This window comes from Pinus tabuliformis, chromosome 6 (assembly GCF_031772625.1).
Source record: "Pinus tabuliformis cultivar Carrire ecotype Pingquan chromosome 6, CPIR1, whole genome shotgun sequence".
Lineage (NCBI taxonomy): Eukaryota > Viridiplantae > Streptophyta > Pinopsida > Pinales > Pinaceae > Pinus > Pinus tabuliformis.
This window is the reverse complement of record NC_142292.1, coordinates 1,430,811,682-1,431,965,114: the sequence shown is the minus strand read 5'-3', so window position 1 is coordinate 1,431,965,114 and position 1,153,433 is coordinate 1,430,811,682. Positions and strand designations below refer to the sequence as shown.

The window sequence follows — 1,153,433 nt, the reverse complement described above, 5'->3', positions numbered from 1 at the left end:
TTTACAATTCAATAATTTTTCATTTCATAATCATATTTATATACACTACTTTAGTGAAGTGAATTCACATGTGCACACAACTGTTATTAAGGAAACCAACCTATATCCAATGAACTTATGAGTTAGTTAATTCATCGTGTGTTGATCTTTAATCAGTGCATCAATACTTTATTAAATAATAACTATGTTTAGTAATAACAAAATAAGCCATCACACATAAGAAACACACATGAACACCAATATTTAAGGTCGAAACCCAATGTGGGAGAAAAACCACTTGTTGTTGTCATCTTTGTCTTCTTTTTAATATAAAGAAAATTCGTTTACAATCTTGTACTGGTGTAGAATCATACCAGTACGTAGGCACCCACCTCCAGAAGTCTACAACCCTCTCTCATTCTCTATCTTCTATTGGAAGGGAGCTACAAATCCTAGCTCTTGTACTAGCTGATCTGTTTACTAGTACGTAGGCACTGGCGTATAGAAGGCTCCAACCTTCTCTCTTCCTACCTGGACCACGTTTCATAAATTTTCAGACTGGATACTCCTGACACACAACAACACAATATTAAGGCCACGTTTCATCAAATTTTCACACTGGACCCATCAGTAACATTGAAGCCCAAAGTCAATAATAACTCCATCAACAAATAATAAATCAAGCTAAATAGTCAGATCACTGTCACCAAAGCACTGTGTTAAACCTAGAAACCTGCATCATCACCCAAAACCAACTGCATCCTGAAAAATCATATGTCAGACTATATATGCTACTTGAGAGAAGCAAACCTGTGTGTATATGCTACTTCCTTTAACCAAACCTATGTATACCTCCAAAATTACCGAATCATAAACACATCTGAATCAAAACGGTACCAATCAGTAACATTCTGAAGACCTACTATGAAATTACAGAGATCTAAATAGATAGCAACAAAGATCACCCTTCTCACTTAATCAATCAATCAATCAGACTTAATATCCTTATACATTTAGTTCCACTTTCAAATCTAAGAAGACATCATTGACAAACAACAGTAAAAAAGCATCACTAATCAGATATATTAGTCGTTTCTGAACAACAGGATTTTCTTCTTCATATGCTACATGGAAGAGTTTAACCAGTGTGTATACACACATTCACCAAGGAAAACCAATGTATAGATCTACCAATACTAACTTAGAACTTGATAGCTATTCTAGACTTCAGTCATACCTAGATCATAGGATCTATAGGATAAAGCCTGTGTCAGTATTCAAATCTAGCCTAGCAATTATCAGATCATACAATGATAAGTCATTTCAGGTCTCATGATCCTGATCCAACTGTTGAGCCTCGAACCTGCACCTTCCTATACACCCTCTCAGCCTTCTTTTTCCACTCATTTCATCCACCACGTTGATTAAATCATTGTATTTTAGTTTAAAAATGAGCTTTTGACATGGTTTTCTAACTACGCTGATGTTTGTTGTTTGGTTTAGAATTTTGTTCAGACAGCTGCGGAAGCTTCTCAGTTTCCGCAACCAACACAGGTTTCCGCAGTTGACCCAGGTTTCTGCAACCAGCACAGGATTCCGCAGCCGTTTTGTCAAACACCATGCTACAGGTGTCCTCTCAAGAAATGAGCCACATGGGCAAGTTACAGGAGTCAAGGACATGGAACGTGTCCCTCCAGATCATCCAGCACAGCCATAAAAGCCTGCGGTCAAACAAGGGGCAAAGGATAGTCAACGGAAGTGTTCAGCGGTGGCACGGCTCTGCGTAGCTCTGTTTTTGAGCACATGAAGCTACGTGGCACAATCCTTAGCCACGAAGACATCCTGATAGCATGAATCCAACAGCCATACCTCTCAGATTTAATAAACATGATGACAGTTACCTAGATCTGGGCTGAAGAGGATTTACGTGTCTCTGGCAGCGTGGTTAATAGCGTAGATTTAGTTAATCTGTTTAGCTTTCTTTCCTTATAAATAACGCGTCCATGAACGCTGTAAAAGTTAATCTCTTGTGTTAATCTTTTTGGTATTGTAATCCGACACTGTTGTATTTCCCCACTGCACTTTTACGTTGCTGTTTAATATATGAGAAGACTGGTTTAAACTTAAGCTTGTAGCTGTTCGTTGAATCGGTTGAAGTGGCAGAGGGCCCCTGCTTACTGAAGCCTTGTACAGTTGTCTTTTAACTCTTGCATTACTTTTTCCTGTTCATGTATATTAGCTGTACAGTTGTCATTTAAATGATGCGTTTTATTTCATCATGTATATTAGCTGTACATAACAAAGCTTTTTGATTTTTGTTGATTTACATTTTCATTGCTACTCTTTTATGGTTACAACTGATCAGTGTTTTTGCAGGATTTCTTAGGCAGCCCGGGGCAATTTTTCACCTTTTCTTTTTATCATTATTGGCATACGAGATCATCTTGTCTTTCTCGTTGACTCTTGTTTTCTGAAGTTTGATTTCCGGTACTGTCATTTCCTTAAGTTGTACATTTATTTTCTGCTCTTAGATATCATGCTATTCATCTGTTAATGGTTCCTTTCTATAATTGAATAACTTTATTAGGAACCAGAATATCACTCATTATAGCTTGATTTAGTTTGCTTTAGATCTCACATTGCTTGACTTGTTCATGACTGTTTCTCACAGGGTAAATTAAGCTGAAAGGAAAAAGGTCAAGAAAGTTAAAGTAGTGTGATTAGTCTCTTTTATGCAGTTTAACTTCTTTTAGATTTCACATTGCTTAACATTTCATGATATCTTTTCACAAGGAAGCTTGAGTTGAAGAGTTGAAATAGTGTGGATTAGTTGTTCTTACTTTTAATTGAATTTAATGTAGATTTCACTTTCATTTTCATTCAGCAACAAAGATACTGGGCCGATGTCATAGTTCATTGTTTGATGTCTTTATTTCTTTTGAAGAATTGATTTCATTGCAGTTATTTAAAAGCTTTCTTTCTTTTAAGTTTTGAAAAACCACTTAGAGATCACCATAATCATCCATATTTCACTTGCTTTATCACATTTTCATCGTCTCACATTAGGGAAAGATAAATCCAAAAACAAAGTTTAAAAAAAAAACTAAAAACGACAAAAGACTAAGGAAATGGTTATCTAGTACATATAGTACACTTCACTTTGTCAGTTTACGAACCCCGGGTTGACATTATAAATAGCAATTTAGATCACACTAAATTGACCAAACACCAACATTCTACAAAAGGTGCACAAGATATTTTAGATCATATCATAACCATAGCCCTTACAACATAAGATATACTTCAGAGGGAAGTATTCATGAAAAACACTTTCACTTGCAGACTTGGCCCTTTGACCTTCTCCTCCTTATATCTTCTTTGGCCTTTCTCAATACCTCAAACCAAAAAAATGCTTAGAACCTATGGTATTCTTGGATGGGATCAAATAACCATTACTCCACTCAATATTGTGGGCTAATACCATGGTATTCTTTAATCTTATATTTCCTTGATTTTCCAACCCATACGCACTTTTCCTCTTGTGAAAGTGTGTAAATACATATACGCTCCTTTTGTACAATGAACCCCCTTGTATATGCTACTTTGACAAGGTGAACATGTGGATATAGCTTAAATTGACTTAAAACATCCTTTTTCTTCAACTTCATGAATCTCATCTGTAGTCCTTTCTTCCAAGTTCTTGATCTTTTGTACCATTTCCCTCTTACCTCTGAATTAACCTGTTACAATGTGAGTTTCCCTTTATCAAATCTGAATTGACCTGTGAGTGAGTTTCCATCCAGGACAACACATGTATGATAATGCCAACACAAGGATGGCCTAATATTCCCTCATTGGAACAAAACCCTCCCGAGTTCAATTTGATCCAAGAACTATAATAGTCGAGTTATCCTACACCTTTTTGGTGTGGACCCTCCTCTCCAGAGGAAGGTTTTTGAATATACGAGATCAATGAATAATTTGATAAACCACAATGAATATATAATTTCTACTATTTAACTAATTAAGAGACCCTTATAACTAACTATACTAAAAAAAATTACATGAACTGTAAAAGGTATTAGGAGATGCAATAAGTGAACCAAATAGAAAGATACCTCCTAAAATAAAAGATGCATGAGGTGATGAAATCCTCAATTCCCTTGGATCAATGAAGGATTGAGAAGTAGTCACCCAAGCTCCCTATATTAGCCTTGACTGACACAAGTGACATCGATGGAGCTAATTATCACCTCCTAGGAGAGCTAATATGGAGATTGACATCTAACACAAGCCATGGGGACTTTGTACCCATAATCACTGAAGTAAGAGCCCTAAAATATAAGACACTAGGGTTACCACCACACAACCAAATGACTAATGGGACACAAGCGATCAAGACCATATGCATAGGTAAGGTAAATAAGAGAGAAACCTCTTAAGTGATTACTTGAAGTGGGTCATATACCTCTTAAAAGGATCCTTGAATGCACCCAATCCACCAAACACCACTATAAAGGGAGTGGGGATCTCACTTCTCAATTTCTAGATGTGACCACATGCTTTACACTCATGTGAGAAGATATTTCTTCTAAGTGTTTGATGTGACAATGTATTTATGGTATTTAGTGGAAGTAGTTTCAATTTTTATCATTTTAAGAGTACCCTCTCCAAGCCTATTTGAAGGCTCTATACTCTTAATTATTTTTGGTGCGATGTAACAAAAAAGTTTAGTTAACTTTATTATACTTTATTTTATGGCTTTGTCTTACTCAGGGATATAGAGTGCAACTAATGTGGTGACTAGGAGACTCAAAACCAGTCCAGTATGCAAGATATATGATGGATGGACTTTTCATTTCAATGAAAAATAGATAGAGAAAGGGTAGGGAGTTATTTTCCTTTTACAAGTGGCAAATAGAACCTCATAACCTCTTTCAATAATCACTCTATATACAAAAAAATTCTCACAAGAAACTAATTCACAAATTAACTCAAAAAATAATACAATTACTCTCATATGCAAATGCAAAAGCATCAAAGTAAAGAACTCAAAATAATTAGAATATGGCTTTGAAATAATGGTATATGAACTATGGCCTATCAAATGAGACAAAGAATAAGCTCGCACATAACCAAAAAAAATGATATGTAATTTAGTGCAGCTAGTGAACAAACTAATCCTACAATGTTCTACAAGGGAAAAAATACTCAAACTCTAACATAGCAAGAGATAATGCACCACAAGATTTGGTTTTATTTCCAATTATTCATATAAAAAAGAACAAAAATTTGAGCCAGATCTTGTGGGGAAGCCCCCAATATCTATAATATTGAAATGGATTTTGGGGGAGAGGCCTCCAAGATCTGAAAAAATAAAATGCCAAAATAAAAAAGAAGAGAATTTCCAATAAATAAAACCATAAAGAAATTTTATATTAAAACAAAGAATAACTGTAAAAGCTACATTGTGCGAACCAACTATCCTTTTACAAAATGTTACTTGTTACTTACAGTATTTTTCAGTTACAATACCACGGGTCAATTCCATAAGTGAATGAATACCATGGTTGGCTGTCATAATACCATGGGAAAATACCATGGGTGAATGAATACCATGGATGGATGTAACTTACAATACCATCGGTGGATGCCACTTACAATACCATGGGTAAATTCCAAGGATGGATGAAAAACATGGGTGGATGAATACCATGGGTTGATGCCATTTTCTATTCAGATCAATCCTCCCTCCTTAAGAAGCAATGGTCCCCATTGCACGAAGGTCCCTCCTACGGAGCCTTTGTTGAATATGAAGAGCCGCTGAAGAGAAGGGTTTTATGTGGTTAACCCATAACCATGATGAACGAAGATACGAGGATATAGATACCCTGTAATGCTTGTGACCAACTGTGATACTGATAGTGTGTGGCCTAGAAAATGGACTTCAATGAAGTGTGTGTTTGTGGATGACCCATAACCATGATGAACAAAGATCTAAGGATAGAGATACCCTGTAATGCTTGTGACCAACTGTGATACTGACAATGTATGGCCTAGTAAATGGACTTCGATGAAGTGTGGGTTTGTGGATGACCCATAACCATGACAAACGAAGATCCAAGGATAGATATACCCTGTAATTCTTGTGACCAAATGTGTTACTAACAGTGTGCGTCCTAGCAAATGGACTTCGATAACAAGGATTTTGTGTAGTTGATCCATAACCATGATGTTGGCTATTGATGAAGTAGCAGGTGCCTACATAGACTGGGGTGGCAGGACATGTCTCTAAAGAACCCACGTCGAATGCTGCTATGCTGAAATTGATGAATGTGAAGCAAGTGCCTACTAAAGTGAGGTGGGAGGGCACGTCGCCAAAGGGAACCCGCTCTGAATGCTGCTCCAGAATTAAAATGGACATAACTCGGTCAATATAACTCAGAATATTTATTATAACCTACTTTTGGAAATAGAAGGACCATTTTTCATCTTCCCATGTGTTGGAAATCCTTATTTGGACACTCTAGAATCTCAGTTTCGCGTTGCAACATTTCCGCCGTCACACAAGTTCTAAAAAATAGCTGATTTTAAATCAACGATATGTCCCACATCTGAATTGTGATTCAACCCATTTTTTTTTGAAATTGAGAAATTTTTTGAGAGGAGCTCATATCTATAATCACTTTTCTAAATTTGTGCACCAAAATTGAAAAAAAAAAGGATAGGAGAGCCTCCGTCCACGAATTGTCATCAGAAACATTTCTGCAACATAACTGATTTTAAATCAACAATATCTCCCTCATTCAAAATCTGATTTGGCCGATGTTATTTTTTGAATTTGGGTATTTTTTCACAAAAAAACTAGATATGTTATTGGTTTTTGTACATTTTGCACCAAAAATTTCATATCGGATTCGCAAACTTCTGCCCAAAAATATTCTTGCAAAAAAATGAAAAAAGAAAAAATTCTTCCTACTTGGCCCAAGGAAATGCTCTGTGGAGGGCATAGCACATGCCTGAAGTTTGCTGAATAATCCTACAAAATTTGAAAATGAAATATACATTGAACCCCCATCTCCATGGAATCATATCTTGCTCTAATACTACAGATCCAGATCTTGGGGGAGACCCCCAAGATCTAAAAGATTGAAATGGATTTTGGAGGAGAGGCCTCCAAGATATGAAAAATTAAAATCTCAAAATAAAAAATAGGAGAATTCCCAATAAACAAAGCCATAAATATTTTTTTTATTAAAACCAAGAATAACTGTAAAAGCTACATTGTGGCAGACCAACTATCCTTTTACAAAATGTGACTTGTTACTTATAGTATTTTTCAGTTACAATATGACGGGTCAATTCCATGGGTGAATGAATACATTGGTGGATGTCACAATACCATGGGAAAATACCATGGGTGAATGAATACCATGGGTAGATGTCACTTACAATACCATGGGTGGATGCCACTTACAATACCATGGGTAAATTTCATGGGTGGATGAATACCATGGGTTGATGCCATTTTCTATTTGGATCAAATTTATTCCCACATGTATCAGATAAAGTTCATAATGTTAAACAAACAAATGGAATATTAGCCACCAAACAAGGAAATTAATTTATGGAAAAACCATACACAAACTAAAGAAAAGTGCAAGATCAAATTAAATATGTTAAGGGAAAATATATCTACATTAGATCTCAGTCATATACAACCCACCACATGTATATAATTATATATCTAAGTATCATACAACAAAATTTAAGTTACAACTAAGCAAAAAGTCCAATTTTAGCAAAAAATGAAAACAAAAAGAGAGAAGAAATTTTCAGAGACATGAAGCTACTAAATATATCTTGGATATATATCATATTATGCATCTTAATAAAGCTAAGAAAATTTCTCATCCAATGGTTTTGATATCATGTGAAATATACGTATCAAAAAATATTACAAAAAACAAATATGCACAACTAATTAGAAAATTAGTTGATTCCCAATAACCCATATATCCATGATCAGAAAACATTATATATATATATATATATATATATATATATATATATATATATATGAAATGGGCTAAAATTTCAAGGAGAAAATATATCTATAGTTATTTCATCCATACAAATTTACATAATTTGATCAAAAAACTACAAATTGTTTTTCCCTTTTTTGTGTTTAAATAAGTTTTAAAATAAGCTTAGATCTAAAATATCAATAGTAGATCTAGTTGAAAATCAATATAGAAGATATTAATCAATAAAGGATCACTTAAATAAAAATAGTAACAAGTAATACTCAAAGGAGAAGTAGAAACACTATGGATTTCTCCCTAATGGACCACACAGGTACACTAAGGATGTGTTACCATGGGTTTGGAATTGGTAGTTACCATGGTCTTTTCTAAGAGTATATAATTTTGTAAACATTAAAAAATATAAAATGATAGAAAATCCAACTTTTCAATTTGGGAATAATGAAGCTCAAGACCAACAAGGACTTTTCTTAGATAGAAAATGACATGTTCCTTGTACATCTCATCCTCTTAGACAAGAACCATATTAATGGTTGATTTAGAGACCACGAGGTAGAGAAAAAAGTACCAAATGTTTTCATAGAGACATGTAATAATTTAGGTATTTTTGCATTAGAAGGAATTAACTTCTTTAGAGGTTTTAATTCCTTTCGAGGGGCTAACTCAATTGGGGCAAGTATCCTCACTAGCACTATTCTATCTATGAGCCTCCCGACTTAAAGTGGTACCTTTTCAAGAGAATATCATATTTCTAATATTATATATATTCCAATTACCATTCATGCTTTTGGTAGTTACTTTTTCCCTTGAGCAATTCCCCTAGGGGCATGAATACTCTCACTAATATGATTACTCCAGGGATCCAATAATCTAGGTCTAATAATCTCTATGGTAATTGTCCTTCTTTTGGAAACTATGCTACGGGGGAACCACAAGGTCCATCCAAGATTCCATATCTACCTTCAAACCCTTTCAACCAACACTACCTCCCTTTTCTAGAATCACTTGGTTTACCATATTTGGATAAAATCATTAATTAATCCATATGCCATGACTCTTAGTGGCCATCAATGCCGATAAAAATACATTCTAATATACCAAAATTTGAAGGAAGTATGGAAAGAAAACAAATTTCCGCATCACCACATACCATTTATGGTGTTCATTAAACATTTTGGTGGATGCTATTGTCAACTTGCACTTCTTCCAATGAACTGTAACTTGAGATGTTGTTAAATGGTGCATTAAACTTGGTAATGCATCCTACTAGGATTATTCTTGCTTTGAGTGAACATTCCTGAACCACTTCCAGTTTCCTTTGCAAAAATTTATCAATGATCTCCTATCTATTTTTCAATAGGACACCTCTACCCAGATCTCCAACCATACTCATGAGTAGAAGCAATGTTGGAAGTTGATTAGGAAAAAGAATCATAATTAATTTCTCAAAGATGGGTTCACTGGATCTTTGCTACCTCATATTGAAATATATATCTATGGCCAAGGTGGCTAAAATGGAGAAAATAATCTTATGTTCCCAACATTTTTACTATATTTATTCATCATCATGTATCTTATGATATCATCCCTAACACTCCTTGTCCACCAACCAATTCAAAATGGTCCAAAGTAAGAACTTAATTTTATTGGATTATTAGTTCCATCTCTATTAATGCTATGAGTTGGTTCGTTACTTAGGTAGGGAAATTTATTGTTACAACTCAAGCGCCTACAACTGCACCTGATTCTTAACAATCTACATCTCCTTATAAAAACACTAAGATTCATATGGTGCACTCCATTAAAAAAATATATATATCTCAACAACCTAGTGGTAAAAATAAGAAAGAAAAGTAGAAGAATAGTTCTAAAAATGATTAAGAGGCATAGAGAACCCAACTCAACACTGGTGAGGAAACAAATTAATGATGATGTAAATTAAAGTTTCCCTGCAATATTTTTCAAGGTGACCACCTAACTCATGAGTGTCTATAGATGAATGAGATTCATTGACTTCTCACACAACTGACTACCAAGTAACAACTTGTTATCTTGACACATCCATTCCCTACCCAACTACATCAAACAATAGTTGCAACACCTCCCCCTCCTCCACCAAGGGACATGGGAGGAAAAATTTTCAAGGGGGCTCATCACATATCCTTATGTACAATGAAAAAGTGAACGTTCAAAAATATACGAGAGATAGTAACTATGAGAATCCTAGGAGTAGTTTTTCATTAAGGGACACAATCATCCCCACTTCATCCAATGGACCTATGTTATGCAACCAACTCACAAAATAGTAAAAAGGATAAATCAATGCCTTGAGAGATAGCCTCTTCGAGGGGGAAACCTGCTTTACATCACATAAATGAAAAATTCTTGGATGACACAAATGAGAAGGCCTCCGTTGCATATATAGGAGTATAAGGGGTCACAATATGATCAGTGCCCACATAACAATAATAATGTAAGGGCGTAACAATAACAATAGTGGGATTCTATGAGGCACAACAATAACAATATGGGGGATACATTAACAATAACACTAAGCATACTACACTATTATTATAGGGACCTAACATGCCCCTATCCTTCAAAAAAAGTGTTTACCTCAACACTAGAGTAGTTAAGGATGCTTCTGTAAAAAATTCTCATCCTCCCATGCAGAATCTTCAGTAGGTAAGTTCTTCCATTTAATGGGATACTCTAAAAATGATAAATTTTGTAGTTTTCATGTTCTTGTTTCCATGACCTCTTGAGGATCCAATATGATTTTTCATTATTCATCAAGTTCTGGAATGATCGTTTGAACTGGAGGCTTGTCATCGATAACCATCTTAAGGTATGAAACATGGAAAATTGGGTGTACTCAAGAAGATGTAGGGAACTCCAATTTGTATGGCATAATACCAATATTTTGTAACAACTTTTAAGGACCATAGTACTTGGGTAATAATTTATTATCCTTCTTAGATTACTTAAGGGCCATTTGATTGTATGGTTGTAGCTATAAAAATACCCAGTTGCCTATGTCAAAAAAAAATCACTATGATGTTGATATGCTTGTTGTTTCATTCGATTCTATGCTAGAGCTATGTTATCCTTTAAGAATTGGAGAACTTCTTGTTGATGCTTGATATGACCTTCCACTGCTTGAACCTTATAATTTTCTCTTAAACATGATGTGATAGACAGTGGGTTATATCCATAAAGTGCCATAAGTGGGGTAATTTTTTTTATAGTATGGAAGGAAGTGTTATACCACCATTTAGCCAGAGGTAACCACTTGACACATTGTGTTTTATTAACAAAGAAATGAAGATATCCTTCCAAACATTTATTTACTATCTTATTTTTCTCGTGGATTGAGAATGATAAGATGAGCTATGAAGTAATTGAGTACCAAGACAAGAAAATAATTCCATCCAAAAATTTCTCATGAAAAGGAGATCTCTATCACTTACAATAATCTTTTGGTTTCTATGTAGCTTTTGAATTGTTTCCATAAATGAAATAGCAACTGTACTGGATTTAAAATGATGATATAGTGCACAAAAGTATGCATACTTGGTAAGTATATCAACTACCACCATGATGACTCTCTTTCCTTCAAATTTGGGTAAACATGTAATAAAATCCATTAAGACCTCTTCCCAATGCTAAATTGGAATGGATAAAGGTTGTAACAAACCTAGGATCTTAATTGTCTCAATTTTATTCTGTTGGCAAACAAAATATTCAGCTACAAAACTCTGAATATCATATTTAAGGCCCTCCCAAAAAAATTCCTTCTTGATCCTATGATAAGTTCTTAAAAATCTTGAGTGACCTCCTAATGGGGAGGTGTGAAATTCAAAAAGAATCGTTTGTTCAAGTTGGGAATTATTACAAATATATAAGTGATCTTTGTACCATAATGAATCATTTGTGCAACTAAATCTTTCAAATGTATTGGGGTTTTGCTGAAACTTTTGAATGAGTGTCCACACCTTCTTCCATTCATCCCATAATTTGGTTATCCAATCAAGTTGGATAATATAAATGGCACAACGTAATGCTTCAACATACTCATCCTTTCTTGAGAGTTTATCTGCAACAACATTTTTCTTCCATTTTTTGTAGATGATTTCAAAGTCATAACCCAACATCTTTGTGACCCATTTTTGCTACTCTTATGAAGCTAATATTTTTTCCAAAAAGGATTTAAGACTATGATTATCTATTTTACCATGAAATGTCTTCACATTACGTAAGGTCACCATTGCTTTAGTGCATGTAATATTGCCAGCATTTCCTTCTCATAAATAGGTTTGTGTAAATGTTTTCCTTTGATTGGACAACTTCCAAAAGCAACGGGTATTCCTTATTGCATTAAAACAACAAGAATTCCATTTCCTAAGGCATGACATTCCACAATAAATGTTTTTGTGAATTTTGGTGTAGCTAAGACCGGTGCTTGGCATATTTCCTATTTAAAATGTTCAAAGTCAGTTTCTTAGGGAATCCAAAAAATTGTGTCTTTCTTTAGTGATGTTGTTAGAGGTGTTTCTATTCTCCCATAATTCTTAACAAACTTGTGATAATATCATGTCAACCCAAGAAATCTTTGGAGATTCTTCATGGTTGCGTGGATTTTCCATTTCTTAATGGCTTTAATTTTCTTTGGGTTTACCTTAACACCCTCATGAGATACAATATAACCAAAATATTCCACCTCTTGTACTCCAAAAAGCATTTGGAGGTTTTTTCATATAATTGTTTCTCCTCCATTAGTTTGAGCACTCTGTCAACATGTTGAACATGATCTTTCCAAGACTTTTTTTAGATTATTATATCATCAAAAAATACTAACACAAGTTTTCTAAGGAAGGGTTTGAAAATGGAATTCATCAAACCTTGAAATGTGGAAGCTGCATTAGTAAGAGCTAAAGGCATGATAGAAAAATTATAATGACCCTCATGAGTTCTGAATGTTGTTTCCAGAATGTCTCTAGTCTTCATTCTAATTTGATGATATCTTCAACAAAGATCTAGCTTACTGAAGTAAATTGCTCCATGTAATTCATCCAAAAATTTGTCAATGATAAGAATGGGAATGTTATCTTCAATAGTGAGCTTATTGAGCTCCCTATAATCTAGACACATAAACCATGATCCATCATTCTTGCGTACCAATACTACTGGAGTAGAGAAAGAAATTTGACTATGTTTAATTATACAAACCACTAACATTTCTACAACCATTCATTCAATTTCATGTTTTTGGGCATAGCGATATCTGTAATACTTGATGTTTGGATGAACACTTCCTAGAATCAAATGAATAGCATGATCATGATCATGAATAAGTGGGAGGAATTTGGGAGTCTCAAATACATTCGAATGATTGTCCAAGACTTTTTGGTGATATGGAGAAATAGATGGTTTCGATGTTTGAATCTCTAGTGAGCATAATTGTTCAATTACACCCCATTTTCCTCTCTTTAGAATCTTTGTCATGCCATTAGAGCTTATAATCTTTCTTGGTTTCCCTGTCATACGCCTTAATTCACCTTCTTTTCCTTCCCAAAATAAATTCAAGAAATGTTCTTAAAAATTAAAAGCTATCATCCCTAAAGATTTTAACCATCGGACTCCTAGTACAACATCAACACCATCCATTGGAATGGAAAGCATTGAACTATTCAATAGATATCCCCCCATGGTTAGCTTGATATTGTGGCACTTTCTAGAGCAATTTATAGTTCCTCCATTTCCAATAATCACTTGATGCTCTACTGTGTATATAGGAAGAAATTCAATTCCTTGGCTATATTACAATGAATATGTTGGCATTGATGTGTGTTTCAGTATTGGAGGTGTGTTGTGTGTTGGCATTGATTTCAATATGGTTGCTTGGGTTACAGATAAGTTGGTTATGCATGAGTATGTGCGGCTGCAAGTAGCTTGTGTACAGATGATATGTAGATGGTCCTTGGAATGCCTGCTAGCTTGGACTATCATGGATATGTGATGATTTTCTTGATCATGTTGCTACATATAGGTGTTGGTGATTTCTATAGAATTTAGAGTTGAGGAGCCTTGTTGATTAGGTCTCTCATGTTGATGATTTTATATATTGGGCTTGGAGAGGATCTGCAAGTGTCAGTGAATGCTTGAGATGGTTGTAAAAGTGTTGGAGGATGTCTAACATGTTATGTAGCTGCATATTGATGACAAAATTGTTGTGGAGTAGTTTGATGGCCCAAGCACTAGTATGGTTGTTGGTTGGCATCTAAGTCAACCTAGTATGACTTATGATGATGATATTTATGTGACCTTGACTTGGTGATGTGTTGTGGAGGTGTGACTGGCTTTTAGAGGTCCTACAAAGGCTTGTTAAGCTCTGGAAGAAGTTTGGATAGGTTCTGAGCTGAGGAAAGATGACTTTGACCATCCTCTACCCTAGTAGCATGGATGATGGGTCGAGCTACTGAAAATATCTAGTCACTAGTAGAAAGGTTTGTGGGAGTGATTGAGGAGCTCCAGTTGAAATTATCCTATGTTTTTTGTGTGACCGATCTTTTTCATAAGATTTTTTCTATATTCCTCATGCAACTCAACTAATTTGGTATTGTGGCAAAGCTTATGATCAAAACATTTTGAAAGATGGTCGGAAAAGGTAATAGAGCCTATATAAGCTGATTAAATTTGAAGATATCAAAAGTATGGTGGAGTAACTGGTTTGATTTGGTCAAAAATCCTATCTCAACCAAATCCAAAGCATGTGAAAGGAATTGTTGAGTGCTCCATAATATGTAGCATTTACTGAGTTAATCAATAGAGAAAAATGATAAATAGAGGAAGCCTTTGAGTCTATTTGGTTGGTTGTCTTTGGAGTGTGTGAGGATGCCTTTATGAGGATATTGTGAGTGAGTAGAGATTGCAACAAATTCTCATATTGTTTTGCAGTGTTTTCTCAGAGCATTGTGGGAAGAAATTAGATATAGAGTTGAGAAGAAGATTTAGAATTTATGTGTTGTTTATGGTATAAAATTGGAAAATTATGGTGTTTTTGAGAATAGTGTTTTGGTGAGAGAAGAAGTGAATAATTTCCCTCCTCGGAGTCATACTTTTTATTCAAATTTTATGTGTAGAACGATGGAGTTGGTGGGTTGCTCATGTTGAGCGAATTGAGAACCTAGTTTGAAAACATATGAAACGTGGTTCACATGGACGAAGTGAAGGCATGGAGGCTTCAGATTAGATAGTGATTCAATGGATTCAGTAGAAGGAGAAGTCTTCTCCATCCAATAGGAGTTGAATAGTCCAATGGTAGTTGGGCAAGGATCATTGGTTGTCAGAGCTTCCAACGGATATATATTTTGTAGATTCGTGAGAGAAATATATATCCTATCTAAAAAGGCCATCATATTATGAAGGAAGTTGAGTGTTATGGATTATGGGTGTAAGCTAATCTATGTAAAAAAAATTGCTAGAATAATAAAAGAATTGAGTAGCGTAGCAACAGCAGGGTGGTTTTCTCCCAAAAGCATTTCCACCCGAAATACTTGTGTTCTTATGTGTTCATGATTTTTTTGATGTTTCTCATGCTTATTATGCTTTGAGTTTATTGCTACTTCCATTATTTGATAAGTTAATATTGTGGATGCGTATGGATATTTGATAATGTGATTGAAAGTTTTAAAATTGCTATAAATTCCATCACTATTGATTCACTGCCCCCTCCTAGTAGTGTTCTTGTTTCCAACAATTGGTATCAGAGCCAGTGCTCTTCAGTGAAGCTTGACTGCTTCAAGAGAAGATCATGGATCATGACCAAAATCAAGAAGAGGGTGTCTCAAAAGGCAAAGAATTTTAAGAAGGAAGAAAATCAATCCATTGCAAAATAAGATGGAAATTATCAACTCTCAACCAAAACATATGTGACACAAGGTAATATGTTGAAAGAATTATTTAATTATAATTTTGAAGATTCTATTGAGTTTAATAGTGATAACGAGAAGGATATTTCTCTCCTTAAGGATGAATATGAATAAAAAATGGTTGTAATAAAATAATTCGTTTCTAAAGTAGATAAACTAACCACTACATGTAAAGGTCAGAAAAGACTTTTACAGATTTCCAATGAGAAGGAAAATGGGCTAAGAGAATAAATTAATGGATTGAAAATTAGGATAGAGGAGGAAAATAAGATAGAAGATTATATGAAGAAGAAGAAATATAGACAAAATGAGGAGGAATGTGAGGGAATATAAGCATAATTGGTTTCAATAAGAAGTGATTTGAGAAGAAAACCACTCAGTTTAAAAGCAACCAAATTTCCTCATCTTGCAAATCATATTGCAACATTCATAAAGTAGAAAATAATTTTGTTGCAGCTAGAAGTATAACTGATGCTTGAAGTAGGAAAAGAATCAAGATGGCGAGTCATCAATAGAACAAGCAACCAAAGAAGGAAATCAAGGAAGAAAAATAAAATGTGATGCCAAGAAAAGCACCTAGAATATTATTTTCACCTTTGGGTGATGTGAGATGCTACAACTGTCAGAAACAAGGACGTATTGTGGCAAATGGTAGATCCATGTAGAAAAAGAAGAAGTGGTGTACAAGGTCCTATCAAGCAAAAAATCAAGAAAGGCAACCAACTTATTGGAGGCCAACCAAAATCAGGTATAATGGTTATTTATATGGTTATTGCTACTCATGCAATGATTTTTTCCATAAGGCTATTGAATGTAGGTTTCATGCAATGAGGATTAAAAGTAGGATCAAGAGATTCAAATCTCTTCCTCCATTTCTTGGTCATATCAGATGCTACATATGTGAGAATATTGGTCATATGGACAAGGATTAAAAGACTCCAAGACACTTAAGGCGACCCAATCAAACAACAAAGAATACGCATAGTAGGCCAAACAAGATGCGAATTGGACATCCGCATGTAAGAAATAAGCCACTCAAAATTTGGAGGAAGAAGGACAACAAGGAATGACAAGAAGAAACCAAGGCTTGCATGGCCTCAGGGGGAGCTATGGTGCATTTTGTTTCGCATGTATAATCATTGATGGTGTTGAATCGATGGATAGTAAAGTATATGTGAATATACCGACTTGTTGAGAAGTTGTTTTATCTTATTATTATGATTTCATGATGATGGATTTTATTTTTGCTAGTAATGATTGTATTTTCTAAGGTTGTTGTGATCAAATTATAATGGAATATTTGTGATGTGAGCTTGAGCACAAGTATCTGAAGGAGGGAATTTTGATCAAATGTGATGGTACATGTTCAGTGGGAGAACTTAATAGATTTCCAATATTTCAATTGTTTTGATGACATCATGTTTCCATGGAGGAGCTTGGTTATGCATTCCATACTATGTGCTTATTTTACATAAGATTGTTGCAGAAACATACATTTTGGTTGTGCACGGATAATGTGCTACATAGATTAGTTGACATGTAGTTGGTTTGTGCATGTGATGGTTCCATGGAGATTAGTATGATGGTGGTGTATGGTAATATTTGCTTGCGTTATTCCCTTGTTAGATATTTGTAGCTTATATGCAGAAAATATTGAACTTGATCATGATGGATATTTTACATGTTACTGTTGTTGCTTCACTTGGTGGTTGTTTGCTGCTCACTTATCATGTTATCTGTTAGGTAACTTACCCATTCTGCTGATTATTATTCATGATGGTGCTATTGTTGGAGATCTTACATATTGTGATGGATAGACACATTTGATATTAGAGATATGTTCACTAGTTTCAGATGTGCTATTGAGTGTTGTATCTTGTTGATATATATATATATATATATATATATATATATATATATATATATATATATATATATATATATATATATATATATAGATATATATATATATATATATATATATATATATATATATATATATATATATATTGCTTGTACTACTTCATCATTATATGTTTGTTCTAGTTTAGTTTATTTTGCATAGATTCAAACTCTATATGATGGTTATTGTTGTAGAGAGCTAATATATTGTGTTGATTGGTGTACTATGTTGCTGGTTTATGATGTTGTTGATGTGGTGTTGATTTCTCTTACAAAAATATTGATTCATGGTTGATGATTTGGAGAGGATGGTACATGTCTCTTATGCAATTTCTATTTATATTATCTTGCGGCTATGAAGAGGACATGTTGTGGATCATATGAGCTATGTACTTGTATTGATGAGAATATTATTATAGCCATATATGAGATAGTCTCATTCTTGTATCTGTCATGCATAGAGTTGTGAGCCATGAATGGCATGAGTTGTATAAGTAGTCATGAGAGTTGGTTCCACCATATATTCATGTATTAGTCATATGCACTCTCATAATTATCATAGTGGGGCATCTAGAGTCATGTATGCATTGAGAGAGAGTCACATGAGTCATGTTTCAACCATATATATGGGCTTAGGTTTTCATTGTAAAATCATGTATTATCATTTTGGAAGCCATGTAACAGGATTATGAAGCCTTGTACTCTATTGCATATCAATGGGTCATATTCATTGTTCCATGTGGAGTAGCCTCTTGCATATGTCAAGGAGGCATTGGCAGGGATATATATAAATTTACATCCAACCATGGAGATGTTTTCATTTAGTGGAGTATGGTTGGTCATGCTATGGTGACCTTGTTCCTCAGAGGATGATATAGTTGTTCATAGGAGTGAGAGATGTTAGTTCCATATAGTCATTTTTGCTGCTTAACTATGAGTTTTTTGTTGCTAGATAGTTAATTATGGAGAGGATGTATTTGTTTTTGTTTCTTCAGAGTTGGTTGGATATATGTTTATGTTGCTATAGAGTTGATTATATTTGTTGATGCTAGTTGGTCATATTATGTTGTTGCTACTATGTATTGGTGATTTGATTTGTTGCTACTATTATGGCATGGATTATATTGCTATTTCTTCAAGAGCGAGGGGCATATAGCCGTTTTTCTTGACGTATTTATCCCTTTTCCATTGATGTTGGGGGGAGAATGTAGGGATGAATATCAGTTTTTAGATGATAATTTTAGATGGTTGTTTCAGATAGGGTTTCCATCAATTACAAAGTGGGAGACTTTTGGCATTAATGTGTGTTGTAGTATTGCAGGCATGTTGTGTGTTGGAATTGATATCAACTCGGTTTCTTGAGTTGAAGATAAGGTGGTTATGCATGTGTATGTGTGGTTGCAGGTGGCCTATATATGGATGATATGTAGATGGTCCTTAGCATGCCTACTAGCTTGGACAAGCTTGGAGATGTGATGATCTTCTTGATCATGCTGCTACATACAGGTGTTGGTGGCTAGTATAGGAGTAAGAGTTGATGAGCCTTATTGATTAGTTCTCCATGTATTAGTTAGGTCTCTCATGTTGATGATGTTATACATTGGGATTAGAGAGGATCTGCAAGTGTTAGTGAATGCTTGATATGGTTTTATAGGTGTTGGAGGATATATGAAATGTTATGTAGATTCATATTGATGACAAAGTTGTTGTTGAGCAGTTTAATGGCCCAGGTGCTAGTATGGTTGTTAGTTGGCATCCAAGTCAACCTAGTTTGACTTATGAGGATGAGAGTGATGTTGCAGTGACTTGGTGATATGTTACAAAGGTGTCAATGACTTCTAGAGGTCCTATAGAGGCTTATCAAGCTTTGGAAGAAGTTGGGGTAGGTTCTGTGCTGAGGAAAGATGACTTTAACCATCCTCTACCCTAGTCGCTTGGATGATTGGTCATGATAGCGACTGAAATTGTTCTGCCACTATTAGATAGGATTATGGGAGGGACTAAGGATATCCACTCAAATTTAGCATGTGTTGTGTGTGTGACCGATTTCTTTCATGAGATTTTCTCTGTATTCCTTGTGAAACTCAACTAATTTTGGCATTGTGTTGAAACTTATGATCAAATTTTTTTAGCATATGGTTGGAAACGGTAATAGACCCTCTAGAAGCTGATTAAAGTTGAAGATATAAAAATGCTAGTGGATTAAGTGTTTTGATTTGGTTAAGAGGCCTATTGCAACCAAATCTGAAGCATGTGAAAATAATTGTTGAGTGCTCCATAATTTGTAGAATTCACTGAGTTAATGAACCAAAAAAAATGATAAATATAGGAAGGATTTGAGTCTATTTGGTTGTATATATTGGGATTGTGTGAGTATACCATTGTGAATATATTGTGAGTGAGTAGAGATTGTAGCAACTTCTCACATTGTTTTTCAGTGTTTTATCAGAGTATTGTGGGAAGAAATCAGAGATAAAGTTGAGAAGAAGATTTAGAATTTATGTGTTGTTTGTAGAAAAAAATTGATAGCTTATGTGTGTTTGAGGGAAGTGTTTTGGTGAGAGAATAAGTGAATAATTTACCTCCTCCATGTCATATTGTTTATTCAAATTCTATGTGCAGAGCGATGGAGCTGTTGAGTTGCTCATGCTGAGTGAATTGAGAACCTAGTTTGAAAATATGTGAAATGTGGTTCCCATGGAGGAAGTGAAGGCATGGAGGCTTCAGAGTAGACAATGATTCAGAGGATTTGGTAAAAGGAACATATTTCTCCATCGAATAAGAGTTGGATAGTCCAATAGTATTTGGGTGAGGATTGTTGGTCGTGGGAGCTTCTAGCAGATAGATTTCTGTAGATTTGTGAGAGAAACATATTTCCTGTATGAAAATGCTAGCATACTGTGAAAGAGGCAAAATATTCTGGCTTATTATTTTAATATAATCCATCTATAATTTTTTCAGTAGAATAAAAAAATAATTGAGCAGCCAAACAACAATAGGGTGGATTTCTCTCGAAAGGGTTTCCACCAGAAATACTTGTTCTCTTATGTGTGCATGATTATGTTGATGTTTCTCATGCTTATTATGCTTTGAGTTTATTGTTGCTTCCAAGTTTTAATAATTTAATATTGTGGATGTGTATGTCTATTTTATGCCATGGTTAAAATTTTTAAAAATGATATAAATTCCATCACTACTAATTCACTTGCCCCCCATTAGCAGTGATCTAGTTTTCAACTATTGGTATCAGAGCTGGTGTTCTTCATTGAAGCTTGAATTCTTAGAGAGAAGATCATAGATCATGGCCAAAAGAAAGAAGAGGATGTCTCAAAATACAAAGAGTTTGAAGAATGAAGAAAATCAATCCATTGCAAAAGAAGCTACAAATTGTGAAATCTCAACCAAAACTTATGTGACATGTAGTAATATGTTGAAAGAATTCTTTAATTATAATTCTCATGATTCTATTGAGTTTAATAGTGATGATGAGAAGGATATTTCTCTTGTTAAGGATGACTATGAATAAAAATGATTGTATTAAAATAATTAGTTGTTGAAGTAGATAAACTAAGTAGTGCATGTAGAAATTAGAAAAGACTATGGAAAATTTCCGATGAGAAGGAAAATGGGTTATGAGAAGAAATTAATGGATTGAAAATTCAGATAGACGATGAAAAGAAGATAGAAGATGATATGAAGAAGAAATATAGAGAAATATATGAGGAATGTGAGAGATTAAAAGTGAAAATGGTTTCACTAAGAAGTGATTCGGAGAATCAATCAACACTATTACCCTTTTCTTCTTGATATATCCTTCGATTTTAAGAGTTTGAGGAGTGGTAGTTTCTGCCAATGCATTATAAGATATGGTCAATTTTATTTCTTCTTTCATTGGGGTTGGTTCCTGGTGTATATCTTCCTCTTTTGATGTTTCTTGTTCCTTTTCTTCCTCCACTTCACAATCTATGTAAAATAATTTCTTCTTAGCACAAATATGACCTTTAGTGTATTTTCTATCACAACTGTAGCAAAGTTCTTTTGCTCCTTTTTCTTCCAATTTTTGTGGTTTCAACCTTGTAGGTTATGGAATGCTAGGAGCATAAAAGCTTCTATATTTATAGTTGTCAATGGTAGACTTCCTTGTCCCCATAATGTTTCTTTGAGCTTTTCCTGCCACCTTGAATTCCTTCTCCAATGAATCAGGTTACAAAAGGTGAACCTCATGTTGGATTTTATCCTTTAAAGTCCCTATGAAGACATCAACCCTATGCTCCTCTAGAATATCAATTACCCTAATATTGAATTTTTGGAAGTCCTCAATGTGCTCCTTCAATAAACCCGTTGTTTGAGATTGATCAATTGGCTAAAGAAGACATTTCTCTTTGTATCCTCATAATGTACTACCATTCCATCTGTAAAATTAACCAAGAGACAAGTGGTTTACAATAAAAAATCCATGATATCGTACAAACTGATTAGGTTCTAAATATAAATATGCAATGCATACCTTTTGTGTTTGTTGGACATCATGGAGATCAACATATTGCTCCATCTGTAGTATCTATGTTACCGGATCCTTGCCTTCAAACTTACCCACATTGATCTTTGGAATATGGTGGATCTTAATCCTAACATTGGAGTCTCTAAAATCATAATTCATATTCATTTTGTCCTCATCATTATTTTCATGGATTACCTTGTCACCACTGGGAAGCTTTTCATGTAGCAAATTTGACAAACCTTCCATATCCCCCTTTAAACCATCCATGTATCCTTTTATTTTTTTCTCCAAACCATCCATCTTAACATTCATCTCTCCCAATGCATTTTTGGTTTCTTTTTGTTTCACTTGGTCCTATAACTTTTATGTATCATGTTTCATTTCTTCCTCTTCTTCATGCGCCATATTAGAGCTTTCTGGTTTCGTACAGGGTGTGTCCATTTCTCTGTTTCGAGGCTTATTGGAATGAAATAATTATATCTATGCTTCTATATTCCCTTTGAATCACTTTAAGCATATTCTTCAAACAAAATGTATGCAAATTAAAAAAAATATATACACCTTTTTCCTTGTTTTTTAGAGCTATATATTGAAATTATTGTATCACTTTCATTTATACTCTCCAAGATCTGAAATTTGATCTTGTGATATCCCTCTAATTATTCTTTCCAATGCCACAACTCAGACCAAAATTCAATTCCTCAATAAAAATTTATGCCCAATCTCCCATGATGGCCTGATTATGGACTTGTTTAGTGGAGTTAACTTGTACAAAGTGCCACATGTCACTGTTTCGTCCTTCATACCTGAAAATGATACAACAAAAGTTATAGTCTGTACAATTTTGGTCACTTCTTACAAAATTCAATTCTAATTCACAGAAAGAAAGTTATGGCAATTTTTCCTAGGTAACTTGTTTGAGATTGAATTTTGTAGCCTGCAAAAATTCTAACTTCTTCAGACCATATCTTAAAAACTATAGAGAAAAAAGATCTGAAATTCATACAAGAAGTTCATAGATATTTGTTCTTTATGTGGTATGAATTTTAGCTTCTGAATCCTCGTAGAAAAAAAAATATAGTGAAAATACCAATATGACATGTTTGAAGCAACAAAACCCTAAGATCCAAAGCACTGATACTAAATGTTATGCAACCAACTCACAAAATAGAAGAAAAGATAGATCAATGACTTGAGAAATAGCCTCTTCGAGGGGGAAACCTCCTTTACATCACATAAATGAACAATTCTTGGGTGATACAAATGACAATACCTCCTTTCTATATATAGGAATCTAAGGGGTCACAATTTAATTAGAGCTTACATAACAATAATAATGTAAACGCACAACAATAACAATAGTGGTCTTATATGGGGCACAACAATAACAATATGGGGGGATCCATTAACAATAACAATAAGCAGAATACACTATTATTATAGGGACCTAACAACCATCACACTAGATAATCCTTTAGAGATAATGATTATCCCACCTAGTTGCATTCGATTTAAGTAGACCCATAACACTAATGCTAAGGTTGCTCAACACTATAGTATTTTTGAGGATTTACCCTAAGTCCCTTAACTATACCTTGTTTGGAGGATTTGTAGAGTTATCCTACATAATTCAAAGTTTTATCGAGTGTTTTTGGAAGGGGTTGATCACTTAGAGTAATTTTTTATTATGTTTGACATTGATGCAAGTCAATATAGGATATCTCATTAGGTTTATTTATATATCTCTATTTAAATCTATAGAAAAATTATTTTCCACACTCCCATGGATGAAGAATACACCACTTGTATCATGGCCTCATCATGCCCAAAATATATTGGTTCTCTAACACTTGTTTAGTCAAAGAACACCATCCAAGAATTTGATGGCCATACCTTACCCCATGGATTTCTTCTAGAATTTTTTATTGGTTGAGGGGGAAAAACCATTGTCTTTGATGTAGAAGTTCTTGATGCCCCACTTGAGTATACTCTCCTCCATATATATAGTTAATTTTGTGCTATGAATTTTGTTGTGTCCACTGTATTTTGAAATATTTTCTTTCTTCAAAAAAGGAAATATCATTACCATTATTTAACTTGAGCTAATCAAATTTTATGGGCACCACAATTCCATTTGTTTGGTATAACCCTATGGGATATGAGAATATTAGTGTGGGTCTATTTCGTAACTTGTCCTCGACGTGAATTTTTTTGATACCATCACCCAATATTTAATCTACTATTGTTTCTCCCATGCATATAATCTCTTGCATCACTAGTGGATCCCATCAGTCACATGATGCTTGGGTGATTCCATCTCCTTTGGATGTAGATTTTTGTGGTGAGAGGTTGCCACTATGTGTAGATAACAATGTGTATGAAAGAAACAAGTTTCCGTTTTATCATTCTGAGTCAAGTGAAACCTATGGTGAAGAGCTAAAACACTATCCTTTACCCATGTGGGCTATTGGTCATCCACATTCCCATGAGTTCATTTATGTTTATGTTCCTACTTCTGAAGTTGTTATGGAGGTTATGTCTATTACTGATAATCCATGGGAGGAACTTCACCACAATTCATTGTTTCTTCCATGGATATAATTGTTGGATGAGTCACCCAAAATATTGTTTTCCTTTGGCTCTTTTAAGTGGTCAAAGTCCCTCATCATGTTACAGGTGTTTTCCTAGAGGGGAATTTGGTGAACATTTGAAAATGTATACCCATCAAGTTACATTTATAAGACACTAAGTGTCATGTAAAACGTTATGACTAGTGTGGATTACACTCCTAAATAAATTAAATTTACAACACCATTTTCAAATAATCCCATGATCAGTTTGATTGGCATTACAAATAAATTCTTGGAACTGACACTTCGAATATTGAATAAGAGATAAATACATATGAAAAATCCAAGCTAGTTTTGTAAAGGCTCACTCTAGTCAACACTCCTAAAGTAATTGCTATTAAAGGAGATGTTTGAAAAATTTTATATGCTCATTTTAGCTATTTGGGACCCTTGATGGAGTGGGTTTCTCATCCTATTATATTAACTAAGAAATAAGGGTTGATTAGTGCTTGTGTTGGTTATAGAAATATTAATTTGGATTGTCTAAAGGATAATTGTCCAATCCCTTTGATTGATTAGATTATTGATGCTTATACTGGGAACGCAATGTTATCCTTTATGGAATGTTTTTTTGGCTATAATAAAATATTAATCAACACAATGCTTCCTTTATATACACATGGGGAACACCTGCTTAAGGAATGTTTGTACTAGGACATAAAAATGTTGTTGCCACATTCTAATGGGCCATGTCCTACACTTTTGATGACATCAATCACATAGTTGGGGACTATTTCGATGAACTTATAGCTTGATCCTACCAATATGAGGACCATTTTACCCATCATAGGGAGATTTTTCTACACTATTTTTTTAGAAGATTCATTTGAACTTGTATAAGTGTCTTTTGCATGGTGTCTAGGAGGTTAATATGCTTCATCATTTTGAAATACCTGATTAGAGTTGATCCTTTGAAGGTGGAGGAGTTCAGTAATTTTCCTCATATTATTCACTAAATAAAATGTTTACAAGTGAAGGATAACTTCTTCTACAAATTCATCTCCAATCATTGTTGAGATAACAAAAGGGTTTTATGTAACACTTGAGGAAATGCATACCTCTCATATGGGATGACCGAGACTAGATATTTTTTGATGCTCAATATCAAGCCTTGTTTTCTATCCCATTACTGATCCCACCTAATTATAATTGGGACTTTTTCCTTGAACTTATGTCCTGTAAATCAACCATTGGTATGATTCTCATCCAAGAGGATGATATGTTCAATGAACATGTCATATACTCTATGATCCAAGTTGTTTTCAATCTTGAGCTTCACTATCTCACATTGAAAATTTGGCTTTAGAAGTTGTTTATATTTTCCAATGTTTACTAAATTATATATTCTTTTGAAACAACATAGTAATTTCCAATTCCAACCTCGTAAAACACATCACTAGTCATCCTACCATTTGTGGAAGGCACTCAAAATGGATCATCATCCTTCAAGAGTTCAATTCAAAGTTTCCTATTTCCAAATGCAGGAATTCATGGTGTTCACAAAGTTAATTTCCAACCGTCCTTGACTTGATGTAGGATCTAGGGCTAACTATTAATTTCCTAATGAGTTGTTATGCCTCATTGGCTCATCTAATCCATGTTATTGGGATGTCTTGTTATATATCCAAACTCGATGCTTTAGGTATCAATTATTTTGTGTTGATCATTGACATATATGCCATCATTATAAGATATATCTTATTATCAATGATACAATTTATTTCCATGGAGTTGAATTTATATTCTGTCAACGGCTTACTCATGAGGAGACTGAACATGTCTTCAATGATTGCCATGCTGGAGCATGTGGCAGTCATATTTCTAGGTTATCCATTACTAGGAAAAGTATTTCAACGTTGGAGCATAAGGCATTTAGTTTTCTATGTTCGCAACTCTCAATGTGGTTTAGAAGTGCCACCCCTATCAAATAGTTACAAAAAAAAATGATGCCCACCTTGAATTTATGTAACATAATCTAATCTTGGCCAATGAACATCGCTACATCATTGTGGTTGTGAAATATTTTACTAACTAGGCTAAATCCATGCCTATCTTCTCTAATGATGATGTCGTCATGACATCTTTCATGTTCAAGCACATCATTGCTAAGTTTAGGGTATCCAAAATGATTGCAATTGATCATGGTTCTCATTTTTACAACAAGATGATGATGGAATTAGCAACCAATTTTTGTTTTCATCATGAACAATTAACCCCTTACTATCCACATGCCAATGGGGAAGTAAAGGGGCCATCAATATTTTCTTGAAACTCGTGGTTCAATTAATGTAGGTAATCACAAGTAAAAACATAATCTTATGATATTTTCCCCATTATGGGCTTATTAACATTGGTTAAAACTACTACATGCTTCACTCTATATATGGCTTATGGCGGGGAAGTTATGTTGCCCATTGAATGTGAAATACCTATTTGGAACTCATTATGTTACTATTTTGTGCCACTTTTGCTGAGGAAGAACATCTTTTGTATTTTTCCAACCATTATGAGCAACATAATTATGATTTAATAACTAATGAGACTCATAATAAATGTGTTAATTCCAAATATTACAAATCAATTCACCCTTGTGTCTTTCTAGAAGGTGACCTAGTTCAAATCTATTTTTAGGATCGTGTGACAAGTTAGGTTTAGTTAAATTATTGTCTCTCTAGGATGGACCTTATGTTATCAAGCATGCTTTTAAATGAGGGTCCTACAAGTTAGTGGATTATGATCATAACCCTTTATCTAATCCTTGAAATGGGCTCTACCTAAAAAGATTCTATGTGTAACTCACATCAATACATGGATTTTATACATAGTGTATAGATTTTTGGCTGTGGTGTGTTTTTTCTTCGATTTTTTAGTGTGCCTTTTTTTTGGTTGTTTTCTTATGCCTGGTCTTTGATTAGTAGATGTCAAGTTTGTCATTGATATACATAGGATATATTGACGGTTTGAGTTGTAGTACTCATAACATTTCTTCTGCCTATTTGGTTATATTTTCACCCACTTATGAGTTAAGTGTGTTATGGGGGAATTTATGTTGTACTTATAAGAAATAATGTATCTGAATATAATGTTATTATTGTGCTCTTAATTGAGGCTATTTCACTTGGTATCCATCACCTAGTTATCAAGCTTGACTCCCAGCTTGTGGACTCTTACCTAAATCACATCTATATTATGAGGTATCTTGTGTTACCTGGTTATTTTTTGTTATGCAAACAAATCAGTAAATAGAAAAAAAATATAGATCAATGACTTGAAAATAAGCCTCTTTGAAGGGAAAACCTCCTTTTACATCATGTAGATGAAAAAATATTGGATTGTACAAATGACAATACCTCCTTGGTATATAAAGGATTCTAAAGGATCAAAATATAATTAGGGCCTACATAAAAATAATAATGTAAGGGCTCAACAATAACAATGGTGGGATTCTATGGAGCACAACAATAATAATATGGGGTTTATATGGGGCATAAAAATAAAAATATGGGGGCTACATGGGGCATAAAAATAAAAATATGGGGGATACACTAGTATTATAGGGACCTACCACCCCCCTCTCCTTCAAAAAAGTGTTGTCCTCAATGCTTGAGTAGTTATGGATGCTTTTATATAAAATTCTCATTCTCCCATGTGGAATCTTCAACAATTAGGTTATTTTTTCTGTGACTGCTTCATGATCCAATATGATTTTTCCTTCCTCATCAAAATATAGGAAAAATGTTTGTACATGGATCTTGTCACCTATAACCTTCTTTAAGCATGAAACATGGAAAACTTGGTGTACTCGAGAATATGTAGGAAACTCCAATTTGTATGCCATAATGCCAATCTTTTTGTAGGAATTTACAGGGTAAGCTCCTCAAATAGAACACCAAAGGTCACCGCTCACAAACAGATGATAGATCAATACACTAGTATTCTAGACGTGGTTAAAACCCTCAAATAGGGAAATTATCCATAGCTTGATCCAACACGACCACTTCATGCAATTTATAATATAGAAAAATAAAATTTACATAAGCTTCTGTCATGAACAGTGACCTTACAAATGATCCTCCATGATCTTTAAATAGATATCATGGACCAATCGGGTGTTAATCCACGAATCAAGTGTCAATAATATCAAGAAGAGAATGAACCATCGGATCAAGTGTCATTAATACAGAGGAGAGAATGAACCATCAGATCACTACATATCATGGCCGCCAAATCACTACATAAAGTACATAGTAAAGAAACACTCTTTACCTAACTCTACACTAAAGCAAGTTATACTTAACTATTTCCTCTGTGTCTGAATATCATAACATCCCCCCTTAAAAACAAATTGGGATAGGATTTAATGATGTACAAATATGACACAATAGGAGAAGGAAGGAGGCATTAGAGCCTATTCCCCCTTAGTGACAACTTCTAGAACTCCAACCATAAATCAAAGTTTAGTAAACTTCATGTCTATGAGAGCCTTTGTAAAGATGTCTACAACTTGATCATTAGTTGAACAATATTTCACTTTAAGAACATGGTCATGAATGAGATTTCTGATGAAGTGCATGTCTAGTTGAATGTGTTTGCTGCGCTAATGTTGGACTGGATCTTTTCATAGTTGAATGGAACTTTGATTATAACACCAAAGTGTAGTCGGATGATGCTGTTGAAAGCCAAACTCTAACAGGATCTAACGAAGCCATAGGGCTTCTTTACTAGCATGTACGACGCCACGATACTTTTCTTCTACTGAAGAAAGAGACATGGCACTTTATTTCTTGCAAGCCCATGTAATAGGTCCAGAACCAAGAGTGAAGACATAACCTGCAGTAGACATCTGATCATCAGGCTCACTAGCTGAATCGAAATCAGTAAAACCAACCAATAGAGGAGTTGCTTCTGCACTATAATGAATCCCAAACTGAATTGTACCTCGAACATATTGAATTATTATTTTAGCTGCTTTCCAATGAATTTCATGTGGGTTTTGCATTAATCGAGAAATAAGGCTAACAACAAAGGAAAGGTTAGGACAAGTATGGGTCAGATACAAAAGTTTTCCTACAAGCTAACGATATAAGGTAGCATCAACTTTAAGGGAAGTACAAGTGATTGAAAGTTTGGCTCCAGACTAAAAGGGAGAAGGGTTTGGCTTACAGTCTTCCATGTGAAAGTGGCGTAGAAGATCACATGCATACTTGGACTAGGAAAGGGAAATACCTTCCATTGATTGCATGACCTGAAGACCAAGAAAATAATGCAAGTGTCCTAAGTCTGTCATTTCAAACCTATTTTTAAGGTTGGACTTCACATGGTTTATAAGGTTGGGATCACTACGAGTAAGGATAAGATCATTAACATAAAGAACAAGAATGATAAGAGACTTACCCAATTTCTTGGTGTAGACAGTATTGTTAGAATGACACCTAAAAAATCTAGTATCTAAAAGAAAGCTATCCATTTTGGCATACCAAGCCCAAGGGGCTTGCTTGAGACAATAAATGGATTTCTTAAGTCGACATACAAGGCTGGAGTTTGTTTTGATAAAGCCAAGAGGTTGTTCCATATAGATTTCTTCATGCAAGTCCCCATGCAACAAGGTAGATTTAACATCCATCTGATGGACTTCCCATTTGAAAGAGGTAGCAAGGGAAAGAACATGGTAGATAGAATTCATTTTTGAAACAAGGGAGACGGTTTCAATATAGTCAACACCTTCAACTTTTGAAAAACCCTTATCAACAAGACAAGATTTATGTTTATCAACTTTTCCATCTGGTCCAAACTTGGTTTTGTAAACCCATTTGCATCTAACAAGTTTTTGTCCCTTTGGAAGAGGAATACGATCCCATGTATCATTTTCCAATAATGATAGATATTATTCATTCATAGTTGTGCCCCAATTTGGATGGCTTGAAGTTTCTGCAAAGGTGTCGGGATCGTAATTCGCTGAAGCTTGAGCCAGTAAAGAAGAGGCTCTATCAAACTAAGAACATGTACGTCACTAATCTGTAGGATCACCTGCAAGAGTGATGCAGCGGAACCATTGTGGAAGTTGAGGAGCTAAAGGAGGATCCTAAGAAGGTGGGGGAGGACTATTATCCTCGTTGTCATCATCTAAAGAAGAAATAGTTTTAGAAGTAGAAGGGATAGAGAGAGGTGGCACATCCGCAGAACTAGGCTCGTAGGCCGATATATTTTCAGTAAACTTTACATCTCTTCTAATGATAACATTTTTGGAATTAAATGGAATAAGTCTATATCCTTTGACATCTTTAGAATATCCAACAAAAATACATTTTTCACTCTTAGGTTCTAAAGCTTTATGTTTCTCATTTGGAATATGGGCCCATGCTTCACTTCCAAAAATATGAAAGTGACTTACGTCTTTCTTAATTGAGCTCCATGCTTCTTCTGGAGTGATATTCATTAAAACCTTAGTAGGAGAGTGATTTACTATGTAATTTGCATAGTTAATTGCTTCTGCCCAAAAATTAAGATGAAGTCCTTAAGATTGAAGCATACAATTAGCCATTTCCTTTAAGATGTGATTATTCCTTTCAGCCACACCATTTTGTTGTGGAGTATATGGTACAGTATGTTTCATTTGAATTCCATGCTTAGTGCAAAAGTTGATGAATTTGTTGTTAACATATTCGTCGCCATTATCAGATCTTAGCTTAAGAATTTGATGTCTAGATTGTTTCTAAACAAAGGCCTTAAAGTCTAAGAAAATGTTAAATACATAACTCTTGAGTTTTAAGAAGTATACCCAAGTGCATCTGGAGAAATCATCAAGGAAAGTTAAGAAATACTTGTAGCCAAAGAATGAAACAACTAGAAGTGGACCACATAAATCACTATGCACAAGCTGTAAAGGGGCTGAGGTGTACCAAGAGGCACGTTTTTCAAAACTATCCTGATGATGTTTTCTGAGTACACATCCGGAACATACACCATCTCTGCAAGATACCATAGGAAGACCTATCACCATATTTTCTTTACATATATTTTGAAGGGAGCGATAGTTTAACTGACCAAATCGCTCATGCCAAAGATTGCTCACTTCATCATTATGAGAAATAAATACTGATGGAAGAGTTGATGACCCAATGTTGTTAAACTTATATAACCTTGTAGAATCATCAGCAATGCCAGTAGCTAAAATCTGTTTAGGATCTCTTAGGTCCTTAATTACAACATCATCAGGTGAAAATTGAACGGTTTTACCTTCACCTAAATGAGCTATCTAATATACAGATAGAAGGTTGCAGGATAATATTGGAACACATAATACATCATTAAATTGACCATTGTCTAGATCAACAGTTCCAATCCCTGCAACACTAAGAGATCTATCATCACTAACATATATATTTTTGGTGTTACAATGATTTAATAAGAAAACATGGCTTTGTTTTTGGCCATGTGATAAGAAGCTCCAGAATCAATGAGTCACTCATGAGAATGAGAAGAAGAAGATACATTTAGTGCATAACCAGACTGAGATAATTGAAAACCACATGCAGAAAGTGTTATTCCTGAAGATGAAGTTGAAGTTGAAGAATGCTCCAAATGGATGTTATGCTTATTCATTGTTGTTTCCAAGGCTTCCATCTTCTTAAAGCATTTGGATTCTAAGTGGCCATCTCAATTACAAAAGTTGCAATGTCTATCAGTCTTCTTCCCTTTGTTTTTATTGGCATTATCCTTTTTTTGAATTGATTTTTCTTTTTGAGACTGAAATTGCTTAGGACCCTTGTTAGGTATAGGGCCATTCCTTTTAGGAAGCTTCTTCTTACGATTCTTTTGAATTTTGTTGTTGCTGGGCGGCTAAAGCTTTCTTAGAAAAGTTTCCAAGATTAATAAGACCAAGATGTAAGAGTTTTTATTGTTCTCTTATTAAAGAATCATAAAAGGCATCAAAACAAGGGGACTTGTACTCTTGTCCTTGAGAAATAAAGGCTTCTCTAGTAGAATGGAAGGTGGAAACAAACATAGAGTAGGCTAGGTCCAACTTAGTAAGAATGGAATAGATAAGGCTACCATCTTTTTTCTTAACCTTAACACCTTAGAAGAGAAGTATAAGGGTCTTGAACTTGGATAGAAAATCTTCAATGGAAGAAAAATTATTGGGGTCCAATGTAAGCAACTCATTTTCAAGTTGATGGGCTCTAATTTCATTTTTAATTCCAAAAACTTTACTAAGTTCTTTCATAGCTTCATCAGGGGTATCAAGTTCTACGATATGGAATCTAAGGTTTGGAGAAATAGACATCCATATCAACCCACATGCTTGATATTGCCTATTTTTCCATTTGTCTACTTTATCTTCATCTTTACGTTTAGTTTCTTGGGCTAAGGCTATTCTGTAAAGACCTTTACTTCTAAGTAAATCTACAATGTAGGACTGCCATTGGACGTAGTTGTTGCTATCAAGAATAACTTGGAATGGAATTTCAATTTTAAAAGAAACTGAAGCTATATATGCTGAAACTAAGTGTTCCAATGGAAATTACGCTGATTAAAAAAAGATGGCTCTGAAAACGGCTTTCGGATGAAGAAGTTATGGCTTTTTGAAGAAAAGTTGTTGAAGATGTCAATGAAGTGCGTGAATGTGTGGAAGTGAATGATAATGTTATATTAAAAAAAATAGCCCCACTTTCCAAAATAATCTAATTAGCTCACTTTAAAAAAAGATTTTATGTGACCCACTTTTATAAATTAGTGAAATTCACTTTTACAATGGTACTTTATGAGCTACTCACTAGATTGTAACTTAAATAAACGATGAAGAGACTTTAGAATTATAAGTGACTCACTTTTTATAATGGATGAGAACACTTCTACATCAAGTATCTTTAAAACATAAGTTACATGTGCTTTTTGAAAAAGTAGCTCAACAAAAAGAAAGACTTGAACCCAAGACCTCTATTCTCATAAAGTAGCTTTGGACCAAGTGAGCTAGTTTGAAAGGTTTTAGAAAAGAGGAAGGGGTTTTCTTTTTTTTTTTTTAGTCATTGAAGTTTTGGGGTGTGTGCTTACTTGAAAAAACTCTTTTTGCCTACAAAACAAAAAACCACACAACCCAACATGGACATGCAAAAAAAGAAAAATCTTATGTCTTGAAGTTAGCTTTCGTCGGAAACTAAATATTTTTCTCAATGTTTCTGATATTCTGAGATCACACTAAGGCGTGACGGAAAAGAGCATACGCATGAGAAAAAATCTTCCTTTCTATTTCTGATTTTCCTAGATCTCACAGAGTCGCGGGGCAAAGAGCATATGTGGGGCAAAGAGCATATGTAGAAATGAAAGGTATAGATCTGGTAATAAAAAACAGAGAGCTAAATAAACCGAAATAAACAGAGAGATGAATAACTAAAACTACAAATAAAGACTGTATACCTCCAAATCTTAAAAATAAAATGACAGTCAGAGCTAATAGGAAATGACAATCGAATGCAGTTGTACCGACTTCGGATTAAGATCACCAACATATGTGGCCCTCAAGTAGCTCTGATACCATGTAGGAATTTATAGGGTAAGTTCCTCAGATGGAACAACAAAGGACACTGCTCACAAATACATCATAGATCAATACACCAGTATTCTTGACATGGTTAAAACCCTCAAACAGGGAAACAATCCACGGCTTGAGCCAACACGGCCACTTTAGTCAATTTATTAATATAAGAAAGAAAATTTACATAAAATTCTCTCATGAACAGTCACCTTACAAATGACCCTACATGCTCTTTAAATAGAAATCATGGACCAATTGGGTGTTAAGCCACGGATCAAGTGTTAGTAATACCAAGTAGAGAATGAATCGTCGGATCACTACATATCATGACCGCTAGATTGTAAGTTACAAAAGTACATAGTAAAGAAACACACATTACCTAACTCTACACTAGACCAAGTTATAATGATTTTGATGTTTGAACATCTAGCAAGAAAAATTGTGCAATTACGCCTCATTGTTCTTTCTTCAAAAGAATTTTGATGTCATTAGAGCTTCTTATCTTCCCTAGTTTCCCTCTTATACCTTTCAATCCAATTTCATTTCCATCCTAGAAAAAAATCAAGAAAATTTCTTGAAAATTAAAAGAAATTGTCCCCAATGATTGTAAGACTCCTAATATAACATCAACACCACCCATTGGAATAGAAAGCATTGTACTATTCAATACATATTCCTCCATGGTTAGCTTGACATTATGGAACTTCCTTGATAAATTTATAGTTCCTCCATTTTCAACCATCACTTGACACTCTGGTACTCAATATAGAAAGAAACTCAATTTGTTGGTTATCTTACAATGAATAAAATTATGTGTACTGCTACAATCAATCAACACTATTACCCTTTTCTTCTTGATATAACCTTCTACCTTGAGAGTTTGAGGAGTGGTAATTTGTTATGAACTAAAAAAGGTCATAACAAATTAAATAAAATATTAAAATATTAAAGTATTATTTAATAAATAAATTAATTATTACAATCAGTTAATTAACAAATAATTAGTTAAAATGAAGAGACATTAGTCCCAAGGGACATATGGTCATATTCATTTATTCTCTCTCTAGGGTTGGTTCATGCTATATATCGTCTTCTTTTGATGCTTCTTGTTCTTTTTCTTCCTCCCCTGCACAATCTATGTAAGACAATTGTAACAAATAAATTTTTCTCTTTCTTTCCTCTAGTATTGTGGTGGAAACCTTGTAGGTTGTGGGAGGCTAGGAGCAACAACACTTCCATCATTATAGTTGTGAGTGGTAGACTTCCTTTTTCCATAAATTTTCCTTCATCTTTTCTTGCCACCCTAAATGCATTCTACAATGACTGAGGTTCCCAAAGGCTAAACTCATGTTGGATGTTAGATTTTAAAGTTTCCTTGATATTCAATATTTGGAAGTCGTCAATGTGCTCTGCCATTGAACACTTTTGTTTGACATTTATCAATTGGCTAAAGAAGATATTTCTCTTTGTATCCTCATAATGTGCTACCAATTCATCCATAAAAATTTCCCAAGTGACAATTGATTTACGAGAAAAAGGCCATTGATACCACACAAACTAATTGGGGTGTAAATATAAATATGCTATACATACCTTTTGTGTGTGTGGCACGTCATGTAGATCAAATAATTTCTCCATTTGTAGAATCCATGTTATCAGATCCTTTCCATCAAACTTCCTCATATCTATGTTTGGAATGTGGTGGTTATTAAACCGAACAATTGAGTCTCTAAAATCATAATTCACATTCCTTTTTTCCTCATCATGATTTTCATGGAGCAACTTGTCACCACTAGGAAGCATTTCTTCTAGCAACCTTCTCAACCCTTCCTACAAACATTTCAAGTCTCTTTTCATTTATGTTTTTAAACCTTCCTTCAAACCTTCCATGTATGCTTTTAAACGATTCTTCAAACTATTCATCTTAGATTCCAGTTCATTTTTGGTTACTCTTTGTAAGAGAAAAATTTGTTGCAATTAGTCTTGTAATTTTGATATATCATGTTTCATTTATTCCTCTTATTCATGTGTCATAGTAGAGATTTTTGGCTTTTTACTAGGTGTATCCATTTTTTTGTTTAGAGGCATTTTGGAACCAAACAATCATATCTATGCTCCAATATGCCATCTAAATTTCTTCAAAATGATTTTTCAAACAAAATTTATGCAATTTTTGAAAAAGATATACAACTTTCTCTTCCTTTTAGTAGCTATAGCTTGAAAATATTGTATCTCTGTAATTGTTGGCTTAGTGGGTCCTGACCCGGGTTCAAAGTTAATTGCGCCAAATAAAACCCTACACTACTGGCCTTTTTGGCATCAACCCACGTAGCGCAGGCTGAAGTATCACCCGAAGTGGTATGGGGGGATGCTGGAACCAAGTTTCCATATCTAGGGATCAGTGTGATGTCTTTGCTTGCCCTAGATCTACCTTCACAAAGATCTATAAGCCCCTAGGGCTCAGTAATGCAATTTCCTTTAAACGACCTCTAGACCTTCGTGAACATATATGGTAGGTCTTGCTGGACCCTTAACAAATGAATCAACCACTTACGTGCACCATAAAATAACCCTAGATCTGAGTTCATGCAGATCTGGTTAAGTACTCAATAAACATAACATAATGTATTATAATCTTCGCGGAAGTACTTAGAAAGCATTGCATACAATTAATAAGACTTATCCAATAAATTCACACATTAATAAATCAATATTTTAGAAAGACATTATTCCATCACAACATATATCGCAAACATAAATAACATGAGTAGATAGATAAACACATGAATTTCTTCAACAGTCTTCTTTATTGATCTTCAATTTAAGGCTACAAACATGAACTGCCCTGTGCACTCAGTGGCAGGGGTCCACACACTTAGCTGCAGACTCTACTCTAGACCTCCATGCACTCAGTTGCATAACCGTTTTCCTTCCATCTACCCACTACTTACTTACCCTTTTTTCCTATCTCAGACATAAACATCTATCTCTACCTTAGACTCTCTAAGAAACACCTATTTATGGCTTTTTACATACAATCCCATAGTCTGCAGACCATGGGTGGATCTCAAAATGGACTCAACTCTCCATAGACAAGGGGCTAAAACCCCTTTTGACTCCTAACTATCTATGTGCTCCACATCCACAAATTGCAGAGACTTTACATATTTTTACCAAACTTTCCATCAAAACTTGGGTTTTTAACCCCAAAACTGACCCAGGGGACCCCATCCCAAGAGGCCCCACAACACAAAGGTTGTGACTTGCCCTTGAGTCACTTGGCTGGCACGGTGATCTTGTTGTGAAGAAACCACATCTCCACCTACACAACTGCAACCTCAACAGTGCTCTGCGTAGATTCCTGCTTGACCTCATCTACGAGCTGCTCTAGTTGGTTAGGATAGTTAGCTCTCACCTGGGAGACCTGGGTTCAAGTCCCGGCAACGATACCATTTGTTGGCTTAGTGGGTCCTGACCCAAGTTCTGAGTTAATTGCACCAAACAAAGCCCTACACTACTAGCCCTTTCAACATGAACTCATGTAGCGTAGGCTGAAGTCTCACTTGAAGCAGTATGGGGGGATGCTGGAACCAAGTTTCTGCATCCAAAGATTAGTGTGATGTCTTTATTTTCCCTAGATCTACCTTCGCAAAGATCTATAGGCCCAAAGGCTCAGTAATGCAACTTCCTTTAAATTACCTCTAGACCTTCACGAAGGTCTACGATAGGTCTTGGCAGATCCTTAACACATGAATCAGGGACTTACGTGCGCCATAAAATAACCCTAGATTTGAGTTCACGCAAATCTACTTAATTACTCAATAAACATAATGTAATATATTATAATCTTTGTGGAAGTACTTAATAGGCATTGCGTACAGTTAATAAGACTTATCCAATAGAGTCGTGCATCAACAAATCAATATTTCAGAAAGACATTATTCCATGATAGCATATATCGCAAACATAAATAACAGAAGTAAACAGAAAAACACATGAATTTCTTCAACAATCTTCTTTATTGATCTTCAATATGTGTTTACAGACTTGAATTTCCCTGCACACTCAACTGCAGGGGTCCACGCACTCAGTTGTAGACTCTACTCTAGGCCTCCACACACTTAGTTGTGGGGCCTTTTTCCTACTATTTACTAGCTACTTGCCCTTTTTTCCTACCTCAAACATAAACATCGATCTCTACCTTAGACTCTCTAAGACACACCTATTTATAGATTTTTACATACAATCCCATGGTCCATGGATCTCAAAACTGAATCGACTTTCCATAGATAAGGGGCTAAAATACCTTTTGACTCCTAACTGTCTACACACTTTGCATCCACAAATTGCAGAGAATTTACATTTTTTTACCAAAATTTAAATTAAAACTTGGGTTTTAACCCCAAAAATTACCCAGGGGACCCCATCCCAATAGTAATTTCATCCTCTTAAGGTCTGAAATTTCATCTTATGGTATCACTATGTTTCTTCTTTCTAAAACCACCAATTAGACATAGATTTAATTCTTCAAGATAAATTTAGATCAAATCTCCCAAGATGACCTTCCTATGGACTGGTTCAATAGATCGAACTTGTATGGAATGCCATGTGACAATGTTTCAGCCTTCAGCCCTGAAAATGACACCCAAGAATCTAAATTCTGTGTGATTTCAAAAAAAAAAAAATATGAAATTAAATTTATATGCCTAAAATAAATGTTATGATGATTTTCATCAAGATGCCTGTTTAAGACAAAATTCTAGAGCATACAAAAAACCTAACTTGAATCATATCCCTTATAATATAGTGAACAAAGATGTGAAATTTTTACATGATGTTCACTAAGAGTTTGGCTCCACATGGTCATAACTTTTGGTTCTAAAGCCTCACAAAAAATGTGTTATAGCAAAATTTCCAGCATGACATATTTGAAAATAGAAAAACCATATGATCCAAAGCTCTGATACCCAATGATATGTAACCAAATCACTAAATAGAAGAAAAGATAGATCAAAAACTTGAAAATAAGCCTCTTAAATTGGGAAACATGCTTTTACATCATTTAAATGAATAGTTCTTAGATGATACAAATGAAAATACCTCCTTGGTTTATATAAGAGTCTAAAGGGTCACAATATAATCAAGGCCTACATAACAATAATAATGTAAAGGCATAATAATAACAATAGTGGGATTCTATGCGGCACAGCCATAACAATATGGGGGCTACATGGGGCGCAATAATAATAATATGGGGACTACATGTGGCACAACAATAGAAATATTGGTACTATACTAGTATTATAGGGACCTAACATTTTTTAAGGGTATGTCTTTTGGAATGTCGTTTTGATACCATTGAATATATGCACATTTCATGAGACTCTAATTAATTAGCTAATTATGTTATAGAATAAAATTTTTACTTAAGTATTTTCACATGCATATACATGTACATAACCCTGAGAATCAAAACAAATCATCACATCAACATTATAAGTGAAACACTAATGCAAAATCCATATTCTTGTATGTGTGTGTAATCAAAGTAAAAGTGTATTACATCACATAATTTGGGTATGAAAGTCCAAAATGGGGGAAACTGGGTCCTTGGTTTCTTAATCCCTTCATATGCATAGATGATAATCTTAGGTGGGATATATAAAGAAGTTAACCATCTTTGTGTGGGTAGTAATACACCACAATACAAGTTATGTGTGATAGAAGGCTTCAATGACAAGAGGATAATAACCCCACTATATGTATTCGCATAAGTGGAGGGACATTATCAATTTATAAAGCATCTACTCCTACTTTATACACCTCCATGTTTCCATTGAACTCTAATAAATCGTTGTGTTCCTTCCCCTCCTCCTCAAAGCCTTCTCATTATACTCCCATAGGTTATACTCCTCTACAATGGTGAGGGGACCAAACTTGGGGATAGGTTGGTGCCACATATATGTTCACAAAACCATAATGTGTTAGTAACTACTTACCCACAAAAACAATGAAAATAATTCATATATGTTTAAAAATTCAAAGACGTTATTAAATTCAAAAAATAAAAAATATGTGTTCCTTTTTTTACTTGATCCATGTTTTATTTGTTTCATTATGTGATTTAACTATGAGTGTAGTCTTTATGAAAGGTTTATATGGGACAAAGTGGAATTTTTGTTGTGGCATCCGCTACTTCCTAGGTGCATATTCTTGGAATCATTTTATAGGGGTAGGTATTTTGCTATTATCTTTGATGCATTATTTATTGTCAGTGACATCTTCATTGCACCTTGGGTTTGATCTTGTCAGTTTGTGATAGTAACCCTTTCTTATTTCAATAGTGTAAATTTTTCAATGGAACCCTCCTTCATGTATTGTCTACTTTAGAATCTGCCATCCATTTTTCTTTGAATACTACATATTTTCATATGCCCAAAACCCCTCCTTTAGGCCCACCATGACTTTAAATTTGATCTCCATTTCCTCTCTTATGTCGTATTCTGGACATACACCAGGATGATTCCAAAATAAAAATAAACTTGTGATTTTTGATATGCATTTCATTTACTGATTATTTATGATGATCAACCTTAGATTCACTCTTTATTATTGTAGTGACATTTCCTTTGTCCCTGTTACTAGCTTTCTCCTAGTGTCCTTACCCTTCTTAAACAACCTAAAATTACAAATGGATTTCCCTTCCTAGCCTGTGTTTTTTATCTTTCTTATGGTGGTTGCATTAGATCGAAACAAGTTTCCACCTTGTATACCTCTTGTTTCTTTAGGAATCTCATTAAAGCCTCACAAGAAGGACACCTTGTATCAAGAATTTTGCTATATCCTTATCCATATTATTAAACAATGAAGAAGGAATTATCAAGTTACATGCATTCACTTTTTTTGTTTTTAGACTATGGAGGGGATTGCAAAAAGAGGTATCGAAAAGTATGGAGTGGAAAATTTTGGTAACCTATTATTCAAATTTGCATCATGATTCATGTAATCCTTCAAAATGACACCTATTTTAGTTCATACCTTATTGATGGGTTTTAAACTACCTAGGAGTCATAACATACATATCTCTTTTACTCCTCCATCTGATTATTATTCTAGTGGTAATTGACCATGATTTAATGCCTCCTACACTATTAAATAATATCACATGGTACTCATTAGTTTACTCTTTTAAGTAACTTCTCTATCATGATGCTATATGTTTAAGGGAATTCTAAACCTTAGTCAACCATCCAGAATCCTTGTTAATCTTTTATATAGACCATCCTTATGTCAATTGTACTTGGTGACTTCATCCATTCACACATATATTGGTCTTTTCCATGTCAATTGATGGTGAACATTAAGGTTGCCATTCAATGTATCTTATCCTATCGATATCATCTCATTATGTAAGAGATAGATCTAAGAGCCAATGGTACCATAGAACTTGCAAAACCTGTTGGAAGGCTTCTTGCAATCAAGAGTTGGATTATCTCATTGACTTATTATCAGGAAAGTCCACAATTTATTGCCATCAACTCATTTATTAATACTCAAAAAATTTGTAATGGAGTCAACAGTTCTATTATCCTGAAATCTATGTAAGACAAAGAGACTATTGTCCCACACATCTAGCCTCAGAATTTTCCATATAGTGTATAGAATGAGCATTCAATATTCCCCATACCTAATGAAATATTTTCATTTCATTCAATGGAAATATAAAACATCATGGCATACCCTATTAACTTCATATAACAATGTAGGTTGTAGATCCACTCTAGTACCTAGAAATCCCACTCCAAATCAAAGATCCCATTCCAACTCCTTGATCCTAACTCTTAAAAAGATATACAAACAAACAAGGGAAATGTACTTTCCTCCAATAATGGAAATTTAGGCTTCCCAATCATCTAATCAAAACACATACATTATTATGTCATAAATATACATAATATAGAGTGGGGAACCAAATTGAGATACTATATAAAGTATTCATATAATAGAAGAATTATACCTCTTACTATAGAGTTCTCTCCTTTGTCCCTTGCCCTTTTTCATCCTTTGACGTACTCACAAATTGGGCACATTCATGAAGCATGAGAATACTCTTTGGTGATATTTCCCAACATTATAGGGTATTCTAATTAGTTTCTCCTCCTCTTCCACCCATGAGGCGGTCTAGTTATATCATATTTTCCTAGATCTACGTAGACATATTTAGACACGTAAGTGCAAGAGAATTTAGGAATGATGGCCTATGAATTGGGTGGATGAAATTCATGGATAGAAATGATGGCATGTGAACCAATCCAACACAATTCGTGCACAAGTTTCATTCTCAGTTATGAGATTTTTCGAACTCACTATGAGCTTGTCTTGTCAATTATGAATTTTTTGCAAATATGAAATAATTATTATTTCATAATTATGAAATTGTAACAAAATAATTATAATAAATTACTTAATTATCTAATTCCATCCCTATAACATCTATTAACTTCCTTGTAATACCCATATGAGAAAAAACTAGGGTGAAAGGGGATGCATCTCAATAAACAATTGATATAAGTCGAACTAGGGCTTTTATGACTAAAGTGGAGTGGTAAATAAGGTTATAATAGCCTTAATATTCTAAAGGAAGGTTCTAAAATATTTAATAATAATGGATATTTTTCTCAATAACAATAAATAAATATGTGTGATAGTAAAATGTGACATCTCTATGGTCAAACAAACTTAAACCAAAAAGCACAACCCTAGGAAATCTATCAAATAAAAATAAGAAAACCAATAACTATAAGGTCCTTTTGAGATTATACTAGGATGATCAAGGACTAGGTCCAACAAAACAAGGAAAAAAATAATTATGCTAATATCTTTATACTATCCTTGATTAACACTAGAGATCCCATAAGTAACATGGAGATCACCCAAAAAACATTGATATGGTGACGTGACATATATATTATGTATCATAGGCACTTACCACCCATCGCCACATAGTTATATTATACTAAATCATGGATATAATGGTGGCACCTCAAAATGAATTGACCGAGGGGATATTTTTGGGTTAGGAACATATGTGTGGGAAGGGAAACTAAGTTGAAAGCCCTTATAAGTGATTAATTAAAGGAAATTGTCCCATCAATAGATCCCCATACACATACTAATCTATTGAAGAACACAATCAAATGGAAATGGGATATTCCTCCAAATTTTCCTAGTGTCACCTCATATTTGAATCCTTTATTAGAGTAGCTTCTTAACAGGGGATCTATGTCATAGTGGATGTTAGTCACTATATGGTGACCTCTAGTTTCAATTTTTATGTCCTTGGAGATTTTAATTTCCAATCCTAATCAAAATCCCTACAACTTAGTTATTGTTGGCTTGATATAAAATAAATGTTCATATTTATTTTATTGTTGATTGATTTTAATGGTCATTATTACACAAGGGTGTTAGGATATTCCGACACATAGGAAATAGTTAAGTATAACTTGGTCTAGTGTAGAGTTAGGTAAAATGTGTTTCTTTACTATGTACTTTTGTAACTTACAATTCAACAGTCACGATATGTAGTGATCTGATGGTTCATTTTCTCCTCAGTATTACCGACACTTGATCCATGGCTTAACACTCGATTGGTCCATGATCTCTATTTAAAGAGCATGGAGGGTCATTTGTAGGGTAACTATTCATGAGAGAAGCTTATGTAAATTTTCATTCTTTTATTAATAAATTGCCTGAAGTGGCTACGTTGGCTCAGGTCGTGGACTGTTTCCCTCTTAGAGGGTTTTAACCATGTCAACAATACTGGTGTATTGATCTGTGATCTATTTGTAAGCGATGTCCTTTGGTGTTCTATCTGAGGAACTTACCTTGTAAATTCCTACATGGTATCAGAGCCAAGTTGAGGGCTGCATCCATTGGTGATCCAAATCTGAAGCCGGTAGAACTGCATCTGACTACCTCTTCCTAGATCTACCATTTCTGACTGCTTTCGAGCTGAGAGGACTACTCTATTGTGTTAGTAGCATTTGTTCCAGTGAGGAAGCATGTTCGTTTCACACAAAAGGGTTTCTGGTATCCCTAGCTACGTCATTTTTAAGACGTGGAAGTATACAGTCTTTATTTGTAGTTTTTAGTTATTTTGTCTCTATTTATTTCGGTTTATTTAGCTCTTTGTTTTTTATTACTGGATCTATGCCTTTAATTTTTTTGTATGCTCTTTGCTCGGTGATTCTGTGCGATCTGGGCAAACCAGAAATAGAAAGGAAGGATTGTTGTCATGTGTATTCTCTTTTCCACCGCGCCTTAGTGTGATCTCAGAAAATCAAAAACATTGAGGAAAATATATAGTTTCCAGCTAAAGCTAACTTCAAGCCATAAGATTTTTTTTTGCATGTCTATGTTGGGTTTTGTGCTTTTTGTTTTGTAGGAAAAAAAGAGCTTTTTCAAGTAAGCACACACCCCAAAGCTTTAGTGACAAAAAAAAAAAAAAAACTTGTTCCTCTTTTCCAAAAAAAGTAAAAATAAAAAAAACCCTCTTCCACTTTTCCAAAAATTACTAACCTTTTAATCTAGTTCACTTGGTCCAAAGCTACTTTATTATATTAAGTCTGGAAAGTGGGTGGATTTTTTTAAAATATAACATTATCATTCATTTCCGCACATTCTTGCACTTCGCCGACATCTTCAACAACTTTTCTTCAAAAAGCCATAACTTCTTCATCTAGAAGCCGTTTCCAGAGCTATTTTTTTAATCAGCCTATTTTTTCAAGGTCTTTCCATTGGAACACTTATTTTCAGCATATACAACTTCAATTTCTATTAAAATGGAAAGTCCATGCCAAGTTATTCTTGACAGCACCAACTACTTCCAATGGTGGCCCTACATTGTGGATTTACTTAGAAGTAAAGGTCTTTACAGAATAGCCTTAGGTTAAGAAAGCAAACCGAAAGATGAAGATAAGGTAGCCAAATGGGAAAATAGGCAAGATCAAGCACGTGGGTTGATAGGGATAACTATTTCTCCAGGCCTTAGATTCCATATCGCAAAACTTGATACTCCTGATGAAGCAATGAAATAGATCACTAAAGTTTTTGGAATTAAAAATGAACTTAGAACCCATCAACTTCAAAATGAGCTGCTTACATTGGACCCCAATAATTTTTCTTCCGTTGAAGATTTTCTGTCCAAGTTCAAGACCCTTAGGCTTCTCTTGGAAGGTGTTAACTTTAAGAAAGAAGATGGTAACCTTATCTATTCCATTCTTACTAAGTTGGGACCAGCCTACTCTGTGTTTGTTTCCACCTTCCATTCTACAAGAGAAGCCTTCATTTCTCAAGGACAAGCCTACAAGTCCCCTTCCTTTGATTCCTTTTGTGATTCTTTAATAAAAGAACAAGAAAAACTATTACACCTTGATCTTCTTAATCTTGGAAACTCTTCTAAGAAAGCCTTAGCCGCCCAACAGCAACCAAATTCAAAGAATCCTAAGAAGTGTATCCTCAAAGGAATGGTGCTAAACCAAACAAGGGTCCTAAGAAATTTCAACCTCAAAATGACAAATCATTTCAAGAAAATGATAAGGCAAATAAAAGCAAAGGGAAGAAGACTGATCGGAATTTCCAATTTTGTAATCGAGATGGCCACTTAGAATCCAAATGATTTAAGAAGATGGAAGCCTTGGAAGAAGCAATGAAGAAGCATAACATCCATTTGGAGCACTCTTCGACTTCAACTTCATCTTCAGGAATAGCACTTTCTGCCTGTGGTTTTCAAACATCTTGGTCTGGATATGCACTAAATGTATCTTCTTCTTCTTATTCTCATGAGTGGCTCATTGATTCTGGAGCTTCTTATAACATGGCCAAAAACAAAGCCATGTTTTCTTCTTTAAATGATTGTAACACCAAAAATATATATGCTGGTGATGATAGGTCTCTTAGTGTTGTAGGGACTAGAGTTGTTCATATAGACAATGGTAAATTTAATGATGTATTATGTGTTCCAACCTTATCCTACAATATTCTATCTGTATATCAGATAACTCATTCGAGTGAAGGTAAAATCATTGAATTTTCACCTCACTATGTTGTAATTTAGGACCTAAGAGATCCTAGACAGATTTTAGCTATTGGCATTGTTGATGATTCTACAAGGTTGTATAAGTTTAACAACTTTGGGTCGTGAAATATTCCCTCAGTATTTGTTACTCATAATGATGGAGTGAGCAAACTTTGGCATGAGCGATTTGGTCACTTAAACTATCGCCCTCTTCAGAATCTATGTAAAGAAAATATGGTGACAGGTCTTCCAATGGTATCTTGCAGAGATAGTGTTTGTTCTAGATGTGTACTCGGAAAACATCATCAGGATAGTTTTGAAAAACGTGCCTCTTGGCACTCCTCAGCCCCTTTACAGCTTGTGCATAGTGATTTACGTGGTCCACTTCCAGTTGTTTCATTCTCTGGCTACAAGTATTTCTTAACTTTCATTGATGATTTCTCCAGATGCACTTGGGTATACTTCTTAAAACTCAGGAGCGAAGTATTTAACATGTTCTTGGCCTTTAATGCCTTTGTTGAAAAACAATCTGGACATCAAATTCTTAAGCTAAGATCTGATAATGGAGAAGAATATGTTAACAACAAATTCATCAACTTTTGCACTGAGAATGGAATTCAAATGCAACATACTATTCCATATACTCCACAACAAAATGGTGTAGCTGAATGGAAGAATCGTACCTTAAAAAAAATGGCTAAGTGTATGCTTCAATCTAAAGGACTTAGTCTTAATTTTGGGCAGAAGCAATTAACTGTGAAAATTACATAATAAATCACACTCCTACTAAGGTTTTAAAGAATATTACTCTAGAAGAAGCATGGAGCTCAATTAAACCAAATGTAAGTCACTTTCATGTTTTTGGAAGTGAAGCATGAGCCCATATTCCAGATGAGAAACATAAAGATTTAGAGCCTAAAAGTGAAAATTATAATTTTGTTGGATATTCTGAAGATGTCAAAGGATATAGACTTATTCCACTTAAGTCCAAAAACGTTATCATTAGAAGAGATGTAAAGTCTGCTGAAAATATATCGGCCTACGAGCCTAGTTCGGTGGATGTGCCACCTCTCTCTATCTATTCTACTTTTGAAAATATTTCTTCTTCAAATGATGAAAGCGAGGATGACAATCCTCCCCCACCTTCTCAGGATCCTCCTTCAGCTCCTCAACTTCCAAAATGGGTCTGTGCTACTCGATATGCAGCAGGTGCTCTTACCAGTGATCCTACAGATCAGTGATGTATACGTTCTCAGTTCGATAGAGCCTCTTCTTTACTGGCTCAAGCTTCAACAAATTATGATCCTGACACCTTTGCAGAAGCTTCAGGCCATCCAGATTGGGATGGAGCTATGAATGAAGAATATAATTCATTATTGGCAAACAATACATGGGATCTTGTTCCTCTACCAAAGGGACGAAAACTTGTTAGATGCAAATGGGTTTACAGAACCAAGTATGGACCAAATGGAAAAGTTGATAAACATAAAGCTCCTCTTGTTGCTAAGGGTTTTTCACAAGTTGAAGGCATTGAGTATACTGAAACCTTCTCCCCTATTTCCAAAATGAACTCTATCCGTCTTGTCCTTTTCCTTGCTACCTTTTTCAAATGGGAAGTCCATCAGATGGATGTTAAATCTACCTTTTTGCATGGGGACTTGCATGAAAAAATCTATATGGAAAAACCTACTGGATCTATACAAACAAACTCTGGCCTTGTATGTCAGCTTAAGAAATCCCTTTATGGTCTCAAGCAAGATCCTAGGGTTTGGTATGCCAAAATGGATAGCTTTCTTTTAGAAACTGGATTTTCTAGGTGTCATTCTGACAATACTATCTACACCAAGAAAGTGGGCAAGTCTCTTATCATTCTTGTTCTTTGTGTTGATGATATTATCCTTACTGGTAGTGATCACAACCTTATAAACCATGTGAATTCCAACCTTAAAAATAAGTTTGAAATGACAGACTTAGGACACTTGCATTATTTTCTTGGTCTTCAAGTCTTGCAATCCAAGGAAACTATTTCCCTTTCCCAGTCCAAGTATTCCTGTGATCTTCTGTGCCATTTTCACATGGAAGACTGTAAGCCTTTCCCTTCTCCCTTTCAATCTGGAGCCAAACTTTCAGTCACTTGTAATTCCCCTGAAGTTGATGCTACCTTACACCATCAACTTGTAGGAAAAGTTTTGTATTTGATCTATACTCGTCCTGACCTTTCCTTTTTTGTTGGCCCTATTGCTCAGTTTATGCAAAACCCACATGAAAGTCATTGGAAAATAGCTAAAAGAATACTTCTTTATGTTTGAGGTACAGTTCAGTTTGGGATTCATTACAATGCAGAAGCATCTCCTCTATTGGTTGGTTTCACTGATTCTGATTGGGTCGGTGACCCTGATGATTGGAAGTCTACTGCAAGTTATGTGTTCACTCTTGGTTAAGGACCTATTACATGGGCTTGCAAGAAACAAAGTGCCATTTCCCTTTCTTCAGTAGAAGTAGAGTATCGTGGTGCTATAGAAGCTAGTGAGGAAGCCTTGTGGCTTCGTCAGATCCTATCAAAATTTGGCTTTCAGCAGCAGCATCTAACTACACTTTGGTGTGATAATCAAAGTGCCCTTCAACTATGCAAAGATCCAGTCCAACATCAGCACAAAAAACACATTGAACTACACATGCACTTCATCAGAAAGCTCATTCACGACCATGCTCTTGAACTGCAATATTGTTCAACAGATGATCAAGTTGCAGACATCTTTATAAAGGCTCTCACAGAAGCGAAGTTTACTAAACTTCGATTTATGGTTGGAGTTCAGGAAGTCATCACTAAGGGGGGATAGGCTCTAGTGCCTCCTTCCTTCTCCTATTGTGTCATATTTGTAAATCCTTTAATCCTATCCCAAGTTGTTCTTAAGGGGGGATGTTAGGATATTCTGACACATAGGAAATAGTTAAGTATAACTTGGTCTAGTGTAGAGTTAGGTAAAGTGTGATTCTTTACTATGTACTTTTGTAACTTACAATCTGACGGTCACGATATGTAGTGATCCGATGGTTCACTCTCTCCTTGGTATTACCGATACTTGATCCATGGCTTAACACTTGATTGGTCCATGATCTCTATTTAAAGAGCATGGAGGGTCATTTGTAGGGTAACTGTTCATGAGAGAAGATTATGTAAATTTTCATTCTTTTAATAATAAACTACCTGAAGTGGTCGCGTTGGCTGAGGCCGTCGACTGTTTCCCTCTTAGAGGGCTTTAACCACGTCAAGAATACTGGTGTATTGATCTGTGATCTATTTGTGAGTGGTGTCCTTTGCTGTTCTTTCTGAGGAACTTACCCTTTAAATTCCTACAAAGGGTAAATAATGAAACCTAGATGATGTTAGATGAATTTTAACTAGTCCAATATATGCAATGTAAATGATAGGTGCAATCTTTCAATTTAATGGAAACTATATGAAGGGTAAGAGATACCTATTTATTATTCAAAAGCACTTTATAGAGCTCACACATTCTCAATATGTTGGCATTATGACTACTGTGTTGGCCTTGACATCATCCTATATGTCAATCTAGATGGTGATCACTCTATGACACTTCATCATCTTTTCCTTTCCACATTATGTCATCACGATCTTGCCACACTATGACATTGTTGGTAATTGTATAGAATTGATGTTCCGATCTAAATCATGGAAGAAGGTTGACTCTTAATGATTGCATATGAGTAGAAAAATGTTGCATAGTGTTAGGAGTAGTTGTAGGAGGATGGACAATGTTTGTAGAGGGTTGAAAGTGAAGAAAACTAAGGTAACAAAGGTGACTAATTAAGGAAGGCTTGTTGATGTATACAAAGGATTCTAAGGTTTCAAAAATGCTTATGAAGGCTTTAACAGGTCCTATAGGTGCTGAAGAAGTCATGAAAAAAGTTGTAGGCAATTCTGATGGAGGATTGACTAGATTTAGGGCTTGAGAGCTAGGAAGCATAGGCTTACAATGGGTAGAGAGCATTATACTCTAGGGTAGCAGTAGTCTCTGTTTCAACCAGAGCACTATAACACTTTTCCCAAAAGGCTAGGGAGTGTTACTACCTATAAGTATAAAAAAATAAATCAACCTAGGGTGAAACCATGGAATTTCCCAAATTATTCTTGTATGGAAGGCTGAGTAACATCTATTTGATCACATCAAATATTACCATCAACAAATCCCATGGATCTTCCTATGGTATCAGAAAGACAAAGTGGCTATAAAATTGAAATGAAGTAGATAACAAATGTGTGCATTTGAGAAGTTATCTTGTGATTGTTTTTGGAACAAGTGTGCACCAGGGTACAAGGAGGAGGCTCAAATCTAGTCTAGCATTGACAAATTTGAGGGAAAATGGATATTTTGTATGATTTATCTATTGTGGGAAAGAGAGCTATATGACATGGATCAAATGGGAATATGTCTATAGATCGATCTCTTTCACTATAGGGACACACATAGGTGCACTGTAATATTCTTTTAGAATATCTATTTTTAATGTTTGCAGATAAGAGTTTGCTGAGATATTAAACTTGTTGTAGGTTATTGTTGGCTTATGGGGGCTTGACCTAGGTTTAGAGTTATTTAGCCAAACAAATCCCTACACTACTAGCCCTTTCGGCATCAACCTGCAAAGTGCGGACTGAAGTCTCACTCAAAGCAGTATGGGGTGATGTTGTTTCTGCACCTTTAAGATGGATGTGATGTCAGTTTAGTCCAACTAAACCTACCTTCACGCAGGTCACTTCGTGAACTATTCTACCCTTCAGTACCTTCATGATTTTTTATAATCGACTTTTGCACAACCCTAACTAGGGGCTAAAGTCCTTTTGTGCTGCTAAGGCAGCGAACTGTGATATCTCCTAAACTACGCCAAGTATCTTACTTATCTTATTAACATGTCTTGATTATATTCATGTAAACAAATATTCTATTTTTCGTTCACTTAGGCAATACAATTATACACATTTTCACATGATATAAGCATTAAAAGTGAAATTCATACCCAATATAACAAATCCATAAAACAGGAAATACAGACGTAGAATTGATAGAAACATCTCTTTATTAATACTTCCACTATTTATAGACTCAACTCGCCTTGCGCACTCAGCTGCAGGGGTTCACGCACTCAGCTACGGATTACTAGGCCTTTGTGCACTTAGCTACAAAGCCTCTTCCTATGCTACGACCCAAAACTAGACTTTACACTTTAGAACTATCTCGCATACATCATTCTTCCCTAGACATTCTATGATTATCTTTAACTACTTGGAGCTTCACTCTATTTATACATTCCCATGGTCCACAGACCATGGGTAGATATTCTACACCTGACATTATATTATCAAAATAAGGGTGGACAACCCTATGACTCTTTAACAAACTACGCGCTCCGCGCCCACAAAATGCGGAGTCTTTACATTGGAATTATAAAATTAACCAATATTTGGGCTCTAAGCCCCAAAACTAAACTTGGGGGATCCCATGCCCAACATGCCCCCAACACAAACATAATGACTTGCCCTCAACTCACTCTGTAGGTGCGGAGATCTTTGTGTGAAGACCTCGCAACTCTGACTGGATTGTTGCAAGCTCGGTAGCGCATTGAGCAACTACCTGCTGAACTTCCTCTATGCGTTGTTCGGTGACCACTGTCATCGAACTGCTACCCTGAATCCTTTCCTATGTTTCTTGTAGCTACGTGAGCTTTGCTTGAATGGAGGCTGTAATGGTATAAGCCTCATCGATCCACGACTATAGGTGCACTTTCAAAACTACCTCTTTATGCCGAGCAACATCCACCTACTCCTTGAGAACCTCTGCCTACTGCATCCTTGTGAGCCTCTACGTAAGGTCAACCATCCACATGGTCCCTTTTACCTCATCATATCTCTGCTACAGCTCGTGTGCCTCTCTCTCTAGGTGCTCCATGTTCAAGTTCTCCTGCAGGGTGTTGAGGTCCTCAAATGACTACTTGAACAACTTTGTGCAGTCTATCACTACACTGTTAACCGCTGCCATTGTTGTTGTGATCGTGGTGGTGCATTGTTCCCTAACCTCTGATGGAGTTGAAGGCTGTACCTTCAACTACAGTTTTGCTATCTAAAGATACAACTCCAGCTGAACCTTAGCCATTTCTACTTTAGTGTTATGTACCCCTACCGCTAACTTTTGGATGTGTGCCTCCAGCAGTTCCTCTTCTTGGATGGCAAACTTTGGGACCATTTGGAGGGCTTCCTCCACCACCTACACTATCTGTTTGTTCTGCGCCACTGACTCATTGCACTACAAGCTCAATTGCTTAATGTTGATGCACTACTCGCTCATTACATGTAGCGTGTGACTCTCCTTGGAACGTGGTTCTGCAGTGACTCCATGATGCAAAATATAGAGCATCTCCCAAAGGAGCATAGTAATACTTAACTCGATTCGTTTCAATCTTTTGACCATAGGCCTGCCAGCCTCATTTTTCTGTAACGAGTGCTCCATCTGGTAGCACTATTGTGTTGGTCATCATAGTGTGTAGCATTTCCTCAGCTGCGGAAGTGCCGACTGCGAGGCTGGTTGACATTGTGCTAGCCTGTGGAGTACGCACCTACAACTCCTATATCTACATCCGGATAGCCCCCAATACCATTTAATGTTTCTCCTCAAACTGTTGGAGAACCTCTACGGTGACATCCTGCACCATTTCACCGATATCATGTAGATCCCCCTCAGTGAGGGTGATTGGGTCGAACGAAGTTTTTGAGGCCTTTGCCCTCTTTCGCGGCCCTACCTCCTCCCTTGGGCATGGACATTTTATTTGGGTGGACATTGTCTGCAGGTCCATGCCACCTTGTTCTATCTTTATTTATGGCTTGAGTGAAGGTGACTTCTATCCTTCATGCTCTTCTTCTATTGTCTTTTGTTGTTCCTCAGCCAAATTCACAACGTCGCTCACCACTTGGGCCTTACCTGCTACTTCTTCCTTTCTGCATTTTTCCACCAGTTGTGCCATCTATAGTTTCATTTCTTCCTTATTTTGCTACGCGGTGGACTTCTCTGCTTCTACCACGGAGCCAGCTGGAGCATGCCACTCTAGTAGCCAAGACTCAAGGACAATGAAAATTACTTCGTTGGTCACTAAGTAAGGTAGCTCATGCCACATCTTTGAACCCCGCGAAGCTCTGCAGACTGTTGTAGACTGTTGGTAATAACCACAACTTGTGATTAATCCCCATTCTGATGTTCATCTCCATGAGCACCCAAAAGATCTTGCTCTCCCTCATCCTTTGTGCATCCTTAACTGCCCACAACGAAGCGTACTTCGCTACCTCTAGAAGGTCCTACATGATCAACACGAATTGGCTATCTTCAAGCAACTCCCATGCCACCAGTACTATTGAAAACAAGAGCAATCCTTAATGGAATGTTTTACCCTACTCCTATGCCTCATGGTAGTTCTTAAGGAACTGACCACATAGATAGTTTGCCCAGTTCAACTGGACCCCTTCTGTGAATTGCGCTACTAATGCAACCACCGGTGCAGGTATCTCATCCGTGCGGCACTTCCGCATCAACTTCACTGCCAATATCTGCATCGCGACCTTGACTCTAGGGTTGTTGATGGTGGAGATGGCATACCGTCGCTTCTTCTTCTCCAACCTGAATTTCTTTTTCGTGGCCTCCACAATGGCCAAATCATCACTCTTTCCTTATGAAATGTTCGTTGAGTCCTCCCCTACACAAGGGAGTCATGTAATCTTGTGAATTAGATGGTATATTATGGGGATGGGCTCCTCTAGCCATAAGCACCCATTATGCACCAAGCAAAGCAGCCGCCTGATGACGAAAATGGCCACTGGGGCACTGGTGATGTGACACCCAAAGCAGGTTTAGCAACCCTACTTTCTCAACACCTTTGAGCCATTTGTGCGGCTCCAACTCTATCATTCCAGCTGTGCATCTATCTTTTGGTGCATTAGCTACATGGTCGTTAAATGCGAGAAATTCTTGTGGTCTGCGAGGTCCCAATCTTCAAATTTTAATACGGGAACCCGTCCCAAGTGCGCTCCTTAAAAAATAATGTCATCGGGGAGCAGTGGAGTTTGTAGAGAGCTCTTGCTCTCATCTATATCTTTGGGTACCTTGGCTTTACCCTTTTAGGGAGGAACATATGTAGGCAACCTAGTGAGAGGGTCCGCACCTTGGGTTTCGACTTCCATCTCTACATCCTCCTCCTCCACCAAGATCTCTTCAAACTCTTCTGCCTCATCAGCCTCCAAGTTAATGGCCTTCCCCTTTTCCTCCATTGCGAGCTTAGCCCTTAGTGGATTTTTAGGCAAGACATAGACCAGTATCATGGCCTGATTATCCTTCTTAGGTCTCAATGTGTGTGGTGATTTAGGAATCATAGCGACTATCTCGGCTCTCTCTAGGGCATCCACTTTTGTAATTGCCTGCGTGGCTTCCTCGACGGTCATTGCTCCAATATCCATGACTTCTCCAGGTGCTGCCATAGTGCAATTCTACAATTCTCTAAGCATCTCTGCTAATTGCTCAAGTAATGAATTCGTCTTCAAAATATTGAACAAGTCTCGGTTCATGAATATCTGTGTGCGCAATAACTCAATTCTCAAATTTGCAAGTGTTGTTTACTGGACAACCCTTTATAATTTATAATGCCTTTTGAATTTGAATTCAACCATTCCCCCCACATTCGGTACATTAATGCTAGATTGGAGGCAGATTTTCAAGAATCTAGCCCATAAAGTTTGCCTTAAATGCCTGCCACTCACTCCATTTGGCCTCAGACTAATCATCACGTCATAAGTAATGACTATAATGGTCACTTTCTTGCAGACCTAAGAATCGGTGCAGCTGTCTTAGTGCTATCACGGACCCTATGAAACTTCGTTTCTATGTGTAGTCTTGACATCACGCAGTTCCTGTGCAGAGTAGTTTATAGTCCCGTTGTTGAGATTGCAACAAGATGATGGAGCTTAGTGAAAAGAGTCGCCTTCACTAAGTGGGCCCGCAGGAAAATTATGGCGCAAGTTCTATTTGTGATCACAGTTTGGATGATCACAGTGTGGGTGACCACAATGTGAGTGATCACAGTGTGAGTGATCACAATGTGGGTGACCAAAGTGTGGGTGACCATAGTGTGGGTGATCAAAGTCTATTTTTAGACTGGCTGTCAAAAATAGAAAAGTCAAATATTATTGTCTCATAATAATATTTGGACTGTAAACTTGATCTTATTCTCTTGGAGCACTTCAGTTTGAGCTACAGATGTGGCCCATGCAGCTGTCAGAAGGAAGTACGCTTTTCTTATGAGTCAGTTGAGTTGTTGCATGCATGACTTTAGTTAGAACTCAATCAGTTGAGTTTGGTGGAGTTGATTGTGGAGTTGATGGAGTTGTGTTCAGTTTGACTTGGTTAAACTAGTTGTAGTTAGTATAACTGCAAATAGACTAATGATGAGTTGTTAAATTAATTATTAACTCATAATACAACTATAGAATACATCAGTTAACTCAGTTGCATGTCAGTGCATGTTTAATTCAGCAGGGACAGGTGTTAGAGAATCAGATTGCTATCAGTTGTGACTATAGTTGTGCATCAAATCTTGCACAATCAAGGGATTGAGTATGCCAATGAGTTTGCTCATGTATTTGCCCAGTTTGTAGCTTCTACTCACGTCTTACACATTGTGAGTGATTCTTTGGAGGTGAAATACGAGTTTGGTAGACCATTCTCATTCATTCTCGAGCAGGTATTGAGCAGTGGAGGTAGGCAAGCAGTGGAATAGATTTGGAGATCAGATCTTAGCTGTATTGTGTGTAACAGATGGAGCTAGTATTAGATTTCTTGTGATAAGCATTGTACTTTGTAATGTTACATGGTCTCAATCATTAATATACAGATAGTGTGGGGTTTTTAGCGAGATGCTTTCCCCAGGTTACATATTGTGTTAATGTGTGAATGCTCTTGATGTTTTATTGTTATAGATGATCAATGTAGAGAAGCTTATGTATTGCGTATGTATTCCACAATGGTACATGATCAGGATAATCTCTGTTGAATATGTGTTAAATTATTCAAAATTTCTACATGGTATCAGAGCTGTTGATCATCAGATCTACTATTCAAGAAGTGTTTACATTCTATTTCTTCAGACAGAGTCTGTAATCGGGCCAGGTAGCCTCTGGATTCATCCTTCCTTTGGAAGGTGAGATATCCAGTGAATGCCCATACAGTCAATCTCTGTATGAGAAATATTGTGTTCTCACGAATTCTAGATTGGAAGCGGTTGAGTTTTTTGAGCTGGTGGAAATCGAATTTGTAGCAGTGTTGTTGAAATGTCTTTCAACGGATTGCAAATGTTATTCCAAAGCAAGAGCGACCTGGCGCTCAAGGATAAACTTAGAAACAATAAAGGTGAGAATGGATCTTCATCAAAGGCATCTGATGAAGAGAATTGTGCTTTGGCTGCCAAAGCAAAGAAAGGGAAGAGCAAGAAATCTTCTCAGTCTGGTGCGAAAGGCAAGAAGCAGGATATGTCCAAGGTGAAGTGTTTTCACTGTCACCAGCACGGACACTATGCCACTAATTGTCCGCAGAAGAAGAAGAACAAGCAGGCTGTTGGATCTTCAGCAGGAGAGGCTCTAGCCTCACAGTTTGAGCTTGATTTTTCATTGATCGCATGCTTGGTTTCAAGTGTGATGGGATCAGTGTGGTTCTTGGATAGTGGTGCGTCTTTTCACATGACGGGAGATAGAGATTTGTTCTCTGATCTGGAGGACAAAGATCTTGGAGTGCACATCGAGATGGGCGATGATGGTAGATATAGTGCGACCGGTATCGGTACCATTTCCTTTGAGAGGGAGTCTGGTAAACCCTTCGTATTGAAGGAAGTCATGCATGTTCTAGGATTGACGAAGAATCTCATCTCAGTGGTGATGTTAGAAGACAAGGGGTATGATGTTGTTTTCAGCGAGGGAAAGGCTTTCCTGGGCAGCAAGACAACTGGTGAGACTCGGAAGATAGGGGTTCGAGTGAGGAACCTATATCAGTTACATGTAGATGGATGTGCAGCAATGGCAGGCAAGGCAGAAGAATTGGTGAGCCGGGATGATGGCGAGTTGTGGCACAGGAGATTGGGTCACCTTCACCATGGAGCCTTGAAGATACTGCAGCAGATCACTACAGGGCTTCCTAAAGGCACACTTGCACAGTCAAATCAGTGCAAGGGGTGTACCTTGGGGAAGTTTGTGAAAACCACCTTTCATGAGAAGGATAGTCGCGCCACGACGATCCTTGAGAGAATTCACACAGACGTGTGTGGACCTTTCTCAGTTGCTTCGACAGAAAAACACAGGTATTATGTGATTTTTGTTGATGATTTCTCTCGTAAGTGTTGGATCTTCTTCATGCAGAAGAAGAGCGAGACATATTCAAAGTTCTGTGAATTCAAAGCACTGGTTGAGAAGGAGTCGGGGAAGAAGGTGAAGGCTCTTAGGAGCGATAATGGTGGTGAATACATCTCGGATGAGTTCAAGGATTTCTGCAAGGCAGAAGGGATTCGTAGAGAGCTCATAGCTCCTCATAACCCACAGCAGAACGGGGTAGCTGAGCGGAAGAACAGAACGATTGTGGGTGCTGCATGGGCAATGTTGCATGATTAGGGCCTACCCCTTCACTTGTGGGTGGAAGCATGCAATACAGCAGTTTATGTGCAGAACCGTTGTCCTCATAGGATACTTGGCATGAGTACACCTGAGGAGACTTATTCTGGTAAGAAGCTTGATCTTTCTCATTTGAGGATTTTTGGTGCTAATGTTTACGTGCATGTGACGAAGGATGCCAGGAAGAAGTTGGAGCCGACCGCAGAGGTTGGGATATTTGTGGGGTACACTGATACGCCCCACAACTATCGTATGTATTTGCCAGATAGTGGTAAAACTGTTGTGCGACGGGATATAAAATTTCAGGAGGAGAAAGCCATGAAGTGTTCGCTTGAGAGGGAGCTACACTTGCATGGAGATGAGGAGCTATTAGTTCCTAAGGATGAGCTTCAGGACGTGGATCAGCCACAGGACGAGGTTCATGGAGTGGAAGAGACCACTCATGTAGGGCCAACCATCAGAGGGCGAAAGCGCTTGACAGAAGCTGAGCGACTGGCTCAAGATGCAGAGGAAGTTGTAGGACCACCTACAGCCCAATGCAGGCAGAGACAGTCACCAGATCGGTACACTGGATACATGGCACTGATCAGCAAGTGTGTTGTGACTAAGCCATCCTCTTTCGAGGAAGCTGTGGAGGATCCCGCATGGGTAGACACCATGGTGGAAGAGTATGATTCTATTGTCAGAAACAGTGCATGGGAGATTGTTCCTAGACCGGAAGGGAAACCAGTGGTGGGTTCGAGATGGATCTACAAGGTCAAGCAGGCAGCTGACGGGAGTGTGGAGAAGTACAAGGCAAGATTTGTTGCCCGAGGCTTTTCACAGATAGAGGGGATGTTAAGGTATGGTATGTTCTATGCTTATAACAGTTTACTTCTTTTTCTTATTATATTCCACCGATTAGCAATCACATGTACATAAAGTAAAGTGCAGATAGAACATTAAACGATCGACAGAAAACAAGCCAAGACAAGAGACACAAGATGTGGCGGCTAGCCAGGGACAAACCCCACAATGTGTGGGGAAACCCTTTGATCAAATCTTCTTTTATCTTTAATAATTCAGCAGAGAGAAATAGTACAATAAATCTGATTCATATCAGCAGTAGCAAACCCTAGATCAGTAGCATCAACATTAGCGGCTTCATTATCAAACTAGGGCAGACCATATCTCACAAACCGACAGTCGGATTGACTTCATTCCAACACCAAAAGTTTCAGCTTCCAGAGGAGGTTCAGATGAACCTACAGCGCAGTTCAGATGAGGAGATCTTCTAGGCCACGCAAGTCAATCTTTGCTTCTGCAGTTGCAGCTTCAGTTTCAGCAGTTTCCGGCTTCAAACTAGGGCAGTCGATATCTTGCAAACCGTTCGTCGGATTGACTTCATTCCACCACCAAAAGTTGCGGCTTTCAGAGGAGGTTCAGATTAACCTACAGCATAGTTCAGATGAGGAGATCTTCTAGGCCACGCAAGTCAATATTTTCTTCTGCAGTTGCAGCTTCAGTTTCAGCAGTTTCCGGCTTCAAACTAGGGCAGTCGATATCTTGCAAACCGTTCATCGGATTGACTTCATTCCACCACCAAAAGTTGCGGCTTTTAGAGGAGGTTCAGATGAACCTACAGTGTAGTTCAGATGAGGATTTCTTCTAGGCCACGCAAGTCAATCTTTGCTTCTGCAGTTGCAGCTTCAGTTTCAGCAGTTTCCGGCTTCAAACTAGGCAGTCGATATCTTGCAAACCGTTCGTCGGATTGACTTCATTCCACCACCAAAAGTTGCGGCTTTCAGAGGAGGTTCAGGTGAACCTACAGCACAGTTCCAAAGAGGATATCTTCTAGGCCACACAAGTCAATCTTTACTTCTACAGTTGTAGCTTCAAATTCAACAGCTTCCGGCTTCACATGTGTGAGAGAGAGAGACCCATTTCAGCGCAGTAGAGAAGAGACTCATATCTGCGCAGTAGAGAGAGAGAGATGTGATGAGATGAGTGAGTCTAAATGAGGAAAAGTCCTCTTATATTTATACGCAACGTTGGTGGGTGAATAGATGCGACTGTTGGGCTTCTGAGCCTACATGAGTTGTAGGTCGGCTTGATAATAATTCCATAATCAAAATAAATTCATATCTCCATGAATACTTATCGGAATCGGATGATCTTTATATCAATCCTACACCTCTTGATGAGAGGAATCTAATAAAAATATTATCAGCCATGAATAAGATGACCCACATGAAGTTTTGCCCTGGTTTCCAATTTTAACACTCCCTCTCAACCATGGAGAACTTCATCTGTAATCTGTCTATCGTTCGTTACTATTCATCCATCAAATGCACTGCCTTGTACAGCCTAACCCTTGCCCTGCTCTACTCTATTTTGCCTATTCTGCTTTGTCTTGTTCTGCCCTACACTGATCTGTACTGTTTTGTTCTGTTCTGCTCTGCTCTTGCATTGTTCTATTCTACTCTTTTTTTGTCGGAATTATGAAGAAGAAGAAATGATCGAGGATGTATCATACTGACTCAAAGTCGGTCTCGGAGTATGTACCACTGGTCCCAGACCAGTCTCAACCAACCCAAAGTCAGCGTCATAGTGAGTACAACTCCAATGTTCCCAGACCAATATCATCCTCCATTGACTCAAAGTCAGTCTCAGAGTATGTACCACTGATCCCAGACCAGTCTCAACTGACCCAAAGTCAGCATCATAGTATGGTACAACTCCTACCACTGGTCCCAGACCAGTATCATTGATCCCAGATCAATGGAGGTCATCCTAGCGTAGGGAGTACGGTAGTTACAACGATGCATCCATCGGTACTACTATGGTACCTAACTTCATTTCCCTGCTCATTGATCAGATGAGATGATGAGTCCCAGACTACATGGGTAGGATGCCCCGACAGGAGAACTAATCAATCCTATCCTCACAGGAGAACACGTCAATCCTGCTACAATTTCCATGGAGAACACATCAATCCAGGCCTCACAGGAGAACACATCAATCCTGCTACAATTGCCATGGAGAACACATCAATCCAGGCTGCCATGGAGAACACATCAATCCAGGCCTCACAGGAGAACTAATCATCCTGCTACATAGGAGAGTGAATCATCCTGTTCCGTAAGAGAGCGAATCATCTTGTCCCACAAGAGAGCGAATCATCTTGTTCCAGTGTGCACCACCAGGGGAGGGTGAGTCACCCTGTGGTCATATGTTGCTCCAGTAGGAACCACAAGCCATCAGAGCTCCCAGAGCTCAATGTATGCAACATGCAGGACCCTTGTACAAGGGTTTCTTGCCGACTCCAAGTCGTTTGGGAAAATCACAGATTAGATCTTTCTCGGGGCTTTGACAAGGTGTATCAACCTGTACATCATCTTAATGTGATGGAGCTTCCTTGCTCATCGACTTACCATATCCTAGATGACGTCTATCTGCTAGAGCAATTGACGAATACGAGATTCCTCAATAATCGAATCCCACCTCTGGTTGTTACAGAGAATCACAGTGGTATCCAATGTAAATCCAAATAGCTCACTGAAGAGCTTTCGCAACCAGACTGCCTCACACGAGGTTATGCTAGCAACAATATATCCTGCTTTGGCAGTGCTCAAAGCCACTGACTTCTGCTTCCTGCTCATCCAAGATATCGAAGCTGTACCCAAGGTGAAATGGCACCCGGAAGTGCTCTTACGGTCCACCACACTACCTGCCCAATCAACATCAGTATATCCAAGTAGTCTCACATCTCCGGCAGTGTATCTTAATCCATGAGAGATTGTGTCCTGAAGACATCTCAGAAGATTCCTGGTATCAATTCAGTGAGGCTCAACCAAATATGAGCTCACAATGCTAACTGCAAAACATATGTTCAGACGGAGGTTCACCAAGAACATCAATGCGAATGAGTTTTTGAAACTCAGAGGCATTTCCCAAGTCTAGTCTGACATCACTACCATATAACTTCTAAAAGTTAAGATCCTCAAGGTAGTCACAGGCTTGCAGTCCATCATACCGAATCTTTCCAATATCTTTACCACATATTTTCCTTGAGATAGGAAAATTTCCCTTGGTTTCTGCCATACTTCAAGTCCTTGGTCCTTTATTTCAAACTCAGAAGCCAGCTCCCTCTTACATTTGTGAATGAGAGGGTCTACACCTGTTAGAAAGAGGTCATCCACATACAACACCAGTATGAGAGGCTTGTCATCTTCAACCTTAAAGTAAAGGTTAGGAACGACTTCACTCCTAGTGAATCCCAACTTCATCAAGTAGCTATCGATCCTCTCATACCATGCTCGGGGTGCTTGCTTCAGCCCATAAAGAGCCTTCTTCAACCTGCATACATGAGATTTTCAATCATAAATCTCAAATCCTTCGGGTTGCTCCACGTAGACCTCTTCTTTGATCAAACCATGCAAGAATGCAGTCTTGACATCCATCTGATGTAGGTTCCATCCTTGTGAAGTGGCAAGGGCTATGATCGAACGGATGGTCGTATATCTGGAAACAGGTGCAAATATCACATCATAGTCTATACCTTCCTTCTGGGAGAAACCATGAGCAACAAAACGAGCCTTATACTTTTCCATACTTCCATTTGCTGCATGCTTTATCTTGTAAAGCCATTTTGAAGTAACAATTGTCTTGTCTAGGGTCTGGGAACTACTTCCCAGACATCATTCTCCATAATAGACTCATATTCTATGGTCATAGCATCCTTCCATAGTTAATGCTTGATGACATCTGAGAATGATGAAGGTTCATTTTGTATGATCATGCTCATGATGGTCAGGTATCCCTGATACCTATTAAGTTCCTTACTTTGATGGAAGGTTCCTCAGGGTGCAGCATGTCCTTCAGCATCATCAAGTATCCCCTAAGCCATGAAGGCCTCTTCCTAGAAGAGGAAGGCTCATGTGGATGAGGATAAATCGGATCCATGGGTTCTTCTACATCAGGCATTGATTCATCATCCTTTTCTTTCGGTTCCCTGGTGACGGCTTCTTGAGAGCTCCTCAAAGTCGGAAGATTGATCACCTTGCTGAGAGCCATATCTTCGTCAAAGGTGACATCATGACTAATTATGACTTCCCTTTGACCGGCTACATAGATTCTATAGCCTTTAGTATTTTCACCATAGCCCACGAAAATTCCCTTCTTTCCAGATGCTCCCAATTTATTTCTTTTTCTCTTTCGGTACATGAAAGTATACAGGGCTTCCAAAAATTTTAAAATGAGAAACATCAGGTTTCTTACCGGTGAATTTTACTTCAGGAGTCTTGGAACCCAATGCTTGATGAGGGCATCGATTTTGTACATATATGGCAGTGTTTGCAGCTTCAGCCCATAGAAACTTTAGAAGTCTTTGATCATGTAGCATGGCCTGGACAGCTTCCATCATCGTGTGGTTCTTCCTTCCCACCACACCATTCTGCTCAGGAGTATGTGGTGTAGAAGTCTCCCTCTTAATGCCAACCTCAGGTATGCCTGAGTGAACCAATTGTAATATATCGGAGGTCTTGCTTTGGCTTGAGGGGAATGGTCCCCTTTTGAGCTTTCCTTCGGCACATCCCGGACATACACCTTCTTTCTCTACCTGGAATTCAGGCATCCTTGTTACCATCTATCTTACATCGGGTAGAGCTTTGTAATGAAGGTGGGAAAACCTCCGATGCCAAAGTTCAGACTGAAGCGTTGTGTCACAAGACATGACACCTAGCGAACTTCCACCGACTTGATATAAAGAATCAACTCGAAACCCAAGAGTGAAAGCATCTTTAACATTTTTTCCAAAAGCAACAGGAGGACCTTTAGGCAAGGGCATTTCCTGCTCTTCTACCCTTGTTTGTTCTTGAATGCATCTAGCCATTAATTCCTCGAAACTAGGAATTACATTATTGTTCAAAAGAGTAGTCCTGAACACATACCATTCAGATGGTAATCCTCCGAGAGTTGTGAGTGCCATTTCTCTGTCAGTAATGGTTTCCCCAATAGATAGGAGATCGTTCTTGATCTCGGTGATTCTTAAGAAGTATGCTTGCATACTTTCATCTTTACCCTTCTTGATTTCCCTCAACTTATTTCTAAGAAACAAAACTTGATTTGCATCATTAACTTTAAATAAACTCACCAGTCTGTCATAGATTTCCTTGGCGGTGTCTAGATCAGAGATGTAGGCCACCAAGCGCTTGTCGATAGAGTCCCGGATGATCTTCTTTGTTTTGACTTCTCCATTTTTCCATTTGTTCCAGGCAGCAGCAGATGCATTTGATGAAGGCTCAACAATATTGCTTCTTACATGGTCCAGCACTCCTTGATCTTCAAGGGTTAGATCGATAGACATCTTCCATCCATGATAGTCAGCTTTCTCACGGAGCTTGTCTTCGGTAGGAAAGAGTGTTGAGGACCCCATAGTTCTTTTAGGATGGCCTTGCCAATCTTCTCTTCAATGATTTCTCTTGCTCTTGCTTGGGCTTTGTCTTCACCTTACCTCTGATACCATGTTAAGGTATGGTATGTTCTATGCTTATAACAATTTACTTCTTTTTCTTATTATATTCCACCAATTAGCAATCACATGTACATATAGTAAAGTGCAGATAGAACATTAAACGATCGACAGAAAATAAGCCAAGACAAGAGACACAAGATGTGGCGGCTAGCCAGGGACAAACCCCACAATGTGTGGGGAAACCCTTTGATCAAATCTTCTTTTATCTTCAATAATTCAACAGAGAGAAATAGTACAATAAATCTGATTCATATCAGCAGTAGCAAACCCTAGATCAGTAGCATCAGCATTAGCGGCTTCATTATCAAACTAGGGCAGACCATATCTCACAAACCGACAGTCGGATTGACTTCATTCCAACACCAGAAGTTTTGGCTTCCAGAGGAGGTTCAGATGAGGAGATCTTCTAGGCCACGCAAGTCAATCTTTGCTTCTGCAGTTGCAGCTTCAGTTTCAGCAGATTCCGGCTTCAAACTAGGGCAGTCGATATCTTGCAAACCGTTCGTCGGATTGACTTCATTCCACCACCAAAAGTTGTGGCTTTCAGAGGAGGTTCAGATGAACCTACAGCGCAGTTCAGATGAGGATATCTTCTAGGCCACACAAGTCAATCTTTGCTTCTGCAGTTGCAGCTTCAGTTTCAGCAGTTTCCGGCTTCAAACTAGGGCAGTCGATATCTTGCAAACCGTTCGTCGGATTGACTTCATTCCACCACCAAAAGTTGCTGCTTTCAGAGGAGGTTCAGATGAACCTACAGTGCAGTTCAGATGAGGAGATCTTCTAGGACACACAAGTCAATCTTTTCTTCTGCAGTTGCAGCTTCAGTTTCAGCAGTTTCCGGCTTCAAACTAGGGCAATCAATATCTTGCAAACCGTTCGTCGGATTGAATTCATTCCACCACCAAAAGTTGCAACTTTCAGAGGAGGTTCAGATGAAACTACAGCACAGTTCCAAAGAGGAGATCTTCTAGGCCACGCAAGTCAATCTTTACTTCTGCAGTTGCAGCTTCAAATTCAACAGCTTCTGGCTTCACATGTGTGAGAGAGAGAGACCCATTTCAGCACAGTAGAGAAGAGACTCATATCTGCGCAGTAGAGAGAGAGAGATGTGATGAGATGAGTGAGTCTAAATGAGGAAAAGTCCTCTTATATTTATACACAACGTTGGTGGGTGAATAGATGTGACTGTTGGGCTTCTGAGCCTACATGAGTTGTAGGTCGGCTTGATAATAATTCCATAATCAAAATAAATTCATATCTCCATGAATACTTATTGGAATCGGATGATATTTATATCAATCCTACACCTCTCAACGAGAGGAATCTAATAAAAATATTATCAGCCATGAATAAGATGACCCACATGAAGTTTTTCCCTGGTTTCCAATTTTAACAGGGGATCGATTATAAGGAGACCTTTGCACCTGTCGCAAGGTATTCTTCCATACAGACGATTCTTGCTCTCTCAGCGCAGATGGGATGGCACATACATCAGATGGATGTGAAGACTGCATTCCTCAATGGAGTCATTGACGAGGAGGTGTACATTGAGCAGCCCGAAGGCTTTGAGGTCTTCAGCAGCGAGTCGCATGTGTGCAGGCTCAAGAGAGCGCTGTATGGGTTGAAGCAAGCACCACGTGCTTGGTACAGATGGATAGACAACTATTTCATAGGACTTGGATTCTCCAAGAGTGAGGTGGATCCTAACCTATACCAGATTGTGGTGGAGGGTAAGTTGCTTATCATTGTACTGTATGTTGATGATTTGATTCTAATGGGTGATGAGCTGTTGATACTGTCATGCAAGAAGGATCTTGCTACAGAGTTTGAGATGAAGGACTTGGGCCTCCTTCACTATTTCCTAGGATTGGAAATATGGTAGTGCAGTGGTGGACTGTTTGTTTCTCAGGGCAAGTATGCTCGGGAGATACTCGAGAAGTTCAACATGCATGGCTGCAAGCCTGTTGATACTCCTCTTCCTGGAGGTTGGAGGAAGGAGGATGCCACTTCGGGAGAAGACGTGGATGCCACTATTTATCGACAGTTGGTGGGGTCACTGATGTATTTGGTCAATACACGACCTGATATATGCTATGCAGTTAACCAGCTTTCACAGGCTATGGTTAAGCCTACCAAGCTCTTCTGGAAGGCGGGCAAGCATGTATTGCGCTACTTGAGAGGCACATCAGGATATGGTTTGTGGTATAGACAGGAGGATGAGGTGAAGCTATGTGGCTTCACGGATGCAGATTGGGCAAGGAGCCCAACAGAAAGAAAGAGCACATCAGGAGGGGTCTTCAGTATTGGATTGACAGTAGTTTCTTGGTACAACAAGAAGCAGAGATCCGTGGCACTCAGTTCAGCGGAGGCCGAGTATATGGCAGCAAGTTTGGCTGCATGCGAGGCTATATGGATGAGGAAGATCCTGGTTGATTTGTTCGGTTCTCATTTGGATCCTACTATGATTTAATGTGATAACCAGAGTTGCATTAAACTCTTGGCTAATCCTGTATTTCATGATAGATCTAAGCATATTGACATTAGGTACCATCACATCAGAGATTGTGTGCAGCAGAGGATCATGTTGCTTTCATAAATTCCAACGGAGGATCAGGATGCTGATATTCTGACGAAGCCTCTCACTAGGAGCAAATTCGAGTACCACCGAGGCAGGATAGGGGTTGCTGATAATCCATATCTTGTCAAGAGGGAGTGTTGATATTGCAACAAGATGATGGAGCTTAGTGAAAAGAGTCGCCTTCACTAAGTGGGCCCACAGGCAAATTATGGCGCAAGTTCTATTTTTGATCACAGTGTGGATGATCACAGTGTGGGTGACGACAGTGTGAGTGATCAAAGAGAGAGTGATCACAATGTGGGTGACCAAAGTGTGGGTGACCACAGTGTGGGTGATCAAAGTCTATTTTTAGACTGGCTGTCAAAAATAGAAAAGTCAAATATTATTGTCTCATAATAATATTTGGACTATAAACTTGATCTTATTCTCTTGGAGCACTTCAGTTTGAGCTACAGATGTGGCCCATGCAGCTGTCAGAATGAAGTACACTTTTCTTATGAGTCAGTTGACTTGTTGCATGCATGACTTTAGTTAGAACTCAATCAGTTGAGTTTGGTGGATTTGATTGTGGAGTTGATGGAGTTGTGTTCAGTTTGACTTGGTTAAACTAGTTGTAGTTAGTCTAACTGCAAATAGACTAATGATGAGTTGTTAAATTAATTATTAACTCATAATACAACTATAGAATACATCAGTTAACTCAGTTGCATGTCAATGCATGTTTAGTTCAGCAGGGACAGGTGTTATAGAATCAGATTGCTATCAGTTGTGACTATAGTTGTGCATCAGATCTTGCACAATCAAGGGATTGAGTATGCCAATGAGTTTGCTCATGTATTTTCCCAGTTTGTAGCTTCTGCTCACGTCTTACACATTGTGAGTGATTCTTTGGAGGTGAAATACGAGTTTGGTAGACCATTCTCATTCATTCTTGAGCAGGTATTGAGCAGTGGAGGCAGGAAAGCAATGGAATAGATTTGGAGATCAGATCTTAGCTGTATTGTGTGTAACAGGTGGAGCTGGTACTGGATTGCTTGTGATAAGCATTTTACTTTGTAATATTACATGGTCTCAATCATTAATATACAGATAGTGTCGAGTTTTTAGCGAGATGCTTTCCCCGGGTTACATACTGTGTTAATGTGTGAATGCTCTTGATGTTTTATTGTTATTGATGCTGCTATATTGATGATCAACGTAGAGGAGCTTATGTATTGTGTATGTATTCTACAATAGTACATGATCAGGATAATCTCTGTTGAATATGTGTTAAATTATTCAAAATTGCTACACCCGTGCCTCCTTTCAGCTACCTAGAGCAGTAAGACTATGCTTCGGTCGGCTAGTCAGGTGGCCAGGCCACTTGTGTATGGGTTCAAATGATAGTCATTCACTTTTCCTAGGAAGGGATCTCCATTTAACTTGACCAACTGTACCGCACCACCATCTGTAATCTCCTTAATAACATACGGCCCTATCTAATTCATTTTGAATTTCTTTGGGAATTTATCAAACTTATTATCATACAAAAACACCAAATCATTCACCTTAAAGGTGTGCAGCTTAATATGTTGATCATGCCAAGCCTTTTCACGCTACTTTTTGACCTGCTGGTGAAATCCAGCCAAAAATCATTCTTCTTTGAGCTCATCTAGCTGCATGAGCCTATCCTTAAGGGCTCCGCGATCCGTCATACCTATGAGCGCTACTATGCGCAAACTAGGCATAATGTATTCCATAGGAATTACGAATTCCACTCCATAGACAAGCCTAAAAGGTGTCTATCTTGTTAGTTTCTTACATGTCATTCAATAAGCCCATAACACTCCAGGCATGCGTAGATCCCAATCACCTCACAATGCATTGCATACCTTGGTCAGCGTGTTGCATACCTTGTTGAAAGCTTCTGTGCGTAGAATCTTTTGTGTGGTTTCTCTTCCTGTATAATGTCTTCCCAAAATTAAGAGCCATCTGCAAGGTCGCCCCCCCAACACATGCTTATTAACCATGTATTTTACCATGGAGTATGTGTGCATCTTTGTAGATTGGGGCTTCTCCCCTTAGGCCTATGTCCACTTGGCGAGATGTGTGTGTGGGTCATCCTATTCATCATACTTGTCTGCCAATTTCATCTTAGGCTTCCCAAAGCATGCTCTCATCATTCTCCTACATTCGCACCAATCATCAAATCTTCCTTTGTGCGTACCCCACCATCTCGCGGGAGTAGCACGCAGTACGTAGTCCAAGGCCTAGAAGCATTTTTTTCCCATTACCTCTCTTTCAAATGCATCCAAGAAGGTATCTACCTCATTTAGACCATCATAAGTAGGCAGATCTCTTACTGCTATCAACACACAGCACAACGACCTTATCATCATATTGCAATTTAGCGTATTCTGCCAACATTCTACTTCTTCATTGGAATCTGAAGTGCAGGAACTTTCACACTCCCATGTAATCCATCCATCCACAGTTGGATTCACCCAGTATTGGTCTTGTGTCGTTATCTTATAGATGCAATCCAAATCATCATCACTCTCATAGTCGTAGATCAGCTCCGTATAGCGCGATCCTTCAACGAGGTCCACGGGTACTATTACGTGCAGTGACTTCTTTTCAAAGATGATTTTCTCCTTCTTCAAATTAATTACCCCGTTCATGTTAGTGGCCTAGTCAATCTCTAGGAGCGCAGGGTAGGGATTGTTGTCATCAACAATCTCTATTACTTCAAAATCTTCCACCATGCTCGCTCCCTCAATATCTACAGTTATGCCCTGCAATCGCCCCATAGGTATTATTTTCTATTGATTCGCCATTCTCACATGAATCAGAGACCATTGGGCATAGGTCTTCCCATTCGCTCCCATTTCTACTTCGGTAGAACATTCACATCTAATCCTAAATCCAGAATGACTTGATCCACCTCATATTCTCCGATCTGTGCGGTAAGTCTCATTTCTCGTCCCATTCTTGTTTTATGTTTTCCAATCTTCCGGACTATGTGCGGTTCTCCTGGCACGGTCCCAACGCATCTGTTGATGAGTTCTTGTAACCCCTTCATAGCCTTACTTTCACGTAGTAACTTCATACATGTTTCAAGGAAAGTTGTCAGAATGGATGTGTCCATTTCTAGCTCCAGTTTATCTTTGCTTCTTGAAGTGGAGGCATCAGTGAAGCTCTTCTTAGCTTCCATGAAGGTTTCCCAAGCACTCTCCAAATCAAACTCTACTTCCTTCACTGGAGCTTTATGAACCCAAGTACTATCTTCTGGTTGTTTGCCTTTGTCATCTCCCATCACAATTCCACATTGGAGAACAATGTTTACATTCGAGTCTTCCTCAGGTCGCTCAGACCTCATCATCTATAGGTTCTGAGTCGGCGGGGGCAGTAGTGCTCCTTTGTCGTGTATCCTAGCTATCAATGTAGGACAATCTTCTATCTCATGATCGAATAATGTGAAATACTTGCACGAAGGGCACATTGGATTGGTGCAATCATGAGCATAGTGTCCTAGCCCTCCGCAATTATAGAAAATCAACTATATTCGACCTCTACAAGGTCCTCCTCTACGTCGACCTCGTTCGCACCCCTGAAATCTTGTTCACGCCATTCCTGCATTTTGTTTAAGGGACCGCATTTTGGCCTGAACCTTGTAGGTGGGGGTTCTATCCATCATCAGCTCATATCTTCTGCAGGTACACTTGTCATGTCCCATCGACCTGCAAAAGTTGCAAAACAACTGTTGCAAATTTTGCGTATACTTCTATAACAAGTGACAATTGTCTATGGCATGTTTTCCAGTTATTTGATAAATCATGCACCACAAAGTAGGTGCCACACTAGGTCCTTCTTGAGCTTCTGGTCTTAATGGAATCAATCCTCCTCCTTCGAGGTAATTTGTAAAAAACAGGCAGTGGTTTTTTTCATGACCCTGACTCTTTCATTTCATGCACCACACTTCTTTGTGCACTTCTAGTCGAATTGCCTTATCTTGTTTCAAACTCTACATTTCAAGGCATAGATTCTTCAGCTGTGCATGGATCTAATGAACTCCTAGGTTAGGATCCTACATCGGGGTCTCATGTAACCTCATAGCAATCTCTAAGGCCTCTTCTTGAGTCATTATCTTCTGCTGTGATAGCGCACTCCATAAATGTGGTAGTAGAAAAGATACAAACCACTTGCGATGTTGTCCATCTATCAGATTCATATTTGCTTCATGAATTACACATTTTAGCCTCTGATCTAGTTCCCAAGGAGTCTTTCCTGGTAGCATCATGATCTATTTGAATCCAATGATCGACTGAACTTCAGAATTAGGCCTACTAATCTCTCTTCAATGTTGTTTGGATATCCGCGACTCTCACATTTGGGTTATCGTTGGAGTACTTAATATACCAAGTCAACACGTGATCCTATGGGGTGCTAACCAGCGTTGCCTTCTTTATATGGTCATCTATAACACCTTGCGCTTCCCATACAGCCCTTACAATGAACTAGAATTGGTCTGGATCTTCATTTCCCAAACCTTTTAACAAAAGAAACTTCACTGTGCTTGCCATACTGAATTGCGGTGGTGGTGGAGGTGGTACAGGTGAAAATGGAGGTGATGGAGGTGAAACCGGTGGTGGTGTGGGTGGAGGTGGTATTTGTGGAATTCTTTGTCTTATCAAATGAGTAGAACTTTGCAGAGAGACCTTCGCGAGCTCTTCTTCATCTCCTCGCGGAGGTGAAATCAAGGGGCTATTTTCTAGACCATTATTTCCTTCCTTCCTATAAACCTTTCCACTTCCTGTAGCTCCAAACAACAAGGTAACTACATGACCCACTTTTCACATGACAACATTTTAATCCAAGTATTCAAAGATTTCATGTACTTACCTCATGGTCCTTTCAGAAAGCATCAATTTGTCTCGTTATCGCTGACTGAGGTGTCAACCACGAACTCAGTAACAAATCTTCTTATAATACAATCAAGCCAATGATCTACTGCGTGTGTGATCTTATCCTCTGATGCTTCCAATCTCCACACTAGCTCTAGGGTCGACACAATAGGACCGTTAAGTTTCCACCTTCCTTGGATATCTGCTAGCTTCGCAATCCACTCGTATAGATCAGTAGGGAAAGACGTGAAAAATATTTCGTGGGTTTCTGTATATAGGTAGCTATCTAGCCACTCTTCTTTTGATAGTCGCAAGTTTCTATTCTCCTGCACCGCGAGCTCGTGAATTCTTCTATCCAACGAGCCTTCAATTTCTTTCTTAGTTGGATTCCAATGATACGACATCACACATCTCCCATGCAGATTCCAGTCCTGGCAATGGAACCATTTGTTGGCTTATGGGGGCCTGACCCAAGTTTAGAGTTATTTAGCCAAAGAAATCCCTACAGTATTGTCCCTTTCAGCATTAGCCCGCGAAGTGTGCACTGATGTCTCACCCGAAGCAGTATGGGGGATGTTGTAACCAAGTTTATGCACCCTTGAGATGGATGTGACATCGGTTTTTTCCAACTAAACCTACCTTTGTGCAGGTCACTTCACACACTTTTCTATCCTTCAGTACCTTCACAATTTGTTATAATCGACTTTTGTGCAGCCCTAACCAGGGGCTGAAGTCCTTTCACGCTGCTAAGGAAACAAATTGTGATATCTCCTAAACTATGCCAAGTATCTTACTTATCTTATTAATAGGTCTTGATTATCTTCATGTAAACAGATATTCTATCTTGCGTTCACTTAGCCAATATAATTATACACATTCGTGCATCATATAAGCATTAAAAGTGAAATTCATACCCAATATAAGAGATGTAAAAAACAAGAAATAAAGACATATAATTGATAGAAACTTCTCTTTATTAATACTTCCACTATTTATAGACTCGACGCGCCCTGCACACTCAACTGCAGGGATCTGCACACTCAACTGTGGGCTACTAGGCCTCTGTGCACTCAGCTACAGAGCTTCTTCCTACGCTATGACCTAAAACTAGACTTTACATTTCAGAGCTATCTCACATACATCATTCTTCCTTAGACATTCTGTGATTAGATTTAACTACTTAGAGCTTCGCTCTATTTATACAATCCCATGGTCCACAAACCATGGTTAGATCTTCTACAACTGACATTATATTATCAAAATAAGGATGGGATACCCTATGACTCTTTAACAAACTACACGCTTCGCGCCCACAAAATGCAGAGTCTTTACATTGGAATTACAAATTGACCAAAATCTGGGCTCTAAGCCCCAAAACTGCACTTGGTGGATACCATGGCCAAGATTTATTAACCTACTTCCACCCTTGTTTACTTGATAAAATATTTCATTTTTGCTGCATTAGAAATAAATTATATTAACTTGTTGCAGATACTTGTGTGTTGTTGAGCAAGGATTAGTGTGTTCTTTTGACAATGTATGCCGAGATGATTATGTTGTTGTGAGAGTGTATGCAGAGACTTATGTGATATAGTTTTGTATGATATATGTTGTATGCAGGAGTTGAATGACATTGAATTGTTGTAGAAGTTGACATGCAAGGATAATTGTTACATATAGTATTGTTTGATTTGGAAACTCCTCTTTGTCTTTGAAGATAGATTTTTTGCATGGAAAAAGTTGTATGAAGTGTGAAAATATTAATGATTTTGACAGAGTTTTTGCATAACAAAGGTTGTATATAGGATAGAGGACAAAGGCTTAGGAATCTAATGTGAATAATGTTGATGTTTGCCTTTTATTGAATCTAATGATATTAATTGTTCTCTGAGATTGTGTTCATGGTGTCCTATTACAGAGGTTGAGAGTTGTTAGTATTATGCTTGTAAATGCCTTTAATGATGCTACTTTGAGCTTTAAGGCTAGTGATGTTATGAATCTATGTTGTTGTTTATAGTTTAGATATCAAATTGAAGGCTTCATGTGGCCAATGTGATTAGTTAATGATTTTGTGATGTGGTGGTTGCTTATTAAGGCTAGTATACTAGTTGTATGATGTTGATATTCATTTTATTAGAGGATTTTTATGCTATGAATTTGTTGTTTCTTGTGTTATGCATATGAACTCTTGATAATGTTGTTTCATATTGTCATGTATTGAGATTGGTAACAATCTCATGAGGGATCTCGTTGTTTCTTATATTCAGAGAGAATTCTGGCATTGATGAGAGTTGTTGATTAACAAGGAATTAACATGAGATTATTTGTCATGGTTTTAAGAAAAACATTTGGCTTTGTATTTGATAGTGTTGATAAACAAGTGTTTGGCTTGGAATTTGATAGCATTGATGAGAAAAGAACTTGGCTTAGTATTTGATAGTGTTGATAAGTAAGAATTTAGCTTGGTTTCTTACAAAATTGATGAACTTTGGTTTGATGGTATATTGATCATATTTGTTTGATAAAGGATTTATTGCAGAAAGGTTATTAGTATATTGTTGAGTATAATGGTATATGTGTGTCTAGTTTGAAAATTGGATGAAATGTTTCCTGCATGTTTTGAGTTATGTTTGAGTTAGGTGGGTCTAGTGTGAAAGATTGTAAAACGTGGTCCATAGAGGTAATGAGGGTTGGAGCCTTCAATAAGGGAGTGGTAGCTTCTTTTTAGTGGTGGTCAATAAATTTGATGAGGGAGTAGTATCTTCCTTCCAGTTCGAGTTGGAGAAATAATAGAGGGTTGTAGCCTCCAACAAGTAGGATCATGTGCAATAGTATGAGTTTACACCAATGCAATATGTAAGAATATTTTCTTAAAAATAATAAGAAGAAAGAGACAAAAAAATAATGGTTATTTTCCCATTTAGGTTTCCATCTAAAAATATAGTGTCCCTATGTGTTGATGTGTTGATGATGTTTACGTGTTCTTATGTTTAATGTTGCTCATGATTTACTAAATATGTCTAGATCTACTACATAATGTGCTACTAAATAAATCATGGTTCAAATAACTTTGAAAAACAAAGCATAAACTAGGTAAAATTTTATATAACATGAAATATTGATTCACCCCCTCCCCTCTCAATATGTATAAAAATTGGGATCGGAGCATAATATCTTCAAGAAGTAGCTTGATCACTAGAAGGAATATCCAACAAGATGAGTATCTAGGGTGGAGTTTTCTCAATCAAGCCACATTTGTTCAATGGAACAAACTTCATATTTTGGAAGATCAGAATGAGGCATATTTGCAATCTCTTGGAGTTGATGTTTGGGTAGAAGTTGAAAGAGGATATCAATACCATATATCCATTCCTTCAGATGAGGCAGGAAGGAAATTAGACGAGAGTAATTCCAAAGCATCCAATGCCATACTAGGAGGACTTGCAAAATCCAAATTCATAAAGGTAATGTAAAAGGGACGTGGGACAAATCGGTCAATAGCTATGAAGGTGACACAAAGGTAAAAGGTGTTAAGTTATAGTCATATAGAATGCAGTATAAGTCGCTCAAAATGCATGAAGATGAAATTATTGAAATTTTTTCATTAGAGTAGAAGAAATAGTAAACTATATGAATGGAATTGGTGATAATATTGAGGATTCTACGAATATTGAGAATATATGGACATCACTAAGTCATAAGTTCAATGCCAAGGTTTTAGCTATTGAGTAAATGTAGGATTTGAGTCATTTATCTCTATAAAGACTCTAAGGGATTTTCACAGCCTACAAAATGAGCACAAAAGGGGATACATAAGAATTTAGAGAAGTTTCCTTCGAAGCTACATGAAAATTCAAATAAAAGAAATAATCTAAAGGAACTAGCTACATTTCAAATGAAGAAGAGGAAAAAATTGTCAGGAAACCACAGACGAGAATTGGTAAATTCAAATGTATGCTTCCATTTAAATGTTCTTCTTATGGAAGGATTGGACATTATGCGGCTAAATGTCCATACAAAGAAAATTTTGAGAGGAAAGAAAAAGAAAATAATCTTTCTATGAAAAATGTGAAAAATAATTTTTCTACATAGAAAATATTTTATTCTAATGAAGACAATTAAGATATGTCATATGATTGAGTAGATGAAGATTCAAACTCTAACACTAGTCACAAAATTCTTATGGTTCTTGAAGATTAGTTTTTTAGTGAATTAGATAGTTGTGAAGCATATGATGTAATGAATGTATTGAAATAAATTGATAGATTCAAAAATATATATATAAGAAAAAAAAGATCTGGAAATTAACGAAACTAATGGTGTTGAAGAATTAAACTTGCTAAAGACTCACCTAGAAGAAGCTAAGAGAAGATAGGAAGTCTTAATGAAACAACTTAAAGAGAAAGAGAGGCATTGTGAAGTTAGAATAAGAAATTGTGGGCCTAAGGATAGATTCTAAGAAAATAGATTGGAACCTCAAATGGGTAAGGGAATATGAATCATTAGAGAATATTATTAATGTCCAATTATATCCTTTAATTAAGACATTACTTTGATCCAATTATGTTGATAATCACAAGGTTTTATATCCAATAGGCGTAAATCCACAGGCTTATGTCAAGGCTCTTCAAAAGAAAGATGAATCAAGTCACTCATAAGTTAGAAATAAACTAAAATTGGATACAGGACTAGTCCTCAAGTATAAAAGTTGGTATAATGTACAATATTTTACTTGTAACTTGTTTGTACATAAGGCCATTGATTGAAGATCTAATAGATGGCATAGATGCAAACAAGATTCTTATTACAAGAGATGTTATGAGTGTTGTAATTTTGGACACATGGTTAAATATTGTTGGAAGTCCATAACTGTTAATACATTCAACCAAAAGAAGAAATTAAATGATAGTTGGAGGAAGAGGGAGTAGGAGCCAGAGAGATAGGGGAAGACACTACCCATTGTAGTCTATTATACCTAGTGCATATTCCTAGAAGGACCATAAAAGTGAATGTGAGGTGCATAGCCTCATGGGAAGTAGATGATAGAAGCAAAGGAACTTGATGACTATCAAGTCCATAGGATTAGATGATGCATGTCATCAAAGGAAAGTGATGCATGAAAATAAGGTTTACATGTTTTCTAGTTCAACTTTAATAAGGACAAGATTATTCTTTTGATGTAGATGATTTATGCTCCTAGTAAAGATATTGTGATCAAGATTGGTGATGAAGTATTGGCACAAGTTCATGGAGAAACATATCATATGATTTTTATAGTTCATTGTTGGAATTATGTTTCCTTCTAGTAGAAAAAGAGAAAAGGGCACTTCTTGGAGAAACTTTCTATATTTGACACTTGTTTATTGTAGGAATTATCAGAATTTTGATGATTCCTATATGTTTTTTGGGATTGTATGATAGCATGTTGACCTACAATGAGATCATGAGATGTTGATGGTGCCTCATTCCATAATGTTTTTGCTATTTTATAGACAAGTTTTATTACATAGATTCTTTGATTTTTTGTTTACTATTGGTTGGAACTTTCATTGATGAGGAGGATATATACGTTATTGTCATGATATTTGTGTTGATGTTACAAAATTTTCTCGGTTGATGTTGGTTGGTATTCAAAATGTTGTTGATCAATCTTATTTTCTTGTTATACTTAATGGATTGTGAGGATTTTAGATGCTCCAAAAGGTCTTCATTCAGATTACATCTATATGTTGATGATAGCTCCACATATGTTGTTGTTGAAATTCTTGTTTATTGTTGAGGTGTTGAGAGTAGACATGAGATATCATGTATTGCACTTTTATTGTGGATGGATTCCATGTAATTGTTATCACTCAATTTATTGATCATGAAAAAGGAGAGCACATGTGTGCATTTGAATAGACATGTATCATCATTGTCCCATCATTTGGTGCATTGGTCATGAAGAGGCCCATGATTTCTAGCATGTAATGTAAACATTGTCAAATTTAGCCATGTATGGGAAATTGGATGTCAAAGTCATGTCTTGTCATGTATATCATTGATATAGACCTGTTTCTTTCGGTGATTAAGGTAAACTTGGGCTCATAGAGTCATTCATTGGTGATATCCATGCCTATAGGAGAGGTATATATAAGTCATATGTGCCTATGTACAACCATGTGTTTGCTTCATAAATCCTTGTAATTGAATTAAATACCACTAGAAGGTTAATTGAAGAAGATAAAGTGTTGGTAGCTCCAATATATGAATAAGGGGAGCATGGTCATATTTTAAAAATGATATAATTGCAGGAGACATATCTTCACCTTAGTATTGTTGAGCAATTCAGTGGGAGTACTTCTCTTGACTTGGTATTTCCCTTTTCCATTAATGTCAAAGGGGGAGAGAAGGACTTAATTTTTTATAAAAGGTTTATGTCAACTTTGAAGGGGGAGATTGTTGCAATTATGACTAGTGTGTTGGACTTGATGTCAACCTTGATGTCAATCTAGATTGTGATCACACTATGACGCTTTTTCATCTTGTCCTTGACACATTATGTCATCATGATCTTGTCACACTATGAAACTATTGGTAATGGTGTATAACTGATGTTCCTATCTAAGTCATGGCAGGAGGTTGAATCTTAATGATTGGAGAGGAATTGTAGGAGTCTTTATGATTCCATATGAGTCACAAAAGGTTGCATAGTTTCTGGAGAAATTGTAGGAGGATGGGAAAGATTTTCAGATGCTTCAAAGTGAAGGAAATTGAGGTAACATATGTGATTGATTAATGAAGGTTTAATGATGTGTACAGAGGTTGTTGAGGTGTCACAAAGACTTTTCAAAGATTTAACATGTCCCATAGGTGCCGAAGGAGTCATGATAAAATTTGGAGGTAGTTTTAATTGAGGATTGATGGATTTAGGGTTTGAAAGCAAGGTAACATAGGTTTATTATGCACAAGGAGCATTATACACTAGGGTAACAAAAATATTGAGTTCAATAGGAGTGTTATAACACTTTTCCTAAAAGGTTAGGGATCATTACAACCTCTAAATATAGAAAACTAAAAAATATAGGGGAAAACCATGGAATTTCCCAAGTATTCTTTAATGCAAGGTAGAGTAATGTCTATTTAATCCTATCAAAGATTACCATAAAAATCCCACTTTTCCTGTGGTATTACCAGGAAAAGGTAGCTATAAAATGGAAATGAAGTAGATCAATAGTGTGTGCATTTGAGAAGTTATCATGTGATTTGTCCCAGAACAGGAATGCACCAGGGCCCAAGTAGGATGCTCAAATATAGTCTAGCATTGACATATATGAGGGAAAATGGATCTGCTTGTCTAATTTATCTATTGCAAGGAAGAGACCTATATGATTCAGATCAAATGGGAGTATTTCTATATATTAATTTCCTTCACTATAGCTGAGTGCATCCGACAGATAAAGAAATCTCTTGAGACCTTGGCGGCTCCTATTTTATTGATCAAAAGGGTTGATTATGAATCCTATATCGATGGACAAACTCGATTCGTTTCCCAAGATGCTTGGTTCTCAAAATCTATCGATTGTCAGAATTTTACGGGGAAAGAAACAGTCGTTTTTGGTGATGCAACTCATGCTGCTTCAATCACTAAGATACTTGCTAGAGAGATGGGAATTCATTTGAGTTGTACAGGTACTTATTGTAAACATGATGCAAAATGGTTCCAAGAGCAAATTAAAGATTTTTGTGATGAGATAATCATCACAGATGATCATGATGAAGTAGGAGATATTATCTCTCGCGTGGAACCCTCTGCAATATTTGGTACTCAAATGGAACGTCATATTGGTAAATGTCTTGAAATTCCCTGTGGAGTTATTTCTGCCCCAGCTCATATCCAAAATTTTTCCTTGGGATATCGACCCTTCCTGGGTTACGAAGGTACTAATCAAATAGCTTATCTAGTTTATAACTCATTCGCTCTGGGTATGGAGGATCATCTTCTAGATATTTTTTGTGGTCATGATACGAAGGAAATAATGACTAAATCCTTATCCACAGATATTAGTCCAATTTGGGATCCTGAAAGTCGGCAAGAATTGGGTAAAATCCCCCGTTTTGTAAGGGACGAAGTAAAAATAAATATAGAAAAATTTGCAAGACGAAAGGGAATTTTGAACGTTACTGTCGAGGTAATGCACGCAGCTAAAGAAGCATTATGTTAAGTACCTAATAAATATAAATTAATTGATTACATTGAGTGTATTCTATACAAAAACAGTGGATCTAATTCGATACCTATTCCTATCATATCATTTGAGTTAATGACTATTCATAATCACGTCTAGAATCATGATTCGAGATCACTGATCTCGATCATGATTCGAGATCAGGGAGGAATCTTCAAAACATCGTCTGAAACGATGCGGTAGTTTACATAATGGGTTTCGTGGATATGGATTATGACATCATTTCATATTCAGATCAAATGCCCTTGGCTCAACATTATTCTTACTTTCTTATATACTCTCCAAGTAAATCTCGTTTCCACGTGATTCCATACAAAGATGACGAATATTTGAATCATTCTATTGTTACAAATAAGCCTTGGATTTTCTATCGATGCGTCTAACATCTCATCCCAATATAGCACCAATCCAACAATTAATTTATCTCTTATTCTGGATTGACAATAGTGTATTGTGTCGATATAATTCGTCCATTCACAATAGAAATAGATATCTTAGGTTCATCGTTTATCACTGATTCTATCCAATCATGATAATTCTATTGATGGATCATTTATTCTTAACCTCGATTACTTTATTCTAGAATGGTGGATCAAAACTCTACATATTCCGATATGAACTGACGAGTGAATTATTTGGTCATTCACGTAGGTTTTTTATCCCTACCATTCGTCAATTAGATTGGTAGGATTTACCGGTTCATATTGAGTAACCTCGCATTCCACTTCGATCGTATATATCCTCAATATCTATTGGCAATATGGGTTACTAACTCAATGGTAGAGTACTCGGCTTTTAAGTGTGACTAAGATCTTTTACACATTTGAATGAAGTAAAAAACTCGTCGATACCATCGGTAAAGTTCAGAAGACTATGACTGACCCTCAAAGTATAATTAACGGAAAAAAAAGCATGTCGTTCCAACATATGATCTTTATGATACCTGATATTATTTCTCGGATACCTGATTGTATTCGATCAAGACCGGATCTGATTTAAGGAATCAAATGGGTGGGAAATGTCTATTATATACCTATATGGATGTATAATATGCTCATCCTTTTGGATCAAATGTGATAATTGTGAATAGGATTGAATCAATTCGCAGTTAAGTCGAATGAGTCAATGGAGAAAGTTATATGACTTGAATCCTAAGTAGACCCAAAGAAACGAGCTTCTGTTCCTCGTTCCAATTAAGCGAGCGAGGAATTCCCTTTACTGATCTGAAGTTAAGAGTAGTTTAGTACCCAATATCGGGAGGTTTTCCCTGAGTAGATCAAGGATTTATACACTCACAATGAGTCCTAAATACTCGAGTACAGATGTGTAAGATAAATAGTGTACTGACCAGGTTTATTAATTCCATGAGTCAGGAGAGCGATTGGTTGCCAGGATAAAAGATTTTTGTTCTTCCTCATGACGAATGAGATCCTTGGGTAGTAAATCTATAGAAGATAGAATATTGATATCTGGATATATCACTCTTTTCCTATCTTGTTCGGACTAGATCGCACCATGTATTTTCTCAAAAATGAAGAGGTTATTCTCATGAACGAGGGCCATAGCTGAGGGTTGAAAATGGATGAGTTCCATAGATGCAGAAAGGAAGATAGCTTTTGGCAACAATGCTTTTTATATCCACTCTTTTTTCAGGAAGATCTTTACGCAATTTCTCATGATCATTACTTGGATTTATCAAGTTCCTCCAGACCGATGGAACATTTAAGTTCCAATGATCAATTAAGTTTCCTAACTGTAAAAAGTTTGATTGGTCAAATACATCAACAAAATCATTCAATTTTTTTATTCGTGAATTGCGATCCAAATCCATTAGCTGATCGCAAGAAGAGTTTCTATTCCGAATCGGTACTAGAAGCACTTACATTGGTCATGGAAGTTCCGTTCTCTATATGGTCAAAATATTCTGTGGAAGGGATGAATGAATGTAAGAGTTTCTAGTCGATCCATTCAATATTTCCCTTCCTAGAGGATAAATTCTCGCATTCAAATTCTATATTAGATGCACGAATACCCTATTCTATTCATCCAGAAATTTTGGTTCGAACCTTTCGTCGTTGGATCCGAGATTCTCCCTCCTTGCACCCATTACGATCTGTTCTCTCTGACTATAGAAATAGTCCATAGAATTTACAAAGATCAATTATTGTCGTCCCAAGAGTAAATATGAGATTCTTCTCGTTCCTGTTGAATTATTATGTCTGTGAATGCGAATCCATTTCATTTTCCCGTCTTAAACGATCCTCTCATTCACGATCATTGTCTCATGGATCTTTCCCTTAGCGAACTCATTTTCGTCGAAAGATAAAACATATTATCATTTTTTCTCATCAAAATTCACTGAAAAGTATCTGGTCATTGAAGGATCCTAAAATTCACTATGTTAGATATGGCGAAAGACCTATTATAGCTATAAAGGGTGCTCATCTCCTAGTTAAAAAATGTAGATATTATCTTCTAATTTTTTGGCAATTTTATTTCCATCTTTGGTCCGAACCGTATAGGGTCTGTTCTCATCAATTATCCAAGAATTGTTCTTCTTCTCCAGGTTATTTTTTGAGGGTTCGGATGAACCCTATTTTGGTCAGAACCAAAATGCTAGATGAGTTATTCATCACCGATCTTATTACCAATGAAATGGATCCAATAGTTCCGATTGTACCAATAATTGGATTATTCGCTATAGAAAAATTCTGTGACATATCAGGGCAGCCAATTAGTAAATTTTCTTGGACCAGTCTAACAAATGAAGATATCCTCGATCGATTCGATCAAATTTGGAGAAATCTTTTTCATTACTACAGTGGATCCTTTGATCGAGATGGTTTATATCGTATAAAGTATATACTTTCATTATCATGTGCTAAAACTTTAGCCTGTAAACATAAAAGTACGATACATGTAGTTCGGAAGGAATTAGGTGAAGAACTCTTTAAAAAATCATTTTCAAAAGAAAAAGAATTTGATTCTCTGCCTTTTTCATCAAAAGCGGTGGCCCGTTTGCAGAGAGAACATATTTGGTATTCAGATATTCCCCAGATAAATCCCCTAGATAATTCTTGCCAAAAGATACAGGATCTGAAAATAGAAAACTTATTTGACCAATGAAATGCTCTTTGAGTAATTGCCTCGTTTCAGAATCATTTTTATTTTTCTATCTGAGAACTAAAATGATTAGGAAATAGATACATTACATGGGGAAATCCGTGTGCAATGAGAATTGCAAGCACGGTTTGGGGAGATATTTCTCACTCTTACTGATACTGAAGGAGCAGATCATCCACTCCATACGATGAGCTCTGGGTTCGAGTCCCGGGCAACCCGGATCAAATTTCTGATAGGTACCTCTGTGCACTTATTCTGGTTCTGGATCTAATCAAGTTTTTTTAATATTTTTTTCTATTCACAGGGAATGAACTATCACACTATGGGTTCTCAAGAAAGGTGATAAATAATTGATATTCCACTCATATAAATTTATTAATAATTTGGTTCCAGAATTGCGTTGCGCTTCGTTATAGTGAAAAAAAAAATACTTATTCGATCCTATTTGTTCTCATTCCAATTGATCTTCCATTTCTGGAACCAAGAATAAATAATTTGATGGAGTATCTAACCACAGATAGATCTATATAGTGTGAAATATATCTAAAAAAGATAAAGTCTATCTAAAATACCTCTATATTCTATCCATATAGTATAGATTCAGTATTTAAATTCCATACCAGATATTGGTTGACATTGATACATGGATCATATTATACTGTAAAATAACAAGCCTTCTGCTTTGGAGCCTCTGATGATTTTATAAACGAAGTTCTGACCATGACCGCAATTATAGAAAGACGCGAAAGCGCAAATTTATGGAGTCGCTTCTGCGACTGGATCACTAGCACTGAAAACCGTCTTTACATTGGATGGTTTGGCGTCTTGATGATCCCTACCCTATTGACCGCAACATCTATATTCATTATTGCTTTCATCACAGCTCCTCCAATAGATATTGATGGTATTGTGAACCTGTTTCTGGTTCTCTTCTTTATGGAAACAATATTATCTCTGGTGCCATTATTCCTACCTCTGCAGCTATCGGTTTGCACTTCTATCCCATCTAGGAAGCAGCTTCCATTGATGAATGGCTATACAATGAGGGTCCTTACGAGCTAATCATTCTACACTTCCTACTTGATGTGACTTGCTATATGGGTCGTGAGTGGGAGCTTAGCTTCCATCTACGTATGCGTCCTTGGATTGTTGTTGCATACTCAGCTCTTGTTGCAGTTGCTACTTCCGTTTTCTTGATCTATCCTATTGGTCAAGGAAGCTTCTCTGATGGTATGCCTCTAGGAATCTCTGGTACTTTCAATTTCATGATTGTATTCCAGGCTGAGCACAATATCTTTATGCATCCATTCCACATGTTGGGTGTAGCTGGCGTATTCGACGGCTCTCTATTCAGTGCTATGCATGGTTCTTTGGTAACTTCCAGTTTGATCAGGGAAACTACTGAGAATCAATCTGCAAATGCAGGTTACAAATTTAGTCAGGAGGAAGAAACCTAAAATATTGTGGCTGCTCACGGTTATTTCGGCCGATTGATCTTCCAATATGCTAGTTTCAACAACTCCCGTTCTTTACATTTCTTCTTAGCTGCTTGGCCCGTAGCAGGTATCTGGTTTACCGCTCTAGGCATAAGCACTATGGATTTCAACCTAAATGGATTCAATTTCAACCAATCTGTAGTTGACAGTCAAGGCCGTGTAATTAACACTTGGGCTGATATCATTAATCGTGCTAACCTAGGTATGGAAGTTATGCACGAACGTAATGCTCACAACTTTCCTCTGGATCTAGCCACTGTTGAATCTATTTCAATAGGTGGATAATACTCTGATGGATTGTTATCGTGTATTTCTTAATTGAAGCATACCAAGCCTTTCATTCATTTTATTGAAAGGCTTGGTATGCTTCAATTGTTTGGTGTTATTCTTCATACTTCTTCCCATTCCATCAATAATGGATATGTGCATCTCCCCTGCATCCAACAGGAATTGAACCTGCGAGTTCGCCAATTATGAGTTGGGCGCTTTAACCATTCAGCCATGGATGTTGGATAAAGATCATCAACATATTCATTCTATAATATGAGTATAGACTCAGATCTAAAATTGGGTAGTTCAGGATTGGGACCCATTTACATTCTTTCTTTCTCTCATACTTGATTCATGTCAAATATTCTCAATAGACATTCAAATAACATTTCATTGAATTAATTTGATAATAAGGCATACAACTTGTTTGAGAGTTGAGATTTAGTCATCGATCTTGCTTTGATCCCCTATCAGATTTCACCGACCCACATAAGAACAAACATTAGCTCATTTTTTATTCTTGGAAGAAATGACTGTAGATAGATAAATTGGGTTTTTCCAGGGCGGACGTAGCCAAGTGGACCAAGGCAGTGGATTTTGAATCCACCACGCGCAGGTGCAATTCCCGTCGTTCGCCCATAAAAGAAGATAAAAAAATTGGACTGGATCCGATTCGTTGTCATTTTCCTTCCTATTTAAGTGAAATAAATTATATCCATGGGACATAGTGGTATCGGTTGGTTGACACGAGATTTACAATTATATGAAATCAATATATGCTATAAATATTTTATTTATTGGGATAAAACAAAAGGGAGAGGTGGGGGGGTTTCAAATAAATGAAAAAAATAAGAAGACCCTGCATAATCAAATTGGAAGAGATACAAAGTTATCAATTTCTATGCAATCCATGGACCAAATCCAATTTGATTAGATTGTTGATTCAAATCCTTTCACGTCGGGAGCGCCTTATAAAGCTTTTTGAACCTAGAATTCTCAATACGTTGCTTTTACGCGATCGACGAAAAATCAATCCATATTTTTGGTCAAAGGTATAGTAGTACTTACATTATCGATCCTCATATATCGCTTCAATCATCAAAGTAGTATGATTGATAGAAAAAAAAATTATTTGATTAAACTCTTTCCTATCCATAACTTTATGGAACTTGGAAATGAAACACCAGAAGAATATTTAAAGCCTTTCACTCAAAATTGGTTGAGATTTCTGCATCTTTTACTATCTTTCCAATTGAAAAGATATTACAATCAGGATTTTGATCCCATTAGTTTAAATTCAGGATATGGAAAGAACACGAACAAGAAGGATGAGATTATCTCGAAGAATCAAGGACCGAGCAAAACGCATTCGGAAAATGATGAGAAAGATATCAATTTGAAGATCGATTCAACTCTTAATTCAACCGAAAATGAGTATTGGAAACCTAAAAAATATCTTTGTGAAGATCCATTCACAAGGAATAAAACAGAGATTGAGCAATGAAGAAAAAGATCAATTCTTTGGGATCTTTCTTTTATTGAAAGAGAACAAACAAAAATAGAATCGGATTTGTCCTCAAAGTGTTTATCAAAAGATTATCCAATCTCTTGGGCGAAAGAATTATTTACAGAAGATCAAAGATATACAGAAGAGAATTCCTTTCCTTTGGAGAGGAAAAGATTCATTGAAAATTTTACAAAATCAATTCGTTATTCTTTTTTTTACATATTGCCAATAGATGAACCATGTATGGGTGGTCCTAGTGCTACTAAAAAGCCCATTGAAGATTTCAACTTATCCAAAAGGTTATTTAAAATAAAATAAAAAATGTTTTTTCCCAAGATTTAAGAGATTCAAAATCCTATTCATTAATGAATAGGATAGTTGATCTATGGAAGATCAAAACATATTCTGAAATTGAAAATCCTTCCTTGAATTGTGCTATGTGGAGTTTTACTCTGCCTTGGAATATATTTTCTGCATTCTGTGATCAAAGCAAAGGAAAATACATATTGCACAAAAATTGTCTGGAAATGACAGATCAATTCACTCTATCAATAACTAAGCCTAGTCAGGTTCTTGATAAAATTTCATTTTTTATTTATTATAAAATGAATCCATTATATGAACTCAACAATAATGGATCATTGAGATCGGATCGGATCTTCAATCACAGAGAAAAATGGAAGAATCAATCTTTATGGGTCCTACTCAATATTATTGATAAAGCGGATGATTATTTAGATCAAATAATCGACAAACAATTGAGCCAAATCGATTCCAAAAATTGCTTGGAGATAGGAACTCCCTTTAACAATTATAGAACTGAAGCTTTGGATTGGTATGAATCAATTAAGTATAACATTGACAGCATGTATTCGAAAAATTTATTAAATAGATTCTATTTTATAAATAGGCTTAGTAGCAATTTAAAGGATCAAATTAGAACAAATTTTATAGAAAATGAAAATTTAAATAATGTAATGAAAGATACAATTGACTGGCATTCATCAAGTTGGAAAAAAATTAAGAGAGAATGGTTCAACCATTCTATTATTCGAATTGATAAACATATCAATCAGAATTTGAATGTGTACAAATGTTCTAATCAGACCGAATACTTTATGAAATATTTGAAACAGGTTTTTTCTAAAAAAAACTATTTTCAAATAGTGCTCGATCCAATTGAATTATGTACTAATATTAATCAAGATTCAATTGGTTGGTATGTGTTTTTCTCCCTTTCTGAAAGTACTGTAAAGATCTTAAACTCGAAGTTCGATATCATTTTGAACATAAATTCTAAGTTCGATATTTTAATTTCGTTTTTTGATTTTGCATTTCATGGGCTCCAAAGTCTGAATTATAGACTATTAAATCAGTTGTTAGATCCAATTGGTACTCTAATCGTTCGTTTAAAAAAATTTAAAACCTTTCTTTTGTATCACCATAATCTTTCACAAAGATCGAAATTATTGATTGATGAAGGAACAATTGCACCATTTGTTACGAATAAGATACCAATTAATCCATTGATAATTGAATTTTTCGATAATGAAAATAATCTCATGGAATCATTCGATAACACTTATTTTTCGACAATATCCAATGATCGAGACAATTGGTTGAATCCTGTGAAACTATCTGATCAGAGCTCATTGATAGCTTCTTTTCACGGAGCAAATACGCTCCAATTTTTTGATTATTTGCATCATACTCGGCCAAATGATAGGAATAGATTACCTTTTGATATGAAAAGATTTTATATAAAAAGGAATAATTTTACATATGGACAATTATTCAATCTTTTGATCATCCACAACAATCTATCTTCCTTGCCCATTGGTGAAATAGGACCCATTCACTCAGAAAAAGAGACTATTTCATTCATCAAATCACAATTATCTAACATATTATTACCTAAATATTTAAAACGAAAAAGAAGTGGTGACCAAACGTTTGTATTAATCTATGATTTGTATAGATCCTTCAATTTACTAACTCGATTGAATCCATTCGTTCGTGAAAAGAGATATCTTTCTTCGATCGAAGAGATTTCTACAATGCCTTTAACAAAAGAACAAATAGTCAATTTTGAAAAAACTTTTTGCCAACCTTTTTTTAAAAGATCTGATTCAGAAGAAAACAACTTTGATCAGTGCTTTAAAAGGGGTTTCAGTTCAAACGTGGGTCTTATTCAAACTCGATCTTATCAAGATGATTTACTATCCAAAATGTTTTCCAATAAGAACGAGGAAATTTTTCCTCGTATTCAAGATTGTTTTGTAACCGAATGTTTAAAAAATAAAATAGTAAACGAAGACATAGGTGGAAGGAGTACCATTTCTAATTCATCTAAAGAGGAACAGAATATTTATAGGATCTCTCAAATAGATAGTATTTTTTCAAAATGGGATTTGTTCAAAACATATATGCCCTAGTTTTTTACCTTTGCATGGTGTAAATATATTGAAAATATGCTTTTAGATACTCTTTTGGAGATATTACTACATGGCAGTAATCCATTTGTATCTATTTTGCAAAATATTAAGCATAATATTTTGCTTAAACGGAATATATTGTGGGAACTTTCTCATCCATTATGGGAACCTATAAAATGTAAATTGAGAACGAATCTTATTAATAAGTTTTTTTTTCCAAGTAATAATTTCAAGGATTTTTTCCCTTCCTACAAGGATTTTTTAATAAAGGAAACTAGTGATCGAGAGAAGTCATCAGTTCCATTCATATGGGCACATATGAGATTACTAAATGCTCGGGGGTATATATATGGGATTCTTATCCCTTTTGTCGTTCTTGGGTATTCTATTCTTCAATATTTTAAAGTTATTTCTTTCACCTTTATCAATATAAAGAGATACTTTGAACTCATCAAGTAAATAAATCATCCATCATATGTGATAGAGTTGCAAAAAATGATTAATCCTCCCGTGCCTAATAGTTTTCTCTATTATACAATAGACAGATCCAGTTCTCTTCCACAAATTATTAATAGTTTTTTTTGTATGAAGAGGAAGACGAAGACGAAGAATAGAAATATAAAATTGCTTGTAACTATAATTAGAGAGTTGAACGGATTGTGCTCTAGTATGGATATCTCTAAAAAAGAGATAAACTTACTAGTTCAGTTTCTAATGACGGAAAAAACCCTGTTTAAATTTGAATCAATTTTGACTTACAATCATAATTTATTCAAGAATGAATTTGGAGATCAAATCATTAGACAGCCAGGGCTTATTCACTTACAATATTTGGCCTACACTTATCAAAAAGGTCTAATTAATTATGGGTTCAATCCATTTTGTTTACCAGAAAGATGGGTATTCCTTGCTTTTTGTCAGAATATTACCTCTTCACAAATATTGTGTCAAACCAACCCCACATTTCATGGAAAAACTTCTCACTCCACTCAGGATCATTACTTTCCAAAGGGATTTTACTGATAGGTCCTATGGGAACTGGCCGATCCTATTTGGTCAAAAGTCTAGCAGCAGACTCATATGTTCCTTTAATAAGAATATCTCTGAAGAAGCTCTGGTATGGTGAGTATTTAGATTACCCTATTGAACGTATTCCTACTAAGTTTGATCCTTTTGTGAAAGACAAAATGGAAGATTTCCATATTACCTTAGAATTGGCGAAAAGCATGTCTCCTTGCATAATATGGATTCCAAACATTCATGAACTGAATTTAAATGACACAGCTAACTGTTTAATTGGTTTTGGCTTCACTGACTTGTTCCTTAGTGTATTAATGAACAATCTCTTTAGATTTATAGATGGTGAGAAACATTCTATGAGAAATATTCTTGTTATTGCTTCGACCAAATCATTTAGATAGATCGATCAATATTCGAATGCTTGTTATCCCACAGTGACAAAGAGAATTTCCTATTCTTTTATGTAGCAAAGGATTATACTTGGGAAAATTTCCCAATGAATTTGGATCTATAACCATAGATTATGATGCACGAGATCTAGCAGCACTAGCCGATGAAGCCTTAATATTTAGTATTACCCGAAATAAATCAGTTATAGACACTAATAAAATTCGATCCGCTATTTATAGGCAAATTTTTCAATTACAATCTATGGATAATCAGGTTGGATCCAGTCAAAATGACGAAAGAATTATCTACAAAGTAGGAAAGGATTTTATATAAAATACGCTTAGAAGAAATTCTCCCATGAATCCTCTATCTACCAAAAAGGAATTATGGAAGAAAAGGTTTTGTTATTTGTCCGAATGGTATTTAGAACCTTCGATTGCCGAAACAACTATGAAGGAATTAACCATACTTCCCCATATTTTGGGTTGCTTGGCCAGATCAGTGGCTCGAGATTCTTGGTCTATATCAGAACGAAATAGAGAGAATTGGATTCCTTTCGATAAATTAGCTGAGCATGATCTTGATATAGCTTCTAGTCTTTTAGAAAGTATTCTGGTGGACTTTCCATTTTCTAGGTTAGGAATATGTCGGGGTAAGTCCGATAAGGATCAGATCACATTTGCTCCTCTACTCAAAATAATAGATCATCTAGATATGATACGAATGATGAAAGAATATGAATTGAAGTTTACTCCCGGCGCAAAACAAAGGGATATGGATGAAGAATTAATAAAGAATCTAGTTTGGACTCCTAGGATCTGGCGTCTTAGTTTTCTTCGCAGTAATAGATTCGATCATATAAAAACACCCAATTCATTGGGATCTTTGTATCAGTTCGGATCGTTAAGAAAATGGCAGATGGACAGATCTCTATTTCCTATACAATATCTAAGGCAATATAAATACTCTAAGAAACCATTGTTCTTTATAGGAAGACGATTTCTTTGGGATTCCTTCCTATTTCAAGAGCAGCGCCCTGTTATAGACATTTTTGTGCCTTGCATCACTGAGCATGAAATGTCAATAATCAAGGGATCCAAAGTCCCTAAATATGTTGTTCCTACCCCTAGAGGAACAAGGCCAGCAAACCACAGTAGTTCACAAAAGTTCTCCACCTGAAAACACTCAAAAACAGGCCAATTCTAGATCATGTCAACTGCTCCACTGAGCATCTGCGCTGAATGTCAACTTCTCCACTGTCTACCTGCGTTGAATGTCAACTGCAACAAAGGCTACCTGTGCTGAGCGTAACTGGACAAGTGGCAGGCTCATTTCTCAAGGTGTCAATGCCTAGGAAGCTTCCAAAATGACACTTGGATCAGGGAATTCGACTGGTGATGAGTAAGAGGTTCCAAATCTCCAAGTGGAAGCAAGAACCTCCAAGTGGACTCAAGAACTGAAGAGGGAGAGGACACTAGTCAGTTTCATACCAGCCTCAAGCTGACTCATCCTCTCTCCAAAACTCCTATATATAGATCTCTCTCCATGAGGTCAGGGAGGCTGGAATATTGTAATGGCAAAGAATTGCTGTTGGATTGTGGTTAGATCATTGGGTGCTTATGCTTTGAAAGGGGCTGAAGAAGGAATTCCATTCTGCTGGGAAGGAGATGTTGGGTTGGAACCTTATGGGTTGTATCTCTTCCTGAACCTTGTTTATTAGTCAATAAAGCTTCTTGGTTCTTTCCTATATGCTGGTGTTTATTGTATGATTTGCATTAGTGTATTGGATTTACTTCTAATCCTGAATCATTTATGAATATGTATATTTGCCTTTGTATTGTGTCCTTCTCTTGCTGCATGTAGCTGTTCTCTTGTCACAGGTAGTTGTTCTCTTGTGATCTCGTGGGAGCAAAAGCAAAGAGGCAAGTAGCTGTGGACACACAAAGAGGAGAGGATCTAGATCGAGGGACAACCGAAAGATAACGGTAAGTCTACCAATCTCCTCTCTTTCATATTTCATAAAGGAAGAAACCGAAGTAGCTGTGTTCGTTTGTTGCTAAGGTACTGTCACACCTTAGGTGGATAGGATCGTCCTGCATAGGCATTTTTCCCCACAACAAAATTGGCGACTCCGCTGGGGAAGAACTTTGTTTTAGTCATTTTGTTTGTTTGCATCATTGTTTACCTCATAGACTTAACAGCAACAATCGAACTGCTTTGCAAAGTAGAATGTTGCTGCTTTGATCCTTCACTGGGTTTTTGTCTATGATCTCAACAATGGACTCACAAATGACTTGATGATCCTTTGTGATAGTCTTTAGTACCCTCTCAAAGCATCCCTCTGTTTATACCTTGCCTGTGTTTCTGATTTGGCCTGAAATAGTTGATTTTTGAGCATTTTATGACCCGGAAACCAAGAGAAACGAGAGTTTCTCCTTTCAACGCAGACACTGTGAAGGCAGTCTGCATTTCAACGCAGGTCCCGTGAAGGCTACCTGCGTTGAATGTCAAACTGACAGTGTTCTACCTGCACTGAACCAGTGTGGCCTTGTGCAGCTGGGGTTCCTTGCTGTCTTTTGCCTTGTTTAGATCTCTGTTTTTGCTGCCTTTAACCAGCATAGGTACCACATCTGAAACCCCTTTTCTTTGCTTGAATTCCGCCTCATTTTTGTACAAAAAGACTATAAGTGTTTTTATGTGTTTGTGGCATCATTTACAGTTTTCCTTTACATGAGCGAAATAGTCATCCTGTAGCCTTGATTCAGATCTGATTGATTGATTGATTGTGATCTTAGGAGAGAGTTCATTGGCTGTTTACAGTTTGATTATCATTTGCTTTTGCTTATTGGTTTGAATTTGTCACTTTTAAGTGTCGAAACAATTATTTCTTTCGAAAAATCGCAAAGTGATTGTAATCTCTTCTACCCTTGTTGATTTTGGAAAAAGTAAACTTGTTTATTCTCAGTCATTTAAAAGCAAATTCAAAGTTGTACAAAAAGCTTTCTTTATAGGCATTTATACTAAGAAAGTGAAAACAAACACCTGCATTCTGCATTTGCATTTTGATAAGTTTGCATGTTTGATTTAGGAAGAGTGCATTAGAGTGTGCTGATTGCTCTTTGAGAAAAGATAGTCGCTCTCTTTTCCCTTAGTAGCTAGGATTTTCAAAGTTGAAAGATTATAAAGCTTGCTTATCATCTTAGACTGCATTTAGGAATTGTACCATACATCTCGTGGTGATCCTGAAAGACAAACTTCTAAAAAGATCAACTTAAAATAAACTGAATGAACCTAACAACGCTTTGCAACATAACGCACAACATAGAGGTCTAGGCTAGAGACGTGTTCCGGTGTCGTTAAGCCTAGTGACTGTCGATCTCGTGGAAGGTGGGTGATTCCTCCTGAGGGACGATAGCGCTAGAACGGACTTGTGCTCCCACGTACCGTCGCGTATATATTGGGAGACCCGTATAGGCATATATCCTTTATCCTTAGGAAGCCATGTCGGCCGCCCTACTGATCGAAATGCAGTGAACACAGCATTCACGAAGATCGACCACCCGTACCGTAAAAAGTATTATGTGGTTTTGCGAAAAGTTTGGCACACCCTCTGCCTAGATCTCCAAAGCAGTTTCTTTTGGCCTTTTTCAGACTCTATAACAGAAAAAGTCCATCCGAGCATTTGTCACTTCGGGCTCGTTAAAACATCGAAGGAGACTAGAGTCATCTTTAGCTTTTTCTCGACTCTTTAAAACTGAAAAAGCAAGTTGTGTCGAAAGCGTCATTAACAATTTATTTTAAACGGGACAATCACCCTTTATTCCTGCGTTGATCTTCGAAGTTAGTCTACCTTCATCACAAAGTTCTTGTAGAATCGCTAAGAAATCTTTTGGATAGACTAAATATGTCTGAACAACCGTCGACATCCAGAACTGTGTCATCCGACACAGCAGCGGCAGAGCCTCCTGCTGCTACTCCAACGATGTTCGCTGGTATACCATCTGTCCCGACAAATTGTCAACAACAAGCTGGAGTCCAATCAGAGACTGTTTCGACTACATGGTTAGTTCCTATTTCTTCATCCGGATTATCATCTGGTATTTCTTATGTTGAAACTCAACAACTTGATCCAATGTGTCTTCAAAGGCCAATCTACCCTTTAAGCACTGGATTGCCACCATATGGAGGGCAGTATGCCTTTTCATTGTTCCCCCCCGGAGAACAACCATATGGGAGTTTACAACAAAGTTCAGGTCAAACTGGAATTACATCCAGCGGATGGGTACCAATACTACCTCAGCAACCAAGGGTTACATATTCAATGCAACCAGTCCACCCTGTGTCGAATGTTGCCACTATACCTAGTATGTTGATTGCGTCGCAAGTACAAGCGCTACCTGTTGTATGTCAACCCCAAGTTTCTCAGGTTGCCATACAACAGCCTCTTGTCTTGGCAACTCAATCACAACCTCCGGTTAGTGCCTCCTTATCTGGAGCGACTCAGGCTCAAACAAGTACTATGACTCCTCATCTTAGTCAATCATCCAGTATTGGACAACAGCAAATGGTCCAACAACCGGAGCTGGTTCAAACTCAACAACCGCAATTCCAGCAATCATATCAAGGACCCGAGCAATAAGTCTTTGTAAGTAATGGGCAACCGTATAATAACGGTTATGCCCATCAAACTTGTCAAAGTTGCCAGCATCAAATACATTATGCTGGTACGCAAAGACCCACTGCTCAAGCGATTCCATCTTATCCTGGGTATGCTCCGCCTAACCTGAATCAACAGTTGCCCTTTGTAGCAACTCTAGAATTACCAAATCTAAACCGGCTGACGAATGATCCAATTGCTTATGCCCCTTGGTGGCCAGCGATTCCGCATAAACTCCCATCGGACATTCCTAAATTCAATGGAAATCCAGGTGAAGACCCATCGAATCACGTCATGACTTTTCATCTGTGGTGTTCGTCGAACACCCTGAACGATGATTCGATAAGGCTTCGCCTTTTTCAGAGGACATTGACGAGACCAGCGGCTAAATGGTATATTGAATTACCTAGAGCCTCTTTCGACAACTTCAGTTCCCTAGCCACGACTTTCTTAACCCATTTTCAATTACCGATAAGGTATGAAACTGGAACGGAAATCTTAACCAACTTCAAGCAGACGACGGCCACACATATATCCGATCATATACATGAGTGGCGTCGTCGTCGCAGGATGGTAAAGACTTACGTTCTAGATCAGTTGTTAGCTGAATGGTTTATAAAGTCGTTACTTCCTGCCATAACGGAAGATGTGGCAAAAGGGGGAGTCGTAACGGAGGAGCAAGTTATTGCTCGTGCACAATATCTAGACTTAGTATATACTCAGTCCGGCACGCTCTATGATAAAATACCTGACGCCCCTAGACCGGAATTTTCAATTCCTCCTCCTCCTAAATCAAATAGTGACTCTCATGCCGGCGATGGCGTGATTGGCGCAACAGACATGAAATTGACAAAGGCTATATCTAAAAAGGCCCGTATGATTTCCGGTCAAAATGAAAATGAGGAACTTCTTGCCTCGGAAGTAAATGCCGTGTCGGACGACAAGGGCAAACGACTGAAGCAACCAGGGGGCAAGAAGAAAAAGAAAGGGAGAAAAAGGAAACCCCCTACGGGGTGTCATATATGCGATGAGGATCATTAGACGGCAGATTGTCCATACAAAGCTGAGCTTAAAAGATTCTTTAAGAGTTATAAAACCTAAGCTGTGTTGACTGATCCGTTTCTAAGCCCGAGAACCGAACTGGTTGCTAATCAAAATGCTTCCCGATCCCAAGTGCTTATGTTGTCTGTATCAAAGCAGCAAAATGATGCTTTGACGAGGAATAAGGATTACAGGAATCCAAAGCTGTCGAAAAACAAGGCTAATGAACAACCTAGTAGTTCGACAACAACTTTGACCGAAGTTGCGCCACCCATCGTCCCTGAGCCAATGATAAAGTCGCAAAAGGGAGCAGTACACAAATCGACATTTAATCCTTGTGAGAAAATAGCACAGATAGAGGACCTGGCCCAATCGCCGTCCGTTATGTCGACACTTGAGGTACCGCAAAATTGCTTCTCCCGAGAGCAAGCTTTATTATCAGCAATAGGTGGAATTGACCCAATGGATTCCAATCTTGTGGCCTTTGATCATAAAGGATATGACCCTCAGTTACCAGCTCAACTAGCTTTCCTTATTCAAGTGAAAGCCCTCAACAAAACTGTTCATCGAACAATTATTGATGAGGGGGCATCTACATGCATTATGTCGATGAGTTGCTGGAAAACTTTAGGATCTCCAACCTTGTCGAGGTCTGCGACGACGTTAAAAGCATTCGACGGAAGGACATATACCCCATATGGTATACTAAATAACTTGAAAGTTGAACTAGAGGGAAAAATGGTAGAAATAGATGTTGAAGTCATCGATGGGAATCTTGATTACAACATCCTACTAGGAAGACCATGGATATATGCCATGGCAGCTGTTGTGTCGACCTATTTTAGGAAGATTGCATTTCCCTTCCAAGGAGGAATTACAATCGTTGACCAACAAACTTTTCTCCCCAACAGTTCGCAAGTTACGGGAAGCATTCCAATGATCCATGGAAGGAGTCATTCGCTCCAAAATATCGGAGTAGGTCTCCTAAAAGACCCTGCCTTAATGGGTACTTTTGCCCTACCGCCTCCGAGTAATCTGGCGGAAGTGGCCACAGTGGAATATGAAACCTTCTACATCTAATGGATTTGGACACCGAGGACGGTTCTTATCTTGTGTCAACCTCATTAAAAAATGAAACAAATCCCCTTTCTCAAAGGTAAACCTTCATTCCAACCACCGAGTTGAATGCAATGAAGCTTGGGGGGCATGCACCTCGATTTGCGTTATTATGCTGGGGGCATGCAAACTTATCATCGAGCAGTTTTATCGCAGAATTTATGCTCGTTAAAAAATAGAAAAGTGAGATCCGAGCAGTTTTAGCACATAGTTCATGCTCGTTAAAAAATAAACATAAGATTGAGCAGTGTTTTGGCACATTCAAGCTCGTTAAAAAATGAACCCATCCCGGTAAATAACCATTAAGAATGTAACCTAATCAACCATAAAAGCCTTGGTCGTGTTTGTGTACTGTCACCTCCACTTTTCATTTGGCCGATCGTTTACCTCCATATGATTGTTTACCCATTTTGAGGAACAGCTGCGAAGAGTGATTTCACCTAGCCATCCTTGTGACACTGCCGTGATTGGAAAATTCCAACCTGTACCTGGAATCAGCTGCTAACCCTGTTCATCACTCGTTCCTCGAAAGACGAGTCTTATTTAAGCTCTTTTCTATTGACTCGTAAAATATGAAAAGATTGCCGAGTTTTGGCCTCCCAGCTCGTTAAACGACCGGAAGAGCTATCCCTCCTCTAGATTTTAATCTTTTTGGACCTGAGGGATTATTGCACAAAAAGATCGAGCGCTTGTTTTGTTCGGCTCGTTAAAACTATCGAAAACTCATCCCTTCTGTATTGTTTTATACTTTTTCGGACTTAAGGGATTAGATGACGAAAAAGGAATTTTGGAGTTAACTTTATGTACCTTTTTAGACTCTCTAAAAATGAAAAGGACCGAGTTTTCCTTGTCGTTAGACTCGTTAAAATCACTAAATAGCGACAAACTTGTCTTTAGACGAGAACGAGTTTCACTATCGCTAGGCTCGTTAAAATCTAGCGATGGGCTTGCCCGAAGGGCAGGTTATAGAAAAAGCATATGTTATCCTCCTCAAGCTTGACAAAAATAAAGAGGTACTGGTCAGCAATGACTGGGGAAAAATTGGGAAAAAATCAAGAAAGCTTTGATGGTAGCAGGTTGCTCTTGAACATGACACTTTTCCTCCGTACCACAATCGTGTTGGGTTGTTTCATTCACCGGTCACATCACCATGGTCTCGCCATACCATCCATACTTGGGGTAATGCTACCAATCCATCGCATCAGTGTCGCCATATGTTCAAGAGAAGTCGTTCAGAAAGAGTCAACCAGGTCCCATCCACTGCCATACATTATCCTTCATCCATTTCATGACCGCCACCCTGAATCATATGTCACAGATCGTTTTCACCTCCATTAAAATCATTAGCTCCGTTCCATGTCACTGATGTGGGATTCATTAAGGCCCTCCTTTGACGGATCGCTTCTTGTCGACATCAGCTCATTATCCAAGAAGTTGATCTAGGAACAACCCCTTCAGTACTTTGAAGCTTGCATGCCTCAATGGCAAGTTTCTCACTTCCGGCGACAGGTATACATCAATGACCTTCGACCAGAAGATTTTGCGTGGTGTTCGACGCCGAGTCTTTTATTCACACCACGTGAATTGTACTGCAGTACCTTGAGGGTCATTATCATTATCGGTGATTCCTCTCACGCTTGTTAACGGTTTACATCATTGACCGGTAATCAAGCGATGTCTTTCCATGTTCGACTTCAGCGCAATTCTCACATGGATCGACTTGTACTTAGAGTGAAGATCGAACGAGTTTGAAGACCCCGGATCTAGTTTCATCCATCCGGGCTGCGATATGTATTTAGGAAAAATAAAGACATTTGACATGTACATCATTGCAGCAGATGATCATCCTACTCAAAGGATGATAGTTCCGCCAGAATTATCAGTCTACCATCAGACGATCATCTGTTCTATGTACCAAAATGTATTTATAAAGTTGAGCATGGGAATGCCCGCCTCAGCTAGATCATGAAAGCAGTATGAATCATTATGTATTGTATTGTATCTTATTACAGGTCTTCTCCTAGCAAATGGATGAACTTCGGACTCCCCTGGATAAAGCATTTCACCCGATAAACGGCCTCATACTTTAGGGGGCAACTGTTATAGACATTTTTGTGCCTTGCGTCACTGAGCATGAAATGTCAATAATCAAGGGATCCAAAGTCCCTAAATATGTTGTTCCTACCCCTAGAGGAACAAGGCCAGCAAACCACAGCAGTTCACAAAAGTTCTCCACCTGAAAACACTCAAAAACAGGCCAATTCTGGATCATGTCAACTGCTCCACTGAGCATCTGCGCTGAATGTCAACTGCTCCACTGTCTACCTACGTTGAATGTCAACTGCAACAAAGGCTACCTACGCTGAGCGTAACTGGACAAGTGGCAGGCTCATTTCTCAAGGTGTCAATGCCCAGGAAGCTTCCAAAATGATACTTGGATCAGGGAATTCGACTGGTGATGAGTAAGAGGTTCCAAATCTCCAAGTGGAAGCAAGAACCTCCAAGTGGACTCAAGAACTGAAGAGGGAGAGGACACTAGTCAGTTTCATACCAGCCTCAAGCTGACTCATCCTCTCTCCAAAACTCCTATATATAGATCTCTCTCCATGAGGTCAGGGAGGCTGGAATATTGTAATGGCAAAGAATTGTTGTTGGATTGTGGTTAGATCATTGGGTGCTTATGCTTTGAAAGAGGCTGAAGAAGGAATTCCATTCTGCTGGGAAGGAGATGCTGGGTTGGAACCTTATGGGTTGTATCTCTTCCTGAACCTTGTTTATCAGTCAATAAAGCTTCTTGGTTCTTTTCTATATGCTGGTGTTTATTGTATGATTTGCATTAGTGTATTTGATTTACTTCTAATCCTGAATCATTTATGAATATGTATATTTTCCTTTGTATTGTGTCCTTCTCTTGCTGCATGTAGTTGTTCTCTTGTCACAGGTAGCTGTTCTCTTGTGATCTCGTGGGAGCAAAAGCAAAGAGGCAAGTAGCTGTGGACACACAAAGAGGAGAGGATCTAGATCGAGGGACAACCAAAAGCTAACGGTAAGTCTACCAATCTCCCCTCTTTCATATTTCATAAAGGAAGAAACCGAAGTAGTTGTGTTCATTTGTTGCTAAGGTACTGTCACACCTTAGGTGGATAGGATCGTCCTGCATAGGCATTTTTCCCCACAACACGCCCTGTGTTTTCACGCCGAGAATTTTTCGCAAATGAAGAACTGCTGAAAAGGTTTTATATTACTTATGGTGCAAGAAGATTAATAGCACAAACTAATTTTTTCCCTAAAAAAAGTATCCAAAGTTTTTTCGTAGATATGATTCAAAATCCACAATCAATTCGGTTTTGGTCATGAATTTGTGGAAACCATTGTCTCTTACATAGACATATCTAGCATTTCAAACACATTCAAGTGATTGGCATCCAATTGGAACGTATGTAGCCATATTTTCCTATATATTCATATAACCATTGGTTGACCGAAAATTCAAGAGAAAGAGTTGACCGCTTCCAATCGTTAATTCATTGTCAAAGATGGCTCGGAACCAATAGGTTATTATCTAATGAATCTTTTCATTATAATACTCTATTCGAGAGTTATCAATATTTATCAAATTTGTTCCTATCTAACATAATGTTATTGGATCAAATTACAAAGACATTGCTGGAGAAGAAATGGCTTTTTCCCAATGAAATTGAACACTCAATTCATGCAACAGGATTAAGATTTGATATCAGTTGGGAGAATCTGGAATGAAGTAAAAGAAAATTGACTGGACAGTAGGGTCGTGGCAATCAATGAGTGGTTCTACATATGCTCCAATTTAAGATCCTATAAAGACTTGATAGATCTTTAATTTGAGGTTCCTCACTCCGAGATCTCGACCATGTAAGAGTAAGCATAGTCTAATAATATCTCATTAAGCTAACTAGACTATGCTTACTCCTTATTTCCTCGATTTCGGTTCTAGCATTAGTTTTTTCCACACTATTTGAAGAGAGGAAAGGATAGAGTCACAGGATCCGACATGGATATAGTTGGTGAGGTTTGGTCGTAACTCTCGTATATTGCAAGATCTTGATAGAGGTGGTATCTGGTCAATCTATGTATCGATCTTCTCAATCTATGTCCTTAATGAAATGTACCTCATAATACGAGGGTGTATTAGGAATGGACTCCTCATTAGGTAGAGAAGATTTGATCCTGCCTGTGATCCACTATCTTATTCCAACAACGTTAACTTGTAGGTAATCGATCGTCGGAATACCTCGTATCAACAGAGAATCTATCTCAATCTATTGAGATACTCTACGAGATTTGCCATAATATTGCTCATTCAATAAGCATGAGCAATATTATGCCTTGAAGAGGACTCGAACCTCCACGCTCTTAAGCACGAGATTTTGAGTCTCGCATGTCTACCATTTCACCATCAAGGCATCCCAAAAGGAAATTCTATTCCATTCATATATATATGAAAAATATCCTGATTTATGAATGAACATATGTTAGAGATAGCGTATTCGAGTATTGATATACGATTGGTCATATAGGTTCATTATAAAAAAAAAAAAATTATCTGGAGGAGATTTCCTATAAATAAACAACACGACTGAATGAACATACTTTCTTTTTCAATTCAATAGAAACCTAAAGAATTGAATATGGTACAAAATAAAAAATATTTTCAAAAACTTTAACTTTTTTCTGTAAAAGTGATATCTTGGTCCGAGAGGAGGTAGGGGTAACAGTCCTTTTCTTTCTCTTTTCCACATGTCCATAGAAACATTTATAAAAAAAGAAAGATAGATATCTATTCAATCTATTTTATTAGAGAGGTAATAATTTATAAAATTAATCGCACTTCTTCCCTTCATAAGGGGTCCATTGATGAAAAGAGACTAGAAAAAGTAAAGTTTGGACCCAATTCCTACACTTATAGATATAAGCACAATCAAAATTCCTGGAGAGTTATACATTTGTGTATCTATGAGATCATTTAGTATTTCTTGAAGCTAAATCTTTCCCCTGGATAGACCATATAGCCAAAAATACCATAAACTAGAATGGAAGAAAAGCAAATGAAACTCTGTCAAACGATCTCAAGGTATAATTGAAAATTAAGTTTTCACTTTGTACATGTCAGATCATGAATTAGTAATTTATTTCAATCTTTGAAAGAGTAGAAAAAGTTTCTAACTTCCAAGTTTAGGAGATTTACATAATCTCATGAATAGGATCGAATATTCCTCCATAATCTATCTCCTTTTTCCTTAAGGAAGCCTTCCCAAGAGGACTTAGATCTATCTATGATTTATGCTTTTTTCTTTTTATTTTTTCTCTTTTGTTCCGATAAACATATTGTTCGATCTGAACGGGAATCAATTTCTAATTTATTAGAATATATAAATCCACTATATAGATAGGTAGATCTCGATCCTGTTTATGACTTAACAAAAATGTGAACAAGCTCTATTGGCTTCTGCCATTCTATGAGTCTCTTCCTTTTTGCATATGGCATTGCCATTCCCTCTAGAAGCATCCATTAATTCATGACTCAATTTGAAATTCATATTTCGACCCGGACATTTTTGAGATGCCCCTAATAACCAACGAATAGCAAGTACTTTTCCTTGGGTTGATCTTATCTCAGTAGGAACTCGATAAGTCGATCCACCCACATGTCTTGCTTTTGCTGTTACATTGGGAGTTACTCTACGTATTGCTTGGCGTAGAACAGATAGTGGATTTTTATCCGTCTTTTGTTGAATCTTTTTGATGGATCGATAAAGAATTCGATAAGCCAATGATTTTTTTCCGTTTTTAAGAATATGGTTAACCACCATGTTAACTAATCGATTATGATAAATAGGATTGGATTTTACAGTTTTTTTTTTTTTTTTTTTTTTTTTTTTTCTGCAGTACTTCGCCGTGACATGAGTGTGAAAAAGGTTCAAGAATCTATTTCATAAAGGCTGAAAATCATTTATTTTTTCTTTTTTACTCCATATTGTAGGGTGGATCTCTAAAGGTATGAAAGATCTCCCTCCAAACCATACATACGACTTTTGTCGAATACAACTTTCCACATTATTATATCTGCATAGATGAGATATATTCTTTATGCATATAATTCTATTTACTCACTCTCAATTGAGTATCTGTTCCCTTTCTTTCTTTTGCTATGATTGGAAATCCTGTATTTTACATATCTATACGATGAAGTCCTTAGGTTTACAAAATAGTGTATAAAAAAGTGTTTCAAATCATTGCTATTTCACTTGAACTTGTTCTAAAAAGGTCAAGGTATTTTTGAATTTTCTGTTGAAACAATCAGGGAAAACTTCGAAAATGATTTCGATATTAAACCTTGGACATATAATAGTTCCAATGAAAAATAAGATCATGCTTTTTTTCACGGTAGCCTGCTCTAGTCCCCTTACAAAATGTTCATTATTAGGTTAGTTATATACTTAACATGTTCCTAGCAATTCACATGGCATCATCATGAAATGATACAAGTATTAGATAAGTAAGAATATACAACACACTAGAACGCCCTTGTTGACGATCTTTTACTTCGGTAGCATATAGGGTTCCTCGAACAATGTGATATCTCACACCGGATAAATCTTTAACCCTTCCTCCTCTTACTAATAATATAGAATGTTCTTGTAAATTATGGTCAATACCAGGTATATAAGCAGTGATTTCAAATCCATAGGTTAATCGTACTCTGGAAACTTTACGTAAGGTAGAGTTTGGTTTTTTGAGGGCGATAGTGGAAAAGTTGACAGATAAGTTTTCTTCACTGTCACTCTACAAAACCGTACATGAGATTTGCACCTCATACAACTTCTCGTTCAATTTTTTTTTGTTCCGAAGTAAGATAAATTGGATTATTCTCGTTGTTCGAGAATATTAATATTCCCTTCCTTTATACATTATGTCTCAAAGAGTAACTGGAACCAATTAAGTCAAACACATTTTCGTATTCTAACCAAACACTAATGAATCCTATTTGTCCTTTTGAGTCAAAAAGATTATGCAAAGTCTTCGGGATTCCCTCTTCCTTCTCTATTCCCATCCTATAAGTACAGTGCCTGAAGAAATACTCTTTTTGTATGAATCGACATTATTACATGCTAATTCCTTCTTGATATCTCGATATATCATTCCTCCAAATCACAAATTGGATTTGAAATTGACAGGTTAATGTGAGCTTATCCATGTGGTTATACACTGTTCGAATTTGAACAGGAATCAATTTAATGAAAGATCTTGGCTTTCGTGCTTTTGTTGGGGTTGTCCAAGATCATTTCGATGACCTATATTGAGGGAGATATATATCCATATCTATTTCAGATATGATCTGATCGACTGCGTAAGTCCACACGAATAACAACCGATACCAGGGAGAGTATACGGAAAAGAAAGTTATTTTTTATCTGATATGATGAACTGATGAATGGCATCAGTCCTATATCTTGTTTCTGTGGACCGGTGGAAAAGTGAGGGCTCAGTGGGAAGAGGATAGCATTTCGTAATTGATTGGGAAATGAACTCTTAGTTTATAACAACCAATGAGGAAGGACCACTAGAATGGTTAAAGCTGAACTGTTTGAAGTCTAAGCACAGCTAACTGGGTATTCTTTCCACTGCTGTGTCAAGATGAGATGGATTCAAAGGCATAGTTGGAGATTGATCCGATATATTACATTCATATCAATGGAATAATTTGATCTATTTACTGAAAAATAGTCCCAATCTCCCATCCAATTTTAGTTCCAATGCTGAACTGACGACCTAAACAGAAGGGAATTTATTCAATAGAACAAAAACGAGGAGGCACAAATTAATTGATTGATTGAACGATTCAATTTTCATGAGGGAAGAAGAGGAGAGAAAAGGGGAAACAAAAACAGCATAAAACTTTCTTGATAATTGCAAATCCCTTTTGCTGGAAGAGCCCTTCGGAGATCTCGGTCTTTTATAAATTGATTCCAATCTTCCGTAAACGGAATGGAAATGGCAAGCTTAGTGTGAAGGGAACGTATACATTCCTAGGGAATAAAAAAGAACTGAGCAGGAGAGCCAAATGAATCAAAATATTCATGTTCGGTTTGGGAAGAGATTATGAATTCGTGAAATTTGTGAATAGATAATCTACTTTCATTAAGTAATCTATTAGATAACCGTAAACAGAAAATATTGGAGACTATTCGGAATTCGGAAGAACTATGTAAAGGATCTATCGATCAGCTCGAGAAAGCTCGGGCTTGCTTAAGGAAAGTGGAAATGATAGTGGACGAAATCCAGGTAAATGGAAACTCCCAAATAGAACGAGAGAAAGAGGATCTCCTCAATACTACTTCTAAGAATTTGGAACAATTAGAGGATCCCAAGAATGAGACGATTTACTTTGAACAGCAAAGAGCATTTGGCCAGATCTGACAACAAGTTTCTCACCAAGCTTTACGAAGAGCTATAGGAACTTTGAATAGTCGTTTGAATACTAAGTTACATTTACGTACGATCAATCACAATATTGAGCTGCTTAGAACTATGATGAACACAAATGATTAGTTGTTATAGGTCCTATTTCTCAATAGATAATTAAAAAGGTCAAGGACCTATTTCTGAACAGATAATGAATAAGTGCTAATGGGAAGTATTAGACTCGACGAAATTAGTAGTATTATACAGAAACAGATCGAACAATATAACAACGAAATAAGAGTTGGTAATCTTGGCACCGTACTTCAAGTAGGAGATGGCATTGCTCGTATTCATGGTCTTGATCAAGTAATGGCAGGGGAATTAGTGGAATTTGGAGATGGTACAGTAGGCATTGCCGTAAATTTGCGATCGGATAATGTTGGAGCTATATTAATGGGTGATGGATTGATGATACAAGAAGGTAGTTCCATGAGAGCAATAGGAAAAATTTCTCAGGTACCAGTAAGTGATGTGTATTTGGGTCGTGGTGTAAATGCTCTAGCCCAACCCATTTATGGTAAGGGTAAAATTTCAGCTTCTAAATTTCGACTGATTGAATCTCCCGCTCCAGGTATTATATCAAGACGTTCCGTATATGAACCCCTTCAAACGGTGCTTATTGCTATTGATTCTATGATTCCTATAGGACGTGGTCAGCAAGAATTAATTATTGGGGACAGACAGACCGGAAAGACAATAGTAGCTACAAATACTATTCTTAATCAAAAGAGTCAAAATGTAATCTGTGTCTATGTAGCAATTGGTCAAAGAGCTTCTTCCATGGCTTAGGTAGTTAATACATTCCAAGAACGTGGCGCAATGGCATATACCATTGTGGTAGCGGAAACTGCGGATTCTCCCGCTACATTACAATATCTCGCCCCTTATACAGGAGCAACTTTGGCTGAATACTTCATGTATAAAAAACAACACACATCAATCATTTATGATGATCTCTCCAAACAGGCACAAGCTTATTGACAAATGTCTCTTCTATTAAGAAGACCACCTGGCCGAGAAGCTTATCTGGGAGATGTTTTCTATTTTCATTCACGTCTCTTAGAAAGAGCAGCTAAATTAAGTTCCCAGTTAGGTGAGGGGAGTGTTACTGCTCTACCAATAGTTGAGATTCAAGCTGGAGATGTTTCAGCTTATATTCCCACTAATGCAATTTCCATTACCGATGGACAAATATTTTCATCGGCCGATCTATTCAATGCCGGGATCTGACCTGCTATTAATGTGGGTATTTCCATCTCTAGAGTAGGATCTGAGGCTTAGATAAAAGCTATGAAAAAGGTAGCTGGAAAGTTGAAATTAGAGTTAGCTCAATTTGCAGAGTTGGAAGCTTTTGCACAATTTGCTTTCGATCTTGACAAAGCTACTCAATATCAATTGGCGAGGGGTCAATGATTACGTGAGTTGCTCAAACAATCTCAATCGGCTCCTTTGACTGTAGAAGAACAAATAGCTACTATTTATATCGGAACAAACGGATACCTGGATATATTCAAAATAGCACAGGTGAGAAAATTTCTCCTTGGGTTACGCTTTTATTTGATAAAAAATAAACCTCAGTTTGGAGAAATTATACGTTCTACTGGTACATTTACAGAAGAAGCGAAAGCCCTTCTGGAAGAGGCTCTTAAGGAACATATTGAACTTTTTTTACTTCAAGAAAAAAAATGAATATTTGATCATTTGGTGGAATTATTCAGAACAGTAAAAAGAACTAAAGAATTTGTTCCATTTCAATCCAATACATTGCACAACAATTTATAACAATTGAAGAGTATTACGTCTAATAGGATTTGAACCTATACCGAAGGTTTAGAAGACCTCTGTCCTATCCATTAGACGATCTTTTTTTCTCTTCCCTTTTTTTATTTGAATTCCCCTTGGCATACATTGTCTCGATCTACCTTTTTATTCACACTGAGGTTATAGGATAGGAAAAGAATGGAATCTATTTCACATTATTGATTTCGAGTGAATTGTGAAATTATGTTATATACTTAATCACTTTATATCTACCTATTCTATATCTATCTAGATAGATATAGAATAGGTAGATATTTGTTAGCAGGTAGCGGGAATCGAACCCGCATCGTTAACTTGGAAGGCTAGGGGTTATAGTCGACATTGATTATTTGATGTCTCTAATTCAAAACCAAACATGAGAATTTCATGTCATTCGGCTCCTTCATGGGAGATAGAGAGCAGTATGAGGGAAGAAGCGGAGTATTTATATCAAATCTTTTTGAAAGGAATTTTCAATTCCTTTCTTTCTCCTCTTCTTTTTTTCTAATAAAACCCTAATTTATTATCGTACCCATGGCATCTACATCAATTTATTCTCTTTTTTTAGTGAAGGGCCCAAAATCGCAGAATACTTACTCACTTTCTAGATGATCCTGATAGAAAGATAAATTTGAAAAGTTTAAAATAATCACAAATCTTTCTAGTTGCTTTGTTCCCTATTTCTACTGATTCTGATCCCTAGGAGAACAAACTCCACAGAGCTCAAATGAAATGTCGATAACCCAAGTAAACCAAAGTCATAGTTCTATAGCTATTCGGCTTCAACCTGGGGTCCTTCCATCCATAAGTTGAAGGTTTAGTGACGATGAAAAAATATCTCCTGAGATGGCTCATTGTAATAATGAAAACGAGGTAATGATTGATATAAACTTTCAATAGAGGTTGATTGATAACTCCTCACCTTCCTATTGGTTGGACAAAAGATCGATCCATATGTTACAATCGTATCGTGGCGGGTATAGTTTAGTGGTAAAAGTGTGATTCGTTACATTATCAACTCGAATAGTTGAAGGATCTTTTACATGGATCTTTGATCCATCTAAAGCTCTATTTCCAGATAGGTTCAAAACCTTCCCTATGAATACCCAGGAATAGCATACCTTCTCATAATCTGGGCCTAAAATGATGAAAGATAAACACATTTTTGGTTCCAAGATAGCGACACGGAATGTTTGAAAGGTTAGATAAATTACAGATCTATGGGGAAGATAATTTTTCATCGTGACTAAACCTTCAAGTTATGGATGGAAGGGCCCCAGGTTGAAGCCGAATAGCTATAGAACTATGACTTTGGTTTACTTGGGTTATCGTCATTTTGTTCAATCTCGGTGGAATTTGTTCTCCTAGGGATCAGAATCAGTAGAAATAGGGAACGAAGTAACTAGAAAGATTTGTGATTATTTTAAACTTTTCAAATTTATCTTTCTATCAGGATCATCTAGAAAGTGAGTAAGTATTCTGCGATTTTGGACCCTTCACTAAAAAAAGAGAATAAACTAACGTAGATGCCATGGGTACGATAATAAATTAGGGTTTTATTAGAAAAAGAAAAAGATGAGAAATTTTGGGCAAGGATCTGAGCTCTGGGCCTATAAAGGTGGCTCAAATACTGGAGACATAGGCACAAAACTAGGCAGAAAAGTCCCTGAACGCATTCATAGTCATGTTTTGGGACCGTCTAAAGCATCCTAGATGCATGCATGCCTATATCAAGGGAGCGTCCGAGAATTTAATGGTCTAACAATTCAGTTGGTCTCAGGGGTTGGTTACCTAAATGGTTGGGATGGCTCTTGGGAGTTCTGTTGCTAATGTGGAAGCTCTATATGGTGCATTCCCCTAAGTTCCACTTCCTTAAGGTGACTTAGGAGGTTGAATCATATCATAGTAACTTCCCTTCACATGTTTACCCCTGTTGGCTGGTTACTTGGATAGATGTGGGAGGACGGTGTTACATAGGAGAGGAAACACTATCCATTAAAACTATGAGATGTGACAAGAAGGGAAGTGGACAAATGCATGCAGAAGAGAGGGGTTCCATTCAAGAGAGAAGGAAAGTTTAGGAACTGTAACTATGACATGCATAGTGCTTGAGGGGTAGGATCTATGTTAGCACAATTTTCTTCTGCAATGGCTCACTGTCCACTAGATATGTGACTTTCATGCAAGAAGGATCATTGGAAGAAAACCTATTTTGGTACTTTATCCATTGGGAGGATAGAGACAGATGATGTGCCTCTTAGTGTGTAAACTTATCAATTATTATGAACTGAAATTTGAATTGGTGAAAGTGCGTCAAATTTAATTCCTCTACAACTCATGGATTAGAATCTACAAAGTATATATATGTTGGGTAAGGCATAAGTTCTGGGGGTGTTTAAACAAATTATTATACGTCCTTATCACCACATGGGTATGCCTTCAAGGATTCTGGGTATGCATTTTAAGAAAGAGTGCTTACCTTGCTAGATACACTCTAAATAATGCACCTAGGTGGTGTCCTAAGGGTGTTGGGTAGCATAGATAGTTTAATTTGCAAAGATCAAGCTCCATTACTTAATCAACAATTTGCTAAAATATTAACAACTGTAATCTATTGTTCCTTTGAGATAAGCTGATGGAACAATTAATTGATCTAAAATAACAACCAATTACAACACATTAAACTGTAAACCCGAGGTTTCATATTTCTATTTCAAGGTTGTTTGAAAAGTCTATGCAACAAGAAGTGCTACTAGATAACTAAATCTATGACCAACGAGCAGCATTAAAGGAAACGACTCTTTAACTAGAAACACAGATTAAGGGACTTAACTTGCAAGAAATTATATTCCAAAGAAGCATAGGATTGAAGTATTCAAAAGGAATTTAAATTATAACATGCAAAATGAGGTTCACCTTTGGGAACCTGATTCATTGGAAAAGGCATAATGGTTGACAAGAAAAATTCAAAGAAAAAATATGGCAACAAGGAAGCCTACCACTCATAACTATAAAGATGGAAGTGTTGTTACTCCTACCCTTTCACCACCTACAAGGTTGACACCACAACAATTGGAAGAAAAAGGAGAAAATGGGCTTTGTCACAATTGTGATAGAAAATACACTAAAGGTCATAAGTGTGTTGAGAAGAAATTAATTTACATAGATGGGGAAGAGGATCAAGAAAAGGAACAAGAAACGTCAAAAGAAGAGGATATATACTAGGAACAATTCCCAGAGAAACAAGAAATGAATCTGACCATACCTTGTAATGCATTGACAAGAATTAACACTTCTCAAACTCTCAAGATATAAGGGCGCATCAAGAATAAAAAGGTAACAATGTTGATTGATTTGGGTAATACCCATAATTTTATTCATTGTAAGATAGCAAATTAATTAAATTGCTTCCTATATCCAGCACCAGAGTGTCAAGTAATGGTTGAAAATAGTGGAACCATAGATTAATATAGAAAGTGCCATAATATCAAGCTATCCATGGAAGAATATGTCTTGAATAGTCCAATTCTTTCCATTCCAATGGGTGGTGCAGATGTTGTACTAGAAGTCCAATGGCTACAATGTTTGGGTACGATAGCTTTAATTTTCAAGAAACTTTCTTGAAATTTTTTTTGGAAGGAAAGGAAGCTAAATTAAGGGGTATCACAGGGAAACCAGGAAAGATAATCAGCTCTAATCGCATGACAAAGCTTCTAAAGAAAGAGCAATGGGGTGTAATTTCACAATTATGTTCACTAGAGGTTCCCACATCAAAATCATATATTTCTCTAGATCTCCATAATGATTTGGACAATAATTCTAAGGTATTTAAGCCTCCCAAAGGCCTCCCACCTATTCATGATCATGATCATGTTATTCATTTGATCCCAGGAACTATTCGCCCAAACATTAAGCCTTACAGATATCCATATGCCCAAAAGAGTGAAATTGAACTTATGGTTATAGAAATGCTAGAGGTTGGTATAATTCAACCTAGTCAAAGTTCTTTCTATGCTCCAGTGGTATTGGTACACAAGAAGGATGGATCATGGTGCATGTGTTTGGATTATAGGGAGCTCAATAAGCTTATTATTAAAGATAAATTTCCCATTCTCGTCATTGATGAATTATTGGATGAATTATATGGAGCAATTTACTTTACCCGGTTGGATCTTCGTTTAGGATATCATCAAATCAGAATGAAAACTGAAGACATTCCAAAAACAACATTTAGAACTCATGAGGTTCATTATGAATTTTTGGTCATGCCTTTTCGCCTTACCAACACACCTTCTACATTTCAAGGTTTGATGAATTCCATTTTCAAACCCTTCCTTAGAAAATTAGTGTCAGTTAATCTACATCCAGTCTTGGAAGGATCATTTTCAAAATGTTGATAGGGTGCTCAAACTATTGGAGGAGGAAAAATTATATGCAAAAAGCTCCAAATGTTTCTTTGGAGTATAAGAGGTGGAATATTTGGGTACTCAGTTTTCTCATAGCTCATCTTATCATCCTCAATTTGATGGGAAAACTGAGATAGTGAACAAATGTTTGGAAGGATATCTTCATTGCTTTGTACTTGATAAAAAGACACAATGGATCAAGTGGTTGCCTCTGGCTGAATGGTGGTATAACACTTCCTTCCATACTGCAGCAAAAATGACCCCATTTATGGCACTTTATGGATATCATCCACCATCCATCACATCATCTTTAAAAGGAAATTCTATGGTTCAAGGAGTGGAATATCACATCAAGCATCAACAACAAGTTCTCAAACTCTTAAAGGATAACCTCACTTCGGCGCAGAATAGAATCAAACAACAAGCAGATCAACATTGCAGCGAAAGAAGTTTTGATGTAGGTGACTAGGTATTTCTACAATTACAACCATACAAACAAATGTCCCTCAAGCAAGCTAAGAAGGATAATAAATTATCACCAGATTATTATGGTTCATACAAGGTGTTACCAAATATTGGTACTATGGCATATAAATTGGAGCTTTCTGCATCTTCCCGCGTGCACCCAGTTTTCCATGTTTCATGCTTAAAGAAATTTATAGGTAAGAAGATCATAGTTAAAACAATATTGCCATAAGTTGACAATGAAGGAAAAATCATATTGGCACCAGAAGCAGTCACAAAAACAAGAAATTATAAGCTACAAAATTGATCAATTTTAGAGTATATCATCATGTGGAAGAACTTTCTTGTTGAAGATTCCACATCGGAGGATGAGAATTTTATACAAAAGCATCCAAAACTACTCAAATGTTAAGGACAACACTTTTTGAAGCAGAGGGGCATGTTAGGTCCCTATACTACTAGTGTAACCCCTTACTGTTATCAGTGAAACCCCCTTATTATATTATTGTGCCCCCACAATATTATTTTTATGTAGGCTCTGATTGTATTAGGACCCCTTAGACTCCTATATATAGAGAGGAGGTCTTCTCATTTGTATCATCCAAGAATTGTTCATTTGTGTAATGTAAATGAGGTTGCCCCCTCGAAGAGGCTGATTTTGAAGTCATTGATCTATATTTTCTATATTTCTATGAGTTGGTTTCATAACAGCTCTGGGCCACATATTAGGCAAAAAATTGAGTTGGTTTATGGTACACTGAGTGACCTCCGATCTTGTTTATTCAATAAGGAGAAATTCATGACTAGTAACAATAGAGTTCAAGAAAATAGTAATGTTGTGTAGGGTATGGAAGTTCAGTGAGCATGCAGTAGTGTTTTCTCAAAATTTCAATAAACATACCATACAATGACACCTTCTCCCCCCCCCCAAATAAGATTTGAGGCTCGTCCATGACCATCAGTCAAGTTGCTAAGGTGGAAAAAAATTTCATAATTAACTGATAAGGCCATATTAATTAATTTCAAAAGGAAAACTGTCAAAAATAATGATGATAAATGATAAACATATGGAATTATGACAAATTCTATCACCTCAACAACTTCACTGACAGCCATGGACAAGCCTCAAATATTATTGGGGGGTGAGAAGGTGTCGTTGCATGGTATGTTTATTGAATTTTTGAGAAAACACTACTGCATGCTCACTAAACTTCCATACCCATACACAACATTACTATTTTCTTAAACTCTATTATTTCTAGTCATGAATTTCTCCTTATTGAATAAACGAGATTAGAGGTCACTAAGTGTGCCACAAACCAACTCAATTTTTGGCCTAAGAGGTGGCCCATAGTTGTTATGAAACCAACTCACAAAAGGATAGAAAAGATAGATTAGCGACTTAAAAATCAATATCTTCAAGGGGGAACCTCCTTTACATTACACAAATGAACAATTCTTGGATGATACAAATGATAAGACCCCCTTTCTATATATAGGAGTCTAAGGGGTCTTAATACAATTAGGGCCTACATAACAATAATATTGTAGGGGCAAAACAATAATAATAGTGTGCTTCTATGAGGAATAAGAATAACAACATAGGGACTATATGGGCACAATAATACAATAAGGGGGTTGCACTAATAACAATAAGGGGTTACACTAGTAGTATAGGGACCTAACATGCCCCTCTTTTTAAAAAAATGTTCCCCTCAATGCTTGAGTAGTTTTGGATGCTTCTGTATAAAATTCTCATCCTCCCATGTTGAATATTTAGTGGGTAAGTTCTTCCACATGATGAGATACTCTAAAATTGATCAATCTTGTAGCTTTTGATTTATTGGTTTTGTGATTGCTTCCAGTTCTAGTATGATTTTTCCTTCCTCGTCAAGTTCTGGCAATATTGTTTGAACTATTATCTTCTCACCTATAACTTTATTTAAGCATGAAACATGAAAAACTGGGGCCACTTGGGAAGATTCAGGAAGCTCCAACTTGTATTCATAGTACCAATATTGTAACACCTTTTATGTACCATAATACTTTGGTGATAATTCATTATCCTTGCTAGCTTGCTTGAGGGAAATTTGTTTGTATGGTTGTAGTCGCAGAATACCCAATCACCTACATCAAAACTTCTATCGCTGTGATGTTGATATTCCTGTTGCTTGATTCTATTACGCACCCAAGTGAGGTTATCCTTTAAGAGTTTGAGAACTTGTTGTTGATTCTTGATGAGATCTTTCACTCCTTGAACCTTAGAATTTCCTTTTAAAGATGATGTGATGGATGGTGGATGATATCCATAAAGTGCCATAAATGGGGTCATGTTTGTTGCAGTATGGAAGGAAGTGTTATACCACCATTTAGCCAGAGGCAACCACTTGATCCATTGTGTCTGTTTATCAGATACAAAGCAATGAAGATATCCTTTCAAACATTTGTTCACTATCTCAGTTTTCCCATCAGATTGAGGATGATAAGATGAGCTATGAGCTAACTGAGTACCCAAATATTCCACCTCTTGTACTCCAAAGAAACATTTGGAGATTTTTTCATATAGTTGTTTCTCTTCCAATAGTTTGAGCACCCTGTCAACTTGTTGAACATGATCCTTCCAAGACTCGTTGTAGATTAGTATAACATAAAAAAATACAAACACAAATTTTCTAAGGAATGGTTTGAAAATGGAATTCATCAAGCCTTGAAATGTAGAAGGTGCATTGGTAAGGCCAAAAGGCATGACCAAAAAATCATAATGACCCTCATGAGTTCTAAATGTTGTTTTTTGGATATCTTTAGTCTTCATTTTGATTTGATGATATCCTCATGGAGATCCAACTCGGTAAAGTAAATTGCTCCATGTAATTCATCCAATAATTCATCAATGACACGAATGGGAAATTTATCTTTAACAGAAATCTTGTTGAGCTCCCTATAATCCGAACACATGCGACATGATCCATCCTTCTTGTGTACCAATACCACTAGAGAAAAGAAAGAACTTTGACTAGGTTGAATTATACCAACCTCTAGAATTTTTGCAACCATACCTTCAATTTCACTCTTTTGGGCATATGGATATCTATAAGGCCTAATGTTTGAGGGAAAAACTCCTAAAATCAAATGAATAGCTTGATCATGATCACGAATATGTAGGAGGAATTTGGGAGTTTCAAATACCTTGGAATGATTGTCCAAATCATTTTGGAGATCTACAAAAATATATGATTTTGATGTGGGAACATCTAGTGAACATAATTGTACAATTACACCCTGTTGTTCTTTCTTTAGAAGCTTTGTCATGCTATTAGATATGATTATCTTTCACGGTTTCCCTGCGATACCCCTTAATTCAACTTCCTCTCCTTCCCAAAAAAAATTCAAGAAAAGTTCTTGAAAATTAAAAGCTATCCTACCCAAAGATAGAAGCCATTGGACTCCTAGTACAACATCTACACCACCCATTGGAATGGAAAGCATTGGACTATTCAAGGCATATTCTCCCATGGATAGCTTGATATTATGGCACTTTCAAGATTAATTTATGGTTCCACCATTTTCAACCATTACTTGACACTCTGGTGCTACATATAGGGAGCAATTCAATTCCTTGGCTATCTTACAATGAATAAAATTATGGGTATGACCTGAATCAATCAAAACTATTACCTTTTTCTTCTTGATATGCCCTTCTATCTTGAAAGTTTTAGGAGTGGTAATTATTTTCAACGCATTAGAAGATATGGTCAGATTCATTTCTTCTTTATCTAAGAATTGTTCCTCCTGTATATCCTCTTCTTTTGACATTTCTTGTTCATTTTCTTGCTCCTCTTCCCCATCTATGTAAATTAATTTCTTCTCAAAACACTTATGAGTGGTAGGATTCCTTATTGCCATAATTTTGCTTTCAATTTTTCTAGCCAACCTGTATGCCTTCTTTAATGAATCAAGTTCGCAAAGGAGAATATCATGTTGGATGTTATCATTTAAATTCTTTTTGAATACTTTAATATTATTCTTCTTTGGAAGAGCATTTACCCTTATATTCAATTTTTGGAAGTCCCGAATGTGCTCTGCCATTGAACCGTTTTGTTTGAGATTTATCAATTGGATAAATTAGGCATTGCTCTTTGTATCCTCATAATTTTCTATCATTTCCTTCATGAAAATTGATCAGGTAACAAGTCTTTTATGAGAACAAATCCCTCTATACCATTCAAACTGATTTGGTTCTAGACATAAAGATGCAATATGTACTTTTTGTGGTAGTTGCACATCATGTAGATCAAAATATTGCTCCATATGTAATATCCAAGTTATCGGATCCTTGCCGTCAAATTTCCTCATATCTATATTTGGAATATGATGGGTCTTTAATCCAATGATAGAGTCTATGAATTCATGATTAACATTTCTTTTGTTCTCATCATGAGTTTCCTCTATTACCTTTTCGGAATTAGGAAGCCTTTCTTGTAGTGATTTTGTCCCACCTTCCTTCAAACCTTCCATGTCGTTATTCAAATATTCCATGTTGACATTTATTTTTTCTTCTATACCTTTTATCTTATTGATCATATCTTCGATCACATTCTTCAAATCATCCCTCCAATTTTGCTTACTAGCTGTTTCTATTTTCTTGGTTCGAATCATTCTTTTCCTTGTGTTTATGATCTCAAACTTGCATCTATTGTATCTCTGAAATTTCGGATCTCCAAGTTATGAAATTGTGACCTATAGTATCCCTCTATGTTCTCTTTCCAATTCCACCAGTCTGACCAAAATTGGATTCTCCACGAAAGTGTTATACCCAATCTCCCATGATGACCTGATTACATAATTTTTCAGTAGAGGAAACATTACGAAGTTCCATGTGTCACTCGTTTGTCCTTGGGTGCTAAAAATAATACAACGGAAAGTGAAATCTATCATTTTTCTATAACTTCTTACAAAATTTCAATCTAATTCTCAGAGAGAAATTTATGACGATTTTCCCAAGGTCACCTGTTTGGGATCCGACAAAAAACCCTAAATTTCTTGGACCATATCTCCAAAAATTAAGGGAAAGAAGATCAGAAATTCAGGCTTGAGCTTAATCAAGATATCAGCTCAAATGGGTTTTAATTTTAGAGTCTAAACCTTTTTAGAACAAATATTATAGTGGAAATTTCATGATGACCTATTTGAGATGGAATTCTGGAGCTTGCAAACACCCTAAATTTCTCAGATCATATCTCCAAGAATGTAGTGAGACAAGATCTAAAATTCCTACACAAGGTTGACAACAATTTTGGCTCAAATGATTTTTTGTTTTAGCTTCCAAAACTTTGTAGAGAAAATGTTATAAAGAAATTCCACGATGACTTGTTTGGAACAAAAGAACCCTAGAATCTAAAGCTCCGATACTAAATGTTATGAAACTAGCTCATAGAAAGATAGAAAATATAGATCAATGACTTCAAAATCAACCTCTTCAAGGGGGAAACCTCCTTTACATTACACAAATGAATAATTCTTGGATGATACAAATGAGAAGACCTCCTTTCTATAAATAGGAGTCTTAGGGGTCCCAATATAATCAGCACCTACATAACAATAATATTGTAGGGGCACAAGAATAACAATGGTGGGCTTATATGGGGCATAATAATAACAACATGGGGACTATATGGGCACAATAATACAATAAGGAGGTTTCACTAATAACAATAAGGGGTTACACTAGTAGTATAGGGACCTAACAACAACATTCTAAACTAGGTAGTATGGTTGGACTACTTTGAGCGTACGCAAGCATTCGATAAGGAGATTGCATTCGAATTTCTGCAGATTCTACATGAAGGAGTTGCAATGGTAAGGAACATCTAAACCCAGGTGAATGAGGAAGTGATAGAAGAAGTAAAAGGTCTTTTCTTAGAAGGAAAAAATGGTATAAAGTGCACATTCACTTCAAAATGCATCTCTTATGTTTGCAAACACTGGAGAAGAATTGGTTAGAAAAGGGAAATGCTATAATCCCAGTTCACTTCCAAACCTTTGGAGAGAATTAGTAGGTATCACTCAATGCTATATCACCTGTGATGGAATGTATGATGTGGTGCAAGGTCTTCATCTCAAGCTAATGCCATCCCTGAGACAAAAGGTAGCTCTAAACCTCCCCTATTTCTTAGATTCACTATTACATGAAACTAGTTGTAGGCTCCAAAATTATAAATATCAAGCCTCAATTGTTAGCCACCATGTGCTTATTAAATTGTTAGTGGTAAGGAGTTTGAGTCAAATTCAATAGAATTGTGGTGAATTCTTAGGAGACCCTAAGTGTCAATAAGAAAATCTGAAGCAACTGTGGGAACATATACAAAATCATCACTCGATGATGAACAGGAAGGAAGAAACACAAATATTAATCAATATGGAACCCTAGCGATAGGAGACACTTCATAGGGACTCATCCATCTCGATAATACAACCCCTCACAAACTTAGTTGATGACAAAAACATATAGCATATTTCTTAGCATATTGTCCTGATAAAAGAAGAAGGTGAGCCAAATTGGTTGAAATGCACTAGGGGCAGAGTTCCTTGAAACCCATCTAGCAATCAGAAACTGAAAATTCATTTCAGGAATTAATTGGTGAGAAAGAAACACAATAAGGAACCCTCTATGAGAATCTAGCTCAGACTTTATCGATTCTTGAATAAACAGATGCAATCCTAGAGGAACAAGAAATGGAAAGGACTCAGGTATTATAAGGGTTGGATAATTTAGTGGAAACATTAATGGAAGAGTATGAAACTCATTTCGATAGTCCTCCCAATTCAACTCATAATACCTTTCCTAATTCTCTGATTGTGTCTTGTTCCATTCAATCCATGTCCACTATTATCCTAAAATCCTCAAATGACTCTAAACATGTTGTTACTTGGGAACAGTCTAGAGACTCTAACTCTACTGAATTGGAGCCTTATTCTCTAGAAAATATAGTCCCATAGTCTCCTTATGGAAACCCAATTGACAAGAAATGAGAATTTTATGTTTTCCCTTGGATGGGATATACATTGACCCTTTCTTAACAAATCATCAGAACCTATGGTTGGTGGAATTTTGATGGAAATTGATAGTTCACATACTAATTATTTGATAGGTGGCTCTGTCCCAGGGGCTATTATTTAGGGAGTGACAACTTCTGCTCCTTCCCTTCTTCCTTCAACATTATTGGTTAGAAATATTTCTCGAAAAACTAGAGGTGTTAAAACCATGAAAGTTAAGGTTTAAAAAAAACTCCTTGATGAAGTCCTTGTACTAAGGTGACAAAATGACTAGCTACATAGAGAAATGCAACGGATGAAAATATGGCTATAGATTAATAGATGATTCTCTAAATTTCATGGAAAGGAAGCTATAGAACAACTAAGGATTGTTGATAGGAAGGAAGAAGTCCAGGATGCAGAAACTCAAACTAAAGTTGTGCTCACAGAAGTAGGTATCCAAACTAATTTTTCCCTTGCTTCTATTGAGGAGAAAACTTAGACCAATTTTGTACCAGTTCTTATTAAAGAAGAAATCCATATAAATCCTCTTCCCACTTTTGTAAAAGATGAAAATAAAACAAATTCTCCACCTGTTCCTATTGAGGAGAGGAACAAAAATGTATCATGTACCTCGTTATACTCTAGTGATTGTGGATGCTACAATCAAGGTATTAAACAAAACTATAGAATAAGACAAGGAGACCATAACGAGATAGCGAAGGGAAGTGGTACCCTAGGCAAAAAACCATAATCTAGTTCAATGGTTTCAAGCATTAGCTACAACAAAATATGATACATATGCAAAGTTAAGGGTGGATGAAAGGAAAATTTAGGCTTTAAAAGAGCACATTCATAAAATCAAAGAGCAGCGAGATAAAATTTGTTCCATTTATGATGATGCCTTATCATGCAAGTCTCTAACTAGAAACTCTGTCTTGTTCTTACTTGAATAATACTTGTTGCTTAAATCTAAGTCCATGCAATATGGTAAGCCACATGAGTTTAACAATGTCTTGGATTTCATCAATGATTTCCATAAGAAAGTTGAGCACACCAGATACCTTCTAAGTGAGCTTTATATGCATAACATTTTCCTCGAAGAACAAGTGAATTTTCTCATGCTTGGAGAATATTGAAGGTTTTTCTATTGGTAGCAAATTTCCCCCCATATGGTCAATCATGGCTTGCTGAGAGGATATCAAAGTATTCATCTTCCTTTACACACCTCCTCAAAATATAGTTAAGTCCCAATCCCAAAAGGTTGCCCCCAATCCAAGTGTAAGGGGTTCTCTTCGTGACTTTTTCTATTTTCATTGGAGGATAGATTGGGATGGAATTATTCATGAACAAACAAGTTTCCTATGTCAACAAATCAAGGTGATAATAGTGATGTGGCAAATAGTTTCACATCTGAGACGTAATTGTTTATCATCTCTTCATTCTCTGTAGGCAAGGTTATTCTAGACAAGAAATTTGCAACCACATTCTCCTTCCCTGACTTATCAACAATCGTTAAATCAAACTATTGTAATAACAACAGCCATATAATAATCTTGGAATTCAAATCATGTTTTTTCATTAAATAGTTAATGTTTGCATGATCAATGTGCACAAAAAAAGGGTTGCATGCAATTTAATTTCTAAAATTATTCAACGAATGTACAACAAACAATATCTCTTTTTCAGTGACAGTATAGTTGTGTTTACCGTTACACAATTCTTACTGATTGTTATAGACATTTTTGGGCACTGCAACCCCAATCATAAATGTCCATAAACCAAGGGCTCCTAAGTCCCTAAAAGTGTTTTTCCAACCCCTAAAAGGACAAGGTCAACTGATTACAACATCTCCCAGAAGTTCTCCATGAAAAACTACTCAGAACTGGTCAAAACTGGACCATCTCACCTGCTCCATGGTCAAAGTGCACTGCATCCCACCCAAATGCACACGGGAAGTGTGATGCATACTGAAAAGCCCTTCTATGGGGTGCGATGGGCAAGAGTGGACAAATGGTAGGGTCAATTTGCGAGGTGGAAGATCATGGAATCTTCCAGAAACTTCTCCTGTGACACTTGCCTCTCTGTATTCGCCCAGGGATGAGTAAGAGATCATCAATCTCCAATTGGAATCAAGAACTATCAGAGAGAGGACACTAATCAAATCTCAAAAGCTGACTCACCCCCATTGCAAACATCTATATATGGATCCCTCATCCCAAAGATCTAGAGGCTGGAATTTTGTATCTTCTAAGGAAGTGTTGTTGGTTTCTTGGTGTAGCATCATAGTGTTGGGTGATCTAAGCTTTTCATGAGGTGAAGAAGAGCTTTCTTGCTGAGAGGATGACGCTGGGTCAGAACAATTGGTTGTAATCCTCTTTGCTATTCTTGATTATTAATAAAGCTATTCAAGTTTTCCTCCACATTCTTGTATGATTGATGATATATGAATTTGTGTGGTCAATATACATCTGGTTCTATATTGTTTATGATAGTAGATCTCTGTTCTTGGATAGTGTTATGCTGCTTTGATTCTACAGGTGCTCTTTGAAGCTGGGTAGACGAGGAAGCGAGTGGCAAAGGTCTATCAAAAGGGAGAGGAATCAAGCAAGGAACCAAGCGCAAGACAGAGGTTGGTCTCCTTTATTCCCCTCTTATCTACTTCTCATAAAGGAAAATGAAAGTGGTTTTAGTTTGTTTGTTTCTAAGGTATCTACCAGCCTTAGTGGGACTAGCAGCTCTGCATAGACACTATATTTCCCGATAACAAAATGGCGACTCCACCGGGGAATGAATAGATTTTCTGTTTGTCTATATTTGTTTGCTTTATAAACTTATAGATGGAGCCTGAAGTCAAGCTAGCTAGCCTTCGAACTGCATTTGTTATGCAAGTGCAAAGTAGATCAATGTTGCTTCAGTCTATCTCGGGGTTTTGTTTATGAACTGACCATCGATTTACAAGCTCTCTAATTGCCCTTGTGGTGGCTCTAGTAACCTCCTTAGATCTACCCTTGTGATTTAATTACTGATTATCACTTGCTCGGCCTAAATCCCTGAACTGTGCTGTAAACTATGGTCAAGAACTGGATCAAAAGTCTCGCACTGTACCATCGCACCCTCTCTTCAAGGATATCAGTATGCATTGCACTTCCCGTGTGTTGTAGGTGGGATGCATACTGGAATCTCTGTGTAACAGGTGCGCTGATCAGAAAAGGCTAATTTTGCATCCATACTTTGGTTTTTCTTCACTCTTTTCAGCTCTATTCAGGAGTTTTGTTGTCTGTAGTTAGTATACCTCTATTAGAAAACCCCTTCCTTGCCATTATTCCACCTCCATTGTGCAAATAACTGTAAATGTTTTTATGTATTGTGAGCCATTTTCAGTTCTCTTTTACAAAGAAGTAACTTAATTGAACTTTTGTTTCTTGATTTGGAAGTGTCGCAAGTGTCGTTTTTAGTCATAGAAGAGAATATGATTGTTCTTGATAGTCGATTACACTGTTACTCTTGTATTTGATTTGAATTAGTAGTTTTTCAAGTGTTGAAAGTAGGTTTTCAATTCCAAATCGCAAAGTGTTGTCGTTGTCTTCATTTTGTCTTGAAAAGAAACTTGTTAGCAATGTCGCTTTGAAAAATAATTCAGATTTGCGCTTAGCTTTCTTTTTATCATTCACACATTAAGAAGGCTGAAAACAAATACATGCATGTGCATTTTCATTTAGACTGTTTGTTGGTTTGATTTAGGATAGTGCATATAGTGTGTGCTCTCTGCTCTATGTTGAAAGAATATCGTCTCTCTTTCCTTAGTAGCTAGGATTTTCATTGCAAAAAGAAGATTAAACGATTGCTTATCATCTTAGATTTCATTTTAGGAATTGTATATCTACATCACGCGGTGAACCTGAAAGGAAAATTTATTAAGCAAGATCAACTGTAAAATAAATTTAATGAATCTAAAAACACTTTGGAACCTAACGCACAACATTTAGAAGTCTACGCTAGAGACGTATTATGGCGTCGTAAAGCCTGGTAACTGTTGTTTTCATTGCTAGTTGGGTGATTCCTCCACTTTGAGACGATAAGTGCCAGTACGGACTTGTGCTCCCACGTACCGTCGAGTATATATTGGGAGACCACAATGGGCTTTATCCTTTATCCATAGGAAGCCGTGTCTGCCGCCCTATCGATCGCAATGCACTGAACACAACATTCGGGAAGATTGACTCCCATACCATAAAAAGTATTCTGCAATTTTGAGATTGGTTTGGTAATCCCTCTGTCTAGATTTCCAGAGTAGTCTCTTTCGTTCCTTTTCAGACTCCTTAAAGGAAAAGGTCTATCTGAGCACTTGTCACTTCAAGCTCATTAAAAATTGAAGGCGACTAGAGTCATCTTTTGTTTTTTCTCGACTCTTAAAAATTGAAAAAGCAAGTTGTGTCAAAGCGTCTAAAATTTATTTTAATCGGAATAAACATCACCTTTCCTACGTTGGTCTTAGGTTGAGAAAAATGGAGTCCACCAACCAAGGATTTCCCCTTGGAGGAAATCCTAGTCCTTTCTCCTCATGGGGAGATGTTGGTGCACCCCATATGGCCACATTGTCACTTCCAAGATTGATAATCGGCTTGCCCGTATGGCTCTCCTCGACCTCTATCGTTCAGAACACCGTGATTCTTAAACAATCAAGTCAGCAACTAAACGATACCAAAGTTACCCCCAAACCTTCTACTTCGTCCAGTTCTGCCTCTCCTCCTTCCTCTTCTCTTGATAAAGCTGGTAAAGCCAAAAATCAAGTAACTGAGAAGAAGAAGGAGCCAAAGGCGAAAAGGGGCGACCATGCATCATCTAGCGAAAATCCACACACTGCACCATCCAGGCCTAAATCGCCATGTGTCATTTGCAAATGAGACCACTATCATCGAGATTGTCCTTGCATCCCTCGGATCTTAAGGGACTGGTCTCCTCGTTTGCACAATCCGGTGTCATCAACCTCTGATGATCATGTTGAAAATACACCGTCAACTAGTGAAAGTGAAGCCCCTAGACAAAAAGGAAAATGTAAATTTCCTTGTAAAGTGTGTGAAGGCGATCACGCCGTCCACCATTGTCCCTTCTTAGATGACGCTAAAAGAGTTTTGGACAACCATCCGGTTTCACCGTTATGACTTCCTCCTAGATATAAGAAACTCTTGCCGAGTCTGTCGCTAGTTGAAAATCCGGGTGACACGTCATTGTGGTTGGCCAAAGTGTCTATCATTGAAGATAAACCATCTGAATCCACACCAGATGAAAGTCAAAAGGTCAAGGTGGTAGTTGACCTGGTCTTGCCTTCAGAAGTTCCATCTTCAGATGATACAGTCACCGGAGAGAACAAGAATGACGCCGTTCAAATTCTCTTTGTAAGCACAGACTCCGACACACATGGGGGAAATCTACCCATTCCTTTGCCGCAGGAAGGAAGTTCATCAGAGTCGTATCTGGTCGTCTATTCGGTCCCACCTCCAAGCAACCTAGTTGTTTCCTTCGATAGGAATCTGCTAGGCAGACCCCGTTTACTGGCTAGTGTACCATTTCGAATCATTGCTCAGATATATAGAATGGTCATGGCCGATACCATCATAGATGAAGGGGCTTCTGTGAGTATCCTTTCCTCAACTGCTTGGAAAGCGCTTAGTTCGCCACCGCTTTTGCCTGAAATGAGAAATCTGATAGGCTTTGACAAAGGAACCAGTCAACCGTTAGGGATCCTTCCCAATGTGCCGATAACATTGAGAAGGAAAGTCGTTCACATGAACGTAATGGTAGTCCAAGGACCCCTGGATTATAGTCTACTCCTTGGACGTGACTATATTTATTGCATGGGAGCCATTGTCTCCTCACTCTTTAGAGTAATGTGTTTTCCACATGAAGGAAGAGTGGTCAAGCTCGTAGACCAGCTTTCATTCCTTGGTTCACACATAGCAAATGGTCAAATACCATCCTTGAATGTTCTCTTCACACAAGGAATGTCTCATCAATCCCCAGTCCATCCACCTGATGAGCGTGAGTGATTCGGAGGACATGACTAAAACCTAGGGGGCATGCACCCTGGTCTGTTTCGACAGAAAAACCTTGGGTATAGGATAGGTTTCTGTGAAGGATATATGACTAGTTTATGAAATTAGACTGGAATAAGATTCCTTCGTCAAAGTTATGTGAGTGGAGCCAGTTGCGCCACTCACCTTTTTTTATTTAGGTAGACATCGCCGAGGAAGTGTTTTGCCTGAAGTATGGATAGAACAATCTTTGGTAACCTGGAAATTTTTCGCTATACCTAGGGGCATGCAAACCTTTTGGTGTGCAAGTGAAGAGCAACCATTTATTTTTTTAAATTTGTAGGTCCTCTAACCCTTTAAACTCGTAGGATTGGTCGTTTCCTAACTTGCATAAAGAAAGGATGTGGGGCAAAGCTTTGAAAAATGCCATTTTTTAAATGAGACATCCTTATTTTACAACTGGATCAAGCAGTTTTAATGCGGAATTCAAGCTCGTTAAAAAATAAACATAAGCAATGAGAAAATGTTTCCCCAGAGTTTAAGCTCACTAAAAAATGATCCAATTTCCGGTAAATAACCATCGTGAATGTATTATCATCAGCCTTTGAAGCCTAGGTCGTGTTCTCATCATCACCTCCACTCTGTATTGGCCGATAATTCACCTCCATTTGATTGTTTACCCTTTTTGAGGAACAGCTGCAAAGAGTGATCCTGTTAGCCATCCTTGTGACACTGCTGTGATTGGAAAATTCCAAACCTTACCTGGAATTAGCTGCTACCCGAATTTATCACTCGTTCCTCAAAAAACGAGTCTCCTTTAAGCTCTTTTCAATTGACGTGCAAAATATGAAAAGATTGCCGAGCAATTGGCCTCTCCAGCTCGTTAAAGTAACCGGAAGTGCTATCCCTCCTTTAGAGTTTAATATTTTTGGACTTGAGGGATTATTACACAAAAATATCAAGCGCTTGTTTTGTTTGGCTCGTTAAGAGTGCCGAAAATTCATCCCTTTTTGTATTGTTTTATACTTTTTCGGACTCAAGGGATTATATGATGAAAAAGGATTATTGGAGTTTTCTTTATGCCCCTTTTCAGACTCTCTTAAATTGAAAAGGACCGAGTTATCTTTGTCGTTAAACTCGTTAAAACTGAATAGCGACAAACTTGTCCATACAGACAAGAACGAGTTTGCTTATCACTAGGCTCGTTAAAACATAGCGATGGGTTTGCCTGAAGGGAAAATTATAGAACAAGCATATGTTATCCTCCTCAAGCTTGACAAAAATAAAGAGGTACTGGTCAGCAATGACTGGGGAAAAATTGGGAAGAAAACTTGAAGAAACTTTATTGGTAGCAAGTCGCTCTTGAACATGACACTTTCACTCTGCATCCGAGTCGGGTTGGGTTGTTCCGTTCACAGGTCATATCACCATGGTTCCATCACGCTATCCATATTTGGGGTTAATGCTACCAATCCATCATGTCAGTGTCGCCAGTATGTTCAAGAGAAGTCGCTCAGAGAATTCACCTGTGTCTCATCCACTGCAATACATTTATGCTCCATTCTTTCATGACCGCCACCCTGAACCTTATATCACAAGATCATTTTCACGTCCATTAAAATCATTTGCTTCATTCTATGTCATTGATGTGGGATTCACTAAGGCCCTCCTATGATGGATTGCTTCTTGTCGACATCAGCTCATTATCCAAGAAGTCGATCTAGGAACAACCCTTTCAGTACTTTGAAGCTTGCATGCCTCAATGGCAAGTTTCTCACTTCTGGCGACAAGTTTACATCAATGGCCTTCGATCGAAAGATTTTGCGTGATGTTCGATGCCAAGTCCCTTATTCACACCACATGAATTGTATTGTAGTACCTTAAGGGTCATCATCATTATCGGTGATTCCTCTCGCACCTGTTAACAGCTTACATCATTGGCTGGTAATCAGGCGATGTCTTTCCATGTTCGACTCCAGAACATCTCACACATGGATCAACTTGTACTTTGAGTGAAGATCAAATGAGATTGAAGACCCCAGATCTAGTTTCATCCATCCGGGCTGCGATATATATTCAGGAAAATAAAGACATCAAATGTACATCATTACTGCACAGATAATCATCCAATCCAAGGGATGATGGCTCTACCAGAATCATTAGTCTGCACCCAAACGATTGTCTGTCTTATGTACATAAAAATGAATTTATAAAGTTGATCATGGGAAAGCTCGCCTCAGCTCGATCATGAAAATATTATGAAGATAATATATTGTATTGTATCTTATTACAGGTCACCTTCCAACTTGAAAGAACTTCGGATCCTCATGATAAAGCATTTCACCCGACATCAAAAGATTAACGACCTCATGCTTTAGGGGGAAACTGTTATAAAAATTTTTGGGCACTGCAACCCCAATCATAAATGTCCATAAACCAAGGGCTGTTAAGTCCCTAAAAGTGTTGTTCCAACCCCTAAAAGAACAAGGTCAGCGAATTACATCATCTCCCAAAAGTTCTCCATGAAAAACTACTCAGAACTGGTCAAAATTGGACCATCTCACCTATTCCATGGTCAAAGTGCGCTGCATCCCACCTAAATGCACACGGGAGGTGCGATGCATACTGAAAAGCCCTTCTATGGGGTGAAATGGGCGAGAGTGGACAAATGGAAAGGTCAATCTGCAAGGTGGAGAATCATGGAATCTTCCAGAAACTTCTCCTGTGACACTTGCCTCTCTGCATTCACCTAGGGATGAGTAAGAGATCATCAATCTCCAAGTGGAATAAAGAACTATCAGAAAGAGGACACTGATCAAATCTCAAAAGCTGACTCACCCCCTTGCAAACATCTATATATGGATCCCTCATCCCAAAGATCCAGGAGGCTGGAATTTTGTATCTTGTAAGGAAGTGCTACTGGTTTCTTGGTGTAACATCATAGTGTTGGGTGATCTAAGCTTTTCATGAGGTGAAGAAGGGCTTTCTTGCTGAGAGGATGACGCTGGGTCAGAACAATTGGTTATAATCCTCTTGCTATTCTTGATTATTAATAAAGCTATTCAAGTTTTCCTCCACATTCTTGTATGATTGATGATATATGAATTTGTGTGGTCAATATACATCTGGTCCTATATTGTTTATGATAGTAGATCTCTGTTCTTGGATAGTGTTATGCTGCTTTGATTCTACAGGTACTCTTTGAAGCTAGGTAAACAAGGAAGCAAGTGACAAAGGTCTATCAGAAGGGAGAGAAATCAAGCAAGGAACCAAGCGCAAGACAGAGGTTGGTCTCCTTCTTTCCCCTCTTATTTACTTCTCATGAAGGAAAACGAAAGTGGTTTTAGTTTATTTGTTTCTAAGGTAGCTACCAGCCTTAGTGGGACTAGCAGCTCTCCATAGACACTAGATTTCCCGATAACACATGGATCGACTTTTACTTTGAGTGAAGATCGAATGACATTGAAGACCCCGGATCTAGTTTCATCCATCCGGGCTGCGATATACTCAGGAAAATAAAGACATCAAATGTACATCATTGCTGCATAGATAATCATCCAGCCCAAGGGATGATGGCTCTACTAGAATCATCAGTCTGCACAAAGACGATTGTCTGTCTTATGTAGATGAAAATGAATTTATAAAGCTGAGCATGGGAATGCCCGCCTCAGCTAGATCATGAAAATATTATGAAGATAATGTATTGTATTGTATCTTATTACAGGTCACCTTCCATCTTGAAAAAACTTCGGATCCTCATGATAAAGCATTTCACCCGACATCAAAAGATTAACGACCTCATGATTTAGAGGGCAACTGTTATAGACATTTTTGGGCACTGCAACCCTAATCATAAATGTCCATAAACCAAGGGCTCCTAAGTCCCTAAAAGTGTTGTTCCAACCCCTAAAAGAACAAGGTCAACTGATTACAGCATCTCGCAGAAGTTCTCCATGAAAAACTACTCAGAACTGGTCAAAACTGGACCATCTCACCTGATCCATGGTCAAAGTGCGCTGCATCCCACCTAAATGCACACGGAAGTGAGATGCATACTGAAAATCCTTTCTATGGGGTACGATGGGCGAGAGTGGACAAATGGTAGGGTCAATTTGCGAGGTGGAAGATCATGGAATCTTCCAGAAACTTCTCCTGTGACACTTGCCTCTCTGCATTCGCCCAGGGATGAGTAAGAGATCATCAATCTCCAAGTGGAATCAAGAACTATCAGAGAGAGGACACTAATCAAATCTCAAAAGCTGACTCACCCCCCTTGCAAACATCTATATATGGATCCCTCATCCCAGAGATCCAGAGGCTGGAGTTTTGTATCTTGTAAGGAAGCGCTGCTGGTTTCTTGGTGTAACATCATAGTGTTGGGTGATCTAAGATTTTCATGAGGTGAAGAAGGGCTTTCTTGCTGAGAGGATGACGCTGGGTTAGAACAATTAGTTGTAATCCTCTTTGCTATTCTTGATTATTAATAAAGCTATTCAAGTTTTCCTCCACATTCTTGTATGATTGATGATATATGCATTTGTGTGGTCAATATACATCTGGTCCTATATTGTTTATGATAGTAGATCTCTGTTCTTGGATAGTGTTATGCTACTTTCATTCTACAGGTGCTCTTTGAAGCTGGGTAGACGAGGAAGCGAGTGGCAAAGGTCTATCAGAAGGGAGAGGAATCAAGCAAGGAACCAAGCGCAAGACAGAGGTTGGTCTCCTTTATTCCCCTCTTATCTACTTCTCATAAAGGAAAACGAAAGTGGTTTTAGTTTGTTTGTTTTTAAGGTAGCTACCAGCCTTAGTGGGACTAGCAGCTCTACATAGACACTAGATTTCCCGATAACACTGATGACATAGATAACATAAGGAAACTTACCTTCCATCTATCCTAAGGCTTCCTCTAAAACTCTTTTGGATGCATATCTGTGAATATGAAAAGGCAAGACCCAATTTGCGCCCCTGAGAATCGTGCAATTATCAATTTCTCCTTGACCTCCTCAAATGCTTCTTGACATTGGTCTGTCCAACAAAAAATCTGAATCTTTTGTTAGCAAACCAAACAAAGGTGAGGCCATTTTACTAAAATCCTTGATAAATCTTCTACAATATCCATCTAGTCCTAGGAAACTCTTAAAATCCCTTTGTTTTTTAGCAATAGGGACTCTTATGATAATGGAAATCTTGTATCGGTCAACATGAATCCCATCCTTGGAGAGGAAGTGGCCTAGAACAATTGTCACATTTATAAAAAATTCACATTTTTCTGGAATTAAAAAGAGATTCATTTTTATGCATCTTTCCAAAACTTTACACAATTTAGAGAGGTCTTCTTTGAATGATATCCATGAGTAAAGTCATCCATATAAATTTTAACCAAGTCATGAAGAAGGTCCATAAAAATACTCAATATTTCCCTCTCGAAGGTAGTAGGGGCTTTACACAAGACAAAATGAAGGACCGTATAGGAAACATTCCCCCATGGACATGTGAAGTTGGCCTTATCCTAGTCTTTAGTACTGATTTGGATCCTATTATACCCAATCAAACCATAAAAAATAAATAAATATATAAATCCCTGCAAGACCATCCAAAACTTGATCAATAAAAGCCAAGAGAAAATTTATCTTTGTTGGTATCCTTATTAAGCTCCCTGCAATAAAAACAAACTCTCCATTTCCCATTTCTTTTGGGCACAACAATAAGAGGGGATACTCATTCACTATCTAGAATAGGGTAAATGAATCTTGCATCTTGTAATTCTTCTTTTACTATGTATTTAAGGGTAGGTCTCATCCTTCTTCGGGATGGAAAACATGTTTGTGGCTACCTTTGGTGTATATGTGAAGTGTATATACTAAGGGATGGACCCCTTTCGTTTCTTTATAATCCCAAGAGAAGGCATCAAGGTGCTACATTAAGACAGTGAGCAATTGTTACTCTTGTCTAGCTAAAAGAAAAGGACTAATTTTCATGGTTCTAGATGGGCTGATTTATACAATTTTGACAAGTCTTGATCATAACCATAAGTGAATAACTCTTCCCATGGATTATCTTTAGGATTCCATAATTGGTCTTCTACTAGTACATCAATTTGCATGGTAGCGGGATGTTTACTTTGTAGAGAATTGTCAATAAGATTATCTTCATCTAGTTGCCCGCTTCCAACACTTGCTTCTAGTGTAGAAAATGGGTAGGGTCATGATTGTAGAATTCTTCCTCTTCTTCCTCCTCTACCCACATAAGAAAAACTTTCTTAATAAGGGGTTGATTAGGGGGGTGTAATACAAGTTGTTTGTGAGTTGCCCATTCTTAATTGTCATGTTCCTAGCTCTATAATTAATAAAATCATCAACAGTAGCTAACCAAGGTCTCCCTAATATGAGAGGATAACTATTGAACTTGGTCACGCATTGGAGTATAAGGAAATTAGTGGGCTACTCCCAGGAATTGATGGAAACCATAACATCCTCAATGACACCCTCAAGTGCTACTATGGATTTATCTTCAAGTTGTAGCATTCTTGTGGTTTTCCTTACAGCTCCCTAGAGGTTGAATTTAACCATGGTTTCCCTCATCATGAAATTGATTACAAGCCCTAGATTAATGAGTTTCTTGGGGACTAAAATGTTATTAATATGTGCATCCACTACTAGGCTACCAGGATCCAAATAATTTGAGGAGATGTTCTTCCCAAGCATTAGATTATCCAATTGCCCAACAAGATTGATAGTGGTGGTACCTCTCTTCTTCCTTCCTGGCCTCTTGAAACAATCTTCCCTAATTATTCTATTATCTATGGGAACATCTTTGATGGCTTGTAGGAGAGGTATTTTAACACATATATTTTTCAGTTCTCTTACAAGTTTAGCCTCTTCTAGGTTGTGTGATTTGGTATGAACCAAACTTTTAGGATAAGGAGGAGGATTGGCTTTAGGACTAATTTCTTCCTTCACTTCTTCAAGATTTTATATTGGAGAAGGTAGGTGAGAATTAGTAAGTACCTTCCTGGACCAAAGGTTGATCTCTTGGATTTATACAACATATGTAGGATAGGAAGTTTCTCCATTGTAGACTTGTTGGTTTTGCTTGTTATTTGGGCTCAGATTAGGTTGAGTAGACATTTGGGATTGTTTAGGTGGATTTATTTGGGATATTTGGAGTTGAGGGGGAGGTATTAAGGAAGGTGGTTAGGCTTCCTACAACTTCCATCCTTGTGAGGGATTACCTCATTGAAGAGGTTGGGGATGGTATAATTATAAAGGTGGAATAATTGGCAGATGAGGGGGATAGGACCATGGTGAAGAGACAGATCATCATGAGTTGTTTGGAGGGTAACACGACTTTAAAGGTAAATTATGTTTTGAATTAAAAGAAGGAGGCTAGTGTATACCTTGCATACTTTGATGATATGGCCTAGGGCCTTGGAGCATGCTTTGATTGACAAAGTAAAATTTCTCCATGCCTACCTCTTCTCCTTGATACACTACCTTCAAACCTGGAAGAGATGGAATTCTTTTATTTGCATGATTTTCTACACATACATAGCATATTTCTATTACATTCAATAGACACTAATTTCTAGGGTGTATTTTGGTGCATCTAGGGAAAAATATGGCTAATTCCCTTTCTACCTCTTCTTGTTTCTTCTTGATCTGCATTATATCCACCTGTAAGTAAAAAACATGTAAATTTTGACTTTTAAAATTCTCTAGCACGCTTCAATTTGCATTTTTGATGGTCGAGGTAGAAGGTGAAGAGCTTACCAAACCTTGGTTATATCTACCTCTTTCCTTGGTGCCCTATAGTTGCTTTTGAATATTGTCTTGATGTCCTCATAATTGAGCTAGTAAATGTCTCCATTAGAAAACATGTTGAGGGTCTCCATAAACTCTTCTTTGACCCCTCAAAGTAATACAATCTTCATGGAATCTAGATCAAGGGTGCAATTAGCCCTCCTATAACTTAGCTATAATATTTCTTCAAATTCCTCTACGGACTCATTTGGCCCTTGAGTCATCCTAAAGGTTTCATCTTTTGTGTCTGTTGCTTTGGAATAATCCTTGCATTTTGTATTTAATTATTGTTGCATTGATCCCATATAGTGATACTTTCTCCTTGCAAACTCATGAATTAGTGCAGGGTTGCATCATTGAGGGTGGAAGGAAACAATTTAAGTTTATTCTCATCAGAGGTGTTTTCATATATCCTACATAAAATAGAAAATTCAGACATGAAGGTATTAGGATTTTCAGAGGCCAAGCCATGAAAATGTGGAAGGGAAGTAGGGATAATATTATTCATTCTTTCATCTCCATTTGGATCCATCATACGAAAGAATTTAGGTTTCTTGTTTTGCATCCATTCCTTCACTAGGTGATGGAGGTTCTTCTTCCCTTATAGTCTCCTCAAAGAACTTTAGTTTCTCGCCCAAAAGGTTCTTCAAATCCTCTTTGGTTAGATGAGGAGATCCATAGTAACTAAAAAGTGAAGTTTCACTGCTTGCGGAACTGGGGTTTTTATGCATAAAATTCCCTGAGATATCCCTACTATTATGATGCATGATTTTTATTTTTATTTTTTTTATCAATAGAAATATTGATGCAATTTTTTTTGTTGCTTTTCCAGAAAATGTAATGGAAAATAAAACAAATTTACAAGAACAAGTAGTACCTACTTTGAGACCTCCCCGAAAACAATACTAAAAAGTGATGAGTACAAGTATTATAACAAGAATGTTACAACTCCTAGCACTACCACCTTTAATTTATCAATTTGGAGTTTGTACAAAATTAAGAGGTGACAATGGTGTATTCACAGTAAGCAAGATTTCTATCTAGGTTGTTCTGAAGCAATGGATTAAACTGAAATGTAAAGAGACCATTTTATGAAATTCCAAGGAAGGTAACTATTGAAATCAAATTTGCAAGGAAAAAGACAATTGAAACTTTACTTGTACTACTGCATCAACGAAACATGAATATATCTACAGGAAAAGAGATGTTGGAAAGGAAAACCCTAATATTGTTTTGCATAAATCAAATGATATGAATGTAAATTTGAACTAGGTGCAGGAAAGTAAATGGAAGAAAGAAAGGCTATGATATTTCATTCAATGTAAATTCTACTCTACTTGCAAAATTTATAAAATGCTCAGAGATAATAAATGTAAACTATTTATGTGCTACTTAACTCCTAACCAAAACAGTAAATCCTAATTTCAAATTTAAAACTACAATGTTGGAAGGATGATGTGCAAAGCATCTTTAGTCTCTTCAAGTTTGATTCTAAGGCTAAAGGGACATTGTAAAGTGATGCAAAGAGAAAAATAGGCTTACGAGGAAATTATGGATGATTTCTAATCAGTTTTGTGAACTGTTACAGGATGTTATAGGATTGTTACATGACACTACATGATGACCTCTATTGCTAGAGGATTACATCTGAGAGTGATCTATGGGATCTAGAAGTGTCTTGAAGGTGGGAGAATGTAGTAGGATGTTGAGGAAGTGTGTAAAGGACCTTGAAAAACTTAGATGTACTTAGTAGCCCATCTTGCAAGGGGAAAATAAAACTAATCGGTCTGTAATGTAATTTTTTGTGTGCAGACAATTTGGAGGAATGAAAGGAAATGCGGAAAAGGGTGTTAAAGGAGATGGCGTGGATAATGGAAAATGATGTTATTATACCTTCTAAACTAATAGATGTTACTTTCACATGACATCATTATTCAAGTAGAAAAGACATCATGATTAAAGGACTGTTAAAATAATAATTGCATAAAATCAAAATTCATTGGAAAGTTTTGAGTTGAATTTAAACTACAATCTAGCTAATGCATGAAAGAAACATTATATTCTTGTTTTATTTTCCTTGCATAGTCAATATCCAAGCTCCTAAGGAGAGCTTACTTTAAAAACTACAAAAACAAAGGTTTTTTCATAAACAAACTTCTAGAAAGAAGCAAAACTAAGATAAGTGCATAAAAATAACTTCATAATAAAAATATAAAAGAGAGGGGATTGAGTTCTTGGCTTGGGCCGTAACCCAAGGGAACTTAGCTCCCTTAAAAAAAAATCATACTGGAGGAAACAATATTCTTTTCATTGATCTTAAAAATTGTTGAAATACATAACATAATAATGGAAATATCAAGTAACAAGCTCTAGCTCTAACAATCACTATCTTTCTCCAAACATTTGAATCCTACTAAGCTCCTAGGATCCTTTATTTATACAAAAATAAGTACGGGGAAACCTAATTTAACGGAGGTTTAAATTCCTTTAAAACTCCTACAAAAGTGGATCTGGTCTCTTGATATTATCACATTCATTGTGGGGTAGTAACTACCCATATGCCAGTCGAGTAGTTGATGAGCTAATTTGAGGAATAAACCTCCTAAACCTTCTCTCGGTGGTCTCCAACATGCTCCTGTACAATAAGTTTTACTTGTCCTACATATTCAATGCATTAAGCTACAATATATGACAAATATTTGTTAACCTTCGTAATCAACACATTATAGATCAAAAAGATGTCATTAAATGCAAAGAGAGAGGTAAAAAGTTGTTGAAGGATGGTTAGATGGGCCTTGAATTTTACCTATTTGGGAGGCCTCTCAGTGTGATAGGCCCATACTATAGCAATAAATCTCTCATCCTAGTCATCCCTATTAGCAAAGAATAGTTTATTAAGTCACTTCTCCAAAATATTATTAAGTGCCTCAATGGTCCCAATCGCTTGCAGATGATATGGGATACCTTTATTGTGTTGAATCATGAATTCCCACAATAATGTAGCAGTTGTTTCATTGATGAAATATGACCCTTGATAACTTGTGAGAGTCCTTGGACAACCAAACCTTGTAATAATATTCTCAAATATAAACTTGGTAACAGTACTAGCAATGAAATATTTAATGAGAGTTAACTCAACCAAATGTGTTAAATAATAAGTTGTGGTAATAATGTATCGAGCATGTGAGATCATGCAAGAAGATTTATTGGACCAACAAAATAAACAATCCACTTTCCAAAGGCTTCAAGATATTTTACTAGATGCACTGGGAGTTTGTCACGAGGGGAAGGTCATCCAATCCTTTGACATAGATCAAAACTTCTAGTGTATTCTTTGGCATATTTAAAAATAGTTGGCCACCATTACCTAGATTGGAGAACTTTCCTTGCAATTTCTTTCCTTCTGACATGGCCTTCCACAACATCACAATGACATTCCCATAAAACAACATCTCTCTCATGATCAAGAATACATATTCACAAGATATGATCAAGTCCCATCTTGTATAATTGGCCTGCAATTAACTAGTAATATGTATCGTGAACCACCAAATGCTTCTTTTGGGTAGTTTTATAGTCATTTGAGCATTTACCAGTTGCTAAAATTAGGGAAATATATTCAAGATAATCTGACATAACCTCAATCCTAAATAAATCAGCATCATTAAATTAATCATCAAATGACCCTCCCGCTTCTCCATACTCAAAATGAGAAAGGTAATATGGTCCCACATTAGCATGACCTTGCTTAACGACAAGTTCAAACGAGAACTACCAGAACATGAGTGGCCATCTATAGATTCTTTGCTCAAGAAAATGTTTGTTAGCAAGGTACTTCAATGTAGAGTGATCAATGAAGAACTTGAAAGGACCTCCAAGTACGTAATGCCTAAAATTTTGAAGTGAAAATACCATGGTAAGAGCTTCCCCATTTAATGGTAAAGGTGGTTTTGATTTTAACCTCCAAGGTAATGCAGACTTGATGATACCTAGAAAACCCATCTGTAAAAGAATAAGCTTCTTAACCCACAACATTATCCAATACTTTACCATTGAAAGGAGTTGGAAATGGATAACGGACATATGCATTATTAAGACTTTGGTAGTCTACACAAACTTTTATGTCATTTGAATCTTTCTTTTCCTAAATGAAAATAGGACCGATCAACTCAGCTTCATCAACTAGAAATATGAGATTCATAGCCAACATTTTACCTGTCTCCCTCTTAACCTTTTCTTTCACTTGTGGATTCAAACAGTAAGGTCAATATTTGACTAGACTTGGATCATGTTTCAAAACAATTTTCATCTCTCCCAAATTTTCTTTTAACCCTTTACATTCTGGGACTAACACGGGAAAAGTATCTTCATATTCCTACAACAATTTAAAAATTTCCTTTGTAGTTTTCTCATCCCAGTAGTGACCAATAGAGGCTCTTGGGATATTCTTCAATTTTCATATTGTGCTTTCACAATTTTAAGGGTTTCGAATTTAAAGAATCTTTCACATAATTGTCTTTAAAACTTCTTTCACCTTTAGATTCCTTGAATGTTAGATGCCTTAACTCCTACAAATTATCTTCTTCTGGTTCCTTATTAATTTGTCTACAAGCAACAACTTCATGGAATCGAGATTCACATAGATGTTTGCAATCTTCATAGATGTTAAAGTCAGAAATAGTTTTTCCAATAGGGAATAACACTCTTAATTTATTTCAAAGCCTCGGATATCATTGCATCCTCATTTGAAAAGGATAAATCACCACAAAACTAATCTATCAATGACTCCCAATTAGTTTCCTGCATTTTCATTTTTTCCTTTAAATATTAGGCTTAATATGGAAATTCCCCTAATCTGTGAATGAACTGATGCACCGACAGTTCAATAGAAAAATACAAACTACACTAGAAGTCTAAACATGCTTCCTAGTGCTACTACAATCCTAGGATACCAAAATAACATCTAAATTATTTTCAATAATAACAAACCAACACATCATAGAATACATAACTGAGTCCCAATTTTGAAATTGTTTATGATGAGGTCCCCACCATCTCGCAGGGGTTTCTTTCACAAAAACATACATCAAAGGAATATTTTTCATTTCTTCAATATTTGAATCAACTTCTTTAATAAAATTCACAAGAAATCCAATATTTTTGAAAGTGGGTTGATCCCTTACCTCCATACCGATCGAGTGGGAACAATGAATAGTTGCACAATGTCTAGAGTGCAGTTCATGATCGCCTTGTTTGCCAATCATCTAGCACAACATCTAAACCAACTTTTGTTTGTTGAATGCTCCTCTAGCTAAGAGGATAATATGCTAAATGATTTATATAGTCCCACTTTTTTACAATAATTTGATACAACTGATCCAAAATGTTTGGCTCTTCTACATTGTCAATGGGCTCTGTAAACCTTGGACCTTGATAAGGATCCAACCAATGGTTGGATGACTCTGACTCCATATACTTCGAAGGTCATGGTCTATTGCTTATGATAGATATAAATATAATTTTCAAATGCCCAATCTATCCCCAATAAACCTAGATAAGGATCTTTTCCACCTATGATATCAATGACTTCAAACTCTACATATGTCATCACTCCTACAATATCAACTTCAACATCTTCCAAATGACCAACAAGAATAATGTAGTAATGATTAGAAAACATAGTTAAATAGGAGAAAATACAAACTTAGGTTTTCCTAATGCCTCCCAATATTTCATCGATAATATATTTACATATTATCCCAAACCCACCATAGTGTCTTTGATATGGTACCCGAAAATTTAGGCATCAATGCAAAACTCCCTTCCCATTCTCCTCTTGTTGCAATGAAGACGTCTTGAATGGAATTTAGTTATGTTAACAAAAATAGGCCTTTCTAAAAATTCTTCATCTTTGACAACTATTTTAATATTTTTTCATAACTCGGCCGATAATTTCTCATCACTCATAATCTATAGGAACAACTTAAGCTACTCCCCGACAGGATGAGATGTCTCTTATGGAGAATGAGGACTCTTTGGTTGTCCCTTTTCTTTTTGTTCTTCTCATGGGTTGTAATAGGAAACCAACTTCTAAAATATTTCCACAATATCCTTGTAGTACTTCTACTTCGTGGGTTCATAAGACTTCTTTCAAGGTGCAAGCCTTATTATGACATGATTCTTAGGTACCTCGTTTTCTATAGTTCACTTTCCTCCTATGGTAATAATAATAATATTTGGATGAATAATTGGTTCATGTTATCTAGGTTTTATGTTGATTATATTAGCACCTTGTTTCCTACTACACTCTTCCCAGTGATCGATCAGCTCGTAACAATATTTAGTAGAATGAGTCCTTATCCAATAGTGGGAACACTAGGGCCTCCTTGGTAATTGATAGTCCTGAGAAACATGGCCCTCCTAATCACAATTGTAGCAGCTAATCAAACCTCTTCCTGTAAATCTTCCCCTATTATGCCACCTCCTTGTCCTCCTCAAGGAGATTCATTAACCCGAAATGCAGTCCTATCAAGGCGATCATCTAGAGCATCCAAAAATATACACTAGTATGTATGGTGAGTCAGGGACCCATAGAACTCACAAAACAGATTATTTAAAACATCAGAATACTTATGAAAAATAGGAAAAAGATGAGGTGGATGTCCATAAGTGCAACAAATGTCACAATATTCATTAGTGGATGTATCTTGATGATTGGGAAATTCATGATATTAGGTATACCCTTAGTAAGGAACACTTGTGGATACTTTCATAAATCCTGCAATAGGTTTGGTGGTGGCGGAGGTGGTCCCATAGGAATCATAGATGAGCCTGCATTCTATAAGCTTGGGAACTTCTTAGCGTGATTCCCTTCAACATGACAACTAATGTACCAAACATGTGGATGCAGAGGTCGTGAAATATACATATCCTTCAATCTCTTTTTCATATCTACAATTCAATGTTGTAAACCAATGATAGTAGGATCACTAGAAGTAGCACCCACCCCATAATGATGAGGGTATCCCACCATTTCCTCCATATTCATAGCTTGTTCCAGTGCATCCTGTAATGTACCAACATTTTGTTTCCTCAAAGGATTTCTAGTTAATGACAATAGATCCTTAATAAACCAATCTATTTGATGATGAGGATCAATTGGATAAGTCACTTTTCAAATTTTCATCTTTAAACTATTGCATGCACTCCCATGTATTCTATTCCTCCCACTATTCAAAATCCCATAACTTTTCTAAGCCTTATTGGTATATGTGAGGAATTTTATTTTTTTTAATAAATTCATGTTTAACTACATCAAGAGTTAGATTCATACGAAAATTAGACCACTTGATAAACCATCAGATTGCTCTATCTCACATAGTTGTTTGAAATTCAATAATCTTAGTGGAATCTAAGGTTTGTCTATCCCTTTAGATGGATTTAGATAGGTACAAATGTTTGTCCACATCTTTGTCTCCTCAACCCAAGAACCAAGGATACCAATTGAACAAACCTACTAGGTTCCCATCCCTAATAGTATGACTAGATGTAACCAATAAAAAACCTTGAAGACCATCTTGTGAAGAAATTATAGAATTTTTCTAAACACTACTACTAGAACTAATAGATCCACCAAAGCTACCAATAGTGTAACCACTATGAACTTTCTTAAATTTAAAAGTTTTAACTAATTTTGAAATAAAATTAACAAGACAACTACTTTGAGGAATTAGCCACATTACTACTTTGAGGACTACTACCTATGGGGAATGAATAATATTCAAATAATAATCATCTCGTCATGAAGTGAATCTCTTCATCTACACCAGTATTCTGATGAATCATTGTAACTAGCTTTCTAAGTGTTTCAGGTGTTTGGATTCCTTCTTATTCCTGGTGGGCTCCACTTCCTCTATACTAATCCCCCATCACATATCCTTTGGCTCCTCCTACTCTTCTATAGTGAGATCCTTCTCCTACTTCACCATCCCACAACTTTGGGTTAGTCATTCCTCCTATTCATGACTTCAGACTACTCGACAGTTCACCTATCTACTGCAACTCTCTTCTCCTTCTCGTAACCTTTCATAACTTCTTTTCCTACTGCTCATCAGCTATCCATGCCCTTCTAAGTTCCCTAAAATCATGTACCTTCCACAAATATTCTACATCCATTGCAATTTCCCATAATATTTCTTAATTGAGCAACATCTCTCTGATAACCCTATCCCTAGTACCTAGGGTTTTAAGCTTCCATGTTAGCCTCTTGGAAAAATATTAAATTTTCTTTGACGATAAGAATATTGATCCAAAGGGGAATTTATTTTAACAATATTCCCCACAACTCATACTTGAACATTGCTTCAGCTTTATAGAAATATTGATGATTCTTCACAGAAAATTCAATAATCTAGCCTTCCAATGTCGCTTGAACCCAAAAGGCAACAACTTTAGTTAGTTTATTATGTAGCTAGTGCAACACAACCAAATCAGTTGTGGTCCAATTTCTGAATATTCAACCATGGTATCCAATTCCTACTTTATACTACAATATACTCAACCAATTATGTAGTTCTTAAGGAAATTTACACCAAAAAACATCATACTGATCACATAGAGATTCTACAAATAGGATTTCCTATGTAACCCAAACTAAGTTCTTCTATCTCAACCAAGCTTACTATAGAATAAATGAATCATGCTTCACATACAACCACTCCTTAATGCTATGCTTGAGAATACTCAATACCATGATCTAGATCTCCTTACAATTCATAGGGTCCCAACAATGGAACCATTTTTTGGCAAAAAGTTTTGTTATGTAGACATGGGGTTCAACCATTGGCTTCCAGCAAAATACTTCATCATAGTCTAGCACAATGTCAACATTTTCATTCCTCTTTGAAGAAGAAAATTCTCACCTGAGGCATGTCGAGACTCATTAAATGTTGGAAGGGAGTTTAGACAATGTCAAGATTCATATTATTTTCATGAAATATTCATAAGTTGGTTATGAACATAGAAAGCCAAGTAACCTTATACACCATATACAAATAGATATTAGACTACTTATTCAAGCATCATTAAAAAATTTAATAGGAGATACATAAGATAAAATGATTCATTTACAAAACACATAGATATAGCCTGACAACATTCTCATTATATTAGATCAAGAGTTGAATTATTACAATACATATCTATAGAACTATGCAAGATCTTCCCAAGTTTATGCTAGATGAGACAATACAAATCAGGATTACATTGACAGTACAGGAGCTAAGACTCAAATCTCATTCTGACATCATTTCGGCATAGCTCTCGCATTCCTCTCTCTTCAACATTATCTATGTGGCTTTTATATATTTTCTTCACTATTTTGATCCCGCTTGCTTGATCTGGTCCAACTTGATCCCTTTGAGAAAATCCAACTATTTTCGTCCACTTCTGCTTTGATTCCTTCAAATTAGCACCTATATCATTCTTTTGTAGGCTTGACAAGTCCCAAGGTAGCCACATTATTTTTGCGCTTGTTGCTTTGTTCCTTTTTGTTTCTAGATTCTGATCTAGTTTTCCACTTACCTTTCCTACTTCCATTGATTATTTCTACAACTCATTTATGGCCAAAACTTGATCAAAACTATCTAAACAGGAAGGACCGAACATAATTTATTGCATAGTTTTACTACCAACTATGCTTAGATAATAAAAGGTATCATTTTCCTATTGAAAAGGGGAGTACCTTTCATATGGGATGACCATTCACCAAGCCCAACAATATTTTGATGTTGAGTCAAGCCTTGTTGTCTACCTCATTACTTAGCCATCCTGATTTTAATTGGGACATCTTGTTATAACTTAGGGTTTCTGAATCCACCATTGGTATGGCTCTTGTCCTAGAAGATGAGATGGTAAATGAACATGTCATTTATTACCTTCTCAAAGACCTTATTGATCCCAAGATTCGTTAATCTCACATAGAGAAGTTGGCTTTGGAAGGAGTTATTGTTGTCCAACATTTATGGCATTATATACTCTTACAAAGGACCACCATACTTGCAGAATCCAACCCCAAGAAATAATTTCTTAGTCGTCAAATCATTGGGGGAAACTACTCCAAGTGGATTTTCATCCTTTAAGAGTTTGATTTGGATTTCCAAGTTGCGAAAACTAAGAGATGCTTGGGATTCACTGGGTTAATTTCTAAATTACCTTGGGTTGATGAAGAAGTTGCAGTTCAGGACTTGTTACTAGATGAATCCTTATTCGTCATTATCTATTTTCATCCATGGTATGAAAATGTCCTTCTTTATCTCCAAACTCAATATTTTTTATCTAAACTATCTCGCGATGAACATTGACATATATGCCATCAATATGGGAAATATGTCATTGTCACCTAGGGAGTTGATGTGGCATTATGTTGATATATCAATCATGCACAAGATGAATGATTCTTAAATGATTTTCACATCGGAGCATGTGGCAGTAATTTCCTTAGGTACATCACTGCTCAAAAAATATTTCGCACTAGTTATCTTTGGCCTTCAATATTCAAGGATTGTATTACTATAGTCTAAAACTTCTATCCTTGTCAAATATTTTCTAAACGAATGCATGGTCACCCTACTCAACTACACCATATATTTATTATTGAAACCTTTGTTAAATGGGGTATTTAATTTATGAAATGTAACCCAACCTCAGCCAAAGGACAACAATACAATATTGTAATAATGGAATACTTTACTAAATGGGTTGAGGCTATGCATACCTTCTTGAATGATGGCACCACTAAAACATTATTCATATTCAACCATATTATTTCTAGGATTGGAGTACCCAAAAAATTATCATTGAGCACAATGCACATTTTTTAAATCATATGATGATAGAATTAGCAGCCAAATTAGGTTTTCATCAAGAACACTCAACCCCCCATTATCCCTAAGCTAATGAAAAAATAAAGGTCGCCAATCATGTCTCAAAAGAAAATCTATGTAGGATGATAGGGAACCATAATTCAAGTTGGAATCTCATGCTTTCTTCTGTGTTATGGGCCTATCAAATATTAGTTCAACCTCTTATGGGTTTCATTCCTTTCTTGTTGCTTTACGAAGTGGAGATCAAGAGGTGGAGCATCACCCTAGTTGGTTGCATCAAATAACTGTTGTATTTGCATTTTACAAGTGCACCCTCTCACCATCTTTATGCATGTCATGTTATGGTTTGTATGAGATATAGATTGGTTTGTCATCTTGTTATACGCTTATAATACACATATTGAACATGTCTATCTATTTGTACCTAGGTAAGGATCATGGAGCAATAAATCCTTCTAGTTGGGTAATTCTAACTATAACACCAAGGTGAAATATCTATGTAAATGTGTGAGTTTTCCATTTCCTATTTTTTTATTATTAAAATAATATTTACAACAATCAACTATATAAGGTTAATACTTATATTGATGTTTACTCCCCTTTTGATCCCTACTAATTGCAATAAATATTTCTTTCTCTATCTCATGGCCTCTAAATATAGCATTAGTATGTTTCTTGTCCAAGAGGATGACACCATATTCGCAATTATAATGAGAGGGGGGTGGGTATTAAATAAGTATTATACAAAATTTACTTATATAAAACAATCAATATACATAGTGCATCAACATCATCAATAGAACATGAAACATAGGATATACATCGAATCCCTTCAGAGAGAAAACCATATAAATTATTTTAATTGATAGTTCTTTGTAGGTACCAACCTATAGGATATGCTACTCCCATCTACTTCTTTGTAGGAACCCACCTATAGAAGACGTCAATCCCCTTTGCAAGAACCAACTTATAAGAGACACCAATATTCCCTAATTCTTAGTAACTTATTGCACATGAGACACTAATCCACTCTGATCTTTGATTATTAATATTTTCTTATATATTCCACATTTCTCTTCTTAATTTTTTTACTAACCTCTTCTCTCCCATTAATCAATCCTTTCTTTGATCCAGGAATTTCCTTCAAGTACCAAATTATCTAACTACATACTTATGTTATCTATCATTTTGAAAAATTCATACTGTTGACATGTCAGACCCACCAACATGTTAGGTGATCTCCTAAGTAAGAAGTCCAAACTAGAATTTAGATCATTTGGAGTGCAAGTCCTAGCAGTGAGTAGTAAATCTATGCCTTGACTGTGATAGCATGCAGAGGTAAGCATGATATCTTTTTCAAAAGAATTTGTGTGACCTTCCAATGAGTCAGGAGAGATGCACAGGGAGGTTCTAACACACGAAGGGGAAAATGAAGTGTGCCCCTTAGAAGCCTGTAATAGTATGCAACCTGAAAGGAACACACGAGTTGAATGACATCACCAGATAGAAAGCATAATAGTTGACAATCCAAAGTGATGAGTTAAATCAACAACACGCTTCAATGAGATTCATACAATCACATACAAGATAGTTCATACATCAATGCATAAGTTAAAACTACATACATTGATAAAGTAACTAGAATATTCGAACTACAATAACAACATATGCATGAAACGTGTTGGCTCTATTTTGTTATATAAAAGTGAAAGGTCTATCCATACATAGAACCATGACAACCACTAGCCCCAATAGTGGAAAGTTACATTCAACATCACCTGCTATTCCAAAGAGACATACTCACTCTACATTGTGGAGAAGCCAAGGCTCATCACAATACTCTCCAAGCCCTCTCTAAGTAATGTCTGGAAAAAGCTTAGCTCCCAAAAGCTTGGTATATGAGTTATGAGGTTATATTTATAATAAAGGATGGGGTGACCCTTGACATTCCCCTTTGTTACTCTTGGACTATCCTCATGACTCTTCAACTCCATTACATCACTCTTTACATTACATATGATTTTTTGCATTCCACTATGACACTTCGAATTTCACTTTACAACATGTTTACAAAAATACATTTTCCACATGTACCCATGTGGGACAAAAATTTTCTTAAGTCCACCAGATAAGACAACACTAAAACTCAAATGGCTGTGGAAAGACTAGTTCATCAACCTCTTCTCCGTGATCCTCAGTGATGAACTCATACCATGCTTGGTAGTGCGCAATGGTGTCGATGTACTCTTTGATGATGTCTTTCTGGAAACAAACTCTTAACCCCATTGCTTCCGGGTATACTGATTTGTAACCTTTGTCGAACTTGTTGTGTAACTATTAGGTCCCTATAATACTAGTGATTCCCCCATTACCATTGTCATTGTAGCCCTTATTGTTATTGTTGTGCCCCTATTGTCCCCATATTGTTATTATTGTGCCCCATAGAAGCCCAATATTGTTATTGTTGTGCCGTTAAATTATTATTGTTATGTCGGCTTTGACTATATTGTGACCCCCTAGACTCTCATATATAAAAAGGAGGTTTTTTTCATTTGTATCACCTAAGAATTGTTCATTTGTGTAATGTAAAGGAGGTTTCCCCCTTGAAGAGGCTGATTTTGAAGGCGTTGATCTATATTTTCTTCTAATTTGTGAGTCGGTTGCATAACAATAACATGCACATCTTAGTCCTGAGCAAGGCTAGACTAGTGATGTACATACGCATATATCTACGTTGACCTGCAAATTTGCGTTGGTGGTTGTGAGCGTCAACTAGTCAAAGTACACATCGAGCTCCAGTTTGACATGGTTCAGATTCTCTTTCGCCACGGTGAGTGTACCGATCGATGCGGTGCCATACTTTCTCACCATGACATCCAAGCTCTTGTACAATTGTGCATACGAAGCCTCAATATTGGTTATGAGTAGGGGGGGTTCCTAATAGTTCTGGATCAGACCTTGGATGCGTGCTTTGTCCAACTCTACATGCGGCTTCATCATCTTGTCCAAGTGAAGTGTGGCTTCCTTGTACCTCATATTCATGTATGTACATGATCAACTGCAGCATGTATATATATGAGTGTTCAAGCTCTCTTGGTGCAGCGCTATTGATGACCATGTAGATGGACAACTTTCTTATGCATGGTGTGGACCCTGTCATATAACCCCCATGTGACTGTCTCAAGATTTGATACTTTAGAAAGAATGGATTTCTTCAACCTATATCAGTGCGTTTTGCATTGTTTATGCACCTTGCACTTCCTCCTGTTCTTGTTCCTGTTCCTGTTCATGCCCATTCTGCACTTCCTTCTCTCTTCTGTGCAGCTCTTGTTCTTCTTTAACCTTCTACTAGATTTCCTATAACATCCTTTATGCATCTTCCAGTATTTGCTTCTCTCTCTTTCTTTGCGCTATCCTCTTGTGGTGATATCACCTCTTTGCATCTATCTCCAAAGCTACTTTCTCCACAAGTGAGTCCTCCTTAAACTTGTAGATTTGCTCTGTCTCTATGCTTTCAGCAATCTTCCTCCTACCTTTGTCTTGCATAGGTTTTTTGCATACTATTGTTGTTGTCATTGCTCCCTATGGTGCTAATTCATTGAGTGCTACTAGCCACTCTACTGCCATGATGACCGGTTTATTGAGCCTAGAGGAATTATAACAATATCTCCATGGATCTTGCTCTAGCCAATGACACGCCACATGGATCCAATAATAGTACACTCGCACAGTGGTCCCTCCAAAATCCATGTGGGTTGTATGAATTGAAACTCTTGATGCTGAAATTAAACTTCTTGAAGTCCTTGACCTCAACATCCACTTCTTTCAAACTCCCTATACTGTACAACCCAATTTGCACAGGAAGCGTAGGCCATGTGCCTTCTTCTTCCTATGCAATCTAGCTAATAACCCTATCAATATGTGGTACGCAACCTCCTGCATGACCAAATTATCTGTGGAAAACCTCAAAAACACATGTAGAGCTTTCTCTATGTTATACGTCCTGATGAAGGTGCCCTCATGTGAGGTGTACCAATCTGCAATGTTCAACAATGCTTCCATTACTACTTTGAACATTCAGGGCAGATCTTGCTCAAAGAACTTTTTGTACAGAGGGGTGAAGAAATGGTCAAATATTCTAGCCATTATACCATGGTAGTTGTAGTTTGATAGCAACTTGCAATATACATTCACAACACTCTTTGAAGGTGTCCATGCCCAACCCATGCCAGGAAACTATTGATGGGCACATATTGCATCGAGCAGGTAGGCAGACATGAAGAATATTTCTTTTTTATTGTTGGGTGGATGTTGGGAATTTGATACATGCACTTTTAGCTAGAGAGCCAACATGTCGGACCAGTTGAACAGTTTTCCTTCACTAGCCAATTGATCCAACATAACAACCCAACTCTACAGGAAGGTATCTATACTCCATTGGCCATACAAGTGACATGCGAAGATGACCAAGAACTAGTATGCCTTCTTGAGCGTCTTCATCCTATAAATCTAGTTGGGTGTCATCCTGAACTTTGCTGACTACATTACCCAATGCTTCAAGATGTCTCTTGTTTTCGTGTTGTTGTTGGGAATGTAGAATGGTGCATCCTTCCTACTCAGGAGCAGTGGAGAATGATACATATTTTGATAATATTCCATCCAGAAGGAAGTAAGATTTGGTCCACTGACACTTCTCAGTATCATTGTCTCAGGATTAGTGTGTGAGACAACCCAGTGGGTCACATCTACACGTGGGAACATGGGATACCTTCATGCAACCTTATACAATCTTGACTTATGGATGTTCACATAGACTTGTTGGTCCTCCAGATTCTTCTCAAATCTACTTGAGAAAATAATGTTGATGTCTTCCCATGTGATCTTGATGTCTTTCTTGATGAACATGTGTGTGTCTGTGTACACGAGCAAACTCATAGACCCCTATTCAACCACATCCCTAGTATTTCTTTCAAATGTGCCTTTTGATCCAGCTCTTTTGGAGGCCATGATACCTATACTATTAAGAAGCTTCTCAAAAACTCGTGGCTCCTGGAGACGGAGAAGACACTCATGATGAGACATTGTCAACTAAAAACATCAAGCAACTCAAGAAACACTCAAGCAACAAACAAGTGATTGCTGGGAAATAGTGCGGAACATTCACTCTAGGAGTCCAGGAGACTGTCAACTGGACGTGTGTATTATGCAGTCTCAGATACCAATGAGGCTAACTGTTGATGGTAATAATGCAATGTTCAGTCTAGTGAGGCTGATTACTAACTAAAACTGTGTAATGCGCAAAACATCTAAGCTAGGTTGCTAGCTAGAATTGCGCATTGCATAGTTCCAGTGGGCAAGACTGGGTATTGCCTCCAAGGATTAGACAAATCATAGTTAGGAGTTAGTGTGGGCAGCCTCTACGCAATTCCTAGAGGAAAGGCAGAGCATTTTCATCCAGGAATTCATAGAGCATGATGGGAGATATAAGATCAGCGCCAAGACAACCTAGATCTGCCCAACACAACCTAAAAATGAGAAGAAATAATTGTTTGTGAAAATCTAGTGTAGATATGGATGAAAGGATAGGCATGCAATTCAAGCAAGTGCAGAAATCAATCAGATGACAAAACCAAGAAGTTCATGAAGCAAGTCACCGCAATGGTGACTGCGACTGCAGAAACAATGTTATGCATGCGACTCTATGGAAAGGTAATGCAAAACTTGAAACAACACTTCTACAAGCTAAAACACATTGAAGCGCCATTGATCATTTAATAAAACCAAGGAAATGGCATGCATACAAGCTAAAAACTAAAAAGCGAGAGAAAAACGACAAAAGGCATGAAAAGCAAAATGTAGCTGCAAAAGTTGTGCCGACAATGTTGAAGGTTCCTAGATGCCTCAGGAATTCCATAGCTCCAAGATCGAATGTGAAGAATGAGATTTTTGGCATTTTTTATGTAGATTTGGTGAAATTAGGGTTTATGATGTGCATGCCACAAATCTAGGAAAAAACAACACTTGGTGGGGAGTTTCTAAAAAAAATCCTACTGCTAAAAATAGATCTCTAAAATCTAGGGATGATTTTCACTTTTTTCTTTTTTCTTTTTCTGGAAAAGTTGCCCGACATGCAAAGAAGGATTGTGAAATTCTGGACAGAATCAGGCAACCTATCGGCACATGCGATGGAAAATCAATGAGGGAAACCTTTTGTGTTACTTCTGGGTTGATTGACCCTGGCTGACTAGCTAGCTCTGCGTAATTTTCCAGAGCAGTGATGTTGGGTTGCTCTACACATTTCTAGGGAGCAGTTTAGCTAGCCAGTTCTACACAATTTTAGAGAATAGTGTAGCTGGCATGGGCTACTCTACACATTTCTGGAGAGCATTGTAGTTGGGCCAGTTCTATGCATTTACGGATGGTAGTGCAGATGGCCTGGCTTGCTCTACGCATTTCTAGAGAGAAGTGTCAGTTGGTCTGCTTTGCATAAGTTCTAGAGAAAGGTTGGTTAGTCTGCTCTACATATTTTAAGTGTAGGGAAGCTGCTGGGCTCCTTTGTACAATTCCAGAGGGGAAGACAGACTATCATCTAGGTTTGCACAGTTGTGCCTGACAATTGGTTGACCGAGTATGAACCAAGTGCTAGGTGTGCTTATGGTTGACCAATAAGACAAGTGAGTGGACACAAGATGTTAAATGACAGATGAAAATGAATACACATAAGTACCTGATCAGTGTAGGATAACTACTATGATTTTGAGGAGGGAGGCTCCAAAATGAGATAGAGGCAAAATTTTGGAGGGTTTTTGTAGCCGCTACAAAATTAGTGACACACTAGTAGAACTCTAGCTCTCTGTATGGACCTTGTTCATGAAAAGTGAGTCTAACTCCTTTGGAAGTATTGTTTGATTCTTCGATCATCATGGTTTCAACACTAATCTTGAGTTACAGATATAATCCCTACTCTCCACTTGATCGATCAACACACATTCCGAGCCAAGTCAAACCAGTTGTTTCGATTGGGGATGAGTGGTATATTGGTGCACAAGTAATAAATATGTCGAAGTCTTAGCTTAATCTCTAGTGTTGCTCCACTACCATCAGACCTGGATAGTACCCTAGTGGAGTCACACAGGGACACAAGCATTACTTCATTGTAGTGAGCCTAGAAAGTAGCCTAGCGGAGTTACTTGCATCACCTCTCTACACAGGAATCCTTTCTCTTTTTTCACCTTATTTATTTTTCATTTTTCATTTTTGTTTCCAAAGAACTATGCATAGGCACTTATTTATTTCAAAGGCAGGAGAGGGATCCTGACTTATTGAGAACATAAGAGATTGTCCCTTCAAAGAATTATTTGATGTATACCTCTGACAATAGTTGTTAATGTTTTCCCCCTCACCTTACTCTAATTGACTGAGCTGATAAGGATTAACCGAAAAGGACTGATTAGAGTAGGTGTTACAAGTTAAAGTGAAAGCATTCTATTTTCACTAAGACTCACTCTGAACATAAGGTATTTTCCATCAAGGTATCATCGACTAAAGACAACAAGCTCTTTCGTAAAGAGAGAGGACAACATATAACCAAGTGTTGATAGCTGTACAAGTCCTCTTGTATCTCACCTTCCTTGTCTTGAGAGTCACACATGGTTTCATACCAAACTAAACCAATGGGTGAAAAGCAAGAAAAGGATAGAAAAAAATGAAAGGAAAGAAAGAAAGAAAATTAAGAAAACAAGAAACGCAAACAAAGTGAACAAAGTGAGCATGCAAAAAAAGAAAAAAAAGAAAGAAAGCACTCCTAAACTAAATAGTACATGGGCCTCTTCACGTGAAGTGATATTTCCAATGTAGCCATCAGTGCATTGGTTGACCCATGTTGGTGAAGGTGTGGTTTATAAGAAAGATAAATGTGTAAACTAGAAATAAGAAAAATATATTAGTGAAGACCAAAAGCTCCAAGTTAAAAATATCAATAGAAAAGAAAAGAATAAAAGTGCAAGAAAAGCATTTTGCGAACGTATCATGGTTATGCATCACATTGTGAGTAGATGACAAACATGCACACTCATTTGATCATGAAAAATGAGAAAACATTAGAAAGAAAGAAAACCTACGTTTAGCAAGAGTACTCGATGTGTATGATTCCTCCAATGCTTGAGCAATGGGATAATGTGATTTAGGTGTAGGATGCAAATTTTGTGAACTAGATTGATCTTCAATGTAAACAGGAGAGTGATGAGGTGCCTTTGGTGTTTCAATAGATTTATGATTTGAAGTGGAATCACCCTCAAGATAACGAGGGTCTGACATAACCATCAACTAACGCTAAAGTTCCCTGACAGCTTCTGGGGTTTCCACTTCATCAATAAGTAGATCATCGAAGATGGGTGGCTTAGAAAGATCGACAGTAAATGAATCAACATCATGATTGAATGAAGGAGAAAAGAGATAACGAAAACCAAGACCATAAAATTTTATATGTTCATCCACATGCTCATGATCTGATGAATCTTATGGAGGGGTTGATGAGAAGTAAGAAATTTTGGCCTCTGCATTTCCCGAAACAATAGATGAAATATTGAGTGGATTTGAAAGCACACATGTGTCCTCTCTACTATGCAATGACATACTAGCATCTAGTGTATCTTGTGAATGGTCAGAGGTAGATGCATCTGGGAACATGGAAAATTTTAGGGGCTAATATTCACAGGTTGGCTAATTTTCCATGATTTTTCCAAAAATACGATTCACCAATTTCCATTTTTACTAAAAATGATTCACCCAAATTTTACAATATAAAATTAATTTACCTCGTCAATTGCCAAAATTAATAGAGAATATAAATAAAATCATTTTAAATTTGAATAATTTTACAAATATATCAGTAAACATTTTATAGTTCTCATATTAGGGACTAGTGATATTCGCCAATGTTATTAAGATTCAAGATAATTTTCCATCCTTAGAATTTTCCTTGTCCGGGAATGAATTTTAGCATGAAAAATTAATGATGGAAGAATCACCAAATATGTTAGGGAAAAATGGATTAGGTGTGGATAGAAGGGAGTTATCCTTCACTATGGGTTCTTCTTTAGATTCCCACACATACTCATTATAAAAGATAGCACAGGTTGGTTGCGCAACACCAACTTCGTCGACAACTTGATCCTCGTGAATAACATGTGTGGTGTCCGAAATGGGAGAACACAACACACACAATCCAGACAATCTACAGAACGTGGGGAAATAGGTTGAGGAAACATGTCCACATGACAACACACAGTCTTTCCAGCCAAATATGTGCAGAGATCATGAGTTGGTGGGATGGGAGGATGTGACAATTCAACAAATAGATGTAAATCTTCTCTTGCCTCACACTACGGGGCTAGAGTTGTTTGATGAGATGAGGGCGAACAATCACTTGTGAGAGCAACCATGTCCCCCTTGGATTTAGCAGCTCTAACACTGAGGTATGCTATGGTCGGTGTGAATGATTCTAACACTTATGGATTTTTAGATATGCGAAGAAGGTATTGAAATATTTCATTGAGAAATTTCCAATCAATTGCATCTTCTGGGAATTGAAATGAGATATTATGAAAGTGATCACAGAATTGTGCCAAGGATTCATCGGGGAATTTCCATAATTTGATAGTTTTTTTGTTAAGTGCTTGACGGTCAAACTTATGGAAAGCATCAGCTAATTCTACAACAAAGAGACCAAATGAGTGAATATATTTTCCAAGTACTGTGACAAGCCAATGCAATGGGTGCCCATGAAACGTGAATGCAAACAATGTGCAGATCATGTAACCCTCATAGGTATCAAGACTCTCACATAGATTGGCAAAGGCAAGGCTATGCCTTTGCCAAGTTGTTCCACCTTCACCTTCATATGTGTTATGTGACAAGAGATCCTAGAACTCCTCCGAGATTTCAAAGCCATTTCCATAAGACATACATCTTGGAGGACGAAGTATAACATAAGACATGATAGATGTGTGAATATTCAAAATAAAATTTGAGGACTCATCTTGACATGTGGCCCTCCATCGAGCACCAAAAATTTTGATGGTGTTGGACCTGCCAACATGTCAGGGGATCTCCCTAGTAGGAATTCCAAACTAGACCTCAGACTGTTTCAAGTAGGATTCCCAACTGTGGGTGGTAAATTTATGCCTTGACTGTAATAGTATAGAGAGGTAAGCATGATATCTTTGTCAGAAGAAATGTTGGCTTGAGGGGGCCTGACCCAGGTTCAACGTTAATTAGCTAAGCAAATCCCTACACTACTAGCCCTTTCAGCATTAACCTACAGAGTGCTAACTGAAGTCTCACCCGACGCATTATGGGGGGATGTTGGAACCAAGTTTCTGCACCCTGAGATGGTTGTGATGTCATTTGATTTCTTCTATCCCTACCTTTGTGTAGGTGGCTTCGCTCTAGGGCTTGCAAGATGAACCCTCTTTTCCGGTCCTCAATACCTTCGCGAAAGTATATGATCGACCTTTGTGCAACCCTAACCTATGACGCAAGTACTTTCGCATTGCTTTGGCAGCGGGCCGTGCAAATTCCCCAATTATCCTAAGTGATTTGCTTATCTCATCGACTACTTAATGTTAACACTGGATAAGTAGATATTCGTAATTACATTCAATTATTCAATGTAATTGCATTCATTCACACATCTTATAAGCATAATAAGGGAAATTCATACATAAGACATCCAAGCACATTAACAGAACAAAGACACAAAAATTGCAGAATAAATCCTTTTATTGATATCTTTCAAGTGGTTACAGACTTTGTTCACCCTGTGCACACAGCTGTAGGGGTACAAGCACTTAGATGTGGACTTCTACCCTAGGCCTCTGCACACTCAACTGCAGAGCCTCTATCTACACTACAACCCACGACTTAGACTTCTTCTTTAAAGCTTTCACTCTATTACATGATCTACCATTCTATTGATCGATTGATGCCTAAACTACTTAGATCTTAGCTCTTTTTATACAATCCCATGGTCCATGGACCATGGGTAGGTCTCTTACAACCGACTTTACTTTACAAAACTAAGGGCGGACTACCCTTTTTGACACATAACACCTTCACGCTCCGCGACCACAAAATGCAGAGTCTTTACAATTATATTACAAAAATTGACTTAACATGGGCTTTTAGCCCCAAAACTGCCCTTGGGGGATCCCACTCCCAACAGGCCCCCAACAAAAACATTGTGACTCTCCCTCAAGTCACTCAGTAGGTGCGGAGATCTTTGCCTGAAGCCCGTCTAGCTTGAACCTGATGACCACAACTTCGATCGTGAACTGAGCTACTTCCTGCTTCGCATCTTCAATTGTTTTCTTGGTTACTACCCCTGTCCTATCAGCCTGAAGCTATTGTTGTGTTGCTTGTAGAGTCACAATATTTCCTTCAATGTTTCTTGTGATTGCATAAGCTTCCTCCAGCTAGGGCTTTAGTTGCGCCTTCATCAATGCTTCCTTGTCCAGTGCTGCGTCCACCTATTCCTTCAGTTGCTTGGCTTCCTACAACTTAGCTAACCTCTGTGTCAGCGCAATGGTTTGTGTTGTGCTCTTAACTTCGTCATAGCACTATTGGAGTTCGCGCAGTTCTGTCTCTAGCCTTTGGATGTTTGGGTCCTCCTGCAAGCTGTTCAGGATCTCAAACGATTGTTTGAACAACTGTGTGTATTCTACTACTGCACTCTCCACTGCCGCAACTGCTTCTATGATAGTGACTGCCCACTGTTCCTTTGCCTCTGGCCGCATTGAAAGTTGGGCCCTCAACTAGAGTTGTGTAATCTCCAGGTTCAGCTCCAACTGAACCCGTGCCATCTATGTTCAAGTGTCGCGCACCCCTGTGGCCAATTTGCAAATGCAGACCTTGATTGGCTCTCCTTTCAAAATGACCAACTCTAGGACCATTCTGCATGCCTCCTCCATGACTTGTATGATCTTATTGCTCTGGTTTGTCGCCTCGGCCTAAGAAATGATGGAAACATTTCTCTATAAGGCCATCTGTTTTTTGTTTATCCTTTGTTCATTGATCACCTGGAGGGCACAGTGCTCGCGGGCCCACAGCTCTAAAATTACTCCATCCTGCAAGAGGTGGAGTGCTTCGTGCAGAAGCGCTGCCAGGTTTAGGCCAAATCCCTTCAAGGCATTGACAGTGGGCCTGTTAGCCTCATTTTCCATGGTCAGTGCTCCATCTAGTAGCACTATCACACTGGAAGAATTTGTGTGCAGCATATTGGCAGCCTCTGATGTGCCAATTGCCAAGCTGGTGGACAGCGTACAAGCTTGAGACGCACGGATCTGAAACTCCTGCAGCCCAGTCTGGATGGCCCCTAAGATGATCTGTTGCTACTTTTCAAATTGTTGTAGGGCCTCTGTGGTGACATCTCTGACTGTGTCACCAATGTCATATAAGTCGCCCTCCATCAATGTGATAGGGTCCAGTGAGGTCTTGGTTGCCTTGGATTTCTTTCTGGACCCTCCCTTCTCCAGCTCTCTCGGGTGCTTAATGTAGGTAAATGTCTCCCGAGGGCCCACGCCGTGCTGCTCGGTGTCCTCCTCTTCGGTGTCAAGTGAAGGTGACTGTGCGCCTTTGTTAGAGCCTCACTCTATGCCACCTATTTGTTTTCCTACCTCCTTTCCTGCCTGTTGCACCTGGGCCTTCTCAGCGGCATCCATTTTCCTCTTTTCGACCAGCTATGCCATCTTCAACTTGGCATCTTCCATCTTCTTCTATGTGATGGACTTGCTTCCACCCATCACCAAGCCTGTGGTAGTGCGCCACTACACCGGCCATTTATCAAGCAACGCATCAATGACATCATCTCTAGCTAGGTACGGCAAATCGTACCACTTCTGCGCCCTGATTGATATCCTATGGAAATCAACTTTAAACTCATCATAGCTCTGCAAGTTAGCATATACTATGGGCAGCAATCATGGATTTTGATTGATATCCATCCTCATATTCATTTCCATCAAGATCCAGAAGATCTTGCTATCCTGAACTTGTTCCATGTCCTTGGTCACCCACAACGAAGCGTACTTCACTACTTTAGGAAGGTCTGGTGTGATTGAGGTGAATTGGATCTCCCTTAGTAGCTTCCACGCTACCAGCATGATTGATAGTAAGAGCCATGCGTAGTGGAAGGTCTTTCTTTTCTCTTGCACTTCACGACAGTTCGTCAGGAACTCTCCGCGAAGGTAGTCCCACCAGTTAAACTGGACACCTTCTGTGCATTGCTATGTGAGCACGACAACAGGTGCCAACATCTCATCAGCGTGACACTTCCGCATCACCTTCCCTGCAAGGATCTTCATTGCCACCTTCACAGCGGGGTTGCAGATGCTGGAGACAGCGTACCTGCATGACTTCGTCACCAGTTTGAACTTTTCTTTCATTGATTCTTTGAGTGCCTAATCGCCACCCTTGCCGCCAAAGATCATAACTGGATTTTCGCCTGTATATGGTAGGTGCGTTATTCTATGAATCAAGATATCAGTGATGGATATTAACTCCTCTAGCCATAGGCACCCATCATGCACCAAGCACAACAACTACTTGATGACTAAAACTACCATGGGGGTGTGGTTATAGTGTGGCACCCAGAGCAGGTTGAGTATTCTTGCCTTCTATACTCCTTTGAGCCACTTCTGTGGCTCCAATGTAGTGATTCTCGTATTCGTGTCTATGATGCGATGCATTAGATGTTCAGTCGCTAGGTGCGGGAACTTCTTGTGGTCCACCAAGTACTAGTCTTCAAGCTTCAATATCAGTACCCATGCCAAACACAAACTATCAAAAGCAATTTCATCTGGTAGCAGAGGAATTCGCAGGGGAGTCTTACTTTCATCAATGTCCTTTGGGATCTTGGACTTAGGCCTGTGCGGAGGGACATACTCTAGCAACCGTGTAATAGGGTCTGCACCCTAGGCTTCAACCTCCTCTATTTCCACTCCCACATCCTCATCGTCCATGGTAATGTCTTCGATATCCTCCTCCTTTGCTTCTAGGTTTATTGCTTTGCCTTTCTCCTAGGTAGTGGGCTTTGGTGGGTTTTGTCTTAGCGGCACGCGCACTAGTATGGTAGGCTACTTGCCCTTATTGTCTTTCACAGTCTCCTTGGTTGGGGTTGGCTTCAGTCTCGGCATTCTCGTGGATTTAGGGACCTCTGCCAATACTTTGGTCACTTCTAGAGAAGCTACTTTGGCCTCTCTCTCCATTTCCTGTGCTGACTCCTCTACTACTTGTTGTGTATTGATAACTTCTGGGGGCGCTGACATGATCTTCTACAAGAATTCCTATGTGTCCATCGGAAAACTCACAAATACCCCAAAAACTATCACAAGCTCATGTTTCTCATGATTCATAGGCGCTTGAGAGTTCAGCTATCAAATACTCAAAATGCTAAGTGTTTTTCACTGGACAGGCACTTGTAATTTATACGGCAATTTGAAATCAAATCCCACTGTTCCCCCCAAAATTGGTTCATTAATACCGGACTGGCAGCATATTTTCAAGGATCTAAGCCATAAATTTCATCTTAAATATCAGCCGCCCACTCCATTTGGCCTCACTTCTACCATCTTTTCATGAACAATGAATTTAACAGTGACTTTCTGATCGACCTGTGCAATTTCTCATTGGGTAGTGTAGCTCCCTCCACACTGCCGCGGACTGAGTGACACGTCCTTGCTTCGCACCATCTTCCAATCGCTCAAATCCCCAAACCAAGCAGTGTAGTTTATAGTCCCGTGCCTCCTTTCATCTGCATAGAGCGCCAAGACTGTGCTACTTTCATTTAGTCACATGGCTGGACCACTGGTGTATGGCTTCAAGAAACTTCCATTCACCTTTCCTGGGAAGGGTTCTCCATTTAATTTGACCAGTTGTACCACTCCTCCATTCTTAATCTCCTTAATAACATAAGGCCCTAACCAATGCATCCTGAATTTCCCTAGAAATTTAGCAAACTTACTATCACATAACAAAACTAGGTCATTTACCTTAAATGTGTGTAGATTGATGTGTCAATCATGCCATGTCTTTTCGTGCTGCTTTTAGACTTGTTGGTGAAATCCAGCCCAAAATATTTCTTCTTAGAGCTCATCCAGCTGCACAAGCCTCTCCTCTAGGGCTCCGTGATCTGTCCTACCTATGAGCGCTACTATGCGTAGACTGGGCACGATGTATTTCGTAGGCATTACTGCTTCCACACCATACACAAGCCTAAAAGGGGTTTTTCTAGTCAACTTCTTGCATGTTGTTCAATAAGCCCACAATACTATAGGTATGCATAGGTCCTAATCACTTTGCTGAGCATTGCAAACGTTGGTCAGTGCATTTTTGAGCACTTTGTTGAACGCCTCCACTGTCCCATTAGCTTGTGGGTGATAAGGTGTGCTCTTATGGTGATATACCTAAAATTCCTCCGCCAGTGCACTGATCGTCTCATTCAGGAAGTGCGTACTGTGATCACTCATCAAGATCTTTGGACATCCAAATCGCGTCAGTACATGCCCAAATAGGAACTTCGTGGTAGTCGTGCCCATGCAATCCTTTACCGGCTGCGCTTCTCCCCAACGAGTCAAATACTCCATCGCAGTGATAATGTAGCTTGCTCCTATCTTTCCTTGTGGTTTGAATGGGTCCTACAAAATCTATAGCCCACTTCTTGAAGGGTTGCAATGTCATTTGTAGATTCAAAGGAATTTCATCCCTCTGTGATGGCCTGCCTATTCTTTGACATATATCACATGCCTTGCAATATGCTTTTGAATCTTGATGAATGGTTAGCCACCACAACCCTGTGCATAGAATCTTCTGCGCAGTTTCTCTCCCTGCATAATGTCCTCTCACAGTGCCCCCATGAGGATGTTGCTTCTTTTGAACTTAGGTACATACCATCACAATATCTCGTCAGTCCCCATCTTATATAGATTCCCAGCAATGACAAAGAAATCAGCCACGTGCACCACTAATTGCTTCTTTTTCTAGAGAGTGTATCCTTCTAGTGCAGTTCCTATTGTTAGGAAGTGTATTATATCCTCAAAATGACCATCTACGACATGCACTACAAATAGCTGCACATCATGCAATCCTTCTTCCAAGTTAGTAGGTTCCTCCCCTATTTCGATGTGCGATAGATGGTCTAGTCCCACATTCAATCGTCTAGCCTTCACAACAACTTCAAAATCGTACTCCTTGAACAATAAGAGCCATCTACAGATTCTCCCCCAAACACAGGCTTATTGACCAGGTAATTTAGTGTGGTGTGATCCATATACATCTTAAAATGGCCTCCTAGCAAGTAGTGTGTATACTTCTGGAGTGCATACACCATAGCTAGCCCCTTGTGCTTAGTGGCAGAATAGTTATTCTCTGCTTTGGATAATCTTCGGCTTGTGAACATGATAGGATGGTCCAATCCTTCTCCACTAGCCTATGTTAGTACTGCTCCTACTGCTATACATGACGCATCAACATGCATGTAAAACTCTTTTTTCCAGTCCTAAAAGACTAGAATTAGTGAAATAACCATATTTTATTTCAATATATCCAAGCACTTCATACAGACATCATTCAAGCAGAATGTAACACCCTTATTCAACAATTTCTCCATAGGCATGGTGATCTGGGTGTTAGAGTCGGTCTCTTCAGCCCTCCGTCAAAGATCAAAATCTCTTTTGTTGCGTTTCCTTTTAGGGGTCTCATTCATGTTCAGTCATTTGCATTCCATTAGGAGCATCGATCTTCTGATGCAAGGGTCTTGTCACTCATCTCCCTCATGTCGTGTACCTGTTGGTCTGTGTCTGCTCATCAAAATCAATTTTAAAGTCATGTACAGTCTTGTTTGGTCTCGTGGTCAGCAAAGAGTCATTTTAGTTATTAGGTCTAGGGTTTTGCAAGTTTAGTCTTCAAAATGGTTAATAATGCCAGCAGGCACATGAGGGAGGTTCGAAATAAGTTTTCATTGCAAAATTTCATCGTAATAATGCTCAATCATGACTTTTCTTCAAAACTCTGTTTTGAAGAAAAATCGTCAATTTCATCCTTGTAATAAATATCATGTAATTTTTCAAAAAAAAATTAGTTGTAAAGTTTTCAGGTACATCCTTGGTTGCCTGTGCTAAATTCCATGCCAGCTATCCCTGCAAAAGATAGACAAGATTCATCATGAGTTCAAAAAATCACAAGGAAACAAAAACAGAATTCTTTTGTAAAAGTGCCAAAGTTTTCAAACAGTGGGTTTTCTTCAAATCAAAAATCAAAGTTCATGCCATAAGAGATATGTTTGTGTTTCAATAATCCAATTACATGCCAAAGACTTCAGTGAAACAAAGAAAAATCATGGAGGAAGCAAAAGTCAGTGTGAAAAGCTGAAATTGTGGTGAAGCCAGCCTGCGCGGTGCATTGGGAGGTGGTCACGTCGCATAGGAAAGTCGCAGCGCATAGAGCCAATTACTACAGTGTAAAATTGAACGTGCATGGCACATATAGCCTACACGGCGCACTGAGTTGTGCACGCGGTGCACAGGGCCGACAAGCAAAAATTTCATCACTGCTTCCAAAAATTTCAAACCAACTCAGTTTGCCTCGCACCAAGTAAGTTTGTAAGGCTGTGAATTGCTATTAGCTTGTGTTTGGTGTTGTTTGGAGGGAAGAATATGAAAGTTTAAAAGTTGAAAACATAAACCCTCTCATTTTGATAAAAACTACCTCTTAGGGTCTGAATTTGAGTGTTAAAATTTGACGTTGGTGCCAAGTATTTCAAATATTATTCCTTTCCTATGGTTCCTTTCCCCTTCACTGTCATATTATCATTTGTCAATCCCTTATTCCCTAACATCCCAAATCACTTATTCCTAAGTTCTATTATCCCTATCCCTAAACACTACCATTTCTTATCATTATCCCTTTCCCCATATCATTTGCAAAATCCCTAAATCCCCAATTCCCAACAGTCAAGTGATTGTTATTGCACACCTTAATTTCACTTGACAAACTCCACTTTTCCCACTGTTCCATATTCCTCACAGTCCCTCATTTGACTTTGACACATTTGGAAAAATAAAATAAAGCACCAAACTCTTCATTTTCACCTCAGGCGACATAGATGAAGAAGGCATCGAGAAGGCGTGAAAAGGCATGATTTTGGCTGAAGCTTCTTTGGCTGAGCATAGTACTTGATGAGACACTTTCAGCTCAAATTTCAAGGAATTTGGAAAAAGTTTTGTCATTTTTGAATTTTTTGGTCACAAAACAGATTTTCCTGCCCGACGCGTAGCGCCACTTGGCGCGCGCTTGTAATTGGGAGATCCTCTGGAGGAAAACTTTTCATTTCTGGATTTTTTATGGAAATTTATGCATGCTCATGAATTACCTAAGGATTTCATCAAGTTTTTGGTTGCCTAAAGGGTCAAAAACACACAAAAAAACGACCTTTCTGCCACCTTTTGCACCCACAGGAAGCAGTGTTGGGAGATTGGATTTTTGGAGGGGCAAATGGGCACCAAATCTAGAAATTCCACTTGGGTTGGAAAGTAGACAGGCAGAGCTTTCCAACGAGCTATCATGAGCTCGATTTGGACTTCTGGAAGGCCCTCAAAATCAGCCTCAAAGTTATGCTACGCATACAGATTTCAGGCGCGGCGCATAGGGAAATTTGCCCTATTTTTCACTCAGGAGCTCAGAATTTCGGCCAGTTTTGACTAGTTTTACTTTCTAATGTTACTCTTGATCTAAATTGATGTAATTTCATGACCATGATGTAATTTTGGCACATTTTTACTTGTCTTAGTAGATTCATTCACCAAAAGGTGAAATGTGAGTGAATGAATCAGTTTCCTTTTATATAGAGGCAAGTTGTTTCATTGCCTATTTTTCAGTTCCTTGTTTAGATATGGTTGAAACAGCTCCTAGAATGATGAGCTCGACCCCTAGAGGCATGGGAAGGAGTTAGGCTTGTCTATATCATGTAATTTCTCAGTCATTTTCAGGGTTGGACACTTGGGATTGCTTGGCACTTCATTGTACATTCATTTTCAGCATTTTTGGCAAAGGAAAGACTAGGGTTTTGCAGCACTTGTTGGGATCCTTGTGGCTCTGTGTTTTGATGGTGTTTTTCTTCATGTAATTTTAATTTCATTGATGTTTTATGTATGCCATTTCCCTTCCCTTTGCTTCTGAAATTAAACAAATGAGGGACAAAGGTAGAATTCATTAGCTTGTTGTGCTCTGCCTTTCAGTTTTGTTTAATTTTCAATATTTTCTTCAGTTTGAAGAGGATTATTGATACCCTCTTGCCCTCTTTAGCCTCTCACCAGTCTAAAGCCTCCATATTTACAAATCAAAGGATCAAAACAATTGCCTTTCTTGCCCCAATCAGAACTCTGCAAAACTGGCCTTCATCCCCGGACCCAAAATTGCCTTTCCCTTGATTCCAACAAAATCCCCAAAAAATCAAATCAAATCCTTGCATTTCATACCTAGCCTAAAATCAGAAGATATTTCAAGTCATCTCAAGCCCCATAGATCATAATTTGCTGAGATTGACCCGGAGAGAGCCCTCTCCTGTCCTCGTAGGGCTAGCTACAAGGATGAGCATGGTTTGATGTTGGCCCTAGATCCTACCTTTTCAGCCTGAGGTAAATCTAGGCTCTAACACTGGGCATAACCCTTGATAAACTTTCTTTAATATCCCCCATGTCCCAGAGTAGTGTGCAATTGTTTCACACTCCTCATGCTTCCAAGTTCAGTATCACCACGATCTTCGCAGGGTCTACCATCAGTCTTTGTCTTCAAACCACATGCCCCACTAGGTTCCTAAATGGAACACAAAACATACACTTCTTAAGATTGAGCGCGATCTAGTATCTTTGATAGGTATCCAGCATCAAGCGCAAGCTTGCTACATGGCACTTAACCATCCCAAATACAGTGTAGTCATCAAAATATACCTCAAGGAACTTATGAATAAACTCCTTGAATGCCACAACGACCACACATGAAAAGATGGAAGGTGCATTCTTTAATCCAAACGGGATTACAATGTATTAAAAACAACCCCACTCAGTTGTGAAGGTTTTATTGCTACTATCATCTTGTGCAATTTTGATTTGGTGGTACCTAGAGAACCCATCAATGAAGGAATATAATTCCTGGCCACCTACATTGTCTAGCACTTCATCAGTGAACGGATTTAGGAAACGATCATGCACACAAGCATTATTCAGTTTTCTGATACCCACGCATATCTTTATCTCATCCTTCTGCTTCTCTTGCATCACCATTAGGCTTACCCAATTAGATTATTCCACAGGCTCAATGATGCATGTCGTGAGCATCTTATCTAGCTCTAAGCAGACCTCCTCCTTATATTTCAGATTGAGATGGTAAGGTCTTTTCTTAATTGGCTTCATGTTGGGCTTTAATGTGATCTTGATCATTCCTAGGTCCTTGATTATTCCTTTCGGATCGTAAACTTGGTAGGGAATAAGTCCTGGTATTCGTGGAGTAGTTCAGCGACCTTATCCACCGTTGCATCATCCCAGTAGTCTCCAATCTTCATGAATTTGGGTTCTTCCTCGATACAAATTTTTACTTGTTTCATTTTCAACGACGTGGTTATATCAGGGTTCTCAATCTGGAGTCCTTGAACCTTGTGGTGACCTTCTGTTTCCAGAATGTTAATCTTCCGCGGATCCTTGTCCTCTTCTTTAGTAGTTACATTATAACATTCCAGCACGTGACTCAACTTAGTAGCCCATTTAGGTTGAATTAGGTCTAAAGGATCCTGTGGTATCCTAAAGATTGCTACTTTTGCTTCTTGTAGCTCTTCATCAATACTATCAAACCCATCCTCAAAATTGAATGTCATCATGAATCCTTCACACAGGATATCCCATTTACCTATCCCATGGCAGAGCTCTATTTCTATATACCAATTCTTTGGGATAACATCTAGGGTATGATAGAACAAGTGCACCCACTTAGGTTGGGGCTTTTCTCTGAGATCGTGTTCTCATCATCCTCCTACATTTGCACCAATTATCAAAGCTTCCCTTGTCCCTAGCGCGCAGTGCCCAGTCCAAGGCCTCCAAGTGCTGCTTTTCTGGTACCTCCCTTTCAAATGCATCCAAAATGATATCTACCTCATTCAAACCATCATTCTAGGTAGATTTCTTACCTCTAACAACACACAGTGCATTGACCAGGTCATCATGTTTCAATTCAACGTAGTTACTTCATGTAACCAATTCTGCCAACATTCTATTTCTTCATCCGAGTCCAAAGTACGGGAACTCTTGTGATCCCATGTAATCCATCCATCCACATCGGGATTCACCCAATCTTAGTCTCGCGCTATTATCTTATAGATACAGTCTAGGTCGTCATCACTCTCATAATCACGGACAGGTTCAGTATAGCGCGATCCTTAAGCAGGATCGAGGGGTACTATTACGCACAGTGATTTCTTCTCAAAGATCATCTTTCACTTCTTCAGATTGATTAACCCATTCATATCAATAGCCTAGTCAATTCCCAGGAACACAGGATAGGGATTGTTGTCATCCACTATCTCTATTACTTTAAAATCAGTGAGTGCACTCGCTCCCTCAATATCCATGATCACCCCCTCCAGCCACCCCATGGGGATGATCTTCTGTTGATTCGCCATCCTTAAATGAATCAGAGACCATTGCAGCGTAGGTCTCCCCATTCACTCCAAATTCTTATTTGGTAGGACATTCACATCTGACCCCAAGTCCAAAATGACCTAATCCATTTCATACTCTCCTATTTGTGCAGTCAGTCTCATCTCCCATCCCGTCCTTGTTTTATGCTTGCCAATATTTCATACTACATGTGGCTCACTTGGCGCAGTTCCAGCACATCATTGGTGAGTTCTTGTAACCCTTTCACAGCATTACTGTCACACAGTAACTTCATATAGGTTTCCAGGAAAGTTGTGAGCATAGAGGGTTCCATCTCCTACTCAGGCTTATCCTTTCTTGCTGAGGTGGAGACCTCAACGAAGCTCTTCTTAGCTTCCATGAAGGTTTCACGTGCGCACTCCAAATCAAACTCAGCCTCCTTTTCCATGTCTTTGCAAACCCATGTACTATCTTCTGGTTGTTTTCCCTTGTCATCTCATGTCGCGATTCCACTTCTAAGCACTATATTTACATTTGGATCTTCCTCGCATAGCTCATACCTCATCATTTGCAGGTTCTGAGTCGGCAGAGGTTGTAGCACCCCTTTGTCATGTATCCTAGCTATCAACATAGGATAGTCTTCTATTTTGTGATCAAATAGTGTGCAATACTTGCAAGATGGACGTGTCATATTAGTGCAATTGCAGGCATAGTGCCCTGGTCCTCCGCATTTGTAGCAAATTAACTATCCTTGACCTCTACTAGGTCCTCCTCCACCTCGGCCTCTTCCACACCACTGAAATCTTTTCTACACCATTCCTGCGCTCTAGTCAAGGGGCCACATTTTGGCCTGAACCCTATAGGCAGGAGTTCTATCCATCATCAATTCATAGCTCCTGTAAGTATGCTCATCGTGCCCTACCAACCTACAAAAATTGCAAATAGTGCACCATAATGGAGGCCCCGCACTAGGTCCTACTTGAGCTTCTGGCCTTAAAGGCATCGGTCCTCCTCCTACAATATAGTTTGCAAACATTGGGCAATGGTCCTTTTCATGACCTTGACTCTTGCATTTCAAGCACCATACCTCCTTGCATAGCTCTAGTCAAACTGTCTTGTCCTGCTTAAGACTTTGCATCTCAAGTTATAGATTCTTCAGCTATGCATGGATTTGCTATAATCCTAGATTAGGATGTTGCATCATAGTTTCATGTAGTCTCATGGAAGTCTCCAAGGCCTCTGCCTGAGTTGTTATCTTATGCTGTGATAGCGCACTCCTTAAGTGTGGTAGTAGTGAAGCCACAAACCACTCGTGATGCTGTCCATCTATCAAATTCATGTTGGCTTCGCAGATTGTAAATTTTAGCCTTTGACATGTTCCCAAGGTGTCTCACATGGTTGCATCATGATCTCTTTGAATCCCACAATTGACTAAACCTCAGATTTAGACCTACTAAATTCCCTATTTAGTGTTGCCTGGATGTCTGCTACTCTAGCATTCGGGTTATCATTAGAGTACTTAATATACCAGGTTAGCACATGATCTTGTAGAGCACTAACTAGTGTCGCATTCTTTATATGATCATATGCAACACCTTGAGCTTCCCATACAACCCTCACAATGAACTAGAATTGGTTTGCATCCTCATTTCCCAAGCCTTTGAACAAAGGCAACTTCATTGTATTTGCCATACTGAACCGCAATGGAGGTGGAGGTGTAATGGGTGAAGTTGGAGGTGAGGGTAGTGAAGTCAGAGGTGGTGTGGGCAGAGGTGGTATTTGTGGTAATCCTTGTCTTATTAACTAAATATAACTTCACGAAGAAACCTTCACTACCCCTTCTTCGTCACCTCACGGAGGTGAAATCAAGGGACTATACTCCAGACAATTTTTTCCTTTGTTCCTGTAAGTTTTTCCTCTTCACGTAGTCCCAAACATCAAGGTAGCTACATAACCCATTTTTCGCACAATAGCATTTTAATCCAAGTATTCAAATATTGTACATACTTACCTTGTGGTCCTTTGAAAAAACGTCGCTCCAACTCACTGTAGCTGGCTGAGGTGTCGACTGTGAGTTCAGTCACAAATCCTCCTATGACGTGATCGAGCCAATGATCGATAGCATGGGTGATCTTATCTTATGATGCTTCCAACCTTCGTACTAGCTCCAGGGTCCACACAATAGGACCGTCAAGTTTCCACCTTCCTTAGCTATATGCTAGCTTCATGATCCACTCATATAGCTCACTAGGGGAGGAGCATAAAAAGATCTTGTGGTTCTCTGTATATAGGTATCTGTTGAAACACTATTCCTTTGTCAGTCACAGGTTTCTGTTCTCTTATGCTGCGAATTCGTGGATCTTTCTATCCAACTAGTCTCCAATCTCCTTCTTAGTTGGATTCTAGTGATACTACATCACAAATCTCTTATGCAGATTCTGGTCCCGACAACGGAACCATTTTTTGGCTTGAGGGGGCCTGACCTAGGTTCAGTGTTAATTATCCAAACAAATCCCTACACTACTGGCCCTTTCGGCATCAGCTCGCAGAGCATGGACCGAAGTCTCACCCGAAGTAGTATGGGGGGATGCTAGAATCAAGTTTCCACACCCTAAGATGGTTGTGATATCATTTGATTTCTTCTATCCCTACCTTCACACAGGTGGCTTCGCTTTAGGGCTTGCAAGACAAACCCTTTATTCTGGTCCTCAATACCTTCACAAAAGTATATGATTGACCTTCGCGCAGCCCTAACATGTGGCTCGGGTAGTTTCGTGCTGCTTTGGTAGTGGGCTGTGCAGATTCCCCAATTATCCTAAGTGATTTTGTTATCTCATCGAATACTTAAAGTTAACACCGCGTAAGCATATATTCGTAATTGCATTCAATTATTCAATGTAATTGCATTCATTCACACATCTTATAAGCATAATAAGGGAAATTCATACATAAGACATCCAAGCACATTAACAAAACAAAGACACAGAAATTGTAGAATAACTCCTTTTATTAATATCTTCCAAGTGTTTACAGACTCCGTTCACCCTGTGCACACAGCTGCAGGGGTCCGCGCACTCAATTGTGGACTTCTACCCTCTACCTTTGTGCACTCAACTGCAGAGCCACTATCTACACTACAACCCATGACTTAGACTTCTTCTTCAGAGATATCACTCTATTACATGATCTGCCATTCTATTGATCAATTGATGCCTAAAGTACTTAGATCTTAGCTATTTTTATACAATCCCATGGTCCGTGGACCATGGGTAGGTATCTTACAGGTGAATTTACTTTACAAAACTAAGGGTAGACTACCCTTTTTGACACATAACACCTTCGTACTCCATGACCACAAAATTCAGAGTCTTTACAATTATATTACAAAAATTGACTTAACATGGGCTTTTAGCCCCAAAACTGCCCTTGGGGGATCCCGCTCCCAACAAGCAAGTGTGTGATCTTGTAGTGAGTCAAGAGATATGCATGGGGAGGTTCTAACACACATAGGGGAAAAAGAAGTGTGCCCCTTAGAAGCCTATAAGAGTACACAACCTGAAAGGAACACACATGTTGAATGACATGACAAGTTAGAAAGTAGAATAGTCGAAAAACTAAAGTGATGAGTTAAATCAACAACACACTTCAATGAGATTCATAAAATCACATACCAAATAGTCTATACATCAATGTGTAAGTTAAAACTACATACATTACTAAAGTAACTAGAATAGTCGAACTACAATGAAAACATATACATGAAACATGTTGGCTCTGTTATATTATGTAAAAGTGAAAGTTCCATCTATACATACAACCATGACAACCACCAGCCCCAATAGCAGAATGTTACAATCAACACTGCCTGGTCCTCCAAAGTGATGCACTCGCTCTGCACTGTGGAGAAGCCAAGGCTCATCACAATACTCTTCAAGCCCTCTCTAAGCAATTCCTAGGAAAATCTTGGCTCCCAAAGGCCTGGTATATGAGTTATGATATTCTATTTATAACAAAGGGTGGGGTGACCCTTGACATTCCGCTTTGTGACCCTTGGAATACCCTCATGACACTTCAACTTCATTACATCAATATTTACATTACATATGACTATTTTCATTCCACTATGACACTTGGAATTTCACTTTACAACATGTTTACAAAAATACAATTTCCACATAAACCCATGTGGGACAAAAAAATTTCTTGAGTCCACAAGATAATACAACACTAAGAATCGAATGGTTGTAGAAGGACTAGCTCATCAACTTCCTCTTCATGATTCTCGATGATAAATTGATGCCATGCTTGGTAGTGTGCAATGGTGTCTGTGTACTCTTTTCTAGTGTATTTCTAGAAATGAACTCTTTCCTCCATTGCTTCCAGGTATACTGATTTGGAACCTATTTCCAACTCATCCTCTAACATGCATAGCTTAGTCCCGAGGAAGGTCGGACTGGCGATGTACATACACATGTTATTTGTGCTGACTTCTAAATCTGCATTGGTGGTTGTGAGCATCAATTGAGCAAAGTATGTGTCAAACTCTAATCTGACTTGGTTCTTGTCTTTCCTCGGTGAGCATACTAATCGATGAGGTGCCATACTTTCTCACCATGACATCCAAACTCCTCTATAGCCTTGCATACGAAGCCTCAACACTAGGGATGAGTGGAGGGAGTTCCTCATAGTTCCACATCATACTCAAGATGTGTGCTTTGTCAAAATCTACCCGCGGCTTCATTATCTTGTACAAGTGAATCAGGACTCCCTTATACCCCATTATCCATGTCTGTACATGATCAATTGTGGCATGTATATGGGTGAGTGTTAGCACTATCTCGATGCAGCGTTGTTGCTGACCATGTAGATGCAAAAATGGCTTGTGCATAGTGGCAAACCTATCATACAGTCTCTGTATGACTATTTCAAAAGTTGACACCTCAAAAAGTATGGATTTATTCATCTCTACTCTGGAAGATCTTGTTGATAATTCCTCTTTCTGCCTCGTTGCTTGCAACTCCTTAGCCATGCATTCATTTTTTGCTATCAAGAACTTAACACTCGAGCTCGTGGCTTCAGCATAAGCCTATGTAGTATCAGCCAAGGCAAATGGATCTCTTCATAGATCTGACACAATCACCCATTCTTCAAAGTGGGTAGGTGATGCATTCTCATCTGGGGTGTGTACTCTACATGCTTGTACAACTCTATGTTATGACTCATTAAAGGCTATGTTGTACACCTCTATTCCTAAGTGTTCCTTAAGGAGAATGGTATCCCCTTGTTCACTCGGGACTTTAACTACTGTTGGAGCCGGTGAAGCTTGTGGAGTAACATCGGTTGCTTTTGGCATGAGGTCAGTATCCTGGTCATGTTCCAGCTGCTACATCTCCATGTCGATCTATTCTCCTATCGGTTCATCCAGCAGAGAAAGTTCTTTTTCCTGTGGCTACTTGCCCTATTCCTCATCTGGTGCTGGTTCAAAGTCATCAACGTGTATCAGCGTGCCTTGCACTTCTTCCTATTCCTATTCCTGTTCCTGCTCATGCCCATGTTGCACTTCCTTCTCTCTTCTGTGCAGCTCTTGTTCTTCTTTGAGGCTGGACTTCTTACAACATCCTGTCTACATCTTTGAGTCTTAGCTTCTCTCTCTTTCTTTGTGTTATACTCTTATCGCGTTGTCACTTCTTTGCATCTATCTCCAAAGCTAGTTTCTCAACAAGTAGGTCCTCGTTAATCTTATAGCTTTGATCCATCTATGTGCTTTCGATAATCTTCCTCTTGCCTTTGTATTTCACAGGTTTTCTGCTTGTTGCTGCTATTGTTGCTTCTCCCTGTGGTGCCACTTCCTTGAGTGCTGCAAGCCACTCTACTACCATGATGACCAGTTCATTGAGCCTAAAGGAGTTATAACAATATCTCCATGGATCTTCTGGTCAATGACACACCCCGTGGATCCAAGAATAGTACACTTGCACATAGTAGTCCCGAAAAAATCCATGTGGTTCATACAGATTAAAATTGTTGGTGTCAAACTTAAACTTCTTGAAGTCCTCGACCTCGGAAACTGCTTATTTCAAACTCCTGATTGCGTACAACCTAATTCGCACAATAAGAGTAGGCCATGGTTCCTTCTTATTCCCATGCAATCCATCTGATAACCCTGTCGAGATGTGGTATGCAACCTCCTACATGACCAATCTGTCCATGGAAATCCTAAGAAACACATGCAAATCTTTCTTCATGTTGTACCTCCTCATGAAAGTGCCCTCAGGTGAGGTGTCCCAATCTACAATGTTCAACAACACCTTCATTACTGCCTAGGACATGCAAGGCAGATCTTGTTCAAAGATAATTGTGTATAGAGGGGTGATGAAATGATCAGATATTCTAGCCATTACTCCACAGTAGCTGCAGTCTGAGAGAAACTTGCAATATACATTCACAACACTTGCTGATGGTGTCCATGCCAAACCCATGCTAGGAAACTAATGATGGGCACAAATTGAATCGAGAAGGCTGGCAGACATGAATAATCTTTCTTGTTGATCCTTGGGCAGTCTCTGGGCATTGGATACATACACTTTCAATTGGACAGCCAACATGTCAGATGAGTTGAAACAATTTCCTTCACTAGCTAGATTATCCAACATAGCAACCCAACTCTACGGGGAGGTCTCTGTACTCCTTTGGCCATACATGTGGCATGTAAATATGACTAAGAATTGGTATGCCTTCTTGATGTAGGTTTTAACATTGTACAAAAATTACCTACATACGAATTCTAAAAATAAAAAAATAAACAATGCGAGAGCATAACACATAAAACACATATACACAAAAATTTTCCCCTAGATCCCAAAATTGGGACTACCAACTTGATTTTTCATTATGTTCCTTTCAATGTTGCAATACATATTTATACATGCCAAAGCATCCAATACCATGGATGGAAAACGATTGCATCCAAAACCATGGACCAGAAACCATCGCATCCAAAACCATAGGTAGGTCCGCCCAACCTAATATAGGGTCCAAAACAAAAGTGGTTACCTACACCCCTCAAATCCCCTATGACCCCCCCGCTACGCAATCGGTGAAATGAAGGGGGGGGGGGCGCTCTGTGCCCCCCTCTAACCCCCGGTTAACTATGTGGCAAATTGTGGAAAGAATAAACACAACCCAACATTCTCCCACTTGTTGTTTTCTTTCCACAGGGGCCCATAAAAGAGCTTAGTCATTTATCTAGCCCTGCAACACCTATTATTTATCTACACCAAGAGAAATTCTCAGAGCTCACATATTTTGTCAATGCATCTGCAGTATTCTTCAAAGTGTCCACCTTAACCAGCAACACCTTTTTCTCTTCTATCAAATCCCTCACAAAGTGATACTGAACATAAATTTTCTTTCTCTTTGAATGATATACAGAGTTATTTTCCAAGAAAATTTCACTTTGGCTGTCACAGTCTATCCTTATAGCTCCCTCTACTAACCCCATACTTGAACACAATCTCTACAACCAAACTGCTTCCTTGCTGGCATGAGTGGCTACCATGTATTCTACCTTTGTAGTTGATAGTGCCACTACAAATTGTTTCTTACTCATCCAACTAACTACACCTCTAAATAGGTTAAACACATACCCACTTATAGATCTTCTCTGATCCAGATCGACAGCCTAGTCTACATCAACAAAGCCACGAATATCCAACACTTTTTCCAATCCTGGTCTTCCTTGGTAGCACAAATCATAATCACTAGTGCCACGCAAATACCTGAAAATCCACTTCACTGCTGTCTAGTCCTCCTTCCCTGGTTTTGACATAAATCTACTTAATACTCCCATTGCATATGCAATTTCTATTCTAGTATAGACCATTGCATACATCAAGCTACCGACTGCACTTACATATGGAACACAGGACATGTCCTCTTCCTCTTCTTGTGTCTTAGGACACTGTTCAGCAAATAACCTCACACCTACAAGGAATAGGAACCTTCACTCGTTTACAATCTTTCATATTAAACCTCTGCAGTATTGTCTCGACATACTTCCTCTGGTTTAACCAGAGCTTCCTCTTTTCCCGATCTCTTTTAGTTTCCATGCCCAAAATATAATTTGCAGCACCAATATCTTTCATGTAAAATTTGCAGAACAATTGGGTCTTCAAATCCTGGATAATTTCTTTTTCATTTCCAACCAGCAACATATCATCCACATACAATACTATATAAATAACACAGTGATCTTCTTTGCTTCTGGTGAAGCAAAGTCCCCGTATAAATGTATCAAATTTCTGATACCACATCCTTGGTGATTGTTTTAACCCATATAGAGACTTCTTTAACTTGCATACCAGTTCTTTCTTACCCTTCACTGCAAAGCCTACAAGTTGCTTCATGTAGATTTACTCTTCCAAATCCTCGTGAAGAAACGTTGTCTTCACATCCATCTGTTCTACCTCAAAATCAAAAGTAGTAGCAATAGATAAAAGTAATCTAATAGAAGTTACCTTGGAAACAGGAGAAAAAATATCACCAAAATTAATTCCCAGCACCTGGGAATAACCTTTTTCTACCAACCGAGCTTTGTATTTCTCCACCATTCCTTCTGCATTTGTCTTCTTCTTGAACACCCATTTGCTTCCAATGGGTTTCCTTCTAGCCAGCAACTCCACCAGATCCCAAGCCTCATTTTTGTGCAAAGATACCATTTCATCAACCATAGCCTCTTTCCATAGTTTTCCATAGTTCTGGGATCATCGTCAGTAATAGATAAAGAAAATTTGAACAGAAAGCAGATGGACTATACCTTTCGGGCTGCCTTCTTTCTGGAACTGATCTTCTCACACCCAGAGTTTGTGGCTCTTCATCTTATGATTTCTCCTCTATTATAGAGTCTGATTCTTCCTCCTTAAGCGCAAACTCTATCTTCTCAGGTTCCTTTGGTTGGACTTCATGTTTAATAACATCTTTTACCTCTTTGAGCACCACATCTCCATTGTGAACAACCTTCCTTGTTACTGGGTTCCAAAGCTTATAACCCTTTAGACCATCCTTATACCCAATAAAGATGCACTTTTCAGATTTACTATCCAACTTGGTTCATTTCTCCTTTGGAACATGTACCTATGCATCACATTCAAATACCCTCAGATGTGAAAGAGATGGTTTCTTACCAGTCCATACCTCTTGTGGAGTCTTATCCTCCAATGCTGATGAAGGTGATCTGTTGACCAGGCAACATGCTGTCTCCATCGCCTCTGTCCAGAATTCCTATCCTAACCCGGCACCACTGAGCATGCTTCTTTCCCTTTCCATCAACGTCTTGTTCATTCTTTCTACAACTCCATTTTGCTCCGGTGTGTATGGAGTAGTCTTTTGCCATGCTATACCACACTTCTTACATAATTCTTCAAATTCCTTATTGAAAAACTCTCCATCGTTATTTGTCCTCAACACCTTTATCTTCTTGTTTGTCTAGTTTTCCACCAGAGCCTTAAATTCATTAAACCTATCAAAGACTTCAGATTTCTTCTTAAGGAAATATATCCATGTATTCCTTGAGAAGTCATCTATAAATGATACATAGTACATAGACTTACCCAATGATGGAACCTTCACAGGTCAAAACACATCACTATGCACAAGTTCTAATATATTTTTCGCCCTCTTACCACCAGAGGGGAAACTCATCCGATTTTGCTTCCCATATACACAATTTTCACAGAAATCAAAATCTAGAGAGCTATTACTCATACCTTCTACCATACCTTTACCATGAAGTATTCGAAGGCCCTTCTCTACAATATGTCCAAGCCTTTGATGCCATAGCATGGTCTTCTCTCCAAAGACCACTATATTTTCTGCTCCACTTTCAGGAAACGTAGTGCTGTTGCACCCATCAACAATAGTGCTATGTTGCAACTTGTAAAGAGTTCCACTCCAAACTCCCCGCATCAATACCAGTGCTCCCCAAACCATCTTGCATGTGTCCTTCTCGAACACTACTTTTACACCTGCATCATCTAGCTTGCTTACAGAAATCAGATTTTTAGCTAATGCAAGAATATGAAGAACACTTGGAAGTGTTCTAACCCTTCCACCTTGCAACTTCAACATTACTTTTCCACAACCAATGATTCTAGCCTTCCTATCATCTCCTAAGAAGACATCACCACCATTGTATTTCTCATACTCGCAGAACCACTCTTTATGGGGAGTGAAGTGAAAGGATGCACTTGAGTCAATCAACCATGCCTCATGATCTACATGTGTACTTGAGAAAGACAAGTACACATCCCCACCTTCATCTAAGGTGGTTTTCATCTCTGCAGAAGGACCATCATCAGATCCCTTTACTTTATCAGGAGCTTTAGATTTACAGTCCCTTTTGTAGTGCCCTTCCTTTCCGCATTTCCATCACACCACATTTATAGGTTTTCCTGGAGATTTAGATCTCCCTCTAGATTTAGATCTCCCACTCGATGACTTATTTTTGTTTATGTTATGGGACCGTCGTCGTACATGCAACGATTCATCAAACTGCAAGGTAGTTGTATTGCTACCTATTGCAATAACCAGACTATCCCATGAATATGGTAGAGAACACAATAAACTAATGCACTTATCTTCATCTGAAATTTTAATATCAACAGATAATAACTGACTTACCACAGTATTAAATGTGTTTAGATGCTTTGTCACCAAGTATCCATCTTTCATCCTCAAGTTATACATCTTTTTCCATAGAAACAATTTATTCACAAGAGACTTAGATTGGTACAAAGTCCCTAACTTGTCCCATAAAGCCTTCGTCATAGCTTCCCCTGCTACATTCAACAATACTGAATCTGAGACACATAATCGTATTGTGCTCTTTGCCTTCCGATCTAGCTTCTTTCATTCTTCATCGGACACTCCCGTTGGTTTATTACCTAGATCTACCATGATCCACTGATCTTTATCCACCAATAGATCCTCCATCTTGAGTTTCCACAACTCAAAACTCAGACCATTAAATTTCTTGATCTCTATCTTTCCACTGCTTGCCATCTTCTTTCACCACCAGAATTGATCTCGCAGATCTCCCACTAAACAAGGTCTACCACAGGCTCAAGTGAAACCCCTCAACAACAAAGGTGTCCCCTTGAAGAAAAAACAACACCGATACCAAATGTAGGTTTTAACCCCATACAGAAATTAACTGCATACGAATTCTAAAACACAGAAAATAAACAATGTGGTAGCATAACACATAAAACACATATACATAGGGATTTTCCCTTGGATCCCAAAACCGAGACTACCAGCTTGATTTTTCATTATGTTCCTTTCAATGTTACAATACATATTTATACATGTCGAAGCATCCAATACCATCAACCGAAAACCATCATGTCCAAAACCATGGACCAAAAACCATCACATCCAAAACCATGTGTGAAAATCATGCACAAAACCATAGGTAGGTCCACCCAACCTAATATAGGGTCCAAAAACAAAATTTTCTAGGGCGCTGCCCCAAACCCCATAGAAGGGGGTTACTTGCACCCCTCAAACCCAATGTGACCCCATCGCTATGCAATCGGCATAGCATAGGGTGGGGCTCCACCCCCTCCCCCCCTCTAACCCCGTGGTTAACTGCGTTGGCTAGTCATGGAAAGAATATAACACAACCCAAAACCTGAGTGACTTCATCCTTTATATCTAGTTAGGTTCCAACCTGAACTTTGATGGCTCCCTTACCCAATGCTTCAAGATGTCTCTTGTGTTCGTGCTGTTGTTGGGAGTGTAGAATGGTGCATCCATCCTACTCACTCGCAATGGAAAATGATACATTTGATGATAATCTTATGTCCAGAAGGAAGAAATATTTGCTCCACTAGCACTGCTCAATATCATTGTATCAAGATCAGTGTGTGAGACAACCCATTAGATCACATTTGTGCATGGGAACACGGGATACCTAAATGCAACATTATACAATCCTGACTTATGGATATTCACATGGACTTGTCGGTCCTCTAGATTCTCCTCAAATATGCCTAAGAAAATAGTGTTGATGTCTTGCCATGTGATCTTGATGTCTTCGTCGATAAACAAGTGTGTGTTTGTGTACATGGGAAAACTCATAGACCCCTGTTCAACCACATCCTTACTACTACTTTCAACTATATCCTTTGATCCATCTCTCTTGGAGGCCACGATACCTATACTTCTGAGAAGCTTCTCAAAAAACCTGTGGTACCTAGAGATAGAGAAGACACTCACCACGAGACAATGTCAGTGAAAAACATCAAGTAGCTCGAGAAACACTCGGGCAAAAAATTGGTGACTGCTGGGCAAGATTGTGTAACATTAACTCCAAGAGGTTGGGAGACTATCAGCTGGAACTGTGCATTATGTAGTCTTAGCTACCAGTGAGGCTAACTGCTAGCTGGAACTACGTAATGTGCAATCCAGTGAGGCTGATTGCTAAGTGAAACTATGCAATGCGTAGAATAGATAGGTTGGGTTGCTAGTTAGAATTGCACTTTGCATAGTTCCAATGGCCAGGACTGAGCACTGCCTCTAAGGATTGCACAGAGCACAATCGGGAATCAGTGTGGGCACCCTTTACACAATTCCTTAAGGCAAGGCAGAGCCTTATGTGCTAGGAATGTGCGGAGCATACTGGGAGGCATAAGATCAGGTCCAAGATAGCGCGGATCTACCCAAAGGGAACCTAAAAATGTGAAAGACTAAGCATGTCTGCAAATCTGGTGTAGATCTAAGTGAAAGGACATGCATGCAATTCAAGAAAGTGTAGAAATCAATTATATGGCAAAACTGAAAAGCTCATGAAGTGGGTCGTTGGAACAATGACTATGGGTACAGAAACAATGTTATGCATGTGACACTAAGGAAAAGTAATGAAAAACTTGAAACAACACTTCTATAAGCTAAAACACATTGAAATGCCAGTGGTCATTTAATAAAACCAAGCAAACAACAGTCATACAAGCCGAAAACTAAAAAGTGACAGAAAAGATGCAAAACAAATGAAAGCAAAACTTACCCAAAAGAGTTATGCCAACTATGCTGAAGGTTCTTAAAGTCCTTGGGAATTCCATAGCTCCAAGGTCAAATGTGAACAATGAGATCTAAGGCATCATTTAATTAGATTTGGAAAAATTAGGGTTTATGACGCACATGCCACAAATCTAGGAAAACGCGACACTTCATAGGGAGTTTTTAAAAAAGGTTTCGGATGTAACTCCTGATGCTAAAAATATATCCCTAAAATCTAGGGATGCTTTTCAGTGTTTTCCTTTTTTCTTTTTCAGGAAAATCTACCAGACATGTAAAGAAGGATTACACAATTCTAGAGTTAATCAAGCAACCTACCAGCACATGTGACAGACAACCAATGAGGGAAAACTTTTTCATTGTTTCTGGGTTGAGTGGCCCTAGCTGGCTGGATAGCTCTAAAAAAATTTCAATTGCAGTAATGCTTGGCTACTCTGTACATTTCCAGAGAGAAGTGGAACTTCCCAGTTCTACACAATTCTAGAGACTAGTCTAGCTGGCCTAGGCTACTCTACACATTTTTGGAGAGTAGTGTAGTTAGGCCAATTTTTCACATTTCTAGATAGAAGAGTAGTTGGCCTAGCCTGCTCTACACATTTCTTGAGAGAAATGTCAACTAGCATGCTCTACACAACATCTAGAGCAGTTTTAGTTGGCCTACTCTATGCAATATCTGAGTGCAGGGCAGCCGTTGGGTAGCTCTGCACAATTCTTGAGGAGAAGATAGATTTTCCTCTAGGTTTGCACAATTTTTCCAACAGTTGATTGACCGGGTATGAACAAAGTGTTGGTTGTGCTTGTGGTTGACCAGCAAGACAAGTGAGTGAACACAAGCTGTTAAATGACATATGAAAAAAATGCACACAAGTACCTAATCAGTGTGGGATAGCTGCGATGATTTCAAGGAGGGAGGCTCCAAAATGAGGCGAAGGTTAAATTTTGGAGGGATATTGTAGCCGCTAAAACACATACATCGATAACTTATTAGGTTCAATTACTTCACCCTATAAAACTGAGCTTAACCAAAAGTGATGTCTTATAATTTTGGCACATCCTTTAATCCAAGTTTCATATGTACACTTTCCCAACATGACACATCTTTAATTTTGGTGCATATATTTCTGACAAGGTTCCTTTATAAGCTTTAATATATAGATACTCTCATTAATCCTACCTTTTCAATACTTAGTGCTTATGAACCCTCGCTTCTCATCACATTCTCATATACCACATCCATGTGCTTTCATATCAGGATATCAAATAAGTCCATGAAAATTTTAACACTAATATCATTGTAGAAAATTACCTTTTTGAGGGCCTTTAGCTTTAAGTGCTACAACTTAACCAACCTACAATCAAGGGCTATAACTGAGATTTTTAGGAATCTATAACCTTATGCGCCAGGTGATATAACTGCACACCTATTATTGGTCTCATTATACATAAATGGTTAGAAATGTGATCTATATATAGGTTGCAAATCGTCCAACAAGTAATTTTTAAGGATTTATGATCAAACCTTAGGAAGGTCACAAATTCATATACTTATTTATAAATATACAAAAAATAATAATAAACAAAAATATAAATACAGGTTCATATAATATGTGATGAACTACAAATAAACTAGAAAAAATAAACTATTAATATGTCACTTGTGAGAATCTCAGAATAAAAAATGGTTTTGAGGACCTCCTCATTGGGAAGGTTTGTATGAAATCCTATTTGTAGCAAATGATTCCCTCTCTCCAATTGGTAAGTGATCTAAAAAAGGGAAAATAAGAAAAAAATATCTTCTAGTGGAGAAGAATTGAATGTTTTAGAATCATAATTTTGATGATGAAAATGGCTCATGATGAGATGAGAAAATATATCTATCCATAATAATAATAAAATATGGTCAAGTATAATAAAATATTATTTTAACTGAATCAATATCTAACTAATTTGGTATTTTATTATTATTTCTGAGAGGAAAAGGTCAAAAGAAATTCTTAATGACATTAATATATAAGTTAAACATATGTACATTTAAAATAATATGTATCAACATGCTTAACTATGCACATTCATAATTACTTTACTTTTTTATAATACCATGGCTTGTTAATACCATGTGTCCAAAAAAGCCATACTCATTTGATATGACACTTGTTCATATGACTTTTTTTTAATTAATCAATTTAATTAAAAAGACAAAAAAGACATAAATATTTTGGAGATAATCTCAACCTTTTATTTGTGAATATTAATAAGCATATTCTATAATATTCCTTGGAGAATAATTCCCTACCATCCACCTAATAATTATTCATAATTAAATTAAAATTGTCACGGAAACCCTTTTACAAAATAGACATGCCTATTGGCATAATTTCACTAAGAGGAACATTCTATAATGCAGTGTGAGGGTGATGTGTGATTCCATCCATTATCAATGAGGAGAGATGACACATGTTCCTTTTAAAATAAAAATAAATTATTGTATGAATAAAAGAGAAACAATGCTAGATATAATTAAAAACAAAAATTAATATACATGTTTGGTATGAAGAAAATGCTAAATTTTCAGATTGTTCTATGTTGATATAATTACTGCAACCCAATTCAATTCTCCATTAAGCAATGCATCTAATAATTAACAACATTTTCATTCATAAGCAGTAACTAAATATAGAACAATATATGAAATGACAAAGGAGACAATAGCACAACCATAAGAGACACTAGATTGGTCCAAGACCAAGGAAAATCTGCACAAGGGGGCAAACTATTTCAAATCTTCTTCTTATTAGATTGTCATAAAATGTTTCAGTAGAAAATACAATGAGCCAAATACATAATATTTCAATAGATATTTACCCAATACAAATGAGAGACAGAATTGTAGAGTTATTGTATAGCAGAAAGAAAGCTTTTAGCCTTCAGATATTTGTGGTCAACTATAATCAACAATCAAACCCTAGCTCAGAACCCTAGTTGCACTCATCATGAAATTCTATGGGTGACTATGACCTCCCAGTCAATCTCTAAGGCACTATGATCGAGTGAATTTGACTGTGATAGTGCGACTGTGAAGAAGAACATATTCAAACCCTTTATCACTACCTGCAAGATGTTATGTCAGTGACTATGATGCCCTAGTCACTCCTTGAGCCACTACGTGCATGCGGTTGTGGTCAGATCAACCCAAATCTGCCTTAAAGCCTTGGTCGCTCAATTCAAGTTGTCTTGTGAGTGCCTGGGATGCCTTTGTCACTCCCTTAGCTACTGTGTGTGAGTGACTATTGTTGGATCTACCCAGATATGATCTCAGATCTCAGTTAAACCCTTCAAGAAGATGTGCAAGAGACTTAGCTTTCCTAGTCACACTGTAAAACACGAGTGAGTGACTGCAGTCGAAACTTTCCACAGTCGTGCATGTGAATGGAAAACAGAAACCCTAGACACGTGTGAGCCTTAGACCATAAACTTCATACCCTGAGCAAACTTCTATTGATGAACATGTGCAAGCCAAAAAAACAGATAAGTAGAGAAGAAGATGCTTGATGATGATGTTCAAATGAGTTTGAGGTCTCTTCTATTTATAGGCTTCCATGAGATTCCATTTTATGGTGAGGCCAACCTGTCCAATTGTACATGTGTATAGGGCTGACCTAATCTAATATACATGACCGGGTTCATAAATTCAAAAGCTAACTTCTGCTTATCCAAATGACTTAATATTTAGGTCAATTTTGGTCCTCTCGAAAAGAGGAATTCAATGTAATCATAATATATGTCATTTGGGTTGGCTAAGGTGGAATTTTACCCTAGCTGCATAAATTAACACTCCCTCTCAACTAGGAAGAATTCCTCCTGCCATTATCTATCTGTTGATCATTACGTCATCATGTCATGATGTCGTCATGTCGTGGCCATATCTATTCAACTCTATCTATTGAAACATTCTTGAATGTAAAGGAAGAATAATCATGGAGCATTATCTTCCACCCAAACTAATTAATAGGATATCTAAACATACAAGGTAGCACATCTTCAACCCTGAAATCACATCCGGGAGCTCATTCTCAACCCAAAACCATAAAGGGGAGAAAATCTCAACCTAGTCCTTTTTGCTACAAATCTTCTCATCAATGACCCTCAAAATTCATGAGGTAGAATACCTACATCATAATCAATTTACATTGAAGACCCCATGTACACTCTCAACCCATTGGCCAAACAAGCATGGATATTCCCAACAATCTTGAGTTGTGGGTATGATGCTAACTAGGGTATACTTTTCATAGACCAGATAGGAGAGAAATATATATGACCCTATGAAGATAGGGTAGAATCATCTCCAACCCTAAGTGTAATATATAGGGTGATACCCTATTATCCATAGATCCCTCAACCCTAGGAGCCCTCTATCTCAATTCCTCACTACAAGAGCTCAAACAGGGTGGGAAGAGTTGGCTCAGTGTCCTCGATCAGCACTGCCCCTTATCTGGAGGGGTCACATTAATTAGTCTAATTTGTTCTCTGAAGACCAAGAACTTTCTTTTAAGTAAAAACTTGGTGAGAATATCTACCATCTACTCATCTCTTCATATATGATAGAGTCAAATGTCTCCTCTTTGCACCATATCTCAAATATAATGATATCAAATCTCTATGTTCTTAGACTTGTCATGAAACACTGGATTCTCTGCTAGACGGATCCCGCTCTTGTTGTCACAATATATCACTATAGTGTCTAGAAACTACTCAAATTTCTCTCCAAAGAGATTCCTTACCTAAATATCTTTGCAGCTAGCCATGCTAGCAGCAACATACTCTTCCTCGGTGATACCCAAATGCTACGAAATTATGTTTTTGTCTCATCCAACATATCACAATGGATCCAAGGCTAAAAAAACATCCAAACGTACTTTTCCTATCAATCACATTTCTTGCCCTATCTGTGTAAGTGTATCCATGAAGTCAAAAATCTCGAGTGGAATATCTCAGACCAAGTGTGATTGACCGATGTGAATATCTCAAAATGTATTTGGTAGTGATCCAATGAGGGGCTCAACCATAAATTGACTCAATGTATTCACTACATAGCATATGTATGGATGAGTGTTTACTGAGAACATGAGAGCTTGAATAAATTGTTTATACTCATATGGATTCACCAAATCAGGTCTTGCAACCTCTCCACATGACTTCTTGAATTTTTCCCCATCAGAGTAGCCATGGATTTGCATTTTGTCATTTGAAACATTTCGAGTAGTTTTACAACATATTTTCCTTGTGAAAGGAAAATTTCACTGGGCCTTTGCCACACCTGATGCCCTAGAAATTAGTGCATGATTCTAAGGCCCTTCATCTGAAATTCAGAGGCTAGCTTCCTCTTACACTTGATCATCAAAGGCTCACTACCCATCAAAATTAGATCTTCAACATATAAAACCAAAATCAATGGCATACCTTGGTATACCTTGAAGTAGAGGTTGGGATGGAAATTACCTCTTGTGAATCCAAACCTCATCAAATAACTATCAATGTGAGCATACCAAGCTCAAGGATCTTGCTTCAAACCATTCAATGCCTTCTTTAACCTGAAAGCATGGGTTCTTTGATACTCCACTTCAAATCATTATGGTTTCTAAACATACACTTCTTCCTATAATATGCCATGAAGGAATGTGGTCTTTACATCCATTTGACGAAAATTCCATACTTTACATGTGGCAAGAGCTACTATGAAATGGATGGTTGTATATCGAGCCATGGGTGCAAATATATGATCATAGTCTTCTCCCTCTTTTTGTGAGAATCCTTCAGCAACAAACCTTGCCTTGTATTTCTCAATGCTACCATCAAATCCATGTTTGATCTTGAATAGCCACTTTGAAGTCAGCACATGTTTTCCCTTCGGTCTCAACACAACATCCCATACATTATTTTTCATCATCGATTCATATTTCTCAGCCATAGCATCCTTCCAAAATTCTTCTTTTATGAATTCTTCGAATGTGGAAGGTTCATCGTGAATCATGGTGCTCATGGATGCCATATATCACTGGTACCTACATAGTTGCTTCCTTTCTCTAAATTATCTTCAAATGGGAATATGTCTTGTAACATCCTATAGAGTGTCATGGAGCAAAAGTGGTCTATTCCTAGAAGGGTAATCAATTGGAGGAGGATCTAAGGGATCCATAGGCTCCATGGGATCATCAACAATATCAGACTTAGACTTGGCAATGAAAGGACCATCTATAATATCATTTTCATCATTCTCCTTCTTGGGAGGAGGAGGTAGAGGAAGGTCTCTTACTTTTCCAAGAGTTGCATCTTAATCGAATGTTACATCCCTACTAATTTCAACTTTCCTTCTACAAGTAATATGTATTCTATATTATTTATAATTTTCACAATAACAAACAAGCATACCTTTATTTCCAGTAGCATCCAACTTGTTCCTTTTGTCCTTTGGCACATGAAAATATATGGGGCATCCAAATATATGAAGGTGGCTAATGTTGGGCTTGACATCTGTGAAATCTTCTTCTGGGGTATTATTTTCCAAGGATTCATGAGGCACCCTATTTTGAATATATACAGAATCATGTGAAGCTTCGGTCCAAATGAACTTTGGGAGCTTTTGATCATGGAGCATTGCACGATTAGCTTCTACTATAGACCTGTTCTTCCTTTCATATAGACCATTCTGTTCGTGAGTATATGGCCGTCTTTATTCCTTATTTCTTTGAAAAGTCAATGAACTAATTTGACATGTATTTTACACCATTATTGGACCTCAATATTTTGATCTTCTTCCCTGTTATACTTTCCACCAATTCTGTGAACTCTTCGAATGTTTCCAAGATTTTTTCATTATGCTTCAAATAGTATATCCATTTCTTTCTTTAAAAGTCATCAATGAAAGAAAAGTAGTAGATATATCCACTAATAGAATGAATAGGCATCAGACCACATATATCGAAATAAATGAGATGAAGGATGTCATATGTCACATTCTCACTAGAGGGGAATGGTCCCTGTTAACGGGAAAAGTGTCTATTCAGAACGACCCTATCCCACTAAGGTGTGACAGTAACATTAGAAACAAACAGAGAAAACTACTTTTGTATTCTTCTTTATGAACTATAAACAAAGAGGAATAGGATGAACCAACCTGTGTCTTGCGCTAGTCCTTTGATCCAATCTCTCTCCTCTTTGACAGCTTCCAGCTACCTGCTCCCTTACTTGCCCAGCTTCACCAAGTACCTGCAAGATCACAGAAGAAGGAAACTATACAAAGACATGGGTTTATATTCATAAAAAGCTTAGGATCAGATTTAAGCTAAACATACAAATGTAACAAACATCAATGATACACAAGCATGTAGGAGAAACTCAAATAGTTTTATTGATATAACAAGAATATCTAGGAGGAGTTACAACTGATGATTCCTGATCCAGCATCAACCTCCCAGCAAAGAAGCCCCTCTTCACCTCCAACAAAGCATAAATCACCCAATACTCTGATATCTATCTCAAAACCAACAGCAATTCTCTACAATGTACAAAATTCCAGCCTCTGGATCTCTGGGATGAGGGATCCATATATAGATGTATGCAAGGAAGATGAGTCAGCTTATGATTTGACTAGTGTCTTCTCTCTATTATTTCTTGCTTCCACTTGGAGACTGAGAGCCTCTTACTCATCCTTGGTCGAATTCAGTGAGGCAAGTGTCATTGGGGAAGATTCTGGAAGCTTCCATTGTCTCTCCACCTCGCGGAATGACACTGCCATTTGTCATTTCCCACTCAACGCACCCTGGTAGTGCATTTAGGTGCATTGCAACGCACCTAGCTAGTGTATTGGGTGCTATGCAACGCAGCTAGCCAGTGGAGCAGCTGAAATGATCCTGATTTGACTGATTCTGAGCAGTTTCTGGTGGAGAACTTCTAGGAGAAGCTGTAATTTGTTGACCTTGTTCCTCTAGGGGTTGGAACAACACTTTTAGGGACTTAGGATCCCTTGGTTTATGGACATTTCATGCTTAGAGCTGTAAGGCACAAAAATGTCTATAACAGTTGCCCCCTAAAGTATGAGGCCGTTTATCGGGTGAAATGATTTATTAGGAGGATCCGAAGTTCTTTCAATGTTGGGAGGAGACCTGTAATAAGATACAATACAATACATTATCTTCATACTATTTTTCATGATCTAACTGAGGCGGGCATTCCCATGCTCAGCTTTATAAATTCATTTTCATGTACATAGGACAGACAATCGTCTGAGTGTAGACTGATGATTCTGATAGAGCCATCATCCTGTTGGTAGGATGATTATCTGTGCTGCAATGCTGTACATTTCAATGTCTTTATTTTCCTGAATATATATCGCAGCCCGGATGGATGAAACTAGATCTGGGGTCTTCAATCTCGTCCGATCTTCACTCAAAGTACAAGTCGATCCATGTGAGAAATGTTCTGAAGTCGAACATGGAAAGACATCGCTTGATTACCAGTCAATGATGTAAACTGTTAATAAGCGCGAGAGGAATCGCCGATAATGATAATGACTCTCAAGGTACTGCAGTACAATTCACGTGGTGTGAATAAAGGATTTGGTGTCGAACACCACGCAAAATCTTTCGGTCGAAGGTCATTGATGTATACCTGTCACCGGAAGTGAGAAACTTGCCATTGAGGCATGCAAGCTTCAAAGTACTGAATGGGGTGTTCCTAGATCAACTTCTTGGATAATGAGCTGATGTCGACAAGAAGCGATCCGTCAAAGGAGGGCCTTAATGAATCCCACATCAATGACACGGAACGGAGCAAATGATTTTGATGGAGGTGAAAACAATCTGATGATATACGGTTCAGGATGGCGATCATGAAAGAATGAATGTATGGTAGTGGATGGGACACAGGTTACTTCTCTGGATGACTTCTCTTGAACATGTCGGCGACACTTATGTGATGGATTGGTAGCATTTACCCCAAATGTGGATGGTATGGCGAGACCATGGTGATGTGACCGGTGAATGAAACAACCCAACCCGACTCGGGCACGGAGTGGAAGTGTCATGTTCAAGAGCGACTTGCTACCAATAAAGATTCTTTGAGTTTTCTTCCCAATTTTTCCCCAGTCATTGCTGACCAGTACCTCTTTATTTTTGTCAAGATTGAAGAGGATAACATATGCTTGTTCTATAATTTGCCCTTCGGGCAAACCCATCGCTATGTTTTAACGAGCCTAGCGACAGTGAAACTCGTTCTCGTTTAAAGACAAGTTTGTCGCTATTAATCTTTTTAACGAGTCTAACGACAAAGATAACTCGGTCCTTTTCATTTTTAGAGAGTCTGAAAAGGTACGTAAAGGTAACTCCAAAATTCCTTTTTCGTCATCTAATCCCTTAAGTCCGAAAAAGTATAAAACAATACAGAAGGGATGAATTTTCGATTAGCTTTAACGAGCCGAACAAGACAAGCGCTCGATCGTTTTGTGCAATAATCCCTCAGGTCCAAAAAGATTAAAATCTAGAAGAGGGATAGCACTTCCTGTCGCTTTAATGAGATGGAAGGCCAAAACTCGGCAATCTTTTCATATTTTACGAGTCAGTTGAAAAGAGTTTAAAGAAGACTCGTCTTTTGAGGAATGAGTGATAAAATGGGTAGTAGCTGATTCCAGGTAAGGGTTGGAATTTTCCAATCACGGCAGTGTCACAAGGATGGATAGTGAAATCACTCTTCGCAGCTGTTCCTCAAAATGGGTAAACAATCAAATGGAGGTGAATGATCGGCCAACGGAAAAGTGGAGGTGATGGTGCAAACACGACCAAGGCTTTAATGGCTAAAGTACTACATTCACGGTGGTTATTTACCAGGGAATAGTTCATTTTTTAATGAGCTTAAACGCGGTTGGAAACATTTGCTCATGTCTTATGTTTATTTTTTAACGAGCTTGAACTATGTGCTAAAACTGCTCGATTAGATGGTCTTGTTTTGATTTTTTTACCATAACTAGCTTTGTCCTTCCAAAGATCATACTGTATTTTCAATTGCTTCATCAAACCAATTAGAAATGAACATTATTTGCTTGAAAACGAGATTAGAACACTAATATTTTACTTTGAACTATGTAAAAGTAAATAAAAAGTGTATTTTACCTCTCATTTTACCATTTCATTTGAACTTGGTTTGTTGGAGCTTTGGAGGTGCTTTTCCCCCTTGATTTTCATCAGCTGATTTCGAGAGATCCTGTGGACGATTCTCGGTGCCGTCCAGACCAGGTAGGAGCTAAACCTGAGCTCTTTCATTTCATGGTTTCCATTTTGCTTTTTGAGCCTGATTCCCTGCTTTTCTGAGCCCCTGGAGTTTGAGAGACTCGTTCTGCCATCAACGCACCCCCAGTGTATCGAAACCTGCATTGAATGCTGGCTTGTATGAAGGTAGTTTGACATTCAACGCACCTAGAACACTGCTACAGGTGCGTTGGGCGCAGAAAGGGAATTTGCTGCACAATTTTTGATGGAATTCTTGCCTGTTTCTCACCAAAATTTGGATCTAACTCCTCTCTTGTTTGTTTTTTCAGAGATTTGGAGCAAAATGACCCTTACATGGCGAGAACGTGAGCATGAAGAAGAGGACATGATTGCCCTACATGATCCAGTTACAGTGAACGCGCTGCGGAATTGTGGCTTGCTGAAGTTCTTCCGTATTTCTAGCATGAGATAGCAGATTAACTTTCTGCAGTATTTTCTCGATGCTTGGGATCCTACTAATCAGGTTTTCCAAATTAGGGGCAAATCTATCCCCTTGACTGCAGTAGACATCTATGTCTTGACTGGCTTGTCGAGGCGGGGTGCCCCCATCTCTTTGTCAGGTTCGGCCCGAGGAGGCGATTCTGTGAGAGATTATGTCCGCCGGTATTGCAGAGAAGGATCTCAGCCGAGTAAAGATGGCAAGATCATCATCCGTGATGTCACTGATATGTCCCTTAGGACTATCCTGTTTAATTTTGGTAGGATGGCCGGTAGTGCGTCTCTTCATGTAGCCAACAGATCCTATATGCAGCATGCCTTGGAATGCCTCCAACCGAAGGTGTTCAACTGGTGTGACGCAGTACTTCTTATGATGAAAGAACAGTTGGCCAAGATAAAGAACGGGAGGTTGAAGAACTTTGGGTTCGGTTCTATTTTGACCGCCTTTGCCTTGGAGAAGATACCACTGATGCAGTCGCAATACATTGCACTCGATTTACCTTCTCCTACTAAACCACGTATGCAGAGATGGGTTGACCATATGTCTAGGCATGCTGGCCAGTCTCAGATTTCATTCTCTGATACCTTCTTCAGGTGGTTTGATCATCAGGAGATGGTTTATTCCGAGTATCCATATGCTAGTATGGACTTCCGGGGTGATCCAGATTTAGTACTGCCGGATGGCTAGCAGTGGGGTGCTATTGGTAAAATCTTTGACCATATTGTCGTTTATCGTTTTTTGCTTGTAATGTTCTTGTGCTTTATTCTATCAAGACTTTAATCAAACTCATGTGTACATGCAGATGTTGGTCCTGTTCGTCCAGTAGTTCGCCTGAGAGTACCAGCTGTTGCCCCAGCAGGAGAGGCCGTCGGAAGAGCTGTTCTTCGTGACCTTGATGTGGCAAAGCTTTGCAGGAGCAGGTTGAGGGCCTCACTCTCGGTATTCCGGATGTGAGGACCGATGAGCTACCTTTTCGGTTACAGTGCCATATTACTGGTGTGCCCAGACGATGGACTCGTCTCTTACGCATGATCGCACAGGCTATGACTTGCTATCACGAGCATCATTAGACTAGGGTGCCCCCTAGCATTTTGAGTTTTTGGGTTGCGTGACCGATTTTGTCTTGGTTACAGAACATTATGTGTGAACCATAAACAGCTATATATATTTTTTATTTTCGGAGTTTTATTTTGGTTGAGTTACATGATCCATATGTAAAACATTGATGATGTGTTTCTTTTTATAAATGTTGCAAATGTCTATCTAACACACAGTTTGCTAATGATTCGGTTAATGTGTTTAAGTTTCTGGAAATATGTTGATATTGAATAAGATCAAATTGTCTTTCCAAAATCTTAACCCTTAGGAACATACGATAAATAGCTGGGTTTCGGACGGAATATATACTATTGAGTTGTAGTATTACGAGTTGTGAGTCTAGCCTGACAATTAGTCGGCGTATACCATGAGTGATTGCATCAGAGAGAAGTTCTATCAATGCACTATACTCAGCGATGTTATTCGTTGATCGACCAATACATACACCTCTGAAACTTACTAACTCGCCGCTTGGATCAAAAATGGCCTAGGCTGCGGAGGACAGGTTCCGCGAACTACGACTCGCTCCGTCGGCATATCCAACAGATGGCTCCAATAGGTTTGACATCTGTAATAAGTGTAAAAATTGGATTACTCGACCAAAACAAACACTTTAGCGAAAACAAAAATATAACAAAAGCATATTGGTTACTATTTATGCATAGTAACGCTTGAGGTACAACCCATTACGAGGTTGCGCCAGTGGAATTCCGTCATAATCCATTAACTCGTAGGCTCCTTACGCTAACACTCATTTAACAATATAGGGGCCCATCCATAAAGACTTAAATTTACCTGCTCCCAATTTATCGGATTCTTGGTCGTAAAGCAAGACCAAGTCACCTTCCGAGAAGACACGGGGTTTGACATTTTTGTCGAACTGCGCCTTGACTCGTTTCTTATGGGCTTCGTTAGCCAAAGTGGTGTCACGATGGGTTTCATCCAATTGGATTAATTCCAAGAAACGAGCCTCTTCTTCTGAAGTTCCGGGGAGGAGATCAATCGCGAGTTTAAGAGACGAGATTTCACACTGGATTGGTAAGACTGCTTCTAGGACATACACTAGTTGGAAGGGTGTGAACCCGGTTGCATTCCTTACTGACGTTCGGTAAGCCCACAAGGCTGAGTACAGGATTAGGTGCCATCTTCTTTTGTGAACTCTGATCATCCTTTGCAACATGTGCTTCAGGACCTTGTTGATCACTTCAACTTGTCCGTTGGCTTGCGGATAATACGGAGTAGAGTTGTCGTGAGACAACCCTAGTTTGGCAGCTAATTCAACCATCATGTGATTGCGAAAATGCGATCCATGATCTGTGACTATAGCTTGTGGTACGCTGAATCTGGCAACTACATGATTAAAAAAGAAGAGGGCAGCTGTTTCACCAGTATTATCTAATGTAGGCATCGCCTCAGCCCATTTGGTAAAATAGTCAACTGCGACTATGATATACCCATGCCCCCCGGTCGAGGTGGGGTTACATGTCATGAAATCGATGCCCCATTTGGCGAACGGCCCAACAGCAACTATTGGCTGTAGAGGTGCGGGTGGTCTTCTGGTTTTGCTATCAAAAATTTGACAAGCATGGCAACTTCTGACTGCGGTTATGCAATCTTTGAACATTGTTGGCTAGAAGTATCCTGCTCGTAAGATTTTTTGTGCTGTAGCATATCCAGATTGATGCCCCCCACACGCGCCTGAATGACACTCATTCAGGGCTTTTTCGGCCTCCTCATGGGTGAGACATCTTCTCACAACTGTATCGATACCACGACGGTAAAGTGTATCACCGACGATCATGTAGTCTTTTGCTTGGTATCGAATACGTTTTTGTTCAAAGTGGGAGGTGTTTGGCCTAAATTTTTAGGTTTGGAGATAAATGATTATATCCCCATACCACTCGTTGCTTGTAGATATCAGAAACAAACTTTCATCCACGATTGATTCTTCGGATGTTTCATCGTTGGATGATGATGGGAGATCGCATAATAATTCTGTGAAAACTAGAGCTTTCTTTGATTTGGATTTTACAAATTCCAGATCAAACTCTTGAAGGATTGCTATCCATTTTGAATATTTGCCCCCCAGCAACTGTCGCGACAATATATAAGTCATGGGGTTGCAATCTGACAGAATGGTAGTTTTCCGAAAGAGGACATAGTGTCGAAATCTCTGTATCGCTCGAACAGCTGCAAGTGCTAGCTTTTCAACGTAAGAACATTTGCTTTCTGTATCATTTAAGTTTTTACTTAAATAATATATAGGATGCTCAATTCCATCGACTTCTTGAACTAAAACCATCGCAATGGTTGTATCTGCTACAGCCAGATACAGGTTAAAATCTCTTTGATAATCAGGGGCGTACATTAATGATGCTTTCATTAGGGAATCTTTCAAAGCATCAAAGGAAGCTTGCGCAACCTGATCCCAGACAAAGGGTACCTCCTTTTTCAAAAGACGTGTATAACCTTTAGCAAGTTCAGCGTAATTTGGAATGAACCTCCTCAGAAAGTTTGCTTTCCCTTGGAGTTTCTGAATCTGAAGCAAATTTGAAGGTGGAGGCAAATTTATGATTGCCTGGACCTTGCACGGGTCGAGACGAATCCTATCCTTGGAGACTATAAAGCCAAGTAAACGACCAAAACTGACGCAAAATACACATTTGTACGGATTGAGTCGTATCTTGTAGTGTCGGCAACGTAGAAATATCGCTCTTAAATGCTGCGAATGATCAGTCCGCTTTCGCGAATGAGCTTGAAGGTCGTCAAGGTACGGTTGAACGATGTTTTTGATGTCATGGAAGGCATAATTCATCGCCCTCTAAAACGTCACCCCTGCGTTCTTTAAACCAAAGGGTAATTTTCGATATGCGAATGTGCCCCACGAACAAATGAATGCAGTCTTTGACTGGTCCTGTGGGCAGATATTTATTTGATTATACTCGGAGAATCCATCCATGAACGAAAAGATTTCACATCCGGCGCATTCATCAATTATCTGGTCAATGAAGGGTGTAGGGTAGTTGTCTTTTGGACAAGCTTGATTTACATCCCTATAATCAACGCACACTCTAATTGTCCCTTGTTTTTTCATAACAGGGACAATATTCGATACCCAATCGGTTAGCGGAACCGGGTAGATGAAACCAGCATGGAGAAGTTTTTCAACTTCTACCTTAATGGCAGTGGCTTTCTTGGGGTGCACCTACCTTAGCCGTTGTCGTACTGGTTTGACATCTGGATACATCTTAATTTCGTGTTTAACGATACTCGAGTCGATGCCTGGCATTTCACTGTATGACCAAGCAAAGACATCTCTGAATTCGCGAAAAAGAGCGTTATATATTTCCAGTTCTGAAGGAGAACAACATTTGCCGACATAAATATTCTCTACAACATCTGTTTTGGTCGAGATATTTATGGCTATAGTCTCTTCAATGTTGGACAAGTTTCGCTCGGAATCCACCGTATTTACAGTATTTGATAGAAAGTCAAAGACTGAAGGATGATAAAGGTCATTTTGAGTATCTCCTTCACAATCTGGAAGAAGGGAACGATGGTGGGAATCATTGCATTGTGCTCCTTCAATTACCATAGATTGGATAATTCCTTCGTCAGTGACATGCACTCGTGACCAAGGATCTAAAGGAGTACCATATTCTTTAGACCTATCTACCCAAACGCTTGATGAGCATTGATTTGGGTTTGCCTCCCATGCTAGAAACATTGATTGCTATAATATTTCCGTTGGGCTTGGGGGCAAAACCACTGCATGATCCATGTCGATATCGTTTTCTGATATCTTTGTAGAAGATATCATGTTGCAGGTTCCTATCGACGCTACTTCCGCCAGATCGATTGGAGGTGGAAGAGCGAAAGTTCCCATTAGTATAGGATCTTTTAGTAGGCCTACTCTGATATTCTGAAGCGAATGGGGGCTTCCATGGATCATGGGAATGCTTCCTGTAACTTGAGAACCATTGGGGAGGAAATTTTTTTGATCGACGATTGTAATCCCTCCTTGGAAGGGAAATGCAATCTTTCTAAAATAGGTCGACACAACAGCTGCCATGGCATATATCCATGGTCGTCCCAGTAGGATGTTGTAATCAAGATTCCCATCGATGACTTCAACATCTATTTATACTGTTTTCCCTCCTAGTTCAACTTTCAAGTTATTTAGGATACTGTATGAGGTATATGTCCTTCCGTCGAATGCTTTTAATGTCGTCGCAGACCGCGACAAGGTTGGAGATCCTAAAGTTTTCTAGCAACTCATCGACATAATACATGTAGATGCTCCCTCATCAATAATTGTTCGATGAACAGTTTTGTTGAGGGCTTTCACTTGTACAAGGAAAGCTAGTTGAGCCGGTAACTGTGGATCGTATCCTTTGTGGTCGAAGGATACTAGATTGGAATCCTTTGGATCAATCCCACCAATGGTCGATAATAAATCCTGCCTTTGGGATGGGCAATTTTGTAGTACTTCAAGAGTCGACATAGCGGATGGCGATTGGGCCAAATCTTCCACTATGTTATAATGCTGCGCCGCTCTAGCGCGAGGATTAAATGTTGACTTGTGTACTACTCCCTTCGGCGGTTTTATCGTCAATTCAGGAATGGTGGGTGGTACAACTTCTGTCGAAGTTTTTGTCGAACTACTTGGTTGATCTTTATCCTTGTTGTTCGACAGCTGCGGATTCCCATAATCTTTGTTCCTTGTCGAAATCAAAGCATCATTCTGCTGTTTTGAAATCGACAACATTAGCACTTGAGATGGGGAAGCATTTCCACTTTCAACCAGATTCGTTCCTGGGTTTGGAAACGGATTAGTTAACACTGCTGAGGTTTTCGAACTTTTAAAGAATTTCTTAAGCTCAGCTTTGTATGGACAATTCGTTGTCTGATGATCCTCATCGCATATCATGCATGGAAATTTTAGTTTCCTATTTCCAGGAGGGTTTGAAGAAGAATTTTCAGGTGATGATTCATCCTGTTTCTTCTTCTTCCCTTTGCCTTTCTTCTTGCTTCCTTGTTGTTTGGCTTCTTTGCCCTTATCTGTCGATACGGCATTTACTTCCGAAGCAAGAAGTTTGTCTTTTGCATTTTGACCTGAAGTCTTACGGGCCTTCTTGGATGTAGCCTTTGTCGATTTCGTGTCTGTCGTGCCAATCACGCCATCGTCGGCATGAGATTCATTGTTCGATTTAGGAGGAGGAGGAATTGAGAATTCCGGTCTAGGGGCGTCAGGTATTTTGTCGTAGAGCGTGCCGGACTGAGTGTAAATCAAGTCTAGATATTGTGCACGAGCGATCACTTGCTCTTCCGTTACAACTCCCCCCTTTGCCACATCTTCCGTGATGGAAGGCAGTAATGACTTGATAAACCATTCAGCTAATAGTTGATCGGGAACGTACGTTTTTACCATCCTACGACGACGTCGCCACTCATGTATATGATCATATATGTGAGTGGCTGTTGTCTGTTTGAAGTTGGTAAGCAGCTCTATTCCCATTTCATACCTTATTGGTAATTGAAAATGGGTTAAAAAGGTTGTGGCTAAGGTACTGAAGTTGTCGAATGAAGCTCTAGGCAATTCAATATACCATTTTGCCGCTGGACCCGTTAACGTCCTCTGAAAGAGGCGAAGTCTTATCGAATCATCATTTAGGGTGTTTGATGAACACCATAGATGAAAGGTCATCACGTGATTCGATGGATCTTCACCCGAATTTCCATTAAATTTAGGAATATCTGATGGAAGTTTATGTGGAATCGCTGGCCACCAAGGGGCGTAAGCAATTGGATCATTTGTTAACCGATTTAAATCAGGTAACTATAAGGTTGCCACAAAGGGTAACTGCTGATTCAAGTTAGGTGAGGCATACCCAGGATAAGATGGGATTGCCTGAGCAGTTGGTCTTTGCATACCAGCATAATGCATTTGATGTTGGTATGACTGGTAAGGTTGGTGGACATGACCATTTTAAAATGGTTGATTTTGACCGTTTTGAATGTACGGCTGTCCACTGTTCGCAAAGATTTGCTGCTCAGAACCTTGGTATACTTGTTGGAATTGTGGTTGTTGGTATTACACCAGCCATGGTTGTGAAGCCATGTGCTGTTGCGCTATACTAACCGTTGGACCAAGGTGGGGGATGATTGTACCCGGCTGGACCTGTGTTGCCCCACTAGTCGGTGATTGTGGTTGAGTTGCAGGGTCAAGGGGCTGTTGCATTACAACCTGAGAGACCTGAGGTTGGCATGCAACAGGCAGCGCTTGAACTTGCGACACCGTCACAATAGCTGGCGTAGTCGGGATGTTCGACATAGGTACACATTGTTGCATCGAATACACAACTCTTGGTTGTTGAGGTAGTATAGGTACCCAACCACTTGAGGTAATTCCAGTATAACCTGAATATTGTTGTGAACTCCCGTATGGATATCCTTCCGGAGGGGATAATGAAAGGGCATATTGCCCCCCATACGATGGTAATCCAGAACTCAAGGGAATTATTTGCCCTTGGGGATCGGACTGCCCAAATTGACTTCCAAATGGATCAATTTGTTGAGACTCAACATAAGAGTTTCCGGATATTATTCTGGATGAACAACCAGGAATGGACCAGACTGTTGAAATAGCCCCTGGGTGGGCTCCTTCTAGCGGTTGTGAGCTAGTCGGGACAGATGGTATGCCGGCGAACATTATCGGAGTGACAGCAGGGAGTTTTGTCGTCACTGTGTCAGATGACACAGTCCTAGATGTTGACGGTTGTTCAGACATTTGTAGTCTATCCAAAAGATTACCTAGCGATTCTACAGGAACTTCCACTGGTAGTAGACTAACTTCTGATGAAGAAGGATATAGAGTGATCCTGACTCCAAAGTGTGTTGGAGTACTTGTTTGAGGATCTTCTACAATTTCTTCAATTGCAATTAGACCAGGTGGAAGGGGAAGACCGTCAGGTCTGTAAAATATTTCTGGTGCCAAAGAAGGTATGGAATCGACAGCGACAGATGTTTGAAGAGTAAGACTCTCTGAACCGGTTGTAGATGGAACTGGTTCGGTAACACAAGTGTTTACTCTTAGACTAGGATCAGTATCACTGTCCCTCTGTGGCTGTTGAACTTCTTCTGTAGAGGCAGGGATTCCAGAAATGTTTGGAGTTACCAGAGTCTCTGATGTCGTTGGAACACTTGTTCTAACTTTAATAGGAGATTTGGAACCGGTTAAACGAGTTTGCTTTGTTCGTACTGGTTTCAATTCCGGAGACAAAGACGGTTGACTCGTAAGCCTCCGCGAATGACGGGGTTTCAATTGACTTTCTTCCACGATTATGGATTACTCGATCAACTAAAATAAAAGGGGAAGTATGTTTCCGAATTAAATGAATTTTAGACGCTTTTGACACAACTTGTTTTTTCAGTTTTTAAGAGTCAAGAAAAAACAAAAGATGACTCTAGTCTCCTTCGATTTTTAATGAGCTTGAAGTGACAAGTGCTCAGATGGACCTTTTCCGTTAAGGAGTCTAAAAAGGAACGAAAGAGACTGCTCTGGAGATCTAGGTAGAGGGAGTACCAAACCAATCGCAAAACTGCAGAATACTTTTTACGGTACGGCAGTCAATCTTCCCGAATGCTGTGTTCGGTGCATTGCGATCAGTAGGGCGGCCGACACGGCTTCCTATGGCTAAAAGGTTTTAAGCCTATAGGGGTCTCCCAATATATACTCGACGGTACGTGGGAGCACAATTCTGTACTGGCACTTATCATCTCAAAGTGGAGGAATCACCCAACCATCAGTGAGGACAATAGTTACCAGGCTTTACGACGCTGGAATACGTCTCTAGCCTAGACCTCTAAATGTTGTGCGTTAAGTTCCAAAGCATTGTTAGATTCATTGAATTTATTTTAAGTTGATCTTTCTTATGAACTTTTCCTTTTGGGTTCACCACGAGATGTAGATGTAATTCCTAAAATGCAATCTAAAGATGATAAGCAAACTTTTATCTCTTTTCAGCAATGAAAATCCTAGCTACAAGGAGAAAAGAAAGACACAATCTTTTCGCAAAGAGCAAAGAGCACACTGTAAATGCACTTTCCTAAATCAAGCCAAACAGACTGTCAATATGCAAATGCACATGTGCATGTATTTGTTTTTCACTTTCTTAATATTGATGCCTAAAAAGAAAGTTGATGTACAAATCTGAATTTGCTTTCAAGTGACAAACACAAACAAGCTTCTTTTCGAAATCAAAAGGTAGAGATGATTACGACACTTTATGATTTTGAAATAAATACTCGTTTTGACACTAGAAAGTCACAAATTCAAACCAAAGGAAAAAGTAAAAGCATAATCGACTGTCAACAGCAAATAAACTTTCTCCTAAGATCAAAGTCGACACTTGCGATAGATCTAAATCAAAGGACGACAGTATGACTATTCTACTTTTGCAATGGAAAACTGTAAATGACGTAACAAACACACAAAAACATCTACAGTATTTTATACAAAGGAGGCGGAATTACGGCAAGGAAAAGGGGTTTTTAAACAGACACATACACTTATCACAGGCTGCAAAAATCAGAGATAAAACTGAAAAAATGAAGCAAAGAACCTCAGCTGTATAAGGCTAGGCTGATCAGCGCACCTGTTACACAGAGAAACTGCATTTCAGCGCAGGTAGCCCTCTTGAGAAGTGCGTTGAAATGCAGAACCTCTTCACAGAGCCTGCGCTGGGGCAGAAACGAGAATTCTATCCGGGTTCTGGGTCACGGTTTGCAGTTTAATCTATGGTTTTTGGCCGAGTAAAAGCAATCAGTAATGCACAATAAGAGGGTAGATTTAAAGAAGGTCTAAGAGCTATCACAAAGGGCAATCAGATCATTTGTTAATCAGCTGTTCAAATCATAAATAGATCCAGTGAATGGATTGAAGTAGCAGATGTCTACTTTGCATTTATTAATGGCAAATGCAGTTCAATTGCCACTTCTAAGTTTATGAAACAAACAACAAGAGAAACACAAACAAACTAATTAGACAATCGTCCCCAGCAGAGTCGCCATTTTGTTAATGGGAAAAGTGTCTATTCAGAACGACCCTATCCCACTAAGGTGTGACAGTAATCTTAGAAACAAACAGAGAAAACTACTTTTGTATTCTTCTTTATGAACTATAAACAAAGAGGAATAGGATGAACCAACCTGTGTCTTACGCTAGTCCTTTGATCCAATCTCTCTCCTCTTTGACAGCTTCTAGCTGCCTGCTCCCTTACTTTCCCAGCTTCACCAAGTACCTGCAAGATCACAGAAGAAGGAAACTATACAAAGACATGGGTTTATATTCATAAAAGGCTTAGGATCAGATTTAAGCTAAACATACAAATGTAACAAACATCAATGATACACAAGCATGTAGGAGAAACTCAAATAGTTTTATTGATATAACAAGAAGATCCAGGAGTTACAACCAATGATTCCTGATCCAGCATCAACCTCCCAGCAAAGAAGCCCCTCTTCACCTCCAACAAAGCATAAATCACCCAATACTCTGATATCTATCTCAAAACCAACAACAATTCTCTGTAATGTACAAAATTCCAGCCTCTGGATCTCTGGGATGAGGGATCCATATATAGATGTATGCAAGGAAGATGAGTCAGCTTATGATTTGACTAGTGTCTTCTCTCTGTCAGTTCTTGCTTCCACTTGGAGACTGAGAGCCTCTTACTCATCCTTGGTCGAATTCAGTGAGGCAAGTGTCATTGTGGAAGATTCTGGAAGCTTCCATTGTCTCTCCACCTCGTGGAATGACACTGCCATTTGTCATTTCCCGCTCAATGCACCCTGGTAGTGCATTTAGGTGCGTTGCAATGCACCTAGCTAGTGTATTTGGGTGCTATGCAACGCAGCTAGCCAGTGGAGCAGCTGAAATGATCCTGATTTGACTGATTCTGAGCAGTTTCTGGTGGAGAACTTCTGGGAGAAGCTATAATTTGTTGACCTTGTTCCTTTAGGGGTCGGGACAACACTTTTAGGGACTTAGGATCCCTTGGTTTATGGACATTTCATGCTTAGAGCTGTAAGGCACAAAAATGTCTATAACAGTCCCCTATTCATCTTCCCTCTAACGCATCCTAGACATACTCCATCATGTTGATCTTGAACATCGGGAATGCAAAAAACCAATTTCTTCAACTTTGGAAGGGAATAATAACATAGATGATCCAACCTACGGTGCCATAATTCACTTAGATGTTTAGTATTAAGAACTAGTGCTAGTAGTGGTCTTCCATTGACTCTACAAATTCCTTCAAATATTGACCCCAAAGTGAATTCTTCTCTCATGGGAGACCCTATAGACCAAGTCAGAAATTTTCCCTTGATGAAGGAAACCTTCATTCCTTTATCTTCCAAAAAATATATCGATACAAAATTCTTCTTTAATCTTGTCACATACGTAACATCATGTAGCGAAACCGATTCCCCAGAATTCAAATGAAATTTGACAGATCCAAAACCTTTTATGGGATGATTGGAGTTGTATCCAAGAATAATTTTCAACTTAGTCTCCCTCTCTACTAGATTATAGAGGACATCCTTATATCAAGATAAATGATGAGTGGCCCCACTATCAACCAACCAACTATCCCACAAATCTTGAGGAGATGAACTAGTAAGAGTAGAAATAAGAATATATTCATATTGATTTGCAACACTACTTTCATACCTGGGAAATCTTGACTTCTTTTGAGCAGGAAGATCTTCTTCATGATCACTTGATGTATCTCTTCTTCTTCTTTCATATTTTCTATTGTGGTTATTTCTTCAATCATCTTTCCTTCTTTGATTATTGTATTTGTTGTTGTTTCTTCTTGCATTGTAATGTGGTCATCTTCTCTTCTCATGAAAATATCGATCATAATGACTCTTCTTGTGAAAATTATAGCATTCAATATGAGATGATGATCTATCATTCCTTCCTTTTGTATTTTGAGAAGGAGGCTTCCTTGATGAACCTCCTTTTACTTTTTTACTTTTTTTCATGAGTGATATATGTAGTGGACTCTCCCTCTTCATGCTTTTGAAATATTCCTCTTGCTATCATCCTTGATTCTTATTGAGTAAGATTTCCAACAATTTCATCAAATGAAGGAAAGAAATTGTTGTCGCTTCTCATAGTAATCAAGGTTTCCCAAATGGGAGGGTGACCTCTACGGGTCACAATCACTAATTTCCTATCAAGCACATTTTCCCCAACTCTTTTCAATTGATCTCTAAGACGAGATATCCTCATGATATAGGATTATACAACTTCTCCTTTGTTCATCTTGGTGTCTTTTAGTTTATCCTTCAAAGTGATGATATCATTCAGATTGTTGATTTCATACATGTCATCTATCTTATCATACATGTCTTTAGAATTTGTTAAATTCCCAACATATGCAAGTAAATGATCTTGTAAGCCATCAACTATAATTTTGTTTTCTTTGGAATCACCTTTCCTGTACTTACTGTTTAGGGAGGCGGAAGCATCCTCTAGAGGTTCAAGCATTCTTACTTGAATGTACTCCAACGCATCATTGTTGTTAGGTATGATCTCTAACCTAACTTTCCATGCAGCAAAGTTTGATGTGTTACCCAAATTATCATGGTCCTTGAAGGTAGAGGAAGACATCTTGACTTTTACTAGATAATCTCCTTGAACTTTCCAAGGAAGATGGCTTCAATGAAGGTCTCCTTCTTGGTTTTTCCTTCACCTTAGCTCTGATACCATGTTAAATTTTCATATTGTTCTATGTTGTGTTGGAATGGGGTCCTCTGGGTCAGTTTTGGGGTTAAAATAACCCAAGTTTTGATGTATTTTTTGTAAGTAATGTAAATTGTCCACGATTTGTGCATGTGGAGCACATAAATGACTAGGAGTCAAAGGGGTTTTAGACCTATGGTTATATAAATTTTGAGCCAGCTTTGAGACCCACCCGTGGTCCACGGACCATGGGATTGTATGTAAAAGGCTATAAATAAGTGTGTCTTAGAGAGTCTATGGCATGAAGAAGATAGTGATGGATGTAATCGGTCAATAGAATAGAAGCGTTAGTGCAAGGAAGTGGGTCAGATAGGAGAGAAAGGACTTGCATCTGAGTGTGCATAGGCTAAGGTAGAAGTCTGCAGTTGAGTGCGCACACCCCTGCAGCTGAGTGTCTAGGGTAGTTTTTTGTCTGTAAACCTAAACTGAAGATCATTAAAGAAGATTATTGAAGAATTCTTGTGTATATCTATTTATTTTTGTTTACTTCTGTTTATAATATATGATGTGGATGAATAATGAGTTTATGAAATATTGATCTAATGGTATGTGATTCTATTGGATAACTGTTAGATAATGTACGCAAGCATGTTTATGTATTTTATTGAAGACTTTGATGAATTACCTAATGTTTATTAATAACACAAGCTTATATACGTGAGCCCTAATCTAGAATTGTTCTCTGGTGCACGTAAGTGGATAAATCAACTGATAAAGGTCTACAAAAGCCGATCGTAGACCTTCGCGAAGGTCTAAAGGCTATTTGAACAGAGTTACAGTGTTGAGCGCTAGGGGCTCATAGATCTGCATCAAGGAAGATGTAGGGTGATAAAAGACATCACACTAATCTCTGGATGTGGAAACTTGGTTCCAGCATCCCCCCATACTTCTTCGAGTCAGACTGCAGCCAGCGCTACACAGGTTTTTGCCAAAAGGGCCAGTAGTGTAGGGTTTTGTTGGTTGGCACAACTAACTTTGAACCTGGGTTAGGACCCCCTAAGACAAAAAATGGTTTTTTTGCTAGGATAAGGATCTACTTGAAGGAGGTGTGATGTCGGATCACTGGAACCTGACGAAGAAATAAATTGAAAAGTGGTTGGACAGAAAAATCATGAATTCGCAGTGCAGGAAAACAAAAATCCATGCTTGTCAAAGGATAAGTGGTTGAACAGGTACTTGTACATGGAGATACATGAGATTTTCTTCTACACTTTTCCCATCGAACTGTACAAGTGGTTAGCTAAATTGACAGCCAGCAAAGGAAGGTGGAAGCTTGATAATCCTGTAGTGTGGACTCCTGAACTAGTGTGACGATTAGAAGCCTATGAAAACTAGATCACGTGGGTTGTTGATCACTAGCTCAATCAAATTATAGGAGGATTTGTTATAGAGTTTGCGGTTGATACCTCGATGAGCTACAATGAAGTGGAGTGAAAATTTTTCAAAGGACCGTGAGGTAAGTATCTAAGATATTTTAATACCTAGATTAAAATTTTGTTGTGTGAAAAATGGGTGTCATAGACATTTTTGGGCCCTGCAACCCCAATCATATATGTCCATAAACCAAGGGCTTCTAAGTCCTTAAAAGTGTTGTTTCATGCCCTAAAGGAACAAGGTCAGCTGATTGCATCATCTCCCAGAAGTTCTCCACAGAAAACTGCTCAAAACTGGTCAAAACTGGACCATACAGGTTACTTAGTGCTAAGGGTGCGATTCATCTCACCTACCCAATGTAAAAGGTGTGATGCATACTAGAAATCCCTTCTGTAGGGTGCGATCGGCGAGAATGAACAAATGGCAAAGACAGTTTGCGAGGTGGATGATTATGGAATCTTCCAGAAACTTCTCTTGTGACACTTGCCTCTCTGAATTCGCCCAGGGATGAGTAAGAGATCATCAATCTCTAAGTGGAATCAAGAACTATCAGAGAGAAGACACTAATCAAAATCCTAGAAGCTGACTCACCTCCCTGCAATCATCTATATATGGATCCCTCATCCCAGAGATGCAGAGGCTGGAATTTTGTATCTTGTGAGGAAGTGTTGTTGGTTTCCTGGTGGAATATCATAGTGTTGCGTGATCTAAGCTTATGAGGTGAAGAAGGGCTTTCATGCTGGGAGGATGATGCTGGGTTAGATCAATGGGTTGTAATCCTCTTTTCTAATCTTTATATCAATAAAGCTATTCAAGTTTTCCTCCACATTCTTGTATGTCTAAAAATATATGCATTTGTGTGGTCAATATATATCTGGTCCTATATTGTTTATGATTGTAGATCTCTGCACTTTGAAGGTATTATGCTGCTTTGACTTTACAGGTACTCTTTGAAGCAGAGTGATCAAGGGAGAAGCAGCAAAGACCCGTCGGTGAGGAGAAGGAACAAGCAAAGAACCAAGCGCAAGATCGAGGTTGGTATTCTTTGATCCTCTCCTATCTACTTCTCATAAAGGAAAATGAAAGTAAATTTGATCTGTTTGTTTCTAAGATAGCTACCCGTCTTAGTGGGACTAGCAGCTCTGCATAGACACTAGATTTCCCGATAACAAAATGGTGACTCTGCTGGGGAGCGAATAGCTTTTTTGCTTGTTTATACTTGTTTGCTTTATAAACTTACAGACAGAGCCTTAAGTTAAGACATCTAGCCTTCGAACTGCATTTGCTATGCAAGTGCAAAGTAGATCAATGTTGCTTCCATCTATCTCTGGGTTTTTTTTATGAAATGAACAATCGATTTGCAAACATCCTAATTTCCCTAGTGGTGGATCTAGTAACCTCATTAGATCAACCCCTGTGATTTCTATTTACTGACTACATTAGCTCGGCCTAAATCCCTAAACTAAGCTGTAAACTGTGACCAAGAACCAAGTTGAAGTCTCGTCCTTGGACCATTGCACTTTCTCGTCTTGGGAATTTGGATGCATCGTACCTCTCGTGTGTAGTAGGTGTGCTGCATCGCACTTTCCCTGTGTTGCAGGTGCACCAATCAGATAAGACCTCTTCTGCTTCCATATTTTGGTTTCTTTGTTCACTCTCTTCAGCTTTATTCAGGAGTTTTGCTATCTGTGATCAGTATACCACTATGGAAGCTCCCTTCCTTTGCATGATTCCGCCTCCATAGTACAAATAATTGCGAATGTTTTTATGTATTGTGTGCCATTTACAGTTCTCTTTTACAAAAAGTAGCGTAATCAAACTGTCGTCTTTTGATTTGGAAGTGTCGCAAGTGTTGTTTTCAGTCAAGGAAAAGAATTCTATTGTTCTTGATGGTCAATTATACAGTTAATCTTGTATTTGATTTGAATTAGTATTTTTTCAAGTGTCAAAAGCAGTTTTCAATTCAAAGTCGCAAAGTGTCATCATTATCTTCCTTTCATTTTTGAAGAGAAATTTGTTAGTACTGTCGCTTTGAAAAGATAATTCAGATTTGTACTTAGCATTCTTCTTGTCATTCACACATTAAGAAGGCTGAAAACAAATACATGCATGTGCATTTTCATTTAGACTGCTTGTTGGTTTGATTTAGGACAGTGCGTCTAGTGTGTGCTCTTTGCTCTATGTTGAAAGAATATCATCTCTCTTTCTTTAGTAGCTAGTATTTTCATTGCAAAAAGAAGATTAAAGAATTGTTTATCATCTTAGATTGTATTTTAGGAATTTTATATCTACATCACGTGGTGAACCTGAAATGAAAATTTCTTAAGAAAGATCAAATGTAAAATAAATTCAATGAACATAAAAATGCTTTGGAACCTAACGCACAACATTTAGAAGTCTAGGCTAAAGACGTATTCCGGCATCGTAAAGCCTGGTAACTATTGCTTTCATTGTTGGTTGGGTGATTCCTCCTCTTTGAGATGACAAGTGCCAGTATGGACTTGTGCTCCCACGTACCGTCGAGTATATATTGGGAGACCACAATAGGCTATATCCTTTATCCATAGGAAGCTATCTCTGCTGCCCTATCGATCGCAATGCACTGAACACAGCATTCGGGAAGATTGACTGTCGTACCGTAAAAAGTATTCTGTAGTTTTGCGATTGGTTTGGTAATCCCTCTATCTAGATTTCTAGAGTAGTCTCTTTCATTCCTTTTTAGACTCCTTAAAGGAAAAGGTCCATCTGAGCACTTGTCACTTCAGGGTCATTAAAATTGAAGGCGACTAGAGTCATCTTTTGTTTTTTCTCAACCCTTAAAAATTGAAAAAACAAGTTGTGTCAAAGCGTCTAAAATTTATTTTAATTGGAATAATGTCACTATTCCCTTGTTGGTCTTAGGTTGAGGAAAATGGAGTCCACCAACCAAGGATTTTCCCTTGGGGGAAATCCTGGTCCTTTCTCCTCTTGGGGAGATGTTGGTGCACCTCATATGGCCACATTGTCACTTCCAGGATTAATGATTGGCTTGCCAATATGGCTCTTCTCGACCTTCGTCATTCAGAACACCGTGATTCCTCAACAATCAAGTCAGCAACTAGATGATACTAAAGTTACCCCCCAACCTTCTACTTCGTCCAATTCTCCCTCTCCTCCTTCCTCTTCACTTGATGAAGCTGGTAAAGCCAAAAATCAAGTAACTAAGAAGGAGAAGAAGGAAAAGAAGAAGAAGGAGCCAAAGGCAAAAAGGGGTAACCGTGCATCATCTAGCGAAAATCCACACACTGCATCATCCAAGCCTAAATCTCCATGTGTCATTTGCAAAGGAGACCATTATCATCGAGATTGTCCTTGTATCCCTCGGATCTTAACGGCCTGGTCTCCTCGTTTGAACAATCCAGTGTCATCAACCTCTGAAAATCATGTTGAAAGTACACCATCAACTAGCGAAAGTGAAGCATTTGGACAGAAAAGGAAATGTAAGTTTCCTTGTAAACTGTGTGAAGGCGACCACGTCATCCACCATTGTCCCTTCCTAGATGAAGCAAAAATAGTCTTGGATAACCGTCCTGCTTCACCACTGCGGCTTCCTCCTGGATACAAGAAGCTCTTGCCGAGTCCATCGCTAGTTGAAAATCCGACCGACACAACTTTGTGGTCAATCGAAGCATATATCATTGAAGATAAACCCATTGAATCCATACTATACGAAAGTCAAAAGGTTGAGGCGGCAGTCAACCCGGTCTTGTCTTCGGAAGGTCCATCTTCAGATGATACTGTTAGCCTCCTGCTGCAGCAGGTTAATCATCTTTCATGATCGACAGTTTTACATGCCAAATATGTCGTACTATCCATGCTGAAATGCTCCATATTTGCTACAGATGGCCAAAGAAGTGTCCATAAGAGCATGCTAGTCTAAGTGCCACTGCTGTGTTCCAATTTTGATAAGCAATCCATTTTTCGGTTTAAGGCAGTTTTTCAGTTGGAGGTACTCAGGCTGGATTTCACTAACCTCCCCCTTCTTCTCATCACCCCAAAGTCACTTACTAACATCCCCCAAGAGGCCAAGATCTGCTTGAGCCTCTCAGTTTCATCATTTCCATAACATTTGCCTTGGTGAGAATCTCCTTCACTCAAGGACTGCTCACTCATCATCTGTGAGCCTTCTTTTCCCCAAAATGGCCTAAGGTCTTACACCTCAGCGCCCTCTTTTCATCTCCATATTAACTATTAACTTTACTATATAACTCCCTAACAAATCTCCCCTTTCCCCTATTTAAAATCATGTATATAAATCCCCTTATATAAATATTCCCCCCTGGCATTATAGCCATAATTCTACCAAGTCAGGGAAATCTCAGTCCATCTGGGACTGTTTTTAGCCCATCCGCGTCATTGAGGAACTAGTTTGACACCTGGTCAGCTAGTAACCTCTCCCTTAACCCTAAAAACCCCCAAAAAAACCCATGTTTTCACCTTTCCCCTTGTAAAATTTCACCCTAACGCTGTAAAAAACCCACATCCCGCCCCTAAACCAAAGTTTTATGCATAAATATTAACCCGCGCCTGTAAAAACCCACATAAACCCGTTTCCCTAAGTTTTTAACCCATCCGCCGCGCGTATCAAATCCGGAATATTCCTGCGAATATTCCCACCCGTTAACCCGCCGTCCCTTCGCATCCGCCGCCAACCGTTGGATCGCCCGCCCCACAGATCAACGGCTGGCGGGCATCCCCATCCCCGAGCCGCCCGGCCTTTAACGTCCGGGAGTTCGGCGGTTTTGCCGCCATACTCCCGCCACGCATCAGGCGCTGGGCTGTGGCGGAGCCCCTCCCTCCAAAACCGCCGTCCCCGAAAAACAGTGCGCCACATACTGCTTACCGCCCTGCCCAGTGACGTCATACCTCACGTCACCCCCTGCACAGTCACATGCCCACGTCACTCCCCTACCCAGTCACCCGATGAGTCACCTGCCTGCGTGGCCTCCTGCCACGTCACTGCCACGTGTCCCCGCCACCATACCTGCCACATCATCGTCCGTACGTGATGATGTCATGCTGACATCATCCCGCCACGTCGTCCTACTGACGTCACCCGCCGTACAATGCTGACGTCATCAGCAGTTTTTTTGGGTGCAGAGGCGCAAAAGTTACACTTCGGAGCCCCGGAATCCAATTCTGAGGCAGTTTTTGCGCAAATCGCTCATCACAGGATTTTTTAGGTCGAAATGGAGAATCTTCAGGGAATCTTTAAGGAATCTTCTCACCATGCGGCCCCAAGAAGCCCGAAAAGGCACAGAAATGATCCGTTTTCGTCACAGAGCATACCAAAAGGATCAGAAGACAATTCCAGATGATACAGAGGCCGAATAGCGGCCATTTACTGGCGATTAGACCCACAGCACATCAGATCAGCAGCCCAGATTTTGTCAGAGAGTATCAGTGGAAGAAAAGACGTCAGAGAGTATCAGTCAAGATTTTTTAGGGGCTCGAGGCACCTGAACATTGATGAAACCCCCAGAAAGTCAAATAAATAAGCATCAGCCTGTCCTTGCCTTCAAATCACCATTAAGGCATTAAAAGCACCAGGACAGCAAGGAAGCAGAAACCATACTCATTTATTGCAGAAAACACTGCAGCAAGCCACCAAGGACAGCATCATTTATTCAGTTTTGATACATCGGCCCTGAGCACGGCCCGAGATATTTTTTGCATTTATTTCTGGATAGGATTAGGTGAAGTAGTCATTTTTTATGACCTAATTAGGTCAAGTTGTAGTAAGGGAACTCTGCAGAGAGTTTTTTCCCTATATATACCACCCTCTGTATAGTTTTAAGGGTTGGTTAATTGAGAATTTTCACTAGAGACTCGCTGTGTATACCTGAACTTTTCTGTAATCAAAGATTTCTTAAAGCTTGGAGAGCAAACTGTCTATTGTTGATGAATGTTTTGAAGAGTTGAAGATGGAATTCCTACGCTGCAGCCTGAAGGAATAAGTGCCTCTTATCTCTGTTTATGTGTTTGCCATTATCTAAATAGCAGAAAAAAGGAATAGCCTAGAATTAGTTTAAATACTCTCTATGCTCAATTTCTGCTGTTTCTTGATGTTTTCCTCTAAAAAGAATTGGTTATGAACATTGAATTCCTTCCGGCTCATGTTTACCCCAATTCGCCTGTGTTGGCCAATTACCTAGGGATTCTTAACTGCCCCTAGGTAGCGCCCTGTTATTTTCTCTGCTAATCTGTTGGAGAGATTCTTAACTGCCTCTCTTTCTTTAGCATTCATTCATCCCTTAAACCTGAAAATTGCTTCAACCTCAGTTATCTTGCTCCATGTTCCCTCACAGTTATTAAGAAAATGCACCAGCAGTTCCCCTCCTCGACTCCACGCCCAATGGCTTGAAAGATTCAAACTATATTCTGCCTCTCTACCTAAAAGTGTCAGTTTTCCCACCAAAACTCAATCAAAACCCCTGTGCATCATATCTAGCCTAAAATCATCCCTTTCAACAAAGCTAAATCATAAAGAGAGAGCCCTCTTTGACTACAGGTAGGCTAGGACCTGCAGTCCAAAGTTGGTTTGTGGTTACCTCGGCCGTATCCCTTTTGGAGTCAAAAGGGACAACCTGAGTGATAACAGATACAATCACTAAAGAGAATGAGAATGACACCATTCAAATTCTTTTCGTAAACACAGACTCCGATGAACATGGGGGAAATCTACCCATTCCTTTACCGCAGGAGGGAAGTTCACCAGATTCATATTTGGCCATCTATTCGGTCCCACCTCCAAGCAACCAAGTGGTTTCCTTCGATTGGAATCTACTAGGCAGACCCCGTCTACCATCTAATGTACCATTCCAAATCATTGTACAAGCTTACAGAATGGTCATGGTCGGTACTATCATAGATGAAGGGGCTTCTGTGAGTATCCTTTCCTCGATTGCTTGGAAAGCGCTTGGTTCGCCATCGCTTATGCCTGAGATGAGAAATCTGACAGGCTTCGACAAAGGAACCAGTCGACCGTTAGGGATCCTTCCAAATGTGCCTATAACTTTGAGAAGGAAAATCATGTATATGAACGTAATGGTAGTCCAAGGGCCTTTAGATTACAATCTACTCCATGGGCGTGACTATATTTATTGCATGGGAACCATTGTCTCCTCACTCTTTTGAGTAATGTGTTTTCTTCATGAAGGCATAGTGGTCCAGCTCGTAGACCAGCTTTCGTTCCCTGGCTCACACGTGGCAAATAGTCAAATACCATTCCTAAATGGTCTTTTCATGCAAGGAATGTCTCATCAATCTCCAGTCCGTCCACCTGAAGAACGCGAGTAATTCAGGGGTCAGGACTAAAACCCACGGGGCATTTACCCTGGTCTGCTTCAGCATGAAAACTCTGGGTATAGGGTAGGTTTTTGTGAAGGATATATGACTAGTCTTACACCCGTCTGTATAGGAAAATGGGATTAGACCGAATAAGATACCTCCATTAGGAGGTATGCCTTTCCTGATAGAACAAATGTTTTGTTTGCAAATTGAGGGGTAACCTGTAAAAGGTAGGCCTTTCCTGACAAAGCAAATGTTTTGTTTGCAAATTGAGGGGTAACCTCAAAACTCTACTTCACTATACTTGGGGGCATGCAAACCTTTTTGCGTGCAAGTGAAGAGTGACCATTTATTTTCTTAGTTTGTAGGTTCTCATCCCTTTAAACTCATAGGATTGGTCGTTCTTGGCTTACATAAAGAAAGGATATGGAGCAAAGCTTCGAAAGGTGCAAGCTCCATAAAAATGGAATCTATCGATGAGATGTCCTTATTATACGACTGGCATGAGCAGTTTTTATGTGAAGTTCAAGCTCGTTAAAAATTAAACCTAAGCAATGAGAAAATGTTTCCCCAGAGTTTAAGCTCATTAAAAAATGAACCAATTTCCGGTAAATAACCATTGTGAATGCATTATCATCAGCTCCTGAGCCTTGGTCATGTTCTCATCATCACCTCCACTCTGTTTTAGCTGATCATTTGCCTCCATTTGATTGTTTACCCCTTTTGAGGAACAACTGTGAAGAGTGATTCTGTTAGCCATCCTTGTGACACTGCCATGATTGGAAAATTCCAAACCTTACCTGGAATCAGTTGCTACCTAAAATTATCACTCATTCCTCAAAAAACGAGTCTCCTTTAAGCTCTTTTCATCTGACTCGTAAAATATGAAAAGATTGCCGAGCAGTTGGCCTCTACAGCTCGTTAAAGCTACTGGGAGTGCTATCCCTCCTCTAGATTTTAATCTTTTTGGACCTAAGGGATTATTACACAAAAAGATCGAGTGCTTGTCTTGTTCAGCTCGTTAAAATTACCGAAAATTCATCCCTTTCGTATTATTTTATACTTTTCCGGACTTAATGGATTATATGACAAAAAAGGATTATTGGAGTTTCCTTTATGTCCCTTTTCAGACTCTCTAAAATTGAAAAGGACTGAGTTATCTTTGTCATTAAACTCATTAAAACCAATAGCGACAAACTTGTCCATATAGACAAGAACGAGTTTCACTGTTGCTAGTCTCATTAAAACATAGCGATGGGTTTTCCCAAAGGGAAAATTATAGAAAAAGCATATGTTATCCTCCTCAAGCTTGATAAAAATAAAGAGGTACTGGTCAGCAATGACTGGGGAAAAATTGGGAAGAAAACTTGAAGAAACTTTATTGGTAGCAAAGTCGCTCTTGAACATGACACTTTCACTCCATGTCTGAGTCTGGTGTTATTCCGTTCACCGGTCATATTACCATTGGTCCACCGTACCATCCATCTTTGGGGTTAATGCTACCAATCCATTTCAAGTGTCGCCTATATGTTCAAGAGAAGTCGATCAGAGAATTCACCAACCCATCTTATGTCTCATCCGCTTTAATACCTTTACGCTTCATTCTTTCATGACCACCACCCTGAACCCTGTATCATCAGATTGTTTTCAGCTCCAAAAGTCATTTGATTCATTCCATGTCATAGATGTGGGATTCATTAAGGCCCTCCTACGATGGGTCACTTCTTGTCGACATCAGCTCATTATCCAAGAATTCGACCTAGGAACAACCCTTTCAGTACTTTGAAGCTTGCATGCCTCAATGACAAGTTTCTCACTTTCAGCGACATGCTTACATCAATGGCCTTTGACCGAGAGATTTTGCGTGGTGTTCGACGCCAAGTCCAATTTTCACACCACGCAAATTGTACTGTCATACCTTGAGGGTCATCATCATTATCAGTGATTCCTCTCGTGCCTGTTAACAGCTTACATCATTGGCTGGTAATTAAGCGATGTCTTTCCATGTTCAACTCCAAAACATTTTTCACATGGATTGACTTGTACTTCGAGCGAAGATTGGATGATTTTGAAGACCCCGGATCTAGTTTCATCCATCCAGGCTGCAATATATTTAGGAAAATAAAGACATCAAATGTACATCATTGCTGCACAGGTGATTATTCAAATCAAAGGATGATGGCTCTATCAGAATCATCAGTCTGCCACACAGACGGTTGTCTGTCCTGTGTACATGAAAATGAATTTATAAAGCTAAGCATGGGAATGCCTACCTCAGCTAGATTATGAAAATGATATGAAGATAATGTATTGTATTTTATCTTATTACAGGTCGCCTTCTAGTTCAAAAAACCTTGGATCCTCATGATAAAGCATTTCACCCGACATCAAAAGATTAACGACCTCATGCTTTAGGGAGCAACTTTTATAGACATTTTTGGGCCCTACAACCCCAATCATATATGTCCATAAACCAAGGGCTTCTGAGTCCCTAAAAGTTTTGTTTCATGCCCTAAAGTAACAAGGTCAGCTGATTACATCATCTCCCAGAAGTTCTCCACAGAAAACTGCTCAGAACTGGTCAAAACTGGACCATACAGGTTGCTCAGTACTAAGGGTGCGATGCATCTCACCTGCCCAGGGTAAAGGCGTGATGCATACTGGAAAGCCCTTTCGTAGGGTGCGATGGGCGAGAATGGACAAATGGCAGAGACAGTTTGCGAGGTGGATGATCATGGAATCTTCCAGAAACTTCTCCTATGACACTTACCTCACTGAATTTGCCTAGGGATGAGTAAGAGATCATCAATCTCCAAGTGGAATCAAGAACTATCAGAGAGAAGACACTAATCAAAATTCCAGAGGCTGACTCACCTCCCTGCAAAAATCTATATATGGATCCCTCATCCCAGAGATGCAGAGGTTGGAATTTTGTATCTTGTAAGGAAGTGCTGTTGGTTTCCTGGTGGAATATCATAGTGTTGGGTGATCTAAGCTTTTTATGAGATGAAGAAGGGATTTCATGCTGGGAGGATGACACTAGGTCAGATCAATGGGTTGTAATCCTCTTTTCTAATCTTTACATCAATAAAGATATTGAATTTTTCCTCCACATTCTTGTGTGTTTGACAATATATGCATTCGTGTGGTCAATATATATCTGGTCCTATATTGTTTATGATTGTAGATCTCTGCACTTTGAAGGTATTATGCTTCTTTGACTTTACAGGTACTCTTTGAAGCGGAGTGGTCAAGGGAGAAGCAGCAAAGACCCATCGATGAGGAGAAGGAAGAAGCAAAGAACCAAGTGCAAGATTGAGGTTGGTATTCTTTGATCCTCTCCTGTCTACTTCTCATAAAGGAAAATGAAAGTAACTATAATCTGTTTGTTTCTAAGATAGCTACCCATCTTAGTGGGACTAGCAGCTCTGCATAGACACTAGATTTCTCGATAACAATGGGAGACCATCACCTTGATGTTTGGATCTACATGAAGTGGCCAATTCTTTAGAGATCGAGAAAGAGAAGGACCAGAGTATAGTCCTCTGATTGGACCTCATGTAAGTGATGAATAAGGGGCAGAATGAACTCTGCCACAAAGCGTTATTTAGCTAATCACTCAGGGGTTCCCTAGAATAATTCATCCATCCACTCCACCTCTGGCTCCAACCCTACCACATACACCTTCACCCACAGCTCCACCTCCACCTCCACCTCCACCACCAACATCCACCATGGCGAATATAATGAAGCTGCCAATCTTCGAAGGCATTGGGAGTATAGATATAGAGCGGTTCTAGTTTGTTGTAGATGTTGTTTGGACCATGCAATAGATTACTGATGATATTATAAAGAAATTGTTATCACTCAGGTTGTCCTTCTGGTCAGCTCAAAAGGATACAGCCGAGGTAACCACAGACCAATCTTTGGACTGCAGGTTCTAGCCCACCTGCAATTAGAGAGGGCTCTCTCTTTCTGATTTAGCTTTGTTGATAAGGTTTTTAGGCTAGTTATTGAGTTCAAGTTTTGATTTTGGCGGGAAGGGTGATGCTTTTAAGTAAAGAGGCAGAGATAGCATGAAAGTTTTAGAACCATTGGGCGTGGAGTCAAGGAGTAGGACTGCTGGTGCGTTTTCTTAGTCACAAGAGGGAATTATGGAGCAAGACAGCTGCATATGAAACAATCATTCAAGGTAAAAGAGATGGATTAAAGGCTAAGGAATGAGGGGCAATTAAGAATCTCTCATTCAGGTTAGAAAAAGGAAAATAAATGAGCCCTATCTAGGAGCAGCTAAGAATTCCTAGATAACAGTCATTCATATGTGAAATAGATCAAACATGAGCCATAAAAGAATTCATATTTATGCCTAAATCGAGAGGAAAACATTAAGAAGCCACAGAAACTGAGCATAGAGTGTAGCTAAGAAAATTCTAAACCAATCCTTCGTTCTGCAACTTGAGCGTATATGGAATTGAAATAACAGAGGTGAGGAAAACTTATTGATTCATACTGCAGCACAAGAATTCCACATTCAATTCTTCAAACCATTAGACACAGAGCAGAGAGCCATTCCTCCAAAGCTCTTTAGCAATCTTTGATTAAGTAAAACATCTCAGATACACTGCGAGTCTCTAATGAAGATTATCAACCAACCCACCTTTTTTACAATGCAGAGGGTCGTATAAATAGGGAAAATTATCCAAAATTAATATATTGCAGCCGACCTAAATAGGTCTAAAAGAAAATGATTACTTTAACCTAATCTTATCCAGAAATAAATGCATGAAAATATCTTTGAGCTACGCTGAGGGCAGTTGTATCAAACTGAGTTAATGTCTGTCCTGGGTGGCTTGGTGCAGTCTTTCTATAATAACTGTGATTTTTCTTTTATCTCCACCTCTAACTTGATTCTACTACTGTTCGGTGCCATTAATGTGCACTAATCCCAACCAGATAAGTTTTTAAATGGCCTTAACTGCTCTGCTGACTTTGATGGAGGTTTTTTAATTTTCACCTACTTTGATGTTGTTGAACTGATACTCTTTACCGCTTCATCTTTCCTCTGATACACTTTGGCCCTGAACCTGGCCTCTTTAATCTCTTCTGAGTGCTTTAGACTGTCCTATCGACCTTTTATGGCTGCTTCTCGGCCCTCTGTTGCTTTAAAAATTGTGTTTTCCCCTTTCTGTATGCCTCGCGAAGAAATTCTAGTCATTTTGCGCCTTTTAGGCCTGCTGGAGGCTGAGCGGTGAGGGGCTTTCCATTTCAGCCTATTTCCCATAGCCATGCACGATTAGCACTAGGCGGTAATTGCGCATGAAAAACTACCTCAGATTCTGATTTCGGGCTTCCTAGGCTGCGATTTGTGCCTTTCGCACTTTTTGACGGTGACATCAGCATGACATCAGTGGTGGGTCCCAGTACAGCAGTGACGTGGCAGGGTGATGTCAGTGGGGTGACGTCAGCAGTACGACCGGGTGATGTGGCGGTACGGTGGAGGAGGTGACGTGGTAGTACGATGGCAGCTATGTGGCAAGGACACAGTGGCAGGGGGCCGACGTGGGATGGTGACGTGGCAGGGTGACATCACGCTGAAGCAGGAGGGGGGAGAGCAGTATGCGGTTTCGGGCGCACCACCTTTCCGCGTAGGTGGTTTCAATAGAGGGGGCTCCGCCACAGCCGGGAGGGCAACGCGTGGCAGGAGTACGGCAGGAAAACCGCCGATCTCCCAGGCGTTAACCCTCAGTGGCTTCGGAGATGAGAAGACCCGCCCACCGTAGATCTGTGGCGCGGGCGATCGGACGACTGGTGGAACAGATGAGGCGGTGGAGGGATAATGGACAGGGCCCGCGTGAATATTCGAATTTGTATAATGCCGCGGGGGGGGGGGGGTTAGACTTTGGTTTAGTGGGTTTTTCAGGGTTTGAGCGCCGGGATCAAAATTTAATCAAATATATATATATATATATATATAGATATATATTTAAACTAAGCCTGAACCTGTGAGCGCGAGGGGTTAAAAGGGATGAAACATTATGGGTAAAGGGGTGAGAAAAAGGTTATTTAACTTAACCAGATGTCAAGCTAATCCCAGGGTTAGGACGCGGTAGGCTAATGCTGAGTCCCAGATGAACTTGGCATTTCCCAAACTGATATTTATAGGGCTAAAATGCCAGGGGATGGGAATATGTACATAGGGAGATTTATTAACATATTTTTAGTAGGGGAAGGGGGAACAGATAGGGAGCTACATAGTAAGAATTAGTAGTTAATATGAAAGTGTGAAGAAAGCGCTAAGTATGTGAATCTTTAGGCTATTAGGGGGGATAGAACTTGTAGAAGAGATATCAGCACTCCTAAGTAAAGCAGATCTCTACTTAGGCAAATGTTTTATGAAACATGATGAAACTAAGAGGCTCAAGCAGATCTTGACCTCTTTAGGGAAGTTAGTGAGTGATTTAGGGAATTAGAAGAAGGGGGAGTTAGACATGCCTCGCTTGACCTGCTCCAAATGAAAAACTGCCTTACAATTGTGATCTGTAGTAAAATATCACTTTGAAACACAAAATTGATCATAAATCAACATTCTGCAACCTCAAAACTACCTACCCAGCCTACTTACCTAACATTTTTTCTTCTTTTGGTTTGGGTGCACTTAGACTTGCAGACCCTACTTTACAATTTTTCTTTTGACTGCCCTCCTATCTAAATCTGCACTTATTTCTGCCAAGGGCCCAGATTAAGCAGTTGGGCTCCTTTGATTCTCTACCTATCTACAAATCTGCCAAGATTAAGCTATTTGGACAGATATTCATTCTCTATTTCTAAAGCAAGAAATTGAAACCTAGGGAAGCCAAGATTAAGCTGTTTGGACTTCCCTTAACAGAACATTCTTCAAAACATGGTTAAGTCATCAAAATTGGAATACAGCAGTGGCATCTAGACTGGCACACTTTCATGGCCTCTTCTTTGACCTCTTTCTGGAAATATGGAGCATTGCAGCATGCAAAGTATGACATATTTGGCATGTAAAAATGTCAATCATGAAAGATGAACACCTGTTGCAATAGGAGGCTAACAGAAATAATAGTTGGTTACTACTTGGTAGGATCGCACGCTCACTTGGTATATCAAGTTTTGTTCTGATCGGCCTCTTGCATCGCTAGCAAATACTAAGGTTGATTTAAACAAATAATTTAGTAAGCCTAAGTCTGACTCACAATTAGTAGTTGGATTTAAGGAAATCACGATGGGGGTTGATGAGACGCCATGGGAATTGGATCAAACGTTGAAATGTGTGATTCGAGAAGCGAACATGTAGCTCACAGATGGTCAACGTCACGAATGGTTTATAGCTTCGCTTTTTCCCCACTTGAGGATTGCTCTGCCACAGCAGAAGATAGGAACTCAAGCAGAAACCCTAGAAATCATGGTGAGGTTGCATGCAATTCCCATTCAGGATGCAACCTTATGGGTACAATAGATTCACTCCCATTTACAGAGCCTTTGTGTAGAATTGCAAAGCTTGAAGAAAGACAAGGAGACTAAACTAGAGGTGTGCACGGAAGTATGGTGTCTGAAGTGTAAGAGCGAGGGGCATGATAAAGACCACTTTACCATATTCATGAATTATATTACAGGAGGGGGAGAAATTCTCCTAAAGCCGGAAGCTCCAGCAGGGTCGAGCATGGGGGCTGCACTACGGTGCACTATTTGTCAGGTTGTCGGAAAACATGCAACATACAATTGTCATTTGCTTCAAAATTTCGTTCAGACACCCCAATAGTTGTTTTGTGACTTCTGTAAATCTGTCGACCATGATGAGTGCCACTGTTGCAGCTACAAGCTGATGATGGAACAAACAACTACATACATTATGCAAATAGAAACTTAGCCCCCAGAGTAGAGCATTGGAGGAGCGTGTGGAGGTTATTAGGGAAGAGGATGAGGATGCGGAGGAGGAGGACCTGGTAGAGGTCATGGATAGGTTATCTGCTACAACTGCGGGACACCAAGGCACTATGCACGGGAGTGTTAGAATCAGACAAGCCCATCGTGTCAATACTGCAGCTAGTTTTACCACACTATAAAAGAATGCCCAGTGCTGATAGCTAAGACGCAAGAAATGAAGGCACAACCTCAACAACCAACGTAGAACCTACAGATGATGAGATTTGATCCCCGCAAAGAGGATCAGAGCATGAATATAGTGCTGAGGAGTAGAATAATGACTGGTGATGATAAGGGTAAACATCTTGAAGAAGACAGATGGGTCTGCAAGGCCCCAAAAAAGGAAGTTGGTTTTGATCTGGAGTGCGCTAAGGAAACTTTTATGGAATCCAAGAAGAGCTTCACTAAGGCCTCCACCTCAAGAAGCCAGAAAAAAGTGTAGGAAACTAGCGCACCTAAAGAGGTGGATCCCTCTGTCCTTACCACTTTCTTGGAAACCTACATGAAACTGATGCATGGTAGAAAAGCTGTGAAGGGCCTGTAGGAGTTAATAAACAAATGTGCCAGCAAGGAGAATACTCTTGATGGACACTGCGCAGTTAGGAAAATTGGCAAACATAAGGCACAAATAGGGCATGAGATGAGGTTCACTGCATAGATAGGAGGCTATGGAATGGATCAGGTCATTTCGGATCTGAGATCTGATGTGAACATGTTGTCAAAGAAAATATGCAAAAGGATGGGGAGACCTATGCTACAGTGGTCTCCGATTTAGCTCAAAATGGAGAACCAGCAAAATATCATCCTTATGGGATGACTATATGGATTAACTGTTGATATCGATGGTGCGAGCATGATGGCTGACTTTGAAGTGATATAGATCATTGATGACAGTAATCCATACCATGTGCTCCTGGGAATTGACTGGACCATTGACATGAATGGGGTCATCAACTTGAAGAAGAGGACAATGTCTTTTGAAAGGAAATCACTTCAGGTTGTAGTGTTGTTCGACCCTGCAGAAGGGGTGCACTACACTAAACTAGTCTATGATTACGAAGAAAGTGAGGATGAGCTAGATAAGATCTACAAAATAATAGTGTGAGACCAAGATTGGATCAATCTAATGACAGTTGGTAGAATCTCATGGGATCGTTAAAGTTCCAGCACCTTTGATTCATATGAAGAGTTGGAGCATTGGTAGAATCGATTGCATGAAGTATCCACCTTGCGATGCAATATGATTACTAAATCACTACGCTGCATTTCATCGAAGGTAAGGGAATTACCTTATTATGATGGTTTAAATGATGTGGATAAGTTTTTGGATGCATTTGAACATGAATTCCCTAAGCATCACCGCTTCCAAGCGTTAGATTTGGCACTGTACGCTACACCTGCACGATGGTAGGGTACACACAAGAATAGCTTTGATGGGTGGTAGGAATATAAAAGGATGATGAGGTTGCAGTTTGGTCATCCAAACACTTGATTGACTGATAAATATGATGGGAGGGATGATCTGCGCAATTACCTAGTGAAGTGGACTAAAGCTTATGGAACGGAGTCGTAGCCAGACTAGGTACACTTATTTTTCCATACTTTGGATACAATCCCCATGAACAGGTATTTGGAAACAGAGCTCTGCCATGGCACCAAAGAGTGGGATATATTGATGGAAGGGTTCTTATTAACCTTCCATTTTTAAGATGTCTTGGCAAGCATCGATGAAGCCCTACATGAGATTAAGGCAGTTATCTTCAAAATGTCACAAGAAACTTTGGAGTGGGTCCAACCAGATTGGAGCACGCAACTGTGCCATGCGCTAGAATGTTATAATGTGACAGCTGAAGGGGACGATGAAGATCCGAGGAAATTATTATCCCATAAGCATAATGGTATCGCAAAGTCGAAGGTTAGAAAATAGAAAACCCAGACATCACTACGACTTTGAAAACAAAGCAAGTAAACATTGGTACTGAAGAAAAACCAAAGTTTGCAAATATTGGGGATTACTGGGATGATGCCACTGTGGATAAAGTTGTTGAGCTACTCTGTGAGTACTAGGATATTTTTCCTACCAATTTTTCAGACCTGGAGGGCATAATAGGCAACTTGTGCTTCAAGATTATGCTGAAGCTGGACGTGAAGCCTATTAAGAAGAGGTCGTATCGTCTTAATCCCAAATACAAGGAAAAGGTTTGTTATGAGTTGGATAAGATGTTGGAGGTGGGCATCATAGAAACTATGGAGGAATCTCATTGGGTGAGCCCAATGGTTGTTCTGGAGAAGAAACAAAAGGGTGAAATAAGGATTTGCATAGACCTGAGGAAGCTTAATGATGTCTGTGTCCATGATCCATTTCCAACGTGGTTTACCGATGAAGTATTAGATAGTGTTGGAGGGTAGGAGGCGTACTCATTCACTGACGGGTTTTTAGGTTATCATCAGATCAAGATCACGCCAAAGGATAGGAGCAAACCAACCTTCGCAATAGAATGGGGTTGTTTCCAATATATTGTGTTGTTGTTTGGACTAAAGAATGTGCATGCAATATTCTCTTGTGTAGTTATAGTGACACTTAAGGAGTTCATCCATAATTTCTTGGAAGTATACTTTGATGATTAGATGGTGTTCTATTTAGTGAAGCGCCATCTAGCAAGTCTGGGCCTCATGTTGGATACATGTTGCAGATATCATATTGTGTTGAATTTGAAGAAATGCCTATTTTGTGTTCCCTTTGGAATTTTGCTCGGTCATGTGGTGTTCAAGCAAGGGATGATGGTGGACCCTGCAAAAATCACAGTGATAGTGATATGGAGGCCCCGAGGAGTATTAACTAGTTGCGTGCGATGCTAGGACATACAGAATATTACAGAAAGTTTATCAAATCATATGCTCAGATTACTGCGCCCATGGAGAAATTGTTGAAGGATGCAACATTCTGTTGGGATGAGAATTTCAGCACAACTTGGATGTATTGAAAGAAAATATGGTCACTGCACCGATCTTGATATTCCCTAATTGGAAAAAGGAATTTCATGTACATGTGGATGCCTCTTGCATTGTCTTAGGTGTATTTTTAATTCTGGTCGATGAAGGAGAAATGGACCACCCTATCACCTTCACGTGTAGGAAATTATCGAAGGCTAAGAAGAATTATTCAATGACTGAGCACAAAGGATTGGCCATGGTGTACGAACTACATAAATTCAAGTGCTATTTGTTAGGAGGGAATTTCAAGATGTACATAGATCATTCTACCTTGAAATACCTAGTCAATAAGCCTATGTTGGGGGGGGAGATCTGTAGATGGTTGATGTTATTCCAGGAGTATGAATTTGAAGTAATTGTGAAGCCAGGAAGGTTAAACACAGGACCTGACCATCTGTCATGTATTGAAATAGGCAAGGATCCTACCAATTTGGAGTAAGGGTTTCCAGATGCGCGGCTCTTCACGGTGCACATAGAGGACAATCATTTTGCAGATATTATTCACTTTTTGACTACGGGGATGGGACCAAAAGGGTATATATGTCAGCAAAAGAAGGAACTCGTAGTGTGTGAGGAGGAATTTTTGGTCATTACGGGACATTTGCATAAGATGGGTGCTGATGAAATATTGCGAAGATATGTGCCATATTTTGAGAGAAATAGCATTCTCACTAAAGCTCATGGAGGGGTTGCGGTAGAGCATTATGCAGGAAAGGAAACTGCGTAAAATATTTTGTGTGCAGGTCTATGGTGGCCAACATTGCACAAGGATTCCAAGGCGTATTGTAAAGTATGCGACGCATGTCGGAGAATGGGCTGACCATCGTGGAGGGATGAGTTGCCACTACAGCCTCAAGTGTCATTGAAACCATCTGAAAAATGGGAAATTGATTTTGTTGGGACAATTCATCCCCCAAGAAAAAAACGGATGCGTGTTATATCATCATTGGGATGGAATATCAAAACAGATGGGCAAAGGCATAGCTGGTTAAGGATTGTATAGGGGCTACAGCAGTGAAGTTTTTGTTTGAGTATGTCTTAACTAGATTTGGCTGCCCGAAAGTGTTGATTAGTGACAAAGGTACGCACTTTCTGAATGAAACAATCAGCGCGTTAATAGGGGAATTTCAGGTCTATCACTAGAAGAGTACACCATATCATCCACAAGCCAATGGAACTATTGAGGCCATCAACAAGATTTTAGAGAACGCGCTGACGAAGATCTGCAATGCACAACAAAATGATTGGGATGTGTGCATACCTATAGTACTATGGGCATATAGGACTACTTGCAAGAAGCTAACAAGACAAACATTGTTCAGATTGGTCTATCGGGTAGAAGCTATGAGGCCTATCGAATATATTGTTCCTAGTCTATGCATAGTAACTCTCACATGTATGGAAAATCATGAAGCCCTAGAGGAACGACTAGCGCAGCTAATGGAGCTTGAAGAGGACTGATTCTTGGTTGGATTCCATCATCAATTATAGAAGGAATGTGAAAAAACGTGGCATGATTGACACATCAATCTTCACATGTTCAAGGTAAATGATATGGTCTTATTGTGTGATAGTAAGTTCAATAAGTTTTTGGGTAAATTTTAGATGCATTGGCTGGGACCATATATTGTCAAAGAAATTACAGATGGAGGTGCAGTTCAGCTTGTGAAGCTAAATGGAGAACCTTTTCCAGGGAGAGTTAATGGGAGCTGATTGAAGCTATATACAGGGGATCTTGTGTAATGACTATATAGGGGCAGGGCAATCTTAGTGCTCTAGGAAGTTGCAAGGGAGTGTGGGACTATAAACTACACTGCCAGGGTTGAAGGACTATGCAACAGGTGGCCACGTGGAAGATGATGAAGATGCAATCCTGAGAGCTGCGCGCAGAAAGTTGTGCCATGGAGAAATATGCCGTGCAGTGTAGCAAAAAAGTGATTGTTGAAGTCACTATTCATGACTTGACAAGCTAGAGACGGTTGAGGGGAGCAGGCTGGTGGCATTTAAGGTAAAACTCTTTGAAGATCTACCCCCAAAACAACATTAATTGTCAAAATTTGGGGGGAACGGTCATATTTGAATTCAAAACCCCCTATAAATTCTGCATGCCAACCCAACAGAGAACACTTTGTGCCCTTAGAGTTGTTGTCGCAATTTATTGTCTGTCGCTCATGAGCTGAGTGTTTTGGGAGGAGTTATTCGCACACATAGATGTTTCTCTGGAAGCCCCTCAGCTGTTTATGGAGAGGATGACTGCCACCAACCGTGCCGAAACCAACCGTGCCGAAGCTTTGAGTTCGGAAGCCATTGTATCTGATGCCCTAGGACCTACAGTATCCAGTGTTGAAACCATGCTTGTGATGCCCATGACACCAAGGTCACCAAGGCCAAAATAGTCCATGACAAAAGATAAACAACCCACTGTGATAAAAAAGTAACCTGCAGCAAAGGAGAAACAAAAAAAGCTGATACGGGTGTGCACTTCCCCAAGGAATCATACCACGACACCCATCCAGAAGAAAGATAAGCAACCAATGAAGGATAAGTAGAAGGTTGTAGACCTGGGGCCAGAAGAAGGCTAGGGAACATAGGACATTTATGTTGAAGGCTTAGAACCTAGAACGAAGCTCCCTTGCTTTATCCCTCCAAGAAAGGGAAAAGTGAAGATCACTAAAGACTCAGACTCAGATAAATTCATCGCCTCCATGCCCCTGCTACCTAAGTAAATGCCTTTCGAAGGTCCGCAGCTCACTCAAGTCCCATTATTGAAGTTGGAGGATGGGGACCTTACGGATCATGCTAAGTTCCCACACTTAGCGATGGACAAGTACATGAAGAGAGTTTACTATGAAGAAATAGGTATGACAACGCTAGAAATGGAGGAATGGGTCTGCAGTGTGCAGCAATTAGGATTTCTCAACTTGATATGGGGGGCACATTACCAACACACCCCCGTTAACATAATCTGCATACACCAACTACTCACTTTGGTTCATGATGGGTGTTTATGGCTAGGAGGGCCTATACCCATCACAAATATGATCATTCATAGGATTACACACTTATCACATGAAGGTCTGAACCCAGCCAATGAGTTTGGTGGAAAGACAAGGAAGAAGGATCTTGCTAAGTGAATGAAGAAAGATTATGAACTTGTAAAGAAATCATGCTGGTACTCAATTTTGTCTATCTCAGACCCCACAGTTTAGTTGGTCGCATAGATATTGGTAGGAAAAGTGATGAGAAAGTGTCATGCAGATGATGTTCTAGTGCCCCTAGTGTCCCTAGTTACTCAGTGCATGAAGGGTGTCCTGTTCAACTGGTCCAGGTACCTATGCTAGGAGGCCTAGGATGAAACCAAGTTGTTTCATTATGCTTGGTGATTGATGTTGATTATATTGGTTGCATGGGAATTGCCGAAGGATAACCAATTTCCTCCACTGGAAGAAGGATTACCGAAGGTAGCACAGTTTGCCTCCTTATGGGCTACTAAGGGACCGGGCGGATCACAGAGACAAAAATATTTTGGGTCTTGATGGAAGTGAGTCTCACATGGCCATTAACTAGCATCCAAGGTTGTCCCCAACCTTGTACACGCAGTTGTCCACCTACGCAACATTCAAGGTTGGCTTTCACAGAGTATTTCTCCAGGTGCGGAATGATCCAGCATGAACGTGGCATGATTTCCCATACTTTGTGACAGAGACCCATTTGCAGGAGGTAGTGGAACACCCCTTCATATCTAGTTGTTGGGCCAAGAACAGGTGTGGAGAGTGTGGTCGCGAAGAAAAGGAAGGAGGAAGCTAAGAATGCTATGCAGAACATGGCTATGTAGAAAAAGAAGAATGTTGTAAAGAAGGCTCGAGTTGAGAGGGAACACCCTGCCAAGGAGAAGGTAGAGTAGGAGCAGTGCAAGACCCAGAAAGGTGACAAGTCACCTTCATTGGAAATAGAAACAGAAACAGGACAAGGTGGTGGAGGCAAGAAAGGGTAGCACACCCCCTTCGTTCTGAAAAGATGTGAGTTGGAACAACAAGGTGGATCGCAGAAGAAGCATAAAGCTTAGAAAACACAAGTTGATCCCATGGTCCTCACAAAAAGTGATCTGGATGAGATCAATGATAAAGTCAAGAATGCCACAATAGAAGTACTACAATATTTGGAACAGTGGTACATACAAACATTGGGAGGAGTCCAGAAGGATCTTCGAGAGTTGTAGCACCAAGAAACCAAGATCCAAGCAGATGTCAGGAAAGTGAGCAGCGTAGCAGGCAGTTCTGCATGAGGTGAAAGTATAGGCTCAGAGATGGTTCCATGGACGCAGTATGTGCGAGTCTTCTCATTGCCTATAGGTTTAGTTCATGCCGACACGAAGGAACAGCGCGCCCTCCTTGATAAAGTCCCAAATATGGGCCTGAACCTTGTTGCGATATAATTGGAGTCATTACATGCATTATTACAGGGAGTCTTGGAAGAGATTCACATGAGGGAACAACGAGATCTCAGTGTTGCCAGTGAGATCAAAGTTAATAATCAGCAGTTTTTCACTGGAAAGGCATAGGTTTTGTAGGAGAAGGAAGTGCTCCAAGCGCACAGTTCACGACTGAAGTCAGCAGTTGCGGAGGCATCCAGAATAGTGCCTGAGCTTCATATTCCTAAAGATGCACAACCAGAAGCAAATTTCAAGAAGTTAGCCGTTGATGTGTGTGAAGAAAAGGCAGAGGTTGGCCGAGTTTAATTCAAACTCAATAGGAAAATAACTGAGCTACAATTGAAGTTGTAGCCTACGACTCTACCATAGGTCCAGGGACAGCACGGAGCTGCAACTCCTAGCGTAGGTAGAGGTAGCAAAGAAGAAGGAGGCCTTGCTAAAGACTAGGCTGTAGTCATGGTTGGAAGAAGCTTATCAGATCACGATGACCATCTAGGATAAGCTGAAGGGCTTGCAGCAAATGCAATGGATGACGAGGTTGGCCGCAGAAGGACCAGCTACAGAAAAGTTAGTGGAGGAAGTCAAGCAAGAAGCCATGCAGAGCACTACCGAGGTTGCAGTAGTTCAAGTGGAGCTGGGGGATCTTCGCAGCACTAACTGAGTGACTCAAGGGCAAGTCATGATCATTGTGTTGGGGGCTTATTGGGATGGGGTCCCCTAGGTCAGTTTTGGGGTTAAAATAACCCAAGTTTTGATGTATTTTTGTATGTAATGTAATGTAACCATGATCTCTGGATGTGGAGCGCATATATGGCTAGGAGTCAAAGGGGTTTTATCCCCTTGGTTATGTAAAGTTTGAGTCAGCTTTGAGACCCAACCATGGTCCTTGGACCATGGGATTATATGTAAAAGGCTATAAATAAGTGTGTCTTCGAGAGTTTTAGGCATGAAGAAGATAGTGATGGATGTAATGGGTTAATGGAAGAGAAGCGTTAGCACAAGGAAGTGGGTCAGATAGGACAGAAAGTCTCTACAGCTGAGTGCGCAGGGGCCAAGGTAGAAGTCCACAGCTGATTGCGTGGACCTTGCAGCGGAGTGCGCAGGGTAGTTTCGTGTCTTTAAACTTAAACTTAAGATCAATAAAGAAGATTATTGAAGAATTCCTTTGTATATATGTTTATTGTTGTTTACTAATGTTTACAATATATGTCATGGATGAATAATGTGTTTATGAAATATTGATCTAATGGTACGTAATCCTATTGTCTAAATGTTAGATAATGTACGCAAGCATGTTTATGTATTTTCACGAAGACTTTGATGAATTATCTATTTTTTATTAATAACACAAGCTTATATATGTGAGCCCTAATCTAGAATTGTTCTTTGATGCGCATAAGTGGATAGATCAACCGATAAAGGTCCACAAAAGCCAATTGTATACCTTCACAAAGGTGTAAAGGCTATTTGAACAGAGTTACAGTACTGTTGATGGTACTAGACTCACCAACATGTTAGGAGATCTCCCTGGTAAGAAGTCCCAATTAGACCTCAGACCATTTGGTGTAGGAGTCCCAGTAGTGGGTGGTATAGTAATTCTTTGATAGCAGTTTCATGTAGAGGAAAGTAAGATGTCCCTGTTTGTAGCAAGGGTCTGACATATGCATCCATTCAAGGAAGCTGCATGAGTGGTTCTAACACATGGAGGGTGAGGTGAGTGTGCCCCTTGGAAACCTGTGACAACACAAAGTTAGAAGGGAACACACGAGCAAAGATGCATGACAACATGGAAGGCAAGTAAGATAGCAATCCAAAGTGATGGTTAAGCCAACATCACATTTCAGAAAGATTCATACATACATATACAGAAAATATTTACACATACATGCGTAAGCAAACAAATACATATATCATTTAGAGTAAACAAAATAATTGAAATACAATACAACATATGCATGAAATATGTTTCCTCTGTTATATTAAAAACTATAACTTCAAGTCATACAATGCATCCATGTCCAACCACTAGTTCTGACAATGGAATGTTACAATCATTGCCGCCTGCTCCTCCAAAGAGATATACTAGCTCTGTGTAGTGGAGAAGCCAAGGCTCATTACAATATTGTCTAAGATTTCTCTAAGATACTCCTATCAGAAGCTTAGCTAAGAAAAAGCCCATACAATGAGTTATGAGGGAGTATATATAGCAAAAGGTGGGGTGGCCTTTAGCATTCCCCTTTGTGACAATTCATCTACCCTCATGACTCTTCATCTACTCTATGACTGTTACATCCAACCCTCTTATTTGATTCTAGTTTAAGGAAGTTTTCATTAGGTTGTTATGTTTGTGGCTAGACCGACTCTAGGGCTAGAGGGATCACCTTTGTCTGTAGAGGAGATTTACCTACGCTAGATTATCGACACTTGAACTTACACTTGACAAGACGTTACATTACAATGCACATGTACCCATGTGACACAGAATGGCTTGAGCAATCCATGTAAGACATCACTCTGACTCAGACAACTATTAGAAGACTAGCTCTTCGACATCCTCACGTGGTCAACAGTAGCGAACTGATGCCAAGCTCGGCAGTCTGCGATGGTGTCCATGTACTCTAAGGTGAAATCTTTCTGGAAACAAACTCTTGCCTCCATAGTATCTAGGTACACTGCTCGGGCTCCACTGTCCAACTCATCTAATAGCATGCGCATCATTGTATTGAGTGCGGTTGGACCAGCAACATACTTGTGCATGGTGTCTGCACTGATTGACAAGTCTGGGCTAGTGGCTATGTGCATCAACTTGTCAAAGTATGAGTCAAGCTCTAGTTGGACTTATGCCTTTGTCTTTTCCGAGGTGAGTGTCCCAATAGATGGGATCACATGTGTGCACACAACAACATCCATACTCTTGAATACATGTGCATGGGAAGCCTGTAGACTAGTGATGAGCTGCGGGTGACATTCATAGTTTCAGATCTAACTCTGGATGTGTACCTTTAGATCAACCACTCTGGGCTTCATCATCTTAGGCAAGTGAAGCAAGGCTCCCTTGTATCTCATCATTAATGTTTGCATGTAATCAACATCATCATGCATGTTTGATAGGATACGTGCTCTTCTGGCACATTACTGCTACCAATTATTGAGATGGAGGACTTCCTTATGCACGGTACGAAACTTGGAATACAACGCTTGCATGAATGTGTCAAGGGACAATACTTCATGCACTGTTTCCTTCTTCAATTTTTCTCAGGCGGATGTTGTAACCAATTCTTGTCCTTGCTTGGCCATCTGTAGCTCCTTATCCATTCGCTCATTCTTAGCTATCAGGAAGTGAACACTCGAGCTAGTGGCTTCGGCATCTACTCTAGTAGGATTGGCCAATGTTGCTGGATGTTTGTGCACATTAGAAATGATCACTCGTTCCTCAAACAACACACGAGATGTATGATCATCCGAAGTCAATACTCTGCAATATTGCACAACTCTATTTTAAGACTCGCCGAATGATATGTTGTGCATCTCGTCTTCTAGATTGTCTCCAAGGATTTCAATGTCTCCTTGGTTATTTGGGACTTTCTCCTCTTCTAGATGTGGTGAAGCTGGTGGGTTGACCTCTTCGTGGTGAGGCATGATGTTGATGTCTTTCTCTAACTCCTATTGCTCCATATCCATATTCATCTATTCAAATGCTTGCTATATCTCCTAAGCGATGTCTTTCTCTGGTGATGGTTCACCCTATCTGCCTGATGCCAACTGTTCTGGTGAGTCTACGACCTATAAGGGTTCAGTTTCATTAGTATGTACAAGTTACACCCACTGATGTACTTGTTTCTACTACACTTCCTTCTCTTGTCTCTACAACTCTTGTTCCTTCCAGAGGTGCTCCTTCAGCTCATGCAACTCCTTCTCTATTTCCTCCATTCTTCATTTCTCTCTTTGCCTTTGCGCGTTTCTCTTGTTGCATTGTTGTCTCTTTTCCTCTATTGCCAAAGCTAATTTCTGCACAAGTGGGTCTGCTCAAAATTTACAACTTTGCTCTTCCTCCATGCTGTCGACAATCTTCCTCTTTCCCTTGTCATGCACTACTATTTTTTTTCTTCTGCTGTTGTTGCTTTTGGTGCTCTCTGGGATACTGCTTCATGCTACTTCGCTACCCATTCCACAATGAGTAGTTCATCGGGTCTGGAGAAGCTGTAACAATATCTCCATGGGTCTTCCTCCGCCCAATTACATGCCTTATGGATCGATTTAAACTGTACGATCATGCAATGGTCCTTCATAAGATAATGAGGGTCATACAAATTGTAACTTTGAATGTCCAATGGATATTTCTTCATCTCTTGTTCTTCAACATCTGCATGCTTCAAACTCTGTATCTCCTATAACCCGATGCGCAATGGAAGAGTGGGCCAAGGTGCCTTCTTCTTTCGGTGTAGCCTAGATGATAACGCTGCCGATATGTGATATGCTACTTCCTACATGACGAGTTTGTCAAGGGAAAACTTCGGTAGAATATGCAGAGGCTTCTTCAAACTATACATCTGTATGAAGGTGTCGGATGGTGAGGCATATGATCAGCTATGTCGATCAATGCCTTCATTGTTGCCTTCAACATGCAGGGTGGATCCTATTTGAATATCATCTTGTAAATTGGGGTGACAAAATTATCGGAAAGTTGTGTGATAGCTCCTCTGAAGATGCATTTGGACAACATATTATAATAAGTGTTCACAGAGGTGTCTGTCGATTGGAACCCTTGACGAGCACAGATTGCATCCAAGATGTAAGCGAACATGTAGATTTCCACTTGCATACCTTTGGGTGGCTATTGAGCCCTTATTACCTATTCCTTCAACTAGTGAGCCAACATGTCAAACCAATTGCATGCTTTTCCTTCTCTGACCAGTTGATCCAATGCGATCACCCAACTCTGTGGGAAGGTTTCCATTCTTTCTTGGCCATACAGTCGGCATGCAAATATGACCAAGTATTGATACGCCTTTTGCACTATCTTCATCTTGTAGACCTGGTTGGGTGTCATCCTGAATTTAGCCAAAACCTTCACCCAGTTCTTTGAGATATCTCAGGAATTGATATTGCTGTTGGGTAAGCTAAAGGGTGTCTCCATGGTGATCATGGGCTGACATTTGATATGTCTTATCATAATCATGTGCCCTAAAGGTAGCAATCTCTGTTCCACTAACACTGCTCAATGTCATCGTCTCATGATTAGTGTGCAAGAAAATCCAATGTATCATGTCCATGCATGGGAGCACAGGATACCTGCATGCAATCCGATACAAGCTGGACTTGTGGATGTTCACATAGAATTGGTGGTCTTCAAGGTCTTCCCCAAATGTGCCTGTGAATGAATCATTGACCTCTTACCATTTCAGCTTGAAGTCCTTGTCTACAATAATCTCGGTGTCTTCATAGATCAAAAAACCTATAGACACTCGCTCAACTGTTGCTCCAATTGCACTTCCATCAATGTCCTTTGATCCTTCTCTCTTGGAGGACATTGATCCTGAACTGCTAAGAGGCGGATGAATACCTGCTAGATTGGAAGACATAGTTACATGCATGGCAAGAAATATGTCAGCAAAAACCAAAGCAAACATGAGGAATGACATGCAACATACCTGGGGATTGATTGGCAAGGATTGATAAATTTTTTGTGGGAGACTGGGAGACTACGTACCAAAAATACAAAAAATGTAGTTTGGGCTATCAGGAAGCTAGCTGGTTATTGGAATTACGCAATGTGAAATCCAAGCGGGCCTACTAGCTATTGGAACTATGTAATGGGCAATTTCAGCTGCCAATGGTTGCAGTCCCAGTGATTGCATTACACAATTTTTTGGGCCAACAGTCATTGTCCCTCAGAATTGCACAATGCAAGACTGAAGGACACTCACTGGGTAGAAATTCATATTTCCTGAGAAGAAGACACAGCCATCCCTCTCAGGATTGCGCAATGTTGTCTTGGTGAGGTAGCATCTAGGCCAAGGCTACCCAAACCCGCCAATAGGAAATTGAAAGAAAATGTGAATGTGAATGCATGGTGATATTGTGTGTAAGTAGGTGTGAATGATCATGCATGAAAACAATGAATGAAACATTCAAAAATTGGAACAACATGTATGTGGGTGAACCGAGTTTCCAAATCGACGATCGTTCATGTAAAATAGTTTCATGCATGTGACAATGGTGAGATGCTAACGAAAATTGAAACGGTGCTAGTACAAGATGGTATGCATGTAAACGTCAGCAAGCATTCACAAAAGGAAAATAGACAACACTCACACAAGTGAAAACAAAAAAAGTGACAGAAATGCTACAAAAGAGAAGTTAAACCGACTTACCTGGAAATAGCTGAGTTGGATGTGTCGAAAACTCCTGGACATGTTGTGCAATGTCAAAGCTCCAAGATCGATGTGAATAAGTGAGCTCTAAAGTGTCGAATAAATAAGTTTGAGGCTCATGACGCGCATTTCGCAAATCTAGGAATAGTGACACTTGGAAGAAAGATTCTAAACAATCTTTGCATGTAACCTCCAACTGCTAAAAGTAGCTCCCTAAAATATAAGGATACTTTTTGCATGTTTCTTTTTTCTATTCAGGGAAAAATCTACCCATGCATGCAAGTCAAGTTTTCTCAGTCCTAGGTGGAACCGGTCAACATGCAACAACTTGCTCAGCTAAGGGGAAAATTTGCGCATTTTTGGGAGGGAGGTGGGTTGACTGCCTAGAAAGATTAGGGAATTTTTGGGCTGAGCAGCTGACTGTTGCCCAAAATTGCTCAATTCCTAGGCTAAGTAGTCCTGCTGGGAGGAATTATTCAATTTTTCCATTGAAGGGTGACAGGAAGATTTGCACAATTTTGGAGCCCAACAAGCTGCCAGAAAAAATTACATAATCTCTGGAGGGAAGGCCGGTTCCCTCCAGAACTGTGCAATTTTTGGAGGGAAGGTCGGTTCCCCTCCAAAATTGTGCAATTTCTTAAGGGAGTTGTTCAGCCTGTAGTTCGACCAAGTATAAAGAAACAGCCTGTGGGTAGGGTATAACAAGCCATGATGCATAGACTGGAAATCTGCTAGAAAATCAATGAAGCTTGTGTACTTGCAAAGGCAAGACATGTTGTTGAGGAAGGTTGGTAGGGAGGCTCTAAAACGAAGCTACAGAAACATTTTGGAGGGTGATTGTAGCTGCTAAAACACTTGGTGACACACTGGTAGAACTCCAGTTCTCTGAATGAACCTTGTTTTTGAAAAGCAAGTCTAACACCTCCGAAAGTATTGTTCAGTTCTCAATTCATCTTGGTTTCCACACTTGCTTGATTGTGAGATGTAGCATCTTCCAAGATCTTGGTAGATTGACACACATTCCAAGCCAATTCAAAATAGTTGTTTCGATTGGGGTTGACGGGTATATGGGTACAAAAGCAGTATAGTCATTATAGTATTAGTTTCATCTCTGGTGTTGCTCTACTTGCAGCAGGCCTCAATAGTACCCTAATGGAATCACGCAAGAACACAAGCATCGCTTCGTTGGCAGTGAGCCTAGTCAGTACACCTGCGGAGTTACCTGCATCACCTCTCTATGCAGGAAGCCTTTCTCTTCTTTCGCCTTATTCATTTTTCATTTTTGAAAATTTTCTTTTTCGAATTTTTCATTTTTCATTTTCATAACTGTGCATAGCACTTATTCATTTCAGAGGCGGAAGAGGGATCTCGACTTATTGAGAGAAGAAGAGGTTTTCCCTTCAGAGAAGTAGTTTATTATATACCTCTGACATGTTTGTTAAGGTTTTCCTCCTCACCTTACTCTACTTGACTAATCTACCAAGGGTTAACCTAAAAACAACTTACTATAGTAGGTGACACTAGTTAGTGCACAAGCATTGTGTTTTCACCAATGTTCACTTCGAATAGTATGTATTTTCCATCGACCTATCATGGACCAAAAGTAACAAGTTCTTCACATAGAGGCAAGATGATAGATAACCAAGTAGTGATAATTGGACAAGGGATCTTGTACTTTACCTAGCTTCTTTCAAAATTCATGCACAGTTTCATACAAAACTAACCTACAAACCAAAACAAGAAAACAAACAACAGAGCAAAGCAGAAGAAGAAGTAAATGTGAAAGAAAAGTGAGCAAGCAAACAAGCAAGAAAACAAACAAAAATGGAAATAAAATAAGAAAACAAGCATGCAAGAAAACAAACTGAAAGAAAACACTACTCCTACTCCTAGGCTAATGGTGCATGGGCCTGATCACGTGAAGTGATATTTCCAATTCAGTCACTGTCACATTGGTTGACCCATGTTGGTGAAGGCTTGGTCCACGAGAAACCTAGTTGTGCGAACCAGTAAACAAGAAAGATATAACAATGAAGACAAACACACTTCATGTTTAAAAGTGTCCACGATACATAAGTGAGTGCAAGTACATGACATGTGGTCCGTGTACTTGTCACAGTGTTATGTGACACTGTGTGCATCTTTGAAGCATATGCATACTCTTCACTGTGACATGTAAGCAAACAAAAGAAACAAAGACAACTTGTGTTGTGCACATGTGCTTGCAATGTAAGATTCCTCCAATGTATGAGCAATGGGATCATGTAGTTTGAGTGGAGGAAGCATGATATGTGTGTGAGACTGATCTTCAGTGCATACAAATGAGTGATGAGGAACCTCAGGTGATTGAAAAATTTCCTGATCAGAAGTGAAACCAACCTCAGGATAGCGAGGGCCTGACATAACCATCATCTTAGGCTAAAGTGCCTCGACAACCTAGGGTGTTTCAACTTTGTCGTCAAATAGATCATCATAAACAGGTGGCTTCGAAAAATCAACTGCAATAGAATCATGATCGTGATCGAATATGGGAGTAAATAGATCATGATAGTCACGATCACAAAAATCAATGATTTCATTGGCATCCTCATGATCTGATAAATCAAACGAGGGGTAGATTAGAAGTGGACAAATTCATCCTTTGTTTTTCCGAAAAAGGCAAATGAAAAGTCAAGTGGATTTTCAACGAATAATTTATCCTCTCCGCTATCGAATGATGGATTGACATCCGATGCATCATGCAAGTGATCAACAATGGGTGCATCTGTAGATGAAGATACACATGTGAAATCATGGATGGCAGTTTCACCAAAGATGTCAGGAAAGAACAGAGGAGGCTCGGATAGAAGGGAGGCATCCTTTGTCGAGTGTTGATGTTGAAGCTCCCAGTCATACTCTTCATGAATGACAACGCATGTTGGTTGTGAAACACCAACTCTGTTGATGGCTTGATCCTCATTCACAACAAGTGTAGAGTCCAGAATGGAAGAGCATAAGACAATATCATCCAGAGGATCATCTGAGTATGAAGATAGAGGTTGTTGTACAAATTCCATATGACAACTTGATGGACTGACAACCAAATATGCGTGAAAATTAAGCAAAGTGATGTTGGGAGGTTGTGACAGGTAAACAAATGTGTCTGCTTATTCTCCTGCATCACTCTGTAGTGGTGGATCTATTTCATGAGGGGATGGGGGAATATCACTTGTGACAGTGATCGTATCCATCTATAATTTCACAACTCCATCACTGAAGTATACTGAGTGAGGCTTGGTCTCATACTTCTTCTTGGAATGGACTAATTTGTTAAGACAATACTCGAATCTATCCCAAAGATAAGGAAATTTCATCTAGACTTTCGGAGCTTGAAACTACAAATCACGGAAGTACTTCTAAAAATCCATATGCGATTCATGCAGAGCCTTTCGTTGTTATAACAATTTTTGATCAAGATGTTCTAGATCTAAATGATAGAAGGTATCTTCAATGAGATCACAAATTTCCTCAAATGATTTCACGCTGTCATCTAGTAGGCTGCACACCCACCGATGTGGGGATTCACAAAGTGTGTATGCAAGTAGTAGACTGGCCTGTTTGTCAGAAGATCCATCTTCCTCATCAAGCATGGCAAGGAATTCATGTAAGAACACAGGTCAGGCCACTTCGCCTTCACCATCATAAGTGTATGTAGACAAGAGATCAAAAGACTCCCTCGAGATGTCGATAGGTTCAACATGTGAAAAACATCGTGGACAGTTGAGAGTGCAAGACTCCATGATAGATGTGCAAAGGTTCAAAACAGGATGAGAGGACACATCTTGTTATCCGGCCCTCCTTCTAACACCAAAAATATTGATGGTGTTGGACTCGCCAACATGTCAGGGGATATCCCCGGTAAGAAGTCCCAATTAGACCTCAGACCATTTGGTGTAGGAGTCCCAGCAGTGGGTCATACGGTAATTCCTTGACCATAGTTTTGCACAGAGGCAAGTAATATGTCCTTATTGGTAGCAAGGGTGTGACATATGCAGTCAGTCAAGGAAGGTGCATGAGCAGTTCTAACACATGGAGGGTGAGGTGAGTACGCCCCTTGGAAACCTCTGACAAAACAAAGTTAAGAAGGGAACACACTAGCAAAGATGCATCACAACATGAAAGGAAAGTAAGCTAGCAATCAAAAGTGATGATTAAACCAACAACATATTTCAAAAAGATTCATACATACATATACAAAAAATAGCTACACATGCATTCGTAAGCAAACAGATACATATATCATTTAGAGTAAACAAGATAGCTGAAATACAATACGACAAATGCATGAAGTGTTCTGGCTGTGTTATATTAGGAAGTGTAAGTTCCAGTCATACAATACATTCATGTTGAACCACTAGTTCCTATGGGGGAATGTTATAGTCACTGTCACCTACTCCTCCAAAGAGATATACTAGCTCTCCACAGTGGAGAAGCCAAGGCTCGTTACAATACTATCCAAGCTTTCTCTAAGATACTCCTAAAGGAAGCTTGGCTGACCAAAAGCCCATACAATGAGTTATGAGGGACTATATCTAACAAAGGGTGGCATGGCTCTTGACATTCCCCTTTGTGATAGTTCCTCTACCATCATGACTCTTCATCTACTCTATCACTATTACATCCAACTATTGACACTTGAACCTACACTTGACAAGATGATACATTACAATGCACATGTACCCATGCGAGACAAAATGGCTTGAGTAAGCCATGTAAGACATCACTATGACTTGGACAAATGTTGGAAGACCATCTCTTCGACATCCTCATAATGGTTGACAATAATGAACTCATGCCAATCTTAGTAGTCTGCAATGGTGTCCCTGTACTCTAAGGTGACATCTTTTTGGAAATGAACTCTTACCTCCATAGCATCAGGGTACAATGCTCAGGTTCCTCTTTCCAACTCATTTGATACCATGCACATCATTTTCTTGAGTGCGGCTGGACCAGCAACATACTTGTGCATGGTGTCTACACTGATTGACAAGTTTGGGCTGGTGACTATGCGCATCAACTCATCATAGTACGAGTCAAGCTCTAGTCAGAACTATGCCTTTGTCTTCGCCTTGGTGAGCATCCCAATAGATGAGATCACTTTTGAAGACATAAAAACATCCATACTCTTGAATACACGTGCATGGGAAGCCTCTAGACTAGTGATGAGATGGGGGAGATCTTCATAGTTCTAGATTTGACTCTGGATGTGTGCCTTCAGCTCGACCACTCTAGGCTTCATCATCTTAGGAAAGTGAAGGAGGACTCCCTTGCACCTCATCATCCATGTTTGCATGTAATCAACCGCATCATGCACGTTCGACAGGATATGTGCTCTTTTAGCACATCATTGTTACCAACCATTGAGATTGATGACTCCATTATGCATGGTACCAAACTTGGAATACAATGCCTGCATGATTGTGTTAAGTGACAATACTTCATCCAGTATTACCTTCTTCAATTCTTCTCAGGCGAAGATGTAATGAATTCTCCCCCTTGCTTGGTCGTCTGTAGCTCCTTAGCCATTCGCTCATTCTCAGCTATCAAGAAGTGAACACTCGAGCTGGTGACTTTGGCATATGATCTCATAGCATTGGCCAATTATGCTAGATGTTTGTGCACATCGGACATGATCACTCATTTCTCAAACTGCGTAGGAGATTTATGATCATATGGAATCGACACTCTGTGAGATTTCACAACTCTATGTTGAGACTCATCGAATGAGATGTTATGTATCTCCTCCTCTAGATTGTCTCTGAGGATTTCAGTGTCTCCTTGGTCGCTTGGGACTTGCCCCTCTTCTGGATGTGGTGAATCTGTTGCGTCGACCTCTTGGTTGTGAGGCATGAGGTCGATGTCTTTCTCTGACTCTTGTTGCTCCATATCTATATCCATTTGTTCAATTGTTTGCTCTATCTCTAGAGTTAATTCTAGCTCCTATGATGGTTCACCTTATCTACCTGATGACAGCTATTCTGATGAGTCTATTACCTATATGGGTATAGTTTCATCTGTCTGTGCAAGTTATGCCCCTTGTTGTACTTGTTCCTGCCTCGCTTCCTTCTCATGTCTGTGCAACTCCTTTTCCTTCCGGAGTTGCACTTCAACTCATGCAACTCCTTCTCTGTTTCCTCCATTATCCATTTCTATTTCTGCCTTTACATGTTTCTTTTCTTGAGCTATTGTCTCTTTGCCTCTACTGCCAAAGCTTCTTTCTACACAGGTGGGTTTTCTAGGAACTTGCATCTTTGCTCGTCCTCCATGTTGTCGACAATCTTCCTCCTACCCTTGTTGTGCACTGATATGTTTACCTCTGCTTCTGCTGCTTCTAGTGCTCTCCAGGATGATGCTTCACACTACTTCGCTACCCATTCCATAGTGAGGTTACCTGGTTCATTGGGTTTGGAGAAGCTGTAACAATATCTCCATGGGTCTTCCTCAGCCCAATGACATGTCCCATGGATCAAGTTAAACTATACTCTCCTGCAGTGGTATTTCACAAGAAAATGTGGGTCATACAGATTGTAACTTCAGGTGTCGAATGGATATTTCTTCATCTCCTTTGCTTTGACATCCGCATGCTTGAAAATTCGTATCTCGTATAACCCGATGCACAATGGAAGAGTAGGCCAAGGTGCCTTCTTCTTTCGGTACAACCTAGCTGATAACCCTACCAAGATGTGATATGCTACTTCCTAAATGACGAGTTTTTCCAAGGAAAACTTCGGTAGAGCATGAGGAGGCCTCTTCGTGCTATACATCCATATGAAGGTGCTAGATAGTGAGGCATAAAAATCATTTATGTCAATCAGTGTCTCCATTGCTACCTTCGACATGTAGGGTGGACCCTGTTTGAATATCATCTTGTAAAACGGGGTGACAAAATGATCAGACAATTGTGTGATAACTCCTCTAAATCTGAGTTCCCACCACATCTTACAATAAGTGTTCACAGAGGTCTTTGTCGATGTCCATGCCTACTTCAATCCGGGGAGCTCCTAACGTCACAAATTGCATTCAAGATGTAAGCAAACATGTAGATTTCTGCTTGCATACCTTTGGGTGGTTGTTGAGCCCTTGCTACCTGTTCCTTCAACTGGTGAGCCAACATGTCGGACCAGTTGCATGCTTTGACTTCTCTTTCCAGTTGGTCCAATGCAATCACCCAACTTTGTGGGAAGGTTTCCATGATTTCTTGGCCATATAGTTGACATGAAAATATGACCAAGTATTGATATGCCTTCCATGATATCTTTGTCTTGTAGACCTGGTTGGGTGTCATCCTGAATTTAGCCAGCTCCTTCACCTAGTTCTTAAAGATATCTCTGGAGTTAGCATTAATGCTAGGTAAGTTGAAGGGTGTCTCCATGGTGATCATAGGTCTTGACATCTAATACATCTCATCATAATCCTATGCCCTGAAGGTAGCAATCTTCATCCCGCTGAAACTACTCAATGTCATCATCTCTGGATCAGTGTGTGGGAGAATAAAATGTATCATGTTCACAGATGGGAGCACAGGATACCTACATGCAATCCAGTACAAGCTTTCTTTGAGGTCTTCCCCAAATGTGCCTGTGAATGCATCATTTACCTCTTGTCATTTCAGCTTGATGTACTTGTCTATAATCATCTTGGTGTCTTCATAGATCGGCAAACTTGTAGACACTCGCTCAACTGCTGCTTGAGTTGCACTTCCGTCAGTGTCCTTTGATCCTACTCTCTTGGAGGCCATTGATCCTAAATTGCTAAGAGGCAGATTAACACTTGCTAGATCTAGAGACATAGCGACATGCATGGCAAGAAATCTGTCAGCAAAAACCAAAGAAAATTTGAGGAATGACATGCAACATACTTGGGTATTGATTGGCATGGATTGCACAATTTTTACTGGGAAGCTGGGAGACTGGTTTCCAGAACTGCACAAAAGGTAGTTTGGGCTATCTGGAAGGCTGGATGGCTACTGGAATTGTGCAATGCACAATCCAGGTTGGCCTATTGGCTACTCGAACTACACAATGCATAATTTCAGTTGGAAATGGTTGCAGGCCTAGTGATTGCATTACACAATTTTTTGGGCCAATCGTCATTGTCCTGCATAATTGTGCAATGTAAGACTGGACGATAGTCACTGGGAAGAAATGTGCATTCCCAGAGAGGATGACATAACCTTCCCTCTCAGGATTGCACAATGTTGTCTTGGTGAGGCAAAGTCTAGGCCAAGGTTACCCAGACCCACTGGCAGGCAACTGAAAGCAAATGTGAATGTGAATACATGGTGATACTGAGTGTAAGTAGGTGTGAATGATCGTGCATGAAAATAGTGAATGAAAGATTTAGAAAATGAAACCACATGCATGTGGGTGAAGCAAGTCGTCAAATCGACGACCGTTCATTTAAAACAGTTTCATGCATGCGACAACAGTGAGATGCTAATGAAAACTAAAATGGTGCTAGTACAAGCTAGTATGCATGTAAATGAAAACAAGCGTTCAAAGAAATCAATAGAATAGCACTCACACAAGAGAATACACAAAAAGAAACAGAAATGATGCAAAAGACAAGTTAAGCCGACTTACCCGGAAATAGCTCAGTTGGATGTGTCGAAGACTCCTGGATGTGTTATGGGATGTTAGATATCCAATATTGATGTGAATAAGTGAGCTCTAAAGCATCGAATAAATAAGTTTGAGGCTCATGACGTGCATGCCACAAATCTAGGTAAAAGTGACACTTGGAGGAAAGATTCTAAATGATCTTTGCATGTAACCTCCAACTGCTAAAAATAACTCCCTAAAATCTAGGGATTCTTTTTTCATGTTGCTTTTTACTATTCCAAGAAAAAGTAGCCCATGCATGGAAGTCAAGTTTTCTCGGTCCCGGGTGGAACCAACCAACTCAATGGCACATGCAACAACCTTCTCAGTCGAGGGGAAAATTTGCACATTTCTAGGAGGGATGTGGGCTGACTGCCCAAAAGGATTGCGCAATTTCTAGGTTGAGCAGTTGACTACTGCCTAGAATTGTCAAATTCTTGTGCTAAGTAGTCTTGCTGGGACGAATTGTACAAATTTTCCATTGAAGGGTGACAGGGATATTTGCACAATTCTAGAGCCCAACAAGCTACCATATAGAATTGCACAACTTCTGGAGGGGAGGCTGGTTCCCCTCCAGAATTGTGTAATTTGTTGAGGGAGCTATGCAGCCTGCAGCTGGACCAAGTCTGGAGAAATGCCCTGTGAGGGGGTTGTAGCAAGGCATGATGCATAGTCATGATGTACAGGCTGGAAATTTTCTATAAAATCACTGAAGCTTGTGTACTTGACAAGGAAAGACATGTTGCTGAGGAAGGTTGATAGGTAGGCTCCAAAATGAAGATAAGGCAAAATTTTGGAGGGTGGTTGTAGCTGATACAACAAGTACTGAGTCCTAGGGGCTTATGGATCTATGCGAAGGCATATCTAGGGCACTAAAAGACATCACACTAATCTCTTGATGTGGAAACTTGGTTCCAACATCCCACCATACTGCTTCCGGTTAGACTGCAACCTGCGCTACGAGGGTTGTTTCCGAAAGTGCCATAAGTGTAGGTTTTTGTTGGTTGGCACAACTAACTCTGAACCTGGGTCAGGACCCCCTAAGCTAACATATTGATAGAATTACTTCAGCCCAATTCAATTCTCCATTAAGATATGCATCCAATCATTAACAATGTTTTCAATAACAAGAAATAATTGAAGATAGAACAATATATGCAATGAAAAAGGATACAATAGCACAACCATAAGAGACACCAGATTGGTCAAAGACCAGGGAAAACCCTTTCAAATCTTTTTCTTATTAGATTGTCGTAAAATGTTTCAGCAGAGAGTACAATAAGCCCAATACATAATCTTTCAACAAAGATTTACCTCATACAAATCAAAGACAAACTTCTAGAATTACTGTAATAAAAGAGAAATCTTTCAACCTTCAGATATCTCTGGTCAACCATAGTCAACAGTCAAACCCTATCTCAGAACCCTGGTCACACTCATCAGGAAATTATATAGGTGATTGTGACCTCCTAGTTGTTATCTAAGGCACTGTGAGCGAGCCACTTTGACTGTGATCATGTGACTATGGAGAAAAATAAAGCCAAGCCCTCAGTCACTCCTTGTATGATGTTATTAAGAGATTATGATGTCCTAGTTGCTCCCTAAACCATTTCATGTGTGCGACTGTGGTTGGATCACGATAGATCTTCCTTAGAGCCTCGACCGCTCCCTTCAAGTTCTCCTGCAAGCGACTATAATGCCATAGTTTCTCCCTTAGCTACTATGTGCGAGTGAATATGGTTGGATCTACCTAGATCTGATCTCAGACACCAGTTGCACACTTCAGGAAGATATGCAAGCAACTGAGACATCCCAGTTACACTCTAAAACATGACGAGTGAGTGACTGCAGTCAAATATGTTCAAATCCATGTGTGTGACTAGAAAATAGAAACCCTAGACACATGTGAGCCTCAGACCAAAAGATTCAGACCCTAAGCAATCTTCTTTCGACGAACCTATTCAAGTCAAACAAACAGATGAGTAGACAAGAAGATGAATGATGATCATGTTTAAATGAACTTGAGATACATTCTATTTATAGGCTTCCATGAGATTCCATTTGATGATGAGGCTGGCTTTTCCAATTGTACATGTGTATAGGGCCTACCTAATCAAATATACATGAGTGGGTTCATAAATTCAGAAACCAACTTCCGCTTGTCTAAATGAGGTGATCTTTAGGTCAATTTTGGTCCTCTTGAAAAGAGGAATTCAATGCAATCATAATCTCTGTCACCTGGGCTATCTAAGGTGTAATTTCACCCTAGTTGCATAAATTAACAGTAAATATGCTAAAAATATTTCACTCTCACTCTTAAGTTGTAGATTTCTCTCACTTTCACCTATAAAATATTTTGATATCCATGTGGAGTAACAAAGTCTTATATTAACTTTGGAGAGAAATAAAGTATAAAAAATAAAATAAAAAACCCTTGTATTTTAACTTTTTTATTATGAGCAAGGCCCATAATTCTTATACTTTTTAAAAATGTTTCAGTACAACACTTAATAAATTATTTGAATATATATAATGGCTAATTTATTTCAATATAAAATCCATATATATATATATATATATAGAGAGAGAGAGATATATATATATGTATATATATATATATATATATATATATATATATATATATATATATATATATATATATATGCCAAAAACAAATTGAAAGTAAAATATGCAGTTACCTTCTAATAATAATAATAAGAGGGAGCTTCTAATTCATTAAATTCTTAATATAAAATTAATATGCAACATTTGAAAAATATCACTAATGATAAAAAAAATCAATGTAGAGTATAAACAAACTATTTCAATTTCCATGTCAAATAAATGTATTTCAATGTCAACTATATAGCTAATAAAATAATTATGTATATATTATATAAAACAATTGAAAAAAGGGTTGTTATGGTTAAAAAAATTCAAGTAGTCTCACCATTCTACATTTTGGTCCCTCTTCGAGTATATTTTTCTATCAATTTTGTATAAGGTCTTGCAAATATTTGTTGGAATTGCATGTTTTATATATCTATATATCTATATATATATATATATATATATATATATATATATATATATATATATATATATATATATATATATATATATATAGATATATCCATTTTAATAATGGATCTATCAATTGCATGGGGGACAAAATCTCTCACGTTGCAAACCTTATTTCGAGTTTTTCACTCTAAAATAGGTTTTCACCTTAGAAGATTTGTTTATACAAATACTTTCTAGATGGGTGGTTAATATGGAGCTATATTGATAGTGTATTACAACAATACAATATCTGCATATATACGTCATTAGATAATAACTAGCACATCCATATAAATTAAATTGCCGGTAAACATCGATAGGCATAAATCCATGATAAGCATGACTGGTAAATATCGATAGGCATAAATCCATGATAAGTTGTTATATGTCAAGTTAAATTATTATTATTATTAAGGAATTTAGACTTCTGTGATCCATAATATTGTTAGATAATCTTCGGCATAATCACATAACCAATCTTTTGTCGACGCGTTTCGAACCAACCAGTGTGGTTCATCGTCAGGACAAGTTGTCCTGACGATGAACCACACTGGTTGGTTCGAAACACGTCGACAAAAGATTGGTTATGTGATTATGCCGAAGATTATCTAACAATATTATTATTATTGTTAAAAGAATTAATATATAAGTTAACATATATACATTTTTAAAAATGTGTAAGAACATTTTAAACAATGCACATGCACCATCACATTACCATGGAGATTCCTAATCTGTAAGTAGGATTTGTTGCAATACCATGGGGAAATGTGATGGTTTGTCAATAATAGATGTAAACCAGTAATCGTTTTATATGACACTTGTTCATATGACAATTTTTTAATAAATAAATTTAATTAGAAGGAAAAAATAGGCATAACTATTTTGGAGATAAATGTGAATATTTTATTTATGAATACCACTCAGAATATTCCATAATATTCTTAAATCCCTACCACCCACCTAATATTTATTGATAATTAAAGTATAATTATAGAAGCTCTATTTTAAAATAAAAACACTTATCAAAATACTAAAATATATATATTTATAATTTTAAAATATATTTTATAATGAACAATTAATAATGGGAGTGATGTTATTATAATATTACCTTCACATGAAAGTGAGGATTATACTCTTTTTTCTTTTCATTATATCATGAAGTATTGAACTCCTATTGAATACACCTTTTTTTTTCTTTTTCTTTTTTTATAAATTTTTAGCTTTATGTAATAAATATTTTATAATTATTGTTAATTAAATTAGTATAAAATGTGAATATAATATCTTGAGTGATAGCTAAAGAGTTTAATCCCCTAGAGACATGTTAGTTCATTTGGAAAAAAAATGAACAAGTTGAAAATCAAGACATGATAACTACTAATGTCTATTATAATTGAAATGGTCTATCATGCCTTAAGGTAAGATATTCTTTTAAACTTTTTAGTTTTTTTATTTCTATGTTGGAAAACGATTAAGCTAAGTGTTCCAAAATAACCATAGCTTTGTCCTCTCAAAAGGTCAACAAGGATGGTAGTGTGATATATATTTCAAAATTTAGACTTAATGTGAATATGAAATTTAGATCTAATGTGAATTTACGTTGGACAATCTAAGAGAAAGTGACTTCCATTTTCAACCCTCTTAGTGTTGAAAAAGTGGTAGACTCTTTCATCCCATGGTGTTTTGGGAATTGGCCAGCATCCAATTTTTCTATGAACATCATGCGAATTTGTCCTTATCTTACAAATGTTTATTTTCTTCGTTATACTAGTCAACACATAAAGACATTTTTTATTTTCAATATTTTCTTCAACGATCTCCTTAAAATATATTAGTTTCTTTTTTCCCTCTAATTCCTTATCACCCCACGATTTATTCTCAAATTTTCATGTAATAATATTATTAATATTATCCTTATTCTATAAATATATTTCCTCCTTTACCCCCTAATCATTTGGCCAAGATTGAGCATCCTTATGTTATCCTACCTTGAGACAAAGTTGGTGGTTTTATTTCAAGTTAGAAGAAAATTTAAGAAACCTCTTATCTTGCATATTTCTTAACATATTCTTACATATAAGATACCTATTTATAGTCATGCTTCAGTGTCGCAAAGGCTTGCTTCAATCTTATGAGGATATGATTAGGGGTATTTTTTATAATCTTGAGATTGTAGGTTATAAACTTCTTTTGGATTTATTCTTCCTCCAGGACTCTCTAGAGGTATTGCAACCCCAAAATTCACATATGCATAAAACAAAAAGAGTGATAATAGTCTTAAAAAATATACTTTTTTTTCCCATATCCAAAGATATGTTGAATTACAATTGTTTTCAAGAACATTATAAGTTTTTCATCCTCTATTCATATTTTTCTCAATGTTATAATTCTAGTTGAGCTTGTCGTGCATATCAATTCCAAGATTTTTGTATGAAGGAACTTCATCCAAGTTGTTGTTTTCGTACACACACACACACACACACATAGATATATATATCAATGTCTGTATGTGTGTGTTTATAAATAAAATATTAATTAAGATATAATAGTTAATCCAAAGTTATGTATTATCTTGTTATATTTATGCTCGTTACAAAGTAGTGTTGTAATAATTGAGATGGTCTATCATACCTTATGAAGGTAAGAAATTGTTTGAAATTTCTTAGAATTTTATATATATATTAGAAAATCATTAAGATAAGTGTTCCAAGATAACCATATATTTGTTGACTTAAAAGGTCAATAAGGTTGGTAGTGTGACCATTTTTTTTAAATTTATATCTAATGTGAATATACACTAGACAATATAAGAGAAAGTGACTTCCATCTTCAACCCTCTTAGTGCTGCAAAGTTGATATACTCTTTCATCCCATGATGTTTTTCGATGAACCTCATGAGAATTTTTCCTTATCTTAGCAATGATTGTTTTCTTTTTTATACTAGACAAAACATAAACATATTTTTTATTTTCAATATTTGCATTGATCATTTCCTTAAAATATTTTAGGTTTTTTCCCTGCAATTATTTATCACCCCACAATTTCTTCTCAGTTTTCCATGTAATAATATTTTTGATATTAATCTTATTTTATAAAATCATTTCCTTCTTTACCCCCCAATAATCTAGCCAAGATTCGGCATCCTTAAGCCATCCTCTCTTGAACTAAAGGTGGCAGTTTTGGTTAAGTTATAAGAAAATTTATGAAACCCCTTGTCTTCCATGTTGCTTAAGTTTCTCATATACATAAGATACCTAGTCATAACCATGCTTTAAATGGGGAAAAGACTTGCTTCAATCTTATGAGAATGTGATTAGGGGTATTTTCTTTTATATTAAGATTGTAGGTTATAAACTACTATTGGATCTATTCTATGTTCCTCCAGGGCTCTCTAAAGGTGCTACAACCCCTAAACCTCACATCCGTATAAAACAAAAAAAGTGATGGAAGTCCCAAAGCGGAAATGTTTTTATCCCATATCAAATGATACGATGGTTTACAACTGTTTTCAAGCACATAATGAGCTTTTCATCCTCTATTAATTCTTTTTCTCAATGTTATAATTCTAGTTGTGTGTGTGATTCATATAAATTCCAAGATATTTGTATGAATGAACATCCTCCAAGTTTTTATATGTGTGTGTGTGTGTGCATGTTTATCAATAATATATTAATTAAGATATAAAATAATTAGTCCAAAATTATGTATTTTCTTGTTATGTTTATGATCATTATGAAGGAGTGTTGTAATAATAAAACCAATATTCTTTGTTTTACATTGATTTTAAAGAAAATTTTAACATTATGTCAAAGATCAACCTTTGTAAAAGGTTAGAAGAACTAGAATGTCATTCCATGTTCATAGCTATTGTAGTAAGGCCTTATGAGAGCGTTATTGTGAAATTCACGAACACTAAGGACTAGTAAGAAGAAAATACTATAACACAGGATTAAAGAAAGGTTGTCCCCTATCCCTTACCTTGTATGGAATATATATTGATAAGTTAGAATATTATTTGGAATATGTTGGTTCTATTGGTCTAACTATTGTTGGTATAGTCATCATCCTTCTTCTTTATGCTGAAAACATTATTTTTATGGAAAGGAATCCATATAATCTTAATAGGAATATAAGAATCCTCAAGGTTACTCTAGTTGCTCTAGTATTAGTACACCATGAACATTGAAAAAAATGTTTATTATAATCAAATCCATAAAGATCACATATGACACTTATGTGTATGAAAACAATAACTTAGAAGAAGTGTTATCATGCAAGTATCATGGATTCTATATTCCTCACATGATCAATTGGAAATATAGTGTTGAGAAAAGGATAAATCAAGGATGGAGGATTATTATAAATTTGAAAATAAGCGTAAAGCATTTTATCTTTAGAAATGTGATAAGAAGAAACTATTCCTTGATACTCTTGCCACTCTATTTATTTTATATATATGTGAAGTTTAGGGAGATAGTACCTCTAGAGAATATTGGAGAAAGATAGAGTAGATCTAAAAGAAAATTGTATCTTATGATCTAAAAGTTAAAACAAATACATCATATCCTATCCTCCTCGTGGAAGGGAGCATTTTCCCACTGAGTGACTGGCTGTGATTAGGAATATTATGTACAAGAATAATATAAGAAACATGGATAACAAAAGGTTCTCCAAAATTGAATTTCAAACTCTAGCCAATGCCATTAGTAGCTCAAGGGAGGATGGAATCAATATGCCAAGTCTTGGCTAAATATTTAGGGAATACATGAAGATGTCATTTTATAGAATAATAATAATTTTTTATTTTTTATTTACTTCAGTAAATGGTTAAATCCATTATCAAAATTTGAGAAAGGTTACATAAAGCAGATTCTATTATGTCTTCTCTACTTCCAAGATTTTTAATAGCTTAAGTTGTGATCAGTTTCCTAGGCAATGATTGATTAAAAATATAAAATGTAGCTTAAAACCCCACCCATAGGGAAAGTATGTTGAACAAAGTTTACCAAGTGGATACACTAACATTCCCATTTTGTTTAAAAACAAAAGCTTGACATAGAAAAAAACAAAATTGCTAGAAGTTACAATACAAGTGGACCACAAAATATCAATAATATTAAAAATATTATTTCTTCTAAATTTAACAAGAGTCTATGGTACAAAAATGCAGTAGAAGATAAGAGGAAGCTATGACAATAAAAGGAAGCGATCAACCCTAATTTCAAAGGTCAAAAGTATTTCTCTAAATACTAACTATCACAAAGAAGAAAATCAACATTGCTAAAATTTGAACCAACGCTACATAACAAAAAAGGGTGTTGGGAAATTTCCAAAACACCATGGATCATGAGAATATATGATCTTTGTGATATGGAGAACATTGAAGATACAATGAACTTTCTCCTAGAGTGCCTTGCATAAACTCAAATATGATTATAATTTCAAGATATCTATCACAATATAAACCTTTATAACCCATAAATCATCAAAGCTATGATAATCTTGAAATATTTCTCTTAATGAATTTTTAGCAAAAAATCTAAGTAATCTCTTAGCTATCTTAAATTATAATAAACCAATTCTACTCTCAATGAATATTAATCATAATTACTATCATAAAATTCACATTTTGTATATTTCAAATAATGTGATACATATAAGTTATGATAATTGTTCAATTATTTAGTTTGAGAGAGATGATGGTGATTCTAAAGAGCACTAGAGTTGTTGGTGTCTACAGAGATATGCCAAGTATCACAGTTGAATGTAGGATAACCTATGACAATGATGACAAGCTTTGGTGTGGGTTGGATGGCTTGAGAGGAGGAATTTCAACTTTATGTGTGATGATCTATAGAGAGTATAGGACATTTGTGATTGGATAACTTTTGGCAACTAAGGTAAGATGTGGTGTAGGATGGAGTGATCAAGTGAGAGTTTTTTGGCTGAGAATGTGGCAATCTACATGTACCATAGGATATATGGGATCTGGGTCTACACAATGCGGATTTCGTGGTCACATAGTTTTGGGAGGCCATAAAATATCTAAAATGAAGTAGATCTAGCAACTCTTTTAAGCCTTGCTCGATTAGGATTAGTTTTTATGAAGGTAGAAAGGTGGGTACCTAAGGGAGACATTCACTTGCAGGGATATATGTCATGCTACCCTTGTCCAAATTCCATTGAAAGTTATAGATCAACCTCATCATGCACAGTAGGGGGTTCTAATAGTACAAAAAAGGAAAACCTTGATTGGCTAGAACATGATGTCACAATTAAGGGCCTCCATCTAGATTCTTTCCAACCTAATTTCGGATTCGTTCAATCTATGATAGATTAGGACATGACACAGTTTGATATGGAAAAATTTCAGATATTTATAAAAAACTTCAACAGGAAGACTTCTCTTTGATGGATTCAGGATTTGGATCTAATGGAAAATTTGAAGAAGATCACTCCGAACAATATGGGTATGCCAATAATGCTCCAAGTTTTTCTATATGAAGGAAAAGTCCTCCAGGACTCCCTCTAGGTGAAATATTATGACATGGAAAAGGATTCTACCATAATATTAAATCTGAGGATGCAGGGGGGTTTTGAAACCTTCAAAAACCCTACTAGAAATCCTAGAAACTCTAATAGATCTATAGCATTCAAGGATGCACTTAAAGGGAATACTATTGCTTCAGTTGTAAACCCCAAAATCTATGAGGACCTTATGTTGATGAGCAAATGGATAAGATACTAGCAATGGATGTAAAAACCAAAAAGATAAAATCATACTTTGATGATCTACAAACTAAGGCATTAATTTCTTGGTTTAATGATTTCTAGCCAAGACAAAAAGTATTACATCATGGGTGTTCTCTTCTTGGACAACAAATTGTGATCTTTACTTATCCTCTAAAGGCTTCTTCACAGAAAAATTTGATACAAAATAAGATATGGAAAATGTTCTAAGTGAATGGCCATGGTTTTGGGGTAGAGCCAGGCATTTTGTTACTAGATGGTTCCTAAAGTTTGATGCAACAAGCACGGCGGTAATAATAATTTTATTTTGGGTGAGGCTGACAAATCCCCTCTTCCTTTTTGGCACCGTCAAATCTTGGAGTATAATGACAATACTTTGGGAAAATACAAAAACTGGACCTGAAGAATACAACAAAGGGTATCTTTACATTTTCCAGGATATGTGTAGAGATCGACCCGAGAAAAGATATTCCTTATCGTGTTCTTATTAAACATGAAATTTTTTTGTAAACATAGGTGTTATATTACGAGAATATGACATTCATATGTTGATTTTTTTTCAAACAAGAAATTTGCATAGTACATCCCCACAAGCAAAAAAGGTCCCAAGAAAAAAAATAGGCAAACCCCAAGCCAAGGGGATGGGAATTTCCTAACATTTCAGAAGATGAAAAAGAAGAGCCCGAGGAAGATACACTAAATATAGAAGTACAGACATAACCTGGTGGTCATTCAAATGGCAGAGTGGGGGATCAATCAAGAACAATGGATCTTATCAAGAAGGGTATTGAATCAACAAAGATCATAGTACAAGAGCAACAAAAAGTGTAATCACCCAATGAAAAGGAACTAGGGGGAATAAAGAGATCTCATGCATCTAAGAGCTCGGACTCATAAAAAGAACTTCCCCCAAAGGCAGATGGAAATCAACTAGCAATAGTCGTAGCCATTCTCAATCAAGGAGTCTGGCAAAAGGTGTGGAAAAAGAAAGACAAAATCGGGAAGCTAAGTGATATTTATCACACTTAGCCTCGAAAAAATTATGTAATATTGTATACTTTCTTTCTTCCTACTATGCACTAGTCATGAGGATGACATGATCGAATGTTTTTGAAGCATTTGCAAAATGTAATTTTGTTCCCTATTTTTAGGTTGAATAAAATTGCAATTTTTTCCTTGGAAAAAAAGATAGTTGTTCTACTATTAGTTTTTACAATAAAACATAAATAATAAGTTATATAATGAATGTATATGAATCACACAATAAACATACATGCTATCAATTTTAATGGAAGACAATAACAACCTATTATAACTATACCTTCAACAATGTAATTATTGAAGTCTTATGTGATTGAATAATAGTTTATGTTTCATTGCAATTAATGTGGCGATATAGTTTGAGTGAGCTTAATGTTTATTTAATAAGTGAGAGTATGTATTACTTCCTAAAAGATCATAAATTCAAATCTAAAATAAGATAGAATATGTCGACCCATAAATTTTAATAATAAAATAATTATACAAAAACAATTCCCTTATCTCATAAACAAAACATTAATGGTTGATTGCTCTATATCACAACTTTAATTTAATACGTGAAATATTTAAAATATTGAAAGTGTACATTTTGGATTATTAGAGACCTAAATTATCCGAAAATTTAATAGCAAAATATATAACAAAATTAATACTTGAATTTATAGTTTGAACCTATTTTCAAAATATTCTATTAAATACTGCATCTCTTATCATATATCATATAAATAGTAATAGTAATAAGGTTATCATATAAATATAAATAGAATGTTTAATCCTATTAAAATTTAAGAGCAGTTTGAATGGTATTGATGATTGTTATAATTTAATTGGACTAATTTTAATTTTATTGTATATATGTGTACGTTTGTGTAAGAAAGATAATTCAACCAATATATTGGTGTATTTGAACATTTAATGTGTGATGGGGCGATGAATACCGTGATGGTAGTTATGGTCCACATAAACCAGTTTTCATAGATTGGAATGTTAAGAAAAGTCTGTAATTTTTATTTATTTATTTATTTTTATTTTTTTTGGGTTTTTTGGATTTTTTTTTTTAATAAGGAAATTAGATATAAGTTTATTTTATTTTTGAGAGATTAGATTAATTAAGAAGCTATGAAGATGATTAATATTATGATTATTTTTTAAATTAGATGAAGAGTTAAGAGGCTATGAGGATGACTAATATTATGACTATTTTTTAAGTCAGATTAAATCTTAATATAGGTATATCCATAGTATTTTAAGAAAAAGTTTTTTATTTTTCATTTCCTTACTATTGATTAAAGAAAAAAATTATTTCATTCATTAGCATGTTAAGATTATTTCAATGCCCAACTTCAATGGACGTATGATTCTGTAAATAGTGTATTTATTGGTATATCTGAATTTTAAATATGTGTGAGAGAAAGAGACACTATAATAATAGTTATTATAATCTATCTGGACTAACTTTGATATATGAGAGGTTCAAGGAAATCTTATATCTAACTACTTGATTTTCCTTAATCATTTTGTTTTTAATTAAAAAAATGGGTTGGATAAAATTTTATTTAAATTTAAATAATTTTGATAAGTAACCAAGTTATGAAAATCATTTTTATTACAAATTATTAAAAAAATGAGACTCATTTAATGTGGGTATGCCCACTACATTTTAAGAGATAATGATTTTCATCCTCCACTTTCTTAGTACTATTTTAAGGACAAATTATTTCATTCTATAGAATCTTAGTTGTATTTAAATGCTCAGTATAGTTACAAAGATCATCCTTTAAATAGTTTATCTATTAGTGTATCTAAACTTTAAATATCTATGTATGTATGTGCATATGTGTGTATGGGTGAGATGATAATGGGGGCGCTTATGATAAAATTATATCAAAGGTGATACAAGGGAAAAAAAAAACAAACTTATAAAGTACTAATTGATTTTCCTTATGATTTTATTATTAAAAATAAGGGCAATGTTTATCTAAATATGAATAGTTTTGGTGAGTTAACAAGTTATGAAGATAATTAATATTAAAATTTTTTATTTTTATTTTGTGAATCAAATCTTATCATTTATGTCAAATTTTTACATCGATTCCTATAGCATGTTGAAAGCACTTACCAGATTTATTGGCGAGGAGGTAATTACCAAAAAATTACAAACTACCATAGGACCCTGACTTACCATAAAGGAAAAGTCACATATAACCAGAAGACTTGTAGAATCATAATATAACCCAAAACCATTATGACTCCAAAGAAATTAGTGGAGTGGGATTCTCTAGTCCAAAACCAAGTGACGGTATAGGCTTGAACTCACGATGTACAGGTTTCTCCATGTGGACCATTATGCCTGCAAAGCGGTCTAATTTTTCGTAAATGTGCCATTGCCCCCTTTGCAAGCTAGTCAACCTATCTTGCATATGACATTTGTTTCTTTGTAGGCCATTCATGAAAGAGATTAATGCATTCCTATCATCATGTTGGTCTCTACTAAGCTATTTCAAAAGCATAGTGAGATGATCTAGCTGGCTACCAAACTTTTCCTCATTAAGAGCATACTCATTAGTGAATGAAGCATTAGCTCAGACAACCTCTCCCTAGCTCGATCCTCCATGATGTGCCTACCATATTTCCCTTCCTCACAGACGCCTCGCCTTACTCTGCCATGTTGGCATAACATTGTAAATTGCGCTGCATTGTAATACACCTTGGGAATGATGAGACTATGGGCGAGTTGAAGGGAATGAACTCTCTAGAGCATCCAACTCACAAAACCACACCTAAAGAGAAACAAAGACTGAATGAAACTAACCCAATAGGAGATGGCTAGTTGAGAGTGCTCAACCTAACAAAGGTAGAATACATAACCCTTTGGATTGCAACCTGAGTGAAGAAGGAAACCTAGAAATAAGATGGCCTATTGCTTCCTACTCAGGTAAAAATCCTAGAGATGCCACCGCAATGAAGACAAACCAAATACCAAGATAAAAACTGAAAGCAAAAAACCATCCAGATTCACTAATGAATAACCCTAAGCTCTAATTAAACTAATAGAAATCAATTCCACTCAAATTCACAGAAAAACTATTAATGGTTGATTCTGAGAGTTGTGGGGGAGGCCTAGAGAGAAAGGAGTTTGTCTCCTTTCTCTCAAATCACACCTGAAGACTAGAAAAAAAATATCTCAACTTCTGGGAAAACACTAAAAAATACAACTCTTACAAAAGAAGGGCTAGGAAACCCAAGTACTTTATCTGAATACATAAACAACAGTGGAATGAAACCAAGTTAGGTGAGGGCTCCACAATACCTTGTTTGCAGCCTTAGACCTAAGAGAAGATACCAGATGACCGATATTCCCATAGAAGGACACCAATAGCTCTAAATAACCGACATTTTGTTACAATTGTAAGTGTAGAGGAACCCTTATGCCAGGATCCTAAATGGTCTACCACTAACAAGACTTCATATTTCTTCTTTGTCTCCAGGTATTTAGAAATGGCTCGCGAACACCCACACACCAACTATTGAGGCACATCTCATCCCTTTATTCACCCCCCATTCTATAAAATATTGTCGAAGACGAAAATAACAAAATTTGACATCAGTTGCATGGACACAGAGCTGATAACCCTATTGTTGTGCGAGACTCAGGCTTGCACTCCACCCGACCATCTCTATCAATAAGTTTTGAGACTTGAGCATTTCTAAATTAAGTTTATTTATGTCGCGCATGAAACTGAATGACGTAGGTGTGCCACACCACCTCACCTTCATAACCAAAGGAATCAGAGGGGGGTAGGAGGGCACCCTCCCTAAGAACTTCATCCCAATGTTCATTCATTCCCATAAGGGAATCATTAATATTACAATTACTTTAAAAATGAGATTAAAATTTAATATGAGCATATCCATAACATTGTAGGAAAAAATGATTTTCATCCTCCACTTTCTAAATAATATTTAAAAAACAAATTATCTTATTCAACATATGAAAATTTGTTCATACTTAAACAATAATATGAATTTAATTAAATAAATCTAATTTACTTATATATATATTTTAAATAATGTAATAAAATTTCACAAGTAAAACAATTCTTATTTTATTTATAAAAAATATCATACATCAATTTAGTTTTTAGATTATCCATAACCTTAAAAATATATATATATATATATATATATATATATATATATATATATATATATATATTTATATTTATATTGTTTTATGTTATAATTATGTTGAGCGATAGAGATGATTGGTGCTTTAATTTTTTTTTAAAGTAAACGCAAATGAAATATTTTGGAAGTTTATTTTACGTAGTTTTAAAAATTAATATTTTTTGTTTTAATCTTTTTAAATATATACAAATGAAATAATTTGCAAATTTGTTTTATACAATTTTAAAAATTAATGTTATGAATTTTATATTAAATAAATTTTATATTTTAATTTCATTTTCTTAGTTTAACTTTAGATTTTATAATTTATATTATTCTTTATAATATCATAAGATTAAATTATTACATGGCTATATTTTAAAATTATTTATATTTTTATAATATTTAATATTTTTCCAATTATATAATATTTATATGATAAATAAAAATGGAAATTAATATTTTTAAATAATTTTTTTAAATAAAAATAAAAAATGATCTGAAACCATATTTAAAAATAAAATTTTTATTAAATATTATTATATAAAAATCCACTTTTAATTTATTATATTAATTTTTATTTTACATACTTATATTTAACTATAATGAGTTAAAAAAATTAAAAATATCAACTTATTATATATTAAAAAATTTAAAATAAAAATATATAATTATATTCCAACACGACTTATTACATTGAACCAAACTAATTTGTGTCTCAATCATTTAAAAATGAATATAATACATTTGGAAATTATTTTATTTATACCAAAATTATTAAATGTTAAACCTCGATTATATATATTTAATTTAATATATCACATATGCTATACGAATATAATTAACATTGAATGTAATCATGAAGCGATATAATTGATATTCAAAGCGATGATGTAATATAATTAATATTCGAAGTAAGGAGAAATGATGTCTAGTTTCATTTTTTCCATCTGAAATAAGAACTAAATTTTATTCTAATGAGAATTATTTTAGTGGTGGAAAGAAAAATATTTTATATTGTATAACTACTCTCAAACTTATATCGAACCCGAATTATTTTATTATTTTTTATTCATCCATCTATATTGAAGGTATATGTTGTTTAAATATTAATATAAATATTTAAGAATTTTTTTTATTAATTGCATTGAATATATATTAATATTTTTATTAATAATAGTGATTGATGATTAGCTTTGATTAAACAATAATTGGTTGGTTTGACATTAGGAAGGGTGATAGATTGTTTTATATTTTTTTAAATTTTATTTTGTATTCGGAAATTATTAGGAGAAGTGTTCGATCTTCCTAATAGATTTAATGACTTAGAAGATTAGAAGGTTGGGATTTTTATGAAGTTTTTCAAATTGTGATATAGGTATAGGTGGAACATTTTTTATATTCTTGTATATAGATGGTAAATTTTTTCAATCTATCTTGTTTAGGAAGTACGGTTTTTATTATAATGTTATTAGAGTTGGTATTTATTTTAACAACATTAATTTATAATTTTAGGTTAGCTAAAATGTAGAGATATATTTCATTTTTAGATTAGACATTCTTATATCGTAATATTTTAATTAATTTTTGTTTGTCGTCTAATTTTTTTATTACGCTATGGATTTTACATAAATTTAGGTGTAATAATATTTTTAATATTATTGGTAATTTGTAAAATGATATTATTTTGATTTAGTTAAGACTCTGCATTGAGATATTAATTGTTTGGGTTAGAGTTTGAAGCCATTTTGGGGACTAGCTGGTCATCTACATTGTTATTGTTCTTTTACATTAAGTACCTAACCATGACCATACTCTCAATAGAGGAAAGGCTCACTTTTATCAGGATGATAAGGTAAAGTGTATTTCCTTCAATTCTAAGTTTATAAGTTATAAATTTTTTTAATATTTACTTTATCTCTCTCCAAGATTCTCTAAAGAAATTGTGTCCCCAAATTTTGTATATATATATAAGATAATAAAAGTGATAACAATATCAAAGAGGAGTTTTTCTCATTCCATAACAAAGGTCCACTAAATTGTACATTTGTTTGGAAGACCATCATAAGAATTCCAATGTCCATTCATCAATTTTTCAATGCAGTAGTCCTAGTTCAACTTTTGATGAATATCAATTTCGAGATATTTATGTGAAGGAAATTATTCCAAGCTATTCTTGTCATCTCAAAAGTATCATAGGTAATTTTCTAGATTTAATTATCATAAAGTTTGTGTTTTCAATGTATGTGAGGGATGGGGATAAACCCTCCAATTTTTGAAGTTTCAACTTGCTAGTCTTCAATGTATTTAGCTTTCCCTTTCATGACTCATATAACCTCAATATTTATATAAGATTCATAAATATTTTTGAGGTAGAAATTCAACTCATTCAGAGGAATCATACTATTGTCTTTAGTTTTACAATATAGAATTTGTCTTCCAAATATTTTAGGATAGGGCTTATGTAAATACAAAGCTTCTCTTGCTTTTTATTTATGTAGTCCCTTTTTACAATTTAATTAATGGATTGCATCTATTTAAGTTATCAAATTTTAAGAATCCATTAGAAGCATTATCAATATATTTTGTAGTAGTTTTATATTTTTCCTTATATCAATGGTTGGTTGTTCTATTTTTCTTTCTACATGTCATTTTGATAGAGAATTTGTTTATACAACTACAACGTATTATCATAAAATTAAAATAAAAGTTGATAGAGGTTTTTATTTTGTACTTATAAACTAAAAGATTTAATTCACTACTTAAATGCTTTATGAAAATATAAACCTTAGTTTTTCAAATGGAAGGTGCCTAAAGTTATCATGAATTATGAACATTACAAAGATTAGAATTTACTATTTGATTTATAATGGAATATCAAATATCACATAATTTACAATTTTAATATTTATAAATATAAATTATTTAATTAAACTTTAGATATTTAATTTCTTAATTTTTTATATTGAAAATATATTATTATAAACATTTTTATTTAAATTACTTTTAATAAAAAATTAAAATAATAAATCTAATATAATATAATATAATATAATATAATAAATAAATAAATATGACTTTTTTAAAATCTATTTTTAGAAGAAATATTCATTTTTATATAACGAACCATGTCTTAAATTTTTCCTGCGAAAATTTCTTTTTATGTGTAAATTAGGGCGTAAATTCTTTTATCTTAGAATCCCTAAAGTCTTTATCTTTTTTAGTTTAACCAAAAATATAATGTTCATAAATATATATATAAATCAAAGTAATATTAACCAATAAAAATATTAATAAATATATATTATTTATTTATAAATATAATTTAAATTTTATATATTTAAAATATATTCATGAAACTAATTACTAATAAATGTAAATAAATAGTTTTTGAGATGATTAATATATTGAAAGAAGGAAAAATGCTTAAGAGGAAGTTGGTTAGGGTCCAGGAAGTTACGTAATATCCAAAAATGAATATGGGTGGTTTAAATATATAAAATTATAATTACGTGTAGTGTTAAATAATTATTAAATTTAAATAAAATTAATATAGTTAAATAAATTAAAGAGTTTGATAAATATGGATAAATATTAATTTATAATAAGTATTAAAATATTTATTTTATGAAATATTTTATGGTTTTTAAATAAAAAAATTACAAGACAAATTAAATTATAACATTATTATAAATGATTGGTATTATTATTATAATAAAATAATTAACTTGTGTATATATACAAGATTTTTAATCATGGATATTTATTTCTATTTTACTATGGAGACTTTTAATATATAAATAGTTTTTGTTGAAATATTATGGTTCATGCATATCACATGCTCAAAAACTTATAACTCACTCTATATGAGATTTGTTTATATTTGTTTATATGACATTTTCTTCAATTAATCAATTTAATATAAAAATAAAAAATAAAAAATAAAATTTATAACTATTTGATTTAGATATAGTATTACAAATATTCTAAAATATTCCATGGAGATTGAATCTCTACTATCCACCTAATAATTATGTGGATAGTAATGTCTATTTTGGAATAGTTCTTTCACAATTTGAATTGAATCATCAATAATTAATAGGTGGATGGTAGGGATTTAACTTCATATAATACTTTAGAATATTCTTAGTAGTATAGACAAACCAAAGGTAGAGATTTGTCTCCAAATTATTTATGCTTTTTTTCTCTTTTAATTAAATTACTTAATTACAAAATTTGTCCATTGAAATTTTTTTATATAAAGTGATTTATGATTTTTTGAGCATGTGGTATTGTAACAAATCCTATTTATACGTTAAGAATTTTCATCATCTCTAAGGTTAAGAATTTGGTTCCATGTTTTTTAAAACGTATATATATGTTTGAATTATATATATAATAGTAATAATAATAATTATTATTATTATTTAAGATAAAGTTATAGTTTACTCATGTTTTGTGATTTTTTGAGTTTTAGCAATGTGATTGTATGAAGAGGCGCTTTCTACATCCCAATAAGAGTGAGATGTGTAACAGATGTCCATTATAAAATAACACTAATAAATGTTTTAAATAAATAAATAAAAATAATATAGATTATAACAAAAAATAAAAATGAATATATGTGTTTAGAGAATTTTGATTAAAATCATTATAACTCAATATGAAAGAGTTGTGACAAAAATATTTCACTCTTGAATTGGTACAAAGGAGATGTGGTAAAAATACTTTTCTCTATCATCAATAAAGTTTTTAAGTAAAATAACTTAATTTTATGTCTAACTTCTTTAAAATATTTCAATATTGAACTTATATAAACTATTTAAATATCCATGTTATTTAAATAATTTCAATATCAACTTTATATATAGAAAGTTAAAAGAAATCGAATAGTAAAATAAATTGAAAAAACAATTACTTTGTAACAAGAGCAATAAAATGAGCATAAGCAATTCATTCCATCCTTAAGATCAAATTAATATGTCACATTTAATGATAGTAATAATAAAATTCAATTAACATTATAAATACAATATTTTAGCATGCAAAGTGAAATAATATTGAAATATACTTAAAAATATATTAATAACAAAAAAAATATGAAACAAATTTATAAAAAAAATATTTCTACTACCATACTAAGTAAAATGTTTCAATCTCAACTAGGTATATATTATACATTGTTTAAAAAAATGAAAAAATAAAATTATTATAGTTAAAATTTTGTGTAGTTTTACAATTCTACATTTTGATCTCTTCTAGTGTATTTTTCAGTTAAATTTTCCTAAAATCCAACAAAAATTTATTAGATATGTAAATTTAAGCTATATAATCTACACAATTCAATTGCTCAATGGAATAGGAATCACAAGTTCAAAAGTATTTTCAAGTTTTGCACTTCAAATAAGTTTGAACCTTAAAAAATGTGATCTCATTGTGATTTTTGTGGACGATTACTAAATTGCTTTATATATAAAGGGTTTTGGTTAAATATTATAATAAGTTAAATATTTTGATATTTACTATAAATTAATGTCTATACATTTTTATTATAAATTAATATTTTTAGATATTTATCAACTATTTAATTAAATTAAATTATATTATATTACAAAATGGATAATTAAATTATATTATAAATTATATTACAATTGTGAAAGTTTTATTTGAAAATAGAGATGAATATTGAAACAAGATGAATATTGAAACAATTATGTATCACTATATGAAAACAATGAGAATACTGTAATAATGTAGAAGGAAAGTTACTCCTAAAGGCGGTTGGAAACAATGGATTCAAAAAGCTCTTTAACCCTTTAATAAATGTATTTTGGAAAAGTTTATTTTGTTCCGTCAGTACGACGGCGGTTTAATTTATACAAATCTCTTGAATAATAAAGATTTGTCCACGCCGTTAAAATCGCATTTAAACAAGCTTTGAGGATAGAGATATTGCAGGAAAGGGACGTGACCTTGATTAATGTGGAGTATTCCCTTCCACACTTTTATGAAACTGGGAGAACGGGATGTACCTTGTGTTATCAGAGTAATGCTTATTATTAGGAGTAATGTAAGCCTAATCAAATGGCATATTTTTTTTAATTTTATTTTTTCAATCCATTTTTGTGGGACAGTGGGAATTGAAAGACGGTCAGGTTGTCCATGGTTATTGTTCAGCTTGCAGACGTGGCGCGCATAAACCACAGAAACCACAACTCAATAAAACCAGACAAGGAAGCCATGGAGGTTAAGTAGAGGATTGCTTCAATCCCTCCCTCACTGTGGGCCTGAGAGGAGATTATGGTGGGTTGGGGCTGAAAACGTGGGTCTGATTTAGGGTCACGAGAAAGATATTGGAAGCAGGAGCAGGTGCAAGTGTCGATCCTCAGAGCCCTCGGAGAGGAGGAGCCAGATTTCGATAAGACGAGGTTAGTAAATGGTTTTGTCATAGGGTTGTGGATAACATATTATATTCTTCTTTTTCTTTATATCTGCTTCTTCATGTGGTCTGGTTTTGCCACTTGTTTTATTGCAAGAATCCTGGATGCTGTTTGATTTGTGTCCTCAATCTGTGGTTCGGACCTTGATTTCGACGCTTCTGGGACGCGTACGAATCGCGAAGATGAAACCCTAGTCTGATTGAATTTTCGGATTTTATTACTATTTTGTTGATTTTTATTTGTTCTTAATGAACAGTTCTGTGAAATGCAGGTGGGAACAGCCTGCTAAAGGGAAACAGTTCGCTGCTGTTGCTTCTGCCTTACTTTTCTAGGGGCTCTGCTTTCAAGATGTCTCTCCATTCACTCATTCTTTCATTAATTAGGTAAATGGAAATTTTCCTCCTTTTCCTTACCTTTTCTGTAAAAGCGGGGATTGCATTTGTGTATTGAAATCTTTTGCACAGGGTTAGGATCCCGTCTGCAGGAAGTCGATCACTCCGATCGCTCTGACTATTATCATACGCATCAAGAAACGAAACCTTTAAAAATATAAAAGCTAGTGATAAGCTTTAAAGAATCGCCATAGTCATGAATCTAATCAAGCAAACCCTCTATATGCATTTTGACAGAAAATAATATGGTAATCAGCTTTACATAAGATAAAAGATATGATGCGGTATGGAATCTATAAAATACATGACCATTGACTGAGAAAGAAGCATAAAATCTTAGAGCTTTAAACTGCCAATCTGTTTACTGAATCAAGAAACAATAAACTTATAACAAACTGTAAAAAGCAAAAATTTGTAAGCGAAAGCCGCTGTTGCAGGATCTGTATATTTAATGACCGGTATTTTGTTCTGCTAACTTTCCCTTTACTTCATCAGAGAATGCGACCCGACGACTGTTATTTCATGACTTTTCTCCTGGCAGGAACAGCGGGCGCCTGCTCTCGGTTGATGATGACATGTACGAAGAGTAATAATAGAGTAGTGGTCGCAGTTTGTTCTTCCAGCCTGCAGGTATTTGATTATGGCCAGCGGGTTCCCTTTTCCTTCTGTTCCATGGTACAGAACAGATGCGGCCAAATTTGCTGGAAACGTAGGTCTAGGTCCCTTGCCCTTAGCTGCGACACCTAATTGTAGCCACAAATGCAATTGTAAAGCGGGATTCGAGCCCTTAATGGACAGATCAAAATGTGTAGAGTCAGACGACTCTAGCGGCGCTGAGGTACAAAGATGCTGCACTGAGGTACGAAGATGCTGCGATCGATCATCTTCGTCTGCCACAGGGTACCCCTGGGCAGGGGACCTCGCCAAATGTTCCAATACCAGTGATACTGGTACCCTGCCAGCGTCCGTCTTGAAGGCTAGCAACAGCACTGGCCCTTGCATTCGCTGTGAGGAACAGAGGCCTGGCTTGGATGCTAACATCGCTATCACATCCAGGCAAAACCCGCCGAACTCAGCCGTTCATCGCCTAAGCGGTGGAAGAACTGGCCCCAAATTAGGCGGTGAGTCCAAAACAAGAAACCCTACACGAAACCTAAGTCTGGAGTTCGAACCCTGCAGCGTCGGCGATGCTTATTATCCTAAGATGCTAAGTAAAAGTTTCCAAGATTTGGAGGCCGGATACCTTAGCGCCAAGAATAGGGAGCTGGAAGTGCATATATACAGCAAAGCTCTGGCAGCATTTTCAGATTGCATTAATGAGAGTCACCTGCAAGAAGGCTACGGCAGTGGTCTTGGAAAGGATGATAATAACAAAATACAAAAGGATGGCAAAGTCTCGAAGCGCAAGGCCGGGGAGATGGAGACAAAAGCAGTGGCCGTTGAAGCACAATCAAGAAATGTGCTTCAGGGATCTAGAATAGTACGAATTTCTCGGCTGGCTGGATGTAAAGATCGTCACAGCAAAGTCCTCACATCAAAAGGAATTCGTGACAGAAGGATCAGGCTGTCTGTCCCCACTGCAATTCAGTTCTATGACCTGCAAGACAGGCTAGGGTTTGAGCAGCCTAGTAAGGCGGTGGACTGGTTAATTGACATTTCCAAATCAGCTATAGATGAGCTCCCCGTACTAGACGCAGAAATGGCAGCTTCTGCTTCTGCTGGTAAGGTGATTAACTTAATTCCCTCCAATACTTCTCGTGTCGAGCACTGCGTTGCATCGCCAAGAGAGAGTGCAACTGCGGCTGCTGCATCCGCCTTGAGATTTGGCCCGGGCTCCCTGGAACGCGAATGGACGAGTTCTCGTAAGGCTATGAAGGATTCGGACATGGGACGGAGCCGCAGCAGCACATCAGATGGGAGCATAAAAGAATCAGCGGAACATTATACATCAAAATCTTTAATGTCGAAGCCGTGTTCTAGAATAGACGCAAGATTTAAAGAAACGGAACGAGCCAAGAAAAAATCGGTCTTCGCCAAAATCTCTGGTAAATCTCCATCGGCCATACGTCAATTAAACTCGAGGCTTCATCCCGCCTTTTTTCCTCCGGTTCCAGTGGAGTCACAGTGCATAAAAGATGATAAAGAAGGTGAGATCCATGCTCAGGCCATATCCGGGACAGGGAATGCTCGGCCACTCTGGGATTCTAATGTGTCATCTTACACAGGCATCTTGTTTACCAGCCAGGATTCTCATCCGCCTCAAAACATGGGCACTTTAGGTTCTCCAGCAATCCAAAATTGCTTCCCGCCTGAAACCATTCAGGCCCTTAATCTTCAAATCGATGAAGACACCGTTCTTGCATTCTCCGACCCAAAGAAAAGTGGACACTGGGAAGACAACTCAGCGCAAAGTCAGGATAATCTATCCTATTCCAATATCAACATGAATATTATGAAAATCCTTGATCAACAGCAGCAGCAAGAATCAGACACGCACATATATAAGAATTTCGCATCAACGATTCTTCCCACGTTATCTAACGATATAAATTTTTCGACGTCAAGCCTCTCAAGTCCAGGACCACTACAGTCAAATTCCTCAGCTTCTATAACAAATATGCCCTATCTCCCAGACTCTGAAGATTGCCTATGGTAACGCCTTTCGAAAATCAGGGCACTTCGTTCCTTTTCAGGGCAGGATAACATAAAGCATGAAGACAATCGTGCAGGTATGATATCTCACCAAATATTGCTGTTGCGTTTGTTAATAATATTTCGATATGCCTGTGCTTTTCTTGTTGTTGCCCAGTACTAACCCTAATACTTGTTTCATGCATTGTTGTTGAAGGGAGGAGTACAGTAACGGCGATTCTTACTAGCGGAATATCGTTCTATTACTCTCTAATAATTTTGTAAGGATTTATTACTTTCCCCTACTTCGCATTATGTTTCCCTGTAATTTGATATCCCTATGTTATAGGCAACTATACATCTTAGGTTTTCATCGATGCTCCAAACAAGGTAAAATCCAAACTTACCTTGTTGAACGTGAATGTGTGACTGAGTCCGGAAACCTAATATACGTCACTGATTTTGTACTTCAATATTCACACGTTTCTCAGATTTAAGAGTCAATTTTTGTCGAACAGTTATCAAACGGTGAAGTTTAAAGCTTTACCGGAGTTCACAGTATTATATAAAGAATTCTAAAACTATTACATTATTTTACAGCTGTATATTTCTTATTGTAAAGATTGGTAATTTGTAATATATTATTTTTATAATACTTTAAAATACATAGAAGTAGTATTACTATGTGTTAGTAATTATTGGACATTTTCGTATGAAATTTGTAAGATAGGTTTTTTTTTTACTTATTTTCCGTTCACATTCTTTTAAAAAATTCTTTTTAATGGTTTATAGTTTTTAATGATCTTAAGCATAGATAATTTTAGAAGTTCATATTTTTTTTTTTTTTTTAATTTGCTGGTTTAGACTAAATTGCTAAATACATGTTTTTGTAGGTATAGTTATATTTCATAGATGTAGTCTTCTATTTTAATAATTATTAGCTTCTTTTAATGCTGATAAAAGATAATTTGTTTATTTTTTTCTTGATTTTTTGATTTCTAATTCGTGCCAATATGTGATTCTATTTAGGAATTGGGTGGTAGACAATCTGTTTTTTTAATGAAAAGCTAACATGTGTTGTTATGATTGAAGATGCTCATAATATCCTCACCATCTCTCTTGAATGTGAATAAAAGGTATGGATTTAATGAATGGTTATTATTATATAGGATTTATCTTTTTCATTTAAGAGTAAACATTAACATTTAGTATTCTAGAAGGTGGTTACTATGAGATCATGAGGATATGTCCCGTTTGCTTCAAGGGAATAGTGAGCAGTCTTGCAATATCATACAAAAAGATGAAATATTCTCTACCTCATTATAATTGTGTATTAACAATCAACTGCAACTTAGGTGATTGTACTAGTATCTAGTCATAGTACCAACCCTTGACACTAAGCTGCAACTTAGGTTATTGCACTAGTATCTAGTGATTGTACCAACATTTATGCTAGCTCGCAACCTTTACCAATAATAGTAATCTCTTTATGCCTAATGTTTTCTTTTTTACTAAAATTATCGTTTATCCATCTTAATCTCAAGTCAAGGGATAATAAAGGAATGAAAGCTCAAATATTTGGTGCTTAATGGACGGATTACTATGGATAGATGGTTTTTTACATTTTCATTGTCGTACAATGCATACACATGTTCACACATATTAAATTAGGTAACCAACAAAAGGGAATGTAAGGACATAGAAGGCTACCAACTAGAAATTCTAAGAATTTGAGAGCTTAACCTCATTTCTTACATTCACAAGATCTTATAATTAGTAATTAAGTTGTGGATTTCAAATAGTAACTAAAGTCATATTGCTCATTTCCTTAAAAGATGGAATAAAAAAGTAGCTTCAATTACTACTTCTTTTTAGCTAAATTGTATGGAATTATATTCAAATATTATAAAAAAAACAATTGGAATAAATTAAAAGCCAAAATAGATTTACTATTTATAGTTCACCTTTGGATCACCTTATTACACTTAGAATTCTCACAAATGAGCCTTACAGTAATAGAATGAATCAATTATGCTGCTTTATTGACTTAAAAATGCAATTGATGTAGAACAAAAAGCTAACCCTCTTGGAATATATTAGAATAGCTAAAGGCATCACTAATATATTAGAATGGCTAAAGGTAGCTTTCTTGTTGAGATCTACTACAATAAGACTATATGAGAATGTTTACAGATTATGAAAAGAAAATAATTTTAATATATGAGTTAAGTAAGGTTGTGTATTGTTCCCTATCTCTTTTGATATCTATATCCAAAAGTTAGAGGGTTATTTTGAGGGAAGATTTATGGACATGTATTTAGTTAACATAGTCATAATCCTTCTTGTCTATGTTTACAATGTTGTTTTTATGGCAAAAAGACTCTATCATCTCAATAAGAAAGTAAAAATTTTAAGTGGTTTTGTTTTTGTATGGGTATGATTGTTAACATTGACAAGAAAATGTTAAGGAAATCAAATCCAAAAAGAACAATTACTCTAATTATATATATAAAAACAATATCTTCCAGTGAATGGCTTGAACATATAAATGTATCAAAACTGATCTTCATTAGAAGCTTAGCTAGAGCTATAGTATTGAAAAAAAGATAAATGGAGGGTGAAAACATACATTGCCTTAAAAACAATTCTATATAAGTCTTTGGATTTAGGATAAGAAAAGCACTCCCTTTTGGTATTCTAGTCACTAGTATTTATGTACCAAGAAAATATTATAAAAATGGAAGATAATAATGTGAGTCGTATCTAGGAAGAGGTCACTCTACAATTTAACAATAATAATAGAAACTAATATATTACAAGGTGATGTTCTAACTTGGGTAAAGAAGAAGATCAACATAGCTCAATTAAGTACAAACTCTCACAACCTCCATAATGAAACAAGGCTTTGGATAGTTCCCAAAATCTAGAAGATCAAAATTATCTCTATGTTTTAATTAGAGAGAAGAGACAAACTCTTGAGAGTTTCATAATGAGAAAAGGTGACGAATAAGTTGAAAGAATTTGTCATCTTCATGACATTAAAAAGGTTAAAGCTAAATAACACTTCTCTCACAAGATTTTAATTACCCATCTAAAATTTTAATTTCAAAATATTATTATAATATTATCCTTATTAAACTTATACTTGTCAAAATTATATTAATCAAAATTATTTTTCCTAAAATTATAAAACATATATAATTATAAATCAACATTTACCTTAATAAACCTTAGTTACACTCACAGTGATTTTCATTCTAAGCTATTTAAAAGAATCATTCTAAATTATTTTAATTTAATTTTTTAGTTATAATTATTTTTATTTGTTTTACTATATATAGTTGATTAAAATTATAAAATATAATACTATAGAGGGTGAGCATGAATGATATAGAGGATGAATTATATAGTTAGATTAATTTTCTTATAGTTTGATTAGTTTTATTTGAATAATTTAATAAGTAAACAATAATAACTATTCTGACAACTAAATTAAAATAGATTTTTTGCGAAAAACATGAAACTAGACTGTAAATATAAATAGTTACTTTTTAAAAGTAGATACCCTGTACTTTTATTTATCTAACCGACGGTTGCCTTCTTTATCTAACCGACAGCTGCCTGATGTCCGTGCAGTCGTATATATTATGTCAAAACGAAATCATTTCTGTAGTTTTCCTATCTAATTTCTTCACCCTGAGCAACAAATGTGGATACTGAGAATTCTTTAAGATAACTGGAGTCATCTTCGGCAGAACGTCGTTGTAATATATCCAATTTCCAAATCTACCATCTGCGTATTCCTCTACTTTTGTTCGACGTTTATTGTAAAAGCCTCTCCGTTTTTGGAAATTCGCTTCCCATTAAATCCGACGAATGCTTCTTTCGACCCGAACTAAGTAGGCATCGCAGGCAATCTGACCCACTGAATTTCATGGCGTGAATGGGGGATTTATTATTTGCTATCTGCGACCGTCTCCTCCTTAAATAAGTGGGAAATTATGAGAAGCACGAAAATCAGTTAAAATAAAAGTCTCCCTTTTGAACATCTTAGAAGCCAGGAGATGCTGCATCATACACTTTAAATGTTTTACCTTCATGCCAATACAGATATCGGGTAGTAATGCAGAACAACTCAGGTGCCATCCAGTACTCTCTTTTTTCATCTCATGTGAAGTTTACAATTAATCGCGCAGACACTTTTTATTGCTATCCGTAATTATAAAAGTATGCAGATGATGATTTTTAGTCATTCCTGTTAAGGAATATGTAGCAAAATTCTGTGCAAGGCTTGATGCTGACAATTAGAGATCGGAAAACGTCAGCGTTATCTGGAAATTCCCTGGATTATTAGAATTCTATAACCACCCGAGAAATGTTAATTGACATCTCAACCTTCTAGGAATTCAAATTGCCCTATTCTCACTTTTTGGTTTTAGTTTTTAATATTCTTCGATTAGGTTTTAGTTTTTAATATTCTTCGATTAATGAGATACTGCTTAGAATCATAAGTTTAGGTTGTATAACTTGCACAATCTGAATATTCCAAAGTTTTATGAACTTGTATAACCTGCGTAATCTGAATATTCCAAAGTTTTATGACTAGAAAAACATGTTTTAGCTGTCCATATTTTAAACAACTCAGATCACAGCTGGGCACAACCGTATTTTCAAATTCCAACGCATCTTCAAATCCCAACTCAAAAAAGCTAAACCACAAATAATCATCTAATGTGTCTCAGTCGAAACATTTTATATGGTGGAATATTCAAGCTGATATTTGACACAATCAGTACCTAGAAGAGCGTTTGAATTCATCATGTTTTGTTATTGCTTGGTAAGATCAAACGACAGCAGACGCAACATTGTGAATCCATTCTCTTCTTGTTACAGAATACATTTTATATTTTATTTCGATATTCAACGAAAGGTACTCTTTCATTCTCAAACTTATTATAACCGATTTAAATGTTGGTTTTCCAAATTTTAGTTTCATTCCACCTCAAATCGCTGCTGAGATTGCCTAAATGAGAGATAAACCTAAAACCTAAGCTGTACACAGGAGATAACTACAGGACCAAATTACCAAAAGCCTTCCAGTAACTGCTGGCTCTCGGAATAGAGTGGAATTAAATATTTACAGTCATGGGACAGCCGTATGAATTTATGCAGATCCTGAAGCGGATTTATGGACATTTCTTCGGGTGCAGTTGATGACCATCAATATTTTCATGCGATGAAGGAACCTAATTTCAATCAAGCACGGGATGCCATGAAAAGGTAAGGCTACTTATCCTTGAATCTCATTTTAATATTAAAATTGTCCATTGCATTCTTTTTCTTCTTTTACATTTTGTTAGCATGTCTGCTTGCTGTGTGAACTGAGTAGTCTGATGACACCTATCATCTGAAAGATCAATATCTTTTACCAGGTAATCTCTAAGAAAACAGCTAAAAGAAAATAGTTAGTTAAGGAAAAAGAAAACCAATAGCTCAATAATCAATTTCGCTGTACCTCACGCATAGCAACCTTGCCATCTCACAAGCGAAATCGGAAGTTTAGTTAATGGGCTAATGTAGTTTCAATTACAGTAGTGGCTGATGGAATCCGAATGGAAAATAACTAATATATATGGAGTTATTTGTCTATTAATAAGCTGGGCAGTATATGCAACTTAAAATAACCCATACATCGGGTTATTTGTATAATAATAAGTTGGGTAGTATATGTCACTTGTGGGCAGTATATGTGACTTGTCAGATTTAACCAAGTATATTATCTGACCTGTGGCATATACTACCACGCTCATTAATGAACAAATAAATCCATATATAATGTTGGCCCTAATTGTGTTTAAAATTGGAATTCCTTACTTTCATTTGACTAACATTTTAAATTATATCTCATGGAGAATTAAGTTATTTTGCATGCATTAATTATTAGACTGTAAAAATTTATCACATGGAAACTACTTTTAATTTTAGTGTGTGACTTTTTCTATAAGATAATTAGGTTATTTGGCTTCTATTAAGTTATTTTGCTTTTATTAATTAGACACTTTTTAAAATAATAATGTAGATAATTATGTATTTTTTGTAATTTTAATTTAATTATTATTAAGTGGATGGTCAGAATTTAAATTCCATAGAATATTTTAAAATATTATTAATAGTATACACAAATCTAATATTGAGACTTATCTAGAGAGTAGTTATGTCTTTTTTGCTCTTTTAATTTAAATTGATTAATTAAAAAGAAATAATAATAAAAACAAGTGCCATTTGAAATGAGTTGTGACTATATTTGGCTTTTTATTTCAACTTAAGGTGAATGAGGTTTGTTGGCCTTTTTATTTCAACTTAAGGTGAATGAGGTCTCTTGGCTTTTTTATTTTATTTTTTTAATTGATGGCCTAGATTGATTCTCAAGGGAATATGTTCAGCATATTCTTAGTCTTAATGTTTATCAACCATGCGTTATAGAGTTTTCTAAGTTGCATTGACTTTTAATAAATTAAAAAATTATATTTGTACCATGTGGCTCCGTGCCCTCTAATTTCATAGGGATTTGAGATTACTCTAGTTCCAATATATTCATATTCTAATTAGATGGTGAAATTAATATATAAGAAAATTTTATTTAGCAAAATGGTCCATTTTACAATAAGATGTGTAATTCCTTTTCTTTCTCAAGTTAAATTAGATTTGTCTCCGTCCCCAACAATTTCCTAGGGATTTGAGATTATTCTAATTCTAGTAAGTTCATATTTTAGAGGAAATTAATATATAATCAAATTTTATTTAGTAAAATGGTCCTAGAAGATGTGTAATTCTTTTTACATAAGTTAAAGTTGACCCATATCTTTTTTTACATAGTTAATCAAGTAAATATGTGCATATCTTTAATATTGCAATAATATTAACTACATTAATATTTTTAATGTAATTATACTAGTATTTTATCTTAATATTTTGAATATAATTGTATTAATATTTTATGTCATCTTGAATCTACCTGAGATTTCGATTTTGTTTCATCCGTTTATATTTTACTTGCAATTGGCTGGGACGAAGAAGTATGTTATCCATATCCACTAATCCGTTCAAGTGGCTTCTATCGACAATCCGCCGATTTTGTGTGGTCTAACCTGCTCAGGTGGATTCTATTAAGAATCCATCGATTTCGTGTGGTCGACCTTGCGCTTCAGCTTCATTCGGCCGATTTTGTCTGGTTTAACCCCGCTTCAGTCGCTTCTATTGAGAATCCATCGATTTTTCGGCCGATTTTGTCTGGTTTAACGCCGCTTAAGTCGCTTCTATTGAGAATCCATCGATTTCGTGTGGTCGACCTTGCACTTCAGGTTCATTCCGAGAATTCCAAACCCTTACATTTCAAGAGTTTGTGTCTCATACGGAGAATTCGAATTATTTAGGGTTTACTTATTATAGACCTTAATAGTATAATACTGAGAGATGATCTAAGCATGAAGTAAGTATGGTATGATAGCTAATAAATTCGTGGATGAAAATATAGCAGATCGTCGTCAACTTCTGTATATTTTAGATCAAAGATAGTGTTTCGAATGAGCCGTCTCTATGTTACTGTAGGTCAAACAGCAGGCTGTGAATGAGCAGTCCGTGTCATGTCCTTATGTTGTGAATGTATGATTGCAAAGTTTGTGTATTAAATTTTACACTAGGAAAGTTAATAGTCAGTTGTTAATTTTGATCATTGCTCGCTACCTACTTCTGGTTGAATATAAAAATCTACCATCCACATAAACGAATAAGCCCAAATGTTTATTAGCATCTCCATATTTTATACATGGAATACCAGGTTGTGCATGAGCCATCTCCATCACGTTCATTCGTTATTATGTTTATCATCATAACAGATGGAGCTATGCTTGAGCTTTTACCTTTGGATTTCTTTTTAGATAAGCAAGTTGTGAATGGCCCATCTCTGTCGTGGCCACTTATTATTATAATTTTCACAATGAAATGGTGCATTATTTAGATTTACTTATTTTAGAACTTACTGTTAAGAGATATATCTAAGTCTGAGGTAACTAAGACATGATCGGCAATAAATTCGTGGGTGACTAACCTAGTTCTAGTAGAATATCTAATTCAATCTAGTTCTTATAGAATATTGTCATCAACTTCTGTATATTGTAGATCAAAGATAATGTTGTGAATGAGCCCTGGCTATATTTTAGGTCAAACAACATGTTTTGATTATGTTGTGAATAAGCTCTCTCTCTGTTTTAGGTGAAATGACAAGTTGTGAATCAGCCATTTCTTTATGAACGAAGGGTATTTTATGTCAAATTATTGATTCTACATATCTACCTTATTCATGTAGAAATCTACAATCCACACAAACTAATAAGCTCAGGCATGAATTAGCCATATCTATATTTATATCCAAACATGAGGTGGTGAATGAGCCATCTGTCCCATGCACTCAATCTTTTTAATCATAATAGATGGTGTTTCGCCGGACTTTTACCTTGGATTTCTTTCCAGGTCAGCAAGTTGTGAATGGCCTATCTCCGTCATGGCCACTTGGGTTATAAATTTCACAATGGAATGGTGCTTTTGGCTGAAAATTTACCATGGATCTCCCTTCAAGATAGATGATTCTTTACTTGATCCTTCACCTTGAATCTCACCATCTATCTCTTGCCAATTGTTCAAATTGTTAAAGCATCTTAAAATATCAAACAAATGCAGTGTCCTAACACTTCCGTTCTAATTAAATGTCTTCAGTCGAAGATTCTCTGTGCAGAACACCGCTCTCCATATTCAGGACCATGGGATTGTAAAATGAGCGATAACATGAGTTCTGATGATATTTCATCTCACCGTAGGAAGAGAAAAGCAAAGGGATTAATATGTTATCGAATAGAACAAACATAGATAGAAAGCTTCAGGAAATTTACGAGGGACAGTTTTGGAGATTATCAATTTTCTGCAAACGTGAATATACGTTAGAAAAGTCATATGTTTGTAAACTTGAATTAGTTTTAATATATTAATAACACATTTTTCATTTAAGTGAATATTAATATGGAAATGATCTGATCTGCATGGATATTGTTATTCCTACATTTCTTTATAACCTAGATTTGTTAGAGTCAGGCCATTAACCTGGGGTTGGTTATGTCATGCCCCTACACCTGTGGTAGTCTTCCAACCGCTTGTAGCAAGGTGCGGCACTACCGAATGCTTTCTTTTCACCAATACTAACATTCATGGACTACGCCTACTTTCACTTTAACATTACTTAGCTTGTGTTTCGCAACCAAGTAAACATACAATTATCCTTTATACTAATGAAGCCCATACTCATTCATTATCCATAGCAATTATAACAAGAACAACAACAATTGCAACAGTAAAAAGGGGAGGGGCAACTCCCCGTAATGTGAGTCTGCCCTGCAATATATTAAGAGTATCAATTTACATGTACAAGTATGTCTTGGCCAAACCAAGTCTCATACTTAGTCAAATTTACAATGAGAGGCAACCCTGTATTTACAATCTTGTGCACCTCTTGCACGAAGGGCAGTGCTCACCTGAGCCACCTAACACCCTTGCCAAGTCCTACACAAAATTTGCACCTTCACCAAATCCCGGGCACACCTTGCCCACACCTTTACTGGCTTAAGACAATACCAAGTCTGCGCCTTCAAGTATTGCGCATGAGCTATGCGCACTCCTACTCAAAACTGCGCACTTACCTTTTTCCCCTTAAGCTTATGTGAAGATGTGTTGAGAGAATTCGATGCCAAAATGAAATCAATGCATGTTTACTTATATGCATTATAGTGTGGGGCCATTATGGGTGGTGGCACTCCAGCTGACCCCCAAAACCATGACATACACACCCCCAACGCTCTTCATATACGTCGGCCTTTCCCATCGCAAGCCATTCCCAAGCGTTGGTATAAACCTTCGTTCACCATTTCATAGTTACCACCTTTTGTCGCATTTCTGTTTTCCCTTTTGTCGCATTCCCGTGTCGCCTCGCCCGCCCGTCGTGCAGACCTCGACCCCTTCGTGCAGACCTTGCCCACCCGTCATGTCGACCTCGCCCGTCCGTTGTGTAGACCTCGCCCACTTCGTGCGCCCGCGGGCCCGCTCATGCGCCTACCCGCGCGCCCGTCGTTCACCCGCGCGCCCGTCGTGCACGGTGACTCGCCCAGCGCTCCAAACGCGTTCACGCCCAAGGACCTTACATCCTCCTCCACCTGAAATCATTGTCGTCCTCGACAACATACCATCCCAGTAGCCATCCACCAAGATCATCACTATCCATGATGTCAACTCCTCCACACAAGGCAAACATCCCTGCAACATATGTAAAACTCCATCTCCATCATGTCTCATCTTAGTGACCAACTAACACCAAGATAACCATACCAAGGTATACACCTCAACGGTATGTCCTCCATCAGATATCATCTCGATCCATGATCATCGACCTCTCTGCCACAATCTCCACTGCAACATCTTGTGTCGACCTCATCATGTGTCCCCATGTGAACCTCTGTCATGATACTCCAACACAATGTCAACATATCTCTGTACACTACGCGTCCCCATGCTTGAACTAGTTGGGTAGCTAATCCAACTGTCACGCTCAAACCATGAGAGTGAACATCCTCATGCCATCATTGGTTGTTCCTCAAAACATCCTTCCACATTCTTGACTCATCAAGAATCTATCTCCACAATCCATGCTCAGGTCCATGGAAACTCCATCCATCTCATCTGCAACATGTCCTGATGCTTGATGCCAAGCCATCCCTGCACCATCAGTCATACCTGCCCAAACATGTTTAAGGACTCACTGCCATGAGCAGGTAACAATGAGCCCCATCTTCTCATCCATCTAAGAAGATGTAGAGGGAGTAGAGCCTGAAGGCTCTCCCTCACTAATCAACTTGATCCACCTATCAGGATCCTCAATCTCCATCCTTTGTAGATAAGCAACCCGGTCTTCCCTCTGGACATCCGGCCTCACATATACCTCCTCATCATCATCATCATCCTCAACCAACTCTAGCCTTCTTGACAAATCCAAGATGCTATCTGAAAGTGATTTGATGACCAATGACTGCTCGGTAAGCTTTGTCTCAACAGTAGACAACCGCTTACTCATGTCTCTCATTCTCTTCTCATCCTCCATTTGCATCACTCCCAATTTACAATCAGGCCTTGTCACACCAATGGTTGGAACACCAATGGGTACATCTTCCCTTCCATCATAAATGTAGAGCTTCTTCAAATGTGGAACAATGATAGCATCAAATTGTTTCATGAATTCCATCCCCAATACAGCTTCATAGTCATCAATTCACACTATAGTGAAGTCAACCTTCCCTGTCCATTCACCAAGTGTAGTGTCCACCTTCTCAGCTATACTAAGAATCTCAATAGGAGGAGAATTCACTGTCTTCATTTGTGCCTTTACCGGTACAAATTTCAGCCCAATTCTTCTCGCAGTATCCTCACCCATGAAGTTGTGAGAAGCCCCACTATCCACCATAGTGAGCACATCAGCACCTCCAACCTTCATTCGAACATACTCCAACTTGTTCCTCTCAGGATCCCTCCTAGAGACCACCTCCGTAGTAGCAGAAGCACCAAGTATCTGCATCATCCCCACAGAAGTATCTTCATTCTTCGCATCAGACTGTGCAATAGCAGCCACCTTTGGTTTAGAAGGACAATTCTTCACCATGTGTGGTCCTGCACATATCCAACACTTCAAGGCTTTCTTCGTCTTCGAACCATCATCCGATTTCGAAGCATCATCCTTCTTCTTTTCTTTCGGTTTATCGGACTTCTTCTTCTCATCAGAAGTCTCATCATAATGCTCCACCAACCTGTCAACAGCAGCAAAAGCTTCCTCAAGTGTCCTAATCTTCTGCCTCTTCACTTCATTGCGTGCCCAAGGCTTCAACCCAATAATGAAGTTGAACACCTTGTCCCTCTCCGCCATGTCAGGAAGTTCCAGAACTGCACTTGCAAACTCTCGCTGGTATGCTTGTAGGCTCCCGGTCTGCTTTATGTACTTAATCTTTGTCCTTGCTTCCCATGTTTCATCCTGAGGACTGAAATGGGTCTGCAAAGCCTTCTTCATGTCATCCCACGAAGTGATGTCAGCAGCACTGCCATTGGCAATCTGGTCCATCCTCCTTCGCCACCACATCTTAGCATCCTTGTTTAAGAACTGAGCAGCTACTTTGACCTTTGTCTCCTCATCAGATAGACCCAACCGTTCCAAGTATTGCTCCATGTCCCATAGAAAGTTGCCAAGAGTCTTTGCATTCCTTGTGCCATCATAAGATTCTGGTTCTTTGACCTTCACATGAGGCACTCCTCCACCTGAGTTATGCCTCACGGCCTTCTTCAACACCGCTATCTCATCCCTGGCTTCATCAAGAAATTTGTTGGCTTAGTCAAGAGATTTCTTCAAGATCACGATCTCTGCAAGACCCTGATCCCTTGCTTCTTCAACCTCCTTGACCCTTATTTCAAGTTGTGTACACATAAGATTAGTGTACTCATGCTGTGTCTAGAGTTCATCAAAATCTTCCTTTATCTTTGAGTTGGCCTCTTGCTCCTTAGTGAGCAAGTCCATCTTCTTTTCCCAGGAATTTTCCATAACCTCCATCCTCAACAGCATCTTCTCCATAAGTGCTATAGTAGCATCTTGTCCATGACTAGACCCAGCCTGAGATTCAGCTGCCATCTCCAACAACTTCTTCTTCTGCAATCTAGTTTCGACCATCCAACAGCTTCACCGAGTCACCTGCAACCTGAACCAACCCTTGTTCCACTTGTGTGAAACGACTTCCTTCACCTGCAAGTACCCTTTCCACTGTCATGAGAAACCCTGCTCACCGGCTTCAAACCGAAGCTCTGATAAGCTCTTCACCGAGCTCTGATACCGCCTGTCACGCCCCTACACCTGTGGTAGTCTTCCAACCGCTTGTAGCAAGGTGCGGCACCACTGAATGCTTTCTTTTCGCCAATACTAACATTCATGGACTACGCCTAGTTTCACTTTAACATTACTTAGCTTGTGTTTCACAACCAAGTAAACATACAATTATCCTTTATACTAATGAAGCCCATAGTCATTCATTATCCATAGCAATTATAACAAGAACAACAACAATTGCAACAGTATAAAGGGGAGGGGCAACTCCCCGTAATGTGAGTCTGCCCAACAATATATTAAGAGTATCAATTTACATGTACAAGTATGTCTTGGCCAAACCAAGTCTCATACTTAGTCAAATTTACAATGAGAGGCAACCCTGTCTTTTTACAATCTTGTGCACCTCTTGCACGAAGGGCAGTGCTCACCTGAGCCACCTAACACCCTTGCCAAGTCCTACACAAAATTTGCACCTTCACCAAACCCCGGGCACACCTTGCCCACACCTTTACTGGCTTAAGACAATACCAAGTCTGCGCCTTCAAGTATTGCGCATGAGCTATGCGCACTCCTACTCAAAACTGCGCACTTGCCTTTTTCCCCTTAAGCTTATGTGAAGATGTGTTGAGAGAATTCGATGCCAAAATGAAATCAACGCATGTTTACTTATATGCGTTTTAGTGTGGGGCCATTATGGGTGGTGGCACTCCAGCCGACCCCCAAAACCATGGCATACACACCCCCAATGCTCTTCATATACGTCGGCCTTGCCCATCGCAAGCCATTCCCAAGCGTTGGTATAAACCTTCGTTCACCATTTCATAGTTACCACCTTTCGTCGCATTTCTGTTTTCCCTTTCATCGCATTCCCGTGTCGCCTCGCCCGCCCGTCGTGTAGACCTCGCTTGCCCGTCGTGTCGGCCTCGCCCACACGTCGTGCAGACCTCGCCCACTTCGTGCACCCGCGCGCCCGCTTACGCACCTGCATGCCCATCATTCACCCGCGCGCCCGTCATGCACAGTGACTCGCCCGGCGCTTCAAACGCGTTCACGACCAAGGACCTTACAGGTTAGGTGGAGAGAAAGTCGTCACAGATTGAGTTGCGTAAACTAATACATATAGCTCCCGCCGGCGCCCTTCTTTCGTTAATAAATTTGAATTAGTTTTAGTATATGTCAATAACATTCTGCTTTAAGTGAATATTATTAGCAATTGCTCCAAAAGGTATCATGGAATGTCACTAGGTTTGTTTAAATGAAATGTATATGTAAACATGATTTATATTTTCTGTATTCAAGCTTTTCTCATCCATAATGAATTAAGTAAAGTCTTTCCATAGAAATCACATAAGAGAAATTTTTGGCTCACCGGTTTCGAGCCAACAAGTGTTATATTGTTAAGGCATTCCTATGTTAAATAGTAAATTTAGTTTCTACCAATCCAAATTAATAAGTATTTTTTACATTGCCAAGCTTCTCTAAACTCGTCTTCTACCTAAGATGTGGAAGAGGTTTGTGGATGACAGTTGTGTGATCTCGTCCCATGGTAAAGAAAAGTTGGAACTTGTTTTCCTCCATCTTAACAACCAATCTAGTTCTATAAAGTTCACCATGGAATTTGAATGTAATGGTATTCTGCCCTTCCTTGACGTCCTCCTCTCAAGGAATGATGATGGCTCTCTCTCTCATCAAGTATTTCGAAAGAAAACTCATACCAATATCTTCATGCTAATTCTCATCATTTCCAAGCTCAAAAGCTTGGTGTTCTCAACACCTTAGCGACTAGAGCTTTAAGAGTTTCTGATGAGAACCATCTCAATTAAAAGAAAGCACATCTCCTAAGTGTTTTCTTTAATGATGGGTATAGTAGACACCAATGTACTAAGGCTTACCTAAGAGTTGAAAAAGGTCCTAGTGTTAAGAAAGATACCAAGGATTGTTTTTCTAGTGTTCATCTTCCTTTTATCCAAGGGACCACTTACAAGATTGCGAGGAAACTAAGGAAGCATACGGTGGCTTCATCCTTTAGGCCTTTAAATACCATCCGGAGCTCTTTTAGATATGTAAAAGACCTAGCAGACCCCAAAAATATGAAGGGTGTTTACGTTATCCCATGATCTTGTGGGAGTCCCTACATTGGTGAGACTAGTCGTTCGATTAATCAAAGGTTTCGTGAGAATGCAACTGACATCAAACATGGCAAAACCCGCTTCTTTGCTTTGGTGGAGCATGCAGATAAATCTACGCATCGCATGTGCATTGAGGAGGCCCAAGTCATTGCTAGGGTTAGTCATTTCCATTATTGTAAATTGATAGAAGCTCTAGAAATTGAAAAAAGACCCAACAATTTGAATAGAGATGATGGTTTGAATATTAGTAGAAGTTGGGTCCATGTCGTGTCCTCCTAGTTTTTTAGGGTTTTTTTGGGATTTAATTTTTTTATCTATGTAGGTATTGCGTCCTTTTTATAGTATTTGTTGTTGATTTATTTTTCATTAGAGTTTATTTTTTTGATCCATTGGGTGTTTTTATATATTTTATCATCCTATTCATTCTGAACTCCTTTTAGTAATTTTTTTTTGTTTAATGGGCGAGAGCCCCATATTTTATAGTTGATCCCATTTTATTTATTGATTTTTTTTTTTTGGATATATATATATATATATATATATATATATATATATATATATATATATATGTTTTACTTGTGTATATTTTTGTTTTATTTGATTTATTTTTCCATTAATTATTTTTAATTTAGTTTATTTTATTTCCTTTAATTATTTATAAAATGATATCTTGAATAGTTTTTATAATTTTTGACTCAACTTCTTTAACTTTTTTTTTTTTAATTAATTTAAATATTATTTTTTAAAAACTAGCCGTTTAATATAGCCTTTACATATTTATATTTTTAATAAATTAATAAACTAATATCATTATTTAAATATTATTTTTCAAAAACTAGTCGTTTGATATAGTCGTTACGTCTTAATATTTTTTATAAGTTAATGAAATAATATCATTATTTAAATATGTTTTTTAAAAACTAGCCATTTAATATAGTCGTTAATGAATAATGTTTGTTTTAATATATTAATAAATTAATATCATAATTTAAATAATATTTTTCAAATATAGTTACTTGAAATTATGTCTCGAGAGCCATGGTCTGCCTCTTCATCTGCCCTTGATGATGAAGCACACTTGTTGTTAAGCCTTTAAAATTTCTCTTATATGATTTCTATTGAAAGACTTTGCTTAAATCATTATGGTTCACAAAAGCTTGAATACAAGAAAAATATTGTTACTAAGCCTTTAAAATCACAGAAAAATACAAATGGAAAAAGTGAAACACATGAATATTTCGAATTCAAACAAGAAACAACTAAACTTAATCCTACCATTGTGATTACCAGCGTAATCCTCCTATGAAATACACAAATATTTCCGAGTAAGAAAAAATAATATTATGTTATTGGTTATTCTATAAAAAAAATTATGTTTCTACAAAAAAGAAATTACAATTCGAAAGTCATATATCACTCATTTTCACTCTAAACTCATAAAAATATGTTTTCTATGATGTTAAATTATTTTTCTAAGTTACTTTAAATGAAAAAGATGTTTTCTCATATTAAAATTAATCACCTTAATATTCATATTAAAATAAATATAAATATATCTTAATAAACAAGAGATATCAATATATATTGACTATATTGACAAGATATTTTCGTTTCAGATATTTCACAGGTCGACGAGGATGATTCAGAAGTCAGATTTAGATAAGGAAACGTCCATATATCCCCAGAATCATCAAAGATTTGGTAAGAAATGGATGTTTTTTAATATTAAAGATAATCATCTTAATATTCATATTAAAATAAATATAAATATATCTTAATAAACAAGATATATCACTATATATGGACTACATTGACAACATATTTTCATTTCAGATATTTCACGAGCGGACAAGGATGATTCACAAGTCAGATTTAGATAAGGAAACATCCATATATCGCCATAATCATCAAAGTTTTGGTAAAAAAATGTTGTGAAGTCTTTCATGTTTTCTAGGAAGAACTACTACAACAAGGGTACTTTTAAGACATTTTTTTAAGACAAAAGATATCTTTTGTCTTAAAAGGTCACTTTTTATTTAGTTATTTTACATTAAAATTTAATATCAATTGAATTGTCTTAAATATAAAATTTAAGACAAAAACAGTTTGAGATAAAAACATTTTAAGACAACTTTATATTTAAGACAAAATAGTTTAAGAAAAAAATAGTTTAAAACAAAACTTTATATTTAAGACAAAAACATACAAAAATATTTTAAGACAACTTTAAATTTAAGACAAAATCTATTTGAGACAAAAATATTTTAAGACAAAATAGTTTAAAACAAAAATATTTGAAGACAAAACTTTCTATTTAAGACAAACACAATTTGAGACAAAAATATTTTAAGGCAAAACTTTATATTTAAGACAAAAATAATTCAAGACAAAATTATTTTAATACAAAATTTTATATTTAAGACAACGACCACTTAAAACGAAACTCATTTAAGACAATTAACAAGTAAGACAAAAACATATCAATATAAAAAAATATTATCTAACAACTGCAAAATTGACTCTCACAGTGCACCCTAATGTATCATGTTTATATCGAGGTTGTTTTTTTCACTGACCATTAATATTATCTTATATAAAGACAACGATTTGTTGGGATCTTCGTTTTGTGGGGGTAGTCGACTCTGAAGAATGTGAAAACATTTCCTTGCAAGATTTCCTGGACATCAATTCCACTTCTGTCCCTTTGATCTTTGTTGATACGATTAGAGACAATTTGTTTGTTGTTGCATTCGGTCGGTGAGTCACTTTGGTGGTTACTATTGCTGAGCAGTTGATAAACTAACTAAACTGTGGACTCCTTCTCCTGGTTATGTGATTAAGCCTCGAGTTTAAATTTCTCTTAGTATGCAGCCCGTTGGACTTTGGATCTATCTCAAGGTAATCAACTACAAGAAAGATTGCAATGTGGTTGGCTTACAATTGAGTGGAGAGTTGAAGTCCTTCCTTCATTTTTCAGTCATCATTAAACACACAGATCGATAAGTGTACATTACCTATGTGTATTTTCTTATGGAGTGTGAGGAATCTCATTACATTGTGAATGGTGCAATATCTTGCATGTTTGTAAATGTAAATGAATGTCTGCATTTTCACCCTCACTATCTCTTTGTGATTAGAATGGTGTCATGTATGCACATGAATTTTAAAGTGTGCCTAGGATATGCTATTCATTATTATGTGCATGGTGAATGCGTAATTATGTGTTCATATTCAATCAGTTGATTTCCAAATCTATGGGTATACTTAGTTTAACCAATCCCTATACTAGTTATTTTGTCAAAACTGAGAATTTAGGTATCAAGAATTGGGCCATGAGTCTCCTTCAGACTATAGGAGGGTGGGCACACAACAGTTGTATTTCTATTTTATGAACCTAGCCTAGGTTTATTTTTAGTCCATATACACTATTTTTTTAAGGTCAATAGGAAGTGGGAGAACATGACATTGTTGACATCTTAGCAGGTCCAACACCTAGTGGACACTGGTGAAACCACACCCTAGTGGAACCATGTTGTGTGTATAGACACTAACCATAATCCATCGACCCCAGTGATCAAATCTGAGATAAGGGCAGGATGTATACACTTGGCCAAATGTTGTTTTATTTTTGGTGAGAATCAGAAAGGCCAAGAGAGTGGTCTGGGCAGAACTGGGAGTGTTGGGAACATTTTCCATCACTGAGATATTTTTACCCTACAATGCCTTGAGAGTAAGTTAATATAAATTTTCTACTACTGATGTTTTTGAATTGAAAACAATAGATTACAAATTTCCTCGACTATTTTGCAAAATGGAAATCACAATTTAGAAACACATGAAATGACATGAAACCATAAAAAACACAAAAACACGATTATTTATAAGAAAACCCAATAGGGAAAAACCCTTCCACTGCTTTTCATTAATCATATGAGAATGAGAAACTATTACAATGTCTTGTTTCAATCCTAAAGCACACCATTCACTGTAAACCTATTCTCCTATTGACTGTCCTGCTCTGGCAAACATTTAGTCAATTCAAAGCCCCATCTTTATCCTATTTCCTTGCACAATTCCTGAGGAAATTAACTCCTAAATAATAGGGGAATTCACTATTCCCTTGTGAAAATCCCAAGTAATTGATCATCTTCCTCAATGCCCAACATGTACACTCAACTAGTATACAATTAATAATTACAATGTGCCTTTTCCTCCACTTTAGTTTGGCAATTCAAATTCCATGCATGTCTAGGTTATTTTTACCTGATTGACTAGTTTAACCGAGAGATCATTGAGTTAACAAAAATTCTACTACTCAACTGACTCAACTAGTTGCTTCATCTTAGTTAAATGAGTCAAACTAAACGTAACTGAACTAGATTGCTAAATTTTAGAAACACTACATGCACAACTCTACTTTGAGCCTATAACTAGAATTTACTGAGTAAACATGTAGACAAGGCCATGTCACACAAGTTAACTTCCATCCAAGTCATCTTGTTGATTTGGAAAATCGAATTACTAAATTTGACTAAGGAACAAGTCAAATTTAGCCTTTCTTGCTACATTTTCTAACACTACCTCTTAGCAAGAAAGGGATTTGGAACCACCCATATCCTGCAACTATGGAATTTGAATTTGCTTCTTGACAATGCCTTTTTCCATATATCTGCATCCTGGTTCTCAGTTGGAATGTACTGTAACATCATAATTCTGCTTTGCACACAATTCCACAAGTGATTGGACCTATCATGAAATACTAAATTCTAAAAGAGTTTGATACAACTCTTATTATCACAATAAACCATTGTCAAATCCATTTGATGACTGAAAATATCCACAACTATTTTCCTCATCCACGTGGCCTTACATGCTTCTTGACTTGTAGCCATTTATTCATCCTTTGTTGAGTTGAGTGCCACATACCTCTGTTTCCTACTACACTAAGAAATAGTTGTAGAACCGACACTAAAGATAGCACCCAAAGTACTTTTCTTGTCTGATGGAATTTGTGCCCAATCTGCATCAGTGAAGCCTTGGAGCTTCACTCCCTTTTTCCTCCTCTACCATACCCCATTCTTATTTGTGCCTTTGAGGTACCTGAACACATGATTTGTCACCTTCCAATAAAGCTTGGTGGGATTAACCATGGCTTGACTCAACTAATTAGCTGCATAACATTTGTCAGGCCTTGTGTTCACTAGATACATGAAGGATCCCATAAGCTATTTGTATATGGTAGCATCTATTGCCTCTCCTAACGAAGCACTCTCCTTCCTCAAGTTTGTATCTATAGGTGTGTCCATAGGCTTGTGTTTCTCCATGTAAAATCTCTAAAGTATTCAGAGGCGTACTTTTTTTGACTCACAAACATCTCACCATCACCCTGCCATACTTCAAGCCAAAGGAAGTAATGTATTAATCCCATGTCCTTCATCTCTGAATCACTACTCATCTCCTCTAAGTATCAAGTCATCAACATACAATACCAAGACAAGAAACTTGACATATACCACAATGTGATAGAGGTTGGCATCTGCTTCATTTTTGGTGAATACCAATAAATTGATATATGTATAAATTTGAGTGTACCATTCTTAGGGTGCTTGTTTGACACCATAAAGGGCTCTTTTGAGTCTACTCATGCCTCCCAGTCATATGTCTCAAATCCCTCTTGCTTCTCTGTGTAAATTTCTTCCTCAACAACACCATCGAGAAAGGTGGTATTCACATCCATCTAGTGGATCTTCCACCCCATATGTGTAGCTAATGCTACAATGATTATGATTGAGGAATATCTTTCCACTGGTGCAAATGTTTCCTCATAGTCCACTCCCTCTACCTGAGAGAAGCCTTTGACCACAAATCTAGCCTTCTATTTATCGATGCTCCCATCATCTGCATGCTTCAATTTGTAGATCCATCTAGAACCAACTACTAACTTGTTCATTGGCCTTGGCACCACCTCCCATACAATTTCTTCATGATGGAGTCATACTCCTCCACCATGGCATCAACCCACACTGGTTGACAACTTGCTTCCTCAAATGAAGAAGGCTCTAACTCAATGAGCTCTGTAATGAGAGCGATATACCCAATGTACCTATATGGTGACCTCCCCAAACTATAATTCTAAAATAAAATCCTCATCTGCTATCTTCAATCCATTCAAACCAAACTACCTTTTTTTGGAAATGAAACACCTTCAAAACTTCACTTTGAATGACTACAGAAACCAATGCTACGGAAATGAAGCCTTTGACAGAATTATCTAGATTTGTTGCTATCAAATCCCGGGCTTCTGCATTTAAAATGGAAATCTAGTCTATTCTTGAATTAACCATCTTCAAACAACTCAAAGCAATGTAAAAGATCAAATCACACTAGAAATATAAATCACACAATTCAATGCTTGAAATCAACCTTTATTCTACAATACCAAAAATGAAAATCAATCTTAATATATTATGCGAGAATGGATATATCCTAAGATAGTTTAATCACTCAAATCAATGCTCTTAAAGAAATTCTTTACAATAAATCATACTGTGAAAACTGAATTGTAATGCCTAAAAGCAATCAAAAAATTCAATAGTGAAAATAGGAAAGACAATACCTATTGTGACTAACTCAAATTCGTTTGAAAACAAAATCTAAGCTCATACCATAATCAATCTCTCTATTATACCCAAGGCAATCCAGACTCACACTCATACCATTTATCATAAAATTCATTATAGAGATAGACACATCGAAATAAACATATAGAGGTCGTGTTATGTAACTTCAAAACGCAATTGATTTACCTATCATAGATGTTCTGATCCCAAATATAAATGAATGCACTTTTAAATGAAAGAACAGATCATGGCTCTGTATCGAAATACAAACTCAACGTTTTATGAGGAACAAAGCATAACTCTGTGTTGAAGATTTATGCATAGTCTATATGACACATAACGGTCTATGCACTTAGAATTCTTGATCGAGGTATCTATCAATGAATGCAAGGTTGTAACGAATACGTTCAATCCAAAATCAATGGAATTTCTCAAACGTCTGTACAAGAAACCTTAGCAAACTCACACCAGAACTGGATAGAAAATGAATGTAAATAATTATCACACAATGATACACCTATGAACTAATAGTGAAGCTTGTTCCTAGATGACGGCGGGCCCTGCCACACTTGGGTAAGCTTTAAACAACTTGCAGGAAAGAAAGATTTAAAAAATTGAAATCAAAAACTCATAATAAACCATAACACAGAATGATTTGGGCTCAAAGCGTAGCCATGGTATTAACCAGAACAGAGTCTTCAATTACGAAGAATAATGTCTAAACAATAACTTGATAACTCAATAGTTTGCAACCACAACCTTCTTAAATCTAATTCATTACATTATTGGCCTTTATAGGTAATGATTCACATTTAAAATGACAATAAACCCATACATCGAAAACTTAGAGAATTCACTAAATCAGACTTGAGGTCTAATTGCTTGAATGATTTCTCTCTCCTTGGAACAATGGATTCCAACAAATTCCAACATTAGCATGGACCTGTTTCGATGAGGATGTAGAAAATCTTCGTTGTGGAAAGCATCGAGCTCAGGCTCGGTCAAAATCTTTAGCTGTGGTATTCGAGAATATAGAAGTATGAAGTCATAGAAAGAGTCTATTAGGCCTCCATGATGTTGAGTACAGATCATAGACTGAGCTATTGATTACAGAAATAACCAAACAAGACTGTCGATAAGCATTCCCTCCATCTTTAGCTGACCTATCCATACTTCTGCAAATCTTCACACTTAACCCATAATGATTAGTCAGCTCATTAGGAATATAACTCAAACTTACTCAAACTTAACCAAAAATAGAAAAATGACACTAATGTAATGCATTTACCTCATGTCAAGGTCTTAGCAGGGTTTAGGACAGTGATGGTGATGGAAAGATTGGTGAAGGAGTACTTCCTTTGACAAAAGTGGGAAAAAATGGAGGTGATAAGTGGTAAAATTGGGGACAAAATGAGGCACCAACATCCCCCCATGCTGATTTGGATGCATGTCCTCATGCATCTACTACAGTCCGCCAAAAAAAAGAGTTTGCAAAATAAAAAGGAACCCTAGTCAAAGACTATTAGTCTTGACCAAAACTTATTTTCCATGCTTAACTGGAGTGGAACACTTCTTAAACTGTAGAGCCAGTCCTCGTGCACTTAACTTCTTAGTGGGGCTGAACCTTAAGGCCTTCCAACACAATAACTGTCTATTTTTCCTTTTCAGATCATCATTATGGGCATATAATCGATTATTAGAGTCCCTAACTTGATTATTGACTTCTCTTACATAATGGAACAAGACCTTGTATTTGTTGGCTTGTTCTCGGAGCTTAACAATTTTCTTCCATAGCTTGACCAATCAGGTCTTAAGGTTCTCCTCCTCATCAAGAGTTGGAGTCTTTGCAGGTGTTGTGGATTTTTGAGATACACTACCGCCAGGTGCTTTATTGATGCTTTTCCTTGGTGAAGAAACATGCTGGCTTGCTTAAGTAACACTTCGACTTAACGAAGGCTAAACAAGGGATAGTGTTTCTAGGTCATGTGCAATATCCATGGGGATTTCTGCTCCAGATGTGGGCATAGGTACTTTTTCGAAGGACAACTCTAACTTCTTACCATTAGAATCAAGGGATGATGGAATATCAACATCTTCAAAACTTGCAACCTTAGATATGGAATGTTTAGTTCTAGTCATACCACGAGTTCTACGATGGCCTTGAACAGAGGTCTCCGCTATAGGAATCAAGGTCTTATGGGCATGAAAGATAATTATCTTGCACTTTTGTTTTGGCTTGGCGCTTTCATGAGCTTTGGGAGCCTTTGACTGGGGTTCCACACGTTTTTCTTCCACCATAGGGCTCGACTTAGGTCGGTCTATCTCGACCCTATTCTTTTTGCCTTTTTGCTTCTTACCTACTTGGTTCTTCAAAGAAATAACATATTCCTCATGTTTCAAAGAAGGGCTCGCTTCCTAAGGGGCTTCACAGGTAGGGGCGGTAGAATTAGTAGGAGAGGTAGGGGTTACTTGGGAGTTAGGAACTGGAGTTGCATTCTTCTATCTCAAGGATTGACCCATCAATCGTTGTCACCCTTTGACCTAACTCTCTTCCCCAAGAAATTTCTCCACCAAGAAATCCTCCCACGATTTATTACGCCTTCGAAGTTCAGCAACTACTATAATATTGATGAGACTGTGATGATACAATGTCATTTTGAGCCTTCTACTTTCATACTGTACACCTCTGGCCATCTTGTGTAAGCTCAACCTCAGGAAATGCGGAATGTTTATCTGGCTATCTTTAGTGAAATAGGTCAACAAACAAATATGGTAAAGAAAGGAAATCACATACCTCCCTTCATAGGTAAGGAAGCGTTGCAACATCGTGATTAGAGGGTGCCAGTTCTCTTCTATACAGATTTGAAATATAACTTTTTCCCAGCTGAGTGATTGGTATGCTGGCTTCAAGAACATGGTGTAATTTGGAATATTTAGCTGCCCACCTTTGAAGAATGGTTCACCCTCTGAGGGCAACCCTATATCTCTGCTAAGTGATTTTTCAATGACTTTGAAACTTAAATCCCTAATATTGATGTGTTCCCCATCGAAATTTTGGGCAAATGATAGAGCAAATTTATCATTATAGCCCCAGAAGTTTTCTAAAAACGTCATCGATCCTCGCTCCTCCACAACTCCTTCACACTGTTGATATTCGGGACTGCGTGTAAACTGGACAAATGTAGGCTCATGACAGTTGGCCGCTATGTTGACTGGCACCATGATTCAGTTACAAATCCACCCTTGCAAGATTAAAACGAAATTTTCTTCTTTGTTAATCAATAATTCTGTAGTCTCGGCTTATGCCGCTCTCAAAACCTCAAAATTCGGCTGAATTACAACATGGAGTTGATCATTACAATTAAGGGAAGCATGGGACTTGAGGTGGAATGATAGCAATGACCCCTATGTAAATAATGTGGAGTGATGGTGTTGAGTTCGAATGAGAGTTTGAATGAGCCATCATGATTGATTAGAGATATTATGAGATGGTATTGTGGAGAGGATGAAGGAGTATATAATTATACAAGGTGGAAAGGAATATAGGAATGGAATATGGGATTAAAGGATTATAGAGTTATAGGAATATGGGATGACGGTAGGGAAGGAAGAAATCCTTATACAAATGAAACAAAACACCAAACATGCTCTAAAAAAAATGATGTTTCTAAAATACATCCATAATAGCAGACTGTAATTTTTACACAGTATGCAGAATTTGGAAATTTCTTTACTCAATGCCATGTAAGGTGTTGATTATTGCCTTTTAGAAGATAAGTAAAACCTATTTATCACCCCAGGGATTTTAACCAGGCCTGGGATGATGACTGCCTGAGGCATCTCTTATTTAGAGAGCTTGAAATGATAAGAAAGAAAGCTCTACGGGGGTTTATTTTCCATATGTATTCTGTTGAGCCGGGAAAATAATAATTATATTCCTAGTAGATCCCTAACTACTGCTACACTATTATTTTAATGAGCCTAAAGCAGCCACTTCTCGAGGTTTTCATATTTAGAGAGTCTAAACCACCCAAAGAAAACTCCAAGGAGCTTCCTTTTCGTAAATATTTCCTTAAGGTCGGAAAAGAATAAATATGTACTTAAGGAATCCCTAGGCTACCACTGTCCCATGTCATTTTATGAGACTGGATCAGTTACTTCTCGAGAGTTTCAATTTTTGAGAGTTTGAAAACGTCCAAAGAAGACTCTGAAAGGGCTCCTTTTCCATACTAATCTTTCAAGTCTGGTTAAAGGAATAAACCTACCCAAGATAGATTTCTCCTTTATTCTACATGGGATGTGGGGAGAAACACCTAAAGATATAAAAAATGGCAACCCACTGATTATTATATATATATATATATAAGAAATCAACCAGATAAACCAACAAGAGGCTGGTCATTTTCGTGGACCAGCTCCATCTCTGGAACCCTTCTTACCTTTTGCAAAAATTGTTATCGGTAGAGCAGTTGGTGATAAATCTTGAGTCAGTGGCCATTTACTACAAAGGAGGTCTAACTTCCATTAATAGTTTTAATGCGAACTAAGCCATTGTCGAAAACCTCATCCACCTCATAGGAACCTAACCACCTAGTGGAGAATTTTCCTTTAAACTATTTGAAATTACTGTCATAAAGCAAGGCCCAATCTCCCAGATGAAAAATATTCTTCTTAATAAACTTATCATGCCAACGAGTTCTATGATCTTGCACCAACATAGTTTGATGGAATTCATTTTCTCTAATTATGTCTAGCTCATTCAGCTGCATTAACCTTTGTTTTCGAGCTTCATTGAGATTCATCTCGATTTGGGTGGTAGTCTGAAATGTTTTCACTTGGAACTCAATAGGCAGCAGCACCTGTTTACCATAAACTAACTCATATGGGGTGTGCCCTGTCACGTTCCTCCAAGGGATGTGATAAGCCCATAATGCCTCCAACAAATTTTCAGCCCAATCTCTATGATGCAACTGAATGGACTTAGTTAAGATGGATTCTAACACTTTGTCTATGGACTCCACCTCCCCACTGGCTTTGGGGTGGTAAGGAGTAGATTTCTGATGTCTGATTCGGTATTGTTTAGTGAGAACCTTGACCAATTTCGATGTGAACTGTGTGCTCTGGTCGGTAATAATCTCCCACGGTACTCCAAAGCTAGTGAACATGTCCTAAAAAAGAATTCCACTACCACTTTCTTTGTTGCAGCATACAAATCCCTAGCTTTCATCCATTTCGTAACATAGTCAGTGAAAACTAAAATATACCTTTTCTTATTTGACATGAGGGAGATAGGTCCCACGAAATCTAATGCCCATTTCCCAAAAGGCTCTATTGATATTTGTGTTTGAAGGGGCATCTCATCTAAAGGAACTAGCTTCCCCATCCTCTGACAAGCGTCACAACTGGATACCAAATTTTTGGCATCTTTGAAAAGCGAGGACCAATAATACTCGGTACGATGGACTTTGTATGTGATCCTTTTGTCTGCAAAGTTCCCCCCACAAGGCTCACAGTGGTAGGCCTTCAACACATCAAATATGTCATTTTCTCGCATACATCTCCTCATGATCAAGTTGTGACCAGTTTAGAACAAGTCTCCATCGATCTAGGAGTAGTTGGCACTTCATTGTATGATGTTATGTTTCGCCCTGGTAGACAGATTCTGAGGCAACTTCCCCGACACCAGGTAGTTGGCAACATCTGCAAATCGGGGAATAATGGTAGATATAGCAAATAATTATTCATCTAGAAAATCGTCTGGTATTGGATTTGGTACATTTCCCTACATGACATTCATTCGAGACAAGAAGTCAGCTACCAATCTATCTCACCCACGCCTATCAATCACATTTATATTAAATTCTTACAAAATAAGTGACCATCTAGTGATCCTACCATTAGTGATAGGCTTGTTCATAAAAAATCTAATGGAAGAATTAACGGTATGGACGAAAGTCTCATAACCAATTATGTAATGTCTAAATTTTCTAATGGCATGAACAACTTGTAACAATTCCTTTTCAGTAACTGTATAATTTATTTCAGGAGGGGAAAGATTCTTTCTAAAAAAATAAATAGTGTAAGGGGAGTGGTCTACCCTTTGTCCTAAAACTTCTCCAAGTGTTGTATCTAAGGAATTTGTGCAAATGTGTAATGGCAAGGACCAATTTGGTCCCCTCAATGCTAGAGCGGTGGACAACTTGTCTTTTAATACCTGAAAATCATGTTGACAATCATCATTCCAAACAAAGTCAGTGTCCTTAGTTAATAATTTAAATAAAGGTGCTGCAATTCTTATAAAATTTTCAGTAAATCGATGATAGTAACCTGCATGTCCCAAGAAACTTCTTACCTCCTTTTGTGAACTAGGAATTGAAATATGCAAGATTACCTCAATCCTAGTTGGATCAACTTTGATTCCTTCAAATGAAACATGATGGCCTAAGACTATCCCCTTAGTTTGCATCATTTGACATTTACTACTACTAAGGCTAGGTTGGTTTCTTGACATCGAATCAATACTTTTTCTAGATTTTCCAAAGCTTGGGAAAAATCATCTCCATATACTATGAAGTTGTCCATGCAGGCTTCTATAAAGTCATTGATCAAGTCAGAAAACATGGCTAAGACAGCTCGTTGAAAGGTACTTGGGGTGTTGCAAAGGCCAAAAGGGAGAACTCGATAGGCATAGGTAGCCCAAGGGAAAGTGGAAGTGGTATTCTCTTGGTCTTCCTTAGCTATTTGAATTTGGTCATACCCGTTGTACCCATCTAGAAAAGATAAATACTTCTTACCAGAGAGTGCATCAAGTACCTGATCGATAAACGGTAGCGGAAAGTAATCTCTTAGGGTAGCTTTGTTTAACTCCGTGTAATCAACACATATGCACCATTTACTATTCTTATCTGGAACCACCACTAAAGGTGACACTCATTTGCTGTCTAAAATAGGATAGATAAAATCTACAACCAATAATTTTTGTAACTCATCTTTTACAATTTCTTTCAAGGTTGGGTTCATATGTCTCTGTGGTTGTTGGATTGGTCTCATCTCTTCATTGGTGTAGATGTGGTGGATACATGTATCTGGGTGTATGCCCTTCATGTCAAAATAGTCCCAAGCAAAAGCTCCAGATTGTTCTTGCACCATGCTCAACAATTGTTGCTTTTGTTCTTCATTTAGTTCATTGCCAATGTACAAATATTTTCCTTCGCTAGTTTCAACTGGTTCAGTAGTGAGATCATTGTTGTCCTCTAGTGTTGTGAATGAGGAAAATATACCTAGATGACAAGCTTCTTGAAACTCATTACTCAAAACATGTTGAAATAGGATAATCAATATAAGAAGGATTAGATAAAAATTGTTGCAAAATATGATCTTCTGATTGTTCCTGGAGTCCTCTAGATTTTTCTAATGTTAATAAAGGAAACATACAATCCTCATCTCTGTAACTACTCCCTAGCCATAAAAGTACTTTAGAAGCAGTTTGAGCAGGGGGGAAATTGGCAAGGTTTGATTATATAATCCATTGGAAATGACCATTTCTCCACTTCAGCACCCTATCACAACATCTGCAGTGGCCAACTAAGGATGTCCTAGGACTATAGGGTTTCCTAGTTTTTTAGGAGAAATGACAATGAAATCGATGGGATATTTCCAAGAAGAAATGGTGACTACTATGTCTTCTAGAGTTCCCATGGGTTTAATAATGGATTTATCTGCCAATTCTAAAATAATAGGTGTAAGTTTTATCCCTTGCAATTGTAAAGATGTCACGGTTTTGAAAGTCATGGCATTAATCGCTACTCCTAAGTCTACAAGGGTGTTTGGTAGAAGTACTCCATTGATTTCAATGGTCACTATGGGATTTCCTAGGTCACTATATTTTAATGGTAAATCTAAGATTATCCTGGACATTTCACTTATGACTTTTACATTTTGGTTATTGTTTCCTTTCATTCCCAGTTTCTTAATACAAAGGTCTTTAATGATTTTAGTGTAGATAAGAATGTCTCTAATGGCTTGTAATAGTAGAATTTTAATACAAAAATTCCTTAATTTTGATTCTAAATCATATTCGACTGGGATTTCTTCCTTCTTAACAACTAATATTTCGGGGTAAGGAGGTTCATTTGGTTCTTCTTTTTGTTTTTGTTTTTATTATTCACTGTGATTTTCGGTTTGTTCTTGAGGGGCCTCTTCCTGAATAATGACAACTGATTTTTCCTTATTGATTATTTTCCTAGATCATAATTGAATCTCATTTATTGGGACAACAAGCATCATATAGGTAGGAAAAGGTTGTACTTCTATATTTTGCATAGGATGATGTTGTTTATGATGGGGGATTAGTTATGGGTTGTGCAAGCAACAAGGTAGGATGAGTCGGGTTTAATGATGGTGGTGCCTGCGAGGATGATGGGTTAGATGGTGCAGGTAAAAGTTGGTGGAGAGGAGGAAGAGGTAGTGAGGGTTGTTAATAATGAATTGGGTTGTACCCCTACTAATAAGTTTGAATGTTCGCATTGTAGGATGTACTAGGCATGTTTCTATATGGAGGGCAGGATTGGTTTTGGGGCTAGAAAATGTTTCCATAAGGATATCCCCTCCAATACTGATTCCAAGGAGTGTTTTGTGATTTATGATTAAACTAAGGAGGATAAGATGGCTGGAAACTCCAAGGTTGGTTCTGACCATAGGCTTGGAAACTAGGATCTTGAAACATGTTTCGATTTAGGCTTCTCTAAGAGGGTTTCCTACTTGTTTGTGAGGAGTCATTTGTTTCGGCATTACTCTTATAGATAGCCTGTAAACTAGGAAGAGATGGAAACTTCTCGGTTTCATGTTCTAAAGTACAAATCCCACAAACCTCAATAACATTAATGGGACACTCCCTCCCATCATGCTTGCTTCTACATTTAGGACAAAAGATTGCCATGGCAGCTCTCTCATCTTCTTGTTTCTTTTTTAGTTTTATTGTGTCAAGATGGTTACCAATAGTTTTTAGGATATCTATTTTGAAGTTTTCCACAATAAGTTTCCTAATTTCACCCTAGCGACAGCATTGGGTACAAATTTCTGATTTCTTGACACATAATCTTGGGAATTGTCATAGAGCTTTTTGCCTATATCCTGACTTTGTGAGTAAGTGCGACATAGTTCAACCACTTCAACAAAATGATTTTTATAAATATCCCAACCAATTAGAAGATTTAAGGTTTTAATACATTCATCCCTAAACCCCTATAAAAAGATAGTTCTAATGGTCTTCTCATCTAGATGTGCCCCATGAAATTTATGGAAATTATAAAAGAATCATTCAAGATATTCTTCTAGGTTCTCATCTTATAATTGTTGCATCCTAAGAATATCGTTCACATCCCTAATTTTGCAAAAGTGTTGGTATTTCTTGAGAAATACATATTTCATATCATCCTAGAAGTAAATAGTATGTTCTCCTAGGCTCATAAACCATCTGAGGGCTACATCTTTCAAGGTGGATGGGAATAGCTTGAGCTTAGGTGCATCCTCATAATAACTATAACTCCTACATAAAATGTCAAATTCAAATAATAAGCCATCTGGATCTTCGGAGGACTTACCGTAGAAGAGAGGAAGAGATTTCATCAGTATGTTTTTCATAGTGATATTCCTGGTTACATCTAGAATAGGAAACACAAAAGTGGTTTTCTCTTCTTCTTCTTCTTCTTCCGGTCCTCCCCTCTGTCCTTCATGGTTTCCTACAAATATGTTGTGATGTGGACCTTCTCCTTCCCCCTAACGTTCCTTGTTGTTCCGTCCTAATACGTTACGATGTTTCACTTCTCCTTCTCCCAGACGTTCCTCATTGTTTTTGTTTTCTCCTCCCTAGTTGGCCATGTCCACTACAGATTCTTGAAGAGGCATGTTGATGATTACCTAGTCAACAAGAGGTACTGAAGGATGGTCCTTGATATTAGTTGATTCTAGATCTAGGACTGGTTCTTCTAATACAATTCCTTCTGTACTTCCAAAAATAATATGTTCAACTATTTCCTCATCTTGATTCAGGATCTCCTTCTCCAAAGCCACTTTGTTGTCAACACCTTCTTCTTCTTGCTTTATTCCCACATACCGATTAGTAGGATTAGTGATTGGTGTATTTTCTTGACTAAAAGTTGTAGGAAATTTTGAACTAGCAATAAATATTCCTTGACTATCCCTAGGCTTACTTCTACTTCTATGCATAAAGAAAAGGAAATAAAAGTTCAAAGATAAGAAAAGACGATCAGACTTTGGAGCAACCCCACAATAGTGGATGCATGGCTCTTCACTCATGTCTTACCGTACTCTCTCCACCCTCTGACTACCTGCAATAACTTTGAGACTCTGTAATAATAATCCTACCTGAACCAAAATACAACTCCCCAGCAATGACACCAAAATGTTAGGAGTTTTAATTAGTGATTAAATCTTTTAATATTAATTGTCAGCCAGGACTCATAAGCATGAGTTTTACTGCATTTTTGGTTCAAGATTAAATTTAGAGTATGTAATTTTCCTTTGATCGTTAAGTACAAAATGATGGAAAAGAAAAAATACTAATTAAGCACCCATTACATTCTTAGTAAACATAAGCATTCTGAAAGAAATCTACTTAACTCAATCCACTCTACTCTTTATTATAATCCTCTAAAATCGAAAGATGATATTACTGAAATTGAAGGCTAAATAAAATTCACTCCAACTACAAATCTTAATGATCTGAAATGATCATATGTTAAAATTGAAGTAGAATTGATTATGACATTAACGAATAGAATGTTAACTGAAAGTGCTGAAAACATGAGAACTGGTTGAGAAGAAGACTTCACTACAGATGATAAAATGTAAGAAAGATGCCAAACAAAAGTGAAAACAACAAATACACAGTGATACCAGACAACAAGATTGATTATGGAGTTCGTCCCTGATGGCCTATGTCTTCGGGTCTGCTTTCAAGATGGACGACCACCTTATTAGGATTGAAACCGAGGAGGTCGATTACATAGAGAATTGACCAAACTAAATGTGCATGCAAGCACTTCTAGTCACTTTCATAAGAAAGCTCTCTGAACAATATTTCTAATGCCTATCACGGTTCCCAATTCTGAATCTGGATGCTCTTGTTACATGGAAAACAAAACAACCTCTATCCCTCCAGAACCTGCACATGAAACTCAAAACCACTCTCTTCCTCTTCGATGAGAAAAAAATGCCTCCTTATAGCCTTGAAAATACATTCAAACTTATTTTGACTAATATTGACATGAATTGGCTGAATTTTGGGTTCATGAGTCTCAGTCAAGTTATGTTTTGCCACCTAGGAACACTATACATGGTCTTTGGATTAATGCATAAAAAAAAACTCTACAAAAATCCATATTCAGACTTTGCGTTATCACAAAACTGTTGGCGATCAAGATAATGCATGGAATAGGTAACGGTTAGCATGTGAGCACTGGGGTCTAACCATTGTCAGACACCTGGTGGCTATCCCCTAACAGCGCGGTAACAAACCTTGATCACATGGCGCATTCTCCGCTAACAGTTTCGTTCCGATGCACGGTTTCATTGGTGTGTTCTAGGGTGATCTCCTCCAAGTTAACTATAACCTTGCCTATTCACATGGTGACCACCAACCCAGTTAACATTTTCTAATGGCCTATAGTGACTCTACCTAGTTTCCATTACATTGTTCACATGGCTACTACCGCCGTGGTCTTCTCCCGTGTGGTTTTGCTACGGTTAAGACTGTGGGTGGTTTATTACAATGTTTTGTAATGTTTTATATATATGTCGAGGGTTGATAACTTAGGAGTAGGGTTTTGTTAATGTATTGAAATGTAGGTTTAATACATAGGTTTAGGAATGAGGTTAGGGTTTAGGTTTGTAGACTTAGGTCTTTTGTTTTTGATACAATGTTTGAATACAAGTTTTCCCTAACTTGAAACATCATGTTACCCAAAACCCTTTTACACAAATTGTCACTATGTGACATCAAACCCAATGACCACATCACTGACCCACACATCACTAATGACGACAGAACGATGCTGACGATGAACTGAACATGTGCAACTGATCTGACGAGATCCTCCTAGATCAATGCTCTCCACTTGAAATCTTTTGGACCGCAAAAGTTTGACTTAAACAAATAGTCGACGAGGGTAGAGCTCCCTCACTTTCCACCTTGTCCTGATCATGTACCGATAGATTCGATCAATCACCTGCAAGTGATGACCTTGATGATGCTGACCATGACACATTTTGAATCGGTGACATGTTCCCTCCAACTGCAGTATGTACAACTTGCAACAATGGTCAAATAACCTATTATGAACATGGAAATTGACTTCTTTCCATGAAATACCATGATTTAGTGATTCATAATCATCTTTGAAAACAGTCTCTACATGATATTGTTCAATACTATTAACATGTATTAAAAATCTATTTTGTGGAATGACAGAGACAATCAAAGACATTTTTGACATCAAACTAACTACTTGACTTGATATACTTTCCTGATTCCTGATTACTAAGTGAACTTGCTGCAATAAACCCATCAAACTGTAATATGAAAACTGTTGCAACTTAGTTTGATTTTGAAAGTATTGAATTAGTTGTTGATTTGTTTGAATCACTATTTCTTCATTCATTAAATGATGTTTCCATTGATTAGCACTTTCCCCTGATGCATAAGTTTCCCTTAGATACTTTGACACTGCTTTAGAAAAGGCTTTGATATGAAAACAAATAGGCTTCCTCTCCACTTGAAAAGAGGCTTCCAAACTATTTGAAACATGAAATGGTGACACAATACAAGAGAAATTTAACACTGACTTTCCCCAATACTGACCTGCATCCCTGTAACTATTAGTTTCCAAACTTGGACTAGATAGATTCATTCTAACATTATGAAGAGGAGCTTTAGGCATCAACTATAATTCATGTTGTATTCCTTGCTTATGAGTAAGATGTTTGGTTTCCTTAAATAGAACTGGAAAAGTTCCTACCTCTTTGATCAAACTATCTTTAAGCTGAGACTCATAACTTGAACAAACATCATGTTGATTCTTATGTTGTTCCTTTACACACATGATTACAAATCTTTTATTTGAACTTATTAATCGCTTCATCTAATTAGAAACAACTAAATTCAAGTGATTTTTGTTTTGATGTGCCCTGACAATAAATTCAACCCCATCTTTCTTAAGGTAATATTTATGCTCTCTTTTATAAAATACCGCATCACGATCATAAAGATAAGGACTTCGTAAGACAACTCCACATATGTCTACTGGAACCACATCAAATTCCACTTCATCAATGTAATTAGCTGTAATGGTAAATCTTAATCGACACTGTTTTGTGACTTTTATTTGAGTTGATTTATTTAGCCATCCTAATGGGTAAGGTCTTCGATGATTCCATGTCTACAAACCAAAATTATTAACTAAATATTCAGATACTAAACTGGCCTGTGATCCACTGTCAAACATTGTATCTATCTTTATGTGCTTAGAAGTTATCATTATGTTAAATAATTCAACTCTTTTATCCTCATTTGAAGGATTTATGTTTGATGAAGATGTAATATTATTCGAACTTGAACCAGTGTCAGAAGTTTTACATGTCAAAACCATGGCAGTTTACCTCCTTTCATCACTTGAATCTAAACCTGGATCTTGCTGGACTGCTGCAATTGCCTTCTTTTCATCCTTCTCCTTAAGGAACTTTTTGGGCTTAAGTTCTGGATGAAGTTTCCAACACTTAGATTCATCATGACTGATTCTATGGCAATGAGAACAGGTAGGTCTTTGCTTCTGAGCTATCGCTAATTTCTTTCTCTCTAAACTGTTCTTCCCCTTACTGTCATTGGAATCTTTGATTTCCAACTCTTTGGATGATTGCAGTGAAAACTTGAATGGTCTGCCACCTGATTCAATATGTATGGCTTGAACACACACTTCATCAAAATCATCAGGATTAAACATCAATAATGTATGCTGCAAATATGAATGTAAACTGCCGATGTATTTTAATAAAGTTTCACGTGTATCCAATGAAATACCAAGCGCCAATGCTTTCTTTCTGAACTCCTGAGTAAACTCCTGAACACTCTGCCCTTTACCTTGCCTCAAATGCTACTAATCAATAACAACTTGCTGCATGTATCCTAAAGGATAGAATTGTCTCGTAAGAGCTTTTAAAAACTTAGACCATGAAGAGATGACTTTACCATTTCAGTTTACGTCTATTTTAGTTTTACTTTCCCACCAGATTAAAGCTATTCCCCCCATTCTAAGTGTAGCTAACTGAATTTTCATTTTATCGTCGGAAATGTTCTAAATATGCCAATACACTTCTAACTACTTAATCCAATCATCTAGCCTTTTAGGATTCATTTCGCCATCATAAATAGGTAACTCAAATTTTACATCAAGTTTCAAAAGAGAGGTTTTCTTAGGTTTCTTTTATGTTTCAGATTCTGCACTGGAAGAAGAAGAAGAAGATGATGATGATGGAGATGATGGATATGAAGGTGGTTTATCAGTATTTCCTTTACCTTTATCCTTCTTCGATGTCTTTGAAGAAGAAGTTGCATCTCTTGCCTTCTTGTCTATGTAGAGTTCTCCCAACATCTGATGCATAGTCAAGAATGCTTGTTGAAACTGTTCAACACTCATCTTAGTTTCTAGATTTTCACCTGCATCAAATCCTGTCATGGTCGACTTATGAACGACTCATCACTTTCGAATCTTTGGATCAATCTGCTCAATGATTCCTTCTCCACCTTGCGACTTTGACCTAGTTAACATTTGTTGGAAATAATACTGAGAGGGGGGGTGAATCAGTATTATCTAGCAATTTAATAAATCTTCCTTATTTGATCTTTGAATTATTTTTGCATGTCAGTACCATAAAATAATGAGCATGAACAAAGAAAACAGATAGTCACACCAAAGAACACAAGATGTAAGGTGGAAACCCAATGTGGGTGAAAACCACCTGCTGCAATATGTCTCTATCTTCTTTCAAATTAGAAACTCCTTTTACAATGATTTTGTACTGGTGCAGTCCTTTACCAGTACGCAGGCTGCAACCTGCAGATAGATACAACTCTTTCTCTCGTTTTCCAGTCTTCTCCTGGAAGGGAGCTACAACCCCCTACTTCTTTTCATAAAGCATCAAATGATCATCAAGTACATAACAGTTACAGTCCACTACAGTTATCAGATCAGTAATAACAGAACTAACCCAGAACACCTTATCAACAGAGAAATTCAATCAACAGAACATCTTAAGGCAGAGACGCAGTTTTCCCTTCTGTGGCCTGCGTCGCGACGCAATTAACCTTCTGCTTGCCCGTGTACAACGGCAGGTATCCTTCTGCTGTACGGCGTGCCCACGCACTATTCCTTCAACTGCACTACGTCCTTTTGCTGCAGGGACGCACCCAAAACACTATCGCGCCACGTCCTGTTGCTGCAAAGACGCAACCAGCGACACTATCACGCCGCGTCTTTTTACTCAGAGACGCACCTGATCCTTATTATGCTCTGCGTCTCCACGCAGCGCGCCTGTTACTGTACTGCGTCCCGGGCGCACCTGAATCTTACTCTGCCCTGCGTCCCCACGCAGGTCTCTTCCTACTGAACTGCGTCCCGGCGCACTGGCCTTTCACTGTACCTGCGTCCCTTCGGGTATGAATGATTTCAAGACTTTAAGTGTAACCCAAACAGTCAGATCTACAGATCTGATCATGCGCCAAAGAGATCTCAGTCTTTCAGAAGATTCGCCTTCTTAGATCTAGACCAGATCTAGCCTCATAAGATATTCAACCAAAGACATGCCCAAACCAAATGATCTCCTTTGCTTTAAATAGGCAAGCTCCTCCTCAAATCATGGAACAATACCACGAGCCGACACCATAATAACATAATACCGTCGGCTAGATACCAAGAGTAAAACACAAGAAACCCCCACGTGAGCTTTTCTCTGTCTTGAAATGTGTGCACTGGGTGGACGCACCTCCTGAATGGCTGGCCTGCGTCTTCGGACGCGGTCCCTGCAAGGTGTACCTGCGGGTACGCACCTTCTGAACTGATTTCCTGCGTCCTTCTTATTTTTCAATAAATTGAGAGCCTTGTCATGGGAGTTGCCATCAAGTACAACATCTGTAACATATAGCCATACCAGAGAACATAATGCCAACAATCTCCCCCTTTGGACTTGATGGCAACCTTACAATATTCAGCTTCATTCTCCCCCTTTGACATCAAGGGAAAAGGGGTATGCGTCCCCTAAGATCATGCTCCCCCTGAAAAAGAACCAGATCTGTAACAAAGAACCATAATCCACCATGAAAGAGATAGAGACATATTGCAGCTATTTCCAAGATCTCCTTCTGACCATCCTCCATAATGCCAACAATGCATTATATGCTCCCCCTGAACCTGTACCATCAATCAGAAAAGATTCAACAATAAGATGATGCATCAACAACCCCCAGCTTTTGCCTGAGGTATTCAAAAGTGTCCCTGGGCAATGGTTTGGTGAGAATATCAGCAACTTGTTCCTTAGAAGGAACATACTCCAACTTGACCTTCTGTTCAAGCATTTGTTCCCGGAGAAAATGATACTTGATTGGTATGTGCTTGGTTTTTGAATGCATAACTGGATTCTTTGAGATGCTGATTGCACTTGTGTTATCACATAAGATGGGTATAGGTGGTGTACAAGTGATTTGAAAATCTTGCAAAGTCTGCATCATCCAAAGGAGTTGGGTGCAACAAGATGCAGCAGCAACATATTCCGCTTCAGCTGTAGACAAGGCAATTGAACTCTGTTTCTTGCTGAACCAAGATACCAGTCTAGAACCCATAAAGAACGCACCACCACTTGTGCTTTTCCTGTCATCCACACTTCCGGCCCAATCTGCATCTGTATAAGCATGAAGAGTAAGATCTGTATCTCTAGGATACCATAAGCCATAATTTTGAGTCCCTTGAAGATATTTGAAAATTCTCTTCACTGCCTGAAGATGAGTCTCCTTCGGATTTGCCTGAAATCTTCCAACTATTCCAACTGCATGCATGATGTCCGGTCGGGTACCTGTCGAATATAGTAAACTTCCAATCATAGATCTGTAGGTTGGTTGATGTACTGCTGCAGATTCATCATTTTCACTGAGACTACATCCTGTGACCATGGGTGTACATACTGGTTTTGCATCTTCCATGCCATATTTCTTCAAAATCTGTTTGAGATACTTGGTTTGAGATAAAAAGATTCCTACTTCTTTTTGTTGGATTTGCAAACCAAGGAAATATGTCAGTTCTCCTAGCAAGGACATTTCAAATTCTTTCTGCATGACCGAGGCAAAGCTTTGAGTCATAGCCTCTTCATTACTGCCAAAAATAATGTCATCTACATACACAACAAGTATTAGCAATTTGTCATTTTCAGCTTTTATATAAAGATTGCTATCTGCTGAACCTTTTGAAAAACGTTGTTGATGAAGATATTTGTCCAAACGGTAGTACCAAGCCCTTGGAGCTTGTTTGAGACCATAGAGAGCCTTTTTCAATCTGCATACAAGATTTGGATCATTTCCAAGAATGAACCCATCTGGCTGTTCAATGTACACTTCTTCTTCCAAGTCTCCATTCAGAAAGGCTGATTTCACGTCCATTTGAAATACTTTGAAGTTTTGAAAACTTGAGAGAGCAGGGAACATTCGGATGGCCTCAAGTCTTGCAACAGGAGCAAAGGTTTCTTCAAAGTCTATTCCTTCTTGCTGCGCATACCCTTTACAAACAAGTCTGGCTTTGTTTCTAATTACTTCTCCATTTTCATTCTATTTATTTTTGAAGACCCATTTTGTTCTGATAACATTCTTATCCTTTGGTCTAGGAACCAGCTCCCAAGTGTTGTTCTTTTCGATTTGCTCAAGTTCTTCATCCATTGCTTTCACCCAACATTCATCTTTGCATGCTTCTTTCACATTTTGTGGTTCAGTAGAGGAGAGTAATGCCAAATAGCTTGAGGCTTCTGCAACTGTTCTTCTTGTTTGTACACCTGCTTCTTTCTGCCCCACAATCTGAGATTCTGGATGATTCTTCTGAACATATCTGGATGGAGTCTTTTCTTCTATTCTTGTTTGCTCCTCTGGCTCTTCTTGAGGTTCTTCTTGAGGTTCTTCTTCTTCATCATTCTGTCTTTGAGGGTAGCCTTCATCTTCTTCGATGTCTTGATGATGGACTTGCCTAGGAATGTATCCCTTCTCATCAACCACTACATCAATGCTGTCAACAATTCTGCCAAGTCTTTTATTGTAGCACTTGTATGCTTTGCTATATGGAGAGTAACCAAGAAGAATGCCTTCATCTGCCCTAGGTTCAAGTTTGCCAAGCTGCTCATCAGTATTCTTGATATAGCATTTGCTCCCAAAGATTTTGAAGTGCTTTACCGAAGGAGTCCTGCCACTCCAAAGCTCATGAGGAGTTTGAGTGTTGTTCACTCGGACATTTGTTTTGTTGAGAATAACAACCGCAGCATGTGCAGCTTCACCCCAGAAAGTTGCGGGAGTTCCTGATTCATCAAGCATAGCACGAGCCATTTGTTGGATTGTTTTGTTCATTCTTTCAACAACTCCATTTTGCTGAGGAGTTCTAGCTGTAGAGAATTCTCTTCTTATCCCATGTTCATCACAGAAATCGAAAAATTCATTTGAAGTAAATTCCCCACCTCTGAAGGATTTGAATTTTTCGAATGCTTCATCTTTGTGCTTCATAAGTCCTAACCAGACAAACCTGGAGAAATCGTCAATAAATAATATCAAGTATTCCTCTCCTCTAGGTGTTCTTTTCCTGAATGGACCACATGTATCTGTATGTACTAGCTCAAGAGGCATGCTAGCTGATCCTTCTTTCTCTGGAAAGTTAGTTCTGGTTTGTTTTCCAAACTGACATGATTTGCATATGGTGTTGTCAGGAATTTTGATATCTGGAAGATCGCGAACTGCCTGATATTTGCATGCTTTCCTTATTTGTGAGAAGCTTAGATGTCCCAACCTTCGATGCCATAACCAGTGCTCTTCATCCTTGCTCAGATAGCATTGTTGTTGTCCTTCTTCAAATATGTACAGATTATTTGGAGTTCTTTTGCCTTTGAGCACTGTTTTACCTGTATCAAGATCACGAACAAGACATCCATTCGATCTGAATATAACCTCGGTTCTTTGATCACACATCTGGCTGACACTTAGAAGATTATGCTTCAATCCATCAACATACAAAACATTTCCAGCCTTGACCTTTTCTTTTAACTGAGCAATGCCTTTTCCTTTTATAGTTGCAGGAGTATCATTTCCAAAAGAGACTTTCTTTCCCTTTTCTAGAGTAGAATAAGATTCAAGTTTTTCTTTATCACCTGTCATATGCTTCGAACGTCCACTGTTAATGTACCATAGATTTTCCTGTCCTTCTGCATAAAATGCTATCCCACATCCTTCTGTTTGAGGTTCCTTTATTCTCCATGTTTTGGTGCTTGGGGCTTGTTCCTTTTTCTGCTGGAACCTGCTCCTGCATTCAGAGTCTTCATGACCAAAGTTATTGCAAATAGAACATTCAACTTCATTTTCAAGAACCGAAAAGTTGTTATAGGTCCTTTTTGTAATCCCTGTCATACTTCTTTGTTTTTGAGCTTCCCTAGTCATGATTGTTTTATATGCAACACATTGAGCTGCTTTGTGACCAAAGTTATGGCAAGAAAAGCATTGTCCATTGAAGAAACTTCTGCGGTTATCAAATCTACTGGCCAAATGATTGTAACTTCTATTGTCATCCATTCTTGAACCAAATTGAGAAGATTTTACCTGTGGCTGGTTGTAGCTTTTGTTCTCCCTTAAGATGGATTGCCCCTGATAGTTTCTATTTGTAATTCGTCCTTGCTTTACCTGATGATCTTCATTTTGCTTTTGCTCATTTCTTCTTGCTGCATCAAGATAACTTTTTGAGGTGGATGCTTGAGAAGTTTCTCCATTATAGCCCAGACCTATCTTGTTTAGAGGAGATCGCTGCACATTGATAATCTCATCCAAAGTTTCAGATCCTTTGACAAACTTGAGATTAATAGCTTTTGTTTTCTCAATCTCTTTTCTAAGACCAACAATTTCACCTTCTAATTTTTCAAGATGTTTTTCCTTTTCATCAATTTGAAATTGTAGAGTATCAATGATCATGTTCTTTTCTTCTATACATCTCTTGAGTCTAGTAATTTCATCATAAAGCTTATCCACATCTACAACATCCATATAATCATCATCTTCAAATGCCATTAACAACTTATATTCATTACCTTGTTCATCTTCATCACTGTTTGATAGATCATCACTATCTTCATGGGTGTAGTAGCTTTTCTTATTTGCACTTTGTTTCTTGTTCCATCTAGCAGGTTCCTTTCCTTTATCCTTATAAGGACATTTTGCAGCATAATGACCTACTCTTCCACAAGCAAAGCATTTAAAAGGTAACTTACCTCTGAACCTTCCAGAACCTCTTTGAAGATTTCTGACAAAATTTGATTCTTCTTCCTCTTCTTCTGGGACGTGGCTTGCTCCATAATAATCTTCTTTACCTGATGCCTTGAAAGCAGCTTCTCTTCTGTCCGATGGACCTCCCTTTCTCATTTCATAAGCAGTTAGAATTCCATGTAGCTGAGACATAGTGAGAATTCGTAGATTTTCCTTTTCTTCTATAGCAGATACTTTAGATTCAAACTTGGGGGACAATGATCTTAGAACCTTTTCAACCACTATAGCCTCTCTTATTTCTTCACCCAAAATTTTCATACAATTAACGATCTCATCTACTCGAAGAAAATAGTTAGCCACACTTTCATCATTATACATCTTCAGAGTCTCATACTGAATCCTGAGAGTTTGAAGTTTAGCACGCTTTACATGTTCATCTCCTTCATAGCTTGTGATAATTTTGTCCCATATCTCTTTTGCGGATTTGTAGTGCATTACCTTCATGAATTCCGTTTGGGATATACATCCTAACAGAGTACTGACTGCTTTTGCATTTGTTTCATACTTCTTTTTCTCTGCTGGATCTGTAGGAGTAGCTGAAGGAAAAGCGTAGCCTGTTTCTACAATGTCCCAAACTTCTGTACCAAGATATTGAAGATATGCAGTAACTCTTACCTTCCAATAATTGAGGTTTGTCCCATCAAAAACCGGTGGCCTGATTGATGCTTCTCTCTCGTAGTTGCTCATGATGAACGATCTACCTTCAAGCGATCAAGCTTCTCTGAAGGACCTGCTCCGATACCAATTGTTGGAAATAATACTGAGAGGGGGGGTGAATCAGTATTATCTAGCAATTTAATAAATCTTCCTTATTTGATCTTTGAATTATTTTTGCATGTCAGTACCATAAAATAATGAGCATGAACAAAGAAAACAGATAGTCACACCAAAGAACACAAGATGTAAGGTGGAAACCCAATGTGGGTGAAAACCACCTGCTGCAATATGTCTCTATCTTCTTTCAAATTAGAAACTCCTTTTACAATGATTTTGTACTGGTGCAGTCCTTTACCAGTACGCAGGCTGCAACCTGCAGATAGCTACAACTCTTTCTCTCGTTTTCCAGTCTTCTCCTGGAAGGGAGCTACAACCCCCTACTTCTTTTCATAAAGCATCAAATGATCATCAAGTACATAACAGTTACAGTCCACTACAGTTATCAGATCAATAATAACATAACTAACCCAGAACACCTTATCAACAGAGAAATTCAATCAACAGAACATCTTAAGACAGAGACGCAGTTTTCCCTTCTGTGGCCTGCGTCGGGACGCAATTAACCTTCTGCTTGCCCGCGTACAACTGCAGGTATCCTTCTGCTGTACTGCGTGCCCACGCACTGTTCCTTCAACTGCACTGCGTCCTTTTGCTGCAGGGACGCACCCAAAACACTATCGCGCCGCGTCCTGTTGCTGCAAAGACGCAACCAGAGACACTATCGCGCCGCGTCTTTTTGGTCAGAGACGCACCTGATCCTTATTATGCTCTGTGTCTCCACACAGCGCGCCTGTTACTGTACTGCATCCCGGGCGCACCTGAATCTTACTCTGCCCTGCGTCCCCACGCAGGTCTCTTCCTACTGCACTGCGTCTCGGCGCACTGGCCTTTCACTGTACCTGCGTCCCTTCGGGTATGAATGATTTCAAGACTTTAAGTGTAACCCAAACAGTCAGATCTACAGATCTGATCATGCGCCAAAGAGATCTCAGTATTTCAGAAGATTCGCCTTCTTAGATCTAGACCAGATCTAGCCTCATAAGATATTCAACCAAAGACATGCCCAAACCAAATGATCTCCTTTGCTTTAAATAGGCAAGCTCCTCCTCAAATCATGGAACAATACCACGAGCCGACACCATAATAACACAATACCGTCGGCTAGATACCAAGAGTAAAACACAAGAAACCCCCACGTGAGCTTTTCTCGGTCTTGAAATGTGTGCACTGGGTGGACGCACCTCCTGAATGGCTGGCCTGCGTCTTCGGACGCGGTCCCTGCAAGGTGTACCTGTGGGTACGCACCTTCTGAACTGATTTCCTGCGTCCTTCTTATTTTTCAATAAATTGAGAGCCTTGTCATGGGAGTTGCCATCAAGTACAACATCTGTAACATATAGCCATACTAGAGAACATAATGCCAACAACATTAAATGGAAAATTCTACAAATGCAACCTACTATGATACCAAATTATATGATCTGAAATGATCATATGTTAAAACTGAAGTAGAATTGATTATGCCATTAATGAATAGAATGTTAACTAAAAATGATGAAAACGTGAGAACTGCTTGAGAAGAAGACTTTATGACAGATGATAAAACATAAGAAAGATGCAAAACAGAAGTGAAAACAATAAACACACAGTGATACCAGACAACAAGATTGATTACGAATTTCATCCCTTATGGACTACGTCTCTGGGTCCACTTTCAAGATGGGAGACCGCTTTATCAGGATTGAAATCGAGGAGGTCGATTACACATAGAATTGACCAAACTTAGTGCACACACAGGCACTTCTAGTCCTGTCATAAAAAATATCTCTGAACTAGCTTTCCAACACTTGTCACGGTTCCCAATTCCAACTCCGGATGCTCCTGTTACACTGAAAACAAAACAACCTCTATCCCTCCAGAACCTGCATATGAAACTCAAAACCGCTCTCTTCCTCTTCAGTGAGAAAAAACTGCCTCCTTATAGCCCTGCAAGTACATTCGAACTTCTTTGGACTAATCTTGGCATGAATTGGGTGAAGTTTGGGTTCATGAGTCTTGGTCAAGTTATGTTTTGCCCCCTAGGAACACTATACATGGTCTTTGGATTAATGTTTAAAACAAAACTCTAACAAAAACCCATATTCAGACTTTGGGTTATCATAAAACTATTGCTGGTTAGGATAATGTGTGGAGTAGGTAATAGTTAGCATATTACTAGTGGGGTTTAAACATTGTCATACACCTGGTGGCTATCCCCTAACGTCGCGGTAACAAACCTTGATCACATGGTGCATTCTCTGCTGACAGTTTCATTTCGATGCGCGGTTTCATTGGCGTAGTCTACAGTGATCTTTGCCCAATTAACTATAACCTTGCCTGTTCACATGGTGACCACCCACCCGGTTAACATTTGATGATGGCCTACGGTGACTCTGCTTGGTTTCCATTATGTTGTTCACATGGCTACTACCCCTGCGGTCTTCTCCCATATGGTTTCACTACGGTTAAGACTGGGGGTGGTTTATTACAATGTTTTGTAATGTTTTATATATATGACGAGGGTTGATAACTTAGGAGTAGGGTTTTGCTAATGTATTGAAATGTAGGTTTAAGACACAGGTTTAGGAATTATGTTAGGGTTTTAGGTTTATAGTCTTAGGTCTTTTGTTTTTGATACAATGTTTGAATACAAGTTCTCCCTAATTTGAAACATCATGTTAGCCAAAACCATTTTACACAAATTGTCACTACGTGACATCAAACACAATGGCCATGTCGCTGACCCACACATCATTGATGACAATAGAATGAGGCTGATGATGAACTGAACTTGTACAATTGATCTGATGACATCCTCCTGGATCACTTAAGTGAGGATTTAAACTTCTAGCTATTAAATAAAACAAGCACCTATTTACTTGTAACGAAATATGATAAGGAGACTAAACTATAATTCTAAAATCAAATCTTGATATGCTATCTTCAATCCATTCAAACCAAACTGCCTTTATTTGGAAATAAAACACCTTCCAATCATCACTTTTAATGACTACAGAAACTAACGCTACGGAAATGAATCCTTTCATAAAATTATCTAGGTTTTTTGCTATCAAATCTTGGGCTACTGCATTTAAAATGGAAATCTAGTCTATTCTAGTATTAACCATCTTCAAACAACTCAAATAAATGTAAAATATCAAATCACACTAGAAATATAAATCACACAGTTCGATGCTTGAAGTCAACCTTTATTCTACAGTACTTGCAATGAAAATCAATCTTAATCTATTATGTGCGAATGCATTTAAATTATCCTATGATAATTTAATCACTCAAATCAATGCTCTTAAATAAATCCTTTATAATAAATCACATCGTGAAAACTGAATCGTAATGCCTAAAAGGAATAAAAAACTCAATGGTGAAAATAGGAAACACAATTCCTATTGTGACTAACTCAAATTCGTTTGAAAACACAATCCAAACTCATACCATAAATCAATCTCTCCATTATACACAAGGAAATCCACACTCACTCTCATATCATTTATCTTAAACTTCATTAAAGAGACAAACACATCGAAATAAACATACAAAGGTCATTTTATGTAACTTCAAAACGCAATTGATTTACCTATCATAGATGTTCCGATCAAAAATATAAATGAATGTGTTTTTAAATGAAAGAATAGAGCATGGATCTGCATCAAAATACAAACTCAGCGTTTTATGAGTAACAAAGCATAACTCCATGTTGAAGATTTACGCACACTCTATATGACACATAACAGTCTATGCACTCATAATTCTTGATCGAGGTATCCATCAATGAATGAAAGGTTGTAACGATTAGCATCAATCCAAAATCAATGGAATTTCTCACACATTTCTACAAGAAACATTAGTGAACTCACACTAGAACTAGATAGAAAATGAATGTAATGAATTATCATACAATGATACACCTACGAACTAACAGTGAAGCTTGTTCCCAAATGATGGTGGGCCCTGTCATATCTGGGTAAGCTTTAAACGAATTGCAGGAAAGGAATATTTAAAACATTCAAATAAAAAACTCACAATAAACCATAATTCAAAATTATTTGGCCTCAAAGCATAGCCATGGTATTAACTGGAACAAAGACTTCAATTACAAATAATAATGTTTGAACAATAACTTGATAACTCAATAGTTTGCAATAAAAACCTTCTTAAATCTAATTCATTACAGTACTGGCCTTTATAGGCAATGAATCACATTCAGAACGATAAGAAACCCATATATGGAAAACTCAGTGAATTTACTAAATCAGACTTGAGATTTGATTGCTTGAATGATTTCGCTCTCCTTGGCACAACGGATTCCAACAAATTCCAACATTAGCATGGACCTATTTCGATCAGGATGTAGAAAATATTCATTGTGGAAAACATGAGGCTTGGGCTCGGTCAAAATTTTTAGCTTCGATGTTCGAGCCTCTAGAAGTATGAAGTCGTAGAAAGAGTCTACTAGGCGTCCATGATGTTGAGTACAGATCATAGACTAAGCTCTTGAGTACATAAATGAAAAAACAAAACTGTTGACAAGAATTCCCTCCATCTTTAGCTGACCTGTCCATACTGTGGCAAATATTCACACTTAACCCATAATGATTAGATAGCTCATTAGGAATATAACTCAAACTTACTCAAACTTAACCAAAAATAGCAAAATAACACTAATGTAATGCATTTACCTCATGTCAGGGTCTTAGCAGGCTTTGGGACAGTGATAGTGATGGAATGGTAGGTGAAGGAGTACTTACTTTGACAAAAGTGGGCAAAAATGGAGGTGATAAGTGGTAAAATTAGGGTAAAAAAGAAGGCACCAACACCAATCTGTTAGCTTCTCTGGCTCTCTTCTTCCCCTCTATGAAATATTCTAGTTGAGTGGGTGCCTCTTCTCGTCCTCTCGTCTACTCCTCTAGACATGGCTTCTCCAAAACCTCCTAAATATCTGCATGAGGCTCCTCCTTAGGATCTATAAGCTCCTCCTATGATGGGATACTGAACTCTCACTCTAGAGAGCCTCTCATAGCCTTCTCCTCATCAAATTTGACATCTCTCCTCATTACTATCACCCTGGGTGATGACAAATACACCCTATAGTTATGTTGTATCTCTATGTATCCTACAAAGACTTCCATCTCAGTTGCATGCTCAATTTTATTCCTGATATCCTTGGAGACATGAAAACACACAATAGCTCCAAAAATTCTAAAATGAGATACAAGTGGCTTCCTCCCATAGAAAGCTTTAGGTGTGATCGTGCCAATTATTCTATGAGGACTTTTGTTCTACAAATAGACTGCGTTGTTGCATGCTTATTCCCATAGGTGTAAGGTCATCCCTTGATCATGAAACATTGCCCTTTCTACTACCACTATTCTTCTATTCTTCCTTTCAACTACCCCATTTCGTTCTAGGTTATGGCATGTTATCAGTTTTCTTTTATCACCATCTTTGGGACAGAATTACTTAAAGGTGGTAGATACATATTTTCCTCCATTATCAGTTCTAAATGCTTTCAATTTTTGACCTACATCATTTTAAACCAATGCTTTGAATTCAACAAATTTATAGAAAAATTCATCCTTCTTCTGCATGAAGAAGATCCAACATTTTCTTGAAAGGTCATAAACAAAAATAACATAATTCCTGTGTTTTGTTGAAGAGGTTGTAGAAAATGGTCCACATACATTAGAGTGGACTCACTCCAAGATTACTCCAACTATGTTATCTCAGCCTTGGAAGGTGGATTTGACATATTTCCCCAATGTGCATCCCTTGCAGACATCATGTTGGTCAAGGGTGCATTTTGGGAGACCGGTGGTAATTTGTTGCATGATTTTTAAGGTCCCATGGTGTAACTGCCCCAAGTGTCTGTGCCAGAGTTCTCCAACATCCCAACTTTGCACTTCTACTACCTTGCTACTTAGTGTAGTGCAAGCTTCCACCTCAAGTTTTTATAGGTTCTTCACACAAACTCCATTTTTTTTCACTTGCCCGGTAGCTACATGTCTCAAAAGGATTTCCCCTTACTAAAAACAACATCATAGCCATGATCCTCCAATACAACTATAAAGATCAAGTTCTTCTTCATCCAAGTACATACATGACATCTTTCAAATGAATATGGGAGCTTGACTCCCTCTTAAATGTTACAGTACCAATTCCTTCGGTATTGTACCACACATCATCCCCAATTTTTATGTGCATCTGGAGATCCTTCTCCTCTAGGTTACTAAATAATTCTTTACATGATGTCATATAGAACCAAGCACCTGAATATATATACCATACACTCCCCATTATAGTGCTTTCCATACATGCAATCAGGGTGAAGTCTAATTCGAATTTTGAAGCAATTTCTTCACCTCCTGCTCTTCTTGAAGGCTTCTTGTTATGCTTCTTGTGCGAACACTTTGTTTCATAGTGCCCAAATTCATGGCAACGAAAACATTTTATCTTGCTCAATTCCTTATTCTTGCCATTGTTCTGGATAGTCTATGGCTTGCTTTGGACCTTCGTTCCCTTTCCCTTATTTCCCTTTCTAACCAAGGCAAAATTCCCTTCCTCCTCAGATTTGGATGTTACTCCATCTCTAGTGTTCTATTGAATTTCTTTGTGCACTAAATTAGATCGAAGTCTCTCCAAATTTGGTAATTTGTCCAATCCATTTACAGAGTCCTAATAGTTGTGCCAGGATTTTAGAATGTCTAGGAGGGCTAAGATCATTAGCTTTGGAGAGGGAATATTTTCTCCATCTCCTCCAAGCTCATCTCGACACTGAGTGAACCTGGAGAGTAATGTGGAATGATTTCTCCTTTCTGCAATCAGATATTTCTGAGCTTGCCCCTCGATGCCAATCTTATTGCAGTGTTAATATTCAAAGTAACTTTTCCTTCCCCTAATATTATTTTTTAACTTGAGGAGGTGGAGGATTTTGACGATGGCATATTATGTTCTTCTAAGCAATGTGAGTAGGCCTTTTACTTAGATGTTCTAGGTAAAACAATTTGTTCATATGTTGTTAGATATGATCCAAGAGGAAGGTCTATAAAGTATATATAATTGTGGTTGGATAAATATATTATTTTGCAACCATATTTTACAGCAGAATATTTGGAGGAATCAACTTTATGTGTCATTTTTACTACTTCTACCACCTTGAAAATTTCCAGAGAAAATCTTTAGGATCCATCTTGAGGCCTTAAATGACCGCATTTTTTGGTCTCAACCTTATTATGGACCTCGATTCGATAATTCACATACATGTTGATAGCAGAAAAATTCCCAACAATAGTTTGTGACTCTCTATGGTATCAGGTGCCAACTCGACCTCACAAAATTTGGTATGAGAGTGTTAGTGTCAGTATTTGCATCCTACCATCAATGATCAGAAATCCTCTTTTCATATCATTTTAGGGGTCCCACTCAGGTTTTTTTTAATCATTCCACTAACTCATGCAAAAAATTAGTCACTTATGGTAGTCCTAGTCCAAAAACATCAATCTTCCCTAAATGTGATTACTTGCTGGCATAGTTTCATATCTTGTTGACTGTACATCATCCATAAAGTTAATTTTATCATGCCATTTGTATCAGTCATGAGGTCATCATGTCATCTTGAAATTCAGTCCTTCAAGGTGTTATTAGGTCTTTTAGGGCTTTTCAATGTTTCACTAAGTCATTAGGGTTTCGAAGGTTCCAATAAAACTCCAGTCCATTGCATACGATTACCAAGTAAAGGGTGGTCAAATAACATCTCTTCACCATGTAAAGATGATTTGTAAAGATAAATTCTTATTTCGTTATGTAATTTTGAGTTCAAATATGTTTTTTTATATTTTTGATTGTGAATTTTATGTTATTAAATTTGTAATAAGTTCATGACTCCCAAGCTACCAAGTTAGAGTTCCACATGCCAAGCATAAAAATTTCAAAGTCAAATGATAGCTAGACTAGAGGAGCTTTCCAATGAGCTATCATGAGCTCAATTTGGAGTTGAGGAAGGCCTCCAAAATTTGCTCGCAAGAGCGCACCGCATTTTTGCACCCCCATTCAGCACTTTTGGACCAGTCTTGGGAGAATTTATTTTTTAGGGGCTATCCTTGGTCATTTTTAGTGCTTCGTAGGTTCATTGTGTAGCCAAGAGAGAGTCCTTTCCAACAATCTATCATAATATCAATTTAGACTTCAGAAAGGCACTCAAAATTTGATTTTAATTCGGTGCTACGCTTAGGAGGGAGGCACCGCACTTAGGAGGGAGCCACTGCGCTTAGAGCAGTGGTCACTACCTTTTTTAACACAAGCACTGCGCTTTTGCCCAGTGCTCTACGATTCTTTATAGTGAGCCCTAGAGCACAAAAAAAACTCAAAATTCTCTCAAAACTTCAACAAAGTCTTGTTTCCTCTTGTACCAAGTAAGTCACACAAATTTTTCATCTCTTTGCACTCCTAAACAAGATTTCTTTTAGTGTTTTGGTTCCTAAGAAAAATTGGCACTTGGGAAAGTGATAAAACCCTAAATCCATCCCTATCCCAAACTTCTTGCCCATAGACACTACACCACCTTCCTACATCACTATAAAACCCATCCCTACCCCTACACTATCATTTCCTAGTCCCTAAACCCTTTTCCTATAAAACCCTAAGACCTAGGTTTCCAAAATTCCTAGGAAACCTCTACCATAAACCTGTAATTTAATTATCATTCCCAAATACCTTAACTTTTTCACCTCCTATCACCTCCCATAGCTCCATAATTCCTCCCTTCATCTCCTCAAATTGTTATAGCCCTATCCCTATTCCCTATACCTATTTCCACTTCCCATTCCCACCTACCTTATCCCTAGGGTTTCTTAACCAAACACTATGGAGGAAGACAAAGACTATGTGGAAGAGGAGGATACACAAGAAGAGGAGGATAGACAAGTAGAAAAGGACAAAGAACAAAGGAGGCCACACAAAAGAGGCAAAAATAGGTTGAACTTGCCAATGAGATCATTTTGAATGAGCAATTTGCCATCACGATCAATGAGGACTGGGAATATTCGTTTGAAAGGGTAAATCAACATCTTGAGAACCTCTTGAAGAATTCAGAGAGCTACAATGACTTACAAAGAAAGATGGCCAAATATTACTTCAAGAAAAATCAAATTGCAAGGTTCAAGCTCTAAAAGGTTAAAACAAGACTTGAAATCCCAGCCAAGAAAAAGAAGGAAGACAAGATTGAAATCCTTTTTGAGGCATCGCTCATTTCCTAACATACCTTATCAACCTTCCACAGATAAAATTTTGAAGAATTTTGAGCAATTTTGGAAATTTTAGAGTTTTTTGCATTCTTGACAATTTTTGCACCTATCACACTGCCAAAAGTGCAACACCCTAGGCGTTGCACTTTTCCTAGAGGCTTCCAAATGAAAATTTGCCACCACCATTAGATTCAGAAGGCCAAATATAGTCAGAAAAACCACTTTGCTAAGTGGTTTTTGGACAACTAGGTAGTCAAAGGGTAAAAAAACACCCAAAAAATCATGTTTATGCCCTGTTTTGGAGGCTGGTGCTATGCTTTTGACCAGTCTTGGGAGAATCAACTTTTGGAGGGTCAAAACTTGACCATTGTGGAAAAAAAATGTCGATCTGGAAGCTAGATAGGACGAGATTCCAATTGAGCTATCCTGGGCTAAATTTTGACACCGGGAACCCCCTCAAAAGTGGAGCTAAAGTTGGTGTTGTGCTTAGGACAGTGATGCTGTGCTTTTGACACAAATTTCCCGAGTTTCATCATTTTGTAATTTTTCTCAGTTTTGACAGTTTCAATGTAACTAATTGATGTAAATGTAATAACGTTGTTTTAAAGTTACCAAGGCTAAATACATTAGGTGAAAACTCTTTTTGTGAGGTAATGAATCAATTTCCAAAAAATGAGGGATGAGTCAGTTTGACGTCCCTACATTCTAGGTTTTAGTTCAGATTTTGGTGGAACAAATCCTTAGCTCATGGATTCAACCCCTGAGTATGGGAGAAGTTGTTTGATGGCTATATCTATCATTTCTTGACTCATTTCACAGGTTGGATGTTGTTGTATTGATCAGAGACACTAGTGTAATCAATATTTGGTAGAAATTTAATGAATGAGTTGCAACTATTTTGATGGAATACCTGTGGTATGGAATTTTGACATAGTTTCTTCTTATGTTGCATATGTTTGAATTTTTTGTACTCTCATGTTTCATTTCACTTCTATGATATGTTGATTTTCAAGTTGATGAGCAAAATACATCTTACATGCTCTGTTTTAGGGAAATCTTCATAATTTGTCCATTTTCTTCAGTTTAGAAAGAATACATGTTTGTCTTGCTCTTTCTAGCACCTCACCAGTCTAATCCATCTCACTCAAGAACCTTAAAGTGTTTGAGTTTCTACCTACCTTGCTCCATCAGATGTCTGCAATCATACCCTTATTTTCCCTGACCTAATCCTCATCCAGCAACCCAATTTCAAACAATCAAAACTTTTTTCACATCATAACTGGCCTAAAACCCTAATTCATATAGCCCTTTTGGCTGTGAATTTGTGGAGAGAGCCCTCTCCAGCTTGGTAGGGCTAGATACAAAGTCAAAAGGTTGGTGTGTGGTTACCTCAGCTGGACTCTTCCTCAGCCTTAAAGATCCGGAGGAGTGGTAACAGAGAGGACCATTCAAATTTTGGCTCATCTCCCATGCTTAGTTGTGTGTAAGTGCTATGATATGTGTGTGATCCTTACAATGATGGGTGCACCTATGGGGCTAGTAGCTATATTGCATGCAAGAATGAAATAATTCTAACCTATTTAAAAGGGGAAATTGATGAGAGAAATTGAGGTGATGAGTAGAAAATTACATATATCCACATTTAATGATTGTTTATTATAAACCTAGAAGGAAACCAAAACAGGACATAATATAGTCATTGACAAAACCAATAAGTACCCAATGTAGAAGGCAACCAAATTGAAACCAAGTACAAGGGATAATACTTCCCAAGGATCAAATGTGTAATTCTTCTTCTTCAACAAGTCCTTATTAAGTACCTTTTGAATATGAAATCCATTACAGGCATGTTGGCTTAAGTGGTCCTAACCATAGAAAATTTTAGGGGCTAATATTCGTAGGTGGGCTAATTTTACATGGCTTTCCCAAAAACGGTATTTGCCAATTTCACTTTTTTCTAAAAATGATTCGCCCAATTTTTACAATATAATATTATTTTAACTTAAAAATTGCCAAAATTATATAAAGAATATATATAAAAGTTGTAGAAATTTGAGTATTTTTACAAATATACCAAGAAACATTTTATAATTTGCATATTAAAGACTAGTGAAATTTGCCAAGTTTTCTAAACTTTAAGATAAATTTCCATTCTTAAAATTTCCCCTGGTCCTAACCAAGGTTTAGAGTTAGTTGTGCCAACCAAAAAAACCCTACACTACTCGACCTTTCAACAACAACCCACGTAGTGCAGGTTGCAATCTCACTCGAAGCAGTATGGGGGGTTGAAAGAACCATGTTTTTTCATCGAGAGACTAGTGTGATGTCTTTTAGCACCTCAGACCTGCCTTCACAACAGATCGACAAACTCTTAGGGCATGTTGTTGCAACTCTATTAAAACAGCCTTCAGACCTTTGCGAAGGTCTAAGATTAATGCTTGTGGACCTCTAATAGTCAATTTTCCTACTTACGCGCATCAGAGAGAGGTCCTAAAGTAGTGTTCATGCAAATTTACTTAAGTCATTAGTAAAAATAAGAGAAATTACTATAGTCTTCACGAGAGTAGTTAAACATGCATTGCATACATTATTAAGACTTATTCAAGAGAATCACGTAGCATTCAATCAATATCTCATAAAACAATCATTTATCAACAACATATAACATTAACAAAGATAAACAAAAATACTCAAGAATTCTTCGAAAAACTGTCTTTATTGATCTTCAATTCAAGATTACAAACTCAACTGCCCTGCGCACATAGCTGCAGGGGTCCGCACACTCAACTACGGACTCTTCCCAGGCCTCTGTGCACTTAGCTACAGAGCCTTTCTTCTCCTATCTAAGCACAGGAAGCAGAGCCTTCTTGCCCTAGCTCCTGTCCTAGACTCTTTAATCAACCCAATTCTCTATCTTTTCCCTCTAGTTCTCCTCTACTACTGCCTTAGAATTTCTAAGACACACCTATTTATAGACTTTTCATACAATGCCATGGTCTGCGGACCATGGGTGAATCTCAAAACTGACTCAAAACTTATCTAAAACAAGGGGCTAAGCCCCTTTGACTCCTATCCACTTACGTGCTCCGCATCCACAAATCATGGAGACTTTACATTATTTATGAAATTGTACCAAAATTTGGGTTATCTTAACCCCAAACTAACCTAGGCGAACCCATCCCAACTGGCCCCCAATGCAAAATCGTGACTCGCCCTTGATTCAATCTACTGGCACCGTGATCTTACTGTGAAGATCCCCGAGCTTCGCCTAGATTACTGCAACTTCAACAACGCTTTGTGCTACTACTTGTTCAACCTCCTTGATCAATTTCTTAGTGGCTGGTCCTTCTACTACTAGCCTTATCATTTGATGTGTCTATTGTAGTCCTTTAATCTTATCATGAATAGAAGTCGTGACCTAAGAAGCCTCCTCCAAACAAGGCTGCAACCTGGCCTTTAGAAAGGCCTCCTTCTTCTACACTTCCTCTACCTGTACCAGTAGCTTTTTTCCTTCCGGTAACTTGGCAACAGGCTCTGCTAGTGCTAGGGTGCATGCAGTCGTCCTGACCTCATCATATTGGCCCTGCAACTCCCTTACTTCTGTGTTCATTGTCTCCTGGTTCGGATCCTCCTACAAATTCGTTACTAGAACCATAGTCTACTCGAACAATGCCACACAGTTAGTGACTATGGAATCTAAGGTAGTCATGCCTTCCTTTATTATGATTTTGCACTACTCCCAGACCTTAGGCGGAGTCGTGGGCTACAAATTTAACTACAGCTCTACAATCTTCATGTTGAACTCAAAAGTGACTCGTCCAACTTTTTCTCTAACCTCACACACACTAATGGCTAACTTTCTGACTTTGGCTTTTGGCTGTGCATCCTCCGGGATGTGAAGTTCAGGCACTGTCTTGCATGCCTCCGCTACTACTAACTCCATACATGAACTATGTGCCTGAAGGGCCTCCTTTTCCTTCAGAGCCTGTGTCTTTTCATAGAACATTTTTTCATTGTTGACTTTGTACTCACTTATGAGGTTGAGGGTGCTCTTCTCCTTGGTTCTCAATTCATCTGCCATCTCCTTATGCAGCGAGTGGAGGGTTTCATTGGAGAGTGCTGCTATATTCAGTCCTTTGTCCTTTATTTTGCTAAGTATAATATGATCATCGACGGACTCTACCCAAATGGACTTGTTGGGCAATGGTATAGTTCTGAGATCCAGGGTCCTTACTAGCTCTGCTGTTTGGCTTGTCCCAGGTGTCGAGCTCACTTGCTCCATGCTCGCTTGTCCAATGCCCACCTGTATTCTTCTTGTTTGGATCTGTAGCTCATGCAGATCCTTTTGGATGCTCCCCAGCGACTACATGTATTGCTGCTCAAACTGTTATAACACATCTATCATTGTATTGTTGATTTTATCGTCGATCTCATCAAGATTGCTTTCTGTCAACACCATGGGATCAACCTGTGTTTTATCAAATTTCTTCTTTTTTTGTGTTCCACCCTTCTTCTCCTTGCCATATCTTTTCAAAATAAATTGGGTGCTTTTCCCTCATCACCTCCGCTACCTTGTCCTAAAATCTCTTCTTCCTTTGCCTCCGACGAAGGTGACTTATGACCTTTCTGGGACTCGCGTTGTTATTTTTTCACTTGGTTCTCAATAGTGTGGTCTTGCTCAATGCGAGCCTTTTTTGCAGCTTCCTTCTTTTATTGTTCTGTGAGGGTACACACAACTTGCTTAGCTACCTCCTTTCTTTTCTGCACAGCAGAAATTCCCGCGCCTGTGCTTGTTCCAACATCTACTTCTCACGGGGCACGCCATTCTGTAGGCCAAGATGCTACAACCTGTTGCATGTTCATTTTTGACACCAAATAGGGAAACTAGTGCCACTTCTACTCGAGATCCTTCCGTGCTTGGATATAGACTTTGTGGAAGTCAGCCTTGAATGTCGCGTAGGTTGAAAATTATGTGAACAAGTTTGGGGACAACCTCGAACATTGATTGATTTCCATACGAAGATCCATTTCCACAAGAATCCAAAATATCTTTGTGTCTTCAATCTGCACGACATCCTTTGTGGACCATAAGGAAGCGAATTGTGCTGCTTCTTACAATCATCCCTCAAGCGTAGGAAATTGGCTATCCTCTGGAAATTTCCATGCAACAAGCACAATCGACAGCAACAACCAAGCGTAGTGGAATGACTTCGTTTGTTCCTAGGCTTCTCGGTAGTTCGCTAGGAAATCCTAACAAAGGTACCTTGCCCAATTAAATTGTATGCCTTTCACGCACTGCGTAGTAAGGGAAACCGCTGGTGCCAAAACTTCGTCCGTGCGACATTTTATCATAAACTTCCCTGCTAAAATCTAGGCAATGAATTGAACTACTTGGTCTGTTATGGAAAGAATGGAATACCCTCACGACTTCTTGAGGAGGACATAATCCTTCTTCATCTTATTTTTAGGATATTTCTTCCTAATCTTCCCTACAAACTTCTTAGCCGGGTTCACGCCTTTGTAAGGTAGCCACGTGATTTTGTGAATTAGCATGTTCGTGATGGGGATAGGTTGTCCTAACCATAAACATCTATCGTGCACCAGTGTGAGGAGCTAGGGCACACATATCGTATTACTGGTGGTGCGGTGATAATGTGGCACCCACAACAGATTGAGCAACCATAATTGCTTGACATCACGGGCCCATTCCTCTGTCTCCAATGTTGTAACACCTGTTTCTTCATAGTAGACCTTACACATATATATTTCCGTCGCCAAATGTTGAAACTTAACGTGGTCTGTGAGGTCCCAATCCTCCATTTTTAACAACGGGATCCTTGCGAGACAAGGGTCTTCAAAAGGGACCTGCTCAGGTAGGAGGGGCATGGATATTGTAAAATTCTTGGTATTCAAGTCCTTTGTGACCTTTTATTTTCCCTTCCGTGGAGGGATATACATAGGTAGTCATGTCATGGGTTCCACTCCTTCAGCATCAATATCCTTTGTTCCCTAGAATTCTTCCACCTCTAGGTCCACTACTCGCTCTCATTGTTCACCTTTCTGCCGCTTTCCTTGCCTGTCGGTATGCTTCCTTGAGGATGCGCACACCAACACCAACTTCTTTTGCTTTTCCTTCACAGATTTCTTTGACTTGGCTGGTTAGGTTGCTCTGGCATGGGTACGCTTTAGCCTAGGTGACCTCAGCGCCATAGGCACAGTAGCTAGAGCTTCCATAGTTACAACTTCTGGGGCATCCGTGTTAGAGACAATATCACAAGTACTAACAATTGCAGCAAGATTTGGTGCAGATATTTGCTTAAGAATAAGCTTCTGATTTATCTCAGGCAATTTGGCAAACATGAGGATCGCAACTAAATCTTCTGATGCTTGGCTCGTAGGCAACAAATAGCGAAATTCATTAACAACTCTTAGAGTGCAAAGTGTTCTCTGGTGGACCGGAACACGTAATTTATAGGGGGTTTCAAATTCAAATCTGATCGTTCCCCCCAATTTCTAATAATAAAAGTTGTTTTGGTAGCAGATCTTCAAAGGCTTTTGCCTTAAATGCCACCACCCCACTCCACTTAATCTTCTTCTGGCCATCAATTCATGAACAGTAACTCCAACGGTCAATTTCCTGCTGCACTGTACAGTACCTTCCCCCACGGCGCAACTTCCTGAGCGTGGCTTCCTGGGTTGCATCTCTGTCATTCTCCATGTAGCTTGCTCACTACGTTATCCTCCATGTTGAACAATGTAGTTTATAGTACCATGCCCCTTGCAACTGCTTGGAGCACTAACAATATCCTGCTGCTATATAGTCATTGTCTAGGATCCCCTGTATACAACATCAACCTACTTACATTCACCCTTCTGGGGAAGGGTTCCCCATTCATCTTCGTGAGCTGAACTATGCCTCCATCTATAATTTCTTTGACAATATATGGCCCTAACCAATGCATCTGGAATTTACCTAGAAATCTAGTGAATTTACTATCATATAACAGGACAAGATCGTTTACCTTGAACGTGCGAAGCTTGATGTGGCAATCATGCCATGTTTTTTCGTGTTCCTTCTGCACTTGTTGATGGAATAGTACCAAAAATCAGTCTTCTTCGAGCTCCATCAGCTGCATGAGCCATTCTTCCAAGGCCTCCCGATCTACCATATCTGCAAGAGCTACTATGCGAAACTAGGGAAAATGTATTCCATTGGCATTATGTCTTTGACCCCATATACTAATATGAATGGTGTTTTCCCTATCATCTTCTTACAAGTAGTCCTGTAAGCCCATAGTACTGCAGGTATGCGCACATCCCAGTCATTCCATTGCACATTACAGATATTTGTCAGTGCATTTTCCAAAATCTTGTTAAAGGCTTCAACAATTTTGTTTGCCTACAGGTGGTATGGCATACTCTTCTGATGGTAGACCTGGAATTCTTTACTCAATGCGTTGATCATTTCATTCAGAAAGTGCGTACCCCTGTCACTCATCAATACTTTCGGGTAGCCAAATCTGGTTAAGAAATACTCAAACAATAATTTTACTATCGTTGCCCCTGTATAATATTTAACTGGTTGTGCCTCCACCCATTGGTGAGATATTTTGTTGTGGTGAAAATATAGTGCGCACCTGTTTTCTTTCCAAGGGGCTGAATTGGCCCAAAAAAATAAATCACCCACTTCTCAAAGGACTGCAAAGATATTTGAGGATGTAGTGGTAACTCATCTCTTCGCTGTGGTCTGCAAGTTCTTTGACATGCATCGCATGCCTTACAATATGCCTTGGAATCCTTATGTGATGTTGGCCACCATAGTCCTGCATGAAAAATATTCTGTGCAGTTTCCTTGCCTTCTTAATGGCCTCCTGCAGCTCCCCCATGAGCTTCAGTGAGAATGTTATCCCGCTCAAAGTCTGACACATATCTTTGCAATATTTCATCTACATGCATCTTATATAAATGTCTCGCAATGATTGAAAATCGACCACATTGATTACTAATTACTTCTTCTATTGGCTTGTATATCCTTTTGGTGCCATCCCCATGGTCAAGAAGTGAATAATGTTTGTAAAATGATCATCTGATACAAAGACCACAAAGAGTTGTGCATCTTGCAAGCCTTCCTCCAGATTATTAGGCTCCTCTCCTTTCTCGATCTACAATAGATGGCATGACCCGCATTTAACCTCCATGGCTTGACAATGACTTCAAATTCATACTCCTGAAATAATAGCAACCATCTGCAGATATTCCCCCCAACACAGGCTTGTTGACCAAGTATTTCATGGAAGAATGATCTATGTACACCTTGAAATTCCCTCCTAACAGATAATTCCTAAATGTTTGCAGTGCGTACACCATGGCCAATCCTTCACAATTAGTCGTTGAATAATTTTTCTTGACCTTCGATAACTTCCTACTTGCAAAGGCTACAAGATGGTCCATTTCTCCTTCACCGGCTTGCGTTAGTACTGCACCCAACCCAATGCAAGAGGCATCCAAATGTACATGAAACTCCTTTCTCCAATCAGGGAATATAAAGATTGGCGCGGTGACAATCTTTTCTTTCAACACATCTAAGTTGCACTGGCATTTGATGAGCCCCATAAATGGGTAATTATATGGGCTCATTTGGCCTCCTAACTTAGCTTAATCCACCATTCTCATTAGTTTATTGCATGTTTTTTATTATATTTATGCTAATAGAGTGAGTTGGGTTAGTCATTATGCCATGAAGTCTAATGTGTGCTTTACGCAAATTTTTGGTCAATTTTGAGACAAAGTCAAAGGTTTAATGAGCATTTGGCAGCCATTATTTGAGGAAGACAAGGGAGAGGATTTATAGGAGGGTGTCCCCCTCATTGATGACTCCCTACTTTCAATCCTCCTTAAGAAAGCTCGGATCATAAGCAACCACATCAATGCATCAAAGAGGCAGCCGAGTAAGTGAATGTTAACTGCTGTTTATCTCATGTCCTGGGAGCCAAGCCTCCTTGATTTTAGGAGAGCTGTTGGGAGCTCCAGTTTTATTAATAGAGAGGCCTAGGGCCTCAGTAGGTTGTTGGATGTTAGTCAAGTTTTCGCACTGTTGTTGAAGCTTTTGCTCAACTCATTTCGAGCTTACTTTTGTGGAAAATTTTATGTAATGTGACTATTATTTTGATAATGAAGATGAAATATTTTTTGAGCCAGCACTGAGTTCTTCCATAGGGTTTAAGCTCTTGGGTTAGGGCCCAAACTAAGCTTCCTAGCACCTCTTGTTTCGTATGTATATGTCTTATTGCAGTTCATGAATTAGTTGCTGTTAGATAGATTTCTTCCTTAGTAGAATAGGTTGCTTTTTGGCGATTTGCATAGTTGTTTCCATTTCAGTTTGCTGAAGTAAGTTAAATAGTGGTAAGAGAAAAATACAAAATGGCCATCAAAAGAGCCTTGACCTCCTTTCCTCCCTTTGGGACCATGAGTTGAGGTCAAGACCCTCTTGCTGCCACCAAAAACATAGTTTTTCCTTCTCCATGCAATTTCTAGTGTTATAGTTTGATTTAGAGGTTAATTCTTCGCTTCATATCCATTTTGCCATACTCATTTCTATTTCTACAATAAATCTCCATTCATGCTTTCCTTTCCATGTAGCATTGTTCAGCATTTTATTTCCTAGATTAGAATTTAGGTTAATATGAGGTACAGTTCTATTTTTTTTGGTATAGCTAGTTTCTTTTCTCGCTCAGTTTCAGTGTTTGATTTGTAGCTCTTTTGCAGTACATCTCTACTCATAATAAGTCAATAAATCAGCCATCACCATCTCTTTTTCTACATGCTCCACAAGTCGTTCACAACCCCTCATAAATCTACCCTAATTTGCTGCGTCTTTCTCATAAACGTCCCTCTTGTCCCTTGAACAAATCCAACCATCATTCCCTTTGCTAATCCTTCTTGATGAACCTTGGACACCTTAACACATCCCTCTAGTCTCCAGCTACCCTTTCCCACCATTTTTCCACCTTTAAAACCTCTAAAACAACCCTCGGCATCCTCCTGTAGATCCTCCTGTAGATCCCCTGCAGCCTCCTGTAGAAATACCTGTAGGTGACTTTTTGAAGTTCGATTGTAGGGAAAGCCTCCAGAAGGTTACCAGAGGCCTCCTACGACCATCCACACCTTCCTACAGCTCTGAAAACTCCAAAGTCACCCTCCATCGCCACCTAATCGCTGCCACATCCACAAACAAATAAATTATATGCATAAAAATTTCACATAAAATACATAAAAACCCAAAAAGATGTTTTTTTCTCATTTCCTTCTAGAAATAGCTTGAATAGATGTTGTTTACTTTCTAAGTACGTAATGGGATTAATTTTATGGTTTTTCATCTCTCTTTCTGCAAAAGTAGGGTTAGTTGGTTAATTAATATTTTCTAGGGTTACTTTACATTTCAGACTTCTTTTCCTTTCTGCAAATAGAGTAGCCTCTGTAGAGTGATCTTTCCTCTCTTTCATCACACATAAAGATTCTTTTGGAAATCATAGAAGTTGGCTTGAGCTTCTAGTGATCTTTTTCCAGCTAACCAAGTGACAGTCTGCAGTAAAAACTAGTACTTGTGCATATAGCACCATCGCTTCCAAGTTTGTTACGAACTACCAGGTTGATAAAGGTAAAGTAGGAAGCCCCAGGAGTTGTAGCATTATTGCTGCAATACTGGTGCTCACCACTTTTTGGCACCATTGCCGGGGAAGCGTTAGAGTATTTTGTGATTACTACTTTTCTTCTATTTCCTACTGGAGCATTATGCTAAGTAGTTCATTTCAACAAAAGTAGAGTAGTTGTTTCTTTCAATTTATGCATTTCCTTGCTTTCATTTCAATTATGCAATTTCCATTTCAGCAAAAGTAGATTAACCCTTTCAATTCTGCAATTTCCATTTCAACAAAAGTAGATTAGTCCTTTCAATTATGCAATTTTCATTCCAGATTAGTCATTTCCTTGCTTTCATTTCAATTTTGAAATTTCCTTTTAGCAAGTTCATTTTAGTAGTTTCAATTTGTTTGTTCAATCAATTTCAGTTTTGCAGGTACAAGCAGGAAGAAACAAAAATCACCCAAAAAGAGATTTCCTTTCATGCCTCCTAGGAACAGAGATAATTCAGAGAAATTCCTACCCAGCACCCCCAACGCATCACAAATCCACCCTTCTCTCTTCTTCGGTGGTAGTGATCTAAAAGAACCTTTAGGGGAAAAACCAGAGATATTTGAAGAACCTATAGGAGAAGAAGAGGAAGAAAACATCCCTCTTGAGACAATGGTTGATAACAGAAATGCTAGGGGGGAAGGAGAAAGAGTAGAGGGTACCTTTCCCATCTGAGAGACCAATGGGGACACTAAAATGAATAACATAAGCCCTTCAGCCCTACCTCACTTCCATGGATTGACTACAGAAGATCTTGACACCTTCCTGTTTGAGTTTGTTGTTATCTGTCGAACCTATGACTATGCAGAAGATGAGTAGAAGTTAAAATTGTTTCCTTCTACTGTCAAGGATGTAGCATTGCACTAGTTCATGGGGTTACTTGGCAACATCATCACAACTTGGGCTCAGATGAAGGAAGCCTTTAATAACAAATATCGAGACTATTGTAGGTCAAAAGATACCAAGGACGAAATCTTCTGAATGACCATGGGAAGTGATGAATCCTTGGAAGATTATGACGAAAGGTTCCAACTCAGTTATAAGAGGGCCAAGTGCACACTTGACCCCGAATCTCTGAAGTTGGTCTTGCTCAGGGGAATTCCAGAAGACCTTCTAGACACCCTCCATTTACTGGCTGGGGGAGTCATCTACCAACTACCTTATGAAGACATAAAGACTATTTTTAGAAACCACTCTAGGGCAGCCAGAAAGAGAGGTAGGGGGAGTCAACCATAGCTAGTACCTCCTCATCTAGTTCATCCCTTAAAGGTGAACTTGGGAACATGTTGGAAGACTTCAAGAGTGAGATGTTGCAGACTCTTGCCATGCAAATTGATACCTTGCATGTCAAAAGGAAACAAGAGGAGGCAGAGAGGGCTTTGGCCATTTTTTGTCCTAGGTGCACTAGAAGGCATCTTAGGAATGAATGACCATTGAAATCTATAGAGGTTTGTTCATTCTGTGAAGAAGATCATTCTACAGATAAGTGCCCTTCCTTACCCTGACTTAAAGTTGTATACCAAGGGGCCGAAGGAGCTATTGAACCACTCTATTTCATGAACCAAAGGAGACCGCATGGGGCTAGACCATACCAGCAGGGAATGCAAGGGACATCTCAGGCATACTACAACCCCAATCAAGCCACTTCCATACCTTCTTAGGGTCCCCCTGCTCATCCTTCCTGGTCCACACCTCCTCCTTCGTCATATCCATCTCAATATCATGCCCAACTAGCTACTCATTCATTCCATTGCTATACTCAGCCACAACCTCAGTGGAATGCATCTCATCAGGTGTGGAGGCCCCAATACAACTCTCCTCCCACTCCTTTGCCTCCACCACCTGCTCAACTGTAACCATTGACTCTTGCTCCACCAAGGCAACTGCAAATGCCTGCTCAACCGAACCCGAAGCCGAACAACAAACATGCTCAATAAGTATATAGTGGGGAACCATCATGCCCAACCTATGCTATGGAGATTCAGGAGATTAACCTACAATCTGGGAAGGTTCTCCCAGATAGGTAGCCTCCCCCTTAGGAGGTTGAGGAAGATAAAGAGGAAAGTGAACCAAAAGCAATTCCACCCTTTCCTGAGGGACTATCTAGGACAACACAACCAATCCCAGAAGAAACTAAACTTCTGGGAGAATTGAAATAGTTATGTGTAAAGATACCACTTCTCCAAGCCATAAAGGATGTGCTCATATACAATAAGATGATCAAAGAGAAGTGCTTTAGTTATCCAGGCAGGTGCAAGAAATATGCCCCAACAATCAATGTCATGGGACAACTGTTCGACCTGATGTTGGGGCAGGTAATCTGTCCGAAATATTTAGACCCTGGAAGCCTAGTAGTTGATTTCCACATCAATGGCACCATGATCCCACATACATTGATTGATATCAGAGCTACCATTAATGTGGTGACCAAGGACACCATGCTCAAGCTCAAACTCCAGGGCTCCATAAGAAAGACCACGACAATACTGTAGCTAGCATACTACTCCACCATGGCCCTTGAGGGGATTGTGGAGGATGTGATTGTCTCCATTGATTCTTGGGAGTACCCTGCTGATTTCTTGGTTCTCCAGTTGAAAGCAAAGCTCACTGGGTATCCTCTCATCCTGGGAAGACCCTAGCTGGCTACTGAAGATGCCTACATCAGATGTCGAGTTGGGAACATGACAATCAAGAATGGGCATATGTCCAAACAACTAATCCTATACCCTCCTACCCAACCCCTACTAGAACATGATCTACCTCTCTAGTTAGAGGAGGAGGATGAGGATGAGGTCTATTCTGCACCACTGTGTGTAGTAGAAATTGTCATGGGGGGGAAACCGCAAAATGGTGATGATATCATTGGAAATTTGATTCAAAAGCCACCCCCAGTATGTTGCCATTAGAAGATCTAGTGTAAGAAACCCAAGACAACCCCCTAGATGATCTCTGTGTGGCCGATCTGACCTCTCTCCGTGTTAAGAATATAGAGTTCAGCCCATATGAATCTTGAAAATCAACTGATCCCTATCCACCTCCTAGGAGAGGGAACTGTGTAGCTTATTGAAAAAACATTTAGATGCCTTCGCCTGGAGTTATATGGAGATGAAGGGAGTGCACCCTTCAGTTTGTACTCATCACATATACATTAAGGAAGATTGCAAACCAGTCAAGCAACCTCAAAGGAGGATGAATCCATCCCTCAAGGACATTGTCAAGGAAGAATTGCAAAAGTTACTAGATGCAGGATTCATCTACCCCATCTCCTATAGTGAATGGGTCTCTCATTTGGTGCTAGTGCCAAAGAAAAATGGTAAGTGGAGAATCTGTGTCGATTATCGGGCACTGAACAAGGCCACCAAAAAGGACCATTTTCCTTTGCCTTTCATAGATCAACTATTAGATGGTCTGGCGGGGAAATTTTTTTTCTCCTTCCTAGATGGGTTCAGCGGATACAATCAGATCCAAATCAACCCGAAAGACCAAAATAAGACCACTTTCACTTGTCCTTAGGGTACCTTTTCATATCAGGTCCTTCCTTTTGTTTTGTGCAATTCTCTCGCCACTTTCCAGACAGCAGTATTGAGTATATTTTCCAAACTGGTTCATGATGCAATGGAAATATATATGGATGATTTTACTCCGAATGGTTCTAACTTCCAGGAAGCTTTATATAACCCAGGAAAGGTTTTGGACAAGTGTATTGAAATGAAGTTGTTCCTCAGTCTGGAAAAATGTGAATTCTTGATGACTAAAGGGACTGTGCTAGGTCATGTAATATCTCAACAAGGATTGCAGGTGGACCCCAACAAAATTGCCATCATCCAAAGGGTCCCACCTCCTAAAAAAGTAAGAGATGTCTGAAGTTTCCTAGGCCTAGAGGGATATTACAGAAGATTCATTAAAGATTTTAGTAAGTTAGCATCTCTGTTGTTTGGTCTTTTGGGAAAAGATGTCGAGTTCATACAAACTGAAAACTGTCAAGAAGCCCTAGATACTTTGAAAAGAAAATTTGTGAGTGCCCCAATTTTGAGAGTCACAGACTGGGCCCTATCTTTCCACATTCACACAGATGCCTCGAACAAAGCAATAGGAGCAGCCCTAGGGATAGTTGATGAAAATTTACCTTATGCCGTATACTTTATAAGTAAAAATTTGTCAAAGGCAGAGTTAAACTACATGGTAACTGAGAAGGAACTCCTAGCTGTAGTACATTCCTTAAATAAATTCAGACATTACATCACAGGCTATCAAACCTTTGTACACACTGATCATGTTGCAATTAAGTATTTAATGAACAAACCAGATGTAAATGCTCACATTATTAGATGGTTTCTTTTATTGCAGTAGTTTGATTTAACCATTGTTGATAAGCCTGGTAAGGAAAATGTTGTTGCTAACTTTTTGTCTAGAGTAAATCTACTTGTAGGTGAGGAAGGAATGGTGGATGATCAAATGCCAGATGAACACCTATTTTCTATCTCAGTACTCTCTCCATGGTTTGCTGATATAGAAAATTACTTGGTTTCAGCATAGTTCCCACCACACCTATCCTCGAAAGAGAAGAGCAAGATCGTGAGGAAAAGCACCCCTTTCACCTGGATTGGGGGAAATCTCTTCAAACTTGGCCCAGATTAGATCTTGAGAAGATGTGTTAGGGAGGAGGAAGTTTTTGACATTCTCCTGACCTGTCATGACGGGCCTTGTGGAGGCCATTTTGTAGCAAAGAGGACTACCTTCAAAATTCTGCAAGCAGGTTACTATTGGCCCACTCTTCATCAAGATGTGAAGAGATATATCAGCCAATGTGATTGGTGCCAAAGGATGGGGAAACCTACTCTAAAGGATGAGATGCCCATGCAACCTCAAGTGACTTTTGAGCCATTTGAGAAGTGGGGCATGGAATTTGTGGGTCCTATCAACCCTCCTTCAAAACAGAAACAATACATCATTGTGTGCACTGCTTATCTGACAAAATGGGCAGAGAAAAAGGCAATCAAGGTAGCAACAGAAGAAAAAGTAGCTGAATTTTTAAGTGAGAACATCTTATATAAGTTTTGGTATCCAAGAGAATTGATTACAGATCAAGGCAGTCAGTTCACTTCCAATTTGATTGAAGACCTACTCACACATCATAAAATCAAGAACAGGACTTCCACCCCTTACCATCCACAAGCCAATGGGTAGGTGGAAGTCACTAATAGAGCTATGGAAGGAATTCTGACCAAGGTAGTGAGCAACAACAAAAAAGATTGGGCAAATAGATTGGTTGAGGCCACTTGGGCCTACAACACCACATGGAAGATCACCACTGGGTTCACACCCTATGAGCTGGTCTATGGGAAGAAGGCTTTGCTTTCAATAGAATTTGAATACAATACACTAAGGATGGTAGCTCAGTTGGACCTAGACCTTAGCCATGCACAAAGGGAAAGGTTACTCAAGCTTAATGGATTGGATGAACAAAGATTGCATGCCCTTCTCCACATAGAGGTAGTCCAGCTTCAAAGGAAGATATTACATGACAAAAATATCAAGCAATTCCAAGAAGGAGATTGGGCACAGCTCTATGACTCAAGGTATAAATATTTCAAAGGCAAGCTGAGGACAAGATGGTTGGGACCCTACACTATAGAAAAACACAATGACAATGGTTCAGTTCTGAACAGAATCATTGATGGGGAAGCCATCCCCATGCTTGTCAATGAACATAGGTTGAAAATTTACAAGAAGCCCCTCTCCAAGCGAGAGTTCATTGAAGATTCGAATAAGACAGTGCTAGTAGTGGAGCAAGTCTCAGCCTCCACTCCACCCACTCACTGAGAAAAAATAAAAATAATAAGGACTTAAGTGAAAACTCTATGAGGCACTTGAGTCCCATCATTGGGTTGAAAACCTCTTTTGAGGTGGCCCAATGATGAAAAAAACAAAAATAAGAGAGAAAGAATAAGATCCTTGGGTGAAAACCTCCCTTGGAGGTGCCCAGGGTAGGCAAGTAGGGTGAAAACCTCCTGGAGGCGCCATAGTTGTCTTTTAAAAAAAAATTCAGAAATAGAGAAAAAAAGGAAGAGAAAATTGACTTTTAAAATGCATTACAGGTTACATGTGAACCACAGGAAGCAAGAAGAAATTCCAAAAAGCCTATTACTCATCCTCTATCCTCTTCTCCATCATTTCTGACCCTTTCTTCCACCTCTCTATGTTTTTTCCTTAAGACTGTGTATCCTACAGGAGGCCCTCTGTATTCTACAGGAGGCTTCTGTAGAAATCACAAAGAGTCCGAAATAGCTTTTAAAAACAATTTGAGGAGCTGGGGATTTTCATAAAGAGCATGTAGGCCATCCTACAGCTATCCACCATCCTAACCATCCATCCCACACCTTCACCACCTCATTTGCATTGATTTCTTTCCTTCCTGCAACAAAAACACAGAAACCAGTTTTAAGAAATGAAATAAAAATAACAACAACTCCACAACTCACCTGCAGCTTACCAAATACCTCTCCATTGCCACAAGTATCTTTAGTAGCATCCTCACAGCTCCTAGCACAAGAATCAGCTAAAAATTTTAGAGGGAGAAGCAGCTATAGAAGCTCTTGTAGGATTTCTTGTAGCAGCTGATCCCCTTAAAATCAAGCTCCATCAGCAAAATAGGTGCAGCCATAGGAATGCAGAGGATGTCCAAAGAAAGATTCAACTAAAGGGCACTAGTACAAAACAAAAAAGACACATATCAAGAAGCAAAGAGCATATAGCGGAAGGGATACAGGCATGCAACACTTAAATCCGAGCATGCAGCAACAACAGAACCACGTAGCGCTGCAGCAAGAACATTCGACCTACAGGTAAGTGTCTAACCCTCTCCTCTATTTCATCTGTATAATTCAAAAATTGCATGAACAAATGAGATGGTTAGGGTTAAACCAAAAAGGTGGCCAGTTAACTGGCCACCCTCATCCAGTTCGACTGCGCTCATCCTGAGATCCCACACACATGTGCCTAGTCAACTCATAGAAAATCCAAAAAGACAGGTAGTGGTAGGTGTATAAACTCCGATGCAAATGATGGGAAGTGATTGCGAGTAGAATTCATGAGGAGTCATGATGACATAGCAGGGGGGACCAATGGTCTGAATAATGGCAACGTAACCTTTTCACCACCTCACATCATCGCTGGAAATATCTCAAGTAAACATAAGTACTCCTCCTCAAACTTATTGACCACCTTTGTTTTCATTTTATCATCATCTCCTCAGCTACAACAAGCTCCATAACGCCTCCATGGCCTCGAGACCATTTTTCTCTATTGTTTTCAGCCCTCCTCCTCTTATCGGCATTCTACAGAAGCATTATTAGATTCTACAGGAGCAGTAATAGGTTCTACAGGAGAACCCACGGCCATTTCTACAGGAGCGGCAGTAAGTAGTTTTATAAAAGAGAACATGGGGTTTTCGCTCAAATTCAAACCTAAAGAGGTAGGCTCTGCACAAACCCACCTTGGATATTCATATGTATAAGGAATAATGCAATTTTAAGGATGAATTAAACTTGAAAAGAAGAGGAATTGCATTAAAAAATTATACTTGTTTCTTAAGAAAAAACACAGTTTTTTGTTTGTTTCCTGTTTCTGCAAAAATTGTTGCCTCCTTCTCCACTTGTGGTGTTCCAAAAGATTATAAACATAATGAGAGGGGGATTCATGAGGAAGGAACCCACAAATTCAGTCAAGCTCCATGAACATCTCGAGGCAATAGCCATTTTCCAGAGCCAATTGGATGCCATTTTTCAAAAAATTTAGAGGGTATGATGAAGAAGTGACTCAGGAGTTTGCCCTTTCCTTGGTACCCCACTCAAAGACCCACGCCACTAATACTTTCAAAGGTCTCAACATGGAAATCACCCCAGAATTTATCTGTAGGCTTACCAGTCTTCCACTTGGACTACCCTGGAGCAAAGATGAAAAGCCATTGGGTGAAGTTGCCAAGAAAACCTTCTTCCAACCAAATGAGCATCCTGTAGAGGACAAAAATGGCATTAGAAGAACAAGCATACCTTACCCTTGGGATGAGGTCAGTTACCAAATTATCAAGTACATTTCTTGTGAAGGGAGGTATAGCATAGTTTATGGTTACCATTTCAGACTTCTGCATGAGCTAAGATATGGCATGGATATTCCCACACCCCAAAAACTCAGCATTCCCTATTTTCTCCTACAGTCCCTTATAGACTCCAGCATTAAATTGAAGGCAGGAGGTCCAGATCAATTGGCTCACCATGGACTAATTAAACTGCTGGTGGAAGAAGCCCTCCACACCTTCACAATCCCCATAGCCTAGGAGATCTTCAGAAATATGACAGGAGAAGATGATATAAAAGCCCTCACATATGACCTCAATCCTTCTGAAAGTGAGGGGGAAGAACAAAAAAGGGAAGATGAGGAGGAAACCAAAACAGAGAAGGAAGAACCTAAAACAGGGAAGGAAGAGACTAAAATAGAGGAGGAAAAGACCAAAGCAGAGAAGAAGGAACCTAGGACATAAGAGAAAAAGACTAAAACAAAAGAGAAAAAGACTAAAATAGAAAAGAAAAAGACTAAACCAAAGAAGAAAAATACTAAAGCAGAGAAGGCAGAAACTAAACAAGAAGAGAAGGAAACTAAAATAGAGCTAGAGGAAACAAAGCTAGTAGAGACAAAAAAGACAAGAGAAGAAAAAGGGGCAAAGAAGACAAAAGTGTCTTCTGAGACACTAGAAAGGGAAGCAACAACTGTTCTTGCTGCCCTCAGCACCCTAGTTAAACCCAAACAAAAGAGGAAAAGGCAACCATCAATGTATTTCAGGGCTCAAAAAAGCACAAGAATAAAAATAGGGAAGCCACAACCATCCTTAAAAGAGCCTATCATAATTGAAGATTCCCCTACTATCAAAAGGGAAGAATCTCCATCCAAAAACCTCATTACTTATCAAAGAGGAAGTCCTAGATCTTCCAATTGGAAGGAAAGAATAAAACTACAAGACTCAAAAACAGTCCTACAAGAGGTACAAACTGCTCTACAAGAGACCCTAACAAAGCTACAGGAGACTGCAAAACTTGAGAATAGGGCAGAAGAGCAGACCAAGGGGAAGCATGAAACAACAAAGATTCAAGAACCTGACCCGCAGCCTAGTTTGGGTTGTTATTACAATCTCCTTGAGGGGGGAAATCATCCCAGAGAAGTTTGCAGTCCCACTTTTTTTTGAGCTGGAGAAAGAAAGAGTAAGGAGCCATAGATGGATGCAAATTGCCAAGTCTAAAGGGGTGGAAGACATTGGCCACATGGAGAGCAAGCTTAGAGAAATGGGTCAGGAGTTGAGCACTGTAAGACATACAGAAGCAATCAGAAGATCTCACTTGGAAGCAGAAAATGAAATGTTAAGAAAACAGCTGCAAGAAAAGGACACATAATTGGCATGCATGGCCAGTTGGTCTATGGAGGCACTACAGTGTAGGCAACTAGCAAAATCATATGGAGTATACCTTAAAGACCAGTGGCTATAGTTTCAGATCAAGACCTTGGCATAGAGAGGCACCATGCCTTTTCATAATTATAAACAGTTTACAGACCTATGTGACCAAAATTCAGCAGAAGACAAGGCAAAGATAACAGAGTTTTATTTCCATAACTTGGCCCTCACTGATATGAACCTATGGGACCCCAATGCTAGTTTAGGGGACTTATAGTTGATGGCCATGGCATCATGGATGAATCATGAGGAGAAAAGGGCAACAGAAATAAAAAAGTTGATGGCAAAAGAGAAAAATTAACCCTTAATGATCCGAGCTGAGCCAGCAGACCTCATGGCTCTCATCAGCGTCCACCAGCTACTTGCAAATAATCCTCAAAGTGCCCCCAAGTATATCAATGAGCAAGCCCAAGCCATTGCACATTTTGAAGACATGGAAAGATTACTTGGGGAAGTCTGTATTCATGCTTGTATGAGGAGGTGGAACACCCTCCCACACAGACTGCAAATCAAGGAGTATCACTCCCCAACAAGGATGAAAGAAGCATTAAGGAGAGTGCCATTGTACAAGCGCTCTATGCAGAGTTTGAAGGCCAATTGGATTGGCCTCAAATTGAGTCCTCCACTGCTGCTAGGCCTATTGGAAGGTGTAAAAGAGGAAGAAGAGCAACATTAGTGGGAAGAGGTGGATAGAAAGGTAGGATTCCATGATAAAGAAGAGGATCTCACATCAGAAGCATGGGATGTCAAGGAGACCATCAGGGCCATCAAAGATGAGGAGATAGACTAATTGCTCAGAGGATGAGCAACACATTTAGTAGGGGGGTGATGATGAGCCCCATAAATGGGTAATTATATGGGATCATTTGGCCTCCTAACTTAGCTTAATCCACCATTCTCATTAGTTTATTGCATGTTTTTGACTATATTTATGCTAATAGAGTGAGTTGGGTTAGTCATTATGCCATGAAGTCTAATGTGTGCTTTATGCAGATTTTTGGTCAATTTTGAGACAAAATCAAAGGTTTATTGAGCATTTGGCAGCCAATATTCAAGGAAGACAAGGGAGAGGATTTATAGCGGGGTGTCCCCCTCATTGATGACTCCCTACTTCGAATCCTCCTTCAGAAAGCTCAGAGCACAAGCAACCACATCAATGCATCAAAGAGGCAGTCGAGCAAGTGAATGTTAACTACTGTCTATCTCAAGTCGTGGGAGCCAAGCCTCCCTGATTTTAGGAGAGCTATTGGGAGCTTGAGTTGTATAAATAGAGACACCTAGGGCCTCAGTAGGTTGTTGGATGTTAGTCAAATTTTTTCACTTTTGTTGTAGCTTTTTCTCAGCTCATTTCAAGCTTACTTTTGTGGACAATTTTATGTAATGTGACTATTATTTTGATAATGTAGATGAAATATTTTCTAAGCTAGCACTGAGTTCTTCCAGAGGGCTGAAGTTCTTAGGTTAGGGCCCAACCCAAGCAGCCCAACGCCTCTTGCTTTGTATTTATATGTCTTGTTGCAGTTCATGAATTAGTTGTTGTTAGATAGATTTCTTCCTTAGTAGAATAGGTTGATTTTTGGTGATTTGCATAGCTGTTTCCATTTCAGTTTGATGAAGTAGGTTAAATAGTGGTAAGAGAAAAATACAAAATGGCCATCAACAGAGCCTTGGCCTCCTTTCCTCCCTTTGGGACTATAAGCTGAGGTTGAGACCCTCTTGCTGCCACCAAAAACACAATTTTTCCTTCTCCATGGAATTTCTAGTGTTATAGTTTGATTTAGAGGTTAATGCTTTGCTTTAGATCCATTTTTCCATACTCATTTCTGTTTCTACAATAAATCTCCATTCATGCTTTCCTTTCCATGTAGCATTGTTCAGAATTTTATTTTCCTAGATTAGAATTTAGGTTAATATGAGGTACAGTTCTATTTTTTTGGTACAACTAGTTTCTTTTCTTGCTCAGATTCAATGTTTGATTTGCAGCTCTTTTGCAGTACATCTCTGCTCATAATAATTCAATAAATCAGCCATCACCATCTTTTTCGCTACATGCTCCATAGGTCATTCACAGCCCCTCATAAATCTGCCCTAATTTGTTGTGCTTTTCTCATAAACTTCCCTCTCGTCCTTTGAACAAAGCCCAACCATCATTCCCTTTCCTAATCCTTCTTGATGAACCTTGGACACCTTAGCACATCCCTCTAGTCTTCAGCTACCCTTTCCCACCATTTTTTCACCTTTAAAACCTCTAAAACAGCCCTCGGCATCCTCTTGTAGATCCTCCTATAGATTCTCTGCAACCTCCTGTAGAAATTCCTGTAGGTGACTTTTTGAGGTCTGATTGTAGGGAAAGCCTCCAAAAGATTACCAGAGGCCTACTAGAACCATCCACACCTTCCTACACCTCTGCAAACTCCAAATTTGCTCTCCATCGGCACCTATTCGCTGCCACATCCACAAAAAAATAAATTATATGCATGAGAATTTCACATAAAATACATAAAAACCCAAAAAGATGTTTTTTTTTCTCATTTCCTTCTAGAAATGTCTTGAATAGATGTTGTTTACTTTCTAAGTAGGTAATGGCATTCATTTTATGGTTTTTCATCTCTCTTTCTGCAAAAGTAGGGTTAGTTGGTTAATTAGGGTTTGCTAGGGTTACTTTACATTTCAATCTTCTTTTCCTTTCTGCAAATAGAGTAGCCTCTGTAGAGTGAGATTTCCTTTCTTTCATCACACATAAAGCTTCTTCTGGAAATCATAGAAGTTGGCTTGAGCTCCTAGTGATCTTGCGCCAGCTGACCAAGTGACAGCCTACAGTAAGAACTAGTACTTGTGCATACAGCACCGTCACTTCCAAGTTTGTTACGAACAACCGGGTTGATAAAAGTAAAGTAGGAAGCCCCAGGAGTTGCAGCATTATTGCTACAATACTATTGCTCACCAACATTCTTCATCCCAACCGAATGTTGTGTCCTTCTTTAATAGTTTCTCCATAGGCACAATAATTTGAGCATAAGATTTGATATATTTTCTATAGTATGTTGTATGTCCCAACGTTGCACGAAGTTGCTTGATGTTCCTAGGGGCCTCCAAATTCACAATTACCACAATCTTTGTAGGGTCCACCATCAATCATTTCTTGCACACAACATGACCCAACAAGATCCCCGAAGGAAAACAAAATATGCGTTTTTTCAAATTCAGCGCAATCTGGTATCTGCGACATGTACCCAACATTAGGCATAGACTTACTACATGGTGCTTCACTAATCCAAACACCATCCTGTCATCAAAGTATACTTCCAAAAACTTATGAATGAACTCTTTAAATGCTGCTATGACTACGCAGGAAAATATCACAAGTGCATTTGTTTACTGAAAACAACCCCACTTCATCATGAAGGTCATTTTTCTCTCATCCTCAGGCGTGATCTTGATCTAATCATACCCAGAAAAACTGTCAGTAAAGGAATAAGCCTCCTTCGTTCCAACATTGTCTAACACTTCATCTGTAAATGGTGTTGGAAATGGGTCATGAACATGCATCATTAAGCATCCGGAGATCTATGAAAATATTTATTTCACCTTTTTGTTTCTTCTCCCGAGCCACCATTGGGCTCACCAAATTAGATTCTTCAATAGGTTATATGATGCCTACTTCCAGCATCTGATCCGACTCCTAGCAAACCTTTTCCTTGTATTGAGGATTAAGGTGATATGACCTCTGTTTAATAGGCTTTGCGTTCAGCTTTAGAGTGATCTTCATAATGCCCAAACCACCAACTATGCTCTTCAAATCTGAAAACTTAGTGGGGAAGAGATCCTAAAATTCATGGAGTAACTCAACAACTTTATCCACTGTAGCATCGTCCCAATAATCTCCAATTTTCACGAACATCGGTTCTTCATCAGTGCCAATGTTTACTTGCTTGGTCTTCAAAGGTGCGGAGATGTCTAGGTTTTCTATTTGTGGGCCTTTGACTTCATGATGCCCTTCTGCCTCTGGAACATTAATTTTTCTTGGATCTTCATCTTCCTCTTCAGCAGTTACATTATACCATTCCAACGCATGATGTAGTTGGGTACTCCAATCTAGTTAGATCCATTCCATAGGTTCCTTAGACATTTTGAAGATAACCACCTTAATCTCTTGTAGTGCATAATCAATGCTTTCGAAGCCATCTTCAAAGATGAAGGTTAATAAGAACGCTTCCTTCAATAAATCTCATTCCACAGTGCCATGGAAGAGCTCTGTTTACATATACCAGTTCATGGGAATTGTATCCAAAGTATGGAAAAATATGTGTACCCACTCTGCCTATGGTTCTGCTCCCCATGCTTTAGTCCATTTTTCTAGGTGATCACATGGATCATCCCTTCCATTATATTTCTCAATCTTTCTAGTGTTAGCATGCCAAAATCATAACCTCATCATCCTTAGGTAATCTCAACATCCAGCAAAACTATCCTTATGTGTACCCCACCATCGTACAGGTGTAGCACATAGTGCCAACTCTAATGCTTGGAAGTGGTGATCCTTAGGGATCTCAGTCTCAAATTCATCCAAAAACATATATACATCAGTTAAACCATTATAATAGGGTAATTTCCTTACCTCTGATGAAACGCAATGCAATGACTTCGTCATCATATTACATCGCAATGTAGACACTTCGTGCAAGAGATTCTGCCAATTCTCTAACTCCTCATTGGAATCAGAGGTGTAGGAGCTCTCCCGGTCCCAAGAAATCCATTCATCTACCATTGTATTGACCTTTATCTTGTAAATTTGATCCATTTCATCAACAATTTTGTCATAATCAGAGACTGGTTCAGTATAGCACGCCCCTTCTGCAGGATCCAGTGGCACTATAACTCACAGTGACTTTTGTTCAAATGACATCGTCCTTTTCCTTAAATTAATGACCCTGTTATCACTAAACAAATTTCAAAGGAAAAGGGTAAGGTAAGAAAGATTTGGTTTTGGTTATTGTTATGCTCCTTTCATTCATAAGAAGCACTTGGCAAACTCAGGGTCAGCATTCACAAAGTATAAGTGTCTAGCAAAGACAAAACAAGGAAAGGAAAGACTCTTATGAACTCCAAAGTTTCATGTTATGAAAAACAACAGCCAACTTCCAAGGGGATTACCAAGCAATGGAAAACTCATCTATGAAACGTAAAAGAGGTTTTCATTCTTAAGATACTAAAGTACAAAAACCTCTTCCACTTTCTTCAAATCCATTATTATTTGAGAGAAATGAATGATCAAACTTGCGCTACGAAACTGCTGTAGGTGCAAGTTTTCCACAGGCATATTTCTCTGTTTGAAAAGGTAGTCAACTTCTAGGAGGTCTCTAAATCAACTGAAAGCCTATTTTGGGAAATGGAAAGAGGTTTTTATTCCTAACAGACTGAACTAGAAAAACCTCCTTCAGTTTCCTCAAATCCATTACGATCTGAGAGAAATTAATGACCAAAGTTGCGCTGCGAAACTGCTGTAGGTGCAGTTTTTCATCTTCTGTTTGACACAGGTTTTTCAAAGACACATTTTGGGAGGTAGGGAAGGTTTTTCAAAAAAAAAAGAGAGGTTTTTTTTCAGCATGGACTGGTTCACAAAAGCCTCCTTCAGTTTTTCCAAATAAATTTTGTACGAGAAGTTACGAGCTCTGTCCCAAGACCTATGTTTCAGCCAGAACAGAGCAAGGGACAGCCTCCTAGTTTCTAGGAACAACAAAAGGATGAGTCATCAAGGGCCAGATGGAAGGATATGAGCACCATCAAATTCGACTTCATGGAGTGTTAGGTGTCAAAGAATGCTTTAAATGTTTAGATAAGGTTGTTGTAATCATAATAAGGAGTTACACTCCTAGTTGGATTAGGTCTCTAGGACTACTAGTTAGTTGTCAAATGCATTTAAAGTTTTGTTTTATGGTTAGAATAGGTGTCAAGGATGGCAAATTCGAATTCCCCTCATGCTGGAGGAAGGAATCTACATGAAATCTATATATGGGAGAAGAACTAATGTATTAGGGGTTGGAAATTTCAAGAGAAACAGTGCATATTATGTTATTGCAGAACACTGTATGTTTTATGTTAATGCAGAACTTTGGCTTTACTACTCAGGATTCAGAGAGGGTTTTATGTGTTTTATTTCCTCATGGATTTCTTCATTTGCTCACTTGCAGTGGTATGAACACATGTTACTTAGAATTCATTGATAATGCTCTAACTTCCTTCATGTGTTCATAAACTGTGTTTCCTATATGATGTCTCTGTTTTGCTAGTAGATTAAAACTCTTTATGCCCTGACTTCCATGTAAGCTGATCAGTTGTTGTACTAAAACATGCTCTGACTCCATAGCCCAATAGATGCTTGTTGATTGGAATTTCAACCATTTATACATTTTCATTTGATTTCAATCCATAGAGTTAGCCATCTTATTCATTATCCAAATCTCTAATCTTGTGAGAGAGCCCTCTCAGGTTGGGGAGGCTAAGCCTCAGCCTAAAGTAGGTTTGAAATAGTTACTTGAAGTCTTCCTGGTCTGCAGCCTTCCAGGGCCTGATTTTGAGATAACATTTTGGTGCGTCTGCCGGGAGCCTGAAGTCTATTCATTCCCGAAATTAAGAGGTTGAACTTCTGAAGGTAGCAGGAGCTCAGACATCATTTTGAGGCTGCAAAACTACCTTGGCGACTCCACACATCGAATAAGAAATTGGAAGGTGACTCCACTGCTAGAAGATCAGTAGCTTGATGAAGTTTCAAGATGAATTCCACTGCAAGAATGAATGCCAGGTATGCTCCTATGAATCGGTCTCATATCCCTGGTTTTCCAAATCCTATGCCAAAGGTTGATTGGTTAGAGGATCTTCCGATATTCAAAGATGAAAGGAAAGACAATGCTGCTCTTCATTTGATTAGGTTTCATATGCATGTACGCAATCTTAAGGTTCATTTCCCTGAAGATTGTCTCATGAGGATGTTTATGACCACTTTAGAGGGAAAAGCATGGTCTTGGTATAAAAGTTTGGAAAATAGTTCATTATATTCTCTTGCTGATTTCCATGATGTGTTCTATGACATGTATAAAGAGTGTCATCCCTCTTTATTTCTGGTCAAAGATTGTTGTAAACATTCTACGAGTTTTATTCAATATTTGGAGGATTGTTATGATGATGATGAATTTATGGATGAAGAAATTTTAGAGGCTCTTCATAACAATGCATTTCAACACCAAGAAGAAAGTATAACATCTCATGAAACGCAGCATGAAGATCAGCAGGGGTTTATTTGTGAAAACCATGTTTCATCTTTTGATATGAATGAAAAGATGCAGCAGATTTGTCAGTCTTTTGATCACAATGAGTATGAAATTGATTTCAAACACCAAGAAGAAGTACTGGAAGATAGCTTTTATAGCCCTCAGGCAGAGGAAAAGGCTGTTCAATTTTGTAATTCCTTGCAGCAGCTTACATCAAAGAATGATCATAATAGTGAGGAAAATTACATTGTTTGTAGGCAGCATTCAGAAAAGCAGTTCGATAGCATATCAAAAGAATCTTGTGTGGTTGAGAATCAGCTGTCTAAAGATGTAGAATGTTATGATGATCATCAACATAACCATGTATTCTTTGACCCTATAAGTGAATATATGGACAAGCTTTGCACTCCGGTCTTTCATTTTCATTTGCATTATGAAGATCAAGTATATATTGAGTTGATGTGGTCATCCCACTACCATGGTTATTTTGAGGTCGGATGCAGTCAAGAGCCTCCAATATCAGATAAGACAATTGATTGGCTTTATTGGAAATATCATGTTGCTTGAGCTACAAGTGGAGCTTGCAGCTGATAGGGTAGGTAGGTAGGAAAATGCAAATAAGCTCAAGGTTGACTGAGCATTTTTCTCAGTAGATATAGATTTCTTTCTCCTACAGTGGTCATCAAGATTAAGCCCGAGGTGAAGGCTCAAGAAGCTTAAAGGGAACACTTGTCAAGCAAATTTTAGTTTGTCATAAAAGGATAAAGCACTGGACCTGCGAGTTCTTAGTGTACTACAGGAGCACACTATCCCAAGTGGAGCCACTGTTATCACTAAACAAATTTCAAAGGAAAAGGGTAAGGTAAGAAAGATTTGGTTTTGGTTATTGTCATGCTCCTTTCATGCATAAGAAGCACTTGGCAAACTCAGGGTCAGCATTCACGAAGTATAAGTGTCTAGCAAAGACAAAACAAGGAAAGGAAAGACTCTTATGAACTCCAAAGTTTCATGTTATGAAAAACAGCAGCCAACTTCCAAGGGGATTACCAAGCAATGGAAAACTCATCTATGAAAAGTAAAAGAGGTTTTCATTCTTAAGATACTAAAGTACAAAAACCTCTTCCACTTTCTTCAAATCCATTATTATTTGAGAGAAATGAATGATCAAACTTGCGCTACGAAACTGCTGTAGGTGCAAGTTTTCCACAGGCATATTTCTCTGTTTGAAAAGGTAGTCAACTTCCAGGAGGTCTCTAAAGAAACTGAAATCCTATTTTGGGAAATGTAAAGAGGTTTTTATTTATAACAGACTAAAATAGAAAAACCTCCTTCAGTTTCCTCAAATCCATTACGATCTGAGAGAAATTAATGACCAAAGTTGCGCTACGAAACTGCTGTAGGTGCAGTTTTTCATCTTCTGTTTGACACAGGTTTTTCAAAGACACATTCTGGGAGGTAGGGAAGGTTTTTCAAAAAACCAAGAGACTTTTTTGTTCAGGATGGATTGGTTCAAAAAATCCTCCTTCATTTTTTCCAAATACATTTTGTACGAGAAGTTATGAGCTCTGTCCCAAGACCTATTTTTCAGCCAGAACAGAGCAAGGGACAGCCTCCTAGTTTCTAGGAACAGCAAAAGGATGAGTCATCAAGGGCCAGATGGAAGGATATGAGCACCATAAAATTCGACTTCATGGAGTGTTAGGTGTCAAATAATGCTTTAAATTTTTAGATAAGGTTGTTGTAATCATAATAAGGAGTTACACTCCTAGTTGGATTAGGTCTCTAGGACTACTAGTTAGTTGTCAAATGCATTTAAAGTTTTGTTTTATGGTTAGAATAGGTGTCAAGGATGGAAAATTCGAATTCCCCTCATGCTGGAGGAAGGAATCTACATGAACTCTATATATGGGAGAAGAACTAATGTATTAGGGGTTGGAAATTTCAAGAGAAACAGTGCATATTATGTTATTGCAGAACACTGTATGTTTTATGTTAATGCAGAACTTTGGCTTTACTACTCAGGATTCAGAGAGGGTTTTATGTGTTTTATTTCCTCATGGATTTCTTCATTTTCTCACTTGCAGTGGTATGAACACATGTTACTTAGAATTCATTGATAATGCTCTAACTTCCTTCATGTGTTCATAAACTGTGTTTCCTATATGATGTCTCTGTTTTGCTAGTAGATTAAAACTCTTTATGCCCTGACTTCCATGTAAGCTGATCAGTTGTTGTACTAAAACATGCTCTGACTCCATAGCCCAATAGATGCTTGTTGATTGGAATTTCAACCATTTATACATTTTCATTTGATTTCAATCCATAGAGTTAGCCATCTTATTCATTATCCAAATCTCTAATCTTGTGAGAGAGCCCTCTCAGGTTGGGGAGGCTAAGCCTCAGCCTAAAGTAGGTTTGAAATAGTTACTTGAAGTCTTCCTGGTCTGCAGCCTTCCAGGGCTTGATTTTGAGATAACATACCCCATTCATGTTAATATCCGAGTCAATTCCTAAGAGCACAGGGTAGGGGTTACTATTGTCAACAATTTCTATAACCTCAAAGTTGGCCATCACGCTCACACCTTGTATATCAACTGTTACTCCATATAACCATCCCATGGGGATGATTTTTCATTGGCTCGCCATCATAAGCTAAATCGGAGACCACTACAGCGCAGGTATTCCCATCCTTCCCCATGTTTGTTTCAGTAATACATTCACATCGGACCACAGATCCAAAATGACCTAGTCCATCTCATAATCACCTATCTCGGCAGTGAGTCTCATCTCGTACCCTGTTTGTGCCTAATGTTTGGCAATTTTTCCGACCACCTAGTATCCATCAGGGACTTTCTCTTTGCTGGCACATTTATTTATTAATTACTTGGGACCTTCCACAACTTTGCTATTTCTCAACAATTTTATGCAGGTCTCCAAAGACGTAGTGAGTACAGAGGGATCAAACTCTGCAGGCACGCTGATTTCTTTCATCCTGTCTTGGCTCCCTAAGTTGGAGGCCTCAGCGAAGCTCTTCTTAGCTTCCATAAACATTTCCTTAGCGTGATCCACATCAAAGCCAACTTCTTTCTCTAGTGCTTTGTAGACCCATCCTTCTTCTTCATGTTGTTTACCCTTATCAGTGTCATTTGTCATTCCACTTCTTAGAAAAATGCTAATGCTTTGATCTTCTTCACCAAGATCAACCCTCATCATCTGTAGATTTTGTGTAGGTTGTTAAGGATGTGTTTTCTTCTTTTGCGTTTTAGCTATTAGCACCTGGCATTCTTCTATAGTATGGTCAAAATATTTGCAGTATTAACATGACGGGTGTGTAGGATTCTGGTGCTCTCACGTGTAGTGCCCTGGTTGTCCGTAGTTATAGCAGATAATTTGATCGCGACCACTACTAGGTCCTCCTCCTCCTCGGGCCCATCCATGATCCTGATAACCTCTACGCACTCCTCCTTCACCTTGATATGGAGGCTGAGTTTCTGCTTGTATCCGGTATGTAGGTGTCCTCTCCATCATCAGCTCATAGCTTTGACAATGGTGCTCATCATGGCCCATAGATTTGTAGAAGTTAAAAAACAACTGTTCAGGTGTCTGGACGAAATTTTGAAGTAAATGGGAATTATCCATCGCATGTTGTCCAAAAAATTGACAAATAGAACACCATAGTGCTGCCCCCACGCTCAGCCCTACTATAAATAGAGAAATTCTCAAGTGGGGCAAGAGCAATGCTATAAACATTCACGATGTTCGTTGTCTGTGATCTAGATGTTAGCTTCTCTGATCTGACACTTCAACCTTTGATCAAATTCCCAGGCCATCTCATCAACCCTCATCATGATTTCTTCAAATCCAATTACCGACTGTGAGTCAGACTTAGGCTTACTAAAATATTTGTTTGAAGTCACCTTAGCCTCTGCTAGCATTGCAAGAGGATTTTCAGAAAAATACTTAATGTACCAGGTTAGTGCGTGATCTTGAGAAGTAGTAACCAACTGTGCCTTCTTTAGATTGTCATCAGTAATTTATTGCATTGTCCATAAAACTTTTGCAATAAACCATAAATGCTCTGCATATTCACTTCCTATACCTTTGAAGATCGAAATCTTCATTGTGTTTGCCATGTTGAATGGTGGTGGTGGAGGTGAAGGTGTGGGTGAAGGTGTTTAAGGTGGAGGTGGGGGTGGAGGTGGAGTGGAAGGATTATTTTCTCGAGGAATCCCCTGAGTAATTATCTAAACAAAACTTCACAGCGTAGTATGCCCCACCCCTTCATCGTCACTTGGAGTAGGTGCAATCAATGGACTATACTCTAGTCCCGATCCTTCATGATTTCTAAAGAACCATCCACTTCACGTAGCTTCGAACATCAAGGTAATGGCATCACCCATTTTTCACATAAAAAGATTTTAATCCTTGCATTCAATGATCTTAAATACTTACTTCGTAGTCCTTTGAAAAATATTTGCTCTGCTTCGCTATAGCTGACTGAGGTATCAACTGCAAATTCTGCAACAAATCCTCCTAGAATCTGATCGAGCCAATGATCCACTGCATGCATGATCTTGTTTTCAAAATTTTCTAATATTGGCACTAATTCTGTAGTCCACACTATAGGACAATCGAGCTTCCACCTTTCTTGACTATTTATCAATTTCGCTAATCACTCATACAGTTCAATGGGGAAAGTGCGGAAGAAGATCTCATGTATCTCCATATACAGATACTCGTTCAACCACTCTTCCTTTGACAAGCACAAATTCCTATTTTCTTATGCCACGAACTCATGAATATTTTGATCCAACCACTTTTCAATGTCTTTCTTGGTCGGATTCCAATGATGCGACATCACACATCTCTTTCAAGCAGATCCCAGTCCTAGGAATGGAACCATTTGTTGGCTTAGGGGGTCCTGACCCAGCTTCAGAGTTAGCTGTGCCAACCAACAAAACCCTACACTACTGGCCCTTTCGGAAAGAATCCATGTACCATAGGCTGCAGTCTCACCTGAAGCAATATGCGTGGATGCAAGAACTAAGTTTTTACATCCATAGATTAGTGTGATGTCTTTCAACACCCTAGATCTACCTTTGGGAAGATTGATAAACTCTTAGGGTACGTTGCTGCAACTCTGTTAAAAAAGCCTTCAGACCTTCGCAGAGGTCTACGATTAGTCATTGCGGACCTCTAACAGTCAATTTTCCTACTTACGTGCATCAGAGAGAAATCCTAAATTAGTGTTCATGCAGATTTACTTAAGTCATTAGTAAGCAAGAGAAATTACTAGAGTCTTCGCGAGAGTAGTTAAACATGCATTGCATACATTATTAAGACTTATTCAAGAGAATCATGTAGCATTCAATCAATATCTCATAAAACAATCATTTATCAGCATCATATAACATTAACAAATATAAGCAGAAATACTCTGGAATTCTTTGTAAAACTATCTTTATTGATCTTCAATTCAAGATTACAGACTCAACTACCCTATGCACACAGTTGCAGGGGTCCGCGCACTCAGATGCGGACTTGTCCTAGGCCTCCACACACTCAGCTGTTGAGCCTTTCTTTTCCTATCTAAGTGTAGGGAGTAGAGTTTTCCTGCCCTAGCTCATGTCCTAGACTCTTTAATCAACCCAATTCTCTATCTTTTTCCTCTAGTTCCCCTCTACTACTACCTTAGAATTTCTAAGACACACCTAACTATAGAATTTTCATATAATTCCATGGTCCGCGGACCATCGGTGAATCTCAAAACTGACTCAAAACTTATCCAAAACAAGGGGCTAAGCCCCTTTGACTCCTATTCACCTAGGTGCTCCGTATTCACAAATCACAGAGGCTTTATATTATTTACAAAATTGTACCAAAATTTGGGTATCTTAACCCAAACTAACCCAGGGGACCCCATCCCAACAAGGCGATTGTCAAATTCATTAGCTAGTAATTGAGGAGAATGTTAAGAGTATCTAGCCTATCCATTGGTTCTCATAGTTTATTCTTTACCTCTTTAAACGTGACAATTTCCTACTCAAGTATAAAGGATAGCTCATATGTCTTTTGTTTATTATTCTGTTGTTATGACTACTCTACCTATTCTCTCATTTGGACATTTTCAGTAACAAGTTGATGAACTAGTTGTTGCATTGAGTCTAATTGGTCCTCACTTTTTCTTAGGCAAGCTAGTTGTAGTTTATCCATAGTTAAACTTATGGAATTAGTCTAGACAACTTCCTTTTCTTTATTTTTTCATTGCATGATAATCTCGTTCCTCATTCTCTTCCACCTCATAGAAGTTTCTCTAGAGACAACATGAAAAGTTGAAATACCTAAATATCCAATCCATCTTTTGGATCATATGCTAGTTGAGTCGGTTTAAGTTATTGTGTTGAGGTAAAATGTCTCTTCATTTTCATTGATTTATAATTGTGCATTTTCTTATGTGTTATTATAATATCTTTTTAAAATATACATATTTCAAATTTTTTTCAATTTATAAGTTTATAAACATAACAAATACATATCATCAAACAATAAAAAAACACAGGAAGTACACTTTTTACTCAATTTACATAGGATACAATGTATTGCCTTTGGGTAACAAATATCATATTGGGAGGAATATCCTTTCGATGTAGCACTTTATATGGGGAAGAAACAATCTCCTTTGAAGCATATTGGTCATTGCATTAATTCAAATGCATAATTTTTCAATATACTTAAAACAAAATATGATCTCTCAAAAATGTTTCTTATATCCATCAGACAGATTAACTTCAAATAGCAAATGAAGTCATAAATAAAGGAAAATGGGTAGTAATTAGAAATGGAAAGGTATTATTAGGGATAGATACCATAATGATACTAATGATTTGGAATTTAGGACATTATCAACCCATTTTTAGAACTGTGATGGATTTACGTGGCATAAAATTTGTTTGCCAAGTTTTCTCTTTATGGAGCAAACATTTTATGTTTTGTGAAAACATGTACATATTATGACCTAGTGATATAGACTTATATGTCATTGGGAAAGGTAGATATAACCTTGAATGTCAACCTTTTTAAAAGATAAGAGGACATGTTTCCTCTTGTTGATATAAAAACCAAAACCTAAAAATTGGGCTACGTAGGCCAATGACAGATTAAGAATTACAAACAAATATTATGAAGGAATATGATAAAAAGAGTTTGGTAAGGGAAATTTTTATTTGTTAGATATATTCCAACATTATTATTTGAGGGGAGAGTCTTCAAATGGATTTCGTGAGGATAATATTTGCAAATATGATGACACACTTACATGTTTATCTAGTTTATCTGTAATTTTATTTCTAGTGCTTCTGATGTGGGTCGGGATGATCATTGAAATGGAAGGAGAAATGATAATCATATGAGTAGGATTTCATGTATCAAAATACAAGTCATTCTTCTAGTTTTGGTGCATTCTAGGGTTCATTTGATTATGTTTATAACAAGTTGAGAATCATCTACCCCATAAGTTTGTTCTAGCCTCGAGCCTAGGAAATCAGTTGATCCAGGTGGATATTCGTGGCCACCCACCAATTCCACTTGGACCCCCACCATTGTTTCTTTCAGTTTTTTAGTTTTCTTAATTGTAGTACAGTTTACTATTTTTAGCAGTTTTTTGGGTCTTGAACTTCCAGAGCCGTTTTCAGGCCTTACACGACGTTTTTTGGGAAAACTAGGAGTAGCATGGGTCCATGGACTAATGTTGTTCCTGAAGTTGTATTCCTCAGATAGATCTTTCTACTGAGGTATTGTGCAAGTCAAATGGAGATCATATGCGAAAATTATGACCCCGGGTAGTTGATGTACCAATTTAAACGAAACAAGGCCCATAGTTTGCTGCTTCATCTCTTAGGGTTAGGTTTTTGAATGTTTAGGGTTTTCCATTGTTTCTCAACAATAAATAAGCCTTTGAGCCTCATTGTAACATAGTTCAGAGGCATGTAGTTGCCACATCTCTTCTCAGAGATAAGCTACCATTGCCCTAGCTAGCTTATTTCCATTTTTTTTTGTAAGCATATTTCAGTATTTTACAATAATGAAATGAAGTATTATTTCTACTGCATCTCTGTATGTAAGGTTATATATGTAATTTTTTGCGTTACTATTTAAATCTGGATCAGTGGTATCAGAGTAGTCTACTCTTTCTTTGTATTTCTTTGCATGTCCCCAACGAGGTCGGGATATAAGGATTTAGGGCTTGAATTGGTTGAATCTTTGCAGGACTATCCTCGCAAATCCTAACGGCCTCCCATGGCAGATGAAAAGAAAGATGAGGGGGTAGGAGATCTTATCAAAATCTTGCTCGAAGAGGCCCTCTAGTGACAAAGGAACGTGATGATGGACAACTTTACCCAGATCCTTCAACAACTACCCAAGGGTGACACATCTACTTCCAATAGCTACTCTGGAAGCGCCACACCCTTTAAGGTACAAGTTAACTTTAACATTCCCATATTTGAGGGTTAGATAGATGCAGACGTCGTAGATAAATGGTTAAATCTGCTAGAAGGGTATTTTTCTGTTCATGATTTTTCCGGCCGGGAAAAGATTACTTTCGCTCTTCTCAAAGCCACCCCCCACGTCAAGGACTGGTGGGAAACCTACTGCAAGTAGAAGGATGAAAGTACGGCCTCACTGTTTTCAGCCACACCCACTTGGAATTCATTCTGGACTGCCATCAAGGAGTAGTACTACCCTATCAGAAGCTATGAGGATCAATACGTAAAGTGGACCATGCTGCGGCAGGGAAGGGACCAAGACGTGCTGGAGTTTACCAATATTTTCCATACCTTTCACACAAAGTTGGGTATCAAGGATTCGAAGCAGCATTTGGTACTCAAATATTACGGTTTCCTACATAGGTACATCTAGGATGAAATATAATTCCTGAACATCTCCTCGCTTGGCACGACATATCGATATGCTATCAAGATCAAGCAAAAGTTTAAAGAAAAGAAGCAAGACTTTGGATCTGCAAATCTGAAGCATGGGAAAGGTGTCCCCAAACCGCAGAACAAAGGACAAAGCCAAGGCAGGGCAACCCAAGACAACTTGCCAACAATGCAAGCAAAGAACAATGGCATGAAGCCAAAAAAGGACACGAGAAAGTGGTGTGAGTTCCATAAGAGCTCCACTGACAACACAAGCGAGTGTCGGGCCAAGCAGTCATTGGTGGCTAAGGTAAAGGTTTCAAAATCAGATGGATGTTCCGACTCTTTGTCAGAAGCCGACAAGGGGAGTGACAAAGGGAAGCAGATTATTGATGTGGAGCCCAACACCACCGTTGCCACCATGAAGGTCCAGAAGAAGGAACCTGAAGATCTAGAGTAGGAGGAGTGCCTCTTCCACTCCTATACCTGGGTAAAGGGCTCCCTGCTATAGTTCATTATCGACAGTGGGAGCCAAAAGAACCTCATTTCGGTAGAGGCCATGAAGCGGCTGGGCTTACCAACCAAAACACATCCACAATTGTACACCATCGAGTGGCTTCACCAAGGAAGGGATCTTCACGTGAGCCAGTAGTGTCGCCTTCCATACAACATCAAGCCCTTCACATATGAGGTATTGTGTGACATTTCTCCCCTTGATGTTTGTGATGTATTATTAGGCCAACCATACTTATGGAAGCGACATGGTGTGTATGAATCAAGGCCTCGTGTTTTTATTGTTACTTTGGGAAATAAGTTGTAAAGGATACCAGAGGTAGCACTGCCTACCGCCATCTCTTTGGTTACTGCAAAACAATACAGTAAGCTCATTTCCAAAATAAGGAAATTTGTTTTCCTGATGATACGCCCTCAAGGAAAGAAGAAGATGGTGGCCACGACCTCCAAACATGGCCCCTCTGAATGAAAACTATAGATGGACAAGGTCATGGAGGAGTATGAGGACATATTCACTTCCCCCACAGGGGTTCCTCTGCACTGTCAAGTCAAGCACTCCATTGATCTTACTCCAGGTGCACCGCTTCCCAGTAGACCAATATATTGGTGCTACGTTCTGGAGAACAATGAAATCAAGAGGTAGATTCAGGAGCTGCTGGAGAAAGGTCACATCCATCTAAATTCATCGCCCTGTGGGAGCCTGATCGTGTTGGTACAGAAGAAAAATGGGACCTGGAGACTTTGTATTGACTATCGGGCGCTGAAAAAGATCACTATCCGTAATAGGTACTTGATCCCATGGTTTGATGACCTCCTAGACCAATTTAAGGGGGAAAAATATTTTAGCAAGATCGATTTGAAGTTAGGATATCACGAGGTACCAATCGAACCCTCTGTCATGTGGATGATTGCCTTCAAAGCCAAGGAGGACTTTTTTATATGGTTGGTTATGTCTTTCAGGTTGACGAATGCTCCTGCAACCTTCATGAGGCTAATGGATGACATCTTGCAGCCATTCACCAACTCATTTACAGTGGTATACTTGGATGACATCCTGATCTTCTGCTAGAGTTGGGAAGAGCACCTCCACCACATTCGACAAGTTCTCCAAACACTACGGCAACACAAGTTATGTGCGAATTTGGAGAAATGCATTTTTGGCATGAACCAAGTTCAGTATCTGGGATACATTATTGATGACATGGGGGTGCATGTGGATCCAACTAAGATCCAAGTCATTCAGGATTAGCCATTTCCAACTACTCTGACAGAGCTCCACAACTTTCTGGGTCTTGCCAACTTCTACCGTAGGTTCGTGTTGGCATTTTATCATATCACTTGGCCCTTGAGTCAAGTGACCAAGGGAGGAGTGCAAGCAAAATTATTTTGGTCTGAATCTCAATAGAAGGCATTCACAGAGTTGAAACATCACCTCTGCTCAGCACCAGCGCTCACATTACCAGACTTGTAAAAACCATTTGAGATCAAGACAAATGCCTCTAACTATGCTACTAGGGCAGTCCTTGCTCGACATGGGCATCCAGTGGCATATCACAGTGAGACACTTTCAAACACAGCCTAGAAGTATCCCACTTATGAAAAAAAGATGTATTCCATTGTGCAGTTCTGCCAACAATGGAAGCATTACATTTTGGGGAAGGAAATGGTCATCCACACAGACCACCGGCCCTTGCAGTTCATACAAACCCAAGGGAAATTGTAGAATGATCACCATACGAAGTGGTCCAGATACCTACAATAGTTCCATTTGAATATCAAATATAAGAATGGCAACACCAATAATGTTCCAGATTGCCTCAGTCAACCACCGATCATGGCATTAACCACCATTCTCAACTCTTGTGGGCACGAGACTTCTGATTGGCCACTTCTCTACAAAAACGACCCAAAATTCAGCCACACATACGAGACACTCATGGAGGGTTAGCATGTTCCAGATTTTCGCCTCCAAGATGTCCTGTTATGCCACCTGGGTCACCTTTGTGTTCCTTCAAGTGAGCATGCCAAGATGATTTGGGAAGCAAACTACAGTTAGGTTGTTGGGCATTTCGGGGTAGAGAAAACGGTGGCAGTATTGCAGAAGTATTTTTATTGTTTGAATCTTTGACAAGATGTCGGGAAGTACATCATATCATGCACTGCCTGCGCCATTGCCAAACCGACCATCAAGAAGCAAGGCCTCTATACCCCACTGCCTACCCCTAGTCGACCTTGGGAATCCATCTTCATGGATTACATGTCAGGCCTTTCTTCTACTAAGCATGGAAACGACTGTGTTTTTATGGTCGTCGACAGGTTCTCGAAGATGGCCATTATGACGACCTCTAAGAAGAATATCACAACAAAAGTCACTACTAAGCTCTTCTTTGAATGAGAGTGGGTACACTTTGGGATCCCATAGTCTATCATCTCAGATCGGGACAACAGGCTCCTTAGTACATTTTGGTCCAGTCTCTGGTCGATGCTGGACACCAAACTCACTAAGTCCACAACCTTCCGTCCCCAAACTGATGGCGAGACAGAGGTTGTCAACAAGATAATCATACACATTCTACGCATGTACAACTCAAAGCATCCATGCACATGGGATGAGATCCTCCCCTATGTTCAGCACAGCTATAACCGGGCTCTCGACAACTCAACTGGCCACAACCCTTTTCAGGTAGGCTTGGGATTCCAGCCACTATGTCCCATTGATGTGGCCATGCAATTTGTAGCTACTCAGGCAGATTCACCTCATGTCCAGTCCGAAACAGATAAAGAAAAATAACTTCATTGAGAAAATCCAACATATTCACCAGCAGGTTCACGATATTCTAGAGAAATCAATTGCCAAGTACAAGCAGTGGCTTGATCAACATTGGGTGCCACATAAGTTTCAAGTGGGTGACAAAGTCTTGTTGCATTTGTAAAAGGAACGCCTTACCGGAGCCTATCGGAAACTCAGACCACTCTGATATGATCCTTACGCCATTAGCAAGGATATGGGAGACAATGCATTTGAGCGTTAGCATTCTCCCATTCCTTGGCATGCACCTAGTGTTCAATGTCGACCGCCTTCGGCCATACTTTCCACCATTACTAAACACATCTGACATTGTAGAACATCTGACACCCACAGAGTTAAATCCAGATTGCATGGAACAAGCTGCAACTAATCAGATCATGGAAAAACAGATCAAGCACACTCACCAATAGAAGACCCAACCATATCAAGTTGTCAAAGCAGGCCAATTCCTTCACCAAGGACCAAGTTCAACAGAAGTTTCCTCATTTCATAGAGGAACTAAACACAATGGGGAACATTGCTTCCTAAGAAGGGAGGAATGATCCAAGTGGATATTGGTGGCCACCTGCCAATTTCACTTGGACCCCCACCATTGTTTCTTTCAGTTTTTTAGTTTCCTTAATTGTAGCACAATGTACTCTTTTTAGCAGTTTTTCAGGTCCTCAACTTTCGGAGTTGTTTTGAGGCCCTAAACGACGTTTTTTGGGAAACCTGGGTGCAACATGTGCCCATGGACCAATGTTTTCTTCCCAAAGTTGTATTCCTCGAATAGATCTTTCTAATGAGGTATTGTCCACGTCAAATGGAGATCATATGCCAACATTACGGCCCCGGGAAGTTGATGTACCAATTTACCCGAAACGGGGCCCATAGTTTGGCGCTTCATCTCCTAGGGTTAGGTTTTTGGATGTTTAGGGTTTTCCATTGTTTCTCAATAATAAATAGGCCTTCTAGCCTCATTCTAACATAGTTCATAGCCATGTAGCCACCACATCTCTTCTTAGAGATAAGCTACCATTGCCCTAGCTAGTTTATTTCCATTTCTGTTTTCAAGCATATTTCAGTATTTTAGATTAATGAAATGAAGTATTATTTCTATTGCATCTCTATATGTATGGTTATATCTATAACTTGTTGCATTCCTATTTACATTTGGATCATTAGTAGTACATCTTGCAAGGATTTCAATTTTACTACATTATTACAATTATATCCCACAAAACATATATAAATGTAGATATGGGAACAAATTATCCATGAAGATATGCTCATATCCCACCTTGCCTGGGTTACCTTTTCAAGCGCCATAAAAAAATGAGCTTTAGAAAATTAAGGGGAGGAGGGATCTAAGAGGAGGGAATGGAAATTGTTGCAGAGAAGAGAAGGGGGAAATATTAATTCCTATAATAGATAATTATCTATGACATAGCCAGACCTCCTCACATAGGGCATTCTAGTCTTTGTGTATTGAGGTTGACATGACAATTGATTCATTTACATTGTTTTGAACTATGATCCAATGAAAGTTGTGAAGGAGGGAGAGATTCTTGAATATGTGATAATTCCTCTCTTTCCAAATATCCATAAGAGGAAAATTAGAAGGGTATTGCAAATGAGGCTCAAGTTAGGATAGTTAAAAGGATGAACCCTCCAATTGTTAACAATGCAAGGGAGACTAGATAGATCACGATTTTATCTCTTCATGCTAGCTTGTAGATTTCTCAATAGATGATTGCAATAGGGAGAAATATTGCATAAGTGCTCCACATTTCAGCTTCATGAAGGCAAAACGAATAGCAAGAGATGTCCCTATGATTTCATTTCTGAATGTTATTCCAAGTTAAGGTTTTCCATTTAACTAGGGGCCATAGGAAGATGGAAATTTTCAGCCATATATTTCTTTGATAGATGCTACTCAAAATGGAATATTTTAGAAATTCTTTGAATCAAAGTTCCAAGATATAGGCCTCACAGATGGAAGGGAATCCACCTCACTGGTAACCCCATTCTAGTTATCTACTAAGTTGGATATCAAGATTATTATTTACTATATCTTCCACCAAAAGTTTGACCAAGCCTCTTGAACCGTGACTTTATTCCATCCTTCACAACCATGCATGCAAATGAAAAAACTACAACTCAAACTTTCGTCATTAGATGTTAAACAAAATGTTTTCATTGAATTGTTCCAACAGTTCTAAGGTCAACGTTAAGAAAATTTATAATTGTAAACGCAGTTGCACCTCTGTCATCTGTACTTTGTGTAATAAAAAAAATAGCTCCCTTCTTTACACCCATCATTGTAAATTCCATTCCATTCTTCCTAAATGTAGTCACATTGAATTAAGTAGTCCATGTGAATCCTTTGTTTGGGCTCAAATTATATCAACATAGAGTGAATAAGATGGTTGTATTATTTGAAGAGGCCTTCATTACATTGGAAAAACAATAATCAAAACCATAGCACCAAAAACGTCACAAGTATGGTCTCATAGAACATGACCTTATACCTTTAGAGACAATGAAATGTAGTTATAACATGTCAAAAACTTGATCAATTCAATTCTAGTACTTGTAAATCAATTCCAATACTTGTAATTTTTGAGATAACACTTGCTATAACATAGTTTCAGATAACACTTGTTAAATAATAAGTTTGGTTCAATGCAAAAAGTATGCAAAGAAAGAAGATTGAAATTAGTGAGGTCCATGATGTTGTTTTTCTTCCCACGACCTTTGTTAGGGCATGGATCTACCTTAGGCTGAAGGAAGGCAGGTCTAGGGTAACATCAAACCATGCTTAACCTGGTAGCTAGCCCTACCAGGTTGGGAGAGGGCTCTCTCCTTGTCAATCTCAATTAGGATATTGGCAATTAGGGCTTGAGATGACTGAATTTAATGTATATTTTAGGCTAGGTATAGTAGCTCAGGGTTTCTGGTTTGATTTTTAGGTTTTGGTTGCTAGATCAATTGGAGAAGGCAGATTGGGTCCGGGAAATCAACTCAGGGATACAGTCATGTTCTGTGGGGTGAGGTAGAAAAGGGTTTATGTACTAGAAATGGATTAAGATGGTAGATTAAGACAGCTGAGGAGTTGAGGAGGGCATAAAGAAACTATGAATCCTCTTCAAACAATTGAAAACATTGAAAACCAAATGCATTCCCAAGACAAAGAACAGTAGTGTATGTTGTCCATTCACCTTGATTCATTTAGTTTTAGAAGAGAAAGATGGATTTGGATACAAATAAAAAATAATAAAAACTCATTACAAAGAAGAAACAATACATAAACTCACTTTCACAAGAATCCCACAAAAATAGCTGTGAAACCTGGTTTTATTCCTTGCCAAATTGCTGATACAAATGTTCAATGAGTGCCACCACTTCTACCAAAGTCCAACCTTTACAAATGACTAAGAAATTACATGATATAGGAAAGGAAAACACTGATGCTAGCTATCAAGGTCGAATCCATGAGAAAAGGGGTGGTTTCAACCATATCTAAACTAGGAACACAAAAGTAGGCAGTGGAACAACTTGCATCTAAAACTTAGGGAACCAATTCATTACAGCTCAAAACCACTTGGAACTTGATGTATCTACCCTATTAGGTGATTTTCATCTATAATTACATCAAATAAATCATTTACCATGCATACATTTACCTAAACAAGAAGAAAAGTCAATCACTGAAGAAACTGGGCGAAATTTTAAGTTTTAGGCAAAATTGACAAAATCTGCTTGATGCGTGGTGCCCTGAGCCTAATGCATAGCGCCACTTCAAGGCTGCTTTTGGAGGCCTTTCGCTCACCCAAATCAGGCCCAAGATGGCTTGTTGGAAATATCTACCTATCAAGTTTCTGGAACACTTTTAATTTTCTGATTTGGAGTTGATTTAACACTCAAAAATTTGATTCTCCCAAAACTAGTTCCCGTGGGTCCAAAAAGTGGCAGAGAGGGCTTTTTTTGGGTGTTTTTTTCCATTTTGGTGGCCCAAATCTTCTCCAAAATTGATGAAACTTTTTAGGTTTGCTTATTTTTTGATGCTGAATCCAAATCTATAAGAAATTTTTCAAGAGGATGCACCCATTCAATGCGAAGCGCTGGTGGCGCTGCGCATCAGCTGGAATTTCCTGTGTTTCTATTTTCAAAAATGCAAAATGACAAAAAATTTCCAAATTTTCCTCAAATTTGGTAAGAGGCAACCTCATTAAGTGCTTTGTTGAGCTAATGAAGCTTCAGCCAATATTTTGATTTTATCATGCTCTTTCTTGTTCCTAAAAACTCTTCTTAGCTTAGATATTAGCCTCTTTACCCTTGTTTTGAAAATCTTGTTCCGAGTTAAGTAATGATAGGCCATATGGCATAGCATTCTCTTCACTTTGTTGGCTTTCACAAGCAACTTCTAAAGGTGAATGTTCACCCTTTCCAACCATGTCTTTCGGTCATTCTCAATTTCTTTCTCAAGGGTGGTCATCTTGATCTTTGTTTTCTTTGCCTCTTGCCTATCTTCCCTAATCATCTGCAGCTCCATAATAGCTTGCTTATCTGTTAATTGTTTTTTTTCCTACTCAAGATAGTTAATGATCCATTTATCCCTCTCAAGGTTAAGTGATAAGGCTTGTATTTCATCCTCCTTCTCCTTGATAATCATGTCCTTGATTCTTAAGCCTTGAGAGCCCAAGTCAGTGACATCTTCCTCAAACAAAGTAAACTCTCTATCTTGCCCTTCAATAGGGCTCTCCTCATGCATCTTTTGCTTCCTTTTGTCTCTGCCCTTTGACTACCAGCCAACCCACATAGCTGGAGAAGAAGGCAAAGGCCCTTCCACCCCTGGTGAAGATAGAATTTTCCTGTGGTCTGGTGAAGAAAACGAGACCCCTTCCACCCCTAGTGGAGATAGTACTCACCTGGTAGCTGCAAAAATCTTCCTTGTGCCTCTCTTATAGGTGACAAACACATGAACCTCCTCTATTTTATTTTCAGGCTCCTTTTGTTGCCCGGAAGGTTCACCTTCCTCTTGGGGATCTGAAAATATTTGAGGCCCCTTGAAGCACTCATGGGAAATGAAAGTTTCCCATGGCATTCCCAAATGAGGGAGCTGATGCAAAACAATAATTTTGATGATAAAAAAATGATAAATTCTATTGAATTGCTTTGGATATGGTTTTCGCTTTGCAATCACTGTCATCCTCTCTATGTTTTTGCATATAAATTAAGGGATGCTCATCATTCTAACCCTGGTGAAGTGCATGAGCAATCTAATGTGGTAGGCATAAATTCTGGAGAACCTACCCTCACATGTAAAGTATTTAATGATAAGTTTCATGAGTGGAACATATCGGTCCTCCAGGAATTTAAAAGGAAACACCCTACTGAGTTTGCCATGGTACTTGGCCTTGATATAAGGCTCATAATGCTACTTACTAATATTTTTCCTTTTGTTCCACTTTTCCCCTACATCTGGAATTCTTGTGGCCTCTACAATGATAGTTGGTGAAAGAGTGAAGTTTACCCCAACAAGATGTACCATATTTTTATCCATGTTTATCACAAACTGCCTTGCTAACTCATGGTGAAATTTGACCCTCTCAACCATTTCACAAAACTCAAAATAGGACTGATATCTGAAACATGTGGTGGCTAGTGGGAAAGCAAGGAGTTCACTCATGTTGATAGGTTCCTCCCTGAAGATTTTTCCACGTTTGTGAGGCTTCCTGGACTGCACATTTCTCTCTATGGAGCTATCACTAGGAGTGTCTTCTTCAAAATCATACTCACTGTCCCTCTCCATGTTTGTCTCTCTTAGCATGGTTTTATGAATGGTGGATAATCAGGTTAGGGGAAGATGAGTATGAAGATATTTATAAAAGGGAAATAGTGATGGGGGTAACTGGGGTTTATATGGAAGCTAGCGTTTGATGGAGGGAATTTAGGGTTTGATAAAGGGATTAATTTTAATAGGGAAAAGGGGAAAGGGAATATGAGTGAAGTGAGATAGGATTAAAAGGGTAGGTTTAGGGCAAATGAAAATGGGAATATTGAGACAAGGAAGAAGATTTTGCAAGGGTGACAAATAAGATAGGAAAACACACCAGGGTTTTGAGTCTTAGGAGATAAAAATATAATCGAAGCATAAAAAACCCTACCTAGGTTGCAAAGTGAGTGTAGTTACTTGTTAAGAAGGAAAATGAAGCATTTGGGAGGATTTGAGATGAATTTGTCTGGTTTTGAAGCCTCATTGGCCAATGCATAGCGCACTAAGCCCAATGCGCAACGCCTGCTTGATGTGCAGCGCTAGTGTATTTTTACACAGGAAAAACCTGCCTGATGCGAAGTGCCCCTCTGATGCGCAGCACCAACCCTCTGATGCACAACGCCAAGTAGGTTTGCACCAGATTTGCAATCTTCTGCCTTTTTTTGCTCACTCTTCCCTCAAAATGGGCTTTTGGCTCTCCACTTGGCTTTTTTCACAATATCATGACTTCCTATCGTGATTTTTCTTTTATACACCTTACATTTTAATTTTTGTTTATTTCCAATCCACTTTTCTAAAGTCTTAGTCACTTTTATAAATACTCTGCTTTTCAATTTGAAATTTGACCTTTTTTTGAGCAACTTGATGAACTGATGTAGGATACTTTTTCTTTTACAGTAGCATGAGTTGGCAAGGAGACCTGGAACAACTTCTGAGTGCATATTACGTATAGAAATAATTGAATTTACATGAAAATCATTAAAATAGAAAAATACTCTGTTTTTACCTCAAAACATAGTTTTGAGGTGAAAAAGATTTATTGAGCATACCAAAAGTAAAATTATGACTTTATGAACCTTCATGTGCCTGCTGACCTCTTTATTTGAGCATGATTGATAAACCCTAAGACCTAATACAACTAAACCCTAGGACTAATTGTTATACGTGTAATGAAACAGGATGACTGTGAATGACTAAAAAAATGTGTAAACAGGTCAGTAGGTGGATGTGATGAGGGACACTGACATGAAACCACTACCATCAGTTGATCCATGACCTAATGGAATGTAGCTGATCGAATGAGACACCTAATATGCATGCAAAAGAGCAATTTGATCACTGATGGAAGTGTGAAGACACTAACACTAACATTGGCTCCAATGGGGATGGTAGCTCCTGGGAGGTTCCAAGAACCACAGATCTTTGGAAAAGCAGACAAGTGCTTTCATCCATTGGGCAATATGGAGTCAATAACTTCAGAACCCCAAAAGAACACCTTGACTCAAGACTCATAGCTAAACCGACTCAATTGAGACTAACTCAAACAGCTGACACTAAATACTCAAAAACTGAAGTGAGACATTCAAATTTATAGCCTTCACTTCGGGCCCTAAGCTAAATGAATGGTGACAGTGCAAACTTTGCAATGAAAGGAACAAAAAGGTATGTATAATGACAAAATGTGATAGTAGAAAACTCCTTAGAGATAGTACCGTTTCAGAAGCCGACCATTTAATGGTCCTCTTGGACAATCTTCCATGTTCATTTCTTTGAGTAGAAAAGCATTTTGCCCTCTATATGCAGCAATTCTGTATGGCCCCTTCCATAGGTTCTCGAACTTTTCATGCTTTCCTTTATCCTCGTTTCTAGCATCCCACCATAACACTATGTCTTCAATCTAAAATTTGTCCGCCTTTGCCTTCAAATCATAAGTCTTTTTAATTCTCTCCTAAAACATAAAGGTATTTTGAAAAGCTTCCTCTCTCGTCTGTTGTAAATGGATCATTTGAATTATTCTCCACTGAAAATGATCTTCCTTGCTGCCAACTTCCTGTAAAAGTTTTACAACCAGGACTGCAAGAGATGTTGGGAATACCGTGTCAATACCGTATACAATCTCGAACGGAGACATTCCTATTGACTTCATTTGGCTCACCTTGTCCGCCCATAATGCATTAACCAATTTTTTATGCCAGCCTTTCTTATTGGTTTCCAACAACTTTTGAATGATGTTGACCAATGACTTGTTTGAGGATTCGGCCAATCTGTTACCTTGTGGATAATATGCAGTAGAATATCCTAAGGTAATTTTGTATTTCTTGCAAAATTAAATCACGTTTTTGGACGTGAAATGAAAGTGGCTATGTTACCTGTAATAAGTTTGTTAAGATAGCCAAAACGTGACAAAATATTTGTTTCAAGAAACTGAATTATTACCGAGTCCGTGGCTTGTCGAGTGGGGATTGCCTCAATCCACTTTGTGAAATAATTTGTCGCTGTCAAAATCCACTTGTGCTGAGCTGAGGATGTGGGATGAATCTCTCTGATGAAATCAAGGCCCCATTGCTAAAACGGTGCACTAACTTCGACTGGCTTGAGAGGGAGAGGCTGCAACTTTCTTCTTCCCTGAAAAATCTAGCATTCATGACATCTTGTGACAATTTTGTAAACATCGGCAAACAAGGTAGGCCAGTAGTAACCTTCTCTCAAAATTTTGTTAGCCGTCGTCTTCCAAAATAAGTGACCTCCATAGTCTCCCTTATGAAAATCACTCATGACCTGCTGGGCTTCATCTTCAGTTAAGAAATTCAACAAAATGCCTCGAGGATCCTTCCAATAAAGTGCATTGTTCAGAATGAAAAATCTAGCAGCCTTAAGTTTTAGAGTTCTACCTTTATTTTTAGCCATCCCTGGTGGTGGAGAAAGATGTTGAAGCACGTACACAGTATCTAAATACCAAGGAGATTGGTGAAAAATCTCAAATACTTGAATCAACGAATTATCTTCTTCTTCTTCAAACATGGCTACAATAAGATTCATATCTAATGCATGTAGATTGGACTCCACCATTAACTTTGCTAGACCCTGCCCCTTGATTAGCTTTGTAGGCTTTATCTCCAAGTCATATTCTAGCAATGTTGTGATCCATTTTCCCTGCCTTCCTTCCAGATCTGTTTGTACAAAAACATCTTTAACTGCTACGTTAGGGATGTAAGCAAGGATATGAGAGTGCAGAATATATACTCAGAAGTCTTTCAAAGCTTTAACTAAGGCAAGAGCTTGCTTCTCAATGATGTTGTATTTCAAGGCTGGATCCCTAATTGTCCAACTAAAAAAAGCAATTGGTTTTTTGAGCTCATCTCTTTTCTGCATTAGTACTGCTGTCATAGTATGTTCAGAAGTGAATGAAAATAATATGAAATCCTGTGAATAATCTGGACTGATCAAAATCGGGGTTGAATATAGAGCCAACTTTACCAGGTTAAAAGACTTCATAGTGTCCTCAGTCCACTTGACCACACTATCCTTCTTCAACATATTAGTAATTTCCCTCAAGTGTTCAGCTAGATTAGGCACAAACCGACGTAAGAAATTCATCTTACCGTTAAACACTAGGATCTCTTTCTTATTATGAGGAAAATCTATCTTTTGTATAGCTTCCACCCTTGTAGGATTGATGTGGATTCTTTCCTTTAATATTATGTGACCGAGTAGCTTCCCTTCATCCATAGCAAAAAGGCTCTTTTTGGGATTGAGTGATATTCCATATTTTCTGTAACGCTAAAAAAAAATTTAGATGGTAAAGATGCTCTTCATCTGAATTTGAAAAGACAGTCAAATCATCAAGATATACTACTAAAAACACATCTTTTTCATTTGCGAAGGCAATGTCCATGGCACACTGAAATGTTGCTCCAACATTCTTTAAACCAAATAGCATCTTGACATAGTGGAATGTTCCCCAAGGAGTGATGAATGTTGTCTTGTCCTTGTCATCTTCATGCACAAAAATTTGATTGTAGCCTGAATATCCATTGAGCAGCGCCATACAAGATGCTCCAACTACTCTCTGGAGAATGTGGTCCATTTTCAGCAGCAGGTAGTTATCCTTTAATGACACTTTATTCAATTTCTGAAATCTATGCACAATCTGATCTCAACTGTCTTCTTCCTCACAGGAACCAGATTGGAGATCCAATCTAAAAATATGATGGGAATGATTATACCAACCTTGTACAATCGATTTACCTCTCTTTCTATTGACGGCAACAACTCTAGATTTATCGTTCTCAGCTTTTTGTGGAACGACTTCTAATTTGGCTTAATAGGAAGTATATGCTAGATTATATTTTTTTCATACTCCTTTAAGTCTATATAGTCCGAAGCAAATACATTAGAAAATGAAGATAGTAAACTAATGTATTTAGCTTTTACCTGAGGAGATAATGCCTTTGACAACTTCACCATCTTTGGATTCTCGGTTGTTCCAACATTTACATCTTCAACACCCTTCTCGATCTGCACTAAGCTTGGCTTTCGAGCTACATCATCTTGATCAAATAGTTCCTCTAAAGGTATAAGACCTTTAGGAATAACATTATCTTTCAACAGTAAGAATTCCATATGATTTACCTCTATTTCTAGTTCACCATCACCTCGCTCACCATTTATAGAGGTGTCTTTATACTTGCCTTCATTTTGCAGAAAATCATCAATTTCTTTGTCATCCTGAAACACCTGCCAATATCTCAGATTATTAGGAACAGCTGGGTGATGCTTCACATGAATTTCAAACTTATTGTTTGAATTCATTGGATCTTCAAATTGCTTGCAGCTATAGCAAGAGAATCTGCAATGACATTTTGTGTACGAGGGACACATGTCAAGGTATAATATGGAAACATCCTTAAAATATCTAAGACTACATTACGATAAGCCCTCATTCACGGATGTTTGGGTTGGTATTTACCCTTGACTTGTTTGATTACTAACTCTGAATCTCCATAAACATAAATTCTCTTTGCATTCAACTTCTTGAGTATCGTCAACCCTACAATCAGTGCCTCATACTCAGCTTCGTTGTTAGAAAAATCAAAAGCCAATTTATATGAACAAATTCTTACATTGCTTGGGACTTTATTTGGTAGGAAAACAGGGCTACGTACCGAAATCCCAATACATGTACCATCCTTACCTACTGCTCTGTCAAAATCCATACTCCATAAACCGGCTTCTTCATCAAAGTGTTGGAATTTTGTCTGCTCTTCTATCTTTGGCTGTTGTCCATCAATTTTCTACTATTGTCAGAACGTAGACTACTCAGCGGTACTTGCAAGCTTTTGTCTCTCTTGATCAAGTACTGCCCTGAAATTTTCTGTTATCTCTGGAACATCTTCCACTTCAACTAACTGGCTATTTACATCATTAAAACCACTATCTGAATAAAGAACAAAAGATTCTAAATCTGTATGTACAGTGTTAATTAGATGATTCAAAGGTTTCTCTCTGCTTGTGATCATATACTTCATATTCTTCTCCCTATATAATTTTCTCAGCTGACCAAACATGGGAATAGTGGCATAGGAGAAGTCTAATTGCAATGTCCCTTTTAGTTTTGCACCCCACGACCTAGATAAAAGCATGCCAAATCTAGGGGGAATGTCCACCACAACTACATCCATGAGAACATTCTTTGTTGGAATCTGATCTAAAGTCACAACCAAATCCTTGATGAGACCAATACATCTGACTCTACCGAAATAAAAAAAAATAAAGATCATGATATTTACGAGTGATGTCGAGACCCAATTTTTCCATTATTTCCTTTGGCATCAAATTGTGGGTTGCTCCTAAATCAAAGATGACATTATGCAAGACATAATCATGCAATCTAAGGCTGATGTAAAACGGGGGTACTTCACTATCCTCAGGTTGGCCTTCTAGTGCAGGACCAAAAATAAGCTCGAGTTGGTCATCCTCCACATTAACCATATCAGACAAGGGATCTACATTCAAAATCTTTGACACTTGACTCTTATAACTGCTATTCTTCATTAATTCTGTCAGAGGTATCGACACTTTTAACTTAGCAATCTCATTCTCTAAGCTAAAGGCTGTAATTTTATCTACCTCTTTGACCGGAGAATCCTTCTTTTCAGGATTTTCCTTTACTGTACTTGGTTGATTTTTCTTTTCATTTACAGATTGTACTTTGCTGGAAGTAGGATCTACTGGCTCCTTTCCTTTTTTTTGAACATTTGAAGAATCATTCTTAGGTTGTGCTGCTTCCTTTCGCTTTTGGACCGGATTGATTGGTACATCCCTGCTCCTGAGTGAATATTATCTTTTCTGCACTGTCAGTGTGTTCATATATCCCCTCTGATATTCATCTGATTCTTCTTCCAGGACTGTTTAAATGGCTAGTATAAAATCCTCATCTTTCTGTACATTCGGGATCTTTGAATATTCCTCATCCTCTGTGATATAGATAGGCAAACCATTTGCTATAAAAAAGTGATTTTCCTCTCCTATTGGATATTCATCATCCTCTGACTCTGGGCCATGCACATAATTTTGCTGTAGAGGTGTTTTGATTTGCTGTTGTGCTGATTGATCTTGTGCTCCTGAACTGTGGTTGCTGCTGACTGCAGAAATTTCGATTTCTGATTGGTGCCTCGGGTTTATTTGCAATTGTCAATCTGTCAAACATTTTCTCAATTTTACAAAGAAAATGATCAACCTTTACATCTGAGGAAGAAGCCTCTTCCTTCATGGTCACTTTCTTTTCGGTCTTCATCCTAGCTCTTTTAGTTAGTAGATTTGCTTCCACACTCATGACATTTTTCTTCATATCCTCCAATGTAGTAGGATCTCATTCTCTCGATTGTTATGCCATGCCGGGATCAAAACCATCGGGAAATTTTATCAAAAACAACCCCATCGGTGGCTTGATATCAGCTGGAATAGCATTATAGACAGTATTGAATCTCACATAATAATCCTAAACACTTTCACCACCATTCCTCTTTATATTTTCGTACTCGGAAAGAATTTGGAGTGGATTTTTCTTTATCTCCCATCGATCTAGAAATTGTCTGTGTAGAACCAGTAAAGTATTAATAGTCCCGTGGGTAGCGCTCTGAACCACTTCTGAACCTCGCCTCCAAAACTTTTCACAAATAATCGCATGGTCACATTTTCTTCATCTATCTCATGAACATCGAAAAAGTCATTCATCATGTTTACATGCTGCTGCGCTGTGATACCTTGAGTAGCATCAAACAATGATATCTTACTTTAGTAATCAGCAGGCATAACATCCAAGTTCTGTGGAAAAACGAGAGGTGCATATATAGCAGCAATTACTCGAGGTGGATTGGAAACTGGCCTTGGGGAAACAAGAGGATTTATAACAACACGGGTAGTCGATGTGATGGGTGTTTGAGGGGTTGAAGGAGGAGTAGAGGTGACAGATCTCTGATTAGATATGCTAGGTTGAACAGGAAGGGTAGGGACAAAATAAGGTTGAGAATGAACCTCAGAACTAGATGCGAAAGCAGATGAACCAAGAGTAGTAGATGCTGATTCTAGAAGCTCAGGGATATTGGTAGCTACAATGGATGATTGAAGAGAATTTAAGATATAATCATCAATTGATCTATTCGCCCTTTCGTTTTCAAGGTCTTCAATAAATTGTGGATTTAAAACAGTATCATCAATTGTAGTTTTAGATTTGGTTTCAAATAAAGAAAGATCAAAATGTTCATCAAAAGGGAGATCTTCAAGATATTGAAACTTGATTGGGCATGAATGAGATCTAAAAACCGGTCTAAGACTCAATGAACTTTCTTTCCTGAGTATTCTTGGAATGAGATTAGGATTTTCAAACACAGGAGGAGGATCAAGATCAGGATTGGCCCTCGTGTATCTTCTTGAAGCCAGTGTGTTTGATTTTTCCCTAAAATTCAAATGGACATTACAATTTTTTCAGCCTGATGAATTCTAAACCTATCATCCAAAAGTCTAGAATTTTGTTTTAAAAGTACTACGGTAATATATTTCAGTTCTTCCCTAGTATGGTCGCCACTATGTTAGGGCCTGGATCTACCTCAGGCTGAAGGAAGGCAGGTCTAGGGTAACATCAAACCACGCTTAACTTGGTAGCTAGCCCTACCAGGTCAGGAGAGGGCTCTCTCCTTGTCAATCTCAATTAGGATATTGGAAATTAGGGCTTGAGATGACTGAATTTAATGTAGATTTTAGGCTAGGTATAGTAGCTCAAGGTTTCTGGTTTGATTTGTAGGTTTTGGTTGCTGGATCAATTGGAGAAGGTATATTGGGTCCAAGAAATCAACTCAGGGATACAGTGATGTTCTGTGGGGCATGGTAGACAAGGGTTTATGTACTAGAAATGGATTAAGATGGTAGATTAAGATGGTTGAGGAGTTGAGGAGGGCATAAAGAAACTATGAATCCTCTTCAAATAGTTGAAAACATTGAAAACCAAATGCATTCCCAAGACAAAGCACAGTAGTGTATTTTTTCCATTCACCTTGATTCATTTAGTTTTAGAAGAGAAAGATGGATTTGGATACAAATAAAACATAAGAAAAACTCATTACAAAGAAGAAACAATACATAAACTCACTGTCACAAGAATCCTACAAAAATAGTTGTGAACCCTCGTTTTATTCCTTGCCAAACTACTGATACAAATGTTCAATGAGTGCCACCACTTCTACCAAAGTCCAACCTTTACAAATGACTAAGAAATTACATAATATAGGCAAGGAAACCACTCATGCTAGTTATCAGGGTCTAATCCATTAGAAAATGGGTGGTTTCAACCATATCTAAACTAGGAACACAAAAGTAGGCAGTGGAACAATTTGCCTCTAAAACATATGGAACCAATTCATTACAACTCAAAACCACTTGGAACTTGATGTATCTACCCTATGAGGTGATTTTCATCTATACTTACATCAAATACATCATTTACCATACATACATTTACCTAAACAAGAATAAAAGTCAACCACTAAAGAAACTGGGTGAAATTTTGAGTTTTAGGCAAAATTGACAAAATCTGCATGATGCACAATGCCCTGAGCATGATGCATAACACCGCTTAAAGGCTTCCTTTGAAATCCTTCCACTCACCCAAATCAGGCCCAAGTTGGCTTTTTGGAAAGCTCTACCTGTCTAGTTTCTGGAACACTTTGAATTCTCTGATTTGGAGTTGATTTGACCCTCCAAAAGTTGATTCTCCCAAGACTACTTCTTTTGGGTCCAAAAAGTGGCAGAGAGGGCATTTTTTGGGTGTTTTTTTTCCCTTTTGGTGGCCCAGATATTTTCCAAAATTGATGAAACTTTCTAGGTTTACTTATTTTTTTATGTTGAATCCAAATATATAAGCCATTTGTTAAGAGGATGCATCAATTCAATGTGCAGCACTAGTGGCGCTCTGCATCAGCTGGAATTTCCTATGTTTCTATTTTCAAAAATGAAAAATGACAAAAAATTTCAAAAATTTCCTCAAATTTGGTAAGAGGCAACCTCATTAAGTGCTTTTCTAAGCTAATGAAGCTTCAGCCAAGATTTTGAGTTTATCATGCTCTTTCTTGTTCCTCAAAACTCTTCTTAGCTTGGCTTTTAGCCTCTTTACCCTTGTTTTGCAAATCTTGTTCCGAGTTAAGTAATGATAGGCCATATGGCACAGCATTCTCTTCTCTTTGTTGGCTTTCTCAAGCAACTTCTCAAGGTGAATGTTCACCCTTTCCAACCATGTCTCTTGGTCATTCTCAATTTCTTGCTCAAGGGAGGTCATCTCGATCTTTGTTTTCTTTGCCTCTTGCCTATCTTCCCTAATCATCTGCAGCTCCATAATAGCTTTCTTATCTGTCAATTGTTTGTTTTCCTGCTCAAGATAGTTAATGATCCATTTGGCCCTCTCAAGGTTAAGTGATAAGGCTTGTATTTCAGCCTCCTTCTCTTTGATAATCATGTCCTTGATTCTTGAGCCTTGAGAGCCCAAGTCAGTGACATCCTCCTCAATCAAAGTAAACTCTCTATCTTGCCCTTCAGTAGGGCTCTCCTCATGCATCTTTTGCTTCCCTTTGTCTCTGCTCTTTGACTGCTGGCCAACCTGTATAGCTGGAGAAGAAGGCAAAGCCCCTTCCACCCTCGATGAAGATAGCATTTCCCTATGGTCTACAAAGGAAAACGAGACCCCTTCCACCCCTGGTGGAGATAGTATTCACCTGGCAGTAACAAAAAGCTTCCTTGTGCCTCTCTTATAGGTGACAAACATAGGAACCTCCTCTATTTTATTTCCAGGCTCCTTTGTTGCCCAGAAGGTTTACCTTCCTCTTGGGGATCTAAAAATATTTGAGGCCCCTTGAAGCACTCATGGGCAATGAAAGTTTCCCATGGCATTCCAAACTGAGTGAGTTGATGCAAAACAATAATTTTGATGACAGAAAAATGATAAATGCTATTGAGTTGCTGTGGATATGGTTTTCTCTTTGCAATCACTATCATCCTCTCTATGTTTTTTACATATAAAATAAGTTATGCTCATCATTCTGACCCTGGTGAAGTGCATGATCAATCTGATGTGGTAGGCATAAAGTCTGGAGAACCTACCCTCACATGTAAAGTATTTAATGATAAGTTTCATGAGTGGAACATACCGGTCCTCCAGGAATTTAAAAGGAAACACCCTACTGAGTTTTCCATGGTACTTGGCCTTGATATAAGGCTCATAATGCTGCTTACTAATATTTTTTCTTTTGTTCCACTTTTCCCCTACATCTAGAATTCTTGTGGCCTCTTCAATGATAGTTGGTGAAAGAGTGAAGTTTACCCCACCAAGATGTACCATATTGTTATACATGTTTATCACAAACTGCCTTGCTAACTCATGGTGAAATTTGACCCTCTCAACCATTTCACAAAACTCAAAACAGGAATGATATCTAAAAAATGTGGTGGCTAGTGGGCAAGCAAGGAGTTCACTCATGTTGATAGGTTCCTCCTTGATGATTTTTCCACCTTTATGAGGCTTTCTGGACTGCACATTTCTCTCTCTGGAGCTATCATTAGGAGTGTCTTCTTCGAAATCATACTCACTATCCCTCTCCATGTTTGTCTCTCTTAGCATGGTTTGATGAATGGTGGATAATCAGGTTAGAGGAAGATGAGTATGAAGAGATTTATAAAAGGGAAATATTGATGGGGGTAAGTGGGGTTTATATGGGAGCTAGGGTTTGATGGAGGGAGTTTAGGGTTTGATAAAGGGGTTAATTTTAATAGGGAAAAGGGGAAAGGGAATATGAGTGAAGTGAGATAGGATTAAAAGGGTAGGTTTAGGGCAAGTGAAAATGGGAATATTGAGACAAGGAAGAAGATTTTGTAGTGGTGACAAATAAGATAGGAAAACACACTAGGGTTTTGAGTCTTAGGAGATAAAAATATAATTGAAGCATAAAAAACCCTACCTAGGCTCCAAAGTGAGTGTACTTACTTGTTAAGAAGGCAAATGAAGCATTTGGGAGGATTTGAGATGAATTTGTTTGGTTTTGAAGCCTCATTGGCCAATGCACAGTGCACTGAGCCCAATGTGTAGCGCCTACCTAATGCACAGCACCAGTGTATTTTTACACAGGAAAAAGTTGCCTGATGCGCAGCGCCGACCCTCTGATGCACAACGCCAGGTAGGTTTGCACCAGATTTGCAATTTTCCACCTTTTTTTTCTCACTCTTCCCTCAAAACGTGATTTTGGCTCTCCACTTGGCTTTTTTCACAATAGAATGACTTCCTATCATGATTTTGCTTTTATACACCTTACATTTTAATTTTTGTTCATTTCCAACCCACTTTTCTAAAGTCTTAGTCACTTTTATAAATACTCTATTTTTCAGTTTGGAATTTGACCTTTTTCTGAGCAACTTGATGAACTGATGTAGGATTCTTTTGCTTTTGCAGTAGCATGAGTTGGCAAGAAGACCCCGAATAGCTCCTAAGTGCTTATTACATATAGAAATAATTGAATTTACATGAAAATCATTAAAATAGAAAAATACTTTGTTTTTACCTCAAAACAGAGTTTTGAGGTGAAAAAGATTTATTGAGCATATCAGAAGTAAAATTATGAGTTTATGAACCTTCATGTGCTTGCTAACCTCTTTATTTGAGCATGATTGAAAAACCCTAAGACCTAATGGGACTAAACCCTAGGACTAATTGTTATACATATAATGAAACAGGATGACTGTGAATGACTAAAAAAAATGTGTAAATAGGTCAGCAGGTGGATGTGATGAGGGACACTGACATGAAACCACTACCATCAGTTGATCCATGACCTAGTGGAATGCAGCTGATTGAATGAGACACCTAATATGCATGTAAAAGAGGAATTTGATCACCGATGGAAGTGTGAAGACACTGACACTAACAACCTTCAAGCCCATTTGACTAAATTTCTGACCCAACCAACTAGGAAAAACCTTTCCAACATCCTAGCCCTATGGAACCTCTACAAATTCCCTAACCCTTTATGCCCAAGCCCTAATTTCCACCCATAATATTTTCAAACCGTGTGGTCAAATCATAAATTTCCTATAACCTCTCTTAGCCTCCTTAGAGAACCCTTAGTATCCAAACTCTTTCACCTTTATTACTCCCCTCTCTCCCCAAAAATTCAACAAACCCAAATATGAAAAAATGACCACAGTTCCTTCTCGCCATCCTCTCCTTCCAAGAATTATTCCCTCTCATTCCCCAAAATATTTATTCCCCATTAATGGTTCACCTAAGCATTCTTTAAGTCCCATAATTGACATTCTCTCCCCCGCACCAAATAATAAGAATTAATACATGATAAATAATTAAACAATTTTAGTTATTTAATCAAAATCAAAGAGTCATGAGAGGGCCAAAATTAATTTAATATTAAATTATTCATAAGGTTATACTTAAAAGAATAATCAAGCTTAATCAATCTTAACGCTAATCATAAGCTTAATCATTAATCAATCATTTAGCATAATAGACCATAGAATACTAGCATATCCAAGTGAGTTATGGGTATGTAGATAGCATACACATACCTTATATGTCTACTATTAATACCAACAAGAAATTATCAAGCAATCAATCTTTTAGTAGGTAGGATAATAACTAATCATAACATAAAATGGTTGGGGAGTGGGTGTTACAAATGGCTCCATTATATTTTATTATATATCTTGTATATATTGTTAATATTTGGCTATGACTTAGTAAATGAACTATTGTTCATTTCATTTTTCAAAAAATGTGTTGGCTTAAGGGGACTTGACCTAGGTTCAGAGTGTACTATGCACCAAAAAAACCCTTAAACAGATCCTGGTCCTAGCAATAGGACCATTTGTTGGCTTAAGGAGGCTTGACCCAGGTTCAAAGTGTAATGCGCACCAACAAAACCCTCAACCACTGGCCCTTTTGAGAACGACCTGCAAAAATATCATAGTCTCACCTAAATCGGTTATGGGAGGTTGCAGAACTAGGTTTCTGTAGCCAGAGGGATACTGTGCTATGGCATCCATGTGTTTACTTATGTTTTATTCTTAACTACAACTTCACATATACAAAACACTTCACGTTGATGCTTTACTTAACATATTTGTACTTATTGCATAAACTTATCAGAGAATGATATCACATGTATTCTTTCACATAATTTAATAAAAATCATGCATAACAATATGTATAAACACAAATAATGAACACATATACACAATATTTTGTCAAAACTCTATCTTCTTTATTAAGATGGATCTTTCAATACATACAACTTCTCAACCTGCGCACCCATCTACAGGTGGTCTACACACTCAACTGTAGACTCTTCCAAGGCCTTTGCGCACTCAGTTGTAGAGCCTTCCTTTTAGGCCCAAAAATATAGACTAAATAAAATATGATCAATGATTCATCTATGACTTAGCTCCCCTCTCCTCGACAAAGTATTACATCTCTTTATATAGGTTCCATTACTACAAGATCATGGTCCACATACGATGGATCCAACAAGAAAATGAACTAACACCCAATACCCGTTACAAAATAAGGGGCTTTGGCCCACCCCAAAGCCCCTAAACACTGCACAATGACTATAACTTCACAGACTCTATACTCTCTGCTCCTCAAAATGCGGAGACTTTGACCAAAACTGGACCAAGTTGGGCTACGCCCAACAAAATGTTTTCGGTTACTCCCCAATGTATTAAAAGTTCTAAGGAGGCTTGTGGTACATTTTCAATCCCCATAGATTCACCCACTTCCGTGGTCTTGAAATGGAGCACAATAGTATCTGGAAACTAAAATACCAACTAGTAACCATAAGGGAATTAATAATATTTTGTATCGAGAACTCTATGAACTATTTTTCAAGAGCACTTATCAATTGAACTAATCCTTATTGCTACCAGCTCTTAACTAAACCTTTGACACTTTATTATTAAAAAAATTGAAATAAAAAACATTCTAATTAGTGGTTGTTATATTCCAATTTATCAAATAACTTAACAATCACAATATCAATTAGTTAATAAGGGAAAATTTTATCGATGGCAAGAGGACAAATATTATTGAAGTAGCTTATTTATATGGTGTGCACGGAAATTGTTTTATACCTCAATGCAGTTTGTTTCTCCATTTAGTCCAATAGGTTCCTTTCTTAGAGAAACATATCAAACACTAAAATTTATTAATGACTTCCAAATATAAAACTCCAAAGTGGAATGATATTTGCTTATATTGGAATTGTAGTCCACTAGTTTTACCCATTAGGATTAGTAAAGACAGTTCAATAAATTTAATATATCAATTCAAATTACACAAGTGACACCATATAAAGAGAAAAGAATAAATTGAGGTTGGTTATTATTATATTTGCATTGAAATTATACATTTGTTTCTTGGTTAAGTTGGGAGAAAGAAATATACTTTCACTATGGAAAAGGGACAAATAAGAAGTTTTTTTTTTTTGCAAGGAAATTCCAAATACATTATCACATTAGTTTAGTGGTTTTCATTTATTGATACAAGTATGAAATTGAGGAATGGAAATGGCATCCAAACGAGAGACCATGAAATTAACAAACCTTGTACTTTGTGTGAGATCTCTGCCTTATACCCTAATTTTCATATGAGTTTCTCCTATGATACGGTGAAGCATGTATCCCAACCTAGACTAAATCACATTAACACCCAATTTTTCACTAGTGTAGATATTATATATTGTACCAAATGGAAGTAGTCTGTAGTCATGGCCCTCCATATCAACATTTTATTCAATAAATATCTTAGGCCTGAAGGTAAATGGGCTCTTCCATATAGTTAGGTCATTAAAAACGGCTTGCATATTTACACGTATATTAGATCCTTTATATATATTATGAGAACCGATCGTCAATATTTTATGTTTTTCTATGCAAAATAATTAGAGAAGTGGGTGGACATGCAAAGGGCCTTTTTGGTGATATATTAATGAATTATAGATGATGAAAATCAATGTCACTCATCACTTTATCTAATTTGTCTTGTGCTAAAAATATAAACATACCATACCATAGGTAAAGATATTAATAAGATCCCCTAGAGAAACTATTAATGAAGATTATCCCAAATAATAAGCACAATACCCTTTTTCAAAAGTATCTTCATCTGAACATGATCTCTCACACTATTATCTGATATTTCATATATTCTTTTATTGATGCCTACGGATCTTATGTCACTCCAAACTTAATACTTCTCCTAACAACATTTTCACTCCTTACATATAAATATAAATATTAAATATGCATTAACCTTTGCCATAATAGTAATGGATATGAAAAATGCAACTAGAAAAAATTTAATTCTTCTAAATGATAACCAATTATAACTTTAACACCCTTTATATATTTTACACGAGCAAAAACTAGTTTGTTTCAAATTCTTTTTCAAGTCACCTAAATGTATTTTCCTATAATTGTTCAATAATTTGTGCCTATTATCTTAATATTAAATATACATTAACCTTTATCATAATAATAATAATAGACATAAAAGATGCAATTAGAAAAAATCCAATTGTAACTCTAACACCCTTTATATATTTTGCACAATAAAAAATTGTTTTGTTTCCAACTATTCTTCAAGTTGTCTAAATGCATTTTTCCTATAGCTTTTCAATAATTTGTGCACTACACACAAGTTTCCCATAGCCCATCACATTTCTATTCTTGCTACTCACTCAATTGATTCCGTAGAGGGTAGCCCATAACCAAAGGGAAAAAATGGAGAGAATTTTGGAGATGTCCAGGAGCCACAGAACTGTTGTTCCTCCTCACCATGACAATGCTAGCGGGTCCGTAGGATTTACTCTCGACATCCATGGGGTGCAAAGTCTAGAACGAAGTCCTCACACAAAAATACCAAAAGCTCAGGTCCTGTGCACTCCTTCTTTATCTCGTTTCTTTCTCTCATTTTCGCTCTTCAAACATGTCAAAAACTTAAATATTTCTAAATGTATTGATCAATTTCAGGACCAAGATATCCAGCTGGCCTCCAAATCCCTTAAAAATATAGTTAGGTAACCCTAATTAACCATAGGAATGTATTTCAAATCTAGGGTTTGTAGGTTTTTGGAATAAATGTACTCTTTGAAGGATGTTGCCACTTCCACACCCAATTTGCAGGATTTAAGTATGAAGGCCTGACTAGGGTTTGTAAAATATTAGCCCTATTTATAGCGGGAAAAGCCTCAAATTTTTCTACTTGTTTTCCTTCTCAGACCTTGACTACACTTTGTAGTATTGTATGTAGCTCCTCAATACTTCCGAATTACCCTATAATGGTAGCGATTTCCACTAGAATTTGGTCATGGACCTTTGTATTTTCTTCTCAGATTCTCAACGAAAGTGTGATATTCCACATTTAGCACAGTCGTTGCCTTGTGAGTAGATAATGTAATGTTGGGACTATTAGGAATGCACTAGCAACAAACACTCCTCTTATGTTGTAGTAATATGCAAGTTGCAATGGTGTTTTGTAACGCACATAAGAAACACCATTCACTACATAATGTTGTTTTCCATCGATGATGGGGGCTTAGTTTGAGAGGATTATTGTTCGAGTAATGTTGATTTTATAGAAGTGGAAATATCCCTATGGGATTGGGACAAGCCACACTGGCTGTCAAGTTCCATCTGTACAACAATAGGTATTCAAATTTTGAGAACTTGATTATATAAGATAGGTACAAACTCCTAGATATTTTAAAATTCAACTTTGTTTAGCTGAGATTCTTTGGGACTTCCTCCTTCTTGAACCTAACCTAAACAATACAGTCTAGAACATGCTTCAGGAGACTTAAACCTAGATAGATGAGATGGCAAGCCACAATCCTGACTACTCAAACCAAAAACCCATTAACCATTATTTGAAATTTATTTTTAATAGCTATCTGCAATTTCCATGATGATATTTTATCTATAGTTTCTGGTAATCGTAAAACATTATCAATCATACATATATACATTCATCTATCTATCTATCTGTAAAATCTATAAGATTATCTCACACATACATTATTGCTAAAGACAAAGCAAGCAAGGCAATAACTAAATGTGATGGCTCTGGCCTGGTTCACAGACCAATCAATCTCGGTTGTTGGACCTCCCGAAATTGGTCTAGAAACCTACTTCTAGGAATTTTTGTAGCGTAAAATGCCAGTATTAAAAATAATAGGACTTTTGAAACAGGTATATGCCATAATGTAATAGTCCTTAGGTGGCTGATCCGTAGTGACCAGAATAGAGTAGGACTAGCCAACATGAATATCAAGAGAATTATAGACATTTTGAATGGCGTGAGATTCTTTTACCTCCACAAGCTTTAATTTGTGACCTTGAATCTTGGAGTTCAAAGATGATGACAATCCCACATTTGAAATTCAGAGGTAGTATAATTTCCCTACATATTAATAGATGGGTCATTTTAGATACATCTCAAGAGAAGAAGCAATGGATTCAAAAACCATCAGATAAAATAAAAATAAACTGGATCTTGTGAATCGTTGAAAGGCTAGAAACACCTATACTAAATCTACCAAACTTCCTTATGATAGAGATTAGCGATAAGTACCTTTTTCCACTGTAATTGCTATTTCATTTGGGAGCCCACGACCATGAATGGGAGATCATCGGGATTACCAATAGATCTGTCCACATCAAGTGTTCTTCTAAGGATCTTCCCAAAGATAGAATATGGTTAGATTGATGCATTGCAAGAGAACATTTTGGTGGACAGGTTGAAGTTGAATATACCCAATCTCTTTAATTTCAAGAGATATACATGTTTTAGGGATGGATTAATAACTTGCTAAAGCATTTTTTTTAACCATTCACCTATAAGTAGAGTTATATCACCATCAGGCAGAGGGGATGGAACAAGGACCAGGGCCCTGCTAGCTACATTTAGTCCTCCAAATCCCCCTTCAGCTTTCTACAAATACAATGATGGAAAGTAATAATAGCTACATATCTATTCCTTCACCTAGAACTTGTACATAATGTTGATGTTGATTGTGCTTCCTTGCTTTAGGCCAATTATTTTCCAGCACAAGGGAGGAAACCCTAACAAAATTTAGGTTTATGGTATTTATTTAAAATAAAAAGAATGGTGGAATTTACAAAGACCAATGCCTATCCATTTGGGTGATGGAGTTAAAATCAAAGAGAAAAGGATTTGAATATGAAAAAGAATACATAATTAAGCCATTCACTAATGTGGCATAATTAGTACAAAACAAATTTTTGAATAACGAAAGAGTAAAAGGAGAGATTTGATTGGAGCTAGTGAGGTACTAGTGATGTCATTATTGCTTCTTAACAGTTGGAAGATGAAAACTTGGCAACATGGAAACAAAAGATTAGCAAGGAACCCTCAAAGAAGATGCACCATCCTAAACATGAAATGATCACCAAGTGATAACAAACAACTATGAACAACAAAGGAATAACCAAAACATGAACTCTTAAATGAAGTAGAGAAAGTAGTACAACCTTCTTATTGGACAAACAACCAACAATACATCATTTTTTGAATTTGATTTTGCAAGAAGGTCAATAGGACCAAATATGTCTCACATAAACCCATGGAAATTGCAAAAACCATAATCATCCATGGAAAGAATAGAGTGATGGAAAAAGATTACATAACCTCTCTTCCAATCCTCCCAAATATATTCAACTAAGCTTGGAGGGAACTCCCAATATTCCATCTATGACTTTGGAAAAAGTACCTTCTCCTCTATTTAGATTTTCCAAATGAAACCCTAATTCATAAAATAATATTTATTTTTTCAAGATTCTAATCCTCGTCAAGTGGAGCACTTGTTTTTGTCTTTTGAATGAATAAAATGGGTCCATATTGCCGCTTGCCACATTCTATTTCATGAAATCCTTTTAAAGCGTGAATTTTCTATTCATCTAAGGGTTTGATTATGTCAACAAACACATGGTATCTCCCCATGCAAAAAAAATCCCAAATATGAAGAAAAGGTCTCGAACAATATGCACATTGAGAAATGTAGTGCAAGGAAGAACTGTACATGTTTCAAAAAATCATAAATACAATAAGGTAGAGAGGTATTTCTCACATTGAAGCACTGAGAGAAAGAAATGCACAAGAAGAATGAACTTCCAGGTTTTGAATAAGTTGAAAAGAAATTGTACAAAGGATCAATACAATTGTATGGATCTGTATGGTCATTTGGAGCAATATAACAGTTGTATAACTTATGCCTTTCTTTTTTGTGTAGATCGTATACCTCATTTCGAAATCATTTTGATGACCATGAAATTTTTATTTGAGTAGCTTGGAGAGGTTTCCTTTAGGTATGCAAAACTGATTTTGAAGAAGAAATTAATTATGTATCTAGAAAACTCTTTTATTCTTCAAGTACTTAAATTTTTAGTTATTGTGTGATTGATGCCATGATCTGAAAGTAATTTCTACATTATATTAATGTTAGCAATTTATTTATTTAACTAGGATCATATGGATAATAGTCACCTAGGGTTGAATTTTTGTAATGTACTTAACCCCAAATACCTCAAAAGGTGAAATATGCCTCCAAATATGTGAAAATGTGTCCTTACCCCCATAAATTTCTACTTGAGGGGGAAACACACATTCAAATACATGGAAGATCTTTCATTAGGGTTATTTCTCACCCCTTCTTACCTGCAACATCCCCTAACCACCTCCTTGAAGAAGGTGTCCAACCTCAAGACTCAAGTGGGCCTTTGACCAAACCCATGTGTAACTTAGTGCTACATGGCATGATCTCAAGTTGGGTGTTCATCTTGTAAAGCTCCCTTTTTTCTCAGATCCTTCATCCACATGGTATTAGGCCTTAGTTTTAACCTAGGAACAAGGATCTCCATCAATGACATGACAAAAGAGAATGCAATCCATGTGATCATGCCTCCAATTACATGTAAAACATGTTTGAATGGATCCTTTACATGCAAATGATTTCTTAGTAGCGCATCAATTAAGAGTTGTGGATTTAGAAAAGAGGACGAGTGATATTTTGCAATTACAGAAGGAGGAGTGTAGACTGAAAAGTCGTGCTCTCTGGGTATCATGAGGAGACATGAATACAACATTCTTTAATAATTGGAGTAGTTTTAGAAATGTTTGGCTTTCCTAATCACAAATACCTTTTTGTTGGAGTAATTGATGGGAGAAACATTTGGGCTAATGATTTGGAAAATTTTCTTATAATTTTAAAGGATCTCGAAGAGATTGTTGGTAAATGTATGTGTGCACTATGTACACTATTTTACCTTGCTAGGGTGCTCTTGGACATAAATTCCATATTCTTTCCTAATTATGTCTAAGAGCACCCCAACAAGGTAAAATAGTGTACATAGCGCACACATACATTTACCAACAATCTCTTCGAGATCCTTTAAAATTCTAAGAAAATTTTCCAAATCATTAGTTGTCTCCACATCCTTTTCTCTTCCCCATACATATGTGGATTTATTAAATGAGATAGAGCTTGATAACAAGATTAAGTCTTTGATTGCATCTTCTATATGAAAAATACTTCATGTTATGGATGTGATTTTTCCCCAGGTCACCTTATTTATTGAATTTCAAAAGAGTTTTCAAATCAAATTTTGAATTTTATTGCAAATAGAAGATGAACATGCTCTCTTCTTAGAAGATAGTTAAAGTGTTGAATTTTCTATATACGTTAATTCACAAGGTAATTTATAAATAACTGAAATGTGAAACCATCTCCAACTTCATTCACTATTAATCCATGTTTTTTACAAGCCCAAAATCTTGGGTGTCTAGCACATGTAAAATTTTTGTGGTATGAGTAGAGTGACTAGAAAGGATTCAGACAAGGACCTGGTTAATGGTTAATGTGGTTCATTGAAGTTGTTTAGAAAAATTTTCTGAAACAATCATTTGACATTTTTACTTTACATTATCCTTTCTTCAAAGCATGATCTTCAAATCTATCCTTTTGGTGGCATTAAGAGACTTCAAGTTCGTGCATATGGAATTCTTGGAAATTCAAACACTTATTCTCTTGAAATGGAACATGAATTTGATTATGGATATGAAGAATTCAACTTCAGTGAGGTTTTTTTCCACCAAATGATACATATTATTTAGTTTGTATTAGGTGTCATCTCCAATACTGCATCTTACCTTCGACTCTGGGCCCTTAGGTATTATTGTACTTCATTTACTTTGTATTTGGAGAAATGTATCATATATGGATGAAAGAAGGTTTTTCTGAACACAATACTTGATATGGGATGTTTTGTAGGTTGGCACACTCAAAGTTATCAGTCATTTTCGATGAGAAGGTCCTTCAATCTGCATGAGGGTGACTAAAATACATATTTTAGTCTTTCTTCATGTTGGAGTGCACCAACGATGTCATAGGGATAAAACTACATGCGTATTAAACTTATTAAAGAAGACAACTTGGAAATTTTTTTAACAATCAATTCTTTTTGTGGGTGATATGTTGTAGGAAAAATGCACAGGGGAGGGTTACTTTGTATCATGTCATTTAAGGGTTACTTTGTGTCATGTATTGTATTAATCCTTACTTATATATCAAATAATTATATATTCTAATAAGGGTCATTCTTTATGACAATGGTTGCTTCGTGGCAATGTCGACAATCAAAATGATTTCCCTTCATATTCGAGTATTGTTTGCGCACATATCCTAGGTAGTGGAGTATCAAATTTTCCACCAATCCATCCCTGGTGTCAAGATAGACAAGGATCCTAGCATAAGACATTTCCCCCATCTCCATTTATGGTCTATCAAATTCAAGATAAGTACCGAGGTCATCCCCATACACCGAAAGACATCTTCCATTTAATGTTGAAGGGGGAGGTTGGGGAGCCTTCATTTTATTGGCACTGCACCTAGTTGTTCTTGCTCAAAATCAAAGAGGGGATTCCACCTTTTCAAATACACAAGAGGCATTTATATGTTCCAGTAATGTGAGAGAACCCAATTCAGATGTACCTCTTTACTAAATTTAAAAGAAAACCATCCTTTGGTCATGGTGCATACAAATGGAAGTGCATCTAGAATGTGTTCCCAATTCTCTTGCACCGACCTCCTCAAACACATTGTAGAGTAGTGCCTGCCTCTAATTATTCTAACCAAAACCCTTTCAACTGTAGACATAAATTCATCTAATCTTATACCCTCCCCTAGTACTAATCCTCAGTTCCTATCTCCTACCTTGGGGCATTTTATCTTTCTTGCCTTCTTTTAGCGTGCCGCTGAGGCATCTTCAAAGGGTGTGGTTATGTCTTGAGGGTGTACCCTCAGTGGATCCTCATTGCAAGGAAGAGCCGGGTTTTGTGATTTGCCTTCATGCCCAACACCATGATCGAAACAAGAGGGCAACCCTAATGAGCCAACAATGGAATTGGGAGAGATTTGAGCCTTTCCTTGCTAAACTATTGATATGTCTTCTGCATGACCATCCATGTTCCCCATGAGAGCCCCCGAAAATGCCCCCAAAATCTGTAGTTCTTAGCAGAAGACCACTATGTTTGCCTGAAGGCTCTAAACATTAGAGCCGATGCTGACAGGTTTGAAAGTTTGTAATGGGCTGCTAGGGTTTAAGCAGGCCTCGATGAAATTTAGGGCCTCAATCGAGAAACCTGGTGAAAGAGATAGTTGTTCGGTCAAATTCGTTGATATTTCTGTCAGGATCTCAGATGGTGCCTCCTTATGCTGCAAGGAGGAGGCAGACTCATTGGTTTTGGAAAAGTTCTGGGAAAAGGGAATCCCTTCCGTGATATTTTCCAGTGATGCAATTTTTTTTGAGTTTGGTGTCGCTTCTGCCTCCATTCCAAGCTACTGAGGTGGAGGGTTTGTCCAGATGGAGATATTCTCTATCGAGTCTTCCAAGTAATCTATCAATTCCTCCTCCATAACTATATATGCTAGACACTATCGAGCCTTTCAAGGGAGTAAAAAATAAAACCTTCATAGAAAAATACCTTAACCTGTGGACACAACGCAAACCCTAACCCCCACCTAGCTGCAATGCACGACATTAACTCCTTGATCCATTAGGGAGGACCACTGACCGAGGCTTCTAGATGCAACTGCTTGAAGAGGTCCGACATCATTCCAACACTTATCTTATTCTCGTTGTGGCTATAGTCATGGTGAAGCATGCCAGAATACCTCGAAATCCGTTAGAGAAGACCGCATACTGACTGCTTTGTATGCATAAATAGGTCTATTTTCATCACGTGCAAGAAAACCCAAACCCTATCTAAAACCTTTGATTTCAACAATGGCGGTGATGCTAACCAATGAACCTGAGATATTTAAAACATTAATTTAAGACGAAATAATAATTTTGTATTAAAATTATCATTTTTGTCTTAAGTCTTTTTTTCCTTAAAATTTTATTTTATGTTAAGCCCTTTTTTCAAAGCCACCTGTGTTTGGCACTTTTCAAAGCCCTTTTTTCTTAAAATTTTATCATATCCTGGCTCTGCTTGCCTTTGGTGCACCCATGCAAGTTCGAGTCTTCTATTATGTGTGGTCTAGGGTCCTAAGAAGTTTTGGGTTCCTCTTCTCTATCCTCTGTGTGGTCTAGGGTCCTGAGGCACCGTGACAAGAGGAAGCTCTGCATCAAGCCACCCGTGAACACTTCACAATGAAAATTCCCCACATCAAGCCACCCCTAAGCACTGTGATGCAATAGACGAGATGCGTCATTGAAAGAGCACTCTGCAATGAAAATTATCCACATCGAGTCACCCTTGAGCACTCCAATGAAACATCTGAGAGGTGCGAGGCAAGAGGAAGCTCTGCTTTGAGTCACCCATGAGCACTCTACAACGTAACCATGCCTCAAGTGCTTCTACTACCTAGGTATGTTCAACACCCTCTCTGGATTGGGGGAAGTGGGTAGGAGAGAAACTTCATAGCCCTGGTGCCCATGTGGGAATCCTTTGTTTTTTAAACAAAAAAATTCAAGGTATTGATTTTTAAACTCTTTGGGCTGCATACATGTATTGAATGTGTCTTCCTTGGGAGGTGGAGCTCCAGAGTACCCCTAACAAGTAGTATGATGTAGAGAGCAGAAAGAAGCCATGGTGAAATTTGTATCAAGGATCGTGGGTTGGTTACGCCTCAGCACACTGGTTGAGATTAACAAGTGAGGCAACCGCTACTTCACCAAAAAAATGAATGTGGATGGAGCTTGTAAGTACTATTTTTTCTCTCTTTGTATTAATTCTTAGCTGTAAGCATCTTGTTTGTATGAAATTCATGTATATTGGCTTCGGAAACAAAACAATATTGTATGGAAATAATGAGGGACTAAATTTTGAAAACACACTTTGCAAAATTAATATTTGTTGGATTACTTCAATTAGGAAAACAACTTCCACAAGCTGAATATCATTTTTGAATTTGAATTTTCATGGTTTTTCCCTAGTTCTTGCATCAAAAAAGCAATTTTATCAGTGTACGTTCAACAGGCACCTAAAATAGGGTTTCATTATATTTCCTTGTGAGCAACTTAGCCTCCCAAAATGGTACCCTAATATCTGCTTATACATGGGTAAATAACACATTTTTTTATTTGGATGTCAAAGGTTAAGGCTTAAACTTGACTCTGTGTGTTCACTTACCTTGCCATAGGAGTCCCTCTACTAAAATATTTCTTCCATTCCTACTATTAAAACAAAGGTACCCTGATATCTGCCTATACATTGGAAATTACCACATTTTTTGATTTAGATGTTAAAGGTTAAGGCTTAAACTTGACTCTGCGTGCTCAACTTACCTTGGCATAGGAGTCCCTCTACTAAAATATTTCTTCCATTCCTACTACTAAAACAAAGGAAAATTATCATCACGCAGCCAGTAGTAGAGACAAAGCATGCAAATGGTCTGTTGGTGGATAATTCTTCCGAGATTCACATGGAAAATCATCGGTTAGGGTTGACACTTTTTGTTCTACAAAGAAGCATTTCAACCCTATAAATCATCATGCTAAGATTAAGTGAAAGGCCAAAACTAGTAAGGATTCCAAGAAGCCCAAGTAGTCAATCTCTCCAGGCAAAAAGCTCACAAAATTTCTAAGTTCTCTCTTTATGGCTGGTGGTACCAAGAAGGAAAAGTGTTCATCACCTCCTTCTGTAAGAGACTCCAATTCATATGATTCTTCTGCAATAAAACCCTCCTTTGTTTATTCATATTATTCTTTAGTCCAATCCAAGCCATGTTTGAGTAAAACATCCAAAGGGTACTTGAACAAAAGGAGTGGGATGGGTCAAAAGTCTGTCACATTCTGCCAGACAAGTGCAAATGTGGATTGGGACTTTCACCCATATGGGGAGAAGTGTCTCCATAGAATGGAAGGGTTTGATAAGATGGAGAATATGTAATTAAGCCATTATTCATGTGTCATAATTACTGTGAAGGAAAATTTTAGAATATGCAAGAATACATAAGAAATGAAAAAAAATGCATGACATGGGATGTGTTGTTAATAAATGGAAGTGGTATCAAGAATGAATGATCAATAATGATGTATTCACCTGATAGTCAAGTTCCCAAGGCCTTGATGGCACAATCAATCATGAGACAACAAAAAACTAGACAAAACAGTGAAATCGTGACGTCACATGATTAATTTTCATTATGCATTAATATTCCCTATGACAAAATCCTCTTATCAGTGCTTTGGGATTAAGAATCAGGTGAAAGAGAGTCTTTTTGTAGCTTATCTCTTTGTGAAGGGTTCTCGGATGATCATGTAATGTTGGATAGGGAAATACATTATCGAGATAAAGGGTAGAGGGCGGGAGGCTATGCAATCAGTTAAGTTTGGAACTCGGCCCTGATATATATGGATTTTCAATGTGCCACCAACTTTTGCAGTGGTATCATGAATATGAAACAATCTATAAGGAATAATAAGAGGAGAGATCAGAAAAATGGTAGTGCTTTCTTGAAACTTATCTGAATTCTGTCAAAATATCTACCTCAGGTTCACAATCAAGTGAAAGTTGCAATAATTTGTTTAATCACTTTCTGACACAGCTCCTAATATTACTACTAGCATGGAGAGAAGTTCTCTTGACAACCTATCCAAAATAGATGATGTGAAGTAGGATATGGAAAACCATAAAACTAGAACATGTTCATAAATAAGACCATCTCTAGATGCCATAGAATAGAATCTGAGTTTCCATGTTATGAAGAGGAAAATTTCTTAAGTCATTAACAAGGAACCCAACAATGGAGGAAAAATTCTTTATTTATGGGAGCATAGGCTATTAAAATACGGAAATCTTGTCTCTTTAGAGGATTCGTAGGAAGAGTTGTATGATGTGGAGTGATCCAATCTAGGATGCATCCACAAATGATAGCATAGTGTTTGGTTCTGCTGCAAATTCTTCTCAGAGCTCATATGTAGAGTCATGTGTTTGGAAAGAAGAATTAGAGAGCCTTGTTTGTGGAGGTGTCCCCATGGCTCTTAGAAAAGAGCCTTGACAAGATTTTGTTGGAACTCAAACACAAAGGATAGAGAAATGTTATAAGAAGTTACTTATTCTAGGAGGTGATCAAGGGTTTCAGAGAACAAAAGCTAGTGGTATTCTAAGCAGTACCACCATGAATGTTATTTTTGAAACATGTGTTTCTAAGAAATGGAAAGGCTAGATTGAGAAGGATTTGCCTTGAACCTTTCCAGGCCATGTGGCATTGGGCGAAGATGGTAAAAATGCTTTGATATGTCTGTTGATTGAATATGCAGGCCATAATCTACCAATAAGATGGTGGAAGCTCAGGTGGACCAACTTGTTATTTTCAAAGGAATAACAAATTAATATGTGACAAAAGTTGTAAGAAGAAATATATGTTTACGTTTTGGGATATATATCAAGAGGACCCAAGAAAGGTTTGTACAATTGAAGTTGACTTGAACTATATTATATTAGAGAGATAAATAGAATTCTTGATTAATGATGTGAGGTTGGAAATGGTTTTCATGGATATCATAAAGTTACATGATGGAACTCTATGGCATTTTCTAATAAGAAAAAAAGATTGAAATCTGAACCATAAATTTGGCGGTGGTATATAGTATGGTGAAGATGACTGTGAGTTTGTTTTTTCACAGTGCATGAGAACCTCAATGATTTTAATTTTAATTTTAATGTCTCAGTACTAAATGGTTTCTCATATTCTCAAAAGGAAAAATGGTTTTGTGATTTACCATAATCTATTGTGACATTGAGTTGATGAGGAAAGTTATTAATCCCAGAGCACTGATAAGAGGATTTTGTCATAGGGAATATTAATGCATCATGAAAATCAACCGTGACCTCACAATTTTGGTGTTTTGTCTAGTTTGTTGTTGTTTCATGATTCATTGTGCCATCAAGGCCTTAGGAACTTGACTATCTGGTGAATACATCATTATTTATCTTTCATTCTTGATACCACTATCATTTTGTAGCAACACATCCTATGTCATGCATTTTTTGTCATTTTTTGTCACAACAAATAGGCATGGTCCCCTATTCAAATCCAATATCTCTACATAATTTCTTCAATCAAACGACTTCCTTGGTTGTTTAAGAAGTTGCAATTTTCTCTGCCTCAATACTTGATTGGGAAACCAATCATTTCCTCTTACTTCAACTCAAAACTCCTTCAAAACAAGATAAATAGATAAGCATAGGTAGAATTTTCATTGTGTGTATCATCTTCCCAGTCAGCATCAACAAACCCATGCAACTGAAGGGTTTTACCTCCATCTTACTCATAGAAAATAATATAGTCATTAGTGCCCCATATGTACCTATAGATCCCCTTGACACTTATCAAGTGATATGTTTGAGGGAAAGAACTTTTCTGAGCTGATGGATGTGAAGCCATGTGGATTCCCTTTTCCTTTACCTCAAAAGATGTTGGTTTTAATTCTGGGATTTTTTATTTTTTTTTTACACAGTAGCTATTTTCTACAGCATGGAATGGTTCTAGAGTTCTCGAGTTGGTCATCTGAAGAGAGATCAGAAAGATGACAATTATTTCTAGAAAATTATGTGAATTCTACCCAAATATCTACCTCAGATTCACTATCAAGTGAAAATTGCAATCATTTGTTCAATCATTTTATGATACAAGTCCTAATGCTACTACTAGCATGGAGAGAAGTTCTCCTGACAAGATGTCCAAAATACATGATGTGAAGTAGGATATGAAAAACCATAAAACTAAAACATGGTCACAAATAATACCATCTCTAAACGCCATAGAATAGGATTTGAGTTTCCACATTAGGGAGATGAAAATTGCTTAATTTATTAACAAGGAACCCAATAGTGGAAGCAAATTTCTTTCTTTGTGGGAGCCCAGGCTATTAAAAGATGGCAATATTGTCTCTTTAGAGGATTCGTAAGAAGAGTTCTATGATGTGGAGAGATCCAATCTAGGATGCATCCACAAATGATAGCATAGTGGGTGATTTTGCTACAAATTCTGCTCAGGGCTCATATGTAGAGTCATGTGTTTGGAAAGAAGAATTCGAGAGCCTTGTTTGTGGAGTTGTCTCTATGGATCTTAGAAAAGAGCCTTGGAAAGATTTTGTTGGAACTCAAATAGAAAGGATAGAGAAATGTTATAAAAATTTACTTATTCTAGGAGGTGATAAATGGTTTGAGAGAACAAAAGTTGGTGGTATTCTAAGTAGTAACCCCATGACTGTTGTTTTTGAAACATGTGTTGCTAAGAAATGGAAAAGCTAGATTGAGAAGGATTTGCCTCAAACCTTTGCAGGTCATCTGATACTAGACGAAGATGGTCAAAATGCTTTGAGATGATTTTTGAGTGAATATGAAGGCCATAATATACCAATAATATGATGGAATCTCAGGTAGAACAACTTGTTATTTTCAAAGGAATAAAAGATGAAGATGTGACAAAAATTATGAGAAGAAATATATGTTAACATTTAGGGATAGATATAAAAATGACCGAAGCAAGGTTTCTACAATTGAACTTGAATTGAACTATACTATATTGGATGGAGAAATAGGATTCTCGATTAATGATGTGAGGTTGGAAATGGTTTTCATGGATATCATAAAGTTACATGATGGAACTCTATGGCATTCTCTAATAAGAGAAAAATATTGAAATCTGAACATAGATAACGACCAGAAACCAAAGAGGGCACACAAGGCATGATACCAAAACCACTTAGTGATGTTAATGACAGAGTGAAGGAGGATGCTAGAACATTGGGGACCTGCACTCTAATGGAATTGAATCCCAACATGGGAATGTGCCACTTTGGTAATGAGGCTTGAAACTATTACAAACCCCATATGTATAGTCATTATTATTAATTTTTTGAAGGAAAACCTCATGGGAAATGCAAGGGATGCTTCCACACATTTGTGGATGATATCCCTTGAAAACCTGTTGACATAAAATTGATTGTTTAACCTAGGGAGATTTGGTTTGGAGCTTCAGAAGAAAATGAGAAACTATTGGAATAACCCATTTTAGGAATTTTGAGAATTTTCAAGGGAGTGGAGGCATAGTGCTTTCTCTTTCTTTGTTTTTGTAGAATCATGTGATTGTTAATGGTTTGGACTCAGTAGGCATGTGCGTTTGAGTCATGCTCTTGATTTAGGACCTCGTGATACATTTTTTTGTTTTCTATGCCCCTATCGTTAGCTTTGAGCAAGAATAGTTGTGGAATTGGATGACCTCTTCTTTATTGACAAAGTAATGCATCTTTAGGGTGGACGTGACCATGTTTGAGTGCGAAGGAGACAAGTGTGGAGGTGGGGTTTTATATATGGACTTTATATATTGTACATATGTAAAAGTGGTATCCCTTTGTCTATATTTTCTCTTTTTTCTTTGACAAATAGTGTGGGTGTTGCCCAAGATGCTTATTGCATGATAATCCTTTGCAAGGTCACTATTGGGGACAATGATATGTTGGTTTAGGATATTATGAGATATGATTTATGTGCTTCCTTTAATTCAAAACTGCCAATCCAAAACATCCAAAACCACCAATCCCAACGAACATCCAAAATCACCAATCCCAATGTCCTCATTATTCTCTCCGGTTTGAGCTATGACACCGATATGAGTTTCTTGAGGTCGAATCCAGTGTCCGCATTGCCCTTCAAGAACAAGATAGTCCCCATTTACACTTTACACTTTTCATTCGATTGATTTTCTGGGACATTGTCGGTCTTCTCCGATTTTACTACATACACAAGATAGCTTGGGTTATTCTTAAAGAAACTCGTAAACAATGGTGAAGTAGTGGAAATAAATTGGAAGCAGAGATGTCTATGCTGATGTAAGCATGCCAGTCGCTTGGATGAAAATTGGGGTGAAAATGACTCGTAGATTTTTCCCTTTGAATGTTGTGGATTGGCCTGGTATTTGTACAGTCCCTTCAAGCCCTTGCTACCACCACAAGTATGCCCATGCCCAAAAGCTTTCGATGTGTATATTTTTTTCACTGAACTATGATTATTTTTAAAACTTTATACTAGAGATCACGAGTTCGAAACTTTTAAATCTATAATGTACTAAATCACACATTATTCAACATTCTTTATAGCGATCTGGGTTCAATCTTCGGAGTTTAGTCTGTTACGGTTATCTTTACTGTGAAAACTTTAATTGATCTGATCTTTACATTAATACAACTCATGTCATGTTATTATGGTGGAAAATATTCTGAAAAATGGAAATGAGGGCTTTCTCAAATATGTTTTTTTAATTATTTCACCTTAAATCTTTGGCAAGTATTGGATTTTTCTAAGATCTTTGGGGGTTGAAACATTAAAAGATCTCATATTTAGGAAGAGTATGGAAAACACCTAGAAAATAATCACACTTAGATGTTTCTGTTTGAGTTGGAGATACAGATTATTTGAAATTTGGGCCTACGTGGCATTAAGCTACTTTTCTTGTGAATTCTGGATGCCCAGATGGGTAGGGCCTGCATTTTCTTCAAGGTATGTAGGGACACTAATGAGCTTTGACCGTTCACTTTCTCCTTTGAGTGATTGGGATGGTGTCCACTTTACAAATTGTGTTATGCATCATACAATATGTCTCCAGTCCAAACCTTACATTAGACCTTGCATATGCCCTTGCAATTGGATTAGTAGAAGCTCAGACATCTCCTAATTATAGTGGCAACTCTAGCAACGTCAGATCAATATTAACAATTGCTTTCCAATTCACTTTTGAGAACCGTTTATGGGAGAATGCCACATTCATGGCTCGTCAATATGTCCATGGTGTTGTAGCATCCATGCAGAGGGTTACCATAGCCCTAGCCCCTTCTCGACTGGGTTCCCATATTGGGGCAAGGCTACCTCCTGGCACCCCAGAAGCACTTACCCTTGCACGTTGGGTTTGTGAGAGTTATAGGTAAAGTAAAAGCCTGACATGTAAGATGAATTTTCTTCAAGAGTTATCGATATTTTTCATTGGCAAGATATCATTTTGCCAGATTCCATTTGGGGGTAGAGCTTCTTAGACATAATTCTGAGGTCAATGAATCTTTGCTGAAAACAGTTTGGCACCACTCTGATGCCATCATGTGTTGCTCCTTGAAATGAAAAGTGTTTGAATGGTTTTTCCATTTCAAACCACTAATAAAATTTTCAGAACTATTTTTACTTTCCAGCAAATTCTTCAATCATTTTGAATCGATCCATGTCCCTCTATTTCCACTATTGAGCACCTGAACGAATGAAGAGGTTGTTTGCCTTCTATTTGTGTGATTCATTTTACATTTGTGCATATTCACTGAATATCTAATGTTCAGTGCAAAACTTTTCCAAATTAATGTACAACTGTAGAAAGATATACTACTCTTGTGATGCATTCATTTTTTTCCCAAATTACATTCTGTTGCATATTTTATTGATAGACACCATCACAATGGAACATTGTATTTTCTGGCCATTGTATCAATCAATACTTCTGGGCATTGCAAAGAATATTAGTCTTTAGAATTTAAATTTATAGTGCCTTTTATACTGTAGCATTTTTTTCTTAGCATGGTTGTGTACATTGGCTACTTCTCTTCTTGTTTCTTTAAAAGGGTGAAATTTTGTACAAGGCAGAAAAATATTGTGCCGTTGAAATCTAATGAACTAGAACCAAAATTTGGTGACACGTACCTTCAGATATGCATAGTTTGGAGAGTTTGGATTTGGTAAGTTGATTTCATAGGATTCATCATTTTTTATTATCTAATTTTGAATTATCAGAAAGTGTTCCTTAAAATTCCATATAATGAGAGATACAAGACACCCAGAAGAAAGGTTAATGGGTGTCCATACTTTAGAAAGCATGATTATGGATGATACCTTCAAGGGCTTGTAACTTCAACATGTTTGTTAACAAATTACTTCTTTGTACCATTATGAGTGCATAATAGATTTATGTATAAAAATTAGTTTCTTGGGGTTTAATCCCCTAATGTGATCATATTACATCCTAGAGAATGATGGGAGCTATCCATTGTTTCTTGAGATCTAAAAGTAGTTCCTGGTTTTTTTTCACTTTCATAGCATGCATAGGGAAACTGATTCTAGAAAAAATGCTAGAAATTGCTATAATAATAGTCTCATATGTTTCATGTAAAGGTCAAAATAAAATTGTTTTGAAGTTGTTTTCCATTTCCAACTTCCATATTGTTGAGGTTGATTTCTAGATTAAGGGTCAAAACTTGCTGTCAAATTATTTTTGTGTTTCCATCTGCCGCAATGTGGCATGTTGTTGCGGTTGATTTGGGGATTGAATGTCAACCAACTTGAAGTTCAAAGGCCAAAAGGCCTCAAGAAAATGAATCCTCTTGATGGTTGGATTTCCAAGGTAGCTCATTAATAGAGAATGTTTCTTTATGCAAAAACAATGAAGACAGAGATGGAGAGGAAATGAAGAAAAAGGGCAATAGCAAGAAAAAAATCAGGAAGAAAATCTTGCTTGAAGATTGGAGGAGGAAGTGACAATTGAGCCTGTCCATGCATGAGGAGTTGCAATTGTTGTCAGTGAGTAACAATACATGAAATATCAATGTAAATCTTATTCTTTGTAAGCATTTCCAAAGAAAAATAAATTTTCAAAGAAATTTTTGTTTTTCATTTTGGGTTCTTGTAGTAAACATCTATTGTCTGTATGTTAATAGCCTATTTGAATGAGTTTGGTTGTGTAATAACATCAATTTGATGTGAATTTTTCTATCTAAAACTACATTGGACAATACATTTTCATGCAATTACCTACAACCATATATTATCCGAACACCCACAACATTGGATTCCCTGTCCAACATTCTCTTGTTAGTTAATTTGATGCAATGTTGAATCACAATGTTACTTTCAATTCATAATATCACTAAGGTTAAGTGGATGCACAAACAACCTCATTATTTGAATCGCCATTCTACTTATTAATTTGTTAAGTGTTGGGAGTCAACTAGCCCTAAACATTTTGGTGTATGTTGGCTTATTGGGGCCTAACTAAGGTTCAGAAATGTTTAGCCAAAGAAATCCAGAAACTACCAGCTCTTTCGGCAACAGTCCGCAGAGCGTAGGCTGAGGTCTCACCCGAGGTAGTATGGGAGGGTACTGGAACCATGTTTATGCACCTTAGGGATGTCTTGATGAAGTCTAGACAGTTCACGAACTAGTCCTTCGTGCTGGGCTACTTCCACACAGCAGCCTTCTCTATGCCACTACCTTCGCGTGATGACAAGCGTAACTGTTCTTTACCCTATACAGTGCTTATTAGTATTATAGATCTTGAGTTAAATTAAATGGGCCCAATGCTTTCCTTTACCATTCAACATAAATAGACATGCGCGCAACCATAAAGCTTAAAGAAATGCATAAGCGATAACAAAAGAATAACCATACAGATCTACGAGCAAATGCATGATATTTCAGAAACCCTTATCTTTTATTAATATTTTTGTTCTAGTAATCCAATTCCTCCCTGCGCACTCAGCTGCAGGGGTCCACACACACAACAACGAACTCTACCAGGCCTCTGCGCACATAGCTGCAGAGCCTCTTCTACTACTACAACCCATGACTCCCACTTCCAGACTCAGAGCGATTATCCTTTCATAAACCCATACACTTATGATTCTTCCCCAAAAGCTACCTTCTACACTTAGAGCCTCACTCTATTTATACATTCCCATGGTCCATAGACCATGGGTAGGCCGACACATTCTAGATTAAATTACAATATTTTAGGGCAGACTACCCTTTGACTTGAATCATTACAATTAGTGCTCTGCGCACTTCATGAAGCCTTTACAATACCATTACCCAAAACTATGGGTTTTAAGCCCCAAAACCATTACGTGAGGGATCTGCTCCCCAACAGACCCCCAACACAATAATCGTGACTCGTCTTGAGTCACTCGTCAGTGTGGCGAGGTGCACTGCCAAGGCTTCGTGGTCCACCATCCCTGTGAGTGATGCACTACTATCTGTTGCTACCTCCTTGCTTACTGCAACAGTTCTTCAAGCTCCTCCTCCATTGCCCCTACTAATTTAGTTAGCTGATGATGCTCATTTTGCTCTGCGAGGTTAACAAAAGGTGACCCCTCATAGGATTTTAGCTCTAGTTGAGATGTCAAATGCATGAAATTTTTGTGCAAGAGGAGCAAGCTTGTGATCTCTGGTCTAGTATACTCAATGTCTGTTGAAGCTTGTGTTGCATTTTTGCAAGAGAGATGTTGCTATCTACAAGGTGCCAATCTTCAAGTTTCGCTGTGGGCATGTTGTAGCCCTGAAAATCGGGTTGAAAACAAGGGGGATACCCGCCCGGTCCGGACCTTGGTTGGCAGCTCCTTATCTGTTTGGTATAGCGGGTCCGACTGGGGATAATGGGACCAATTTCCCAATCTATGAGTGTGTGTGTGTAGAATTTGATGTTGCTGTTCTAACAGTTCCTATTTAAGATATTCTGATTCAGAATTTAATCTAATTCTATGCTATTGTAATCTAATAAGCAGTAACATCTAAGTCTATACTAAGCCAGGATGTAATTCTTATATTATGCGATATAAAGAGATTCCAAATAAAAACTGGTAATAAAGATCATTCAACGATTATAAGAAAGGAAATCAATAAAGATGAACCACTGCGCATAAAAAGTTAGATGAAATAGTTGTGAAAAACTTATCGCATAATCAGCTATTCATACATTAAGCATAAATAAATAGCTATCACCGTACAAAAGTTCCAAATGATAACTCAGGCATTCATGCAATAATACCATTTAAGCAGAAATGGTCAAGAGATAAAAGTACCATTTATGACTAGTCCTACTCATAAGCTTCAAGCGACAATGATTTATCTCTCTTTGCTCTAACATCCACTAAGAGTACAAAAGTGCAACATCAGTAGCAGATATCAAATGCAAACATCAACAAATCTTGATCCATTCATTCACCAAAACCTCCTCTGAGGGTGCAAAAGTCCATGTTCTGAGGACAAGTTTTTGATAAATTTCTGGACCCTTCTCTAAATGCATGAGATGGGTTTAAATACTACTTACTAAATCTAATAATAACTTATTTACAAAAATTTAGGATGCGGTTTAAATGACTGACCTTTTTCTAAGCAAAATTAAAGTGAAAATTGAATCCAGAACTAAACTGCTTTTGTATTTGGTCTTTAAAACTGCATGTATGCAGCATCGGTTTAAGGAGAGTCGGCTGGCTGACTTCTGCTTTTAACTGAGATGAGAAAACAGAATCGATGAGAGCTGGTACCATGTTTTCGGCCGAATTTATGATACACTTAATAGTCATCCACTGGCTATGCGGCTTCACCAAGTATGCCCAGTAATATTCCCAATTTAACCTGTTCATCCCTTGAATTGCTTTTGCCTTTTCTTGCGCTCTCTGTTTCCATTTTGCCTCTAGGTGTAGTTTGTTTGGAAGATATCCTGGGGTGGTTTCTGCGATCAAATTTTCCCTGTGCAAATTCTCATTTACACAATCAATAAGACTGCTTGCTGCCGTGGCTGCTGTTTCTGCCGCTTGTTCTGCCTCCCTGATTTGATTGTCCCATTTGTTAAAGAGCAGTTCCTTATGGTTCTCATTTATTCTTGGTGCACCTGCTCTTTTTCCCTCATCTTCATCCTACCAAGCCAAGCACTCAGTCACCCGTTTATCAATCAGATCATAGTCACTTCGTAAATCGACCACTTGATTAGTGATCTTATCACTAATTTCACAATAATAACTCCACTGTGATATCTTTTGGCCCAACACTTCTGGCTGCTGTAGTGATTGTTCATTCAAGGAAATGGATTCTAAAATAAACTATGTAAGCTTAGGGTCGTCTTTGTGCATCTCTTGTAAATCCTGTAACTTCTTTCCTTTCTCATCCAAACTTTTCTGATATCCTATCTGCATTTGCTGGAAGTCCTACTGCAACCTTTCAAGCTGTTTCTGTGCTTCATTATTGGTGTTGGCTTGTTGCAATTGTTGTTGCAGTACTTGTATCTGATCTTCCCGTTCTTTTAATAACTACTATACCTCAGATGCTTTATCAATAGTCGCAGAGGCGTATGCTCCTGCGATCTGAGATAGTTTGGTGAGATTTTTAGTAGGATTGCTAGTGGGATCTTTCCACAAGACGTCTAATTGTTCTGCGTCTTGAGAGAGTGTATTTTCCAATTTCCTTTTCATTCTCTTTCTTCTTACCATTGCTTTATGTTGTGGGCTATAAAATATATCCAGAGGGGGAATTTCTTCTATGTTAAGTATAAGCTCAGAATATGGGGCAACAGGAATATGCTCCGCATCTGAGACATCACTGACTATTGTTCTGACTACTTCTTGTGCTACCTGTGTATAGCTCACAGGTGTTTTTAGGGCTTGTCCTTTAAGATTGATCAGTTCGTTGAAGGTTTCCCATTATTTATCTAATTCGGTTGTGACTGGTGGTGCTTCAATGAAGAGAGGAGGAGGATCTCTTTGTGGGTAGGCAATAACCTGCTGTTGTAGAAGTTCCATTAACTGAGAAGTATCCTTAGCCAACTCTTCGCTCCTATCCTGGTCATTTTCGCATCTGTTAGAGTGTTTGGGCATTTCTTGTTCAGACTTAGAATTAGATTCGTTAGTGCTTGAACTCCCACTGAGACTAACGCTTGGAGTTGGTTCTCTTGCGGACAGTCGTATTTTCTCTAGAGGAATACTGGCTAATCTTCTTTCTCTATATATCATGAACTTTTGAAAATCTTCTGGAGACAATTGCAATTGGGCTTCGCGCAAAATCTCTTGAAGTGTGCTTTTTTGTTGGAATATATCCTCAAATAAATCCTTTTTCCCAACAAACACTTTGATCTTGACTGTAGTTGTGAAATTTTGGGCAACCTCATTCGGGTCAAATGGTCTTCCCGGGAATTTAAATAGTTGTAAACACGTCATATTCTATACTTCAGTGAGCGCGTGACCTACATCAAATAGCGAAAAGGCCCCACAATCTACAGGAAACTATGGCCATATAGCCTTCTTTTTGTCATTTAAGTCTTTAGTTAGGCCACCTTCTCCACAGGTTTAATATGCAATCTCTCGAGCTAGGAGTTTATCAGGGATATACAAAGGTATAACATGAGGGGGTGCAATACTTCCAAATACCCTAACATAAGTGAACAATTCCTCTCTGAACCATCTTGCGACCGGGAGGATGTCTACCTGTGCTTCAGGTGAGCATCTCGGGGGGTCTTTATCATACAACATTCTATACAAGGGAAACATAATTCCATGACAAATTTGGTAGAAGTATGGAGTGAACTGGGAGTCCCACAATTCCTTATGATAGACATGAATGGGTAAGGGGTCTTGAGTTTTCCACTTCCAACCCATAACAGGAAACTTAGAAACATAACATATTGAATCCATAATATATGCAGATAGGTAAAAAGGTGGATAAATCCTTTGAGATGTAGCTCTTTTGGACCGGTAACTGACAATAGCCGTGATTAGGTTATCATATAAAATTTTGGCCCAATCTACAATAGTGGCATTTGTGGCAGCATCTAGTAACGGTAACCATTCGGATGAAAATTTATTGATGTCTAGCATTCCAAATATTCTATAGAGCATGGCAGTAGCAAAGCAATATGGGGAGGTAAGGGAACCAGTACTATACATACCGTGTTTATCTTTCTTGAGTGGTTTGTCTTTACTGGACCAGTGTTTGGTGGTTTCTGATAGGTTCTGGTTCTCCTTTATGAATTTCTCTATGAATTGCGTGTTATAAGTTTCCTGTGGCTCGGGCAGATGATACATGAGCTTTAAATCCTGCGCAACGAATGAACCGATGAGCCCTTGACCATGAACCTTGAACTGTATATTTTTTGTTTCTGCACTATCAAGTATCCACTTGACCATATCTATGTATGGGAGGATTTTTGGCCTCGCTGCTATCGGATGTAGGAATGAGAAAGCTAGCTCTGTTAGGGTTGCTTCAGAAGAACTATGTGAGCCCGCAACAGCAGTAACTTCCATTACTCTGGGGTTCTCCTCTTCGAGCAGCTTATACATGCCTTCCCACATAGCTATTCCCGCATCTTTGTTACAAGCCGTGTCTGTATACAAAGGTGCCATTTCCTTTTCTTCAGAGCTCAGGGCTTTGTTTTTCTTTCCCATTTCAACCTACGTATTGCTTTGTATCGTCCTCCGTTCTTCGTTCCTGCAATTCACAAGTGAAGTAGAAATGAATGACCAGGAAGGGTGATGGGAGAGTTTTAAATGCCGCAGACATACCAAATACACCACCTTACGTGAAGTGATTCTTCGAAAAGCACGCGTTCATATTCTATTAATAACTGACAACTAACTCCTTTATTAGCATTTAAAGCACATAACCATGTGTCAGCTTATGGAAAATACTTTTCTTGAATATCATGCCCGAAAGATCTGCGATGGAGCGATTTTGCGATTTGCTTCGCAACATCGCAGATCGCACCATCGCATATCGCAACATCGCAGCATCGCAAAATTGCTCAAACACAACATCGCTATGTTGATCTGGCCTGACATCGCAATCATTGCTTTATCGCGAGATCGCGATATCGCAATATCGCAGATCGCAGGAGTTTTATGTATAACAAATTTCGTTAACCTGTTTCCTGCGATATGCGATCTTGCAATCGGCATCATCGTAAATCGGTAAATTTTGAAGTATTTCATATAAGTTTTTCTGAATGCGACGCGATATTTGTTCAATGCCACGATCTTGCAAATGCCGGGATTGCACTTGAATGGTGGCATCCTACTACCTTTTTTACGATGCGATTTTAAAGATTTTTCTCTTATCATAAACTTAGATTTTAAGTGTTCAAAGGAGTTTCCTAAGCTTATGATGGTAACTTTATTTGCGAAAAAAGAATTTAAGCACTACTTTTGCTTTTCCTAAATTTTAACTAAGGGTCCCCACACATTTAGCATTTCGAATGATACTTAAATGAGAGGGGGGGTGTTGCTGGTCACAACAATTGGCGATTCACTTGGAAGAACCAGTTATCTATGTCTTCCTATTGAATTTTCTAAACTTCCAAAACAGAAAATTTTTCAGAAAATTAAACTTTATTATGGAAAGATAAGGTACATTATGCTCTAACCTGTCAATGATATTTTGTTTCAACCATTTTCCACTTTGATTATTTGCTTCCACAGGTTAGTCCTTGTATTTACATTAGTCATTACTTGGCCTTGTAAAGATAAAACAAAGTCTCCTCTGTAAACCAGTTTTAAATATGCTCATTTGTCATAGGTAGAGCCTCTGCTGCCAGCAGGCATTTATAGCCTCGACAGGGTTACCTGTTACCCAGCAATGATCCTATATCCCACTTAAGGCGGCCTACAACTTTCAAAGAAAAATCCATATCCACACTTATTGCTTTGATTTTCTTTTTATTCTTAAAGAACAATGTCTTGGTTTGGTAGCCAAATTATGACACAGTGATTCACTTGATTTATAACTTTGCTGAACAATCTAGCTCGTGATGAGACCCCTTGTCTTTTGATTGCAACAATCTTGAGTCATTGCCCTGTTGTGGTGTACAGTATTAGCAAAGTCAGCAAGTTATAATATCTATGATAATGATAAGTCAGCTCATGATGAGACCTCTTATTCTTCAAGATAAAGTGTATCCTTGGGTTGTTCCTCTGAAATTTGTGATCTCTTTAGCAGGGAGGAAGTCATTGTTTCCTTAAGATAGCTCTAGACGACAATAATAGAGTTTTTGGAAACAACTATTCTACAGAGAATCTTTATTTTGTTGTTGATACCTTTCATTGTACTGAGATAAAACAATTTCTTCACTAAAGGTTGCTTTCATCAAACTTTTTGAAGTTGAAACTAGTATCATATCTAGGCTAGAGCCTTTAACTATATCTATCAATAATAAAGATCAGTTTTCTAGAAGATTTGCTATTTATACAAGTGAAAAGTTCAAAATCTGAAAGAGAATTGGTGTCTTTTCGTAAATGCCAAATGCAGTTACCGATAGCAGATTTTATTATGGAAAAACGTTTTTAAGAAAATGAGGGGTACTATTCCTTTGGATTATTTATATGATATGAAGAGGGCTAATTACTTATTTTATTTTTCCTGCAAACTGTTAAAAATAAACTATCCACCTAACAACCTAACTAAATTAATTTTACTCCTATTTTAACTATACACACAAAATTGACTAGGTATAATGATATTTCCAGTGTAACCATTTTCTCATTTTTATTCCTGCATGTATATACATTTCAAATATTAGTACTAGGAATAAAGTTTTCTCTGAACTGAAAATGTTAAATGTGGAATTAGAATGCGCAACTATTGTCAGAATTTTTCTTGAAATCTCCTTCTTATGAAATTTTCTTTCCAATTGAATACCTATTGGATCATAAAAATCAGGATGAGTTTCCATTATGGATTGGTAAACATTCAATAGGAAAGAGACATGCCAGATTGAGAATATGAATTTTTGGATTTAATAGCCTGTAACATATTATTAATGTTATGCGTGAAAGTTAGGCCTTTGACAATTTATAATGAAAGAAAGGTTTCCAAATATATCTCTCTGAATGAATCAATGAAGAATGGATGGAAATCTCTCAAAGGAAAATTATCAATTAACTTGAATTGTTGGCAATTTTCTAAAAATACATTCTTTTCTTGATATTGTTTTGGATAATATAGAAGCTTTTCAAAAGGCCTTGATATTGATTGGAATTGGAATTGAAATAGTTCTACATTCTTTCGAAAAACTTTAATTTTCCAAAATGGTAATACATCACTAGAATGTTTGACGGTAAGGTGCTCAATATGCCAAAGTAATATGTCAAGAGTCTGAAAATTAAAATCTAAAGCAAAATCTGGTTTTATACAAAATGAGGGCAAACGGAAAAGAATGCAATGCCTATCTATACAACTAGTGTTATAGCATAATTTGGATCGTTTTGAAATATTTTCTCTTTCACAAGGATTGGCCAGAATTATGGGATTCGAGTAATTTAGAATTCCATCTTGTGAATTAGAAAACAAATTATGATTGTGAACAGGCGTGAAGGCATGTTCATGACATGAATCATAGATTGGAATACTCTCTTTGGTAGTGAAATCATGCAGATGATTTGCTGCTTTAGAATGAGGATCGGTTGAAATGATTTTTGATTTAAAATATCTCTCATTCTCAGATATTATTTGAAGTTTTTGATGATTCTCTCGAGATAAATCAACATCTTCCATATCAAAGTAATTATCATAAATGACTTCACAGGATTCCCTAGATTCCTCTTTTTCATCCAGTATATTCAAACAAGGAGGGACAAGCCGTTCATGTTTGTTAATGGCAAAAGGGTGTTCTATAGCTGCTTCTCTATCTTGAAAATCTAATGGTGATTCATTTAGATCATCCTCTGTATTTTCTAAAATGTCGTTAATACTGGGGGGGGAAATTACCATCATTAAAAATATCAGGATAAAGAGAAAAATGTGACTCTTAAATAATGCATTTAAAAATATATTTCTGTGAGAACTCTTGTGCATTACATTCATCGTGGATTTTAGGTTTTAGATCATACAGCACACTTCCCGAGTGGACAAGGTGCGCTGCATTTCAAATTCTCTGTGTTACAGGTGCGCTGATCAGACTAGGCTCTGTGCAGTTTTGGTTTCTGTGATTCATTCTTTCCAGTTCTATTCCTGAATTTTGCTGCCTGTGATCAGTATATGTCTATTTGAAACCCCTTTTCCTTGTTGTTATTTCGCCTCCTTTGTACAAAAGAAATGTAGATGTTTTTGTGTGTTTGTTGAGTCATTTTCAGTTCTCCTTTGCAAAAGTAGCATAATCGTACTGTCGTCCTTTGATTTGAAACTGTCGCAAGTGTCGATTTCAATCGTAGGAAAGAGTTTGATTGCTGTTGATGGTTGATTATCCTATTACTATTGCTTTTGGTCTGAATTTGTAATTTTCTAGTGTCAAGAACAAGTATTCATTTCAAAATCGTAAGGTGTTGTGATCGTCTCCATTTTTTATTTCGAAAAGAAACTTGTTGATATTTGTCACTTGAAAAGAAATTCAGATTTGTGCATCAACTTTCTTTTTAGCATTCATATACTAAGAAAGTAAAAAAAAAATACATGCATGTGCATTTGCATATAGACAGTTTGATTGGCTTGATTTAGGAAAGTGCATTTAGAGTGTGCCCTTTGCTCTTTGTGAAAAGATTCTGTCTTTCTTTTCCTTAGTAGCTAGGATTTTCATTGCAGAAAGAAGATAAAAAGTTTGTTTATCATCTTAGATTGCATTTTAGGAATTACATCTACATCTCGCGGTGAACCTGAAAGGCAAACTTCATAAACAAGATCAACTTAAAATAAATTCAATGAATCTAACAACACTTTGGAACTTAACGCACAACATTTAGAGGTCTGGGCTAGAGACGTATTCCGGCGTTGTAAAGCCTGGTAACTGTTGTTCTCACTGATGGTTGGGTGATTCCTCCACTTTGAGACGATAAGTGCCAGTACGGACTTGTGCTCCCACGTACCGTCGAGTATATTTTAGGAGACCCCAATAGGATTAATCCTTTATCCATAAGAAGCTGTGTCTGCCGCCCTATCGATCACAATGCACTGAACACAGCATTCAGGAAGATTGACTTCTGTACCGTAAAAAGTATTCTGCAGTTTTGCGATTGGTTTGGTAATCCCTCTACCTAGATTTCCAGAGCAGTCCCTTTCGTTCCTTTTCAGACTCCTTAACAGAAAAGGTCCATCTGAGCACTTGTAACTTCAGGCTCATTAAAAATCGAAGGAGACTAGAGTCATATTTTGTTTTTTCTTGACTCTTAAGAATTGAAAAAACAAGTTGTGTCAAAGCATCTAAAATTTATTTTAAACGGAATATTCATTACCCTTTCCTACGTTGATCTTGTGTTGAGAAAATGGAATCCACCAACCAAGGAATTCCCCTTGGAGGAAATCCTAGTCCCTTCTCTTGGGGAGATGTTGGTGCACCCCATATGGCCACATTGTTGCTTCCAGGACTGACAATTGGTTTGCCTATATGGATCTTCTCAACCTCTGTCGTTCAAAACACCACAATTCCTAAAAAATCGAATCAACAACTAGACGAGTCCAGAGTTACCCATCAACCTTCTACTTCCTCTAATTCTTCCTCTCCTCCTTCCTCTTTGCTTGGCGGGGCTGGTAAAGCCAAAAGTCAAGTACCTGAGAAGAAGAAGAAGGAGCCAAAAGCGAATGGGGGCAAACGAGTGTCGTCTAGCGAAAATCCACACACTGCACCGACCAGGCCTAAATCACCATGTGTTATTTGCAAAGGAGACCACTATCACAGAGATTGTCCTTGCATCCCTCGGATCTTAAGGGACTGGTCTCCTCGTTTGCACAACCCGGTGTCGTCAACCTCTGATGGTCATGTTGAAAGCACACTGTCAACTAGTGAAAGTGAAGCCCCAGGACGAAAAGGAAAATATAGATTTCCTTGTAAACTGTGTGAAGGCGATCATGCCGTCCGTCGTTTTCCCTTCTTAGACGAAGCTAAAAGAGTTTTGGACGATCGTCCGGTTTCACTGTTACGACTTCCTCTTGGATATAAAAAGCTCTTGTCGAGTCCGTCACTAGTTGAAAATCCGGCTGGCTCGCTCAAGTGGTCGGCTAAAGCATCTATCATTGAAGATAAACCATCTGAACCCATACCAGATGAAAGTCAAAAGGTTGAGGCAGCAGTTGACCCGGTCTTGCCTTCAGAGGTTCCATCTTCAGATGATACATTCACTGAAGAGAACAAGGATGACACCGTCCAATTTCTTTTCATAAGCACAGACTCCAACGAACATGGAGGCAATTTACCCGTTCCTTTACCGCAGGAAGGAAGTTTGTCAGAGTCATACCCGGCCGTCTATTCGGTCCCACCTCCAAGCAACCTAGTTGTCTCCTTCAACTGGAATCAACTAGGCAGATCCCATTTACCAGCTAGTATACCATTCCAAATCATTGTTCAAATATATAGAATGGTTATGGCCGGTACCATCGTAGATGAAGGGGCTTCTATGAGTATCCTTTCCTCTACTGCTTGGAAAGCGCTTGGTTCGCCATCGCTTTTGCCTGAGATGAGAAATCTAACAGGCTTTGATAAAGGAACCAGTCGACCGTTAGGGATCCTTCCCAATGTGCCCATAACATTGATAGGGAAAACCGTTCACATGAACGTAATGGTAGTTCAAGGACCCTTGGATTACAATCTACTCCTTGGACGAGACTATATTTATTGCATGGAAGCAATTGTCTCCTCACTCTTTAGAGTAATGTGTTTTCTGCACGAAGGAAGAGTGGTCAAGCTCGTAGACCAGCTTTCATTCCCCGGTTCACACATAGCAAATAGTCATATACCATCCCTAAATGGTCTTTTCACGCAAGAAATGTCTCAATCCCCAGTCCGCCCACCCGATGAGCGCGAGTGATTCGGGGACATGACTGAAACCTAGGGGGCATGCATCCTGGTCTGCTTCGGCAGGAAAACTTCGCGTATAGGGTAGGTTTCCGCGAGAGAATATGACTAGTCTGTACTCCCATCCGTGATTGGAAGAGGGGGTTATTCTAGAACAAGATTCTCTTGTCAAAGTTATGTGAGTGGAGTAGCCTCCTTCACTCACCTTTGTCTATTTCGGTAAACATCGCCGAAGAAGTGTTTTGTTTGCGCTGTGAATAAAACAATCTTTGGGTAACCTGTAAGAGGTAGGCCTCTCTCAGTAAAACAAATGTTTTAATGGAATAAAGAAGGGGTAACCTTGAAACTCTGTTTTATACCTGGGGGCATGCAAGCCTCTTGGCGTGCATGCGAAGAGCGACTGTTTATTTTTTAAATTTGTAGGTCCTCTAACCCTTTAAACTCATAGGATTGGTCGTTTCCTAACTTGCATAAAGAAAGGATGTGGGGAAAAACTCTAAAAAATTGTCGTTTTTATATATGAGACATTCTTATCACACGACTGGATTAATCGAGCAGTGTTACCGCAAGGTTCAAGCTCGTTAAAAAATAAACCCGCATCGAGCAATTTTAGCACATAGTTCAAGCTCGTTAAAAAATAAACATAAGACATGAGCAAATGTTTCCCCCCGCGTTTAAGCTCGTTAAAAAATGAACTATTCACCGGTAAATAACCGTCGTGAATGTAGTACTTCAGCCATTAAAGCCTTGGTCGTGTTTGCACCGTCACCTCCACTTTTGCATTGGCCGATCATTCACCTCCATTTGATTGTTTACCCATTTTGAGGAACAGCTGCGAAGAGTGATCTCACTAGCCATCCTTGTAACACTACCGTGATTGGAAAATTCCAAACCTTACCTGGAATCAGTTGCTACCCATTTTATCACTCGTTCCTCAAAAGACAAGTCTCCTTTAAGCTCTTTTCAACTGACTCGTAAAATATGAAAAGATTGCCGAGCCATTGGCCTCTCCAGCTCGTTAAAGGGACCGGAAGTGCTATCTCTCCTTTAGATCTTAATCTTTTTGGACCTGAGAGATTATTACACAAAAATATCGAGTGCTTGTTTTGTTCGGCTCGTTAAAAGTATCGAAAATTCATCCCTTCTGTATTGTTTTATACTTTTTCGAACTTAAGGGATTAGAAGACGAAAAAGGAATTTTGGAGTTACCTTTACGTTCCTTTTTAGACTCTCTAAAATTGAAAAGGACCGAGTTATCTTTGTCGTTAAAATCGTTAAAAGTGTAATAGCGACAAACTTGTCTATAGACGAGAACGAGTTTCACTATCACTAGGCTCGTTAAAACATAGCGATGGGTTTGCCCGAAGGGCAAATTATAGAACAAGCATATGTTATCCTCCTCAAGCTTGAAAAAAATAAAGAGGTACTGGTCAGCAATGACTGGGGAAAATTGGGAAGAAAACTTGAAGAAACTTTGTTGGTAGCAAGTCACTCTTGAACATGACACTTCCACTCCGTGTCTGAGTCGGGTTGGGTTGTTTCATTCACCGGCCACATCACCATGATCCCATCATACCATCCACATTTGGGGTTAATGCTACCAATCCATCACATCAGTGTCGCCGATATGTTCAAGAGAAGTCATTCAGAGAATTCACCTGTGTCTCACCCACTACCATACATTTATACTCCATTCTTTCATGACCGCCACCCTGAACCTTTTATCACCAGATCGTTTTCACCTCCATTAAAATCATTTGCCCCGTTCCATGTCATTAATGTGGGATTCATTAAGGCCCTCCTGTGATGGATCACTTCTTGTCGACATCAGCTCATTATCCAAGAAGTTGATCTAGGAACACCCCATTCAGTACTTTGAAGCTTGCATGCCTCAATGGCAAGTTTCTCACTTCCGGCGACAGGTTTACATCAATGGCCTTCGACCGAAAGATTTTGCATGGTGTTCGACGCCAAGTCCTTTATTCACACCACGTGAATTGTACTACAGTACCTTGAGGGTCATTATCATTATCGGTGATTCCTCTCGTGCTTGTTAACAATTTACATCATTGGCTGGTAATCAAGCGATGTCTTTCCATGTTCGACTTCAGAACATTTCTCACATGGATCGACTTGTACTTCAAGTGAAGATCGAATCAGATTGAAGACCCTGGATCTAGTTTCATCCATCCGGTCTGCGATATATATTCAGGGAAATAAAGACATCAAATGTACATCATTGCTGCACAGATAATCATCCAATCAAAAGGATGATGGCTCTATCAGAATCATCAGTCTACATTCAGACTATTGTCCGTCCTATGTACATGAAAATGAATTTATAAAGCTGAGCATGGGAATGCCCGCCTTAGCTAGATCATGAAAATATTATGAAGATAATGTATTGTATTGTATCTTATTACAGGTCTCCTCCTAGCTTGAAAGAACTTTGGATCCTCATAATAAAGCATTTCACCTGACATCCAAAGATTAACGACCTCATGCTTTAGGGGGCAACTGTTATAGACATTTTTGGGCCCTACAACCCCAAGCGTGAAATGTCCATAAATCAAGGGCTCCTAAGTCCCTAAAAGTGTTGTTCTAACCCCTAAATGAATAAGGTCAACAGATTACAGCTTCTCCTAGAAGTTCTCCATGAAAAACTGCTCAGAATTGGTCAAAACAGGATCATTTCAGCTGCTCCACTGGCCAAGTGCATTGCATCTCACCTAAATACACTATGTGGGTGCGTTGCATTTCAAAAATCCCTTCTATGGGGTGCGATGGGCGAGAAATTACAAATGGCAATGTCATTCCGCGAGGTGGAGAGGCAATGGAAGCTTCTAGAATCTTCTCCTGTGACACTTGCCTCACTGAATTCGACCAAGGATGAGTAAGAGATCATCAATCTCCAAGTGGAAGCAAGAACTACCAGAGGGAAGACACTAATCAAACCATGAGCTGACTCATCTCCATTACAGATATCTATATATGGATCCCTCATCCAAGAGATCCAGAGGCTGGAATTTTGCATATTGTAAGGAATTGTTGTTGGTTTCTTGAGACAAACATCAGATTGTTGGGTGATCTAAGCTTTGTTTGAGGTGAAGAGGGGCTTTTTAGCTAGGAGGTTGATGCTGGGTCAGAACAACTAGTTGTAATTCCTCTTGGCTCTTTCTTGTTTATCAATAAAAGCTATTCAAGTTTTCCTCCATGCTCTTGTGTCATTGATGCTTGCTACATTTGTATGGTCAATTTACATCTGATCCTAGATTGTTTATGATTATAGATCCATGTCTTTGTATAGTGCTATGCTTTTGTGATCTTACAGGTACTTTGTGAAGCTGGGTGTGTAAGGGAGCAGGCAGCTAAAGACTATCAAAGAAGAGGGGAATCAAATCAGGAGATTAGCGCAAGACAGAGGTTGGTCTTTCTGTTCCTCTCTATCTATAATTCGTAAAGGAAAAATGAAAGTAGATTTTCTCTGTTTGTTTCTAAGGCAACTGTCACACCTTAGTGGGATAGAGTAGTTCTATATAGACACTTTTCCCTGTAACAATAGGTTTGGATGTTTGTAGGATTGTACCCATTTCCATTGTAAGCGTGAGGGATCCTAGGCATTATGGTACTAATGGGAACAATTCCCTTAGGTATACTAGCTCCCCAAGAAAAAAAGCAACCTCTAGATTAGGTCATCCCTCCAAACATACAACTAGACCAAGGTTGAGAAATAATTCCAAAAGTAAAGTTTCCCCCAGAGTGATTAGAAATAGTGAACAATCCCCTCATCATGTTCCCAAAAGTGAAAATTCCCATGCTAAATGTTGGAATCATTGGTAGGTATGAGCTAGGAGTAACTATCCCAACTCCGATGGATTGACTAGAGTTTTCCCCCACTCCAAACATGATGCTAGAGGAAGGCATAGACAAAGATATAGGTGGAAAACGTGAAGGGTCATAGACATAACTACTGGAATGCCCCAAGAAGATGTGAGAGGTATGGGAGGAGGTATGGATCTGGCCACATTGATTGGTGGTAAAGATGACATGGCAATAGAGGCTACCAAAGTAGAACGTAAAGTGGGACCTATCTACTCCATAGAAGAAAAAATCTTTCACTAGGAATATAAGGAATATGAACATAAAAAGATTCACTACCGTCAGGATTAAACTTCACTAGAACTAGTCCAAGAGGGTTAGTCAAAGGTGGGTTATAGTTTGGAAAAGGACTTTCATAAATTACCTCAAAATTAATATGATCTTCCTCCCCAGGACCAAAGTTATTCCCCCAACTTGAGTATGGTTTAAGTTTTCTATTACTGGAATTAACCTATATCTACGTAATGGTGGACCCTCCTCTTTAGGGGAAAGACATAAAAATCTACAAGAACATTGGTTGCTTTTTTCAATCATGGTGAATATATTTTTATTATCAAATTAAGAGAATTAAGACACCCTTATGCCCAAACTATGATTGGACTGAACAATACTTTGTAAAAAAGACCCTAATCATAAGCACACACAAACCAAATAGATAGAAAAGGGATCTTCCCATTGTCAAAGCCTACTTTATCAGGGTACATGATGATAATGAAGATATGGTTGGTATGGCTATAATAGGTACCTACTTAAAAATTGTTTTAGACCTAGTATAAGTGCCCTTATTAGCTATGTGGTACCCTCCATGAGGATCAAGTGATTAGATTTCTTGAAATCTTCCTCGAGTACAGAGAGGATGAACCCATCCCCATAACCAATGTAAAATATCCTAGAGAAAGGCCACTAAGACTACCAAAAACAACAACACATCCTGGAGGAGAAATCAACAATCAGGTTCACACACAAGGGAACGAAAAAAAAGTCTAAAACCCCTTGAGAGAACCCTCAAATTGATGTGTACTCCTCTGAAGTTGTCATGAAGTTCTACAATAAAAGATCCTAATAACACCATTTTTAATACGTTCAAACCCCACAAACCATGCCACCAAGACTAATGAAGTGGGTTATGTTGGGCCCTTTGTTTTTGGGTGCTAAAGAATGTAGATGAGAAGATGGAAGGCTGATGATATTTTATGGAGATAGTCATTGGGAAGTTGTAAGGGAGACAATTTGAAAGAAGGAAAGAACTCATGGAGAACTATCAGTTACGTAGGAATGGTGGAAGAAATAAGCCACAACCGAGTGGAGAAGAATAATCACAACCAAGCAACAGAAACAATCGAGCAATGAAGAAGGCAGAGCCTCCAAGAAAGAACTAGGGTAGTCCAAGCAAGGGTGAAAATATAAGGAAGGGTGCATGAAAAAGGAAAAAGGGGGAGAGTAATGAAATTTTGTTGTGGAGCTATGCAAGCCACATTGTATCTACTAATGTGTTTATGTATTGATCTTTCATGATGGATTTGTAATTTCTATATCAGGCTCTCGAGCTATATGTAACACTGTATTGCGACGCGAACTAATACAAAAGGGAGTTCATTGCTATGTTTGTGTAGTGCATGAAGGGTTGCATGGTTTCTTAAAATTTTTAATATAATCATAGATGTGTTGAATTTATTTTCTATATGTTCATGAACTATTGTGATTAGATGTCTGATTGATATAGTTCGGGCTCTTTCGCACTTTCCTTCCACCTATGTCTCTACCCTAGTTGTAGACATCCATTCCCCATCTAACCAAGGTCACAAAATGCCTCGAGTGCGACTCCTTATCCTCTCTGGATAAGGTGAAAATGTCAGCATTGTGCTAGACTACATCGAAGCATTTGTTGGCCCCTGTGCCAGAACCTGAGGTCTCAACCCTATTATTATTTTTGTGCCAACAAATGGTTCTGTTGTCAGGAATTGAAAATTCAAAAGGGGGTTTGGAATATGGTATCGAGGATTATTAAGAAGGAGATGCAAGGTTGGTGGCATGAATAGGTGGACTGATTCATCTCTCAATAAGCTCAAATCCATCAAAAAGGTGTGGGGATGTTGAGGCAAGAGATCCTATACATGGAACTAGCGATCAATATGAGATCATCTGGTGAAATTTCCAAAAGGATCTTTACAATTGTTTGTGGAGATTGCGAGTAAAAGGGATAACTAACGGAAAAAATTGATCTTTTCATGCTTGGAATCAAGCGGATCTTATCAATCTACATTGCCTTGACACACATTTGATGCCAGTTGTGGATTTATGGGCGTAGACCATGCTAGATTGATACATTATTGAGTTCGCAGTCGAGATTAATCAGTGTTTTTCTAAAGCTAAATTCATGTTCAGGATAGGAATGAGACAAAGACTATTGAAGGAAATTTCATTGTGGGTTAAGATTCCAATGGTGGAGGATAACTTGTTGGTATTCCAAAACCTAAACATGGCAGCTTAACCTCCTAGTATTGGAGGAAGGACTTAAAGGGAGGGATGCTACTGAGCGGGGAACTATGACAATGTCAAAGAAATGGACACAGATGACTTTTGAAAGGCCAAGGATCTGAGGGGGCAAAGGAGAGTGTGGATAGATGAAAAATGGCAGGAGAGGGATCTATAGGAAATTAATAGGTGGTAGAAGAGTTTACACTAAGGAGCAGTGTTCCAAGGTGTAGAAGAGGAAGAAAGAGCAGAAGTTGGTCCAATGGGAAGAGAAGAGATAATCATAATCATTATGGGTGAGGAAGGTGACAGGGACGCAGCCCCACCAACAGGAATTAAAACTTCAGAGGGAGTGAGCTACCCAGGCTCGAAGGAAGGTCTGCATGATGACATGCACTTTTCCTTAACGACACTATTTGCAGAAATTATGTGTCTGTTGGAAATAATACTGAGAGGGGGGGTGAATCAGTATTATCAAATCAATAAAACTTTTCCATTTCCATATTAAGATTCATATATGCTAATTCAGTTAATGGAACCCGCGTGTATACGCAACTGTGTCTAATGCAACTAGCGTATATCCAAAATAGTTATGATTCAATTAATCCATTAAATGTTGATGTTTAGTTAGTGCATCTGAACTTCATTATCCATATGAATAGTAAGCAAGTGCGGTAAAATAGAACAGATCATCACACACAAGAAGCACACATGAACACCATGATATAAGGTGGAAACCCAATGTGGGTGAAAACCACCTGTTGCAAGTTGTCTCTATCTTCTTTTAATAAGAAACTTCATTTTACAATATTTTTGTACTGGTGCAATCTTATACCAGTACACAGGCTTCTACCTGCAGAAGGCTACAACCTTCTCTCGTTCTCCAGACTCTCTTGGAAGGGAGCTACAACCCCCTTAGCTCTTGTACTAGCTGATCCATTTACTAGTACGTAGGTTCCAGCCTACTGAAATAATCCAACCTTTACTCGTTCTCCAGCTGCTACTAGAAGGGAGCTACCACCCCTTAGCTCTTGTACTAGCTGATGTACTAGTACATAGGTGCCGACCTACAGAAGGCTACAACCTTCTCTTTCTTCCTCCAGGTACCACATTTCATACATTTTTAGACTAGATACTCCTAAAGCACAACACAATAATCTGAAGGCCATGTTTCATCCAATTTTCATACTAGACCCATCAATATCATTAAAGCACAAAATCAATCAATACTAGCATCATCAATCTCTGAATCACTGAAACACTGAAACCCTATCAACAACATAGTCACCAGAACACAGAGTAGAAAACAGAACTCTGCAATAACAATTAGACCCAACTGCAACTTCAAATATCATACTTCATAATGTATACGCTACTACGATGAAACAAACCCTCGTACGTACGCGCTTTCACCAAAGCCAACCCGTGTACATATCTATAAATATTCAATCATGACTTGCAGCTATTTCAAACTTAAGTTATACCCAGTTCAGAACATTACATGCGTCAATATATAGATCTAGAATAAGCATAATCAACCATATAGAGATAGTTCCTTTTAAACCATTTGATCCCGATCTATCCTTAGATCTTGTTCTCCATCAACTCGTGATATTCCTCCTTAGCTCAGATCAAGCAATGCATCATAAACCCATAACCTTCATACTGGATCTCATACTTCATCATATATTCAAGTCTTTCTCAATGCCTTTGCCTAATGATCTTCTTCCCCTTTTATAGTCTTAGGCCTTACTCAATACGAAGGTCCAAAACCATTAAGAACCAATACTAGGGACCCAATACCTGGGTTCAACACTTTGGACGCAATACCAAGGACCAAAACCATAGGTCTAAATACCACGGACCCAAAAATAAGGTTTCCCACATGTACGTGCTTTTCCGTGCATGAAAGTGCGTGCATACACATACGCGACTTTTGATCAACAACCCCGCGTGTATACGTGCCTTTGTATATAGTGAACCTGCATGTATAACCTGCGTGTATACCCTACTTGGCATATAGATAACCTGCGTATATATGCGACTTGGTACATAGTGAACCTACGTATAACCTACATGTATACCATACTTGGTATATAGTGAACCTGTGTATATACTCTGAGCTTGCATATATACTCTTCTTTCTTCATTCTTTGTAGTCTGATCATCAATTCCTTGCTACTGACCTGCTGCACTATGATCTGTCATCTGTGTGATTTGCCATCAAGGACAACACTTGTCTCATAATGCCAACAATCTCCCCCTTTGGACTTGATGGCAAAGCTAACTTGTCATTACTGAGAATTGTCATCTGATTCCTTTGAGTTGTCCTACATCTCATGCATTCAGTCACATCTGATATCTCTTCTGTAGATTCATCTAGTTATAAATAAGTGAGATGTTCTTCTATGAGTGGGTTTCCATCAAGTACAACACATGCATCATAATGCCAACAATCTCCCCCTTTGGACTTGATGGCAACAACACCAAATCACTCTCCCCCTTTGACATCAAGGTCAAAGGGCAGACCAAGATATTCTCTTTCCTTGATAAACATTCTGTTGTCCATACTCCCCTTGAGTACCTGCTGAAGTCTCGAAATGAGCTCCCCCTTTGTATATGCCAAGGTGTACCAATCTGTCCATGCTCCCTCTAAGTACATGCTAAAGTCTCTGCTATGCTGAAGAGTGTTGTTCATGCTCCCCCTGACTGTAAGCAAGGTCTGCAAAAAGATGTTCTACAAGAAAAACCATGATTCATACATCATAACTCACCTTTCTATCATCAAAGACTCTATACATACATCTATCACCCAACCAAGTGGGGATACATCAAAATTTTACACATGATAAAACAAGAACATTACATCATCCATCCTAGGCATAGTGGGGAAACCAAAATAGATCGTTACATGACCTTGATAATAAAAGAAATACATGTCATAGAGACGAAATATCTACAGCAAGATTATGAGAACAACTATCAGCAGCAGCATCTGTCAATCACCATTCAGACCAGCATCCATGCTCTCCCTTTGCACCTGTTCCATCTGTGCCAAATGGTCTCTATCAGACCCATATCAGATTCTTCTCACCCTGTGTCTAGCCCACTGATTTCCTTCAAACCAACATATACGTGACTATATCCATAGAAACAGGCGTATATACGTGGATATTCCTCATAAAACTCGCGTACAACCACTTCCAGATCAGCAACCTGTAAATGTCGTGTAACAAGGTATGTCTGCATATAGATATCAACTCATCCTTTTAAACATCATCATAAAATCATTCACATTATATCATATGTGAAAAACACCATAGCCATCTCATCAACATCAAGATCCGCATGATCCAAGAATCATCACATGGGAACATTTGCATCAATCAGCATATGTAAGTATCAACCTATCATCATATAGGTAAGAACTTATCATCATCATGTCTCCAATAATGCAACTTAGAGTTAACATTCATGTATCTAGCACTATGTATCTTGAGCTCAAGATCATTTGTCAAGACTTCTTGATATCATCAACAGCAACAATCCTCATCCACATGAGCACCAAGAACTACTAACCATAATGCCAACAATGCATTATTCAAAACATAAACTCCCCCTGAACCTGTTCCATCTGTTTATTGTCAGATCTGATCATGCATATATCAGCAAGAAGTATCCCGACATCATCATCATCAAGTTAGGATCAAAAACACTTCTAAACATCTTATGAGTATCAAGACATTTCCACACATCATTAGCAGATTGTAACCATTATCAAATAGAGCAAATAATAGACTGAATCATATCAGACCCTTTTTCTGAGCCTGTCCCTTCTGCTTTTCCTCAAACTGACATATACGCGACTGTGCAGTGTCTAATTCATGTATATACGCTACTTCCCTTTATGCAACTTGCATATGAGATTTAGGACACTGAAGTTTTACACTTTCAGCGCCCCCTGAGTCCGTTATGTCTATATATGGTGTTGTGCCACATATTTTTGACTATACTTCCTTCTTCTTCCATATCTTCAAGTGTGATGATGTTTTCTCCTTTTGGTGTGGTGCCCGTACCTTGTTCCTGCATTCCTTTGCTATATGTCCAAGCTTGTTACATGCATAACATCTCATATGATTCATATTCCTTCTATAGCAAGCAACAGCTTTGTGACCAAACATATTGTAAGAAAAACAATATCCCTTAAAGTACCTGGAACGTGATGTTCTTTCTGTGTGATGATCTTGAACCATTCTACTTCTGCATCTAGTTGCAACATGTCCATAACATTCAACATTATTCATTAGAGGAGTAAAAGATATTCTTTGAAGAATTTCTTTCCTTGGTTGTTGATGGGGTTGACCTCTCATCTCCTTGTTAAGCATTTCGGATTTTGCATTAGAGTTCCTTGTCTTACTTTGTGAACTAGATTCACCTTCAACAGATTCATGAAAACCAAGACCAACTTTGATAGCGGGAGACCTTTGATTACTAAGAATATCATCCAAGATCTTAGTACTATCTTGAAATCGTAAGAGCTTATCCTTTTCTTCTAATTTATCATTTAGAATATTTACCTCAACCTGATGTTGCTCTTCCTTTTCAAGATACTGCTTCTTCATGTTTTCTTCAACTTTTCTTCCTTCTTCCAACTGATGTCTTAATTCAAGAACTTTGTTTTCTTGTTTTTCAAGAGCTTGGAGTAGTTCTTTATTCTGCTTCTTTGATTCTTCAAGATCTTCCTTTACTGAGAGGATCGTAGCTTCAAGCCTTTCATAGTAACTGGATCTTTCTCTGAGTTTCTTGATTGTTGTGCTCCTTTTATTGACTTCATTTCTTAATGATGTCACTTCATCCTGCAACTTTTGACATTGAACTACCTTGTCCTTGAATACCTTTCTTACCTTGTTTTCTTCCTCTAGTTGAGCTTTTAGTTTGGTAGTTTCTTCTTTGAAGGCACATTCCCTTTTGTTCAATAGATCTTGTTGATCTCTAATTTTTTCTGTAAGCCTTTTAATTCTACCTCTATTTGATATCTTTCTTGCTCACCCATAAGAGAATTTTCAGTTGTTTCGTTATCACTTTCATCATATTCAAATGGATAGATAACTGGATAACCAGAGGATAACAAATTCATACCTGATAGATCTTGTTCATCTTCATTCTGAAGTGATTCTGAATCTGAAGTGCTTCTTCCACATAATCCCTAATCGATGCTCCCACTGTCATAGTTCTTCTGAGATGTTTTCTTCTTCTTAGGTGCTTTCTTCTTAAGCTTCTTTCGCATTGTTCCACAGATCTCCTTCAAGCGATCAAGCTTCTACCAAAGGACCTGCTCTGATACCAATTGTTGGAAATAATACTGAGAGCGGGGGGCGGGGGGGTGAATCAGTACTATCAAATCAATAAAACTTTTCCATTTCCATATTAAGATTCATATACGCTACTTCAGTTAACGGAACCCGCGTGTATACGCAACTGTGTCTAATGCAACTAGCATATATCCAGAATACTTATGATGCAGTTAATCCATTAAATGTTGATCTTTAGTTAGTGCATCTGAACTTCATTATCCATATGAATAGTAAGAAAGTGAAGTAAAATAGAACAGATCATCACACACAAGAAGCACACATGAACACCATGATATAAGGTGGAAACCCATTGTGGGTGAAAACCACCTGCTGCAAGTTGTCTCTGTCTTCTTTTAATAAGAAACTTCATTTTACAATATTTTTGTACTGGTGCAGTCTTATACCAGTACACAGGCTTCTACCTGCAGAAGGCTACAACCTTCTCTCGTTCTCCAGAATCTCCTGGAAGGGAGCTACAACCCCTTTAGCTCTTGTACTAGCCGATCCAATTACTAGTACATAGGTTCCAGCCTACTGAAATGCTCCAAGCTTTACTCGTTCTCCAACTGCTATTGGAAGGGAGCTACCACCTCCTTAGCTCTTGTACTAGCTGATGTACTAGTAAGTAGGTGCCGACCTACAGAAGGCTACAACCTTCTCTTTCTTCCTCCAGGTACCACATTTCATACATTTTCAGACTCGATACTCCTGAAGCACAACACAATAATTTGAAGCCCATGTTTCATCCAATTTTCATACTGGACCCATCAATATCATTGAAGCACAAAATCAATCAATACTAGCATCATCAATCTCTAAATCACTAAAACACTAAAACCTTGTCAACAACATAGTCACCAGAACATAGAGTAGAAAACAGAACTCTACAATAACAATCAGACCCAACTGCAACTTCAAATATCATACTTCATAATGTATACACTACTACGATGAAACAAACCCGCGTACATATCTATAAATATTCAATCATGACTTGCAGCGATTTCAAACTTAAGTTATACCCAGTTCAGAACATTACATGCGTCAGTATACAGATCTAGAATAAGCGTAATCAACCATATAGATATAGTTCATTTCAAACCATTTTATCCCAATCTATCCTTAGATCTTGTTCTCCATCAACCGGTGAGATTCCTCCTTAGCTCAGATCAAGCAATGCATCATAAAACCATAACCTGCATACTGGATCTCATACTTCATCAGATATTCAAGCCTTTCTCAATGCCTTTGCCTAATGATCTTCTTCCCCTTTTATAGTCTTAGGCCTTACTCAATACCATGGTCCAAAACCATTGAGAACCAATACTAGGGACCCAATACCTGGGTTCAACACTTCGGACACAATACCAAGGACCAAAACCATAGGTCTAAATACCACGGACCCAAAAATAAGCTTTCCCACATGTACGCGCTTTTTTGTGCATGAAAGTGCGTGCATATGCATACGCAACTTTTGATTAGCAATCCCGCGTGTATACGCATCTTTGTATATAGTGAACCTGCATGTATACCCTACTTGGTATATAGTGAACCTGCGTATATACGCGACTTGGTACATAGTGAACTTGCGTATAACCTGCGTGTATACCCTACTTGGTATATAGTGAACCTGCGTATATACTCTGAGCCTGCATATATACTCTTCTTTCTTCATTCTTTGTAGTCTGATCATCAATTCCTCGCTACTGACCTGCTACACTATGATCTGTCATCTGTGTGATTTTCCATCAAGGACAACACTTGTCTCATAATGCCAACAGTGTCCAATGAAATTAGTGATTTTCCTTCACTTAGATTATGTAGTATCTTCCCCAACCTTCCCCTAGTACTCTATCATAATCCTAATAATTTTTTTCCTAAGTTAATCAAAATCATAAGAGTTCATAGTGTGCATGCTACCTACAAATCTATTACTGGTGACAGTGGAACTAGTAATAGCAGTACGAACCTGCAAGGATCATTGCAGCCTAGGTCATGGGGATTTATACTCCTCTCACAACTGTAGTCAACTATGGTGGGATCATTCAACAAGCATCTTGAGTTCTCTGGTAAAGGGAATGATGATGTAGAGTAGCATTAGTATCTGTGTGAAGCCATCTGGAGGGCCCACCAGACACCTGATGATGTAAATTTAATCAAATTCCAAACCACTCTCAGAGAAAGAGCATTGAGATGGTTCACAAAGTGGTGAGAACTGCATGAGGATCTAATAAAAGATAATGTTAGGTGGGAATTTATGCAGGAATTTAAGCTTCCTCAGACCAACAAGCAGGGGTTGTCTGAACTATGGGAAATCAAGCAGCGAGAAATATAAACTGCATGGGATCTAGTGCAGATTCAAGAATGTGATTGGAAAGTTGATAAACCCAATAGAATTGAATCATCAATGAGACTGGTTCATTAAAGCATTATTTCCCCTTACCCACACACTGTTAAACCAACAGAAAATTGATACACTGCAAGATGCTTTGGAGCATGCGACCTAGATTGAGGCTATGGCAGGATATCCACATGACTATCAAGGGGGAGAAACACCTCATGACCCATCCATATTGGGTCTACAACATCAAATTACGAACTTGACATAGAAGTTCAGGGATCTCCAACTGGAATGACCGACATGACTGAATGTATGGTGTACGAATTGTCTAGTAGAGGATCATGCTACTACCAAGTTCCCAAGGTTGTAGGGCCCAAACACTACACCTACACTATTAGGGCCCTCTGGTTCTACCCCCATTGCGGGGGTTGCACAGATAGGGACATAAGGATTATACGCGGGGTGCAACGAATTTCTTTCTTTTCCAAGTCAATAGAATTCAACACCAATTGAATACTATGAGATATGCATAGAATATGAGCATCTCCTTCATCTCTGTCTCATTCTACAAAAATAATCCAATGTTCCAAACAACACCTTTTATGAAATCTATGCTTTAGTAAATCACCATATTGATCAGTGTAGGACATTGGATGCCCTAGTTGATCAGTTGGACCGATCGACCTACCGAATCAATGAGATTCCTTGAGGAAGAGGGGGAGGAGGAACAAGGGGAGGCAGGGTAGGAGAAAGAGGAATGGTTCATTGTTATAATTTTGATTAGGAAGGGCATGTTTCATGAGATTTCCCACTACCCAGAAGACCATGGTGCTCTAAGTGTAGGGTTAACACGCATGCAACAGAGGACTGTCCAAATTTGATTTCTAGGTGGGAGGAATGCAACTGCCAAAGGGAGGAAAAATTAATCAATGTGAAACCAAGGTTACTAGAGATATCTCCCCTCAAACATTAACATAATCACTCGTGGAGGAAAAAGTAATGGAGCTAACATAGGAGCCACTGAGCAGCCCAAGATTATAAGACCAGATTCACCAAACCACTCATATGACCCTGAATAGAAGAAGTGATACTACAAGGAAGCCACATAAACTTTCAACAAATTAATGCTAGGCAAGGGGGCATAGGAAGAGCATTAAGGATCGCTAAAATCTAGGAGTTTAGAACCACTGCACTCCAATGATTGAGCCATAAAAGAATGGTTCAGACTATTTCTGCAAATTGTGAACGCTGATCAAATGTTGGGATAGTTGCAGGAAAGTCTGAAATCTATTGTCAAGGATGGGGAAACTAAGGGAGGAGTCATCTATTCCAACCTACCTAAAATACCCTTCAGGAGGGTGCAGAGGAAAAAGGAGAGAATGGGAAGGGAATTCCATATTGACACTTAGATTGTGGGTTTCTAAATTAAGGATACCATGTTGGAATTAGGCTTAGATGTCAACATTTTTCCAAGAAACTTCTAAGAAGGCCTAACTTGACATTTTTTCCAATTCAGTTATATATGGAAAATCAATATCGAATATTCTTGGTCAGGCGGCTAGAGGATGTAGAAGTTGATATAGTGGGGATTTATACCTATGTGGACTTTAAAGTGATAAACATTATGGGGGACAAGGACCCCTACTCGGCACTACTTGGGATAGACTAGGCTTTTGAGAACTATGCAATAATTGGTTTAAAGAAGGAACTGATGACCTTTGAATTATAAGGGGTTAGAGTGATCCAACCCCTAGACCCATACCAAGGACTAAGGTTCACAAAACCAACAGATGACAGGGAAGAACTAGCAATTTTGGATCAACTATATCGACTGATAGCAGGAAGAAGGGAGGATTATATCAACCCAACTGCAGATGGGTCTATCAACTGGTGGATCATTTAGAGTTTGGAGGTCATCTCAGAGGCTGCTTGGGATGATTGGTAGCAGGGTGGATACAAAATCAACACCAGGCATTGCATCACAATCTGTCAGATCAACTGGATTGACATTGAGGTACGTGAATTCCCTATTTTCAATGGTATGGATTCAGTTAATACTTTTATCAATAGAGTGGATTCAATTTTTCTTGAAGAAGACAAAGTTCCCCTACTGAATGTCACCTTACAAGATACACTAGAGAGATGGTGTCGAGTTCACTACAACCATATCAGGGAATGGGAGAATATCAAGATAGTGATGAAAGTCAGATTTGGACAGTCAAGGGAGTACCCTCAAGGTTTTTTGAAGTATGGTGGGGACTCTGACCCTCAGAAACACTTGAAATAATGTGAGGCCAAACGGAACAAGGAAGGAGTTTCAAAGGATTTCTGGGTGCATGGATTTATACACACCCTCGAGACCTTTACAAAATAATTTTATGTGAAGGAAGAAACAAGGAGATAGATTGGATATTGGGATTTCCTGGAAGATCAATTTATTGGAAACCTTTCCTTCTCAAACAGTGATGAAAGGCTAACCATGGCTTTGCAGGTTGTTAAGCGATTTCCAGTTACAACAGGCTAGTGAATGGAAGGATGCATAGATTAGAGCATATATATGCATTTGGATATCATGAGGTCCTAGCCTGCGGAATGGTGGACAGAGAACTAAACAAGGATGATCTGGAGGAATTATGACATCTAACATTTAATGAAACTGAGGGGGAATGAGACATCAAATCTGGGTATGTTATTAATTCTCTACATCTACTCCCCTTGAAGTTGTGGAAGAAAAACATTGGGACTGAGGAAAATCTGAAGTTACCCTCGATTGGAGACTATTGGGATGATCATACCACCAAATAAATCTTTGATCTCTTAAAAGAATGTGAATACTTGTTCCCTTCGTTTGTTTCAGAACTAAAGGGGATTAAGGGGGAGTTAGGGGAGATGAAGATCATGCTTAAGCCAGATAAAAAAATAGTGAAACATAGACCATACCGACTGAATCTGATGGTTAAGGAGAAGGTGAAGAAAGAAATAGATAAGATGTTAGCAGCAAGGCTTATATTCCTAATTGATGAAGCAGAGTGGGTTAGTCCAATTGTTATACATAATAAGAAGGATGCTACTAAAATACAGGTCTATGTGGACTACCATAGTCTGAATAATGCATATGTTCATGATCTTTTTGCCACCCCTTTCAGCGATGAAGTTTTAGACAATGTGGCAGGGAATGAAGCCTATTCTTTTATAGATGGATTCTTCGATTATCATCAAGTCAGGATTGCAGAGGAGGATAAGAAGAAAACCACATTTACCACGGAATGGGGGTCTTATGCATACCATGTTATGCTATTTGGATTCAACAATGCACCAACAATGTTTTGAAGGATAATGATTACTTCTTTTAGATATTATATACTACGAGGTGAAAGGGTGCTTGCTTTCACCCCCAGTGCACACATAGAGGCACAGAAACGGCTATCCTCTAGCTTAAGTTTATGATTTTTATTTAGTTGACCAAGTAGATGACCTTGAAATTATTAAACCATCCACCAATCGAAGAAGCAGAACCACCCATAGAAGAGGACAGGTTCCTAAAGGTCTACATGGATGTTGGGACCATTTATATTCTACTAAACAAAAACTCTAGTTTTCTTAAAATCATGTTTGACCAATGTAGACAGTTACACATCTCATTAAAATTGAAGAAGTGTATATTTTTTGTCCCCTTTGGAATGCTCTTGGGCCATATAGTATGCAAGAAAGGAGTGTGTAGATCCCACTAAGGTCGCGAAAATATTGAACATGGATCCACCAACAAGTGTTAAAGAACTTAGGTACACCTTGGGCCACATAGGGTATTACATGAGGTTGATCCACGACTATTCCTTGCTTACTGCACCAATTGAGAAGTTGTTAAAGAAGGTTGAATGGTTCATGTGGTCATAATAATGTGATGCTTCTCTTAATATACTGAAAGTGAACCAATCCCAATTTATCCATGTTGGAACAAATAATTTCATGTTCACATTAATACCTGACATGTTTCCTTGGGATATGTCCTTGATCAACACAGGGAAGGAAATCTCGATCACCCCATTTACTTCACTAGTAGAAAATTATCTATGATAGAGAAAAATTATACCAAAACCAAGCATGAGGCACTTGCGATAGTGTATTCACTTCAAAATTTTAGACATTACCTACTAGGAGGTTCATTCAAGTTCTTCACTAATCATTCTACTTTGAATTATTTAGTGAACAAACATGTGCTTGAAGGTAGTATTTGCAAATGGCTTCTATTATTCCAAGAAGTCAAATTTGAAGTAATTGTTAAGAGAGGACGATTGAATATGGGGACTAATCCAGATTTAAATAGGAACAAAACAAATTACAGAAATAAACATAAATACAGAGATGCATCGTAAATAATACTTCATTTCATTAATGTAAAACACTGAAATATGCTTACAAACAGAAATGGAAATAAACTAGCTAGGGTGATGGTAGCTTGTCTCTGAGAAGAAATGTGGCGGCTACATGCCTCTAGACTATCTTTCAATGAGGCTCAAAGGCCTATTTATTGTTTAGAAACAATGGAAAACCCTAAACATCCAAAAATCTAACCCTAGGAGATGAAGCACCAAACTATGGGCCCCGTTTTGGGTAAATTGGTACATCAACTTCCTCGGCTCATAACTTTGGCATATGATCTCTTTTTGACGTGCACAATACCTCGTTAGAAAGATCTATCTAATATCTATCTCGGTTTTCCCAAAAAACGTTGTTTAGGGCCTCAAAACGGCTCCAGAAGTTCAGGACCCAAAAAACTGCCAAAAATAGTAAATTGTGCTATAATTAAGGAAACTGAAAAACTGAAAGAGACAGTTGTGGGGGTCCAAGTGGGATAGGTGGGTGGCCACCAACATCAACCTGGATCATTCCTCCCCCCTTAGTAATCAATGGTCCCCATTGCATTGAGTTTCTCCATGAGATGAGGAAACTTCTTCTGAACTTCATCCCTGGGAGTTGTTCTGTAACCCCTAATGTGTCCAGTAATGGTGGGAAGCATGGTCGAGGGTGGTCCACATTGAACACTCAGTCCAAGTGAAGGAATGGAGGAATGTTGTGCTCCAAAGCATTGTTTCCCATAGCCTTCATAATGTTGTAAGGAACATGTCGATGTGGTCTAAGCTTCTGATGGGCTCTTGTAAGGCATTCTTTCTACAGATACAACAAGACTTTGTCGCTCACTTGAAACTTGTGTGGTACCTGATGTTGATCATGTTTCTTCTTTTACTTGGCATTTTCTAGAATGAAGTGGCAATAGATCGGCTCGTTGGGTAGAGGTGCTCTGGAAGTCAAATCAGACGAATGCTTGACCTGACAGTGCAACGTACCCCTGTGGATGAGGAGAAGATGTTCCTGTATTCTTTCATGACCATGTCCACCTGCTTCTCATACACAACATGTTGCTTCCACAAGTATGGTTGGCCTAATAATACATCATAAACATCAAGCGGTGCAACCTCACATAATACCTCATCTGTGAAGGGCTTGATGTTCTAGGGAAGGTGGCACTATTGGCGAACTCGGAGATCTCATCCTTGGTGAAGCCACTCGATGCTGTATGTTTGCAGGTGTGGTATGGTTGGGAGTGCCAGCCGCTTCATGACCTTTGCTGAAATGAGGTTCTTTTAGCTACCACTATCGATAATGAATTGCAGCAACAAACCCTTCACCCACATTTGTGAGTGGAAAAGACACATTCCCCTCCTCTTGATCTTCAGGCTCATTGTTCTGGATCTTGGTAGTGGCAATAGTGGTGTTGGGCTCTACATCAATGACCTCTTTCCCTTTTCCATTCCCCTTGTCGGGTTTTGACTCAAGGTTGGAATATGCATCTGATTCTAAAGCCTTCAACTCGGCCCCCAGTGACTGCTTGGTCTAACACTCACATGTGTTGTGAGTGGGGCTCTTATGGAACTCACACCACTTTCTTGTGTCCTTCTTTGACTTGATCGTGTTGCTCTTTTCTTGTGGCTTCGACGGGTTGTCTTGGGTTTCCCTGCCTTGGCTTTGTCCTTGGCTCTGCGATTTGGGGAAGCCTTTCCCTTACTTCGGATTCGCAGATCCAAAGTGTCTCTTCTTCTGTTTAATATTTTGCTCAATCTTGACAACATATCAGTACACCATGGTATTGGGTGCTAGATCCCCCAAGGGAATTTTTGGGGCTTAGAGACCAAATTTTGGTCAATAATTGTAAACTTTGATGTAAAGACTCCGCATTTTGTGGGCACAGAGCGCTTAGCTTGTAAAAGAGTCATAGGGTTGTTCGCCCTCAATTTTGTTAATGTAATGTCAGCTGTAGAGATCTACCCATGGTCCGTGGACCATGGGATTGTATGAATAGAGCGAGGCTCTAAGTAGTTAAGACATCACACGAAGGATGAAGAGTTGAGTTGTATTTGTGGAGTAAAGTCTAGTTTTGGGTTGTAGAGTAGGAGAAGGCTCTACAGCTAAGTGTGCAGAGGCCTAGTAGTCCACAGCTAAGTGCGCAGACCCCTGTACCTAAGTGCATAGGGCGAGTCAAGTTTGTAACAGTTGGAAGTATTAATAAGGAGAAGTTTCATATCAATTCTATGTATTTATTTCTTGTTTTATGCATTGAATATATTGGGTATAAATTTCACTTCTACTATTTATATGATGCGCGAAATAGCACAGGTTGATACCATAGCAGCACGGAAGCATTTCAGCCCCGAGTTAGTGTTGCATGAAAGATGATTATAATATATCGCAAGGTATTGAAGGTTAGAACAGTGCGTGAAGTAACCACAGACATCCCAAGGGTGCGGAAACTTGGTTCCAGCATCCCCCCATACTGATTTGGGTGAGACTTTAGTCCGCGCTCCGCGGGCTGATGTCAAAAGGGCCAGTATTTTAGGGATTTTTTTGGCTAAATAAATTTGAACCTGGGTCAAAACCCCTCAAGCCAACAAATGGTTCCATTTCCAAGACCGAAATCTGCATAGATATGTTTGATGTCGTATCACTGGAATCTAGCTAAGAAGGAAATTGAAGGCTGGTTGGATAGAGGAATTCGCGAGTTCGCAGTGCAGGAGAATAGGAACCTGCAACTGTCAAAACAAGTGTGGTTAGGCTGCTACCTATACACGGAGATCCACAAAAGCTTCTTTGCATCCTTCCCTACTGAGCTATACGAGTGGATTGCGAAGCTAGCAAATAGCCAAGGAAGATGGAAAGTTGATGTACTATTGTGTGGACCCCAAAGTTAGTGTGAAGGCTGGAAGCATCAGAGGATAAGATCAAATGTGCCATTGATCATTGGCTTGATCAGATTACAGGAGGATTCATTACTGAGTTCGCGGTTGACACCTCAATTAGCTATAGTGAGGCAGAGTGACACTTTCTCAAAGGACCACGAGGTAATTACATAAGGTATTTTAACACTTGGATTAAAATGTTATTGTGCGAAAAGAGGGTTATGCAGTTACCTTGATGTTCAGGGCTATGCGAAGTGGAAAAACTTACAGGAACAAAGGAAATAATGGACCAAAAAATAGCCCCTTGATTTCACCTCCATGAGGAGACGAGGAAGAGATCGCAAAGGTCTGTCCACGAAGTGCAATACATATGATAAGGCAAAGAATTTTGAGAATACCACCTCCACCCACACCACCACTAGCTTCATCGTCGTCACCTCCATCTTCACCCGTACCACCTCCACCACCACCGTGATTCAATATGGCAAGCACAGTGAAGTTTCCTGTGTTAAAGGGATTGGGAAATGAGGATCCAGACAAATTTTGGTTCATTGTAAGGGCCGTATGGGAAGCGCAAGGAGTTATAGATGACAATATAAAGAAAGAAATATTGGTTAGTACCCTGGAGGATCATGCGCTGACCAAGTATATTAAGCACTCTAATGATTCCAAATGTGGGAATTTAGAATATCCAAATAGCGTTAAATAAAGAATTCAGCAGGCCAAAGTCTGAAGCACAGTCGATCATTAGATTCAAAGAGATCATGATGCCACTAGGCAAGACTCCTTGGGAGCTAGATCAAAGGCTAAAATGTACGATTTGTGAAGCCAATATGAATCTGATGGATGGATAACATCGTGAGTGGTTTGTAGCTTTGCTAACACCACATTTAAGAAGTGCGCTATTGCAGCAGAAGCTAAGGAAACAGGCAGAGGCCTTAGAGATTGCGATGAGGCTACATGAGACCCCGATGGAGGATCCCAACTTAGGAGTTCAACAGATCCATGTGTTGTTGAAGAATTTATTCCTTGAGATGTAGAGTCTCAAACATGACAGGACAACTCAAACAGAAGTGCATGAAGAGGTGTGGTGCATAAAATTCAAGGGTCAGGGTCATGACAAGGACTACTTCCCTGTTTTCACAAATTACCTCGCAGGAGGAGGACCGATGCCTTTAAGGCCGGAAGCGCAAGTAGCAACTAGTGCGATGCGTCCTTTGTGGTACACGATTTCTCAAATAGCTAGAAAGCATGCCACAGACAACTGCCACTTGTTACAGAAGTATACGCAAAATTCACAATAGTTTTTCTGCAACTTTTGTAGGTTGGTGGGACATGATGACCGCACTTGTAGAAGCTATGAGTAGATGACAGATAGAACTCCCACCTACAGAGTTCAAGCTAAAACGTGACCCCTAGACCCGAATGTAGGAATAGTGTGAATAGGATTTCAGGGGTGTGGATGAGGTCAAGGTGGAGGAGGACCTGGAAGAGGTCACAGACAGTTGATATGCTACAATTGTGGAGGGCCAGGACATGATGCCCGTGATTGCACAAACCCAACTTGCTCATTGTGTTTTTATTGCACCTTGTTTGGTCATGAGACAAAAGATTGTCCTACGTTGATAGCTAGGATACGTGACAAAGGAGCGCTACGGCCTCCCCTGACTCAGAACCTATAGATGATGAGGTCTGAGCCACACGAGGAAGATCTGAATGTGAACATTGTGCTCTGAAGTGGAATCATGATGCGAGATGACAAAGGAAAATAGCCAGAAGATAGTACTTGGGTTCGTAAAGTCCCGGCGAAAGAAGTGGAGTTTGATTTCGAGCGCACTTGGGAAACCTTCATGGAAGGTAAGAAGAGCTTTGATAATGCCTCCACTTCAAGAAGAAAAGATAGAGCGGAGCCGGAGATGGACCCATCTATGCTCAGAACATTCCTAGAAACATGTATGAAGTTACTGCACGATAGTAAGGTTGTAAGAGGATTACAAGAACTCATTAACAGATGCATTGGGACCGCGCTAAGAGAACCACACATAGTCCAGAAGATTGGAAAGCATAAGACAAGAACGTGAAGAGAAATGAGACTAATTACGCAGATCAGAGAATATGAGATGGATCAAGTTATCTTGGATTTAGGATCAGATGCAAATGTTCTACCGAAGCAGACATGGGAATGAATGGGACGACCTACACTATAGTGGTCTCCAATTCAGCTGCGAATGGTGAACCGGTAGAAAATAATACCCATGGGGTGATTGTAGGGAATAATCATGGATATTGAGGGAGCGAGTGCGTTGGTAGACTTTGAAGTGATAGAGATTGTTCATGACAACAATCCATACCATGCGCTCTTAGGAATTGATTGGGCCACTAACATGAACGGGGTGATTAATATGAAGAAATGCAAGATTATTTTTGAGAAGAAGTCACTACGCGTAATTATACCCCTGGACCCTGCTGAAGGATCATGCTATATGGAGCTGGTGCACGACTATGAAAGTGATGCTGACTTGGACTGCATCTACAAGATAACAATGCGAGAGCAAGACTAGGTAAATAACACCGTGGATGGGTAGATTCCATGGTAGCGCGAGAGCCCCTGTACTTCGGATTTTGATGAGTAGATAGAGCGATAGCAGAATCGGTTACACGAAGTAATTAGGCTTAATTGTAATATGATGAAAAGTTCACTACGCTGCATATCGACAAAAGAAAGAGATCTGCCTACTTATGATGGTTTAAGTCAGGTAGATACCTTCTTGGATAAATTTGAAAGAGAAGTTGGAAAAGTAACGCTTTCAAGCCTTCGACTGGGTACTGCGCGCTACGCCCGTGAGATGGTGGGGTATGCACAAAGGAAGCTTTGACGACTGGTGCAAATGTAGAAGGATGATGCGCACACATTTTAAGAAGCCTAGGGTGTGATTGAAAAATAAGTACAATGGACAAGATGATCCGCACACGCATCTGGCCAAGTGGGCACAGGCATATCGAAAACAACCTATGTGGATGCACATGAACCTTGCGCTGAAATGTATGGTCAATAAGAATGTGTTAGGGGGACAAGTGTGCAAATGGCTCTTAATGTTGGGGAGACATTATGTATGAAGAACAGTCGCAGAGAAGGTTCTCCAAGTGGAAGCATTCAACAAGGTATGCAAGGCGCTGAACAACGTATGCAATGCGTAGTGAAGTGATTGGGACTTGCACGTGCCCACAGTATTATGGGCTTATAGGACAACATGAAAGAAACTGATGAGACAAGCACCTTTTAGGCTTGTCTATGGAGTGGAAGTTGTAATGCCTATGGAATACATCGTGCCTAGTCTATGCATAGCAGTGTTCATAGGTATGACGGACTGCAGAGCCCTGGAGGAGAGGCTCACACAGTTGGAGGAGGTTGAAGAAGAACGGGTTTTGGCTAGATTCCACCAGCAGGTACAAGAGCAGCACTAAAAGGCCTGGAACGATTAACATATTAATTTGTGCACCTTTAAGGTGAATTATTTGGTTTTGTTATATGATAGTAAGTTTGATAAATTCCCAGGGAAGCTTAGAATGCATTCGCTGGGACCGTATGTTATTAAGGAGATCACAGATGGTGGTGTGGTGCAATTGGTAAAGTTAAATGGAGACCTCTTCCCAGGAAAAGTAAATGGTAGTCATTTGAAGCCATACATAGGTGGCCCAGCCATCTAACTAGCTGACAGAAGCACAGTATTAGTGCTCCAGGCAGCTAAAAGGAGGCGTGGGACTATAAACTACTCTGCCCGGGAGCTGCGCGATGTCAGGACTACGCGCAGTAGTGAAGTGTCACAGGGTCCGCGATAGCACGAGGGTAGTTACGTTGCCACGTGGGTCGCCTGGAAAGTGACTGCTACAGTCACTATGCAGGATGTGATGCTTGGTTTGAGACTAAATGGAGTGGGCGGCAGGCATTTAAGGTGAACTTTATGGGCTAGATTCTTGAAAATCTACTGCCAATCGAGCATTAATGGACTGAATGTGGGGGGAACGGTCGAATTCAAATTCAAAAGGTGCTATAAATTACAAAGGTTTTTCCAGCAAAAAACACTTGGAAATTTGAGAACTGAGTTGTTGCGCATTGAGACATTCATGAACCCAAGCTTATTCGATCTTCTAAAGGCGAGTTCATTGCTTGAGCAATTACCTGATCCGTTAAGAGAATTGTGGAATTGCACTATGACAGCAACTGAGGAAGCCATGGATACGAGAGTAATGACCAATGACAAAGTCGCGCAGGCCGTTATGGAAGTAGAAGCCTTTGAAAGTGTCAGGATAGTCACAGAAATCCCTAAATCATCGTGCACGCCGAGACCCAAGAAAGGCAGGCAGGTTATGGTACCAGTGCGCATATCCCCTAGGAATCTGTTAAGGAATAAGCTTACCATGGAAGAAAATGGGAAGGCTATCAATTTGGAGGCTGATGAGGAGGAATAATTTGAAGAAATCCTGGTAGAGGAGGAGGATGTAGAAATGGAGGTTGAAACCCAGGGTGCGGACCCTCTTATCAGGCTGCCCGCATATGTTCCTCCATGGAAGGGAAAAGTAAAGGTACCCAAATATATAGATGAGAGAAAAAGCTATCTGCAAACTCTGCTGCTCCCTCACGACGTTATTTTTGAAGGAGAGCATTTGGGGTGACTGCCTGTACTGAAATTTGAAGACTATGATCTCGCGGACCATGAGAAGTTACCACATTTTACAACCACGTAGCTAATGCATGAGAAGAAAGATGCGCCAACTAGAATCATAGATTTAGAGTTGTGTAAATGGCTGAGAGGAGTGGAGAAGGTAGGACTATTAAACTTGCTTTGGGTGTCGCATTACCATCGCACCCCAGTGACCATTATTGTCATCAGGTAGCTGCTCTGCTTGGTGCATGATGGGTGTTTATGACTGGAGGAGCCCATCCCCATCACAGACCATTTGATTCACAAAATTACCTGACTCCCTTGAAAAGGGGATGATCCAGGGAACATCTCCGAGGGTAGGAGTGATGACTTGGACATGACAGAGGCCATGAAAAAGAAGTTTAAGCTGGAGGAAAAGAAGAGAGGGTATGCCATTTCTACCATCAACAACTCTGCGATCAAATTCGTGATGCAGATATTGGTAGGAAAGGTTATTTGGTAGTGCCGCACAGATGAGGTGCCCACGCCGGTGGTTGCACTAGCAGTGCAATGCGCAGAAGGGGTCCATTTCAACTGGGAAAAATACCTATCCGGAGAGTTCCTTGAGACCTGCCGCGAGGCACAGGAGTGGCAAAAAACTTTTCACTATCCGTGGGTTCTATTGTCCATAGTACTGGTGGCATGCGAATTGCCCGAAGACAGCTAGTTCCCAACGATTGCGCAGGACATTCCAGAGGTAGCGAAGTACACTTCGCTGTGGGCAACCAATGATGCGCAAAGGATAAGGGGTAGAAAAATCTTTTGGGTGTTCATGGAGATGAACATCATAATGGGGATTAATCCCAAGCTATGCTTATCGCCGAAGGTCTACAACAGTCTACAGAGCTTCACAGAGTTCAAGGCAGATTTCCACCACATTTATATCAGGGCGCAGAAGGACCCCGCAAAGACATGGCGCGAGATACCCTATCTGGTGACAGACGACGTCATCTTCATGGTCCTTGAGTCATTGCTACCAGAGTGGCGTGCTCCAGCCAGCTCCGTGGTGGAATCAGAGAAGTCCATCATGCAACGAAAAAAGGAAAAGGTGAAACTGTGGATGACAAAGTTGGAAAAAAAGCACAGAACTGAAGTGGCAGTAGCTAAGGCCCAGGTGGCACGCAGTGCTGCAAAGTTGGGGAAAGAGTAGCAAAAGGAAGCAGAGGAAGAGTGCAAAGGACATAAGTCACCTTTGCCTAAATTGTATATAGATATAGAGAAAGGTGGCATGAACCTACACACAACGTCCACCCAGGTGAAACTTTCGTGCCCAAGAGAGCAGGTAGGGCCGCGAAAGAAGTCAAAGGCTTCAAAGACTTCTTTCGACCCAATCACCCTCACTACAGGGGATCTACATGACATTGGCGATATGGTGAGGGATGTCACCATGGTGGCCCTCCAACAGTTCAAGGGGGAACACCAGATGGTGTTAGGGGTCCTCTGGGCACAGATACAGGAGTTACAGGTGCACACTCCAAAGGTTGGCATTGTGTCAACTAGCCTCGCAGTAGGCACATCCGTGGCCGAGGAAATGTTGTGCACCCGGATGAATAACACCATAGTGCTGCCAGATGGAGCACTCATTACAGAAAATGAGGCTGATAGGCCTATGGTCAGTGAGTTGAAGGGAATCAGGTTAAATATGGCTGCGCTCCCTTGGGAGATGCTCTATGTTTTACAGGATGGAATCACTGCAGAACTACAAGCCAGGGAGGGTCACACACTCCAGGTAATTAGTGAGCAACACATCAACATTGAAAAATTGATCCTGTAGTGTGATGAAGTAGTGGCACAGAATAGATAGATCATGCAGGTGGTGGAGGAAGCCTACCAGATGGTCCTAGAGTTGGCCATCCAAGCAGAAGAACTAGTGGAGGCACATGTCCAGAAATTAGCAGTAGGGGTGTGCGAGGCAAAGGAAGAAATGGCCAGGGTTCAGCTGCAAATGAACCTTCAGATAGATGAACTACAATTGAGGAAGTAGCCTTCAACTCCTCCGAAGGTTAAGGAACAGCATGCCATCAGGATTACAACAGCAATAACGGGGGTTAACAGTGCAGTGACAGACTGCATAAAGCTATTCGAGCAGTCGTTCGAGGTTCTCACTACCCTGTAGGAGAACCCAAACATACACCACCTAGAGATGGAGTTGCCTAAACTACAGTAGAAATATGACGAAGTGAAAGGGACTACCTAGATGGTTTCCCTTACACAGAGGATGCAGCAGGCGAAAGCACTCAAGGAACAGGGAGATGCCGCTTGACATAAGGAAGCAGTTTTGAAGGCACACTTACAGACATGGATTGATGAGGCATATATCATTATAACCTCCATTGAAGCAAAGCTCGCGTAGTTGTAAGCAACACAGGAAAAGGTTCAGGGCAGTAGTTCAGCCACAACAGTCTCTGAATAGTGCATCAAGGAAGTATAGTAGGAAGTCGCTCAGTGCACTACCAATCTTGCAGCAATCCAGGCAGAATTGGGAGGTCCTCGCGCAAAGATCTCTGCACCAACAGAGTGACTCGAGGGAAAGTCATGATGTTTATGTTGGGGGCCTGTTGGGTGCTGGAACCCCCAAGGGAAGTTTTGGGAGTTAGAGCCTAGATTTTTGTCAAAAATTGTAAACTCTGATGTAAAGACTTCGCATTTTCTGGGCATGGAGTGCGTAGCTTGTAATAGACTCATAGGGTTGTCCACCCTCAATTTTGTTAATGTAATGTCGGCTGTATAGATCTACCCATGGTCCATGAACCATGGGATTGTATAAATAGAGTGAGGCTCTAAGTAGTTAAGACATCACATGAATGACGAAGAGTTGAGTCGTATCTGTGGAGTAAAGTCTAGTTTTGGGTCATAGAATAGGAGAAGGATTTGCAGTTCAGTGCGCAGAGGCCTAGTAGTTTGCAACTCAGTGCGTGGACCTCTGTAACTGAGTGCGCAGGGTGAGTCGAGTTTGTAACAGTTGGAAGTACTAATAAAGAGAAGTTTCATATCAATTATGCGTATTTATTTCCTGTTTTATGCATTGAATATATTGGGTATAAAGTTCACTTCTATTGTTTATATGATGCGCGAATATATATGAATGTGTTGATTAAGTGAATGCGAGATAGAATATCTTCTTACGCGAAGTTAACTAACATCTGTAAGAAGATAAGTAAGATTTGTGGTGTAATTTGGGGAAATAGCGCAGGTCGCTACCATAGCAGCGCAGAAGCATCTCAGCCCCAAGTTAGGTCTGCGCAAAAGACGATTATAACAGATCACGAAGGTATTGAAGGTTAGAACAGTGTGTGAAGTAACCTGTGTGAATTTAGGCATAGTTAGACTAAATCAACACCGCAAACATCTCAAGGTTGCAGAAACTTAGTTCCAACATGCCCCCACACTGCTTCGAGTGAGACTTCAGTCTGCGCTCTACGGGTTGATGCCGAAATGGCTAGTAGTGTAGGGATTTGTTTCGCTAAATAACTCTGAACCTGGGTCAGGCACCATCAAGCCAACATGTGCCGAGTGAGGAGATGTTTATGAACTCCATCTCATCCTAGATGTATTTGTGTAGGTAGCCATGGTACTTGAGTACCAAATGCAGCTCAAAATCCTTGATACCCAACTGTGTACGAAGGGTATGGAAAATGTTTGTGAACTCTGGCACATCTTGGTCACTTCCCTGCCGCAGTGTGGTCCACTTTATGTATTTTTCCTCATAACTTTTGATAGGGTAGTACTGCTCCTTGATGGCATCCTGGAATGAATTCCAAGTGGGTGCAGCTGAAAATAGTGATCCTATACTTTCATCCTTCTGCTCGCAGTAGGTTTCCCACCAGTCCTTGACATGGGGGGTTGCTTTGAGAAGAGCGAAAAATAATATTTTCCTGACTGGAAAAATCATGAATAGAAAAATACCCTTCTAACAGATTTAACCATTTATCTACGACATCTGCGTCTATCTGACCCTCAAATATGGGGATTTTAAAATTAACTTGTACCTTGAAGGGTGTGGTGGTTTTAGAGTAGTTGTTGGAAGCCGATGCATCACCTCTAGGTAGCTACTGAAGGATCTGGGCAAAGTTTTCCATCATCACATTCCTTTGTCGCTTGAGGGCTTCTTCAAGCAAGACTTTGATAGGATCTTTGAGCAATTTTTCCATCATCATGTTCCTTTGTCGCTCGTGGGCTTCTTCGACCAGTTAAATCCCTAACTTCTTATATCCTGACCTCGTTTGGGACATGCAAAGAAAAACAGAGAAAGAGCATACCTCTCTGATACCACTGATCCGGATTTAAATAGGAATGCAAAAAATTATAGAAATAAACATAAATATGGAGATGCATCAAAAATAATACTTCATTTCATTAATGTAAAATACTGAAATATGCTTACAAACAAAAATGGAAATAAACCAGCTAGGGCGATGGTAGCTTATCTCTGAGAAGAGATGTGGTGGCTACATGCCTTTAAAATGTCTTACAATGAGGCTCAAAGGACTATTTATTGTTGAGAAACAATGGAAAACCATATACATCCAAAAACCTAACCCTAGGAGATGAAGTGCCAAACTATGGGCCCCGTTTTGGGTAAATTGGTACATCAACTTCTCGGGGTCATAACTTTGGCATATGATCTCTGTTTGATGCGTACAATACCTGGTTAGAAAGATCTATTCGATGAATACAACTTTTGAGTGAGAAACATTGAACGATGACCCATGTTGCTCTTAGTTTTCCCAAAAAATTTCGTTTAGGGCCTCAAAACAGCTCCGGAAGTTCACAACTCGAAAAACTGCCAAAAGTAGTAAATTGTGCTATAATTAAGGAAATTGAAAAAATGAAAGAGATAGATGTGGGGGTCCAAGTGGGATAGGTGGGTGGCCACCAAATCCACCTGCATCAGGGCCTGACCACCTCTAGCAGCTCGAGTCAGGTGAAAGTGGAGGATCTGTTCATGATCACCTATCAAGCGCAAATATATTTCGAAATGAAGTCGTACCAGACTAATTGGAGGATATAGTAGCCTTTCTAGCTACATGTAAATGCTTGGAGGAGTACACAACAATACAATAGAGGCATACGGTCATCTTGGCTCCATATTATTAGTTGATTGCAAGACAACTGTACAAGTTGGGCCTTAATGAAGTGTTGCGCAGATGTCTCCTCAACCATGAGAGACAGGATGTATTGTGGGAGTTTCATTCAGGAGTTATGAGAGGCCATGTTGGAGGGAAGGTGACTGTAAGGAAAGTATTACACACGGGGCTCTGGTGGCCCTCAATTTTCACGGATGCAAAGGAATATTCCAGAAGGTGTGATGTCTTCCAGAGGGTTGGAAAGCCCTTACATCGAGATGAAATACCTTTGCAACAAGTAAGAGCACTACAGATATTTGAGAGATGGGAAATTAACTTTATATGACCTATCATTCTATTTGCATGCCACTCTGACACTAGATATATCATTGCCACCACATATTCTCTTCCCAAATGGGCGAAGGCTAGACCAGTTAAGGATTGGACCGCAAACACTACCATCATATTTATTTTTGAGAACATCATCACCTACTTTGAGTGCCCCCGAAGCCTCACTAGCCATCAAGGGACCCATTTTATTAATGAAACAGTTTCCTCATTACTCTAGAACTTCATGATACAACACCATATGAGCAGCCCATATAACCCTCAAGAAAATGCTACGGAGAAGGATTTCAACAAGATATTATAAAGGGGACTGAAGAATATCTTCTCAGTCAATAGGGACGATTGGTATGAATAGGTGCTAGTGAATATGTGGGCCTATTGTACAACTATTAAACACTTACACAAGCATATGCCTTTCCATCTAGTTTATCAATGAGAGGTTGTAGTACCTATCGATTTCACTATTCCTAGCCTTTTCATTGCACAAGCCACACATATGATGGAGGAAGAGTCAATTCTGAAGAGGTTTTAGGAACTTTGGGAATTGGATGAGGCTAAGTTCATGGCTTATTTTCATAAAGTGGTAAAAAAGAAGAGGAAGAAGACATGGCACGATAGGAATATTTAGCAGAAATCATTTATAGTGGGAGGACATGTTCTGCTATATGATATCAAATTATCGAAGTTTCTAGAGAAGCTACAGATCCATTGGTAGGGACCTTTTATTGTTGTGGAAGTGAAGGAATCATGAGCTATTAAGCTTTTGCAACTTGGTGGTGTCTTACTTCCAGGATGGGTGAATGGAGCACACCTGAAACCCTTCTAGGGATCAAACAATGCCACTCCAAATTGATACATCTCTGAAAGGAGACCATAGGTAGGATTAGGTAGATTCATTTAGTCATTTGTGACGTATTAGTTGTGTCTGTTAAATTAGTTGGTTAGTTATTTCATTTGATGTTGGTCTATAAAAAATCTCCCTTCAAGCATCTTCCAGTTGTAGAGGTATTTCTACCCCAACACAATTTCTTTTGGTTGGAGGGAGTGGGACACGTGTTAGGCATCATATTCATAATAATTAGGAAATAATCTTTAGTGTCAATTTGGATTTGTGTTAAATATTTCCCATAACACCCATCATTAACTCCTAAGTGCCTCCCATCATGACGCCATAATTACCCATCAACTCCACCCTCCTATTTGAGTTTTGCATCACCTGAGTCAGGTCCGACGCAACTGTTAGCAGTGTTAACATGATTTAGGTCTCATAGGTTGTTGTAGTAATTAGTTAAGCAGTCTATTTAGAAATATTATTTCTATATTTTCTACTTAATCTACATGGAGATGATAAGTCTTTGAAAATCTGGAGCTGAGGTGGTAGACTTTCCGTGTTTGTAGTCTATTTCTAATTCCCACTATTTCAAGAACAAGTTCAAGCCCCTCTTGTTTTATGTATATAATCTTCGTTTTAGCACAATGATGAAGGTTGTGATCTTTGTCCCAAATTTCAAATTCAACAAAAGAATCACGAAGCGAGAACCTTTATACGGTAAATATGATAAGGTAGTGCTCATCAACAACGACCTCTCAGACTCCTTTCAATTTCCAGCATTGAAGCAAGAAATCTACACTAAACCAATAGTCAAGGTTGATGGAAGTCAATCCATCAAGGTTGCAGAGGATTTTAGGGGAATTCAAAGGTTGACAGTGATGAACCTGAAGAGTCTCCTTGTGTTTGGGATGATGGGAGCTTCCATGCAATCTACCAATCTTCTTATCAACCAGATGCATGGAGGATCATTCTGGCTCAACAAGGAGTACCAAATACATGCAGTTGACCTTCATAGGCTCATAGACCTATCTTCTACTAGGGCTATTGTATCTACGACATTGCAAACAACTTCCAAGAAAGTAAAGAAGACGAGGGATGATAGCTACTACAACAAGGACAATACCTGGAGAGGGGGTAAGGGTGCTCTAATAGAACCAATCTATGCGCCCAATGTTCAATTTTCTTGTTACATTATTGCAGTGAAGCTCATGTGACATTTCTCGAGGAATCAATGTTGATCAGATACTATTTCAGTGGTGAAGAACTATGTACATGGAACACAGTTGAACTAGTGTAGCTTCCTACTTCACAAGTTGTTTGAGGCCTGCTAGGATGTACATAAGAGAGCGACCTACTTCATCTATGGATACATTGTTTTTACATTAACAATGTGGAAATGGTGCCCACTAGAGGGGCAAGAATTGGCTCTAATTATGGAAGATCAACCATTGGCTCTTAGGTATACACCTTCACGAACCTTAGGGGACCCAAGCAGCAAAGAAGTCAATGAGACATCCTTTATTGGATGGTGCCATAGGATGTTGGAAGTTTTCAAGGCGATGGAAGGGGTCCCAAAGATGTTACTCGATGATTACTCACCAGAAATATGGTTCAATATTAGGCATGGTCATGTATCGATATGGCTGAAATGTGTCCATCTTGACATGTTTCAAATGAGGTCTCAAAAGTTCATACTAACTGAAGAAGCTTCCCACATAGAGGTTAATTCCTAGCTGGGGATTGTCGAAGAAGTTCAAGAGGGGAAGCATATATATATATGTTTATAGGGATGGTGCCACAACTACTACTGGGTGTATGTTTTAACCCCGTATAGAAATTATTTACATATGAATTCTAAAACACAGAAAATAAACAATGCGAGAGCATTACACATAAAACACATATACACAGAGATTTTCCCCTGGATACCAAAACTGGGACTACCAACTTGATTTTTTATTATGTTCCTTTCAATGTTACAATACATATTTCTACATGCTGAAGCATCCAATACCATGGACTGAAAACCATAGCGTCCAAAACCATGGACTGAAAACCATCGCATCCAAAACCATGTGTGAAAAACATGCACAAAACCATAGGTAGGTCTGCTTAAACTAATATAGAGTCCAAAAAACAAAATTTTCGAGGGTACTACCCCAGACCCCATAGAGGGGAGTTACGTGCACCCCTCAAACCCCCTATGACCCCCCTGCTATGCAATCAGTGCAACAAAGGGGGGGCTCCGCCCCCCCTCTAACCCCGCGGTTAATTACATGAGCTAGTCGTGGAAAGAATATAACACAGCCCAAAATTCTCCCACTTGTTGTTTTCTTTCCACAATAGGCCACAAGAGAGCTTAGTCATTTATCCAGCTTTACAACGCCCATTGTTTCTCAACACAAAGAGAACTTCTCATAGCTCATAGAATTTGTCAATGCATCTGCAATATTCTTCAAAGTGTCCACCTTTACTAGCAACACCCTTTTGTCTTCTATCATATCCCTCACAAATGATACTAAACATCAATTTTCTTTGTATTTGAATGATATGCAGGATTCTTTGCCAAGAAAATTGCACTTTGGTTGTCACAGTCTATCCTTAGAGCTCCCTGTACTAACCCCATACTTGAACACAATCTCTACAACCAAACTGCTTCCTTGCTTGCATGAGTGGTTGCCATGTATTCTGCCTCTGTAGTTGATAGTGCCACTACAGATTGTTTCTTACTCATCCAACTGACTGCACCTCCAAATAGGTTAAAAACATACCCACTTGTAGATATTCTTTGATCCAGATCTCTAGCCCAATATGCATCAACAAAGCCATGAATATGCAACACTCTGTCCAATCCTGGTCTTCCTTCGTAGTACAAACCATAATCACTAGTGCCATGCAAATGCCTGAAAACCCGCTTCACTGTTGTCCAGTGCTCCTTCCCTGGATTTGACATAAACTTGCTCAATACTCCCATTGCATGTGCAATGTCTGGTCCAGTACAGACCATTGCATACATCAAGCTACCGATTGCACTTGTATATGGAACACGAGACATGTCCTCTTCCTCTTCTTGTGTCTTGGGAAACTATTAAGCAGATAACCTCATACCTACATGAATAGGAACCTTAACAGGATTATTATCCTGCATATTAAACCTCTTCAGTATTGTCTCAACATAATTCCTCTAGTTTAACCAGAGCTTCCAATTTTCCTGGTCTCTTTTAATTTCCATTCCAAAAATATAGTTTGCAGTACCAAGATCTTTCATGTCAAATTTGGAGGACAATTGGGTCTTCAAATCACGGATAATTTCTTTGTCATTTCCAAGTAGCAACATATCATCCACATACAAGACTAGATAAATAATAGGGTCACCAATTATTTTAAAATACACACAGTGATCTGCTTTTGTTTTAGTGATGCCAATTCCCCATATAAATGTATCAAATTTCTGATACAACATCCTTGGTGACTGTTTTAATCCATACAGAGACTTCTTTAAATTGCATACAATTTCTTTCTTACCCTTCACCGCAAAACCTTCATGTTGCTTCATGTAAATCTCCTCTTCTTGATCCTCGTGAAGAAATGTTGTCTTCACATCCATCTACTCTACCTCAAAATCAAAAGCAGCAACAACAAATAAAAGTAATCTAATAGAAGCTACCTTTGCAACAGGAGAAAAAATATCACCAAAATCAATTCCTGGCGCCTGGGAATAACCTTTTGCTACCAGCCGAGCTTTTTATTTCTCCACCTTTCCTTCTACATTTGTCTTCTTCTTGAATGCCCATTTTCTTTCAATGGGTTCCCTTCCAGCCAGCAACTCCACCAGATCCCAAGTCTCATTTTTGTGCAAAGATGACATTTCATCAACCATGGCCTCTTTCGAGAGTTTGCCATCCTATGAATCTACTGCTTCGTTCACAGTTCTGGGATCATCATCAGTAACAGATAAAGCAAAATTTGAATAGAAAGCAGATGGACTATACCTTTTCGGTTGCCTTCTTTCTCGAACTGATATTGTCACACGTGGAGTTTGTGGCTCTTCATATTTTGATTCCTCCTCTGCTGTAGAGTCTGATTCTTCCTCCTTAAGCTCAAACTCTATCTTCTCAGGTTCCTTTGGTTGGAATTCATGTTTAATAACATATTTCACCTCTCTGAACACCACATCTCAGTCATACACAACCTTCCTTATTATTGGGTTCCAAAGCTTATAACCCTTTAAACCATCCTTATACCCAATAAAGATGCACTTTTCAGATTTACTATCCAACTTGGTTCTTTTCTCCTTTGGAACATGTCCATATGCATCACATCCAAATACCTTCAGTTGTGAAAGAAAGAGTTTCATACCAGTCCATACCTCTTGTGGAGCCTTATCCTACAACGCTGATGAAGGTGATATGTTGACCAGGTAACATGCTATCTCCACCACCTCTTCCCAGAATTCTTGTCCTAACCTGGCAGCGTTGAGCATGCTTCTTGCCCTTTCCATCAACATCTTGTTCATTCTTTCTACAACTCCATTTTTCTCAGGTATGTATGGAGTAGCCTTCTGCCATGCTATACCACACTTCTTACTGAATTCTTCAAATTCCTTGTTGCAAAACTCTCCACTGTTATCTGTCCTCAACACCTTTATCTTCTTCTCTGTCTGGATTTCCACTAGAGCCTTAAATTCTTTAAATGTGTCAAAGACTTCAGATTTATTCTTAAGGAAATATATCCATGTATTCCTCGAGAAGTCATTTATAAATGATACATAATACACAGACTTACCCAGTGATGGAACCTTCACAGGTCCAAACACATCACTGTGCACAAGTTCTAATATATGTTTCGCCCTTTTACCACCAGAGGGGAAACTCACCCAATTCTACTTCCCATATACATAATTTTCACATAAATCAAAATCCAGAGAGCGATTACTCATACCTTCTACCATACCTTTACCATAAAGTATTCGAAGGCCCTTCTCTCCAATATGTCCAAGCCTTTGATGCCACAACATGGTCTTCTCTCCAGAGACCACTAGATTTTCTGCTCCACTTTTAGGAGCCACAGAACTGTTTCACCCATCAACAATAGTTCCAATTCGAACCCCCCGCACCAATTCTAGTGCCCCCCGAACCATCTTGTAGGTATCCTTCTCGAACACTATTTTTACACCTGCATCATCCAGTTTGCTTACGGAAATCAGATTTTTGGCTAATGTAGGAATATGCAGAACACCTGGAAGTGTTCTAACCCTTCCACCTTGCAACTTCAACTTTATTCTTCCGCGACCAATGATTCTAGCCTTCTTATCATCCCCCAAAAAGACATCACCACCATCATATTTCTCATACTCACAGAACCACTCTCTATGGGGAGTGTTACACAGTAATTTGTCACCATCCCTGTTACTCCTCTTGTTGTACCTTGGAGGACTCATCCCGGGAGTTATAAGAAGTGACAAAGTCTAAAAACACTTGCATTATGTTCCCCTGAGTATGTACTTCATGTTCCCTGAAGACACCTTCTACAGATTATCCCTGAAAAGTGCTCTTTTTCCATTGGCGCAGGTCCACAGTATCTTACCAGCGCCAATCATGGAGATCCTCAAAAGAGGGCGTGACCATTGGCGCTCTGTCTTAGAGCAGAAGTCGCGCCAACCAAGTTTGGTCATGCTTTTTGCCTTAACGCACGTCCGACTGTTGTTTCCTTCATTACATGGAGCTTTTTGAGGATAAAAAATCAGTCTTATGTTGAGCTCTATCCTATCTCCATCTTTAATGGCTTTTGGGGATAATGTTAATCCACAATAGGTGTCCCGGTTCATCGTATCCTCCTCCCTTCTTCATTTATATAAGCTTGTCCTTATGCATTTGACAAGCTAGTGATAGTCATTAGTCATGGAGTGTTAGATGTTGAGTTCTTGAGTTCTTGGAGGAATGCTAGTGAATGCTAGGGAGGTTATGCTGCCAGAGAAGAGATGCATTGCAAGACACATATAGTTACTCGCCCATCCAGGAGAGGTTCAACGTCAGAACCATGGTTGTAACTTTTCCTGTTTATTATTAATTAATGAGCGACTGCTATTATAGTTTCAATCTCATTGTCTATTATGGTGATGTGTTGATTTATTTCCTTTCTGACTGAAATATAGTTGTGCCTTGGTAGATTTTATGTTGGTATCTATCTCTTCCTTTGCATGTGCAGGTGTTCGTTTATGATCTGCTGGAGCAAGGGAGTGGGAATATCAACTCTGCTTCAATCATAGCGTTGGATTCCAGGTTGGTCTTCTTAATTCACCCTTGATGCATAACTAGGAACTTGCGTAGCAGCGTGGTTTGATTGTGGCTAGTTCTGTTTTAGGCTAGTGGGATCGCCTCTGTCCGCAGAGGGGATTTACCTCTCCAACAATTTGGCGACTCCACTGGGGAGAAGATATTTGGAATTTGTCTTGCATGTTAATTTTCTTCTGCTTGCTTGAGTGAATGAGCTTCCTGAGTCAGTTTTGAGTTTATTCTTTATTGTTTGACCCATCTGAGCACGGTCAACCCGACCTGAGGTCGTATCATTTATTTTTCTAGCCGGCAAGCTTAATTGGCGTGGTTATTACTCTGACAGTCGCGCCAGTTGGCGCATGTTGCTCAAAAGCAACTCGCGCCAATCCTGTGGTAGCGTAAGTTGCAGGCTGACAGTCGCGCCAGCCCTGTAAATGTTTCCTGTGTGTGGGTGGAAAGCTCTTTCAGTCTCTTTTTATATCTCTTACAGCCTCTGGAAGTGTGTTGAACCTCTGCTTGACTGGTCTTAGCCTTTATCCTTCAGTTGTTTTCTTATTTCTATTGATTTTCATCTCAGCCCTAAGACATCTAGTGACTTTGCATGTCTAGCCTTCTGTGGGAAGTTTTGATCTCTTGATTATCCAGTCAACTTGTTGGTTGTGTTTTGCACCTATCCAGTGATTTGTTAAAGCTTGATCTTCTATACTCTGAGTGATTCACTTCTAACCTCTTTGGATTTCACTTGACTTCATTCGAACTTAGATTACATGGTTCAGTGAAAGTCTTTGTGTTTTTCCTTGCTTGCATAGTTCATTTTGGTGTTTCAGAATTGGTTCTATTTCATTGAGTGAACTTGGATTGTGCATATCTCTTAAAATTTGTTTAAATGCATCATGCCATCTTAAAGGAAAGGAAAACAAAAAATATTTTGCATCATATTAGTTAGCATTTGTTGTTATTTGTTGCTATTAAAAAGAAAAATAAAAATTTTCATTTCTTGTTATTAGCTGCATTAGGATCTTTGTTGTTTGTTGAGTGATCATTTCGTTTGTGAAAAGATCTCAACCCTCCTGTAGATAGAATTCATCGAATCAAAGTGATATAATTTTGGCATATAGTCTGCATTTAAGAAGTTTTTGAGATATCACATACGGTAGGACCAAAAACTGAAACATAATCGAAGATAAACTTTAAAATAAACTCAATGAACATAACAACACATTGGAACATAACGCAAATACTCTAGAGGTCTAGGTTAGAGACGTGTTCCGGCGTCTTTAAACCTGGCAGTTTATCGTTGAGTGGTTGGGTGATTCCTCCACGGTGAAACGATAGGTGCCAATACGGACTATGCTCCCACGTACCATCGCGTATATATTGGGATACCCCTATAGGAATAAAGCCTTTATCCATAGGAAGCTGTGTCAGCCTCCCTACGATTCGCAATGCAGTGAACACAGCATTCACGAATATTGACCACCCGTACCCTAAAAAGTATTCTGTGGTTTTGCGAAAAGTTTGGCACACCCTCTACCTAGAATTCGAGAGCAGTCACTTTTGATCCTTTTCGGACTCCTTAAACGAAAAGGTGCCTGTGAGCGTCTTGTCACTTCGTGCTCATTAAATATTCGAAGGAGACTAGAGTCATCTTTTATCCTTTTCTCGACTCTTTAAAAATGAAAAGGTTAAGTTCAGTGTCTTAAAATTTATTGGCCACGATAACATCTACCCAATTAGATTTTGTTTGCGTTAGCTTGAGTAGGATTATTTCTCGTTCAATGGCAGCCTTCCCGGCGCCCACCGGCCAAGGTGTTCCTCCTGATGGGAACCGTCATCCATTTCCTTCTGTTGGAAATGTCGGTGTTCAGTATATCACAACATTGTCTTTGCCTGGGTTGACCATTGGTTTACCTGTATGGTTTTTTTCAAACTCGGTGGTCTCAAGTGTGATGACTCCTGTTCCGCCACCACCTCCTCCACCCGAACAACACCATGTTGATTCTAAGGTGGACCCCTTCCCTTCTTCGCCCATTGCTGCGTCCTCATCTTCTACTTCGCCTGGTGAAACCTTAGATTTCAGTAACCAGGTGGCTAAGAAGAAGAAGAAGAAGACCAAAAAGAAGAAGTCTCCTAAGGGAAAGGTCGCATCTACCACGAAAATATCTGAAGTGGAACCACCTTCTGCTCCTCCGCGGAAGGCTAAGTCTCCTTGTCGATTATGCAAGGAGGACCATTTTCTTTCTGATTGTCCTGGTATTCCTAAGATCCTAGATATATGGTCCCGTGACCCGACTCACCCCTTGTCGTCACAAATCGACGATTCCTTGTCAGTTGGTAAGAGAAAAGGGAAGGTTTGTTTCGCTTGTCGACTTTGTGAAGGTAATCATCTCCTTCGCCTTTGTCCACTTATGGATGAAGCCTCCCGTCTTTTGGCGAGTCTGTCGGCTCCGTTACCCCAACTACCTGCTGGATATCAGCGTCTTTTTGCAACTGCAGATCATCTCTCCACTAACCAAGTGATAAAACATGATTCCTCTTTGGTCCAGCCCTCTCTTCCTGAACCTACCTATGCTCCGCCTGCTCCAGACCAGTCCCTGGTCGGAACGAGTGTTGATTTACATTCATCATCTACGCACCACTCTATCATCAAAGATGAACCACCTGAGTCCAAACCAAACGAAAGTCCACAGTTCCAGATTACAGTTGACCCGGTCTTTCAAAAGGTCCAGCTTACAAGTGACTCGGTTTTGCCTACAGAAGTTCCATCCTTAGATGATCTTACGCCTGAATCTAAACTAGACAAAAGTCAAAAGGTCCAGCTTACAAGTGACCCGGTTTTGCCTTCAGAAGTTCCAGCCTTAGATGATCTTACATCTGAATCCAAACCAGACAAAAGTCAAAAGGTCCAGCTTACAAGTGACCCGGTTTTGCCTTCAGAAGTTACCTCCTCAGATGATGTTATCACTACAAAGGATGAAGATCCCACCGTCCAAATTCTATTCATCAACATAGACTCTAATGATCAAGTGAGCATCCCTCTCATTCCTTCCCACCAGGAAGAAAGTCCATCAGAATCATATCCGGCTGTCTATCCAGTCCCACCTCCAAGCAACCTAGTTGTTTCCTTCAATTGGGATCAACTAGTCAATCCTCGGGTACCAGCCTCCATACCATTTCGAATTATAGTCCAAGTCTACCGCATGGTTATGGCCGGTACAATTATTGATGAGGGATCTCCTGTGAGTATCCTTTCTTCAACAGCTTGGGAAGCACTTGGTTCCCCACTGCTTCTGCCTGAGATGAGAAACCTTACAGGTTTCCATCGAGAAACCACTCGACCTTTAGGAATTCTTCCGAATGTACCTATCACATTAGAAGGGAAGACTATTCAAATGGGTGTCATGGTAGTCCAAGGTCCGTTAGATTACAATTTACTCCTTGGACGAGACTATATTTATCGCATACGTGCTATTGTGTCCTCACTCTTCAGAGTGATGTGTTTTCCGCATGAAGGAAGGACGATCAAAGTCGTAGACCAACTTTCATTCCCCGATTCACACTTCACATATAGTCATCTACCATTCCTAAATGGTCTTATTTCCACAGGAAATGCCCCAGCATCCACTCCGTCATTCTGATGACGGCAGCTGGCCCGGGGGGGCATGCATCCTCCTTCAAAATCGAGTCTTTCCAAGTAAACCTTCATTCCATCCACTCTGTGAATGCCATGAAGCTTGGGGGGCATGTACCTTGATTTGTATGATCATGCTGGGGGCATGCAACAAAAAAAAATTTAACAAGCAAAGTTCTCCATGATTCAAGCTTGTGTAAAAATGAACCCATACCTGATTTACATCCCGTGATTGCCTTTTATTTGCTAAATTCTGCTAGATGAGCCTTGGTTGTTTCATTCCATCGCCACCATCTCTTTGGCCGATCATATGCTTTCACTTGGTTGTTTCTCCTTTCCTGGGGAACCGCAGCGATGAGTGGTTTTATTAGCCAGCCTCTTAACCTTTACATGTTTCGAGAAAGTTCCACCATTACCGGAACCAATCGCTACCCTTTATACCACTCGTTCCTTCAGGACGAGTCGCCTTTACGCTCTTTTCTGACTCGTAAAATATGAAAAGATTGTCGAGTCGCTCCTCTTGACTCGTTAAATGTTAATAAGGGGCGGTCGTTTTAAGTTCTTTTTGTCGACCGTTAAAACATAAAAAGATTACCGGGTTTTTGTCGTTCCAAACTCGTTAATGGTTACGAAACGACGTGGTTTTGACTGCTTTTTTACTTTTTCAGGTCGAAATCACTAATTATGAAAAGTACTCCTCGATCATAATGATCGGGCGGTTCTTTTGGGTATTATTTTATACTTTTTCGGGCCCGAGAGACACAACTTTACGAAAAAGGACATCCCTGGAGTTTCCTTTTCTGCTATCTTTTCAAACTCTCTAAACATGAAAAGACGCCGAGTTCTTCCTTTGTCAGACTCGTTAAAATTTAATGACATCAGATTTTGTCACAACACAAGCATATGCTATCCCCATCAAGCTTGTTAAAAATAACTGGGGTACTCGCTAGAAATGGCGGGGGGGGGGGGGGAAAGAAAATTTTTGAACCGTAATTATTACCGTGACGGCAGTATGTCGCTCTTGAACATGGCACTTTTCTGCTTTCGTGTCCAGGGTAGGGATATCTCATCTCATATCTTTCACTTGCTTCCATGGACTTGGGTACCTTATTTGACCTCTCATCCACTCATTGCGTCGTCATTATGACCTTTGATACATTGATGTCGAATACTGCCAATTCCATTAATGTGCCGCCGATATGTTCAAGAGAATTTGACCTCTGCAAAGAAACAACCTCCCTCTGATAGTTCGCACAATCTTGATTCACAACATTATCTCTCTGTCTCGTGTCGATGATGTGGAAAACATTATGGCCCACCTTCGATCAAGGTCACTTCCTGTCGACTTCAACTCATTATCCAGGAAATTGATCTAGAGACTCCTTTTCGGTGCCTTGGAGCCTGCATGCCTTAATGGCAGGTTCTTCGTGTTCGACGTGAGGTTTTCATCATTGGCCTCTGATCAAATGATTCTACGGGCGTTCGACTTCAGATCATTAATTCACGCACCGTAGATTGTACCTATAGTACCTTGAGGACCATTGTCATTATTGGTGGTACCTCTCGCGTCTGTTAACAGTTTCCACTATTGACTGGTAATCAGATGATGTTCATGCATGTTCGACTTCAGCTCATATATTCACATGCTTGAACTTGTACTCTTGTTCGGGTCGAGATGGAGCGCAAGACCCTGGATTGTGTCTGTTGTAATCAGGCGTGATTCTTGATACTTGACTCATTCACTGGATGGCTGCGACCATACCTGAGTTAATTCATTGATCCTAACCAGATGGCTGCGTCCATACTATGGATCTAGATTATTTATGTACTCTCTTATGGATGGCTGTGACCATACCACGTACATCATGTAATTGAACTATCAGTCATGTCTCTTAACACAGATCCTCAGCGGCAGTAACTATATGTGTTCTTATGTGTTCTTGTGTGTTCTTGTAAAGCATTTCACCCCTCTCCACCTCTCGGACTTCATGCTTTAGGGGGCATCTGTTACACAGTAATTTGTCACCATCCCTGTTACTCCTCTTGTCGTACCTTGGAGGACTCATCCCGGGAGTTATAAGAAGTGACAAAGTCTAAAAACACTTGCATTATGTTCCCCTGAGTATGTACTTCATGTTCCCTGAAGACACCTTCTACAGATTATCCCTGAAAAGTGCTCTTTTTCCATTGGCGCAGGTCCACAGTATCTTACCAGCGCCAATCATGGAGATCCTCAAAAGAGGGCGCGACCATTGGCGCTCTGTCTTAGAGCAGAAGTCGCGCCAACCAAGTTTGGTCATGCTTTTTGCCTTAACGCACGTCCGACTATTGTTTCCTTCATTACATGGAGCTTTTTGAGGATAAAAAATCAGTCTTATGTCGAGCTCTATCCTATCTCCATCTTTAATGGCTTTTGGGGATAATGTTAATCCACAATAGGTGTCCCGGTTCATCGTATCCTCCTCCCTTCTTCATCTATATAAGCTTGTCCTTATGCATTTGACAAGCTAGTGATAGTCGTTAGTCATGGAGTGTTAGATGTTGAGTTCTTGAGTTCTTGGAGGAATGCTAGTGAATGCTAGGGAGGTTATGCTGCCGGAGAAGAGATGCATTGCAAGACACATATAGTTACTCGCCCAGCCAGGAGAGGTTCAACATCAGAACCATGGTTGTAACTTTTCCTGTTTATTATTAATTAATGAGCGACTGCTATTATAGTTCCAATCTCATTGTCTATTATGGTGATGTGTTGATTTATTTCCTTTCTGACTGAAATATAGTTGTGCCTTGGTAGATTTTATGTTGGTATCTGTCTCTTCCTTTGCATGTGCAGGTGTTCGTTTATGATCTGCTAGAGCAAGGGAGCGGGAATATCAACTCTGCTTCAATCATAGCGTTGGATTCCAGGTTGGTCTTCTTAATTCACCCTTGATGCATAACTAGGAACTTGCGTAGCAGCATGGTTTGATTGTGGCTAGTTCTATTTTAGGCTAGTGGGATCGCCTCTGTCCGCAGAGGGGATTTACCTCTCCAACAGGGAGTGAAGTGAAAGGATGCACCTGAGCCTCATGATCTACATGTGTACTTGAAGAAGCCATGTACACATCCCCACCTTCATCTGAGATGGTTTTCGCCTTTGTAGAAGGAGCACCATCAGATCCCTTTCCTTTATCAGGAGCTTTAGATTTACAGTCCCTTTTGTAGTGCCCTTCCTTTCGACATTTCCAGCACACCACCTTTACAGGATTTCCTAGAGATTTAGATCTTCCTCTAGATTTAGACCTCCCACTCGATGAATTATTTTTGTTTCTGTTCTGGGACCATCCTCGTACAGTCAAGGCATCACCATTCTGGCTCTCCATATTTTTCCGTCTCATTTCCTTCGTCAGCAAGGATGAGACTATTTCATCAAACTGCAAGGCAGTTGCATTGTTACCTGTTGCAATAACTAGATTATCCCACGAATCTAGTAGAGAACACAACAAACTGATGCACTTATCTTCATCTGAAATTTTAATATCAACAGATAATAACTGACTTACCATGGTATTAAATGCGTTTAGATGCTCTGTCACCAAGTCTCCATCTTTCATCCTTAGGTTATACAGCTTTTTCTGTAGGAACAGTTTATTCACCAAAGACTTAGATTGGTACAAAGTCCCTAACTTGTCCCACAAAGCATTCGTCATAGCTTCCCCTGATACATTCAGCAATACTGAATTTGAGACACACAATCGTATTGTGCTCTTTGCCTTCCGATCCAACTTTTTCCATTCTTCATTGGACACTCTGATTGGTTTAGTACCTAGATCTACTGCAATCCACTGATCTTTATCCACCAACAGATCCTCCATCTTGAGTTTCCATAACTCAAAACTCTAACCATTAAATTTCTCGATCTCTATCTTTCCACTACTTTCCATATTCTTTCATCATTAGAATCGATCTTGTAGATCTCCCATTGAACAGGGTCTACCACTGGCTAGAGCGAAACCCCTCAACAACAAAGGCGTTCCCTTGAAGCCAAAACATCTCTGATACCAAATGTAGATTTTAACCCCATACAGAAATTACCTGCATACAAATTCTAAAACACAAAAAATAAACAATGCAGGAGCATAACACATAAAACACATATACACAGAGATTTTCCCCTGGATCCCAAAATCAGGTCTACCATCTTGATTTTTCATTATGTTCCTTTCAATGTTACAATACATATTTATACATGCCAAAGCATCCAATACCATGGCTTGAAAACCATCACGTCCAAAACCATGTGCAAAAAACATGCACAAAACCATAGGTAGGTCTGCCCAACCTAATATAGGGTCCAAAAAACAAAAAAATTTAGGGCGCTACCCCAGACCACATAGCGAGGGGTTATCTGCACCACTAAAACCCCCTGTGACCCCCTCGATTAACTATGTGGGCTAGTCATGGAAGAATATAACACAACCAAACAACGGGGGTGAAATCTATAGCATCAAGGAAGGGGATTGATGAGGAACAATTGGAACTAGACATCAAGAAGTTCCAAATGAAAATGCACTCTATTTAGGAAACCATGGTGAATAATGGAGTCTCGGTAAGTTCCTTCCCTACTTTCTCTAAATTTCAAAGTTCAAGGTTGTATGAGTCTATGATTCGTGCTCCCCTTGTATCTTTTCTCTTGGTAGTAGGTCCCCATTCTCAGTCAAAACTAGTGATCCCAAAGCCCCATAATCCAAAAGTTGAAAAACCTCCAACCAACTCCAAGAAAAATAACACGACCACCTCCACCCAAATTGTTGATCTTACAGATGAATAATCTCGGTCATATACTGCATCACCCATTGTCAAATAACATCCACCCTCGACTTCCATTACATCACCTTGATTGCATAACCCATCACCTTGTACAACATCCACTTCTGCCACCATATCAGACACCTTATCCTCTGGAACATTGTTAGGATCAAAAACAGAAACGGAGGTTGACTCCATTATCTAGTCCATCTGTCACACCAGCATCCTTGTTATATTTATATCTTCTGTCGGGTCCAGTCACATTCATAGTATAGATCATTACCCCTCCTCTTACTAGTGCAATCCATATAGAATTATTTCCCTTTCATTTCCCTCCATCAATACCATCACATTCCACTTTGATCCATATAACCAATCCCTCGATAGTCGAACCCTGAGAATAGCAAACCTCACCATAGGAGCATTCTAAAATGTCTATTGCCAATGGATATCCATTATAGAGTCAATTTCCTGAACCATCAATAATGGGCCATGATGATATCCAGGGTTGGTACTCAACCCAACTATTTAATTTTATTCAACAAGTTTCACAATGGGCATATGCAGTGCAAAACGTCCTAGACATCGAGCATGCACAAAAATAACAACAGATACTCATTCTCATTGCAAAATGTGATAACTTGCTCTAAGAGAACCAACATCTCTAGAATTAGGTTGATAAAATAACTGAAAAGTTCCAACTCTTATGGCCTTTGGTCTCAGAAGTGGTGCTTAATTCCCAGGAGGATTTTTCTTCTTGTACCCTCATCAGATGTTGTGATCACATTCAAGTAGCATGTGCTGATCTAATATCGACAAATTGCGAACTCAAGCGAAAACGTGCTAACACCCAAAGGGAAATTTCATACCCCACCACCCAGTACGCAACCGAGATTGAGAAAAAAAATTATATATGCAACAGACCTCAAATATTCACTCATCAAGGTTGCAGAAAAAGCTCACACCCTTCTACAGGAAGTGCATGATTGGTCGAGCTATCTGGAAAAGAAGAACTAGCCTATCTACCCTATGTACAATTGTGTTAGTCACCTAGTTAATGAAACCCCAGGTACCAAGGAAAGAAAATTTTGGCACAGGTTAATGTGTTCGAGAACTAGATACAAAAAATAGAAGATGAATCCACAAAGACCAAGAAGATACTCTGGGACCTCTGACCATCGACACAAACTCATTTGGAAACACTGCAACATCTCAACGAAGAAACATATGTGAAATGGAACTCTCTACTGATGACATGCCTAACCCAAACTATGGCCAACATTGCAACTCAGTTCCTGGCCTGGGAAGCTACTCTAATAGGCACATGGCAGGAAGCCCTCAACAAATATACTCAATTCATACAGGCGACCATCAATCCAGTTGTTGAGTTGGGTCCTTCATTTCAAGGGACCAACCAAGGGGAAGCAATTTAGGAAGTAGCACCAGAGGGATCAGCAGAACTAGGAGAATCAACAACACCAACAACGCCAACAAAAGAATGACTTGGGTACATGTCAATGAAATGTGGTTGGGGCCTATTCATTCCTTCATATTTGGGTTCTAAATAATGTAGATGAAAAGCTAGAAGGGTGATGATATTTTGCAGAAATAGTTGTTGGGAAGTTATAAGATAGAAATTCGACAAGAAGGATGGAACTTGTGGAGAACTACCAGTTGTGAAGGAATGGCAGAAGAAAATAGCCACAGTCGAGCAGAGAAGAATAATGAAAGTTGAGAAACACAAGCAATTGAGTGAGGAATAAGGAAGAGCCTCCAAAAAAGAACTAGTAGTCCAAGCAAGGGTGGATATATAAGAAAGGGTGTGCAGAAAAGGAAAAAGGGGGAGAGTAATAAAATGCTGTTGCAGAGTTGTTTGAGCCACACTGTATCTGTTGATGTGGTTATGTATTGATCTTTTATGATGGATTTGTATTGCCGATATGGGGTTCTAGAACCAAATGTAATATTGTATTATCATATGAACTAATATAAAAGGGAGTTTGTTGGGATGTCTATGTAGTGCATGAAGGGTTGCACGATTTCTTAAATTTTTTAATATAATCATTATCTATGTTGTATTTCTATTCTGTATGCTCATAAACTATTGTGATTAGATGTCTGGTTGATACAGTTCAGGCTCTTTCACCCTTGCCTTCCTCTTATGACTCTGCCTCGGTACTAGACTTCCATTCCCCATCTAATGATGGTTGTGACATGCCTTGGGTGAGACTCCTTATCCTCTTTGGATAAGGTGAAAATGTCCACATTGTGCTAGACTAAATCAGAGCTTTGTTGGCCCCTGTGATCAAACCCTGGATCTCAAAAGTGTTACTATTTTTGCGCCAACAGGTGATGTCACCCTTCTAGTCTTAAGTGTGACCTCATGATTAAGCCTTGTGTTAGAAGGACTTCCTAGATGAGATCACTAAAAGTGGATTTTATATGCCTACCACAATATGTTAGGTTTGTTTTTATGGTCTTGGAGTAGTTAACCTCACAATACTCCTATTCCAAGACCCTAAACTACACTAATTTTGCTTTGATACTATTGAAAATAAAAGATTAGACAAATAGTTTTTATTACAGCTTTAATTTTAAGATGTTGATATTTACTCAATAGGGTAATGGTATGAAAATTAGATGGTGTGAATAGAATTATTGTTAGAAACACCCTAATGCGACTATATGACAATGCAAAGAATTGCTTTTCAAATCGATGAAAACTAGTTACAAGAGGGAAGAGAGTATTTTCCTTTATAAAGTGAAAAGGGTGAAGTTGAAAAACTTCTCAAAGATCGATTCATCTATCCCATCCCTCTTATAGATTGGGTGTCAAATATTGTTCCGATGACAAAAAACAAGGCACGATTTGTGTTTACATCAATTATCGTGATCTCAATCATGCATGTCCTAAGGATAACTACCCTACTCCCTTCATTGATCAGATCATTGACAAATGTGCCAGAAGCAAATTTTTTTCCTTTATGGACGGTTTTTCTAGTTACAACCAAATTAACATTGCATCAGCTGATCAAGAAAAGACAACTTTTTTCTTTCCATGCGGTACGTTCGCATACAAAAAGCTCACTTTCGGCCTCAAAAATGCTGGACCTACATTGCAACAGGCACTGCCCTATTGTTTCACGATATTCACAACATCATCTAGCCTTACTTGGATGACCTTCCTGCTCATTCTCATAAGCACCAAGATCACCTTGACCATCTTCGGCAGATTTTTCTTCACTGTAGACACTACAACATTTGTTTAAACCCACATAAGTGTGTTTTCTACGTAGAATCTGGACGAATCCTTAGCTTTATTGTTTCCAAGGATGGTATTCTCCTTTATCCACTTAAAGTAAAGGCCATTCTAAATTTACCCCCTCCATCTTCATTGCACCAACTACAGAGCCTGCAAGGAAAGGAAAATTTTCTCCATCCTTTTATACCCAATTATGCTGGGCTAGCTAGAGGATTTACCTGGTTGCTCAAACAAGGAATTCCCTTTATCTAGGATGAGGTTACCCAAAAATATTTTGATGATCTCAAGGTTGTCCTCGTAAGTGCTCCTTTGCTACATCCCCCGGATTATCATCGAGATTAATTCCTTTACCTAACTACAGATCCTAGCACCATTTCCATGGCCTTGGTCCAAGACAATGACAAAGGAAACAAACATGTTATCTACTGCCTTAGTTGTAATCTCCTCGACACTGAAACACCTTATTCCCATGTCGAGAAGTTGGCTTTGGCTACCGTCCAGGTTGTTCAACACTTTCGTCACTACATCCTCTTACGCACGACTACTGTGATTTCTGAGTGTAGCCCCATGACCTACATCCTAACTCGTCAGTTGCTGGGGGGAAAGTATTGTAAATGGATTGTCATCCTATAAGAATTTGATTTGGTATTTACTACTGCCAAATCTAAGAAGTCACTAGTTTTCACCGAGTTGATTTGTTCCCTTCCTTCTACGTCTCTCCCTACTGGTGCAAATGAACAACTGTTGGCATTATGATTCAAGTGTTGTCCTTAATGGCAACTCACTCAGAGGTTGGTACAGGTGCTCAGAGGTTGGTACAGGTGCTCAGAGGTTGGTACAGGTGATGGCAACTTAATCAGAGGATAGATCTTAGTACAACATGCCAAGAAAGTTCATACACGCAGGTTCATTAAGCCCAAGTCGCGTATACAAGCAGGTTCACTATATACCAAGTCGCGTATACGCAGGTTCTCTATATGTCAAGTCGCATGTACACGCAGGGTGGCTTCAGTAAAAGAGCGTGTATGTGGAAAAGTACCTTTGGTCCGTGGCGGTTAGTCCTTGGAAGTTGTGCCTATGGTTTCGGACCATGGTGTCTTGACGGGCGTGTCGATCCCTCGTTTTGAGGTTGATGGTATTGTGTTACTATGGTTTTGGACCGTGGTATTGTGAAGTACCTAAGGCTATATAAGGAGAAGATCATTAGGCAAGTGAGGGAAGCAATGTGTGTCTGACGAAGTGAGAAGATCTGGTATTGCTGCTTATCTGTTCAGGACGCTTGGCAAGGGTCGGATCTGACAGCGAAGGCATAAGTAATTATTTCTAGATCTGCACGCGGGTTGCCTTTGGAGAAAGCGCGTATACACGCGGTTTTGGTACAGTGAAGTAGCGTATGCATAATAATATTTGATATTTTAGGTCGCTGCTGATTCCGGTGGTTGTTGCAGAGTTCTGGGCTCTGGTTTGGGTTCTGTGTTCTTGATGACAGGGTTTCAGTGATTCAGTATTGGGTTGTTCAATGAATTATGATGCAAGTATAAGTTGATGATTGTATTGTTGTAATGTTTGTTTTGTACTCTTGGATCCAGTCTGAAAATTGATGAAACGTGGTCCCTGAAGGAAAGAAGGTTGTAGGGTCAGCACCTACGTACTAGTAAATGGATCGGCTAGTACAAGAGCTGAGGGGGTTGTAGCTCCCTTCCAAAAGTAGTTGGAAAACGAGAGAGGGTTGTAGCCCTCTGCAGGTTGTAGCCAGCGTACTAGTAAAGGACTGCACCAGTACATTGTAAAAGCAGTTTCTTATTAAAGAAGAAAGAGACGAATTGCAGCAGGTGGTTTTCACCCACATTGGGTTTCCACCTTATATCATGGTGTTCATGTGTGTGGCTCTTGTGTGATGTTCTGTTCTGTTATACTGCACCTGTTTACTGTTAATATGCTTAATAATGTTCTGATGCATTTACTGAAGATTAAGATAACTGAATTATAAGATCTCTGGATATACGCTAGTTGCTTTAGACACAGTAGCGTGTACACGCGAGTTCACTTAATTGAAGTAGCATATATGTTTCTGAGTATGAAATTGGAAAGGTTTTATTGATCTAATAATACTGATTCACCCCCCCCTCTCAGTATTATTTCCAACAATTGGTATCAGAGCAGGTCCTTCAGAGGAAGCTTGATCGCTTGAAGGAAAAGATCCATCAGAATGGCTGATCCAGAAAGAGAGGCACACATCAGGCCACCAGTCTTTGACGGGAACAATTTTACTCACTGGAAGATAAGAACCACTGCATATCTACAATCACTTGGAGGAGAAGTTTGGGGAATCGTAGAAGGAGGATACAAATTCCCATCAGCAACTCCTATAGATCCAGCAGAGAAAAAGCAATATGAGCTCAATGCCAAAGCTGTTACTGTCCTATTGAGTAGTTTGACTCAATCAGAATTTATGAAGATCATGCATTTCAAATCAGCTAAGGAAATATGGGACAAAATCGTTACAAGCTACGAAGGAGATGATCAGGTAAAAAGAGCAGAGCTTCAAACTCTCAGAATCCGGTATGAAACTCTTAAGATGCGTAGTAATGAAAGCATAGCTAATTATTTCCTGCGTATGGATGAGATTGTGAATTGTATGAGGGATCTGGGTGAAGAATTTGAGGAAGTTGTCTTAGTTGAAAAGGTTTTCAGATCTCTGTCTACTAAATTTGATTCTAAAGTATCTGCCATAGAAGAAAAGGAGAATGTGCAGAAAATCACCATGTCACAGCTTCACGGGATCTTAACTGCTTTTGAAATGCGACAAGAGGTACCACCAGAGGCCGCATTCGAAGTGTCAGAGGAAGAAGATGTGGTAAATTTTGTCAAGAATCTTGAACGGGGAACTGGACGGTTCAAAGGTAAGCTACCTTTCAAATGTTTTCTATGTGGTAGAGTTGGTCACTATGCTGCTAGATGTCCTCACAACAAAGGAAAGATATCTGAAGAAGATGGTAGAAGCTATTATACCCATATTAAAAGTTCATTCAATGATAGTGAAGATATTAGAAGTCTCATGGCACATAAGAAGAAGAATGCTTCATCCAATAATAGCGAAGATATTAAAAGTCTCATGGCACATGAAGAGAAGAATGCAGAAACTGAAGAAGTTTCCAAATTAAAAGAACAATTGGAGATAGAAATCAGGGTAAGGGAGCAATTGCAGGATATAGTAAAGGATCAGAGTACAACTATTCAGAGACTTGAATCAAAGATCCTCTCTCTAAAAGAAGATCTTAAAAAATCAAGAGAACAGAACAGAGAAGATCTTGAAGATCAAGAACATGAAGTGACCAAACTAAAGCGACAAGTGGAAGAAGGAAGAAAAGCTGAAGAAGACCTAAGGAATCAATATCTGAAAAAGGAAGAACAACATCAAGTTGAGGTAAATATCTTGAAAGGTAAAATAGAAGAAAAGGATAAGCTTTTACGATTTCAAGATAGTACTAAAGTCTTGGATGATATTCTTAATAGTCAAAGGTCTCCTGCTATCAAGACTGGTCTTGGTTTTCATGAATATGTTGAAGGTGAATCTAGTTCACAAGGTGAGGCAAGAAACTCTAATGAGAAATCTGAAATGCTCAACAAGGAACAACCAAGGAAAGAAATTCCTCAAGGAAGATCCTTTACTCCTAACTATGGACGTGATAGACGATTATTTCCTCCACTGAATAATGTTGAATGTTATGTATGTCATAATCTTGGACATGTTGCAGCCAGATGTAGAAGTAGAATGGTTCAAGAAAGATCATCGCATCTCAGGTATTTCAGAGGATATTGCTTTGCCTGCAATGCATATGGACACAAAGCAATTGATTGTGATAGAAGGAACATGAAAAATGTAAGGTGTTATACATGCAACAACTATGGGCATAAAGCAAGGGAATGCAGGAGCAGATTTCAAAATTCAAAACAAGAGGACCATACATCATCACAGTTCCAGGAATTGAAGAAGACAGAGACAGAAAGGTGTGGCATAATTCAGACAGCTGACATAACAGACACAAGGGAATCTGAAAGTGATGAAATTCAGTATTCCATCTTGCATACGCTGATATAATGAAGACAAGTCGCGTATATACGCGAGTTACAGGCTGCAAAGTCGCGTATATGAAGAAAGGGCAGCAGAACAGACCCAGGTTCAGTCATGGTTGGCTCAGGCTCAGGGGGAGCAGAACAGACTCAGGAAATGGTTCAGTCATGGTTGGCTCACACTCAGGGGGATCATATACTTCAAATAATTCATTGTTGGCATTATGGTTAGAAGTGGCTGATGAAACTAAATGATACATCTTGTTGTTTGATCAAAGGAATAGTATTGCAGGCTAATGCTTATGGTACAGATCTGAATGGCTGGTCTTAGAACCTGCATCTGCTCAGGGGGAGCGTGGATAGATTGGTACACTTTGGCATAAACAAAGGGGGAGCCAAATCAGAAACTTCAGCATGTACTCAGGGAGAGTATGGACAGCAGTATGGACAGCAGAAGGTATACCAAAGAAGAAAATATCTTGGTCCGCCCTTTGCCCTTGATGTCAAAGGGGGAGAGTGACTTGGTGTGGTGGTTGCCATCAAGTCCAAAGGGGGAGATTGTTGGCATTATGATTCAAGTGTTGTCCTTGATGGCAACTCACTCAGAGGTTGGTACAGGTGCTCAGAGGTTGGTACAGGTGATGGCAACTTAATCAGAGGACAGATCTTAGTACAGCATGCCAAGAAAGTTCATACACGCAGGTTCGTTAAGCCCAAGTCGCGTATACAAGCAGGTTCACTATATACCAAGTCGCGTATACGCAGGTTCTCTATATGTCAAGTCGCGTGTACACGCAGGTTGGCTTCAGTAAAAGAGTGTGTATGTGGAAAAGTACATTTGGTCCGTGGCGGTTAGTCCTTGGAAGTTGTGCCTATGGTTTCGGACCATGGCGTCTCGACGGGCGTGTCGATCCCTCGTTTTGAGGTTGATGGTATTGTGTTACTATGGTTTTGGACCGTGGTATTGTGAAGTACCTAAGGCTATATAAGGAGAAGATCATTAGGAAAGTGAGGGAAGCAATGTGTGTCTGACGAAGTGAGAAGATCTGGTATTGCTGCTTATCTGTTCGGGACGCTTGGCAAGGGTCGGATCTGACAGCGAAGGCATAAGTAATTATTTCTAGATCTGCACGCGGGTTGCCTTTGGAGAAAGCGCGTATACACGCGGTTTTGGTACAGTGAAGTAGCGTATGCATAATAAGATTTGATATTTCAGGTCGCTGTTGATTCTGGTGGTTGTTGCAGAGTTCTGGGCTCTGGTTTGGGTTCTGTGTTCTTGATGACAAGGTTTCAGTGATTTAGTATTGGGTTGTTCAATGAATTATGATGCAAGTATAAGTTGATGATTGTATTGCTGTAATGTTTGTTTTGTACTCTTGGATCCAGTCTGAAAATTGATGAAACGTGGTCCCTGAAGGAAAGAAGGTTGTAGGGTCAGCACCTACGTACTAGTAAATGGATCGGCTAGTACAAGAGCTGAGGGGGTTGTAGCTCCCTTCCAAAAGTAGTTGGAAAACGAGAGAGGGTTGTAGCCCTCTACAGGTTGTAGCCTGTGTACTGGTAAAGGACTGCACCAGTACATTGTAAAATCAGTTTCTTATTAAAGAAGAAAGAGACGAATTGCAGCAGGTGGTTTTCACCCACATTGGGTTTCCACCTTATATCATGGTGTTCATGTGTGTGGCTCTTGTGTGATGTTCTGTTCTGTTATACTGCACTTGTTTACTGTTAATATGCTTAATAATGTTCTGATGCATTTACTGAAGATTAAGATAACTGAATTATAAGATCTCTGGATATACGCTAGTTGCTTTAGACATAGTAGCGTGTACACGCGGGTTCACTTAATTGAAGTAGCGTATATGTTTCTGAGTATGAAATTGGAAAGGTTTTATTGATCTGATAATACTGATTCACCCCCCCCTCTCAGTATTATTTCCAACAACAACTTCTAGACAAGACACTTTTCCTTATCAACACCCTTGATCGATGGTACTGTGATATCATTGTGTATCTCCAGACGTCCACGTTCTGGTCTGCGTTGACTAAGGATGATCACCGATGGATTCGACATCACTCCCAACCCTACCATATTATTAGCGATACTTTATACCATGTCGGTGTCGATTCAGTTCTTCACCAATGCCTTACTCTCGAGGAGGTTGAGAGAGCTCTCAATGACTGCCACTCTGTGGCATGTGGTGGTCATATGTCTAGCTATGCTATTGCTCAAAAAATCCTTCGCGCTGGTTCTTTCTGGTTGTCCATTTTTAACGGCTGCATCGTTGATGTTCACAAGTGCCATGAATGTCAAATTTACCAACGCGAGATGCGCGCCCCACCCGCTCACCTACACCATGTGCTAGGGGCAGGCAATTTCAAACCCATGTGGCATGGCCCCTACATTGTGAAATGTGTTTTTCAAAAAGGGGCCTATTAGGTTATTAATTATGAAGGGAATCCTTAGGACAAGCCTCGAAATGGGTTTTACCTCAAGAAGTACTATGCTTATGTCATCTTGCATGGTTACTTGCGTACATTAGCGTGTCTTTCATTTTTGTGCAGTGTGGTTAGGTGTGTTAGTTTTCAAATAGCTTTCCTCTTTACTATGCTTTCCTTTCTTTGCAGATGTCTGTGACTCCCCACATTGGTTTTTCTGATGGTGCTTATCATAGTACCCGGAACCTATCATCTGCGGCATGGGCTATTTATGACCCTTGTGGTGATTTGATTGATCTTCAAGGTATCTGTTTAGGTCACACAACTAACAACATTGCTAAATACAGTGTGGTCATCGAATTGTTGTCAGAAGCCACTGCTCTTGACATTCGAGAGTTGGTTGTCAACCTAGATTCACAGCTTGTCGTCCTTCAACTCAACGGGAAATATTCCATCAAAAACCCTCAAATATTGAGAATGTATCTCTGTATTCGTCTACTGGAAAGGAATTTTTATTACATTACATATCATCATATTCCTAGATGCATGAATACATTGACAGATGCATTAGCTAATTATGTGTTGGATAAACATTTATGAAACATGTGAAAATATTAAACAAATCATTTGTACCATAGTAAGTAAGAAATATAGAATATATATATATATATGGTGATAATGATTGATACATCAAAACCCCAAAAAATAATATGTGTCTAAAATAACATCGGCGGCTCGTAGGCCTCATATATCCGTGGCACGTAGGCCTAAAAAAATGTAAATGCTGGACCTAGGAACTAATCAGCATGGTGATTGTGGTAGCATGACATGCCTCATCCAACACATGTCAACAATCGGTGGATCCGATCCGATACTCCCACCGTGTGTCTCTGGTACTGGCGAGGAATGTCTCCCACCCGAGCATACTTTGGGATACCACGAGTCAACCCCTCAAGGTTCCTTGTGATCTCCTCCTCGTTGTCACTCCCCTCCTGATAAGGAGCGACAACATCAACAGGGAAGGCAACACGCTTGGCTATTGGGGACATCCCAGTAGGACACTCTGGTCCAACGTCTACATTAACAAAGTGAAATGTTATAAACACACATATATAATAAACAATTAAAAAAATCACAAAATAAAAAAAAAATGATTTTCTACCTTCATCATCAAAATCCTCTCCATCTGGTAGTGGCATGTCCTGATCTCCACAAAAGTTGGTGCCACGGTATGGCCAGTCCTCCACGACGATTTTTTGTCGTCACAACCATGAAAAGAAGGTAGGCTTGTATGACATGTGTTGGCCCCCAGTGATCGTAGGAATCAAACAACTCTAGCGGGCCATCCACAGGTCGTGTGGCATGGGAGGATCTACCTCAGTCAACTAGTACTAGAACAACAGCACCCATTCTACAAAAAAGGTCACTAGTACGGATCCCAAGCAAAATTGCTTCAGATTCCCTGCCTTAGCTTTGGTTAGCTGGCATTTTATGTTTATCTTCATGGCCTCCACCCACTTAAAGATCGGCGGTGTTGTGTAGTTGATGGCATACAAGAATTTCGACTTGTAAGTCTCATGCACTGCCTCGGATCCCACCACTCTGTTGATAGTCAAGAGTAGCATTCTCAGTGTCAGATCCTGAATGGTGGAAATCTCAGTCTTGCCACTCTTGGATTTGAGGACTTAAGGGCAATGTTCACTGAGCAACATGGATATGCTTGCCCCAATTGGTCGTGATCCATATAGGTTGACTAGTTCCCCTCTTTGGGACAGTCTTGTGATGAAATATATGTTTGAAGTTTCTAACTCGAGCTCCTAGTCACTAATGAGAAATATCTCCCAATCTATTTCTTAGAGAGTAAGTAGGTACCGAAGCAACTCAGGCTGGGCCCACATCCCTGGCATGAGAAATAATTTGAGGAGCCCACAGGCCCTCAAAGCATCTAGGAAATTTGGATCATTCAATGCTTGGATGTCCACATGCTCGTGCTCACGTTCTTTCTAGTCTACCATTTCCAGTGATTCTTTCCTGCAAATACCATAGAAATAAGTCGATAATCATTTTTAACCCATAGATTTCAAATTATAATGGTGGTTTTGAGAGGGAATATGTTTTTCCCCTATTCACGGCACCAGCGCACCTGTTTTAAAAACAATTGCACCAATGACATGATAGGTCGTGTTAATTACCCTCGACCAGCGTGATTCCATCCCCAGAAGTTTCTCCAACCAAGGGAGAAGTTTTTTTAAAAAATACTCCCTAAAAAAATCCAAAAATAGTTAAAAATAGGAATAAATGGTATGAAAATGAAGCTTAGGGCTTTCGCTCTTACATGTAACTGGTGGCTCGACGAATGATCTCCTAGATTTCCCGCAATCTGCTCCAGAATAATTAGGGAAAAAGTGAGTAAAAAGTCTTTCACAACAAGGTAAAATAGTAAATGGTAAAAAAAAAATACTTTTCCTCCTTTTTATTCAATTTTTCATGAAATATTAGGTTTTTGTAAATGTTTTGACCTATTTTGCCTCAAGAATTGGATAAAGCACTTTACCTTTTTACCTAGCGATAGGTGATGGATGTTCGACGATGATGCTGAGTCACATTTCAGCGCTTTCTTGACTCGTAAAACTCATATGAAAATATTTCCGACTATTTTTCCCTTTTGACTCGTAAAAGAGAATAAAAGGGGGGTCCACTTTCAAGCTCTTTTCCGACCCTTTAAAAGCAAAATGATAGCCAAGCCCTGGTTGTTTCAAACTCGTTAATGGATGTGAAATGTTGTACACCCAGTATAATTTTACCCCTTTCTCGAGCTGGGCTGCACTATTTACGAAAAAGGTACTCCTTGACTGAAATGGTCAAGCGGTTCTCTCAAGTATGGTTTTCTACATTTTCGGGCTCGAGAGACACAAATTTATGAAAAGGGACCATGTGGATTTTCCTTTTCTGTGTCTTTTTCAAACTCTCTAAACATGAAAAATGTACTGAGTTACACCTTTGTTAGACTCGTTAAAATATTAAACAACATCAGATTTGTCAGCATGACGAACATGAGCTTCTCCTTCCTAGGGCTCGTTAAACTTACTAGGTCAGATTCGTCTGAAGGATAAACTTACAGTGTAAGCATATGCTATCCCCTTCAAGCTTGCAATTAAAAATAATTAGGGTACCTGGCAAAAATGGTGGGGGAAAATTTGGAAATCTAATCAGTTGTGTCAGCAACTCACACTTGAACATGTCACTTTCTGCCTCGTGTCGGGTTGGGATATCCTCCATTGTATCGTTGAACTTCCTGGGTTGGGCCATTAATTTATCCTTCCATTTTATCTCTGCCACGTCATCATGACCACCGATCCTATGGATCCACAATCTGCAAAACTTTGAATTGTGTCGCCGATATGTTCAAGAGTTTTCCTTCTGCAGTTACACTTACCTCTGATTCTATGTATCATCCAAAATCATTTTGCCTCCCTTTGTCTCATGTTGATGATGTCGGATACATTATGGCCCTCCTCTGAAATGGTCACTTCCTGTCAACTTCAACTCATTATCTGGGAAGTTGACCGAGAGTCTCCCTTCCAATACCTTACAGCTTGCATGCCCTAATGGCAAGTTCTTCGCACTCGATGACAAGTTCACATCATTAACTTTCGATCAAGTGATTTCACGGGTGTTCGACTTCAGTTCCTCTATTCACATTCCGTGGGTTGTGCTGATAGTACCTTGAGGACCATTGTCATTATTGGTGGTTTCTCTCGCACTTGTTAACAATTTACATCATTGACTGGTAATCAAGCGATTTTCTAGCATGTTCGACTTCAACACATCTATTCACATGTTAGGATTTGTACTTTGATCAGGTCATGTTGGAGCGCAAGACCCTGGGCTCAGATTACAAAAGTCTAGATTGCAAAGTGGTGTGACACGATTATGTTGATATACATGTCTCTTTTAGATGGATGGTTGTGACCATAGCATGAGTTAACAGATGTGATCCTTCTCATTATTGGATGGGTGCGACCATACCTTGGTTTCATTATGATCCTCTTTAACGGATGGCTGCACCCATGCTTAGATCCATTTACATGATCATTCTCTGGATGGTTGCATCCATACCATGATTCATATATCATTTGACATAGTTTTCAGTTATGTATATGTATTTGTACTTTCTTGCAGGTTTTCCATCGGCAGACTAAAGTTCCCCGCACTAATTCATAAAGCATTTCATCCCTCACTCTAGTTCGACCTTCATGCTTTAGGGGGCATCTATTACACAACATTTTGTCCTTTCCCCTGTACTCTGTATTCCTTGATCTTGTAGGACCTCTATAGTGAACCCTACATGCTTTCCCTTCATGAAGAAACTCCCATTGTGTTCTTCTTCATGAGCAGAACAATTCTCTTTTGCACCATTTCCCCAAAATCTTTTGTTTTTCCCAGTTTAAAAGACTTGTGCTAATGTCCCTTTTCCTCCTTGCACTAATATGTAGGGATTAACACTATCCCTAGAGCTGACTGGAGCGACTAAGCTTTGTTCTAGTCGCAGCAGTCCTCTTACGGAAAGTTTTTTAAATAAAGAGCTGAAGCTTCCAGCACTAGAAGCTTCGTAATGGAAGTCTGGTAAATGGTTTGGCTGGATGGGGTCAAGGATGTCAGTTTGGGATCCTTTCCCCTATAAGGATGCAACTACCTCAAGAGATAAGACCTTCTCCCATGAGAAGAGGATCCATCTCCCATCCATTCATGCTATATAAACCTCCCTTTTTCCCAAGCACAAGCTAGTGTTAATTTTGGTGTGCTACCGCTAATTAAGTTTGGAGTAGACAACAAGCTATTAATAGTTGTAGCTCTCTAGTTATGTGAGGGAGAAGTGTGAATTTGGTTTAGTGTGAAGCCTAAAGGGAAGAGCCTTAAAACTATCATTGTTGATGCCATCATGGAATTCTAGCAGAAATGTGTGGGAACCCGGTTTTGTCAGAGGAGAACGGCAACGTCAAAACAATGGTTGTAATCTCTTTTTGATTCAATATATATGCAACTATAGATTTATTTCCTACATGATGTATCATCTTACATGTTCATGGCTTAATATTTGTTGACTTGTTAAGTAGGTTCAATTACAATTTGTCTATTATCACAGTTGTTGTTTGTTATTGTTTACTTGTTTCAGGTGTTTGAAGAAGGAAACGAAAGATAGATGGAGTGAGCAAGCAAGGACATCATCAAACGGGATAAGCATACTAAGAGGTAGGCCCTCTTAATTGGTTCTAACCTAAGGAAATCTTCCATAGAATGTATCGGTTGTGGCTAGACCCATTATCAGGCTAGAGCAATTGTTTGTGTCTGCACTCATAATTTTTCTTCACCACACCTATACAGGTGAGCTTTCATTCATCTGCACATGTTGCACCCCCTACTGCACATGTTTCTCTTGTGCTTACCACTCTTGTTACATAGCTCTTGTTCCTTTCGAAGTTTCTCCTTCAACTCATGCAACTCCTTCTCTATTTCCCCCATTTACCATTTCTCCCTTAGCTTTTGCGTGATTTTATTATCGCGTTGTTTCCTCTTTGCTTCTATAGGGATAGCTGCTTTCTCTACAAGTGGATCTACTCGGAACATGTAGCTTTTCTCTTCCTCCATGCGAACGACAATCTTCCTCATGCCCTTGTTGCACACTGGTATGTTCACCTCTACTACTGTTGCTGCTTCTGATGGTCTCCGAGATGTTGTTTCACATTGCTTTGCTAACCACTCCACAACGAAGCCAACCTGTTCATTGGGTCTGGAGAAACTATAGCAATATCTCCATGGGTCTTGCTCTGCCTAATGAAATTCCCCCTGGATCTAGTTGAACTCTACTCTCGTGCAGTGATCTTTCACAAGACATTGTGGGTCATATGGATTGTAACTTTGGAGGTCGAATGGATACTTCTTCAATTACTCTGCTTTGACAGACACGTGCTTGAAACTTTGGACCCCATATAACCCAATGCACAATGGAAGAGTGGGCCAAGGTGCCTTCTTCTTCTGGTGTAGTCTAGCTGTCAATCTTGTCAAGATGTGATATGCTACTTCTTGCATGATGAGTATGTCCAAGTCAAACTTCGGTAGAACATGCAGAGGCTTCTCCACACTGCACATTTGTATGAAGGTGTCAGATGATGAGGCATACCAATCAACTATGTCTATCAGTGCCACCACTACTTCCTTCGACATGTAGGGTGGATCCTATTCAAATATCATCTTGTAGACCGGGGTGAAAAAATGAGCAGATAGTCATGTGATAACTCCTCTGAAGCTGCATTCAGACAACAACTTACAATAAGTGTTCACAATATTCTCTGCAATGACCATGCCCACTTCAAACCCAGGAACTCCTATCAGGCACAAACTTCATCCATGATATAGGTGTACATGTAGGTTTTTGTTTTCATAACTTCCGGTGACTTTCGAGCCCTTGTTACCTGTTCCTTCAGGTGATGAGCCAACATGTCGTTCCAGTTACAATGTTTTCCTTCTCTGGCCAATTGGTCCAGTGTGATCACCCAACTTAGTGGGAAGGTTTCCGTCCTTTCTTGGCCATATAGTCGACATGCAAATATGACCAAGTATTGATACACCTTCTGCAATATCTTCATCTTGTAGATCTTATTGGAGGTAATCCTAAATCTAGCCAGCTCCCTTACCTAGTTCTTCAGAATGTCTCTGGAGTTGGCATTATTTTTGGGCAAGCTGAAGGGAGTCTCTATGATAGTTACGAAATCTAACATATGATACATCTCATCATAATCCTTTGTCCTGAAGGTTGCAATCTTCATTCCACTGACACTGCTCAAGGTCATCCTCTCGAGATCAGTGTGTGAGATGATCTAGTGTATCATCTCCGCGCATGGGAACATGGAGTATCTACATGCAATCTAGTACAAGCTAGACTTTTGAATGTTTACGTACACCTAGTAGTCTTTGAGGTCTTCCCCAAATGTGCCTGTAAATGCATAATTTACCACTTTCCATTTCAGTTTGATGTACCTGTCTAGACTCAGCTTGGTATCTTCATAGATCGGTAGACTTGAGGACACTTGCTCAACTACTGCTCCAATTGCACTTCTGTCAATGTCCCTTGATCATGATCTCTTGGATGCCATTGATCATGTACTGCTAAGAGGCAGATGAACACCTAAAATATCTGGAGACAAACTGACACGCATGGCAAGAAATCTATTAGCGAAAAACAAAAGCAAATTGAAGGAATGACATAACATATACCTAGGGATTCATAGGCAAAGATTGCACAATTTCTTCTGGGAGGCTGACTGACTAGCTGCCAAAATTGCACAAAAGGCAGTCTGGGATGTCTAGGAGGCATGATTGGTTGTTGGAATTGCACAATGCACAATACAGGCTGACTATTGACTAATGGAATTGCACAATGTGCAATTCCAGCTGGCAATGACTATAGGATCAATGACTGCATTGCGCAATTTTCTAGGCCAGCAGTCACTGTCCCTCAGGATTACACAAAATAGGGTTGGGGAATAGCTGTTGGGTAGAAATGCACATTTCTGGAGAGGGAGGCAGAGCCTTCCCTATTAGGATTCTGCAATGTTGTCTTGGTGAGGTAGAGTCCCGGCCAAGGCTACCGAGACCTGCCAATGGTAAACTGAATGCAAATGTGAAAGTGAATGCATGGTGATAGTGAGTGTAGGTAGAAGAAAATGAGCATGTATGAGAATAGTGAATGAAATATTCAGAAAATGGAACAACATGCATGTGGGTGAAGCGAGTCGCCGAATCAGCGACCGTTCGTGCAAAAAAATTTCATGCATGCTAAAGCAGTGAGATAGCAATGAAAACTAAAATGGTGATAGTACAAGCTAGTATGCATGTAAATAACATCGACTATTCAAAGAAATCAATAAAACAAAACTCACACAAGTGAAAACACAAAAAAGTGACAAAAATGCTGAAAAAGATGAGTTGAGACCACTTACCCATGAATAGTTGAACTGAATGTGTGGAAGAGTCCTGGATGTGTTCTGGGATGTCAGACCTCCAAGATCAATGTGAAAGAATGAGCTCTGATGTGTTGAATAAATAGTTTGGGCTCATGACGCACATGCCACAAATCCAGGAAAAAGAGACACTTGAAGGAAATATTCTAAAACAATCTTTGCATGTAACCTCCAACTGCTAGAGATAGCTCCTTGGATGAAGCGATTCTTTTGCATGTTGCCTTTTTCTATTTCAGGAAAAACAAGCCATGCATGCAAGTCAAGTTTCCTTGGTCCTAGATGGAATTGGTCAACCCCACTACACATGCAAGAGGTTACTCAACTACTGGGAGAAAATACGCATTTCTAGATGGGAGTTGGGTTGATTTCCCAGGATATTTTTGCAATTTTTGGGTAGAGCAGCTGACTGTTGCCTAGGATTACGTAATTCTTGGGCTGAGCAGCCCTGCTAGGAAGAATTGCACAATTTTCTAGATGAAGCCTGACTTATAGAATTGCGCAATGCTAGAGCCCAGCTGGCTGCCAGACTGAAATCCACAATTTCTGGAGAGAAGGTTGGTTGCCCTCCAGAATTGCACAATTTCTTGAAGGAGATGCTTAGCCTACATCTAGACCGAATCTGGAGAAACAGCCTATGAGGGGAATGCATGAAGCTCTAGTATATAGGCTCCCTTTCTGCAAGAAAATCATCGGAGCTTGTATACTTGATGAAGCAAGACATGCTGCAGTGAAAGGTTGATAGGGAGGCTCCAAAACAAAGCTAAGGAAAAATTTTGGAGGGTGTTTTTAGCCGCTACAACACTTTGTGACACACTGGTAGAACTCCAGCTCTCTGAATCGATCTTGTTTTTAAAAAATGAGTCTAACACCTCAGGAAGTATTGTTCAGTTCTTAGTTAATCTTGGTTTCACATTAGCCTGATTGTAATATGTAGAATATGCCAAACGCTTAGGTGATTGACACACATTCCAATCCAAGGAAACAAAATTTTTTCGATTACAGTTGAGGGGTATATTGGCACACAAGAAATATAATCGTCAGAGTCTTAGTTTCATCTCCGGTGTTGCTCTGCTGCCAGCAGGCCTGGACAGTACCCTGACGGAGTCACGCAAGAACACAAGCATCGCTCCACTGCCAGCAAGCCTAGTCAATACCCCAGTGGAGTTACTTGCATCACCTCTCTGTGCAGGAAGCCTTTCTCTTCTTTCTCCTTATTCATTTTTCATTTTTTTTTAAATTTTCACTTTTCATTTCTTTTCATAAATGTGCATAGCACTTATTCATTTTAGAGGTGGAAGAGGGATCCCGACTTATTGAGAGCAGGAGAGGTTGTTCCCTCAGAGGTTTATTATATAGCTCTAAGGGCTTGTTAAGGTTTTCCCACTCACCTTACTCAACTTAACTGAGATGACAAGGCTTAACCCGAAAACAATTGACTAGAGTGGGTGACACTAGTTAGTGTGTAGGCGTTGTGTTTTCACTAAGATTCAATTTGAACAATACTTATTTTCCTTCGACGTATCATGGAATAAAGTTAACGAGTTCATCATACAGAGGCAAGATGATAGATAACCAAGTAATGATAGCAGTACAAGGCCTCCTGTGTTTTACCCAGCTTGTTTCAAGAGTCATACATGGTTTCATGTGAAACTAACCCACGAATAGAACAAAGGAACAAACAACAAATCAAAGCAGAAGAGGAAGTAAAAGCGAAAGAAAAGTGAGTAAGAAAAAAAGCAAGCATAAAAACAAATAAACAAAACAAATAAGAATACAAGAATGCAAGCAAACCAACTGAAAGAAAACACTACTCCTACTCCTAAGCTAACGGTGCATGGGCCTGATTATGTGAAGTGATATTTCCAATGTACCCATCAGCGCATTCGTTGACCCATGCTAGTGAAGGCTTGGTTTGCGAGCAACCTGGTTGTGCAGACCAGCAACCAAGAAATATATAACAATGAAGACAAACACACTTCATGTTTAAAAGCGTCCATGGGACATGAGTGAGTGCAAGTGCATGACCAGTAGTCTGTGGACTTATCATGGTGTTGTGTGACGTTGCATGTAGCTTTGAAGCATATGCACGCTATTGACTACGACATGCAAGAAAACGAAAGAAACAAAGACAACTTGCATCGTGCACACGTGCTTGCAATGTAATTTTCCTCCAATGCATGAGCGATAGGATCATGTATTTCGAGTGGAGGAAGCATGATCTTTGTGTGAGATTGATATTCATGCATACAGATGAGTGATGAGGAGCCTCCAGTGATTGAACAATTTATTGATCGAAGGTGAAACTAACCCCAAGAGAGCGAGGGTTTGACATAACCATCAGCTTGGTCTAAAGTGCCTCAACAGTCTTGGGTGTTTCAAATTCATCGTTAGATAGATTATCATAAACTGGTGGCTTTGAAAAATCAACTACGATAGAAACATGATCGTGATCGAATATGGGAGTAAATGGATCACAACAGCCACGATCATAAAAATCAATGATTTCATTGGCATCCTCATGATCAGATGAAAGAGGGGTAGATGAGAATCGAACAAATTCATCCTCTGCGTTTTCGGGAAAGGAAGATGAAAAATAAAGTCGATTTTCAATGAATAACTTATCCTCTCCATTGTTGGATGATGGACTGACATCTGGTGTATCCTGTGAGGGATCAACAATGGGTGCATCATTGGATGAAGATACACATGCGAAATCATGGATGGCAGGTTCACCAAAGATGTTAGGAAAGAACAGAGGAGGCTCAGACGGAAGGGAGTCATCCTTCGCCGAGTGTTGATGATCAAGCTACCAGTCATATTCTTCATGAATGACAACGCATGTTGGTTGTGCAACACCAACCTGATCAGTGGCTTGATCCTCATTCACAACAAGTGTAGAGTTCGGAATGGAAGAACACAAGACAATATCGTGTGGAGGATTAGCTGAATACAAAGATAGAGGTTGTGGAACAAAATGCATATAAAAACTCGATGGAATCACAAGCGAATGTACACGAAAGTTAAGCAAAGTGATGTTGGAAGAATATGACAGCTGAACAGATGTGTGAGCATGCTCTCCTGCATCACTCTGCAATGGTGGAGTTGTTTTATGAGGGGATGGCAGACAGTCACTTGTGATAGTGACCGTCTCTGTCTATGATTGCACAGCTCCATCACTGAAGAATACTGAGCGAGGCTTGATTTCAAACTTCTTCTCGGGGTTAGTAGATTTCTTAACATAGTACTCGAATCAGTGCCAAAGATAGAAAAATTTCATCTGGCTCTTCAGAGCTTGAAACTGCAAATCATGGAAGCGCTACCAAAAATCCATAGTCGATTCATGCGGAGCCTTCCATTGTTGTAACATTTTTTGGTCAAGATGGTCTGGATCAAAATGATAGAAAGTGTCTTTAATGAGATAATAAAAGTGGTCAAGGGAGTGCACGTTGTCATTTGATAGGCTACACAACCACCAATGTGTAGATTCGTCAAGTGTGTATGCAAGCACCAAAGTAGCTTGTTCGTCAGAACATCCATCTTCCTCATGAAGCATGGAAAGAAAGTCATGTAAGAAATCAGGCCAGGCCACTTTGCCTTAACCATCATACTTGTAAGTGGACAAGAGATCAAAGACCTCCCTCGTGATGGTGACATCTTCATGATTCGAAAAACATTGCAGAGGGAGAAGAGTGCAAGAATCCATGATAGATATGCAAAGTTTCAAAATAGGATGAGAGGACATAGCTTGTTATCTGGCCCTCCTTCTAGCACTAGAAATTTTGATGGTTCTGGACCCGCCAACATGTCAGGGGATCTCCCCATTAAGAAGTCCCAATTAGACCTCAGACCGTTTGGTGTAGGAGTCCTAGAAGTGGGTCATATGGTAATTCCTTGACCACAATTTCTCACAGAGGCCAGTAAGATAACTTTGTTAGTAGCAAGGATGTGACATATGCAGTGAGCCAAGGAAGGTGAATGAGAGGTTATAACACATGGGGGTTGAGATGAGTGCGCCCCTTGGAAACCTATGATAGCACGAAGTTAAGAAGGGAACACACGAGAAAAGATGCATCACAACATGGAAGACAAGTTAGCTAGAAATCCAAAGTGATGGTTAGACCAACAACACATTTTAGAAATATTCATACATACATACATAGAGTGTTATACATGCATGTGTAAGAAAATAGATACATATATAATTTAGAGTACACTAGATAGCATAGAATACAATACAACATATGCATGAAATGTGTTGGCTCTGTTAGAGTCGGTCTGGTCATCCCTCCGTCAGAGATCATTTCTCTTATTGCATTTCATTTTAGATATCCCATTCAACTCTTTCATGTGCATTCCGTTAGGGGCATGCCATCATCTCACGGAAGGGTAGCTTCAACAGTTTCCCTCATGGTTGTACCTGCTAGGTTGGTCAAAATTTCTCATAGTTCATCAAAGTTGATTTCAGTCATTTACAGTCATAGATCGTGCTTTGGTCAAATGAGAGTCATTTCAGTTTCTAGGTCTAGGGTTTGGTCTTAAGAATGTTGAATAATGCCTCCAGGCCATGAGGATGTCTTCAACAAGCTTTCATTTCAATATTTTCATCATTAATAATGCTCAAGGATGTTTTGAAGAAGAAATCATCAAATTTATGGTTTGTAATAAATATGTAATTTTTAAAGTTTTTTAGTTATGAGGTGCTTTAGGCACAGCCCTGGTCATCCTTTGTCGAAATTACATGCCAATCATCCCTGCAAAAATAGACAGAGTTTCATCATTCAGCCAAAAATCAAAGTGGAAGAAAAAACAGAGTTATGTGAAAGTGCCAAAGTCTACAACATTACAAAAGTGAGTTTCATGAGCCAAGATTTCAAAAGATCTTGGTCTATAAGCTATTCCTTCATGTCATAAGCTCATTAGAAAAGGAGAAACAAGATTGAGCTAATTTGGTGAGCAAGTGAGAATCTTGGGCAAAAAATCGCTGCAAGTTGTAGGCGCAGTGCACTGAGTAGGAGGCATGGCGCATTGGTGAGGCACGATGCACTGGTGAGGTGCAGCGCACTGGGTGTGACCATTCAATGCATTTTTACACAGGCGCGACACATTGGTGAGGGGTGACGCATTGGGCAAGTTGCGTGGTGCATAGAGCCAGAGGGTCCCAAAACTGTCAAAACTTCCTCAAATTGCCAAAATTGCTCAAACCTTATAATGTGAAAGTAAGCTAAGCTCTTTTCCTTGCTAGTGAAGGAGTTTTTCTTAAAGTTTATGATGGTTGTCTAAAAGAAAATCCAAACCCTAATATCTTGCAATCTCTCAAAAGCCATTGCCTAGGGTTTTGTACTTGTCATTTTGCTGCCTTCTACCACTCCTTCACTTTTCATTCCTCCATTTATTTTTTCAGCTTATCACCCATTTCCTAACTCCCATATTTAGTCATACCTATCCCCAATTCCCATTTTCCCAAATCCCTAGTCCTAATTATCCCAAACCTTAGTTAAAAATTCCCAAACCCTAATGACTGTCCGAAGAGCTTCATGTCACCATTTGGTAGAGTGTACCATCATTCAGAGGGTTGTCATCATCATGCCAAGTTCCAATGGGTCATTTTATGCCTTGTTCATGCTTCAACTGTGCCTAGGTAAGGTCATTTCCCTCTCCTAGGGTTTTGAAGGCAATTTCTCTTGGATGGTCAAATCATCAGCAAAAATTGTATACTAATGTTCATACACCTTCCTCTATCCTTAATGTACCTTATTAAACACTTCCCATCACTGAGATCCCCCAAATTCCTCATTTTCACACAAACCCTAGTTTCTTGCTACAACTTGGCAATTTTCTAGGCTAGGCTTGTGTTTTGCCCTTTTGGACCGCTTCCCCTCACTCAATTTCTGATATTCCACTTTCCCCCACTTCCTAACATCCCTCCCTACTTCCAAAAATTTTCTCAAGAATTTAGAAGCCCCTTATCCCCTTCATTTTGGTTCATTTCAACAAATCCCCTGTTCCACACATCGGGGTAGGTTTTACTCAAATGATGCTTATGAACAAGGAAAGATGAATTTGGAGAACCTGAGAGAGGCTTTTTCCCAAAATATTCCAAGGAAGAAAAACCTCCTTCACTTTTTACACAGGTGTCATGGTTTTAGAGAAAAGTCAAAAATACAGTGGCCTCGGGAGAATTGATGCACCTCTAAAGTGACCTTGGGAAAATCAAGTTTTCTCAAAGCTTGGTTGGCCAAATGACTTTCTTGATGAGTCAAAAGTTAGCTAGACACAAATAGCTTTGAAATGAGCTATCATGAGCTCAATTTGGAGTTGAGAAACACCTTCAAACGTTGACTGCAACAACACTCTGCCCTGAGGCAGCCTCATTTGGCACATTTTGACCAGTGTTGGGAGATTTGACTTTTGATAGGGTAAATAAACTCCAAATTGAAAAACTATAGTTAGGTTAGAAAGTATACTCAAATAAATTTCCAAAAATCTCTCCTTCACCCAATTTTGACACCGGGAAGGCCCTCAAAACTGGTCTGCAAAAAGGCACTACGCACAGAAATTCTTAACACAGGGTTTTCCTCCCTTTGCGTCGCGCCACGTGGCGCTCGCTTTTTCTAGGGAGCTCCAAATTGAAAAAATTTTAAATTTTTGGATTTTTCATGAAAAATAATGGTTTCTGGTGCATGGCCAAGAAATTTGGGCAAGTTTTGAATCCCCAGGAGGTCAAAAGCACTCAAAAAAATGACCTCACTGCCCCTATTTTGACACACAGGAAGCAGTCTTGGGAGATTGAAGTTTTGGAGGGGCAAATGACATCCAAAATTCATAAATTACACTTGGGTTGGAAAGTAGACAAGTAGGGATTTCCAAAAATAACACTTGGGCTCAATTTTGACTTCAGGAAGTGCCTCAAAATCAGCTCCAACGTGGCACGACACATAGAGAATCAGGCGCAGCGCATAGAGAATCAGGCGCAACGCATAGAGGATTTTTTCCCATTTTTCACTGTTCAGCTCAATAATTCGTCCAGTTTTGAACAGTTTTGCTTCTTGATGTTATTCTTGACTTTTCATGATGTAATTTGACAACCATGATGTAATATTGGCACATTTTTACTTGTTCTAGAAGATTCATTCACCAAAAGGTGAAATGTGAGTGAATCAATCAGTTTCCTCGCATATAGGGGTAAGTTGTTTGACTACCTAGTTTTCAGTTCCCTGTTTAGAATTAGTTCAAACAACTCCTAGAATGATGAGCTCGACCCATAGAGGCAAGGGAATAGGTTTGGCTTGTCTATATTATGTAATTTCTAAGTCATTTTCAGGGTTGGACACTAGGGATTGCTTTGGCATATCATTGTACATTCTATCTCTGGATTTTTGGCTAAGGAAAGACCAGGGTTTTGCAGCACTGTTTAGGATCCATGTGGCTTTATGTTTTAATGTTGTTCTTCTCTAGGTAATTGTAATTTCATTAGTGTTATGTGTATCATTTTCCTGTCTCTTCTTCTGAATTTGAACAAATGAGTGATTAAGGTAGAATCCATTAACTGCTATGCTCTATCTTTGAATTTGTTTAAATTTCCATGTTTTCACCTGTTTAAGGAGAATTCTTGAGACTCTCTTTCTCTTCTTATCTCCTCACCAGTCTGATCTATCCATTCACTCACTTTAAAGCATCAAAACGATTGCCTTCCTTGCCCCAATCAGAACTCTGCAGAAACTGTGCCTCATCCTTGAGCCCAATTTTCCTTTCCCTGTTTCCAGCACAAAACCCCCAAAAACTCAAATCAAACCCTTGTACTTCAAACCTAGCCTAAAATTAGCTTTTATTTCAGTCATCTCGAGCTCCATCTCTTGTATTTTTCCGAGATCGACCCGGAGAGAGCCCTCTCCTGTCCTTATAGGGCTAGCTACGAGGCTGAGCGTGGTTTGATGTGGACCTAGACCCTTGCCTTTCTAGCCTATGGAAAATCTAGGCTCTAACAGGCTCTTGTTAAATTATGAAGTTTAAGTTCTAGTCATACAATACATCCATGTTCAACCACTAGTTCCAACAACAGAATGTTACAGCCACAACTGCCTGGTCCTCCAAAGAGATGTACTAGCTTCGTACAGTGGAGAAGCCAAGGCTCCTTACAATACTGTCCAAGCTCTTTCCAAGATAGAATTGTTAGAAGCTTGACTGACCAAAAGCCTATATAATGAATAATGAGGAACTATTTATAGAAAAGGATGGGGTGACCCTTGATATTCCCCTTTGTGACAGTTCATCTACCCTCATGACTCTTCATCTACTCTATGACTATTACGTTTACTATCGACACTTGAAATTACACTTGACAAGATGTTACATTATAATGCACATGTACTCGTGTGAGACAAAAGTGGATTGAGCAATCCATGTTAGACATCACTATGACTCAGACAACTATTGGAAGACCAACTCTTCGACATCTTCATTGTGGTTGACAGTAGCATACTGATGCTAAGATCGGTAGTCTGCAATGGTGTCTGTGTGCTCAACGGTGACATATTTCTGAAACATGACTCTTGCCTCCATAGCATCTCGGTACACTACTCGAGATCCTCTGTCCAACTCATCTAAAAGCATGCACATCATTGTCTTCAATGAGGTCAGACCAGAAACATACGTGTGCATGATGTCTACACTGATGGGCAAGTTTAGGCTAGTGGCAATGCGCATCAACTTGTCAAAGTATGTGTCAAGCTCTAGTTGGACTTATGCCTTTATCTTCACCTGGCTGAGAGTCCCAATAGATGGGATCACTTGTGAGCGCAACACAACAACCATATCTTGAATACACGCGCATGGGAAGCCTGTATACTAGTGTTGAGCTATGAGAGCTCTTCATAGTTCTGGATCTGACTCTGGATACATGCCTTCAACTCAATTGCTATGGGCTTCATTATCTTAGGCAAGTGAAGCGGGGCTCCCTTGTATCTCATCGTCCATGTTGGCATGCAATCAATAGCAGCATGCACGTTTGCCAAGATATGTGCTCTTCTAACACATCGATGCTGCCATCTGTTGAGATGGAGTCACCTTGTGCATGGTACCCAACTTGGAATACAACACCCGCATGACTATCTCAAGGGACAACAGTTCATCTAGTATTGCCTTCTTCAGTTCTGCTCAAGCAGATGCTGTCACCAAATATCCTCCTTGCTTGGTCATATGTAGTTCCTTAGCCATTCGCTCATTCTTAGCTATTAAAAATGAACACTTGAGCTAGTGGCTTTGACAAACACTCTGGTAGCCTCGGCCAAGGATGCTGGATGTTTATGCACGTCAAACATGATCACTCGTTCCTCAACTTGCGCATGTGATGTATGATCATCCGAAGTCAACACTTTGTGAGACTGCACAACTTTGTGTTGAGACTCGTCGAATGATATGTTGTTCATCTCTCCTTCCAGCTGATCTCTAAGGATCTCAGTGCCTCCTTGTTTGCTTGAGACTTGCTCATCTTCTAGATGCATTGAAGTGGGTAAGTTGACGTCTTGCTGATGAGGCATGAGGTCGATGTCTTGTTCCAATTCTTGTTGCTCCATATCTGTATCCAACTGTTGAAGTGCTTTCTCTATCTCACGAGCGAAGTCTTGCTCCTCTGATGGTTCACCCTATCTACCTTATGCCAGTTGTTTCGATGAGTCCACTACCTATATAGGCAATGTTTCATTTATCTGCACATGTTGCGCCCCCTGCTGCACCTGTTGCTCTTGCACTTACCTCTCCTATTTGCGCAACTATTGCTCGTTTCAGAGTTGATCCTTCAACTCATGCAAATCCTTTTCTATTTCATCCATTCTTCATTTCTCCCTCTGCCTTTTCCCGATTCGCTTATTGTGTTGTTGCCTCTTCACCTCTAGAGCCATAGCTTCTTTCTCTACAAGTGGATCTACTCAAAACTTGCAGATTTTCTCTTCCTCCATGCGATCGACAATCTTCATCTTGCCCTTGTCACACACTAGTATGTTCACCTCTACCGCTACTGTTGCTTCTGGTGCTCTCCGAGATGCTGCTTCACGTTGCTTTGCTAACCACTCCATAGCAAAGTCGACCTGTTCATTGGGTCTAGAGAAATAGTAGAAATATCTCCATGGGTCCTTCACCGCCCAATGAAATGCCCCATGGATCCAGTTGAATTGTACTCTTGTGAAGTGATCTTTCACAAGACAATGTGGGTCATACGGATTGTAACTTCGAAGGTCGAATGGATACTTCTTGATCTGCTCTTCTTTGACATCCACGTGCTTGAAACTTAGGATCTCATATAACCCAATGTGTAGCAGAAGGGTGGGCTAAGGTTCCTTCTTCTTTCAGTGTAGTCTAGCTATCAATCCTGCAGAGATATGATATGCTACTTCCTGCATGACAAGTATGTCCAAGGCAAACTTTGGTAGAACATGTGGAGGCTTCTCCAGACTGTACATTTGTATGAAGGTGTCGGATAGTGACGCATACCAATCAGCTATGTCTATCAATGTCTCCATTGTTGAGTTCAACATGGAAGGTGGATCCTGTTTGAATATCATCTTGTAGACCGAGGTGAAAAAATGATGGGACAATGATGTGATAACTCCTCTAAAGCTGCATTAATATAAAAACTTACAATAAGTGTTCACAATTGTGTCTGCTAATGACCATGCCCATTTCAATCTTGAGAACTCCTGTCGGGCATAGACTGCATCGAAGATATAGGCGGACATGTAAATTACTATTTATATGCCTTTGGGCGACTGTCAAGCCCTTACTACTTGTTCCTTTAGCTGATGAGCCAACATGTTAGACCAGTTACATGGTTTTCCTTCTTTGTCGAGTTAGTCTAGTGTAATCATCCAACTCTATGGGAAGGTTTCCCTGATTTCTTGGCCATATAGTCGACATGCAAATATGACCAAGTATTGATACGCCTTTCACAGTATATTTGTCTTGTAGATCTGGTTGGGTGTCATCCTAAATCTAGCTGGCTCCTTTACCCAGTTCTTCAAAATGTCTCGGGAGTTGGCATTGTTGGTGGGTAAGTTTAAGTGAGTCTCCATGATAGTTACGGGCTCCAAAATCTAATACATCTCATCATAATCCTCTTCCCTAAAAGTTGCAATTTTCGTCCCGCTGAAAATGCTCAAGGTCATCATCTTGAGATCAGTTTGTGAGATGATCTAATGTATCATGTCCATGCATGGGAACATGGGGTATCTTCATACAATCTGGTACAAGTCAGACTTGTGAATGTTTATGTACACCTAGTGGTCTTCGAGGTCTTACCTAAATGCTCCTATAAATGCATCATTGACCTCTTGCCATTTTAGTTTGATGTCCTTGTCTAGAATCAGCTTGGTATCTTCATAGATCAGTAGTCTTGAGGACACTTGCTCAACTGTTGCTCTGGTTGCACTTCCGTCAGTGTCCTTTGATCTTGTTCTCCTTGAGGCCATTGATCCTATACTAGTAAGAGGTGGATGACCACCTAAAAGATCATGAGACAAAGCGACATTCATGGCAAGAAATCTGTCAATGAAAACCAAAGAAAATTGGAGGAATTACATAACACATACCTGGGGATTGATAGGAAAAGATTGCGCAATTTATTCTTGGAGGCTAAGTGACTGGCTGCCGGGACTGCGCAAAAGGAAGTCTGGGTTGTCTGGGAGGCAAGACTGGCTGCTGGAATTGCACAATGTGAAATCTAGGCTGACTGCTGACTGTTGGAATTGCATAATGCAAAATTCCAGCTGGCAATGACTGTAGGCTTAGTGACTACATTACCTAATTTTCTGGGCTAGTAGTCACTGTCCCTCAGGATTGTACAAAATAGGCCTCAAGAATAGTTGTTGGGTAGATATGTACATTTCTGGAGAGGAAGGAAGAGCCTTCCCTATCAATATTGCGTAATGTTGTCTTGTTGAGGTAGAGTCCAAGCCAAGGCTACCCAGACCCACGACAGGCAACTGAATGAAAATGTGAAAGTGAATGCACAGCGATTCTGAGTGTAAGTAGAAGAAAATGATTATCCATGCAAATAGTGAATTAAATATTCAGAAAATTGAACAACATGCATGTGGGTGAAGCGAGTCACTGAATCGACAACTGTTCCTCCAAAATAGTTTCATGCATGCAAGAGTAGTGAGATAGCAACGAAAACTGAAATGGTGCTAGTACAAGCTAGTATGCATGTAAACCACAACAAGCATTCAAAGAAATCAAGAAAACAACACTCACACAAGCGAAAACACTAAAAGCGATAGAAATACTGAAAAATACTAGTTGAGACCACTTACCCATGCATAGCTGAGCCGAATGTGTCGAAGAGTCATGGATGTGCTTTGTGATGTTAGATCTCCAAGATCAATGTGAAAGAATGAACTCTGGTGTGTCGAATAAATAATTTTGGGCTCATGATGTGCATGCCACAAATCTAGGAACAAACAATAGTTGGAGGAAATATTCTACAACGATATTTGCGTGTAACCTCCAGCTACTAAAAATAGATCCCTAAATCAAGGGATGATTTTTCATGTTGCCTTTTTCTATTCTGATAAAAAACAAGCCATGCATGCAAGTCAAGTTTCCTTGGTCTCGGGTGGAACTAGTCAACCCGACTACACATGCAAGAGGCTGCTTAACTGATGGGAGAAAATGTACATTTCTGGATGGGAGCTCGGCTAAATCCTAGGAGATTTGCGCAATTTATGGGAATAACAATTGACTGCTGCCCAGGATTGCGCAATTCCTGGGCTGAGCAGCCTTGCTGGGAAGAATTGTGCAATTTTTTGGATGAAGCTTGACTGGCAGAATTGCGCAATTCTGGAGCCTAGCAAGCTGCCAGACTGAATTGCACAATTTTTGGAGGGAAGGCTGGTTTCCCTCCAAAAGTGCACAGTTTCTTGATGGAGCTTCTCAACCTGTAGCTAGACCAAGTCCTGAGAAATAACTTGTGACGGGAATGCATCAAGCTCTGATAGGTAGGCTGCCATTCTGCAAGAAAATCACTGGAGCTTGTGTACTTGACAGAGCAAGACATGCTGCTATGAAAGGTTGATAGGGAGGCTCCAAAACAAAGCTAAGGAAAAATTTTGGAGGGTGGTTGTAGCTGCTACAATAAGACAATAACCAAACAATATTAAAAAGACAATAAATCTTTAAAATAATATACCCAAAAGTTGGGATAATATCCCCAAAAAATGGATAACATGTTTGGAGGTGAGCCAAATGCATTTATGGTCACAAGTGTTACGTATATATGTTATAATAGTAGAGTTGTAACTGTAATTAAAATCATCTCAACAAGAATGATATATTCAAAACATTTTATTGATGTGTTAGTCAAAATGAAAGAGATGTCAAAGAGACTATAATGAATTAAAAGGCGAAAACATTTTTAAAAAATATGTTTAAAAGAGTGGATAACATGTTGGAAAGCAAACCAAAGGTATTTGTTGAATCAAAAGTGTTCTCTATTCCCATTATAATAATAGAGTTGTAAGTGTAATTGTAATAAATCTGAATGGTATTTTCAGAACATTTAACATTTTATTATTGTGTTATTTAAAATGAAAGAGATGTATAGTTTATTTCGTGTTCAACATTTGGAGTTGATATACAAAAGAGCTTAATATATAGAATTGATATATATCAATTTGTTAAATGATGTTAAGGCTATGAGGGAATAGGAGTTCACCAACATTGGAATCCAAAGGATGCCTTGCGATGTGAATGTGGTTGCAGTGGACTTGGAACCATTCCACTCAAATTTAACATCTCAACAGGAAAAGACTCTTAGATATTTGGACGAATTTTCAACCACATGATTGGCACACAAGTGCATGTTGAAGGCGAAGTCACTAGGAGTGAGATGAGGTAAATAAGTTAGCATTGGGATCGATAGCTGAAGCCGGCCAAAGAAAATGGAGTGTAGAACAATGGATGACCATAGGGGGGAACACGAGGAGTTGTAGATTGTTCATAGTTTTCTCTGTTAATTTGTGTCGTGGACATGCCCATTTGAGGTTTGGTGTGAACATTCATTTTCCTTTTATTACTAGGGTTTGCTCAGACTTTTCATCCATTGTCTATAGTACTGGACCTGTTGTGTGTGGTTTTGCCCTAGGATCTTATACATTTCCTTCTGCTAGCATTGATTTTAGTGACTTAAGAGGGTTCAATTGTTTTTTGTCTCTTCTACTTGGTCTTCAGGTTTCTTTGTCTTAGTCCTACCTCCCCTTTGGAATGGAGCCAAAGGATATGACCCTACCTCTACACCCGACACTATCAAATGTCTCTTGAACCAATCAAGCAATGGACAATGTCTCAGATATACCACCATCGGGGTCTCCAACTGCCAGAGAACACATTTCCTGTCATAGTCGAAAAACCAAGCCCATCAAATTGTCTACTGCAAAACCACTCTGATCACTTGGCTGTGATGTTAGTATTAGTAGAACTCCTAGTTTGGTAGCACAAGTGCTGGTGGGGAGGATTTTTTATATTTCACCCTTTATTTCATAGATTAATGCATTGATTCTGGAGCACTAGAAACCTATTCTAGGTTATTGTCTAATAGTTAGCTTTCTTGCTAAATCAGTGGATCCACTTCCACTTTGTTAATGAAGAAGATATATTAACGATCCTTAACTAGGCGTGGGTGCTTGGTAGGGGCTATTTGTGGTTGTAGAGGTCTTCTGTAGGATTCAATCCTCTTGTTGACAAACCTATACCACAATATGTGTGGGTGAAGTTGGTGGGCTTTCCACTAGAGTTGTGGACAAGGCAAGTTGTACTTTGAGTGGTAGACTTCATAGGACATTTTATATACTTTGACGAGAAAACTTTGGTAGATTTCAACAAGTGAATCCTCTGGATATTGGTGGAAATTGACCAAAATCTAGCGTTACTAGAGGAAGTGAACATTTCTTTGAATTCTTCATCCTTCTCTTAGTGACTCGATTACTCGAAGGTTCCATTTAGATGCTTGGTCTGCCATGAAACCGGTCATCTCAAGGAAACGTGTCCCTCTAAGTGGGTTTTAGGGAAAAACCATCCATTAATGGTGAGGGTTTTTTTTGTAGAGAACCCCAAAATGAAGATCATTCATCCAGGGGCAAGTGTCGATGGTCAAGAATTACTCTATGAGGTAAATGAGGCTCTACCTCAAATGCCATATATTTATCCTCATGGTGGAAGCACAAAGGCTGTAATACTTTTTTGATGGACTCCCACTAGCCACCTTCTCTCAACATCTCCTTTTTGGGGTGATCGGGTTTCTCTGTTGGATGTTCCTATGGATGTTGGCTCACAAGGAAAAGACATTGCTTCTCATCAGGGAACTCCTTTGGCAGTTTAAGGTTCTAGGTCTCTTCCAAATACTACAAATTCTACTCATATCCTGCGTTTGCTACATTTGACACAAGATATTATTGACTCCATGGTTAGTAACCTCATTTAATCTCTCTCTGAAGATGATGTTCATATATTAGATGGATGTGTGGTTGCATTTTCCTCTTCGTCGTCACTATGTCTAGATGTGCCTCCTAAAAACCCAAATCCCGTTATACATGAGGGGAGGATGGCTACTTCTACCCTTTTCAACCACTTTAAAAACAATTCTCTTGCCCCTTCCCCTAATTCTATATGAAGGACCCTTTCTTGGGTGGCTCCTATCTCGGCTTCAAAATTTGGGTTTTTTTACCATAGGATTGTCTCCTCCATAGTCGTTGTCTGTATTCCTTCTCCCAAGCTAACTATGCCTTCTCCCCCTCCCACGAATATGCCAATACATAATTTTCAAGAGGAACCATCTTTATGGAGTAAATCTACTCATAAGACCCTGATTTCATATTCGTCATTACCCAATGACCTTCTCAGTAATATTCCCATCTCTCTAGAATCTTCTATGGTGCCTCGAGTGCAAAATCCCTCTATAAATTCGAAATGATCATAATTTCCTTCAGCATTAGAGGAGTGGGAGGCCCTCCTAAGATCTATGACCTCCGATGACTTATTTCTATAATTTTTCCTTCATATTTTTTCTTCAACAGACCATGGTCTTTGCATACAAGCTTGAGGAGTTTCTTCCTAATGTCCCCCAAGGATGACAGGTATGTGTTATTGATGCTTCTGGGTGTTCATGTGTTTTGGCTATTTTGTGGGATCCAGGCACGGTTAAGTTAAAACATTTCTCCTGCTAGGGAGGAATCATCTCGTTGGTTAACATTAGGGGTTTTTGTGAGTAGCTAGTCCTCGCTAATTTCTATGGACTATACCGTGATTAGGTTTTGTTTTGAGACAATTTAGCTAACATTGGATTATTAAATATTCCTAACCTCATACTTGGTGGAAATATTAATTTTACCACTTCAGTGGTAGAGATCTAGGGGGAGGCAATCATACCTAATTCCTTCTCATCTTAGATTTCTGATATCATATTGGAAGTTGGACACCTTGACCAGCATCCTAGTCCCTTAAACCCTACTTGGAGCAACGGATGGGTGTGTTTAGGGAGTGTTTTCAATCGTCTTGATAGTTTCCTCATTTCTGAACCACTGATGCCCATGATCAACAAATATAGATCTTGGATATGTCCAGGGGTCCTATATGTTTCCAGTTTGATTGGGGCATCCATTATGTTTGAACTCCTTTCAAATTTTGTCATCTCTGGTAGAAGGAGTCCCCCCTACATACATTGATCAAATTGACTTGGAATGATTTTTCTCCACATTCGTTCTCATCTACAATGGAGCAATGGCATTTTCAAACATCCTTGCTTAAATCTAAAGTCAAGAGATGGAGTAGATATCTCTTACATGATTTCCAAGTGGAACTGGATCTCATTGAGAATTTTATGAATAGATGCCAGCCTATTTTATTTTTGAGAGTTTTCCCCATTCAATTAAAACATGATCTATGCACTCTGGTGGAAAAGCAAGCAACATTTCTCAGGGAAGATGAAGAAAAATCATGGTTAAAAAGATGCGCTACTTGGATATAGGCGGGGGATGGGAATAATACATTTTTTCACAAATATGCTTCTCAGTGGTGGGCCAAAAATGCCATTTGGGATTTGGATGATTGTAATGGATTGAAAATATGTTCGATAGAGGATCATAGGAGGACTACACACTCACTTTTCTGGAGTCTTCAAATACCCAAGCACCTATTCACTTCAAGACCAACTTAACGTATTGCTTCATGTCCCTTGTATTTTTTTTCCTCAGGAATCTATCAAGATTGGTGCCTCGTCTCCTTAGATGAACTCTATTCTAGAATAAAATCATTTTCCAAATATTAGAGCCCTGACCCATATGGTTGGACGTTATAATTCTACCTAACCTTATTTGATCTGGTGGGTCAATATTTGTTAGTCGTTGTCGAAGAGGCTCGATTGAAGTGGGTTGTCTCAAGGGCTTTAAATTCTACTTTCCTTGCTTTAATTCCAAAGTGCACTAAGCCCGAGACCTTTGATGATTTTTTCCCAATCTTAGTTTGTAATTTGGCATATAATGTTATTTCTAAGATCATTCCAAATAAGATTCACCCTTTTATCTTAGCTACAATCTCCTCCAAATAGTTTGGATTTTTACTTGACAGGCTCATTCATGATGTAGTTGGTATTACTTAGGAAGCCATACACTCTATAAAATCCAAAACATATGGTCCTTAGTTCTAAAACTGGATTTGGTGAAGGCATATGATCATGTTAACTGGGGCAATCTCTACTTATTGCTTATTCATTCGAGTGTGGATTGGAGTGTGACTAATTGGACCATGGCTTACATTACCTCATCGAAATTTGCTGTTCTCATAAATGGCTCTCCTTCAGATTTATTCACAGCTTCACGTGGATTGAGGAAAGGATACCCCTTTTTTCCCTATTATTTTTACAGGTTATATAGGGTCTTAGCTATATCATTTATAATGCAAAAGAAAAAGGAGACATCGAAGGTATTAAGGTTTCAAAACACATTTATGTCTCCCATCTATTTTTCATGGATGATGTATTAATCCTTGGCGATGGAACTATGGAGGAATGAATTAATTTTTGTAATATTTTTGATACTTTCTTCCTTTCTTCTAGCAGTCAAGCAATCAACAAAAATCTTCTTTTCTATAACACAATATTCATCATGACATTTGGTTGACTATTAATACTTTTATCCCTTTCGTAGTGGCTACTCTTGAATCTAATTTTACCTATTCGAGTTACCATTTAAATCCAAATTGCTATCAGGTGCATGATTGGCAGTCGCTCTTGGATTGTATCAATAGACACATCAACCTATGTTGTAACAAGTGGATTTTTGTACTATAACAACCACGGGATGATTTTCCATTTGAATACAAGGACATTATAAAGTCAAAAATATGAACAAGGTCATGGGGCACATATTCCAATTTGAATGGAGGGGCAAACATTAAAGTGGGCATCACTTTTGGTTAATTAATAGTTATGGAAATGGACATTGGCATTAGCAAAAGGAAAAGAGCAATAAATGGCAATTAATTCAAGAAATAAAGGAAAATAGGAAAAAGGGAAGATGAAGAGACAAGAATATGCATCCAAGGAAAATTAAAGAGAAAATAAAAGGAAATGAAAGAAAAGAGGAAAGGGAAATGAAGAGACACTCGAAATCAATGATAAAAAGGCATTTGAGAAACGATTGTGAGTTTTTAATCATTTTTCAGCTTTTGATATCTTTAGTTTTTCTAAGGAAGAAATCGTACTCCAAGAGAGAGAGAGAGAGAGAGAGAGAGAGAGAGAGAGAGAGAGTAGCACAAGCAAGTAAGGATCACAAGAAAGGAAGCATTAGTTGGAGGAATTGGAGTTTCAACCAAGAGAAGAGGTTTTCAGTCAAGGAAAAACTGAGGATTTGCAGATAACAGGTTGGATGTGTGATTTCCATGCAAGGACTTGAATGCATGGTGCATGAATTTGGTTTACATGATTATTTTTTTGTTATTAACATGGGTTTTGGCTAGATTGATAATGGTTTATAACATTTCCTTTGCCAATTTTTGGATAACCATGGTTTGATGAGATTCATTCTTGGTTGAGCATTGGATTGTCAGAAGGTTTTGGATCCGGATGAGGTGGTGTCAAGAAAATCCCAAGGTTGGGGGTGGAGATGGTTTTCTCTAGGAAGCCCTTCAGGGAGGAGATAGGAAAATTCCTTTGGGTATAGTGAATAAATGACGAGGCATCCAAGCTTGTGTTGGTTTGGTGATCTATGGAACAATTTAGGTGAGATCATTGTGGCTTGAGGGTGGAGGTGGTTTAACCTCTAGAGTCCCTATTTGGTTATATTTGGTTTAACCTATGAGATCCTACATTCATGCTTGGAATATTGCACGAGGATGATTGGATGAAAGAGAGATTTGGTTTAGCCCAACATATGGTAGGGTGGTACGTGGAAGTCCTTGACTTGGCTAGATTTATCAATATTTTATTTATGTTATTTCTTATTGAGATAAATGAGCACATGTATTGGTTATTCTATTTATTTTATGACTGGTTTGTCATGGGTTCATTATGGTTAAATGCTAGTTATAAGCATAGTTAAATAATGCATTGATGTCATGGATCTTGTTCATGATTTGATAAGTTACTTAATGGTTATATGAATGTATGAGATAAAAGGTGTTTTATGTAGCTAACTTGAGAGGGAAATGGGCCTTCTTGGTGATTATTTGGTGAAAATAATGAGACAATGACCATATATGCATTCATGACCCATAGTTACTATGTCTACCATATGTTTGTCTAAATTTCTATGATGTGTTTCACATGTTTGGGTAAGATCTAAGCCCTAGCATATATTATGTAGACTTTTGATTATCTTAGACTTGATTTTGGAAAGTTATGGGCAGTTCTCATGAGTGCCTTGTAGGCTAGCCCAGAATTTTAGGCACTGAATTTGTGGTCGTAGGCACAAAACTGGGGAATTTCAACTATAACCACATGGAAGATGCCTTATGCATGTGAATGGATTTTTCTAGCTGCATGCACAACTTGGCATGTGTGTGCTTGTGTTATAAGGCCAGGTATAAAGAAAGTTCTAACTCATGGAAGGATCAACGGTGGGTGTTTTATGACATATGGCCGGTCAAGTGTCGTTAGGAGGTTGCAATAAGGTTTAAAGATAGTAGGCCCCACTTCCATAACTAGAACTTGGTTGCTGGGTCATGCATAGTAACTCTCGTCTCATGTTTACCCTAGACAGATTGTAAGAGCAGGTAAATATTGGGTGGGGTGTTGCATATAGGTGGTAGGATGACCGTGGTAAAGGTTGTCCTCGAGGCCCTTTTTGTATAGTGGTTCACTTTATCGAATGTAAAAAAATCATTATTAAGTGCAAGAGCCATATTTTATTCAAATTTTTATGGGCTAACAAGAAAATTAAGGGATTATTTAACCTATTAAGTTGGGAAGTACTCACGAGATCCAAGAGTTCTATTGGATGGGGTTTTAAGAACCTCTTCCACTTTGCGAAAGCACTTGCAATGAAAATTATCTGGAGGCTTATGAAAGGTGTGGGACTTAGGAGCATATTGTTGTTGATAAATACCTGAAAAACAAATCCTGGACAGACTGGATTTGGTCTAGAAGCACTCCACCTCAGGAGGGAGGATCAAATATTTGGCTTGGACTTATAGACTCTTGGCATTGTATCCAGAAATTGGTTGTTTGGCGTGTGGGAAGGGGTGATCTTATTCATCTAGGTAGAGAACCTTTTATTAGTGAGGAATCCTTGTACAAACTGTCCTCCAAAGCACTCCACCTCAGGAGGGAGGATCAAATATTTGGCTTGGACTTATAGACTCTTGGCATTGTATCCAGAAATTGGTTGTTTGGCGTGTGGGAAGGGGTGATCTTATTCATCTAGGTAGAGAACCTTTTATTAGTGAGGAATCCTTGTACAAACTGTCCTCCAAACTGATCATACAATTATATGTGGGGGGTATACATTATGTACAACAGATCTATTTTAAAGAGGACAATACTAATATTTAACCTAGATAGTGCACCTTTACTAACCTCATTTTCAATGGCTCTTATGCATTTGAATGGGAGGGATTCATAAAAAATCTCATGCAGTGGTATCTTGTTGACTAACATAATTAATCAGACTATCTGGAGGGGTAATCTAGCATCTGGTCAGGTTACAACTAACCTAGCTTATTAGTTGATTAGTGAACATTCTGCTCCCTCTGAGGTGAAATGGTGGAAGAGGAAGATTTGGGGTTGGAACATCTCACCTAAAATTAAAATTTTTCTCTGGCTTGCTATGGACAACAAAATCATTACATAGGAAAATTTGGTGTGATGTGGTTTCATTGGCCCAAATTATTGCATTTTATGGATGCAAGACTCTGATTCAAGAACACATCTCTGTTTCTCATGTAATTGTGCCAAAGACCTCTCGATTGAGGTGGGTTAGGTCCTCAATCTTCCTATGTCTGGTTCGATGAGATTTCTTGAGAATTTGTTGCTTGGTGGATTCATCAGTCGAGTCCTTTTAGATTTGTTCTAGCTTTCGTTGCTTGGGATATTTGTAAGATTCAAAATAAGAAAATTTTCGAGGGTACCCAATTCAATTGCACCTGGATCCTTTCACAAGTTGTTGGATTTTTCAATGACTATATGGGACCTTCATCAACTTCTAGATGTTGGTGTATCTCTTCCTTGACTCTCCCTTTATGTGAATACAGAGGATATTTTGATGCAGCTCAAGAACGAGTTACCTGATCTTGATACGTAGGGATATAGGTGGTCATTTTTGGATGTTTGCAAGTTCTGATAGTAATACTAGAACAAAAATAATTGGGGTGTGGGAACTTTTTTATATTGTTGCCTATGTAGAAGTGCCCACTCTCCAGATCTTTGGAGATTCTAAAGTTTTCATAGCTTAATTGAAGGATATTGGTAATCTACAGGTACTTCATGTTCAACGTTGGATGTCCAAGATCCGGGTCCTAACTAATCACTTCCAAGATCTGTCTTATGTGGGCATCCATAGGGAGCACTATTCTGCTGTTGATATCCTTTTGAAGAAGGGCCTAATGGAAGAGGAGGGTTACATCTATTTGGAGAAATATGTGGCAGGCACTCTATCTCGTAGTCGCAGAATCAAATTCTTGTGGACCATAGACCTATGCATTTACAATTCTAAACACTCTTTTGACAATTTTTTTATGGTTTTGAATACTAGTACTAGTTTAGTTCTTTTAGTTTTGGTCAAAGGACTTTTTGTAATCTCTTTAGTGTCAAGTGTTCTCTTACTGATGTGGATGTTACAGGTCTAGCTATTATTAGTTTAATGGTTTGTTGAGGTTACATAAGAGACACATTAATTTTCTTCTTTTATTTTAAGACACTGGATGCAATTATCCAAATTGATTTTTCTATGTACTCCTCTCTTTTTTTAATTTAAAAAATAATATTTTCCTTCTTGAAAACAAATATAAAATTGATATATATATATATATATATATAGATAAATATATTTGAAATCTTTTGAATGGTAAACATTTCATAAATTCTCTATTCTATATATATATATGAATATGAAATCTTTTGAATGGTAAGTTTTTCTTAAACTCTGTATTCTAACAAAACTTAATAAATTTCAATTAAAATAGATTTAACCTGATTTAATTACATTTCCCACCAAGTTGCTATTTTGATCTTTGGTTGACATTCATGTTTGACTTACTTGTAATAATCTGTAGTTGCAGCTGAAAACTTCACTTTCTTTCGGTGAGGGTTGCAGCTGAAAACTTCACTTTCTTTCGGTGAGGGTTCTTTCTGAAATGTGAGAAATAATTTATGGTTGAATTTTTTAAATAAGACATTAAGATAAATTTGGTTATTTTTTTCTCAATAAATTTGACAGAAAGAAAAGAGTAATTGAATCATGCTTTTTAATGGTAGAAATAGATTCAACATTACCAAAAACTTATAGAGCACCAAAATTTTTAAAACTTTAACCGCTATAACTCGAATTTCCCATAATTTCTACCAATTTTATCAAAATCTTACGACAAATTCTATTGTTTTCTGGACAAATTTGAAACTCTTTAAACTACACGTCAAGATAAAGCATTCTAGAACTTCGCTGCAATCCATCATTATATCAGTTAATACTATATCTTTTTAGTAGTTCGAAGTTATTCATGTGATAGACGGTTGTTCTAATTTTGCTTTACTTAGACCTGGTGGGAGAAAACCTTGAAATAGGCATCATAATTTTGGCATGCAAGATCAGATCATTGGGAAGCAGGCTCCTCACATGTAGAAAGCTCTTCGTTCTGCGCAAAATTCAACCAAGACTTTGTCCTTTGTGAATTATGAAGTCGCATTGGTCTTTGAAAGATAATATGACAAATGTCGTTCAAATGACCATCAGGATTCAGGAACATATGCATTGTCCATTAATGCACCCATTTAATGTTCACTGAATCATATCGTCTTATTAATAAATATTATTCGCTGTAACAATTCTTTCCGTGCCACCATTGTCACGCCCTGATTTTCCTCGACCATTAAAGCCCTCGGCCCTTTAAATTCTCGAAGCGACATCTGTCCTAATGCACGATGAACGAGCTCCTCGAACCTTTCACGCATTTACCAAATACTCAAACCACGTGTCGTGTTCATTGTTCTGCTGCAGGCGCCAAACTGAACAATCTATTGTTAGGGTTTTTATGGAAGACTCTGAAAGATTTGATCGCTTGATCGTTCTTGGATTCAGCATTAAGGTCTGTGTCTGTGCGCCTTTGGTTTTCATTTTATTTTACAGAGCCATTTTATATTGAGGCAAAGATTTTGATATCATTCTGACGAAATTTAGTGAAGTGTTTTGGAAAGTTAGCTTTTAGTCATCAAGTGTGTTAGGGTTTTTGACTACTACAATCTATTTTCGTTAGGGTTTTTGATTACTAAATTTATTTTCGTTATTAGGGTTTTTGACTACTAAATTTATTTTGGTTAGTAAAAACAAACGATTCCAACACTTTCAATTTCAGATAAAAAAATCCCTATCCATAAAAAATTGTCGCCTACTTAAAAAATTGCAGGTACGTTCAGTGACTATTTTAAAACAATGTAAGGGAAACGCAACAATTACTCACAGTGCGAGAAAAGCTGAAGGATTAATTTGGAATAATCTAAGTGCGTTCTTAAAATTTATTGCAAAAAGGCAGATCATATATTGTATTGATAATGGGCCAAAGGTTTGTCGTTTTACTGTTGTCAATAACAATATTATGATGCAATTTATCACGACGAGAGGCCACTGTTTAGTGAGGCAGAGGTCACTGTTTATTATAACAATATTATGCGGCAATTCATCACCGTGAAAGGTCACTGTTTAGTGAGGCGGAGGTCACTGTTTATAATAACAATATTATGATGCAGTTCATCAGGTTGAAAGGTCACTGTTTAGTGAGGCATAGGTCACTGTTTATTATAGGCAGAGGATACATTTCGAAATGGCGAAAAGTTTTGTCGTTTTGGTGTAGTTAATAATAAAATTATAATGCAATTCATCACGAGGAGAGGACACTGTTCAGTAATGCAGACCATGCAGAGCCGACACTTTGATGATGGCAGAGGTTTTCAGTTTTAAGGTAGTAAATAATAATAACATCATAATTTATATTTTATCATTGGTAGAGGTCTATGTTAAGAGCATGCATCTTTTTAATGAGAGGTAAAGGGGTTTAAATCCAGAGCCAGTGGAGGATGCGTAGTTCTACAAATTTTAGTAATCAAATCCTACAGATTATTATTATTATTAGGTTAGTTAAGGAAATATTTAGAGCACTAATTACATGTTTTTAGTTTTATTTAAGTTAAATTATTTGAAAGAGATAAAAGCACGTAAAGAAATAGGTAAATATGGTAATGAGATATTCTTTTTTTAAATTAGATGATGATGATGGTGGTTAACGTCTGCTGAGACCAAACAATGGTCTAGACCTAAAGAAACAAATTATTTATTTTGATTTAAGATTTTATTCCTATGCTCAAAAAGTTTGGAGAGAAGCCTCCTAGGTCACTATAATTTTGACATTGTAAAAGGCTAGGAAGATCAGTATTGTAACAAAGATTGTGAAACTCAGATCTAATGTGGTTATATGCAGGGCATTCTAAGAGGAAGTGGTTTTCATCCTCGATGTTCCTATTCTCACATATATGGCAGATTCTTTCCATCCATGGCGTTTTAGGAACTACCCAACTACCTATTTCACTATGATTAAAATTATATATATATATATATATATATTATAAAATGATTAAAGTTATATTATCAGTTAAATTTTATATAATCTGGAATAGTTTTATATTATCAATAACAAAATATTACATAACATTGAATTTTATTTGTTATTACATAACATTGAATTTTTAATATAAAGGAGCATTAAACTTTCAATCATTTTTATGATGATATTAATTTTTATTCATTATAAATAAAAAATAATGAATAAAAATAATTAAAAATTAATGATAAATATTTAACTTATTATGTAACTTTCTAGATGAGATAAGTTTAACTTATAGTAAAATTAGATAAATAAGATATATTTCTATTGAAAAGCTATGAAACTGTCTTATATACTGTGGGTGACTATTTTAAAAATGGTTCGTTGCAGGTACGTTCAGTGACTATTTTAAAACAATGTAAGGGAAACGCAACGATTACTCACAGTGCGAGAAAAGCTGAAGGATTAATTTGGAATAATCTAAGTGCATTCTTAAAATTTATTGCAAAAAGGCAGATCATATATTGTATTGATAATGGGCCAAAGGTTTGTCGTTTTACTGTTGTCAATAACAATATCATGATGCAATTTATCACGACGAGAGGCCACTGTTTAGTGAGGCAGAGGTCACTGTTTATTATAACAATATTATGCTGCAATTCATCACCGTGAAAGGTCACTGTTTATAATAACAATATTATGATGCAATTCATCGGGATGAAAGGTCACTGTTTAGTGAGGCATAGGTCACTGTTTATTATAGACAGAGGATACATTTCGGAATGCCCAAAAGTTTTGTCGTTTTGGTGTAGTTAATAATAAAATTATAATGCAATTCATCACGAGGAGAGGACACAATTCGTTCAGTAATGCAGAGCATGCAGAGCAGACACTTTGATGATGGCAGAGGTTTTCAGTTTTAAGGTAGTAAATAATAATAACAGCATAATTTATATTTTATCATTGGTAGAGGTCTATGTTAAGAGCATGTATTTTTTTAGGTAAAGGGGTTTAAATCCAGAGCCAGTGGAGGATGCGTAGTTCTACACATTTTAGTAATCAAATCTCTACACATTATTATTATTATGTTATTCAAGGAAATATTTAGAGCACTAATCACATGTTTTTAGTTTTATTTAAGTTAAATTATTTGAAAGACATAAAAACACGTAAAGAAATATGTAAATATTGTAATGAGATTTTTTTTTCTAATTATATATATATATATATATATATATATATATATATATATTTAAATGATTAAAGTTTTATATATATATAGATAGATATATTTTATAAAATGATTAAAGTTATATTATCAATTAAATTTTATATATTCTGTAATAATTTTGTAAAGTTTTTCTTAATTGTTCGTGAGTTTTAAAATATTATTTATATTTTTGAATTTTTAATTTTTTAAATGGTTAAAATTTATTCCCCACACAAGGAAAGTTTGTTAGAGTATCAGACAACTTCAAAACCAAATCAATAACAAAATATGATTGGGATCAGACAAAAACGAATTTCTTTTTATGAAATATATATATATATATCTATATATATATATATATGACATTGAATTTTTAATATAAAGGAGCATTAAATTTTCAATCAATTTCATGATGATATTAACATTTATTCATTATAAATAAAAAATAATGAATAAAAATAATTAAAAATTAATGATAAATATTTAACTTATTATGTATCTTTCTAAATGAGATAAGTTTAATTTATAGTAAAATTAGATAAATAAGATATATTTGTAAATTAATTTTATTGAGAAACCATGAAAATTCCTTTAAATAATGATCTTATATACCCATTTTCTTTCCTTTACTTTATAAGTTTAGTGTATTTTTCCAACCATAACATTCTAAGTCACTAAAAATTTAAAGTAATTTTATTGAAAAGCCATGAAAATGCCCAATGAATCTTATAAACAAAACAATTATGATTCTATACATTAGTTCCTTTACTCAAAAATGTATTCAAAAATGTATTGTATAAAAACATTATAATTTTATATATCGATTTAAAAAAAAAAATATGAACAAAACAACCAACGATTTTAGATAACCATTTTCTTTCCTTTAAACACATTTGGTGTGTTTTTCCAACCATAACATTCTAATTCAATGACAACTAGAATGTTTGGAATGATGACATTGATACTCTTTGTCACACTTGTGATATGTTACTAATGGAATGGTGAATTTAATACTATTCAAATATCTACCATAAAAAGTAATTTGGAATAAATAACATAAATATCAATAAGATGTGATGTGATATATATATATATATATATATATATATATATATATATATATATATATATACACTTTGGAAAGTAATTTGCACCCAAAAATGCAAGAATCAAATATACCATATTGTGTTAGTAGCAGTAATAGTGTTCATTATCACTGTATAGAAGCGAATTATATTTCCATAACTACAATGTTCTTTGTTTACTCTTTTCCACGTTAGTTTGAACTATTATGTACACAACCATGTTATAATCAATGTGTTTTAATATGAACATACAATAGCAATACATATAAGGATAGCTATAAGTAAACCAATACAAAATAGTCATCATGTACACTAGCCTTATTACCATTACTCTACTCACATATAGCTAATTTTCCATAGCTTTGTGCAGTTGCTACTAGATGTTGTGGCATCAATGTCGAAGCAAGCTGTTGACATAGTGCCCACCAATCTTATTATCATTACTCTATATGACTAATCTTCCAGAGTGGTGTGCTACTGCTAGCAGGTGTTGCGCCATCAATGTTGAAGCAGATGTTGACACAATGCCCATAAGTTCATGAGTTCATGTATGTCTCTAAGTTCATCTAGGTAGATGAATTGAAGCATTGCTTACAATCAACAAAGGCAACATTGACATGTTAGTTTTTTGCAGCATTTAGAACGCAAGTGAGGTGAGTTTTTCCCAAGAAGGTGGTGCTTGCCCAACAGTTCACAAGTAGTAGATGATCAGCCATGTAGTGGGTGAGGTTGCCACATTTAAATTCAGTGTACAACCACTTGTCCTACTTTCTCACTTGTTTATGGGTAAACATCTTTATAATTAACCTGTATACATGAAACAACTTTATAATATAACCAGTACACATGAACCATTTAATGTTAATGAAATTTTAATGAATTAACATTAACATTACTTTATTAGAAATAAATTTGAAATAGATACCGGCCCTTATTGTAAGATACTTGCAGCTCTTGCCTCACAAAAAATAGACCAAATTAGATGTTCAAAACTTTGCTAAAATAATGACAGAGAAAAAATTTAGTTCCAACTTAAAAAATGAAATAGCCCTGATATAATTGTTGGTTTTGTGCAATTTTAATGAGAAAAGCATAAACCGATTACTATAGTCTGAAAGATGTATATATCCACTGGTGTATATGTCCAAAGTATATATCAAGATATATCCTTTAAATGTTGCACTATTCAGCGAATGCGTGTTAGTTTTTGCATATTGCTTATGGTCTAAAATGTGTTGGCTATCATCATCCTAATATATGGTCTGCATTATTGGCTTGCTAAAGGGTGTAAAAATTTGGAGTCAATGCGGCAAGCCACCGCAAAATCAATGTTGTCTCTTTTGCAAAAGATGGCATTAGGAACGGTTACGGATAATGAAATGTACTTGCGTGGGATGTACACTTGGCGATTACCAACATGTGATGCCACAAAGGCATTTGTTCCCACTCGAGGTCAAGCATTGTGAATACTCATATCCGCTATTCATGGACACGAATGGAAATGTGGTGAAAGCATAGGATGCACTCATGCCATTTGCCTACATGCGATAGAACAAAGGCACGTGTTCACTCTCGAGGTTGAGTATTGTCAATGATCACCATCATTTCATTGTCATGGAAGGAAATGTGGCAAATGCTTTGCTCCGCTGAAATTTGATTTGTTATTTCTCATATTTGTTTTCGTGATATGTTGTGTTCCTATGTATACTTGAAAATGTATACTTGCAATATGAGTATAGTAATCAGTGTTAGATTTAATGTAGATGGCAAGTATTATATATTATTTATAGTTGAATAGCACAATGTTTATGTATACTTGAAATATGAGTACAGTACAATAATTAAGTAGTTTTTTAGATTTAATGTAGATGGCAAGTACTACATATTATTTATAGTTGAATAGCACAATTTTTATGTATACTTAAAATATGAGCATAGTAACAATATTTAAATAGTGCCTTAGATTTAATGTAGATGGCAAGTACTATATACTATTTATAGTTGAGTAACACAATGTTCATGTATACTTGAAATAGGAGTATAGTAAGGATAATTAAATACTGCGTTAGATTTAATGTAGATGGCAAGTACTATATATTATTTATAGTTGAGTAACACAATGTTCATGTATACTTGAAATATGAGTATAGTAAGGATAATTAAATACTGCGTTAGATTTAATGTAGATGGCAAGTACTATATATTATTTATGGTTGAATAGCACAATGTTCATGTATACTTGAAATATGAGTATAGTAACGATAATTAAATGGTGTGTTAGATTTAATGTAGATGGCAAGTATTATATATTATTTATAGTTGAATAGCACAATGTTCATGTATACATGAAATAGGAGTATAGTAACAATAATTAAATAGTAGCAAATAATATAATGATACAATTTGGATCACTCAATAAGCTAGTTCAATACTTTCCCAAAATTTAGGAAAGGTGGAAAATACAGTTGTAACGCTAACATATGAAACCTTCTAGTAAATTTTTTTGAAACAATTGTGTTCACAGCACTACATAAACCTTATTTACTAGTGATAACCTCTATACATAAAAATATATAGTCATATATCTACTTAAAAATATCATTACATCATAGTTTCTCAATTCACAACCATAATTGTACAACTATGATATATGAAGAATAAAATCTCAATGAGTACAACAAGGATATTTCACATTCTAAAGGAATTTCACATTATGAAGGAATATAACTATTTGAAACAAAGAACTATTTAACACCATTCACACATGACAATCCCAATTGCACCATAATGATATACATGAACAATGTGCTATTCAACTATAAATAATATATAGTACTTTCCATCTACATTAAATCTAACGCACTATTTAATTATCGTTACTATACTCATATTTCAAGTATACATGAACATTGTGCTATTCAACTACAAATAATATATAGTACTTGCCGTCTACATTAAATCTAACACACTATTTAATTATTGTTACTATACTCCTATTTCATGTATACATGAACATTGTGCTATTCAACTATAAATAATATATAATACTTGCCATGGACATTTTTACTAGAATGTCTCTAAAACTTTTTAGAGGCATTTTGAGGTCCAATGACCCTCACTTGCATAAGACCCCAACTCTATTATACACTGAGATATGTTTCCAAGGGTGGAAGAGTTGCATCAAACAAAGTTCATGTGCAAATATTATGCCTCCCACAAAGTTGATCTATTGTGATTGACCACCATGGTATGATTGGATGCTACACTGGCCACATTACTCATGCATATGGGGCTAGCCACATATGGACATCAAAGAAGACACTAAAAGGTTCAAATCGTAATTGTTGTTGAGAGTTGAGGAAGTCAAACCTTACATGTAGTTGGATATCGAGTTATATTATATACTAGGCAACTAGTAGGAGTAGGGTTTCCAATATAGGCTATTGTATTTTGTTCCATAAAGAGAAAAGAAACTTGGACTGGTAAATTATAGACCATAATAGAGGGGGTTAATTTTTTTAGCAACCTTATAGGCCACAAGTCTCTAGTAACTCCATGGAGAGTATCTTTTCCTTTGTACTTGAACATTTTCCATTACAGAGAAAAGATACCAAAGTCACCTCACCTTTTAGCTAAGTTTTCTCTCGTAAGGGTTTCTTAGGGATATCTTTGTGCCTATTATGGATGGTGTGTGTATTTCTTTTTTTTTTCTATTTTTCACAAATTTTTAGCTGATCGAATTAATTAAGTAGGAAAATTAACTAATTAAAGAATTACAAATCTAAGGAAAACTTAACAATGAAGATTTCAATGATATTATTAGATATATTATAATGAAATATTAGAGTGGAATATCCTCAGCAATTTACATATCATATTGGTATCATAAAAATTTTCTTTAAGGAATTTAGTGGGAAGTTGTAGGGGATGGAAGAATTAATTTATGTAGAAATTCACAAAACCCTACCAATGGTTGATAGGGTTGTTGACAATAACCCACATGATATGAAAAAAGAGAGATCTAAGAGGTCAAATGCACAAATCATGGAAATTAGTAGCAATATCGACCTCCATATGACAAATATAACAAAGAAGACTAGAATAGAAGAAGATGGAGGTCATAACATAGAGGTCATAATAGAGGGGCAATTGAGAGATCATGAGGACCCTTAACAGGAGTCAGGGAAGGAACCTGACAAAGAGAAATATGATAATTTTTAAGATTGTTCTATGTTGTTTCAATTACTTCAACTCAAATCATTTCTTCATTTAGCAATGCATCCAGTTATTAACAATGTTTCCAATTATAAATAGTAATTGAACATAGAACAATATATGCAATGAAAAAGGAGACAATAGAACAACGACAAGAGACACCAGATTGGTCAAACACTAGGGAAAAACCCCAATATGGGGGAAAACCCTTTCAAATCTTCTTCTTATTAGATTGCCATAAAATGTTTCAGCAATGAGTACAATGAGCGTAATACATAATCATCCAGTAAATATTTACACAATACAAATCATAGGAAGACTTTTAGAATTACCGTAAAAAAAAAGAGAAACCTTCTAGTCTTCAAAGATATGTGGTCAACTGCAATCAACTAACAAACCATAGCTCAGAAACCTAGTCACACTCATGAAGGTAATCTGTGAGTGATTATGTCTTCCTGGTCACTCCTTGAGACACTATAAGCGAGCGACTATGTCACCCCGACTATGAAAACCTATCTCAAAACCTATTCACTCGCTGAGGCACTGTATGTGAGTGGTTATGATTGCTCAGTCGCTTCTTGAAGTGTGGAAAGAGAGTGATTAGGGTCTAGATCTCCTAGAACTGTCTCTAAGCCATGGTCGCTTCCTTCAGGTTGTTATGAGAGAAACTATGGCTTCCCATTGCTCTATGAAACAATGAGAGCAAGTGAATGCAATCTAATTTGTTCTATAAAAATCGTGCAACCAAAAAATAGAAACCTTAGACACGTGCGAGTGTTAGACCTAAAATTTTGGACCTTGAAAAAATTTCCCCCATCAGACCTTTGTGAACCAAACAATCGAAGAAAAGAAGAGAATGCTTGATAATGATGTGAACATGAGCTTGACGTATCTTGTATTTATAGGCTTCCATGAGGTTCCACTTGATGTTGAGGCCAACTTGACCAATTGTTCATATATGTGAGGCTGACTTGTCCCAATGTACATGTGAGGGTTCATAAATTCAAAAACCAACTTATACTTGTCCAAATGAGGTGATATTTAGGCTAATTTTGGTCCTCTCAAAAAGAGGAATTCAATGCAATCATAATCTCCATAAAATGCGATGTATAAAGTGGAATTTTACCATAGTTTCATAAATTAATGCTTCCTCTCAACTAGGAAGAATTCCACCTACCAATATCATCCTATCATATTGTGCCCATCTCTGCTCAACTCTATCTACTGAAACATTCTTGAATCTAAAAGAAGAAGAATATGGAAGAATTATCTTCCACCGTCTATCTCATGGGGGAGTCACATATCTAAACCCCATATCGAGTAATAGGATATCCAAATACATAGGGGAGTACATCTCAACCATGGAATTACATTGAGGAGTTCATTATCAACCCGAAACCACAAAGGGGAGAATATCTCAACACAATCCTATTGTTTGCCAATTTTCCCATCAGTGATCCTCAAGAGCCATGAGGTAGAACACCTGCATCATAATCAACTTCAGTTGACCACCCCAAGTACACTCTCAACTCATTGGCCAAATGGGGAGTAGTATTCCCAACAATCTTGGCTTTTGGGTATCATGCCAATTGGGGTATACTCTGCATAGACCAAATAGGGGAGAAACACTCCAACCCTATGCGTAGATAAGGGAACAACATATCCAATCCTATGGGTAACAGATAGGGGTAATACCCTATTGTCCAGAGATCCCTCAATACCACTTGATGAAAACGAAGACTGGGTGATCTTCATTTTCAGTTTTTTTTACAGGCTCGATCCTGGGACCTGTGGGTTATGGGCCCACAAAGCCATTCTAAGACTTCTCACAGTCTCCTTAACATTATTGCGCAACACTTTCCATTGATCTAACCATGATGAGAGACATCTCTCGCCAGGCAGCTGCTTCCGGATTTCAACAAGACCGGTAACCTGTGACCGGTAATCTGTTCATCATCATCATCAGATTCTGTGCATCCTCATGTGCGCTCAACACCTGGCTGTTTCTTCCCAGAACAGCAATCAATTGATCTTTCAGGTCACTGTCACTTTCTCCGTCAGAAGAAGTTCGCTTCCTCTTGTGCAGGTCGTTCCTTTCTCAGCAACTGGAGTTGGCGCCTTCTCAGTCCTAACACCATGCCGATGGGGCTGGGGTGGCGTCGCAGCCGTGGTAGTGGGACTGTCGAGCTTCACTGCCGCCTCCTTTTCAGGGCTGCCTGCAACTTCTTCCTCGGCCGAATGCTCAAAATCAGAAAACAAGGTATCTCTGCCTTACATTCCGACTGCTCGATACTGCATTCCTTTCATCACGATGGAAACAGGATCCTGCATTGGGCACATTTGCCGGTTTTGATGAATTATAAGATTTTGGGTCAGAACCCTTTCTTAGAGCCTCGCGTTCAGTGTTTCAGTCTTTGGTGTTGGACTCCTATTGGCTTGGTCAAATAGATCATGCTTCCATTTCTCAGCACTAAAAGTACTAGACCGTAATTGATTTCTTTCAGTTCCATCAAATTCCTGCCCGGTCTGTCTCTACCTCTTAAACTGCTGTTAAACCTTTCCCTGTACTGGAAGCGATCATTATGTGGATCTCTTTCCAGCCACCGGCCTCTCTCAACATCCTCGACACACATTCACAGTCCGCCTCATCAGAAATAAAATCAAAATCTTGCTCACCGACATGCCAATTCTGTGGCATTAATATTTTCATTTTCAACTGAAAAGAAAACCAAAAAACAAACACACGAAGACACAAATTCATAGAGATGAATTTTCATTATTTTACAAACTCATTTTACAGTTTTAAGGCATTTCAGCCTTAATCCAGATTTCCCCATCAACTACATTTCGCCTTCTCTCTTACACACACAGGGTTTTCCTAATCTCGTCTTCTTTTCTTCTTGATTCACTCAGGAATCTTTAAGTTCTTTATACATACGTTCAGTCATAACTGATTTTTTTAACTAAAATTAGTTCCTATAACAGAATTCAGTTGTGGTTGGCCTGGCTGTCCACGTGATCGTCCACTTGTCTTCTTTCTCTAATTTTCTTTCATTGAGGTGTCCGGATGCTCCTGCATCACTATCTTAATTCCTCACTTTGGGAACTCAATATGGAGGAAGTGTTGCCTCAGTGTCCTTGATTAGTGCCACCCCTTATCAGGAGGGGTTACATCCATTAGTCCAAGATGTTCTCAAAAGAAAAAAAACTTTCCTTTCGGCAAAGCCTTGGTGAGAATATCTAAAATATTCTCATCTGTCGATATGTGATGGAGTCTAATGACTCCTCTCTGTGCCATGTCTCAAATGAAGTGATATTAGATCTCTATGTGCTTGGACTTGTTAGCCCCCCCACCCAATAAGTAAACTAAAAATTTAGTTTCTCGACCATAAGCCCCCCCACCCAATAAGCAAACCCAAACCGGCAACGGGGCTTGACCTTAAGCCCCCCCACCTAATAAGTAAATAATTTTCTGCAAGACGAATCTCACTCTTGTTGTCATAATATATCATTATAGTCTCTAAGGCCTACTCAAATAGCTTTCTAAAGAGATTCCTTAACCAAAGTACTTCACAACTAGCCATTCTAAAGGCAATATATTCTTCATCGGTGGTACTTAATGCTACAAAATTTTTCTTCCTTCTCATCTAGGATATCTGGCAGATTTAAGACTAAAACAACATCTAGATGTACTCTTCCTGTCAATAACATTTCTATCCCAGTCAACATTAGTGTATCCCTGAATTCGAAAATCTCTGATAGAGTATCTCAGAGCAAGTGTGATTTTCCCATGAAAATATCTCAAGATGTGTTTGACAGTGATCCAGTGTGCATGGAGAGGCTCGATCATGAATTGACTCAACATGTTCACTGCATAGCATATGTCTGGACATGTGTTCACTAGGAACATCAAATCATAAATCAACTATATATACTTGGATGGATTCACCAAATCAGGTCCGGCAACTTCTCCACATAAATTATTGAAGTTCATTTCCATCGTTGTGGCCATGGACTTGCATTCTGACATTCCATATATCTCTAACAAATTCACAACATATTTCCTTGTGAAAGGAAAATCTCATTGGGTCTTTGCCCCACCTCAAGACCTGAAAAGTAGTGCATGAGTCCAAGGTCCTTCATCTCGAATTCAGAGGCTAACTCCCTCTTGCACTCGATTATCAAAGGCTCACTACCTGTCAAGAATAGATCGTCAACATATAAATCAAAATCAATGACATACCTTGGACTACCTTGAAGTAGAGGTTGGGATCGACATTACTTCTTTTGAATCCCAGCTTCACCAAATAACTGTCTATGTGGGAATACTATGCTCCAGGGACTTTCTTTAAACCATACAATGCCTTCTTCAATATGCAAACAAGTGACTTTTGATCCTCTACTTCAAAAACCTATGGCTACTCAACATACACTTCTTCTTGTAACATGCCATGGAGGAATGTAGTCTTTATGTCCATCTGATGAAGAGTCCATCCTTAAATTGTGATAAGGAATATTATTGAACAAATGGTTGTGTATCAAGCCACAAGTGAAAATATATCATAATGATCCTCTCCCTCTTTCTATGAGAATCTTCGAGCCACAAACCTTGCCTTGTATTTCTCAATGCTACGATTAGCTCCATGCTTGATCTTGAATAACCACTTTTATATCACCACATATTTCCCCTTCAGTCTCGGCACAACATCCCATACATGATTCTTTAATATTGATTCATATTCCTCGACCATAGAATCTTCCCAAACTTGTTCTTTTATGACCTTTTTGAATTTGGAAGGTTAAGCTTGAATCATAGTTCTCATAGCTACAACATATCCCTAGTACCTGCATGGTTGTTTCCTTTCTCGAAATGATATTCGAACAAGAACTTGTCTCTCAGCATCCTGAAGAGTGTCAAGGAACCAAAGTGGTCTCCTCCTAGTAGGAGCATCACTTAGAGGAGGATCTAAGGGATCCATAGGCTCCATGGGATCATCTACAATATTAGTCTTTAAATCAGGCACAAAAGGACCATCTCAAATATACTTGTCATCATTCCCCTTTACGTGAGGAGGAGGAGAAATATATCTTTATTTTCTAAGAGAATCATCTTCATCGAATGTTACATCCTTGTTAATTTCAACCTTCCTTTGACCAGGAATATATATTCTATAAGCTTTATAATTTTCACAATAACCCACAAACATACCTTTCCTTCCAATTGCCTCCAACTTGTTCCTTTTTTCCTTCGGCACATGAAAATATAGAGGGCATCCAAAGATATGAAAATGTCTTATGTTGAGCTTGACACTTATGAACAGTTTTTCAAGGGTCTTTGTCTCCAGTGCTTGATGACGAACCTTGTTTTGAAGATATACAACAATACACATTTGTAACACCCTCCTCCCACATTTAACCAAGCAACCGGCCAGCCAAGGTTAACATTCGACGAGAGGAAACTATGATATGATTTGACCTCCTAAGTTACATTACGGAAGTGGAACCAAGAGAAACACAATATAGACATTCAACATCATTAACAAAACTCTCACAAGACAAGTCAGCCACTCAGACAACCTATCCCTAGATCCCACTATTGTTTTAGGTCTCTTGGGCCATAGTCTCTCTCATGCTATGGGCAAGGGAGCGACCAAAAACCAAAATTTACTCTCATAGGCCTAGATGCCAGTGAATGTGGCCCAAACTTAGCAGTTTTGTGCCAGTGACCCCGATATTTAAGCCACTTTTTTAGGCCCAGAGCCTAGGCCACTGGCCAGAATGGAATGAAAGCTTGAAATCAAGTAAAGTACATGGAAACAATGAAGAAAAAGAAAAAAACTTAACTAGAACTTAACCAGACCCCTATTAGCCATGACAGGCATTTCATCAAACATATCATTGACACATAACCTACAGGTGTTAACAACATAATTAAGTGTAGGGATCTCATACTTATTTGAGAATCGCTATGAACCATTGTTCCCTCATGCCATTTTCTGCAATATCATCTATTAGTTCATAGATAGATTATCCATTCATGTACAAGTAAAAACATGCCCAAATCCATACCTAGATGCTATTATAAAATATACATATAACCAACATAATAGGGACATAATTAGAAATAAAATCATAGCCATATAAACCATATATAATCCATCTAAATTCTCATAAAAATACAAGAAAATATCACCTTTCATTAATGATACAAAATCCAAACCTAGGATGGGACTTCCATGTTCCACCGGACTGTAGAATGACTGAGAAAAATCTCTCTTCAGCCATTCACTCCCATGCTATATTCCAAGCATGAATGCAGGATCTCATAGAATGCAATAATCAAAACTCATCCAGGGCTTCTAAAGTCCATCCACCTCAACCCATAAAACAATGATTCCACCTCACCATCAGACATCACAAAACTAACATCAGATTGGTCTATGTCCTAGTCTTCCAGGGCTCTAGAGTGTTTGTTCCAACCTGGATCCTAGGACTAGTGACTCAACCCATGATTGTTGTCGGGCTCCAGAGCATTTTTCCAACCAAGGCTCCAGGACTAATAACTCAACCCACAACTTTTACCGAGCTCCAGAGCATTTGTCCAGCCAAGGCTATGAGATTTGTAACTCAGCCCACCAAATGTTACAGGGAAAAGTGTCTACGCAGAACTGCTTATCCCACTAAGGTGTGATAGCTACCTTAGAAACAAACAAAGTAAAGCTACTTTTGTTTTTCCTTTATGAAGTATAGATGAGAGAAGAACAAAGAAGACCAACCTCTGTCTTGCACTAATCTCCTGGTCCGATTCCTCTCTCTCTTGATAGTCTTTCGCTACTTGTTCCCTTGCATGCCCAGCTTCACAGAGTACCTGCAAGATCACAGTAGCATAGCACTATACAAGAACATGGATCTATAATCATAAAAAATCTAGGATCAGATGTAAATTGACCATACAAATGCAACAAACATAAATGACACAAGAGTATGGAGGAAAACTTGAATAGCTTTTATTGATAAACAAGAAAGAGCCAAGGGAGTTACAACCAGTTGTTCTGACCCAGCCTCATCCCCTCAGCAAGGAAGCCCCTCTTCACCTCATACAAAGCTTAGATCACCCAACAATCTGATGTTGTCTCAAGAAACCAACAACAATTCCTTACAATATGCAAAATTCCAGCCTCTGGATCTCTAGGATGAGGGATCCATATATAGGTATCTGTAAGGGAGATGAGTCAGCTTGTGATTTGACTAGTGTCTTCCCTCTGATAGTTCTTGCTTCCACTTGGATATTGATGATCTCTTACTCATCCTTGGTCGAATTCAGAGAGGCAAGTGTCACAGGAGAAGTTTTTGGAAGTTTCCATGCCTCTCCACCTCGTGGAATGACACTGCCATTTGTCATTTCTCGCCCATCGCACCCCATAGAAGGGCTTTTTAAAATGCAATGCACCCACACAGTGTGTTTAGGTGAGATGAAACGCACTTTGCCTATGGAGCAGCTGAAATGATCCTGTTTTCACCAGTTCTAAGCAGTTTTTCATGGAGAACTTCTGGGAGAAGCTGTAATCAATTGACCTTGTTCCTTTAGGGGTTAGAACAACACCTTTTAGGGACTTAGGAGCCCTTGGTTTATGGACATTTCATGCTTGGGGTTGTAGTGCCCAAAAATGTTTATAACAGTTGCCCCCTAAAGCATGAGGTCATTAATCTTTTGATGTCGGGTGAAATGCTTTATTATGAGGATCTGAAGTTCTTTCAAGCTGGGAGGAGACCTGTAATAAGATACAATACAATACATTATCTTCATAATATTTTCATGATCTAGCTGAGGCAGGCATTCCCATGCTTAGCTTTATAAATTCATTTTCATGTACATAGGACAGACAATCGTCTGAGTGTAGGCTGATGATTCTAGTAGAGCCATCATCCCTTTGATTGGATGATTATCTGTGCAGCAATGATGTACATTTGATGTCTTTATTTCCCTGAATATATATCGCAGCCTGGATGGATGAAACTAGATCCGGGGTCTTCAATCTCGTTCGATCTTCACTCGAAGTGCAAGTCTATCCATGTGAGAGCTATTCTGGAGTCGAACATGGAAAGACATCGCCTGATTACCAGCCAATGATGTAAGCTGTTAACAGGCGCGAGAGGAATCACCGATAATGATAATGACCCTCAAGGTACTGCAGTACAATTCACGTGGTGTGAATAAAGGACTTGGCGTCGAGCACCACACAAAATCTTTCGGTTGAAGGCCATTGATGTAAACCTGTCGCCGAAAGTGAGAAACTTGCCATCGAGGCATGCAAGCTTCAAAGTACTGAATGGGGTGTTCTTAGATCGATTTCTTGGATAATGAGCTGATGTCAACAGGAAGCGATCCGTCACAGGAGGGCCTTAATGAATCCAAAATCAATGACATGGGATGGAGCAAATGATTTTAGTGGAGGTGAAAACGATCTGATGACATACGGTTCAGGGTGGCGGTCATGAAAGAATGGAGTATGAATGTATTGTAGCGGGTGAGACACAGGTGAAGTGAATGACTTCTCTTGAACATATCGGCGACACTGACATGATTGATTGGTAGCACTACCCCAAATGTGGATGGTGTGATGGGACCATGGCGATGTGACCGGTGAATGAAACAACCCAACCCGACTTGGATGTGGAGTGAAAGTGTCATGTTCAAGAGCGACTTGCTACCAACAAAGTTTCTTCAAGTTTTCTTCCCAATTTTCCCTAGTCATTGCTGACCAGTACCTCTTTATTTTTGTCAAGCTTGAGGAGGATAACATATGCTTGTTCTATAATTTTCCCTTCGGGCAAACCCATCGCTATGTTTTAATGAGCCTAGCGATAGTGAAACTCGTTCTTGTCCGCTATGGACAAATTTGTCGCTATTAAGTTTTAACGAGTTTAACGACAAAGATAACTCGGTCCTTTCCAATTTTAGAGAATCTGAAAAGGAACGTAAAGGAAACTCCAAAATTCCTTTTTCGTCATATAATCCCTTAAGTCCGAAAAAGTATAAAATAATACAGAAGGGATGAATTTTCGATACTTTTAACGAGCCGAACAAAACAAGTGCTCGATCTTTTTGTGTAATAATCCCTCAGGTCCAAAAAGATTAAAATTTAGAGGAGGGATAGCACTTCCGGTTCCTTTAACGAGCTGGAGAGGCCAATGGCTTGGCAATCTTTTCATATTTTACGAGTCAGTTGAAAAGAGCTTAGAGGAGACTCGTCTTTTGAGGAACGAGTGATAAAATGGGTAGCAGCTGATTCCAGGTAAGGTTTGGAATGTTCCAGTCACGGTAGTGTTACAAGGATGGCTAGTGAGATCACTCTTCGCAGCTATTCCTCAAAAGGGGTAAACAATCAAATGGAGGTGATGATGAGAACATGACCAAGGCTTTTAAAGGCTGAAGTACTACATTGACGATGGTTATTTACCGGGAAATAGTTCATTTTTTAATGAGCTTAAACGTGGGGGGAAACATTTGCTCATGGCATATGTTTATTTTTTAACGAGCTTGAACTATGCGCTAAAACTGCTCGATTAATCCAGCCATATAATAAGAATGTCCCATTTAAAAATGGCAATTTTTAGAGTTTTGCCCCACATCCTTTCTTTATGCAAGTTAGGAAACGACCAATCCTACGAGTTTAAAGGGTTAGAGGACCTACAAATTTAAAAAAATAAATAGTCGCTCTTCGCTTGCATGCCAAAAGGTTTACATGCCCCCAGGTATAAAATAAAGTTTCAAGGCCACCTTTTGTTCTACCGACAAAACATTTGTTTTATCAAGAAAGGTAATCCTCTTTCAAGTTACCAAAGATTGTTCTATTCACAGCGCAAACAAAACTTTTCTTCGGCGATGTATACCGAAATAGACAAAGGTGAGACAATCCACTCACATAACTTTGACGAGAGAATCTTGTTCCAGTCTAGCCCCCTCTTCCAATCATGGATGGGAGTACAGTCTAGTCACATATATCTCGTGGAAACCTACCCTATACCCAAAGTTTTCTTGCCGAAGCAGACCAGGGTGCATGCCCCCTGGGTTTTAGTCATGTCTCCCGAATCACTCGCGCTCATCAGGTGGACGGACTGGAGATTGATGAGACATTCCTTGCGTGAAAAGACCATTCAGGGATGGCATATGACTATTTTCTCTGTGTGATTTGGGAAATGAAAGCTGGTCTACAAGCTTGACCACTCTTCCTTCGTGCGGAAAACACATCACTCTAAAGAGTGATGAGACAATGGCTCCCAGCAATAAATATAGTCTCGTCCAAGGAGTAGATTATAATCTAGGGGTCCTTGAACTACCATTACGTTCATGTGAACAGTTTTCCTTCTCAGTGTTATGGGCACATTAGGAAGGATCCATAATGGTCGACTGGTTCCTTTGTCAAAGCCTGTTAGATTTCTCATCTTACGCAAAAGTGATGGCGAACCAAGCGCTTTCCAAGCAGTCGAGGAAAGGATACTCACAGAAGCCCCTTCATCTATGATGGTACCAGCCATAACCATTCTATATATTTGAGCAATAATTCGAAATGGTACACTAGCCGGTAAACGGGGTCTGCCTAGTTGATTCCAGTCGAAGGAGACAACTAGGTTGCTTGGAGGTGGGACCGAATAGACGGCCAGGTATGACTCTGACGAACTTCCCTCTTGCGGTAAAGGAATGGGTATATTGCCCCCGTGTTCATCGGAGTCTGTGCTTACGAAAAGAATTTGGACAGTGTCATCCTTATTCTCTTCTGTGATTGTATCATTTGAAGACGGAACCTCTGAAGGCAAGACCAGGTCAACTGCTGCCTCGACCTTTTGACTTTCGTCTGGTATGGGTTCATATGGTTTGTCTTCAATGATAGATGTTTCATCCAACCATCTGGGCGGGTCAGCCGATTTTTCAACTACTGACGGACTCGACAAGAGCTTTTTATATACAGGAGGAAGTCGTAACGGTGAAACCGGATGGTCGTCCAAAACTCTTTTAGCCTTGTCTAAGAAGGGACAATGGTGGATGGCATGATCACCTTCGCACAGTTTACAAGGAAATCTGTATTTCCTTTTTGTCCTGGGGCTTCACATTCACTAGTCGACGGTGTGTTTTCAACATGATCATCAGAGGTTGACGACAACGGGTTGTGCAAACGAGGAGACCAGTCCCTTAAGATCCGAGGGATGCAAGGACAATCTCTATGATAGTGGTCTCCTTTGCAAATGACACATGGTGATTTAGGCCTGGTCGGTGCAGTGTGTGGATTTTCGCTAGACGACGCTTGGTTGCCCCTTTTCGCTTTTGGCTCCTTCTTCTTCTTTTCCTTCTTCTTCTCAGGTACTTGATTTTTGGCTTTACCAACCCCATCAAGTGAAGAAGAAGGAGGAGAGGAAGAATTGGAGGAAGTAGAAGGTTGGTGGGTAACTCTGGATTCGTCTAGTTGCTGACTCGACTGTTCAGGAATTGCGGTGTTTTGAACGACAGAGGTTGAGAAGAGCCATACGAGCAAGCCGATTGTCAATCCTAGAAGCGACAATGTGGCCATATGGGGTGCACCAACATCTCCCCAAGAGGAGAAGGGACTAGGATTTCCTCCAAGGGGAATTCCTTGGTTGGTGGGTTCCATTTTCTCGACCTGAGATCAACGTAGGGAAAGGTAATGATTATTCCGTTTAAAATAAATTTTAGACGCTTTGACACAACTTGTTTTTTCAATTTTTAAGAGTCGATAAAAAACAAAAGATGACTCTAGTCGCCTTCGATTTTTAATGAGCCTGAAGTGACAAGTGCTCAGATGGACCTTTTCCGTTAAGGAGTCTGAAAAGGAATGAAAGGGACTGCTCTGGAAATCTAGGTAGAGGGATTACCAAACCAATCACAAAACTGCAGAATACTTTTTACGGTACGGCAGTCAATCTTCCTGAATGTTGTGTTCAGTGCATTGCGATCGATAGGGTGGCAGACACAGCTTCCTATGGATAAAGGATTAAGCCTATTGTGGTCTCCCAAAATATACTCGATGGTACGTGGGAGCACAAGTCCATACTGGCACTTATCGTCTCAAAGTGGAGGAATCACCCAACCATCAGTGAGAACATCAGTTACCAGGCTTTATGATACCAGAATATGTCTCTAGCCTAGACTTCTAAATGTTGTGCGTTAGGTTCCAAAGCGTTGTTAGATTCATTGAATTTATTTTATAGTTGATCTTGTTTATGAAGTTTTCCTTTCAGGTTCACTGCGAGATGTAGATGTGTAATTCCTAAAATGCAATCTAAGATGATAAACAGTCTTTTATCTTCTTTTTGCAATGAAAATCCTAGCTACTAAGGAAAGAGAGACAGTATTCTTTCACAAAGAGCAAAGAGCACACTTTAAATGCACTTTCCTAAATCAACCAATCAAACAGTCTAAATGCAAATGCACATGCATGTATTTGTTTTCGGCTTTCTTAGTATGTGAATGGAGAAAAGAAAGCTAATGCACAAATCTGAATTACTTTTCAAGCGACAATTATCAACAAGTTTCTTTTCGAAATCAAAAAGTGGGGGAAATCACAACCCTTCACGATTTGGAAATGAATACTTGCTTTCAACACTAGAAAAATTACAAATTCAGACCAAATATAATAGTAACAGGATAATCGACTATCTATAGCAATCAAACTCTTTCCTATGCCTAAAAACGACACTTGCGACGCTTTCAAATCAAAGGACGATAGTACGATTACGTTACTTTTTCAAAGGAGAACTGAAAATGACTCAATAAACACACAAAAACATTTACAGTTCTTTTGTACAAAGGAGGCAGAATAATAGCAAGGAAAAGGGGTTTCAAACAGAGATATACTGATCACAGGCATCAAAATTCATGAATAGAACTGGAAAGAATGAATTACAAAAACCAAAACTGAACAATGCCTAGTCTAATCAGCGCACCTGTAACACAGGGAATTTGAAATGCAGTGCACCTACTACACTTGGGAAGTGCCCTGAATGTTAGATTCACAGAACAGTACCTATGCTGGGCCAGAGACGAGACTTTGCTTAGGTTCTGGGTCGCAGTTTCCAGTTCAGTTCATGGGTTTTGGCCGAGCAAATGGTAATCAGTAATGTAACAATCAGGGGTAGATCTAAGGAGGATCTAAGAGCTATCACAAAGGGCAATTAGAGAGTTTGTAAATCAGTTGTTTAATTTATAAACAAATCCCGGAGATTGAGTGAAGCGGCATTTATCTACTTTGCATTTGCATAGCAAATGCAGTTCGAAAGCTACCTGGCTCGACTTCAGGCTCCGTCTGTAAGTTTATAAAATAGACAAGAAGGAAGAAAAACAAACAAACTAATTCGTCCCCAGCAGAGTCAGCATTTTGTTACAGGGAAAAGTGTCTGCACAGAACTGCTTATCCCACTAAGGTGTGATAGCTACCTTAGAAACAAACAAAGTAAAGCTACTTTCGTTTTTCCTTTATGAAGTATATATGAGAGAAGAACAAAGAAGAGCAACCTCTGTCTTGTGCTAATCTCCTGGTCCGATTCCTCTCTCTCTTGATAGTATTTCGCTACTTGTTCCCTTGCACGCCCAGCTTCACAGAGTACCTGTAAGATCACAGTAGCATAGCACTATACAAGAACATGGATCTATAATCATAAACAATCTAGGATCAGATGTAAATTGACCATACAAATGCAGCAAACATAAATGACACAAGAGTATGGAGGAAAACTTGAATAGCTTTTATTGATAAACAAGAAAGAGCCAAGGGAGTTACAACCAGTTGTTCTGACCCAGCATCATCCCCTCAGCAAGGAAGCCCCTCTTCACCTCATACAAAGCTTAGATCACCCAACAATCTGATGTTGTCTCATGAAACCAACAGCAATTCCTTACAATATGCAAAATTCCAGCCTCTGGATCTCTGGGATGAGGGATCCATATATAGATATCTGTAAGGGAGATGAGTCAGCTTGTGATTTGACTAGTGTCTTCCCTCTGATAGTTCTTGCTTCCTCTTGGAGATTGATGATCTCTTACTCATCCTTGGTCGACTTCAGAGAGGCAAGTGTCACAAGAGAAGTTTCTGGAAGTTTCCATGCCTCTCCACCTCACGGAATGACACTGCCATTTGTCATTTCTCACCCATCACACCCCATAGAAGGGATTTTTGAAATGCAACGCACCCACACAGTGTGTTTAGGTGAGATGCAACGCACTTTGCCTATGGAGCAGCTGAAATGATCCTGTTTTGACCAGTTCTGAGCAGTTTTTCATGGAGAACTTCTGGGAGAAGCTGTAATCAATTGACCTTGTTCCTTTAGGGGTTAGAACAACACCTTTTAGGGACTTAGGAGCCCTTGGTTTATGGACATTTCATGCTTGGGGTTGTAGTGCCCAAAAATGTCTATAACACCAAGGACTCCAAAGCGTTTTCCGAACCCAGACTACAGGGATAGTAACTCAACCCAAGCCATTACAGGGCTCCAGAGTGTTTGTCCAACAAAAGTTACGGGACTTGTAACTCAACACAAGTTGTTACAAGGCTCCAAAGCGTTTGTCCAACCAAGGGTTCCAGGAACTAGTAGCTCAACCCAAGCTAAGGAAACATGAGAACCAACTGAAATAATGAAATCAAAGTAAACCCACAATCACCATGGCTATCTAGGAAATGACAAGGCTAGGCAATCCATTGTCAATCCTGGAAATCCTCCATGCCAATGAAACATCACAACTAAGAAACCACATGCATGTGCCATGCACGCCAAAGCTAGTGAAGAAATCATTCATGCAACTTGGTACCTACAAGAAAATCTGATGTAAGTACTTATCTTGATGCCCTCTTGTGCTTTCCTTCTCTTCCTTTGCCTTCTTGCTCCCGGAATCCAAATACGCCACACCCCCCAAGAGTGCTCCAAGAAAACTCTAAGTATCCAAGAGTATGAGAGAGAAAGAGAGAGAATAATGAGAGAGCTCCAAAACTGAATTGAAAAAGTCCTGCCCACTGATCCTCAGAAGCCTTTTAATTAATGAGGCCTCTATTTTCTTCATTTCCTTTATTTTCCTTCAATTTCGTCACATGCAACCTCTGACCTTTCACCTTCCTTTTCTCCTAATTTTTGTTATTTTCATAAATAAATGTGCCAAAATACCTTGTTGCCTCTTTAATTCCTTAGCCATTGCCTTGTAGGTTTTAATCCCATACAAAAATTACCTCCATATGAATTCTAAAAATAGAAAATAAACAATGGTGAGAGCATAAAACATAAAACATATATAAACAAATATTTTCCCTTGGATCCCGAAATCGGGACTACGAAATTGAGTTTTCATTATGTTCCTTTTAACATTACAATACATATATATACATTCCGAAGCATCCATAAAACCCAATCCATTTACCCTAGATTAGAACATAATCGTAGTTCCCTTGACTAGATATACAAAATACCATGGACAGAAAAACATCATGCCCAAAACCATGTATGACATCCATGCACAAAAGCATAGGTAGGTTCACCCACCTAATATAAGATCAAAAAAAAATTTCCTGTGTTGCCCCAAACCCCGTGCACAAGGGTAGTCATCCCTCATGTGACCCCTTGGAAATGCCCCGCAAAATGTACAGGGGGGGCTACGGCCCCCCTGTGACCCCCCTGCGCATGGGGTGATTGTGGAAAGAATATAACACAACCCAACATGCCTTGCCAATTTCCTTAGCCATAATAAATCGAATGAACACCCATTAGGATGTTTCCCCCACCATTCAAATTGGAATACGTGTCCCATCATTAGTGGTATTTATATATTTTTACATGGAATTTTCACCAGGGATATTATAGAACCTGTTAGCACCTAAATCTACCCTAGGTTGAAGGAAGGAAAAATTTAGGGTAACCACAAACCACGCTCAGTCTGGTAGCTAGCCCTACCAGAACAGGAGAGGGCTATCTCCGAGTCACGCTCAGTGAATAGATAAACAAAATGGTCTGAGATGACTTACAGTGAAATATTGATCTTAGGCTAGTAAGTGAATATGGATACAAGACACATTTTTTTATGAATGACTAAGTTTCTGGGATGGTATGGGACCAACGGACAACAATGAACAGAGAATTTAATACAAAGGCATAGATTACTTCGTGAGGCAAGGCAGGCGAAAAGTGTAGCAATTTAGTTCGAAATAACGCAGAATGGAGAGATTGTTTAGGAGAGTGAAAAGGGCATACATTCATGAATGCTTTTCAACAGAAGAAGAACATTGAACATGAAATTTTCCCACAGGCAGAGCAATAAAATTTAATTCTACCTTATCTAACTCAGAAAATTTCACTGGAGATGGATATGGATTGAACTATGAACATTAAAAAATACATATGAAACATAAGAGACACATTTACTACACTCACAACCACATGAATCTCATGAAACAGAGCTGCTGCCTTTCATTAATTCTCTGTCAAAAATATACAGTGAAGAAACAAAGTTTCTTTCCCACAGTCTCCCAAAAATTACAAGCCAACCAACCCTTTGTAAATAGTTTGCATACAGTATATAGAATGTACCATGAAGAGATAGAACACCCAAGGGTTGTGGAGTTACTCGAATCATTACAAAATGGAGGTGGAAAGCCAACCATTAGCTATAGGTGCAACGTTACAAAGATGACAAATGGCTTGGGTGACTATTTTCCTTCCATTGCCACTTGGATAGGAGCCAATCTAGAGTGAAAATACTTTAAATGCTGCATTACATTCCAAAAAAGTGAAATGTAGATGAGCGGACCCACTTGGAGAAGTCGCGAATCGAAATTTCGCGAAACTGAGGTGAAATTGGCCTTTTTCCTATATGCGCCATGCCACTTTGGAGCCTATTCTTTAGCACTTTCAGGAGTCCAAAATCTGCCCAAGTGTGCTTGTTGGAAATCCAGTCCTGTCTAATTTCCAACCCAAGTGGAATTTCTGAATTTGGTGCTCATTTTCCCCTCCAAATCTTCATTCTCCCAAGACTGCTTCTTGTGTGTCAAAATAGGGGCAGAGAGGTCATTTTTTGGGTGTTTTTGACCTCCTGGAGACTCAAACCATGCCCAAATTTCTTGAAAAAGCACCAGTAGTTGTGATTTTGCATGATGAATCCAAAAATGCAAGCCATTTCCAATTCGGAGCTCCCAATTCTAAGCGCCGTGCCAGTGGCGTGGCGCACAGGGAGAAAAAACCTGTTTTTTGACCAAAAAATAACCATGTGACCAAAATTGCCCCAAATTTCTTGAAATTTGGGTTGGAGGTTCTATATGAAGTGCTATGCTATGCCAAAGAAGCTTCAGCCAAGATTTGAAGCCGATCTTTCTCTTTTGCCTCTTTAGCCTCTTTTGTTGCTTTGCTCAATTTTGCCTTCAAGCTCTTTATCCGGGTCTTTGCACTCATATTTCGTGCCCTGTAATGGAAAGCCATGTGTATCAGTAAGGCATGGTCCTTGTTGGCCTTGTCTAGTATCCTCTCCAAGTGCATCTTAACTTTCTCAAGATTGGCCTACCGGTCCTCATTGATCTCTTGCTCCAATGACGTGAGCTCAACTCTTCTCCTTTGTGCATCTTGGTGATGCTCATGAATGTTTTGTAGTTCCATGATCGCTCGCTGATCCTCAAGTTGTTTGTTCCTCTGCTCCAGATATTTCATGTTCCATTTTTCTCTTTCTAAATCAAGGGATAAGGCTTCAATCTCTGATTGCTGCTCCTGGATGATCTCTCTAAGCTCTGCATTTGTCGGTTCGGTATCTGTCTCATCATCATGAAGGAGAATGAATTCAGTCTCTCATTCACCTGGTGGATCACCTAAAGGCCTCTCATCATGCATGGTCCCATTACCTCTTTCCTGTTCTTGTGTCATCGATGCTGGAAGTGAGGCCCCTTCCACTCCAAGTGGAGATAACACTCTCTTTGCCGTTGCAAACAAATGTCTACTGCCTCTCTGATAGGTGATGAATACTGGCATAGTAGCGGCCTCATGGCGCTCATATAGGTGAGAAGGATCACATATCTCATGCTCTACCTCTGATAATACTTGTGGAGTGTTGAAGAAGTCACAAGAGATGAAATCCTCCCAAGCAATGCCCTGCAATCCCAACTGATGATCCACCAAAATCCGGATAAGAGAAAAGTGATAAACACTGTTAAGTTGCTGCTGAGGGGTCTTATGCTGCATGAAAGTGTTCATCCTCTCTATGTTTCTGCAAATAAAATATGGGAGGTTCATCATCCACACCCTGGTAAAGTGCATGAGCAACCTGATGTGATAGGCATATAGACGAGAGAACCTCCCCTCACAGCTGAAGTACTTCATGATCAACCTCATGAGTGGAGCATACTCATTTCTCAAATATCTAAATGGAAAGACTCTTATGAGGTTCCTGAAGCAACTGGCCATAATGTAAGGCTCATAATGCTGCCTATCCACTTTCTTCTTCTTATGCCACTATTCTCCAACATTTGGTATGCCTGTTGCCACTAAGATAGTTTCGGGTGTCAATGTGAAGGTGACCCCGACAAAGACAGACTGGCCTCCATGTAGGTGAAGCACAAAAACATGGGCCAACTCATGATGAACTCTAACATTAGCCACGCTTTGATAAAATTCAAAACATGCTAGGTGCTGGAAACATGACATAGCAAGAGGGCATGCCTGCAATTCAGTGAGGGTGTTTGGCTCATCCCTAACATGTTTTCCACTCTTGTGATGTCTCCTGGGAGCCTATTCTCTTGAAGCTGTATCACTGTGAGTTTCCACCTCATACTCTGATGAACCCTCTGATGCCATGACTGTTGTTTATGTACTATAATTAGGCTACCCTTTTGATGATGGTGAAGCTGGGTGTTGTTTTTGTGTTATCTGCCACCAAGGGGAACAATCAAACAAAGGGAGCATTAGGAGGGGAGTAATGTGATGGGAATAGGGGTTATGGGGAGAAATTTGTTTAGGGATATGTAGGGGGTTTGGGTATTTGATAGGGTAGGTTTTTTGGGGTTTTAATGAGGTAGGGTTTGGTGTTTGTATTGACCAAATAGTGGAGGGATAAGGAATATGAGTTTGGTAGTATTTTAGGGTAGTGGGAATAGGAAACAATAGAATAGGGGGACAAGGAAAAATGGTAAGGAAGGAAAATGGAACCTTGGCATCAACACCACACTTATACAACCCTAGCAACAATGACTTTTTGGTATTTTCTTGTGGTTGGTTTTATGAGTTTTTGTTGCATTCAATCATAGGCATAAAACCACCATATCATTTATGAACTTTGATAAACAAGTGATGTTATAGAGCCTACCTTGCAATTTGATGGGCTTCACAAAAGATTTGAGGAAGTTTGGCAAGGTTCTGAGCGCTTTGTCTATGTGCATCGTGTCAAAACCCAGTGCGCCATGCCCTGGGTGTGCGTCGTGCCAGTTAGAAAAATAAACTGTGGGCCGACTCTGTGTGCGCCATGCCCTCTGTGTGCTCCGCACCCCTGTGTATATGCACCGCGCCCTAAAAACCACCTCCAACCTTGCTCCAAACAAGCACGATGCACACTCACAGACTTTGCAATGTTTCCCTATGCACTTGCTTTGCACAATGACTTTGATTTTGGTGGAAACTTGTTTATAAAGACTTGGAAGTGATGGGTTAAATTTTTGCTTCTCCGAAAACCCATTTTCTAATGTTATTTTTTTGACACTTTTTCACTGACTTAAAGCAACACTAATTTTCACTTTCCCTTTGAAATTTTAGCTCAAATGATGAAATTTTTGGCACTCTTTGCAGGGATTGCATGACAGGACATTTGGCCATTGAAACCTTGACTGCATCTGAAGAAATCAATTGGCAACCTTTTGAAAATTTTATCACAAATGACACTGTTTGACTTTTCTTCAAAACAGAGTTTTGAAGAACAGTCGAAGTTTATCAATATGACGATGAAACTCTCTGAATCATTACTTTGTAACGGCCTCACTCTGGCCTGTATGGTTTTACTGGACATATTTAAAGACCAAATTGATTAATCCCTAGACCTAATGATCGAAAATGACTTTTGTCCATTAAAGGACCAGACCTTGACTGTCATGGACTTTGATGATCGTTGACAAAAGACCAAAGCCAGTAGGAGCCAGACATGAGGGGAAATGACTAGCATGAACTTTTCCGTCAGATTATGGCATGCCCCTAGCAGAATGCAGCTGAGTGAATGGAGCGGGACACCTAAAAATGAAATGCATAAAGAGTTTTGATCTCTGACGGAGGACTGACTAGACCGACTCTAACATTGGCTCCAATGGGGGATGGTAGCTCCTTGGAGGTGCCAAGAACAACAAATCTCTGGAAGAGCTAGACAGTGCCTTCGTCCATTGGGCTATGGAGTCATTTTTCGACTAACAACACAGGACTCTATTTATTGACTGAATCTTGACTCAAACTAACTAAATGCAAACTGACGTGACTGAAAAAACTTGACTCTAGCAAACTAACTCAAAATACTAAGAACTAAACTTAAAACTTAAAGCTTGGTGGTAGTACATGACCACCTACATTTCTTACAAGACTATATATCATCAAACTATATCAAACTGCGAATGTAACCAATCAAGAAGATGGCTTCTTGACTGATTCTTTCGATTAGATCTTCTGGTCAACAATTGATACTGGTAACTGGGCCTCCAAAAACATAATTGACCATGATCTCCTTCATCACTGAATACTGCAATAATGACCTTCACTGCTTACTGTAAAAGATTTTCCATTGGATCATGAAAAACATGAAGATTTACCTCTTGCTGAGGAAACAAGATGTCTTTTTCTTTTTATTATGTTCTTCCTTCATAATGTACTTAAGAAAAAGTATGTTCCTGGTCCTCAAAAAATTCTGAACAAGCAGATGAGTGGATTTCCTCTTCAAAGAAGACTTCAAAACATGAAACATATGAGGAAGAGTTTGAAAGACAATCCTGAATGTTCTGCTCTTCGGTAGCCTGAATGTATTGGAGGTCACCTTCATATGATATGACAGCCAGATTGTCTTTGCATTCATCAATCATGAGAAAAGAAACTTCAAATGATTCTTGAAACCCAAGCATAACATTTCTATAATCTACCAAATATTCATCCAAGGAATCTTTTTCACTTACTTGAACAAAATTCTCATCTTGTTGTTCATGAGCTGACTAGATTACCTCTTCACACTGTGTTCTGATGACATGAGAACTTTTGGATCCAAAACTCTGTCTTCTTCATCCCAGATGATTTCAGCAGTAGAGTTCTCTTTCATGGGACTTAGTACAAGGTTTTATTGCTCACCATAATCCAAATCTAGATCTGAAAGGGTTGACTTAACGTTATCACATTCTGAAAGTAGAACTGGACTTCCCTGCATGTTGTCTTCTTCTATGGACAGATCCGAAACAAAACTTTTTCTTTCATCACTTTCAGCCATATGGAATTCTTCAACCTGTTGATCTATAAAGTTGTTCACCGGACTGTCATCCTTTTCAAAAGAGGAAGAAGTTTCACCAACACTTTCTTGACCATGTGTGCACTGCAAATCCGCTTTAGCTTGAGCTGGAACATAACCGTGGAAGAGTTGATCTATCTCGTCTTCAGGCAAAGGAGATAAGACCTTTTGTTTCCTTTCGCTCAAACAGTGATTGTCTTCATTAATTTCAAGTGAAGGTGTATATAAATATTCCTCATACTGCTGATCCATTTCATGTAATTCCTATTGACTGTCAAGATGAAAAATTCTTTCCTCTTCCACCGTACCACAATCTTGATCATGTTGCAAATTTTCATGATCGTCTTTACGCTGCTAAAAGGGATTTTCATCCACGGCTTCCATGATCTCATCATCCATAAAATTATCATCCTCATAGTATTTTTCAGGGCTTTCAATAAAAGTATAAGCATGTTTGCAACAGTCATGAACTAGATTTAATGATGGATAAGAGTCTTTATATCTTTCAATGAACATGGCATGAAAATCCTTTAAACAGTAAATACAAGCAGGCGGCAAACTTTCATACCAAGATTGGGCTTCACCTTCTAGAGTGGTTATGAATATCTTCATTAAGCAATCTTCTGGAAAATCAACCTTCAACTTGCGAATATGCATGTGAAATCGAACTAGATGTAAATCAACGTCCTTCTTACCATCATCTTTAAACGTAGGCAAATTTGTTGACCAATCTACTTTCGGAATCTTATTTGGAAAGCCTAGAATGTGATCTCGGCTCATGGGAGTGTATCTTCTTACAACCCGATCCATCTTGAAAATCTCAAAGCTACTAACCTCTCTACAGTGAATGGAGTCACCAGGTGAATGATTTCAGCCGTCTTCTTATGTCTGATCGCTGTTCACCATCAACCATCAGATCTAAGCTTGATAGATGTACTGGGGCAAAACAATCTTCAAGCAAACCATTTTCTTCCCCAGTATGGTCGCCACTATGCTAGCACCTAAATCTGCCCTAGGCTGAAGGAAGGTAAAATTCAGGGTAACCAGAAACCACGCTCAGTCTGGTAGCTAGCCCTACCAGAACAGGAGAGGGCTCTCTCCGAGTCACACTCAGTGAATAGATAAAAAAAATGGTCTGAGATGAGTTATAGTGAAATATTGATCTTAGGCTAGTAAGCGAATATGGATACAAGAAATAATTTTTTATGAATGACTGAGTTTCTGGGATGGTATGGGACCAACGGATAGCAATGAACAGAGAATTTAATACAAAGGCACAGATTACTTCGTGAGGCAAGGCAGGCAGATAGTGTAGCAATTTAGTTCGAAATAACGCAGAATGGAGATATTGTTTAGGAGAGTGAAAAGAGCATACATTCATGAATCCTTTTCAACAAAAGAAGAACACTGAACATGAAATTTTCCCACAGGCAGAGCAATAAAATTGAATTCTACCTTATCTAACTTAGAAAATCTCATTGGAAATGGATATGAATTGAACTATGAACATTAAAAAATACATATGAAACATAATAGACACATTTACTACACTCACAACCACATGAATCTCATGAAACAGAGCCGTTGCCTTTCATTAATTCCCTGTCAAAAATATACAGTGAAGAAACAGAGTTTGTTTCCCATTGTCTCCCAGAAATTACAAGCCAGCCAACCCTTTGCAAATACTTTGCATACAATATATAGAATGTTGCATCAAGAGATAGAACACCCAAGGGTTGGGGAGTTACTCGAATCATTACAAAATGGAGGTGGAAAGCCAACCATTAGCTACAGGTGCAGCATTACAAAGATGACAAATGGATTGGGTGACTGTTGCATTCCTTTGCCACTTGGATAGAAGCCAATCTAGAGTGAAAATACTTTAAATGCCACCTTAGGTGCCGAAAAATTGAAATGTAGATGAGCGGGCCCACTTGGAGAAGTCGTGAATCGAAATTTCGCTAAACAGAGGTGAAATTGGCCTTTTTCCTATATGCGCCGCGCCATTTTCTATATGTGCCATGCCACTTTGGAGCCTGTTCTGAGGCACTTTTAGGGGTCCAAAATGTGCCCAAGTGTGCTTGTTGGAAATCCTGTCTTGTCTACTTTCCAACCCAAGTGGAATTTCTGAATTTGGTGCTCATTTGCCCCTCCAAATCTTCATTCTCCCAAGACTGCTACCTGTGTGTCAAAATAGGGGCAGAGAGGTCATTTTTTGGGTGTTTTTGACCTCCTGGAGACTCTAATCATGCCCAAATTTCTTGTCCAAGCACCAGTAGTCGTGATTTTTCATTCTGAATCCAAAAATGCAAGCCATTTCCAATTTGGAGCTCCCAATTCTAAGAAAAAACCTAAGTTTTGACCAAAAAATTACCATGTGACCAAAACTGCCCCAAATTTCTTGAAATTTGGGCTGGAGGTTCTCTATGAAGTTTTATGCTATGCCAAAGAAGCTTTAGCCAAGATTCGAAGCTGATCTTTCTCTTTTTTCTTTAGCCTCTTTTGTTGCTTTGCTCAATTTTGCCTTCAAGCTCTTTATCCGGGCCTTTGCACTCATATTTCGTGCCCTGTAATGGAAATCCATGTGTCTCAGTAAGGCATGGTCCTTTTCGGCCTTGTCCAGCAGCCTCTCCAAGTGCATTTTAACTCTCTCGAGATTGACCTCCCGGTCCTCATTGATCTCTTTCTCCAATGACATGATCTCAACTCTTCTCCTTTGTGCACCTTGGCGATGCTCACGAATGTTTTGTAGCTCCATGATCGCTCGCTGATCCTCAAGCTATTTTTTCCTCTGCTCCAGACATTTCATGTTCCATTTGGATCTTTCTAAATCAAGGGACAAGGCTTCAATCTCTAATTGTTGCTCCTGGATGATCTCTCTAAGCTCTGCATTTGTCGGTTCTGTATCTGTCTCATCATCATGAAAGAGAACGAATTCGGTCTCTCATTCACCTGATGGCTCACCTTAAGGCCCCTCATCATGCATGAGTTCCTTACCTTTGTCCTTTTCCTGTGTCGTCGATGCCAAAAGAGAGGTCCCTTCCACCCCGGGTGGAGATAACACTCGCTTTGCCGCTGCAAACAAATGTCTACTGCCTCTCTGATAGGTGATGAATACTGGCATAGAAGCGACCTCATGGTGCTCATACTGGTGAGAAGGATCACCTATCTCATGCTTTGCCTCTAATAATACCTGTGGAGTGTTGAAGAAGTCACGGGAGATGAAGTCCTCCCAAGCAATGCCTTGCAATCCCAACTGATGATCCACCAAAATCCGGATAAGAGCAAAGTGATAAACACTGTTAAGTTGCTGCTGAGGGGTCTTATGTTGCATTAAAGTGTTCATCCTCTCTATGTTTCTGCAAATAAAAAATGGGAGGTTCATCATCTGCACCCTGGTAAAGTTCATGAGCAACCTGATGTGATAGGCATATAGACGAGAGAACCTCCCCTCACAACTGAAGTACTTCATGATCAACCTCATGAGTGGAGCATACTCATTTCTCAAATATCTGAATGGAAAGACTCTTGTGAGGTGCCTCAAGCAACTAGCCTTAATGTAAGGCTCATAATGCTACCTATACACTTTCTTCTTCTTATGCCACTGTTCTCCAACATTTGGTCTACCTGTTGCCACTAAGATAGTTTCAGGTGTCAATGTGAAGGTGACCCCGGCCAAGATAGACTGACCTCCATGTAGGTGAAGCACAAAAATACAGGCCAACTCATGATGAACTCTAACATTAGCCACCCTTTGATAAAATTCAAAACATGCTAGGTGCTGGAAACATGACACAGCAAGAGGGCATGCCTGCAATTCAGTGAGGGTTTTTGGCTCATCCCTAACATGTTTGCCACTCTTGTGATGTCTCCTGGGAGCCTGTTCACCTGAAGCTGTATCACTGTGAGTTTCCACCTCATACTCTGATGAACCCTCAGATGCCATGACTGTTGTTTATGTATTATACTTAGGCTGCCCTTTTGATGATGGTGAATTTGGGTGTCGTTTTTGTGATATCTGCCACCAAGGGGAACAATGAAACAAAGGGAGCATTAGGAGGGGAGTAATGTGATGGGAATAGGGGTTATGGGGAGAAATTTGATTAGGGATATGTAGGGGGTTTGGGTATTTGATAGCGTAGGTTTTTTGGGGTTTTAATGAGGTAGGGTTTGGTGTTTGTATTGACCAAATAGTGGAGGGATAAGGAATATGAGTTTGGTAGTATTTTAGGGTAGTGGGAATAGGAAACAATAGCATAGGGGGATAAGGAAAAATGGTAAGGAAGGAAAATGGAACCTTGGCATCAACACCACACTTATACAACCCTAGCAACAATGAATTTTTGGTATTTTCTTGTGGTTGGTTTTATGAGTTTTTGTTGCATTCAATCATAGGCATAAAACCACCATATCATTTATGAACTTTGATAAACAAGTGATGTTATAGAGCCTACCTTGCAATTTGATGGGCTTCACAAAAGATTTGAGGAAGTTTGGCAAGGTTCTGAGCGCTTTGTCTGTGTGCACCGCGCGCAAAACCCAGTGCGCCGCGCCCTAGGTGTGCACCGCGCCAGTTAGAAAAATACACTGTGGGCCGGCTCTGTGTGCGTCGCGCCCTCTGTGTGCGCTGCGCCCCTGTGTATATGCATCGCGCCCTAAAAACCGCCTCCAACCTTGCTCCAAACACGCACGATGCACACTCACAGACTTTGCAATGTTTCCCTATGCACTTGCATTGCACAATGACTTTGATTTTGGTGGAAACTTGTTTATAAAGACTTGGAAGTGATGGGTTAAATTTTTGCTTCTCCAAAAACCCATTTTCTAATGTTATGTTTTGACACTTTTTCACTGACTTAAAGAAACACTGATTTTCACTTTCCCTTTGAAATTTTAGCTCAAATGATGAAATTTTTGGTACTCTTTGTAGCGATTGCTTGACAGGAAATTTGGCAATGGAAACCTTGAATGCATCTGAAGAAATCAATTGGTGACCTTTTGAAAAGTTTATCACAAATGACACTGTTTGAATTTTCTTCAAAACAGAGTTTTGAAGAACAGTCGAAGTTTATCAATATGACGATGAAACTCTCTGAATCATTACCTTAGAAGGGCCTCACTCTGGCCTACATGGCTTTACTGGACATATTTAAAGACCAAATTGATTAAGCCCTAGACCTAATGATCGAAAATGACTTTTGTCCATTAAAGGACCAGACCTTGATTGTCATGGACTTTGGTGATCATTGACAAAAGACCAAAGCCAACAGGAGCCAGACATGTGGGGAAATGACTAGCATGACCTTTTCCGTCAGATTATGGCATGCCCCTAGTGGAATGCAGCTGAGTGAATGGAGCAGGACACCTAAAAATGAAATGCATAAAGAGTTTTGATCTCTAACGGAGGACTGACCAGCCCGACTCTAATAGAACCATCCCCCTTGGGGGAACACCGTCCTTGGTGTTTAATGACACCTATAACCAACAATATTGCTGAAAAGAAAACATATTTCTTATGGAGCTTTATAACACAACGCATTGCAGTATTTACAACGAAAGACTTGATCAAAATGAAATCATCATGACAACATGACAACATACCACATAATGGAGCTTTATAAGACAACTCTTTACGGTATTTACAATAACCATATATACACATACACATTTTCCTCGACCAACAAATAACCATACTCTCTATGAAGCTTTATAAACTAGTTCAATACAATATTTACAATAATATACACATATATACATATGCACATTTTCTCAGACAGAAAATAAAAGTATATGATGCCTATATCCGCAACAAGGGAATCCAGAGGTTCACACCTACACCCTCAAAGTAATACCCAGATTCACCTCCTTCCCAAGAAGTCTAGAATCCAATGCAAAGTCAAATATGCATCCAATGTCTAGTGCCTTAATCTTAGCCACTTATCTTCTCAATGAACAATTACCGACTTATTGTTCCAGGGAATACTCCCAATGTGTATCTTATTACATGTAACAATTCTAATTATCAAAACAAATCCATCCCTAGTCTTCCCTTCTCTACTACACAGTCCCTCGGGCAATCAAGTCAACCCTTCCATTCAGTCACTCACCTTCCAAGTTTTGTTGACACCCCCATCCCAAGTACCCCATCCCTTGGAAAGCCTTCCTCGCATTGGAAGATACAAAAACCAAGGCATATACCTACCTCAAAACCATCATACCAGTCATAGAATACTCATGGAAATAAATTGACACAATTGGGTACCATTGTCCCACAATGGCCATGTTCTTGAAGCCATTTACCAATATACTACTAAGTGTTCCACTTCTTTTCATTTTTGCTACTGATTCTTGCAGTTGATTTTAACCACCCAACCAAGTATTTCTGTGCTTCCTATACGAAGCACATAAATTCCATTAGATTCAAAATAAATTGAAATAACTTCAAATCATACCTCATTGGTAGCTCATCAATAAGGTACATTTGCAATCATGTTCACTTCCTGTCACAACAAGTCAAACTAGCATATTTTACTAAATCAACTTGTATAAAATATCACATCATGTTAGCTCAAAACATAACCATCATAATCATGAGTCACATGTAACCGTTATAAATCATAGATCACATGTCATCATCATAGACTAGAATCATAAATTATATGCATAGTAAAACTAAATAAAATGTTGATACTTATCCTTTAATCGATCCTTACTTATGCCTTTTTTCTTATTTCATACGCACACTGGATCAGTTGCCAGACCCGACAAACACCAAATGCCTTCTCCTCAACTGTATGCACACACACATAGTTTACATCCCACAAATACAACCACACATGGAAAACCACACCATGCAATACATGCATCTACACCTTACATACAACATGTACACCTACTCCCAGTGTATAACACCACACGATACATACTCCTACGTCCAGTGTATGACACATCACAACACGTATACGTACAAAATGTACATCACAAGACATACATTCTGCACACAACATGCGACCCCACAAAATGCATAGACATACACCCGTTATACAACACAACTCCTACATCTATACCTGATGTACAACACAACTCATACACCTACACCCAGTGTATTACACAACACAAATACGTGTCTAGAGTGAAACACAATGAATGCGTATGTCACGATACCATGACTACACAATGCACATAAATAGTATTGCATGCCCGCAACACAACATGTATGACATGAACTCAATCCCACACGTAGATTAGTACCACATGTACCAAGCGCCACTTGCATAACATGTGAAAAACATCACATGTACAAGACACCACCTGCACAATGTGTACACAATGCCATATGTACACTGCACCATTGTATAATGTGTACACAAAACCACATGTACACACTACCACACACACGACATGTATGCGACACCACATGTACACAGAAGCACATGCAAGACATGTACACAGACCCAGCTACACACAACACCACTTGTACAACATGTAAAAAAAACCACATGCACACAACACCACTTTTACAATCATGCACACCGCACCATATGTACATAGAACCACATGTACAACATGCACGCAACACCACTTGTACATGGCACTGCATTTCCAACATGTGCATAACATCATCTGTACACAACACTGCATATCCAACATGTGCACAACACCATATGCACACAACACCACATATCCATCATGCACATAGTATGATATGTACACAATACCGCATATCCAACATGTACATCACACAATCTATACCCAACACTGAATATGCAACATTCATACAACACTATATGTACTACACCATGTACATAACATTACATAATCAGCATGTACATACACTAAATATACACCACACCACATGCACACAACATCATAGGTGCAACAAGTACAACATATACGACATATGCACAAGAATCGTACCACACATCTGAAACTACACTGACTCTTTAACAAGGAGCCTTTCTTCCAGTGTCTTATCCATGCTTGTCCCATCATGCCACAGAACACACTACTTTCACTTTGTAGATGTATCCCTTCGTATAACTTTTCCATAACATAAGCATAGGAATAATACAAGAATACAATATAAATTCATTTTCACGTGATACTGACCTGATATGTTTGTCATACCTACTCCTCCCACTTGATTCCTCATAGACCAGGAACTTCTTCATGTCATTTTCCTACGTAAGCAATCATTCCTCCATAAGAATGATTCTTAATGACCCTGTCAGACAGTGACATAGATACATGTACACATACATACATCCTAAACTAATAATTATCTCATCAGTCAATATCATACATACATACATATCTACATATAAACATTAGCATAAAATACTCATGATTCATGATCACCCTACCAGACATGACATACATACATGCCTACATGTATATATATATAAACATCAACATAATCATGATCACAACAAAATTTTTGGATATTATAAGGTCAAGGTTAAGAGAACTTCCTTTATTCATGCAACACATGTGCAATATTGAGAACAATAGTCCCAACATAGCCAAGGCATCTAGAACCTTAGATCCATTTACTTTACCTTTTCTTAATTTCCTTTCCCATGACTATTTTGTCATCATCCATTTACCACAATCGACCCAACCATTCCAACAGATTGTCATAGTCTTACTTTCTATTGCACTTACTCATACACCGAGCTTCATCCAAGTCTTACATCATCTGTTGGGTACCACACAACTCTCCCTGAGATCCATTAACTTTCCCCTTTCCCAACCAATTTCCAAGACTCCAAACATAAAATGAAAGAGCAAGAAGAGAAAAAGAGAAAACCATGAAAACCAATAACAACATGACTCCACAAACAAAGTGGCATGATCATGCACTAGACATATAAAAATCACAAATCAAGCTCAACAAGTCACAAAAGACAAAAAGCACAAGACTAGAAACAAACACCATGACTCAATCCCCATGGTTACCAAGGAAAGCTCAACCTGAGCCTTCTTCAAGATTTTGTGGCAATCTCTTTGCCATGCAATCACCTGCATCATACTACCATCAACGCATAATGGTCAGTGCATAAATAAACATAACTATACACTAATTACCTTACCTTGTTATGCCAAGCACATTGCTTGCAACTAAACACATCCACACCATCTCTCAAGGGACTCCAATCCTTTGACAAATCCACTTGTAACTAAAGACTATCTAATATACCTATCAAGTACATGTTCATGACTATAGCACATATTCACATAATGTCAGAAAAATTAAGGTTAAGAAGACTTCCTGTGCGCAAATTACTAATTAGTTTGGAATTATGGTTTCCAAACATATCCAAAGGAATTCTTAATCGATTCCCTTCTTTTACCTTTACCCTGCTACAACTAAGTCTTACTATATACTGTCACGTCACCCAACTATTATTTGTATAAACACATAAACTATTACCTTGTTAGGCTAATACCAACATGCTTCCTGCAACTGCTCACACATGCCAACCACATGTTCCAAATATCAAGACAAGCATATCTTGTCAATTCAAATCAACATTTACCAAGACTAACAAAAATTTCCTAATCCATAGTCAACTCATATTCATTAGACATAATTCTACAACTATCACCTACGACACTCAAGTACCTATCAATTGTCTCAACACATAGGTATTAGTACAATCATCTTAAAACAAGATCATTGGAACACATACTCATATTATGTAATTCATCAAACATTCGACCAACATGCAAACATACCATGTTAAATGAATCAACCAGACAACATAATAGAAACCAAACATTCGAACACCAAATAGATGATCTAATCAAACAATCAAGTACCAAATATATGACTTAAGAAAATTCATACCTTAATGTATATCAGGGGAGGCTATCGTGTATACAAAGTAAAGCTAGGTTAGCACGATACAACTTCACAACATATCAAATCAAACATAAATCATGATATCCATAGAAGTAACTAACTAACGTGTTTACATCATAACTTCATACAAAATTATCATTCACACATATGCAAAGTCAATCTAGATTAGTACGACACCCTATCAGTAATATGTTGTCTCATACCAGAATATCATAACCATAACCATCTGCAAAGGTCAAACCAAGTTAACACAATACATATAACATCAAGATCTTCAATGCAATGAACATAACCATCACACATATGACCAATCCAAATTACAACATCAATATCTCAATGAAATAACCCTAATTATCAAGTTAACTAACATGTAACAACAATCAACTAACATATAACATTCTCATAAACAACATATGACCTAATCATCAAGCTAACTATCATATAACAACAACTAGTTAAGAAAAAGCATACTTACAAACGACATATAACATGATCATCAAGTTATCTAACATAAAACAAAATAACAATGCATACAACCACAGGTTACTACCATCCTTGACTATCTGACACGTGCATATAATTACACTGATCAACTAACATCTATCATGAATGTAACCACACATCAAAATACATGTACATAAACCTAATTTATATAAACCTAATGGATATAAAGATCTTTAGCTTACATACATGCATGCCAAACATACCATACCTGTATGGCAGTATGTGCTTACCCCAAAGTCTAATGCTGCAAATTATGATGATTTGCATCTCTTGCTCTATCTCATCAATGTATGACCATATCAGCTACACAAACCATGACCTCATGCATGAAAACAACAACCACCTTACATGTATTTGATAACATGTGAATCACTAACGTGCATAACAATACATAATCAACCATATTCACACATGAAGACATACTCCACGACAACATCTGCAACATTCACATGGCGACATCACTACAATCATGATCAACACCATGAAAATGCAAAAATCACATGGAGTACATGCATAAGGAACACATATGCAACCAACATGAAAGCATGATCAACACAAAACCCAAGGAGAGTGCAACCATGCTCTTATACCACTCTGTAACACCCTCCTCCAACATCTACCCAAGAAATTGGGCAGCTGGGGTAAACATGTGATGGGAGGCCACTATGATATGATTCGATCTCCTAATTAACATTAAGAAAGTGGAAGCGATGGAAACATACCATACAGACATTCAATATCATCGAAAGAACCCTTAGAAGACAAGTGAGCCACTCAGGAAGACTGTCGCTAGGTCCCACTGTTGTTTTAGGTCCCTTGGACCATAGCCACTCTCATTCTATGGGAAAGGGAGCAACTAGAGACCCAAAGTCACTCTCACAGGCCTGCATGCCAGTGATTGTGGACTAAAATTGCTAGTTTTGTGCCAACAACCTCGGGATTTAAGCCACTTTTTCAAGCCCAGATCCTAGGTCAATGCCAAGAATGGAATGAAAGCTTGAAATCAAGTAAATTATAGGGAAAGAATGAAGCAAAAGAAAATAACTCAACCAAACCTTAACTAGACCCCTACTAGCCATGACAAGCATTTCATCAAGCATATCATCGACATGAAACCTACAGGTGTTAACAACATAATTATGTGTAGGGATCTCATACTTATTTGAGAATTGCTATGAACCATTGTTCCCTCATGTCATTTTCTACATGATCATCTATTAGGTCATAGACACGTTATCCATTCATGTACAAGTAAAAACATGTTGAAATCCATACCTAGCTATCATCATAAAATATACATATAACCAACATAATAGCAACATAATTAGCAATAAAATCACAGCCATATAAACCATATATAATTCATATTAATGCTCATAAAAATAAAAGTTGATATCACCTTTCATTAATGATACAAAATCCAAACCTAGGATGGGATTTCCATATTCCACCTGACCATAGAATCACTTAGACAAATCTCTCTTCAGCCACTCACCCCCATGCCATATTCCAAGCATGAATGTGGGATCTCATAGAACACATTAATCAAAACTCATCTAGTCCTTCTAGAGGACATCCACCTTAACCCATCAAACATTGATTCCACCTCATGGTCGAACATCAAAAAGCCAACATCAGATCAGTATCTATCCTAGCCTTTTAGGGCTCTAGAGTGTTTGTTCCAACCCGGATCCCATGACTAGTAACTCAACCCACGACAGTTGTCAGGATCGAGTGTGTTTGTCCAACCAAGGCATGAGAACTAATAAATCAACCCACAACTTTTACCAGGATTCAGAGCATTTGTCCAACCAAGTCTACAAGACTAGTAACTCAACCCACCAAGGGATCCATAGCATTTGTCCAACCTAGGCTACGAGACTAGTAACTCAACCCAAGCCGTTATAGGGCTCCAAAGTGTTTGTCCAACCAAGGCTATGGTACTAGTAACTCAACCCAAGTCGTTATATGAATCCAAATCATTTTTCCAAACAAGGCTTCCAGGGACTAATAGCTCAATCCAAGCTAAGGAAACATGAGAACTAGGAAAAAAAAAGCAATGAAAGTAAACCCACCATCACCATGGCTATCTAGGAAATGGAAAGGCTAGGAAGTCCATTTTCAATCCCATAGATCCTCCATGTCATTGATAGATCACAACCAAGAAACCACATGCATGTGCCATGCATGCCAAAAATAGTGAAGAAATCATACATGCAACTCGGTACCTGCAAGAAAATCTTATGAAACTACTGATCTCGATGCCCTCTTGCACTTTCCTTCTCTTCCTTTACCTTCTTTCTCCAAGAATCCAAATATGCCACACCCCCAAGAGTGTCCCAAGAAAACTCTATGTGTCCAAGAGTATGAGAGAGAGAGAGAGAGAAAATAATGAGAGAGCTCCAAAACTAAACTAACCAAGTCCTGACCACTGATCCTCATAAGCCTTTTTATTAATGAGGCATCTATTTTCTTCATTTTCCATTATTTTCCTTTCATTTCCTCCTCACATGCAACCTGTGACCTTTCGCCTTCCTTTTCTCCTAGTTTCCATTATTTTCATGAATAAATATGCCAAAATACCTTTTTACCTATTTAAGGCCTTAGCCATTGCCTTGCCAAGTTCTTTAGCCACGATAAAGCAAATCAACACCCATTAGGATTCCCCCCCCATCATTCAGCTTGGAATATGTGTCCCATCATTTATGGTATTTATATATTTTTACATGGAATTTTCACCAGGGTTGTTACAACATTGCTTCTCCCCAAAGGAACTTTAACAACTTTTGATCATGGATCATGGCATGAGCAGCTTCTAATATAGACCTATTTTTAATTTCTACTAATCCATTTTGTTGGGGAGTATATGGCACAATTGTTTCCTTCTTTATTCCTTCTTTCTTGCAAAATGCTATGAATTCATTTGACATGTATTCCCCACCATTGTCAGACCTGAATACTTTGATTCTCTTCCCTGTTTGATTTTTGATCAAAGCTTTGAATTCTTTGAATATTTTGAAGGCTTCATCCTTATGCTTCAAATAGTATATCCATGTATTTCTAGAGAAGTCATCAATGAAGGTGATATAGTAGAGATGGTCACCAATAAACTGCATGGACATTGGACCACATATATCAAAATGGATGAGATGGAGGATGTCAGTTGTCTTTTTCTCACTATAGAAGAATGGTCCCCTTGTCTTCTTTCCACTTGCACAACCTGGAAATACTCCATCATGATGGGATTCAACATAAGGAATAATAGAGGCCAATTTCCTTAATTTCTAAAGAGAATCATAATGTAAATGAGCTAATATTCGGTGCCATAACTCGCTTAGGTGATTAGTATTATGATTAATGCTAGAAGTTGTCTTCCATTGACTCTATAGAGTCCTTCAGATCTGGATCCAAATGTGAATGCATCTCTCATAGGTGAACTACTGGACCAAGCCAAAAAATTTCCCTTGATGAAGGAAACCTTCATCCATTTATCTTCCAAAGCGAATATAGATACCAAATTGTTCATTAATCCTGGTACATACATAACATCATGCAACAAAACTGATTCCGTAGAATTCAAATGAAATTCGACGGACCCAAAACCTTTTATGGGATAAGTAGAGTTTTCTCCAAGAATAATATTTAACTTAGTATCCCTCTCTACTAGATTAGAGAGAACTTCCTTATATCCAGAGAAATGATGAGTGGCCTCACTATCAACCAACCAGCTAAATCATGAATCCGGAGGAGAAGAACTAGTAGGTGCATAAATAAGAATATATTCAGATTGATTTACAACATCAATTTCATACTTGGGAAATCTTGACTTCTTTTGAGGATGATGATCTTCTTGATGGTTTCTTGAGGTATCTCTTCTTCTACTTTCATATCTTTTATTGCAGTTATTTCTTCGATCATCTTTTCTCCTTTTATTGTTGAACATATTGTTGTTGCTTCCAGTGTTGTAACATGGCCCTTTGTTCTTCTTGGGATAATCTCATGCATAATGACCCTTCTTGTGACAATTATAACATTCAATATGATACAATGTTCTATCATAATTTCTTTTTTCATTTTGAGGAGAAGGATTTCTTGATGGACCTCCTTTTCCTTTCTTCTTCCTTTCGACATGAGTAATATATGCAGTGGGATCTCCTTCTTCATGCTTTTGAATCCTTCATATTGATATCATCCTTGATTCTTCTCATGTAAGATTTCCAACAGTTTCATCAAATGACGAGAGGACATTATTTTTCCTTATAGTAGTAATGAAGGTTTCCCAATTAAGATGGAGACCTCTTAGAGTTACAATCACTAATTCCCTATCAGGAACAAATTCTCCAGCTCTTTCTAATTGATATCTAAGACAAGATATCCTCATTATGTAGGATTTTACTGACTCTACATTGTTCAACTTTGTGTCTTTCAGTTGATCTTTCAAGGAGATGGTTTCATTAAAATTGTTGACTTCATACATGACAACCATCTTATCATACATGTCTTTAGAAATTCTCAAGTTTGCAACATATGCAAGTAAATTATCTCGTAAAGAATCAACTATAATTTGATTTTCTTTCAACTCACCTTTCTTGTGCTTGTTTTTGGCAGTAGTGGAAGCATTCTATGGAGGCTTAGGTACTCTTCCTTGAATATAGTCCAAAACATCATTGCTATCAGCTATGATCTCCAGCCTGACTTTTGATGCAACAAAATTTGATGAGTCACCCAAATTTTCATCACTCTTGAAGAAGGAATTCATTTTTCCTTTTAATAGATCAATTCCTTCAACTTTCCAAAGATGATTGCTTCAATGCTTGCCTCCTTTTAGGCTTGTCCTTCACCTTAGCTCTGATACCATGTTAATTTTTCAGATTTTTCTACATTGTATCAATTACTTCAACCCAAATCAATTCTTAATTTAGCAATGCATCCAATTATTAACAATGTTTCCAATCATAAATAGTAATTGAATATAGAACAATATATGCAATGAAAAAGGAGACAATAAGACAACCATAGGAGACACCAGATTGGTCAAACACAAGGGAAAAACCCCACTATGGGTGAAAAAACTTTCAAAACTTCTTCTTATTATATTTTCATCAATTTTTTTAGCAGAGAGTATAATGGGCCTAATGCATAATCATATATTAAATATTTATCCAATACAAATCATACAGTAGAGAGGAACCTTCTCGCCTTTAGACATCGGTAGTCAGCTACAATCAACGACGTTCAACTATCAAACCCTAGCTCAGAACCCCAGTCTCACTGATGAAGATAATCTGCAAATGACTATGTCTTCCCAGTCGCTTCCTAAGACACTCTAAGTGAGTGATTGTGGCACCCCGATTAGGAAACCTAAGCTCAAAACCTATTCACTCCCTGAGGCACTGTATGCAAGTAGTTATGACTTCTCAGTCATTCCCTGAAGCATGGAAAGTGAGCAAATGGAGTCTATGTCTCCCATAGCTGTCTCCGAACCTTGGTCTCTTCCTTGAGGTTGTTATGCGAGCGATTGCGGCTTCCCAATCACTCTTTCCAACACTGAGAGTGAGCAAGTGCAATCAAATTTATCCCGTGACAATCATGCAACTGGAAAATAGAAACCCTAGACACATGCAAGCCGCAGAATAGAAATTTCAAACCTTACGCAAAACTTCCTATGTTAGACTCATGTGAACCAAACAATAGAAGAAGAGAAGATAATTCCTGATAATGATGTGCAATTGACCTTGAGGTATCTTGTATTTATAGGCTTCCATGAGGGTGCACTTGATGTTGAGGCCGACCTATCCAATTGTTCATATGTGTGAGGTTGACCTATCCCAATGTACTTGTGAGGGTTCATTAATTCAAAAACCAACCTTTTCTTGTCCAAGTTAGGTGATATATAGGTATATTTTGGTCCTCTCAAAAAGAGGAATTCAATGCAATCATTATCTCTATCAAATGAGATTTCAAAAGTGGAATTTGAACCTAGTTTCATAAATTAACAGAATCAGGTTTGAGTTCCAACAATCATTAATTGTCCCTGTTTAATATGGAGGCAAAGGTTGACATAAATTCATTCCATGGTGAGATTGATGCCTTAAAACTAAATTCCCAGTGGCAACAATTAGAAGTTTACTTATGAATTGACCATTATAGGATGAGTAAAAAATATCATTTACTGAAATAAAGATAGAGGGCCATTCTATGACCTATTGGGAAATCCATATGGAAACACTTAGGATGGATGATCATAAACCAATTATTATGTGAATATTTAAATACATTCATAAATTCCTAATTCTACCATATTAGTTATGCAAAACACCAATGGTTCTAACAGAACTAGTTTGAGAAGAGGTAGGGGAATATTTCATATGAGTATACCACTGAGTTTAGAAAAATGGTTGTGATACTAGTTATCTCTCCTAAGAGCCTAGATGTAATCCTCAAATACCTAGGGGTTCTACACAACCATATACAAAAGCAAGTGTTTTTTGTCAAGAAGATAATAATGGACAAGGCATGTGTACATGCATAGTACCTAGAAAGCATAGACCAAAAGCAATGGAAATCAAGTGGTTCAAAGTAGAAAGAGCATTCAGAAGCTTCCAAGGGGAGGAAGAATAACTGGAAGAATAAAAGTATAAGATGAGAATATCCACTACACATCAGTGCAAGGATACTAACAATCATTGTAATTATTGAAATATTGATGGTTAAACAGAGGAGAAGTACTGGAAAATTCATCCAAATCTAAACTCAAACAACCATAATAAGGATCAAAAGAAACATAATATTATAGGATTAGATTCAAGAAATTAGGTTGAAATAAGTTCAAATGTGGATGAGACTATTGTATTTGCATTGGTACAAAAGGTGGTGAATTTAAGTAGCCTTCATCACTAGGAGGGGAAGGGAATGACCAAAATCTTCCAAATTAAGGGTCAAATAAAGGATACCAAGATGGATGCCCTATTCAATTCAAAATAAAAGGCCAATCTAATAGACACAAATATAGTCAAAAAAATTTGATTGGAATTTCCTAGTTATCCTAGCCCATATTCATTGGGATGAGTAAATACGGATGCAAAAATCAAGGGAACAAAATAGTGCAAGATAAACTTTGCTATAAGTATTAATTATAATGGTGAAGTAGAACTAGATATACTACCACATTAACATATGTTGAGTAATGTTTGGGATTCCATACATGTATGATGGATTTCATCTTCATGCGAAGAGAAAACTAGTAGTGCCTCATGAAGGGTGCGAAATAATTCATCAACAACATGCACAAAGGTGAGTATAAGATTTCATTTGCAAGTTCCAACCAATCCAAGATGCTAATTAGTTCCAGCAGAAGGTATATTTTAGTTTTGTTAAGATAAAATTAGTCAAACAAGGAGTCAATAAAGGAAAACAAATTCCTTGAGGGGTGCATGAAAGAATAGAAAAAAACAACTAGGAGAGTTGTTTTAAGCATACAAGGGAGTGGGCCAAGAGCCTAAGAACCTACCACCCAAGAGTAAAGTGGAGCACAAAATACAATTATTTTGAATACCTCTATTTTCAGATGTTAGGCTATATAAAAATTCAATTTTGGAAGTAAATGAAGTGAAGAAGTAGTTGCAACAACTGATGGAGTAGGATGTGATTTGACCAAGTACCTCGCCTTATGGGTCACCTATCATAATTATGCTAAAGAAGGATGGGGAATAGCTAATTTGCATGGATTAAAAAGCATTAAATAAGATAATGCTCAAGAAAATGTACCCTCTACCCGTTATTCAAGATCTATTAGATTAGTGGTAACAAGCAAAATATTTCACCAAGCTAGACCACAAATCGATGTATCACTTGGATTTCCCATAATTCTAAAACACCATAGAATATGTTGACGATGGTGGAAATACGTCAAACAAGGGGGTCTCCCTAATGTGAAGTCCCAATTAGACCTCACACTATTTGGAGTAGGAGCTCCATCTAGAGTATCAACTTGACTACCATGTATCCTTATAGATTTTCCTTGCCTAGAAAGTTCAACAAAAGAGAGTAATACATAGGTATTTTCGGATAATAAAGTGAGTATGCCTTATGAAATGTTTAGCTACGAAAGGTATCAAGGCCCTTATACTAAAAGGGAAGAGAAAAGTGGGCCCTTTAAACACCAGTAATAGTACTAATCTAAAAAATGCACCTGAGCATATACATATGAATGAATCATTGATCAACAAAAGAAATAGTTCAGAAGGAAGCAATGATCACTAAAGAACATACAACACACCTTCAACAAGATAAGTACCGAAGCCACCAAAATAGTTCAATTTTCGTAGTACTGATGAAAGCAACATACATCACAAACATTCAAAGATTAGTCTTACAATATTCATGACATATGCATGAAAGCATGTTGGCTCAATGAGCTTCTAAATTAAGTAAAATTTCTAAGATACATCAAGATAGTGATCACCACTAGCCCCAATAGTGGAGCATTAAAGTGGTTGCTCGCTCCTCAAAAACAACTATCTTCCTCTCCAATTCTTGGTAGGAGGAGCCAAGGTCAAAACGTTTTTTGTATGTGTTATGAGGGTGTTTATATATAACAAATGGGGTGACCATTCACCTCCCTTGTGACTCTTGGACTACCTTCATGATTTTTTGACTTCTCTATGACCTTTCAACTTCCTACATGACTTTTCACATTGCATATATGACTCTCGGACTTCCATTTCGTTAAAATTCTATCACTGCAACATCTAATTTACTTTGCCTACTTATTATTCAATAAGTTATTTATGAAATTCCTTTAATAAACATTAAAATAAAATATGTTGCAGATATCACACCGTAATACAGAAACAAACACATGAACAAGAATCAACACATTGACATAGATTTTTTGTAATACAATCCCCGGAAAAACCCAATGTGGGAAAATCGGTGCAACAATGGATGATTTTATTATTCAACAATTTTTCTGTACAATAGGGTGCCAAACTAGCTTACACACAGAGGGAAAAAATTCTCTAGCACTTCTTCCAGTCCTAGCGTCATCTTGGCTAACCTTTGCGTATCTTCCAGATACTCTGCATCAGCCCCTGCTTGACTGCATTAGCCCTGGGCCTCTCTGCATCACTGACGCAGGCCCTCTAGTGACTGCGCAATCTCCTCCTGCTTCTGCATCTACTTGAACTACTATGTGTCTGCCTCTCCTACCACTGCGCTGGCCTCCAGTAGCTGATACCGACTCTCTGTTCCATACTTGCTTCCTCTTGCTACTCACCAGACCACTAGTTTGAATTTCTTAGCTAACCCTGCTCCAAAAATTGAACTGACTGGTCTCCCTCAGTGTATTCTCCAACTGACCCTCAAGCCTCTTCTTATACTTTTCTCATTGTCAAATCAACTTCCCAGATTAAATCTCTAATTAATGACTAAGATTAGATTTGGCTTTGTCCATGACTTTTGGACCCTTCTAACACAATTTTATATTAATTCACATTAATATTTTATTTTCCCTACGTTTGGACTTAGGGACTCCATTAAAAATATTAATTATTTTAATATCTCCCAAACTGTTTAGAATCTACCCAACCCATTTCTGGGTATTGGAGATCTCATGTGCTTTAGCCCCTCCACCAATTTTCATGGCTAGCTCACATCCGATGCTACCCCAAATCAACACTCCCTCTTAGTGAGGATTGTGCTCTAGTAATGCTCCTCACTGAGCATCACCCTGATCATCTGGCATCGGTCCCAATGTTGATGCTAAGCCTCCCCGTCCAACATCCTCTGCACTACTATATCCTGTACTACTGCCCATGGCTCTACTACTACCACTGTTGCGTCTGTACGAAAACTCCCTTTGCATCCATGTCGATACTGGTTGTTTTCTCCCAACACTGCATCTGCACTGCAACTCCCTCTGCATCCGTGTTGCTATCACACCCATTTCTGTTACTTAAATGGGTTCTTTATCATCCCCATTTTTCCCTCAAGTAATCAAACTTTTTCCTTCCAAGGGCCTTGCTGAGGATGTCCACCACCTGGTCTCCTGTAGGAGTGTAGCTCAACTGTACAACTCCTTGTTGGACACGGTCTCTGACAAAGTGACACCAAATATCAATATGCTTTGACCTATCATGAAACACTGGATTCTCAGAGAATTGATGCAACTATGATTATCGAACATGATCCTGGTCGCCTCCATATTCCTTCTGAATAGGTTCCCAAGTAGTTTTCAAAGACATATGGCCTCACATGAAGTTGTGCTCGCCACCATATATTCTACCTCAGATGAGCTCAGAACCATGGACTTTTGTTTCCCACTGCACCAGGAAGTCATTCCTGATCTAATGTTGAAACAATACCTAGAGGTAATTTTCCAATCCACTGAACATCCTTCCCAGTCTGCATCAGTAAATCCACTCAATATGATATCCTTACCCTTGGTGTACAAGAGTCCATAATCGATTGTTCCCTGTAAATACTTGAGAACGTGTTTGGCTATTGCCCAATGCAACCTCTTTGGTTTGACCATGAACTTACTAAGGGTGTTGATAGTGTAGCAAATGTCTAGCCTGGTATTGACAAGATACATCAGGGGCCCTATGAGCTACCTGTATAGGGTGGGATCAACATCCTTGTCCTATGATGCATCAATCTTTTTCCAATTGGTGATCATTGGAGTAGCCATGGATCTACAGTCCTCCATCCTAAATATTTTCAGGATTTTTGTAGTATATCTCCCTTGCCCAAGGAAGATATCTCCCTTTTGCTGCCAAACTTCCAAACCTAGGAAGAAATGGATTTTTCCCAAATCCTTCATGTCAAATTCTGTGGCTTGATTCTTCTTGCAGTCCCCAATGAGCCTGGATGATCTTGTTAGAAAGAGATCATCCACATACAACAATAAGATTAGCACCTCATTCTCTACAACCAGATAGTAGAGATTCAGATCCATGTCATTCTTGACAAATCCCATCTTCTGCAAGTAGCCATCGATTCGACCATAGCATGCTCTAGGTGCCTGCTTCAGCCCATACAAAGATTTCTTCAATCTACATACATGAGGTTTATTCTCATGTGTCTCAAAGCCATCTGGTTGTTCAATGTATAACTCTTCTTCTATCACCCCATTTAGAAAAGATGTTTTGACATCCATCTAATGAATCTCCCACCTCATCTGAGCTGCAAGAGATATCCCAGTCCTAATAGACTTATACCTGGCTACCGAGGCAAAGGTCTCTATTATGAAACCAACTCACAAAAAGATAGAAAATATAGATCAACGCCTTAGAATTCAGACTCTTCGAGGGGGTAACCTCCTCTACATTACATAAATGAATAATTCTTGGATGATTCAAATGACAAAAGCTCCTTTCTATATATAGGAGTCTAAGGAGTCACAATATAACCAAGCCGACCTAACAATAATAATATAAAGGCACACAAATAACAATAGAGGGATTCTATGGGGCACAATAATAACAATATGGGGACAATAGGGGCACAACAATATTAATAAGGGATACAACTACAATAGTAATGGGGGCATCATTAGTATTATAGGGACCTAACATACCCCTCTCCTTCAAAAAAGTGTTGTCCTCAACGCTTGAGTAGTTTTGGATGCTTCTGTATAAAATTCTCATCCTCCCATGTGGAATCTTCAGCGGATAAGTTCTTTCACTTGATGAGATACTCCGAAATGGATTGATTTTGTAGCTGTCAAGTTCTTGTTTCTATGACGGCTTCCGGTTCCAATATAATTTTTCCTTACTCGTCAAGTTCTAGCAATATTGTTTGAAGTGGGAGCTTGTCGCCTATAACCTTCTTTAAACATGAAACATGGAAAACTGGGTGCACTCGAGAAGCTGCAGGGAGCTCCAATTTTTATGCCATAGTACCAATCTTTTGCAACACCTTGTACGGACCATAATACTTTGGTGATAATTTATTATCCTTCTTAGCTTGCTTGAGGGACATTTGTTTTTATGGTTGTAGCTGTAGGAATACCCAGTCACCTACATCAAAACTTCTCATACTACGATGTTGATCTACTTGTTGTTTCATTCTATTCTGTACCAACACAAGGTTATCCTTTAAGAGTTGGAAAACTTGTTGTTGATGCTCGATGTGATGTTACACAGCTTGAACCTTAGAATTTTCTCTTAAATATGATGTGATGGATGGTGGCTGATATCCATAAAGTGGCTTAAATGGGGTCATTTTTTTTGCAGTATGGAAGGAAGTGTTATACCACCATTCAGCTAAAGGCAACCATTTGACCCATTGTGTCTATTTATCAAATACAAAAAAACGAAGATATCCTTCCAAACATTTGTTTACTATCCTAGTTTTCCCATTAGATTCAGGATGATAAGATGAGCTATGAGCTAACTAAGTACCAAGACAAGAAAATAATGTTGTCCAAAAATTTCCAGTAAAAATGGGATCTCTGTCACTTACAATAATCTTTGGGTTTCCATGTAGCTTTTGAATTGTTTCCATAAATGCAGTAGAAACTATACTGGCTTTAAATGGATGTGATAATGCACAAAAGTGTGCATACATGGTAAGTCTGTGAACTACCGCCATGATGACACTCTTTCCCTCAGACTTGGGAAAACCTATAATAAAATCCATTGAAACCTCCTCCCAACGTTGGTTTGGAATGGATAAAGGTTGTAATAGACCTGGTGTCTTAATTGTTTCAACTTTATTTTCTTGGCAAACCAGACATTCCGCCACAGACTTTTGAATATCTGATTTAAGGCCATCCCAAAAAAATTCCTTCTTAACCCTGTGGTAAGTTTTTAAAAATCCTGAGTTCCCTCCTAAGGGAGAAGCGTGCAATTCCAGAAGAATCTTTTGTTTGAGTTGGGAATTCTTACAGAGGTATAAGCGATCTTTGTACCGTAACAAATCATTTTTCCAGCAAAATGTATCAAATGTACTGGAATCTTTTTGTAACTTTCGAATAAGTGTCAACACTTATTCATCATTCTTCCATTCTCCCCTTGCTTCGTTTATCCAATCTGGTTAAATAATAGAAATGGCACAGAACAATGCTTCCACATCCTCATCCTTTCTTAAGAGTGAATCTGCCACAACATTTTGCTTCCCTATTTTGTAGATGATTTCAATGTCATAACCCAACATATTTGTGACCCAATTTTGTTGTTCTTCAGAGGATAATATTTGTTCTAAAGAGTATTTAAGGCTATTGTATAGCTATAAAAAGAGTCTCTTTCACCTCTAATTATCTCACATTAATATGTCAATCTGGGAGCATTTTGTTATTTCAAAGAGTGACTCAGTCCGAGGCTATCACTTGTCAGAGTAATGCTAGTAGTACAACGTTTAACAAAAATACAAGAGTAAACGGATGCTTGTCTATAACTAAGTTACTTCAAATGAATAAATCACACACTCTAAAACTAGGCAACTTTATCAGTCAAGGGTTCGACAGCAATAACCCATCCCTTTGGAAACCGATGGAAAGGAAATTAGAGCATGGACCATGAGTCTGGGAGCTAGGCAGTAAATGTCGAGGCTCACTACAGCCACAGATTGTCTCTCACACCAAAATAACAAATGCGAGTAAATGAAACGACAGGTAGAAAAATGGAACAGCAAATAAGAAATCGAACAACAAATCTGGAATGGAACAACAATGCTAAAATGGAACAACAATTCTGAAATGGAACAGAAATCGAACAACTAAATCTTGCGAGCAGTAATCAAGCTTTATCCTACCAACTCAAATGCACTCGTTGTAATCAAACATCAATCTTTCATTCTCCAAGCAAATCAAGCAGCACGCACTAATGGAACAACATTAATTACTAATAAGTTATGGAACAACATTTGGAAATCATACACACACACAACACACTTGAAGAGTAATCTGATTTAGCACCAATCGTCATCAACAGGAATACAACTGCATTTCAAAATGGAACAGCATTACTCCTGAATCGTAAAGAACACAACTTTCAGATAAATTCCACAACACGAATATACAGCATAAGAGCTCTGTAACAAAATAGTAACAATGTTCAGTTAAGTCTAATAATATTCAATCAACTCTGAAAGGATTAGTGATATAATGCAGAGTCAATACAACAGTTATTGTCTGTAAAAACCTTAATGAACGAATCTTAACAGAGCATATGATGTAACTTATAAAGCATATCAGATTACCAAATAATGACGATAAGCAAACCACGCAGAATTCAAATCGTAGTGATACAGAAGCAAGTGTCCTCCAGGGCCAGGCCCTTAGCCTCAAGGGTACACCGCTTTAAGTTAATCCAAACGCATAGATAAGATAATCACCAAGTTTATATTAATGCATAAAACAAAAAGTACAATGAGCCAAGTTCAACGAGACTCGATGATCAAAGTTCGATCTTTAACAGAAAGTTACATAAAAGCATCATCCCCCAAAGCTAACAGTGTCGTCCCTTTATATAAGGGTGACGACAGAGATGTCTAAGCAATAAGATAAATAAAGCAGCGACCCCTCAGGATCAAAGATCATGAGGGATTCGCCAAACTGTTAATCCTTAATCACTTCTTTTCTCCTCCACTGAGCTGGTGTCTTCTCCTCCTTTTTCGGACTTGTTTGCTTCAACCTGCTTAGCCTCGTTTGCACTCGGTCCTTCATCAAAGGGAAAACAGTTACCCTATTCTTTTCTTTTTCTTTGGAACAACAGCTCCTCGTTTTTACCCCTTCCTGCACAGGAGAATGACAACTATCAGCGATTAAGTCTTGCATACTAATCCCACATGTTTTGTTATAGTTCTTTATTGTTTTCCACGTTCATGATGCAAAAAGGTTCACAAGTTCCACTGAAAAGCCATTGAAATGATCATCAAAAACATACCTTTTTAGTACTCCACACAACCCCCCTGCTTACCCTGTTTCATGCCCTCATGAAAACGTTGTAGTTGACATGCAAAGCAGTGAGAGAATAGGTTGGAGAAGGAATCTCATGCGGAGGCCTACAGCCATGGTGAGTGACTAGGTAGTCAAAGAACTGTCCTGTTTGACCCTCAGGCATCTCATATAGGGCTTCATATCCGGGTGCAGGGTGCCAGATAATTGGACTGCGGAACCTATATCCTAACCAGGATGGCCTTGCCCTCAAAATGATTTCGCCATAGAGGTTCAAACGGTTGGAAGCTAATTGAAAATTCTCATACTTAAATGGCTCCTTGAGCTGGACGTTTGGATTAGAGATTCGGTACCGAAATTTGGATGCATCAATGGCGAGGTCTTTGATAGAAAGAAAATATTCTAAACTTTATCGAATGAGTGCCTCGTGCATGGGTCCTAACGTTTCGATGACACCCAGAGTTCTCATGAGGTTTCTATGTGCTTTCCACAACTGTACTGGGTCCCTAGGCTCAGCCCTTACCCACAAGTCTAGGCCATTTTCCTACCTCTGGAAAGTATTATAGGCTTTGAGCCATTTAATCTGATTAACCCTGAATGAGATGAATGCTTGCAATTGGATGTCTCCAACAAAAGGGCTGGGGTTCAGTTTAGTCTCCTGATCTAGCACGAGGTTATGCAAATAGAATTCACACAACAACCTCTGGACCTTCACCCCATAATGTTTACAACAGTCTATAAAGTCATTGACAGTGTTAATTTGTATCGGGGCGCCTGCTTTAACAACTTTTATTTTTAATTGTAAGTACCATTCCAGTAAAAACAGAGCATAGTTTTTGGCAGGGGCCCTACATGCTAAAACGTCATTGTATAAAGAACACAAGGTATCCATCTGCTTGATAACAGTATCTAGCCTACGAGTTACCTTTGCAACTTTCTCTTGTTCCTTTCGCCACCCTTCAAAGGCCTGGCTTTCGGATTGATTGACGTTCCTTAGTTGTTGTTGTAGTTCTTCATACTTCTCACGAGGGACCGTTTGCTCTCTAAGCCTTTCTGCTTCTTGCTGAGCCTGTTTCAATCCCTTGCGCAAGGTCACTGTCTTTGGATCTCTTCTCCATGCAGTAGTGGAGGCCAGGAGTTTTACCTGAACTTTCTTATTGCGTTGTTTCGAGTTCAGAACCCTTATCACCCCTGAAGGTGGTGCCTCCATCTAAATTTTCTTGTTGTCCATTTCTTTTTTAACATGAATATCAGCTTGCTGCTGTTCCTTTTCAAATGGAACAACAGTCTGTTCCTTAGCATCATTTGGAACAACAACTGGATCTTCAACAGGGTTTTGAACAGCAAGGCGATTTTTGGTCCTCCGCCTTTTTATCTTGCGGATTTTTACTGCAGTGATCATCTTTTTCTTCCCTGCGGTCTTCCTTACCCTCTGCCTCGCTTTCAGGATCCTGATCTGCTGGTGGAACTGGGCTATTATGCTCAATAATCTCCACTGTTCCTTTCGCAATTCCCTAATTTCCAGCGTTTTATTAGAAGGAACAGTAGGCTTTCTACTACGTTTTGGGCCGTGACTAGTCCCTGGATCTTTCTCCTAGGGTGCTTCTTCGTTCTTTTGTGCTCGTTGTTCTAGGGTAGGAACCCTAACTAGTTCCGTCACTTCTTGGGCGACTTCTTTTTCTATTCCTACTTCCTCCGGAATTTCCTCTGGTGCCTTGGGAAAAGATTGTTCCCATTCAGTGTCTCTTATCTCCTCTTCATCATGAACAGGTAGATTTCCTTCTTCTGCCTCTTCTGCATGTGGTTTTTCAGATGCATCTTCTTCCTGGGGTTTTCCGTGGAGGTCTGATGGAGTGGAAGGTTGGCCATACTCACCCATATTGGCCAAGACTGCGGCCAATTCATCTTCTCCCACTGGGTCCTGAGGTGGACTACCTACCTGTTGTCCCATTCCTCCTCCTGCTTGGATTGTCCAGTTTCTGCCTCAGAATGCTCAGCTTCTGTTTCAGGATGCTCAGCTTCTGTTTCAGAATGCTCAGCTTCTGTTTCAGGATGCTCAGCTTCTGTTTCAGGATGCTCAGCTTCTGTTTCAGAATGCTCAACTTCTCTCTCATTTTCCTCTCTGGATTGCTCGGCCTCCTCGGCCTCTCCTTTCTTTTCTCCTTCAGCTTGTTCTTCTTCTCCTTCTGGCCGTGAGGATTGCTCGTCCTCAATTACCACTGGCTGACTGGTGCTTTCCTAGAGCTTTTCCATCCTTCCTCTTATCCAGGCTAACTGGACTGATTTTCTGCGTTTCCCTGGCTGTTCAGGTGTACCGGTGTCATGCTTACGCTTTGCTGATTATTGGGGTGTTTCTGGTCGTTCAGATGTGCTCGCAACATGTTTTTGTTTTACTAATTCTCTGCGTTTTTTTGGACGTTCTGGTGTGCTTGTAGTGTGTTTACATTTTGGGGATGGTGTTGTTGCCCTCCCCTCAATTATTGAAATTAGCTCTTCCCAGCTGCTTTGCTGCTGGGTGAGGCTATGACTAACTATTAATCGAATTAACCCATGGTGGCTGACAACTGACTCTACATGCTGTGCCTTTTTTAGGCTTCATGCAATGTCATGAAGTAATGAATTCAAAAGTGCAGGCAGATTTACAGAGCATTTTTGCTTTAGAACAGCTAAGAGTTTAAGATGTTGTGGTCTTAGCACGTCTTTTCTCCCCTCGTAGGTGATGTAGTTTTGCATTGTTCTTGCTAATTCTGCCCAGGGTTCTCCTAGCATTGCTAGCAGAACTCCCTTCCCCTTAATCGTCAAGCTCTGGCCTTCGTCCTGGAAAATTTCCATGATCTTCTGTAACCTTTCCTTCTTTAGTGTCCATACAGGTCTGGTGGCTGGTAGTCCCGAGACTTCTGCGATTATATCGTCGGTGATCGCTATCTGCTTCCCCCTTACTATGGAGTGATCCTCTTGCAGGTTCTGCAGGAATTCAATCGCCGCTATTTCATTAGACTCCTGCAAGCGACTGAGATAAGTCAGCCACCCTGCCCTTTCCAGGATCTCCCGGGCAGCAGCGGAGACTGTCAACTCCTGAGGTTCCCTTTGAATTGCCTTGCCTCCCATGGTTTCACTGTGGATTCTCAATGGAACAGCAACTGCTTGTGCTGTTTGAAACACAGAGGGGGTAATAATCACAATATTTTGAAAAAAACACAGAGTATGCAACAGAAATGGCTTATGAATAGCAACTTGTGTAAAAAATAGAAATATCATGCCATTAAGCCGTGCCATTCCCTAGTACACTATCTTTCCCAAATAGTGAGCTGACACATAACCTGGGGAATAATGAGGTTAACCTCCCCCCCACAATGTGATAGGCTGTCCCAGCCATCAAAGAAAGGAGCAGCACCCGATCTGCAACCAAGTCATAAAGGAACAACGTATGAAAATATGCCATGTTTAGAAAAACAACGAATTACCGAAATCGAGGCATAAAGTTGGATCGCGTATTACGTAAGAGGCTGTTGTGATATGATGCGAGGCTGGGGGATAGGACGTCTGTCGTACTTGCCAAATCTCAAGTGGTCATTGTCACCTCCTTTGCCATGATTGGTGGTAATAAATGTTCATGCGATATATAAGTCGGGAAATAATGTATGATTAGTGCCTAGGATATAAGAAACAAAAGAGTATTAGTATCCTACCTATTGGTGTAATCAACGTGACTTCAATACCATTAACAGGGTTTTGCTGCCGACAGGTGTCCATAACCTTGGCAGAGTTGTTTATTTCACCCCTGGAACCATGATCCTTTATGTGCATATTAAGGAATGTAATGTCAAAGTGTAGGCCATTATGCTGGCTTGGTAACCAGTTAGTCATAATGCCATTCACGAGGAGGGAGCGAAGAGTGGGCAGGCCGGCTCGTGATGAGACCTCCTGTTCCAAGGTTTGTTTATTTGATATACCTTTTGGACCATATCCCTGGTGTGGTGGCCATAGTGGGAATGCCACTTCACTTCCATCCTCATGATCATGGTAGGCTGGCTCTTGATGAGACCCCCTATCCTGCATTTGACAACTTATAATTCATTTTTTTACTGTCTTTTTTCATAAAGCACTTTTCCTTATTGATACACAAAGGGTGGTTCAACACTCCTTAAGAGTAGGAATGGTGGAAGAAGCCTTATCATCTCAATAGGAAGATATAAACCCTTTGTTCTTATTCCTAAACAATAATCAAAGAGGATTAAAGAGGATGTCATGATAAAGATAACCAATCAAGGAAAAATTAGTAAGACAATGACAACAAAAGATGATGAATAAGTATGCCCTTCCTTCTATCCTCTTACTGATACAGAGCCTTATAAAGATAGCGATTTATAATTTTCTGATTTCAGTATGTTGTGATTTTGTGTTCATTGCATAAGTGCATCGCTGTCTCTAAAAGACTTTGAAAGAACAGGAGCAAGAAGCATCCTCAATTTAGATCAGCAAAAGGGATAAGCTGTTTCACAAGGAGAGAAAAAGTATGCTAGAAGTGTTCCTTTTGGGAAGAGGAACAACAGAGGAGCATAGGTCTCAAAAGTGAAAATTTCGTTCCTTTTGAAAAAAAGGGACAGTAGAACACACCAATGTCGTTCCTTTTGAAAAAGGAACAACAGAAAAATAAAAAAAAATCTATCTTTCTTGAAAAAAAAAGGATAGCAAACACTCAAAATGACGTTCCTTTTGACAAAGGAACAACAAAAGACGCAAAAGTGCCGTTCCTTTGAAAAAGGAACATCAGAAATAAAAAATATGCCGTGCCTTTGGAAAAGGGACAACAAACACACCGCAGTGCCGTTCCTTTTGAAAAAGGAACAACAAAAATCAAAATGCTGTTCCTTTTAGAAAAGGAACAGCAAAACAAACAAATGTCGTTCCTTTGAAAAAGGAACAACAAAAATCAAGAGTGTTGTTCCTTTTGAAAAGGAATAGAAAAAATCAAGAGTGCTGTTCCTTTTGAAAAGGAACAACAGAAAAATCAAGAATGTTGTTCCTTTTGAAAAGGAACAACAGAAAAATCAAGAATGTTGTTTCTTTTGAAAAGGAACAGCAGAAAAATCAAGAATGTTGTTCCTTTTGAAAAGGAACAACAGAAAAATGAAGAATGCTGTTCCTTTTGAGAAGGAACAATAGAAAAATAAAGAATGTTGTTCCTTTTGAGAAGGAACAACAGAAAAATCAAGAATGTTGTTCCTATTGAAAAGGAACAACAGAAAAATCAAGAATGTTGTTCCTTTTGAAAAGGAACAGCAGAAAAATCAAGAATGTTGTTCCTTTTGAAAAGGAACAACAGAAACACGCAAATGCCAATCGTTTAGAAACGAAACAACAAAATCGAAATCTTTGAGCAAAAAATGACAAGAACACATTTAGTTCAAGCATATGTACACGAACGACTTGAAGAAAATAACTTATGTACAAATTGTGAAAAGAAATGAATTCCTAAATGAATTACAGGTGAGGAAGACTTCTCTTCCTCTCCTAAAATCTCCATATTAGTGTCTCTGCGTAGCTGCTGGCAGAAGGATTCCCGAGTGAGTGGTTTACGATAGAGACGAACTCGGTGGCCATTTACTTTGAAGGCATATCCAGAACCGTTAATGGTGATTAAAGTGATGGTCCCATTGTCATGTATCTTCTGGATTTCGTATGGTCCCAACCAACGAGTCTGGAGTTTCCCAGGGAAGTCCTAAAACCGAGAGTCATATAACAGAGCCCAGTCTCCCTCGTGGAAGACTTTGTTTTTGATGAGCACGTCATGCCATTTAACTCACTTCTATTGAATCAGTGTTGTATTTTGTAGGGCAGAGAGCCTAATTTCGTCCAATTCATTGATCTGCTGTAGTCGATTAATCTGTGCCTTGGTTAGATCTAAGCCAACTTCCTGTGTTGTTCGTAATGTTTGGATTTCAAATTCTATATGAAAAATGGGTTGTTTTGCAAACACTAATTGATAAGGTGAGTAACCAGTGGTGCTTCTCCATGTTGTTCTATAGGCCCAGAGTGCTTCAGGTAGTCGGGCAGCCCAATCACGCCTATGTGACGCAATGATTTTCGTTAGGATTGATTCTATTACCTTATTGTTGCTTTCTACTTGTCCATTCGCCTATGGGTGATATGGAGTAGTGATTTTATGCTGGACATGATAATTATTAAGTGTTGCAGCTAATCTATTGCCAGCAAATTGTGGTCCTCCGTCTGTAATTATTTCCCTTGGAAGGCCATAACGTACAAATAGATGGAACAGGAACTGTATGAAAGAGTCCTCTGTGGCTCTTGGCAATGCTTCTGCTTCAACCCATTTGGTGACATATTCTTTTGGCACCAAGATATATGTTTTCTGATTTGATGAGGGGTTGATGGGTCCAACGAAATCAAGAGCCCATCGCTCAAATGGTTCGATGACTAACTGTGGTTTTAGAGGCATCTCGTCAGCTTGACCAGGACGTCCTGCTTGCTGGCAGCTGTCATAGGCTTGGACAAATTTCTTTGCATCTCTAAAAATCGTGGGCCAATAATATCCTGTCTGTAATACTTTATGTCCAGTTCTACACTCAGCGAAGTATCCCCCACATGGTCCGTCATGATAGGCTTTTAGGATGTCAAAGATTTCATCTTCTCGAACACATCTCCTGATATGCATGTCTGCCCCTGTGTGAAACAAATAGCCCCCAATCCAGGAGAATCGAGTACTCTTCTGAACAATCTGTTTTTGTTCATTAGGGGTTAGGTGTTTTGGTAGTTTACCTACTGCAAGGTAATTGGAAACATCAGCATACCAGGGTGTTTGAACGGCAACAACAAATAGATGTTCGTCCGGAAATTGATCTTCAATTGTTGCTGCATCAATTGGCTTTGGCATTCTTGAGAGAAAATCGGCTACAGGGTTTTCTTTGCCAGGCCGATCCTTGATTGTGATATTGAATTCCTGCAATAAGATCAACCATCTAGTTATTCTGGCATTTGTGATAGGCTTATTTGCTAAATATTTTATGGCGGAATGATCCGTATACAAGATAACAGGATAGCCTGTAATATAATGTCTAAACTTATTGACAGCATGTATTACAGCTAGGAATTCTTTTTTAGTAACAGTGTTATTTAATTCAGCAGGGGATAAATTTTTGCTAATGTAATAGATGGCATATGATTTTTTATCCTCTTCCTGCCCAAGGACTGCGCCAATGGCTGTATCTGAGGCATCAGATGATATTTGAAATGGAAAATCCCAGTTTGGTCCTCAAAGGACTGGGGCTGTGGATACGAGCTTCTTTAAATCCTTGAAAGCACGTTCACATTTTTCTATCCAAAGAAAATCAACGTTACCAGTTAGTGCATATAAAGGTGCAACAATGTGTGAATAATGTTCTATAAATCGTCTATAATAACCAGAAAATCCAAGAAATCTGCGTACCTCTGTTTGAGTAGTAGGAGTGGGAATAAGCAAAAGTATTTGGATTTTGGCCGAGTCTACCTGAATGCCGGCTACTGAAACATAGTGTCCTAGAATAAGTCCTTCAGTCATCATCATGTAACATTTTTCGTGGCTTAAGCAAAGCCTCGTAGCTATGCAGCGTTGTAGGACTTTTTCTAGGATGTTTAGTGTTGGATCAAACTCATCTCCATATGGTGTAAATTCATCCATATATACTTCAAGTCCATCGTTTATTAAATCTACAAAAATGCTAAGGATAGCCCTTTGGAATGTGGCAGGAGCATTACATAGGCCAAAAGGTAGAACTTGGTAGGCAAATGTTCCCCAAGGACAAGTAAAAGTAGTTTTGTCTTGGTCTTCAGGGGCAATCTGAATCTGATTGTATCCACTGAAGCCATCCAGAAAAGAAAAGAATTTCTTTCCTGCAAAATATCTAGCACTTGGTCTATGAATGGGAGAGGAAAGTGGTCTTTTTGTGTTGCTTTATTGAGTTCCCTGTAATCCACACAAATTCTCCATTTCCCATTCTTTTTTGGTACCACCACAAGTGGAGAGACCCATTTACTATCAGAAATAGGATAAATAAAATTGACATCTAAAAGTTTCTGAAGTTCAGCTTTTGCCACATCCTTTAGATGAGGATTAAGTCTTCTTTGCAGTTGACGGATAGGTCTAGCATATTTTTCTATATAAATGTGGTGTGTACACAATTGTCGATCAATTCCTTTCATATCAGGGTAATCCCATGCAAATGCTTCTTGATATTTTCTTAACAGATGGATGAGCTTTGTTTCTTGTTCAGGTGTGAGGTTGGCATTGATATTTAAAGTTTTTCCCGGTTCAATTTCCACAATTTTACTATTTGCGACAGAAGTAACAGGTATTGTTTGATCGTGTGTATCTTTTAGAGGATCTTCTTATAATTCATTATCAAATTCTGCTTCTATCATGTGACATTGTGTGCAGGATGCAGATTCAGTTTGACTAATGAAGTTGTTAATGGAATCATCTTCTGTTTGATCTTTAAAATCAAGTGCCTCTTGTATAGTCAATGGAGATATAATGTTATCAGTAAGGTATGATACATGATACTTGTTAGTTTTAATTATTGTGACACTTGGCTGCGCTGGATGGTATAGAACTAAATTCTTGATATTAGGTCCTTTGGTTATGGTCATATTTCCTTGCCGGCAACCAATGTAAGCATCGGCAGTGGCAAGCCAAGGTCTACCTAGGATTAGCGGGTGTCCATCAAGTCGGGTTTTTGGATTAATTATCAAGAAATCAGTTGGATATTCCCAGGAATCTACAAAGACCATGACATCATGTAGAGTACCCTCTGGTCTAACCACAGATCGGTCAGCCAATTCTAACAAAGTAGAGGTGGGTTCTACAGATGTAATGCCGAGCTTTTGACAGGTAGTGGTTGTTAAAATATTGATTGCAGCTCCTAAATCAACTAAGGAATTAGACAAGGTCTGACCATAAATTTGAACAATTACAATTGGATTTCTTGGGTCTTCATATTTAATGGGTGTTTCTTTCCCGGATAATAAATCAGATAAAGTACCGACTACTTGGACTCTTAGATTAGTTGTAATATTCCTCCTTGGTTTCTTTATGCACAATTCTTTAATAGTTTTTGCGTATATAGTAATGTCTTGAATGGCTTGGAGGAATGGGATTTTTATGTACAAATTTTGTAATTCTCCCAGAATGTCAAAGTCAGGATACTGTAAAGGTCGAGGTATGACTAATCGTTCTGGGAATGGAGGAGAGGATGTGGTTGCTTGATTATGAGTCTGCTGCTTATTTACATCCTCTTGTTGCAACTGATGTTCTCTTGATAACTGATCTTCAATATGAACTGTTTTATCTCCCTCAGTTTCAATGATACGTCCAGATCGTAACTGAAGATCGTTACACTCCCGCAGGTCGGGTCCTATTTCTGGTGATTCTATGATTTGAAGAGATTGGACTGGTCTGTTATTTGGATTGGGGTTGGGTTGGGCTAGGAGTTGCGGTCTCAGATTAGACTGGGGATTTTGTTGTAAAGCTGGCAGAGTAGGTTGAGGGAGCGGAATAGTTCCTACTGGCTGGTGCATCGGTCTTTGCCAGTTTGTCTGCCAGGGTGAACTTTGTGAAGTAGGGGGAGTCCATTGTGGAGGATATGGGCTATTTTGCCAATATGGTGGAGTGTAAGGGAAATTCGGCCAACCAGATTGGCTTGCCTGATTCAGCCACGGGTTTGAAGAAGGAAACGACGGTGGTGACTAGTTTGAAAATGGGGGTTGGGACTGACTTTGCCACATACTATATTTTTGAGCATTATATTGTGGAGGCTGAAAAGAAGAAGTTGGCTCTGGAAACATACCAGATTTTCTCGGCTTCTACTGGTGGTGCTGGTTGATGAAGTACACCGATTCTGGTTCTTCCTCTACTTCCTTATATACTGATTTTAATCCAGGAAGTGAGGGGCAACTTTCCATAAGATGATCTTTTGTACAGATGGCACATGTTTGGACTGTATCCAGTGGACACTCCTTGTGACTATGCTTTTTCCTGCATCGGGGGCAGAAGATTGCCAAATTCTGTTCTGCCTCCATCTGCTTCTGTTTGGCCTGCATAATATCAAGTTGTATAGTTAGTGTCCCTAGAATATCAGTTTTAAAATTTTCTAATAAATTTCCAATCTCCACACGTGTTACTCCTTCTGTTGATATTTTGTTGTCTCTTGCAAACCAATCATATTCTATCAGTTTTACTCTTGTGCTACCTCTCGAACTCCTAATACATAAATCAATGATGTCAGTAAAATTCTCTTGATAAATATCCCCTTTTCCCATGATGTTTAATGTTTCAATCCACTGTTCCTTCATGCCCCTTATCAATGCAGTTTTTAACACATTATCAGGTAAAGGTAGTGATGCATAAGGAGATCTTTGTAAATTGTACTGAAAACGTTCCACACATTCTTCTAATGTTTCATTCGGTTTGGCTATCATTTGGAATATTTCATCTTTCAATTCTCTAGACCTACAATAATCTTGATATTGTTTTAAGAAGGATTCTTTCATTTGATCCCAGTTGTTGATGACCCCACCACCTAGTCCCATAAACCATCTTAAAGCAGCCCCCTTTAATGTAGAGGGGAATAATTTCAATTTCTGGGGATCGGTGGTGTAATCATATGTTGAAGAGGGATAGCTTTCATGGGCGCATTTGCTGCAGAATCCACTATAGGATATTGTAATGTAGAGGTTTAAGTATTTGGCTGGTTCTGAGCCTTAGGATTGAATATATGCCAATAACCTTCTGGGATATCTAGGAGGGTATTCCTAGGTTGAGAGGGAACGGTTTTGGCAGGGATAGTTTTAATGGCACTTCCTTTATCTGGGATAAGGGGAATACCTGATTTCTGAGGAGATTGGACTCCTTCAACAATGATTTTTGTAGCGCTCCCCTTATCTGGGCTGTTTAATGGCTGATCTATTCCAATGGGAGATTTTGGTTCCTCGGTTTCCCCTGTTTCTCCTTCTCCTTCACAAAAGTTGCTGAAATTCCCTTCCTGCAATAGTTCTGGAGTATAATTTTCAATTTCTTGAAAGTCCTGCTCTTCAGTTTGACTATGTACCTCAGCAAAGGCTATAGATGGTGATCTTGTGCCCTGAAGGGAACTAGTAGGTTGTTTAGAAATGATTTTCCTGGGGCCCACTGATGGCTGAGATTCTGTTTTCTTATAGATTTCGTCTATGAAGGTTGTTCGGCCAAGGGTCACCAACCCCTTAGCTTTTTTGGGTTTGGATGGAAGTTTAATATTCTTTTCTGGTTTTTTCTGCTTAGTCATGCACTCAAAGGAACTACTAAATTCTATTCAAACAAAGCAATAACAAATCTATTAGGAAAGCGGACAGTGGAGCAGGGATTTTACATGCTCCACACGCAGGTTCTTACCTTCCGTTTTTAAGATCCAACTCTTCCCTAGCAGGTTCGTACACTACTCTGAAAAAGACAAATGGCTACACTCTTTCCCCAGCAACGACGCCAAAATGTAGAGCTATAAAAAGGGTCTCTTTCACCTCTAATTATCTCACATTAATATGTCAATCCGAGAGCATTTTGTTATTTCAAAGAGTGACTCAGTCTGAGGCTATCACTTGTCAGAGTAATGCTAGTAGTACAACGTTTAACAAAAATACAAGAGTAAACGGATGCTTGTCTATAACTAAGTTACTTCAAATGAATAAATCACACACTCTAAAACTAGGCAACTTTATCAGTCAAGGGTTCGACAACAATAGCCCATTCGTTTGGAAACTGATGGAAAAAAAATTAGAGCATGGACCATGGGTCTGGGAGCTAGGCAGTAAATGCCGAGGCTCACTATAGCCACAGATCGTCTCTCACACCAAAATAACAAATGCGAGTAAATGAAACGGCAGGTAGAAAAATGGAATAACAAATAAGAAATCGAACAACAAATCTGGAATGGAACAACAATGCTAAAATGGAACAGAAATTATGAAATGGAACAGCAATCGAACAACTAAATCTCGCGAGCAGTAATCAAGCTTTATCCTACCAACTCAAATGCACTCGTTGTAATCAAACATCAATCTTTCATTCTCCAAGCAAATCAAGCAGCACGCACTAATGGAACAGCATTAATTACTAATAAGTTATGGAACAGCGTTTGGAAATCATACACACACACAACACACTTGAAGAGTAATCTGATTTAGCACCAATCATCATCAACAAGAATACAACTGCGTTTCGAAATGGAACAGCATTACTCCTGAATCATAAAGAACACAACTTTCAGATAAATTCCACAACACGAATATACAACATAAGAGCTTTGTAACAAAATAGTAACAATGTTCAGTTAAGTCTAATAATATTCAATCAACTCTGAAAGGATTAGTGATATAATGCAGAGTCAATACAACAGTTATTGTCTGTAAAAACCTTAATGAACGAATCTTAACAGAGCATATGATGTAACTTATAAAGCATATCAGATTACCAAATAATGACGATAAGCAAACCACGCAGAAATCAAATCGTAGTGATACAGAAGCAAGTGTCCTCCGAGGCCGGGCCCTTAGCCTCAAGGGTACACCGCTTTAAGTTAATCCAGACGCAGAGATAAGATAATCACCAAGTTTATATTAATGCATAAAACAAAAAGTACAATGAGCCAAGTTCAGTGAGACTCGATGATCAAAGTTCGATCTTTAATAGAAAGTTACATAAAAGCATCATCCCCCAAAGCTAGCAGTGTTGTCCCTCTATATAAGGATGACGGCGGAGATGTCTAAGCAATAAGATAAATAAAGCAGCAATCCCTCAGGATCAAAGATCCTGAGGGATTCGCCAAACTGTTAATCCTTAATCACTTCTTTTCTCCTCCACTGAGCTGGTGTCTTCTCCTCCTTTTCTGGAACGGTTTGCTTCAACCTACTTAGCCTCGTTTGCACTCGGTCCTTCGTCAAAGGGACAACAGTTACCCTGTTCTTGTCTTTTTCTTTGGAATAGCAGCTCCTCGTTTTTACCCCTTCCTGCATAGGAGAATGACAACTATCAGCGGTTAAGTCTTGCATACTAATCCCACATGTTTTGTTATAATTCTTTATTGTTTTCCACGTTCATGATGCAAAAGGGTTCACAAGTTCCATTGAAAAGCCATTGAAATGATCATCAAAAACATACCTTTCTAGTACTCCACAACTATCATGATCTGTTTTTACCTTGAAGTGTCTTCCCATTAGGTAGGGTCGCCATTTCTTAAGTGCATGTAGTATTTCCAACATTTCCATCTCATAAATAGCTTTGTGTAAATAGTTTCCCTTGATTAGACAACTTTCGAAAGTAATGGGTCGTTGATCTTGTATTAAAACAACACCAATTCCATTTCCTGAAGCATCACATTGCACAATAATGGTTTTTGTGATGTCTAGTGTAGTTAATACTGGTGCTTGGCACATTGACTCTTTAAGATGTTTGAAGGCCTTTGTTGCTTCTAGAGTCCATGAAAATGCATCTTTCTTCAATAATGTTGTTAGAGGTGCTACTATTTTCCCATAATTCTTAACGAACTTGGGATAATACCCTATCAACCTAAGAAATCCTCGCAAATGCTTTATGGATGTGGGGATTTACCATTCCTTAATGGCTTTAATTTTGCTAGGGTCTACCTTAACTCCTTCATGAGATACGATGTGACCCAGATATTCCACCTCTTGTACTCTAAAGAAACATTTGGATATTTTTGCATATAATTATTTCTCCTCCAATAGTTGTAGCACCCTGTCAACATGTTCAACTTGATCCTTCCAAGAATTTCTATAGATTAGTATATCATCAAAAAATACTAACACAAATTTTCTAAGGAAGGTTTTGAAAATGGAATTCATCAAACCTTGAAATGTAGAAGGTGCATTGGTGAGGGCAAAAGGCATAACCAAAAATTCATAGTGACCCTCATGGGTTCTAAATGTTGTTTTTAGAATGTCTTTAGTCTTCATTCTGATTTGATGATATCCTGAACGAAGATCCAACTTGGTGAAGTAAATCGATCCAGGCAATTCATCCAATAATTCATGAATGACAGGAATGAGAAACTTATCTTTAATAGTGATCTTGTTGAGATCCCTATAATCTGGACACATGCGCCATGATCCATCGTTCTTATGAACCAATAATACTAGAGCAAAGAAAGAACTTTGGCTAGGTTGAATTATACTAGCCTCTAGCATTTCTACAACCATACATTCAATTTCACTCTTTTGGGAATAGGGATATCTGTACGGCTTGATGTTTGGAGGAACACTTCCTGGAATCAAATGAATAGCATGATCATCATCATGAATAGGAGGGAGACCTTTGGGAGTCTCAAATACCTTGGAATGATTGTCCAAGACTTTTTTGAGATCTAGAGAAATAGATGATTTCGATGTGGAAACATCTAGTGAGCATAATTGTTCAATTACACCTCGTTGTTCTTTTTTTAGAAGCTTTGTCATAACATTAGAGCTGATTATCTTTCTCGATTTCCCTGCAATGCCCCTTAATTCAATTTCCTTTCCTTCCGCATAAAATTTCATGAAAAGTTCTTGAAAGTTAAAAGCTATTGCACCCAAGGATTGTAGCCATTGAACTCCTAGTACAACATCAGCACCTCCCATTGGAATGGAAAGCATTGAGCTATTCAATACATATTCTCCCATGGATAGCTTGATATTGTGGCACCTTCTAGAGAAATTTATTGTTCCTCCACTTGAAACCATCACTTGACACTCTGGTGCTGGATATAGGAAGCAATTCAATTCTTTTGCTATCTTACAATGAATAAAATTGTGGGTACTTCCTGAATCAATCAACACTATTACCTTTTTCTTATTGATATGTCCTTCTATATTGATGGTTTGACGAGTGGTAATTCCAACCAATGCATTACAAGATATTGTCAGATTCATTTCTTCTTTATCTAGGCTTTGTTCCTAGAGTATATCCTCTTCTTTTGACCTTTCTTGTTTATTTTCTTCTTCCTCTTCACAATCTATGTAGAATAATTTCTTTTCAGCACACTTATGACCTTTAGTGTATTTGCTATCACAACTGTAACAAAGCCCTTTTTCTCTTTTTTCTTCCAATTGTTGTGGTGTCAAACTTATAAGTTGTGGAAGGCTAGGGGCAACAACACTTCCATCTTTATAGTTGTGAGTGGTAGGCTTCCTGGTTTCCATAATTTTTCTTTCCATTTTTCTTGCTAACCTGAATTCCTTCTCCAATGAATCAGGTTGCCAATGGCGAACATCATGTTGGATATTATCTTTTAAAGTCCCTATGAACACATCAGCCCTATGCTCCTCTGGAGTATTTTTTATCCTTATGTTCAATTTTTGGAACTCCTCAATGTGCTCCATCATTGAACCCTTTTTTTTTTAGACTTATCAATTGGATAAAAAAGGTGTTTCTTTTTGTATCCTCATAATGTGTTGTCATTTCTTCCATAAAACTTTCCCAAGTGATAATTTGTTTACGATACCAAAGCCATTGATACCATACAAATTTATTTGGTTCCAAATATAAAGTTGCAATACGTACCTTTTTTGTGTTTTCCACATTATTGAGATCGAAAAATTGCTCCATCTGTAGTATCCATGTTGCGGGATCCTTGCCACCAAACTTCCTCATATCAATTTTTGGAATATGGTGGGTCTTTGATCCAACATTAGAGTTTATGAAATCATGATTAACATTTCTTCTGTTCTCATCACGAGTTTCCCTTACTACCCTTTCACCATTAGTGACCATTTCTTGTAGCAACTTATTCAAATTTATCTTTAATTCTTCCATCTTATCATCCATGCCATCCATCTTAGCGTCCATGGCATTCATCTTAGCTTTCATGCCATTGATCTTAGTTTCCACACCATTCATATTAGCTTCCATGTCATTCATCTTAGCTTCCACGCCATTCATCTTAGCTTCCACGCCCTTTATCTTAGATTCCATGCCATTTATCTTAGCTTCTGTTAGCTTTTGTGAGAGTGACATTTGTTGCACTTGGTCTTGTAATTTTGATATATCGTATAGCATTTCTTCCTCTTCTTCATGAGTCATGCTAGAGCTTTCAGGTTGTTTAGTAGGTGTTTCCATTTTCTTTCTTCAGGGCATTAATTACTTATAATAATTCTTCACTATTCCCTTTGAATTCCTTCAAACTAATTTTTCAAACCAAGCTTGTGCAAGTATTAAAAAAAATACACACCTTTTTTCACTTTGTAGGCACTGGATATTGAATATGATGTATCTTTGTAATTTCAGATCTTTCAGTTCTGAAATTGCGACCTGCAGTAGCCCTCTATGTCCTCTTACCAATTCCACCAGTTTGATTGAATTTAGATTCTCCAAGGAAGAGTTATGAACAATCTCCCAAGACGACCTGATTATATACTTTTTCAAAAGAGCAAACTTGTATGAGGTGCCATGTGTCATTGTTTTGACCTTTGGGTCTAAAAAATATACACAAGAAACTATAGTTCGTCCTTTTTTTGTAACTTCTTAAGAAATTGTAACCTGATGCTCAAAACAAAAGTTATGATGATTTTCCCAAGGTCACCTGTTTGGAATGTAATTCTGGAGTATGCAAAAAGACCAACTTCCTCAGATCATATCTCCACAAATATATTGCGAAAAGCTCTGAAATTCAAACTCGAGGTTCAATGTGATTTCGTCTAATGGTTTTTTTTGTTTGCTTCTGAAACTTTGCAGAGAAAGAGTTATAGAAAAAATGCCACGATGACCTATTTGGACCAGCGAAACCCTGGAATTCAAAGCTCTGAAACCAAATGTTATGAAACCAGCTCACAAAAAGATAGAAAAGATAGATCAACACCTTAGAATTCAGCCTCTTCGAGAGGGAAACCTCCTTTACATTACATAAATGAACAATTCTTGGATGATTCAAATGACAAAACCTCCTTTCTATTTATAGGAGTCTAAGGAGTCACAATATAACCAAGCTGACCTAACAATAATAATATAAAGGCACAAAAATAACAATAGAGGGATTCTATGGGGCACAATAATAACAATATGGGGACAATAGGGGCACAACAATATTAATAAGGGATACAACTACAATAGTAATGGGGGAATCATTAGTATTATAGGGACCTAACAGTCTCCTCGTAGTCAATTCCTTCCTTTCGAGCATATCCCTTAGTCACAAACCTGACCTTTAATTTCTCAGCACTGCCATTTGTAGTGTATTTGATCTTGTAGATCCATATCGAACCTACCACTGATCTATATTGAGGCCTTGACACTACCTCCTAGACATCATTCACCATTATGGAGTTGTACTCTTCTACCTTCACATCCAACTAGACCTGATGTTGAGCTTCCTCCTGGAAACTACCGGGCTCCCCATCCTGAGCTACTAATGCCTAATATCTATCTGCCTATTTTCACTTCCTCTTATTGTTTCTTGGCACACCAATGAATTCTTCTTCATATCGCAGAATCTAATGAAGTTCCTTGCTAGTTCTTCCTCTTCCAGCATGTCCTTCTATTAGCTCGTCCTCCTCATCCTATGAATCTTCCTAACCTAAGGAAGAATTCTTTACTTCCGATGGTTGAAGACGCTTAACCAATGACTCCTCTTTTGGCTGCTCCTCGGAAGGCATCTCATGAGATTTTCTGAAAGCCCCGTCCTCCATGAAATTTACATCTCATCGAACTACTACCTTCCAACTCCCTGGAAGGTAGATTATGTATGCCTTCGTGTTATTTCTATATCCCACCAAATATCCCTTTTTCTCAATTTGGTCCAGCTTCTTCCTCTTTTCCTCGGGTATGCAGCAACAAGCTAAACTCCCAAATATCCTGAAATGACTGACTTCAGGCGTCCTCCCTGTGAAAACCTTCTCTGGAGTAATCTTTCCCAATGCCCGATGAGGAGTCCTTTTCTGAGCATAGAATGTTGTGTTGCATGCTTCTCCCCACAAGAATTTTGGCATATCCTAATCATACATCATGGCCCTAGCCGCTTCTACAATAGTCCTATTCTTCCTTTCTACTACTCTATTCTGCTCTGGATTGTAGGGAAACGTCCACTCTCTTATGATACCCTACTTAGCACAAAAATTAGTGAATTCCTTATCGACATAGTCTCCACGATTATCTAAGCACACAAATTTTATTTTCTTCCCAGTTAGATTATCCACCAGAGCCTTGAACTCTTTGAATCGACAGAAAACCTCGTCCTTGGTTTTCAAAAAATAAATCAAAGTTTTCCTTGAGTGGTCATCAATGAAGGTAAGGAAATACTCGGCACCAGACATAGGTCCGCAGATATATGAGTGTATCAATCCTAGTACACTCTTGGCCTTATTTTTACTCCTAGGAAATGTTTCCTTGGTATACTTTCCTAGAGCACATCCTCTGCATACATCATCTCGTTCCGTACTCAGATCTGGAACTACTGTTATAGTACTCCTAGTAATTCTTAGAGCTTCATGGTGCAAATGACCCATTCTTCTTTGCCATAGTTCATTGAAGTCCTTGTCTCCATGACTGCCTATCAATGCCATTGGTGATTCTAGTTGTAATCTATACAACCCGTTACTTTTGATCCTGATCTGCACTTTCTTTTTCCAGCTCAGGTGTTTGACGTATACCTTCTCCTTAATGAATTAGATGTCCTAGCCCTTGCCTTGAAATCATGACACAGAAAGTAAGTTCATCCCCAATCTTGGTACATGCAACACATTTGTAGCACAAAACCGTTCTCCCTATTTTGTCTTAAAAACTATGGTACCCTTCTCGACTGGAGTACACTTTGCCTTGTTCCCCATGGTGATATGAAATTTCACCTTTTCTTCTCGATATTTTGAGAAACATTCCATAATTCTCGTCATATGAAAAGAGGCTCCACTGTCTATATACCATACTTCAAATGATGCACAACTAGCCATACAAGCCACTTCTTCTTCCACCCTGGAAGCCAACATAGAGAAATCAAAATCACTTTCTCTTGTGCAATTTTCTGAAAATCTATGTGATTCCTCTAACATGGATGCCTTTGCATCATGGTCTTGACCCATAACTAATTTTCCCTTCCTGTCTCTGATTACTCCCTTTGATACCATGTGAAAATTCTATCACTGCAACATCTGATTTACTTTGCCTACTTATTCTTCAATAAGTTATTTATGAAATCCCTTTGATAAACATTAAAATAAACTTTGTTGCAGATATAACACTGTAATACAAAAAAAAAACACACGCACAAGAATCAACACATTGACACAGATGTTTTAGACAAGAGTCCCCAGAAAAACACAATGTGGGAAAACCGATGCAGCAAGGGACGATTTTATTATTCGCCAGTTTTTCAGTACAACAGGGTGCCAAACTAGCTTACCCACATAGAGAAAATATTCTCCAGCACTTCTCCCAGTCATAGTGCTAGCTTGGCTGACCTCTACATAGCTTCTAGACAGTCTGCATCAGCCCCTTCTTGACTGTGTCAGCTCTGGGCCTCTCTACATCACCCATGCAGGCCCTCTAGTGACTGCACAGTCTCCTGCTGCTTCTATGTCTTCTTGAAATGCTCTGCATCTACCTCTCCTACCTCTCCGTAGTCTCCAGTAGCTTGTCTTGACTCTCTTTTTATAATTTTTTCCTCCTACTACTCACCAGACCATTAGTTCAAATTTCTCAGCTAACCCTGCTCCAGAAATTGTACTGGCTGGTCTCCCTTAGTGTATTCTCCAACTGACACTCAAGCCTCTTGTTATACTTTTCTTGTTGAAAAATCAGTGGCTAAGATTAAATTTGGCTTGATCCATGACTTTTGGACCCTTCTAACATAGTTTTATATTAATTCACATTAATATTTTATTTTCCATAAGTTTAGACATAGAGACTCCATTAAAAATATTAATTATTTTAATATCTCCCAAACTATTTAGAATCTACCCAAACCATTTCTGGGTATTAGAGATCTCATGCGCTTTAGCCTCTCCACCAATTTTCGTGCTAGAGCACATCGAATACTATCCCAAATCAACACATTTTATATTAAACTTCCCTAATATTGAATTTACAGGACCCACAAAATGATGTCGCAAATGGTGCCTCATGACATGAAATGAAACTGATGATATGGATTGCATGATGATGTAGAAGTGCCAAGCCATTCTTTGTTGCTTCTTTGTTTATGTCTTCATGAGAGGTGGTGCATGTTCTTATTCTTCCTCCTTCCTCTGACTTGAAAGTAAGGAGTCTTCAAGGTGGTCTTGATTTTTTGATCTCATGTTGTACTCTAGTGTTCCTTTGTCTTCTCAACTAATGACCACATTATCTCTTTAGCTCCATATGTGCCCTATAGCATGGTCTTCTTCTCGTTTTCCTCCATCATCATCCTATCATGATAAGATAGAGTACCTACAATTGAAAACCACTCATCACAAGTCAACATCATTTTGAAAACTCCTAATCTAACACGTTTCATGAAATGACTTGTTATGGTTGGAACCAGGTGACTGATTGAGTGATTGACTCAGAGATTGCACATTTCTAGAGGCTAATGTCAAAGGATTGCACAATTGAGGGGTCCAAGAGCTCAAGGATAGGGCTTGAGGCTTGAGGTTTCCCAATGTGTAGTTCTGAAAGGAAGGACTTAAGGAATTGTGTAGTTGAGGGGGCTCAAGAGGTTAAGCTTAAGGCTTGAACCTTGAAGTTACCTAATGCACAGTTTTGAGAGGCTAGGCTAGGTGAATACGCAATTGAGGAACTCAAGAGATCAGGGTAGAGGCTTGAGGCTTGGAGTTGCCCAATGTGTAGTTCTGGAAGGAGAACAAGATGGGATATTTCATAGTTGAGGGTTACAAGGGATCAAGGTTGAGGATTCAGTTTTGAATTTTCCCAATGTGTAGATCCAAAGGGAGAATAGTCTCATGAATTGTGTAGTTGTAAAAATCAAGGTGTCAAGTTGTAAGCTTGAGGCTTGACATGACACAATGCATAGTTAAGGCTGAATGGGAGGCAAAAACTGCACTGTTTTAGAGCTCACGGGTTAAGTTTGGGTACTGTGACTAAGTGGTGCGTAGTTCCAATATGCAAGGTCAGGGCTTGAGGGTTGATACTATGCAGTGCAAAACACGTCTACATGACTAGTAGGACTCATCAACACCAAATTGTGATTTTTGCTATAACACACTGCAATATTTGTCTTACAAAAAATTTCAAAGCCTTGTTTTCACTTGTACATTATTGTCACAAAATTTGAAAATCATTCAATGTGTTTTCTTGAAGACTTTTTGTCCCTTTTGCAATATAGGCAAAATGTCATATTTTCTCATGTCATCCATCGCATCGTGTATATAATACTTTTCTGGTCATTTCAAGAGGTCACCTTTATGTAAATGATTTTTTCTGACCATGTAAATGTTTGTCGCACTCATTTCAAAAGGTTTTGTCACACTTGTCGTATAGTTGTCATAAAGGCTTCACACGGAGGGAGTGCATTTTCATGTTTCTTGGATGATCTATGTTGTTGTGTTGTAAATTATTCTAAGTGTGTGATCACAATCAAAGTTTTATCACTATTCAAATCAGCCTCACTGATCCCACACTTAGTCATTTTCTTGAAAGCTTCTCGACCAGGAAACCTATTTTCACTGAGCCTCCCTAAACTATTCACTGCACTTTCTCAGTCCTTAGTTAAGAACTTTCCCTTTTTCACTGCATAATATGTAGTTCCTGCCTCCTGGAACTGCTACATTGCATAGCTTCTGTGCTCATTCCCTAGACTTGACCCCCAAAATTGTGCAATTTTTTCTCCAAGCTTGGCCTTAGTTCTGCAATGTGTAGTATCTAGCCTCAAGCTCATACTTGAGCTCCTAAACTATGAAACTTCACAATGGCCCAACCTCTCTTGTCTCCCATAACTGCACAATGTGCTTACCTAGTACTCATCCCCTCAACTTGTCACACTAACCCTAGGATTTGCGTAGTTTGTCCCCTTAGCCTAGCCTAAACTGTGCAATACATTGTCTCAAGGCTCAAGGATCCCCTTTCCTACTTTAAATATGAAACTATGTTGTCACTGAGCATAGTTTGTCCCCTTAGCCCAGCCTCAACTGTGCACTACATAGTCTCAAGGCTCAAGGATCCCCTTGCCTGCTTTAAATATGAAACTATGTAGTCACTGATTACTTTTCTGAGCCTTCGATTCTGTTCTGAATCAGTCAATGGATCAGAATGCTCAATCTTAGACTAAGGGGTTTTTAGATTGACGTCATCTCGTAATGAGTGAATTAGAGAAACATGTACCTTATTATACCATGGAGATATGATGAGGAAGGATATGAAGGAGAACAACCTGTTGAAATACCATCTTGTAGCTAAATACACAAGCTGACCAATCAAGAGAAAGAAAAGGGACACCATTTTGCGATCTCCATTAAAGACTTTAAATCAATGAAGATCCCTTATGACCAAACCATGCATAGGTGAAAATAAGAAGAGCTATAACACACAGTGGTAGTAGTGGCTTGAAATTTCCACATCATCAAGCAAGTCTATGTCAATAGTATCATTTCATGTCATGTCATGTCATGAGTTGTCACATGCCACAACATTGTTGTTAATTATGTGAATTGTGTTTCGAAAATGTATTGTAAAGTCATGCAAGGCATATGAAAAGTCATATAAAGTTGAAAAGTCATAGGAAGTCAAATAATCATGAGGGTAGATGAAGAGTCATAAGGAAGGTGAAGCATCACTTCCTCATTGTTATATATACACCCTCATTGTAAGAGCAAAGGACTTTTCACCTTGGCTCCTTCCACAAGGCATTAGAGAGTTAATCTAGTTCTTTTGAGGAGAAAGGAGTGGCTCCAACGCTCCACTATTGGAAATAGTGGTGTTCATTGTATACATGTGTCTTGGAACTTTTACTTAATATAAGAAGCCCTATGGGCCAACATGTTCTTCATGCATGGATTATGGATATTTGTAAGATTATTCTGTGAATGTTTGTAATTCATGTTTTCTTTCATCTGTGCTAAAGTAGTTGAATTATTTCGGTTATTTTAGTACTTATAATATTGATAATGTGTTGTAACTACTATTACCATTGTCACATCATCATGTACTATTCTATTGGATATTAGATAGATCCTCCTCATTACATTGGTTGCACCGATTGTCGCGTCTCTGTGGACTATTCCGCTTGATGTTGTACGAATCCTTCTCGTTTATGTGTGTCTCTACTAGGGTGGTACTACTACTTCTCTCTTATAGGATCACTTCCCCGCCCCTCTGTAGTGAAATAACTTTGACATATATATGATTGAACAATCACCAAGCAGACTGTTATGAAACCAGCTCAAGAAAAGATAGAAAAGATAGATCAACGCCTTAGAATTCAGCCTCTTCGAGGGGGAAACCTCCTTTACATTACATAAATGAACAATTCTTTGATGATTCAAATGAAAAAACCTCTTTTCTATATATAGGAGTCTAAGGAGTCACAATATAATCCAGCCGACCTAACAATAATAATATAAAGCCACAAAATAACAATAGAGGGATTCTATGGGGCAGAGTAATAACAATATGGGGGCAATAGGGGCACAACAATATTAATAAGGGGTATAACTACAATAGTAATGGGATAATCGCTAGTATTATAGGGACCCAACATGCCCCTCTCCTTCGAAAAAGTGTTGTCCTCAACGCTTGAGTAGTTCTGGATACTTCTGCATAAAATTCTCATCCTCCCATGTGGAATCTTCAGCGGATAAGTTATTCCACTTGATAAGGTAATCTAAAATTGATCGATTTCGTAGCTGTCGAGTTCTTGTTTATGTGACTACTTTTGGTTCCAATATAATTTTTCCTTCCTCTTCAAGTTCTGGCAATATTGTTTCAACTGGGAGCTTGTCGCCTATACCTTCTTTAAACATGAAACATGGAAAACTTGGTGCAATCGAGAAGCTGCAGGAAGCTCCAATTTGTATGCCATAGTACCAATCTTTTGCAACACCTTGTACGGACCATAATACTTTGGTGATAATTTATTATCCTTCTTAGCTTGCTTGAGGGACATTTGCTTATATGGTTGTAGCCGTAGGAATACCCAATCACCTACATCAAAACTTCTTTCACTGCGATGTTGATCTGCCTGTTGTTTCATTCTATTCTGTGCCAACACAAGGTTATCCTTTAAGAGTTGGAGGACTTGTTGTTGATGTTCGATGTGATGGATGGTGGTTGATACCCATAAAGTGCCATAAATGGGGTCATTTTTGTTGCTTTATGAAGGAAGTGTTATACCACCATTCAGCCAGAGGAACCATTTGACCCATTGTGTCTGTTTATCAGATACAAAGCAACGAAGATATCCTTCCAAACATTTGTTTACTATCTCAGTTTTCCCATCAGATTGAGGATGATAAGATGAGCTATGAGCTAACTGAGTACCAAGACAAGAAAATAATTATGTCCAAAAATTTCCAGTGAAAATGGGATCTCTGTCACTTACAATAATCTTTGGGTTTCCATGTAGCTTTTGAATTGTTTCCATAAATGCAGTAGAAACTGTACTGGCTTTAAATGGATGTGATAATGCACAAAAGTGTGCATACTTGGTAAGTCTGTCAACTACCACCATGATGACACTCTTTCCCTCAGACTTGGGTAAACCTGTGATAAAATCCATTGAAACCTCCTCCCAACGTTGGCTTGGAATGGATAAAGGTTGTAATAGACCCAGTGTCTTAATTGTTTCAACTTTATTTTGTTGGCAAACCAAACATTCTGCCACAAACTTTTGAATATCTGATTTAAGGCCATCCCAAAAAAATTCCTTCTTAACCCTGTGGTAAGTTTTTAAAAATCCTGAGTGCCCTCCTAAGGGAGAAGTGTGCAATTCCATAAGAATCTTTTGTTTTAGCTGGGAATTCTTACAGAGGTATAAGCGATCTTTGTACCATAACGAATCATTTTACCAGCTAAATGTATCAGACGTACTGGAATCTTGTTGTAACTTTTGAATAAGTGCCCACACTTCTTCATCATTCTTCCATTCCTCCCTTGCTTCATTTATCCAATCTGGTTGGATAATAGAAATGGCGCACAACAATGCTTCCACATCCTCATCCTTTCTTGAGAGTGCATCTGCCACCACATTTTGCTTCCCTTTTTTGTAGATGATTTCAAAGTCATAACCCAACATCTTTGTGACCCACTTTTGTTGCTCTTCAGAGGATAATCTTTGTTCTAAAAAGTATTTAAGGCTATCATGATCCGTTTTTACCTTGAAGTGTCTTCCCATTAGGTAGGGTCGCCATTTCTTAAGTGCATGGAGTATTGCCAACATTTCCTTCTCATAAATAGCTTTGCTTAAAAACTTTCCCTTGATTGGACGACTTTCAAAAGCAATGGGTCTTTCATCTTGCATTAGAACAGCACCAATTCCATTTCCTGAAGCATCACATTCCACAATAAAGGTTTTTGTGAAGTCCGGTGTAGCTAAGACCGGTGCTTGGCACATTGCCTCTTTAAGATGTTCAAAGGCCTTTGTTGCTTCCGGAGTCCATGAAAATGCATCTTTCTTCAATAATGTTGTTAGAGGTGCTGCTATTCTCCCATAATTCTTAACAAACTTGCGATAATACCCTGTCAACCCGAGAAATCCTCGCAGATGCTTTATGGATGTGGGGATTTTCCATTCCTTAATGGCTTTAATTTTGCTAGGGTCTACCTTAACTCCTTCATGAGATACAATATGACCCAAATATTCCACCTCCTGGACTCCAAAGAAACATTTGGATCTTTTTGCATATAATTGTTTCTCCTCCAATAGTTGTAGCACCCTGTCAACATGTTCAACATGATCCTTCCAAGACTTGCTGTAGATTAGTATATCATCAAAAAATACTAACACAAATTTTCTAAGGAATGGTTTGAAAATTGAATTCATCAAACCTTGAAATGTTGAAGGTGCATTGGTAAGGCCAAAAGGCATGACCAAAAATTCATAATGACCCTCATGAGTTCTAAATGTTGTTTTTGGAATGTCTTCAATCTTCATTCTGATTTGATGATATCCTGAACGAAGATCCAACTTGGTGAAGTAAATTGATCCATGCAATTCATCCAGTAATTCATCAATGACAGGAATGGGGAACTTATCTTTAATAGTGAGCTTGTTGAGCTCCCTATAATCCAGACACATGCGCCATGATCCATCCTTCTTGTGCACCAATACTACTGGAGCAAAGAAAGAACTTTGACTCGGTTGAATTATCCTAGCCTCTAGCATTTCTGTAACCATACATTCAGTTTCACTTTGGACATAGGGATATCTGTACGGCCTGATGTTTGGAGGAACACTTCCTGGAATCAGATGAATAGCATGATCATGATCACACATAGGTGGGAGACCTTTGGGAGTCTCAAATACCTTGGAATGATTGTCCAGGACTTTTTGGAGATCTGGAGAAATAGATGATTCCAATGTGGAAACATCTAGCGAACATAATTGTGCAATTACACCTCTTTGCTCCTTTTTTAGAAGCTTTGTCATACCATTAGAGCTGATTATCTTTCCTGGTTTCCCTGCAATACCCCTTAATTCAACTTCCTTTCCTTCCGTAGAAAATTTGATGAAAAGTTCTTGAAAATTAAAAGCTATTGTACCCAAGGATTGTAGCCATTGGACTCCTAGTACAACATCAACACCTCCCATTGGAATGGAAAGCATTGGGCTAGTCAATACATATTCTCCCATGGATAGCTTGATATTATGGCACTTTCCAAAGCAATTTATTTTTCCTCCATTTGCAATCATCACTTGACACTCTGGTGCTGGATATAGGAAGCAATTCAATTCTTTTGCTACCTTACAATGAATAAAATTGTGGGTGCTTCCTGAATCAATCAACACTATTACCTTTTTCTTCTTGATTTGTCCTTCTATCTTGATGGTTTGAGGAGTGGTAATTCCTGCCAATGCATTACAAGATATGGTCGGATTTATTTGTTCTTCATCTAGGCTTTGTTCCTGGAGTATATCCTCTTCTTTTGACCTTTCTTGCTCCTTTTCTTCTTCCTCTTCACAATCTATGTAGAATAATTTCTTCTCAGCACACTTATGACCTTTAGTGTATTTGCTATCACAACTGTAACAAAGCCCTTTTGCTCTTTTTTCTTCCAATTGTTGTGGTGTCAACCTTATAGGTTGTGGAAGACTAGGGGCAACAACACTTCCGTCTTTATAGTTGTGAGTGGTATGCTTCCTGGTTGCCATAATTTTGCTTTCCATTTTTCTTGCTAACCTGAATGCCTTCTCTAATGAATCAGGTTCCCAAAGGCGAACATCATGTTGGATATTATCCTTTAAAGACCCTATGAACACATCAATCCTATGCTCCTCTGGAATATCTTTTACCCTTATGTTCAATTTTTGGAACTCCTCAATGTGCTCCATTATTGAACCCCTTTGTTTGAGACTTATCAATTGGCTAAAAAAAGTGTTGCTTTTTGTATCCTCATAATGTGCTATCAATTCTTCCATAAAAATTGCCCAAGTGATAAATTTTTTACGAGAGCAAAGCCATTGATACCATACAAATTGATTTGGTTCCAAATATAAAGTTTCCATACGTACCTTTTGTGTGTTTTGCACATTATTGAGATCGAAGAATTGCTCCATCTGTAATATCCATGTGGCGGGATCCTTGCCATCAAACTTCCTCATATCGATTTTTGGAACATGGTGAGTCTTCAATCCAACATTAGAGTCTATGGAATCATGATTAACATTTCTTTTGTTCTCATCATGAGTTTCCTTTAGTACCCTTTCACCCTTAGTGACCATTTCTTGTAGAAACTTATTCATATTTATCTTCAATTCTTCCATCTTATCATCCATGCCATCAATTTTAGCGTCCATGCCATTCACCTTAGCTTCCATGCCATCCATATTAGCTTCTAAGACTTTCTTTAAACCATTCATCTTAGCTTCTACATCTTTCCTTAAACCATCCATCTTAGATTCTGTTGCTTTTTGTGCAAGTGATACTTGTTGCACTTATTGTTGTAATTTTGATATATCATATAGAATTTCTTCTTCTTCTTCATGAGTCATGCTAGAGCTTTCAGGTTCCTTACTAGGTGTTTGCATTTTCTTTCCTCGGGGCATCAGTTACCGATAATAATGCTCTATTATGCCATTTGAATTCCTTCAAAATAAATTTTCAAACCAAGCTTAAGCAAAAATTTAAGAAAATCTACACACCTTTTTTCACTTTGTAGGAGCTCGATATTGCCTTTGATGTATCTATGTACTTTTCGATCATCTAGTTCTGAATTTTTGATCTGTAGTAGCCCTCTGTGTCCTCTTTCCAATGCCACCAGTCTAACCCAAATTGGATTCTCCAAGGAAGAGTTATGTGAAATCTCCCACAGTGACTTGATTATAGACTAGTTCAGTAGAGCAAACTTGTACAACGTGCCACGAGTCACTGTTTCAACGTTCAGATCTGCAAAATGCATACAAGAAACTACAGTCTGTCCTCTTTCTGTACTGTCTTACAAAATTTCAATCCAATCCCCAGAGAGAAAGTTATGAGGATTTTCCCAAGGTCACTTGTTTGGAATGTAATTCAGGAGTCTGAAAAAAGACCAACTTCCTCAGATCATATCTCCGCAAATATAGTGCGAAAGGCTCTGAAATTACGACCCAAGGTTCAGCACAATTTCTTCTCAAATGGGTTTTTTTTGCAACTTTTGAAACATCGCAAAACAAAATTTATAGAGAAAATTCCACGATGAACTGTTTGGAGCAGCGAAACCCTAGAATCCAAAGCTCTGATACCAAATGTTAGGAAACCAGCTCAAGAAAAGATAGAAAAGATAGATCAACACCTTATAATTCAGCCTCTTTGAGGGGGCAACCTCCTTTACATTACATAAATGAACATTTCTTTGATGATTCAAATGACAAAACCTCCTTTCTATATATAGGAGTCTAAGGAGTCACAATATAATCCAGCCGACCTAACAATAATAATATAAAGCCAAAAAAATAACAATAGAGGGATTTTATGGGGTAAAGTAATAACAATATGGGGGCAATATGGGCACAAAAATATTAATAAGGGGTATAACTACAATAGTAGTGGGGTAATCACGGGTATTATAGGGACCCAACACAGACCCCACTTTGCTTTTTGAAGGCACATTTTCATTCCTCTCTTGTTGACAGTTAGAGCCAAGGCATATATTTAAGATAACTAGAAACCGGGCCATATTCTGGATGGGGATCCTATCCCAAATGGTGTGAGGTCTAATTGGGATCACATATTGGGGAGACCCCTTGAATGTTGTTGGGTCCAACCTTGTCAATATTTCTAGTGCTAGAAGGAGGGAAGCCAGATTTTCATGGTTGATAACCTCACCAAACCCAACCTTACTTCATTTGGTCAAGGCAGTAACATTCCCAACAACTCCCTTGTGCACATTCCTGAAGTTGGGAATTCTTCTCATCTTAGAATGTGAAATCTTACGAAATCTCTTATGATCAGATCTCGATCATTGGCCCCATCACCTGCAAGTTTGCGAGATCTATTATATTGATACTTGGAGTGGAATCTCTTCAATATTTTTCGAAGAAGAACCAAACCGCCCCCACTAGGATGGTGGTCTCAATAGTTGAAGAATTGGTACTTTCCACCCTTGAAGAGTTAATAGATTATGAAGAAAATGTAGAAAAACTGGAACAACCTCCAACCTTCAATGATGGTGATGATGATAATCTAGTGCTCTCAAACGATATTTTCTGTGGACTAGATGAAGAAGAGGAAGAAAAAAACCAATATAATTCTAACGAAGAAGGGGAAGAAATCAATGAAGACATGGCAGACCAAGATTTGGACTAGATGACTTAGGGCCCACTTGCAATGCTGAGTGTGTTACACAAGATGCCAAGGCACCCGGAGAAGCTACTAACGAAGTATGACCGTGACAAAGAAATAAAGGCATAAGACCATCTATACAACTTCTACCTACATTTGTAAATGCTTGAGGTACATTATGATGATGTTGGCTGCAGACTGTTTCCATGTACCTTAGATGGTAGAGTATTTTAATTGTATCATTTCCTTCCTCCAAAGTTGATCCAGAATTAGAGGGGTTTCAAGAAATTATTTATGAAAAAAATGTTGATGATAAAACCCTCACCATGCTTTTGAAAGAGCTAGGAAATCTCAATATGGATTAGAAATAAAAGGTGAAAGATTTCAATCAGAGGTTTAACCATATTTTAAACATATTTTAGCCAAACACAAAACCTCATGAGTCGATCACAATTGATTGTTTCACATCTTCCTTACCACCAAGCATTATGTAGTTCATGGAAAGAACTACGTAACCAACCTTGGATGAAACTTTTGAAGAGGTGATCACAATGAAGAAGGACCTGCATGTAATTGGAGTCATCACAGATGATTAAGTAACAAAATACTCCAAAAACATGGGGAAAAGGTCTCAGGCCTTCGTAAGAAAGGCCAAAGAAAAGGAAGTAATTGATCTTGAGAGCTTGACCTACACTATCAGATATTTTTCTAATTAGTTGGCATAATTGAAACAAAGGTCAAGCAAAAACTCCATGAGCAACAAGACTCCCAAGCTCAACCTTCGGAAGGAATTCAAACTTCGACAGTAGTAATAATCATCTGACCAAGTCCGTGCAAATCTCAAACATTGTGCTAAATATCGAAAGTATGGGCATGGATCAATACTATTCATTCCATCAATAATATCACTCAGAGAAAACATGCCCATAGTGGAACCACAACATGAACGCTCTAGATGTGTAATTTATTGAAACAATGCTTACTAATGAGAATATTGAGCTTGCAAAAGAAAAGGAAGAAATTGTTGTAGCCAAAGAGACTTTGAGCATGGGGCATGTGGTGAACACATTCAGTGGCATACTCACAGCCAGAAAAATCAATGCTGAGAAGCAAGAACTGAGTAATGAACCAACTCCAAAGAAAATCACTCGATACAACTTAATAAGCTGAGGGCTGACTCCTTCACAAGAGTTGACAAAGCATAAATTGAAGGAAAATTTGTTGAGGAAGATTTTTCCACCCATCAACTCAACGTAGAATACTAAAAACAAGTCTAGGATTGAAGTCAGAGAGAAAAGCACTTCTGCGAGCAACAAAAACAAGTCCATCACTTCGAAAGTAGTAGACATGCCAACTACCCCAGACACTTTGGAAATCTATCCCACACTATATTACAACATTGTTCATGAAATGAGATCGCAAGCCAGTGGGACATGCTCCTACATGCACTTGGACAACCCATCTCAGCTAACGATGCTCCTTCACAAAATTGAGTTGAATCTGGTAAGTCCTCTAGTTCACTAGTGTCCACACTTAATGGTTTAACTTTCAATGTAAATACACTCTTCCCTCCATTTTTGCTGACATTTGAAATTTTCAGTTATAATGTACACAATTTTTTAGTTGATTCTGGTGAATCGGTAAACGTAATGTCTCTATCTTTCGTAAAGAAAATAAATGCAAAATGGGATAAAACCAATGCACAAATCATTGAACTAGAGAAGAGTTTTGTCCATGCATTTGGAGAACTAAAAAATGGTTTATTCATTTATCATCTGATCATTGAGTTCACCAACATATAAACATAGTAATTGTGGACATTCTAGAAGCATATGGTGTTTTATTGAGCATAGATTGGTCCAACAAGTTACAGAGGTACTTTGTGATAGACTGGTCACATTTGCGGCTCCCGTATAAGGGTAGCAACAATTAGATCCGGGTGAAGTCAAAGTGACATATAAATCACACCGTAAGTCCTTTATAGGGAAATAATGAGCCAATGGCTTTCACAAACCTTATTATTGGAAATTTTTGTTTTTGAAACTAAACTAGGGTGTTGTCTTTCTCATCCATCCCCAATCCCACTAGATACATAGTTGGAGCTCCTTCCTAGTGCAACTGGTGAAAATGATATTTGTACAATTAGTAGTATTAACAATAATAGTACTAGTGTAGTATGTAGCCCTTGTAAATATGATGTGTGGAATTTGTATTTTGATGTTTCCAAAGAATAGGAGGGCTCTCTAAATGGTTTTATTTTAATAGACCCGCGACTAAGAAAGCATACAATATCTAGCCACTTGGAATTCGAGGTCATGAAAAACACTATGAATACAAAGCACTCATCCTGGGTTTGCAAAGAGCCATCGACCTCAACGTTGTAGTGCTCAAACTAATAGATGACTCAGAAATATTGTATGATAGGTATGTGATACCATACATTATATGTCACCTCATCTCAAAAGTTACAAACAAGAGGTATGGCATTTTATTTAACATTTCCAAGCTTTTAATATCATCTTTGTTCTTAGAATGCGTAACGCAACTGTGGATGCATTGGCAAATATTGCTACTAGGTTGTGACCACTTATGGATGGATTTTCTGTAGAAATTCTATATAATCCAGCCGTTCATGATAATATCACTAATTTAAGAATTTTCAACGATGACCAACATATACTGAATTTTATGGAAAATGGCGATGTATTTAAAGATGCAGTGATCAATGAAGACGAGCACAAGAAGGCATTGCAATATGCAACTATCAAAAGAAAATGAAACATCATGCTGAAAGGCATGGTATGGTTATAGAAGTTGTATGACTTGTAGAATCACTTTTGAGGGTTAGTTAATGCAAATATCCACAGCTAAACGTTGTCACACGGGCAGATAAATTTGGGAACTAAAAAAGATCTGAAGTATGTCAAACTTGGTACTTGCTACACACCACATGAGCGACAAGATTTTATATTCTTATTCAGGCAGTACCTATATGTATTCATGTGGATGTATGATGAGCTCAAAACATATAACATGCAAATTATCCATCATGTAATTCCAATTAAAGAAAGGGCCAAGTTGTTCCATCAAAAGTTGTGGAAGGTACATCCTATGCTTGAGCCTCTCATTCAAAAGGAGTTAAGGAAGACATTGGATGCTGGAATCATTTATAAAGTGTGACATTCTACTTGTGTGTCAAACTTGGTCCCAGTAAGGATGAAGTCTAGGGAAATACGGTTGTGTGTCGATTTATGCAACCTGAACGATTCATTAAACAAAGAAAACTACACTGTCCCATCTATGGAGCAGATATTGAAATTAGTATCAGGTTCAGAAAATTTTTCTTTATTGGGTGGGTGTTTAGGATACAATCAGGTTCTAGTCTCAGAGCCTGACAAACTTAAAACAATGTTTTGTACTAAGTGGGGTACGTTTGCATTCAAGAGAATTCCATTTGGGTTGATTAATTTTGGCATGAAATTTAAATGCGCCATGGACACTTCATTTCGTGGATTGATCAGACAAAGTGTGGTGGTATACATCAATGGTGTTACGGTATTTTATAAGAAGATATCCGACCACATATACCATTTGCAGAAAAATTTCGAGTGATGTCGCAAATATAGGATATCCCTTAATCCCAAGAAGAGTATTTTTGTAGTGTCCAAGGGTAACCTGTTGGGTCACATCATTGCCAAAAGTGGGATTAAAGTAGACCCTCAGAGGTTCAAAGAAATCAGGCAGATTCCCTTCCAATGAACAAGAAACCTATGTAGTCCTTCTTGGTGAAAATCAACTTCCTCCATAAGTTCATCTCCGATTAGACTCATATTTTCAAGCCAATAAAGGAGATGGTAAAAAAAGAATTTACAGATGGGATAAAAGGGAAAAGTACGCATTTTCCTGTATCAAGCATGTTATGTAGAATTCTTATTGAATGTGTACTAAAAGAAACTACTTTAGGCTGTAGATGAAAAACAACCCTAACAATAAAAATGGTTGCTAAACATTGTAGATCTGTAGCGAATGATAGAAATAAAACATGACAAAGACCTTATCTATGCCACAATCATAGTTAAACAACAAAATGAAATAGTAAAATAAGCACAAATAACTCCAATAATCTAATGGAAACCAGATATATAAAGAATATATTTTATTAAACAACACCTGTGAAGGGAAAAAATAATGTTACCAGTCCCCCCCTGTGGGATGAGTTCTTGGCTATCCTCAAATGTCTTTAGCTTTTGTAGAGTCTCTCTCCTCTATAATGTTTAAAACCCAGTAAACAAAATGTTTGAGCTCGATGAGAACTCAAATGAAAAAGAAGATGGTGTGCGACAATGATAATAACTAGAGCCACAACAGTGAGTGCAACAATGAAAATGACCAAAAGTGAAGAATGAATGGAAAACCCTTCTATTTATAACAAAATATTAGGTTATCCTCGAATAATGAGCAATAATAAAATATTATTAACCCCATTCTAGAATTAACCACCTGGAATATTTTATTATATTTGATTAGAGGGAAAAAGCATTTAAACTTTTATTTAGAAATTAAAAATAAATAAATGATTTATTTATCATCTCAAGAAATATGGTTAAGGAATAATAAACAAATAATGATTTATTTAATTATTCCTAAGGGATTTGGTCAAACTTGACAAGGAATAATAACTAATTAGTGATTAATTAATTATTCCTAGAGAAAAATAAGATAATTAATGATTTATCTATTTATTTCTCATAATTGGGTGAAATGTGACAAGGAATATTAATTAAACAATGGTTTAATTAATTAGTCCTAGAATATAATCAAATAAATAGTGATTTATTTAATTATTCTTCTTGGGTTTAATTATAAGTGACTTAATAAATGTGGTTTATTAAGTAATTTCTCAGAGTGAAAGTAATTTTACTATGGTAAAATTGGCCCTACATTGTTTACTTTGATCCATCTAATACATTATGGCTAGATGATCATTTTTTTTTTATGATAACATATTGCCCCCCAATGTACAAGTGTTAGGATCAAAATGTATGACCAAAGTATGTTGTAAGGACACAATCATTAGACAATGAAGTGGAGTCAGAGAGCGAGAGAGACCAATGGAGCTAATGCGAAAGAGGATAGGGACAGAGGGGGCAAGACAAATGCAAGTCTCATTTTATGTTGTGGTATTGGATCTCAGTGAGGCGGGGGAGGCATACCTATACACGCCGAGATAACTTAGTACAAAAATAATGATGCACCCATAAACATGAAGCTAAGAAATGAAGTACATGCCAAATGGTACATGACACACTGGCATAAATGAGCTAGAAAATAATACAATGTGTCCCATATACATAATGCACCTGGAAAAAACATGATCCAGGATGGAATATAATGACATCTGAGGACATGAGATATAATGACCCTTCCCTCAAAAATGGGTGGGAGGGAGGGTAGAACAACCAAAGAAGCCCTGCTGAACACGAAAGGGCTCTGTAAAACTTAATGGATCATCTGAACGAGATATGCATGTTATGAATGCTACAAGTGGCAGAAATAGAACCCATCAAATCTGTGGAATTGAATCTAAGGCTGTAGTATAATAGGAAGGCATCGGGGCATGTGGTCAGCTACCTGAAGGGCCACCCCAACATGAGGTCTAAAACATCTCACACACACCCAGGAATCACTGGTATAATATGCTACATCACTGGACCTTCAAGTGTATGAATCATGAGCATGAAACAATCAAGTCAAAGGGAAACAATGATTCCCTCTGCCTGATCCAAGGCACCGAACAAGAGTGGAAGCTAGAACAGAGATACACCACCCTCTAGTCCATTCTTCTGGAACAGATGTGCTGATGTCAACAAAATAGGGCCCACCATAGGTGAGGAAATAAGGATACTCAACTAAGGCATGAGGGAAAATAATAATGTGACTGATGGAATAACACCAAGGAAAGTGGAGAAAATGACACCGAGGGACAAAGAGACAAATTCTCCTTTTAGAGCATAAAGCGCATGGTTGACCTGACAAAAACTGGTTCGACTCCAGAGGAGATGGTAGACAATATGACTGAAGGCCAAAATGGGAAACAAGGGATGAATGGTATGGAAAGATGGATGGAATACTGTGACATGAGACAATGGGATGTGAAACAGATTCCATGGATTCAAGGGTGACTCATCACAGATGCTCTGAACAAGGGTGACTCGATGACGTTGCCACATAGAATAGGCCCGGTGGGTACCATGAAGACATAAGAAAATGATGGTTACTCATTACGAAAATCGACACGTGAGATGAAAATCATTAAGGGGAGGTGGTACCAAAGGTACAAGTGTCACATATGAAGAAATTTGATTTTGAGAGGCGACGAAGTGACCCTTCATGGAAAAATGGTTTCTGGGTGAAGTGTCAAAACATCAAAAATGAAGAGAGATCCATTAGAGTGTTAGAAAATTATATATCACAAAGAAACAGAAAACATAAAATATATTACAGAAATATAAACATAGAAAACACAAAAAACAAGAGAGACACAGATATCCATGGTTCACCCAATTTGGGCTACGTCCATAGAGAAACAGCCAATCCTTCCTTTTATATTATCCACCAAACTGAAGAGATACAACCTACAACATATCATTGTAATTCCCTCTTCTCTCTCACTCAATCTCCTCCCTCTTATCCCTTAGAATATAGATCTACACAAATGCAATACAATTGCCTCATATATATTGAGGCGTTGCCTTCTAGGGCAAAAAACCCTAAATTAAACATAACTTCTACCATCAGATCTCCGCCTAATGAATGACCCAGATTGACTACAAAATTACAACATTTTACAAGGCAAATTTACATCTATTTTTAGATTCATGGGTGCTGCCCCTAATCCCCCACCAGGGGGGGCTCCCAAAGGTTGCAGCTACCCCCTTGGACCTCGCCTGCAGCGTATATTTTATGGGCGGTGTTGCTGCCACATTACAAACTGGGGTACAATGTGGTGATACCTCTAAATAAAGAAGATAATCAGTCACCTCACCCACATAGAGTACTCAACAAGAGTTTTTCAATGGTGCCAACGGTTCATCAAATGGTGCTACGGTTTGGTCACAATGGGTGACAAAATAAACTAGGGGTTTTCCTATAAAAGGGCCTTTTCCCTCTAATTTAATTCATTTCCACATTGAGATTTGGTGAATTTGGAGAGGAGAAAAATGCCCTAAATATTATGGAGATTGTAGAAGACAAACCCACCATCGGAATTGCGATCTATGACTTTCAGGCAAGTGGCCTTACTTGTCTAAAGATGGCCTTAATTCTTCTTGGAACGATGGTTCCTGGTGAAGAACTAAGGGAAGAGGAAAATGAGAATGAACTACTAGAGAAGGTCTAGAATGATCCTCACCCACTAATTCAAACATGGGGACTATGTGGTAAAGGTGGTATGACATAGAGTAGAATATTTGAAGATATGGTATCAAACATCTATGATATGCGATGTGAATATGGTTCATCGGAGAGGCCAGTAGGAAAAACTATCCAAGGAAAGAGAGGATAATTGACCATACCTAGATTCGATGTGATCTAGGCTAAGACTTATGTTAATTAATTGAGAAGATGGCCAGGGGAAAACCATCATGCCCCCAAGCATGGGATACTTCTCGCAAGCATATTTGATGGAGGGGATTGATCTAGTATGCAAAGGTAGGAATGATGCCCCCTAGTAGGAGGGGTAGTCATGGCTTCCATGATGTCCTCATCAGAGTGGAAGATCGGTGGATGGGAGGAAGATTGACTACATGATGCGACAACAGTACCTAGTACATCATCCTAGGAAAGAAGGTTCACATATGCATCATCTGAAATGGTAGATGACTAGCTAGTAGATGAAGAATCTATGGATGTTGAGACCTAGGTTTCCGCTGAAGGAGGTTTGATAGAAGCATGTGCATAAACCTCAGAAATTTTTTCCTGTGAGGAACTTAAGTATGATGATAGGTAAAGGATATGGACCGTGGAGTCTGTCATCATGATATTGTGGGGAGGGATCACAATGGTGGGGCTACAGTCCCCTTGTTCTGGTGTACTAGTGGTACTAGAATCCACAGGTAGAGGAGTAGGTGATCCATTACGAGTGGCCTCGTACTCGCAAAGTGCTTGAAGGCAATCAGGAAATTTGTCGAGACTAGGGAAACAATGGGAATAGTGACCATAATGAGTGCACAAGTCACAAGGATGATTTGTGTGCAACGTTTCGAGTTTCTTGTCTAGTCCCAGTAAGGTAACTTCGACCTCAGGGATACTTGATTTAGGGAACACTTCATGAACCAAAGTTTTGAGATGAGGAAGCTCATGATAGTTATTGGTGGCATTTGAAACAACTTCACACATAGAGCATGAAGGTGTCAGCATTGGAGCTTTGGGAGCTAGAGGTGCTTGGGTAGCCTTGTCCTTAGGTTCCTTCTTCTTGGGTTTGCCCCGCTGTCTAGATGCTTTCTTAATAGGAGTGGGTTCCTATTAAGGTGTCGGTGGAACTGGAGCATTGACAGGGGTTGTAAGGACCAATTGAACTAGGGTGAAATCATGATATGGTCTTAACTGACCAGGTGGAGTGTTCACAGGGGGATCAATGTACTACATTGGGATCCCCAAAGTCATATTAGGGAGGACTAATGAAGCCATAACATAGACAGAAAAGATTCCTGGAGGAGGAAACAATAAAGGTATATGTCTTGTAGGGTAATCTTGGCGGAACATCTCCTAGATGGTTGAGATATAGAGGAATAGTTCTAGGTGGGAACAAAGGTGATGCAGGAGCATCCAACCCAAGGAAAATCATTGTATTTTAGTAGTCATAGGGGGTCATGTGTTTTAGGGAAGTTGGTTTCCTAAGTGTTAGTTAATGTAACATTTAGGCTTTTGGGTGAGTGAGGAGTTCATGAAGAGAGAGGAGAAGAAGATGGCTACTGATAGTCATAGCAGAGGTAATGAAGGAAGCTAGTAAGACTTTATAAGTGAAAGAAGAAGTGGTCAGAACCAAGTATTTTATGGTGATTCAAATAAAAGAGGACAATTGTGTTCCTAGGGGATGTAGAAGAGTTGAAGCCGAGAAGGAGTAGAGAGAAGTGCTCAAAGCAGGTTCCAAAGATAGAGAACCAGGTGCTTGCCAAAAGACCAAGTACATAAGAAAGCTTGGTGAGGTAAGTTGCAACAAGGAATTGTTGTTGCAAAGGCTTTAATGCAACTGATAGTGGGTGTAAGCGGCGGTAACCATGCGTCAAAAGGGGAGGCACCCACAAAAGGAAGAGGTCCTGGGGTTTGGATCCGGATGGCTCAACTAAGATGGTAACTGCAGGGTGCTGAGGAGCTGGTTGGGATCAGATGTACTAGACTACTTTTGAGCAGCCCATGCCACTTGTAACATGCAAGCACTCAAAGAGCTTGGCTCATAGATAGGAGGGTGAGGACCAGGGAAAGCACCTAATAATTAGGAATCTTTTTAGACTCCAGGTGAAACACCTGTGAGAGGGGTATAAGACTGCTTTTCAAACATTGATGAGATAATGGACTTAAGTGAGGTTAAGGATGACAGCTCGTAGTATGTCAACTAATCGATGGTGAAAATCTTCCCTTCATGGGGGAAGCACATGATCTTGCATAAAACCATAGACGTGGTGGATGAAATTGCATAAGTGTAACTACGACCCAATAGAATGTATTAATCTATAAGGGCATTAATAACCTCGATGTCTACATGAACAATCTTTCCTGCAAGAGTCACTAGACAATTGTGATACATGTCAAGGGGCTGGGAGGAGTGACCATCCCGAGAATGCAAAGTGATGGTGGATGGGGACAGTTTAGATGACTTATGTTGCTTCCGAAGGTAGTGTAAATCACACAGGTGGAGGCACCTTCATCAATAATGCATCAGGAGGCGATGGCATTACGGACTCGGAATGGTATCTGGAAAGAAACGGATGGAGGTAATGGAGGATTCTCTGATGTATCAACAGGAAAGACAATCAAACAATCGTCTAAAGGATCTATTGTGCCCCAATTATTTAGTAGAGATTTATTTTGAGATGGGAATGATTGGAGCACTTCCAACGTCGACATGGCAACAAGGGATTGCACCAAGTCATCTACTATACTGTATCTATGGGTAGCTCGTTTAGAAGCCACGTTGTGATGTATTGTTCCCTTTGGGATATTAGGGATTGACTCCACTTTAGGTTGAGGGATCTGTAGTAGACCATTTGGTGTTGTAAGAGGCTCAATAGATTCTTTTTTTCTGGATACATTGGTGGACGAAGACAATGGCTCGTCATATTGAATCAACAAAGTTTGTAGGTTGATATCAGATGGATTGACCTAATCATAATTCATAATAAGGATTTGGTAGTCACGAGGACCAAAAGGATGGGGAAGGTGGGTTTCTTGACCTTGCTAAGGTTGGGTAGAAACAAATCCTTGATGAGGGAAAGGATTTGTGAGCACAACTAGTGGAGATGGCACAAAATTCTAAGGTGGTTGCTACATGGATGGTTGACCTCTAGAAGCTACTTGGTCTTCCCACATTTGGTGCATCTGGGGTAAGATGGGACACTCATGGGTATAATGGCCATGTACACCACAACATGGACAAGGCTTGTTCTTGTGAATAGCCTTGGTCTGCTTGGGTTGGTCACCCTGTTGCTGGTTATTGGTGTTGGGTTGGTTCCCCTGGGGTTCATTAGATTGACTACCTTGGTTACCCTTGTTTCCTTTCCCTTTATTCCTTTTCTTCAAATTTTGGGGATTGGTCACACTCTACTATGAAAACACTTGAACCTGAGGGGGTGGTGGCTGCTAGGGCTAAGGATGTATGGGAGGCTGTGGCCGTAACACCTAAGGGGCTAAAGTGCTCAATGGTGCATAGGTGAAGGGGAAACGGTTTGGTAGACAGGATGAGCATTAGCTAGCCCTGACATCTGCTAACATGGCTGGGTAAATGCATAAGATGTGTTTTTTCCTGAATACACGTTGTTGGTAGGAGGGGCATACGTGTTGGAGGAATTGGTGCCCCCCTCCCCCGTGGATAGCCATATCCCTGCTGAGTATATGGTGAAGGATGTGAAATAGCTCCAATGATACCGTCGACGACATGAGATGCCCTCGTTGCATTGGAACCACCAGGACGAGGGAGGTCTGGTATAATGGTATAGAGATAACCGGATCGAGCATAAATCAAGTCATATCTCATAGTAGTTTGGAGTGCCTATTCCTCTGTCTGAGGAAATTTAGACATGACATGTTTGGAAATAGGTGTTAAAAGAGTCCTAAGAAACCAATCAAGGTAGACACAGTCTTCGAAGGGTGGAGCATGACACATGCTCCTCCTTCTATGCCATTCCTAGACATGATCGAAAAGACGGGTGACAGATGACTGGCGGAATTTGGTGAAGAGATTTGTACTAGTGTCATATCAGAGAGGTAATTGAAAATATGAGAGGAACGCTTTAACAAGCATCACGAAAATGGAATGAGAGGTGGTAGGCTGGTCAACATACCACTTCGCAGCATCTCCACTGAGCATGCATTGGAACAACCGAAGATGAATGGAATCATTGGTGATGGAATTGGATGAATGCCACATATGGAAGGAGTGAATGTGATTGGTAGGGTCCTCTCTGGAATTACCCTCAAAAATGGGAATGTTGGAGGGGATCTTAGTCGGAATAGCTAGCCAACCAACATCGTGGTGTATAGGGTCATTAATCAAGTAGCTAAAATTCGAGAGGATTTATCCATCCATGAAACGTGGAATTGGAGCTGCTAGAATGGTTCTTGAGACGGTTCTGCTAGATGTGACTACCAGGGTAGAACCAGAGCCAAGACTAGGTTGTTTTCCTGCACCTGTAGTGGGTCCTCACATGATGATGGTATAAGGTGAAGGAGGCTCAGAATTGGATGAGGAATTAGATGAACCAGAAGGGGAGTCAGTATGGGGACTCGGGGGACTATGAACTCGAACCCTGCGGGGAGGAGTAATATGCTCGAGCGGAAACTGTGGATGAAGGCCTAAGAGTCTCCATGATAAACACCTTGGTGGCGTAATGGCTGGAAGACACAAGTGACATAGAAATGGTGAAGGGAGATCAACAAGATGTTTTTTGTCTCTGTGTGGGGAGATAAATTAATTAAGTTATGTCTTGGCTTGGAGGTGCAAACCAAGCGCCCTTTGCTTAAGGTGTGCTTGTGTGTGTAAGTGTATTTATTAATTAAGTGAACATTGTGTTTGAAAAAAGAAAAAGATTGTTGAAATAAACTAAAATTGAAAACATAAAATGAACAACAAATCAACTTTCTAAACACCACCCAAAATGGGTTTGCAAACACTATGCTGGTTGGTGCTAAAATCAAAGAAAAAACACAAAAAAGTCCAAGAGATCTAAATGTTAGCGTGGCCAGGATCAAATGACACTATGTTGCTAGAAAGTGGTGCAACAACAACAAAGAATTAGGGAGGAAAATCGATGCAAAATTATAGGTGTATGGGTGTGAAACCTAAGGGAAACAATGGGGCCCTAAGGCAAATGACCAAACAACGTTTATGATTTAAATTTGGATGGAAACAACCTATCTTTGAAGATCTGAGATAGAAAGTTATATATCTTGGAAATATGGTTGAAAGATCTGCAAAAACTCGGACTTCTTACTAAAAAGAACTCCTCCTATAAAGGTGGAAGCGTACTAGAAGCCCTAAGAGGCTAAATTTCACTTTGATGAGTGAAACAAAGTAGATCAAGGCCTAAGCAGGCTAAGATAGTGGTCAACCAACCCAGTAGACAACTCTCAGCAAAACCCAGAAATAGATCAGAAAAATCCCAGAAACCCTAAAATCATAGGTACTGATCTTTTTAGGGGGAGATCACACGTTTTGGGCCAGAATGTTCGCTTTAGACCTCGAGATCAAAATTTTGGGGAAGAAAACTATGATTTCTGCTCCTTGATTCTTGGCCAGCAAGTCTCGGAAAAAATTTATGTCTCTGTCGTGGTTGGTTCTTGTGACCTACGAAAATGACCAGAAAACTTACAGAAGTTAGAAATTTGACTAATCTAGGGTTAGAAAGCTAGTAAAAAACATTAAGAGACTAAAAAAGAAAAACCCTAAGATGAAAACTGAAGGCCACCCAAGTTTTTGGATTAGAATTAAAAACATAGTGGAGTCGCCAATTTGTTATGTAGAATTCTTCTTGAGTGTGTACAAAAAGAAACTACTTTAGGCTGTGGATGACAAACAACCCTAATAATAAAATGGCTGCTAAACATTGTAGATCTGTAACGAATGATAGAAACAAAACCCGCTAAAGCCCTGATCTATGCCATAGTCATAGTTAAACATCAAAATGGAATAGTAAAATAAGTGCAAATAACTCCAATAATCCAATGGAAACTGAATATATAAAGAATATATTTTAGTAAACAACACATCTGAAGGGAACAAATAATGTTACTAGTCCCCCTCTATGGGATGGGTTCTTGGCTATCCTCAAATGTCTTCAGCTTTTGTAAAGTCTCTCTCCTCCATAATGTGTAAAACCGAGCAAACAAATTGTTTGAGCTCAATGAGAAATCAAATGAAAAAGAAGATGGTGTACGACAATGATAATAATCAGAGCTGCAACAGTGAGTGCAACAATGAAAATGATCAAAAGTGAAGAATGAATGGAAAACCCTTCTATTTATAACAAAATATTAAGTTATCCTCTAATAATGAGAAATAATAAAATGTTATTAACCCCATTCTAGAATTAACCATATGGAATATTTTATTATATTTCATTAGAGGGAAAAAATATTTAAACTTTTATTTAGAAATAATAAATAAATAAATGATTTATTTATCATCTCAAGAAATATGTTTAAGGAATAATAAACAAATAATGATTTATTTAATTATTCCTAAGGGATTTGGTCAAACATGACAAGGAATAATAACTAATTAGTGATTAATTCATTATTCCTAGAGAAAAATAAGATAATTAATGATTTATCTATTTATTTCTCATAATTCGGTCAAATGTGACAATGACTATTAATTAAATAATGGTTTAATTGATTATTCCTATAAGATAATCAAATAAATAATGATTTATTTAATTATTCTTCATGGGTTTAGTTATAAATGACTTAATAAATGTGGTTTATTAAGGAATTTCTCATAGTGAAAGAAATTTTACTATGGAAAAATTGGCCCTACATGGTGTACTTCAATCCATCTTGTACATTATGGCTAGATAATCAATTTTTTGTGATAACAAAGAAAGCTATCACATAAGCACCTACTCTATAAAACTTATATTTCACCAAATATTTTTTTCTCTACACGTTTGCTTCTAACACTTCTATCATCGTTCTGCTTAAGCAAAAGGATGATCAGAACAATGAGCAATTGATATATTTTATGAGCGCTAGTCTTCAAAGACCTGAACTCAACTATCCCACCATTGATAAGTAATCTTACACTGTATATAAGGTGGTGAAGCAATTTCGGTCCTATCTTTTGAAAAATCAATGTATCATATTTATTCCCCACCTAGCAGTCAGATCATTGTTTGTTCAACAAGATCTTGGTGAGAGAAGAGCGAATTAGATGATCAAGTTATAGGAGTATGATCTAGAGTTCAAACCATTTCACATAATCAAGGGCCACAGTCTATGTCGACTAGCAATAGAAGCAGTGGATGCAAAATAATAATAAGATAATTTTGGATGGGAATAGGAAATTGAAATGTACAATGTAGAGTGAACTACTCCCACTATTATCATAGAATCTTGGTATGTACATGTGCACCAATACCTTGAGCATGGCACCATTCCATCCCATTTATTCACATGGAATAAGGGGGAACTTAGACTCAAATAATTATAGTACCAGTTGGTGCATGGGGTGCTTTTCATAAAGAACCACAATAGAGTATTTCCGAGGTGTTTGGAACCACAGGATTCAAAGAAAGTATTGCATGACCTCTGTGATGGACTAGTTGTAGGACATTACACAGGAAACACAACTGCGCATATAATCATGCGGGCCAATTTATATTGGCCCACATTGTTCAAATATGTTCATTCTTGTGCTCTCAAATGTTTGGTCTGTCAAAGGTGTGCCAGCCAAAACAAGAAGTCAGTTGTGCCATTGCAACCTATCTTAGTGGAAGAACCCTTTCAACAGTGGTGCTTGGATGTCAATGGAGAAATTTTTCTACATTCATCAAAGAAACACTGCTATGTTCTCACTGCTACAGACTAATTTACGTGGTGGACAGAAGCAATTCTGCTTAAACAGGTGAATGATCAAGAAGTCATCAATTTTCTTAAGTAGAATATCATTTCCAGGTTCAACATTCCTACTTCACTTGTTTTCGATAATGAAATAGATTTCTCATTGCTAAAATTTATGATTTTTCATTATAAAATGGAATTGTATTGAGGCATTCAACTAATTATTATCTGTAGGGGAATGGTCTTGCTGAGTCCACAAATAAGAACCTTATTCATATCATAAAAAATACCATTTTCTTTGAACAGAGGAACTGGCACTCCAATTTGTTAAATTCTTTGTGGGTTAACCAAGTCACGCCAAATCCCTCTTTGAACACTTCCCCTTACTTCCTGGTGAATGGAAAAGAAGCCATCCTTCCTCCTAACATTTACTTTCCCACTCTCCAACTTTCGCAAGAATCCCAAGGTAAGGCATGCTTATTAGTGCAGCATAGGATGGACACACTCTACAAGTTGTAGGAAGAAAGGCTAAAAGAAAAAGAAATATTTTGAATTCATTAGAACCATATCAAGAGTTGGTTCAACAAGAAGTCTGCAGGGAAGAATATCTTTAGTGTGGGTGATTTATTCTTGAAGTGGGACAAAGCCCATGTGGACAAAGGAAAACACACCAAGTTTCAATCCCTATAGATTGGACCATTCACAATCTATGAAAAGCTTGGCTAACACATGTATCATCCGCAATCACTTGACAGGAGGATTGAATCTCTCCCTGTTAATGGCCAAGACTTAAAGCATTATTTTCAATGAAGATCTAAGGTTGTTTCGTACACTACGTACATATCATTTTCTTGTTTGCTTGATCTTGTTATATTGTTTTCTGTGTGTGTCATGTAAATAAATTTTGGGTGTCAACATGTTTCCTAGCTTCATTGTGTGTGGCTGAGTTAAAACAGAGTATTGTGACAATTCAACATTTGGCTAACCTTCTATCCATCTTCCTTGTGGTGGTTATATATTTTGTTTGATGAAGTTCTGATGGAAAATACGATCCATGTGTAAGAAGTTTCTTTAAACAATGAACCTATGGCTATTCAAGAAAACCTCATGCCCACACTTTGTTTTTATGTTTTTTTGTTGTCATGCCTATCCAATTAGTAGAAAAGGAGAAGGGGAAAATCTAAATGAGAAAACAAAAATCAAAGGTCTCTATGTGCTTCTTTGAAGGAACAACCTCTTCTACTCTCAACAAGTTGGGATCCCTATTTCTCCCATAAAATGAACAAGTACAAATGCATAGTCCTATAAAATAAATAAATAAAGGTGAAAGAAGAGAAAGGCTTCCTGCGCAGAGAGGTGAAGCAAGAAACTCCACCGGGGTACTATCTAGGATTGCTACAATGGAGAATTGTTTGTGTTCTTGTGGTGACTCCTCTGGGGTACTGTCCAGGCTTGCTGGTAGTGGAACAATACTAGATATGAAAAAAAATACTCTGAAAATATTAAGCTCGTGAAATTCATTACCCTTGCTAACTCAAAGCTTTGTGATATTGCTGAATCTTATGATGTGTTCAACCAAGGAAGGTATAGAGGGGACCATGTTTATTCATGGGGTAAGTGGGGAGACCAAGTCAATCGAAATAATGAATCAATACTCGTCAAAGAACCAAGGCCCTGCACATAAGAGTTAAGCAAGTTAGAAGAACTAGAATTCTACCAGTGTGTCACCAAGTGTGGTTGTTGCTACAACAACCTCCAAAATTTTGGCTTATGCTCAATTTCAGAGCCTTCTTTGGTATTGTACATTGTTGTTGTAAACTTTGAAACCAACTCCATGTGTTTTCTTGAGTATGTTTTGTCCCCTTTGCAAGATAGGAAAAATGTTGCATTTTCACATGTTGGTGGTCGCATCATGTATATAATCTTGTTTTGGTGCTTTCAAGAGGCCAACTTTGTGTAAATGAGTTTTTCTGACCATGTAAACATCCATCACAATCATTTCAAAAGTTTTGAGCATCGTCCCACAATTTTTGCCACGGTCGTCACACAATGTATCTTAAGTGTCACACTTGTTGTAGAGTTTTCATAAAGATGTCATGTAGAGGGAAATGCATTGTCATGTGTCCTGGATGATCTATATTGTTTTGTTGTCAAGTATTCTAAGTATGTGATCACAGTTAAAGTTTTATCACTATTCATATCAGCTTCATTGATCTGGCACTTAGTCATTTTCTGTAAAGATTTCTGACCAAGAAACCTAGCTTCACCCAACCTCCCCGAAATGTGCACTACATAGTTTCAGTTCTCATCTATGACATTGCCTCTTATCACCATGTAATGTGCAGTTCCTGCATCCTAGGACTACTACAATGCATAGTTTATATGCTCAATTTTTTCTTCCAACCTAGCCTTAACTACGCACTGCGTAGTCTCTAGCCTCAAGTTCATTCTTGAGCTCCTGAATTTCAAAACTATTCAATGGTCCAACCTATCTTATGTCCCAGAACTACACAATGTGCCCACCCATTTCTTATCGCCTCAACCTATCACACTAACCCTGGGAATTGCACATTTTGTCACCTCAACCCAGCCTAAACTACATACTACAGAGTCTCTAGACTCAAGGCTCCCATTTCCTACTTGAAATACACAATTTCACAGTGACTTAGCCCTTTTCCTAGCCTTCCATCCAGTTCTGGTTCAGTTAATGGATTAGCATGCTCAATATTAGACTAGGGGGTTTTGAGAGTAATGTTGTCTCATAATGATTGAATTACAGAAACAGGTACCTTATTATGCCATGGTTAGATGATGAAGAAGGAGATGAAGGAGTGCGAAATTATGAAATACCATCTTGCAGATGAATATGCAAGTTGATCAATGAAGAGAAAGCAATTGGAAACCCATTTGTGATCACCATTCAAGACTTGAGATTAGTGAATATCCATTCTCACCAAGGCACACAAAGGTGGAAAGAAGAAGACCTACAACACATTGTGGAAATAGTGGCTTAACATTGCCACATCATCAAGCAATTTTGTGTCAGTGATGTCATGTCATGAGTTGTCACATGCCACACAATTGTTGTTAATCATGTAAATTATGTTTCAAAAATGTATTGTAAAGTGGAAGTCCAAAGGAAATTTATGGAATATGAAGAGTCATGTAAAGTTTACAAGTCATAAGAAGTCACACATTAATGAGGGTAGATGAAGAGTCATAAGGAAGGTGAAGCATCACTTCCTCATTTTTATATATGCATCCTCATTGTAAGAGCAAAGGACTTTTCACCTTGGCTCCTTCCGCAAGGCATTAGAGAGATAAGCTAGTTCTTTCAAGGAGCAAGGAGTGGCTCCAATGCCCCACTATTGGAGCTAGTGGTCTTCATTGTATACATGTGTCTCGGAACTTTTACTTAACATAAGAAGCCCTATGGGCTAGCATGTTCTTCATGAATGGGTTATGGATATTTGTAAGACTATTCTATGAATGTTTGTAATTCATGCTTGCTTTCATCTATGCTAAAGTAGTTGAACTATTTCAGTTATTTTGGTACATATCATATTAAGAATGTGATGCAAATTTTATTAGCGTTGTTGCATCCTTATGGAATATCCTGCTAGATATTAGACAGATCCTTCTCATTACATTGGTTTCACCGACCGTCACATCTATGTAGACTATTCTTCTTGATGTTGTATGGATCCTTCTCATTTATGCGTCTCTCTATTAGGGTGGTACTACTACCTCTCTCTTAGAGGCTCACTTTTCATCAGCTCTGAAGTGAAAGAACTTTGACACACATATGATTGAAAACTCACTAGGCACACCCCCCTTTCTTTTCGAAGGCACATTTTCATTCCTCTCTTTTGTTGACAGTTAGAGCCAAGGCATATCTTTAAGATAACTGACAACGGAGCCATATTCTAGATGGGGCTCCTATCCATAATAGTGTGATTTCTAATAGGGAACACATATCAGAGAGACCCCTTGAATGTTTTCAGGCCGAACACCATCAACACAATGTTACCCCTTGAAACAAGACAAAAGTTCACTTATTGCGATAAGTGACACTTCCCACATGAAACGATAACACTTTCGATTATGAAAAGAAAAGTGCGAATGACACTTGCAATATGAAAACAATAGTGAAAGAGAAACAGGCTAGGGCCAAGATTACATGACAAATAATTAAGGTGAAAGAAAGAGAAAGTGACAGTAAAAAATATTTAAGCGACACTTGCGAAAGCGAAGGTGCGAAAAAGCAACAGTTTGGAAAACTCACCGAAATGGAAGTAAAATCACAGCCAAAAGTGACAGGATGTCAATGACAGCATGCACTGATTTTCAACCTAGGTTCACCATTGCATAGGCAATGTCTTGATGGAGTGTGCTATGCCTATTTAGGCTTTTGTAAATAACGTGTTGATGAACTTGTGGTAGACTGAGCATGTGCTAGAAGGTGGCTTCGACACTTACAATCCAAGAAGGAAGGGAGCTCAAAGAATTAAAAATGAAAGAACCAAACAAGAAGTAGCTATGGAACGACTAATCGAAAGATCATAGTAGGCTATGAAATTGAAGTCTAAGCAAATTTTTGGAGGGTGATTTTCATAGTGACAGTACTTTGCGACACACTCGTAGAACTCTAACTTCTTTGCCTTGGTCAAATATTTTGTCTAGGGCCTAGTTTCTTAGGAAGTATTGATTCTCTATGCAAATTAATCTGGTCTCCATAGTTTTTAAAACTCACCAAAATAGAAGTACAATCATAGAAAAGAGAGACTCTCAATGAAATCACACACTTACTATTGGCCTAGGTTGATCATCACACCAGCACTATCTCGATGGAGTCTATTATGCGTATTTAGACTTGTGTAAAATAATGTGCTCATGAACTTATTGTAGAATAAGCATGTGTGATAAGGTGGCTTCGACACTTACAATCCAATAAGGGAGATCAAAGAATTAACAAAAAAACAACCAGATAGGAAGTGGCTATGGAACAACCAATCGAAAGATCCACAGTATGCTCCAAATTTGAAGTCTAGGAAAATTTTTAGAGGGAACTTTTCATAGCAACAACACTTGGTGACACATTTGTAGAACTCTAGCTTCTCTTCCTTGGTCAAATATTTCATGTAGGGTCTAGCTTCTTAGGAAGTATTGATTCTTTAGGAAATTACTCTCATTTCCACACTTAACGTGGTTATAGATATAGCTCCCTCCATCTCTTTCTCTGTTGAACAAATTCATAAGGACAATGATATCACAATGTTTCAAATTAGGAGAAGGGAATTTTTTTCACTAGCTTAGGATATTCAAACTATAGCTTTTCATCTCTGGTGTTGCTCCACTACTAGCTGGCCTAGACAGTACCCTGATGGAGTCACTTCAAGAACACAAGCATTGCTTCGCTACTAGCAATCCTAGACAATACGGTGGAGTTGGTTTCTTCACCTCCCTATGCATGAAGCCTTTCTCTTATTTCACCCTTTATTTATTTATTTTATGTAGTATTTTCTTCGACAGTCATTCATTTCATGGGGTGGAAGTGGGATCCCGACTTATTGAGAGCATAAGAGGTTGTTCCTTCATAGAAGCATATATAAACCCTCTGATATTGGTTTACTCTTTTAGATTTTCCCCTTGTCCTTCTCTACTTGATTAGATCAACATAGTAAACATCGAAACATAAAAACCTAATATAAAAATGAGGCTCCTAGAAAAGATATGGGTGCCCTGGTTTCACACAAAGATATCATTATTCAAGGATCATATTTTCTGTCAAAAAATCATCAACGAAAATGTATGAACCAAGATGAAGAAGGACTAAAGATTAGCCAAATTTTGGAGTGTCACAAGACCCTTTTCTATTTTTCGACATTGCCTTTCGAGATGAAGGAAACATCCTTCATGCGATGTCTTATTAAAAAAAATGAAAGAAGAGACAAGACACAACAAGAAAAAAAATACAAAGGAGAAGGAAAATGGAGGCTAACCGAAAATGAGATGCAAGACAAGAGTAAGGAAAAACAAGAGAGGCTAAAGAAAATGAGTTTAGGATGATTGCAAGAGGGGAAAGCTAAAATGAAGCTAGACCTACTCTTAACTTAACTAGCTAGAAAGTCAGTGTCAAGCGTAATGAAACTTCTAGTGAAGCCACCGTAATTGTTTCCAACCTGCAATCATAAAGAGATGACCAATTAAAACTAATATAAAGTAGTGTGTAACAAAAAAGATAAGAGCTTGAATAACTTGTACAACAAATAGAAGGTCTTTCTTGTCTATAGAAAGATGTGTCACAAACACTACTTCTATCTAGTTTACATTCTTAAGTTTTTGACAAAGACCATAGTTAAACAAACATCAAAAGCCTCTTGTGAATGTATCTTCATATGCATTGTAATTCTTAGCAATCATGAGGAAAGATTGAAACTTGTTATTTGCAATAGAACTTTTCAAGTAGGATTCTTCCAACCATTCAATGATTAGATCATAAAATTCGAAACAATCCTCTTAAGAACCCTAAATTATTTGAAAAGATGAATTTTTATTAAAATGTGTAGGTCAGGATGAAAATATTGCGAGGGAAAATGGATCTATTCATATTTAGTCAACACATTAAGAAAGTGAGGACTTGACATAACCATCAGCAAAGGTTGAAGTTCCTCAACTTCTTGGCTATTGTCTAGATATTGAGATGATCAATAGTAAAGATCAAAGGATGTAAAACAACTACCGTTGGATGTGCTGATGGGAAAATGGTAAGTTAAATGATAGTCATCAATGCCATAATCATGATCAAATGCGCTGATTTAATCATCAAATTCCCAATTTGTAATTAACAAGGATAAATTAATTTGAACTACTTTGTGAATGCTCTGAACAATACAATCAACTTCGTCACATGCCAAATGTGACAAATCATCTTCCTGTACTTGGTGAAAAAATGTACAAGCATAGTAATCCTTGAAAGAAGTGAAAAGGAATGATAGTTAATAAATACATGAGACAAATCAAGATACATTAAACAAATAAGAATCGGGTTCGCACAATAACTGATGCATTCCTTAACACTCAAGAGGATTTTAGGTGCGATGAAGAAAAATATTTGCGATATAACATTTAGAAGAAAAACTTGGAGCTCACTATTATGAAATGAATTTGATAGACATGATTCCTTCAGCCAAATATGATCATTGAAATGATCAACTTCATAGTTCCATGATTCTATGAGAGATACACATTCCAAATTGGAGTTTGATACAAGAGTTTTGTATGAAAACGAATTAATTAAAATAGAATCCTTAACCTGATCAGACATCGAACCTTGAAAGTTGCAAAATTTATACCCAAAATAACAAACATATTTCAAGAAGTAATTTACATCAACTGAAACCATGAAAAGGAAAGAATTTTGTGAGAAAATCCAAAACTGATTTAGTTCGATGACCTCACCAGAGTCACGAGAACTGGAAATAACCACCAACAGAAGATTGAACCAGATCATGCATGGAGTAAGGATAACTACTACCACTGACTTCAATAGAAACACTAATAACCATATAGCATCCATATTTGTCACTATTTTGATTGGATTTTACAACTTGAACAACCAGATTACTCAAGAAGAAAGATTCTTCTAATAAAAAATATGAATATGTATGAATCAAGGAAATTTCCTGAGCAAGCTAATTCAAAGATTTGTCTTCATGCAAAATAAGAGATGATAAGGGATGGAAAAAAAAATCAATGATTTGATTATTTTATTTTTCATCATAGATAACGTCACTACCTTGTGTCAATTGAGAAGTTAACTCATCAGGTGAAGAACTTGAATATCAAGGAGCATCCTCATTGAAAGTTGATGCATCGAAAATGGTAGAACAAAAGGGATAGTGATATGAAGAGGAAGTTTCCATAAGACCATATTCTTCGACCAAATTAGACTCTAGATCTATATATTTAAAATCAAAATCTTATGGAGGAACTGAAAGATTGGTTGATGCACTTGGGAATTCATCATCATCGGAATGATCATTTCCCAAGACTATATATCTAAACAAATTGGTTTCATTTGATATACCACCGAGAAAAACAGATTTAACATCATCTAATAATGGAAGAGCATCATCTTGATATTGAGGACTTTGAAAGAGAGAATATAGGTAAAAAGTCCCCTCACTTTCCTACTCCTCTACCTTCACAATGTGATTGCCTTCTACCTGATCACAATTTGAACCAATAATTTGAAAATCAAGAGAATGTGAAGAGCTATTTGGTGGAGAAGATTGATCAAGTAGATCATCATATGTAGAGTCATGGCATGTGGATGATAGAGGATCAAAAATTCCCTTTAAATAGGTAACACATTCCATGGTAGCATATTAAATATTGAGGTTAAGAGCGCTAATGTCATCTCGAGGAATGGAAAAAATAGTTTTCACAATATGCTTCATGAACCATTAGGGTGTTTCCTCCATTGAAAATTAATCATGAAAAGCAGAAGGATGATGAGAATATGGATTAGGATTTTTATTTTTAGATTTCCCTACTTCATCATTATCACAAGGAGGCACCAGAATTGGTACTAGAAAAGGAGGGGGACAAAGAGAAAAAGTAGTAATTTCCTCCTCTGAAATTAGAGGTGTCTCATGATTTACAAGAATTGGCGAAGTAAAAACATTAGGAGGATAATATTCACCATGCAAAGAGATATGAACCAAATGCCTAAACTTTTGTTTAAAGAAATCCTATTCCATGTCTTTTCCTAGAAATTCATAAAAAAGATGAAAGAATTGATCGGAGAAATCCTCAATTGATTCATTAGGTTTTATTCTTAGTTAATTAATTATTTTAAGAACATATTGGTAACCATAACTATAAAAGTCTTTATGAATCTCCTTCGCAAGTTGGTTGAATGAATGGATAGAAGTAGAAAGTAATGTATGACACCATATCTTAATAGAACCTTCAAATGTGAGGGTGAGAAATCTCACCATAACATCCTTGCAATGTTTCCATTAGAAAGGAAAAAAATGGACAAATTGAAACATATGTCCACAAAGATTTAATTCACCCTCACAATATAACTTAAATTTGGATAGGTTATGAATAAATATCGCAAGGATGGTAAGGTCAAGCTCTTTAGAAAGATATCCCAGAATTATGATTTGGGAAAGAGCCATTTTGGATAAGACATTCAAAGTAGATTCAACAGGCACAGCCTATCATATGGCCGTCCTTCTAGCACCATTTATTGATGGTGCTAGAAATCCGTCAACCAAGGGAGTCTCCTCGATGTGAAGTGCCACATATACATCACACCATTTAGAGTAGGAGCCCTATTCAAAGTATCGACCTGACTGCCATGTATCCATGTAGATTTTCCTTGGATACAAAGTTAAACACAAGAGAGTAATACACAAATATTTTCGAATTAAAAAGTGAGTATGGCTTATGAAATGCTCAATTGCGGAAAGTATCAAGGTCCTTCTACGTAAAGGGAAGAGAAAAGTTGGGGCCCTTTAAATACCAATAATAGTACTAATATAGAAAAGGCACATAAGAATATACATATGAATGAATTGTTGATCAACCAACAAAATACTTGACAAAGAAGTATTGATTGCTAAAGAAAATACAACATACCTTCAACAAGATAAATAAAAAAGCCACAAAAATAGTTCAATTTCCTTAGTACAAATGAAAACAACATACATAGAAAACATTCAAAAAATAGTATTACAATATTCACGACATATGCATGAAATTTTGCTAGCTCAATGAGCTTATGAATTAAGTAAAGTTCTAAGATACATCAAGATAGTGAACACCACTAGCCCCAATGGTAGAGCATTAGAGTAGTCACTCACTCCTCCAAAACAACTATCTTCCTCTCTAATGACTGGCAGTAGGAGCTAAAGTCAAAATTCCTTTTCATGTGCTCTGATGGTGTATATATAAAACAAATCAGGTGACCATTCACCTACCTTGTGACACATGGACTACCCTCATGACTCTTTGACTTCTCTATGAAATTTCGACTTCCTACATGAATTTTCACATTACATATCTGAATCTTGGACTTTCAATTTACATTACATTCCCCAAATATTGAATTTGCATGATCCAAAAAATGATGTGGAAAATGATGACTCACGCCAAGACATGACACTGATGACATGGATTGCATGATGATGTGGTAGTGTCAAGACATTATTTGTTGCTACTTTCTTTGTGCCTTCACGAGAGGTGGTACATGTTCTTATTGTTCCTCCTTCTTCTGACTTGAAAGTAAGTAGTCTTTAATGCAGTCTTGACTTTTTGATCTTCTGTTGTACTCTGGTGTTCCTTCATCTTCTTTCCTAATGATAATCTTATATCTTCAAATCCATATGTGTTTTCTAGCATGGTCTCCTTCTCCTTTTCCTCCATCATCATCCTGTCATGATAAGATAGAGTACGTACAACTGAAAACCACTCATTACAAGCCTAAATCAGACTTAAAACTCCTAATATAGCATGTTTCATGAAATCACTTTTTAGGATTGGAACAAAGTGACTAATTGAGTAATTCACTCATGGATTTTTTAGTTTCAGAGGACAAGGTCTAATACTAAGTCTCGAGACTGTGAAATGCATAGTCCAGGATAGCCATGGTTAAATGATTGCACAATTGAGATGTTCAAGAGATTAAGGCTAGTGTTTGAGGTTTGAGGTTTCCCAATGGATAGTTCATGAAGGATAGACTTAAGGAACTGCACATTGAGGGGCTCAGGAGGTCAATCTTGGGGCTTGAGGCTTGCAATTTCCCAATGCATAGTTTTGAGAGGTTACGTAGCTGAGGGACTCAAGATGTCAAGCTTGAGGCTTGAGGTTTGGAGTTTCCAAATGTAGAGTTGTAGCAGGAGATTAAGATGGGATATTACATATTTGAGGGGTTCAAGGGCTCAAGGTTGAGGCTTGAGGCTTGAAAATACCCAATGTGTTGCTCTAGAGGGAGAATATTCTCATGGATTGCAAATTTGTGCAACTTAAGGTGCTAGGTTGGAAGCTTGAGGCTTGACACTGCACAATGCACAGTTAAGGTTGATTGGGAGGTAGAAATTGTGAATTTCTAGAGCTCAAGGGTCAAGGTTGGGCACTTTGACTGCATAATACATAGTTCGAAGAGAAAAGGTCAAGGGTTGAGGGTAAATATTGTGCATTCCGCAGTTTAGGAGGGCTAAGTGATGCTAGGTTGCTTCTTCAGGATGTTTTTAGGACTTGGCTAAGTGCGAGATCAGTGAGACCAAAGTGAACAATGGTGAATCGTAATTATGATCACAACCTTAGAATATTTAATGATACAGTATTGATCACTTAGAACACATGAAAAACATACTTCCATCAATGTGACGACATTGCGATGACTTTCCCCAAGTGTGACACTAAAGATACACTTTACAATGAAAGTCATGAAACCTATGTGACAATGCATGAAACATTGGGAATGAGTGTAAGACATGCCTGCATGATTAGTATGACTCATCAACACCAAATATACCCCTTGAAACAAGAAAAAAAATCTAGCTTATTGTGATAAGCGACACTTCCCACATCAAAGGACAACACTTGCGATATGAAAAGAAAAGTGTGAATGACACCTGCAATATGAAAACAATGGTGAAAGAGACACATACTAGAGCCAAAATATTATGAAAAATAACTAAGGTGAAATAAAGCAAAAGAGACAGTAAAAAATATGTAAGCAACACTCGGGAAAGTGAAGGCACACAAAAGCGACATTTTGGAAAACTCATCGAAATAGAAGTACAATCACAACCAAAAGTGAGAGACTGTCAATGAAAGCATGCACAAACTATCGACCTAGGTTTATCATCATACGGGAATTATCTTGATGGACTGTGATATGGTTATTCAATCTTGCGTAAAAGAATGTGCTCATGAACTTGTTGTGGACTAAGCATGTGTGAGTAGGGGGCTTCAACACTTATAATCCAAGAAGGGAGATCAAAGACTTAAAAAAGTGTCAATTGACCAAGAAGTCGCTACAGAACTATTGATCATGAGATCGACAGTAGGCTGCAAAATTGAAGTGCAAGCAAAATTTTGGATAGTGTTTTTCATAGTGACAACAGAGGTCTTTAAGTAGGTGTTTCAATATTTATAGAGCCTAATTCATGTAGATGATGGTTACAATGCATTTTAACATCATCTCCTAAAGGTGAGTCTTTTATTGTTGATTAGATAGGTCCACAGTTCCAAGGTTGCAAGGAATTTTGGTGTTAGAAAGATAATTTCCAACTTACAAAGGCATATGTATTGGCCTATAATGTAGGAATACATAAGAAGGTTCATTACAGGATGTACACTTTGTTGTACTAGTAAGCCTAGTAATAGGAAATAAGGTCTATACCATCTCTTACCTTTAATAGGAAACAAGGTTTATACCATCCCTTACCTTTACCAACTCATCCTTAGGAGAACATTTCCATGGACATTGTGGGAGATTTCCTGACTACCAAGACATTAAAGAAATTTTGACATAAAAAATGTGCCTCAAAACAAAAATGTACAACCAAAATCAACTTTATAAGAATCAATAGGATTCAGGATGAGGATGTCAGCCCTGGGGGAAGATTCACAATTTTTGGAGTAAAAGGGTAGAAATATAAAATAATAATTTAAAAGAACTACCTTTTCAACTCATATTTTCAACTTATATCCCCAAAGTTTTACTCAATTTTGAGTGTAGCACTCTTTGGATGCATAATATGATTCCTCGTCCAAGTATTAACCATGTTGCATACTTTTGTTGGACCCTTCTAAACGAGAAATGAGAAAGACATGGAAAAACATTATTTCAATCACATTTTTTCATGTATTTATCATTTTTCCTGTAACAGGATCCATTGAAATTGTGCAACATGGGTAATACTTGTATGAGGAATTAAATATTGCATCCGATGAGTGCTCCCACTCAAAATTTGAGTAACATTACCGAGAGATAAATTGAAAATACAAGTTGAAAACTTTCCCAACAAAAATTGATGAGGTAATCCAAAATTATTTTATTATTTCCACTATTATTTCATACTATTCCTTAAGAGGCCCATTTTAGACCTCAAAATTTCTCTAATGAGAGACATGACAACCTATTTTATATATTCGATAGGTTTATCAATATGTGTTTTATCATTTCCCATAAAAATGGCATCAAAAGGAAAGACGTATCAAAGTTGATCTTTGAATAGATCTGGATTCACTTTGGGATACCAAGGAGCATCACTTTATATATGACACCACATTTCTTAGACAAATGGGATAACATAAGTACTCAATTGGATTTTGGTGCATTTGTTTAGGGATTATGGTTTCAAGCATTGAATGACTTGGGATGAAAATTTAGTTGATATAAAATAATCCTTTAATAGAGTAGTCCACACTTCTACTAGTAAGTCCCCATTTGAAACTTTCTTTTAGATATTTTCCACCTTCACATTTAGATGTTGTATATGGAAAATAAGGAGGAATGAGGGAGGTTCTTATAAGGGATGCACTAAGATTAGATAAATTTTTTGAGATGATTGGGTAGATCCATCTACAAGTACAAGATAAATTGAATAATTCACATGAAAAATACAAGGCCGTCATGATCATCACAAAAAAATGTCATTTGGAGTGGCAGACACAGTATGGTTACAATTGATAAAGGAAAGACTACAGGTTCCTAGTAAGAATATCAAGGCTCCGTGATATGGTTCTTTTGAACTATAGTAAAAGGTGAGAGATAATGCCTATAGACTCAATATACCCCAATACATGCACATTTACTCTTTGTTGAATGTGGAAAATATCAATCTCTATGATCCTTTGATGTTGGATCAGGAAGAGGATAAGGGCACACCTTCCATAGAGGGCTTAGCATTATATACTTAGGAAGTGACAAAGGATGCAATTTTGTAATAGAGGCAGATAGCTAAAATACAACAGAAAACATAACTTTTCATAGATTGTGTTGAAAAGGAAACTTCTAGGAAAGGCTAAATGGGAATCTAGGAAGAAGGTAGAGGAAATATTTCCTCATGTCATTCAATAAATCTTTTGGGGACAAAACATATGCCAAAAATGTGGAGCTATAGTCCATATTGGATCATCACATTAGCCACATCTATTCCAATGCTTGCAAAGTGAAAAAAATTGAGGAATTAGTTTGAAGGATCATTGTTAACAATGAGTCCCATTTTGGAGAATTAGTATTTGAAATCTTTTGAAGTTATTTTGCAAATTTTCAAAATGTTTTTGGATTCCAAAACCTGTTAGGTATTCAAAGCCCCTTGGCATTATTATACACAAAAAATGACTTCTCTTTCCTTCATATTCTTGGAATAATTAACCAATTATCATTTGGATAAATAATTTTTGTCAAGATTTTGATTGATCATCAATTGTTATTGGAGGAAAGTATTGGAATTCCTTCAATGCCACTTATTTTGTATCTTGCAAGTCCAATTACTCCCTTGACGTGAATATTTCTTCTTGATGGCATTCCATTGTCTCTTGTAGAATTTTATTATGTAACATCAAAGTTTTTCGATGTTGAGTTTCTTCTTCCCTTATTATGGTTGATTAGTGTACATGGATGTCATGATGCCACTACATCTCTATCACATGTTTATTATTCAAGGCCACAACTTGTTTCTTGAGTGCCACATCTTATGATTATTCCTTTTGTTTTATCTACTCCTCTAAGGTAGAAACCAATCCTCACTATTATTCTAGGTCATCAATTAACTCTTTGAATAAAGAAACATTTCCCGAAGTGAAATTCAACTAATTTTAAAGTCATCTTGGACACATGTTTCTTAGGATTTGGGGTTAATATGTCACAAACCATCACTTCATTCCCCATTTACATGTCAATAGGAGCTCCAATATTTAATTATTTCATATACCTATTAAAAATTATTCACTACTAACTAGAGTATAAGTAATCCTCAAAGGATACTACATGATCCTTGATGTCATTTGAGTAATCAATGTCATGGAAAATATGTATGTGTGCATTGAACGTTTTTTTATTGCTGTGATAGGGGTATTGGGTTCCCTGTTTGTGGCTCCCCCTTTTTCCATATTATTATTTTTAGCAATGTTTCCTTTTATGTTCTTCCTCCTTTTGGTGATCATATTCCTAATCATTCACTCTTAATTATTCCATGACTACTTTCTTACCCAATCCTTCCCTTTACTTTTCCTCATCTCTCAAGAACCTACCTTCCTTGTGCTCTTTTCTTCTCCTACTCTATTTTTCTTATCATCTCCTCCTTTTCTATTTTTCCCAAGTAAAACCCTTGGTTTCCTCCCTATTATTATCAATTTATAATTGATTACTAAGGAATTTGAACTTTTCGCAAGCCTTCTACTCCTACTCTAATATTGTATGTTCGACACTATACCTTGTCCCCTCATCAAATTTTTCTTTCCTTTTTTGGTTGTAAGGCCTAGAATTGTAGGTTGTTTTGACATTCTAGCATGATGTTATTCCCCAAGCATGAGAAGGAATCTAGACTATTGATTTATGATTTCACCCTTTTTGGGTGCCTATCATGTGAAACTAGGTGTCTCTATACATTCACCATCTTCCACCTATCCATCATTTGCAAGAATATAATAATTGGTTTGGCTATTATTACCTATATCCCTATGTATACCATTAATGTTCTCTCAATTTTTTATCATGGGATGTATTTCAATGGTACATGGGGTCTACTAACAGTATATATTGAGTTGTACCTTCCTAGATAAATGGCCTAGGAGATAAAGCTAAAGTGGAGGGCATGATTAGCTCAAGAAAAGATTATGCATGAAAAATACATGCATATATAGGACAAGGTACGAAGATAGAAAAGTGTTTTTTTTATGTATTTCTATAAAGGAATATCATCAGGACGACCGACTATGGGCCATGTCGAAGAGATAGGTGTTATGTCGACGGGACATTATACTAGTTAGTGATAATTAATTATATCATAACACAACTAGATAAGTGGATACCCATCCACTTGTCGTGTTGAATGGGCATGCGTTAGGTAGGAAGAGTAGGAAAAGTGAGTGGAAGAGTGGATATCATTAGCTTATTGTTATCACAGAAATATCATACACCCATTTGCACTCATCAAGAATGCTCAACACCAGAAAATGACATGTGCAAGTGTACTAGTGAGACTAAAAAGCATCATGAAAAAGGAAAAACCAAAGGTACCTAAGGTTTCATTTAAAATATTGAGCCATGCAAAGGACCATCAAATTTTTTTGCATGGATCATTGCTGATGTTTCTTCGATAGCTACGTGAATCCAAAAAAGTGACTACTTAGTAGCTTATGAACCACATCACATTAAATGAGATTCACCCTATTGGAAGTACAAGCCCCAATAACTTAATCTCAATCCATTCGACTCCTGAATTAGCCTTAAGGACCCTCCAAAGGAATCCTCTGATCTCCCTCTAGATATGATGTCATTAATGAGATATGTGGAGACAAGGATCGGAATTAGGCCTCTAAATACCAATGGAGTTGGGACCAAAACAAGAGAAACGTTTATACAAAACTATACTGCCAAAATTGCCACATCGATGAGCATTGCTTTGCATTGAGAGAGTTTACCATTGAGAGATTTATCATAACCTCTCTGAGGAGAGAGTTTTTCTTGCAAAGGATGGGGAAGAGGGATCTTCCTATAAGAGAGTCATAGAACCCCATATGTCTATATGTGCCCTTCAGTGTCTCGAAGATGATTTTTCATGTCTTTACACCAAGCAATAAAGAGTATTTTTCTTCTCGAATTCTTCTATTCATTTCTTTTATGTTTTCCATTATTTCTTACTTTATATCTCACATTCTTTCATAGAAATTGTTACACTGTGTTTTTTTATTTATTTATTTACTCACCCTTTAGACTATATAATTATTGGCTATATGAGGTAACAACAAGTCAATAATACATAGGATTGGGTCCAACCTTACACCAAAACTCTAACAACAAATTGCATTAGGGGAATTTTGAGGTCTAAAATGGCCCTCCTAAGAAGAATGTACAATAAAAATAAATTTTGTAAGAACCAATTGGATTCAATATGATTATGTCAACCATGGGGATGATTCATCATTTTTGGAGTAAAAATGTTAAAAGATTAAAATTATAAAATAATATTTAACTACTTTTTCAACTCATATTTTCAACTTATCTCCATAAAGTTTTACTCAAATTTAGAGTAGGAGTACTCTTTGGATGTAAAATTTAATTCCTCATCCAAGGAGTACCCATGTTGCATAATTTTGAGGGGCCCTGCTACTCAAAAATGAGAAATACATGTAAAAACGTTGTAATAACGTTTTTCATGCATTTCTCATTTTTCGTGTAGCAGGGTCCATCAAAAGTATGTAGCATGGGTAGTCCTTGGATGAGGAATCAAATTCTACATCCAACGAGTCTTTCCACTCGAAATTTGAGTAAACCCATAAGGAGATAATTTGAAAATATGAGTTGAAAAAATAGTTTTTTTCTCCCTCTAAAATTTGATGATGTAATCTAATCTTATTTTATTATTTCCACTATTATTTTATAATTTGCTTAGGAGGCCCATTTTAGACCTCAAAACTCCCCTAATGGATACTCCACTTCCTCTTTTCTAATTCTTTCTATTGTTTGCAATATATCTTCTCATTTTTTATTATTTTAAGTTTTCTATTGTAAAGTTGTGCATTCAGTTCAGGCCACCCTTAAGGTTATGTGTACTAGAATTTGGCCTATTTTTACCTTTCAGGGTTGTCTAGGCAGTTTTCGAAGACATAGTCATGATGACTTCCCTGTAGAATCTTCACAAATATGAAAACTATCCAATCATTGTAATTTTATTCTCTGCTCTATGTAGGGTGACAACCCCTAATGATATATCCCCGTTCCTGTAAATTTTGGCAACTTAGTCTATTTGTTTCTTTTATTAGCCAATAGAGTAGAAGAATTTAAATTCTTTTTCCATGTGGATGGAATTTATTTTTTGACTAACCAAAATTGTAGTATGGGTACTATGAGTGGCATAAGTAGAATGGTGTAGTACACTCTTCCCCTTGTTCCTAAACAAAACTAGGGGAATAAGAAACAGTTTCTGAAAACACCATTACCATCTACCTTTAGGATTGAACAAACCATCACATAGATTAATTAGGGGAAAGTAAATGTGACATCATGCGAACATATTTTCCTTTCGAGCAAGGTGCAGTTAGCATAGTTTAATTAGGTGGCAAAGTAATGGACAAGTCAATACCAACATTGCTACAATTTCACTAAAAATTTGTGATGTTGACATGAAAACCTTTTCACACTCTTTTTGATATAGTGAAATCAAAATATTATGTTTAAACTCTTTGAAATTCATTATTTTTCACACCTTAAGTAAATGAGAATTTAGGGTCGTCATCCTAAAATATTAAGCCTCTTTAAAAAAACCTAACATTAAAAAATTAATTTCCCCCATCGAGGAGCCACCAAATAATCTAATTTAGGATCTTGGGTGTAGGGATCCAAATAACCCAATTTTTTCATTTTCATTTAAAATATATAAATTTGTCTTTTAGGGAAATTTTAAATCTTCCATAATCTAGTGTCACAAATCTAGTGATGAGAGAAATTTGTTGAATGGGGAAAGGACTAGACCAAGGATTGATGAAGACATCCTTGTAACATCCCCCATCCATCCATAGGGTGATTCCAATCACAGAAATACCAATATAACAAAAAGCATACTCAAAATTTAAGCAAGACATATAACTATGTGCATAGTAAACTATAATAACCAAATTTTTTATGTAAACACCACAAAAACATGCCAAGATAATTCATAAATAAGCACATAATTTTTTTTGAACACATATCTGTTCAATTCATTAGCTGGCTACAAACCTTAGATGTTTATCCCAATCGTAGGCCACATCATTATGGTTTTCTCAGTAGTTGGCCAGTCTCGAGGTAGGGTCACGACTCCACTTCACATCAAGTTCTTGAACTAGGTATGGGCCTCATACCAAACATAACAAGGCTAGGGTATCAATATTAGAAGTCTTGAAATAACATTTCTATGTTTTTTGGGAGTACCATTGCCCTCACAGGCTTCTAGGTACCCCTCTAGACCCTCATGGAGTTAGGGTACCAATCCTGACAACATCCAACCACCAATCCTGTGACTTCAAGGCATACCACCTCTCTCACAGACCTTTTAAGTACCCTTATAGTCCTGACACATCCAAGGTACGAAGCTCGACAATCTCTAACCAGTAGTCTTGTGGCTTTAGGGAGTACAACATTCATCACCATCCTTCCAGATACCCTTGTAGTCTCAACATAGCTAAGGTACCAAGCCCAACAGTCTCCAACCAATAGTCTTGTGGCTTGCACGAGTACCACTACCCTCACAGACCTTCAATGTATCCCTTATAGGCTCTCATCCAAGAAATCTTCTCCCTCCATAATAATTGTCCAACTAAATAAGGGAACACCTTTTCATAGATTTGGTGTCCCCTTTAATTTATATTATAATATTATAATATATTTTCATATTGCGGTGGATTTTTTTGTGAATTCTTATCCCCCTATACTCTTCTTATCCCTTAGTTCAAAAAATAACATCAAGTTAGCCAAAATGTTATGTCAACTAGGCTAACTAGCCTAATAATCACAAAGGTTCACTAGCCCGATTTCCCTAGGTGCTCTAGCCTCAAATATGTTGGCCCAATAACCTAATACATCATACATCTCCAGACACGAGGAACTTAATGGAACTTGGTTCCCTAGCCTAATAATACGAGTTCTCTAACCAACTTATCAGTTCCTTAAAACATATCAGTTCCTTAGCCCACTTATCTAAACTTTGTATACATGCAAAGGCACATTATCCTTAATAGAATTTTGACTTAGCAACCTAAGCATCACATGCGCATGTAAATTTCAATTGGTGATCTAGGTTATGGGTGTTACATTCTCCTCCCACTCATTTATGAACTATCCTTAGTGCATTGTATAATCAAAACTATAAGAGCTAGTACTACATAGTGCCCTGATTTTCCCAATTGGACTTTGTAGCCTCATTGTTCATATTCCACACTTCTAGCTTTGCTTTAGAGATTCCTTAAATGTTTGTTCCATTAGTGTACCAACATTATCTATGCCCCACCTTGATGGGCATGTAATCTAACTCGATAACCATCTTAATTTTGTTAAGACATCAAATAAATCAATACTTGCAATAGTTGGTTCATGTATATTGTTTCTTCTAGAAAGAAGAAGAATCAATCATATAACAGGTAATTAACATCAAGAATAAGTCATAATATTACACTACAGTCAATGGTAAAATGAAATCTAGCATTCAAGTGCTTCATTAACACAATACTACCCCTACATATAGCATTATTGTAAACTGATTTATTATCTTGCATTAAGGTTCACTGACACCCCCTCTATCACATACCAAGGGAATTAAACCTTGATTCAAATTCAAAAGGATATTTGATGATGTGGAATTCATAGTCACAAAATCTTGAAAGATTGATTGCTCCTATTTTTTTTGTTCTTTTTGGTCATTCTTCTGACACACTTCCACCCATGTCATGAAATCCCCTAAATAAGATGTTTCACCAAGATTGAATTTCACATTTCCTTTTTTTCTTCTAGTAGAGAGGTTCCAACCATCACATCTCCTCCACCATCAATTTTAATTTCAAAATTCCATATTAATAACAATTTTATAGACATCCCCAATGCTCCCTACACCTTTATCATAGGATCGATCATTATAAACTCTTCTTCCATAAACTCAAATTCTAAGAAAGGATAATTCCAAGAGTTCCTCCATAGAATAAATTGATTCATCCATGCACCTACATATGGCTCCAAAATAAAGAAACCATTTATTTTGCATAAATTTTCACAAAGAAATTCATCGAAAGATGTGAGTAGAAAAATAAAGCAGAATTGTATCAACAAGAGTTGAAAAAACTTTTTGTTAACAATGAAACTATTTAAAACTCAATCAAATATGCTCCCAACAACACCAACATGTGATGTATATTGACAATGAATTTCTCCCATGAAAAAGGATATTTAAACTCTCCTTCTTGTTATCACTACTTATAGCAATTTTCCCCCATCACTACCAACACAACCTTCACCTATATAAGCACTTATAGTTCATCTTATCACAAATCATGATACTACTATTTAATTAAATTAATTCCATCAATATCATGCCGATATAAATCTCATTAATTTGAGATTAATAAGTTGCGAAAGATCAACCTATGGAGGCTTAAAAGGTGATTCCCAACATTTTATCAACACAACTAAGTTGTTAATACCAACCTATTTGTCAAGCAATGACTTAAGAAATTGGTGTTTTTTATGCTGTTATTGAAAATAAATGGTTCACTTGGTGTTTGAATGTGAAAAATCAACCTCCAAATTTCACATATATTGAAGCTGACTAAGTATTGCATAGTACATGTGACACAAACATTATGTATTTCTACATAATGCTAATGGATTTCTCCCACAACATTTTGTTTTACAAAGAAAGATTCCATTGAAACTTAATAACCTAGCTTAAGTGGACTTGCAATCAAATTTATTATTACTATAGCTTCCTAAAGTACCAAGACCACTCAACAATCTATTTCCTCCAAGTTCGTATTGAAGACTGCGTTGGAATTGTAAGTAGGTTCGATTTTCATAATTGTCAGTGTACTTATGTATTTTATGTAAAAACAGAAAAGAATAAAATTTATTATTATTATTTTTATTGTCAAGCATGTTCTTCATTCTTTGTTTTGGTCAAAATAAAATCTAAAAGGGAATGCTCTTCATGACCCTTATACAAGAAGATAATTCGAATTTTTGTAAGTGTCACTTGTGCCTCCAAGTTGCCAAGCCAACTTGCTCAAAGGACATGTCCCTTCACATGAACAACTATATATTGGCACCTATCATCCACCATTTGGCAATCCAATTGGGTATCTTCAATAAAAGAAATGTGGATATGTGGCATTTTGTTTTTAGGCAATTCAATCATATCCCATTTATGAGGAAGTTTACTTCTGGAACTATACTCTTGTAATATATTCCTATTAAATGCGAGATAGATGAAGGACCATATCTTTGAAATGTGAGCTATTTTGAAGCTATAATTCATGTGGTATGCAAGATAGTATTATATGCATGATGATGTGAATTTGATATAGATATTCACCTATGTCAATGTGACTTTGAAAGATGCCTAATGATACAAGTTTGAGAGGGACATACTCCTATGATGATGTGAGTTTCAAAGGTACATGGACATCTAAGGACATGCATATGACATATTGGTTGACTACCTTATGGAGAAAACATGATAGAGTTTAGAGGCTTGACTTGCAACTTGGATCATAGATTAGTTTGACTTGGATTTCTCATGTTTACGAAGAAGCTATAAGGAAATGATTTATGGGTTTTCCCCTTGTGGGTTTTGCCCTGTCATATAGCCTAACTTTTGGTGTTTCTTGTCTTTTGTACATTGTATTTATAAAATTTCTTTATGACATGATGAATGTATTAATGGATAAATGAAAAACATATAAATAAACAGTAACAAGTGATTATCATGTATATAAATTCAATCTTGCAACTAAATTTCAACATGGTCTCAAAGATAGGAAGATTGAAGGGAGATAATATAAGAAAGGAATGAGAGCCTAAGGAAAGTTAGAAGGTCTATTCAAATCTGGAAAAAGGCTTGTGAGGTATATGAGTTCATTATTGAAGTAAGGATTATCTCCTTAAATGGTTCTGGGCTAGATAATATATGTTTTCCCTCTATGTTTTAGGCTCAAATATTTGTGTTGTTGCAAAGAGGGATGAGACCCTTAGTTAGCTAGGAAAGAGGGTTGAAAGGTCTATGATATATCATATGTAAAGGCCTAATTTTCTCATGGTTCTGCACTAAAATTTAAGGGCTAGAAAATGGAGGAAATGCTGAAGCTTTTGATAACTGAGGTAACCCTAGACAAAGGACGAAGTGTGTGACATTATTATACAATGCTAGTTAATTCAAGTATAATCTTGTATTGAATTGAACTCTTTTGAAGGATTTTACTTTGTTCTGAGATAAATATCTATGGTAAAGTATGAAGTTACATAGTACAAAGAAACAAAGCTTCCTGAATCAAGTTAAACGCACCAAATTATTGCATGATCACAGTGTGAATTCTAGCATATATAATTTTTGTTTGACTATTTGATGGAGGTAGAAGTCTCAATTTTATAATACATTACATGTGGAATTATGAACCTATAAAGAAAATTCGTGACATGGATCTGAACCTATGGAAGTCATTTATGATAAATATTTGAACCTATGATTAATACCTAAAATAAAGGAACATATATTTCTGAAAGCTCTGAACCTGAGGTGACACTTGTGAATAGAACCTTTGGTTGACAGTTGTGAAAAAAAATCATATTCTTCTGAGACACATTTCATTGTTCATGCAATCAATTCTGAATTATAAAGTTGTTGGTCATTTAAATAATTCATTAGAGGATAAACTTAGTCACAGAACTCCTTGAAGGGCATTTTTATTGGCATATTGAAGGATCAAATCTATCAAGATAATTAATTCGAATAACATTTGAACTCTTTTGTAGAATCTAGATTACATTGTATTCAAGACATGTTAGTTTATGGAAGAATGACTAAGTAATAGTTCAAGGCTACATATATTGGTGGAAGATAATGAACCCTGAATCATATTCTTTTTTGGTTGAACAAGTCCCTGAAGAAATTTATTTTAGTAGCATGTGCAATCCTAGTAGAATTACAAGTATCCTGAAGAAATTGTGATTTGACATAGTATCTAATGAAGAAAGTTAAATTTTGTCAAGAGGTACGTAAATTTTTTGAGATAGGCATAGAACCACGTTAAATATATCTTTCATTTAATTTCTCCTAAGTTCATCTTAGATTGATTATCTTAGAAGACCTCGTCAAACACATTGCTAGGAATTACACTTAAATATTTATGATATCTAAAGTAGTATGAAGATATATATCCTCTCTCTTGAGGAAAAGGACATGATGATTATTGTAGACACTGCTCCTTTATGAAGGTTAGACATTCATATATGTCAATAATAATTCTAGGGGTTCTGACCAACTCAATATCATACATGTAGAACTTACAATTTCAAATTTGAAAGGTCTCGAAGACTTTGAATATTGAAGCATCTAGGGTTTTTCTAAAAACACTATGAACAAAAGCCTAGGACCAACTATTTCTGCTGAAAGAATATGCCCTAGCTGTTAAGATTGATAGAAATGACATCATGTTGATGTGCGAAAAAATATGGTTATAAGAAGTACAAGATTAAGAAGGAGTTTATTCTTTTCACAAAAGATAAGTACTCTAAATAACCTTTCCTTTATTACTATTGTTGTTTTTGTCTTCTTAAATTTCTTATTTATGTTTTTTATTTCATAGCATCCTAATAAATTTTGCGGGTCAATAATAAGAACTTCCCAGGACTTGACAATAGATGAAAGGATGGAAGAACATGATTGAAAAAAGAGAGAGAAAGTTTGAATATGGAATAAACAATTCATCCATGCACCTACATATCTCTCTAGAATAAAGGAACCACCACTTTTGCACAAAATTTCACAAAGAGATTCATCGAAAGAGGTGAGTAGAAAAATAAAGCATAATTGTATCAACTAGAGTTGAAAAAATTCTATTGCTAACAATAAAAGTACATAGAACTAAATCAAATATGGCCCCAGCAACATCTGCATGTGATGTATATTGACGATGATTTTTCCCCCATGCACAAAGATATTTAGACTCTCCTCCATGTTGTCACTACTTATAACGGATTTCCCCCCATCACTACCAACACAACCTTAACCTATATAAGAACATATAGTTCATCATATGCCAATTCATGATAGTTTCCATTTAATGGAACTAATTTCTTGAATATCATGATGATATAAATCTCATTAATTTGAGAGTAATGAGCAATCAAGGATCAACTTGTCGAAGATTAAAAGGTTATTCCCAACATTGTATCAACATAACTAAGTTGTTAACACCAACCTATTTTTCAAGCAATGACATAAGAAATTAGTGTTGTTTATGATGTTAATGAAAATAAATGGTGCACTTGGTGTTTGAATGTGAAAAAGCAACTTCCAAATTGCACATATTTTGAATATGACTAAGATATTGCATAGTACATGTGACACAAATATTATGTATTTTTACATAATGCTAATGCATTTCTCCCACAACCTTTTGTTTTATAAAGAAAGCTCTCATTGAAACATAATAACCTAGCTTAAGTGGATCCACCTCAAATAGTCCATATGAGTTTTGGGGCCCCACTTTTTTTTCAATATCTGATGGGGGTGGGGTGAAAAATTGTTTTTTCCCCCAATACAACCCATTTTAAATTGATGATGAGCATACATTTTGGGCCCCCTCTCCCCATATTTGAAACCAACAGGGGGGGTTTTGTATACCACTGGTTTCAAAGAAGTACATTTCCCTCCTTAGCCTCTATGGTCAAATGATGCATAGTCCCCTAAGTGTTCCCATGGTGACTACCCCCTACTACTACTACAAATACCTATTATAATCAAACTTCACATAAAAACAACGAAAAAGTTTGTCTACCTTCTAGTCTACATCCTTTCATGCAACATGGAAATAGTCTCATAATAAGAAAGGATTATGCGATAAAAAATTTAGCATAGACAAGGGATTAAAAAACATTACATTCCTTGAAACAAAAAAATCCTCTTTATATATCCTGTAACAATGAATTAACAAAACTACACCTCCACTGATCCCAAATCTTTGGAATTTTCTCTAGACTTCATCTAGTATCATGATTAAAGAGTTCTAAATCCCTTTGTTTCCTTGTCACGGGGATACTCCATGCCAATAAAAAATAGCTTTCTTTTGGTTTGTGGTAGATGGGTATTTAGGCTAACGTAAAACCCAATGTTATACCCAATATACGAAACTTTTATGGTCCCAATATTTATGTTTTGAGAAGATAATGAGATGAATAGAATAAAGAAGGTATTGGTGGTTTTGATATATATATATATCTATATATGAGTAGGAAAATTGGGCATGCAGTGGGGAGTCCATAAGTTGATTTCCTCACAATCAAGGTGGAACCATCCCTACCTTGTCCTTCATGTTCATCCATATTCTCATCTTAATTTGATATTCCAAAGGATTGGTAGCTCTGAGTACATAGACAAATAACAATGTTGTGTATACAATTCAGCTTTAGTGACACAAGCATTATATATATATATATATATATATATGAAATCTGACGTGTTCCTTAATCTTGTAAATTTTCTATTATGCTCTATCTCTGCCTCTCCCGTGCAGGCCCAGTATAGGAAACCTCACTTTGGTACCACCTATAATGTCCCCTAGCCCTCCATTGGATAAAACTACTCACAAAACTATTGATATAGCCAAAAACGTACCCACAATTTAAGCAAGACATATAACTATGTACATAGTAAACCATGATAACTAAAACTTGTATGACAACACAATAAGGAATGATGTGATGATTCACAAATAAACACTTAACAAGTTTTGAACACTTATTTATTCATTTTATTTACTGGCTATGGACCTCAGATGATCCTCCCAACTGTAGACCATGTTGTTGAAATGTGTTTCATTAGTTGGTGATGCTCAAGTTTTGGCCATGACTCTAGTTGGCATCAACTTCTCAAACCAGGTATGGTCCTTGTTGTTATGTGGAATGTTGCATCTACAGATAAACACAATTTCCCTAGGTGGGTAGTTACACCTAGAACAATAGATTTAAATCACTTAACCTTTTCTATAGAAGATAAATAAGACAAGGGACCTACTTGTTATCCTTCCCTTTGTCTCCTTTGTATGGCTCTCGTTGCACCTTCTCGAAATTAATCTTCTCGACAAGTACTTGTAATCATAAACAGAGGAAAAAAAACAATCAAATAAAGAGATCTATCTATGATAAGAAAATGGAATTGAAAGCATTTACAAATATAATCATCATAAATAAAGACAAGAATATGGGAAAAGGTGTAAACAACTTTATTAAGTAGAAGGAAAAATTACAACCATGAAGTCCAATCCATTGTCACTCTTCTAGCTTGGGTTCCAACCAAGATCACATCAAAAGCACAACACTATGGTAGCATAACAATACTTGCTTACAATCTCAAACCTCACACCAACAGTATCTCCTTACAAATTCTCAAAGTCCAACCCCTGATCACTTAGATGAGTGCTCAATTTATAGGAAAATGATGGTGGTTTGGTCATAAATTAGGGTATTGAATGGCCTTCCAAACTTAGAGTTAGTTTCCATGGAGGAAGGGATGAGAGGATAGGAGGTTACTTAAATCATTCCCTATCCAATTTCGAGCTCATAGGAGATGATAAGTGTGGGAATCTTCTAGATGGCTCCAGAAGATAAGAATATTCCCAGAACCCTATGATGATTTTGCTCGATATCACCCAGCATAGGTCAAAGTGGGCCTAAGTGCTCTGGAAAACACCATGACATGGGCCTACCTGCACTAACGCACACTTACCCCTAACCAAGGTTGCACTGGTCCCTCAAGGAGGCATGTCTAGAGGGCTTCAGGACAAGAAACTCTCAGGGAAGGAGGCATTCAAAGTGATGACTTATCTAGGGCATGTAACAACTGAATTAGGTTTTGATGAGCCATAAAAGTAGTAATATGAATGATGGGAGTGATGTTCCCAAATGGATCTGTAACAGCAACCCCCTAAAGCATGAAGTTGAAAATGTTAATGTCGAGTGATATGCTTTATGATGTGATGAGGAGGTTCTGAAGTGGAAGGTGACCTGTATTGATTACAACACATAATATCATGATATTTTTATTTTTTCTCATGAATTGTTGAGGGAAGGCATACTCATGCTCAACATATAAAATTCCATTACAAGTACATAGATAGTTGTCTATAGATATAGACCCATCATAGGATGACCATCAATGTAAAGCCATTGTACAGATTATTTGGTACATTTCCTGAAATCACAACCTGGATGGATGAAACTAGATCTGGGGTCTTCTATCTCATTCAATCATTCGTTCAAGTACAGGTATAACCATGCGAATATGTGATCTGAAGTCAAACATGGGAAGACACCATCTGATTACTACCCAATGATGTAAGTTGTTAAGAGACATGAGAGAAATCATCGATAATGATAATGATCCTCAAGGTACTGCAATACATTCCGCATGGTGTGAATGGATGTTTTGATGTCGAACACCATACAAAGTCTTTCGGTCGAAGGCTAATGATGTCAACCTATCGCTAGAAGCAAGAAAATTGCCATTGATGTATGCAAGTCTCAAGGTACTGGAAGGGTGTTCCTAAATCAACTTCTTGGATAATGTGATAATGTTGACAAGAAGTGACTCATCGTAGGAGGGCCTTGATGTGTCCCACATCAATGACATGAAACGAGTGTAATGATTTTGGAGATGGAATGTGACTGATGACACAAGGTTTAGGAATGATGGTCATGAAAATGAAGGTTTATGAGTATTGCAAAGGATGAATTTTAAACTGAGTAACTTCTCTTGAACATGTCGGCAACACTAAATGGATTGACAACATTGACCCAAAAAATGGATGGTATGATAGACCAAGGTATGATGACCATCAAGCAGATAACCCAACCCAAATAGTCATAGTGATGAAGTGAAAGTGTCATGTTCAAGAGCGACCTATTGCCATAAAGTGGTTTACCCCTTTTCCCAATTTCCCCAGTCATTGCTGACGAGTACCTATTTATTTTTATCAAGATTAAGGAGGATAAGATATTTTGGTTGTAGAGTTCCACCCTTCGGGTGAATCCATCACTATGTGATGTTTTAACGAGTCTAGCGAAGGTGAAACTCGGTCTTTTCATGATGGACAAGTTTGTCACTATTTGATGTTTTAATGAGTCTAATGACAATGATAACTCACTCCATTTCATGCTTAGAGAGTTTGAAAAGGGACAAAAAGAATACTCCACAAGTTCTTTTTCGTAAATTTGCCTCTCAAGTCTGAAAAAGTGTAAAACAATACAAGAGAGAACCTGTTGATCATGTTCAATAAATGTATTCCTTTTCATAAATAATCTATCTCAGTCTGGAAAAGGATTAAACTTATACTAAGTAGATGCAGTTTCCAATTCGTTAATGAGCTAAAAAAGGACAAGTGCTCAGCAATCTTTTCATGTTTCGAGAGTCTGAAAAGATCTTAAAGAGGACTCCAAGGGGGTTCCTTTTTCAATGTTTAACAAAGCTCAAAAAAGAGATAAAATTATGCTCAGTGGTCAAAGTACAATTCACAATCGTGCACACCAAATTTTGTAAGTCAGTTGTAAAACTGTTCAAAGAAACACTAAACGAATTAAACATACCTATTTCATTGGTAAAAATAGGTAAATACTAAATTTTACTCATTACATGATCATGAAATAAACATAAAAACAAGAATTTACCATGTTATTTTCACCATTTGATATTTACCATTCAGTTTGTGCTCTAACCCTATTTTTTACCTCAATCTTCAGCAGCTAATTGCGAGAGATTCTGCAGATCATTTCTTGTGTCGTCTAGACTAGGTAGGAGATCTACCCCTCCTATTTCTTTTCATGTCATTCTTTTACAGTTTCATGCAATTTTTTAGGTTTTTTAGGGCCCTTGGGGTTACAAAATTTCTCCCTGGGATCAATGCAGGCTTCCATGTCAAAAATTGCACTGGGGAGCACCCTGATAGAAGGGAAGCTACACTACAACACACTAACTCCTTGTTGTGCTGCGCTGGGTGAGTTTTACAAACTTGTTTCACTTGTTTCGCCCAAAATTTCTCCAATTTTTCGCATGAAAAGGATCCTAACTAAGCTTATGGTTCGATTTCAGGCTTTCATTAGATCAGAATGTCTATTACATAGCGAGAAAGAGAGCATGAAGAACAAGACATGGTTGCCCTAAATAATCAGGGTACAGTTGAGGCCCACAAAACTGTAGGTTGCTCAAATACTTCAGGTTGTCTAGAATGAGGCAACAATAAGAATTATTGCAATTCCTAGTTCATGCATGGGATTCGACGGATCAGACTTTTCACATAAGGGACAAAGTGGTCCCTATTATGATCAATGATGTTTATTTTCTTATAGGGTTGTTGAGATGTGGTGCCCCCATATCTCTTCGAGGTTCTTCTCATGGAGAGGAATTGGTGAGCGACTATGTTCGAAAATTTTGTTGGCCAGGTACATAGCCTAGCAAGGATGGAAAGATAATCATCAAAGATATTCATGATTTTCCTTTGAGAACAATCCTTTTCACCATCGCAAAGTTGGCAGGTAGAGTGACACTCCATCTGGTGAACAGATCATACATGTAGTACGCACTTGAGTGTCTTGAGCCAACTTTATTCAATTGGTGTGAGGGAGTACTTTTTCACTAAAAGAGATGCTGCCAAAGGTAAAGAGTGGTAAGACTAAGAATTTTAGCTATGTATCACTCTTAATTTCTTTTACCTTAGAGAGAATTGCATTGATGCAACCTCAGCATGTAACACTAGGTGTAGCTAGTCCTAGAGATCCACTAATGCAGAGGTGGGTTGAATTGATGGTTAGACATGTTGGTCAGTCATTGATTACATTTTCTACCACATTCTTCACTTGGCTCAATCGACAACACATTGTCATCAAGGAGCATCCATACACAAGGATGGACTTTCACGGAGATCCAGAGTTGAGTTTACCAGTGGGCGCTCAATGGGGTGTTATAGGTAACTTGTTTTTTGACCAAATGTTTTTTAATTTTTAAGTTTCTACATGTTTTTGTGTTTTGATCTTTCTAAGTATAAATTAAAATCATTCTCATGCATGCAGATGTTGGCACTGTTTGACCTATGAGACACCAACAGGAAGCAAGTGGACCAGCATGGAGAAATGTTGGGAGATTAGTTCTCCAGGATTTGGATTTGGCTGAGAAACTGGTAGAGTTGCAGGATCATGTAGAGGGATTAACCCTTGATATTACGGATGTCCAGATTGAGGAGTTACCTATGAGGCTACAACACCATACTATTGGTGTTCCTGGCCATTGGATGTGTCTCTTGCACATGATAGCTTAGGATGTGACCTGTTATCATGAGCATCATTAGGTCTACTTAGGATGAATTTTGCATGCATTTTGAGTTTTTAGGTCAGATGACCAAACATGTCTTGGACACAAATTTTGTAAGAAAATTTAAAACATCTATCTAGTTTACTTTCAGAGTTTTTATATATCATTATATGTAATCCTATTCAACTAATGATGTGAATTGAAAATTTACTTTTACATGTGTCACAAATGTCTGTTTAACACATAGTTCACTAATGAATCGGTTAGTGTGTTAAAGTTTCTAGAAATATGTTGATATTGAATGTACTCAAAATGTCTTTCCAAAATACGAACTCTAAGGAACATAGGAAGAATTGTTAGGTTTTAGACAGTGTAAACGTTTGTTAGTTGCAGTATGATGAGTTGTGAGTCCAGCCTGATGATGGTTCGGCGAATTCCAAGTGAAATGGCATCAGAGAGAATTTCAATCAATGTGTTATACTTAATGATATTGTTTGTAGAATGAATGATACAAATCCCTTGAAAACTCACTAACTTGCCACTTCGAGTGAAAATGGCCCATGCTGCACAAGATAATTTCTGAGTACTACAACTAGCACCATTAGCGTAACCAACAAACGGTTCCAAAGATTCTGACATCTACAACAAATGCAAAGAGGATTACTTAACCACATAAAAACTCTAAAAGACACGCCGACACACACACATACAATTAAAGCATATATAAAGTAATTCTACTACACTCAATTAAGCATAGTAACATTTTAGATACAACCCGTTTCGGGGTTGCGACAATGGAATTCCATCATAATCCACCAACTCGTAGGCACCTTTTGCCACAAAATTCTTGACAATGTAAGGACCCATCCATAGTGGTTCAAATTTTCCTGCTCCAAGTTTATCAGCTTCCTAATCATAGAGAAAGACCAGGTCTCCTTCCGAGAAAATGTGAGGCTTGACATTTCTATCATATTGCCTCTTGATTCATTTCTTATGTGCTTTGTTAGCCAATGTGGCTTCACGACGAGTTTCATCCAGATGGATGAGTTCTGAGAAACATGCTTCTTCATCAAGAGTGTTGGGTAACAGGTCAATTGTGAGTCTAAGAGATGAGATTTCACATTGTATCAACAAGATTGCCTCCAGACCATACACCAATTGAAAGGGTGTGAATCCAGATGCATTCCTAACCGAGGTTCGATATGCCCACAAACCAGAGTATAGGATTAAATTCCAATTTCGTTTATGAACCCCTATCATTCTTTGAAGCATTTGCTTCAATACTTTGTTGATGGCTTCAACCTTTCCATTAGCTTGTGGATAATAAGGAGAAGAACTATCATGCGAAAGTCCTAACTTGGTAGTTAAATCACTCATCATGTCATTGAAAAAATGCGACCCATGATCTGTAACTATAGCCTGTGGTACACCAAACTGGGCAACCACATGGTTGAAAAAGAAAAGTGCATCCATCTCGCCACTGTTGTTTAATGTTGGCATCACCTCAGCCCATTTTTTGATATAGTAAATGACGACTATAATGTACCCATACCTCCCGGTTGAGGTGGGGTTACATGTCATGGATTCAATGCCCCATTTGGTGAATGGTCCAACAACGATGACAGGATGCAATGGTGCAGGTGGTAATCTAGCTTTACGGTCATAAATATGGCATGCAAGATAGATTTTGACAACAATAATGCAATCTTTGAATTTGGAAGGATAGAAGTAACCTGCACGGAGAATTCTCTACGTGGTAGCATAACCAGATAAGTTTCCACCACAACCACCTGAATGGAAATCATTCAAAACTTTCTCGGCTTCCTCATGAGTAAGGCACCTTCATAAAATCGTATCTATACCATGATAGTAAACAGTGTTGCCAACGATCAGATAATATTTGGCTTCATATCGGATACGTCACTATTGTGAGTGAGAGGTATTAGGCTGAAAATTTTGGGCCTAGAGATAAATCAGTATATCTCCATACCATGGGTCAGATGATGAAATCAGGAACAGAGACTCATCCAGAATTAATGGTTCTAAAGTTGAATCAATGGTATTCGAGGGAAGGTTGAAAAGAAGCTCAACAAAAATAAGAGATTTCTTTGATTTGGATTTGAGAATTACAAATCAAATTCCTGTAAAATGACAATCCATTTTGAGTATTTGACCCCAGGCAATTGACATGACAAAATATATGTCATAGGGTTGCAATCCAAAATGACAGTGGTCTTTCGGAGCAGGATATAGTGGTGAAATATTTGTACAGCTTAAACAGTATCCAGAGCTAACTTTTTGACATAAGAGTACTTAACTCTCTATCATTGAGATTGCAGCTCAAATAATAGATCAAATGTTCAATCCCATCTTCCTCTTGGACTAAAACCATTCCAATGGTTGTATGTACAACAACGAGATATAGGAAGTAGTCATTTTGATAATTCAGGGAATACATTAATGAGGCTCTAATCAAGGTATCTTTAAGAGCATCAAAGGATGCTTGTGCAACCTGATCCCAATGGAAGGGTATCCCCTTTTTTAATAAACTAGTAAATCCTTTAGCCATTTCAGCATAATTGGGAATGAAACTCCTTAGAAAGTTAGCCTTCCCTTAGATTCTCTATAATTGTAGTAAATTTGTAGGTGGAGGCAAGTCAAGAATTGCCTGAACCTTAAGTAAGTCGAGTCAAACTCCTTTCTTAGACACTACAAATCCAAGCAAATGACTAGAACCAATGCAAAACACACATTTTTGTGGATTGAGTCGTATTTTGTAGTGTTGGCACTGTAAAAATATAGCTCTCAAATGTTGCGAGTGATCAATCCACTTTCGTGAATGAGCAAGTAAATCATCAAGGTATGGTTAAACAATATGTTTGGTGTCATGGAAGGCATAATTCATTTCCCTCTAAAATGTTTCCCCTGCATTCTCCAAACCAAAAGTGATTTTCCTGTAAGAGAATGTGCCCCATGGACAAATAAAAGTAGTTTTAGATTGGTCCTCTAGGTTTATATTGATCTAATTATAGCTAGAAAAACTATCCATGAATGAAAATATTTCACATATGGCACATTCATCAATAATTTGGTCGATCAAGGGAGTGGGATAATTGTCTTTTGGATATGCCTGATTAACATCCCTATAATCGACATACACTTGTATTGTACCTTGTTTCTTCATGACAGGAACAATATTTGAAACCCAATTAGTAAGAGGAATAGGGTAAATGAAAGCAACATGCAAAATTTTTTCAACTTCTATTTTAATGGCAACAACCTTCTTTGGATGAACATGATGGAGGCACTGTCACACTAGTTTGACATCAAGATACATTTTGATTTCATGTTCAACTATACTCGAGTCAATTCCTAGCATCTCCTCATATGACCATGAAAATATATCTCGAAATTCACGAAAGAGAGCATGGTAAATATCAAGTTCTAATGGAGAACAAGATTTTCCAACATGAATGTTTTCTACAATGTTAGGTTTGGTCAAAATATTGATAGAAATTGTTTCTTCGATATTTGACAAGTTTCACTTGGAATCTACTACATCTATGAAAATAGAATTCAAAATGAAATCAACAACTGAAGGGTGATTAAGTTCGTTTGAAAAATCTTTTATGTGATCTAGAAGATGGGAAGGATGATGATAATCTTCTCATGGTTCTTCTTCTGTGATCATAGATTGGATGATTCCTTCATCAGTAGAAAATATACATGAAAAAGGATCGTAGGAAGTACCGTATTCTAATGAGCGATCTACCCATACAATTGGTGAAGATGGATTTGGGTTCGTCACACAAGCCAAAAATATTGATTGCTATGCAAGCTCAATGGGGCTTAGCGGCATGATTTCATTATTACTATCAACTTCAGAACTATTGGTAATCTTCCTTAAGTCAGATGAAGTGGAAGATATCATGTTGCAAGTCTCAACTTTTTCCACTTCTGCCAAGTTTGATGGTGATGGTAGTGAAAAAGTACCCATTAGGGAAGGATCCTTGAAGAGACCTACACCAATGTTTTGAAGAGATATCAGGGGTTCGTGTACTAACGGAATGCTTCTAGTAGCCTGTGAACTAGAGGCAAAGAAGGTGAGTTGGTCGATAACTATGATTCTGCCCTTATGAGGGAATGCAATCGTATGAAAATATGTAGAAACCACAACAGCCATAGCATAAACCCACGGTCTTCCTACCAAAATGTTGTAGTCAAGGGATCCAACAACAACCTCAAATTTAACAATTACTATTTTTCCTCCTAGTTCGATTTGCATATTACTCAATATTCCACAAGGCATATATGTGCGACCGTCAAAATCTTTTAACGTTGTTGGTGAACGTGACAAAGGCAGTGAGCCAAGTGTTTTCTAACAATTCATAGACATAATACAAGTAGATTCCCCTTCATCAATAATGGTTCTATGAATAGTTTTATTCAAGGCATTTACTTGAATCATGAATGCTAATTGCACTGGTAACTGTGGCGTATAACCCACATGGTTGAAAACCATAAGATTGGAATCAGTTGGATCGATTCCACCAATTGCTGACAACAAAGCCTACTTTTGGGAGGGACAATTTTGAAGCACCTCGAGCGTCAACATAGCATAAGGTGACTGAGCCAAATATTCTACTATGTTATAATGTTGTGCAGCTCGAGCTCGAGGGTTAAATGTCAATTTATGTACAACTCCTTTAGGTGGTTTTATTGTTAACTCTGGTACAATAGGTGGTGGAATAGGATCAAACGAAGTCAAAGTCGAAGAGTTAGGTTGATCAGCCTAGTTATTTGATGATGACGATTGATTTCCATAATCTTTACTTCATGTTGACACCAAAACTTCAATTTTAGGCTTAGAGGCAAATAGTATAAGCACTTGAGAAGTGAAAACATGGTCTGTAGCAACCATATTTGTCTCTAGTTTTGGAAAAGGATCAGTCAATATCATGGATGTATTAGAAGTCTTCAGAAGCTTTGAGACTTCAAAGCAGCGAGGACAATCTCACATAAAATTCTCATCATTATAGATCAGACATGGGTAACGAGTTTCCTAGCCAAAGAAGAGGAATCAGATGATTTCTCTTGAGGGGAATTATTTTGTTTCTTCTCGTTTTTTCCCTACTTCTTGCTTCCTTGTTGCTTTTAATTCTTTCCTTTGTCAGATGACATGACATTGATTTCGGAAGCAAGAATGGTATCAAGTGCATTTATAGTTTGATTGGAAATCGCAAGTGTTTGACCAGATGGTCTACCTACCATTTGTGTGCTCGAAGACCCAATCACATCGTCAACAACATGAGAGTACTTACTCAATGGTGGAGGAGGAACAATGAAAGTTGGTTGGGGTGCATTTGGGATCTTATCATAGACCATGCCGGACTGTGTATAAATCAAGTGCAAATATTGGGCACGAATAATTACTTTCTCTTCAGTGACAACTCCACCTTTCACCACATCCTCAGTCATAGATGGCAGCAAGGATTTTATAAACCACTCAGCCAAAAGCTGATCAGGAACATAAGTTTTAACAATTTGACGACAACGATGCCACTCATGAATATGATCAGAGATATGAGTAGCAGTAGTCTGTTTAAAGTTGGTTAATAGTTTCGTTCCAGTCTCATATTGTATGGGTAAATAGAAGTGGGTTAAAAACATAGTAGCTAAGGTATTGAAGTTATCAAAAGAAGCTCATGGTAGCTCAATGTACCACTTCATAGCCGAATCAGTAAGTGTTCTCTCGAAAAGATGTAGTCTAACTAAATCATCGTTCAAGGATTTTGATGAACACCATAAATGAAAAGTCATCACATGCTGGGACGGGTCTTCTCCAAGGTTTCCATTAAATTTTGGAATATCGGAAGGTAATTTATGAGGAATCACCAGCCACCAAGGTGCATAAAGAATTGGGTCATTGGTGAGTCGTTTTAGATCTAGTAATTGAAGTGTCGCAACGGAAGGCAACTGTCCATTGAGACTAGGTTGATCATATGCAGGGTAAGATCGGATTTCCTGGGCAATAGGCCTTTCATACTAGCATAAGGCATCCACTGCTGGTAACCTTGATAAGGGTAAGTTTTTTGAAAAAATCTGATCTAAGGTTATTGTTGAGCACTAGGATACATTTTCTATTGTCCAAACCCATCATAGGCTTGCTGACCAAGACCTAGATAAACTTGTTGCTAACCAATTCCAACATAGGCTTATTGACCAAGTCTAGGTTGAGGTTGGTATTGCTGGAATTGTTGTTGTTGATATTGGGGCTGCCAAGGTTGCTAAAGCAACTGTTGTTGTTGTTGACACAATGGTTGTTGATTTAACGGTTGTTGCCCACCAATATAAGCTTGACCAGGGTGTGAATACACTAAACCAGTGTAAATCTAAGTCATTCCAGTAAAAGGTAAACTAGCCTAAGGTTGCTGGACTCCAGAAACAAGTGGTTGTTATAAAACTGCCTGAGAAGGCTAAATCTGTACACCTGAAACTTGGGGGTCTGAGGTTGAAGGGCCAGCTTGCACAAGTTGAGATACAACAATCTGAGCTTGTGAGTGTGGTAAAGCTGTAACAACAACCATTGTAGGTATGGATGAGATAGATCACATAGGTTGTGATGGATACACAAGCCTAGGTTGAACGAGCATTATTGGCTGCCACTGTGACAGTCATTCCAGGCTGACCAAAAGACGACAGCATACCGACATATGGTTGCCCCCAAGAAAATGGAGGGTAAGGATAATGTGCATATTGTTCTCCATATGGGGGTAGTCCAGTGTAAAGCAGATACATAGGATGGTAACCAGATGAACTAACTTGATATGAACTAGATGGGTCCAGCTGTTCGATATCCGTTAATGAAGAACCAGATAAAATTCTAGTAGTGGACATTGGTGAAGACCAAGGGCTAGAAGCAACACCTGAGTGGGCTCCCGATAAAGATTGGTAACTCGATGGGATGGACAGAACACCATGCAAGTGTGACTTAGCTGTCGTAGTAAACATCGAAGAGGTTGTGACAGAAGATTATGCTGTAGCCATCACAGATGGTACAGTTTGGGATGTTGAATCTGCCATAGTCAAATTTCCAAATAAATTTCCTAACGAATCAATGAGTGTTTGAAAGTAATCAATATCAAAATGGTCACTAAAATGAGGAGTATGAGGGTATAGATAAAGTACAGTTCCAAAATGCAATTGAGTTCTAGGTGATTCTACCTCAGGTTCCTCTTCTATCGAAATCAAACCAGGTGGAAGAATTTCACTGTCAAGTCCATAATATATTTTTGGTATTTGTTCATGACATACAAAGTGAGTTTTGACAGTTACGGATGTCTAAGGATGTACCAATCGATATTCTTCCAGTAAGGTAACCACTTCAAATTGTTTAACCTCAAGATCCAAATGTTTTGGTAAAAGAACAAGTTCAGGTTGGGCTTCTTGAACAAATTTTGGTTCATAAGTAACTTCTAATTGAATAGTGATAGGTTCATGATTAACTTCTTCTTGAACAGATTCAGGTTCAAAAGTAATTTCTTATTGAACAACTTCAAGTTGAGAATCAACTTGTTGTTGAACAACTTGGGTTGCCGTTTCACTAGATTTAGTTCTATTTTCCTCAGGTAATTTTGGATATTCCACTTCACTAATAGATGTACCAGAAACTATAGGAGTAATTTGGGTCATAGTACTTATTGATATAGGTGTTTCTTGTAATTCAGATGAAGAACCATAAGTTTGTGAATTACTGGATCCAGTCAAATGACACCGCTTCAACCGAATGGGTGTAGCTTCAAGTGGTAAATGCGGTTTACTCACTGCTCTCCATGAACGATGGGGTAAGGGTTGATTTTCCTCCACGAATGCTGATTGATTTTATTACAAAAAATAAATAAAGAAAAAGCGGTAAGCGAGGAAAAAAGGTTTACCAAGCAACTGTGAACTGCAGAATACCTAATGGAGGACTGAGAAGTATGGGTATGCAATCTCCCTAAATGTTGTGTTCGGTGTATCACAATGTACAAGGCAGCTAACTTAGTTTCCTAATGATTGATAACAACCTAGTGTTGTCCTCCCATATATACCTGAAAGTACGTGGAGGCCCAATCCATATTAGCGTTGTCTAATGCGAAACCACACAATGAGAGCATTCCTTTATACTTTACATACTGTAACACCGCCCTATATACCCGTAGGTACATGGACAAGCTATGATATATTCACGTACGTGGAATGAGGTATCACACTCGAAATGTCTCGCAGACAAGTTAACGACAAGTGCTATGTTTTACGATGCCGGAACACATCTCTAGCCTAGAACCTCTAAATGTTTTGTGTTAGGTGATAATGATCCATTAGGTTAATTGATGTTAATTTTAAGTTGATCTTGATTAAGAATTTTCCTTTCGTGATGTATTTGATTCAATTTTGACAATGAAAACCTTAGCTAGTAGGTATAGAGCAATCAGATTCTTGTAATCAAAGAACAAAGAACACATATAATGCAATTTCCCTAAACTATTCCTATGAGCACACACAAACTCTTTCAATGCACAATGCAAGTTTTTCTTTTTAATTCCCTTAATTTTGTGATGAACAAAAGGAAACTAATGCACATACAATCAATCAATCTTTTTTCAAGAATGAAGACTTTACAATAGTTCTGTTTCGAATGAAATGAAGACTTTTACGACACTTTCTTTTGAACAAAGATTAATCGACCATAAATTAACTTTGACAATGAATTGATAGTGATAAAGAAACCATTTAAGAAACACTAAACAATTAAGGTCAAAGTAGGGCTAGAAAAGGAAACACAAATTGATTTCAGAGAGATAACAGTCATTGGTCATTCAGCAAGCAGAAACAGAAGGCAATTTAGGAAAAATCAAGTCAAAGGAGGGATTTTTAACCTAAGGAGGATCAGCGTAGCCTTGAGTGGGAGACAATGCACTTCAGAGCACTTTCCTCAAGGCAGGGGTGCTTTGCAGCACTCTGTCTCTTGACCAGACCTACACTGGTGCTAGAGAGGCCATCCTAGGGGCTTGCAAGCACAATTTTTACCAAAGAACACTTCAAAAAGGCTGAAAGAAGATCAATGGAAGCAAGTAAAGTCTACTAGGGTGTACTAGGATGAAGGTAAACTACTCGGAATGATGATCATTCCCCAACAGAGTGACCAATTTGTTATGTGGAATTTTGCATCCATGAATAAACACAATTGCCTTAGGTGGGTAGCTACACCTAGAACAACAGATTTAAAGTGATTAACCTTTTTCTATCAAAGATAAATAAGACAAGGGACCTACTTGTTATCTTTTGGTTTCCCTTTGTATCCTTTGTATGGCTCCCGCCTCTCCTTCTTGAACTTAATCTACTTGACAACTACCTCCAATCATAAACAGAGGACAAAAACCAATCAAAGCAAGAGATCTATCTACTATAAGCAAATGGAATCGAAATAATTTACACATATAATCATCATACATAAATACAAGGATATAGGAAAAGGTGTAAACAACTTTATTAAGTATAAGGAAGCATTACAACCATGAAGTCCGATCCATTGTCACTCTTCCAGTTTGTGTTCTAACCAACATCACATCAAAAGCACAACACTCTGGCAGCGTAAAATTACTTGCTTACAATCTCAAACCTCATACCAATAATATCTCCTTACAAATTCTCAAAGTCCAGCCCCTGATCACTTAGATGAGTGCTCAATTTATAGGAAAATGATGGTGGTTTGGTCATAAATGAGGGTATTGAATGGCCTTCCAAACTTAGGGTTAGTTTCCATGGAGGAAGGGATGAGAGCATAGGAGGTTACTTCACTCATTCCGTATCCAATTTCAAGCTCATAGTAGATGATAAGTGTGGGAATCAATTTCGAGGTCATAGTAGATGATAAGTGTGGGAATCTTCTAGATGGTTCCAGAAGATAAGAATATTCCTAGAACCCTATGATGATTTCACTCTATCTCACCCAACACAGGTCAAAGTGGGCCTAAGTGCTCTAAAAATCACCCTTACATGGTCCTACCTACACTGACACGCACTTACCCCTGACCAAGGCTGCGCTGGTCCCCCAAGGAGGCATGTCTGGAGGGATTCAAGCCAATAAACTCTCAAGGAAGGAGGAATTCAAAGTGATGACTTGTCTAGGGCATGTAGCAACTGAATTAGGGTTTGATGAGCCCTAAAAGTACTAATCTGAATGATGGGAGTGATGTGCCCAAATAGATCTATAACACTTGTAACAAACATAATAGAGACTATGTACCAAATCAGGAAGTATCCAACTAGTAATTATATGGATTTAAAGAGCACCATTACGCTCATAGGTCTTCCACAATGCCACACAACTAAGGTACCAAGCCTAAAAGCCTCTAACCATTAGCCTTATGGCTTCTAGGTACCCTTATAGGATATCGTCCAAGTAATCATGTCCCTCCATTATGTCTATGCAACTAAATAATTGAACATCTTTCTATAGATCAATGTATCATTTACTTTATATTACAATATTATAATAAATGTTCATATTATGATCGCCTTTGTTGTGAATTATTGGCCCCTCAGATCATTTTTATCCCTCAATCCATAACATAATTACAAGTTAGATAAAGTGTTATGTGACGTAGGCTCACTAACCTAATCATGACACACGCTCACTGATTTTGGTGCATTAAGAAGACTATTTAAAGCAACCTTAATACCTACATTAGTTATCAAATCAGGGAAAGTTTGTTTGTTTCAAGAGTGTTCAACATTGTCTATGCAAGTGAATTCAGAGGCTAATTCATAATGAAATGATTGAGAATCATTGCAATAATTAATATCTAATTATTGAAGTTTAATCCAAAACAATGCTGAAAGAAGTCCTTAAAGAATTTTCAAATATGCTTTAATCTATTATACAGAGAACTGAATTGGAATGCAAGTAAAAGAAATCACTCTTGCAAAATATGACTAGTATAGATAATAATTCATTTAACATGAAGGAAAGCCACAACAAATGAATAGCAAGTAACTATTCTAACATCTCATGGAAAGAAATCAACTGTAAATTAAGATCTCTGGTAACACTACTTCGGAATGAACAACAATCAAATAATTAAACTAACTTGATCAATTCGGTAAAGATTAACACACAGATGTAAAACACAACAAGATATAGAATCTAGTTTGAACGGAAAAATAAAATCGTAATAATCAATACTCAAAGCAATCGGAAGAATTCTAGTTTCATGAGGTAACAGTAATAAACAATTGTAAGAATAAACAAAAATAAATATGACACAATTAAAGCAGTAAATCTCCTATCGACTGGGTCCAGAGTCTACAAAAGTCACTACTGAAAGACACTAAGAATGCGATTATAGGTAAAACATAGTATTCTTCATTAAAATTGATAACATAATTACAATGACATAGTAATGAAAGTACTCTCTGTCAAAAATGAATAATTACAATCTTGAATTTTCTAACTAGCTGTTCATTTTGCCTGGTGGCTTCATATGAGCTAGGAAAGGCAAATAGATAAAAGTGAATCCTCAGGATAAGGAGATCCTAAAGATTTCGCAATCGACAATCTAATTTCATCACATAATAGAATTGGTTCTCTTGGTCTTCCACTATCCTTTGTAATCGAGACGTTGTCCTTTTCCTTTCTTGGTCATTGTTGTTTTGTTGTTTGAACAACAATCGTTCAATTCATGTTCTTGCATATAAAGATAGCGAAAGTTAGTTTTTCATGCCCAGATTTACCCAATTCGTTAATGATCAGTTTTATCCAGCTTCTACAATTGTTTCTTCTATATTTATTCCTAAAACAAAGATAAACACATAAAGACGAATGATTAATTAAGCTAATATGAGGATAAAACATACCTTTTCCATGGCCCAACATACTCCCTTGCTTACCTTTTTGCATGTCCTCATGCAATAAGATGATTGAGATGCAGTTGTGTCAAGGAATAAGCAAGATAAACTTCTTCCTTATATAGCCTAAAACCGTTTCCCTGTTTAAGTAGTGAAAAATCCTTGTTTACACGGTAATGTGGCAAATTATAATCACTGTAATACCCGTCGGGAGGGTACCAAATAATAGGACATCTGTAGCGACACCCTATCAAGTTAGGGCCCATGATTCGAAACATATTGCTATATATGTGTAGGAAAGTAGAGGCAACTTTGAAATTTCTAGACCCAAATGGCTCCATGTTCCTAACATTTTTTGTGGAAGCTTCCCACTTTGTCTTGCTACTGAAAAAGCTTCCTCCTTAATTTCATGAAAGTATTCCTTTCCTGCCTGTATGATATCTGTATTGAGTGGTCCTAATTGAGCCATGACTCCTATTTGTTTCATGAACTATTTATGCTGGACAGAAAGATGTAGGGGTTTTGTGGGTTCTCCCGTGACCCATAAATCTATACCATATTCCCTTTTTTGAAAAGTGTTATAAGCTTTAGCCCACTTAATCTAATTGGTAGCAGAAGAGAGAAAAACTTGAAATTGAATATCCCCAATGAAGGGGCTAGGATTAATATCTAGTTCATACTCCAAGAAAATATTGTACATGTATAATTCACATAAAAGGCATTGTACCTGTTCATTTTTTTCCTTAAAACATTTGACAAAGTCTAGAGTGGTCTTGAATTCCACTGACTTACTAGCCCTAACGTCTTTAACTTTCAGTAAGAGGTATCTTTCTAACAAGAATAGTGCATAATTGGTGGTAGGTGATCGACAAGACAAAGCATCAGAGTAAAGAGAAGAAATAGTTTCAATTTGATCCTTGGCTTGCTACAACTTGGCTTGTACTCCCTTTATTTCTTCTTCTCATCTTTGAAATTGGTGAAAGTATCATCTTCTATTACAGTAAGTGCCTCGAATTTCTTCCGCAATTCCTGGTGTACCTGTAATGACACTACTTCTTCCTTATGTTGAGCCAACTCCTACTGGGTCTTGGTTAGTTCATTTTGCAATTTTATGATAACAACTTCCCTTACCAAAGGAACATAGTGAGGTGTTTCCTCTGTCTGAGTTTCATCATCCTATGTTATCATTGAATTAGTTTGAACAATAGCTTCAGCCACTTCTCAGGACATACAACAATATTCCTGGGTATTTCCTTCAAATCAATTTGAACGACAACTTCCACTGTTCCTTGGGGCATACAATAGTCTTCCTGAGTATTCTCCTCAAAATTGGTTTGGACATCAACATCTATAGTGGGAAATTCCATTTGGGTTTCCACTGAGCAAACACAAGGACCTTCAGTCGAGTCTTAATATTCTTCAAAGTTCATTTCTCCACTTGGGTCCCTTTTGAACAAAAAAAAGGACTCTTAATCTTGGTTCCAATATCCTCCAAAGTACCGTGTTCTGTGTATGTCCCTACAGTTTCCAATTCCACTTTCAGTCTCCAGACCCTAACTACTTCCTTTAACCATTCTCTCAGTTGCTTAACTATTTTCTTCTACTTCATGTACTTCTTAAGCAGCTTCCTCAATCTATCCTTATACATTTTCTTCATCGTGGGGTTTTTGATCAGAGGTGGCACAACCGTGTTCATTTCAGGTTCAGGAGGAGTTGTGATAATATTAAGATGAGGTTCCAATGGAATAATGTCTCCCAATGGATTCTCGTCTCCGAGGTCTTCTTCTACATGTGCTTCTTTCTGAGGAGACTCCAATCAAACAGTATCTCTTGAGTGATTTTAAATTTTAGGGTCTTCTTCTGAATGGGTCTCGTCCTCTCGAGACTTCATTAAGACAATATCCCTTGGTTGATTTTCATCCTCCAAGGATTATTCTGTAGGTTTTTCCTTCACTGGGGATTCCAATGGAACAATAACCTCTGAGTGGTTTCCATCCCTAAGGGTTTCCTTCACATGGGCCTCTTTCTCAAGGGGCTCATTCATAGAGGGAACTAATTCCCTTTGACCCTCCAAATTATCAGCAAATGGAAAAGTTTTAGCATGGCAAGAACTGCCAGCAGAGGTAGACTGGTTAAGGACATTCTTTTTCCCTTCTATGTTTCTAGATGGCTCCCTTTATTCATAGTATGTCCCCATTTATCTAGTACTCGAGCTACTTCTTTTTCATATTCCTACAAAAAATCATCTTTTGGACTTGGAAATGGCATGTGAGACAACCCTTCTTCTTCTATTGGAATTGGGGTGTGCTACTACAATTTTATCCTCAAAGAGCACCTGCGCTTTACTAGGTTTGAGGGAAAAGAAGGATTCCTTCTTTCTCTTGTCCTTTTCGGACCTGTTACTCTTACCCCGTGTTGTTCAGTATCTGGGCTTTCTTTTGGTGGGGTTAAAGGAGGATTTACAGGGTTATCCCAAGATAATTGTTGCTAGGCCACTCCATGAATGATGATTAATTTTATCATACCATGATGGTTGATGACCGAATGTGGGTCATTAGCCTTCTCGACCCGACTAACAACATCATGCAATAAATAATTTAAATAAAATGGCAAATTAACTGTAATTTTCTACTTTGGAATATCCAACAGTTTGAGTTGTCAAGGTTTTACTACATCTTGACGTCCATCACAAGTGATATATCTCTGAACAATGGTCGCCAATTCCTATCATGGTTTCCTTAAAGTTGTGGGGTGAATCCCTTTGCCTTTGTGTACCGATTATTCATATGGGTCTTGGAGTACTGCAACAACGTCCTGTAGAAGAACATGCTTATCTGTCCATCTTGTGCCTTCCGTTGGAAGTTCAGAGACTTCATCTATAACTACTTTAGAAATTTTTATATTCCTACCCTTCACCGTTGTGCGTCCATTCTGTAGATTTTTCATAAATAAAAGTGTTATTTCCTCATGGAATCCCTGTAATTTGGTTAGGTATTGAAGCAAGCCAGCACGCTCAAGAATTTCGCGAGCCTGTTCTGATACTCAGAGTACTGTAGGTTCACTGCGGATGGATTTTCCTCCCATGGTTTTTGTTTCTCAGTAGCTGGTTCACTTGCACTTTTGCATGCACTCTTCTCACAATTTCACAGTTTGGAACAACACTGTAAACCATATACAAAATGTTAATGTTATTAACAGAGCAGTGAGGTTGTTTTAGAATTAATATTAAAGGCAATTGTGTTGTTTGTCTCATTAGAAACTTTTGACACAGCTTAATAATTAATTCGCATGTTATCCATAATGCTTACCTTCCCTCCTCCAATCAGAAAATAATTTAATAATTATTATGCACACACATTCATAATGTAGTCCTTCCCCCCTCCAATCAAAAAGCAGTTTAATAATCATTACACATGCTATCCATAATGTAGACCATCCCCCCTCCAATCAGAAAAGGGAGTCCATGACCACAAAGCATGGTAAAAGGGGAAAGGACGTCAGGAATTCATAAATGCAGCTAGATGATAATCAAAGTGGCTTAAATACAACAAAAATAGTCAGAGTAGTACATGTCAAAAGATTTGAAATGCGAGCAAAAGGAATAAAACAGAGACTAGATCATTATGTGAAGAGATATTGCCTTAGGTGGAAAAGGTGACAAATGCACGACCGATGGTAAATGATAATGATTGTTGGTATTGATTGGTCAGACAATAATGATATAATGCATGTAAAGATATAATTTACCATGCATGTTGGTTAATTTAGTTGTAAATGTTGTTCAAATGGTACATTCACCTTTAGAAATGAGTCGATAGGAAGTAATAGGATAAGGAATATTTGGAAATGTAATATAGCACTTCAATACCAAAAGCAAATCCATTACTACCAGTAGGCATTCATAGGCTCGACAGGGTTTCTTTTAACCTAAAAAATGAGCCAAAGTCCTCATTTTAGTATTTAGATGATTTTCCTTTTCATTTCTATAAAGAGACCACTATGCTGGTATGGTAACCAGATAATCATAGTGTCATTCACCAAGATATAAAAAAGTGATCAAGTTGGCTCGTGATGAGACCTCCTATCATTCTGACAGTTTTGACTATCAAGAAGGTCATTACCCTAGTGTGGTGGTCATAATACAATGTCACTTGTTACACCCTTATGATCATGGTAGGTTGTCTCATGATGAGACCGCCTATCCTCTTTAAGAAGATGTGTGTTCCATTTTCATATTTTCATATTCTTGTTGTAAATGGGTGGATGCTTATTTACTCCTTAAGAGTCAGGGATGGCATGAGAAGTAAAAAAAATGCCAATGAAATATATGTTTTTATCCCTATATCACCATACCAAAGGGAATTATCAATTGAAAGCTTGAAATATAAACCAACATGGTATTAAGATAGTAAATACCAGTCACTATATAGATGAACCAGGTCAGTTCTAGAATAAAGATGGCCATGAAAGGTTTTACAAGTCATAATGGTATGAATATTATTGTTTTTATTTTATCTTAGGTACAAATTCCAAATCCAAATGGATGGTTTTACTAAGAACACATGGGAGAGAAAAATGACAAAAAAAGAATGACCGGCGATGGAACAACAAATAAATCACATCTTTTCATTCTACCGAACAACATTTGTTCAATTTATTGAACAATAAAACACACAGAAAGAAATCGATGTTGTTCAATTGATTGAATAGGAAAACACAGAAAAAGAAATCGGTGTTGATCAATTGATTGAACAAAAGTTGTTCAGTTGATTGAACAACGAAACACACAAAAATAAATCGATGTTGTTCAGTTGATTGAATAGAAAAACACACAAAAATAAATTGATGTTGTTCAATTGATTGAACAACAACATTTCAATCAATTGAACAACAAAATACACAAAAGGAAAAAATTGGAGATATTCAATTGATTTAACAACAATTATTAAACACTCCCCAAAGAAAACAAGAGAAATCCTTGTACTTACATAGTGATGCCTAAAATAAATTGCAACCAACTATAAAAAGAATATATACATTATTTACAGCTGAAGAAAGATAATTTTTTTATGAAATTAAAGCTATCGGGTCATCAATCCCTGCAGCTATAATTTTCATAGTGGGATCATCACAAACATGTTGGCAAAAAAGTTCTTTGGTGAGTGGTTTATGATAAAGACACATCCAATGTCCATTCACCCAGAAAGAATGCCCAGACTCATAAATGGTAGTCAAAGTGAGAGTGCCATTGTTGTGTACCTCTTGAATTTCATAAGGGCCAAGCCACCTTGTCTGTAACTTTCCCAGAAAGTCTTGGAATCTGGAATCATAGAGGAGCGCCCAGTCTCCTTTCTGAAATATCTTACTTTTAATAAGACTATTGTGCCACTTTTCCCTCTGCTGCTGAATAATTGTAGTGCATTGTAGAGCAAGTAGTTGAGCATCATCCAATTCGTTTATTTGTTGAAGTCACTTAGTTCGGGCCTCCGTCAGATCCAATCCCACTTCCTGGGTTGTTTTGAGAGTCTTTATTTGATATTCAATAGGAAAGATAGGTTCTTTTCCCAATACAAGTTGGTACAGAGAATATCCAGTATTATTTCGCCAAGTTGTGCGATAGGCCCATAAGGCCTCTAGTAGTCTAATAGCCTAGTCTGCCAATGTGTCGAAACTATCTTTGTGAGAATTTCTTTGATGACGTTATTGGTGCTTTCAACCTACCTATTCGCATGTAGGTGATACGAGAAGTGACTCTATGTGTGATGTGGTGGTTCCATAGAGTTTTTGTAATATTATGTCCTACAAATTCCCCCCCTTCATCTATTATCACTTCCCTAGGTAAACCATATCGCACAAATAACCCAAAAAGGAAATTGATTATGGCTTCTTCTGTAACTCTTGGAAAATCTACTATTTCTACCCACTTTGTTAAGTAATCTGTGGCAACCAGTCTGTAGGCCTTTTGGTTGCATGGTGAATGAAATTGGCCAACAAAATCTAATGGCCATGTTTTAAAAGGTTTTATTACCAATTGGGGTTGCAATGACATTTCGTCAAATTGGCTAGGATGACCCATCCTTTGGTACCTACAAGCCTGGACATATTTCTTATCATCTTTAAAAATAATGGGCCAATAATAGCCCATCTGTAGTACCTTATGCCCAGTTTTGTGATCTATGAAGTTTCCTCCAAAGGGCTCATCATGGAAAGCCTTTAGGATGTTGTAGATTTCATCTTCATGAATGCATCTGTGTATGCACATATCAGACCCTGTATGAAAAAGGTATCTACCAATCCAAGAAAATCGGGTGCTACGCTTGACAATTTGTTTCCTTTCCCTTGTTGTCAAGTGTCTGGGTAGCTTTCCTACTACCATATAGTTTGCTACATCTGCATACCATGGTGTTTTAACTGCTACAACAAACAAATGTTCATCTAGAAACTGGTCATCTACTGCCAACAGATCATTTATCTTTGGAACCTGAGACAAAAAGTTCGTGACTAGGTTCCTTCCTTGGAAGGTATTTAATGGTGATATCAAACTCCTGGAAAAGTAACAACCAACAAGTCACTCGGCCATTTGTAATGGGTTTGTTAGCTAAATATCTAATGGAAGAATGATTAGTATACAGAAAAACTTGATATCCAGTTATATAATGTCTAAATTTGTTTATGGCATAAATGAAAACTAAAAATTCCTTTTCTATTACTGTATAATTAAGTTCAACAACAATAATATTTTTTCTCATATAATAAATAGCATAATACTTTCTATCCTCCTCTTGGTTGACGACAATGCCTATTGTTGCATCTACTGCGTCCGTAGAAATGTGAAAGGGTAGCTCCTAGTTGGGTCCATGCAATACTGGTGCCATCAAAACTTATTTCTTCAAATATGTAAAAGTTGTGTCACATTTATCAGACCACTTAAAGTCAACATTTCCTGTTAAAGCATACAGAGATACAACAATTTGTGAAATTTGATTGATAAACCTATGATAATAACCTACATATCCAAGGAAGCTATGCACCTCCATCTGAGTACACGGTGTAGATAGTAGTAGAATTACCTATATCTTTGCTAGATCTACCTGTATCCCAGCTGGAGAAATGTAGTGTCCTAGGATTAGGCCTTTTGTCATCATCATGTGACACTTGACATTAATTAAACATAGATCGGTGGCGATGCATCCTTCCAAAACCTTCTCTAATGTCTGTAGTGCTTGATCAAAGTCGTCTAATACGGGGTAAAGTCATCCATGTAAACTTCAGGTCGTTCATTTATCATATTAGCAAAAATACTGAGTATGGCCATCTGAAACACAGCTGGGGCATTGCATAAGCCAAAATGTAACACTCTGTAAGCGAATGTACCCATGAGCAAGTAAAGGTGGTTTTGTCTTGGTCTTCAAGGGCGATTTGGATCTGATTATAGTCGATGAAGCCATCTAGAAAGGAAAAGAATTGTTTTCCTGCCAATGAATCAAGGCCTTGATCAATAAATGGAAGAGGGAAGTGATATGATATTTTTGCGTGGGTTGGTTCAATTCCAGATAATCCACACAGAAACTCCACTTCCCATTTTTCTTTGGAACAACTACTAGTGGAGATACCCACTTTCTATCTGAAATGGAGTAAATAAAATTCACATCCAACAACTTCTGTAACTCTTCTTTTACAATATCTTTGAGATGCACATTCAACCTCTGCTAAGGTTTCCAGATAGGATGAGCATCCTTTTCAATGTATATATGATACGTACATAACAATGGTTCTATGTCCTTCATGTCTGGATAGCCCCAAGAAAAAGCCCATTTATATTTTTGTAGAATTTGAATGAGCTTTTGCTATTAGTCATTGTCCATACTATCATTAATGTTTAAAATCATACCTGGTTCAATTTCAATAGGCTTGGTGATATGAACAACAGTTGTCTAGATATGTTGATCATAAGTATCTTCCAAAGGGTCCTCCAAGGCTTTATTGTCAAGAATTGATTTGAACATTTGACATTTGACATTATTCATAGTGGCTGGTTGATTAATAATGTTATTGATCACATCATCTTTAGTCTGATTCTTGAACTCAAGTGCCTCTTCTACTATAAGTGGTGAACAAATAATTTCTTCTAGGTATGTGGATGATTGTTTATGTATTTTCATAATGGGCAGACTTGGTTTGGTAGGACGGTATAGAACCAGATTTTTTACAACATCCCCCTTAGCAATGGTCTGGCTACCCTCACGACAACCTATGTTAGCATCAACTGTTGCCAACCAAGGTCAACCCAAAATTAAAGGGTTCCCATCTAATCAGCTTTTTGGGTTTATGACAAGAAAATCCACTAGGTACTCCCATGAATCAACGGAAACTGTAATGTCCTGTAAAGTTCCCGTTGGTCTTACCACAAAATGATCAACAAGTTTTAGCGAGGTGGTGGTGAGTTCTAGAGCTGTGACACCAAGTGTCTTACAAGTTTCTACGATTAAGATGTTAATGGCTAAACCCAAGTCAACTAGTGTGTTTGGAAAGCAGTGGCCATATATTTGGACTGTAACTATAGGATTCCCAAGATATTTGTATGTTATCGGTGTTTCCCTACCCAAGAGTAAATCAGATAAGGTCCCTACAACATGAATAGTGGGTGGATCTTTTACCTTCTTGTTGGGTAGTGGAAGCCCGATGCAATGGTCATGGGGCATGGAGCCCGCAATTTTGGGAAAAACGAGGGTAAAGATTCCACGAGAAGTGTCAAGCACGATGTGTAGTAAGTTAAATTCAAAGGGTATTCCACCCAAAAATAATGTAAAGAAATGTAAGTGGAGTCGGCTCGCCCATGGATCACGGTCCATGGAATGGTGTAAATAGAGTGAGGCTCTATGGGTAGAGGTAGTGAAGTTTGGTTGTATGGTCTTGGATCTGTAATGTAATGGGTTTTTTAGGAGAATAATCTGTAAGCATCTGTAAGTCCAAGTCGAGGGTTTGGGCAGTGGATAGAGGCTCTAAAACTGTGTGCGCGGACCCCTGCAGTTGAGTGTGCAGGGTGGATTTGGATGTATTGGTGAAGAAAGTAAATAAAGATAAGTTGCTTTGGTAATTTTGTGTTAACTCTGAAGTATCGTGGGTCTAGGTTTTTGTATGGTTAATATCACTAATTGATCTATGTGCATATGCTTACATTTTGAATACATGTGAATCTGCATTTAATCTAAGTGCGCGAATTGGATAAATCTAATAAATGTTTGCTTAAATACTCTTCTAAGTAATACTTCATCAAATAGATTAGATCTGTAAACAACACGCTAGTAACCAGTAAATATTATTCTGGGTTCAGATTTGCGTGAAATAGGGTAGCGCAATGTTGCGGAACGGTGTGCAAAACCTCTGGATCACATTTAGACATCCCAAGGGTGTAGAAACCTGGTTCTAGCACCCTCCCCTGCTACCTCGGGTGAAACCTCAGTTCGCGCTCTGCGGATTGTTGCTAAAAGGGCCGGTACCTATGGGATTTGTTTGGCTAAATAATTCTTCTGAACCTGGGTCAGGCCCATATAAGCCAACAAATGGTTTCGTTGCCAGGACCAGGATCTACCTAAGAGCTGTCTGATGTGGGAACACTAGAATCCTACAAACAAAGAGATTTAAGAGTGGTGGGATCTGAAACTCCATGAATTCATAGTTTAGGAAAAGAAAAATCCCCGGATATCGGAGGAAGACTGGTTGGACTGCTATATATACACAGATATTCATGAAGTCTTCTTCGCAACATTTCCAGTAGAGTTGCACGAGCAGATTGCGAGGCTAGCTGACAGGGTGGGAAGGTGCAGATTGGACCAGCCTATTGTGTGGACCCTGAAACTGGTGCACAGGCTAGAAGCCACAAAAGATAAAATCACGCGTGGAGTAGATCATTGGCTAGATCAGGTAATAGGAGGATTTATTACTAAGTTCGTGATAGATACAACTGTGAGCTATAGCGAAGCAAAAAGGCAGTTTCTTCAAGGACCTCTGGGTAGGTATATCAAATCATTGAATACTTGGATTAAGGTTTTCTTGTGTGAAAAAAAGATTATGCGTGTTTATTGATGTCTGGAGTAACACGGAGCGGAAGAGGTTACTGCAGAACGGGAGGAGTAGAGAATAGTCCTTTGGCTTCTATTTCTTGGGAATGCGAGGAGGATCTCATGAGGTTCTCACTAGGGAGTGTGGTCTGGTTGATCAAGGAGCACTTCCCACTGATACCACCTCCGTCCATGCCACCCCCCGCATCACCTTCATCGAATCTGTCCACACCAACCCCGACCCCACCCCCAACCCCACCACCACCAAAATTCGGGATGGCGAGTGCAATCAAACTACCAATATTTAAGGGTGTAGGGAATGAAGAACCAGGACGATTCTAGTTTTTGATACGGTCTGTATGGGACACCCAAGGCATAACATATGAGAACATCAAAAAGGCCACCCTAGTTAGTGCACTACAGGACCACGCATTGACATGGTACATAAAATACTCGACTAATCATCCGAATGAGGGAATAGCAAAAATCCAGGATGAATTAAATCAAGAGTTTCGCCGACCAAAATCGGAAACCCAGTCAATTATTAGGTTCAAGGAGATCATAATGTTGCCTGGTGAAACCCCGTGGGATTTGGACCAAAGGTTAAAGAGCACTATTCGCGAGGCCAACATGACCTTGACGGATGCGCAACATTGCAGTGGTTTGTGGCATCATTAACACCACATTTGAGGATGAATCTATCACAACAAAATATCTCAACCCATGTTGAGGCACTGCAGACAACAATGAGGTTGCACGAAACCCCAATACTAGATCCAAGGTTGGGAGATTAACAAATCCATGCGCAACTTCAAAACCTGAGTTTAGAAATGCAAAGCTTGAAGCAAGAAAGAGTGTCTCGACCAGAGGCACGTGCGGAGGTAGGATTTATTAAATGCAAGAGCCAGGGGCATGATAAGGACCATTGCCCTATCTTGCGAATTATCTGCCGGGGGAAGGCCCGATGCAATTAAAATTGGAGGTACAAGCAGGACCAAGTGCCGTGCCTGCGCTCTGGTGCATGATTTGTTAAGTGGGTGGAAAACACACAACAGATAACTACCACTTATTACAAAAGTATACCTAGACCTCGCAACAGTTGTATTGCAATTTTTGTCAACCAGTAGGACACGATCAGTGAACATGTTGAAGTTATGGCTGAATGATGGAAAGAACCCCAGCTTACCGAATGCAAATTGAAGTGTGAGGAGGATTTCAAGGACGCAGCTGAGGAAGAGGAATGGGACCCGAGCGGGGCCATGGACAGCTGATCTGTTATAACTGTGGAGGGCCGGGACACTATGCTCGTGACTGTACTAACCCGACCAGGACTTCGTGCCCCTATTGTGAACAGTTTGATCATGAGATGGTAGATTGTCCAATGTTAATTGCCCAAATGCGCGAAAAGGGAGTGCTACAATCTCCACCAACCCAGAATGTCCAGATGATGCAATCAGAACCTCGCGAAGAGGACCCCAGTATAAATATGGTACTGAGGAGCAGTGCAACTACAGAAGGAAATCCACGAAAAGAGCGTGTAGAAAGTGGAAAGAGGTGCGACACACTTACAAAGGAACCTGACTCTGAGCCGGAACCAGGGATGAAGATGCCGAGAGAAGCTCAGAGGAGCTTCACGGAAGCCTCTACTCCAGGTAGGAGGGATCAAACGGGGCTAGGAGTGGACCCCTCCATGATTAATACCTTTCTCGAAACATGCATGAAACTATTGCGCGATAGTAAAGCAATTCAAGGATTACAGGAGCTGATCACGAGGTGCGCCGGCTCAGGCAAGCCGCATGTAGTCCGGAAAATAGGAAGACATGCTCTGCGCACCGGATGGGAAATGAGACTGATAGTGCAAATCGGTGAGTATGAAATGGATCAAGTCATCTTGGACTTAGGCTTGGATGTGAACGTATTACCTAAAAAAACCTGGGAGCGCATCGGCAAGCCCACACTACAATGGTCCCTGATTTAGCTATGAATGGCCAACTAACAAAAGATCTTACCAATGGGACGACTACAAGGAGTGACCGTAGATATCGACAGTGTAAGTACATAGACCAATTTCAAAGTCATAGATATTTTTGGTGACAGTAATCCTTACCCTGCACTAATCGGAATTGATTGGGCAATGGACATGAAAGGGATCATTAACTTAGAAAGGCGGAAAATGACGTTTGAAAAGAAGTCACTACAAGTAGTAGTTCTGTTGGACCTAGTAGAAGGAGAACACTACACCGAACTCGTGGACGACAAAGAAAGCAACGACGAACTGGATTGCATCTATCAGATAGCAGTACAGGACCAAGATCCAGTGCATTTCGCAGATGGTGGGAGAGTCATGTGGGAGCGCGATAGCACCTGTACAGTGGATTCCAATGAGGAGACTGAGCGATGGTAGAATTGATTGTAGGAAGTTACGAAACTGAACTGCAATATGATGATTCGGTCATTGCGATGTGTAACCACCAAGGAATGACAATGGCCAGAAAAGAGCGACGCAATAGATGAAAGGCAGCTTGTCCAACTTGGCACTTTATGCATAGCACGGGAGAAATATAGTGTGTCAGAAGACCTGTTGCGCGCACTTGGAGGGGGGCCGTAGAAGCTAAAATGGAGGAGGCAGTTCTAGGTACGGACTGAAGGACATGCGCAGCAGCCAAGTTGGTATAGAATGGTCGTTCATCAATGATGAAGGGTACGGGTGCTCATCAGGCGACCATCAACCCACTCGGATCTACGTAAATTGAAGGCTCGCACGACTGGGTAGGGAAGTCTCATTATGACCAAAAAACCCAACATAGATACAGCCCACCCTCCCAGGGACAACATCCATGAAAGGATTCAACAGCTCTGGGAAGCCATCTTGCATGGTAAAATGCAACTTGGAAAGTTAGAAGCAACAGAGGCCAGACTCCGCACACAGAGTGCGAAGCTAGATGAAGCAATTGATAAGCTACAGTTAGAAGTCACCTACACGAAGGAACTAACGAAGGAAATGGACATGGCTGACTCTCCTACCCTACTACAAGCAGCAACACCGCTAGCATGGTTGCGCTTGCACCCGAGAGGACAAGGACGCACACACCGCAATCCATTAGCAGAATCAAGGGAACGCAAAGGGTGCTCACAGCCCGAGCTAGCCAAGAAACGGAAGACCCACATGAGGGATTTTCCCACCTGACTATCTGTATGCGACCCAATCCCAGTGCCCCACATAGTTGGAAGACGACGCAGGACTATAAAACAAGATGTTGTGAAGCTGCACGACATGGCCACAACATACATACAAGAACCACACTTGCATCCCTAGGGATTCGGTGCCATGAAGTAAAGATGGAAAGCGGCCATTACGGGTACTATTCATGATATCATGGCCCATTGAAGGCACAGTGGAGCGAACGGAAGGCAATTAAGACAAAAGAATAACTACCAAAATTTCATTTATGAGCTGCCGCAGGGGAGAACAACCGATTTTAAATTTGAAATCATATATAATCATAGTAAGGGTCACCCCACCACACTTTACTATCCTGCAAGAAAGCCACCTTGGGTCCAAGGCAAGTGCAAGATGAGTGACGAGCAACTCAAAGCAAGTTTCTGGTTTCAGGCATTGCCAAAACATTACCAGGAAGCAATCCTCAAAGCAAAAAACCCTACCACAAATAGTCCACAAGAAGCCACGCCGCAAGTAGCTGAGCTCCCTAAATCACCCTGGACGCCAAAGACCAGGAAGGACCCTTAGGTTCCAGAACTAGTAAGAAGGTCGCTGCGACACCTGCACTTTAGCAAGTTCACAATGGAGGAAAAGGGTAAAACTGTCACAATTGAAAGCGACAAGGAAGCCGAAGATTCTCCCACATATGTTGACAAAGTAAACCCTAAGGAGGATCCCATCCAACCAGTGCGTCAACCCAAGTATGTGTCTCCAAGCAAGGGGAAGGCAAAGGTACCTACAAACCTGGATGAAGTCGACACTATAATCGTTACCCTAGCTCTTCCAAAAGTAGACCCCGTGGAAAGCTCAGTGGTTGGCCAAATTGCGATCATGAAATTCGAAGGCTAGGACTTTGCAGATACAGTAAAATTTCCCCACCTGGCGAGTGATGCACTGATGGAGTAGAGTGTCGAAGGGATGGTGACAGTGCTACAGCCAAAGATGTGGCTGTGGAAGGTGGAAAAAGCCGAGTTGCTCTGTCTCTTGTCTATTCCTCACTTTCTCTGGCCCCCTATCACAATGTCGGTCTAAAGCAGTTGCTTTGTTTGGTTCATGAGGAAATATTATGGGTCGGCAAATCCATCAGCATCATAGCTGAAATGGTTCATCGGGTTTCACACCTTCCCTGCGACAGAAGAGACCCCCGAGAAATTGCTGATAGAAGTGGCAATGTCGCAATGATAGAGAACTTGAAAAAGAAGTATAAGCTAGTGAAGGGGCAGCGAGGGTATGTCATTGACAACATTTCAGATAACGCGGTCTGTGTCGCCACTCAGTTGCTGGCTAGGAAAGTAATGAGGAAATGCCATGGCACTGATATTCCGGCAGTAGTCATTGTACTCATTGAGGAATGTGCAGCTAGAGTCTGGTTCAGTTGGCCACAATTCCTTTGTGAAGAGTTTCTAGCCAATTGCCGGGAGGTTCAGGAGGAGGGCAAGACCTTCCATTATGCATGGCTGCTCCTATCCATTATGCTAGTTTCCACTAACTTACCCGAAGACAGCCAGTTTCCTATCTTGGACCTGGAGTGGCTGGAAGTTACTAGATATGCTTCCCTCTGGGTGACAAGGGATGTGGGATGAATTCAAAACATCCAAATATTTTGGATACTGATGGATGCGAATGTGTGCCAATGGATTAATTCACTACCCTGCCTGTCCGATGGGATATATGAAAGCATGAAGCATATTTCCGAGTTTAAAGCATACATGCATCGTATTTACATCAGGGCGTGCAAGGACCTGACACGGGCATGGACCTCACTCTACTTTATTGCCATTGATGACATTGTAGATGGGGTTGTGGATACCTGGCCACTAGCATGGCGCAGACCAGAGGTAGTAGAGTGCAATGAGGCCGCTATCCGGCGGCAAAAGGAGGAAGCTAAGCATGCTATGCAACAGAAGCGAAATGAACAACTCACCACGGAAGTTTAGGCAGCTCGAGAGGCGGCGCTAGCAGTAGTAGGAAAGACACCACCAGGAGGGACTATGTCAACAACCAAAAGCAGTCAGAAGCTGCCCACTAAGATGGTCGCGAACGAGACACCTACACCTGGCATAGATTCACCTTTGAAGCGGCCAGCGCAACAAGAACGACCGAAGCCACGAAAGAGGTAAAAGGCATCCAAAATGGCAGCGGAGTGACCACCTTAACTGAGGGGGACCTAAATGATATAGAAAACACTGTTCGGAATGCCGCTCAGGATGCAGTCAATGAGGCCATGTCAGAGCAACAGATTGTGTTGGGGGAATTCCATCATGGAAAATTTTAGGGGCTAATGTTCGCCCAGTGGGCTAATTTTCCATGATTTTTCCACAAAAAAGATTCGCCAATTTCCAATTTTATAAAAGACGATTCGCCCAAATTTTAGAATATAAAATTATTTTACCTTAAAAATCGCCAACATTATATAGAGACTATATATAAAATAATTATAAATTTGATTAATTTTACAAATATATCAATAAACATTTATAATTTGCATATTAGGGATTAGTGAGATTCGCCAATGTTTTAAACTTCAAGAAAATTTTCCATCCTTAAAATTTTCCTTGAATTCCATACATAGCTACAGGAATTTGGAACAAGGATCGTGCCAATGGGTGCCAGCGCTACTCTGGGGGTCCCTGGTATAACAGCCGATGAACCATTGTTGAAGGCCCAAATGGCTCATTCCATCACAATTCCAGCAGGAGCATTGTTCACCGCAAATGTGGAGGACTGCACTATGCTAGGATGACTTAAAGAGCTGGGACTAAATGTGGCTACTCTACTGTGAGAAAGTTTGTAGCAACTCCAGGACAATGACACAATGGATCTTTGTGCCAGGGCTAGCCATGCCGAACAAGTACTCCAGGAACAGAAAATTAATATCGAACAATTGTACCTCCAATGGGATGAAGCAGTTACGCAGAAGCAACAAGTGGGGAAGGTAGTAGCAGAAGCCTACTCGAGTACCTATGAGATAGAGATTGTGGCAGAATTTCCTATTGAGACATAAATCCAAAAATTGGCTACTGGGTTCCGACACGCAAAGGAGGAGGCCACAGGAATCCAGCTCGAACTCAGCTTGTAAGTTGTTGACTTAAAACTATAGGTTACACTGACGACGCCACTAGAGATCCTAGAGCAAAGCAGGTTCATTATCACTATGGGGTGCGCGATGCTCACATGTTCAATGGAGGAATGTACCGAGCTGCTAACTCAGTCGATTATTATGCTCACCTCCCTTCAGGAGGATCCAACACTTCGCCGATTGGAAACCGAGGCCTGGGAGCTCCAGTAAGCTTATGATCAAATTAGAGGAACTGCGTAGACTGTTGCTATTACAGAATGCTTGGTTAAGATATGGGAGGCTCAGGACCTGAAAATCCAAGCCGATGTCGCCATAGAAAAGGAAGGAGTGATTAAAGCCCATCTCTAGCCATGGTTGGATCAGGCATTTGCAGTTTCAACCACTATAGAGTGCAAGGTAGCCCACATGCACGCTGAGTATGCCACCATGGAGACAGTAGAGATAGGGACTAAGGTGTCAGCAATAGATGTGGAACGGATGCAGCAAATGATGGAAGAGTTTGTTGCTAGCACCAGCAATGCATAGAGGCTACTAACCAATCTCTGTGCAAAGTTGGTTGAACCAGCTGAGTGACTTGGGACCAGTCATGCTGATTATCTTGGGAGACTTTTGGGTAGCGGAAGCCTTGTGTAATGGTCATGGGGCACGAAGCCTAGAATTTTGCGAAAAACAAGGGTAAAGATGTTGTGAGAAGTGAAGAGCATGATGTGTAGTAAGTTAAAGTCAAAGGGTAGTCCGCCCAAAAATAATGTAAATAAATGTAAGTGGAGTCGGCTCGCCCATGGATTGCGGTGCATGGAAAGGTATAAATAGAGCGAGGCTCTATGGGTAGAGGTAGCGAAGTTTGGTTGTATGGTCTTGGATCTGTAATGTATTGGGTCTTTTAGGAGAACAATCTGTAAGCATCTGTAAGTCTAAGTCAAGGGTTTGGGTAGTGGATAGAGGCTCTACAGCTATGTGTGCAGAGGCCTGGAAGAGTTTGTAGCTGTGTACGTGGACCCCTGCAGCTGAGTGCGTAGGGCGGATCTGGATGTATTGGTGAAGAAAGTAAATAAAGATAAGTTGCTTTGGTAATTTTGTGTTAAATCTAAAGTATCGCAGATCTAGCTTTTTGTATGGTTAATATCACTGTTTGATCTATGCGCATATGCTTACATTTTGAATACATGTGAATCTACGTTTAATCTAAGTGCGCAAACTGGATAAATCTGATAAATGTTTGCTTAAAGACCCTTCTAAGTAATACTTCATCAAATAGATTAGATTTGTAAACAACACGCTAATAACTAGTAAAGATTATTCTAGGTTCGGATCTGCACAAAATAGGGTAGCGCGACATTGTGGAACGGTGTGCGAAACCTCTGGATCACATCTAGACATCCCTAGGGTGCGAAAACCTGGTTCTAGCACCCTCCCATGCCACCTCGGGTGAGACCTCATTTCACACTCCATGGACTATTGCCAAAAGGGTCGGTAGTTGCGGGATTTGTTTGGCTAAATAATTCTTTCGTACCTAGGTCAGGTCCATATAAGCCAACATTTCCCCACATGCTTTTTCACACATAGCTCTTTAATTTTTTTAGCATAAATAGGAATATATTGGATGGTCTGGAGGAGTGGAATTTTAATGCAAATGTTTTTCAGTTCCCCTACGAGATCAAATTCTAGATAAACAACTACTTTAGGTATTGTTAATCTTTAAGGGAATGGTGGAGTAGGAACTATAAGTTTTTTAGGATCTTTATGCTCAATTGTATCTTCTCCTTGTTTCATTTCTGTGTTAGTCACAGTCGATGGTGTATGTACATGTGGGGTTTCTAACTCAATTGGTGGTTGGTCTCTATCTTGCTAAGGAGTGATAATACGTCTTGACCTCAGTCTAATTTCATTTCATTCTTTTTGTTCAGTCTCATAGTCTAAGTTTTCAAAAATTTGTACACGCTAAATTGGCTCGTTATTGGGGTTTGGATTTGGTTGAGTTGGTAGTTGGGGATGAAGAAAGGGCTGATGATTTTTCTATAATGGATATGGGGCTGATAATGGAGGTCAAGGTTGAGGACCTATCCCCATAGGATTATTGTTTATCCCTAGAGGTCGTTGCCAATTCAGACACCAGTTTGGATTTTGCGAAGTAGAGGCAGGCCACTAGGATGGGTATGGATTACTTTTCCAAAAAGGATTAAAAGGATAATTCAGCAAACCATTACCCGGAAAGGACTAAGTTGGTGAGGGTGACACAGGAAAAGGTTGGGATTTCCAATTTGAGAAAGGTGATTGACCTTGCCATGTTGTTCTGGAATTCTAGTGCTAATTAAATGGTGAAGAAGGAAAGAACTGAGATGGGTCTTGTGACATACCTATGGGTCATCCTTACCACTATCGATGCTAGTTCATTAAGTATATTGGTTCAGTCTCTTCTTCTGCTTCTTAAAAAACTACTTTCAACCCTGGAAGTGATGGACACTACTCAGTGGCATGGTCCTTGGTGCAAATAGTGAATGTCTGGACCATGTCTAATTGACACTCTTGTTGAATGTGCTTCTACTAGTAGTGTGGGAAACGAATGACCAAGTTCTGTTCTGATAAGGCTTATTTATGTTCGGCCTACAAGAAGTTTAACTACCTTGTAAGGGTGCCCATGATTTCCATCTTGAATTCCTCCAGGAGGTTACCGATATGCATTCTTGTTACACCTTCATTGTGTGGTTTTCTTCCTCTAGTCATAACATCTTAGTTCCCTGACCTGGTGCGCGTGCTACCTCGCGAACACCTGATACACAAGCGAATGATTTCATCATAATCCTCTTGAGAAATGTCTCCCTTCCCCATCAAATTTAAAGTTTCTATCCATTCTTCTTTCATTCCTTTAATTAAGATGGCTTTCAAGACTTCTTTTGGTAATGTGGAGTGAGGGGATCTCTGTAAATTGTTGTGAAACCGTTCAACATATTCCTCTAGAGTTTCATTCTCCTTTGCAGATATCTTGAAGATTTCATCTTTTATTTCCTTAGTCTTAAAATAGTCCTGATATTTTGTGAGAAAATAAGTTTCCATGTCATCCCAAGAGTTAATAGTGTGCCCACCTAATACCATGAACCACCTCAAAGTTGATCCTTTTAGCGTAGAAGGGAACAACTTCAGTTTTTGAGGGTCAGTGGTATAATCATATACTCTACACAAGACATCAAACTCAAATAAGAAAGCGTCTAGATCCTCTGTGGTCATCACATGAAAGGTAGGAATGTTTTGCAAGGGAATAACTCTCATGGGGGCATTGGCTACTGGGTCGACTATGGGGTAATCTAATGTTGAGGTCTAATCTTGAGGTACTTGGTTCATCATTTGGTCGAAAATGTGCCAATATGCTTCGGGGATTTTAGGGGATGTTATCTGAGTAAGTGGAGTATTCTCAATCCGAGGTGGTTTTGCTGCACTGCCCAGATATGGGATCACAGGAGATCCTAGTTCAAACAACTGTGGCTCTGCCTTAGCAGTTCCACTTGTTTCTCCCTCTCCTTCTCTTAGACTTCATGATTTTCCCTCTTGTAAAGGATCAAAATGTAAATTTTCTCTAACCTGAAAGCTCTGTTCAGATCCTCTAATCTGGCTATGGATCTCAGTGTAGGCTGTAGATGGTTAGCTTGTTTCGTGAGGGATTACAATAGGGCTTTTCCTAGATATAGTTTTGAGGTCCTACTGATGCCTGAGATTATGCTTTTCTTACTATTTCAGCTATAAAAGTTGATCTCCCAAGGTTCAATGATCCCTTGGTGTAGAGCTATAAAAAGGGTCTCTTTCACCTCTAATTACCTCACGTTAATATGTCAATCTGGGAGCGTTTTGTTATTTCAAAGAGTGTCTCAGTCTGAGGCTATCATTTGTCAGAGTAATGCTAGTAGTACAACATTTAAAAATACAAGAGTAAATGGATGCTTGTCTATAACTGAATTACTTCAAAAGAATAAACTGCACACTCAGAAAACTAGGCAACTTATCAGTCAAGGGTTCGGCAGTGATAACCCATCCCTTTGGAAACTGATGGAAAGGAAATTAGAGAACAGGCCAAGGGTCTGGGAGCTAGACAGTAAATGTCGAGGCTCACTACAGCCATAGATCATCTCTCACACCAAACAACAAATGCGAGTAAATGGAACGGCAGATAGAAAAATGGAACAACAAATAAGAAATCGAACAACAAATCTGGAATGGAACAGCAACTCTTAAAAGGAACAACAGTTAAATAACTAAGTCTCGCGAGCGGTAATCAAACTTAATCTACTAACTCAAATTCACTCTTCGTAATCAAACAACAATCTTTCACTCTTAAGGCAGATCAAGTAGCACACACTAATAGAACAACACTAATTATTGATAAGTTATGGAACAACGCTTGGAAATCATATACACATACAACACACTTGAATAGTAATCTGATCTAGCATCAATCTTAATTAAAAGGAATACGACTGCGTTTCAAAATAGAATAGCATGACTTCTGAATCCAACAATCGTAAAGAACACAACTTTCAGACGAATTCTGTAACATGAATGTACATCACAAAAGCTCTGTAGCAAAATAGTAATGATATTCAGTTAAGATTAATAATATTCAATCAACTCTAAAAGGAACAGTAATATAATGCAGAGTCAATACAACAGTTCTGTCTGTAAAAATCTTAATGAATTAATCTTAACAGAGCATGTGATGTAAACTTGTAAAGCATATCAGATTACCAAATAACGACGATAAGAAAATCACGCAGAAATCAAATCATAGTAATACAGAAGCAAGTGTCCTCTAGGGCCGGGCCCTTAGCCTCCAAGGGTACACCGCTTTAGGTTAATCCAGACGCAGAGATAAAATAATCACCAAATTTGTATTAATGCATGAAACAAAAGTACAATGAACCAGTTCTTATCGAGACTCGATGATCAAAGTCTTGATCTTAACAGAAATTACATAAAAGAATAATCCCCTAAAGCTAACCGTGTTGTCCCTTTATATAAGGGTTATGGCAGAGATGTCTAAGTAACAAGATAGATAAATCAGCGATCCCTCAAGATCAAAGATCCTGAGGGATTCGCCAAATTGTTAATCCTTAATCATCTCTTTTCTCCTGCGCGGAGCTGGTGTCTTCTCCTCCTTTTCAGGGCCGATTTGCTTTGATCTTCTTAGCCTTGTTTGCACTCGGTCTCCTGTCAAAGGGACAACAGTTACCTTGTCCTTGTCTTTTTCTTTGGAACAGAAACTCCTCGTTTTCACCCTTTCCTACATGGGAGAATGACAATTATTAGCGGTTAAGTCTTGCATATTAATCTCATATGTTTTGTTACAATTATTTATTGTTTTCCAAGTTCATGATGCAAAAAGGTTTCCAAGTTCTACTGAAAAGCCACTGAAATGATCATCAAAAACGTACCTTTTTAGTACTCCACACACCCCCCTTCTTACCCTGTTTCATGCCCTCATGAAAATGTTGTAGTTGACATGCAAGGCAGTGATAGAATAGGCTGGAGAAGGAATCTCATGCGGAGGCCTACAACCATGATGAGTAACTAGGTAGTCAACGAACTGGCTTGTTTGACCCTCAGGCATCTCATACAGGGCTTGGTATCCGGGTGCAGGGTGCCAAATAATTGGACTGCGGAACCTATATCCTAACCAAGATGGCCTTGCTCTCAAAATGATTTCGCCATAGAGGTGCAAACGGTTGGCAGCTAATTCAAAATTCTCATACTTAAACGGTTCCCTGAGCTGGATATTTGGATTAGAGATTTGGTACCGAAATTTGGCTGCATCAATGGCAAGGTCTTTGATAGAAAGAAAATATTCTAAACCTTGTCGAATGAGTGCCTCATGCATGGGTCCTAATGTTTCAATGACACCCAGAGTCCTCATGAGGTTTCTATGTGCTTTCCACAATTGCACTGGGTTCCTAGGCTCAGCCCTTACCCACAAATCTAGGCCATTTTCCTACCTCTGGAAAGTATTATAGGCTTTGAGCCATTTAATCTGATTAACCCCGAATGAGATGAATGCTTGCAATTGGATGTCTCCAACAAAAGGGCTAGGGTTCAACTCAGTCTCCTGATCTAATACAAGGTTATGCAAATAGAATTCACACAACAATATTTGGACCTTCACCCCGTAGTGTTTACAACAGTCTATAAAGTCATTGATAGTGTTAATTTGTATGGGGGAACCTGCTTTAACAGCTTTTATTTTTAATTGTAAATACCGTTCCAGTAAAAACAAGGCATAATTTTTGGCAGGGGCCCTACATGCTAAAACGTCATTGTATAAAGAACACAAGGTATCCATCTGCTTGATAACAGTATCTAGCCTACGAGTTACCTTTGCAACTTTCTCTTGTTCCTTCCGCCAACCTTCAAAGGCCTAGCTTTCGGATTGATTGACGTTCCTAAGTTGTTGCTGTAGTTCTTCATACTTCTCGCGAGTGACCGTCTGCTCTCTAAGATTTTCTGCTTCTTGTTGAGCCTGTTTCAACCCCTTGCGCAAGGTTACTGTCTTTGGATCTCTTCTCCATGCAGCAGTGGAGGCCGAGAGTTTTACCTGAACTTTCTTATTGTGTTGCTTTGAGTTCAGAACCCTTATCACCCCTGAGGGTGGTGCCTCCGTCTGGATTTCCTTGTCATAAGTCATCATATCATCCATTTCTAGTTTAACATGAATATCAGTTTGTTGTTGTTCCTTTTCAAATGGAATAGCAGTCTGTTCTTCAGCATCATTTGGAACAGCAGCTGGATTTTCAACAGGGTTTTGAACAGCAGGGTGATTTTTGGTCCTCCGCCTTTTTGCCTTGTGGGGTTTTACTGGAGTGGTCACCGTTTTCTTCCCTACGATCTTTCTTACCCTCTGCCTTGCTTTCAGGATCTTGATCTGCTGGTGGAGCTGGGCTATTATGCTCAATAATCTCTGTTGTTCCTTTCGCAATTCTTTAATTTCCAAAGTTTCATTAGAAGGAACAACAGGCTGTCTGCTGTGGTTTGGGCCGTGACTAGTCCCTGGATCTTCCTCCTGGGGTGTTTCTTCATTGTTCTGCTCTGGCTGTTCTATGGTAGGAACCTTAACTGGTTCTGTCAATTCCTGGGCAACTTCTTTTTCTGCCCCTACTTCCTCCGGAATTTCTTCCGGTGCCTTAGGAACGGATTGTTCCTGTTCAGTATCTCTTATCTCTTCTTCATCATGAACAGGCAGATTTCCTTCTTCTGCCTCTTTTGCATGTGGTTTTTCAGATGCATTTTCCTCTTGGGGTTTGTCATGGAAGTCTGCTGGACTGGAAGGTTGGCCATACTCACCCATATTGGCCAAAACTGCGGCCAATTCATCTTCTCCCACTAGGTCCTGTGGTGGGCTACCTTCCTGTTGTCCCATTTCCTCCTCCTGCTTGGATTGTTCAACTTCTACCTCAGAATGCTCAGCTTCTGTTTCAGAATGCTCAGCTTCTTCCTCATTTTCTTCTTTGGATTACTCGACCTCCTCTTTAGATTGCTCGGCCTCCTCTTCATATTGCTCGTCCTCTTCTTTCTCTTCTCCTTCAGCTTGCTCTGCTTCTTCTTCTGGCCGTGAGGATTGCTCGTCTTCAATTTCTATTGGTTGGCTGGTGCTTTCTTGGAGCTTTTCCAGCCTTCCTCGTATCCGAGCTAACCGGACCGATTTTCTGTGTTTCTCTGGCTGTTCGGGTGTACTGGTGGCATGCTTACGCTTTGTCGATTCCTGGCGTGTTTCTGGACGTTCAGATGTACTGACGACATGTTTTTTTTTTACTAATTCTCTGCGTTTTTCTGGACGTTTTGGTGTGCTGGTAGTATGCTTACGTTTTGGGGATGGTGCTGTCACCCTTCCCTCAATTATTGCAATTAGCTCTTCCCAGCTGCTTTGCTGCTGGGTGAGGCTATGCCTAACAATTAATCGAATTAACCCGTGGTGACTGGCAACTGACTCTACATGTTGTACCTTTTTCAAGCTTCGTGCAACATCATGAAGTAATGAATTCAAAAGTGCAGGTAGATTTACAGAGCATTTTTGCTTTAAAATAGCTAAGAGTTTAAGATGTTGTGGTCTTACCACGTCTTTTCTACCCTCGCAGGTGATGTAGCTTTGCACGGTTCTTGCTAATTCTGCCCAGGGCTCTCCCAGCATTGCTAGCAGAACTCCCTTCCCTTTAATCGTCAAGCTCTGGCCTTCGTCCTGGAAGATTTCTATAATCTTCTGTAGTCTTTACTTTTTTAGCATCCATACAGGTCCGGTGGCTGGTAGTCCCGAGACTTCTGCGATTATATCATCGGTGACTGCTATCTGTCTCCCCCTTACTATGGAGTAATCCTCCTGCTGATTCTGTAGGAATTCAATCGCCACTGTTTCGTTAGACTCCTGCAAGCGGTTGAGATAAGTCAGCCACCCTGCTCTTTCCAAGATCTCCCAGGCAGCAGCGGAGACTATCAACACCTGCAGTTCCCTTCAAATCGCCCTTCCTCCCATGGTTTCACTGTGGATTCTCAATGGAACAACAACTGTTTGTGCTGTTTGAAACACAGAGAGGGTAATAGTCGCAAGATTTTGAGAAAAACGATGTAACAGAAATGGCTTATGAACAACAACTTGTGTAACAAAAATAGAAACAACATGCCGTTAAGCCGTGCCATACCCTAGTACACAACCTTTCCCAAAGAGTGAGCTGACACGTAATCCAGGGAATAATGAGGTTAACCTCCCCCCCCATAATGTGATAGGCTATCCCAGCTGTCAAATAAAGGAGCAGCACCCGATCTGCAACAGAGTCATAAAGGAATAGCGTATGAAAATATGCCATGTTTAGAAAAACAACAAATTACCGAAATCGAGGCGTAAAGTTGGATCGCGTATTACGTAAGAGGCTGCTGTGATATGATGCGAGGCTTGGGGGATATGACATTTGTCGCACTTACCAAATCTCAAGTGGTCATTGTCACTTACTTTTCCATGATTGGTGGTAATAAATTTTCATGCGATATATAAGTCGGGAAACGATATATGATTAGTTCCTAGGATATAAGAAACAAAAGAGTATTAGTATCTTACCTATTGGTGTAACCAATGTGACTTCAATGCCATTAACAGTGCTCTGCTGCCGATAGGTGTCCATAACCTTGGCAGAGTTGTTTATTTCACCCCTGGAACCATGATCCTTTATGTGTATATTAATGAGTGTAATGTCAAAGTGTAGGCCATTATGTTGGCTTGGTAACCAGTTAGCCATAATTCCATTCAAGAGGAAGGAGCAAAAAGTGGGCAAGCCGGCTTGTGATGAGACCTCCTATTCCAAGGTTTGTTTATCTAAGATACCTTTTGGACCATATCCCTGGTGTGGTGGCCATAGTGGGAATGCCACTTCACTTCCATCCTTATGATCATGGTAGGCTGGCTCTTGATGAGACCCCCTATCCTGCATTTGACAATTTATGTTTACTTTTTTCTTTTTCATAAAGTACTTTTCCTTATTTATATACAAAGGGTGGTTCAACACTCCTTAAGAGTAGGAATGGTGGAAGAAGTCTTATCATCTCAATAGGAAGATATAAACCCTTTGCTCTTATTCCTAAATAATAATAAAAGAGGATTAAAGGGATTGTCATGATAAAGATAACCAATCAAAGCAAAATTAGTAAGGCAATGACAGCAAAAGATGATGAATAAGTGTGTCCTTCCTTTTGTCCTCTTACCAATACAGAGCCTTATAAAGATAGTGATTTATGATTTGCGGATTTCGGTATGTTGTGATTTTGTGTTCATTGCATAAGTGCATAGTTGTATCTTAAAGACTTTGAAAGAACAGGAGCAAGAGTCATTCTCAATTTAGATCAGCAAAAGGAATAAGTTGTTTCACACGGAGAGAAAAGGTATGCTAGTGGTGTTCCTTTCAGAAAGAGGAACAATAAAGGAGCATAAATGTCAAAAGTGAAAATGTCGTTCCTTTGAAAAAGGAAAAACAGAACACACCAATGCCGTTCCTTTGAAAAAGGAACAACAAAAATAAAAAATAAATGCTATTCTCTTGGAAAAGGACAACAAAACGCTCAAAATGTTGTTCCTTTTGAAAAGGAACAACATCCACCAAAAATGTTGCTCCTTTGGAAAAGGAACAGCAAAAGACGCAAAAATGTCGTTCCTTTGGAAAAGGAACAACAAAAATAAAAAATATGATGTTCCCTTGGAAAAAGGACATCAAACACATAGCAGTGCCGTTCCTTTTGAAAAAGGAACAGCAAAAATCGAAATGTTGTTCCTTTAGAAAAGGAACAGCAGAACAAGCAAATGTCGTTCCTTTTGAAAGAGGAACAACAGAAAATCAAGAGTGTTGTTCCTTTTGAAAAGGAACAGCAGAGAATCAAGAATGTTGTTCCTTTTGAAAAGGAACAACAGAAAATCAAGAATGTTGTTCCTTTAGGAAAGGAACAGCAGAAACACACAAATGCCATCATTTTGAAAAGGAACGACAAAAATCGAAATGTTGTTCTTTTGAAAAAAAGGAACAGCAAAAATGACAGGAAAACATTAGTTCAAACATATGTACAAGAACGACTCAAAGAAAAGAACTTATGTACAAATTGTAAAAAGAAATGAATGGCCTAATGAATTACAGGTGAGGAAGACTTCTCTTCCTCTCCCAAAATCTCCATATCAGTATCTCGGCGTAGCTGCTGGCAGAAGGATTCCCGAGTGAGTGGTTTGTGATAGAGATGAACTCGGTGGCCATTTAATTTGAAGGCATATCCAAAACCGTCAATGGTGATTAGAGTAAGGGTTCCATTGTCATGTACCTTCTAGATTTCGTATGTTCCTAACCAATGAGTCTGGAGTTTCCCAGGGAAGTCCTGAAATCTAGAGTCGTACAACAGAGCCCAGTCTCCCTCATGGAAGACTTTGTTTTTAATGAGCGCATCATGCCATTTAGCTCACTGTTGTTGAATCAGTGCTGTATTTTGAAGTGCAGAGAGCCTAATTTCGTCCAACTCATTGATCTGCTATAGTCGATTAATCTGTGCCTCGCTTAGATCTAAGCCAACTTCCTGTGTTGTTCGTAATGTTTGGATTTCGAATTCTATGGGAAAAATGGGTTGTTTTCCAAACACTAATTGATAAGGTGAGTAACTAGTGGTGCTTCTCCATGTTTTTCTATAGGCCCAGAGTGCTTCAGGTAGTCTGGCAGCCCAATCACACCTATGTGATGCAATGGTTTTCGTTAGGATTGTTTCTATTACCTTATTGCTGCTTTCTACTTGTCCATTCGCCTGTGGGTGGTATGGAGTAGTGATTTTATGCTGGACGTGATAATTGTTTAGTGTTGCAGCTAATCTATTCCCAGCAAATTGTGGTCCTTCGTCTGTAATTATTTCCCTTGGAAGGCCATAACGTACAAATAGATGGAACAGGAACTATATGACAGAGTCCTCTGTGGCTCTTGGCAATGCTTCTGCTTCAACCCATTTGGTGACATATTCTGTTGCCACCAAGATATATGTTTTCTGATTTGATGATGGGTTGATGGGTCCAACGAAATCAAAAGCCCATCGCTCGAATGGTTCAATGACTAACTGTGGTTTCAGAGGCATCTCGTCAGATTGACCAGGACGTCCTGCTCACTGGCAGCTGTCACAGGCTTGGACAAATTTCTTTGCATCTCTGAAAATCGTGGGCCAATAATATCTTGTCTGCAGTAGTTTATGTCCAGTTCTGCGCTCAGCAATGTGTCCACCACACGGTCCATCATGACAGGCTTTTAGGATGTCAAATATTTCATCTTCTCGAATACATCTCTTGATATGCATGTCTGCCCCTGTGTGAAACAAATAGCCCCCAATCCACGAGAATCGAGCACTCTTCTGAACAATTTGTTTGCGTTCCTTAGGGGTTAAGTGTTTTCGTAATTTACCTACTGTGAGGTAATTGGCAACATCAACATACCAGGGAGTTTGAATGGCAACAAAAAATAGATGTTCGTCCGGAAATTGATCTTCAACTGCTGCTGCATCGATTGGATTTGGCATTCTTGAGAGAAAATCGGCTACAGGGTTTTCTTTTCCAGGCTGATCCTTGATTGTGATATCGAATTCCTACAATAAAATCAACCATCTAGTTATTCTGGCATTTGTGATAGGCTTATTTGCTAAATATTTTACGGCAGAATGATCTGTATACAAGATAACAGGATATCCTGTAATATAATGTCTAAACTTATTGACAGCATGTATTATAGCTAGGAATTCTTTTTCAGTAACAGTGCAATTTAATTCAGCAGGGGATAAATTTTTGCTGATGTAATAGATAGCATATGGTTTTTTGTCCTCTTCCTGCCCAAGGACTGCCCCAATGGCTGTATCTGAGGCATCATATGATATATGGAATGGTAAATCCCAGTTTGGTCCTCAAAGGACTGGGGCTGTGGATACGAGCTTCTTTAAATCCTTGAAAACATGCTCACATTTTTATGTCCAAAGAAAATCAACGTTACCAGTTAGTGCATATAAAGGTGCAGCAATGTGCGAATAATGTTCTATAAATCGTCTATAATAACCAGAAAATCCAAGAAAGTTGCGTACCTCTGTTTGAGTAGTAGGAGTGGGAATAAGCAAAAGTATTTGGATTTTGGCCGGGTCTACCTGAATGCCAGCTGCTGAAACATAGTGTCCTAGGATAAGTCCTTCAGTCATCATCATGTAACATTTTTTGTGGCTTAAGCAAAGCCTGGTAGCGATGCAGCATTGTAGGACTTTTTCTAGGGTGTCTAGTGCTGGATCAAAATCATCTCCATATGGTGTAAATTCATCCATGTATACTTCAAGTCCATCATTTATTAAATCTGCAAAAATGCTAAGGATAGCCCTTTGGAATGTGGCAGGAGCATTACATAAGCCAAACGGTAGAACTCGATAGGCAAATGTTCCCTAAGGACAAGTAAAAATAGTTCTGTCCTGGTCTTCAGGGGCAATCTGAATCTGATTGTATCCACTAAAGCCATCCAGGAAAGAAAAGAATTTCTTTCCTGCTAAAGTATCTAATACTTGGTCTATGAATGGGAGAGGAAAGTGGTCTTTTTGTGTTGCTTTATTTAGTTCCCTGTGATCCACACAGATTCTCCATTTCCCATTCTTTCTTGGTACCACCACAAGCGGAGAAACCCATTTACTATCAGAGATAGGATAGATAAAATTGACATCTAAAAGTTGTTGGCATTATGATTCAAGTGTTGTCCTTGATGGCAACTCACTCAGAGGTTGGTATAGATGCTCAGAAGTTGGTACAGGTGATGGCAACTTACTCAGAAGACAGATCCTAGTACAGCTTGCCAAGGAAGTTCATACACGCAGGTTTGTTAAGCCCAAGTTGCGTGTACACGCAGGTTGGCTTCAGAAAAAGCGCGTGTATGTGGAAAAGTACCTTTGGTCCATGGCGGTTAGTCCTTGGAAGTTGTGCCTATGGTTTCGGACCATTGTGTCTCGACGGGCGTGTCGATCCCTAGTTTTGAAGTTGATGGTATTGTGTTTCTATGGTTTTGGCTCTTGGTATTGAACAAGGCCTAAGGCTATATAAGGAGAAGATCACTAGGCAAAGAGTATGTGTGTGGGTGTCTGACGCAGTGAGAGGATCTGGTATTGCTGGTTATCTGTTCGGGACGCTTGACAAGGGTCGGATCTGACAGCAAAGGCAGAAGTAATCATTTCTAGATCTGCACGCGGGTTGCCTTTGGAGAAAGCGCGTATACACGCGGTTTTGGTACAGTGAAGTAGCGTATGCATGATAAGGGTTGATATTTCAGGTTGTTGCTGATTCTGGTGGTTGTTGCAGAGTTCTAGATTCTGGTTTGGGTTCTGTGTTCTTGATGACAGGGTTTCAGTGATTCGGTATTGGGTTGTTTAATGAATTATGATGCAAGTATAAGTTGATGATTGTATTGCGGTAATGTTTGCTTTGTACTCTTGGATCCAGTCTGAAAATTGATGAAACGTGGTCCCTGAAGGTTGTAGGGTCAGCACCTACGTACTAGTGAATGGATCAGCTAGTACAAGAGCTGAGGGGGTTGTAGCTCCCTTCCAGAAGTAGTTGGAAAACGAAAGAGAGGGTTGTAGCCCTCTGCAGGTTGTAGCCTGCATACTGGTAAAGGACTGCACCAGTATATTGTAAAAGAAGTTTCTCATTAAAGAAGAAAGAGACGAATTGCAGCAGGTGGTTTTCACCCACATTGGGTTTCCACCTTATATCATGGTGTTCATGTGTGTGGCTCTTGTGTGATGTTCTGTTCTGTTATACTGCACCTGTTCACTGTTAAATTGCTTAATAATGTTCTGATGCATTTACTGAAGATAAGATTAACTGAATCATAAGATATCTGCATATACGCTAGTTTCTTTAGACACAGTCGCGTGTACACGTGGATTCACTTAACTGAAGTCGCGTATATGTTTCTGAGTATGAAATTGAAAAGGTTTTATTGATCTGATAATACTGATTCACCCCCCCCTCTCAGTATTATTTCCAACAATTGGTATCGGAGCAGGTCCTTCAGAGGGAGCTTGATCGCTTGAAGGAAAAGATCCATCAAAATGGCTAATCCAGAAAGAGAGGCACACATCAGGCCACCAGTCTTTGACGGGAACAATTTTACTCACTGGAAGATAAGAACCACTGCATATCTACAGTCTCTTGGAGCAGAAGTTTGGGGACTCGTAGAAGGAGGATACAAATTCCCATCAGCAACTCCTACAGATCCAGCAGAGAAAAAGCAATATGAGCTCAATGCCAAAGTAGTTAATGTCCTATTGAGTACTTTGACTCAATCAGAATTTATGAAGATCATGCATCTCAAATCAGCTAAGGAAATATGGGACAAAATCGTTACAAGCTACGAAGGAGATGATCAGGTAAAAATAGCGAAGCTTCAAACTCTCAGAATCCGGTATGAAACTCTTAAGATGCGAAGTAATGAAAGCGTAGCTAATTATTTCCTGCGTATGGATGAGATTGTGAATTGTATGAGGGATCTGGGTGAAGAATTTGAGGAAGTTGTCTTAGTTCAAAAGGTTTTGAGATCTCTGTCTACTAAATTTGATTCTAAAGTATCTGCCATAGAAGAAAAGGAGAATGTGCGGAAAATTACCATGTCACAGCTTCACGGGATCTTAACTGCTTTTGAAATGCGACAAGAGGTACCACCAGAGGCCGCATTCGAAGTGTCAGAGGAAGAAGATGAGGTAAATTTTGTCAAGAATCTTGAACGGGGAACTGGACGGTTCAAAGATAAGCTACCTTTCAAATGTTTTCTATGTGGTAGAGTTGGTCACTATGCTGCTAGATGTCCTCATAACAAAGAAAGGATATATGAAGAAGATGGTAGAAGCTATTATTCCCATATTAAAAGTTCATTAAATGATAGTGAAGATATTAGAAGTCTCATGGCGCACAAGAAGAAGAATGCTTCATCCAATAATAGCGAGGATATTAAAAGTCTCATGGCACATGAAGAGATGAATGCAGAAACTGAAGAAGCTGCCAAGTTAAAAGAACTATTGGAAACAGAAACCAGGGTAAGGGAGAGATTGCAGGATATAGCAAAAGATCAGAGCACAACTATTCAGAGACTTGAATCAAAGATCCTCTCTCTAAAAGAAGATCTTGAAGATCAAGAACATGAAGTGATCAAACTAAAGCGACAAGTGGAAGAAGGGAGAAAAGTTGAAGAAGACCTAAGGAAGCAGTATCTGAAAAAGGAAGAACAACATCAGGTTGAGGTAAATATCTTGAAAGGTAAACTAGAAGAAAAGGATAAGCTCTTACGATTTCAAGATAGTTCTAAAGTCTTGGATGATATTCTTAATAGTCAAAGATCTCCTGCTATCAAGACTGGTCTTGGTTTTCATGAATATGGTGAAGGTGAATCTAGTTCACAAGGTGAGGCAAGAAACTCTAATGAGAAATCTGAAATGCTCAAGGAACAACCAAGGAAAGAAATTCCTCAAGGAAGATCCTTTACTCCTAACTATGGACGTGATAGACGATTATTTCCTCCGCTGAATAATGTTGAATGTTATGTATGTCATAATCTTGGACATGTTGCAGCCAGATGCAGAAGTAGAATGGTTCAAGAAAGATCATCGCATTCCAGGCATTTCAGAGGGTATTGCTTTGCCTGCAATGCATATGGACACAAAGCAATTGATTGTGATAGAAGGAACATGAAAAATATAAGGTGTTATACATGCAACAACTATGGGCATAAAGCAAGGGAATGCAGGAGCAGATTTCAAAATTCAAGACAAGGGGACCATACATCATCACAGTTGCAGGAATTGAAGAAGACAGAGACAGAAAGGTGTGGGATAACTCAGTCAACTGACATAACAGACACAGGGGAATCTGAAAGTGATGAAATTCAGTATTCCATCCTGCATATGCTGATATAATGAAGACAAGTCGCGTATATACGCGAGTTACAGGCTGCAAAGTCGCGTATATGGAGAAGGGGCAGCAGAACAGACCCAGGTTCAGTCATGGTTGGCTCAGGCTCAGGGGGAGCAGAACAGATTCAGGAAATGGTTCAGACATGGTTGGCTCACACTCAGGGGGAGAATATTCTTCAAATAATACATTGTTGGCATTATGGTTAGAAGTTGTTGATAAAGTCTATGAAGCTAAATGATACATCTTACTATGGTATTGCAGGCTGATGCTTATGGTACAGATCATGATGCTGTTGGTGGCTTTCATAAGTCTTGGTCTAGATATTTCGTCTCTATGTCATGTATCTCTTGTGATATCTCTTTTTATGGTGTCAAGGTCATGTAACGGCCTATGTTGGTTTTCCCACTATGCCTGGGATGAATGATGAATGTATGTTGAGTCTTTTGGTGATAGGAAGGTCTTCTATGATGTATAAGTCCTTGTTCTTCTTGAAGAACATCTTTTGCAGATCTTGCCTACAGTCAAGGGGAGCATGAACAGCATAATTCAGCAAGAGCAGGATGGATAGATTGGTACACTTTGGCATACACAAAGGGGGAGCACAGTTGGAGATTTCAGCAAGTACTCAGGGGGAGTATGGACAGCAGAAGGTATACCAAAGAAGAGAATATCTTGGTCCGCCCTTTGCCCTTGATGTCAAAGGGGGAGAGTGACTTGGTGTGGTGGTTGCCATCAAGTCCAAAGGGGGAGATTGTTGGCATTATGATTCAAGTGTTGTCCTTGATGGCAACTCACTCAGAGGTTGGTACAGATGCTCAGAAGTTGGTACAGGTGATGGCAACTTACTCAGAAGACAGATCCTAGTACAGCTTGCCAAGGAAGTTCATACACGCAGGTTTGTTAAGCCCAAGTCGCGTGTACACGCAGGTTGGCTTCAGAAAAAGCGCGTGTATGTGGAAAAGTACCTTTGGTCCATGGCGGTTAGTCCTTGGAAGTTGTGCCTATGGTTTCGGACCATTGTGTCTCGACGGGCGTGTCGATCCCTAGTTTTGAAGTTGATGGTATTGTGTTTCTATGGTTTTGGCTCTTGGTATTGAACAAGGCCTAAGGCTATATAAGGAGAAGATCACTAGGCAAAGAGTATGTGTGTGGGTGTCTGACGCAGTGAGAGGATCTGGTATTGCTGGTTATCTGTTCGGGACGCTTGACAAGGGTCGGATCTGACAGCAAAGGCAGAAGTAATCATTTCTAGATCTGCACGCGGGTTGCCTTTGGAGAAAGCGCGTATACACGCGGTTTTGGTACAGTGAAGTAGCGTATGCATGATAAGGGTTGATATTTCAGGTTGTTGCTGATTCTGGTGGTTGTTGCAGAGTTCTAGATTCTGGTTTGGGTTCTGTGTTCTTGATGACAGGGTTTCAGTGATTCGGTATTGGGTTGTTTAATGAATTATGATGCAAGTATAAGTTGATGATTGTATTGCGGTAATGTTTGCTTTGTACTCTTGGATCCAGTCTGAAAATTGATGAAACGTGGTCCCTGAAGGTTGTAGGGTCAGCACCTACGTACTAGTGAATGGATCAGCTAGTACAAGAGCTGAGGGGGTTGTAGCTCCCTTCCAGAAGTAGTTGGAAAACGAAAGAGAGGGTTGTAGCCCTCTGCAGGTTGTAGCCTGCATACTGGTAAAGGACTGCACCAGTATATTGTAAAAGAAGTTTCTCATTAAAGAAGAAAGAGACGAATTGCAGCAGGTGGTTTTCACCCACATTGGGTTTCCACCTTATATCATGGTGTTCATGTGTGTGGCTCTTGTGTGATGTTCTGTTCTGTTATACTGCACCTGTTCACTGTTAAATTGCTTAATAATGTTCTGATGCATTTACTGAAGATAAGATTAACTGAATCATAAGATATCTGCATATACGCTAGTTTCTTTAGACACAGTCGCGTGTACACGCGGATTCACTTAACTGAAGTCGCGTATATGTTTCTGAGTATGAAATTGAAAAGGTTTTATTGATCTGATAATACTGATTCACCCCCCCCTCTCAGTATTATTTCCAACAAAAGTTTCTGAAGTTCAGCTTTTACCACATCTTTTAGATGAGGCTTAAGTCTCCTTTGACGAACAGGTCTGGCATCTTTTTCTATGTAAATGTGGTGTGTACATAATTGGGGATCAATTCCTTTCATATCAAGGTAATCCCATGCGAATGCTTCTTGATATTTTCTTAACAAATGGATGAGCTTCGTTTCTTGTTCAAGTGTGAGGTTGGCATTAATATTTAAGGTTTTTCCTGGTTCAATTTCCACAATTTTACTATTTGCAACATAAGTAACAGGTATTGTTTGATCATGTGTATCTTTCAGAAGATCTTCTTCTAATTCATTATCAAATGCTTCTTCTATCATGTGACACTGTGTGTAGGATCCAGATTCAGTTTGACTAATGAAGTTATTAATGGCATCATCTTCTTTTTGATCTTTAAAATCAAGTGCCTCTTGTATAGTTAATGGAGATCTAATGTTATCAGTAAGGTATGATATAGGGTGCTTGTTAGTTTTAATTATTGTGACACTTGGCTGCGCTGGAGGATATAGAACTAAATTCTTGATATTTGGTCCTTTGGTTATGGTCATATTTCCTTGCCAACAGCCAATGTAAGCATCGGTAGTGGCAAGCCAAGGTCTACCTAGAATTAGCGGGTGTCCATCAAGTCGGGTTTTTGGATTAATTATCAGGAAATCGCTTGGATATTCCCAAGAATCTATGGAGACCATGACATCATGTAGAGTACCCTCTGGTCTAACCACAGATCAGTCAGCCAATTCTAACAAAGTAGAGGTGGGTTCTACAGATGTAATGCCGAGCTTTTGGCAAGTAGTGGTTGTTAAAATATTAATTGCAGCTCCTAGATCCACTAAGGCATTAGACAGGGTCTGACCATAAATTTGAACAGTTACAATTGGATTTCCTGGGTCTTCATATTTAATGGGTGTTTCTTTCCCTGATAGTAAATCAGATAAAGTGCCGACTACTTGGACTCTTGGATTATTTGTTATATTCCTCCTTGGTTTCTTTATGCACAATTCTTTGATGGTTTTTGTGTATATAGGAATGTCTTGAATGGCTTGGAGGAATGGAATTTTTATGTACAGATTTTGTAATTCTCCCAGAATGTTGAAGTCAGGATACTGTAAAGGTCGAGGTATGACTAATCGTTCTGGGAATGGAGGAGAGGATGTGGTTGCTTGATTATGAGTCTGCTGCTTATTCACATCCTCTTGTTGCAACAGATGTTCTCTTGGTAACCGATCTTCAATATGAATTGTTTTATCTCCCTCTGTTTCAATAATACGTCCAGATCGTAACTGAAGATCATTACACTCCCTCAAGTCGGGTCCTATTTCTGGTGATTCTATGATTTGGAGAGATTGGACCGGTCTGTTATTTGGATTGGGGTTGGGTTGGGCTGGGAGTTGTGGTCTCAGATTAGACTGGGGATTTTGTTGTAAGGCTGGCAGTGTAGGTTGAGGGAGCGGAATAGTTCCTACTCGCTGATGCATCGGTCTCTGCCAGTTTGTCTGCCAGGCTGAACTTTGTGAAGTAGGGGGAGTCCATTGTGGAGGATATGGGCTATTTTGCCAATATGGTGGAGTGTAAGGGAAATTCGGCCAACCAGATTGGCTTTCCTGATTCACCCATGGGTTTGAAGAAGGAAACGACTGTGGTGACCAGTTTGAAAATGGGGGTTGGGACTGACTTTTCCACATACTATATTGTTGAGCATTATACTGTGGAGGCTGGAAAGAAGAAGTTGGGTCTGGAAACATACCAGATTGTCTCGGCTGACACTGGTGGCGCTGGTTGATCAAGTACACTGATTCTGGTTCTTCTTCTTCTTCCTTATATACCGCTTTCAATCCAGGAAGTGAGGGGCAGCTCTCTGTAAGGTGATCTTTTGTACAGATGGCGCATGTTTGGACTGTATCCAGTGGACATTCCTTGTGACTATGCTTTTTCCTGCATCGGGGACAGAAGATCGCCAAATTCTGTTCTGCCTCCATCTGCTTCTGTTTAGCCTGCATAATATCAAGTTGTGTAGTTAGTGTCCCCAGAATATCAGTTTTAAAATTTTCCAATAAATTTCCAATTTCTACACATGTTACTCCTTCTGTTGATATTTTTTTATCTCTTACAAACCGATCATGTTCAGTTGATTTTACTCTTGTGCTGCCTCTCGAACTCCTGATACATAAATCAATGATGTCAGCAAAATTCTCTTGATAAATATCCCCTTTTCCCATGATGTTTAATGTTTCAATCCATTGTTCCTCCATGCCCCTTATCAATGCAATTTTTAACACATTATCAGGTAAAGGTAGTGATGCATAAGGAGATCTTTGCAGATTGTACTGGAAACATTCCACATACTCCTCTAATGTTTCATTCGGTTTGGCTGTCATTTGGAATATTTCGTCCTTTAATTCTCTAGACCTACAATAATCCTGATATTTTTTTAAGAAAGATTCTTTCATTTGATCCCAATTGTTTATGACCCCACCACCTAATCCCATAAACCATCTTAAAGCAACCCCTTTTAATGTAGAGGGAAATAATTTCAATTTCTGGGGATCGGTGGTGTAATCATATCCCCTGCACAACACATCAAATTCGAATAAAAATGCATCCGGATCTTCTGATGTGAGACCATGAAATGTAGGGATATGTTGAAGAGGGATTGCTTTCATGGGTGCATTTGCTGCAAAATCCACTATAGGGTATTGTGATGTAGAGGTTTGAGTGTTTGGCTGATTCTGAGCCATATGATCAAATATATGCCAGTAACCTTCTGGGATATCTAGGAGGGTATTCCTAGGTTGAGAGGGAATGGCTTTGACACGGATAGTTTTAATAGCACTTCCTTTATCTGGGATAATGAGAATACCTAATGTCTGAGGAGATTGGGTTCCTTCAACAATGATTTTTGCAGCACTCCCCTTATCTGGGCTGTTTAATGGCTGATTTGTTCCAATAGGAGATCTTGGTTCCTCGGTTTCCCCTGTTTCTCCTTCTCCTTCACAAAGGTTGCTAAAATTCTCTTCCTGCAATAGTTCTAGAGTAGAATTTTCAATTTCTTGAAAGTCCTGCTCTTCAGTTTGACTATGCACCTCAGCAAAGGCTACAGATGGTGATCCTGTGGCCTGAAGGGAACTAGTAGGCTGTTTAGAAATGATTTTCCTGGGTCCTACTGATGGCTGAGATTATGTTTTCTTATAGATTTCGTCTATGAAGGTCATTCGGCGAAGGGTCACCGACCCCTTAGCTTTTTCGGGTTTGGGTGGAGGTTTGATATTTTTTTCTGGATTTTTTCTGCTTAGTCATGCACTCAAATGAACTACTAAATTCTATTCAAACAAAGCAATAGCAAATCTGTTAGGAAAGCGGACAGTGGAGCGGATTTTACATGCTCCGTATGCAGGTTCTTACCTTTCATTTTTAAGATCCAACTCTTCCCTAGTAGGTTCGTACACTACTCTTAAAAAAAAGAAAAATGGTTACACTCTTTCCCCGGCAACGGCGCCAAAATGTAGAGCTATAAAAAGGGTATCTTTCACCTCTAATTACCTCACATTAATATGTCAATCCTGTTAGGATATTCCAACACATAGGAAATAGTTAAGTTCAACTTGGTCTAGTATAGAGTTAGGTAAAGTGTGTTTCTTTACCATTGTACATTTTGTAAATTACAATCCGATGGTCACGATATGTAGTGATCTGACGGTTCACTCTCTCCTTGGTATTACCGACACTTGATCCGTGGCTTGACACCCGATTGGTCCATGAGTTCTATTTAAAGCGCATGGAGGGTCATTGTTCGGGTAATCCGTGCATGAGAGAAGCTTATGTAAATTTTCATTCTTTGATTAATAAATTGCCTGTAGTAGCCACGTGGGCGCAGGCCGTGGACTATTTCCCTCTTTGAGGGTTTTAACCACGTCAAAAATACTAGTGTATTGATCTGTGATCTGGTTGTGAGCGGTGTCCTTTTGGTGTTCTTTCTGAGGAACTTACCCTGTAAATTCCTACATGGTATCAAAGCCATTTGAGGGCCGCGTCTGTTGGTGATCCAAATCTGAAGCCGATAGAACTGCATGCGGCTGTCGTTTCCTAGATCTACTGTTTCTGACTACTTTCGGGCCAAGAGGACTGCTCTGTTGTGTTCGGAGCATCTGTTCCAGTGAGGAACCCCTTTCGTTTCACGCGAAAAGGTTTCCGGTAGCCCTATCTGCGTCATTTTTAAGATCTGGAGGTATACAGTGTTTATCTGCAGTTTACTGTTATTTTCTCTCTGGTTATTTCGGTTTCTGTTTATTTAGCTTTTTTTATTACCGGATCTATACCTTTCATTTTTGCGTATGCTCTTTGCCCTACGACTCAGTGCGATCTGGGCAAATCAGAAACAGAAAGGAAGTTTTTTTTCTCATGCGTATGCTCTTTTCCCTGCACCTTAGTGTGATCTTGGAAAATCAGAAACATTGAGAAAAATATTTAGTTTCTGGCTAAATCAAACTTTGAGCCGTAAGGTTCATTTTTCTTTGCATATTCGTGTTGGGTTTTGTGTTTTTGTTTTGTAGGAAAAAAGAGCTTTCTCAAGGCAAGCACGCAACCCAAGCCCCCCCCCCCCCCCCCCCCTCTCTCTCTCTCTCTCAAATTTTTGGTATAGCTCAATTGGTTCAAAGCTATTTTAAGAGAGTAGAGGTCTTGGGTTCAAATCTCCATTTTGTGGGGGCATTTTTTTTCATTCCCGCACATTCGCGCACTTTGCCGGCAACTTCAACAACGTTTTTTCAAAAAGCCATAACTTCTTCATCCGGAAGCCTTTTTCAGAGCCGTTTTTTTTAAAACAGCCTAATTTTTCGAGATCTATCCATTGGAAAACTTACTTTCAACATCTTCAGCTTCAGTTTTTTTTAAAAAAATGGAAAGTCCATGCCAAGTCATTCTTGACAGCACTAACTACTTCCAATGGATAGCCTACATGGAAGATTTACTTAGAAGTAAAGGTCTCTACAGAATAGCCACAGGCCAAGAGAAGAAACCAAAAGATGAAGACAAGGCTGCAAAATGGGAAAATAGACAAGATCAAGCACGTGGTTTGATAGGGATGTCTATTTCTCCTGATCTTAGATTCCATATTGCAGAACTTGATACTCCTCATGAAGCATTGGAACAAATCACTAAAGTTTCTGGGATTAAAAATGAAATTAGAGCCCATCAACTTGAAAATGAGTTGCTTACATTGGATCCTAATAATTTTTCTTGCATTGAAGATTTCTTTTCCAAATTCAAGACCCTTAGATATCTCTTGGAAGGTGTTAAGGTTAAGAAAGAAGATAGTAACCTTATTTATTCCATCCTTACTAAGTTGGGACCAACCTACTCTGTATTTGTTTCCACCTTCCATTCTACAAGGGAAGCTTTCATTTGTCAAGGAAAAGACTACAAGGCCCCTTCCTTTGACTCTTTTTGTGATTCTTTAATAAGAGAACAAGAAAAACTCTTACACCTTGGTCTTCTTAATCTTGGAAACTCTTCCAAGAAAGCGTTAGCCGCCCAGCAGCAACCAAATTCAAAGAATCCTAAGAAGTCATATCCTAAAAAGAATGGTCCTAAACCAAACAAGGGTCCTAAGAAAACTCACCCTCAAAATGAAAGATCATTTAAGCAAAATGATAAGACCAATAAAAACAAATGGAAGAAGACTGATAGACATTGTAACTTTTGTAATCGAGATGGCCACTTAGAATCTAAATGCTTTAAGAAGATGGAAGACTTGGAAGCCGCAATGAAGAAACATAACATCCATGTGGAGCATTCTTCAACTTCAACTTCAACTTCATCTTCAGGAATGGCACTTTCTGCATGTCGTTGTCAATCATCTCAGTCTGGTTATGCATTAAATGTATCTTCTTCTTCTCATTCTCATGAGTGGCTCATTGATTCTGAAGCCTCTTATCACATGGCCAAAAACCAAGCCATGTTTTCTTCTTTAAATGATTGTAACACCAAAAATATATATGTTGGTGATGATAAATCTCTTAATGTTGTAGGGACTGGAACTGTTCATCTAGACAATGGTCAGTTCAATGATGTATTATGTGTTCCAACCTTATCCTGCAACCTTCTATCTGTATATTAGATAACTCATTCAGGTGAAGGTAAAATTGTTGAATTTTCACCTCATGATGTTGTAATCAAGGATCTGAGAGATCCTAAATAGATTCTAGCTACTGGTATTGCTGATGATTCCATAAGGTTGTATAAGTTTCACAACTTTGGGTCATCAAATCTTCCCTCAGTATTTGTTGCTCATAATGATGAAGTGAGCAAACTTTGGCATGAGCGATTTGGTCACTTAAACTATCGCTCCCTTTAGCATCTATGTAAAGAAAATATGGTGACAGGTCTTCCTATGGTATCTTGTAGAGATGGTGTTTGTTCCGGATGTGTACTCGAAAAACATCATCGGGACAGTTTTGAAAAACATGCCTCTTGGCACGCCTCAGCCCCTTTACAGCTTGTGCACAGTGATTTATGTGGTCCACTTCCTGTTGCTTCATTCTCTGGCTGCAAGTATTTCTTAACTTTCATTGATGATTTCTCCAGACGCACTTGGGTATACTTCTTAAAACTCAAGAGCAAAGTATTTAACACATTTTTGGCCTTCAAATCCTTTGTTGAAAAACAATCTGGACATCAAATTCTTAAGCTAAGAACTGATAATGGTGGAGAATATGTTAAAAACACATTCATCAACTTTTGCACCGAAAATGGAATTCAAATGCAACATATTGTTCCATACACTCCACAACAAAATGGTGTAGCTGAAAGGAAAAATCGCACCTTAAAGGAAATGGCTAATTGTATGCTGCAATCTAAAGGACTCAGTCTTAGTTTTTGTGCCGAAGCAATTAATTGTGCAAATTATATAATCAATCGCACTCCTACTAAGGTTCTAAAGAATATCACTCCAGAAGAAGCTTGGAGTTCCATTAAACTAGATGTAAGTCACTTTCGTGTTTTTGGAAGTGAAGCATGGGCCCATATTCCAGATGAAAAGCATAAAGCTTTAGAACCTAAGAGTGAGAAATGTACTTTTGTTGGATATTCTTAAGATGTAAAAGGTTATAGACTTATTCCATTTAAGTCCAAAAATGTTATCATTAGAAGAGATGTAAAATTTGATGAAAATAAATCGGCCTGCGAGCCTAGTCCGGCGGATGTGCCACCTCTTCCTATCTCTTCTACTTTTGAAAACATTTCTTCTTCAGATGATGAAAGTGAGGATGACAATCCTCCCCCACCTTCTCAGGATCCTCAACTTCCAAGATGGGTCCGTGCTCCTCGGGATGCAGCAGGTGATCTTGCCGGTGATCCTACAGATCAGCGACGTACACGTTCTCAGTTTGAAAGAGCCTCTTCTTTACTGGCTCAAGCTCCAGTAAATCATGATCCTGACACTTTTGCAGAAGCTTCAAGCCATCCACATTGGGAAGTAGCTATGAATGAAGAATATCATTCATTGCTGGCAAATGATACATGGGATCTTGTTCCTCTACCAAAGGGACGCAAACTTGTTAGATGTAAATGGGTTTACAAAACCAAGTATGGACCAGATGGGAAAGTTGATAAACATAAAGCTCGTCTTGTTGCTAAGGGTTTTTCACAGGTTGAAGGGATTGACTACACTGAAACCTTCTCCCCTGTTGCCAAAATGAACTCTATCCGCCTTGTTCGTTCCCTTGCTGCCTCTTTAAAATGGGAAGTCCATCAGATGGATGTTAAATCTGCCTTCTTGCATGGGGACTTGCATGAAGAAATCTATATGGAACAACCCATTGGCTTCATCCAAATAGACTCCAGCCTTGTATGTCGACTTAAGAAATCTCTTTATGGTCTCAAGCAAGCTCCTCGGGCTTGGTATGCCAAAATGGATAGCTTTCTTTTAGAATCTCGCTTTTCTAGGTGTTATTCTGACAATACTGTCTACACCAAGAAAGTGGGCAACTCTCTTATCATCCTTGTTCTTTATGTTGATGATCTTATTCTTACTGGTAGTGATCCCAACCTTATAAACCATGTGAATTCCAGCCTTAAAAAGAAATTTTAAATGACAGACTTAGGACACTTACACTATTTTCTCGGTCTTCAAGTCTTGCAATCCAAGGAGGGTATTTCCCTTTCCCAGTCCAAGTATGCTTGTGATATTCTTCGTCGTTTTCACATGGAAGACTGTAAGCCAGCCCCTTCTCCCTTTCAGTCTGGAGTCAAACTTTCAGTCTCTTGTACTTCTCCTGAAGTTGATGCTACCTTATACCATCAACTTGTAGGAAAACTCTTGTATTTAACCCATACTCGTCCTGACCTTTCCTTTGCTGTTGGCCTTGTTGCTCGTTTTATGCAAAACCCCCGTGAAAGTCATTGGAAAGCAGCCAAAAGAATACTTCGTTATGTTCGAGGTACAGTACAGTTTGGGATTCATTACAGTGCCAAAGCAGCTCCTCTATTAGTTGGTTTCACTGATTCTGATTGGGCTGGTGACCTTGATGATCGGAAGTCTACTGCCGGTTATGTCTTCACTCTTGGTTCAGGACCTATTACATGGGCTTGTAAGAAACAGGCTGCCATTTCTCTTTCGTCAGCAGAAGCAGAGTATCGTGGTACCGTGGAAGCTAGTAAGGAAGCCTTGTGGCTTCGTCAGATCCTATCAGAGTTTGGCTTTGAGCAGCAGCATCCAACCAAACTTTGGTGTGATAATCAAAGTGCCATTCAGCTATGCAAAGATCCAGTCCAGCATCAGCGCAGCAAACACATTTAACTACACATGCACTTCATCAGAAAGCTCATTCATGACCATGTTCTTGAAGTGCAATATTGTTCAACAGATGATCAGGTTGCAGACATCTTCACAAAGGCTCTCACAGAGGCGAAGTTCACTAAACTTCGATATATGCTTGGAGTTCAGGAAGTTGTCACTAAGGGGGGATAGGCTCTAGTGCCTCCTTCCTTCTCCTATTGTGTCATATTTGTAAATCCTTCAATCCTATCCCAAGTTATTCTTAAGGGGGGATGTTAGGATATTCCGACACATAGGAAATAGTTAAGTTCAACTTGGTCTAGTATAGAGTTAGGTATAGAGTTAGGTAAAGTGTGTTTCTTTACTGTTGTACATTTTGTAACTTACAATTCGACGGTCACGATATGTAGTGATCCGACGGTTCACTCTCTCCTCGGTATTACCGACACTTGATCCGTGGCTTGACACCCGATTGGTCCATGAGTTCTATTTAAAGCGCATGGAGGGTCATTGTTCGGGTAATCCGTGCATGAGAGAAGCTTATGTAAATTTTCATTCTTTGATTAATAAATTGCCTGTAGTAGCCACGTTGGCGCAGGCCGTGGACTGTTTCCCTCTTTGAGGGTTTTAACCACGTCAAAAATACTGGTGTATTGATCTGTGATCTGGTTGTTAGCGGTGTCCTTTTGGTGTTCTTTCTGAGGAACTTACCCTGTAAATTCCTACAAATCCGGGAGCATTTTGTTATTTCAATGAGTGTCCTAGTCTGAGGCTATCATTTGTCAGAGTAATGCTAGTAGTACAGCGTTTAAAAATACAAGAGTAAACAGATGCTTGTCTATAACTGAATTACTTCAAAAGAATAAATTGCACACTCAGAAAACTAGGCAACTTATCAGTCAAGGGTTCGACAGTGATAACCCATCCCTTTGGAAACTGATGGAAAGGAAATTAGAGAATAGGCCATGGGTCCGGGAGCTAGATAGTAAATGCCGAGGCTCACTACAGCCACAGATCGTCTCTCACACCAAACAACAAATGCGAGTAAATGGAATGGCAGATAGAAAAATGGAACAACAAATAAAAAATCGAACAGCAAATCTGGAAGGGAACAACAATTCTTAAAAGGAACAGCAGTTAAATAACTAAGTCTGGCGAGTGGTAATCAAACTTAATCTACTAACTCAAATGCACTCATCGTAATCAAACAACAATCTTTCACTCTTAAGGCAGATCAAGCAACACACACTAATAGAACAGCACTAATTACTGATAAGTTATGGAACAGCGCTTGGAAATGATATACACACACAACACGCATGAATAGTAATCTGATATAGCATCAATCTTTATTAAAAGGAATATGACTGCGTTTCAAAATAGAATAGCATGACTTATGAATCCAACAATCGTAAAGATCACAACTTTCAGACGAATTCTGTAACATGAATGTACAGCACAAAAGCTCTGTAGCAAAATAGTAATGGTATTCAGTTAAGACTAATAATATTCAATCAACTCTGAAAGGAACAGTAATAGAATGTAGATTCAATACCACAGTTCTGTCTGTAAAAATCTTAATGAATTAATCTTAACAGAGCATGTGATGTAAACCTGTAAAGCATATCAGATTACCAAATAACGACGATAAGCAAATCACGCAGAAATCAAATCGTAGTAATATAGAAGCAAGTGTCCTCTCGGGCTGGGCCCTTAGCCTCCAAGGGTAGACCACTTTAGGTTAATCCAGACGCAGAGATAAAATAATCACCAAATTTGTATTAATGCATGAAACAAAAGTACAATGACCAGTTCTTATCGGGACTCGATGATCAAAGTCTTGATCTTAATAGAAATTACATAAAAGCATAATCCCCTAAAGCTAACAGTGTTTTCCCTTTATATAAGGGTGACGGTGGAGATGTCTAAGTAACAAGATAGATAAAGCAACGATCCATCAAGATCAAAGATCCTGAGGGATTCGCCAAACTGTTAATCCTTAATCATCTCTTTTCTCCTGCACCGAGCTGGTGTCTTCTCCTACTTTTCAGGGCCGATTTGCTTTGATCTGCTTAACCTTGTTTGCACTTGGTCTCTCTTCAAAGGGATAGCAGTTACCTTGTCCTTGTCTTTTTCTTTGGAACAACAACTCCTCCTTTTCACCCTTTCCTGCACGGGAGAATGACAATTATTAGCGGTTAAGTCTTGCATATTAATCTCATATGTTTTGTTACAATTCTTTATTGTTTTCCAAGTTCATGATGCAAAAAGGTTTACAAGTTCTACTGGAAAGCCACTGAAATGATCATCAAAAACATACCTTTTTAGTACTCCACACTTGGGTTTTGCAGATTTAGGTGGGGGGTTCTGATCTTTTTCTATCTTTTTATTCCTAGTCATTCATCAAAACACCTACTCCTATTTAACCTCTATGGATTCGCTGAAAAGCGAGCTGATGATAAAGCACTTTACTTGCTGGTTATGTAGGTTCTTACCTCCTATTTTTAAAACCCAATTATTTTACAACAAAATAAAAAATAAATCACTTTAAAACACTCTCCCCGACAACGATGCCAAAATGTTGGTGCGTTAAGATGACTATTTAAAGCAACCCTAATACCTACATTAGTTATCAAACCAGTGAAAGTATGTTTATTTCAAGAGTGTTCAACATTGTCTATGCAAGTGAATTCAGAGGCTAATTCATAATGAAATGATTGAGAATCATTGCAATAATTAATATCTAATTCTCGAAGTTCAATCCAAAACAATTATGAAAGAAGTCCTTAAAGCATTTTCAAATCTACTTTAATCTATTATGCAAAGAACTAAATTGAAATACAAGTAAAAGGAATCACTCTTAGCAAATATGACTAGTATAGACAATAATTTGTTCAAGATGAAGGAAAGCTACAACAAATGAACACCAAGTAACTATTCAAACATCTCACGAAAATAAATCAACCATAAGCTTAAGATCTCTGGTAACACTACTTTAGAATGAACAACAATCAAATACTTAAACTAACCTGATCAATTCGGTAAAGATTAACACAGATGTAAAACAAAACATGATCTAGAATATAGTTAGAGTGGCAAAAGAAAATCGTAATAATCAATACTCACATCAATCGAAAGAATTCTAATTTCATGAGGTAACAGTAATAAACAATTGTAAGAATAAATAGAAATAAGTATGACACAAGTAAATCACTAAAACTCATATTGACCGGACCCAAAGTCTCCAGAAGTCACTGCCGAAAGACACTCAAAATGAAATTATAGGTAAAACACACTCTTCTTCATTAAACTTGATAATAGAGTTACAGTGTCACAGTAATGAAAGTACTCTGTGTCAAAAATGAATAATTACAATCTTGAATTTTCTAACTAGCTTTTCATTGCACCTGGTGGCTTCATATAAGCTAGGAAAGGCAAACAGATAAAAGTGAATCCTCAGGATCAGGAGATCCTGAGGATTTCACAACCAATAATCTGATTTCATCATAGAATAGAATTGATTCTCCTGGTCTTCCGCTGTCCTTCATAATCAAGACACTGTCCTTTTCCTTTCTTGGTCACTGTCGTTCTGACGTTTTAATATCAATCGTTCAATTCATGTTCTTGCATATAAATATAGCAAAAGTTAGTTTTTCATGCCCAGATTTGCCCAATTCGTTAATGATCAATTTTATCTTGCTTCTACAATTTTGTCTTCTATATTTATTCCTAAAAAGAAGATAAAAACATGAAGACGAATGACTAATTAAGCTAATATGAGGATAACACATACCTTTTCCATGGCCCAACAACTAGCATAATGTACCTGGGCTCTCTGGAATCAAATTCATAAGTATGTTGGCCCATCTTACACAGGAAAATGACCTCCTCATCAGCTTAGAGGAGAAGGGCAATATGACTGAAATATTGACCAAGTTCACAAGCCTATTTGCCAAGCTAATGCTCTCCAGGAAATAGCAAGATTCTTTACAAGACTTCCTAGCCATGCATGAGGTGCATTAGTCCCTAGGGTAACTTTGTTTGTTTCCTTAGGAGGTACGTTAGTCAACTTAAGTCAGTTTCTGGAGGTCAAAGGAGCAAGTTGACCAAATAATATCCCTATATTCACTCTTATGTTATCTCATAATGCAAGGAAACATCTAGATTCGACCTATTTGGGGGAACTCCTATTCCTAATGGAGTCTACAAACAAGGAGAGAGTGATAAAGCATGGAAATATCTTTTCTTTTGCCCAAAATAACTCATGAAATATTTGGAAAGTCTTATCCTCTCGTGCTATATATTTGAGGCTAGGGCCATTGTGAAAAGGGGGTTGAAAGTATTGAAATGATTCCTTATTGACCATCGAAGCTTGTATTAGACATTGGCTCTTTCTGAGGTTAATAAGGGAGAGAGAGAGATGAGCTGGAGGAGTAAGGGAAGGCTGATGCAACTGATGGTTGTAGTCACCCTTTCGTATCATTAATATAGACCTAGAGTTGTGTTCTCCACTCCATGGTGTTGGGATTATGATTTATTTACATGTTTATGCAATGCTAATGATTATGAGTAGTATGTATTATTTTATTGATCGTTGAACTTATATGTTGTGATGTTACGCCTCGTCTTGTTTATGTGCAAGTATTGATGTTGGAGCTAGCTGCATGGTCTTCCACTCCGCTACTTTGTATTCTCGAGAAACAGTACACCAAGATCTAAGGTAACAATCCTTCTTCTTACTTTGATTATCATTTCACTAATATAGATATCTGCATGTATCTCTGGGCCAGCTGCAGCTAATGTGATTGTCTCCCTAGGATAGCGGGAAGATCCTTAAGGGTATCACCACCACAATTACCCATGCACTAATCCCTATAGCATCCCACTATCCTAATACATCATATATTCCTAGGTACTCAAGCCTAAAAAAAATTCAACTCACAAACCTAATAATATGGGTTCTATATCATAATTACATAGGCACAAGTTGTCGTTGCAACAACATCCCTAAAAAATTTGTGTCTTAGTCAATTTTAGAGTATATGTGAACTATTGTTTCAAGATATCTCGTGTCGTATTTTTATTTTTACATGCTTTACTAAGTGTCAACCATCATTGCAACATTCCTAAGTGTTGGTTTTCCTCTTAGATCAAAGTTTCCTAAGTGTTGTCTTCTTACCTTGGAAAGTTCTTGTGTTGTCTTTCTAAAGATAGAAAAACCATTAAATTTTATTTGACTTAGTAATCAACTTTCTTCACTTCACATTCATATCAAACAAAAGCAAGAAAGCACAAATTTTTCTCCTAGATAAATCACACTTTCTAAAGTTAGTAGTCACACAAGCATTATCAAAGGAAATTTCACCCTCTTAAGCTTGAGCACACTTCTATCTCTTAGTGGAGCACAATTCCTTCTCTCAGTGGAGGACACTTCTTGTCCAGAAGGAGAGTGCACTCCTTGTTAACAATGATTTTTCCCTCCATGTACTTAACTCCAATGCACTCCTTGTCAGTAGAAAGTGTGCCCTCTTGTTTCTCATGTGTGTCCCCTTCCTTATTTGCATGTTAAGCACATTCCTAGAAAATAGGGGCCCTCTCCACTTAATGTAACTAACTCACTCATAAATTGACAAATGGAGATCATGCATTGAATTGATTTTCATGTGAATTATTTTATAAGTTTCCCAGTTCATCATTGAGTGTCACAATCACTGTTCACTCTCAGCTAAGCACATTTTCTCATGACAAGGATTTTTGCTTAAATATTAGTTTCAAGTGTGTAGATTCTTGCTAAGTGTTGCAACATGTTGATTTTTCTTGCTTTTATCATTTTTTGTGGTGCTTTTATTTTCCTTAGTGGCATTTCAATTCGTTTTCACATATACAGTGTCATTTTCATCCATACTTCCTCCTACAAGTGTCATATTGCTGTGGCAAGTGATTTTTCTTGTGACTCTTCACATTCCATGACCTTTCACCTCCCAGTCATGAATGCAACAAAACCTATAAACAATTGTAGCCCTTATCTTTCATCTTAATGTGTTCTTGACATAACACTGAATTTTACTTAACATTTTTTAGCCTACTTTTGGCCAGAGTAGACTTCTGGAAAACAGAGACCCTCTGTGATCAACAAATGCGCCCAACAGAAATGATCTTTCCCAAGAGTAGACAACATCATTTCCAAAAATATTCAGGCCTCCTTTTCCATTGTAACTGCACCTTGCACCCTCATCTAGCCATCCTTGGCACACTGCGTGCTCCCAGGTAATAGTGTGTCTCTCCTTATTCACTGTTCTTGTCCCCTGCGCCTAACCAATCTCTCTCTCTCTCCCAACAATGCATGGCGTAGTATTAAGCCTTATTTGCTCATTGTTTTCCTAACATGCACCCTCTTCTTTTCCTTGGTACAATGCACACTCGTAGTGGCTAGTCAAGCCACCTTGTCTCACTATTGATAGGCTTGTGCTTCTAGCTTACCTAGTCTTGTCCTTAATCACTATCTTTTGAAAAGTTTACATGTGATAGATAGGGGATTTCTTGAAACCAATTGTTGTTTTCCATGAGTGATTTTCTAGTTGCAGGTGTTATAGATACATAAAACTTTTCTCTCTCATCATCTACTGAGACAATTCCTCCTACCACTCAACGATCAATTTCAAAGGAAACTTCAAAAGCTAATACTGAGGAGGAAGTGGAAATTACTAAAGCAATTGTTACTATTATTTAAGATGCATAGGACTTCATTGATAAATCCTTGAAGGTCTCATGGAAGAACATCAAAGATGCTTTCATGAAAAATTAATTTCCAGAAGTCTTGGAAGAAAGGGATGTGAATATAAATATCTATAGGTTAATAATACAAAGAGTTGCATGTAGATTCCTAGTGATGCCTTATGCAACAACTATCGAATGGATCTTGTTACATATGAATAGAAAGAATTTAGTCCTTAGCAGTGAAAGTGGGAATGAGATTTCCACTTACCATCCACGCGACATGCATTCCTATTACAATGTGGTAACTCCCAAGAAATATGCGAACACACAATTTTATGAAACTTGGGAAAATTTCAATACGAAGGAATTTATCAAATCCTGGTTCCAAGAGCCTGTGAAATTTCGTCAGAGACCGTGAAATTTACCAGACCAAATATTTGATAAAGGTTTACAAATATATCATAGAAATGTACTATGGATTGCATGGACAGAAGAATGAAAAATACTTTGAGGAGAACTGGATTTACTTGCTCAACTTGGTTTTCTCAAGAGGTAACGTTTTCAACTGGGCATATATCCTCTCCCATGAACTAAAACTTCACATGTAACAAGCCAAGACAACATTACAATCCTAACAAGAGTCATAGTTCTACATGTATGCTCATCTTCTAGATGAGATCTATGCATGTTATGAGTTTACAGGGATGAAATGGACCTCAACCCTATAGGAGAAGTTACTTATATACTTTCATTGCAAATTGTTATTAAAAGCTAGTTTTCGAGGAGTACATACACAACTAGCTAAGGATTTATTCGTAGTTTTCTATATGATTATAATTTTTATAGAACCTCCTTACATGACATACCAGGTGAAGGAGGCACTTTATGAGATTGTAGACTAGTTTTCTTCACCAGAGAGCACATAGATTATATTTATTGGGTGTTAGAAAATGATTTGAAAATGGGGCACTTAGGCTTCTTTTCTAAATTACAAGCACCTCTTCCACTTCCAAAGCTTAAATATTCCCAAGTCATTACGATTAACCAATGCGGAATCAAATATGTGCTCGAAAGTAAGTTGTATGCTTATGATTGTTTTAAACTATTTATGTTTTGTAAATTGATTTTCTTAAACTGATATAAAACATATAACAGTGAAGCAATGCAGCAAATGAGCATCACACATAAGACAGCAAGTTTAATATGGAGTTCACCCAAAACACTTGGGTTACATCTCCTTGAGCTCTAGTTAACTCAGCTAGGCTCTCCGGGATTATGGTCTAAGTTCTTTTACAAGCTCCACACTCAACTCCACTAGTTTACACATAACACAATGGGTTCAAAACACCATCTTATCCCTTGGCTCTGAAGCTCTCGGCTTTCTGGCTCTAGGCTCTCTCTCTAGTGCTCGGCTCTAGCTCTGGCTCTAGCACTTGGCTGTGGCTCTAGCTCTCTGCTCTGGCTTTGGCTCTTCTGCTCTGGCTTCTTTGGCTCTAGCTTTGGCTTTCTGTAACTTTCAGCTCTTTGGCTTTTCACTTGACCTCCAAGTGATTCCAAAGACTCCCTCATCTACTCTACACATTAGCTTTTCACTCTCTCTGCTCTCTTGCTTCTGCCTTCTCTTTATTGAGTTCTCTACCTCCTTTGAGGTACTTTTCTGACTTTTCAGTTTCCTCTATCATTTCTCTATAGTTCATTATCCCTCTACGGCTCTGCAGCTTCTCAGCTCCCTATCAGTTAGACTAGCCATCTGGCTCTGCGGCTTCGTGGCTTCAAAATGAATCATTGCCTGTAAAAACACCTGCCTGCAATGTGTCGTGATGATCAAGAGTGGTTACAGAGGTTTTGGGGCCTTCTCATAGGAAAAAACCCAAAAAATTGAGAAAATCCAATTACACAGAGAATGTCTGCAAAATACACTATCGGGCATGATTTTTGGACTTGAAATCCCATTCAATTGCCCCTAAAATCCCTATTGAGTCTGCCATTAGGTGTTATATCACATCACATTAACGTATTGGGAAAGATCCCAAATACACGGGAAAGCATTGAAAACCTGACAACATCCTTTTTATCAGACTTCAAATTATATTGAAATCGCCCTAAAATCGCATCAGGTCTGCCTTGGGTCACTTTCACAAGCTCCACCATCAATCTGGGTGATCTCTGATCCAATGGCCAACATGAGATTTTGGGTGGCTTAAGGGTACAGAGGTTACCCACCCAAAAATGTGGTTTTCCTCTCTCCTCCGCCAGCCATGTGTCGTTCATTGTATGGGATTGGGCGGAGCTAGCCCACTACCATTTAGCACCTAAGGCCCACCCGAAATCCCGCTTTATCAGAACTCAAATAACATGGCACCATGTTTATAATTCCCTTTCGGGTCCTCTTTATCGCTTCAGGCAATTTCCTTTGTATTTTGGTTTTTACACCGAAACGCGCGTATACATAGCAAAGTTCCTTTTACCAAAACTCAAAACTTATCGAACCGTGCCTATAAAGTCCATCGGGTCCAGCATTATCACCCCTTTTACATTTCTATGAGGTGACGTTGCACTGCGATATATCACAATAGTCGTGTTGGCCCGAGGGTTCGTCCTTGGCCTCGTGGCATCGCCAACACCGATCTGTCGATATCAGTGAATGTGATCACATTGCCCAGGGTCCTGCCATTGAACACGAGCCTATCACCATATATCAGAGATCGGAGATCGGGGGTCTCTTCCCTTTCCACTTAAGTCCACCTCTTGGACCCTTCTCTAATGTGATTTTTCTTCATAAAGCCTTTTAGGCCATTTTTTGAATATTTTCCTCCTTTTCAAAGGACAAAGGAAAATTTTCTTTTTGCAATAAATTCTGCATCCGAAGTCCATTTTTCCCATTGAAGTTGCAGTAGATTTAGAATGAAATGATCTCTAGCATGAGGCTATTTCTAGGAACTTCCTTGGACTTTCATTTTCATTTGTGAGGAACACTTAGACTTAGAAGTCTATCCAAGATCCATTTTGGATCACGCCTTCCCAATAAAGAACTTTTGGTCTCCAAAAGATTGATATACTGATTTGAATAGTAAATGAGAGTAACAACACCCTCTGCTTTTAGCCTCCACACACTTGCCTTTGCATAGTTCCTCTGAACTAAAGTCTCTGACCACTTTCCTTCCTGGATGTGTTGGTCCTCCTAGGAAGAACTACCTTCCTCCTTGCCTTCCTACAAAACTCCTGCTGAAATGGTCACAGAAGGTAGTTTGAATTGTTCTACCTTGATCATTGATTCAAGGTGGCTCAAACAAATGTGAAGCACATCTGCTCTACAAAGCTTTCATTTGTACCTTTAAAAGCAAATGACCCTTCAAGTCAAGCATGTAGAAAAAGACCATTAGGACTCGTTTTCAAAAGATGAAACACTCGATTATTATCTCCATATTGGAGACCAAGTTAACTTCTCCCAAGTCAACATTGCATCAGATGTATGTCAAAGCAATCAACCTTGCAAGTTAATTACACATACATGTTCAAATACAAGAAAATCATCAACATCCCTGTATTCATGCATCTCATGTTCATGCATGCATTTCATCCTTCAACTTTCACTCAAGTACACTATACTTTTGAAGCTGAAATGAAATATAATGTCGCAGCAACAAAGTGAGCCTCCTACTCAACTTTTCCATTCACCTTCTTGGTAGAAACCTACAACTTGCATCTCATCAACAAAGAAATGAAAATAGATACATCAATAGACATGCAATCTTAATTGGATAAGAACTCTAACCATTTCTCACCAATCCCTTTCAACGGTACTACCTTTGTTTGCACATCAGCATCAATATCTGCGACACATCATTCATGGAATCTTCCTTTCCATTTATTCCATCCTCTCTTTCCACTTTCTTCATCTTTTGTGGAAGCATTGTTAGATTCAGAGTCCAACACTTTTCAACAAGATGTCCTTGCTTATGGAAGTAAGTGCAACACATGTGCATCCTCTCGACAAAATGATTTTCCTTTTCCAATGGACCTTTGGCTTCTTGCTTCCTTTCCTTCAAAAGTTTCCTGTATGTGGCCATTCTCTTGCAACATTTAGAAACATCATGGTTATCCAAACCACAAAAGGAACAAGCAATTCTTCTCCCATATCTATGTGGAAATTTATCATGATTTGCAAAACCAAAAGGAAGATGATTAGAACCAAATTTATACCTTTCTCTTTCACCTTTATTGCCTTGATGAGGAGGTGAAGCAAATGAAGAAGTGGCTCCCTTTGGAACACCATCAATCTCTTCAAGGCTATTAGAGTTTCCACAACTCTCTGGTTCAAGTGTGTGCTTTTGACACCTGCATCCTGCAAATGATGTTTCAAGCTATTGCATTCCTCCTTAATACAATATTCACACTCTTGAGGTGGAAGACCTGCAATGCAACTCCTTCTTGGAGCTGTTTCAATGGTCTTTATGGCAGCTTTGGAACTTTCTCCATAAGCTTGTCCATAGGCAAGACCCAAACACATAGGCTTTTCCTCAATTATTATTGGCTCAACAATACCTTGTGCATGTCTACCCAAGCCTTTTCCTTCATAGCCCATCTTGGACATTAGCTTGGAACTGATGCCTTTGGTATGTTTTTCAAAAGAACCAATATAAGCATTCTTAGAAGAATTTGAAGACAAGCTGGAATGGTTTACCACTTCTTCAAGCTGATACTTGACCAAGGCTTCTTTGGCAACAAAGAGCTGTGACTCCAACTCATGCACCCTTTTCAGGTTCATATTTGCAATATGAAGGTGCCTCTCCATTTCCTGCAATTTATCTAAAGGCATCTGCTTCTCTTCCTCCAGGAAATTCAATTTCTCTATAAGTATGCTGCTCTGATACCACCTGATATGAAAATGGGGCACTTAGGCCTCTTGTCTAACTTACAAGCACCAATCCCACTTCCAAAGCTTGAATATTCCCAAGTCTTTATAATTAACCAATACAGAATTAAATATGTCCTTGAAAGTAAGTTGTATGCTTATGATTGTTTTAAACTATTTATGTGTTGTAAAGTGATTTGCTTAAATTGATATAAAACATAAAACAGTTAAACAATGCAACAAATGAGCATCACACATAATACAACAAGTTTAATATGGAGTTCACCCAAAAATATTGGGCCACATCTCCTTGAGCTGTAATCAACTCAACTAGGCTCTCTGGGATTATGGTCTAAGTTCTTTTACAAGCTCCATGCTCAACTCCATTGGTTTACACAAAAAACAATGGTTTCAGAACACCATCTTATCCCCTGACTCTAAATTTCTCGGCTTTCTAGCTCCAGGCCCTCACTCTGGCTCTAGCTCTGATGCTCAGCTCTGGCTCTGGCTCTCGGCTATGGCTCTGGCTCTTGGCTCTAGCTTTGGCACTCAGCTCTAGCTCTGGCTCTCAGCTCTGGCTCTAGCTCTTCTACTTTGGCTTCTTTGGCTCTGGGTTTGGCTTTCTACAACTTTCAGCTCTTTGGCTTTTCACTTGACCTCCAAGTGACTCCAAAGACTCGCTCAGCTGCTCTGCACATTAGCTTCTCACTCTCTCTACTCTCTTTCTTTTTCCTTCTCTCTATTGAGTTCTCTGCCTCCTTTGAGGTACTTTCTCAACTTTTCAGCATGCTCAGTCATTTCTCTATGGTTCATTATCCCTCTGTGGCTCTGCGGTTTCTATGCTCCTTGTCAATTAGACTAGCCATCTGGCTCTGGGGCTCCGTGGCTTCAAAATGCATCATTCCCTGTAAAAATGCTTGCTTGTAACATGGAATGATGATCAAGAGCAATTACAAAGGTTTAGGGGCCTTCTCATATGCAAAGACCCAAAAATTGAGAAAATCCCATTACACAGAGAATGTCTGCAAAATACACTATTGGGCGTGATTTTTGGACTTGAGATCCCATTCAATCACCCCTAAAATCCCTATTGGGTCTACCATTAGGCATTATATCGCATCGTATTAACGTATTTGGCGAGATCCCAAATACATGGGAAAACATTCAAAAACCCGAAAAAATCCTTTTTATCAGACTTCAAATTATATCAAAATCGCCCTAAAACCACATTGGGTCCACCTTGGGTCACTTTCACAAGCTCCACCATCGATCTGGGTGATCTCCGATCCAATGGTCAACATGTAGTTTTGGGCGGCTTAAGGGTACAGAGGTTACCCGCCCGAAAAGGAGGTTTTCCTCTCTCCTCCGCCAGCCACACGTCGTTCATTGTATGGGATCCAGTGGAGCCAGCCCAATACCATTTACCGCCTAAGGCCCACCCAAAATCTCACTTTATCGGAACTCAAATAACATGGTGCCATGTTTATGATTCCCTTTCGGGTCCACTTTATCACTTCAGGTAATTTCCTTTATATTTCGATTTTTACACTAAAACACGCTTATACACAAGAAAGTTCCTTTTATCGGAACTCAAAACTTATCAAACTGCACCTATAAAGTCCATTGGATCCAGTGTTATCACCCCTTTTACATCGCTGCAAGGCAACGTTGTGATATATCAAAATCGCAAGTAGCGTTGGCCTAGGGGTCTGTCCCTGGCCTCGTCGAATTGCCAACGCCGATCTGCCGATATCGACAATCGCAATCGCATTGCCCGGGGTCCCGCCATCGAACACAGGCCTATCTCCATCCCGATATATCAGAGATTAGAGATCGTGGGTCTCTTCCCTTTCTGCTTAAGTCCGCCTCTTAGACCCTTCTTCGATGTGATTTTTATTCATAAAGCCTTTTAGGCCATTTTTTGAAGATTTTCCTCCTTTTCAAAGGATAAAGGCAAAATTTCTTTTTGCGATAACTTCTGCATCTGAAGTCCATTTTTTCCAATTCAAGTTGCAGTAGATTCAGAATGAAAATATATCTACCATGGGGCTATTTCCAGGAGCTTCTTTGGACTTTCATTTTCCTCTGTCAGGAACAGTTAGACTTAGAAGTCTATCCAAGATCCATTTTGGATTAGAAAACCCATCATCTTATGCCAAGGTATGTGACCAATAAGGTGGTCTTATAGGAGGTAGCCTATCATTTGAATAATGTCTTGTCTGCATAGCTCCATAGGAAGAAGAAGTCCCATTGGCCTTCTTTTCCTCTACAAATTGGACTTTATGAGCTTAGGGGCCTTAATGAAACTAATTTTGAAATTGGAGAACTACTACATCTTCACTTTCAAACAATGGGTTTTCACAAACATGTTTCTTGGAATGTTTGCAGGAAGCATTGTACCAAGATACAATATACCTGGTTGTATGTACCAATGACTACTCCAGAGGATGAAAAGATAAAAATTGGTGCAATGCACTGAGGAATAATCAACCATGAGATGAGATTGGTCCCTCCTAAGTTCCATAGGTACGAGATGTATATATGGAGGATGTTCGGAAAAGATAAAATACCCAAGTGTACATTATAGCATGTATAAAGGGGTTAAAATGTGATCCAATGGTAAAGAGCAATAGAAAGTTCAAATATGATCTGATGTGCAAAGGTGAAATTGAGGCAGAGCAACAAAAAAAACAAATGGAGGAGGAGAAGAGAAGGTTGGAGGTAGAAAAGCAACTTCAAGAAGAGTAAAAAAGAGTGGAGGAGAACTTACAAAATAAGAATAAGAAAAGAAGAAGCAATATGACTTGATAAAGCAAAAATCGAAGGAGGAAAGGAGAAGAGGAACAAAAAAAAGTTGTTACAAGAAGAAGAAATGAAGAAAAAATAGGATGAAGAATAGTTTGCTCGTGAAATGGAAGGAGAGTTATAGGAGGGGGATATCATTGAAACAATTGTAAATGAACCCAAAACTCACTCAAAACCTCCTCTCACTAGTGGCCATATCCCATTGAATGAAATGGGAATTGTTCCTTCACTTGACGTCAGGGTTATGGATTTATCCAGTTTCAACTTTGACTAGCTGAAGAAGAGGATTGTACAAGAAAGGTGAAGGTAATTTTCTAATGATCCTATCTATCCATTCTACATAACCACATAACAGGTGATAGCAGCTAATGCTAGGAGAAATCCTCAAGCATTCATGGTGGAAAAATGTGGTTTTTGTGGAAACAATGCAAGAAAATATAGAGTATGTTATGAGTGAAAATGCACGATTGTGGAAAGAGTTAGGTGCTACAAAACAATAGGTTGATCACCATGCCACAAAGAATAAATGTTTTATTTTACTTGTATCAACAAAATGGAGCTACAGTTAGCCATAATTGAAGAACTGAAGCCAATGGAATACACCATGAAGGTGACAAGCCTCACCCAAATTCAGAAGAAATATCAAGAGATCCTGAAGGTTCTAAAGGTTACAATCGGAGCTATAGATTTCATGTAGGATTGGGGCATCAAGTATCCTAATGTTCCTGATTAGTTGGTAAAGAAAGAAAGTTTAGCTACTGAGGTGGACAGAGCATAGTTAAGACTTCATAATCAGAACTACACCCACCTTAGTTAACATGTGACCAACACCATAGCTACTTATGTTTGATTGCATAGTGTTTTAGAGTCCCTGACACAAAAAGATAAACTACCTTATGTGGGTTCACGTGGATAAATAAGAGGTAAGGATGTAATAATGTAGGAGATAAAAGAGTTTATTGAGTAAATCAAGTAAGAAACAAATAAAAAAGTCTTAGAGATCACGAAGAAACTTATTCTATAGTATGAAATTGGGATAACTAACGTTCAAATCAAATTATCCCAACTAAGGAATAACATATATTCAAGATCAAAATCCATATTATCAGCTACATTGCAGGTGAAGATAAGATATATTGCATATTTTCGAATTAGAGTTAAAGTTATCACAACAAAATTCATATCATGACACTCCTAAATCACAAATTCACTCCATGTTCAAACTCACTTTTCCCTTTCTCCTTCATGAGGAATTTTTTGTCTTACTATAGTTTTGTCTTATATAGGCACCATTTTGATGTAATTTGTATTTTATGAATAATAAGTCCAAATGTAAAAGAAGTCCAAGAGACACATGTGGAATGTGAAGAGTCACATAGATGTCCATAGGTTGTGGAAGCCAAAGAGTCATAAGGAAGCTCAAAGTTCATTAGCATTTGATATAAATAAGCCCTCATAACCCAAGAAAAAGGCTCAGACATTTTGAGTCTTGGCCTTGGATTCTCTAGTTGCGCATAAGCAAGAATATAATTCTTTTAGAGAAGAAAGTTGCAGCTTCATGTTCCACTATTGGAGATACTGTTTCATAAATGTAACAATATACTTGGATATTTCATTAATTAATAGAAGCTCTTGGAGCCAACATTATTTCATGCATGTATCATAAACATTGTAAGACTATTTTTTAGATGTTTGCGGAATATGTTGTGTTACACATACTAAAGATAATGAACTATTTTTTTATTTAGATAGGAATCTTTTTGAATAAGTGTTGTTATGTGTTTATATGATCATTTTTATATTTTGAACTAATTTGTAGGTTAACCAATGAGTCTCCTCATTTCTTTCATGTGTCTCTCTTAGGATAGTACTAGTAAATTTCTATTAGAGACCTGTCTCTTATCCCTCTCACATGGAAGCTCCTTTTACACCTCACACTTGATGCCTCGTAAAGGTTACATGATTTCTATCACAAAGTTATGTGCATAATATCTTGTGTATGTTTTTGTAGCCAAGGAATTCCTTTAAAATAACTCACAATGGTCATTTGACCTTATATCCGAATAGGGATCCTACACCAAACGGTTTGAGGTATAATTGGGACTTCACATCGGGGAGACCCCATGTATGTTGCTAGTGTTACTATGAAAATTCTTAGCAAGTGTACAAAAAATGCTTCACTTAAGGCACTGGTGACAAGTGACCCTAACAAAAGAATGTGGGTATTTATGCTTCAGATCTGCAATGAAAATAGAAGAAAACCCTGTAGCAAACAGATCATATGCAATCCAAAACATGGAACAATGAGAAATAACAGATACAATAAACCAATAGAATAATACTTTAAATGAATAATCGTTTTATTAATAACACATAGTGAAGAACATTTACAACATGGGTCTGTAAATCTCCTTCTGTGGGATGGGTCCTTTGATGTCTTTTCCTTCAATGATCCATTTCTCTCTCTCAATATGTAGAAAACCCAAAACATGATAGAACTCAAATGGGAGATCAAATGGCATGAGATAATAATGGTGACGATGATAGTGATCTTGGTGAAGAATGAATGGAAACCCCGCTTATTTATAACAAAGTATTGATCTAGATTAGAAATTGGAAAATAATAAAATATTAATAACAAAATCAAGATCTAACCATTACGAATACTTTATTATATTTTTTGGAGAGGTAAAAGATATTCAAAATAGTCAAATATATTTATTTAGAAAATGGTTAAAATAATTAACAATTAAAAAGATTTATTAATCACTTTGGAAGGATTAAGAAAGGTGTGAATTTGAAATAATTCTTAAATACTAATTTAACAACTAGTCCAAAAGAAAATTAAGGAATAATAAATAAATAATGATTTATTTAGTTATTCCTAAGTGATTTAGTGAAATGTGTTAAGGAATAATTATGAAATAATGTTTTAATAGTTATTTCTAGAGAAAATTAAACAAATAATGATTTATTCAATTGTTCTCATGGGATTTTTTATTTTATTTTAAACAGAAATAACTTAATAAAAATGGTTTACTAAATTATTTCCTATGGTGAAAGTGATTTTACTATGGTAAAATTAATCCTACATGGTGTATTTCAATCCACCTAGTTAGAAATGGCCAAGTGATCATTTTTTAGGTGATAACAGATTCCCCCCAATGTACGAGCGTTAGGAGAAAATCATATGACCAAAATACATTGTAGGTTACACTGCCACAAGACACTAATGGGGAGTCTGAGAGAGAGAAAAAGATATATAGCCGAAGAAATTCAAGGAAGGAAAAAGGAATGGAGGGGGCGAGACCTACTAAGCTGATATAAGTCTCCTTTTATTTTGGAGTACATTATCTCAAATGAGTTGGGGGAGGCATACCCATACCCATTGAGATAACTGAATATAATTAATAATAGCATGCCCAACAATGTGCGACTAAGATACAAAGTACATGATAAGTTGGCATTAATGGGCTAGGATGTGATATAATAATATAATGAGTCCCACATATATACTGTTCCTAGAAAACAGAGGCTAGGACTGATACAATAACATCTGTTGATCTGAGTACATGAGGCATAATGCCTCTCAATCTACCATGGTGAGGGGGAATCATAACCAAAGAATCCTTGTTGCAGAGGGAAGGGATTTGCAAATCTCAATGAGACATGCATATTGTGGATGTTGTAAGTGGTGAAAGCTAAACCCATTAAATCTGTGGAATTCCATCTGAGGCTAGATCATGATCTTCTGAAATCTAGACATGTGGGGGACTAAATAAAGGGCCACCCAATAATTATGTCTAGAACATCTCACACACATTTGGGAAATATTGATACAATCTGTTGGATCATCAAGCCATAGGGTGTACGATTCTCGATCATGTGATAATGGACAAGAGTCAAGCATACAAGAAACAACCAAGCCAAAGAGAAATGATGATTTCATTTTATTTATTTGAGACATTGAACAATGATGAAAGATGGAATCAAGGTACGGTTCCCTCTAAACCACTCTCCTGGAGTAAATGTGTTGAAGTCGACAAAGAGGGTCTACCATAGGAGAGGAAAAAAGGATTATTCAACAAAGGCACAAGGGTCATAGCAATGTGACCGATGGATTGAAACTAGGGACGACGATGGAAGGATACCAGACGAGAGGTAAGTTGGCAAATTCCCCTTGTCAGATCATGATAGGCATGGTTGGCCTGGCAATGACTGACTCAATTCCAGATGGGATGGTCAATTATTCAGATGGGGGCTTTTCAAAGATCGAGCAACATATCTAGAGGAAAAATATGAGAACAATGGGATCAATGTAATTGGACTCAATGGGACTAAGAACAAACTCCATAGATGCAAGGGTGACTCAATGATGGTGCCACATGGGAGATGCCAAAAGGGGACCATAAAAACATCAGTAAAAGTGGTTATTGATTATGAAAATCAACATGTGTGTCGACTGATGTAAAGGTAAAATTATATCAGAGTACGAGTGACCCATATGAGGAAATTTGATTTTACTGGGCGATAAGGTGAGACCTCGTGGAAAAAATGGCTTCCTGATGAAGTGTCAAATTACCAAAAAAAAGAGAGACCCATTATAGAAATCGGTGAGATCTCTCTAATGGTGTTGACAATTCATCAAACCAAGCTATAGTTTGGTTGTAATGGGTGACCAAAAAAAAAACAAAAAACAAACTAGGGTTTTTCCTATAAAATGGTTTCTTGCCTACAAATCCAATTCATTTTCATAGTGAGATTTTGGATAATTTGGAGAGGAGGAGAAGACCCTAAACCTTGTGGAGATCATAGCGGAAAATTGACTGTGATAATTCAGATCTGTGATTTTGAGGTAGGTGGCTTTACTTGTCTAAAATGACCTTAATGCTTCTTGGAAAGATGGTTCTTGGTGAAGAATAAAGGTAATAAAGGAATACAAGGATGAATTACTAGAAAAGGTCTAGGATCATGCCCACCTACCAAGTTAAGCATGGGGACTAGGTGGTAAATGTGGCATCACATAAAGTAGAATGTTTGAAAATATGGCATCAATCATCTACAATATGTGATGTTCATGTGGATCATTAGAGAGATTGGTAGGATAAAGTATCCAAAGAATGGGAGGATAATTGACCATACCTATATCGTTGGGGCCTAGGATGATATTGATGTTTGTCAAGTGAGAAGGTGGCCAGAGGCCATCATGTCCCCAAGCATGGGATACTTCCCCCAATATATGTGACATGGGGGACTGATCATGTATGCAAAGGATCAGAATGATGCCCCCAACTAAAGGAGTAAGTGGAGTGTCAATATGTTCCAAGTGCTCAAATAATGGATTCAAGTAGTCAGCCCGAATGGCACAAGATCCTCTAGAGGATGATGAGTAGATATAGGGGCATAGGTGTTCCCCAATTTTGCATGTCAAGTTGTAGAATGTTATGAACATTACTGAATGTATTTAGAATGGTGGAATCTAAACACATTTTGGTGTTGTGGTTCACCATTTATTATTTATGGTTGTCTTCTTGTGGGAAGAATGTATGATGGGTACAGTACGAGAAAGGAAATGGTAGATTACCAATATCACTTGGCACTACATATATGAATTAAATGAACTGAATTTATGGGTTCACCTACATGGCGTCATCATACCAAAGAGTGGCTTCGAATATAATGAACGGATGCTCAATGCAATGACACATTGGTTGAACAATAACAATGTCTAAGGGACTAGATTGGTGATGTAAAATGGAGGAATTATTCAGTGGATCATCCCTAGATTTATCTGAAGTGACATGAGACTCTAGAATTTCTTCTAAATGGGGAAGAGTAATGGTACTAGAGTTGATACTACCAACTGCACTAGGAGGGTTGGGGAGAATTTCCTCTCTGAGACTGTAAAAAAGGGATGCCCCCTTACCCAAAAATTATGTGGTAATGTAATGGCCACAAGGTGGATGTGGTTCAAAGTCATGGGTTCGAAGTAAGGGGTTATTAAATCAATCGACCTCACCATGCTTGAAGTCTTTGGACTCTACAACATATTGATCATGGTTTTGTTACTGAAGGAAGCACGCACAATGGTGCATATCATCCCATCGATAATGAGGGTTGGTCATGGCTTCCATGATGTCTTCATAAAAATGAAATATGGTAGGACATGTGGAAGAGAGACCACATGATGAAGAGGATCTACCTAAGGTATCTTCATGAGAGACAAGGTTCACATGTGCATCGTCAACAAGGGGAGATGGAAGACTAATAGACGTAACATCCATTGATGTTGAGACAAAATTACTATTCGAAGAAGGTTCGACATAATCACAATAGGAAATGTCAAGAGAGTGCCAATAGATTGATCCCATGGATGATGACAGGTAGAGAATAGGGGCAAAACTATCCATCATCTTTACATCAGGAGGAGGAATCACAATGGTGGGTTGGGAAACCTCTTGTTCTAGCGTAACAATGGGACTAGACTCTGTAGGTAGAAGGGAAGTGGAATCACTATGAGCGACATATATCTTGGAAAGCACTTGAAGTGTATCATGAAAAAATTTGAGACGGGGACCATGATGGGAATAATAACCATAGTAATCACACAAAGCATAAGGGTGATTCATGCGTAAGGATATGTTTTTCTTAGGTGACTCAGCTAAGGTGACATGGACCTCAAGAATGTTAGAGTTAGGAAAGGTATCATACATCACATTCATGATATGAGGGAGCTCAGGAAATTTATTGATGGAATGACCAAGAACATCACAGAAAGCATATGGAGGAGTAGGATTTTGAGGCTTAGGAGGAGCTAGAGTTGTTTAGGGTACCTTGTCTTTGGTTTCCTTTTTCTAGGCTTTTGCCCCCTCACCAAATGCTTTCGTAATAGGATTGGATTCTTGTTGAGGTTGTTGTGTAACTAAAGCAAATGAAGGGGTAGCAACAAAAATTTTGTGAGAGGATCAATGTACCAGACTGGGATACCCAAGGTAATGTTAAGTAAACTAAACGTAGCCATGACAAGGGTAGAATAAACTCCAAGGGGCAGGAATAAGAAAGGTATATTACCAAAAGGTTAATGACTTGGGGGAATGGTTCAGGGCTCAAAAGGGGGCTAGAGATACCAGTAGAAGGAAATGGGATAGGAGGAATTGTACCTTAAGGCTAGGCTGACTTAGGAGCAAGAGGTTGCGAAGAATATGGCTACTGTGAAGGCGTACCAGATTGTTTGTGGGCAGCCTGTGATGCCTGAAGCATGCAAATATTGGATGAGCTAGGCTTAGAAGGGATAGGCAGTGGGTCATAATAAGCCCCAAGCAACATTGAATCTTTATAGACTCTAGGATACACATTGGTAAGGGAAGTGATATTATTATTTCTAGTCATTGATGAGATAGTGGTCTCAGGAGATATCTGACACTGAGGGTCATAGTAATTCAACTAATTGATAGTGATGATCTTTCCATTGTGGGGAAAGCACATATTGTGAAAGACATCAAATGCAACAGTGCGCATGCATAGGTGTAACTATGACCCAAAAATATGTTATAGTCTAATGGAGCATTAATGTATTCAATATCAATTAAGATAGTATTGTTGGCAATGGTGATAGGAAAATTGGAATACAAACCTAAGGGCTGTGAGGGATGACTGTCCCAAGCACGAACAATGAGAGTGGATGGGGATAGGTCAGGGGATTTGAGTTGCTTCCAAACACTAGCGACCATCACACATGCAGAGGTGCCTTATTTTAGGATAGACCACTGGAATGTGGCATTCTTTATGGAGACTGGTATTTGAAAGGTAACTAAGGAAGGAAGGGGGGATGTTCCACTTTATCAATGTCAAAGACAATCATACAATTTTCAGAAGGATCCAAAATTCCTAAAGTAGAGAGTAGAGCATTCCATAGGGATGGGCACTTCTGAAGGACTTCTAGCATTGACATGGCAGAAGGAGATTGCACCAAGCCATTTAATATGCTATAGGTATGGACAACTTCAATAGGAGAAATGTTTCAATGTAATGGACCTTTGGGGATCTTGGGGGGTACGTTGACTTTAGGTAGATGGATATGTAAGGTACCATTTGGTGATGAAAGAGCCTCAATAGATACTTTGGGTTGGGAATCAGATGTTGACTTTGGAGGGGCCTTGTCGTATTAGCGTGACCGAGTCTAGAGGTTGAATGTGTTAGAATTCATCATGAGAATATAATAATTGTTCGGGCCAAGTTATGAAGGCTAAGGCATTGCATTACCCTATGTGGGTTGGGAAACTAGATATCCCTGATGGAGAAAAGGATTGGTAAGAACAATTGATTGTGATCAAGTAGGAGGGGGAGGAGGTGGGGAAATGGGCTGAGGTCCTCTAGAAGTAATTTCTTGAGATTCCCATGCTTCATGTAGTTGAGGTAGAAAGGGAATCTCATGAGTATAATGTAAAAATACTTCACAACAGGCATAAGGTGTATTCATATGAAGAGTCTTGTTCTGCTTGGGATGTCCTCCCTATTGTTGGGTTACGAGAGTAGACTAGTCAATGTTAGGGGAATCAGGTGGTGGACCATGGTTTCTTTGGTTACATTGAGATGGTTGGTATTGGCTACCCTTCCCCTTATTCTTTTGATTTGGGTTGGGGGTATTGGTTTCACTTTGCTGAGCATACACTTGACCTTGAGGAATTGGTTGCTATTATGGCAGAGGTGGAGGAGGCATGGGAGGTTTGGGCGCTGGTGTCAGAGGGGCTGGAGTGTTAGGCGGTGCATGAGGATAGAAAACATTGGTGGTAATAATGAGATAAACAAGTGAAGTGGTGGTTGGCCCTAGATTTGACTAATGCAGATGGTGATATGTGTATGATGTGTTTGGACCTTGATAAGAGTTTCAATGGGAAGGAGCATGAGGGAGATAGGTATAAGTGGAACTAGTCCCCCCCCTTATGGTTGGCCATAACTCATATGAGTTTGAGGATATGGTGGAGCTGGAGGGTGTAAGCTAGATCTAATGATAGAATAAGTGGCATGAGATGCCCCCAGTGCATTACCAACACCAGGCCGAGGTAGATTGGTAATGGTAGTATAAACATATCCTGATTATGCATAGATCAGGTCATATTTCAAATCTATTTGGAGCACTTCTTCCTCAGACTGGGGGAAGTGGGAGGTGACATCTTTATCAATGAGGGACAAAAGTAATATGAGAAACCAATCCATATATATATGGTCTTCAAATTGAAGAGCTTTACATATGCTCCTCCTTCTATGCCATTCTTAACATGGTCAGATAGGCAGGTGGCAGAAGTTTGGTAGAAGGAGGTCAAGGGTTTGGTACCAATATCATATTGGAGGGTTAACTGGAAGTTTGACTTTATACCTTTGGCTGGAGTTGCAAAGGTGGAATGAGAGGAATGTGGGTTGTCAACATTCCACTTGGTAGTAACTCCAATAAGGGTGTGTTGGAACAAGTGAAGATGAATCGAGTCTTTAGTGATGGAATTAGACAAACACCACATATGAAATGAGAGAATATGATTTGTTGGATCTTCTCTAGGATTAACTTTGAACTTGGGGATGTTGGAAGGAATCTTGGTAGGCATAGTAGGAAAATTGGTGTCATGGAGAACATGGTCATTAATGAGCTGGATAAAATAAGGGAGGCTCAAACTAGCCATAGAGGGAAGTAATGGAGGATCAGTGACCATACCAGTAGAGGTTCTGCTTATGGGGTTACCTTCGTTACCACCTTGGTTTCCCGCACCCACGTTGGTGCTTGACATTGTGGTTGTATGGGTTTGAGAAGACATAGAGTCAAAGGAAGAAATGGAAGAATCAACAGAACTAAAGTTAGAATGAGAACTCAATGGAGGACTAGGAGGATAAACTCTAACTCAACAAGGAGGAATAAGATCCCCTAAAGGAAATTGGGGGAAAAGGCCACAAAGTCTCTATGAAAAACACCTAGGGGGTGCAATGATGTCAATACAAATATGAAGTAATAGACTAAAAGGGGATGATAGGATTAAAAAATAAACAAACAACAAGCAAACACCTAGTGCAATGGTGCCAAGTGTAAACTAACTATCTTAATATGCTACTCTAATTCAAGAAAACATGTCCTATAAAAAAAAATTACCTCTAGCCTATAAGTGATCTAATTCCTCAAAAAAGTCCTAAATATATTTTTTTCGATGACCTTCCAAAATACTTCTTATGTGATGGAATCTAATCCCCACAAGCAGAGTTATCCAGAGAAAAGTGGGCTAGAGAACCAACTACTCACAACCATTCCTATTAGGTGTTTTCCTATGATTGGTCACCACAATTACCTTTGTCCCACAAGGGTGGTCAAGTCTTGAGCTTCTTGGTGATCAACTGCCACACGGGATTCCTTGCCACATTTTGGGTAGCCTCGAGAAGAATCGCTCGCATGATGACCTAGCCTAAATCCCTCTGAATTGGGTTTCTGATGCACTCCAACTTTGGAACGTGGGATGGTGAAGGATTTTAAGCTCCCTAATACGTCAACTTCTATGTATCAATTTAAGTGATTGATGGGTATTATTGGAAGCCTATCCCACCAATACTATACCTGACCACACATATTTTTTGGACCTAGTTCCTAAGTGGTCTTAATCTATGTGTGTTGAATTATTAAGGTGTAGTGTTTCAAGTCTTGGCTTGGTGGTGTTAACCAACCTTATGTTCGCTTAGGGTGTGTATGTGAAAATGATGTGTGAAGTGTGTTATCACTGATAATTCTGTTACCAAAAAGTTTTTTGCCTAGCTTAAAGTCAGGGTGTTTTCGCAGCACATAAATCCGTTAGCAGTTTCGCAGCGCCATCTGTTTTAGTGATTTCGTAGCGAAAACACTGACCTTGCACTGGCTGCGCTGCGAAATTGGGAAATGACGGATATTTAAAGTGAATTGATGGAAACACTGCAGGAAACGAGGTTTGTCAAGCTGTTTTGTGTGGGCTTGTACTCCATTGAAGGGGAACATTCCAGTGGTAATTTTGCTTTGCGCTCATAGTTGTTGTGGCAGGTTCTCATGATCACCAACGAAGTTCCATCAAAACCCTGTTTCATACTCAAGTCTCAAAACCGTGTTTTTTTTTTTTAAATCAATGCTTGATCAGAATCGGTTATGAGAAGGCTTCTGTTCGTTGACTTATTCCAAGTTATCATTACCTTGTGTCAGTTGAAGGATTTTAATGAATGTTTGACTCAGTAAAAGGAATCTGGGCTGCAGTTTGATGGTATAGTCTATATTTTATCATCTCGTTCAGCACAAGAGGAGTTGAGTGAAAGACGTTTTTCATTTTGCAATGGGAAACTCAATATGTTGATTAATAATGTCGGTATAAATATGAAGATTTCGCATTCCTTATGTCTATCAATGTTGAATCAGCTTATCATATGTCTCAGCTGTCACATTCTCTACCAAAAGCATTAAAAAGGGGAAGCATTGTTTTCATTTCATCGGTTGTTGGTGTTGTAGATATTTTCTGGTACCATGTATGCGGCCAGCAAAAGAGTAATGAGCCAACTCACAAAAAGTCTTGCATGTGGGTGAAACCGATTATGGACAAGTGACAACATACGTGTTAACTGTATGACACATGGCCTCTACAACAGCGCGCTGGATGTTGGGATTGTGTTTGTGGAATTGCTGGATGTTATAGATCATTACGTTCATGCGCAAATGGAGGAAGACAAATTTCAACCTTTGACACAAGATATCTCAACTCTTTCTTTTGCGCATCTGATTTGCGTTGTTGGGACTGTTTTGCCGGAATTTTTCAATGGTGAACAAGGGCGTGTATAGGTCTGGATTCCCCAACATTATCAACTTCCCATTTCTGGAGATCCTTCGTCTGCGCTCAATCATCTATCTTTGCCAGGAGCCGTATCCAGCAGACAACATAGAGCATGGTTAGTGGCTTCATGCTAATGGATGATCGTCTATATGAAGAATTCACTGTTGAGGATCAAATAAATGATGATCTGCATCATACTAAAAGTCCATTTTGATTCCCATGATGCAATGACACCACCTCCATTTTCTCACGGGTTTCTCTATATTTGTTGACATTACATGAATTCCAGACAAGTCTCGGTAAGCCAGGGAAGAAGTTTGGATCCATGAAAGCCAAGCGATGGCAGTAGCGGCCAAGGCATTGGCTTACTAGAATACAGAGTATGTATTTCGATTTGGGCAGCGGGTGTCTATTTTTCGCCAGAAGATTGCTCACATTTCAATGCTGCGGCTTACGAGAGATTGAATGATCCTATCATGTAGAATTCATTTGAGCCTTATGTTAAGGACGAGGAGGAATTTTCTCCAGAATCGACAATGGAAGAGTCTTGAACTTATTCCTTCAGAGAACTTTACTTCATTATCAGTCATGCAGGCTGTAGGATCAGTCATGACAAATAAATACAGTGAAGGAAATGAATTCATTGACATGACAGAGTCGTTATGTCAGAAAAAGATCATTGGAAGCATTTGGTTTGGATCCAGATAAATGGGGAGTTAATGAACAACCCTTGTCAGGCTATCCGGTTAATTTTCAAGTTTACATTGCTTTATTGAAGCCACATGATCGTATCCTGGCACTTGATTTTTTCACATGGAGGCCATCTGTTTCATGGTTACCAGACCGATTTTAAAAAGATCTCAGCAGTTTCAATCCTCTTTGAAACAATGCCTCATAGATTGAATGAATTTACAGGTTATATTGATTATGACCAGCTGGAGAAGTGCGGTCCTATTCAGGCCTAAACTCATTGTTGCTAGTGCTTATGCACACCATTTTGACTATGCTCGGATGCGCAAGGTTTGTGACAAGCAAAAAAGCTGTGTTGTTGGCAGACATGACACACATAAGCGGACTTGTTGCACCTGGTGTAGTTCCATTTCCTTTTGAGTTTGTAGATGTAGTGACTACTACTACACACAAGTCACTCCGTGGTCCTCGTGGTGCAATGATGTTTTATGGAAAGGGCATCAAAGAAATCAACAAGCAGGGGCAAGAGGTTAAGTATGACTATGAGGAAAGGATTAACGCAGCTGTGTTCCCTGGTCTTCAAGGTGGTCCTCACAATCATACCAGAACTGGCTTAGTTGTTGCTCTTAAATAGGCAACTACCTCAGAGTATAAAGCATATCAAGGACAGATTCAGTCCAGAAGTAACGGCCTATTTCACAGGTTTGGCAATATCACAAGTTCAGCATGCAATTCAAGTTGTTGATAAAGTAAGAGGGATGGAGTGACTTCTTGATGTGTTACAAGTTTCATTGGATGCCACTGTTGGAAAAAATGTAGCCATATGCACAGTGTTAGCAGAAACCAGTGAAGAAGACTGTGTTTTCTAAAATCACACAGCAGTTTCGTAGCGCGCTACTAAACTGCTGTAGGTGATGATTTTAAAGCGCAGAGCAGCTAGTGTGATACTGTGAGCGGGAGTTGTGGAAGAGAGATATCTGTTTATCAATACCATCTACAGCACATTCAAAAACATGGTAGTATTTCATACCTGGGGTTGTTAAAAGATTTGGGAACATGTTGCTACACTTTAGGAGAATGTTGGGAGACAGAGACCGTTAAAATAGGAGCACGTCTTTTGGTAAATTAATGAGCCATCAGCGCTTTCAAGCATCCAAAGTCAGTATTCATTGTATCTGTAGCTCAGCCATCTTAACCCAAGCAGCCAAAGGACATGTGTCAAAAGCCAGAAAAGCATCATGCGACAAGGAGCAAAGATTTAGGATTTTGATTAAATGAAAACCATTTGTGATTTCAGTTTAGACATTTTGTAATTAATAAATTAGTTATGCACTAGATAGGGATAGTCAATAGCCACCTTCGAGGCTCCCCTCATGCTGGAGGAGGAAGCTCGAGGTGGTTAAGCTTGTTTGCCTATATATGGATCAATAGGAGATGTAGAAGGGGTTGGATATTTTATACAAAAACATAGTTGTTTTGGGCCATTGTAAGACTTGTGACAGTAATAGTAAAACAGTGTTGATTTCTTCTCAAGATTCTCGATGGATTATTGTGTTCAAATATAATGATGGTGTTTTATATTTTATGTTCTTTTACAGCCTTGTTGTAACACAATCACTCAGAATTCATAATCTTATGCTCTGACTTCCTGTGTGTTTGGCAAGTTGGGGTTTTGATGGATTATGTTTGACATGTAATGCAAAGAGCCTTGACTTCCATGAAATGACTATGTTTTTCTTGTTTACTTAGTATATGAGACTCCATAGCCGAATGAGAACCAGTTTGATATGTTTCCAACCAGCTTTAGCTTTCATGAATGAGTAAAGAGTTAGCCATCTGTTGTTGTGAAGGATTTTTATTAGGAGTTTGTGAGAGAGCCCTCTCTGATCAAAGAGGCTAATCTTTGATCTAAAGTTAGGTTGAAAGAGTTACATGAAATCTTGCTTGGTTGCAGCCCTCAGTAGTGATTTTGTGATAACATTTTGGTGCGTCTGCCGGGAGCTTAAGATTGAATTTCTGAAGGTAGCAGGAGTTCAAATGATTTTCAAGGCTGCAAAACTACCTTGGTGACTCCACACATCAAAGAATAAATTAGAAGGTGACTCCACTGCTAGAAGATCAGTAGCTTGATGAAGTTTCAAGATGGATTCCACTGCAAGAAAGAATGCCAGGTATGCTCCTATGAATCGGTTTCATATCCCTGGTTTTCCAAATCCTATGCCAAAGGTTGATTGGTTAGATGATCTTCCAATATTCAAAGATGAAAAGAAGGATGATGCTGCTCTCCATTTGGTTAAGTTTCACATACATGTACGCAGTCTTAAGGTTCATTTCCCTGAAGATTGTCTCATGAGGATGTTTATGGCTACTTTAGAAGGAGAAGCATGGTCTTGGTATAAAAGTTTGGAAAATGGTTCATTATCTTCTCTTGCTGATTTCCATGATGTGTTCTGTGAAATGTATAAAGAATGTTATCCTTCTTTGTTGCTGCTCAAAGATTGTTGTAGGCATTCTTTGAATCTTATTCAGTACTTGGAGGATTGTTATGGTGATGATGAATTTACAGATGAAGAAATTTTAGAGGCTCTTCATAACAATGTTTTTCAGCACCAAGGAGAAGGTATAACACTCCATGATGCGCAGCATGAAGAGCAGCAAGAGTTTACCTGTGAAAACCATGTTTTATCCTTAGATATTGATGTAGAGATGCAGCAGATTTGTCAGGTTTCAGATCATGATGGAGATGAAATTGATTGCACTCAGCAAGAAGAAATATTGGAGGAAATTTTCTATGATCCTCAGGCAGAGGAAAAGCTTGCTCAATTTTGTAATTCCTTGCAGCAGCTTATTCCAAATAATAATCATAATAGTGAGGAAAATTTCATTGTTTGTTGGAATGATTCAGAAAAGCAGCTGGATAGCTTGTCAAATAGAAAAGTGGATAGCACATCAGAGGGGTCTTGTGTGGTTGAGAATCAGTGGCCTGAAAATGAAGAGTGTTATCATGATCATTATTTTCAGTAGCTTTCTATGACAGAACACAAGGAGAGAGTGCCACTTCCTTTCTCTTTCACGTTTAAGGAGCTGAACACTGTGGTTGAAGATCAGTTTGCACAGCTGGAAAGTTTCAAGGAAAGACAAGCTGATCATATGTTCTGGGATCCTATAGCTGATTACATGGAAGAGTTTTACTCTCCAGTGTTTCAGTTTACTTATAAAGCTCAGAGACAATTTCAGTGGCAGTGGTCATCAGACTATCATATTAGCTCTGAACTCTGGTGCGGTCAAAGGACTCAAATGTCAGATAAGACAAATGAGTGGCTGCATTGGAAATTTCACATTGATTGAGCTGAAGAAGTTGAAATGGTTAGGGTAGGTAGGTAGAGGTAAATGCAAATAAGCTCAAGGTTAACTGAGCACTTTTCTTTTTCAGTAGATATAGTTTTCTTTCTCCTACAGTCATGCTTGTCAAGCAAATTTTAGTTTGTCAAAAATGGATAAGGCACTGGAGCTGCATGTTCTTAGCGCACCACAAGGGCACACTATCCCAAGTGGAGCCACTGTTATCACTGATAATTCTGTTACCAAAAAGTTTTTTGCCTAGCTTAAAGTCAGGGTGTTTTCGCAGCACATAAATCCGTTAGCAGTTTCGCAGCGCCATCTGTTTTAGTGATTTCGTAGCGAAAACACTGACCTTGCACTGGCTGCGCTGCGAAATTGGGAAATGACGGATATTTAAAGTGAATTGATGGAAACACTGCAGGAAACGAGGTTTGTCAAGCTGTTTTGTGTGGGCTTGTACTCCATTGAAGGGGAACATTCCAGTGGTAATTTTGCTTTGCGCTCATAGTTGTTGTGGTAGGTTCTCATGATCACCAACGAAGTTCCATCAAAACCCTGTTTCATACTCAAGTCTCAAAACCGTGTTTTTTTTTTTTTAAATCAATGCTTGATCAGAATCGGTTATGAGAAGGCTTCTGTTTGTTGACTTATTCCAAGTTACCATTACCTTGTGTCAGTTGAAGGATTTTAATGAATGTTTGACTCAGTAAAAGGAATCTGGGCTGCAGTTTGATGGTATAGTCTATATTTTATCATCTCGTTCAGCACAAGAGGAGTTGAGTGAAAGATGTTTTTCATTTTGCAATGGGAAACTCAATATGTTGATTAATAATGTCGGTATAAATATGAAGATTTCGCATTCCTTATGTCTATCAACGTTGAATCAGCTTATCATATGTCTCAGCTGTCACATTCTCTACCAAAAGCATTAAAAAGGGGAAGCATTGTTTTCATTTCATCGGTTGTTGGTGTTGTAGATATTTTCTGGTACCATGTATGCGGCCAGCAAAAGAGTAATGAGCCAACTCACAAAAAGTCTTGCATGTGGGTGAAACCGATTATGGACAAGTGACAACATACGTGTTAACTGTATGACACATGGCCTCTACAACAGCGCGCTAGATGTTGGGATTGTGTTTGTGGAATTGCTGGATGTTATAGATCATTACGTTCATGCACAAATGGAGGAAGACAAATTTCAACCTTTGACACAAGATATCTCAACTCTTTCTTTTGTGCATCTGATTTGCGTTGTTGGGACTGTTTTGCCGGAATTTTTCAATGGTGAACAAGGGCGTGTATAGGTCTGGATTCCCCAACATTATCAACTTCCCATTTCTGGAGATCCTTCATCTGCGCTCAATCATCTATCTTTGCCAGGAGCCGTATCCAGCAGACAACATAGAGCATGGTTAGTGGTTTCATGCTAATGGATGATCGTCTATATGAAGAATTCACTATTGAGGATCAAATAAATGATGATCTGCATCATACTAAAAGTCCATTTTGATTCCCATGATGCAATGACACCACCTCCATTTTCTCACGGGTTTCTCTATATTTGTTGACATTACATGAATTCCAGACAAGTCTCGGTAAGCCAGGGAAGAAGTTTGGATCCATGAAAGCCAAGCGATGGCAGTAGCGGCCAAGGCGTTGGCTTACTAGAATACAGAGTATGTATTTCGATTTGGGCAGCGGGTGTCTATTTTTCGCCAGAAGATTGCTCACATTTCAATGCTGCGGCTTACGAGAGATTGAATGATCCTATCATGTAGAATTCATTTGAGCCTTATGTTAAGGACGAGGAGGAATTTTCTCCAGAATCGACAATGGAAGAGTCTTGAACTTATTCCTTCAGAGAACTTGACTTCATTATCAGTCATGCAGGCTGTAGGATTAGTCATGACAAATAAATACAGTGAAGGAAATGAATTCATTGACATGACAGAGTCATTATGTCAAAAAAAGATCATTGGAAGCATTTGTTTTGGATCCAGATAAATGGGGAGTTAATGAACAACCCTTGTCAGGCTATCCGGTTAATTTTCAAGTTTACATTGCTTTATTGAAGCCACATGATCGTATCCTGGCACTTGATTTATTTTTTTTCACATGGAGGCCATCTGTTTCATGGTTACCAGACCGATTTTAAAAAGATCTCAGCAGTTTCAATCCTCTTTGAAACAATGCCTCATAGATTGAATGAATTTACAGGTTATATTGATTATGACCAGCTGGAGAAGTGCGGTCCTATTCAGGCCTAAACTCATTGTTGCTAGTGCTTATGCACACCATTTTGACTATGCTCGGATGCGCAAGGTTTGTGACAAGCAAAAATGCTGTGTTGTTGGCAGACATGACACACATAAGCGGACTTGTTGCACCTGGTGTAGTTCCATTTCCTTTTGAGTTTGCAGATGTAGTGACTACTACTACACACAAGTCACTCCGTGGTCCTCGTGGTGCAATGATGTTTTATGGAAAGGGCATCAAAGAAATCAACAAGCAGGGGCAAGAGGTTAAGTATGACTATGAGGAAAGGATTAACGCAGCTGTGTTCCCTGGTCTTCAAGGTGGTCCTCACAATCATACCAGAACTGGCTTAGCTGTTGCTCTTAAATAGGCAACTACCTCAGAGTATAAAGCATATCAAGGATAGATTCAGTCCAGAAGTAACGGCCTATTTCACAGGTTTGGCAATATCACAAGTTCAGCGTGCAATTCAAGTTGTTGATAAAGTAAGAGGGATGGAGTGACTTCTTGATGTGTTACAAGTTTCATTGGATGCCACTGTTGGAAAAAATGCAGCCATACGCACAGTGTTAGCAGAAACCAGTGAAGAAGACTGTGTTTTCTAAAATCACACAGCAGTTTCGTAGCGCGCTACTAAACTGCTGTAGGTGATGATTTTAAAGCGCAGAGCAGCTAGTGTGATACTGTGAGCGGGAGTTGTGGAAGAGAGATATCTGTTTATCAATACCATCTACAGCACATTCAAAAACATGGTAGTATTTCATACCTGGGGTTGTTAAAAGATTTGGGAACATGTTGCTACACTTTAGGAGAATGTTGGGAGACAGAGACCGTTAAAATAGGAGCACGTCTTTTGGTAAGTTAATGAGCCATCAGCGCTTTCAAGCATCCAAAGTCAGTATTCATTGTATCTGTAGCTCAGCCATCTTAACCCAAGCAGCCAAAGGACATGTGTCAATAGCCAGAAAAGCATCATGCGACAAGGAGCAAAGATTTAGGATTTTGATTAAATGAAAACCATTTGTGATTTCAGTTTAGACATTTTGTAATTAATAAATTAGTTATGCACTAGATAGGGATAGTCAATAGCCACCTTCGAGGCTCCCCTCATGCTGGAGGAGGAAGCTCGAGGTGGTTAAGCTTGTTTGCCTATATATGGATCAATAGGAGATGTAGAAGGGGTTGGATATTTTATACAAAAACAGAGTTGTTTTGGGCCATTGTAAGACTTGTGACAGTAATAGTAAAACAGTGTTGATTTCTTCTCAAGATTCTCGATGGATTATTGTGTTCAAATATAATGATGGTGTTTTATATTTTATGTTCTTTTACAGCCTTGTTGTAACAAAATCACTCAGAATTCATAATCTTATGCTCTGACTTCCTGTGTGTTTGGCAAGCTGTGGTTTTGATGGATTATGTTTGACATGTAATGCAAAGAGCCTTGACTTCCATGAAATGACTATGTTTTTCTTGTTTACTTAGTATATGAGACTCCATAGCCCAATGAGAACCAGTTTGATATGTTTCCAACCAGCTTTAGCTTTCATGAATGAGTAAAGAGTTAGCCATCTGTTGTTGTGAAGGATTTTTATTAGGAGTTTGTGAGAGAGCCCTCTCTGATCAAAGAGGCTAATCTTTGATCTAAAGTTAGGTTGAAAGAGTTACATGAAATCTTGCTTAGTTGCAGCCCTCAGTAGTGATTTTGTGATAACAAAGTGGATGAGTTAAGTGAGCATGTTTTATGATGCCATGTGCTGCTGAAAATAAAGTGTTGAAAAACTGTAAATAATGCTAAAAATGGAGAGTAAAATGAACAAAAAATGCAAGCACACAAATCCCCACCCAGGAAGGCTAACAAGAAGCTAAAAAAGATGCGGCAAACAAGCTACTCAAAGACACATAAATAGCCAAAGTATCTAATGTCTAAGGCATTATGATATAAAGGAACTAAGCTACAGTAAATGGTGTAGACAAAAAACAAAAATCAGAGGTGAAAAATGATGCAAAGTATAGGTAAGAAGCTCTGAAAACCTAGGACACTCAAGGGGATCCTAAGGGAGAAAGGCAACACCAAAATCTAGAGGGACTAAAATTATGGAGAAAAATATCTAATAGGTTTGTAAAAGAGCAGACAAAACCCTAGTAATCAGAGGCTAAAAGTGTTGTACACTAGATTCCTCAACTTAAAAAATCTCTTCCTAAATGATGGAGGTGTATTCTAAACCGTAGGGGAATTTTTCTTCCCCAATGAGAAATAACTAAAGGAATATAGGCCTAGGGGTGAGTCTAAAAAGAACAAGAACCCTTTCTAGTACACACACAACATAGTCGACAAATATGAAAATTTATGAGAAAATGTAGAATGCAAATTCTGACCTGAAAATTACATTGGAATGTGGAAAACTAGCCAAAACGTGCATTGTAGAACATAGAAAAGGGGCCAAAAAAGTTCATTTTTCTCTTGGGAATCTCAATCGGAAGATCTCTCCCTGATTGTGTCATCTCATGCTCAACTGGTCCCTATGACTTGAAGATAGAATCCAAAACATTTTCCAGAAAAAGAAGAAGAAGGGAGATCTAAAAATAGAAATTGAGAGGCTAAAAATAGCTAGAGAAAATACTAGAAACCAATGAAATGAGAGTCACCAAGGATATGAGTTACTACATCAGTGGAGTTGCCATTTTTTAGTATGAAAATTATTAGCAACTCTACCAAAAATGCTTCACTTAAATCACTGGTGACAAGTGACCCTAGCAATAAGATGAGGTTGTTTACATTTCGGATTTGCAATGAAAAAATAAGAAAACCCTACAACAAATAGATTATATGCAATCCAAAACATGGAACAACAAGAAATAACTGATGCAATAACCTAATAGAACAAGACTTTAAATGAATAATGTTTTTATTAATAACACATGGTGAAGAAGATTTACAACAAGGGTTTCTAAATCACCCTCTATGGGATGGGTCCTTTGATGTCCTTTTCTTCAGTGATCCGTTTCTCTCTCTCAATATGCAGAAAACCCAAAACATGATAGAACTGAAATGGGAGCTCAAATGGCATGAGATAATAATGGTGACGATGATAGTGATCATGGTGAAGGATGAATGAAATCCTCGCTTATTTATAACAAAGTATTAGGCTAGATTAGAAATTGGAAAATAACAAAATATTAATAACCAAATCAAGATCTAACCATTAGGAATACTTTATTATATTTTTTGGAGAGGGAAAATATATTCAAAATAGTCAAATATCTTTATTTAGAAAATGGTTAAAATAATTAACAGATAAAAGGATTTATTAATACACTTTGGAAGGATTAAGAAAGGTGTGGATTTGAAATAATTATTAAATAGTGATTTAACAAATATTCCAAAAATAAAATTAAGGAATAATAAATAAATATTGATTTATTTAATTATTCGTAAGTGATTTAGTCAAATGTATTAAGCAATAATTATCGAATAATGTTTTAATAATTATTATTAGAGAGAATTAAGAAAATAATGAATTATTCAATTGTTCTCATGGCGTTCTTTGATTTTAAACAGAAATAATTTAATAAAAATATTTTACGTAATTATTTCCTATGGTGAGAGTGATTTTACTGTGGTAAAATTAATCCTGCATGGTGTATTTGGATACACCTAGTTAGAAATGGTTGGGTGATCATTTAGGTGATAACAAGAAACATCCAACATTGTCAACATCCTGGCACTAGAAGTGGGTCTGGATGACAATTTCAGCCTATAAAGTCTATTTAAATCTCTTATCTTAATGGATAATTTCATTCGAAACCATAATCTAGAGGTGTTTGTTAAAATTTTTGTGTCTTTCAATCCCCATGGAATTTTTACATAACGTGTCACATTGAAGTTTAACGGAAAGGGTCCAACAACCATTCTTGATTTTGTGGTGGAATTTGTTCAATTATGTCTTTTTAAGCGGATTTTATTTTGAATATATTATTTCTCAGTTGTTTACCTTCACAGTGGAATGTCGTGCAAAGAAAATATGTTACCATTTACTAAATACTTCTATCCATTCCTTTAAATAACAGGTTAATGTGCTTCGACGTCTCTTTGACAAGTATGATTATCCATATTTTTGTGATAGAATTGATAAACTTAGGATGAAATAAAATGAATCTTTAAAAGAGTTCATTGATCGGTTTCTCCACATGTGTTATGAGTTTCTTGGCGAAGATGTGGATTGGGAATGTTTGGATGAGAAGTTTCAGTTCTTGGTTAAGATCTCAAGGAATTATTTTCAATCAAATCTGTCTGATGGTCATTTCCAAGAGGTATAACAACCTTCAAGGGAGGAATCTTCAACTCCTTTCATTCCTTGTTCTCCTCCTTTTTCTCTACCTTGTGTTGTTCCTCTTCAAAAAGGGCAATATGAAAATTAAATCCACGAATCTGATCCAACAACTATTGCTAATGCTTATGAACCCATTGATGAGTAATTACTTTCTCTTTCTTCTCTTTCTTAAGATGAAGATTCTACCTATCCTACCAATCATTCATCTTAGATTCTTGTTAATCAACCTCTCAATCTTAAACCCTTTGATCATATTGAACCCTTGGATAAATATTATCTTGATAACCATGTTCCTAATTAATTGTATGATGATACTTGATCAAGTTTTATGGACGAATCTTTATTTTAGAAGAGGATTTATATTTGCATAGACTTCAGTTGTAGACATATATGATCATTAAGGATTTTTTTTTTCAGAAGTATCTACCCTAAATCGCCATACCTTGTTTCAAAACATTGGTAGTGAATTATTTAATCTAACACAAGGGGATGAAGGTTTCCCAGAAAATGATATGTTTGTTATTGGTGATTTATATTAAAGCCTTGTTAATCTGTCCGACAAAAATCAACAATTGTTGGGATAAGGTCCCTCGGGTCAGAGTAAAAGTTAATATATTTTTGTATAAAGTGTAAAGTCTCCACGCAATGTGGAAGCGGAGTGTGAAGCTAGTATGAGGAAAAGGGTCTTTAGTCCCTTAGGTGGGTAGCTGATAGGAGGTTTTTGAGACCTGCCCATGGTCTGCAATCCATTGTATTGTAAGAAAAAAGATATATATAGATGAGTCATAGTGAATCTGGAGAAGTAACCTTTTGAGAAGAATCATTGTACTGGGCAAGAAGCTAAGGCAAGAAAGGTTTGTTTCCTGTACTTAGGTGAAAGGTTTATTTCTGGAGAAGTAAACTTTTGAGAAGAATAATTGTACTGGGCAAGAAGCTATGGCAAGAAAGGTTTGTTTCCTGTACTTAGGCGAAGGGGTAAGGCTCCTATAGATGAGTGCATGAAGACCTTGGTAACTCTGTAGGCTAAGTGTACGGACCCCTGCAGCTGAGTGCACAGGGAAAATAAGTCTGTAATTGAACGATTATACTCAATAAAGATGCTTTTGGGCCAATTTGGATATATCTTTGTATTATTTCTTACTTCTGCAAGTTTATGTATCTTTGCTTTGTGTTATTATTTACATGAATTAATGCTTATTTTCTGCTCAAAAATAGTATATATATAATATTTATGCATGTTAAGGATAATTAAGGACCTTCACGAATATCTGCACGTTGTTTAAGTGCATTTACAGTAATTGTCTCTTCGAAATGGTTAAAGATGCGCGAAGGTAAATCTTAGCCATAAGTACTGTAGGAACCTATCACACAAGCCTCTGGATACAGAAACCTAGTTTTGTCATCCCCAAATACTACTTCAGGTGATGCTACAACCTGCACGACACAGGTTTTTGCCAAAAGGGCTAGTAGTTAGGGTTTTGTTGGTTGGCACATATAATGCTAAACCTGGGTCAGGCCCCATCAAGCTAACAAATGGTACTATTTCCAGGAACAATATATATATGAGGAATGTGTGATGTTGAATAAGTGGTTCCATACTAAGAAAGAAGTCGAAAAGTGGATCGATAAGAAGTTGCACGCATTTTTAGCTTAGGAGAATAGAAACCCATGGTTATCCAACAAATAGTGGTTGAATAGATACCTATACACAAATGAGATTTAAGCCTTATTCTGTTTCTTCCCTTGTGAGTTTCATGAGTGGATGTCTAGACTAGTGAATAGTCTGGGTACGTGGAGGCTTGACAACCCTATTTTGTGGACTCCAGAACTTGTGAAGCGCTTGGAAGCTTTAGAAAATAACATCGCACAGGTTGTTGATCACTTGGTTGATAGTATCTTAGGAGGATTCATCACTAAACTTGTGATTGATATGACCATAAGCTATAGTGAAGCAGAGCATAGGTTCTTCAAGGGACCAAGAGGTAAGTACTTAAACTCTTTAAAGACCTAGATTAAAATGTTGTTGTGTGAAAAGTGGGTTATGCCATTACATTGATGTTTGGGACTACGTGAAGTGGAAAGGCCTTGAGAAGAAATGAAGAATCATGCTCTAAATATAATCCGTTGTTAGGTTCTCTTGATAGTGACAATGAAGGAACTATTCTGAGAACACCACAAAGAGTGCTACAGATAGTTACCCAGGCTATCCCGGTGATATCCCACCCATCAACTCCACTTCCACCTCCACCTTTGCCACATACACCTACACCTACACCTCCAGCCCGACCTCCACCTCCATATCAACCATTCAACATGGAGAACACAATGAATATGCCAATATTTAAATGGGTGGGAAGTGAGGACCTCATACAATTTTGGTTCGTCATGGATGCTATGTGGAAATCGTAGCATATTACTAACGATAATATGAAGAAAGCATAGCTAGTCACAATGCTACAAGATAGGGCACTGACTTGGTATATCAAATTTTGTATGGATCAATAGGGCACGACAATGGTAGAGACTTATCAGGCTCTGAATAATGAATTTAAAAAGCCCATGTCTTAGGCATAGTCTGTAACTGAGTTTAAGGAAATACAACAGAGGGTAAATGAGTCCTCATGGGACTTCGATCAGAGGTTAAAGCACCTGATCTGATAGGCTAATATGAATATCATGGATGATCAACACAAAGATTGCTACATTGCTTTGTTGTTGCCTCATCTGAGATGGCCATTATCGTAGTAAAAAATAGGAACACAAACAAAAGATGTGGAGATCACGATGAGGTTGGAAGCCTCACCAGTATAGAATACAAAACTTGGAGTACAACAGATTCAGTCACAATTGGCAAGCCTGCACACAGAGTTTCAGTGTTTGAAGATAGGAAACGAAGCTCAACTTGAGGTGCATGTAGAAGTTTGGTGCATCAAATGTAAAGATTAGGGACATGATAAGGATCACTATCTAGTTTATTAGAATTACCTAAGTGGAGGAGGTCCTATTCAATTGAGGCCTAAGAATATTGCAAGAATAAGCACAGGATTACCCTTATGGTGCATTATCTTCAAGATAGCTAGGAAGCACGTGACTGACCATTGCCACCTTTTGCAAAAGTTTGTATAGACTCCACAACAATTGTTTTGTACCTTCCGTAAATCAGTCAGGCATGATGAGAAACATTGTCAAAGCTACAAATTGATGATGGATCCAATGCCTACATATCGAGTGCAAGAAGAAAATCAGCCTTGGGATCAAGACACAGGGGATTCTAGGGCCATGGAAGAGGAAGAGAAGGAGGGGCTAGAAGAGGTCACAGAAAAGTTATATGCTACAACTGTGGAGAGGCTGATCATTTTTCATGTGACTGTTAGAACTTGACACATCCATCCTATCAGTATTGTAGACAGTTCAACCATGTGATTGAATATTTCCTGCTGCTAATAACCAAGATGCAGGAGAAAAAGAAACAGACTACCACACAAAGTATACAGATGATGAGGGTGGAGCCTCATGAAGAGGACCATAGCATTAATACCATGACATGAAGTGGTATTGCCATAATAGAATATAAATGAAAGTAGCCAGAGACCGAAGGTTGGGTCCATAAGGCTGCCAGAAAAGAACTTGGATTTGATCTCGACAGGGCTAAAGAAACTTTCATGGAAGCCAAGAAAAACTTTGCTGAGGCTTCTACATCGGGGAGTCAGGAAAAACTAGATGGAAACAATGAAGCATAGGACATGGATCCCTCACTATTGGCTACTTTTTCTGAAAGCCTGTGTGAAGTTGTTGTGGGATAGGAAGGTAGTGGAAGGGCTTCAGGAGCTAAATGAAAACTATGTGGGTAAAATTAGTACTCCTCTCAAACAACACCCTGCAAGGAAATTGGGTAAGCATAAGAAGTGGGCAGGGCGCGAAATGAGGCTAACTGCGTAGATTGGAGAATATGAAATGGATCAAGTCATCCTAGATTTGGGATCTGATGCAAAAGTATTGCACAAGCCAACATGGGAAGAGATTGGGAGGCTTGTGCTACAATAGTATCCTATACCGCTACGTATGGCCAATAAATGGAAGATCATTCCTATGGGATGCCTGTATGGGGTAATAATCAATATTGAGGGTGCGAGCACGTTGGCCGACTTTGAAGTCATTGAAATAGTGGATGACAGAAACCCTTACCTTTCAATATTAAGAATTGAATGGGCCTTCGACATGGATGCAGTAATTAAACTGAAGAGGTGAAGGATGACCTTTGAGAAGAAGGCACTCTGCATTATTGTAGTACTAGATGTTGTTGAAGGAGTGCGCTACACTGAACCAGTTTGCAACTATGAAGAGGAAGATGATTTGGATCAACTATACAAGATCACTGCATGTGATGAATATTGGATCAATCCCACTATAGATGGACAAAATACGTGGGATAGAGATAGCTTTCGTACCTCATATTCAGATGGAGAACTTGAGCACTAGCAAAATAGGCTGCACGAAGTTTCAATGCTACACTGCAATATGATGACAAAATCACTTCGGTTTGTCTCCACAGAGGTAAGAAATCTTCCTCATTATGATGACAGAAATGATATTAGTTTATTTTTGGATAAGTTTGAAATGGAGGTGCCAGAAGAGCATTGATTCTAGGCACTTGAGCTGGCACTATGAGCTACACCAGCCTATTGGTGGGGTACGCATAAGTATAGATTCGTTGATTAGAAAGAATACAATCTAATGATGAAGCTAAGGTTTGGGTATGCGAATACCCACATGACAGAGAAATATTCAAGCAAAGATGATACACACGAGCATTTGGCGCAATGGACTAAAGCTTGGGGGGAGGAGCCTCAACCAGAATGGGTACATATCTTTTGTCACACCCTAGATACTATTCCGATGAACTAGTACTTGGAAACGGAGCTACGCCATGGGAAAATCGAATGGGATATCCTGAGGAAATTTTCTTATTAACTTTTAGCTTTGAGGATGGGCTTAAGTATATTTATGAAGCCCTCTAGGAGATTAAGGCCACAATCTTCAGGATGGCAGAGGAGACAGTAGAATGGGTTCAGTCAGAATGGAATACACAAATGCACCACGCACTGGAATGCTACAATGTGACTGCAGAAGAAGAAGAGGATCCATGGAATATCAACATTCCAGAGACCGAAGGGTAGTGCGAGGTTGAAGGACCCAAAGTAGCGAACCCTGATATAATAGAACCTCTGAAAACCAAGAAAGTAAACATTGGAATCGATGTGCAACGTAAGTTTGCAAATATAGGTGATTATTGGGATGAAGATACAGCTGATAATGTTTTGGAACTATTGCGTGAATGCCAGGGCTTGTTTCCTACGAAGTTCTCGGACCTGAAAGTAATAGTAGGGGATCTAGGTGTAATGAAGATCACCTTAAAGCATAATGTGAAGCCTATGAAATAGAGACCTTACCATCTAAATCTCAAGTATAAGGAAAAGGTGTGCAAAGAGTTGGACAAAACACTGGAGGTCGGAATCATTGAGCCAGTGGAAGAGTCTGATTGGGTAAGCCCTATGTTTGTTTAGGAAAAGAAACAACAAGATGAAATTAGGATATGCATATATCTAAAAAAGCTCAATGATGCATGCATTCATGACCCCTTTCCAATGCCATTTACAAATGAATTTTTGGAGAATGTTGGAGGGAAGGAAGCCTATTCATTCAATGATGAGTTTTCAGGATACCATCAGATTAATATCGCACCAAAATATCGTAGCAAGTTTGCACCTTATGTTGGTTACTTGTCGCAAATACCAGATTGCCCTGAATTTGAATAAATGCATCTTTTGTGTGCCTTACGGGATCTTGCTAGGCCATGTGGTGTGTAAACAAGGATTAATGGTAGACCCTTATTGTCAATTTAGAAATGCCAAAGAAATTATTGAAGAAGTATGTGAATTTCTACTGGGATGAGGAGTTCCAGCACGGTCTGGATGTGTTAAAGGGAAAGATGGTGATTGTGCCCATTTTGTGTTTCCAGAATGGAAGAAAGAATTTCATGTTCATGTGGATGCCTCCTAGATTGTGTTAGGTGTGGTATTGACCCATCCAACCGAAGGTGAACTTGATCATCCCATAGCCTTCACGAGCAGGAATTTATCAAAGGTTGAGAAGAACTACTCAACTACAGAGCACGAAGGGTTTGCAATGGTGTACGCGGTCCACAAGTTTCGACATTACCTGTTGGGCGGACAATTCAAGATGTATACAGATCACTATGCTCTCAAGTACCTGATCAACAAGCCTGTGTTGGGGAGGAAGATCTATAGGTGGTTATTTATCTTTTAGGAATATGATTTTTAGGTGATTGTGAAGCTCGATCAATCAAATGCGAGACCAGATCATCTATCCAGAATTGACACAGGTGAGGAACCCACTAGTTTGGAAGAAGGATTGTCGGATCCAAAAATCTTTGTTTTACGTGTCGTAGATGATCATTTTGCAGACATAATTCATTTCTTAACCACTTGTATAGCCCCAGAAGGATATTCTACACAATAGAAAAAGGAATTGGTGGTCTGTGACACTGATTTTTCTGTAATAGCTTGGAACTTGTATAAAATGGGCACTGAAGAAATACTGTGCCAATATGTCCTAGAGTTTGAAAGATCTAAAATCCTCATTGAAGCACATGGAGGAGTGGCAGGAGGAAATTATGCAGGAACAACAACCGTGTAGAAGATTCTACGCACAGGATTTTGGTGGCTAGCAGTGCATAAGGATTCTAAGGCATATTGCAAGGCATGTGATGCATGTCAGTGAACAAGGAAGCCATTGAGAAGGGACAAACTGCCCTTAAACCTACTGATCTTGTTACAGGTATTTGAAAAATGGGTGATTGATTTGGTGGGTTTGATATAGCCACTAGGGAAGAAGACGAGATTGCGGTACATTATTACTGTGACTGAGTATTTAATGAGATGGGTTGAAGAACAACCAATCAAAGACTGTTGTGCTACTAAAACTACAAAGTTCTTGTTTGAGTATGTATTGACTTAGTTTGGGTGTCCCAAGATACTGATGAGCAATAGGGGTATACATTTCTTAAATGAAATAGTTTCCATGATGCTTGAAGAATTCTAGGTTTATCATCAAAAGGGTACGCCCTATCATCCTCAAGCTAACCGTATGGTAGAAGCATTCAATAAAATCCTAGAGAGCACATTGATAAAGGTCTACAATGCATAGAGGAATGATTGGGATGTACGTATACTCGCGGTCCTATGAGCATATAGGATGATGTGTAAAAAGTTAACAGGAAAAAATCCGTTCAGGTTGGTCTATGGGATAGAGGTTGTGAGTCCCATGGAGTATATTGTGCCAAGTCTGTGGATTGTAGCATTGACTGATATGGAGAATCATGAGACTATGGAGGAGAACCCCACATAGTTGATGGAACTTGAAGAAGACCATATTTTACCAGGACTTCACCAACAGGTGCAAAAGGAGTGCGAGAAGGCTTGACATGATCGACATATTAAGCTGCACACCTTTCTAGTGAATGATTTGGTCCTACTTTATGATAGAAAATTCACAAAGTTCCTTGGGAAGTTTCAAATGCATTGGCTAGGACCCTATGTAGTTGAGGAAATTATACTTGATGGCACAATTCAACTCGCAAAGCTGAATGGGGAATTATTTTCGGGTACAGTGAATGCAAGTTGCTTGAAGTTGTATAAAGAGGACTCTACCCCTGTGCAATGAATGCATGATGGCGAGATATCTTAGTACTCTAGGCAACTGCAAGGAAGTACAACACTATATGCTACACTGCCCAAGAAGTGGAAAAACGAAGTAAGGTGGCTGCATGATGGAAGCAAGAAGTGCGCCAGGAGGAGCTGTACAAGGATGGTTGAACCATGGAGGTTGGTGCCATGCAACAGAGTAAAAAAATAGCCATTGGCTGCACTCTAGATGATTGGATGGTCAAGTTTCCACTAAGATGAGCAGGTAGGCTACATTTATGGTGCACATCTTTGGCAATCTACCGCCAAAGATGCATTTATGGTAGATATTTCGAGGGAACAGTCATATTTGAATTTGAAATCACCTATAAAAAAAGCTTGTGAGATTTTGTGCCTTAAGTCTATGAACCAGTCCGATTGGGAAGATATTTTCTTACATCTAGGGTTAGCTAATGCACTTGAAGCATTCCATGAGGATTTATTGGAGAAAACGACATCCACTAATGCTATAGAAGCTGTTTGTTCTAAAGTCGCTACCCTTGAAGTTGCAACCACTGAAGTCACATAGCCAGTAGAAGAAACACCTTTTCTACCTACGGCATTGAGGTTTCCTAGGCCTAAGTCGTCTGCTATTGAGAAGAAGCAAAAGAAACCACAGTCTGGTGAGATAATCACTAAGGAAAAACCCCACTAAGGTTCGCCAAAAGGGGAAAGTGGACAAGTCAAAATAGCCGCATGAACCCCTTGATCTAGATGAAGAAGAGTTTCGTGGAGGTCTTGAGGAACTAGACATTGAAGAGGGTGAGCCTATAACTAGGCTCCCAAATTATATTCCTCCACTAAAATGAAAAGTGAAGGTACTAAAAGATATAGATACCACTAAGTTTATGATTTATACACCCTTGCTGCTAGAGAAGGTGGTATTTGAAGGTGTGTTCTTGGGGCGCATTCCTATGCTAAAGATGGAAGATTGGGATCTGGAAGATCATGAGAAATTCCCTTAGCTGGCACCAAAAAGGTATTTATAAAAAATCTATTATGAGGAGACCGGAGTGACGTGACTCGAGCCAATGAAATGGGTCGCGACGGTTGAGAAGGTGGGGTTGTTGAACATGCTGTGGGTGCCACATTTTAGTAGGATGAATATCAATACAGTTTGCATTCAGAAATTGCTTACCTTAGTACATGATGGGTGTCTCTAGGTTGGAGAACCCATCCCATTATGGATATGCTAATCCACCTTATCATAAGGTTGCCATACCAAGGGGTGGATCCTATCAAGGAGTTTGGAGGAAAGACTAAGGAAAAGCAACTCACAGACAAAATGAAGAGCGAGTTTGGCTTAGTAAGGAATTCACGCAGATATTCCATCCACTCTATGATAGAAAAGGTGGTGCAGTTTTCCACGCAGATCTTGTCTTGTAAGGTCATGAGGAAGTTTCGTGTAGATGAGGTTCCGGTGCCAGTAATTTTAATTACGACCCAATGTTCTAAGGGAGTGCACTAGAATTGGCGCAATACCATTGTATATAATGTTTTCTCAATTTTCATGAAGTGCGTGATAGGTTAAGGCATTCTGTTATGCATGACTATTGTTGTTGATTTCCCTAGTTGCTTGGAGGCTTTGAGAAGACTGCCAATTCCCTCTACAAGACGCTGACTTACCAAAAGCTACGAAGTTTGATTCATTATGGGTGACAAAGGACCCCACGAGGGTCATGGAGATGAAGATGTTTTGGGTATTGGTCAAGATGGATCTCCGCATGGTGATCAGCCATAGGCCGAGGCTGTCACCAACTATATTTGAGAAACTAGAGGCCTATGCAGATTTCAAGGCAAATTTTCACAATGTGTCTATTCATGTGAGGAAGGATTCAAAGAAAAAATGGTACAAGTTTTCATCTTTGGTGAGTGAGGTGGATGCATAAGAGATTGTGGGGAAATGGCTAGGAGAGTGGCTACAGCCATTAGATTTTTGTGTAGGTACAAGCAAGGTAGGGGAAAGTTTCTTCATGTAGGCTACAACAGTGTAAAATTAGAAGTTGCGAATCGTCCGTATGGAAGAATACCTTGCGATAGGTGCAAAGGTCTCCTCATAATCGATCCCCTCTATCTGTGAAAAGCCTCAGGCAACAAATCTTGCCTTGTACTTCTCCACACTCCTGTCAGCTGCCTGCTTAACTTTGTAGATCCATCTCGAACCCACCACTGATTTCCCTTCCGGTCTAGGAACAATCTCCCATGCACTGTTTCTGACAATAGAATCATACTCTTCCACCATGGCGTCTACCCATGCAGGATCCTCCACAACTTCCTTGAAAGATGATGGCTCAGTCACAACACATTTGCTCATAAGAGCCATGTATCGAGTGTACCGATCAGGTGACTGTCTCTGCCTACGTTGGGCTGTAGGTGGTCCTACAAATTTCTCTGCATCTTGAGCTAGTCGCTCAGCTTCTGTCAAGCGCTTTCGCCCTCTGATGGTTGGCGCTGCATGAGTGGTCTCTTCCACTCCATGAACCTCGTCCTCTGGCTGATCCACGTCCTGAAGCTCATCCTTAGGAACTAATAGCTCCTAATTTGCATGCAAGTGTAGCTCCCTCTCAAGCGAACACTTCATGGCTTTCTCCTCTTGAAATTTTATATCCCGTCACACGACAGTTTTACCACTGTTTGGCAAATACACACGATAGTTGTGGGGCGTATCAGTGTACCCCACAAATATCCCAACCTCTGCAGTCGGCTCCAACCTCTTCCTAGAATCCTTTGTCACATGCATGTAAACATTAGCACCAAAAATCCTCAAATGAGAAAGATCAGACTTCTTACTAGAATAAGCCTCCTCAGGTGTACTCATGCCAAGTATCCTATGAGGACAACGGTTCTGCACATAAACTGTTGTATTGCATGCTTCTACCCACAAGTGAAGGGGTAGGCCCTGATCATGCAACATTGCCCATGTAGCACCCATAATTGTTCCGTTCTTCTGCTCAGCTACCCTGTTCTGCTGTGGGTTATGGGAGCTATGAGCTCTCTACGAATCCCTTCTACCTTGCAGAAGTCCTTGAACTCGTTTGAGATGTATTCACCACCATTATCGCTCCTAAGAGCCTTCACCTTCTTCCCCAACTCCTTCTCGACCAGTTCTTTGAATTCACAAAACTTTGAATATGTCTTGCTCTTCTTTTGCATGAAGAAGATCTAGCACTTATGAGAGAAATCATCAACAAAAATCACATAATACCCGTGTTTTGTTGTCGAAGCCACTGAGAAAGGTCCACACACGTTTGTGTGAATTCTCTCAAGGATCATCGTGTCGCAACTATCCTTCTCGTGAAAGGTGGCTTTCACAAACTTCCCCAAAGTACACCCCTTGCATTGATCTTACTGCGCAAGTGTGCCTTTAGGAAGCCCTGTAGTGATCTGCTGCAGTATCTTCAAGGCTCCATGGTGAAGGTGACCCAATCTCCTGTGCCACAACTCGCCATCATCCCGGCTCACCAATCCTTCTGCCTTGCCTGCCATTGCTGTGCATCCATCTACATGCAACTGATAAAGGTTCCTCACTCGAACCCCTATCTTCCGGGTCTCACCAGTTGTCTTGTTGCGCAGGAAGGCCTTTCCCTCGCTGAAAGCAACATCATACCCCTTGTCTTCTAACATTTCCACTGAGATGAGATTCTTCTTCAATCCTGGAACATGCATGACTTCCTTCAATACAAAGGGTTTACCAGACTCCCTCTCATAGGAAATGGTACTGATACCAATTGCACTGTATCTACCATCATCCCCCATCTTGATGTGCACTCCAAGATCTTTGTCCTCCAGATCAGAGAACAAATCTCTATCTCCTGTCATGTGAAAAGACGCACCACTGTCCAAGAACCACACCGATCCCATCACGCTTGAAACCAAGCATGCGATCAATGAAAAATCAAGCTCAAACTGTGAGGCTAGAGCCTCTCCTACTGAAGATCCAGCAACCTACTTGTTCTTCTACTTCTGCGGACAATTAGTGGCATAGTGTTCGTGCTGGTGATAGTGAAAACACTTCACCTTGGACATATCCTGCTTCTTGCCTTTTGCACCAGATTGAGAAGCTTTCTTGCTCTTCCCTTTATTTGCTTTGGCAGCCAAAGCGCAATTCTCTCCATCAGCTCCCTTTGACAAAGATCTGTCCCTGGTACTCCGCCTGATCTCCTCTTGCATAAGATCTGACCATAGTCTTTCCCATCCTGGCAATTTCTCCTAACCATTGACAGAGTCTTGATAGGAATGCCAACTCTTCGGAAGACCAAGGAGAGACAAGCTCACCAAGTCCTCATCATCGACAGTAACCCCCACACTTCCCAACTCATCTCGACACTGAGTGAACTTCGTGAGATACTTGGGCATACTATCACCCTTCTCGCATTTGATGTTTCTGAGTTTATCTTTGAGTGCCAGCTTCCTCTAATCGCTCTTGCTTTGGAATAATTATGTTAATGATTTCCACATCAAATATGGAGTAGCCTTTCCATGGAGGCTGGACACAATGTGATCCTTCACGCCCTCCAACAGAATCCTTCGACATTTTGCGGTCTTCTTTTGCCAAGCATCAGCTTGAGTAGCATTAGTAGGCTTTGCGACATCCGTATCTATGAACTCCTTCAGCCCGTTATCATCCAATACTGCCTCCATCCTGTCCTTCCATGCAATATCATTTGAGCTGCTCTCAAGAGCATACTCCAATCGTAATCCGTTGAAAGACATTGTTGCGTTGCCACCAAGAAAACACTGCTGCAAATTCGAATTCCACCAGCAACCAACTCAACTGCCTCGGATCTAAGATTCGTGAGAACACAATATTTCTCGTATAGAGATTGACTGTATGGGCATTCACCGGATATCTCACCTTCCAAAGGAAGGATGAATCCAAAGGCTACATGGCTCGATTACAGACTCTGCCTGAAGAAATAGAATGTAAACACTTCCTGAATAGTAGATCTGATGATCAACAGCTCTGATACCATGTAGAAATTTTGAATAATTTAACACATATTCAATAGAGATTATCCTGATCATGTACTATTGCGGAATACATACACAATACATAAGCTCCTCTACGTTGATCATCGATATAGCAGCATCAATAACAATAAAACATCAATAGCATTCACACATTAACACATTATGTAACCCGGGGAAAGCATCTCGCTAAAAACCCCAACTATCTGTATATTAATGATTGAGACCATGTAACATTACAAAGTACAATGCTTATCACAAGCAATCCAGTACCAGCTCCACCTGTTACACACAATATAGCTAAGATCTGATCTCCAAATCTATTCCACTGCTTGCCTGCCTCCACTGCTCAATACCTTCTCAAGAATGAATGAGAATGGTTTACCAAACTCGTATTTTACCTCCAAAGAATCACTCACACTGTGTTAGACGTGAGAAGAGGCTATAATACTGGGAAAATACATGAGCAAACTCATTGGCATACTCAATACCTTGATTGTGCAAGATCTGATGCACAACTATAGTCACAACTGATAGCAATCCGATTCTCTAACACCTGTCCCTACTGAACTGAACATGCACTGACGTGCAACTGAGTTAATTGATGTATTCTATAGTTGTATTATGAGTTAATAATTAGTTTAACAAGTCATCATTAGTCTATTTGCAGTTAGACTAATTACAACTAGTTTAACCAAGTCAAACTGAACACAACTCCATCAACTCCACAATCAACTCCACCAAACTCAACTGATTGAGTTCTAACTGAAGTCATGCATGCAACAACTCAACTAACTGATAAGAAAAGTGTACTTCCTTCTGACAGCTGCATGGGCCACATCTGTAGGTCAAACTGAAGTGCTCCAAGAGAATAAGATCAAGTTTATAGTCCAAATATTATTATGAGACAATAAGATTTGACTTTTCTATTTTGGACAACCAGTCTAAAAATAGACTTTGATCACTCCTACTGTGATCACTCCTGCTGTTGTCACTCCTACTATGATCACTCCTACTGTGGTCACTCCTGATGTGATCATCCCTGTTGTGGTCACTCCTACTGTGATCATCCCTGCTGGGATCCAAAAATAGAACTTCCACCATAATTTGCCTGCAGGCCCACTTAGTGAAGGCGACTCTTTTCACTAAGCTCCATCATCTTGTTGCAATATCAACACATCGAGGTTTGATTGGATGGAAGATAATGGATGCATAAGGTGCGAGAGAAGTCAACGATTAGATGGAAGAAAACTGGAAGCTGATTTCTGGGGGGGGCATAATAGTTTTTGGTTTCGGGCCTTAGGGGTCAAAAACATTTTGGAGGCACCACATTGCAAAAAGTGGCAGCCATGAAAAATAATTTTCAGACCCCCCCCCCCCACACGTTAAAGAAAATGGCCATGGGGGCACTGAAATGCTTCCTCCGCCGTTGATCTGGGCGAAGTGAAGGATCTTCACTGAAAAGTATGCATTGGTTATTAGCGCCCGATGTGTCATTTTTTAATTTTCGCCAATATGACAAAAGCCTCATTTGTCACTTATTTTATAAGGTCATCAACCTTTACGACAACAATTAGATCATAATTAAAGAAATTAAGCATGATTAATCAAAACAAAATTTTCAAAGGTGCATTTGAGCTAGCAACCTTAACTTATTTTCTAAAGCAAATATTTTTCTTTGGTTGCTTATATATCATTTTCATTTTGCCTTCCTGTTTTAGAGCAACTACCCTATCATTTTATTTGATATGGACCTACAATAAAAAAGATTCCTAACATTTTTATTTCCCAATTTGTTTTTGGTCCGTATCCTAATTTATCATTTTTTGTATGGCATTTTCATTTTTTATCTAATAGCTAACTTATCAAAAAAAAGAATGTTACAACACCCCAAATAGATGTTTTGATTAACACAAAAAAAACGAAATTAAAATTTTTCAAACCATTCTGGTATAATATTTAACTTTACTTTACTGCTATGATAGAATGACATGAATAGATCTTGAGGAGGGTTGTGACAACCCCTGGTTAAATTTTCCCTTATTATAAATAGTTGTAACTACTCAAAGACTGAGAGAAGGGACACAAATTTTGGTTTTCTTAAGGAATTGGAAAAAAAATTAAATACATTAGCCATGGGATGGAAGAGGAGACTAAATGAGTTGATTATGTGTTAATGTTATTGTAGAAACAAAGATAGGCCTAGTTTTCCTTTAGCTACAACAATAAACAAGAAGAGGGAAAAATAACTAAGGGCACCGTAGTCATGCTATCGAGGATTGTGATGTGTGCATCATTGGAAAATATGGACAATTTCATCTGTTAGGAGGCATGAAAATGGGAGGATTTGATCATTTTCTCATACCATGATTCGTTAATTCTCTCAATGACTTGTGTGTGCACGGTGGAAGAGATTAAGGGAAGAAAATTATGAAAAATGTCGAGAGGACTTAGAGGTATGGTAGAAAAACAACATATGAATTGAACCCTGAGAAAGGACACTAGCCAAATAATCCTCTAAGAGAGTATTACTCAAGAGAAAATATAGAGAGTGGAGGCTTGTTTGAAACCACCAAAAGCTTGGGATTGAAGAACCTACTACATTGGGGAGAATCACCCAAGTGATTGCAAGGATGATGAAACACTAAGAGTTTCCTTGGATGCTAAAGCACTTGTTGGGCATTGAATCGCCCCATAGCATGTTTTGGGGCTCAAAACCCAGGTTTTGGTCAAATGTATTATAAGACTCCACGAATTGTGGTCGCAGAGCGTAAAATGTATATTGAGTCATAGGGTTGTTCACCCTAAGTATTGTAATGTAATGTTGTGTCATGTCGGCCTACCCATGGTCCGCGGACCATGGGATTGTATAAATAGAGCAAGGCTCTAATTTGTAAAGATAGCTGAGGAAGTGAATGAACAGAGTAGAGATAAAGTGAGAATCTAAGTGTATTTGGTCATAGTTGTAGGAAGAGACTCTGCAGCTGAGTGTGCAGAGGCCTAGTAGAGTCCGTAGCTGTGTGCATGTAGCCCTACAACGGAGTGCACAGGGCAGTGTTGAGTCTATAACCTTGAACGAAGAATAATAAAGAGAAGTTGTTTCAAATTTCTGTGCATCTGCTTTTCTATTGCATTCTATATAATTATACTATTTTATTTATCGTGTGCACTTATATGAATGCTCGATATACTGTTAATTATCATTAGAATTACATAGATAAGTTAAGCAATCGGATAATAACGGGTTAATATTGAGGAAATTGGGTAATAATACAGATCGTACCCCAAATAGGGTTGCAGGAAGGTAGCATCATAGGTTACGAGGGACTAATAGATGCGCATAGCAATGTGCACGCAGGGTCAAACTGCAGACCACCAAAAGCTCATAAGACATCCTAGGGTGCAGAAACCTGGTTCTAGCACCATCCCATACTACTTCCGGTGAGACCTCAGTATGTGCTCTGCGGACTATTGTCGAAAGGGCCAGTAGTACTGAGATTTGTTTGACTAAATCACCTCTGAACCCGGGTCAGGCCCATAGAAGCCAATAAATGGTTCCATTTCCGGGACCAGGATATGAATAAGGGATGTCTGATATTGTGCCACTGGAATCCAACAAAGAAAGAAATTGAAGGGTGGTTGGACAAGAAGACTCAGGAGTCTGTGGCATAGGAAAATAGAAATATGTGAGTATCTAATGAAAAGTGGTTGGAGCGCTACTTGTATACGTAAATCCACGAAATTCTCTTTGCATCCTTTCCCTCTGAGCTATATGAGTAGATCGCGAAGGTCGCAGACAGTCAGGGAAGGTGTAGGCTTGACAAACCAATTGTGTGGACTCCAGAATTAGTGTGTAGACTAGAAGCATCAGGAGAGAAGATCATGTGAGCTGTAGACCATTGGATCAACCAAATTATAGGAGGATTTATCATTGATTTCGTGGTAGACATGACCGTTAGCTATAGTAAAGCATAGTGAAATTTCCTCAAGGGACCACGACGTAAGTATATCAAATCTTTGAACACTTGGATTAAGATGTTATTGTGTGAAAAGAAGGTTATGTGAATAAATTAATGTTTGGGACTACGCGAAGTGGGAAGATATACAGAAGTGGAAGTAGCAAAGAATTGGAAACCAGTCCCTTAATTTCCGCCTCGCAGGAAAGCGAGGAAGAGATCGCGAAATTTTCTCCGAGAAGCACTGTCAGTGTGATAAGGCAACCAATTTTGCGCTTACCACCTCCACCTACACCAACACCCATCTCACACTCCTCACCCCCATCTCCACCCACCCCACCTCCACCACCACCATAGGTCAGTATGGTGAGTGCGATCAAACTACCAGTATCAGAGGAGTGGGGAATGAAGACTCAGACCAATTTTGGTTTGTGGTAAGAGAAGTATGGGTAGCACAATGAGTCGTGGATGACAATATCAAGAAGGCTACGCTGGTGAGCACGTTGCAAGATCGCACATTAACATGGTACATCAAGAATTCTAATGACCATCCAAATGCAGGAATCGTAGAAAGCCAGACTACGCTGAACAGGGAATTTAGCAGGCCAAAGTCATAAACACAATCAATCATCGGGTTTAAGGAGATCGTTATGCTCTGGGGCAAGACCCCCTAGGATTTGTACCAAAGACTGAAGGGTATGATCCGCGAAGCCAACATGACGTTGACAGATGGATAGCACCATGCATGGTTTGTAGCATCACTAACACCACACTTAAGGATGACGTTGTCATAGCAAAAACTTTCCACCCAGGCCGAAGCTTTGGAGATGGCGATGAGATTGCATGAGACCCCTATACAAGACCCCAGTCTCGGAGTCTAACAAATCCACTTGCAACTGCAAAATCTATGTCTGGAGATGTAGAGTTTGAAATAGGACAGGACACCTCGACCAGAGGCGAATGAGGAAGTATGGTGCATAAAATCAAAGGCCAGGGCCATGACAAGGACCACTATCCAGTGTTCGCGAATTACTTGGTAGGAGGAGGGTCGATGCCATTAAGACTTGAGGCATAGGCAGGACCAAGAGCGGCACCTGCATTATGGTGCACGATCTGTCATATAGGAGGAAAACACACTATGGATAATTGTCATCTATTGCAGAAGTATATGCAGACGTCCTAACAATTGTTTTGTAATTTCTGCAGGTTGGTAGGCCATGATGAGCGCACCTGCAGAAGCTATGAACTAATGATGGATCAGACTCCTACCTACAGGGTGCAGGTAGAAATGCGAGCCCTCAACCCAAATGTAGGAATGGTGCATATTGGATTTCAGAGGCACGGTCGAGGTCGAGGTGGCATGGGACTAGGAAGGGGTTGCAAACAACTAACTTGTTACAATTGCGAAGAGCTAGGGCACTATGCCCACGATTGTACAAACCTAATGTGGACATCATGTTTGTACTATACTGAGTTTGATCATGACGCAAAAGATTTCCCTTCGCTAATAGCGAAGATGTGTGAAAAATGGGTACTTCACCCCCCTCCGACTCAAAATTTGTAGATGATGAGGTCTGAGTCATGTGAAGAAGACCCGAATGTAAACATGATGCTCAGGAATGGTATGACCACTGGCAATGATAAAGGGAAGAAGTCAGAAGAAAGTGCATGTGTTTGCAAGGCTCCTACTAAGGAACTTGAATTTGATTTAGAATGCGTGAAGGAGACATTCATGGAAGCTAAGAATAGCTTCATGGAGGCCTCCACTTCAGGTAGTAAGGATCAACTAGAACCAGGGATGGATCCTTCAATGCTCACTACCTTTCAGAAGACATACATAAAACTACTATGCTGCAGCAAGGTAGTAAAAGGACTACAGGAACTTATCACTAGGTGCACAGGGTCAGGAGAACCGCGCGCGGTCCAGAAACTGGGGAAGCATGCATTGTGCATAGGAAGGGAAATGAGGTTGAATAAGCAAATCAACAAGTATGAAATGGATCAGGTAATCTTGGATCTTGGATCAGAAGTGAATGTACTGCCAAAACAAGCATGGGAACGCATGTGCAGACCCATGCTACAGTGGTCTCCTATTCAGTTACAAACGGCGAACCAATAGAAGATCTTGCCCATGGGATGATTGGAACAGTAGATGTTGAAGGTGTGAATGCGTAGGAAGATTTTGAAGTGATAGAGATTATCAATGACAATAATGCCTATCCTGCACTACTAGGAATAGACAGGGCCACCGATATAAACAGAGTCATAAATTTGAAGAAGCACAAAATGATCTTTGAGAAAAAGTCACTACACGTAGTAGTGCCGCTAGATCCACCTAAATGAGCACGATACATTGAACCGATGCATGACGACGATCTCGATTGTATTTACAAGATAACCACATGAGAAAAGGATTGGGTGAATCCAACTACAGATGGAAGGATTTTGTGGGAGTTCAAAATCTCTTGCACTTTGGATTCAGACGAAGAGATAGAGCGATGGCAGAATCGGTTGCACGAAGTAACAACGCTTAATTGCAACGTGATGGTTAGATCACTGCGCTGCGTGACAAAAGAAGCAAGGGATTTGCCTACATATGATGGGTTGACAGTGGTGGATGAATTCATGAACAAATTGAAAGCACAGTACTAGAACAATGGTGGCTCGATGCTTTGAAGTGGGCACTGCACACAACACCCGCACGATTTGGGAAACCGCAAATATGGCTAGTAGACAAATATGACGGACGAGATGACCCATGCACATACCTCACGAAATGGACCAAGGTCTACAGGGAAGAGTCATAGCCTGAATGGGTACATTTATTCTATCATACCTTGTATGTCATACCCATGAATTGGTATACTAAAACAGAGCTCTGCCATGGTACGAATGAATGGGATGTCTTGTGCAAGGGATTTCTGTTGACGTTCACATTTGAAGATCGTTGGTCAGATACTTTTGATGATGCACTACAAGCAATAAAAGAATCTATCCTCAAAATACCCCAGGAGCCAATGGAATTACTTCAGCCAGAATGGGCGACACGGACTACAATTAAGCTACGCACTAGAGTGTTACAATGTAAATGTTGAGTAGGATGATGAGGACCCATGAAATATTAACATCTCAAAAACGAAAGGCTGTCGCGAGATTCGCAGAGAATCACTTAAAGACCCAGACATCACCATGTCAGTAAAGACAAAGCATGTCAACATTGGAACAGAGGTGGAGCTGAAGTACGCAATGCTTGGGGACTATTGGGATGATGCCACGGTGGATAAGGTCGCTGAGTTACTCCATGAATACCAAGACTTGCTCCCGACCAAAATTATGGACTTAAAAGGGATCATTGCCGACATAGGAATGATGAAGATCACCCTGAAACCCGATGCAATGTTAGTTAAGAAGCGACCTTATCACTTGAATCCGAAGTATAAATAAAAGGTTCGCGACGAATTAGACAAAATGCACGTAGCCGAAATTATTGAACTAGTGGTAGAATCCTACCGGGTGAGTCCTATGGTAGTACAGGAGAAAAAATAGAAGGGTGAAATAAGAATATGCATGGACTTGAGAAAGCTGAATGATGCCTATGTACATGATCCATTCCCGACACCATTCACAGATGAAGTACTAGAGAATGTTGGCGGTCAGGAAGCATACTCATTCATGGATGGGTTCTCAGGGTACCATCAGATCAAGATTGCGCTGGAAGATAGGAGCAAAACGACCTTCACAACAAAATGGAGATGATTTCAATACACCGTTATGCTGTTTGGACTAAAGAACACACCAGCTATATTTTCTCCCATCGTTGTGGCTGTGTTCAAAGAATAGATCCATAAGTTCTTGGAGGTTTGTCTAGATGATTAAACTGTCTTTCGATTAGTTAAGCACCATGTAGCGAGCTTGCGCTTGATGCTGGATACTTGTCAATGACACCAAATTCCGTTGAACCTTAAAAAGTGAACATTCCTCATCCCCTTTGGAAACCTGTTGGGACATGTGGTCTGAAAACAAGGACTGATGGTGGACCCTCCAAATATTGTCATTATTTTGAATTTGGAAGCACCGCGAAGAGTTAAACAACTGCGCGCTACTTTGGGCACACTGGATACTATAGGAATTTCATCAAAAGTTATTCCCAAATAACAGCGCCGATGGAAAAGCTATTGAAAAAGGATGTTAAAAATTGCTGGAATGATGATTGCATGAAGAGTTTGGATGTCCTAAAGGGGAAACTGGCCTTCGGTCCAATCCTGGTCATCCCAAAATGGGATGTGGAATTTGATGTACATGTTGATGCATCATGTATTGTGCTGGGAGCTATTCTCACACCAGAAGGCGTAGAGGGTGTGGATCACCTGATCGCATTTGCAAGTCAGAGATTTTCCAAATCAGAAAAGAACTATTCCACCACCGAGCACGAGGGGTTGGCAATGGTGTATGTTCTCCAAAAATACCGAAACTATTTACTTAGAAGACATTTCAAGATGTATATTGACCATCCCTCTTTGAAATACCTGGTGAATAAGATTATGTTGGGGGGGTGCATATGAAAATGGCTCTTGTTGTTTCAAGAATATGATTTTGAGGTCATAGTCAAGCCGGGACACCTAAACGTAGGGCTAGATCACTTGTCACGAATTGAGGCGGGCGAGGAACCAACAAATTGGGAGGAGGGACTACCTGATGCACAACACTTTGTAGTGCATGTCGTGGACGGAAAATTCGAAGACCTAATCCATTTTCTAACAAAAAGGACTGCACCAAAGGAATACTTAGTCCAACAGAAGAAGGAATTAGTGGTGTGCGCAACGGACTTTTTTGTCATTGCGGGGCACCTCTACAAAATGGGCAACGATGAGATATTATGAAGATACGTACCTGAATTTGAACGAGGTCAGATCCTCAGAGAAGCACATGGGGTCACTGCAAGAGGACACTATGTAGGACATGTGACCGCATAGAAGATTCGTCACGTAGGGTTATGGTGGCCAACCTTGCACCAAGATTCAAAAGCGCACCTGCGATATATGTCAAAGGACTAGAAAACCATCACGAAGGGATGAGATGCCATTGAATCCACAAATGACACTGTATCCATTTGAAAAATAGCCAATCGACTTTGTGGGACCGATCAAACCTCATGGAAAGATGGGCGTGCGCTACATCATCACCCCAATGGAGTATCTGACACGATGGGCGGAAGCATAGCCGGTCAAGGATTGCACGGCCACTATGGCTGTGAAGTTTTTGTTAGAAAACGTGTTGACATGATTTGGCTATCTGAAAATCTTAATGAGTGATCACGGAACACATTTCCTAAATGAAACCATAAGTGCACTCACATAAGGGTTGCACATGTATCACCAGAAAAGTACACCATACCACCCACAAGCTAATGGGACAGCAGAGGCATTCAAAAAAAACTGGAGACTGTGTTGATCAAAGTATGTAACGTGCAGTGAAACGACTAGGACCTGTGTGTACCTGTCGTATTATGGGCGTACAGGATAACGCGTAAGAAATTGATGGGACGGACACCTTTCCGGTTAGCCTATGGCACATAAGCTATCATGCCAATGGATTACATCATACCTAGTCTATGAATAGCAGTAGTCACAGTCATGAAGGACCGTGAAGATCTAGAAGAAAGGCTCACGCAATTAGAAAACTCGAGGAAGAATGGTTTCTTGCTAGATTTCATCAACAGGTACAAAAGTAGCGTGAAAAGGCCTGACACGACTACCATATCAAGTTTTGCACCTTCAAGATAAATGACTTAGTGCTACTGTATGATAGTAAGTTCGAAAAATTTCCAGGAAAATTTAGAATGCATTGGCTAGGACCATACGTGGTTAAGGAGATCATAGACAGAGGCGCGGTCTAGCTAGTTAAACTAAATGGAGAAGCCTTCCCAGGCAAAGTAAACGGCAACCGCTTGAAGCCCTACATGGGTGGGACGGTTATTTGACTAACTGAACGAAGTATTGTCTTCGTGACCCAAGGAGCTAGACAAGGGCATGGGACTATAAAAATACAAAGCGGATGCCAATACAGATGTAAGGACACAATTTATACACAAATGATTCAGAACCAAGAATGCAGCAAGTACAACAGGTAGTAGCTCCATGCATTGGAGACATTTAGGTCATTCAGGAAGAGTTAGAGGGACTCCATGCCAAGATCATCGCGGCGACAAAATGACTTGAGGGTGAGTCACAATGTTTGTGTTGGGGGCCTGTTGGGCATTGAATCCCCCCACAGCATGTTTTGGGGCTCAAAGCCCAGGTTTTGGTCAAATGTATTATAAGACTTCGTGAATTGTGGGTGCGGAGTGCGAAATGTATATTGAGTCATAGGGTTGTTCACCCTAAGTATTGTAATGTAATGTAGTGTCATGATGGCCTACCCATGGTCCGCGGACCATGGGATTGTATAAGTAGAGCGAGGCATTATGTTGTAAAGCTAGCTGAGGAAGCGAATGAACAAAGTAGAGATAGAGTGAGAATCTAAGTGTATTGAGTCATATTAGTAGGAAGAGGCTCTGCATCTGAGTGGACAGAGGCCTGGTAGAGTCCACAGCTAAGTGCACAGACCCCTACAGCTGAGTGCACAGGGCAGTGTCGTGTCTGTAACCTTGGACAAAGAATAATAAAGAGAAGTTGATTCCAATTTCTGTGCACCTACTTTTCTATTGCATTCTATACATTTATACTGTTTTGTTTATCACACACACTTATATGAATGCTGGATATATTGTTAATTATCACTAGAATTACATAGATAAGTTAAGCAATCGGATAATAATGGGTTAATAGTGAGGAAATTCAGTAATAATATAGATTGCGCCCCGAGTAGGGTTGCGCGAAGGTAGCATCACAGGTTGCGAGGGACTAAAAGATGTGCATAGAAACGCGCACACAGGGTCAAACCATGGACCGCTAGAAGGTCATCAGACATCTCAAGGGTGTGGAAACCTGGTTCTAGCACCCTCCCATACTACTTTGGGTGAGACCTCAGTCTACGCTCTGCGAACTATTATCGAAAGGGCTAGTAGTACCAGGATTTGTTTGGCTAAATCACCTCTGAACCTGGGTCAGGCCCATACAAGCCAACGACACTAGTGTTTGTCTAATTGATGAACCACTAGGAGAGATGATTCCTTCTACCTATCAATATCTTATCAACTAAATAAAACTTCCTTTAGTTTGGTTTCTCCTCTCCTGACAGTGAACTAAGAATTGTCTGTCATATGGTATCCTATTATGGATGCTAATCCTTGTAATAAGTTTGGTAGACTAAGTGGAAATCTGTGTATCTAGTGGATGAAGGTGTTGTGACAATGTGACATCCTTTTCAACTAAATACAACGTTTTGTTTCCCTTCCAAAAGTATTCCACCTTAAGCACTAAAATATGGCTCTAGTCTGACAATTGCAAGTATGTCTTTGCTGCAACAATCTATGGTTGGGTGGAGAGTCATAGTGTTGGGGTGGGGTCCCTTGGGTCAGTTTGGGTTAGTTAACCCAAATTTTGTACACAGTTTTGTAAAATATGTAAAGTATCCATGATATGTGGATGCAAAGCACATAGATGAATAAGAGTCAAAGGGGCTTAGCCCCCATTTTGGGTAAATTTGTGAGTCAGTGTTTGAGATTCACCCATGGTCGTTGGACCATGGAATTGTATTAAAAGGTCTATAAATAGGTGAGTCTTAGGGAGTCTAAAAAAAAGAGATGAAAATACAAGGAAGTTAATATGGACTAGAATAGTAAGGGAGAAGCACATCTGTATTGTTTTGGGGTAGAAGAAAGGCTCTACAGTTGAGTGCGCAGAGGCCTAGCAAGAATTTGCAGCTGAGTGTGCGGTCCCCTACAGTTGTGTGCGCAGGGTAGTTTGAGTCTGTACTGAAGAATTTTAAGTAATAAAGATTGATTTCAAGTGGAATACTTGTATTTATCTGTTATTTGATTATCTATTATCTGTTTATTGCACTGATTACTATTTTATGTGAATTAATGCCTTATATCCATGCAAACTGGGTTAATTAAACATATTTTCACTTAATAATATGATCACATAATATTTGTAAAGGTTTAGAGTTACTTTTACTTAGATTCAGATCAGAGACATAGGTCTGCGTCACTGCAGATCTAGATCCCAAAAACTCTAGAAGACTTGTTTATGTGGATGAACTTATCTAGTCATTATCTTTTGGATCTTAATAGTACATTAAACCTATTTCACGAAGGATTGGAGGTGATTAGAGCTAGCTTTAGGGCTCAGGCTCTAACAAAGGATATATTTGTGCGAAGGAAGATCTAGGGTGCAGAAATACATCACAATCATCTTTGGATGCGGAAACCTAGTTCTTGCATCCCCCCATACTACTTCAGGTGAGACTGCAGCTTGCACTACACGGCTTGTTGCTGAAAGCACCAGTAGTGTAGAGTTTTGCTTGTTTGTACAACTAACTCTGAACCTAGGTCAGGGCCCCCTAAGCCAACACATAGTCCCACTCTTAGCTTCCATACTACTTCTAGTGGCTAGATAATATAAGCATCTATGTGACCTTATCATGCTTACGTGATCTTGTTAAACAATAATTTGTCACCGATTCTGCATTCCCTAATCCTGGATACTACCGGTCCATGTTACTGACATCTGTGCTGTGTCATGTTTCTAATTATGTGTCATTATCTTCCTTGCAATCTCTGGAAGAGTGACTCATTTCATTATCCCTGAGGAAGACCCTTTTTACCTAAGTTTTTGGGTTGTCGCAAGTCAGAAGTTATTCCCCTCATGAAGATGGTTAAGTTAACACTAGCCCTAGTGAAGTCTTCACTCTGTCCCTATGTTGCACCCACGACGAGACAGATTTGGCAATTTTTTCAACAACTCGTCGAAACTTTGAGATGAAATTGTTTCATGGGTAGTCCTAGGGCTAGTTGTTGGGTCAGTTGAGCTCACCTTTCTCCTCTGGGATAGTTGTTCCACCTTTTGTGCAACCTCCCTAAGAGATAAGCTCTTGTTAATATTGGAAACCAGGGAAAAACTTCATGTGGGTCATCTTATTCATGGCTGATAATAATTTTATTAGATTCCTCTCATCGAGAGGTGTAGGATTGATATAAATATCATCCGATTCCGATAAGTATTCATGGAGATATGAATTTATTTTGATTATGGAATTATTATCAAGCTGACCTACAACTCATGTAGGCTCAGAAGCCCAACAGTCGCATCTATTCACCCACCAACATTGTGTATAAATATAATAGGACTTTTCCTCATTTGGACTCACTCATCTCATCACATCTCTCTCTCTCTCTACTACGCAGAAATGAGTCTCTTCTCTACTGCGCTGAAATAGGTCTCTCTCTCACACATGTGAAGCCGGCAGCTGTTGAAACTGAAGCTGCAACTGTAGAAGTAAAGATTGACTTGCGTGGCCTAGAATATCTCCTCTTTGGAACTATGTTGTAGGTTCATCTGAACCTCCTCTGAAATCCGCAACTTTTGGTGGTGGAATGAAGTCAATCCGATGAACGGTTTGCAAGATATCGACTGCCCTAGTTTGAAGCCAGAAACTGCTGAAACTGAAGCTGCAACTGCAAAAGTAAATATTGACCTGCGTGGCCTAGAAGATCTCCTCTTTGGAACCGGACTGTAGGTTCATCTAAACCTCCTCTGAAAGCCACAACTTTTGGTGGTGGAATGAAGTCAATCCGACGAACGGTTTGCAAGATATCGTCTGCCCTAGTTTGATAATGAAGCCACTAATGCTGATGCTATTGATCTAGGGTTTGCTACTGCTGATATGAATCATATTTATTGTACTATTTCTCTCTACTGAATTATTGAAGATAAAAGAAGATTTGATCAAAGGGTTTCCCCACACATTGTGGGGTTTGTCCTTGGCTAGCCGCCACATTTTGTGTCTCTTGTCTTCGCTTGTTTTCTGTTGATCGTTTAATGTTCTATCTGCACTTTACTTTATGTACGTGTGATTGCTAATCTTTGGAATATAATAAGGAAAAGAAGTAAACTATTATAAGCATAGAACATACCATAACTTAACATGGTATCAGAGCTGAGGTGAAGACAAAGCTCGAGAAAGAGCAAGAGCAATCATCGAAGAGAAGATTGGCAAGGCTATCCTAAAAGAACTATGGGGTCCTCAACACTCTTTCCTACTGAAGACAAGCTCCATGAGAAAGCTCACTATCACGAATGGAAGATGTCTATCAATCTAACCCTTAAGAATCAAGGAGTGTTGGATCATGTGAGAGGCAATATTGTTGAGCCTCCATAAAATGCATCCGCTGCTGCTAGAACAAATGAAAAAAATGGAGAAGTCAAAACAATAGAAGATCATCCGGGACTATATCGACAAGCACTTGGTGGCCTACATCTCTGAACTGGACACCTCCAAGGAAATCTACGATAGACTGGTGAGTTTATTTAAAGTTAATGATGAAAATCAAGTTTTGTTTCTTAGAAATAAGCTGAGGGAAATCAAGAATGGTAAAGATGAAAGCATGCAAGCATACTTCTTAAGAATCACCGAGATCAAGAATGATCTCCTATCTATTGGGGAAACTATTACTGACAGAGAAATGGCACTCACAACTCTTGGAGGATTGCCATTTGAATGGTATGTGTTCAGGACTACTCCTTTGAACTATAATGTAATTCTTGGTTTCGAGGAATTAATGGATAGATGCATTCAAGAAGAAACAAGGGAAGAAGTGCAAGAAATGCCCATGCCTAAAGGTCCTCCTGCTGCCTCTTCTTCTCAATCAAAAGGAAAGACTAGACCTAAGGGTGGAAGAAAAGGACGATGTTACATCTACGATAAAGCAGGTCACTATGCAAGGGAGTGCCCTGATAGAAAGGACTCACACTAGGACAATGATCAAAATCCCTCTGATGGAAAATCAAAGGAATGACAAATTCAACAGCAAAGGTAAGAGGAGAGCTGGGGATCGAGGAAGAGGACAACCGTTCAAGAAGGCTAGAAAGTCCATGATGTATTAAATGCACCTGACCTCAAAAAGAACCTAGTGTCCATCTCGGCAATGGAAGATAAAGGCTACAAGGTAACCTTCAGCAATGGCAAGGTATGTATATGGAAAAATAATGTTAAAGATGCCTTTACTCTTGGGTTTAGTGTTGATTCATCATATCAGGTCAATGGAAGTCTGCTAGGTGTCATGTCTTGTGACACAACTCTTTAGTCCGAACTTTGGCATCGGAGGTTTGCCCACCTTCATTACAAAGCTCTACACGATGTAAGACAGATGGTAACAGGGATGCCCGAATTCCAAGTAGAGAAAGAAGGTGTATGTCCGGAATGTGCCAAAGGAAAGCTCAAAAGGGGACCATTCTCCTCAAGCCAAAGCAAGACCTCCGATATATTACAATTGGTTTACTTAGGCATACCTGAGGTTGGCATTAAGAGGGAGACTACTACACCACATACTCCTGAGTAGAATGGTGTGGTGGGAAGGAAGAACCACACGATGATGGAAGTTGTCTGGGCCATGCTACATGATCAAAGGCTTCCAAAGTTTCTATGGGCTGAAACTACAATCACCGCCGTATATGTACAAAATCAATGCCCTCATCAAGCATTGGGTTTCAAGACTCCTGAAGAAAAATTCACCTCAAGGTGAACAGTCTTCCAACTTTGAGGAGCTCTCAAGAAGCCGACACCAGGGAACCAAAAGAAAAGGATGATGAATCAATGCCTGATGTAGAAGAATCCATGGATCTGATTGATTCTCATCCACATGAGCCTTCCTCTTCTAGGAAGATGCCTTCATGGCTTAGGGGGATACTTGATGATGCTGAAGGACATGTTGCACCCTGAGGAACCTTCCATCAAAGCAAGAAACTTAATAGGTACCAGGGATACCTGACCATCATGAGCACAATCATACAAAATGAACCTTCATCATTCTCAGATGTCATCAAGCATTAACTATGGAAGGATGCTATGACCATAGAATATGAGTCTATTATGGAGAATGATGTCTTGGAAGTAGTTCCCTGACCCTGGACAAGACAATTGTTACTTCAAAATGACTTTACAAGATAAAGCATGCAGTAAATGGAAGTATGGAAAAGTATAAGGTTCATTTTGTTGCTCATTGTTTATCCCAGAAGGGAGGTATAGACTATGATATTTGCACCTGTTGCCAGATATACGACCATCCGCTTGATCATAGCCCTTGTGGCTTCACAAGGATGGAACCTAGATCAGATGGATGTTAAGACCGCGTTTTTACATGGTTCTATCAAAGAAGAGGTCTATGTGGAGAAACCTAAAGGATTTGAGATTTATGATTGAAAATCTCTTGTATGCAGGTTGAAGAAGGCTCTCTATGGGCTGAAGCAAGCACCCCGAGCATGGTATGAGAGGATCGATAGCTACTTGATGAAGCTGGGATTCACTAGGAGTGAAGCTGATCCTAACCTTTACTTTAAGGTTGAAGATTACAAGCCTCTCATACTGGTGTTGTATGTGGATGACCTCTTTCTAACAGGTGCAAACCCTCTCATTCACAAATGTAAGAGGGAGATGGCTTCTGAATTTGAAATGAAGGACCAAGGAATTGAAGTGTGGCAGAAGCCAAGGGAAAATTTCCTATCTCAAGGAAAATATGTGGTAAATATATTGGAAATATTCGGTATGATGGACTACAAGCCTGTGACTACCTCGAGGATCTTAACTTTTAGAAGTTATATGGTAGTGATGTCGGACAAGACTTGGGAAATGCCTCTGAGTTTCAAAAACTCATTTGCATTGATGTTCTTGGTGAACCTCCGTCTAAACATATGTTTTGCATTTAGCATTGTGAGCTCATATTTGGTTGAGCCTCACTGGATTGATGCCAGGAATCTTCTGAGATGTCTTCAGGACACAATCTCTCATGGATTAAGATACACTGCCGGAGATGTGAGACTACTTGGATATACTGATGTTGATTGGGAAGGCAGTGTGGTGGACCGTAAGAGCACTTCCGGGTACTGTTTCACCTTGGGATCTACTTCGATATCCTGGATGAGCAGGAAGCAGAAGTCGGTGGCTTTGAGCACCACCGAAGCAGGATATATTGTTGCTAGCATGACCTCGTGTGAGGCAGTCTGGTTGCAAAAGATCTTCAGTGAGATGTTTGGATTTACATTGGATACCACTGTGATTCTCTGTAACAACCAGAGGTGGGATTTGATTATTGAGGAATCCCGTATTCATCGATTGCTCCAGTAGATAGACATCATCTGGGATATGGTAAGTCGATGAGCAAGGAGGCTCCATCGCATTAAGATGATGTACAGGTCGATACACCTTGTCAAAGCCCCAAGGAAAGATCTAATCTGTGATTTTCCCAAATGACTTGGAGTCATCAAGAAACCCTTGTACAAGGGTTCTATATGTTGCATACATTGAGCTCTGGGAGCTCTAAGGGCTTGCGGTTATTACTGGAGCAACATATGACCACAGGGTGACTCGCCCTCCCCTGGTGGTGCACACTGGAACAAGATGACTCGCTCTCTTGTGGGACAAGATGATTCGCTCTCTTGTGGAACAGGTTGATTCGCTCTACTGTGTAGCAGGATGATTAGTTTTCCTGTGAGGCCTGGATTGATGTGTTCTCCACGACGATTGTAGTAGGATTGATGTGTTCTCCTGTGAGGATAGGATTGATTAGTTCTCCTGTCGAGGCATCCTACCCATGCAGTCTGGGACTCATGGGAAGTACCTCTCATTTGATCAATGAGCAGGGAAATGAAGTTAGGGACCATACTAGTACCGATGGACGCATCGTTGTATCTACTGTACTCCCTAAGCTAGGATGACCTCCATTGATCTGGGATCAATGATATTGGTCTGGGACCAGGGGTAGGAGTTGTACCATACTATGACGTTGACTTCGGGTCGGTTGAGATTGGTCTGGGACTACTGGTACATACTCCGAGACTGACTTCGTGTCAGTGTAGTAATGGTTTGGGACCAGTGAGAGTGGTACATACTATGACGCTAACTTCAGGTCAGTTGAGACTGGTCTGGGACCAGTGGTGTACTCTCTAAGACTGCGATACTAGTCTGGGACCAGTGGTAGAGGTTGTACCATACTATGACGCTGACTTCAGGTCGGTTGAGACTGGTCTGGGACCAGTGGTACATACTCCGAGACTGACTTCATGTCAGTGCAGTACTGGTCTGGGACCAGTGAGAGTGGTACATATTACAATGCTGACTTCGGGTTAGTTGAGACTGGTCTGGGACCAGTGGTACACTCTTTGAGACTATGATACTGGTCTGGGACCAGTGGTAGGAGTGGTACTTACTATGAAGCTGACTTCAGGTCGACTGAGACTGGTCTGGGACCAGTGGTACGCACTGTGAGACTGACTTTGAGTCAGTGGAGGATGACACTGGTCTAGGACTAGTGGAGTTGTACTCACTATGATGCTAACTTCGGGTTGGTTGAGACTAGTCTGGGACCAGTGGTACATACTTTGAGACTGACTTTGAGTCAGTATGATACATCCTCGATCATTTCTTCTTCTTCTTCATTCAGACAAAAGCAAAGCAGAACAGAACAATGCAAGAGCAAAGCAGAACAGAGCAAAACAGTACAGATCAGTGCAGGGCAGAACAAGACAAAGTAGAACAGGCAGAATAGAGTAGAGCAGGGCAAGGGTTAGGCTATACAGGGCAGTTCATTTGATGGATGAATAGTAACGACCGATAGATAGATTGCAGATGAAGTTCTCCATGGTTGAGAGGGAGTGTTAAAATTGGAAACCAGGGAAAAACTTCATGTGGGTCATCTTATTCATGGCTGATAATATTTTTATTAGATTCCTCTCATCGAGAGGTGTAGGATTGATATAAATATCATCCTATTCCGATAAGTATTCATGGAGATATGAATTTATTTTGATTATGGAATTATTATCAAGCCGACCTACAACTCATGTAGGCTCAGAAGCCCAACATTCGCATCTATTCACCCACCAACGTTGTGTATAAATATAAGAGGACTTTTCCTCATTTGGAATCACTCATCTCATCACATCTCTCTCTCTCTCTCTACTATGCAGAAATGAGTCTCTTCTCTACTGCGCTGAAATGGGTCTCTCTCTCACAGATGTGAAGCCAGAAGCTATTGAAACTGAAGCTGCAACTGCAGAAGTAAAGACTGACATGCATGGCCTAGAATATCTCCTCTTTGGAACTGCACTGTAGGTTCATCTGAACCTCCTCTGAAAGCTGCAACTTTAGGTGGTGGAATGAAGTCAATCCGATGAACGGTTTGCAAGATATCGACTGCCCTAGTTTGAAGCCGGAAACTGTTGAAACTGAAGCTGCAACTGCAGAAGTAAAGATTGACCTACTTGGCCTAGAATATCTACTCTTTGGAACTGCGTTGTAGGTTCATTTGAACCTCCTCTGAAAGCTGCAACTTTTGGTGGTGGAATGAAGTCAATCCGACGAACGGTTTGCAAGATATCGTCTGCCCTAGTTTGATAATGAAGCCGCTAATGCTGATGCTATTGATCTAGGGTTTGCTACTGCTGATATGAATCAGATTTATTGTACTATTTCTCTCTGCTGAATTATTGAAGATAAAAGAAGATTTGATCAAAGGGTTTCCCCACACATTGTGGGGTTTGTCCCTGGCTAGCTGCCACATCTTGTGTCTCTTGTCTTGGCTTGTTTTCTGTTGATCGTTTAATGTTCTATCTGCACTTTACTTTATGTACGTGTGATTGCTAATCTTTGGAATATAATAAGGAAAAGAAGTAAACTGTTATAAGCATAGAACATACCATAACTTAACAACTCTTCCTTCCTTCTCTTATGGGACCTCTCACTCTTATAAATATCTCCTCCATGAATAACATCAACTAGGTTAGATGTAACTAGATGATAGCTAGATGTAATTTGATAGTTTCAAGTTTCTAAGAGAGGAGTAGAGGTAGAGAGTGTTATTGGAGTGTGTAAGTAGCCTCATATGTATTTTGATTTGAGAGATATTTGAGTAGATTTGTCTTGAGATATTTCTAGCATCAACCCTTTTGGACAGAAGAGAGAGTCATATGTTCCCTTGGGAGACAGTTCACAAGTAAATGCTTACGGAGACATACGATAGGACCATTCAAGGAGGCTTACGACGTCAAGGCTTGGTTGTAAGTTTTACTTTGATTTATATTAATACAAATCAATAACTTGTTTCCTATATCGTGCGTTAAATTTTCTGTCGATAGCTTGAGGTTCCTTGACTCTTCAAGTAGATTGTTTGGTCATTTTCTATTGCATTTGTGGTGTTTCTCTACATGTTGTTTTCAGGTATGAGCGACTAGAATAGCAAGAACTAGAGCAACATGATGAGGACTTCATCAAACGTCATATTGAAGGTAGGCCTTCATAGCACCAACTTTCTAAGGAAATTTTCTTTGGTATTGTCTATGCAGTGACTAGACCCACTCTAGGGCTAGAGGGTTGCCTCTCTCCATAGAGGGAACTTACTTGTGTCAAAAAATATGTGTTCAATTACATCACAAGACAACATGTCTTTCAAAAATGGCAGAAATTAAACCTAGGAGTCTAATCTGTGTGGTGCTCTCTATAGCACACGCATGCTCGTACCACACTTCTGAGAAGTTGGTGAATCCTGCCCAACACCCCAATTGTAGGTCATTGGTACTATCAAGGGACATCCTCGAATCTCACGTAGTCATGGATTCCCTCCGTCAATCCCTCTAGGTCATGAGTGATCTCGTCCTCTACATCTGCACCAAGAGGAGGAATCTCAAACTCCCACTCAACTCTCTGAGCAATCAGAGACAAACCTGCAGGCCTTTCCAGCCCAACATCTGCCAGATTGAAACATAGTGATCAGAACATATATTGTTACACAGTAATTTGTCACTGCCTTCCTGTCAGTCATCCTGCTGTGCTAATCACTAAGTTCATGCCTTCTGAACTGGCCCAAAAACCCATTTTTCTAAAGTTTTATTCATCAGCGCGTCTGTTTGCAAAATACCCATGATGACTGGTGCTCCATAGTGTATTCCGTGCGCTGCCAGCTCGGAAGGACATCACTTTTCCGCGCTGGTCGCCAGCGCGCCTTCCCAGTGTTCTTCCGCGCTGACATGATTGTCCCAGTTATGTAGACGCGGCGACATCGCGTTAGTTGCCTCATAATCCGCGCTGATCTAGTTTGGGCGACTTTGTTCAAACAACCAGCTTTCCAGATAACTCCAGGCTTGGTTGTTAGCTTTGTGAATGTTCAACTCCCTTCTATGGCATGTCTGTTCGACTCTTTGCAACCACTTCCCTCAAGGATAAGCTCATCCTTCCACCTTTTTAGGAGGCTCTTTCTCCTATATAAACTCCCACCATTACCATGAGCAGCTAGTTAGACATAGCTTGGATTGTATAGAGCTTATAGTGCTCAGATTGCTGCTACTATAGGTATTTGGTGTGCTAGGTGTGGAAGTGATTGATTGCTTAGGGAAGGTTGTTTTGTGTTACTTGTGTGAGAGAGAGAGTTGTTTGTCTTGGGAGAATCATCCTCAAAGGTGAATGCTTGAGATACATGCTGACCGGCCCCTCTTGAGAAGGTTACCGACGTCAGAACATTTGGTTGTACTCTTCTCTATTCTGATTAATAATAGATGACTGCTATTATTGTTCCATTCTCATTTGTACTTGCAATGGTTAAATGTGAATTACATATTTTCTGACCGATGTATGGTTGCTTTTACTAGATTTCACGCTTGCGTTTGTTTCCTCTTCGTGTGTGCAGGTATCTATTCGTGGAGATCGCGAGGGATCGTGACCAGCTGAAGCGAAGGAGCGAAGGCAACATCTCTTCGTCAAACGACAGCGCGGGAATCCAAGTAGGTGCTCTTGACCTCTTGTTTAATGGTAATTAGGAACATGCATGGCAGCATTGATTGATTGTTGCTAGACCCTTGCTGGGCTAGTAGGGATCGCCTCTATCCGTAGAGGGGATTTACCTCTCCAACAATTTGGCGACTCCGCTGGGGATCAGCCTTTTGTCTCTTGTGTCCACTCTTGTGTTTGAATTTGATTGCTCTCTTTTTGAAATTGGGGATTAATTATCAGTCTTTTGCGTTTCCTGGGTTGATCTGGGAGATGCCCCTGTTTGATTGAAAGATTGGCTGTTTTGATTTGGGAGTTTTGATTTGCCTGTCACTATTTTTGAGCTCCATCGCAGATTTAATTTTAACAGTCGCGCTAACATCACGCTCACCCTTTTGCAACATCCTGTTCATCGCGTAAATACACCTAACAGTCGCGACGATCCTGGAAAATCGGATCAGCGCGGAAAAGACGTGTATAGTCGCGATGTCAGTGCCACTTGCTAGCTTTCTACCCGCGCTGACCTTGGGTTTCTAGCTTAATTCCGCGACGACTGTGCTTTTCTGAGATCAGCTCGGTTTTTGGGGCAAAAGTCGCGCTGACAGCGCGGGTGTTCTGTGTAAAAGTTGCGCTGACATGGGTTTTTAGTGTAAAACTTGCGCTGACTCCTGAAAAGTTGTTTTTATAACTTTATCTCCTGAATTCATCAATCTTTCTTATCCCCGGTTGTTTCTTGTCCCTCATTAGCTTGTTTTGATTGCTTTTGGTTAAGGGACGCTCTCTCTTTGATTTCATTCGAGTGACTCTTGTGTTTTTAGACCATGTGACCTAGCCCTTTAGAAGTTTCATCGAGAAACCGTTTGCTTGGGTTACTTGTCTATTCAAGGTTCATCCACAACCCTCTTATTGATTTGCTTGAGGCTTTTTCACTGCTTGTTGCTGGTTGATTTTTAGTGTCGATTATTGAACCACTTTTTATGTTGATTCGATTTCTTCACTACCAAGCATAGATTACGATTGTTTGGATCGATCAGTTAACATTCGCTTCCTCCTTGTTACAATCCTTGCTTGTCTTGCCGAGCTTAGATCACATAACTCGTGCAGAACTTGGTTTTCCTTTTGGTTTGGAAATCTTTGTTGGATGTTTTGGGAACTTTGTGTGCTTTCATTAAGTGATTTGCTTGGTGTTCCGGTTCCTCCAAATTATTTTAGATGCTTTGTGTCATTGAAAGAAAATCAAACTAGTAGCTTTGCTTTTGAAAATTGAAAAGGAAAAGAACATTTCGTTGATTTGCATTTTCAAAAGAAAAAGTTTCCTTTCCTCGCTTTTAGTTGCATTAGGCTGCTTGATTGATTGTGTTCGTTTTGTTTGATTGAAATCTCTTTACTCTTCCATAGCTAGAATTCATCGAACAAAATTATTCTCTTTGGCATGTAGTTTGCATCTAGGTAATTGTGAGAGAACATACGATAGGACCTGAAATCGAAACTTAATCTCAAGATCAACTATAAAATGAACCGAATGAATCTAAAAACTCATTGGAACTAAATGCAAACATCTAGAGGTCTAGGTTAGAGACGTGTTCCAGCGTCTTTAAACATAGTCACTACTGTTTCACATTACGGTTGGGTGATTCCTCCTTCTGTGACTCGATAGTGGTCTAACACGGACTGCGCTCCCACGTACCGTCGCGTATATAGGGAGACCCCACTAGGCTTTTATCCTTTATCCATAGGAAGCCGAGTCTGCCGCCTTGTGAACCGTAACGCACCGAACACAGCATTCGGGAAGATTGACTGCAGTACGAAAAGTCCTTGGCTCTCATACGATTGATGAGGTGTATAAGCAGTTTTACGGGTTTCTTGGTAAACCTTATACCTAGAGTCTCTAGAGCAGTCACTTTTGATCCTTTTCGGACTCCCTAAATGAAAAGGTGCCTGTGAGCGTCTTGTCACTTCATGCTCATTAAACATTCGAAGGAGACTGGAGTCATCTTTTCGTCCTTTTCTCGACTCTTGAAACATGAAAAGGTCAAGTTTGGTTCTTGTGTCTTAAAAGTTTATTCGGCCACGATAACATCACCTGGCTAGATCTTGTGTGCGTTAGTTTGAGTAGGTTTCGTTTTCGTTTGCTATGGCAACTTTTCCGGGATTCACTAACCCAGGTTCCCCCTCTGGTGGGAATCCAGGACAATTCCCTCCTCTTGGGAATGTTGGTGCTCCGTATATGGCGACGTTGTCCCTACCAGGGTTAACTGTCGGGTTGCCTGTGTGGTTGTTTTCAACCTCTTTGGTCCCTACCGTATCGGCTGTTAGTCAATCAGTCCCTCCACCTGAACAACGTCATTTTGATCCTAAGGTGGATCTCTCCCCTTCGACGCCTACTTCTATGTCTTCCTCTTGTACTTCGCCTAATGAAATTCTCGATGTGAGTAACCAGGTGGCTAAGAAGAAGAAGAGGAAGACCAAGAAGAAGAAGTCCCCTAAGGGAGAGCCTACACACACAGTCCCCCTCTCAAGTCTAGCTATCCACTCCAGTACACCTGAAGTCGGGTCACCTTATGCTCCTCCGCGGAAGGTCAAGTTTCCTTGTCGATTATGCAAGGAGGACCATCTGCTTCGTGATTGTCCTGACATTCCCAGGGTATTAGAAGTTTGGTCTCACGATCCGGCCCGCCCTTCATCGTCCACTAATGATCATGGCGATGCTACCTCATCAGTTGGGAATGGTAAGGAGAAAGGGAAGTTTCGAATCCCCTGTCGACTTTGTAAAGGCAAACATCCCCTTCACCTTTGTCCCCTCATGGATAAAGCCTCTGCTGTGTTGGAAAGTCTTGCTGCTCCTCCGAATCCATTTCCCGCTGGTTATCAACGTCTTTCCACAGCTGTAGATTGCACCCCTATTGACAAAGAGATCGCTTCAGATTCCCCTTTTGTCCAGGTCCCTCTTCCCGAACCTGGTTGTTCCCAGTCTGTTCCAGACCTGTTGTTGGTCGGAAAGGGTGTTGATTCGAGTTCACCTCCTCTCAAGCACTCTATTTCGGAAGAGCAAAATTCTCATGTTCTTCTCGTCTCCTCAGATTCTCCTGAGCTTGATAAAGGTTCTCCTGAAACCTCTCCGGAGAATTTAGATTCGGTTCTTTCCGAGCAGGGGGGCAACCATATGGTTCCCCCACCAAGTAGTTCGGTCATTTCCTTTGATTGGAGTCGTTTGACTACCCCTCCCCTTCCATCCCACGTGCCTTTCTGGGTCACCGCCTATGCTTGCATTAAGGCGCTACCTGGCACTGTGTTAGACAAAGGAGCATCGGTTAGTCTTATGCCCGTTACTACTTAGCGAGCTTTGGGTTCCCCATCGCTTGTACCTGTCGCACCGCATCTCACCGCGTTTGACGGAGGAACGAGTCAGCCATTAGGGATCCTTCCAAAGTTTCCTATTACTTTGGGGGGCAAGACTATCTATATAGACATCTCAGTTACCCAAGGTTCTTTAGACTTCAGTCTTCTCCTTGGTCGTGATTATGTGTATGGCATGGGAGCCCTTGTTTCTTCACTTTTCCGTGTGGTTTGTTTTCTACACGATGGAAGAATCGTGACGTTTGATCAATTATCGTTCGTTCGTCCACAAGCCCCTCCGGCGCACTCGTCCTTCCCTCCTGGCTTTCATCCACAAGTTGCATCTGCCTCGCCGCAAATCAACTATGTGGCCACCTACCCCGTGCCCGTACCCAGTGATGACACCATCGTGCATAGTGTCCTGGGGGCATTAGGACCTGATTTCCAAGATGTCGGCCTTTCCTCCGGAGCCACTTTCTTGGGGGCCTCCACTTCCCGTTCATTATGATGAAGTCTGGATGGAGCATAGTTCTTTTCCGGTGTCAAGCTCCTTAAAAAATGAAACTGGGTCTGGTCGGAGCATAGTTCGCTTTCCTGTGTCAAGCTCCTTAAAAAATGCAACTAGGTGTTCGAGCATAGTTCCTGATCTTATGTCAAGCTCGTTAAAACATGAAACAAGGGTTATGAGGATAGTTCATTTACTGTGTCAACCTCATTAAAAAATGAAACAACTCCCTTTTCAGATCGAGTCTTTGATTAAGATCTCGTAAAATACAAGTCGAGTCTTTCATCGATCTCGAGAGTGAACCTTCATTCCATCCACTTTGTTGAATGCAATGAAGCTTGGGGGGCATGTACCTCGTTTTGTGTTATTATGCTGGGGGCATGAGAACTTATAACAAGCATAGTTTTTCGTTTCAAGCTTGTGTAAACATGAAACCGAATCCAGGCAGAGTTCTCCATGGTTCAAGCTTGTGTAAAAATGAACCCATACCCGATTTACATCTTGTGATTGCCATTTTTATCTGCTGAATTCTGCTAGATGAGCCTTGGTTATTTCATTCCATTGCTACCATCTCTTTGGCCGATCATATGCTCTCACTTGGTTGTTTATCCTTTCCTGAGGAACCGCAGCGATGAGTGGTTTTATTAGCCAGCCTCTTGACCATTACATGTTTTGAACAGTTCCACCATTACCGGAACCAGTTGCTACCCTTTATACCACTCGTTCCTCTAGGATGAGTCTTCTTTAAGCTCTTTTCTGACTCGTAAAATGTGAAAAGATTGCCGAGTATTTTTCCCTTTTTGACTCGTTAAAAAGAATAAAAATGGAGGTCTGCTTTCAGCTCTTTTCTGACCGTTTAAAGATGAAAAGATTGCCGAGTCCCCCTCTCGACTTGTTAAAAAAATGAGAGGCGGTCACTTTTAAAGCTCTTTTTTCGACCGTTTAACTTAAAAAGATTGTCGGGTGTTTGTCGTTTCGAACTCGTTATTTGGCTCCAAAACGACGTACTTCTGGCCACTTTTCTACTTTTTCGGGTCGAAGTCACTACTTATGAAAAGTACTCCTCGATCGTAATGGTCGGGCGGCTCTTTCAGGCATTGTTTTATACTTTTTCGGGCTCGAGAGACACAACTGTACGAAAAAGGACCCCCTTGGAATCTCCTTTTCTGCTGCCTTTTCAGACTCTCTAAACAAGAAAAGACGCCGAGTTTTTCCTTTGTCAGGCTCGTTAAACATTTGATGACATCGGACATCGTCGAAATGACACTCTTCAAGCACATGCTATCCCCGTCAAGCTTGTCATCCAAAAATAACCGGGGTACCTGCCAGAAATGGTGGGGAAATGGAACTGTAATCATAGTCGTGTCGGCAGTATGTCGCTCTTGAACATGGCACTCCTCTGCTTCGTGTCTGGGTGGGACCATCTCATCTTGTTTTTCACTGGCCTCCGTGGGTTTGGGTTATCCTATTCAAGCTCTCATCTGCTCATTGCCATCATTACTATACCCTCTGCTCGTTTGATGTCAAATACTGCCAAACCCGCTATAGTGCCACCGATATGTTCAAGAGAAGTTGACCTCTGCAATAATACAACCTCATCTGCTATCTCACACAAATCATTTTTCCTCTGTCTCGCGTCGATGATGTGGGAAACATTATGGCCCACCTTCGATCAAGGTCACTTCCTGTCGACTTCAGCTCATTATCCGGGAAGGTGACTTAGAGACTCCCTTCAGGTGCCTTAGAGCCTGCATGCCTCAATGGCAGGTTCTTCGTGTTCGACGCGAGGTTTACATCATTGGCCTCCGATCGAATGATTCCGTGGGTGTTCGAAACCAGCTCATTGATTCACATGCCGCGGATTGTACCTATAGTACCTTGAGGGCCATTGTCATTACTGGTGGTATCTCTCGCGTCTGTTAACAGTTTTCATCATTGACTGGTAATCAGACGATGTTCATGCATGTTCGACTTCAACCCATATATTCACATGCTTGAACTTGTACTTTGTTCGGATCGGGACGGAGCGCAAGACCCTGGATCCCTGTCTGTTATGGTCCAGGTTGCGATTTTGTGGATGATCATTACATGACTCATTGATGGATGGCTGCGCCCATACCTGAGTCTTCATGGATGGCTGCGACCATACCTTATCATTACTATGGTCTCTTTAGCTGGGTGGCTGAGTCCATTCCAACAGACCTTTTCGCATGTCTTTTTGGATGGCTGCGCCCATGCCTAGACTGCATGTACTTGATTATCAGAGATTTTCGGTCCTTCCTAGTGGTGTTCCAGTTCGGCGTGTGTTGTAAAGCATTTCACCCCTCCCACTCTCTCGGTCTTCATGCTTTAGGGGGCATCTGTTACACAGTAATTTGTCACTGCCTTCCTGTCAGTCATCCTGCTGTGCTAATCACTAAGTTCATGCCTTCTGAACTGGCCCAAAAACCCATTTTTCTAAAGTTTTATTCATCAGCGCGTCTGTTTGCAAAATACCCGTGATGACTGGCGCTCCATAGTGTATTCCGTGCGCTGCCAGCTCGGAAGGACATCACTTTTCCGCGCTGGTCGCCAGCGCGCCTTTCCAGTGTTCTTCCGCGCTGACATGACTATCCCAGTTATGTAGACGCGGCGACATCACGTTAGTTGCCTCATAATCCGCGCTGATCCAGTTTGGGCGAATTTGTTCAAACAACCAGCTTTCCAGATAACTCCAGGCTTGGTTGTTAGCTTTGTGAATGTTCGACTCCCTTCTATGGCATGTCTATTCGACTCTTTGCAACCAATTCCCTCAAGGATAAGCTCATCCTTCCACCTTTTTAGGAGGCTCTTTCTCCTATATAAACTCCCACCATTACCATGAGCAGCTAGTTAGACATAGCTTGGATTGTATAGAGCTTATAGTGCTCAGATTGCTGCTACTATAGGTATTTGGTGTGCTAGGTGTGGAAGTGATTGATTGCTTAGGGAAGGTTGTTTTGTGTTACTTGTGTGAGAGAGAGAGTTGTTTGTCTTGGGAGAATCATCCTCAAAGGTGAATGCTTGAGATACATGCTGACCGGCCCCTCTTGAGAAGGTTACCGACGTCAGAACATTTGGTTGTACTCCTCTCTATTCTGATTAATAATAGATGACTGCTATTATTGTTCCATTCTCATTTGTACTTGCAATGGTTAAATGCGAATTACATCTTTTCTGACCGATGTATGGTTTCTTTTACTAGATTTCACGCTTGCGTTTGTTTCCTCTTCGTGTGTGCAGGTATCTATTCGCGGAGATCGCGAGGGATCGTGACCAGCTGAAGCGAAGGAGCGAAGGCAACATCTCTTCGTCAAACGACAGCGCGGGAATCCAAGTAGGTGCTCTTGACCTCTTGTTTAATGGTAATTAGGAACATACATGGCAGCATTGATTGATTGTTGCTAGACCCTTGCTGGGCTAGTAGGGATCGCCTCTATCCGTAGAGGGGATTTACCTCTCCAACATATATAAAAAATGATAAAAATTACAAAATCTTTAAAAAATCAAAATTTGTTACCTCTGTGGTCCCAGTGTTCCTTGGGGGGTACTAACTCTGGATCACCCCTGAAATCTAGCCAAGCGTATGCCCAGTTCTCGACAATGACAAGCTGGCAGTCTAACCATTGGAAAAACTCAGGTCTCCATGACATATGTTGACCCTTGCCTCCTCTGGGCATCAGCAGTGCCCACCGAGTCATCCGTGGCTCCCATGGAGTCGACCATGCTACAACTGCTTCCTGTCTCTGAAAGATAGGAAGGTGCTCAAGGATGAATGATACCAGGATGGACCCATACCCGAACTGTTTTACATCCCCTCACCGACACTTTGTTAATTGCCATTTCATGTTATCAGCCAATGCCTCGACCTAGTTGAAGTGGGATCCATACAATTGGTGGCCAGCCAAAGTTGTGTTTTGGTGGCCTCATGTGGGGCCTGTGAGCTAGCTACTCTAGTGATGGTCGAGAGGAGGACATGGAGAGACAGGTCTCTGATAGTAGCAATCTTGAGCTTTCCACCCTTATTTGACTTCTCTGCCTTTGGACACATTCTTCCCATCATCATGTCCATAGTTTCTCCAGTGATCCAAGTCCCGTCATGCGAGGCCTTTCGCCCCTCTGTGACAAACCTATCAAGAAATAGATGTTTGCTACCTCAATCTCCAACTCTTTCCCTCAGATATTGAACTTACCCTCATTTGGATCCCACACTCCAACCAGATATTGGAGCAAGTCTGGTTGTGCCCTCAGACTATGCACCATGAAAAATTTCAGTAGACCATAGTTCCGGAGCATGTCCAAACAATCTTGGTCTCCCATGGCTAGTTCATCATCACTAGTATGCTCTCATTCTTTCCACTCAATCACCATTTTTCTTCCTACACACACACATAAAGGATTATAAGTACTTTACTTGTATTTAACATCCAAAGATATGGCTTCAGTTTTGAGAAATGTTGAGAATCGACACTTGGCACGCATGTTTCTCAAACAGGTGCATTGAACCAAAATCACCCATTCAAAAAAATCGGGATCTTCGTGACTTTTCTATGTATAGTCACGAAGACCCCATTTTCTCCCTGTGAAGATTTTAGGTCGTCGCGGTCCTAAGCTGGAAACTCGCGACAACCACCGTGCATATTTCGGCCCTAAATCCTTCCATGGGGATGGGTAAAACCATAAAAAACGAAGTATTATCTATGTAAATATGAAGGGAAATGATTAAATCTTACCTGGACCAGACGAATTTGCTGACAGGCTGCTGATCTTTCTCCAGTCAACTGTTGAAATTTCAAATGCACAAGGGTAAAGTTTCCACTTTGAGGTAAAATGGTGAAAAGTAATTTGATTTTTACCAAATGACTCTTTTATAAGCCTTTTTGGTCAAATTAGGGTTTGTAAATTAGGTTTTTTGACTCTTTCACGTATTTTCATATGAAAGATGGATCTTACGCTTGTTTTTGTGCAGCAACATGTTTCGTAAACCTTGGTGATTTTCCTGTGAGTTATATCTTATAATTTTTCAGACTCGGTAAAAACACGAAAAAGCCCCTCTTGGAGTCATCTTTAAGCTCTTTTTTGACTCTCGAAATGTGAAAATATCACTGAGCTCTTGTCTCTTTGAACTTGTTAAAGGCTATGAGGCATCATCTACCTAGTATACATTTACCCCTTTTTTGGGTTGGGATAGATTATTTACGAAAAAGGTATACATTGATATTTCATGGTCAATAGGTTACCTTGGATATTATTTTCTACCTTTTTGGGTTTGAGGGACAAATTTACGAAAAGGGACCTTTGGATTTTTCTTTTTTGTGGCTTTTTCAAACTCTCTAAACATGAAAAAGACTCCGAGTTTTACCCATGTCGGACTCGTTAAACCCTGACAACATTGGACTTGTCATCATGATGAGATCGAGCTTCTCCTTCCTAGGGCTCATTAGAAATCACTAGGTTGGATTTTTCTGAAGGATTAACTTACATTACAAGAATATGCTATCCCCTTAAAGATTGTGTTTCAAAACTAATTGGGGTACTCGCCAGAAATGGCGGGTGAAAATTTGGAAACGTTCTGTTGATTGTATTAGTTATTACAGCATCTTGTCGCTCTTGGACATCAAAAGTCTTTTTGCTTCGTGTCGGGTTGGGATAACCTCATTCTATCATTGGCCTTCCAGGTTTTGGGTTATTCATTTTTGCCTCATTCCATCTATATATGTTGCATCTTCTTGATCTTTGATCCCTTGGTACCAAAATGCTGCCAAATTTTGGAGTCATGTCGCCGATATGTTCAAGAGCTTAATCCTTCTATAGTTTGTAGCCTTACAAACCTTCCTCAAATTATCTGTCTCATTCACAATCATCTTTTTCCTTTGTCACATGTCGATGATGTGGGAAACATTATGGCCCTCCTTCGACCGATCGCTTCTTGTCAACTTCAGCTCATTATCCAGGAAGTTAACCTAGAGACTCCTTTCTAGTACCTTGGAGCTTGCATGCCTCAATGCAAACTTCTTCACATTCAATGATAGGCTTGCATCATCAGTCTTTGATCGAGTGATTTCACAAGTGTTCAATTCCAGATCATTTTTCACACTTTGTGGATTGTACTAGCAGTACCCTGAGAACCATTGAAATTAATGGTGGTCTCTCTTGTGCTTGTTAATGGTTCACATAATTAGCCAGTAATAAAGTGATTTTCTAGTGTGCTCGACTTCAACACATCTATTCACATATTAGAAATTGTACAATGGTCAGGTTGGAATTCAAGACCCTAGGCACAGATTACACAAGTCCAGGTTGCGTGGATTGATTTATACATGAATCTTTTGATTGGATGGTTGCAACCATACTTGAGTCTTTTTTGTGGTCTTTCTGATTGGATGGCTATGTCCATACAACAAACCATTTATGTTCATCTTCTAGATGGCTTTTCCCATGCCTTATGCACATGTCTTTCCTTTCACTATGTACTCATGTATCAGAGATATCAGTTGTACTTGCGTCTGCAGGTTCTCCACGAGGACGTTCTATTTCGATTATGGATTCGTAAAGCATTTCCCCCCTCCCACTCTCTTGGCCTTCATGCTTTAGGGGGCATCTGTTACACAGTAATTTGTCACCGACTCTACATTCCCTGATCCTAGATACTGTCGGTCCATGTTACTGACATCTATGTTGTGTCATGTTACCAATTATGTGTCATTACCTTCCTTGCAATCTCACGAAGAGTGTCTCATTTCATTATCCCTGAAGTAGACCCTTTTTACCTATGTTTCTGGGCAATCATGAGTCAGAAGTTATCCCCCTCGTGAAGATAATCAAGTTAACACTAGCCCTAGTGAAGTCTTCACTCTGTCCCTATGTTGCACCCGCGACGAGCCAGATTTGGAAAGTTTTTCAACAACTCGTCGAAACTTTGAGATGAATTGTTTCATGGCCGGTCCTAGGGCTAGTTGTTGGGTCAGTTGAGCTCACCTTTCTCCTCTGGGATAGTTGTTCCACCTTTTGTGCAACCTCCCTAATAGATAGCCTCTTCCTTCCTTCTCTTATGGGACCTCTCCCTCCTATAAATATATCCTCCATGAGTAACATTAACTAGGTTAGATGTAACTGGATGATAGCTAGATTTAATTTGATAGTTTCAAGTTTCTAAGAGAGGAGTAGAGGTAGAGAGTGTTATTGGAGTGTGGAAGTAGCCTCATATGTATTTTGATTTGAGAGATGTTTGAGTAGAGTTGGCTTGAGAGCTCTCTAGCATCAACCCTTTTAGACAGAAGAGAGAGTCATATGTTCCCTTGGGAGATGGTTCATAAGTAAATGCTTATGGAGACATACCGACAGGACCCTTCAAGGAGGCTTATGACGTCAAGGCTCAATTGTAATTTTTACTTTGATTTATATTAATACAAATCAATAGCTTTTTTCTTATAGCGTGTGTTAAATTTTATGTCAATAGCTTGAGGTTCCTTGACTCTTCAAGTATATTGTTTTTTCGTTTTCTATTGCATTCGTGGTGTTTCTCCACATGTTGTTTTCAGGTATGAGTGACTAGAAGAACGAGTACTGGAGCAACACGATGAGGACTTCATCAAACTTTGGATTGAAGGTAGGCCTTCATAACACCAACTTTCTATAGAAATTTGCTTTGGTATTGTCTGTGCAATGACTAGACCCACTCTAGGGCTAGAGGGGTTGCCTCTATCCGTAGAGGGAACTTACCTATGTCACAAATCTATACATACTCTTTGCACTAGATGAATGTTTATACATTGATCATAAGGATTGTGATTTTCTATGTGGATGTGGGATGTTAACCACATTGTACCAATATGTGATGAATGATTGAGAATTCATGCATATGTTTATATAATCACATCACATTTTTACCTCAAGACAAGTTTTCTTCATGAGTAAACACATGTCATGAAATATTGTTTATATTGTTAAGTTGATGCGAGGTGCATGGTTTCTTCTTTATTTTTATTAAAGAAACCAGGGTTTTGTTTAGTCGTTACTGGGGATTAATGGTCGTACAATAACATGTTGTATGGAGGGAATGGTATATATATATATATATATATATATATATATATATATATATATATATATATATATATATATATATATATATATATATATATATATATATATATATATATATATATATATATATATATATATATATATATATATATATATATATATATATATATATATATATATATATATATATAGATATATATATGATTGTTAAATGCACTGGTTGAATACAACAATGTCATTGTTGTGGAAAAAACTAGATGCAGGGATAATAATTTGTATTAATCCAACTAAACTTGAGCATGACTTTTGTGTTGATACAATGATGGCTTAACATAACTACGAGTCTGAACATGGAGACCTATGTCACTCTCACATCACTAGTAAATATATCAATACAATTGATATACATGGTGTATAGGCCTCAATGAAATGGATGTAAGAATGCCTAAAAGCTTTTAAAATAGTCTTTGAAGTGCAAAATGAGGATACATGTAAGCTATATAAAACACACACACACACACACATAGATAATTTGGGATTAATTCCTTATATATTTGGTCATAGCTAAATGCACAATAATTCAGTTATGTTATTGGCTTCCTCGTAGAATAACACATTTTGAAGTAGCCATGTAGTGTTATTTTAGCCTGTGGGTTTGTGTCGAGTGGTAATGGCTATGTACAGGCTTGAAAATATACGTAGATGGGCTTAAATTTTATAAAGTACATATTATATATATATATATATATATATATATCTATATATATATATATATATATATATATATATATATATATATATATAGATATATATTGCAATGAAACACATCAAGGGCAGCAAGAGTTAAGGTCGGTGTCAACCTTCCGTATGTGATGAATGGAGGGGCCTTAGCCTAAGAGGGCCAAGCCTTAACTCAATGGGATCAAGTCCCATAAACAGGGGTCGAGGTCATGGTTTTGATATCATAATATAGTAATCCATAGAAATTTGGGTGGAAATGGGGACCTTAGCCCTAAGGTCAAGGTCGTAAACCCATACAACCTCACATATTAATCGAGGGCGGAGGCTAATCTTGATGGATGGTGATGATTGACGCATGAAATAAGTGCTCGAAAATAATAACACAAGCCCCCACTGACATCAAAGCGGGTGGAGCTATTCAATGTTGATGATTGGATGTGTTGTATAGTTGAGAGTCGTTACATGAGAATCCTAACAACCCGAACAGGAAAACGGATTGAGGTAAACCCCCCCCCCCCCCACCCCCCTAGCCCACCCCTTTATGACATCAACAAAACCGAGGCTAGCACAATTGTTTAATGGATATCAATTTGAATAGTGTATCTTGGAATTTGTATAAGGTGGGTAGGGGCTGCAAATGCACACATATTATATATAGTTTCACTATTGACTATTGGTCATGGTTTGAACTCATTCAATGTGGGCCATTGGATAATGTACAACATATGGCTGTATATATATGTATACATATGATTATAACTATAATTATGCATACACATGGAGGGGTAATGCAGGGTATGCCAGATCGAAGTACCCCTCGTGGCCATGTGCCTTGGTGGAGTAAATACATGCCACATGGGAACCACGTAGGTGCCACGTGGCAAAAAGTGAGAAATAATATCTTAATACTAATAAAAATTTAGTGGACCAAAATTTGTGATACATGATGAGCCTCATCATTGTGTAATTATATGGGCTTTAATTCACCTCCTAGCTTAGTCAAATAAACTCTTATCACAACTTATTACATGTTTTGATTATATTTTGTTTAATGAGATGAGTTAAAGTGAGATATTATGCCTAGTGAATTAATATGCATTGAATACAGGTTTGGAAGAGAAAATCAAGGAATTTTGGCAAGAGTAAGGTTTGAAACACCAATAGGACAAGGGAGAGACATTGTAGGAGGTAAATCCTCCTCATTTACTCCTCTCGCCATTCGAATATTCCTCCATTAATCACACCATCTCGGAGTGCAAGCAGCCAAGTCATGAAGATCAAAAGGAAGCTGAGCAACTAATAGACAAAGAGTTAGTTCATCTCCATTTTGGGATCTGAGCATCACTAGATTTAAGGAAGTTGTTGGAGACTTCAGTTGTATAAGTAGAGAGGCCTGGAGCCTCATTAGGATCTGTTGCAAAAACACTAGTTATTTTTGAGCTCCACACTTGTGGAAGACATTGATGTAATTTTCTGTTTTGACAATGAAAATGAGCTTTTTCTTGATCCAGCACCGAGTTAACTCAAAGGGAAGAATCTCTTGGGTTAGGGCCCAAGCCTAGCAGAAAAGGCTCCTCTTCTTGTATTTGTATGCTTAGCTTAATTTTGTAGATTCATGGCTAAATTGTCTCTAGAAGTATTTCATTGCAAGTACTATGGATTTCGTAAGTTGTTTATTAGTTTTCTTCCATTTGTGCTTTACTTTAGTAGCAGGTTAGAAGAGATAAAAGGAGCACCAAAAATATATCAATAGGTGTCTTGGCCTCACCTCTTCCCTCAGGGATCATGATTTGAGGAAAAAACCCTTAAGCAGCCCAAAAAAGATAGATTTCCATTTTCTCATAAGATTTAGAATTTATTGTACTTAAACCAACATTTGATCATTTTTGCAAGTGTAGGATTAAGTTACCATCTCTTCCATATTCATTATTTTTGTAGATCTCATCCATGATTTCATTTTATTTAGAAATTTTCTTCATGCATGAAGTAGACAGCTAGTTCATTAAATTCTGCTTCTCTAGCTTGTTAGAATTCTTATTGTTTACATGGCTTTGTGGCAATTATAAATGTTTGATGTAGAGTAGGTTCTTTAGAAATATAGAAGGATCTCATATCAGGCAACCACCTTCCAAATTCATCCATTTGTAATCATCCCTTGCTTTCACCAAAATCTCCACCAATCTCTTCATTTTAGATAGAAATTCCTCCAACCATGTTGAGTGAATCCAACCATCTCCTAACCTTGGTATTGAGTTCTGAGTGATCCTGGGCATTTTATCACTCCATTCCACCCATCCACCAGCTTCCCTAAGCATTCCATCACCTCTAGCAACCATCATTTTGATCTCGGCTATATCTTGTAGAAATAAAGGGAATCCTGTAGGCTTCTAGTACATCTGGTAGGTTTTCCTGTAGTGGCCTGTTTTGAGGCCGAATTGAAAGAAAACCTATAGGAATCCACCCTAGGTCACCCAAGCGTCTCCAAAACCTTCCAACCATATCTCAAACCTCCCAACCATCCACCATCATCACTAAACCACCTGTCACATCACCAAAAGATATTAGGGTTAACACTTGACTTTCTAGAAAAAGAATAAAATGAACAAAATAGATTTATTTCAATCCTTTACATGCATAGTAGTGATGTTTGATGTCTTGAATTTCCATGCTTTAGACAGTAGCATTTCATACATGTTGGCTTGGAAATTCTATAGAGCATAGTTTCTCAACAATTAGTTAGAGAAGGGTGTGTTTTTAGCATAGGATTTCAGTCATTTTCCTTATTTCCAGTAGATAAGTTGTCTCCTAGAGTAGATCTCTCTTTCTTTCATCAACAATCAAGGTTCTTTTGAATCCATAGAAGTCTGGCTTGAAAACACTAGTGGTCTCTTGCCAGCTAAACAATGATAAAAGGAAAAACCATCACTTTTACTTGTGTATACAGCACTGTCACCTCCATGTTTGTATGAACCCCGGGTTGATAAAGTAAAGCTGGTAGCTACAAGATTTGTAGCATTCTCACTGTAATAATGGTGCTCATCATGTTTTGGCACCATTTCCAAGGAGGTGTCTAAGTACTATGTGATTACTTCTTTCTTTCTTCTATTTCTTGTTTCTAATATTCTGCTCTTAGTTTCATTTCTGCAAGAGAATTTAGTTTGCTTCCTTTTCCATTCTACATTCTTTCTTTCCTTTCCATTCTGTAAGTAAGATTTCAATCAAGTAGTTAACTTTTTTCATTGAGTCAATATTTTTCATTTAGTCTGCAATTTCAATTCTGCAATCACTTTCAAAGTTTGAAAAAAACACAAAACCAAAAAAAAAACATTTATTTTCATGCCTCGTAGGAATAGGGATAAGTTAGGGAATTTTTTGTCAAATACCCCCACTGCTTCAAACATCCAACCTTCCCTCTTGTTTGGTGGCTGTGAACTAGAGGAACCATCAGGTGAGAAACCAGACATATTTGAAGAACCTATAGGGGAAGAGGAAGAAGGAGAAACCAGTCCTACCGAACCTATGGCCGAAAACAAAAATGACATGGGAAATAGAGAAAGAGTTGAGGGTTCCTTCCCCATTAGGGAAACCAATGGGGATACTAAGGTGAAAATTATAAGCCCTTCTACCCTTCCTCATTTCCATGGCCTTACCATAGAAGCCCCAGAAACTTTCTTATTTGAGTTTTTTGTCATATGCTGAACCTATGACTATACAAATGATGAGTAGAAGTTGAAACTATTTCCATCCACTCTCAAGGATGTAGCTTTGCACTGGTTCATGGGTTTACCTAGAGATAGCATTACAACTTGGGCCCAACTGTAGCAAGGCTTCAACAAAAAATATCAAGACTACTATAGGTCTAAATACAATAAAGAGGAAATTCTTAGGATGACCTTAGGCAATGACGAATCCCTAGAGGATTATGAAGAAAGATTTCAGCTTATCTACAAAAGGGCCAGGTGCACACTTGACCCTGCGTCACCGAAGTTGGTCCTACCTAGAGGAGTAACAGAAGACCCTATGGATACCCTACACTTGTTAGGAGGAGGGGATATCTACTAGTTACTCTATGAGGATTTCAAGACTATCTTTAGAAACCATTCTAGGGCAGCCAAGAAAAATGCTATGGGTAGTCAACCTATGGTCAGTCCATCCTCTTCCAATTCATCCATCAAGGGTGAAATTGGAAATATGATGGAGGATTTCAAAAGTAAGATGTTGCAAACCCTTACCTTGTAGATGGACACTATGCACATTAAGAGAAAGTAGAAGGAAGGAGAGAGAGCCTTGGCCATTTTTGTCCTAAATGCACCAGGATGCACCCTAGGAACAGATGTACATTTAATTCTATTGAAATTTGCTCGGTCTATGAAGAAAACCACTGAATAGACAAGTTCCCCTCTTTACCTGGACTCAAAGTTGTATATCAAGGAGTTGAAGGGCTCACTGAGAAGTTCTGCTACATAAACCAAAGGAGACCTCATGGCCTAGGCCATACTAGCAAGGCATGTAAGGGTCAACCCATGCATATTACAACCCCAACTAGACCACATCCATACCTTCTTGGGGACCGCCTACTCATCCTTCCTAGTCTACACCTCCTCCTTGGTCATTTGCACTTGATTATCATTCCCAGCCAGCCAGCCAGTCATTTCAACCATATGCTCCATCACAACTTTAGGGGAATGCACCACCCCAAGGGTGGAGACCCCAATACAAAAATGTTCCAGCTTTATTGCCTCCACCACCTTCCCAACCATAAATTTTACATTCTACTCCACCTAAATAACCCTAGATGCCCGCCCAACCAAATCCAAACCCAAACAATAGACAGGCACAAAAAATATACAGTGGAGAGACATCATATCCAGCTTATGCTGTGGAGATTTAGGAAATCAAGATGAGATTTGGGAGAGTACTCTCGGATATCTAACCTCTACCTCCACCCAAGAAGGTTGAGGAATAAAGAGAGGAAAGCATGCTTAAAGTAAATCCACCACCCTTTCCTGAGAGATTAACCCAACCACCCCAGCCTACCACAGAAGAGACTGAACTTCTGGGAGAATTGAAAAACCTATGTGTCAAAATTCCACTTCTCCAAGCTATTAAGGATGTACCTATTTACAATAAGTTGATTAAGGAGAAGTCCTTCAAGCATCTAGGGAAGCGAAAAGGAGATGCCCCTACCATTAATGTCATTGGAAAACTGTCTGACTTAATGTTGGGGTAAGGTAATCTATCCAAAGTATTTGGACCCTGGTAGCCCTGTAGTAGATGTGCACATCAATGGCACCATTGTCCCACACACTTTGGTCAATCTTGGGGCTACCATTAATGTGATGACGAAGGACGCCATGCTCAAGCTCAACCTCCAAGGTTCATTGAGGAAGAGAACAATAGTTTTGCAACTTGCAAACCGCTCCACAGTGACCCCTAAGGGGATTGTCGAGGATGTGATGATCTCCATTGATTTTTTGGAATACCATGTAGATTTCCTAGTTCTCTAGCCTAACGCTAAACTTACTGGTTACCCTCTCATCCTTGGGAGGCCTTGGTTAGCCACTGTTGTTGCTTACATTAGCTACAGAGCTAGAAATATGACCATCAAGAATGGGCATATGTCCAAGAAGTTAGTCATATACCCTCCTGCTCAGCCATCTCTACAACATGACTTACCTTTGTGGTTGGAAGAGGAGGAGGAAGTGTTATGGACATATTTGGGCACATCAACCCCAAACTTATATGTCGATAAACTAGGGCTCTTCGACCCCTAAAAGAGTTGTTTCATACCCTAAAAGACCAAACTCATCTGATTACATCATTCCCCAAAAGCTCCACCTGAGAAACTATCTAGAAATGGCCTAAACTAAACCATATCGACTGCTCCATTGGCAGGGTACGATGCATACTAAGTGGTACACTACCAAGGTGTGATGCATACTAATTATGCCTTCTATAGGGTGCAATGGGCGAGGATGGACAAATGTCCGAGACAGTTTGCTAGGTGGTTGCTCATGGAATCTTATAGAAACTTCTTCTATGCCACTTGCCTCTCTGAATTCACCCAGGGATGAGTAAGAGATCCAAGAAATCTCCAAGTGGAACCAATTGTAACAAGTGGAATGACACTAATCAAACCCCATGGATGACTCACACCCTTGCACACATCTATAAATGGATCCTTCATCTAAGAGATCCAAAGGCTAGAATATTGTGAATTGCAAGGAAGTGTTGATAGTTTGTAATTGAGGAAAGAGCATTGTATTGTTGGTGTGATCTTGCTATTTCATGAGGTGAAGAGGGATTGATGCTGGGAGGATGATGTTGGATCAGACAACTGGGTTGTAATTCTCCCTTCTATTTAATAAAGTTCTTCAAGTTTTCTTCCATATGATTGTGCAACTATGAATGCTATCATTTTCTCATTATATATCTAATTTTGTAATGTTTATGTTGTAATAGATAAAAATGCTTTGACGGTTCTTTGTTGCTGTACTTGTGCAAGTACTCTCCAAGCAGGTTAAGTATGGGGAGGAGTTGCAAGCTCTGTCAAGGGGGAGAGAGATCAAGCAAGGGATTAAGTGGAAGTTCTAGGTTGGTTCCATTATCTTTCTCTTATCTGTTACACATAGAAGAAACCGTTGAATTTCTTTAAAATGTTGTTTCTAGGGTAGCTACCAAACCTAGAGGGCTAGTCATTTGACAAGACACTAGTTTTCCCCGAAACAAATTGGCGACTCCACTGGGAAGTGAATAGATGTTTGTTTGTTGTTATTGTTTGTTTTATAAACTATAGACAGAGCCTGAAGTCATCTAGGTAGCCTTCGAAGTGCTCTTGCTCTGCAATTTCATAGTAAATGAATGCTGCTTTAGTCAATATCTGGTTTAGTTTATGAAATAAACATTTGACTTACAAGAACATCTAGATGCCCTTTTGGTAGCTCAGTAATCTCTCAAGACATTCCTTAATACTTTGCTCTTTATTTTCCATCAAAGCTCAGCTCAACTCATTGAAAACAGTTGCACATCTCAGCCAAAACCCACTTCAGCTGCACTTCCTGGCCCATCGCACTGTCTGTCACTATAAACCAGTGTGAATCACACCTCCCGAGTGTAGTAAGTGCGATGCATCTCTATTTCTGTGAAGCCCAGGTGTGATGACTAACTGAACCTATTTCCATTCTAGAAATTCGGTGTTTTTGACCTTTTTTTCAATTTTGTTTAGTTGTTTTATTGCTTATGAACAGTGCCTCCTTACTAAAGCCTACTTGCATCACATAGATTAGCCTCCATTAGATTAGGATGAGTAAATGTTTTTTTGTATTTGTTCATAATTTACAATCCTTTGTTGAAAATTTGTTTAAATCGATCTGTCGCTTTGGTACAAAAAGTGTCGTAATTGTCGTTTTGTGTCGAAAAGAGAAGTGTCGTGAATTCTTCCTTCCCTGGATAGTCGATTGAAATTTTCATCATGTATTTGGTCTGATTTGTTTATATATGAAGTGTCGAAATCATTTTTTATTCAAAATTGAAAAGTGTCGTTTAGTCTTCCTTTCTCTTTTGAAGAAGAAATTGTTGAAAATGTCATTTTGAAAAAAATATTTCAGATCTTTGCTACATATATTTTTCCTTTTTGGCATTTTTTTACATTAAGCAGAGTTAAAACAAATACATGCATTTGCATTTAGTATTTTTGGCTTTTGTGCGAAAAATGATTTAGGAAAATGCACTAGTGTGTGCTCTTTGCTCTTTGTTTGAAAGAATTGTAATCTTATTTCCCTAGTAGCTAGGATTTTCATTGCTCAAAATAAACAAAGATTGTTTATCATTGTAGATTGCATTTTAGGAATTTCAAATCAACATCATGCAGTGAACCATTGAAAGGAAAAATCTAAAGATCAGCTCTAAAATAAATTTCAATGAACCTAACAATGCTTTGGAACTTAATGAAACACATCTAGAGGTCTAGGCTAGAGACATGTTCCGGCGTCATTAAAACTAGTAACTATCATTTTCATTGAAGGTTGGGTGACTCCTCGTCCTTGATATGACAAGTACTAGCATGGAATTGTACTCCCCGTACTGTCACGTATATATTGGGAGACCACAATAGGCTTATATCCTTTATCCATAGGACGCTGAGTCTGTTGCCTTATTGATCGCAATGCACTGAACACAACGTTCGGGAAGATTGACTCCCATACATAAGTCCTTGGTAATTTCTCTTTAATTTATCACCAAGTTGTATATTGCAGTTTTGCGATTGGTTTGGTAATCCCTCTGTTTAGACTTTCCAGATTATTCACTTTCATTCCTTTTCGACTCTTTAAAAGAAAAGGTCCATCTGAGCACTTGTCACTTCAGGCTCATTAAAAATTGAAGGAGACTAGAGTCATCTTTAGATTTTTCTCGACTCTTAAAAACCAAAAAAACAAAGTTGTGTCAAATCGTCATTAAAATTAATTGAATTTGGAATAACATCCCTGTTCCTTAGTTGATCTTAGGTTGAGATATATGGAGACAAATCTAGAGTCCACCAATAAGGGAATCCCTTTCGAGGGGAATCCTAGTCCCTTTGCTTCTTGGGGAAATATTGGTGCTCCATATATGGCTACATTGTCCCTTCTGGGAATTACCATTGGCCTACCAGTATGGCTATTTTCAACCTCTATGGTTCAAAATGCCATGATTCCTCTGCAATCGAATCAACCTCTAGTTGATACTGAAGTTGACCCTTCGCCTTCTTCTTCGTTCATTTCTTCCTCCCCTTCTTCCTTTTCGCTTGGTGAAAGTAGTGATTCTAGTAACCAGGTGGTTGAGAAGAAGAATAAAGGGAAGGAGAAGAAGAATAAGCCAATAAAATAGGGGGGCAATAAAGCAACCATTGCTCTGAATGCATCATCTACTGAAAATCCGCACATTAAACTTCCCAAAGCCAAATTTCCATGCATAATTTGTGCGAGTGACCATTTTTCTCGAGACTATCCTTGCTTTCCTCAGATCTTGAAAGAATGGTCTCCCCGTTCAGACCATCCTGTGTCATCAACTTCTGGAGATCATGTTGGTAACACACCTTCAACTAGTGATATTAAAGTTCATGAATAGAGGAGAAAAGTTAGGTTTCCATGTAGGTTATGTGAAGGGAACCATGCCCTTCACCTTTGTCGCTTTTTGCGTGAAGCCAAAAGAGTGTTGGATAACCGTCCTGCTTCACCACAACGACTTCCATCTGGCTACAGGAAACTCTCCCCAAGTCCTTTACTAGCTGAAAACCCGATTGACTTAAATCAATTGTCAGTCGAAACCACTCTCTCTGAAAGTGAATCTTATGAGTCTATACCTGACCAAAGTCAACAGGTCGAGGTAACAGTTGACCTTCAGCTAGTCGTACCTTTCTTGAAGAGAGTGGAAATGATATCATTCAAGTTCCATTTACATCAATGGTATCACTTGAACCTTCATTCCATCCACCTGATCACCATGAGTAGTTTGGTGAATGTAACAAAGCTTAGGGGGCATGCACGCATGTCTATTCTGGATGCACTTATCTGTAAAGATAAGTTTCCCTATAGGTTATGTGATTGGTCTGACACACCATTCACCTTTGTCTATCCTAGATGAAGCCAAGGAGGTGTTTTTTCTATTCTTGACAAAACTGTCCCGCCTAACCATAGTGATTTCCATATGGCTAGAGGAGACTCTTCTTTACAACATGTTGGGAGCATGCAAACCATTTTGATTTCCATTTTCAATTTTTAGTTTTGCCATTTTTTCAATTTTTAGTTTTTTCGTCTCAATCTTATATTAAAAAATGAAACCAAATCCAAGCATAGTTACCCCATGGTTAAAGCTTGTCAAAAAATGAACCCACCTTCAACTAAATAAGCTTTGTGATTTCCATTCTATCAGCCTTTTGAGCCTTGGTTGTGTACGTCTCATCACCTCCATTCCTTTGGTCGATCATACGCTCTCACTTGGTTGTTTTACCCTTTTTGAGGAACAGTTGCAATGAGTGGTCTTATTAGCCAGCCTCTTCACAGAATTCACCATATTTTGAGAAGTTCCAAATTCACCAGGAACCAGTTGCTACCCTAGACACCACTCGTTCCTCAAAATTGAGTCTCCTTTAAACCCTGTTAAGACTTGTTAAATATGAAAAGATTGTCGAGCCCTTAGCCTTTTCAGCTCGTTAAAGTGATTGGAAATGTCATCCCTCCTGTATGATTTTATCCTCTTTCAGACCTGAGGGATTATCTTACGAAAAAGTTCAAGCGCTTGTCTTTTTCGACTCGTTAAAGTGATCAGAAAAGTCATCTCTTTCGTATTATTTTATCCTTTTTCAGACTTAAGGGATTATTTTACAAAAGAGAACTTCTGGAGCTTTATTTTAGTCCCTTTTCAAACTCTCTAAACATGAAAAGGACCGAGTTATTCTTGTTGCTAAACTCATTAAAATAATAGCGACAAACTTGTCCATTCTAGACAAGACTGAGTTTCACTGTTGCTAGACTCATTAAAACATAGCGACAGGTTTGCCCGAAGGGAAAATTATAGAACAAGCATATGTTATCCTCCTCAAGCTTGACAAAAATAAAGAGGTATTGGTCAGCAATGACTGCGGAAAAAAAAAACTTGAAGAACTTATGGTACAGGTCGCTCTTGAACATGACACTTTCACTCCATCACCATTATTGAGTCGGGTTGGGTTATTCCGTTCATTGGTCATGTCATGCAGAAAGAGTCGTTAGTGCGGACACAACGACCTCCCTAGAAGCCTAAGACTTTCTAGTGACAAACAAGACAAATAAGAGCAATCCTTCTCTAAACATGCATTTACAATATGAGAAATCAAGTGTTTAGATCCTACCTATAACCCAACGTTGTTGTAGTAGCCCAGCTTCGTTGATCCGGATGAGCTCCTCCTTCTCTTCGAAACCTGCATTCACTAACAATCAAATGATTAAATAGCACCTGAATATCACATAAAATAAAACATGTTTAACATATAGACCAAGGAGTATATGAAACAACTCATAAATAACAAATTGTTGAGAAGAATGGACTTATTTGTATTAAAAGGTAACAAAAGGAACCATTACAACCTGAGCCTTGGTGTTGTGCAAGTCCCTCCCAGGGTCCACAAGAGTTCTCCTTTACTCTGATCATCTCACCCACTTCCAAATGAAACAAGCAAAGATGGTAATCTCTCCTCACAAGCTTCTACAAGGAAGTCCTAATTCCAGCAGCATCTACCCTTAGGAATGTTCAGCTTTCAACCTCCCCTCCCTTTGGCCCAATGCCTGTATTTATAGTGCTCTAGAGGAAGTTATTCAGGTCCACCATCAATGGGATAAGCCCCTCTTTGGATGGGATAGCTCCCCTCTTGATGGGATAAGTTCCTCTTTGGTAGGGATACATGAACCATCTGGAGGCGCTTCATACACGTCAAACAAGCTTCTAGAAGACTCTAGAAATGACCACAAGTAACTTTTTTGTAGTGAAAGTTGCGCCTTTTGACCTTTACAGGAGTACGCACCCATTGCTTTACATACAAAGCGTACAAGTACGCAGGTATTGTGAACTTGCGTTGCGTACACACAGGTAAGGCTAAGAGAAACTGCGTACCAGAGATAATTGACTTTAAATGACTTTTCTCTCTTTCTTGAAGTTTGACATGAAGAGCAGAGGCATGAGACTTGCCAAGGAGGATAGTATGACAATGGATGGAGCCATACTAACTGCAAATAGTCATGGTGACATTTTTTAGTGTAACAGATTGCCCCCTAAAGTGTGAAGCCTGTAGTAGATTAGGGTTTTATATGATCTAGGAAGGGTGAAATACTTTATCATTTCAAGGAGTATCTTGCGGAGAGCCCGGTTAGAACCTGCAAATATTCAACACAAAATACATATATAAGATGATATCATCGCTGAGGTAGGCATTCCCATACTCAGATTGAAAACTTTAACTAACAATCTAACTACTGCTCTGATACAAGAATGATTTTGCAGTACATCACAATCATAGACTTTTGTAGACATAGTATGGACGCAGCCATCTGTTTATGATTAGTCTACTATATAATGAATACAAAACTCCTCGCAGCCTGAATGGTGGAAACTAGATCCAGGGTCTTCATCCCTACTTCCTGAATTGGTACGATTCTATCCATGCGAATAAATGAGTTGATGTCGAACATGGTAGAAACCACTTGATTACCAGTCAATGATGTAAACTGTTAACAAGTGTGAGAGAGACCACCAGTGATGTCAATGGTTCTCAAAGTACCCAGTACAATCCATGAAATGTGAATGAATGGGTTGATGTCGAACACGTCACGGAATCCCTTGATCGAAAGTGAATGATGTAAACTGTCGTCAAAGGCGAGAAACCTGCCATTGATGCATGCAAACTTCAAGGTACTGACGATTTCTAAGTCATCTCTCTAGATAATGTGCTGATGTCGATAGAAAGCGACCCGTTGCAAGCAAGCCCACAACACGAAATCATTGTTCAAGTTGAAGAAATGTTGCTGTAAGGACTAACTCAGGGATGGTCAAAATGGATGACAAGTATTTTGCATATGAATGGTTTATTTGCAGAGACCTCTTGAACACATAACGACACGACAGATGGCTTGGTGACGATTGACCCAAAGTTAATACCCAGAAACGGTTGAAGACTTTCAAAGTGGTTTTATCAGCTTTAAGGCAAAGGATTTCCCAACCCAGGTGAATAAAAAGTGTCGTGTTCAAGAGCGGTGAAAAGGTTCTTCTGTAACAAAGGATAACAAATAGGTTCATTCTTCTCTCTTTTCCCCCACCATTTCTGGCAAGTACCTCTTTATTTTTTACAAGCTTGAGGAGGATAACATATGCTTGATTATAAGTTCATCCTTCGGATGAGTCCAACTTAGTTTGGATTCGGACCCTAAGAAGGAGTGGTCCGTTCCTATTTGTAATCGAACAGGTCCTTTACTGTGAAATTTTAACGAGTCCAGTATAGGAGAAACTCGATGTTTTTCATTTTTAGAGAGTCTGAAAAAACTAAAGAAGACTCCATGGTGAACTTTTTCGTAAATTTGTGTCTCCCAAGCCCGAAAAAGTATAAAATAATACCTGAGAGAACCGCTTGATCTTGCGACCAAGGAGTACTTTCATGATTAATGCCTTTGACCTGAAAAGTAAAAAGCGATCAGAGGCATGTCATTTTATTTCCAGTATCGAATTTGAAAGGACAAAAATCCAGCAATCTTTTCTTGTTTTTACGGTCAGAAAAGGGCTATAAGAGGACCGTCTTTTGATTCCATTTTAACGAGTGTAAAAGAAACGCTCGGCAATCTTTTCATGTTTTAGGAGTCAGAAAAGGGCTTAAAAGATGACTCTGATGTCTTGGTTCATGAAAAATGATGATTTTACCCTAAAGTCCTTTTGTCCTGCACAAAAACAACACATTACTCATACCTGTTTAAGATGGGAAAAAATACATTGAAAAATATCCTTTCATGGTGAAAAATAAACAAACTTAGCATTCATTTATCCAAAAACCTATAAAAAGACTTTTTACCATGTCATTTTTACCATTTTACTGTTGAGGGTGAGAAAAGGGCTTTTGACAAGAAATTTCCCGTGGATTTTGCAGAGAATCCGACCGTCGGAATCGAGCGGCGTCTCTTTCAGGTATTTCACAACATCCTCCTCTTCAATTTCATCCATTTAGAATTCCATTTTAAGTTTTAGTTTGATTTTTTGGAGGGTTTTGGGTTTTAGGGTCCGCTTTTCGGGGTACGCAGGTGCCCCATGGGTGACCTGCGTACCCCGACATTTTCGTATATGGGAAAATGGTCAGAGTACGCAGCCCACCTTCAGAACAGCTGCGTACCCACGCTCTGTTTTCTGAATGCAGGGTGCATACTCCGCGCAAAGCGGATTTTCAAAACCCAAACTCAAAACCTAACCATCAAAATTTGATTTAATGAATTCTAATCAATGTTTTTTGGTGTGTAGATTGCCCACCATGCTAGATTGGCGCGAAAGAGAACACGGAGATGTCGATTTGGCCGCAATAGGTCATCAACCTTCCATTGATGCTTTAAAGGCATGCGGTCTCTACAAGTACTGGGCCATACCTGGCATGAGGGCCCAGGTACCATTCTTAGAGTGGCTGGTTGAAAGGTGGAACATTCAGGATCAATGTTTCTACATCGGAGAACACCAGCTCGAGATAGAGCCCTCCGACATATATTTTCTCACTGGCTTGCCTAACAGGGGCGAGCAACTGTCTCTATTCAGGACTAGGCCGGGTGGCCAATCCCTTGCTAGTCTCCGGCTAGAGTGGTGCAACAATCAAAACCAGGAGAAGGGGATAGAAATCAAATACATATCCTGACCTGAACTTATGGTAATTGCCTTTACGATTACCAGACTTTGCGGTGCTGCCGCTTTGCACATAGCCACTGGTTCCCAAATGCGAATGGCTATAGATTGCTTTCGAGGCACCATTTTCAACTGGTGCGATGTTGTGTTGGCCAATATGAAAGGCCAACTGACTAGGGCAAAGAACGAACAATTGAAGACCTTTGGATATGGGCCTTTAGTTGTGAGCTTTGCCCTAGAGAGAGTTCCAATGTTGATCGCCCAGCATCTTACTGTTCCATTTGGGCCTCCTCGGGAGCCTAAGTTGATGCGGTGGGTTTCGGTAATGGCCCGGCATCCTGATGAGGGAGCGGGAGTTGTCCAATTTCCTGTGGGTTACTTTCACTGGTTGGAGAGCCAGGTCTTTGCGATTCAGGATTTTCCTTATGCCGGAATGGATTTTCGCAATGTTCCAGACATGGTTCTTCCACAGGGAGAACAATGGGACGACAGAGGTACTTCATTTTTCACAAGTTTTTAAATTATCTATTTTTTTTTTTTTTTATATATCGTCTCAAAATTGACAGCAAAAAATTTCAAAATGCAGATGTAGGCCCACAGCATCTGGCCAATCTACGGGCTCTTGAGAGGAGACATCCAGCTGCACTGGCACCGGCCCCACAGGACGCGGCTGCAGAGACACTAGCTGAGTTGGAGCAAGATCTAGAGCGTCTGACGGCGGATATACCAAAGACTACTATAGATGATATTCCTATCAGACTTCAGCGCTACGTAGTCGCAGTCCCAGTACCTTTTAGGAGGTTTTTGTGTAGAGTAGCCCGTGCAGTGGTGTCGTATAGAGAGCACCACCAGTGATTGGATGGTCATTTGTAGACACATGTGACATTTTGGTTTTTTGTACTTATCATTTTTGCCAATCATAATGTGTTTTTCAACCTATGATCGAAGACGATGTATATTTTTTGACACACTCCTATCTATATATATCATTATTACCGGCTTATTTTGTTAAACATGTGTGATGAAATGTTTATAAATTTACATTTATGATCGTTACAAATGTCTATCTAGCATTCGAGACGCCATTGCATCTGCTAATGTATTTAATGACCTTGGAATATGCTGATATTCAATGTAATCAAATTCACGTTCCAAGAGACGTACCCTAAAAAACAATCTTAATAACACTGGATTTCTAATGGCATAGACTCTATTAAGCTGTAATACAACGAGTTCAGAATCTAACCTCACTATCAAACTTCGAATCTCAAATGAAATAGATTCAGATAATAATTCAATCACTGCATTGTATTCTGCAATGTTGTTTCCTGTTTGACCAAGGCTCACCCCATGCATAGAAACTAACTCGTCAGAGGGCGAATAGATAACCCAAGCTGCGGAAGAGATATTCCGTGTACTACGACAGGCACCATCAGCAAATCCAATGTACGTTTGGAGAGGTGTCAACATCTGCAATATCAAGAGTAAAACCAAGATAAGCCAAAATAACGACGAAAAACACACTCTCTAAGCTAAGCACACTGTCTAAACTAACAAACACACCAGCTAGAAAGAAGAATTAACCTAACTAACCTAACTGAATCTCCATACCCACCATTTAAGCACAATACCTCTTCAGGTAAAGTCCATTTCTGGGTTTACCCAAAGAGTCCCCGTCAAAGTCTACCAGCTCATAGGCCCCTTTTGCTAGCTTGCGCTTGACAATGTAGGGCCCATGCCACATAGGAACGAATTTTCTAGCACCTAACTTATCATTAGCTTGATCATATAAAAACACTAGGTCTCCTTCCGAAAAATTTCGAGGGGTCACATTCCGATCATACTGAGCTTTCATTCGTTTCGCGTGAGTCTCGATTGCTAAAGCAGCTTCACGTCGAGTCTCATCTAATTTAGCTAAGTATAACAGATGCTTCTCCTCTTCGGAAGTAGCTGGGAGTAATTCGATGGCCATTTGCAGTGACGGGATTTCGCATTCAATGGGCAGCACGGCTTCCAAACCATAAACTAGTTGGAAAGGAGTGAACCCTGTTGATGTTTTCACTGAGGTTCGATACGCCCACAGCGCTGAAAATAACATGTTGTGCCAATTCGACCGATGAATACCAATGATCCGTCGGATCATGATAACTAGAACTTTGTTGATAGACTCAACCAGACCATTCGCTTGGGGATAATAAGGAGTAGAACTATCATGACGTAAACCAAGCTGGCCTGTAAGTTCTGTCATCATAATGTTTCGGAAATGGCACCCATGGTCAGTGATTATCGCTTGTGGGACACCAAACCTAGCAATAATGTGATTGAATACGAAAATTTTTGTTGTCTTGCCGTCTGCCTCGAATGTAGGCATCGCCTCGGCCCACTTAGTAAAATAATCAACTGCAAGGATGATATACACATGCCCCCCGGCCGAGTGAGGGTTACAAGTAATAAAGTCGATACCCCATTTGGCGAAAGGACCAACGGCAATTATAGGGTGGAGAGGAGCAGGTGGCGCGCGCATCTTTCGATCAAACACCTGACAGTTGTGGCATTTTCGGACCGCAATAATACAGTCTTTAAACAAGGACGGCCAAAAATAGCCAGTGCGCAATATCTTTTGGGTTGTGGCATACCCAGACATATGACCACCACACGCTCCAGAGTGACAGTCATTCAAAACCCTCTCAGCTTCCTCATGAGTTAAGCAACGTCAAAAAATCAAATCCGCCCCACGACGATAAAGAGTATCTCCAATGATTTTGTATTGTTGGGACTGGAATCGAATTTTCTGACGCTCCGACTTTGAGATTTCGTGCCGAAAGGATTGGGTCTGGAGATAGACAATTATATCCCCATACCACGGATCTAAAGTGCTGATGAGAAATAGAGATTCGTCCGCAATGGGTTCCTCTACCACAGTTTCTGTGTCAGCACGCGGGAAGTCACACATCAATTCCGTGAAAACTAAAGATTTCTTAGACTTAGATTTTTCAAACTCCAAGTCGAACTCTTGCAAGATAACAATCCATTTAGAGTACTTGCCCCCTAGCAATTGTTTAGTCAAAATATAGATCATAGGGTTTCAATCCGAAATGACTATAGTTTTACGGAGAAGAATGTAATGACGAAAACGTTGGACAACTTGAACAGCTGCCAGGGCCAATTTCTCCACATGCGAATATTTTATCTTAGTGGGATTTAACGTCCGACTAAGATAATATATCACATGTTCCGTTCCGAATTTGTCTTCCTCAACTAATACCATTCCAATGGTGGAGTGGGAGGCGGCGAGATACAAAAAGTAGTCCTGGTTATAGTTGGGAGGATGCAGCAACAGTGCATGGGTTAACGCATGCTTAAGTGCATCAAAAGATTTCTGAGCTATCTCATCCCAAGAGAATTGAGCGTTTTGTTTCAACAACCGGGTGAAACCCTTTGTAACCTCGGCGTAGTTAGGAATGAACCGACGTAAAAAGTTTGCTTTCCCCTGCAAACTTTGGAGTTGGCGCAAACTCGAAGGAGGAGGCAATTTGATGATAGCTTCGACCTTCGAGGGATTGACGCGGATACCGGCTTTTGAAACGACAAATCCTAGCAATCGTCCCACTTCTATGCAGAAGACACATTTGTGTGGGTTCAACCGAATTCGATAATGCTGACACGTCATAAAAATAGCGCGTAAGTGGACAAGGTGATTAGCTCGATGTAAAGAATGAGCAGGCAAATCATCAAGATACGGTTGCACAATGTGTTTGATGTCGTGAAACGCGTAAGACATTGCCCGTTGGAAAGTGGCTCCGGCATTCTTAAGTCCAAAAGGTAATTTGCAGTAAGCAAATGTCCCCCAGGGACAAATGAAAGCCGTTTTTGGTTGATCGGCAGGTAGAATATTAATTTGGTTGTAACCGGAAAAACCGTCCATAAAGGAAAATATTTCACTGCCGGCACAATCATCAATTATTTGATCGATATAGGGCGTGGGATAGTTGTCTTTTGGACAAGCACGATTTATATCCCTATAGTCGATGCATATTCTTATTGTTCCTTGTTTCTTGTTAACCGGAACAATATTCGATACCCAATCCGTTAACGGGATCGGATAAATGAAACATGCTTTCAATAACTTTTCGACTTCTGCTTTAATCACAGCCACTTTCCTAGGGTGTATCTGACGCAGACGTTGCCGAACGGGTTTAGCGTCCGGGTAATTCTTGATCTCATGAACAACAATGGAGGGATCAATTCCTGGCATTTCCTCATAGGACCAGGCAAACACGTCGCGGAATTCTTGAAATAGGACCTTGTATGTTTGAATTTCATCATCTGTACACGAGGCACCTATATGAATGTTCTCAATAATTCCGGTTTTGACTGAAATGTCAATGGCAATAGTTTGGGAAATGTTTTCCAAATTCAACTCTGAATCAGGATGTTTCATGGGATTCTGAGCATCCTTGACATATTCAGCTGTAAAAATTGATGAAAAATCATTTTCAAAGTCATCACCCTTAGGTAAAAACAAAGATCTATGATGAAGATCTTCCCATGGTAGATCGTCTACACTTAGGATTTCGCAAAGTTTTTCGTCAGATGACACAACTTCAGGAAACGTTATCCGTTCTGAGGTTGATGTGAAAAGTGATTCCTCACGGACCACATTCATTTGGTCGATTTGGGTTGAACGCGAGTCGGTAAAAGACTGCACGGCTTCATAAGCAATTTCATATGGACTCAAAGGCATAGCATCACCGAATGAGTCCATCTCAGATTCAGATGGGACAATCCAAGGATCTTCGTAAATAATAGTGTCTGAAGTAATCATATGAATGAAAGCAAATGAAGGGTCTGCGTTGATTGGAGGGAAAGGAAAAGTTCCCAGTAAACCGGAATCTTTAACTAATCCTACACCAACATCCTTGTAAGGGATAGTCGTTTTACCGACATGCTGGATACTCTCTGAAGAGGCTGGGTCAGATGAAAAGTAAGCTAGCTGATCTATCGTCACGATCTTACCATTGTGTGGAAACTTTATAACTCTGAAGACCGATGACACGACCGTTGTCATAGCGTAAGACCAACTGCGACCCAAAAGAAGGTTGTAGTATAGAGGGGCATCAACCACCTCCACATCCAAACTAACGGTTTTTCCTTCAATCCCTATAGGCAAATCCTATAGAATGCCAAACGGATGGAACCCACGGCCATCAAAGGCCTTAAGAATTGTCGGGGATTGGTTCAGTGAAGGAGAACCAAGCGATCTCCAACACTGAATCGACATAATACACGTAGAAGCTCCTTCATCAATTACAGTCTGATGAATAGGCCTGTTTTTGACTATCACTGGAATATGGAAAGCCATCTGATGAGGGAGACGCGGTGTACTATTTTCTAGATCAAAGATTATCAGGTTCGGGTCCTGAATATCAACAGTTCCTATAGCCGACAAAAGTATTTTTCGTTGTGCTGGACATGATTGCAACACTTCCAAAGCCGACATTGCTGAGGGTGAAACAGCTAAATCCTCAACAATGTTATAATTCTGAGCCACTCTCGCATGTGGATTGAAAGCAGACTTTCGAAGTATACCCTTGGCGGGCGGTTTGATTACCAAGTCCGGGTTAGGTTTCTCGATCTGTAGTGGATCGGAACCGGGAGCTGAGGTTGATGGATTAGAATGAGAAGATTCTGCTTCTTTGCCATCAACAGGACTCTTACTACTATAATCTTGCGATCAAGTCACAATCCGTACATGAGACATCATCAATATGGGTTCTTCACTGGCATTCAAGGAAGAACCTATTATTTTACTCTCCTGCTTTGGAAATGGATCTTTCAAAACATCAGGAGTTGGGGAACCTTTAATGATTTTCACAACCTCTGCCCGATGAGGGCAATCTCTTGTGAAATGATCTTCTTCACAAATTAAACAAGGATAGCGAGGTTTGCGCTTTTCGTCGTTAGATTCCGACTTCTCTTTTTTCTCTTTTGGAGCCTTGTTTGCTTTATCCTTCTTCTTGCCTTTCTTCTTACCACCGTTTTTTGATTTAGCCGTAGATGACTCTACAGCGTGAATGTCGGCGGTAATTTCAGGAGAAGACTCTCCTGTCGGGGAGTCTGGTAAGGTTATTATTGGAGAAGAATTCTTTGAGGATTTCTTCTTACTTTTAGTATTCACCGTACCAATCATGCCATCAGCAGCATGAGACCCCGAAGGAGCAGCAGCGATTTGATTTGACTTAGGAAGATCTGGGATCTTCTAGTGCAACGTACCCAACTGAGTGTAAACTAAGTCAAGGTACTGGGTTTGAGCAATGAGTTGCTCCTCAGTAACTACTCCGGCCTTGGCTACGTCTTCAATAATCTTCGGTAATAATGATTTAACAAACCATTCAGCTAAGATTTGGTCCGGGATAAAAACTTTCACTAAACGTGTTCGACATCTCCATTCATGGATATGATCGGAAATATAAGTGGACAACGATTGTTTTAATGAAGTTAATAACTCAGTACCATTATCATATCTGACCAGCAACTGAAAATGAGTTGGGAACGAGGTAGCTAACTGGATGAAATTATAAAAAGAGGACCGTGGTAACTCAATGTACCACTTGGCCGTGAGACCAATGAGCGTACGCTGGAAAAGACGTAAGAGGATCAAATCATCCGAGATGGAATTTGAGGCACACCAGAGGTGGTAAGTCATCACATGATTTGACGGATCCTCTCCAGACTTACCTTCGAACTTGGGTATATCACTGGGAAACTTATTAGGCATTGGCGGCCAAAACGGAAGATAATTGAATGGATCGTTCGTTAGGCGCGTCAAGTCGGGTAAATCCAAAGTTGCGATAAACGGTAATTGCCGGTTAGGATCTCTAAAACTCTGGGTCACAATACCAGTTCCAGGAGGAGGATATCCAGGATAACTAGGAATAGGAATCGCGTTCAGGATATTATATCCTCTTGGAAAACCAGGATTAACCGGACCGTACTGGGGTTGTTGAGGTTGTTGATAAGTGTACCCAGGATACGGTTGATACTGCTAAACTGGTTGTTGGACAGCAGGACCGAATTGGTACTGTCCCTGGTACTGTTGATAAGTGAATTGTGGTTGACTTGTTAAAATAGTACTTAAACCAGGCTGCCCTACAGGCATCTGGACTGTGGTTTGAATCGTAGATCCAGACAACAGTAAAGATGTCTGAGGAGTGGTTGCAGAGACAGTAGAAACCGGAGCTGTCGATACTCCAGAAGTAAGTGCGGTAGATGTTGCGGTAGTTGCAGCAGTCGTTTGAGATGGAGTACTAGGTGCAATTGGCGGCTGAGTAACTACCGAAGTTACAGAAGTTTGAATATTTGACTGGACAGGTTGCGGTTGCTGGGGTGAACCAAAAACTACGGGTTGTCCAGTTTGAGGTAACAACTGTATACTTGGCTGCAACACCTGTTGACCTTGTGATGGATCCCACACTATCATTCCGGGGTATTGACCCGTAACAGGTTGAGGATACTGAGATCCGTAACCAGGTTGAGGGTAAGATTGATAATTGACAGGTACATTTCCTATATTTTGAACATAAGCTTGACCTTGAGGTGGTAGATAACCTTGAGTCGAGTACTGACCTTGGGGTTGATACCCTTGAGGCACGTACTGATACTGGGGTTGACCTTGACTCGAGTACTGACCTTGGGGTTGATACCCTTGAGGCACGTACTGATACTGGGGTTGACCTTGGGGTACATATTGAGGCTGGGGTTGACCTTGAGGAATGTATTGTATCACAGGTATATACTGTCCTTGAGGTTGCCCCCCAGACGCAATTTGTGTACCTTGAGGTTGCCCCCCAGGCGTTACTTGAGGTTGCCCCCCAGGCGGTAACTGCGCACCTTGAGGTTGAGAACTAGGAGTTGAACCTGACATCATATAAATGTCTGCTACGCCCAACAGCTTATTACCATTGTTTCTAGTTAATAACCCATGTTCAATGGGTTGAGGAGATGCCCCCGCAAAAGTACCAGAAAGTGACTGATACCCGGAAGGAACAGAAGGACCTCCGTACAAGAAAGATTTAGGAGATTGAGTGAACATGGATGACTGACCAGACATATTTACAGGAGTATAAATACCTCCAGGTGGAAAAGGAGTACGAGGTGGAGAAAAACTTATCCCTGAGTTGTCTAAATAATTAGTTAACGAAAGGTACCAAGTAGTACTTCTAGGAGGACTGTAAAAGATAGAATCACGCTCTCTTAGATCAATAGTAGGTTGATCTTCAAGGATAGATACGCCTAATTCTTCCTCTGAAGCAAGTTCTTCAATAGCTATCAAACCAGCAGGAAGATTTTCGGTGATGACTCTTTCTACCCTAGGTGAATCAGGTGCACTAGAAGTTGGAGTAACAGGTTCAGATACTTCAGGTTCTTCACCTATATCACTAGTAGAAGAAAAATTACCAGCAAGCTCGGAAACTGTAACTGCTTCAGGATTATAACCTGTTCCTAAACCTTGGTAGTCTGGATGGACTACCAACGATGATTCTCCTTCTTCAGGTCAACCTACTTTACTGCCACTAGGAGTAACAAGGACCTTTAAACCTTCGTAATGACTTGGGACGTCTTGAGGAGGTTCACCCCGAAGTCTACAGGACTTCCTCAACAATTCGTCCATGGAAACAATCTTAGGAGACTTGCCCCAAATTCGACGGGACTGTCTCGGTAATTCCGCCACAGTTAAAGACTTTTATCTACTGCACACGCAAACAAAGTAAAATCTCAAAGCAAACTGCCTAAAGTCTCTAAAGAACCAAACAAATTTGAATCACACGCCTAAAGAATCTAGGGCGTCAAACCAAGCACAAACAGTAGCCTTCCGGACCAAAAACGCTAGTTGGAGATGAAACCCAACATCGCCAGATTCAATATAGAAGTGGCGGCTGGAACAGTTACCCTGACAACCTGCTTAATGAATATACCGGCACAAGTTCCTCCACTTTAACCGTCTCGAGTGAAGTGAACCCCCCGGAAAATCCAAGTGAGTCTAGCTGACGTTTGCTCCAGGTACAGTGGGATCTTCCCTCCACCGTCACTTCGGTAGAATCCTAAAGATAAAGGTCACTAAGGTTACCAACAGCAACAAATGCACCTGGGGGAACAGTCTACACTCCGACAGCACGCAAGGGCATAGTATCAAGCTCAATCCCCTTGCCGGCTCCTTGACAATAATCCAAGGTTTACCGACAAGTGACCCCTGGCTCCTCGACAATGGTTAATCTGAGGTTTACCGTTTGTAATACGTTCCTGTCTGGCGTCGTTCCCAACGAGGGAGGATTGATCCCCTCACTAGTTCGGACACGAGCTCGTGCTTCTCCTTTAAGAGGAGCTTTCCCAGAGTACAAATGAAACAATTGGATTTATTCTATCACAAGATAAGCTGCATATTTGGTTTTGTTGTCTTGGAGAGTTTATTACTCTCCTACTCCAAGACACTAGCCTAATCTATATTGGTGTTTCAGAGCCCTAGTAAATAAAAAATTACTAAGTTGATTTTACTTTAAGCGTTAATTTTATGGCTTTTCTTTAAGACAAAAGGTAGTGGAGATGAAACTGGTGGTGTGTAGAATCGACTCGCAACCACTACAAAGATGCACCTAAGATGATTTACACTACTTTTCTTTTTCAATGAATCTCCTAGCTAAGAGAGTTGGAAAATGCAAATTTTATAGAAAACAACTTTCTTGGCAAAGACAATCAAAGAAACAATATATTTATCTTTTCAAAACATACAACTCATGACCACTAATTACTTCACGAAATTTCCTTTCTCTCCCAAAAGACTACAAATGCTACCAAAGCAAACTTTTTCCAAAAGAATTTTTGTGTTTTTTCTATATTAATAAAGCATGTAAAACTATTTATCAAATCAAATTTAACAAATCTAAGACAATCAAATCAAATTCACTCAAAAGAAAATTAAAAGGAAATTTACCTAAAAGCAAAAAATAATGAGGAAAAAGGCCTACAAGGATAATTCCCGGATGTTTTACTCAGTCAAAATGCAACTAAGGATCAGTTCATGCAGAATCATAAACTAATCAAAAAACAAAATCGAAATCTTTTTGTTCTTTTTTCTCAAGAATGAAATTCAAAGCTTTAACCAACAAACTTTTCGAGATTTGCAAAGAGAAGACACAAAGGTAGGTCTCTCACAAGGGTGAATTCTATGACAGGCCCGACTCCTAAGAGGGTTGAACAAAACCAGGGAGATCCAAAGTTTGACAACCTCTAACGCCAAAGTCACTACAGGACCAGTTAAAAATCAAACCCTAAGGAAAAATCTCTATGAATTCCACCAAAACCCTCGACACTAACGGGACAAGTTCAGATGAAGATCTCTGACAGTAAACCAATGGATCTAGGCAGTAAAACAAATTAAAAACAAAATATAAAGAGAAAAAAGAGGAAAAATGAAATTTTCTCAAATTTGACAGGGGTACGCAGGTGATCTGTTTACACAGGTGCGGGTATGCCCTGTGCGCAAAGACGCAGTGCGTACAAGTACGCACTGTGCCTAACTCAGAGGCTACGTACTGCTGGCAAAGCTAAGAAAAATAAAAATATAATTTAACTCTAAGCTAACCCACCCAAATACACAGTCAGACAGCCAAAAACCAGAAAACAAGCAATTTTTCTCAGACCAAAATATCAAATCTAAAAGAACTCAAACACATTCATGGATTCCCCAGCAGAGTCGCCATTTTGTCATGCGGAAAGAGTCATTAGTGCAGACACAACCGACCTCCCTAGAAGCCTAAGACTTTCTAGTGACAAACAAGACAAATAAGAGCAATCCTTCTCTAAACATGCATTTACAATATGATAAATCAAGTGTTTAGATCCTACCTGTAACCCAACGCTGTTGTAATAGCCCAGCTTCGTTGATCCGGATGAGCTCCTCCTTCTCTTCGAAACCTACATTCACTAACAATCAAACGATTAAATAGCACCTGAATATCACATAAAATAAAACATATTTAACATATAGACCAAGGAGTATATGAAACAACTCATAAATAACAAATTGTTGAGAAGAATGGACTTATTTGTATTAAAAGGTAACAAAAGGAACCATTACAACCTGAGCCTTGGTGTTGTGCAAGTCCCTCCCAGGGTCCACAAGAGTTCTCCTTTACTCTGATCAGCTCACCCACTTCCAAATGAAACAAGCAAAGATGGTAATCTCTCCTCACAAGCTTCTACAAGGAAGTCCTAATTCCAGCAGCATCTACCCTTAGGAATGTTCATCTTTCAACCTCCCCTCCCTTTGGCCCAATGCCTATATTTATAGTACTCTAGAGGAATTTATTCAGGTCCACCATCAATGGGATAAGCCCCTCTTTGGATGGGATAGCTCCCCTCTTGATGGGATAAGTTCCTCTTTGGTAGGGATACATGAACCATCTGGAGGCGCTTCATACACGTCAAACAAGCTTCTATAACACTCTAGAAATGACCACAAGTAACTTTTTTGGAGTGAAACTTGCGCCTTTTGACCTTTACAGGAGTACGCACCCATTGCTTTACATACAGAGCATACAAGTACGGAGGTATTGTGAACTTGGGTTGCGTACACGCATGTAAGGCTAAGAGAAACTGCGTACCAGAGATAATTGACTTTAAATGACTTTTCTCTCTTTCTTGAAGTTTGACATGAAGAGCAGAGACATGAGACTTGCCAAGGAGGATAGTATGACAGTGGATGGAGCCATACTAACTGCAAATAGTCATGGTGACATTTTTTAGTGTAACAGGTCATCTCACCATTGGTCTTTCACACCATCCATCTTTTTGGGTTAACACTACCAATCCATCTCAGTGTCACTGACATGTTCAAGAGAAGTCACTTAGTTGAGAAACCACCATCCAGTTAATGTCTCATCCACTGCAATACCTCCGACCTTCATTTTTCATGACTGCCACTCCTGAACCTTGTGTCATCAGTTAGTTTTCACCTCCAAAAATCATTTGCTTCATTTCATGTCGTAGATGTGGGATACATCAAGGCCCTCCTATAATGAGTCACTTCTTGTTGACATCAGTTCATTATCCAAGAAGTTGACTTATAAACACCCCTTTCAGTTCTTTGAAGCTTGCATACATCAATCACAAGTTTCTCACTTCTGGCGACAGGTTGACATCAATGGCCTTCGACTGTAATATTTTCCATGGTGTTCAACATCGGATCATATATTCAAACCATGTGAATTGTACTGCAGTACCTTGAGGGTCATTATCGTTATCGGTGATTACTCTCGCGTCTATTAACAGCTCACATTATTGGCTGGTAATCAGGCAATGTCTTTCCATGTTCGACCTCAGAACATCTCTTCACATGGATTGACTTGTACATCGGGCAAACATTGAACGAGTTTGAAGACCCCGGATCTAGTTTCATCCATCCAGGCTATGATATATTCAGGGATATAAAAACATCAAATGTACAAAGGCATTGCACAAATGGTCATCCAAACCAAGAATGGTGACTCTACATCTGTAGAATCACCAATCTGCATCTACAGACGACTATCTAATTTATGTACATGAAATGACTTTATAAAGTTGAGCATAGGAATGCCTACCTTAGCTAGATCATGAAATTTATACTATGATGATGTATTGTATTGTAACCTATGCAGTTCACCTTCCAGTTCGAAACCTTGGATCCTCATGATAAAGAATTTCACCCGACATCAAAATTTACGACTTCATGCTTTAGGGGCAACTGTTATAGACATATTTGGGCACATCAAACCCAAACTTATATGTTGATAAACTAGGGCTCTTAAACACCTAAAAGAGTTGTTTCAAACCATAAAGGAACATAGTCATCTGATTACATCATTCCCAAAATGTTCCACCTAAGAAACCATCCAGAAATCACCTGAACTGAACCATATTAACTGCTCCACTGGCAGGGTGCGATGCATACTGAGTGGTACACCGCCAGGGTGCAATGATACTGATTAGGCCTTCTATAGGGTGTGATGGGTAAGGATGGACAAATGTGCGAGATAGTTTGCTAGGTGTTGTTCATGGAATCTTCTAGAAACTTCTTCTATGCCACTTGCCTCTCTGAATTCTCCCTGGGATGAGTAAGATATCTAAGAAGTATCCAAGTGAAACCAATTGTAACAAGTGGAATGACACTAATCAAACCCCATGGATGACTCAAACCCTTGCACACATCTATAAATGGATCCCTCATCTATATTCCAGAGGCTGGAATATTGTGAATTGCAAGGAAGTGCTGATAGTTTGTAATTGAGGAAAGAGCATTGTATTGTTGGTGTGATCTTGCTATTTCATGAGGTGAAGAGGGATTGATGCTAGGAGGATGATGCTGGATCAGACAACTGGGTTGTAATTCTCCCTTCTATTTAATAAAGTTCTTCAAGTTTTCTTCCATATGATTGTGCAATTGTGAACGTTATCATTTGTGAATGCTATCATTTGTTCATTATATATCTGATTATGTAATTTTTATGTTGTAATAGATCATGATGCTTTGACGTTTCTTTGTTGCTATACTTATGTAGCTACTCTCCAAGCGGATTAAGTATGGGGAGGAGTTGCAAGCTCTGTCAAGGGGGAGAGAGATCAAGCAAGGGATTAAGCGAAAGTTCTAGGTTGGTTCCATTATCTTTCTCTTATCTTTTACACATAGAAGAAATAGTTGAATTGCTTTAAACTGTTCTTTCTAGCGTAGATACCAAACCTAGAGGGCTAGTGGTTGGATAAGAAACTAGTTTTCCTCGAAACAGGAAGATGAAGTTTATTCTGCCCAACTCTATACCTTAGAAACAACCATTGGAGGGGGATAACAAGATGAAGATGATTTGATCAAACACATACTCCAAATTCCAACCCCCAGTACATTGTCCTTAGAGGAAGTAGTAAAGGAAACCCAAAACAACCATCAATTGGATCTATTCTTAGCTAATTCTAACCCTATCCGTGTCAAAACCATTGAAATTGATCCCTAGAGAGCTTTGAAAATCAATCCATCTCTTTCTGTTCTCCAAGAAGAAAAGTTGTGCAACATGCTAAAGGAACACCTGGATGGCTTTTCTTGGAGTTATCAAGAAATGAAGGCAGTGCACCCCTCTTTGCGTACTCACCATATTTATATCAAAGAAGGTTGCAAGCCAATCTAGCAACCACAAAGGAGGATGAATCCAACTCTTAAAGAAATAATCAAAGAAGAACTACAAAAATTGCTAGATGCAGGATTCATTTACCCTAAATCAGATAGTGAGTGGGTCTCTCCTTTGGTTTTGGTTCCAAAGACAAATGGTAAGTGGAGGATTTGTGTCAATCATAAGGAGATAGACAAAGCCACAAAGAAGGACCATTTCCCTCTACCTTTCATCGACCAAGGTAGGGAAAAAGGTTTTCTCTTTCCTCGATGGATTCAGTGGGTACAATCAAATCCAGATTAGCTTGGAAGTTCAGGATCAAACCACCTTCACTTTTCCTTAAGGTACTTTCGCTTATAGGGTCCTTCCTTTTGGCCTATGCAATGCTCCTACCACATTTCAGAGAGAAGTGTTGAGTATCTTTTCCAAGTTAGTCCATGATGCGGTAGAAATTGTTTTGATGATTTCACATCTTATGGAGGTGATTTCGAGGAGGCTTTGTCCAAATTAGGTAAGGTTCTACACAAATGAATTGAAATGAACCTATCTCTCAATCCCGAGAAACGTGAAATCTTGATGACTACAGGGACTATGCTAGGTCATTCAATATATCAACAAGGATTGCAGGTGGACAAAAACAAAATAGCTATCATCCAAAGGGTCCCACCTCCATAAAAGCATAGAGATGTTAGAAGTTTCCTACGGCTAGCTGAATACTACCAAAGGTTTATAAAAGGCTTCAACAAGTTGGCTTCTCCTTTATTTGAGTTATTGGCCATAGACTCGGAGTTAGTATGGTCAAAAAACTATCAAGAGGCCCTAGACACCTTGAAGGACAATTTAACCACTACATTGATACTCCGAGGCCCAAATTGGGCCCTTCCTTTTCATATTCATGCTAACGCCTCACACAAATCCATAGGGGAAACCCTAGCCTAGATAGATGAGAAATTTCCTTATGTCATTTACTTTATCAGTAAGAATTTTTCAGAGGCCGAATTGAACTACACAATGACCGAAAGGGAGCTCTTGGTTTTTGTGCATCCATTAAACAAATTTAGGCATTAAATTACAGGCTATGAAACATTTGTACATAATTACCATGCTGCAATCAAATATTTAATGAATAAACCTTATTTGAATGCCCAGATTATTGGATGGTTACTTTTATTACAACAGTTTGATCTAACTATTGTTGATACCCCTGGTAAGGAAAATGTTGTTACAGACGTTTTGTCCAAATTAACTTTTCTTGCAGGTGAAGAGGGAATGGTTGATGACCAATTACCAGATGAGCACTTATTAGCCATTTCATTTCTCTCTTTATGGTTTTCTAACATAACAAACTATTTGGTATCTGCATAGTTCCCACCTAATCTGTCCTCCAAAGAGAAAATCAAGATTGTGAGGAAGAGCAGCCCCTTCACCTGGATTGGGGTAAACCTCTTCAAACTTGGCCCAGATCAAATTCTAAGTAGATGTGTCAGGGAGGAGGAAGTCTTTGACATCCTTCTGACCTATCATTATGGGCCTTGTGGGGGTCACTTTGCAGTAAATAGGACAACATTTAAAGTGTTACAAGTTGCGTATTATTGGTCCATTCTTCATCAGGATGTGAAAATATATACTAGTCAGTGTGATTGGTGCCAAAGGATGGGAAAGCCTACTACAAGAGATGAAATGCCTTTGCAACCTCAAGTGACCTTTGAGCCATTTGACAAGTGGGGCATGGAATTCATTAGACCTATTGACCCTCCTTCCAAGCAAAATCAGTATATCATTGTGTGCACTAACTATCTTACTAAGTGGGTTGAAACCAACGCAATTAAGAAAGCAACAGAGGAAAATGTGGTTGAGTTATTAAGGGAGAATGTGTTTTACAAATTTGGGTACCGTAGAGAACTAGTCACTGATCAAGGCAGCCAATTTACCTCCAACATGATAGAAGACTTGCTCAGCCAGCACAAGATCAAGCATAGGACCTCCAATCCCTATCACCCACTAGCTAATGGGCAAGTGGAGGTGACCAATAGAGCGCTGGAGGGCATACTGACCAAAGTGGTTAGCAGTAGCAGGAAAGATTGGGTAGATAGACTAGTTGAGGCCACTTGAGCCTATAATACCACTTGGAAAACCACCACTGGACTCACACCTTATGAGCTAGTATATGGGAAAAAGCCCCTACTCTCCATTGATTTTGAGTATAACAGATTGAGGATGGCAACCCAACTAGATCTAGATCTCAACAGTGCATAACAAGAGATATTTTCCATTTGAATGGTTTAGATGAATTCAGAATGCAGGCCCTCCTACACATAGAGGTAACTCAACTTCAGAGGAAGATTTGGCACGATAAGAACATCAAGGATAAGAAATTTAAAGAAGGTGATTGGGCCTTGTTATATGACTCCAGATATAAAAACTTTAAGCACAAGTTAAGGACAAGATGGTTAGGGCCTTATGTTATAGAGAGATGTCATGATAATGGTTCAATGCAGATCAAAACCATAGATGTAGAGGCCACTCCTTTACTTTTTAATAGGCACAGACTGAAAGTTTACAAGAGGCCATTGTCAAAGCAAGAGTTCATTGATGGTATGAATAAAACAGTGATGGTGGTGGAGCAAGTTTCAGCTCCTACCTCATCAAGTCAACGAGAAAACAAAATAAGGAGACTGAAGTGAAAACCTCCATGACGCACCCAAGTCCCATTATTGGACTGAAAACGTCTTGGGGTGGCCCAATGGTGTAGAAAAAAAAAAAAAGATCCCTCGGTGAAAACCTCTCTTGAGGCACCCAAAGAAAACAGCTAGAATGAAAACCTCTTATAGGAAAACTAGTTGTTTAAAAAAAAAAACAAAAAAAATAAAAAGAAAAAAAAATTATCAAAAAATTTATGTTTGTAGGTCAGCAAGAGGACGATTTGAGAATAGAGGAGAATAAAAAGGGACATATTTCACTAACATTTTTATTTTTCCACCCATCATAATTCATCACTCCACCATTTCTTTCATTTTTTTGCTCATTGATTCAGTTTACAAGGGGACTGTGTTTTCTACAGGACCCCCTGTAAACCTACAGGATCCCTTGAAAACCTACAAGATGATCCTGTAGGAATTACAGTGGCTCAGGAATCCTACAGGAAGTGACCCTAGGGTGATAAAATGACCTTCCATGTCAAAAAATAACATCCCTACATCACAACTTCATTACCATACTTCTCTCCACCTTGATCACCCCTTCATTCATCACAAAAAAATCAGTTCTCAAAAAAAAAAAAAGTCACAGTCCTCAAGAGAAAACACAGAAAAAAATGGAGCAAAGGGAAAAAGGGAACAACACCTGATTGTATTCCTCATTATTCACACTCCTAGACCTCCTCTCTATCCATGTCATCATCTTCAAAATCCCAGTAGAGGAAATGATTAAAAATTCTGAGGGAGAAGCAGCTACAGGACATCCTATAGGAAATCCTGTAGTAGCCTATCCCACAGAATAAAAATCATGAGTAGCAGCAAGCTTCCATCATGAAGAACCAAGGGTATAAGAATCTCCAGAGTAGTAGCAGCGCCATCATCTTCAACGCCAGGTACCTGCACATCAAGGGAATCAAAAAAGAGCAATAAAAAAAGGAAGGAAAAATAGCATGCAGCCAACACACAACAAGCACCTCATGTCTTCAACAAAATGCAGCAAGGTATTAGCACCACAGATAAGTATCTGGCTTCAATCTCTCATTTTTATTATGTAGTCAAAAAATGTAAAGGTTGTGAGCGAGTTGGTTTATAAGTGAAAGGTGGCAAGTTTACATGGCCATCTTCGTTTAGTCGACGAAGACAAAACAATTGGTCCCCCCACATGTGGCAGCTGTCAAGTTAGAAAAAAAGAGGATAGGGACAAAAGTAGTTAATTCTACAGATGCATGAAGTGGGAGTTGATTATGAGGAGAGGGGAATGATGATGTGGTAGTGGGGACCAACGGTCCAAAAATAGAAAACATATCTCGGATGCCAGCACACCACCTCACTCAACTCAACCATAATAGGAAATAATCATTGATCTCGATGCACTCATGCATTCATCTCCTCGAGGCTCACTCTAGAAAAGTCACTCTCATACCCAAGAAACCTACAGAAGTCAAAATTCCACCTTTCTCCTGCACAAGACTTCCTATAGGATTAAACAAGAAATCCTACAGGATCACATAGGAATCCTACAGGATACGGTTAGACAATCTATAGGATTGGCCGATAGCAGTTTCAGAAGGGGATACATAGGGGTTGGTTACAACAAACACCACGAGGTGGTAGGCTCTGTATTTACTTCCCTATTTCCAAGTGAATTGCTCAGAAAAATCTCCTAGTTTGAGTGCATTTGGCAGCTGTGTAAGGGAATTGACTCCACAATTATTTCAATCCCATTTACTTCTGCATTAAAATTTCTATCAACCATCTCTGCTCCTCGAAATTCACCAGCCAAAATGACAGGGGGGTTTAATATAAAGGAGCCCATTAACACTGTGAGAATCCACCAACACCCTCTTGTGTTAGAAATATTCATGACGCATAATTGGATGGGGTATTTTGAGAAATTAAGGGGGTATGATGATGGAGTGGCCTAAGATTTTTCTATCTCCCTCATTCCACTAACCACAGCTCATGCCACTATTTTGGTGAGAGGCCTATCCATAAATCTCATCTCTGAACTCATAAGAAGGATTACCACACTTTCCCTAGGAGTGCTTTGTAGAAAGGAAGACAAGGGAGATAGCTAGATTGCCAAGAAGAAGTTCTTTTTGTTGAGATTGCAACAAGATGATGGAGCTTAGTGAAAAGAGTCGCCTTCACTAAGTGGGCCCGCAGGCAAATTATGGCGCAAGCTCTATTTTCGGATCCCAGCAGGGATGATCACAGCAGGAGTGACCACAGCAGGAATGATCACAGCAGGAGTGACCACAACAGGAGTGATCAGAGTAGGAGTGACCACAGCAGGAGTGATCACAGCAGGAGTGATCAAAGTCTATTTTTAGACTGGCTGTATAAAATAGAAAAGTCAAATATTATTGTCTCATAATAATATTTGGACTATAAACTTGATCTTATTCTCTTGGAGCACTTCAGTTTGAGCTACAGATGTGGCCCATGCAGCTGTCAGAAGGAAGTATGCTTTTCTTATGAGTCAGTTCAGTTGTTGCATGCATGCCTTCAGTTAGAACTCAATCCATTGAGTTTGGTGGAGTTGATTGTGGAGTTGATGGAGTTATGTTCAATTTGACTTGGTTAAACTAGTTGTAATTAGTCTAACTGAAAATATACTAATGATGAGCTGTTAAACTAATTATTAACTCATAATACAACTCAGTTAACTCAGTTGCATGTCAGTTCATGTTCAGTTCAGCAGGGACAGGTGTTAGAGAATCAGATTGCTATCAATTGTGACTATAGTTGTGCATCAGATCTTGCACAATCAAGGGATTGAGTATGCCAATGAGTTTGCTCATGTATTTGCCCAGTATTATAGCCTCTCCTCACGTCTAACATAGTGCGAGTGATTCTTTGGAGGTAAAATACGAGTTTGGTAAACCATTCTCATTCATTCTTGAGCAGGTATTGAGTAGTAGAGGCAGGAAAGCAGTGGAATATATTTGGAGATCAGATCTTAGTTGTATTGTGTGTAAAAGGTGGAGCTGGTACTGGATTGCTTGTGATAAGCATTGTACTTTGTAATGTTACATGGTCTCAATCATTAATATACAGATAGTTGGGGTTTTTAGCGAGATGCTTTCCCCGGGTTACATACTGTGTTAATGTGTGAATGCTCTTGATGTTTTATTGTTATTGATGATGCTATATTGATGATCAACATAGAGGAGCTTATGTATTGTGTATGTATTCCGAAATAGTACATGATCAGGATAATCTCTGTTGAATATGTGTTAAATTATTCAAAATTTCTACATGGTATCAGAGCTGTTGATCATCAGATCTTCTATTCAAGAAGTGTTTACATTCTATTTCTTCAGGCAGAGTCTATAATCGGGCTAGGTAGCCTCTGGATTCATCCTTCCTTTGGAAGGTGAGATATCCGGTGAATACCCATATAGTCAATCTCTGTACGAGAAATATTATGTTCTCACGAATCTTAGATCCAAGGCGGTTGAGTTGGTTGCTGGTGGAATTCGAATTTGCAGCAGTGTTTTCTTGGTGGCAACGCAACAATGTCTTTCAACGAATTGTGATTGGAGTATGCTCTTGAGGGCAGCTCAAACTATATTGCATGGAAGGACAGGATGGAGGTAGTATTGGATGATAACGGGCTGAAGGAGTTCATAGATACGGATGTCCCAAAGCCTACTGATGCTACTCAAGCTGATGCTTGGAAAAAGAAGACCACAAAATGTCGAAGGATTATGTTGGAGGGCGTGAAGGATCACATTGTGTCCAGCCTCCATGGAAAGGCTACTCCATATTTGATGTGGAAAGCAAGAGCCATCAGAGGAAGCTGGCACTCAAAGATAAACTCAGAAACATCAAATGCGAGAAGGGTAACAGTATGCCCAAGTATCTCACAAAGTTCACTCAGTGTCGAGATGAGCTGGGAAGTGTGGGGGTTACTGTCGATGATGAGGACTTGTGAGCTTGGCTCTCCTTGGTCTTCTGAAGAGTTGGCATTCCTATCAGGACTTTGTCAATAGTCGGGAGAAATTTCCAGGATGGGAAAGACTATGGTCAGATCTTGTACAGGAGGAGATCAGGCGGAGTACTAGGGACGGATCTTCGTCAAAGGGAGTTGATGAAGAGAATTGGGCTTTGGCTACCAAAGCAAAGAAAGGGAAGAGCAAGAAAGCTTCTTAGTCACGTGCAAAAGGCAAGAAGCAAGATATGTCCAAGGTGAAGTGTTTTCACTGTCACCAGCACGGACACTATGCCACTAATTGTCCGCAGAAGAAGAAGAACAAGCAGGCTGCTGGATCTTCAGCAGGAGAGGCTCTAGCCTCATAGTTTGAGCTTGATTTTTCATTGATCACTTGCTTGGTTTCAAGTTTGATGGGATCAGTGTGGTTCTTGGATAGTGGTGCGTATTTTCACATGACGGGAGATAGAGATTTGTTCTCTGATCTGGAGGACAAAGATCTTGGAGTGCACATCGAGATGGGCGATGATGGTAGATACAGTGCAACTGGTATCGATACCATTTCCTTTGAGAGGGAGTCTGGTAAACCCTTCATATTGAAGGAAGTCATGCATGTTCCAGGATTGAAGAAGAATCTCATCTCAGTGGTGATGTTAGAAGATAAGGGGTATGATGTTGTTTTCAGCGAGGGAAAGGCCTTCATGCGTAGCAAGACAACTGGTGAGACCTGGAGGATAGGGGTTCGAGTGAGGAACCTTTATCAGTTGCATGTAGATGGATGCACAGCAATGGCAGGCAAGGCAGAAGGATTGGTGAGCCAGGATGATGGTGAGTTGTGGCACAGGAGATTGGGTCACCTTCACCATGGAGCCTTGAAGATACTGCAACAGATCACTACAGGGATTCCTAAAGGCACACTTGCGTAGTCAGATCAGTGCAAAGGGTGTACTTTGGGGATGTTTGTGAAAGCCACCTTTCACAAGAAGGATAGTCACGCCACGATGATCCTTGAGAGAATTCACACAGACGTGTGTGGACCTTTCTCAGTTGCTTCAACAACAAAACACAGGTATTATGTGATTTTTGTTGATGATTTCTCTCGTAAGTGTTGGATCTTCTTCATGCAGAAGAAGAGCGAGACATATTCAAAGTTCTGTGAATTCAAAGCACTGGTCGAGAAGGAGTCGGGGAAGAAGGTGAAGGCTCTTAGGAGCGATAATGGTGGTGAATACATCTCGGACGAGTTCAAGGACTTCTGCAAGGCAGAAGGGATTCGTAGAGAGCTCATAGCTCCCCATAACCCACAACAGAATGGGGTAGCTGAGTGGAAGAACAAAACAATTGTGGGTGCTGCATGGGAAATGTTGCATGATCAGGGCCTACCCCTTCACTTGTGGGCGGAAGCATGAAATACATCAGTTTATGTGTAGAACCATTGTCCTCATGGGATACTTGGCATGAGTACACCCGAGGAGGCTTATTTTGGTAAGAAGCCTGATCTTTCTCATTTGAGGATTTTTGGTGCTAACGTTTACATGCATGCTAGGAAGAAGTTGGAGCTGACCACAGAGGTTGGGATATTTGTGGGGTACACTGATACACCACACAACTATCGTGTGTATTTTCCAGACAGTGGTAAAACTGTCGTGCAACGGGATATAAAATTTTAGGAGGAGAAAGCCATGAAGTGTTCGCTTGAGAGGGAGCTACACTTGCATGCAGATGAGGAGCTATTAGTTCATATGGATGAGCTTCAGGACGTGGATCAGCCACAAGACAAGGTTCATGGAGTGGAAGAGACCACTCATGCAGCGCCAACCATCAGAGGGCGAAAGCGCTTGACAGAAGCTGAGCGACTGGCTCAAGATGCAGAGAAAGTTGTAGGACCACCTATAGCCCAACGCAGGTAGAGACAGTCACCTGATCGGTACACTGGATACATGGCTCTTATGAGCAAGTGTGTTGTGATTGAGCCATCCTCTTTCGAGGAAGCTGTGAAGGATCCCGCATGGGTAGACACCATGGTGGAAGAGTATGATTCTATTGTCAGAAACAGTGCATGGGAGATTGTTCGTAGACCGGAAGGGAAATCAGTGGCGGGTTCGAGATGGATCTACAAAGTTAAGTAGGCAGCTGACGGGAGTGTGGAGAAGTACAAGGCAAGATTTGTTGCCCGAGGCTTTTCACAGATAGAGGGGATCGATTATGAGGAGACCTTTGCACCTGTCGTAAGGTATTCTTCCATACGGACGATTCTTGCTCTCTCAGCGCAGATGGGATGGCACATTCATTAGATGGATCTGAAGACTACGTTCCTCAATAGAGTCATTGAGGAGGAGGTGTAAATTGAGCAACCTGAAGGCTTTGAGGTCTTTAGTAGCGAGTCGCATGTGTGCAGGCTCAAGAGAGCATTGTATGGGTTGAAGCAAGCACCATGTGCTTGGTACACACATATAGATAGCTATTTCACAAGACTTGGATTCTCCAAGAGCGAGGCGGATCCTAACCTATACCAAATTGTGGTGGAGGGTAAGTTGCTTATTATTTTACTATATGTTGATGATTTGATTCTAACGGGTGATGAGCTGTTGATACTATCATGCAAGAAGGATCTTGCTACAGAGTTTGAGATGAAGGATTTGGGCCTCCTTCACTATTTCCTAGGATTGGAAATATGGCAGTGCAGTGGTGGACTGTTTGTTTCTTAGGGCAAGTATGCTCGAGATATACTGGAGAAGTTCAACATGCATGGCTGCAAGCCTGTTGATACTCCTCTTCCTGGAGGTTGGAGGAAGGAGGATGCCACTTCAAGAGAAGAAGTGGATGCCACTGTTTATCGACAGTTGGTGGGGTCGCTGATGTATTTGGTCAATACACGACACGATATATGCTATGCAGTTAACCAGCTTTCACAAGCTATGGTTAAGCCTACCAAGCTCTTCTGGAAGGCGGGCAAGCATATATTGCATTATTTTAGAGGCACATCGGGATATGGTTTGTGGTACAAACAGGAGGTTGAGGTGAAGCTATGTGGCTTCACGGATGCAGATTCGGTAGGGAGCCCAACGGACAGAAAGAGCACATCAGGAGGGGTCTTTAGTATTGGATCGACAGCAGTTTCTTGGTACAGCAGGAAGTAGAGGTCCGTGGCACTCAGTTCAGTGGAGGCCGAGTATATGGCAGCAAGTTTGGTTGCATGCGAGGCTATATGGATGAGGAAGATCCTGGTTGGTTTGTTCAGTTCTCATTTGGATCCTACTGTGATTTATTGTGATAACCAGAGTTGCATTAAACTCTCGGCTAATCCTGTATTTCATGATAGATATAAGCATATTGACATCAGGTGCCATCATATCAGATATTGTGTGCAGCGGAGGATCATGTTGCTTTCATATATTCCAACGGAGGATCAAGATGCTGATATTCTAACGAAGGCTCTCAACAGGAGCAAATTCGAGTACCACTGAGGCAGGATAGTGGTTGCTGATAATCCATATCTTGTCGAGAGGGAGTGTTGAGATTGCAACAAGATGATGGAGCTTAGTGAAAAGAGTCGCCTTCACTAAGTGGGCCTGCAGGCAAATTATGGCGCAAGTTATATTTTTTGATCCCAGCAGGGATGATCACAGCAGGGATGATCACAGCAGGAGTGACCACAGCAGGAGTGATCACAGTAGGAGTGACCACAGCAGGAGTGATCACAACAGGAGTGATCAAAGTCTATTTTTAGACTGTCTGTCCAAAATAGGAAAGTCAAATATTATTGTCTCATAATAATATTTGGACTATAAACTTGATCTTATTCTCTTGGAGCACTTCAGTTTGAGCTACAGATGTGGCCCATGCAGCTGTCAGAAGGAAGTACACTTTTCTTATGATTCAGTTGAGTTGTTGCATGCATGACTTCAGTTAGAACTCAATCAGTTGAGTTTGGTGGAGTTGATTGTGGAGTTGATGGAGTTGTGTTCAGTTTGACTTGGTTAAACTAGTTGTAATTAGTCTAACTACAAATAGACTAATGATGAGTTGTTAAAATAATTATTAACTCATAATAAAACTATAGAATACATCAGTTAACTCAGTTGCATGTCAGTGCATGTTCAGTTCAGCAGGGACAGGTGTTAGAGAATCAGATTGCTATCAGTTGTGACTATAGTTGTGCATCAGATCTTGCACAATCAAGGGATTGGGTATGCCAATGAGTTTTCTCATTTATTTGCCCAGTATTATAGCCTCTGCTCACATCTAACATAGTGTGAGTGATTCTTTGGAGGTAAAATACGAGTTTGGTAAACCATTCTCATTCATTATTGAGCAGGTATTGAGCAGTGGAGGCAGGCAAGCCGTGGAATAGATTTGGAGATCAGATCTTAGCTGTATTGTGTGTAACAGGTGGAGTTGGTACTGGATTGCTTGTGATAAGCATTGTACTTTGTAATGTTACATGGTCTCAATCATTAATATACAGATAGTTGGGGTTTTTAGCGAGATGATTTCCCCGGGTTACATACTGTGTTAATGTGTGAATGCTCTTGATGTTTTATTGTTATTGATGCTGCTATATTGATGATCAATGTAGAGGAGCTTATGTATTGTGTATGTATTCTGCAATAGTACATGGTCAGGATAATCTCTGTTGAATATGTGTTAAATTATTCAAAATTTCTACACCTTTTAGAGGGAGAAAATCCCATTGAGGACAAAAATGGAGTAAGGAGAACAAGCCTACCATACCCCTGGAATGAGGTAAGCTACCACCTTATTAAATACATATCATGTGAAGGTAGGTACAGTGTGCTTTATCGGTATCACTTTAGGATTCTTGAAGAATTGAGGTTTGGAGCAGAAACACCTCCTCACCACAAGCTCAACATACCATACTTCCTTCTGCAATCACTGATAGATACAAGCATAAAGGTGTAGGAAGGAAACCACCAATAGTTAGCTTGCCATGGATTAATTAGAATCATCATTGAATATGCCCTCCAAAATCTCAAAATTCCTATCCAATGGGAAATTTTTAGAGACATGCAGACAGAGAAGGATATAAAATCCCTCACATATGACATTAGTCTGATTGTCAGTGAAAAGGACAAGGAAGAAACTGAAACAAAAGGAAAATAAGCAGATAGGGATGAAGATGAGATAAATGAGGAAGAAGAAGAAAAGAAAGAGAAGGAAGGTGATGAAGAAACATAGGAAGATGTCAAGGAGGAAACTAATAAACAAGATGATGATATAGAAGGAGAAGAAGAGGGGAAAAATGTAGAGGAAAAGAGAAATGGAAAAGAGGAGGCAAAAGACAATGAGGAGTCACCTAGGGTGTCTCCATAACCCATTGAGAGAGAGGCAACATATTCCCTCACTTCCCTTAGCACCCCTATCAAACAAAAAGGCAAAAGACAGAGGTAGACACCCTTATACTTCAGAACAAGGAAAAGCACAAGGATAAGTTAGGGAAAACCCCAAACTCCAACAAAGGTTCCCATTTTTATTGAGGACTCACCTAAATAGAAAGAGAAGATGGCTCCTCCTATAAAGACTCAATAAGAAGGATCCTCAGCGCAAACCTCCCCTAAGTCTCTTATCACCTATGTGAGAAGGCCTGTAACCAGGTCTACCTCATCCAAAGGAAAAGGCATCCTACAGGATACACATCAGGACCTTTAGGAAGCAGAGGCAGTCCTACAGGAAACTCAAAAATTGGATGAGGAAAGAAGTAAGCAGCCATAAACAAAGAGAGAGGACCTAGAGCTAGAGGAGCCTAGTCCTCAACCTAACCTTGACTCTTACTACATATTTATTGAGGGGTGCATGGTCATTCCACAAAAATTTTCCATTCCATTATTCTTTGAGCTTGAGAAAGAGAGATCTAGAACTCATAGATGGATGTAGATTGCCTAGTCCAAGGGAGTGGAGGACATTGGTCACATGTAGGAGAAGCTCAAAGAGATGGGCAGAGAGCTAAGTAGCTTGAGTGACAGAGAAGCCATCATGAAAAATGAGTTAGAGGTAGAAAATACATGGTTGAAAGGACGACTCCAAGAAAGAGAGAATCAATTGGCATCGATGGATAATCTCTTTTTGGAAGCAATCAAGTGTAGGATGCCTGCTAAGTCCTACGCACTATACCTTAAGGAACAATTGTTGCAGTTCCAAATAAAGACCCTAGCACAAAGAGGAACTATGCCATTCCAGGATTATAAACAGTTCATTGATATTTGTGATCAAATCACATTGGAATATATGGCCAAGATGTCTGAGTTTTATTTGCATAACATGGCCTTTACAGACATGAATGTATGGGACCCTAATGCAAAGCTAGGGGATTTATAGTTGATTGCTTTGGCATCATGGATGAACCATGGGGAAGCAAGGGCTGTAGAAATGAGGAAGGTATTGGCAAGAGAAGAAACAAACCCTCTTATGATCAGAGTTGAGTAGTCCAATCCAATGGCACTCATCAGTACACATAATTTAATTGCAAATGATCCTCAACTTGCACCCAAGTATCTTGTTGCTTTAGAGCAAGCAATTACACATTTTGAAGACATGTTCATATTATTAGGGGATGACAGCATGCAAGCTTGCCTAAGGAGATGGAATACATTGCCATACAGTTTGAAGATCAGAGAGTACCACTCTCCTCAAAGGATGAGAGAAGCACTGAATAGGACTCCCATGTACAAGAAATCCATCCAAAGGCTCAAAGTCAATTGGATTGGCCTGAGACTCAGTCCCCCACTACTCTTGGGGATGTTAGAAGGAAGGAAGGAAGAGGAAGAAAGAAGGCAATTGTTGGGTAGCGAAAGCCCCGCGTAACAGTCATGGGGCACGAAGACCGCAATTTTGGGAAAATATTCCGCGAGAAGCATGGAGCGCAATTTGTAATAGGTTAAAGTCAAAGGGTAGTCTGCCCAAAAATAATGTAAATAAATGTAAGATGAGTCAACCCATCCATGGATCATAGTCCATGGAAATGTATAAATAGAGCAAGGCTCTATGGGTAGAGGAAGCTAAGTTTGGTTGTATGTTTTTGGATCTGAATTGTAATGGGTTTTTGAGGGAAGCACTTTGAAAGAGTTCGTAAGTCTGAGTCGAGGGTTTGGGATAGTGGATAGAGGCTCTGCAGCTATGTGCACAGAGGCCTGGAAGAGTCCACAGCTGTGTGCGCAGACCCTTGCAGCTAAGTGCGTAAGGCGGATCTGGATGTATTCGTGATAAGTGGAAATAAAGATAAGTTTCTTTTGCAAATTCTGTGTTACAATCTGAGTTATCGTGAATTTGACTGAATGAATGGTTAACATAACTGCTTAATCTATGTGCCTATGTTCATGTTACAGATATATATGAATATAGGTTTATTCTCAGTGTGTGAACTGGTTAAATCTATTAAATGTTTGCTTAAAGACCCTTCTAAGTAGATCTGAGGTTCAATGCTTCATCAAATAGATTAGATCTTTAAATGGTGTGATCATAGAAAGTTAAAATCATTCTAGGTCAGGATCTACACGAATACAGAGTAGTGCAAGGCTGATGAGTGGCACACGATACCTCCAGACCACATATAGACATCCCAAGGGTGTGGAAACCTGGTTCTAGCACCCTCCCCTGCTACCTCGGGTGAGACCATAGTTCATGCTCCGCAGACTGTTACCGAAAGGGCCGATAGCTACAGGATTTGTTTGGCTAAATAATTCTTCTGAACCTGGGTTAGGCCCATATAAGCCAACAGTAGTCAGAGGAGGTATGAAAGAAGGCAAGATTCCATTCACAAGAAGAAGAAACCACAGCAGAAGCATGGGATGTCACGGAGGCGACTAGAGATATGAAAGACATGGATATTGATTGAGTTGCTAAGAGGATGAGCAACACTTTCAGTAGGGGGGTGATGATGAGACTCATCATTAGGTAATTATATGGGCATTAATTCATCTCCTATCTTAGTCAAATCAACTCTTCTCACAACTTATTACATGTTTTTTTTATATTTTGTTTAATGAGATGAGTTAAAGTGAGATATTCTGCCTAGTGGACTAATAGGCATTGAATGCAGGTTTGGAAGAGAAAATCAAGGAATTTTCGCAAGACTAAGGTTTGAAACTCGAATGGGACAAGGGAGAGAAATTATAAGAGGTAAATCCTCCTCATTTACTCCTCTCCCCATTCGAATATTCCTCCATTAATCACACCAGCTTGGAGTGAAAGCAGCCAAGTCATGAAGATGAAAAGGCAGTCGAGCAAGTGATAGAAAAAGAGTTAGTTCATGTCGAGATTGGGAGCTGAGCCTCCCTAGATTTAGGGAATTCATTGGAGACTTTAGTTGTATAAGTAGAGAGGCCTAGAGCCTCATTAGGATTCGAATTTTTGTTGCAAAAACACTAGTTATTTTCGAGCTCTAGACTTGTGGAAGACATTGATGTAATTTTCCATTTTGATAATGAAAATGAGCTTTCTCTTGATCCATCACTGAGTTAACTTACATGGCTGAAGCTCTTGGGTTACGACCCAACCATAGCAGCAAAGGATCCTCTTCTTGTATCTGTATGCTTAGCTTAGTTTTGTGGATTCATGGTTAAATTGTTTCTATAAGTATTTCATTGCAAATATTGTGGATTTGATAAGTTGTTTATTAGTTTTCTTCCATTTGTGCTTTAATTCAGTAGCAGGTTAGAAGAGATAAAAGGAGCACCACAAAGCTATCTATAGGTGTCTTGGCCTCGCCTTTTCCCTCAGGGATCATGATTTGAGGAAAAGACCCTTAAGCAACCCCAAAAAGATAGATTTCCATTTTCTCATAAGATTTAGAATTTATTGTACTTAAACTAGCATTTGATCATTTTTACAAGTGTAGGATTCAGTTGCCATCTCTTCCATATTCATTATTTCAGTAGATATCATCCATGATTCATTTTATTCAACAATTTTCTTCATGCATGAAGTAGAGAGCTAGTTCATTAAATTATGCTTTTCTAGCTTGTTAGAATTCTTCTTGTTTACATGACTTTGTGGAAATTATAAATGTTTGATGCAGATCAAGTGCTTTAAGAAATGTAAAGGGATCTCATATCAGGAAACCACCTTCCAACTTCATCCATTCATAATCATCCTTTTATTTCACCAAAATCTCCACCAATCTCATCATTTTACATAGAAATTCCTCCAAGCATATTGAGCAAATCCAACCATCTGCTAATCTTGGTATTGAGTTCTAAGTCATCCTGGGCATTTTCTCACTCCATTCCACCCATCCACCACCTTCCATAAGCCTTCCATCACCTCCAACAACCATCATTTTTCTCTCGGCTGTATCATGTAGAAATACAGGGAATCTTGTAGGTTTCTAGTACATCCTGCAGGTTTTCCTGAAGTGGCCTGTTTTGAGGTTGAATTGAGGGAAAACCTTTAGGAAGCCACACCAGGTCACCCAAGGGTCTCCCAAACCTTCCAACCATCTCCCAAACCTCCCAACCATCCACCATCATCGCTAAACCACCTGTCACATCACCAAAAGAGATTAGGGTTTACACTTGACTTTCTAGAAAAAGAATAAAAAGAAAAAAACAGATTTATTTCAGTCCTTTACATGCACAGTAGTGATGTTTGATGTCTTGAATTTCCATGCTTTAGATAGTAGCATTTCATACATGTTGGCTTGGCATTTCTGTAAAGCATAGTTTCTCAACAGTTAGTTAGAGAAGGGTGTGTTTTTAGCATAGGATTTCAGTCATTTTCCTTATTTGCAGTAGATAAGCTTTCTCCTAGAGTAGATCTCTCTTTCTTTCATCAACAATCAAGCTTCTTCTAAATCCATATAAGTCTGGCTTGAAAACCCCATTGGTCTCTCTCCAGCTGAACAGTGACAAAAGGCAGAACCATCACTTTTACTTGTGTATATAGCACTCTCACCTCCAAGTTTGTACGAACCCCGGGTTGATAAAGTAAATCTGGTAGCTCTAGGACTTGCAACATTTTTGCTGCAATACTGGTGCTCATTAATCCAGGACTCCAAATTGGGAAAAACAATGTATTGTTTGAAATGTCTCATTGAAACGAGTGTAATGGTGACATCCAAATTGTGTGTTTGGAAACTTGGAGAAAAGTTAAAAAAATATATTTATATTACCCATTTCTCTAACCATATCAGGGAAGATGGGTAAGTATACTAAGCACATCCCTGAGGGAAAAAGTGTGTGTTTATTGTGCTATCAATGAATCTAGTTTCAACACCTCAATTAGATGGGATTTATCTTGGGAAAGTAATAGTATGGTTCCTACAAAGTGGTTACATATTGAATTTTAGACAATTTATAAAACAAATGTTAGGTGCTAAAAGTTTGTCTATGATTGATCATTGTGTGGGATAGAAATTTGTGTTGACTGATATATGTTGTTGACTATGCATGCATACATATTTATGCTGATGATTTGATGATTGATTGATATCAATGTATTAACGTGGATTATTTTTTACAACTAGACTTACTATAGCAGCTCCACAAAAGCAAGTTTGAGGTCATGGTTTCATTATTTATTTGTGTTATGATGTATCTAATAATTATGTGTGAATGAGAGTAGATCACATGTACCAAAATATAGGGAGAAACAAGGAATGAGGACAGGAACGGTGCAATATAGCTCTAACCAATGACAACATAGATATGAAGATTTTAGCTCCCTGTCATACTAGTGTACCCCTATTATTGTTATTGTTGTGCCCAAGTAGCCCCCATATTGTTATTGTTGTGCCACATAGAAGCCCACTATTTTTATTGTTGTTACCTTACATTATTATTTTTATGTAGGCTCTAATTATATTATGACCCCTTAGACTCCTATATATACAAAGGATGTCTTGTCATTTGTATCATCCAACAATTGTTCATTTATTTAATGTAAAGGAGGTTTCCCCCCTAAAGAGGATAAATTTCAAGTCATTGATCTATCTTTCTGTGAGGTAATTGCATAACATTTGGTATCAGAGCTTTGGATTCTAGGGTTTCGCTTCTTCAAACATGACATATTGGATTTTTCTCTATAAATGTTTTTATACGAGGCTTCAGATGCTAAAAATTTTAACATGTGGATCCAAAATCTTGGTCGACTTCAAGTAAAAATTTCAGAGCTTGGTTCACTATAGTTTTAGAGTTATGAAATGAGGAAGTTTGGGTTTTTTCAAGCTCTTGACTTCAATATCAACTAGTGACCTAGGGAAAATCTTCTTAAATTTCATTTCAGGCATTAGATTTGAATTTTGTACAAATTCACTAAAATTGTATGAACTGTATTTTTGTGCGTATCAATTTTAGGGCCGAGGGTTGAAACAATCACACTTTGAATATTGTACAGCTTCGATCTAATGAACCAGTCCATACTCAGTTCATCATGGGAGATTTGGCATAACTATTTCTTGAAGAATACAATCTTGATCAAACTTGTGGAGTGGGAAAGAAGACTTAGAGAGCTTCCAAATAAATTTAAAAACATTGAGATCCGAAATCAAAGAGTTACAACCATTTCAAGATCGAGCTTCTAAAAGAAAGGAAAAAGTGTGTATTTTGTTTTTAAAATTACTTAACTTTTGTTTGAAAAATCAGTTTGTAGTGATTCCAAGGGCATACTGAAGCATAGATATCAATATTGGATTCTAAAATTCGTAAGAAAAAAAAAATCTACATCGATTAAGCCCTCAAAATTCTCTACTATGAGGAATGAAGAGGAAGAATTGCAGCATGATATATTAAAATGACGGGACCATGTGCAACAAATTTCGCTCTCACAAAGAGAAACCAAAGATAAACTAAAACATGACATGGATGGTTTAAAAGGTGACATGAATGCTTTAAAAATAGACATGGAAGGTTTGTAGGAATGTTTGACAAAGTTGTTGTAAGAAAGGCTTCTCAGTGGTGACAAGGTATTCCATGAAAATCATGATGAGGACAAAAGGAATATGAATTATGATTTTAGAGACTCTAATTTGGGGTTTAAGAACCACCAAATTCCAAAGATTGATATGCAGAAGTTTGATGGTAAGGATATGGTAACATGGATACTACATATGGAGCTATATTTTGATCTACAAGATGTTCAACCGTCACAAAACGTACGTATTGCATCCTTATATTTAGAACCAAAACAGTTTGTATGGTATAGATGGATTTGTTATCGTAAACCACTTGTCACCTCATCAATATTTATGGAGGAAATGATAGCAAATTATGAAGATACAAAGTGAAACACCTTCTTTAGCCAATTTATAAATATCAAACAAAAGGGTTCAATGGTGAAGCACATTGAAGACTTCCAAAAATTTAATATTAGGATAACCGATATGCCATAGGAGCATAGGATTGATGTATTCATAGGGACATTAAAAGATAACATCCAACATGAGGTTTAACTTTGGGTACCTGATTCATTGGAAAAGGCAATTAGGGCAGAAAGAAAAGTTGAAAGAAAAAATATGGCTGATAGTTTGCAATTGAGGAAAGAGCATTGTATTGTTGGTGTGATCTTGCTATTTCATGAGGTGAAGAGGGATTGATGCTGGGAGGATGATGTTGGATCAGACAACTGGGTTGTAAATCTCACTTCTATTTAATAAATTTCTTCAAGTTTTCTGCCATATGATTGTGCAATTTTGAATGTTATCATTTGTGAATGCTATCATTTGTTCATTATATATCTTATTCTGTAATGTTTATGTTGTAATAGATCACGATGCTTTGACGGTTCTTTGTTGTTGTACTTGTGCAGGTACTCTCCAATCGGGTTAAGTATGGGGAGGAGTTGCAAGCTCTGTCAAGGGGGAGAGAGATCAAGAAAGGAATTAAGTGGAAGTTCCAGGTTGGTTCCATTATCTTTCTCTTATCTGTTACACATAGAAGAAATCATTGAATTGCTTTAAACTATTTGTTAGGACTCAGAATTGACCTATTTTGACCTTATATTTTTGCCTTAATATTATCCTTTTCAGTCATAAGTTGTAAGCTTTGATTACATAATGACTTAATCACCCCAAGGTACGAAGTGACTTTCCGCATATCTATATGTTTAATTGTTCATTGCATATTCATGAGTATCTTTATATTTATCTTGGAAAAGTTGATTAAATTGTCAAGTAATTGTCTTAAGCCTGCAGGAATTATAATTTATAGTTGCTGCAACACCAGAAACAGCAACTACGCAGTTGTTGCAACACCAGAAGCAGCAACTACGCATTTGCTACAGTCAGCAACAACAACCATCTAAAGCAGGCTATTTTGTAACAGCTGGAAATAACAACCGGCTACTATCTAAAGAACGCTGACGTGGCACGATCTGCAGCTATCTAAAGTGGGTAGAACATAGTTACCATTGCTTAAATTAGGAACAGCATGGGGAAACGGCGAAGGAATGTGAAGATCCCAAGAAGATGGTCGAAGAACAGTTACCAGCTGTGTAACAGCCAGAACTTAAGAAAGAATATGTTGTTATACTGTTATAACAACGGTCTATAACTCTTATTTTTGATCAAATGGGTTAACTGAATGAACTGTAATAATCTATTGTAATAGATGTCTCCTCTATAAAGAGGAGACATCTACATTAGAAGGGGGTTAATGTGTAATCTGTAAGTGAGATTTTGAGAGACATCAGCAAGTCTGAACTTTATTGTACTTGAATCTTTTGGCAGATGAATAGAAGACTATTCTGAGCACTTAATCTAGCCTTTGTGTTCTGGGGAATCTTGTGAGAAGGACTGGGCCCGCCTTCCTCACAAGATTCACCCATTTACTTTTCTGTTAAAGTGTGTGAGTGTGTGATAGTTTCTTTCCGCTGGTACTCTTTTTGGATTCTGTAGCATTACCTCTGGTATTTCCACTTTGCTAGTACTCTGTTTCATTCATTGCTTGAAGTTGTGCAAGGATATTTCACCGGTGAATTAGAGTGCAGTGTGTGTTAGCAATCTGGTTACAGAGGCAGGTGTTGAACGTCCTCACCTGGAGGATAGGGTCATGATCCTCTGCCAACAGAGCATCCATCATTTTGCTTTTCAGATTTGTAATCTTAAATTAATTACTTTCATTTTATCAGTACAGTGATAACTTAACGAAAGAATTACGTATACTACAGCTTTTTAATGTTTTTAGGAGTAAGTACATACAATACGCGGTAGCCTTTGCAATAAAAAGACTTTCCCAGGTTGAAAATTAATGTGGTACTTGAATGTTTAATCACTAAACAATTCAACTAGCCAACATTTTGGCGCCGTTGCCGGGGAAGGCAACTAGAGATTTCTGAAAGCATTAATGATTTCTTTGTGAAAATAACAGGTGCATGAGAGGACGCAAGAAACCTAATTTCACAGGCGGCAAAGGAGGAAGAAAGACTTATATCGACGAAATCATCTCAAAAGATGAAACATCACAGAGGACGAGTTCCCGGAGACCTCAGATCCAATACTCCTCACAAACAGACCGACAGACGGAGGAAGTAATAGGACCTGAAAGGAAGATGGAAGTACCAGAATACACTGAGGAACCAGTAGAAGAACCTGAAGAAACAGAAGACACAGAAGATAAAGCAAGTGATTCAGGAAAAAGACCAATGGAGGATAACAGAACAGAAGGAAGAGGGGAAAATTCGCTCTCTACCCTGGAATTCCCTATTGGGGAGCTCCCGAGAGGAACAACCCCCATGAAAAATATTCCACTCTCAGCATTACCCAACTTTCATGGGTTATCCTCTGAAGACCCGGATGAATTCCTCTTTGAATTCGACATACTATGTAGAAGTTATGATTATATAAGTCCTAATCAGAAGCTAAAACTGTTTCCAACAACACTAAAAGGGAATGCGTTGAGGTGGTTTATGAGCTTAGGAGCTCAGGCAATCACCACCTGGGACCAGATGAAAGAGGGATTTCTGGCCAAGTATCAAGACTACTGCCGGACAAGAGAAAGGAAGGAAGAATTGTTCAAAATGGTTCAGAAAGAGGACGAGAATTTGGAAGATTTTGTGGAAAGATTACAGTATAATCTGCAGTGGTCTGATCATCCTAATATGAGTAAAGATATTTTGAAAACCATATTGCTGAAAGGGGTAAGAGATGACTACCTGGACATGTTGAACATGCTTGGAAAAGGGGACATTTCCAAAGAACCCTTTGATGAAATTATTAATCTCTGCATGAGATGTTCAAGGGGAGCAACAGGCAGATCAAAAAGCAGAGATAATGTGTATTCAAGAGTTCAGAAGTCAGCCAGTGGAGGAGAAACAAGAGCTGAAATAGGTAACTTATTGGAAGAATTTAAAACTGAGATGCTAAGTTCTTTTGCTTCACAAATTGATGCTCTGCAGGTTAAGAAGAAACAGGCGGAAGCAGAAGCTGCTCTAGCCATTTTCTGTTCCAAATGCAGAGAAAAACACCCACTCAGAGAATGCCCACTGGATAAGATACCTATCTGCACAATATGCGAGAAGGACCATGAAACACAGCAATGCCCCTCTCTGCCTGGAATCAAAGCAGCACTGCAGTCAACCGAAGAAGAGGCTGAAGCAGTGTACCTGATGACACAGAGGAGGCAATGGCCACAAAGACAAGGTATGAGCTCTAACACAACATTCAATCGTTGGAATAATAACTCTCGTTTTCAAACAAACTACCCACCCATGAACCAAATGCAGTACCCACCCTTTAATACAATAAATTTTCCACTTATGCAACAACCAAATCTTCCTTTTCCTGATCCTACTATATGGAATCCTTGGGCTCCCCAGCAACCGTATTTTAATCAATGGAATCCAAACTGGGCAGCCCAACAACTACCATTTCCTCAACAACAACAGTCTCTTTCCTTACCATCCAATACTCCTCCGAATAACCAGGCAATGAGACCATAGCTGCCTGTGCAACCTAACCCCAATCCAAATAATAATAAATCCCTGCAAGTTATTGACATTCAAAATCAACCTGTCTCTCCCCTGCAATGTAATGATATTCATCTTCGCTCAGGGAGAATTGTTGAACCCATTATAGATGATATTACTGACTCTGACAAAGAAGAAGTTAGAAAAGAGAAACCAGCTAACAATAATACTGAAACAGCAGAATCAGCACCTAATAATAATGATCAAACAATAGATCCGCCATTTCCTGAATGGCTGGCTCTCACCAAAACACCTGAAAAACCTACCTTTAACCTTTTAGGAGAGCTATAGAACTTGTATGTTAAAATCCCATTATTGCAAGCATTAAGGGATGTTCCTATTTATGCTAGAACTATTAGAGACATTTGTATAAAAAAGCCTGGAAGGAAGGCTAAGGATCCCCTCACAGTTCATGTGATGGGGGAATTAACTGCTTTAATGACCGAAAAAGATTATCCTGTGAAGTATGGTGACCCTGGTCACCCTACAGTAACAGTCCAGGTTGGAAAAACCTTTATCTCTAAAGTCCTAGTAGATTTAGGAGCTGCAATAAATATTATGACACTCGAAACAACACAATTGCTCCAGTTAAAAAACTTTATCAGGGAAACTCCAACTATCTTAGAGTTGGCTGACCGTTCTACGATTAAACCTGAGGGGGTCATTGAAGATCTTATAATCTCTGTAGAATCCTGGAATTACCCGGTTGACTTTGTGGTGTTACAAACTAAAACAAAGTTGGGGGGTCATCCGTTGATTCTAGGGAGACCTTGGTTGGCTACAGCAGATGCTTTCATCAGCTGTAGATCTGGATCAATGACCATCTCTAATGGACAGGAAACTAAACAGCTTACCCTCTATCCTCATGCTACACCCATGATTAATAATGACAATTCTGTATGGGTAGACTATGAGGATGAAGAGACCCAACCTATATTAACTATTGGACAAGCTTTGACTTTTAAGGACTCCACTGAAGATGAATTAATCAGCAGTTTTATTTCTGAACCCTCTTCGGTCAGCCCTGAAACATATAATCACTTCACTGCAATCTTAGAATCTGAATCCCAGCAGAACATGAAAGATGAAAACTTATTTCAGACAGCAGTACGCAGCCCTTCCAAAAGTACAACAATTGAAATTGAACCTGGCAAAACATTAAATATAAATCCCGATTTGACTGATAATGAAAAACAGAAATTAATAAAGTTACTCCAAGAAAATAAAGAGGCATTTGCATGGGACTACACAGACATGAAAGGGATCTCCCCTGAACTATGCACTCACCGTATTTATATTAAGGAGGGATCCCGGCCAGTCTGCCAACCCCAGCGAAGAATGAACCCCAACCTTAGAGAAATTGTCAAGGAGGAACTTCAAAAACTCTTGAATGCAGGATTTATATACCCCATATCTGATAGTGAGTGGGTTTCCCCACTTGTAATTGTACCCAAGAAAAATGGGAAATGGAGAGTATGTGTGGATTACAGAGCATTGAATAAAGCCACCCAAAAAGACCATTTCCCTTTACCATTTATTGATTAGGAATTGGATAATTTAGCAGGTAAGAAATTCTTTTCATTCTTGGATGGGTTTAGTGGATATAATCAGGTTAAGATTGCACCCCAGGACCAGGACAAAACCACATTTACTAGCCCATGGGGGACCTTTGCTTACAAAGTACTTCCATTTGGGCTGTGTAACGCTCCAGCAACATTTCAAAGAGCGGTAATAGGGATCTTTTCTGATATGTTAAATGATTCATTGGAAATATTTATGGATGACTTTACTCCTTATGGAGTGACCTTTGAGGATGCACTGCAAAATCTTGAAAAAGTACTTAAGCGGTGTATAGAAGCACACCTTGCTTTAAGCACTGAAAAGTGCCATATGATGATGAATCAAGGTATTGTATTGGGTCACTTTGTTTCATTTTTAGGAATTCAAGTCGATCCAGCTAAAATACAGGTAATTCAGAACCTCCCTATCCCCAAAACACAAACTGATGTAAGAAGCTTTCTAGGACATGCCGGATATTATAGAAGATTCATTAAGGATTTTTCCAAAATAGCTTCTCCTCTATTTGTGTTGTTAATGAAAAATGCTGAATTTAAGTGGACTGATGATTGTGAAAATGCATTCAATAAACTTAAACATCAGTTGTCCGCAGCTCCCATTTTGAGAGGACCTGATTGGGCATTACCCTTTCATATCTCCTCTGATGCCTCAGATACGGCAATTAGAGCTGTCCTGGGTCAGGAAGAAAAGAGTCTCCCCTATGCCATCTATTTTATCAGCAAGAACATGACACCAGCTGAGCTAAATTACACAGTTACTGAGAAGGAATTTCTAGCAGTTATTTATGCTATCAACAAATTTAGACATTATATTACTGGCTACACTACCTTTGTGCATACTGATCACTCGGCCATTAAGTATTTAATGAATAAATCAGTTACAAATGCCCGAGTCACCAGATGGTTATTACTATTGCAGGAATTTGACATCACAATTGTAGATAGGCCAGGTAAAGAAAATGTAGTTGCTGATTTCGTTTCTCGTTTAAAAACTGATGAAAATGCTCCAGTAGATGATTCTTTTCCTGATGAGTATTTATTTGCAGTATCTGCTCACTCACCTTGGTATGCAGACATTGCCAATTATCTAGTTGTAGGAAAATTACCATCACACCTATCACACAGGGAAAGAAGAAAGATCATCCAGCAAAGTGCTAGGTACAGCTGGATAAGCGGGTGTCCGTTCCACACAGGAATATATCAAGAAATCCGAAGATGCATTGGGGAAGACGAGATTTATGATATACTGAAAGCTTGTCACGATGGCCCTTGTGGAGGACATTTTGCAGACAAAAGAACAGCACACAAGGTACTTAGAATGGGTTATTATTGGCCATCACTTTTTAAAGATGCTAGAAAATATGTGAAGGCTTGTGACAGTTGTCAAAGAATGGGCCAGCCTAACCATAGGGATGAAATGCCACTTAATCCCCAGGTAACTCTTGAACCTTTTGAGAAATGGGCACTAGATTTCATAGGTCCCATTAATCCTCCATCTAATCAAAAAGTCTATATTTTAGTATGCAGAGATTACATGACTAAATGGGTAGAGGCCAAAGCACTCATTAAAGCTAATGAAGAAGCGGTACTAACATTCTTATTTGAAGAAATCTTTGTTAGATTTGGACTACCCAGAGAATTAGTCACTGATGGAGGACCTCCTTTCAATTCTCATGGCTTCAAAGATACTCTCCAAAAATATCATATCAAGCATAAAATGACCACACCATACCACCCCCAAGCAAATGGGTAGGTGGAAAGTACCAACAAGGTCATAGAAGCCATCTTAACAAAAACGATAAAGGAGAATAGAAGGGACTGGTTTCAGAGGTTGCCCGAGGCTCTATGGGCCTATAGAACCACTTGGAGGAATACAACAGGCTTTTCACCCTATGAATTAGTTTTTGGAAAGAATGCTATTTTTCCTATAGAGTTTGAGATTAAAACCTTAAGAACTGCTTTGGCTATTAACCTTGATTTAACTGATGCACAGACAGCCAGGTTGCAGCAGCTGCAGGAATTGGATGAGAAAAGACTGGATGCCATCTATCAAACAACTATGATACAGCAACAAAGGAGCAGATGGCATGACAAAACCATCAAGCAAAAGTAGTTCCAGAAAGGTAACTGGGCTTTACTTTATGATTCCCGTTTCGAGAATTTTCAAGGGAAGCTAAGAACAAGGTGGTTAGGGCCGTATGAAGTGGATGCTATTTTTCCAAATGGAACAGTCAGACTTTTAACAATTGATGGAAGCAGAACACCACTGTTAGTGAATGGCTACCGACTTCGGTTATATCAGCGGCCGGTTTCCAAAGAGGATTTTAAAGCCACTTGCATGGCAATAAAATAGTATTCTTTTCCAAGGGAACTTGCTGTCCCTCAAAGCACTTGAGTTTCTATTATTTATGTAATTTTTTATTTTTTTTTGTAGGTTAGATATTCTTTTTTTAAGAAACTAATAAATCCTGCCAAGGATTGCGATATTACATTTCAGTATTTTGCAGATTTTGGCCTGGGAAGTAGCTGAGAACAAAAGTTTCAAAGGAATTACTTTGCGGACTTGGAACTCCTGTTGCTGCAACACCGTTTCCCTGTTGCTGCAACACCATTTCCCTGTTGCTGCAACACCACTCCCGTTGCTGCAACACCATTCCCTGTTCCTGCGACGCCACTCCTGTTGCTGCAACACCACTCCTGTTGCTGCAACACCATTCTCTGTTGCTGCAACACCATTCCTATTGCTCCAGCACATTTCCCGTTTTTACAAACGTCTCACATCATTCCCTGTTAACACATCAGCAATTTTCCGTTGCTGCAACACCAATCCCGGTGCTACAACATCACTTCCCGTCATTATCATTACAAATCACCGGTATTCCCATGCTTGTAGATCCACGGTAATCATTATGATCCAGCAAAAGACAAGACAAGACTTTTTGATGCAGTAATCAAAAAGGTAAAATACGAAGGTACGCATGATTATGTATGGACATTAAATAATAGATAATGCGGAGAAGTTGATAGGACTATCAAATCATTGTACTTCCAATCATATCATTGACACGTAGGGGGGGGGGGATTACCAAAGCAACTCTCATAATGACATACCACGCCAACTACCACCACCCTTAACTCTCCCGGTAATATGTAAAAGTCACCCTATCACAGCATGTTACCATTTGCGACGTTCTACTCTGAACTAAAATTGGAAGCTCGGCTCTGAACTCTGAAAGTTATTGAAACAACAGCTATGGGAGGAACCCTCATTACACATGAGCCTGGCTTGACAGCAGTCCTTGAACTCTTTCCGGAGATTTATCAAATTTTCTTGCAAGCGGGATGGATAGAGTACTTCAGGAGACTTCCGGACTTTGACGAGCAGCAAGTCCTTGAATTCGCATGCAATTTAACAGAAGGATTCTCTGTCGTCCAGGGAATTCAAGTTCCAGTCACGGAGGAAATTATAGCCGAAGTTACTGGGCTACCAGCTAATGGCACACGGTGGTTCAGCAGAAAGCACCTGATTCTTAATGCGCAGCAGGATTTTCTCCGACCAGGCGAGCAGGTAGAGCCCAAAGGCAGAGGCGTAGCACTTCGGTCGTTACCTCAACCATGGCCGAAAGTCGCTGAATTTTTCAAGCAATATCTGACGTGCGAGGGCCGCTACCAGGTAATTTACCAGCACGATTTCGTCCTGTTAAATCATTTGAGAAATGGTCAGTTAATAAACATGCCATATTATCTATTGGGTTGTCTCCAAAATATGTCACGTTATGCTGTGAAAGCGAAGCATCCACTAGTTTCCTTAAAACACCACCGCTTAGCCCAATTGTTGATTAATAGAGCCCTCGCTCTAAATAACCCTCCACCCCCCATTAATCCCCATCAGGAGGTAGAAATTCCACAGCCGGAACATGAAATTCCTCACCAAGAAGAGGAAATTCTTCACCAAGCTGAGGACATACCTCAGTAAGATGAAGAACTTCCTCAGCAAACGGAGGATATACCTGAACAAATCCCTCTAGAAAAGCCTCAGCAAGCAGAGCACATTCCTGAACAAATCCAGCAAACACCCCCGCAAGTTGCTGAGAATGCCACAAGAACAACCCCATCTCCTAAAGGAACCAATCCTTCCATTCCCATACTTGGTATTTCTACTGATGACTCTGATGACAATATCCCCATTACCTTGCTTAAATGAAAAAGGCAGCAGGAAAAGAAAACCCCATCGAAAAGAAGGAGAAACAGGGTTTCAGCTAAGGCACCTGCTACTCCGGCTACTGTCCCCATCCTAAAGAAAGCTAGCCTAAAGAGAAAAACGTCTGAATTCCCTGCTTCTCTACCAAAGAGAAGAACTCGGTCATTGGTAGCAGCTAAATCTCCTAATTCCCCCAGTTCACCACCCATCACTATAAGGACCCGTACTCCCACCAGTCCTCAAAACTCCTCTCCCTCACCCTCGGAAGCAGAGATGCAGAGTGTTCATAGCTTCGTGACATCATACTTTAAGGCAGCTGACACACAAGAACCAGCTGCCGACACCCAAGATAATAGTGACCAAGTGGCTGCAACACAAGAAACAACCACTACCCCAGGTGACACACAAGAACCACCTGTGGGGAATACTGATCAGAATGATGAAACTCAACCTTTACCTCCATTGGAATCTACTGCTCCGCAGGACCAGCCTACCATACCTGCCCTACAGGAAGAAATTGAATTCCTGAAATCTCAGATTCAGGACTATCAGGAGGAAATAATAAGGGTTAAGGAAGCATATCAGAATGAATTCAGCCTGCATGTTTTAGCACGAGTAGCGTCTGCAACAGAGAAAAGTAAGGATAATGAATATGTGTGTACCAATTGTGGTGAAATATACACTCAGGCAGGATATAAGGTAGTGGCAGAGCCAATGAAGGAAGCATCTGATGTTGTTGATGAAACGAAAGAGCCTGCTATTACACAGACGGAAATGCCGCAATCCTCTGCTGAAATAAAGGAACCTGTTGTCACACAAGAACCAACAGGTACTCCAGAAGAAGTGCAGACAGAAGAACCTGTTGTCACACAAGAACCAACAGGCTCTTCAGAGAAGATACAGGACCAAACTGAAGGACTTACTGACAGACAAGAACCAGTAAGTTCCCAAGAAACTGCACAAGACCAAGCTGAAGGGCTTGCTGACACACAAGAACCAGCAAGTTCCCCAGAAATTATGCAGGAAGAAATAAGGAATGAGAAAGAGGAGAATACAGACTCACCCCAGCCTACCCAAATTACTATGGAAGAAGTAGTTGCACAAGAATCAGGAAATGCAGAAGAAAACATAGACTCATTGCGACCCACTGAAAGTGTCATGGAACGAGAGGAAGAAATAGAAGAAAATCAGGAAAAAGGTATAGACTCACCCCGGTCTACCCAAACTGTTATGGAGGAAAAAGAAATAGTTTCAAGAGGAAATGAAGAAAAATTGGACTCACCCAGCTCTATTCAAATTGCCAAGGAAGAAGAAAAAGAAGAAGAAAATCAGGAAAAAGAAGAAGAAGAGGAAAATCAGGAAAAAGAAGAAGAAGAGGAAAATCAGGAAAAAGAAGAAGAAGAAGGAAATGAGGAAAAAGGCATAGACTCACCCCGGCCCACCCAAATCACCATGGAACAAAATGAATCAATACAACAGGAAGAAGAGACACTAGCCAGAAATGAAGAAAAAGATGTTGGATCATCCCAGACTATTCCTACAGAGCACGTTATCCTTATGGATGCCTTTACACAGACAAAGCTTCCCTCCATTACTGATGTATGCACAGAAACATATAGCTTCGAAGCATTAAAAGGACAGTGGTGGAGGGAATATGAGCAGTCGAAAGGCAAGGCATTCCAGCAGCAAAAAGGGATCTGGTTTAGTCATGCATACAAGAACTGGGAAGCACTTGAGCAGTGCAGAGCCCAGTACAAGGAGATCAAGGAGCTAAAAGCCAGATTGACCCAGATGTTTGAATTGTTCCAAAGACTACTTGCTACAAGGAAACCCTCTTTTAATTATGCAACATTTCTGAGGGAAAGACTCACATTTTTGCAGATAAAGGCTGTCAAAGAAGGTAGACCTCATCAGGTAGTTACGTCAGAGCAGTTTATGCAAACCTTTGAAGAGGCACCTAAAAATGATCAACATTTGTTATGCGAGCTCTATCTCCATAATGAAGCCATGTTCGAAGAAAGAAATATGAATATGATACCTGTAGTCGGCGACATACAGCTGAGAGCCTTTATCTCCTTTTTAGCTAATCAACTTACATGGCAGAAAGCCTTTGCTTCAGCTCAGCATAATGAACAGAATTGTCTTCTGTGGATTAGAGCTGAACCGCAGAACGCAGCCACCTTTATTGCACAACACCTGAGAATGGTAAGTGATCCTGAAATGAAGGACCATGTTAAGCAACTACAAGCAATGGTCCTGAAAGACTGTCAGCATTATGTAAAGACTAAGGCATCCTTGGTTGTCAAGGCAAACAAACTGTTTTGGGAAAACTGCCCCAAGGAGAGGCAGGAATATCACCCTTATAATCCACCTAATTTGCAGGTGGCACTCTCAAGGGTACCTCATTATGTTAATTGCATGCAGCACTGTGCTGAAAATTGGATGGGTTACAGATTTAGATTTCCACTTTTATGGCTGTCTGGTGAACAATATAAAGGACAGTTTGGATTGTCCAGTAGGGAAGAAGCAGCAGCATGGAGGCAAATACAGACTGCCTATGGATTCAGGAAGAAGTTTGATGCCACTTCCTATAACTATTGTCTCAGTAATCTACATTGTTCATCCCAGTACTCCGACTCAGACTCAGAGTAGCCATTGCATGGGGACATGCAATCTCTTCAGTTGGGGGGGATGTTAGGACTCAGAATTGACCTATTTTGACCTTATACTTTTGCCTTAATATTATCCTTTTCAGTCATAAGTTGTAAGCTTTGATTACATAATGACTTAATCACCCCAAGGTACGAAGTGACTTTCCGCGTAACTATATGTTTAATTGTTCATTGCATATTCGTGAGTATCTTTATATTTATCTTGGAAAAGCTGATTAAATTGTCAAGTAATTGTCTTAAGCCTACAGGAATTATAATTTATAGTTGCTGCAACACCAGAAACAACAACTACGTAGTTGCTGCAACACCAGAAGCAGCAACTACGCAGTTGCTACAGTCAGCAACAGCAACCATATAAAGCAGGCTATTTTGTAACAGCTGGAAATAACAACCGGCTACTATCTGAAGAATGCTGACGCGACACAATCTGCAGCTATCTAAAGCGGGTAGAACCCAGTTACCATTGCTTAAATCAAGAACAGCATGGGGAAACGGCGAAGGAATGTGAAGATCCCAAGAAGATGGTTGAAGAACAGTTACCAACTGTGTAACAACCAGAACTTAAGAAAGAATATGTTGTTATACTGTTATAACAGCGGTCTGTAACTCTTATTTTTGATCAAATGGGTTAACTGAATGAACTGTAATAATCTATTGTAATAGATGTCTCCTCTATAAAGAGGAGACATCTACATTAGAAGGGGGTTAATGTGTAATCTGTAAGTGAGATTTTGAGAGACATCAGCAAGTCTGAACTTTATTGTACTTGAATCTTTTGGCAGATGAATAGAAGATTATTCTGAGCACTTAATCTAGCCTTTGTGTTCTGGGGAATCTTGTGAGAAGGACTGGGCCCGCCTTCCTCACAAGATTCACCCATTTACTTTTCTGTTAAAGTGTGTGAGTGTGTGATAGTTTCTTTCCGCTGGTACTCTGTTTGGATTCTGTAGCATTACCTCTGGTATTTCCGCTTTGCTAGTACTCTGTTTCATTCATTGCTTGAAGTTGTGCAAGGATATTTCACCGGTGAATTAGAGTGCAGTGTGTGTTAGCAATCTGGTTACAGAGGCAGGTGCTGAACGTCCTCACCTGGAGGATAGGGTCCTGATCCTATGCCAACAGAGCATCCATCATTTCGCTTTTCAGATTTGTAATCTTAAATTAATTACTTTCATTTTATCAGTACAGTGATAACTTAACGTAAGAATTACGTATACTACAACTTTTTAATGCTTTTAGGAGTAAGTACATACAGTACGCGGTAGCCTTTGCAATAAAAAGACTTTCCCAGGTTGACAATTAATGTGGTACTTGAATGTTTAATCACTAAACAATTCAACTAGCTAACACTATTGTTTCTAGGGTAGCTGCCAAACCTAGAGGGCTAGTCGTTTGACAAGACACTAGTTTTCCCCGAAACAAATTGGTGACTCCACTGGGAAGCGAATAGATGTTTGTTTGTTGTTATTGTTTGTTTTACAAACTATAGACAGAGCCTGAAGTCAGCTAGGTAGCCTTCGAATTGCTCTTGCTCTGCAATTGCATAGTAGATGAATGTTGCTTCAGTCAATCTCTGGTTTAGTTTATGAAATAAAAATTTGAATTACAAGCACACCTAGATGCCCTTTTGGTAGCTCAGTAACCTCTCAAGACATTCCTTAATGCTTTGCTCTTTACTATCCATCAAAGCTCAGCTTAACTCATTGAAAACAACTGCACATTTAAGCCAAAACCCACTATAGTTGCGCTCCTTGGCCCATCGCACCTCCCAAGTGTAGTAAGTGTGATGCATCCCTGTTTCTGTGAAGCCCAGGTGCGATGACTGACTGAACCTATTTCCATTCTAGAAATTGGGGGTTTTGGACCTTATTTTCAGTTTTGTTTAGTTGTTTTACTGCATATGAACAATGCCTCCTTACTGAAGCCTACTTGCATCACATAGATCAGCCTCCATTAGATTAGGATGAGTAAATGTTTTTGTGTATCTTTTCATCATTTACAATCCTTTATTGAAACGTTGTTTAAATCGATATGTTGCTTTGGTACAAAAAGTGTCGTAATTGTTGTTTTGTGTCGAAAAGAGAAGTGTCATGAATTCTTCCTTCCCTGGATAATCAATTGAAATTTTCATCATGTAGTTGGTCTAATTTGTTTATATTCGAAGCGTCAAAAGCATTTTTTATTCAAAATTGAAAAGTTTCATTTAGTCTTTCTTTCTCTTTTGAAGAAGAAATTGTCAAAAATGTCATTTTGAAAGAAATATTTTAGATCTTTTCTACATTTAGTTTTCCCTTTTGGCATTTTTTCACATTAAGGAGAACGAAAACAAATACATGCATCTGCATTTAGCATTTTTGGTTTGTGTGTGAAAAATGATTTAGGAAAATGCACTAGTGTGTGCTCTTTTCTCTTTGTTTGAAAGAATTGTAATCTTCTTTCCCTAGTAGCTAGGATTTGCATTGCTCAAAATAAACAAAGATTGTTTATCATTGTAGATTACATTTTAGGAATTTCAAATCAACATCATGTGGTGAACCATTGAAAGGCAAACTCTAAACAAGATCAACTCTAAAATAAATTTCAATGAACCTAAAAATGCTTTGGAACTTAATGAAACACATCTAGAGGTCTAGGCTAGAGACATGTTTCGGCATCATTAAAACTAGTAACTATCATTTTCATTGAAGGTTGGGTGATTCCTCCTCCTTGATACGACAAGTACTAGCACAGACTTGTACTCCCTGTACCGTCACATATATATTGAGAGACCACAATAGGCTTAAAACCTTTATCCATAGGAAGCCGAGTCTGCTGCCTTATTGATCGTAATGCACTGAACACAGCATTCGGGAAGATTGATTGCCATACATAAGTCCTTGGTAATTTCTATTTAATTTATCACTAAGGTGTATATTACAATTTTTCGCTTGGTCTGGTAATCCCTCTATCTAGACTTTCCAGAGTAGTCACTTTCATTCCTTTTCGACTCTTTAAAAGAAAAGGTCCATCTGAGCACTTGTCACTTCAGGCTCATTAAAAATTGAAGGAGACTAGAGTCATCTTTAGCTTTTTCTCGACTCTTAAAAACTAAAAAAGCAAAGTTGTGTCAAAGCATCATTAAAATTAATTGAATTCGGAATAACATCCCTGTTCCTTAGTTGATCTTAGGTTGAGATATATGGAGACAAATCCGGAGTCCACCAATCAAGGAATCCCTTTCGAGGGGAATCCTAGTCACTTTGCTTCTTGGGGAAATATTGGTGCTCTGTATATGACTACATTGTCCCTTCCGATAATTACCATTGGCCTACCAGTATGGCTGTTTTCAACCTCTATGGTTCAAAATTCCATGATTCCTCCGCAATCAAATCAACCTCCAGTTGATAATGAATTTGATCCTCCACCTTCTTCTTCATTTATTTCTCCCTCCCCTTCTTCCTTTTCTCTTGGTGAAAGTAGTGATGCTAGTAACCAGGTGGCTGAGAAGAAGAAATGGAAGGAGAAGAAGAAGAAGCCAATTCAACAGGGGGGCAACCAAGCAACCATTACTCTGAATGCATCATCTGGTGAAAATCCACGCATTAAACTTCCCAAAGCCAAATTTCCATGCATAATTTGTGCGAGTGACCATTTTTCTCGAGACTGTCCTTGCTTTCCTCGGATCTTGAAAGAATGGTCTCCCTATTCACACCTTCCTGTGTCATCAACTTCTGGAGATCATGTTGGTAACACACCTTCAACTAGTGATAATAAAGTTCATGAATAGAGGAGAGAAGTTAGGTTTCCATGTAGATGTGAAGGGAACAATGCCCTTCACCTCTGTCCCTTTTTGGATGAAGCCAAAAGAGTGTTGGATAACCATCTTGATTCACCACAATGAATTCCATCTGGCTACATGAAACTCTCCCTAAGTCCTTTACTAGGTGAAAAACCGACTGACTTAAATCAACTGTCGGCTGAAACCACTCTCTCTAAAAGTGAATCTTATGAGTGTATACCCGACCAAAGTCAACAGGTCGAGGTAACATTTGACCCGATTTCACCTTCAGCTAATCATACCTTTCCCGAAGAGAGTGGAAATGATACTGTTGAAGTTCCATTTACATCAATGGCATCACGTGAACCTTCATTCCGTCCACCCGATCACCATGAGTAGTTTGGTGAATGTAACGAAGCTTAGGGGGCATGCACCCATGTCTATTCTAGACGCACCTAGCTATAAGGATAAGTTTCCCTATAGGTTATTTGATTGGTCTAACACACCATTCACCTTTTTCTATTCTGGATGAAGCCAATGAGGTGTTTTGTCTATTCTTGACTAAACCGTCCTGCCTAACCACAATGATTTCCATCTGGCTACAGGAGACTCTCCTTTACAACATGCTGGGAGAATGCAAACCATTTTCATTTCCATTTTCAATTTTCTTTTTCAATTTTTATTTTTTTCATTTTTTCAATTTTTAGTTTTGTCATTTCAAGCTTAGATTAAAAAATGAAAACAAATCCAAGCATAGTTCCCCCATGGTTCAAGCTTATCAAAAAATAAACCCACCTTCAACTAAATAACCTTTGTGACTGCCATTCTATCAGCCTTTTGAGCCTTGGTTGTGTACCTCTCATCACTCCATCCCTTTGGATGTTCATACACTCTCACTTGGGTGTTTTACTCTTTTTGAGGAACAGTTGCGATGAGTGGTCTTATTAGCCAGCCTCTTCACAGAATTCACCATATTTTTAGAAGTTTTGAATTCACCAGGAACCAATTGCTACCCTAGACACCACTTATTCCTCAAAATTGAGTCTCCTTTAAACCATTTTCAGACTCATTAAATATGAAAAGATTGTCAAGCCCTTGGCCTCTTCAGCTCGTTAAAGTGAATGGAAATGTCATCCCTCTTGTATGATTTTATCCTTTTTCAGACCTAAGGGATTATCTTACAAAAAAGTTCGAGCACTTGTCTTTTTCATCTCGTTAAAGTGATCGGAAAAGTAATCTCTTTTGTATTATTTTATCCTTTTTCGGACCTAAGGGATTATTTGACGAAAAAGAACTTTTGGAGTTTTCTTTTCATCCCTTTTCAAACTCTCTAAACACGGAAAGGACTGAGTTATCCTTGTTTCTGAACTCTTTAAAAAAATAGCAAAAAACTTGTCCATTCTAGACAAGACCGAGTTTCACTGTCGCTAGACTTGTTAAAACATAGCTACAGGTTTGCCTGAAGGGCAGATTATAGAACAAGCATATGTTATCCTCCTCAAGCTTGACAAAAATAAAAAGGTATTGGTCAGCAAGGACTAGGGAAAGAAGGAAAAAACTTGAAGAACTTATGGTAGCAGGTCACTCTTGACCATGACACTTTCACTCCATCACCATTATTGAGTCAGGTTGGGTTATTCTGTTCTCTGGTCATCTCACCATTGGTATTTCACACCATCCATCTTTTGGGGTTAACGCTACCAATCCATCTTAGTTTCACCGACATGTTGAAGAGAAGTCATTCAGTTGATAAACCACCATCCAGTTAATGTCTCATCCACTACAATACATTCAACCTTCATTTTTCATGACTGCCACTCCTGAACCTTGTGTCGTCAGTTCATTTTCACCTCCAGAAATCATTTGCTTCGTTTCATGTCATAGATGTGGGATACATCAAGGCCCTCCTATGATGAGTCACTTCTTGTCGACTTCAGCTCACTATCCAAGAAGTTGACTTAGAAACACCCCTTTTAGTGCTTTGAAGCTTGCATACATCAATGGCAAGTTTCTCACTTCCGGAAACAGGTTGACATAAATGGCCTTCGACTGAAATATTTTGCGTGGTGTTCCACATCGGATCATATATTCACACCATGTGAATTGTACTGTAGTACCTTGAGGGTCATTATCATTATCTGTGATTCCTCTCACGTCTGTTAACAACTCACATTATTGGCTGGTAATCAGGCAATGTCTCTCCATGTTCGACTTCGGAATATCTCTTCACATGGATTGACTTGTAAATCGGGCGAAGATTGAACGAGTTTGAAGACCCAAGATCTAGTTTCATCCATCTGGGCTACAATATATTCAGGGATATAAAAACATCAAATGTACAAAGGCGTTGCACAGATGGTCACCCAAACCAAGGATGGTGACTCTACATCTGTAGAATCACCAGTTTGCATCTACAGATGACTATCTGATTTTATGTACATGAAATGAATTTATAAAGCTGAGCATGGGAATGCCTACCTTAGCTAGATCATGAAATTTATATTATGATGATGTATTGTATTGTAACTTATGCGGGTCACCTTCCAGTTCGAAACCTCGGATCCTCATGATAGATCATTTCACCCGACATCAAAATTTACGACTTCATGCTTTAGGGGGCAATTGTTATATACATATTTGGGCACATCAACCCCAAAATTATATGTCGATAAACTAGGGCTCTTTGACCCATAAAAGAGTTGTTTCATACCCTAAAAGAACATAGTCATCTGATTACATCATTCCCAAAAAGGTCCACCTAAGAAACCATCAAGAAATCTCCTAAACTGAACCATACTGATCGCTCCACTGGCAGGGTGTGATTCATACTGAGTGGTACACTACCAGGGTGCGATGCATACTAATTAGGCGTTCTATAGGGTGTGATGGGTGATGATGGACAAATGTTTGAGACAGTTTGCTAGGTGGTTGTTCATGGAATCTTCTAGAAACTTCTTCTATGCCACTTGCCTCTCTGAATTCTCCCTGGATGAGTAAGATATCCAAGAAATCTCCAAGTGAAACCAATTGTAAAAATTGGAATGAAACTAATCAAACCCCATGGATGACTCACACCCTTGCACACATCTATAAATGGATCCCTCATCTAAGAGATCCAGAGGTTGGAATATTGTGAATTGCAAGGAAGTGCTGATAGTTTGTAATTGAGGTGAAGAGGGATTGATGCTGGATCAGACAACTGGGTTGATTCTCCCTTCTATTTAATAAAGTGCTTCAAGTTTTCTTCCATATGATTGTGCAATTGTGTATGTTATCTTTTGTGAATGCTATCATTTGTTCATTATATATCTAATTCTGTAATGTTTATGTTGTAATAGATCACGATGCTTTGACGGTTCTTTGTTGTTGTACTTATGTAGGTACTCTCCAAGTGGGTTAAGTATGGGGAGGAGTTGCAAGCTCTGTCAAGGGGGAGAGAGATCAAGCAAGGGATTAAGAGGAAGTTCCAGCTTGGTTCTGTTACCTTTCTCTTATCTATTACACATAGAAGAAATCATTGAATTTCTTTAAACTATTGTTTCTAGGGTAGCTACCAAACCTAGAGGGCTAGTCGTTGGATAAGAAACTAGTTTTCCCCGAAACAAGAAGATGAAGTTTATTCTGCCCAACTCTCTACCTTAGAAACAACCATTGGAGGGGGACAACAGGATGAAGATTATTTGGTCGAACACATACTCCAAATTCCGAACCCCAGTACATTGTCTTTAGAGGAAGTAGTAAAGGAAACCAAAAACAACCATCAATTGGATCTATTCTTAGCTAATTCTAACCCTATCCATGTCAAAACCATAGAAATTGATCCCAAGAGAACTTTGAAAATCAATCCATCTCTTTCTGTTCTCCAAGAAGAAAAGTTGTGCAACATGCTAAAGGAACACCTGGATGCATTTTCTTGGAGTTATCGAGAAATAAAGGGAGTGCACCCCTCTTTGCGTACTCACCATATTTATATCAAGGAAGGTTGCAAGCCAATCTAACAACCACAAAGGAGAATGAATCTAGCTCTTAAAGATATAATCAAAGAAGAACTGCAAAAACTGCTAGATGCAGGATTCATTTACCCTAAATTTGATAGTGAGTGGGTCTCTCCTTTGGTTTTTGTTTCAAATACAAATGGTAATTGGAGGATTTGTGTCAATCACAGGGAGTTAAACAAAGCCACAAAGAAGGACCATTTCCCTCTACCTTTCATCAACCAAGTGCTAGATGGCTTGGCAGGGAAAAAGGTTTTCTCTTTCCTAGATGGATTCAGCGGGTACAATCAAATCCAAATTAGCACAGAAGTTCAGGATCAAACCACCTTCACTTTTCCTTAGAGTACTTTTGCCTATAGGGTCCTTCCTTTTGGCCTATGCAATGCTCTTGCCACTTTTTAGAGAGAAGCACTGAGTATCTTTTCCAAGTTAGTCCATGATGCAGTAGAAATTGTTTTGATGATTTCACATCTTATGGAGGTGATTTCGAGGAGGCTTTGTCCAACTTAGGTAAGGTTCTACACAAATGCATTGAAATGAACCTGTCTCTCAATCTCGAGAGATGTGAATTCTTGATGACTACAGGGACTATGCTAGGTCATTCAATATATTAGCAAGGACTGTAGGTGGAACCAAACAAAATATCTATCATCCAAAGGGTCCAACCTCCACAAAAACAGAGAGATGTCAGAAGTTTCCTAGGGCTAGCTGGATAATACCAAAGGTTTATAAAAGGCTTCAACAAGTTGGCTTCTCCTTTATTTGAGTTATTGGCCAAAGACTCGGAGTTTGTATGGTCAAAAAGCTGTCAAGAGGCCCTGCATACCCTGAAGGACAAGTTAACCATTGCACCGATTCTCCAAGGCCCAAATTGGGCCCTTCCTTTTCATATTCATGTGGATGCCTCACACAAAGCCATAGGGGAAGCCCTAGCCTAAATGTATGAGAAATTTCCTTATGCCATTTATTTTATCAGTAAGAATCTGTCAAAGGCTGAATTGAACTACATAGTGACTGAAAGGGAGCTCCTGGTTATTGTGCATCCATTGAACAAATTTAGGCATTATATTACATGTTATCAAACATTTGTACATACTTACCATGTTGCAATCAAATATTTAATGAATAAACCTGATGTGGATGCCGAAATTATTGGATGGTCACTTTTATTACAACAGTTTGATCTAAATATTGTTGATAAGCCTGGTAAGGAAAATGTTGTTACAGACGTTTTGTCCAGATTAACTATTCTTACAGGTGAAGAGGGAATGGTTGATGATCAATTACTAGATGAGCACTTATTCACCATCTCAGTTCTCTCTCCATGGTTTGCTAACATAACAAACTATTTGGTATGTGCACAGTTCCCACCGAATCTGTCCTCCAAAGAGAAAAGCAAGATTGTGAGGAAGAGCACCCCCTTCACCTAGATTGGGGTAAACCTGTTCAAACATGGCCCAGATCAAATTTTAAGTAGATGTGTAAGGGAGGAGGAAGTCTTTGACATCCTTCTGACCTGTCATTATGGGACTTGTGGAGGTCACTTTGTAGCAAAGAGGACAACATTTAAAGTGTTACAAGTTGGCTATAATTGGCCCATTCTTCATCAAGATGTGAAAATATATACTAGTCAGTGTGATCGGTGCCAAAGGATGGGAAAACCTACTCCAATGGATGAAATTCCTCTGCAACCTCAAGTGACTTTTGAGCCATTTGACAAGTGGGGCATGGACTTCATTGGAGCTATTGACCCTCCTTCCAAGAAAAATCAGTATATCATTGTGTGCACTGACTATCTAACTAAGTGGGATGAAACAAAGGTAATTAAGAAAGCAACAGAGGAAAAGGTGGCTGAGTTATTAAGGGAGAATGTGTTTTACAAATTTGGGTACCATAGAGAACTAGTCACTGAACAAGGTAGCTAATTTACCTCCAACATGATAGAAGACTTGCTCAGCCAGCACAAGATCAAGCATAGGATCTCCAATACCTATCACCCACTAGCTAATGGGCAAGTGGAGGTGACCAACAGAGCACTGGAGGGCATATTGACCAAAGTGGTTAGCAGTAGTAGGAAAGATTGGGTAGATAGACTAGTTGAGGCCACCTGGGCCTATAATACCACTTGGAAGACCACCACTGGACTCACCCTTATGAGCTGGTCTATGGGAAAAAGCCCCTACTCTCCATTGATTTTGAGTATGAAAGATTGAGGATGGCAGTCCAACTAGATCTAGATCTCAATAGTGCCTAAAAAGAGATATTTTTCTAGTTGAACGGTTTAGATGAATTCAGAATGCAGGCCCTCCTACACATAGAGGTAACTCAACTTCAGAGGAAGATTTGGCACGATACGAACATCAAGGATAAGCAATTTCAAGAAGGTGATTGGGCCTCGCTATATGACTCCAGATATAAAGACTTTAAGGGCAAGTTAAGGATAAGATGGTTAGGGCATTATGTTATAGAGAGATGTCATGATAATGGTTCAATGCAGATCAGAACCGTAGATGCAAAGGCCACTCCTTTACTTGTTAATAGGCACAAACTGAAAGTTTACAAGAGGCCATTGTCAAAGCAAGAGTTCATTGATGGTATCAATAAAACAATGATGGTGGTGGAGCAAGTTTCAGCTCCTACCTCATCAAGTCAATGAGAAAAAAAAATAGGGAGACTCAAGTGAAAACCTCCATGAGGTGCCTAAGTCCCATTATTGGACTGAAAATGTCTTGGGGTGGCCCAATGGTGTAAAAAAAAATTTAAAAAACGAAGGTCCCTGGGTGAAAACCTCTCTTGAGGTGCCCAAAGAAAACAACTAGAATGAAAACCTCTTAGAGGAAAACTAGTTGTTTTAAAAAAAAATGAAAAAAAAAGAAAAAAAATTATCTAAAAATTTATGTTTGCAGGTCAGTAGGAGGATGATCAGAGAATAGAGGAGAATAAAAAGGGACATATTTCACTCACATTTTTATTTTTCCTCCCATCATAATTCATCACTCCACCATTTCTTTCATTTTTTTGCTCAATGATTCAGTTTACAAGGGGACTGTGTTTTCTACAGGACCCCCTGTAAACCTACAAGATACCCTAAAAACCTACAAGATGATCCTATAGGAATTACAGTGGCTTGGGAATCCTACACGAAGTGACCCTAGGGTGATAAAATGACCTTCCATGTCAAAAACTAACATCCCTACATCACAACTTCATTACCATACCTCTCTCCACCTTGATCACCCGTTCATTCATCACAAAAAAATCAGTTCTCAAAAAAAAAAAACAAAAAAAAAATCACAGTCCTCAAGAGAAAACACAAAAAAAATGGAACAAAGGGAAAAAGGGAACATCACCTGATTGTATTCCTCATTATTCGCACTCCTAGACCTCCTCTCTATCCATGTCATCATATTCAAAATCCCAACAGAGGAAATGATTAAAAATTCTGAGGGAGAAGCAACTACAAGACATCCTGTAGGAAATCCTGTAGTAGCCTATCCCACAGAATAAAAATCATGAGTAGCAGCAAGCTTCCATCATGAAGATCCAAGGGTAGAAGAATCTCCAGAGTAGTAGCAACACCATCATCTTCAACACCAGGTACCTGCACATCAAGGGAATCATCATAGAGCAACAAAAAAAGGAAGGAAAAATAACATGCAGCCAACACATAGCAAGCACCTCATGTCTTCAACAAAATGCAGCAAGGTATTAGCACCACAGGTAAGTATCTCGCTTCACTCTCTCATTTTCATTATGTAGTCAAAAAATGTAAAGTTTGTGAGCGAGTTGGTTTATAAGTGAAAGGTGTCTAGTTAATTTGGCCATCTTCATTTATTTGACGAAGACAAAACAATTGGTCCTCCCACATGTGGCAGCAGTCAAGTCAGAAAAAAATAGGATAAGGACAAAAGTAGTTAATTCTACAGATGCATGAAGTGGGAGTTGATTATGAGGAGAGGGGAATGATGATGTGGTAGTGGGGACCAACGGTCCAAAAATAGAAAACGTATCTCAGATGGCAGCACACCACCTCACTCAACTCAACCATAATAGGAAATAATCATTGATCCCCATGCACTCATGCATTCATCTCCTCGAGGCTCACTCTAGAAAAGTCGCTCTCATACCCAAGCAACATATAGAAGACAAAATTCCACCTTTCTCCTACACAGGACTTCCTATAGGATTAAATAGGAAATCCTATAGGATCATATAGGAATCCTGCAAGATACGATTAGACAATCTATAGGATTGGCCAAGAGCAGTTTCAAAAGGGGATACATAGGGGTTGGCTACAACAAACATCACGAGGTGGTAGGCTATGTATTTACTTCCCTTTTTCCAAGTGAATTGCTCAGAAAAATCTCCTAGTTTGAGTGAATTTGGCAGCTATGTAGGGGAATTGACTCCACAATTATTTCAGTCCCATTTACTTCTGCATTAAAATTTCCATCAACCATCTCTGCTCTTTGCATTAAGTTTGATTGTATGTTTTTGGATCTGAATTGGAATGGGTTTTTTAGGGAAGCACTCTGAAAGCATCTGTAAGTCCGAGTCGGGGGTTTGGGATAGTGGATAGAGGCTCTGCAGCTATGTGTGCAGAGGCATGTAAGAGTCTGCAACTATGTGCACAGACCCCTGCAGCTGAGTGCGCAGGGTGGGTCTCGATGTATTGGTGATAAGTGGAAATAAAGATAAGTTTCTTTTGCAAATTCTGTGTTACAATTTGAGTTATCGTGAATCTGACTGAATGAATGGTTCACATAACTGCTTAATCTATGCGCTTATGTTTATGTTATAGATATATATGAATATAAGTTTATTCTAAGTGTGGGAACTGGTTAAATCTATTAAATGTTTTCTTAAATACCCTTCTAAGTAGATCTAAGGTACAATACTTCATCAAATAGATCATATCTTTAAACAACATGATCATAGAAAGTTAAAATCATTCTAGATCAGGATCTATGTAAATATAGAGCAGCGCGAGGCTGTTGAGCAACACACGATACCTCCAGAACACATTGAGACATCGCGAGGGTGCGGAAACTTGGTTCTAGAACCCTCCCCTACTACCTCGGGTGAGACCTCAGTTCGTGCTCCACGGATTGTTGCTGAAAGGGCCAGTAGCTGCAGGATTTGTTTGGCTAGATAATTATTCCAAACCTAGGTCAAGCCCATATAAGCCAACAACAGTTGGAGGAGGTAGGAAAGAAGGTAAGATTCTATTCACAAGAAGAAGAAACCACAGCAGAAGCATGGGATGTCAGGGAGGCCACTAGAGTTATGAAAGACATGGATATTGATTGAGTTGCTCAGAGGATGAGGAACACTTTTAGTAGGGGGGTGTTGATGAGCCTCATCATTGGGTAATTATATGGGCCTTAATTCACCTCCTATCTTAGTCGAATCAACTTTTCTCACAACTTATTACATGTTTTTATTATATTTTGTTTAATGAGATGAGTTAAAGTGAGATATTATACCTAGTGGACTAATATGCATTGAATGTAGGTTTGGAAGAGAAAATCAAGGAATTTTGGCAAGACTAAGGTTTGAAACTCGAATGGGAGAAGGGAGAGAGATTGTAGGAGGTAAATGCTACTCATTTACTCCTCTCCCCATTCGAATATTCCTCCATTAATCCCACCAGCTTGGAGTGCAAGCAGCCAAGTCATGAAGATGAAAAGGCAGTCGAGCAAGTGATAGACAAAGAGTTAGTTCATCTCAAGTTTGGGAGACGAGCCTCCCTAGATTTAGTGAACTCATTGGAGACTTCCGTTGTATAAGTAGAGAGGCCTAGAGCCTCATTAGGATTCGAATATTTGTTGCAAAAACACTAGTTATTTTCGAGCTCCAGACTTGTGGAAGACATTGATGTAATTTTCTATTTTGATAATGAAAATGAGATTTTTCTTGATCCATTACTGAGTTAACTTAGATGGCTGAAGCTTTTGGGTTATGGCCCAACCATAGCAACAAAGGATCCTCTTCTTGTATCTATATGCTTAGCTTAGTTTTGTGGATTCATGGTTAAATTGTTTCTAGAAGTATTTCATTCCAAATACTGTGGATTTGATTAGTTGTTTATTAGTTTTCTTCCATTTGTGCTTTACTTCAGTAGCAGGTTAGAAGAGATGAAAGGAGCACCACAAAGCTATCTATAGATGTCTTGGCCTCACCTCTTCCCTCAGGGATCATGATTTGAGGAAAAGACCCTTAAGCAGCCCCAAAAAGACAGATTTCCATTTTGTCATAAGATTTAGAATTTACTGTACTTAAACTAGCATTTGATTATTTTTGCAACTGTAGGATTCAATTTCCATCTCTTCCGTCTTCAGTCTTTCAGTAGATATCATCCATTATTCCATTTTATTCAACAATTTTCTTCATGCATGAAGTAGACAGCTAGTTCATTAAATTCTGCTTTTCTAGCTTGTTAGAATTCTTCTTGCTTACATGACTTTGTGGAAATTATAAATGTCTGATGCAGATCAAGTGCTTTCAGAAATGTAAAGGGATCTCATATCAGGAAACCACCTTCCAACTTCATCCATTCATAATCATCCCTTTCTTTCACCAAAATCTTTACCAATCTCATCATTTTACATAGAAATTCCTCCAAGCATGTTGAGAAAATCCAACCATCTCCTAATCTTGGTATTGAGTGATCTTGGGCATTTTCTCACTCCATTACACCCATCCACCACCTTCCCTAAGCCTTACATCACCTCCAACAACCATCGTTTTTCTCTCGGCTGTATCATGTAGAAATACAAGGAATCTTGTAGGTTTCTAGTACATCTTGCCGGTTTCCCTGAAGTGGCCTGTCTTGAGGTCGAATTGAGGGAAAAACTTTAGGAAGCCACACCAGGTCACCCAAGGGCTAAACCACCTGTCACATCACCAAAAGAGATTAGGGTTTACACTTGGCTTTCTAGAAAAATACTAAAATGAAAAAAAATAGATTTATTTTAGTCCTTTACATGCACAGTAGTGATGTTGGATGTCTTGAATTTCCATGATTTAGATAGTAGCATTTCATACATGTTGGCTTCGCATTTCTATAAAGCATAGTTTCTCAACAGTTAGTTAGAGAAGGGTGTGTTTTTAGCATAGGATTTCAGTCATTTTCCTTATTTGCAGTAGATAAGCTCTCTCCTAGAGTAGATCTCTCTTTCTTTCATCAACAATCAAGCTTCTTCTGAATCCATAGAAGTCTGTCTTGAAAAACCCATTGGTCTCTCTCCAGCTAAACAGTGACAAAAGGCAGAACCATCACTTTTACTTGTGTATACAACAATCTCACCTACAAGTTCGTACGAACCTCGAGTTGATAAAGTAAAGTCGGTAGCTCTAGGAGTTGTAGCATTTTTGTTGCAATAATGGTGCTCATTAATCCAGGACTCCAAATTGGGAAAAATAATGTATTGTCTGAAATGTCTCATTTAAACGAGTGTAATGGTGACATCCAAATTGTGTGTTTGGAAACTTGGAGAAAAGTTAAAAAATATATTTATATTACCCATTTCTCTAACCATGTCAGGGAAGACAGGTAAGTATACTAAGCACATCCCTAAGGGAAAAAGTGTGTGTTTATTGTGCTATCAAGGCATCTAGTTTCAACACCTCAACTAGATGGGATTTATCTTGGGAAAGTAATAGTATGGATCTTACAAAGCGGTTACATATTGAATTTTAGAAAATTTATAAAACAAATGTTAGGTGCTAAAAGTTTGTCTATGATTAATCATTGTGTGGGATAGAAATTTTTGTTGACTGATATATGTTGTTGACTATGCACGCATACATATTTATGCTAATGATTTGATGATTGATGGATATCAATGTATTAACGTGGATTATTTTTTACAACTAGACTTACTATAGCATCTCCACAAAAGCAAGTTCAAGGTCATGGTTTCATTGTTTATTTATGTTATGATGTATTTAATAATTGTGTGTGAATGAGAGTAGATCACATGTACCAAAATATAGGGAGAAACAAGGAATGAGGACAGGAAAGGTGAAATATAGCTCTGACCAATGACAACATAGATATGAAGATTTTAGGTCCCTATCATACTAGTGTACCCCTGTTATTGTTATCGCTGTGTCCATGTAGCCCCCATATTGTTATTGTTGTGCCACATAGAATCCCACTATTTTTATTGTTGTTACCTTACATTATTATTGTTATGTAGGCTCTGATTATATTGTGACCCCTTAGACTCCTATATACAAAGGATGTCTTGTCATTTGTATCATCCAACAATTGTTCATTTATTTAATGTAAAGGAGGTTTCCTCCTCGAAGAGGATAAATTTTAAGTCATTGACGTATCCTTTCTGTGAGGTAGTTGCATAACATTTGGTATCAAAGCTTTGGATTCTAGGGTTTCGCTTCTTCAAACATGACATATTGGATTTTTCTCTATAAATGTTTTTAAACAAGGCTTCAGATGCTAAAAATTTTAACACGTGGATCCAAAATCTTGGTCGACTTCTTGTAAAAATTTCAGAGCTTGGTTCACTATAGTTTGAGAGTTATGAAATGAGGAAGTTTGGGTTTTTTCAAGCTCTTGAATTCAATATCAACTAGTGACCTAGGGAAAATCGTCTTAAATTTTGTTTCAGGCATTAGATTTGAATTTTGTACAAATTCGCTGAAATTGCATGAACTGTATTTTTGTGCGTATCAATTTCAGGGCTGAAGGTTGAAACAATCACACTTGGAATCTTGTACAACTTTGATCTAATGAACTAGTCCATACTCAGTTCATCATGGGAGATCTGGCATAACTATTTCTTGAAGACTACAATCTTGATCAAACTTGTGGAGTTGGAAAGAAGACTCAGAGAGCTTCCAAAGAAATTTAAAAACTTTGAGATCCTAAATTAAAGAGTTACAACCATTTCAAGATCGAGCTTCTAAAAGAAAGGAAAAAGTGTTTATTTTGTTTTTAAAATTACTTAACTTTTGTTTGAAAAATTAGTTTGCAGTGATTCCAAGGGCATATTGAAGCATAGATATCAATATTGGATTCTAAAGTTCATAAGAAAAAAAAATCTACACCAATTAGGCCCTCAAAATTCTCTACTATGACGAATGAAGAGGAAGAATTGCAGCATGATATATCAAAATGACGGGACCATGTGCAACAAATTTTGCTCTCACAAAGAGAAAGCAAAGATGAACTAAAACATGACATGGATGGTTTGAAAGGTGACATGAATGGTTTAAAAGTAGACATGGAAGGTTTGTAGGAAGGTTTGACAAAGTTGTTGTAAGAAAGGCTTCTCAGTGGTGACAAGGTATTCCATGAAAATCATGATGAAGACAAAAGGAATATGAATTATGATTTTAGAGACTCTAATTTGGGGTTTAAGAACCACCAAATTCCAAAGATTGATATGTAGAAGTTTGATGGTAAGGATCTAGTAACATGGATACTACAGGTGGAGCGATATTTTGATCTACAAGATGTTCAACCCTCAAAAAGGGTACATATTGCATCCTTATATTTAGAACCAAATCAGTTTGTATGGTATAGATGGCTTTGTTATCGTAAACCACTTATCACCTCATCAATATTTATGGAGGAAATGATAGCAAATTATGAAGATACAAAGAGAAACACCTTCTTTAGCCAATTTATAAATCTCAAACAAAAGGGTTCAATGGCGGAGCACATTGAAGACTTCCAAAAATTTAATATTAGGATAACCGATATTCCATAGGAGCATAGGATTGATGTATTCATAGGGACATTAAAAGATAACATCCAACATGAGGTTCAACTTTGGGTACCTAATTCATTAGAAAAGGAAATTAGGGCAGAAAGAAAAGTTGAAAGAAAAAATATGGCAACGAGGAAGTCTACCACTCCCAATTATAAATATTGAAGTGTTGTTGATCCTAGTCTTCCACAACTTGAAAGTTTTAAACCACAAAAATTGCAGGAAAAAAGAGAGAAAGGGATTTTTTATAGTTGTGAGAGCAAATAAACTAATGGTCATAATTTTGTTGAGAAGACATTATTCCGCATAGATTATGAAGAGGATGAAGTAAAGGAAAAGGAAACATCAAAAGAGGAGGACATACACCAGGAACCAACCCAAGAGAAACAAGAAATGAATATGACCATATCTTGTAATGCATTGGCAGGAATTACCTCCAAACTCTTAATGTAGAAGGATATATCATGAAGTAAAAGCTAATAGTGTTGATTGATTCAGGTAGTACCCATAATTTTATTCATTATAAGGTAGCCAAGGAATTGAATCTCTACCTATATTTAACACCAGAGTGTCAAGTGATGGTTGCAAATGGAGGAACTATTAATTTCTCTAGAAAGTTCCATAATATCAAGCTAGCCATGGGGGAATATGTATTTAATAGTCTAAGTCATTCCATTCTAATGAATAGGATTCATGTAGTACTAGGAGTCCAATTTTTACCTTATTTGGGGATGATAGATTTCAATGTTCATTAAATTTTTTAAAAATATTTTGGGGAAGGAAACGAAGTTGAATTAAGGGGTATCACAGGCATTTTCACCTTCTGTAAAATGGTTGTAGTTGTAGAAGGAGAGAAAAAGACTAGAGACATTTGGAGCTAGTCATTAATGCCACATAAGCACTCAAAACTAAATCATACCCTCTTCATTGGAATGTGCTCTGAAGCATGTTTCTAAGGGTATATAGAACTACCCATATGGACTCCAGAATCAAAAGTTAGAGCAGATTGAAGGTTACCTTCGAAAATTAGAAAACAAGGAGAAAATTCCTAAGTGTAAAACCTTGGGTCTTAGCATATCGACAATCCCATGAATTGGAAGTCCCGACATATCAGAGGTCCCAAATATCAGAGGTCTAGAGAGATATCGACATATCATCAATCGGGGGTCCATGGAGCATAGTATATTGGCATATCAGCTATCGCACTTAGAGAAGCATGGTATATCAGTCCATTGCATGTCAGATGCTTGATATATCAGAGGTCCTATATTAGTGGGCTCACATGTGAGGTTAGAGAAAAATTGGAATCAACAATCCTCGATATGAGTGATCACATATAACAGATCCAAGGTATAGTGAAATCAATGATTGATGATTGAAACAGCGCTAGGCATGTCGCAAATATACAATCGGTGGGGTCCTGTACACAGTGCAATCAGAAATCGGTGACCAGGGTGTATCGCATATTGATGATCAACATTTTCAAAAGTGCCAATCCTTATGGAATTTCAATGTGTGATATACAATAATTTTGTTAGTGTTAAAATGTCGAGAAAGGCTGAAAACGATTTACAAAGGATTTCAGCGAAATACCAAGGGTAGGCGGGCCTTTTCTCTCTCCTCTAGAAGGCCATGTGGCAGAATACTATTGGTCTTGATAAATCCACATGGAATCTGAAATCATCATGAAATGGTAGTATGGAGGACACATGGCATGCAAATATGGAATTTTAGGGTCTAAAGGGCGCATATCCGAGTGACATGTGTCACCACTAAAAAAGCGACACATGGTGGAGTGATGATGTCACTAATCGGATATTGACATTCACAGGATGAGGGATGTTGTTACATCAAAGTTGAAACCATGATTGCGATTCGCTATATAAAGTGTCTCTGATGTAGGGGCTGGCCTGTGGCCACATAAAGAGCCAAGGAACTGTTGAGGGCCTCGAAATCGGGTCGACAACAAGGGGGATACCCACCCAGTCGGGAACCTGGTTGGCGGCTCCTTGCCCGTTTGGTGTAGCGGGTCCGACTGGGGATGATGGGACCAGCTTCCCAATCTAAAAGATGTGTGTGTGTGTGTGTGTGTGTGTAGATTTTGAAGATACTAATCAAAAGGTAATTTTGAACTAATTTAATTCTAGACTCTAAACTGACTCTATGCTATTATAATCTAACAAAAACAGCACATCTAATCTATACTAACCCGGGGTAAAATTCTTTCATTATGCGATCTAAAAAGATTTCATACAACAACTGGTAATAAAGATCATTCAGCTATCATAAGAATATAAATCAATTTAAGATGAACCGTTCTGCATAAGAAGTTAGGCAAAATAGTTGTGAACAACATATCGCATAATCAGTTATTCATATGTTAAGCACAAAAAAATGGTTCCACCGTACAAAAGTGCCAAATGGTAATCCAGACATTCATACATTAACATATAAACAAATCAGCTGTATATCACTCTAAGAATATGAGCAGAAATTAATCAAGAGATAAAAGTACCATTTATGACTGATTTCACTCACAAACTTCAAGCAATAACGATTTATCTCTACTTACTTCTAACATCTACTAAGAGTACAGAAGTGCAACATCAGTAGCAGACATTAAAATGCAAACATAAATAAATCTCGATCCATCCATTCATCAAAAACCCTCTCCGAAGGTGCGAAAGTGCATGTTCTGAGGACAAGTTTTTTGACAAATTTCCGGACCCTTCTCCAAATGCCATGAGAAGGGTTAAATACTACTAGCTAACTAATCTTAATTACACAAATTTAGGGAACGACTTCAAATGACCACCCTTTTACTAAAGCAAATTTATTTCTAAAAATTGAATCTAATTTCTAACCGTTTATGTATCTGCTCCTTAGTGCTGTAAGCAATGTGAGGTTTGCCTGGAAAGAGTCGACTGGTTGTCTTTTCCTTTTGCTCGGGCGATGAAAGTAGAAATAACAAAAGCTGGCACCTCTTTCTGAAAACTTAGAAGATATTTTTGAAAATCTCCCTCTGACTGGGTGTTTTTTGCTGTGTGTATACTTAGTATAACTCAGATTTCTTTCAAACTGATTGTGCTGTTGCTATTTTGGTTTCCGGCCATGTGAATGACTCAATGAGTTAGGGATTTTGTTGCCTGAACAATCTTACATATAGAAAATTGCTTCCATTCTTTGTTCCAGTCTTTTCTGAAGCATCATCCCTTTTTAGCGTTTTTCTTTTTTCTTTACCCAATCTGAGCTTCAGGATCTTTTGCAAACATGCTGCTTTTGTGCGCCTTTGACTCTGAGTCTTGGATAGTCTATTTTCATCAGCATCTGTGGAGTGATACTCTGGACTTCACGGCTCTGCTGCATATAGATTTATATTAGTTGCTGCCTTATAGTTTACGCAAGGGAAAAGAGACATGACGAAAAGATTGACATGAAAGCTTTAAACTCTAATGAATGCATAATCATGACACTCATAAGGACTTGACTCTTCGAAAAACGAAACATGATCATCTTTGGATACTCAGGCGTGCAATCATTAATTTCCCTTAAGGTGAGCGCTCGATTTTGGGTTTACAGATCATGCCAAAGAAACTTTGCGATGAGTGATTTCTGCGATTCGTATTGCAGCAATTAATAGTTTCATTCGTCGCAGATCGCAAATCGCAAAATCGCAGTTTGTAGGATCGCAGATCGCAAATCGCAATTTTCATTTGCTCGTTCTGTGCTGCTTTTGCGACGTTTGCGATATGCGACGTCGCATATCGGCCGTCAGCGATTCCTTCTCATTTTCTTTTAAGGGCATTTTCAAAATATGCGATGCGATGAATTTCTCATCGCTTCTTTGCAGCTTATTTATGCGCATAGGAAAACTCTTCACTCTCTCTCTGCGATGCGATATAGCTTTTAGGGAGTTAAAATACAAAAATTTGGATAAAAATAATTTTGGGATTTTTGTTAAGGGTCCCCCTTTGCTTGATATTATTGCTAATACTAAACAAAGAGGGGGGTTGTTGTTGACCACAACAATGGTGATTCAATGTGAAGAACCAGTTATCTCTGCTTTTCTATCGACATTTCCACTTCTGAAACAGAAAAGTTTTCATATGTCTAAATTTTGTTATGGACAGATAGAGTAGATTACCCCTCATCCTGTCAATGATACTCTGCTTCAATCCTTCTTTTATTCCAATTGTCTGCTTCCCTAGGCTTAGTTCTTGCATTCATACCAGACATTACTCGGTCCTTTTTAAAAGATAAAATAAGGTCTTCTCTGCATGCTGGCTTTAAAATATGCTCATTTGTCGTAGGTAGAGCCTCTGCTGCCCGCAAGCATCCATAGCCTCGACAGGGTTACCATGTTATCCAGCAATGATCCTTTTTCCTGTTTAAGGTTATTTACAACATTTCAGAGAAAAATCCTTTTTGGCACTTTTTCCTTTTTTACTCTCTAAAGAACAATGTCTTGGTTTGGTGGCCAAATTATGACACAGTCATTCACTTGATTTACACTTTTGCTGAACAAGCTAGCTCGTGATGAGACCCCTTGTCTTTTGATTGCAACAATCTTGAGTCGTTGCCCTGTTTTGATAGACAGTTTTGGCAAAGTCAGCAAGTTATAATATCTGTGATCATGATAAGCCGGCTCGTGATGAGACCTCTTATTCTTTGAGATATAGTGCTTTCTCAGATTGTTTCTCTGAATGCTGCGGTTTCCTTTGGCAGGGAGGAAGTCATTGTTTTTCCTTAAGAAAGCTCTGGACGACAATAATAGAGCTTTGAAAATCACAGCTTTGCAGAGAATATTTATTTTATTATTGATGATACCTTTCATTGTGCTGGGATAAAACAATTTTTAACCAAAGGTTGATTTCATCAAAGTCTTTCGAAAGGTTGAAACTAATATCATTATTCAGGCTAAAGTTAACTCTATTTGTCAATAATAAAAATCAGATTTTTCGAAAAGTTTTGTTGTTTGTACAAGTGAAATCAAAATCTGATAGAGAGTTAGTGTGCTCTTTCATGAATCTTATTCAATGATCATTTACAACCGGTTTTATTTATAAGAAAGAGAAAACAAAATAAAAGAAACTAAAACTATCCAACAAAAAATAGAAGAGTGATCTTCAATGGAAAATACATTTTAAGAATCTGTCCATTCACAGGCAAAGAATCTCTTCTACCTACCAAATCCTACAACACAAACGTCGATGGGCCTATGACTTCTACAATCTGAAAAGGACCAAGCCACAGCTTCTGAAATTTTGTATGTTTGCCCTTTTCTTCATGAGCCTTATGCCATTTCAAAACTAAATCTCCCATCTGAAAGTTCTTTCTGGTTATGATGGCTGAGTCAAAAGAGGATTTTATTAGCGCTTGGTGGTGAGCATGGGTTTTCTTAGCTTGTTCTCGGCGTTCTTCTAGTTTGATTATTTCCATTTGTCTTAATTGCAAAGAGGAAGTAGATACTTCATCGATGTGTTGTACTAGAGACAAAGAGGGAATGACTAAGTGAGTTGGAAGAACCACTTCTTTCCCATAAACTAAATTAAAGGGAGAAGTGTTGATTGAAGCTTTCTTCGTGATTCTATCTGCCCATAAAGCATTTACCAGCGCTTTGTGCCAATTCTTTTCGTTTTGGTCGACCGTTCTTTTGATAATCCTGATTAGGTTTTTGTTTGTTGATTCAGCCAACCCATTACCTTGCGGATAGTAATTAGCAGAATATTTCAATTTGAACCCTCTTTTTAATGCAAACTCAGTCATTACATTTCCAAAAAAGTATGATGCATTATCAAACATTAAGGCCGTTGGCAATCCAAACCTAGTGATGATAAATTGATCTATGAATTCAATAATGTTTTCAGAATTAACTGTCTTGAGAGGAACTGCTTCTACCCATTTGGTAAAATAATCTGTTGCCGTGAGGATATACCTATGCTGCTTAGAAGAGTGAGGAACGATCTCACCTATTATGTCCAAGCCCCATTGGTTGAATGGTTGCTCGATGTTGACCAGCTGTAGTGGCATGGATGATTTCCTTTGTTTCCCCGCAGCAGTCTGGCAAATTTGGCATTTCCTTACGTAATTGTATGAGTCTTTGAACAGCGTGGGCCAATAGTATCCCGCACGTAAGATCTTATGCGCAGTAGTCTCTCCAGCATAGTGTCCACCTGCTGGTCCATCGTGGAGTTCCTGCAAAACCTTTTCGGCTTCAGTTTTCTCAAGACACCTAAGAAGTACAGAATCATAATTCCTTTTAAATAGAACATCATTTACGAGCTGGTATTGTTTAGCTTTCAACCTCAGAGCTCTTTTCTTGGTGTGATCCAGGTGTGATGGAGCATACCCATTCTTAAGATAATAAATGGTGTCCGCATATAATGGTTCTGTGTCGTTTAGGCTTACCTCATACGTGTGTACCTCTTCAGATGAGTTCTCCAGAATTTGCGATGCTCCAGCTAACATCTTGCAGAAGCCTTGACCTCTTACGATGCTTGCTGGTTTGATCTCAAGATCGTATTCTTGTAGAGCGGTAATCCAATTTGCTCTCTTTTCGCCCACATCCTTCTGTACCAAAAGGTTCCTTACCACTGGAAACGGTACTACGACTTTGGTATGGGCTTTAAGTAAGAAAGGTCTGAAATATTTGATCACTTTGAAATCAGCATAAGCATGTTTCTCCACGTCTGAGTAATTGAGTTCAGTGCCTTGTAAGTTCGAGCTAAAGAATGTGATTGGAGCTTCCGCCTTTTCTTGATTTACTTGAGTCAAAATCGCGGCATAAGATTTCTCTGAGGCAAAAGTGTATAAGATGAAGGATTCTGAAAAATTTGGGGTAGCTAAAGATGGAGCGTTGATGATAGCTTGTTTGATCAAGTTGAATGCTTCGTGCTCATCTATGCCCCATTTAAAATTTGAATTTTTTTTTATCATATTTTGTAAAGGAGAAACAATACGTGAAAAATCGGGGACAAACCTTTTTACAAAATTGATTTGTCCAAGGAAAGATTGCATGGCCTTTTTGTTATGAGGTATGGATATTTCGGAAATTTCTTTGATTTTGTCAGGTTCAATGTGAATACCAGATTTCGACACTATGAATCCGAGCAATTTCCCTTCACTTAATGCGAAAAAAGATTTCTTTGGGTTAAGTGAAATTCCATACCTTAAGCATCTTTGAAAGATCTGTTTCAAATCTTTGAGATGGTCGCTTTTCTTCTTGGAGTACACTGTTATATCATCTAGGTAAATCACTACCGATTTATTGACTAAACCTTTAAACGCGATGTCCATGGCTCTCTGAAAGGTAGCGCTGGCATTGATCAGACCAAATGGCATCTTCCGATATGCGTATGTGCCCCATTTGGTTCGGAATGTAGTTTTCAACTGATCATCGGGATGCACCAGCACTTGATTGTATCCTGAAAATCCATCCAGGAAAGACATTAATTCTGAGCCCGCTACTGCCTGTAGTATTTGCTCCATAGGTGGGAGGGGAAAATTATCTTTCTGACAGGCTTTGTTGAGATTCCGGAAATCAATACAGATTCTAATATCTCCGTTTTTCTTCCTAACAGGCACCATTTGGATACCCATTTGGAGTGTCTGACGGGGAAAATTATTCTGGCTCTCAACAATTTATTTAGCTCAGTCTTTATCTGATTTTCTAAGTTGGGGTGGATTTTTCTGAGCTTCTTTTGGACAGGTTTTTCATTGTCAATCATAGGGATAGTGTGTTGAATGATAGAAGTGTTGTATGTTTTCATCTCATCATAATTCCATGCAAAAACGTTTTTGAATTGTCTCAGAAGACGGATATATGCTGATTTTTCTTCAGGGGCCAGGCCGTGGCCTAGATTAACGTTTTGTGGCTTCTGATCGGTTCCTAGGTTCACTAATTCATAGTTCAGAGTTGAACTATAGAGTTTATAATTGGCAGACCTTTTAAACCGACTTTTCAAATCATATAAATCTTCTAACTTAACCACCGATTTAGGTATAGTGTTATCAGTGCTATTTTGCTGAATTTGGTGATCATGATGGTCTTCGTCAATTATTTGATTTGAGTAGGATCCTTCAGAAGTAAGGAAATTTACAATGTCTAGATCGTCATTGAATACTCTCCAGTTGGTGATGTTGTTAGGTATGAATGGTTTAAAGATTAATTCTATTGAAAACCTATCGGGACTAAAATCTTCGGAGGGAATCAGTCTAGAGGCTATGTTAGCTAACAGGTTTGCGCTCGCATTTTGGAGTCTTGGGATTGACGAAATATTGAATGCTATGAAATGTGAAGTCAGATCTTGTACTAAAGATTGATAGTGCTTTAAATGACTTGACAGGCAATGTATGGTGTTACGTACCTGTTTTACGACAATTTCGGAATCTCCAAAGACTTGAAGATACTTAACATTCAAGCCGATTGCTTTGTATAGGCCTTGCACCAAGGCTTCGTATTCCGCTGTATTGTTTGTGCAATCGAACTCAAGTCTGCATGTAAGCATGGTCTTGTTCCCATCTGGGTTAACCAGAACGCATCCTGCTCCTGCTCCCTCGTTAGATTTAGAGCCATCAAAATATAATTTCCAAAATAAAGATGTATTTACAGAACTATCTAAAAAATTAAAACACTTTGAATCATCAGTTTGGGAAAAATTTTCAATTTGGGACACAACTGAATTTTCTAAGTAAGGTGAAGTGTGAGCATTGAAATTGCCGAGGAAAGAATCTACCGAGTAATTGCCTATGATACTGTTGTTGTATGCTATCGCTTCGTTCTCTCCTTCCAATTCTGTCACTATGTACTTTTGGTGCAATTCTCATTCAACCTTTATTTGATTGGGTTTTCCGTTGTAGGGTAACCACATGTGCGACCAGTCGGTTGAGAAATATAAGTGGAGTTTCTCAGACCAATCCCTACTAAGAATTAAACCATAGAATTCAGGGATATCAGCTACTAGAATGTCGATAACCTGACAGACTTTCGGGTTAGACGACAATCTTATGGTCACCTGGTTAAGTTCACCAATCACTTCGACTTGAGATCGATCAAGTTGAACTATGCGCACTGCAGATTTCTAAGGTTGAACATTCAATTTGGCACATATTGATCTGGGTAGAATATTCGTTGAAGCACCAGAATCAATCAGGCAATTGTGCACGTTTTTATTGAAGATTTCATAAGTGAGGAGAAAAGGAGGAGTATGGGATCTTGACCTTCCTCCAATCAAGGCAATGTCATTCGGATCAATCTTATTGACCATGTTGGTTGGAGGTCTTCCCATGTTGTGGGAAGCTACAGCTGTAGGTAAAGATGTAGTAGGCATGACATGTAATTCCTTCATCATTATTTTCTGTTGATGTTTCAATTTGCTCAATTCGTAAAGAGTGATATTAGCCCTAGTCTTTTTCATGTCATCGATAATGTTATACTCCATTTCACCTGACACTATCAGTGTTCTTGATGGAGGTGCTTGATCTGATTGGACTGGGCTAAGTTGGGTCGCTCTAGCGGTTGTTTTCTTTGTTGCGACCTTTGCAGGGCTTGCGCCCTTCTGTTTAGTGGTAATTTGGGGAGGATCAAGTTGATTTTTGCTTCGTGTGCTAACCGGAAATGCTTCTTGATCCTCTTCTTGTGGGAGGATGAAATCCCACATTCCTTGTAGTTCCACAACTTCTTCATCATCGGTCTGCCCTTCAGTGGTATTCTCTTCTTCTTCTTCTTCTTCAAATTCGACGTTTGAGACAACATTGGGTGGTTTCACCTCCATGGGAAGGTTTCTTTTAAAAAATCTGTAGGGCTTTTTTGAAGAAGTTTTTGCTACTTGTTTCCTTATGTCAATCATCGCGTTGGACATGGCCTTTAACACCTTTTTTAATCCTTCCATATCGAAAGGATCTTTCGTTTGCTTCTTCTTGGTGTCTTCTTTGAAAGAGATCTTCTTAGATTTGCGTTCTTCTATTGCAGATCTCTTTTCTAGGGAAACTACGTGTTTTTCTACTGCTAGCACCTCAATTAAATTTTCAACTAAGGTCGTTTTGCTTGCCCTATCTACGAAGATAGCCAAGTTAGATGGTAAGGCCATGATGTACCATTCACATCTTACTTCCTCGCTGGGTTGAGAAGCAGCGGGAATCTTGTTGAGGATCTTATTGAACCGTAAGTTGAAATCTTTAATGGGTTCTCTAGCCTCAGCTTTAATATTAGACAGGTCATTGATCAATGTCGCTGTTGATCTGTCATCGCCAAACTTGGTGAGGAATTGACTTTGAAAAATGTCCCAACTTTTGATGGACCCGGAAGGTAACGAAAAGTACCATGATCCGGCTGTTCCTTGCATTGTGTAAGGAAAAAGTCAGACGACAGCATCTTCGTTGGTAACTCCGTTGAGATTAATAGAAAGCATGAAATTATTGATATGCTCTTCAGCTAGCATGCCTGTTTCTGGATTGAATTTAGGTAGCCACTTCTCAGGATGGGCCGGTATTGGGCTCAGGGGTGGAGGCATTAAAACCGCCCCAGGATTGTTCCATGGAGACTGGGCCATCATTGAGCCGCTAGTTAATGAGAGTGCAGAAGACAGTGCCTGATGCTGAGAAGATGAAGGTATTATGATAGTTGATGATTGAAGAGGAAGTGTGGAAGATGGATGAGTGATTTGGGATGAGGATGTGGGTGGTTGACTTCGCGGTGAGGGTGTTGAAATGGATGAAGTGGATGAAAGAGTCTCACGATCAGACTCGGATGGTGCTTTCCTTGCTCTTTTCCTAGTAGGAAGAGGGAGTTCACTTGGTTGAATACCAAATTTTTCACTCTTCAATCTAGTCAGAGGGTGATCAGGATTGTACTGCGAAGTCTCGCTGCTGTTAGATTTATCAGACCTATGAGAAAAAATAGAGAATCCCTAGAGTTTATGAATCAAAGTTTGAATTTCAGGGGGTTCAATAATGAGTTGGTCTGATATATTGGAGTAGGTAGCAGCAGTGGATACTCGAGCGACTTGTAACTCCAGGTTTAACCGTAGTGGAGAAGTCGGGGGAGTTGATGAGGGTGATTTACTCTCAGAATGGCATTTAGATTTTGACTTAGTTGCCATTCATAGTTCGTGCCCTACTTCTAGCGCCAAATATGTTGAGGGCCCCGAAATCGGGTCGACAACAAGGGGGATACCCACCTGGTCGGGAACCTGGTTGGCAGCTCCTTGCCCGTTTGGTGTAGCGGGTCCGACTGGGGATGATGGGACCAGCTTCCCAATCTAAAAGATGTGTGTGTGTGTGTGTGTGTGTGTAGATTTTGAAGATACTAATCAAAAGGTAATTTTAAACTAATTTAATTCTAGACTCTAAACTGACTCTATGCTACTGTAATCTAACAAAAACAACACATCTAATCTGTACTAACCCGGGGTAAAATTCTTTCATTATGCGATCTAAAAAGATTTCATAAAACAACTGGTAATAAAGATCATTCAGCTATCATAAGAATATAAATCAATTTAAGATGAACCGTTCCGCATAAGAAGTTAAACAAAAAAGTTGTGAAGAGCATATCGCATAATCAGTTATTCATATGTTAAGCACAAACAAATGATTCCACCGTACAAAAGTGCCAAATGGTAATCCAGACATTCATACATTAACATATAAACAAATCAGCTGTATATCACTCTAAGAATATGAGCAGAAATTAATCAAGAGATAAAAGTACCATTTATGACTGATTTCACTCACAAACTTCAAGCAATAACGATTTATCTCTACTTACTTCTAACATCTACTAAGAGTACAGAAGTGCAACATCAGTAGCAGACATTAAAATGCAAACATAAATAAATCTCGATCCATCCATTCATCAAAAACCCCCTCCGAGGGTGCAAAAGTGCATGTTCTGAGGACAATTTTTTTGACAAATTTCCGGACCCTTCTCCAAATGCCATGAGAAGGGTTAAATACTACTAGCTAACTAATCTTAATTACACAAATTTAGGGAACGGCTTCAAATGACCACCCTTTTACTAAAGCAAATTTATTTCTAAAAATTGAATCTAATTTCTAACCGTTTCTGTATCTGCTCCTTAGTGTTGTAACCAATGTGAGGTTCGCCTGGAAAGAGTCGGCTGGTTGTCTTTTCTTTTTGCTCGGGTGATGAAAGTAGAAATAACAAAAGCTGGCACCTCTTTCTGACAACTTAGAAGATATTTTTGAAAATCTCCCTCTGACTGGGTGTTTTTTGCTGTGTGTATACTTAGTATAACTCAGATTTCTTTCAAACTGATTGTGTTGTTGCTATTTTGGTTTCCGGCCGTGTGAATGACTCAATGAGTTAGGGATTTTGTTGCCTGAACAATCTTACGTATAAAAAATTTCTTCCATTCTTTGTTCCAGGCTTTTCTGAAGCATCATCCCTTTTCAGCATTTTTCTTTTTGCTTTACCCAATCCGAGCTTCAGGATCTTTTGCAAACATGCTGCTTTTGTGCGCCTTTGACTCTGAGTCTTGGACAGTCTATTTTCATCAGTGTCTGTGGAGTGATACTCTAGACTCTGCGGCTCTGCTGCATGCGGCATTCATTTTCGAAGGCATCTCCTCTCTGTTCTTCAAGTATTGGCGCTTTCCCCTTTTCCTTGGATGTTTCCTGCATATAGATTTATATTAGTTGCTGCCTCACAGTTTACGTAAGGGAAAAGAGACATGACGAAAAGATTGACATGAAAGCTTTAAACTCTAATGAATGCATAATCATGACACTCATAAGGACTTGACTCTTCGAAAAACGCAACATGATCATCTTTGGATACTCAGGAGTGCAATCATTAATTTCCCTTAAGGTGAGCACTCGATTTTGGGTTTACAGATCATGCCGAAGAAACTTTGCGATGAGTGATTTCTGTGATTCGTATTGCAGCAATTAATAGTTTCATTCGTCGCAGATCGCAAATCGCAAAATCGCAGTTTGTAGGATCGCAGATCGCAAATCGCAATATCGCAATTTTCATTTGCTCGTTGTGTGCTGCTTTTGCGACGTTTGCGATATGCGACGTCGCATATCGGGCGTCGGCGATTCCTTCTCATTTTCTTTTAAGGGCGTTTTCAAAATATGCGATGCGAGGAATTTCGCATCGCTTCTTTGCAGCTTATTTATGCGCATAGGAAAACTCTTCACTCTCTCTCTGCGATGCGATATAGCTTTTAGGGAGTTAAAATACAAAAATTTGGATAAAAATATTTTTGGGATTTTTGTTAAGGGTCCCCCTTTGCTTGATATTATTGCTAATACTAAACAAAGAGGGGGTTTGTTGTTGACCACAACAGGAACCAAGTGTTAAGCATAAAGGATGCACGAAGAATGTTGATAGGAAATCGTCGATTTTCTGACCTTCGATATTTGGCCAAGAACCTGGTCATAGCCTCTAGTTATATGATAAAGAAATACCTAAATGGATCAGAGGGAAGGGGGCTTAACGAGATCGGCATTCATAGATTTACAAAGTCTGTCCATTTTAAAGTTCCTGAACAGCCTGAGCTCCGAAACAACTGTATAACTATTTCACGGGGCATACTATCACATGAAGCCTAGAGGGATAGATGAGTTGGCAACAGTGTTCAGGATATCTCATGGTCACTACGTAGAACCACTTTCAGGTTCCTGTAAGTGCATAAGTGAAACTGGTGAGACCAAAAGTGACAAGGAACCAACTGAGAGAGCATGAGGCATAAGGTAGCAGAAGTGTGGCTATACAAGAGGTTAGCAAAGAGAGTGGCATGGAGATAATTTTACAGGACCATCATTTTAGTTCACTTGTTAATTCTATTTTGTTTATTTTGATAGCTATTGTTATTTTGTTTTATTTCCAAGAAAAGTACTTTTGTGTTGTAATAATTGGAGGCAACAAAGACTACACACCGAGATAGCTAGTCATGTCAACCGCTGCAAGCTATGGAATAAGGTGTTTTGTAACTGATTTCCATGTTCTCCCTCTCCTTATAAAAGGGAGGAATAAACACTTAGAAATGGTTTTGAATACTAAATATTAACTACATGTTATTTTTTAGACTGTATGACTTTAAGATTTGCATCTTTCAGAATATTAACGAAATGGTGGTGATTCCTACCTTCGAGTACTGCAATATGTTACCTCTCTATTCAAGTTCCATTATTTTCATCTATGATTTCATGTAATTGTATCTGCTAGAAATTTTTCATATGTTCTTACAGATTCAATTGTGTTGACTCGTTAATGCACATGCCTGTATGGATCTTTGAGATTTATATAATTAAAATTGTGCTCCATGAATCATCGCACCCAATCCTCTTTCATCTGTTATGTATATCTTTAACTTAGATAAGTGTAGAATTCTTGATGTGTCAAGCTCTATAGGATGATTTATTCTATCTCCTTCCCTTGTTTCATTGTTCTGCCAAAGCTAATTAAACTATAGGTCCTCGAACTACTCAGCCTCTACTAGTTTATACATAACTTTCTATGAGTTGTATATGTGAAAGAGTACCAGAAATACATGGCTTATGTCATTGGATGAATGAACCAACCCATGTTGTTTATATATATATATATATATATATATATATATATATATATATATATATATATATATATAGGTTCAAAATATATGTGATGTCTCCAGTCTCCTGAGAATCGTATGAGACACATGAAAATCTAGATGTTCCAGGCACTAGTCTTGTAAGAAATCTGAGGTTGTCTCTAGAAGTGACAAGAGTAGGGAAACTAGGAAAGGTGATCAACTCTAATGGAATGAAAAATATTTTGAGGAAAGAAAAATGGGGCATAATTTCATAATTATGCTCACTAATTGTTCAAACATCGAAATCATCTATTTATCTAGATCTCCAAAAAGTCTTGGAAACTTATTCAAAGGTGTTTGAGACTCCCAAAGGCCTACCACTTGTTCCTAATCATGATAATGTGATCCACTTGATTCCAGGAAGTGTTCCTCCAAAAATTAGGCCTTACATATATCCTTATGCTCAAAACAGTGAAATTGAATGTATGATAGAAAAACTGCTAGAGGTTGGTATAGCTTAGCCTAGTCAAATTTATTTCTCTGCTCCAGTAGTATTGTTGCACAAGAGGGATGGATCATGGAGTATGTGTCCAGATTATAGGAAGCTAAAAACTCTCACTATTAAAGTTAAAATTCCCATTCCTTTCATTGATGAATTTTTAGATGAATTACATGGGGAAATTTACTTCACCAAGTTGGATATTCATTCAGGATATCATCAAATTAGAATGAAGAATGAAGACATTCTGAAAACAACATTCAGAACTCATGAGGGTCATTATGAATTTTTGGTCATGCCTTTTAGCCTTACTAATGCACCTTCCAAATTTCAAGATTTGTTGAATTCCATTTTCAAACCCTTAGAAAAGTTGTGTTAGTATTTCTTGATGATATACTAATCTACAACAAGTCTTGGAAGGATCATGTTAAACATGTTGACAGGGTGCTCAAATGATTGGAGGAGAGACAATTATATGAAAAAACCTCCAAATGTTTCTTTGGAGTATAAGATGTGGAATATTTGGGTCATATTGTATCTCATGAGGGTGTTAAGGTTGACCCTCACAAAATCAAATCCATTAAGGAATGGAAAATCCCCACAACCATAAAGCATATTTGCAGATTTCTTAGGTTGATAGGGTATTATCGCAAGTTTGTTAAAAATTATTGGAGAATAAAGGCACCTATAAAATAATTACTGAAGAAAGATGCATTTTCTTGGACTCCAGAAGAAACAAAGGCCATTAAACATCTTAAAGAGGAATTGTTCCAAGCATTGGTCTTAGTTATGCCATACTTCAAAAAAACCTTAATTGTGGAATGTAGTGCTTTAGGAAATGGAATTGGTGTTGTTTTAATGCAAGAAGGAAGACCCATTTCTTTTGAAAGTCTTCTAATAAAAGGAAAGTATTTACACAAACCTATTTATGAGAAATAAATGTTGGCAATACTACATGCACTAAAGTAATGGAAACCTTACCTAATGGTAAGACACTTCAAGCTAAAAACATATCATGATAGGCTTAAATACTTTTTAGAAAAATATTATCTTCAAAAGAGAAACAAAAATAGGTGACAAAGATGTTGGGTTATGACTTTGAAATCATCTACAAAAAAGGTAAGAAAAATGTTGTTACAGATGCACTCTCAAGAAAGGATGAGGATGTGGAAGCATTGATTTGTGCCATTTCTATTATCCAACCTAAGTGGATAACTGAAGTAAGGGATGAATGGAATAATGATGAAGAAGTGTGGTCACTCATTCAAAATTTGCAGTAAGATCCCAGTACATCTTATACATTTAGCTGGAAAAATGATTCATTATCATAAAAAGATCACTTATATATTTGTAAGAATTCCCAACTTAAACAAAAGATTATTTTGGAATTGTACACCTCTCCCTTAGGAGGGAACTTAGGATTTTTAAAAACTTACAAAAGCGTTAAGAAATAATTTTTTTGGGATGGATTTAAATAAGATATTCAGAAGTTTGTGGCAGAATAATTAGTTTTCCGAATTATTCTCTTGTCTTGGTACTCAACTAGCTCATAACTCATCTTATCATCCACAATCTGGTGGGAAAAATGAGATAGTGAAAAAATGTTTGGAAGGATATCTTCATTTATTTGTATCTAATAAAAAACATAATGGGTCAAGTGGTTACCTCTAGCTAAATGGTGGTATAACACTTTCTTCCATAGTGCAACAAAAATGGCCCCATTTATGGAACTTTATGGATATCATCCACCATCCATCACATCATCTTTAAGAGAAAATTCTAAGGTTCAAGTAGTGGAATATCACATTGAGCATCAACAACAAGTTCTCCAACTCTCAAAGGATAACCTCACTCTGGCACAGAATTGAATGAAATAACAGGCAAATCAGCATCGTAGTGAAATATGTTTTGATGTAGGTGACGCGGTATTTTTTACGGCTACAACCATACAAATAATTGTCTCTGAAGAAAGCTAGGAAGGATAATAAATTATCACCCAAGTACTACGGTCCTTACATGGGGTTGCAAAATATTAGTATTATTGCATACAAATTGGAGTTGTTTGCATCTTCCCATGTACACCCAATTTTCCATGTTTCATTCTTAAAGAAGGTTATTAGTGAAAATCTTCTAGTTTAAAAAGTGTTGCTAGAACTTGACGAAGAAGGAAAAATCATATTTGAGCCTGAAGAAGTCACGGAAAAAAGAACCCGACAGCTACAAAATCAATCAATTTCAGAGTATCTCATTAAGTGGAAGAACTTACCCATTGAATATTCCACATGGGATGATGAGAATTTTATACTGAAGCATCCAGAACTACTCAAGCATTGAGGACGATACTTTTTGAAGGAGAGGGGAATGTTAGGTCCCTAAAATACTAGTGTTTCACCCTTATTGTTATTGTTGTGCCCCATAAAAGCCCATTATTTTTATGTGGGCTCTAATTATATTGGGACCCCTTAGACTCTTATATATACAAAGGAGGTCTTGTCATTTTTATCATCCAAGAATTGTTCATTTATGTAATGTAAATAAGGTTTCCACTTCGAAGAGGATAACTTTTATGTCATGATCTATCTTTTCTATGAGTTGGTTTCATAATAGAAGGAGTAACAAAAAATAAGGAAGAAATATCAGTTGACTAATGGGGAGGGGCGGACTCTCCAGACTTAAAGGAAAACGTGAGGAGCATAAAGGCCAATATTATGAGTTGTAAGGTCAATAATGAAAGGTGGTAAGGGCTCATGAAAGAAAATCTAAGGTAAATGTAGTCATACTGCAAAGCCTTCCTAACTAACAAAGACAAAGGCAATATTAGTTGTGGGCTATCCATAAAGACAAGAAGAACCCTTTGGCACCATAAGAGAGAACAAATGGGGTAGATGGTAGCAGTTCTACGAAGAGGCAGAGATAACAAAGTGAAGACACCATGAGAGGAAATACACCATTGAGAACCCTAGAGATAATAAGTGATACTTGTGGGAACCAATCGGGTACGCCATCTAGTTCTACTACTAGAAGACATAATCATCATCATCATCATCATCATCATCATCATCATATGAGGAGAGAAAGGGATTGAATGCTATAATATTTTAAGAAGGCCAAACCATTTGTATTTAATGGAGAAATGAAGAAATATAAAGATGTAGAAGCTTAGTTACATGGAATGAATAAGCTCTTTATAATCCATATCTATTCTGAGAAAATGAAGGAAAATATATCCACCTATAGTTTAAACAGGAAAGAAGACATGTGGTGGTAATATTTGAAGAGTGTTAAGGGCATAAGAGAATCCTGGATCAGAAGGAAAAGGTCCAAAGGTTCATTAGTGGGGTACCTCTAGCATTCAAGGATTGAATTGAAATTCTGGAACCTTAAACATTAGATGTTTCAATGAAAAACTAAAACTATGCCATGATAAATCAAAGTGTAGGTCAAATTTTAATGGGGATTTGAATGCAAGGGGAAGTGAAAAACTTAAAGGAAAAAAGCACGAAAATTTGGGGCAACAACTGGAGGACAAGGCAAGAAGTTTCACCACCAATAGAGGTGAGTTTGGGTAGAGGATAAATGCTACTAATAAATATCAACTTGCTCAGGTTGTATGAGATGAGGCCAAAAGTTAAAAAAGAGCAGTTTTTAAGTGTTTGACTTGCAAGGAGAATCACCTAAGAAAGAGCTACCCACAATGAAAGCATGATGGCTGAAGGATGTACCACATTCATGAAACTTGGACAGTTTAGGATGTGGCTATAAATGTTCCCAAAATCTTCAAAACTATGAAAGATAGGAAAGATGGTCACTTGGCCTCAACTAGTGAGAGGGTTGGTAAGATATGACAACATAATTTTCATGTTGTCATTGGAAGTGATGTAATTAAATTGTAAATAATTTGTGTAGAAGTTAAATTAAATTGTGGAGGTTGGTTGTAGCAAAGGGACCAAATGAAATCGTGGAGAGGGATTTGGTTGGGCCCTACTCATGAAATGTTGAGAGATTCTAGAACTCATGGAGATTAGGTTGTTGTAATTGTTGAATGTTTATATGCATTTGGTGCTTTTAGAATAGTTTACTCAACCCACTATTTTTTTGTTTTTATTATTGACTTCTGCATGGCCATGTTGCATTATTTATGCCTATTATTGTTGTTGTAAACTTTTATGAATGTTTCATCCTCCTCTCTTTTTTCCTTCAATGTCTTGGGACTTGCGAAATTATTTGGCATGGATGCAAGATAATGGAACTCTAGGGAAGGAATGAATGGAATCCAATGAGGAAATAATATTTGAATGAAGTCCAATGTACAATTAAGGGGGCAGTTGGAGACATGAAATAAGAATAGGATAATTGGACAATGATAAAGCAATGAGAATCGCACATGGGAGGATCTCCCAACATTGGCCTTATTGACATATGTAGATACGTGTTGAGTCCATGAATATGCTAACAAATAAATGATTGTATGAAACATTAACGTGATTGGCAAGTTGTTATCAAGGATCATTCTCACACAATAATGAATGCACGTGTTTTGAAGCCATATTATAGAGACTAGCTTCATGAAGAAAATGGCTCATGAGGGTATGTTTACCTTCTTTGTAAATTTTTCTTACGATCAATCTCATGAGAGGTCTTTCGTTGTGATGTTGGACATTGAATTATTGTTTTGGGTGAATGGAATTTGTCGTAAGAGGAATAATTATAGTTGGGTGATATCAAAGTGCACAACAAAGAACCAAGGGATTGCAAGAGAACCACTAAAACATGGATAATTTATTAGATTTTATAACCATTTAGTTGTTGGGTAGGCAACTGTGTGTAAAAAAAAACTGAATGTAAATGAGATTCAAATATAAATCTCACTATCATTATGTTGGCATTATGATAAATGTATTGTCCTAGATGGAAACCTACTTAATAATGATGCCAACATGATGGTACAAGGATGAGTATTCAAGCCAATACAGTTGTGAAAGAAAAGGAATTTCGTTCATAGATAAAGGAATGATAAAGATGAATTTTGAATAAGTATACACTGGTTCTGTGAAGCCAATCAATGTACATACGAAGTTATGGAAAATAAAAAGCATGTATAGTTTCCGCACCATGCTATCCTAAATACCTAGGATCTTTAACATAGTAGTGACCCATAGTAATGAGCACGGCAACATATAGTTGATCCCGTCTAAGAATACCATCTGCATTACTAAGGATTTGTCCTATGGTATTGGATAAGGCCTAAGATATATAAGTAGATTAAGATCAAAGTGTTTTGGTGTGCAAGTGATGAATATTTCATGAAGAGTTAGATATGAAGCAAGTGTACATGTAATGGGATATTAATAAATTGTTTGATTTGAAGCTAGGTATGCATCAAAGAATTTGATGGTGGATCAAATCCAATAGATATGAAATGACTATTTTGATAATGGATTGATTTTATCTGTAATATTTATGTCTGACACATGTCTTATTATCTATGCCGAGAGATGGCTTTGTTCTGAAGGTCTAATGTCCATCGAAACTATAACTCAATAGTTGCATATTTGTACGCAGGTTTGATAACCTCAAAGGCATGAATATAAGCTAGGGTTTTGCTAAATAAGATGTCTGATCAACCTAATCGATCTTGTTTTATTTTTGTTGTCTGTAAATGAAGTATTACTTGATGATATGGGTTTAACAGTGATGATTGGAGTTGAATTAATTGATTGAGGAGTGATGATGCTACTAGTTATATGTGATTAAATATCTATGATGGTTATGTTATTATTTGATATTAATTTTTTGGGTCAGGGTGTAACTCAGCATTCGTTTTAGAATGATAGTGATTTAGTTTTAGGGTTCAATATTTTGAGATATGTATGAATGTATGCTTCAAGGAAGTTGCGTATACACGTGGATTTGCTAATGTAAAGTAGTGTTTATTTCCCAACATTTATTGATCAAGGTTTTTTATTTGGTTCAGTAAGTTGATGCAATGTTTGGTTTCAGAATTGGTATTCTGGTTACAGTGATCTAACTACTTTGGTTGTTTAATAATAAGTTGATTGATTTGGGTCTCGGTTGGTTCAGTTGGTTCAATGATTGAGTGATTTATTGTAGTGATGAGTTTTAGTTTTGATATTTGGTATAGGGTTTAAATGATGGTAGTGGGCCCAGTTTGAAAATTTGATGAAACGTGGCCTATGTACTTGATGTTTTGCTTCAGGTGGATTCAGTATGAAAATTATGAAGCGTGGTCCACAGAGGTGTTGAGGGTTAGAACATTCAGTGAGGAAGTCAAATCTTACTTCAAGTGGTAGTTGCTAAATCTGATCAGGGGGTTGGATCTCCCTTCTAGTGGGTGTCGGTAAACACGATCAAGGGGTTGGAGCTCCCTTCTAGTGGATGCTAGAGAATGATAGGAGGTCGTATCCTTCTATAGGTGTGTGTTTGCGTGGTAGTATGAGTCTGTGCCAGTACAATATTGTAAGATGTTTTCTTTATAATAAAAAATAAAAACGGAGACTACAATAATGGTGGTTTTTTCCCACATTGGGTTTCCATCTAGAAATCCTAGTGTTCATGTGCATTGATGTGTTTCTTATGTGTGATGGTTTATTTTTTTCTTACTACACATGGTTACTATTTAATTAGTGTCTAAATAAGTATTGATGTGCTGGTTCAAGCTAAACAGATGATGAATTAACTTAAAAGTTAAGTTAACTGGATATATGCTAGTTGTCCACATAACAGTCATGTATATACGTAGGTTTACTTCGTTATAGTCATGTAAAGAAACATGAAGAAGAAATTGAAAGGTTTTAGTGAGTTTTAAAATGCTGATTCACCCCCCTCGCCCCACCCCCACCCCCCAAGTATTTTTTCCAACAACTGGTATCAGAGTAGGTCCTTCAAAAAAGGCTTGATCGCTTGAAGGAGATCCATAAAGATGATGGGAAATAATAAGATATCTCGGAGGAGGGATTTAGAAAACTGTGATAGTGATATATCATATGTAGTACGAATTACAAATGTCAGCAAATATTCATGTTTGGGGCACCTCATTTTCTATTGATCAAGAATGAATAAGATGGTAACAAAGAATTATTAGGTATCGATTTTTGTTCTAGTTGTGGTCCATTTCCTTGTCTATGCAATAATGAAAGTGAAACAACTAAACTTTCACTCATGACTAAAAGTGAAAGTAAGTTCTCCAAAACAGATTTAAAAATGTTGTCCATAGAAGAAGAATATGAAGGTAAGTCAAAAGCAGTGGACAATGAAGACATACCTATGCTAAGTAATGATAATTATGTCCAATGGAAAGAAAAGATGAAGTCTAATATAATGAACCGTGATTTTTGGTTCTTAGTATGAAATGACAACACCAAAATTCGTTCATGAGACCAAGAAGTTCAAAAGAATAGCAAGGCAATAAGTGACACCATTAATAGCATATATGATTAAGAATTAAATGGGGTTATGCATTATGCAATTGCAAAGCAAGTGTGGGATAAGCTACAAGCAATCCATGAAGAAAACCCAAAGGAAGGTTTCTTATTAGAAGAACTACCAAGTAATCCTATCCCTAACAATGTGTCAAAAAATGAACATGATGAAAAAACAATCGTTGTTATTTCAATTGTTGATTCAGAAGAAGAAAGGTTGGAAGAAATTTTTTATCCTAGTACAAAACTTGATATTGCTTTGAAAAATATCGTTAATCGTAAATATAAGTTTTGTTTATATGATAACGAGGATCATATTAAATCAGTAAATGTTGTTGTGGAATATAAACAATATTGTGAAGGTCTTGAAGCTGAGATCGTATCTCTAAGAGAATATCTTGAAAAATATCATAAGAGAAATAAAGAACTACTTCAATCATTTGAAGGACAATAAAATGGGTTAAAAGAAGAGATTCTCAAATTAAAGGAGGAAGTGCAAGAAGGAAGAAGCGTTGAAGACGGTGTGAAGAAGAAGTATCTAGAAAAGGAAAAGGAATATCAAATAATGGAGGTTGAGGTAAACATTCTAAAAGGTAAATTAGAAGAAAAGATAAACATTTGAGGTTTCAAGATAGTACTAAGATTTTGGGTAATATTCTTAATATTCAAATGTCTCCCACCATTAAATATGGTCTTGGTTTTCATGAAACTGTTGAAGGAGAATCTAGTTCACAATTTGATGCAAAGAATTTAAAGGGTAACAATATTTTAAGAAAAGAGATAATAAGTCAACCTTATCAACAACCAAGGAAACTGAATCTTCAAAGAAAATCATTTACTCCTAGCTATAGAAATGATAATAGATTCTCTCCTCTGAGTAATAATGTTGAATGTTTTATATGTCATAATTATGGACACATTACAGCTAATTGAAAAAATAGATTGTTTCAATCACAAGCAAATAATCGCTTCACATAAAGAGCACCAGCTTCCAAGTAATCATGCTTCTTTAAGGGTATTGTTTTGTTGGAAATATATTTGGTCACCAAGCCATTGATTGCAATAGAAGGAATATGAAACATAAATATTATGATTCCTCTTCTCATATAAGATGTTATGCTTGTAACAAGTTTGGGCATGTAGCAAAATAATGCAAGAAAAAATGTATGTATTTCCTAAGACAACATTGCAAGAAACCAAATAAGAATATTGATGTCAGAAGACCTGAAAAAGATGGATCCACCACCATTTCTCATAATAAGCAGAAAGAAGAAGAACAAATAACGTGTGGTCTTTCTCTCTACTCATTTGAAGAAGAAGATGAATGGTACATAGATAGCAGATTCACTCATCACATGATTGGAGATAAGAGTAAGATGGAGTCTGTCAAGAAAAACCAATATGGTAAGTTTATTCTCTGAAATAATTCTCTAGAAAAAATTATGGGAAAGGGTACAACTAGAATTAATAAACATAGAGGAGAAATGGATACTTTATTAGTTCAAAGGCTAAAGCAGAATATTCTAAGTGTAGGTAAAATGGAATATAAAGGAAATGTAATTTTGTTTACATCAACCAAATGCAAAGTAATATATGAGGAATCTAGAAAGGACATATCATGAGGATATTGAAACCCACACAAATTATATGTGCTTAAAGAACTAAATTCTTGCAGATATGAGGAGGATTCAGACTCAAAGTAAAAGAAAATGGTTCCCATTTCAATCCATTATTCTTAAAAGAATACTTCTAACAATGACTGTAGAAGTGATTTGAGGTACACGACCTCATGAGAACACAAGATTTTTATCAGGTCCTCAAGATAAGTGATGTGTAATCTCAGGGGGAGTAATACATATGTTGTATAGATGACAACTCCCATGGTTGTTTTGATATTCATATTGCTTACATTACTAACAGTGCAACATATGTAGTAACAATGAATAGCTACAGATAATACAGGCTCAAGGGGAGTTGTGGTTATTAAATTTCACCATTTTATTTTATGTATGTAGATATTATGAAGGACAGTCGCATATATACGTGAGTTCTAATACAACAATCATGTATGTTTTCCTATGGTGAAGAAATAGTAGGACAAACTCAGGGAAAGGCTATGATATCATTTAGACAGTTATTATTTGGCTTTCTTGTTCTGATGTTGATGGTTACAGTCTATGGATTCTACATAAAAGTGGTATTGGCTAATGATGGTTTATGAATTCTTGCAATATGAAATTAATGACATGGATTTACTAATTGATGAAGTTGCTTTGATGATCTTACTGATGTATGGGTTGATGTGATTAGACTTGATAGTAAACAATTGACATCAGTTCAAGGGGAGTACTTTCTATGCTTCTAATAATTCATTGTTGGTTTTGCACCTTAAGAAACCAATTTCCTGGCTATAGAGAAATTGTGCTTAAGACATTAATTAATATTGTTTACTCTCACTTATTTTTCACTTAGATATTGTTATGAAACCAGCACAAGAAATGATAGATCAACGCCTTAGAATTCAGCCTCTTCGAGGGGGCAACCTCCTTTACATTACATAAAATGAAAAATTCTTGGATGATACAAATGAAAAGACCTCCTTTCTATATATAGGAGTCTAACTGGTCATAACATAATCAGAGCCGACATAACAATAATAATGTAAGGGCACAATAATAACAATAGTGGGCGTCTATGGGTACATTAGTAACAATATGGGCACTACATGGGTACACCAATATAATAAGTGGGTTTTACTAATAACAATAAGGGGTTACACTAGTAGTATAGGGGCCTAACATGCCCCTCTCCTTCAAAAATCGTTGTCCTCAACGCTTGAGTAGTTCTTGATGTTTCTGTATAAAATTCTTGTCCTCCCATGTGGAATCTTTAGCGGGTAAGTTCTTCCACTTGATGAGATACTCTGAAATTGATCGATTTCGTAGCTGTCGGGTTCTTGTTTCTGTGACTGCTCCAGGTTCTAATATGGTTTTTCCTTCCTTTTCAATATCTGGCAATATTGTTTGAATCAGGATCTTTTGCAACTTTTGAATAAGTGGCCATACTTGTTTGTCCTTCTTCCATTGATCCCTTGCTTCATTTATCCAATATGGTTGGATAATAGAAATAGCACAAAACAATGCTTCCACATCCTCATCCTTGAAGAGTCTTCCCATTCGGTAAGGTCGCCATTTTTTAAGTGCATGTAGTATTGCCAACATTTCATTCTCATAAATAGCTTGCTTTAGATGTAGCAGTAAAAATACCCGGTTGCCTACATCAAAACATTTTTCACTATGATGTTGATCTACCTGTTGTTTCATTTGATTTTGCACCGAAGTGGCATTATCCTTTAAAAGTTGGAGAACTTGTTGTTGATGCTCGATGTGATCTTTCACTGCTTGAACCTTTTTCTTCTTGATATGTCCTTCTATCTTTAGAGTTTGAGGAGTGGTAATTCCTTCCAATCCTTTACAAGATATGGTTGGATTCATTTCTTGATGCTCGATGTGATATTTCACTTCTTGAACATTTTTCTTCTTGATATGTCCTTCTATCTTGATAGTTTGAGGAGTGGTAATTCCAACCAGTGAATTACAAGATATGGCTGGATTCATTTCTTCTTTCTTGATGTGATCTTTAACTTCTTGCACCTTTTTCTTTTTGATATGTCCTTCTATCTTGAGAGTTTGAGGAGTGGTCATTCTTGCCAATAGTTTACAAGATATGTTCTGATTCATTTCTTCTTTCTTGATGTGATCTTTCACTTCTTGCACCTTTTTCTTCTTGATATGTCCTTCTATCTTGATGGTTTGAGGAGTGGTAATTCCCGCCAATGCATTACAAGATATGGTTGGATTTATTTGTTCTTCATTTAGGCTTTGTTCCTAGAGTATATCCTCTTCTTTTGACCTTTCTTGCTCCTTTTCTTCTTCCTCTTCACAATCTATGTAGAATAATTTCTTCTCAACACACTTATGACCTTTAGTGCATTTGCTATCACAATTGTAACAAAGCCCTTTTTCTCTATTTTCTTCCAATTGTTGTGGTGTAACCCTTGTAGGTTGTGGAAGGCTAGGAGAAACAACACTTCCATCTTTATAGATGTGAGGGGTACGCTTCCTGGTTTCCATAATTTTGCTTTCCATTATGTCACAAAGCCCTTTTACTCTTTCCAATTGTTGTGGTGTTGCTCTAAAGAAGGTGTTTCTCTTTGTATCCTCATAATGTGCTATCATTTCCTCCGTGAAAATTGACCACGTAACAAGTTGTTTACGAGAACAAAGCCCTTTGTACCATAAAAATTGATCTGGTTCTAAATATGAAGATGCAATACATACCTTTTGTAATAGTTTTACACCATGTAGATCAAAATATTGCTCCATCTGAAGTATCCAATTTACCGAATCCTTACCATCAAACTTCCTCATCTTGCTTTTTCTTGATTTTAGGAGCTCGACCTTGAAACGACTGTAACTCTGTACTCTTAGATCTTTAAGTTCTAACATTGTGATCTGTAATAGCACTCTGCGTCCTCTCTCCAATGCCACCAGTCTAATCCAAATTGGATTCTCCAAGAAAGAGTTATGCACAATCTCCCAAGATGACTTGATTATAGACTAGTTCAGTAGAGGGAACTTGTACGACGTGCCACGAGTCACTGTTTCAACCTTTGGATCTGAAAAATGTATACAAGAAACTAAAATCCATCCTATTTCTGTACCTTCTTACGAAATTTCAATCCGATCCCCAGAGAGAAAGTTATGATGATTTTCCCCAGGTCACCTTTTTTGAATGTAATTCAGGAGTCTGCAAAAAGACCAACTTCCTCAGATCATATCTCCGAAAATATCATGCAAACAACTCTGAAATTCGGACCCGAAGTTCAATGTGATTTCTTCTCAAATGGGTTTTTTTTTTTACTTTTGAAACGTCACAGAAAAAAAGTTATAGCGAAAATTCCACGATGAACTATTTGGAGCAGCGAAACCCTAGAATCCAAAGCTCTGATACCAAATGTTATGAAACCAGCTCAAGAAATGATAGATAAACGCCTTATAATTTAGCCTCTTCGAGGGGGAAACCTCCTTTACATTACATAAAATGAAAAATTCTTGGACGATACAAATGAAAAGACCTCCTTTCTATATATAGGAGTCTAAGGGGTCATAACATAATCAGAGCCGACATAACAATAATAATGTAAGGGCACAATAATAACAATAGTGGGCATCTATGGGGTACATTAGTAACAATATGGGCACTACATGGGTACACCAATATAATAAGTGGGCTTTACTAATAACAATAAGGGGTTACATTAGTAGTATAGGGGCCTAATAGATATACGTTGTGTTCTCGAATCAAGGACATGGAGACTTGGTTTTTACTCTCAATACTTAGGTGACAAGGAAATTTCAGAATGCCATTTGATTAGTTGAATATGAATAATAAATGAAGAAAGCTTAAAGAAGTTAAAAATAGTATGCTACCTTACGTAGAAACTACTAGCTGTAACTTAGAAGAATTATGAAGGTGAGAACTGAATAATGGACAATATGTTGTTTAACACAGAACCTACTATCTATGACTCTCGGAGAAGTTAAATATAATATGCTACCTTTCACAGAAACTAATATCTATAACTTAGAAAGAGAGGTGAAAATTTCAAGTACAGGAGCGCTCTTTTAATGAACTTTAACTTTATCTACCTAAGAAAATAAAGACATGCAGCTTCATAACCATACTTGAAGGAAGAAAACATAAGATGGAAAATAACAGAGAAGTCACAAAATCATACCCAACAAATGCATGGAAACCTCTGATTCTTCATTAATAATAAATTATATAATGAATACAATGGCCTCGTCTCCCGGTTCTCCAAAATTCGAACCCCCCATTCATTGTAAATTTTCCTCCTTTTATACATTTGTGAAACAATTACTAATCTCTGAAACTATCAAACTACTAAATTGTTTCCCTAACTATCTGAATTAAAAACTATTACAAGATTTAATAGAGTGTGAAAGACACCTCAAAGAACATGAAATAATAGGAACATAACTGAATTTAGAAGAGGATGATAACTGTTCACTTGCTCTATTAATCAGCTGTTGAGTTCCTCTGCATATGTCTAAATAATGATTAATCAATTTCAGTCGTGATAAATTGTGTTAGCCATCTGCAAATATGGGCTTACGTATGTATCAAGTGTTTCGATTGGCCAAAATACAAAGGAAACCACACCAATTGCCTTCTTCTTTGGATTCGGCTCTAATACTAATTTCCCTTTATACAATGAAATTAACGCAAACCTTTGGTTTGCTGTGGAACTCAAAAAGAATTAAATCTGTTGCATAAACCCATATGTTCCGCCTTTTCAGTTCTCCATTGACTTCCCATCATAAATCGCAATCGGCCCTTTCCGGTGGTGTATTAACCCAATCATTTACAAACTACATGACTACGGACCTGTTGGAGTTATAAGACATGATATCTAACAATATCGGGTCCGAAATCCCATTGCATATCGCAATGAGTGAATGAACTAATCACATATGCATTTGGAACTTTACGAACCCGCCAGAATTATAAAGCACGATATATATGCTTTCAGGTCTGGCCATCGCAATCGCTATCGGCGGAACTGACATCTATAGCTCTGCGGTGTGGTGGACCTGCCAGGGCTTATAAAACATAATATATATACGCTTCGGGTCCAGCCTGTTCAGCGCTTATTTCTATTATAATCCTTTATAATAGAAATACATGTAAAAATGTGTAACCATACCTTTTTCCACCTTTTCCAAAGCCTTTGCACGGTTTTCAAGATATGCCTTTATCGCAATCGACGATCAGTGATTCCTATGGTAACAATATAACTACCCACTACATCTTTGCGATTACAATTTAATCGCATCACTAACATATATATATATATATATATATATATATATATATATATATATATATATTGGTTATGGCTCCATAAACCATTTATAATATGATTTAACTTGATCACATGGGCCAATTCTTTTACACTTGTTTCTTTTGTGTTTTGATTCCGATATGCAATTTATTACATCTCCCTCTTGCCTTATCTTTTTAAAGATATTTTCAAGTGATTTTTGAATGAAACATGAATATTAAAGGCAACAAAAAATACATGTTACAACATCTGGCTCCACCTGGGGATAGTTATTTTGCCATAGAAGCACTAAGAACCGTAGATTAGTGCCTTATTCATTGGGCATGGAGTCATATATAGCTTCGCCAAGCTTAACTGTGTGAAAATTTGTACAGCGAACCCACACCAATATCTGCAGTGATAAGATGCTTGTGCTTTGATAGCAAAATATTGAGAATCGTAGATCAGTAGCCTTAGTTGGGCATGGAGTCCAAAACTGTGAAAACCCTGAAATTTGACAACTGAAACCTGACAATCTTGAAGTATGACACCTCTGCAAACTAGTTTCCAACTGGGAAAGTCACCCTTATTCATCAACTAATGATTAAACTAAAGAACTGCAACTGGAAACCAAATGCTCAACACCTAAGCTTATTTATGTACAAGTTCATACATATGTACATGATTGATCTCCATCAAGTGAAGTCAATCTTCCAATGGTACTAGGTTAGCATTTGGGTGCTTAATCTAGAACCATTCTGCTAGTGAATCTTGAAAATGCAATTCATCCTGAACAAAAAATAAATTATGCATAAAAGCAGCTCACAACAAAAATTAGGAGTATATCCACAAAATGATATGTGTAGACTGTTGATAAATTCTTCCATGTAATCTACCACAGGATCTTCAAAAGCATAAGAAGAAATATGTTATTGATGAGCTCCAAAAAATAAATTCTCTATGTATGAAGGTTTCTACTCGATTAAACCTTCTGTTGGGATAATATGTTCAACAGAACAATCAGCAACATCTTTAAGAAAGCAATCTATGTCACTTTTATGTCACCAATTTTCATCTCTAAGCTTTGATTGAAAATAATTTGTAATTTTAACCTCAGGAAGAAAAAAAAAAAATTTCACATTACTATATGACATATGGTCAACTTCAAATAGATTGTTTACCTTTGATTCATGGGCATAATTATGTTCTTCAATGCAATGATATACAATCTCTTTATCGGCTTTCTTTTTACATAAGATAGCCTCTTTTGTTATGATAGATGGCTTAATATATTGTTTTCCAACATATCCCACTTGTTGGTTTCTTCCTGTATGTTCATCACCCAACTGATGAACTTGAAGAGCTTCATCCTGTTCTCCATTTAAACCATTTTCATTATAAATAGGAGGATCATCAAACTTATCAAAATAAGATCTCTAGGGATTTATTTGCAACTTAATTGTTTCTTCCTCTTCTCGACTACTGAGCAGAAATTCTTGATGCATGTTTGAACTTTCCTCCATCTGAATACTCTCTTGATTTCCTTTATTCACTTGTTTTGTAGGCTGAGATTCTTGTGGAGTCACATTTAGTGAGAAAGTTGAAACTTGCTGCTCACTTTTATTTTCTTCACTTCTTGATCTTTTCCTCAATCTCAAGTCATATTTCTTATTTAGTTCAGTCTGCATAAAATCAGAGAATTGCTCCCAATATTCATAAATGTTATTTTCATCATGAATGGCATATGCTTCATGATATTCATACTCTTCTCCTTCGATACCAAGTTCATATTCATCTATTGCATATAATGTAGGTCTATGTGAATTCTTATTTTCTAACTCTAACTTATTGAACCTATCTGACAAAGTTTTAATTATATTACACATATCCTCTAATGTTTGACATTGAGAGGATTCCATCTTTGCCTTTCCCTTGTCTTGGATAGGCTGTATCTCTAGTGCTTTTCCTGGAACCACCATATTTTCTTCTATCTCTAATGCATTTGTTTGGATCTGATTAATGTGGCTATAAACTCTCTGAATGCTTGATATATTATCAACAAAATCATTAGTTTCATAAAAAATATCATCTTGAGCCTTTAAAGTTTCTTTAGCATAATAATATTCACAACAACTTTCAAAAAGAAACTTGTGTGGATAATAAGTTCTACAATAAGAATTGAATACTGAATGTAAATATTTCAAAGATGAAATGCTTGAATGAGGCAGAGACCTAAACCAAACCATAACTTCTAGGTCCAAAGTAAACAAAAACAACTTCATCTTCACATCTTCATGGATGATTCCCTGCTGCTCCATGCATTCATGAAACTCTTGGAGGTGCTGAGATAGATCTTCATATTCCTTTCTGCTGAATTTTGGAAGATACTCATTCCAGACATAAAATGCAGGCATATCATGAGGATATATGGTAATCCCAGTAAAATCAAATGGATCAAATTTATGGTCTAAGAATGCATGGAGAGCCATCGAAACCCAGAAAAGAAAACTTCAAAGTATAGTAGAGTCGCTAATCAATGTTGTAAGTGAAAATCACAGGTGTGAATGTACAACCAACTGTTAAAACTTGTCATTCTAAAGAATCAACTTCAAACTTAATAAACCCAAGGAAAAGTGCTCTAATTCAAAACAACCAAATATTCCCTCCTCACTAAACAACTAGATGAAAATATTTAAAACCCATGGGAAAAAATGTTCTTGTCTTCTCTCCCCGGCAACGATGCCAATTAGTGTTGTGCATTAAGAAACCAATTTCCTAGCTGTAGAGAAATTGTGCTTAAGACATTAATAAATATTATTTACTATCACTTATTTGTCACTTAGATATATGTTTTGTTCTCGAATGAAGGACCAGGATACTTGGTTTTTACTCTCAATACTTAGGTGACAAGGAAATATCAGAATGCCATTTGATTAGCTGAATATGAATGATAAATGAAGAAAGCTTAAAGAAGTTAAAAATAATATGCTGCCTTACGCAGGAACTACTGTCTGCAACTTAGAAGAATTATGAAGGTGAGAACTGAATCATGGACAATATGTTGTTTAACACAAAACCTACTATCTATGACTCTTGGAGAAGTTAAAGATAATATGTTGCCTTGCGCAGAAACTACTATCTATAACTTAGAAAGAAAGGTGAAAATTTCAAGTACACGAGCACTATTTTAAGGAACTTTAAATTTCTCTACCTAAGTAAATAAAGACCTACAACTTCATAACCATACTTGAAGGAAGAAAACATAATATGGCACATAACAGAGAACTCACAAAATCATACCCAACAAATGCATGGAAACTTCTGATTCTTCATTAATCAACAATTATATCATGAATACAATGGCCTTGTCTCCCGGTTCTCCAAAATTCAAACCCCCCATTCTTTGTAAATTTTCCTCCTTTTATACATTTTTGAAACAGATTCTAATCTCTGAAACTGTCAAACTACTAAATTGTTTCCCTAACTATCTAAATTAAAAACTATTACAGGATTTTATAGAGGGTAAAAGACACCTCAAAGAACATGAAATAACAAGAACATAACTGAATTTAGAAGAGGATGATAACTGCTGGCTTTCTCTGTTAATCAGTTGTTGAGTTCCTCTGTATATGCCTAAATAATGATTAATCCATTTTAGTCATGACAAACTGTGTTAGCAGTGCATAAATCTGGGCTTATGTATGTATCAGGTGTTTTGATTGGCCGAAATACAAAGGAAACTGCACCAATTGCATTCTTCTTCGGATTCATATCTAATACTAATTTTCCGTTTATACAATTAAATTAACGCAAACCTTTGGTTTATGCGGAACTCAAAAAGAATTAAATCTATTGCCTAAACCCATCAGTTCCTCTTTTTAAGTGCCCCATTGACTTCCCATCACAAATCGCAATTGGTCCTTTCCGGTGGTGTATTAACCCAATCCTTTACAAACTACACGACTGTGGACCCGCCAAGTTATAAGACATGATATATAACAATATCAGGTCCAAAATCCCATTGCATATCGCAATCGGCGAATGAACTAATCACATATGCATTTGGCACTTTACGAACCCGCCAGAATTATAAAGCACGATATATATGCTTTCGGGTCCGGCCATCACAATTGTTATCGGTGGAACCAACATCTATAGCGATGCGGTGTGGCGGACCTGTCGGGGCTTATAAAAAATAATATATATATGCTTTGGATCTGGCCTATTTAGTGCTTATTTCTATTATAATCCTTTATAATAGAAATACATATAAAAATGCATAACCATACATTTTTCTGCCTTTTCCAAAGCCTTTGCACAGTTTTCAAGATAAGCCTTTATCGCAATCAGTGATCGGTGATTCCTGTGGTAATAATATAAATGCCCACTGCATCTTTGCGATTGTGATTTAATCGCATTGCTAACATATATATATATATATATATAGATATAGATATATATATATATATATATATATATATATATATATATATATATATATATATATATATATATATATATATATATATATATATATATATATATATATATATATATATATATATTGGTTATGGCTCCATAAACCATTTATAATATGATTTAACTTGATCACATGGGCCAATTCTTTTACACTTGTTTCTTTTGTGTTTTGATTCCGATATGCAATTTATTACATCTCCCTCTTGCCTTATCTTTTTAAAGATATTTTCAAGTGATTTTTGAATGAAACATGAATATTAAAGGCAACAAAAAATACATGTTACCATAGTTGGAATTATGATTTCTTGCGAATTTCTTATTACATAATGATGCTTATATTAATGATTCTCATGTTGCTGAAGTTTTTGACTGATGCATCACGCTATGTTGTAGTCATGGGTTTCCTATGATGAAATCATGGATGATACTTATATATTTCTTGAGCCACATAGTTTTTATGATGCTACTAATTAGGTTTATGATGATGGAATATTATTTTGATTATGCATATGGTACATATGTTATGTTTCTTACGTGAGTTCAAGGAGATAAATAGATCTTGAGTATGCAACCTCATTATTTGATGATGATAAGTGTCACTCATTACTTTTATGTGGATGTCATTATGCCTTTAAAGATAAATAAGTTACATATGGTGCAATTATGGATGATGATTCCTATAATGCTTGGCTCTCACATGTACATGATATGCTACACATTGTATATTGTTTGAGGATTGTTTCGCTTGATGGTATCAAGGAGATGGGTTTTGAAGAAAGTTTGATGAATTATGGCAAGCTCATGGTTTTCTATTGATTAATTTTATCATTAATGAGAAGCTAGATTACATATTTCTATCTCTATGTGATGGGATGTCATTGATGGGTAAATTACAGATAAGGATCTTATGGATGATTACTTAAGTTGCATGTTGATGAAGTGATGTTCATGTGATAGTTCTCCTTGCATGAAGAAAATGTGCGAAGAGAATGAAGTTACTACAAGTTTCATGAAGACATATGTTAAACGATACTTGGAGACATAACATACTTAGTCACATATTGATGATGTTAAGGATTGATGCTACTTTTCCCTATCTTACTTTATGATTATATGCTTGGTTCTCACATAGCTTGATTGATGCATGCAAATATATGTTGCTATGATTTGATGAACATGGATTGAGGCTCTTCCTACTAAGGGAAAGAGTAAGTTGACCTTGATGAGGTCAATATGACGAGTTGATAGTAGATCTCTAAGGAAAACCTTATGATGCATACTAGCTCACAAGTTGATGATATTAAAGGTACATTGTCTTATCTTGCAAATTGATGATGAAAATGTGCATTTTGTTGTTCATGTTGTTGCTGGAAGATGCTTATGGTATAGATCCTATATGGTGTATGATAGTTGTTGATGACAATCATGGTCTTATTGAGGTCTTTTGTTTTGGTCTCTTAATGTAAAGGTCATATAAAGAACTATGTTATAAATCATTGTAAAAGTCAGTCATGTATGGACTATTGTGGTTAATGCATGTAATGTATAACCCCACTGTATTGGGTCATCAATGTACGCACGAACTATTAGTGATAGGAAAGGTCATTTCTGGTTGAGTCATAGAGTCATGTACTTATTTGTACATATTTAGAAAACTCAACATGTTCTCAGGGGAGCATGGTCAGTGTTTAGTATTCATACTCAGCAGGTTAGATCTACAATGCTCATGTAAACAAAGGGAGAGAAGCCTTCATTCAACATTGGTCAGCTCTTTGTTCTTAATTGCAAAGGGGGAGATAATCTTGGTGTTTGAAGAATGCTTGGTGACTTGGGAGAGAAACTTAGTATATCTACATATGTGTTTACAACTAACTACAAGTGGCGGTGACCAGACACCAAAGTGGTTGCCATCAAGTCCAAAGGGGGAGATTGTTCAAATTATGACAAATGTGTTGTCCTTGATGGTAACCTACTTGAAAGGATGCCAACATGATGGTACTTGGATGAGTATTCAGGCCAATACATATGTGACATAAAGATTGGACAAAGGAATATCAAGTTAGAGACAAAGGAATGATGGTAACCTACTTAATAAAGATGTTGACATGATGTTAGAAAGATGAGTATTCAAACCAATATAGATGTGATAGAAAAGGAATATCAGTTCAAAGATAGAGGAATGATAAAGATGAGGTTTGAAGAAGCATACGCAGGTTCTATGAAGAAAATATACATACATACAGAGGTATGGAAAAGAAAAATTACGTACAGTTTCTGCACCATGGTATCCTAAATACCTTGGATCTTTACCATGGTATTGAACCATAGTAATGAGAACAACAACATATATTTGATACTGTCTAAGAATACCATTGGCATTACTAAGGATTTGACCTGTGGTATTGGATAAGGCCTAATCTATATAAGGATATTAAGATCAAAGTGTTTGGGTGTGGAAGTGATGAATATTTCATGAATAGTTAGATCTAAAACAAGTGTGCATTTAATGGTCTATTAATGTATTGTTTGATTTGAAAATAAGTATGCACCTAGGAATTTGATGATCAATCAGATCTAATAGATCTAAAATGACTATATTAACAATCAGTTGATTTGATCTGTAACAATTATGTCTAACACATGTTTTATTATGTATACCGAGAGATGGGTTTCTTCTGAAGGCCTGATGTGTAACAAAGCTATAAGTCAATAGTTGCAGATCTATACACGGGTTTGATAACTTAAAAGGAATTTTCATATGTGAGTTTGATAACTTGAAAGGCATGTTTATACGTGCATTTAATGTTGATAAGTCATGTGTCAGCTCTACACTTTGGAAAAATGTGTACGCAGGTTTGATTCCTAAAGAGCGTGTATACACACGCAAGTGTTTTGTGGAAAGAATGTATATAAGATAAGGCTCTGTTGAATAAGATGTCTGATTAGTCTAATTGGTCTTGTTGTGTTTCGATTGTCTATCAATGAAGTCTTACTTGATGATTTGGGTTTAACAGTGATGATTGAAGTTGAATTGATTGATTCAAGAGTGATGATGTTGCTACCTGTATGTGATTGACGATTTGTGATGGTTTAGTGATTATTTTAGAGTAATTTAGTGGTTTAGAGTGTAACATAATGTTTGTTTTAGAATGACAATGGTTTAGTTTCAAGGTTCAATGTTTCGATATTTGTATGCAGCTATGCTTCAAGGAAGTCACGTATACACACAAATTTGCTAAAGTAAAGTAGCATATATATTCTAGCATTTTATTAATCAAGGTTTTTTAGTTGGTTTAGTAAGTTAATCCAGTGTTTGGGTTCAATACTGGTATTCTGGTTACAATGATCTAACTGCTTTGGTTGCTTGATAATAAGTTGATTGATTTGAGTTTCAGTTCGTTCAGTGATTGGTTGATTCAGACAGTTCAATGATTGAGTGATTTTTTCCAGTGATAAATTTCAGTTTTGATATTTGATATTGGGCTTAAATGATGTTAGTGGGTCTAGTCTAAAATTTTGATGAAACATGGCCTACATATTTGATGTTTTGGTTTAAGTGGATCTAGTATGAAAATTATGAAACATCATCCGTAGAGGTGTTGAGAATTGGATCCTTCAATGAGGAAGTTGAATCTTCCTTCCAGTGGTAGCTGGTAAATCTTATCAGGGTGTTAGAACTCCCTTCTAGTGGGTGCCAGTAAACAAGATTAGGGGGTTGGAGCACCCTTCCAGTGGGTGCTGGAGAAGAAGAGAAGGTTGTAGTCTTATGAAAGTAGGTTCCTGCGTGCTAGTATGAGTCTACACAAGTACAATACTATAAGATGTTTTATTTATAATAAATGACAAATATAGAGATGACAACAACGGTGGTTTTCCCCACATTGGGTTTCCACCTACAAACCCTGGTGTTCATGTGTGTTAATGTATTTATTATGTGTGATGGTTTATTTTGTTCTAACTATAGACTGTTACTATTTAATTAATGTTTAAAGAAGTACTAATGCACTGGTTCAAGTTAAGAGATATGAATTAATTGAAAGGTTAATTTAACTGGATATATGTTAGTTTTCTGCATAACAGTCACATAGATATGCAGGTTTACTTCATTATAGTCACGTACATAAACGAGAATAAGAAATTGAAATGTTTTAGTGAGTTTTAGAAAAATGATTCACAACCCCCCCACTGCCCCTTAGTATTTTCCTCAACACATTATACATTTAAGCATGATTTTCTTTCATTTAGGAATAAGAATATGAAGGACAATTTCTCCCCAATGGCTATGGGTGTATGATAACCCTTCATTAAATTTTCCCTTATTATAAATAATTGTAATTACTCAAATATTGAGAGAAGGGGCATAGATTTCAGTTTTCTTGAGGTGGGAGATTGCTTGAAGAATTGGAAAAAAAATTAAAAACATTAGCCATGGGTTGGCTAAGGAGATTAAATGAGTCGACTGGGTATTAAATTTAACTGTAAAAATAAGGAAAATCCTAGGTTTCCTTTATCTACAACAACAGGCAAGAAGATTGTTATCACTCAGAATTATCCTTAGAAGTTATCAGAAGAAGGAAGCATCTGAGGTAACCACAAACCAATCTTTTAGGCTTAGGCTCTAGCCAACCTAAGTCTAGAGAGGGCTCTCTCTATATAATTTAGCTTTGTTTTTATGGGGTTTTAGGCTAGTTTTTAATGTTCGTTGGGGTTTTGGTTTTAATTAAGGGTTGGGTGGTGGAATTCTTGGAGCAAATGGATAGAGCTAGGTATTCAAGCCATTGGAATATGGAGTCAACAAATGGATAGAATAATTGGATCAGATCATTAAAGGGAATGTTGATAGGGCTGGCTAGCAAAGTAACATGCAAATCTTTAGGCCTAATGGGTGAATTAATTCTAACCAGGGTGAAAGGGAACTTAATAATCGTTGGACCGGGATCAAAATGAACAATAGAGGATGATAATGAACAAAGGGCAATTAAGAATCCTTTGCCATAGATCAGAGGGGAAACTATGGAAGCTAAGGAGTAGTTAAGAATTCCCTAGCTAAGATAGTTTAGGAGAAAACATTCAGAATGTAAAACAGTCAAGGCAGAGTGCATTTAAGAAATTTCTGAAATATCATTCCTTGTTATACATTTAGATTTTAGAAATTTACACACAAGATTATGGAAAAAACATAAGGAAAAACAACATTGAACATGGGAGAATACTTATTGTATTTCTCTTTACACAAGAATCCTGTAAAATATCTGATCTTTATTCCTTGATCCAGCAGGCCAATCTAGTCATTGATACAATAGAACTTTGATTTTAGAGAAAATTTCTATAGAAATGTCTTGCAATCCACCCTACATACTTTGAAATGTGAAGTATTTATACAAAAATATTTACAAAATATCTCAAAACAACTTGAGACTTAATCTAGTGAATAAATATATCTTCTTCCATGAAGATAGAGACAAATGTTGAATTGCTTCACGTTGTCCCTTTTATTGTGGTGTTGTTGGTTGTTTTAGTTTAGTTTGAGACCTTTAAGCTGGCTGATATTTGTACCACTTCTACATTGGAATCTTCTTTACTTTCATCTTTCAACTGATACTCTTTGACCCTGTTGCTTTGCTTTTTACCTATTTTAACTGGTTTCCTTCATTGACTATGCAGTAAATTTCTGATGTAAATTTATTGGAGTAAATCTATCATGTTTTCCCACCATTCCACATCAGGTAGTTTTACATTCATCATCCTTCTGTAGATTTCATCTACCTCTGTGTACTTTAAAATTTTGGCTTAGTGAGGAACAAGTGTTTCACCTCATGCTTTAGGTAAAACAAGTTCTCCAATGTGTCATATAACACTTTGCCTATTGGTAGGGCTTTAATGGCTGAAGTGCTTGCTTGTTCCTTAGACAATTTTATTATTCTATCTCCATAGTCTAGCTGGGGCATGAGCTTGTAATTGATGACCATAGGACTGGGAAGATCCTTCTCTCTCAAAATCTGGAATCTAAGCATGAACTTATCAATGGCTACTTGCATATTATGGCATTTTTCTTCTAAATTGAGCATAAGGTTCCTCTTGGAAAGGACCTTCCTAATCTGCAGAATGTCCTCAGTCCTATCTTCTATGTTAAGCTCATGGAGCTCATATCTGTCTTTGTTGTTTAGGAAGTGGATGAGTCAATTGGCATCCTCTGGTTTATCCCCCAGTTCTTCCTTTACTTTTTGGATAGCTTCAGAAGCTATCTTCACTAATTCTGTCTACTCAAATATAACTTGAATCGATGGAAAAATATCATTGATAGAGTCAATGATATTGTCCCAGAGAATTTCTTTGGTTTGTCCCAGTGGTTTCTGTAGTGTTAAATCCTTCTCCGGGATTTTGATTCTCTCACCCATTCTCAGTGCCTTTTGTGTTTCTTCCTTTTGATGGAGTTGGGGAAGTTTACAATCAGTTTCTAGACTTGCTACCTTTTCCTTTAGTATCTTCATATTTGTAGCCTGGATAGACATCTCTTCCATGCCTTTGACTAATTCTACTGCTTTCTCTCCTTGTGTACCTGTTTTTGTTGTAGACTCTGTTGTTACTGGCAATGTTGTGGCAGGTGGAGCTGTGGGTGCCAATGATGCTGCCAGTGTGGAAGGAACTACTGTAGATACTGTGGGGATGACAGTTCTAGAAGTTATGGCCAAGTCACTTTGCTTCCACTGAATTAAAGTGTCCAACTCCTTCTCTGTCTCCTTGAGTCGATTGTTCAGCTTTAGGACCAAGTCCATGAGCTCTTCATGTCCTTGTTATGCTTCTAAGACTTCCTTTGTCTGTGGGTGATGCAGTTGGGGTATCTTTAGCTACTTCTTGAGTGCAACAATGTCATCATTTTTCTTTTTAATCAGCTACTCTGTAGCTTTTACATCTTTGGGATCGTGTCCTAATTCAATCACTAAGTCCTCTAAGGACTTGATTCTATTATCCTTAGCCTGTGAGGAGGCCTTCTCCAACTGAAATTGTGCTGATATATTGTTCAGGGAGTTTTGTAATTGTTGGGTAGCAATGGCCTTCCCTGTTAATGTGAAGTATATCATCTCACATTTTTACTTATGTAGTTCAATCTAGTCAATGGGATGAATATCCCTTGCCAGTACTTCAAAATCCACCTTTTTTAAATCTGATGCTGCTCTTGGATGCTGAGTGGTTAGCTTGATAAATGTCATCTACATTTTCCCCTCTTCAATATCAAAGGCTGACATTAGCTTTGTTTGATTAGTGGGGGTCATCTTCAGATATTGGGCATATGTTTGGGCCTTAAGCCTCTCATTTCTAGCTTTGATCTCTTTGTATCTTTCCTTAATATCTTGGTCCTTATCTATAGGCATTCTAAAGGAAGATACCTCAACACTTTGCTGCCTCATCAACATCTGAGTCTATGATGTGGAGGGCTCCTGCATACTCCTAGATGGAGTGGTGGGCCTGCTTCTTTCAACCTCTGTGTTGGTGACCTTAGCTGAGTCATCAGTTAATTCCTTCTCAGAGGCTGGATTGGGCTTTTTCCTTTTGTTTGACTCTTGCTCTACAGCAGAAGTAGGCATTCCTAAAGTGGAAACCCCTTCTCTATTCCTTCTTGGTACCTTCTCCTCATTCTGAGGAGTTTGGATGACTGGATGGGCACTTGAAGTAGTTGTTGGTTCTTCTAATGGTTCTATCCTGGTTGACTGTTCTAGCACCTGCAGGAAAGAACCCTCATCAAGTTGTTTTTCTAGATCTACTAATGTGTTTTCCACAGCAACTTCAGTATTATCCCTGTCCTCTAAAGCGTTTTCCACCCATTGCTCGGTTGACATACTTTTCTATCTCATGGATGCGGTGATGGATGTAGGGAGCCATCTTGTTCTTTTGCCTTCTTTTGCGGATGAAATCCAAGGGATCAAATCTCCATATGAAGCTCTGTTTTAGTTTTAATCTTTGAAGGATCAGGTCTTCCTCCTTTCTAGATTCTCTGCTATTACAAATAAAAGGACCCAATTGGTCTTTGATCTTGAGTTGGGCTTTCTTTTTGGCTTTAACAAAGTTTACCTTATCTGAATTTATTGTCTGCCTGTAGTACTCTAGGGCAAATAACCTCATTGGGAGGTATTTACGTATTTTGTATGGTGCCATATCACAGCCATAAATCCTAATTTCAGTGTGGTTTTGGTACAAATAGCAACCTCCCACCTAATGATTGATGTTTAGATGAAGAACTCTCCTAATCTCAGGACTGATTCTTGGTGGAGGGGTTCCACTAAGCATTCTCATCACAGGGTGGAAAAAGGAATATATGAATTCATTATATGAATAGGGGGAGGAATATTGATGAATCAATGGGGTCTAGAAGATGATTGATCTTGGTTGGCCCTTGGTGTCCAGCTTTTGCAAGATAAGTGGGCATTTAGCTGCTTGGACGTATAGGAAAAGGTGATACAAGACGAAGAAGTATTTGAATATTCTCTCATTACTCATTTTGAGGAACTGTTCATGCATCCTGTCAACTATGAACTGAGCATAATCATATATGATAGCAGGAGGCTTCCCTGGAGTGTATATGGACATGAAAGCTAGGATGATTTCATCAATGTATTCACTTGTGGAGTAACCCAAAACACAAGATATCATGGATACAATATTTCTACCCCAAGGAGAAAATATAGTTGCTACATATGGAGGGGGGTCTTTGGGTGTATATTTCTCTTCTACGATGAAGGTTTGGATTAATTGGGCAAATCTTGTAGGGCTGAGTTTGGGATATAAGTCCAACAGGTCTCCAATTGAGAGGGGAGTCAAGTTTTGGCTAGGCTGGAGTTGTAGCATCTCATTTATAGATTCAGCAGTGATAGTGAAAAGTATAGCCTGGTTAGGGGACATGACTGCTCTTTGATTGGGGACATAGTTGGCATGGCAATAATGTACAATTTCAGGGAAAATGTGGACTTGGGGGAACTAGTACTTGGGCAAATTTGACTCCCAAAGGCCAATTTTGTCAACATGGTTCAGGAAATTGTCCCTACTTTGGTAGTGTATTTTGAGTAGGAGCTCTATGACAGAGGTATCTTTTATCTAAAAATCCCTATCAGCCAGGGGGAGGTGGTCCAGGTCTAAGTGGGGTGTAGAGATGGGTCTTACATCCATGGAAATTGAGGAAGCCATTCTCAGTTCTTGTGGAATTAAGAATGGGGGGGGGGACCGTTAATGTGCAGTGTTTTTAGGGAAACGGTGGTTTAGCACAAAGTAGGCTTAGGTTGCTTGAGATTCCTTAATTAATTTTAAACTTAACTAAGAATACGCAATCACTGGTTTCTTTGAAATTGACAGGGTAGTGGGTGAATACTGGTTTAAATACCTATAATTTAGGTAAATTGGCTCTGAACAGGGCGGCTGGTAACTGCAAATGGTTGAAAGCGCTCTATGTAGGCTGGAAAGCCAACTGGGTGCTCTATGGTGTCCTTGGAGTGTAATTGGACATGGGTTGATGAATTCAACGTTTGCAGGAGCGTGCATGCGTTTTAGAGGTTTACAGTTGAAATTCCAATGAAAACAAATGATTTGTGGCTTTTTTTTAGCTTTATGCACAAAAGTCAATTTTGGTAGGTACGGAGTGAATAGTGGTCATTTTGTCGTGTAGCGGGTAGGCGGTAAATAGTTTCTATTGCACTGCTTATGGACGTTGGGTGGTTTTTAGGAGGGGTCGCCCAATTCCACTCATTAGTTGACATGTAGCATAGGGGGTTGGTGGAAAAACCACTTTTTCGGGTGGGTACGGGATGGACATCGGGTTGGCCCGATATGGATTAAGGTCATCGGATGAGTAGGGAGATGATTACACGGTGATCGGGTGGGGAAGCTGCACGAAGGAGAGTGAGGGGGCCCGACGGGTGCTTAAGTGCAGCGGTATCAGGGTTAATGATTGATTAAGGTGGGATTAAGCCATTAGGGTTATTAACGAAGGATTTAAATGGGGTTTTTCCTAACATAATCACAGATCAATTAGTTAGTGGGTTGAATATATATTATAGTTTATATTTAAACTAGGGTGTAGGGTTAATTAATATGTAGGAGTTACATATATATGGGGAAATGGGTTTTAATGGGAACTAATATATAAAAGTTAGAACTTAATATGAAAACAACGAAAATGAATTGTGCTAAGCATAATTCATTTTCTGTGATTTTCTTGTTTTCCACACATATGAATTATAACTTAGGCTAAAGTGTTTTTGTGGGTTTTTTGGGGAAAGGGGGTTTTACATGGGGTGATTACTTTCCCTAGGTGAATATTGTTTTAACCTTAGGAAAAGGGGTTCTATTAGGGAAATGAGGGGGAATGAAGGGAGATGAATTTTGTTGGGGGGAATTTAGTACTTAATATCCATAAATCATTGAGCTGAGGGTCCGGTCCCTCCAAAAGTCAGAGAAATGCTCTAAGCCTCTTTGACTTAAAGGTTTTAAGTACTTTGAACTTTATTTATGGGAACTTAGTAAAGTAAAAGGGTAAAATGAATGGGGGAAGTTAATTAATTGACTTTGTAAACCATTTGAATGCTTGATTCTTCATTCATATCTAGAACTTTTATGATGAGAAAAATAAATATGCTTTTGTCTAACCAATCATCATACTTCTGCAACCTTTCTTCTACTTACGCATCTACTTAAATATTGTTCTTTATTTTTACAATAGTAAACTAACTAAATCTAACCTTATTACAACCAAGGGCTCAGATTAAATAATTGAGCTCCTTTTATTTACTCTACCTATCTATCTATCTGCCAAGGTTACACTGTTTGGCCAGATTTTTATTCTCTAACTATAGAGATGAAATTGAAAACACGAAATAGCCAAGTTTAAACATTTTGACTATCATGGATTGTGGCAAGGATGACAAGCTGCACACGATCCTTTATTATGCATAAAAGTAAATAGGAGTGGCATTTTGGCTTGCTCACTTTCATGGTATTTTTCCTTTTCTTGGGGTTCATATTTTTTCATATTTTTTGACCTTTTTATTCTTTTTGTCCTTTGATTATTCTTTTAGTACATACTCTCTTTTTATTCTTTTATTTTTTGAATATGGAAAACATTTTCAAAAGCAAAGGTATGTACATATTACAAGGTTTAATCTCAGTCATTCAAAATTATGGCTCCTATTGGTAGAGTAACCTAACAGTGGCTCCACTTGGGGATGGCATTTCCTGGTGAAATGTCAAGAAATTTGTAGATCAATGGCCTCTGAATTGATGTGATATTACCTTCAAACATTTCCCTTTTATGTTTCTGCATTATTACTATTTATGAAAATAGAACTTTTAAAGCTTAGGGCCTTCTCTCCAGGTTTCAACTTCAAAAATCACCATCCAATCAACTCTAGACTTTTGAAAGTAAAGTATGTACAAATGATCAGTGAAATCAGTAACTCAGTTCAATATAGTGTTTAAGCATTCGACCATTCATTGGTCCTCCTTTTTCTTCTGTGCCATCCATTTCTCTAAGGAAGAAAGAATTATTACCTCTGAAAGCATAAATGATATATGGGCCTTTCCACAGGAAATCAAATTTACCATGTTTACCTTTATCTTCTCTCCTTGAATCCCAATTTAGAACTTTTTCCCCTAGGTAAAAATATTCAGCCTTAGTCCTTTTATCAAAAGCCTTCTTGATTCTTCCCTGCACAACCTGAGATCTGATGTACACTTTTTCCCTGGTTTACTACAAGTGAATTGTTTGGTTGATTCTTCTTTGGATGTCATTTGATTCAACATGTAACTCTTGGAGCAGCTTCATTACTGGTGTTCTCAAGGAAGATGGGAAAACAACTTCCATTCCATAAACTAATTGATAGGGAGGAGTACAAATTGATTTCTTTGTGGTTAGCCTATCTCCCCATAAGGCATTTACTAGCTTTTTGTTCCATGTTTTCTTCTTATCCTCTAACAAATTTTTCATGATATTTACCAGACTTTTGTTTGAGGATTCTACTAGTTCATTTCCTTGAGGGTAATAAGTTGTGGAATGGCCCAGGGTTATATGATACTTACTACAAAAATCTATCATTTTTCTGGATTTGAAAGCTGCTGCATTATCAATGATGATTTTGGTTGGGAACCCAAATCTAGATAGGATGTTGGCCTCAAGGAAGGTTATTATAACAACATCAGTGGCTTGTTTTGATGGTATGGCTTCTCTCCATTTCGTGAAATATTCTATAGCAGTGAGGATCCATCTGTGTTTGGCAGAATAAGGTGGGTGAATTTCACCAATGAAGTCTAGACCCCATTGTTGAAAAGGTGCTTCAGCGGAGATTGGTTTTAGGGGCAGGGGTAGAAGCTTTTTCTTTCCTTCAAAAATTTGACATTTATGACAGAAGGTTACATATTTCTTCACATCAGAAAACAAAGTAGGCCAATAGGAACCGGATTTAAGAATTTTGTTAGCAGTGTTTTTCTAGTAAAGATGTACTCCACAGTCACCTACATGAAACTCTTGTAACACTTTGTCAGATTCTTCTTTCAATAAAAAGCTGAGAAGAATACTCTCATGATTCCTCCAAAACAAAGCATTATCTACTATGCAAAATTTTAAAGATTTCATTTTTAAAAACTTGCTTTTGGTCTTGGATAATTCAGGAGGAGCTTGTAGATTTAATAAAACATATATGATATCAGCATACCATGGTGATTCAATGAAGGCTTGGCTGATTGGTGGAGTCACCATTTCCTCTCCATTATCCATTTCTGCAATAAAATTTATATCTAAGGCCTGATAGTTTGATTCATCCATGAGCTTGGATCAACTTTGGCCTTTGATTAACTTTGTTGGTTTGATCTCTAGATCATATTCCAATATAGTAGTGATCCATTTCCCTCTCTTTCCATTCGGACCTTCCTGAGTTAGGATGTCCTTGACTACTGAATTAGGGACATAGGCTACTATATGAGGATATAAAATGTAAACTCTAAAGTCTTTGATAGCTTTGACCAAAGCAAAGGCTTTCTTTTCCATTATGTGGTATTTTAAGGGGGCATCCCTCAGGGCTTTGCTAAAGAAGGCAACAGGTTTTTCATAACCCTGATCATTTTTTTGCAGTAGAACTACAGCAATTGTATGTTCTGAGGCAAAGGAAAATAAAATGAAATCTTTTTCAAATTTTGTACTGATCAAAATTGGTGTTTTAGTTAGGGCTAGCTTAATGTCTTTAAAGGATTTCTTAGCCTCAACGGTCCATTTTATGGTCAAATATTTTTTCAACATATTGTTCAATGATCTAATTAATTCTTCTAAGTTAGAAATAAATCTCCTAAGAAAGTTAATTTTCCCTAAAAAGGCTTCTAATTCCCTAATGCTCCTAGGATTTTGTATGTATAAGATGGCTTCTATTCTTGCAAGATGTATTCGGATACCATCTTTTGAGATTATATGCCCTAATAAATTTCCCTCTTCTAACCCAAATAAATACTTCTTGTGATTTAAAGAAATTCCATACTTCCTACATTTGACGAAAACTTGCCTTAGATGATCTAAGTGTAGTTCATTAGATTTCGAAAATACAGTGATGTCATCTAAATATATTACTAGGAAGTCATGAATTTCCTTGGAGAAAGCTATGTCCATGGATCTTTGGAAAGTGGCCCCTGCATTCATTAATCCAAAAGGCATCCTCACATACATGAATGTGCCCCAAGGAGTAGTAAATGCAATTTTGGCTTGGACATCTAGGTGAACTAAAATTTGATTGTAACCAGAAAACCCATCCAACAATGACATTATGGTTGACCCAATTACTCTTTGTAAGATATGATCCATTTTAGGGAGAGGGTAATTTTATTTGAGTGAAACTTTATTAAGGTTTCTGAGATCAACACAAAGTCTGATCTCACAAGTTTTCTTCCTTGTTGGCACTAAATTTGAAAGCCAATCTTAGAATTTGATTGGTGCCATTATCTTGGCTTCATACATCCTTCAGATTTCTTTTTCAATAGAAGGCAATAGGATGGGATTAATCCTCCTAAGCTTTTGTGTGAAAGGTTTCTAGTTTGCTTTTATGGGGATGTTGTGTTGTATGATGTTGGTGTCATAGGACTTGAGGTCCGTATAACTCCAAGCAAAGACATCTTGGAATTCTTTTAATAGTCCAAGGTATTTCACTTTTTCGGTAGGAGGTAATGACTTTGAAGATTTGATTAATTTTGGATTTTCCTTAGTGCCTATATTACACTCCTCTATATCAAATTTTAAGGGTTCCATATTTGGTTTTCTAGGGACATCATTTGAATCGAACAAGTCTTCCAAAGGGGTTAATCCTTTCAGAAAAAAGTTGTCTTTGAGATTAATGATTTCAGAGTCTTCGTTAATTATCTCATCAATTTCAATTTCGTTTAGGTTTTCTACATCTGATCTCGTAAATTTGGTGGGATAAAATCTATCTATCATTTCATCTTCTATTTCATTAATTTCTATTTCATATTTAAAATATGGATCTAATGTTATTTCAATATCTATATTACTACAAATTATTCTTCTAAGGTTAAAAAATTGTTTATCTATTTGTCATTAGCAAATACTTGCTGACTTTTCAAGTTATCTAGGATATCAGGTCTGTGCCTGACCTCAATAGTGTACTAATGGTTAGGTTGAAAAGGTAACTTACAATTTCTGGCAAACATTTCTAAACTATGAGCTTGCATATTATGTTTCCTTGGTATGACTGCAAGTTTAGATTCTAGGAAAGTATTCATTATTTCTACAATTGTCCCTCTATAAAAACATAATCTAGGATCTTTGGTCATATATACCGAATTAATTTGTTTTATAACTAACTCAGAGTCTCCCATGATAGAAACTCTTTTGGCTCCTAAATTCCTAACTAGTTTGAGACCTAAAATTAGGGTTTCATACTCAGCCATGTTGTTAGTGCATTTAAAATTCAGTCTATAAGCATGGCCCTCTGAGTGATCATTCTCCAGATTGTATATCCGTACTCCTGCTCCTGCCCCTAACTTATTCACTAATCCATCAAATTCAAGGTGTCATAATATCTCATGTTCATAATTTTCACTATCTCGGGGAACAAAATTTTCATTGTCTATTGCATTTTGATTATCTTGTTTATTGGAAAGCTCTTGAGTTTGGATAGTTTCATTTTAGTTGTAATTGTAATTTCTTTTTGTTCTGAAACAATACTATTTGAAGTATTTTGTTGTGTTTTTTCAGCATTATACAAAATAAAAGAATCAATGTCCAAATGCATGAAGTAGGTAGGAAATTTTTGAGGCCTATCCTGGCTACTCACCACATATTTCATTAAGGTCTCTCTATACAACTTTTTAGGTTGTCCAAAAACAGAGATTGTGGCATATGACATGTCAAGTTGTAAAGATCCTTGGAGTTTAGCTCCCCATGATCTAGACAATAGCATGCCATATTTAGGTGGGATGTCAGCGACTACTATATCCATGAGAATGCTTTTAGCAGGATATTGTACTAAGGAAACACACAGGTCTTTGATTAACCCTAGACACTTTACTTGACTTGAGCCAAATGAAAATAAGTCCTTGTAAGGTCTTGTAATGTCTAAGTTTAATTTTTCCATAACTGATTTGGGCATTAAATTGTGTGAGGCCCCAGAATCTAACATTGCATTGTGTAAGATTTTATCATGAATGCTAAGGCTAATATAAAAAGGTGGTATCCATCCTTCTAGTGGTTTTTCATTAACATCAAGACCAAATATAAGCTCTGGAGGATCATCAAACAAGTTGACAGAAACTTCATTCCCAACAATGTTTAAGGTTTGGTTTATTTGAGACTTATAGGCTTCACTTTTAATCAGTTCTATTCAGGGAACTAAAATTTTTAGTTTAGCTACCTACGATCCTAAATTGAAAGGCTAAGGGGCTTTTTCTATTTGAGGGCTTGGAATTTTCATAGCAGGAATTGGAGTAGGTTGCTCTTCTTTTTTTGTATTTAAGGTCTTTTTATGTGGATTTTCTAATATGGTGTTTGGATATTTTTCCACTATTTCCTTGGAGGGGATTGAAGTGGATGGTTGATCATTAGGGGGTTGATTACGGGTTATATCTACAATTGTGGGACCAAGAGGGTTCTGGTTTGGTCTACGAAGTATCTGGAGAGTTTTGGTAACTGGAGTTGCTTTGATTTTCCTAGGTTGATTGGCCAATGTTTTCTTGGTTTGGTCAGGAGTATCAGTATTATTTTTACTCCTCAGGTTATATTATTTGTGTAATTCAAATATGGCAGAATCACATCCTTGTTCATAATCAAATGATTCTTCGGATTGGGTCTGCAATTGTTGTAGCATATGTAGTTCCTACTCATCTTGGGTCAAGAAGACAGTTTCCTCATCATCCAATCCCATCAAGTTAATGTGTGTGTCTTGTTCAAGGTCATCTGAATGGGATGTTTCAGCATAGTTTTCTTGAAAGGGAGGCCTAATATTTTGATTAGGTCCATTCTTTCCAGTATTTTGATTCTGATTCTTTCTAAAGTTTGGGTTTCTAACTGGAGGTTCCTATTGATTATCCCATTAAGGCTTCCTCTCCATATTATCTATCCTATCCAAAAGCTTTCCATACTCTTGGCCAAAACATCTATTTTACGGTTAGAGGGCGAGGCTTCATCTTTCGCAGATCCTCTCCTTTCATTCCTAACCCTAGCTCTTTTTGCTAAAAAATTGGCTTCTAAACTAACTGCTACACTCTGCATGTCTTCTAAAGTTGGGGGATTTCTCTCTCTGAGTTGGAATGCCATATCAGTATTGAACCCATCAGGAAATTTTATGAATGCTAAGTTAGGTGGGGGTCTAAGATTAACTGGTATTGCATTGTATATATTGTTAAATCTGGTGCAATAATCCTGGACTGTTTCATTTGGTCCTATTCTAATATTTTCGTACTCTGAAAGCATATGCAGAGGGTTATTTTTATTTTCTCACCTATTTAAAAATTGCCAATAAAATATACTAGACTATTTATGTTATTAGCAAGTAATGCTCTGAACCATTTTCTAACATCACCGGCTAGAGTCTGAGGAAAAAGTATCATTTGAACATCTCCAATATCAATTTCATGCAATTCAAAGTAATTAGTCATTTTGTTTACATGATGTTTTGTTGTATAAGGTCCTATGCCATCAAATTGGAAAAATTTTGTTTTGGTAGTCTTGTGGCATGGCACCAAGTGGGGCAAGTAACACAAGAGGAGTATATCTATTTTCCATGGCTCTAAGTTGGGCAGGGATAAGATGCGGGGTTGAGGTACTTGGAGATGATATAGTAGTCGATGGATAACTAGGAGTAATAAATGATTTATGGGTAATGGTAGGTTGGTAGGTAAGTGAATGTATAAATGGAGGTGGGGAATGGACTTTAGAAGTTGAAGGGAATAATGGTGAACTAAGAGTAGCAGACATTGGTTCAGAAAGCTCGGGGATCTTAGAAGTAGTAAGGGATGACTGAGGGGAATTTAGGATATACTTATCAATTGACTGGTTTTCCCTTTGGACTTTGAGGTCCACAATAAACTCTGGATCTAGAACTATGTCATCAAGTGCACTTTCAGACCTGGTTCTAAATAGGGAAAGGTCAAATGACACATCAAAGGGAAGGTCTTCTAAAAACAACCACTCATCAGGGCATGAATCTGCTTTGATTGAAGGTGTTGAACTAGCTAGGGCATGAGCTTGTCATTGATGACCATAAGACTGGGAAGACCCTTCTCTCTCAAAATCTAGAATTTATCCATGAACCTATCCATGGCTACTTTCATATTGTTGCATTTTTCTTCTAAATTGAACATAAGGTTCCTCTTGGAAAGGACCTTCCTAATCTCCAGAATGGCCTCAGTCCTATATTCTATGTTAAGCTCATGGAGTTCATATCTGTTTTTACTGTTTAGGAAGTGGATGAGTTGATTGGCATCCTCTAGTTTATCCCCCAGTTCTTTCTTTAATTCTCTCTACTCAAATATAACTTGAATTGATGGCCAAATATCATTGGCAGAGTCAATGACATTGGCCCATATCATTTCTTTGGTTTGTCCCAGTGGTTTCTATAGTGTAAAATCCTTCTCTAGGATTTTGATTCTCTCACCCATTCTTAGTGCCTTTTGTGTTTCTTCCTTTTGCTAGAGTTGGGCAAGTTTACATTAAGTTTCCAGACTTGCTACCTTTTCCTTTAGTATCTTCATCTTTGTAGCCTAGATAGACATCTCTTCCATGGCTTTGACGAATTCTGCTGCTTTCTCTCCCTATGTACTTGTTGTTGTTATAGACTCTACTATTACTGGCAATGTTGTGGCAGGTGCAGTTGTGGGTGCCAATGTTGTTGCTAGTGTGGAGGGAACTACTATAGATACTGTGGGGATGGTAGTTTTAGAAGTTGTGGCCAAGTCACTTTGCTTCAACTGAATTAAAGTGTCCAACTCCTTCTCTATCTCTTTGAGTTGATCATTCAGCTTCGAGACCAAGTCCATGACCTCTTCATGTCCTTGTTGTGCTTCTAGGACTTCCTTTGTCTATGGGTGATGTAGCTAGGGTATCTTTACCTGCTTCTTGAGTGAAAAAATGCCATCATTTTTCTTTTTAATTCGCTTCTCTGTAGCTTTTACATCTTTGGGATCGTGTCCCAATTCAATCACTAAGTCCTCTAAGGACTTGATTCTATTATCCTTGGCATGTGAGGAGGCCTTCTCCAACTGAAATTGTGCTGATATATTGTTCAGAGAGTTTTGTAATTGGTGGGTAGCAATGGCCTTCCTTGTTAATTTGGAGTATATCATCTCCCCTATTTGCTTGTGTATTTCAATCTCGTCAACGAGATGAATATCCCTTTCCAGTACTTCAAAATCCACCTTTTTGAAATCTGATGCTGCTCTTGGCTACTGAGTGGTTGGCTTGATAAATTTCATCTGCAGTTTTCTCCTCACTGATATCAAAGGCTGACATTATCCTTGTCTAATTAGTGGGGGTCATCTTTAGATATTGGGCATATGTTTAGGCCTTAAGCCTCTCATTTTTGGCTTTGATATCTTTGTATCTTTCCTTAATATCTTGGTTCTTATCTACAGGCATTCTAAAGGAAGATACCTCAACACTTTGCTGCCTCATCAAGATCTCAGTCTATGATGTGGAGGGCTCCTGCATACTCCTAGATGGAGTGGTGGGCCTACTTCTTTCAACCTCTGTGTTGGTGACCTCGGCTGAGTCATCAATGAACTTGCTCAAAGGCTAGATTGGGCTTTTTCCTTTTGTTTGATTGTTGTTGTACATCAGAAGTAGGAATCCCTGAACTAGAAGCCCCTTCTTTGTTCCTTTTTGGGACCTTCTCCTCATTCTAAGGAGTTTGCATGACTGAATGGGAACTTGAAGTAGTTGATGGTTCTTCTAATGGTTCTATCTTGGTTGAATGTTTTGGCACCTATAGGAAAGAGCCCTCATCAAGTTTGTTTTATAGATCTATTAATGTGTTTCCCACAACAACTTCAGTATTATCCCTATCCTCTCAAGTGTTTTCCACCCATTGCAATTGGTTGGAATACTTTTCTATCTTAGGGATATGGTGATCGATGTAGGGAGCCATCTTGTTCTTTTGCCTTTTTTTGTAGATGAAATTCAAGGGATCATATCTCCATATGAAGCTTTTTTTTAGTTTTAATCACTGAAGGATCAGGTCTGCCTCCTTTCCAACTTCTCTGCTATTACAAATAAAAGGACCCAATTGGCCTTTGATCTTGAGCTGGGCTTTCTTTTTGGCTTTAACAAAGTTTACCTCATCCGAATTTATTATCTACCTATAGTACTCCAGGGAAAATAACCTAATTTGGAGGTATTTAGGTAGTTTGTATGGGGCCAGTTCGCAGCCATAAATCCTGATTTCAGTGTAGTTTTGGTACAAGTACCAATCTCCCACCTAATGACTGATGTTTCGATGAAGGACTCTCCTAATCTCAGGATTGATTCTTGGTGGAGGGGTTCCATTGAGCATGGTCATCACAGGGTGGACAGAGGAACCTATGAATTCATTGTATGAATAGGGGAGGAATATTGATGAATCAATGGGGTCCAGAAGATGACTGATCTTGGTTGGACCTTGGTGTCTAGCTTTTGCAAGGTAAGTGGGAATTTATCTGCTTGGAAGTATAGGAAAAGGTGATACAAGATAGAGGAGTATTTGAAAACTCTCTCATTGCTCATTCTGAGGAACTGTTCATGCATCCTGTCAGCTATGAACTGAGCATAGTCATATATGACAACAGGAGGCTGCCTAGAGTGTATATGGACATGAAATCTAGGATGATTCCATAAGTGTATTCACTTGTGGAGTAACCCAAAACACAAGATATAATGGATACAATATTTCTACCCCAAGGAGAAAATATAGTTGCTAAATATGGAGGGGGGTCTTTGGGAGTATACTTCTCTTCTACGATGAAGGTTTGGATTAATTGGGAAAATCTTGCAGGAATGAGTTTGGGATATAATTCCAATAGACCTCCAATTGAGAGGGGAGTCAAGTTTTGGCCTAGATGGAGTTCTAGCATCTCATTTATAGATTCAACAATGATAGTGAAATGTATATCTTGGTTAGGGGACATGACTTCTCTTTGACTGGGGACATAGTTGGCATGGCAATAATGTACAATCTCAAGGGAAATGTGGACTTGGGGGAACTGGTACTTGGGAAAATTTGACTCCCAAAGTCCAATTTTGTCAGCATGGTTCGGGAAATTGTCCCTACTTTGGCAGTGTATTTTGAGTAGGAGCTATATGATAGAGGTATCGTTTATCTAAAAATCCCTATCAGCCAGGGGGAGGTGGTCTAGGTCTAATTGGGGTGTAGAGATGGGTCTTACATCCATGGTAATTGGTGCAACCATTCCCAGTTCTTATGGATTTAAGAATGGTGGTGGTGGTGGGGGGGGGGGGGGGGGTAATGTGGAGTTTTTTTAGGGCAACAATGGTTCAACACAGGGTAGGCTTAGGTTGCTTGAGATTCCTTAATTAATTTTAAACTTAACTAAGAATACTCAATCATTGGTTTCTTTGAAATTGACAGGGTAGTGAGTGAATATTGGTTTAAATACCTGGAATTGAGATAAACTGGCACTGAACAGGGTAGCTGGAAACTGAAAATGGTCGAAAGGGCTCTGTGTAGGCTGGAAAGCTGACTTGGTGCTCTATGGCGTCTTTGGAGTCCAATTGGACGTGGGTTGATGGCTTCAACGTTCGTATGTGTGTGCATGCATTTCAGACATTTACAGTTGAAATTCTAATGAAAACAAATGTGGGGAGTTTTTTTGGATTTATGTGGAAAAGTCAATTTTGGCAGGTACGGGGTGAACAGTGGTGATTTTGTCGTGTAGCGGGTGGGCGGTAAACAATTTCTATCGCATTGCTTATGGACGTCGGGTGGGTTTTAGGAGGGGCTATCTGATTCCACTCATTGGCTAACTCATAGCATAGGGGGCAGGTGGAAAAACCACTTTTTCAGGCGGGTAACGGATAGATGTCAGGTTGGCCCGATATGGATGAGGGTTGTCGGATGAGGAGGGAGACGATCGCACACTGAATGGGCAGGGAAGCTACACGGAGGATAGTGGGGGGGGGGAGAGCGCTTAAGTACAACGGTATCAGGGTTAGTGATGGATTAAGGTAGGATTAAGCAATCGGGGTGATTAACGAAGGATTTAAATGAGGTTTTGCCTAACATAATCACAGATCGATTAGTTAGTGGGTTGACTATAAATTATAGTTTATATTTAAACTAAGGTGTAGGGTTAATTAATATGTAGGAGTTACATATATACGGGGAAATGGGTTTTAATGGGAATTAATATATAAAAGTTAGAAGTTAATATGAAAATGGCGGAAATGAATTGTGCTAAGCATAATGTATTTTTTGTGATTTTTTTGCTTTCCACACATATGCATTATAACTTAGGCTAAATTATTTTTGTGGGTTTTTTGGGAAAAAGTGTTTTTACATGGGGTGATTACTTTCCCTAGGTGAATACTCTTTTAACCTAGGAAAAAGGGTTTTATTAGTGGGTTAGCAGAAACTTTTGATTCAAACTTAGAAGACAAGGATCTTAAAACCTTTTCAACCAAAGTAACTTCTTTTATCTCTTCACCCATGTTTTTCATGCGATTAACAATCTCATCTATACGTAGGAAGTAATGAGCTATACTTTCATCATTGTGCATTTTGAGAGTTTCATATTGAATTATGAGAGATTGTAGTTTTGAACGTTTTACTTGATTGTCTCCTTCATAGCTTAGAACGATCTTTTCCCATATTTCTTTGGTGATTTTGAGCTGCATAACCTTGAAAAATTTTGATTGTGACAGACTCCCTAATAGTGTATTGACAGCATTGGCATTTGTTTCATACTACTTTTTATCTACCATATCTGTAGGAATTACTGATGGAAATGTATATCCTCCTTCCACGATTTCCCAAACATTTGTTCCAAGAGATTAAAGATAGGTTGTGGTTCTCACCTTCCAATTGTCGAAGTTTCTCCCATCAAAGATTGGTGGTCTAATGGATCCCTCTCTTTCGTAGCTTCCCATGATGATAGATCTTCCTTCAAGTGATCAAGCTTCTTCTGAAGGACCTGCTCTGATACCAATTGTTGGAAATAATACTAAGGGGGGGGGGGGTGAATTAGTATTAGCAATTTAACAATATTTCATTTCCATAAACAAATTTATATACGCTACTTCTGTTAATGAAAGTTGCGTGTATATGCAATTGTGTTTAGAGAAACCAGTGTATACCTTGCAAACTTATAATTTAGTTAGTTGATCATTAATCTGTGTATCAGAACCATATAACTAGTAATCAGGTGCAGTAAACAGAACAGGGAATCAAACACATGAACACAAGATATAAGGTGGAAAACCAATGTGGGTGAAAACCACCTGCTTCAATCATCTCTATCTTTCTTTAATAAGAAACTTATTTTTACAAATTTTGTAATCGTGTAGCCATATACTAGTACGCAGGATTCTACCTACAGAAGGCTACAACCTTCTCTCGTTCTCCAGCTTCTCCCAAAAGGGAGCTACAACCCCCTAGCTCTTGTACTAGCTGATGTGTTTACTAGTATGTGGGTGTTGATCTAAAAAAGGCTGCAACCTTCTCTTTTTTTCTAGGGACCACGTTTCATAAATTTTCAGACTGGATCCATCAAAACATCAATCAAACATCAAATATATCTGCATCAACCAATCTCCTTTGCACCAACAAAAACTGAATCAAACAATCACTTTTCTGAATGTTGTAACCAGAACACAGTAATAGTAACCAAAACCCAAGCCAGAACCCATAACACTGTGTATACACTATTTTGAAATGCTAAACTAGCATGTATATGTGCCTTTGCTATAATGAACCCGCATACAAATCTATAAAAGATGATTTAACCTTTACAACTATTCATACATCAATAATACCCAGATCATCCAATTTACAGATTTCGACATGCACCAATTATTTAGATAAAAGATCGAAACAACAAAAAGATACTTCTCTTCAAGCCTTAAGATCTTGACCCATCAATAGAACTTATCCTTCTTCAAGCACTTAGGTTCTTCGTTGATTCAGATCTAGCTATGCACCATAACCCAATGACCAGTATTCTAGATCTTTCTCTTCATTAGATATTCAATTATTTGAGTGCCTTTGCCTAATGATCCTCCTCCTTTTATAGTCTTAGGCCTTACTCAATACCATGGTCCAAAACCACTTAGAATCAATACCTTGGACCAAATACCTAGGTCAACACTTCAGACAAGATACTGTGGACCAATACCATCGGTCAAAATACCATGGCCCAAATACCACAGACCAAAACCAAATTCTCCAACATGTACACACCTTTCCTTGCATGAAAGTGCATGTATACGCATATGTGCCTTTTGGTCGATGAACCCGCGTGTATACGTAGCTTGGTCAAGGGGAACCTGCGTATATCTCTTTTTCCTTCATTCTAAGAGCCTAAACTATGATTTGTCATCTGATTGAGTTGCCATCAAGGACAAAACCTATGTCATAGCACTAAACCTGTGTCATAATGCGAACAATCTCCCCCTTTGGACTTGATGGCAACCTAAAGTCACTCTCGACATTTGTCATCAAGGGAAAAGGGTTATGCTCCCCTTAAGTACATGTCGAATTCTTTGATATGTTGAAGTGTGCTATTCATGCTTCCCCTGACTGTAATCAAGGTTTGTAAAAGGATTTTCTACAAGAAGAACATGACTCTATACATCATAAATGACCTTCCTATCACCAAAGACTCATACACACATCCATATCCCAACCAAGTGGGGATATACCAAGATTGACTCGTCCACCCAACCAAGTGGGGATACACCAAAAGCTTATACATGATAAAACAAGAACATTACATCATCCATCCCAGGCATAGTGGGGAAACAAAATAGGTTATTACATGACCTTCATAATAAAAGATATACATGACATAGAGACAAAATATCTAAATCAAGACTATTATAGTCATCAACAACTATTATCAATAACATTTGTCAATCACCATCTAGACCAGCAACCATGATCTCCCTCTGCACATGTTCCACCTGAATCAGAAACAGCTGTGAAATTGTACCAAGATAATGCCAAAAATGCATTATTAGAAGTATATACTCCCCGTGAACTTGTTTCCAGATGATCACTGTCAGACCCATATCAGACTCTTTTCCTCCTGAGTTTGGCCCATTATTTTTCTTCAAACCAACATATAGACAACTGTATCCATAGAAACTAGTGTATGTACGTGGATATGCTTCATGAAACTCACGTACAACCACTTTTCTCTGAACCAAATAGGTTTCAACCGTAAGATGATGCATCAACTACTCCCAGATTCTCTCTAAGATATTCAAATGTCTCTCTAGGTAGTGGTTTGGTGAATATATCAGTAACTTGTTCTTTGGAGGGAACATACTCCAATTTGACCTTTTGTTCAAGCACTTGTTCATGGATAAAATGATATTTGATAGGTATGTGCTTGGTCTTGGAATGCATGACTAGATTCTTTGAAATACTAATTGCACTTGTATTATCACAAAGAATGGAGATGGGTGGAGTAAATGTGATTTGAATGTCTTGCAATGTTTGCATGATCCAGAGGAGTTGTGTGCAACAAGATGCAACAACCACATATTCTACTTCAGTTGTAGATAGTGCAATTGAACTTTGTTTCTTGCTGAACCAAGATACTAATCTGGAACCCATATAGAATGCACCACCACTAGTGCTTTTTCTATCATCCATGCTTCCTACCCAATCTGCATCTGTATATGCATGAAGTGTAAGATCTGTATCCCTAGGATACCATAAACCAAAGTTTTGTGTTCCTTGAAGATATTTGAAAATCCTTTTGACTGCCTGAAGGTGTGCTTCCTTTGGATTTGCTTGAAATCTTCCAACTATTCCCACTGCATGCATGATGTCTGGTTGGGTACCTGTTAGATAGAGCAGACTACCAATCATGGATCTGTAGGTTGGTTGATGTACAATTGCTGATTCATCATTTGCGCTGAGGCTGCATCCTATTACCATAGGGATACATACTGGTTTAGAATCTTCCATGCCATATTTCTTCAAGATCTGCTTGAGGTACTTGGTTTGCAATAGAAAAATACCATCAATATTTTGTTGAAATTGTAAACCAAGAAAATATGTGAGCTCACCAAGCAGGGACATTTCAAATTCTTTCTGCATTACCAAAGCAAAGTTTTGACTCAGGCTTCTTCATTGCTACCAAAAATAATATCATCAACATACACAACAAGTATTATCAATTTATCATTGTCAATTTATATATATATATATTGCTATCAGCTGATCCTTTTGAAAAACCTTGTTGATGAAGATATTTGTCAAGATGATAATACCAGGCCCTTGGAGCTTGTTTTAGACCATAGAGAGCCTTTCTGATTCTGCATACAAGTTTTGGATCATTTCCAAGGATGAATCTGTCTAGTTGCTCAATATATACTTCTTCTTCTTGGTCTCCATTAAGAAAGGCAGATTTCACATCCATTTGATATAGTTTGAACTTTTGAAAGCTAGAAAGAGCAAGGAACATTCTTATGGCTTCAATTCTAGCAATGAGTGCAAAAGTTTCTTCAAAGTCTATACCTTCTTGTTGAGCATACCATTTACAAACAAGTATGGCCTTGTTTCTAATAACTTCTCCATTTTCATTCAGCTTGTTTTTGAATATCCATTTAGTTCCTATGACATTCTTATCATTAGGTCAAGGAACCAATTCCCAAGTATTATTCTTTTCAATATACTCAAGTTCTTCATTCATGGCCTTGACCCAACATTCATCTTTGCATGATTCATTTAAATTTTGTGGTTTGATGGAGGAAAGCAGTTCTAGATAGCTTGAAGCTTTTATAATAGTTCTTCTTGTTTGCACACCTGCCTCTTTCTACCCCAAAATTTTAGTCTCTGGATGATTCTTCTGAACATACCTAGATGGAGCCTTATCTTCTACCATTATCTATTCTTCTCGTGCCTCATTGGTTTCTTCTTCAGAATTAGTCTGATTTGATGTGGAAGGATAGTCCTCATCTTCTTCATAATCTTTGGTTTTTACCTGCTTTGGATTTGTTCCCGCTTCATCAACCACAACATCAATACTTTCAACAATTTTCCTAAGTCTTTTATTATAACACTTATATCCTTTACGTCGGGAAGAGTAACCAAGGAGAATGCCTTCATCTGCTCTAGTTTCAAACTTGCCAAGTTTTTCATTAGTTCTTTTGATGTAACATTTGCTTCCAAAAACTTCAAAGTATTTTATAGTAGGAGTCTTACCATACCAAAGTTCATATCGAGTTTGAGTGTTGTTTACCCAGATGTTTGTTTTGTTGAGAATAGTGATGGCTACAAATGCAACTTCACCCCAAAAGGTTGCAGGAGTTCCAGACTCATCTAGCATAGCACGAGCCATTTGTTGAATAGTTCTATTCATCCTTTCTACCACTCCATTTTGTTGAGGAGTTCTTGCGGTAGAGAATTCCCTTCTTATTCCATGTTATAAATAGAAGTCAAAGAATTCATCCGAGGTAAATTCCCAACCTCGATCAAACCTGAGGCATTTGATTTTGTGATCTAATCCATTTTCAACCAAAGCTTTGAAGGCTTTGAACTTTTCGAAAGCTTCGTCTTAATGCTTTAGAAGTCTTATCCAACACATTCTAGAAAAGTCGTCAATGAACAATATAAAGTATTCTTCTCCACGAGGTGACTTTTTCCTAGATGGACTACATAAATCAATGTGAACAAGTTCAAGAGGCTTACTAGATGATCCTTCCTTCTCAGGGAAATGTGCTCTGGTTTGCTTACCAAATTAACATGATTTGCATATTTTATTCTCTGGAATGTTGATATCAGGAAGATCATGAACAACCTAGTATCTGCATGATTTTCTTATTTGAGAGAAACTTAGATGCCCCAATCTTCTGTGCCATAACCAGTGTTCATCGTTTTTGCTTAGGTAGCACTGTTGTTGTCCCCCCTTCAGTATGTATAGGTTGTTTGGAGTTCTTACACCTTTGATCATTGCTTCTCCTGTATCAAGATCATGAACAACACATCCATTTGATTGAAATACTACCTCGTTTCCTTGATCACACATTTGACTGACACTCAATAGATTATGCTTTAGACCATCTACATACATAAATTCCTAGCTTTAACTTTTCGTTTTAAGAGAACGGAGCCTTTACCTTTTATGACTACAGGAGTGTCATTACCAAATGAGACCTTCTTTTCCTTTCTAAGGCATTATATGACTGAAGTTTTTCTTTATCACCTGTCATGTGTTTCGAGCATCCACTGTTGATGTACCACTGATTTTATTTTCCTTCTGCATACAAGGCTATACCAAATCTTTCTATTTGTGAATCTTTCTTTCTCCATGTTTTGGGGCCCAATGAAGCTTGCTCCTTCTGAGATGTTTTCCGAAGTTTACTCCTGCATTCAAAATCTTCATGACCGAAGTTGTTACAGATAGAGCATTCTATTTCATTTTCAAGAGAAGAAAAGTTATTGTAGGTCCTTTTGATGATCCAATCACATTCCTTTAATTTTGTGCTTCTCTAGTCATGATGGTCTTGTAAGCAACACATTGAGCAGCTTTGTGTCCAAAGCTATGACATGAAAAACATTGGCCATTAAAGAAATTCCTGGGATGATTGGATCTACTGACCTGATGATTGTAGTTTCCATTGACATTCATTATTGAAGCAAATTGAGATTGATTTACCTGTGGCTGGTTATAGCTTTTGTTCATCCTTGAAGTAGATTGAACCTTACCTGGTGATCTGCTTTATGCCTTTGTTGACGATTGTCAACCTGTTCACTTCTCCTTGCTACATCAAGATAGCTTTTGGGGGTTGATGGCTTCTGTGCTTGAGATGTTTCTTCAGTATATCCAAGACCTATCTTTATCAGAGAAGAAAACTACACTGATAATTTCATCTAAAATTTCTGATCCTTTCGTAGATCTAAGATTGAGAGATTTTGTTTACTCAATATATTTTCTTAGACCCACAATTTCACATTCTAACTTTTCATTGTGTTTTTCCCTTTCAGCAAGTTGGAATGTCAGAGTATCTATAATCATACTCTTTTCTTCTAAACGGATTTTAAGTCTAGAAATTTCTTCATAGAGACAATCTTCATCTAAAGCATCGAAGAAATCATCATCTTCAAAAGCCATCAAAAGTATATAATCATTACCATATTCATCTTCATCACTATTTGATAAACCATCACTATCTTCATGCGTATAGAAGATCTTCTTACTTACATTTTTTTTTTTATTCCATTTTTCCAGTTCCTTACCTTTATCAAGCTTATCTTTATGAGGACATTTGGTTGCATAATGACCGACTCTTCCACAAGAAAAGAAATTGAAAGGTAGTTTACCTCTGAATCTTCCAGAACCTCGTTGAAGGTTTTTGAAAAAGTTTGCTTCTTCCTCTCCTTCTAAAATGTGTCCTGATTCATTTAGCTATTCTCTTCCTAAAGCCTTGAATGTGGCTTCTCACATATCTGATGGACCTCCTTTTCTCATTTCAATAGCAGTTAGGATTCCGTGCAGCTGTGTCATAGTCATACTCTGAAGATCCTGATTTTCTTCTATGGAAGAAACTTTTGATTCAAACTTAGAAGACAAGGATCTTAAAACCTTTTCAACTAAAGTAACTTCTTTTATCTCTTCACCCAAGTTTTTCATGCAATTAACAATCTCATCTATATCTAGGAAGTAATGAGCTATACTTTCATCATTGTACATTTTGAGAGTTTCATATTGAATTCTGAGAGATTGTCGTTTTGCACATTTTACCTGATTGTCTCCTTCATAGCTTAGAATGATCTTGTCCCATATTTATTTGGTAGGTTTGAGCTGCATAACATTGACAAATTCTGATTGTGACAGACTCCCCAATAGTGTATTGACAACCTTGGCATTTGTCTCATATTGCTTTTTACCTGCCGTATCTGTAGGAATTGCTGATGGAATTGTATATGCTCCTTCCACGATTTCCCAAACATCTGTTCCAAAAGATTAAAGATAGGTTGTGGTTCTCACCTTCTAATAGACGAAGTTGCTCCCATCAAAGATTGGTGGTCTAATGGATCCCTCTCTTTCATAGCTACCCATGATGATAGATCTTCCTTCAAGCGATCAAGCTTCTTTTGAAGCACCTGCTCTGATACCACTTGTTGGAAATAATACTGAGAGGGGGGGATGAATCAGTATTATCAATTTAAAAATATTTCATTTCCATAAACAGATTTATATACGCTACTTCTGTTAATGAAACTTGGGTGTATACGCAACTACGTTTAGAGCAACTAGCGTATACCTTGCAAACTTATAATTTAGTTAGTTGATCCTTAATCTGTGTATCAAAACCATATAACCAGTAATCAGGTGCAGTAAATAGAATAGGCAATCACACACATGAACACAAGATACAAGGTGGAAACCCAATGTGGGTGAAAACCACCTACTGCAATCGTCTCTATCTTTCTTTAATAAGAAACTTCTTTTTCCAAATTTTGTACTAGTGCAGCCTTATACCAGTACGTAGGCTTCTACCTACAGAAGGCTACAACCTTTTCCCATTTTCCAGCTTCTCTTGGAAGGGAGCTACAACCCCCTAGCTCTTGTACTAGCTGATGTGTTTACTAGTACATAGGTGCTGACCTACAGAAGGCTACAACCTTCTCTTTTCTTATAGGAACCATGTTTCATAAACTTTTAGACTGGATCCATCAAAACATCAATCAAACATCAAATATATCTGCATCAACCAATCTCCTTTGCACCAACCAAAACTGAATCAAATAATCACTTTTCTGAATGCTATAACCAGAACATAGTAACAGTAACCAGAGCCCAAGACAGAACCTAGAACACAGCATATACACAGTTTTGAAATGCTGAACTAGCATGTATACGCGCCCTTGCTGTAATGAACCTCCGTATAGATATGTAAAAGATGATTTAACCTTCACAACTATTCAGACATCAATTATACCTAGATCATCCAATTTACATATTACGACATATGCCAATTATTCACATAAAAGATCAAAACCACATAAAGATACTTCTCTTCAAGCCTTAAGATCTTGACCCATCAATAGAACTTATCCTTCTTCAAGCACTTAGGTTCTTCCTTAATTCAGATCCAGCTATGCGCCATAACCCAATGACCAGTATTCTAGATCTTGCTCTTCATTAGATATTCAATTACTTGAGTTCCTTTACCTAATGATCTCCTCCTCCTTTTATAGTCTTAGGCCTTACTCAATACCATGGTCCAAAACCACTTAGAATCAATACCTTGGACCAAATACCTGGGGTCAACACTTTGGACAAGATACCTTGGACCAATACCATGGGTCAAAATACCATGCTCCAAATACCATGGACCAAAACCAAATTCTCCAACATGTATGTGCCTTTCCTTGCGTGAAAGTGTGTGTATACACATACGCGCCTTTTGGTCAGCGAACCCACGTGTATACACGGCTTGGTCAAGAAGAACCTGCGTATATCTCTTTTTCCTTCATACTGATAACCTGAACTATGATTTGTCATCTGAATGAGTTGCCATCAAGGACAACACCTGTGTCGTAGCACCAAACCTGTGTCATAATGCCAACAGTAACCTAAAACACAAGATTTCATGGATACAATATTTCTACCCCAAGGAGAAAATATAGTTGCTACATATGGAGGGGGGTCTTTTGGGGTATTTCTCTTCTACGATGAAGGTTTGGATTAATTGGGAAAATCTTGCAGGGATGAGATTGGGATATAAGTCCAGTAGGTCTCCAATTAAGAGGGGAATCAAGTTTTCGCCCAGCTAGAGTTGTAACATCTCATTTATAGATTCAGCAATGATAGTGAAAAGTATAGCCTGGTTAGGGGACATAGTTGGCATGGAAATAATGTACAATTTCAAGGAAAATGTGGACTTGGGGGAACCGGCACTTGGGAAAATTTGACTCCCAAAGTCCAATTTTGTCACCATGGTTCAGGAAATTGTCCCTACTTTGGCAGTGTATTTTGAGTAAGAGCTCTATGACAGAGGTATCTTTTATCTGAAAATCCCTATCAGCCAGGGGGAGGTCATCCAGGTCTAAGTGGGGTGTAGAGATAGGTCTTACATCCATGGCAATTGAGGCAACCATTCTCATTTCTTATGGATTTAAGAATGGGGGGGGTAAGGTGCAGTGTTTTTAAGGCAACAGTGGTTCAACACAGAGTAGGCTTAGCTTTCTTGAGATTCCTTCATTAATTTTAAACTTAACTAAGAATACTTAATCACTGGTTTCTTTGAAATTGATAGGGTAGTGGGTTAATACTGGTTTAAATACCTGGAATTGAGGTAAATTGGCTCTGAACAAGGCGGCTAGCAACTACAAATGGTCGAAAGGGCTCTATGTAGGCTGGAAAGCTAACTGGGTGCTCTATGGCGTCTTTAGAGTGCAATTGGATGTGGGTTGACAAATTCAATGTTCACAGGTGTGTTCATGTGTTTTGGAGGCTTACAGTTGAAATTCCAATGAAAAAATATGATTTGGGGCTTTTTTTTGGCTTTATGCGCAAAAGTCAATTTCGGTGAGTATGGGGTGAATAGTGATCATTTTTTCGTGTAGCGGGTGGGCAGTAAATGGTTTCTATCACATTGCTTATGGACATTGGGTGGATTTTAGGAGGAGCCGCCCGATTCCACTCATCGGCTGACACATAGCATTGGGGGCTAGTGGAAAAACCACTTTTTCCGGCAGGTAAGGGACAGATGTCGAGTTAGCTCGATATGGATGAGGGCCATCGAATGAGGAGGGAGATGATTGGATGCTGATCGGGTGGGGAAGCTACACGAAGTATAGTGGGGGGGCCTAGCGGGCGCTTAAGTGTAGCACTATCAGGGTTAATGATGGATTAAGGCAAGATTAAGCCATCAGGGTGATTAACTTTTGCATAACATAATCGCAGATTGATTAGTTAGTGGGTTGACTATAAATTATAGTTTATATTTAAACTATGGTGTAGGGTTAATTAATATGTAGGAGTTACATATATACGGGGAAATGGGTTTTAATTTGAATTAATATATAAAAGTTAGAGGTTAATATGAAAACAATGAAAATGAATTGCGCTAAGCATAATTTATTTTCTGTGATTTTTTTGCTTTCCACAGATATGCATTATAACTTAGGCTAAAGTGATTTTGTAGGTTTTTTGGGAAAAAGTGGTTTTACATGGGGTGATTACATTCCCTAGGTGAATAGTGTTTTAACCTTAGGAAAAGGGGTTTTATTAGGGAAATGAGCGGGAATGAAGGGAGATGAATTTTGTTGGGGGGAATTTAGTACTTAATATCCATAAATCATTGAGCTGAGAGTTCGGTCCCTCCAAAAGACAGAAAAATGCTCTGAGCCTCTTTGACTTAAAGGTTTTACGTACTTTAAACTTTATTTATGGGAAATTAGTAAAGTAAAGGGGTAAAATAAATGGGGGAAGTTAATTCATTGACTTTGTAAATCATTTGCATGCTTGATTGTTCATTCATATCTGGAACGTTTATGATGAGAATGATACATATGCTTTTGTCTAACCTGTTAGGTTCCTATACCAATAGGTGTCATTTTTCATGATTGACTGGGAAGTGCCAAATATGTTCATCCTTTCCATGCTGCAAAGGTTCCATATTTCAAAAGAGACAAAGAAAATTAAAAAATGTAAAGAGGGTATGCCTTAAAAGAATGATTAGAAGGCAAGAAAATGAATTGGTCGGAAAAAATAATAGAAATGAACCCCAAAGAAAGACCAGGAAAGTGGCCAGTCAAAATGCCACTGCTACCTTATTTGCAAGTCCACAATGTGCAAGTATTGTTGTTTTCACACTTGATGGGTGGCCCAACAGTGCAATCTGGACCATGCCATGTTTAAATTGCTTGTTCTAGACTAGAGAATGAATATCTTTCCAAACAGTTCAAGCTTGGCAGATCACTAGCTAGGTAGAGAAATTAAGGAGCCCAACTGCTTAATCTGGGCCCTTGGAAGAGATAAGGGTACATTTAGATAGGAGGACAGTCAAAAGAAAAGAAGATAATCAGGGTCTGCAAATCTAAGTGCACCCAATCAAATGGAAGAAAAAATGCTAGGTGAATTAGGCTGGGTAAGTAGCTAGAGGTTGCAGAAGCAAGGTTTGGATCTCTTTTGTATGGTCAAAACAAAACTCATCTCATCAATCACAGAAATGTTAAGGCAGTTGTTTGGTGCGAGAACTATGGAAGCATGTCTAACTCCCTTTCACCCCCCCTCAAAGTTTCTTACTAACACCTCTTAAGGACCTTGGGATCTGCCCAACCAGTCCTGTTATCACTTCATTTTTTGTAAAATACTAATTCAAGCTTTGACTTTCTTCAATGAAAAGAAGCCACATTTCTTGTGTAAAAATCATTTCTCCACATTTCATTCACTTCTTATGTCTAAGTTTCAGTTCATAAACTTAGCTTCATGCCCCCACACTTTCACTTCACAAGGTCATATTAACTCCTAACTCTATTATCTAACTCTCTAGATCATTTCCTTATCCCCTATTATACAAAAAATTATGTAAAAACCCAAAAATAATACATATTCCCATCCCCTGGCACTATAGCCCTATAGCATCAGTTTGGGGAAATGCTAAGTTCATTTGGGGCTTGGCATTAGCCTTTCGGCGTTCAAACCTAGGATTGATTTAGTATTTGGTTAAATTAATAACCATACCCCCCCCCTCTCTCACATAAACCTTATAGCAATATCCTCCGCGCATACATTTTATTTGGGATTAATTTGATATTCGGTCAAATTAATAACCACCGGTGCCCACTTACAAACCCATAAAACCCATATTACCCAAAGTCTAAACCTCCGTAGCATTGTATAAATATTTGACTATTCGGGCGGGTTCCGTACATTAACCTACCACCAGCTCCGTGCTCCGTCGGCCATCCAATCCGCCCTCCCAGATCCAACGGCCCAGGTGGATTTTGGGGCACCCCCAACGTTCGACAGTTAGCTTCTGATAGCGTAGTGGTTTCTCCGCCGTACAGAAGACAGGTGTCCCGTTTTGATTGTATCGGGCGGGCTCTGACAAATACCGCCCCCGTACAGAAGGCGGTCCGATAAAACTGCAAACCGCCTTCTATCCTCTGCCACGTCACTCTGCTGTACTTCCATGTCATCCACCACATTTCCTCCGCTGACATCACTGCCACATCACCCTTCTGTACCCGAGACCCGACGATGACGTCATGCTGACGTCATCACAAAAAAGGTGCAAAGGGCGAGAATCACGTCAAAGAATGCCTGAAACGAGAAACAGAGGCAGTTTTCGATGCGTGATTAGTGCAATGCTAAATTTTTTTTTCAAAAAGGAGAGCTTCCTATTGCTCAGCTACCTGCAAAACCCAAAAATTTGCAAGAGGAAATGCTAGAAACAGAGAACTAAAGAAAAGACAGCAGGCAGAGGGAGTCAAGATATGACTACAGCAATTTTATAAAAGGCCAAGTATGCATACCGAAAGTAGGATAACAAAGCCGTGACTCAACAAAGCACCAGGGCAGCGACCCAAAAAATGCAATTAAAAGCATAGCCTCAGCCGACTTAGTTGATCCCAAAAGTCTAAATTCTCTAACAGAATGGATAGCTAATACCCTAAATATCTACTGCATCATTTACTCTTTCATCTACTATTCCTCAAGAGTTGGTAAAGAAGTTATGAGTTATTAACTCATCAACTAGATATTCTGTAACTTACTTTTTGTATATATACCACCCCACAAACACATTTGGGGTTGGTCGTTGGTGATTTTCTTTCTAAGACACTGCGCTGTAAAGTTTCAAACCCTCTAATAAAATGGTCGGTGAAGTTCATGGTCTCTGCACTGTCTAGATGTGAAAGTAATCAACTGTGTTATGCTACAGAATTCCTCTGTCGTTTAACAGAACAATAAGTTTTCCTAAACCATGTTTTGTCTTTTATTTATTTACAAAATTCACATAGATGTTTCATAATCTTAGAAACAGAGAAGAAGAATAGCTCAGGACTCGTTTAAATACACCCTCTGCTCAATCCCTGTTTCTAATTATGTTTTCCTCAGAATTGGTCATAAATATGAATTCTTAATTGCTCGTGTTTGCACTAATTCTCTCATTATGAATGCTGTTTAGGAATTCTTAATTGCTCCTAGATAATATTCTCACACTTTCCCTCTATCAACATAGTGAAAGATCCTTGATTGCCTTTCATTCCTTGATTTCATGCCACCATATCTCAGATTTCAAGGATTGTTCCATAGATGCCTGTCTGGCTCTGTAGCATTACATTTTTCCATGAAACACTTTCAGCAATACACCAACATTGACTCCATTGCCCAATAGTTTAGACTGTTCTGAGAAGCTGCATATCAGTTCTATTTGAAACCATCATCCAACCAAATTCAAAACAAAAACCTGTACATCATAACTAGCGTAAAATTATACCAAAACAAAGTTAAATCATAAAGAGAGAACCCTCTCTGGTTGCAGGTAGGCTAGGACCTGTAGCTAAAAGATTGGTTAGTGGTTATCTCGGCCGTATTCCCTTTGAGGAGCTTAGGGAACAACCTGAGTGATAACATAACCAATCATCATACTTCTGCAACATTTCTTCAACTTACCCATCTACTCATCCTACCATTTTTTCTTCTCTTATTTAGGGTGCATTTGAGTTAGCAAACCCTTATTAAATATTGTTCTTTCTCTTTACAATAGTAAACTAACTAAATCTAACCTTATTACATCCAAGGGCTCAGATTAAACTATTGAGCTCCTTTTATTTACTCTACCTATCTATTTATCTGCCAAGGTTACATTGTTTGGCCAGATTTTTATTCTCTACCTATAGACTTGAAATTGAAAACATTAAATAGCCAAGTTTAAACATTTTTACTATCATGGATTGTGGCAAGGATCACAAGCTGCACACAATCCTTTATTATGCATAAAAGTAAATGGGAGTGGTATTTTGGCTTGCTCACTTTCATGGTATTTTTCCTTTTCTTGGGGTTCATTTCTTTTTCATCTTTTTTGACCTTTGATTATTCTTTTAAGATATACCCTCGTTTAATTTTTTATTTTTTGAATATGGAAAACATTTGCAAAATCAAAGGTATGTACATATTACAAGGTTTAATCTCAGTCATTCAAAATTATGACTCCTATTGGTATAGGAACCTAACAAAGAGGAGAAAAGAATTAAGGGAAAAAAGGGTCATGCTGTCTAGGAGTGGGATGTGGGAAACCTTGGGAAATATTGACGGGATTTTCTATTAGGTGGAACAAAATGGGAGAATTTGATCACTCTTTTACCATGATTTTCTAGTTCTCTATCTGGTTGGTGTGTGCGTAATGGAAGACATTAAGGGAAGAGAACTGAGAAAAATTCTAAGAGGGTCAGAAGTATGGTAGGGAAACAACGTATGAATTGGACCCTGAGAAAGGACACCAGCTGAAGAATCCTCCAAGAGAGGCTTGATAGGGATACAATATAGAGGGTGGAGGCTTTCCTAAGGGTTGAAAAAACCACCAAAAGATTGATATTGAAGAACCTATTGCAATGTGAAGAATCACTCAAGTGATTGTGAGGTTGATGAACCTATATGGTGTTCTCTTAAAAAGGATGTTTTTTTCCATAAAAGTATCAACGACTAAAAGAATCAAAGATTCATGCAAAGAGAGGAAATAAAGAGATAAAAAAGCATTGAGAGTAGCACAAATTCCTCGTAAACTTCACTTTTCTTTCTTCAGAAACCAAACAAGGTCTCACGCAGAAGCTATTCTACTTCTAAAAAAAGAAAAAGAAAAAGGAAAGACAGAAAAAGGATTGGGATAGAAATTAAATTAAAATAAAACAAAGCAATGAAAGAAACAAACTACTCCTGCTCCTAGAGTAATAGAGAATAGGCCTGACCTATGTAAAATGATATTTCTAGTGTAACCACCAACACATCAGTTGGCCTATGTAAGTGATGGAATTCATACCAAGAAAGATATTCAACAATAAAAGAAAACAAAAAATATAAGGCAGTACATACCAAGACGATCAAAGTTTGAAAATGCACGCAGAAAACTATGAAAAAAAGCGCATGTAAAACATTCTTCAAATGCATTATGATGTTTTGACACATTATGATTCAAATAAATAGAAGAACAAACTTTTGAGCTACGAAAGCAGGCGAACATAAAGAAAGAAGAAAACTTGTGTTTTGCAACTGTGCTCACCAGGTATCACTCCTCCATTGACTGAGTGATAGGATAGTTCAATGCAGATGGACAATGTGAAAATTGTGAGAAAGATTGATTTTCAATTTGTGCAGAGGAGTGATGAGAAGCCTTGAAAGATACATCATTGTTATGATCATAATTTTAACTGATATCAAGATAGAGAGAACCTAACATAACCATCAACTTAGGCTGAATTACCTTGACAACTTGCAGAATTTCTAAATCATCATAAGGTAGATCATCAAAGAATGGTGGCTTAGAAAAATCAATAGCAGAAAAATAAGAATTGTGATCAAATGAATGAGTGATAATATCACAACATCCAAGATCAAAAAGTTCAAGATCTGACGAATCATAAAAAGGGGAACATTGAAAACAATAAATTTCAACCTCTAATTCTTCACAATGATGATATGATAGATTGGGGAGATTTAAAACATGATATTTTTCCTGCCTGCATTCATATGAAAGACAGACATTCCATGAGTTTTGAAAATGATCAGAAGTAATAATATTATAAAAAACTAAATTTTTGCAAAATTCAACAGGAGTGACAAAATCATGGAAAATGTCAAAATAATGGGGGATAGGTGCAGAAGGATAAAAATCAATATTCATCACATATTTTTGTTCAGATGTGGACTCCAACACAGAGTCATTGTAAATGATATCACAAGTTTTATGCGTGACACAAACTCCATCCTTAACTTGATCCTCATGAAAATCCAAAGAAACGTCGGAAATGGGTGAACACAACAACTCATAAACAGGAGGACCAAACGAACCAAAGGATGGAGGATGACGATATAACACTTCATCGCAAACATCAGATTCACAGTCCAAACATGCGCTAGAATTTTGAGTATGCGGGGTGGGAGAAGATCATTGTAAATCAACAGATGAATTCTCAAGTTCACCCACCTCAACCTGCGGAACTAGAGTTCTTTTATTAGAAGGAGATGGAGAGTTACTTGGTACAACAACCTCGTCAATCATAGATTTAGAATATCTAATATTGAGGTATGCTGGGAGGCTTTCGAAAGATTCATATTCGTGCAGATTCATCGCAATGTGAACAAGAAAATCAAATTTTTCCTTAATTAAAGGCCAATCAACGTCATATTCAAATAATTCAAAGCAAAAATGAATGAAACGATCATGAAAATCATCAAGAGATTCATCAGGTTCTTTTAACAAGTTCATAATTTTCTTGAACACAAATTTGTAATCATACCTATCAAAGGAGCGTAAATTTATGTGGCAAGATATTCGAAAGTGTGTATGGAAGTGGCATGAAACGTGTAACACCATTCCCTTATGTGCCCTTCAAACGTAAGAGTGAACAACCTACAAGTAGCTTCCTTGCAATCAATATTGTTCTTTGTGCAAAATTTAAGAAAACGAGTGGTGTGCTCAAAGAAGGTTGTTTCACACTCGCCATTGAATTTCAGATTTGACAAGTCACTTTTATTTTCTAGGTTTTAGAAAAACATGTTAGGGATAAGATATGGGATGAAGCCATGAATTAATGTATAAATTTTAAGTAGACATCATGGGCTCAGCTTATCATGTGTCCCTCCTTCTAGCACCAAAAATATTGATGGTGTTGGACCCACCAACATTCAGGGGATCTCCCTGATATGAAGTCCCAATTAGACATCACACCATTTGGTGTAGGATTCCCATCTAGAATACGGCCAGGTTGTCAATGCAGTGAGTGCTAATCATATTCCTTGGCTACAATTATGCATAGAGTGATGTATAATGACTGGTGAGTACAAGTGCATTACCCTGCGAAGAGTCAAGTGTGATGCATGAAGGTTCTTCCACGTAGAAGGTAAAATAACTGAGCCTCTTAAAATCTTGTAATGGTATGCAACTTGAAAGGAACACATGAGAATAATGACATCACAAGATAATATGTAAATAGTTCGCAAGTTAACAGTGATGAATTAATACAATAGCACGCATTCAACAAGATTCATACCACTGCAAACGAAATAGTTCACAAGCATAAGTATAAGCTAAATAACATACATTGCAAACATAACAAGAATTTTCCTACTACATTTAAAACATATGCACAAAAATGTGTTGCCTCTGATATTTTATTAAGTGAAAGTTCCAATCATACATACACCATTAATGGACCACTAGCCCCAATAATAAAACGTGAAGTCAACATCAATTTCTCCTCCAATGAAACATACTTCCTCTACGCTATGGAGAAGCTGAGGCTCTCACAAAACTCCCAAGCTCTCGACTTTAAGCCTAATCCTAACCAAAATATTGGCTCCAAAAAGCCCTTTTCATGAGTTATGAGGTTCTATTTATAACAAGAGGGGGTGACTCTTCAAATCCCCTTTGTGACCTTTGGACTATCCTCATGACTCTTCACATTCCAATATTGACACTAAGACAAAATAAGACAAAATAGGGTAGAGCCAACTAGACAACCTATCAAGACAAAACACTATCATGCTTGAGTTTGGGAAAACTCAAGTTCAAAACTTCCAATTGATTCTTTTCAATCACGTAGCAGTGCCAAGCTTGGTATTGTGCGATGCCATCCCCAAACTATGTGATAATGACTCACTAGAAGCAAACTCTAGCCTCCATGGCATCCATGTGCAATGATTTGGATCTAGTTTTTTAGAAGAGTTTTAAGCGAAAATCACATCATAATTCGTTTGTCGATGCGTTTTGAACCAACAAGTGTGGTTCATCATTAGGACAAGTTGAAGAACCAGATCATGGCTGCAAGATAAATAGAGAGAGCAGATCATCTAACGAATACATTTGACTAGGATATGGCTACAATGGATTGGGTAACAGGATAGGACCAAGAGATATGGAAAGGGAAATATAATTAGTTAATTAATTAATTAGTTAGTTCTATTATATTTATTTCATTTTTGATTAAATGTAACTAAATTGAGTGTAAACTAAGAACTAACTAATAGACCTTTTATTATTTAAAACTTCATAAACTATATAAATACCTATATTATTATTATATGAAATATGAGGAAAAATTAATAACTAATTAATAACTAGATAACCTAATTAGTTAGTTAGTTCTTTGACTTAATTCTACATTTAATAAATTTAACTATATTAAATAACTCACTTACAAATTATTAGAATATAAATTAAAGTCAGTGAAGAATTATGGAAAAACCTAACTATTTTCAATTAGTTTGTTAATTTGATTTATTTATATTTATTTGTACTCATTGTATAACGGGATCAATTGGTTTATCTCATTATAATTCTTTCATCTGTGTTCAGGTATAAAATATTTTTATTTATTTATATATTATGTTAAACAATTAAGGCATAAAAAAAAAATTAGAACCCATTTAAAAGACATATTCTTAATTTTAAGATAGAAAAATGTAAGTGAACAATTAAGATTAATATAAATAAATAAAATATTGAATACAAGTCAAAGAGAAGAAAATGAATAAAATGGAAGAACAAACCATCCAAGAGACGAGGGGGAAAGGACCAAAGAAACCCACAATAAAAAGAACAACACAATGGGTGGGGGCGGAGGGGGAGAGGACGGCTAGGATGAAAGGGTAGGGACCCAACAACTGCTTATTTTATAGCCATAATCCCTATTGAGATTGCTTGACCTTTTTTCTTCTAAAGAATGAGAAACATTGTCCACACTTGGATAGCGCCACCAATGTATTTTTTCATGTTTTGTCTATTCACCTCCAAGTCCTCCTTGGTGCAAATATGTCCCAGCTACTCCAAGTATTGCTCAATCTCATTTTTGACCTGGTTCCTAGGTTTGGCTTTAGTGAGTGATCCAACTTATGGTATCTTTTTAGTCTTTACCAAGAAATCCATACTATTGTATAATTGTACATACGAGGCCTGAATGTTACTAATGAGGGAGGTAATTTGTTTGTTGTTTTGGATCAACATCCACACTCTTACCTTCTCCACCTCTACCTATGGCTTCATTTTCATACCCAAGTCAAATGGTGCACATTTGTATCACATTGTCCATTCACGCATGGTAGCGATTACAACTTGCACATTTCTTAGAATTTTTACAACATCTTTACACTGCTGATGTAAGCCATGCACGTGGGAAATTGCTTGATGCACAATAACAAGCTCCTCATAGAGGTTCCATATGGTCTCTCCAAGTGTGGATACTTCACTAAGTATCATTTCCCTCATTTTCTCTAGGTGGACATATGCAGAAGCTCCGTTCTGAGCTACTTTGTAGAGATGTTCAACCTCTTTCTTGGCATCCTACAAGTTCTTTGCCAATTTATTATTCTCAGACATTAGATATTGAGTGTTTGAATTTTCTACACCTACGAAGGCCAAGTTGGTTGAGGCAATGGCTTCGATATTTCTCCTGGTGTCAGCCACAATTACCCTTTCTCCAATAAATATAGGAGATGTGAGATCATCCGGAAAATTCTTCTTACGCGCTTGTACAATCTTCTTTTGGAGTTCATCGTATGATAGATTGTACGTGTCCATAATTGTATCATTTTCAAGAGGAGCAACTTCCTCTTCCTCTCTTGGAACTGACTCTACTGGTGGAGGTGGTGGATATTGAATAGTGACTTGCTGTTTGCTAGGCATCAGGTTGACATCTTGATTTTGCACCTCTATTTTCGCCTTCATGTCATTTATCTCTATCAATTCTTAAATTTGTTGAAAAAGATCTTGATCCTGCATCTGTCTTCCCTCCTTCTATTTTGGTGTAAAACCATCCGCCCACATTTACCCAAGTAGCCATGCCAACCAGGGTGAACATGAGATGAGAGGCTACTATGATCATATTCGACCTCCTAGGTAACCTTAAGGAAGCGGAATTGATGGAACATCACACACATTCATCCAACATCATCAACAGAACCTATAGGAGACAAGTCAGCAACTCAGATAGTCTGTCCCTAGGTCCACTGTTGTTCTATACCTTTGAGGCCATATTCGCTCTCATGCTATGGCCAAGGGAGTGACCAAAGACCTAAATTCGCTCTCATAGGCCTGCATGCCAGTGAATATGGACTAAACTTGCCACATTTATGCTAGTGACCTCAGTATTTAAGCAATTTTTTCATGCCCAAAACCCAGGCCACTGCCCAGAATGGAATGGAAGCCTAAAATCAAGTAAGGTATAGGGAAACAATGAAACAAAAGAAATAAACTCAACAAGACCTTAACCAAACATCTACTAGCCATTGTTTTGGAGAATTTGGTATCTACGGATAAATACTAATTCCCTAGATAAGTAGACATATCTAGAACAACAATCTAAAGCACTTTAGCCTTTTCCTATAAGCAATAGATAACACAAAGAAGATGAGAAGACCTACTTGTAGTTCCGCTTTCTTCTTGTCTCCTTTGTATCGATCCTATCGCTCCTTCCCATACTTAACACACTTGAGAAGTACCTGTAAACACAAATAGAAGACCAAGAACCGATCAAAGCAAAAGATCTATTGAATACAAGTGAATGCAATCATATACATTTCACACATATAAGCATCATATGACAATACAAACATATGGAAAAAGGTTCAAATACTTTATTGAATATAAGAAGGAATTACAACCATCATGTTTGATTTGAAGTCACTACTCCAGCTTTGGTTCCATCCACATCACATCATAAGCATGAAAATCTGGTAGCATAATGACACTTACAATAGTCTCAATTCTCAAACTAACATTATCTCCTTACAATCATCAAAGTCAAGCCCATGATCACTTAGATGAGTGGTCAATTTATAGGGATATGAAGGAGGTTATGTCATAAATGGTGGTATTGAATGGCCTTCCATACTTAGAATTAATTCCATGGAGGAAGGTATGAGAGGATAGGATACATCTTAACTCATTCCTTATCCATTTTCGAGCTCATAGGAGTTGATAAGTGAGGGAACCTTCTAGATGACTCCGAAAGATAAGAATATTCCCAAAACCCTATGTGAATTTCACTCAAACTCACCTAGTACAGGTGAAAGGAGGCCTAAGTGCTTTGCAGAGCACCCTAGCATGGACTCAATTGCTCTACAGCACACCCTTACATGGGCCTACCTACGCTGGTCCCTCTAGAGGTCATTTCAGGATGTCTTCAAGTTATGAAACTGTCTAGGAAGGAGGCATTCAAAAGGGTGACTTGCCTAGGGCATGTAGCAACTGAAATTAGGGTTTGATGAGCCCTAAAACACTAATCTAGATGACGGGAGTTTTTGTGAAGGTAAATCCTCTCTGCGGACAGAGACGATCCCTACTAGCCCAGACCGGGTCTAGCAACAATCACACAATGCTATCACGCAAGTTCCTAATTGCAAATAAAAGTGGATGGCGAGAACCTACTTGGATTCCAACGCTAGTGTTCGTAGAAGAGATGTCACCCTCGTTCCTTTGCCTTGGCTGGTCACGATCCCCACGATCTCCGTGATTGGACACCTGCACATGCAAAGAACAACACGAATACAAGCATAAAATCTAGTAGATGCAATTATATATCAGTCAGAAAAGATATAACTCAACATCAAACATAAGACAATGAGAGTGGAATAATAATGATAGTCATCTATTATTAATAAATAACAAAGAAGAATACAACCATTGTTCTGACATCAAATCCTCCTTTGGCTGGGTAGTCAACTACACAAGTCTTGTAAAGCTTGTTGGGATAGGAACAAGCCTCTCTCTCTTTGGGTGAAAAGAATATCCTTACTTAGATTTGGCCTTGTGGGTGCAAAGAAGGCTCTTGCAGCTTCAAACTCTCTATCACTATACTAGAACTGGAACTATTGTAACTCTGACTCGAACTAGCTTGCTCAAGGCATAGAGGCAAGCTTTTATAGATAGAGAAGAAAAAGATAGGATCAACCACATTATTCATGGGATTGGATTTATCACTTGGAAACTTCCATGAAAGGTGGCAAACCACTTTCCCTTCTATGGAGATTCGAAGCCAAACCATCCTAGCTTAACATAGATTCAGTTGGTGAATGGGTTGAAGAGAACCTTCGGGAGTTTTTTGATTAAAAACTTTACTCAATTCGGTTGGTGCGAGTGCGACTCTGAGACAGAGCACCAATGGCGCGCCCTTTTTAGAGGATTTCCCTCATTGGCACGGGAAGTAAACTGTGGACCCGCGCTAATGCAAAAAGAGTTATTTTCATGGAGATTTTGTAGGAGATGTCTTCAGAGAAAATGAAGCTCATACTCAGAGGAATATAATGCAAGTGGTTTCAGGTCATGTCACTTCTCACAAGTCCCGGAATGAGTCCTCCAGTGTGCAGGTGAGGGGTAACAGGGACGGTGACAAATTGCTATGTAACAGATGCCCCCTAAAGCATGAGGCCCGAGGGAGAGAGAGGGGTGAAATGATTTACAAGAACATGCGTAACTGAAACCACAGCCGCCGGAGAACCTGCGAAAAGAAGTACAACTGATATCTCAAGGACATGATATATGTGGTATGGGCGCAGCCATCCATAACAGAGTACATAAAAATCTAGATCCAAGGTATGGGCGCAGCCATCCAGTGAGGATCGATAAATAGACTCAGGCATGGTCGCAGCCATCTAGTGAATGAGTCATGTAATGATCATAATAAGCCACAAATCGCAGCCTGGATTCCAACAAACAAAATCCAAGGTCTTGCGCTCCATCTCGACCCGTACGGAGTACAAGTTCAGGCATGTGAATACATGAGTTGAAGTCGAACATGCATGAACATCGTCTGATTACCAGCCAATAATGAAATTTGTTAACAGACGCGAGAGGTACCACCAATAATGAAAATGGTCCTCAAGGTACTATAGGTACAATCTACGGCGTGCGAATGAGTGAGCTAGTGTCGAACACCCGTAGAATCATTCGATCGGAGGCCAATGATGAAAACCTCTCGTCGAACACGAAGAACCTGCCATTGAGGCATGCAGGCTCGAAGGCACTGGAAGGGAGTCTCTAGATCAGTTTCTTGGATAATGAGCTGAAGTCGACAGGAAGTGACCTTGATCAAAGGTGGGCCATAGTGTTTCCCACATCATTGACACAAGACAGAGGAAGAATGTTGTGGTGAATCAAAATTATGTGAGGTATCAGAGGAGGGTTGTAATTCTGCAGAGGTCAACTTCTCTTGAACATATCGGTGGCACGACAGTGGACTTGGCAGTATTTGACATCAAATGAGCAGAGGTCATGGTGACAAGGCAAGGAGCAGATGAGAGGTCAAATAGGATAACCCAAACCCACGGAGGCTAGTGTAAAAACAAGATGAGATGTTCCCACCCAGACACGAATGCAGACTAGTGCCATGTTCAAGAGACATACTGCTAACACGACAATAATTATGGGTCCATTTTCCCCACCATTTCTGGCGAGTACCCCAGTTATTTTTAACAAGCTTGATGGGGATAGCATATGCTTGTAAGGCGTCATTACGATAGAATCCGATGTCATTAAGTTTTAACGAGTCTGACAAAGGAAGAACTCGGCGTCTTTTCCTGTTTAGAGAGTCTGAAAAGACAACAGAAAAGAAAACTCCAGGGGGGTCCTTTTTCGTAAATTTGTGTCTCCCAAGCCCGAAAAAGTATAAAACAATGCTCAAAAGAACCGCCCGACCATTATGATCGAGGAGTACTTTTCATATGTAGTGACATTGATCTGAAAAAGTAAAAAAGCGATCGAAGCCACGTCGCTTCGTAACCATTAACGAACCTGAGACGACAAGGGTCCGACGATCTTTTCATTTTTACACGGTCGGAAAAGGGTTTAAAGACAACTGCCTCTTATTTACGTTTAACGAGTCAAGAGGGATAACTCGGCGATCTTTTCGTCTTTAAATGGTCGAAAAAGAGCTGAAAGTAGACCTCCATTTTTATTATCTTTAACAAGTCAAAAAGGGAAAAATACTCGGCAATCTTTTCATATTTTATGAGTCAGAAAAGAGCTTAAAGGTGACTCATCCTAGAGGAACGAGTGGTATAAAGGGTAGCAACGTGTTCCGGCAATGGTGGAACTGCTCAAAACATGTAATGGTCAAGAGGCTGGCTAACAAAACCACTCATAACTGCGGTCCCTCAGGAAAGGTAAAACAACCAAGTGAAAGCATATGATTGGCCATAGAGATGGTGGCGATGGAATGAAAACAACCAAAGCAGATAAAGATAGCAATCACAAGATGTAAAATGGGTATGGGTTCATTTTTACACAAGCTTGAACCATGGAGAACTTTGCTTGGATTCTGTTTCATGTTTACACAAGTTTGAAACGAAAAACTATGCTTGTTATAAGTTCGCATGCCCCCAAAATAATGACGCAAAACAAGGTACATGCCCCCCAAGCTTCATTGCATTCAACACAGTGGATGGAATGAAGGTTCACTTTCGAGATCTTGGAAAGACTGGACTTGGATTTTACGAGATCTTAATCAAAGACTCGATTGGGAAAAGGGGTGGTTTCATTTTTTAATGAGGTTGACATAGTAAAAGAACTATCCTCATAACCCTTGTTTCATTTTTTAACGAGCTTGACACAAGATCAAGAACTATGCTCGGGCCAAACCTAGTTTCATGTTTTAAGGAGCTTGACACCGGAAAGGAACTATGCTCCACCAAACCTAGTTTCATTTTTTAAGGAGCTTGACACCAGAAAAGAATTATGCTCCACCCAAACCGAGTTTCATTTTTTAAGGAGCTTGACACTGGAAAGGAACTATGCTCCACCCGAACTTCATCATAATGAATAGAAAGTCGGGGCTTCCAAGATTGCCACTCCCGGTGGAAGGGAGACATCTTGGAAGTCAGGGCCCAATGCCGCCAGGGCACTATTCACGATGGCGGCATCACTGGATCTAGGCATGGGATAGGTGGCCACGTAGTTGATTTGTAGTGGGGTAGATGCAACTGGTGGATGAAAACTAGGAGGGGACGACAACGGCGCAGGAGGCATCGGGGGACTAATGAATGACACTTGATCGATAGTCACAATTCTTCCATCGTGCAGAAAGCAAACCACACGGAAAAGCGAAGAAATGAGGGCCCCCATGGCATAAACATAGTCGCGACCAAGGAGAAGACTAAAGTCTAAAACACCTTGGGTAACCAAGACGTCTATATAGATGGTTTTGCCTTCCAAAGTAATAGGGAACTTCGGGAGAACTCCTAGAGATGGAAAGGCTCCTCCGTCGAAGGCCAACAGATTCTGAGTGATTGGCCCAAGCTGTGGGGAACCTAAAGCTTGCCAAGTAGTGTACGGCATAAGACTGACAGACGCCCCTTCATCCAAAATAGTGCCAGGTACTACCTTAGCACAGGCATGTACTGTGATCTGGAAAGGCATATGGGATGGAAGGCGACCGGCGATCAGGTGATTCCAATCAAAGGAAGCGACCAGAGTACTTGGTGGGGGAATCGTATGATTGCCCCCATGTGCTAAAGGAATTGAAAGAGAACCTTCGGGAGCAGCTGGGTTAGGAGAGTCATTTCGGGACTCAAGAGAATCTGAAGAGACGAGAAGAACATGGGCGTGATTCTCTTCCGAAACAGAGTGAGCGAACGACGGACTCGAGTCGACACTCTTTCCGACCAATGGTTGGTTTGGAACAGGCTGGGGACAGTCGAGTTCGGGAAGAGGGGCCTGGACAAGAGAAGAATTTGAAGCAATCTCTTTGTCAGCAGGGGGATGACCTGCAGCTGCAGAGAGATGTTGATAACCACCAGGAAGTTGGGGTGAAGGAGCTGTAAGACTTTCCAAGACAACAGAGGCTTTATCCATGAGTGGACAAAGGTGAAGGGGATGATTTCCTTCACAAAGTCTACAGGGGATTCGAATCTTCCCTTTCTCCTTACATTTCCTGACTAATAAGGTAGCATCGCCGTGAGCTTCAGAGGACGATGAGGGGTGGGCCAGATCGTGAGACCATACTTCTAGTACCCTAGGAATGCCAGGACAATCGCAAAGAATATGGTCCTCCTTGCATAATCGACAAGGAAACTTGACCTTCCGTGGAGGAGCGGAAGGGGGCCCGACTTCAGGTGTACTCGAGGGGGTAACTGCACTTGTAACCTCTCCCTTAGGAGCCTTCTCCTTCTTCATCTTCTTCTTCTTCTTCTTAGCCATCGGGTTACTCGAATCGAGACTTTCACCAGGCGAAGTAGAAGATGAGGACGTAGAAGTGGGCGTAGAAGGGGAGAGATCCACCTTAGAATCAACATGATGTTGTTCAGGTGGAGGGACGGATTGACTAGACGGTGAGACGATAGGGACCAAAGAGGTTGAGAAAAACCAGACCGGCAACCCAATAGTCCACCCTGGGACGGACAACGTCGCCATATAAGGAGCACCAACATTTCCAAAAGGAGCGAAATGACCAGGGTTTCCATCAGAGGGGATCCCTGGGTTGGTGAACCCCGGAAAAGTTGCCATCGAGAACGAAAAGAAGCCTAGTCAAGCTAACACAAAGGAGATCTAACCGGGTAAATGTTAATTGCGGCCAAATAAATTTTAAGACGCAAGGACACAACTTGACCTTTTCATGTTTTAAGAGTCGAGAAAAGGACAAAAAGGTGACTCTAGTCGCCTTCGAATGTTTTGTGAGCCCGAAGTGACAAGTGCTCAAGTGAGCCTTTTCTTTTAAGGAGTTCGAAAAGGATCAAAAGTGACTACTCTGGAGAACTAGGCAAAAAGGTTTACCAAACAAATCCGTAAAACTGCATATACACCTTGGCAGTCATATGAAAACCAAGGACTTCCCGTACGGCAGTCAATCTTCCCGAATGCTGTGTTCGGTGCATTACGACTTGTAAGGTGGCAAACACGGATTCCTGTGGATAAAGGATGATAACCTAGTGGGGTCTCTCCATATACTCGACGGTACGTGGGAGCGCAAGTCTGTGCTAGACCACTTGTTGCGTCACGGAAGGAGGAATCGCCCAACCTTAAGTGAAACAAAAGTGACTAGGTTTAACGACGCCGGAGCACGTCTCTAGCCTAGACCTCTAAACAGCGAGCGTTATGTTCCAATGCATTTTTAAGTTCATTCAGTTCATTTTACGGTTGATCTTTGATTAGGTTTCGATTTCCAGGTCCTACCGTATGTAATTCTCTCACAATTCCCTAAACGCAAGCTATATGCCAAAACGTATCATTTCGTTCGATGAACACTAACTACGAGAGAGTTGAGAACTTTTCAGTCAAACAAAATGACCATGAGAGTGGAACCATAATGATAGTCATCTATTATTAATAAATAACAAAGAATAATACAACCATTGTTTTGACGTCAAATCCTCCTTTGGCTAGGTAGTCAACTACACAAGTCTTGCAAAGCTTGTTGGGATAGGAACAAGCCTCTCTCTCTTTGGGTGACAAGAATCTCCTTACTTAGATTTGGCCTTATGGGTGCAAAGAAGGCTCTTGCAGCTTCAAACTCTCTATCACTATACTAGAACTGGAACTATTGTAACTCTGACTCGAACTAGCTTGCTCAAGGCATAGAGGCAAGCTTTTATAGATAGAGAAGAAAAAGATAGGATCAACCACATTATTCATGGGATTGGCTTTATCACTTGGAAACTTCTATGAATGGTGGCAAACCACTTTCCCTTCTATGGAGATTCGAAGCCAAACCATCCTAGCTCAACATAGATTTAGTTGGTGAATGGGTTGAAGAGAAGCTTCGGGAGTTTGTTGGTTAAAAACTTTACTCAATTCGGTTGGCGCGAGTGCGACTCTGAGACAGAGCGCCAATGGCGTGCCCTTTTTAGAGGATTTCCCTCATTGGCACGGGAAGTAAACTGTGGACCCGCGCTAATGCAAAAAGAGTTGTTTTCATGGAGATTTTGCAGGATATGTCTTCAGGGCAAATGAAGCTCATACTCAGAGGAATATAATGCAAGTGGTTTCAGGTCATGTCACTTCTCACAGGTCCCGGAATGAGTCCTCTAGTGTGCGGGTGAGGGGTAACAGGGACGGTGACAAACGGTGACAAATTGTTGTGTAACAGGAGTGATGTGCCCAAATGGATTTGTAACAGCTGCCCCCTAAAGCATGAAGTCAAAAAATGCAAATGTTGAATGAAATGCTTTACGACGTGATGAGGAGGTTTCGAAGTGGAAGGTGACCTGCATCAATTACAATACATATATCATGATATTTTGATTTTTACTTATATTGCTGAGGGAAGGGATACCCATGCTCAACTTATAAACTTTCATTACATGTACATAGACAATCGTCTATAGATATATACCCATGATCGGAATGACCATAAATGTAAATCCATTTTACATATGATTTAGTACTCTTAAAATCGTAGCCTGGATGGATGAAACTAGATCCGGGGTCTTATATCTCATTCAATCATTCACTCAAGTATGAATATAACCATGTGAATATGTGATCTGAAGTTAAACATGGGAAGACACCATCTAATTACCAGCCAATGATGTAAGCTATTAACAGACGCGAGAGAAATTTCCAATAATGATAATCATACTCAAGGTACTACAGTACATTCTGCATGATGTGAATGGATGATTTGATGTCGAAAACCATACAAAGTATTTTGGTCAAAGGCCATTGATGTCAACCTATCGCCATAAGCGAGAAACCTGCCATTGATGTATGCTAGCCTCAAGGTACTAGAAGGGTGTTTCTAAGTCAACTTCTTGGATAATGCGTTGATGTCAATAAGAAGTGACTCGTCGCAGGAGGGCCTTGATGTATCCTACATCAACGACACAAAACGAGTGTAATGATTTCAGAGATGGAATTTGACTGACGAAACAAAGTTCAGGAATGGCGATCATGAAAATGAAGGTTTATGGTATTGCAAAGGACAAATTCTGACTGGATGACTTCTCTTGAACATGTTGGTGACACTAAAATGAATTGGTAGCATTGACCCAAAACAAGGTGATGGATGGTATGATAGACCAACAGTATGATAACCATCAAGCCGATAACCCAACCCAAGTAGTCACAGTGATGGAGTGAAAGTGTCATGTTCAAGAGCGACCTGCTACCATAAATTGGTTTACCCCTTTTTCCCATTTTCTCCAGTCATTGCTGACTAGTACCTCTTTATTTTTATCAAGCTTGAGGAGGATAACATATGCTTGTTGTACAATTCCACCCTTCTGGTGAATCCGTCGCTATTTGATATTTTAACGAGTCTAGCGAAGGTGAAACTCGGTCTTGTCTAGATGGACAAGTTTGTCACTATTTGATGTTATAACGAGTTTAATGACAAAGATAACTCAGTCCTTTTCATGTTTAGAGAGTTTGAAAAGGGAAGAAAAAGAAAACTCCACATGTTCTTTTTCGTAGATTTGTCTCTCAAGCCCGAAAAAGCATAAAACAATATGAGAGAGAACCTATTGACCATGTTTGGTCAACGTATTCATTTTTCGTAAATAATCTATATCAGTATAGAAAAGGGTTAAACTTATACTGAGTATATGTCGTTTCCAATCCATTAACAAGCTGAAAAGGACAAGCGCTCGGAAATCTTTTCATATTTCAAGATTCTGAAAAGAGCTTAAAGAGGACTCCACTTTGAGGAACGAGTGGTGTCTAGGATAGAGACTAGTTTCGATGATGTTGGAACTTCTCAAATCATGCTGATTTATGTGAAGAGGCTAGCTAATAATACCACTCATTGCAACAGTTCCTCAAAAAGGGTAAAACAACCAAGTAAAAGTTTATAATTGGCCAAGCAGATAGTGACGATGGAAGGAGAAAATAACCAAGGCTCATTTGACGGAAGAGTCTGATTAAAATGGAAATCACGAGGGTTAAAATGGAGATGGGTTCAGTTTTACACAAGCTTGAACCAAAGGGAACTATGTTTGAATTAAGTTTCATGTTTACACAATCTTGAAATGAAAAACTATGTTTGGATTCAGTTTCATTTTTACACAATCTTAAAATGAAGAACTATGCTTGAATTTAGTTTCATTTTTACATAAGCTTGAAATGAAGAACTATGTTTGAGATTGGTTTACATGCCCCCAACATGATGAAAGGGAGAGTCTCCTATAACCAGATGGAATTCATTGTAGTGAAGCAAGACGGTTATCCAACGCCTGTTTGGCTTCATCCATATAGGGAAAAAGGTGAATGGGGTGATTCCGTTCACATAACCTACAGGGAAACTTATTTTTACCACTAGGCGCATGCCCACCAAGCTTCATTACATTCACCTAAGTAGACTACTTGTGGCTATCAGGTGGATGGAATGAAGGTTCATTTACGAGATCAAGTGAAAGACTCGACTGGGATTTTATGAGATCTAATCAAAGAATCGAATTGGAACTTTTCTCCAGGGGACCTTGTTTTATTTTTTAATGAGATTGACACAAGACAAGGAACTCTGCTCAGATTCCTTGTTTCATTTTTTAACGAGCTTGACACAAGATAAGGAACTATGCTTATACTCCTTGTTTCATTTTTTAATGAGCTTGACACAAGACAAGGAACTCTACTCACTTTCCTTGTTTCATTTTTAATGAGGTTGACACAAGACAAGGAACTATCCTCATATTCCTTGTTTCATTTTTTAATGAGTTTGACACAAGACCAGGAACTATCCTCATATTCCTTGTTTCATTTTTTAACGAGGTTGACACAAGACCAAGAACTATCCTCATGGGACCTATTTAATTTTTTAATGAGGTTGACACAGTAAAGAACTATCCTCATTTCCTTTTTTCATGACCCATAAGAGGTCATGACTTCCAAGAGGTTCTCATCAGATGGGATAAGAATTCTCTGGAAGGAGAGATTTGGTTCCAATTCTCTCAGTACATAATGTACAACATCACTGAATTGATCGTCAGTTGATGTAGACACGGAATGGGTTGCCACATAATTAACCCTTGGCGGGGATGATACCATTGGTACAAAAGGACCATTTAGAGAAGATGGTTGAGTGGAAGCCATATTTGGACCGGGAAATGAAAGTTGGTCAATGATGACAATTCTACCTTCATGCGAGAAACAAATCACTCGAAAGAGTGTTGAAAAAATATCTCCCATGTCATAAACACATTCATGCCCAAGAAGTAAATTGTAATATAAGGGGCTTGGGACTACCATCACATTCAGATAAATGATTTTTCCTCCCAAATTAATAGGAAACTGAGGAAGGATCCCTAATGGTTGACTAGTTCCTCTGTTAAAAGCCAATATATTCTGGATAACAAACACAAGTGGCAGTTAACCAAGCTCTTGCCAAGCAATAGAGGAAAGGATACTCACAGATGCACCTTCATCTAAAATAGTGCCAGATACAATCATATTACAAACCTGTACTATGATCTAGAAAGGCACATAAGAAGGAAGACAAAATATTGCCAGTCGATTCCAATCAAAGGAAGTGACCAGACTACTTGGAGGGGGTAGCGTAAGAATGAGAGAATTATCCCCTTGAGTTATGAGAATGGGAGAATTTTCCTCCTGTCTTGATGGAACGGGAGGATTTTCCCCAAGCTCATTGGAATCTGAAGAAACAAAAGGAACCTGAGTGGTATCATATTCACTCTCTTCGGGAAAGGTACAATTAACTGAAGGTGAAATCGGGTCAACTGTTTCCTCGACTTGTGAATTTGGGTCAGGTATAGACTCATTGGATTCACATTCAGAGAGATTGGGATTGACCGACGGCTGATTTGAGCCAGTCAATTCATCATATAGTGAAGGATTAAGGGAGAGTCTCCTGTAACCAGATGGAAGTCGATGCGATGAAGTAGGACAGTTATCCAACACTTTTTTGGCTTCATCCAAATAGGGACAAAGGTGAATGGGGTGATTCCCTTCACATAACCTGCAAGGAAACTTAACTTTACCCTTCTTTTCGTGAACTTTACTACCACTAGTTGATGGTGTGTCACCAACATAATCTCCAGAAGTTGATGACAAAGGATGATGTGAACGAAAAGACCATTCTTCTAAGATCTTTGGAATATCAGGACAATTTTGAAGAAGATGGTCTCCAGCACAAATTTTGCATGGATATCAAAGTTTGTGACTCTTGACAGATGGTTTCTCATTGGATATTGCATTCAAAAAAATGGTTGCTTAGTTTCCCCTCTGTTGAATTTTCTTCTTCTTCTTCTTGTTCCCTTTCTTCTTCTTCTTAGCCACTTGGTTACTAGTACCAATACTTTCATCAGCTGAAGAGGAAGAAGCAGAGGAAGAAACAACTGAGGAAGAAGGCAAAGGGTCAACTTTAGGATCAACTGGAGGTTGATTTTTTCCAATTGGAGAAGTACTCGATTGTGGAGAAATCATGACATTTTGAACTGAGGAGATTGAAAAAAACCATACTGGCAAGCCAATGGTAAATCTCAGAAGGGACAATATAGCCATATATGGAGCACCAATATTTCCAAAAGGAGGAAAAGGACTGGGATTCCTATCAAAGGGAATTCCTTGAACATTGGACTCTAGATTTGTTGCCATATGTTTCAACCTAAGATCAACTAAGGAGTGAGCGTGGAGGATGTTATCTATGGTCAATTAATTTTATTTTAATCAAAGTAAAATAAGAAAACAAAAGAAGGATAATATAGGGAAAAGGTTTACCAAGCAACTGTGAACTGCAGAATACCTCCCGGTGAACCGAGAAGTACAGGAAAGCAATCTCCCCGAATGCTATGTTCAGTGTATCACAGTGTACAAGGTGGCTAACTCAGTTACCTAAGGATGGATAGAAACCTAGTTTTGTCCTCCCATATATACCCAAAAGTATGTGGAGGCCCAATCTGTATAAGCGTTGTCTAATGCAAACCACACAGTGAGATCATTCCCATATACTCTATGTACTATAACGCTGTCTTATATACCTGAAGGTATGTGGACAAGCTACGATATACTCATGTACGTGGAATGAGGTATCACACTCAAGATGTATTGCAGACAAGTTAGTGACATCTGCTTTGTTTTACGACGCCTGCTTTGTTTTAGGGATAGAGCACTCAGAGCTTTCACAAAGAGAAAAGAGCACATCTAATGCAATTTCCCTAGCTATTCCTCTCAAGCATTCAGAAAATACAATATAAACGATGCAAGTTTTTCCTTTCAAATCCCTTAATTTTATGGTGAACAAAAAGGAAACTAATGCACATACAATCAATCAATCTTTTTATAAGAATGAATACTTTACGACTGTCTAGTTTCGAAGGAAAAGAAGACTTTTACAACACTTTCTTTCAAACAAAGATTAATCAACTATAATCTAAATTTTACTATGGATCGATAATGACAAAGAAAAAATTTAATAAACATTAATCAACCAAGTCAAAGTAGGGCTAGAAAAGGAGATAAAAACTTGTTTTGTGAGACATGACATTCATTGATCAATCAACAATCAATCAAACAGAGGAAATTTGGTTAAAAACTCAATCCAAATGTGGGAATTTTCCCTAAGGTAGATCAGAGTAGGTCAAAGAGGGCCTAATTTCACTACGGAGCACTGTCTCTCACTCAAGGGTGCTCTATAGAGCATTGTCACCTGACCAAGCCTGCGCTGAATCCTGAAAGGCCACTCAAGAGTCATCTAACCTCAATTTTTTGACCAAATAACACTTCAACAAGGCTGAAATACAATCAATGAAAACAAGTATGGTTTTCAAGAGTGTCCTAGGAGGTGGGTAAGCTACTTGGAATGATGATCGTTCCCTAGTGGATTTGCTAATTTTTTTTGGAGAATTTAGTATCTACTGATAAATACTAATTCCCTAGATAAGTAACTATATCTAGAACAACAATTTAAAGCACTTTAGCCTTTTCCTATAAGAAATAGATAAGACAAAGAAGATGAGAAGACCTACTTGTAGTTCCTCTTTCTTCTTGTCTCCTTTGTATTGATGCTGTCGCTCCCTCCCATACTTAACATGCTTGAGAAGTAATTGTAATCACAAACATAAGACAAAGAACTGATCAAAGTAAAAGATCTATTGAATAAAAGTGAATGGAATCAGATACATTTCACACATATAAGCATCATATGACAATACAAACATATGGAAAAAGGTTCAAATACTTTATTGAATAGAAGAAGGAATTACAACCATCATGTTTGATTCAAAGCCACTCCTCCAGCTTTGGTTCCATCCACATCACATCATAAGCATGGCAATCCGGTAGCATAACGACACTTACAATAGTCTCAATTCTCAAACTAACATTATCTCCTTACAATCATCAAAGTCTAGCCCCTGATGACTGGTCAATTTATAGGGAGATGAACGAGGTTATGTCATAAATGGTGGTATTTAATAGAATTCCATACTTCAAATTAGTTCCATGGAGGAAGGGATGATAGGATAAGATGTATCTTAACTCATTCGTCATCCATTTTCGAGCTCATCGAAGTTGATAAGTGAGGGAAACTTCTAGATGACTCCAAAAGATAAGAATATTCCCCAAACCTGATGTGAATTTCGCTCAAACTCGCCTAACGTAGGTGAAAGGGGGCCTAAGCACTCTGCAGAGCACCCTGGCATGGACTCAACTTCTCTGCAGCACACCCTTACATGGTACTGCCTGCATTGGTCCCTCTAGAGGTCATTTTAGGATGTCTTCAAGTCATGAAACTGTCTGGGAAGGAGACATTCAAAAGGAAACTTGCTTAGGTCATGTAGCAATTGAAATTAGGGTTTGATGAGCCCTAAAACATTGATCTAGATGATGGGAGTGATGTGCACAAATGGATCTGTAACAACCATGAAAGGAATTCCATCAAACATATCTTCGACATGTAACTTACAGGTGTAAACAACAAAATTAAGTGTAGGGATCTCATACTTCTCTGAGAATCACTATAAATGATTGTTTCCTCATGAAATTTGCTGCATATTCATCTATTAGGTCATAGACACATTATCCATTCATATACAAGTAAAAACATGTTGAGAACCAAACATAGCTATTGTCACAAAATGTGCATATAAACAACATAATAGGAATAGAATTGCAACAAACATATTAGCCATCAAAATCCATATATATATCAACACATTTACACATGAAAATTAATGGAATGAATTTCACATTAATCAATGTAATGAACCAATCAGAGATGGGACTACCACGTTCCACCCAACCATATATTATCTGAGCCAAGTCTCTCTTCAGCCAATCATCCCCATGCCATATTCCAAGCATGAATGTGAGACTCATAGCAAACATAAGAAACACCACTCAATGTGGATGCTGCTATATTTCTTTGCCTACACATGAGGAATTTGAGTGCCTCCTAGTCTCTCAAGATTTACTGTGCAGCCGCAGTCTGATCCAGGGATCACTAGGCCCTACACCGAGACATACTCTCTAGGATTTACCATGCATTCCATCCCAGAATAACTAGGTGCAATGGAGAGAAAATACACCTCTTGTCTTCACTGTATAACCCACCATTCACCGGCAAGGATTCCTAGGCCCACCGAGGCACACAATCGGTATTTACCGCAACCCACAGTCTGGTTCAAGGGTTACTAGGCCAGTGGCTTCGTGCATCCTCAATCCAGTTTAGGGACCACTACACCATTTTTTTTTCAATTCAGAGACCATCCCATGCTGCCTTGAATCCAATCCGACCATTCCATATAAAAAAAATGAGAGAACCCATCTCATCAAATCTATCGGGAAATGGCAAGGCTAGGATAAAAATACTATCACACTTGGAAAAACCCATGCCATTATAGAAATTAAACACATGCAATCCCATGCATGCCAAATATAGCAAGGAAAATACACATACAAGTTGATACTTGCAATGAAGCCTATTGTAGTTGCTTGATCTTACCTTTCCCTGTTGTTGTAGTGGCTATAACCACCCTCAAAAATTTTGGTTTGCATGCAAATTTTTGAGCCTACCTTGGATCCAGTGATCAATCATCTGTGATCACTTGATGGTAAGCCGCTGATCTCAAGCTTCCCCTCCTTGATCTTAATATTTGTTCATGTTCTCATCTTTATGTAGCATGTGTCACCTTGGGCATAGGGATTGTTGCTTATCATGCAAAGGGAATGTTGTTTTTCTTCAAGGGAAATCTCAATGTGCTTATGAGTTGTTTTCATTACATATATATGTTTCACACTCACTTCAAAAACTCTTGTCATGAAGGTTGTTGCATTAAGAAACGTATGTATTATACATTATGGATGGTTTATATTGTATCACTAAGTGTTCATGTGTGATCACAGTCAATTCTTATCAATGTTTACATATGTTTCACTGGTCTCACACTTAGCCAATTTCCCAAGCAACTTAGCCCCATCTAGCATCCCAGAACTACACACTTTGCTTTTGCAACGCTCAAGCTTTCTCCCTTGCCTACTAGAAATGCATCGTGCGCAGAGACCCCAACCTCCCTTGGCATTCGAAATTGTGCAGTATTTTCCCTCAGCCACTCAGTCTACCTTGCAACCTGAAACTACACAGATGTGTCCATCTGAAACACATCTCGCAGCAGTGCCTTGCATCTATAAATTGCGTAGTATTTCCTCTCAACTGCCAAGGTTGCACTATACTTAGAAACTATGCAGAGGTGTCCTCCTAGTACTCCATCCTACAACAATTTCATGTGCCTTAAAACTGTATGGTGTTTTCCAAGATTCCTTATCTATCTTGCATTCAGAAACTACATAGATGGGCCTCCCAGGGCATCATCCCAGCAACAGTCACTTCCTGTTGAAACTACACTGATCTATCTCTCAATGACTACAGGAAAAGGTGACATTCTAAGATCACTCCCAAGGAGTTGAGGAAAAGGATGAAGAAACTATGTGATGGTAAAGGATTAGGACCGCATGCAAACTCCATCAGATGCATGATCATCTATAGGGTAAGTGTGGTAAGTAAATAACACCTTTTGAAGTACGCCTCTTAGTGGATTTTATAGGATTTCTTTTCATTGTCATATCATCCTACCTTCAGTAACATCCATGTGTGCAAACAAAGAATTCATTTCATACATTTTCTTGACATGTCTTTCTTCCTTTTTGCTTGTTTGACCAACTGTCATCTTTGGTATGTTGATTGCTATGTTACGATTGTGACCTTGTTGAAGGTTTTTCTTTGTGTGTATGATTTGTGTTCACTATGTCAACATCTATCACACTCACACACAAAGTTGTAAACAATGTCGCGCAAGTTTTGACATGGTCGGTCAATGATCTATCTCAAGTCTCACAGTAGTCACTCTTAATCGTTAGACAGTCACGCTGAGACATGTTATCTTGTTGTTTTGAGGTGTCTTGTCGACAAGTAATGTTTAGTGTGTGTGTTTGCAAGGACATGTATGCACAAGTTCACTCACTCACACACTTAGCCATTCTTTCAAAAATCTATTGACCAGACCACCCTCCATCAGTCAAACCTCCATTGAGCTACACTGCACACTCTTAGCCCTCAGTGACCAAGCACTGTTACCCAGAACTGTGCAGAGCTTGAGGCTTCCCTCCATGAATTTTTTACTGTGCAATTCTGGAATGAACCTGGCTGACTGTCACCCAGAACAATGCAAAATTTTCCCAAGAATCCATGTAAGTCAGTGCTTCCCACAAGCCTATCCATCAAGCCTCCCACTAGTCAACCGAAGAATTTGAATTGAGAAGCAACCTGAGGCTACAATAATCTCCAAAACTACACAAAATTTTTCCACCTTTCCTGCCTATACTTCCTGAATAAACTGCGCAGACATGAAGGACAGGCACCCGCTACCTGTCACTGCACTGTCCCTAGAAATTTCACAGTCTTGTGAGGCATTCTCCTCTGCTAGCTTGCTCTCAACTACTCCTAAAAATGTTACAGTTTTCATTGACACTCCACCTGCTTCCTGGCACCCTACTCAACCCAAAAGCTACGCAGTCATGTCCTGCTTGACTGCCTCCCATAACTGCGCAGTTCTAACAAGTAGGCTCTCCCAGACCGATCTTGGCCTCCTCTGGAAAACTACCCATTTTTCACTGCCAATGCCTTCTATTGCCCATGCTTCCTTCCCTAGAACAATAGTACAATTTTTCCTCCCATCTGAGCCATATCTCACAGATGTCACTATTGTCCTGGAATGCTCAACCTAGCCTCTCAATTACCTTTGTAAAGTTTTTCCCAACAGTTCTCTAAAGCCTCACATCTCGGCTTGAAATGTGCTATGTGCAGTTTCATAGCCTTGTCCTCTCTCCTAGTCACCTGCACTAGGAAACGAAAGATGATGCCTCATGGTAGACTATGGGATTTATGGATTTGATGTTGTCTTGTCATGATTGATTACAGAAATAGGTACATGAATGAGACATGGCCCAGTGACGATAGAGATGAACAATGAGCACATGCTAGGAGACTTGATTTTGGTTGGACAAACACATGAAGCATACCAAGTAGCAATCAATTCGGAAACATGCACATGCATGAACCATCAAGTGAACACCAAGACCATTGAAGACTCCACGCACTTTTTGATGCAGAGATGAAGCTATGGTATACCATGAGCACACTCATCACTCAACAACACACTAGCTCGACATGAACAACACAGCGAGCATGCGCATACCAACAGTGTCATGTCGAGTTGTGTGATGAGTCGTGTCGGCCACATCACTACTTTGGGTCATACTTGTGTAATCGATGTAATGTAACGGGGAAGTCTAAGAGACCCATGAATGAAGTTAAAGAGTCATGCAATTTGAAGAGTCATGTAAGTTTAATAGTCATGAGGGAAGTAAAAGAGTCACAATGGATAGTTTCACCCTTGGCTATATATACCCCCTCATTTGTACATGAAAAGGACTTTTCACCTTGGCTCCTCCCACATAGCCTTGAGTAATCTTTTCTTTGAGGAGGGAGAAGTGGCTCCAATGCTCCACTACTGGGGTTAGTTATTTATGGTGTACGAATGTGTCTTTGAACTTTTCCTTAATTCAGAAACCTGTCACAGGCCACAACGTTTTCACACATATATTGTATTCATTTGTAAGACTATTCTTTGGATGCTTGTAATGGATGTTGTTTTAACTTGTACTAATATAGTTAAAATATTTCAGTTGTTTTGGTGCATATGTTGTTGGAAATGTGTTGTATCAATTATTATCGATGCCTTGCCCATTTGCACTACTCTGTCGAACACTAGACAGACTTATTCTTGTAAACTTGTTATAACGACCATCACACTCATGTGGACTACTTAGCTAGGTGTCGTACGTGCTATCTTTTTTCCTTTATGTATTTGATTGTCGCATCAATATGGACTACTCTATCGGAAGATTCACAAATCCTTTTGTGTGGTGCATCTCTACGTAAGCTAGGACTACTCCCTTTCAACTTGAGACTCACCCTCTCCCTCTATAGTGAAAGAACTTTGACACAAGTGATACTATGAAGTCATCAGGCACATGAACCTCGCTATTTAAAAACTAAGTATACCACTCTCATGTGCTGACAAGCAAGAGCTAAGGCATATCTTTAAGATAATGGAAATCGGGCCATCATACCAGATGGGACTCCTACACCAAACAGTGTGAGGTCTAGTTGGTACCTGATATCAGGGAGATCCACTGAATGCTAGCGAGTCTAGCACCGTCAACATTCTTGGCACTAGAAGGAGGGCTAGGTGATAAGCTAAGTCCTCACAATATGTTGGGCATGGGATCCCCCGCAACATGTTTTTGGGGCTCAAAGCTCAAGTTTGGTCAAGTATATTGTAAGACTCCACGAATTGTGGGTGCAGAGCACGAGGTCTAAGATGAGTCATAGGGCTATTTGCCCTAAAATATTGTAATTTAATGTTAAGTTGTGTCAACCTACCCATGGTCTGTGGACCATGAGATTGTATAAATAGAGTGAGGGTCTAAGTGTAAATAGAGAGAGGATAGATAGAATAGCAAAAGGGATGGTTCGAGGTTAGAGTTGGATCTAAAGTGTACTAGGTCATAGTAGTAGGAAGAGGCTTTGTAGTTGAGGTAAGTATATTAAATATTTGAATACTTGGATTAAGATTCTATTGTGTGAAAAAAGGGTCATACAAATACATTAATGTTTGGGACTACGTGGAGTGGAAAGATCTACAAAAGTAGCGAAGAATTCGAAAACAGTCCTTTAATTTCACCCTCGCGAGAGAGCGAGGAAGAGTTCACTAGGGTCTCTTGGAGAAGCATGGTCAGTTTGATAAGGTAGAGTATTACGTCGTTACAACCTCCACCCACATCGCCACCCGCTTTAGTTCCCTCACCTCCATCTCCACCCAATCCACCTCCACCACCTCCACAGTTCAGTATCGCAAGCGCAATCAAACTCCCAGTATTCAGAGGAGTAGGGAATGAAGATATGAACAAATTTTGGTTTGTGGTAAGAGAAATATGGGAAGAAAAAGGTGTCACAGACGAAAATATTAAGAAGGCTACATTGGTGAGTGTGCTACAGGATCGCGCATTAACATGTTATATCAAGCACTCTAATGAACACCCAAGCGCAGGGATAGCAGAGATCTAGAACATGCTGAACAGGGAATTCAGTAGGATAAATTTAGAAACACAATCAATCATCAGGTTTAAAGAAATTGTGATGCTCCCAGGTGAGACTCCCTGGGACCAGGATCAACAGCTGAAGAGTACAATCTGCGAAGCTAATTTGACGTTGATAGATGGATAGCATCGTGCATGGTTTGTAGGATCTCTAACAAAGCACTTGAGGATGATGCTGTCACAATAGAAACTTTCCACCCTAGCCAAAGTGTTGGAAATGGAAATGAGATTACATTTGACCCCGATACAAGACCCTGGGTTGGGGATGCAACAAATCCATGCGCAACAATAGAATCTATGTTTGAAGATGCAGAGTTTGAAGCAGGATAGGGCACCACGGCCAAAGGCACATGAGGAAGTATGGTGCATAAAGTGCAAAGGCCAGGGCCATGACAAGGATCATTGTCCAGTGTTTGCAAACTACTTAGCAGGAGGAGGGCCAATGATGTTGAGATCATAGGCATAGGCATGGCTGAGTGCAACACCCGCTTTATGGTGTGCGATCTGTCAGATAAGAGGGAAACACACGATGGATAATTGTCATTTGTTGCATAAATATACACAGACACCCCAACAATTGTTTTGTAATTTCTACAAGTCGGTAGGCCACGATGAGCGCACTTGCCACAGTTACGAGCTAATGATGGATCAGACCCCTGCCTATAGGATGCAGACTGAAATGCGAGCCCTCGACCCCAATGCAGTGATGGCACACACTAGATTTCAAGGGTGAGGTCACGGATGAGGAGGCATGAGACTAGGAAGGGGTCGCGGACAATTAATTTGTTACAATTGTAGAGTACCAGGGCACTATGCCCACGATTGTACCAACCCGACGAGGATATCATGTTCGTATTGTGCTCAATTTGATCATGAAATGATAGACCATCCTACATTGATCACAAGGATGCAAGAAAAATCGGTATTCCAGCCTCCCCCGACTCAGAATATACAAATGATGATGTCTGAGTCCCGCGAAGAGGACCCGAATGTAAACATGATGCTCAGAAGTGGTACGACCATGGGAGAGGATATAGGGAAGTAGTCAAAGGGAAGTACGTGGGTTTGCAAGGCTCCTACAAAGGAGCCTGAGTTTGACTTAGAACATGCAAAGGAGACATTCATGGAAGCTAAGAAGAGCTTCACAGAGGCCTCCACTTGAGGGAATAAGGATCAACCAGAGATAGAAATGGATGCTTCAATGCTCGTTACCTTTCTGGAGACATGCATGAAACTGCTACATGATAGCAAGGTAGTTAAAGCACTATAGGAGCTGATCACCAGGTGTGCGGGGTCAGGAGAACCGTGCGTAGTTTGAAAGCTAGGGAAGCATGAATTGCGCATTGGAAGGGAAATGAGGTTGAATACACAGATTGGTGAGTATGAAATGGATAAGGTAATCCTAGATCTGTGTTCAGACGTGAATGTATTACCAAAGTAAACATGGGAACACATGGGCAGGCCCATGTTACAATGGTCCCCTATTCAATTACAAATGGCAAACCAACAGAAGATTTTGCCCATGGGGAGGTTTCAAGGGGTAACAATTGATATTGAAGGTGCAAGCGCGCAGGCAAATTTTGAAGTAATAGAGATTGTCGATGACAAAAATCCCTATCCCATGCTGTTAGGAATAGATTGGGCCACTGATATGAAAGGAGTCATCAACCTGAAGAAGCGCAAAATGATCTTCAAGAAAAAGTCATTACGCATAGTAGTCCCACTAGACCTAGCCGAAGGAGCACGCTACACTGAACCAATGTGTGATGATGATAGCGATGATGATCTCGATTGTATTTACAAGATAACTACGTGAGACTAGGATTGGGTAAATATGATGATGGATGGGAGGATCTCGTGGGAGCGCAAAAGCTCCTGCACTTCGAATTCAAACGAAGAAGTAGAGCGATGGCAAAATCGATTGCACGAAGTGACAATGTTGAATTTCAACATGATGGTCAGATCACTGCGTTGTGAAATAATAAAGGAAAGAGAGCTACCAACATATGATGGATTAACAATGGTGGATGAATTCCTGAGAAAATTTGAAAGCGCGATACTGGAACAATAACGGTTCAATGCATTGAAGTGGGCACTGCGCGCAACACCTGCACAATGGTGGGGTACACATCAAGGAAATTTTGGGGACTGGAGTGGATGTAGAAGGATGATGCACCTACTGTTTGGATGCCCCCAGCTTCAAACAAGGGTTATTCAGCAAGGATGGAGCAACTTTGGCGCCCACCTGTCTCGATGGGTACAGACATGTGCTGTGCAACCCGCACAGGCACACCCTAAACTTAGGATCGAAAATCAGAATAGGACACAACAGTAGGAAAGGTGATGTGCACCACAAACGTTCCATGTGTAAGCATTCAATAAGGTGTGCAAAGTCCTGAATAGGGTTCACCAGGTGGGAAGAACTAATTGGGACCTGTGCATGCCAGCGGTTCGATGGGCCTATAGGGCCATGTGCAAAATCCTGAGCACGAAAATGATTCCAAAGCTAAGGAGTAGAGTCGAGACCATAAGTTTGGAGGAAAGGAATCCTCACGCAGTAGCTCCCACAATTGGGATAGTACGTGAGGACCAGGATGAAGGAATTATGTGGCCACGTGAGGGTGAACATATGCGGATTCAGGAAGCCATTCGGTGAGGGAACCTTAAACTTCGTGAACTCGAAGAAAATCAGGTATGACTGAGGAAGAAAAGCATGTTAATGGACGTGGAGATCAAAAAACTGGAAGCGAAGTCACGCAAGCATGTCTCATCGATAAACTAAGAATGACAAAACAAGATACGGACAGCCATACTATGACATTAGAAGATTGTCGCCAAGAATTTGTGACTCTGCTACCATGGCTGCGACCACACCTTACCAAACAAAGTAACTAGGGGACCGCACCGCATAAGGAAGAATGTGCGACATTGACTGTTGTGAGGGTAATTGAGGAGTGCCTGCGGACTAGGCTGGAAGGTGAATTGAAGTCTCACATAGCTGGTACAACCATCTGACTAGCCGTAGGGTGTAGAGTCTCAATGCTCCTAGTAGTTGAAAGAGAGCGTGGGACTGTAAAAGAGTTTATGAGGGAGTTGTGTGATAGGGAGTTTGCGAACAACATTAGCATGTCACCAGGGTGGCACCTGCACAAAGGGGGCTACGCGACCACATGGGTAGGCTAGGAAGTGAACATTGGTTTCATTGCTCATGACAAGATGACTAATTTAAGACAAAGAGGAGTGTGTGGAGGGCAATTAAGACACGAATTAAGAAGGCATTAATGACTTAGAAGTGGGGGGAATTGTCAAATCCAAATTCAAAAAATGTTATTAAACCCCTAGGGCTTGCCATGAGACAACATTTGGTTGTTTGAGATTTGAGGGATTACAGAGCAGTGAGTTCCGAACACTCTTACCACCTTTGAGTACGCGACAGAACATATCCCGTGTAAACATGATGACTACTACTAGTCCAGGAGTGCGATTCACTGAAGATACCACTGGTGAGGTCAAGGAGCCCCATATGGTCCATGAGGAGCCTGGAGATGTGGCAGTTGTGCCAGAAGTTCCAAAATCACCACAGACGCTGCAGCCAAAGAAAGATAAGAAAACTATGGGACTAGTCCGCATTTCGCTAAGAAACCCATGATTCGGAAAGTTGTCAACTGAAGCAAAAGGCAATGTCGTCACCATTGAATTGGATGAAGAGGAGGAAGACTTACAAGCTCTAATTGATCAGATAGAGGTGCAATATGATGTGGAGGAGGATGTCCCACCAATGCCTTCTGCAACAAAGTTACCCACGTATGTCCCTCCGTCGAAAGGGAATGTTTGCAGCCAAAGACATGGAGTCCATGAAAAGTGTACTCCAGACCCCACTCCTCCCCGATGGCATTACTTTTGAAGGTTCGCCGCTCGGCCAGGTGCCTACCCTGAAGTTCAAAGATTGGGACCTCGCAGACAGCGAGAAGTTCCTGCACCTGATCACGTTGGAGCCGTGAAAATGGATGCAGTAGTGTCGGGCAAGATATCAATGGCTATTTGTAGGGAAGGGATCTCACACTCGATGGGTAAAACTACTTCCAAGTCGTAAGTGAGTTGAAAGGGTGTAAAGCCCATGGCAGGTTTTACCGAAGTTGGGTATGCCCATAGCATCAAATATAACATTCGGTGCCAATTGGTTTTATGATTTCCTACCAACCTATGGATCATTGCTTTTAAGACGCCATTAACGGTTTCTACTTGACCATTAGCTTGGGGGTAGTAGGAGGATGATTGGTCCTGATGAAAACCAAGTAGCGATGTTAAGTCAGACATCATATGGTTCTAGAAATCAAATCCATGGCCTATAACAGTCGTGCAAGGTACACCAAAATGACAGATAACCTAATTGAATAGGAATAGCACCATTGTTTCTCCATCATCTCTATAGGTGGGAAGGGCTTTGGCCCATTTCATGAAATATTCCACAACTACTATGATAGAGTTGTGTCTAGCAAAGGAAACAGGATTGCAGGTTATGAAGTCTATCCCCCATTTAGCAAAGGAGCCAATGGAGATTACTACGTGCAGTAGGGCTAGAGGAGCGCACATTTTCTTCATGAATACTTGACAAGGATGGCATTGTTGGATGGCCTTGACACAATCCTTGAACAAGGTCGGCCAGTAATAGCCTGCGTGCAAGATTTTCTATGCAGTAGATATGTCAGAAAGATGACCGCCACATGCCCCAGCATGGCAGTCATTTAAAATATGTTCCACCTCTTCATGAGTGAGGCAACACCAAAGAACTGTATCTACACTGCAACGATATAACGTATTTTTAATAACTAGATAGTGTCGTGCTTGGTGGTGGATACGACGAGGGTCACCTGTCGATAGTTTGAGGTGGAGCTGTTGTGCTTGGAGGTAGACAAGAATGTCACCATACCAAGGGTCAGTGATGTCGATAAGATAGATAGCCTCATTAAGGAGAGGATCCTGGGCTATCTCATTTGTATTGATGATGGGAAGTTCCGACAAAAGTTCGGCAAAGACTAAGGAGTTCCTCGCCTTGGTAGCAGTGAAAACCAGATCAAATTGTTGGAGGATCACGATCCATTTTAAATATTTTCCTCCAATTACTTGACGAGACAAAATATGTCTCATGGGATTCTCCAAGGTGATGACAGTAGTCTATCGCAATAGTATGTAGTGTAGGAATTGGTTGACAACAAAGACGACTGCCAATGACAGTTTTTCCACATGTGAATATCTTAGTTCAGGCCCAGCAAGGCCTTTGGACAAATAATAGATCACACGTTCACTCCGTTCGTCATGAGTTTGAACCAAGACCATTCCAAGTGAGGATGGCGAGGCTGATAGATATAGAAGAAATTTACGGCTATAGTCAGGAGAGCTAAGGAGTGGGGCTGATATAAGCACCTTTTTCAAGGCATCAAATGATCATTGAGCTTGATCATCCCACAGATACGAAACTCCCTTGTTAAGTAGGCACATGAAGCATTTTGTCAATTCAGCATAATTTACGATGAACCATCGTAAAAAGTTTGCTTTCCTTTCCAAACGTTGGAGCTGTAGAATGGATTGTGGTTTAGGAAATTGAGTAATTTCCTTTACCTTATCAGGATCAACCCTAATCCCGTACTTGGAGACAATGAATCCAAGTAAGCATCCAGACTCGACGAAGAAAACACATTTATGCAGATTCAGGAGGATGTTGTAAAACCAAAACCTTAGAAAGATTGCTCTTAAATGGTTTAGGTGTTCTATTCGTTGCTTGGAATGGGCTAGAAGGTCATCCAAGTAAGCTTGAATGATATGCCTGATATCATGAAATTTGTAGTCCATGGCTCTTTGAAAAGTTGCTCTAGCATTCTTTAAACCGAATGGGAGTTTTCGATAGGCAAAGATGCCCCATGGGTAGATGAAGGTGGTTTATGTTGGTCTTTGGGTTTTATATCCTACTTGTAACTTGAGAATCCATCCATGAATGAAAATGATTCACAACTGGCGTAGTCATCGATGATTTGATCGATGAACGGTGTCGGATAATTATACTTGGGACACACGGCATTCAAGTCTCGATAGTTGACACATACATGGATGGTTCCTTGTTTTTTTATCGATAGGAACCAGATTGGAAACCCATTCCATTAAAGGAACAGGATAGATGAAACTAGCATGTAACAATTTTTCTACTTCATTTTTTAGGGCTGACATTTTGCGGTGATGGATCAGTCGAAGTCTTTGACGGACAGGTTTTGCATTGTCGTAAAGCTTGATCTCATGCTCGACAATAAATGGATCTATGCCAAGAATTTTCTCATAAGACCAGGCGAATACACTGCATAATTCCTTAAAAAGGCAGGTGAAGCTTGCAATTTCTTTAGGATCGCAATATGCTCCAATCTAGATGTTTTCCATGATGCCTGTCTTGACCGAAATATCGATGAGCAATGTCTTCGAAATATTGCCCATGTTTCCTTCCACCTCCAAAGTTTGGATGGTCGTATGGGGTGAGGAAATGATTTCTAGTATGTCAGGGGACAGGATTTGAAGAGGCATCGTGTCCGAATCAGATATCGAAACACGATGGTGAGAATCCTCTCAAGGCCACTCTTATAAACTCATGATTTCTCAAATAGCTTTGTCTATAGGTAGGACTTGATTGAGTGGATCGAAAAAAGGAGCGTTTATGGGAGGGGCAGTGGTATTTTTGGACATAACCAAAGTGACTGAAGATGCAGATGTAGATTGAATGGCTTGGTAGGAAAATTCAGCTGGTGACAGCGGCATTTGTTCTTCGTATATGTCAATGTCTGAAGGAGCCAGTAGGATCCATGGATCGGTCTATTCATGAGGAATCGATGAAAGCATGTTGACCATCTGTGAAACCTTGGGTGGCTGAATAGGGAAACAACCCATGAGGGAAGAAGCCTTCAGTAGACCGGTACTGATACTGATGTAAGAGTCAGGTACACCACCTACTAGGGGTACATAGCCACTTGGTAATGGGGAGTAATCAAGGGTGCAAAAAGACAACTGATCTACTGTAACTACCTTCCCATCCAATGGAAATAGGATAATGCGAAAGACAATAGATACGATGGCCATCATGGCATATGTCCATATACGATCCAGCGAGAGATTATAGTCGAGTTTTTTATTATGACTTCTATGTCGACCATTATCGTTTTCCCATACAAAGTGATGGGGTAGTTAGCTAGGTAGCCTTTTGGGATGAAAGTGTGGCCGTTCAAAGCTTTAAGGGAATTCGATGGTGAGGATAGGGTTGGAGATCCTAGAGAAACCCAACATGAAGCCGACATGATGCAGGTAGAAGCACCTTCATTGATGACAGTTTTGTGTATACCTTTACCTTTCAAAAAAATCTGCAGTTGAAATGCAAGTTGGTGGGAAATGGGAGGTTTACACTTTTCCATGTCGAAAACTACAAGCATGGAATCCTGTGGGTCGTACCACCCAAAGCCAAAAAACAAAGCTTTCCTTTGTGTTGGGCATGTTTGTAATACTTCGAGTGCTGACATAGTCGACGGTGCTTGTGCTAAGTCTTCTACAATGTTGTAGTTTTGGGCGGCATGTGTAGATGTATTGTGCATTGTGCATCGAAGTGCCCCTTTGGGGGGGTGAATTACAAGGTTGGCAACTGGCCTTTCGATATGGAAATCTTTGGGCGGTGGTGGGTTTTGACTTGAGGAAGGTTCCTCTGCATGAGTGACAAGAGCTCTGTAGGATTTGGCTCTTGTTTGTAGATCTACCATTTCAAAGGTGTAAATGGTAGAAGATCCTTCACCAGCTAAAGGATGTTGTGAACCACCATTGCCCCCTTATAGGGGTTGGGGTTGGTTTGAAATAAGGTTTTTCTGCTGCTTAGTGGGAAAGGATTATTAATGAAAGTGGGGGTCCTACTAGTATCCTTTTTAGAAATGTATTCTGTGCATTCCTGAAGACGTGGGCAGCGATAGGTCATGTGGTCTTCAACACAGATTTTGCAAGGGAATCTGGTGGGTTTATCCTTTCCATCATCAAGAGGTGCAGCGGCCTTCTGTTTGGGGTTTTGTTGCTTTGTTGACTGCTCCTTAGAAGGAGCAGTCTTTTTCTTATTCTTCTTGTTCATTCCACCGGGTTTTTCTGTAGACTGTATAAAGTTTATCGCGGTGGTAGGAAGAGTAGTCGATTTGGTAGACGACTCCACTAACATTTGGGTAATGTGATCGCTGAGTTGTTTTATAGCAGCCCCAGAGTTTGCACCGATAATCCCATCAGCGTGTGCCCCGCGGTGCTAAGTAGCGGAGACATTAGAGTTATGAGAGGAATTAGGGATTATGTCGTAAAGAGTGCCAGACTGTGAATATATCAGATCTAAGTGCTAGGCTCGAAGTATGGATTGGAGTAGGGACTTGCAGAACCAGTCCGCTAAGAGATAGTCTGGGAGGGGAGCTTTGACTAACCTTTTCCTATGTCTCCATTCATGTATATGATTAGAGATGTGGGTGGTGGTATCCTGATGTAGTGAAGTGAGGAGCTTTGTCCTAGTCTCATAGAGGATGGGTAGCTAGAAGTGCTTTAGGAATTCAGGACTTGTAGAACCAGTCCGCTAAGAGATAGTCTGGGAGGGTAGCTTTGACTAACCTCTGCCTATGTCTCCATTCATGTATATGATTAGAGATGTGGGTGGTGGTATCTTGACGTAGTGAAGTGAGGAGCTTTGTCCCAGTCTCATAGAGGATGGGTAGCTAGAAGTGCTTTAGGAATTCCATCGATAGAGCATCAAAGGTATTTATTGACATGCATGGTAACTCAATGTACCACTTATCTGCGTTGCCATTGAGGGTGCGAGGAAGAATACGTAACTGGACACTATCGTCCACCATGGAGTTGGAAACACACCAAAGATGATATGTGATGATGTGAGTGCCCGGATCCTCCCCTTGTTTCCCTTCAAACTTGGGGATGTCTATTGGTATCTTATGCAGGATCGACGGCCAAAGTAAGATGTGGTAGATGGGGTCATTTGTAATTTTGTACAAGTCGAGGATATCCAATATTGCCAAGAAAGGAAAAGTTTGTGGTGCCCCAGACTCGGACCAAGGCGATGACATATGAGTTGAGGAACCTTGTGGTCCTCCCATCGTTTGAGTCCCAATATTATACATAGGTTGTGTGGTATAGTAGTTGCCTTGGGGTATGGCATTGTAGTGTGGATTTCCATGGGGAATCTGATGTTGGGGTATAGAACTTGCCCTAGGATAAGCAGTGCCCCCTTGACTCATTTGAATTTGTGAGTAGGGTGTGCCCATGGATTGGTTGGGACCTCCTTGAGGATTCCCGCCCGCCACAGAACTAACCATGTCCTTGATTGACATGAGGAACACTCATGTCAATCAATGAATGACCATGCATGCCTAAGAATGGAGGGGGAACTGTTATGTTCTCGACTGGTATATGTATATCAGGAATGCTCCTAGATACTTGAATCTGGCGGATTGAACTGTACAATGGCTGCCGACCATATTGTTGGTGATCGGGAACTACGCTAATAGTGCTATATTGGGCGTTATAAGGAGAACTATATGTAACACTTGTCAAAGGTATACAGTTTGACACTAAAGGGGTGGAACCTCGCATCGGTTGGGTTCCACTCGTGGAGTGTGTCGTGTGAGTGGTTGTACCTGGGACAAATGGGAGAGCAGGGTTTGCTATCAACGGTGTGGTGGTGACTATCGACTGGGGAAGTGGTGGAGGACCAAAAGTGTCCAAAAAGTTCCACAACCCATTAGTCATTGACAGGATGGATGTAAATGTTCCTTCTAAATAGATAGCGAGTACAGCTGCCATGGGAATGAAGAGTGGGTCCAACGAATTCGTGAGTGGAGGGTTAAAGGGATGAAGAAATCATTTAGTAAAGAAATCCTCTAGCAAACTTGAATCATTGGTTGTCCAAACAGATTCCGTGTGAGATCTAGGAGATTGATTCCCCAAAGATGGGGAATCTGGTTCACTGGAGCTCGACAGATCTTCCACAATGAGTGGAGGAAGTCCTAAAAATCTTCTAGATTAACAATGAGGGTTGGATGTAGCCATGGTGACCGTTAATTTTTATCAATAAATTTTATCGTGATATTTGTTAAAGTCTCAATGATAGCACATGAGTACCTAAAAAATATAAAAAATACACTAAGTTGATCAATCAGCAAACAGAGGGAAATGACCCTATCTGATAAGCACCAATCACTAGAGATGAAACCCAGTATCACAATGAATAATAGAGAGGGATAGCCAAATGTACAGTTACAGTTATTTTAGATCTTCATCCGAACCTTAGATTGAGGAACCAAGTAATCTCATCAAGACAAGCACCCTCCAAAAAAGTGAAGATAGAGTAGGTCTTTCCGTGTCAGGTACGAGGGTAGCCCACCCTAGTCACCTTGTGTAAGTCCCTAAAAGCTTGGCCACTAAGGATACCTCAGATCACAGACACTACTGGGGGGGACATAGTCGCAGACGGTAAGCTGTGTCAGTAGGATACCTCAGTCCCCGACTCAGCTCCGAAATCCTCGAAGGGATCCCCAATACACAGAATACCCAAAGGATTTGCAAGTGAAGTTGGGCTACCCTCACTTACAGTCCAATGTTGTCTCGTATTTAGCTCCACTTTGACTGGAGTGGTCCCAGTAGTATGAGTGGAGAAGGAATCTTTTCTCTTTTAATGACACAAGTTTTAGTTTTTGATCTTGGGCAGTTTACTCACACTGCCTATCTCAAGATCCTAGCCTAAAGTAATGTTTGTTTGCTCAATAAAGAGTTACTGATTGATTTTAGGTAAATTTTATGTGTACTTTTTTATTGTCTTCAGTAGGGGATTTGACGTATGAAATGTGATGGGACTCTGACTCAAAAATCATGCACAAGACAATGCTTTAAAAAATATTCAATTCGTTGAAAACAAGTTGTATTCTACAGGTGAGAGTCTTTCATATATTCATATTTGTTCCATGCATATTAGTCATTATAACACATGCATAACCAATAGAAATCTTTCCAATGCTTTCCTAACAACTATTGAAACCAAAATAAAGTAGCTTTTAACCAGCTAAACAGAAGAATGAATAAAAAATGTGGATCCTTGTTTCATAAAAAAATGTTTTTAAGGAAGAAAAAAAAACTTATTTCCTAAAAGAAAATTTCTTTCAGGACACTTATCTTGCTAACAAAATGCAGTTGTAGACCCTCTTTCAGTCCATGAGCAGGCTTCCTATCCCCTTGAGTTTGCAGACATAGCTGGAAATCAAGATTTTGGGAGACTAACGCTCTGTAGCAGTGGCCACAAAGAGTTACTGGGTCCACTAACGCTCTGTGTATGCAGACACAAAGCTTTATAAAGCAATGTGTAGTCTGCTAACCTACGTTAGTGTGGGAAAATAGCTCAAAAAAGGGCCTTTTGGATTAGATTTAGGGTTGAATATGTGAAGGAAGAATGCAACAAGGTTTTGGTGGGTCAGAAATGGAATGAAAAAGTATGGGAGGTCTTAGAAGGAGGAGGAAACTGAGAACTGTCTGGGTAAATTGGGAACTAGATGTATAGTCCCTAGTGGAGTTGCCAATTCTCTTATAGCATAAAATGCACGATGTATGGACAATGAAGATACCCTGAAAGGTATTCCCGGGACCTTTGGCAGACTGTAAGATTATCTGCAACTGTCAAAATGTTACATGCATGTTCATAAACAATAACTAACTATCAAAGTAGGAAAAATAGATTACCTCAAGCCTCTGTGTAGATTTTTTGGAGAGCGCAATGCAGCTAGGTGGAAGTCCTGCACATAGAAGAGACGAGCATAATCATAGCATACAACTCTGATAACTAATACATGAATACATAAAAGAACACTTAGTTACACATAACTAAGCTACTCATGCTAAAAGGTATTCGACAAACAAATGAATGAATGATAGTACCAACACCATGGAGTAGATAGCACAACTGAAGTTCTATATTAATGTCGGAAGAGTGATTACAGCCATCTGTTGCGTTAGCCTTCCATTACCCCTCCATCTTCTCTCTCTCTCTCTTCTTACCAACTTCTTATGATTTGAGACAATGCTCAACAATAAAGTATGCTATCCTTTCAAATGATCTGACCTCTATCACCATAGCCCTAGTTTTGCTTATGTAGCAATTGAGTAAGGGTTTCCAACTTCCTTTATGAGTTCCTTAGGATAAAAGCAATGAAGTTGCCATGCTTTTCAGCTCTTTCCCATTTTCCTCCTTCATTAGGATTAGAAATCCCCCAAATAGGTCGAACTTGAGATGTTTCCTTGCTTTTCTTGAGTAGATCTAGGAGCAATTATCAAGATATTTATGAGTCAATTCGATCCTTTGATGCTTAGAACTTCATTCGGGTCCACTAACGTTGTTCCCTAACTAGCAACTAGAGTTAGTTGGGTCACTAATGCACCCTTAGGCTTGCAGAGAAGCTTTATAAAGTAGGTTGTCAGTGCATAGCCAGCATTAGTGTGGAAACAAGGCATGTGATCTTGGTCTTTGCCTTAGCTATCATGTCGTTCCCCTCTGAGCTAATGAGGGGGCCAATTTGCTATATAACATACTTCATCTATGATGGATACCCCACTTTCACCATTCGCCCATCACCATTTTCGTCATCAGGCAGCTGTTATTCCTGGTGCATGATGGGTATCTGTGGCTGGAGGAGCCTATTCCAATCATGGTGGAACTTATTCACAAGTTTTCTCGACTTCCCTGTAATGGAAGGTACCCCAGGGAAATAGCTGGTAAAAGCAGTGATTTGGCTCATGTGGAAGCCATGAATACCAAATATAAGCTAGAAAAGAAGAAGCACGGCTCTGCAGTTACGTGTATCAGGGACAAAATTGTGTGCATGCCACCTAGCTCCTGGCCATCAAATTAATGTGGAAATGTCGTGCCGATGAAGTACCAGCACCTATGGTTGCACTATCCGAGCAGTGCACAGAGGGGGTCTAGTTCAACTGGGCTAAGTTCCTCTGTGAGGAATTTTTGATGAACTGCAAGGAGGCCTAAGAGCAGGGTAACACCTTCCACTATGCATGGTTGCTCTTATCCATCTTGTTGGTAGCAGGTAAACTATCGACAGATAGCCAATTCCTACCTATCGAACAGGACCTTCCTGAGGCTGCAAAGTATGCTTCGCTCTAGGCCATGAAGGACGCAAAGTAGATTCATGCAATCAAGGTTTTTTATGTGCTGATGGAGGCAAGCATCCAGATGTGGATCAATAGAAGACCATGGTTGTCGCCCACAGTGTACGCCAATCTACAAAGCTTTGCAAAGTTCAAAGCAGACATGCACAACATTCATGTCCAGGCACAGGAGGATCTAGCAAAGGAATGGAAAAAGAATCCATTTATTGCTACTGATGACGTCATCTTCACAACATTGGAAACATGGTCTTCGAAGTGGGATGCCCCAGACTTGGCAAGAATGGAGAAGGCTGCAGCCCATCAAAGGAAGAAGGACACCAAGCTACACATCATGCAGCTGGCCAAAAAAAGACGCCATGAATAAGAAGCAGCTACACCATAGAGGACGGCCGATGCAGTAGCAGTGGCATAGATGGCAGAAACAACAACAGCTCCAATAAAGGAGGCCGAGGGGGGTCATGAAATGTCCACAGGACAGGAGGCTAAGGACATTGACCTCAACGAAGGGCCCGTGGGGCTAGAAACTACCTCGCAATAGTTGAAACAACCACGCGTCCCTGAGAAGCTAGCCCCTGAATGAAGAAGAAGGCATCCAAGATGTCCATTGACCCAATCACGCTTATAGAAGGTGATATTTTTGACATAGGTGAAACAGTTCGCGATGTCACTGAGGACACGCTCCAAGAAGTGATGATGGAGCAGAACACTGTGTTGGGGGTGCTACGAACGTAGTTACAGGGACTACAGATGCAACCCCCTCAAACAGGAACGATGGCCCCATATGCTGCAGCAGGTACATCAGAGATGGAATAGATGCTATGCACCCACATGACCAACACTTTCGTGTTCCCTAAGATCACGTTAGTGATAGAGAATAAGGTTGACCAAGCTGTAGTGGTTAGGACTAAGGTCTTGAGCATAAACTTGGCTTCCCTTCTGTGAGAAAACCTATACTAGTTACAGGATGGGATTATAGCTGAGCTCCGCACTATGGAAGGTTGTGTGCTATAGGTATTGAGCGAAAAAAAGATTAATCTAGAACAACGCATCCGACAGCGTGATGAACTCATTGTAGAGACTCAAGGACTGGCACAGGCGATGGACAATGTCTATAGAATTCTCCTGTAATTAGCTATCTTGGTCGATCTACGAGTAGGAATATGAATTCACAAATTGGCTAGTGGATTTCGCGAGGAAAAGGAGGAAGCAACAAGGATACAGCTAGACCTCAACCTTCAGATTGTTGAACTGCGATTAAAGGTACAGTCTTCCATGCCCCCAGAAGTTAGGGAACAGTGCATCGGTGCTATCCAAAAAGAGCTGGAGGAGATAGGATAGGAAATGCAGACCTGTACTACTATGTTGGAAGAATCCTTCACGGTCCTCACTTCCTTACAGGAGGACCCCACCATATAGCGCCTGGAAATAGAGGTATGGGAGCTTTAATTATAGTATGATAGTGTGCGCGGAACGATGCAGATATTTTTCCTGACCCAATGGCTGGCAAAGCTACAGCATGCGAAGGCATTAAAGGAACAAGTGGATGTCATGCAATAGAAAGAGGCAGTACTTAAAGTGTGCATCCAGCCTTGGATTGATGAGGCCTTCCTCATCACTGCTGACATTGAAGGAAAGCTCACACAGATGAAAGTGATGCATGCCTTAAGACAGGGATTTTCCCTTGATAGTGATCATTTGATCGAAAGAGAAGAGCAGATCCAACAGATGGCAGAAAAGTGCACTGCGAACCTTCGTATAACACAGGCACAGTTGGAGGGGCTCCATGCCAAGATCGCCACACCAACAGAGTGACTTTGGACGAGTCATGATGATTGTGTTGGGGGCCTGTTGGGCATGGGATCCCCTGCAACATGTTTTCTTGGCTCAAAGCCCAAGTTTGGTCAAGTATTTTGTAAGACTCCGTGAATTGTGGGCACAGAGCGCAAGGTCTAGGATGAGTCATAGGGATGTCCAGCCTAAAATATTGTAATTTAATGTAAAGTTGTGTCGCCCTACCCATGGTCCATGGACCATGGGATTGTATAAATAGAGCGAGGCTCTAAGTGTAAAGAGAGAAGAGGATAGGTAGAATAGCAAAAGGCATGGTTTGAGGTTAGAGATGGATCTGAAGTGTATTGGGTCATAGTAGTAGGAAGATCTGTAGTTGAGTGCACAGAGGCCTAGTAGAGTCCGCGGCTAAGTGCGTGGACCCCTGCAGCTAAGTACACAGGGCGGAGTTGGGTCTGTACTTGGGATTGAAAGTTAATAAAGAGAAGTTTACTCTATGCATCTGTTCTTACATCCATATTTTGAATTTATGCATTACTTTTACTCTGTTTATTTACTATGCACAATTGGTAAATACTTGTATGAATGCTTATATATGAAAATAATATAAGTAATCAGCTAACATAGCCGAATTAAGGAAGACTTGGGTAACTAACACGAGTCGTGCTGCAACTAGAACTGTGCGAAGACTGTATCGTGTGGCATAGGGTGCCCGCTGGTGCGCGTAGCGCATTAAGGGTGAAGGTTGGACTGCATACCAATCAACTCCTATCAAACATCCCCACGGAGTGGAAACCTAGTTCTAGCACCCTCCTATGATACTTCGGGTGAGACCTCAGTCCGTGCTTCGCGATCTATTGCTAGAAGGGCTAGTAGTACTAGGATTTTCTTGGCTAAATCACTTCTGAACCTGGGTCAGGCCCCACTAAGCCAACACAATCTATTTTGAATCTTCACATACTTATCATGACTAACCACAAAATTTCTCTTCCAAACTGTATTTCTTATTGAAACGACTTTGAAATCTCAAAGGAGCTCTAGGATTCCTTGTCACAACACACATATGAAGGTGAAGGTAGAATAGCCTGACTTGAACACAAAATTTCCTTTATAGTTACGTGTCACAAGTATAAAATCCATAAAGATTACATGACCTGCTCCTTGTTCGCATTCACGCTTTGAAGGCCCCCGTTGATATGGTTTATCACACTACTCGATGACTTTATTCACTCTCTCTCTTAGTTAATCATAGAGATAGACTATTCTTTCCATCATTTTAACCATAAAGCACTCAATGAAGAAATTCTAAAATTACGGAAGGCACATGATGAATCTGTTGAGAAATTTCACACACACTTTTGTAGTCTTGCATACCAATTTCCTGAAGATGAAATTGATTGGGAATTTCTTGATGGGATATTTAAGTATCTTATTTACATATCCAAAAATCTACAATTCTTATAATCATTTGAATACCTCCCAGTAGACCTTAGTGTTAGAGTTGTTAAATCTAAGATGGAAAAGGTTGTCATCCCAAGTGACTATCCGTCATCTTTTCATCAAACAGCTCTAGCTCCACAATGCAAGGTGGGAGAAGGTTCATGCGAATCTGTTGATCTATCAGATCCTCCCACCCCACCTTCTCTCAATATATGCATAGATTTGGCTTGCAAGACTACTGGTTGTCATGTGGACCTGCTCCCTCAACCTCCGTCCTCGCATTCCATTGATCCTCCGGATTGTACTGTGTCATGTTCTCCCATTCCAGACTCCACATCTTGTGCTCATGAGGATCAAGTTGTCGACAGAGTTGGTCTTGTCCATCTAACCTGCACTATCATTCATAATGAGTGTGTGCACGAATCTAAAGAAGAACCTACAATGAAGGATGACTCCCTTCCATCTGCGCCTCATCTGCTCTATCCTGACATCTCTTGTGATTATGCCACTTTTGATTTTCCCTGTGAAAAATCATCTCCGGATGTTTCTACTTCTGATCATTCACAGGACACACTAGATGTTAGCCTATCATTACATTGTGGAGAGGACACATATTACTCAAAAAAATTGTCCCATCTGTCATCCGTCATTTCTAAAAACATAGAGGGTGAACATCCTTGTTTCTCATCTACCCCTTTGCGTGCTTCATCAGCTCATGAGGATGCCGAAAAACATCCTGAATTTTTTGATAGTGGTTATCTTGATCTCTGCACTTCTTCATTTGATCACGATGTTGATTCATTCGCTGTTAATATTTCTAAGCCACTAGTATCTGATGATCAATCTATTGATGAAGTGGAAACCTCGCAGGATCTCGAGGCACTTCAGCCTGAGCTGATGGTTATGTTAGGCCCTCATTGTCCTGAGGTTAGTTCCACTTCTGATCAGGAAATTTTTGAAACTCCCAAAGCTCCTCATCACTCTCTGCTTTTCATTGAACATCAATCTAATACGCAGATTTTTACTTCCTCCACTCGATTCACATGATCCCTTCACTCATAGCTTGGAGGAATCTTACACAACTAGCATGCTTGCAAAGCATAAGCTATTTGTCTTTATCATGTTTTCTAGTATGTCACAGTCCAAAGAGTGTGTATGTTTATCATCTTCATGTAGTACATCGCAACACCATGGTACATCTGCAGAATTTTTTTCTTATGCATTCTCTCTTTTATTTTCTATGGATGCTTTAGAACTTGGAGCGTGATGGTCTTCGCTGATCTATATTTCTTGTTAACTAGTTTACATGCATATATTTCTTCTTTACCATGTCTTCGCCAACATGGGCCAGCCAATGCGCCAGTGGCTGCATTGGAAATATCACTTCACGTAGGTAGACCTACACACTGTTTAGCATAGGAGTAGAAGTAGTGTTTGCTTTCTTGCTTTTCTTTACTTCATGGTTTGCATGTTTGTTTTTCTTGTTTACTTGGTTTTTTTTTCTTGCTTTGCTACTTTTCTCACTTGGTTTTGCTTTCTCTTTACTTTTCATTTTTTCTTTTTTCTTTCTTTTCTTGCTCATGTCCATAGGTTAGCCTTACATGAAACTGTATTTTGCTCTCATGAAAAGTCGGGAAAATATAAGAGGACTTGTACAACTAACAATACTTTGTTATCTGTTATCCTCTCTCTTTAAGAAGATCTTTTTGTCTTCATTCGATGATACCTTGATGGAAAATATGTTATGTTCAGAGTGATTCTTAGTGAAAACACAACACTTGCACTATTAACTAGTACCGCCTACCCTAATCGTTTCTTTTGGGTTAACCCTTGTCAGCTCAGTCAAGTAGAGTAAGATGAAGGGGAAAACCTTAACAAGTATGTCAAAGGTATATATAACATACTTCTATGAAGGAACAACCTCTTCTACTCTCAATAAGTTAGGATCCCTCTTCCACCTCTAAAATAAATAAGTGACTATGCACAATTGTTTGGAAAAATGAAGAAAATGAAAAATGAATAAGTTAAAAGAAGAGAAAGGCTTCATGCACAGAAAGGTGATACAAGTAATTCCACCAGGGTAACTAGGTTCCCTGACAATGGAGTGATGCTTGTGATCCTGCATGACTCCGTTGGGGTACTATCTAGGCCTTCTAGCAGTGGAGCAACACCAGAGATGAAACTTAAACTATGAGAGTTATATTACTTGAGCATCAATATACCCCTCATCCCCAATCGAAACAATGAATTTTACTTGGCTTGGAATGTGTGATGACTGATTAAGAGAAATATAGGGACTACATCTTTCACACAAGCTAGTACGGAAGCCATCAAGATCAAAGAATCAAACAATACTTCCAAAAAGGTTAGATTCTCCTTTCATGAAATAAGGTCCATATAGAGAGTTGGAGTTCTACCAGTGTGTCACCAATGTTGTAGCAGCTACAACCACCTTCCAAACTTTTGGCTTGCATGAAAATTTCAGAGCCTACCTTGGATCCCATGATCAATCATCCTTGGTCACTTATTGCTAAGCCGGTGATCTCAAGCTTCCCCTCCTTGATCTTAAGAGTTTTTCATGTTCCCATCTTTATGTAGTATGTGTCACCTTGGGCATAGGAATTTTTGTTTTTCATGCAAAGGGAATGTTGTTTTTCTTCAAGGGAAATCTTGTGTGTATCAGTTGTTTTCATTACATAAATATGTTTCATGCTCACTGCACGCACTCTTGTCATGAATGTTGTTGCATCAAGTAAAATATGTCTTATACATTCTAGATGGTCTATGTTGTATCACTAAGTGTTTGTGTATGATCACAGTCAAGTATTATCAATGTTTACATATTTTTCATTGGTATCACATTTTGTGAATTTCCCAAGCAACTTAGCCTCATCTAGCCTCCTAGAATTGTGCACTTTTCTTCTACAACCCTAAATATTTCTCCCTTGCCTGTTGGAAATGCACGGTGCGTAGAGACCCCAGCCTTACTTGGCATCCAAAAATTCATAGTATTTTCCCTCATCTTCTCAGTCTTCCCTACAATCTGAAATTGCGCAGATGTGTCCATGTGAAACCCATCCTACAGCAATGCCTTGCATCTAGAAACTGCACAGTATTTCCTCACAACTGCGAGGGCTGCACTGCACTTAGAAACTGTGCAGAGGTGTCCTACCAAGACTCCATCATGCAACAATGTCTTGTGCAAACTTCTTAGTGTTTCCCAAGATTCCCTATCTATATTTCATTCAGAAACTGTGTAGATGGGCCTCCTAGGTTCTCATCCTGGTAGCAGTCACTGCCCACTGAAACTATGTTGATCTATCTTTCAGTGACTACAGGAAAGGGTGACATGCTAATATCACTACCCAAGAGTTGAGGAGAAGGACCAAGATACTAAGTGATGGTAATGGATCAACACTACATGCAAGACCCATCAAATGCATGATCATCTCGAGGGTAAGTATGGTAAGTAAAGAACACCTTTCAAAGTACACCTCTTAGTTAAGTTTATAGGATTTCTTGTCATTGTCATATCATCCTGTCTTCGGTAACATGCATGTGTGAAAACACCAAATTCATTTCATGCGTTTCCTCTACATGTCTTGCTTCCTTTTCGCTTGTTTGACCAACTATCATCTTTGGCATGTTGATTGATATATCATGCTTGCGACCTTGTTCTGGTGATGTTGAAGGTTTGTATTTATGTGTATGAGTTGTGTTCACTATGTAAACATCTATGACACTCATACACGAAGTTGTAAACAATGTCGCACAAGTTTTGACATGGTTGTTCAATGATCTATCTCAAGAGTCACACTTGTCTCTCTTAACCGTTAGATACTCACATTGAGACATGTTGTCTTATTGGTTTGAGGTGTCTTGTTGTCAAGTCAGGTTTATTGTCTGTTCACAAGGTCATGTATGCATGAGTTCACTCACTCACACACTTAGCCATTTTTCCGATAATTTGTCGATTGGATCACCCTCCATCAGCTAGACCTCCACTATGATACACTACGTAGTCTTAGCCCTCAGTGACCAAGCACTTTGCCTAGAACTGCGTAGAGCTTGAGGCTACCCTCCAGGTAGTCTACACTATGAAATTCTAGAACCAACCCAGCTAATTGTCACCTAGAACAGCATAGAAGTTGCCCAAGAAGCCATATCATTGCGCTCCCCACAAGCCTATCCATCTAGCCTCTTGCTAGTCAACCGGAGAATTTGACTTGAGTGGTGACCGAGGGCTGCACTCATCTCCAAAACTGCACAGAAGTTGTCCAGCTTTCCTGCCCACACTGCCTGAAAAAACTGTGCAGACATGAATGATAGGCACCTACTTCCTGTCACTACACTATGCCTGGAAATTGCGCAATCTTGTCAGGTAGTCCCCCATGCTAGCTTGCTCTCCACTCCTCTTGAAAATTGTGCAATTTTCATTGATTTTCCACCTATTTCCCGTCACCCCACTCAACCCAAAAACTGTGCAGTTATGTCCTACCTGACTACCTCCCAGAACTGCACAATTCTGACAAGCAGGCTCTCATAGCCTGATCCTGACCCCCTTGGAAAGTTGCATTGTTTTCAATGCCAGTGCCTCCTACTTCCCACACTGCCTTCCCCGGAAAAACTGTGAAATTTTGCCTCCCAGCTGAGCCATATCTAGTAAATGTCATTGCTGTCCCAAACTGCTCAACCTAGCCTCTCAGTGACCTCTATTCATTTTTCTTGAAAGTTCTTGGGAGCCTCGTATATCGGCCTAAAATGTGCTCTGCGTAGTTTCCGAACCTTGTCCTCTCTCTCAATCACCTTCACCTATAAACTAAAGATGATGCATCATGGTCAACTAGGGGATTTTTGGATATGATGTCATCTCGTCATGAGTGATTGTAGAAATAGGTACATGAATGAAACATGGCGCAACAACTAATTGGATGAACAAGGAGCTCATCTTAGGATACTTCCTCATGGTTGGATGAACACACGAATCATACCACGTAACAAGAAAAGGAGGCACATGCACATGCAAGAACCATCAAGCGAACACCAACTACATTGAAGACTCCATTCACTTTTCCATGCCGAGGTGAAGCTATGGTACACCACGAGCACACTCATCACTCAATAGCATAGCAACTTGACAGGAACACCACAGCTAGCATGCTCATACCAGCAGTGTTATGTTGAGTTATGTCATTAGTCTCCTCAGCCACATCACTACTTTGGGCCATACTTGTGTAATCATTGTAATGTAATGGGGAAGTCTAAGAGACCCACAGATGAAGTTAAAGAGTCATGTAAGTTGAAGATTCATGTAAGCCAAACAATCATGAGGGAAATCGAAGAGTCACAAGGGAAAGTTTCACCCTTAGCCATATATACCCCCTCATTTGTACATGGAAAGGAATTTTCACTTTGGCTCCTCCCACATAGCCTTGAGAGTCTATAATCTTTTCTTTATGGAGCAAGAAGTGGCTCCAAAACTCCACTACAGGGGCTAGTTATGTATGGTGTAAGAATGTGTCTTGGAAATTTCGCTTAATTATGAAGCCTATGCCAGTGTGTTTTCACACATGTATTGTATTAGTTTGTAAGGCTATTCTTTGGATGCTTGTAATGCATGTTGCTTTAACTTGTACTAAGATAGTTGAACTATTTTAGTTTTTTTAGTGCATATGTTGTTGACAATGTGTTATATCAATTTTTATCAATGTCTTGCTTGTGTGGACTACTCCACCAAACACTAGAGAGACTCATTCTTGTAAACTTCTTATAATGACCGTCACACTCATGTGGACTACTCTAGTTGGTGTCGTATGTATTATCTATTCACCTTTGTCTGTGTGACTACTACATCCATGTGCACTACTATACCAGAAGTTGTGCATATCCTATTTTTTGGTGTCTCTCTACCTAATTTTGGACTACTCCCTTTCAACTTGAGACTCACTCTCACCCTCTCCCTCTACAATGAAAGAACTTTGACACAAGTGACGCTAAGCAGTCACCAGGAACACGAACCTCATTATTTGAAGAGTAAGTAAACCACTCTCATGTGTTGACAAGAAAGAGCTAAGGCATATCTTTAAGATCATGGCAACCAGGCCATCATACCAGATGTGACTCCTACACCAAACGGTGTGACTTATAGTAGCGACTTCATATCGAGGAGATCCACTGAATGTTGGCAGGTCTAGCACCGTCAACACCTGCTTGATATTTTTTTCGTCTTGCCTTATTTTCCTTTCTTTCTCCAATTCCAAAGTCCTCCAAGAAAAATCTAAGTGCCCAAGAGTATGAGAGAGAGAGAGAGAGAATAATGAAAGAGCTCCAAAGCTAAACACACAAAAGGTTAGCAAAGGATCCTCAGAAGCCTTTTTATGAATGAGGCCTCTATTTTCTTCATTTTCCATTATTTTTCTTCATTTTTCTCCTCACATGCAACATGTAGCCTTTCACCTCCTTTTCCTCCTGATTTCCATTATTTTCACAAATAATTGTGCCAAAAATTCCATTTTTCCTTTCCAAAACCTTAGCCATTGCCTTTGCCAATTTCCTTAGCCATAAACAACCAAACAAACACCCCCTAGGATGTCTTGCCCAACATTTGGATTGGAATAAGTGTCCTGTTCATCGATGGTTATTGTTTTTAACATTTATTACATGAAATTTCCACCAAGGTTGTTACATCTGGTTTCCAGTTTTGTTCTTTCTCTCCAACTTGTTTCCACATTGTTTCTTCTACTATTGTGCTTTTCCTTTCTTCTTATTCCTACTTCTTCTTCTCTTCTTTTTCTTGCTTTGGTTTTTTCTCCTCTAATCTTCTCTTCTCTTTCCTCTTCCTTCGTTCTACTCTTTGCATCCTTTGTTTCCTATTTTCATTTGCTGCTAAAGATTCTTTCATAAGAGTTGGATCCGCTTTCATCATGTGGATTCATTCTCCCCATAGATTGTAAGAAACCCTTCTCTTTCGCTTATCTTGTGTGGGGTTTCTCCCTCCTACTCGTACTACTTCCGGAGTAGCTTGCTTATGTGGAGTCACCTATGAAGTTCCTACAAAATAGACCAACTCATGGGTCTTGGAGGCATTATAGAAATTCTTCCATGGATTGTCCTCTTGCCAATGGAATTTCTTATTGAGCCACTGGAAGTGAATTATCACATAGTGTTCTTTAAAAATACCATGGGGATCATATGGATTAAATTATCAAGTATCGAATGTAAATTTTTCTATCGCCTTTCCTTTGGTATCAGCGACTTTAAAGTTCTTTATCTTTTATAATCAAATTTTCATAGGAAGCATTTTCCAAGGTGTTTTCTTCTTCCTGTGCAAAGATGATGATAACCCTGTGGAAAGATGATATGAAACTTCTTGCATGACAATCTTGTCAGTGTCACACCTTGGCAAAAGATGCAACGAATTCACTCCACCAAACACTTTAAGGAAGGTGCCATCTTGTGAGGAAAACCAATCTGCAATCTCCAATACTTCCTCCATTTCCCCAGCTGACATGCAAGGTGGTTCTTCCTCAAAGATCATCTTGTATAGAGGAATGAGGAAGTGGTTAGTTAGTTTATCCATAAATCCTCAGTAGTTGAAATATGAGAGCATCTTCCAGTGGATGTGGACGACAAGGTCTTGAGGTATCCAAGCATAGTTAATGCCAAGGAATACATTATGTACATAGATTACATCCATTAAATATGTAGACATATAGAATCTTGCTTTCATGCCCTTGGTAGGATTCAGGGCATTCACTACATGAATACTTAATTTTCGAGCCAAAAAGTCTAACCAGTTGAATGAATTCCCTTCATTCACAACCTAGTTCAATAATATTTCCCACCCTTCCAGAAAGGTATTTGTGCTCTGCTGACCAAAGATTCTGCAAGCTACGATGATAAAAAATTGATAGGCCCTCCTTAGAGACCTTGTCTTATATGTGTTTATGGGTGTCTATCAAAACTTTTATGGCTCTGTCACCAAGTTCTTAACAACATCTTTCGAGTCAAAATAACTATTCGTGGCATATAAATATGAATCCTTCAGTGTTTCTGGCTTAGGAAAATTGTACATACATCGATAATTTGTTGGCTAAAAAGTAGCAAGCCTCCATTTGATGGTACTACTCAAAGTCATGGCCATCACATCAATATGTGAGACAATCCATATGATGACATATGAACATGGGAAGGCTTGATATCTATATGTAACCATGTGTATCCCTGATTTATAAACATCAATGTATACCTACAGGTCCTCTAGATCTACTTCAAATATCTTTGCTAAAAAAACTTCGTTCACCTTCTACCATGTAAGATCTAATTCTTTTTCGAGATATAGTTGAGTGTCTGAGTATACTGGAATGTTTACTGGAATTTTCTCAAATGCTTCCCTGGTTCTACTTTTAGTGGTATCTTTTGAAGCAGGTCTCTTGGGTGTCATGGTAATTGTGACTGCTCGAGAGAAGTGCTCAACAATTGTGATACCTGTGGGAAGGAAAAGGCATGCATGGCAAGTATAAATTAGCTTTTGCAAAACCACTTTCAAAGCAAGTTTAGATAGCAACTGATGCATTGATTATCAATATTATGTGATTATGTTGGTCAAGTAAGAGAGGCTGGTTGTGATAACCGCACATTGTGTAGTCCCACCAGTCTAAGGTGCAGCCTAAGGCTTGAGACTAGGCAATTAGTAGTTCAGACCGGGTTGCGTAGTGTTGAAAATGCAACAAGATGATGAGGATGATATTTGTGGATGATTGGTCATGTTGGTAAAAATAGATGGACTTCTATTTTTAGACATATGGTCGGTTTCTATTTTTAGACTGCTAGGCTAAAAATAGAACAGTCGAATATTATTAGCTCATAATAATATTTGGACCATAAACATTATCTTATCCTCTTGGAGCACTTTAGTTTGAGCTACAGATGTGGCACATGTAGCTGTCAGAAGGAAATACGCTTTTCTTATGGGTTAGTTGAGCTATTGCATGAAGGACTTCAGTTAGAACTCATGTGGCTGAGTTTGGTGGAGTTGATTGTGGAGTTGATGGAGTTGTGTTCAGTTTGACTTGGTTAAACTAGTTGTATTTAGTATAACTGCCTAATACACTAGTTATGAGTGATGTGAATTAATTATTAATTAATTCACTAATTATTAACTCATAAAGCAACTGAAGAATACATTAGTTAACTCAGTGCATGTACAGTTCAGTGGAGACAGGTGTTAGAGGTTGAGATTGCTATCAGTTGGGACTATAGTTGTGCATGAGATTTTGCACATGCATGGATTGAGTAATGCCAATGAGGATTTCATGGTTCAGCCAAGAAAAAGACAAGTTTGGTTCAGCCATTCATTATTATTCTCATGCAGGATTGCGCAGTGGAGGCAGGCAAACAGTGGAGGAGATTTGAGGCATCAGATCTGAGCTAGTTTGTGTGTAAAAGGTGGAGATAGTACTGAGTACTTGTGAGGAGTATTGTACTATGTATTGTTACATGTTCTCTATCATTATAATATACAAATAGTGTGGGGTTTTCAGCTATATGCTTTCCCCGGGTTACATACTGTGTTAATGTGTGCATGCGATTGATGTTTCATTGTTTTTATTGCTGCTAAATTGATGATCAACGTAGAGGAGGTTATGTATTGTGCATGTATTCCGCAATAGTGTATAATCGGTATAATCTCTATGAATAAGTACTTAATTATTCAAAATTTCTACATGGTATCATAGTAGTTGATCATCAGATCTATTATTCAGAAAGTGTTTACATTTTATTTCTTCAGGCAGAGTCTGTAATTGGGCCAGGTAGCCTCTGGATTCATCCTTCCTATGAAAGGTGAGATATCCGGTAAAATACCATACAGTCAATCTCTGTACGAGAAATACTTTTTTCTCACAAATCTTAGATCAGAAGCGGTTGAGTTTTGAGCTGGTGGAATTCGAATTTGCAGCAGTGTTTTCTTGGTGTCAACGTTGCAATGTCTTTCAACGGATTGTGATTGGAGTATGCTCTTGAGGGCAGCTCGAACTATATTGCATGGAAGGATAGGATGGAGGTGGTGTTAGATGACAATGGGCCGAAGGAGTTCATAGAGGTTGAAGTCCCAAAACCTACTGATGTTGCTGAAGCTATGGCTTGGCAAAAGAAGACAACAAAGTGTCGAAGGATTTTGTTGTAGGGCATGAAGGATCACATTTTATCCAACTTGCATGGAAAGGCTTCTCCATACTTGATGTGGAAAGTTTTGACAAATCTATTCCAAAGCAAGAGCGACCAGAGGAAGTTGGTGCTCAAGGATAAACTCAAAAACATTAAGTGTGAGAATGGAGACAGTATGCCCAGGTATCTCACGAAGTTCACCCAGTGCCGGGATGAGCTGGGAAGTGTGGGGGTGACTGTTGATGATGAGGACTTGGTGAGCTTGGCTCTCCTTGGTATTCTGAAGAGTTCGCATTCCTATCAGGACTCTGTCAATACTCGGGAGAAATTGCTAGGATGGGAAAAACTTTGGTCAGATCTTGTGCAAGAGGAGATCAGACAGAGCACCAGAGACGGTTCTTCATGCATGCATGATGAGGAGAACTGTGCCTTAGCGAGTAAGGAAAAGAAGGGGAAGGAAAAGGGTTCGCTTTCTGAATCTAGTTCTTCCAATGATGGGAAGAAGGTTGACAAATCAAAAGTGTGATGCTTTCGTTGTCATGAGGTGGCCATTACGCTGCAAATTGTCCACGGAGGAAATCCAAGAAGGGATCCGGGGAAGGATCTGAAGGTGAGGCACTTGCTTCATGGTTTAAGTTGGATTTCACACTCTTTGCATGCATGGTTTCATCCATGGTGGGAAGTGGTTGGTTTCTTGACAGTGGAGCTTCTTTCCACATGATCGGTGACAAGAGTTTGTTCAGTACTTTGGAGGAGAAAGATCTCCAGATTCTCATAGCGATGGGTAATGATGAGAAGTATAATGTCTCAAGTGTAGGCACGGTTATTTTTTAGAGGGAGCATGGAGCTCGCCTTACCTTGACCAATGTCAAGTATGTACCAGGACTGAAGAGAAACTTGGTGTCGATCGCAATGCTTGAAGACAGAGGCTATGATGTAGTCTTAAGTAAGGGAAAGGTTTTCCTTAGACACATCATCACTAGACAGGTGAAGCAGATTGGTTCACGGGTCAAGAACCTATATTCTCTTGAGGTTCAAGATGCATGCAAAGCCTTGAGCGGCGAGGAAACTGATGGAGACTTGGTGGTTGAGAGGGAGTGTATATTACCTCTCAAAATGCAGAGCCAGAAGAAGTCTCAAACGATTGTGGAGGAGCCACGATTGGTGCAGCAGCTTCAGGAGGTTGTGGAGTAGCCACAACAAGGGAAGTTGAGAGGAGATTGAGTAGAGACATCTACTCATGCAGAGACCTCCAGTAGGGGGAAACTTCGAGCCAGGTGGGAAAAGGGATCACATGTAGCCATACCTCCAGGTAGGAGGTGGGTGATGTGGATGTATAGTCCCAAGGAGGAGGGGCAAGATCCTTGAGGTACCCAACCTCTTGGATGAGACCTTGCTATGGGAGCCCCAATGTGGAGTAGCAGGAACTGACTGATTGGGCAGAGATAGATGCGGATGGAGCGGCAGAGAGAGCGACAGTGTAGGGAATCCCAGGACAACACATAGCTAGCAGGCTGCAACAATGCGAGAGGCACAAGTGCTTTGCACAGTGCCAGGTGGCACAGAGAAGTGTGCAATGGTGTGAGATGCATGGAGATGTTGCAGTAGCATAGATTTCAGATAGGGAGAACTTGTCAGCAGCAGGTAGAGCTTCAACATCAGAGTATGTTCCTAGCCCAACAGAGTGGTTAGTTGGGAGTGTTTTTGTTCCAAGTGTTGTTGGAGCAAGTGGACCAAGCAAATGTGTTGCATGCAGAACATTCCAGAGTTGCAGCATAGGGGTTGCAGATAATCCATATCTTGTTGAAAGGGAGTGTTGAAAATGCAACAAGATGATGGAGCTTAGTGGAAAGGAGTCACCTTCACTAAGTGGGCCCGCAGGATATTTTTGGCGCAAAGTCTATTTTTAGACTATGTCTATTTTTAGACATATGGATCATGGTCTATGAGTTGCAGGATGCTATTTATGTATGATTGGTCATGTTGGTAAAAATATATGGACTTCTATTTTTAGACATATGGGAGGTTTCTATTTTTAGACTACTAGGCTAAAAATAGAACAATCGAATATTCTTAGCTCATAATAATATTTGGACTATAAACATTATCTTATCCTCTTGGAGCACTTCAGTTTGAGCTACAGATGTGGCACATGTAGCTGTCAGAAGGAAATATGCTTTTCGTATGGGTTAGTTGAGCTATTGCATGAAGGACTTCAGTTAGAACTCAAGTGGTTTAGTTTGGTGGAGTTGATTGTGGAGTTGAGGGAGTTGTGTTTAGTTTGACTTGGTTAAACTAGTTGTATTTAGTCTAACTGCCTAATACACTAGTGATGAGTGATGTGAATTAATTATTAATTAATTCACTAATTATTAACTCATAAAGCAACTGAAGAATACATCAGTTAACTCAGTGCATGTACAGTTCAATGGAGACAGGTGTTAGAGGTTGAGATTGCTATCAGTTGTGACTATAGTTGTGCATGAGATTTTGCACATGCATGGATTGAGTAATGCCAATGAGGATTGCATGGTTCAGCCAAGAAAAATACAAGTTTGGTTCAGCCATTCATTATTATTCTCATGCAGGATTGCGTAGTGGAGGCAGGCAAACAATGGAGGAGATTTGAGGCATCAGATCTGAGCTAGTTTGTGTGTAACAGGCGCAGATTGTACTGAGTACTTGTGAGGAGTATTGTACTATGTATTGTTACATGTTCTCTATCATTATAATATACAGATAGTGTGGGGTTTTCAACTGTATGCTTTCCCTGGGTTACATACTGTGTTAATGTGTGCATGTGATTGATGTTTCATTGTTTTTATTGCTACTAAATTGATGATCAACGTAGAGGAGGTTATGTATTGTGCATGTATTCCGAAACAGTGTATAATCGGGATAATCTTTGCGAATAAGTACTTAATTATTCAAAATTTCTACACGTAGTTCAGCATGGGAAGTGACTTGGGAGAGACTGCAGATTATGTAGTCTCAATGGCCAAGGGGCAGCAATAAGTTATGGAAGTACACAATGCACAATTGGGCCAACTTGTACTACGCATTGTGCAATCTCAAACGACAAGCTTCAGCTTTAGCTTTAGTCTTGTGCAATGCCCAGCTGGACAAGGCATTTAATTGCCATAAGAAGTGCAGATCTACCTAGTGAACGTGTGGGAAACAAGAAAATGTAAAATATAATGCATGTTAAAACATGGATATCACTAAGTATGGATAGATCAATGTGAATCAAGTGTACAAACTCAACAAATATAACGAGAACAAATATGTGAAGAGAGTCACTGAAAGGACGATCGCTGGTGTGCAAAAGCAAGAAAAACAATGCGACACTGATGGAAGGAAAACAAAAAAAACAAAACATGGTTTCTACAACATAATATAAGTTAAAACACTAGCAACCATGAAGAGAAATAATCAAAACAACACTCATGGAAGTGAAATGACAAAAATTGATAGAAAAATGACAAAAGACAACAAAATCAAAAATCACCAAGAAAAGTGACGCAAACTCCACCGAAGGCTCCTTGATATCCTTGGGAATGGAAGAGATCCAATATAGTATGTACAAGTGAGCTCTAGAGGCCTCCATTAAGATTTTTGGGAAGATTGGCATTTATGACGCATATGCCTAAAATCAAGGAAAAAATGACACTTGGCAGAAATTTCTAAAAATAGGGATTGTGCCACATTCGGGAAACTAATGATGAACACGTGCTCTCTAGGGTTTCTTTTTCACTTTTTGCTATTTTATTTTTTATTTTTGGGGAACCTTCCATGCACACTACCAAGCAAGATTGCACAATTTTAGGGAATTGGGCAACTTTTCGGCTCAGTGCATTTCGCAGTTTCTGAGCTTAGTGTTTGGCTTCCATCCATGACTACATAGTTATCAATCTCAAGGCTAAGATTCCTATTAGGACTGCACAATTTCCATCATCAAGCCTAGCTTTCCGTCATGGATTGTGCAATTTTTGGGGGTAATCCCAGAACTGTTGCAAGATCAAGTCAGAAGGTTAGCTTGTGACTCAAAAGATCAGATAAGTACAAAAAAAAGAAAACACAAGAACAACATAAAAAGATAAGTCGTAATAAAATCATGAATACTTGATGAGAGTCAAATATACGCTCATGTAAACAGAAAGGAAGGCTTCAAAATCAAAGCATAGAAAACATTTTGGAGGGTGGTTGTAGTCGTTACAACATAGTGCAACTTGATCGACGACGAAATGAAACCACACAAACTTTAATTATAATGTAAAATTTACTTTTAAAATTAAATAATCAATCTATGCATACAAACCTTTATTGAAAAAAATAAAGAAAGAACGAAACAAAATTGTATAAAAAAGACGATGGCACTAAGAGGCGATTAACATCATTCACAATTCATCCCTTCCTAGCTATTGAGGGGGAATTGTTCTTACAAAAATTAAAGCAGAAAACAATAAAAAAAAATTAATAAACTGAAGAAAACATCTGAGTAATGACCAAAGTAAAATTTACTCAATTTCACACAAAATCAAGCGTTTTATTTGCATCAAAGAGATACTAGTATGTTCAGTAGGTCAAAGGAGGGACTGAAAACTAAGAAAAAATTCAAAACAAGGCAAGAATACAATGATTAGCACTCAAAAAAGGATCAACACAGGCTTTGAGAGAGAGATGGAGTGCTAGGGTGTAGGTTTTCAAGGTAAAAGAGGTGTTGATAGTGCAGGTTGCCAATGGAGAAACTACTTTGGGTCACAGGATGTCAATTGCAGATAATGCATTAGGCCCGAAGTGGATGAAAACACAAACATGAGGCCTTACCAAGCTTTAACACATATCTACCAATGACTAATGATTGTTTGAAAAATAGTAATTAGCAGAGAATGAAAGATAAACAAAGCAAAACAAATGAAACCAATAACATAGCTTATGATCCCCAGCAGGATTGCCAAGTTTTTATACAGAAAATTCTCCTCTACGGATAGAGGAAAACACCCTAGACCTAGTGGCTAGCATAGTAACAAAAAGGGGGAAAACCACACTTGTATTCCTTTAGAGAAATTAATGTGAAGAAGAAGGCGGACTTGGATTTCGAAGTCTCTTTCTCCTTGCTTGAACTCTTTTTCCCCTATTCCAAGTGCTTTGATCTACACCTGCAATGCAAGCAAGACAAGAAAACACTACACAAACTAGTAGATTTATGCTAATTCATCCATTTAATGAATCATAAACATTGAAATACAATTGTAATCACATATGGTACAAATGTATAAGGCAACAAGATAACTTTGCTTTAAATGTATTAGGAGAGGTTACAATCCAATGATCAATTACTTGTAGATGTCTCCCCAAGCTAATGTAATCCTTCCTTAGTCTCTAGGAAATCTCCAATCCTTGACACAAAGAGCATAAGTGATATTTCTTAAAGCTCAATCCAACAATATAAGGATGCAAGTAAGGTCCTCCAAATCCAACCTTGAGCTCTTATAAGATGGTAACTTTATAGGATGAAATGGTAGCTTTGGATTTTACCAATCTAGGCTTGAGATCCATGAAAGGTGGGAAATCAAATTAATAGATGAAGGTAATCCCATGATCATAGGAATATGAGGTCATTTTATAGTAAATGGTGGAAACTTCTTCAGAAGATTCTAGAAGTGGAATCTTTTAGATAAAATATATCTTTTCCCAAAAATCCAGAAGCAGCACCTGTAGTAACTAGAATACTACCTTAGCAACACTTTTTCTCAATTCTACAACTACTCTGGGGCACTGGGGCACAATGATGGTACCTGGGTTGGTCCTATAATCAAGGAGTTTGACCTTAGTTTCCAGTTTGTATTATACTACCAAAAAGAGAATGATTAAAGCTTTGTGGGGGATGATTGCAAGCTAATAAAGGATAATGCTTAACCTAGTTTATAGGCCATTAGGTCTACCATAACAGTATAACTCAAGTATGCCAAGTAACCCAAGTGCAATAAAATAGTGAAAGTGTGACACATGCGACAAGTGTCAAAAAGTGGTCTATAACACATAGGATTATGGATTAACAACTCCTTGTCTATGTAAAAAGCCACAACAAATTGCACCGAAGTCTATCATAAGAATTTATAAGAATACTCAAGATATTGACATACCATCATTAAAATAAGCGATATATGTAGATGCTAACTCCATACATGGCCAACATATACATAGATACATACATACATGCATGCATATACATATACATATACATATACATATATGTGTGTGTATGTATGTATATATAAACATTATCGACTGCACATACAATAGTTTCACTTTTGTTATTATTGGGTATGGAGCCTGATTATCTTCTTGATTCAGAGATCTCATTTCAGCCATGTTGGATCCTAGTTCCTAATGGGGCGACAACATCACCTATAGTATCACCATCATGAGGGTCTAGGGGGGTGGCTATGGAAATTTTATGAGCCCCCCCCAAAGGGGATCCAGGGGAAGTTCCCCAAAAACAAAAAAATAGATGAAAATTTTCCTTGTAAAATGTTGTAATTTTATAGTCAATCTAGGTCATTAATCAGGAAAATGATCTAATGGTAGAAGTTAGGTTAATTTATGCTTTTTTATTCCCTAGAAGGAAACGCTTGGTTTATATGAGTGGATTGTATTACGGTTGCGTATGATTATTATTATATGCAAGAAATATAGAGTGGATTGTGTGAGAGCGAACAAGAAATTACCATGGATTTGTTGTAGGTTGTATCTCTTCATTTTGTTGGATAATATAAAGGAAGGATTGGTTGTTTCTTCATGGACGTACCCCAAATTGGGTGAACCTCGTATATTTGTGTCTCTCTTGTTTTATGCATTTTTGTGTGCGTGCCTCCACAATATTTTATGTGTTTCATTTCTCTTTTAATTAATTCCTAATAGTAATGAATAAGTAACAACATGATAATCCATTTATAGTTATAACTATGAATTGGAACAAATATGATTCATTAGGTAATAGATTATTATTTTTACAATGAGAAAAGCAAAAAATTACTTGAACCAAATTTGTCTCTACTATTTTAAAAAGAATGTAATCCTAAGTGATTTCAAGTTGTATGCAGTATCTAGGTCAAAAATATTTGTAGTGAAATCTAATAAATAAATGTTCTTCCTTGTAGAGGTTATGAATTTATGACAAGTTATAGTTGCTAAATATTGCTTAAGGTATAATATTACGGCACAATATGACATATAAATGGTCATAAAGTAATATAGGGTTCTATATCTCTGTACAAGGTGACAACTTTTAGCATTCATCTTCAATAGAGTAATTCCTTGAGAATAGTAGATTGAATTCCCTTGTTGGCTTGATGGGCCCTGACCCAGGTTCAATGTTAGGCAGCAAAGCAAATCCCTACACTATTGGCCCTTTCGACATCAGTCCGTGCCGTGTAGACCGAAGTCTCAACCGAAGCAGTATGGGGGGATGCAGGAACCAAGTTTCCACACCCTGAGATGGTTGTGATGTCGGTTTTCTACCTTAATCCCTACCTTCACGTAGATCGATAAGTCTTTAGGGCTTATCAATGTACTTCCTCTTCCATCTTTTAGAACCTATGTGAAGGTATCTGACTCTCCTTCGTACAACCCTAGACAATGATTCAGGAACTTACATGCCTCTGTAACTACGTTACTATCTTGTTTCTGATATTACCTTAAGTATTAGCCAAGTTTACCATGGAATTAAGATTATCCTCGCGTAAACATATAATATTACTTGCATTCATGTAGCAGATGGAAACATATATTTTCACGCATCAACTTAACATTATATATTAAACCAAACATTCAACATAGCATAATCACAACATTTATAACAGAAGTAGAATAACGCTTATATAGGTGGAAAGTACAGAGTAAGTTCAGAACACTTCTCTTTACATTTATAACAGAAGTAGAATAATGCTTACATAGATGGAAAGTTCACAGTAAGTTCAGAACACTTCTCTTTATTTATGATTCAGATTTCCAATATAGACTCTAACGGCCTTGCGCACACAGTTGTAGGGGTCTGTGCACTCAACTGTGGACCTCTACCCTAGGCCTTTGCGCACTTAACTGTAACGCCTCTTCCTATGCTAAGACTCTTGCTCTTAGCTCTCACAAACCTATCACATCAATGACTCATGACTATTGAACTCAAAAAACTGCATTCAACTCTTCTAAGACTTCCCTTTTTCTACAATCCCATGGTTCGTGGACCATGACTGGATCTCCAAAGCTGACACAACTTATCTAGACTTAAGGGTAGAAACCATTTTTTGACTTTAGTTATATTCATTCTCCGCAACCAAAAAATGTGGATACTTTACATTTATTTATACAAACTTCAGGCCTTCTTCCCAAAAACTTGGGTTTCTAACCCCAAAATTGACCCCCATGGGACCCATTCCCAATAGGCCCCCAACACAAACATGGTGACTCACCCTTGAGTCACTCGGCTGGCAAGAAGATCTTGTCATGAAGACCTCCCAGCTTGACTTCGACAACTGCTACCTTAGCAATGCACTGCGTTGTTGCTTGCTTCATCTCCTCAACCAACAGCTCTGTTGGTAGCCCTATATTATCATTCTATAGCTTTTGTTGAGTCTCCTGCAGACTAGCCAGATTGCCTTCAATGGTGGTCATGATTACATAGGCCTCGTCCATCCAAGGCTTCAAGGGAGCCTTCAGCACAACTTCCTTGTGTTGAGTTGCATCTACCTATTCTTTCAATGCCTTGGCCTCCTGTAGCTTCATGAGTCTTTGCGTGATAGAGACAGTGCACGCTATCACTTTAAACTCATCATAGCACTTTTGTAGTTCCCACACTTTTGTCTCCCACCTCTGTGCATTGGGGTCTTCTTGCAGGATGGTGAGGACCTCAAGCAACTACTAAAAAAGCATCATGTAGTCTGTCACTGCACTTGCTACTGCTGTTATCACATCTGTCACAGAAGTCACGTGCTACTCCCTGACTTCTGGTGGAGTTGAACCCTGGGTCTTCAACTGCAATTCATCAATTTTGAGGTTTAGCTCCAACTGAACCTTTTCCAACTCTACGCATGCATCACGCACTCCCACAGTGAGTCTCCAAACCTGCACATCTACTGGCTCAACCTCAGCAATGGCTAGCTCTGGGATAGTTCTGCATGCCTCATTCACAACCTTGATTATGCATTAATTATTGTTTATCAGGTCTGTCACAAGGTTAACAACGAAGTCTCTCTGCACAACCATCTAATTGTTGTTGACCTTTTTCTCGCTAATCACCTGTAAAGCACGCTACTTGTTGGCCCAAAGTTCTACAATCACATCATCCTATAGAAGGTGAAGCACCTCGCTAGGAGCCGTAGCCAAATTAAGTCCCACTCCCTTGAGGGCACTGATAGCGGACCTGTTAGCTTTAGCCACCGTCATCAATTCTCATCTGGCATCACTATGGCTCCAGGGTCCCTTGCGTGCCATCATTATGGCTTATGAGGTGCCAAGGGCCCAACAGGTGGACATCGCACTGGTCTAAATCTGTGATGCATGGATCTTCAGCTCACGTAAACCCTTCGGAATAGCCCCCAACACCTGTTGTTGCTGCTGCTCAAACTGTTGCAACAGTTCTTCAGTGGCATCCTGCACTGCATCCCATATATGATTCAGATCCCCCTCTGTTAGGGTGATTGGAACCATATACGTCTTGCTAGCTTTCAACTTCTTCTGCTACCCTACCTTTTATGGTCCTCTCGTGCACCTGATATAGAATGGAGTTGTCTCCAGATCTTCTTCTCCCTGTTCTGTATGTTCTTCCTATTCTTCCTCTGTTTCTAGTGAAGGAAAATTTTGACCTCCATCAAAGTCATGTTCCTCTTCTCCTTCCTGCCCACCTGACTGTTGCGCAACAACATGCTCTGCCTTGGCCTTGTCATCAGCCTCCTTTCTCCTTTTTGAGGCCAGTTGTTCCACCTTCATCTTGCCTTCTTCCTTGTTTCGTTACGTGGTGGTCTTGCTCGATCCTGCAGCCAAGTCTGAGGTAGTGCACCACTCTACCAGCTAGCAGTCAAGGACCGCGTCAATCGCATCATCTGTTACCAAGCAGGGCAAGTCATGCCACTTCTTCTCAGGGTCCTTCTGCGCCTGTATTGAGACGTGGTGGAAGTCAACCTTGAATTCCACGTACACGTAAAATCTGTCAAAATTGGTAGGCAACAACTGTGGCTTGTGGTTGATGGCCATATGCACGTTCATCTCCATCAAGATCTAAAAGATATTGTTGACCCTTATCCACTGAGGATCCTTAGTCAACCATAGCGAAGTGTACTTTAGTGCCTCTAGTAGGTTTGGCGCGACTGGAGGAAACTAACTGTCCTTGGGTAGCTCCCATGCTACCAGCACTATGGATAGCAAGATCCATCCATAGTGAAAGGTCTTGCTAAGATCCTGCGCCTCACGACAGTTCACGAGGAACTCACTGTAAAGGTAGCATTCCCAATTAAATTGAACTCCCTCTACGCATTGGGCTGCTAAAGCTATCACTGGTGCTAGCACTTCATCGCTGTGACACTTTCGCATCACCTTCCTTGCTAATATTTGTGTCACCACTTTTGGCTGCAAGGTCACAGATACTTGAAATGGCATAGTTGCGTGGCTTCTTCACTAATTTGAACTTTTTGTTCATGGCCTCCACGAGGGCATGCTCACCAACCTTTCCACCAAAGGCCATGGCTGGATTTTCCCCTGTGTACGAAAGTTGCGTGATCCTATGGATCAGCATATCAGTGATGGGTATCAACTCCTCCAACCACAAACACCAATTGTGTACCAAGGACAAAAACTTCTTGATTACCACCATTGTGATGGGCATGTGGTTGTAATGTGGCACCCATAGCAGGTTGAGCAGTCTTGCCTTATCCATGCCTTCCAACTAGTTATGTGGCTCCAACACGGCCATTCCAGTGGTTTTGTGGAACATGCTGTGCATGAGTTGGTCCATTGTTAAATGAGGGAACCGCTATATGTCTGCTAAATCCCAGTCTTCTAATTTCAAAAGGGGGACACGTCCCAAGCGCATCCCTTCAAAAAAAAATTGGTCTAGAAAGAGGGGCGTGTGCAAGGTGATATTACTCTCATGAATGTCTTTGGGCACCTTAGTCTTGCCCCTGAATGGAGGAACGTACTCAGGCAGGTTAGTGACTGGGTCAGGCCCCTATTTTTCAACATCCTCCATTTCCACCCTAATATCCTCATCGTCCATTGGGATATCATCAATCTCTTCTTCTTCTGGATCTAGGTTAATCGCCTTGCCCTTTTCCTGTGTGGTGGGCTTATCCTTTTGTGGGTGTTTTCTAGGATATGCCCGCGCCGGCTGCAGTGTCACAACTTGCTTTCCCTTCTTGTTCTTGGGACCCTCCTTGGTCAGGGTAGGCCTTGGTTAAGCTATCTTGTGGTATATAGGCACCTCCGTTAGTACTTTTGTAGGTGCAACTTTTGGGGTAGCTCCTTTGTTGGGAGCAGGATCCCCCAAGGGCAGTTTTGGGGCTAAAAGCCCATGCTTAAGTCAAACTTTTGTAATCTTATTATAAAAGCTCCACATTTTGTGGCCGCAGAGTGAAAAGGTGTTATACATCACAAAGGCTAGTCTACCCTTACTTTTGTAAAGTAAAGTCGGTTGTAAGAGATCTACCCATGGTTCACGGACCATGGGATTGTATAAAAAGAGCTAAGCTCTAAGTAGTTAGAGGCATCGAACATATAAGAGTCATAGATTTAGAGCAAGAAATCTAAGTCTTAGGTTGTAGCATAGGTGGAGGCTTTGTAGATGAGTGCACAGAGGCCTAGGGTAGAAGTTTGTAGCTCAATGCGCAAACCCATGTAGTTGTGTGCGCAGGGTGGACATAGTTTGTAAACGCTTGGGAAATATTAGTAAAAGGAGTTATTCTACAATTTCTACGTATTTGTTCTGTTGATGGGTTTGGATATTTTTTGTATGAATTTCCTTTATTATGCTTCTATGATGTGCGAATGAATACAATTACATTGAATGATTAAATTTAATTACAAATATCTAATTACACGGTGATAACTTTAAGTATTCGGCAGGCGCACTGCCATAACAGCGCGTAAGTACCTGAGCCACAGGTTAGGACTATGTGAAGGCTCATCATATACTTTCGTGAAGGTACTGAAAGCCAGAATAGAGGGTTTGTATTACAAGCCCTAGAATGAGATCACATGCATGAAGGAAGGAATAGGTTCCAGCATCCCCCCATACTACTTCGGGTGAGGCTTTGGTCCGCGCTTCACGGGCTGATGCCGAAAGGACCAGTAGTTGTTATATACATTTTTTGGCACTGCAACCCCAATCAATTATGTTCATAAACCGAGGGCTCCTAAGTCCCTAAAAGGTTTGTTCCATCCCCTAAAAGAACAAGTTCAACTGATTACATCATCTCCTAGAAGTTCTCCATGAAAAACTACTCAGAACTGGTCAAAACTAGACCATCTCACCTGCTCCATGGTCAAAGTGTGCTGCATCCCACCTAAATGCACACGGGAGGTGCGATGCATACTGAAAATCCCTTCTATGGGGTGCGATGGGTGAGAGTGGACAAATGGCAGAGTCAATTTTCTAGGTGGAGGATCATGGAATCTTCCAGAAACTTTTCCAGTGACACTTGCCTCTCTGCATTCACCCAGGGATGAGTAAGAGATCATAAATCTCCAAGTGGAACCAAGAACTATCAGAGAGAGGACACTAATCAAATCTCAGAAGCTGACTCACCTCCCTACAATCATCTATATATGGATCCCTCTTCCTAGAGATCCAGAGGCTAGAATTTTCTATCTTCTAAGGAAGTGCTGCCGGTTTCTTGGTGTAACATCATAGTGTTGGGTGATCTAAGCTTTTCATGAGGTGAAGAGGGATTTATTGCTGATAGGATGATGCTGGGTCAAAACAATTGGTTGTAATCCTCTTTTCTATTCTTGATATTAATAAAGCTATTCAAGTTTTCCTCCACATTCTTGTATGATTGATGATATATGCATTTGTGTGGTCAATATATATCTGGTCCTATATTGTTTGTGATAGTAGATCTCTGTTCTTGGATAGTGTTATGCTGTTTTGATTCCACAGGTGCTCTTTGAAGCTGGGTAGATGAGGAAGTGAGTGGCAAAGATCTATCGGAAGGGAGAGGAATCAAGCAAGGAACCAAGCGCAAGACAGAGGTTGGTCTCCTTTGTTCCCCTCTTATCTACTTCTCATAAAGGAAAACGAAAGTAGTTTTAGTTTGTTTGTTTCTAAGATAGCTACCAGTCTTAGTGGGACTAGCAGCTCTGCATAGACACTAGATTTCCCGATGTTAGCTACCTATACCAATAGGTTTCATATTTCATGATTGGCAATGAAAAGGTCCAAATATGCTCTGCTTTGATGATGCAAAGATCACATATTTCCATAAGAATACAATCTGTGCTTATAGCTTGATGGGGACTCAATTTTGATGGATGGTCCAACAGTCTAACCTGGATCATGCCATGTTTTGAATTTTCAGCTGTAGAATAGAGAAGGAAGTCTGTCCAAACTGTTTAATCTTGGCAGACAAGTAGTTCAGGTAGAGAAGAAAAGGCTCCCAACAGCTTAATCTGGGACCTTGGAAGAAATAAGGGTAGAAGTAGATAGAAAAACAAAAGAAAAAGCCAAAGAAAAGAAAAGGCAAGTAAGGGTCTGCAAGCCTAAGTGCACCCTCCAAGAAGAAACAAAAAATGCTAGGCAAAATAGCTGGGTAAGTAGATGGGGTTACAGAAGTGATATTCATTTCAGATTTAACCTTCATGGTCAAGATGAGAAAAGAAAAACAAAGAAGCATGTCTAACTTCCCAGTTATCCCTTTTCCCACTCATTACTAATATCCCCTCATCAATTGAATTGCTTAGAAAACTTGAGGTTTGATGGTGGTTTTATTCATTGAAAAGCCACATTTCTTGTCTAAAATTCTTTTCATTTTGATCTACTCCCTAAACTAAGTAAGTTTCAAGTAAACTTAGTAATTTTTCCCCTTCATTCACATATTCCCCCATATTAACTCTAACTCTATTATGTAATTCCCCTATGTTACCCTTTCCCTAGTATTATTAACACCATGGTGTATAAACCCCCAAACATTCTATAAATATCCTCCTTTTAGCATTATAGCTAAATATGTCTGTCTAAAGGGAGACTTTAGTCCACCTGGGACTGTGGTCAACCCTCTCCTGGGGCTGCTCTAACCTCTGGTTATGAGAAACAACCTTTCCCCTAAGCTCTCACCTTCCCTCTGCTCAGAAAAACCCCCAAAAAAAAAAACTTGCTAAAAACCCCTTTTTGTCCCTTTAACCTGCTTCATTGGCAAAAATACTTTAAAAACCCACTTTTCTCCTTTATCCAAAGTCTAAGCACCGGGCGCATTTGGACAAAACGATTCATAAAAACCCATTTTTATGTTATCCAATGGTTCGGGCGCTATATTAGTTTTGTTTGAAAATACATTAAAAAACCATCAAAATCCTCCATACCCCAATGGTCTTCCGCTAAAGCGCGCATCCCAAAAAATATATTTTTTAAATCCCCCGCCCGCGTCCGTATCGGTCGATCACATAGTCAACCCGACAACCGTCTGATCGGGCAACATTGATCGGACGGCTATTATCCATATCGGGTTGGTCCCGACGCCCGAAAGTTAGTACCCGAGAAACTGACGAAGGGTTACGTCAGTCCTCGGCCACGCGTCACCTTCTCAGTCTCTCGGGTCGGCCTCTGACAAAACCGGGGCCGTATTGTAAGCGGTCCGAGAAAACCGTTACCACTGTTTCACTTACCGCCCGGTTTGCTGGTCCCATGTCATGCCCACGTCAGAGCCACGTCGCTGCCACCCCGCCGTCGCATCACCTCATTCGTCCGTCTCTTCGCTGACATGTTCGCCACTTCAGCATATCCATGGACCAACCAGGACCTGCCACATCACCGGTGACATCATGCTGACGTCATCCGACTCCGACCCCACCCGATGATGTCATGCTGACGTCATCCCAAAAAGGCGCCAATATGACAAAAATCTATTTTTAGGCCAAAATTTCGTGTTTTTTCTACTTTTGCCGAAAGAGACTGTTGTTGTTCCTGCATGTATTTGACGACCATACCAGCGCCAACCTGCATCGTTCGACTCTGAAACCGCGGGCGCCTCCGTCGTACCTACATTTGCAACTGTCAGTGGCAATCCGCAAGGTATTTCTCGAAATTATTCTCTGCACCTGGTTTTTATCCAAATTTCTACAAACAAACTATTAAGGGAGTGTTAAAACGCTAAATTCACCGTCTAGTATCCAGTAACCTGTACCTATTTCCCTCTGGCAAGGCAACAAACAGTTTACGAAACCTGCATTTGACTGAATCAACCTGAATTCACAGGTATCTCGCGCAATCGTGAGCTAGAAACCTCTGCTGGCTAAATTCACCATAGAAAAGTTTTGGTCAGCCCTGCTATTTGTCTTTATCAATCCGTTAAACAGTATTTCAATTGCTGTGTGCTCAATTCACCCTCTGGTCCTTAAAATTCACAATTTAATTATAAGGAATCACCTCTGTGTTGTTCTGCTTACTTCAACCAGTTCACCTGCAAGTCAGAAGCTTAATAGACCATGGAAACTCCAATTGCACTGAACATCAAGCCTCTCAATACCCCTCACAGGGAGTTAGAATGGAAAGCTTTGGGAGATGTGGATTATCAGATGTTAGACTATTTTCCATTAGGCTCTAAATATAATATTCAGATGCTAAATGAGTTGAAAGCCCAGCACCTTAGTGGAGCTGATATCCTAGGGATTTGGGACTCAAACTTGCCCATCTACAACCTCCCCCAGGTAAATCCTATGCCAGAATTGATCCACAGATGCCAGGAGTGCTATGATCCATGCCAAAGAGCTGTTCTCAGCCCCACAGGCTCAATTCTGTTCCATATCACCCCAGAGAGCATAAATGAGATGCTGCATTTCCACACTGCAAAACCATTGACCCCCCTCTACATGCAGAACTTGATAAAGAAGGGGACTAAGTTGTCAAATGACCAGATCATCAAAATCAATCAGTTGTTCATACAAGCAAGCTCTGAAGCCATCAGAACTCCTCCTATTGGATATGCATACTTAAATGAATTGGGCAAAATGCTAGTGGATTTGATCAGCTATGTCCTAGGGTTCAGGGGAGTGGAGGATGTGGATGATAGTATAATGGCAATGCTGTCTATATTCTCTCCTGGAAAGCCTCTAGCTGTACATTATGACTATGCCACATATATTGCAGATAGGATCCATGACCAGCTAATGAATCTGCAAAGGGAAATATTGTTCAGATACACTTCATACATTTACCATCTATTCTTGTTTTATCAACCAGGCAGCTTCCTCATTCCCCTGGAGCAAGTTAATGCCCAGGGGAATCCAAGGTCAGTTGTGTTTTGGACCTCAGTTTTTCATTGCACCTCTGTATCACCATACACATACTATGAGTTCATAGACTTGTTCATTCATCCAGCTATGACATTATTGTATGGTGTTTCTCCTCCAAGGTTAACTGATGACATGAGGAGAGTTCTCCATCTCTCCCAAACCTACAGCATTGGTAATTGGTACTTTTACCAACACCACATAGTGATCAGAGTATATGGCTGTGAGTTGAAGCCTTATAGGCTGCCAAGGTATGTCCCTATGAGACTTTTTTCCCTAGAATACTTCAGGCAATTTGGGAATGCCGACTACCTCCACTTCCAAAGCAAGAACAAGAAGGCACAGTTGAAGGTAAGGAGCCAGCTGGGACCTTTCCTATATAACAAAAGATAGGAGGGATGGAAAGAGGCAAATAGTATCCTAGAGGCCCTCAAACTACAAACTAGTTTTGAATGGATACCCTATGACCCCAATCATTTTGTTTCCCTCAGGAGGATAAAATACAAATTGGGTACCTATGCACATATGAGGCTGCCTGAGATTGAGCAGTATGCCAATGCATTGAGCTGGAAAAAGGGCACCCTAGAAGAGGAAATTACTAGTGAAGAGCTGCTAGAAAGAGAGGCTAGAAATATTCAAAAAGAAGCTGACTTGGAAACTTGTGGACAGGTTCCCCTCTCATACCAAAGACAACTTGGAGCAGCTTCCTCATCCTTAACAACACATCAGCAAGCTGCCATGAATACTCCACAGACATCTAGCAAAGGCAAAGAAAAGCAGATGGAATAGCCACCTCCTATGACTGAAGAACAAATGGAAACACTAGTGCAACAACAAGAAGAAATGATGCAGCAGGAAGTGCAGCAACAAACACAACACCCACAGCAAGAAGAACAAAGACAGGAGCAGCCTGTCCGGCAAGAGCAAACAGTGGAAGCCCCTAAATCCACTGAACAAACTGTGCCTCCATGGCAAGAAACTTCAGCTGAGACATCAATCCTCCAAACTCCACAAAAGGAGGATACAAGCAGGAAAAGGGGCAGAGAGACTCCCCTTACAACATCAACAACTCATGGGGAGAAAAGACAGAGAATCAATCCCTTCTCAAAGGAAGAAATGCCAATGGGACAGTCTTTTGGTATGGTCCCACCCAGCAGGGAAGCATCAGCAAGTTCCTTTCAACAGGAACAGGATAGAGCAATGGGAGGAGAAGTGAGTTCCTCAAATCAGCAAAGGGAAGGTGGACTCAGCATTAAACAACAGTTCATCGACATTAAGAGGAGAAATGAGCCCATCAAAATACAACTGTATAACCATCTGTTAAACATGGCTCCCACCAATCAACAAAGACTCATGTCTGCATATGATGTGCAGGAAGGCAAAATGATCATGAGTCATTTTATGCCAACAACAGTGCAGCCCCAATCTGCCTCTGACTACTTGAGGACCAACCTAGAGGTCCTTGCCAAGGATATCCACCCAATGGACAAAATAGAACTACATAAGCAAGCGATTGAGATGGTCTATGCTTCCCTGGCAGACCAAACATTGGATAACTACAGGCTACAAAGTAGCCTTAACAACACAGCTGCTCAGCTTGAGTTGGAGAAAGCATCCTCTCAAGCAAAGGACAACAGAATTAGGTCCTTAGAAGACATCATCATAGAGATTGGGCATGATCCCAAAGATATCAAGGGCATACAAGAGATATTAAAGTTGAGGGATGCAGACATGGCAGCTTTGAGGAGAAAGATCAAACTCCCAGCCACAATTCACCCTCAAACAGATGATGTTGCCCAGCAAAGACATGATCAAGAGGCCACAACCTTGTTGGTATCTCTGTACAAGCAGCTAATCCAAACTCAAGAAAAACTGGGAGAATCGGAGGCTGCAAAGGCAGCATTACAGGCAGCCTTGAAACAAAGAGAAGAAGGTCAAACCTCCCAGCCTCCTCCTGAAGTAATCAACCTTGAGGAAGCTGCTCCAACTACTGCTCCTTCTCCTCAACAAACAGAACCAACATCACCAACTACATCGACAGCTGCACCAACAACAGAGCAGACTCATAGTCTAGATATGCAGAAGCTTCAAAATGAGATTCAAGTCCTGGAAGCTCAAATGTTAGAGCTTAATCAAGCCAAAGAATCTTTGGCTAAAGTAAATGAAAGGTATGATAAGAGCAAACAGAATGTGGCTGAGAAGGAAAGAGATATAAAAGCTCTCAAAAAGAGAATAACTGAGCTTGAGAAAGAGCTCACACTAGATAAGGTGACAGCAGAGCTCAAGACAGTCCTATGGGCCAATATTGGCCAGTCCATTACTGATCAGTGGCAGTTCATTGAGACCATAGATGAGCAGTCAGCGCTCATTACAAAGGCAAATAGGGAGATACACAGAGAAAGAGCAAGCCTTGGCAATATGCCTGATGCTGCCAATAGGATGATCAACATATTAAATAACAGGACAAGCTCTCAACTGACCACCATGGGAATTGCTAACAGGACTGAGACAATCTCAATGGTTAAAAGGGTCCTGACATTAAGAAACCTGGTTGGAACATTAGAAAGGAGAAGCCAAGATATGCAGACCGAAATCAACAGGTTCATGGACAGGTTTCAGGTATTACAAAACAGAGGCCTCCCCAGCATACTAAGCAGTGTGGGAAGACTGCTTACCCATGAAAATTATGCTAAAAGGGTCAATGCCTTTGCTGCAAGTCAAATTGCAGGACAACCCAGCACTTCAGCAGAATCAGGGCCAGCATCAGGGCAGACTCTCTACAATAGGGTGGAAAACCTGTTTTTTGTCATGAATGAGATCAATCATCTGTTCGATGTGCCTCCAAATTTCTATAAATATACAGAAGCAGATGAAACCATAGAAGCAATTGTGAAGCACCAATTTCCCACACAGGAAGTCTGGAATAGATTGACACAGCTAATATTATCAAGCCAGAACCTGTAATGTTAAGTTTTTTCAAATTTATAAGTGATCATACACACGGAAAATTTTGGTAGATAAGCATACAAAGGAAGGATGAAAGGCTGAGCCAACTCAGCAGGGCTATTCGGTCACCACAGCAGCAAGCACAGTCACAGGTGGCAGGGCCGAGAAGATACAGCGTAGCAAACGTAAAGACACATTTTCCAGCATTAAAGCAAAGCGTTCCAACCGACTCAGTGACCTCCAAAGGTCAAAATATCCTCTGGCAGACTTAAAGAGCAGTTATGTTGTATTCAAAGCTGTAATAACTTCTTTTCTACTTTTCTGTACGAAGTAATGAAGATATTTCTCTCTCAGATGACTCAATGCCTGAGATATTTTGTATAAACATTTCTATAAAGTCCCCTTCGCATGAGTTTGCAAGGGGTTGTTGTTGATTTCATTTCTATATTTCTGTTGCTGTACAACTCTCAGAGAAATAATACAAAAGGTGGATGGAATTTCCAAAGCTCTGTGTTCCTTGATGCACTGTGGTGGCTGGCTGAATGTTACAGGATTCCTGCATGTTTCATAGCACAATAAGTCTTCTTTGAACCTCTGTGTTATATGTTTTTTTTTTAGGTCTTTCATCTTCTTTCATGTTTGTGAGTTTTACACTTAATGGCAAAGTAAAAGAATAGTTCCAGGACTTAATCACAGATTACCCTGAACTCAATCTAAGCTGTTATAAATGTTTTCTTCAGATAGAGTAAATAAGGTGTAATTCTTAATTGCTACACTTTCAAGCTATATCTCTCACTGTGATAGATATTTTCAGGAATTCAAGTTTGCTCCTGAGGCATCTATCTCTTTCCCACACCCCAGCTCAGTGGAAGATTCTTGAATGCTTTTCACTGGTTGTTCACATGTCACCATCATAATCTAACTTTGTTATATGAAGTATTTAAATGGCCCTGTAATCTCAGTAAATCATCTCAAGGTTTCTAAACACTTGTAGCCACAGACTCCATTGCCCAATGAAATAAACTCATCTGCAGATTGCACACTTCAAGTACAGAAAGACATCCTTCAACCAAAGCACAAAACTAAACACCCTCATTTCATAGCTAGCCTAAAATCTCCACAGAACAGAGACAAATTATAAAGAGAGAGCCCTCTCTGATTATAGTGTGGCTAGGCACTGTAATCCTAAGATTGGTTAGTGGTTACCCCAGCCTTATTCCCTTAGAGTCAAAGGGAACAACCTGGGTGTTAACACCCGATAACAAAATGGCGACTCCATTTGGGAGCGAATAGATTGTTTGTTTGTCTATATTTGCTTGCTTTATAAACTTACAAATGGAGCCTGAAGTCAAGCAAGCTAGCCTTCGAACTGTATTTGCTATGCAAGTGAAAAGTAGATCAATGTTGCTTCAATCTATCTCCAGGTTTTGTTTATGAACTGAACAATCGATTTACAAACTCTCTAATTGTCCTTGTGGTGGCTCTAGTAACCTCTTTAGATCTACCCCTGTGATTTATTTACTAATTATCACTTGCTCGGCCTAAATCCCTGAACTGTGCTGCAAACTGTGATCAAGAACTGGATCAAAAGTCTCGCACTGTACCATCACACCCCCTCTTCAAGTATATCAGTATGCATCACACTTCCCGTGTGCTGTAGGTGGGATGCATACTGGAATCCCTGTCTAACAGGTGCGTTGATCAAAAAAGGCTAATTTTGCCTCCAGACTTTGGTTTTTCTTCACTCTTTTTAGCTCTATTCAGCAGTTTTGTTGTCTGTAGTTAGTATACCTCTATTGGAAACCCCCTTCCTTGCCATTATTCCACCTCCATTGTGCAAAGAACTGTAAATGTTTTTATGTATTGTGAGCCATTTTTAGTTCTCTTTTACAAAGAAGTAGCGCAATTGAATTGTCATTTCTTGATTTGGAAGTGTCGCAAGTGTCATTTTCAGTCATAAAAGAGAACCTAATTGTTCTTGATAGTCGATTACACTGTTACTCTTGTATTTGATTTGAATTAGTATTTTTTCAAGTGTCAAAAGCAAGTTTTCAATTCTAAATCGCAAAGTGTCGCCATTATCTTCATTTTGTCTTGAAAAGAAGCTTTTTAGTAATGTCACTTTGAAAAATAATTCAAATTTGCGCTTAGCTTCCTTTTTATCATTCACACATTAAGAAGGCTGAAAACAAATACATGCATGTGCATTTGCATTTAGACTGTTTGTTGGTTTGATTTAGGACAGTGCATATAGTGTGTGCTCTCTGCTCTATGTTGAAAGAATATCATCTCTCTTTCTTTAGTGGCTAGGATTTTCATTGCAAAAAGAAGATTAAACGATTGTTTATCATATTAGATTGCATTTTAGGAATTTTATATCTACATCACGCGGTGAACCTGAAAGGAAAATTTCTTAAGCAAGATCAACTGTAAAATAAATTTAATGAATCTAAAAATGCTTTGGAACCTAACGCACAACATTTAAGAAGTCTAGGCTAGACACATATTCCGGCATCGTAAAGCCTGGTAATTGCTGTTTTCATTACTGGTTGGGTGATTCCTCCACTTTGAGACGAAAAGTGCCAGTATTGACTTATGCTCCCATGTACCATCGAGTATATATTGGGAGACCAAAATAGGCTATATCCTTTATCCATAGGAAGCCGTGTCTACCGCCCTATCGATTGTAATGCACTGAACACAGCATTCGGGAAGATTGACTGTTGTACTGTAAAAATTATTCTGCAGTTTTGCGATTGGTTTGGTAATCCCTCTGTCTAGATTTCCAGAGTAGTCTCTTTCATTCCTTTTTAGACTCCTTAAAGGAAAAGGTCCATCTAAGCACTTGTCACTTCAAGCTCATTAGAAATCGAAGGTGACTAGAGTCATCTTTTGTTTTTTCTCGACTCTTAAAAATTGAAAAAACAAGTTGTGTCAAAGTGTCTAAAATTTATTTTAATCGAAGTAAACATCACCTTTCCTATGTTGGTCTTAGGTTGAGAAAAATGGAGTCCACCAACCAAAGATTTCACCTAGGAGGAAATCCTAGTCCTTTCTCCTATTGGGGAGATGTTGGTGCACCCCATATGGCCACATTGTCGCTTCCAGGATAGATAATTGGCCTACCCGTATGGCTCTTCTCGACCTCTGTCGCTCAGAACACCGTGATTCCTGAACAATCAAGTAAGCAACTAGATGATACCAAAGCTACCCCCCGACCTTCTACTTCATTTGATTCTCCCTCTCCTCCTTCTCCTTCGCTTGATGGAGCTGGTAAAGCCCAAATTCAAGTAACTAAGAAGAAGAAGGAGAAGAAGAAGAAAGAGAAGAAGAAGAAGGAGCCAAAGACGACAGGGGGAAACCAGGCATCATCTAGTGAAAATCCACACACTGCGCTACCAAAGCCTAAATCTCCATGTGTCATTTGCAAAGGATATCACTATCATCGAGATTGTCCCTATATCCCTCGGATCTTAAGGGACTGGTCTCCTCGTTTGCACAATCCGGTGTCGACAACCTCTGATGATCACGTTGAAAGTACACCGTCAACTAGTGAAAGCGAAACGTCGGGATAGAAAATGAAAAGTAAATTCCCTTGCAAACTGTGAGAAGGCGATCACTCTGTCCACTGTTGTCCCTTCCTAGACGAGGCTAAAAGAGTTTTGGACGATCGTCCGGTTTCACCGTTACAGCTTCCTCCTGGATATAAGAAACTCTTGCCAAGTCCATCACTAGTTGAAAATCCGACTGACACACCATTGTGGTCGGTCGAAGCGTCTATCATTGAAGATAAACCATTTGAATCCACACCAGACGAAAGTCAAAAGGTTGAGGCAGTAGTTGACCCGGTCTTGCCTTCAGAAGGTCCATCTTCAGATGATACAGTCACCGGAGAGAACAAGAACGACACCATTCAAATTCTCTTCGTAAACACAGACTCCGATGAACATGGGGGTAGTCTACTTGTTCCTTTACCGTAGGAAGGAAGTTCGCCAGAGTCATATCCGGTCGTCTATTCAGTCCCACCTCCAAGCAACCTAGTTGTTTCCTTCGATTGGAATCTACTTGGGAGACCCCGTTTACCGGCTAGTGTACCATTTCGAATCATTGCTCAAATATACAGAATGGTCATGGCCGGTACCATCATAGATGAAGGGGCTTCTGTGAGTATCCTTTCCTCAACTGCTTGGAAAGCGCTTGGTTTGCCATCGCTTTTGCCTGAGATGAGAAATCTAACAGGCTTTGACAAAGGAACCAGTTGACCGTCATGGATACTTCCCAATGTGCCGATAACATTGAGAAGGAAAACCGTTAACATGAACATAATGGTAGTCCAAGGACCCCTAGATTATAATATAATCCTTGGACGTGACTATATTTATTGCATGGGAGCCATTGTCTCCTCGCTCTTTAGAGTAATGTGTTTTCCGCATGAAGGAAGAGTGGTCAAGCTCATAGACCAACTTTCATTCCCCAGCTCACACATAGAAAATAGTCAAATACCATCCTTGAATGGTCTTTTCACGCAAGGAATGTCTCATCAATCCCCAGTCCGTCCATCTGATGAGCGCGAGTGATTCGGGAGGACATGACTGAAACCCAGGGGGAATGCACCCTGTTCTGTTTCGGCAGGAAAACCTTGGGTATAGGGTAGGTTTCCGCGAAGGATATATGACTAGTTTATGAGATTAGACTGGAATAAGATTCCTCCGTCAAAGTTATGTGGGTGGAGGCAAGTTGTGCCACTCACCTTTGTCTATTTCGGTAGACATTGCTGAGGAAGTGTTTTGTCTGCAGTGCGGGTAGAGCAATCTTTGGTAACCTGGAAATTTATCGCTATACCTGGGGGCATGCAAACCTTTTGGAATAAAAGCGAAGAGCGACCATTTATTTTTTAAATTTGTAGGTCCTCTAACCCTTCAAACTCATAGGATTGGTCGTTTCCTAACTTGCATAAAGAAAGGATGCGGGGTAAAGCTTTGTAAAAATGCCATCTTAGATGAGACATCCTTATTATACGACTGGAACGAGCAGTTTTTATGTGGAGTTCAAGCTCGTTAAAAATTAAACATAAGCAGTGAGCAAATGTTTCCCCCAGAGTTTAAGCTCATTCATTAAAAAATGAACCAATTTCCGGTAAATAACCATCGTGAATGCATTTTCATCAGCCTTTGAAGCCTTGGTCATGTTCTCATCATCACCTCCACTCTGTATTGGCCGATCGTTCACCTCCATATGATTGGTTACCCTTTTTGAGGAACAGCTGCGAAGAGTGATCCTGTTAGCCATCCTTGTGACACTGCTGTGATTGGAAAATTCCAAACCTTACCTGGAATTAGCTGCTACCCGAATTTATCACTCATTCCTTGAAAAACGAGTCTCCTTTAAGCTCTTTTCATCTGACTCGTAAAATATGAAAATATTGCAGAGTAATTAGCCTCTCCAGCTCGTTAAAGTGATCGGAAGTGCTATCCCTCCTTTAGATTTTAATCTTTTTGGACTTGGGGGATTATTACACAAAAAGATCGAGCACTTGTTTTGTTCGGCTCGTTAAAATTACCGAAAAAATCATCCCTTTTGTATTGTTTTATACCTTTTCAGACTTAAGGGATTATATGACGAAAAAGGATTGTTGGAGTTTTCTTTACATCCCTTTCAGTCTCTCTAAAATTGAAAAGGACCGAGTTATCTTTGTCGTTAAACTTGTTAAAACCGAATAGTGACAAACTTGTCCATACCGACAAGAACGAGTTTCACTATCGCTAGGCTCGTTAAAACATAGCGATGGGTTTGCTCAAAGGGAAAATTATAGAACAAGCATATGTTATCCTCCTCAAGCTTGAAAAAAATAAAGACGTACTGGTCAAAAATGATTGGGGAAAAATTGGGGAGAAAACTTGAAGAAACTTTATTGGTAGCAAGTCGCTCTTGAACATGACACTTTCGCTCCGCATCCGAGTCAGGTTGGGTTGTTCCGTTCACTGGTCATATCACCATTTTTCCATCACACCATCCACATTTGGGGTTAATGCTACCAATCCATCATGTCAGTGTCGCTGATATGTTCAAGAGAAGTCGCTTAGAGAATTCACCTGTGTCTCATCCACTGCAATACATTCACGCTCCATTCTTTCATGACCACCACCCTGAACGTTATATCATCAGATCGTTTTCACCTCCATTAAAATCATTTGCTCCGTTCCGTGTCATAAATGTGGGATTCACTAAGGCCCTCCTATGATGGATCACTTCTTGTCGACATCAGTTCATTATCCAAGAAGTCGACCTAGGAACAATCCTTTCAGTACTTTGAAGCTTGCATGCCTCAATGGCAAGTTTCTCACTTCCGGCGACAAGTTTACATCAATGGCCTTCGACCGAAAGATTTTGCGTGGTGTTTGACGCCAAGTCCCTTATTCACACCACGTCAATTGTACTGTAGTACCTTGAGGGTCATCATCATTATCAGTGATTCCTCTCGCACCTGTTAACAGCTTACATCATTGGTTGGTAATCAGGCGATGTCTTTCCATGTTCGACTCCAGAACATCTCTCACATGGATCGACTTGTACTTTGAGTGAATATCGAATGAGATTGAAGACCCTGGATCTAGTTTCATCCATATGGGCTGTGATATATATTCAGGAGAATAAAGACATCAAATGTACATCATTGCTGCATAGATAATCATCCAATCAAAGGGATGATGGCTCTACCAGAATCATCAGTCTGCACTCAGACGATTGTCTGTCTTATGTACATGAAAATGAATTTATAAATCTGAGCATGGGAATGCCCACCTCAGCTAGATCATGAAAATATTATGAAGATAATGTATTGTATTGTATCTTATTACAGGTCGCCTTCCAACTCGAAAAAACTTCGGATCCTCATGATAAAGCATTTCACCCGACATCAAAAGATTAATGACCTCATGCTTTAGGGGGCAACTGTTATAGACATTTTTTGGCACTGCAACCACAATCAATTATGTCCATAAACCAAGGGCTCCTAAGTCCCTAAAAGGGTTGTTCCATCCCCTAAAAGAATAAAGTCAGCTGATTACATCATCTCCTAGAAGTTCTCCATGAAAAACTACTCAGAACTGGTCAAAACTGGACCATCTCACCTGCTCCATGGTTAAAGTGCACTGCATCCCACCTAAATGCACATAGGAGGTGCGATGCATACTGAAAATCCCTTCTATGGGGTGTGATGGGTGAGAGTGGACAAATGGTAGAGTCAATTTGCGAGGTGGAGGATCATGGAATCTTCGAGAAACTTCTCCTGTGACACTTGCCTCTCTGCATTCGCCCAGGGATGAGTAAGAGATCATAAATCTCCAAGTGTAATCAAGAACTATCAGAGAGAGGACACTAATCAAATCTCAGAAGTTGACTCACCTCCCTGCAATCATCTATATATGGATCCCTCTTCCCAGAGATCTAGAGGCTGAAATTTTGTATCTTGTAAGGAAGTGCTCCTGGTTTCTTGGTGTAACATCATAGTGTTGGGTGATCTAAGCTTTCCATGAGGTGAAGAAGTGCTTTCTTGCTGAGAGGATGAAGCTAGGTCAGAACAATTGGTTGTAATCCTCTTTTCTATTCTTGATATTAATAAAGATATTCAAGTTTTCCTCCATAGTCTTGTATGATTGATGATATATGCATTTGTGTGGTCAATATATATCTGGTCTTATATTGTTTGTGATAGTAGATCTCTGTTCTTGGATAGTGTTATGCTGCTTTGATTCCACAGGTGCTCTTTGAAGCTAGGTAGACGAGGAAGCGAGTGGCAAAGATCTATCGGAAGGGAGAGGAATCAAGAAAGGAACCAAGCACAAGACAGAGGTTGGTCTCCTTTGTTCCCCTCTTATCTACTTCTCATAAAGGAAAATGAAAGTAGTTGTAGTTTGTTTGTTTCTAAGATAGCTACCAGTCTTAGTGGGACTAGCAGCTCTGCATAGACACTAGATTTCTCGATAACAATAGTGTAGGGATTTGTTGTAAGAAGAAATTCGGCGTAAATCACATGAGGAAAGACCTTTGACGACGCGTTTCGAACCAACTAGTGTGGTTCATCGTCAGGACAAGTTGAAGAAATAGATCCAGCTAAGCCCCCTCAAGCCAAAAAATGGTTCCATTGTCTGGACCAAAATCTGCATAAGAGATATGTGATGTCATATCACTAGAATCCAAGTAAGAAGGAGATTAGAGATTGGTTGGATAGAAAAATCCATGAATTCGTGGCACAAGAGAACAAAAACTCGTGATTGACAAAATAAAAGTGGTTGGACAAATACTTATATATAGAGATCCACTAGATCTTTTTCTACTCCTTCCCTATTGAGTTATACGAGTGGATCACGAAGCTAGCAGATAGCTAAGGAAGGTGGAAACTCGATGGTCCTATTGGGTGGACCCCGGAGCTAGTGCAAAGGTTGGAAGCATCGGAGGATAAGATCACCCCCATTGTCGATCATTGGCTCGATCATGTCATAGGAGGATTTGTGACTGAATTCGCGGTCGACACCTCAGTCAGTTATAGCGAGGCAGAGCAAAGCCTTTTCAAAGAACCACGAGGTAAGTACATAAAATATTTCGAATACTTGGATTAAAATGTTGTTGTGTGAAAATGGGTTATGCAGCTACCTTTATGTTTGGGACTACGCGAAGCAGGAAAACTTACATAAACGAAGGAAAAAAGGGTCTAGAGTATAGCCCTTTGATTTCACCTCCACGAAGTGATGAAGAAGGGATATCGAAGGTTTCTCTGCGAAGTGCTATTCAGTTAATAAGACAAGGATTCCCGCGAATACCAACGTCATCCACAACCCCTCCAACTTCACCACCCTCACCTCCAACTTCGCCCGTACCACCTCCACCTCCACTACGGTTCAATATGGCAAATACGGTGAAGTTTCCTTTGTTCAAAATCTTGGGAAATGAGGACCTGTACCAATTTTGGTTCATTGTGAGAGCTGTATCGGAAGCTCAAGGTGTTATAAATGATCATATAAAGAAGGCAACACTAGTTAGTGCTCTGCAAGATCGTGCGCTAACTTGGTATATTAAGTACTCTAACGATAACCCGAATGTTGGAGTAGTAGACATCTAGGCAACATTAAATAAGAAATTTAGTAGGCCTAAATCTGAGGTGCAGTTGATTATAGGATTCGAGAGAGATCACGATGCAACTAGGTGAGATGCCTTGGGAACTAGATCAGAGGCTGAAATGTACAATCTATGAAGCCAACATGAATTTGACAGATGAACATCATCGCGAGTGGTTTCTGGCTTCACTACTACCACACTTAAGGAGTGTGTTGTCACAGCAAAAGATAACAACTCAGGCAGAGGCCTTGGAGATTGCCATGAGACTACATGAAACTCTGATGCAAGATCCTAATCTAGGAGTTCAGCAGATCCATGCGCAGCTGAAGAATTTGTGCCCTCAAATGCAAAGTCTGAAGCAGGATAGAATGGTTTGACCAGAGGTACATGAGGAGGTATGGTGCTTGAAATGGAAGAGTCAAGGTCATTACAAAGACCATTACCCGATACTTGAAAATTACATTGCAGGAGGAGGGTCAATGCCTTTAAGGCCAGAAGCTCAAGCAGAACCTCGCACAGGGCCTGCATTATCATGTGTTGTCTGTCAGGTAGCCAGAAAACATGCCACAAATAACTGTCACTTGCTATAGAAGTATGTACAAGCACCACAATAGCTGTTCTGCAAATTTTGTAGGTTGGTAGGGCATGATGAGTGTACCTTCAGAAGCTATGAACTGATGATGGATACAAATCCCACCTATAGGGTTCAAGCTAAAACACGACCCCTTGACTAGAACATAGGAATGGTGCAAACATGATTTTAGGTGTGCAGAAGAGGCCGAGGCAGAGGAGGACCTAGTAGAGGTCAAGGATAGTTCATTTGCTACAATTGCGAAGGACTAGGACACTATGCCTACAATTTCACTAATCCAACGCATCCCTTGTGCAAGTATTGCACACGTTTTGATCATGAAATGGAAGATTGTCCTACACTGATAGCTAGGATATGTTACAAAGGGGTGCTACCACCTCTGCCAACTCAGAACCTGCAGATGATGAGGTCTGAGCCACGCGAGGAAGATCCAAATGTAAATATAGTGCTAAGAAGTCGAATCACGATAGGAGATGACAAGAGAAAATAGCGAGAATACAATACATGGGTTCACAAAGCCTTGACAAAGGAGGCTGAATTCTACTTGGAGCATGCTTATGAAGCCTTCATGGAAGCTAAGAAGACCTTCATTGAGGCCTCCACCTTAGGAAGCAAGGATAAGCCTAAGCCGAAGATGGACCCCTCTATTCTCACGACTTTCCTGGAAACCTGTATGAAGTTACTGTGTGACAGTAAGGCTTTTGAAAGGGTTACAAGAACTCATCAATAGATGCACTGGGACTGCGTCAGGTGAGCTGCACTTAGTATGAAATATTGGCAAGCATAAAACAAGGATAGGACGGGAGATGAGACTGACTGCACATATAAGAGAATATGAAATGGATTAGGTCATTTTGGACCTGGGGTCAGATGCAAATTTCCTACCAAAATAGACTTGGGAGCAAATGGGGAGACTTGCATTGTAATGGTCTCTGATTCAGCTAAGGATGGCGAATCAGCAGAAAATCATCCCCATGGGGCGGCTGCAGGGGGTGACTATGGATATTGAGGGAGCGAGTGCACTGACAGATTTTGAATTAATAGAGATAGTGGATGACAACAATCCCTATCCTGCGCTACTCGAATTGACTGGGCTACTAATATGAAAGGGGTAATCAATCTGAAGAAGTGAAATATGATCTTTGAGAAGAAATCACTGCGTGTAATAGTACCCCTCGATCTTGCTGAAGGATCGTGTTATATTAAACTTGTCCACAATTATGAGAGTGATGACGACATGGACTGTATCTATAAGATAATAGTACGAGACCAATATTGAGTGAATCCCACCGTGAATGGATGGATTACCTAGGATCGCGAGAGTTGCTGCACTTTGGACTGCGACGAAGAAATACAACACTGATAGAATCAGTTACATGAAGTAACTATGGTGAATTGCAACATGATGACCTGGTCGCTACATTTTGTGTCGTTATAAGTAAGAAATATGCCTACTTATGATGGTTTGAATGAGGTAGATATCCTTTTGGATGCATTTGAAAGGGAGGTGCCAAAAAAGCAGTGCTTCTAGTTCTTGGACTCAGTACTGCGCGTGATGCCCGCAAGATGGTGGGGTATGTAAAGTGGAAGCTTTGATGATTGGTGTGAATGTAGGAAGATGATGAGAGCATGATTTAGGAAGCCTAAGACGTGACTTCCAAATAAATACGATGGGCAGAACGATCCACGCATGCATATGGCCAAATGGACACAGGCTTATGGAGAAAAGCCCCAACCTAAGTGGGTGCACCTGTTCTGTCATACACTGGATGTTATACCAATGAATTGATTCATAGAAACAGAGCTCCACCATGGCACAGGTGAATGGGATATCCTGCACGAAGGATTCATGATGACATTTACTTTTGAGGATGAGTTTAAAAGTATTGATGAATCACTACAGGAGGTAAAAGCAGTAATCTTTAGGATACCACATGATCCTTTAGACTTGATTCAACCTGAATGGTCTACTCGGCTAAGTTGCATGCTAGAATGTTATAATGTAACTGTTAAAGAAAAGGATGAGGATCCTTGAAATATTGAAATTCTAGAAACAAAAGACCATCGCGCGGTTCAAGGACTGCAGATTGAGAACCCTGACATAACCACGTCATTGAAAACGAAACAAGTGAACATTGTTATGGATGAAGAAGCCAAATTTGTTAATATTGGAAACTACTGGGACGATGCAATTGTGGATAAGGTCACTAAATTGCTCTGCGAATACCAGGACTTATTCCCTACCAAGTTTACGGATCTAAAAGGAATAATCGGGGACCTAGGAATGATGAAGATCATGCTAAAACCTGATGCAAAGCTAGTTAAGAAAAGGCCTTACGATCTCAATCCAAAATATAAGCAGAAGGTCCACTTAGAGCTCGACACGATGCTCGTGGCATGCGTCATTGAGCCTGTGGAAGAATCTAATTAGGTAAGCCCAATGGTGGTGCAAGAAAAGAAGTAGAAGGATGAGATAAGGATATACATGGATATCAGAAAAATGAATGACGCTTGTGTGCATGATCCTTTCCCGACTCTATTCATGGATGAAGTGTTGGACAATGTAGGTGGCCAGGAAGCATATTCCTTCACTGATGGGTTCTCTGGGTACCACCAAATCAAAATTGCACCAGAGGATAGGAGCAAGACAACCTTCGCGACTGAGTGGGGTTGTTTTCAATACATTATAATGCCATTTGGATTGAAGAATGCGCCTGCAATATTTTCGCATGTAGTTGTTGTGGCATTCAAGGAATTTATTCATAAGTTCTTGGAGGTATATTTTGATGACTGGATTGTATTTGGGCTGGTTAAGCGCCATGTAGCAAGCTTGTGCTTGATGTTGGATACCTGTCGAAGATACCAGATCGTGCTCAATCTAAAGAAGTGTTTGTTTTGTGTTCCTTTTGGGAACCTATTGGGGCATGTGGTTTGTAGACAAGGACTGATGGTAGACCCTGGAAATATTGTAGTAATACTAAACTTGGAAGCATCGAAGGGTGTGAAACAACTACGCGCTATTCTAGGACATTTACAGAAATTTTATCAAAAGTTATGCCCAGATCACTTCACCTATGGAAAAATTGTTGAAGAAGGATGTCACGTTCTGCTGGAACAATGACTGTAAGAAGAGCTTGGATATATTGAAAGAAAAATATGGTTACCGTGCCAATTCTAGTCTTCCCAAACTAGAAGAAAGAGTTCCATGTACATGTCGACGCATCATGTATAATGCTGGGAGAAGTACTAACACAGGCTAGCGGAGAAGGCTTGGACCATCCTGTCACGTTCGCAAGCCGTAGATTATCCAAAGCAGAGAAGAACTATTCTACCACTGAACACAAGGGGCTAGCTATGGTGTATGTGCTCCAGAAGTACTGGCAATAATTGCTAGGAGGCCATTTTAAGATGTATACAGATCACTCCACGCTGAAGTACCTAGTCAATAAGCCTGTGTTGGGGAGGCGAATCTATCGATGGATCTTATTGTTCCAAAAGTATGATTTTGAAGTTGTTATGAAGCCAGGACGATTGAACGCAGGATGAGACTACCTATCGCGCATCGAAACGGGCGAGGAACCTACTAACTTGGAAGAAGGAATGCCTGACCCATTCAGCCACAAGGGAGGACAGGAGCAAGGTACATTATCACTGCGACAAAGTATCTGACTCGTTGGGAAGAATCACAGCTGGTGAATGATTGCACGAGTGGGATGGCCACGAAGTTCCTATTTGAGCATGTACTGACATGATTTGGATGTCCAAGGATCTTGATGAGTGATCATGGTATGCACTTCCTGAATGAGACGATCAGCGCACTGACAGAGGAATTTCAGGTATATCACCAAAAGAGCACACCTTATCACCCAAAGGCTAATGAGATAGTTAAGGCATTCAACAAAGTTCTTGAAAATGCACTGACCAAGGTTTGCAATGCTCAGCAATGTGATTGGGACCTACACATACCTACAATATTGTGGGCTTATCGAACGACATGCAAGAAGTTGATGCGACAAACCCCTTTCAGGCTTGTCTATCATGTGGAAGCTGTAATCCCTATGGAATACATTGTGCCTAGTCTACGCATAGCAGCGCTCATAGGTATGACATATCACAGAGCCTTGGAAGAGAGGCTTGTTCAACTAGATGAGCTCAAAGAAGAAATATTTTTGGCTAGATTTCACCAGCATGTCCAAAAGCAGTGCGAAAAGGCATGGCATGATCGACACATCAAGTTGCATATAGTTAAGGTAAATGATCTGGTTTTGTTGTATGATAGTAAGTTTGATAAATTTCTAGGAAAATTCAAGATGTGCTGGTTAGGGCCTTATGTTATTAGGGAGATTGTCGATGAAGGAACGATACAGCTCGTCAAGCTAAATGGAGAACCCTTCCCAGGAAAGGTGAATGGCAGTCGCTTGAAGCCATACACTGGCGATCTGACCATGTCACTAAATGAAAGTGGCACAGTATTAGCGCTCCAGGTAGCTGAAATGAGGCACGAGACTATAAACTACACTACTCGGGTAGGGGAGATGCACGATGGGAAGATGGTGCAAAGAAAGGACATGTCATTGGGTCCATGGTAGCATGGAGGTTGCTACACTACCCAGGGAGAAATCACGCAAGTTGACTAGAAGGTGACCGTTAAAGTCACTGTTCATGAAAATATGGTAGGAGTAAGGCAAAATGGAGCAGGCAACCATCATTTAAGAGGAAATTTATGGCTTAGATCCTTGAAAATATATTGCCAATCTGGAATTAATGAATCGATTATGGTGGGAATGGTCAGATTTGAATTGAAAATTCCCTATAAATTACAAGCGGTTGCCCAATGAAAAAAACTTGGCATTTTTACAATTGAGTTGTTGCACTTTCACGTGCACATGAGATGTGAATTATTTCAAGATCTAATAGTGAGTCCAACTTTTGAACAATTTTCAAAGGAGAACCAAGCACTAGTGAATAGCATCGTGTCGACCCGCACAAAAGTTAAGGATAGTGAAGGAATGGAAGCTGAGGAGAGTATGCAGAAAAATGCTAGGGGGGCCAAAGTAGCTACCCCGGAAGTAGCTGAAGTATTGGCGGAGGTCCCTAAATCCCTGAGAACGTAGAGACCGAAGCCAACCCCAACCAAGGAAACCATGAAAGACAAGAAGGGAAAGCAACCTGTCATACTAGTGCGCGTGTTGACAAGATGAAACCCACCAAAGCCCACTACCCAGGAGAAAGGCAAGGCTATAAACCTAGAGGAAAAAGAGGAGGATATTGAAGAAATCCCCATGGATGATGAGGATGTGGGAGTGGAAATAGAGGAGGTTGAAGCCCAGGGTACGGACCCTCTTACACGATTGCTAGAGAATGTCCCTCCATGCAAGCCTAAATACAAGGTCCCAAAGGACATCAATGAAAGTAAGTCTCCCCTGCAAACCCCTCCGCTACCAGATGAAATCACTTTTGACGGTCCGTGTTTGGCATAGGTGCTGATTTTGAAGCTCGAAGACTAGGACTTAGCGGACCATGATAAGTTCACGCACTTAGTGACTGAATAGTTGATGTGTTGCATCATAGGCATGAATACGGGGATGAATTCACTAGAGCCGCAGAAGTGGCTCAGAGGAGTAGAAAAGGTAGGATTACTCAACCTTCTCCGAGTGCCACACTATCACCACACCCCCATGACAGTTTTGGTTATCAAGTAGCTGTTGTGCTTGGTATAGGATGGGTGTTTGTGGCTGGAGTGTTGATACCCATCACTGATATGTTGATTCACCACACAACATGCCTTCCATATACAGGTGAAATCCCAGCTATGATATTTTGTGGTAAGGGTGGTGAGCTATCACTCATAGAATCAATGAAAGAGAAGTTTAAATTCGTAAAGAAGTTGTGCAGGTACGCTATCTCCAGCATCTGTGACCCTACTGTGAAGGTGGTGACGTAGATCCTTGTAGGGAAGGTGATGCAGAAGTGCTACGCTGATGAGGTATCGATGCCTATCGTCACACTCACACAACAGTGCATGGAAGGAGTCTAGTTTAACTGGTCAGACTACCGCGAAGTGCAAGAGAAAAGCAAGACCTTCCACTACGCGTGGCTCTTGCTACCAAAGGAGAGCCAATTCCCCTCAATCGTGCTAGACCTTCCTGAAGCAGTGAAGTACACTTTGCTGTCAGCGACCAAAGACACAAAGCGTGTTCGAGACAGCAAGATCTTCTTGAACTTCATGGAAATGAATATCAGGATGGCAATCAATCACAAGCCGCGATTGTCGCCCATGGTATATGCTAACCTGCAAATCTATGTCAAATTTAAAGTTGACTTCCATCGAATATCAATCAGGGCGTGGAAGGACCCTATGCAGAAGTGGTACAATTTTCCATACCTAGCCACAGATGATGCCATCGATGCGGTGTTGGATAAATGACCGGCGGAGTGGTGCACCACCACGGACTTGGCGGCGAGTGGAAGCAAGTCTGTCACACAAAAGAAGAAGGAAGATGCCAAGCTGAAGATTGCACAGCTAATTGAAAATAGGAAGAAGGAGGCCGCTGAGAAGGCGAAGGCAGAACAGACAGGAAAGGAGGTAGGAAAATAGATAGGTGGCGCAGAGTGGGGTTTTAATAAAGGCGCGCGGTCACCTTCACCTAAAACTGAAAAGGAGGACACAGAGCAGCACGACGTGGACCCTTAGGAGACATCTAACCACATTAAGCGCTCGAGACAGCTAGAAAAGGGAGGGGCTAGAAAGAAATCCAAGGCAACCAAGACCCCTCTAGACCCCATCACATTGATGGAGGATGACTTGTATGACATTAGTGACACAGTTAGAGATGTCACCGCGGAAGCCCTCCAGCAATTTGAGAAGTAGTAGCAGGTCCTCCTAGGGTCCATCCAGACCGAGCTGTAGGAGTGGCAGACCCATGCACCGCAAGTTTTTATGTTGTCCACTGTCGTGGCTATCAGCACCTTAGGGGCTACTGATATGTTGAGCACGAAGGCTTCCAGTGTGATAGTGCTTCCGGATGGAGTACTGACAATAGAAAATGAGGCTGACAGTCCCACTTTAAGCACCTTGAAGGGAGTGGGATTGAACCTGGCAATGCTCCTGTGCGAAGCACTCCACCTCTTGTAGGATGGAGTCATTGCAGAGCTGAGGGCTCGTGAGCACCATGCCTTCCAGGTGATCAATGAACAGAAGATAAACAATGAGTAGATGGCCCTGCCAAGGAATGCTACCATCACCATTGAGGCTGATGTGACCAAACAGAATAAGAAGATCTTATAGGTCATGGAGGAGGCATGTAGAATGGTCTCGGAATTAGCTATTTTGGAGGAGGAGCCATTCGAGTTCCACATCTGCAAATTGGCCACAGGGGTGTGCAACACTTGAACAGAGATGGTGTGGTTTCAGTTGGAGCTGAACCTATAGATTACAGAGCTCTAGTTGGGCACTCAGCCTTCAACATCACTAGAGGTAAAGGAATAGCAGGTGGCCACCATCACAGAAGTAGTTGTGACAATGGAGAGTGCAGTAGCAGACTGCACACAGTTGTTCAAACAATCATTTGAGGTCCTAAGTAGCTTGCAGGAGGACCCAAACATTTAGAGGCTAGAAACGGAAGTCCGTGAACTCCAACAACGCTATGATGAAGTTACGCACATGGTGCGATCCGTCGCACTAACACAGTGGTTAGCCAAGCTGCAGGAAGCCAAGCAACTGAAGGAATATGTGGATGCAACATTGACAAGGAAGCAGTGTTGAAGGCACGATTAAAGCCCTAGCTCGAGGAAGCTTATGAAATCACAAGAAACATTGAAGGCAAGCTTGCGACTCTGCAAGTGACGCACCAACAACTTTAGAATGATAGCACAGGGCCAATAACCGAGAAGATAGTTGAATATGTGAAGAAGGAAGCATCTCAGTGCACAATCGAAGTTGTAGTCATCAGGGTCGAGCTGGATGGGCTTCGTGTAAAGATCTCCGTGCCTACCGAGTGACTTGAGGGAAATTGATGATGTTTGTGTTGGGGGCCTATTGGGAGCGAGATCCTCCAAGGGTAGTTTTGTGGCTAAAAGCCCATATTTAAGTCAAGTTTTTGTAATATTATTGTAAAAACTCTACATTTTGAGGTCTCGGAGTGCGAAGGTGTTATATGTCAGAAAGGGTAGTCTGCCCTTAGTTTTCTAAAGTAAAATCGGTTTTAAGAGATCTACCCATGGTTCACAGACCATGGGATTATATAAAAAAGGCTAAGCTCTAAGTAGTTAGAGGCATCGAACATGTAAGATAGTCATAGCTTTAGAGAAAGAAGTCTAAGTATTGGGTTGTAGCATAGGTGGAGGCTCTACAACTGAGTGTGCATAGGCCTTGGTTAGAAGTCTGCAGCTGAGTGCATGGACCCTTGCAGCTGTGTGCACAGGGTGGACAGAGTCTATAAACACTTGGGAAATATTAATAAAAGGAGTTATTCTACAATTTCTATGTAGTTGTTCTATTGATGGGTTTGGATATTTTGTGTATGAATTTCTTTTATTATGCTTCTATGATGCACGAATGAATACTTACATTCAGTGATTAAACGCAATTACAAATATCTGATTATGTGGTGATAACTTTGATTATTTGGAAAGATAAGCAAGTCACTTAGGGTAATTGAGGAATCTGCATGGCACTCTTCCATAACAGCGTGAAAGTACCTAAACCATAGGTTAGGACTACACAAAGGTCGATCGTATACTTTCACGAAGGTATTGAAAGTCGGAATAGAGCGTTTGTCTTACAAGCCATAGAACGAGATCACCTGTGCGAAGGTAGGGATAGGAGAGATCAAACGACATCACAACCTTCTCACGGTGTAGAAACTTGGTTCCAGTATCCCCCCATCTTGCTTCGGGTGAGACGTCAGTCCCTACTCCACGGGCTGATGCCAAAAGGGCCAGTAGTGTAGGGATTTGTTTGGCTAATTAACACTGAACCTAGGTCAGGCCCCCTCAAGCCAACATCCTTCTACTGCCATAGCCACCTCTGGAACAGATCCATCGGTTGTCACTGCTTCAGTGCTCATAGCTTCTGTGGGCGTTGACATGATGCTATGCAATAACTCCTGTGTCACTTGTGGAGATGTCTCAAATATGGAACTTTCTAGTAGAATTTCAAAGGTTTCACAGTTCATGTGTGCTTGAGAGCTCAACAACTCAATACGGTGTACTGAAAACATCCCCATTCAGTCACGAAGGTTGTCTTTCTTCTATCCTCAGGTGTGATTTTGATCTGATGGTACCCAGAGAACCCATCAGTGAACGAATATACTTCTTGGTCGCCTACATTATCCAAGACCTCATCAGAGAACGGGGTCAAGAAAGGATCATGCAGAAAAGAATCATTCAATTTACGAAGATCCACATATACCCTTATTTCTTCTTTCTGTTTCTTTTCCTGAACCACTATCGGGCTTACCCAATTAGATTCTTCCACTGCTTCAATAGTTCTTGCCACGAGCATCTTATCTAACTCAATGTGGAGCCTTTCCTTATACTTTAGATTAGGGTGGTAAGGTCTTTGTTTTACAGGTTTCAAATCTGGTTTTAGGGTTAGCTTCATGACACCCAGGTCTCCTATTATTCCCTTCATATCATAAAACTTCGTGGGGAACAAATCCTTATATTCATGGAGGAGCTCAAAAACCTTGTCTATTGTCGCATCGTCCCAATAGTCCCCAATCTTTGCAAATTTTAGCTCTGCCTCTATGCAAATGTTGACCTGCCTAGTTTTCAGCAGCACGGTTATGTCTGGATCCTCTATCTACGAACCTTCAATCTGCAGTGACCATTAGTTTTCGGAATATTAATATTTCTGGGATCCTTGTATTCTTCTTCAGCAATCATGTTATAGCATTCCAGCGTGTGATTCAGCTGGGTAGTCTAATCAGGTTGAATCAGGTCCAAAGGATCCTACGGTATCCTAAAGATTGTTGCTTTAACCTCCTGTAGAGCCACCCATCCTCAAAGTTGAACGTTGTTATAAACCTTTGGCACAAGATGTCCCATTCTCCGCATTTTGTGGTCACGGAGCACGAATATATCTACAGTCAAAAATGGTTTCCGCCCTTAAGTATAGATAGGTTGTGTCAGTTTTGGAGATCCACCCATGGTCCACAAACCATTGGATTGTATAAAAATGGAAGTCTTAGAAAATTCAAATGTAGTTTTTGGAGTTCGGTAGTCATGAGTCATTTATGTGATAAGTTTGTGAGAGCTAAGAGTGAGATTCTTAGCGTAGGAAGAGGCTCTGTAGCTAAGTGCACAGATTCCTAGGGTAGAAGTATGTAGCTAAGTGCGCAAGGCGGTTAGAGTCTATATTGAAAATTTGAATCATCAATAAAGAGAAGTGTTCTGAAATTACTGTGTACTTTACATCTGTGGAAGCGTGATTTTAGTTATATTATAAATGTTGCGATTATGTTATGTGGAATGTTGGTTTTAAGATATAATGTTAAGTTGATGTGTGAAAATATATGTTTCCATTTGTTACATGAACCCAAGTAATAATATATGTTTACGCGAGGATAATCTTAATTTCATTGTAAAGTTGGCTAATACTAAAGATAATTTTGGAAATGAGATAGTAACCTACTTACAGAGGCACGTAAGTTCATAAATCATCGTATAGGTTTGCGTGAAGAACAGTTGGATACCTTCGTGGAGGTTCTAAAAGACAGAAGAGGAAGTACATCGATAAACCTGAAAGACTTATCGATCTGCATGAAGGTAGGGATTAAGGTAGAAAACTGACATCACAACAATCTTAGGGTGTGGAAACTTGGTTCCTGCATCCCCCCATACTACTTCAGGTGAGACTTCAGTCCGTGCTATGTGGGCTAATGCTGAAAGGGCCAGTAGTGTAGGGATTTGCTTGGCTACCTAACATTGAACCTGGGTCAGGGCCCATCAAGCCAACAAATTGTCCCAGAAATAGAACCATTTGTTGGCTTGATGGGCCTTGACCCAAGTTCAATGTTAGGAAACCAAGCAAATCCCTACACTACAAGCCCTTTCGGCATCATTCCGCACAGCACAGACCAAAGTCTCACCCAACGCAGTATGGGGGGATGTAGGAACCAAGTTTCCGCACCTTGAGATGATTGTGATGTCAGTTTTCTACCTTAATCCCTACCTTTGCGTAGATGGATAAGTCTTTAGGGCTTATTGATGTACTTCCTCTTCTATCTTTTAGAACCTCTGTGAAGGTATTCGATATTTCTTCGGGTAACCCTAGACGATGATTCAGGCACTTACGCACCTCTGTAACTAGGTTATTGTCTCGTTTCCCAAATTATCTTAAGTATTATCCAACTTTACCATGCAATTAAGATTATCCTCATGTAAACATATATTATTACTTGTGTTCATGTAACAGATGGAAACATATATTTTCACGCATCAGCTTAACATTATATCTTAAACCTAACATTCAACATAGCATAATCACAACATTTATAACAGAAGTAAAATAACGCTTACATAGATGGAAAGTACATAGTAAGTTTAGAACACTTCTCTTTATTGATGATTCAGATTTCCAATATAGACTCTAACCACCCTGCGAACATAGTTGTAGGGGTCCACGCACTCAGTTGCGTACTTCTACACTAGGCCTCTGTGAACTCAGCTGCAGAGCCTCTTCCTACGCTAAGACTCTTACACTTAGCTCTCAAAATCCTATCACATTAATGACTCATGACTACCGAACTCCCAAAACTGGCTTAGACTCTTCTAAGACTTCCCTTTTTATACAATCCCATGGTCTGTGGACCATGGGTGGATCTCCAAAACCGACACAACCTATCTAGACTTAAGGGAAGAAACCCTTTTGACTTTAGATATCTTCGTGCTCCGCAACCACAAAATGTGGAGACTTTACATTTCTTTATACAAACTTCAGCCCTTTAGCCTCAAAACTTGTGTTTTTAACCCCAAAATTGACCCCCAAGGGACCCATTCCCAACATCCTCCTAATAACTTTTTCCATTTACTCTATTACACAGATTAAGTAACTTTATCTCCCTCTACCCTTCCACTAATATCCCCTAGTTAGTTCATGGCATATGCAAGGAGATTTTAATTGTTTCTAATTGTACACAAATATTCCAAAATTATGGCAAGGTTCTAATAATGACTAGAAGAATATGTCTTGTGATGTATGTAACCTTGATGCTTGAAATAATTTCATATGCTCTTTGAAAATTTAAATACATTATGAGACACAAAAGGACCTATACCAGCACAACACTTTCTATCTGTAACCATTTAAGTGTCTGTGGGGTGTATTCATTGGGCTTGAAGCTAGTCATTTTACCAGGGTCATTAATGGTCTAAGGTTATGTTAGAAACCAATTCAATACTCAAATGGGGGTGAATAAGTATTGGATGAAATTTAAAATTTTCATTTCATTAGTAAATATTACAAGGACACCAACAAATAATTCAACAACAATTCACACTAGTATCATAGGAATCAATCATTAGAAGCACAAATAGAATACACAAATTCTTCAAACTTCTCTTTAATTTACTTCACAAAGGAAATCTTCTACTTCTTGTTACAAATTTCTCTTGCCACAACCAAAAGGAAGCTGCTACTCCCTAATTTATTAATTACAACTAAAAGGAGCTCCAACTCCTAGTTTATCAACTACCAAAGAAAGGAGATACAACCCCTAGCTATTTACCAGCCACAATTGGAAGGAGCTACAACCCTTGATCTAGAAGCTGCTACTTGCTTCACTTCCTTGATTCATTTTTCATTCCATTTCCAAATTGAAATCATGAAGATCATTTCCTTTAATAAAAAATAAATTTCTCACTTCAATCACCTCCAACAATATTTTATCACTAATAAAAACACCATACACACTTCTGAAAACACACCATTACACACACCAATGTATCTTCACACAAATCTTGCAAATTCACTTATGCATATATAACAAGCTGAGCTGATAATTCTATTTCTTGAATTTTTAGTTAAGTTCAAATCTTCTCCATCCATGAATTTTTAATTTTTCTCATATACCACTTATATCAATTCTTTTGAATATGATATTTTAATATTCTAACTCTTCTTTTTTGTCTCTGTAATAAAAACTAAGTTAATTTTTCCAAATATGCAATTTTGGAAAATTTTACAAGTTTTAGTAGAGCTTCTAATTTTCACAAATCACCAAATTTGGAAAAATTGCCAAATTTACCTCAAATTTGTGCATTCTGCCAAATTTACCTCCAATTTGTGCATTCTACCAAATTTGAAGCTAACTTTTTCATTCATAATAGCCCAACTTTGGCACTCTGCTATTTTTGTACTGCAAGTTAGGGTATTTAATGAGGTTGAGACTATTTAAAGGTTTTATACATTTCCAAGTAATCTAAGTCAGGACTCACCTAAAAAACTTAACAAAAACATGATCCTTGACATAATTACCAACATAGGTCAAAGGTTGGACCACAAACCCTATTATGCGTCTAACCTACCTTCGACTAGCCTGGAATCCAAACCTGCCCAAAGTCTGACTTCTGGGTCAAATTTCATTGAGTTATGCCAAAAATAAATACATATAAAAGTCTTGCAAAACATGTCCCATGGCCTGAAATATGAGGGACTACCAAATCACATTGTTGACATCATTTGTGACACGTGGTGGCTCCTGCATGGTGCCACATATCACTTAGATTTGGCCCACTTGGCCACCCATAAAGTCCAAATTAGCATGCCACATGTCACACCTTCATTGGTGCCACATTATTGTTGGCATTGTACTGATGTCATCATCCACCTCTATATCAATCTGTGCATCTACATCACCTTTGTCACCCAATCACAAACTTCCATCTCTCATCCATGTTGTCAATTCGTACAGCTCAAAAGTGTCCTGAAACTTAGGTTTTCAACAGATTTTCTTTATAAAATAAAATTATTGAGATAGGTTAGGGGTTAACGGTCGGAGGCCAAAACCTACTCTACTTCTCTTGACTTCCAACTTGGCTCAATACTTATGGCGGTTTGTGTGGAGCCCTCCTTAGTGTTTTTTTGAAAAATGGGAGGGGTTTGCACTATTAATCAGAGTCATCGATCAACTTGATTGTTTGTTTGGCCAATATGAACCATAAAAGTATTTCTTTTAACATTGAACCTTAGGCAGGCATTACCCTATGAAATTTATCTGATGGGGTTAAGGGGACACATTGCACACAACGATCACACAAAAATGCCCACTTTAAAATGCTACTCGCTTTTCTAATGGCTTCTCCATGTTTGGAAAAAACATCAAAACATTCACCAATTTGACTCTATCACCAAGTTTATTTGTGAAACATTTGACTTTTGGGTTCATCACCTTTCATTGGAAATAACTTCTGATCTAGGAGGCCTTTTGCAAACTTCTATATACCACTTGAAATCACTTTTAGAGCTCTATCATCTTAGTAGTTTACAACAACTACTATGATGATATTCTAACCTCGAATTGACTCCTAAGTCTTTGCTTCTTGACCATATTTTCATTTTCCATAATTGAGGTGATCTTGTTCCTTAATCATTTTTCTTGCAATCATATCTACTTATGTCATCATCTTCTTTTCCTTTTCCATCAATGAAAAAATATTGCTAACATTTCCTGCCCTTTGGCATTCATTGCAACACCATAATTGAACAAACAAAACAACACCACAAAACATGAGCATAAAAGAAAAAAAAAACCTATTTTTACTTCTCCTTCTTCTCACTTCTCCTTCTTCCACACTTTGGATGTTTCTCCCCCTATTTTGAACTTCTCATTTGGTTTACTTATTCCTTTCCTTTTTGTCTGAGGTATTTCTTGTTATCAACCTATTTTACCGCTCTGGATTAGTGACCCTTAGTCCATGATCCTGTTTGACATTTTCCATACCTACGACTCATTTTTCTCTATTTTGGCCCTTGGATGCTGACATAACAGCTTATGGGAGTGTCCAGAGCCTCCCAGACACTCTCAGGCCTACCTTGTGAGAACGTTCAAGGAATTTTTCCCCATTTTCTACCAACGTCTAGGGATGATTTCTAGAGTGCCTTAGCCCCTCAACCATGCAACCATTCAAGGTGTTGAAAAAAAATTATGTAAGGAAGGGAACATATGTTTCCATTAATTATGAAAAACCAACACAATCCTATATCTTTTCCTCCAAGTCTCCTCTCTACAATCTGGAAAAGTTTCCCCATAATATCAAAGAAATGAGTATGAAGAGTAGTATACAAATGGAAAAATACCTCACAAGCTCACTCTAATAGCAAAATAATAGCATAGGCTCAAGAACCAGCTCTAAAAAATAACTCTTCAAAAACTAATCTAACCCTCTTGAATGGTCTAGTATAAGTAGGAAGAAGAGAGGTCGTGGGAGGATGTATTCGGACACTCATGACAAAGAGAAGTCATAGAAACTTCTAACTGATAAGCCCTAGCTAGCTCGAATACGTGACAAATCGAACTAATCTCCTAGCAACTAAGGCACTCTAGAAGTCATCCCTGGATGTTGGCACTAAAAGGTAGGGAAATTCCTTGGACACTCTCACAAGGTAGGCATGAGAGCATCTATAAGGCTTTAGACACTCCCATATGCTGCTATGCTAGCGTCCAGTGGCCAAACTGGAGAAAAATGAGACCCAGGACTGGAAAATGTCAATCAGGCTCAAGGACTAGAGGTCACTAATCCATAGGGGTAAGATAGGTTGATAACACTTGGAGATGATGGAAAATGCATGACCAAAGGAGTTGGTATAGTAAGATTTAAGAGGGATTTTTGTTCCCTTCTCCATCTCAAGAATGTGATGTATGTTCCAGGACTGAAAAAAAACCTTATCACAGTAGTCATCCTTGGAGATAAAGGGTATGATGTAGTATTCAGTAAATGGAAGGCCTACGGCAAGCATTATGCTTCAAGATAGGTCAAGTAGATTGGTGTCAAGATCAAGAACCTCTACAAATTGAAGGTTGAGTCATTGCAATAGGATAAAATGCAGGGTGTATGGAGAATGGAGATACCCTCAAGGGTGTTCCTGGGACCCTTGGAAGACTCTAAGATTATCTGTAGCTATCACAAAGTTACATGCATGTCCATAAACAATAACTAACTATCAAAGCAAGACAGATTCATTACCGAAAGCCTTTGTGTATATTTGCTAGAGAGCACAATGCAGCTAGGTTGAAGTCCCCCGAGCCAGCTCCAGATCAAGTCCTGCACATAGAAGAGACAAGCATAATCACAAAATACAACCTTGATAACTAATACATGAATATATAAAAGACATCTAGTTACACATAACTAAGCTACTCATGCTTAAAGGTATTTTACAAACAACTGAATGAATGATAGTACCAACACCACAGAGTAGATAGTAAAACTGTAGTTCTATATTAATGTTGGGAGAGTGATTACAATAATCTATTGCATCAACCTTCCCTTACCACTCCAACTCCTCTCTCTCTCTCTCCCTTCTTACCAACTTCTTATGCTTACATTTGAGATTATGCTCGACAATCAAGTAAGGTATCCTTTCAAATGATCTGACCTCTATCACAATATCCCTAGCTCTGCTTATGTAGCATTCGAGTTAGGGTTGCCAAGTTCCTCCATGAATTTCTTTAGGTAAAAGCAATGATGTTACCATGCTTTTGAGCTCTTTCCCATTTTCCTCCATTAGGATTAGAAATCCCACAAATAGGTCCAACTTTATATGTTTCCTTGCTTTCCTAAGTAGATTCAGGAGGGAATATAGAGATATTTATGAGTCAACTCACTCCTTTGACCTATAGATTCTCATTAGCATCCACTAACGCTGTCCCCGAACCAACAAGTAGAGTTAGTAGGGTCGCTAACACTCCCTTAGGCTTATAAAGAATCTTTATAAATCATGTTGTTAGTGTATAGAAAACGTTAGTGTGGAAACAAGGCCTGTGATTTTGGCTATTGCTTCATCCATCATGTCTTTCTCCTCTGAGCTGATGAGGAGGTCATTTTGTTGTATAACAGATGCCCCCTAAAGTGTGAGATCAGAGGCTGCGATGATGGCTGAAATACTTTAATTAACTATAATTTCCCTTCTTTGCCAAAAAGAGAGAAAGGATCTGAGCTTTGGTGGTACGGGAAACCTGATACAACACATATATATAAAACAACTAAAATCATGTCCTGAGTCGGGCATTCCCATGCTCAGTAGCTATGTCAGAGTGATTTTCTCATAAAAGAGATATGACGATGCTGGCCGCCGATAAGCACAATGTGAATCCAGTGTCATAATAGGATCATTCTGATGATCTGTCTCCAAAAAACAATATATGCAACTTGGGAGAGGAAACAAGGCTGACTGATGCAAGTCTCTACCCAAGGTCTTGATTTCTGCTTCACCGAACAGCATAGATTGATACATGTGGATATATGTTCTGATGTTGAACATGCATGAAATCATCTAATTACCAGTCAATAATGGAGAATGTTAACAGATGTGAGGAAGGCCACTAATACTAGTGATGGTCTCCAAGATGCACAATACAATCTAGTGAGTGTGAAAAATGTTTTTGTCATCAAACACTTATAGAATCGCTTAACCAGGAGCCAAAAATGAGAACTCCTGATCAAACAAAAGGTGACCTGCCACTAATATATACAAGTACGAAGGCACTGAATGTGTTTCTAGGTTGTCTTCCTAGATATAGTGTTGAAGTCGATAGGAAGATACATCTCAAAAGGTAGGCAATAATGTGTCCCACATCAATTGACATGAAACCAGACAAGAATGATTTGTTTTTTGAGGAATCTTTGAGCATTAGGTCTAAACGACAGAGGGCATGATGAAAGGATATGCTTGATGGGTTGATGGAGGAAACAAAAGGTTGACCCTTCAACAATAGAAGGCATGACAATGGTTTTAACCATGCAGCACTAGACTTACAAACACTAAAGAGTGTTAGGATACAAAGATGCGAGAACTTTGGGGTATTTAGGCTAAAAGTCATAGGATGGTAGGATTCATATTGAGAGGCCGTCACAAGGAGGGTTTATCTTAGGGAGTTCCATGTTCAAGGGAACGACTACTGCCAAACCACACTTTTTAATACTGAATGCAGTTGTATTGTCTACTTTCCCCATCTGATTAGTTTAGTGAGTCCAAATGGGTAAACTCATCGATCTTTTCATATTTTAAGAGTCTGAAAAGGACCATGAAAAGAGAGACTCTATGCCCTATTTGATTAGTTTAATGAGTCCAGACAGGCAAACTCATTGACCTTTTAATGTTTTAAGAGTTTGAAAAGGATCGTAAAAAGAGTGACTCTATACCTCGTCTATTTAATTTAATGAGTCCAAATGAGACAAATCAGTGTTTTCATATTTAGAGATTCTGAAAAGATCGTAGAGAATGAATCTAGGGTGGTCCCTTTGTCATAGATGTTAGCCAGGTGGGACAAAAGGTTAATAGTATACCTAGATCGGTTACTTTTCTGTGAGTTAATCTATTGAATCTGGATAAAGAGAAACCTATGTTCAATAGATGTTGACCTCACTTTGCTACGAGTACGAGGAGATAGACTAAACTCATTTTTCATTGTGAATTTTTAATGAGTCACGCGATGACAAACTCAATACCTTCATCAAATTTTAACGAGTCAAATGAAGAAAACTCAAGGTATATTTTTTAGTTTAGTGAGCAAGGAAAAGAGGTAAAAGAACTGCTCATTCCTTCTTCATAGATTTAACGAGCCCGAAGAAGAGAAAAAAACTTGGGGATTTTTCAATTTTAAGAGTGAGAAATGGTCCCAAAAAAGTAAGTGCTCTAGTTGCTACCGTAGATTTTTAATGAACCCAGTGACAAAAACATGGGATTTTTCAGTTTAATGAGTGATAAAAGTATCTAAACAAATGCTTGGGTCATCTTTATAAATTTTTAACGAGCCTAAGGAAAAAACTCAGGATTTTTTCAGTTTTATGAGTGAGAAAAAAGTGCCTAAAAAGAATGCTTTAATGATCTTTTTTAGTTTAATGAGCTAGAAAAAGAGCAAAAAGAGTTGCTTGGACCATCATCGTATGTGTTTAACAAGTCCAACGATTACAAAATCAGGGATTTTTTAGTTTAAGAGCAAGAAAAGTCCCAAAAAAGGATATGCTCATATCTTCTTTGTAGTAGTTTAATGAGCCCAAAGAAGGAGACTCGAGGTTTTTCAGATTAATGAGCAAGAAAAATACCATAAAAAGAACACTTGATCTTCTTCATGGTAGTTTAATGAGCCCAAAGAAGGAGACTTGAGGATTTTTTGGATTAATGAGCAAGAAATATAACATAAAAAGAATGCTCGATCTTCTTCACGGTAGTTGAACGAGCCCGAAGAAGGAGACTCGAGGATTTTTCGGATTAACGAGAAAGAAAAATACCATAAAAAAGAATGATCGATCTTTCTTTGATCTCATGCTTAACAATAGAAGGGTCTATGCCATGAATTTCCTCATAAGACCAAGGGATGACATCACGGAAGTCCTTAAAAGGGTAGGTGAAGCTAGCAATTTCCTCAGGATTGTGATTGGTTCCAATCTCTATGTTTTCCACGATGCCTGTCTTGACTGAAATATCAATGGGCAATGACTTTGAAATATTACCCATGTTTCACTCCGAGTCCAAAGTGAGGAAACGATTTCAGGTGTGTCAGATGATAGGATTTGAAGAGGCATCGTATCCAAATCAAATATTGAAATGCGATGGTGCGAGTCCTCCCAAGGTCGCTCTTCTAAACTCATGATCTCTCTAATAGCTTCATCTGTAGGTAGGACTTGATTGAGGGGATTGAAATAAGGAGCAAGAAAGGGAGGGGCGGTGGTACCATTAGCCGTGACGAAAGTGGCTAGGGACTCAGATGTAGATTGAATGGCCAGATAGGCAAATTTAGCTAGTGACAACGACATTTTTCTCTGTAAGTGTCAATGTCTGAAGGGGCTGGTACAATCCAAGGATCGGTCAGTTTATGAGGAATGGATGAAACAAGACCATCTGTGGAACTGTGGGTAGTGGAAGAGGGAAACAACCCATCAAGGAAGTGTTATAGACATTTTTGGGCCCTACAACCCCAAGCATGAAATGTCCATAAACCAAGGGCTCCTAAGTCCCTAAAAGTGTTGTTCTAACCCCTAAAGGAACAAGGTCAACAGATTACAGCTTCTCCCAGAAGTTCTCCATGAGAAACTGCTCAGAATTGGTCAAAACAGGATCATTGCAGCTGCTCCACTGGCTAAGTGTGCTGCATCTCACCCAAATACATTGTGAGGGTGCATTGCATTTCAAAAGTCCCTTTTTTGGGGTGCGTTGGGCGAGAAATGACAAATGGCAGTGTCATTCCGTGAGGTGGAGAGGCAATGGAAGCTTCCAGAATCTTCTCCTATGACACTTGCCTCACTGAATTCGACCAAGGATGAGTAAGAGGCCCTCAGTCTCCAAGTGGAAGCAAGAACTATCAGAGAGAAGACACTAATCAAATCACAAGTTGACTCATCCCCCTTACAGATATCTATATATGGATCCCTCATCCCAAAGATCCAGAGCCTGGAATTTTGCATATTGTAAGGAATTGTTGTTGGTTTCTAGAGACAAACATCAGATTGTTGGGTGATCTAAGCTTTGTTTGAGGTGAAGAGGGGCTTCTTTGCTGGGAGGTTGATGCTGGGTCGGACCAACTGGTTGTAACTCCTCCTGGCTCTTTTCTTGTTTATCAATAAAAGCTGTTTGAGTTTTCCTCCATGCTTTTGTATCATTGATGCTTGTTACATTTGTATGGTCAATTTACATCTGATCCTATATTGTTTATGATTATAGATCCATGTCTTTGTATAGTGCTATGCTTCTGTGATCTTACAGGTGCCTTGTGAAGCTAGGAGTGCAAGGGAGCAGGTAGCTGAGGACTATCAAAGAAGAGAGGGATCGAATCAAGGGATTAGCGCAAGACAGAGGTTGGTCTTTCCGTTCCTCTCTATCTATAATTCATAAAGGAAAAACAAAAGTAGTTTTTCTCTGTTTGTTTCTAAGGCAGCTGTCACACCTTAGTGGGATAGAGCAGTTCTAAATAGACACTTTTCCCTGTAACAAAATGGCGACTCCGTTGGGGAGCTAATTAGTTTGTTTGTTTATCATTCTTTGTTGTCTATTTCATAAACTTACAAATAGCATTCGAACTGCATTTGCCATAACAAATGCAAAGTAGACAACTGCTACTTCAATCCATCTACTGGATCTGTTTATGATTTAAACAACTGATTCACAAACTATCTGATTGCCCTTGTGATATCTCTTAGATCCTCCTTAGATCTACCTCTGATTGTTGCATTACTGATTGCTTTTTACTCGGCCAAAACCCAAGAACTGAAGTGCAAACTGTGACCCAGAACCCGAACAGAGTCTCGTTTCTAGCCCAGCGCAGGTACTGTTCAGAGATTCTGAATTTCAGCGCACTTCTCGAGTGGACAACCTGCGTTACATTTCAGATTCTCTGTGTTACAGGTGCACTGATCAGACTAGCTCTGTGCAGTTGTGGTTTTTGTGGATCATTCTTTCCAGTTCTATTCCTGAATTTTGCTGCCTGTGATCAGTATATGTCTGTTTGAAACCCCTTTTCCTTGCTGTTATTCCGCCTCCTTTGTACAAAAGAACTATAGATGTTTTTGTGTGTTTGTTGAGTCATTTACATTTCTCCTTTGCAAAAGTAGCGTAATCGTACTGTCGTCCTTTGATTTGAAACTGTCGCAAGTGTCGATTTCAATCGTAGGAAAGAGTTTGATTGTTGTTGATGGTCGATTATCCTGTTACTGTTGCTTTTGGTCTGAATTTGTAATTTTCTAGTGTCAAGAATGAGTATTCATTTCAAAATCGTAAGGTGTTGTGATCGTCTCCATTTTTTATTTCGAAAAGGAACTTGTTTATATTTGTCGCTTGAAAACAAATTTAGATTTGTGCATCAACTTTCTTTTTAGCATCCATATACTAAGAAAGTTGAAAAACAAATACATGCATGTGCATTTGCATATAGACAGTCTGATTGGCTTGATTTAGGAAAGTGCATTTAGAGTGTGCTCTTTGCTCTTTGTGAAAAGATTCTGTCTTTCTTTTCCCTAGTAGCTAGGATTTTCATTGCATAAAAGAGATAAAAAGTTTGTTTATCATCTTAGACTACATTTTAGGAATTACATCTACATCTCGTGGTGAACCCGAAAGAAAAACTTCATAAACAAGATCAACTTAAAATAAATTCAATGAATCTAACAACGCTTTGGAACTTAACGCACAACATTTAGAAGTCTAGGCTAGAGACGTATTCCGGCGTCGTAAAACCTGGTAACTGTTTTTCTCACTGATGGTTGGGTGATTCCTCCACTTTGAGACGATAAGTGCCAGTACGGACTTGTGCTCCCACGTACCGTCGAGTATATTTTGGGAGACCCCAATAGGCTTAAATCCTTTATCCATAGGAAGCCGTGTCTGCCGCCCTATCGATCGCAATGCACTGAACACAGCATTTGGGAAGATTGACTGCCGTACCATAAAAACTATTCTGCAGTTTTGCGATTGGTTTGGTACTCCTTCTACCTAGATTTCCAGAGCAGTCCCTTTCGTTCCTTTTCAAACTCCTTAACAGAAAAGGTCCATCTGTGCACTTATCACTTCAGGCTCATTAAAAATCGAAGGTGACTAGAGTCATCTTTTGTTTTTGCTCGACTCTTAAAAACTGAAAAAACAAGTTGTGTCAAAGCGTCTAAAATTTATTTTAAATGGAATATTCATTACCCCTTTCCTACGTTGATCTTGGGTTGAGAAAATGGAATCCACCAACCAAGGAATTCCCCTTGGAGGAAATCCTAGTCCCTTCTCCTCTTGGAGAGATGTTGGTGCACCCCATATGGCCACATTGTCGCTTCTAGGACTGACAATTGGTTTGCCTGTATGGCTCTTCTCAACCTCTGTCGTTCAGAACACCACAATTCCTGAACAATTGAATCAGCAATTAGACGAGTCCAGAGTTACCCACCAACCTTCTACTTCCTCTAATTCTTCCTCTCCTCCTTCCTCTTTGCTTGATGGGGCTGGTAAAGCCAAAAGTCAAGTACCTAAGGAGAAGAAGGAAAAGGAGAAGAAAGAGGAGAAGAAGGAGCCAAAAGCGAATGGGGGCAAACGAGTGTCATCTAGCGAAAATCCACACACTGCACCGACCAGGCCTAAATCGCCATGTGTCATTTGCAAAGGAGACCACTATCACAGAGATTGTCCTTGCATCCCCCGGATCTTAAGGGACTGGTCTCCTCGTATGCACAACCCGTGTTATGCTCTTAACCTGCAAATCAATACCCAAGTGAAGAAAAGCTACCGAGAACACAAAATATGCGAAGAAAATATACCCAGAACACAGAATAGCAATGATTTTATTATTCAGAGAGAAATGTTCATAGGCCTCTTCGAGGGGGCAACCTCCAATAGAGCAGAGCTCGATTACAAAACAAGACACAATGCTCCTCGCAGGGAGTCTCTATCCTTTATATATGACTCATACATGCAATACCACGAGCCAATATCATGGGTTTTATTAATACCATCTATCTAATACTACCGCCTATTTACCATCTATCTAATACTTCCGCCCATTTGCAACTAGCTGTGGTCCCGTCATTAATTGCGGGTTAACCACTTACAAATATTAATATGGGCTTTATTGACTCTTGACTATGATGTGATCCCAAGACATAAATAAGGGGGTTAGGGTGGGACCCTAACATGCCCTCCCCCTTAAGACTAGCCTTGTCCTCAAGGCTGAAGCTGCGGAAACTGCTGAAGAATAGTGGCTGGTTCCCAAGTTGCATCTTCCTGAGAGGTGTCTTTCCATTTGACGAGGACCTCCTTAATCATGCAGCCGCGCAGGTGCTTGTCTCGTGTGTCTAGAACCTGTTCAGGATGAAGCCAGATTGACCCTTCTTCGTCCAATTCAGGTAGACTGGTTTGAACTCGGAAATTGTTCCCAATCACTTTCTTGAGGCATGATACATGGAAAACTGGGTGGATTTTTGCTGTAGGTGGCAAAGCCAACTTGTAAGCCACTTCTCCAATGCGCTGAAGTACTTGGTATGGTCCATAGAATTTTGGGGAGAGCTTTTGACAACCCTTGTCTTTGAGTGATGCTTGCTTATATGGTTGCAGCCTCAAAAAGACCTGATCCCCTTCTTGAAATTGGCGCTCTGAGCGATGTTGGTCAGCCTGTTGCTTCATACGGTTCTGATCTTGATGAAGATTCTCGCGCAGATGGGCAAGCATGGTTGCGTGGTGTTGTAGGAGTTGATCCACGGCTTGTACTTTGGAGCACCCCGTGAGATAAGAAGTCGGGGAAGGCGGAAGTTGTCCATAGACTGCTTCATAGGGAGTCATTTTGGTGGTGGCATGATAGTTGGTGTTATACCACCACTCCGCCAGAGGTAACCACTGTACCCAAAGGTGTTGCTTTTCTAAAGTGAAACACCTAAGGTAGGTTTCTAGACATTTGTTGACAGCTTCAGTTTGACCATCTGTTTGCGGATGATATGAAGTACTGAGTTTGAGTTGAGTGCCTTGTATTCTGAAGAGCTCCTGCCAAAAATTATTGGTGAAGATTGGGTCACGGTCAGATACAATAGAAGTGGGCATGCCATGCAATTTTAAGATATGATCCATGAAAGTTTGAGCAACCAAGGTTGGTGTAAATGGGTGGGGTAGGGCACAGAAATGAGCATACTTCGATAGTCGGTCCACAACCACCATGATGACTGACTTGTTCCCAGACTTTGGAAGACCTGTAATGAAATCCATGGAAACCTCTGTCCAAATTGACGCCGGAATGGGCAATGGTTGTAATGTGCCTGGTGTTGACGGTTTCCCCTTTGTGGCATTGACAGACGTCACATTCTGCTATGAAAGTAAGGATGTCCTGTTTCATGCCGGTCCAAAAAAATGATCTTCTGGTGCGAGCATACGTCTTCTGAAAGCCCGAATGTCCTGCAATGGGAGATGAGTGAAATTCTGCCAAAATGCGACTTTTGAGGGTGGATGTTGGTGATATTACGACTCTGTCCTTGTAGCGAAGAATATCATTCTGCCACGAGTAGCCCTTGCTGGAATTAGGATCTACCTGCAATTGAGAAATGAGTTGGGAGAGCCCTGGATGTGAAAACCATTCCCTGCGAGCCTCTTCAATCCAGTCTGGAATGGGGAGGGAAATTGCGAGCAGAGTACTTTCCTCCTCAAATTGGCGCGACAATGCATCTGCTACCCTGTTGTCTTTCCCTTTCTTGTAAATGATCTCATAATCATATCCCAGCATTTTGGCTAACCATTTATTTTTTTGAGGGGAAGATAGGTGTTGCTCCAAAAAATATTTAAGACTGTGATGATCTGTGCGGATTTGGAAATGTCGCCCCAACAAGTAAGGTCTCCAGGTCTCGACTGCATGTAAGATGGCCATCATTTCCTTCTCATAGGTAGATTGGCCCAGATTCTTCCCACTTAGTTGTTGGCTGGTGAAGGCCAATGGTCGCCCTTCCTGCATTAAGACCGCTCCAATACCTGTTCCCGAAGCATCACATTCAATGACAAATGATTTGGTGAAGTCCGGTAGTGCTAAGACAGGAGTGGAACACATGGCGGTTTTTAGAGCGGTAAATGCCTGTTGTGCTTCCTCATTCCAGAAGAAGGAATTTTTCTTTAGGAGTTGCGTTAGGGGCTTCGCTATGCGGCCATAGTTGCGGACAAATTTACGATAATAGCCTGTGAGACCCAAAAATCCTCTCAAGCTTTTCAAGGTCTTAGGTTGAGGCCATTCTTGCATGGCCTGGATCTTTTTGGGGTCCACCTTGACACCTTCACGCCCCACAATGTGGCCCAAATACTCAACTTCTTCCATGCCAAACGAACACTTAGACATCTTAACAAATAATTTATGTGGTCGGAGCAGTTGCAAGAGTAGATCTACATGCTGAAGATGTGCCGCCCAAGTGCCACTATAGATGAGGATGTCATCGAAGAAGACAAGGACAAATTTTCTGAGATATGGTTTGAGGAGGTGATTCATAAGGCTCTGAAAAGTAGAGGGGGCATTACAGAGACCAAATGGCATGACGAGGAACTCGTAATGGCCTTCATGAGTTCTGAAAGCTGTCTTGGGAATGTCGACTTCCTTCATGCGAATTTGGTGATAGCCTGAGCGAAGATCCAACTTAGTGAAGAATTGAGCCCCATTGAGTTCGTCCAGCAAATCGTCAACCACTGGGATGGGAAATTTATCTTTGACTGTTAACTTATTGAGGGCCCTGAAGTCGGGACACATCTGCCACTCCCCATCTTTCTTGAGGACCATGACCACTGGGGATGAATACGGACTAATGCTGGGATGAATGACACCTGCTTCCAACAATTCCTTGATGATTTTTTCTATTTCATTCTTTTGGGTGAACGGATATCTGTATGGCCACACATTTGGGGGTTGGGCCCCTGGAACCAATGTGATGCTATGATCATGTTCCCCTCGCGAGGGTGGAAGCTCATGAGGCTTGTCAAAGACCGTCCGATGTTTATTTAAAATCTGTTGCATCTCAGGATGAACTGGCGGAGACATGGTGTCTACTACCTGGATGGCATTAAATTGAGCTACCACTCCATGATGGCCCTTTTTTAACAATTTTTCCATCCTATGCGAGCTGATGATAGAGGGGGCTCCTGCCTGAAGTCCACGGAGGGTATGTGTGGAGTTGTTCTACTTAAAACTCATATATAACTCCTGGAAATCCATTGTGATTGGCCCAAGGGTGCGGAGCCATTCAGCACCTAGGACAATGTCGCATCCCCCCATGTGTATGGCAAACATGTGGGTTTTCAACTGATAATCCCCCATTTGAAGTTTGACATTTTCACAGTGGCCTTCACATTTTATTGTGCCCCCATCTGCAATTTGGACCTGGAAGTTAGAGACTGCCCGTACATAACAATGCGCTGCTTCGGCGATTTTTTGATGGATGAAATTATGGGTACTTCCACTATCAATCAAGACTATTACTGGGCGATGTTTAAGAAAACCCCTGATTTTGAGAGTTTGAGGGGAAGAGATTCCTGCCAACACATTGAGCGAAATAACTGGGTCATCAGATACAATCTCCTTTCGGTTGTCTTCTTCAATCGCCTCCGGTTCCTCAAGATGTGGATCTTCCTCGGTGAAGCTGTACTCAGTGGCATCTATTTGAAAAAATTGGGCTCCTTGCATTTATGCCCAGGGGAATATTTTTCATCACAGTAGTAACATAGTCCTTGCTTTCTTCTCTCGGCCATTTCCTGAGGTGACACCTTTTGGACCTTAAGTGTCTGAGTCGTGGTATGAGCTTGTGGGGGACGACCTTTAGTGGGGAAATTGGGGCGGCTGTATTGGGTTGTTATGGCACGCTCCACCTTACGGGCTACCTGGCAAGCCTCCGTCCATGTGGGAGGGTGGTGGAGTAGAACTTGAGCTTTGATGGCTTCTTTAAGACCACTGATAAAACATTCCGTGTAGAACTCATCTGAGAGATGGTCAGTGCGGAAGGCCAGCGCTTCAAAAGCGGTGATATATTCATCCACTGTACCCGTCTGTCGGAGCTTAGTGAGACGGCCCAAAAAGGAGTCTCCCTGTTCAAAGTGATCTCGAAGAGCTTTGGAAAATTGGGCCCAACTCGAAAAGGGTGCATTGCGATGTTGATGCCATTCTGCCCATTGCCATTGTTCATTGTCCAAGTACATGGTCCCCACTCCAATCTTTGTCCAATCATCTTGGAGATGATTCAATTTGAAATACTGTTCCATTTGTGCTAGCCATGCGGACGGGTTAGAACCATCAAATTTCTGTATATCCAACTTGGGAGGTCGCTGACTATCCAACTTAGGAGGTGGTGGACGGGTGTGCCAGACATGAGGAGAGTCGCTAGACTCTCCCTCATGGTGTATATGGTCATGATAGGGTACCTCAAGAGCTGGCTCCTTGCCCTTAGCGAGTGCTTGCTGTACCATGCTCGATAGGTCATTAAGCGAATCTTTGAGCTCGTTCATATCTGTTTCAAGTTTGTCTAGTCTTTCATTGGCCATTGCTTGACCTCTAGTTTCTACCATACACCAACTTGATGAAAATTTGGGACCGCCAAATTTTTTTTTCTAAGAAATTGAATGGTACCACCGTGCTCAGCTCGTTGTCCTGATGCTGATGGGCTAGGTCACAAATAAGCACTTCGGAAGATCTCAGACTTTTTTTTTTTGGAAAACTCCTAACGGAGTTTTACTCCTTCCTGATCAATACTGTAGTCGCCAAATCCTCAAACTTTCAATGCCGCCAAAAGTCCTGCGAAAATCATATCCAGGTACAGGAACCCTTCGCAACTACTCCGATCTGGTGGATCTGAGATATCTGAATGGTGGAGCAACTGCGGCTGCTGATCTGGAATATCCGATCTACTGGATCTGAGAGATCTGAATGGTGGAACAACTGCTGCTGCTGATCTGGAATATCCGATCTGGTGGATCTGAGAGATCTGAATGGTGGAACCACTGCTACTGCTGATCTGGAATAGATGATGTGTGATCCCCCGATAGAAAGGGAACTATGGCCTTGGGGAGTGTCAGGTGCTATAGATCGTAATATACATAAGGGTCTGACAGTAGCACTCGGCCCAATGTTTCAGGGCTCTAACTAAGGAGGATCGACCGTACCCTTAGCCGTACAACCCGACTACCCTATCGTACGGGCGAGTAATCTCTCCGAGTGCTGTTCTCGGTGTACTGTAGCAACAAGACGGCCGAAGGTTTATCTATGGCGAGGTTTCAAGGGAGATAGGGGGCTTCCTATATACCCAGAGGGTACGTGGAAGACAGTCCGTGCGCGGTTCTGTCTAATGCACTACTACTCGAAGGGGTACCCGCAGGGGTTACAAGGGAGTCCAACAGACGTGACCACCTCTTGTATTTCCTGCGTGCATGCCTCCCCAAATCCGCAGGTTTATGCGCTTAACGACAGATCCCGTGGTTTAAAGACGCCGGAACACATCTCTAGCCAAAAATATTTTGCTAAAATTTGGAGATCCCACCGAGCCCTGTAAAGTGCTCTGATACCACTTGTTATGCTCTTAACCTGCAAATCAATACCCAAGCGAAGAAAAGATACCGAGAACACAAAATATGCGAAGAAAATATACCCAGAACACAGAATAGCAATGATTTTATTATTCAGAGAGAAATGTTCACAGGCCTCTTCGAGGGGGCAACCTCCAGTAGAGCAGAGCTCGATTACAAAACAAGACACAATGCTCCTCACAGGGAGTCTCTATCCTTTATATATGACTCATACATGCAATACCACGAGCCAATATCATGGGTTTTATTAATACCATCTATCTAATACTACCGCCTATTTACCATCTATCTAATACTTCCGCCCATTTGCAACTAACTGTGGTCCCGTCATTAATTGCGGGTTAACCACTTACGAATATTAATATGGGCTTTATTGACTCTTGACTATGACGTGATCCCAAGACATAAATAAGGGGGTTAGGGTGGGACCCTAACAACCCGGTGTCGTCAACCTCTAATGATCATGTTGAAAACACACCGTCGACTAGTGAAAGTGAAGCCCCAGGAAAAAAAGGAAGATATATATTTCCTTGTAAACTGTGCGAAGGCGATCATGTCATCCACCGTTGTCCCTTCTTAGATGAAGCTAAAAGAGTTTTGGACGATCGTTCGGTTTCACCGTTACGACTTCTTCCTAGATATAAAAAACTCTTGTCGAGTCCGTCACTAGTTGAAAATCCGGCTGGCCCGCTCAGGTGGTCGGCTGAAGCATCTATCATTGAAGATAAACCATCTGAATCCATACCAGACGAAAGTCAAAAGGTCGAGGCGGCAGTTGACCCGGTCTTGCCTTCAGAGGTTCCATCTTCAGATGATACAGTCACATAAGAGAACAAGGATGACACAGTCCAAATTCTTTTCATAAGCACAGACTCCAACGAACATGGGGGCAATTTACCCATTCCTTTACCACAAGAAGGAAGTTCATCAGAGTCGTACCCGGCTGTCTATTCGGTCCCACCTCCAAGCAACCTAGTTGTCTCCTTCGACTGGAATCAACTAGGCAAACCCCGTTTACCAGCTAGTGTACCATTCCAAATCATTGTTCAAATATATAGAATGGTTATGGCTGGTACCATCATAGATGAGGGGGCTTCTGTGAGTATCCTTTCCTCAACTGCTTGGAAAGTGCTTGGTTCACCATCGCTTTTGCCTGAGATGAGAAATCTAACAGGTTTTGATAAAGGAACCAGTCGACCATTAGGGATCCTTCCCAATGTGCCCATAACATTGAGAGAGAAAACCGTTCACATGAACGTAATGGTAGTTCAAGGACCCCTCGATTACAATCTACTCCTTGGACGAGACTATATTTATTGCATGAGAGCCATTGTCTCATCACTCTTTAGAGTGATGTGTTTTCCGCATGAAGGAAGAGTGGTCAAGCTCGTAGACCAGCTTTCATTTCCCGGATCACACATAGCAAATAGTCATATACCATCCCTGAATGGTCTTTTCACGCAAGAAATGTCTCAACCCCCAGTCCGTCCACCCGATGAGCGCGAGTGATTCGAGGGACATGACTGAAACCCAGGGGGCATGCACCCTGGTCTGCTTCGGTAGGAAAACCTCGGGTATAGGGTAGGTTTCCGCGAGAGTATATGACCTCCGTACTCCCGTCCGTGATTGGAAGAGGGAGTTGGACTGGAATAAGATCCTCTTGTCAAAGTTATGTGAGTTGGCGGGCATCGCCACTCACCTTTGTTTATCTCAGTAGACATCGCCGAAGAGGTGTTTTGTTTACGCCGTAAATAGAACTATCTTTGGTAACCTGTAAGAGGTAGGCCTCTCTTGATAAAACAAATGTTTTAACGGACTAAAGAAGGGGTAACCTTGAAACTCTGTTTTATACCTGGGGGCATGCAAACCTTTTGGCTTGCAAGCGAAGAGCGACTATTTATTTTTTCTTTAAATTTTTAGGACCTCTAACCCTTTAAACTCGTAGGATTGGTCATTTCCTAACTTGCATAAAGAAAGGATGTGGGGAAAAACTATAAAAGTTGTCATTTTATATGAGACATTCTTATCACACGACTGGATTGATCAAGAAGTTTTAGCACATAGTTCAAGATTGTTAAAAAATAAACATAAGACATGAGCAAATGTTTCCACCCGCGTTTAAGCTCTTTAAAAAATGAACTATTCCTCGGTAAATAACCATCGTGAATGTCGTACTTCAGCCATTAAAGCCTTGGTCATGTTTGCACCATCACCTCCACTTTTTCATTGGCCGATCATTCACCTCCATTTGATTGTTTACCCATTTTGAGGAACAGCTGCGAAGAGTGATTTCACTAGCCATCCTTGTGACACTACCGTGATTGGAAAATTCCAAACCTTACCTGGAATCAGCTGCTACCCGTTTTATCACTCGTTCCTCAAAAGACGAGTCTCCTTTAAGCTCTTTTCAACTGACTCGTAAAATATGAAAAGATTGCCAAGCCATTGGCCTCTCTAGCTCGTTAAAGGGACAGGAAGTGCTATCCCTCCTCTAGATTTTAATCTTTTTGGACCTGAGGGATTATTACACAAAAAGATCGAGCGCTTATTTTGTTCGGCTCATTAAAAGTATCGAAAATCCATCCCTTCTGTATTGTTTTATACTTTTTCGGACTTAAGGGATTAGATGACGAAAAAAGAATTTTGGAGTTACCTTTACGTTCCTTTTCAGACTCTCTAAAATTGAAAAGGACCGAGTTATCTTTGTCATTAAACTCATTAAAAAGATTAATAGCGACAAACTTGTCTATAGACGAGAACGAGTTTCATTATCGCTAGGCTCATTAAAACATAGCGATGGGTTTGCCTGAAGGGCAAATTATAGAACAAGCATATGTTATCCTCCTCAAGCTTGACAAAAATAAAGAGGTACTGGTCAGCAATGACTGGGGAAAAATTGGGAACAAAACTTAAATAAACTTTGTTGGTATCAAGTCGCTCTTGAACATGACACTTCCGCTCCGTGTCCGAGTTGGGTTGGGTTGTTTCATTCACCGGTCACATCACCATGGTCATGCCATACCATCCACATTTGGGGTTAATGCTACCAATCCATCACATCAGTGTCGCCGATATATTCAAGAGAAGTTATTCAGAGAATTCACCTGTGTCTCACCCACTACCATACATTATACTCCATTCTTTCATGACCGCCACCCTGAACCTTATATCACCAGATCGTTTTCACCTCCATTAAAATCATTTACTCCGTTCCGTGTGATTGATGTGGGATTCATTAAGGCCCTCCTGTGACGGATCACTTCTTGTCGACATCAGCTCATTATCCAAGAAGTTGATCTAGGAACACCCCATTCAGTACTTTGAAGCTTGCATGCGTCAATGGCAAGTTTCTCACTTTCGGCGACAAGTTTACATCAATGGCCTTCAACCGAAAGATTTTGCGTGGTGTTCGACGCCAAGTCCTTTATTCACACCACGTGAATTGTACTGCAGTACCTTGAGGATCATTATCATTATCGGTGATTCCTCTCGTGCTTGTTAACAATTTACATCATTGACTGGTAATCAAGCAATGTCTTTCCATGTTCGACTTCAGAACATTTCTCACATGGATCGACTTGTACTTTCAGTGAAGATCGGACGAGATTGAAGACCCCGGATCTAGTTTCATCTATCCGGGTTGCGATATATATTCAAGGAAATCAAGACATTAAATGTACATCATTGCTGCACAGATAATCATCCACTCAAAAGGATGATGGCTCTATTAGAATCATCAGTCTACTCTCAAACGATTGTCTGTCCTATGTACATTAAAATGAATTTATAAAGTTGAGCATGGGAATGCCCGCCTCAGCTAGAGCATGAAAATAGTATGAAGATAATGTATTGTATTGTATCTTATTACAGGTCTCCTCCCAGCATTGAAAGAACTTCGGATCCTCATAATAAAGCATTTAACCCGACACCAAAAGATTAACGGCCTCATACTTTAGGGGGCAACTGTTATAGACATGTTTGGGCCCTACAACCCCAAGCATGAAATGTCCATAAACCAAGGGCTCCTAAGTCCCTAAAAGTGTTGTTCTAACCCCTAAAGGAACAAGGTCAACAGATTACAGCTTCTCCCAGAAGTTCTCCATGAGAAACTACTCAGAATTGGTCAAAACAGGATCATTGTAGCTGCTCCACTGGCTAAGTGCGTTGCATCTCACCCAAATACACTGTGAGGGTGCGTTGCATTTCAAAAGTTCCTTCTGTGGGGTGCGATGGGCGAGAAATGACAAATGGCAGTGTCATTCCGTGAGGTGGAGAGGCAATGGAAGCTTCCAGAATCTTCTCCTATGACACTTGCCTCACTGAATTCGACCAAGGATGAGTAAGAGGCCCTCAGTCTCCAAGTGGAAGCAAGAACTATCAGAGAGAAGACACTAATCAAATCACAAGCTGACTCATCCCCCTTATAGATATCTATATATGGATCCCTCATCCCAGAGATCCAGAGGCTGGAATTTTGCATATTGTAAGGAATTGTTGTTGGTTTCTAGAGACAAACATCAGATTGTTGGGTGATCTAAGCTTTGTTTGAGGTGAAGAGGGGCTTCTTTGCTGGGAGGTTGATGCTGGGTTGGAACAACTGGTTGTAACTCCTCCTGGCTCTTTTCTTGTTTATCAATAAAAGCTATTTGAGTTTTCCTCCATGCTTTTGTATCATTGATGCTTGTTACATTTGTATGGTCAATTTACATCTGATCCTATATTGTTTATGATTATAGATCCATGTCTTTGTATAGTGCTATGCTTCTGTAATCTTACAGGTACCTTGTGAAGCTGGGCGTGCAAGGGAGCATGTAGCTGAGGACTATCAAAGAAGAGAGGGATCGAATCAAGGGATTAGCGCAAGACATAGGTTGGTCTTTCCGTTCCTCTCTATCTATAATTCATAAAGGAAAAACAAAAGTAGTTTTTCTCTATTTGTTTCTAAGGCAGCTGTCACACCTTAGTGGGATAGAGCAGTTCTAAATAGACACTTTTCCCTGTAACAGGAAGAGCCCTTCAATAGACCGGTACTGATACTAACATAAGAGTCAGGGACACCACCGACTAAGGGTCCAAAGCTACTAGGTAACGGGGAGTAGTCTGGGGTGCAAAAGGAAAGCTAGTCCATTGTGACTATCTTTCCATCCAAGGGAAATAGGATGATGCAGAAGACCGAAGACACCATGGCATTCATGGCATAAGTCCAATTGCGGCCCAAAAGAAGATTATAGTTGAGTTTATGATCCATGACTTCAATATCCATCGTTACCATTTTACTACTCAAAGTGATGGGGTAGCTAGCTAGGTAACCTTTTGGGATGAAAGTGTGATCGTCGAAAGCTTTAAGGGAATTTGACAGTGGGGATAGGGTTGGAGAACCTAAAGCGAGCCAACATGCAGTTGCCATGACACAGGTAGAAGCACCTTTGTCGATGACAGTTCTATGTATACCTTTACCATTCCAAAAGATTTGCACTGCTATAGGATAAAATGCACAGTGTATGGAGAATGGAGATACCCTCAAAGGTCTTCCCGGGACCTTTGGCAGACTGTAAGATTATCTGCAACCGTCACGAAGTTACATGCATGTTCATAAACAATAACTAACTATCAAAGTATGACAGATAGATTACCTCAAGCCTCTGTGTAGATTTGTTGGAGAGCACAATGCAGCTAGGTGGAAGTCCCCTGAGCTGGCTCCAGATCAAGTCCTACACATAGAAGAGACAAGCATAATCACAGCGTACAACTGTGATAACTAATACATGAATACATAAAAGAACATCTAGTTACACATAACTAAGCTACTCATGCTAAAAGGTATTGGACAAAGAAATGAATGAATGATAGTACCAATGCCATGGAGTAGATAGTACAACTGCAGTTCTATATTAATGTTGGAAGAGTGATTACAACCATTTGTTGCATAAACCTTCCCTTACCCCTCCACCTTCTCTCTCTCTCTCTCTTCTTACCAACTTCTTATGATTTCAGACAGTGCTCGATAATCAAGTATGCTATCCTTTCAAATGATCTGACCTCTATCACCAGAGCCCTAGCTTTGCTTATGTAACAATTGAGTTAGGGTTGCCAAGTTCCTCCATGAGTTCCTTAGGGTAAATGCAATGAAGTTTCCATGCTTTTTAGCTCTTTCCCATTTGCATCCTTCATTAGGATTACAAATCCCCCAAATAGGTCGAACTTGAGATGTTTCCTTGCTTTTCTTGAGTAGATCTAGGAGCAAATATCTAGATATTTATGAGTCAATTCGCTCCTTTGACCCTTAGAACTTCATTAGGGTCCACTAACGTTGTTCCCGAACTAGCAACTAGAGTTAGTTGGGTCACTAATGCACCCTTAGGCTTGCAGAGAAGCTTTATAAAGTAGGTTGTCAATGCATAGCCAGCGTTAGTGTGGAAACAAGGCATGTGATCTTGGTCTTTGCTTCAGCTATCATGTCTTTCCCCTCTGAGTTGATGAGGGGGTCAATTTTTTGTATAACATACGCCCCCTAAAGTGTGAGATCGGAGGCTATGATGATGGCTGAAATACTTTACTTAACTGTAATTTTCCTACTTCGATGAAAAGAGAGAGAGGATCAAAGCTTCGGGTGGTACAGGAAACCTGATACAACACATATATATAAAACTACTAAAATCATGTCCTGAGTCAGGAATTCCTATGACCAGTAGCTATGTCAGAGTGATTTTCTCCAAATAGATATGACAATGATGGCGACCGATAAGAACAATGTCGATCTAGTGTCATAATAGAATCATCTTTATAAGCTGTCTCCAAAAAACAATATATGCAACTTGGGAGAGGAAACAAGGCTAAGTGATGCAAGCCTCTGCCCAAGGTCTTGATTTCTGCTTCACTGAATAGCATAGATCGATACATGTGAATATATGCATTGATGTCGAACATAGATGAAATGATCTGATTACCAATATTAATGGAGATTGTTAATAAATGCGAGGAAGGCCACCAATAATGGTTATGGTCTCCAAGATGCACAGTACAATCTAACGAGTGTGAAAGATGTTTCTGTCGTCAAACACCCGTAGAATCGCTTAATTAGGAGCCAATAACGAGAACCCCTAATAAAACACAAGGAAATCTACCACTAATTTCTGCAAGTACCAATGCATTGAATGTGTTTCTAAGTTGTCTTCCTAGATAGTGTGTTGAAGCTGATAGGAAGATACCTGTCGAAAGGTAGGCAATAATGTGTCCTACATCAATTGACATGAAACGGGATAAGAATGATTTGTTTTTTTAGGAATCTTTGAGCATTGGGTCTAAACTACAGAGGGCATGATGAAAGGATATGCTTGATGGGTTGATGGAGGAAACAAAAGCTTAACCCTTGAACAAGAGAAGGCATGACAACGGTTTAAACCATGCGGCACTAGACTCATGAACACCAATGAGTGATAGGATACAAAGATGCAGGAACATTGGGGTATTTAGGCTAAACTCATCGGATGGTAGGATTCATATTGAGAGGCCATCATAAGGAAGGTTTATCTGAGGGAGTGCCATGTTCAAGGGAATGAATGCTGCCAAACCACGCTTTCTAATACTGATTGCAGTTGTATTGTCTACTTTCCCTGCCTGATTAGTTTAGTGAGTCCAGATGGGTAAACTCGTCGATAGTTTTATTTTTTAAGAGTTTGAAAACGACAGCGAAAAGAGTGAGTCTATGCCCTATTTGATTAGTTTAATGAGTCTATACAGGCAAACTCGTCAATCTTTTGATGTTTTGAGAGTCTAAAAAGGATCGTAAAAAGAGCGACTCTATATCTTGTCTACGTAATTTAAAGAGTCTAGACTAGACAACTTGGTGGTATTTTCATATTTAGAGAGTCTGATAAGATCATAAAGAATGAGTCCATGCTAGTCCCTTTCTCATAGTTGTTAACCGGGTGCGACAAAAGGTTAATAGTATACCTAGATCAGTTACTTCTCCATGAGTTAATCTATTGAATCCAAATAAAGATAAACCTATGTTCAATAGATTTCGACCTCATTTTGTTACAAGTACGAGGAGATGGACTAAACTTGTTTTTTGTCGTGAATTTTTAATGAGTCATGCGATGACAAACTCAATACCTTCATCAAATTTTAATGAGTCAAATGAAGAAAGCTCAATGTAGCTTTTTCAATTTATTGAGCAAGGGAAAAGAGGTAAAAGAACTACTCATTCCTTCTTTGTAGATTTAATGAGCTCAAAGAAGGGAAAAACTCGGGGATTTTTCGATTTAAGAGTGAGAAATGGTCCCAAAAAAGAAAGTGCTCTTGTTGCTGTTGTAGATTTTTAACAAGCCCGATGACAAAAACTCAAGACTTTTCAGTTTAAAGAGTGATAAAAGTACCTAAAAGAATGCTCGGGTCATCTTTATAAATTTTTAACGAGCCTAAATAAAAAACTCAAGATTTTTTCAGTTTTATGAGCGAGAAAAAAGTGCCTAAAAAGAATGCTCTAATGGTCTTTTTCAGTTTAATGAACTAGAAAAAGAGTGAAAAAGAGTTGCTCATACCATCGGTGTATGTGTTTAACGAGCCCAATGATGACAAACTTAAGGAATTTTTAGTTTTTTGAGAGCGAGAAAATATCCCATAAAAGAAAAGGGCTCTTTGAGAATTGCATGCAGCCTTTACTGCTTTTCATTCCTGAAGGTACTTTCATCAAAAGTGAAAAAAGTATAAAAAGCAGCAATTCCTATCCATATTGGTTCATGCATAATAAAAATCATGGTGAATGGACTACTTTCTCTTTAATGATTTCAAACATCATGTCTCCAAAAATAAATATAAGGAAGTGTTTTGAGCTTTCACATTCACCATTTTCACTATTTGAGAATTGTGAGAGCATTTTGGAGCTAAAGAGGAGCAGATTTTCTGTGGATCATTCCAAGAGATCCAAGCAACCATTTGACTTGTCGTCAGTCCTAGGTAGAGGCTAAAACCTTTCTCTATGCATTTCTTAACCTTTCTTGACAGTTTCAAGGGTGGAATTTTGTAGATCTGAGGTGCCCTAAAGTCTTGTTTGGAAACTAATGCCCTCCAGATTGCCTATAGAGAGAATTAAACTCTTTGTATGACCTACTAGAGGGCGTTAATCCTCCCTGTTTACCACTACAGAGAGAGTTAGAGCTAAATGGCACAGTTAAAAACCTCATGCAAGGATTCCTGAATCTATTTTGCCCCATTTTGACTGTTTTTATGGTTATTTTGCGCAGGTTTCAGGCCATAATGACTAGTCTATGGAGAGAATGGGCCCATGATAGCCAGGAATTGCTGATGCAAAATGATCCAACATCACACTTGCATTGCACTGCTACAGTTTACTGAAGTATGCAAAGTTGGAGCTGATGAAAGGGCAGGAGGATTTATTGAGATGGACTATCCAGCGCTGGGATGAACATGAGCAAGTGTTCAGGATTGCAGATTAGGAGCTGGTTATTGACCATGATCACATATACTTTTTAACTGGTTTGTCATGTAGTGGGGCATAGGCAAACCTCACCAGGGTAGGCCAGATCCACGATCTACCCTAGAGCTGGTGTAATCTTATTGCATCCCTAAGAGCGGACTAGTTAGCAACAAAGTCCCCATAGAGAGGATAAGTTCCAGGTCTATGAGGGAAATTTTATGGTTGATTATGTGGTTGGTGGGGTCAAAGAGTCCCTACGTTGTGACAAAGGCCCAACTGTTGCTTGCAGTTGACTGTGACTAGCCACAGATATTCAACTAGTGTGAAGCAGTGCTTTGCCAGTTGAAGGCAAAGCTAATAGCATGCAAGACTCATACCCAACACAGTTTTGGGTATTGTACTCTCATAATTTCATTCATTCTTGAGAGGGTACCTATTATGCACCCAAGGATGAGCTTAGTTCCCTTTGATCTAAGGGAGCCGAGGCAGGGGCGATGGTCATCATTCGAACCTCGTATAGGAGGAGGACTGATCCGGCATTTCTTTGAGGAAGATTTATTCCATTGGCTTCGTGGCCAAATTGTGATGTTTGATGACTATGCTTATGAGGGAATGGAATTTACTGGTGACCCTGACTTGATGCTACCACCCGGGAACAATTGGGGTCCTCAAGGTGAGAATGATTTTTTGAAAGTAATTCAGGTATTTTTTAGCTTTTGAATGTTTATGTAATGTTTTTATAGGTGAAATAAGTACTGACATGAAACTTTATGCTTAACACAGATGTGGCACCATTACAACCTACAGGAAAACCCCGCCATATGTGATAAGGAGGCCAACTTCCTACTGGGGGGGTGATTCCGATAGTATTCGTGAGGTTCTGAGGAACCTGGAGGGCTTGAGCATGGGTGTCCCCCCCCCTTCCTATGAGGGAGATTCCTTCTCATATGCAGTGGCACATAGTCAGTGTACCTGAGTGGTTTCTGGTTCCTCTTCGGAGGACAGCTAGAGTGGTTTTATCATTTCAGGAGCAATAGGCTCTTTTTAGCAAGTGTTGTGGCATAGCCAATGGGTGTTTGTAGCTGGGCTTAGTAGCCATTTTGTACTTAAAACATCCAAGTTTTGGAATATTTTGATGTAAAAGACTGGATTTTGATCTCTCTCTCTCTCTCTCTCTCTCTCTCTCTCTCTCTCTCTCTCTCTCTCTCTATATATATATATATATATATATATATATATATATATATATATATATATATATATATATATATAGATATATATATATACACATTTTGGTATTCTAATGGTGTAAATTTTTTTAAATGTTTTTTTTTAAGTTTTAATTCAGTAAATTTTTACTTTTCATGCATGCTTCTATAGTGAATGAGACAGATGCCAATCTAATACATAGTTAGCTAATGAATCAGCAACTACATTAAACTCTCTAGGAATGTGTTCATATGTGATTATTTCAAATTGACGTTCCAGGAGTCGTACCGTTAAATAATGATGTAACAGGGTTGGATTACGAATGTGATAATGGTTTATCAATTACATAACAACTAGTTGGGAGTCTAACCTGACCACCAGATTGGAGAGGTCCCTTGATGACGCTTCCGTGAGAAGTGAAATTACGGACATGTACTTGGAAATATTGTTGGTGGTGGTACCAAGAAATACTCCTCCGAAATAAAATAGTTCCGACTCAGGTTTGTAGATGACCCAAGTAGCTGATGCAACGTGCCATGTGTGATGACTGGCACCATCCGTGTATCCTATGTATGCTAAGGGCAATGAAGACATCTATATTGCAAGAAGAATGTATGATACAAGTACTCCAATAAATATCAAAACAATCCAATCACACCAAAAAGAGAAGAAAAACTTATGAATACATAAAATTACAAAGCACATGCCTAGTGCAATACTAGGCATAACGCTTTTTCATATAGAGCCCATTTCTGGGCTCTGCGAGCGGGACTCCTTCCCAGTCCTATAGTTCATATGCCCCTTTTGAGAGGACTTTCTTGACGACATAGGGACCTAGCCATAAGGGTTGAAGTGTTCCTACCCCCAAGAGGTCATGTTTTTTTATCATAGATCGAAACAAGATCTCCCTCTTAGTAAGAATGAGGCTTGACCTTTTTGTCGTATTGGGTTTTTACCCGGTGCTTGTTAGCCTCGAGTGCCAATTCGGCATCTCGATGGGTTTCATCCAGTTGATTAAGGTATAGTAAGCGTTCTTCTTCGGCAGTAGTGCCAGGCAGGAGTTCAATGACTATTTGTAGGGAAGGGATCTCACACTCGATGGGTAAAACTACTTCCAGGCTGTAAGCAAGTTGAAAGGGTGTAAAGCCCATGGCAGTTTTTACTGAAGTTCGGTATGCCCATAGCATCGAATATAACATTCGATGCCAATTGGTTTTATGATTTCCTACCAACCTACGGATCATGGTTTTTAAGATGCCATTAATAGCTTCTACTTGACCATTAGCTTGGAGGTAGTAGGAGGATGATTGATCCTAACAAAAACCAAGTAGCGACGTTAAATTAGACATTATATGATTTTGGAAATGATATCCATGGTCTGTAATGATCGTGCGAGGTACACCAAAATGACAGATAACCTAATTGAATAGGAATAGCACCACAATTTATCCATCGGCTCTATAGGTGGGAAGGGCTTTGGCCCATTTCGTGAAATAGTCCACGGCTACTATGATATAGTTGTGTCCAGTAGAGGAAATGGGATTGCAGGTTACAAAGTCTATCCCCCATTTGGAAAAGGGGCCAATGGAGATCACCAGGTGCAGTAGGGTCGGAGGAGCATGCATTTTCTTTGTGAATACTTGACAGGGATGGCATTGCCGGATGACCCTGACACAATCTTTGAACAAGGTCGGCCAATAATAGCCTGCGTGCAAGATTTTCTGAGTAGTAGATATGCTACAAAGATGACAGCCACATGCCCTACCATGGCAGTCATTTAAAGCATGTTCCACCTCTTCATGAGTGAGGCAACGTCGAAGAACTATATCCACACCATGATGATATAACGTATCGTTAATCACTAGATAGTGTCGTGCTTGGTGGCGGATGCAACGACGATTGACTGTTGATAGTTTGGGGCAGAACCATTGTGATTGGAGGTAGACAAGAATGTCCCTGTACCAAGGGTCAGTGGTGTCGATAAGATAGATAGCCTCATCTGGGAGAGGATCATGGGCTATCTCATTCGGATTGATGATGGGAAGTTTTGACAAAAGTTCGGCGAAGACTAAGGAGTTCTTTGCCTTGGCAACTGTGAAAACCAGATCAAATTGTTGGAGGATCACGATCCATTTTGAATATTTTCCTCCAATTACTTGACGAGACAAAATATGTCTCATGGGATTCTCCAAGGCAATGACAATAGTCTGTCACAGCAGTATGTAGTGTCAAATCGATTGATAGCAAAGATGACTACCAATGACAGCTTCTCCACATGTGAATATCTGAGTTCGGGCCCAACCAAGCCTTTAGACAGATAATAGATCACATGTTCACTCCACTCCTCATGAGTTTAAACTAAGACCATTCCAAGAGAGGATGGCGAGGTTGCCAGGTATATAAGAAAGTCACAGCTATAGTCAGGAGCGCTAAGGAGTGGGGCTGATATAAGCACCTTTTTCAAGGCATCAAATGATTGTTGAGCTCGATCATCCCACAGAGACAACACTCCCTTCTTAAGTAGGTGCATGAAGCCTTTTGTCAATTTGGCATAATTTACGATGAATCATCGTAAAAAGTTTACTTTCCCTTGCAAATGTTGGACCTGTAGAATGGATTGTGGTTCAAGAAATTTACTAATTGCCTTTACCTTATCGGGATCAACCCTAATCCCGTACTTGGAGACAATGAATCCAAGTAAGCGTCCAGACTCGACGAAGAAAACACATTTATGCGGATTCAAGCGGATGTTGTAAAACCAACACCTTAGAAAGATTTCTCTTAAATTATTGAGGTGTTGTGTTCATTGCTTGGAGTGGCCTGGAAGGTCATCCAAGTAAGCTTGAACGATATGCCTCATATCATGAAATGCGTAGTCCATGGCTCTTAGAAAATTTGCTCCAGCATTCTTTAAACTGAATGGGAGTTTTCAATAGGCAAAGGTTCCCCATGGGTAGATGAAGGTGGTTTTATGCTGGTCTTTGGGTTTTATAGCAATCTGGTTGTAACCTGAGAATCCATCCATGAATGAAAATGATTCACAACTGGCACAGTCATCGATGATTTGATCGATGAATAGTGTCAGATAATTATCCTTTGGACACATGGCATTCAAGTCTCGATAGTCAGCACATACGCAGATGGTTCCTTGTTTTTTATTGACAGGAACTAGATTGGAAACCCATTCCATTAAAGGAACATGATAGATGAAACCAGCATGTAACAATTTTTCTACTTCGTTTTTTATGGCTGCCGTTTTGCGGGGATGGACCGGTCAAAGTCTTTGACAAACAGGTTTTTCATTGTTGTAAAGATTGATCTCATGATCGACAATAGGCAGATCTATGCTGGGCATTCCCTCATAAGGCCAAGTGAATACATCACAGAGTTCCTTAAAAAGGTAGGTGAAGCTTGCAATTTCCTCAAGATTGCAATCTGCTCCAATCTTGATGTTTTCCACGATGCCTGTCTTGACAGAAATATCAATGAGTAATGTCTTTGAAATATTGCCCATATTTCCTTCCACCTCCAAATTTTGGATGGTTGTATAGGGTGACAAAACAATTTTTGGTATTTCAGGGGATAGGATTTGAAGAGGCATTGTGTCTGAATCAGATATCGAAACACGATGGTGCCAATCCTCCTAAGGTCGCTCTTCTAAACTCATGATTTTTCGAATAGCTTCGTCCGTAGGTAGGACTTGATTGAGTGGATCGAAAGAGATGGGAGGGGCAATGCTTCCATTGGCCATAACCAAAGTGACTGGAGATGCGGATGTAGATTGAATGGATTGGTAGGCCAATACATCTAGTGACTGTGGCATTTGTTCTTCGTATGTGTCAATGTCTGAAGGATCCAGTAGGATCAATGGATTGGTCTATTCATGAGGAATAGATGAAAGCATGTTGACTGTCTGTGAAACCTTGGGTGGATGAAGAGGGAAACAACCCATGAGGGAAGAAGCCTTCAGTAGACCGGTATCAATACTGACGTAAGATTTAGGTACACCACCTACTAGGAATACAGAGCCACTTGGTAATGAGGGGTAATCATAAGTGCAGAAAGATAGCTGATCTACTGTAACTACCTTTCCATCCAATGGAAATAGGATGATGTGAAAGATAGTAGATACGATGGCCATCATGGCATATGTCCAACTGTGACCCAGCAAGAGATTATAGTTGAGTTTTTTATCTACGACTTCTATGTCCACCATTACCGTTTTTCCATACAAAGTGATGGGGTAGCTAGCTAGGTAACCTTCTGCAATGAAAGTGTGGTCGTTGAAAGCTTTAAGGGAATTCGTCAGCGTGGATAGGGTTGGAGAACACAGAGAAAGCCAACATGATGCAGGTAGAAGCACCCTCGTTGATGACAGTTATGTGTATACCTTTACATTTTGAAAAAATTTGCACTTGAAATGAAAGCTAGTGGGAAAGGGGAGGTTTACACATTTCCATGTTGAAAACTGCAAGCATGGAATCTAGTGGGTTCATACCACGAATAGCCGAAAGTAAATATTTCCTTTGTGCTGGGAATTTTTGTAATACTTCAAGCACCGACATAGCCAACGGTGCTTGCGCCAAGTATTCTACAATGTTGTAGTTTTGGGCAGCACGTGCAGATGTATTGTGCATTGTGTGTCAAAGTGCCCCTTTGGGGGGCCAAATTACAAGGTCAGAAACTGGTCTTTTGATATGCAAATCATTGGGCGGCAGTGGGTTTTCACTTGAGGAAGGTTCCTCTACCATTCAAAGGTGTAAATAGTAGAAGATCCTTCACCAGCTGAAGGATGTTGCGAACCACCGTTGCCCCCTTGTGGGGGTTGGGGTTGGTTTACAATGAGGTGTTGTTGTTGCTGAGCGTGGAAAGGATTATTAAGGATAGTGGGGGTCCTACCAGTATCCCTTTTAGCAATGAAATCTATGCATTCTTGAAGACGTAGAAACAGATATGTCATGTGGTCTTGCACATAGATTTTGAAAGGGAATTGGGCGGGTTTATCCTTTCCAACGTCAAGAGACACAATAGCTTTCTGCTTTGGGTTTTGCTGCTTTGTTCACTGTTCCTTAGAAGGAGTGGTCTTTTTCTTATTCTTCTTGCTCTTACCACCAAGTTTTTAGGTAGACTACATAGAGTTTATCTCGGTGATAGGAAGAACAGTTGATTTGGTAAAGGGGTCCACTAACATCTGGGCAATGTGGCCCTTGAGTTGTTTTACAACAGCCCTAGAGGTTGCGCCGATAATCCCATCAGCGTGCGCTCCAGGGTGTTGAGTGGTGGAAGCATTGCAGTTAAGAGGGGAATTGGCGATTACATCGTATAGAGTGCTAGACTTTGAATACATCAGATCTAAGTGTTGGGCACGATGTATGGATTGGTCTTCTTTGACCGCACCACCTAAGGTGACATCCTTAGCGACTTGGGGGAGTAGGGACTTGCAGAACCAATTCGTTAAGAGATAGTATGGGAGGGGAGCTTTGAATAACCTCTACCTATGTCTCCATTCATGTATATTATCAGAGATGTGGGTGGCGGTATCCTGACATAATGAAGTGAGGAGTTTCGTCCCAGTCTCATATCGGATGGGTAGATGGAAGTGCTTTAAGAATTCCATCACTAGAGTGTCAAAGGTATTTAGTGACGAGTGTGGTAACTCGATGTACCACTTGGCTGTGTTGCTAGTAAGGGTGTGGGGAAAAAGATTTAACCGGTTACTATCATCCACCAAGGATTTAGAAACAGACCAAAGATGATATGTGGTGATATGGGTACCCGGATCCTCCCCTTGTTTCCCTTCGAAATTGGGGATATCTGTCGGTATTTTATGCTGGATTGGTGGCTAGAGTAAGTTATGATAGATGGGGTCATTTTTAAGTTTGTACATGTCAGGGATATCCAATGTTGCCAAGAAAGGCAAAGTGTGTGATGCCCCCAACTCGGAGCAAGGCGATGACATATGAGTTGAGGATCCTTGCAGTCCTCCCATCGTTTGAGTCCCAATATTATACATAGGTTGCATGGTATAGTAGTTTCCTTGGGGTATTACATTGTGTAGTGGATTTCCTTGGGGATTGTGATGCTGGGGTATAGCATTGCCCCTAGGATAAGGAGTGCCCCCTTGACTCATTTGAGGTTGTGAGTAGGGTGCTCCCATGGATTGGTTGGGACCTCCTTGAGGATTCCCACTCACCACAAAACTAACCATATGTCCTTGACTGACATAAGGAGTGCTCATGTTAATCAATGACTGACCATGCATGCCTAAAAATGGAGGGGGGACTGTTACATTCCTGACTAGTATATGCATATTGGGAGTGCCCGTAGATACTTGGATCTGGGGGTTATAACTATAAAATGGATGCCAACCATATTGTTGGTTGAAGGGACCCACACTAACCATGCTATATTGAGCAATATAAGGACCAATGTATGTAGCACTTGTCGAAGTTATAGAGTTTGACACTAAGGGGGAGGAACCCGACATAAGCTAGGTTCCAATCATAGAGGGTGTCATGTGAGGGTTTGTATCTGGGACAAATGGGATAGCAAGGTTTGCCATCAATGATGTGGTAGTGACTGTCGACTGAGGAAGTGGTTGGGGACCAAAAGTGTCCAAAAAGTTCCATGACCCATTCGTCATCAACAGAATGGATGGAAATGTTCCAACTAAAGACACAGGGGGTCCAGGTGCCACACAAACCAAGAGTGGGTCCAACAGATTTGTGATTGGAGGGTTATTATGGAGGAAGAAATCATATAGTAAAGAAATCCTCTGGTAAGCTTGAATCATTAGTTGTCCAAATAGATTCTGTGTGAGATCTTGGAGACTGATTTCCCAAAGATGGGGAATCTAGTTCATTGGAGCTCGGTGGATCTTCCACAATGAGTGGAGGAAGTCCTAACAATCATCTAGATTGACAATGAGGTTCGGATGTAGCCACAGCATCCATTAATTTTTATCAATAAATTTTATCATGATATTTGTTAAAATCTCAATGATAACACCCGGGTGCCTAAAAAATAAAAAATACACTAAGTGAAACAATCAGCAAACAGAGCGAAATGACCTTGTCTGATAAGCACCGATCACTGGAGATGAAACCCAGTATCATAATGAATAACAGAGAGGGTTCACCAAATGTAAAATTATGGTGACTCTAGAGATTTGCCCAAACCTTAGATTGAGGGGCCAACTACTCTCATGAAGACGAGCACCCTCCCAAAAACTGAAGATAGAGTAGGTCTGTCTGTGTTAGGTACCAAGGCAGCCTGCCCCAATCACCTTGTGTAAGTCCCTAAAAGTATGGCCACTAAGGATACCTCAGATCATAGACACTACCAGGAGGGGACATAGTTGCAGACAATACGCTGTGTGGGTAGGATACCTGAGTCCCAAATCAGCTCTGAAATCCCTGAAGGGATACCCAATACATAGAATACCCAAAGGAGTTGTAAGCGAAGGTGGGATACCTTCACTTACAGTCCGATGTTGTCTCGTATTTAGCTCCACTTTGACTAAAGTGGTCCCGGTTGTTGGCTTATTGGGCCCTGACCCAGGTTCAGATTTAATTTAACCAAACAAATCCCAGTACTATTGGCCTTTTCGGCAATAGTCCACGGAGCACGGACTAAGGTCTCACCCGAAGTAGTACGGGAGGGTGCTAGAACCAGGTTTCCGCACCTTGGAGATGTCTGATGAGTTCAAGTGGTTTGCGGTTTGACCTTACATTTAAGTTTCTTCGTACACTTTCCTCTCCTTCGCCACCAAATATACTTCCTTCGCACAGCCCTACCCAGGGGCTGAGAGTCACACTCTGCATTATTACCCAACATCTTACTGATATTCCAATGTTCGTTGATTATTTTAGCCTACTTGTGTGCTTTAAATTACAATTAACAACATAAACCATTCATACAGGTGCACACAGTAAATAAACAGTATATTCGCAAATCATATCAATCATTCATTAACTCGAGAACAAATACACAAAATGATAACAAGCTTCTCTTTATTAATCCCTTCCTCAATTACAAACTCGACTCCGCCTTGCACACTCAGTTGTAGGGGTCCGCGCACTCAGCTGCAGAGCCTTCTCCTACTCTACGACCCAAAGACACATTTCACTTAGCTACTTAGACTCTTTCCTCTCTAACATTCTCCTCTTTTTACACTAAGAGCCTCACTCTATTTATAAAATCCCATGGTCCATGGACCATGGGTAGGTCTATCCAGCCAACATTACATTATAGAACTAGGGTGGATAGCCCTCTGACTCTATCATACGTTCGCACCCTGCGCCCACAATTCGTAGAGTTTTACAATAAGATTAGGTCAAAACTTGGGCTTTGAGCCCCAAAAAATGCCTTGGGGGGATTCCATGCCCAACAACCCCCCAACACAAACATCATGACTTGCCCTTGAGTCACTTTGTCAGCACAACGATATTTGTGTGGAGTCCCTCCAACTGTTCTCAAACTACACAGAGGTCAGCAGCGCACTGAGCTGATGCTTATTGGATCTGATGCATACATTGTTCTGAGACCTCTATGTCTGAGGTGCTTCTCTACATCAGTGTGTTCATCACCTATATGTGTGTGAGCTTTCCTTCGATGTCTGCCATGATGGTGAAGGCCTCATCGATCCAAGGTTGGACGCGTGCTTTTAGGTCTGCCTCCTTATGTCATGTCGCGTCCCCTTGCTCCTTTAGTGCTTTAGCTTGCTGCATCCTCGCAAGACGTTGGGTCAGGACCACTATCTGCAAAGTTCCTTGGACACTATCATACTGTTGTTGGAGTTCTTGCGCTTATGTCTCTAAGCGCTGGATGTTGGGGTCCTCTTGCAGAGTTGTGAGGACCTTGATGAGCCCCATAAATGGGTAATTATATGGGCTCATTTTGCCTCCTAACTCAGCTTAATCCACCATTCTCATTAGTTTATTGCATGTTTTTTATTATATTTATGCTAATAGAGTGAATTGGGTTAGTCATTATGCCATGAAGTCTAATGTGTGCTTTATGCAGATTTTTGGTCAGTTTTGAGACAAAGTCAAACATTTAATGAACATTTGGTAGCCAATATTAGAGAAAAAAAAGGGAGAGGATTTGTAGGAGGTTTTCCCCCTCATTTATGACCCCCTACTTTGAATCCTTCTTCAGAAGGCTCGAAGCACAAGCAGCCACATCAATGCATCAAAAGGGCAGCTGAGCAGGTGAAGAAGAACTGTTGTCTATCTCTATTCTTGGGAGCCAAGCCTCCTTGATTTTAGGAGAGTTGTTGGGGCTCCAGTTGTATAAATAAGGGGGTTTAGGGCCTCAGTAGTTTAGTTGGATGTTAGTAAAATTTTCACACTTTTGTGGCAGCTCTTGCTCAACTCATTTCGAGCTTACTTTTTGTGGACAATTTTATGTAATGTGACTATTATTTTGATAATGGAGATGAAATATTTTCTGAGCTAGCACTAAGTCCTTCTAGAGGGCTGAAGCTCTTGGGTTAGGGCCCAACCCAATCTACCCAACACCTCTTGTTTTATATTTATATGTTTTTGTTTCAGTTCATGAAATAATTGTTGTTAGATAGTTTTTTCTTCATTAGAATAGGTTGCTTTTGGTGAGTTACATAGCTATTTCTATTCAAGTTTTCTGAATTAGGTTAAATAGTGATAGGATAAAGATACAAAAAGGCCATCAATAGAGCCTTGACCTCCTTTCTTCCCCTTGGGACCATGAGCTGAGGTCAAGACACTCTTGTTGCCAAAAAAACACAGTTTTGCTTCCTCCATGCAATTTCTAGTGTTACAGTTTGATTCAGAGGTTAATGTTTTGCTTCAAATCCATTTTTCCAAACTCATTTATGTTTATGCACTAAATATCTTTACATTCTTTCCTTTCCATATAACATTGTTCAGCATTTCATTTTCCTAGGTCAAAATTTAGGTCAACATGAGATATAGTTCTGTTTTTTGGTACAACTAGCTCTTTTCTTGCTTAGTTTCAGTGTTTTGACTTGCAGCTCTCTCACAGTACATCTTTGCTCATTTTAAATCAATAAATTAGCCATCACCATCTCCTCTGCTACATGTTCATAGGTCATGCACAGCCCTTTGCAAATCTTCCCTAATTTATGCACTTTTCTCATAAACTTTCCTCTCATCTCTTGAACAAATCCAACCATCATTTTCTTTCCTAAACCTCCTTGGTGAACTTCAAACAACTTAGCACATCCCTCTAGTCCTCAGCTCCCCTTTTCCACCATTTTTCCACCTCTAAAACCTCTAAAACAGCCCTCGGCATCCTCCTGTAGATCCTCCTATAGAACCTCCTGTAGATCCCCTGCAGCCTCTTGTAGAATTTCCTGTGAGTGACTTTTTGAAGTCCGATTGTAGGGAAAGCCTCCAAAAGGTTGTCATAGGCCTCTTAGGACCCCTCCACACCTTCCTACACCTCTGTATATCCCAAGGTCACCCTCCATCACCACCTAATCGTTGCCACATCCATAAACGAATAAATTACATGCACAGCAATTTCACATAAAATACATAAAAATCCAAAAAAGACAAATTTTCCTCATTTCTTTCTAGAAATAGCTTGAATAGGTGTAGTTTACTTCTTCAGTAGGTAATTACATTAATTGCATAGGTTTTCATCTCTCTTTCTGCAAAAGTAGGGTTAGTTGGTAAATTAGGGTTTGCTACATTTACTGCACATTTCAGTCTTCTTTCTCTTTCTGCAAGTAGCATAGCCTCTATAGAGTTAGATTTATTTCATCACATTTAAAGCTTCTTCTAGAATTCATAGAAGTTGGCTTGAGCTCCTAGTGATCTTGCACCAGCTGACCAAGTGACAGCCTAGAGTAAGAACTAGTACTTGTGCATACAGCACTGTCGCTTCCAAGTTTGTTACAAACTACCGGGTTGATAAAAGTAAAGTAGGAAGCCCCAGGAGTTGCAACATTATTGCTGCAATACTGGTTCTCACCACTTTTTGGCGCTGTTACCGGGGAAGCGTTAGATTATTTTATTATTACTGCTTTTCTTCTATTTTCTACTGCAACATTCTGCTAAGTAGTTTATTTCAGCAAAAGTAGAGTAGTTGTTCCTTTCAATTCTTGCATTTCCTTGCTTTCATTTCAATTCTACAATTTCCATTTCAGCAAAAGTATATTATTCCTTTCAATTCTGCAGTTTCTATTTCAGCAAAAGTAGATTAGTCCTTTGCATTCTTCAATTTCCATTTCAACAAGTTCATTTCAGTAGTTGCAATTTGTTTGTTAAATCAATTTCAATTTTGCAGTTACAAGCAGAAAAATAAAAATCACCAAAAAAAAGAGATTCCCTTTCATGCCTCCTAAGAACAGAGATAATTCAAGGAAATTCCTACCCAGCACCCCCACCACATCACAAATCCACCCTTCTCTCTTCGTCAGTGGAAGTGATCCAGAAGAAACTTTAGGTGAACAACCAGAGATATACGAAGAACATATAGGAGAAGAAGAGGAAGAAACCATCCCTCCTGAGACAATGGCTGAAACCAAAAATGCTAGGGGGAATGGAGAAAGAGTAGAGAGTACCTTTCCCATCCGAGAGACCAATGGGGACACTAAAATGAAGAACATAAGCCCTTCAGCCCTAACTCACTTCCATGGATTGACTACAGAAGATCCTGACACCTTTTTGTTTAAGTTTGCTGTTATCTGTCGGACCTATGACTATGAGAAAGATGAGAAGAAGTTGAAATTGTTTCCCTCTACCCTCAAGGATGTAGCATTGTGCTAGTTCATGGGGTTACCTGGTAACAACATCACAACTTGGGCTCAGATGCAGCAAACCTCTAATAACAAATATGGTGACTATTGTAGGTCAAAAGATACCAAGGAAGAAATCTTCTAAATGACCATGGGAACTGATGAATCCTTGGAATATTATGTAGAGAGGTTCCAACTCAGTTATAAAAGAGCCAGGTGCACACCTAACCGTGAATCTCTAAAGTTTCTCCTACTTAGAGGAATTCCAGAAGATCTTCTAGACACCCTCCATTTGCTGGCTAGGGGAAACATCTACCAACTACCTTATGAAGACATAAATATTGTTTTTAGAAAACATTTTAGGGCAGCCAGAAAGAGAAGTACGAGGAGTCAACTAGTAGTCAGTACCTCCTCAGCCAATTCATCCCTCAAAGGTGAACTTGGAAACATGCTGGAAGACTTCAAGAGTGAGATGTTGTAGACTCTTGCCATGCAAAGGGATACTTGCATATCAAAAGGAAACAAGAGGAAGTAGAGAGGGCTTTGGCCATTTTTTGTCCTAGGTGCACCAGAAGGCAACCTAGGAACAAATGTCCATTGAACTCTATAGAGGTTTGTTCAGTCTATGAAGAATCTCATTCTACAAATGAGTGCCCTTTCTTGCTCATACTTAAAGTTGTATACCAAGTGGCCGAAGGAGCCACTAAACCACTCTATTTCATGAACCAAAGGAGACCACATGGACCTAAACCTTACTAGCAAGGAATGCAAGGGACTTGCCAGGCATACTACAACCCCAATCAAGCCACTTCCATACCTTCTTGGGGTCCCTCTGCTCATCCTTCCTAGTCCACACCTCCTCCTTGGTCATACCCATCTCAATATCATGCTCAACTAGCCACTCATTCATTTCACTCCTATGCTCAACCACAACCTCAGGGGAATGCATCTCATCAGGGATGGAAGCCCTAGTACAACTCTCCTCCTACTCTTTTGCGTTGACCACCTACTCAACTGCAACCATTGCCTCTTACTCCACCAAGTCAACCCCAAATGCCTGCTCAACCGAACCCAAACCCAAACAATAGACAAGCTCAGCAAGTATATAGTGGGGAACCATCATGCCCAACCTATTCTATGGAGATTCATGAGATTAACCTTAGATCTGGGAAGGTTCTCCTAGATAGCCATCCTCCCCCTTAGGAGGTTGAGGAAGATAAAGAGGAAAGTGAACCAAAAGCAAATCCACCCTTTCCTGAGAGATTTTCTGAAACAACACAGCCTACCCCAGAAGAAACTGAACTTTTGGGAGAACTGAAACAATTGTGTAAAGATACCACTTCTCCAAGCCATAAAGGATGTGCCTATATACAACAAGATGATCAAAGAGAAGTGCTTCAGGAATCTAGGAAAACGCAAGAGAGATGCCCCAACCATCAATGTCATAGGACAACTATCTGACCTAATGTTGGAGCAGGTGATTTGTCTGAAGTATCTAGACCCTAGAAACATAGTAGTTGATTTCCACATCAATGGCACCATGATCCCACATACCTTGATTGATCTGGGATATGCCATTAATGTGATGACAAAGGACACCATGCTTTAGCTCAAACTCCAAGGCTCCCTAAGAAATACCACAACATTCCTGCAGTTAGCAGACCGCTCCACCGTGACCCATGAAGGGATTGTGGAAGATGTGATGGTCTCCATTGATTCTTGGGAGTACCCTGCTAATTTCCTAGTTCTCCAGTTGGAGGCAAATCTCACTGGATATCCTCTCATCTTGGGAAGACCCTGGTTGGCTATTGCAGATGCCTACATTAGCTATCGAGCGGGGAACATGACAATCAAGAATGGGCATATTTCCAAGTAGCTAATCCTATACCCTCCTGCCCAACCCTTGCTAGAACATGATCTACCTCTTTGGTTGGAGGAGGAGGATGAGGATGAAGTCTATACTGCACCACTATGTACAATAGAAACTACCATGGGGGTGGGAACCGCAAACTGAGGATGATATCATTGAAAATTTAATTCAGAATCCACCCCCCAGTATTTTGCCATTAGAAGATATAGTGAAAGTAACACAAGACAATCCCTTAGATGATTTCTGTGTGGCTGACCTGACCTCTCTCTATGTAAAGAATATAGAGTTCGGCCCTCAAAACACTTTAAAAATCAACTCGTCCCTATCCACCTCCCAGGAAAAGGAATTGTGTAGCTTATTGACAAAACATTTAGATGCCTTCACTTGGAGCTATAAGGAGATGAAGGGAGTGCACCCTTCACTTTGTACTAATCACATTTACATTAAGGAAGATTGCAAACTAGTCAAGTAGCCTCAAAGTAGGATGAATCCAGCCCTTAAAGACATTGTCAAGGAAGAATTGAAAAATTTACTGGATGCAAGATTCATCTACCCCATCTCCGACAATGAATGGGTCTCTCCTTTCGTGCTAGTGCCAAAGAAAAATGGTAAGTGGAGAATCTATGTCGATTATCGGGAACTGAAAAAGGCCACCAAAAAGGACCATTTTCGTTTACCTTTCATAGATCAAGTGTTAGATGGTCTGGCAGGGAAAAAGTTTTTCTCTTTCCTAGATGGGTTCAGCGGGTACAATCAGATCCAAATCAGCCCGAAAGACCAAGATAAGAACACTTTCACTTGTCCTTAGGGTACCTTTGCATATTGGGTCCTTCCTTTTGGGTTGTGCAATGCTCCCGCCACTTTCGAGAGAGCAGTATTGAGTATATTTTCTAAACCGGTTCATGATGGAATGGAAATATATATGGATGATTTTACTCCTTATGATTCTAACTTCCAGGAAGCGTTATCTAACCTAGGGAAAGTTTTGGACAAGTGTATTGAAATGAACCTATCCCTCAGTCCAGAAAAATGTGAATTCTTTATGATTGAAGGGACCATGATAGGTCATGCAATATCTCAACAAGGGTTGCAGGTGGACCCCAACAAAATTGCCATCATCCAAAGGGTCCCACCTCCTCAAAAGGTAAGAGATGTCCAAAGTTTCCTAGGTTTAGCGAGATATTACAAAATATTCATTAAATATTTTAGTAAGTTGGCCTCTCCATTGTTTGGTCTTTTAGGAAAATATGTCGAGTTCATATGGACTGACAACTATCAAGAAGCCCTAGACACCTTGAAAAGTAAACTTGTGACTGCCCCAATTTTGAGAGGCCCAAACTAGGCCATACCTTTCCACATTCACACAGATGCCTCAAACAAAGCAATAGGAGCAGCCTTAGGGCAAGTTGATGAAAATTTACCTTATGCCATATACTTTATAAGTAAAAATTTGTTAAAGGCATAGTTAAACTACACGGTAACTGAGAAGGAACTCCTAGCTGTAGTACATTCCTTAAATAAATTCAGACCTATCAAACCTTTGTACACATTGATCATGCTACAATTAGGTATCTAATGAATAAAATAGATGTAAGTGATCACATTATTAGGTGGTTTCTTTTATTGCAGCAGTTTGATTTAACCCCTGTTGATAAACCTGGTAAGGAAAATGTTGTTGCTGACTATTTGTCTAGAGTAAATTTGCCTGCAGGTGAGGAAGGAATGGTGGATGATCAAATGCTATATGAGCACCTATTTTCTATCTCAGTACTCTCTCCATGGTTTGCTGATATATCAAATTACTTGGTTTCAGCACAGTTACCGCCACACCTATCCTCCAAAGGGAAGAGCAAGATCATGAGGAAAAGCACCCCTTTCACCTGGATTGGGGGAAATATCCTCAAACTTGGCCCAAATAAAATTTTGAGAAGATGTGTCAGGGAGGAGGAAGTTTTTGACATTCTCCTAACCTGTCATGATGGGCCTTGTGGAGGCCATTTTACAGCAAAGAGGACTGCCTTCAAAATTCTGCAAGTAGGTTACTATTGGCCCACTCTTCATCAAGATGTGAAGAAATATATCAGCCAATGTGATCGGTGCTAAAGGATGGGGAAACCTACTCCGAAGGATGAGATTCCCATGCAACCTCAAGTGACTCTTAAGTCATTTGAGAAGTGGGGCATGGACTTTATGGGTCCTATCAACCCTCCTTCAAACCAGAAACAATACATCATTGTGTGCACTGATTATCTGACAAAATGGGTAGAGACAGAGGCAATCAATGCAGAAACAGAAGAAAAAGTAGTTGATTTCTTGAGAGAGAACATATTTTATAAGTTCGGGTATCCAAGAGAACTGATTACAGATCGAGGCAGTTAGTTCACTTCCAATTTGATTGAAGACCTACTCACACATCATAAAATCAAGCACAAGACTTTCACCCCTTACCATCCACAATCCAATGGGTAGGTGGAAGTCACTAACAGAGCTTTGGAAGGAATTCTAACCAAGGTAGTGAGTAGCAGTAGAAAAGATTGGGCAGATAGACTGGTTGAGGCCACCTGGGCCTACAACACCACATGGAAGACAACCACAGGGTTCACACCCTATGAACTGGTCTATGGGAAGAAGGCTTTGTTGTCAATAGAATTTGAATACAATACACTAAGGATGGCAGCTCAGCTGGACCTAGATCTCAGCCATGCACAAAGGGAAAGGCTCCTCTAGCTCAATGGATTGGATGAACAAAGATTGCAGGCCCTTCTTCACACAAAGGTAATCCAGCTTCAGAGGAAGATATGGCATGACAGAAATATCAAGGAGAAGCAATTCCAAGAAGGTGATTGGGCGTTGCTCTATGACTCAAGGTATAAATATTTCAAGGGCAAGCTGAGGACAAGATGGTTGGGACCCTACACTATAGAAAAATGCAATGACAATGGTTTAGTTCTGATCAGGACCATTGATGAGGAAGCCATCCCCATGCTTGTCAATGGGCATAGGTTGAAAATTTACAAGAAGCCCCTCTCCAAGCGAGAGTTCATTGAAGATCTGAATAAAACAGTGTTGGTAGTGGAGCAAGTCTCAGCCTCCACTCCACCCACTCACTGAAAAAAAAAAAGAAAAATAATAAGGACTCAGGTGAAAACCTCTATGAGGCGCTTGAGTCCCATCATTGGGTTGAAAACCTCTTTTGAGGCGGCCTAGTGATGAAAAAAAAAAAAGAGAGAAAGAATAAGATCCCTGGGTGAAAACCTCCCTTGGAGGTGCCCAGGGCAGGCAAATAGGGTGAAAACCTCCTGGAGGCGCCCTAGTTGTCTTTTCAAAAAAAAAAAAAAACAGAGAAAAAAGGAAGAGGAATTGACTTTTAAAATGCATTGCAGGTTATAGATGGACCACAGGAAGCAAGGGGACATGCCACAAAGCCTATTACACATCCTCTATACTCTTCTCCATAATTTCTGATTTTTTTCTCCACCTCTCTGTGCTTTTTTCTGAAGATTGTGCATCCTACAGGAAGCCCTGTGTGTTCTACAAGAGGCTCCTATAGAAATCACAGAGAGCTCGAAATGAAGTTTACAAAATAGTTGAAGAGATAGGAATTTTCATCGAGAGCCTGTAGGCCATCCTACAGTTTTCCACCATCGTAACCCTCCATCCCACACTTGCACCACCTCATTTTCATTGATTTCTTTCCTTCCTGCAGAAGAAACATAGAAACCAGTTTAAAAAAAATTAAAGGAAATAAAAAGAACAACACCTTAGCAACTCACCTACAGCTTACCAAATCTCTCTCCATTACTATTAGAATCCTTAGTAGCATCCTCACATCTCCGAGCACAATAATTAGCTAAATATTTTAGAGGGAGAAGCAGCTACAGGAGCTCTTGTAAGATTTCTTGTAGTAGCTAATCCCCTTAAAATCAAGCTCCAGCAGCAAAATAGGTGCAGCCATAGGAATGTAGGGGATGTCAGAAGCAAGATTCAGTTAAAGGGAACCTGTACAAAGCAACCGAGCACATATCAAGAAGCAAAAAGCATATAGTAGAAGGGATACAAGCATGTAACACTGAAATCCGAGCATGCAACAACAACAGAACCTAGCAACATTGTAGCATGAGCATTCGACCTGCAGGTAAGTGTCTAACCCTCTCCTCTATTGCATTTGTATAATTCGAAAACTACATGAACGAATGGAATGGTTGGGATTAAATCAGAAAGTTGGCCAGTTAAATGGCCACCCTCATCCAGTTCAACTGCGCTCATCCGAAGATCCCATGCACATGTGCCTAGTCAACTCACAGAAAATTCAAAAAAGACAGGTAGTGGTGGTGTTTAAAATCCAACGTGAATGATGGGAAGTGATTATGGGAAAAAGGCATGAAGACTCATGATGACACCATAGTGGGGACCGACGGTCCAAATAATGGCAACGTACCCTTTTCACCACCTCACATCATCGGTGGAAATATCTTAGGTGAACATAAGCACTCCTCCACGAACTTATACACAACCTTTGTTTCCATTTTATCATCATCCCCGCAGCTATAGCGAGCTCCATACTACCTCCAGAGCCTTGAAACCATCACTCTCTGTAGGTTTAAGAAATCTTCCTCTTATCGGGTTCTACAGGAGAACCTCCAGCCATTTCTATAGGAGGGCCAGTAAGCAGTTTTATAGAAGAAAACACGGGGTTTTCATTCAAATTCAAACTTGAAGAGGTAGGCCCGGTACAAACCCACTTTGCATATTCATATATACAAGGAGTGATGCAATTTTAAGGAAGGATTAAGCCTGAAAAAGGAGAGGAATTGCATTCAAAAATCTGCCTATTTCTTGAAAAAACACAGTTTTTATCTGTTTCTTGTTTCGACAAAAGAAGTGTTGTCTCCTTCTCCATCTTGGGCACTCACATATACAGGGAATGATGTAATTTTAGGGAAGAACTAAGCCTGAAGAGAAGAGAAATTGAATTAAAAAAAGTCTACCTGTTTCTTAAAGAAAAACACAATTTTTTCTCTGTTTCTTGTTTTTGAGAAATTGTTGTTTCCTTCTCCACCTGAGGTATTCCAAAATATTATAAACATAATGACAGGGGGGATCATGAGGAAGGAACCCCTATATTCATTCAGGCTCCATGAACATCCTGAGGTAGTAGCCATTTTTACCAAAGCCAATTGGATAACATTTTTTGAAAAACTTTGAGGGTATGATGAGGAAGTGACTCAGGAGTTTGCCCTTTCCTTGGTACCCCATTCAAAGACCCATGCCATTGCTACTTTCAAGGGTCTCAACATGGAAATCACCCAAGAGTTTATTAGTAGGGTTACCAGTCTTCCACTTGGACTACCCTGGAGCAAAGAGGAAAAGCCACTCGGTCAAGTTGCCAATAAAACCTTCTTCCAACCAAATGAGCATCCTGTAGTGGACAAAAATGGCATAAGGAGAACAAGCATACCCTACCCTTGGGATGAAATCAGTTACCAAATTATCAAGTACATTTCCTGTGAAGGGAGATGTAGCATAGTTTATGGTTACCATTTCATACTTTTACATGAGCTAAGATATGGGATGGATATTCCCACACCCCAAAAACTCAGTATTCCCTATTTTATCCTAAAGTCTCTTATAGATTCCAACATTAAGTTGAAGGCAGGAGGCCCAGACCAATTAGCTCACCATGGACTAATTAAACTATTAGTGGAAGAATCCCTCCACACCCTCATAATCCCCATAGCCTGGGTGATTTTCATAAATATGACAAGAGAGGTTGATATAAAAACCCTCACATATGACCTTAGTCCTTCTAAAAGTGAGGGGGAATACCAAAAAGGGGAAGATGAGGAGGAAACCAAAGCAGAGAAAGAGGATCTTGAAACAGGGAAGGAAAAGACCAAAATAGAGAAGGAAAAACTTGAAACAGAGAAGGAAGAGACTGAAACAGAGGAGAAAAAGACCAAAGCAAAGAAGAAGGAACCTACCACAGAAGAGAGAAGAAGAATACTAAAGTGGAGAAGGAAGAAACTAAACAAGATGAGAAGGAATTCCAAACAGAGCTAGAGGAGACAAAACTAGTAGAGGCAAAAAAGATAAAAGAAGAAGAAAATGGGGTAAAGAAGCTAGAAGTGTCTCCTGAGACACTAGAAAGGAAAGCAGTAGCTATTCTTGCTACAGTTAGCAACCCAGTTAAGCGCAAAAAAAAGAGAAAAAGGCAACCATCAATGTATTTTAGGGCTCAAAAAAGTACAAGAATAAAAACAGGGAAGCCACAGCCACCCTCAAAAGATACTATCACCATTGAAGATTCCCCTACTGTCAAAGGGAAAGAATCACCTTCCAAAACCCCATCACTTATGAAAGAGGTAGCCCTAGATCTTCCACCTGGAAGGAGAGAATAAAACTACAAGACTCAAAAACAGTCTTACAAGAGGCACAAACTACTCTACAGGACACCCTAACAAAGCTACAAGAGACTGAGAAACTTGAGAAAAGGGCAGAAGAGAAGACCAAAGGGAAGGATGAGGTAGTAGAGATACCAGAACCTGACCCCCAACCTAGTTTAGGCTCCTATTACAACCTTCTTGACGGAGGAAAAATTATTCCATAGAAATTCACAGTCCCACTTTTCTTTCAACTGGAAAAAGAAAGGGTAAGGAGCCATAGATGGATGCAGATCGTCAATTCCAAAGGGGTGGAGGATATTAGACACATGGAGAACAAGCTAAGAGAGATGGGTAAGGAATTGAGCACTGTAAGACATACAGAAGCAACTAGAAGATCTCACTTGGAAGCAGAAAATGAAATGTTAAGGAAACCATTGCAAGAAAGGGAACCACAACTAGCATGCATGGCTAGTTGGGATATGGAGGCACTACAATGCAGACAACCAGCTAAATCATATGGAGTATACCTCAAAGACCAGTGGCTATAGTTCCAGATCAAGTCTTTGGCACAGAGAGGCACCATGCCCTTTCGGGATTATAGATAATTCATGGATCTATGTGATCATAGTTCAACAAAGGACAAGGCAAAGTTGGCAGAGTTTTATTTGCATAACATGGCCCTTACTGATATGAACCTATGGGACCCCAATGCTGGGTTAGAGGACTTGCAGCTGATGGCCATGGCATCTTGGATGAGTCATGAGGAGAAAAGGGCCACAGAAATCAAGAACTTGATCGCAGAAGAACAAAATGAGCCCCCGATGATTAGAGTGTTACACTAAAATTTGTCACCATGACTATTTGCAGTCAGTATGGCTCCATCATCAACCATACTATCCTCCTTGGCAAGTCTTATACCTCTGCTCCTCATGTCAAACTCCAAAAAAGAGAGAAAGCCTTTAAAAATTAATATAACTCTGGTTCCGCACTTTCTCTTACTCTTACCTGCGTGTACGCACCTCAAGTACATAATACCTGCGTACTTGTACGCTCTGTCTATAAAGGGGTGGGTGCGTACCCCTGTAAAAGTCAAAAGGCACAAGTTTTACTTCAAAAAACTTACTTGCGGTCGATTCTAGAGCATTCTAGAAGATTGTTTGACGTGGATTGGGCGCCCCCAGATGGTTCATGCATCCCAATGAAAGAGGAACTTATCCCATGAAGAGGGGAGATATCCCTTTGAAAGAGGGGCTTATCCCATTGATGGTGGACCTGTTTAACTTCCTCCAAAGCATTATAAATATAGGCATTGGGCCAGAGGTAAAAGAGGTTGAAAGTTGAACATTCCTAAGGGTAGATGCTGCTGAAATTAGGACTCCCTTATAGAGCTTGAGAGGAGAGATTCCAATCATTTCTTAGCTTCATTTGGAAGTGGGTGAGCTGATCAAAGTAGAGGAGAACTCTTGCTGGACCCTGGGAGGGACCTGCACAACACCAAGGCACTGGTTGTAATGGTTTCTTTTGTTTCCAATTAATACAATTAAGTTCATTTTTCTCAACAAGTTGTTATATATAATTTGTTTCATAAACTCCTTGGTCTTTATGATGAATATGTTTTATTATATGAGTTATTCAGGTGCTATGTAATCGTTTGCTTGTTAGTGAATGCAGGCTTCAAGGAGAAGGAGCTCATCTGGATCGGAGAGGCTTGGCTGCTACAAACAGCGTTGGACTAGAGGTAAGCCTTAAACACCTGGTTGCTTTTATTTTAAATGCATATTTAGGGAAATATAGTGCTTGATTGTTTTGTTTGTCACTAGAAAAGCCTTATTTTCTAGGGAGGTCAGTTTTGTCCGCAAATTGACTCTTTCCGCATGACAAAATGGCAACTCCACTGGGGAATCCATGGATTTGATTGATTTCTCTTTTGATTGATACTTTGATTTGAGAAAAGTTGATTTCTTTCTAGTTTTTGACTGATTGACTGTGAATTTGGGTGGAATAGCTTAGGATTGAGTTAGTTTTTATTTTTCTTGTTTTTTAGAGCAGTACGCACCCTCTGCGTTAAGCATAGTGCGTACCTGTATGCACTTCTTCTTTGTACACAGAGTGTGGCCGCACCTGTGCAAACAGGCTGCCTGCATACCCTGTCAAAAGTTTAGAAAATTTCAATTTTTTCCTTTTTACCTATTAGATTTTGTTTATAGTTTATTTATTGTTGCCCAGATCCACTGGTTACCTGTCAGAAGTTTTCATCTAAGCTTGTTTCATTAGCATCAAGGGTTTTAGTGAAGTTCATAGAAATTCTAGCCCTAGGTTTGATTTTTGTATTGGTCTTGTAGTGACTCTGGCTTTAGAAGTTGTAAAAACCTTGGATATCCCTGGTCTTTTCAGTCTTCTTAGGAGTTAGACCTTTCGTAAAATCCACCTTTGTTTGAGAAACCTACCGTTGTGTTGTCTCTTTGCGGAATTTCGAGAAGGCTTGTTTGTTAAGCTATGAATTTCATTCTTAAGAAAAAGAACAAAAGCTTTTATTTTTGTTTTTGACTGGTTTATGATTCTGCATGAATTAGTCCTTGGTTGAATTGTAACTGAGTAAAACAACCTGGAATTATATTTTGTAGGCTTTTACCTCATTAGATTTGCTTTTAGGTAAATTTCTCTTAGATTTGCTTTTAGGTAAATTTCTCTTAGATTTTCATAGATCTTAAAATTGATTTTTGTTAAGTAGTTTTATATGCTTTGTTAAAATAGGAAAAAATACAAAATCTCTTTTGAAGAAAGTTCGTTTAGTAGCGTTTGAAGTCTTTGAAAAGAGAAAGGAAGTTTTCGTGAAATAATTAGTGGTCTTGTGTTGTGTGCTTTGGAAAAGATAAAGAGATTGTTTCTTTGATTTTCATTGCCAAGAAAGTTGTCTTTATAAATTTTGCATTCTCCAACTCTCTTAGCTACGGAATTCATTGAAAAGGAAAGATTGTTTTTTTTTTTCATCCTAGGTGCATCTTTTTAGTGGATTTGAGTCGAGTCTACACATCATAAGTTTTCATCTCCGCTACCTTTTGTCCTAAAGAAAAGCCATAAAAATTAACGCTTAAAGTAAAATTCACTTAGTAACTTTTTATTTACTAGGGCTCTGATACGCCAACATAGATCAGGCTAGTGTCTTGGAGTAGGAGAGTAATTAACTCTCCAAGACAGTAAAACCAAACAAGTAGCTTATCTTGCGGTAGGATAAATCCAACTGGTACATTTATGCTCTGGGAAAGCTCCTCTTAAAGGAGAAGCACGAGATCATGTCCGAACCAGTGAGGGGATCAATCCTCCTTCATTGGGAACGACGCTAGATATGCACGTACTACAAACGGTAAACCTCGGATTAACCATTGTCGAGGAGCCTTGGGTCACTTGTCGGTAAACCTTGGATTATTGTCAAGGAGCCGGCAAGGGGATTGAGCTTGTTACTCTGCCCTTGCATGTGTATCGGATCGTAGACTGTTCCCCCAGGTATATTTGTTGCTGTTGGTGACCTTAGTGACTATTATCTTTAGGATTCTTCCTAAGGTGACGGTGGAGGGAAGATCCCACTGTACCTGGAGCAGACGTCGACTAGACTCACTTGGATTTTCTGGGGGGTTCACTTCACTCGAGACGGTTAAAGTGGAGGAACTTGGTCCAGTCTATTCATTAAGCAGGTTTCCGGGGTAACTGTTCCACCTGCCATTTCTGTACTGAATTATGCGATGTTGGATTTCATCACCAACTAGTGTTTTCGGTCCGGAAAGTTATTTTTTGTGTGTGGTTTGACGCCCTAGATTCTTTAGGCATGTGATTCAAATTTGTTTGGTTCTTTAGAGACTTTAGGCGATTTTCTTTGAGATTTTACTTTGTTTGCGTGTGCAGTAGTTAAAATTTTTAATTGTGGCTGAATTATCGAGGCAGTCCCGTAGACTTCGGGGCCAGTCTCCTAAGGTTGTAACCGTGGCTGATTTGTTGAGGAAGTCCCGTAGACTTCGGGGCCAACCTCCTGAAGACGTCCCGGGCCATTACGAAGGTTTGAAAGTCCTCGTAACTCCTAGTGGCAGTAAAGTAGGGTCACCTGAAGAAGGAGAGTCTTCATTGGTCGTTCATCCTGATTACCAAACTCTAGAAACATGTTATAATCCTGAAGCTATTTCGGTTTCTAAACTTGCTGGTAGCTTTTCATCTACTAGTGATATAGGCGAAGAACCTGAGATATCTGAACCTGTTACTCCAACGTCGGGGTTAGTCTCTCCAACTTCTAGTGCTCCTAATTCACCTAGGGTAGAAAGAGTCATCACCGAAAATCTTCCTTCTGGTTTGATAGCTATTGAAGAACTTGCTCTGGAAGAAGAAATAGGCATCCCTATCCCTGAAAATCAACCTACTATTGATCTAAGGGAGCGTGAATCAATTTTTTACAGTCCACCTAGAAGTACTACCTGGTATCTTTCTTTAACTAATTATTTGGACATCTCAGGGTTAAGTTTTTCACCACCTCGTGCTCCTTATCCACCTAGGGGTTTTTATACTCCCGTAAATATGTCAGGTTAGTCGTCCATGTTTACTCAATCACCTGAATCTTTTTTGTACGGCGGTCCTTCTGTTCCCTTTGGGTATCAGTCACTTGCTGGTACTTTTTCGGGAGCATCTCCTCAACCCATTGAACAAAGGATATTCACCGGAAGTAATGGTGCAAAGACGTTGAGCGTAGAAGACATTCTTATGATGTCAGGTTCTATCCCCAATTTTCAACCTCAAGGTGGCCAGTTACTGCTTGGGCGGTAGCCTCAATTAACACCTGGGGGGCAACCTCAAGGTACACAATTTGCATCTGGGGGGAAACCTCAAGGACAGTACATGCCTACGGTACAATACATTCCTCAAGGTCAACCCCAGACTCAATATGTACCCCAAGGTCAACCCCAGTATCAATTTATACCTCAAGGTCAACCCTAGTATCAGTACATGCCTCAAGGGTATTTACCCCAAGGTCAGTACTCAAACCAAGGTTTCCAACCACCCCAAGGTCAATATTATGTTCAAGGAACGGGAAATGTACCTTTCAATTATCAATCCTACCCTCAACCTGGTTTTGGATCTCAATATTCTCAACCTATTATGGGTCAGTACTCCGGAATGAACATAGTGTGGGATCCATCACAAATTCAACAGGTGTTGCAGCCAAATGTACAGTTGTCATCTCAAACTGGACAACCCTTAGTTTCTGGTTCACCCCAGCAACCAGTCCAGTCTAATATTCAAACTTCTGTACCTTCGGTAGTTTCTCAGTCTGGGCCTATTTCGCCTCGTACTCCATCTCAAACAACTGCTGCAACTACCGCAACATCTGTTCAATCTACCCCACTTACTTCTGGAGTATCAACAGCTCCGGTTTCTACTATTCCTGTATCTACTCCTTAGACATCTTTACCATCGTCTGGATCCACGATTCAAACTACAGTTCAGATGCCTGTAGGACAACCTGGTTTAAGTACGGTTGTCACAAGTCAACCACAATTCACTTATCAACTGTACCAGGGAAAGTACCAATTCGGTCATGCTGTCTAGCAGCCAGTTTACCAGTATCAACCGTATCCTGGGTACACTTATCAACAACCACAACAACCCCAGTATGGTCCGGTTAATCCTAGTTTTCCAGGAGGATACAATATCCCGAACGTGATTCCCATTCCTAGTTATCCTGGATATCCTCCTCCTGGGGCTGGTATAATGACTCAGAGTTTTAGGAATCCTAATCGGCAGCTACCGTTTATCGCAACTTTGGACTTACCAGACTTGTCGCGCCTAACAAACGATCCAATTAATTATCTTCCGTTTTGGCCGCCAATGGCAAATAAGTTGCCCAGTGACATTCTCAAGTTCGAAGGTAAGTCTGGAGAGGACCTGTCGAATCATGTGATGACTTACCACCTCTGGTGTGCCTCTAATTCCATCTCGGATGATTCGATCCGCTTACGTCTTTTCCAGCGCACTCTCATTGGTCTTGCGGCCAAGTGGTATATTGAGTTACCACGGGCCTTTTTTTATAATTTTAGCCAGTTAGCTACCTTGTTTTTAACTCATTTTCAGTTGCCAGCCAGATATGATAATGGCACGGAGTTACTAACTTCATTAAAGCAATTGACGTCGACTTATATTTCCGATCATATTCATGAATGGAGACATCGAAGGCGGTTAGTAAAAGTTTTTATCCCGGACCAGATCTTAGCTGAATGGTTTGTTAAATTGTTGTTACCAAAGATTACTGAAGATGTAGCTAAGGCCGGAGTAGTTACTGAGGAGCAAGTGATTTCTGAAGCGCAGTACCTTGACTTAGTTTATACTCAGTCAGGAACGTTACACGAAAAGATCCCTGATCTTCCTAAGTCAAATCAAATCGCTGCTGCTCCGTCAGGGTCTCATGCTGCTGATGGCATGATTGGTACGGTGAACGCTAAAAGCAAGAAGAAATCCTCAAATAATTCTTCTCCTATTATAACCTTACCAGACTCCTCGACAGGAGATTCTTCTGCAGAGGTTTCCGCCGATATTCACGCTGTAGAATCATCTACGGCTAAATCAAAATCCGGTGGGAAGAAGAAAGGGAAGAAGAAGAATAAAGCAGAAAAAACTCCAAAGGAGAAAACTGAAAAGGCGGAGTCCAATTATGAAAAGCGCAAACCTCGTTATCCATGTCTTATTTGTGAAGAGGAACACTTTACAAGAGACTGCCCTCATCGAGCAGAGGTTGCGAAAATCGTCAAAGGTTCCCAAACTCCTGCTGTCTTGAAGGATCCATTTCCAAAAGATAGCAAGATGATAGGTTCTTCCTCGAGTGCCAATGAAGAACCCATATTGATGATGTCCCATGTAAGGATTGCGACTTGATCGCAAGATTATGGTAGTAAAAGTCCTGTTGATGGCAAAGAAGCAGAATCTTCTCATTCTAATCCATCAACCTCAGCTCCCGTTTCCGATCCACTACAGATCGAGAAGCCTAACCCAGACTTAGTAATGAAACCGCCCGCCAAGGGTATACTTCGAAAGTCTGCTTTCAATCCACATGCGAGAGCGGCTCAGAATTATAACATTGTTGAGGACTTAGCTGTTTCACCCTCAGCAATGTCGGCTTTGGAAGTGCTGCAATCATGCCTAGCACAGCGAAAATAACTTTTGTCGGCTATAGGAGTTGTTGATGTTCAAGACCCGAACCTAATAATCTTTGATCTAGAAAATAGTACACCGCATTTACCTCATCAAATGGCTTTCCAGATCCCAGTGATAGTAAAAAACAAGCCTATTCATCGGACTGTAATTGATGAGGGAGCTTCAACGTGTATTATGTCGATACAATGTTGGAGATCAATTAGTTCTCCTTCACTAAATCAATCCCCGACAATTCTTAAGACCTTTGATGGCCGTGGGTTTCATCCTTTCGGCATTCTACAGGATTTGCCTATAGGGGTTGAAGGAAAAACCGTTAGTCTAGATGTGGAGGTGGTTGATGCCCCTCTAGACTACAACCTTCTCTTAGGTCGAAGTTGGTCTTACACTATGACAGCGGTCGTTCCATCGGTCTTCCGAGTAATAAAGTTCCCACATAATGGAAAGATCGTAACAATAGACCAGCTGTCTTACTTTTCATCCGACCCAACCTCTTCAGAGAGTATTTAGCCTGTCGGTAAAACGACTATCCCATATAAGGATGTTGGAGTAGGATTAGTTAAAGATGCCGGTTTACTGGGAACTTTTCCTTTTCCTCCACTCAACGCATCATCTTCATTTGCAACCATTCATATGATTACATCAGACACTGTTTATTATGACGATCCTTGGATCATTCCTTCTGAATCTGAAATAGACTCATTTGGTAATTTTATGCCTTTGAGTCCATATGAAATTGCCTATGAAGCCGTGCAGTCTTTTACCGACCCGTGTTCAACCAAAATCGACCTAATGAATGTGGTCCATGAGGAATCACTTTTCACATCATCCTCGGAGTTAAGAGCGTTTCCCGAAGTTGTTTCATCTGACGAGCAACTTCGTGAAGTCCTGTGTATAGATGATTTACCATGGGAGGATCTCCATCATAGATCTTTGTTTTTACCGGAGGATGATCGTTTTGAAAATGATTTCTCATCAATTTTTACAGCTGAATATGTCAAGGAAGCTCAAAATCCCATGAAACATCCTGATTCAGAGCTGAATTTGGGAAACATCTCTCGAACTATTCCCATTGACATTTCGGTTAAGCCTGGAATTGTTGAGAACATTCATATAGATGCCTCGTGTACAGATGACGAAATTCAGACATACAAGGCCCTATTTCAAGAATTCCGCGACGTGTTTGCCTGGTCCTATGATGAAATGCCAGGAATTGATCCCGCGATTGTTGTCCATGAGATCAAGACTTACCCAGACGCTAAACCCGTCCGACAACGTTTGCGTCAGATTCACCCACGAAAAGCGGCTGCAATTAAAGCAGAAGTTGAGAAACTGTTGAAAGCAGGTTTCACTTATCTGATCCTGTTAACGGATTGGGTATCGAATATTGTTCTGGTTAACAAGAAACAAGGAACAATAAGAATATGCATCGATTATAGGGACATTAATCGAACTTGTCCAAAAGACAACTACCCAACTCCCTATATCGATCAAATAATTGATGATTGTGCCGGCAGCGAAATATTTTCCTTTATGGACGGTTTTTTTGGATACAATCAAATCAACATTCTACCTGCTGATCAACCGAAAACGGCTTTCATTTGTCCATGGGGGACATTTTTTTATTGCAAATTACCTTTTGGGCTCAAGAATGCCGAAGAAACTTTTCAAAGGGCGATGTCTTATGCGTTTCATGACATCAAACACATTGTGCAACCGTATCTCGATGATTTGCCTGCTCATTCATTACATCGAGCTGATCACCTTGTCCATTTACGAGCAATCTTCATGAAGTGTAGGCATTATCGTATTCGGTTGAACCCACACAAATGTGTCTTCTGTATAGAAGTGGGTCGATTGCTGGGATTTGTAGTTTTGAAAGTCGGCATTCACGTTGATCCCTCGAAGGTCGAAGCTATCATCAAATTGCCTCCTCCTTCGAGTCTTCGCCAACTCCAAAGTTTGCAGGGGAAAGCAAACTTTTTACGACGATTCATTCTTAACTATGCCGAGGTTACAAAGGGTTTTACACGGTTGTTGAAACAGAACGCTCAATTCTCTTGGGATGAGATAGCTCAGAAATCTTTTGATGCACTCAAACACGCATTGACCCATGCACCGTTGTTGCATCCTCCCAACTACAACCAGGATTACTTTTTGTATCTCGCCGCTGCTCATTCCACCATTGGGATGGTCTTAGTTCAGGAAGATGAATTCGGAACGGAACATGTGATATATTACCTTAGTTGAACGTTAAATCCTACTGAGCTAAAATACTCACATGTGGAGAAATTGGCATTGGCAGCCGTTCAAGCTGTCCAACGTTTTCGTCACTACATTTTACTACGTAAAACTACAGTCATTTCGGATTGCAACCCTATGATCTACATTTTTACTAAAAAATTGCTAGGGGGCAAGTACTCTAAATGGATTGTTATCCTACAGGAGTTCGACTTGGAGTTTGAGAAATCTAAGTCTAAGAAATCTTTAGTTTTAGCAGAGTTAATGTGTGAATTCCCGCGTGCTGACACGAAAACTGTGGCAGAGGAGCCCATTGCGGACGAATCTTTGTTTCTAATCAATACTTTAGATCCGTGGTATGGGGATCTCATCTTCTATCTCCAGACCCAATCCTTTCGGCCCGAAGTTTCAAAGTCAGAACGTCAGAAAATTCGATTCCAGTCCCAACAGTACAAAATTATTGGAGATACTCTTTATCGCCGTGGGGCGGACTCTATTTTTCGACGTTGCTTAACTCACAAAGAGGCTGAAAGGGTTCTAAATGACTGTCACTCTAGAGCGTGTGGCGGTCATATGTCTGGGTATGCCACAACCCAAAAGATATTGCGTGCTGGCTACTTCTGGCCGTCCTTGTTTAAAGATTGTATTACTACGGTCCGAAAATGCCACAACTGTCAAGTGTTTGATCGAAAGATGTGCGCTCCACCTGCTCCTCTCCACCCTATAATTGCCGTTGGTCCTTTCCCCAAATGGGGTATCGATTTTATTACATGTAACCCTCACTCGGCCGGGGGGCATGCGTATATCATCCTTGCGGTAGATTATTTTACTAAGTGGGCCGAGGCGATGCCTACATTCGAGGCAGACGGCAAGACAGCTGCAATTTTCATGTTCAATCATATAATTGCTAGGTTTGGTGTCCCACAAGTGATAATCACTGACCGGGCGCCATTTTCGAAACGTTATGATGACAGAACTTACAGGCCATCTTGGTTTGCGTCACGATAGATCAACTCCTTATTATCCACAAGCGAATGGTCTGGTTGAGTCCATCAACAAAGTTTTAGTTATCATGATCCGACGAATCATTGGTATTCATCGGTCGAATTGGCACAACATGTTATTTTCAGCGCTTTGGGCATACCGAACCTCAGTGAAAACATCAACAGGGTTCACTCCTTTCCAACTAGTTTATGGTTTGGAAGCTGTGCTACCCATTGAATGTGAAATCCCATCACTGCAAATGGCCATCGAAGTACTTCCAGCTACTTCCGAAGAGGAGAAGCGTTTATTATACTTAGCTCAATTAGATGAGAATCGACGTGATGTTGCATTGGCGATCAAGACTCACGCAAAACGTATGAAAGCTCAGTATGATCGAAATGTGACCCCTCGAAATTTTTTGGAAGGAGACCTAGTGTTATTATATGATCAAGCTAATGATAAATTAGGTGCGGGAAAATTCGTTCCTATGTGGCATGGGCCCTATATTGTCAAGCGAAAGCTAGCAAAAGGGGCCTATGAGTTGGTAGACTTTGACGGGGACTCTTTGGGTAAACCCAGAAATGGACTTTACCTAAAGAGGTATTATGCTTAAAAGATGGGTATGGAGATTCTTTAGTTAGGTTAGTTTTTCTTTCTAGCTGGTGTGTTTGTTAGTTTAGACCGTGTGCTTAGCTTAGAGAGTGTGTTTTTCGTCATTATTCTGGCTTATCTTGGTTTTACTCTTGATGATGCAGATGTCGATGCCTCTCCAAACATACATTGGTTTCGCTGATGGTGCTTGTCGTAGTACACGGAATATCTCTTCCGTAGCTTGGGTTATCTATTCGCCCTTTGACGAGTTAGTATCTATGCATGGGGTGAGCCTCAGTCAAACAACAAACAACATTGCCGAGTACAGTGCAGTGATTGAGTTATTATCTGAATCTATTTCATTTGGGATTCGGAGTTTGATAGTGAGGTTAGATTCTGAACTCGTTGTATTACAACTTAATAGAGTGTATGCCATTAGAAATCCAGTGTTATTAAGGTTATTTTTGAGAGTGCATCTCTTGGAACGTGAGTTTGATTACATTGAATATCAACATATTCCAAGGTCTTTAAATACATTAGCAGATGCAATTGCTTCTCGAATGTTAAATAGACATTTGCAATAATCGTACATCTAAATTTAAAACCATTCCATAGCATGATTTACAAGATAAGCCGGTAATAATGATATATATAAATAGGAGTGTGTCAAAAAATACATCGTCTTCGATCATAGGTTGAAAAACACCTTATGATCAGCAAAAATGATAAGTACAAAAAACCAAAATGTCATATGTGTCTACAAAACGACCATCCAATCACTGGTGATGATCTCTATATGACACCACTGCACAGGCCACCCTACACAAGAACCTCCTAAAAGGTCCTGGGACCCCGACTACATAGCACTGAAGCCTGATTGGAATATCATCTATGGTAGTCTCCGGTATATCTGCTGTAAGATGCTCTAGGTCACTTTCCAACTCAACCAAAGTCTCTGTGGCCTCGTCCTGTGGGACTGGTGCCGCTGCAGCTGGTAGTCTCCTCTCGTAAGGCCGGAGATTGGCTGGACGTCGTGGGCCTAGATCTGCATTTTGAAAATTATTACTATCAGTTTTGAGATGATATAAAACAAACAAAAAAATAGATAGTTTAAAAAACTTGTGGAAAATGAAGTTACCTGTATCATCCCATTGTTCTCCCGGTGGAAGAACCATGTCTGGATCTCCACGGAAATCAACTCCGGCATAAGGAAAATCCTATATAGAAAAGACCTGGTCTTCTAACCAGCAAAAGTACTTCGGAGTAAATCGGACAACCTCCGTCCCCTCATCAGGATGACAGGCCATAACTGCAACCCATCACATCAATTTGGGCTCTCGAGGAAGCCCAACCTCAATAGTGAGCTGCTGTGGGATCAGCATCAGAACCCTCTCTAAGCCAAAACTCACAACTAAAGCCCCATAACCAAAGGTCTTTAGCTGTCCATTTTTGGCTCTAGTCAGTTGGCCTTTTACATTGGCCAACACAGCATCACACCAGTTGAAAATGGTACCTCGATAGCAATCAATCGCCATCCGCATCTGGGATCCAGTGGAAATGTGTAAAGCGGTAGCCCCGCAAAGTCTGGTAACTGTAAAGGCAATCACCATAAGTTCAGGATGGGATATAGTTTTGATCTCTATCCCCTTTTCCTGAGTCTGAGTGTTACACCACTCTAGTCGGAGACTAGCGATAGACTGGCCACCTGCCCTAGTCCTGAACAGAGTCAAGTGTTCGCCTCTCTTGGGCAAACCAGTGAGAAAATAGATGTCTGACGGCTCCATCTCAAGCTGGTGCCCTCCAATATTAAAACACTGGTCCTGAACGTTCCATCTTTCTACCAGCCACTCTAGAAAGCTCACTTGGGCCCTCATGCCAGGTATGGCCCAGTATTTATAAAGGTCGCATGCCTTCAAAGCATCAATTGACGGTTGATGATTAATGGCAGCCAAATCAATATCTTCATGCTCTCTCTCACGCCAATCAAGCATGGTGAACAATCTACACACCATAAAACATCCATTAGAGTCCATAAAATCAAAAAAAATTGGTCCATTTTGGAGAATTTAGGGTTTAAAAACTTGTTGCGCGGAGTACGCACCCCGCCTTTAGGAACAGAGCGTAGGTACGCAGGGTCCCTAAAGGCAAGGTGCGTACCCCAGACATTTTTCCAACTGAGGAAATGTCAGGGTACGCGGGTCCCTAGTGTGGTGCCTGCGTACCCCGAGAGGCGGTCTTTGAAACCCCAAAACCTCCAAAAAATGAAATCTAGGGCCTAAAAAAGAATTCTAAACGGATGAAATTGAAGAGGAGGATGTTGAAAATTACCTGGAAGAGACGGTGTTCGGTTTCGACGGTTGGATTCTCTGCAATGTCCACGGGAAGTTTCTTGCCAAAAACCCTTTTTCTCTCCTCAACAGTAAAATGGTAAAAATGAATTGGTAAAAGCCCTTTTTATAGGTTTTTTGGGTAAATAAATGGTAAACTTGTTTATTTTTCACCATGAAAAGGTATTTTTCAAAGTATGTTTATCTATCTTCAACAGGTATGAGTAATGTGTTGGTTTTTTACAAACAAAAACATCAGAGTCATCTTTAAGCCCTTTTATGACTCCTAAAACATTGAAAGATTGCCGAGCGTTTCTTTTACACTCGTTAAAACGGAATTAAAAGACGGTCCTCTTACAACCCTTTTCTAATCGTAAAAACATGAAAAGATTGTCAGATTTTTGTCGTTTGAAATTCGATATTGGAAATAAAATGACGTGTCCTTGGTCGCTTTTTACTTTTCAGATCAGAGACACTAATCATGAAAGTACTCCTTGGTCGTAAAGATCAAGCGGTTCTCTCAAGTATTATTTTATACTTTTTCGGGCTTGGGAGACACAAATTTACGAAAAAGGTCAACCCTGGAGTCTTCTTAAGTTTTTCAGACTCTCTAAAATTGAAAAACGCTGAGTTTCTCCTATACTGGACTCGTTAAAATTTCACAGTAAAGGACCTGTTTGATTACAAACAGGAACGGACCACTCCTTCTTAGGGTTCGAATCTAAACTAAGTTGGACTCATCCGAAGGATGAGCTTATAATCAAGAAAATGTTATCCTCCTCAAGCTTGTAAAAAATAAAGAGGTACTTGCCAGAAATGGTGGGGGAAAAGAGAGAAAAATGAGCCTATTTGTTATCCTTTGTCTCGGAAAAACCTTATCACCACTCTTGAACACGACACTTTTCATTCACCTGGGTTGGGAAATCCTTTGCCTAATAGTTGATCAAACCACATTGAAAGTCTTCAGCCTGTTTCTAGGTATTAACTTTGGGTCAATTGTCACCAAGCCATCTGTTGTGTCATTATGTGTTCAAGAGGTCACTGCAAATAAACCATTCATCTGTAAAATACCTGTCATCCATCTTGACCATCCCTGAGTCAGTCCTTACAGCTACATTTCTTCAACTTGATCTATGATTTCGTGTTGTGGGCTTGCCTGCAACGGATCGCTTTCTATCGACATCAACACATTATCTAGAAAGATGATCTAGGAATCGTCAGTACCTTGAAATCTGCATGCCTCAATGGCAGGTTTCTCGCCTTTGACGACGGTTTACATCATTGACTTTCAATCGAAGGATTCTGTGACATGTTCGACATCAACACATTCATTCACATCTCACGGATTGTACTGGGTACTTTGAGAACCATTGACATCACTGGTGGTCTCTCTCACACTTGTTAACAGTTTACATCATCGACTGGTAATCAAGTGGTTTCTACCATGTTCGACATCAACTCGTTTATTTGCATCGATAGAATCGCACTATTTCGGGAAGCAGAAATGAAGACCCTAGATCTAGTTTCCACCATCCAGGCTGCGAGGAGTTTTGTATTCATTATATAGTAGACTAATTATAAACAGATGGCTGCATCCATACTGTGTCTACATGTGTCTATGATTATGATGTATTGCAAAATCATTCCTATATTAGAGCAGTAGTTAGTTTGTTAGTTAAAGTTTTTGATCTGAGTATGGGAATGCCTACCTCAGCGGTGATTTGATCTCATATATGTATTTTGTGTTGAATATTTGCAGGTTCCGACTGGGCTCTCCACAAGATAATCCTCGAAATGATAAAGTGCTTCACCCTTCCTAGATGATATAAAACCCTAATCTACTACAGACCTCGCACTTTAGGGGGAAATCTATTACACTAAAATTTGTCACCATGACTATTTACAGTCAGTATGGCTCCATCATCAACCATACTGTCCTCCTTGGCAAGTCTTATACCTCTGCTCCTCATGTCAAACTCCAAAAAAGAGAGAAAGCCTTTAAAAATCAATATAACTCTGGTTCCACACTTTCTCTTACTCTTACCTACGTGTACGCACCTCAAGTACATAATACATGCGTACTTGTATGCTCTGTCTGTAAAGGGGTGGGTGCGTACCCCTGTAAAAGTCAAAAGGCGCAAGTTTTACTTCAAAAAACTTACTTGCGGTCGATTCTAGAGCATTCTAGAAGATTGTTTGATGTGGATTGAGTGCCTCCAGATGGTTCATGCATCCCAATGAAAGAGGAACTTATCCCATGAAGAGGGGAGATATCCCTTTGAAAGAGGGGCTTATCCCATTGATGGTGGACCTGTTTAACTTCCTCCAAAGCATTATAAATACAGGCATTGGGCCAGAGGTAAAAGAGGTTGAAAGCTGAACATTCCTAAGGGTAGATGCTGCTGAAATTAGGACTCCCTTATAGAGCTTGAGAGGAGAGATTCCAATCCTTTCTTAGCTTCATTTGGAAGTGGGTGAGCTGATCAAAGTAGAGGAGAACTCTTGCTGGACCATGGGAGGGACCTGCACAACACCAAGGCACTGGTTGTAATGGTTTCTTTTGTTTCCAATTAATACAATTAAGTTCATTTTTCTCAACAAGTTGTTATATATAATTTGTTTCATAAACTCCTTGGTCTTTATGATGAATATGTTTTATTATATGAGTTATTCAGGTGCTATGTAATCGTTTGCTTGTTAGTGAATGCAGGCTTCAAGGAGAAGGAGCTCATCTAGATCGGAGAGGCTTGGCTGCTACAAACAGCGTTGGACTAGAGGTAAGCCTTAAACACCTGGTTGCTTTTATTTTAAATGCATATTTAGGGAAAGATAGTGCTTGATTGTTTTGTTTGTCACTAGAAAAGCCTTGTTTTCTAGGGAGGTCGGTTTTGTCCGCAAAATTGACTCTTTCCGCATGACAAGAGCAAAGCCATCAGACATTATGGCTCTCATTAGCACACACCAACAACTTGCAGCTGATCCTAAAAGTGCCCCTAAGTACATCAATGATCAGGCCCAGGCTATTGCACTTTTTGAGGACATGGAGAGATTGCTTGGAGATGACTGCATTCATGCCTGCATGAGAAGGTGGAACACACCACCACACAGCCTACAGATCAGGGAGTATCACTCCCCAAATAGGATGAAGGAAGAATTGAGGAGAGTCCCACTATACAAGCACTCTATGAAAATCTTGAAGGCCCATTGGATTGGCCTCAAGTTGAGTCCCCCACTACTGCTAGGACTGCTAGAGGGCATAAAGGAGGAAGAAGAAAGATAGTAGTGGGAAGAGGTGGATAGCAAGGCTGGATTCCATGATAGGGAAGAGGATCTCACATCAAAGGCATGGGATGTTAGGGGGGCCATCAGGGCCATCAAAGATGAAGAGATGGACTAGTTTCTCAGAGGATGAGCAACACATTCAGTAGGGGGGTGATGATGATCCCCATAAATGGGTAATTATATGGGCTCATTTTTCCTCCTAACTCAGCTTCATCCATCATTCTCATTAGTTTATTGCATGTTTTTTATTATATTTATGCTAGTAGAGTGAATTGGGTTAGTCATTATGCCATGAAGTCTAATGTATGCTTTATGCATATTTTTGGTCAATTTTGAGACAAAGTCAAAGGTTTAATGAACATTTGGCAGCCAATATTTGAGAAAAACAAGGGAGAGGATTTGTAGGAGGGTGTCCCTGTCATTTATGACCCCCTACTTTTAATCCTCCTTAAGAAGGCTCAGAGCACAAGCAACCACATCAATGCATCAAAAGGGCAGCCAAGCAAGTGAAGAACAACTGTTGTCTATCTCTAGTCTTGGGAGCCAAGCCTCCTTGATTTTACGAGAGGTTTTGGGCCTCCAGCTGTATAAATAGGGGGGCTTAGGGCCTTAGTAGTTTAGTTGGATGTTAGTTAAATTTTCACACTTTTGTGGCAGCTCTTGCTCAGCTCATTTCGAGCTTACTTTTTGTGGACAGTTTTATGTAATGTGACTATTATTTTGATAATGGAGATGAAATATTTCCTAAGTCAACATTAAGTCCTTCCAGAGGGCTAAAGCTCTTGGGTTAGGGCCCAACCCAAGATTCCCAACACCTCTTGTTTTGTATTTATATGTTTTTGTTTCAGTTCATTAATTTGTTGTTGTTAGATAGTTTTTTCTTGGTTAGAATAGGTTGCTTTTGGTGAGTTACATAGCTATTTCTATTTCAATTTTCTGAAGTAGGTTAAATAGTAATAGGAGAAATATAAAAAAATGCCATCAACAAATCCTTGTCCTCCTTTCTTCCCTTTGGGACCATGAGCTGAGGTCAACACACTCTTGTTGCCACAAAACATAGTTTTGCTTCTTCCATGCAATTTCTAGTGTTACAGTTTGATTCAGAGGTTAATGTTTTGCTTCAGATCTGTTTTTCCATACTCATTTATATTTTTGTAATAAATATCTTTACATTCTTTCCTTTCCATATAGCATTGTTCAGTTTTTCATTTTCCTAGGTCAGAATTTAGGACAACATGAGATATAGTTCTGTTTTTTGGTACAGCTAGCTCTTTTATTGCTCAGTTTCAATGTTTTGACTTGCAGCACTCTTACAGTAAATATTTGCTCATACTAAATCAATAAATCATCCATCACCATCTCCTCTACTACATGTTCATAGGTCATGCACAACCCTTCGCAAATCTGCCCTAATTTCTGCACTTTTCTCATAAACTTTCCTCTCATCTCTTGAACAAATCCAACCAACATTTTCTTTCCTAAACCTCTTTGGTGAACTTCAGACACCTTAGCACATCCCTCTGGTCCTCAGCTCCCATTTTCCACCATTTTTCCACCTTTAAATCCTCTAAAACAGCCCTCAACATCCTCCTGTAGATCCTCTTGTAGAACCTCCTGTAGATCCCCTACAGCCTCCTGTAGAATTTCCTATGAGTGACTTTTTGAAGTCCGATTGCAGGGAAAGCCTCTAGAAGGTTTCCAAAGGCCTCTTAGGACCCCTCCACACCTTCCTACACCTCTGTAGATCCCAAGGTCACCCTCCATCACCACCTAATCGCTGCCACATCCATAAACGAATAAATTACATGCACAACAATTTCACATAAAATACATAAAAATCCCAAAAAGACAATTTTTCCTCATTTCCTTCTAGAAATAGCTTGAATAGGTGTAGTTTACTTCCTCAGTAGGTAATGACATTCATTGCATAGGTTTTCATCTCTCTTTCTGCAAAAGTAGGGTTAGTTGGTAAATTAGGGTTTGCTAGGTTTACTGCACATTTTAGTCTTCTTTCTCTTTCTGTAAGTAGAATAGCCTCTGTAGAGTTAGCTTTCTTTCATCACATTTAAAGCTTCTTCTAGAATTCATAGAAGATGGCCTGAGCTACTAGTGATCTTGCGCCAGCTGACCAAGTGATAGCCTGCAGTAAGAACTAGTACTTGTGCATACAACACCGTCGCTTCCAAGTTTGTTACGAACTACTGGTTTGATAAAAGTAAACTAGGAAGCCCCAGGAGTTGCAGAATTATTGCTGCAATACTGGTGCTCACCAGACCTCAAGTGATTCTTCCAACATGCTGGTGCAGTCTCTGCACCTTTGATTTCCTCCAGTCCCACTGTGATAGAGCTAGCACGCTATTCTCTGACTTCCGACGGAGTGGATGGCTGCGCCTTTAACCGCAGCTTGGCGATTTGAAGATTCAGCTCCAGCTGAACCTTTGTCATTTCCTCCCTAGCCTCATAGACTCTAGCTACCGACCTGTGGATCTGCACCTCCACTGGTATATCTATTGGGATGGCTAGCTCCGGGACGCTTCAGCAAGTGTCGTCTATCACCTACACCAGTTGTTGATTTTTTGACACCAATTCATCATGCTGTAAGATGAGTTGTTCGATATTTATCTTCTGCGCACTGAGGACTTCGAGTGTGTGGCTCTCCCTAGCACATAGCTCTACCATTATCCCATCCTGTAATAGATATAATGTCTCGCACAGAAGGGTAGCTAGATTCACACCAAGACCTTTCATCATGCTAACTGAAAACCTGTTGGCCTCATTTGATGTCACTAGAGCCCCTTCCGGCAACACTATTTTGTTCGTCATCTGCACACGCAACATATGTTCCATTATCATGGATATGATTGTGAGGTTAGTCGAAAGGGTACCAACCTGAGGGAGGCGTGCCTGTAAGTCCTGCAACTGCACTCTAAGGGCCCCTAACACAGTCTGGTGCTCCTACATGAAATCCTGAAGAGCCTCATTTGTGACATTGCGCACCATCTTGCCAATGTCATGCAGATCACCCTCGATTAGGGTGATTGGGTCGATGTACAATTTCGAGTCCTTGACCTTCTTCCGTGATCCTGCTTGCTCTACTAGGTTTTTGCACTTCAATTGTGTGGACGCGGTTCGTGGGTCCGCGCCTCCTTCTTTTGTTTCTGCTTGCTCTGTTGTCTGCCTATTCGAAGGTGTTTCTTAGCCCTCACCCGCCTTCATGGCTATTTCCTGTGCTACTGCTACCACATTTGCCTTTTCCTACTCAACTGCCTTTTGTGTCACGTTCTGTGCTTCCGACACTTCTGCTACTGCTATTTCCCCTCTTCGTTTTTCGGCCAACTTGGCGATGCGCAGCTTGGCATCATCTTTCTTCTTTTACGCTTCTAACTTCTTGAGTTTTGCAATGTCTGGGGTGTGACATTTCAGTGGCCATGCCTCCAAGGCATTGAAAATGGCATTTTTAGTGGCTACAAAGGGTAGCTTTCTCCACTACTTCATTGGATCCTTGCGCGCCCTGATATATATGTTATGCATATCTGCCTTAAATTCTGTAAAACTCTGTAGATTGTTGTAAATCATGGGTGACAACCGTAGCTTACGGTTGATCCACATTCAGATGTTCATCTCCATGATAACCCAGAAGATATTGTTGTCGTGTATCCTTGTAGCATCCTTCGTGGCCCAGAGCGAAGCGTACTTGGCAGCCTTTGGTAAATCTTTGTCAGTCATGGGGAATTGATTGTCCTCCGGCAATTCCCCAGCTACGAGCACTATGGACAGCAATGACCATGCATAGTGGAAGGTTTTGCCCTGCTCCTAGGTTTCGCAGCAATTTTCTAAAAATTTTAGGCAGAGGAATTTAGACCAGTTAAATTGGACCCCCTCCGCGCACTGCTCGGCCAGTGCGAAAACGGTGTAGGTACCTCGTCTGCATGACACTTTCGCATAACTTTACAGCGAGGATTCGGGTTGCTACATGTACTTCTATGTCCTTGATGTTGGAGATGGTGTAGCCCCTATTCTTCTTTTCCAGCTTGTACTTCTTCTTGATGGCCTCCGCGATGGCCAAATCACTTCCCTCTCCTTCCGTTATAGCTGTGGGGTCTTCTCCTTTGTATGGAAGCTGGCAGATGTGATGAATCAAGTTGGTTGTGATGGGGATGGGCTCCTCCAACCCTAACCACCCATCATGCACGAGGTAGAGCAGCTGTCTGATGGCGAAAATGGTTGTTGGGGTGCAGTGGAAATGCGACACCCAAAGTAGGTTCAGTAGCCCGACCTTCTCCACTCCGCGCAACCACTTCCGCGGCTCTAATGTTGTCACCACCCCCACGGTGTTCTGCATCATGAGGTTTCTGGTCTCAAGGTGAGGGAACTTCTCGTGGTCAGCGAGGTCCCAATCTTAAGATTTCATGCTCAATACGTGGCCCAAGTGTTTTCCTTCAAACATGATGCCATCTGGGAGGAGCAGGGTCTGGAGCGAGCTCTTGCTTTCATCCAAGTCCTTGGGCACTTTGGCCTTCCCTTTTTGCAGGGGGACATAAGCGGGTAATTTTTTCACAGAGTTTGTAGGCTGAGTATCCACCTCCATGGCTTCATCTTCTTCTTCTTTGATGATAAGCACCTATAAAACTTCTTCTTCTTCATTTTTTTCTTTAGTGATGACTTTCCCCTTCTCCTCCATCGACAATTTGCTGAGCAACGAGTTCCATGGTGACGCGCGTACGGGAGCCATTGCTTGTTTGTCCTTCTTGGGTCTTGGCATGTGCAGTGATTTCGGGATTTCTGCCACAATCCCGACACCTTCTGGAACATGCCCCACAGTTAGGGCTTGCGCATCTTCCTCAACAGTCACTTCTGCTATCTCCATACCATCCTTAGTTGTTGTCATTGCATCTGTGCTGTAATCGATCACTCGCAAACTCAAGGGCTCAATCAATGCTTAGCTCAAAACACTTAAGGTTCTTCTCAATCACTTAATTTGCAAATGACCAAGTGTTGTTTTCTAGGTAGCCCTTTGTATTTTATAGTGCTTTTTGAATTCAAATTCGACCATTCCCCCCAAATTCGGTTCATTAATTCTCCCTTGGTGGCAGATTTTCCCAAATCTTGCCCATAAATCTCATCTTAAATGCCTACCACCCACTCCATTTGGCCTCAAGTCGAGCATCCCATCATGAACAATGACCTCAATGGTCACTTTCTAGCCAACCCGCATGGCAACGCAACCCCTCGTGTGCGGTTGTAGACCTTGTGACTCTTTGCTTCTACGTGCATCTCTAAAATCGCATAGCCCCCAGGCAAAATAGTTTATAGTCTCACGCTCCCTTCCAATTGCCTAGAGCGCTAAGATTTCCCTTCCCTCAGCTAGTCAGGTGGCCACACCACTTGTATAGAGTTCCATCTGGTCCTCTGTCATGGTTCCTGGAGAATCCCCACCTTTTATTGTTACAGTAGGCATCGTACACTTCACCATTTGCAATGCACTACCCTGGTCACTATGCTTAGCAATATGTGGTCCAAGCCAAGGAATCAGACTGATCAATTCGTAGAAATAGGCCTTAACCTTGTGATCATGATCGCACACCTCCTACCTTACCGCTTTGGTCTCTTAGACAAAAAAATCTTTCTTTATTTCGTCCTCCATCTTCTTGACTTCCGCGTCCATCAAAGTGCTTTTCTTCCTTAACTGTACCCTTTCCTCTTCAAGTTTGTGGAGTCTAAGGTTTCCCTGTTGGATTTATTCCTCAAGTCCCATGTGCTTTGTTTCTTGCGGCTATGTGATCCCTTCTTTTCAAGCATCATGAACCATTGTATCTACGGGTACTATTCTGTGTAGACTAGGCTTTTCATGCTCCATAGGGATTACAACATCTGATTCATAGTTCAACTTCAGAAGTGCCATCGTGGTTAGGGTTTTGCGCATGGTTCTACAAGCTCAGAGAACAACTGGTACACACAAGTCCCAGTTAGTTTGCTTCACATGGTAGACCGCGTTCAGTGCTTCACTTGCTTTGTCAAAAGCTTATGCATGCTTGGTCTTACCATACTTCCTGGTCATCGTTCGTCCCATTTCCTTGCCCATTCCTGCTCGTCGATCATGTTTCCTTTTGTGCAAATGGTGTGCCTCCATGCAAGTTGCGCACCATATTCCTGTACCCATCTGGACAGGTGCGCGTGCTAGCTGTTTTGTTTGTCATATCTGGCTTTCATCTGCATCTGAGGCTTTCCAAACCGCATGTGCATCATCCTTTTGCATTCATGCCAGTCCTCAAAATTCTGCTGGTGCGTACCCCACCACCTTGCAAGTGTAGCATGTAGTACCCATTCCAGAGCATCGAACTACTATTTTTCCAACACTACTTTTTCAAATTTGTTCAGGAAATCATCCACCACGCTCAACCCATCATACATAGGCAGATCTCTTACCTCTGTTTCCACACAATGCAATGACCTTGTCATCATGCTACAGTTGAGCATGGGTACCTCGTGTAACTAGTTTTGCCATCGCTCTATTTCCTCATCTGAATCTGAGCTGTAGGAGCTTTAGCACTCCCACGAGAGTCTACCATCCACTGTTGGATTTACCCAGTCCTGCGCCCACACAGTTATCAAGTAGATACATTCTAGATCATTGTCACTATCGTAGTCGTGCACCGGATCTGTGTAGTGTGATCCTTCCGTAGGGTTTAAAAGTACCACTACGCGTAGTGACCTTTTCTCAAAAATCATCTAGCGCTTCTTTATATTTATCACTCCATTCATGTCAGTGGCCCAATCTATTCCCAGTAGAACGGGATAAGGATTGTTGTCATCAACAATCTCTATCACTTTGAAATCTGCAAGCACGCTCACACCTTCGATATCTACCATTATTCCCTGCAATCTTCCCATAGGTAGGATATTTTGTTGGTTCACCATTTTCAATTGAATATGAGACCATTGCAGCATAGGCTTGCCCATGTGTTCCCATGTCTGATTTGGTGGGACATTCGTGTTCGATCCTAGATCCAAAATCACTTGATCCATTTCATATTCCCCGATCTGCGCAGTCAATCTCATCTCTCTTCCTGTTCGTGTTGTGTGCTTCCAGAGCTTCCGGACTATGTGCGGTTCTCCTGGCATGTTCCCAACACATCCAGTGATGAGATCTTGCAGTCCCTTCATAGCTTTCCTGTCTCGCAATAGCTTCATGCATGTCTCCAAAAATGTAGTGAGCATTGATGGGTCCATTTCCTATTCTAGTTTGTCTTTATTTCCTGAAGTGGAGGCCTCCGCGAAGCTCTTCTTAGTTTCCATGAATGTCTCCTTAGCGCGCTCCAAATCAAATTCTGATTCCTTTATTGGAGCCTTGCGAACCTAGGCACTCTCCTTAGGCTTCTTGCCTTTGTCATCAGCTGTCGTAATACCACTTCGGAGCACGCTATTTACATGCGGGTCTTCCTTGTGCGGCTCAGACCTCATCATTTACAGGTTTTGAGTAAGGGGAGGTTGGAGTGCTCCTTTATTGCACAAACTTGCTATCAGCATGGGACAGTCCTCCATCTCATGATCAAACTGGGTATAATATAAGAATTATGGTCTTGTCAGATTTGTACAATCACGAGCATAATGCCCCAGTCCTTGCTATAGGATATGTTAGCCTCCTGTTGCAACAGGTGTTCATCTTTCATGATTGACATTTTTTACATGCCAAATATGTCATACTTTGCATGCTGCAATGCTCCATATTTCCAAAAGAGGCCAAAGAAGAGTCCATGAAAGTGTGCCAGTCGAAATGCCACTACTGTATCCCAATTTTGATGAGTTAACCATTTTTGAAGAAGTTTCTGTTAAGGGAAGTCCAAACAGCCTAATCTTGGCTTCCCTAGGTTTCAATTTATTGTTTTACAATATAGAGAATCATTATCTATCCAAACAGTTTAATCTTGGCAGATTTGTAGATAGGTAGAGAAACAAAGGAGCCCAACTGCTTAATCTGGGCCCTTGGAAGAAATAAGTGTACATTTAAATAGGAGGATAGCAAAAAAGAAAAAGCAATCAGGGTCTGCAAGTCTAAGTGCACCCATGCAAAAATAAGAAAAAATGTTAGGTAAGTAGGCTGGGTAGGTAGTTTTGTGTTGCAGAATCAAGCTGTGTGGTCCATTTCATGTTTTCAGGTGTTATATCTTCATAGATCATAGTTATGATGCAGTTTTCCATTTGGAGGAGCTCAAGCGAGGCATCTCTAACTCCCCCTTCTTCTTATTTCCAAAATCACTCACTAACTTCCCTGAAGGGGTCAAGATCTACTTGATACCTCTTAGTTTCATCATTTTCCATATCATTTGCCTTGGTAAAGATCTGCTTTACTCAAGGCATGTTCATACTTCCTCTACGAATCATTTTCCCCCCTAATAGCCTAATATTCACATACTTAGCGCTTTCTTATCACTTGTCATATTAACTACTAATTTTACTATGTAGCTCCCTATCTATCTCCCCTTCCCCTACTAGGAATATGTTAATAACTCCCCAATGTATATATTCCCACCCCTTGGCATTATAGGCACATTTATCAAGTCCGGGAAATAGTAGTCCATCTGGAGCCCCTACTAACCCTTCCGTGTCCTAACCTGGAGTTAGTCTAACATCTGGTCACACTAATAACCATTTCCCCTAAGTCCTAACCCTATAATACTCATCTCCCACCCTTATCCTAAGGTCATGCATATAAATATATTTTCCCCGCTTGTATATAACCCATAAAACCCATTTTTGTTAAGGTTTCCCCCCCCCCCGCCGGATTAAACAACACATAATAAAATGTGCGTGGGCCCCGTCCCTAACCGTCTGCCACCTTACTTGTGCCTTCGACCGTCAGATCTGGCGCGCCCAAGATCTATGGTGGGCGAGCCTTTTTGTGCCCCAATGTGCCGAGGGTTAACGCCCGAGAGATGGGCGTTTTCCCGTCGTACTCCCGCCACGCGTCACCCTCCCAGCTGTGGCGGAGCCCCCTCCTCCGAAACCGCCTGCGCACAAAAGCGGTGCACCCAAAACTGGATACCGCCCTCCCCTGTGTGATGTCACCCTGCCACGTCTCCCCATGATGTCATCAACCTGCATCACCTCCATGTCACCGTGTCCTTGCCACATCATTGCCACATCATCACCTCCACCGTACTGCCACATCACCCGGCCGTACTGCTGACGTCACCCTACCACGTCACCGCTGTACTAGGACCCACCGCATGACGTCATGCTGACATCACCGTCAAAAAGCGCGAAAGGCGCAAATCACAGCCTAGGAAGCCCGAAATCAAAATCTGAGGCAGTTTTTGATGTACGATTAGTGCTTAGCACTATTCGCGCAATGCTACGGGAAATAGGCCAAAATGGAAGGCCCTTTCGTGGCTCGGCCTCCAGCAGGCCCGAAAGCCGCTAAATGACATATATTTCTTCGCAGAGATTCAGGAAAAGGGAAAAGACAGTTTTTAATGCAACAGAGGGCCAAATAGCAGCCATGAAAGGTCGATGCAACAGTTTAAAGAGTATCAGAAGTGAGAAAGGCGCACATTCAGTGCCAAAGCATATCAAAGAAGCGGCAAAGAGTATCAGTTAAATGTTTTTTAAAGAAAAATTTTTATTCCCAATCCAGGTGAACATTGAATGACCTCCATCAAAGTCAAAGAAAACAGTGGAGCTATTTCAAAACTCTCAAATCACAGTTAATGCACCTCGGAACCACTCAAGAGCATGGATCAAAACCCTAAGCATAGTTATGGCTAAGTGATCAGCACAGAGCCATAAAGGCAACACATTAATCCCTTTTTGATACAGCTGCCCTAGCGCAGCTCGAGGATATTTTCCCGCATTTATTTCAGACATGTGTTAGGTTAAAGACACTTATTACAGCAGATCTATCTGAGATCTGCTTTTTGTAGATATTTTATCTATAAAACCACCCTAATTCACTGATTAAAGGGTTGGTTGGTTGTATAGCTCCAAGAGAGACTCGCTCTGTATACTTGATGTTTTACTTAATCAAAGACTACTGAAAAGCTTGGAGGAATGACTGTCTGTTGTGTATTAATGTTTTGAAGAATTGAATGTGGAATTCTTGTGCTGCAACATGACTCAATAAGTGTTTCTTACCTTTGTTTTCCATTGATGTACCATCTAAAATAACAGAAAGAATGAATAGTTTAGAATTGGTTTAATTTCCCTCTATGCTCAATTTCTGTTGTTTCTTTATGTTTTCATCTAAATTAGTAATGAATATGAATTCCCTGTGGCTCATATTTACCCTAATTCACCCATGTTTGACAGTTATCTAGGGATTCTTCACTGCTCCTAGGTAGAGCTCATTCACCTTCCCTCTGCTAAGCTGAACAAGAGATTCTTAACTGCCTCTCATTCCTATCCCTCATTCCATCCTTTTAGCTTGAATCATTGTTTCATGTGCAGCTAGCTTGCTCCATATTCCCTCTTGTGACCAAGAAAACGCACTAGCAGTCCTACTCCTTGACTCCACGCGCAATGGTTCTAAAACTTTCATGCTATCCCTGCCTCTTTACTTGAAAGAATCATCCTTCCCACCAAAACTAAAAAAAAACCCCTTGTACTCAATAACTAGCCTAAAAACATCATCAACAAAGCTAAATCCTAAAGAGAGAGCCCTCTCTGACTGCTGGTAGGCTAGGACCTACAGTCCAAAGATTGGTTTATGGTTACCTCGACCGTATCCTTTAAGGAGCTTTAAGGACAACCTGAGTGATAGCATAATGGTGATTCCACTGGGGAACATCCTCAGTTAATCTCACAAATCAAGTTGGAAAGCTCCACTGGGGAAAAACAATGAATTTGACAATTGTTGCATATTCCTTAAAACTACAGATGAAGCCTGAATGTCAGCCAGGAAGCCTTTGAAACTGTTCTTGCTTTGCATTTACAGGAGTAAAAAAATGTTGCTTCAGTCAAACTTCGTGCTAGTTTTAAGTTATACATAGCTATTTCAGAATTTGATCAGTTCCTTGCTAATTCTAAAAAGCATTCACAGAAAATACCAAAACAGGTTCAGAATCTAGCTCCCAAAAGGAATTCACGGTATACAAGGTCAAATCTAGACCCAAACCCCCAGCTATTTGTGAAAATCCCAATTTAATCCCAAGGAACCTCAGGAAGCTAGAGCAAAGAGAAGATTTTGTTGACTTTAGCCCTGAAGCAGTTCAGCCAAGCTGTGTTCCAACCCCTGTCAAGGTTTTATTTCGTTCAACCCCCACTTCCCCTTGTTCATCATCCACCTCTCAAAGCACTCCTTCCACACCTCCATTTACTGCACATACTCCCATAACCGCTGTTGTTACAGCCGTTCCAGCTGTTCCTGTTGTTCCACTTATCCCCGTAAACATGGCTAATAGATATGCACCCCTGTAATTACCTGCTAATCCAGGGGCTATGCCTCAGGATTATCAAACTAAAATCACATATTTTGATGGAACTGGTTCTTGCACAGCCCTTCAGCATACAAAGAAGATGCAAGACTATTTTGAGAACTACGAGATAGATGACGATAGCATGAGAATGAAGATTTTCATCCAAAGTTTGACAGGTGATGTTAGAACTTGGTTTAGAGCACTCACAACCAATTTCATAGTAGACCCAGAAGCCTTATACCAGTCATTTATCAACAGATGGGAGAAAAAGAAAGACCCCTTGCACATATTATCTGAATATGACACCATCAAAAGAGGCCCTCAAGAATATGTCTTGGACTATTGTGCAAGATTTAATAATGTTTACAATGCAATACCACAGAACTTAAGACCTCCACCTGATCTTGCTTTGTATAAATTCCCTGATGGTTTTTACACTGACATGGCTTATCAGTTAAGGGAAAGAGCCCCTCAAACCCTTGCAGACATGCAAAATGTTGTTGTTAGCGTAGAGGCAAATCTAATTGCCAAAAGAAACAGAGCTAGAACTAAGAGAAGAACCACCTTTAAAGAGGAACCCTCAGCCTTAGATCAAAAGATGGATGCTATTATCAATGGCATGCACAGGCTGGGAGACAGAGTAGAGAGTGTTGAGAGGAAATCATCATGGGAAGGACAACAACCTAATACCATAAGGAACCCAAATTTCTGGAAAACTTAGAATACAAATGCTGGCAGGTCTAGCCCAGACCATGATGTAAGGCCTCCTTTTCATGAAAATTACGCTGAAGCATCTACATCTAGTGAACAGACGGAAGACACTCACATGAACTTGGTGGATTTGATGTCCGAGCAACAAATTTTCCTAACTCAACAAGACCAAGATGAGCATGACTTTAATCGATTTCAAACTAAATTTGGTGAGTCTTTTGATTTTAAACAAGGCTATGATACGGCTGTGTATGAGGTCCACAAACAATATAAGCTGAGGACAAGAACCATAGATGTGCCTGAAAAGGTTAAACCAAATGATACCAAGCAGCCGAAGAAGATCAAAGAAAAGGTTTCCCTCATAGAAACTACTGGTAAAATAGTCCCTAATCCAAAGGATGTCACCATAGAGGACGTCACGGACATGCAGTCCTCTAATGATCAGCCTCTGCCACCTTCTTCCTCGAAAGAGAATTTGAACAGCGTTCCAAAAAGCCCTCCTAAAACTGAAAAACCGCAAGCAATTACTTCCCTTAACACCGATAAACAAGACCAAATTGTTGATACTCCAATAGAAAAAGGGAAGCCTGCCTCTCAAAATACTAAAACCCAATCTGAAAAATCATTTGACTTAGAGGCAGAAATAGGTAAACTAAAGATATCCATACCCTTATCTGAACTTTCCAAACATGATGTGTATAGGCAACAAATTCAAAGATCACTTCAAATGCCAGAGGTTAAGGATGATGTGAATGTTCTTGATGATCAGCCTGAACTACTGTTCGGTCCAGAAGTTAATGGAAAATCAACATATGGATCTGCTCTACCTTTTTATGTCAGTTTGCACATACATGACAAAGTCTTGCATAATGTTATGTTTGACTTAGGTGCCTCACACAACCTTATGCCCAAAGCTGTAATGGAAAAACTGAACGTTGATGTTACAAGACCCTACAAAGATCTATTCTCCTTTGACTCAAGTCAAGTCAAGTGTTTAGGCCTCATCAAAGACTTGTGCGTCTCCTTAGTCCAATATCCCAACAAGACAATCCTCATGGATGTGGTGGTTGTTGACATTCCACCAAAGTATGGCATGCTATTATCAAGATCTTGGGGGGAAAAACTCCAAGGATCCCTCCAATTAGACCTCTCTTATGCCACTATATCTGTCTTTGGGAAACCAAAGAGACTATATAGAGAAACACTGATGAAGTATGTGGTAACTAGTGAGGACAAGCCCCAAAATTTTCCTATTCACTCAATCCATTCTGATATGGATTCTTTTATTTTATTTAATGATGAAACAGGTCCTCCAATTGATGATAAGCCATTGGCTTTAGAACTGAACACACACACCGATGAAGAATTGGTTGCCCATACTGATGAAACTGTCAAAACAATCAAGGCAACCAACATACATGAAAAACCTCCCCAAACAGAAATTTCAAATCTGCCCAATCCTAAAGTGACTGAAACTCTTGATACTAACCACAAGCAAGAAATCACATGGTATTTAGAGTTTGATGGCTCTGTCAACAAGTTAGGAGTAGGGGCAGGTGTCTGGATTCACAATACACATACCAATCATGCAGAAGGTCATGCCTACAGACTAAATTTCAATTGCACCAATAACATGGCAAAGTATGAGGCTCTCCTTTTAGGCCTTAAACTACTCAAAGCTCTAGGAGCTGCAAAAGTGTCTATTCTAGGTGACTCTGATTTAATCATACAACAAATGAAAGGAAATTTTGTTACCAATGACAATAGAATGAGGGCCTATAGGATTGCTGCTACTAATATACTCAATGCATTCACTGAATCCAAGCTTGCCAAGATTTCAAGAGATCATAACATTCATGCACACAACCTAGCCACTTTTGCTAGTACATGCAAGCTTCCCTTTGATCCAAATCACCATTTTACTGCTAAGATAAAACATAGGCCTGCCATCCCAAATAATGTTAAAGATCGACAAGTGTTTGAAAGTGATGCCCAGATTAACAACTTCCTCACTCTTGAGCATGAGTTTTAAAATATTAACATTGACATGGATGCTATGACGGATGAACAATAGTAAACAAATGAAAATCAGTAGGCTGTAACTGCTGTAACAGCCAAACAAATGCTGAACCCAACTATTTTTGACAATGCAAACATAGAAGAGTTGAAACAGATGCATTTGGAGGAAATAGCAGAAACAGAGGCCGTGATCATTGATCTAAAAGATAACTTTCTCCCTGCTGGCCTCACTCCATTAGAAGATATGTTTGATGCCAATGATGTTCCCAAAAAGCCAAAAATACAGCCCCTAAGCACTGCTATAGAAGAACACAACATTGGGACAACAGACAAGCCCAAAATGATCAAACTATCTCAATCTTTACCACCCGATCAAAAACCCAAATATGTTGATTTGTTCAAAGAATTCCAAGATGTATTTGCTTGGAGTTATGAGGACTTGAAGTCCTATGACACCTCAGTGATCCAACACACCATTCCTTTAAAACCAAACCAAAAGCCCTTCAAACAGAAACTTAGAAGAATCAATCCCATACTCCTTCCTTTGATTGAAAAGGAAGTGAAAAGGATGTTTGAAGCAGGTATCATTGCACCCATCAGATTTTCTGAATGGGTATCCAATCTTGTTCCCACAAGGAAAAAGACAGGTGAGATTAGGCTATGTGTAGACCTAAGAAATTTAAACCAAGTCTCCCTAAAAGACCACTACCCCTTGCCAAAAATGGACCACATTCTACAAAGATTAGTGGGGTCATCTAGAATATCTTTGCTAGATGGCTTTTCAGGTTTCAATCAAATACTAGTTCACCCAGATGACCAAAACAAGATAGCCTTTACCACACCGTGGGGAACATTTAAGTATGTGAAGATGCCTTTCGGACTTAAAAATGTTGGTGCTACCTTTCAAAGGGCAATGGATATTGCATTCGCCAAGGAAATACATGAACTCCTAGTAGTCTACCTTGATGACTTAACCCCTTTCTCCAAATCTATCAAGAGCACCTCAAACACCTAAGGCAAATATTCATGACATGTAGGAAATATGGCATTTCCTTGAACCCCAAGAAGTCCCTCTTTGGCCTTGAAGAAGGTAAACTCCTTGGCCATATCATCTCAAAAGATGGTATTAGAATAGATCCGGAAAGGATCCAAGCCATCCTCCAAATCCCATATCCAAGGAACATAAAAGAGTTGCAAGCATTCCTTGGAAAAATCAACTTCTTAAGAAGATTTATTCCAAATCTAGCCGAGCTAATAAGACTGTTAAGCAACATGTTAAAAAAGGATGCTAAGGTAAAATGGTCTCTTGAGACCAAGCAAGCCTTTGAGAGTATCAAAACTGCCTTAACCCAAGCCCCTGTCCTCACCAGTCCACAATTTGACAAAGATTTCATCATATTTTCATTTGCATCTGAGCACACCATAGCTGCTATCCTTTTGCAAAAGGATGATCAGGGAGCTGAAAAGCCAGTTGCATTTTTCAGTCGAGCCTTAAGAGATTCCCCTTTCAAATACCAAATCATGGAGAAGCAGGCCTATGCCCTTGTTAAAGCAATCAAAGATTTCCAAGTTTACATTTTATATTCACATGTGATTGCCTATGTCCCAAATGCTGTTGTAAAAGACATATTAACCCAAGAGGGGCTAGAAGGCAAAAGAGGCAAGTGGATTGCTAACATCCTAGAGTATGACATAGAAATTAAACCAACCAAGCTCATAAAGGGACAAGGTTTAGCCAAACTGATGTCCGAAACAAACTTTCAAGCCTTAGACATCAACCAATTGGACAATGAACAGGAGCTGGCGACTCCACAGATCAGTGAAACCTTTCTGCAATCCCTATGGTATGCTGATATATGCTTTGTATTGTTAAACCTGTTTGCTCCCCCAGAATTGTCCAGAACCAAGAAAAGATTTTTAAAGATGAAGGCTTCAAATTTTTGTGTCATAGATGGTGCTTTATTTTGGAAAAATCATGAAGGCATATTGCTTAACTATTTAACCATGAATGAAACTAACAATGTGATGAAAGAATTCCATGCAGGGGACTGTGGAGGACATCTATATTGGAAATCCACTGCTGATAAAATTTTAAGGGCTGGTTTCTATTGGCCCTCTTTATTTGAAGATATAAAGAAGTTTGCTATCTCATGTCATAAATGCCAAATCTTTGAGGGCAAAAGAAAGTTGTTACCTTTGCCCCTTAAGCCCATCTCAACCGAGAAACCTTTTCAACAATGGGGTCTTGAATTCATTGGAAAAATCCACCCCTCTTCCTCAGGCCAGCACAAGTGGATTTTAACAGCCATCGACTATTTCACTAAATGGATTGAAACCATCCCATGAAGACAGGCCAATGACTCCATTATTATCCAATTCCTTGAGTGCAATATCCTTTCTAGATTTGGCTGCCCTGAGAAGATCATCACTGACAACGCCGCTGCTTTCAAATCCAAAAAGATGATCAGTTTCTGCCATAAATTTCACATTACCTTGGCCACTCCATAGCCTATTACCCCCAAGATAATGGCTTGGCCGAGTCATCTAACAAGACCATGATTAATATTATCAAGAAGATCTTAGAAGAAAACAAGAAGAACTGGCATAAAAAGCTCACAAATGCCCTATGGGCAGACAGACTTTCAATAAAGAAATCCATTGGGATGAGCCCTTATGAGCTGGTGTATGGCATGAAGGCCAGATTTCCATCTTCCTTGGGCACTCCTATCATGAAAATGTTACAAGATATCTAAGCAGAACCAAATGATATTCAAAGAAGAATCAATCAAACCATTCATCTTCAGCAAACCAGAGAGCAAGTTTATAACAGAGCTCAAATTTTGCAAGAGAAACTCAAAAAGGTGTTTGATAAGAGAGCTAAGGCTGAGGATTTCTACATTGGAAACAAAATTCTAAGGTGGGATTCACGAAGATAAGACAAGGGAAAACATGCAAAATTTGATTTCTTATGGAAAGGGCCATTCGTTATTTCTGTTGTGCAGGGAATTAACACATATTTCCTCAAAAATGTAGAGGGCAACACTGCTGAAGAAGGCCCTGTTAATGGCCGAATGCTAAAACATTACCATGATCCCTTTTAAGGGATACAATGCAGCTCTGTATATATCTCTTTGTACATTGATGTCTGTATATATCAGCACTTTGTTTTTATTTTTTTGTATAAGCAGTCTGATTGTTAGAGGAGCATCAACAAAGTTTGTGAAGACACAACCAATGTCAGTATTCCATTTTAAAATTCTCTGTCTCTGCATTAATTTCAGCAAAATAGCAAGAGTAGCGCTGTCATATCACAACAATTCATGGTAAAAAGAAACTGTTTGCAGCTTGCAGTCTTCAGTCAAACAGTATCAATAAGAAAGGAGCATTTTTTAGTTTCACATCAGCAACTGTTTCTAGACCAAGGTTAAGGGAAATACATCAGTTTTGATCCATATTTTGGATCTATTTCAAAGGCAATGCTCAAGCAACATTGTATATAATGTCAAGCATGCAGAAGAAAGCAGGCAGTGCTATGTATTTCACAATATTTCAGTTGAGGAGAGGGCTGCTCATATCTCAAAGTTTCCCACTTTTAGCAGCCAGCACAAGGAAATTTTTCAAGTCCACAGCAACAATAGAAGATCAAGGCAGTCTGACTTGCTGTTCTTGGCTTTTCACAAGGAAAATCCATCCCCAAGTGGAGCCACTGTTAGCCTCCTGTTGCAACAGCTGTTCATCTTTCATGATTGACAATTTTTACATGCCAAATATGTCATACTTTGCATGCTGCAATGCTCCATATTTCCAAAAGAGGCCAAAGAAAAGGCCATGAAAGTGTGCCAGTCGAAATACCACTACTGTATCCCAATTTTGATGAGTTAACCATTTTTTAAGAAGTTTCTGTTAAGGGAAGTCCAAACAGCCTAATCTTGGCTTCCCTAGGTTTCAATTTCTTGCTTTACAATATAGAGAATCATTATCTGTCCAAACAGCTTAATCTTGGCAGATTTGTAGATAGGTAGAGAAACAAAGGAGCCCAACTGCTTAATCTGGGCCCTTGGAAGAAATAAGTGTACATTTAGATAGGAGGACAACAAAAAAGAAAAAGCAATTAGGGTCTGCAAGTCTACGTGCACCCATGCAAAAAGAAGAAAAAATGTTAGGTAAGTAGGCTGGGTAGGTAGTTTTGTGTTGCAGAATCAAGCTGTGTGGTCCATTTCATGTTTTCAGGTGTTATATCTTCACAGATCACAGTTATGATGCAGTTTTCCATTTGGAGGAGCTCAAGCGAGGCATGTCTAACTCCCCCTTCTTCTTATTTCAAAAATCACTCACTAACTTCCCTGAAGGGGTCAAGATCTGCTTGATGCCTCTTAGTTTCATCATTTTCCATATCATTTGCCTTGGTAAAGATCTGCTTTACTCAAGGCATGTTCATACTTCCTCTATGAATCATTTTCCCCCCTAATAGCCTAATATTCACATACTTAGCGCTTTCTTATCACTTGTCATATTAACTACTAATTTTACTATGTAGCTCCCTATCTATCTCCCCTTCCCCTACTAAGAATATGTTAATAACTCCCTTATGTACATATTCCCACCCCTTGGCATTATAGCCACATTTATCAAGTCTGGGAAATAGTAGTCCATCTGGGGCCCCTACTAACCCTTCCGTGTCCTAACCTGGAGTTAGTTTGACATCTGGTCACACTAATAACCATTTCTCCTAAGTCCTAACCGTACAATACTCATCGCCCGCCCTTATCCTAAGGTCATGCATATAAATATATTTTCCCCGCTTGTATAGCCCCCATAAAACCCATTTTTATTAAGGTTTCCCCCCCCTTCCGGATTAAACAAACATAATAAAATGCGTGTGGGCCCCGTCCCTAACCGTCCACCGCCTTACTCATGCCACCGACCGTCAGATCTGGTGCACCCAAGATCTACGGTGGGCGGGCCTTTTTGTGCCCCGATGTGCCGAGGGTTAACGCCCGGGAGATGGGTGGTTTTCCCGTCATACTTCCGCCACGCATCACCCTCCCGGCTGTGGTGGAGCCCCCTCCATAGAGGGCCGAACAGCAGCCATGAAAGGTCGATGCAACAGTTTAAAGAGTATCAGAAGTGAGAAAGGCGCACATTCAGTGCCAAAGCATATCAAAGAAGCGACAAAGAGTATCAGTCGAATGTTTTTTAAAGAAAAACTTTTATTCCCAATGCAGGTGAACATTGAATGACCTCCAACAAAGTCAAAGAAAACGGTGGAGCTATTTCAAAACTCTCAAATCACAGTTAATGCACCTCGGAACCACTCAAGAGCATGGATCAAAACCCAAAGCACAGTTATGGCTAAGTGATCAGCACAGAGCCATAAAGGCAACACATTAATTCCTTTTTGATACAGCTGCCCCAGCGCAGCTCGAGGATATTTTCCCGCATTTATTTCAGACATGTGTTAGGTTAAAGACACTTATTACAGCAGATCTGTCTCAGATCTGCTTTTTGTAGATATTTTATCTATAAAACCACCCTAATTCACTGATTAAAGGGTTGGTTGGTTGTATAGCTCCAAGAGAGACTCGCTCTGTATACCTGATGTTTTACTTAATCAAAGACTGCTGAAAAGCTTGGAGGAATGACTGTGTGCTGTGTATTAATGTTTTGAAGAATTGAATGTGGAATTCTTGTGCTGCAACATGACTCAATAAGTGTTTCTTACCTTTGTTTTCCATTGATGTACCATCTAAAATAGCAGAAAGAATGAATAGTTTAGAATTGGTTTAATTTCCCTCTATGCTCAATTTCTGTTGTTTCTTTATGTTTTCATCTAAATTAGTAATGAATATGAATTCCCTGTGGCTCATATTTACCCTAATTCACCCATGTTTGACAGTTATCTAGGGATTCTTCACTGCTCCTAGGTAGAGCTCATTCACCTTCCTTCTGCTAAGCTGAACAAGAGATTCTTAACTGCCTCTCATTCCTAGCCCTCATTCCATCCTTTTAGCTTGAATCATTGTTTCATGTGCAGCTAGCTTGCTCCATATTTCCTCTTGTGACCAAGAAAACGGACCAGCAGTCCTACTCCTTGACTCCACGCCCAATGGTTCTAAAACTTTCATGCTATCCCTGCCCCTTTACTTGAAAGCATCATCCTTCCCACCAAAACTAAAACAAAACCCCTTGTACTCAATAACTAGCCTGAAAACATCATCAACAAAGCTAAATCCTAAAGAGAGAACCCTCTCTAACTGCTGGTAGGCTAGGACCTACAGTCCAAAGATTGGTTTGTGGTTACCTCGGCCGTATCCTTTAAGGAGCTTTAAGGACAACCTGAGTGATAACAGGATAAAATGCACGATGTATGGAGAATTGAAATACCCTCAAAGGTCTTCCTGGGACCTTTGGAAGACTGTAAGATTATCTGCAACCATCATAAAGTTACATGCATGTTCATAAACAATAACTAACCATCAAAGTAGGAGAAATAGATTACCTCAAGGCTTCATGTATATTTGTTGGGGAGTGTTATAGACATTTTTGTGCCTTACAGCTATAAGCATGAAATGTCCATAATTCAAGGGATCCAAAGTCCCTAAAGATGTTGTTACAGCTCCTAAAGGAACAAGGTCAACCAATGACAGCTTCTCCCAGAAGTTCTCCACCAAAAACCACTCAGAAATAGTCTATTTAGGATCAATTCAGAGGCTCCACTAGCTGCCTGCGTTGAAATGTAGAGACTACACTGGCTAGGTGCACTGCAACGCAGGTGGAAGCACTACCAGGGTGCGCTGAGCGGGAAATGACAAATGGAAAGCTCATTCAACGAGGTGGAAAGACCCTGGAAGCTTCCAGAATCTTCTCCAATGACACTTGCCTCAATGAATTCGACTAGTGATGAGTAAGAGGCTCTCAACCTCCAAGTGGAAGCAAGAACTGACAGAGAGAAGGCACAAGTCAAAACATAAGCTGACTCATCCTCTCTGCTTACATCTATATATGGATCTCTCACCCAGAGGTTCAGGGGGCTGGAATTTTGTACTTTGCAGAGAATTGTTGTTGGTTTGAGATTGGGATTAGTACATTGGGTGATTTATGCTTTGTTGGAGGAGAGGAAGGGATTCCTTTGCTGGGAGGTAGATGCTGGATCGGAACTCACTTGGTTGTATCTCCTCTTGGACTTTCTTATTCTATCATTAAACTACTTGAGTTTCTCCTACATGTTGTGTACCAATGATGTTTTGTTATGCTTACATGTTTAGCTTAATCTGATCTTGAGCTTTTTATGAATGTATATCTGTATCTTTGTGTAGTTTCTCTCTCTTGTGATCTTGCAAGAATTTGGTGAAGCTGGGCCGGTGAAGGAGCAAGAGGCTGGGAGCTACTGAAGAGAGGAGTGATTTGGATCGACAAACTAGCGAAAGACACAGGTTAGTTACATCCTTCTTCCTCATTTACATTTCATAAAGAAGAATACTCAATTAGTTTACCTTGTTTGTTGCTAAGGCACTATCACACCTTAGAGTGGGATAGGGGCATTCCAAATTGGATACTTTTCCCAACAACAAATTGGCGACTCCACTGGGGACAGTATCTTGTTAGTTTATTTGTGTTTCTATGGTTGTTCTTCTCATAAACTCAGGAGTGCCGAATCGAAATGCATTTGCCATTTTCAAATGCAAAGTAGAGATCTGCCACTCTAGTCCACTCACTGGGCCTATTTTTATGATCTGAACATCTGATCCACAAGTGCTCTAACAGCCCTTTGTGATAGATCTTAGTCCTCCTTTAAATCATCCTCCTAATTGTACCTACTTGATAGCTTTTATCCGGCCAAAAACTGTAGATTAAACTGCAAACCGTGACCCAGAACCCAGAGACAATTCTCATTTCTGCTTCAGCGCAGACTCTGTGAAGAGGTTATGCATTTCAACGCAGGTCCCGTGAAGGCTACCTGCGCTGAAGTTCAGTTTCTCTGTGCTGAGGGTGCGCTGATCAGCCTTTGCCTTGTGCAGTTGTGGTTCCCTGCTTCCTTTTGCTCAGTTTTATCTCTGTTTTTTGCAGTCTGTTATCAGTCAGTGTACCTATCTGAAACCCCTTTTCTTTGCCTCAATTCCATCTCATTTGTATAAAGAAACTGTATTTTTTCTTTTTGTATTTGTTACATCATTTGCAGTTTCCCATTACAAAAGTAAACTAGTCATACTGTCGCCCTTAGATCTAGACCTGTCGTAAGTGTCGTTTTGATCTTAGGAGTGAGTTTGTTTGCTATTCACAGTTGATTGAGCTTTTACTTTTGTCGTTTGGTTTGAATTTATGCATTTCTAGTGTCGAAACAAGTAAATCATAAAGTGTCGCAATCGTCTTTTTGATTTCGAAAAAGGAGCTTGTTTATGTTTTCTCTTGAAATCGAATTCAAATTTGTACAACATCTTTCTTTTTAAGCATCAATATTAAGAAAGCAAAAACAAATACATGCATATGTGCATTTGTATTTTGATAGTTTGCATGCTTTGATTTAGGAAAAGTGCATTTATAGTGTGCTCTATGCTCTTTGAGAAAAGTTTGTGTCTTCCTTTTCCCCTTGTAGCTAGGATTTTCATTGTTGAAAAGATGTAAAAGCTTGCTTATCATCTTTAGACTGCATTTAGGAATTGTATCATACATCTCATGGTGATCCAAAAAGGAAAACTTCTAAGAAAGATCAACCTAAAATAAATTGAATGAACTTAACAACGCTTTGTAACATAACGCACAACATAGAGGTCTAGGCTAGAGACATGTTCCGGCGTTGTAAAACCTGGTGACTGTCGATCTCGCTGATGGTTGGGTGATTCCTCCTGAGAGACGATAGCACCAGTACGGATTGTGCTCCCACGTACCGTCGAGTATATATTGGGAGACCCCTATAGGAATAAAACCTTTATCCTTAGGAAGCTGTGTCGGCCGCCCTATTGATCGCAATGCACTGAACACAGCATTCGGGAAGATTGACCGCCCATACCTTAAAAAGTATTCTGCGGTTTTGCGAAAAGTTTGGCACACCCTCTACCTAGAACTCCAGAGCAGTCCCTTTTCGCCTTTCTCAGACTCTATAACGGAAAAAGTCCATCCGAGCATTTGTCACTTCAGGCTCGTTAAAACATCGAAGGTGACTAGAGTCATCTTTTGCTTTTTCTCGACTCTTTAAAATTGAAAAAGCATATTGTGTCTAAAGCGTCGTTAAAATTTATTTTAAACGGAACAATCACCCCTTTTTCCTGCGTTGATCTTTAGGTTGAGAAAATGGAGCCCACCAACCAAGGAATTCCCCTTGGTGGAAATATTAGTCCCTTCTCCTCTCGGGGAGATGTTGGTGCGCCCCATATGGCCACATTGTCGCTTCCAGGACTGACAATTGGCTTGCCGGTCTGGCTCTTCTCAACCAATGTCATTCAGAACACCACTATTCCTGAACAGTCGAATCAACAGTTAGACCAGTCCAGAGTTGCCCACCAGCCTTCTACTTCCTCTAATTCTTCCTCTCCTCCTTCCTCTTCGCTTGACGGAACTGGTAAAACAAAAAACCAAGTTCCTAAGGAGAAGAAGGAAAAGAAGAAGAAAGAGAAGAAATAGAAGGAGCCAAAAGCGACTGGGGGCAAACAAGTGTCGTCTAACAAAAATCCACACACAACATTGACTAGGCCTAAATCGCCATGTGTCATATGCAAGGGAAACTACTTCCACAGAGATTGTCCCTACATCCCTCGGATACTAAGGGACTGGTCTCCCCGTTTGCACAATCCGGTGGCATCAACCTCTGATAGCCATGTTGAATGCACACCGTCAACTAACGAAAGTGAAGTCCTTGGACAAAAAGGGAGAGCTAGATCCCCCTGTAGACTGTGTGAAGGCAATCATGCCATCCACCGTTGTCCCTTCTTAGACAAAGCGAAAAGAGTTTTGGATGATCGTCTAGTTTCACCGTTATGACTTCCTCCTGGATATAAAAAACTCTTGCCGAGTCCTTCGTTAGTTGAAAATCCAGCTGGCCCGCTCAAGTGGTCAGCTGAAGCGTCGGTCATTGAAGATGAACCAGCTGAATCCATACCCGACGAAAGTCAAAAGGTCGAGGCGGCAGTTGACCCGGTCTTGCCTTCAGAGGTTTTTTCTTCGAATGATACAGTCACTGAAGAGGATAAAGATGACACCATCCAAATTCTCTTCATCAACACAGACTCCGACGAACATGGGGGCAATCCCCCATTCCTTTATCGCAGGAAGGAAGTTCGTCAGAGCGATACCCGGCCGTCTACTCGGTCCCACCACCAAGCAACCTAGTTGTCTCCTTCGACTGGAACCAACTAGGCAGACCCCGTTTGCCAGCAAGCGTACCATTTAGAATTATCGTCCAAATATACAGAATGGTCATGGCTGGCACCATCATTGATGAGGGGGCATCTGTGAGTATCCTTTCCTCTATTGCTTGGAAAGCGCTTGGTTCGCCAGCGCTTTTACCTAAAATGAGAAATCTGTCAGGCTTTGATAAAGGAACCAGTCAACCTTTAGGGATCCTCCCCAATGTGCCCATAACATTGAAAGGGAAGACTGTTCAAATGAACGTGATGGTCGTTCAAGGACCCTTGGATTATAACCTACTCCTTGGACGAGACTATATATATTGCATGGGAGCCATCGTCTCCTCACTCTTTAGAGTAATGTGTTTTCCGCACGAAGGAAGAGTGGTCAAGCTCGTGGACTAGCTTTCATTTCCCGGATCATGCATCGCAAATAGTCATATACCTTCCCTAAATGGTCTCTTCACGCAAGAAATGTCTCAACCCACGGTCCGTCCTCCCGATGAGCGCGAGTAATTCGGAGGGATATGACTGGAACCCAGGGGGCATGCATCCTGGTCTGCTTCGGCAGGAAAACTTTGGGTATAAGGTAGGTTTCCGCAGGAGAATATGACTAGTCTGTACCCTGTCCGTGATTGAGATAGGGGTTATTGTAGAATAAGATTCTTTTGTCAAAGTTATGTGAGTTGGCGGGTCTCTTTGCTCACCTTTGTTTATCTAGGTAGACATCGCCGAAGAAGTGTTTTGTTTGAAAGATTAACAGAACAATCTTTGGGTAACCTAAAAGAGGTAGGCCTCTCTCGGTAAAACAATTGTTTTGGCGGAGGTGAAGTAGAGGTAACCTTGAAACTCTGTTTTATACCTGGGGGCATGCAAACCTTTTGGAGTGCAAGCAAAGAGCGATTATTTATCTGTTTTTTGGATTAGTCGTTTCCTAACTTGCATAAGGAAAGGATGCGGGGCATAGCTTTGTAAGGCGCAAGCTCCATAAAAAATAGAATCTTACATGAGACATTCTTATCATATGACTGGATTGATCGAGCAGTTTTAACACATAGTTCATGCTCGTTAAAAAATAAACATAAGACTGAGCAGTGTTTTTCCGCGTTTAAGCTCGTTTAAAAATGAACTACTCTCCAGTAAATAACCACCGTGAATGTAATATTATCAGCCACTAAAGCCTTGGTTGTGTTTGCACCGTCACCTCCACTTTTCCATTGGCCGATCATTCACCTCCATTTGATTGTTTACCCATTTTGAGGAACAGCTGCAAAGAGTGATTTCACTAGCCATCCTTGTGACACTGCCGTGATTGGAAAATTCCAACCCTTACCTGGAATCAGCTGCTAACCCGTTTTATCACTCGTTCCTCAAAAGACGAGTCTTCTTTAAGCTCTTTTCATCTGACTCATAAAATATGAAAAGATTGCCGACTTTTGGCCTTCCAGCTCGTTAAAGCGACCGGAAGTGCTATCCCTCCTCTAGATTTTAATCTTTTTGGACCTGAGGGATTATTGCACAAAAAGATCGAGCGCTTGTTTTGTTCGACTCATAAAAACTATCGAAACTTCATCCCTTCTGTATTGTTTTATACTTTTTTGGACTTAAGGGATTAGATGATGAAAAAGGAACTTTGGAGTTATCTTTACGTACCTTTTTAGACTCTCTAAAAATGAAAAGGGATCGAGTTATCTTTGTCGTTAAACTCATTAAAAAACATTAATAGCGACAAACTTGTCTTTAGACGAGAACGAGTTTCACTATCGCTAGGCTCGTTAAAACATAGCGATGGGTTTGCCCGAAGGGAAAATTATAGAACAAGCATATGTTATCCTCCTCAAGCTTGACAAAAATAAAGAGGTACTGGTCAGCAATGACTAGGGAAAAATTGGGAAGAAGCTCAAAGAACTTTATTGGTAGCAAGTCGCTCTTGAACATGACACTTCCACTCCATGCCAGAGTCGGGTTGGGTTGTTTCATTCACCGGTCACATCACCATGGTCTCGCCATACCATCCACCTTTGGGGTAAATGCTACCAATCCATCACACCAGTGTCGCCGATATGTTCAAGAGAAGTCATCCAGAGAAGTCAACTGTGTCCCATCCACTACCATACATTATCCTTCATTCTTTCATGACCGCCACCCTGAACCATATATCATCAGATCGTTTTCGCCTCCATCAAAATCATTTGCTCCGTTCCGTGTCACTGATGTGGGATACATTAAGGCCCTCCTTTGACGGATCGCTCCTTGTCGACATCAGCTCATTATCCAAGAAGTTGATCTAGGGACACCCCCTTCAGTATTTTGAAGCTTGCATGCCTCAATGGCAAGTTTCTCACTTCCGGCGACAGGTATACATCAATGACCTTCGACCGAAAGATTTTGCATGGTGTTCGACGCCAAGTCCTTTATTCACACCACTTGAATTGCACCACAGTACCTTGAGGGTCATTATCATTATCGGTGATTCCTCTCTCGCTTGTTAACAGTTTACCTCATTGACTGGTAATCAAGCGATGTCTTTCCATGTTCGACTTCAGAACATTTCTCACATGGATCGACTTGTACTTAGAGTGAAGATCGAATGAGTTTGAAGACCCCAGATCTAGTTTCATCCATCCGGGCTGCGATATATATTCAGGAAAAATAAAGACATTGACATGTACAGCATTGCAGCACAGACAATCATCCTAGCAAAGGATGATGATTTCAGCAGGATCATCAGTCTATCATCAGACAATTGTCTGTCCTATGTACATAAAAATGAATTTATAAAGTTGAGCATGGGAATGCCCGCCTCAGCTAGATCATGAAAACAATATGAAAATTAATGTATTGTATTGTATCTTATTACAGGTCTCCTCCCAGCATTGAATGAACTTCGAATCCTCCTAATAAAGCATTTCACCCGATAAACGGCCTCATACTTTAGGGGGCAACTGTTATAGACATTTTTGTGCCTTACAGCTATAAGCATGAAATGTATATAATTCAAGGGATCCAAAGTCCCTAAAGATGTTGTTACAGCTCCTAAAGGAACAAGGTAAACCAATGACAGCTTCTCCCAGAAGTTCTCCACCAAAAACCACTCAGAAATAGTCAATTCAGGATCAATTCAGAGGCTCCACTAGCTGCCTGCGTTGAAATGTAGAGACTACACTGGCTAGGTGCACTGCAACGCAGGTGGAAGCACTACCAGGGTGCGCTGAGGGGGAAATGACAAATGGCAAGCTCATTCAACGAGGTGGAAAGACCCTGGAAGCTTCCAGAATCTTCTCCAATGACACTTGCCTCAATGAATTCGACTAGTGATGAGTAAGAGGCTCTCAACCTCCAAGTGGAAGCAAGAACTGACAGAGAGAAGCCACAACTCAAAACATAAGATGACTCATCCTCTCTGCTTACATCTATATATGGATCTCTCACCCAAAGGTTCAGGGGGCTGGAATTTTGTACTTTGCAGAGAATTGCTGTTGGTTTGAGATTGGGATTAGTACATTGGGTGATTTATGCTTTGTTGGAGGAGAGGAAGGGATTCCTTTAATGGGAGGTAGATGCTGGATCGGAACTCACTTGGTTGTATCTCCTCTTGGACTTTCTTATTCTATCAATAAACTACTTGAGTTTCTCCTACATGTTGTGTACCAATGATGTTTTGTTATGCTTACATGTTTAGCTTCATCTGATCTTGAGCTTTTTATGAATGTATATTTGTATCTTTGTGTAGTTTCTCTCTCTTGTGATCTTGCAGGAACTTGGTGAAGCTGGGCCGGTGAAGGAGCAAGAGGCTGGGAGCTACTGAAGAGAGGAGTGATTTGGATCGACAAACTAGCGGAAGACACAGGTTAGTTACATCCTTCTTCCTCATTTACATTTCATAAAGGAGAATACTCAATTAGTTTACCTTGTTTGTTGCTAAGGCACTATCACACCTTAGAGTGGGATAGGGGCATTCCGAATTGGATACTTTTCCCAACAACAGGGAGTGCAATGCAGCTAGGGAAAAGTCCCCTCAGTCGGCTCCAGATCAAGTCCTACACATAGAGGAGACAAGCATAATCACAACATCCAACTCTGATAACTAATACATGAATACATAAAAGAACATCTAGTTACACATAACTAAGCTACTCATGCTAAAAGGTATTGGACAAACAAATGAATGAATGATAGTACCAACACCACGGAGTAGACAGTACAACTACAGTTCTATATTAATGTCAGAAGAGTGATTACAACCATCTGTTGCATCAGCCTTCCCTTACCCCTCCAGCTTCTCTCTCTCTCTCTCTCTTCTTACCAACTTCTTATGATTTGAGACAATGCTCGACAATCAAGTATGCTATCCTTTCATATTATCTTACCCCTATCACCACAGCCCTAACTTTGCTTATATAGAAATTGAGTTAGGGTTGCCAAGTTCCTCCTTGAGTTCCTTAGGGTAAAAGCAATGAGGTTTCCATGCTTTTTAGCTCTTTCCCATTTGCCTCCTTCATTAGGATTAGAAATCCCCCAAATAGGTCGAATCTAGATGTTTCCTTGCTTTTCTTGAGTGAATTTAGGAACAAATATCTAGATATTTATGAGTCAATTCATTCCTTTAACCCTTAGAACTTCACTAGGATCCACTAACACTATTCCCAAACTAGAATCTTGAGTTAGTTGGGTCACTAACGCACCTTTAGGCTTGTGGAGAAGCTTTATAAAGTAGGTTGTCAGTGCATATCCAGCATTAGTGTGGAAACAAGGCATGTGATCTTGGTCTTTGCTTTAGCTATTATGTCTTTCCCCTCTGAGCTGGTGAGGGGGTCAATTTGCTGTATAACAGATGCCCCCTAAAGTGTGAGATCAGAGGCTCTGACGATGGATGAAATGCTTTACTTAATTGTAATTTTCCTTCTTCGACAAAAAGAGAGAGAGGATCAGAGCTTCGGGTGGTAAAGGAAACCTGATACAACACATATATATAAAACTACGAAAATCGTGTCTTGAGTCTAGCATTCCCATGCTTAGTAGCTATGTCGGAGTGATTTTCTCCAAAGAGATATGATGATGCTAGCCGCTGATAAGCATAATGCAGATCCAGTGTCATAATAGAATCATCCTAATAAGCTGTCTCCAAAAAACAATATACGCAACTTGGGAGAGGAAACAATGCTGAGTGATGCAAGCCTCTACCCAAGGTCTTGACTTCTGCTTCACCAAATAGCATAGATCAATACATGTGAATATATGTGTTGATGTCGAACATGCACAAAATCATCTGATTACCAGTCAATAATGGAGATCATTAACAGATGTGAGGAATCCCACCAATAATGGTGATGGTCTCCAAGATGCACAGTACAATCTAACGAGTGTGAAAGATGTTTTTTTCATTGAACACCCCTAGAATCACTTAACCAAGAGCCAAATAATGAGAACCCCTCATCAAACACAAGGCAACCTGCCACTAATGTCTACAAGTACCAAGGCACTGAATGTGTTTCTGGGTTGTCTTCCTAGATAGAGTGTTGAAGTCGATAGGAAGATACCTGTTGAAAGGTAGGCAATAATGTGTCCTACATCAATCGATATGAAATGGGACAAGACTGAATTGTTTTTTTTGAGGAATCTTTGAGCATTGAGTCTAAAAAATAGAGGGCATGATGAAAGGATATGCTTGATGAGTTGATGGAGGAAACAAAAGGTTAACACTTGAACAATAGAAGGCACGACAACAGTTTTAACCATGCAGCACTAGACTCATGAACACCAAAGAGTGTTAGGATACAGAGATGCAGGAACATCAGGGTATTTAGCCTAAACTCATAGGATGGTAGGATTCATATTGAGAGGCTGTCACAACAAAGGTTTATCTGAGGGAGTGCCATGTTCAAGGGAACGACTGCTGCCAAACCACGATTTCTAATACTGAATGTAGTTGTATTGTCTACTTTCCCTATCTGATTAGTTTAGTGAGTCCAGACGGGTAAACTCATTGATCTTTTCATATTTTAAGAGTCTGAAAAGGACCACGAAAAGAGCGAATATATGCCCTATTTGATTAGTTTAATGAGTCCAGATAGGCAAACTCATCGACCTTTTCATGTTTTGATAATCTGAAAAGGATCATGAAAAGGGACACTCTATATCTTATCTGTGTAATTTAAAGAGTCCAGACTAGAAAATTCGGTGGTCTTTTCATATTTAGAGAATCTGGAAACATTATAAAGAATGACTCCATGGTGGTCCCTTTGTCACAGTTGTTAACCAAGTGCGACAAAATATTAATAGTATACCCAGATCAGTTACTTTTCCATGAGTTAATCTATTGAATCTGGATAAAGAGAAACTTATGTTCAATAGATGTCGACCTCATTTTGTTATGAGTACGAGGAGACAGACCAAACTCATTTTTCGTCATGAATTTTTAATGAGTCGCATGACGACAAACTAAATACCTTCATCAAATTTTAATGAGTCAAATGAAGAAAACTCAATGTATCTTTTTCAATTTATTGAGCAAGGAAAAAGAGGTAAAAGAATTGCTCATTCCTTCTTAGTAGATTTAACGAGCCCGAAGAAGGGGAAAAACTCGGGGATTTTTCGATTTTAAGAGTGAGAAATGGTCCCAAACAAGCAAGTGCTCTTGTTGTTGCCATAGATTTTTAATGAGCCTGGTGACAAAAACTCAGGATTTTTCAGTTTAACAAGTGAGAAAAGTACCTAAAAGAATGCTCGGGTCATATTTATATTTTTTTTACGAGCCTAAAGAAAAAACTTGGGATTTTTTAAGTTTTATGAGCGAGAAAAAAGCATGCTCTAATGATCTTTTTCAGTTTAATGAGCTAGAAAAAGAGCGAAAAAGAGTTGGTCGGACCATCGTCGTATGTGTTTAGCAAGCCCAACGATGAAAAACTTGGGGATTTTTCAGTTTTTAGGTCGAGAAAACATCCCATAAAAGAACATGCCCATATGTTCTTTGTAGTAGTTTAACGAGCCCAAAGAAGGAGACTCAAGGTTTTTTGGATTAACGGGTAAGAAAAATACCATAAAAAGAACGCTTGATCTTCTTCATGGTAGTTTAACGAGCCCGAAGAAGGAGACTCAAGAAGCTTTCAAATTAACGAGCAAGAAAAATACCATAAAAGGAATGCTTGATATTTCTTGATCTCATGCTTGACAATAGAAGGGTCGATGCCATGCATTTCCTCATAAGACCAAGGGAAAATATCACGGAAGTCCCTAAAAGGGTAGGTGAAGCTCACAATTTCCTCAGGACAGTGATTGGCTCCAATCTATATGTTTTCCACGATGCATGTCATGATAAAAATATTGATGAGAAATATTTTTGATATATTGCCCATGTTTCCTTCCACCTCCAAATTTTGGATAGCCGTATAGGGTGAGGAAATGATTTCTGGTATGTTAGGTGACAGGATTTGAAGAGGAATCATGTCTGAATCAGATATCGAAACATGATGGTGCCAATCCTCCCAAGGTCACTCTTCTAAACTCATTATTTCTCGAATAGCTTTGTCCATAGGTAGAACTTGATTGAGCGAATCGAAAGAAGAAGCATTTATGGGAGGGGTAGTGCTACCATTGGTCGTAGCCAAAGTGACTAGAGATGCAGATGTAGATTGAATGGCTTGGTAGGCCAATTCAGCTAGTGATAGTGGCATTTGTTCTCCATATGTGTTAATGTCTGAAAGAGATGGTAGGATCCATGGATTGGTCTGTTCATGAGGAATAGATGAAAGCATGTTGACCATTTGTGGAACCTTGGGCGGCTGAAGAGGGAAACAACCCATGAGGGAAGAAGCCTTCAGTATATCGGTACCAATATTGACGTAAGAGTTGGTACACCACCTACTAGAGGTACAGAGCTGCTTGGTAACGGGGAGTAATCAGGGGTGCAGAAAGACAACTGATCTACTGTAACTACCTTTCCATCCAATGGAAATAGGATGATGCGAAATACAGTAGATACGAAGGCCATCATGGCATATGTCCAACTGCGACCCAGCAAGAGATTATAGTCGAGTTTTTTATCTACGACTTCTATGTCTACTGTTACCGTTTTCCCATAGAATTGATGGGGTAGCTAGCTAGGTAACCTTTTGGGATGAAAGTGTGGCCGTCGAAAGCTTTAAGGGAATTCGATGGCAGGGATAGGGTTGGAGAACCCAGAACAAGCCAACATGAAGCCAACATGACGTAGGTAGAAGTACCTTCGTTGATGACAGTTCTATGTATACCTTGACCTTTCGAAAAAATTTGCACTTGAAATGAAAGCTGGTGGGAAAGGGGAGGTTTACACTTTTCCATGTTGAAAATTGCAAGCATGGAATCCTGTGGATCGATACCACCAATAGCCAAAAGAAAAGCTTTCCTTTGTGTTGGGCATGTTTGTAATACTTCGAGCATTGACATAGCCGATGGTGCTTGCGCCAAGTCTTCTACAATGTTGTAGTTTTGGGCGGCACGTACAGATGTATTGTGCATTGTGTGTCGAAGTGCCCCTTTGGGGAGGCGAATTACAAGGTCAGCAATTGGCCTTTCGATATGCAAATCATTGGGCAACATTGGGTTTTGACTTGAGGAAGGTTCCTCTACATGAGCGATAGGAGCTCCATAAGATTTTCCTCTTGTTTGTAGATCTACTATTTCAAAGGTGTAAATGATAGAAGATCCTCCACTAGCTACCATCATTTCCCCCTTGTGGGGGTTGGGTTTGCTTTGCAATAGGGTTTTGCTAGTGCTGAGCAGGAAAAGGATTTTTAAGGACATTGGGTGTCTAACTAGTATCCTTCTTAGCAATGTATTCTACGAATTCTTGAAGACGCGAACAGTGATAGGTCATATGGTCTTCAGCACAGATTTTGCAGGGAAATCTGGTGGGTTTATCCTTCATCGTCAGGAGGCGGAGTGACCTTCTGTTCTGGGTTTTGCTGCTTTGTTGACTGCTCCTCAGAAGGAGCGGTCTTTTTCTTATTCTTCTTATTCTTACCACTGGGTTTTTGTGTAGACTGCACAAGGTTTATCGTGGTGGTAGGAAGAGCAGTCGATTTGGTAGAGGGGTCCACTAACATCTGGGCAATGTGACCACTGAGTTGCTTTACAACAACCCTAGAGGTTACACCGATAATCCCATCGGCGTGTGCTTCAGGTTGCTGAGTAGCGGAGACATTGGAGTTATGAGGGGCATTGGGGATTACATCGTAAAGAGTCCTAGACTGTGAACATATCAGATCTAAGTGTTGGGCAAGACGTATGGATTGGTCTTCTGTGACTGCACCACCTAAAGCGACATATTTAGTGATTTGTGGTAGTAGGGACTTGCAGATCTAGTCTGCTAAGAGAGAGTTTGGGAGGGGAGCTTTAACTAGCCTCCACCAACATCTCCATTCATGTATATGATTAGAGATGTGGGTGGCGGTATCCTAACGTAGTGAAGTGAGGAGCTCTGTCCCAGTCTCGTAGCGGATGGGTAGCTGGAAGTGCTTTAGGAATTCCATCGCTAGAGTGTTGAAGGTATTTACTGACACGTGTGGTAACTCAATGTACCACTTAGCTGCGTTGCCAGTGAGGGTACAGGGAGAAACACATAACCAGACACTATCATCCACCATGGAGTTGGAAACACACCAAAGATGGTAGGTGGTGATATGGGTGCCTAGATCCTTCCCTTATTTCCCTTATTTCCCTTCCAACTTAGGGATATCTGTTGGTATCTTATGCAGGATCGATGGCCAAAGTAAGTTGTGGTAGATGGGGTCATTTGTAAGTTTGTACAAGTCGGGGATATCCAACATTGCCAAGAAAGGCAAAGTGTGTGCTGCCCTTGACTCGGACCAAGGTGATGACATATGACTTGAGGAACCTTGTTGTCCTCCCATCATTTGAGTCCCAATATTATACTTAGGCTGTGTGGTACAGTAGTTGCCTTGGGGTATGGCATTGTAGTGTGGGTTTCCATGGGGAATTTGATGTTGGGGTATAGAATTGTCCCTAGGATAATTAATGCCCCCTTGACTCATTTGAATTTGTGAGTAGGGTGCCCCCATGGATTGGTTGGGACCTCCTTGAGGATTCCCGCCCACCACAGAATTAACCATATGTCCTTGATTGACATAAGGAACGCTCATGTCAATCAATGACTGACCATGCATGCCTGAGAATGGAAGGGGAACTATCACGTTCCCAACTGGTATGTGCATATTTGGAATGCCCCCAAATACTTGAATCTGGGGGATTGAACTATACAATGGTTGCTGACCATATTGTTGGTGGATGGGAACCATGCTAATAGTGATATATTGGGCGTTTTATGGAGCGTTGTATGTATCACTTGTCGAAGTTATATAGTTTGAAACTAAAAGGGTGGAACCTAACATTGGTTGGGTTCCACTTGTGGAGGGTTTCATGTGAGTGGTTGTACCTGGGACAAATGAGATAGCAGGGTTCACCATCAATGGTGTGTTGGTGACTGTCAACTAGGGTAGTGGTGGAGGACCAAAAGTGTCCACAAAGTTCCACAACCCATTAGTCATCGACAAGATGGATGGAAATGTTCCACCTATAGAAACAGGGAGTACAGGTGCCGCTGGAATCAAGAATGGGTCCAATGGATTCATGAGTGGAGGGTTAAAGTGACGAAGAAATCCTTCGGTAAAGGAATCCTCCAGCAAACTTGAATCATCGGTTGTCCAAATAGATTCTGTGTGAGATTTGGGAGACTAATTCCCTAAAGATCGGGAATCCATTTCACTGGAGCTCAGCGGATCTTCCACAATGAGTGGAGGAAGTCCTAGCAATTGTCTAGATTGACGACGCGGACCGGATGTAGCCACGGTGACCATTATTTTTTATCAATAAATTTTATTGTGATATTTGTTAAAGTTTCAATGATAACACACGGGTACCTAAAAAATATAAAAAATACACTATGTTGATCAATCAACAAACAAACGGAAATGACCATGTCTGATAAGTACCGACCACTGGAGATGAAACACAGTATCACAATGAATAACAGAGAGGGTTGGCCAAATGTATAGTTACGGTTACTCTAGAGCTTCACCCGAACCTCAGATTGAGGGGCTAAGTACTCTCGTGAAGATGAGCACCCTCCCAAAAACTGAAGACAGAGTAGGTCTATCTGTGTCAAGTATCAGGGCAGCCTACCCCAGTCACCTTGTGTAAGTTCCTAAAAGCTTGGCCACTAAGGATACCTCAGATCACAAACACTACCAGGGGGGACATAATCGCAAACAGTACAATGTGTGGGCAGGACACCCAAAAGATTTGCAAACGAAGGCAGGATACCTTCACTTATAGTCTGATGTTGTCTCATATTTATCTTCGCTTTGACTGGATTGGTCCCAGTGGTATGATTGCAGAAGGAATTTTCGCTCTTTTAATGACACTAGTTTTGGTTTTTGATCTTGGGCAGTTTACTCACACCACCTATCCCAAGATCCTAGCCTGAACTAATGTTTGCTTGCTTAATAAAGAGTTACTACTTGATTTTAGGTAAACTTTATGTATAATTTTTTATTGTCTTCAGTAGGGGAGTTGACGTATGAAATGTGATGGGACTCTGACTCAAAAATCATGCACAAGACAATGCTTTAAAAAATATTCAATTCATTGTAATCAAGTTGTGTTCTACAGGTGAGAGTCTTTCACATTTTCATAGTTGTTCCATGCATCTTAGTCATTATAACACATGCATAACCAACGGAAATCTTTCCAATGCTTTCTTAACAACTACTTGACACCAAAATAAAGAAACTTTTAACCATCTAAATAGAAGAATGAATAAAATGTGGATCTTTATTTCATAAAAAATTCTTTTAAGAAAGAAAAACAAAACTTATTTCCTAAAAAAAAACTTTTAGGACACCTATCTTGTTAACAAAATGCAGTAGCAGATCCTCTTTCAGTCCATGAGTAGGCTTCCTATCCCCTTGGGTTTGCAGACACAGCTGGAAATCAAGTTTTTGGGAGACTAACACTCTGTAGCAGTGGCCACAGAGAAATACTAGGTCCACTAACACCTTCTATATGCAGACACAGAGCTTTATAAAGCACTGTGTAGTCTTCTAACCTGTGTTAGTGTGGGGAAACAGCTCAAAAAAGGGATTTTCAAATCAGATTCAATGAGGAATGTTTGTAGGTAGAATGCAGCAAGGTTTTGGTGGGTCAGAAAGGTAATGCATAAGTATAGGGAGGTCTTAGAAGGAGGAGGAAACTAAGAAATGTCTGAGTAAACTGTGAACTAGATGTATAGTCCCCAACAGAGTCGCCAATTCTACTATATGATAAAATGCACGGTGTATGGAGAATGGAGATACCCTCAAAGGTCTTCCCGGGACCTTTGGCAGACTGTAAGATTATCTGCAACCATCACAAAGTTACATGCATGTTCATAAACAATAACTAACTATCAAATTAGGACAAATAGATTACCTCAAGGCTCCGTGTAGAATTTCTGGAGAGCGCAATGTAGCTAGGTGGAAGTACCCTGAGCCGGCTCCAGATCAAGTCCTACACATAGAAGAGACAAGCATCACAACATACAACTATGATAGCTAATAGATGAATAAATAAAAGAAAAACTAGTTACACATAACTAAGCTACTCATACTTAAAGGTATTGGACAAACAAATGAATGAATGATAGTACCAACACCACGGAGTAGACAATACAACTGCAGTTCTATATTAATGTTGGAAGAGTGATTACAACCATCTGTTGCATCAACCTTCCCTTACCCCTCCAGCTTCTCTCTCTCTCTCTCTTCTTACCAACTTCTTATGATTTGAGATAATGCTCAACAATCAAGTATGCTATCCTTTCAAATGATCTGACCCCTATCACCATAAACCTAGCTTTGCTTATGTAGTAATTGAGTTAGGGTTGCCAAGTTCCTCCTTGAGTTCCTTAGGGTAAAAGCAATGAGGTTGCCATGATTTTTAGCTCCTTCCCATTTACCTCCTTCATTAGGATTGCAAATCCCCCAAATAGGTCGAATCAAGATGTTTCCTTGATTTTCTTGAGTGAATTTAGGAACAAATATCTAGATATTTATGAGTCAATTTGTTCCTTTGACCCTTAGAACTTCACTAGGATCCACTAACGCTATTCCCGAACTAACAACTTGAGTTAGTTGGATCACTAACACACCCTTAGGCTTGCATAGAAGCTTTATAAAGCAGGTTGTCAGTGCATAACCAGCTTGAGTGTGGAAACAAGGCATGTGATTTTGGTCTTTGCTTCAGTTATCATGTCTTTCCCCTATAAGCTGATGAGGGGGCCAATTTGTTGTATAACAGTCCTTTGTAATTATAGCATATCAATTGTCTGTGGCCTCTTTCTAGTCCCATTCCACCTCTACCTCGTCCACACCCCTCAAATTCAATGCGCGCCATCACTGCATTTTGATCGAGGGCCTGTGTTTCGGTTCGACCTCTATAGGTAGGAGTCTGATCCATTGCCAGTTCATAACTTCTATAGGAGCGCTCATCGTGGCCTACTAACCTGTAGAAATTATAGAACAACTTTTGGGGATTATGCGTATACTTCTGTAATAGATGGCAGTTATCTATAGCATGCTTTCCTCCTATCTGACAAACCGCGCACCATAATGCAGGTGTCACGCTCGGTCCTACTTTTGCCTCCGGTCTTAATGGCATTAGTCCTCCTCCATCCAGGTAGTTCATGAATACTGGACAATGGTCCTTGTCATGTCCCTGAAATTTTTACTTTAATTACCATACCTCCTCACGCGCTTTTGGGCGAGCTGTCCTCTCTTGTTTCAAACTCTGCATCTCAAGGCAGAAGTTTCTCAACTACACATGGATCTGTTGGACTCACAAGTTAGGATCTTGTATTGGGGTCTCATACAGTGTCATTTCGATCTCCGAGGCCTCGGCTTGAGTGGATAGATTCTACTGTGACAGGGAATTCCTTAGATTGGGCGTTAGCGATGCTACAAACCATGCACGGTGTTGCCCATCCATAAAGGTCATGTTGGCTTCACGAATCATACACTTTAGTCTCGAATCCAACTCCTAGTGGGTCTCACATGAAAGCATCAAGATTTCCTTAAATCTGATGATCGACTATGTATCTGACTTTGGCCTACTAAATTCCTTGTTTAGCACAACTTGGATATCTGTGATCACTGTGTTTGGATCGTCATTGTAGTGCTTAATGTACCACGTCAGTGCGTGATCCTGTAGAGCACTCACCAGCGTTACTTTCTTTATATTGTCATCCATGACGCCCTGTGCTTCCCATACAACCTTTACCATGAACCAAAACTGGTCTGGATCTTCATTCCCTAGTCCTTTGAACACCAACAATTTTATCACACTTGCCATTTTAAATTGTGGTGGTGGCAGAGGTGGTGTGGGTGAAGACAAGGGTGAATATGGTGAAACTAGCGATGGTGTAGGTGGAAGTGGTATGCACGGAATTCGCTGCTTTATCAAACTGATCACACTTCTTGGTGAGACTTTCACGAGCTCTTCCTCACTTTCTCGCGGAGGTGAAATCAAAGGGCTAGTTTCTAGTTCCGCGCTACCTTCGTTTTTGTAGATCCTCCCACTTCACATATCCCCAAACATCAATTTATTTACATAACCCACTTTTCACACAGTAGCATTTTTGTCCAACTGTTCAAAGATTTAATGTACTTACCTCATGGTCCTTTGAGGAAGTGTCATTCTGCTTCGCTATAGCTGATTGAAGTATCTACCGTAAACTCGGTGACAAATATTCCTATAATTCGATCGAGCCAGTGATCCACAGTGATTGTAATCTTATCTTCCGATGCTTCCAGTCTGCGCACAAACTCTGGAGTCCACACAATAGGTTTGTCGATCCTACACCTTCCTTGACTATCTGCTAGCTTCACGATCCACTTGTACAACTTAGAGGGGAAGGATGCAAAGAAAATTTCGTGAATTTCTGTATATAAGTAGCAATCTAACCACACTTCCTTTGATAATCACGGATTCCTATTTTCCTACGTCGTGAACTCGTGAATCTTTCTGTCCAACCACTCTTCAATTCCTTTCTTTCTCGGATTCTAGTGATATGACATCAGACATCTCTATACAGATCTTGGTCCCAGAAACGAAACCATTTGTTGGGTTATTGGGGCCTGACCCAGGTTCAGAGTTAATTTAGCCAAACAAATCCCCATACTACTGGCCCTTTTGGCAACAGTCCATGGAGCGCGGACTGAGGTCTCTGATGAGCCCCAAAAATGGATAATTATATGGGCTCATTGAACCTCCTAATTCGACTTAATCCACCATTCTCATTCGTTTATTGCATGTTTTTTATTATATTTATGCTAATAGAGTGAATTGGGTTAGTCATTATGCCAACAAGTCAAATGGGTGCTTTGTGCAGATTTTTAGTATTTTGAAGAAAAATCAAAGGTTTTAATGAGAACTTGGCAGCCAAATTCGTGGAAGAACAAGGGAGAGGATTTGTAGGAAGGTGTCCCCTTCATTTATGGGCCCTTACTTTGAATTCTCCACCATCAACTCAGAGTTCAAGGGCCACCAAATCAATTATCACAAGGGCAACCGAGCAAGTGCTAGTAAAAGTGTTGTTAACTACAAGTTTTGGCAGCTGAGTTCCTAAAGTTTAGGAGGGTTTTTGGGGTCCTCAATTTGTATAAATAAGAGGGCTTAGGGACTCATTTTAGTTAGTCACTTTGTAGGCAGAAGTTAGCTAGTTTTTAGTTCGATTTTAGTCATTTCTTAGGCAGTAGGTTAGCTTTGCATTTCAGCACATTTTCAAGCTTTTCCTTGTGGACAGTTTTTGGAATGTAACATTTCTTGCTCAATAAAGATGAATCCAGATTTGCACCAGCTCTAAATCTCTCTTAGGAGCTTGTAGCTCTTGGAGTTGGGCCGATCTCAAGTGCCCAGTACCTCCTTTGTTTATCTTTATGTGTTTTTGCTACATTCTTAGAATAAAATCTTCTATTTAGATTTAAATCTTGCTTTGTTATTTAGATTGCTTTTGATGACTAAAAAAGGCTTTTCATGTTCAGATCTAGTTGATAGGTTAATAACAGGGAAGATCTTCAGAAAAAAGGGCCATCAAGCACCTTTGATTTCACCTCTCCCTCAGTGGGATCAAGAGCTAGTATCAAGGTGACATTGCTGCCAACAAAAACACAGTCTTTGCTTCGCCATGCAATCATTAGTGTTCGATTTTTATTTGCAGAAGATGGTTACATGTTCAGAATCTTGATTGATTAGTTTTCATATCATTTCACATTATTTCGTTGCAAATAAACTATTGTTCATTTTCCTTGCTGTTATTTAGGTCAAAATAGGTCAAGATAGCTAGATCTGGGGTTTGCATAGTCTTTGTTTGGTCAGTTTTAGAAAATTGTGTGCAGATCACCTGTATTACCTCTCTATCTACCTTTCCTCCATCAGATAATCTACTCCAACCCTTAATCAATGATTCCTACCCTTCATTTGCCATACTTTTCCCACCTTGCCCTAATTTCCACATTCTTGTGCATCATCGCTTCCTCCATCCTTGAACCAAATCCAATCGCTCCTTAGCCTCATGCGCCAGGTCCTAAACCCCTTAACATCATTATCCAACCTCCATTTCCACTTTCCCACCATTTTTCCTCCATCAACCCTCCAAAATCCACTTTTCGGAACATCTTGTAGAAAATTACAGAACATCTTGTAGAAATTCCAGAACATCCTATAGAACCCCTGCAGACTTCCTGTAGAAGCTCACGAATGAGGTTTCTTGATATCCAAACTCTATGAAACTCTCTGCAAGGGTGTTAGGGACCCCTTAGGCCCTCTCTAAACCTTCCCAACCTCCTCCAAGCATTTCCTCTCGCCAATCCACCTCTACACAGTCAAAACCAGTTGAAAGCACATGCATGATAATTCTAACAACTTATTCAAGAATAAAAAAAGATGTTTCTTTTCAAATGTTACTATAGAAGTAGATTAGACACATGCATTTTACCTTCCTATAAGTCAATGGCATCTCTTTCAGTAGCTTGCATCTTCTTTCTTGCATTAGTAGGGCTAGCTGGTAAAATTAGGGTTTGCTAGGGTTTACGTTTCCTTTCAGCTTTCCAGTGTCTTTCTACAAGTAGATTAGCCTTCTTTGAGTTAGCTTTCGTCCATCAGTTAAAAAGCTTCTTCTAAGAGCTCATAAAATTTGGCTTAATCTCCTAGCAGACTTGTGCCAGCTGATCAAGTGACAGCTGCAGCAAGAGCTAGTACTTGTGCATACAGCACCGTCGCTTCCAAGTTTGTTACGAACTACCGGGTTGATAAAATTGAAGAAGGGAGTCTCAGGAGTTGCAGCATTATTGCTGAAATATTGGGGCCCACGACACTTTTTAGTGTCATTGCCGGGGAAGCGTTAGAGTGTTGGTGATTGTTGCTTTTCTTCTATTTTCTACTACAACCTTCTGCTAAGTAGTTTATTCCATTTCCATTATGCAATTTCGTTTCTGCAAAAGTTGATTAGCATTTCCCGCTTTCATATATTAGCATTTCAATTCCGCAATTTCAATTTTGCAAGCCTAGACTAGCATTTCAATTCTGCAAGCGTAGATTAGCATTTCAATTCCGCAATTTCAGTTCTGCAAGCATATACTAGAATTTCATTCCTGCAATTTCATTTGAGCAAAATAGATTAGTCCTTTCCTACTTTCATTTCAATTCTTCATTTTCATTTCAGCAAGATAGTTAGTTACAGTTCAATCTATTTTAGTTTCTGTAGGTACAAGCAGAAAAAAGAAACAAAAATCAACCAAAAAGATTTCATTTCATGCCTGGTAGGAGTAGAGATAAGTCAGAAAAATGTTTGCACAACACCCCCCACTGGTTCACACAGCCAGCCTTCTCTCTTCTTCGATGGTTGTGATTAAGATGAACCCCTAGGTGGACATCAAGACATATTCGAAGAACCCCTAGGGGAGAAGAAGAAGAAGCCATTCCTCTGGAGCAAATGGCTACAAACAGAAATGTTAGGAGCAATACCTTATCCAAAAATGAATTTGCAAATCATATGGAAGATTTCAAGAGCAATATGAGGCAATTTCTTGCCATGCAACTGGATACCTTACAGATCCAAAGGAAGCAAGAGGAAGCCAAGAGGGCTTTGATCATCTTTTGTCCTAGGTGCACTAGAAAGCATCCTAGGAATGAATGTCTAATGCACTCCCTAGAAGTGTGTTTCGTCTGTGAAGAATACCATCCTACGAATCAGTGCCCTTCCTTGCCTGGACTTAAAGATGCATATCAGAGAGCCAAAGGAGCCACTAAATCACTCTATTATATGAACCAAAGGAGGCCACATGGACCCATAACTTACTAGCATGGAATGCAAGGGACATTCTAGACCTATTACGACCCCTATCAAGCCACTTCCATGCCCTTTTTGGGTCCCCCTACTCATCCTTCCTGGTCCACACCCCCTCCTTGGTCATATCCTCCTCAATACCATGCTTCTCTAGTTGCTCATTCGTTTCACTCTTATGCTCAGCCACAGCCTCAGCGGAATGCACCTCATCAGGGGTGGAGGCCCCAGTACAACTCTCCTCCCGCTCCTTTTCCTCCACCACTTGCCGAACCACAACTTCATCCACATCCATCTCAAATATACACCCCCACTCAACTACCCGTACCACCATTCCCAAACCTGCCCATTGGAGCAACTCAACACAATTGCAATGCTGAGACACAACATGTCCAAATGACTCCTCTTGAGCTCAATGATCTTCACCATAGCTCAGGAAGAGTGTTGCAAAACAGAGATTATATTGACAATATTGAAGGACCAAAGGCAAAAGAAGATTCAAAAGAGGAGATCAAAGAACCATGGGCTGCACTTGATGAAGAGAAGAGATCAGAATCAGAGATCGAGAAAGCTTCCTCATGGTTACCATCAAACCCTCCATGTAGTCAAGAGAAAAATCAGCAAAAAGAGGAAGATGTGAGGGTCATGATAGAAGGTGACACGAAGAATGATCCAGATCAGCAAAAGGACCAAGGATATCAAAGCTATATTGAGATATGGTTCCAGACAGTCACTAAGTTGCAGCAGTACTCTCTTCCTTAGCTATGTTTGATCACTTCAAAGTCAGATCATTTGGTCTCTAAAATCCGGATAGCTGTCAAAGCATGCATTTCAAGACTCCACATCATTTTGTCTCTAATCTCGATGTGCACATGGCTCCATTGGAAGTATTCTTATACTTGAAAAGAATTTTGTTTTTCAAGTAGGGTAGGGTAGAAAAAAGAGAAAAAAGAAAAAAAAATGAAAAAATGGAAATAAGAGGAAAAATCTAAGTTGAAATCCTCCTCGGAGGTGCCTTAGATTGGCTCATTGATTGAAAACCTCCATGAAGCGGTCAATGGGTTGGGAAAAAGGAAGAAAAAAAGAGAAAAGAAAAAGATAATAAGATCCCTAGGTGAAAACCTCCCTTGGAGGTGCCCAGGGTAGGCAATTAGGGTGAAAACCTCCATCAGGCGCCCTAGTCGTTTTCAAAAAAAAAAAAGCAGGACTAATCTCTGTGAAAAATTGCAGGTTGCAGTGAATACTTTGCAGGAAAAGAGGGGCACGCAAAACGAGGACATGAGTCCGTACCAGGCTCCAGGACATCCCTTCAGACACTCCCTCCATGGCCAGTCACCTCTCTTAGGATTTGGTCACATTCATGTCAGGATTTGGCTTTCTACAGAAAGTTCTAGGCTTTTCCACAGGAAGTTCCAGGCGTTTCTACAGGAAGTTTTGAAACATCCTGTAGAACCTTCGGACGAACCAAATTCAATTTTAAAAGGGAATATGATGGTTGGAATCTATTAGTTAGGCCTGCAAGCACCCCTATTTCCATCCCTCACCTTTCTCCATCATTTTTTCCACCTCATTGTGCTTCTACAGGAAGTTCCTATAGAAATTAAAGGAAGATAGAAATGGATTTCAAAAAGGTAGTTTGTGAACATGCTACCTTCCTTAGGGGTTCAAAAGTCCTCATGTTATCTTCAAAGTCCTCCTCCATCATCTCCATGCCTGCATCACAGCCCAAGCTCATTTTTTCTACCATCCAAAAACTTGCAGAATGCTTTGAAGAAAAAATACATAGAACAAAATTTGTTTTTTCCCTAGCTTGAAAACCGTGCATCCATTTGCAAAATTGTTACAGGGGGAGTTGTATAGGGATGATGGCAACATGCCTGACCAATTTCAGCCAATTTCGGTGCACGGTTTCCAACAAATCAGCCTCCATCACCTTCATCCATTTTTGCATTTTCTCCATATCTGTGTATCCGTTTCAAAACCTATTTCATGGGGAGATGCACATGTGTGGTAGTAGCCTACCCAAGCAGTTTCAGCCGATTCTGATGCATGGTTTCTGATAAATTGATCTCTATAATCTTCAACCATTTTCCATTTTTCTCGAAATCTGTATATCCATTGATCGCAATTTTTCTATGGGAGGTGCATCATGATGATAGGAATATGCTCAGCAAGTTTCAGATCGATCCAATCTATCGTTCGAGAGCAATGGCGAAAACAAGTTTCTGTCCTATGGAAAATCAACATCAGTAGCTTGAGGGTACAAATCTGAACGTGGAAGCCAGCTCTTATAGTGTGGATCCGACTAGAGGATACCTGTACAAGAAAAAAACCATGAATCAGCAGCCAAGCCATCATGCAACGCCCAAAACAAATGCATGCAGCAGCAAGAAGCACCTCACAGCAACCATTCGACTTCCAGGTATGTGACTAAAACTTGTTCCTCTATTGCATGAATCTAATTAAAGAACTGCATGAACGAATGGAATGGTGGGATTAAGCCTCAAATCTAGCAAGGTTAACCCTACATTGCCTTCTCTAGCACTCAGCCGAAAGTCATGCAGTACACGTGGACAGCCGACTCACGTGAATATTAAAACAACTGGGAGTGTTGGCCGTTTAAACCTTAGTGCAATTAATGGTAGTGATTACAGGGGGAAAACATACAATTCATGAACAACACTACCGTCTGCATGTGGCCATGTACACCTGGCCACTTCACTCCCTCACCACAAATCACGCAGCAATTACAAAAATGCTCGGCTGACTCTCACCACTCTCTGTTCAACTGCGGTCACAATTGGAGCACGTGTCCACCACGTCCAGATCGGTTAACCAGTGGTCCTCTGCAATATTCCTACCTGATCTCTCGAGATTTCTACCATATTTTAAAAAAAATCCCGCCTATCGGTCTCTACAGGAAGCGCAGTTTTGTTCTATAGGAAGTCTTCTACAGGAAACACAAAAAACAACAATGCAGAAAGAAAACATGGGATTTTTGGAAAATTTCAAGCTCCAGACGAGGTAGGATCGGGGAAACTTCATTGTCCATGATTTGTTGGTGCAAAATGGTGAATTGAACATGGAATTAAATTTAAAAAAATGAGAGGAAAAGTCTGCCTGCACATTGAAAAAAGGTGAAAAGTCTGCTTGCATATTTTCTGAGTTCTACACAGTTCTTTTTTCCCTCTGCATTCGAAGTCTGGCTTCTTCTTTCTCACCTTCTTCTGAAAAGAGAGATGCAACCATAGGAACTAAGCCTATGTGAAAGAATGAATTTGCAAGACTGTCCACTTTCTAGAAAAAAACTATGTTATTTGTTCTCTGATCTGTCAAAAAAAAAAAAATTGATTTCTTTTCAAAAACTAAGAAGCAAATTCAGGTTGGAAAAGTTTGAAGAGAGGAAAAATTGGAGTTGTTGTTGTGAAAAACATGAAAATTCCAAGAGCAATAACAAGTTTACAAGAGGGGCAATGAGCTATCTTTTTAGAAGAAAACATGGTTTTTTGCAAAATTTCTGGCTTCAAGAGAAGAGGAAAACAAATAGTTTTATTTGTTGCATGCAAAAGAAGCGATGCAATTCCAGGAAAGAATCAGGCCTGAAGAATGTGAAAAAAAACCAATGATGAGGGAGCACAAATCATTCAAGAAGAGGGAAAAACAAAGGAAGAACATAAAAGAAAAAGACTACAGCATAGAAGGCAGAAGCTAAAAAAGATGAGAAGAAAGAAAAAATAGAGCGTGAGGAAGCAAGCTAACAGAGGTAGAGAAGACAAAAGAAGAGGAAAAAAGGAGGAAGAGCCACATCCAGCCAAGCAGGCCAAAACAGTTAAAACAGTTTCTATAGGAAGCATGAAAACTGTTTCTATAGGAAGCCAGAAAACGGTCATCACAGGACTTTCTACAGGAAGTCTAGAAACAGAGGAACAAAAAGAGAAAATTGCCTGAGATTTTAGCCAGGGAGGCAGCAGTTGTGCTAGCCACCCTAAGCACATTTCCCAAGAAGAAGGGGAAGTGAAAGAGGGAGCCTTCCCTGTATATTAAAGCAAGAAGGAGCATGAGGATAAAAACTGGCAGACCCCAACCACAGTCAAAAGAGCCAATTACAATGGTAGACATCCCAGCTACACAAAAGGAGAGGTCTCCCTCCAAGGAATCCATCACCTATGAGCGGGGAAGCCTGAAGACATCCACATGGAGAGAAAGAATGAAAATGTTGGACACAAAGGCCTCTCTACAGAATGTTGATACAGTTCTACAGGAAGTTGAGAATTCTCTAGGAAAATTAGCATAGGCAATGGGAAGAAGCAAAGAGAAAAGCAAGGTTTCATGACCAAGAAGAGGACATCACTTCAGAATCTTGGCATGATTGGGAGGCCACCAGGGCCATCAAAGATGAGGAGATCGATTAGTTTCTTAGAGGATGAGAAACACTTTCAGTAGGGGGGTGATCTGAATTTGAAACTACTTGTAAATTGTTTGCAATGTATTCAATTCAGAAATATACATGTTTAAAAGATTTCCATGTCTTGCAGAAAGAAAACAAATGAAATTTTCAGCTTTTCATGACCCATTTAAGCATAGCGGATTTATTTCCTTTTACTGTTTAACACACTAAAATGAATTTGTTCCGCAAAATAAATCAACCACAGATGCAAAAGAAGTTGATAAAGCAGTTCACCCCTCCTGGGCTACGTCTGCTGGGTCCAAAGCCCCCAAATGGGCTTATCCTTGTTTTCATTAAATGCTCAAATTGAATATACAGCTGAATAGAAGCATCTACAGGTGGAATAGATGGTAAAAATGGATTCAGAACACTTGAATCCTTCAGGATTGACTATTGGATCACCTCCAATGGATACCTGCAACCCTATACAGTCTTCACAAAACTGGGCCCTGGTGGCTCCTAGAACTTTCACAGCTCAAAAACCTCTGCGAATGACCTCAGATGGTTGTAAGACCTGCACCAATGGCTTCAGAAGGTCGAAAATACCCAAAAAAAAAATAAAAAAATTGTCCAAAACCGCCTTTCCTAGCCAAAGTTATGGCCAATTAAAGTTTTCCTCTAGTTATGCCTAGAAACACTCCAGCTAACTTTAGTTGGAGTCCAGTTAGCTCCGCCAATTATGGTGGGACCGCCCAAATTTGGCACTTCGCCAAAAACTCTGCCAGTCTAACTGCAATTACATTAAATGCTGGCGGTTAGCATGGGATTCCGTGCTGGTGGTTAGTGCTGGCGGTTGGGGCTCAAGCCCTTGGTCTGGGCCCGCGGTCATATGAAATGGGGGCTGGCCCCCTTTGGTTTCCACCCTATCCTTGTTTAAACCTTTTCTACACATTGTTCCACATGTTTGACATGACCCACCTGTATGGCGTAGTGGTAAGTTGTTTGGCTGGTGCAGAGGAGGTCTTGTGTTCAAAACTTGCCAATGCCAAAAACAATTTTACATTGCACCCATAATGCTTGCTGACGTCATCTGGGGGCCACGTGGCGGCCTCCGGGCCTGCCACGTGGCATCCTGTGATTGGCTGTGCAAAGGGAATATTCCAAGGAATATTCTATGGAATATTCCTTTTTAATTTTTTTTTTGAAAAATTAAAATTTCTAATGTTATTGACAAATTATTCTTTTTGCCATAACTTCCTCATACGGCGACCGTTTTTCAAACCGTTCACGGCTCCGAAATTAGGAGGACGAGCACTTTCCAGTCGTTCCACTTTGAACCGGTTCTGAGCACTTTAAATTTTGAGCATTTTACGACACTTAGGACATGAGCACCTGATCACACCTCCCCATTGGGAAGCTTTTGGACCCGAAAAGCCTTCAACTACCTGTTAATGAGGTGAGGGTACAACTCCCTCACTCTGTCCACCTCCATCCACTTTGCCTTGTTCGGTTTGCTGCCTTTGAAACCAACCCGAACATAATCTACATTGCCCCTTCTTGAAGTGCGTGTCCTTTTGTCAAGGATTGTATCTTCTTTCAGCTCATCTAAGAATTCTGGCGAGAAATATTCTATAGATGGCAGCTGAACAACACTTTCATGATCAGCAATCAAAGGAGTTTCATACAAACGTAAGTTCTCCACATTGACAATAGAATACATTTGCATGTAGGAAGGCAAATCTAATTGAAAAGCATTATTTCCAACCTTCTTGAGGATTTTGAATGGACCATAACGAATAGGCTTCAGCTTTTTACCTTCTCCTTGCATCCTTTCCTTACTAATGTACAGCCATACCTCATCCCCTTCTTGAAACTTGTGATCGACTCTATGCTTGTCGTGTCTTTCCTTGTACTTGCCTTGACTCTTCTCAAGATGTTCTTGAATTTGCTGATGTATTTGCTGAATTATTTCAATGAATGAACGAGCTTTGTCAACATCACTATGTCCCTCAATGGCAACATCTTTCTCAAGAATGAAATCAAGAGGAGATTTTGGCAAGTAACCAAAACAAGCTTCAAACGGTGAGGTGTTTGTGGAAGAGTGCTTGGCACGGTTGTAAGCATGCTGTATGCAGTGCAAATCTTCATCCCACAGCTTGGGATGTTTGCTGCAATATCCTCTCAAGAGGTGCACAATGGTTCTGTTCACAACTTCTGTTTGTCCATCTGTTTGCGGATGGAAAGCAATACTTTTCTTCAAATTTGTGTCCATCATCTCCCATAGGTTGGACCAAAAATTCCCCACAAATTTGGAATCCCTGTCATTAATAATGGAAGTAGGCAAACCAAAGTGATTCCATACATGATGAAAAAATAATTCAGCAGTTATAGTTTTCTTACAAGGCATAAGTATACACATTTTGCTGAAACGATCAACTACTACATATAAATAATCATGCTGCTTTCTAGATTTTGGCAAACCTCCTACAAAATCCATAGAGATGCTCTCCCATGGTCTAGAAGGTACCGGCAAAGGAGTATACAAACAAATCTTTCTATTGCTAGGCTTGCTTGTAGCACATAATGAACATCCTCTTATGAACCTTGAAACAAAATCTACCATGTGAGGCCAATAACAATACCTCTGTAGATGTGCAACTGTTTTGCTTACACCAAAATGGCCAGTAATAAGAGAAGAATGAGCTTCTCTTATGACATTTATCCTCTCCCCCTGTGGTATACACAACTTGCCCAAATGAAACAGCAAATTGTTATGCATGTGATAGTCATTTTCCTCTACATGATTCCCTTTACTCAAGTTAGCATACACATCTTTAAAGTCATCATCAGATGCATATTGTTCTATGTAACTATCATGTACAATGGAATCATTCTTAAGTAAAGTAACAGGACCAATAATAGGCCTTGAAAGCATATTAGCAACCTTATCCAAAGTACCTTTCTTGTACCTTATTACCAAATGGAACTGTTGCAAGAAGCCCATCCATCTGAAGTGTCGTGACTGTTGTAACTTGCTTTGTGATTGCAAGTACTGTAAGGGCTGATGGTCGGTATGTATAATAGTTTCTTTGCCCATCAAATAATGTTTCCACTTTTTGACGCTTTGTACCAATGCATACAACTACTTATCATATGTAGGATAATTTACAACAGCACCATTAAAAGTTTTAGAATGAAAAGCAATAGGCTTACCATGCTGTAGAAGAACTGCACCCATGGCATAATCACTAGCATCGGTTTGTATCTCAAATGGCTGTCTCAAATCTGGTAATGCAAGGAATGGAGCTGAATTAATCTTCTCTTTCAAAGATTCGAAAGCTTTTTGCTGCTTGCCTCCCCATTGGAAAGCATGCTTCACACTTGTCACTGCATGCATAGGAGCTGCTATAGAAGAGAAGTTAGAGATAAACTTCCTCCAATATTGAGCTGCACCCAAAAAACTTCTTACCTCTGTTATGGATTTGTGAGTAGGCCACTTCACAATAGCCTCAATCTTAGCAGGATCAATTCTCAAAGCACCTCCTCCTACTATGTGTTCCAAATAAACCAAATAAGTCTTTCCAAATTCACACTTTGACATTTTAAGAAATAACTGATTCTTCTTCAAAACATCAAGCACTTTCCTAACATGCATGACATGATCTTCTCTAGACTTGCTGAAAATTAAGATGTCATCTAAGTAGACAATAATGAAATCATCAAGAAAAGGATGCAAGACATCATCCATTACCCGCATGAAAGTTGCAGGTGCATTGCATAAACCAAACGGCATCACAAGCCACTCAAAGAGTCCTTTTTTGGTTTTAAAGGCTGTCTTCCAAATGTCACTTTCTTCAATTCTTACTTGATGATATCCACTGTGCAAGTCTAGCTTAGTGAAATATCGAGCATCTTTCAGCTGGTCTAGCAAATCATCTATCCTTGGGAGTGGGTAACGATTCTTTACCGTTATCTTGTTCAAGGCCCTAAAATCAACACACATACGCCAAGTGCCATCTTTCTTTGGAATCAATACAATCGGTGACCCACATGGCAAAGTACTTGGCCTTATGAAACCCTTGTCCAACAAGCCCTTGATTTTCTTCTTTATTTCAGCATTCTCCATAATAGACATGTGGTACATGCCTGTGTTTGGAAGAGGACAATCTGGATGCAAATGGATTTCATGTTGAATCTCCCTCTTAGGAGGAAAACCTGTTGGCTCCTGAAACATCTCATGATATGCATCAACTACATCATATAGATCTGATTTAAGTTTTGGATCACAATTGTCAAATGACTCATGATTCACATCAACCTTGGGCTTAATCATAAGAAGAACAAAATTCTTACTTGAATTGGCCAACCTTTTTACCTGTCCTGCATTCACCATCGCTATATTTGTATTCTTGCGATGAGCTCTAACAATGAACTCCTTGCCATCTTTGAAAATATGATATTTGTTTTCATGGCGATGAAAGATAGCTTTCCTGTCAAACAAGTAAGGACTTCCCAAAACAATTCCTGCTATATCAAAAGGTACCACATCAAGTTCAACTGTGTCAATAAAATGTGCAGTAATTGCAAAGCGGAATGTGCACTTTCTTGAAACTTGTAAATTTGCATCCTTGCAAATCCATCCAAGTGGATATGGCTTCAGATGTGGAACGGTCTCAAGTTTAAGCTGCTTGACCAAGTCCTTTGATATAAGGTTTGCTTGTCACCCACTATCAAAAAGTGTGTCAATTTTAGTATGTTTTGAAATCACCCTCACATGAAACAGTTCAATTCTTTCTTCCTCATTAGGAGCTTGTACATGGCAGTTTGAGGTACTAGTGCTGGCCTGAGTTTCAATTTCTTTTCCCTTCAAGTTTTTCAAACCCATGGCTGCAATTTTGGTTTCATCACCTGAATCATCCCCTAAATCCTGTGGTGTAGATGTAGTAGCAGCAGTTTTCTGTTTCCCTTTGGATTTGTTAGATTGAGGTCTTTTTTCAAGATGTAATTTCCAACATTTTTTATCCTCATGGACTGGTTTAGAACAGCGTTTACAGATCACTTTCTCACTCTCCTATTTGATAGATGCATTCTTTTTTCCCTTTCCCTTGGAGGTTTTCTCTTTGTTTTTCCCCTTGGGGCTCTTGTTTCTACCCTCTTCAAATGTGTTTTTTCCCCTTGCCTCTAAATGGGTAGCTTGGACACAAACCTCATCCAGGCTAGTAGGGTTAAACATCAAGATGGTGTGTCTAAGGTAGCTATGCAAGCCACCAATTTATTTCAGCAAGGTTTCCTGGGTCTGTAAATCTACCCCTAACAAGAGAGCTCTTCTCCTGAATTCTTGAGTGTAGTCTTGGACACTCTGACCCTTAAGTTGTTTGAAATTTTGCCAATTCATAATGGCTTTCTGCATGTGAGCAAGAGGATAAAACTGTTTTTTAATGGCTAACAGAAATTTAGGCCATGTTAAGGTAACCTTACCAAATTTCTTGATCTCCTCTTTAGTCTTGGCCTCGCACCAGACCAATGCTGCTCCATCCATTCTCAAAGAAGCCAACTGAATCTTTGTGGCATCATCATGCATATTCTGGATCCTCAAGTAAACTTCCAACTGCCTAATCCAGTTGTCAAGCTTTTCTGCATTCACTTCACCATTAAACATAGGTAATTCAAATTTTACATCAAGCTTCAAAAAAGGACTTTTTCCAGAGGATCTATGCTTATGCACAGAAGAAGAAGACGAGGATGAAGAGGAAGAAGGTGACGATGGGGGTGGTGGATCACCATTTCCTTCATGTCCTTTCTTGGAATGATCATCATCCTTCTTACCTCATGAAGAGCCCTCTCCTTCATGTGGATGTTTGGACCCTTCTCCAACCAATTTCTCATTTCTTTCTTGGTACAATATCCTCACCATTTCAGTGAGGTCCAAGAAAGCCTTTCTGAAGACTCTTTCTTCTTCTTTTGGATCCATGTGTGTAGGAATTTCTCCTTCATGTGTAAACATTCTTGAATCTTTTGCTGAGACTCTTGACGGTGAAATTGAAGGTGGAGGTGATGGCTCTCTGGCCTTCCTTGACTGAGGATTCTCTCGTTCTCTAGTCAAATGTCCTTCCCCTCTTTTAAGTTTCAACCTGGTAAGCATTAATACTTGCAAGACAGTTAGAAGATCTTTGCACAAAACCCTAAGCCCTGATACCAACTTGATCTGAATTTGAAACTACTTGTAAATTTTTTTCAAGGTATTCAATTTAGAAATATACATGTTTAAAAGATTTCCATGTCTTGCAGAAAGAAAACAAATGAAATTTTCAGCTGTTCATGACCCATTTAAGCATAGCAGATTTATTTCCTTTTACTATTTAACACACTAAAACGAATTTTTTCTGCAAAATAGATCAACCACAGATGCAAAAGAAGTTGATAAAGCAGTTCACCCCTCCTGGGCTACGTCTGTTGGGTCCAAAGCCCCCAAATGGGCTTGTCCTTATTTTCATTAAATGCTCAAATTGAATATACAGCTGAATAGAAGCATCTACAGGTAGAATAGATGGTAAAAATGGGTTCATAACACTTGAATCCTTCAGGATTGACTATTGGATCACCTCCAATGGATACCTGCAACCCTATACAGTCTTCACAAAACTGGGCCCTGGTGGCTCCTAGAAATTTCATGGCTCCAAAACCTCTGCAAATGACCTCAACTGGCTATAAGACCTACACCAATGGCTTTAGAAGGTCAAAAATACCCAAAATAAAAAAAAAAAAATTCGTCCAAAACCGCCTTTCCTAGCCAAAGTTATGGCCAATTAAAGTTTTCCTCCAGTTATGCCTAGAAACACTCCAGCTAACTTTAGTTGGAGTCTAGTTAGCTCCGCCAATTATGGCGGGACCGCCCAAATTTGGCGCTCTGCCAAAAACTCCGCCAGTCTAACTGGAGTTACATTAAATGTTGATGGTTAGCATGGGATTCCGTGCTGGTGGTTAGTGCTGGCGGTTGGGGCTTAAGCCCTTGGTTCTGGGCCCGCGGTCATATGAAATGGGGGTTGGCCCTTAGGGGCTGGCCCCCTTTGGTTTCCACCCTATCCTTGTTTAAACCTTTTCTACACATTGTTCCACATGTTTGACATGACCCACCTGTATGGCGTAGTGGTAAGTCGTTTGGTTGGTGCGGAGGAGGTCTTGTGTTCAAAACTTGCCAATGCCAAAAAAAAAATTACATTGCGCCCATAATGCTTGCTGACGTCATCTGGGGGCCACATGGTGGCCTCCAGGCCTGACACGTGGCATTTTGTGATTGGCTGTGCAAAGGGAATATTTCCTAGAATATTCCAAGGAATATTCTACAGAATATTCCTTTTTTATTTTTTTTTTTGAAAAATTAAAATTTCTAATGTTATTGACAAATTCTTCTTTTTGCCATAACTTCCTCATACGACGACCGTTTTTCAAACCGTTTGCGGCACCGGAATCAGGAGGACAAGCACTTTCTATTTTTTCTACTTTGAACCAGTTCTGAGCATTTTAAATTTTGAGCATTTTACGACACTTAGGACATGAGCACCTGATCAGGGGGTGATGATGAGCCCCAAAAATGGATAATTATATGGGCTCATTCAACCTCCTAAATCGACTTAATCCACCATTCTCATTAGTTTATTGCATGTCTTTTATTATATTTATTCTAATAGAGTGAATTGGGTTAGTCATTATGCCAACAACTCTAATGGGTGCTTTGTGCAGATTTTTAGTCAATTTTGAGACAAAATCAAAGGTTTTAATGAGCACTTAGCAGCCAAATTCATGGAAGAACAAGGGAGAGGATTTGTAGGAAGGTGTCCCCTTAATTTATGGGCCTATCTCAAATTCTCCACCATCAACTCGGAGTTCAAGGGCCACCAAATCAATTATCACAACAGCAGCCGAGCAAGTGCTAGTAAAAGTGTTGTTAACTACAAGTTTTGGCAGCCGAGTTCCTAAAGTTTAGGAGGGCTGTTGGGGTCCTCAATTTGTATAAATAAGAGGGCTTAGGGCCTCATTTCAGTTAGTCACTTTGTAGGCAGAAGTTAGCTAGTTTGTATTTCGATTTTAGTCATTTCTTAGGCAGTAGATTAGCTTTGCATTTCAGCACATTTTCAAGCTTTTCCTTGTGGACAGTTTTTGGAATGTAACATTTCTTGCTCAATAAAGATGAATCTAGCTTTGCACCAGCTCTAAATCTCTCTTAGGAGGCTATAGCTCTTGGGGTTGGGCCCATCTCAAGTTCCCAGTACCTCCTTTGTTTATCTTTATGTGTTTTTGCTGCATTCTTAGCATAAAATTTGCTATTTAGATTTAAATCTTTCTTTGTTATTTAGATTGCTTTTGATGACTAAAAAAGGTTTTTCATGTTCAGATTTAGTTGATAGGATAATAACAGGGAAGATCTTCAGAAAAAGGGCCATCAAGCACCTCTGATTTCACCTCTCCCTCAACGAGATCAGGAGCTGGGATCAAGGTGACCTTGCTGCCAACAAAAACACAGTCTTTTCTTCACCATGCAATCATTAGTGTTCGTTTTTTATTTTCATAAGTTGGTTACATGTTTAGAGTCTTGATTTCTTAGTTTTCATAGAATTTCACATTATTTCGTTGCAAATAAACTGCTATTCATTTTCCTTGCTGTTATTTAGGTGAAAATAGATCAAGATAGCTAGATCTGGGGTTTGCATAGTCTTTGTTTGGTCAGTTTTAGAAAATTGTGTGCAGATCACCTATATGACCTCTCTATCTACCTTTCCTCCATCAGGTAATTTGCTCCAACCCTTAATCCATGATTCCTACCCTTCATTTGCCATACTTTTCCCACCTTGCCCTAATTTCCACATTCTTGTGCATCATCGCTTCCTCCATCCTTGAACCAAATCCAATCGCTCCTTAGCCTCATGCACCAGGTCCTAAACCCCTTAACATCATTATCCAACCTCCATTTCCACTTTCCAGAAAATTATAGAACATCTTGTAGAAATTCCAGAACATCCTATAGAACCCCTGCAGACTTCTTGTAGAAGCTCATGAATGAGGTTTCTTGATAGCCAAACTCTATGAAACTCTCTGGAAGGGTGTTAGGGACCCCTTAGGCCCTCTCTAAACCTTCCCGACCTCCTCCAAGCATTTCCTCTCGCCAATCCACCTCTTCACAGTCAAAACGAGTTGAAAGCACATGCATGATAATTCTAACAACTTATTCAAGAATACAAAAAGATGTTTCTTTTCAGATGTTACGGTAGAAGTATCTTAGACACATGCATTTTACCTTCCTAGAAGTCAATGGCATCTCTTTCAATACCTTGCATCCTCTTTCTTGCATCAGTAGGGCTAGCTGGTAAAATTAGGGTTTTCTAGGGTTTACGTTTCCTTTCAGCTTTCCAGTTTCTTTCTGCAAGTAGATTAGCCTTCTTTGAGTTATATTTCATCCATCAGTTAAAAAGATTCTTCTCAGAGCTCATAGGAGTTGGCTTAAGCTCCTAGCGGACTTGTGCCAACTGACCAAGTGACAGCTACGGCAAGAGCTAGTACTTGTGCATACAGCACCGTCGCTTCCAAGTTTGTTACGAACTACCGGGTTGATAAAATTAAAGAAGGGAGTCTCAGGAGTTGCAACATTATTGCTACAATACTGGGGCCCACCAGTCTCACCCGAAGTAGTATGGGAGGGTGCTAGAACTAGGTTTTCGCACCCTAGAGATGTCTGATGAGTTCAAGTGGTCCGTGGTTTGACCCTGCGCGCAGGTTGCTTCGCACACTTTCCTGTCCTTCGCCACTCGATATACTGCCTTCATGCAAACCTACCTAGGGGCTGAGAATTGTGATCTACGTTATTACCCAAGATCTTACAAGTATTCCCATGTTAGTTGATTATTTTAGCCTACTTGCATGCTTTAAATTACACTTAACAACATAAACCATTCATACAGGTGCATGTAGTAAATAAACAGTATATTCAGAAATCATATCAATCATTCATTAACTCAAGAACAAATACAAAAAATGATAACAAACTTCTCTTTATTAATCCCTTCCTCGGTTACTAACACAACTCCGCCTTGCGCACTCAGTTGCAGGGGTCTGCGCACTCACCTGCGGACTACTAGGCCTCTGCGCACTTAGCTACAGAGACTTCTCCTACTCTACGACCCAAAGACACACTTCACTTAGTTACTTAGACTCTTTCCTCTCTACCTTTCTCCTCTTTTTACACTTAAAGCCTCGCCCTATTTATACAATCCCATGGTCCGTGAACCATGGGAAGGTCTATCCAGCCGACATTACATTACAAAACTATGGTGGACAACCCTATGACTCTATCATACTTTCGCACCCTGCGCCCGCAATTCACGGAGTTTTACAACAAGATTAGGTCAAAACTTGGGCTTTGAGCCCCAAAACATGCCTTGGGGGGATTCGATGCCCAACACTGGTAGTATGAGTGCAAAAGGAATTTTCTCTCTTTTAATGACACTAGTTTTGGTTTCTGATCTTGGGCAGTTTACTCACACTGCCTATCCTAGGATCCTAGCCTGAACTAATGTTTGTTTGCTCTATAAAGAGTTACTGATTGATTTTAGGTAAATTTTATGTGTACTTTTTTAGTGTCTTCGGTAGGGGTGTTTATGTATGATATTTTGTGCGACTCTAAGTCAAAATCATGCAAAAGATAATTCTTGAAACAAGTGAGAATCTTTCATACATTCATATTTGTTCCATGCATCCTAGTTATTATAACACAACCATAACCAATAGAAATCTTTCCAATGCTTTTTTACAACTATTTGAAAACAAAATAAAGAAGATTTTAACCAGCTAAGCAGAAGAATGAATAAAAAAATGTTGATTTTTTTGTTATAAAAACATTTTAAGAAAGAAAAAAAAAACTATTTCCCAAAAAAATTCTTTTAGGACATAGATCTTGCTAACAAACTACAGTTGCAGATCCTTTTTCAGTCCATGAGCAGGTTTCCCATCCCTTTGAGTTTACAGAAACAGTTGCATGTCAAAATTTGGGTGACTAACTCTCTATAGCAGAGGCCACAGACAGTTACTGGTCTACCAACGCACTATTTGTGCAGACATGGAGCTTTATAAAGACCTGTTATCTCTGCTAACCTATGTGAGTGTGTGAAAAGAGTTCAAAACGGGGATTTGGGGATCAGATCCAAGGTTGAGTGTATGAGGGAAGAATGAAACAAGGTCTTGATGGGCCAGAAAAGGAATGTAGAAGTATAGGGAGGTCTTAGAAGGAGGAGGAAACTAGGAACTATCCGGGTGAACTGGGAACTAATGTATAGTCCCCAGCGGAGTCGCCAATTCTGCTATAGGATAAAATGCACAGTGTATGGAGAATGGAGATACCCTTGAGGCTCTTCCTGGGAACCTTGGCAGACTGTAAGATTATCTGCAGCTGTCATAAAGTTACATGCATGTCCATAAAAAATAACTAACTATCAAAGCAAGACAGATTCATTACCTCAAGCCTCCGTGTAGATTTTCTGGAGAGCACAATGCAGCTAGGTGGAAGTCCCCTGAGCCAACTCCAGATCAAGTCCTGCACATAGAAGAGACAAGCATAATCACAACATACAACCTTGATAACTAATACATGAATAGATAAAAGACATCTAGTTACACATAACAAAGCTACTCATGCTATAAGGTATTGGACAAACAAATGAATGAATGATAGTACCAACACCATGGAGTATACACTACAACTACAATTCTATATTAATGTCAGAAAAGTGATTACAACCATTTGTTTCTTTAGCCTTCCCTTACCCCTCCATCTCCTCTCTCTCTCTCCCTTCTTACCAACTTCTTAAGCTTAGATTTGAGATTATGCTCGACAATCATGTAAGCTATCCTTTCAAATGATCTTACCTCTATCACAATAGCCCTAGCTCTGCATATGTAGCATTCGAGTTAGGGTTTCCAAGTTCCTCCATGAGTTTCTTTAGGTAAAAGCAATGATGTTGCCTTGCTTTTGAGCTCTTTCCCATTTCCCTCCTTCATTAGGATTAGAAATCCCACAAATAGGTCAAACTTTAGATGTTTCCTTGCTTTTCTGAGTAGATTTAGGAGGGAATATAGAAATATTTATGAGTCAATTGACTCCTTTGACCTATAGATTCTCATTAGGATCCACTAACGTTGTCCCTAAACCAAGAAGTAGACTTAATAGGGTCACTAACTCTCCCTTAGGCTTACAGAGAAGCTTTATAAAGCATTTTCAGTGTATAGATAGCATTAGAGTGGAAAGAAGGCCTGTGATTTTGGCTATTGCTTCAGCCATCATGTCTTTCTCCTCTGAGCTGATGAGGAGGTCATTTTGTTGTATAACAGTCTTGCACAACCTTGAGTATAAAGGTATATTTTATTCAGGGTCGAGATGTTGGAGTGCTCTTTCATAACCGCATGCGACATCTACATCAATGAGCATTGAAGATACTTCAATAGATTACAACTGGGCTACCACAATGAACCCTTGACCAACATGATGTGTACAATGGATGCATTCTTAGCAAGTATGTCAGATATTCCTTTCCGTTTTGAGATAAAATAGTTGGAGCTATTCTGGAGAGAGTTTATTCAAATGTTTGTGGCCCCTTCTCCATAGTTTTCATCGCCAAACACAGGTATTATTTGATCTTCATTGATGATTTTTCACGTAAATGTTGGATTTATTTCATGAAGAATAAATATGAGTTATATTCCAAGTTTGTGGAATTTAAGGCTTTATTGGAGAATGATATAGGGAAGAAAGTCAAGTCCCCGAGGAGTGATAATGGAGGAGAGTATGTATCCAATGCCTTTAGATATTTTTGAGCTAACGATAACATTAGGAGAGATTCGATTGCACCCCATAACCCTCAGTGAAATGGGGTTGTAGAGAGGAAGAATAAGAATATTGTTGGGGTTGCTAGACCCATGTTGCATGGCTAGGGGTTTGTCTTGACCTTGTGGGTAGAGGATTGTAACACAGTTGTGTACTTATAGAATAAGGGTCCTCACAAAGTTCTTAGGATGATTACACCTAAGGATGATTTCACTAGTAGGAAGCATGATGTCTCCCACTTTTACAATTTTGGGTCCATGGTGTATTGTCATGTGTCCAAAGATGCTAGGAAGAAATTGGAGCCCACTGCAGAGAGGGGGATATTTGTGCACTATACTGAGATAACTCATGTTTTAATGGTGTACACTCCCTCTCTCAAAAATAATTTTGAGAATGAATGTGATATTTGATGAGGAGAAATCCTTGAGGAATTATCTAGAGCAAGAGCTAAGTGCATGACCAGTTGGGGAGCTTCTAGCTCCTGAGGAGGAGCCTTAATCAGATTCACAAAGTCAATACTTGCTTAAGGGAAAGAGGAAAATCTGGGAGGATAATAAGGAGCCACCACATGATAAGTAGCATAGTGTAGATCGAGTGGAGGCCCTCTCACATGGTGACTCCTGGTGAAGGGAGGAAGAGGGCCAATTCGGTTGAAAGATTGGTGCAGGAAGATTAGGAGCAGGTCGGACCTCCTAGTTCCTTGCAATATAAAACATATATCACTAGATAGATACACAAGATACATGCATTTATGAAAGAATTTATAGATTCTAACCCATCCTCTTTTTAAGAGGTAGCTTCCCAGTAGTTTTGGGTGGATGCCATGGTGGAGGAGTATGACTCCATCATGAAGAATGATGTTTTGGAGGTTGTGCCTAGACCAGAGGGAAAATCAGTTATTGGCTCTAGGTGGTTATATAAGGTGAAGCATACAGTAGATGGTAGTGTGGATAAGTGAAATGAAAGGTTTTTTTCTAAGGGCTTCTCATAGATTGATGGGATTGATTATGAGGAGACCTTTGCCCCAGTGGCAAGGTACTCATCTCTTAGGACCATACTCACATTGACAGCATAGATGGCGTGGAGGATCCACCAAAAGTATGCCAAGGCATCTTCCCTCAATGGAATGGTTAAGGAAGTGATCCACATTGAGCATTCAGAGGGGTTTGAGACCTTCAGTAGAGACACACATGTGTAGGTGAAAGAAAGCTATTTATGGGCTCAAGTAGGCATCTAGATCATGGTGCATTAACATTGATTCTTATATCATGGGATTGGACTTTACTAAGAGTGAGGAAGATGCCAATATATACTTATCGTGGTAGATGTTAGTCTACGTATCTTAGTTCTCTATGTTGATGATTTGTTTATGACAGAAGATGAAATTTTGATCTAGGATTACAAGGAGGACCTTGCAAAAGAATTTGATTTGAAGAATATGGGGTTGATGCACTATTTCCTTAGATGGGAGGTTTGACAGGGTGATGGAGATATAATTTTTGGACAGGGGAAGTACACCTCTTAGATCCTTCATAGATTCCACATGTAGTATTGCAAACCCATGGATACTCCTCTAGGTACTAATTGGAGGAAGGAGGATGATCCACAACAAATGCAGTAGATGGTACAATCTACATGTAGTTGAATGGGTCCTCGATGTATTTGGTGATCACAAGGCCTGATATTTGTTTTGAAGTGAACTAGTTGATACAGTTCATGGTGGATCCTCCCAAGTTCCACTGGAAAGCTTCAAAACATGTGTTGGGATACCTTAGAGGCATAGTAGACTTTGGATTATGGTATAGAAAAACTTATGGAGTGAGGATTCAAGGCTTCACAGATGTAGATTTGGTAGGAAATCCCACATATAGTATGGGTTCAACAACAGTTTCTTGGAACAACGGGAAGTAAAGATCATTTGCACTCAGTTTAGTAGAGGTCGAGCACATGGCTACTAGTTAGGGAGCATGAAAGGATATTTAGGTGAGGAAGCTCCTGGTGGTACTATTAAGTCAGGGGATGGAACCTACATTTATCCACTATAACAATTAGAGTTGCATAAAACTCTATGAGAAATCAATGTTTCATGACAAGTCCAAGCAAATAGACATCAGGTACCATCATCTTAGAGACTGTGTGGAGAGGAGGATTGTTATGTTATAGTACATTCCTATAGAGCAGCGAGATGCAGACATATTGAACAAGGTCCCATAAAAGGTAAATTTTGAGTTCCATAGAGGCAAGATTGGGGTTGTTCAGAATCCATTCCTTTTTAAGAGGGAGTGTTGAAAATGTAGGAAGGAATGGCTTCTTTGACTTATGCCTTAGTCAAAGATTCCAATTCGAATTCAATCTCATAGTTGCTTGAGTTATATTTCAATTAACATGTGTGATGTAGCTTATCATTAATTTATTGTCTCTTTTAATTTGATTTAGATGGAATACAATGATTTGTGGACTAGTTGATGGCTAAAATTAGCTATCTAGTGGAGCTAACTCTAGTGTTTGTCAGTTAGCTACTATCTAGTTCTAGAATAGAGATAGACATGAATTTAATTAAGTATTCGAATTTGTGTTAAATCTTCTTGTAATAGGCCATTTTTTCACATCTGATAAATGGACCTCCTAATGGGATCAATCAACATCATCTTCCACAAAGACCTAAGCATGTACCTTTCATTCCTCAGAGTTTCTGCTTGAAATTGCATCATCTGAGCCAATTTTAGGACCAGCAAACCCTAGCCTCTTGTTGGAAAACATTGACCTACAGGTTGCTCCACTTTGACCTGTATTGATCACCTACAGGTTTCTCCACTTTGCACTTGCGTTGGTTATATAAATTCAGGAAAAAGAGATAAATTCTAGAAGCCTCTTATTCCAAAAGCTTCCAAAATTTGTCACAACCGTTTACCTCAAATGAAACATCCTAATGAGCCTCATCATTGGGTAACTATATAAACCTTAATACACCTCCAAGCTTACTAAAATCAACTCTTCTCATAAATACTTACATGTTTTAATTATATTTTGCTTAATGAGATGAGTAAAAGTAAGATGTTATTTCTAGTGGTCTAATGTGCATTGGTTACGGTTTTTTGGGAGCAAATCATGGAAATCTTGGCTAATTAAGGTGCAAGAACTCGAATGAGACAAGAAGGATAGACTATAGGAGATGGATCTTCCTCATTAAATCCTTGCTCATTCGAATATCCCCTCATTCAAATCACACTAGCTTGGAGTTGCAAGCAGTCAAGTCATGGAGATCATAGGCAGACGAACTAGTGATTGTTAAGAACCAGTTCATCTTGAGTTTGGGAGCCAAGCATCCCTATATTTAAGGAAGTCGTTGGAGACTTCAAATGTATAAATAATGAGGCCTATAGCCTCATTACGATTCAGATTTTTTATGTAAGAGCACTAAGCATTTTCGATTTAAAGGATTGTGGCAAAACACTGTTATGTATATTTTTGATATGATAATGATAATGAGCATTTCCTTGATCCAACACCGAGTTGACTCAGAGGGTAGAAGCTCTTGGGTTAGGGCCCAACCCTAGCAACATACATTCCTCTTATTGTACTTGTATACTTAGGTTATTTCATAGATTAATTGTCGAAATGATTTTATCATTATTTCATTGCAAGTAGTGGTGAATTTGATTAGTTTTCTTCCATTTGTGCATAGCTTTAGCAGTAGATTTGGAGAGATAATGGAATACCAAAAAGGCTAATAGTAGGTGGATTTTGCCTCACTCCCCCCTTCAAGGACCATGGTTTGATGAAAAACTCCTATTCAGCCCCAAAAAGACAAAATTTTGTTGTCTTATGGAATTTAGGGTTTTCTTCTACTTAGGCTAGCATATTTTTAGTTTTGAAGAATAGGTTTCAGTTGTTATCTCTACTATCTCCAAGCTTGTATTAAATCTCATGGTGTTTCACAAAATTCTGCAAATATATCCATGCATGAAATAGGCAATTAAATAATGGAATTTTGTTTTCTTATGACTAGAAATCTTTCTTGTTTGACATGATTCATGGGTAAATGCCAGTGATGTGTGTATTGTAGGAGTTTCAATAGTGCACAAAGATCTCATGTCAGTAGTCCCAGCCTAACCTCATCCATCCATGATCATAAAGAACCAATAAGTCCATCAACCAATTTATCATTCCATAAGAACAACTTTCCATGCTTGTTGAGCAAATCCAACCATCTTACAAACTTTGATTCAGGGAAAATTTTAAGGATGGAAATTTATCTTAAAGTTTAGAAATATTGGCAAATATTACTAGTCCTTAATATGGAAACTTTAAAATGTTTAGTGATATCTTTGTAAAAATACTTAGATTTCTAATAATATTATATATATATTCACTATCAAAATTTGGCTATTTCTAAGGTAAAATAATTGTATATTGTAAAATTTGGACGAATCATTTTTAGAAAAAATGGAAATTGGCGAACCTTTTTTTTTGGAAAAAGCATGGAAACATAGCCCACCTGCAAATATTATCCCCTCAAATTTTTCCTGCTTTGGTTTGAGTTATGAGGATGTCCTAGCCACTCCCTTGCCTTATTTCTTCCATCATTCACCTTACCTAAGCCCTATACCACCTTCCAAATCACTCCTATTTCTTTTGGCCAGATCCTGTAGGAATATAAGGGATCCTACAGGAGCATTAGTACATGCTATAAGTGCATTAGGACATCCTGTAGGGTGACCTGTACTGGCCTGTTTTGAGGTCGATTTGTGGAAAAAGCATCCAGAAAGATAAGAGAAGACCCCTATTTTCCTCCCAAGACATCTGACCTTTCATAACCATATCTAACGCACCTGCCATACCACCAAAAATAATTAGCATTCATATTTTCACCAAAAAGGACAGAAAGGAAAAAAGGTTATGGTGTTCATTCATATGCACAATAGTAAAGTGTTTCATCATCTCAAATTGCATGCCTAGGTTAGTTAGTATTACACACATGTTAGCTTAGGATTCTTCTGAAGCAAGATCTCTTAACAAGTAGTTAGATGAGTGGTGTGTTTAAATCATTTATTCCAGTCTTTTATTACTGCAGTAGACAATATTTCAATTCTCTCAATTAGGGTAAAATCCCCCTTTCTCCATTGGTGATCAAACTTCTTCTAAATCAATAGAAGGCTGATTTGAGAAACCCTAGTGGTCTATCGCCAACTCAGTAGTGACAAAGAGTGGACCCATTGCATATACTTGTGTTTACAACACTGTCACGTCCAATTTTGTATGGACCTTTGGTTGACAAAGTAAAGTTGGTAGCCCCAGGAGTTGCAACATTCTTGCTGCAATACTAGTGCTCATCATTTTTTGGCGCCACTGTCGGGAAGGTGTCTGAGGAAGATGTGATTTTTGCTTTCTTTCTTCCATTTATTGTCTCTTTCTTTCTGCTATTAGATTCATTTATGCAAAAGTAATTGTAAGTTGGTTTTATTTCCTTTCCATTCTCCAAGTGAGACTTCATTTATTAGTTAGTTTCAATTCAGTTTCTTATTTGAATTCTACAATTAGTCTCAAGCTTGACAAACAAAACAAAACAAAAACACTTCTTTCATGCCTCATAGGAATAGGGATAACTTAGGGAAATTTCTATAAAATACCCCCACCACTTCAAAAAAACAACCTTCCCTCTTCTTCAATAGCTATGAATTGGAGGACCCCTTAGGTGAACAATCATAGATTTTCGAAGAGCCTACATGGGGAGAAGAAGAAGGAGAACCCATTCCAACTGACCTAATGGCTGAAAATAGAAATGACGGAGGAGATAGAGAAAGAATTGAGGGTGCTTTTCCCATTAGAGAAACCAATGGGGATGCCAAGATGGAAAACATAAGCTCCTATGCTCTTCCTCACTTCCATGGCCTGACCTCAGAAGGTCTAGATACTTTTTTGTTTATGTTCTCTATCATATGAAAAACTTTGATTACACCACTAATGATCATAAGTTGAAATTACTCCCATCCACTCTCAAGGATGAAACTCTGCACTAGTTCATGGGTTTACCTAGGGATAGCATCACCACCTGGGCTCAGATGCAACGAGCCTTCAATAACAAGTATCGAGACTACTATAGGTCCAAAGACACTAAAGAGGAATTTTTTAGAATGGCCTTAGGGCATGATGAGTCCTTAGAAGATAATGAGTAAGGATTCTAGCTTAGATATTGTTGGCTTAGTGGGTCCTAACCTAGGTTCAGAGTCATTTTTTCCAAACAAATCCCTACACTACTGGCCCTTTCAGTATCAACTTGCAGAGCGTGGACTGAAGTGTCACCCGAAGCAATATGGGGGGATGTTGCAACCAAGTTTTCACACCTATATATTAGTGTAATGTCGTTTTATGCCCTATACCTACCTTCACGTTGATCGATACGCCTTTAGGGCTTATCAATATAACTTCCCTTAATGAGATTCTATACCTCCACAATCGTTCACGAATGTATTTCACGGACCCTAAACAAGTGAATCAACCACTTATGTGCCTTTGTGATTACCCTTAATCCTGTATTTACCTAGATCAGTCTAATAATTCGATAACTTTAACATGCAATAAGATATTCTTCACGTAAACATTTATTATTACTTGCATTCATATGACAATATAAATCATGTAAAATCACACATCAATACAACATTAATTCATAAACGCATCATTCATCACAACATAGTAGTGCATTCATTCATAACAGAAGTAAATAGACAAACACAGGATTTTCTGGAATAATCTCTTTATTAATACTTCAGTTCTTCTTTCAGACTCAAGAATTCCCTGCACACTCAGCTGCGGACTCTACTCTAGGCCTCTATGAACAGAGCTGCAAAGCCTCTCTTCTACTCTAAGAATTTTCCACTTTTCTACCTACTGACCCATTACATTTATCTTCATCATCTTCGTTATGCCTTAGACTCTCTGAGACTCTCCTACTTATACAATCCCATGGTCCCCCGCGTACCATGGGTAGATCTATAAAGCTAACACAACTTACATAGAAGAAGGGTAAAACCCTTTATGACACTTTAATATCTATATGCTCCGTGACCACAACTTGTGGCGAATTTACATTCTTTACAACAAAACTTGGGATTTTTGCCCCAAAACTTGGGCTTTTGCCCCAAAAGTTACCCTAGGGGAGCCTGTCCCAATAGGCCCCCAACACAAATATTGTGACTCACCTCCAAGTCACTTTGTTGGCATGGAGATCTTACTTCAGAGACTTCCTAGCTCAACTTCTACTACTACTACCTCAGCTATGCTCTGCATGGCTGCTTGTTTGATCTGCTCCACTAGCTGCTCTGTTGCAGGTCCTGCACTATCTTCCTTGATCTTCTATTGTGTTCTCCGTAGGCTTGCCAATTTTTCCTCAATGGTGGCAGAGATAACATAGGCCTCACCTAGCCAAGGCCCCAATCTAGCCTTGAGGACCGCTGTTGGGACAGGGTCCCCTCCAGTCCATTTTGGGGCAAAAGCCCATTTTTTGGGGCAGAAAGCCCAAGTTTTTGTTATGTAAAGTGTAAATTCTCCACAAGTTATGGTCACTGAGCGCATAGATAGTGAAGTGTCATAAATATTTTTACCCTTCTTTTATTTAAGTTGTGTTGGTTTTATTAGATCTATGCATGATCCGTGGACCATGGGATTATATAAAAAGGAGAGTCTTAGAGAGTCTACGGTAGTTCATAAGTTAGTGATAGTGATGAATATGAATGTAATGGGATAGTAGAAGTGAAGAGCGAGCAATATTATAGTGAAAAAGAGGCTCTGCAGTTGAGTGCATAGAGGCCTAGAGTAGAGTCTGTAGTTCATTGCACAGACCCCTACAACTAAGTGTGCAGGGAAGCGTTGAGTCTGTAAGAAGAACTGAATTATCAATAAAGAAGATTATTCTGGAAATATCTGTGTTTTGTCTATTTTCTCCTATTATGAATTAATGCACTATTATGTTATGATGAATAATGGTTTTATGAATTAATACTCTATTGGTGTGCGATTCTGCATGATTTACATTGTTATGTGAATGCAAGTAATATATCTATTTACGCAGAGAATATCTTAATGCATGTTAAACTTATCAGATATTTAAGCCAATTTGGGTAAAAACAGAAGTAAGAGTAATTACAGAGGCACGTAAGTAGTTGATTCACATGTTTAACGTCTGTAAATGATAGTCATAGACGTTCGTGAAGGTCTAAGAGGTCAATTAAGGGAAGTATATTGATAAGCCCTAGAAGGCTTATCGATATGCACGAAGGTAGGTTTAGGGCATAAAATTGCATCGCGCTAATCTATGGGTGCAGAAACTTGGTTCTAGCATCCCCCCATACTGCTTCGGGTGAGACTTCAGCTCATGCTCCACGGGTTGATGCCAAAAGGGCCAGTAGTGTAGGGATTTGTTTGGACAACTTAACTCTGAACCTGGGTCAGGTCCCACTAAGCCAACAAATGGTTTTGTTGTAGGGACCACAATCTGCATAAAGAGATGTGTGATGTCACATCACTGGAATCCAACAAAGAAATAAATTGAGGATTGGTTGGATAAAAAGATCCACGAATTCACAGGGCAAGAAAATAGAATTCCACGATTGATGAAAGAACACTGGTTGGATAGGTATCTATACACAGAAATACATGAAATTTTATTTTGTTCCTTCCTAATTGAACTATATGAGTGGATCGCTAAATTGGTAGATGGTTAAGGAAGGTGGAGGCTCAACAGTCTGATAGTTTGGATCCTAGAGTTAGTGCGGAGATTGGAAGGCTCTGAAGATAAGATCGCTCGCATTGTCGATCACTGGCTTGATCGCATCATAGGAAGATTTGTGACAGAATTTGTGGTTGATACCTCGGTCAACTACAACAAAGTAGAGTAGTGCTTCTTCAAGGGATCGCGATGTAAGTATTTAAGATCTTAGAATACTTGGATTAAGATGCTCTTTCATGAAAAACAGGTTATGAAATTACCTTCATGTTTGGAGCTACGTGAATCAGAAACTTATTTAGGGATAGAGGGAGAACAGGCCCTAAATATAGATCGCTGATTGAGCCTCCTCTTAATGACGAAGATTCACCGCAGAGCGTTGTCCAGTTAATAAGGCAAGGGTTCCTAGGAATAACCCATCCACCCACACCACCTCCATCTTTACCTCCACAACATACACCTTTTCGCACACCGCCATTACATTCAAGGAAATCATGATGAGACCTGGCGAAACACCCTGGGAACTGGATCAAAGGTTGAAATTCCAGATCCGCGAAGGTAACGTGAATCCCATTGATGGACAACACCACGAATGGTTTGTAGCTTTGCTCTTGATGCACCTAAGGGTTGCTTTATCACAGCAAAAGATTGGGACCTAGGCGGAAGCCCTAGAGATTGTGATGAGATTGCATGAGACATTGATTCCATATGTTGCTTTGGGAGTTCAAAAGTTTCATGCGAAGTTGTAGAACCTTTGCTTAGAGTTCCAAAGTCTGAAAAAAGAGAGAGTGGCTCGGTCAGAGGTGTGCGAAGAAGTTTGGTGTCTGAATTGTAATATCCAGGGACATGATAAAGATCACTTCCCTATATTCCTGAATTATGTTGTGGGAGGAGGGCCAATGCCTCTGAGGTTGGAAGCTCAAGCAAGGCCAAGTACGGGGCTTGCACTATAGTGCACTATCTGTTAGGTAGATGGAAAACATGTGATAGAAACTGCCATTTGCTGCAGAAATTTGTGCAGACACCGCAACAGCTCTTCTGAAACTTCTGTAAATTGGTGGGGCATGATGAGCGTAACTGTCATAGCTATGAGTTAATGATGGAATGAATGCCCTCATATTGAATAAACATAGAAACTTGACCTCTGAGTCAAGGCACCGGGGGACCACGTAGAGGATATCAAGGGCGCGGACAAGGCCGAGGTGGAGGAGGACCTAGCAGTGGTCCGAGGCAAGTTATTTGCTACAATTGTGGAGTGCCAGGACACTACACATGGGAGAGTATGAACCTGACATGCCTGTCATGCAAATATTGTACTCAGTTTGATCACGTGATAGAATACTTCCCTATATTAATAGCTAAGATGTGGGAGAAGGGGTTGCAACCCTAATAGCCTACCCAAAACCTACAGATGATGAGGACTGATCCTCGCGAATAAGATCCTAACGTGAATATTGTGTGGCGAAGTGGAATGACGACTATCAAGGATAAGGGAATGTAGCCTAAAGAGAGCGAATGGGTTTGCAAGGCTCTAGAAAAGGAGGTTGGGTTTGATTTAAAGCACATGAAAGACACCTTCACGGAAGAAAAAAAAAGCTTCGTTGAGGCTTCTACCTTAGGAACTCAGGATAAGTTGTCTGAAGAAATGGTTCCATCCATACTTACTACATTCTTGGAGACCTATATGAAGTTGCTATGTGACACCAAGGCCGTGAAAGGATTACAAGAGTTGATAAATAAATTTTCCAGAAAAGAAAATGTCCTTGAAGGACCTCGCATAGTTAGAAAAATTGGTAAGCATAAGGCAAGAACAAGCCATGAGATGAGACTCACTGTGAAAATCGCAGAGTATCAAATGGATTAAGTTAACCTAGATTTGGGGTTGGAAGCGAAAGTGTTCCCTAAATATACATGGGAATGAATGGGGAGACCTATGCTGCAGTGCTCTTTGATTCAATTGAGGATGGGAAATAAACAAAATATTATCCCCATGGGAAGATTGGATGGAGTGAGAGTAGATATTGAAGGTGCAAGCGCATTGGCGGATTTCGAAGTGATAGAGATTGTCGATGACAACAATACCTATCTCGCGCTCCTTGGGATTGATTGGGTTATTGATATGAATGGGGTAATCAATTTGAAGAAGCAGACTATGTCATTTGAAAGGAAATCACTCCATGTAGTAGTAACTTTGGACCTTGCAGAAGGACCGTGCTATACTGAACCGGTCCACAATTATGAAAGTGATGATGATTTGGACTAGATCTACAAAATAACAGTGTGAGACAAAGATTGGGTGTATCTGAAAATAAATTGACGCCTTGCATGGGACCGCAAAAATTCCTGCACATCAAATTCAGATGAGGAGTTGGAACACTGATAGAATAGGTTGCACAAAGTATCTACGGTGCGTTGTAACATGATGACTAAATCGTTGCGCAGTGTATCACCAAAGGTAATAAGTTTGCCTTATTATGATGTTCTACCTAATGTAGATAAAATCTTGGATGCATTTGAAAGGGAAGTGCCTAAGAAGCATCTCTTTTAAGTAATGGATTTGGAACTATGTGCTATGCCCGCAAGATGTGGGGTACGCATAAGGATAGTTTTGATGGTTGGCGCGAGTGCAGAAAAATGATGAGGTTGTGTTTTGGTCACCCAAAATTGCAACTGATAGAAAAGTATGATGGGAGGAGTGATCCACGTGATCACTTAGCAAAATAGACTGATGCTTATGGAGCAGAGTCGCAACCAGAGTGGGTGCATTTGTTTTATCACACTTTGGATGTAATACCCATGAATTGGTACTTGGAAATAGAGCACCACCATAGAACTGATGAATGGGATATTTTGAGACAAGGATTATTAATGACATTCAACTTTGAAGATGGATTCAAATGCATTGATGAAGCATTGAAGAATACTGTAGGATCCCTTGGATTTGATTCAGCCAGATTGGACCACTCAGCTTCACCATGAGCTGGAGTGCTATAATGTAACTACTGAAGAAGAAGACGAGGATCCGAGGAACATTATTATCCCAGAGGTAGAAGTTCACCGTAAAGTTGAGGGACCACAGCTAGAGAATCCATATATCACCATACCACTGAAAACCAGACAAGTGAACATTGGCATAGAGGTGGAGCTGAAGTTTATGAAGATAGGGGACTACTTGGATGATGCTACTATTGACAAGGTTGTTGAGTTTCTCCACGAATATTAAGATTTGTTCCCTACAAAGTTCTAAGACTTAAAAGGCATCATAGGTGATTTGGGAGTAATGAAAATAATGTTGAAACTAGACGTGAAGCCTCTTAAGTAGATGCCATATCACCTTAATCCAAAGTATAAAGAAAAAGTTTGCCTAAGTTGGACAAGATTCTTGCAGTAGGTATCATTGAACCAATGGAGGAATCTAATTGGGTAAGTCCAATGGTAGTCCAGGAAAATAAGTAGAAGGATGAAATAAGGATTTGTGTAGATCTCAGGAAGTTGAACGATGCTTGCGTTCACGATCCTTTTCTGACTCCATTCATGGATGAAGTATTGGATAATGTTGGAGGGCAGGAGGCCTACTCGTTCACTGATGAGTTATCTGGATATCATCAGATAAACACCAAAAGATAGGAGTAAGACTACCTTTGTGACTGAGTGGGGATGATTTTAGAATTGGTAATGCCTTTTGGACTCAAGAACGTGGCGATGATCTTTTAGTGTGTAGTCATTGCAACATTCAAAGAGTTAATTCACAATTTGTTGGAGGTATGCTTTGATGATTAGATGGTGTTTGGGCTCGTAAAATTCCATGTAGCTAGTTTGCGCTTGATGCTGGATACGTGTCAGAGGTATCAGATCATGTTAAACTTGAAGAAGTGTTTATTTTGCGTCCCTTTTGGAATCTTATTGGGTCATGTATCCTACAGACCCTTAATGGTGGACTCAGCTGAGATTGCAGTTATAATCAATTTGGAGGCACCAAGGAGTGTTAAACAGTTATGTGCAATGTTGGCTCATATTGGATACTATCAGAAGTTCATCAAGAGCTATGCCCATATTACTGCGCCGATGCAAAATCTATTAAAGAAGGATGCTACATTCTGTTGGGATGAAGAATGTCAGCAGAGTTTGGATATATTGAAGGAAGAAATAGTCACAGTGTCAATCCTAGTCTTCCCAGATTGGAAGAAGGAGTTTCATGTGCATGTGGATGCGTCATGTATAGCTCTAGGAGCAGTACTAACAAAGGTCGGTGAAGGAGAGTTGGATCACCCTATAGAGTTTGCAAGTAGGAAGTTGTCTAAGGCTAAAAAGAATTACTAAACGATAGAGAACTAAGGGTTGGCTATGGTGTATAGGCTCCAAAAGTTGAGACATTACTTACGAGGTGGACACTTTAAGATGTAAATAGACCATTCTACATTAAAGTACCTAGTCAACAAGGCTGTGTTGGGGGGGGGGGGGGATATGCAGGTGGCTGATGTTGTTTCAAGAGTATGACTTTGAAGTAATTATGAATCCAGGGAGATTGAATGTAGGGCCAGATGATCTATCACACATTGAAATAGGGGAGGAGCCTACCAATTTGAAGGGTTGCCTAACGTGCAACTCTTTTTGGTGCACGTAGAAAATAATCATTTTGAAAACATTATCCACTTCCTGACTACAGGAACGTCTCTGGAGGGGTACACTAGTCAACAGAAGAAGGAATTAGTGGTGTGCATGACAGACTCTTCTATGATTGCAAGCCACTTATATAAGACGGTATCAGACGAAATAATGTGATGTTATGTGCCTGATTTTGAATGAAGTAGCATCCTAGTTGAAGCTCATGGAGGAGTTGCAGGAGGTCGTTATCCAGGAAAAGGAATAACGCAGAAGATTTTACGTGCTAGGTTGTGGTGGCCAACATTACATAAGGATTCCAAAGCGTATTGTAGGGTGTGCGATGCATATCAGAGCACAGGCAGGCCATCATGGAGGGATGAGTTACCTCTAAATATGCAAGTGTCATTGCAGCCATTTGAAAAGTGGGCAATTGATTTTGTAGGACCAATTCAACCTCCAGGAAGGAATATGGGTGCACGGTATATCATCACCATGACTGTGTATTTAACCAGATGGGAGGAGGCACAACCCATGAAGGATTGTACAAGGGTGATAGCAACGAAGTTCCTATTTGAATATGTGTTAACCAGTTTCGATTGCCTGAAGATTTTTATGAGTGATCGTGAAACACACTTCCTTAATGAAATGATCAACACGCTGATAAAAGAGTTCCAAGTTTATCATCAAAAGAGCATGCCATATCATCCTTAGGCTAATGGGATGGTGGAAGCATTTAATAAGATAATGGAGAATGTGTTGACAAAGGTTCGCAATGTGCAGAGGAATGATTGCGATGTGTGCATACCAATGGTGCTATGGGCTTATAGAACTACTTGTAAGAAGATGATTAGACAAACATCTTTCAGGTTGGTCTATGCCGTAGAAGTTGTGATGTTAATGGAATACATTGTGCCTAGTCTAGGCATAGTATCATTCACAGGAATGGCAAACCGCGGAGCCTTAGAAGAAAGGCTCACATAGCTGAAAGAGCTTGAGGAAGATAGAATTTTGGCTAGATTCCATTAGCAAGTTCAGAAGGAGCGCGAAAAGGCGTGGCACGATTGGCACATAAAACTATGCACCTTCAAGTTAAATGATTTAGTTTTATTATATGACAGCAAGTTTGATAATTTTCCAGGAAAATTTCAAATGTATTGGCTAGGGCCATCCATTATCAAGGAGATTACTGATGGTGGAGTAGTTGAGCTTGTCAAATTGAATGGAGATCCATTTCTGGGAATTTCAAATGGCAGTCAATTAAAGCCATACACTGGGTATCTAGACAGATGATTCTATGATGGTAGCGCAATCTTAGCACTCTAGACAACTGTAAGGAGGTGTGGGGCTATAAACTACACTACCTAGGTTGTAGAGCTACGCGAAAAGGGGCCTATGTGAAACAAGAAAGTGTCACAACATCAGTAGGAGCATGAAGGGAGTTGCCTATAGGGGTGGAGACCATGTAGCATAGCCAAAAAGTGACCATTACTATCACTATTCGTGATTCGACTGCTAGGAGATGGATAAAAGGAGTGTGGGGGGGGGCAATTAAGGAAATTAAGGCTAAAGTTAAGAGTAAAATATTTGGAAATCTACCACCAATCTAGCATTTACGGATGGATTTTGGGGGGAAAGGTCCAATTTGAATTCAAATTTGCCTATAAATTACAGTTGGCTGCCCAATGAGAAACACTTTTCATTTGAGAATTTCTGAGTTGTGACATCTGTTGTGCATGAACCGTAGTTCTTTAAGGATTTTCTTGCAAGCCCCGTGTTCAATCAGTATCTCGAGTCCAACTGCAAGCTTATTTGTGAAATCATGTTAGGACCAGGTCCCGTAGAACCTGCAAGTGCTAAAGGGTTTATTGCCTTTGAGGGATCTTCCCCTGAGGTTGTGAGTATGGAGGTTCCAGCGACAGTGCCTACGGCACCGAGGTCACCTAAGCCGAAGGCTACGTTGACGAGAGAGGTCCCCAAGTTGAAGAAGGATAAACAAAAGAAGATGATGCCGGTGTGCAAGTCACTAAGGAAACATGTAGCTACACAGGCTCAGAGAAAAGAAAATCCAAGTGCGTAGGAGAAAGGAAAAGTTGTGTAGAAATTTCACCTGTAGAACAAACCGATATATGCAATTTCCTAAAGCATAATACTTGTTCTACTTCTACAAAACATTAAACGGAAGCATAATCGAATTCATGAGCAACATCAAGTAGAAACATGCATAACTGATCAAGAGAAATAATCACACATAACACAAGATATATCTAGGGGAAAGCACCAACATAAAACCCCAACCATGTATTATCAATCAAGTGGAAATCCTCTTCAACATACAAAAAGAATCAGCTCAATAGCTATCCTACTCTCTTTGTACTCTGATGATCTTCAATCAGAAGATGAAAATCATGGACTACCTAGGCCTCAATATATAGGACACATGTCCTCCAATCTCCTATAATATATCCTTCTCCATGAAAGGAATACTTACTAGAAATATCCAATTATCTGATAGTACACTGTCCCACATTTGATCTCAACTGGGTCTCTGACAGAACTGACATGCAACAGTTATCCATGAGTGAATCCTTAGTTATCTAAAATAATATTTGTCACATGCATGCAAGCATTAACAAACTATATTTTATTATTTTAACAACTTGTTAAAATAATCTAACTGGACTTGACTAGTTAGAACTAAGTCAACTGATTCTCTCATTATAGAACCCATACTTATTCCCTCAACCAGTGGAGGAAACTAAGGATAAATTCCTTAATCAGTGGGACAACTCATGTGCATGCTCACAAAGACTTCAAATTCGAATTTCCTTAACTAATTAACTCAACTGAATTAATTAATTAACATTTCCAACTAATATTAAGACCAAAATTAATTTTACTTCCTATAGATAGACTAGGGACTGCTATAAATAGGAAGGGTCCCAGAAATGCTATTTTTATAACTTTCTATTTTTAGCAGTTTCACCTCTCACCCAATGTGGCCAATGACCTCATTGGCCAAACTGCTATTTCTAGACATGCTATTTTTAGCAGGTCTATTTTTAGCACATTCTAAATTTAGCATTTCTTGTTGCACACTTTTCAACAAGTGGTAGATTTGGAGGCCGAGGAGGGCGCATAAGACATAGATATTGAGGGGGTGGACCCTATTTCTAAGTTGCCAGAGTATATCACTCCATGCCAGGGCAAGTTGAAGGTCCTGAAGGGCCCGGATGAGGGCCAGTTCCTCCTTAACACGCCCCTGTTTCAAGAAAATATAACTTTTCAAGGTCTACGCTTGGCACAGATCCCGGATATGAAGCTTGAAGATTGGGATTTGGGGGATGTCAAGCGGTTCCCCCACCTAGATACCGACACCTTCATTATGAGGGTTTTCTACAAGGAGTCTGGTGTCACCGCACTAGAGTAGGTGGAACGGATTCACAAGGTAAACAGGTCAGGGTTGTTGAACCTGCTCTAGGTGCCTCACTACCAACGCGCACCAATAAATTTGATAGTCATTAAGCAGTTGTTGTGCCTTGTGCATGATGGGTGCTTGTGGTTGAGTGAACCAATACCAATCACTGATATGTTGATCCATTGAATCACATTATTACCTCATTCTGGACTGAATCCAGCCATGGCGTTTGGAGGAAAGACAAGTGAGAGCGACCTCACTGAGAAAATGAAGGACAAGTTCAAACTTGTCAAGAATTCGTGTGAGTATTCCATCTCTAGTATTACTGACACCATGGTGAAGGTTGCCACACAAATTTTGGCTAGCAAAGTGGTGAGAAAGTGTCGGCAGATGAGGTGCTGGCACCAGTAGTTTCATTAGCGGCTTAGTGCGTGAAGGGCGTATAGTTCAAATGGGAATGCTACCCTTGCAACAATTTCCTCACGAACTATAGAGAGGCGCAGGACTACAGTAAGACCTTCCATTATTCCTCGCTATTGCTATCAATTTTGCTGGTCACGTGGGAGTTGTTGGAGGACAGCCAGTTTCCTCCGATTGAGATAGATTTACGAGAAG

At 39.0% G+C, this 1,153,433-nt stretch overlaps 1 protein-coding gene and 2 pseudogenes across 4 annotated transcripts; all 3 read left to right on the top strand.

The window, feature by feature from the left end:
• The first annotated feature begins 263,186 nt into the window (after positions 1-263,186).
• Positions 263,187-267,109, top strand: LOC149264011 (uncharacterized). 4 transcript variants are annotated; one of them, XM_089388764.1, is made up of 5 exons: positions 263,187-263,482; positions 263,591-263,661; positions 263,766-263,877; positions 264,434-266,615; positions 266,735-267,109. In XM_089388764.1, the coding sequence occupies exon 4, from the start codon at positions 264,527-264,529 to the stop codon at positions 266,540-266,542; it is 2,016 nt and encodes a 671-aa protein (XP_089244890.1). In that variant the 5' UTR covers positions 263,187-263,482; positions 263,591-263,661; positions 263,766-263,877; positions 264,434-264,526; the 3' UTR covers positions 266,543-266,615; positions 266,735-267,109. The 4 variants fall into 4 exon arrangements, with proteins under 4 accessions (XP_089244890.1, XP_089244886.1, XP_089244881.1 ...); XM_089388760.1 differs by having other exon boundaries at positions 264,428-266,615; XM_089388755.1 differs by lacking the exon at positions 263,591-263,661.
• A 444,854-nt stretch (positions 267,110-711,963) lies between these two features.
• On the top strand, positions 711,964-712,900 carry LOC149264010 (serine hydroxymethyltransferase, mitochondrial pseudogene; annotated as a pseudogene).
• Positions 712,901-717,291: 4,391 nt separating this feature from the next.
• Positions 717,292-718,159, top strand: LOC149264009 (serine hydroxymethyltransferase, mitochondrial pseudogene; annotated as a pseudogene).
• Positions 718,160-1,153,433: the final 435,274 nt, after the last annotated feature.

Bases quoted from the DNA above. Each gene is read 5' to 3' on its own strand.
- LOC149264011 (XM_089388755.1), top strand. From the start codon at position 264,527: ATGGCCAGCGGGTTCCCTTTTCCTTCTGTTCCATGGTACAGAACAGAT.